Below are 1,153,433 nucleotides of genomic sequence, written 5' to 3'. Positions count from 1 at the left end.
CTCTACACCCCATACCCAATTTGTAGGCCTAATGCAGCGTAGTTTCCAACAACTACTAAACGAGAGCCGGAAGATCGAAGCTCAGGAAAGGCAACCTGGGGAACACCTTGGAGTGTAACAAACCCTCTCTCTACACCCCATACCCAATTTGTAGGCCTAATGCAGCGTAGTTTCCGACAACTACTAAACGAGAGCATGAAGATCGAAGCTCAGGAAAGGCAACCTGGGGAACACCTTAGAGTGTAACACACCCTCTCTCTACACCCCATACCCAATTTGAAGGCCTAATGCAGTGTAGTTTCCAAGAACTACTAAACGAGAGCCGGAAGATCGAAGCTCAGGAAAGGCAACCTGGGGAATACCTTGGAGTGGAACACACCATCTCTCTACACCCCATACCCAATTTGAAGGCCTAATGCAGCGTAGTTTCCAACAACTACTAAACGAGAGCCGGAAGATCGAAGCTCAGGAAAGGCAACCTGGGGAACACCTTGGAGTGTAACACAACGTCTCTCTACACCACGGAAGGGCTGATTCTTAGGAAGGAAGGCTGTTGGAAATAAGCATTGCGCGTCCGAGGGTGATTATATTCTTATTAGGTATATACTCACCCTCGGACGCGCCCTGCTTCTTTATTTGGAATGAATGTTTATTTGCAATGTGGTGTTGACTTTCTCTATTATTTTGGTAATTAATGATTTTATTATTTTCATTGTTTTGCATCTTCTCGGCAATAATATAAAGAAGACGCGACAGGACAACACTCGTTGGATGCCATATCTGTGTTTTCAATTTAAAAAACCTTTCAGTTAACTACTTGCAGGAGAAAGTAATTGTAGCTGGTGGCCATTATTAGTACTGTACCAGATTTTAGTTGTGTGTTTGTTTTTAATGTTAAAATGTCTGCATTTGATATCTCACCAGTATTTTCTTTTTTATAAGCAAAATACTTTTTTTTTTATTTTATGATGTTGGTTCAAGGGGTACACGGGCAGCAGTAGACAGGTCAGTGGAGGCCTAGTGGAAGGAGGGACCGCAGACAGGCTTCGAAGCCCTAACATAATAAATTGGGCTGCCTGTAGGCAATTTAAAATTGGTTCCAGGGGAACACGGGCAGCAGTAGACAGGTCAGTGGAGGCCTAGAGGAAGGAGGGACCGCAGATGCGCCAATGTTTCCCCCATACCAAATTTGTAGGCCTAATGCAGTGTAGTTTCCAAGAACTACTAAACGAGAGCCGGAAGATCGAAGCTCAGGAAAGGCAACCTGGGGAACACCTTGGAGTGTAACACACCCTCTCTCTACACCCCATACCCAATTTGAAGGCCTAATGCAGCGTAGTTTCCAACAACTACTAAACGAGAGCCGGAAGATCGAAGCTCAGGAAAGGCAACCTGGGGAACACCTTGGAGTGTAACACAACGTCTCTCTTCACCACGGAAGGGCTGATTCTTAGGAAGGAAGGCTGTTGGAAATAAGCATTGCGCGTCCGAGGGTGATTATATTCTTATTAGGTATATACTCACCCTCGGACGCGCCCTGCTTCTTTATTTGGAATGAATGTTTATTTGCAATGTGGTGTTGACTTTCTCTATTATTTTGGTAATTAATGATTTTATTATTTTCATTGTTTTGCATCTTCTCGGCAATAATATAAAGAAGACGCGACAGGACAACACTCGGTGGATGCCATATGTGTGTTTTCAATTTAAAAAACCTTTCAGTTAACTACTTGCAGGAGAAAGTAATTGTAGCTGGTGGCCATTTTTAGTACTGTACCAGATTTTAGTTGTGTGTTTGTTTTTAATGTTAAAATGTCTGCATTTGATATCTCACCAGTATTTTCTTTTTTATAAGCAAAATACTTTTTATTTTATTTTATGATGTTGGTTCAAGGGGTACACGGGCAGCAGTGGTGTGGTCAGTGGAGGCCTAGTGGAAGGAGAGACCGCAGACAGGCATCGAAGGCCTAAAATAATAACACATGGCTGTAGGCAATTTTAAATTGGTTCCAGGGGTACACGGGCAGCAGTGGTGTGGTCAGTGGAGGCCTAGTGGAAGGAGTGACCGCAGACAGGCATCGAAGGCCTAAAATAATAACACATGGCTGTAGGCAATTTAAAATTGGTTCCAGGGGTACACGGGCAGCAGTGGTGTGGTCAGTGGAGGCCTAGTGGAAGGAGTGACCGCAGACAGGCATTGAAGGCCTAAAATAATAACACATGGCTGTAGGCAATTTTAAATTGGTTCCAGGGGTACACGGGCAGCAGTGGTGTGGTCAGTGGAGGCCTAGTGGAAGGAGTCACCGCAGACAGGCATCGAAGGCCTAACATAATAACACATGGCTGTAGGCAATTTTAAATTGGTCCAGGGGTACACGGGCAGCAGTGGTGTGGTCAGTGGAGGCCTAGTGGAAGGAGTGACCGCAGACAGGCATCGAAGGCCTAAAATAATAACACATGGCTGTAGGCAATTTTAAATTGGTTCCAGGGGTACACGGGCAGCAGTGGTGTGGTCAGTGGAGGCCTAGTGGAAGGAGTCACCGCAGACAGGCATCGAAGGCCTAATATAATAACACATGGCTGTAGGCAATTTTAAATTGGTTCCAGGGGTACACGGGCAGCAGTGGTGTGGTCAGTGGAGGCCTAGTGGAAGGAGTGACCGCAGACAGGCATCGAAGGCCTAAAATAATAACACATGGCTGTAGACAATTTCAAATTGGTTCCAGGGGTACACGGGCAGCAGTGGTGTGGTCAGTGGAGGCCTAGTGGAAGGAGTGACCGCAGACAGGCATCGAAGGCCTAAAATAATAACACATGGCTGTAGGCAATTTTAAATTGGTTCCAGGGGTACACGGGCAGCAGTGACCTGGTCAGTGTAGTAGTAGTTGAAAGAATGGACTGCAGACAGGCATCGAAGGCCTAAAATAAAAAAATTGGGCTGGCTGTAGGCAATTTTAAATTGGTTCCAGGGGTACACGGGCAGCAGTGGTGTGGTCAGTGGAGGCCTAGTGGAAGGAGTGACCGCAGACAGGCATCGAAGGCCTAAAATAATAACACATGGCTGTAGGCAATTTTAAATTGGTTCCAGGGGTACACGGGCAGCAGTGACCTGGTCAGTGTAGTAGTAGTTGAAAGAATGGACCGCAGACAGGCATCGAAGGCCTAAAATAAAAAAATTGGGCTGGCTGTAGGCAATTTTAAATTGGTTCCAGGGGTACACGGGCAGCAGTGGTGTGGTCAGTGGAGGCCTAGTGGAAGGAGTGACCGCAGACAGGCATCGAAGGCCTAAAATAATAACACATGGCTGTAGGCAATTTTAAATTGGTTCCAGGGGTACACGGGCAGCAGTGACCTGGTCAGTGTAGTAGTAGTTGAAAGAATGGACCGCAGACAGGCATCGAAGGCCTAAAATAAAAAAATTGGGCTGGCTGTAGGCAATTTTAACCCCTTTACCCCCAAGGGTGGTTTGCACGTTATGGACCGGGTCAATTTTTACAATTCTGACCACTGTCCCTTTATGAGGTTATAACTCTGGAACGCTTTAACGGATCCAGGTGATTCTGACATTGTTTTCTCGTGACATATTGTACTTCATGATAGTGGTAAAATTTCTTTGATATTACCTGCGTTTATTTGTGAAAAAAACGGAAATTTGGCGAAATTTTGAAAATTTCGCAATTTTCCAACTTTGAATTTTTATGCAATTAAATCACAGAGATATGTCACACAAAATACTTAATAAGTAACATTTCCCACATGTCTACTTTAAATCAGCACAATTTTGGAACCAAAAATTTTTTTTTGTTAGGGAGTTATAAGGGTTAAAAGTTGACCAGCAATTTCTCATTTTTACAACACCATTTTATTTTAGGGACCACATCTCATTTGAAGTCATTTTGAGGGGTCTATATGATAGAAAATACCCAAGTGTGACACCATTCTAAAAACTGCACCCCTCAAGGTTCTCAAAACCACATTCAAGAAGTTTATTAACCCTTCAGGTGCTTCACAGGAATTTTTGGAATGTTTAAATAAAAATTAACATTTAACTTTTTTTCACAAAAAATTTACTTCAGCTCCAATTTGTTTTATTTTGCCAAGGGTAACAGGAGAAAATGGACCCCAAAAGTTGTTGTACAATTTGTCCTGAGTACGCTGATACCCCATATGTGGGGGTTAACCACAGTTTGTGCGCATGGCAGAGCTCGGAAGGGAAGGAGCGCCATTTGACTTTTCAATGCAAAGTTGACTGGAATTGAGATGGGACGCCATGTTGCGTTTGGAGAGCCACTGATGTGCCTAAACATTGAAACCCCCCACAAGTGACACCATTTTGGAAAGTAGACCCCCTAAGGAACTTATCTAGAGGTGTGGTGAGCACTTTGACCCACCAAGTGCTTCACAGAAGTTAATAATGCAGAACCGTAAAAATAAAAAATCATTTTTTTTCACAAACATTATCTTTTCGCCCCAAATTTTTTATTTTCCCAATCGTAAGAGAAGAAATTGGACCACAAAAGTTGTGGCACAATTTGTCCTGAGTACTCTGATACCCCATATGTGGGGGTAAACCATTGTTTGGGCGCATGGGAGAGCTCGGAAGGGAAGGAGCGCCGTTTGACCTTTCAATGCAAAATTGACAGGAATTGAGATGAGACGCCATGTTGCGTTTGGAGAGCCACTGATGTGCCTAAACATTGAAATCCCCCACAAGTGACACCATTTTGGAAAGTAGACCCCCTAAGGAACTTATCTAGAGGTGTGGTGAGCACTTTGACCCACCAAGTGCTTCACAGAAGTTTATAATGCAGAACCGTAAAAATAAAAAATCATTTTTTTTTCACAAAAATTATCTTTTCGCCCCCAATTTTTTATTTTCCCAATGGTAAGAGAAGAAATTGGACCACAAAAGTTGTGGCACAATTTGTCCTGAGTACTCTGATACCCCATATGTGGGGGTAAACCATTGTTTGGGCGCATGGGAGAGCTCGGAAGGGAAGGAGCGCCGTTTGACCTTTCAATGCAAAATTGACAGGAATTGAGATTGGACGCCATGTTGCGTTTGGAGAGCCACTGATGTACCTAAACATTGAAACCCCCCACAAGTGACACCATTTTGAAAAGTAGACCCCCTAAGGAACTTATCTAGATGTGTGGTGAGCACTTTGACCCAATAAGAGCTTCACAGAAGTTTATAATGCAGAGCTGTAAAAATAAAACAAAATTTTTTTCCCACAAAAATAATTTTTTAGCCCCCAGTTTTGTATTTTCCTGAGGGTAACAGGAGAAATTGGACCCCAAAAGTTGTTGTGCAATTTGTCCTGAGTGCGCTGATACCCTATATGTGGGGGAGAACCAGCGTTTGGGCGCATGGGAGGGCTCGGAAGGGAAGGAGAGCCATTTGGAATACAGACTTAGATGGAATGGTCTGCAGGCGTCACATTGTGTTTGCAGAGCCCCTAATGTACCTAATCAGTAGAAACCCCCCACAAGTGACCCCATATTGGAAACTAGACCCCCCAAGGAACTTATTTAGATGTGTTGTGAGAACTTTGAGCCCCCAAGTATTTCACTACAGTTTATAACGCAGAGCCGTGAAAATAAAATAAAAAATTTCCCCTCAAAATTATATTTTAGCCCCCAGTTTTGTATTTTCTCGAGGGTAAAAGGAGAAATTGGACCCCAAAAGTTGTTGTCCAATTTGTCCTGAGTGCGTTGATACCCCATATGTGGGGTGAACCAGCGTTTGGGCGCATGGGAGGGCTCGGAAGGGAAGGAGCGCCATTTGGAATGCAGACTTAAATGGAATGGTCTGCAGGAGTCACATTGCGTTTGCAGAGCCCCTAATATACCTAAACAGTAGAAACCCCCACAAGTGACCCCATGTTGGAAACTAGACCCCCCCACGAACTTATCTAGATGTGTTGTGAGAACTTTGAGCCCCCAAGTGTTTCACTACAGTTTATAACGCAGAGCCGTGAAAATAAAAAATCTCTTTTTTTCCCACAAAAATTATTTTTTAGCCCCCAGTTTTGTATTTTCCCAAGGGTAACAGGAGAAATTGGACCCCAAAAGTTGTTGTCCAATTTGTCCTGAGTACGCTGATACCCAATATGTTGGGGTAAACTCCTGTTTGGGCACACGGGAGAGCTCGGAAGGGAAGGAGCACTGTTTTACTTTTTCAATGCAGAATTGGATGGAATTGAGATCGGTCGCCATGTCGCGTTTGGAGATCCCCCTGATGTGCCTAAATAGTGGAAACCCCCCAATTTTAACTGAAACCCTAATCCAAACACACCCCTAACCCTAATCCCAACGGTAACCCTAACCACACCTCTAACCCAGACACACCCCTAATCCTAATCCCAATCGCAAATGTAATCCAAACCCTAACCCTAACTTTAGCCCCAACCCTAACTGTAGCCTTAACCCTAACCCTAGCCCTTACCCTAGCCCTAACCCTAGCCCCAACCCTAACCCTAACCCTAGCCCTAGCCCTAACCCTAACCCTAACCCTAGTCCCAACCCTAACCCTAGCCCTAACCCTAGCCCTAACCCTAGCCCTAACCCTAACCCTAGCCCTAGCCCTAACCCTAGCCCTAACCCTAGCCCTAATCCTAGCCCTAACCCTAGCCCTAGCCCTAACCCTAGCCCTAGCCCTAGCCCTAACCCTAACCCTAACCCTAGCCCTAACCCTAGCCCTAACCCTAGCCCTAGCCCTAGCCCTAGCCCTAACCCTAACCCTAGCCCTAACCCTAATGGGAAAATGGAAATAAATACATTTTTTTCATTTACTTTTATAGCGGGTTTTTTAGCGGATTTTTATGATTGGCAGCCGTCACACACTGAAAGACGCTTTTTATTGCAAAAAATATTTTTTGCATTACCACATTTTGAGAGCTATAATTTTTCCATATTTGAGTCCACAGAGTCATGTGAGGTCTTGTTTTTTGCGGGACGAGTTGACGTTTTTATTGGTAACATTTTCGGGCACGTGACATTTTTTGATCGCTTTTTATTCCGATTTTTGTGAGGCAGAATGACCAAAAACCAGCTATTCATGAATTTCTTTTGGGGGAGGCGTTTATACCGTTCCGCGTTTGGTAAAATTGATAAAGCAGTTTTAATCTTCGGTTCAGTACGATTACAGCGACACCTCATTTATATCATTTTTTTATGTTTTGGCGCTTTTATACGATAAAAACTATTTTATAGAAAAAAATAATTATTTTTGCATTGCTTTATTCTGAGGACTATAACTTTTTTATTTTTTTGCTGTTGTCGCTGTATGGTGGCTCGTTTTTTGCGGGACAAGATGACGCTTTCAGCGGTACCATGGTTATTTATATCCGTCTTTTTGATCGCGTGTTATTCCACTTTATGTTTGGCGGTATGATAATAAAGCGTTGTTTTTTGCCTCGTTTTTTTTTTTTTTTTCTTACGGTGTTTACTGAAGGGGTTAACTAGTGGGCCAGTTTTATAGGTCGGGTCGTTACGGACGCGGAGATACTAAATATGTGTACTTTTATTGTTTTGTTTTTTTTTATTTAGATAAAGAAATGTATTTATGGGAATAATATATATATTTTTTTTTCATTATTTAGGATTTTTTTTTTTTTTTTTTTTTACACACTTGGAAATTTTTTTTTTTACTTTTTTACTTTGCCCCAGGGGGGGACAATACAGATCGGTGATCTGCCAGTTTGCACAGCACTCTGACAGATCACCGATCTGTCTGAGAGCAGTGCAGCGTTACCAAGTGCCTGCTCTGAGCAGGCACTTGGTAAGCCACCTCCCTCCCTGCAGGACCCGGATCCGCGGCCATTTTGGATCCGGGACTTACTGCAGGGAGGGAGGTAGGAGACCCCCGGAGCAACGCGATCACATCGCGTTGCTGCGGGGGTCTCAGGGAAGCCCGCAGGGAGCCCCCTCCCTGCGTGATGCTTCCCTGCACCACCGGCACATCGCGATCATCTTTGATCGCGGTGTGCCGGGGGTTAATGTGCCGGGGGCGGTCCGTGACCGCTCCTGGCACATAGTGCCGGATGTCAGCTGCGATAAGCAGCTGACACCCGGCCGCGATCGGCGGCGCTCCCCCGTGAGCGCGGCCGATCGCGCTGGACGTAATATTCCGTCCTTGGGAATTAAGGCCCACCCCACATGGACGGAATATTACGTCCAATGGCAGAAAGGGGTTAAATTGGTTCCAGGGGTACACGGGCAGCAGTGGTGGGGTCAGTGGAGGTCTAGTGGAAGGAGTGACCGCAGACAGGCATCGAAGGCCTAAAATAATAACACATGGCTGTAGGCAATTTTAAATTGGTTCCAGGGGTACACGGGCAGCAGTGACCTGGTCAGTGTAGTAGTAGTTGAAAGAATGGACCGCAGACAGGCATCGAAGGCCTAAAATAAAAAAATTGGGCTGGCTGTAGGCAATTTTAAATTGGTTCCAGGGGTACACGGGCAGCAGTGGTGTGGTCAGTGGAGGCCTAGTGGAAGGAGTGACCGCAGACAGGCATCGAAGGCCTAAAATAATAACACATGGCTGTAGGCAATTTTAAATTGGTTCCAGGGGTACACGGGCAGCAGTGGTGTGGTCAGTGGAGGCCTAGTGGAAGGAGTGACCGCAGACAGGCATCGAAGGCCTAAAATAATAACACATGGCTGTAGGCAATTTTAAATTGGTTCCAGGGGTACACGGGCAGCAGTGACCTGGTCAGTGTAGTAGTAGTTGAAAGAATGGACCGCAGACAGGCATCGAAGGCCTAACATAACAAAAATGCCAATACAATGGTATTGTCAGTGGCAGGCATTGAAGGATGTCAGCGCATAGACTAAACATTGGTGGAGCTGTGAGATAATTTTGCAAGTGGTAGAGCACTGTTTGAGCTGGGGTGGGGGGAAACTGTCTTGTGGCCGGTGGTACAGGCCCAGGGCCCCTCATATTACAACGGTGTGTCTGACGTTGGGTGCGCACCACCACCGCCAGAGACACTTTATTGTACTAGGAGGGACCCAGTGGCAGTGCCGTCGACCAAAAGCGGGCTCACCCACCTCTTCAGACAAACTGCACTCTCACGGGTGCTGTCGCCAAGTGTCGATACCACGGCCCCGTGTGGGGAGTTTGGCCATTTAGTGAGGTGTAAACATGTCGTATGCTGGACAATCAGGTGCTGAAAATTACGAGATTGGAAAAGGCATTCAGAATAGTCCACAGGCAACACCTTTTCATAGGAAAGCTAGGTGTCAGCCGGGCAAGGTGGGGCAAAAGATTTCGAAATCCAGTTGTGGTTCATTTTAATGAAGGTTAGATCATCTACATTTTGGGTAGCCAGACGAGTCCTTTTTTCTGTTAGTATTGAACCTGCAGCACTGAATACTCTTTCTGATAGGACACTAGCTGCCGGGCAAGCAAGCTCCTGCAATGCATATTCTGCCAATTCTGGCCAGGTGTCTAATTTTGATGCCCAGTAATCAAATGGGAATGACGGTTGAGGGAGAACATCGATAAGGGATGAAAAATAGTTAGTAACCATACTGGACAAATGTTGTCTCCTGTCACTTTGAATTGATGCTGCAGTACCTGTCCTGTCTGCGGTCATAGCAAAATCACTCCACAACCTGGTCAGAAAACCCCTCTGGCCAACGCCACTTCTGATTTCTGCCCCTCTAACTCCTCTGGTCTGCTGGCCCCTGCAGCTCGTGTGAGAACGATCACGGGCGCTGTGTGCCAGAAGCAAACGGTCAACAAGAGTTGATTGTTTGGTTGCTAATATTAGTTCCAAGTTCTCATGTGGCATTATATTTTGCAATTTGCCTTTATAGCGAGGATCAAGGAGGCAGGCCAACCAGTAATCGTCATTAGTGTTGAGCATTCCGATACCGCAAGTATCGGGTATCGGCCGATACTTGCGGTATCGGAATTCCGATACCGAGATCCGATATTTTTGTGATATCGGGTATCGGTATCGGAAGTGTAAAATAAAGAATTAAAATAAAAAATATTGTTATATTCACCTCTCCGGCGGCCCCTGGACATCTGCGCGAGGAACCGGCGTCCGGCACGGCTTCTTTCTTCAAAATGCGCGCCTTTAGGACCTGTGGTATGACGTCCCGGCTTCTGATTGGTCGCGTGCCGCCCATGTGACCGCCACGCGACCAATCAGAAGCCGCGACGTCATTCCTCAGCTAAAGTCCTAGAATGAGCGCCTTTTAGGACCTGAGGAATGACGTCGCGGCTTCTGATTGGTCGCGTGGCGGTCACATGGGCGGCACGCGACCAATCAGAAGCCGGGACGTCATTCCACAGGTCCTAAAGGCGCGCATTTTGAAGAAAGAAGCCGTGCCGGACGCCGGATCCTCCCGCTGATGTCCAGGGGCCGCCGGAGAGGTGAATATAACAATATTTTTTATTTTAATTCTTTATTTTACACTTTAATATGGATCCCAGGGCCTGAAGGAGAGTTTCCTCTCCTTCAGACCCTGGGATCCATGAGGATACATTCCGATACTTGATGTCCCATTGACTTGTATTGGTATCGGATATCGGTATCGGCGATATCCGATATTTTTCGGGTATCGGCCGATACTATCCGATACCGATACTTTCAAGTATCGGACGGAATCGCTCAACACTAATCGTCATCATTCATCATTTTAGTTATGCGTGTGTCCCTTTTGAGGATACGTAAGGCATAATCCGCCATGTGGGCCAAAGTTCCAGTTCTCAAATCTGCGGTTGTGCTTGGTTGAGGGGCAGTTTCAGGCAAATCCACGTCACTTGTGTCCCTCAAAAAACCAGAACCCGGCCTTGCCGCGCCACCAATTTCCAGTGGCCCCGGAAAAGCTTCCTCATTAAAAATATAATCATCCCCATCGTCCTCCTCCTCCTCTTCGCCCGCTACCTCGTCCTGTACACTGCCCTGGCCAGACAATGGCTGACTGTCATCAAGGCTTTCCTCTTCCTCAGCTGCAGACGCCTGATCCTTTATGTGCGTCAAACTTTGCATCAGCAGACGCATTAGGGGGATGCTCATGCTTATTATGGCGTTGTCTGCACTAACCAGCTGTGTGTATTCCTCAAAACACTGAAGGACTTGACACATGTCTTGAATCTTTGACCACTGCACACCTGACAACTCCATGTCTGCCATCCTACTGCCTGCCCGTGTATGTGTATCCTCCCACAAAAACATAACAGCCCGCCTCTGTTCGCACAGTCTCTGAAGCATGTGCAGTGTTGAGTTCCACCTTGTTGCAACGTCTATGATTAGGCGATGCTGGGGAAGGTTCAAAGAACGCTGATAGGTCTGCATACGGCTGGAGTGTACGGGCAAACGGCGGATATGTGAGCAAAGTCCACGCACTTTGAGGAGCAGGTCGGATAACCCCGGATAACTTTTCAGGAAGCACTGCACCACCAGGTTTAAGGTGTGAGCCAGGCAAGGAATGTGTTTCAGTTGGGAAAGGGAGATGGCAGCCATGAAATTCCTTCCGTTATCACTCACTACCTTGCCTGCCTCAAGATCTACAGTGCCCAGCCACGACTGCGTTTCTTTCTGCAAGAACTCGGACAGAACTTCCGCGGTGTGTCTGTTATCGCCCAAACAATTCATAGCCAATACAGCCTGCTGACGTTTGCCAGTAGCTGCCCCATAATGGGAGAGCTGGTGTGCAACAGTGGCAGCTGCGGATGGAGTGGTTGTGCGACTGCGGTCTGTGGACGAGCTCTCGCTTCTGCAGGAGGACGAAGAGGAGGAGGAGGGGGTGCGAACGGCTACAGCCAATTGTTTCCTAGACCGTGGGCTAGGCAGAACTGTCCCAAACTTGCTGTCCCCTGTGGACCCTGCATCCACCACATTTAACCAGTGTGCCGTGATGGACACGTAACGTCCCTGGCCATGCCTACTGGTCCATGCATCTGTTGTCAGGTGCACCTTTGTGCTCACAGATTGCCTGAGTGCATGGATGATGCGCTCTTTAACATGCTGGTGGAGGGCTGGGATGGCTTTTCTGGAAAAAAGTGTCGACTGGGTAGCTCGTAGCGTGGTACAGCGTAGTCCATCAGGGCTTTGAAAGCTTCGCTTTCAACTAACCGGTAGGGCATCATCTCTAACGAGATTAGTCTAGCTATGTGTGCGTTTAAACCCTGTGTACGCGGATGCGAGGCTAAGTACTTCCTTTTTCTAACCATAGTCTCATGTAGGGTGAGCTGGACTGGAGAGCTGGAGATCGTGGAACTAGCGGGGGTGCCGGTGGACATGGCAGACTGAGAGACGGTGGGAGATGGTATTGTTGCCACCGGTGCCCTAGATGCAGTGTTTCCTACTACGAAACTGGTGATTCCCTGACCCTGACGGCTTTGGCCTGGCAAAGAAACCTGCACAGATACTGCAGGTGGTGCGGAAAATGGTGGCCCTACACTGCCGGAAGGGATGTTGCGTTGCTGACTAGCTTCATTGGCCGAGGGTGCTACATCCTTAAGGGACGTTTGGTAGTTAGTCCAGGCTTGCAAATGCATGGTGGTTAAATGTCTATGCATGCAACTTGTATTGAGACTTTTCAGATTCTGTCCTCTGCTTAAGGTAGTTGAACATTTTTGACAGATGACTTTGCGCTGATCAATTGGATGTTGTTTAAAAAAATGCCAGACTGCACTCTTTCTAGCATCGGATACCTTTTCAGGCATTGCAGACTGAGCTTTAACCGGATGGCCACGCTGTCCTCCAACAGGTTTTAGCTTTGCCACGCGTTTTGGGCAAGATACGGGCCCGGCAGATGGAACCTGTTGCGATGTTGATGCATGCTGCGGCCCCTCCTCCTCCGCTTCAGAACTGCTGCCGCCTGCACCCTGTTCCCCCAATGGCTGCCAATCGGGGTCAAGAACTGGGTCATCTATTACCTCTTCTTGTAGCTCGTGTGCAACTTCGTCTGTGTCACCGTGGCGGTCGGTGGTATAGCGTTCGTGATGGGGCAACATAGTCTCATCAGGGTCTGATTCTTGATCAGCACCCTGCGATGGCAATGTTGTGGTCTGAGTCAAAGGACCAGGCTAGTAGTCTGGCTGTGGCTGTGCATCAGTGCACTCCATGTCAGATTCAACTTGTAATGGGCATGGACTGTTAACTGCTTCACTTTCTAAGCCAGGGACGGTATGTGTAAAGAGCTCCATGGAGTAACCCGTTGTGTCGCCTGCTGCATTCTTCTCTGTTGTTGTTTTTGCTGAAGAGGACAAGGAAGCGACTTGTCCCTGACCGTGAACATCCACTAACGACGCGCTGCTTTGACATTTACCAGTTTCACGAGAGGAGGCAAAAGAGCTAGAGGCTGAGTCAGCAAGATAAGCCAAAACTTGCTCTTGCTGCTCCGGCTTTAAAAGCGGTTTTCCTACTCCCAGAAAAGGGAGCGTTCGAGGCCTTGTGTAGCCAGACGACGAACCTGGCTCCACAGCTCCAGACTTAGGTGCAATATTTTTTTTCCCACGACCAGCTGATGCTCCACCACTACCACTACCCTCATTACCAGCTGACAATGAACGCCCCCGGCCACGACCTCTTCCACCAGACTTCCTCATTGTTTTAAAAACGTTAACAAACGAACGGTATTTGTTGCTGTCACACAACTTACACGGTGAGCTATAACTTCAGTATGATTTAGCTACCCCTTTACAGGTGGGTGAGACCACAACGAAAATCAGCCACAATGTTACACACTCTGTTGTTGTTGGCAACAAATGAGATGGCACACACGCAGGACTGTCACTGAAGCGCAAATGTAAATATTTATCTCCCACTGATTTGTGTTTGTTTTTTTTAAAAGGGAGACTTCAGAAAAAAAAAAATTAAAAAAAAATTATTTTTTACAGAAGAATTTATAAAACAAATAAAATGAAATGATTGTTTCAGGGAGAATTTAGGAAAAAAAAAAAAAAAAAGGCTTTGTAGGGCCCACTGAGTGAGAGAGGACGCACACAGGAGTCAGGAGTGGCACACAAGCCCAGAGGCCAATATTAATCTCCCACCGATTGATTTAGTTATTTTTTTTGGTAGATTTTGGAACCCAAATCAAGCAAAAAAATTAATAGGCTTTCTATGGCCCACAATTGGGGAGAGAGAGAGAGATGGCACACCCAGGAGTCAAGACTGGCACACAAGCAGAAGGGGCAATATGAATCTCCCACAGATCTTTTTTTTTTTTTTTTTTTCAGGGAGACTTGAGAGAAAAAAAAATACCAAAAAAATGATTTTTTTCAGGAATAATTTAGAAACCAAAGAAAATAAAATGATTGTTTCAGGGAGAATTTAGAAAACAAATAAAACAAAAAATAGGCTTTCTAGGGCCCACTGAGTGACAGATGACGCACACAGGAGTCAGGAGTGGCACACAAGCCCAGAGGCCAATATTAATCTCCCACTGATTGATTTAGTGATTTTTTTTGGTAGATTTTGGAACCCAAATCAAGCAAAAAAATTAATAGGCTTTCTATGGCCCACAATTGGGGAGAGAGAGAGAGATGGCACACCCAGAGGAGTCAAGACTGGCACACAAGCAGAAGGGGCAATATGAATCTCCCACAGATTTTTTTTTTTTTTTTTTTTTCAGGGAGACTTGAGAGAAAAAAAAATACCAAAAAAATGATTTTTTTCAGGAATAATTTAGAAACCAAAGAAAATAAAATGATTGTTTCAGGGAGAATTTAGAAAACAAATAAAACAAAAAATAGGCTTTCTAGGGCCCACTGAGTGACAGATGACGCACACAGGAGTCAGGAGTGGCACACAAGCCCAGAGGCCAATATTAATCTCCCACTGATTGATTTAGTGATTTTTTTTGGTAGATTTTGGAACCCAAATCAAGCAAAAAAATTAATAGGCTTTCTATGGCCCACAATTGGGGAGAGAGAGAGAGATGGCACACCCAGGAGTCAAGACTGGCACACAAGCAGAAGGGGCAATATGAATCTCCCACAGATTTTTTTTTTTTTTCAGGGAGACTTGAGAGAAAAAAAAAATACCAAAAAAATGATTTTTTTCAGGAATAATTTAGAAACCAAAGAAAATAAAATGATTGTTTCAGGGAGAATTTAGAAAACAAATAAAACAAAAAATAGGCTTTCTAGGGCCCACTGAGTGACAGATGACGCACACAGAAGTCAGGAGTGGCACACAAGCCCAGAGGCCAATATTAATCTCCCACTGATTGATTTAGTGATTTTTTTTGGTAGATTTTGGAACCCAAATCAAGCAAAAAAATTAATAGGCTTTCTATGGCCCACAATTGGGGAGAGAGAGAGAGATGGCACACCCAGGAGTCAAGACTGGCACACAAGCAGAAGGGGCAATATGAATCTCCCACAGATTTTTTTTTTTTTTTCAGGGAGACTTGAGAGAAAAAAAAAAACCAAAAAAATGATTTTTTTTCAGGAATAATTTAGAAACCAAAGAAAATAAAATGATTGTTTCAGGGAGAATTTAGAAAACAAATAAAACAAAAAATAGGCTTTCCAGGGCCCACTGAGTGACAGATGACGCACACAGGAGTCAGGAGTGGCACACAAGCCCAGAGGCCAATATTAATCTCCCACTGATTGATTTAGTGATTTTTTCAGGTAGATTTTGGAACCCAAATCAAGCAAAAAAATTAATAGGCTTTCTATGGCCCACTATTTGTGAGAGAGATGGCACGCTCAGGACTGGCACACAAGCCCAGAGGCCAATATTAATCTCCCATTTTTTTTTTCCAGGGAAAATTTATAAACCCAATAAAAAAAATAATAATAAATAGGCTTTCTATGGCCCACTATCTGAGAGAGAGAGATGGCACGCTTAGGACTGGCACACAAGCCCAAAGCCCAATATTAATCTCCCACTGATTGATTTAATGATTTTTTTCAGGTAGAATTTAGAACCCAAATCAAGCAAAAAAATTAATAGGCTTTCTATGGCCCACTGAGTGAGAGATGGCACACACAGGAGTAAGGAGTGGCACACAAGCCCTGAGGCCAATATTTTTCTCCCACTGATTGATTGATTGATTTTTTCAGGTAGAATTAGGAACCCAAATCAACCCAAAAAATAAATAGGCTTTCTATGGCCCACTATTTGTGAGAGAGATGGCACGCTCAGGACTGGCACACAAGCCCAGAGGCCAATATTAATCTCCCACTTTTTTTTTTTTTCCAGGGAAAATTTATAAACCCAATAAAATAATAAAAAAATAGGCTTTCTATGGCCCACTATCTGAGAGAGAGAGAGATGGCACGCTTAGGACTGGCACACAAGCCCAAAGGCCAATATTAATCTCCCACTGATTGATTTATTGATTTTTTCAGGTAGAATTTAGAACCCAAATCAAGCAAAAAAATTAATAGGCTTTCTATGGCCCACTGAGTGAGAGATGGCACACACAGGAGTAAGGAGTGGCACACAAGCCCTGAGGCCAATATTTTTCTCCCACTGATTGATTGATTGATTTTTTCAGGTAGAATTAGGAACCCAAATCAACCCAAAAAATAAATAGGCTTTCTATGGCCCACTATTTGTGAGAGAGATGGCACGCTCAGGACTGGCACACAAGCCCAGAGGCCAATATTAATCTCCCACTTTTTTTTTTTTTCCAGGGAAAATTTATAAACCCAATAAAATAATAAAAAAATAGGCTTTCTATGGCCCACTATCTGAGAGAGAGAGAGATGGCACGCTTAGGACTGGCACACAAGCCCAAAGGCCAATATTAATCTCCCACTGATTGATTTATTGATTTTTTCAGGTAGAATTTAGAACCCAAATCAAGCAAAAAAATTAATAGGCTTTCTATGGCCCACTGAGTGAGAGATGGCACACACAGGAGTAAGGAGTGGCACACAAGCCCTGAGGCCAATATTTTTCTCCCACTGATTGATGTTGTGATTTTTTCTGGTAGATTTTGGAACCCAAATCAAGCAAAAAAATAAATAGGCTTTCTATGGCCCACTGAGTGAGAGATGACACAGACAGAGATGGCACTCTAGCAGAAATGTCAATCTTAATCTCCCACAAAAAAAAAAAAAAAGGAACTGTCGTTCAATTACTATCTCCCTGCAGTAATCTCAGCCAGGTATGGCAGGCAGCAATAAGGAGTGGACTGATGCACAAATTAAATAAAAAGTGTGGACAAACAAACAAGATAGCTGTGCAGAAAGGAAGGAACAAGAGGATTTGTGCTTTGAAAAAAGCAGTTGGTTTGCACAGCGGCGTACACACAGCAATGCAGCTATCAGGGAGCCTTCTAGGGCAGCCCAATGAGCTACAGCGCTGAGGAGAAAAAAAAAAAAAAAGGAGCTTCCACTGTCCCTGCACACCGAAGGTGGTGTTGGGCAGTGGAAATCGCTACAGCACAAGCGGTTTTGTGGTTAATGGACCCTGCCTAACGCTATCCCTGCTTCTGACGAAGCGGCAGCAACCTCTCCCTAAGCTCAGATCAGCAGCAGTAACATGGCGGTCGGCGGGAACTCCCCTTTATAGCCCCTGTGACGCCGCAGACAGCAAGCCAATCACTGCAATGCCCTTCTCTAAGATGGTGGGGACCAGGACCTATGTCATCACGCTGCCCACACTCTGCGTTTACCTTCATTGGCTGAGAAATGGCGCTTTTCGCGTCATTGAAACGCGACTTTGGCGCGAAAGTCGCGTACCGCATGGCCGACCACGCACAGGGGTCAGATCGGGTTTCATGAAACTCGACTTCGCCAAAAGTCGGCGACTTTTGAAAATGTTCGACCCGTTTCGCTCAACCCTACTGTGCATCAGTGCACTCCATGTCAGATTCAACTTGTAAAGGGCATGGGCTGTTAACTGTTTCACTTTCAAAGCCAGGGACGGTATGTGTAAAGAGCTCCATGGAGTAACCTGTTGTGTCGCCTGCTACATCCTTCTCTGTTGTTGTTTTTGCTGAAGAGGACAAGGAAGCGACTTGTCCCTGACCGTGAACATCCACTAATGACGCGCTGCTTTTACATTTAGCAGTTTCAGAAGAGGAGGCAAAAGAGCTAGAGGCTGAGTCAGCAAGGTAAGCCAAAACTTGCTCTTGCTGCTCCGGCTTTAAAAGCGGTTTTCCTACTCCCAGAAAAAGGAGGGTTCAAGGCCTTGTGTAGCCAGACGATGAACCTGGCTCCACAGCTTGAGACTTATGTGCTATATTGTTTTTCCAACGACCACCCAAAGCTCCACTACCACTACCATCATTACCAGCTGGCAATGAACGGCCACGGCCACGACCTCTTCCACCAGACTTCCTCATTGTTTTAAAAACGTCACCAAACTAACGGTATTTGTTACTATCAAACAACTTACAAGGTGAACTCTAACTTCTGTATGATTTAGATATCCCTTAATAGGTGGGTGAGACCGCAAGGAAAATCAGGCACGATGTTACACACTCTGTTTTCTGTGGCACCAAATGAGGGAGATGCCACACACGCAGGACTGTCACTCAAGCACAAATGCCAATATTAATCTCCCAGTGTTTTTTTTTTTTTTCAGGAAGAATTTAGAAACCAAATAAAAAAAAAAAAAAAAAACACGGGGCTTTCTATGGCCCACTATTTAAGAGAGATGGCACACTCAGGACTGGCAAACAAGCAGAAAGGCCAATATTAATCTCCCACTGTTTTTTTTTTTTCAGGGAGAATTTAGATACCAAATTTAAAAAAAAAACACTAGGCTTTCTATGGCCCACTATTTAAGAGAGATGGCACACTCAGGACTGGCACACAAGCAGAAAGGCCAATATTAATCTCCCACTGTTTTTTTTTTGTTTTTCAGGGAGAATTTAGATACCAAATTAAAAAAAAAAACACTAGGCTTTCTATGGCCCACTATTTAAGAGAGATGGCACACTCAGGACTGGCACACAAGCAGAAAGGCCAATCTTAATCTCCCACAACTGATTTTTTTAGGGAGAATTAAAAAAAAAAAAAAAGGGACTGTCCTACAATTACTATCTCCCTGCAGTAATCTCAGCCAGGTATGGCAGGCAACAATAAGAAGGAGTGGACTGCTGCACAAATTAAATCAAAAGTGTGGACAAACAAAAAAGATAGCTGTGCAGAAAGGAAGGAACAACAGGATTTGTGCTTTGAAAAAAGCAGTTGGTTTGCACAGCGGCGTACACACAGCACTGCAGCTATCAGGGAGCCTTCTAGGGCAGCCCAATGAGCTACAGCGCTGAGGAAAAAAAATGTAGCTTCCACTGTCCCTGCAAACAAAAGGTGGTGTTGGACAGTGGAAATCGCTACAGCACAAGCGGTTTGGTGGTTAATGGACCCTGCCTAACGCTATCCCTGCTTCTGACGAAGCGGCAGCAACCTCTCCCTATGCTCAGATCAGCAGCAGTAAGATGGCGGTCGGCGGGTACGCCTCTTTATAGCCCCTGTGACACCGCAGACAGCAAGCCAATCACTGCAATGCCCTTCTCTAAGATGGTGGGGACCAAGACCTACGTCATCACACTGCCCACACTCTGCGTCCACCTTCATTGGCTGAGAAATGGCGCTTTTAGCGTCATTGAAACGCGACTTTGGCGCGAAAGTCGCGTACCGCATGGCCAACCCCACACAGGGGTCGGGTCGGGTTTTGTGAAACCCGACTGTGCCAAAAGTCGGCGACTTTTGAAAATGAACGATCCGTTTCGCTCAACCCTAGCTGACAGGTAAAAACTGGCTTCAGCTGGAAGATTTTATTAATGCTCTTCAAGTTTTAACAGTATTTCTTAAGGAATTGCAGTAATCACATTTCAAACGAAAATTGAGTTTCAAGTTAAGATGTTTATTTGGTTACTTAAAGGTTTTGGGGTTTCATTGAAATATTAGCTGTTAGACTGACCTTGTTAGGGTGCATTCAGATGTTTGTACAAATCAGTCCAAGATCAGATATTTCTGTCATGCTGTTAGGAGGCCAGTTAGCACATTATGGTCCGATCCTGGACTGATATGTTTGGACATCTGAATGCACCCTTAGGTGGATTCACAAAGTTGGAGGTCAGGGTAAACATATGGACCAAGGGCGTAGGGCAGACAGATGGAGGGCACTTAGAGGAGCATGGTTTTTGACACACTGGAACAACAGGACCAGAATTGCAGATCAAAAGGGACATGGCAAGTCTAAAGTAGAATGTAGAAGAAAGCATAAGATGAGGCATATTTGCAAGAATGAATTCACATTATGAACAGAGCTTAATAATGATTAGGTTGCTAAAACTTATTGTTTATTCCAAGTAAAGTCTAGCAGGATTCACTGTTCTCTGACCTGGGAACAGTGGTAAGGTAAGCAATATGCATACTCCAAGGTAGAATCTCTCTAGTGTATGTGGCTTTGCTCAATACATTAGATGTCTTGTGTCCAGAAGTATGGATATCACAAACCTGACCGATGTTCCCGGAGCAAAGAATGGTGAACCCTTGCAGTGGACAGTGCGTGCATTGGAAGGATTCACAAGTCTGCAGGCACACAGAGTGACTGCAGACCTTTCATTTTATACCAGACCTTTTAAGAGGACTGCTAAAACAAGCTGAGAAACTTACAAAGCCCACTGTGGAGCACAGCTAAGGCTGTTAGACATCAGGAAATGGTGCAGTGACCTTCCTTGATGGGACAAGTGGATAATATTAAAGTTTGATGGATGCAATGGTTCTTTCTAGGATGCTATTTGGCTGCTGTGCTAATCACAGTTTTTGGAAATTGTTCCCTACAATGACACTGGTTGAATTGTGGTATGCCAAATAACATGAGCTTCTTCTCATATTCCAAATAAGACAGTGATAAGGAATTTTGATTGTGAGCTCCAGTGAGACTCTGAGATGTGACCTTTCAATATGTTATCATTAGTGTTGAGCATTCCGATACCGCAAGTATCGGGTATCGGACGATACTTGCGGTATCGGAATCCCGATACCGAGTTCCGATACTTTTGTGGTATCGGGAGTCGGTATCGGATCCATATTAATGTGTAAAATAAAGAATTAAAATAAAAAATATTGATATACTCACCTCTCCGGAGGCCCCTGGACATCACCGCTGGTAACCGGCAGCCTTCTTTGCTTAAAATGCACGCGTTTAGAGCCTTCCATGACGTCACGGCTTCTGATTGGTCGCGTGCCACTCATGTGACTGCCACGCGACCAATCACAAGCCGCGACGTCATTCTCAGGCCCTAAACTCCTCATTCTAGGAATTTAGGACCTGAGAATGACGTCGCGGCTTGTGATTGGTCGCGTGGCGGTCACAAGAGCGGCACGCGACCAATCAGAAGCCGTGACGTCATGGAAGGCCTTAAACGCGCTCATTTTAAGCAAAGAAGGCTGCCGGTTACCAGCGGTGATGTCCAGGGGCCTCCGGAGAGGTAAGTATATCAATATTTTTTATTTTAATTCTTTATTTTACACATTAATATGGATCCCAGGGCCTGAAGGAGAGTTTCCTCTCCTTCAGACCCTGGGAACCATCAGGATACCTTCCGATGCTTGGTGTCCCATTGACTTGTATTGGTATTGGGTATCGGTATCGGCGATATCCGATACTTTTCGGGTATCGGCCGATACTATCCGATACCGATACTTTCAAGTATCGGACGGTATCGCTCAACATTAGTTATCATTACAAACTGGAAACATTTAGATGTTTGCAGTAATATGAAGGCAAAACCCGATGAATCTTCTATAATCACCTTGTATAAGCAAGCAAAATGAATAAAAAATAAATACAATGATTAGCAACTGCAACATTTCCATTTCTGTAAAAATATTTAGAAAAAAAACAGCACATAAAAATGCAGGATGCTAATGAAACAAAAAAAACACATAATATGATTTTTTTTTTCAAATATCAGCAATCATGACATGCTAATTTCTCCATTTTATGCAAATATAAGCAATTAACACAATTTAACCATGGCTGGGTACATGACATAGGTCAAACATGATTAGTAAGAAAGGTTGCAGTCATGTCAGAAGGCAATAAAATGTGTGTGTGTGTGAGTGAGTGCTTTTAATACATGAGGTAACAATGTAAATTAACTTAATATGATCATTTTACAGACAAATATTTTTATTCTAACTATGAAATTGAAACTACAAAAAATATATAACAACTTGTTCAAACGAACATATTTGACATTTGTATTTTGTTCATTTTACAATGAGTTAAATATGAGACTAATGTAAACCAGTAGTGGAATCAACTTCTGTATTACAGAGGTATAATTATATGTTTGTATGAAAGAGGCTAAAAGTCTCATTCATGTTTGTTATTTCAAGTACGATTTTTGTTTTTTTTCTGATGAATTGCACACCCATTATAGTAATGGGACTATTAACATGTCCATATTACAAATCCTGTGGAAAGGTAATAACTTTCAATGTTGTGAATAAACTTTTTGGGCTTGTTTTTGGTCCGATTGTGAACTCAGAAAACATAGTATCACACTCTGACCATTGGTAGTCAATGGGACCATGCATATGTCAGATTTTTTTCCTCAGATCAGGCCCAAGTTTCATTCGCTATTCAAATTGTACACAGCAATGCACATCAATTAGTTCCCGGAAATCAGTGTACTGCACTCTGTTGATGACTGAGTGTAGTTCAATTTCCATAGGCTGACAGAATTTAGAAGATAATTTTTATTTCTCCGTCTTCTCCTCATCCGAGAGTATGGGATCACACTATGATTAGAGTTTGATCAGACTGTGATTCACATGATTGACCCAATTCTCTCAGATGAGAGAATAAACGGTTGTCTGCACTTGCCTTTAACCCCTTCACCCCCAAAGCTTGTTTGTTTTTTCGGTTTCATTTTTCACTCCCCTTCACTTAAGAGCCATAATTTTTTTATTTCTCCGTCAATATGGCCATGTGGAGGCTAATTTTTTGCGGGATGAGTTGTACTTTTTAAAGTTTTTGTTTGGCTTTTTTGGTAGGTTCACTAAATACTAAAACTGACCTGCCATTATGATTCTCCAGGTCATTATGAGTTCATGGACACCAAAAATGTCTAGGATCTCTTTTATCTAAGTGGTTAGAAAAAATTCCAAAGTCTGCTTAAAAAAAATGATACCATTTTGGTGCAGATATGTTCTTTTGATCGCCCGTTATTGCATTTTAATGCAATGTCACGGCGACCAAAAAAACTTAATTTTGGCGTTTTGATTTTTTTTTCTCGCTACGCTGTTTAGCGATCAGGTTAATCCTTTTTTATTGGTAGATCTGGCGATTCTGAATATGGCGATCCCAAATATGTGTAGGTTTGATTTTTAATATTGTTTTATTTTGTTTGGGGTGAAAGGGGGGTGATTTGTACTTTTTTTTTTTCTTTTAAACCCTTTTTTTAATTTTGGCATGGTTCAATAGAATAGCCTCCATGGGAGGCTATAAGCATGCACTACTCGATCGCCTCTGCTACATATAGGTGATGCACAGATCATCTCTATGCAGCAGAATTGCAGGCTTGCTATGAGCGCCGACCACAGAGTGGCGCTCATAGCAATCTGCAATCAATAACCAAAGAGGTCCCAAGGAGACCTCTGGTTGTGGTCAGCGGTGCGAGTACTTCCGGCCACGCGGCTGGCAGCGCTTGTTAAATGCCGCTGTCAGAGTTTGACAGCGGCATTTAACTAGTTAGTGGATGTAGGTGGATCGCGATTCCACTCTCCCCCATTGTGTGCACATGTCAGCTGTTGAAAAAAGATGACATGTTGCGACTTTGAGTCGGGCTCACCGTCGGAGCCCACCTCAAAGCGGGGAATACTACTAGCTAATGTACTATTCCTTCAGCTGGCAGAAAGAGGTTGAAGAGTGAATATACAGTGAGGAAAATAGGTATTTTATACACTGTCAATTTTCAAAGTTTTCCCACCTACAAAAAATGGAGAGGTCTGTAATTTTTATTGCATTTACACTTTAAGGCCGGCATCATACTCAGCGTATAAAAATGCGGTCCATAATTAACGGCCGTAATACGCAGAAAAGTCCCCAAAATAGTGGTCCGTATCTCATCCGTAGGCAGGGTGCGTCAGCTTATTTTGCGCATGGCATCCTCAGTATGTAATCCGTATGGCATCCGTACTGCGAGATTTTCTCGCAGGCTTGCAAAACCGACATACGGACATATAATGGATGCATGTGCTCCAAAAAACATAAAAAATATGTATTGTCTATGTATATATATATATATATATATATATATATATATATGTGTCTCACTGATATATATATATATATATATATATATATATATCAGTGAGACACACATATATATATATATATATTAATATTTCATCCAGCACAAGATAGCTTAAAAACCTCTAATTCAATTGCCGGCTTTTGCTATCTCCTTCCTAAACCCGACATGATATGAGACATGGTTTACATACAGTAAACCATGTCATATCCCCATTTTTTGCATAATCCACACTACTAATGTTAGTAGTGTGTATGTGCAAAGTTTGGGCTGTCTAGCTATTAAATTAAAGGGTTAAATGGCGGAAAAAATTGGCTTTGGCTCCCGCGCAATTTTCTCCGCCAGAGTAGTAAAGCCAGTGACTGAGGGCAGATATTAATAGCCTGGAGAGGGTCCATGGTTATTGGCCCCCCTGGCTAAAAACATCTGCCCCCAGCCACCCCAGAAAAGGCACATCTGGAAAATGCGCCTATTCTGGCACTTAGCCAGTCTCTTCCCACTCCCGTGTAGCAGTGGGATATGGGGTAATAAAGGGATAATGTCACCTTGCTATTGTAAGGTGACATTAAGCCAGATTAATAATGGAGATTTGTCAATTATGACACCTATCCATTCTAATCCAATTACATGAAATGGTTAAAAAAAGACACACACAATATTGCAAAGTATTTTAATGAAATAAACACACAGGTTGTTGTAATATTTTATTCCACTCTCAATCCACCTGAAGACCCTCGACCTGTAACAAATTAAAAATATTAAACCAACAATATCCCATTCCTTCCGTCAATATGTCCCACAATGTAAATCCTTCTGAAGGGGTTAAATTATGTTACAGGAGTGGTGTGTGCGGGGGCTGCGGCACGCATATCTGGTTGGTAACGGCTGTGCTTACTTTATTTTTATTATATGTACGCCTTTCTTATTTTTGTATGGGCATATCCACAAACTTGTTCATTGCACCGCTATCAGCATCCTTGTATACTCTGGGGCTACCATCGGCTAGTGTTGAGATTCCCATACATTCCCCTTTTTTTTGCACAGATTTTTACACAGTAATTTTCAATATATGAATTAACACTATCATACTTATACTCAGTTTTACTGCACGCATTAATAGCTAATATATTTATATTTTTTTATTCATTCATAGTTTCACTTTTAAAACACTTTATTAATTAATATTTTTACACATATTGTTGTTTTCAGGATTGATTTACACTTAGTTTACTTTTTTCTTTTGCACACATTTTATTTTATAACACATATTTTGTATCAATTCCTATTTAACCCCTTCCCGACCTTTGACGCCACGTAGGCGTCATGAAAGTCGGTGCCATTCCGACCCATGACGCCTATGCGGCGTCATGGAAAGATCGCGTCCCTGCAGATCGGGTGAAAGGGTTAACTCCCATTTCACCCGATCTGCAGGGACAGGGGGAGTGGTAGTTTAGCCCAGGGGGGGTGGCTTCACCCCCTCGTGGCTACGATCGCTCTGATTGGCTGTTGAAAGTGAAACTGCCAATCAGAGCGATTTGTAATATTTCACCCATTATAACGGGTGAAATATTACAATCCAGCCATGGCCGATGCTGAAATATCATCGGCCATGGCTGGAAATACTAGTGTGCCCCCACCCCACCCCTCCGATCGCCCCCCCCACCCCCCCGATCTGGCCGGTACACTGCTCCGGCTCCCCTCCGTCCAGTGCTCCGCTCCCCCCCGTGCTCGTGTCCGCTCCCCCCGTGCTCCAATCACCCCCCCGTGCTCCAATCACCCCCCCTGCACTCCGATCCACCCCCCCGTGCTCCGTTCCACCCCCCCGTGCTCCATTCCAGCCCCCCCGTGCTCCGTTCCACGCCCCCCGCGCTCCGTTCCACCCCTCCCGCGCTCCGATTCCCCCCCGTGCTCCGATCCCCCCCCCCGTGGTCCCCCCCCACCCTATCATACTTACCGATCCAGCCGTGGTCCCGTCCGTCTTCTCCCGGGCGCCGCCATCTTCCAAAATGGCGGGCGCATGCGCAGTGCGCCCGCCGAATCTGCCGGCCGGCAGATTCGTTCCAAAGTGCATTTTGATCACTGAGATATAATCTATCTCAGTGATCAAAATAAAAAAAATAATAAATGACCCCCCCCCCTTTGTCACCCCCATAGGTAGGGACAATAAAAAAATAAAGAAATTTTTTTTTTCCACTAATGTTAGAATAGGGTTAGGGTTAGGGGTAGGGTTAGGGTTAAGGTTAGGGCTAGGGTTAGGGTTAGGGGTAGGGTTAGGGTTAGGGTTAGGGCTAGGGGTAGGGGTAGGGTTAGGGTTAGGGTTAGGGTTAGGGGTAGGGTTAGGGGTAGGGGTAGGGTTAGGGGTAGGGTTAGGGGTAGGGCTAGGGTTAGGGCTAGGGTTAGGGGTAGGGTTAGGGTTAGGAATGTGCACACGTATTCTGGTCCTCTGCGGATTTTTCCGCTGCGGATTTGATAAATCCGCAGTGCTAAACCGCTGCGGATTTATGGCGGATTTACCGCGTTTTTTTCTGCGCATTTCACTGCGGTTTTACAATTGCGATTTTCTATTGGAGCAGTTGTAAAACCGCTGCGGAATCCGCACAAAGAAGTGACATGCTGCGGAATGTAAACCGCTGCGTTTCCGTGCAGTTTTTCCGCAGCATGTGTACAGCGATTTTTGTTTCCCATAGGTTTACATTGAACTGTACACTCATGGGAAACTGCTGCGGATCCGCAGCGTGTGCACATACCTTTAGAATTAGGCTATGTGCACACGGTGCGGATTTGGCTGCGGATCCGCAGCAGTGTTCCATCAGGTTTACAGTACCATGTAAACATATGAAAAACCAAATCCGCTGTGCCCATGGTGCGGAAAATACCGCGCGGGAACGCTGCGTTGTATTTTCCGCAGCATGTCAATTCTTTGTGCGGATTCCGCAGCGTTTTACACCTGTTCCTCAATAGGAATCCGCAGGTGAAATCCGCACAAAAAACACTGGAAATCCGCGGAAAATCCGCAGGTAAAACACAGTGCCTTTTACCCGCAGATTTTTCAAAAATGGTGCGGAAATATCTCACACGAATCCGCAACGTGGGCACATAGCCTTAGGGTTAGGGTTGGAATTAGGGTTGTGGTTAGGGTTAGGGGTGTGTTGGGGTTAGTGTTGTGGTTAGGGGTGTGTTGGGGTTAGGGTTGTGATTAGGATTATGGCTACAGTTGGGATTAGGGTTAGGGGTGTGTTGGGGTTAGTGTTGGAGTTAGAATTGAGGGGTTACCACTGTTTAGGCACATCAGGGGTCTCCAAACGCAACATGGCGCCACCATTGATTCCAGCCAATCTCGTATTCAAAAAGTCAAATGGTGCTCCCTCACTTCCGAGCCCTGACGTGTGCCCAAACAGTGGTTTACCCCCACATATGGGGTACCAGCATACTCAGGACAAACTGCGCAACAATTACTGGGGTCCAATTTCTCCTGTTACCCTTGTGAATCTAAAAAAATGCTTGCTAAAACATAATTTTTGAGGAAAGAAAAATGATTTTTTATTTTCACGGCTCTGCGTTGTAAACGTCTGTGAAGCACTTGGGGGTTCAAAGTGCTCACCACATATCTAGATAAGTTCCTTGGGGGGTCTAGTTTCTAAAATGGGGTCACTTGTGGGGGGTCTCTACTGTTTAGGCACACCAGGGGCTCTGCAAACGCAACGTGACACCCGCAGACCATTCCATCAAAGTCTGCATTTCAAAAGTCACTACTTCCCTTCTGAGCCCCGACGTGTGCCCAAACAGTGGTTTACCCCCACATATGGGGTATCAGCGTACTCAGGAGAAACTGGACAACAACTTTTGGGGTCCAATTTCTCCTGTAACCCTTGGGAAAATAAAAAAATTCTGGGCTAAATAATTATTTTTGAGGAAAGAAAACGTATTTATTATTTTCACGGCTCTGCATTATAAACTTCTATGAAGCACTTGGGGGTTCAAAGTGCTCACCACACATCTAGATAAGTTCCTTTCAGGGTCTAGTTTCCAAAATGGGGTCACTTGTGGGGGGTTTCTACTGTTTAGGCACATCATGGGCTCTGCAAACGCAACGTGACGCCCGCAGAGCATTCCATCAAAGTCTGCATTTCAAAACGTCACTACTTCACTTCCGAGCCCCGGCATGTGCCCAAACAGTGATTTACCCCCACATATGGGGTATCAGCGTACTCAGGAGAAACTGGACAACAACTTTTGGGGTCAAATTTCTCCTGTGCCCCTTGGGAAAATAAAAAATTGCAGGCTAAAAGATCATTTTTGAGAAAATAATTTTTTTTTTTATTTTCATGGCTCTGCGTTATAAACTTCTGTGAAGCACTTGGGGGTTCAAAGTCCTCACCACACATCTAGATTAGTTCCTTTGGGGGTCTAGTTTCCAAAATGGTGTCATTTTTGGGGGATCTCCAATGTTTAAGCACACAGGGGCTCTCCAAACGTGACATGGTGTCCGCTAATGATTGGAGCTAATTTTCCATTTAAAAAGCCAAATGGCGTGCCATCCCTTCCGAGCCCTGCCGTGCGCCCAAACAGTGGTTTACCCCCACATATGGGGTATCAGCGTACTCAGGACAAACTGGACAACAATATTTGGGGTCCAATTTCTCCCATTATCCTTGGCAAAATAGGAAATTCCAGGCTAAAAAATCATTTTTGAGGAAAGAAAAATTATTTTTTATTTTCATGGCTCTGCGTTATAAACTTCTGTGAAGCACCTGGGGGTTTAAAGTGCTCAATATGCATCTAGATAAGTTCCTTGGGGGGTCTAGTTTCCAAAATGGGGTCACTTGTGGGGGAGCTCCAATGTTTAGGCACACAGGGGGCTCTCCAAACGCGACATGGTGTCCACTAACAATTGGAGCTAATTTTCCATTCAAAAAGTCAAATGGCGCGCCTTCCCTTCCGAGCCCTGCCGTGTGCCCAAACAGTGGTTTACCCCCACATATGAGGTATCGGCGTACTCGGGAGAAATTGCCCAACAAATTTTATGATCCATTTTATCCTACTGCCCATGTGAAAATGAAAAAATTGAGGCGAAAATAATTTTTTTGTGAAAAAAAAGTACTTTTTCATTTTTACAGATCAATTTGTGAAGCACCTGAGGGTTTAAAGTGCTCACTAGGCATCTAAATAAGTTCCTTGGGGGGTCTAGTTTCCAAAATGGGGTCACTTGTGGGGGAGCGCCAATGTTTAGGCACACAGGAGCTATCCAAACGCGACATGGTGTCCGCTAACGATGGAAATAATTTTTCATTCAAAAAGTCAAATGGCGCTCCTTCCCTTCCGAGCCTTACCATGTGCCCAAACAGTGGTTTACCCCCACATGTGAGGTATTGGTGTACTCAGGAGAAATTGCCCAACACATTTTAGGATCCATTTTATCCTGTTGCCCATGTGAAAATGAAAAAATTGAGGCTAAAAGAATTTTTTTGTGAAAAAAAAGTACTTTTTCATTTTTACGGATCAATTTGTGAAGCACCTGGGGGTTCAAAGTGCTCACTATGCATCTAGATAAGTTCCTTGGGGCGTCTAGTTTCCAAAATGGGGTCATTTGTGGGGGAGCTCCAACTTTTAGGCACACGGGGGCTCTCCAAACGTGACATGGTGTCCGCTAAAGAGTGGAGCCAATTTTTGATTCAAAAAGTCAAATGGCGCTCCTTCCCTTCCAAGCCCTGCCGTGCGCCCAAACAGTGGTTTACCCCCACATATGAGGTATCAGCGTACTCAGGACAAATTGGACAACAACTTTCGTGGTTCAGTTTCTCCTTTTACCATTGGGAAAATAAAAAAATTGTTGCTAAAAGATAATTTTTGTGACTAAAAAGTTAAATGTTCATTTTTTCCTTCCATGTTGCTTCTGCTGCTGTGAAGCACCTGAAGGGTTAATAAACTTCTTGAATGTGGTTTTGAGTACCTTGAGGGGTGCAGTTTTTAGAATGGTGTCACTTTTGGGTATTTTCAGCCATATAGACCCCTCAAACTGACTTCAAATGTGAGGTGGTCCCTAAAAAAAATGGTTTTGTAAATTTCGTTGTAAAAATGACAAATCGCTGGTCAAATTTTAACCCTTATAACTTCCTAACAAAAAAAAATTTTGTTTCCAAAATTGTGCTGATGTAAAGTAAACATGTGGGAAATGTTATTTATTTACTATTTTGTGTCACATATCTCTCTGGTTTAACAGAATAAAAATTCAAAATGTGAAAATTGCGAAATTTTCAAAATTTTCGCCAAATTTCCGTGTTTATCACAAATAAATGCAGAATTTATTGACCTAAATTTACCACTATCATGAAGCCCAATATGTCACGAAAAAACAATCTCAGAACCGCTAGGATCCGTTGAAGCGTTCCTGAGTTATTACCTCATAAAGGGACACTGGTCAGAATTGCAAAAAACGGCAAGGTCTTTAAGGTCAAAATAGGCTGGGTCTTGAAGGGGTTAATTTCCCCTATTTCTCATCATATTGCCGATTGTATTAATTATATAGATCTATTGATAATGATCAGGTGTGTGGACTAATTCAAATGTTGCCCATATTTTCACAAGGATTATTAAATATTATTTATTTGTTATCATATTTTATTGTATAAGGTCATATTTATTTGGTTTTGGTCAGCCATATTGTTATTTTCTCATCAATTATCAAGATTTCTTGTATTACTTTGTATATTTAATTGATGTTGGATATTATTCGTATTAAATTGTTGCCAATCAGTTTCTGCGTGCCCTAGCCCCCTCGCATACTTGTTGTATTTAATATTTTTTTAAACCAATTTTTTCGTATATTTGAATACTGTCACATACAATAATAAAATTTAAAGAATATTATTTGTTGTGTTCATGTCCTTTTTTTAATAAATAAAATTATTTTAGTAAATTTATGATTGGTTTGTCAGTAAATATTTTTTTAGGTTATATATCTTTTGAGTAATATTTACTAAATTGGTCACATATTATATTTTGGTATTTCTTTTCTATATAGGATTTCTTAATATGAAGTGAATGCTGCAGCCAGGATCATATTCCTCACCAACCATTATTCCTATGCCTCTACCTTGTGCCAGTCATTACACTGGTTACCTATCAACTCCAGCATCCAGTACAAAACTACTACCCTCATCCACAAATCACTCCATGGCTCAGCACCACCTTTCATCTCCTCCCTCATCTTAGTCTACCACCCCACCCATGCCCTTCATTCTGTTAATGACCTGAGGTTAACATCCTCATTAATTAGAACCACAGACTCCCGTCTCCAAGACTTTTCACGTGCTGCTCCAATTCTTTGGAATGCATTGCCTAGGTTAATACGAATAATCCCCAATCCACACAGTTTTAAGCGTGCCCTTAAAACGCATTTGTTCATACTGGCTTACCGCCTCAATACATTAACCTAACTATCCCTGTGTTGCCCATTCAAAATTTTTACCATAACCAGGTTTCTCGCATCATGCTCTCTCATGCTTTATGCATTTATAATAATAATAATAATAATAATAATTTTATTTATATAGCGCCAACATATTCCGCAGCGCTTTACAAATTATAGAGGGGACTTGTACAGACAATAGACATTACAGCATAACAGAAATACAGTTCAAAACAGATACCAGGAGGAGTGAGGGCCCTGCTCGCAAGCTTACAAACTATGGGGAAAAGGGGAGACACGAGAGGTGGATGGTAACAATTGCTTTAGTTATTCGGACCAGCTATAGTGTAAGGCTCAGGTGTTCATGTAAAGCTGCATGAACCAGTTACCTGCCTAAGTATGTAGCAGTACAGACACAGAGGGCTAATACTGCATAAAGTGTATGAGAACATGATGCGAGGAACCTTTTTTTTTTTTTTTTTTTATTATAAATAGGCCACACAGGGATCGTTAAGTTAATGCATTGAGGCGGTAGGCCAGTCTGAACAAATGAGTTTTTAGGGCACGCTTAAAACTGTGGGGATTGGGGATTAATCGTATTAACCTAGGTAGTGCATTCCAAAGAATCGGCGCAGCACGTGTAAAGTCTTGGAGACGGGAGTGGGAGGTTCTGATTATTGAGGATGCTAACCTGAGGTCATTAGCGGAGCGGAGGGCACGGGTAGGGTGGTAGACTGATACCAGGGAGGAGATGTAGGGTGGTGCTGAGCCATGGAGTGCTTTTATAGCTCTCTGTGTCTGTACTATTACATACTTAGGCCAATAAACGGTTCATGCAGCATTACATGAACACCCGATTCTTACACTATGGCTGGTCCGACTAACTAAAGCAATTGTTACCATCCACCTTTTGTGTCTCCCCTTTTTCCTCATAGATTGTAAGCTTGCAAGCAGGGCACTCATTCCTCTTGGTATCTGTTTGACCTATGTGTTCATTGTTTATGCTGTAATGTCTATTGTCTGTACAAGTCCCCTCTAAAATGTAAAGTGCTGCAGAATATGTTGGCACTATAGAAATACAATTATTATTATTATTATTATTTATTATTAGTCAAGAACCATTTGCATCATCCAGAGGAGACATGGGAGATGGTCATGTAGTCAGATAAGACCAAAATAGACCTTTTTGGTATCAACTCCACTCACAGTGTTTGGTGGAAGAAGAAGGATGAGTACAAACCCAAGAACACCCATGAAGCATAATGGAGGAAACATTATACTTTGGGGGTGCTTTTCTTCAAGGGGGACAGGATGACTACACTGTATTGAAGGGAGGATGGATGAGAGCATGCATCGTGAGATTTTGGCCAGCAACCTCCTTCCATTAGTATGCTCGTTGCAGATGGGTCATGGCTGTGCCTTGCAGTATGACAATGACCCAAAACAGACTGCCAGGGCAACAAAGGAATGGCTCAGTAAGAAGCATTTTAAGGTCTTGGACTGGCCTAGGCAATCTTCAGACTTGAACCAAATAGAATATCTTTGGAGGGAGCTGAAACTCAATGTTGCCCAGCAACAGCTCTGAAACCTGAAAGAGCTGGAGAAGATGTTTACGGAGGAGTGGGCTAAAATCCCTGCTACACTGTGTGCAAGTTACTCAAGAACTACAGAAACTTTCTTTATGTGTCTTTTCCCCTCCCTGACTTTTCCCCTATCCCTTCCCTGTACCCCACCTAACCTTAGATGATACATTAGATGTTTGCCCTAAGTTTAGTAGGAACAGCAGTGCTGCTCACTGTGCCACTGGAAGAAACATCTTAAATGTTTTGCATTGTTTTGCATAATTTTGCTACAACTATACTTATGTTTATGATGTTATTTGTTCAAAAAAAGGAAAATCTTTCAAAAATAAACAGTTTAAAAAAAAAAGAACTACAGAAACGTCTGACCTCTAATTGCAAACAAAGGTTTCAATACCAAGTATTAAGTTCAGTATTTCTGTCAAATACATATTTCATGCAATAAATGCAAATTAATTCTGTAAAAATCTTACAATGTGATATTCTGGATGTTGTTTTAAGATTGTCTCTCACAGTTGAAGTGTACCTATGAAAACAATTTTTGGCCTCTCCCTTCTTTTTAGATGGGAAAACTTGCAAAATCAGCCATGTATGAAGTACCTATTTTCCCCACTATAACTACATAGAGTAACATATTCAAGCTAAGAGCATAGATTGGGTAACACGATTTACCTTACTGATGAAACACGGCTATATTCACATCTGCCTCAGTGGTTCCATCAGAAACCTTTAACATAAATTTATAAATTAATGTACATAAACCATGTTGAAATACTGATTTTACTACATGAACCACATTTGCACTGTGCCATGATTTCAATTTTTTAAAGAAACCATGCCACATATGTGGATAAAACCATAAATAACAGTGCAAGTTGGAAAGGCAGATTTTTTGTAAATAGTCTGAGAATGTTTGTAGCTGGGAAATTCCACATAATCCTCATGGAATTGTGTAAGCTACACTAGATGCAACCAGGCACAAGACATTGTGTTGTGTTCATCAGTGTGCAACCTTTTGACGTATGCCGCTTAACAACTTAAAAGTTGCATAGTACATTACAGTATTGGTAAAAATGTCTGAATGTGTAAATGCTGAATAGAATGAGATAGGGTATTATCCTGGATACCAATTTAAAAGGAAAAGTGGTAATGGCAGTTAACAGGAACAGTGTAGGTAAGACCAAGTGAGAGCTGATTGTGGGATTGCTATAGAGGCAAATTTGAACCCCCGACTGACTGCAAAAGATCTTCAGAAAGATTTTTCACACTCCAGAGGTGTAGTATATTATTCTACTCTTCAGAGACAGCTGAACAAACCTGGCTTTTATGGAACAGTCATCGGAAGAAAACCTCTCCTGCATCCTCACTATAAAAGTCTACTTCAGAAGTATGCAAAAGAACATCTAAACAAGTCTGATGCATTTTGGAAACAAGCCCTGTGGATCGATGAGGTTAAAATAAAACTTTTTGACTACAATGAACAAAGGTATATATGAAAAAAGGACACAGAATTTCAGGCAACTATTTAAAGGGGTATTCCCATCTCCAAGATCATATCCCAGTATGTAGTAAGTGTAATAATATTAGCAATCTCCTATAATTAGGAATGTAGTATAGTTTTTCTGATTTGCTATATCTCTTATCTCATGTGAAGGCATTGCAAGACCTTAGATATTTATGGTTATGACAACCAGCAATTAAATATCTACCTGTCACTATATCAGTGGTCAAAACCATGGACATCTAAGGTCCTGCAATGCCCTGCACATGAGGAAAGAGACATAACAAATCGGAAAAACTGTACTACATTTCTAATTAAAAGTATTTGCTAATATTACTTGAACTGGAAGAATTTTCCAAGGAAGAATGGATGAAAATCCCTCAAAGAAAAATTGAAAGACTCTTGGCTTGCTACAAAAAACATTAACAAGGTGTGATACCTGTGTGACGCCCAGGAGACCGGGGTACCCAGCACCGGACCAATGGGATCTGTCTCTTGAGGGGGATGTCACGGGTGGCTTGACCCGGTGCTGTGGCCTCAGGCAATGCACAGTGTAAGGGTATCGTGAGGGAACAGGCACTTACTTGATCAGCAGCAGGTTCTCTCAGCGGTGATGATCCCGATCCTGGATAGATGGCTATTGTCCAAATGAAAGACTGAGGCACTGAAACATTTAACCAGTTTACTTCAACATAAAGGGATTTACAACCAGTCCTGTCACCGGAGTCTGTATGGGAACTCTGAGTTACTTTGACCCTGCCAGAGTTACTTTGACCTTATTGTACGCAGTTTCTGTGTGGCCCTGCTGCTGTATGTGAACTGGCTGCCGGCCCAATCTGTCCCCTCCGGGTCCTGGTTCGACGGGCAACCCGAGTCCTTTTATCGGCTTACCCCCTCCAGGAGTACCGCTGAACTCTGTGTCTGTTGCTGCGTCCGGCCCTAGTGAAGCTGATATCACCTCACGTTTTTCCGGTTGCTGTATTATATATAATGAATACAGCCACGGATCCGGTATCCGTCTTTGCGCCTGTTCTGGGTAGTGATTAATGCTACCCGGTTCTCACAATGTCCTTTTTCTCTGTCCCTTTTCTCCTCAGGCCGGTGATTTGGGCCTGGAAACCGTCATAGGGCTGTTAGAAATTCAGCTGTATGACCTCTCACTTTCAGCTCCTTAGCCCAACTGCCAGTTCTTCTCTCAGACCAGAATGGATCAAGGGGAGTCTCTGGGGCTCCCCCTTCTGGCCTGAGGTGGTAGTGCAGTCTTGCTATTTTAGTATTTGTATTTAGTGTCAGTAACTGTTTTTGTGGCAAATACCCCTAGGGGTGCCACATTCCCCCTTAGTTAAGAACAGTACTCCGGGACTGTGGGACGATAACATTTTGAAATAACAATTAATATGTACAGAGTCTTAAAAATGAAAAGTTACAAAAACCACTCAAGGAAACAAAAATAGAGTTCTGTAAAAAGTCACTTCAAATAGCGTCCATTAATACAATTCTATCCTTGAAGGTACTAGGAAAGGCACTGCACTTTGTGTCCAGGAATTTAGTTCCATTTTTCCAACGGAGTTACCAATATAAAGTCTAAAGAAAGTTCAAAAAGAGCAAAAAGCAAAGTTCAAAAAGCAGTCTTTCCGGAGATTTGATTTAGTGCCTCCGGGCTGATAAAAAGTTCAAGAATATGCAATAAGTTCATACAGACAAGTCTCTGTAAGTACTGGGCTTAAACGTTGCAGAATGATAACAATGACTATAGTTTTATAGTTGGTAATCCGCATACCTGGCCGGTAAGGGACCCTGGGTACTACGCTGTGATCTACGTAATAGCGGTGTCTCTTCATGTGGTGTACTACTGTCTACTGCGGATGTAGTACCTGCCCGCTCTGCTAAAGATAATTCCACGACTATGGAATTGGCAAGTCCACCGTGAAGGAGATTACTCTGATCAGGAATCTGTTCTTCCTGACCTGGAACCTCCCGTAGTACGGGGTCAGCCTCTTCCTGTCTTGGGACTTCTGGTATTGGGTTCGGTGTTGGGTAAAAGGCCACCATGGGAACCACTACTGCACCATGGTATGTTAGTAGGGTTTTGGGAAAGTCTCCTATACAGGTGTGATACATTTCCTCTTCTTTTTCCTTTACTGGTTGAACCTGTATGGGTTGAATAACTTCTGGTTCTGGCTGGACAACTTCTGGCTCTTTCAATGCTTCCGGACATAATTTAAGATTGTCTCTTGACACTAGTACAGATGTTAAGCCTCCGTTTTTGCTAATGAGACACATTTTAGGATTATCCATTCTTGTTGGTAAAACTGTGTAGGGTACGGCTTCCCACTGATTGTCTAGTTTATTGGTTCGACGATTTCTCTTGAGCACTTGGTCACCCGGTCTTAATGGGGTCGCTAGAGCATTCTGGTTGAAAGTTCGCTCTTGTCTTTCTCTAGTTTGCTGAAGGCTCCTTTCCACACTCTCTTGCACTTGGCGATACTGCTTTTGCCGTATGATATCCCAATTGGAGTCTTGAACTTCTGCGTCTGGTTTCAGAATTCCCATTTCTAGATCGATTGGTAATTGGCCGGGTCTTGCACGCATAAGGTAAGCTGGGGTGCAGTTGGTGGAGCTCACCGGGACATGATTATACAGATCCACTAAGTCAGGCAATTTCTCTGGCCATTGATTCCTTTCTGTCTCAGGTAAAGTCTTTAGTAGGTCTATTACAATATGGTTCATCTTCTCGCATAAGCCGTTTGTTTGTGGATGATAGGCCGTCGTCCGGATCTTTTTGCAACCATACATATTACAGAATTCTCTGAAGATCTCTGATTCAAAGGCTGGACCTTGGTCGGTGAGAACCTGTTCCGGATATCCATGGGGTCTACAAAAGTACGTTTGGAACGCTTTGGCTGCTGTTTTTGCTGTCAGATCTTTTACGGGTACTACTACCAAGAAGCGTGAATAATGGTCCACGATGGTCAAGGCATAGACATAGCCGGACCGGCTTGGTGTCAACTTCACGTGGTCTATGGCTACAAGTTCAAGTGGTTGTTTGGTGATTATGGGCTGCAGTGGTGCTCTTTGGTTCTTTTGATCGTTTCTTCTGAGGTTGCACGGGCCACAGTTTCTGCACCACTGTTCGATTGATTTTCTCATCCCGACCCAATAAAATCTTTCTCTTAGAAGTACTTCTAACTTTTTCCAACCGAATTGACCAGCACCATTATGGTAAGCTTCGAGGACCATCTTCACATCTTGTTTAGGCACGATAATCTGCCAAACCAATTCATGTGTTTTCGGATTGGTGTACCTTCTACAGAGCTTCCCTTGATACAGGAACATTTTGCCTCTCTCTTTCCAGAGTTGATGCGTCTCTTCTGGGGCATCCTCATCGGGATATGCATTTTGCTCAGTCAGCAGTTCCTTCACCAACTTCACAGCCGGATTGCTGTCTTGGGTGTCAGCCCATCTATGGTGTGCTACCGGATTAAAATTCACCTCTTGTTGTTTCTGATAGGTACTTGACTGATGATGTTTTGCCTTGGGATGATGGAAGGCTGGTAGCTCAATTTCTTCAAGCTCCCCCGTTTCCTCTTCTACATCTCTCAAGTGTGGCATCCGGGATAGGGCATCGGCATTTCCATTCTTGCGACCTGCTTGATACTTGATTATAAAGTTGTAATTAGATAACCGGGCTATCCATCGCTGTTCTAACGCACCTAATTTGGCTGTGTCCAGGTGGGTCAACGGATTGTTGTCAGTATAGACAATAAATTCTGCAGCTGCCAGATAGTGTTTGAAACGTTCAGTCACAGCCCAAACTACTGCCAGTAGTTCCAATTTGAAGGAGCTATAATTTTCTGAATTTCTTTCAGTAGGCCGGAGCTTTCTACTTGCAAAGGCGATGACTTTCTCCTGACCTTCTTGCTTTTGTGACAGCACCGCTCCTAGTCCCACATTACTGGCATCGGTGTAGAGGATGAAAGGTTGATGGTAATCTGGGTATGCCAGAACCTCTTCTCCGGTTAGTGCCTTCTTTAGTTGTTCAAAGGAGTCTTCCCTTTCGTCGTTCCACTGAAAAGGAGGGTTTCGGTTTGAAGGTTTCTTCGTCTGCCCTACCAAGGCGTCTTGCAAGGGTGCTGCCAACTTGGTAAATCCTTTTATAAATCTGCGATAGTAACCCACCAATCCCAGGAATTGTCTCACTTCTTTTGCGCTGGTAGGTCTTGGCCAATCCCTTATGGTGCTTATTTTCTCGGGATCTGGTGCTACTCCCTCCGAACTCACGATGTGTCCCAGGTACTGTACCTTTGGCTTGAGAAGGTGACATTTGGATGGCTTGACTTCCATACCATACATGGATAAGGCTTCGAACACTTCTGCCAGGTCTTTTAAGTGTTGTTCGTAATTCTTTGAGTAGACGATCACATCATCTAGGTACAGGAGGACGGTCTCGAAGTTCTTGTGTCCGAGGCAGCATTCCATCAGCCGCTGGAAGGTACCGGATGCGTTGCAGAGTCCGAACGGCATGCGATTAAATTCACATAGACCCATTAGTGTGGTGAATGCCGTCTTTTCCTTATCTCTCTCAGCCACAGGGACTTGCCAATACCCGCTTGTTAAGTCTAAGGTGGAAAAATAATTAGCAGATTTCAAAGCAGTCAAGGACTCTTCTATCCTAGGCAAGGGGTAGGCGTCTTTATGGGTGATGTTATTAATCTGCCGGTAGTCTACGCACATTCTCATGGTTCCGTCCTTTTTTTTGACAATCACTAGAGGGGCCGCCCAGGGGCTACAGCTGTCTCTTATTACCCCGGCCTGTTTTATCTCCATCAGCATATCTATTGCACACTGATAGTGAGCGGGCAGTATGGGTCTATATCTTTCTTTTATTGGGGGATGGTCACCGGTGGGGATTGTGTGTTCTACCTCTTCTATCCATCCGAAGTCCAATGGGTGTTTACTGAAGACTTGTTCATATTCCGTCACTAGCCTATACACCCCTTGTTTTTGATGGGTAGGTGTTGAATTTATGCCCACGTGTAGCTGTTGGCCCCAATCCTCCAATTCTCCGTCTGAGCCGTTGCCTTCCACCTGACAGGTTGGTTCTAAGGGCTCAATGGTCGTGATGGCATTGTTGTCAACAGTATATAGCTTTGCCATTGTAGCATACCTTGGCAAAGTGACCTCTTCCTCTCCACAGTTCAAAAGTCGTACCGGCACTCGTCCCCGGTGTACCTCGACTACCCCTCGTGCTGTGAGTATAGTGGGCCTGCTGTCGGTGTACACTGGTTCTATTAAGGCTTGATAATCTCGTCCCTTTGTACCAATGGCTGCTCTACACCATACCAGCATTTCTGTTTTTGGTGGGATTACAATAGATGTCGGATCACTTACCCTCACACTGCCGATTTCTCCACCTGCAACTTCTACCTGTTGCCTTAACATCAATACTCTTATTTCCCTCCGGAGAACTCTCTGCTGGTAGGATTGGGCAGTTTCAGCAATTTGCTGTAAGACAGAAATAACTTCGGCAAAGCAGTTCTCTAACACATTCATTCCTATCAATACAGTTGGTTCACAGTTCCGCCGGTCAACATCAACAACAATTATACCCTGTTTCTTCAATTCTACTTTACCAATCTTTATAGTCATCTCCCTGAATCCTAGTTTCGGTACCAACTTACCATTACTGGCCCATATATCTAGTTCAGCATCAGAGGGCCCTTTATCAATATCTGCATCAGCCCAGTACCTCTTATAAAGGATATACGGTATAGATGAAATCTGGGAACCTGTGTCCAGCAAAGCGTTGAGAGGAATTCCGTCCAGCACGATAGGGATAATGGGTTGTCCTCCGATGTACCTGTCGTGCCAGGGTGTTGGGCCTTGAAAGTTCATTCCTGTGAAGCGGCCCGCATTCCCAGGGGATTCCCGTTTAAATCACAATCTCGTGCAAAGTGGCCTGGCTGCTGGCAACGGCGGCAAATGGGCTGTCCATCCGGTTGGTAGCGGTCACGGGGTCGTCCTCTCCATGTCGGGTATTTCCGGGGTCTCATCCATGGAACATCCTCTCTACGGTTTGCCAACTCCATCTTGGGTCCTCTCATCTCCTGCATGGTTTTAGCCATTGAAGCAACAACATCAGTTAAAGAGTCAAGCTTTTGTTGAAGAGCCTCATTAGTACTGGGCCCCAGGGGCTTAGCAATGGCCCCGGACATAGCTGATGTCACTGGCACTCCCTGTTGTTGAGGTGTCTCTGCCATGGGTTGCGCAGGATCCTGATCCCGAGGTGCCTCTGCCAGCTGGAGACGTATAGCGCTCTCCTTTAATTGGGCAAATGTCAATTCAGGGTTCTTAAAAACAAGCATGCTCACATGCCCCCGGTGAGAAGGGGTATAGAGTCCCTCAATAAATTGATCTCTTAGCAGTTTATCCGCTCCGGTGTTAAAAATGGGTTCAGCCAGTGTAAGTGATTTAAGGGCTTCCTGCAGGTTTAAGGCAAAGTCTCTCACGCCCTCATTAGCTTTTTGTTTGCAATTAAAGAATCGTATTTTAGCTTTGCTGCTGGCCGTGGTTTCAAACGTAGCTTTTAATCCAGCAAATATGCGTTCAACAGTGCCTTTTAGATCAGCTGCCCATGCTGTGACTTCTCGCTTAGCATGGCCACTTAACTGCATCATCAGGAGACTAACACGCTGAACTTCACCCTCGGGGAACATGTCAAAATGGGCCAGCATCTTTTCTCTGAAATTGTCAAGGGTATTAGGCTCACCTTCATACATTGGAAGCCACGGGCCACCCGGGGTATATGGCATCAGCACCGGCATGATGGGTGCCAATCCTTGCACCGCTGCGCTACCGGACTCTCTATCGACACTCTGTCTTTCAGCTGCATTAGCGTCGCCGGGTGCTGCGGCGTCTCCGTGCTGCGACATACTGTGCCCCCTTAGTTAATCCGGACCCTTCCGGTCCTCCGCTTCCGTCGGGATAGTGTAGATTCGTTCCGCTGTGCAGCAGGATTGGTTTTTCCCTTGCTATGACGTCAGAGCGCTCAGCTTGGTGCCGCCCACAATGACACGCCCCCTGCTGCTCCCGCCCGCCGCACGCTCTGTAATGGCGGATTCTGAAGTTTTTCAGTCAGACTGGGGCTCAGGTAATGGCGTAGCTCAATTAACAGTCCCGTGCCTAATGGTTATGAGGTGATGGCGGCCATCTTTACTCCATTATAACCAATGGGGAAAAGTCACTTTCAATAGTTTTCAATGGGGAACAGAATCTTCTTTAATAAAGTCAATTTTCAAGATTTTTCATCCAAGTTTACAGTTTTGGGCTCTAATCACGGCACACAATACCCGGTATACGGGCTGGCTGAATCCTGTTTGTGACGCCAATTGTGACGCCCAGGAGACCGGGGTACCCAGCACCGGACCAATGGGATCTGTCTCTTGAGGGGGATGTCACGGGTGGCTTGACCCGGTGCTGTGGCCTCAGGCAATGCACAGTGTAAGGGTATCGTGAGGGAACAGGCACTTACTTGATCAGCAGCAGGTTCTCTCAGCGGTGATGATCCCGATCCTGGATAGATGGCTATTGTCCAAATGAAAGACTGAGGCACTGAAACATTTAACCAGTTTACTTCAACATAAAGGGATTTACAACCAGTCCTGTCACCGGAGTCTGTATGGGAACTCTGAGTTACTTTGACCCTGCCGGGGTCTTCGCCTCTTATTGTACGCAGTTTCTGTGTGGCCCTGCTGCTGTATGTGAACTGGCTGCCAGCCCAATCTGTCCCCTCCGGGTCCTGGTTCGACGGGCAACCCGAGTCCTTTTATCGGCTTACCCCCTCCAGGAGTACCGCTGAACTCTGTGTCTGTTGCTGCCTCCGGCCCTAGTGAAGCTGATATCACCTCACGTTTTTCCGGTTGCTGTATTATATATAATGAATACAGCCACGGATCCGGTATCCGTCTTTGCGCCTGTTCTGGGTAGTGATTAATGCTACTTGGTTCTCACAATGTCCTTTTTCTCTGTCCCTTTTCTCCTCAGGCCGGTGATTTGGGCCTGGAAACCGTCATAGGGCTGTTAGAAATTCAGCTGTATGACCTCTCACTTTCAGCTCCTTAGCCCAACTACCAGTTCTTCTCTCAGACCAGAATGGATCAAGGGGAGTCTCTGGGGCTCCCCCTTCTGGCCGGAGGTGGTAGTGCAGTCTTGCTATTTTAGTATTTGTATTTAGTGTCAGTAACTGTTTTTGTGTCAAATACCCCTAGGGGTGCCACATTTGCAAAAGTGGGGGAGTTACTGGGTACTAACCATGAAGTGTGCCCAAACTTTTGCATTGGCCTATTTTCCTTTTTTAGGATCTTTGTGTCATCTTTAACTTGAGGCTCTATTAGTGATAATTTATTCTTCAACTTCAACACTTTATGCCAATATTCCTGCTCTGAGTGATGTTGCTCAAGTAATAAAAAATCTACACTTCCAGTTTTTTTATGCCTTATCAAATATGCTGTCAAGCACTTTCAATGTTCTTGTCCATTTTTATATTCTTCAATAACATTTCTGTGCTTCCAGTTTTTGAACCCCGATATATCAAGGAGAGATTCTTTATTGGACAATAGGCAACATAAAAATCACTAAAAACTATCTTGGAATGATGAATAGAGTAGACCGTCACATTTTAAACACTCGCCATGCCATAGTTCATGTTTGAACACATTGTTAAATGCCTTCATATTCTCTTCTCCAGTTGTTTTGTATACTCTGCATGAGTTTGAAAGGTTGCTTCCATGATTTTGATGTGATGGGGGCCCACTACAAATACAGAAATCTATTATGTTAGGATCATTAATGTTCCATAACCCCAGATGTGTCTCTTGGATCGCAAAATCTTTTACTAATACATATATGGGAATTACCTCTTGTAAAATGTCACTAGCAGCAGCAACAGGCAATGATAGTGTGTCTGCTGAAATGGATGACTGGTAGCAGGATTGGATGTAGATGTGGGTGATATATCTGAGGGAACAGTCCTAGTGGCTGGCATTGCAGGAGTGGAGCTGAAGTGGATGTTGATGTGGATGCTTTATCTAAAGGAATGGCATGAGCAGCTGTCACACTTGTATTGAGCCACGATGTTAATTTTGGAAGTTTACATATTTTCTCCATCTCCTCTCAAGCTCCCTTCCTCTTCTGTGCTCAACTCAAAACATTATGTTTAATTTCAGCAGAAAGGGTTATGCACCTGATGGCAGAAAATAGCCCAGATTGTCTAGGTTTCCTGCACATTCAGTAGTGAGGAGCCTGCTCCTTTTTCTATGCTCTGACTCCCACCCCACATAATGATACGATTTCAGAGTTTGCTCCTGGGATGGAGGACAGTGAAATCTTATCTGACCTCTGTCAGATGACATGAAAAGCTTTCCTTTTTCTGGCTATATTTTGTTGTTTTTAAGGGTGAAGGAGGCAGCGCACTACTAGGTCACAACATGAAAAATGCTCAGCTAAAGTGAACATTCTTTCATTGTAAAATTGTCCAAAAGTTTAGTTATGCTTTACAATACACAGATTAGCAAGGGCCCATATGCTTCTGGGGTGCCCAGGAAAGTGCCCATCAAGCCAATAAGTTAAGGGGGCCTGTACATGAATGTGTAGTCAATTTAATTAGTATTTTGGGGGTGAAACACTCCCTTTAAATATCATCATTCTTAGCAGCACATTGTCCTGTGTTTTCCTTTATGCTAATGACTAATAATGATTGTCCAGTGTGCATAAAAAAGCAATATTGTCATTAGCATAAAGGAAAACACAGGACAATCATATTAATGATTATGCTGTGCATATGAATCTAAAGTCATATCCTGTCTAAACAGGCTATTCAATTATTGTAGATCGGCTTCAAATAACAGGTCAGTGGTGGTTTAAAGGCTGCAACTTAAAGGGACACGGTCACCTGGATTTGGAGGGAACAATCTTCAGCCATAGGGGTGGGGTTTTCGGGTATTTGATTCACCCTTTCGTTACCCGCTGGCTGCATGCTGGCTGCAATATTGGATTGAAGTTCATTCTCTGTCCTCCGTAGTACATGCCTGCACAAGGTAATCTTGCCTTGCGCAGGCGTGTACTACGGAGGACAGAGAATGAACTTCAATCCAATATTGCAGCCAGCATGCAGCCAGCGGGTAAGGAAAGGGTGAATCAGACACCCGAAAACCCCGCCCCTATGGCTGAAGATTGTTCCCTCCAAATTCAGGTGACAGTGTCCCTTTAATGCAAATGCATCTTAGATCTAGGTAGTCTCTGCAGACGTTCATATTCTTTGGTCTTCTACAACACATCCAGATATGGTGCCCTTAACAATAAGTCTCATTATAATGCCGCCTGAATAAAATTGATTACCTTTGCTGTGCCCTAAATAAGCCCCATGTTGTGCCCCAGAATAGAAACATGTTCTTCACTGTGCTCCCTGCACCAAAAATGACCGCCTCACTGTCCCGCTTGCAGGATATAGCCTTCACACTATTATCTCCTATAAGATACTCCCACCACAACATCTCCTCTTATGAAATATGACCACCATGCTGTACGTCCTTGTTTACTGTGACCGTTACCTTGCCAGCTTATAAACTAAAACACCACATTGCCCTCTCTCATGATTTATATCCACCACACATTCCTGCCAACACTCTTCTCCATCTCCATACTGAGACCCCATGCTGTCCCACTCTCCATACTGAGCTTCCTTACTGGCCGACTCTTCATACTGAATCCCTGTGTTGCCCTACTTACCAGACTGAGACCCTTGATGCTGCCCCAGTCTCCATACTTAGCCCCTTTTGCTACCTGGCCTTAAGGCTGAGATCTACCATTCTGCCGCCCTCTCCATAATAAGCTCTCATGCTCCATGCCAAGACCCATGTTTCCCCCTCTCTAGACTTAGACCCCTACACTACCTCACTCTTCATACAGAGCTGCCCATACTGCCATTTTTTCCATACTGAGACTCCCTACATTGATCCCCATGTTGCCTCACTCTCCATACTGAGCTCCCCATGCGGCCCCACTCTCCATACTGGGTTCCCCATGCGGCCCCACACTCTATACTAAGCCCCACACAGACTATCCCTTACACTGTTAGCCTCCCTAATCCACAGTCTATAGTAATAGTCCCCATAGCTTGCAATCCTTAGCAATTCCCCCCCTTAACCACAGTCTACAATAAATATCATCTTCTAAATCTACAGCTCTCTGTGCGGTAAGTTACTCTCTGCTCCAGTGGGTCTCCTCCTGTACGGTGTCATTGTGACGTCATTGTGTTGCAGTCATGTCAGCAGAGTTAGAACCCCACTGAACATTCAAGCAGTGAGCTATATGGGGTCAATCAGCTCCCTGTGTTAGTGGTTCATTCATATTCACGTCTTAAATGGAATCTGTCAGCAGGTGTTTGCTATGAAATTTTCGGCATGAGGTAGAGGCTGTGATGTGGAATGTATTACTTATTCAACTGTGTGCTGTTTCTTTTTATAGATGTTGTGATTTATCATCAGAATAATATCACTGCCCTTAGTGCCTGCTAGACGAGCCATGCCCCTAGCAGTGATTAACAGTTTACTGTCAATATACAATGTACATAGAGAGCTAGGCGGGTTAGCTTTCTGAGCTCTGCTTTATCTTATAATGACTGTGTCACAACTGGTGCACCCAGTAAACCCTAAGTGATATGTAATTACAATCAGGGACTCTTTTCCTACATTATACTGCTATCAGATGGTGACAGATTCCCTATAAAGAAGCAAATATAAATTATTTTCTCCCACACTCCAAAGACATACAGTACTGATAGGTAGGGTTGAGCGACCTTGACTTTTTTAGAATCGAGTCGGGTTTCGCGAAACCCGACTATCTCAAAAGTCGAGTCGAGTGGAATCGGCCGATTATCGCGAAAAGTCGGGTGTCGACCGAAACACGAAACCCAATGCAAGTCAATGGAGCATAGTCGGCAGTGAGTGGAGGCCAGGAAAGCATGTACAGAGCCCATTTTAATGGCAAAAACATCCATTCTTGTTACTGAAGCTTGTCAATCTTAATTTAGCTTATAATAATAGTAAGGCATTTGAAATTGAGGGTCATTTGGCTAAAGTTGTGGGGGGTATGGCTGGTTCAAGTAATTAGTGGGCCCAGGAAATCTGGACCACGTCACGGCAGTGGAGCAGGGAGAGGTAAGTATTTCAACTTTGCAAGTGCTGTGATCCTGAGCAAGCAGGGGGGGCCCACTCGTTGGCATTGGCACTGGCACAGGGCCCCTCAAAGTACAGCGGTGTGTTTGCACGGCGGGGGCGCCTCCCACAACACTTTTGCGTACTATGAGGGGCCCTGTGCCAGTGACGTCGCCAACGAGTATTCCTCCCCCACCAGATGAAGGAACCTGCACCTTCATCTGCACCTTCCTCTTTGTCCCCGTGTAAGGTGGTATGGTATGCGGGAAGGGGAACCTGACTTTCAGCAGGGTCACAATCTTGCAGTGTAGCGTGCACGGGGAATGTTGCATTATGGGTCAATGTACCAGCAGACTCATCTATCACTGGCTGGGCAATGGGCAGGATGAGGGGGAAACAGATATGGGCCCAAAGAATAAAGTGGGCTAAATGCAGTTCAAAATTGGTAACAGGACTAACCAGGGGGCATTGCTTTGTTCAGTGGAGGACAACTGGAATGAGAGGCTGACACAGAGAGTAGGCCCAAATCAGTAAGTAGTCTAAATGCAGTTCAAAATTGGCAACAGTAGTAAACAGGCGGCACAGCTTTGTTCACTGGAGGAGAACAGCAAGGAGCGGCAGACACCGATAGAAGGCCCCAACCCAACTAGTAGGCCCACTGCAGTTTTAAAATTCCGATAGGCTGAAAACCAGATAATTGTAGGTCATTTTTTGTAAAGAGGACAGCTGTATTGAGTGGCGCAGGCAGACACTACAAGTAGGCCTTAAACCACAAAGTTGGCTCGACGCAGGTTTAAAAAAGGTTACATGGGTACACGGTCTGCATTGGTGTGCTCAGTGGAGGACAATTGGAAGGAGGGACCGCAGAAAGACTTTGTAGGCGTAAAATTACAAAATAGGCTCTATGCAGCTTCGATTATGTGGCAACCTGGAGAACACCTTGGAGCGGCAGACACCGTCTCTACGACCCAGACCCAACTTGTAGGCCTAATGTAGTGTTGTTTCAACAACTACTAAACGAGAGCTAGAAGCTCGAAGCTATGGAGAGGAAACCTGGGGAACACCTTGGAGCGGAAGACACCGTCTCTGTCATGATAAGGTAATTCAGTACCACAATGGACATTGAGGTCAGAGCACATACAGTGACCTGACAATAACCCAAAAACATAGAACGAACTCTGAGACGTGGAAACTCTGCTTTCCGCAATCCCTAATCCTCACCAACACACTAAAGGCAGCCGTGGATTGCGCCTAACGCTCCCTATGCAACTAGACACAGCCTGAGAAACTAGCTAGCCTGAAGATAGAAAATAAGCCTACCTTGCCTCAGAGAAATACCCCAAAGGAAAAGGCAGCCCCCACATATAATGACTGTGAGTAAAGATGAAAAGACAAACGTAGAGATGAAATAGATTTAGCAAAGTGAGGCCCGACTTTCTGAACAGAGCGAGGAAAGGAAAGTAACTTTGCGGTCAACACAAAACCCTACAAAAACCACGCAAAGGGGCAAAAAGACCCTCCGTACCGAACTAACGGCACGGAGGTACACCCTCTGCGTCCCAGAGCTCCCAGCAAGCAGGAAAAAACAAATAGACAAGCTGGACAGAAAAAAGCAGCAAACAAAATAGCAAAGCGGAACTTAGCTATGCAGAGCAGCAGACCACAGGAACGATCCAGGAGGAAACAGGTCCAATACTAGAACATTGACTGGAGGCCAGGATCAAAGCACAAGGTGGAGTTAAATAGAGCAGCACCTAACGACTTCACCACATCACCTAAGGAAACTCAGAAGCCGCAGTACCACTTTCCTCCACCAACGGAAGCTCACAGAGAGAATCAGCCGAAGTACCACTTGTGACCACAGGAGGGAGCTCTGCCACAGAATTCACAACAGGTCTCTACAACCCAGACCCAACTTGTAGGCCTAATGCACTGTTGTTTTCAACAACTACTAAACAAGAGCTTTAAGATTGAAGCTATGGAGAGTAAACCTGGGGAACACCTTGGAGTGGAAGACACCGTCTCTACAACCCAGACCCAACTTGTAGGCCTAATGAAGTGTTGTTTTCAACAACTACTAAACGGGAGCTAGAAGCTCGAAGCTATGGAGAGGAAACCTGGGGAACACCTTGGAGCAGAAGACACCGTCTCTACAACCCAGACCCAATTTGTAGGCCTAATGCAGTGTTGTTTTCAACAACTACTGAACGAGAGCTTTAAGATTGAAGCAATGGAGAGGAAACCTGGAGAACACCTTGGAGCGGAAGACACCGTCTCTACAACCCAGACCCAACTTGTAGGCCTAATGCAGTGTTGTTTTCAACAACTACTAAACGAGAGCTTTAAGATTGAAGCAATGGAGAGGAAACCTGGAGAACACCTTGGAGTGGAAGACATCGTCTCTACAACCCAGACCCAACTTATAGGCCTAATGCAGTGTTGTTTTCAACAACTACTAAACAAGAGCTAGAAGCTCGAAGCTATGGAGAGGAAACCTGGGGAACACCTTGGAGTGGAAGACACCGTCTCTACAACCCAGACCGAACTTGTAGGCCTAATGCAGTGTTGTTTTCAACAACTACTAAACAAGAGCTTTAAGATTGAAGCTATGGAGAGGAAACCTGGGGAACACCTTGGAGCGGAAGACACCGTCTCTACAACCCAGACCCAACTTGTAGGCCTAATGCAGTGTTGTTTTCAACAACTACTAAACGAGAGCTAGAAGATCGAAGCTATGGAGAGGAAACCTGGGGAACACCTTGGAGTGGAAGACACCGTCTCTACAACCCAGACCCAACTTGTAGGCCTAATGCAGTGTTGTTTTCAACAACTACTAAACAAGAGCTTTAAGATTGAAGCTATGGAGAGGATACCTGGGGAACACCTTGGAGTGGAAGACACCATCTCTACAACCCAGACCCAACTTGTAGGCCTAATGCAGTGTTGTTTTCAACAACTACTAAACAAGAGCTTTAAGATTGAAGCTATGGAGAGGAAACCTGGAGAACACCTTGGAGCGGAAGACACCGTCTCTACAACCCAGACCCAACTTGTAGGCCTAATGCAGTGTTGTTTTCAACAACTACTAAACAAGAGCTTTAAGATTGAAGCTATGGAGAGGAAACCTGGGGAACACCTTGGAGTGGAAGACACCGTCTCTACAACCCAGACCCAACTTGTAGGCCTAATGCAGTGTTGTTTTCAACAACTAGTAAGCAAGAGCTAGAAGCTCGAAGCTATGGAGAGGAAACCTGGGGAACACCTTGGAGCGGAAGACACCGTCTCTACAACCCAGACCCAACTTGTAGGCCTAATGCAGTGTTGTTTTTAACAACTACTAAACAAGAGCTTTAAGATTGAAGGTATGGAGAGGAAACCTGGGGAACACCTTGGAGTGGAAGACACCGTCTCTACAACCCAGACCCAATTTGTAGGCCTAATGCAGTGTTGTTTTCAACAACTACTAAACAAGAGCTTTAAGATTGAAGCTATGGAGAGGATACCTGGGGAACACCTTGGAGTGGAAGACACCATCTCTACAACCCAGACCCAACTTGTAGGCCTAATGCAGTGTTGTTTTCAACAACTACTAAACAAGAGCTTTAAGATTGAAGCTATGGAGAGGAAACCTGGAGAACACCTTCGAGCAGAAGACACCGTCTCTACAACCCAGACCCAACTTGTAGGCATAATGCAGTGTTGTTTTCAACAACTACTAAACAAGAGCTTTAAGATTGAAGCTATGGAGAGGAAACCTGGGGAACACCTTGGAGTGGAAGACACCGTCTCTACAACCCAGACCCAACTTGTAGGCCTAATGCAGTGTTGTTTTCAACAACTAGTAAGCAAGAGCTAGAAGCTCGAAGCTATGGAGAGGAAACCTGGGGAACACCTTGGAGCGGAAGACACCGTCTCTACAACCCAGACCCAACTTGTAGGCCTAATGCAGTGTTGTTTTCAACAACTACTAAACAAGAGCTTTAAGATTGAAGGTATGGAGAGGAAACCTGGGGAAAACCTTGGAGTGGAAGACACCGTCTCTACAACCCAGACCCAACTTGTAGGCCTGATGCAGTGTTGTTTTTAACAACTACTAAACAAGAGCTTTAAGATTGAAGGTATGGAGAGGAAACCTGGGGAACACCTTGGAGTGGAAGACACCGTCTCTACAACCCAGACCCAATTTGTAGGCCTAATGCAGTGTTGTTTTCAACAACTACTAAACAAGAGCTTTAAGATTGAAGCTATGGAGAGGATACCTGGGGAACACCTTGGAGTGGAAGACACCATCTCTACAACCCAGACCCAACTTGTAGGCCTAATGCAGTGTTGTTTTCAACAACTACTAAACAAGAGCTTTAAGATTGAAGCTATGGAGAGGAAACCTGGAGAACACCTTGGAGCAGAAGACACCGTCTCTACAACCCAGACCCAACTTGTAGGCCTAATGCAGTGTTGTTTTCAACAACTACTAAACAAGAGCTTTAAGATTGAAGCTATGGAGAGGAAACCTGGGGAACACCTTGGAGTGGAAGACACCGTCTCTACAACCCAGACCCAACTTGTAGGCCTAATGCAGTGTTGTTTTCAACAACTAGTAAGCAAGAGCTAGAAGCTCGAAGCTATGGAGAGGAAACCTGGGGAACACCTTGGAGCGGAAGACACCGTCTCTACAACCCAGACCCAACTTGTAGGCCTAATGCAGTGTTGTTTTCAACAACTACTAAACAAATGCTTTAAGATTAAAGGTATGGAGAGGAAACCTGGGGAACACCTTGGAGTGGAAGACACCGTCTCTACAACCCAGACCCAACTTGTAGGCCTAATGAAGTGTTGTTTTCAACAACTACTAAGCAAGAGCTTTAAGATTGAAGCTATGGAGAGGAAACGTGGGGAACACCTTGGAGCGGAAGACACCGTCTCTACAACCCAGACCCAACTTGTAGGCCTAATGCAGTGTTGTTTTCAACAACTACTAAACGAGAGCTAGAAGCTCGAAGCTATGGAGAGGAAACCTGGGGAACACCTTGGAGCGGAAGACACCGTTAGTAGGCCCTACCGAAGTAGTAGTAGTAGCCCCAATGCAGTTTTCAAATTCCTATAGGCTGAAAACCAGACTATAGACGCTCAGCTTTTTTAAAAGGAGGACAGCTGTATTGAGTGGTGCAGACAGACACAGGTAGTAGGCCTTAAACACAAAATTTGGCTTAATGCAGTTTAAAAAAGGTTACAGGGGTACACAGGCAGCATTGGTCTCTTCAGTGGAGGACAATTTCAATTATGGACCGCAGACAGAGTTTGTACGCCTACTATTAAAAAAAGGATGCTCTATGCAATTTAAAATAGGTTCCAGGGGTACACGGGCAGCAGTGGTCTGGTCAGTGGAGGACTAGTGGAAGGAGGGACCGCAGACAGGCTTAGTAGGTCTAACATAACAAAATTAGGCTGTAGGCACTTTCAAATAGGTTCCAGGGGTACACGGGCAGCAGTGGTCTGGTCAGTGGAGGACTAGTGGAAGGAGGGACCGCAGACAGGCTTAGTAGGCCTAGCATAACAAAATTAGGCTGTAGGCACTTTCAAATAGGTTCCAGGGGTACACGGGCAGCAGTGGTCTGGTCACTGGAGGACTAGTGGAAGGAGGGACCGCAGGCAGGCTTAGTAGGCCTAACATAACAAAATTAGGCTGTAGGCACTTTCAAATAGGTTCCAGGGGTACATGGGCAGCAGTGGTCTGGTCAGTGGAGGACTATTGGAAGGAGGGACCGCAGACAGGCTTAGTAGGCCTAGCATCACAAAATTAGGCTGTAGGCACTTTCAAATAGGTTCCAGGGGTACACGGGCAGCAGTGGTCTGGTCAGTGGAGGACTAGTGGAAGGAGGGACCGCAGACAGGCATAGTAGGCCTAACATAACAAAATTAGGCTGTAGGCACTTTCAAATAGGTTCCAGGAGTACACGGGCAGCAGTGGTCTGGTCAGTGGAGGACTAGTGGAAGGAGGGACCGCAGACAGGCTTAGTAGGCCTAACATAACAAAATTAGGCTGTAGGCACTTTCAAATAGGTTCCAGGGGTACACGGGCAGCAGTGGTCTGGTCAGTGGAGGACTAGTGGAAGGACGGACCGCAGACAGGCTTAGTAGGCCTAACATAACAAAAGTGGGCTGTAGACACTTGGATTTCTCTTGCAGGGGTACACAGGCAGCATTGGTGTTGTCAGCGAAGGCCGATTGTAATGAGTGTCTGACAGTTAGTACTCACAAAAAATAAATAGATGTTAATGTCTCGCAATACAACAAAACCAAAACACAAAAGGGTGGAATAATAAGGTACAGGGGTGGGCTCCTCTGCTGAGTTTCATACCTAGTAATTTGGCGCTAAGTATTTACTGGTGTAAATATAGGACACTGCCCCTGACTATTTTAAGTACCATCATACATGTCAACACATTGGTATTGTCAGTGCCAGGCATTGAAAGATGTCAGCGCATAGACTAAACATTGGTGGAACTGTGAGAGATAATTTTGCAAGTGGTAGAGCACTGTTTGAGCTGGGGGGGGAACTCTCTTGTGGCCGGCGGTACAGGCCCAGGGCCCCTCATTTTACAACGGTGTGTCTGACGTTGGGTGCGCACCACCACCGCCAGAGACACTTTATTGCACTATGAGGGACACAGTGGCAGTGACGTCGACCAAAAGCGTGCACACCCACCTCTTCAGACAAATGGCACTCTCACGGGTGCTTCCGCCAAGTGGCGAGACCACGGCCCCGTGGGGGGAGTTTGGCCATTTAGGGAGGTGTAAACATGTCGTATGCTGGACAAACAGCTGCTGCAAATTACGAGATTGGAAAAGTCAGTCAGAGCAGTCCACAAGCAAGACCTTTTCATAGGAAAGCTAGGTGTCAGCCGGGCAAGGTGGGGCAAAAGAATTCGAAATCCAGTTTTGGTTCATTTTAATGAAGGTTAGATCATCAACATTTTGGGTAGCCAGACGAGTCCTTTTTTCGGTTAATATTGAACCTGCAGCACTGAATACTCTTCCTGATAGGACACTAGCTGCTGGGCAAGCAAGCTCCTGCAATGCATATTCTGCCAATTCTGGCCAGGTGTCTAATTTGGATGCCCAGTAATCAAATGAGAATGACGGTTGAGGGAGAACATCGATAAGGGATGAAAAATAGTTAGTAACCATACTGGACAAATGTAGTCTCCTGTCACTTTGAATTGATGCTGCAGTACCTGTCCTGTCTGCGGTCATAGCAAAATCACTCCACAACTTGGTCAGAAAACCCCTCTGTCCAACGCCACTTCTGATTTGTGCACCTCTAACACCTCTGGCCTGCTGCCCCCTGCAGCTCATGTGATAACGATCACCAGTGCTGTGTGCTGGGAATGCCTGAATCAAACAGTCAACAAGAGTTGATTGTTTGGTTGCTAATATTTGTTCCAGGTTTTCATGTGGCATAATATTTTGCAATTTGCCTTTATAGCGAGGATCAAGGAGGCAGGCCAACCAGTAATCGTCATTGGCCATCATTTTACAAATACGTGTGTCCCTTTTGAGGATACGTAAAGCATAATCCGCCATGTGTGCCAAAGTTCCAGTTGTCAAATCTGCGGTTGTGCTGGGTTGAGGGGCAGTTTCAGGCACATCTAAGTCACTTGTCTCCCTAAAAAAACCTGACCCCGGCCTTGCAACGCCACCAGTTGCTATTGGCCCCGGAGAAGCTTCCTCATTACAAAAATAATCATCCCCATCATCCTCCTCGTCCTCCTGTTTGCCCGCTACCTCGTCCTGTACACTGCCCTGACCAGACAATGGCTGACTGTCATCAAGGCTTCCCTCTTCCTCGGCTGCAGACGCCTGCTCCTTTATGTGCGTCAAACTTTGCATCAGCAGACGCATTAGGGGGATGCTCATGCTTATTATGGCGTTGTCTGCACTAACCAGCTGTGTGCATTCCTCAAAACACTGAAGGACTTGACACATGTCTTGTATCTTCGACCACTGCACACCTGACAACTCCATGTCTGCCATCCTACTGCCTGCCCGTGTATGTGTATCCTCCCACAAATATATAGCACGCCTCTGTTCGCACAGTCTCTAAAGCATGTGCAGTGTTGAGTTCCACCTTGTTGCAACGTCGATGATTAGGCGATGCTGGGGAAGGTTCAAAGACCGCTGATAGGTCTGCATACGGCTGGAGTGTACGGGCGAACGGCGGATATGCGAGCAAAGTCCACGCACTTTGAGGAGCAGGTCGGATAACCCCGGATAACTTTTCAGGAAGCACTGCACCACCAGGATTAAGGTATGAGCCAGGCAAGGAATGTGCTTCAGTTGGGAAAGGGAGATGGCAGCCATGAAATTCCTTCCATTATCACTCACTAACTTGCCTGCCTCAAGATCTACAGTGCCCAGCCACAACTGCGTTTCTTTCTGCAAGAACTCGGACAAAACTTCCGCGGTGTGTCTGTTGTCACCCAAACACTTCATAGCCAATACAGCCTGCTGACGCTTGCCAGTAGCTGCCCCATAATGGGACACCTGGTGTGCAACAGTGGCAGCTGCGGATGGAGTGGTTGTGCGACTGCAGTATGTGGACGAGCTCTCGCTTCTGCAGGAGGACGAGGAGGAGGAGGAGGAGGGGGTGCGAACGGCTACAGCCAACTGTTTCCTAGACCGTGGGCTAGGCAGAACTGTCCCAAAATTGCTGTCCCCTGTGGACCCTGCATCCACCACATTCACCCAGTGTGTCGTGATGGACACGTAACGTCCCTGGCCATGCCTACTGGTCCATGCATCTGTTGTCAGGTGCACCTTTGTGCTCACAGACTGCCTGAGTGCATGGACGATGGGCTCTTTAACATGCTGGTGGAGGGCTGGGATGGCTTTTCTGGAAAAGAAGTGTCGACTGGGTAGCTCGTAGCGTTGTACAGCGTAGTCCATCAGGGCTTTGAAAGCTTCGCTTTCAACTAACCGGTAGGGCATCATCTCTTACGAGATTAGTCTAGCTATGTGGGCGTTCAAACCCTGTGTACGCAGATGCAAGGCTAAGTACTTCCTTTTTCTAACGAGAGTCTCATGTAGGGTGAGCTGGACTGGAGAGCTGGAGATCGTGGAACTAGCGAGGGTGCCGGTGGACATGGCAGACTGAGAGACGGTTGGAGACGGTATTCTTGCCGCCGGTGCCCTAGATGCAGTGTTTCCTACTACTAAACTGGTGATTCCCTGACCCTGACTGCTTTGGCCTGGCAACGAAACCTGCACAGATACTGCAGGTGGTGCGGAAAATGGTGGCCTTACAGTGACGGAAGGGATGTTGCGTTGCTGACTAGCTTCATTGGCCGAGGGTGCTACAACCTTAAGGGACGTTTGGTAGTTAGTCCAGGCTTGCAAATGCATGGTGGTTAAATGTCTATGCATGCAACTTGTATTTAGACTTTTCAGATTCTGACTAGTGTTGAGCGATACCGTCCGATACTTGAAAGTATCGGTATCGGATAGTATCGGCCGATACCCGAAAAGTATCGGATATCGCCGATACTGATATTCGATACCAATAAAAGTCAATGGGACACCAAGTATCGGAAGGTATTCTGATGGTTCCCAGGGTCTGAAGGAGAGGAAACTCTCCTTCAGGCCCTGGGATCCATATTAATGTGTAAAATAAAGAATTAAAATAAAAATATTGATATATTCACCTCTCCGGCGGCCCCTGGACATCATGCGGGTAACCGGCAGGCTTCTTTGTTTAAAATGAGCGCGTTTAGGACCTGCGGAATGACGTCGCGGCTTCTGATTGGTCGCGTGCTGCCCATGTGACCGCCACGCGACCAATCAGAAGCCGCGACGTCATTCCGCAGGTCCTAAATTCCTAGAATGAGGAGTTTAGTGCCTGAGAATGACGTCGCGGCTTCTGATTGGTCGCGTGGCGGTCACATGGGCGGCACGCGACCAATCAGAAGCCGCGACGTCATTCCGCAGGTCCTAAACGCGCTCATTTTAAACAAAGAAGCCTGCCAGTTACCCGCGTGATGTCCAGGGGCCGCCGGAGAGGTGAATATATCAATATTATTTATTTTAATTCTTTATTTTACACATTACTATGGATCCGATACCGATACCCGATACCACAAAAGTATCGGATCTCGGTATCGGAATTCCGATACCGCAAGTATCGGCCGATACCCAATACTTGCGGTATCGGAATGCTCAACACTAATTCTGACCTCTGCTTAAGGTAGTTAAACATTTTTGACAGATGACTTTGCGCTGATCAATTGGATGTTGTTTAAAAAAAATGCCAGACTTCACTCTTTCTAGCATCGGATACCTTTTCAGGCATTGCAGACTGAGCTTTAACCGGATGGCCACGCTGTCCTCCAACAGGTTTTGGCTTTGCCACGCGTTTTGGGACAGATACGGGCCCAGCAGATGGAACATGTTGCGATGTTGATGCCTGCTGCGGCCCCTCCTCCTCCGCGTCAGAACTGCTGCCGCCTGCAACCTGTCCCCCCAATGGGTGCCAATCGGGGTCAACAACTGGGTCATCTATGACCTCCTCTTCTAGCTCGTGTGCAACTTCGTCTGTGTCACCGTGTAAGTCGGTGGTAGAGCGTTCGTGACAGGGCACCATAGTCTCATCAGGGTCTGATTCTGGATCAGTACACTGCGAGGGCAATGTTGTGGTCTGAGTCAAAGGAACAGCATAGTAATCTGGCTGTGGCTGTGCATCAGTGCACTCCATGTCCGATTCAACTTGTAATGGGCATGGCCTGTTAACTGTTTCACTTTCTAACCCAGGGACGGTATGTGTAAAGAGCTCCATGGAGTAACCCGTTGTGTCGCCTGACGCTTCCTTCTCTGTTGTTGTTTTTGCTGAAGAGGACAAGGAAGCGACTTGTCCCTGTCCCTGACCGTGAACATCCACTAACGACGCGCTGCTTTTACATTTACCAGTTTCAGAAGAGGAGGCAAAAGAGCTAGAGGCTGAGTCAGCAAGGTAAGCCAAAACTTGCTCTTGCTGCTCCGGCTTTAAAAGCGGTTTTCCTACTCCCAGAAAAAGGAGCGTTCGAGGCCTTGTGTAGCCAGACGACGAACCTGGCTCCACAGCTCGAGACTTAGGTGCTATATTGTTTTTCCCATGACCACCTGATGCTCCACCACCATTACCATCATTACCAGCTGGCAATGAACGCCCACGGCCACGACCTCTTCCACCAGACTTCCTCATTGTTTTAAAAACGTAACCAAAGTAACGGTATTTGTTACTGTAAAACAACTTACAAGGTGAACTCAAACTTCTGTAAGATTTAGATATCCCTTTACAGGTGGGTGAGACTGCAAGGAATATCAGGCACAATGTTACACACTCGGTTTTCTCTGGCACCAAATGAGAGAGATGCCACACACGCAGGACTGTCACTCAAGCACAAATGCCAATATTAATCTCCCACTGTTTTTTTTTTTTTTTTCTTCAGGGAGAATTTAAAAACCAAAACAAAAAAAAAAACAAAAATAACAGACACTAGGCTTTCTGTGGCCCACTATTTGAGAGAGATGGCACACAGGACTGGCACACAAGCACAAAGGCCAATATTAATCTCCCACTGTTTATTTTTTTTTTTCAGGGAGAATTTTAAAACCCAAAACAGACACTAGGCTTTCTGTGGCCCACTATTTGAGAGAGATGGCACACATGACTGGCACACAAGCACAAAGGCCAATATTAATCTCCCACTGTTTATTTTTTTTTCAGGGAGAATTTAAAAACCCAAATCAGACACTAGGCTTTCTGTGGCCCACTATTTGAGAGAGATGGCACACAGGACTGGCACACAAGCAAAAAGGCCAATATTAATCTCCCACTGTTTTTTTTTTTTTTTCAGGGAGAATTTAAAAACCAAAAACAGACACTAGGCTTTCTATGGCCCACTATTTGAGAGAGATGGCACACAGGACTGGCACACAAGCACAAAGGCCAATAATAATCTCCCACTGTTTTTTTTTTCAGGGAGAATTTTAAAACCCAAAACAGACACTAGGCTTTCTGTGGCCCACTATTTGAGAGAGATGGCACACAGGACTGGCACACAAGCACAAAGGCCAATATTAATCTCCCACTGTTTATTTTTTTTCAGGGAGAATTTAAAAACCCAAATCAGACACTAGGCTTTCTGTGGCCCACTATTTGAGAGAGATGGCACACAGGACTGGCACACAAGCACAAAGGCCAATATTAATCTCCCACTGTTTTTTTTTTTCAGGGACAATTTAAAAACCAAAAACAGACACTAGGCTTTCTATGGCCCACTATTTGAGAGAGATGGCACACAGGACTGGCACGCAAGCACAAAGGCCAATATTAATCTCCCACTGTTTTTTTTTTCAGGGAGAATTTTAAAACCCAAAACAGACACTAGGCTTTCTGTGGCCCACTATTTGAGAGATATGGCACACAGGACTGGCACACAAGCACAAAGGCCAATATTAATCTCCCACTGTTTATTTTTTTTTTCAGGGTGAAGTTAAAAACCAAAAACAGACACTAGGCTTTCTATGGCCCACTATTTGAGAGAGATGGCACACAAGACTGGCGCACAAGCACAAAGGCCAATATTAATCTCCCACTGTTTATTTTTTTTTTTCAGGGAGAATTTAAAAACCCAAATCAGACACTATGCTTTCTGTGGCCCACTATTTGAGAGAGATGGCACACAGGACTGGCACTCTAGCAGAAATGCTAATATTAATCTCCCACTGTTTATTTTTTTTTTTTCAGGGAGAATTTAAAAACCCAAAACAGACACTAGGCTTTCTGTGGCCCACTATTTGAGAGAGATGGCACACAGGACTGGCACACAAGCACAAAGGCCAATATTAATCTCCCACTGTTTATTTTTTTTCAGGGAGAATTTAAAAACCCAAATCAGACACTAGGCTTTCTGTGGCCCACTATTTGAGAGAGATGGCACACAGGACTGGCACACAAGCACAAAGGCCAATATTAATCTCCCACTGTTTTTTTTTTTTCAGGGAGAATTTAAAAACCAAAAACAGACACTAGGCTTTCTATGGCCCACTATTTGAGAGAGATGGCACACAGGACTGGCACACAAGCACAAAGGCCAATATTAATCTCCCACTGTTTTTTTTTTCAGGGAGAATTTTAAAACCCAAAACAGACACTAGGCTTTCTGTGGCCCACTATTTGAGAGATATGGCACACAGGACTGGCACACAAGCACAAAGGCCAATATTAATCTCCCACTGTTTATTTTTTTTTTTCAGGGTGAATTTAAAAACCAAAAACAGACACTAGGCTTTCTATGGCCCACTATTTGAGAGAGATGGCACACAGGACTGGCGCACAAGCACAAAGGCCAATATTAATCTCCCACTGTTTATTTTTTTTTTCAGGGAGAATTTAAAAACCCAAATCAGACACTATGCTTTCTGTAGCCCACTATTTGAGAGAGATGGCACACAGGACTGGCACTCTAGCAGAAATGCTAATATTAATCTCCCACTGTTTATTTTTTTTTTTTCAGGGAGAATTTAAAAACCCAAAACAGACACTAGGCTTTCTGTGGCCCACTATTTGAGAGAGATGGCACACAGGACTGGCACACAAGCACAAAGGCCAATATTAATCTCCCACTGTTTATTTTTTTTCAGGGAGAATTTTAAAACCCAAAACACACACTAGGCTTTCTGTGGCCCACTATTTGAGAGAGATGGCACACAGGACTGGCACACAAGCACAAAGGCCAATATTAATCTCCCACTGTTTATTTTTTTTTCAGGGAGAATTTAAATACCAAAAACAGACACTAGGCTTTCTATGGCCCACTATTTGAGAGAGATGGCACACAGGACTGGCACTCTAGCAGAAATGCCAATATTAATCTCCCGCTGTTTATTTTTTTTTTCAGAGAGAATTTAAAAACAAAAACAAAAAACAAAAAAACAAAAACAGACACTAGGCTTTCTGTGGCCCACTGTTTGAGAGAGATGGCACACAGGACTGGCACACAAGCACAAAGGCCAATATTAATATCCCATTTTTTTTTTCAGGGAGAATTTAAAAACAAAACAAACAAAAAAAGACACTAGGCTTTCCATGGCCCACTATTTGAGAGAGATGGCACATAGGACTGGCACACAAGCACAAAGGCCAATATTAATCTCCCACTGTTTTTTTTTTTTCAGGGAGAATTTAAAAACCAAAAACAGACACTAGGCTTTCTATGGCCCACTATTTGAGAGAGATGGCACACAGGACTGGCACTCTAGCAGAAATGCCGAATTTAAACTCCCACTGTTTATTTTTTTTTTCCAGGGAGAATTTAAAAACCCAAAACAGACACTAGGCTTTCTATGGCCCACTATTTGAGAGAGATGGCACACAGGACTGGCACTCTAGCAGAAATGCCAATATTAATCTCCCACTGTTTATTTTTTTTTCAGGGAGAATTTAAAAACCCAAAACAGACACTAGGCTTTCTATGGCCCACTATTTGAGAGAGATGGCACACAGGACTGGCACACAAGCTCAAAGGCCAATATTAATCTCCCACTGTTTTTTTTTTTTCAGGGAGAATTTAAAAACAAAAAAACAAAAAAAAAGAAAAAACAGACACTAGGCTTTCTGTGGCCCACTATTTGAGAGAGATGGCACACAGGACTGGCACACAAGCACAAAGGCCAATATTAATCTCCCACTGTTTATTTTTTTTTCAGGGAGAATTTAAAAACAAAAACAAAAAAAAAACAAAAAACAGACACTAGGCTTTCTGTGGCCCACTATTTGAGAGAGATGGCACACAGGACTGGCACACAAGCACAAAGGCCAATATTAATCTCCCACTGTTTATTTTTTTTTTCAGGGAGAATTTAAAAACCCAAATCAGACACTAGGCTTTCTGTGGCCCACTATTTGAATGAAATGGCACACAGGACTGGCACACAAGCACAAAGGCCAATATTAATCTCCCACTGTTTTTTTTTTTCAGGGAGAATTTAAAAACCAAAAACAGACACTAGGCTTTCTATGGCCCACTATTTGAGAGAGATGGCACACAGGACTGGCACACAAGCACAAAGGCCAATATTAATCTCCCACTGTTTTTTTTTTTCAGGGAGAATTTAAAAACCCAAATCAGACACTAGGCTTTCTGTGGCCCACTATTTGAGAGAGATGGCACACAGGACTGGCACTCTAGCAGAAATGCTAATATTAATCTCCCACTGTTTTTTTTTTTTCAGGGAGAATTTAAAAACCCAAAACAGACACTAGGCTTTCTGTGGCCCACTATTTGAGAGAGATGGCACACAGGACTGGCACACAAGCACAAAGGCCAATATTAATCTCCCACTGTTTTTTTTTTTTTTTCAGGGAGAATTTAAAAACCAAAACAAAAAAAAAACAGACACTAGGCTTTCTGTGGCCCACTATTTGAAAGAGATGGCACACAGGACTGGCACACAAGCACAAAGGCCAATATTAATCTCCCACTGTTTTTTTTTTTCAGGGAGAATTTAAAAACCCAAAACATACACTAGGCTTTCTGTGGCCCACTATTTGAGAGAGATGGCACACAGGACTGGCACACAAGCACAAAGGCCAATATTAATCTCCCACTGTTTTTTTTTTTTTTCAGGGAGAATTTAAAAACAAAAACAAAAAAGAAAAAAAAAACAGACACTAGGCTTTCTGTGGCCCACTATTTGAGAGAGATGGCACACAGGACTGGCACTCTAGCAGAAATGCTAATATTAATCTCCCACTGTTTATTTTTTTTTTTTCAGGGAGAATTTAAAAACCCAAAACAGACACTAGGCTTTCTGTGGCCCACTATTTGAGAGAGATGGCACACAGGACTGGCACACAAGCACAAAGGCCAATATTATTCTCCCACTGTTTATTTTTTTTCAGGGAGAATTTTAAAACCCAAAACACACACTAGGCTTTCTGTGGCCCACTATTTGAGAGAGATGGCACACAGGACTGGCACACAAGCACAAAGGCCAATATTAATCTCCCACTGTTTTTTTTTTTTCAGGGAGAATTTAAAAACCCAAATCAGACACTAGGTTTTCTGTGGCCCACTATTTGAGAGAGATGGCACACAGGACTGGCACTCTAGCAGAAATGCTAATATTAATCTCCCACTGTTTTTTTTTTTTTCAGGGAGAATTTAAAAACCCAAAACAGACACTAGGCTTTCTGTGGCCCACTATTTGAGAGAGATGGCACACAGGACTGGCACACAAGCACAAAGGCCAATATTAATCTCCCACTGTTTTTTTTTTTTTTCAGGGAGAATTTAAAAACCAAAACAAAAAAAAAACAGACACTAGGCTTTCTGTGGCCCACTATTTGAAAGAGATGGCACACAGGACTGGCACACAAGCACAAAGGCCAATATTAATCTCCCACTGTTTTTTTTTTTCAGGGAGAATTTAAAAACCCAAAACATACACTAGGCTTTCTGTGGCCCACTATTTGAGAGAGATGGCACACAGGACTGGCACACAAGCACAAAGGCCAATATTAATCTCCCACTGTTTTTTTTTTTTTTCAGGGAGAATTTAAAAACAAAAACAAAAAAGAAAAAAAAAACAGACACTAGGCTTTCTGTGGCCCACTATTTGAGAGAGATGGCACACAGGACTGGCACTCTAGCAGAAATGCTAATATTAATCTCCCACTGTTTATTTTTTTTTTTTCAGGGAGAATTTAAAAACCCAAAACAGACACTAGGCTTTCTGTGGCCCACTATTTGAGAGAGATGGCACACAGGACTGGCACACAAGCACAAAGGCCAATATTAATCTCCCACTGTTTATTTTTTTTTCAGGGAGAATTTAAATACCAAAAACAGACACTAGGCTTTCTATGGCCCACTATTTGAGAGAGATGGCACACAGGACTGGCACTCTAGCAGAAATGCCAATATTAATCTCCCGCTGTTTATTTTTTTTTTCAGAGAGAATTTAAAAACAAAAACAAAAAACAAAAAAACAAAAACAGACACTAGGCTTTCTGTGGCCCACTGTTTGAGAGAGATGGCACACAGGACTGGCACACAAGCACAAAGGCCAATATTAATATCCCATTTTTTTTTTCAGGGAGAATTTAAAAACAAAACAAACAAAAAAAGACACTAGGCTTTCCATGGCCCACTATTTGAGAGAGATGGCACATAGGACTGGCACACAAGCACAAAGGCCAATATTAATCTCCCACTGTTTTTTTTTTTTCAGGGAGAATTTAAAAACCAAAAACAGACACTAGGCTTTCTATGGCCCACTATTTGAGAGAGATGGCACACAGGACTGGCACTCTAGCAGAAATGCCGAATTTAAACTCCCACTGTTTATTTTTTTTTCCAGGGAGAATTTAAAAACCCAAAACAGACACTAGGCTTTCTATGGCCCACTATTTGAGAGAGATGGCACACAGGACTGGCACTCTAGCAGAAATGCCAATATTAATCTCCCACTGTTTATTTTTTTTTCAGGGAGAATTTAAAAACCCAAAACAGACACTAGGCTTTCTATGGCCCACTATTTGAGAGAGATGGCACACAGGACTGGCACACAAGCTCAAAGGCCAATATTAATCTCCCACTGTTTTTTTTTTTTTCAGGGAGAATTTAAAAACAAAAAAACAAAAAAAAAGAAAAAACAGACACTAGGCTTTCTGTGGCCCACTATTTGAGAGAGATGGCACACAGGACTGGCACACAAGCACAAAGGCCAATATTAATCTCCCACTGTTTATTTTTTTTTCAGGGAGAATTTAAAAACAAAAACAAAAAAAAAAACAAAAAAACAGACACTAGGCTTTCTGTGGCCCACTATTTGAGAGAGATGGCACACAGGACTGGCACACAAGCACAAAGGCCAATATTAATCTCCCACTGTTTATTTTTTTTTCAGGGAGAATTTAAAAACCCAAATCAGACACTAGGCTTTCTGTGGCCCACTATTTGAATGAAATGGCACACAGGACTGGCACACAAGCACAAAGGCCAATATTAATCTCCCACTGTTTTTTTTTTTTCAGGGAGAATTTAAAAACCAAAAACAGACACTAGGCTTTCTATGGCCCACTATTTGAGAGAGATGGCACACAGGACTGGCACACAAGCACAAAGGCCAATATTAATCTCCCACTGTTTTTTTTTTTTCAGGGAGAATTTAAAAACCCAAATCAGACACTAGGCTTTCTGTGGCCCACTATTTGAGAGAGATGGCACACAGGACTGGCACTCTAGCAGAAATGCTAATATTAATCTCCCACTGTTTTTTTTTTTTTTTCAGGGAGAATTTAAAAACCCAAAACAGACACTAGGCTTTCTGTGGCCCACTATTTGAGAGAGATGGCACACAGGACTGGCACACAAGCACAAAGGCCAATATTAATCTCCCACTGTTTTTTTTTTTCAGGGAGAATTTAAAAACCAAAACAAAAAAAAAACAGACACTAGGCTTTCTGTGGCCCACTATTTGAAAGAGATGGCACACAGGACTGGCACACAAGCACAAAGGCCAATATTAATCTCCCACTGTTTTTTTTTTTCAGGGAGAATTTAAAAACCCAAAACATACACTAGGCTTTCTGTGGCCCACTATTTGAGAGAGATGGCACACAGGACTGGCACACAAGCACAAAGGCCAATATTAATCTCCCACTGTTTTTTTTTTTTCAGGGAGAATTTAAAAACAAAAACAAAAAAGAAAAAAAAAACAGACACTAGGCTTTCTGTGGCCCACTATTTGAGAGAGATGGCACACAGGACTTGCACACAAGCACAAAGGCCAATATTAATCTCCCACTGTTTATTTTTTTTTCAGGGAGAATTTAAAAACCAAAATAAAAAAAAAACAGACACTAGGCTTTCTGTGGCCCACTATTTGAGAGAGATGGCACACAGGACTGGCACACAAGCATAAAGGCCAATATTAATCTCCCACTGTTTATTTTTTTTTTTCAGGGAGAATTTAAAAACCCAAATCAGACACTAGGCTTTCTGTGGCCCACTATTTGAGAGAGATGGCACACAGGACTGGCACACAAGCACAAAGGCCAATATTAATCTCCCACTGTTTATTTTTTTTTCAGGGAGAATTTAAAAACAAAAACAAAAAAAAAAACAAAAAAACAGACACTAGGCTTTCTGTGGCCCACTATTTGAGAGAGATGGCACACAGGACTGGCACACAAGCACAAAGGCCAATATTAATCTCCCACTGTTTATTTTTTTTTCAGGGAGAATTTAAAAACCCAAATCAGACACTAGGCTTTCTGTGGCCCACTATTTGAATGAAATGGCACACAGGACTGGCACACAAGCACAAAGGCCAATATTAATCTCCCACTGTTTTTTTTTTTTCAGGGAGAATTTAAAAACCAAAAACAGACACTAGGCTTTCTATGGCCCACTATTTGAGAGAGATGGCACACAGGACTGGCACACAAGCACAAAGGCCAATATTAATCTCCCACTGTTTTTTTTTTTTCAGGGAGAATTTAAAAACCCAAATCAGACACTAGGCTTTCTGTGGCCCACTATTTGAGAGAGATGGCACACAGGACTGGCACTCTAGCAGAAATGCTAATATTAATCTCCCACTGTTTTTTTTTTTTTTTCAGGGAGAATTTAAAAACCCAAAACAGACACTAGGCTTTCTGTGGCCCACTATTTGAGAGAGATGGCACACAGGACTGGCACACAAGCACAAAGGCCAATATTAATCTCCCACTGTTTTTTTTTTTCAGGGAGAATTTAAAAACCAAAACAAAAAAAAAACAGACACTAGGCTTTCTGTGGCCCACTATTTGAAAGAGATGGCACACAGGACTGGCACACAAGCACAAAGGCCAATATTAATCTCCCACTGTTTTTTTTTTTCAGGGAGAATTTAAAAACCCAAAACATACACTAGGCTTTCTGTGGCCCACTATTTGAGAGAGATGGCACACAGGACTGGCACACAAGCACAAAGGCCAATATTAATCTCCCACTGTTTTTTTTTTTTCAGGGAGAATTTAAAAACAAAAACAAAAAAGAAAAAAAAAACAGACACTAGGCTTTCTGTGGCCCACTATTTGAGAGAGATGGCACACAGGACTTGCACACAAGCACAAAGGCCAATATTAATCTCCCACTGTTTATTTTTTTTTCAGGGAGAATTTAAAAACCAAAATAAAAAAAAAACAGACACTAGGCTTTCTGTGGCCCACTATTTGAGAGAGATGGCACACAGGACTGGCACACAAGCATAAAGGCCAATATTAATCTCCCACTGTTTATTTTTTTTTTTCAGGGAGAATTTAAAAACCCAAATCAGACACTAGGCTTTCTGTGGCCCACTATTTGAGAGAGATGGCACACAGGACTGGCACACAAGCACAAAGGCCAATATTAATCTCCCACTGTTTATTTTTTTTTTCAGGGAGAATTTAAAAACCAAAACAAAAAAAACAAAAAGACACTAGGCTTTCCATGGCCCACTATTTGAGAGAGATGACACATAGGACTGGCACACAAGCACAAAGGCCAATATTAATCTCCCACTGTTTATTTTTTTCAGGGAGAATTGAAAAACAAAACAAAAAACAAAAAAAAAAACAGACACTAGGCTTTCTGTGGCCCACTATTTGAGAGAGATGGCACACAGGACTGGCACACAAGCACAAAGGCCAATATTAATCTCCCACTGTTTATTTTTTTTTTCAGGGAGAATTTAAAAACAAAAACAAACAAAAAAAAAACCAGACACTAGGCTTTCTGTGGCCCACTATTTGAGAGAGATGTCACACAGGACTGGCACACAAGCACAAAGGCCAATATTAATCTCCCAGTTTATTTTTTTTTTCAGGGAGAATTTAAAATCCAAAAACAGACACTAGGCTTTCTGTGGCTCCCTATTTGAGAGAGATGGCACACAGGACTGGCACTCTAGCAGAAATGCCAATCTTAATCTCCCACTACTTTTTTTTTTAGGGAGAATTAAAAAAAAAAAAAAAACAGGGACTGTCCTTTAATTACTATCTCCCTGCAGTAATCACAGACTGCTGCACAAATTAAATCAAAAGTGTGGACAAACAAAAAAGATAGTTGTGCAGAAAGGAAGGAACAATAGGATTTGTGCTTTGAAAAAAGCAGTTGTTTTGCACAGCGGCGTACACACAGCAATGCAGCTATCAGGGAGCCTTCTAGGGCAGCTCAATGAGCTACAGCGCTGAGGAAAAAAAATGTAGCTTCCACTGTCCCTGCAAACAAAACGTGGTGTTGGACAGTGGAAATCGCTACAGCACAAGCGGTTTGGGGGTTAATGGACCCTGCCTAACGCTATCCCTGCTTCTGACGAAGCGGCAGCAACCTCTCCCTATGCTCAGATCAGCAGCAGTAAGATGGCGGTCGGCGGGAACGCCTCTTTATAGCCCCTGTGACGCTGCAGACAGCAAGCCAATCACTGCAATGCGCTTCTGTAAGATGGTGGGGACCAGGACCTATGTCATCACGCTGCCCACACTCTGCGTCCACCTTCATTGGCTGAGAAATGGCACTTTTTGCATCATTGAAACGCGACTTTGGCGCGAAATTCGCGTACCGCATGGCCGACCCCACACAGGGATCGGGTCGGGTTTCATGAAACCCGACTGTGCCAAAAGTCGTTACTTTTGAAAATGACCGATCCGTTTCGCTCAACCCAACTGATAGGGAATTTAGATTGTGAACCCCAATGGGGACAGTGATGATAATGTCTGTAAAGTGCTGCAGATTAGATAGTGCTATATAAGTAAAGCATAATAAGTAAATAAAAAAATAAAAGTGCACATCTACTCAAGGTACAGAGAGATGATAGCACCAAATATTTCAATATTGAGAAGTATGTCTATGAAATCATGATACAATGAATGAAATGTAGCTCCCTAATACAAGCAGCACTCATACAGCCACACATAAAGGCAATGTCACCACAATATTTTGCACAATGCATTTTTCTTTGTAGTCATCACCTTTACAATGCCATAGTTTTGAAGCCATCAGTTCCAGAAATATTTATCTTTCTCTCATCATTTCAGAGTATATTGTCCCAGTAGTCTTCATACATTTCAGCATGGATCACACAAATTCTAGGCGTTTTTTTTATGAATGGGCTTTAGGAGAGAGATCCTTCATGGGGAACACTCATGCATACCATTCTTTTGCAGTGTACACCGGACAGTGTCACCGTAAACACACACAGTTTGGATTTCTACTTCTTTAGCAAACTGTAGTGAATTTGCATCTCCATTTTCTTCTCATCCGAAGATGCTCCTGTTTAGGTCATTATTACTTCTATGGTCATCTCAGATATTTCTGTGGATGGTTGCAGTTTCATCTTACTAAATTTTTGTATCACTCTGCTTTGCTGATCTTCTTGTAGCCTTTACCTTTCTTGTATAAAAAAAAAAAAAATATTTCTCAGGTCTTGTGAAATTTCTCTTCTAAAGTAATAAAGTGTTTTTTAAGTAATGCCTATTTACAGTCAACTGTCTGCTGGACACCTGATTTATGAATAATTAGACTTAAGACTTAACATTCTTGCTAATTATAATTTTGTAGTCTAAACTCTTGCTTTTCTCCTAAGACTTTCAGTGAGGTGTACTCAGTTTTGCTACATGATCTTGAATTAGTTTGTTAGTAAAATTACTTTTTCGTAATATAAATATACATGTACTAGCTGAAGAGCCCGGCGTTGCCTGGGCATAGTAAATATCTGTGGTTAGTTATAGCACCTCACTTCTCTTATTTTCCCATCACGCCTCTCATTTTCCCAATCACATCTTTCATTTTCTCCCTCACTCCTCTTATTCCCCCCTAACACTTGTCATTTCAACCTCACATCTGTCATTTTCTGATCACTCCATTATTTTTCCACACTCCTCTCATTTTGCACTCACACCTTTTCATTTTCACCTCACACCTCTCATTTTCACCTCATCACCTCAGTATATACATGTTTGTCATCTCCCTTATATATAGTATACATCTGTATGTCATCTCCTGTATATAGTATATACCTGTATGTCATCTCACCTGTATATATTATATACCTGCTGTGTGTCATCTCCCCTATATATAGTATATACCTGAATGTCATCTCCTTCTATATATAGTATATACCTGTATGTCATCTCCTCCTGTATATAGTATATACCTGTGTGTCATCTCCCCTGTATATAGTATATATCTGTGTGTCATCTCCTCCTGTATATATTATATACCTGCATGTCATCTTCTATATATAGCATATACCTGTATGTCATCTCCTCCTGTATATAGTATATACCTGTAGGTCATCTGCTCCTGTATATAGTATATACCTGTGTGTCTTCTCCTCCTGTATATAGTATATACCTGTATATCATCTCCTCCTGTATATATATGTACCTGTATGTCATCTCCTCCTCTATATAGTATATACCTGTGTGTCATCTCTCCTGTATATAGTATATATCTGTGTGTCATCTCCCCTGTTTATAGTATATACCTGTGTGTCATCTCCTCCTGTATTAGACCTCGTTCACACGTTATTTGCTCAGTATTTTTACCTCAGTATTTGTAAGCTAAATTGGCAGCCTGATAAATCCCCAGACAACAGGAAGCCCTCCCCCTGGCAGTATATATTAGCTCACACATACACATAATAGACAGGTCATGTGACTGACAGCTGCCGTATTTCCTATATGGTACATTTGTTGTAGTTTGTCTGCTTATTAATCAGATTTTTATTTTTGAAGGATAAGACCAGACTTCTGTGTGTTTTAGGGCGAGTTTCGTTTGTCAAGTTGTGTGTGTTGAGTTGCGTGTGGCGACATGCATGTAGCGACTTTTGTGAGATGAGTTTTGTGTGGCAATATGCGTGTAGCAACTTTTTGTGTGTCGAGTTGCATGTGACAGGTTAGTGTAGCAACTTGTGTGCAGCAAGTTTTGCGCATGGCGAGTTTTGCTCGTGGCGAATTTTGTGTGGTGCCTTTTGAGTATGTGCAAGTTTTGTGTGAGGCAAATTTTGCATGTGTTGCAACTTTTGTGCATGTGGCAATTTTTCCGCGTGTGCAAGTTTTGCATGTGGCGAGTTTTCCATGAGGTGAGTTTTGCACTTGTGGCGAGTTTTGCAAGAGCCTAGTTTTTGCATGTGGCGAGTTCTGCGCGTGGCGAGTTTTGAGCGGCGACTTTTGTGTTTCGACTTTTATGTGGCCAGGTTGGTGTATGTGTGGTGAAATGTGTGCTGAGGGTGATATGTGTTCAAGCACGTGGTAGTGTGTGGCGCATTTTGTGTGTGTGTTCATATCCCCGTGTGTGGTGAGTATCCCATGTCGGGGCCCCACCTTAGCAACTGTACGGTATATACTCTTTGGCGCCATCGCTCTCACTCTTTACGTCCCCCTTGTTCACATCTGGCAGCTGTCAATTTGCCTCCAACACTTTTCCTTTCATTTTTTCCCATTATGTAGATAGGGGCAAAATTGTTTGGTGAATTGGAAAGCACGGGGTTAAAATTTCACCTCACAACATAGCCTATGACGCTCTCAGGGTCCGGACGTGTGACTGTGCAATATTTTGTGGCTGTAGCTGCGACGCCTCCAACACTTTTCCTTTCACTTTTTCCCCATTATGTAGATAGGGGCAAAATTGTTTGGTGAATTGGAACGCGTGGGGTTAAAATTTCACCTCACAACCTAGCCTATGACGCTCTCGGGGTCCAGACGTGTGACTGTGCAAAATTTTGTGGCTGTAGCTTCGACGCCTCCAACACTTTTCCTTTCACTTTTTTCCCCATTATGTAGATAAGGGCAAAATTGTTTGGTGAATTGGAACGCGCGGGGCTAAAATTTCGCCTCACAACATAGCCTATGACGCTCTCAGGGTCCAGACATGTGACTGTGCAAAATTTTGTGGCTGTAGCTTGGACGCCTCCAACACTTTTCCTTTCACTTTTTTCCCCATTATGTAGATAGGGGCAAAATTGTTTGGTGAATTGGAACGCGCGGGGTTAAAATTTCACCTCACAATATAGCCTATGACGCTCTCGGGGTCCAGACGTGTGACTGTGCAAAATTTTGTGGCTGTAGCTGCGACGGTGCAGATGCCAATCCCGGACATACATACATACATACACACACACACACATTCAGCTTTATATATTAGATATATCTACTGTATCTGCCTATCTATTTATCTATCTACATGAAATCCAATTGAAAATGTATGGGCAAAGCTTAAAACGCAGGTGCGAGCAAGGCGACCTATAAACCTGGATCAGTTACACCAGTTTTGTTAGGAGGAATGGGCTCAAATTCCGACCAACTATTGTGAGAAGCTTGTGGAAAGGTAACACAAAGGTTTGACCCAAGTCATTTAGTTTAACCCCTTTACACCCAAGGGTGGTTTGCACGTTAATGACCAGGCCAATTTTTACAATTCTAACCACTGTCCTTTTATGAGGTTATAACTCTGGAACGCTTCAACGGATCCCGGTGATTCTGATCGTTTCTTCTCGTGACATATTGTACTTCATGATAGTGGTAAAATTTCTTAGATATTACCTGTGTTTATTTGTGAAAAAAATAGAAATTTGGTGAAAATTTTGAAAATTTCGCAATTTTCCAACTTTGAATTTTTATGCAATTAAATCACAGAGATATGTCACACAAAATACTTAATAAGTAACATTTCCCTCATGTCTACTTTACATCAGCACAATTTTGGAACCAAAATTTTTTTTTTAGGGAGTTATAATGGTTAAACCTTGACCAGCAATTTCTCATTTTTAAAACACCATTTTTTTTTAGGGACCACATCTCATTTGAAGTAATTTTGAGGCATCTATATGATAGAAAATAACCAACTGTGACACCATTCTAAAAACTGCACCCCTCAAGGTGCTCAAAACCACATTCAAGAAGTTTATTAACCCTTCAGGTGTTTCACAGGAATTTTTGGAATGTTTAAATAAAAATGAACATTTAACTTTTTTTCAATGCTCAGAAGGGAAGGAGCGCTATTTGACTTTTCAATGCAAAATTGACTGGAATTGAGATGGGACACCATGTTGCATTTAGAGAGCCCGTGATGTGCCTAAACATTGAAACCCCCCACAAGTGATGCCATTTTGGAAAGTAGACCCCCTAAGGAACTTATCTAGATGTGTGGTGAGCACTTTGACCCATTAAATGATTCACAGAAGTTTATAATGCAGAGCCGTAAAAATAAAAAATCATATTTTTTCACAAAAATGATCTTTTCACCCCAATTTTTTATTTTCCCAAGGGTAAGAGAAGAAATTGGACCCCAAAAGTTGTTGTACAATTTGCTCTGAGTACGCTGATACCCCATATGTGGGGGTAAACCACTGTTTGGGCACATGGGAGAGCTCGGAAGGGAAGGAGCGCCATTTGACTTTTCAATGCAAATTTGACAGGAATTGAGATAGGACGCCATGTTGCGTTTGGAGAGCCACACTGATGTGCCTAAACATTGAAACTCCCCACAAGTGACACCATTTTGGAAAGTAAACCCCCTAAGGAACTTATCTAGATGTGTGGTGAGCACTTTGACCCACCAAGTGCTTTACAGAAGTTTATAATGCAGAGCCGTAAAAATAAAAAATCATATTTTTCACAAAAATTATCTTTTTGCCCCAATTTTTTATTTTCCCAAGGGTAAGAGAAGAAATTGGACCCCAAAAGTTGTTGTACAATTTGCTCTGAGTACGCTGATACCCCATATGTGGGGGTAAACCACTGTTTGGGCACATGGGAGAGCTCGGAAGGGAAGGAGCGCCATTTGACTTTTCAATGCAAATTTGACAGGAATTGAGATGGGATGCCATGTTGCGTTTGGAGAGCCACACTGATGTGCCTAAACATTGAAACTCCCCACAAGTGACACCATTTTGGAAAGTAGACCCCCTAAGGAACTTATCTAGATGTGTGGTGAGCACTTTGACCCACCAAGTGCTTTACAGAAGTTTATAATGCAGAGCCGTAAAAATAAAAAATCATATTTTTTCACAAAAATTATTTTTTGCCCCCAATTTTTTACTTTCCCAAGGGTAAGAGAAGAAATTGGAACCAAAAATTTGTTGTACAATTTGTCCTGAGTACGCTGATACCCCATATGTGGGGGTAAACCACTGATTGGGTGCATGGGAGAGCTTGGAAGGGAAGGAGCGCTGTTTGACTTTTCAATGCAAAATTGACAGGAATTGAGATGGGATGCCATGTTGCGTTTGGAGAGCCATTGATGTGCCTAAACATTGAAACCCCCCACAAGTGACACCATTTTTGAAAGTAGACCCCCTAAGGAACTCATCTAGATGTGTTGTGAGAGCTTTGAACCCCCAAGTATTTCACTACAGTTTATAACGCAGAGCCATGAAAATCAAAATTCTTTTTTCCCACAAAAACTATTTTTAGCCCCAGTTTTGTATTTTTCCAAGGGTAACAGGAGAAATTGGACCCCAAAGTTGTTGTCCAATTTGTTCTGAGTATGTTAATACCCCATATGTGGGGGAGAACCACTGTTAGAGCGCTTGGCAGAGCTTGGAAGGGAAGAAGAGTCATTTGGAATGCAGACTTAGGTGTATTGGTCTGTAGGCATCACATTGCAATTGCAGAGCCCCTAATGTACCTAAACAATAGAAACCCCCACAAATGACCACATATTGGAAAGTCGACCCCCCAAGGAACTTATCTAGATGTGTTGTGAGAACTTTGAACCCCCAAGTGTTGCACTACAGTTTATAACGCAGAACCGTGACAATAAAAAATCTTTTTTTTCCACAAAAATTATTTTTTAGCCCCCAGTTTTGTATTTTCCCAAGGGTAACAGGAGAAATTGGACCCCAAAAGTTGTTGTCCAATTTGTCCTGAGTCCGCTGTAACCCAATATGTGGGGGGAACCACCGTTTGAGCGCATGGCAGAGCTCGGAAGGGAAGGAGCGTCATTTGGAATGCAAACTTAGATGAATTGGCCTGCAGGCGTCACATTGCATTTGCAAAGCCCCTAATGTACCTAAACAGTAGAAACCCACCACAAGTAACCCCATATTGGAATCTAGACCCCCAAAGGAACTTATCTAGTTGTGTTGTGAGAACTTTGAACCCCCAAGTGTTTCACTACAGTTTATAATGCAGAGCCATGAAAATAAAAAAATCTTTTTTTTTCCACAAAAATTATTTGTAAGCCCCCAGTTTTGTATTTTCCCAAGGGTAACAGGAGAAATTGGATGTCAAAAGTTGTTGTCCAATGTGTCCTGAGTACGCTGATACATTTGTGGATTAGACCCCTGTTTAAGCGCACGGGAGAGCTCGGAAGGGAAGGAGCACTGTTTTACTTTTTAAACGCAGAATTGGCAGGAATTGAGATTGGATGCCATGTCGCGTTTGGAGAGCCCCTGATGTGCCTAAACAGTGGAAACCCCCCAATTATAACTGAAGCCTTAACCCTAACCCTAGCCCTAACCCTAGCTCTAACCCTAATGGGAAAATGGAAATAAATACATTTTTTCATATTTTTTATTTTTCCCTAACTAAAGGGGTGATGAGGGGGGGTTTGATTTACTTTTATACCGGGTTTTCTAGCGGATTTCTATGATTGGCAGCCGTCACACACTGAAAAATGCTTTTTATTGCAAAAAAATATTTTTTTGCGTTACCACATTTTGAGAGTTATAATTTTTCCATATTTGGGTCCACAGAGTCATGTGAGGTCTTGTTTTTTGCAGGACGAGTTGACGTTTTTATTGGTAACATTTTCAGGCACGTGACTTTTTTTATCGCTTTTTATTCCGATTTTTGTGAGGCAGAATGACCAAAAAACAGCTGTTCAAGAATTTGTTTTGGAGGAGGCGTTTATACCATCTGCGTTTGGTAAAATGGATAAAGCAGTTTTATTCTTCAGGTCAGTACGATTACAGCGATACCTCATTTATATCATTTTTTTTTGTTTTATACAATAAAAAATATTTTTTAGAAATAATAATTATTTTTGCATCGTTTAATTTTGAGGACTACAACTTTTTTATTTTTCTTTGATGACGCTGTATGGCAGCTCATTTTTTGTGGGACAAGATGACGTTTTCAGCGGTACCATGGTTATTTATATCCATCTATTTGATCGCGTGTTATTCCACTTTTTGTTTGGCGGTATGATAATAAAGCGTTGTTTTTTGCCTCGTTTTTTTTTTAGGGTGTTCCCTGAAGGGGTTAACTAGTGGGACAGTTTTATAGGTCGAGTCGTTACGGACGCGGCGATACTAAATATGTGTACTTTTATTGTTTTTTTATTTAGATAAAGAAATGTATTTATAGGAACAATATCTATATATATAATTGTCTAAGGGTTTTTCCGTCTGTCTGTCTGTCTGTCTGTCTGTCTGTCTGTCCTGGAAATCCCGGCTCTCTGATTGGTCGAGGCCGTCAGGCCTCGACCAATCAGAGACCGGCACAGCATCGACGTAGAAATCCCGCATCTCTGATTGGTCGAGGCTGCCAGGCCTCGACCAATCAGCAACGGGCACAGCGACGATGATGTCATAAGGGACGTAGACATCCTGCGTCTGATTGGTCGAGGCCGCCAGGCCTCGACCAATCAGCAACGGGCACAGCGACGATGATGTCATAATGGTTGCCATGGCGACGATGATGTCATAAAGGTTGCCTCGACCAATCAGCGACGGGCACAGTCTGCCGCGAATTCTGGAATCATCATTGTCCATATACTACGGGGACATGCATATTCTAGAATACCCGATGCGTTAGAATCGGGCCACAATCTAGTATATATATATATATATATATATATATATATATATATATATATATATATATATATATATATATATACTGTATATTTAGGAATTTTTTTTAAATTTTTTACACATGTGAATATTTTTTTTTTCTTGCACAACATTGCCCCGGGGGGGGGGGGGGGGGGGGCATCGTGTTATAGTGTAAGATCGCTGATCTGACACTTTGCTGTGCGCTGGCGTGTACTCCTGCAGGCTTACCAGCACTTGCTCTGAGCAGGCGCTTTTTAAGCCACCTCCCTGCAGGACCCGAATGCAGCCTCGCGGCCATTTTGGACCCGGGCCTGCTGCAAGGAGGAGGTAAGAGACCCTCGCAGCAACGCAATCACATCGCGTTGCTCCGGGGGTCTCAGGGAAGCACGCAGGGAGCCCCCTCCCTGTGCGATGCTTCCCTATACTGCCAGAACACTGTGATCATGTTTGATCGCAGTGTGCCAGGGTTAATGTGTCGGGGGCGGTCCGTGACCGCTCCTGGCACATAGTGCCAGATGTCAGCTGCGATAGTCAGATGACACCCGGCCGCGATCGGCCGCGCTCCCCCCTGTGAGCGCGGCCGATCGCTATGACATTCTATCCCGTCGGTGGGCATATGGCCCACCCCACCTCGACGGGATAGTACGTCTAATGTCAGAAAGGGGTTAAGGACAATGGAACCAAATACTAATGAATTGTATGTAAACTTTTGAATTTGCAGTAAGTAATAAAAATGCCTTAAAACATTCTCCCTCTCTCTCATTATTTTGGCATTTGGCAGATATTAATAATTATGGTAATTATGGTATGGCTTAGACATCTAACGTCAGATATTGAGAAAAACATGCATACGTGCCTTTTTATATATTACATAAAATTACATATATTTTATAGAATGTATATATATATATATATATATATATATATATATATATCTTTTCTGAAACCACTTATTACAAAATTGTAATTTTATTTTCACTTTTGAAACCTCCTTTTAATCTGATTATTATTCCATTTAACAAAACCAAAATGTAAATGCTTGTAATTTAAAAAGGGAGTTCCAGCTGTTCTTAAATGCTTCTTAACAGTGTAAGTAAAGGGACCAAAAAGCATAATATGAGTGATTCATTGTCGCAATCTTTTGGCCAGCTGCTAAGAGAAGTGCCAGTAATGAAGCATGCTATGCCATGCTGTTTGTCCCTTACAAAGACACAAACCATAACGTATGGCTATTCTCATTTGATTATTTTTTAAGATACTAATCCAGGTATACTTCAATTCTTGAAAATAAACACAAAACTAAAGAATTTAAAGAACAGAATAAAATTATTGTAAACAAAAAGAGATTTTGATATGCACAGTTTGTGTTAAGAGAGAATAAATAGAATGATATTTATAAAGGTGAAACAGTCATATCCCCTTCATATCTAAGGTATGCAGAAAGTTATGTTTTATTTGGTCTACTTAACCCCTTCCCGACCCATGATGCCACGTAGGCGTCATGAAAGTCGGTGCCAATCCGACCCATGACGCCTATGTGGCGTCATGGCGGGAATGCTTCCCTGCGGGTCCGGTGACCGGGGTCATTCAAATGTCACCGTACCCGCAGGTGCAGGGGGACCTGTACTTCACCCCAGGGGGGGTGGCTTTGCCCCCCCGGGTCTACGATCACCGCTGCTGAACTTTTTTTTAACCCCCTCCAGCTCTGATTGGAGCTAGCGTCCATGTGACGCTAGCACTCCAATCAGAGCTGGAGGGGCAGAGAAAAACAGTGTCTGCCTCGCTCCTCAGCTTCATCCCATCCGTGGAAGCTGAGGAGCGAAGTGCCCGACTGCTCACCTGCCCCCAGAGACACCGCGATCGCCGCCGCCGCTGCTGCACACCTCTTCAGGGCGCCGCCGCCGTATCCCCCACTGCTACCGCCGCCTCCCCCACTGCAACCGCCAGTACCACCGCTGCTGCTGAGGACAGGTACCTCCCCTCTCCTGTCCTCCACTCCCCCCAACCTCCGCTCCCTCCCCCCTGCCCCCCCGATCACCCCCCTGCCCCCCTTTATCACCTGCTCCTGCTCTACTTTCTTTTCTCCTATCGCCCCCTGCATCTGTTAGCCCCTCCTCCCCTGGTGATCACCCTCTTCAGTGATCACTGCTAATTACCCCCTGCCCCCCCTGATCACCCCCTACCCCCCGATCACCCCCTGCCCCCCCGTCCACCTGATCACCCCCTGCCCCCCTTTATCACCTGCTGCTGCTGCTGTGTTTTCTCTCCTACTGCCCCCTGCGTCTGTCAGCCCCTCCTCCCCTGGTGATCACCCTCTTCAGTGATCACCGCTAATCACCCCCTGCCCCCCCTGATCACCCCCTACCCCCCCTGATCACCCCCTGCCCCCCCTGTCCACCTGATCACCCCTCTGCCCCCCTTCATCACCTGCTGCTGCTGCTGTGTTTTCTTCTCTCCTACCGCGTTTGCGTCTGTCAGCCCCTCCTTCCCTGGTGATCACCCTCTTCAGTGATCACTGCTAATCACCCCATGCCCCCCCTGAACACCCCCTGCCCCCCCCCCGTCCACCTGATCACCCCTCTGCCCCCCTTTATCACCTGCTGCTGCTGTGTTTTCTTCTCTCCTACCGCCCCTGTGTCTGTCAGCCCCTCCTCCCCTGGTGATCACCCTCTTCAGTGATCACAGCTAATCACCCCCTGCCCCCCCTGATCACTCCCTGCCCCCCCTGATCACCCCCTGCCAATACCCCCCCGTCCACCTGATCACCCCTCTGCCACACTTTATCACCTGCTGCTGTGTTTTCTTCTCTCCTACCGCCCCCTGCGTCTGTCATCCCCTCCTCCCCTGGTGATCACCCTCTTTAGTGATCACTGCTAATCACCCCCTGCCCCCCCCTGATCACCCCCTACACCCCCTGATCACCCTCTGCCCCCCTGATCACCCCCTGCCCCCCTGATCACCTGCTGCTGCCAGCTTCATCTCCATCTGACGCTGCATCTCCTCAGCCCCCTCCTGTCCCCCCACGCCTGACAGCCCCCCGCACCTGACAGCCCCCCGCGCCTGACAGCCCCCACGCGCCTGACATCCCCCACACGCGCCTGACAGCCCCCACGCGCCTGACAGCCCCCACACGCGTCTGACAGCTCCCCGCACCTGATAGCCTCCTCCTGCAGAAGAGTTTCACCAAACACTCGCACATACACACGCACACGCAACACTATAATAAAGTTTAGATTTTTTTTACACACGCACACGCACCACACACACAATGTCCCGCTCATCCCAGTCATCCCAGTCACAAAGGCTGTACTCAGCTGAGGAGGCATATTCCTTTCTTGCCTCTGAAGCTGATAGTGAGGGAGAGGACCCCACTTTTCTGTATTCCTCCCACTCTTCCTCCTCTAGTGACACCGACTCGCCACCCCCAAGATGTCGCAGGTCGAGAAATCGTCCGGAGCCCAGGGGAGGGGAGCCGGAGCCCAGGGGAGGAGAGTCGGAGCCAAGTGTAAGTGACCCCCAACTTAGTGCTAGTGACGCCCAACCTAGCACTAGTGCCCCCGTCTGGACACCCGTCCCTGAAAAATTTGCTCCACGGATTCCTGATTTCATTCCCCAATCAGGAATCCAATTTGAGACTGCCAACCTCCGGGAGATAGACTTTTTCAAAGTCTTTTTCTCGGAGTCAATCGTCAGTCTCATGGTGGAGCAAACAAATTTGTACGCCCTGCAATTTTTTGCCCAAAACCCAAGTTCATCATTTACTACTTGGAATCCCGTTGACTCCGTAGAAATGATGAAATATTGGGGACTGGTCCTTCACATGGGAATTGTGAAGAAACCAGAAATTCGCCAATACAGGAGTACTGATATTTTATATCAAACTCCAATATTTGGCATGGTTATGAATCGCAAACGTTTTGAGGCGATTCATAAATTTCTCCACTTTAGGGACAATACGGACATCCTTCCTCGTGATGACCCGAATTTTGATAGACTGTTCAAAATTCGGCCGGTCATCGAACACTTCAGCAACAAGTTTGCTGAAGTGTACATTCCCCAAAGGGAAATTTGTGTGGATGAATCCCTCATCCACTTCAAAGGGAGGCTTCAGTTCCGTCAGTACCTGCCAAGCAAAAGGGTGAGGTACGGGATAAAACTCTACAAGATCTGTGAGAGTACCTCAGGGTACACTCTCAGCTTTAGAGTTTATCAAGGAAAGGACAGCAGTATCCAGCCCCCAGAATGTCCACCTGCTCTGGGGGTGAGTGGGAAAATAGTGTGGGATTTGGTCCACCCACTGCTTGATAAAGGTTACCATCTGTACGTTGATAACTTTTATACAAGCATCCCACTATTTCAATCCCTCTCTGCCAGATCTACCGTCGCTTGCGGTACTGTGCGCAGAAACAAGAGGAGTCTCCCTTTGTCACTAATTGAGCAGGTTCTCCCAAAGGGTGAGAGCCGGGCCCAATGTAGTGGCAACATGCTTGCGGTCAAGTTCAAAGACAAAAGGGACGTCTTTTTTTTTACAACAATCCATGGTCCCGGCACCACGGCCAGCACTGTTCGAGGTACCCCAGCACAGGTCCACAAACCGGACTGTGCGCTGGGGTACAACAAACACATGGGGGGAGTTGATCTTTCTGATCAAGTCCTCCAGCCCTATAGTGCCATGCGGAAAACGAAGGTGTGGTATAAAAAACTGGCTGTGCACATCGTACAAATGGCACTGTATAACGCATATGTGCTATCACGATGTGCAGGTCAGACCAACAACACCTTCCTTCAGTTCCAGGAGGCGGTGATAAAGGCCCTGATTGGAGGCATGGAAGGAGCGGACCCCAGCACCCCTGGAACTCAAGGTTCCCGTATGGTACCGGTGCAACATTTTCCCTGTGAGGGGAGAGCAAAAAAAAGGTGCCGGGTGTGCTATAAAAGGGGGATAAGAAGGGAAACTCGTTTCCAATGTGAAACGTGTCCCGACAAACCTGGACTGTGTTTGAATGAATGCTTCAGAATTCATCACACGTCCGTGGACTAGCCACTGTTGTGAATTCTGTGGCTGAATTCACTCCTGTGGTCACAAGTGGTACTGCAGCTTCTGAGCTTCCTCCCTCAGGTGTTCTGGTGAGCTCGTTGGCTGCTTTGTTATTTAACTCCACCTGATTCTGTCTTCCTTGCTCCTTGTCAATGTTCCAGTGTTGGATCTGAGCCTCTGGATCTTTCCTGTGGCCTGCTGCTCTGCTTAGATAAGTGCTTCTTTTGCTTTTGTTGCTACTTTTTCTGTCCAGCTTGTATATTCGTTTTGCTGGAAGCTCTGAGACGCAAAGGGTGTACCGCCGTGCCGTTAGTTCGGCACGGTGGGTCTTTTTGCCCCCTTTGCGTGGTTTTTTGCTTTAGGGTTTTTTGTAGACTGCAAAGTTCTCTTTGCTATCCTCGCTCTATCTAGAATATCGGGCCTCACTTTGCTGAATCTATTTCATCCCTACGTTTGTCTTTTCATCTTGCTAACAGTCATTATATGTGGGGGGCTGCCTTTTCCTTTGGGGTATTTCTCTGAGGCAAATAAGGCTTGTTTTTCTATCTTAAGGCTAGTCAGCTCCTCAGGCTGTGCCGAGTAGCATAGGTAGTGTCAGGCGCAATCCACAGCTGCCTTTAGTTGTGTTTAGGATAGGTTCAGGTATTGCGGTCTACAGAGATTCCACGTCTCAGAGCTCGTTCTATTGTTTTTGGGTTATTGTCATATCACTGTATGTGCTCTGATTGCTGGCACACTGTGTCACTGGATTGCCTACATAACAGTACAAGGAGCCAACCTAATGATTCTCAATAGAGGGAAAAAAGAAGTTCTGACATCATTTTTTTTTCTCAGCTCTGTGTTCAGTCATTTTTTTCCCCTAGACATTTGGGTGTTTCAGGACACAGGTGTGGACATGGATATTCAGGGTCTGTGCTCTTCAATGGATAATCTCCTTACAAATGTACAAAGGATTCAAGATACTATTGATCAGAAATCTATGTTAGAACCAAGAATTCCTATTCCTGATTTGTTTTTTGGTGATAGAACTAAGTTTCTTAATTTCAAAAATAATTGTAAGCTATTTCTGGCCTTGAAACCTCATTCTTCTGGTAATCCTATTCAACAGGTTTTGATTATTATTTCTTTTTTGCGCGGCGACCCTCAGGACTGGGCATTTTCTCTTGCGCCAGGAGACCCTGCATTGAGTAATGTCGATGCATTTTTCCTGGCGCTCGGATTGCTTTACGATGAGCCTAATTCAGTGGATCAGGCTGAGAAAAATTTGCTGGCTTTGTGCCAGGGTCAGGATGATATAGAAGTATATTGTCAGAAATTTAGGAAGTGGTCAGTACTCACTCTGTGGAATGAATCTGCGCTGGCAGCTTTGTTCAGAAAGGGTCTCTCTGAGGCTCTTAAGGATGTCATGGTGGGTTTTCCTATGCCTGCTGGTTTGAATGAGTCTATGTCTTTGGCCATTCAGATCGGTCGACGCTTGCGCGAGCGTAAATCTGTGCACCATTTGGCGGTATTGTCTAAGATTAAACCTGAGCCTATGCAGTGCGATAGGACTATGACCAGAGTTGAACGGCAAGAACACAGACGTCTGAATGGTCTGTGTTTCTACTGTGGTGATTCCACTCATGCTATTTCTGATTGTCCTAAGCGCACTAAGCGGTTCGATAGGTCTGCCGTCATTGGTACTGTACAATCCAAATTCCTTCTGTCCATTACCTTGATATGCTCTTTGTCATCGTATTCTGTCATGGCGTTTGTGGATTAAGGCGCTGCCCTGAATCTGATGGATTTGGATTATGTGTAAATGTTGCGGGTATTTCTTGGAGCCTTTGCGGTGTCCTATTCCGTTGAGAGGAATTGATGCTGCACCTTTGGCCAAGAATAAACCTCAGTACTGGACCCAGCTGACCATGTGCATGGCTCCTGCACATCAGGAAGTTATTCGCTTTCTGGTGCTACATAATCTGCATGATGTGGTCGTGTTGGGGTTGCCATGGCTACAAACCCATAATCCAGTATTGGATTGGAACTCTATGTCGGTATCCAGCTGGGGTTGTCAGGGGGTACATGGTGATGTTCCATTTTTGTCTATTTCGTCATCCACTCCTTCTGAGGTCCCAGAGTTCTTGTCTGATTATCAGGATGTATTTGAAGAGCCCAAGTCCAATGCCCTACCTCCGCATAGGGATTGTGATTGTGCTATCAATTTGATTCCTGGTAGTAAATTCCCTAAAGTTCGATTATTTAATTTATCCGTGCCTGAACACGCCGCTATGCGCAGTTATGTGAAGGAATCCCTGGAGAAGGGACATATTCTCCCATCGTCATCACCACTGGGAGCAGGGTTCTTTTTTGTAGCCAAGAAGGATGGTTCGCTGAGACCGTGTATTGATTACTGCCTTCTTAATAAGATCACTGTTAAATTTCAGTATCCCTTGCCATTGTTATCTGACTTGTTTGCTTGGATTAAGGGGGCTAGTTGGTTCACTAAGATAGATCTTCGTGGTGCGTATAATCTGGTGAGAATCAGGCAAGGAGATGAATGGAAAACTGCATTTAATACGCCCGAGGGTCATTTTGAGTATCTAGTGATGCCGTTCGGACTTGCCAATGCTCCATCTGTGTTTCAGTCTTTTATGCATGACATCTTCCGTGAGTATTTGGATAAATTCCTGATTGTTTACTTGGATGACATTTTGATCTTCTCAGATGATTGGGACTCTCATGTGAAGCAGGTCAGAATGGTTTTCCAGGTCCTGCGTGCTAATTCTTTGTTTGTGAAGGGATCAAAGTGTCTCTTCGGTGTGCAGAAAGTTTCATTTTTGGGGTTCATCTTTTCCCCTTCTACTATCGAGATGGATCCGGTTAAGGTCCAAGCCATCCAGGATTGGACTCAGCCGACATCTCTGAAAAGTCTGCAAAAATTCCTGGGCTTCGCTAATTTTTATCGTCGCTTCATCTGTAATTTTTCTAGCATTGCCAAACCATTGACCGATTTGACCAAGAAGGATGCTGATTTGGTTAATTGGTCTTCTGCTGCTGTGGAAGCTTTTCAGGAGTTGAAGCATCGTTTTTGTTCTGCCCCTGTGTTGTGTCAACCAGATGTTTCTCTTCCGTTCCAGGTCGAGGTTGATGCTTCTGAGATTGGAGCAGGGGCGGTTTTGTCACAGAGAGGTTCTGGTTGCTCAGTGTTGAAACCATGTGCTTTCTTTTCCAGGAAGTTTTCGGCTGCTGAGCGTAATTATGATGTGGGCAACCGAGAGTTGCTGGCCATGAAGTGGGCATTCGAGGAATGGCGTCATTGGCTTGAAGGAGCTAAGCATCGCGTGGTGGTATTGACTGATCATAAGAACCTTACTTATCTCGAGTCTGCCAAGCGCTTGAATCCTAGACAGGCCCGTTGGTCGTTATTTTTTGCCCGCTTCGATTTTGTGATTTCGTACCTTCCGGGCTCTAAAAATGTGAAGGCGGATGCTCTGTCTAGGAGTTTTGTGCCCGACTCTCCGGGTTCATCTGAGCCGGCGAGTATCCTCAAGGAAGGAGTCATTGTGTCTGCCATCTCCCCTGATTTGCGGCGAGTGTTGCAAAAATTTCAGGCGAATAAACCTGATCGTTGTCCGGCGGAGAAACTGTTCGTCCCTGATAGGTGGACTAGTAAAGTTATCTCTGAACTTCATTGTTCGGTGTTGGCTGGTCATCCTGGAATCTTTGGTACCAGAGAGTTAGTGGCTAGATCCTTTTGGTGGCCATCTCTGTCACGGTATGTACGTACTTTTGTGCAGTCCTGTGGGATTTGTGCTAGGGCTAAGCCCTGCTGTTCACGTGCCAGTGGGTTCCTTTTGCCCTTGCCGGTCCCAAAGAGGCCTTGGACACATATTTCAATGGATTTAATTTCTGACCTTCCCGTTTCTCAAAAGATGTCAGTCATTTGGGTGGTCTGTGATCGCTTTTCTAAAATGGTCCATCTGGTGCCCTTGGTTAAATTGCCTTCCTCCTCTGATTTGGTGCCTTTGTTCTTCCAGCATGTGGTTCGTTTGCATGGCATTCATGAGAATATTGTTTCTGACAGTGGTTCCCAGTTTGTTTCAAGGTTTTGGCGAGCCTTTTGTGGTAGGATGGGCATTGACCTATCTTTTTCCTCGGCTTTCCATCCTCAGACTAATGGCCAGACCGAACGAACCAATCAGACCTTGGAAACATATCTGAGATGTTTTGTTTCTGCAGACCAGGATGATTGGGTGTCCTTTTTGCCGTTGGCTGAGTTCGCCCTTAATAATCGGGCCAGCTCGGCTACCTTGGTCTCTCCATTTTTCTGCAATTCTGGGTTCCATCCTCGTTTCTCTTCAGGACAGGTTGAGTCTTCGGACTGTCCTGGTGTGGATTCTGTGGTGGACAGGTTGCAGCAGATCTGGACTCATGTAGTGGACAATTTGACCTTGTCCCAGGAGAAGGCTCAACTTTTCGCTAATCGCAGACGCCGTGTGGGTCCCCGACTTCGTGTTGGGGATCTGGTTTGGTTATCTTCTCGTCATATTCCTATGAAGGTTTCCTCTCCTAAATTTAAACCTCGTTTTATTGGTCCGTATAGGATTTCTGAGATTCTCAATCCTGTGTCTTTTCGTCTGACCCTCCCAGACTCCTTTTCCATACATAATGTATTCCATAGGTCGTTGTTGCGGAGATACGTGGCACCTATGGTTCCATCTGTTGAGCCTCCTGCCCCGGTTTTGGTGGAGGGGGAATTGGAGTATATTGTGGAGAAAATTTTGGATTCTCGTGTTTCTAGACAGAAACTCCAGTATCTGGTTAAATGGAAGGGTTATGCTCAGGAAGATAATTCCTGGGTTTTTGCCTCTGATGTCCATGCTCCAGATCTTGTTCGTGCCTTTCATGTGGCTCATCCTGGTCGGCCTGGGGGCTCTGGTGAGGGTTCGGTGACCCCTCCTCAAGGGGGGGGGTACTGTTGTGAATTCTGTGGCTGAATTCACTCCTGTGGTCACAAGTGGTACTGCAGCTTCTGAGCTTCCTCCCTCAGGTGTTCTGGTGAGCTCGTTGGCTGCTTTGTTATTTAACTCCACCTGATTCTGTCTTCCTTGCTCCTTGTCAATGTTCCAGTGTTGGATCTGAGCTTCTGGATCTTTCCTGTGGCCTGCTGCTCTGCTTAGATAAGTGCTTCTTTTGCTTTTGTTGCTACTTTTTCTGTCCAGCTTGTCTATTCGTTTTGCTGGAAGCTCTGAGACGCAAAGGGTGTACCGCCGTGCCGTTAGTTCGGCACGGTGGGTCTTTTTGCCCCCTTTGCGTGGTTTTTTGCTTTAGGGTTTTTTGTAGACTGCAAAGTTCTCTTTGCTATCCTCACTCTATCTAGAATATCGGGCCTCACTTTGCTGAATCTATTTCATCCCTACGTTTGTCTTTTCATCTTGCTAACAGTCATTATATGTGGGGGGCTGCCTTTTCCTTTGGGGTATTTCTCTGAGGCAAGTCAGGCTTGTTTTTCTATCTTCAGGCTAGTCAGCTCCTCAGGCTGTGCCGAGTTGCATAGGTAGTGTCAGGCGCAATCCACAGCTGCCTTTAGTTGTGTTTAGGATAGGTTCAGGTATTGCGGTCTACAGAGATTCCACGTCTCAGAGCTCGTTCTATTGTTTTTGGGTTATTGTCATATCACTGTATGTGCTCTGATTGCTGGCACACTGTGTCACTGGATTGCCTACATAACAAGCCACATCCTGATATTCCACTACAGAACTCACCCACACCAGGCTGATATACACAACACCACACACACACACCAACCTCACGTACACTACACCACACCCCAACCTGACATACACTACACCACACACACCAACCTGACGTAGTGTGTCAGATTGGTGTGTGTGGCGTAGTGTACATCAGGTTGGTGTGTGGTGTGGTATAGTGTACGTCAGGTTGGTGTGTGTGTGTGTGGTGTACACTACATCACACACACCTACCTGACGTACACTACACGACACCCCAACCTGACATACACTACACCACACACACCAAACTGACGTAGTGTGTCAGATTGGTGTGTGTGGCGTAGTGTACATCAGGTTGGTGTTTGGTGTGGTATAGTGTACGTCAGGTTGGTGTGTGTGTGTGTGTGTGTGGTGTACACTACACCACACACCTACCTGACGTACACTACACTACACCCCAACCTGACATACACTACACCACACACACCAACCTGACGTAGTGTGTCAGATTGGTGTGTGTGGCGTAGTGTACATCAGATTGGTGTGTGGTGTGGTATAGTGTACGTCAGGTTGGTGTGTGTGTGTGTGGTGTACACTACACCACACACACCTACCTGACGTACACTACAACACACACCAACCTGACATACACTACACCACACACACCAACCTGACGTAGTGTGTCAGATTGGTGTGTGTGGCGTAGTGTACATCAGGTTGGTGTGTGGTGTGGTATAGTGTACGTCAGGTTGGTGTGTGTGTGTGGTGTACACTACACCACACACACCTACCTGACGTACACTACACCACACACCAACCTAACATACACTACACAACCCAACCTGACGTAGTGTCAGGGTGTGTATGGCGTAGTGTACGTCAGTTTGGTGTGGTGTGGTATAGTGTACGTCAGGTGTGTGTGTGTGTGTGGTGAATACTGCACCACACACACACCAACCTGACATACACTACATACCTTCCATACACAACATAGTGTCCGCTAACGATTGGAGCTAATTTTTCATTCAAAAAGTGAAATGGCGCACCTTCCTTTCCGAGCTTTGCCGTGCGCCCAAACAGTGGTTTACCCCCACATATGAGGTATCGGTGTACTCAGGAGATATTGCCCAACAAATTTTAGCATCCATTTTACCCTGATGCCTATGTGAAAATGAAAAAAATTGAGGCTAAAATTAAATTTTTGTGAAAAAAAAGTACTTTTTCATTTTTATGGATTAATTTGTGAAGCACCTGGGGGTTCAAAGTGCTCAGTATACATCTAGATAAGTTCCTTGGGTGATCTAGTTTCCAAAATGGGGTCATATGTGGGGGAGCTCCAATGTTTAGGCACACAGCGGCTCTCCAAACGTGACATGGTGTCCGCTAAAGATTGGAGCTATTTTTTCATTCAAAAAGTCAAATGGCGCTCCTTCCCTTCCGAGCCTTGCCGTGCACCCAAACAGTGGTTTACGCCTACATGTGAGGTATCGGTGTACTCAGGAGATATTGCCCAACAAATTTTAGCATCCATTTTACCCTGATGCCCATGTGAAAATGAAAAAAATTGAGGCTAAAATTAAATTTTTGTGAAAAAAAAGTACTTTTTCATTTTTATGGATTAATTTGTGAAGCACCTGGGGGTTCAAAGTGCTCAATATGCATCTAGATAAGTTCCTTGGGTGATCTAGTTTCCAAAATGGGGTCATATGTGGGGGAGCTCCAATGTTTAGGCACACGGCGGCTCTCCAAACGTGACATGGTGTCCGCTAAAGATTGGAGTTATTTTTTAATTCAAAAAGTCAAATGGCGCTCCTTCACTTCCGAGCCTTGCCGTGCGCCCAAATAGTGGTTTACGCCTACATGTAAGGTATCGGTGTACTCAGGAGATATTGCCCAACAAATTTTAGCATCCATTTTACCCTGATGCCCATGAGAAAATGAAAAAAATTGAGGCTAAAATAAAATTTTTGTGAAAAAAAAGTACTTTTTCATTTTATGGATCAATTTGTGAAGCACCTGGGGGTTCAAAGTGCTCAATATGCATCTAGATAAGTTCCTTGGGTGGTCTAGTTTCCAAAATGGTGTCATATGTGGGGGAGCTCCAATGTTTAGGCACACGGCGGCTCTCCAAACGTGACATGGTGTCCGCTAACGATGGAGATAATTTTTCATTCAAAAAAAAGTCAAATGGTGCTCCTTCCCTTCCGAGCCTTAGCATGTGCCCAAACAGTGGTTTACCCCCACATATGAGGTATCGGTGTACTCAGGAGAAATTGCCCAACAAATCTTAGGATCCATTTTATCCTGTTGCCCATGTGAAAATGAAAAAATTGAGGCTAAAAAATTTTTTTGTGAAAAAAAAGTACTTTTTCATTTTTACGGATCAATTTGTGAAGCACCTGGGGGTTCAAAGTGCTCACTATGCATCTAGATAAGTTCCTTGGGGCATCTAGTTTCCAAAATGGGGTCACTTGTGGGGGAGCTCCAATGTTTAGGCACATGGGGGCTCTCCAAATGTGACATGGTGTCCGCTAAAGAGTGCAGCCAATTTTTCATTCAAAAAGTCAAATGGCGCTCCTTCCCTTCCAAGCCCTGCCGTGCGCCCAAACAGTGGTTTACCCCCACATATGAGGTATCAGCGTACTCAGGACAAATAGGACAACAAATTTTCTCCTTTTACCATTGAGAAAATAAAAAAATTGTTGCTGAAAAATCATTTTTGTGACTAAAAAGTTAAATGTTCATTTTTTCCTTCCATGTTACTTCTGCTGCTGTGAAGCACCTGAAGGGTTAATAAACTTCTTAATGTGGTTTTGAGCACCTTGAGGGGTGCAGTTTTTAGAATGGTGTCACTTTTGGGTATTTTCAGCCATATAGACCCCTCAAACTGACTTCAAATGTGAGGTGGTCCCTAAAAAAAATGGTTTTGTAAATGTCGTTGTAAAAATGAGAAATCGCTGGTCAAATTTTAACCCTTATAACTTCCTAGCAAAAAAAAATTTTGTTTCCAAAATTGTGCTGATGTAAAGTAGACATGTGGGAAATGTTATTTATTAACTATTTTGTGTCACATATCTCTCTGGTTTAACAGAATAGAAATTCAAAATTTGAAAATTGCGAAATTTTCAAAATTTTCACCAAATTTCCAATTTTTTCACACATAAACGCAAAAATTATCGACCTAAATTTACCAATAACATGAAGCACAATATGTCACGAAAAAACAATCTCGGAACCGCTAGGATCCGTTGAAGCGTTCCTGAGTTATTACCTTACAAATGGGACACTGGTCAGAATTGCAAAAAATGGCAAGGTCTTTAAAGGGAACCTGTCACCTGAATTTGGCGGGACTGGTTTTGGGTCATATGGGCGGAGTTTTCGGGTGTTTGATTCACCCTTTCCTTACCCGCTGGCTGCATGCTGACTGCAATATTGGATTGAAGTTCATTCTCTGTCCTCCATAGTACACGCCTGCACAAGGCAAGATTGCTTTGCGCAGGCGTGTACTATGGAGGACAGAGAATGAACTTCAATCCAATATTGCAGCCAGCATGCAGCCAGCGGGTAAGGAAAGGGTGAATCAAACACCCAAAAACTCCGCCCATATGACCCAAAACCAGTCCCGCCAAATTCAGGTGACAGAGTCCCTTTAAGGTCAAAATAGGCTGGGTCATGAAGGGGTTAATATATTGTATTATCGGATCTATTAGGTAAAATAAATAAAATGATGTGTATTTTATTTTAATAAAATGATAAAATAAATATGTTATGCTATTATGCAAAGAATCAAGTGTCTTCAAACAGACAAATGATTGGATCTATTAGGCAGAATAAATACATTACGATGTTATGTAAAGAGTCAAATGTCTGTAATCAATTAATTACATTTTTTGGCAATTCTAAACACTAGAGATGAGCGAATTGATTCACTGAGGAAAAAAATTTGAGTCGAGTTTTCTGAAATTCTCGGTTTCAAGTGAATTGGAACATTTGGAGATTTAGCTTGTGGTTCCAGAAAAGCTTTCCCAGAGTCATTTTCCAAACTTTTGAATCATCAGAGAGCAGTCACATGTAATTGTGCACTGCTGTGTGGGCCTCCCCATAACATCTTACAGCTGACATCTTACGGATTTTCATACCTTGCACAGTCGAGGTCAATACCTGTGCCATCAGAAATCAGTGGTTCCCAATTTCCCATGATTGTATGGACATTTTCTTTCTTCAGAGTCACTGGGTAAGTCTCTCTCTTCTGTAGTATGTAAGCTCTAATAGTAACAAGGTCCTCTCTCTCGCCTGTAAAGTGTAAGTTCTTAAGAAAAATGGGGATCTCTTTCTCTCTCCAGTGGGGTTTAAGTATTTAAGGTCAGTGGGGTCCTCTCTCATATTCTCTTGCCTGTGAAGTGCAAGTGCCTATGGTAAGCTGGGTTCCTTCTCTCTCTCTCCTGTAGACTGTAATCTCTTACGGACAAGCGATTGCAAGCTTTTTTTGGAAAATTCGCTTAAGTTAGGAAATTTATTTTGAAATTTCAATAGACCTTCTCATCTGTAATAGACATCATGCAAGTTTTATTCATAGCACTATTAGTGATGAGCGAGTGTACTCGTTGCTCGGGTTTTCCCGAGCACGCTCGAGTGGTCTCCGTGTATTTATGACTGCTCGGAGATTTAGTTTTCATCTCGGCAGCAGAATGATTTACAGCTACTAGCCTGCTTGATTACATGTGGGGATTCCCTATCAACCAGGCAAACCCCACATGTGCTTAGCCTGGCTAGTAGCTGTAAATCATTAAGCTGCCTTGATGAAAACTAAATCTCCGAACACTAACATATACTCGGAGGTCACCCAAGCATGCTCGGTAAAACCTGAGCAACGAGTATACTCGCTCATCACTACTAACTATCCTACCTGCATTGTCCCAAATACAAATAATCAAAAAGTACAATATTGTATTATTTGTGACGCCCAAGAGACCGGGGTACCCAGCACCGGACCAATGGGGTCTGTCTGTTGAGGGGGTGTCACGGGTGGCTTGACCCGGTGCTGTGGCCTCAGGCAATGCACAGTGTAAAGGGTATCGTGAGGGAACAGGCACTTACTTGATCAGCAGCAGGTTCTCCCAGCGGTGATGATCCCAATCCTGGATAGATGGCTATTGTCCAAATGAAAGACTGAGGCACTGAAACGTTTAACCAGTTTACTTTAACAAAAAAAGGATTTGCAACCAGTCCTGTCACCGGAGTCTGTATGGGAACTCTGAGTTACTTTGACCCTGCCGGGGTCTTCGCCTCTTATTGTACGCAATATCTGTGTGGCCCTGCTGCTGTATGTGAACTGGCTGCCGGCCCAATCTGTCCCCTCCGGGTCCTGGTTCGACGGGCAACCCGAGTCCTTTTATCGGCTTACCCCCTCCAGGAGTACCGCTGAACTCTGTGTCTGTTGCTGCGTCCGACCCTAGTGAAGCTGATATCACCTCACGTTTTTCCGGTTGCTGTATTATATGTAATGAATACAGCCACGGATCCGGTATCCGTCTTTGCGCCTGTTCTGGGTAGTGATTAATGCTACCCGGTTCTCACAATGTCCTTTTTCTCTATCCCTCTTCTCCTCAGGCCAGTGATTTAGGCTTGGTAACAGTCACAGGGCTGTTAGAGATTCAACTGTATGACCTCTCACTTTCAGCTCCTTAGCCCAACTGCCAGTTCTTCTCTCAGACCAGAATGGATCAAGGGGAGTCTCTGGAGCTCCCCCTTCTGGCCGGAGGTGGTAGTGCAGTCTTGCTATTTTAGTATTTGCATTTACTGTCAGTAACTATTTTTGTGGCAAATACCCCTAGGGGTGCCACATTCCCCCTTAGTTAAGAACAGTACTCCGGGACTGTGGGACAATAACATTTTGAAATAACAATTAATATGTACAGAGTCTTAAAAATGAAAAGTTACAAAAACCACTCGAGGAAACAAAAATATAGTTCTGTACAAAGTCACTTCAAATAGCGTCCATTAATACAGTTCTATCCTTGAAGGTACTAGGAAAGGCACTGCACTTTGTGTCCAGGAATTTAGTTCCATTTTTCCAACGGAGTTATCAATATAAAGTCTAAAGAAAGTTCAAAAAGAGCGAGGAGCAAAGTTCAAAAAGCAGTCTTTCCGGAGCTTTGATTTAGTGCCTCCGGGCTGATAAAAAGTTCAAGAATATGCAAGAAGTTCATACAGACAAGTCTCTGTAGGCACTGGGCTTAAACGTTGCAGACTGATAACAATGACTATACTACATTTTCTGTTTAACTATATACGGCATAACATATATACAATTCACATTATGAGCTTTATACTTGGTAATCTGCATACCTGGCCGGTAATTGACCCTGGGTACTACGCTGTGATCTACGTAATAGCGGTGTCTCTTCATGTGGTGTACTACTGTCTACTGCGGATGTAGTATCTGCCCGCTCTGCTAAAGATAATTCCACGACTATGGAGTTGGCAAGTCCACCGTGAATGGGATTACTCTGACCAGGAATCTGTTCTTCCTGGCCTGGAACCTCCTGTAGTACGGGGTCAGCCTCTTCCTGTCTTGGGACTTCTGGTATTGGGTTTGGTGTTGGGTAAAAGGCCACCATGGGAACCACTACTGCACCATGGTATGTTAGTAGGCTTTTGGGAAAGTCTCCAGAGACTCCCCTTAATCCATTCTGGTCTGAGAGAAGAAATGGCAGTTGGGCCAAGGAGCTGAAAGTGAGAGGTCATACAGTTGAATATCTAACAGCCCTGTGACTGTTACCAGGCCTAAATCACCGGCCTGAGGAGAAGAGGGTTAGAGAAAAAGGACATTGTGAGAACCGGGTAGCATTAATCACTACCCAGAACAGGCGCAAAGACGGATACCGGATCCGTGGCTGTATTCATTATATATAATACAGCAACCGGAAAAACGTGAGGTGATATCAGCTTCACTAGGGCCGGACGCAGCAACAGATACAGAGTTCAGCGGTACTCCCAGAGGGGGTAAGCCGATAAAAGGACTCGGGTTGCCCGTCGAACCAGGACCCGGAGGGGACAGATTGGGCCGGCAGCCAGTTCACATACAGCAGCAGGGCCACACAGAAATTGCGCACAATAAGAGGCGAAGACCCCGGCAGGGTCAAAGTAGCTCAGAGTTCCCATACAGACTCCGGTGACAGGACTGGTTGTAAATCCCTTTATGTTAAAGTAAACTGGTTAAACGTTTCAGTGCTTCAGTCTTTCATTTGGACAATAGCCATCTATCCAGGATCGGGATCGTCACCGCTGGGAGAACCTGCTGCTGATCAAGTAAGTGCCTGTCCCCTCACGATACCCCTTACATTGTGCATTGCCTGAGGCCACAGCACCGGGTCAAGCCACCCGTGACATCCCCCTCAAGAGACAGACTCCATTGGTCCGGTGCTGGGTATCCCGGTCTCCTGGGCGTCACAATTGGCGTCACGAACAGGATGGGATGGGATGGGATGGGATGGCCTGGCCTGGGAGACCGGCCTGTTGGTTCTGGCTGGACAACATCTGGCTCTTTCAATGCTTCCGGACATAATTTAAGATTGTCTCTTGACACTAGTACAGATGTTAAGCCTCCGTTTTTGCTAATGAGACACATTTTAGGATTATCCACTCTTGTTGGTAAAACTGTGTAGGGTACGGCTTCCCACTGATTGTCCAGTTTATTGGTTCGACGATTTCTCTTGAGCACTTGGTCACCTGGTCTTAATGGGGTCGCTAGAGCATTCTGGTTGAAAGTTCGCTCTTGTCTTTCTCTAGTTTGCTGAAGGCTTCTTTCCACACTCTCTTGCACTTGGCGATACTGCTTTTACCGTATGATATCCCAATTGGAGTCTTGGACTTCTGCGTCTGGTTTCAGAATTCCCATTTCTAGATCGATTGGTAATTGGCCGGGTCTTGCACGCATAAGGTAAGCTGGGGTGCAATTGGTGGAACTCACCGGGACATGATTATACAGATCCACCAAGTCAGGCAATTTCTCTGGCCATTGATTCCTTTCTGCCTCAGGTAAAGTCTTTAGTAGTTCTATTACAATATGGTTCATCTTCTCGCATAAGCCGTTTGTTTGTGGATGATAGGCCGTCGTCCGGATCTTTTTGCAACCATACATATTACAGAATTCTCTGAAGATCTCTGATTCAAAGGCTGTACCTTGGTCGGTGAGAACCTGTTCCGGATATCCATGGGGTCTACAAAAGTACGTTTGGAACGCTTTGGCTGCTGTTTTTGCTGTCAGATCTTTTACGGGTACTACTACCAAGAAGCGTGAATAATGGTCCACGATGGTCAAGGCATAGACATAGCCAGACCGGCTTGGTGTCAACTTCACGTGGTCCATGGCTACAAGTTCAAGTGGTTGTTTGGTGATTATGGGCTGCAGTGGTGCTCTTTGGTTCTTTTGATCGTTTCTTCTGAGGTTGCACGGGCCACAATTTCTGCACCACTGTTCGATTGATTTTCTCATCCCGACCCAATAAAATCTTTCTCTTAGAAGTACTTCTAACTTTTTCCAACCGAAGTGACCAGCACCATTATGGTAAGCTTCGAGGACCATCTTGACATCTTGTTTAGGCACGATAATCTGCCAAACCAATTCATGTGTTTTCGGATTGGTGTACCTTCTACAGAGCTTCCCTTGATACAGGAACATTTTGCCTCTCTCTTTCCAGAGTTGATGCGTCTCTTCTGGGGCATCCTCATCGGGATATGCACTTTGCTCAGTTAACAGTTCCTTCACCAACTTCACAGCCGGATTGCTGTCTTGGGTGTCAGCCCATCTATGGTGTGCTAACGGATTTAAATTCACCTCTTGTTGTTTCTGATAGGTACTTGACTGATGATGTTTTGCCTTGGGATGATGGAAGGCTGGTAGTTCAATTTCTTCAAGCTCCCCCATTTCTTCTTCTACATCTCTCAAGTGTGGCATCCGGGATAGGGCATCGGCATTTCCATTCTTGCGACCTGCTCGATACTTGATCTTGAAGTTGTAATTAGATAACCGGGCTATCCATCGCTGTTCTAACGCACCTAATTTGGCTGTGTCCAGGTGGGTCAACGGATTGTTGTCAGTATAGACAATAAATTCTGCAGCGGCCAGATAGTGTTTGAAACGTTCAGTCACAGCCCAAACTACTGCCAGTAGTTCCAATTTGAAGGAGCTGTAATTTTCTGAATTTCTTTCAGTAGGCCGGAGCTTTCTACTTGCAAAGGCGATGACTTTCTCCCGACCTTCTTGCTTTTGTGACAGCACCGCTCCTAGTCCCACATTACTGGCATCGGTGTAGAGGATGAAAGGTTGATGGTAATCTGGGTATGCCAGAACCTCTTCTCCGGTTAGTGCCTTCTTTAGTTGTTCAAAGGAGTCTTCCCTTTCGTCGTTCCACTGAAAAGGAGGGTTTCGGTTTGAAGGTTTCTTCGTCTGCCCTACCAAGGTGTCTTGCAAGGGTGCTGCCAACTTGGTAAATCCTTTTATAAATCTGCGATAGTAACCCACCAATCCCAGGAATTGTCTCACTTCTTTTGCGCTGGTAGGTCTTGGCCAATCCCTTATGGCGCTTATTTTCTCGGGATCTGGTGCTACTCCCTCCGAACTCACGATGTGTCCCAGGTACTGTACCTTTGGCTTGAGAAGGTGACATTTGGATGGCTTGACTTTCATGCCATACCTGGATAAGGCTTCGAACACTTCTGCCAGGTCTATTAAGTGTTGTTCGTAAGTCTTTGAGTAGACGATCACATCATCTAGGTACAGGAGGACGGTCTCGAAGTTCTTGTGTCCGAGGCAGCATTCCATCAGCCGCTGGAAGGTACCGGATGCGTTTCAGAGTCCGAACGGCATGCGATTAAATTCACATAGACCCATTGGTGTGGTGAATGCCGTCTTTTCCTTATCTCGCTCAGCCACAGGGACTTGCCAATACCCGCTTGTTAAGTCTAAGGTGGAAAAATAATTAGCAGATTTCAAAGCAGTTAAGGACTCTTCTATCCTAGGCAAGGGGTAGGCGTCTTTATGGGTGATGTTATTAATCTTCCGGTAGTCTACGCACATTCTCATGGTTCCGTCCTTTTTTTTGACAATCACTAGAGGGGCCGCCCAGGGGCTACAGCTGTCTCTTATTACCCCGGCCTGTTTCATCTCCCTCAGCATATCTTTTGCACATTGATAGTGAGCGGGCGGTATGGGTCTATATCTTTCTTTTATTGGGGGATGGTCACTGGTGGGGATTGTGTGTTCTACCCCTTCTATCCGTCCGAAGTCCAATGGGTGTTTACTGAAGACTTGTTCATATTCCGTCACTAGCCTATACACCCCTTGTTTTTGATGGGTAGGTGCTGAATTTATGCCCACGTGTAGCTGTTGGCACCAATCCTCCATTTCTCCATCTGAGCCATTGCCTTCCACCTGACAGGTTGGTTCTAAGGGCTCAATGGTTGTGATGGCATTGTTGTCAACAGTATATAGCTTTGCCATTGTAGCATACCTTGGCAAAGTGACCTCTTCCTCTCCACAGTTCAAAAGTCGTACCGGCACTCGTCCCCGGTGTACCTCGACTATCCCTCGTGCTGTGAGTATAGTGGGCCTGCTGTCGGTGTACACTGGTTCTATTAAGGCTTGATAATCTCGTCCCTTAGTACCAATGGCTGCTCTACACCATACCAGCATTTCTGTTTTTGGTGGAATTACAATAGATGTTGGATCACTTACCCTCACACTGCCGATTTCTCCACCTGCAACTTCTACCTGTTGCCTTAACATCAATACTTTTATTTCCCTCCGGAGAACTCTCTGCTGGCAGGATTGGGCAGTTTCAGCAATTTGCTGTAAGACAGAAATGACTTCGGAAAAGCAGTTCTCTAACACATTCATTCCTATCAATACAGTTGGTTCACAGTTCCGCCGGTCAACATCAACAACAATTATACCCTGTTTCTTCAATTCTACTTTACCAATCTTTATGGTCATCTCCCTGAATCCTAGTTTCGGTACCAACTTACCATAACTGGCCCATATATCTAGTTCAACATCAGAGGGCCCTTTATCAATATCTGCATCAGCCCAGTACCTCTTATAAAGGATATACGGTATAGATGAAATCTGGGAACCTGTGTCCAGCAAAGCGTTGAGGGGCATTCCATCCAGCACGATAGGGATAATGGGTCGTCCTCCGATGTACCTGTCGTGCCAGGGTGTTGGGCCTTGAAAGTTCATTCCTGCGAAGCGGCCCGCATTCCCAGGGGATTCCCGTTTAAATCACAATCTCGTGCAAAGTGGCCCGGCTGCTGGCAACGGCGGCAAATGGGCTGTCCATCCGGTTGGTAGCGGTCGCGGGGTCGTCCTCTCCATGTCGGGTATCTCCGGGGTCTCATCCATGGAACACCTTCTCTACGGTTTGACAACTCCATCTTGGGTCCTCTCATCTCCTGCATGGTTTTAGCCATTGAAGCAACAACATCAGTTAAAGAGTCAAGCTTTTGTTGAAGAGCCTCATTAGTACTGGGCCCCAGGGGCTTAGCAATGGCCCCGGACATAGCTGATGTCACTGGTACTCCATGTTGTTGAGGAGCCTCTGCCATGAGTTGCGCAGGATCCTGATCCCGAGGTGCCTCTGCCAGCTGGAGACGTATAACGCTCTCCTTTACTTGGGCAAATGTCAATTCAGGGTTCTTAAAAACAAGCATGCTCACATGCCCCCGGTGAGAAGGGGTGTAGAGTCCCTCAATAAATTGATCTCTTAGCAGTTTATCCGCTCCGGTGTTAAAAATGGGTTCAGCCAGTGTAAGTGATTAAGGGCTTCCTGCAGGTTTAAGGCAAAGTCTCTCACGCCCTCATTAACTTTTTGTTTGCAATTAAAGAATCGTACTTTAGCTTTGCTGCTGGCAGTGGTTTCAAATGTAGCTTTTAATCCAGCAAATATGCGTTCAACAGTGCCTTTTAGATCAGCTGCCCATGCTGTGACTTCTCGCTTAGCATGGCCACTTAACTGCATCATCAGGAGACTAACACGCTGAACTTCACCCACAGGGAACATGTCAAAATGGGCCAGCATCTTTTCTCTGAAATCGTCAAGGGTATTAGGCTCACCTTCATACATTGGAAGCCATGGGCCACCCGGGGTATATGGCATCAGCACCGGCATGATGGGCGCCACTCCTTGCACCGCTGCGCTACCGGACTCTCTATCGACACTCTGTCTTTCAGCTGCATTAGCGTCGCCGGGTGCTGCGGCGTCTCCGTGCTGCGACATACTGTGCCCCCTTAGTTAATCCGGACCCTTCCGGTCCTCCGCTTCCGTCGGGATAGTGTAGATTCGTTCCGCTGTGCAGCAGGATCGATTTTCCCCTTGCTCTGATGTCAGAGCGCTCAGCTTGGTGCCGCCCACAATGACACGCCCCCTGCTGCTCCCACCCACCGCGCTCTGTAATGGCGGATTCTGAAGTTTTTCAGTTAGACTGGGGCTCAGGTGATGGCGTAGCTCAATTAACAGTCTCGTGCCTAACGGTTATGAAGTGATTACCTCAGGGGATGGCGGCCATCTTTACTCCATTATAACCAATGGGGAAAAGTCACTTTCAATAGTTTTCAATGGAGAATGGATTTTTCTTTAATAAAGTCAATTTTCAAGATTTTTCATCCAAGTTTTCACAGTTTTGGGCTCCAATCACGGCACACAATACCCGGTATACGGGCTGGCTAGATCCTGTTCGTGACGCCAATTGTGACGCCCAAGAGACCGGGGTACCCAGCACCGGACCAATGGGGTCTGTCTGTTGAGGGGGTGTCACGGGTGGCTTGACCCGGTGCTGTGGCCTCAGGCAATGCACAGTGTAAAGGGTATCGTGAGGGAACAGGCACTTACTTGATCAGCAGCAGGTTCTCCCAGCGGTGATGATCCCAATCCTGGATAGATGGCTATTGTCCAAATGAAAGACTGAGGCACTGAAACGTTTAACCAGTTTACTTTAACAAAAAAAGGATTTGCAACCAGTCCTGTCACCGGAGTCTGTATGGGAACTCTAAGTTACTTTGACCCTGCCGGGGTCTTCGCCTCTTATTGTACGCAATATCTGTGTGGCCCTGCTGCTGTATGTGAACTGGCTGCCGGCCCAATCTGTCCCCTCCGGGTCCTGGTTCGACGGGCAACCCGAGTCCTTTTATCGGCTTACCCCCTCCAGGAGTACCGCTGAACTCTGTGTCTGTTGCTGCGTCCGACCCTAGTGAAGCTGATATCACCTCACGTTTTTCCGGTTGCTGTATTATATGTAATGAATACAGCCACGGATCCGGTATCCGTCTTTGCGCCTGTTCTGGGTAGTGATTAATGCTACCCGGTTCTCACAATGTCCTTTTTCTCTATCCCTCTTCTCCTCAGGCCAGTGATTTAGGCCTGGTAACAGTCACAGGGCTCTTAGAGATTCAACTGTATGACCTCTCACTTTCAGCTCCTTAGCCCAACTGCCAGTTCTTCTCTCAGACCAGAATGGATCAAGGGGAGTCTCTGGAGCTCCCCCTTCTGGCCGGAGGTGGTAGTGCAGTCTTGCTATTTTAGTATTTGCATTTACTGTCAGTAACTATTTTTGTGGCAAATACCCCTAGGGGTGCCACATATTAAATATTTATTTAATTAACAAAAAGTAAAAATAGAGTATGTCTGTGGGTTCCTGTCATCATTGACCCCTTAATCCCATATGACGTACTATCCTGTCGAGGTGGGGTGAGCCCACGTGACCACCGATGGGATACTACATCATATGCAATTGGCCGCTCTCACGGGGGGAGCGCGACCGATCACGGCAGGGTGTCAGTTGATTATCGCGGCTGACATCAGGCACTATGTGCCAGGAGCGGTCACGGACCGCTCCTGGCACTTTAACCCCCAGAACACGGCAATCAAACATGATTGCAGCGTTCTGGCGGTACAGGGAAGCATCGCGCAGGGCGGGCGCTCCCTGCGGGCTTCCCTGAGACAATCGGTACAAGGCGATGTGCTCACCTTGTACCGAGCGTCTCCTCCCTGCAGGCCTCCGGATCCAAAGTGGCCACGGGGGTACATCCGAGTCCTGCAGGGAGGTGGCTTTCCAGCGCCTGCAAAGAGAAGGCACCTGTAAGCATGGAGCAGTGCATGTCAGATCGCTGATCTGACACAGTGCTCAGCAAAGTGTTAGATCAGCGATCTGACCCTATAACATGATGCATCCCCTGGAGCAATGTTATAAAGTAAAAAAAAAAAATTCCTAGATAAAGAAAAAAAAATATTGTTTCCATAAATACATTTCTTTATCTAAATAATAAAAAAACATTAAATGTACACATATTTAGTATTACTGCGTCCGTAACGACCCCACCTATAAAACTGTCCCTCTAGTTAACCCCTTCAGTGAACATGGAAAAAAAAACCGAGGCAAAAAACAATGCTTTATTATCATACCGCCGAACAAAAAGTGGAATTACACGCGATCAGAAAGACGGATATAAATAACCATGGTACCGCTGAAAACGTCATCTTGTCCCGCAAAAAACGAGCCACTATACAGTATCATCAGCAAAAAAATAAAAAAGTTATAGTCCTCAGAATAAAGCAATGCAAAAATAATTATTTTTTCTGTAAAATAGTTTTTATCGTATAAAAGCTCTAAAACATAAAAACATGATATAAATGAGCTATCGCTGTAATTGTACTGATTCGTAGAATAAAACTGACTTATCAAGTTCACCAAACGTGGAATGGTATAAATGCCCCACCAAAAGAATTTCATGCATAGCTGGTTTTTGGTCATGCTGCCTCACAAAAATCGGAATAAAAAGCGATCAAAAAATTTCACGTGCCCGGAAATGTTACCAATAAAACGTCAACTCGTCCCGCAAAAAAGAAGACCTCACATGACTCTGTGGACCAAAATATGGAAAAATTATAGCTCTCAAAATGTGTAGATGCAAAAACTATTTTTGGCAATAAAAAGCATATTTTAGTGTGTGACGGCTGCCTATCATAAAAATCCGCTAAAGAAACACTATAATAAGTAAATCAAACCCCCCTTCATCACCCCCTTAGGGTAAAATAATAAAATTAAAAAAATGTATTTATTTCCATTTTTCCATTAGGGCTAGGGTTAGAGTTAGTGCTAGGGTTAGGGCTAGGGTTCGGGCTAGGGTTAGGGTTGGGGCGAGGGTTAAGGTTTCAGTTAGAATTGGGGGTTTCCACTGTTTAGGCACATCAGGGGCTCTCCAAACGCAACATGGCGTCTGATCTCAATTCCAGCCAATTCTGCGTTGAAAAAGTAAAACAGTGCTCCTTCCCTTCCGAGCTTTTCTGTGTGCCCACACGAGTTTACACCAACATATGTTGTATCAGCGTACTCAGCACAAATTGGACAACAACCTTTGGGGTCCAATGTCTCTTGCTACTCTTGGGAATATAAATATTTGGGGGGCTAAAATACCATTTTTGTGGGAAAAATGTGATTTTTTATTTTAACGGCTCTGCGTTATAAACTGTAGTGAAGCACTTGGGGATTCAAAGTTCTCACAACACATCTAGATAAGTTCCTTGGGGGGGTCCAGTTTCCAATATGAGGTCACTTGGGGGTTTCTACTGTTTAGTTACATAAGGGGCTCTGCAAATGCAACGTGACACCTGCAGACCAATCTATCCACATATGGGGTATCTACCCTTGGGGAAAATACAAAACTGGGGGCTAAAAAAAATTTTTTGTGGGAAAAAAAAGAATTTTGATTCTCACGTCTCTGCGTTATAAACTGTAGTGAAATACCTGGGGGTTCAAAGCTCTCACAACACATCTAGGTAAGTTCCTTAGGGGGTCTACTTTCCAAAATGGTGTCACTTTTGGGGGATTTCAATGTTTAGTCACATCAGTGACTCTCCAAACACAACATGGCGTCCCATCTCAATTCCAGTCAATTTTGCATTGAAAAGTCAAATAGCGCTCCTTCCCTTCTGAGCTCTGCTATGCTCCCAAACAGTGGTTTACCCCCACATATGGGGTATCAGCGTTCTCAAGACAAATTGCACAACAAGTTTTGTGGTACAATTTCTTCTCTTACCCTTGGGAAAATAAAACATTGGGTGCAAAAATATCATTTTTGTGAAAAAATATGATTTTTTTATTTTTACAGCTCCGCATTATAAACTTCTGTGAAGCACTTGGTGGGTCAAAGTGCTCACCACACATCTAGATAAATTCCTTAGAGGGTCTGCTTTCCAAAATGGTGTCACTTGTGGGGAATTTCAATGTTTAGGCACATCAGTGGCTCTTCAAATGCAACATGGCGTCCCATCTCAATTCCAGTAAATTTTGCCTTGAAAAGTCAAATAGCGCTCCTTCCCTTCCGAGCTCTGCCATGCTCCCAAACAGTGGTTTACCCCCACATATGGGGTATCAGCATACTCAGGACTAGGGTTGAGCGAAACGGGTCGAAAATTTTCAGAAGTCGCCGACTTTTGGCAAAGTCGGGTTTCATGAAACCCGACCCGACCCCTGTGTGGGGTCGGCCATGAAGTCGGCGATCTTCTGAATCTGAAATCGGAATTCCGATACCGATTCCCGATATGTTTAAGATATCGGGAATTGGTATCGGAATTCAGATTTAAGTGTAAAATAAAGAATTAAAATAAAAAATATCACCATACTTACCCTCTGACGCGCCCTGGTACTAACCGGAAACCTTCCTTCCTTAGAATCAGCCTTCCAAGACCTTGCGGTGACGTCGCGGCTTGTGATTGGTCGCGCGGCCGCCCATGTGACCGCTCGCGCGACCAATCACAAGCCGCGACGTCACCGCGACGTCACCGAAGGTCCTGGAAGGGCTGATTCTTAGGAAGGAAGGCTGCCGGAAAGAAACAGGGCGCGTCCGAGGGTGAGTATATTCCTATTAGGTATATACTTACCCTCGGACGCGCCCTGCTTCTTTCCGGCAGCCTTCCTTCCTAAGAATCAGCCCTTCCAGGACCTTCGGTGACGTCGCGGTGACGTCGCGGCTTGTGATTGGTCGCGCGAGCGGTTACATGGGCGGCCGCACGACCAATCACAAGCCGCGACGTCACCGCAAGGTCTTGGAAGGCTGATTCTAAGGAAGGAAGGTTTCCGGTTAGTAGCAGGGCGCGTCAGAGGGTAAGTATGGTGATATTTTTTATTTTAATTCTTTATTTTACACTTAAATCTGAATTCCGATACCAATTCCCGATATCTTAAACATATCGGGAATCGTACCAGGGCGCGTCAGAGGGTAAGTATGGCGATAATTTTTATTTTAATTCTTTATTTTACACTTAATTATGGATCCCAAAGCCTGAAGGAGAGTTTCCGCTCCTTCAGACCCTGGGAACCATGAAAACCCAATGCACTGCATTGGGTTTTGAGTTTCGGCCGACCCCGACCCCGACTTTTTTATAGGATCGGCCGATTTCACTCGACCCGACTTTTGAAAAAGTCGGGTTTCGTGAAACCCGACCTGATCCTATAAAAGTAAAGGTCGCTCAACCCTACTCAGGACAAATTGTACATCAAGTTTTCAGGTACATTTTCTCCTGTTACCCTTGGTAAAATAAAACAAATTGGAGCTGAATTAAATTTTGTGTGGAAAAAGTTAAATGTTCATTTTTATTTAAACATTCCAAAAATTACTGTGAAACACCTAAAGGGTTAATAAACTTCTTGAATGTGGTTTTGAGCACCTTGAGGGTTGCAGTTTTTAGAATGGTGTCATATTTAGTTATTTTCTATCATATAGGCCCCTCAAAATGACTTCAAGTGAGATGTGGTCCCTAAAAGAAAATGGTGTTGTAAAAATGAGAAATTGCTGGTCAAGGTTTAACCCTTAAAATTTCCTTACAAATTAAAATTTTGGTTCCAAAATTGTGCTGATGCAAAGTAGACAAGTGGAAATGTTACTTATTAAGTATTTTGTGTGACATACAGTGGGGCAAAAAAGTATTTAGTCAGTCAGCAATAGTGCAAGTTCCACCACTTAAAAAGATGAGAGGTGTCTGTAATTTACATCATAGGTAGACCTCAACTATGGGAGACAAACTGAGAAAAAAAAATCCAGAAAATCACATTGTCTGTTTTTTTAACAATTTATTTGCATATTATGGTGGAAAATAAGTATTTGGTCAGAAACAAAATTTCATCTCAATACTTTGTAATATATCCTTTGTTGGCAATGACAGAGGTCAAACGTTTTCTGTAAGTCTTCACAAGGTTGCCACACACTGTTGTTGGTATGTTGGCCCATTCCTCTATGCAGATCTCCTCTAGAGCAGTGATATTTTTGGCTTTTCGCTTGGCAACACGGACTTTCAACTCCCTCCAAAGGTTTTCTATAGGGCTGAGATCTGGAGACTGGCTAGGCCACTCCAGGACCTTGAAATGCGTCTTACGAAGCCACTCCTTCGTTGCCCTGGCGGTGTGCTTTGGATCATTGTCATGTTGAAAGACCCAGCCACGTTTCATCTTCAATGCCCTTGCTGATGGAAGGAGGTTTGCACTCAAAATCTCACGATACATGGCCCCATTCATTCTTTCATGTACCCGGATCAGTCGTCCTGGCCCCTTTGCAGAGAAACAGCCCCAAAGCATGATGTTTCCACCACCATGCTTTACAGTAGGTATGGTGTTTGATGGATGCAACTCAGTATTCTTTTTCCTCCAAACACGACAAGTTGTGTTTCTACCAAACAGTTCCAGTTTGGTTTCATCAGACCATAGGACATTCTCCCAAAACTCCTCTGGATCATCCAAATGCTCTCTAGCAAACTTCAGACGGGCCCGGACATGTACTTGCTTAAGCAGTGGGACACGTCTGGCACTGCAGGATCTGAGTCCATGGTGGCGTAGTGTGTTACTTATGGTAGGCCTTGTTACATTGGTCCCAGCTCTCTGCAGTTCATTCACTAGGTCCCCCCGCGTGGTTCTGTGATTTTTGCTCACCGTTCTTGTGATCATTCTGACCCCACGGGGTGGGATTTTGCGTGGAGCCCCAGATCGAGGGAGATTATCAGTGGTCTTGTATGTCTTCCATTTTCTAATTATTGCTCCCACTGTTGATTTCTTCACTCCAAGCTGGTTGGCTATTGCAGATTCAGTCTTCCCAGCCTGGTGCAGGGCTACAATTTTGTTTCTGGTGTCCTTTGATAGCTCTTTGGTCTTCACCATAGTGGAGTTTGGAGTCAGACTGTTTGAGGGTGTGCACAGGTGTCTTTTTATACTGATAACAAGTTTAAACAGGTGCCATTACTACAGGTAATGAGTGGAGGAAAGAGGAGACTCTTAAAGAAGAAGTTACAGGTCTGTGAGAGCCAGAAATCTTGATTGTTTGTTTCTGACCAAATACTTATTTTCCACCATAATATGCAAATAAATTGTTAAAAAAACAGACAATGTGATTTTCTGGATTTTTTTTTCTCAGTTTGTCTCCCATAGTTGAGGTCTACCTATGATGTAAATTACAGACGCCTCTCATCTTTTTAAGTGGTGGAACTTGCACTATTGCTGACTGACTAAATACTTTTTTGCCCCACTGTATCTCTGTGATTTAAGGGCATAAAAATTCAAAGTTGGAAAATTGTAAAATTTTCAAAATTTTTGCCAAATTTCCATTTCTTTCACAAATAAACACAAGTCTTATCAAAGAAATTGTAAAGCTCTCATGAAGTACAATATGTCATGAGAAAACAAAAGTCAGAATCATCAGGATCCGTTGAAGCGTTCCAGAGTTATAACCTCATAAAGGGACAGTGGTCAGAATTGTAAAAATTGGCCCGGTCATAAACGTTCAAACCACCCTTGGGGCTTAAAGGGTTAAGCAAAAAAAAAAAAAGGAGGAGGTACTCTCCTAAGCTAGTTCTATTTACTCGGTATTGGTAGCTAGAACTAGGTTAGGAAAGTATGTGCGTCATAGTAATGGCACAGACGGATCAGAGTACTTGCAGCAGCACAGCGAGAACTTCAGAATGCTGGAATGGCTTTTCACATGGAGACAATACACCTTTTGGCTCAGTTACTTCCTCATATCTCTTCTCACGCGAACTGCAAGATTGATACGGCTCAAATCTTATGCTGTTACCTGCATGTATTTGGATGGCTTTAATTCATTTTGTAGGGCACCTCAGCCTGCAATATAATATATACATCTGAGTGAATATATATATATATATATATATATATATATATATATACATACGGTTTTATATATATATATATATATATATATATACATATATATATATATATATTTATTTATACAGTATATTGTTTTCTGATTCAAGCCATAATCCTAATCAACCCACCTCGCTAAGGAATAAAATATTAGTGATCCTTTACATTTTAAGATATTAAATAGCCTTGACCTTCATTATTTAGGGGAAATAAGCCAATGATACATTATGGCTTTATACTATCATACACATCTTCAACCTGCAAGCGGGACCTCAGTGGTTCATAACTGTTTAAATCAACTGATTAACAGTAGGGACTAGTGTTGAGCATTCCGATATTGAAATATTGACCGATATTCCCTGTATCGGTGTTCCGATTCTGAGTTCTGATACTTTTAGAATATCGAATACCGGAAGCGAAAGTTCCCATAATGCAATGAGCCAGTTTGATTTTATTCAGCCACTGAGGATCCTAAAAAGTGTGGGCACATCCTGTTAGGCATGTTAGACATGTTAACTAATGGCATGGCTGTGATTGGCTGCTGAAATGATGTCATGATGCACTATAAAAGCTGCCGCTGCCATTTTGGGTTCACTCTGCTGTGAATTTAGTTAGGGACAGGACGCTGCTGTTCTGACTCTGAGGGACAGTTTGAGCTAGCGATTTGCTTTATTGTGCTTTACCCAGGCCACTTTAGCAAACGCTGTGTGAGAAGCTTTCTTTTGCCTTGCAACACTGTTCACGGCTGTCTGCGAGGTTTCTGTGTGTGAGTGCAGCTCATGCTGTAGTGTGTTCTGCAGCCACCTCCTGTTGTAGTCCGCTCAGCGTGCGTCACTGCATCATACATTGTCCTTTTCTGCATTAGTGCTGCTCATTTTTCCTGATTTCTTCTATTAGTGTGGTTCTATCTGTATCCAGTTAGATTGCTTGTAAACACTATATAGGAGTAGATAGATGAGCCTTTTTGTTGGCTTGTGCCCTGCAGCCCCAGCCAGATTAGTATTAGCCTATTTTTTGGAGCCTCGTCTATTGCATTGTAGGTTACCATCCTGCATTGTAATAGCTACAAAAAGTTTGTAATACTATGGTTTTACATCTTTAGTCACATCTAGTGTCTTTTTGTAAAAAAAAAAAATAGGAAATGAGGTTCACCAAACACTCCACCTTAGAGGTGTTTAGTAGGGTTGAGCGACTTTTGTTTTTATAGGATCGGGTCGGATTTCACGAAACCTGACTTTTTCAAAAGTCGGGTCGAGTGAAATCGGCCGATCCTATAGAAAAGTCGGGGTCGGGGTCGGCCGAAACACGAAACCCAATGCAGTGCATCTGGCCGACCCGTTTCGCTCAACCCTAGTGTTTAGGCCACATTAGCTCATATTAAAGTCTAGTCCACACTTTATAAAATTAGTGTTTCTTATACCTGTTAGTAGCTGTTCAGGAATAAGCACACTAAGCCTTTAGCACTTTTCTGCCTATCTTTATCAGTCTGCCAAGATGAGATGAAGAAGGCAGGGAGTAAGGCACGTGGTCGTGGGCATGGAGTTTCTGCAGGGAGAGGACGTGGGGATTCTGTGCCTGCTGCGGGCACCAGTGACTCAGCATCCCCCAGTTTTACCAGAGAACAGTCCTTTATGCGTAGCTTTGTAGGAGCTCGCCGTAGCCCACTGCTGCGGGAGGACCAAATTGAAGCCCTTGTCGGGTCGGATGGATGGCAGCTAACACATCAACTTCAATTAGTTCCATATTCTCTCAGGTCCTGAGCACTGAAGAGCACCCATTTGTCTCTTCACCACCTGACAAATTGTCCAGGCAGTCAGAGAGCCTTGGACAGGGGTCATCTCTACTTCTGTTCTCTGAATCTGTTGGCTTGGAAATAGGTGGCCAGCCAAGCAGCATTCTAGAATTTGAAGACGAGGTAGTATGCAGCGATGCGCAACAGGTTTGTCTCTCTGAATCTGAGGAGGAGGGTGGGCCAGTGCCTATGGTCAGCACACCTCAGTACGCATCTGATGATGAGACTCAGATGCCACTTTCTGGTGCGTACTGTGCTATCGAGACTAACCAGGGGAAGCAGTTATTTGAAGGGGGTAGTGTAGATGATGAGGTCCTTGACTCATCATGGCGTGAGGTACAGGAAGTTAGTGGGAGCAGCTCTGAGGAAGAGATTCCCCGAATAGCCAAAAAAAGGAGGGAGAGGGATGGAGCAGACTCGGTTGCCTGTAGCCTTCACCTCGGCACCCATTAGGAGCATGCATCTTTCAAAACCCAAAACGGGCGCACCCAAGACTTGCAGTGCCTGGTCCTTTTTTGACACAGTTGCAGATGACATTTAGTTTGCCAAATGCAAGCTGTGTAATCAGAAAGAAAAAAAAAGGGAAAAATGTCAGCAACCTCAATACCACAAATATGTGGAAACATGTGTGGACCAAGCACGTGGTGGAGTTACAAAGACACACTGAAGACCTAGGCCAACCTACAGCGCCACCTACCACCTCTTCAGCTCGTGTTGTAGCCTCTTCCTCCAGCTCACACAGCTCGTTCGGCTTCCTCACAGAATCGCCATGGAAGAACCTCTGGCACTGTTGTACAGAGACACAGTGTCATTCCAACCGCAGCACCTTGTTCCCTGTCATCCTCACACTCCCAGGCCAGTCTACAGCCATCGGTAGCACAGGCATGGGAGAAAAGGTGTCCATACTCGGCAAACCACACCTGAGCACAGGCTCTGAATGCTGGCATTGCAAAACTACTGTCCCTTGAAATGCTCTCATTCAGGCTGGCTGACACCTTCCGTATCTTCATGGCATTGGCACTCCCAAAATACAACGTGCCCAGCCGCTTTTATTTCAGCAGGCAAGCTGTCCCTTCCCTGCAAAAGCATGTGGAGGGAAAAATTAAACATGTGCTACTAAACGCCATCAATAGCAAGGTCCTCCTGATCACCGATGCGTGGACCAGTAAGCATGGACAGGGACGATACCTTTCCCTCACTGCCCATTGGATAAATGTTGTGGAGTCGGGTACAGATCTTAAGAGTGGCGCTGTACGTGTTTTGCCAACTCCAAGGATTGCAGGAATCCAGTCTGTACACATTGACTCCTCCTCATACTCCAGTTCCTCTGAATCAGCGCTGCAGGAGCCGTCACGGTCTACCTCCACATGGACCCATGAACGCTTACCTGTTATGACCGATATGAGCACAGCCGTGGCCAAACGTCAACAGGCCGTATTGAAATTAATTTCTTTGGGGAATTGAAACCACACAGCGCAGGAGCTCTGGAATGCCATCAAGCAGCAGAGCGACGTGTGGTTTGTGCCAGCGAATCTCCAGCCAGGCATGGTTGTGTGTGACAATTGTTGTGAATTCTGTTGTTGAGCTCCCTCCTGTGGTCAGGAATGGTACTTCGGCTGGTTCTGTCCATGGACTTTCTCTGGTGGCTGTGGGTGTTTCTCAGTTTCCTTCCACAGGTGACGAGCTTAATTCGTTAGCTGGCTTCTCTATTTAACTCCTCTTGGATCATTGCTAGATGCCAGCTGTCAATGTTGTACTATGGCTCTAGTTTGCTCCTGGATCGTACTGGTTACCTGTTACTCCAGCAGAAGCTAAGTTCCTCTTTGCTATTTTGCTTGTTTGCTATTTTTTCTGTCCAGCTTGCTATTGTTAAATATTGCCTTGCTTGCTGGAAGCTCTGGGACGCAGAGGGGCGCCCCCGCACCGTGAGTCGGTGCGGAAGGGTTTTTTTTTTCCTGCACTCTCTGCGTGGCTTTTGTAGGTTTTTGTGCTGACCGCAAAGTGACCTTTCCTATCCTCTGTCTGTTCAGTAAGTCGGGCCTCTCTTTGCTAAATCTATTTCATCTCTGTGTTTGTGATTTCATCTTGCTCACAGTCAATATATGTGGGGGCTGCCTTTTCCTTTGGGGAATTTCTCTGAGGCATGGTAGGCTGATTTTTCCTCTTAAGGGCTAGCTAGTTTCTGAGACTGTGTCGAGTTGCATAGGGAGCGTTAGGAGCAATCCACGGCTATTTTTAGTGTGTGTGATAGGCTTAGGGATTGCGGTCAGCAGAGTTCCCACTTCCCAGAGCTTGTTCTGTGTTTTTGTGGCTATCAGGTCTTTCCGGGTGCTCTTAACCATCAGGTCCATTGTTGTCCTTACCACCAGGTCATAATAGACAATGGCCGAAATCTGGTGGCAGCTCTGGGCCTAAGCCACCTCACTTACATCCCATGTCTGGCACATGTGCCCAACTTGGTCATGCAGAGATTTTTAAGGGACTATCCAGATCTTGATGCACGGCTGCACAAGGTCCGCATAGAGTGCGCTCACTTGCGGCGTTCCAGCATGGCAAAATCGCGCATTGCAGCTCTGCCTTCCGGAACATCGCATCATATGCGACCTACCCACCAGGTGGAATTCAACGTTACATATGTTTGAGAGGTTGTGTGAGCAGCAGGCAGCAGTAATGGAGTACCAGCTGCATCAGGCGCAAACAAGTCACACTGCGCGCCGTTCACACTTCACCACCACTGAGTGGGCCTCTATGAAGGACATCTGCCACGTTTTGCGTGCCTTCAAAGATTCCATGCGGATGGCGAGTGCAGATGATGCACTAGTCAGCATGACTATCCCCCTTATCTGCCTGCTTGAAAAAACACTGCAAGCACTAAGGGAGGAGGTTTTGGAAGAGGTGGAGGATGAGGACTCACAAATGCCATCTGCTTCTGGACAGTCTGTGCAATGTGGTTCCTCACAAAGGCCTAGGCAGGGGACACTTTGTGAGGAGGAAGAGGAGGAGTCAATGGAGGAGGAAGACATCTGTCCAGAGGAGAAGGTACACAATGCTCTAGTAGTCAGTATGTAGAGCGAGAGTGGGGTGATGAAGAGCAGGCAGAGATCACGCTATGTGCTGACACGGTGGAATTCCAGCCTGCACATTTTGCAACGACTGTAGTAGCAGCAACGAACCCTGATGCAGTATGTCATGTCGTATAGCCTGGGCCAAAGCAGTATGAACGTGGCGCATATCACATTTACAGAGTGGGCACAGATTAAGGACCTTCTGCACAGTTTCAAAAAGGCCACTAAGATGGTTAGCACCATCAGCATCATTATTCCTGTCACTTATAAGCTGGAGCAGATTTTGACTAGCCTGTGGGAGGAAATAGTGGTCCCAGAGGAAGAGGATGAAGCAGAGGAGTTCCAGACTGTCGTCACACAGGCAGATGCCAAGGGAGGGTGGCTACTGCGATCGAGAGGGGCTGGTGATAACAGACAGACTGTTAGTGAAGGTGCAAGATCTGGGGAGCAAATGGAGGATGAAGAGGTAATGGCTGAGCAACTGTCAGGAGATGAAGAGGATAATTCTCCCCTCTCTGTTGTTTGTGGTTGGTGGGAGGAGATGGAGGAAACAATCATCAGTGTTAGCCAGCCACCAACACAGCATGGGCTTGGACCTCATGGAAGTGCTCTCTTGCTGTAGTATCTCCAACATAATCCCCCATAAAGCTATGATTCGAAATAGTGCTACTGGGTTGCCACTCTGTTAGACCCACATTATAAGAGTCACACTGTAGCTATGCAGGTAGATGCATGCTCCACTAGATGGCAGTAGAGTGGAGGGAAGACTGCAACACACACTTGCCAGACCAGACCTGCAGTTCTGCAGTGAGGCCACCACCAGGGTAGTCAAACAAGCCACCTCAAAAACAGGAGAGCAACGTAGTACCAAGGGGAAAATCAACTAAGGTTCAGACACATGCCAGAAGGTCAATACCAGATGTAAGCAGAAGTACCAGGGGCAAAAGACAGAGTCAGGTCAGAGTCAAAGCCAAATCAAGTGAAAGAGAGTCCAAACATGAAGGGAAAACACTGAGTTGGAACGGGGAGGGGAATGAACTGACACTGGAACAGTCAGGATTCACAGCAGGACAAATCAGGATATAACCAGAGACAGCTACTAATGCCATAGGCAGACACTATAGCTGTCATCATCTGGAGGATGCAGCGGAGATATATAGTAAACCTGAGACCAGACTTATTCTGAGAAAAGTTAATCCCTGACATGATCAGACCAGGAAAAGGGAAGACAGGACTCAAAACTCAGTCTAGATCATGACAGTACTCTCCTCTCAAGGGGGGCACCGGACACTCAGGTCTACCAGGATAACATGCAAGAAACAATCAAACCAATCGATCAGCATGGACAGATCACGCCGGGATCCACGATCGATCCTCAGGCTCCGTAACTCCTCCAATGGACTATATACTGAAGTGTATTGTAGTGAACTGTGGACCATTGGAGAATCCACAATCCATTCCACTTCATACTCAGTCTGACCATCCACAGAGACAGGAGGCGGAGAGAATTGAGACCCATCAGAGGAAGGTACAAATGACTTAAGAAAGGACTTATGGAACACATTGGGGATCCGAAGTGATGGAGGTAGGCTCAAGTGGAAGGCAACTGGATTGACAGCCTCAAAGATCTCGTAAGGACTAGTGTTGAGCGATACCTTCCGATATCGGAAAGTATCGGTATCGGTTTGGATCGGCCGATATTCAAAAAATATCGGATATCGCCGATACCGATACCCGATCCCAATGCAAGTCAATGGGACCAAAATATCGGAATTAAAATAAACCCTTTCTTTCCTTGTAGGTTCATTCTACATGAAGGAAAACAACTAAGAATAATGCCGGATGTATTTGGGGAGGTGGCGGAGACATTAAAGTCATAGAGGTTTATCCCAATCAAATAGAATAGCATGTTTTTTGTTTTTTTTTAAGACGTTCGGAGTGACAAAGATATTGACTATGTAAATTTTTTTTTTATTTTGTCAGATATTGATGTTTCACTATTCCACGCCCTTCCCCTTCTTTTTTTTCTTTTTTTTTTTCTTTTCCCACACTTTCATCTTCATCATCATCAGCATCTTTGACATCAACTTCTTCACCTTATTCATCTTCTTCTTCATCTTCTACCTATTTTTTTTTTTTTATTACATTCTTCATATTCATTTTATTCAACTATTATTATTCTTCTTATTCTACATATTCTTTTTATTCCACTGTTATTATTCTTCCTATTCTACTTCTTCATCATATTCTCATTTGTGACAGGCATTCCCGTAGTTGTTATCTATAAAAGTTTGAAGATTACACCTTCCGTTCTGCCAGTCACAAAAGTTACATTTGTCCGCGTTCAGTTTGGCCTGCAGCATCAGGCTTTATCCAGGGGCACCACGAGGAGGAACGGACTCACCCCCATACACTGCTTAGTCTTCTTCTGCATATAATTTAGATAATATCTTTTGCTCTGATATTAAGTCTTATGCTTAATGTTCTTCTGCTCTTTGTTCTGCAGCCTCTTGTTCTTCTGCTTCTCGGTCTTCCATGTTGTTGTCTCCAGGGTCGTCGTCTCCAGTGTCGTCATCTCCGCCGTCGTCGTCGTCGTCATCGGGGTGGTCTTCCGTGTCGTCGTCATCGTGGTGGTCTTCCGGGTCGTCGACGTTAGGGTCTTCAACTTGGAAATGTAGCAGAAGGTACAAGAAGGCTGAGAAAATGCCAAGAACCAGCTGATGGAACTGGAACTCGGATGGCTACCCGAAGGTTCAAGAGCCTATGGAACTACCGAGGACCAGCTGACGTTACTGGAACCCGGTTACTAAGCAGGAGGTACCCGTGCTAAAAAGCACTACCAAGGACCGCCTGACGTTGACGGAACTCGGATACCCAGAAGGAGGCACCTAAGCCAAAGGCTCTGCCCGGAACCAGCTGACGTTACTGGAACCAGGATGGGGAGCAGAAGGTACAAGAGCAAAAGACACTGCCGAGAACCAGCTGACGGTACTGGAACCCGGATGGGTAGCCGAAGGTCCAAGAGCCAATGGAACTACCGAGGACCAGCTGACGTTACTGGAACCCGGTTACTAAGCAGGAGGTACCCGTGCCTGAAAGCACTACCAAGGACCACCTGACGTTGGTGGAACTTGGATACCCAGAAGGAGGCACCTAAGCCAAAGGCTCTGCCCGGAACCAGCTGACGGTACTGGAACCAGGATGGGGAGCAGAAGGTACAAGAGCAAAAGACACTGCCGAGAACCAGCTGACGGTGCTGGAACCAGGTGGTGGACCCGAAGGCCCACAGGAGAGGAGAGAACAGCTAGGCCGCGAGGCAGCCGCAGTTACCGAACCCCAACAGTCCTACAGGGGGAGCTGGGCCTACTGGCACTACATAACCAGCCTTGACTACCAGTTCACGCAGCCCACATAGGAAGCTCCTAAACTGGAGGCACCCTGGAGTTGGCTAACTCGACCGCACCACGACGGGGCAAGCATAGGCGTCTCAGTGAAGTTGACACAACCCGGAAACAGCTGACGGTGCTGAAACCAGGCTTGGCACGAGGGAGTACCTGTGACAAGAACACTGCTGAGAACCAGCTGGCGGTGCTGGAACCCGGATGCGTTGCCCCAGTGTGCAAGAGCCAATGGCACGACCGAGGACCAGCTGACGGTGCTGGAACCCGGTTACTAAGCTGTAGGTGCCCGCGCTTAAAAGCACTACCAAGGACCGCCTGGCGTTGGCGGAACTCGGATACCCAGGAGGAGGCACCTAAGCCAAAGGCTCGGCCCGGAACCAGCTGACGGTGCTGGAACCAGGTGGTGGACCCCAAGGCCCACAGGAGAGGAGAGAACAGCTAGGCCGCGAGGCAGCCGCAGTTACCGAACCCCAACAGTCCTACAGGGGGAGCTGGGCCTACTGGCACTACAGAACCAGCCTTGACTACCAGTTCACGCAGCCCACATAGGAAGCTCCTAAACTGGAGGCACCCTGGAGTTGGCTAACCCGACCGCACCACGACGAGGCAAGCATAGGTGTCTCAGTGAGCTTGACACAACCCGGAAACAGCTGACGGTGCTGAAACCAGGCTTGGCACGAGGGAGTACCTGTGACAAAAACACTGCCGAGAACCAGCTGGCGGTGCTGGAACCCGGATGCGTTGCCCCAGTGTGCAAGAGCCAATGGCACGACCGAGGACCAGCTGACGGTGCTGGAACCCGGTTACTAAGCTGTAGGTGCCCGCGCTTAAAAGCACTACCAAGGACCGCCTGGCGTTGGCGGAACTCGGATACCCAGGAGGAGGCACCTAAGCCAAAGGCTCGGCCCGGAACCAGCTGACGGTGCTGGAACCAGGTGGTGGACCCGAAGGTCCACAGGAGAGGAGAGAACAGCTAGGCCGCGAGGCAGCCGCAGTTACCGAACCCCAACAGTCCTACAGGGGGAGCTGGGCCTACTGGCACTACAGAACCAGCCTTGACTACCAGTTCACGCAGCCCACATAGGAAGCTCCTAAACTGGAGGCACCCTGGAGTTGGCTAACCCGACCGCACCACGACGAGGCAAGCATAGGTGTCTCAGTGAGCTTGACACAACCCGGAAACAGCTGACGGTGCTGAAACCAGGCTTGGCACGAGGGAGTACCTGTGACAAAAACACTGCCGAGAACCAGCTGGCGGTGCTGGAACCCGGATGCGTTGCCCCAGTGTGCAAGAGCCAATGGCACGACCGAGGACCAGCTGACGGTGCTGGAACCCGGTTACTAAGCTGTAGGTGCCCGCGCTTAAAAGCACTACCAAGGACCGCCTGGCGTTGGCGGAACTCGGATACCCAGGAGGAGGCACCTAAGCCAAAGGCTCGGCCCGGAACCAGCTGACGGTGCTGGAACCAGGTGGTGGACCCCAAGGCCCACAGGAGAGGAGAGAACAGCTAGGCCGCGAGGCAGCCGCAGTTACCGAACCCCAACAGTCCTACAGGGGGAGCTGGGCCTACTGGCACTACAGAACCAGCCTTGACTACCAGTTCACGCAGCCCACATAGGAAGCTCCTAAACTGGAGGCACCCTGGAGTTGGCTAACCCGACCGCACCACGACGAGGCAAGCATAGGTGTCTCAGTGAGCTTGACACAACCCGGAAACAGCTGACGGTGCTGAAACCAGGCTTGGCACGAGGGAGTACCTGTGACAAAAACACTGCCGAGAACCAGCTGGCGGTGCTGGAACCCGGATGCGTTGCCCCAGTGTGCAAGAGCCAATGGCACGACCGAGGACCAGCTGACGGTGCTGGAACCCGGTTACTAAGCTGTAGGTGCCCGCGCTTAAAAGCACTACCAAGGACCGCCTGGCGTTGGCGGAACTCGGATACCCAGGAGGAGGCACCTAAGCCAAAGGCTCGGCCCGGAACCAGCTGACGGTGCTGGAACCAGGTGGTGGACCCCAAGGCCCACAGGAGAGGAGAGAACAGCTAGGCCGCGAGGCAGCCGCAGTTACCGAACCCCAACAGTCCTACAGGGGGAGCTGGGCCTACTGGCACTACAGAACCAGCCTTGACTACCAGTTCACGCAGCCCACATAGGAAGCTCCTAAACTGGAGGCACCCTGGAGTTGGCTAACTCGACCGCACCACGACGGGGCAAGCATAGGCGTCTCAGTGAAGTTGACACAACCCGGAAACAGCTGACGGTGCTGAAACCAGGCTTGGCACGAGGGAGTACCTGTGACAAGAACACTGCCGAGAACCAGCTGGCGGTGCTGGAACCCGGATGCGTTGCCTTGCCTATTAAAGATTGTCTTCCTAGAGCCCCAACTAGCGGTGTTGGAGCAAAGGGTAAGCAGGGGGAGATGAGTGTAGGCCGAAGCCTGCACTGGAGGCAGCTTTGTGTCTGCGTTGCGTTTGCAGGACACTTTGCCGGCTACACACTGGGGGAACAGCTGGCGTTGCTGAACCCCACTAACACAATGGCGTGTGTTTTTCTCTGTGCAGCTAGCACTTGCGGGCAAAAACTAGCGATGTTAGAGCCCGTGTTGAAGCAGGAGGAGGAGGAGAGGAGCAGAGTGTAGGCCGAAGCTTAGTTGAACCAATTTCAAAGGAAACCTTTAACCCCCCCCTCAGGTGTTACAAAGTACAAGAGACACACCTTGTGCAGTATTAATGCTGCACAAGTGAAAGGTTGCTCTATTAATTTGTCTACTTGCACACGCTGAATGAAAGACATACACAATTTACCCCATTCTACAGTCAAACTGTAGTGGATGCGTGACTTGGTTTTTTGATGAGACGCAGCACAGGTGTCCAAAATAACGCCTTGGTGCTTGGAGCAGCTTCCTGAGCGTTGTTATTTGCTGTACAGGAGTCTGCGCTCTTGTGTTATCCCTTGGCAATGCCCTGTTAGCGCTGCCCATCTTATGACATCATTTCATGTTGGCCGGTGCGGTTAACGATGGCCATAAATCCCAGACCCACAGTGTCTTTTCATAAAGCCACACTGCGGTGCTGGGATTCGTGGCCTTGAGCAGTAAATATTTTGGCCGCTCACACACGTCCTTACACCTGCTTCAGACTGGGCGGCCTCTGCTGATCCCTTCTTGCATGCCGCGGCCATGAGGCCGCACAGTCAGAAGAAGGCTGAAGGAGATGAGTTAAGACAGGCGAAGATATGCACTGCTCGTGCCCATCAATCACACCCTCGCAGTCAAAATAATTAAGACAACGAGGAGCATTTTATTCAGGCAGGGCGGACGAACAGGCGCAAGTAGCCAACCAATGATGTCAGAAGACGGGAAGCGCTACCAAGGGGGGTGCTGCGTATCATTAGAAAGGAAAGTCACACCTCAGGGACAGTGGAATGGTCTCAAAGAGACACATTTTGTACGTGTTGAGTTCCACGTGGGCAAGGAGAAAACATCAGCCACCTTGTACAAATGCAGCAGTACTGCTGTACAAGGTGGCTGTTATACATAGAAACACCTGGGGGTGGGGGCCAGGCTCCCTTCAATTTCAGTTCATGTGCCTGCGTGGCGTTTGCAGGTCACGTTGCAAGCTGCACAGCAGGGGAACAGCTGGCGGTGCTGAACCCCACTAACACATTGGCTGGTGTTTTTCTCTGTGCAGCTAGCATTTCCGGGCAAAAACTAGCGGTGTTTGAGCCCAGGGTCAGCAGGAGGAGGAGGAGAGGAGCAAAGTGTAGGCCGAAGCCTGCACTGGTGGCAGCTTTTGGTCGGTTGTGCCAGCGTGGCTTGTGCTGGACACGATGCCGGCTACACAGCGGGGGAACAGCTGGCGTTGCTGAACCCCACTAACACATTGGCTGGTGTTTTTCTCTGTGCAGCTAGCATTTCCGGGCAAAAACTAGCGGTGTTTGAGCCCAGGGTCAGCAGGAGGAGGAGAGGAGCAAAGTGTAGGCCGAAGCCTGCACTGGTGGCAGCTTTTGTTCTGTTGTGCCAGCGTGGCTTGTGCTGGACACGTTGCCGACTACACAGCAGGGGAACAGCTGGCGGTGCTGAACCCCACTAACACATTGGCTGGTGTTTTTCTCTGTGCAGCTAGCATTTCCGGGCAAAAACTAGCGGTGTTTGAGCCCAGGGTCAGCAGGAGGAGTAGAGGAGCAGAGTGTAGGCCGAAGCCTAGTTGAACCAATTTCAAAGGTTACCTTTAACCCCCCCCTCAGGTGTTGCAAGGTACAAGAGCCACACCTTGAACAGCATTAATGATGCACAAGTCAAAGGTTGCTCTATTTAATTTTGCTCCTTGCACACGCTGAATTAAACACGTACACTATTTAGCCCATTATACTGTCAAACAGTTGTGGAGGCGTGACTTGTCTTTTTAACGAGACGCAGCACAGGTGTCAAAATTTGCACCTAGGTACTGGGCGCAGATTCCTGAGCGTTGTTATTTGCTGTACAGGAGTCTGCGCTCTTGTGTTATCCCTTGGCAATACCCTGTTAGTGCAGGCCGTCTCATGACCTCATTTCATGTTGGCCGGTGCGGTTAACGATGGCCATAAATCCCAGACCCACAGTGGCTTTTCCTAAAGTCACACTGCGGTGCTGGGATTCGTGGCCTTGTGCAGTAAATATGTTCGCCGCTCACACATGTCCTTACACCTGCTTCAGACTGGGCGGCCTCAGCTGATCCCTTATCGCATGCCGCGGCCATGAGGCCGCACAGTCAGAAGAAGGCGGAAGGAGGGGAGTGAAAACAGGGGAACATATGCACTGCTCGTGCCCATCAATCACACCCTCGCAGTCAAAATATATGAGACAACGGGGGGCGTTGTGTCGGGCAGGGGGGACGCACAGGCACAGCCAGCCAACCAATGATGTCAGGAGACGGGCAGCGCTAACAATGGGGGTGCTGCGTGTCATTAAAAAGGAAAGTCACACCTCAGGGACATTGTAATGGTCTGTAATGAGACACATTTTGTACTTGTTGAGTTCCACGTGTGCAAGGAGAAAAAGTCAGCCACCTTGTACAAATGCAGCAGTACTGCTGTACAAGGTGGCTGTTATACATAGAAACACCTGGGGGGGTGGGGGGCAGGCTCCCTTCAATTTCAGTTCATGTGCCTGCGTGGCGTTTGCAGGTCACGTTGCAAGCTACACAGCAGGGGAACAGCTGGCGTTGCTGAACCCCACTGACACATTGACTGGTGTTTTTCTCTGTGCAGATTGCATGTCCGGGCAAAAACTAGCGGTGTTAGAGCCCAGGGTCAGCAGGAGGAGGAGGAGAGGAGCAAAGTGTAGGCCGAAGCCTGCACTGGTGGCAGCTTTTGTTCTGTTGTGCCAGCGTGGCTTGTGCTGGACACGTTGCCGACTACACAGCAGGGGAACAGCTGGCGGTGCTGAACCCCACTAACACATTGGCTGGTGTTTTTCTCTGTGCAGCTAGCATTTCCGGGCAAAAACTAGCGGTGTTTGAGCCCAGGGTCAGCAGGAGGAGTAGAGGAGCAGAGTGTAGGCCGAAGCCTAGTTGAACCAATTTCAAAGGTTACCTTAAACCCCCCCCTCAGGTGTTGCAAGGTACAAGAGCCACACCTTGAACAGCATTAATGATGCACAAGTCAAAGGTTGCTCTATTTAATTTTGCTCCTTGCACACGCTGAATTAAACACGTACACTATTTAGCCCATTATACTGTCAAACAGTTGTGGAGGCGTGACTTGTCTTTTTAACGAGACGCAGCACAGGTGTCAAAATTTGCACCTAGGTACTGGGCGCAGATTCCTGAGCGTTGTTATTTGCTGTACAGGAGTCTGCGCTCTTGTGTTATCCCTTGGCAATACCCTGTTAGTGCAGGCCGTCTCATGACCTCATTTCATGTTGGCCGGTGCGGTTAACGATGGCCATAAATCCCAGACCCACAGTGGCTTTTCCTAAAGTCACACTGCGGTGCTGGGATTCGTGGCCTTGTGCAGTAAATATGTTCGCCGCTCACACATGTCCTTACACCTGCTTCAGACTGGGCGGCCTCAGCTGATCCCTTATCGCATGCCGCGGCCATGAGGCCGCACAGTCAGAAGAAGGCGGAAGGAGGGGAGTGAAAACAGGGGAACATATGCACTGCTCGTGCCCATCAATCACACCCTCGCAGTCAAAATATATGAGACAACGGGGGGCGTTGTGTCGGGCAGGGGGGACGCACAGGCACAGCCAGCCAACCAATGATGTCAGGAGACGGGCAGCGCTAACAATGGGGGTGCTGCGTGTCATTACAAAGGAAAGTCACACCTCAGGGACATTGTAATGGTCTCTAATGAGACACATTTTGTACGTGTTGAGTTCCACGTGGGCAAGGAGAAAAAGTCAGCCACCTCGTACAAATGCAGCAGTACTGCTGTACAAGGTGGCTGATATACATAGAAACACCTGTGGGTGGGGGGCAGGCTCCCTTCAATTTCAGTTCATGTGCCTGCGTGGCGTTTGCAGGTCACGTTGCAAGCTACACAGCAGGGGAACAGCTGGCGTTGCTGAACCCCACTAACACATTGGCTGGTGTTTTTCTCTGTGCAGCTAGCATGTCCGGGCAGAAACTGGCGTTGTTTGAGCCCAGGGTCAGCAGGAGGAGGAGAGGAGCAAAGTGTAGGCCGAAGCCTGCACTGGTGGCAGCTTTTGGTCGGTTGTGCCAGCGTGGCTTGTGCTGGACACGATGCCGGCTACACAGCGGGGGAACAGCAGGCGGTGCTGAACCCCACTAACACATTGGCTGGTGTTTTTCTCTGTGCAGCTAGCATGTCCGGGCAGAAACTGGCGTTGTTTGAGCCCAGGGTCAGCAGGAGGAGGAGAGGAGCAAAGTGTAGGCCGAAGCCTGCACTGGTGGCAGCTTTTGGTCGGTTGTGCCAGCGTGGCTTGTGCTGGACACGTTGCCGACTACACAGCAGGGGAACAGCTGGCGGTGCTGAACCCCACTAACACATTGGCTGGTGTTTTTCTCTGTGCAGCTAGCATTTCCGGGCAAAAACTAGCGGTGTTTGAGCCCAGGGTCAGCAGGAGGAGTAGAGGAGCAGAGTGTAGGCCGAAGCCTAGTTGAACCAATTTCAAAGGTTACCTTTAACCCCCCCCTCAGGTGTTGCAAGGTACAAGAGCCACACCTTGTGCAGCATTAATGCTGCACAAGTAAAAGGTTGCTCTATTTGTTTTGCTCCTTGCACACGCTGACTAAAACACGTACACTATTTAGCCCATTATACTGTCAAACAGTTGTGGAGGCGTGACTTGTCTTTTTAACGAGACGCAGCACAGGTGTCAAAATTTGCACCTAGGTACTGGGCGCAGATTCCTGAGCGTTGTTATTTGCTGTACAGGAGTCTGCGCTATTGTGATCCCTTGGCCATGCGCTGTGAGCGCTTCCTGTCTTCTGACCTCATTTCATGTCGGCCGTTGCGGTTAGCGATGGACATGAATCCCATACCCACAGTGTGTTTTTAAAAAATCACACTGCGGTGCTGGGATTCGTGCCCTGGTGCACTAAATATGTTTGCCGCTCACACATGTCCTTACACCTGCTTCAGACTGGGCGGCCTCATCTGATCCCTTATCGCCTGCCGCGGCCATGAGGACACCCAGTCTGAAGAAGGCGGAAGGAGATGAGTGAACACAGGCAAACATATGCACTGCACATGCCCATCAATCACACCCTCGCTGTCCAAAAAAATAAGACACCGAGGGCCGTTGTTTCGAGCAGGGGAGATGCACAGGCGCAGCCAGCTAACCAATGATGTCAAAAGACGGGCAGCGCTAACAAGGGTGGTGCTGCGTGTCATTACAAAGGAAAGTCACACCTCAGGGACATTGTAATGGTCTCTAATGAGACACATTTTGTACGTGTTGAGTTCCACGTGGGCAAGGAGAAAAAGTCAGCCACCTCGTACAAATGCAGCAGTACTGCTGTACAAGGTGGCTGATATACATAGAAACACCTGTGGGTGGGGGGCAGGCTCCCTTCAATTTCAGTTCATGTGCCTGCGTGGCGTTTGCAGGTCACGTTGCAAGCTACACAGCAGGGGAACAGCTGGCGTTGCTGAACCCCACTGACACATTGACTGGTGTTTTTCTCTGTGCAGATTGCATGTCCGGGCAAAAACTAGCGGTGTTAGAGCCCAGGGTCAGCAGGAGGAGGAGGAGAGGAGCAAAGTGTAGGCCGAAGCCTGCACTGGTGGCAGCTTTTGGTCGGTTGTGCCAGCGTGGCTTGTGCTGGACACGATGCCGGCTACACAGCGGGGGAACAGCAGGCGGTGCTGAACCCCACTAACACATTGGCTGGTGTTTTTCTCTGTGCAGCTAGCATGTCCGGGCAGAAACTGGCGTTGTTTGAGCCCAGGGTCAGCAGGAGGAGGAGAGGAGCAGAGTGTAGGCCGAAGCCTAGTTGAACCAATTTCAAAGGTTACCTTTAACCCCCCCCTCAGGTGTTGCAAGGTACAAGAGCCACACCTTGTGCAGCATTAATGCTGCACAAGTAAAAGGTTGCTCTATTTGTTTTGCTCCTTGCACACGCTGACTAAAACACGTACACTATTTAGCCCATTATACTGTCAAACAGTTGTGGAGGCGTGACTTGTCTTTTTAACGAGACGCAGCACAGGTGTCAAAATTTGCACCTAGGTACTGGGCGCAGATTCCTGAGCGTTGTTATTTGCTGTACAGGAGTCTGCGCTATTGTGATCCCTTGGCCATGCGCTGTGAGCGCTTCCTGTCTTCTGACCTCATTTCATGTCGGCCGTTGCGGTTAGCGATGGACATGAATCCCAGACCCACAGTGTGTTTTCAAACAATCACACTACGTGGCTGGGATTCGTGGCCTTGTGCAGTAAATAGGTTTGCCGCTTACACATGTCCTTACACCGGCTCCAGACTGGGCGGCCTCAGCTGATCCCTTATCGCCTACCACGGCCAGGAGGCCGCACAGTCTGAAGAAGGCGGAAGGAGATGAGTTAAGACAGGCGAACATATGCACTGCTCGTGCCCATAAACCACACCCTCGCTGACAAAATAAATATGACAACGAGGGGCGTTGTTTCTAGCAGGGCGGATGCACAGGCGCAGCCAGCTAACCATGATGACAAAAGACGGGAAACGCTACCAAGGGGGGTGCTGCGTATCATTACAAAGGAAAGTCACACCTCAGGGACAGTGGAATGGTCTCAATGAGACACATTTTGTACGTGTTGAGTTCCACGTGGGCAAGGAGAAAAAGTCAGCCACCTTGTACAAATGCAGCAGTACTGCTGTACTAGGTGGCTGTTATACATAGAAACACCTGGGGGGGTGGGGCCAGGTTCCCTTTTAATTTCAGTTCCTGTGCCTGCATGGCGTTTGCAGGTCACGTTGCCGGCTACACAGCAGGGGAACAGCTGGCGTTGCTGAACCCCACTAACACATTGGCTGGTGTTTTTCTCTGTGCAGCTAGCACTTCCGGGCAAAAACTAGCGGTGTTTGAGCCCAGGGTCAGCAGGAGGAGGAGAGGAGCAGAGTGTAGGCCGAAGCCTGCACTGGTGGCAGCTTTTGTTCTGTTGTGCCAGCGTGGCTTGTGCTGGACACGTTGCCGACTACACAGCAGGGGAACAGCTGGCGGTGCTGAACCCCACTGACACATCACCTAGTGTTTTTTTCTGTGTAGACAACACTTCCAGGTGGCAACTGACAGTGTTGAAACCCAGGGAATCAAAGAGGAGCAGAGTGTAGGCCGAAGCCTGCAGTGGAGCAAGTTGAAAGGGAACCTTTAACCCCCCCCCCCAGGCATTTGTTGCTGAAAGAGCCATCTTGTACAGCAGTAATACTGCACATGGAAAATGGTGGCTCCGAAAATTATGCTCCTTGCAAACGCTGAAGTACACACTCATATAATGTGTCCCCTCACACCGTCAAACCATCCCGGAAGTGGGACTTTCCTTTGTAATGTGACACAGCACAGCCGTCATTCCAACCCCCTTGGTGCCGGGCACCACCTCCTCAACGTTGTTTGGTTCTGTCACGGAGCCCGCACTGTAATGTTATCCCTTGGCCATGCACAGTTAGCGGTGCCCGTCTTCTGACATCATGTAGGTGTCAGGCTGGCAGTGCCTGTGCGTCCAAGCTGCCCGAGATCCAACCTTGCAGTGTCATCTAATGTAGTCCCACTGCGGGCCAGGGATCCATGGGCATGCGCAGTGCATATCATCGCCTCTCACTCACCTCCTTCCTGCTTCTTCAGACTGTGCGGCGTCACGGCCGTGGCATGCTATTAGGGATCAGCTGACGCCGCCTAGTCTGAAGAAGCGTGAAGAAGGGGAGTGAGAGGCTAGTATATGCACTGCGCATGGCCATGGATACCAGGCCCACTGTGGGATCACATTAGACGACACTGCGAGGTGTGATTTCGGGCAGCGTGGACGCACAGGCGCAGCCAGGACGACAACAAATGATGTCAGAGGACGGGCAGCGCAAACTGTGCATGGCCAAGGGATAACATAACAGCGCAGGGTCCATGACGGAATCAAACAACGCTAAGGAGGCAGCGCACGGTGCCAAGGGGGTAGCAATGACGGCTGTGCTGTGTCACATTACAAAGGAAAGTCCCACCTCCGGGACGGTTGGACGGTGTGAGGGGACACATTACATGAGTGTGTAGTTCAGCGTTTGCAAGGAGCATAATTTCAAGAGCGACCTTTCCCTTGTGCAGTATTAGTGCTGCACATGGTGGCTCTTTCAGTAACAAACGCCTAGGGGGGGGGGGGGACAGGTCCCCTTACATTTTAGTTGTGCCAGCGTGGCGGTCGCATGACACGTTGCCGGATACACAGCTGGGGATCAGCTGACGTTACTGAACCCCAATAACAGAGGAGCGACTGTTGACTGTGCACACAGCACTTCCAGGCACCAACTGGCGGTGTTAGAGCCCAGGGACAGCAGGAGGAGCAGATTGGAGGTATTGCCGCACACACAGCTGGGGATCAGCTGACGTTACTGAACCCCAATAACAGAGGAGCGACTGTTGACTGTGCACACAGCACTTCCAGGCACCAACTGGCGGTGTTAGAGCCCAGGGACAGCAGGAGGAGCAGAGGAACAGAGTGTAGGCCGAAGCCTGATTGGAGCAAGTTGAAAGGAAACCTTTAACCCCCCCCCCCCAAGACGTTTGTAGCTGAAAGAGCCATGTTGTGCAGCACTAAGGATGCAAAAGGAAAAGGTTGCTCTTTTAATTATGCTCCTTGCAAACACCGAAGTAAACACTAAAAATGTGTCCCTTTATACCGTTAAACCGTTCCGGAGGTGCGAATTTCCTTCGTAATGGGACACAGCACAGCTGTCATTCCTATCCCCTTGATGCCGTGCGCTGCCTCCTCAGCGTTGTTTTAAGCTGCCACGGAGCCTGCGCTGTTCTGTTAGCCCTTGGCCATGCCCAATTAGCGCTGCCTGTCTTCTGACATAATTTGGTGTCAGGCTGTCAGTGCCTGTGCGTCCACGCTGCTCCAGATCCCACCTCGCAGTCTCATCTAACGTAATCCCACTGCGGGCCTTGGAACCATGGGCATGCACAGTGCATAACCTCGACTCTCACTCCCCTCCTTCCCTCTTCTTCAGACTGTGCGGTGTCACGGCCGTGGCATGCTAGGGATCAGCTGACGGCGCACAGTCTAAAGAAGGCGGAGGGAAATGAGCGAGAGCCCGAGGGGAAGATATGCACTGCGCATGCCCATGGATCCCAGGCCCGCAGTGTGACTCAATCAGAAGACACTGCGAGGCGGGATCTCGGGCACCGCGGCCGCACAGGCGCAGCCAGCCTGACACCAAATTATGTCAGAAGACAGGCAGCGCAAATAGGGCATGCCCAAGGGATAACAGAACAGCGCAGGCTCCGTGACAGCTTAAAACAACGCTGAGGAGGCAGCGCATGGCACCAAGGGGGTAGGAATGACGGCTGTGCTGCGTCACATTACGAAGGAAAGTCCCAGCTCCGGGACGGTATAACGGTATCAGTGAACACATTTTATAAGTGTTAAGTTCTGCGTGTGCAAAGAGCTAAAAAAAAAGAGCTACCTTTTCCTTGTGCAGCATTACTGCTGCACAAGATGGCTCTTTCAGTAACAAACGACGGGGGGGGGGGGGGGGACAGGTTCCCTTACATTTAGGTTGTTGTGCCAGCGTGGCGGTCGCAGGACACATTGCCGGCTACACAGCTGGGGATCAGCTGACGTTACTGAAACCCAATAACACTGGGTCGTATGTTTTTACTGTGCAGCCTGCACTTCTGAGCCGCAACTGGCGGTGTTGGAGCCCAGGAATAGCAGTTCAGGTGGTAGAAAGATGAACACAGCAGGAGACCTGGATGACACCCAATTACTTAATCAGGCAGAGGAGTGGCAAATTCCTGCGAGATCCAGGCCTGGTTCATTTTCAGGAAAGTAAGCCGGTCAACGTTATCGGAGGATAGTCGCATGCGACGGTCTGTTAGTACACCACCTGCGGCACTAAAGACACGTTCCGATAAGACACTAGCCGCAGGGCAAGCCAGCACCTCCAATGCATACTGGCTTAGCTCTGGCCATGTATCCAGCTTAGAGACCCAAAACTTGAACGGGGAAGAGCCGTCTGGGAGTACAGTAAGAGGGCAAGCCATGTAGTCTGTCACCATCTGACGGAACCGTTGCCTCCTGCTGACTGGAGCCGCCGGTGATGGTATAGACATTTGGGGCGGGCACACAAAAGTGTGCCAGAGTTGTGCCATACTGGGCTTGCCTTGGGCAGAGGCACTGCTTCTGCTCCCTCTTTGGGCAGAGCCTCCCCCACTGCCTCGACGCACTGAGCTGCTTTGTAAAGCACTAGCAGCACTCCTCTCAGTTGGACAGGAGAAGATGATGGAATTCACCAGTGTGTCGTGGTACTCCCGCAATTTACGCTCCCGGGTCAACGCAGGGATGAGGTTTTGGACGTTGTCCCGGTAGCGAGGATCGAGGAGGGTGAACACCCAATAATCAGGCATGTTGAGAATGTGGTCGATGCGGCGGTCGTTTCTCAGGCACTGCAGCATGAAATCCACCATGTGCTGCAGAGTGCCAACCGGCCCAGAAACGCTGTCCCCTGCTTGAGACATGATCTCTGCCCGCTCGTCATCACCCCACCCTCGCTGTACACACTGACCACTGGACAATTGTGTCGCTCCCTCCTCTGGACGGAGCTCTTCCTCCTCCATTGACTCCTCCTCATCCTCCTCACAAATTGGCCCCTGCGTACCCCTTTGTGAGGAACCACGTGGCGCTGACTCTCCAGAAGCTGATGGAAAAGGTGACTCCTCATCCTCCACCTCTTCCACCACATCATCCCTTAACCCTTGCAAAGTTTGCTGAAGCAGGCAGATAAGGGGGACAGTCATGCTGACTAGTGCATCATCTGCACTTGCCATCCGCGTGGAATAATCAAAAGGACGCAAAACCTGGCAGACGTCCTTCATAGTGGCCCACTCTGTGGTTGTGAAGTCTGATCGGCGCTGACTGCGACTTCTTTGCGCCTGATGCAGCTGGTACTCCATAACTGCTTGCTGCTGCTCACACAACCGCTCCAACATATGTAACGTGGAATTCCACCGGGTAGGTAGGTCACATATGATGCGGTGTTCCGGAAGGCGGAATCGGCGCTGCAGAGCAGCAATGCGGGATCTGGCCAAGCTGGAACGCCGCAAGTGAGCACACTCTAGGCGGACCTTGTGCAGCAGGGCATCAAGATCCGGATAGTCCCTCAGAAAACTCTGCACAACCAAATTGAGCACATGTGCCAGACATGGGATGTGAGTGAGGTTGCCAAGGGCCAAAGCTGCCACCAGATTTCGGCCATTGTCACACACTACCATGCCTGGCTGGAGATTCGCTGGCAGTAACCACACATCGCTCTCCTGCTTTATGGCATTCCAGAGCTCCTGCGCTGTGTGGCTTCGATGCCCCAATGAAACTAGTTTCAAGACGGCCTGCTGACGTTTGGCCACGGCTGTGCTCATGTCGGTCATAGGTAAACGTTCACGGGTCCATGTGGGGGTGGACTGTGACGGATCCTGCAGAGAGGAATCAGAGGAACTGGTGTAAGAGGAGGAGTCGATGCGTACAGACTGGATTCCTGCAATCCTTGGAGTGGGCAGGACACGTCCTGCGCCACTCGCACGATCTGTACCTGGCTCAACAACATTAACCCAATGGGCAGTGAGGGAAACATATCGCCCCTGTCCATGCTGACTGGTCCACGCATCGGTGGTGAGGTGGACCTTGCTACTGACGGCGTTCAGTAGCGCATGTTTTATGTTTGCCTCAACATGCCTGTGCAGGGCAGGGACAGCCTGCCTGCTGAAGTAAAAGCGGCTGGGCACCTTGTACTGTGGGACTGCCAATGCCATCAAGTCACGGAAGCTGTCAGTCTCCACCAGCCTGAACGAGAGCATTTCCAGGGACAACAGTTTGGCAATGCCTGCATTCAGAGCCTGTGCTCGGGGGTGGTTGGCCGAGAATGCCCGCCTTTTCTCCCATGCCTGTACTACCGATGGCTGTAGAGTAGACTGGGAGTGTGAGGATGACTGGGAAGGTGGTGCTGTGGGTGGAATTACACAAGGTCTCTGGGAGGAAGCCAAACCAGCTGTGCGTGAGCTGGAGGAAGAGGCAACACGAGCTGAAGAGGTGGTAGCTGCCGCTGTTGGTTGGCCTACATCTTCAGTGTGTTTCTGTAACTCCACCGCGTGCCTGGTCCGCACATGTTTCCACATATTTGTGGTATTGAGGTTGCTGACATTTTTCCCTCTTTTTACTTTATGATGACACAGCTTGCATTTGACAAAACAAATGTCATCTGCAACTGTGTCAAAAAAGGACCAGGCACTGCAAGTCTTGGGAGCGCCCTTTTTGGCTTTGGAAAGAGACAGGCTCCTAACGGGTGCCAAAGTGGAGGCTACAGGCTCCGCAGTCTTCCCCCTCCCTCTCCCTCTTTGGCCCGTAAGAGGAAGCTCTTCCTCTGAGCTGCTCCCACCACCTTCCTGTTCCTCACGCCACGATGGGTCAAGGACCTCATCATCTCCACTACCCTCTGCCACCAACTGCTCCTCCTGGGTAGTCTCAGCAGCACAGTACGCACGAGAAAGCGGCACCTGAGTTTCATCATCAGATGCGTACTGCGCTGTGGTCACCGGAGGCACTGGCCCACCTGCCTCTTCAGAGTCAGAGAGAAAAAGGTGTTGGGCATCACTGCACACTGCCTCTTCTTCCATTTCTCCAATGCTGCTTGGCTGGCCCCCTGTTTCCAAGCCAAGAGATTCAGAGAACAGAAGTAGAGACGGCTCCTGTCCTGGGCTCTCTGACTGCCTGGCCAATTTGGCAGGTGGTGAAGAGACAGATGGCTGCTCTCCAGTGCTCTGTGCCTGAGAGGATGTGGCACTAACTGAAGTCGATGCCGAGGCGTTAGCTGCCATCCACCCGACAACGGCTTCAATTTGGTCTTCACGCAGCAGCGGTGCACGGCGCTCTCCGACAAAGCTGCGCATGAAGGACTGTTCCCTGCTGAAACTGAGTGACGACGAGTCACCGGCGCCCGCAGCAGGCACAGAATCACCACGTCCTCTCCCTGCTCCTCTCCCTGCTCCGCGCCCACGCCCACGTGCCTTACTCCCTGCCCTCTTCATCTTGGTTGACAGATAAAGATAAGCAGAAAAGTACTAAGGCCTTAGTGTGCTTATTCCTGTAATGCTCCTCCTAACAGGTGTAAGAAACACTAATGTTGTAAATTGTGGACTAAACTTTATTATTTTTCAAATGTGGCCTACACAAGTGTAAGTTGTGTTTGGTGAACTTAACCTTTTTTTTGGTGCAGATCGGGCTACAGAGCTAGTTTAAATCACACGGAGACCGTGCAGACAGCCGTAAACGGCGCTGCAAGGCCAAGAAACCCTCCTCTAGGTTATCCTATATAGTGTTTTTCCACTATTTAGCTGGATACAAGTGGAAAGACACTAATAGGAATTTTTTTTTTCAAATTTTAAACTGGCTGCACTATTTGAAAAAAAGGAAATTGTTTTTCAAGGTATGAGGCAGTAACGCACCCTGAGCTGAATCCAACCGGCTATGGCTGCACACAGACTACAGGGCGAGCTGGGCTCACACGGAGACCGTGCAGACAGCCGTAAACGGCGCTGCAAGGCCAAAAAACCCTCCTCTAGGTTATCCTATATAGTGTTTTTCCACTATTTAGCTGGATACGAGTGGAAAGACACTAATAGGAATTTTTTTTTTCAAATTTTAAACAGGCTGCACTATTTGAAAAAAAGGAAAATTTTTCTCAAGGTATGAGCCAGTAACGAACCCTGAGCTGAATCCAACCGGCTATGGCTGCACACAGACTACAGGGCGAGCTGGGCTCACACGGAGACCGTGCAGACAGCCGTAAACGGCGCTGCAAGGCCAAAAAACCCTCCTCTAGGTTATCCTATATAGTGTTTTTCCACTATTTAGCTGGATACGAGTGGAAAGACACTAATAGGAATTTTTTTTTTCAAATTTTAAACAGGCTGCACTATTTGAAAAAAAGGAAAATTTTTCTCAAGGTATGAGCCAGTAACGAACCCTGAGCTGAATCCAACCGGCTATGGCTGCACACAGACTACAGGGCGAGCTGGGCTCACACGGAGACCGTGCAGACAGCCGTAAACGGCGCTGCAAGGCCAAAAAACCCTCCTCTAGGTTATCCTATATAGTGTTTTTCCACTATTTAGCTGGATACGAGTGGAAAGACACTAATAGGAATTTTTTTTTTCAAATTTTAAACAGGCTGCACTATTTGAAAAAAAGGAAAATTTTTCTCAAGGTATGAGCCAGTAACGAACCCTGAGCTGAATCCAACCGGCTATGGCTGCACACAGACTACAGGGCGAGCTGGGCTCACACGGAGACCGTGCAGACAGCCGTAAACGGCGCTGCAAGGCCCAAAAACCCCCCTCTAGGTTATCCTATGTAGTGTTTTTCCACAATAGAGCTGGAGACTGGTGGAAAAACACTAATAGGAAATTTGAGAAAAAATGTGCAGCAGGCTGCACTAAGAGCAAAAAAGAACAACTGTGTGAGGCAGTGTGAACCCCCCCTGAGCTGAATACAACCGGGTATATGGCTGCACACAGACTACAGAGTGAGCTGCACACACACACACACAGAGACCTTGCAGAACGCTGTTAAAACAGCGCTGCAAGGCAAGAGCAAGGTGAACAGTGAAGAACACACAGCGTTTTGCTAAATTAGCCTTTGGAAAGGAAAATAAAGCAATTAGCTAGCTCAACTGGCCCTCAGTTAGAACACAGCGTCCTGTCCCTAACTGAAATCACAGCAGAGTGAGCGCAAAATGGCGGCAGCGCTTTTTTATAGTGCAGAGTGACATCATTTCAGCAGCCAATCCAAGCCTTGCCAGTACTTACATGCCCACCATGCTAAACAGGATGTGCCCACACTTTCATTCATTCCTCATTGGCTGCTGCGTTCAATTTGAATTCTGGGAACTTCCGATTCCGGTATCCGATACGCGGGAAGTATCGGAATTCAGTATCGGAATTCCGATACCGCAAATATCGGCCGATACCCGATACTTGCGGTATCGGAATGCTCAACACTAGTAAGGACCAATAAACCTGGGACCTAGCTTAGGAGAAGGAACTTTCAGATGTATGTTCTTTGTAGACAACCACACTTTATCTCCTACTAGGATTATAGTTCCTACAGACCGTCACTTATCAGCAAAATGTTTATGTTTGACCTGAGCCTCCCCAGTGTTTTTCTGGACATCCTTCCACACTTCCCCCAACCATTGAACTGCCAAATCAGACCCTGGATATCCAGAATCCAGCATAGAAAATTTGTCAAAATGGGGGTGAAAACCGTAGTCACAGAAGAATGGAGAGGAGCCATCGGACTGATTAATCCGATTATTAAAAGCAAATTCAGCCATGGGCAACAAAGAAGACCAATCAACCTGCTGAGATGTATCAAGACACCGCAAAATATGTTCAAGTGACTGATTGGTCCTCTCCGTCTGAACGTTGGTCTCAGGATGGTAGGCTGAGGAGAAGGTCAGACAAATACTCAATCTTTTACAAAATGCCCTCCAAAATTTGGACACAATTTGTACCCCTCTATCAGAAACCACACTCAAAGGCACGCCATTCAACTGTACAACGTGCTCAACAAACAACTTAGATAGTGTTTCTGCATTAGGCAGTCCAGCCAAAGGAAAAAAATACGCCTGTTTACTGAGTCTGTCAAACCACTACCCATATCACAGTTTTGCCATTGGAAGGAAGGAGATCAGTGATAAAATCCATGGACAAATGAGTCCAAGGTCTATCCGCAATTGACAATGGCACCAATTCCCCGGCCGGCCAGTTATGGGAGCTCTTAGCAGCATGAGGTATCACAAGCAGGCACAAACATAGTCACGGTCACGGAGGACTACCAAAACAGCCAAGCAATGGCTTTCTGGGTATCCACTGAGAGCAGAATCGTGGAATCCCCGGAGAACCCTCAACAGGTACTGGATCAGGACAACAAGCTTATTGTCAGGTAAAGAAGGAGGAGCAAGAGAATGAGCCTCCTGAATTTCAAGCTCCAATTCATAGGATACCCCAGTAACAACAACCCCATGCTGAGGAAGGATGTTTTGGGGTGATATCAGATAAAAACTGTGAGATAAGGCATCCACCTTGACATTCTTGGAACCAGGCCGAAAGGTGATGGAAAAATAAAAATGAGAAATAAAAGCAACCACCTCACCTGTCTAGGAGTTAACCACTTTGCAGACTCAATGTAGGACAGGTTCTTGTGGTTCGTAATCATCGTGATGTGATGAACTGCCCCCTCCAAAAAGTGCCTCCATTCTTCAAAAGCCAATTCTATGGCCAATAACTCCCAGTTACCAACATCATAATTCCTCTCCACAGAAGAAAACTTCCTGGAGAAAAAGGGACATGGTCTTAAATTGGTCAAAGTAGCGAGTCCCTGAGACAATACCGTCCCCACTCCCACCTCCGATGCGTCCACCTCTACAATGAATGGTTCTGATGGATCAGGCTGAACCAGTACAAGAGCAGGTGTAAATCACTTCTTTAAAATAGTAAATGCTTCAACCACCCTGGGTGAAAAGACATTGATATCTGCCCCCTTGCGAGTGAGATCGGTAAGTGGCTTGATCACCTGAAACACCTTGATGGATTTTCAATAATAATTGGCGAAACCCAGAAAACGCTGCAGACCCTTGAGGTCTCTGGGTTGTACCCAATCCTCAATGGTCTGTACCTTTCGGGATCCATCCGAAACCCATTGGCAGAAAGGATGAACCCCAGAAAGGAAAGCTCCCGGACACAAAGCGAACATTTCTCGAGTTTAGCGAACAGAGAATTTCCCCGGAACCTATAAAGAACAGCACATAAATGACCAATGTGGGATTCCTTGTCAGGAGAAAAAACAAAGATATTGTCCAGGTATACAACCATAAAGCACCCGATAAAATAAAAAAAACATCATTCATGAAGTTCTGAAGCACAGCAGGTGCGTTCGTGAGACCGAAAGGCATGACCACATTTTTAAACAGACCCTCGGAGGTGAGAAATGCCATTTTCCACTCATCCCCTTCCGGAATGCAGATAAGGTTATATGCTCCTGTGAGATCAAGTTTGGAAAACCACTTAGCCTCAGACAATTAGTTATAAAGATCTGGAATGAGTGGCAGAGGGTAGGTCTTTCTCACTGTAATTTTATTTAGTTCCCGGAAATGAAATCGAGGCACGGGGGTAAACCTCCAGTATTTCATAGCAGTACGTTCCGGGCCAGAAAGATTGTACATACAGACCTTGGGCAATTTAGTCCCCAAAATACTTCAGGTACTCCGAATACCCTCCAGATTAATGTCAGACACAAAAACAGCAGAAAGACAACCATTGGAACAATTAGGAACCCATTTAACAACATCACAAGATCCCTAGTTTATAACAGGATTTTGCCTCTGTAACCAGGGCAACCCTAACATCTGTCCCACAGGAAGATTATTCAAAACTTAACATGAGATTTGTTCCTGGTGCAAGGAACCCACCTTGAGGAGGAACTCCTCAGAGACAAACTTAGTAACATTTTGAGCAAACAGTGTCTTATCAATGGCAATGATATGAATTGGAGTCTCTAGCCTAACTGTCCCTAACTAACTTGGACACCAGAGAAGAGTCAATAAAGTTCATGGAAGAACTACAGTCCACAAAAGCTGAAGTAGATGCGTAACCTCCTCAATAACATAATTACACCTCTAACAAAACTTTTTGAAATGATGAAAATGGTAGCTGAGAGTCTGAGTGACCTCCTTGACTATCACTCAGACTCGGAAGCTTGTTAACCGATGGACAAGAGGGGCAGTCGTTCTTCCAATGTCCCGGATTTCCACAATAAAAACATAATTTCCCATCACGTTGTCGCTTCCTCTCCTTCTCCTTGAAGTAGGTGGCACCAACCTCCATGGTCTCCATAAATGGCATCACGTCAGACTTAGCAGGCAATATAGGAATCGTTCATTGGACAATTCCTCTTTCCCGTAATCTCCAGTCCATACGAATGGACTATTCCAGAGAACTGGGTGACAAATGGAGGGCCAGATCATCCTTGAGATGATCCGAAAGTGCTCTCCTGAACTGGCATCTCAAAGCAGAGTCATCCCAAGACACCTCAGTGGACCACCGTCTAAACTCTGAACAATACTGTTCTACAGTGAGTTTACTCTGCCACCTTGACCTGGTCTGATTCATCATAAATCAGTCCTAAAGCCTCAAAGAACCTATCTATAGCTATACGTTTAGGGGCAGTAGCAGGCAACGAAAAAGCCCAGGTTAGAAGACACTCCTGGAGCAATTAAATAATTATCCCCACCCATTGACTCTCATCTCCTGAGGATCTGGGTCTAAGGGAAAAACGTAGCTTACAACTCTCTCTGAAAGAAAAACCTCTCCTCTCTGGAGAAAGTATCACGGAACCTGACCATAGGTTTAGCAGAGTGTAAGGAAATATCAATGGGGTTAGATTGCTTAATAGCTGATTTTGTCAAGGAACCCTGAGAAGATTTTACAGTTTCAGTAAGCTCCTGTCAGAGTTGGTTGCGAGAGGAATCAAGAGCACAAATGTTACACTTACAAATCCTGCATCATTTGCAGGAGTGTACAGCGGATCCATAAGGAGCAGAGCAAAGAAAAAAAAACTGTCAATGGTCAGTTATAATGTCACGCCACAGCTATGCAGGTAGATGCACGCTCCACTAGATGGAAGTAGAGTGGAAGGAAGACTGCAACACTTCCTAGAGCAGACATGCAGTGCTGAAGCCAGGCCACCACCAGGTGGCAACAGCATAGTCAAACAAGCCATGTAAAAACCAGGAGAGTAATGTATTGCCAAGGGGAAAATCAATTCAGAGTCAGAGATGCGCCAGAGGGTCAATATCAGATGAAAGCAGAAGTACCAGGAGCAAAAGACAGAGTTAAGTCAAAGCCGAGTCTAGTACCAGAGAGTCCAAATACAAAGGAAAAACACTGAGTCGGAACAGGGGGAGGGGAATGAACAAACACGGGAATAGTCAGGAATCGCAGCAGGACAAATCAGGATATAACCAGAGTCAGCTACTCACGCCGTAGGCAGAAGCTATAACTGACACTGCCTGGAGGATGCAACGGAGATAAATAGCAAACCTGAGACCAGACTGAGGCTGAGGAAAGTTAACCTCTGACATGATCAGACCGGGAAAAGGAAAAAAAGATTCAAACCACGGTCTGGATCATGACAATAAGACCAAATTTTGCCAGGTGCTTTCCACCATGAAAAGGGCATGCGAATGCTGGAGTTCCAAAACACGCTTTTAAACAAACTTAAGAGAGGTTTTCCTCAAGATGGCAGTGAGGCACATAGTGTGCATAGTAGTTCTAGACTTCCAACCTCCGGCACGTCAATTCATCAACGCCAAAATATTAGTAGCAGCAGCTGCAGTATTGTAAGTGAAAGAAGCAATTTCTGTGAGTCCTTTGACACTTTTTTTAGACCAGCAGGAGCATCTAGGATTGAATATCAATACCATCAGAGAAGGTTTGAACTTTTGACATTTTGGTCTTCAAAAATGGATGAGTGGCCCAACCTCGCCTCTCATGCCTTAGAGGCTTTATCTTGCCCTTCAGCCAGCGGTCTCTCAGAACATGTCTTCAGCACTGCTGGTAGTGTATTGCCGCAGGAGTTTGTCCCCTGAAAGTGTAGACCACCGAACTTTCATCAAGATGAAAAAGTCTCCAAGGACTTTTGCACCCCAATCGCAGACTGTACAGAATAGACGATATTGCATTTTTTTAGCGTGCTGCATTAATCTCACGTAACTGCACTCTGAGATATATTTAGTGCGGCTTCTGTGCCTGCTGTTGCTGCTGCTGCAGATGTTAAAACAAATTTGAGGAAATGTGAACATTGATGGTTGGTCCCCATCTGCTGGGTTTTCTGTAGTGGAAGACGTGTCGGTCCTTATTATACTATTTCTACTCTCTTGAAATTTATGCCACTTCGGTGGTATCAGGTTCATTTTTTGAAATTTGAAGACTCCTTATTGGGTCTACATCTGCTTGGTAGGCTGTTGGTCCCTATGATATTCTTTCTACTTTTGTGATGTGTTTTGGCAGCTTTTGGGGCCATTTGATTGTGTTCTGCACGCATTTGTTTTTGCTTCCCATTGACTTGAATGGCGTTCGGCTATGTTCGGCAAATATTCGACAAATAAATTGGTGAATATTGCAAATTTGGCGATTGTAATCTGAACGGAATTTTGAAATATTCGCTCATCTCTAGTAGTGACCCAATATACTGTACATTAACAATTTGGGTGTAAATAATTGTATTATTCCTTTATTGTATTTATTACAATCAAATAAAAGATATATTTTATTCCCATATTATTTCTTCCCCCTTTACCCTCCCTATTAATGTGCAACTTTTTCAGTGGTGCACACTAATGTGAATAATATGTCCAATGAGATCTAACAGATTTTCTAAAAGTTGACAAAGTTGTCATTTTTTATTTAGCATCAGCAGAATTATGTTATATTGCTCAATGTAAACCGTTTACTCATCACTCAACAAATTAGCAAAACTCAAGTTTTTAGGTCAAATGATCTCTTTGGTTGCACAGAAGATTATTGCTTTTGGCAGCACATGGTCCTGTGTAGACATGACTCGCATTGCTGAGAAAGATAACAAGCAATACCCACTAAACCACTAAATGATCTGTTACTGATTGTTCATTTCTCATCTGTAGCTGTGTTGGCCTGGGTATAACAGGTTATTTATCGACCACTGACTAGCAAGTATTTTGCAAGTCAGCAATTGTTTAACATGGTGCATCACACAACGTAAAAACAGCATAATTCTTCCCCTATAAACATTGCTTCTAGTGGAGAATGCAACTTTTCATTGGTGGCACATATAGTACCAATAATTGGAGATCCTATATGTTGCTGTGCATGATCTATGAATGCAGCGATTCACACTATGTCGTCTGTCAATAATACATAAATGATAAATTGCTGCAAACTCATCTCATTGAGAAAAAGTTGGTTGCATGATCATTGTTTTGTAATACATTCATAAAACCTACTGAAAGGTTTCTAAAATCTATTGAAATTCTTCCATTCATTTCTTAAAGCAGTAATATCTTTTTATATCTCAGGTGCATTACATTGATTTAAGGCATTGGAAATTGAAAGTAGATGATGCAGTGCTTTCATCTTCAAAAGAAAATAAGTAATAACATTAGAGTATGTGCTGATATTGGTTTGCCTTCTTGCTTCCAACCATTTAACATTGATCCATTTATTTCTATGGATGCTGCCCAAGACGGTTAAAATGCACATACAGAATATAGCATTATCAAACCATTATACTGAGAAGTTGCTAGTGTATATTGATGAATAAAAAATAATGTATATTTTTTATGAGATAATGCTATATACTGAAATGAAAAGTATGCATAAGCAATGTATGGACAGGAATATGCCGTGAAAAGATATGTCATGAAAAGAATTCTAGGGATAGGGATTGAAAATTGATGTGCAACATAATGTCATAATCATCCTTGAGGAAAAGAGAGAAGGAGAAAGCAAAGTGAGTAATGGTTTTCTCGACCTTTATATTTAAGCCTGCTGATCATTGTACGTAGCTGAAATCTCTTACACATTCACAGTTTTTCTCATCTTGTCCATCATCAACATTGTTCTATGGTACTGCCATTGCTTAACTCTTGCTATATCCGGAATAGAAAGAAAGTGTTAATCAAAACACTTGTGACTTAAAACGTGACATGTAGGCACAAGATTCTGGGGTATTGCCAAGGTCTTAAAAGATCAGGGGCCCATGCCCCAAAGCATATTATATTATCATCCCCTAAAAAACGAGCAGTGTCTCTATTTATAAAGGTAAACCTATAAATAAATATATATATATATATATATATATGTATATATATATATATATAGATAGATAACATCATAAACTGCTCAGTATAGTCGACCAAAAAGAAAGCCTTTTCCGGAAAAGAGTGAAAATTTAAAGTAAATAGTCCATACAGTAGTGCGGGTTCGCCCACTGAGGTTAGTGTCTAGCTCTTGAGTTCTTTAGCAAACACAAGCAATACTGGAGATCTAAACACCTCGAGACACGGACAGTGAATTAGACAAATGGTCTCCATTTTATCTGCCATACCCCCAGGGTGGTAATATGTGAGCAGCCAATTACACTCATCTCTTTGACTGCTCATCCATATGGCCCTGGTATGCACTATCAGCTCTCTCAACACTATACATGCTGAAGCCTGCTATCTGGGTTTATATCAATTAAGCCACCAACCTCGAAGATACATATCTCCCCTCAAGGACCTGTCCTACGGCCATCTTACAAAGTATATATATATGTGGTGATGTGTACTCGGAAAACCAGGCTTCAGCATGAATCGTGCTGAGAGTGTTAATAGGGTATATCAGGGCCAGATTTACGAGCCACCATAAAGATGAATGGGACTGGCTGCTCACATATACTCACCCCTGAGGTGTGGTATGGCAGATAGCAGCCTTCAGCTCATGTGCATTGCTGGGTCTGGTGTCTCTCATCTTCCTCTTGACAATGCCCCATCAATTCTCTATGGGGTTAAGGTCAGGCGAGTTTGCTGGCCAATCAAACACAGTGATACTGTTGTTTTTAAACCAGGTATTGGTACTTTTGGTAGTGTGGACAGGTGCAAAGTCCTGCTGGAGAATTAAATTTCCATCTCCAAAAAGCTTGTGGGCAGAGGGAAGCATGAAGTGCTCTAAAATTTCCTGGTAGGCGGCTGCTCTGACTTTGATCTTGTTAAAACACAGTGGACCTACAACAGCATATGACATGTCTCCCCAAACCATCACTGAATGTGGAAACTTCACACTAGGTTTCAAGCAGCTTGGATTGTGTGCCTCTACACTGAATTTTATTTACCTTCATCTGAAAACAACACTTTGGACCACCGAGCAATAGTCCAGTTCTTTTTTTCCTTGGTGAGACGCTTCTGGCTTTGTCTATTGGTCATGAGTGGCTTGATTTAAGGAATGAAACACTTGCAGCCCATGTCCTGGATATGTCTTTGTGTGGTGGCTCTTGAAGCAATAACACCAGCAGCAGTCCACTCCTTGTGAATCTCCCCCCAATTTTTGAATGGCCTTTTCTTAAAAATCCTTTCATGGCTTCGGTTATCCTGGTGGATTGTGCACCTTTTTCTACCACACTTTTTCTTTCCACTCAACTTTCCATTAATATGCTTGGATACAGCACTCTGTGAAAAGCCAGCATCTTTAGCAATCACCTTTTGTGGCTTACCATCCTTGTGGAGTGTGTCAATGACTGCCTTCTGAACATCTGTCAAGTCAGCAGTCTTTCCCATGATTATGGGGCCTACGGAAACAGATGAAGGGACCTTTTTAAATGCTTAGGAAGCCTTTGCAGGTGTTTTTTTTAATTATTCTAATTTACTGAGAAAATGACTTTTGTGTTTTCTTTGGCTGTAAGCCATAATCATCAACATAAACAGAAAAAAACAATTGAAATAGATATCTCTGTTTGTACTGACTCTACATAATAGGAGATTCACCTTTTGAATTGAACAACTGAAATAAATTAACTTTTTGATGATATTCCTATTGTGTGAGAAGCTGAGAAGCACCATTTTATATATATATATATACACAGTATATATATATACTGAATATATATATATATATATATATATATATATATTGTAGCGTGGCTAAAGGTCATGTGATTAATGGATGGTATGTATCGCAGAGGTGGGTGGCCCTGTGATGGAAGCCTTGGTATGTTTTGCTCAAGCAGATCTACTGCTGAGGGATTTGTTTACATTGTGAAGGCTTCAAGGTGATTGGAGAGATGGGTGGGTTCAGTCACCTACAAACCCACCCTAAGAGGCGTGTTTGAATACTTAAGATGGTTTTGTGTTGAAGGACCTGTGGCGATGTCACACTCACCTGACTGGCCATGGGACAGGTATCTGGGTGTGGTTACACTTATGTAAAGAGGTGTGTGTAGCCCATGTGGAGAGTGTGTTTGGGAGTCTGTCAGGGTGGACACACTTCCATGTGTCCTGGCTGGACACTGCAGAGTGGCCTGTGTGTTGGACGGTTCCACGTGGGGACAGACGTCCTGAACAGCACACAGAGACCATCTTTAGGCTGGAGAGCCTACGTGCTGGACATAGCACAGCCTGTGTGCCTACAGGTCTGAGAGAGAGCGGAGCTCTACTATGGACACTGAGGACTTTTCCGTCTGATGTAAGACTGTTTACCTGTTGTTCCTGTTGCTATGTGGTTTATGGAGTGACTTTGAAAATTGTACATTCACACAGAGGGCATCAAAACTATGAATTAACACACATGTGGAATTATATACGTAACAAAAAAGTGTGAAACAACTGAAATTATGTCTTATATTCTAGGATCTTCAAAGTAGCCACCTTTTGCTTTGATGACTATTTTGCACACTCTTGGCATTCTCTTGATGAGCTTCAAGAGGTAGTGAATGGTTTTCACTTCACAGGTGTGCCCTGTCAGGTCTAATAAGTGGGATTTCTTGCCTTATAAATGGGGTTGGGACCATCAGTTGTGTTGTGCAGAAGTCTGGTGGATACACAGCTCATAGTCCTACTGAATAGACTGTTAGAATTTGTATTATGGCAAGAAAAAAGCAGCTAAGTAAACAAAAACGAGTGGACATCACTACTTTAAGAAATGAAGGTCAGTCAGTTTGAAAAATTGGAAAACTTTGAGTGTCCCCAAGTGCAGTGGCAAAAACCATCAAACGCTACAAAGAAACTGGCTCACATGAGGACTGCCCCAGGAGAGGAAGACCAAGAGTCACCTCTGCTGCTGAGGATAAGTTTATCTGAGTCACCAGCCTCAGAAATCGCAGGTTAACAGCAGCTCAGATTAGACACCAGATTAATGCCAAACAGAGTTCTAGCAGCAGACACATCTCCACAACAACTGTTAAAAGGAGACTTTGTGCAGCAGGCCTTCATGGTAAAATAGCTGCTAGGAAACCACTGCTAAGGGCAGGCAATAAGCAGAAGAGACTTGTTTGGGTTAAAGAACACAAGGAATGGACATTAGACCAGTGGAAATCTGTGCTTTGGTCTGATGACTCTAAATTTGAGATCTTTGATTCCAACCACCATGTCTTCGTGCGACACAGAAAAGGTGAACGGATGTACTCTACATGCCTGGTTCCCACCGTGAAGCATGGAGGAGGAGGTGTCATGCTGTGGGGGTGCTTTGCTGGTGACACTGTTTTGGGATTTATTCAAATTTGAAGGAATACTGAACCAGCATGGCTACCACAACATTTTGCAGCGGCATGCTATTCCATCCGGTTTGTGTTTAGTTGGACCATCATTTAATTTTCAACAGGACAATGACCCCTAACACACCTCCAGGCTGTGTAAGGGCTATTTAACCAAGAAGGAGAGTGATGGGGTTCTACGCCAGATGACCTGGCCTCCACAGTCACCAGACCTGTACCCAATCGAGATGGTTTGGGGTGAACTTTTTTTGTTAAGTATATAATTTATGTTAATTCATAGGTTTGATGCCCTCAGTGTGAATTTACAATTTTCATAGTCATGAAAATACAGAAAAATCTCTAAATGAGAGCAATCTTTCGGTCTGTACTGTATATACATATATTATAGATATATTAAAAGTTCATGTGGGTTTATTGCTTCATACACCCAGAAGCCAAACAGAAAACAAATAGCCTTTAGAACAGGCAAACAAAATACAAATGTCCATAGCAGGGCCCTTCTCCATCAGGCCTGTGGACACACAGGCCGGGGTAGCGTCCAGTATTTAGGCTCGGTCTGGAGACAAACACACACAGGAGGCCTTCTCCTTCCCAACATGCAGACCATGTGCCAAATAACAAATAACAGCCTCCATTATATAGGCCGTAAATCACACCCAGAAGTAAGGTATGTGGGTAGCTAGACCCACCCTGTAACAGGTGCAACATACGAACCCCTTAGTGCTTTCATTCACTAGAGAAAATACTCCGGGTTACATCACAGAGACAAACCATCTCTGTGACACATAACTCCCATTGACTACGCGACAATTAGCCACACTACATACCTCCTCCCTCTGCCTAAAGCTGTGAGGCTTGGCACTTTCTGATACCAGACAAGGGATTCTCGAGAGTGTAACAGCATTATCATGTAGCTTCACTGCTCTAGGTTCTATGTGGAAGTTGAAATCTTGTGGTGCTAAGAACGAATAGATGACCCTAGCATATTTACCCTTAGTTTACCTCATCCATCTGAGTGGGGCATGGTCGGATACCAATCTATATTTACATTCTACCAGATAGTACCGTAATGTGTCCATCGCTCACTTTATGGCCAAGCACTCCTTCTCTATGACCGAATAATTCCTCTCACATGAGGAAAGCTTCCTGTTTAGGTAGAGAATAGGGTGTTCCACCTTGTGTATCCCTATGAAAGGACTGCTCCTAAACTGACATCTGAGGCATCCGTTTGGAGTATAAACTCTTTCTTAGAGTTGGGGGCCACCAGAACCGGTTGCTTATACAGACCCCTTTTCATTTTTTGAAAGGCCATCTCTGCCTCTTCAGACCATTTCACCATTACCGATTTCATCCCCTTAAGGAGGTCAGTCAGGGGCACAGCCATCATGGCAAAGTTCGGGATGAAACTGCTGTAGTATTTCACTATCCCCAGGATGGTGTAACATATTTTTTTGACAGCGATCTTGGTCATGTTTGAATTACCTCCACTTTAATGATTTGGGGTTTGATCTCGCCTTTACCCACTAAATATCTCAGGTATTTGGCTTCTTCTTTCCCGTTTGACCCTAGTCACTTCTCACAGCCAAGTCGTGATTCAGAGGGGTCAGAAGCCAGGAGGATATGTCATAAACAGAAGGAAGAGACAAAGCGTAGGCAGGTAGCATTCCAATGTCAGAGTACCGGTAGGATAACGGATCACAGCTGAAGGGGTTAAACAGGTGGATGGTCAGAATGAAGTCCAAGGTCAGGCAAGAGATCAAGCATGCAGAACTCAAGGCACAGGAAAGCACAAACCTTACAAGCTGAATGTACATCTGGAAGTATTCTGGGAGATGCTGCTCAGTTAAGTAAGCACAGCAATCACTCAGGATAGTGAACACTTGAAGACAGCCGATAGCTCCCAGTCGCAGATTGGATAGGTGAGCTGTCAATCAACACACTGGCAGATCAGCACACCTTTGTACCAGATTGGATGGCCATGCTGTCTGTAACTACATCCCATAGTATAAACAAAATGGCTGGCACACGATGGGGGAGTAAGGTGCTAGTGAACGGAATCTGAGATCCCATAAATTTTCTCTCTCTTATGTGACATAGGTTCATTTTCACTATGTATATTATGTATCATATTGTAATTTTGTATATACTGTATATAATTATATAGATATTGTCTCTATTTTTTTCAGCGACACTGTGATCAAGGCCATGGCGTGGCCGAAACGTCTCAATTGCTTGTCGCTCCTCACCTATATATAAACTTTTTCACCTGAAGCAAATTCTTCCTTGTTAAGAGGGCAGTGATTACTGACTTTGTAACTACATCCCAGACACTCTGAGGGGTGGAGCCGTGACATCCTCAATGCACAGCTGTGACATCCTCAATGCACATTTCTTCAGGTTTATTAAAAACCTCACCTTACTTAGAGAATCAAACAACACCTGGACCTTTTCTAGATAAATCTGCCAGTCCGGGCTGAAGATAACAATATTGTCCAGGTATGCCATGGTGTCTTGTTATGGGGTAAAAGGATTCTATCCATAGCTCTCTGGAGGGTCACCGGGCCCCCTGCAGTCCAACTGGCATCCGGAAATACTGAAAGCATCTATCTGGTGTAGAAAACACAGTCTTCTCCTTGGCACAGGGAGTACAGGGAGTACCATGAGGATCTGCCAATATCCCTTTGTCAAGTCTTGCAGGCCCAAGTCTCTCGATTAGCTCATCAACACGTGGTATGGGATATGCATCAAACTTGGAGACCTCATTCAACTTCTGATAGTCAATGTAGAACCTCCATCGAGCTTTGGGACCAGGAAAATCGGGCTTGACCAACCACTCTTGCATTTCATAATGACCTCGAGTTTTAACATACACTCCACCTCTTTGGAGATCACTTCTCAAAATTTAATATGGCTTTACATTTATGCGTACATGTGGCTCCATAGAACTTCGTGTTCTTTGACCCTTGTGCACCTCGCTAATACCGAGAACAGGTCCCTGTTCTTCTGGAGAAACTCCTGGCACTGCTGTTTTTGGGCCTTCAGCAGCATCTTCTCTATGGTGACACTTACAACTTCGCCTACAGGCTGGCCCAGCAAGCACAAAGTTTCTGCCGGCTCTCTGCCTTGTCATGGCTTGATGAGGTTGACTTGACAGACCTGATATGGTTTCCGTCTTCCTGGTTGATGAATCTTATAGTTTACATCACCAAGCTTCTCCACAACCTCATTCGGCCCTTGCCTTTTGGCTAAGAACTTGCCTACACAGTAGGAATTAGCACAAGAACTCGGTCTCCCAGATTGAACTGCCTCACTCTTGCTGACCGGTTGTAGACCCTGGCCTAAGCTTATTGTAACTTTATGAGATGTTCTTTAATGATGGTCATCACCTTCGCACTCCTCTGCTGCATCAGTGCCATGTTTTCAATGACACTTCTTTGGGGTGTGACTTTGGTTTCCCAGGTTTCCGTAGCTATATCCAGGAGACCTCGCAGATGTAGGCCATACAAAAGTTCGAATGGCGAGAACCCCGTAGATGCCTGTGGAAACTTACAGATGGAGACCAACAGACAAGGTAAGAGACAGTCCCAGTCTCTACCTTCCATTTATATGGCTTTCCTCAGCATGCTCTTCAGTGTTTTATTAAACCGTTTGATGAGGCAATCTGTCTGAGGATGGTACACTGAAGTCCTCAACTGGGAGATTTGCAGGACCTTGCTTAACTCACTCATCACCTTACTCAGAAAAGGTGTTCCCTTGTCGGTCAGGATCTCCTTTGGCAAACCTGTCCAGAAAAAGACATGGACCGATTTGCAGTCTATACTCTTTGTGGAGGAGTTTCTCAGAGAAATTGCTTCAGGATAGCATGTGGCTTAGTCCAGTATGACCAATATGTATTGATACCCACGAGCAGATTTAACCAGGGGACTGGCCAGGTCCATAGCAATTTTCCCAAATTGCAATTCATTAATGGGCAATGGCACAAGGGAACTCCCAAAGTGAGAGGTGGGGGCGGTTAACTGACACGTAGGGCATGACTTGCAATATTTTAATATTGCCCGGTCACACCAGGGCCAATAGAACCTCGGCACAATCCATTTTTTTTAACTCCCAGATGTCCCCCCAAGATGTGTGAATGTTGGGCACCCTTCCATCTATAGGGGCCCGGCACTATTAACTGCTCCACCAGCTCCTCCCTCACGTTCATGACCCAATACAACTCCCCATTCATCAAAAAATAGGGAAACCTTGTGTCTGTTCTCGACTCCTGTGCCACCTCATTTATGACGGTGACATTATTAAAGGCTTCTTTAAGCATTAGGTTCCTATGTTGGGCAGACCCAAAATAGTCACTGACTACACCTAACTACAGAATGTCAGACTCATTGGGCACTTCCTCTTCATCCCCACAAGGACACAAAAGGGAAATCTATCTACCTCTGGGTGTGATAATACCTTAAAAGTGTTCACTGGTTCCCAATAATGCACATCCACTATATGAGCTATTCATGAGACAGAAGAGCACCTTCAGCAACCGGCTAATACTTCTGAGGTGTAAGAAGGAAAAATATAGGAAATCGTTTGTGCCAACTGCCATGGGAATGTACAAAAATAACATTAGGGTTAAACCACCAAGGTGAATGTCTACTTATTTCTCTACATTTTAGTTCACTTGTTGTGTATGTTCTATTCTAATGTATAATGTGTAATGTTCTTCTGTCAACTCTGTCATGTCAACTATGTAATTCTTTTATGATTATTATGATTTAAGTTGTGCTGCTGTGATACTATAATTTCCCACAGGATCAATAAAGTGTATTGTATCGTATCATATTTGTGCCAGCAAACTCAGAACCCTTCCCCCACAGATCCCAAAATAAAAGTGGCGGCCTATAATAATAGGGTGCAACAAGTCCTGAACAACGCCAACCTCTTGAGTTGGCAGAACCGTGGGCCATTTCAATGTCCACTCTGGCCATAGGGTAGTTCTTAGCATGCATGCCCCGAATGCTGACTTTTTCCCGGGATAGTTTGGAGAGGAAGAGTGGCCCTCACAAGGGTCACTAAACTCCCAGAGTCTAACAGTGCCATTACCTCCCTTTCGTTCACCTTCAAGGGACACGCTTGAGGTACCTCGCTGGGGGGACAGTTCAAACAGCAGGCCGGATACACATATGAACATCGGCGTCCTATGCTGCAGTTCATCTGCTCTGGGGTCAGGGGTCATCAGGTGGCTATATGGTATATGGCACTTCCAGCAAACAACATCACCAGTAGGGACCTTGGTCACAACCTCCCTTGCCCCTTTGGACCTTGGACAGCCCACCCCCTTTTGGGCCTCTGTCCTCTGTTGAGACCCCTAGTGTGGAGTGGGCTGCCTTTCCAAGGAATCTTCAACACCCTGGTATCTCTTGACCAGTCTGATCAGTTCATCGGCATTCTGGGGATCACCCTTGGAAATCCAAGTCTGTATGGGCCTTGGCAGGGAATGCACAAACAGGTCCATTACCACCCCATTTACCATCTGCACAGGCATAGAGGATTCTGTCTGCAGCCACTTCTGGACCAGGTGCAACAGGTCAAACATTTGGTTGCGAGATAGTGTGTCCTATTGATACGCCCAGCAGTGAACCCGCTGTGCCTTGATAGTCATTGTCACTCCCAAGTGCTTGAGAATTTCAGCTTTTAGCTTGTCATACTTTTTGGCATCCTGTAAAGCTAAATCATAGCTTGAGGTTCTTCCGTCAAGTATGGCACCAGCACTTCTGTCCACTGCTCTGGCGGAAGTTTCTCCCTCTCGGCAACCCTTTCAAACACCTCCAGGAAGGCCTCAACATCATCCCTGGGGTAATTTTCTGCCAGGCCAGTATTATCACCTTCCGGATGTGGGCGTCATCAGCCAGACTTGGGGTTAGGGTGCTTGTCCTGTCCTGGATGGCGGATGTCAGAAGGTGCATCTGCTGCCTTTGCTACTGTTTGATCAGCTGGATCAGCATGTTTGTCCGTTGCTGGTACTACTGCGGCTGGACCAGGTGTTTCAGCAGGTCCTCCATTTTTTCTGGTGATGCTGGCTGGCTTGCGACAGACTTAACCCAGGACATGCAGTCCTTTCTGTAGCACTCACACGTCTCTGCTGGGAAAGCTGCCTGCCTAGCACCAATTGCAAGGGTTTAACTCAATTGGGTGCGATGGGAGAGAAATAGGAGGCTTGTTCCTTTAAAAGTTCATGTGGGTTTATTGCTTCATAAACCCAGAAGCCAAACAGAAAACAAACAGCCTTTAGATCAGGCAAACAAAATATAAATGTCTATAACAGGGCTCTGCTCCACCAGGCCTGTGGGCGCACAGGCTGGGGTACCGTCCAGTATTCAGGCTCAGTCTGGAGCCAAACACACCTTCTTCCCAACATACAAACCACGTGCCAAACAACAGCCTCCATTATATAGGCTGTTAACCACACCCAGAGGTAAGGTATGTGGGTAGCTAGACCCGCCCATCTCTCAGAGCTACCCGCAACCCAGTCCCAGGTGCAACAAAAGAACCTCTTAGTGCTTATATATATATATATATATATATATATATATATATATACCTAGTGCCTAGAAAATGTGTTTAAACCCCGATTCCACATTTTTTCAAGTTACATGCACAAACTAACTGTCTTTTATTGGGATTTAACCGACACAAAGTAGCAAGTATTTGTAAAGTGTGAAGAGCATGATTTTCAAAATATTTAAGAAATATAAATCTGAAAATTGTGACGTGCATTTGTATTCAGACCTCCTGAGTTGATACCTTGTCTCCCTATCAGCTTTGCATATCTAAAAGCTGATTTTTTTCCATTCTGCCTTGCAAACCAGCTCTAGCTCAGTGAGATTGGATGGACAGCATGTGTGTACAGCAATTTTCATGTCGTGCAACAGATTTTCAATGGGACTTAGGTTGGGACTGTAACTTGGCCATTCACACACATGAATATGCTTTCAATTAAATTATTTCATTGTGGCTCTGACAATATGTTTAGGTTCATCATCCTGCTGAAAGGTGAACATATGCCCAAGTCTCAACTCTTTTTCAATAATGAACAGGCTTTCCTTCAGGATTGCTTTTTACTTAGCTGCCTTCATCTTCCTATTAACTCAGACCAGCTTCATTTTCCCTGTTGAATAAAAACATCCCCACAATCTGATACTATCACCACCATGTTTGACGGTGATGATGATGTTTTCAGAGTGATGTAATTTAGTGTTATTTTTCCACCACACCTTGAGTTTTGCATTTAGCCCAATAAATTATACTTTGGTCTCATCTGACAACAGCACTGTCTTCCACATGCTTGCAGCACCAATGCGGGTGCTAACTTCCAGATCCACAGGCAACCAGAGATCCCAAATTACATGAAGCAAAATGGAGGCAGCAAAACCTACAATAAATTTGAAAAAAATTTAATTTGAAAAATAACTGTGGAGGGGGTGACTGACATACTCTTTGTTGCTGTGGCAGGAGTCATTAACATATTCTGTGCTGCCATGGAGGGGGTTACTGACATGCGTTGTGCTGCTGTGGCGGGGATGATGACTTGCTCTGTGCTGCTGTGGTGGGGGTCAATGACATACTCTGTGCTGCTGTGGCAGGCAAAACTGACATTCTCTGATGCTGAGGAGGGAGTCCTGACATAATATGTGCTGATGTGGATGAGTCACTTACATACTCTGTGCTGCTGTGCCAGTGGTCACTGACATACTCTGTGCTGCTGTGGTGGGATATTATTGTAAGTTTCATTAAATGTTTGATTACAAATGCGCTTGTAGACAATCTTAAGAGTGGTTTTCCCTAAGACAGTAGTGGAGCACACAGTGCACATCGCAGTTCTAGACGTCCAACCCTGGGAACATAAAGGCGTCACAATAAAAACATTACCCACAGCAGCACTGTAAGAGGCATAAGCAATTTCTGAGAGTTGTTTCACAGATTTCTTTGTACCAGCCCGTGCACCGGCAGGACAGAGTACAAAACTTACATATTGTGAGCAACTGGAGGAGATGGTGCAGCAGTATCCGTAGCACTATATCAATACTATGAAGTGGGATTTGGATCCTTTTGCAGGTTGGTGCTCAAAATGGTAGAGTTGAGAGAAAACACCGTGTGCACAGCTATAATGTGGTGCTTAGACTAGGTTCCCAGACCTTCAATACAAATAGAAAGAAGTCTAGCACTCAACTTAGTGATAGATATAGCGTGCACTCTGTCAGAGAATTGGGGTGCAGGTGCAACGGACCGAATGGTCCCGTAAATAGCCAAATATAAATTTCACCGCACTCTCAAAGGGAATATAATGCCAAATTTTTAACAAATTTATTAAATGTGTTCAGGGAGCATAACAGAATATTTCAAAAAAGCGATAAGAGACGTTTCGGCTCCACCAGAGCCTTCATCATACTCGCTTGTTTGGAGAGTTTAGTGCGTATAGGGAGAATAGGGATAGGGATCCCAGTGATGCTATATTTACGTAATGCCCAGGCGTATCTGCGCAATGTAGGGACAACTTTGGATCTTAATGGAGGAAGGAGGTAGCGGCGCTCCCGTGCCTAGCTGTAGTGTTAGCTAACACTGCAGCTAGGCACGGGAGCGCCGCTACCTCCTTCCTCCATTAAGATCCAAAGTTGTCCCTACATTGCGCAGATACGCCTGGGCAGTACGTAAATATAGCATCACTGGGATCCCTATCCCTATTCTCCTTATACGCACTAAACTCTCCAAACAAGCGAGTATGATGAAGGCTCTGGTGGAGCCGAAACGTCTCTTATCGCTTTTTTGAAATATTCTGTTATGCTCCCTGAACACATTTAATAAATTTGTTAAAAATTTGGCATTATATTCCCTTTGAGAGTGCGGTGAAATTTATATTTAGCACTCAACTTAAGCGGCGAAAGATTTGATTTATTTGTAGCACTCGAAACGTTTCAGTCCATAAGGACTTTCATCAGTCACTACAAAGTCATAACAAAATAAACAAAATAAAAAGTACAACCAGTACAAAACAACGAAAGTATATACAAATGACAAAAAAACAAAATATCATATAAACATATAAAGCCGATAACAATGAGGACATCATAAACGATCATATTTGAGTAAATATATGAAGGCAGTGGATATATAGCAAATAGCTCCGCTCAGTGCCAAATGAGGTGATAGTGAGTTGTTGTGAGGACCAATATAGCAAGAAGAAAGCAAAAAGGGAACAAAAAACGTACCGTGCCGTTAGAAGCCCGTAGGGCTGGGTTCAGAAAGAGCAGGGATGCACAGAATGTGCCTAATAAAATGCAGAAAGAAGACAATCGGTAAATGGAGCAGGGGGGAAAGAGGAGAAAGAGGGCATATGTAAGAAAGGTACTTACAAAAAGCGCCGCCACAGCTTACGTTATAGAGAATGGAGGTAAAATAGAGCTGTGAGGCAGAAAATAAAGGGTATGGATCAGAACCTGCAAAGGGTATCTGAAAGCTAGAGGCCATATATATGTGTGACATAAATAAGGGAAAAAGTAGGTACCTTAGTTAGAGTGCTGTAATGGTGGGGCAATGGCCGCACATCAGGATGTAGCACCCACAAGCTATAGAAAAAAAAAAAAAAAAAAAGGGGGTAAATGCGCCATATAGTTCAAAGGAGTGGCAGCAGGCCAATATGTAGTAACAGTGGGTGAGTAGATGTTACCTGAAAGCGCTGGTGTTCGGGGTGAGGGGCACTGCCTCCAGACACGGTATCCACCGCTAGTCTGAGGAGTGTATAGCCCCATGTGTTTAAATAACCCGGGGAGAGGAAGCTAGGTGAATGGGGGGCGGGACCGCCGAATCAGATGTGACAAAGCACAGCTGTGTGAGAGCTGGGAGAAGGTGTAAATGTGGATTAGCAGCACAGTATGTGTTCCACATAATGTGCAGAGCACACAAGGGGACTAAAAACACAAGGGGGAGTGTAGTATTTGCATAAACTAGCATGCAGAAGATGAAGGACCGGACTAAATGTATTAATAAGGTGTAGTCCTATATAAGATAAATAATGATGAAACATGGGGAAGAAAAAACTCGAAAGAAAAAAAAAAAAAAAAAAAAACCTGCACATACATACACAATTGCACTTGCACACACACACACACACACACACACACACACACACACACATACACACATACACACACACTGGCCAGTAATAAAGGTGGAGATGTAAAAGTGGGCTGCACCAAAAATTGCAGTAGAAGAAGAATCAATAGGATATGCTAAAAATGCAGAAGGGAAGAACGAAGGTGGAAAATGCAGTAAAATAGAAAAATGCTGAATGAAAAGGTGGCACAATAAGTGAAACACAACATGTTGAACCATAGGTGAAAAATGAGACGCCTGTGGAGAGAAGAGAATGACTATGGACACATAGGTAATCCGTGGTGTGATTACATCAAGAACAAAGTAAGGCGTGATGGATTGTCCTCGGGTAGAAACTAGACTGGTTGAGTGACAAGGTCTCGAGTGGAAGGCCGTGATGTGCCCATCAGATAAATTAGTAGAGGCGACTCTAAGGAAAACAGAAATAGATGTTAGGATAAACACATACTACATCTCTTAAAGACCGTACATCATACATAAGGCATAAACAGTCAAATTAGGTAAATGCAGTTAATTCATATTCTCTGTTCAATCCCTTGGGTGATAACGTGTCTAGTGTATGTATCCAAAATGCTTCTCGCTTTTTAAGGCTCAAAATTCTGTTGCCACCACGGCGTGGGGGTGGTACCTGTTCCAGAACCAGAAATTTCAACTGGGAGATGTTATGTCCCATTGAGGCAAAGTGATGGGGTATTGGTAGGAGAAGATTATTGCAGCGAATGGTCGATTTATGCTTAGACACCCTATCACGGACAGATTGAGATGTCTCGCCTACATATAGCAAGCCGCAAGGGCATTGTTAAGTCCTTCTCAGTCCCTGGCTTACTAGAGGTAGGGATCCAGAGTAAATGACACGCAAACAAGGTATTGTGTGATCATATACAAGGGAAGCCCAGGAGCACATCTCTCTCTCTGGGCTTTGCCCTCCCTTTATATAGAAAAGAATTATTCTTTTACAGACATGCGCACAAGCGCTCATATTTCACTATCTCTTACATAAACAATCTATACCAGTCTTTATCAGTAGAAAGTTACATCATCTGGAAGGTGAATGAAAGGCTGCTATTGAAAGAAGGAATGCACACATGATTACTTCCATAAAAGGAAATGTCAAGTCAGCAGAAATGTATCTTGTTGTAAGCGAGATTTCTCAGGAAGAAGACAAGATGGATTCCTTTAGTTCAGTCTGATCTCCACAATTCCCCCCTTTGACATTTTCTTTTATTTATTTTATTACCACAGGGCCAAAGACAAAGCCTTTATTTGGTATTACACATGTACATGCTTGTATTCAATAAGAGAATCAAATCTAGTATTAATTCTTCCGTTTAACTCTCGCAACATTTTCTTTGTTTTGCAATAAGTACAGATATTACAAAGGGATAGCAAAATAAGCGCAATAATCAGTATTAGCAAAGGATAACATAAGAGAAGAAGGAAAAAAAACTTTATACTCTTGCATCTATTACACAAAGTTTATCTGTGCATACTGAGATACTCTTGAGCACAATCTGGAATAGTACGTATATGACTACAATAATCATAACTATATGTATTATGCTCTGCATAATCCCAGCAACCCACCCACCGATTCCTCTGAACCAGTTGGCTGGGTTAAGAAAAGAAAAGGTATCTGACCACCAGCTATCCTTATTCTGGTCATTGTCTTTGTCATACTGATCTCTGAGTCGTTGTACGTCCTTTAATTTAAATGTCATACTCATAGTACTATTCGGGTCTATATAATGACAGCAGGTGGGTCCGATGATTTGACACATACCCCCTTGTGAGGCAGTTAGGTAATCCAATACCAGGGTATGTTGGTTAGTGACTATTATAAGCTGATTCTGTACAGCTATACTAGTGTTTAGTATATCCAATATATCCCAGATCTGATCATCTAGATAATCCGTGGCTCTAACTAATTTATCCCACATCTGTGTTAACATAGGATAAATAAAAATGGTACTAGCAATTTTGTTAGGAATTCCCATTTGTACTATATGTGGCCTCCCCGAGGGACGTGGTGAGTTATCTGCAGCTCTTTTATACAGTGTGTGCTTGGGCACGGCTTGCATATTCACTTGTTTATTTGAAATTATGAATGTAGCCGGGGTTAGGCGTCCTAATGTACAAGTACCCTTTATACCTACGGGAAGCCATTTATATGCTCCTTCTCCGCATATCCAAAATGTACCTTCAGGCAGATCCCATAGAGCTGAGTGCTGCAATACCAATCTGTGAGCCAAGTCCACAAATCTAGATACATTCTGAAGCATACACCAAGAGGGTTTTTGTCCCAAGGGGCTACAGTACCCGGCTGCGGGATTCCCACATACAGGCATTCCTTTGATATACTCATTGGATTCATTACAAACCAGGTTCCCCAGCTTACTTGTACAACTGTTTGCATCACCTTGGGGGAACAATTTAGAATGTTCCCATTTTCTATTATGTATGTATCTTTCCAATACTACAGGTTTGAAAGCATCAGAGGGGGGGACGGTTGTACTGAAACTAAGCTGTAGATTTTCTGTGGGGACCTGTCCTAAATTAGTTAATCCAGTCTTATTTCTAGGTACCCATTTTCCTCCCCTAAATGCTAAATATTGTAGATGTGTGTTACTCCCTGAGAGATTACCCTGCCACCAAGGAAATTCTACCCATCCCACAATTGGTATGGCGATTGTAGTATTCCACAGCCTAGCATTACCAATTTGGTTGTTGGCCAGGTTGTCTGAACAATTAGGCCAAGCGAATATTTCTTCTGCTAATACGGGAACTGCTAGAAAAGGTATACTTGTGGCTGATACCGGCGAATGGGTACAGATCCAACAATCTGTCAGGGTTTGTGTATTGTTTAACAAGTCATGCACTAATTTTCTATGATGTTGTACGAATCTATTGTTCAAAGGGGCTAGAGAATTCAGTCTATCCCACGCCTCCGTTGAGGTTATCATTATTAACATCAATATCATGAGTTTATACTGCTTTTCTTGCAATGGCTTGCATGTATCCATGATGCCTTTCCTTCAAGCTTGACTGATGTAGGTGTTGTCAACAGGACTTGGAAGGGTCCGTCAAACCTTGGTTCTAGAGCCTTTCTGGTGTGTCTTTTTACATAGACTTGATCACCTGGTTCCAACTTGTGACTTCCTTCTGTGTTGTCAGGATCTGGAAGGGAAGCAAAAACTTGTGCATGCACCTTAGTTAATTGTTTCTGAAGATTTTGCACATAAGAAGTCAATGACTCAATATTTAACACAAGTTGCTGTGGAAAATAACATCCTAAATTGGCAGTCCTGCCAAACAAAATTTCACATGGAGACAGTTTAGTCTTACCCCTTGGGGTATTACGTATTGAGTAAAGGGCCAGTGGAAGGCATTCTGTCCAAGGCTTTCCTGTTTCAGCCATGGCTTTCTGTATTTTTAATTTTAAAGTTCCATTCATGCGTTCTACCTTACCAGAACTTTGAGGATGGTACGGAGTGTGTAACTGACTTTCAACACCCAACATTTTCAGTACATTTTGAAATATTTCTCCAGTGAAATGAGTACCCCTATCTGACTCGATCACTTCAGGGAGACCGTAACGGGGTATCAGTTCGGCAACTAGCTTTACAGCAGTGTTTTTAGCTGAAGCCTTCCGAACTGGATAGGCCTCTGGCCACCCCGAGAACATGTCCACACATACCAACACATACTCATACCCATTACTTTTTGGCAGCTGGATAAAGTCTATTTGTAATCGCTGAAACGGGTAGAGAGGTCGGACGTGGTGCTTCATAGGGGTCTTTGCTGTCTGTCCGGGATTATGTGTCAGGCATATAGCGCATGCAGCACAATAGTCTCTTGCATAGTTGCCAAAACCTGGAGCCAACCAGACTTGCTTTGCCAGTAGTGTCATTGCATTTGCAGACACGAGTAGGGTGGTGCAGTCCACCAACTACAATCGGATACCAGGCTCTAGGTAGACATATTAGTCCATCTTTCTTCCAAATTCCCGCTTGTTCTTCTGCCCCTTCCTTTTTCCACCTGTCCCTCTCCTCTTCTCCTGCATCTTCCTGTGCTTGTCTCAGTCTATCTTCAGTATTTTCTGTGGGGTTTACAGTATGAACCTGTTGTAAGGGTTTGACAGCTGCTGCTTTGGCTGCTTTATCAGCCCTATCATTTCCCCTAGATTCCCTAGTGTCGAGTCTCACATGTGCAGCTACCTTGATTACTGCTACTTCTTTTGTTTCTTGTGCAGCCTCTAAGATCTGTTTGATCAGAGAAGCATGTTTTACAGGTTGTCCTGACGCTGTCATGTAACCTCTAGCTCTCCAGATTACTCCAAAATCAAACACAATACCATGTGCATACCTAGAATCAGTGTATATATTAGCTGTCTGGTTCTCAGCTATTTTAAGAGCTTCAATCAATGCTGTTAGTTCTGCTTCTTGTGCAGACTGTTTCGGTGGAAGTGGTTCTGCTTTGAGAGTTTCAGATTCTGACACAACTGCATACCCTGTATGGAAGTTACCTGTGTCATCTGCAAACCTACTACCATCTATAAACAGCTCTAAATCTGGATTTTGAAGTGGTGTTTCGGATACATTGGGTAAGCCTACCGTTTCTTTTAAAATGAGCTCTGTACAATCATGTGTGTCTGTAGGGAAAAAATTTGCGTGTGGATCAATGTCCTTATTCCCCCCTTCAGACTCGAGAGGTAGCAGTGTAGCTATATTGAGAGTCTGAAGCCTAGCAAATGTGATAGTAGAGGGGAGCAACAAAGAACACTGCAGCCGCAAATGTCTGGCCATGGAAATGTGTTTTGGTTGGACCTGGTTTAATATCCCATAAACATCATGTGTAGTTTGAACTGTGAGTGGATACTCTAGGACAATTTCTGATGCTTTGTCCAACAATAGTGAGACAGCAACAACTACACGTACACAGGTTGGCGCTGCTCTAGCTACGGGATCTAACCTTGCTGAAAGATATGCAATTGGTCTTTGTTTCCCTGCATGCTTCTGGGTAAGAACTCCTGTAGCATGGGAATCAACTTCTGCAGCCATAAGCTGAAACGGTTTGGTGTAGTCTGGTAGCCCTAACGCTGGAGCTGAAACAAGGGCATCTTTTAATTGTTGGAACGAAATCTGACCTTCTTTTGTCAACAAATAAGGTTCACTTTTTACACAGTCATACAGTGGTTGCATTAGTTGACTGGCATGTATAATCCATTGTCTACAATGAGACACTATTCCTAAAAATGCTCGTAGCTGTTTATGATTTCTAGGCTCATTCATCTGTCTTATTGCTTCAGTTCTTTGTGGTGTAAGATGCTTTTTACCTTGAGAAATGCAATGACCTAGAAAGACCACTTTGGTCTGACAAACTTGTAGCTTTTGTCTATTCACTTTACACCCTTCTTTTTCTAAAAAACATAGTAAACTCACAGTGGACCTTTCTGCAGTTTCTAGATCTGGGCAGCAAAGTAGTAGGTCATCCACATACTGCAAAATTACTACCTGTGGTTCGGGTTCAAACCTCTGAAGGACTGTTTGTAGGGCATTTGAATAAAGAGTAGGGGAGTGTATCATTCCCTGTGGAAGGCGTGTCCACGCCAACTGTTTGCCCTTAAATGTAAATGCAAACAAATGCCAACTATCTTAGTGTAAAGGAACCGAGAAAAATGCATTTGAAAGATCTATTACAGTAAATACTTGAGAACTGGCTGGTATCTGTGATAGTAACGTATGAGGATTGGGTACAACTGGGGTGATTGGATCTAGAACTTTGTTTATTTCTCTTAAATCATGTACCATACGATATTTGGGCATAGAACTCTTATCAAGAGTTCTCTTTTTGACTGGATACAGAGGAGTGTTAGCAGGTGATTGTATCTCTACCAAAACTCCTTTCTCTTTATATCCCTCTATCTGTTTTGTAATCGCTAGTTCCTGCTGGGCACTCACAGGGTATTGTCTGAGCTGTGGGAGAACAGTTCCTGGTTGCACAGATAGTTTTACAGGAGAGATATGCAATAGTCCCACATCGGTGTCACCCTGTGCCCACAGTGTTTCTGGGACCATTGAGAGGTCTAGATCTGTGGTGTACTCTTTTTCTTCAGCATAATCCTCAAAAGCCTGAATTCTAACATATTGTTCTAATGTTTCTGCATCATCAGGGATAGTCAGTATAACTGTGCCATCTTCCCTAAAATTGATGTTAGCTTCTAATTTCTTTAGGACATCAGTTCCTAACAAACATGTTGGGGCACCTCTGGCATACAAAAATCTGGATGCAAAACATTTAGGTCCTAATGAGACCTCTAGGGGCACAGTATATGGCAGTGTTCGAATTACCCCATCATAACCCTCAGCAAAAGTTGTTTGTTCTGAAATATCTTCCGGATTCGGAAGAAAATCTTGATTCAAAATTGAGGAAGTTGCACCTGTATCTATCAAAAATGGAATCTCTCTCCCCCCCACATTCACCTGTATCATAGGTCTTCTAGCTGGTAGGGAAGTTTGTAACACATCGAGTCAATCTGAATCTGGTATGGGACCATCTATGATGGTAGATTTCTGCTGGTTGTCCGTTTGGGGAGGGTTATTTCTGGGAACAAATTTGCCTGACTTTATATCTGCCAACTTCTTCCTGCACTCTCTTTGGAAATGACCTGGCTTTTTACAGTAGTGACAAGGAAAGTTGTGTCTCACTCTTCCTCCTGTATTAGCTTGTGCTATTCTAACAGGCTTACGATTCTCTCTCATATCCATGACTATTCCTAAACATCGTTGTTTCACAATATTTGGTTGTTCAATTGTTCTCCAATCTGGAGTAGAGGATTTAAATTTTTCTCTGATTTTCGGATCTAGCCCCTCTATTAATTGTTTTGTAAAAAGTCTCCTTACTGAAGCATCAGTCAAATCCAATCCTTCATCCCTAAAGCTATTTTCTAATTCTTGACTATATTCTTCAATACTTTGCCCAAATTTCTGCATAATCACACCCGTAGATCCCCTTTCCCTCTGTTTTTCTCTCATGAAAATTATTAATGCCTCTGTGAACTGGGTACCTGATGCTTCTGTCTGTAAGGCACCCCCTTCTGCCACTGGTCTATTGGGCTGTAGGTGTGTCAATAATTCCTGAAAAAGTCCGGGGGACATTTTCATTCTACATAATTCTTCCCCGTCCGCCCAGACCCCAGCATGAGTCTGCATGATTTGTTGTATGTATTGTGCAAATCGGATGGGATATTGAGTGGGATCAGGCGCATTATGCAGGAGGGACATACCTTCAGCAGGGGACCAAGGAAAATACTGTCGGGTCTGGTGATATCTAGTTCCCATTACCCCGTCAGCACCAGGTTCCCTAAAGGGTCTTGGTACTACCCTAACAGGGGCAAGTACAGCGCCATGTCTAGGTGTACCACAGACTAGGCAATCATTTCTCCAATCTGGATTTTGTTGTCCACAGTGTGAACATACCCATCCTCCTACCCCACCAAGATTGGGATACAAGGCTGGAAATTGTTTTCCTCCTTCTGCTCCTCCAGATGGTACAAATGATTGGGCTTTTGGATCTAGGTAAGGTGGTGGGATTATGTCACAACTTTTTCCCTTCCCCATAATCCATTTGGAAGTGTCTGGATCATACTTCCAATTCTCCTCTTTAGCTGTTTTTGAGACCTCTATCATACAGTGTATGATTTCTTCCCACCCATTGTCTTTGATAATTCCACCTCGTTCTTTACTCAGTTTTTCCCATTCTGTACTGAACATAAGTGCTTCTGAAATTCCCAATTTTTCTCTTACCCTTCTAATCTGACTTCTGACTGTCTTCCCACATCTTTCCTGTATGATATCTGCTGCTTCCACTTGTCCTAAGACGGTTTTTGTCTGTTTATTTCCCATTTTTCTTTTTTTTTCAATATTAGCTATTTCTACCCCAGGTGACGTTTGGACAATCACTTATCCTAGGTGATGTCTCGTTGCCTTCTCTCCTAGGGAGCTAAAATATTGAAGGGCTGATCTGCTCCATTCTTTCTAATGTGCAGAATGTACTTAAGTGCTATTATGCACGCAAACAGACCCAGCAACACCATACAGATCACAAAACTTTCTGTGTCAGTTAGCATACTTGTCCCAGGCTCATGGACCCGCGTCCTGGGCTCATTCTATCAAACCTTATCCAGAAATGAAGGAGGTTAAGCACTTAAATGAGAGTCAAGCATGGGCGGAGGTCTCCCCGAAAGGACGCAACCACATGACCCAGTTAGGCTGACTTCCGTGTATAAGGCTTATACCCCAACTATTTCGGCTTATTTTTCTACGCACTTTTGCTCTTCTTTCACAACATACCACAACCTTCACTCTGTTCACACACTGCCAGGGACAGGACTCATAAATCTATACAATATAGTAACCCGAGTTTTATAGGTATCTACTCACTACTAGACTAACCCAGCATGACACGGCTCATAGAGATCTTTCGGATAATACAAGGCAGATAAAAGAGAACTAATAATGTCTCTTACCTGGCCAGGTTTTTCAGTTCATTTGCCGTCCATTATCCCAGATCTCCATTGTCCGTATCTGCAGGTGAATCTCGAGCAAATACTCTCATCTCGGGTCCCTGTTCGGTGCGCCAAAGAAATGTTAAGTCCTTCTCAGTCCCTGGCTTACTAGAGGTAGGGATCCAGAGTAAATGACACGCAAACAAGGTATTGTGTGATCATATACAAGGGAAGCCCAGGAGCACATCTCTCTCTCTGGGCTTTGCCCTCCCTTTATATAGAAAAGAATTATTCTTTTACAGACATGCGCACAAGCGCTCATATTTCACTATCTCTTACATAAACAATCTATACCAGTCTTTATCAGTAGAAAGTTACATCATCTGGAAGGTGAATGAAAGGCTGCTATTGAAAGAAGGAATGCACACATGATTACTTCCATAAAAGGAAATGTCAAGTCAGCAGAAATGTATCTTGTTGTAAGCGAGATTTCTCAGGAAGAAGACAAGAAGGATTGTTTTAGTTCAGTCTGATCTCCACAGGCATTTTATGACGTATACCACATAAGCTGAATTGCATGTGAAATGGCCCTGTATTTTAAATTCTTTTCCGGAATATGGGTGTGTGATTCTATCCCCTTTAAGAACATTATTGCATTGCGCACAATGCAAGCATGGAAAGGTCCCTAACCTAGGTTTATGCAAAAACTGTTGTCGAGACGTGGTACATGAGCCAATATCCGCCTTGACAAAGGTGTCCCTTAGACTAGGGGCCCTCTTAAAACACGGCAAAAAAGGTTGCTTAAATTCTGGAACTTCAGGGTAGGCGGTGGAGAGTATGGACCAGTTTCTGCGTATGGATTTATGCAGCCTATATACCGAGGGGTGGAACGAGTGTACAAACGGGATCCGTTTAGTATTATCTCTTTTTGGTGTGTTTGGTGTCAGTCTGGATTCCTCTAAAAGGGGAAGTGGGTAGCCCCTAGCATGAAATTTATGCGTCATTTCACGGATACGCGACTCTCTAACCTCAGTATCGGACACAATTCGTTGTACCCTCTGGAATTGTGCCCTGGGAATCGACTTCTTAGTCGAAGGGGGGTGGAGACTCCCGAAATGTAAGAGGCTGTTACGATCCGTACTTTTTGAGTATAAGTCGGTACTCAAGACACCCTCCGGGTTTTTGATAACAAGTGTGTCCAAGAAATTCATCCTCACGAGATCGTAATTAATGGTGAAGCCAATGCCCGGCCAAGAGGTATTAAGTACTTCAAAGAAAACGTGGAGGGTCTCTGTGGAGCCACGCCATATACAGAAAACATCATCAATGTATCTCTTCCATATAATGACATTATCCAGGAAGAGAGGGTTCTTATAGATGATGCTTTCCTCCAAATCGATCATATAGGCGTTAGCATACGGAGGGGCTGCGTGCGATCCCATCGCGGTCCCCCTTACCTGTAAATAAAAAGTTTCTTGGAAAAGAAAAAAGTTAGACGTCAGTATCAATTTGAATAGGTCAGTACAAAGGGAAATCTGGTCAATGTCCATTTCCGTCTTTTCTAGCAAACGTCGTACGGAATCAATACCCTCAATATGGGGTATTGAGGTGTATAAGTCCCTAACATCAAGGGTCACCAAAAGGGCGTCAGTCGGAATTGAATGTGTATCACGGATAAGATGGAGGAAGGCGCCTGTATCCAAGAGAAAGGATTTGGATTGTTGTATCAGTCGGGTAAGAATTCTTTCAAGGTACTTTGCGATAGGGGACAATAGAGAATCTGTGGAGGCCACAATGGGCCTCCCGGGGGGATTATTCAAGTTCTTGTGGACCTTGGGTAATGTATAAAAAACTGGGATAATTGGGTTGGGATGTGTCAGGTAAGTACAGGTTTTCTGGTCCAGAATCCCAAGGCTCATGTATTTATGTAGTATTACCTCAATTTCGTGATGGATGGAATAAGAAGGGTCTCTATCCAGTGGCTGATAGACTGACATGTCACCTAGTTGTCGTGTGATTTCTGCTAAATACATGGTTTTGTCCATAATGACCAGTGCTCCACCTTTATCGGCTGGTTTAATTACAATTGATTTGTCATCTTGTAGGTTTTTAAGGGAGTGTCTCTCCTCAACAGTAAGGTTGGATGGATAAAAGAGTGTACCTTTCTCCACATCATCTTTAAAGGATAGAAACGAGTCATGTACAAAATCAATAAAGGTTTCCACAGCATGGGAGGAGCGTGGAGGTCTAAAATGACTCTTCGATCGTAGCCCTAGACTAGAGGAAGATAGGAGCCTAGGGTTACATACAGTGGTACTACTATCACCAGTACTGGGTGTGGTAGAGAAATATGCTTTCATTCTTATCAGGCGGAAAAAACGCTGGAGATCCATGTCCAAGTCAAATGTCCGGCATCGATATGAAGGACAAAATGAGAGGCCCTTCTGTAAAAGAGAATGTTCTGCAACATTTAGGGTTCTGGAAGAGATGTTGATTACCAGATTTTCCATACCTTCGATCTGGTGGTCCGTCCAGAGTCCTGATTTCTTCTTTGATTTCTGTCCCCGTCTTGTTTTCTTCTGGGATATCGGCACTGACCTAAAAAAGAAGGGGGAGGTAGTGAGGTAGAGGGTCCCTGTTCGAGATCCGATCCCGAGGTAGAGAGATCTGATGATATGGGTTGTTGGGCCCGTGTGTTCATGCGCCAAGAGCTGTCCTGCCATCGGTAGACTCTGTTATATTTATAATCTTCAGCGTCTCTCGCAAATTTATTGTGCTTCCTTGTCTCGATGTCTCTCTTATGGCGGTTGATGCGTTCCTGGATCTCAGCTTTGAGGGAGCTCAGTTCCTCAGGTGTACCGGTAGTGGACAATTGGGCTTCAATCGTTTTGATTTTTTCTGAGTTGTCAGCAATAGCCCGGTGAAGATGCTCTACTGTCAGGGTGATCAGATCCAGAGAACACTTGTTAAGAATATGCTCAAATTTAGTGCAAAAATCAGGTGAATCTCTGAAGAGTGTGGGGCGCAGAGGAACCCGTAAACCTCTAGGAATGCGTTGCACTCGTAAATATTCTGTGAGGGTGGCGCAATGCAACTCGAGGTTAACAGACGATCTAAGTTCACGCTCCAAATCCCTTCCGCGGATTTCCCGTGGTGGGATGGAGAGAAACTCACTTGATAATTTTGACTGGGCGAGGATATTTGCGGTTTCCTCTGCGTTATACGAAAAAATAGGAAGGAAGGACATGACCTTGTGGCGTGCAACACGTATGGGAAGATACACGTGAGAGAAAACACCGTGTGCACAGCTATACTGTGGTGCTTAGACTAGGTTCCCAGACCTTCAATACAAATAGAAAGAAGTCTAGCACTCAACTTAAGCGGCGAAAGATTTGATTTATTTGTAGCACTCGAAACGTTTCAGTCCATAAGGACTTTCATCAGTCACTACAAAGTCATAACAAAATAAACAAAATAAAAAGTACAACCAGTACAAAACAACAAAAGTATATACAAATGACAAAAAAACAAAATATCATATAAACATATAAAGCCGATAACAATGAGGACATCATAAACGATCATATTTGAGTAAATATATGAAGGCAGTGGATATATAGCAAATAGCTCCGCTCAGTGCCAAATGAGGTGATAGTGAGTTGTTGTGAGGACCAATATAGCAAGAAGAAAGCAAAAAGGGAACAAAAAACGTACCGTGCCGTTAGAAGCCCGTAGGGCTGGGTTCAGAAAGAGCAGGGATGCACAGAATGTGCCTAATAAAATGCAGAAAGAAGACAATCGGTAAATGGAGCAGGGGGGAAAGAGGGGAAAGAGGGCATATGTAAGAAAGGTACTCACAAAAAGCGCCGCCACAGCTTGCGGAGCTATTTGCTATATATCCACTGCCTTCATATATTTACTCAAATATGATCGTTTATGATGTCCTCATTGTTATCGGCTTTATATGTTTATATGATATTTTGTTTTTTTGTCATTTGTATATACTTTCGTTGTTTTGTACTGGTTTTACTTTTTATTTTGTTTATTTTGTTATGACTTTGTAGTGACTGATGAAAGTCCTTATGGACTGAAACGTTTCGAGTGCTACAAATAAATCAAATCTTTCGCCGCTTAAGTTGAGTGCTAGACTTCTTTCTATTTGTATTGAAGGTCTGGGAACCTAGTCTAAGCACCACAGTATAGCTGTGCACACGGTGTTTTCTCTCACGTGTATCTTCCCATACGTGTTGCACGCCACAAGGTCATGTCCTCCCTTCCTATTTTTTCGTATAACGCAGAGGAAACCGCAAATATCCTCGCCCAGTCAAAATTATCAAGTGAGTTTCTCTCCATCCCACCACGGGAAATCCGCGGAAGGGATTTGGAGCGTGAACTTAGATCGTCTGTTAACCTCGAGTTGCATTGCGCCACCCTCACAGAATATTTACGAGTGCAACGCATTCCTAGAGGTTTACGGGTTCCTCTGCGCCCCACACTCTTCAGAGATTCACCTGATTTTTGCGCTAAATTTGAGCATATTCTTAACAAGTGTTCTCTGGATCTGATCACCCTGACAGTAGAGCATCTTCACCGGGCTATTGCTGACAACTCAGAAAAAATCAAAACGATTGAAGCCCAATTGTCCACTACCGGTACACCTGAGGAACTGAGCTCCCTCAAAGCTGAGATCCAGGAACGCATCAACCGCCATAAGAGAGACATCAAGACAAGGAAGCGCATTAAATTTGCGAGAGACGCTGAATATTATAAATATAACAGAGTCTACCGATGGCAGGACAGCTCTTGGCGCATGAACACACGGGCCCAACAACCCATATCATCAGATCTCTCTACCTCGGGATCGGATCTCGAACAGGGACCCTCTACCTCGCTACCTCCCCCTTCTTTTTTAGGTCAGCGCCGATATCCCAGAAGAAAACAAGACGGGGACAGAAATCAAAGAAGAAATCAGGACTCAGGACGGACCACCAGATCGAAGGTATGGAAAATCTGGTAATCAACATCTCTTCCAGAACCCTAAATGTTGCAGAACATTCTCTTTTACAGAAGGGCCTCTCATTTTGTCCTTCATATCGATGCCGGACATTTGACTTGGACATGGATCTCCAGCGTTTTTTCCGCCTGATAAGACTGAAAGCATATTTCTCTACCACACCCAGTACTGGTGATAGTAGTACCACTGTATGTAACCCTAGGCTCCTATCTTCCTCTAGTCTAGGGCTACGATCGAAGAGTCATTTTAGACCTCCACGCTCCTCCCATGCTGTGGAAACCTTTATTGATTTTGTACATGACTCGTTTCTATCCTTTAAAGATGATGTGGAGAAAGGTACACTCTTTTATCCATCCAACCTTACTGTTGAGGAGAGACACTCCCTTAAAAACCTACAAGATGACAAATCAATTGTAATTAAACCAGCCGATAAAGGTGGAGCACTGGTCATTATGGACAAAACCATGTATTTAGCAGAAATCACACGACAACTAGGTGACACGTCAGTCTATCAGCCACTGGATAGAGACCCTTCTTATTCCATCCATCACGAAATTGAGGTAATACTACATAAATACATGAGCCTTGGGATTCTGGACCAGAAAACCTGTACTTACCTGACACATCCCAACCCAATTATCCCAGTTTTTTATACATTACCCAAGGTCCACAAGAACTTGAATAATCCCCCCGGGAGGCCCATTGTGGCCTCCACAGATTCTCTATTGTCCCCTATCGCAAAGTACCTTGAAAGAATTCTTACCCGACTGATACAACAATCCAAATCCTTTCTCTTGGATACAGGCGCCTTCCTCCATCTTATCCGTGATACACATTCAATTCCGACTGACGCCCTTTTGGTGACCCTTGATGTTAGGGACTTATACACCTCAATACCCCATATTGAGGGTATTGATTCCGTACGACGTTTGCTAGAAAAGACGGAAATGGACATTGACCAGATTTCCCTTTGTACTGACCTATTCAAATTGATACTGACGTCTAACTTTTTTCTTTTCCAAGAAACTTTTTATTTACAGGTAAGGGGGACCGCGATGGGATCGCACGCAGCCCCTCCGTATGCTAACGCCTATATGATCGATTTTGAGGAAAGCATCATCTATAAGAACCCTCTCTTCCTGGATAATGTCATTATATGGAAGAGATACATTGATGATGTTTTCTGTATATGGCGTGGCTCCACAGAGACCCTCCACGTTTTCTTTGAAGTACTTAATACCTCTTGGCCGGGCATTGGCTTCACCATTAATTACGATCTCGTGAGGATGAATTTCTTGGACACACTTGTTATCAAAAACCCGGAGGGTGTCTTGAGTACCGACTTATACTCAAAAAGTACGGATCGTAACAGCCTCTTACATTTCGGGAGTCTCCACCCCCCTTCGACTAAGAAGTCGATTCCCAGGCACAATTCCAGAGGGTACAACGAATTGTGTCCGATACTGAGGTTAGAGAGTCGCGTATCCGTGAAATGACGCATAAATTTCATGCTAGGGGCTACCCACTTCCCCTTTTAGAGGAATCCAGACTGACACCAAACACACCAAAAAGAGATAATACTAAACGGATCCCGTTTGTACACTCGTTCCACCCCTCGGTATATAGGCTGCATAAATCCATACGCAGAAACTGGTCCATACTCTCCACCGCCTACCCTGAAGTTCCAGAATTTAAGCAACCTTTTTTGCCGTGTTTTAAGAGGGCCCCTAGTCTAAGGGACACCTTTGTCAAGGCGGATATTGGCTCATGTACCACGTCTCGACAACAGTTTTTGCATAAACCTAGGGTAGGGACCTTTCCATGCTTGCATTGTGCGCAATGCAATAATGTTCTTAAAGGGGATAGAATCACACACCCATATTCCGGAAAAGAATTTAAAATACAGGGCCATTTCACATGCAATTCAGCTTATGTGGTATTCGTCATAAAATGCCCTTGCGGCTTGCTATATGTAGGCGAGACATCTCAATCTGTCCGTGATAGGGTGTCTAAGCATAAATCGACCATTCGCTGCAATAATCTTCTCCTACCAATACCACATCACTTTGCCTCAATGGGACATAACATCTCCCAGTTGAAATTTCTGGTTCTGGAACAGGTACCACCCCCACGCCGTGGTGGCAACAGAATTTTGAGCCTTAAAAAGCGAGAAGCATTTTGGATACATACACTAGACACGTTATCACCCAAGGGATTGAACAGAGAATATGAATTAACTGCATTTACCTAATTTGACTGTTTATGCCTTATGTATGATGTACGGTCTTTAAGAGATGTAGTATGTGTTTATCCTAACATCTATTTCTGTTTTCCTTAGAGTCGCCTCTACTAATTTATCTGATGGGCACATCACGGCCTTCCACTCGAGACCTTGTCACTCAACCAGTCTAGTTTCTACCCGAGGACAATCCATCACGCCTTACTTTGTTCTTGATGTAATCACACCACGGATTACCTATGTGTCCATAGTCATTCTCTTCTCTCCACAGGCGTCTCATTTTTCACCTATGGTTCAACATGTTGTGTTTCACTTATTGTGCCACCTTTTCATTCAGCATTTTTCTATTTTACTGCATTTTCCACCTTCGTTCTTCCCTTCTGCATTTTTAGCATATCCTATTGATTCTTCTTCTACTGCAATTTTTGGTGCAGCCCACTTTTACATCTCCACCTTTATTACTGGCCAGTGTGTGTGTGTGTGTGTATGTGTGTGTGTGTGTGTGTGTGTGTGTGTGTGTGTGTGTGTGCAAGTGCAATTGTGTATGTATGTGCAGGTTTTTTTTTTTTTTTTTTTTTTTTTCTTTCGAGTTTTTTCTTCCCCATGTTTCATCATTATTTATCTTATATAGGACTACACCTTATTAATACATTTAGTCCGGTCCTTCATCTTCTGCATGCTAGTTTGTGCAAATACTACACTCCCCCTTGTGTTTTTAGTCCCCTTGTGTGCTCTGCACATTATGTGGAACACATACTGTGCTGCTAATCCACATTTACACCTTCTCCCAGCTCTCACACAGCTGTGCTTTGTCACATCTGATTCGGCGGTCCCGCCCCCCATTCACCTAGCTTCCTCTCCCCGGGTTATTTAAACACATGGGGCTATACACTCCTCAGACTAGCGGTGGATACCGTGTCTGGAGGCAGTGCCCCTCACCCCGAACACCAGCGCTTTCAGGTAACATCTACTCACCCACTGTTACTACATATTGGCCTGCTGCCACTCCTTTGAACTATATGGCGCATTTACCCCCTTTTTTTTTTTTTTTTTTTCTATAGCTTGTGGGTGCTACATCCTGATGTGCGGCCATTGCCCCACCATTACAGCACTCTAACTAAGGTACCTACTTTTTCCCTTATTTATGTCACACATATATATGGCCTCTAGCTTTCAGATACCCTTTGCAGGTTCTGATCCATACCCTTTATTTTCTGCCTCACAGCTCTATTTTACCTCCATTCTCTATAACGCAAGCTGTGGCGGCGCTTTTTGTAAGTACCTTTCTTACATATGCCCTCTTTCTCCTCTTTCCCCCCTGCTCCATTTACCGATTGTCTTCTTTCTGCATTTTATTAGGCACATTCTGTGCATCCCTGCTCTTTCTGAACCCAGCCCTACAGGCTTCTAACGGCACGGTACGTTTTTTGTTCCCTTTTTGCTTTCTTCTTGCTATATTGGTCCTCACAACAACTCACTATCACCTCATTTGGCACTGAGCGGAGCTATTTGCTATATATCCACTGCCTTCATATATTTACTCAAATATGATCGTTTATGATGTCCTCATTGTTATCGGCTTTATATGTTTATATGATATTTTGTTTTTTTGTCATTTGTATATACTTTCGTTGTTTTGTACTGGTTGTACTTTAATTTTGTTTATTTTGTTATGACTTTGTAGTGACTGATGAAAGTCCTTATGGACTGAAACGTTTCGAGTGCTACAAATAAATCAAATCTTTCGCCGCTTAAGTTGAGTGCTAGACTTCTTTCTATTTATTTCAAAATGGTAGAGTGACCTGAGCTTGCCTGTCACGCCTTGGAGTTTTTTTCATGCCCAACAGCCAGCGTTCTCTCAGAATGTGTCTTCACCGCTGCTTGTGGTGTCCTGATGGATAAGTGCATCTGGCTGTCCTCTGAAAGTGTAGAATACCTAACTTTCATCAAATGAACAAGACATGGATTTCCAATGACATTTGCACCCCAGTTGCAGACTGCTAAGACTAGGCAATGGTGTAGTTTTTAGTGTCATGCATTGATCTCACATTATTGCATTCTGTGCCACCTTTGTGGTGGCTTCTGTTCCTTCTGTTGCTACTGCTACTAATGTTACAAACAATTTTTTGAAATGTGGAGACTCCAATTTGGGTCTCCATCTAGTGGGTTGACTGTTGTGGAAGGTGTATCAGAGGCCTATTATACTGTTTCTACTATGTGGAAATTGATTTCACTTTAGAGGTGTGTGACAATAATTTTTATAAATGTGGAGACTCTGACTTTGGTTTAAATCTATTGGGTTACCTGCAGTGGAAGTTGTGTCAGAGGTTCATTATATTGTTTTTACTCTGGTGAAATTGATGCCATTTTATTTATGTATGACAATGATTTTTTGAAATGTGGAGACTCTGAGTTTTCATCTGGTGGGTTGCCGGTTTTGGAAGGGATGTTAGAGCCCAATTATACTATTTCTACTGTTGGTAAATTGGATATTTTGTAGCGAAATCTGCAGACTTGGTTCTCATGCAATCACTGACTGTATGTGTCCCTCACTCCGTGTATGCTTTGCTCTACTGTCAAAGGACAAGCATATGACTCAGGCAAGACTTTCCAAGTAGGAAGTGTCTCTTTTGCAGCCCAGTCACATCACCCTTCGCAGATGTTCACAACTGAACCCTGCTACCCTTCTTCCCTATGAGACAGGATTGTCTCAGAGAGAGGAGGAGAGTGAGATTGGTGAAACAGATTTTGGTGAGACTGACTTTGATTTTTTTGACAACACGACAGATGCTGATGACTGCATACTTCACATGCAGACATTGACGTTGCTAAGGGCAGATCTACCTGAAGAACCATTACAGAATCCAGACTTAGTGTTTTATGTAGATGGAAGTTGCCATAGACAGACATGCACTGGAGAATTGAATTCTGCATTTGCTGTAGTGGATGATCATGAAGTAGTACATGCAGAAGCATTAGGAACCCCACACTCAGCCCAAAGAGCGGAGTTAGTTGCACACACGAAAGCATGTCAGCTAGCTGAAGGAAAACATGTAAACGTTTACACTGACTCAAGATATGCTTTTGGGGTGACACATGACTTTGGAACCATCTGGAAAATGAGAAATTTCCTTACTGCAACAGGCTCTCCAATAAGCCATGCTAAGGAAATTACTCAGTTGCTTGATGCCATACATCTTCCAAAGGAGATTGCGGTTATCAAGTGTTAGGCTCATACTACTGGACAGGATCCAGTAGCAAGAGGAAACAGCCGAGCTGATGCTGCTGCAAAGAATGCTGCAAGCAGAATAACAAACACTCCCTTAAAGAGTCTGAAGGTACTCCCAAGTTGGGAAAAGCTTGAAGCAATGCAAAACAATTGTTCTCCACAGGAAAAGGCCCGATGGAAGGATAAAAGGTGCACCTCGGATTCTGAATCCTCTGGTGAGACAGTGAAGGTAAACCAGTGGCCCCAAAATCGTTGCTCACAGCGCTAGTAGATGCCGCCCATGGTTTAACCCATGGTGGTAAAAATGTGATGCAAAATTTGGTTTGTACATACTGACGTGCACCAGGTTTCACGGCCATTGCAAAAAGAAAGTGTTTGTCATGCCAGACATGCCTCCAGCAAAACGCTGGAGGAGCTGTGAAAGCTCCCCCTTCACACCTCCCATCTACCAAGGATCCTTTTCAGATTCTGCAAATTGACTACATCCAACTACCAAAGGTTGGCAGGTTACAATATGTCTTGGTATGTGTTGATCAATTTTCAGGATGGGTAGAGGCATATCCAACGGCCTCACAGACAGCGGAAGTAACGGCTTCTAAAATATGTAAGGAATTTGTATATAGGTATGGTATTCCCCAGGTAATTTCAAGTAACCAAGGCCCTGCCTTCACAGGTAAAGTGTTTCAACAAATGTGTTCCATGATAGGGGTAAAACAACAGCTACACACCCCCTATCACCCACAAGCTAGTGGGAAAGTTGAAAGGTACAATCGAACAATAAAAGAGAAATTGAAAAAGTGTTGCAGAGAGACAGGAATAAAATGGCCAGATGCATTGCCTTTGATATTAATGAACATCAGGACCACACCACGTGGTCCATTGCAATTGTCACCATTTGAGGTTCTGTATGGCAAATTACTTAATCATCCGCTTTCACCCCCAGAAACTGCTCACACTGCTCAGAACACCTTGAATGTGGACTAAGTCTTACATTTACAACAACAGTTGAGAGACATTCACCGTAGTGTTCATCTACAGCAACTACAAGCCAACTTATCCTGTCACGAGGTGCAGCCAGGAGACTACACGAGGTACAGCCGGAGAAGAGCCAATAGACATCATCAGCACCACACACCCTGAACTGCACCCGTAAGTGTTTTCTGTGGTCTGAGACAAAGCAGAAGTACGCTTCCCTCAGGCTGCCACCTAAGCAGCAGCTGAAACAGCTGAAGATTTTATCCAGCGCTGTTCTTCCTTTGCATGAAGAGGATACTTGACAAAAGAAAATGGCACTTTATGAGCAGTTGTATGGTCCACAAGCTAACAAGAGACTTTGGGGAGTGGTGATTAGTATATGGTGCCTTTTGGTGATAATCATAATATTGCTGATTCATAACGGACACAGTTTTTCCTCAGGTACTGATGATCCAGCAAGATGATCTGATCCTCCCTTTGAAAGACGAGATAAAAGGGAATTGTCTGATGTCCATGATTGCATTGAGTACTATTGTAAGCCTAATGGTTATGAGGCTAGATGTATAGTATGGTGCTTTGATCAGAGAGAATTTCTTAGAGGTAAAAGATATTTACATTAGCACCTACAAGAGCCATGGGACAATAGGTTACTAAATATGCATGGCACAATAGCAAAACCAACAGGGGTAAAAGATTATTGGATCTGTACTCATTCACCTATTTCCTCAAAATCAATGTCATTTCTAGCATACTGAAAATATGTATTATGTTTGTGGAACTTTTGCTTACAAATTTCTACCTTATGATGGAGTTGGCACATGTACTCTAGCAAGATTGACCCTAGCTACATGGACCATCTCCCATGATGAGATAGACCTTGATCAGATACCAAGACATATGATGCAGAAACGGATAACAAAGACAAAACCACTTGTACACACTCCATGGTATACAAATTTTGGTCTAACTCTAACCATCACTGGTTTGGCTATACATAATTCCTACACTATAGAGCAACTGGTGGAGCTGTTTGATAATGTAACAGAAGAGGTATTTGATGCTATTTCTATACTAAACAATCAGACTAAATTTCATGCCAAAGGTACTCAATCAGCACTCTATAGTCCTAGACTATCTAATTGCCAGTCAAGGAGGTATGTGCCAGATAATTGGACCAGCTTGTTGTAGCTACGTAGATACTAATTTCTCGGTACGAGTAGATAAACATATAGCAAAAGCTGTAGAATTAAAAGAAAGGTTCCGAGAAGAAAATTCACGAGATGATGAATTTACTCTGAGTAGCTGGTTCCAAAGGTTAAACCCATCCACATGGTTTAAAGGTATCGGAGGATGGGACACAGGTAGAGGACACATGGTCCTACAGATATGCCTCATAGCTATTGTTATTGCTTGCCTAATCAAGATCATCAAGTGTGTCAAAATGAAAATATGTAAGCACAGACACGTCTTGAACGTACATCTGCTAACAGACAATGAAAATACCGATATACCTCTTCTTGCTCCTCCCCCTTACCCCACTCAAAGAGAAGGCCGAAGATACTACTACTTCGAAGTAGAGGTATAAGTTATAATATAAATTATCAGAGAGAGGAATGATAGGAAATTAATAAACCATAGTTTACTTCACCTTTAAAACTACCCTGATTCCTTTAACTGTCCTACTTAGCAGAATAGAAAAAACAAATTATAGCTAATGAATCTCTGTTCTAAATTAATAATTAATTACCAAGCAAAGATACAATGTTGACAGAAGCTATTGTGGTATTTTCAGTAGCTCATGTGCCCTGGTCACGCTACCCTTAGGGTCAGTGTGATCTAGGGTACAAACCTTGAACATCAAACTGCTTACTCTGCATCTTTTGCCTTTAGCTTAAAACCCCTTAATGACAGCCAATATGTCTTTTAACTGACCTGAGGTATAAAAGACTAGCCTCCCCATACAGGTGACAATCCAGTAGCTGTTGGCTGTCCACTATAGCTGACAACTTGCTGTATCAGCCACAATCAGTGTTGGCACCGTCCATATCTGTTTAACCCCTTAGATGCTGCTGTCAATAGTGACTACATCCATATAAATGGTTAACAGAGTGTGGGGGCTTCCTCTTTATCCCAATTGGTGCCCTCAGATCATGATTGTGTGGTCCTGATGTTTGCCATGGCAATTCATGACCAAACAGCAGTTTTAGAGTCTGACGGCTCTAGTAATCTGTTCAAAAGTTAGAGGCATTTAGGTGGTAAAAATACACATTTTCATTTCTGTCGTACCACTTTGCATTAATTCCTGTAAAGCACCTGAAGGGTTAATAAACTACATGACAGCAGTTTTCAATATGTCAGGGGGTGCTGTTTTTAAAATGGTATAACTTTTGGGTGTTTCCCAATACATGGGACCCCTAAAGTCCCTTCAAATATGAATGGGTCCCTAAAAAAATTTTTTGTAAATTTCCTTGCAAAAATGTAAAATTACAGCTACATTTTTAAACCTCCTAAAATGCTAAAAAAAAAATAAAATAACATTTTACAAATGATGCTGATGTAAAGCCGACATGTGGAAAATGTTATTTATTAATGGCTTGCTGTGGTATGACCATAAGGTCTAAAGGGATAATCATTCAAATTTTGAAAATTGCAAATTTTTTAACATTTATCTCAAATTTTTAATATTTTTTATAAATAAACACAAAACATATTAACCTAAATTCACCATTATCATAAAGTATAATGTGTCATAAAAAAACAATCTCAAAATCGCTGGGATTTGTTGAAGCGTTGCAGAGTTATTACCACATAAAATGACACTGGTCAGATTTAAAAAAATTGGCTTTGTCACTAAGGGGTTAAACACATAGAATCATCTTTATGCAATAACTTGTTGTAAACTGATTGGTTGTAAATTGTTTGTGCTGTACAATGATTGGTCATTCAATATCTTCCCTATGTCCCACCTACCTGTACATCCTCCCAGAAAATCACTATAAGAATGGTACATTGATACAATGGAGTCAGTTCTGTTCTAATCTAGATCAGAACTCTTGTGGCTACAATAAACCTTTTTACCCAAATAAAGGTTGTGACTAGGATTGAGCGAAACGGATCAGACAAATTAAAAAATCGCCAACTTTTGGCGAAGTCGGGTTTCATGAAACTTGATTCTAGTGTGGGATCGGCCATGAGGTCGGCGATCTGCGCGCAAAACTCACGTTTCATATGAAGCTTTCAGCGCCATTTTTCAGCCAATGAAGGAGGACGGAGAGTGTGGGCAGCATGATGACATAGGTCTCGGTCCCCACCATCTTAGAGAAGGGCATGACAATGATTGGCTTGCCTTCTGCGGCGTCACAGGGGCTATAAAGGGGAGTGCACGCCGGCCGCCATCTTACTTCTGCCGATCTTAGCATAGGGAGAGGTTGGTGCAGCTTCATCAGAAGAAGAGATATAGTTAGGGAGGGAAGATTAAGCCCCCAAACTGCTTGTGCTGTAGCAATTTCCACTGTCCAACACTACCATGTTTTTTTTGTAGGGACAGTGGAGGCTATATTTTTGTGCATCAACTCTGTAGCTTATTAGGCTGCCTTCTAAGGCTCCCTGATAGCTGCATTGCTGTTTGTACGACGCTGTGCAAACCAACTGCTTTTTTAAAAGCAAAAATCCTGTTGCTCCTTTCTGCACAGTTACCTTGTTTATTTGTCCACACTTTTGTGTGCAGCAGTCCTTTATATTGCTGCCATACTTTTCCTGAGATCATTGTAGGGAGATTTAAATTGTACTACAGTCCTTGTATTTCCTTGTATTTTTTCATATATCTTCCTGCCACTTTCTGCCACTTACATTGTGTTGTTTTATGCACTGGGCCTGAGTTTTGGTTCAGTTTCCCCCAAAAAACTGAGATTCAAATTCTCACAAAGTGGATATACTGCAGTCCTGTTAGTTTGTCGTATGTCAGCCAGCCACTTTCTGCCACTTAGATTGCGTTGTTATATACACTGGGCCTGAGCTTTGGTTCAGTCTCCCCCCCAAAAAGTGAGATTCAAATTCTCACAAAGTGGATATGCTTCTGTCCTGTTAGTTTGTCGTATTTCAGCCAGCCACTTTCTGCCACTTAGATTGCGTTGTTATATACACTGGGCCTGAGTTTTGGTTCAGTCTCCCCCAAAAAAAGTGAGATTCAAATTCTCACAAAGTGGATATACTGCAGTCCTGTTAGTTTGGGAGATTTAAATTCTCAACAAGTTTATATAAACATTATACCATGTTTTACAGTACCATATAACGGTTGTTATTTTGGTTAGATTTTTCAAAAAATGAAGAAGTCTGGTGGAAGAGCCCGTGGGCAGTGGTTGCCAGCTGGTACTGATGGTGATGGTGATGGTGGTGCTGCATCTGGTGGTAGTGGCAAAAGCACAATAGCACCTAAGGCTGGAGGTATTGAGCCAGCGTCATCGTCTAGCTACACAATGCCTCAAAGGCTTCGTTATCTGGGAGTAGGAAAACAGCTTTTAAAGCCAGATGATCTAACCTTCATTAAAATGAACCAATCATGGATTTCAAATTATTTTGCCCCACCCTGCTGACACATAGCTTGCCTGAAAAATGTCTTGCTTTTGACCTCCTCTTACTGAATTCTCCAATTCCTCCATGTGCAGCTGCTGAATGTCCACCATAGGTCATTTTTATACCTCCCTAAATGGGCTGACTCACAGGGCCGTGGTCACCACCTGGCGCAAGCACCCGTGCGAGTGCCGTTTGCCTGGACAGGTGAGTGTGCCCACTCTTGGATGACGGCACTGGCACAGGGTCCCTCATAGTACAATGAAGTGTCTCTGATGGTGGTGGTGCACAACCCACATCAGACACACCATTGTAATATGAGAGGCCCTGTGCCAGTACCGCCGCCCACGAGAGAGTGTTCCCCCAGCTCGAACAGTGCTCCACCTCTTGCAATGGTTATCTCTCCCTGCTCCACCACTGTGTAGTCTGTGCTGTTAAATCCTTCAATGGCACTGCAAATACAAATTTGTTGAAATGATAGATGATAGTTAAAATATACAGGGCTCCTGGCCTCCATTTAGACCAGTTAATACTTTACGCCTACTACCACTGTCTGCTACTCAGCAGAGGAGCCCACCCCTGTACCTAGCTATGTCACCTGTTTAGTCCTGCTACCAATTTTGAACTGCATTTAGCCTACTTTATTATTTGGGCCTGCTAACTGTGTCTGCCACTCAATACAGTTGTCCTCCACTGAACAAAGCAATGCCTCCTGTTTACTCCTATTAACAATTTTGAACTGCATTCAGCCTACTTTAGTATTTGGGCCTAATAACTGTGTCTGCCACTCATTACAGTTGTCCTCCACTGATCAAAGCAATGCCGCCTGTTTGGTCCTGTTACCAATTTTTAACTGCATTTAGCCTACTTTATTATTTGGGCCTTTATCTGTGTTTCTTCCTCATCCTGCCCATTGCCCAGCCACTGCTAGATGAGTCTGCTGGTACATTGACCCAGACCACTACATTCCCCTTGCACTCTACACTGCCAGAATCTGACCCTGCTGAAAGTCAGGTTCCCCTTCCTGCATACTATACCACCTTACACGGGGGCAAAGAGGAAGGTGCAGATGAAAGTGCAGGTTCCTTCATCAGGTGGGAGGGGCATACTATTTGGCGACGTCACTGGAACAGGGCCCTTCATAGTACGCAAAAGTGTCTCGGCCAGTGGGAGGCGCTACCCGCCATCAAACACACTGCCGTACTATGAGGGGCCCTGTGCCAGTGCCAACGAGTGGGCCCCCCTGCTTGCTCTGGATCACAGCACTTGGAAAGTTTAAATACTTACCTCTCCCTGCTCCACCGCCGTGACGTATTCCGCATTTCCTGGGCCCACGAAAATCTTGAGCCAGCCCTACCCCCCCACTACTTTAGCCAAATGACCCCCAGTTTTCAATGCCTAACTATTATTATAAAGTAAATTAAGATTGACAAGCTTAAGTAATAGGAATTTATGTTTTTGGCATTAAAATGGGCACTGTAGGTGTTTTCCTGTCCTCCACTCACTGCTGACTTTGATTCTCCATTGACTTGCATTGGGTTTCATGTTTCAGTCGGCCCCCGACTTTTCGCAATAATCGGCTGATTTCACCCAACCCGACTTTTGACAAAGTCGAGTTTCGCAAAACCCAACTCGATCCGAAAAGAGTAAAAGTCGCTCAACTCTAGTTGTGATGACATCCTTGGGAGACTGAGAAGTTATTCCTTATCAGGCAGAGACTCGCCGAAACAGCTGACCTGTTGACGTGATGTCACCCGAAGTTCCAGGATGGGTTCGTGATCCTGAATAAAATCTCTAAGTTAACTTTTATCATGTTAATGCTTAGTGTTGTAGACTAAAATAATGCACACAATTGAGAACATTGACAGTGATTTTGACTGTAAATGAAAAAAGTAATATTAGTAAATTATAGCTGTATAGCTGTAGTTGATTCATAGATGGACTTAGGAGTAACTGGGCTGTAGTAATGAGGGGATGCAAAACTGAATTTAGGTGGTCAGAAGGAATTGATAATATGGACAAGTGCAGATAGCTAAAGATGGAAACCTCTATTACTGTTAATAAGGTAAATAGCATCATAACATTAAAATAATGGATATAATACAATGTAGAAAGGAAGAGAGAAATCAGCAGTCAAATTATTACAACAGGCTGCAGCTCACAGCTCAACCAGTGAGTTGCCCCACATAGACAAATATTGCAAATATATGCATCTCCTGACAAATACTTTTTCATTAATCTTCACATTGTGCTACATATCTTGAAATATGATATGCCAGAAAAAAAGGACATGAAGCAAACATCTGTATACACATTTGCAACACACTAACATATACATACATGCACACATTACACATACAATACACTATACACAAAAATATTGAGACACCAATGCATTTTTGGAGTTGACTTTCTACAAGATTTTTGAGTGTGCCTGATGAAATTTTTAATAGTTTATTCCAAAGAGCACTTGTGAGGTCAGGCACTGACGTTGAATACAAAAGAGTGATTAGGAATCTCCATTTCATTTCATGCCAAAAATGTAGGGTTGAGGTCAAGTATCCATGAGGGCCAGATAACTGAGCTTGGTCACCCTATTCTGTAGCTCTATGGAATCTGCTTTTTCAGGGTTGAGTTGCTGTCATTCCCAAGCACATTCACTTTTAAATAATACAATGTATAGTTGCGTGTGGAATATTCAAGATGAAATAATTTTAACAAATTGACATCTTGCTACTTTGACATCTTTTTTTAGTACAAGATGTGAATTTCATGAGCCCTTTCATTCACAAGTGTTTGCAGAGGCAGAATGCATGGCTAGGGGCTGGGTTTTATCCACCTAAGGACAACTGGATAAAAATCCTGCTACACAACACTACATTATATCCTAATTCCTAAGTAGTTCTATTCATTGGTATATATATATATATATGTTAGGAGTCGAGTTCCTGCCTCTGCGCAGGGGGAATCTCGGGCCATCTCCGCTGCGGTCTCCCATTCTTCTCCTGCCGCAGTGGAGCCTGCTCAGCGGAGACATCGGTCCCAGCATCTTGCTCAGTCCCACTCTGTACAAAGAGTTACTGCGGCTTTTCCTGCTTCTGCCATTGAAGGCAGTGCTGGGCAGCGGCGAGCAGATGCTTCTGGGACTAAGTCCTGCTTTTCTCATTCTGAGCATGCCCAGAGTAAGATCTCTCAGAGGAGATCGAAGGTCACATGGTCAGATACTGCAGCTAAGTCCAATGGTCCTTTCAGGAAGGTCCTGTTTGGCACTCTGTCTTTGTGGTAGCCTCTCATTGGTCCTTCTAGGAAGGTCCTGCACGTGCTGCAACTATTTAAGACTCGCATGGCCGCACGGCCATGCGCTAGTATTGTTCCATGTTATGTGCTTTGCGCCAGTGTGGTCACGTAAGAGTGTGTTCAGGGACCTGGCTGAAATAAGCCCCTAGAATGCTGGCACCTCCGGCGAGGAGTTTGTGTGTGTATGTATTCAGGGACCTGGCTGAAATAAGCCCCTAGAATGCTGGCACCTCCGTCGAGGAGTTTTGTGTGCATGTGTGACCACTGACTGCTCTCTGTTTGGGCAGTTAGCCTGTGCCTCTGTGAAGTCTAACAGGGCACAGTGTTTTGCTTTCACGGCTACTCGGTGAATTAACTGAGTTAGTCTATACCACCATACAGTGCCGCTGTTTGCTAGCAGCAGGTTCTCCTGCACGGTGGACCCCGGGCTGCGAACGCACCAATAACAATAAAAACATCTATATTTACTCGGTGCGTTCCGCTAGCCCTAACATATATATATATATACAGTATATATATATATACACATAAATACATATATATATATATATATATATATATACAGTCATGGTCAAAAGTATTGACACCCCTGCAATTCTGTCAGATAATACTCGGTTTCTTCCTGAAAATGATAGCAAACACAAATTATTTGGTATTATTATCTTCATTTAATTTGTCTTAAATGAAAAAAACACAAAAGAGAATGAAGCAAAAAGCTAAACATTGATAATTTCACACAAAACTCCAAAAATGGGCCAGACAAAAGTATTGGCACCCTCAGCCTAATACTTAGTTGCACAACCTTTATCCAAAATAACTGCGACCAACCGCTTCCGGTAACCATCAATGAGTTTCTTACAATGCTCTGCTGGAATTTTAGACCATTCTTCTTTGGCAAACTGACATTTGAAGGGTGCCTTCTCCAAACTGCCATTTTTAGATCTCTCCACAGGTGTTCTATGGGATTCAGGTCTGGACTCATTACTGGCCACCTTAGAAGTCTCCAGTGCTTTCTCTCAAACCATTTTCTAGTGCTTTTTGAAGTGTGTTTTGGGTCATTGTCCTGCTGGAAGACCCATGACCTCTGAGGGAGACCCAGCTTTCTCACACTGGGCCCTACATTATGCTGCAAAATTTGTTGGTAGTCTTCAGACTTCATAATGCCATGCACACGGTCAAGCAGTCCAGTGCCAGAGGCAGCAAACCAACCGCAAAACATCAGGGAACCTCCGCCATGTTTGACTGTAGGGACCGTGTTCTTTTCTTTGAATGCCTCTTTTTTCTCCTGTAAACGCTATGTTGATGCCTTTGCCCACAAAGCTCTCCTTTTGTCTCATCTGACGAGAGAACATTCTTCTAAAATGTTTTAGGCTTTTTCAGGTAAGTTTTGGCAAACTCCAGCCTGGCTTTTTTATGTCTCGGAGTAAGAAGTGGGGTCTTCCTGGGTCTCCTACCATACAGTCCCTTTTCATTCAGACGCTGATGGATAGTACAGGTTGACTCTGTTGTACCCTCGGACTGCAGGGCAGCTTGAACTTGTTTGGATGTTAGTCGAGGTTCTTTATCCAACATCCGCACAATCTTGCGTTGAAATCTCTTGTCAATTTTTCTTTTCCGTCCACATCTAGGGAGGTACCCACAGTGCCATGTTCTTTAAACTTCTTGATGGCACTGCACATGGTAGACACAGGAACATTCAGTTCTTTGGAGATGGACTTGCAGCCTTGAGATTGCTCATGCTTGCTCACAATTCGGTTTCTCAAGTCCTCAGACAGTTCTTTGGTCTTCTTTCTTTTCTCCATGCTCAATGTGGTACACACAAGGACACAGGACAGAGGTTGAATCAACTTTAATCCATGTTAACTGGCTGCAAGTGTGATTTAGTTATTGCCAACACCTGTTAGGTGCCACAAGTAAGTTACAAGTGCTGTTAATTACACAAATTAGAGAAGCATCACATGATTTTTCGAACAGTGCCAATACATTTGTCCACCCCCTTTTTTATGTTTGGTGTGGAATTATATCCAATTTGGCTTTAGGACAATTCTTTTTGTGTTTTTTCCTTTAAGACAAATTAAATGAAGATAATAATACCAAATAATTTGTGTTTGCAATCATTTTCAGGAAGAAAATGAGTATTATCTGACAGAATTGCAGGGGTGTCAATACTTTTGGCCATGACTGTATATATATATATATATATATATATATACATATATATATATACACACATATATATATATATATATAGATATACATATACATATATATATATATATTTTCATATATATGTGTATATATATACAGTTAGGGCCAGAAATATTTGGACAGTGACACAATTTTCGCGAGTTGGGCTCTGCATGCCACCACATTGGATTTGAAATGAAACCTCTACAACAGAATTCAAGTGCAGATTGTAACGTTTAATTTGAAGGGTTGAACAAAAATATCTGATAGAAAATGTAGGAATTGTACACATTTTTTTACAAACACTCCACATTTTAGGAGGTCAAAAGTAATTGGACAAATAAACATAACCCAAACAAAATATGTTTATTTTCAATATTTTGTTGCAAATCCTTTGGAGGCAATCACTGCCTTAAGTCTGGAACCCATGGACATCACCAAACGCTGGGTTTCCTCCTTCTTAATGCTTTGCCAGGCCTTTACAGCCGCAGCCTTCAGGTCTTGCTTGTTTGTGGATCTTTCCGTCTTAAGTCTGGATTTGAGCAAGTGAAATGCATGCTCAATTGGGTTTAGATCTGGAGATTGACTTGGCCATTGCAGAATGTTCCACTTTTTGGCACTCATGAACTCCTGGGTAGCTTTGGCTGTATGCTTGGGGTCATTGTCCATCTGTACTATGAAGCGCCGTCCAATCAACTTTGCAGCATTTGGCTGAATCTGGGCTGAAAGTATATCCCGGTACACTTCAGAATTCATCCGGCTACTCTTGTCTGCTCTTATGTCATCAATAAACACAAGTGACCCAGTGCCATTGAAAGCCATGCATGCCCATGCCATCACGTTGCCTCCACCATGTTTTACAGAGGATGTGGTGTGCCTTGGATCATGTGCCGTTCCCTTTCTTCTCCAAACTTTTTTCTTCCCATCATTCTGGTACAGGTTGATCTTTGTCTCATCTGTCCATAGAATACTTTTCCAGAACTGAGCTGGCTTCTTGAGGTGTTTTTCTGCAAATTTAACTCTGGCCTGTCTATTTTTGGTATTGATGAATGGTTTGCATCTAGATGTGAACCCTTTGTATTTACTGTCATGGAGTCTTCTCTGTACTGTTGACTTAGAGACAGATACACCTACTTCACTGAGAGTGTTCTGGACTTCAGTTGATGTTGTGAACGGGTTCTTCTTCAACAAATTAAGTATGCGGCGATCATCCACCACTGTAGTCATCCGTGAACGCCCAGGCCTTTTTGAGTTCCCAAGCTCACCAGTCAATTCCTTTTTTCTCAGAATGTACCCAACTGTTGATTTTGCTACTCCAAGCATGTCTGCTATCTCTCTGATGGATTTTTTCTTTTTTTTCAGCCTCAGGATGTTCTGCTTCACCTCAATTGAGAGTTCCTTTGACCGCATGTTGTCTGCTCACAGCAACAGCTTCCAAATGCAAAACCACACACCTGGAATCCACCCCTGACCTTTTAACTACTTCATTGATTACAGGTTAACGAGGGAGACGCTTTCAGAGTTAATTGCAGCCCTTAGAGTCCATTGTCCAATTACTTTTGGCCCCTTGAAAAAGAGGACGCTATGCATTACAGAGCTATGATTCCTAAACCCTTTCTCCGATTTGGATGTGGAAACTATCATATTGCAGCTGGGAGTGTGCACTTTCGGCCCATATTACATATATAATTGTATTTCTGAACATGTTTTTGTAAACAGCTAAAATAACAAAACTTGTGTCACTGTCCAAATATTTCTGGCCCTAACTGTATATATATATATATATATATATATATATATATATATATACACCCCTGCCATATATATATATATATATATATATATATATATATTTATATATATAGTTATACATACATGCTAGCCACCTTAGGGAGAGACTCAAGTTGGGCTAAATGTAGCGGGACGAAAGAGACCGAAAAGCCCTCTACTTAAAGGAAATACATAGTGGATGCTTTCCTGAAACGGAAAGTACTTGCAAGCAGCATAATACAAAGAATAGCAGGTTTACCCAGAATCCTTTGCAGTAGGCAGAGCTATGCGGAAAGAGATGATTTGCATAGCTCTGCCTACTGCAAAGGATTCTGGGTAAACCTGCTATTCTTTGTATTATGCTGCTTGCAAGTACTTTCCGTTTCAGGAAAGCATCCACTATATATATAGTTAAGATTTTTTTCATTGGTAATATATATATATAATATTTTTTTCTTTTCATTTTGAAATGAAAGAACCTTTCATTGCATAATCACTGAGAAATTCATTAGAGGACAAAAATTACAGAAAGCACACTAATAGTTTTATTGCAAGTGTAATTATTATCATAGTCTTCATAAAACACAGTTATATAAGTTTCATTTATTAGAAGTAATTCAATGCTGCTGATTCAATTCCAGTCAGTGTTTGAGTATTGACAGTTTTGGGAATACTGCCCACACCTAATGACCCCCTCTTTTAAATTAATCAATTTAACTTGCTTACTTTAAAATTAACTTTCATTTCCTTGTACAGTATTTATACACGTCTAATTTAGCATTTTGCTTTCAAAAAAAATCTACCTTTTTAATGCACTGAGTGGATAATGTCTAAAAATCTATATTTTATTGTCATGAGTAGGGTTGAGCGAAACGGGTCGAACATTTTCAAAAGTCGCCGACTTTTGGCTAAGTCGGGGTTTCATGAAACCCGATCCGACCCCTGTGCGGGGTCGGCCATGCGGTACGCGACTTTCGCGCCAAAGTCGCGTTTCAATGACGCGAAAAGCGCCATTTCTCAGCCAATGAAGGTAAACGCAGAGTGTGGGCAGCGTGATGACATAGGTCCTGGTCCCCACCATCTTAGAGAAGGGCATTGCAGTGATTGGCTTGCTGTCTGCGACGTCACAGGGGCTATAAAGAGGCGTTCCCGCCGACCGCCATCTTACTGCTGCTGATCTGAGCTTAGGGAGAGGTTGCTGCCGCTTTGTCAGAAGCAGGGATAGCGTTAGGCAGGGTCCATTAACCACAAAACCGCTTGTGCTGCAGCGATTTGCACTGTCCAACACCACCCTCGGTGTGCAGGGACAGTGGAAGTTTTTTTTTTTTTTTTTTTTCCCTCAGCGCTGTAGCTCATTGGGCTGCCCTAGAAGGCTCCCTGATAGCTGCATTGCTGTGTGTACGCCGCTGTGCAAACCAACTGCTTTTTTCAAAGCACAAATCCTCTTGTTCCTTCCTTTCTGCACAGCTATCTTTTTTGTTTGTCCACACTTTTTATTTCATTTGTGCATCAGTCCACTCCTTATTGCTGCCTGCCATACCTGGCTGAGATTACTGCAGGCAGGGAGATAGTAGCTGCCTGCCATACCTGGCTGAGATTACTGCAGGCAGGGAGATAGTAATTGTAGGACATTCCCTGTTTTTTTTTTTGTTTTTTTTTTGGTGGGAGATTAAGATTGGCAATTTGGCATTTCTGCTAGAGTGCCATCCCTGTGTGTGCCATCTCTCTCACATAGTGGGCCATAGAAAGCCTTTTCATTTTTCTGTATTTTTTTTTGTGGGGTGTATAAATTCTCCCTGATAAAAATACAGTGGGAGATTAATATTGGCCTTTGGGCTTGTGTGCCAGTCCTGAGTGTGCCATCTCTCTCACAAATAGTGGGCCATAGAAAGCCTATTTTATTTTTTTTGGGGTTTTATAAATTCTCCCTGAAAAAAAGGGAGATTAATATTGGCCTCTGGGCTTGTGTGCCAGTCCTGAGCGTGCCATCTGTGCCAGCCCTGAGCGTGCCATCTCTCTCACAAATAGTGGGCCATAGAAAGCCTATTTAATTTTTTTTTTGGTTTTATAAATTCTCCCTGAAAAAAAGGGAGATTAATATTGGCCTCTGGGCTTGTGTGCCAGTTGTGAGCGTGCCATCTGTGCCAGTCCTGAGCGTGCCATCTCTCTCACAAATAGTGGGCCATAGAAAGCCTATTTAATTTTTTTTTTTGTTTTATAAATTTTCCCTGAAAAAAGGGAGATTAATATTGGCCTCTGGGCTTGTGTGCCAGTTGTGAGCGTGCCATCTGTGCCAGTCCTGAGCGTGCCATCTCTCTCACAAATAGTGGGCCATAGAAAGCCTATTTAATTTTTTTTTTGGTTTTATAAATTTTCCCTGAAAAAAGGGAGATTAATATTGGCCTCTGGGCTTGTGTGCCAGTTGTGAGCGTGCCATCTGTGCCAGTCCTGAGCGTGCCATCTCTCTCACAAATAGTGGGCCATAGAAAGCCTATTTAAATATTTTTTTGGTTTTATAAATTCTCCCAGAAAAAAAGGGAGATTAATATTGGCCTCTGGGCTTCTGTGCCAGTCCTGAGCGTGCCATCTGTGCCAGTCCTGAGCGTCCCATCTCTCTCACAAATAGTGGGCCATAGAAAGCCTATTTTTTTTTTTTTTTGGGTTTTAGAAATTCTCCCTGGAAAAAAAAAGGGAGATTAATATTGCCCTTTGGGCTTGTGTGCCAGTACTAAGCGTTCCATCTCTCTCTCTCTCTCAGTCAGTGGGCCATAGAACGCCTATTTTTGGTTTTATTTGTTTTCTAAATTCTCCCTGAAAAAATCATTTTATTTTATTTGGTTTCTAAATTCTTCCTGATAAAATCATATTTTTTTTATTATTTTTTTTCTAAAGTCTCCCTGAAAAAATAAAAAATAAAAAAAAAAACAGTGGGAGATTAATATTGGCCTTTCTGCTTGTGTGCCAGTCTTGACTCCTGGGTGCGTCATCTCTCAGTCAGTGGGCCATAGAACGCCTATTTTTGGTTTTATTTGTTTTATAAATTCTCCCTGAAAAAATCATTTTATTTTATTTGGTTTCTAAATTCTTCCTGATAAAATCATATTTTTTTTATTATTTTTTTTTCTAAAGTCTCCCTGAAAAAAAAAAAAAAAAACAACCAAAAAAAACAGTGGGAGATTAATATTGGCCTTTCTGCTTGTGTGCCAGTCTTGACTCCTGGGTGTGCCATCTCTCTCTCTCTCTCTCTCTCTCTCCAATTGTGGTCCATAGAAAGCCTATATTTTTTTTCCTTGATTTGGGTTCCAAAATCTACCAGAGAAAATAACTACATCAATCATTGGTAGAAAAATATTGGCCTCTGGGCTTGTGTGCCACTCCTGACTCCTGTGTGCGTCATCTCTCAGTCAGTGGGCCATAGAACGCCTATTTTTGTTTTTATTTGTTTTATAAATTCTCCCTGAAAAAATCATTTTATTTTATTTGGTTTCTAAATTCTTCCTGATAAAATCATATTTTTTTTTATTATTTTTTTTTCTAAAGTCTCCCTGAAAAAAAAAAAAAAAAAACAACCAAAAAAAACAGTGGGAGATTAATATTGGCCTTTCTGCTTGTGTGCCAGTCTTGACTCCTGGGTGTGCCATCTCTCTCTCTCTCTCTCTCTCTCTCTCCAATTGTGGTCCATAGAAAGCCTATATTTTTTTTCCTTGATTTGGGTTCCAAAATCTACCAGAGAAAATAACTACATCAATCATTGGTAGAAAAATATTGGCCTCTGGGCTTGTGTGCCACTCCTGACTCCTGTGTGCGTCATCTCTCAGTCAGTGGGCCATAGAACGCCTATTTTTGTTTTTATTTTTTTTATAAATTCTCCCTGAAAAAATCATTTTATTTTATTTGGTTTCTAAATTCTTCCTGATAAAATCATATTTTTTTATTATTTTTTTTTCTAAAGTCTCCCTGAAAAAAAAAAAAAAAAACAAACAAAAAAAACAGTGGGAGATTAATATTGGCCTTTCTGCTTGTGTGCCAGTCTTGACTCCTGGGTGTGCCCTCTCTCTCTCTCTCTCTCTCTCTCTCCAATTGTGGTCCATAGAAAGCCTATATTTTTTTTCCTTGATTTGGGTTCCAAAATCTACCAGAGAAAATAACTCCATCAATCATTGGTAGAAAAATATTGGCCTCTGGGCTTGTGTGCCACTCCTGATTCCTGTGTGCGTCATCTCTCACTCAGTGGCCCATAGAAAGCATATAGTTTGTTACATTTGTTTTCTAAATTCTCCCTGCAAATATCTATTTTTTTTTTGGGGGGGGGTTTCTAAAGTGTTCCTGAAAAAAATAAAAATAAAAAAAAAATAATAGTGTGACATTAATATTAACATTTGTGCTTCAGTGACAGTCCTGCGTGTGGGGCATCTCTCTAATTTGCAGCCACCAAAAAAAGAGTGTGTAACATTGGGCCTGATTTTCGCTGTGGTCTCACCAACCTGTAAAGGGGTAGCTAAATCATACTGAAGTTATAGCTCACCGTGTAAGTTGTGTGACTGCAACAAATAACGTTAGTTTGGTTACGTTTTTAAAACAATGAGGAAGTCTAGTGGAAGAGGTCGTGGCCGGGGGCGTTCATTGTCAGCTGGTAATGAGGGTAGTGGTAGTGGTGGAGCATCAGGTGGTCGTGGGGAAAAAAATATTGCACCTAAGTCTGGAGCTGTGGAGCCAGGTTCGTCGTCCGGCTACACAAGGCCTCGAACGCTCCCTTTTCTGGGATTAGGAAAACCGCTTTTAAAGCCGGAGCAGCAAGAGCAAGTTTTGGCTTATCTTGCTGACTCAGCCTCTAGCTCTTTTGCCTCCTCTCGTGAAACTGGTAAAAGTAAAAGCAGCGCGTCGTTAGTGGATGTTCACGGTCAGGGACAAGTCACTTCCTTGTCCTCTTCAGCAAAAACAACAACAGAGAAGAATGCAGCAGGCGACACAACGGGTTACTCCATGGAGCTCTTTACACATACCGTCCCTGGCTTAGAAAGTGAAGCAGTTAACAGTCCATGCCCATTACAAATTGAATCTGACATGGAGTGCACTGACGCACAGCCACAGCCAGACTACTATGCTGGTCCTTTGACTCAGACCACAACATTGCCCTCGCAGGGTGCTGATCAAGAATCAGACCCTGATGAGACTATGTTGCCCCATCACGAACGCTATACCACCGAACGACACGGTGACACAGACGAAGTTGCGCAGGAGGTACAAGAAGAGTTATTAGATGACCCAGTTCTTGACCCCGATTGGCAGCCATTGGGGGAACAGGGTGCAGGCGGCAGCAGTTCTGAAGCAGAGGAGGAGGAGGGGCCGCAGCAGGCATCAACATCGCCACAGGTTCCATCTGCCGGGCCCGTATCTTGCCCAAAACGCGTGGCAAAGCCAAAACCTGGTGGAGGACAGCGTGGCCATCCGGTTAAAGCTCAGTCTGCAATGCCTGAAAAGGTATCCGATGCTAGAAAGAGTGCAGTCTGGCATTTTTTTAAACAACATCCAATTGATCAGCGCAAAGTCATCTGTCAAAAATGTTCTACTTCCTTAAGCAGAGGTCAGAATCTGAAAAGTCTCAATACTAGTTGCATGCATAGACATTTAACCACCATGCATTTGAAAGCTTGGACTAACTACCAAACGTCCCTTAAGGTTGTTGCACCCTCGGCCAATGAAGCTAGTCATCAACGCAACATCCCTTCCGGCAGTGTAGGACCACCATTTAGCGCACCACCTGCTGTATCTGTGCAGGTATCTTTGCCAGGCCAAAGCAGTCAGGGTCAGGGAATCACCAGTTTCGTAGTAGGAAACACTGCATCTAGGGCACCGGCGGCAACAATACCATCTCCCACCGTCTCTCAGTCTGCCATGTCCACCGGCACCCCCGCTAGTTCCACGATCTCCAGCTCTCCAGTCCAGCTCACCCTACATGAGACTATGGTTAGAAAAAGGAAATACTTAGCCTCGCATCCGCGTACACAGGGTTTGAACGCCCACATAGCTAGACTAATCTCGTTAGAGATGATGCCCTACCGGTTAGTTGAAAGCGAAGCTTTCAAAGACCTGATGGACTACGCTGTACCACGCTACGAGCTACCCAGTCGACACTTTTTTTCCAGAAAAGCCATCCCAGCCCTCCACCAGCATGTTAAAGAGCGCATCGTCCATGCACTCAGGCAATCTGTGAGCACAAAGGTGCACCTGACAACAGATGCATGGACCAGTAGGCATGGCCAGGGACGTTACGTGTCCATCACGGCACACTGGGTAAATGTGGTGGATTCAGGGTCCACAGGGGACAGCAAGTTTGGGACAGTCCTGCCTAGCCCACGGTCTAGTAAACAGTTGTCTGTAGCCGTTCGCACCCCCTCCTCCTCCTCCTCCTCCTCGTCCTCCTGCAGAAGCAAGAGCTCGTCCACAGACCGCAGTCGCACAAACACTCCATCCGCACCTGCCACTGTTGCACACCAGGTCTCCCATTATGGGGCAGCTACTGGCATACGTCAGCAGGCTGTATTGGCTATGAAGTGTTTGGGCGACAATAGACACACCGCGGAAGTTCTGTCCGAGTTCTTGCAGCAAGAAACGCAGTCGTGGCTGGGCACTGTAGATCTTGAGGCAGGCAAGGTAGTGAGTGATAACGGAAGGAATTTCATGGCTGCCATCTCCCTTTCCCAACTGAAACACATTCCTTGCCTGGCTCACACCTTAAACCTGGTGGTGCAGTGCTTCCTGAAAAGTTATCCGGGGTTATCCGACCTGCTCCTCAAAGTGCGTGGACTTTGCGCACATATCCGCCGTTCGCCTGTACACTCCAGCCGTATGCAGACCTATCAGCGTTCTTTGAACCTTCCCCAGCATCGCCTAATCATAGACGTTGCAACAAGGTGGAACTCAACACTGCACATGCTTCAGAGACTGTGCGAACAGAGGCGGGCTGTTATGTTTTTGTGGGAGGATACACATACACGGGCAGGCAGTAGGATGGCAGACATGGAGTTGTCAGGTGTGCAGTGGTCGAAGATTCAAGACATGTGTCAAGTCCTTCAGTGTTTTGAGGAATGCACACGGCTGGTTAGTGCAGACAACGCCATAATAAGCATGAGCATCCCCCTAATGCGTCTGCTGATGCAAAGTTTGACGCACATAAAGGATCAGGCGTCTGCACCAGAGGAAGAGGAAAGCCTTGATGACAGTCAGCGATTGTCTGGTCAGGGCAGTGTACATGACGAGGTACCGGGCGAAGAGGAGGTGGAGGATGAGGAGGATGATGGGGATGAGTATATTTTTAATGAGGAAGCTTTCCCGGGGGCACGGGAAATTGGTGGCGTGGCAAGGCCGGGTTCTGGTTTTTTGAGGGACACAAGTGACGTAGATTTGCCTGCAACTGCCCCTCAACCAAGCACAACCGCAGATTTGACAACGGGAACTTTGGCCCACATGGCGGATTATGCCTTGCGTATCCTCAAAAGGGACACACGCATTACAAAAATGATGAACGATGACGATTACTGGTTGGCCTGCCTCCTTGATCCTCGCTATAAAGGCAAATTGCAAAATATTATGCCACATGAGAACTTGGAACTAATATTAGCAACAAAACAATCAACTCTTGTTGACCGTTTGCTTCTGGCATTCCCTGCACACAGCGCCCGTGATCGTTCTCACACGAGCTCCAGGGGCCAGCAGACCAGAGGTGTTAGAGGGGCAGAAATCAGAAGTGGCGTTGGCCAGAGGGGTTTTCTGACCAGGTTGTGGAGTGATTTTTCTATGACCGCAGACAGGACAGGTACTGCAGCATCAATTCAAAGTGACAGGAGACAACATTTGTCCAGTATGGTTACAAACTATTTTTCATCCCTTATCGACGTTCTCCCTCAACCGTCATTCCCATTTGATTACTGGGCATCCAAATTAGACACCTGGCCAGAATTGGCAGAATATGCATTGCAGGAGCTTGCTTGCCCGGCAGCTAGTGTCCTATCAGAAAGAGTATTCAGTGCTGCAGGTTCAATACTAACAGAAAAAAGGACTCGTCTGGCTACCCAAAATGTAGATGATCTAACCTTCATTAAAATGAACCACAACTGGATTTCAAAATCTTTTGCCCCACCCTGCCCGGCTGACACCTAGCTTTCCTATGAAAAGGTCTTGCCTGTGGACTATTCTGAATGACTTTTCCAATCTCGTAATTTTCTTCACCTGATTGTCCAGCATACGACATGTTTCCACCTCACGAAATGGCCAAACTCCCCACACGGGGCCGTGCTATCGCCACTTTGCGCTTGGACCCTTGAGAGTGCTGTTTGTCTGAAGAGGTGGGTGTGGCCGCTTTTGGTCGACGGCACTGCCACTGGGTCCCTCATAGTACAATAAAGTGTCTCTGGCGGTGGTGGTGCGCACCCAACGTCAGACACACCGTTGTAATATGAGGGGCCCTGGGCCTGTACCGCCGGCCACAAGACAGTTTCCCCCCACCCCAGCTCAAACAGTGCTCTACCACTTGCAAAATTATCTCACAGCTCCACCAATGTTTAGTCTATGCGCTGACATCCTTCAATGCCTGCCACTGACAATACCATTGTTTTGACATTTTTGTTATGTTAGGCCTTCGAAGCCTGTCTGCGGTCCCTTCTTTCTACAACTACTACACTGACCAGGCCACTGCTGGCCGTGTTACCCTGGAACCAATTTAAAAGTGCCTACAGTCAGCCCAATTTTGTTATGTTAGGCCTTCGAAGACTGTCTGCCGTCACTCCTTCCACTAGACTTCCACTGACCATACACTGCTGCCCATGTACCCCTGGAACCAATTTAAAGTGCCTACAGCCAGCCCAATTTTGTTATGTTAGGCCTTCGAAGCCTGTCTGCGGTCACTCCTTCCACTAGACTTCCACTGACCAGACCACTGCTGCCCGTGTACCCCTGGAACCAATTTAAAAGTGCCTACAGCCAGCCCAAGTTTGTTATGTTAGGCCTTGGAAGCCTGTCTGCGGTCACTCCTTCCACTAGACTTCCACAGACCAGACCACTGCTGCCCGTGTACCCCTGGAACCAATTTAAAAGTGCCTACAGCCAGCCCAAGTTTGTTAGGTTAGGCCTTGGAAGCCTGTCTGCGGTCACTCCTTCCACTAGACTTCCACTGACCAGACCACTGCTGCCCGTGTACCCCTGGAACCAATTTAAAAGTGCCTACAGCCAGCCCAAGTTTGTTATGTTAGGCCTTGGAAGCCTGTCTGCGGTCACTCCTTCCACTAGACTTCCACTGACCAGACCACTGCTGCCCGTGTACCCCTGGAACCAATTTAAAAGTGCCTACAGCCAGCCCAAGTTTGTTATGTTAGGCCTTGGAAGCCTGTCTGCGGTCACTCCTTCCACTAGACTTCCACTGACCAGACCACTGCTGCCCGTGTACCCCTGGAACCAATTTAAAAGTGCCTACAGCCAGCCCAAGTTTGTTATGTTAGGCCTTGGAAGCCTGTCTGCGGTCACTCCTTCCACTAGACTTCCACAGACCAGACCACTGCTGCCCGTGTACCCCTGGAACCAATTTAAAAGTGCCTACAGCCAGCCCAAGTTTGTTAGGTTAGGCCTTGGAAGCCTGTCTGCGGTCACTCCTTCCACTAGACTTCCACTGACCAGACCACTGCTGCCCGTGTACCCCTGGAACCAATTTAAAAGTGCCTACAGCCAGCCCAAGTTTGTTATGTTAGGCCTTGGAAGCCTGTCTGCGGTCACTCCTTCCACTAGACTTCCACTGACCATACACTGCTGCCCATGTACCCCTGGAACAAATTTAAAAGTGCCTACAGCCAGCCCAAGTTTGTTATGTTAGGCCTTCGAAGCCTGTCTGCGTCCCGTTCTTTCAACTACAACTACACTGACCAGGCCACTGATGGCCGTGTTCCCTTGGAACCAATTTTAACTTGCCTACAGCCAGCCCAATGTTAGGCCTTTGATGCCTGTCTGCCGTCACTCCTTCCACTAGGCCTCCACTGACCTGTCTATTGCTGCCCGTGTACCCCTTGAACCAACATCATTAAATATAAAAAAAATTAATTTGATTATAAAAAATAAGATCGTGTTGAGATCTCAAATGCAGACATTTTAACAATCAAAACAAACACACAACAAATATCTGGAACTGTACTACAAAGGTCCAACAGCTACAATTTCTTTCTCCTGCAAGAAGTTAACTGAAAGTTTTTTGGAGTTGTTAACACAGATATGGCATCCACCGAGTGTTGTCCTGTCGCGTCTCCTTTAAATTATTTCCAATAAGATGTTAAACTATTAATTTAATAAAATCAATAATTAAAAAAATAATTGAGTAAGTCAAAAGCACATTGCAAATAAACATTAATTACAAATCAAGAAGCATGGCGCGTCCGAGGGTGAGTAGATACCGAATAAGAATATAATCACCCTCGGACGCGCAATGCTTATTTACAACAGCCTTCCTTCCTAAGAATCAGCCCTTCCGTGGTGTAGAGAGAGGTTGTGTTACACTCCAAGGTGTTCCCCGGGTTGCCTTTCATGAGCTTCGATCTTCCGGCTCTCGTTTAGTAGTTGGTGGAAACTACGCTGCATTAGGCCTACAAATTTGGTATGGGGTGTAGAGACAGGTTGTGTTACACTCCAAGGTTTTCACCAGGTTGCCTTTCCTGAGCTTCGATCTTCATGCTCTCGTTTAGTAGGTGTCGGAAAGTAGGCTGCATTAGGCCTACAAATTGGGTATGGGGTGGAGAGAGATGGTGTGTTACACTCCAAGGTGTTCCCCAGGTTTCCTTGCCATTGCTTCGGTCTTCCGACTCTCGTTTAGTAGTTGTAGAAAAGTACACAGCATTAGGCCTACAAAATGGGTATGGGGTGGAGAGAGATGGTGTGTTACACTCCAAGGTGTTCCCCAGGTTGCCTTTCCTGAGCTTCGATCTTCATGCTCTCGTTTAGTAGGTGTCGGAAAGTAGGCTGCATTAGGCCTACAAATTGGGTATGGGGTGGAGAGAGATGGTGTGTTACACTCCAAGGTGTTCCCCAGGTTTCCTTGCCATTGCTTCGGTCTTCCGACTCTCGTTTAGTAGTTGTAGAAAAGTACACAGCATTAGGCCTACAAAATGGGTATGGGGTGGAGAGAGATGGTGTGTTACACTCCAAGGTGTTCCCCAGGTTGCCTTTCCTGAGCTTCTATCTTCAGGCTCTCATTAAATTGTGGTTAAATGGAACAACTGCATTTGGCGTACTAGTTGGTTTGGGGCCTACTATCGGTGTCTGCCACTCCTTGCTGTTCTCCTGGTTTCCTGTCCTGAAATACCATTTTCAGCCTCTCGTTAAGTAGTTGTTAATGTTAGACTGCATTTGGCCTACTAGTTGGGTTGGGGCCTACTATCGGTGTCTGCCACTCCTTGCTGTTCTCCTCCACTGAACAAAGCTGTGCCGCCTGTTTACTACGGTTGCCAATTTTGAACTGCATTTCGACTACTTACTGATTTGGCCCTACTCTCTGTGTCAGCCTCTCATTCCAGTTGTCCTCCACTGCAATGCCCCCTGGTTATTCCTGTGTTACCAATTTTGAACTGCATTTAGCCCACTTTCTTCTTTGGGCCTATATCTGTGTTTCCACTTCATCGTGCCCATTGCCCAGCCAGTGATAGATGAGTCTGCTGGTACATTGACCCATAACGCAACATTCCCCGTGCACGCTACACAACAACATTGTGACCCTGCTGAAAGTCAGGTTGCTCTTCCCGCATACCATACCACCTTACACGGGGACAAAGAGGAAGGTGCAGATGAAAGTGCAGGTTCCTTCATCAGGTGGGGGGAGGAATACTAGTTGGCGACGTCACTGGCACAGGGCCTCTCATAGTACGCAAAAGTGTTGCTGCCGGTGGGAGGCGCCCCCGCCGTGCAAACACACCGCTGTACTTTGAGGGGCCCTGTGCCAGTGCCAATGCCAACGAGTGGGCCCCCCCTGCTTGCTCAGGTTCACAGCACTTGCAAAGTTGAAATACTTACCTCTCCCTGCTCCACTGCCGTGACGTGGTCCAGATTTCCTGGGCCCACTAATTACTTGAACCAGCCCTACCCCCCACAACTTTAGCCAAATGACCCCCAATTTCAAATGCCTTCCAATTATTATAAGGTAAATTACGCTTGACAAGCTTCATTAAGAAGAATGGATGGTTTTGACATTAAAATGGGCACTCTAGGTGTTTTCCTGGCCCCCACTCACTGCCGACTATGCTGCCCCATTGACTTGCATTGGGTTTCGTGTTTCGGTCGATCCCGACTTTACGTCATAATCGGCCGATTTCACTCGACCCGACTTTGGACATAGTCGGGTTTCGCAAAACCCGGCTCGACTCTAAAAAGGTCAAGGTCGCTCAACTCTAGTCATGAGGGATTAATTTTCATTTTTTAGGTAACGTGCATTTATACATTTCTCTGCTAGTAACATTATTTCTAGATGAAAAGTAACTATAAAGTATATTGGCTTCGGACTTTAGCATTTGATATTTTAAGCAGCATAAAAATATTAATTTATATATTCCAAGTGCCATGTAAAGAAATCTGAATGGTTTTACCTAATCTCTTGCAAACTATTGAGAGGAGTGACAAAGACAACATAGGAATCATTTCAACATTTGCATTTTTTTACATTCGCTTTCCTTTTTTTGTCTTATGATATTATTTGCCATTTTTAGTACCAAATTCATCAAAAAGGTGAATGTGATTCATGAATTCAGAGCAAAGGAAAAAATGGGCTCTTTTCTTGTCTTGAACTGTTTTACAACTTTTTCTCCCAAAAGTCACAATTTGACATCAGAAGTCACAAAATTTGGCCCAAAATGCATGTTTACTTGAAAATACAACAGAGAGGGCTGAAGTGAAATTGCAACAAACTTTGCAACATTTTAAAAAGTTTCATGTCACACTTAAATATTGTGGATCCACTGTGCAATGGACTGAGTAGAGCCCCGAGGGGTGTAAAAAGCAACCACCTGGGTGTCACTAAAGCCCCTGATGTTGTGGTTAGACTTGAGCCACAAGTGAACACCAGGTGCTGATACAGGACAGATCTCGGTACCACAGCAGCTGACCCCAATGATCAGGACAGCAGACATGGACTCAGAGTCCAAAGTGGGACTGGATTTTCATGGAAAAGATATTAGAGCTGGTCCAGGTTGGATAGGGTTTCAGTTTTAGGTACCACTGGCGCAGTTTCTGGTTCAGGTACTGAAAGAGCATTTTCAGGTTCAAGTACCATCGGAGCAATTTTATGTACAATTTTGGACTAGACTAACACAGGCATATAGAACTGGCACTGGTACAGGTTTATCTAAATGGGTGAAGGGACTTGACACAGACTGATTAACCACAATAGCGACACAGGCACCTCATCAAAGGTGAAGGTGCCTTAAGTACTAAGGCCCTCCCAGCTATTTGCAGGGGACACATAAAGAGTGTGCTTGCTGTCTCTTTAAGACAGGCCCCTCATGCACAGAAGCCAGAGCTGGGGACAAAGCATGGCTTGGGCGGTGAGTAAGTCGTAGTCTTTGCCAGGATTGAAGAGCGGAAGCATGCAGGGATGCTGGCATTACTTTGCAATTGATGAATCAGATGAAAACATCTGGAATTACTAAACTTTGCCCATACATTGGACAAAAAAGCCCAAATCAACGGGCGATTACATATAAAATAGGCTTTGAAATAGGCACAAATAGAATGATTTATTGGGTACAAACAAAAGAAATGCTCAAAACACACAATTTGAAACTATTCCATCTCATATTTATATGGATAACCTCACTACGACAGAAATATACTGGTCTGAATAACCTAAAGAAAATACAAGATGCAGTATTTAAGCATGTGAACAATGTTGGAACCATCGTTGTTTTTTCCCTGCAGTATGTACGAAGCCGAAGCACATCAACAACTGAGAGATAAGAGATACTACAAGAAACTTAATTACAATTCATTAGCATTATACTGCATGGATCTACAAAAAAAATACATCAGCCCAAGTAGGTGTCATTATTTAGAAGCAATGGTGCAGACAACAAGGATTCGGATTCCTGGACCACGGTGTGAATTACTTGTACGATGGACTCCTCGCCAGAGACGGACTACACCTCAACAAACCTGGGAAACACACATTCGCCAGAAGACTCGCTACACTCATCAGGAGGGCGTTAAACTAGAAGAAGAGGGGACGGGAAGAAAAACATTAGACTCGAACAAAGAAGACCCAGGAAAACATACTCAGAAGGGAGGTAAGAACATTTCTAAAACAATCCACAGCGAGGAGATTGGAACAAAACAAAATCCTCTAAACTGCATGCTCGCAAACGCCAGAAGCCTGACAAACAAGATGGAAGAACTAGAAGCAGAAATATCTACAGGTAACTTTGACATAGTGGGAATAACCGAGACATGGTTAGATGAAAGCTATGACTGGGCAGTTAACTTACAGGGTTACAGTCTGTTTAGAAAGGATCGTAAAAATCGGAGAGGAGGAGGGGTTTGTCTCTATGTAAAGTCTTGTCTAAAGTCCACTTTAAGGGAGGATATTAGCGAAGGAAATGAGGATGTCGAGTCCATATGGGTCGAAATTCATGGAGGGAAAAATGGTAACAAAATTCTCATTGGGGTCTGTTACAAACCCCCAAATATAACAGAAACCATGGAAAGTCTACTTCTAAAGCAGATAGATGAAGCTGCAACCCATAATGAGGTCCTGGTTATGGGGGACTTTAACTACCCGGATATTAACTGGGAAACAGAAACCTGTGAAACCCATAAAGGCAACAGGTTTCTGCTAATAACCAAGAAAAATTATCTTTCACAATTGGTGCAGAATCCAACCAGAGGAGCAGCACTTTTAGACCTAATACTATCTAATAGACCTGACAGAATAACAAATCTGCAGGTGGTCGGGCAGCTAGGAAATAGCAACCACAATATTGTACAGTTTCACCTGTCTTTCACTAGGGGGACTTGTCAGGGAGTCACAAAAACACTGAACTTTAGGAAGGCAAAGTTTGACCAGCTTAGAGATGCCCTTAATCTGGTAGACTGGAACAATATCCTCAGAAATAAGAATACAGATAATAAATGGGAAATGTTTAAGAACATCCTAAATAGGCAGTGTAAGCGGTTTATACCTTGTGGGAATAAAAGGACTAGAAATAGGAAAAACCCAATGTGGCTAAACAAAGAAGTAAGACAGGCAATTAACAGTAAAAAGAAAGCATTTGCACTACTAAAGCAGGATGGCACCATTGAAGCTCTAAAAAACTATAGGGAGAAAAATACTTTATCTAAAAAACTAATTAAAGCTGCCAAAAAGGAAACAGAGAAGCACATTGCTAAGGAGAGTAATACTAATCCCAAACTGTTCTTCAACTATATCAATAGTAAAAGAATAAAAACTGAAAATGTAGGCCCCTTAAAAAATAGTGAGGAAAGAATGGTTGTAGATGACGAGGAAAAAGCTAACATATTAAACACCTTCTTCTCCACGGTATTCACGGTGGAAAATGAAATGCTAGGTGAAATCCCAAGAAACAATGAAAACCCTATATTAAGGGTCACCAATCTAACCCAAGAAGAGGTGCGAAACCGGCTAAATAAGATTAAAATAGATAAATCTCCAGGTCCGGATGGCATACACCCACGAGTACTAAGAGAACTATATAATGTAATAGATAAACCATTATTTCTTATTTTTAGGGACTCTATAGCGACGGGGTCTGTTCCGCAGGACTGGCGCATAGCAAATGTGGTGCCAATATTCAAAAAGGGCTCTAAAAGTGAACCTGGAAATTATAGGCCAGTAAGTCTAACCTCTATTGTTGGTAAAATATTTGAAGGGTTTCTGAGGGATGTTATTCTGGATTATCTCAATGAGAATAACTGTTTAACTCCATATCAGCATGGGTTTATGAGAAATCGCTCCTGTCAAACCAATCTAATCAGTTTTTATGAAGAGGTAAGCTATAGGCTGGACCACGGTGAGTCATTGGACGTGGTATATCTCGATTTTTCCAAAGCGTTTGATACCGTGCCGCACAAGAGGTTGGTACACAAAATGAGAATGCTTGGTCTGGGGGAAAATGTGTGTAAATGGGTTAGTAACTGGCTTAGTGATAGAAAGCAGAGGGTGGTTATAAATGGTATGGTCTCTAACTGGGTCGCTGTGACCAGTGGGGTACCGCAGGGGTCGGTATTGGGACCTGTTCTCTTCAACATATTCATTAATGATCTGGTAGAAGGTTTACACAGTAAAATATCGATATTTGCAGATGATACAAAACTATGTAAAGCAGTTAATACAAGAGAAGATAGTATTCTGCTACAGATGGATCTGGATAAGTTGGAAACTTGGGCTGAAAGGTGGCAGATGAGGTTTAACAATGATAAATGTAAGGTTATACACATGGGAAGAAGGAATCAATATCACCATTAAACAATGAATGGGAAACCACTGGGTAAATCTGACAGGGAGAAGGACTTGGGGATCCTAGTTAATGATAAACTTACCTGGAGCAGCCAGTGCCAGGCAGCAGCTGCCAAGGCAAACAGGATCATGGGGTGCATTAAAAGAGGTCTGGATACACATGATGAGAGCATTATACTGCCTCTGTACAAATCCCTAGTTAGACCGCACATGGAGTACTGTGTCCAGTTTTGGGCACCGGTGCTCAGGAAGGATATAATGGAACTAGAGAGAGTACAAAGGAGGGCAACAAAATTAATAAAGGGGATGGGAGAACTACAATACCCAGATAGATTAGCGAAATTAGGATTATTTAGTCTAGAAAAAAGACGACTGAGGGGCGATCTAATAACCATGTATAAGTATATAAGGGGACAATACAAATATCTCGCTGAGGATCTGTTTATACCAAGGAAGGTGACGGGCACAAGGGGGCATTCTTTGCGTCTGGAGGAGAGAAGGTTTATCCACCAACATAGAAGAGGATTCTTTACTGTTAGGACAGTGAGAATCTGGAATTGCTTGCCTGGTTCAAGAGAGGCCTGGATGTCTTCCTGGAGCAGAACAATATTGTAACATACAATTATTAGGTTCTGTAGAAGGACGTAGATCTGGGGATTTCTTCTCTTACCCTTGGGAAAATAAAAAATTGGGGGCGAAAAGATGATTTTTGTGAAAAAATATGATTTTTTATTTTTACGGTTCTGCATTATAAACTTCTGTGAAGCACTTGGTGGGTCAAAGTGCACACCACACCCCTAGATAAGTTCCTTAGGGGGTCTAATTTCCAAAATGGGGTCACTTGTGGGGGGTTTCAATGTTTAGGCACATCAGTGGCTCTCCAAACGCAACATGGCGTCCCATCTCAATTCCAGTCAATTTTGCATTGGAAAGTCAAACAGCGCTCCTTCCCTTCCGAGCTCTCCCATGTGCCCAATCAGTGGTTTACCCCCACATATCAGCGTACTCAGGACAAATTGTACAACAACTTTTGGGGTCAAATTTCTACTCTTACCCTTGGGAAAATAAAAAATTGGGGGCAAAAAGATAATTTTTGTGAAAAAATATGATTTTTTATTTTTACGGTTCTGCATTATAAACTTCTGTGAAGCACTTGGTGGGTCAAAGTGCTCACCACACCTCTAGATAAGTTCCTTAGGGGGTCTAGTTTCCAAAATGGTGTCACTTGTGGGGTTTTTCAATGTTTAGGCACATCAGGGGCTCTCCAAACGCAACATGGTGTCCCATCTCGATTCCAGTCAATTTTGCATTGAAAAGTCAAATGGCGCTCCTTTGCTTCCGAGCTCTGTCATGTGCCCAAACAGTGGTTTACCCCCACATATGGGGTATCGCTGTACTCAGGACAAATTGTACAACAACTTTTGGGGTCCATTTTCTCTTGTTACCATTAGTAAAAAAAAAAAATTGGAGCTGAAATAAATTTTTTGTGAAAAAAAGTTAAATGTTCATTTTTATTTAAACATTCCAAAAATTCCTGTGAAGCACCAGAAGGGTTAATAAACTTCTTGAATATGGTTTTGAGCACCTTGAGGGGTGCAGTTTTTATAATGGTGTCACACTTGGGTATTTTCTATCATATAGCCCCCTTAAAATGACTTCAAATGAGATGTGGTCCCTAAAAAAAAAATGTTGTAAAAATGAGAAATTGCTTGTCAACTTTTAACCCTTATAACTCCCTAACAAAAAAAAATTTTGGTTCCAAAATTGTGCTGATGTAACGTAGACATGTGGGAAATGTTACTTATTAAGTATTTTGTGTGACATATCTCTGTGATTTAATTGCATAAAAATTCAAAGTTGGAAAATTGCGAAATTTTCATAATTTTCGCCAAATTTCTGTTTTTTTCAAAAATAGACGCAGATACTATCAAAGAATTTTTACCACTATCATGAAGTACAATATGTCACGAGAAAAAAATGTCAGAATCACTTGGATCCTTTGAAGCGTTCCAGAGTTATAACCTCATAAAGGGACAGTGGTCAGAATTGTAAAAATTTGCCCGATCATTAACGTGCAAACCACCCTTGGGGGTAAAGGGGTTAAATTGTGGAGAACCACACAGACTTTGACCACCTCATCGACTGTCTCCATTTTTAGATTAATGGCTGTTGCAAGATTTTGAGATTTTTAGTAATGGCATCGGTGGGCCTTGAGTGTTGGGGAGAGGTCTTTACAGGGGGAAATTAAAATTTTTGCCATACACAGGTCGGCCCACATCAGAGTTCTTGAAAGTCGGTGAGTGATTGCCACGGCCAAAAGCTCCAATGTCAATGGCGATGAAGTGACAATCCGCATCTGCTATTGCCATGAGCCCCACTGAAAAATATTTTTTGTAGTTGAAGTACTCCGATCCAGTTCTGATAATGCATATGTGCTTTCCATCCACTGCTCCCAAACAGTTGGGGAAATCACACACACTCCAGAATTTTTCTGCAATTTCCATCCACATGTCCATGGTGGGTAGGGGGATAAATTAATCCTGGAGAACGTTCCACAAAGCCCGGCAGGAGTCCACAACTATTCCAGACAAGGTGGAAATTCCAAGCCGGTACTGAAAGTGGATCAATGATAAGCTCTCTCCGGTAGCCAGGAATCTGAAATAAAAAAAAATAGAAACAATTCTATTTATGGTGGTATTAAGCTAAAGACATAATAAAAATGCAAATGATACATGGCAGACCAACAATAATTATGACTGGCATTTGTTTAGAATTATTACATACCTTAATGTGATCAGGAGACGTCCCTCTGCAGGAATCGCTCTACGGAGCTGGGTGTCCTGTCTCCGGATGGCTCCTTGGACATGACCAAGCAAATCCTGAAAAGACTCTTGAGACATCCTGGTATATTCCGGGAATTTGTCCGGGTTGGCATTAAGCTCGCCATATAGCGTGTAGTATTCTCCACAGCTCTCCTGGAGTTCAATAATGGGGTGTCTCCAAAAACGCCTACGCCGTGTCCTTCTCTGTCATTCCCTATTTCTTTGTTGCTCCCAAACAAACGCACAGGCAAGAAACAGCTTGATACTTAAATTCAGGTTGAAATAAAAGCTTTCCATGCAAAGATCCATCATGACACAGGATACAGCAGCAAGCTGTGAAGATTTCAGCAGTACAAGGGTCTATATAAAGATATCCCATAATACACGCTCACTGTAGTCCCATTGGCGGTGTCTTTTTATCTAGATTTTTCTCCTGTTAAATTTTCCACCATGTGCAGAGAAAACGCAAACGCATGCAAAAATAATGAAAAAGCGTGAAAACGCAGCGTTTTTTTTAACTGCATGCATTACCTTATGTGTCTAAAAAATGCTGCGCTTGCACACGTTTGCATGCGGTTTATCGTGCATTTCAGGTTGTGGATTAAAAGCTGCAGATTCTATCGCAAATGTGAAACTAGCCTAAACCTTGTCTTTACAGTAACTTACATCTAATATGCCTCCATGAGAAGTTATCTTTTTCATTCTTTTTCTTAATGATAGTGAAGTTGTCCTCCTTATTCTTTCTTTCTTTCTCTCTTTCTTTATTTCTTTCTATCTTAAAATAAATGTGAATATTTAGCAAGAGATTCTCCCTTGCTGTGGTATTTGTTTTTCTTCTTTTCAGCTAGCTGTTTGATCGGGCCTCTAGACATTCATGCACTAGAAGATATGTCTTGGTGCAGTGCTGTATTACTTTTTTGTATAGCGTGAGAGATATGATTATTTTAATCAATAGAATTACACAGGATTCTTCATAATGTTATATGCATTCTCTGATGCTGGGGAACTGTTTTTTTCCCATTCATAAGGTAAACAATCTCCCTAGAAACTTATACCCTACTGCCTAGTCCTGAATTGTTGCTTTCACAACTGAGATGCTGTTTTAATAATTCTGTAATGACTGTCTGCTGTGTTTTTATAGTTTCTGTTAAGGGGCTTTATTCTGTAGGGCATTAAAACATGGCCCTGCTGTATAGCAGCTGCATTGTAAGTTGTAATTGCAACTGCAAGTCAGAAGTCCAGCTGTCAGATCAAGTCAGACGCCCAAGTGAGAAGGCTTCTCAATCGCTAGACACAGCGTCGGTCAGTAAATGTCTTGCATACACTGCTAATTAGTAGTGTTGAGCGATACCGTCCGATACTTGAAAGTATCGGTATCGGATAGTATCGGCCGATACCCGAAAAGTATCAGATATCGCCGATACCGATATCCGATACCAATACAAGTCAATGGGACACCAAGTATCGGACGGTATCCTGATGGTTCTCAGGGTCTGAAGGAGAGGAAACTCTCCTTCAGGCCCTGGGATCCATATTAATGTGTAAAATAAAGAATTAAAATAAAAAATATTGATATATTCACCTCTCCGGCGGCCCCTGGACATCACCGCGGGTAACCGGCAGGCTTCTTTGTTTAAAATGAGCGCGTTTAGGACCTGAGAATGACGTCGCGGCTTCTGATTGGTCGCGTGCCGCTCATGTGACCGCCACGCGACCAATCAGAAGCCGCGACGTCATTCGCAGGTCCTAAATTCCTAGAATGAGGAGTTTAGTGCCTGAGAATGACGTCGCGGCTTCTGATTGGTCACGTGGCGGTCACATGAGTGGCACGCGACCAATCAGAAGCCGCGACGTCATTCTCAGGTCCTAAACGCGCTCATTTTAAACAAAGAAGCCTGCCGGTTACCAGCGGTGATGTCCAGGGGCCGCCGGAGAGGTGAATATATCAATATTTTTTATTTTAATTCTTTATTTTACACATCACTATGGATCCGATACCGATTCCCGATACCACAAAAATATCGGAACTCGGTATCGGAATTCCGATACCGCAAGTATCGGCCGATATCCGATACTTGCGGTATCGGAATGCTCAACACTACTAATTAGTAAAACTGCACATTCATGTTTAATCTTTACATACAAAATTTTCAAATTATACAGATGGTGGCCATTGTAAAACTATTTAATAAAGTTATTTGTAAAGTAAATGATACAACTATTGGGTGACTAGAACTAATACCACTAGTATTATCAATTCTTTATTAATTTTTTGCCACATGAAGTAAAGCAATAGAAAACTTAGACTTCAGGAATTACATTTCAGAGCAAATTTACTTCTAGAATATAACAAATACACAGGTCAGTAAAACTTGGCAATCATTAAAATAATCTCTCTTTGTGACTTTGAGAACATCAAGGCATAAATAAAAATTTGACTTCTAATATACAGAATTTATAGAACCAGACATGTTCATCTGTATCATGAAAATGGCAACTTATGTAAGGCTTCTTATCTGTAACTGTATTGTATAATAATACCAAAGCCAGCATATTTGAAAAATATCATTGATATGGGATGGAATATAGTAAAATAGTATATGCTATATATGGATAACTAGAAGGGGCCAGCTGCCACGGCATATATATGAAACAGAAACAGAAACAAAAGCAGCCATATGGTCCCATAAAAATACACTTTATTGAAATATATATAAAAAAAAATATATATATATATATAAAAAAAACACACCAGACAATAACCAGGTGTACAGGAAGGGGAAATAGGAGCATGAACAAATGGTAATGATTAACCAGGACTGCAAGCTGATACACAGACCACACTGCTGTGCTAGCAAAATGCTAGAAGGAAAAAACCCCCCATGTCACATAATAAGCATTAGTATGCTGAATACATAGGGCAAGTGCCCTTACACAGGGATTTCCACCATAAGCAATACGACATTGTACTTACAGCAGACAATGGTGGTCCTAGGACCGGACGCGCAGACCTGACCCCGACGCGCGTTTCAGAGCACGCCGCTCCTTCATCAGGGGGTGAACATAGTGCATTTAAGCGCTGCCAGCCGGAACCCGGAAGTAACATTACCGACGCCCATACCAATGGATGTGCTAGAAACAGCGCGCGCCACCTCCAACATGGCCGCCGGCACCGGAAACACGTAGGGCCCTACGTGACCAGTGCCGGACGGCAGCCGCAGGCGCGCACACTGACTTGTAGCCCCAGCGCATGCGCACAGATGACCCAGCGCAGCGCCGCCATATTGGAACAGGTATATGATAAGGGCAACAATAAAGAGCACACTACAAATATATATAATGCACAGATGCCACAGAGATACAAATCGTATATATCCATAGATAAATATATGAACGCACAGATAAATATAAACCACACAGAATATATAAAGACACACAAAAAATGAATAAATAAAGATGAAAGAAATATATACATACAAACGCACAAACAATGCCCACCCGTGTATACCCAAAAAGGTACCACTAAGAAGCATAAATCCCTTGGCACAAGACAAAAAATACATAAATGACATGAACACCAAACAAAATTAGTTATGAACAACACAATTACATAATATACATATACATATTTCTCTCACAACAAAGGGCATCAATGCACAGAAGGAGTACAGTAAAAACGAACTATATATATATATATATATATATGAAACTAAACCAATACAGGCGAGGTATTATAAACATAAATACTAGGCTCCAAATGTTGACGCGACGAAACATTCTGCCAGCAGCATTGTATATACACACACGGTTCCAACATATCACCATTTACGTACTAGAAATACAGATAAAAAAGAAGAAACAAATTAAAATACCAATAAACGAAACAAAACCATATGCAACATACCCCATAAAATGCACATACAGGTGTGGATCAAAGAAATGGGGCAAAAGAAATATTCTCGTTTAACCCATCAGGGTGAATAGTACGCAGCGTCCAAATCCACCTTGACTCGAGTTGAGCAAGGCGTTTGGACAAACCACCGCCACGAATGTTAATGTTGAGCAGATCTATGCCACGTACCCTCAACGACGCCGCGTCACAGGAGTGGAAGTCTCTAAAATGTCTTGGTAATGTTTTAAGGGTGGTAGCATCAAGACATGTGGTTGCCGCCTGAATACCAAGAACATGTTCTCTAACTCTGACTTTTAATTGCCTCGTGGTCAAACCAATATATATAAGGCCGCACGGGCAAGTAGCATAATAAATCACGTATCTAGATGTACATGTTATACTTTTTTTATGATGAAATTCTTGCTACCGTCAGAGTTAGAGAACGATGAACAACGCTCAATATTAGGACACGCAACACATTTACCACATGGAGCACAACCACTCCGTGCGGCAGCGCCGTCGAGGAACGTAGGCATAGTCTGCCCAACATAATGACTATGGGTAAGCTGATCCCTTAGATTTCTCGCACGCCGAAATGTCATCAGTGGATATTTAGGGAGAAATTTCTTAATAATAGGGTCAGCCTGCAATATTGGCCAGGCCCTCTTCATCGCCATTCGTATATCAGCATGCTGAGAGTGATAAGATGTTATAAATTTGATTTGGTTACTACCAACAGAGTTTCCAGAATTACTTCTGTAAAGGACACTGTCACGGTCAGCATGTTTAGCCCGATGGTAGGCCTTTTTAAGAGCACGCCTGCTGTATCTCCTTGCCAGGAAGCGAGACGTAAGTTCACCTGCCCGGCTGATGAAATCATGCTCGCTCGAGCAGATGCGCCTCAACCGTAAAAACTGGCCCGTAGGAATGGCCTTAATAATGTGAGGAGGATGGCACGATGAGGCATGCAGAAGGGTGTTAGTCGCAGTAGGTTTACGGAAAATATCCGTTTGTAACCTCCCCTCTGCATCCCTCTTTATCGTGACATCCAAAAAATCAATCCTCTCACTATCCCACACCGGGGTCAGACGGATGTTAAGGTCATTGCTGTTCAAGTCAGAGACGAACTGCGTAAGGTCGGCGGAGGTGCCCTGCCAGACAAAGAAGATATCGTCAATATAACGTGTCCACAAAAGGACACGCTCAATTGACCCCTGTTTGTCTGACAGGAAGAGGTCCCTCTCCCACATACCCAGGAACAAATTAGCATACGAGGGCGCAAAGGCCGCCCCCATAGCCGTACCCTGGGTCTGTAGGTAGAAGGACCCCTTGAAAACAAAAAAGTTATGCGTGAGAGTAAACTCGAGTAGCTCCAGGATGAGATCCCTCAATGCTAATGACAAAGTGGATGTACTTAAAAAATACTGGACCGCACGAAGGCCATCCTGATGTTGAATATTAGTGTAGAGGGATTCAACATCAACTGAAGCCAAAAGAGTGTTACTCTCTAAACACAGTCCGTCAACCCTACGCAGCAGGTCTCCGGTATCCTTGAGGAATGAGGGCAACAAGGACACCAGTGGCTGCAAGTAAAAATCTATCCAACCGTTCACGCGCTCGAGAAAGTTCCCCCTCCCTGACACAATCGGTCGACCGGGTGGCACCAATGCAATTTCATCATAAAAAAAGTATAACATGTACATCTAGATACGTGATTTATTATGCTACTTGCCCGTGCGGCCTTATATATATTGGTTTGACCACGAGGCAATTAAAAGTCAGAGTTAGAGAACATGTTCTTGGTATTCAGGCGGCAACCACATGTCTTGATGCTACCACCCTTAAAACATTACCAAGACATTTTAGAGACTTCCACTCCTGTGACGCGGCGTCGTTGAGGGAACGTGGCATAGATCTGCTCAACATTAACATTCGTGGCGGTGGTTTGTCCAAACGCCTTGCTCAACTCGAGTCAAGGTGGATTTGGACGCTGCGTACTATTCACCCTGATGGGTTAAACGAGAATATTTCTTTTGCCCCATTTCTTTGATCCACACCTGTATGTGCATTTTATGGGGTATGTTGCATATGGTTTTGTTTCGTTTATTGGTATTTTAATTTGTTTCTTCTTTTTTATCTGTATTTCTAGTACGTAAATGGTGATATGTTGGAACCGTGTGTGTATATACAATGCTGCTGGCAGAATGTTTCGTCGCGTCAACATTTGGAGCCTAGTATTTATGTTTATAATACCTCACCTGTATTGGTTTAGTTTCATATATATATATATATATAGTTCATTTTTTACTGTACTCCTTCTGTGCATTGATGCCCTTTGTTGTGAGAGAAATATGTATATGTATATTATGTAATTGTGTTGTTCATAACTAATTTTGTTTGGTGTTCATGTCATTTATGTATTTTTTGTCTTGTGCCAAGGGATTTATGCTTCTTAGTGGTACCTTTTTGGGTATACACGGGTGGGCATTGTTTGTGCGTTTGTATGTATATAATTCTTTCATCTTTATTTATTCATTTTTTGTGTGTCTTTATATATTCTGTGTGGTTTATATTTATCTGTGCGTTCATATATTTATCTATGGATATATACGATTTGTATCTCTGTGGCATCTGTGCATTATATATATTTGTAGTGTGCTCTTTATTGTTGCCCTTATCATATACCTGTTCCAATATGGCGGCGCTGCGCTGGGTCATCTGTGCGCATGCGCTGGGGCTACAAGTCAGTGTGCGCGCCTGCGGCTGCCGTCCGGCACTGGTCACGTAGGGCCCTACGTGTTTCCGGTGCCGGCGGCCATGTTGGAGGTGGCGCGCGCTGTTTCTAGCACATCCATCGGTATGGGCGTCGGTAATGTTACTTCCGGGTTCCGGCTGGCAGCGCTTAAATGCGCGCACTGTATGCACTATGTTCACCCCCTGATGAAGGAGCGGCGTGCTCCGAAACGCGCGTCGGGGTCAGGTCTGCGTGTCCGGTCCTAGGACCACCATTGTCTGCTGTAAGTACAATGTCGTATTGCTTATGTATGGTGGAAATCCCTGTGTAAGGGCACTTGCCCTATGTATTCAGCATACTAATGCTTATTATGTGACATGGGGTTTTTTTTCCTTCTAGCATTTTGCTAGCACAGCAGTGTGGTCTGTGTATCGGCTTGCAGTCCTGGTTAATCATTACCATTTGTTCATGCTCCTATTTCCCCTTCCTGTACACCTGGTTATTGTCTGGTGTTTTTTTATATATATATTTTTTATATATATATATATATTTCAATAAAGTGTATTTTTATGGGACCATATGGCTGCTTTTGTTTCTGTTTCTGTTTCTGTAACTGTATTGACCAGATGGTCAATGCAGAAGATAGACACTCATAGACCATTTTTTTGCTTTCTTCCAGTTTTTCTAGCTGAAAAGGAAAAAACAACAGCTACACTCTTCTTCTGCATAACCCCTTACCACCAGAGCCAGTCACTTTCCTTACAGAGCAACATTTTTAAGTTTATGTGGTAATAATTTTTGAATATATCCCAGTGATTCTCAGACTGTTTTTTTTTTTTATGACAAGTTGTACATTTTATTAGTGGACTCCCCTTAGGCTGACTCTATATTGTATAATGCACCCCCATAGGCAGACTCTGTAGCACAAGGCAGCACCCATAGGCAGACTCTGTAGTACAAGGTAGCACCCACAGGCAGACCCTGTAGTAAAAAAGCAGCACCCCTATAGGCAGACCCTGCAGTATAAGACAGCACCCCTATAGGCAGACCCTGTAATATATGGCAGCACCACCATAGGCAGACCCTGTAGTATAAGACAGCACCACCATAGGCAGACCCTGTAGTATAAGACAGCACCCCTATAGGCAGATCCTGTAGTATAAGGCAGCACCTTCATAGGCAGACACTGTAGTATAAGGCAGCACCCCTATAGGCAGACCCTGTAGTATAAGGCAGACCCTGTAGTATAATGAAGACCCCCCAAGGCAGTCCCTGTAGTATAAGGCAGACCCTCCATAGGCAGACCCTGTAGCATTAGGCAGACCCCCCATAGGCAGACCCTGTAGTATTAGGCAGATCCCCCATAGGCAGACCCTGTAGTATAAGGCAGAAACCCCATAGGCAGACCCTGTAGCAATATGCAGACCCCCCATAGGCAGACCCTTTAGTATAAGGCAGATCCCCCCACAGGCTGACCCTGTAGTATTAGGCCGACCCCCATAGGCAGATCCTGTATTATTAGGCAGACCCCCCATAGCCATAACCTGTAGTATTAGGCAGACCCCCCATAGGCAGACCCTGTAGTATTAGGCAGACCTCCATAGGCAAACTCTGTAGTATTAGGCAGACCCCCATAGGCAGACCCTGTAGTATTAGGCAGACCCCCATAGGCATACCCTTTAGTATAAGGCAGACCCCCCACAGGCAGACCCTGTAGTATTAGGCAGACCCCCCATAGGCAGACTCTGTAGTATTAGGCAAACCCCCATAGGCATACCCTTTAGTATAAGGCAGACCCCCCACAGGCAGACCCTGTAGTATTAGGCAGACCCCCCATAGGCAGACCCTGTAGTATTAGGCAGACCTCCATAGGCAGACCCTGTAGTATTAGGCAGACCCCCATAGGCAGACCCTGTAGTATTAGGCAGACCCCCATAGGCATACCCTTTAGTATAAGGCAGACCCCCCACAGGCAGACCCTGTAGTATTAGGCAGACCCCCCGTAGGCAAACCCTGTAGTATTAGGCAGACTCCCTCCCAAAGGCATACCCAGTAGTATTCGGCAGACTCCCCATAGGCAGATCCTGTAGTATTCGGCAGAGCCCCCATAGGCAGACCCTGTAGTATTAGGCAGACCCCCCATAGGCAGACCCTGTATTATTAGGCAGACCCCCATAGGCAGACCCTGTAGCATTAGGCAGACCCCCATAGGCAAACCCTGTTGTATTAGGCAGACCCCCCATAGGCAGACCCTGTAGTATTCAGCAGAACCCCATAAGCAGACCCTGTAGTATTATGCAGACCCCCCATAGGCAGACCCTGTAGTACTAGGCAGACACCCCATTGGCAGACCCTGTAGTATTTGGAGACTCCCCATAGGCAGACACTGTAGTATTAGGCAGACCCTCCACAGGCAGACCCTGTAGTATAAGGCAGACCCCCCACAGGCAGACCCTGTAGTATTAGGCAGACCCCCTCCCAAAGGCATACCCAGTAGTATTCAGCAGACTCCCCATAGGCAGATCCTGTAGTATTCGGCAGACCCCCCATAGGCAGACACTGTAGTATTAACTTCAGTATCTGGTCAAGTGGAAGGGTTATGGCCAGGAGGATAATTCTTGGGTTGTTGCCTCCGATGTTCATGCTCCCGATTTGGTTCATGCTTTCCATTTGGCTCGTCCTGATTGGCCTGGGAGCTCTGGTGAGGGTTCGGTGACCCCTCCTCAAGGGGGGGTACTGTTTTGAGTTCCGTTCTGGAGCTCCCTCCTGTGGTTGCTAATGGTATTTTTGCGAGTTCTGCCCTTGGGCTCCCTCTGGTGGTTTCGAGTGGAACTGCTGCTCCGTTAGGTGGCTGTAGCAGCTGCCTTCACTAATCGCCTTGCCTGGGTTTGTTATTTAAACCTGCTCTGGGCTTTAGTCCATGCCTGCTGTCAATGTTCTTGGTTGGATTTGATTCTTCCCTTGGATTTCTCATATGGCCAGTCCTTGTCTGCAAAAGATAAGTTTTGCTAGTTTTGTTTGTCCATTTGTTTGGACTTTATTGCTTTGCATTTTGTCTCTTTTGTCCAGCTTGTCACTATGTCTTATTCAGGCTAGCTGGAAGCTCTGGGAAGCAGATTTGCCCCTCCACACCGTGAGTCGGTGTGGAGTTCATTTTTGTAAACTCTGCGTGGATTTTGTAGTTTTTAATACTGACCGCACAGTATCCTTTGCTCTCTGTCTATCTAGTTTAGTTTTGGCCTCCCTTTGCTGAATTCTAATTTCATTTCTGAGTTCGTCATTTCCCTCTCCTTTCACAGTCAATATTTGTGGCGGCTATCTTTCCTTTTGGGAGTTTCTCTGAGGCAAGATAGCTTTCTATTTCCTTCTTTAGGGGTAGCTATATCTGAGGCTGTGACGAGGTGTCTAGGGAGTGTCAGGAACATCCCACGGCTATTTCTAGTTGTGTTGTTAGGATTAGGGACTGCGGTCAGTAGAGATACCACCTTCTCAGAGCTCATTCCATGTTGCGTTTTAGCCACCAGGTCATATCAGTGTGGCCTCTTAACCAGGTCATAACAGATGAACAGATGATGGAGGAAGGAGCGCAGTGCAGTGCTCCTTCCCTCATCATAGCGGTCAGCTGTATCGGCTAAATGCTGGCACAGCTAACCCTGCGATGACAGGCAGGCGGCCCACTGCTGTGATCGATTCTCCCTGCTCTTCCGCAGAAGGTAACTGTATCAGCGCGCACAGTTACAGTAGCGTAGCTCCGGGTGGGCCCCCTGAGAGTGCGGGGCCTGGGGCGCCCGCACCCTCTGCCCCCCGGCAGCTACGCTACTGGTTGAGAGATCTAATATAATAATGACAAAAGACTGACTAGCACTACCAAGCTAGCTTGGAAGTGCCAGTCAGTCTTTTGCCATTTGCCACATAGAGTGCCTTGCGAAAGTATTCAGCCCACTTTGTAACTTTTCAACCTTTTCCCACATATCATGCTTCAAACATAAAGATACCAAATGTAAGTTTTTGGTGAAGAATCAACAACAGGTGGAACACAATTGTGAAGTTGAACAAAATTTATTGGTTATTTTAAATTTTTTTGGAAATTCAGAGACATCCCTGTATCAGAAGCCAATCGACCGTCCAATATACCTTAAATGGGAAAATATCAAAATGTGGAAATTCAAAAACTGAAAAGTGGGGCGTGCAATAATATTCGACCCCTTTAACTTAATACTTTGTTGCTCCACCTTTTGCTGCGATTACAGCTGCAAGTCACTTGGGGTATGTCTCCATCAGTTTTGTACATTGAGAGACTGAAATTCTTGCCCATTCTTCCTTGGCAAACAGCTTGAGCTCAGAGAGGTTTGATGGAGATAGTTTGTGAAAAGCAGTTTTCATCTCTTTCCACAGATTCTCAATTGAACTGAGGTCTGGACTTTGACTTGGCCATTCTAACACCTGGATATGTTTATTTGTAAACCATTCCATTGTAGATTTTGCTTTATGTTTGGGATCACTGTCTTTTTGGAAGACAAATCTCCATCTCAGTCTCAGGTCTTTTACAGACTCCAACAGGTTTTCTTCAAGAATGGTCCTGTATTTGCCTCCATCCATCTTCCCATCAATTTTAACCATCTTCCGTGTCCCTGCTGAAGAAAAGCAGGTCCAAACCATGATGCTGCCACCACCATGTTTGACAGTGGGGATGGTGTGTTCTGGGTGATGAGCTGAGTTGCCTTTACGCCAAACATATCGTTTGGCATTGTTGACAAAAAGTTCTATTTTGGCTTCATCTGACCAGAGCACCTTCTTCCACATGTTTGGTGTGTCTCCCAGGTGGCTTGATGCAAACTTTAAAATACACATTTTATGGATATCTTTGAGAAATGGCTTTCTTCTTGCCACTCTTCCATAAAGGCCAGATTTGTGCAGTGTACGACTGATTGTTGTCCTATGAACAGACTGTCCCACCTCAGCTGTAGATCTCTGCAGTTCATCTAGAGTGATCATGGGCCTCTTGGCTGCATCTCTGATCAGTTTTCTCCTTGTTTGAGATGAAAGTTTAGAGGGACGGTTGGGTCTTGGTAGATTTGCAGTGGTATGATACTCCTTCCATTTCAATATGATCACTTGCACAGTGCTCCTTGAGATGTTTAAAGTTTTGGAAATCATTTTGTATCAAAATCTGGCTTTAAACTTCTCCACAACAGTATCACAAACCTGCCTGTTGTGTTCCTTGGTCTTCATGATGCTCTCTGCGCTTCAAACAGATCACTGAGACTATCACAGCACAGGTGCATTTATACGGAGACATGATTACAAACAGGTGGATTATATTTATCATAATTAGGTGTTTAGGACAACATTGGATCATTCAGAGATCCACAATGAGCTTCTGGAGTGAGTTTGCTGCACTGAAAGTAAAGGGGACAAATAATATTGCACGCCCCACTTTTCAGTTTTTGAACTTCCAAAAAAATTTAAACTAACCAATAAATTTCGTTCAACTTCACAAATGTGCTCCACTTGTTGTTGATTCTTCACCAAAAATTTACATTTGGTATCTTTATGTTTGAAGCATGATATGTTGGAAAAGGTTTAAAAGTTCCAGGGGCCGAATACTTTTGCAAGGCACTGTATCTAGCAGAAATTGTCAAGATTATTAACACATTTACATCTATCCATCTTAAGTCTCAAAACTGATAGCACTATAACAGATCACTTTATTGAACTACAGATTGCCTTATACACTTACTGCTGCCATCAGTCGATATTCCTGTCTGACAGTGTCTGGACAGGTCTGGGCATGTCCATTAAAATATTTACAATAAACGGTATAATGCATCAACATTATAAGTAAAGGGTCTTTTCATGTCTAACTTCAAATGTAGATGTGTAAGGCAAATTCAGAGTTCACATTTGCAATTAGTGCGCTCAATTCAGTATAAATCACGTGTTTTTCTTTCAGTAGCAAAATCATTGTTGTATGGTGTTATTTATTTCTCAGACTAAAAAAACTTACTCTAGTCAATAAAAAATATTTTTGGAGCCTAGAAATGGCAACAAGACGATTGATGTCAATTATTTATTCTCTAGACTATTAGAAAATGCACATTAATACAGAAAAAATATTTTTGAAGCCTATACATTGCAATGAAATGGTTAATGCCAAATATTTATTTCCAAGACTGCTAAAAAACACACACTAGCTCAGATAAATTGTTTTTGGGGCCTAGAAATCGCAACTACATGGTTGATGCCAATTATTTATTTCTCAGTGTACTAGAAAACACAGAGCTGCTTAAAGGGCAGTAATCCCACAGGCAGGGGGGTGCAGAGTATATATAGCAGCTTAAAGGACTGTACTCCTACAGATATGGCTGCAGAGTGCACACTTAAAGAACAGTACTCCCACAAACAGGGGGGGGGGGTGCAGAGTACACACAGCTGTGTAACACTAGGACTACTGGTATAGTCATTTTGACTACTTACTTGCAGTAGTTCTAGTTGGGGTCACGAGTCCAGTAGTCCTAGTGTTAAAGGTCAGTATTCCCACAGATGAGGCTTATAGAGTAAACACAATGGCTTAAAGGACAGTGCTCACATAGCTATGGGTTCTGAGTACACACAGCGGATTAAAGGATAGCACTCCCACAGGTAGGGTAGAGCAAAGTTTACACAGCGGGTTAAAGAATGGTTCTCTCACAGGCAGGGTGTACAGTAGCCAAAACCGCATGTATCAGAACACATCCCTCTGAACGCCTGCTCTCGTTTTGCCATGGGCGTAATACAATTCAGACAATAAAGGGTAAGGGTAAAACAATGTGGCAGTAATTTGCTGAACCACAAAGGAGGTAAATAACCCACAGAACAGCCCCAGCACAATACCAAAATGGTGCAAAATTACAGAGTTTCACCCTTCCAGTGACTTGCTGGCATAAGAGCAGCTGTGACTTCAGAACTTACAGGACTGACTACCCCAACCTGGGCACCCAAAGAAAGGAGGAAATGTGGCCTTCCGATTCCTCACTGCAACACAGTTTTATCACAATCAATTTGGATTACCAAATAGGGCCTCTCTGTTGAACCCCTATATTAGGCCTAATGATTTTTAATAGGAAATGTGGCCTTCTAATTTCAGCAATCATTGTTCATCTCTGTGATTATTCCTCTTTCTCAGATGGTTATTTATAGGTTACCGTTACAAGGGGTCACGACCCTGTGGAAGACCTGGAGTTAGACGTCATGTCAGGTATTGAATCGCAGGTAGTGATGAGTGAATAGTGAAATATTCGGATTTGGGAAAATCTGCTCAAATAATTTCTAAGAGCAGTGTATTCGCACTGAATAACGAATGTCAATGGGAAAGCCAAATATATCTCAGTTAGACCCAACTCACAGGTCTGGGGGCATGGGAAAAAAGCTGAAATGGATGGGAAAGAGCTAAAACTAAATGGGAAGCTAGAAGGAGATGCAATCATTTTCTGCTCTGTCACACGGCCTTGGCGAGCACCATCACATCCAAGTCCCTTAACGCCACCCATTCTCATATTGAATGTGTTAGGCTTATGAAAAAAAATTCCTGGCTTTATTTTTCATATGCACCTTCACAGAGGTGTTATGCACAAATTCCCTGTATCTAGTGATGTGTGTTTTTTTACATCAGCTTTCTTACATACCACTCACAAAAATTACAGGTAAATAGTCACGCTTGTGTATCTTAGCTCAGCAGGCTTTGCGCCAGTCTCACAACTGATAGATAAAAAGATGCGCTATTTATTAAAGCAATAGAAAATTTGTATTTTTTAAATCACCTTGTTGACACACAGCAACAGCAGACCAAGGAAAACTATTGCCGCTGGTAAATTGTGACATTTTCTTATCTCTGCACGGATTGCGCCAGTTGCACAACTGCTAGATAGATACACTATTTATTAAATCTATAGAAAATTAGCATTTTTTTATATTGCCTTGCTGACACACAGCAAAAGCAGGATAAGGGAAATTATTGCTTATCTCTACTCGGATTGCACCTGTCGCACAACTGCTAGATAAAGATACACTATTTATTAAACCAATAGAAAATTAGTATTATTTTATATTGCCATGCTGACACTGCAACAGCAGTCTAATGAAAATTATTGCCACTGGTAAATTTTGACATTTGCTTATCTCTGCAAGGATTGCGCCAGTAGCACAACTGCTAGATAGAAATACGCTATTTATTAAACCAAAAGAAAATTAATATTTTTTATATCACTTGCTGACATACAGCAACAGCAGACTAAGGAAAAGTATTGGCACTGGTAAATTGTGAGGTTTGCTTATCCCTGCATGTATTGCACCAGTTGCACAACTGCTAGTTAAAGAAACACTATCTATTAAAGCAATAGAAAATTAGTATTTTTATATCACCTTGCTGACACACTGCAACAGTGGACTAAAGAAAATTATTGCCACTTGTAAAATGGGACATTTGCTTACCGCTGCACGGATTGTGCACAACTGCTAGATAAAGATATGCTATTCATTTAACCAATACAAAATTAGTATTTTTTTCAGATCGCTTTTCTGACACATGGCAAAAGCAGCCTAAGGAAAATGACCATCACTGGTAAATTGTGATGTTTGCAAATCTCTGCACGGTTTGCACCAATCACACAACTGCTAGATAAAAATACGCTATTTACTTAGCCATTAGAATTTTGGGGAATTTTTTAGATTGCCCTTATGAGAAACACCAACAGCAGACTCAGGGAAATTATTGGTAAATAGTGACGTTTCCGTAGCCCGGCAGGTTTTGCGCTAGTTGCACAACTGCTAGATAAACATTAGCTATTTAAGCAATAGGCATAGAACATTATTTAGCATTTAGCTTTTAAAAAGGATGCTTCTATATGGTAGCACTGAGAAATATTATTTAGCTGTAAAAAAAGTTATATGCTGCTACGCAGGAATATTATGGAGCTCATAAAAATTGGTTTTCTACATGCTGGTGCTAAATAACAGTATTTGACTTTAAAAAGAGCTGATTTGTATGTTGTGGTAATAGTTGAGACCATGACTATATCTCTCTAATCTCACAATCTTTTACTAATCCTAAACTATACAACACAATGCAAAATAGCAGAGATCCGCAGCATGTTCTTGCAATGAAGATGTGATAACACCTAGATTCCAGCCTTTCACTCTCCCTCCTATTAACTCTCTCCCTGCTATCTCCACCTAAGAAAGACCTAATCTGCACCCTCATCAGCTCTTAAAGAAGCTTTTTAGAATCACAAACTCTCCATATGCTCACACTACACTCTGCCTATGCTGTTTCTGCAATGTGCGCAATATGGCGCTGGCAGGGATTAAATATCCCCTATGACTCTGTAAGACCTGCCAATCACAGTATTACCACACCAAATATGGCACTGGCATTACTGTGATTGGCAAGCCAGCCAGCATGTCCACTGGCTGCAAATATAGCTCCAAACATGCTGGGCGGGTGACTCCAATATACCATATTACTCGCCAAGTAACGATTAGACTGAGTAGCATACTATTTGTGCAAGTAACGAATAGTGCTGAATGTATTTGCTCATTACTAATTTTGAGTGTTTTTGTTTTTTCTGCCTCACAAAATTTAGAATAGAAAGTGATCAAAAAATGTCATGTGTCTGAAAATAGTACGAATAAAAATGTCAACTCGTCCCACAAAAACAAGCCATCACATGACTTTGTGGACCAAAATTTGTAAAATTATAGCTCTCAAAATGTGGTGATGCAAAAACTTTTTTTGCAATAAAAAGCGTATTTTAGTGTGTGACAGCAGCCAAACATAAAAATCTGATATAACTCTGGTATCAATGTAATCACACTAACCCGAAGAATAAAGTTAACTAATCACTTAGTCCACACAAGGAACGGCGTAAAAAATAAAACTAATTCTTCACCTGCTGTTGATTTTTTTCATTCTGCTTCCCAAAGATCACAGTAAGGCTTGGCACATATTTATCCTGCGCTCTGCACTGAGCACTTGCATTGGAGTTTCCATATAAATTTCTGAAATACGTGATTCAGACGGACCCTCTAATGGAAGATTCCCTATAAAGAGGCTGATGGAGGCACTGTGGATGCCATCTGTCCTGTGATCCGACTGTGACCATCTTTTTAGGATTGCATAAAAGTGCTGTCGGCCACAGTGTTGTGCACTTCTGAAAAGGACACCACTGAACAGAGGTCAGACAGAGCCTAGAGTAACTCTCCTGCCTCATTATAGTGAATGGATCCCTTGGGGGTTTGATCTGATCATGTCACTCAGAGATTTAGATGAAAACCCCAAAGTAAGTGATCTGTGTAGAGCGCTAGATAACTGTGATACAAAACAGCTATGTAAAATTTTCCAAATAAAAGTTTCAACTCAATCCACAAAAAAGCAAGTCCCCAATCAGGTCTGTCATCAGAAATATAGGGGTTTCCAAGCTACTGGTAGAGCAAAGGCTCTGGAAAAGTGAAATGGCTCCTCACCCGCCAAAATAAATTCAGCAAATTCTGCCCTTTCAAATCCAATTGTCCTTTCCCTTCTGAGCTCCACATTGCACCTAAACCACATACTGTATATCATCCACATTTAGCATTTCTGAAATGATGTGAGCAAGCTTAACTTTTGAATGCATGCCTCCAGAAGCACGGGCTGGGCATAACGTACTGGTGAATGCAACATACTGGTCACTACAGCGTACTGGTTACTACAACGGCAGTGTGCAATTTTCACTCATCAACATTCATTGATGCTTGATTCTGGAAAATACGATATGGAGTCTAAATCATCACTACACCTGTAGATAATTTCCCTGAGGGGTTTAGTTTCCAAAATGGGATCACATGAGAGGGGATTCTGCTCTTCTAGCAATAAGGGGCCCTGTATATGGAGGCCGCAAACTTTTTTAGGAAAATCTATACGACATGAGGTGAATAGGGATCCATTCCTACCGAGTCTTTCTGTATGGCAAGGTAGTTCTGTACAGCCACATATGTGCTAGAAAAGGCAAGGATTAAGGATGATAGTAAAAGCAGAGCAGAATAATTTAACCTTTTCATCGACATATAGTAATAATTTTCATCAAGTAATTGATGTGATTAAAAATTACCTTCCAGTGTTACATGCTGATGACATCTTGAAAAAGCTGTTGGACAAAGGTGTAAATTTTGTATCCAGAAGAGGAATTACTATTGGTTACTAGTGTTGAGTAGTGTTGAGCATTCCGATACCGCAAGTATCGGGTATCGGCCGATATTTGCGGTATCGGAATTCCGATACTGAATTCCGATACTTCCCGCGTATCGGATACCGGAATCGGAAGTTCCCAGAATTCAAATTGAACGCAGCAGCCAATGAGGAATGAATGAAAGTGTGGGCACATCCTGTTTAGCATGGTGGGCATGTAAGTACTGGCAAGGCTTGGATTGGCTGCTGAAATGATGTCACTCTGCACTATAAAAAAGCGCTGCCGCCATTTTGCGCTCACTCTGCTGTGATTTCAGTTAGGGACAGGACGCTGTGTTCTAACTGAGGGCCAGTTGAGCTTGCTAATTGCTTTATTTTCCTTTCCAAAGGCTAATTTAGCAAAACGCTGTGTGTTCTTCACTGTTCACCTTGCTCTTGCCTTGCAGCGCTGTTTTAACAGCGTTCTGCAAGGTCTCTGTGTGTGTGTGTGTGTGCAGCTCACTCTGTAGTCTGTGTGCAGCCATATACCCGGTTGTATTCAGCTCAGGGGGGGTTCACACTGCCTCACACAGTTGTTCTTTTTTGCTCTCAGTGCAGCCTGCTGCACATTTTTTCTCAAATTTCCTATTAGTGTTTTTCCACCAGTCTCCAGCTCTATTGTGGAAAAACACTACATAGGATAACCTAGAGGGGGGTTTTTGGGCCTTGCAGCGCCGTTTACGGCTGTCTGCACGGTCTCCGTGTGAGCCCAGCTCGCCCTGTAGTCTGTGTGCAGCCATAGCCGGTTGGATTCAGCTCAGGGTTCGTTACTGGCTCATACCTTGAGAAAAATTTTCCTTTTTTTCAAATAGTGCAGCCTGTTTAAAATTTGAAAAAAAAAATTCCTATTAGTGTCTTTCCACTCGTATCCAGCTAAATAGTGGAAAAACACTATATAGGATAACCTAGAGGAGGGTTTTTTGGCCTTGCAGCGCCGTTTACGGCTGTCTGCACGGTCTCCGTGTGAGCCCAGCTCGCCCTGTAGTCTGTGTGCAGCCATAGCCGGTTGGATTCAGCTCAGGGTTCGTTACTGGCTCATACCTTGAGAAAAATTTTCCTTTTTTTCAAATAGTGCAGCCTGTTTAAAATTTGAAAAAAAAAATTCCTATTAGTGTCTTTCCACTCGTATCCAGCTAAATAGTGGAAAAACACTATATAGGATAACCTAGAGGAGGGTTTTTTGGCCTTGCAGCGCCGTTTACGGCTGTCTGCACGGTCTCCGTGTGAGCCCAGCTCGCCCTGTAGTCTGTGTGCAGCCATAGCCGGTTGGATTCAGCTCAGGGTTCGTTACTGGCTCATACCTTGAGAAAAATTTTCCTTTTTTTCAAATAGTGCAGCCTGTTTAAAATTTGAAAAAAAAAAAATTCCTATTAGTGTCTTTCCACCAGTCTCCAGCTCAATTGTGGAAAAACACTACATAGGATAACCTAGAGGGTTTTTTTGGGGCCTTGCAGCGCCGTTTACGGCTGTCTGCACGGTCTCTGTGTGAGCGCAGCTCGCCCTGTAGTCTGTGTGCAGCCATAGCCGGTTGGATTCAGCTCAGGGTGCGTTACTGCCTCATACCTTGAAAAACAATTTCCTTTTTTTCAAATAGTGCAGCCAGTTTAAAATTTGAAAAAAAAAATTCCTATTAGTGTCTTTCCACTTGTATCCAGCTAAATAGTGGAAAAACACTATATAGGATAACCTAGAGGAGGGTTTCTTGGCCTTGCAGCGCCGTTTACGGCTGTCTGCACGGTCTCCGTGTGATTTAAACTAGCTCTGTAGCCCGATCTGCACCAAAAAAAAGGTTAAGTTCACCAAACACAACTTACACTTGTGTAGGCCACATTTGAAAAATAATAAAGTTTAGTCCACAATTTACAACATTAGTGTTTCTTACACCTGTTAGGAGGAGCATTACAGGAATAAGCACACTAAGGCCTTAGTACTTTTCTGCTTATCTTTATCTGTCAACCAAGATGAAGAGGGCAGGGAGTAAGGCACGTGGGCGTGGGCGCGGAGCAGGGAGAGGAGCAGGGAGAGGACGTGGTGATTCTGTGCCTGCTGCGGGCGCCGGTGACTCGTCGTCACTCAGTTTCAGCAGGGAACAGTCCTTCATGCGCAGCTTTGTCGGAGAGCGCCGTGCACCGCTGCTGCGTGAAGACCAAATTGAAGCCGTTGTCGGGTGGATGGCAGCTAACGCCTCGGCATCGACTTCAGTTAGTGCCACATCCTCTCAGGCACAGAGCACTGGAGAGCAGCCATCTGTCTCTTCACCACCTGCCAAATTGGCCAGGCAGTCAGAGAGCCCAGGACAGGAGCCGTCTCTACTTCTGTTCTCTGAATCTCTTGGCTTGGAAACAGGGGGCCAGCCAAGCAGCATTGGAGAAATGGAAGAAGAGGCAGTGTGCAGTGATGCCCAACACCTTTTTCTCTCTGACTCTGAAGAGGCAGGTGGGCCAGTGCCTCCGGTGACCACAGCGCAGTACGCATCTGATGATGAAACTCAGGTGCCGCTTTCTCGTGCGTACTGTGCTGCTGAGACTACCCAGGAGGAGCAGTTGGTGGCAGAGGGTAGTGGAGATGATGAGGTCCTTGACCCATCGTGGCGTGAGGAACAGGAAGGTGGTGGGAGCAGCTCAGAGGAAGAGCTTCCTCTTACGGGCCAAAGAGGGAGAGGGAGGGGGAAGACTGCGGAGCCTGTAGCCTCCACTTTGGCACCCGTTAGGAGCCTGTCTCTTTCCAAAGCCAAAAAGGGCGCTCCCAAGACTTGCAGTGCCTGGTCCTTTTTTGACACAGTTGCAGATGACATTTGTTTTGTCAAATGCAAGCTGTGTCATCATAAAGTAAAAAGAGGGAAAAATGTCAGCAACCTCAATACCACAAATATGTGGAAACATGTGCGGACCAGGCACGCGGTGGAGTTACAGAAACACACTGAAGATGTAGGCCAACCAACAGCGGCAGCTACCACCTCTTCAGCTCGTGTTGCCTCTTCCTCCAGCTCACGCACAGCTGGTTTGGCTTCCTCCCAGAGACCTTGTGTAATTCCACCCACAGCACCACCTTCCCAGTCATCCTCACACTCCCAGTCTACTCTACAGCCATCGGTAGTACAGGCATGGGAGAAAAGGCGGGCATTCTCGGCCAACCACCCCCGAGCACAGGCTCTGAATGCAGGCATTGCCAAACTGTTGTCCCTGGAAATGCTCTCGTTCAGGCTGGTGGAGACTGACAGCTTCCGTGACTTGATGGCATTGGCAGTCCCACAGTACAAGGTGCCCAGCCGCTTTTACTTCAGCAGGCAGGCTGTCCCTGCCCTGCACAGGCATGTTGAGGCAAACATAAAACATGCGCTACTGAACGCCGTCAGTAGCAAGGTCCACCTCACCACCGATGCGTGGACCAGTCAGCATGGACAGGGGCGATATGTTTCCCTCACTGCCCATTGGGTTAATGTTGTTGAGCCAGGTACAGATCGTGCGAGTGGCGCAGGACGTGTCCTGCCCACTCCAAGGATTGCAGGAATCCAGTCTGTACGCATCGACTCCTCCTCTTACACCAGTTCCTCTGATTCCTCTCTGCAGGATCCGTCACAGTCCACCCCCACATGGACCCGTGAACGTTTACCTATGACCGACATGAGCACAGCCGTGGCCAAACGTCAGCAGGCCGTCTTGAAACTAGTTTCATTGGGGCATCGAAGCCACACAGCGCAGGAGCTCTGGAATGCCATAAAGCAGGAGAGCGATGTGTGGTTACTGCCAGCGAATCTCCAGCCAGGCATGGTAGTGTGTGACAATGGCCGAAATCTGGTGGCAGCTTTGGCCCTTGGCAACCTCACTCACATCCCATGTCTGGCACATGTGCTCAATTTGGTTGTGCAGAGTTTTCTGAGGGACTATCCGGATCTTGATGCCCTGCTGCACAAGGTCCGCCTAGAGTGTGCTCACTTGCGGCGTTCCAGCTTGGCCAGATCCCGCATTGCTGCTCTGCAGCGCCGATTCCGCCTTCCGGAACACCGCATCATATGTGACCTACCTACCCGGTGGAATTCCACGTTACATATGTTGGAGCGGTTGTGTGAGCAGCAGCAAGCAGTTATGGAGTACCAGCTGCATCAGGCGCAAAGAAGTCGCAGTCAGCGCCGATCAGACTTCACAACCACAGAGTGGGCCACTATGAAGGACGTCTGCCAGGTTTTGCGTCCTTTTGATTATTCCACGCGGATGGCAAGTGCAGATGATGCACTAGTCAGCATGACTGTCCCCCTTATCTGCCTGCTTCAGCAAACTTTGCAAGGGTTAAGGGATGATGTGGTGGAAGAGGTGGAGGATGAGGAGTCACCTTTTCCATCAGCTTCTGGAGAGTCAGCGCCACGTGGTTCCTCACAAAGGGGTACGCAGGGGCCAATTTGTGAGGAGGATGAGGAGGAGTCAATGGAGGAGGAAGAGCTCCGTCCAGAGGAGGGAGCGACACAATTGTCCAGTGGTCAGTGTGTACAGCGAGGGTGGGGTGATGACGAGCGGGCAGAGATCATGTCTCAAGCAGGGGACAGCGTTTCTGGGCCGGTTGGCACTCTGCAGCACATGGTGGATTTCATGCTGCAGTGCCTGAGAAACGACCGCCGCATCGACCACATTCTCAACATGCCTGATTATTGGGTGTTCACCCTCCTCGATCCTCGCTACCGGGACAACGTCCAAAACCTCATCCCTGCGTTGACCCGGGAGCGTAAATTGCGGGAGTACCACGACACACTGGTGAATTCCATCATCTTCTCCTGTCCAACTGAGAGGAGTGCTGCTAGTGCTTTACAAAGCAGCTCAGTGCGTCGAGGCAGTGGGGGAGGCTCTGCCCAAAGAGGGAGCAGAAGCAGTGCCTCTGCCCAAGGCAAGCCCAGTATGGCACAACTCTGGCACACTTTTGTGTGCCCGCCCCAAATGTCTACACCATCACCGGCGGCTCCAGTCAGCAGGAGGCAACGGTTCCGTCAGATGGTGACAGACTACATGGCTTGCCCTCTTACTGTACTCCCAGACGGCTCTTCCCCGTTCAAGTTTTGGGTCTCTAAGCTGGATACATGGCCAGAGCTAAGCCAGTATGCATTGGAGGTGCTGGCTTGCCCTGCGGCTAGTGTCTTATCGGAACGTGTCTTTAGTGCCGCAGGTGGTGTACTAACAGACCGTCGCATGCGACTATCCTCCGATAACGTTGACCGGCTTACTTTCCTGAAAATGAACCAGGCCTGGATCTCGCAGGAATTTGCCACTCCTCTGCCTGATTAAGTAATTGGGTGTCATCCAGGTCTCCTGCTGTGTTCATCTTTCTACCACCTGAACTGCTATTCCTGGGCTCCAACACCGCCAGTTGCGGCTCAGAAGTGCAGGCTGCACAGTAAAAACATACGACCCAGTGTTATTGGGTTTCAGTAACGTCAGCTGATCCCCAGCTGTGTAGCCGGCAATGTGTCCTGCGACCGCCACGCTGGCACAACAACCTAAATGTAAGGGAACCTGTCCCCCCCCCCCCCCCCGTCGTTTGTTACTGAAAGAGCCATCTTGTGCAGCAGTAATGCTGCACAAGGAAAAGGTAGCTCTTTTTTTTTAGCTCTTTGCACACGCAGAACTTAACACTTATAAAATGTGTTCACTGATACCGTTATACCGTCCCGGAGCTGGGACTTTCCTTCGTAATGTGACGCAGCACAGCCGTCATTCCTACCCCCTTGGTGCCATGCGCTGCCTCCTCAGCGTTGTTTTAAGCTGTCACGGAGCCTGCGCTGTTCTGTTATCCCTTGGGCATGCCCTATTTGCGCTGCCTGTCTTCTGACATAATTTGGTGTCAGGCTGGCTGCGCCTGTGCGGCCGCGCTGCCCGAGATCCCGCCTCGCAGTGTCTTCTGATTGAGTCACACTGCGGGCCTGGGATCCATGGGCATGCGCAGTGCATATCTTCCCCTCGGGCTCTCGCTCATTTCCCTCCGCCTTCTTTAGACTGTGCGCCGTCAGCTGATCCCTAGCATGCCACGGCCGTGACACCGCACAGTCTGAAGAAGAGGGAAGGAGGGGAGTGAGAGTCGAGGTTATGCACTGTGCATGCCCATGGTTCCAAGGCCCGCAGTGGGATTACGTTAGATGAGACTGCGAGGTGGGATCTGGAGCAGCGTGGACGCACAGGCACTGACAGCCTGACACCAAATTATGTCAGAAGACAGGCAGCGCTAATTGGGCATGGCCAAGGGCTAACAGAACAGCGCAGGCTCCGTGGCAGCTTAAAACAACGCTGAGGAGGCAGCGCACGGCATCAAGGGGATAGGAATGACAGCTGTGCTGTGTCCCATTACGAAGGAAATTCGCACCTCCGGAACGGTTTAACGGTATAAAGGGACACATTTTTAGTGTTTACTTCGGTGTTTGCAAGGAGCATAATTAAAAGAGCAACCTTTTCCTTTTGCATCCTTAGTGCTGCACAACATGGCTCTTTCAGCTACAAACGTCTTGGGGGGGGGGGTTAAAGGTTTCCTTTCAACTTGCTCCAATCAGGCTTCGGCCTACACTCTGTTCCTCTGCTCCTCCTGCTGTCCCTGGGCTCTAACACCGCCAGTTGGTGCCTGGAAGTGCTGTGTGCACAGTCAACAGTCGCTCCTCTGTTATTGGGGTTCAGTAACGTCAGCTGATCCCCAGCTGTGTGTGCGGCAATACCTCCAATCTGCTCCTCCTGCTGTCCCTGGGCTCTAACACCGCCAGTTGGTGCCTGGAAGTGCTGTGTGCACAGTCAACAGTCGCTCCTCTGTTATTGGGGTTCAGTAACGTCAGCTGATCCCCAGCTGTGTATCCGGCAACGTGTCATGCGACCGCCACGCTGGCACAACTAAAATGTAAGGGGACCTGTCCCCCCCCCCCCCCTAGGCGTTTGTTACTGAAAGAGCCACCATGTGCAGCACTAATACTGCACAAGGGAAAGGTCGCTCTTGAAATTATGCTCCTTGCAAACGCTGAACTACACACTCATGTAATGTGTCCCCTCACACCGTCCAACCGTCCCGGAGGTGGGACTTTCCTTTGTAATGTGACACAGCACAGCCGTCATTGCTACCCCCTTGGCACCGTGCGCTGCCTCCTTAGCGTTGTTTGATTCCGTCATGGACCCTGCGCTGTTATGTTATCCCTTGGCCATGCACAGTTTGCGCTGCCCGTCCTCTGACATCATTTGTTGTCGTCCTGGCTGCGCCTGTGCGTCCACGCTGCCCGAAATCACACCTCGCAGTGTCGTCTAATGTGATCCCACAGTGGGCCTGGTATCCATGGCCATGCGCAGTGCATATACTAGCCTCTCACTCCCCTTCTTCACGCTTCTTCAGACTAGGCGGCGTCAGCTGATCCCTAATAGCATGCCACGGCCGTGACGCCGCACAGTCTGAAGAAGCAGGAAGGAGGTGAGTGAGAGGCGATGATATGCACTGCGCATGCCCATGGATCCCTGGCCCGCAGTGGGACTACATTAGATGACACTGCAAGGTTGGATCTCGGGCAGCTTGGACGCACAGGCACTGCCAGCCTGACACCTACATGATGTCAGAAGACGGGCACCGCTAACTGTGCATGGCCAAGGGATAACATTACAGTGCGGGCTCCGTGACAGAACCAAACAACGTTGAGGAGGTGGTGCCCGGCACCAAGGGGGTTGGAATGACGGCTGTGCTGTGTCACATTACAAAGGAAAGTCCCACTTCCGGGATGGTTTGACGGTGTGAGGGGACACATTATATGAGTGTGTACTTCAGCGTTTGCAAGGAGCATAATTTTCGGAGCCACCATTTTCCATGTGCAGTATTACTGCTGTACAAGATGGCTCTTTCAGCAACAAATGCCTGGGGGGGGGGGTTAAAGGTTCCCTTTCAACTTGCTCCACTGCAGGCTTCGGCCTACACTCTGCTCCTCTTTGATTCCCTGGGTTTCAACACTGTCAGTTGCCACCTGGAAGTGTTGTCTACACAGAAAAAACACTAGGTGATGTGTCAGTGGGGTTCAGCACCGCCAGCTGTTCCCCTGCTGTGTAGTCGGCAACGTGTCCAGCACAAGCCACGCTGGCACAACAGAACAAAAGCTGCCACCAGTGCAGGCTTCGGCCTACACTCTGCTCCTCTCCTCCTCCTGCTGACCCTGGGCTCAAACACCGCTAGTTTTTGCCCGGAAGTGCTAGCTGCACAGAGAAAAACACCAGCCAATGTGTTAGTGGGGTTCAGCAACGCCAGCTGTTCCCCTGCTGTGTAGCCGGCAACGTGACCTGCAAACGCCATGCAGGCACAGGAACTGAAATTAAAAGGGAACCTGGCCCCACCCCCCCAGGTGTTTCTATGTATAACAGCCACCTAGTACAGCAGTACTGCTGCATTTGTACAAGGTGGCTGACTTTTTCTCCTTGCCCACGTGTAACTCAACACGTACAAAATGTGTCTCATTGAGACCATTCCACTGTCCCTGAGGTGTGACTTTCCTTTGTAATGATACGCAGCACCCCCCTTGGTAGCGTTTCCTGTCTTTTGTCATCATGGTTAGCTGGCTGCGCCTGTGCATCCGCCCTGCTAGAAACAACGCCCCTCGTTGTCATATTTATTTTGTCAGCGAGGGTGTGGTTTATGGGCACGAGCAGTGCATATGTTCGCCTGTCTTAACTCATCTCCTTCCGCCTTCTTCAGACTGTGCGGCCTCCTGGCCGTGGTAGGCGATAAGGGATCAGCTGAGGCCGCCCAGTCTGGAGCAGGTGTAAGGACATGTGTAAGCGGCAAACCTATTTACTGCACAAGGCCACGAATCCCTGCCACGCAGTGTGATTTTTTGAAAACACACTGTGGGTCTGGGATTCATGTCCATCGCTAACCGCAACGGCCGACATGAAATGAGGTCAGAAGACAGGAAGCGCTCACAGCGCATGGCCAAGGGATCACAATAGCGCAGACTCCTGTACAGCAAATAACAACGCTCAGGAATCTGCGCCCAGTACCTAGGTGCAAATTTTGACACCTGTGCTGCGTCTCGTTAAAAAGACAAGTCACGCCTCCACAACTGTTTGACAGTATAATGGGCTAAATAGTGTACGTGTTTTAGTCAGCGTGTGCAAGGAGCAAAACAAATAGAGCAACCTTTTACTTGTGCAGCATTAATGCTGCACAAGGTGTGGCTCTTGTACCTTGCAACACCTGAGGGGGGGGTTAAAGGTAACCTTTGAAATTGGTTCAACTAGGCTTCGGCCTACACTCTGCTCCTCTACTCCTCCTGCTGACCCTGGGCTCAAACACCGCTAGTTTTTGCCCGGAAATGCTAGCTGCACAGAGAAAAACACCAGCCAATGTGTTAGTGGGGTTCAGCACCGCCAGCTGTTCCCCTGCTGTGTAGTCGGCAACGTGTCCAGCACAAGCCACGCTGGCACAACAGAACAAAAGCTGCCACCAGTGCAGGCTTCGGCCTACACTTTGCTCCTCTCCTCCTCCTGCTGACCCTGGGCTCAAACAACGCCAGTTTCTGCCCGGACATGCTAGCTGCACAGAGAAAAACACCAGCCAATGTGTTAGTGGGGTTCAGCACCGCCAGCTGTTCCCCCGCTGTGTAGCCGGCATCGTGTCCAGCACAAGCCACGCTGGCACAACCGACCAAAAGCTGCCACCAGTGCAGGCTTCGGCCTACACTTTGCTCCTCTCCTCCTCCTCCTGCTGACCCTGGGCTCTAACACCGCTAGTTTTTGCCCGGACATGCAATCTGCACAGAGAAAAACACCAGTCAATGTGTCAGTGGGGTTCAGCAACGCCAGCTGTTCCCCTGCTGTGTAGCTTGCAACGTGACCTGCAAACGCCACGCAGGCACATGAACTGAAATTGAAGGGAGCCTGCCCCCCACCCACAGGTGTTTCTATGTATATCAGCCACCTTGTACAGCAGTACTGCTGCATTTGTACAAGGTGGCTGACTTTTTCTCCTTGCCCACGTGGAACTCAACACGTACAAAATGTGTCTCATTAGAGACCATTACAATGTCCCTGAGGTGTGACTTTCCTTTGTAATGACACGCAGCACCACCCTTGTTAGCGCTGCCCGTCTTTTGACATCATTGGTTAGCTGGCTGCGCCTGTGCATCTCCCCTGCTCGAAACAACGGCCCTCGGTGTCTTATTTTTTTGGACAGCGAGGGTGTGATTGATGGGCATGTGCAGTGCATATGTTTGCCTGTGTTCACTCATCTCCTTCCGCCTTCTTCAGACTGGGTGTCCTCATGGCCGCGGCAGGCGATAAGGGATCAGATGAGGCCGCCCAGTCTGAAGCAGGTGTAAGGACATGTGTGAGCGGCAAACATATTTAGTGCACCAGGGCACGAATCCCAGCACCGCAGTGTGATTTTTTAAAAACACACTGTGGGTCTGGGATTCATGTCCATCGCTAACCGCAACGGCCGACATGAAATGAGGTCAGAAGACAGGAAGCGCTCACAGCGCATGGCCAAGGGATCACAATAGCGCAGACTCCTGTACAGCAAATAACAACGCTCAGGAAGCTGCGCCCAGTACCTAGGTGCAAATTTTGACACCTGTGCTGCGTCTCGTTAAAAAGACAAGTCACGCCTCCACAACTGTTTGACAGTATAATGGGCTAAATAGTGTACGTGTTTTAGTCAGCGTGTGCAAGGAGCAAAACAAATAGAGCAACCTTTTACTTGTGCAGCATTAATGCTGCACAAGGTGTGGCTCTTGTACCTTGCAACACCTGAGGGGGGGGTTAAAGGTAATCTTTGAAATTGGTTCAACTAGGCTTCGGCCTACACTCTGCTCCTCTACTCCTCCTGCTGACCCTGGGCTCAAACACCGCTAGTTTTTGCCCGGAAATGCTAGCTGCACAGAGAAAAACACCAGCCAATGTGTTAGTGGGGTTCAGCACCGCCAGCTGTTCCCCTGCTGTGTAGTCGGCAACGTGTCCAGCACAAGCCACGCTGGCACAACAGAACAAAAGCTGCCACCAGTGCAGGCTTCGGCCTACACTTTGCTCCTCTCCTCCTCCTGCTGACCCTGGGCTCAAACAACGCCAGTTTCTGCCCGGACATGCTAGCTGCACAGAGAAAAACACCAGCCAATGTGTTAGTGGGGTTCAGCACCGCCAGCTGTTCCCCCGCTGTGTAGCCGGCATCGTGTCCAGCACAAGCCACGCTGGCACAACCGACCAAAAGCTGCCACCAGTGCAGGCTTCGGCCTACACTTTGCTCCTCTCCTCCTCCTCCTGCTGACCCTGGGCTCTAACACCGCTAGTTTTTGCCCGGACATGCAATCTGCACAGAGAAAAACACCAGTCAATGTGTCAGTGGGGTTCAGCAACGCCAGCTGTTCCCCTGCTGTGTAGCTTGCAACGTGACCTGCAAACGCCACGCAGGCACATGAACTGAAATTGAAGGGAGCCTGCCCCCCACCCCCCCAGGTGTTTCTATGTATAACAGCCACCTTGTACAGCAGTACTGCTGCATTTGTACAAGGTGGCTGACTTTTTCTCCTTGCACACGTGGAACTCAACAAGTACAAAATGTGTCTCATTACAGACCATTACAATGTCCCTGAGGTGTGACTTTCCTTTTTAATGACACGCAGCACCCCCATTGTTAGCGCTGCCCGTCTCCTGACATCATTGGTTGGCTGGCTGTGCCTGTGCGTCCCCCCTGCCCGACACAACGCCCCCCGTTGTCTCATATATTTTGACTGCGAGGGTGTGATTGATGGGCACGAGCAGTGCATATGTTCCCCTGTTTTCAGTCCCCTCCTTCCGCCTTCTTCTGACTGTGCGGCCTCATGGCCGCGGCATGCGATAAGGGATCAGCTGAGGCCGCCCAGTCTGAAGCAGGTGTAAGGACATGTGTGAGCGGCGAACATATTTACTGCACAAGGCCACGAATCCCAGCACCGCAGTGTGACTTTAGGAAAAGCCACTGTGGGTCTGGGATTTATGGCCATCGTTAACCGCACCGGCCAACATGAAATGAGGTCATGAGACGGCCTGCACTAACAGGGTATTGCCAAGGGATAACACAAGAGCGCAGTTTCCTGTACTGCAAATAACAACGGTAAGGAATCTGCGCACAGCACCTAGGTGTAAATTTGTACACCTGTGCTGCGTCTCCTTAAAAAGACTAGTAGTCACGCCTCCACTACTGTTTGACAGTATAATGGGCTAAATAGTGTACGTGTTTAATTCAGCGTGTGCAAGGAGCAAAATTAAATAGAGCAACCTTTGACTTGTGCATCAATAATGCTGTTCAAGGTGTGGCTCTTGTACCTTGCAACACCTGAGGGGGGGGGTTAAAGGTAACCTTTGAAATTGGTTCAACTAGGCTTTGGCCAACACTCTGCTCCTCTACTCCTCCTGCTGACCCTGGGCTCAAACACCGCTAGTTTTTGCCCGGAAATGCTAGCTGCACAGAGAAAAACACCAGCCAATGTGTTAGTGGGGTTCAGCACCGCCAGCTGTTCCCCTGCTGTGTAGTCGGCAACGTGTCCAGCACAAGCCACGCTGGCACAACAGAACAAAAGCTGCCACCAGTGCAGGCTTCGGCCTACACTTTGCTCCTCTCCTCCTCCTGCTGACCCTGGGCTCAAACACCGCTAGTTTTTGCCCGGAAATGCTAGCTGCACAGAGAAAAACACCAGCCAATGTGTTAGTGGGGTTCAGCACCGCCAGCTGTTCCCCTGCTGTGTAGCTTGCAACGTTTCCTGCAAACGCCACGCAGGAACATGAACTGAAATTGAAGGGAGCCTGCCCCCCACCCCCCCAGGTGTTTCTATGTATAACAGCCACCTTGTACAGCAGTACTGCTGCATTTGTACAAGGTGGCTGACTTTTTCTCCTTGCACACGTGGAACTCAACAAGTACAAAATGTGTCTCATTACAGACCATTACAATGTCCCTGAGGTGTGACTTTCCTTTTTAATGACACGCAGCACCCCCATTGTTAGCGCTGCCCGTCTCCTGACATCATTGGTTGGCTGGCTGTGCCTGTGCGTCCCCCCTGCCCGACACAACGCCCCCCGTTGTCTCATATATTTTGACTGCGAGGGTGTGATTGATGGGCACGAGCAGTGCATATGTTCCCCTGTTTTCACTCCCCTCCTTCCGCCTTCTTCTGACTGTGCGGCCTCATGGCCGCGGCATGCGATAAGGGATTAGCTGAGGCCGCCCAGTCTGAAGCAGGTGTAAGGACATGTGTGAGCGGCGAACATATTTACTGCACAAGGCCACGAATCCCAGCACCGCAGTGTGACTTTAGGAAAAGCCACTGTGGGTCTGGGATTTATGGCCATCGTTAACCGCACCGGCCAACATGAAATGAGGTCATGAGACGGCCTGCACTAACAGGGTATTGCCAAGGGATAACACAAGAGCGCAGTTTCCTGTACTGCAAATAACAACGGTAAGGAATCTGCGCACAGCACCTAGGTGTAAATTTGTACACCTGTGCTGCGTCTCCTTAAAAAGACTAGTAGTCACGCCTCCACTACTGTTTGACAGTATAATGGGCTAAATAGTGTACGTCTTTAATTCAGCGTGTGCAAGGAGCAAAATTAAATAGAGCAACCTTTGACTTGTGCATCAATAATGCTGTTCAAGGTGTGGCTCTTGTACCTTGCAACACCTGAGGGGGGGGTTAAAGGTAACCTTTGAAATTGGTTCAACTAGGCTTTGGCCAACACTCTGCTCCTCTACTCCTCCTGCTGACCCTGGGCTCAAACACCGCTAGTTTTTGCCCGGAAATGCTAGCTGCACAGAGAAAAACACCAGCCAATGTGTTAGTGGGGTTCAGCACCGCCAGCTGTTCCCCTGCTGTGTAGTCGGCAACGTGTCCAGCACAAGCCACGCTGGCACAACAGAACAAAAGCTGCCACCAGTGCAGGCTTCGGCCTACACTTTGCTCCTCTCCTCCTCCTGCTGACCCTGGGCTCAAACACCGCTAGTTTTTGCCCGGAAATGCTAGCTGCACAGAGAAAAACACCAGCCAATGTGTTAGTGGGGTTCAGCACCGCCAGCTGTTCCCCTGCTGTGTAGCTTGCAACGTTTCCTGCAAATGCCACGCAGGAACATGAACTGAAATTGAAGGGAGCCTGCCCCCCACCCCCCCAGGTGTTTCTATGTATAACAGCCACTTTGTACAGCAGTACTGCTGCATTTGTACAAGGTGGCTGACTTTTTCTCCTTGCACACGTGGAACTCAACAAGTACAAAATGTGTCTCATTACAGACCATTACAATGTCCCTGAGGTGTGACTTTCCTTTTTAATGACACGCAGCACCCCCATTGTTAGCGCTGCCCGTCTCCTGACATCATTGGTTGGCTGGCTGTGCCTGTGCGTTCCCCCTGCCCGACACAACGCCCCCCGTTGTCTCATATATTTTGACTGCGAGGGTGTGATTGATGGGCACGAGCAGTGCATATGTTCCCCTGTTTTCACTCCCCTCCTTCCGCCTTCTTCTGACTGTGCGGCCTCATGGCCGCGGCAGGCGATAAGGGATCAGCTGAGGCCGCCCAGTCTGAAGCAGGTGTAAGGACATGTGTGAGCGGCGAACATATTTACTGCACAAGGCCACGAATCCCAGCACCGCAGTGTGACTTTAGGAAAAGCCACTGTGGGTCTGGGATTTATGGCCATCGTTAACCGCACCGGCCAACATGAAATGAGGTCATGAGACGGCCTGCACTACCAGGGTATTGCCAAGGGATAACACAAGAGCGCAGTTTCCTGTACTGCAAATAACAACGGTAAGGAATCTGCGCACAGCACCTAGGTGTAAATTTGTACACCTGTGCTGCGTCTCCTTAAAAAGACTAGTAGTCACGCCTCCACTACTGTTTGACAGTATAATGGGCTAAATAGTGTACGTGTTTAATTCAGCGTGTGCAAGGAGCAAAATTAAATAGAGCAACCTTTGACTTGTGCATCATTAATGCTGTTCAAGGTGTGGCTCTTGTACCTTGCAACACCTGAGGGGGGGGTTAAAGGTAACCTTTGAAATTGGTTCAACTAGGCTTCGGCCTACACTCTGCTCCTCTACTCCTCCTGCTGACCCTGGGCTCAAACACCGCTAGTTTTTGCCCGGAAATGCTAGCTGCACAGAGAAAAACACCAGCCAATGTGTTAGTGGGGTTCAGCACCGCCAGCTGTTCCCCCGCTGTGTAGCCGGCATCGTGTCCAGCACAAGCCACGCTGGCACAACCGACCAAAAGCTGCCACCAGTGCAGGCTTCGGCCTACACTTTGCTCCTCTCCTCCTCCTCCTGCTGACCTTGGGCTCAAACACCGCTAGTTTTTGCCCGGAAATGCTAGCTGCACAGAGAAAAACACCAGCCAATGTGTTAGTGGGGTTCAGCACCGCCAGCTGTTCCCCTGCTGTGCAGCTTGCAACGTGACCTGCAAACGCCACGCAGGCACATGAACTGAAATTGAAGGGAGCCTGGCCCCCACCCCCAGGTGTTTCTATGTATAACAGCCACCTTGTACAGCAGTACTGCTGCATTTGTACAAGGTGGCTGATGTTTTCTCCTTGCCCACGTGGAACTCAACACGTACAAAATGTGTCTCTTTGAGACCATTCCACTGTCCCTGAGGTGTGACTTTCCTTTCTAATGATACGCAGCACCCCCCTTGGTAGCGCTTCCCGTCTTCTGACATCATTGGTTGGCTACTTGCGCCTGTTCGTCCGCCCTGCCTGAATAAAATGCTCCTCGTTGTCTTAATTATTTTGACTGCGAGGGTGTGATTGATGGGCACGAGCAGTGCATATCTTCGCCTGTCTTAACTCATCTCCTTCCGCCTTCTTCAGACTGTGCAGCCTCATGGCCGCGGCATGCGAGAAGGGATCAGCAGAGGCCGCCCAGTCTGAAGCAGGTGTAAGGACGTGTGTGAGCGGCCAAAATATTTACTGCTCAAGGCCACGAATCCCAGCACCGCAGTGTGGCTTTATGAAAAGACACTGTGGGTCTGGGATTTATGGCCATCGTTAACCGCACCGGCCAACATGAAATGATGTCATAAGATGGGCAGCGCTAACAGGGCATTGCCAAGGGATAACACAAGAGCGCAGACTCCTGTACAGCAAATAACAATGCTCAGGAAGCTGCGCCAAGCACCAAGGCGTTATTTTGGACACCTGTGCTGCGTCTCATCAAAAAACCAAGTCACGCATCCACTACAGTTTGACTGTAGAATGGGGTAAATTGTGTATGTCTTTCATTCAGCGTGTGCAAGTAGACAAATTAATAGAGCAACCTTTCACTTGTGCAGCATTAATACTGCACAAGGTGTGTCTCTTGTACTTTGTAACACCTGAGGGGGGGGTTAAAAGTTTCCTTTGAAATTGGTTCAACTAGGCTTCGGCCTACACTCTGCTCCTCTCCTCCTCCTGCTTCAACACGGGCTCTAACATCGCTAGTTTTTGCCCGCAAGTGCTAGCTGCACAGATAAAAACACACGCCATTGTGTTAGTGGGGTTCAGCAACGCCAGCTGTTCCCCCAGTGTGTAGCCGGCAAAGTGTCCTGCAAACGCAACGCAGACACAAAGCTGCCTCCAGTGCAGGCTTCGGCCTACACTCATCTCCCCCTGCTTACCCTTTGCTCCAACACCGCTAGTTGGGGCTCTAGGAAGACAATCTTTAATAGGCAAGGCAACGCATCCGGGTTCCAGCACCGCCAGCTGGTTCTCGGCAGTGTTCTTGTCACAGGTACTCCCTCGTGCCAAGCCTGGTTTCAGCACCGTCAGCTGTTTCCGGGTTGTGTCAACTTCACTGAGACGCCTATGCTTGCCCCGTCGTGGGGCGGTCGAGTTAGCCAACTCCAGGGTGCCTCCAGTTTAGGAGCTTCCTATGTGGGCTGCGTGAACTGGTAGTCAAGGCTGGTTCTGTAGTGCCAGTAGGCCCAGCTCCCCCTGTAGGACTGTTGGGGTTCGGTAACTGCGGCTGCCTCGCGGCCTAGCTGTTCTCTCCTCTCCTGTGGGCCTTGGGGTCCACCACCTGGTTCCAGCACCGTCAGCTGGTTCCGGGCCGAGCCTTTGGCTTAGGTGCCTCCTCCTGGGTATCCGAGTTCCGCCAACGCCAGGCGGTCCTTGGTAGTGCTTTTAAGCGCGGGCACCTACAGCTTAGTAACCGGGTTCCAGCACCGTCAGCTGGTCCTCGGTCGTGCCATTGGCTCTTGCACACTGGGGCAACGCATCCGGGTTCCAGCACCGCCAGCTGGTTCTCGGCAGTGTTCTTGTCACAGGTACTCCCTCGTGCCAAGCCTGGTTTCAGCACCGTCAGCTGTTTCCGGGTTGTGTCAACTTCACTGAGACGCCTATGCTTGCCCCGTCGTGGGGCGGTCGAGTTAGCCAACTCCAGGGTGCCTCCAGTTTAGGAGCTTCCTATGTGGGCTGCGTGAACTGGTAGTCAAGGCTGGTTCTGTAGTGCCAGTAGGCCCAGCTCCCCCTGTAGGACTGTTGGGGTTCGGTAACTGCGGCTGCCTCGCGGCCTAGCTGTTCTCTCCTCTCCTGTGGGCCTTGGGGTCCACCACCTGGTTCCAGCACCGTCAGCTGGTTCCGGGCCGAGCCTTTGGCTTAGGTGCCTCCTCCTGGGTATCCGAGTTCCGCCAACGCCAGGCGGTCCTTGGTAGTGCTTTTAAGCGCGGGCACCTACAGCTTAGTAACCGGGTTCCAGCACCGTCAGCTGGTCCTCGGTCGTGCCATTGGCTCTTGCACACTGGGGCAACGCATCCGGGTTCCAGCACCGCCAGCTGGTTCTCGGCAGTGTTCTTGTCACAGGTACTCCCTCGTGCCAAGCCTGGTTTCAGCACCGTCAGCTGTTTCCGGGTTGTGTCAACTTCATTTAAAAGACCAATATGCTTGCCCCGTCGTGGGGCGGTCGAGTTAGCCAACTCCAGGGTGCCTCCAGTTTAGGAGCTTCCTATGTGGGCTGCGTGAACTGGTAGTCAAGGCTGGTTCTGTAGTGCCAGTAGGCCCAGCTCCCCCTGTAGGACTGTTGGGGTTCGGTAACTGCGGCTGCCTCGCGGCCTAGCTGTTCTCTCCTCTCCTGTGGGCCTTGGGGTCCACCACCTGGTTCCAGCACCGTCAGCTGGTTCCGGGCCGAGCCTTTGGCTTAGGTGCCTCCTCCTGGGTATCCGAGTTCCGCCAACGCCAGGCGGTCCTTGGTAGTGCTTTTAAGCGCGGGCACCTACAGCTTAGTAACCGGGTTCCAGCACCGTCAGCTGGTCCTCGGTCGTGCCATTGGCTCTTGCACACTGGGGCAACGCATCCGGGTTCCAGCACCGCCAGCTGGTTCTCGGCAGTGTTCTTGTCACAGGTACTCCCTCGTGCCAAGCCTGGTTTCAGCACCGTCAGCTGTTTCCGGGTTGTGTCAACTTCACTGAGACGCCTATGCTTGCCCCGTCGTGGGGCGGTCGAGTTAGCCAACTCCAGGGTGCCTCCAGTTTAGGAGCTTCCTATGTTGGCTGCGTGAACTGGTAGTCAAGGCTGGTTCTGTAGTGCCAGTAGGCCCAGCTCCCCCTGTAGGACTGTTGGGGTTCGGTAACTGCGGCTGCCTCGCGGCCTAGCTGTTCTCTCCTCTCCTGTGGGCCTTGGGGTCCACCACCTGGTTCCAGCACCGTCAGCTGGTTCCGGGCCGAGCCTTTGGCTTAGGTGCCTCCTCCTGGGTATCCGAGTTCCGCCAACGCCAGGCGGTCCTTGGTAGTGCTTTTAAGCGCGGGCACCTACAGCTTAGTAACCGGGTTCCAGCACCGTCAGCTGGTCCTCGGTCGTGCCATTGGCTCTTGCACACTGGGGCAACGCATCCGGGTTCCAGCACCGCCAGCTGGTTCTCGGCAGTGTTCTTGTCACAGGTACTCCCTCGTGCCAAGCCTGGTTTCAGCACCGTCAGCTGTTTCCGGGTTGTGTCAACTTCACTGAGATGCCTATGCTTGCCCCGTCGTGGGGCGGTCGAGTTAGCCAACTCCAGGGTGCCTCCAGTTTAGGAGCTTCCTATGTGGGCTGCGTGAACTGGTAGTCAAGGCTGGTTCTGTAGTGCCAGTAGGCCCAGCTCCCCCTGTAGGACTGTTGGGGTTCGGTAACTGCGGCTGCCTCGCGGCCTAGCTGTTCTCTCCTCTCCTGTGGGCCTTGGGGTCCACCACCTGGTTCCAGCACCGTCAGCTGGTTCCGGGCCGAGCCTTTGGCTTAGGTGCCTCCTCCTGGGTATCCGAGTTCCGCCAACGCCAGGCGGTCCTTGGTAGTGCTTTTAAGCGCGGGCACCTACAGCTTAGTAACCGGGTTCCAGCACCGTCAGCTGGTCCTCGGTCGTGCCATTGGCTCTTGCACACTGGGGCAACGCATCCGGGTTCCAGCACCGCCAGCTGGTTCTCGGCAGTGTTCTTGTCACAGGTACTCCCTCGTGCCAAGCCTGGTTTCAGCACCGTCAGCTGTTTCCGGGTTGTGTCAACTTCACTGAGATGCCTATGCTTGCCCCGTCGTGGGGCGGTCGAGTTAGCCAACTCCAGGGTGCCTCCAGTTTAGGAGCTTCCTATGTGGGCTGCGTGAACTGGTAGTCAAGGCTGGTTCTGTAGTGCCAGTAGGCCCAGCTCCCCCTGTAGGACTGTTGGGGTTCGGTAACTGCGGCTGCCTCGCGGCCTAGCTGTTCTCTCCTCTCCTGTGGGCCTTCGGGTCCACCACCTGGTTCCAGCACCGTCAGCTGGTTCCGGGCCGAGCCTTTGGCTTAGGTGCCTCCTCCTGGGTATCCGAGTTCCGCCAACGCCAGGCGGTCCTTGGTAGTGCTTTTAAGCGCGGGCACCTACAGCTTAGTAACCGGGTTCCAGCACCGTCAGCTGGTCCTCGGTCGTGCCATTGGCTCTTGCACACTGGGGCAACGCATCCGGGTTCCAGCACCGCCAGCTGGTTCTCGGCAGTGTTCTTGTCACAGGTACTCCCTCGTGCCAAGCCTGGTTTCAGCACCGTCAGCTGTTTCCGGGTTGTGTCAACTTCACTGAGACGCCTATGCTTGCCCCGTCGTGGGGCGGTCGAGTTAGCCAACTCCAGGGTGCCTCCAGTTTAGGAGCTTCCTATGTGGGCTGCGTGAACTGGTAGTCAAGGCTGGTTCTGTAGTGCCAGTAGGCCCAGCTCCCCCTGTAGGACTGTTGGGGTTCGGTAACTGCGGCTGCCTCGCGGCCTAGCTGTTCTCTCCTCTCCTGTGGGCCTTGGGGTCCACCACCTGGTTCCAGCACCGTCAGCTGGTTCCGGGCCGAGCCTTTGGCTTAGGTGCCTCCTCCTGGGTATCCGAGTTCCGCCAACGCCAGGCGGTCCTTGGTAGTGCTTTTAAGCGCGGGCACCTACAGCTTAGTAACCGGGTTCCAGCACCGTCAGCTGGTCCTCGGTCGTGCCATTGGCTCTTGCACACTGGGGCAACGCATCCGGGTTCCAGCACCGCCAGCTGGTTCTCGGCAGTGTTCTTGTCACAGGTACTCCCTCGTGCCAAGCCTGGTTTCAGCACCGTCAGCTGTTTCCGGGTTGTGTCAACTTCACTGAGACGCCTATGCTTGCCCCGTCGTGGGGCGGTCGAGTTAGCCAACTCCAGGGTGCCTCCAGTTTAGGAGCTTCCTATGTGGGCTGCGTGAACTGGTAGTCAAGGCTGGTTCTGTAGTGCCAGTAGGCCCAGCTCCCCCTGTAGGACTGTTGGGGTTCGGTAACTGCGGCTGCCTCGCGGCCTAGCTGTTCTCTCCTCTCCTGTGGGCCTTGGGGTCCACCACCTGGTTCCAGCACCGTCAGCTGGTTCCGGGCCGAGCCTTTGGCTTAGGTGCCTCCTCCTGGGTATCCGAGTTCCGCCAACGCCAGGCGGTCCTTGGTAGTGCTTTTAAGCGCGGGCACCTACAGCTTAGTAACCGGGTTCCAGCACCGTCAGCTGGTCCTCGGTCGTGCCATTGGCTCTTGCACACTGGGGCAACGCATCCGGGTTCCAGCACCGCCAGCTGGTTCTCGGCAGTGTTCTTGTCACAGGTACTCCCTCGTGCCAAGCCTGGTTTCAGCACCGTCAGCTGTTTCCGGGTTGTGTCAACTTCATTTAAAAGACCAATATGCTTGCCCCGTCGTGGGGCGGTCGAGTTAGCCAACTCCAGGGTGCCTCCAGTTTAGGAGCTTCCTATGTGGGCTGCGTGAACTGGTAGTCAAGGCTGGTTCTGTAGTGCCAGTAGGCCCAGCTCCCCCTGTAGGACTGTTGGGGTTCGGTAACTGCGGCTGCCTCGCGGCCTAGCTGTTCTCTCCTCTCCTGTGGGCCTTGGGGTCCACCACCTGGTTCCAGCACCGTCAGCTGGTTCCGGGCCGAGCCTTTGGCTTAGGTGCCTCCTCCTGGGTATCCGAGTTCCGCCAACGCCAGGCGGTCCTTGGTAGTGCTTTTAAGCGCGGGCACCTACAGCTTAGTAACCGGGTTCCAGCACCGTCAGCTGGTCCTCGGTCGTGCCATTGGCTCTTGCACACTGGGGCAACGCATCCGGGTTCCAGCACCGCCAGCTGGTTCTCGGCAGTGTTCTTGTCACAGGTACTCCCTCGTGCCAAGCCTGGTTTCAGCACCGTCAGCTGTTTCCGGGTTGTGTCAACTTCACTGAGACGCCTATGCTTGCCCCGTCGTGGGGCGGTCGAGTTAGCCAACTCCAGGGTGCCTCCAGTTTAGGAGCTTCCTATGTTGGCTGCGTGAACTGGTAGTCAAGGCTGGTTCTGTAGTGCCAGTAGGCCCAGCTCCCCCTGTAGGACTGTTGGGGTTCGGTAACTGCGGCTGCCTCGCGGCCTAGCTGTTCTCTCCTCTCCTGTGGGCCTTGGGGTCCACCACCTGGTTCCAGCACCGTCAGCTGGTTCCTGGCCGAGCCTTTGGCTTAGGTGCCTCCTCCTGGGTATCCGAGTTCCGCCAACGCCAGGCGGTCCTTGGTAGTGCTTTTAAGCGCGGGCACCTACAGCTTAGTAACCGGGTTCCAGCACCGTCAGCTGGTCCTCGGTCGTGCCATTGGCTCTTGCACACTGGGGCAACGCATCCGGGTTCCAGCACCGCCAGCTGGTTCTCGGCAGTGTTCTTGTCACAGGTACTCCCTCGTGCCAAGCCTGGTTTCAGCACCGTCAGCTGTTTCCGGGTTGTGTCAACTTCACTGAGATGCCTATGCTTGCCCCGTCGTGGGGCGGTCGAGTTAGCCAACTCCAGGGTGCCTCCAGTTTAGGAGCTTCCTATGTGGGCTGCGTGAACTGGTAGTCAAGGCTGGTTCTGTAGTGCCAGTAGGCCCAGCTCCCCCTGTAGGACTGTTGGGGTTCGGTAACTGCGGCTGCCTCGCGGCCTAGCTGTTCTCTCCTCTCCTGTGGGCCTTGGGGTCCACCACCTGGTTCCAGCACCGTCAGCTGGTTCCGGGCCGAGCCTTTGGCTTAGGTGCCTCCTCCTGGGTATCCGAGTTCCGCCAACGCCAGGCGGTCCTTGGTAGTGCTTTTAAGCGCGGGCACCTACAGCTTAGTAACCGGGTTCCAGCACCGTCAGCTGGTCCTCGGTCGTGCCATTGGCTCTTGCACACTGGGGCAACGCATCCGGGTTCCAGCACCGCCAGCTGGTTCTCGGCAGTGTTCTTGTCACAGGTACTCCCTCGTGCCAAGCCTGGTTTCAGCACCGTCAGCTGTTTCCGGGTTGTGTCAACTTCACTGAGATGCCTATGCTTGCCCCGTCGTGGGGCGGTCGAGTTAGCCAACTCCAGGGTGCCTCCAGTTTAGGAGCTTCCTATGTGGGCTGCGTGAACTGGTAGTCAAGGCTGGTTCTGTAGTGCCAGTAGGCCCAGCTCCCCCTGTAGGACTGTTGGGGTTCGGTAACTGCGGCTGCCTCGCGGCCTAGCTGTTCTCTCCTCTCCTGTGGGCCTTCGGGTCCACCACCTGGTTCCAGCACCGTCAGCTGGTTCCGGGCCGAGCCTTTGGCTTAGGTGCCTCCTCCTGGGTATCCGAGTTCCGCCAACGCCAGGCGGTCCTTGGTAGTGCTTTTAAGCGCGGGCACCTACAGCTTAGTAACCGGGTTCCAGCACCGTCAGCTGGTCCTCGGTCGTGCCATTGGCTCTTGCACACTGGGGCAACGCATCCGGGTTCCAGCACCGCCAGCTGGTTCTCGGCAGTGTTCTTGTCACAGGTACTCCCTCGTGCCAAGCCTGGTTTCAGCACCGTCAGCTGTTTCCGGGTTGTGTCAACTTCACTGAGACGCCTATGCTTGCCCCGTCGTGGGGCGGTCGAGTTAGCCAACTCCAGGGTGCCTCCAGTTTAGGAGCTTCCTATGTGGGCTGCGTGAACTGGTAGTCAAGGCTGGTTCTGTAGTGCCAGTAGGCCCAGCTCCCCCTGTAGGACTGTTGGGGTTCGGTAACTGCGGCTGCCTCGCGGCCTAGCTGTTCTCTCCTCTCCTGTGGGCCTTGGGGTCCACCACCTGGTTCCAGCACCGTCAGCTGGTTCCGGGCCGAGCCTTTGGCTTAGGTGCCTCCTCCTGGGTATCCGAGTTCCGCCAACGCCAGGCGGTCCTTGGTAGTGCTTTTAAGCGCGGGCACCTACAGCTTAGTAACCGGGTTCCAGCACCGTCAGCTGGTCCTCGGTCGTGCCATTGGCTCTTGCACACTGGGGCAACGCATCCGGGTTCCAGCACCGCCAGCTGGTTCTCGGCAGTGTTCTTGTCACAGGTACTCCCTCGTGCCAAGCCTGGTTTCAGCACCGTCAGCTGTTTCCGGGTTGTGTCAACTTCACTGAGACGCCTATGCTTGCCCCGTCGTGGGGCGGTCGAGTTAGCCAACTCCAGGGTGCCTCCAGTTTAGGAGCTTCCTATGTGGGCTGCGTGAACTGGTAGTCAAGGCTGGTTCTGTAGTGCCAGTAGGCCCAGCTCCCCCTGTAGGACTGTTGGGGTTCGGTAACTGCGGCTGCCTCGCGGCCTAGCTGTTCTCTCCTCTCCTGTGGGCCTTGGGGTCCACCACCTGGTTCCAGCACCGTCAGCTGGTTCCGGGCCGAGCCTTTGGCTTAGGTGCCTCCTCCTGGGTATCCGAGTTCCGCCAACGCCAGGCGGTCCTTGGTAGTGCTTTTAAGCGCGGGCACCTACAGCTTAGTAACCGGGTTCCAGCACCGTCAGCTGGTCCTCGGTCGTGCCATTGGCTCTTGCACACTGGGGCAACGCATCCGGGTTCCAGCACCGCCAGCTGGTTCTCGGCAGTGTTCTTGTCACAGGTACTCCCTCGTGCCAAGCCTGGTTTCAGCACCGTCAGCTGTTTCCGGGTTGTGTCAACTTCACTGAGATGCCTATGCTTGCCCCGTCGTGGGGCGGTCGAGTTAGCCAACTCCAGGGTGCCTCCAGTTTAGGAGCTTCCTATGTGGGCTGCGTGAACTGGTAGTCAAGGCTGGTTCTGTAGTGCCAGTAGGCCCAGCTCCCCCTGTAGGACTGTTGGGGTTCGGTAACTGCGGCTGCCTCGCGGCCTAGCTGTTCTCTCCTCTCCTGTGGGCCTTCGGGTCCACCACCTGGTTCCAGCACCGTCAGCTGGTTCCGGGCCGAGCCTTTGGCTTAGGTGCCTCCTCCTGGGTATCCGAGTTCCGCCAACGCCAGGCGGTCCTTGGTAGTGCTTTTAAGCGCGGGCACCTACAGCTTAGTAACCGGGTTCCAGCACCGTCAGCTGGTCCTCGGTCGTGCCATTGGCTCTTGCACACTGGGGCAACGCATCCGGGTTCCAGCACCGCCAGCTGGTTCTCGGCAGTGTTCTTGTCACAGGTACTCCCTCGTGCCAAGCCTGGTTTCAGCACCGTCAGCTGTTTCCGGGTTGTGTCAACTTCACTGAGACGCCTATGCTTGCCCCGTCGTGGGGCGGTCGAGTTAGCCAACTCCAGGGTGCCTCCAGTTTAGGAGCTTCCTATGTGGGCTGCGTGAACTGGTAGTCAAGGCTGGTTCTGTAGTGCCAGTAGGCCCAGCTCCCCCTGTAGGACTGTTGGGGTTCGGTAACTGCGGCTGCCTCGCGGCCTAGCTGTTCTCTCCTCTCCTGTGGGCCTTGGGGTCCACCACCTGGTTCCAGCACCGTCAGCTGGTTCCGGGCCGAGCCTTTGGCTTAGGTGCCTCCTCCTGGGTATCCGAGTTCCGCCAACGCCAGGCGGTCCTTGGTAGTGCTTTTAAGCGCGGGCACCTACAGCTTAGTAACCGGGTTCCAGCACCGTCAGCTGGTCCTCGGTCGTGCCATTGGCTCTTGCACACTGGGGCAACGCATCCGGGTTCCAGCACCGCCAGCTGGTTCTCGGCAGTGTTCTTGTCACAGGTACTCCCTCGTGCCAAGCCTGGTTTCAGCACCGTCAGCTGTTTCCGGGTTGTGTCAACTTCACTGAGACGCCTATGCTTGCCCCGTCGTGGGGCGGTCGAGTTAGCCAACTCCAGGGTGCCTCCAGTTTAGGAGCTTCCTATGTGGGCTGCGTGAACTGGTAGTCAAGGCTGGTTCTGTAGTGCCAGTAGGCCCAGCTCCCCCTGTAGGACTGTTGGGGTTCGGTAACTGCGGCTGCCTCGCGGCCTAGCTGTTCTCTCCTCTCCTGTGGGCCTTCGGGTCCACCACCTGGTTCCAGCACCGTCAGCTGGTTCTCGGCAGTGTCTTTTGCTCTTGTACCTTCTGCTCCCCATCCTGGTTCCAGTACCGTCAGCTGGTTCCGGGCAGAGCCTTTGGCTTAGGTGCCTCCTTCTGGGTATCCAAGTTCCACCAATGTCAGGTGGTCCTTGGTAGTGCTTTCAGGCACGGGTACCTCCTGCTTAGTAACCGGGTTCCAGTAACGTCAGCTGGTCCTTGGTAGTTCCATTGGCTCTTGGACATTCGGCTACCCATCCGGGTTCCAGTACCGTCAGCTGGTTCTCGGCAGTGTCTTTTGCTCTTGTACCTTCTGCTCCCCATCCTGGTTCCAGTAACGTCAGCTGGTTCCGGGCAGAGCCTTTGGCTTAGGTGCCTCCTTCTGGGTATCCGAGTTCCGCCAACGTCAGGCGGTCCTTGGTAGTGCTTTTTAGCACGGGTACCTCCTGCTTAGTAACCGGGTTCCAGTAACGTCAGCTGGTCCTCGGTAGTTCCATAGGCTCTTGAACCTTCGGGTAGCCATCCGAGTTCCAGTTCCATCAGCTGGTTCTTGGCATTTTCTCAGCCTTCTTGTACCTTCTGCTACATTTCCAAGTTGAAGACCCTAACGTCGACGACCCGGAAGACCACCCCGATGACGACGACCCGGAAGACCACCCCGATGACGACGACGACGACGGCGGAGACGACGACGGCGGAGACGACGACGGCTGAGACGACGACGGCGGAGATGACGACACTGGAGACGACGACCCTGGAGACGACAACATGGAAGACCGAGAAGCAGAAGAACAAGAGGCTGCAGAACAAAGAGCAGAAGAACATTAAGCATAAGACTTAATATCAGAGCAAAAGATATTATCTAAATTATATGCAGAAGAAGACTAAGCAGTGTATGGGGGTGAGTCCGTTCCTCCTCGTGGTGCCCCTGGATAAAGCCTGATGCTGCAGGCCAAACTGAACGCGGACAAATGTAACTTTTGTGACTGGCAGAACGGAAGGTGTAATCTTCCAACTTTTATAGATAACAACTACGGGAATGCCTGTCACAAATGAGAATATGATGAAGAAGTAGAATAGGAAGAATAATAACAGTGGAATAAAAAGAATATGTAGAATAGGAAGAATAATAATAGTTGAAGAAAATGAATATGAAGAATGTAATAAAAAAAAAAAAATAGGTAGAAGATGAAGAAGAAGATGAATAAGGTGAAGAAGTTGATGTCAAAGATGCTGATGATGATGAAGATGAAAGTGTGGGAAAAGAAAAAAAAAAAAAGAAAAAAAAGAAGGGGAAGGGCGTGGAATAGTGAAACATCAATATCTGACAAAATAAAAAAAATTTACATAGTCAATATCTTTTTCAATCCGAACGTCTTTAAAAAAAAAAAAAATCATGCTATTCTATTTGATTGGACTAATCCTCATTGCCTTTAATGTTTCCGCCACCTCCCCCATACATCCTACATTATTCTTAGTTGTTTTCCTTCATGTAGAATGAACCTACAAGGAAAGAAAGGGTTTATTTTAATTCCGATATTTTGGTCCCATTGACTTGCATTGGGATCGGGTATCGGTATCGGCGATATCCGATATTTTTTGAATATCGGCCGATCCAAACCGATACCGATACTTTCCGATATCGGAAGGTATCGCTCAACACTAGTGTTGAGCGATACCGTCCGATACTTGAAAGTATCGGTATCGGATAGTATCGGCCGATACCCGAAAAATATCGGATATCGCCGATACCGATATCCGATACCAATACAAGTCAATGGGACACCAAGTATCGGAAGGTATCCTGATGGTTCCCAGGGTCTGAAGGAGAGGAAACTCTCCTTCAGGCCCTGGGATCCATATTAATGTGTAAAATAAAGAATTAAAATAAAAAATATTGATATATTCACCTCTCCGGCGGCTCCTGGACATCACGCTGGTAACCGGCAGGCTTCTTTGTTTAAAATTAGTGCGTTTAGGACCTGCGAATGACGTCGCGGCTTCTGATTGGTCGCGTGCCGCTCATGTGACCGCCACGCGACCAATCAGAAGCCGTGACGTCATTCGCAGGTCCTAAATTCCTAGAATTAGGAGTTTAGTGAATGAGAATGACGTCGCGGCTTCTGATTGGTCGCGTGGCGGTCACCTGGCGGTCACATGAGCGGCACGCGACCAATCAGAAGCCGCGACGTCATTCGCAGGTCCTAAACGCGCTCATTTTAAACAAAGAAGCCTGCTGGTTACCAGCGTGATGTCCAGGGGCCGCCGGAGAGGTGAATATATCAATATTTTTTATTTTAATTCTTTATTTTACACATCCCTATGGATCCGATACCGATAAACGATACCACAAAAGTATCGGATCTCGGTATCGGAATTCCGATACCGCAAGTATCGGCCGATACCCGATACTTGCGGTATCGGAATGCTCAACACTATTGGTTACATGATATCGCCTTCTGATCACAAAGTAAGGCAAAAGGTTAAAACAAAACGCAATTGGTTATCCCTATCTGGTTCATATAAATGCGGTAAATGCCAGTGTGGCTTATGTCGATATATGGACAATTCAAATGAAATCAAAGCCACAGTTACTCCTTATATACACAAGAACAGCAAGTTTTTAATTGCAGTATAACTTGTGGCTTATGTTATTACGTGCTCACAGTGCAGTCTTCAATATGTCGGATGCATTACACAATCTCTCAGGGCTAGAATTGCGGAACATATATATGATGCCACAAATACCACAACAAGAAGTTTATCAGGAGCTTCTTATCATTTTTCATCTGTCCACAAAGGTTGTCTGGACTTTTCATGTTCATTCATTAGAGGAAGTTATTACCAGTGATTGAGGCGGTGATCGAGACAAAGTATTGCATTTTAAAGAAGCACAATTCATTTTCAAGTTTACCTCCAATTTTCCTTCTGTATTGAATAAGAGAACGGATATTATGAATCATTATTGAACTCATGTTTTTACATCTATGATAATATCCATTTTTTTATGTTTGGTGTCATTAGCATAATTACCTCATTTACATGACTAATTGCTCACTTCATTTCCTTTTCCTCCATTTCTATTTAGCTATGCTTTTGTACTGATCACAGATATGGTTATGATTAAGAGCACTTAATCCATCCGCGTAATCCATCACTCACTATTTTAACAGCATGTTTTTAAAGGCATTGAAATAAAATGAAGTTTTAATGTCCACTCAATAACCTGATTTTGGATGTCTGTTGCTGGAACTTTTTTGTTTGATTACCACTGTCGTTTTTTCCGAGCACCATCCTGGAGTCCAAACCCAGAGCCAGAGAAATTCATCTAATGCGGAGGTGAATAACTTTTTTTTTTCTATAAAGCCACATATGGGGTATTGCCACACTCATTCGAAATTGTGGGACAAATGTTGGTGCCATTTTTATCCACTTGTGTGAATATGTAAAATCTGGGGCTAAAACAAAATTTGGGTGGTACAAATGTAGCTATTTTTTCTTTACAGCCCAATGGTATATTATTCTGTTACACAGCCGTGGTGTCAATATGATCACTGTTCCTCTAGATGAATTCATTGAGAGGTGTAGTTTTTAAAATTAGGTCAGTTTTGGGGAGCTGTGCTGTTCTGGCACCTCAAGGTCTCTCCCAGTGGGTCATGGCACCTGCAAACCATAACAGTAAAATCTGGCGCTCCTTGCCTTCTAAGCTTTGCAGTGCACCTGAAAAATATTTCCTGATTACATGTAGGGTATTGGTGCACTCAGGAAAAAATGTGCCTCAGTTTGCTTAAAAAAAATACTATTACCCCTCAGAAAAAATAACTAAAACAACATTTAGTGGTAAAAATATAATTTATTCTTTCTCCACAGTTCAGTGGTAAAAAATTCTGTGAGGCACATGTGGTGTAGTAGTATTCCCCCACATATGGTGGTATTAGCATACTTAGGAGAAATTTTACAATATGGAGCAATTTCTCCTGTTACCTTTATGAAAATTCAAATTTGGGGCCAAAATAGGATTTCAGTGGGAAAAAAGTGATTTCTTTTTTACGACTCAAACTTATACACTTCTGTGAAGCATCTGTGGGGTCAAGGTGCTCAGCACTCATCAAAGTAAATTCCTTGAGCGGTCTAGTTTCTAAAATGAGGTCACTTGTGAAGGTTTCTACTGTGTAGTTACATCAGGGGCTCCCCAAATGGGACATGACACCTGAAAATGATTCCAGGAAATTTTACATTCAAAAAGTCAAATGATGTTCCTTCCCTTTTGAGCTCTGCCATGTGCCTAAACAGTAGTTTTCTCCCTCATATGGGGTATCAGCGTACTGAAGATAAATTGCACAGCAAATTGTCCCCGCAGGTTACACTGACTTCCAAATGAATCTCTTGCCAGATTCTCCTGGATGTACTGAGACATTGCCTCCGTCTCCGGGAGAGATAACGGATAGACTCGACCCCGGGGAGGCTCAGCACCAGGCAAGAGGTCAATAGGACAGTCATAGGGGCAGTGAGGAGGAAGGGTCTCCACAGCCCTCTTGGAGAACACACCCGCATAGGGCCAATAGTGCTTGGGGAGAGAGGAAAGATCTGCGGGTACCTCAGTAGTAGCAACCTGAACGCACTCCCTCTGACATCTACCCTCACAAGATTCACTCCATCCCAAAATTCTGCCTGTGGACCACTCTATATGAAGGGGAGTGGTACCGTAGCCATGGTATCCCTAACAGGACCTCATCAATTCCCTCAGGAATGATTAGTAAAGAGATAATCTCCTGATGGGATGGCGACATAGAAAGAGTAAATGGGATGGTCTGGTGTATTATCTGTGAGGGCAGTGTCGACCCATTCACCAGTCATATGGTCACTGGTTTGGCGAGCTTCACCAGAGGTATTGCATGCCTTTGGGCGAAGGCAGAAGACATGAAGTTGCCCTCCGCCCCGGAATCCACGCAAAGCTCCACCGTATGAGTGGATGAGCCTAAGGTAATTATACCCTTAAAGGACAATTTGGAGGAAAACATTGCCGTGTCTAGTGTACCTCCTCCTACTACCACTAGACGCTGACGTTTTCCCTTCCGCTAAGGACATTTCCTGGCATAATGTCCCGACTGGTGGCAGATCGGACAGACCTTGAGTGCACAAACAGTCTGGGACTTAGTCCCCGCTCGTGACACCTCCACGGCCTCATATGGCTCGGACGCCTGGATCGGAGATCCCAGAGGTTTGACGAATGTGGGAGCCAGTCGAAACCTCTGCCTACATGGGCTCGCTCCAACCTTTGCTCATTAAAACGAAGGTCGATGCGGGTAGATATAGTTATTAGCTACTCCAGTGTGGCAGGAATCTCCTTATGGGCCTAGGCATCCTTCACATAGTCAGCCAGCCCCCTCCAAAATACAGGGATGAGGGCTTTATCCGGCCACTCCAGCTCAGATGTAACAGTCCGGAAGTGGACAGAAAAATGGTTGACCATGGATGAACCCTGTGTTAATGCCAGCAGTTGGAGCGCCGTATCATGGGTGACTTGGGGTCCCAAAAAGACCTGTTTCAGAGTGCTCAGAAACCGCGGAGCACTCTGCATCACATGATCGTCGCACTCCCACAGCGACATAGCCCACTCCAATTCCTTGTCCGAAAAGAGAGAAATAATGAATCCCACTTTAGCCCGTTCTGAGGGGAATTGTGCAGCCAGGAGCTCAAGGTGAATCGCACACTGGTTCACGAATCCCCTACAAGACTTGCTATCACCAGAGAATTTATATGGCAGCGGGAGGAGGGGTAAGGTCGGAACAGGGGTGGCAGTGGACAAAGTAACTGCAGCCACACTAGCAGCCTGAACAGCTAATGCCATAACATACACAGCTGAGGTTGTGCCCTCGAGAGCCGCCAACCTGCCCTCCAGCTGCTAGATGTACCACTGCAGTCGTTGTTCGTCCACCATTAGTAGCCAAACCCTGGCGCTAGTGTAAAGTTAGGACTGGTGGAAAGCACCAAATAATATTTAGAGAGGATATGAGGTGCAATCAAAGCCCTGGGTCCACCGTGCAGAAAGGACACCTGCTGCTCGGTAATGACTGACTAGATGGCGGTATAATGTGAATACACACACGGGTTAGCTTCACTCAGTTTGAAGGAAGTGAACCCTGTTGCATCACAGGGCCACGATACCACACAGAGAGCGCAAGTAAAGGGTCACAGAACTCTGTCCCAAGACACGGGGAAAGTTCCTCTAGACCTCTTACGCTTGACACCGTTACTGTGGTGTCAGGAGTAGAACTGAACTAATAATAATAATTTATTGCACAAGAGTGCGTACAATGCCTCTTTCCCAGTCTGAGCCACTGCACAGACCCGGATATGACCGTATGGGTCTTGTGTATAAATACTCGCAGCCTTACACATTTGCTCCTACATCACCCACCAGGCGGACGTACTTCCACACAACTCCACCAGAGCTGGTAATTATTAAGTCTCTCTCCTCTTGCTTACAGTGGCTTACTTGTTTTACTGGTCGTTTGCTTATTCCCTGTTGTTTTCTCTCCCTTCTCTCTACTTCCCCTTAGCCCTATGGGAACTCGGCTCTTTCTCCTCTCCTCTACCTCTTTGGCATAAGGTCAGTGCATTTCATCAGCGACCTGATCGCTGCACCTGGTTTTCCTGTTTTAGACTTATATATGTGCTCTATGTAACTGTTTCTCCGGAATAGCCTTGCTCCTACCTGCAAAAAATGGGGGACTCCCCACCCCTATGATAGGGTCTCCACAGCATGTAATTGTATGGGACAGAGTACTGTTGTTACAGCTGTCAATTAGTACCACTATGTATTTTGGACCTGATGTTATTGTTGTTTTTGTTATTGTTTTTCTTGTTTTCCCTTTTTTTCGGTTCTTTTTAATATATTACATGTATATATGTACAGTTCACTTACATGTTTGTATCTGTTTTACAGTGAGGTTTTGATAAAGACCCGCTGGGGTCGAAACGTTACCCGAATTGAATAGTCCGCCACCCATTTACCTCCTAAAAAAGCACTTGGTGATGTTTATTGTTTGTGTTAATAAAGAAACTACACAGTTTGCTGAACTTTCAACCATTTGAGTGCGGCTGATTTTTCTTATACTTGGACTATTTTGTTCATGCCTGCACCAACCTAGTGACAGTGTGCACATCTTTTTCCTGGATTTACAATTCAGCTCTGGCGGACGCCACTAATCACCCTAACCAGGGCCCGATAAGCGCACTAAGCGCACGATGCCACACTGGCAGTCGCTGCAGAGATGCTGATTTGTGTGCTGGATGTGCAGAGTAGCACTGTCTGGCGCTAGGTAGCTTCCACCATTCTCAAGCAGGCAACAACACTAGGGATGGGAATGATTCGGAGCTTTCATCCATCGACAGGCATTCATCTACACACACACAAATAAATAAGTTTACACTAGTGCATGACCGAGCGGCCATGCAAACCTTTTATAGCAGTAGCGCGCCAGGACCTTCCTGATGATCCAATAGGAGCCGCAACAGGACCTGAGCATGTGACTTTCGACCTCCAACGGGAGGTCGTCCCGTAGGCATGCTCAGTATGGGAAAAGCATGACTTAGTCCCAGAAAGGCCTGCTTGCTGCTGATCAGTGCTGGCTACAAAGGCAGAGCCTGGAAAGGCAGCAGTAACCATTTGCACAGTATCAGCTTGAGCCAGATGCTGGGACCGATGTCTCCGCTGAGCAAGTTCCACTGCGGATGGAGGAGAATGTGAAACCGCAGCGGACATGTTTCAAGATTCCCCCTGTGTATCTGTGGGAACTCGACACCTAACATGTGGTCCCTAAAAAATTGTTTTGGAAAATTATGATTAAAAAATGAAAAATCACTGGTCAACTTTTAACCCTTACAACTTCCTAACTAAATAAGTGTTGGTTCTAAAATTGTGTTGATGTAAAGTTGACATGTGCAAAATGTTATTTATTAACTATTTTGTGTGACACATCTCTGTGATATAAGGGCATGTAAATTCAAATTTGGGAAATTGCTAAGTTTTCCAAATTTTCACCAAATTTCTGTTTTTTTCATAAGTAAATCCAAGTCATACCAAAGAAAGTTTACTACTGTCATGAATTACAATGTGTCACAAAAAATATTCTCAAAATCACTGGTATCCGTTCAAGCGTTCCAGAGTTAATATTACCTCATAAAGTGACAGTGGTCAGAATTGTAAAAATTGACCTTGTCATTAATGTGCAAACCACCTTCGAATTAAAGAGATTAACCCCTTTCTGACCTCGGTCGGGATAGTACATCCGAGGTCAGATCCCATGCTTTGATGTGGGCTCCGGAGGTGAGCCTACATCAAAGCCACGACATGTCAGATGTTTTGAACAGCTGATATGTGCGCACAATAGCAGCGAGTGGAATTGTGATCCACCCGCCGCTATTAACTAGTTAAATACTGCTGTCAAACGCTGACAGCGGCATTTAACTACCGCTTCCGGCCACGCAGCCGGAAATGCGTGCATCGCTGACCCATCACATGATCGGGGGTCAGCAATGCATCAGCATAGTAACCATAGAGGTCCTTGAGACCTCTATGCTTACTGATGCCAGTTTGCTATGAGCGCCACCCTGTGGTCTGCGCTCATAGCAAGCCTGTAATTAAGCTACATAGGAGCGATCTGATGATTGCTGCTATGTAACAGAGCCAATCAGGCTATGTCAGCTTCTAGCCTCCCATGGAGGCTACTGAAGCATGGCAAAAGTTAAAAAAAAATGTTAAAAAATATGAAATAAATAAAAAAACATAAAAGTTTAAATCACTCCCCTTTCGTCTTAGTCAAAATAAAACAATAAAAATAAAATCAAATATACACATATTTGGTATCGCCGATTTCAGAATTGCCTGATCTATCAATAAACAAAAGGATTAACCTGATCGCTAAACAACGTAGCGAGAAAAAAATTTGAAACGCCAAAATTATGTTTTTTTGGTCGCTGTGACATTGCATTAAAGGGACTCTGTCACCTGAATTTGGCGGGCTCTGTTTACGGTCCAATGGGTGGTGTTTTCTCTCCTTTCATGCACCCCTTCCTTTCCCGCTGGCCGCAATATGGTCTTGAATTTGATTCGGTTTCCTCTGTAGTACACACGTGCGCAATGCAATCTTGCCTTGCGCACGCACGGTATGCTTTGCCCAACTGCGGGCAAAGCTGAAAAGCATTAGCGCGCATGCGCCGGCGCACTATGTCCCAGAAGTATTTCGCTGTGTTCCGGGATATAGTGCGCCGGCACATGCACACTAATGCTTTTTGGCTTTGCCCGCAGTTGGGCAAGCATACTGCGCATGCACAAGGCAAAATTGCATTGCGCACGCGTGTACTACGGAGGAAACCGAATCAAATTCAAGACCATATTTCGGCCAGCGGGAAAGGAAGGGGTGCATGAAAGGAAAGAAATCACCGCCCATCGGACCGTAAACATAGCCCGCCAAATTCAGGTGACAGGTTCCCTTTAAATGCAATAATGGGCGATGAAAAGATCATATCTGCACCAAAATTGTATCACTAAAACGTCAGCTCGGAGCGCAAAAAATAAGCCCTCACCTGACCCCATATCACGAAAAATGTAGACGCTACTGGTATCGCAATATGGCGCAATTTTTTTTTTTAGCAAACTTTGGAATTTTTTTTCTCCACTTAGATAAAAAATAACCTAGACATGTTTGGTGTCTATTAACACGTACTGACCTGGAGAATCATGATGACAGGTCAGTTTTAGCATTCAGTGAACCTAGCAAAAAAAGCCAAACAAAAAACACACATGGGATTGCACTTTTTTTGCAATTTCACCACACTGTACAAAAATGAAGCAGATATTTTTGTTGAAAGGTAATGATTTACTGCTATGATCTTATTGTTGGATGTGATACAGCTGAAAAATAGTGCTTTGTAATATTAGGTTATTAAACCTAATAATTATGGAAATTGTTTCATGAAAAATACTATCTTACATGTTCTTCTGACAGAATTTCTACTTTTCTGGCGTTTCATCTGAAAAAGTACTGCAACACCATTAATTTGGAATCAGTGGGATTAAGAAAACTTTCTGACATGTCACTTTGACATTTCAGAAAAGGGTATTTCACAGTATTTTTCCTTTAAATAATGTCTGTCATTAAAATGTTGTTTTTGAATGCTTTAGAACTAATGATTAATAACCACTGTATATGTCACACTAAAAGGTTCATGTTCTTTTTTATTTCATCTTTTGTTAAACTATGTGTAATGATTCTTTTCCTTCTCCATTGCCTTTTCCTTTTATTTAACCAATTAGTACTTTTGAGTTACATTTTTTAAGTCAATATCAAATGTAAGTAATATTTCTTAGAAGTGAGAATTATTGTACCCAATTTATTAAAGGGAACCTATCATCTGAAAAATACTGCTCAAATTATGAGATGCATGGATCAGAGTCTAGCTGTGTTATTGGAACTCTGGAATATGTTTTAGGTTATGTTCTCAAGATGAGTTTTTTTGTGAGATTTTGGTACTGAATTTTGTCTATGCATAAAAATTGTAGTGCCTTACAGTTTATGATTCCAGCATAGTGGATGATATTTATAGAAATATCATGCTCACAGTGCTTTTCTTTTAATTCCGCATAAAGTGACCTTTGGTGCAAAGTTTTAAATCTAAAAATGTCAGATTCTTGTGTGCACACTGAGTTTTAGGTGAAGATCTTCCCCATAGAATTGCATTAAATAGGGAAAATCAGCAAGCAAGAATCTTGTGGAAATTCACTATAACGGCAAATAATCCAGTTTATCAATATAGTTTCATCAAAGCCAAATAACAAGAAGTATCAAAAGTAAAGCAGCTTTATTTCAAATTGTTTGCTCCTCATGAGTAGACATGATCGAACTTGATCAGAAAACATTAGCCAATCTCAAATTCAGCACGAACGTAGCATATTCGGATTCATGTTTGCTTTCACGAGCATTTTTACTCACAATTGTCAAAAATCAGTCACAGTTCGGTAAATCATAACGTTTCCACTAATGCTTTTAGTGGTGCTTTAAGGTGAGCCAGCCCCCAGAATCAGTTGCCCAGTCCCCATTATTTCTCTAAGACAGCTGTGCCTGCGCTACTCTAGCATATCACAGAAAACATCACCCATTCCCTGAAACAATCTATGTCTACCAGGGCTCAGGGCACATTTCACCACTGCCACCTTGACGAGCAAACATAGGCAGGGGTGTTACATCTTACTGACTGGGCACTGGGTGACTCTGGTGGCTGTAGGGGCAGGCGGTCAATCAGCTGCTTTACAAATCTTTGAATCTCCAAGGTTTTGGGGACAAACCTTTGTATATATCAGTACCTCTACTGTGTCCTCCACCTTCTCTAGGGTCTCCAACTGTGCCCTCATCCTCTCTCTTAATCAGACACCCACTACAACAGTGCAGAATGAATCCCCACAACCTCAGTACTGCGAAGCCATGGCTCACCAAAATCAGGCAGTGTTCAAACTAATATGTATTGGAGATCACAGTCACACAGTTCAAGAGTTGTGGGCAGCTATCCAGGCCGAGTTAGAACAATGGCTGTCTCGTCTGAATCTGGAGCCAGGGAAGGCCATATACGATAATGGTGCAAACCTTATGGCGGACTTACACTGGGGCAACCACACACACCTGTCTAGAATTGCTCACATCCTCAACCTGGTGGTACAGCATTTTTTTGCAACTACCCCAGCCTGGATGTTCTGCTGTAAAAAGCATGGTTGCTATGTGCTCACTTCTGATAATCACACCCTGCAGGTCATCGAATTGCATCGCTACAGAGGTCTTTCGGGCTACCGGTTAACCATTTGATTTGCAATGTTCCAACTCGGTGGAATTCCACTCTGCAAATGGTACATTGACTGTGGCAGCAGCAACGCGCCCTTTTGCAGTATGTCCTTTTACATAGCCTGGGCCAATGCAGTACAGACGTAAAGCAAATCACACTGATGGAGTGGGTACAGATGAAGGACTTCTGCACCCTTCTGTGCAGTTTCAAAATAGCTATTAAGATGGTTTTCAGCTGACAACATCATCATCATCAACATACAGTAATTATTCCGGTCATCTACATGTTGGAGCACACTTTGAATAGTCTGTGTAAGAAGGTGGTGGTCCTAGAGAAAGAGGTGGAATCAGAGAAGAATGTGGAAGGAATAACAATATCTAACATTTCCAGACAGTCGTCTCACAAGCGGATGCAATGGGAGAGTGACTAATAATATCAGACAAACTGTTAGTGAAGATGCAGGAGCCAAGGAACAAATGGAGGAGCATGAGGTGAAGGATGTGCAACAGTCAGGAGATGAAGAGGATAATAATCCCCTCTCTTTTCAATGCTTGTTGGGAGGGGATGGTGGAAGCAACCTTGACTGTCACCCTGCCAAAAAACATAACAATGAATTTGGACCTCATGGAAGCACCCGATGGATGAATGCTGCACTGTATTCAACATGATTGCTGTATTCTTAGGGTTTGAAATAGTGTTGACTATTGGGTTGCCACTATGTTAGATTCATGGTGCAAGTGTAAATTTAGCCTGATGCTTCCCCACCTGGAAAGGAATGCATGCTGGTGTATTGAAACACTCTTGTAGAAAATATTAAGAGTGGTTTTCTTCAAGACAGCAGTGAGGCACACAGTGTGCATCTCAGTTCTAAACATCCATCCCCGGGAATGTCAAGGCATCATCACAGAAACATTAGCAGTAGTAGCAGCAGTGTAAGTGACATAAGCAATTTCTGTAAGTCGCTTCACACATTTTTTAGGCCATCCTGTAAACCAGCAGAACAGATTACCAGCCTGACATGTTGTGAACGACTTGAGAGGATTGTGTAGGAGTATCTGGAGCTCAAAATCAATGCCATAATGGGGGGGTTGGACCCTTATGAATTTGGTCTTCAAAAATAGTGGCCTGAGCTCGCCTTTCACTCCTTGGAGGATTTATCATTCTCTCAGAATGTGACTTTGCTAGTGATGTCCTGATGGATAAGGGCATCCGGCTGTCCCCTGAAATTGTAAGCTGCCTAACTTTTACAAAAATGAGCAAGTCATGGATCTCCGATGTCTTTTGAAAACCAGTTGCAGACTAGGAAGACTAGGCAATGATGTCAATTTTAGTGTCATGCATTGATCTCATTATTGCAGTCTGTGCCATCTTTGTTGTGGCTTCTGTGCCTGCTGTTGCTACTGCCACTGAGGTTACAAATAATTTTTTGAAATGTGGAGACTCCAATTTGGGTCCCCATTTTATGGGTTACCTGTAGTGAATGGGGTGTCAGAGGGCCATTACAGTGTTTTTGCTCTGTGGAAATTGATGCCACTTTAGTGATGTGTGAAAATCATTTTTGTAAATGTAATGACTCCATGTTGGTTTTCCATCTAGTGGGTTGCCTGTATTGGAAAGGGTGTCAGATGTTCATTATAGTATTTCTGCTCTGTGGAAATTGATGCCACTTTAGTGGTGTGTGAAATGTAGAGACTTCAGGTTGTGTTTCCATATGATAGTGGTGTGTGACAATAATTTTTTGAAAAATGTTGACTCCAACTGGGTTCTCCATATGCTAGGTTGCCTATGGTGTGTCAGAGGCCTATTACAGTGTTTCTACACTGTGGAAATTGATGCCACTTCAGTGGTGTGTGACAATCATTTTTAGAAAAGTGGAGACTCCAAGTTGGTTTTCCATCAAGCTGGTTGCCTGTAATGGAAGGTGTGTTAAAGGCCTATTATATTGTTTCTACTCTGTGGAAATTGATGCCACTTTAGTGGTGTGTGATGATTACTTTTTGTAATGTGGAGAATCCAAGTTGGGTCTGGTGGTTTTCCTGTAGTGGAAGGTGTGTCAGATGGCCATTATAGTATTTCTTCTCTGTATAAATTGATACCACTTTAGTGGTGTTTGACAATATTTTTTGGAGGTGCTGCGTGAGGTATCAGGGCTCACAGCTAAGAAGGCTTAAATTGCACCATTAACCACCAGGTCCTCAATGAAACTTCAATTCCAAGCTGTATTTATTTAATCACATGAACATATATTTTAACATCATATAAGAATGAAAAATGAACAATAAACAGTGATTTAAAGGGGAGAAAGAAACAGAACTCAGAGTTGAAATTATGTAAAATATGTTGACAAAGAGATATTGATTAGCGATGAGCGAGTGTACTCATTGCTCGGGTTTTCCAGAGCACGCTTGGGTGGTCTTCAAGTATTTGTAACTAGGGTTGAGCGACTTTTCCTTTTTTGAGGTCGAGTCGGGTTTCACGAAACCTGACTTTCTCAAAAGTCGAGTCGAGTGAAATCGTCTGATTATCTTGAAAAGTCAGGGTTTGGGGATTGGCCGAAACACAAAACCCAATGCAAGTCATTGGGAAATATCTATATATTTATATTTACTTCAGCGCGATAATGTTGAAAAGCCGGTAATTCAATTGCCGGCTTTTCATTTCTCCTTCCTAAACCCGACATGATATGAGACATGGTAAACCATGTCGTATCCCCATTTTTTTTTTTGCATATTCCACACTACTAATGTTAGTAGTGTGTATGTGCAAAATTTGGGCACTGTAGCTATTAAATTTAAGGGTTAAATCGTGGAGAAAATTGGCGTGGGCTCCCGCCACTCTCTTCCCATTCCCATGTAGTGGTGGGATATAGGGTAATAAAGGGTTAATGTCACCTTGCTATTGTAAGGTAACATTAAGCCAGATTAATAATGGAGAGGCATCAATTATGACACCTATCCATTATTAATCCAATTGTATGAAATGGTTAAAAAACACACACACACAATATTACAAAGTCTTTTAATGAAATAAAGACACAGGTTGTTGTAATATTTTATTAGACTCTTAATCCACCTGAAGACCCTCGCTCTGTAACAAAGGAAAAATAAAAAAACAACAATATCCCATACCTTCCGATGATCTGTCACGTCCCACGCTGTAAATCCATCTGAAGGGGTTAAATAATTTTACACCCAGGAGCTCTGCTAATGCAGCTGTGCTCGTGGCTGTAAAACCCCAGCGAATGAAGGTAATGTAGGTCAATGACCTGTAGTTACCTTCATTTGCGGTGATGCGCCCTCTGCTGGATGTCCCTCGAGCGTGGGAAAATATTCAGAAAAGTTCCCAGGCTCAAGGTCATATGAGGACATCCAGCAGAGGGCGCCTCACCGCAACTGAAGGTAACTACAGGTCATTGACCTACATTACCTTCATTCCCCGGGGTTTTACAGGCACGAGCACAGCTGAATTATAGCAGAGCTCCTGGGTGTAAAATATTTTAACCCCTTCAGATGGATTTACATCGTGGGACGTGACAAATCATCAGAAGGTATAAGATACTGTTGTTTTTTTATTTTTCCTTTGTTACAGAGTGAGGGTCTTCAGGTGGATTGAGAGTACAATAAAATATTACAACAACCTGTGTGTTTATTTCAATAAAATACTTTGCAATATTGTGTGTGTTTTTTTAACCATTTCATACAATTGGATTAATAATGGATAGGTGTCATAATTGACGCCTCTCCATTATTAATCTGGCTTAATGTCACCTTATAATAGCAAGGTGACATTAACCCTTCATTACCCCATATCCCACCGCTACACGGGAGTGGGAAGAGAGTGGCCAAGTGCCAGAATAGGCCCATCTTACAGATGAGCCTTTTCTGGGGTGGCTGGGGGCAGATGTTTTTAGCCGGGGGGGGGGGAAGGGCAATAACCGTGGACCCTCTCCAGGCTATTAATATCTGCCCTCAGTTACTGGCTTTACCACTCGGCGGGGAAAATTGCACGGGAGCCCACGCCAATTTTTCCCGCGATTTAACCCTTAAATTTAATAGCTACAGCGCCCAAATTTTGCACATACACACTACTAACATTAGTAGTGTGGAATATCCCAAAAAAATGGGGATATGACATGGTTTACTGTATGTAAACCATGTCTCATATCATGTCGGGTTTAGGAAGGAGAAATGAAAAGCCAGCAATTGAATTACCGGCTTTTCAACATTATCGCGCTGAAGTAAATATAAATATATATATATATATGTGTCTCTATGAGATATATATATATATATATATATATAACAAAACCCAACTTTGGAGAAAAGATCGCCGACCGCCGACCCGATCCCACAGTGGGATCGGGTCGGGTTTCACGAAACCCGACTTTGCCAAAAGTTGGCGACTTTTGAAATTGGCCGATCTGTTTCGCTCAACCCTACTTGTAACTGCTCGGAGATTTAGATTTTGTTGACGCAGCTGCATGATGTATGGCTGCTAGCCAGCCTGAGTACATGTGGGGGGTTGCCTGGTTGCTAGGGAATGCCCACATGTATTCAAGCTGTCTATCAGCTGTAAATCATGCCTTTGAAGCAATGAAAAATAAATCTCTGAGTGCTTACAAATACTTGGAGATTACCCAAGCGTGCTCGGGAAAACCCGAGCAATGAGTATACACGCTCATCACTAATCTTGATGTAATTTGATTGTTTAGTCGTCAAGATTGTTAGTCCTTTAGCATTACCAAGGGTGCAACATGTGGAGGCGGACTAACGTTGCACCTCTCCAAGCTGTAAATGCTGGGCCAGACCTTGATACGTCATGCATGGCCCATGGATGACTGCTCCTGTGCCATTTGCAAATTGCTCCTGTGGGTCAATTCATTGGTCATCAACCTTTGATAATTTCCTTACAATTTTCTACCAATAGTTCGGTATGAAACTGATATTTGTGCCATCTGAGCGTGGCTGATTTTAAAAAAAAAATTGGAGGTGTTGCATGAGGTATTAGGGGGGCTCCCAGCTAGTAAGGCTTACATCACTCCCCTAATCACCAGATAGTCATTGAAACTTTAATTGCAAGCTGTAAGTGCTGAGCCAGACCCTGATACCTCATAAAAGGTCCCTGGCTGACTGCTTCTGTGCCATTATAAAAGGTTGTACTGTGGGTCAATTGATCAGTAAACATCCTGTGTTACTTTCCTTACAATTTTCTACCAATAGTACTCTATGAAACTGATGTTTGTGCCATCTGAGTGTAGCTGGATTTTTTTTTAAATTGGAGGTGTTGCATAAGGTATCAGGGAGGCTCCCAGCTAAGAAGTCTTACACTGCTTCTTTAACCACCAGGCCATCAATGAAACTTTATTTCCAAGCTGTAAGTGCTGAGACAGACCCTGACGCTTTATGAATGGCCAATGGCTGACTGCTTCTGTACCATTATAAAAGGTTCTACTGTGGGTCAATTGATCAGTCAACAACCTGTGTTACTTTCCTTACATCTTTCTAATATTAATGAAACTGATGTCTGTGCCATCTGAGTGTCACTGTAAAGAAATAAAATGGCAGTGTTGCATGAGGTATCAGGGTTCCCATCTAAGAAGGCTTACACCGCTCTTTTAACCACCAGGTCTACATTGAAAATTCAATACAAAGCTGTAAATGCTGGGCCAGACCCTGATACCTCATGCATGGCCCATGCTAGCTATTTCTGTGCCATTACAAAAGGTTCTACTGTGGGTGAATTGATCAGTGAACAGCTTGTCTCACTTTTCTTACATTTTTCTCCCAATAATACTGTATGAAACTGTTGTTTTGTCATCTGAGTTTGGCAGGAAAATTAAATTGGAGGTGTTGCATGAGTTATCAGGGCTCCCAGCTAAGAAAGTTTACACTACTCCGTAAATCTCAAGGTCCTTATTGAAACTTCAGTTCCAAGCTGTAAATGCTGGGCCAGACAATGATAAGGATGTATGGCCCATGGCTGGTTTGGCATCCCATTGAACCTAAAAAGGCTCAGGTACGTTCCTCAAACCATTCAGCGAACATCTAAACTTTCGGCGAATCGAACAGAACCTTGAAAGGTTTGCTCATCTCTATTCATGAGTGCAAATCAGCTGGACTGAAATGTCTAGGCAATAGGTTTCTGATATAGAGTCTAAAGAGGAACATTTCTTGTGGAGTGTGCCAAGCCAATTTAAAGAGCCTTATCGGCCATGGTATGCTCCTCTGAGAATTTAAATATGCCAATATACGATTCATGGAGGAAGTAGACTGGAGCGTAAGTACTAGTGATGAGCGAAAATACTCGTTACTCGAGATTTCTCAAGCATGCTCGGGGGTCCTCTGAGTATTTTTTAGTGCTCAGAGATTTAGTTTTCTTTGCCGCAGCTGAATGATTTACATCTGTTAGCCATCATAAGTACATGTGGGGGTTGCCTGGTTGCTAGGGAATCCCCACGTGTACTTATGCTGGCTAACACATGTAAATCATTTAACTGTGGCAAGAAAAACTAAATCTCCAAGCACTACAAATTATTCAGAAGACATCCGAGCATGCTCGAGAAATCTCGAGTAACGAGTATATTCGCTCATCACTAGTAAGAACCACTTATTTGGGGTAAAAATTCTAATATTGACCATTAGGATTGCAAACAGCAAAATTGACACCAGAGTTCTAATCCTCTTCAGAAGAGTATATTTGCATATTTATATTTCCATAAGAGCATTGCATGCATGGCTTATAATTAGTGTTGAGCGATACCTTCCGATATTCAAAGGTATCGGTATCGGATGGGATCGGCCGATATCCAAAAAATATCGGATATCGCCGATACCGATACCCGATACCAATGCAAGTCAATGGGACACAAGTATCGGAAGCTATCCTGGATGGTTCCCAGGGTCTGAAGGAGAGGAAACTCTCCTTCAGGCCCTGGGATCCATATTCATGTAAAAAATAAAGAATAAAAATAAAAAATATGGATATACTCACCCCTCTGGTGGACCCTGGCTCTCAGCGCTGCAAGCGTCTGCCTCCGTTCCTAAGAATGCAGTGAGTGAAGGACCTTCGATGATGTCACAGTCAGGTGACCGGTCTCCTTCCGACCCTGGGAACCATACGCACCGCACACGCCGAAGATGACTGGGAACACTTCCGATTCCGATTTCCGATATCGCAAAAATATCAGAACTCGGTATCGGAATTCCGATACAGCAAATATCGGCCAATACCCAATACTTGCAGTATCAGAATGCTCAACACTACTTAATAACTTTTCTTATGCTGGCTTTGTGTAATGCTGGTGGATGTGGAACCAAGGTGCCACTAAGTCTGAACTAAGTCTCTACCTGGGCTTCAGTGCCTTTGATGGTGAGGATAGGTTTGGGCTGTAGGACAGCCACCAGCTGCCACTCCAAAGGTCCGAATCCGCAGGAGCTTACCCATGGGTAAGAACAGGTATTGAAGGTATAAAGGAAGAGACAGAAGCATAGTCAGATAATTGGGGTCAAGGCAAAACAAATCATCCAGATGTTTGTGGGAAAGATATGGATTATCTTTACGTCAGACAGTTATGGGATATGCTCATTAGTCTCACCTGCTCTCACTGTTAACAGCAACAGCAGGCGCACGCTCATGAGAATAGCACTCTCTCATCAGCTGATGCCTGTGATCAGAAATAACCTTTTTTACCGCCAGTCACAGCTTCTCGCTCACATGCTCTCATTTGTATGACAGAGTGGGAACCACAGTGCTCTGACTGGTGGTAACGATCTTACCAATCAAAGCCTGTGTTTGCTGTGCTTCCAAGCAGCGTGGCAAATGGATGTGCTGGTCCCCCATTCATCTGAGTAAGGTCTGAGGTTGGGTAATAGTTTGGGTACTGTTCTAATATACAAGACACACTTTTTTTGAAATGATTGGATGAATCTGCTAGACCCACGGGTTCGCTCATTACTACTTTCATACATGCTACATTAGAAACATTGGATACATATAGAATAAAGCTTATTTTTTGCAACACTGTAGTGCCGCTTTCATCTGTATCTTCTTGTTCCTGGCAAACTGCTTACTCTGCCTAAGGAAGCAGCAGACAACAAAAAATTTCACCTGCAATGGCCAGTACAGTGGAAATGTTACACGTGGTTTTTCCTAAAGAAGAAGTTATATATTTCGAAATGCGTTGAAATAAACCACCACCTTACTTCCTATACTGGATATACGTCTCCATTCGGTCGGCAGCGTGGAATATTGTCCTCTAACTCCATTTACAGTCTGATGGTCACTTGCTGACCCTGCGGCTGATTTTCTACATTATATGCGACTTTAAAATTTGAACAGGTGAGTTTAATCTGAGTGCTAAACAAACTGTATTTCTCGGATAAGACCCTATTTTCGCCGATTTCTCCTGCAGTTTCTTGGTTATCATATGGGAAATATAGGCATGGATTATGATGATAAGACAATGCCTGTACATCATGTACTTCAGTCGTAGCATAATTCTTTTAAAAGATCAATGGATAGGGTATCAAGATCCAGCCCCCACGGATGTGCAGCACATTTCAGTGCTTACCACATCTCAAACATCTTAAAGGGGTTGTCTGATATAAAATGAAAATTCTGCAGTCCCTCTTTGTGACTGCAGCCTTGTAATTCCTCCCAGTGCATGCACAGTGCGCTGCAAGTATTTCTATTGTCTGCCCTGGGAACAGCGGTCAAGTATGAGATAGATCCTCTGGGTCAGAACTATTTAGTGGGTGTGGCCTCACTCAATTCAATTGTTTTAAGCAAGTCGAGGCCTTCTAGATGGTCGTGGCCACTAGATGCTCAATACACTTGCTGCTGTCTAGAGGGTGCAGCCTTTCCAATACAAGTGTATTGAGAGACCATGCCTACTGAATTGGTTCTTAACCCTGCCTACTTCATTCTTTATAGTATTCTGTGTGCACTGTGCATAGCCAGAATGATTCCGATCTGTGTTGAAGGCTGGGTTATACAAAGCTCATAAACATGTAAGACTGAAAGGTGGCAGCTGTATTAGCCCTGTACTCATAATTTCCTGCTTCGAAAACAGTAATTTTATCAAAACTACAGCAAGCAGTCCATTATGTAACACATTGCGATAATCAAAATCTCTATGTCTGCTTTATGCTGCCCTCAGACTAGGTGGCGAAAACCTAGTGGCAGATTTAATTTAAACATTGATATTATAATTACGTCATGTGGATATTAGGTAATCATATGTGTGTGATTTGACTACAACTCCCTAGGTCCAATGGTGTTCTTAAAGAGGAACTTTCACCAGGTTGGGTGTTTTAAACTGGCTACATGATGGGATAGTGGCTGCAGAGCTGACTAGAACAGATTTTTTTAATTGTTAATGTTTCCTCTTGCGGAGCCGGAAATACTAGCTTGTAATGTTTAGGTTATAATATATATTATAGTTTAACTGGTGTTACCAGAGCAAAAAGGAACAAGCCCTCTTCAACTCAATGATGTCTGCAGCTATCGTGTAGAGATATAGAAGAACTTAGTTACGTGTAACTACAAAAACTTCCAGATCTCATTTATCAGTACCCTTACCCTCCCCCCACACTGACTGTCAAAGTGATATCTGAAAGTGTGTGTAGTGATACATACTCTGCAGGTACTGTGCAGAGATACAGCAGAGCAAAGTTATTTTTTCATTATGCCAGGGTCACGGACGAGTGCTATGCGAGAAAACATTGCATGGCACGCGGACCACTGTCAATCTATGGGGCAGCTCATATCACCACATTTTTTATCTGGGGTAATCTTTGCTTCATGCACATTGGATAATAAAATGCACTTTTTCAGATTTTATCTGTGAGCTGGATATTTCTGCTTTCTCCATTGGATGTTGCTCCCTGCCCAGGTGCAATCCGTGTTCCAGAAGTGTGGAATCGCAGGTGGTGAGATGGATTTTCTTCTGTGAAGAAGAGGTAGGGGTTTGACCAGAGGGAGAACTCGGTCAACTGTTCCACAGAGTGCCTCCAGTCAGCTAGGTGACAGGCCAACTGTATGTTGTTTTCCTGTATGGCACTTTTTCCAGAAAGTGCTTCAGACAAAACAACTGTAAGTTGCAGCATCTGCCATACCAATCTGAGAATAGGCAAGAAAACTCCCAATTTGAGCAACAACGGCATGCAGAAGCAAATGGCAGCCAAGCACTCCAATAGGTGGGCTGAATGCCTTGGTACAAAATCTGTCTGAGGGTGAAACTACTGCCTCTTCCCCTGTGTTGCGGCCTTCCCAACCTAATGTCCAGGAAGCAGGGGATGATGCCTATTGCCCTATTGGGTGACCCTGGTGGAGTCTGGGACAGAGTCAGAGGCTGAGACATCACAAATCTTACCCACACCAAGAATAGCGGGTCCAACTTCTATCAGGGTTTCAGTCTCCTCATATTCCAGTTCCTGTCTCTCCTTCTCCTCATTCTCAGCTGAACTAGCCACCCCATCACTCCCCAGCTGGGAAGTCTGCAGCACTGCCTTGCCAAAGTGACAGCACGTTCTGATGAAGCTCATCTGTTTAACCCCTTAACAACCGCCGATACGCCATTTAACGGCGGCATTTAAGGGTACTTAAACCACAGCGCCGTTAATTAACAAAAAATGTTACATTGAACGTTTTTTGTGCCGACGGTCCGCCAAAACACAACTGATCCAGTGCACGACAGACGCGACGTGTGGCCATCCGTCGCGATCCGTCAGCAATACAAGTCTATGGGCAAAAAATGCATCCTGCGGGCACATTTGCAGGATCCGTTTTTTGTCCAAAATGACGGATTGCGACGGATGCCAAACGATGCAAGTGTGAAAATAGCCTTAGGGCTAGGGTTAGTGTTGGGGCTAAAGTTAGGGCTAGGGTTAGGGTTGGAGCTAAAGTTAGGGTTAGGGTTAGGGCTAGGGTTGGGGCTAAAGTTAGGGCTAGGGTTGCGGCTAACGTTAGGGTTAGAGTTGGGATTAGGGTTAGGGTTTGGATTAGGGTTGGTAATAGGGTTAGGGTTGGCATTAGGGTTATGCTTGGGATTAGGGTTAGGTTTGGGATTAGGGTTGTCATTGTGGCAGTGAAATTGAACTGTCTGTATAGCTCATGCAGATTTTTTTTTTTTAATTCTGTTGCTAATTGTGATAAAGCCCGCCATATCCTACATTGTATTTTTGTGGCGGTGAAATTGTTCTGTGTGTAGAGCTGTTGTACAGTAAAAAAATGTTTTTTGTCAGTTTCTAACGTGATTTAGCATGCTCTGCTCATTCAGATTTAAAAAATTATCTTGTTAAATATCATACAGCCCACCATATCCCACATTGTAATTTTCTAGCGGTGAAATAGTTCTGTGTGTAGAGCTGTATTACAGTAAAAAATTATTTTTGGGTAGTGGCTAATTTGATTCAGCACGCCATTTATCACATTTAGTGTCAGTGAAATCACCTGTCTGCATAGCTCATGCAGATTAAAACAATTTTTTTCTATTACTAAACGTGATAGAGCCCCCCATATCCCACGTTGTTATTTAATGATGGTGAAATTAATGTGCAGAGCTCATGCACATTGAAAAAAATATTTTTTCTTTTGCTAAACATGATTGAGCATGCAATTTATCACCTTGTCATATAGTGACGGTGAAATTCCACCGTCTGCATAGCTCATTCAGATTAAAATGAATTGTTTCTATTGCTAAACAAGATACAGCCCACCATTTCTCACGTTGTAATTTTGTGGCAGTGAAATTGTTGACTTTTTTTGTCAGTTGCTAATGTGATTCAGGATACCATGAATCACGTTGTCATTTAGTGACAGTGAAATTGATTTGTCTGCATAGCTCATGCAAAATAAAAAACAAAATATTTTTCTGTTGCTTAACGTGATACAGCCTGCCATACCCCATGATGTGATTCTGTGGCTTTGAAATTGTTCTGTGTGTATAGCTGCTGCACAGTAAAAAAAAAAAATTAAACTGTTGCTAAGTTGTAATTTTGTAGTGGTGAAATTGTGCCGTGCGTAGAGCTGTTGCACATTAAAAAAATACTTTTTAAAACTGTTGCTAACGTTATTTAGCACACCAAATCCCACCTTGTCATTTAGTGGCAGTGAAATTAAGCTGTCTGCAGAGCTCATGCAGATTAAAAAATCAAAGTGTTAGGTGCCAGCATTATCTCGCTGCACAAGATGGACCCCAAGCCTTGCCTGCATCTGCGGTCTCCCATCCAGCCTTGGCCGCTGCGGGTACTGCTGAGTATAGACATAGGTCCCAGTATCTTGCCCAGGCTTGAGCTATTTGTGCGGTTACTGCTGGCTCTTCAGCCAAGCCTATGGTAACCAGCGGTAAGCAGCTCTGTAGACTAAGTTCAGAAATCACCCTACTAAGCATGCACGAGATGTGGCGACGTCTCATTGGTGGTCGGTCGTCAGCTGTTCTCGTGATGTGGCAGCTCCAGATTGATCCATGGGCAAGGTCGTGTCTGACTGGACTTGAGCTTTTCGTATAAAAGGCTCTCAGAGGCGCACGCAGGAGCGCTAGTATCAACCTTTTTGCATGTGTGTATGAGACATTGCTATGGTGTGGTCTATGTCAGCATGTGCTCAGGGTCCGCGTTAAGCCGTTAGAATTCCGGCACCTCCAGAGAGGAGTTTGTCTGAGTGAATTCAGGGCTGGCGTTTAGCCATTAGAATCCCAGCACCTCCGGAGAGGAATTGTATGAGTGTTTTTGCTGGCTGTGTAACTACTGTTTACTATTTACCCCGTGTGCAGGTTTTGACCCCCTGTGAGGTTAATAGGGATCGTATCTAGTGTCATTTCTATTCCGTTTCTGTGTGGGAGTGACACAGCTTGATGTGAAGTTCACTGAGTGACGTTCATCTAGCTAGTACCTTCTAGCAATCGCTCATTGTGTGTTCTGTCATTGTTCACACTAGTTGCAGTTTAACATCTCTGCACAATGGACCCCGGGTAGCGATTGCACATCTCTATTACATTTATTTAGTGCAATCCGCCAACCCTAACACAAAGTATTTCTTTTACATATGTGGTACAGCAAGCTACAGTAGATCTGAGTTTGAAATTGTTTTGAGTATATATTTGATTTTATACAGCCTCATCCAGAGTTAAAAAAACACTTTATTCTGTTAGTAACGTTATACTTTAGGCTTGATGTCAGTTTGTAATTTTTGGGTGTTGAGATTGTTCTTCTTACAGGGTACACATGATAAAATCAAAAATGGTTTTCTTATTATCGTGCTACCAAATTCAGGCAACACAAATGAAGGAGACCCAACTTAGAGAGCAAATATTTCCACTAATTTTGGGCAAATACCACAACAAAGTTTCTATTTTTTTTTATCAATTATATAGCACCAATAATTCCACATCGCTTTACAAACATTTTCAGACATTAATGGCACATCCCCCTATTGGGACTCACAATCTAAATTTTCTATCAGTATTTCTTTCAAGTCTGGGAAGAAAAATGAGTTCTCAGAGGAAACCCTCACAAACACAGGGAGAATATACAAACTCTTTGCAGATGCTGTCCTTGGTGGGATTGGAACCCAGGGCTCCAGAGCTGCAAGATTGCTAATGTTTTTGCACTGAAAATTCAGCGTTCCTGGGGTTGGAAGCCTACCACTGATGTTTGGTGAAAAACACTTTCAAGATTGTCTTAAAACATGTTTTGATGCTACAGAATGTTTTTGTCCCTTTCCAGGAGGGGAAGCAACTGGCAAAATCTACTTTTGCATCATGGATCGAACAGACTAGCAACCAAGTAGTCAGCACTATTTTGAATCCTAACAATATGGGCAACAATCATGTGCTGCAAGATGGTGCTCATGGGTCGATCTCATTCATGAGGTCCAACTCCATAGTGTGTTGGTGGCAGGATAACACTCAAGCTTGCTTCCTACAGCCCCTCCTGGAAACCACGGACAACAGAGAGGCAATCATTATCCTCTTCATATCCTAACTGTATAGCAATCCTCTGATAATTACTATTTCATTTTTTATTATTTATAGTACATTGTCTAGGACACCAGCTATTATATATGCAGTGCTTACAAACTCTTTCCAATTCAGTCTGCGAGCAGTGCACTGAAATTATGTTTAGGCCTTAAGCTTGCGGTTAGCCCTGATCATGGCTAACTTTAATTCTTCTGCAATATTCAAATGCTACAGTGGTAACGCTGCTACACAGTATCATAGCTACAAGGGGGACAGAGGGTATGGTCTCCCAAGGTCCCTGACCTGAAGGTCAGCAGCGTGCCAATACAGGTAAACTCTGCAGCAGAGTAGGGATACACAATATCTCTGCTCTGCAACTCTCCATTCCGTATGCAGCCAATAGAACAGCAGGTCCAGAGTTGAGCGATGCAACAATATCATTGAGCCGTGACACACACTGGACTATACTCCTGGTGCAATGACATCACCGCTTTGCTCTGCTTTGGACCTGTGGTGATTTGATGCTGTACTCGCCTGGGTAAGGTAAGCATATGATGTTTATTATTTTCTTGTGTGATGGTCATTATGTGTGGGGGCTACTAAGGGGGAGCTCTAATAAATAGTGGAGGATACTAAGGGGACCCTCAAAATAGTGGGGGCTACTAAGTGGACCTCTATAAACAGTGGGGGCTATTAAGCGGTCCCTCAAAATAGTGGAGCTAAGGGGGCCAAATAAATGTGGGCTACTAACGGAGCCTTCATAAATACTGGGGGCTACTAAGGGGAAGCCATCATACATAGTCGGGCTACTAAGGAGGCCATCATAGTGTGTGACTGCTAAGGGGGTTATGATACACAGTGAGGACTACTGCATGGGTCATCATACAGTGTGGGGATTACTGAGGTGTCCATGATACAGTGCGATGGCTGCTAAAGGGGTTATGATACAGAGTGGGGGCAACTTAGGGGGCCATCATACAGTGTGGGAGGTACTGAGGGGGCCATTGTACGGCTTGAGAGCTACTGGGCTACTACGGGGGTCAGGTTACATAGGGGGCTACTGAGGGGCTCATCTTACAGTGTTGGAGCTGCTGGGGGGTATAATACAGTGTGAGAGCTGCTAATGGGGTCATCATATAGTGTGGAGGCTGCTGAATGGTACATGATACAGTGTGGGGGCTGTTAAGGGGGCCATGATAAAGTTTGGAGGCTTCTAAAAGGGCCATGATACAGAATGGCTGCTACTAAAGTAGCCATGGTTCAGAGTGGGGGATAATAAATGGTCCATGAAAAATAGCAGGGGCTACTGTGAGGTCCATCATACAGTATGGCGGTTATCATACTGTGCTGAGGCCATCAAACACTTTAGGGATTACTAAGGGGCCAGTATACTGTATGGGGGCTAATAAGGGGCCATTTTACAATGTAGATTCATCATACAGTTTGGGGGGCATTATACTGTGTGTAGGGGAGCAACATATTGTGCAGATGTCATGGGTGTGTCAGAGGCTGTAGATAGTCGCACAGCATCTGGCTGCAGAAGGTCTCTGCAGTTAGCTTTGCAGATGGCTTCCTGGCCCTTCTGAATCTTGGACGCAGTGGCACCCTTCCTCCGGCTCTAATTGACACAAATTAGACTGGGTGTTTATAGGCTTCCTGTCCCTGAGCGATAATGGGACCCGTTTTGTGGAGGCTCCTTTCCTACCTCTAGTGGCTAAGGGGATTTCTCCCGATTGGTGTAGGGCCCACTCCTATAATCTATAATTAATATCAGCCAAAATTCCGAATGCATATCAACAAAATCTGGGAAAAAGGAGAAGTAATCTCTACAGTAACAACCCAGATTATATATATATATATCCGCTCCAAAAACTGAGTATAAAGCAAGGAGAAAAACAAGGAGTATATGGTAAAGATATAAATAAGATAATCTTTATTAATACAAAACGGTAAAAACAGTCATTGGACATCAGTAGTGATCACATGGTAACCCACAACATAACACATGAAGGGGGAAAGGAACACCCCACATCTCACCACCATAGCGCAATGTAACAAATTTAGGTAATGCAATGAGCACCATAGAGTAGGTACGCAGAGAATAAGGAAGAATATAGCAACAACAGGGCCCAAAAGGAAAGAAACAAATCCGTGCAGGCAGCTGAAATAGCCTCTGTGACCGCAGTGACGCCTAACCGATAAGTAGCAGCCCATACACAGGACTGTTGTGAATTCTGTGGCCAAGCTCCCTCCTGTGGTCGAGAGTGGTACTTCGGCTGGTTCTGTCTATGAGCTTCCTTTGGTGGATGAGAGTGGTACTGCGGCTTCTGAGTTTCCTTCCTCAGGTTTGAGGTTAAGTCGTTAGGTGCTGCTCTATTTAACTCCACCTGGTGCTTTGATCCTGGCCTCCAGTCAATGTTCTAGTATTGGTCTTGCTTCCTCCTGGATCGTTCCTGTGGCCTGTCTATCCTGCATAAGCTAAGTTTTGCTTGTGTTATTTTTGTTTGCTATTTTTCCTGTCCAGCTTGCTATATTGGTTTTTCTTGCTTGCTGGAAGCTCTGAGATGCAGAGGGAGCACCTCCGTACCGTTAGTCGGTGCAGAGGGTCTTTTTGCCCCTCTGCGTGGTTGTTTGTAGGTTTTATGTGTTGACCGCAAAGCTATCTTTCCTATCCTCGGTCTATTCAGTAAGTCAGGCCTCACTTTGCTAAATCTATTTCATCTCTGTGTTTGTATTTTCATCTTTACTCACAGTCATTATATGTGGGGGGCTGCCTTTTCCTTTGGGGAATTTCTCTGAGGCAAGGTAGGCTTATTTTTCTATCTTCAGGGCTAGTTAGTTTCTCAGGCTGTGCCGAGTTGCATAGGGAGCATTAGGCGCAATCCACGGCTACCTCTAGTGTGGTGTGATAGGATTAGGGATTGCAGTCAGCAGAGTTTCCACGTCTCAGAGCTCGTCCTATGTTTTTGGTAAATGTCAGGTCACTTTGTGTGCTCTGAACTTCAATGTCCATTGTGGTTCTGAATTACCTGTTCATAACAGTACTGGAGGCCCAAAGTACTAATGCTTCTCAATAGAGGGAAAAGAGAAGTTCTGAGACCATTTTTTTTTCTTTGCTCTGTGTTCTGTCTTTCTTTTCCCCTTTACATCAGGGTGGTTCAGAACACAGGTGTGGACATGGACATTCAAGGTCTGTTCTCTTTGATGGATAATCTCGCTATAAATGTACAGAATATTCAAGATTTAGTGGTTCAGAATCCTATGTTAGAACCTAAAATTCCTATTCCTGAGTTATTTTCTGGAGATAGAGCTAAGTTTTTGAATTTTAAAAATAATTGTAAACTATTTCTGGCTTTGAAACCCCGCTCCTCTGGTGACCCAGTTCAACAAGTAAAGATCATAATTTCTTTATTACGTGGCGACCCTCAAGACTGGGCATTTTCCCTTGCGCCAGGAGATCCTGCATTATGTAATATTGATGCGTTTTTTCTGACGCTTGGATTGCTGTACGACGAACCTAATTCAGTGGATCAGGCAGAGAAAAATTTGCTGGCTCTGTGTGAGGGTCAGGATGAGATAGAGATTTATTGTCAGAAGTTTAGAAAGTGGTCCATGCTCACTCAATGGAATGAATGTGCGCTGGCAGCTATTTTTAGAAAGGGTCTCTCTGAAGCCCTTAAGGATTTCATGGTGGGATTTCCTATGCCTGCTGGTCTGAATGAGTCTATGTCTTTGGCCATTCAGATCGGTCGACGCTTGCGCGAGCGTAAATCTGTGCACCATTTGGCGGTATTATCTGAGCATAAACTTGAGCCTATGCAGTGCGATAGGACTTTGACCAGAGCTGAAAGGCAAGAACACAGACGTCAGAATGGGCTGTGTTTCTACTGTGGTGATTCCACTCATGCTATCTCCGATTGTCCTAAGCGCACTAAGCGGTTCGCTAGGTCTGCCACCATTGGTACGGTACAGTTGAAATTTCTTTTGTCCGTTACTTTGATCTGCTCTTTGTCTTCCTATTCTGTCATGGCATTTGTGGATTCAGGCGCTGCCCTGAATTTGATGGACTTGGAGTTTGCTAGGCGCTGTGGGTTTGTCTTGGAGCCCTTGCAGTGTCCTATTCCATTGAGAGGAATTGATGTTACGCCTTTGGCCAAGAATAAGCCTCAGTATTGGACCCAGCTGACCATGTGCATGGCTCCTGCGCACCAGGAGGATATTCGCTTTCTGGTGTTGCATAATCTGCATGATGTGGTCGTGTTGGGGTTGCCATGGCTACAAGTCCATAACCCAGTATTAGATTGGAAATCAATGTCTGTGTCCAGCTGGGGTTTCAGGGGGTACATGGTGATGTTCCATTTCTGTCTATCTCATCATCCACCCCTTCTGAGATCCCAGAGCTCTTGTCTGATTACCGGGATGTATTCGATGAGCCCAAGTCCAATGCCCTACCTCCGCATAGGGATTGTGATTGTGCTATCGATTTGATTCCTGGTAGTAAGTTTCCTAAGAGTCGACTGTTTAATTTATCTGTACCTGAGCACGCCGCTATGCGGAGTTACGTGAAGGAGTCTTTGGAGAAGGGTCATATTCGCCCGTTATCGTCGCCATTGGGAGCGGGGTTCTTTTTTGTGGCCAAGAAGGATGGTTCGCTGAGACCTTGTATCGATTACCGCCTTCTAAATAAAATTACGGTCAAATTTCAGTACCCCTTGCCGCTGCTGTCTGATTTGTTTGCTCGGATTAAGGGGGCTAGTTGGTTCACCAAGATAGATCTTCGTGGTGCGTATAATCTTGTGCGTATTAAACGGGGCGATGAATGGAAAACAGCATTTAACCCTCCGTCAGGCGCAATAGATCTGACAGGCACACAGTAATTAGTTTCACTTCTCTCTCCTTGCCCACTTATCAGAAAACCCCACCCCTCCTAGTTATCTCCTGACTCTTCAGGCTCTGTGAAACCTGATATCACAGTGACTCAGCAGACCTTCTAGTGAACAGATATCAACACTTTGGCTTCTCAGGCACATTGCGCCTGATTTCAACACAAATTGAAAGGTTAGTATTTTCTTTTTTTATTCATCACGATTGTGTATTTAGCTTGTTTTATGAAGGATTAATGCTAAGTTAGTGTACATAAGTACTGTTTTCTTAGACAAAAGGAGGGTGGCTTCTAAGGAACATTGCGCCCTAACACATACTCTTTCTCTCTTGCTTCAGATTTTCTGCTGCAATGGCCAGAAAACAGTATGATTCATCTAAACCCCTTCATTTAGAAGAAATGAAGATTTTTTTGTTAGAAGATGATGAGGAAGAACCAGCAGTAACTGAGGATTTAGAGGAATCTAGTGACATTTCATCTGAAGATGAGGTAGCAGAATGTAACACTGATTCTGGAACAGAGCAGGATGGTGATGACACTGATACAGAGGAAACAGACACAGATCTAGCTTATTATTTGGGCAAAGATAAAAATACAAAGTGGAACAAAAAGGCACCCAAGAACAAACAGCGCAGAGAATCCCACAATATTATTACACACCTTCCTGGAGTTATTGGAAGTGTTAGAAAAGCTAAAACTGCAGTGGAATGTTGGAGTAATCTAATTACAGATAGCATGTTGGAAACTATTGTTCGGTTCACTAACCAGTATATTGACACAATCAAAGAGCAATTCTCCAGAGAGAGGGACATCAAAAACACTGATGTGATTGAACTCAAGGCATTTATTGGCTTGTTATACCTAGCTGGTGCTTTCAGAGCAAATAGGCAAAGTTTGGAGGAGCTGTGGGGGACAGACGGTGATGGCATCGAAAAATTCAGCCTTGTGATGAATCTGAAACGATTCAAAGTCCTGATCCGTTGCCTCCGTTTCGATGATCGAAGTACCCGGACAGAACAAAAAGGTTATGACCGGCTTGCACCAATTCGGGACATATGTCAACAATTTATTATGAATTGTCAAAAAAGCTATTGCCCGGGGCAAAACCTCACTATTGATGAGATGCTTCCAGGTTTCCGTGGAAGATGTGGTTTTCGGCAATATATACCATCGAAGTCAAACAAATATGGAATTAAAATTTTTGCCATGGTTGATGCAAGGATGATGTACACTATGAACATGGAAGTTTATTGTGGAAGACAGCCACCAGGTCCTTTCAATGTGAGCAACAAGCCTAGTGATGTGGTAAAGAGAATTGCTGAGCCAATGTTTGGATCTGGTCGAAATATCACTGCTGACAACTGGTTTACTGACTTTGATCTGATTGATTTTTTAAAAACGAAAAAGCTGTCATATGTGGGAACTGTTAGAAAAAACAAAAGGCAGTTGCCGCCAGATTTTCTATATACAAAAGGCAAACAACAGTATAGCACTATGTTTGGATTCAGTAATGGAAAGATTTTAGTTTCTTACATCCCACGCGAGCAGAAAAATGTGATTTTGGTCTTTTCATTACATAATGATTACACCATTGATCCAGAGTCTGGGGAGCTAAGGAAACCAGAAATCATAACTTTTTATAATTTGACCAAAAGCGGCGTTGACACTGCTGACCAAATGTGTGGCAATTTCAATGTAAGTCGAAATACCAAACGCTGGCCGATGGTAATCTTCTTTACAATGCTGAATGTGGGTGGCATCAACTCACAAGTAATTTACCTCGGTAATGAACTTAAACAAATGCGCAGAAGAATGTACCTAAAACAATTGGCTAATGAACTGGTGAGTGGAGAGCTAAGCCTAAGAAGTACAAAGACGGTTGGAATGCCCCTTGCCCTGCAACACCGGTTGAAGAGATATCGTCCCAAGGACGTTCCAGAACAAACACCGACTCTACCACCTTCTAAAAGACGCAGTTGTACTACCTGCTCATTTGTATCTGGTTTCAGAAGGCTTTCTAAATATGACTGCAAAATATGTAAAGAATCAATCTGCCTTTCCCATGCAACTTTCGTCTGCCAGCCTTGCTTTTCTAAGTGTACCTGTGCTGCTTCTGCTGCAATTGAAACCACTGAAGATGAGTAGAAAATAATTAAGTAACATCTAAGTGCAATATCCTTTAAGTTTTTTCCATAATTTTATATTTAAGCAATAGTTAAGTAAAGATAACTGGAGCCTATTTGGCGGTACTACCGAAAAGTGGTACTTTTAGTTTTAATAAGTTTATGGTTAATAAATGGTTTTTTTGCATCTGATTTGGTGTAATCTCTTTTAATACATTCCTATGAAGGTCACTGACTACTTCTATAGTGCTGAAATTGAAATATGTAGCTACTATAGGTGGTTTTCTGACCTGTGCTTGTCAGGCACATTGCGCCTGAACTGACGAGAATCTATATTGCGCCTGACGGAGGGTTAATACGCCCGAAGGCCATTTTGAGTACCTGGTTATGCCATTCGGACTTTCTAATGCTCCATCAGTGTTTCAGTCCTTTATGCATGACATCTTTCGAGAGTACCTGGATAAATTCCTGATTGTATACTTGGATGATATTTTGGTCTTCTCGGATGATTGGGAGTCTCATGTGAAGCAGGTCAGAATGGTTTTCCAGGTCATGCGTGCTAATTCTTTGTTTGTGAAGGGGTCAAAGTGTCTCTTTGGTGTTCAGAAGATTTCATTTTTGGGGTTCATTTTTTCTCCTTCTACTATCGAGATGGACCTTGTTAAAGTTCAGGCCATTTATGATTGGACTCAGCCAACATCTCTGAAGAGTCTGCAGAAGTTCCTGGGCTTTGCTAATTTTTATCGTCGCTTCATCGCTAATTTTTCTAGTATTGCTAAACCATTGACTGATTTTACCAAGAAGGGTGCTGATGTGGTCAATTGGTCTTCTGCTGCTGTGGAAGCTTTTCAGAAGTTGAAGCATCGTTTTTCTTCTGCCCCTGTGTTGTGCCAACCAGATGTTTCGCTTCCATTCCAGGTCGAGGTTGATGCTTCCGATATTGGAGCAGGGGCTGTTTTGTCGCAGAGAAGTTCTGATTGCTCGGTGATGAAACCATGCGCTTTCTTTTCCAGGAAATTTTCGCCTGCTGAGCGAAATTATGATGTTGGCAATCGAGAGTTGCTAGCCATGAAGTGGGCATTCGAGGAGTGGCGTCATTGGCTTGAAGGAGCTAAGAATCGCGTGGTGGTCTTGACTGATCACAAAAACTTGACTTATCTCGAGTCTGCCAAACGGTTGAATCCTAGACAGGCTCGTTGGTCGCTGTTTTTCTCCCATTTTGACTTTGTGGTTTTGTACCTTCCGGGCTCTAAAAATGTGAAGGCGGATGCCCTGTCTAGGAGTTTTGTGCCCGATTCTCTGGGTTTGCCTGAGCCGGCGGGTATTCTCAAAGAGGGGGTAATTTTGTCTGCCATCTCCCCTGATTTGCGGCGGGTGCTGCAAAAATTTCAGGTTAATAAACCTGACCGTTGCCCAGCGGAGAAACTGTTTGTCCCTGATAGGTGGACGAATAAAGTTATCTCTGAGGTTCATTGTTCGGTGTTGGCTGGTCATCCTGGAATCTTTGGTACCAGAGATTTGGTGGCTAGATCCTTTTGGTGGCCGTCTCTGTCGCGGGATGTGCGTTCTTTTGTGCAGTCCTGTGGGATTTGTGCTCGGGCTAAGCCCTGCTGTTCTCGTGCCAGTGGGTTGCTTTTGCCCTTGCCGGTCCCGAAGAGGCCTTGGACACATCTCTATGGATTTTATTTCGGATCTCCCCGTCTCTCAAAGAATGTCGGTCCTTTGGGTGGTTTGTGATCGCTTCTCTAAGATGGTCCATTTGGTGCCCTTGTCTAAATTGCCTTCCTCCTCTGATTTGGTGCCGTTGTTTTTCCAGCATGTGGTTCGTTTACATGGCATTCCAGAGAACATCGTTTCTGACAGAGGTTCTCAGTTTGTTTCGAGGTTTTGGCGAGCCTTTTGTGCTAGGATGGGCATTGATTTGTCTTTTTCCTCGGCTTTCCATCCTCAGACAAATGGCCAGACTGAACGAACCAATCAGACCTTGGAAACATATCTGAGATGTTTTGTTTCTGCTGATCAGGATGATTGGGTGTCCTTTTTGCCTTTGGCTGAGTTCGCCCTTAATAATCGGGCCAGCTCGGCTACTTTGGTTTCGCCGTTTTTCTGCAATTCTGGGTTCCACCCTCGTTTCTCTTCAGGGCAGGTTGAGTCTTCGGACTGTCCTGGTGTGGATACTGTGGTGGATAGGTTGCAGCAGATTTGGACTCATGTAGTGGACAATCTGACTGTGTCCCAGGAGAAGGCTCAACGTTTCGCTAACCGCAGGCGCTGTGTGGGTCCCCGACTTCGTGTTGGGGATTTGGTTTGGTTGTCATCTCGTTATATTCCTATGAAGGTTTCCTCTCCTAAATTTAAGCCTCGTTCCATTGGTCCATATAGGATTTCTGAGGTTCTTAATCCTGTGTCTTTTCGTTTGACTCTTCCAGCTTCTTTTTCCATCCATAACGTGTTCCATAGGTCATTGTTGCGGAGATACGTGGCACCTGTGGTTCCATCTATTGATCCTCCTGCTCCGGTTTTGGTGGAAGGGGAATTGGAGTATATAGTGGAGAAGATTTTGGATTCTCGTGTTTCGAGACGGAAACTCCAGTATCTGGTTAAGTGGAAAGGTTATGGTCAGGAAGATAATTCCTGGGTCTTTGCCTCTGATGTCCATGCTGCCGATCTGGTTCGTGCCTTTCATGTGGCTCATCCTGGTCAGCCTGGGGGCTCTGGTGAGGGTTCGGTGACCCCTCCTCAAGGGGGGGTACTGTTGTGAATTCTGTGGCCAAGCTCCCTCCTGTGGTCGAGAGTGGTACTTCGGCTGGTTCTGTCTATGAGCTTCCTTTGGTGGATGAGAGTGGTACTGCGGCTTCTGAGTTTCCTTCCTCAGGTTATGAGGTTAAGTCGTTAGGTGCTGCTCTATTTAACTCCACCTGGTGCTTTGATCCTGGCCTCCAGTCAATGTTCTAGTATTGGTCTTGCTTCCTCCTGGATCGTTCCTGTGGCCTGTCTATCCTGCATAAGCTAAGTTTTGCTTGTGTTATTTTTGTTTGCTATTTTTCCTGTCCAGCTTGCTATATTGGTTTTTCTTGCTTGCTGGAAGCTCTGAGACGCAGAGGGAGCACCTCCGTACCGTTAGTCGGTGCGGAGGGTCTTTTTGCCCCTCTGCGTGGTTGTTTGTAGGTTTTTGTGTTGACCGCAAAGATTTCTTTCCTATCCTCGGTCTATTCAGTAAGTCGGGCCTCACTTTGCTAAATCTATTTCATCTCTGTGTTTGTATTTTCATCTTTACTCACAGTCATTATATGTGGGGGGCTGCCTTTTCCTTTGGGGAATTTCTCTGAGGCAAGGTAGGCTTATTTTTCTATCTTCAGGGCTAGTTAGTTTCTCAGGCTGTGCCGAGTTGCATAGGGAGCGTTAGGCGCAATCCACGGCTACCTCTAGTGTGGTGTGATAGGATTAGGGATTGCGGTCAGCAGAGTTTCCACGTCTCAGAGCTCGTCCTATGTTTTTGGTAAATGTCAGGTCACTTTGTGTGCTCTGAACTTTAATGTTCATTGTGGTTCTGAATTACCTGTTCATAACACAGGACCTAGCGGGAGGTGTGGAACAGTTAAGGAGTAACAGCCACAATGGCCCCTGTAACACCCGGTAACAATGACAGCATACCACAAGGCCAACAGCAGGGGGAACGGTATAAAGGAGAGGGAGTCACAAAATAGCCAATGCCTAGCACAGAGTCTAGAGCCAGTACATAGTAATAGCTGGCATAGCCCCAGCGACCGTAATGGGGCCCAAAGAAAATTGCTTACCAATGCAGATGGAGGGAGAGGGAGATGTGGAGGAGTCCCACCGGTGAGAACGCCCCGACGCGCGTTTTGCAGCGTAAAAATGCCGCTTCCTCAGGGGGAAGTGTAATCTAGTGAGGCAGGACCTGCCTATAACCTCCCTGACCTTGGTCACATGTCCGAGACCTGCCAATCCGAGTAGCGCTGTCAGCGCATGCGTACTGCGGCGGTAAAGCCCGACATGAAGACCTGGCGCCCAGCCAAGCATGGAGGACAGGAAAACATTCCAGACCTACGCACAAAACAGAAAGGGCACCGGTCCACACGTCAGAGCCATCCGCACGGAAGGCGATGTGCACGGCCACAAGGGGACGTGTCGGAGAGTAATGTAACAGAGGAAGGTGCAATATCTGGTAAGAAAGATGTTAACATGAGCACCAGAAATCCACAAGTATCAATAGCCATACATTAACAGTATATAGACAGCTATAACAAGGAGTATATGTATAGATATCTCTAAATGCATAGAAGAAATGAAATGTCATAAGGTGATCCATAGTAGAACCGGAGTCCCAAGACATATACTGTGGAATCATTCCATGGACTTTATGGAGAGGCACATAGAGGTCAGAGATCCTTCCAGCATAATCCACACGTATACCAGGCACGGATGGTAATGTCAGAAGATGGCCAGTGTATAACGCGACCGAGGACCAGGAGGGCCACAGAACAGGGCTCACCTAAGGTTCCTACTGATAATAAAAAAAGAACAATAGAACAAATTAAAAATAAGATAAAAACAAAGAACAAAAAATAGTCCACCGGTGGGACACAATAGAACAATAGGGATGGGACGCACCATCATTAGAGAGAGGCACAGGAAGTTAGAGGTAGGGAGCAAAACTCAGGGACTCATTGAGACCCTTAGGGGTCACCGTATCAAGCATGACAATCCACTTAGTCTCAATTTGGGCTAATCTTTTTTTATTGTCCCCACCTCTAACACCCAAATGGAGCACATCAATCCCCCGCACCTTAAGTAGTTTCCCACTGCAATTGTGGTGCAACCTAAAGTGACGGGGGATGGTCTTGAGATCCACCGTCGTGGACACCATCCCGGCCGCGCCAATGTCCTGCACATGCTCCCTGACGTGAACCCTAAATTCGCGAGTAGTGAGACCAATGTATATCCTGGGGCACGGACAAGTAGCATAATAGATGACATTGGTCGTGCCGCAGGATATATACGCTGTCTAATCTGAAAGGTTCTAGAACCATCACTGGAGGTAAAGTCAGAGCAGCGCAGGACATTGGCGCAGGCAAGACAGTGCCCACACGGCACACATACTATTACTGTGTACTGGCTCTAGACTCTGTGCTAGGCATTGGCTCTGTCGTGACTCCCTCTCCATTATACCGTTCCCTCTGCTGTTGGCCTTGTGGTATGCTGTCATTGTTACCGGGTGTTACAGGGGCCATTGTGGCTGTTACTCCTTACCTGTTCCACACCTCTCGCTAGGTCCTGTGTATGGGCTGCTACTTATCGGTTAGGCGTCACTGCGGTCACAGAGGCTATTTCAGCTGCCAGTACAGATTTGTTTCTTTCCTTTTGGGCCCTATTGTTGCTATATTCTTCCTTATTCTCTGCGTACCTACTCTATGGTGCTCATTGCATTACCTAAATTTGTTACATTGGTGAGATGTGGGGTGTTCCTTTCCCCCTTCATGTGTTATGTTGTGGGTTACCATGTGATCACTACTGATGTCCAATGACTAGTGTTGAGCATTCCGATACCGCAAGTATTGCGGTATCGGAATGCCGATACCGAGATCCGATACTTTTGTGGTATCGGGTATCGGTATCGGATCCATAGTGAGGTGTAAAATAAAGAATTAAAATAAAAAATATTGATATATTCACCTCTCCGGCGGCCCCTGGACATCACCGCGGGTAACCGGCAGGCTTCTTTGTATAAATGAGCGCGTTTAGGACCTGAGGAATGATGTCCGGCTTCTGATTGGTCGCGTGCCGCCCATGTGACCGCGACGCGACCAATCAGAAGCCGCGACGTCATTCCTCAGGCCCTAAATTCCTAGAATGAGCGCGTTTAGGACCTGAGGAATGACGTCGCGGCTTCTGATTGGTCGCGTGCCGCCCATGTGACCGCGACGCGACCAATCAGAAGCCGCGACGTCATTCTCAGGCACTAAACTCCTCAGTCTAGGAATTTAGGACCTGAGGAATGACGTCGCGGCTTCTGATTGGTCGTGTCGCGGTCACATGGGCGGCACGCGACCAATCAGAAGCCGCAACGTCATTCCTCAGGTCCTAAACGCGCTCATTTTAAACAAAGAAGCCTGCCGGTTACCCGCGTGATGTCCAGGGGCCGCCGGAGAGGTGAATATATCAATATTTTTTATTTTAATTCTTTATTTTACACATTAATATGGATCCCAGGGCCTGAAGGAGAGTTTCCTCTCCTTCAGACCCTGGGAACCATCAGAATACCTTCCGATACTTGGTGTCCCATTGACTTGTATTGGTATCGGATATCGGTATCGGCGATATCCGATACTTTTCGGGTATTGGCCGATACTATCCGATACCGATACTTTCAACACTACCAATGACTGTTTTTACCATTTTGTATTAATAAAGATTATCTTATTTATATCTTTACCATATGCTCCTTGTTTTTCTCCTTGCTATATAATCTATAATTAGTAGCAACGTGGGGTGGCCACCATGCAGCATCTGTTTATCCAAGCCTCCTGATGATCCAGATTGGTGAAACGCGTTGAGGCATGAGGAACTTATCCTCAACACATCACAAAACGATGAGTACCCCATTTTGCTTAACTGGCATCTTTTTTGCAATATAGCATGAGTGCACAGTGTTCATCTAGACTGTGCTCTCTTCTGTTGAAGTAGATGAAATCTACCTTGTGTCTATAACTGTGGTTGAGAATTTGTTATATGCCCACCAAATTACATACAGTCTATGTATAGGGCCACTGGTAGGGTGAGCCATCGAGGACTGGGGGCGCCGCTTCCGCTGCACACTAGGGTGCCAACCTCCACAGTTAGGTAGGCTGTCAGAGCAGGGAACAGTTATAGAGAGGTACTCTGTGTGTTATGCACTTTTTTGCACGTTAACTAAGTTTGTCAATCACTCTACCTCACACTGTCTAATGATTGCCATGGACTAACCTTTAAAGGCAATCACTGTCTTTTTCATTGTTTCCTGTCGCGTCAGATTGGAGTTTAACTGTATCACAATATTATTAGGGGCTGGATAGGAGTAAGAAGGACAGCCACCGTTGAGCGGGGGCGCCTATCTCGAATAATCTTAGGGTGCCAACCTCCGCTGCACAGGCAGGGAAAATTTAGAATATTTACAGTGTGAGGGTTATGTTTTAGCTAAGCACGGTTGTCTGTATGGTGAGTGTGTTCAGTATTTTAAAGTGAACAAATAAAAATTGAAGTTTCAGCTAGTATCGGCCAAGTATAAGGTTTTTTGTTTGGTTTTCCTGGCAGTGCAAAAGCATCCCCTTGATCACTCCATACATTGTCTAAGGTCTCATTGAGATATGCATTTTTTGCCTCTTACATGGTCAAAAGCCAGATTTTCATGAGTGTGTTGGATCCAACATTTACCAGTGTTTAGTTAGTGTGTCCAAAGTGAGAAAAAATGCAAAGCTACTGTAACTTATTGCAATGTTAAATCGGACAGGGCATGGATAGCAAATGGATGGCAATGTGTGCTGTCTGTGCTTTTTATATATGAACTTAGAGCCTTGCATGGTGATGGGTTCAACAATTGATATACAGTTAGGGCCAGAAATATTTGGACAGTGACACAATTTTCGCGAGTTGGGCTCTGCATGCCACCACATTGGATTTGAAATGAAACCTCTACAACAGAATTCAAGTGCAGATTGTAACGTTTAATTTGAAGGGTTGAACAAAAATATCTGATAGAAAATGTAGGAATTGTACACATTTCTTTACAAACACTCCACATTTTAGGAGGTCAAAAGTAATTGGACAAATAAACATAACCCAAACAAAATATTTTTATTTTCAATATTTTGTTGCAAATCCTTTGGAGGCAATCACTGCCTTAAGTCTGGAACCCATGGACATCACCAAACGCTGGGTTTCCTCCTTCTTGATGCTTTGCCAGGCCATTACAGCCGCAGCCTTCAGGTCTTGCTTGTTTGTGGGTCTTTCCGTCTTAAGTCTGGATTTGAGCAAGTGAAATGCATGCTCAATTGGGTTTAGATCTGGAGATTGACTTGGCCATTGCAGAATGTTCCACTTTTTGGCACTCATGAACTCCTGGGTAGCTTTGGCTGTATGCTTGGGGTCATTGTCCATCTGTACTATGAAGCGCCGTCCAATCAACTTTGCAGCATTTGGCTGAATCTGGGCTGAAAGTATATCCCGGTACACTTCAGAATTCATCCGGCTACTCTTGTCTGCTCTTATGTCATCAATAAACACAAGTGACCCAGTGCCATTGAAAGCCATGCATGCCCATGCCATCACGTTGCCTCCACCATGTTTTACAGAGGATGTGGTGTGCCTTGGATCATGTGCCGTTCCCTTTCTTCTCCAAACTTTTTTCTTCCCATCATTCTGGTACAGGTTGATCTTTGTCTCATCTGTCCATAGAATACTTTTCCAGAACTGAGCTGGCTTCTTGAGGTGTTTTTCTGCAAATTTAACTCTGTCCTGTCTATTTTTGGTATTGATGAATGGTTTGCATCTAGATGTGAACCCTTTGTATTTACTGTCATGGAGTTTTCTCTTTACTGTTGACTTATAGACAGATACACCTACTTCACTGAGAGTGTTCTGGACTTCAGTTGATGTTGTGAACGGGTTCTTCTTCACCAAATTAAGTATGCGGCGATCATCCACCACTGTTGTCATCCATGGACGCCCAGGCCTTTTTGAGTTCCCAAGCTCACCAGTCAATTCCTTTTTTCTCAGAATGTACCCAACTGTTGATTTTGCTACTCCAAGCATGTCTGCTATCTCTCTGATGGACTTTTTCTTTTTTTTCAGCCTCAGGATGTTCTGCTTCACCTCAATTGAGAGTTCCTTTGACCGCATGTTGTCTGCTCACAGCAACAGCTTCCAAATGCAAAACCACACACCTGGAATCCACCCCTGACCTTTCAACTACTTCATTGATTACAGGTTAACGAGGGAGACGCCTTCAGAGTTAATTGCAGCCCTTAGAGTCCATTGTCCAATTACTTTTGGTCCCTTGAAAAAGAGGACGCTATGCATTACAGAGCTATGATTCCTAAACCCTTTCTCCGATTTGGATGTGGAAACTATCATATTGCAGCTGGGAGTGTGCACTTTCAGCCCATATTATATATATAATTGTATTTCTGAACATGTTTTTGTAAACAGCTAAAATAACAAAACTTGTGTCACTGTCCAAATATTTCTGGCCCTAACTGTATCTTTGCGATTTTTGAAGACAGAGGCCGTAAATAAACAGTGACATGCGAACAGCACCATAGACTATAATTACGAGGAATCTCGTAGGCAGTGGCGTAACTTGAAATTCATGGGCCCCGATGCAAAAGCTCCAACGGGGCCCCCAAATTTTTAAAATCTTTAATAGCAATACAGTAGTCTTTTTCTAAAGGATCCAGGGCCCGGGGTGTGATTGCAACCTCTGCACCTAGTTACGCCCCTGCTCATAGGTATATAGAGTATTCTTCCAGCATTGCGTCAGAAGGTTTGTGCTAAATATATTTTTTTCTGTACTTTAAAGCTGTTGATTTAGTATGTATAATATTCTTTATGTGCTACATGCAATTTGTGATTTGCATGGAAAGCATGCTGTCTGTGCAGTGTGCAGCGCTTGTCAAGTCAGCACTTGCTATAGCTGAATAACTACTGTTTTCAGTCCAGAGACATCTTGTCTGGGATGACTAGATGCTAACAGGTACATGGCTAATATTGTGACAAGCAATCTGGGGCCTCTGCAAACCAGAAATGAATCAGACACTATTGCTATGCTTGCTATTGTATCTGACGGAACAACAAATGGAGCTGTTCAGAGCTCAGGGAGCAATGACTGCTCGGAGGCCAGATAACAATCTCAGGGATATTCTTGTAAAACCCCATTATTTTCAGATGAAAGCTCTGTATTGAAAGCAGCCTTTTCATTTAAATTGTATTTAGTCTTTCAAATTAAGACTTGTATATTTCTTGAGGTTTGCTGAGGAAGAGGAACATTGAGTAAACCTCAAGATGATCTTGAAAGTAAACAGATGACTTTGGAGGCCCCAGAGTGTGAAGCATCCTTATCTCGCATTTGGGAAAATAGAAGATTCCGCAATGGTCTTTAGCTACACCACAAGAAAGTGTCTCTGGAGGAGTTATTTATATGTCAATCTTGGATTTACTACTTGAGATTAGTTTTACCTTTCTTTCTGAAAATCAAACACTCTGTGTATACTTGTGCTGTGTTTATTTACCCTCTCACTAATCCTTTTGTTTCTTAACCATCTATATTCCATTCTCTCTTTTCACAAAATTTTGATTTGAATCTAAACATATATTTCAATGCTACTAGTTGGCCCGTGCAAAATTTTCGCACATTGATTGTCGGGGGGCACAGGTAATTTCAGGAAAATCAAGCTGGCCAAATGTAAATGTATTTAATGAGGTGATGAACACAGAGAGGTATGTGTCTCACTGAAGCCGGCGAGAAAATCTCGCCATACGGATATCATACGGATGTTACACGGATGCTTACATGCGAGAAAATCACATCCTCGCACTGCACACGGATGACATACGGATCACTGGTCAGGGAACATTTCTGCGATTCTCGTCTGTGTAAAACAGACCGATATTTTATACATTGTGTGTGACTCCAGTCTAAAGGATATCCCTCAACATCTAATATATAATTGCCTAGAATACTACTTCCTGCAATTTGTGCCAACTTCCTGTCTGGAGCTAATGTCCGGAGCTAATGTCCGGAGCTAATGTCCGGAGCTAATGTCCGGAGATAAGTGACGTCAACAGTGTCCAGTGTCTGATTGGTTGCCGCCTGCTGCGAGCGACCAATCAGAAACGTGCCGTACTGTGACACACTCCGCCCACCATTTTGGTGTGATTTTTGAATTTTTACCTCACAGCAAGTTTCTACTGCGTGGAGGCGGGCCCAGTGACGTTGCTCTTCAAGCTCCTGCCGAATTTCGTCAAAAAAATAATACCATTTACCAAAACTATATATATTTAGTTGTGAAGTGGTTCAGTGACATTTTCACACCAATTTTGAACTTTTGTTTGGTGTTTTCTCCATATACTGCCTATTATTCACTGACTGTTATACTGAGAGACTGCCGTTTATTAACCTCTTCTTTGCCACATTGGGTATATTGCTCTATTATTTGCCACATAAGGACATTGTCCATTATTGCCCAGCAATTTCTTAAATAACAAGAATTGTCAAGAGCTGGTAAGTGCAGCCATTTTTTGTTCTTTCTTACTATTAATTATTAATTGTATTATTCTTACATTTGAATAAATAAAGCATATATGGATTCTAGACTCCCGATTCTTTAGAATCGGGCTGCCATCTAGTTAAACATAATGATATTTTACTTACTGATCAGACCTTTGAAAAGAACAGGGGCAGCAGCATTTTTTCCCCTCCAAGCAGCACTGCCATCTAACTGCAGTGTAGGGAAGTGCAACACAGCCCTATGTATGTGAATGGAGCACCTCCCTGTACAGCAGTGCCACTTTGACAGTAAAATGATGGACAATTGACCCCATAACTGCGTGTGTTTACACCATTGTATAATAATTGGAAATATCCCATAAAAAAAAATAATATCTGCAGATTATTTTACTGTTTATCCCCTATGGTTGGATTTTTTAGTTTTTTTTTCAATTTTTGCAAGGTTTTTTTCCACCAATCTCTCCCATCGGGAAACAATGTACAGTCTGTTATGTCAACGCTGCAGTTTTCTACTTGGAACCAGAGGAGACTTCAGGTCACCAATAAGCTGAAACCTTAGAGGGAAGTGTGTGACAGCTCTCCAGTGACCAAACAGCGACGCTGCAGCGATCCGGATCGTTGTCGGTATCGCTGCAGCGTCGCTTAATGTGAAGGGGCCTTAACAAAATTTTGCTGTACTAAGGATGTATGTCTGCTACACTGAGATTCAACCATAGTTGTATTGCCTACTATGGGCCTGATTTATTGCATCATAATATTTGTACCTTTCTTTCTTCAAGCTTTTGGAGTTTTTTATATTTTTCAATAGCACCTTACTATTCTTTCAATTTTTCCCTTTCTTAAAGTTCATTTCATAAAAAGAACCAAAGACAAAATAATGAGCATTTGTGATTTTGCTTAAAATTCATAAACCATGTGAATCATTTTGAAGGATATTTTTAACAAAAGGGAATGCTACAAGACAGATAAAAGAAAAGTGACTTTAAAAAAGCAAATTATGAATTGGGCAGTATCTCTTTATTTGTATGACCCTTCTCTTTTGCATTTGATCCTTTTTTTGCTAAATATACAAAATCATATTATATCATTCTGCCATAGCAAAGCCATAATAGTAATCTAAAAAGTAAAAGTCAAAATTTTAGCACTTCTTTTACGTGAAAAATTTGGCTAATATTAATTTATTCACTTTAAAGAATGGTCTGATATGCTAATTTGACCCCTTTCCCACTGTGGGGGTTTGCATGTTAATGACCAAGCCAATTTTTATAATTCTGACCACTGTCCATTAATGAGATAATAACTCTGGAACGCTTCAATGGATCCTGATGATTCTGACACTATTTTTTCGGGACATATTGTATTTCATCTTTGTGGTAAAATTTATTTGATATTACTTGTGAAGTGATTAATTGTGAAAAAAAGGAAATTTGTTGAAAATTTTGAAAATTTTGCAATTTTCCAACTTTGAAATTTCATGCCCTTAAATCACAGAGATATGTCACACAAATTATTTAATACGTAACATTTCCACATGTCTACTTTACATTGTTAGGACTGGCGGAACGCACCAAGAGAGATGATATAGATGCGTTCGCAGTCCGGGGTCCACCGTGCAGGTGAAACCTGCTGCTAGGAAATGACAGACAATATGGCGGTATTCAAAAGTATACACGCGTGGGTTAAACCTCACCCAGCGTGAAGAAAGCGATCCTGTTGCGTCACAGGACCGCGGTACCGCACATAGAGCGTGAGCAAGTGGTCAGCGAACTAAACCCCAACAGGGATTGTAGTCCGATTAGACCCTTGCTGGCACTACACCGCTACTGGGTGTGAAAGGAATTATAATTAAGGCACCGAAGTGCGAACTGTGCCATGCTGGCAGGCACCACTAAGCACCCAGATGTGGGTCAGGAAGCGCACACTGGCGCGTGGCACCGCACTGGCGGTCACAGCAGTAGACGCTGACACGTGTGTGACACGTTGAGTGATAAGTCGGGCGCTAGATAGCAGCCATACTCCATACGCGAACAATCATACAATAGGGTAGGGGTATTTAAAGAACGACTTGCACTCACAACAAACACACGTATTAAATTGTACACTAGCGCATGGCCGTGCGGTCATGCACAGTTTATATAGTTGCAGGACAGGAAGCGGCCACAGAAACTTTGCCCTTCCAAGACCTGCCAAGAGGACCAATAGAATGCGCTGCAGAGTCTGAGCACATGACCCTCGATCTCCAACGGGAGATCTTGCCCTGGGCATGCTCAGTGTGCGCAGACAAGGACTTAGTCCCAGAGAAGTCCACTCGCTGCTGACCAGTATAGGCTTTACAGGCAGAAGCTGGAGAAGCAGCAGTAACTCTTCTCACAGAGTCAGACTGAGCGAGACGCTGGGATCGACGTCCCTGCTGAGCAGGCTCCACTGCGGCTGGAGGAGAATGGGAGACCGCAGCGGAGACGGATCGAGATTCCCCCTGTGCAGCAGAGGAAACTCGACTCCTAACATTACCCCACCTCCTAGGGCCCCACCCTCCTTGGGCCTCGCTACGTTCGAAGGCAGCAATGAGCTGTGGGGCCCGAATGTTTTCAGCAGGCTCCCATGACCTGTTCTCTGGACCATAACCCTTCCAATCCACCAGATAGAACTTTTTGCCGCGTACCAGCTTACACCCCAAAATAGCGTTCACCTCGTAATCGTCCGTAGACGAACCCGATGTCCCGGCAGATGACTCGGAAAACCGGGACATGTATACGGGTTTCAAGAGGGACACATGAAAGGTGTCGGTGATACCCAAGCGTGGAGGAAGAGCCAGGCGGTAGACCACAGGATTAACCTGTTCGAGAACCTTGAAGGGACCCAAGTAGCGAGGCGCAAACTTAGTGGACTCAACTCGCAGCCTGATGTTACGGGCGGAGAGCCACACCAAGTCGCCAGGAGCAAAGGTCGGAGCGGGGCGCCGATGAACATCGGCGGAGGACCTCATTCTCTCCTTGGAATCCCGAATGGCATCCTGAGTGCGATTCCAAATGTCCCGTGCCTCCACAGCCCAGTCTGCCACCCTGGAATCGGCGGAAGACATGGGCATGGGTACAGGTACCCGCGGATGCTGACCATAGTTAAGGAGGAATGGGGTCTGTCCAGTGGAGTCAGCTACAGCATTGTTAAGAGCAAACTCCGCCCACGGTAGCAAAGATGCCCAGTCATCTTGTTTAGCAGAGACAAAATGTCGCAGATATGTGACCAAGGTCTGGTTGGCTCTCTCCACCAACCCTTTCGTCTCGGGATGATATGCCGAAGAGAGATTCAACTCGATACTGAGAAGGCGACAAAGCTCTCTCCAGAACCGAGACGCAAACTGGGGACCCCGGTCACTGACAATTTTGTCTGGCATACCGTGAAGACGGAAGATGTGTTTAACAAACAATGCTGCCAAGGCCCGTGCAGAAGGTAGCCGGGGAAGCGGCACCAAATGCACCATTTTAGAAAAATGGTCGGTGATAACCCAAATGACAGTACAGCCACGTGACTTGGGCAAACCCACCACAAAGTCCATCCCGACCATCTCCCAGGGCCTGTCTGCCACCGGCAGAGGGTATAACAACCCAGCTGGCCGTTGACGGAGAGACTTATTTTTGGCACAAGAGACACATGCCCGAACGTAGTCTCCAACATCACGAACCATATGTGGCCACCAATACATTCTCGCCAACAACTCAGATGTCCTCTTTGCCCCAAAGTGTCCACCCACTCTGGACGAATGAGCCCACGAGAGAACCTCTGGACGCAAATTGATGGGGACAAAAGTCTTGCCCGGAGGCACAGACTCAAGCGAAACCGGAGCTACGGTTCTCAGACTCTCTGAAGGGACAATGAGCCGAGGCTCGTCCTCCTCCTCCACAGTTGACACCAGGGAGCGAGAGAGAGCGTCAGCACGAATGTTCTTCTCCCCGGCGAGATAATGTAGAGTGAATTGGAACCGAGAGAAAAACAAGGACCATCTGGCCTGACGAGAATTCAGCCGCTGGGCTGTCTGTAAATAGACCAAATTCTTGTGGTCCGTGAAGACTTGGAATGGGAACCGAGCACCCTCCAAGAGATGTCTCCATTCCGAAAAGGCCAACTTCATTGCCAGCAACTCCCTATCCCCGATGGAGTAATTTCTCTCCGCTGGTGAGAAGATTTTTGAGAAGAAGAAGCATGGATGCTTCCGACCTTGAGCATCCTTTTGATAGAGGACTGCTCCTGCACCAACAGAAGAGGCATCCACCTCCATTAGGAATGGCTTATCCACATCGGGACGATGTAAGATGGGAGCGCTAGCAAAGTGGGACTTAATAGAAGTGAAGGCCTTGGAGATCTCTTCGGACCACGATTTAGGATTCGCTCCCTTCTTGGTGAGGGATACCAAGGGAGCTACCAGGGTTGAGAAGTGGGGGATGAACTGACGATAGTAATTTATGAACCCCATAAAGCGCTGCACCGCTTTCAGAGAATGGGGTTCCTGCCAGTCCATCACTGCCTGTAGTTTGGCAGGATCCATAGCCAATCCCTGGGCCGAGATGATGTAGCCCAGGAAAGGTAAAGACTCCTGCTCAAACATACACTTCTCCAATTTGGCATAGAGGGAGTTTGCCCGTAGGAGGTCGAAGACTTTGCAAACATCTCTCCGGTGGGAGTCAATATCTGGAGAGTAGATAAGAATATCATCCAGATAGACTACGACCGAGGTGGAAAGCATATCCCGGAAGATATCGTTCACAAAGTCTTGGAAAACGGCTGGGGCATTACAGAGCCCGAAGGGCATCACCAGATATTCATAGTGCCCATCCCTGGTGTTAAAGGCCGTCTTCCATTCGTCCCCCTCACGGATGCGAATCAGGTTGTAAGCACCCCGCAAATCTAATTTAGTAAATACCCTTGCTCCCCGAAGTCTATCGAATAACTCAGATATCAAGGGCAAAGGATACTTATTCTTAACGGTGATGGCGTTAAGACCCCTGTAGTCTATGCATGGGCGCAATTCCCCATTCTTCTTCTGCACGAAGAAGAACCCTGCCCCAGCAGGTGACACTGACTTCCTAATGAATCCTCTTGCCAGATTTTCCCGGATGTACTGTGACATTGCCTCCGTCTCCGGGAGAGATAGCGGATAAACTCGACCCCGGGGAGGCTCAGCACCAGGCAAGAGATCAATAGGACAGTCATAGGGGCGATGAGGCGGAAGGACCTCCGCCGCCTTTTTGGAGAACACGTCTGCATAAGACCAAAACTGCTTGGGGAGAGAGGATAGATCTGCGGGTACCTCAGTAGTAGCAACCTGAACGCACTCCCTCTGACACCTACCCCCACAAGATTCACCTCAACCCAGGATTCTGCCTGAGGACCACTCGATATGAGGAGAGTGGTACCGTAGCCAAGGTATTCCCAACAGGACCTCATCAGTTCCTTCCGGAATGACGAGCAGAGAAATTATTTCCTGATGAGATGGCGACATGGACAGAGTAAAAGGGATGGTCTGGTGTGTTATCTGTGAGGGCAATGTCGACCCATTCACCACTCGCACCGTTACTGGTTGAGCAAGCATAACCAGGGGTATTGCGTGACGTTGGGCAAAGGCAGAAGACATAAAATTGCCCTCCGCCCCAGAATCCACGCAGAGCTCTACCGAGTGGGAGAATGAGCCAATAGTAATTGTCCCCTTAAAGGACAACTTAGAGGCAAACGTCGCCGTGTCTAGTGTACCTCCACCTACTACCACTAGACGCTGACGTTTCCTCGACCGCTGAGGACATCTGGTGGCTAGATGTCCTGACTGCTGGCAAACATGACAGACCCTGAGTGCACAAGCGGTCCGGGACTTAGATCCTGCTTGTGACACTTCCCTGGCCTCATGTGACTCAGGAACCAGGACCGGAAATTCCAGAGGTTTGGCGAAAGTAGGAGCCAGCCGAAACCTCTGCCTACACTGGGCTCGCTCTAACCTCCGCTCGTTAAAACGGAGGTCAATTCGAGTGGAGACAGTTATTAACTCCTCCAGTGTGGCAGGAATCTCCCTAGTGAACAGAGCGTCCTTTACGTGGTCAGCCAAGCCCCTCCAAAATATGGGGATAAGAGCTTTATCCGACCAATCCAGCTCAGATGCTAAGGTGCGGAATTGGACGGCAAAATGACTGACCAAGGACTCACCCTGAGTTAATGCCAGCAATTGGAGCGCAGTATCATGGGTGACTTGAGGTCCTAAAAAGACCTGTTTCAGAGCGCTCAGAAACAGCGGAGCACTCTGCACCACATGATCGCCACGCTCCCACAGCGGCGTAGCCCATTCCAACGCCCTGTCCGACAATAGAGACAGAATAAATCCCACCTTAGCCCGCTCTGTGGGAAAATGTGTAGCCAGGAGCTCGAGGTGAATAGAGCACTGACTCACAAATCCCCTACAAAACTTGCTATCACCAGAAAATTTTTCTGGCAGCGGGAGGTGAGATAATGTCGGAACAGGGGTGGCAATGGACATAGTAGCTGCAGCCACGCTGGCAGCCTGTACAGCTACTGCAGTAACATCCACAGCTGAGGTCGCGCTCTCGAGAGCCGCCAACCTACCCTCCAGCTGCTGGATATGCCGCAGAGATTGCTGTCTGTCTGTCGTCACTAGCCAGACCCTGGCGCTAGTGTAATGTTAGGACTGGCGGAACGCACCAAGAGAGATGATATAGATGCGTTCGCAGTCCGGGGTCCACCGTGCAGGTGAAACCTGCTGCTAGGAAATGACAGACAATATGGCGGTATTCAAAAGTATACACGCGTGGGTTAAACCTCACCCAGCGTGAAGAAAGCGGTCCTGTTGCGTCACAGGACCGCGGTACCGCACATAGAGCGCGAGCAAGTGGTCAGCGAACTAAACCCCAACAGGGATTGTAGTCCGATTAGACCCTTGCTGGCACTACACCGCTACTGGGTGTGAAAGGAATTACATAATTAAGGCACCGAAGTGCGAACTGTGCCGTGATGGCAGGCACCACTAAGCACCCAGACGTGGGTCAGGAAGCGCACACTGGCGCGTGGCACCGCACTGGCGGTCACAGCAGTAGACGCTGACACGTGTGTGACACGTTGAGTGATAAGTCGGGCGCTAGATAGCAGCCATACTCCATACGCAAACAATCATACAATAGGGTAGGGGTATTTAAAGAACGACTTGCACTCACAACAAACACACGTATTAAATTGTACACTAGCGCATGGCCGTGCGGTCATGCGCAGTTTATATAGTTGCAGGACAGGAAGCGGCCACAGAAACTTTGCCCTTCCAAGACCTGCCAAGAGGACCAATAGAATGCGCTGCAGAGTCTGAGCACATGACCCTCGATCTCCAACGGGAGATCTTGCCCTGGGCATGCTCAGTGTGCGCAGACAAGGACTTAGTCCCAGAGAAGTCCACTCGCTGCTGACCAGTATAGGCTTTACAGGCAGAAGCTGGAGAAGCAGCAGTAACTCTTCTCACAGAGTCAGACTGAGCGAGACGCTGGGATCGACGTCCCTGCTGAGCAGGCTCCACTGCGGCTGGAGGAGAATGGGAGACCGCAGCGGAGACGGATCGAGATTCCCCCTGTGCAGCAGAGGAAACTCGACTCCTAACATACATGAGCACAATTTTGGAACAACAATTTAGTTTTGTTTGGAAGTTATAAGGGTTAAAATTAAACAGCAATTTCTCATTTTTACAACACCATGAGACAATCTCACATCTGAAGTCACTTTGAGGAGTCTATATGATAGAAAATACCCAAAGTGACAACATTCTAAGAAATGCACACCTTAAGGTGCTCAAACCCACATTCAAGATGTGTATCAACCTTTCTGGTGCGTCACAGGAATTTTTGGAATGTTCAAAAAAAATATTAACATTTAACTTTTTTCACAAAAAAATTTAATTCAGATCAACATTTTTTTTATTTTACCAAGGGTAACAGGAGATATTGAGCCCCTAAAGTTATTGTGCAATTTGTCCTGAGTATGCTGATACCCTATATGTAGACGTAAACCACAGTTTAGGCGCATGGCAAAGCTCGCAAGGGAAGGAGTGCCATTTGAGTTTTCAATGCAAAATTGGCTGGAATTAAGATCGGACGACATGTCGTGTTTGGAGAGCCTCTGATGTGCCTAAACAGAGGAAACCCCCACAAGTGACACTATTTTGGAAGCTAGACCCCATAAGTAAGCTATCTAGATATGTGGTGAGCACTTTGAACCCCCAAGTGCTTCACAGAAGTTTATATTGTAGAGCCATAAAAATAAAAATCATATTTTTTTTCACAAAAATGATTTTTCACGCCAAATTTTTTATTTTCCCAAGGATAACAGGAGAAGTTGGACCTCAAAAGTTGTTGTGCAATTTGTCCTGAGTATGCTGATATCCCATATGATGGGATAAACCACTGTTTAGGTGCATGGCAGAGCAAGTGAAGGAGCGCCATTTGACTTTTCAATGCAAAATTGGCTGGAATTCAGATCGGACGCCATGCCGCGTTTGGAGAGCCCCTGATATGTCTAAACAGTGGAAACCCCCCACAAGTGACACAATTTTGGAAAGTAGATCCCCTAAGGAACTTATCTAGATGTGTGGTGAGCACTTTGACCCACCAAATGCTTCACAGAAGTTTATATTGTAGAGCTGTAGAAATAAAAAATCATATTTTTTTCACAAAAATGATCATTTCACCCTAATTTTTTATTTTCCCAAGGGTAACAGAAGAAATTGGACAACAAAACTTATTGCGCAATTTGTACTGAATACTCAGATACCCCATATGTGGGGATAAACCACTGTTTTGGTGCATGGCAGAGCTCAGAAGGGAAGGAGCGCCAGATTTTACTGTTGTGGTTTGCAGGTGCGATGACCCACTGGGAGAGCCCATGAGGTGTCAAAACAGCAGAACCTCCCATAAGTGACCCCATTTTAGGAACTACACCTCTCAATGAATTCATCTAGGGGTGTAGTCATCATATTGACACCATGGGTGTGTCACAGAATTTTATACCATTGGCCAGTGAGGACAAAATGACTACATTTTTGCCACCAAAATTTTGTTTTAGCCAAATATTTTACATTTCCACACAAGAAGTGGGTAAAAATGGCAACAAAATTTGTTCCAAAGTTTCTACTGAATGTGGCAATACCCCATATGTGGCTGTACAGAGCTACTGAGCCATGCAGAGAGACTCGGGAGGAATGGAGCGCTATTTGCCTATTCAAGTGAATCAGTCTGAGCAAGTCAGTGTGTTTCCACGGACCGTGTGTCCGTGGGCAAACACGCTGACATGTCCATTTTTTTATGTTAGCATGGGCCATAAAACATCCCGCACATGAACATACACATAACACACATGGATGTTATCCATGTGACATGCTTCGGCGCCGGGGAAGAAGTGTTAGAGTATGCTCTGTTCCCCAGGACCCTCGCCCCTATTGAAGAAGCTACAGTGAAACAGCGCTTGTTGGGCGCCGGGGAACAGCATCTGCACTCCACCATCAGCGCCAGGCACCACCGAAGCTACATCTGTACCACAGGTAAATTAGCTTTTTACATGAGATCCTCTTCTCCTGGTATTCCCTTTCTTTGGCACATTTAGTGGGTTTACCCTCCAGTCCACTAACAACTTTGCTGTACTGCTGGATATACATATTTTACTCACTCCTTTTCCTGGCAAGACCAAATGAATGGGATACCTTTTGCTTTTGATTTGATTTATTTCCTGTGGGCATATATACCTGAGTGTTGTGTGCTTCTGACCGCTGTCTTTTTCTAATTATATCATCATAATTTCCATCTTATGTGATAAAATCTGGTTAATTTTACCTTATTAATCCTGGTGGTATTGTGCAGTTATGTTTCCCCCTTACATAGTCTGGTGGTTTAACCTCCCCCCCCCACACACACACACAAGGATTTTGGTGTCTTTTTGTATTATTTATCCTTACTTTTAAAATATTTTCTAATAAATGTATCATCTTTTAATATCACTCCTCTTTCACTTCTTTTTTCTTTTGTGGTATTCCATAATTGAATATGTAAGTGTTGATATTTATTTATGTCTCTTGGGATATATGCCCTTATTGGTATGGGGCTTTACCCTTCCTCCCATCCTCTTTGTTTAATTTAATTTTTGCAGGCAGCTCTTGCAGCCATTAATCTGTAATTTAATTATGTATGTCCAATGATTAGCTGTAAATAATGGTTGCAAAATCCTATTGTGTTATGGGCTACACAAATCGATTTACCTGAATTGCGGTTGCCCATCTCGCCACGTGCCACGCCAGAGAGACAACGGGAGATTAGGAAGGCTAATAAGTGGCTCAAGAATTGGTGTAGGAAGGAGGGGTTTGGGTTCCTGCTGAACTGGGCTGACTTCTCAGTTGGCTACAGGTTCTACGCTAGGGACGGGCTGCACCTCAATGGGGAAGGTGCAGCTGTGCTGGGGGAGAAAATAGCTAGAAGGTTGGAGGAGTGTTTAAACTAGGGATTGGGGGGAGGATAGTCATTTTATAGGAGGAGAAGATAGTGCAGATAGAGACCTGGGCACAAATAAGGAAGTTTGGGGTGGCGGTGGCATGGGGGGTGGGGTTAGAACAATGAATAATTTAAGAAAGAATAGAGGTGCAGAGAGATACATAAAATGCATGTATACTAATGCCAGAAGCCTCCCTAACAAAAGGGATGAATTAGAATTAAAGTTGTTGGAGCATAATTATGACTCGGTGGGGATATCTGAGACTTGGCAGGATGAGAGCCATAACTGGGCTGTTAACTTGCAGGGTTAGGGGGAGGGGTGTGTCTATATATAAAATCATCCTTAAAACCCATCCTGCATGATAATATAGGTGAATCTAATGAAAATGTAGAGTCCATGTGGGTGGAGATAAGAGGAGGGGGGAAAATAATAAATTACTGATAGGAGTTTGTTATAAGTCTCCAAAAACAATGGAAGCAATGGAGAATATCCTCACAAAGCAAATAGATGAAGCAGCGACTCAAAGAGAAGTCATTATTATAGGGGACTTCAACTACCCTGAAATAGATTGGGGAACAGAAACTTGCAGTTCCAGCAAAGGTAATCGGTTTTTGACAACTATGAGAGACAATTACCTTTCACAATTGGTTCAGGACCCAACAAGAAGGGGGGCACTGCTAGACATAATATTAACCAACAGGCCAGACCGCATAGCAAATATAAGGGTTTGGGGTCACTTGGGGAATAGTGTTCACAAAATAATAAGTAGTGTTGAGTAGGGTTGAGCGAAACGGATCGTTCATTTTCAAAAGTCGCCGACTTTTGGCAAAGTCAGGTTTCATGAAACCCGACCCGACCCCTGTGCGGGGTCGGCCATGCGGTACGCGACTTTCGCGCCAAAGTCGCGTTTCCATGACGCGAAAATAGCCATTTCTCAGCCAATGAAGGTGGACGCAGAGTGTGGGCAGCGTGATGACATAGGTCCTGGTCCCCACCATCTTAGAGAAGGGCATTGCAGTGATTGGCTTGCTGTCTGCGGCGTCACAGGGGCTATAAAGGGGCGTTCCTGCCGACCGCCATCTTACTGCTGCTGATCTGAGCGTAGGGAGAGGTTGCTGCCACTTCGTCAGAAGCAGGGATAGCGTTAGGCAGGGTCCATTAACCACCAAACCGCTTGTGCTGTAGCGATTTCCACTGTCCAACACCACCTTTGTTTGCAGGGACAGTGGAAGCTACATTTTTTTTCCTCAGCGCTGTAGCTCATTGGGCTGCCCTAGAAGGCTCCCTGATAGCTGCATTGCTGTGTGTACGCCGCTGTGCAAACCAACTGCTTTTTTCAAAGCACAAATCCTGTTGTTCCTTCCTTTCTGCACAGCTATCTTGTTTGTTTGTCCACACTTTTTATTTCATTTGTGCAGCAGAAAACTCCTTATTGATGCCTGCCATACCTGGCTGAGATTACTGCAGGGAGATAGTAATTGTAGGACAGTCCTTGTGTTTTTTTTTTTTTTTTTTTAATTCTCCCTAAAAAAAAGCTGTGGGAGATTAAGATTGGCATTTCTGCTCGAGTGCCATCCCTGTGTGTGCCATCTCACATAGTGGGCCATAGAAAGCCTAATTTTTTTTTCAGTTTTTTTTTTGTGGGGTTTCTAAATTCTCCCTGAAAAAAAAAAAACAGTGGGAGATTAATATTGGCCTTTGGGCTTGTGTGCCAGTCCTGAGCGTGCCATCTCTCTCTCAAATAGTGGGCTATAGAAAGCCTATTTATTTATTTTTTATTGGTTTTATATATTCTCCCTGAAAAAAAAAACAGTGGGAGATTAATATTGCCCTTTGGGCTTGTGTGCCAGTCCTGAGCGTGCCATCTCTCTGTCAAATAGTGGGCCATAGAAAGCCTATTTATTTTTTTTTATTGGTTTTATACATTCTCCCTGAAAAAAAAAACAGTGGGAGATTAATATTGCCCTTTGGGCTTGTGTGCCAGTCCTGAGCGTGCCATCTCTCTGTCAAATAGTGGGCCATAGAAAGCCTATTTATTTTTTTTTTCATTGGTTGTATAAATTCTCCCTGAAAAAAATAAAAACAGTGGGAGGTTAATATTGCCCTTTGGGCTTGTGTGCCAGTCCTGAGCGTGCCATCTCTCTGTGAAATAGTGGACCATAGAAAGCCTATTTATTTTTTTTTCATTGTTTGTATAAATTCTCCCTGAAAAAAATAAAAACAGTGGGAGATTAATATTGCCCTTTGGGCTTGTGTGCCAGTCCTGAGCGTGCCATCTCTCTGTGAAATAGTGGGCCATAGAAAGCCTATTTATTATTTTTTCATTGGTTTTATAAATTTTCCCAGAAAAAAATAAAAACAGTGGGAGATTAATATTGCCCTTTGGGCTTGTGTGCCAGTCCTGAGCGTGCCATCTCTCTCTCAAATAGTGGCCCATAGAAAGCCTATTTAATTTTTTTTCATTGGTTTTGTAAATTATCCCTGAAAAAAAAAACAGTGGGAGATTAATATTGCCCTTTGGGCTTGTGTTCCAGTCCTGAGCGTGCCATCTCTCTCTCTCAGATAGTGTGCCATAGAAAGCCTATTTTTTTTTTATTTGGTTTCTAAATTCTCTCTGAAAAAATCACTTTTTTTTATTTTGTTTTCTAAATTCTTCCTTAAAAAATCATTTTTTTTGTGTTTCTAAATTCTCCCTGAAAAAATAAAAAAAAACAGTGGGAGATTAATATTGGCCTTTTTGCTTATGTGCCAGTCCTGACTCCTGGGTGTGCCATCTCTCTCTCTCAGATAGTGGGCCATAGAAAGCCTATTTGTTTTTTTTTTGTTTGGTTTCTAAATTCTCTCTGAAAAAAAATCACTTTTTTTATTTTGTTTTCTAAATTCTTCCTTAAAAAATCATTTTTTTTTGTGTGTTTCTAAATTCTCCCTGAAAAAATAAAAAAAAACAGTGGGAGATTAATATTGGCCTTTCTGCTTGTGTGCCAGTCCTGACTCCTGGGTGTGCCATCTCTCTCTCTCAGATAGTGGGCCATAGAAAGCCTATTTGCTTTTGTTTTTTTGTTTGGTTTCTAAATTCTCTCTGAAAAAATCACTTTTTTTATTTTGTTTTCTAACTTCTTCCATAAAAAATCATTTTTTTGGGGGGGGTTTCTAAATTCTCCCTGAAAAAATAAAAAAAAAACAGTGGGAGATTAATATTGGCCTTTCTGCTTGTGTGCCAGTCCTGACTCCTGGGTGTGCCATCTCTCTCTCTCTCAGATAGTGGGCCATAGAAAGCTTATTTGTTTTTTTTTTTGTTTGGTTTCTAAATTCTCTCTGAAAAAATCACTTTTTTTTAATTTGTTTTCTAAATTCTTCATTAAAAAATCATTTTTTGGGGGGGTTTCTAAATTCTCCCTGAAAAAATAAAAAAAAACAGTGGGAGATTAATATTGGCCTTTCTGCTTGTGTGCCAGTCCTGACTCCTGGGTGTGCCATCTCTCTCTCCCAGATAGTGGGCCATAGAAAGCCTATTTTTTTTTTTTTGGTTTCTAAATTCACTCTGAAAAAAACACTTTTTTTTAATTTGTTTTCTAAATTCTTCCTTAAAAAATCATTTTTTTTTGTGTTTCTAATTTCTCCCTGAAAAAATAAAAAAAAAAACAGTGGGAGATTAATATTGGCCTTTCTGCTTGTGTGCCAGTCCTGACTCCTGGGTGTGCCATCTCTCTCTCTCAGATAGTGGGCCATAGAAAGCCTATTTGTTTTTTTTTTTGTTTGGTTTCTAAATTCTCTCTGAAAAAAAACACTTTTTTTATTTTGTTTTCTAAATTCTTCCTTAAAAAATCTTTTTTTGGGGGGGGTTTCTAAATTCTCCCTGAAAAAATAAAAACAAACATTGGGAGATTAATATTGACATTTGTGCTTGAGTGACAGTCCTGCGTGTGTGTCATCTCTCTCATTTGGTGCCACCAAAAACAGAGTGTGTAACATTGTGCCTGCTTTTCCTTGCGGTGTCACCCACCTGTAAAGGTGTATCTAAATCATACTGAAGTTATAGCTCACCGTGTAAGTTGTTTGACAGCAACAAATACTGTTAGTTTGGTTACGTTTTTAAAACAATGAGGAAGTCTGGTGGAAGAGGTCGTGGCCGGGGGCGTTCATTGTCAGCTGGTAATGAGGGTAGTGGTAGTGGTGGAGCATCAGGTGGTCGTGGTAAAAAAAATATTGCACCTAAGTCTGGAGCTGTGGAGCCAGGTTCGTCGTCTCGCTACAGAAGGCCTCGAACGCTCCCTTTTCTGGGAGTAGGAAAACCGCTTTTAAAGCCGGAGCAGCAAGAGCAAGTTTTGGCTTACCTTGCTGACTCAGCCTCTAGCTCTTTTGCCTCCTCTTTTGAAACTGGTAAATGTAAAAGCAGCGCATCGTTAGTGGATGTTCACGGTCAGGGACAAGTCGCTTCCTTGTCCTCTTCATCAAAAACAACAACAGAGAAGGATGCAGCAGGCGACACAATGGGTTACTCCATGGAGCTGTTTACACATACCGTCCCTGGCTTAGAAAGTGAAGCAGTTAACAGGCCATGCCCATTACAAGTTGAATCTGACATGGAGTACACTGATGCACAGCCACAGCCAGACTACTATGCTGGTCCTTTGACTCAGACCACAACATTGCCCTCGCAGGGTACTGATCCAGAATCAGACCCTGATGAGACTATGTTGCCCTGTTACGAACGCTCTACCACCGACTTACACGGTGACACAGATGGAGTTGAGCACGAGCTAGAAGAGGAGGTTATAGATGACCCAGTTGTTGACCCCGATTGGCAGCCATTGGGGGAACAGGGTGCAGGCGGCAGTAGTTCTGAAGCGGAGGAGGAGGGGCCGCAGCAGGCATCAACATCGCAACAGGTTCCATCTGCCGGGCCCGTATCTGGCCCAAAACGCGTGGCAAAGTCAAAACCTGTTGGAGGACAGCGTGGCCATCCGGTTAAAGCTCAGTCTGCAATGCCTGAAAAGGTATCCGATGCTAGAAAGAGTGCAGTCTGGCATTTTTTTAAACAACATCCAATTGATCAGCGCAAAGTCATCTGTCAAAAATTTTCAACTACCTTATGGGGAGGTCAGAATCTGAAAAGTCTCAATACAAGTTGCATGCATAGACATTTAACCACCATGCATTTGCAAGCCTGGACTAACTACCAAACGTCCCTTAAGGTTGAAGCACCCTCAGCCAATGAAGCTAGTCAGCAACGCAACATCCCTTCAGGCAGTGTAGGGCCACCATTTTCCGCACCACCTGCAGTATCTGTGCAGTTTTCTTTGCCAGGCCAAAGCAGTCAGGGTCAGGGAATCACCAGTTTCGTAGTAGGAAACACTGCATCTAGGGCACCGGCGGCAACAATACCATCTCCCACCGTCTCTCAGTCTGCCATGTCCACCGGCACCCCCGCTAGTTCCACGATCTCCAGCTCTCCAGTCCAGCTCACCCTACATGAGACTATGGTTAGAAAAAGGAAGTACTTAGCCTCGCATCCGCGTACACAGGGTTTGAACGCCCACAAAGCTAGACTAATCTCGTTAGAGATGATGCCCTACCGGTTAGTTGAAAGCGAAGCTTTCAAAGCCCTGATGGACTACACTGTACCACGCTACGAGCTACCCAGTCGACACTTCTTTTCCAGAAAAGCCATCCCAGCCCTCCACCAGCATGTTAAAGAGCGCATCGTCCATGCACTCAGGCAATCTGTGAGCACAAAGGTGCACCTGACAACAGATGCATGGACCAGTGTTGTGAATTCTGTGGTCAAGCTCCCCCCTGTGGTCATGAGTGGTACTTCGGCTGGTTCTGTCTATGAGCTTCCTCTGGTGGATGTGAGTGGGGCTGCGGCTTCTGAGTTTCCTTCCTCAAGTGACGAGGTTAAGTCGTTAGGTGCTGCTCTATTTAACTCCACCTAGTTCTTTGTTCCTGGCCTCCAGTCAATGTTCCAGTATTGGTCTTGCTTTCTCCTGGATCGTTCTTGTGGCCTGTCTGCCCTGCATAAGCTAAGTTTTGCTTGTGTTACTTTTGTTTGCTATATTTTCTGTCCAGCTTGCTATATTGGTTTTTCTTGCTTGCTGGAAGCTCTGAGACGCAGATGGAGCACCTCCGTACCGTTAGTCGGTGCGGAGGGTCTTTTTGCCCCTCTGCGTGGTTGTTTGTAGGTTTTTGTGCTGACCGCAAAGCTATCTTTCCTATCCTCGGTCTATTCAGAAAGTCGGGCCTCACTTTGCTAAAATCTATTTCATCTCTGTGTTTGTATTTTCATCTTAACTCACAGTCATTATATGTGGGGGGCTGCCTTTTCCTTTGGGGAATTTCTCTGAGGCAAGGTAGGCTTATTTTTCTATCTTCAGGGCTAGCTAGTTTCTCAGGCTGTGCCGAGTTGCATAGAGAGCGTTAGGCGCAATCCACGGCTACCTCTAGTGTGGTATGATAGGATTAGGGATTGCGGTCAGCAGAGTTCCCACGTCTCAGAGCTCGTCCTATGTTAGTAACTATCAGGTCACTTTGTGTGCTCTTAACCACTAGGTCCATTGTGGTTCTGAATCACCTGTTCATAACAGACCAGTAGGCATGGCCAGGGACGTTACGTGTCCATCACGGCACACTGGGTGAATGTTGTGGATGCAGGGTCCACAGGGGACAGCAATTTTGGGACAGTTCTGCCTAGCCCACGGTCTATGAAACAGTTGGCTGTAGCCGTTCGCACCCCCTCCTCCTCCTCCTCGTCCTCCTGCAGAAGCGAGAGCACGTCCACAGACCGCAGTCGCACAACCACTCCATCCGCAGCTGCCACTGTTGCACACCAGGTCTCCCATTATGGGGTAGCTACTGGCAAGCGTCAGCAGGCTGTATTGGCTATGAAGTGTTTGGGCGACAACAGACACACCGCGGAAGTTCTGTCCGAGTTCTTGCAGAAAGAAACGCAGTCATGGCTGGGCACTGTAGATCTTGAGGCAGGCAAGGTAGTGAGTGATAACGGAAGGAATTTCATGGCTGCCATCTCCCTTTCCCAACTGAAACACATTCCTTGCCTGACTCACACCTTAAACTTGGTGGTGCAGTGCTTCCTGAAATGTTATCCGGGGTTATCCGACCTGCTCCTCAAAGTGCGTGGACTTTGCTCACATATCCGCCGTTCGCCTGTACACTCCAGCCGTATGCAGACCTATCAGCGGTCTTTGAACCTTCCCCAGCATCGCCTAATCATAGACGTTGCAACAAGGTGGAACTCAACACTGCACATGCTTCAGAGACTGTGCGAACAGAGGCGGGCTGTTATGTTTTTGTGGGAGGATACACATACACGGGCAGGCAGTAGGATGGCAGACATGGAGTTGTCAGGTGTGCAGTGGTCGAAGATACAAGACATGTGTCAAGTCCTTCAGTGTTTTGAGGAATGCACATGGCTGGTTAGTGCAGACAACGCCATAATAAGCATGAGCATCCCCCTAATGCATCTGCTGATGCAAAGTTTGACGCACATAAAGGATCAGGCGTCTGCAGCAGAGGAAGAGGAAAGCCTTGATGACAGTCAGCCATTGTCTGGCCAGGGCAGTGTACAGGACGAGGTAGCGGGCGAAGAGGAGTAGGAGGATGAGGAGGATGATGGGGATGATTATATTTTTAATGAGGAAGCTTTTCCGGGGCCACTGGAAATTGCTGGCGTGGCAAGGCCGGGTTCGGGTTTTTTGAGGGACACAAGTGACGTAGATTTGCCTGAAACTGCCCCTCAACCAAGCGCAACCGCAGATTTGACAACTGGAACTTTGGGCCACATGGCGGATTATGCCTTACGTATCCTCAAAAGGGACACACGCATTACTAAAATGATGAACGATGACGATTACTGGTTGGCCTGCCTCCTTGATCCTCGCTATAAAGGCAAATTGCAAAATATAATGCCACATGAGAACTTGGAACTAATATTAGCAACCAAACAATCAACTCTTGTTGATCGTTTGCTTAAGGCATTCCCAGCACACAGCGCCCGTGATCGTTCTCACACGAGCTGCAGGGACCAGCAGACCAGAGGTGTTAGAGGGGCAGAAATCAGAAGTGGCGTTGGACAGAGGGGTTTTCTGACCAGGTTGTGGAGTGATTTTGCTATGACCGCAGACAGGACAGGTACTGCAGCATCAATTCAAAGTGACAGGAGACAACATTTGTCCAGTATGGTTACTAACTATTTTTCATTCCTTATCGACGTTCTCCCTCAACCGTCATTCCCATTTGATTACTGGGCATCAAAATTAGACACCTGGCCAGAATTGGCAGAATATGCATTGCAGGAGCTTGCTTGCCCGGCAGCTAGTGTCCTATCCGAAAGAGTATTCAGTGCTGCAGGTTCAATATTAACCGAAGAAAGGACTCGTCTGGCTACCCAAAATGTAGATGATCTAACCTTCATTAAAATGAACCACAACTGGATTTCGAAATCTTTTGCCCCACCTTGCCCGGCCGACACCTAGCTTTCCTATGAAAAGGTCTTGCCTGTGGGCTATTCTGAATGACTTTTCCAATCTCGTAATTTGCAGCACCTGATTGTCCAGCATACGACATGTTTACACCTCCCTAAATGGCCAAACTCCCCACACGGGGCCGTGGTATCGCCACTTTGCGCCAGCACCCGTGAGAGTGCTGTTTGTCTGAAGAGGTGGGTGTGCCCACTTTTGGTCGACGGCACTGCCACTGGGTCCCTCATAGTACAATAAAGTGTCTCTGGCGGTGGTGGTGCGCACCCAACGTCGGACACACTGTTGTAACATGAGGGGCCCTGGGCCTGTACCGCCGGCCACAAGAGAGTTCCCCCACCCCCAGCTCAAAACATTGCTAAACCACTTGCACAATTATCTCTCACAGTTCCACCAATGTTTAGTCTATGCACTGATATCCGTAAATTCCTGCCACTGACAATACCATTGTGTTGACATGTATGATGGTACTTAACATAGTCAGGGGCAGTGTCCTATATTTACCCAAGTAAATACTTTGTGCCAAATTACTGGGTCTGAAACTACGCAGAGGAGCCCACCCCAGTACCGAATGATTGCACCCTTTGGTGGTTTTGTTTTGTTGTCATGCGAGAGATTAACATGTAATTATTGTTTGGGACTACTAACTGGCAGACACTCATTACAATCAGCCTCCGCTGACAACACCAATGCTGCCCGTGTACCCCTGGAACCAATTATAAATTGCCTACAGCCCAATTTTATTATGTTAGGCCTTTGAAGCCTGTCTGCAGTCCCTTCTTTCTACTACTACTCCACTGACCTGTCTACTGCTGCCCATGTACCCCTGGAACCAATTAGAAAGTGCCTACAGCCCAATTTTTTTTATGTTAGGCCTTCGAAGCCTGTCTGCGGTCCCTTCTTTCTACTACTACTCCACTGACTAGACCAATGCTGCCCGTGTACCCCTGGAGCCAATTATAAAGTGCCTACAGCACAATTTTTTTTATGTTAGGCCTTCGAAGCCTGTCTGCGGTCCCTCCTTCCTCTAGGCCTCCACTGACCTGTCTACTGCTGCCCGTGTACCCCTGGAACCAATTATAAAGTGCCTACATCCCAATTTTATTATGTTAGGCCTTCAAAGCCTGTCTGCGGTCCCTTCTTTCTACTACTACTCCACTGACCTGTCTACTGCTGCCCGTGTACCCCTGGAACGAATTTAAAAGTGCCCACAGCCCAATTTCTTTTTATGTTAGGCCTTCGAAGCCTGACTGCGGTCCGTTCTTTCTACTACTCCTCCACTGACCAGACCAATGCTGCCCGTGTACCCCTGGAACCAATTATAAAGTGCCTACAGCCCAATTTTTTTTATGTTAGGCCTTCGAAGCCTGTCTGCGGTCCCTCCTTTCACTAGGCCTCCACTGACCTGTCTACTGCTGCCCGTGTACCCCTGGAACCAATTATAAAGTGCCTACATCCCAATTTTATTATGTTAGGCCTTCGAAACCAGACTGCGGTCCCTTCTTTCTACTACTACTCCACTGACCTGTCTACTGCTGCCCGTGTATCCCTGGAACCAATTAGAAAGTGCCTACAGCCCAATTTTTTTATGTTAGGCCTTCGAAGCCTGTCTGCGGTCCCTTCTTTCTACTACTACTCCACTGAAGAGACCAATGCTGCCCGTGTACCCCTGGAACCAATTATAAAGTGCCTACAGCCCAATTTTTTTTATGTTAGGCCTTCGAAGCCTGTCTGCGGTCCCTCCTTTCACTAGGCCTCCACTGACCTGTCTACTGCTGCCCGTGTACCCCTGGAACCAATTATAAAGTGCCTACATCCCAATTTTATTATGTTAGGCCTTCGAAACCAGTCTGCGGTCCCTTCTTTCTACTACTACTCCACTGACCTGTCTACTGCTGCCCGTGTATCCCTGGAACCAATTAGAAAGTGCCTACAGCCCAATTTTTTTATGTTAGGCCTTCGAAGCCTGTCTGCGGTCCCTTCTTTCTACTACTACTCCACTGACCAGACCAATGCTGCCCGTGTACCCCTGGAACCAATTATAAAGTGCCTACAGCCCAATTTTTTTTATGTTAGGCCTTCGAAGCCTGTCTGCGGTCCCTCCTTTCACTAGGCCTCCACTGACCTGTCTACTGCTGCCCGTGTACCCCTGGAACCAATTATAAAGTGCCTACATCCCAATTTTATTATGTTAGGCCTTCGAAACCAGTCTGCGGTCCCTTCTTTCTACTACTACTCCACTGACCTGTCTACTGCTGCCCGTGTATCCCTGGAACCAATTAGAAAGTGCCTACAGCCCAATTTTTTTATGTTAGGCCTTCGAAGCCTGTCTGCGGTCCCTTCTTTCTACTACTACTCCACTGACCAGACCAATGCTGCCCGTGTACCCCTGGAACCAATGATAAAGTGCCTACAGCCCAATTTTTTTTATGTTAGGCCTTTGAAGCCTGTCTGCGGTCCCTCCTTTCACTAGACCTCCACTGACCTGTCTACTGCTGCCCGTGTACCCCTGGAACCAATTATAAAGTGCCTACATCCCAATTTTATTATGTTAGGCCTTCGAAACCAGTCTGCGGTCCCTTCTTTCTACTACTATTCCACTGACCTGTCTACTGCTGCCCGTGTACCCCTGGAACGAATTTAAAAGTGCCTACAGCCCAATTTTTTTTATGTTAGGCCTTCGAAGCCTGTCTGCGGTCCCTCCTTCCACTAGGCCTCCACTGACCTGTCTACTGCTGCCCGTGTACCCCTGGAACGAATTTAAAAGTGCCTACAGCCCAATTTTTTTTTATGTTAGGCCTTCGAAGCCTGTCTGCGGTCCCTCCTTCCACAAGGCCTTCACTGACCTGTCTGTTGTGAGTTCTGTCTTTGGGCTCCCTCTGGTGGTTACTGATGGTACTGGGTGATTTGTGTTCTGCTGTCTCTGGTGTCCACCTGTTCTATTAGGATTTGGGAGTTTCCTATTTAACCGGGCTTTCTTGTCATTTCCCCGCCGGCTATCAAGGTTATCAGAGTGTTTTGTTACCTCAGCTTCTGGCTTCAGTAATCTTCAGGACAAGCTAAGTTTTGATTTTCTTGTTCCACGTTTTGCTTTATTTTTGTCTTGTCCAGCTTGCATATAATTGTCTCTTTGCTGCTGGTTGCTTTAGTGGGCTGTAATTGCTCCTCATGTTCCATGAGTTGGAACATGAGTTCAAGTAATTACAGGATGGTTTTTTGAAGGGTTTTTTGCTGACCGCGCAGTTTACTTTTGTATCCTCTGCTATCTAGTTTTAGCGGGCCTCATTTTGCTGAATCTGTTTTCATACTGTGTATGTGCCTTCCTCTCATTTCACCGTCATTATATGTGGGGGGCTGCTATTTCTGTGGGGTATTTCTCTGGAGGCAAGAGAGGTCTGTGTTTCTTCTAATAGGGGAAGTTAGATCTTCGGCTGGTGCGAGACGTCTAGGATCAACGTAGGCACGTTCCCCGGATATTGTTATTTGTGTGTTCAGGTTTAGGGTCGCGGTCAGCTCAGGTTCCATCACCCTAGAGCTCGTTGGTGCTTGTCCTTTTGTGATTCCCTGCCATTGGAATCATGACAGTATAGCCGGCCAAAATGTTTGGGCTGAAGTAGGAGGAAAAGTAGTCTGAGGAAGTTTTTTTTTTTTTTCTCTCCTCTGAGGTTGCTGCCTAGCCTTAATTGCAGCCAGGCTGATTTTTTTTTTTTCCTCCTCTTAATCCTTGAATGGCTCTGACCTTAGCTGTTTATCATGGACGTCCAGAGTTTAGCTTCCAGCTTGAATAATCTTGCTGCTAAGGTTCAAAATATACAAGATTTTGTTGTACATGCTCCTATGTCTGAACCTAGAATTCCTATTCCAGAGTTCTTTGCTGGAGATAGATCTAGTTTTCTGAATTTTAGGAACAATTGCAAGCTGTTCCTTTCTTTGAAATCTCGCTCTTCTGGAGACCCTGCTCAGCAGGTTAAGATTATTATATCTTTCCTGCGGGGTGACCCTCAAAATTGGGCATTTGCATTGGCACCAGGGGATCCTGCGTTGCTTAATGTGGATGCGTTTTTTCTGGCATTGGGTTTGCTCTATGAGGAACCTAACCAGGAGATTCAGGCTGAAAAAGCTTTATTAGCTCTCTCTCAGGGGCAAGATGAAGCAGAAATATATTGTCAAAAATTTCGGAAATGGTCAGTGCTTACTCAGTGGAATGAGTGCGCCCTGGCTGCAAAGTTCAGAGATGGCCTTTCTGAGGCCATTAAAGATGTTATGGTGGGGTTCCCTGCGCCTACGGGTCTGAATGAGTCTATGACTATGGCTATTCAGATTGATCGGCGTTTACGGGAGCGCAAACCTGTGCACCATTTGGCGGTGTCTTCTGAACAGGCACTTGAGAGTTCAGTCTAGAAGTGAACGGCAAAACTATAGGCGGAAAAATGGGTTGTGCTTTTATTGTGGTGATTCAGCTCATGTTATATCAGCATGCTCTAAACGCACAAAAAAGGTTGATAAGTCTGTTGCCATTAGTACGTTACAGTCTAAGTTCATTCTGTCTGTGACTCTGATTTGCTCATTATCATCCATTTCCGTCGATGCCTATGTAGATTCAGGCGCTGCCCTGAGTCTTATGGATTGGTCATTTGCCAAGCGATGTGGGTTTAGTCTTGAGCCTCTGGAAGTCCCTATTCCTTTGAAGGGAATTGACTCTACACCTTTAGCTATGAATAAACCTCAGTACTGGACACAAGTGACCATGCGTATGACTCCCGTTCATCAGGAGGTGATTCGCTTCCTGGTATTGTATAATTTACATGATGTTCTAGTACTTGGTCTGCCATGGTTACAATTTCATAATCCAGTCCTTGACTGGAAAACAATGTCTGTGTTAAGCTGGGGATGTCAGGGGGTTCATGATGATGCACCTCCGATTTCTATCGCTTCATCTACTCCTTCTGAGGTTCCTGTATTTTTGTCTGATTATCGGGATGTTTTTGAGGAGCCTAAGCTCAGTTCGCTTCCTCCTCACAGGGATTGCGATTGTGCTATAGATTTAATTCCTGGTAGTAAATTTCCTAAAGGTCGTTTGTTCAATCTGTCAGTGCCAGAGCATACTGCTATGCGGGATTATGTTAAGGAGTCCTTGGAAAAGGGACATATCCGTCCATCTTCGTCCCCTTTGGGAGCAGGTTTTTTTTTCGTGGCCAAAAAAGATGGGTCCTTGAGGCCTTGTATAGATTATCGTCTTTTGAATAAGATTACCGTAAAATATCAGTATCCTTTGCCTTTGTTGACTGATTTGTTTGCTCGCATTAAGGGGGCTAAATGGTTCACTAAGATTGATCTTCGGGGTGCGTATAATCTTATACGAATAAAGCAAGGTGATGAGTGGAAAACCACATTTAATACGCCTGAGGGCCATTTTGAGTATTTGGTAATGCCTTTCGGACTTTCTAATGCTCCTTCAGTCTTCCAGTCCTTTATGCACGATATTTTCCGTGAATATCTGGATAAATTTATGATTGTGTATTTGGATGATATTTTGGTTTTTTCTGATGACTGGGAGTCTCATGTTCAGCAGGTCAGGAAGGTGTTTCAGGTCCTGCGGGCTAATTCCTTGTTTGTAAAGGGCTCAAAGTGTCTCTTTGGAGTCCAGAAGATTTCTTTCTTGGGGTATATTTTTTCCCCTTCTACTATTGAGATGGATCCCGTCAAGGTTCGGGCTATTTGTGACTGGACGCAGCCTGCATCTCTTAAGAGTCTGCAGAAGTTCTTAGGCTTTGCTAATTTCTATCGTCGTTTTAGAACTAATTTTTCTAGTGTTGTTAAGCCTTTGACGGATTTGACTAAGAAGGGTGCTGATGTTGCTGATTGGTCTCCTGCGGCTGTGGAGGCCTTTCGGGAACTTAAACGCCGGTTTTCTTCTGCTCCTGTGTTGCGTCAGCCTGATGTTTCGCTTCCTTTCCAAGTTGAGGTTGATGCTTCCGAGATTGGAGCGGGGGCGGTTTTGTCACAGAGAAGCTCCGATTGCTCGGTGATGAAGCCATGTGCGTTCTTTTCTAGAAAAGTTTCGCCCCCGCTGAGCGGAATTATGATGTGGGTAATCAGGAACTTTTGGCCATGAAGTGGGCATTTGAGGAGTGGCGTCATTGGCTGGAGGGTGCTAGACATCGTGTGGTGGTCTTGACTGATCACAAAAATCTGATTTACCTTGAGTCTGCCAGGCATCTGAATCCTAGACAGGCTCGTTGGTCACTGTTTTTCTCTCGTTTCAATTTTGTGGTTTCATACCTGCCAGGTTCAAAGAATGTGAAGGCGGATGCTCTTTCTAGGAGTTTTGTGCCTGACTCCCCTGGAAATTCTGAGCCCACTGGTATCCTTAGGGATGGGGTGATTTTGTCGGCCGTCTTCCCAGACTTGCGACGTGCTTTGCAGGAGTTTCAGGCGGGTAAACCTGATCGTTGTCCGCCTGAGAGACTGTTTGTTCCGGATAATTGGACCAGTAGAGTCATCTCCGAGGTCCATTCTTCTGCGTTGGCAGGTCATCCTGGAATATTTGGTACTAGAGACTTGGTGGCCAGGTCTTTTTGGTGGCCTTCCTTGTCGAGGGATGTGCGTTCTTTTGTGCAGTCTTGTGAGGTTTGTGCTCGGGCTAAGCCTTGCTGTTCTCGAGCCAGTGGATTGTTGTCACCTTTGCCTATCCCGAAGAGGCCTTGGACGCACATTTCCATGGACTTTATTTCGGATCTCCCTGTCTCTCAAAAAATGTCTGTCATCTGGGTTGTGTGTGACCGCTTTTCTAAAATGGTTCATCTTGTACCCTTGCCTAAGTTGCCTTCCTCCTCTGAGTTGGTCCCTCTGTTTTTCCAGAACGTGGTTCGTTTGCATGGGATTCCGGAGAACATCGTTTCTGACAGGGGATCCCAGTTTGTGTCTAGATTTTGGCGTACGTTCTGTGCTAAGATGGGCATTGATTTGTCCTTTTCGTCTGCATTCTATCCTCAGACGAATGGCCAGACGGAGCGAACTAATCAGACCTTGGAAACTTATTTGAGGCGTTTTGTTTCTGCTGATCAGAATGACTGGGTTACCTTTTTGCCGCTGGCCGAGTTTGCCCTTAATAATCGGGCTAGTTCTGCTACCTTGGTTTCTCCTTTCTTTTGTAATTCGGGGTTTCATCCTCGTTTTTCCTCTGGTCAGGTGGAGCCTTCTGATTATCCTGGAGTGGACATGGTGGTGGATGGGTTGCATCGGATTTGGAGTCATGTGGTGGACAATTTGAAGTTGTCCCAGGAGAAGGCTCAGCAGTTTGCTAATCGCCGTCGCCGCGTGGGTCCTCGACTTCGTGTTGGGGACTTGGTGTGGTTGTCTTCTCGTTTTGTTCCTATGAAGGTCTCTTCTCCTAAGTTCAAGCCTCGGTTCATCGGTCCTTATAGGATCTTGGAAATTCTTAACCCTGTGTCGTTTCGTTTGGATCTCCCGGCATCGTTTGCTATTCATAATGTGTTCCATCGGTCGTTGTTGCGGAGGTATGAGGTACCTGTTGTTCCTTCGCTTGAGCCTCCTGCTCCGGTGCTGGTGGAGGAAGAATTGGAGTATGTTGTGGAGAAGATCTTGGATTCTCGTGTTTCCAGACGGAAACTCCAATATTTGGTCAAGTGGAAGGGTTATGGTCAGGAGGATAATTCTTGGGTGGTTGCCTCTGATGTTCATGCTGATGATTTGGTCCGCGCTTTTCATAGGGCTCATCCTGGTCGCCCTGGTGGTTCTCGTGAGGGTTCGGTGACCCCTCCTCAAGGGGGGGTACTGTTGTGAGTTCTGTTTTTGGGCTCCCTCTGGTGGTTACTGATGGTACTGGGTGATTTGTGTTCTGCTGTCTCTGGTGTCCACCTGTTCTATTAGGATTTGGGAGTTTCCTATTTAACCGGGCTTTCTTGTCATTTCCCCGCCGGCTATCAAGGTTATCAGAGTGTTTTGTTACCTCAGCTTCTGGCTTCAGTAATCTTCAGGACAAGCTAAGTTTTGATTTTCTTGTTCCACGTTTTGCTTTATTTTTGTCTTGTCCAGCTTGCATATAATTGTCTCTTTGCTGCTGGTTGCTTTAGTGGGCTGTAATTGCTCCTCATGTTCCATGAGTTGGAACATGAGTTCAAGTAATTACAGGATGGTTTTTTGAAGGGTTTTTTGCTGACCGCGCAGTTTACTTTTGTATCCTCTGCTATCTAGTTTTAGCGGGCCTCATTTTGCTGAATCTGTTTTCATACTGTGTATGTGCCTTCCTCTCATTTCACCGTCATTATATGTGGGGGGCTGCTATTTCTGTGGGGTATTTCTCTGGAGGCAAGAGAGGTCTGTGTTTCTTCTAATAGGGGAAGTTAGATCTTCGGCTGGTGCGAGACGTCTAGGATCAACGTAGGCACGTTCCCCGTCTATTGTTATTTGTGTGTTCAGGTTTAGGGTCGCGGTCAGCTCAGGATCCATCACCCTAGAGCTCGTTGGTGCTTGTCCTTTTGTGATTTCCTGCCATTGGAATCATGACACCTGTCTACTGCTGCCCGTGTACCCCTGGAACCAATTAGAAAGTACCTACAGCCCAATTTATTTTATGTTAGGCCTTCGAAGCCTGTCTGCGGTCCCTTCTTTCTACTACTACTCCACTGACCAGACCAATGCTGCCCGTGTACCACTGGAACCAATTATAAAGTGCCTACAGCCCAATTTTTGTATGTTAGGCCTTCGAAGCCTGTCTGCGGTCCCTCCTTCCACTAGGCCTCCACTGACTTGTCTACTGCTGCCCGTGTACCCCTGGAACCAATTATAAAGTGCCTACATCCCAATTTTATTATGTTAGGCCTTCGAAGCCTGTCTGCAGTCCCTTCTTTCTACTACTACTCCACTGACCTGTCTACTGCTGCCCGTGTACCCCTGGAACCAATTAGAAAGTGCCTACAGCCCAATTTTTTTATGTTAGGCCTTCGAAGCCTGTCTGCGGTCCCTTCTTTCTACTACTACTCCACTGACCAGACCAATGCTGCCCGTGTACCCCTGGAACCAATTATAAAGTGCCTACAGCCCAATTTTTTTTATGTTAGGCCTTCGAAGCCTGTCTGCGGTCCCTCCTTCCACTAGGCCTCCACTGACCTGTCTACTGCTGGCCGTGTACCCCTGGAACCAATTATAAAGTGCCTACATCCCAATTTTATTATGTTAGGCCTTCAAAGCCTGTCTGCGGTCCGTTCTTTCTACTACTCCTCCACTGACCAGACCAATGCTGCCTGTGTACCCATAGAACCAATTAGAAAGTGCCTACAGCCCAATTTTTTTTATGTTAGGCCTTCGAAGCCTGTCTGCGGTCCCTTCTTTCTACTTCTACTCCACTGACCAGACCAATGCTGCCCGTGTACCCCTGGAACCAATTATAAAGTGCCTACAGCCCAATTTTTTTAAGTTAGGCCTTCGAAGCCTGTCTGCGGTCCCTCCTTCCACTAGGCCTCCACTGACCTGTCTACTGCTGCCCGTGTACCCCTGGAACCAATTATAAAGTGCCTACATCCCAATTTTATTATGTTAGGCCTTCGAAGCCTGTCTGCGGTCCCTTCTTTCTACTACTACTCCACTGACCTGTCTACTGCTGCCCGTGTACCCCTGGAACCAATTAGAAAGTGCCTACAGCCCAATTTTTTTATGTTAGGCCTTCGAAGCCTGTCTGCGGTCCCTTCTTTCTACTACTACTCCACTGACCAGACCAATGCTGCCCGTGTACCCCTGGAACCAATTATAAAGTGCCTACAGCCCAATTTTTTTTATGTTAGGCCTTCGAAGCCTGTCTGCGGTCCCTCCTTCCACTAGGCCTCCACTGACCTGTCTACTGCTGCCCGTGTACCCCTGGAACCAATTATAAAGTGCCTACATCCCAATTTTATTATGTTAGGCCTTCGAAGCCTGTCTGCGGTCTCTTCTTTCTACTACTACTCCACTGACCTGTCTACTGCTGCCCGTGTACCCCTGGAACCAATTAGAAAGTGCCTACAGCCCAATTTATTTATGTTAGGCCTTCGAAGCCTGTCTGCGGTCCCTTCTTTCTACTACTACTCCACTGACCAGACCAATACTGCCCGTGTACCCCTGGAACCAATTATAAAGTGCCTACAGCCCAATTTTTTTTATGTTAGGCCTTCGAAGCCTGTCTGCGGTTCCTCCTTCCACTAGGCCTCCGCTGACCTGTCTACTGCTGGCCGTGTACCCCTGGAACCAATTATAAAGTGCCTACATCCCAATTTTATTATGTTAGGCCTTCGAAGCCTGTCTGCGGTCCGTTCTTTCTACTTCTCCTCCACTGACCAGACCAATGCTGCCCGTGTACCCATAGAACCAATTATAAAGTGCCTACAGCCCAATTTTTTTAAGTTAGGCCTTCGAAGCCTGTCTGCGGTCCCTCCTTCCACTAGGCCTCCACTGACCTGTCTACTGCTGCCCGTGTACCCCTGGAACCAATTATAAAGTGCCTACATCCCAATTTTATTATGTTAGGCCTTCGAAGCCTGTCTGCGGTCCCTTCTTTCTACTACTACTCCACTGACCTGTCTACTGCTGCCCGTGTACCCCTGGAACAAATTAGAAAGTGCCTACAGCCCAATTTTTTTATGTTAGGCCTTCAAAGCCTGTCTGCGGTCCCTTCTTTCTACTATTACTCCACTGACCAGACCAATGCTGCCTGTGTACCTCTGGAACCAATTATAAAGTGCCTACAGCCCAATTTTTTTTATGTTAGGCCTTCGAAGCCTGTCTGCGGTCCCTCCTTCCACTAGTCCTCCAGTGACCAGTCCACTGCCGCCCGTGTACCCCTGGAACCTATTTCAAAGTGCATATAGCCTACTTTTTTTCTTTTATTTATAATGATAAAGCCCAGATGGACTACGCTGTACCACGGTAAGAGCTACCCAGTCGTCACTTCTTTTGCGAGAATAGCCATCCCAGCCCTCCACCATCATTTAAAAATCCGCATTGTCCATGCTCTCAGGCTATCTAATAGTAGAAAGGTGCACCTGACAACAGATGCATGGACCAGTAGGCATGTCCACGAAAGGTTACATGTCCATTACGGCGCACTGGGTTAATGTTGTGGATGCATGGTCCACAGGGGACAGCCTACTAAGTCTGTCTGCAGTCCCAAATAGAAATTGTCCTCCGCTTACCACACCAATGCTGCCTGTGTACCCCTGGAACATTTTATAAACTCCATAGACCAAAATTTTGGGTTTAAAGCCTACTACCAGTGTCTGCCGCTCCAAGGTGTTCTCCGGGTTGCCTTTTCTGAGCTTTGATCTTCAGGCTCTCGTTTAGTATTTTTTTTAAATCTAACTGCAGTGGGGCTAGTACTTGGCTTGGGGCCTACTACCAGTGTCTGCCGCTCCAAGGTGTTCTCTGGGTTGCCTTTTCTGAGCTTTGATCTTCAGGCTCTCGTTTAGTATTTTTTGGTAAATCTAACTGCAGTGGGGCTAGTACTTGGGTTGGGGCCTACTACCAGTGTCTGCCGCTCCAAGGTGTTCTCCAGATTGCCTCTCCATTGCTTCAATCTTCTGGCTCTCGTTTAGTAGTTGTTGAAAACAACACTGCATGTGGCCTACAAGTTGGGTCAGGGGTGTAGAGACGGTGTGTTCCACTCCAAGGTGTTCCCCAGGTTGCCTCTCCATTGCTTCAATCTTGAGGCTCTTGTTAAATAGTTGTTAAATGGAACAACTGCATTTGGCCTACTAGTTGGGTTGGGGCCTACTAACAGTGTCTGCCGCTCCTTGCTGTTCTCCTGGTTTCCTGTCCTGAAATTCCATTTTCAGGCTCTCGTTAAGTAGTTGTTAATGTTAGACTGCATTTGGCCTACTAGTTGGTTTGGGGCCTACTATTGGTGTCTGCCGCTCCTTGCTGTTCTCCTCCACTGAACAAAGCTGTGCCGCCTGTTTACTACTGCTGCCAATTTCGAACTGCATTTAGACTAATTACTGATTTGGGCCTACTCTCTGTGTCAGCCTCTCATTACAGTTGTCCTCCACTGAACAAAGCAATGCCCCCTGGTTAGTCCTCTTACCAATTTTGAACTGCATTTAAACCACTTTATTCTTTGGGCCTATATCGGTGTTTCCTCCTCATCCTGCCCATTGCCCAGCCAGTGATAGATGAGTCTGCTGGTACATTGACCCATAACTAGTGTTGAGCGATACCGTCCGATACTTGAAAGTATCGGTATCGGATAGTATCGGCCGATACCCGAAAAATATCGGATATCACCGATACCGATATCCGATACCAATACAAGTCAATGGGACATCAAGTATCGGAATGTATCCTGATGAATCCCAGGGTCTGAAGGAGAGGAAACTCTCCTTCAGGCCCCGGGATCCATAGTGAGGTGTAAAAAAAAGAATTAAAATAAAAAATATTGATATGCTCACCTCTCCGGCGGCCCCTGGACATCACGCTGGTAACCGGCCGGCTTCTTTGTTTAAAATGAGCGCGTTTAGGACCTGCGAATGACGTATCGGCTTCTGATTGGTCGCGTGCCGCTCATGTGACCGCCACGCGACCAATCAGAAGCCGCGACGTCATTCTCATTCACTAAATTCCTAATTCTAGGAATTTAGGACCTGCGAATGACGTCACGGCTTCTGATTGGTCGCGTGGCGGTCACATGAGCGGCACGCGACCAATCAGAAGCCGCGCCGTCATTCGCAGGCCCTAAACGCGCTCATTTTAAACAAAGAAGCCGGCCGGTTACCAGCGTGATGTCCAGGGGCCGCCGGAGAGGTGAGCATATCAATATTTTTTATTTTAATTCTTTATTTTACACATCCCTATTGATCCGATACCGATACCCGATACCACAAAAGTATCGGATCTCGGTATCGGAATTCCGATACCGCAAGTATCGGCCGATACCCGATACTTGCGGTATCGGAATGCTCAACACTACCCATAACGCAACATTCCCCGTGCACGCTACACAGCAAGATTGTGACCCTGCTGAAAGTCAGGTTCCTCTTCCCGCATACCATACCACCTTACACGGGGACAAAGAGGAAGGTGCAGATGAAAGTGCAGGTTCCTTCATCAGGTGGGGGGAGGAATACTCGTTGGCGACGTCACTGGCACAGGGCCCCTCATAGTACGCAAAAGTGTCGCTGCCGGTGGGAGGCGCCCCCGCCGTGCAAACACACCGCCGTACTTTGAGGGGCCCTGTGCCAGTGCCAATGCCAACGAGTGGGCCCCCCCTGCTTGCTCAGGATCACAGCACTTGCAAAGTTTAAATACTTACCTTACCTTAACTATTATTATAAGGGAAATTAAGATTGACAAGCTTCATTAAGAAGAATGCATGGTTTTGGCATTAAAATGGGCACTCTAGGTGTTTTCCTGGCCCCCACTCACTGCCGACTATGCTGCCCCATTGACTTGCATTGGGTTTCGTGTTTCGGTCGATCCTGACTTTATGTCATAATCGGCCGATTTCACTCGACCCGACTACTGAGATAGTCGGGTTTTGCGAAACCCGACTCGACTCTAAAAAAGTCAAGGTCGCTCAACCCTAGTGTTGAGCGTTACCTTCCGATATTTGAAAGTATCGGTATCGGATTGTATCGGCCGATATCCGAAAAATATCGGATATTGCCGATACCGATACCCGATACCAATACAAGTCAATGGGACACAAATATCAGAATGTATCCTGGAATGGTTCCCAGGGTCTGAAGGAGAGGAAACTCTCCTTCAGGCCCTGGGATCCATATTCATGAAAAAAATAAAGAATACAAAAAAAAATGGATATACTCACCCCTCCGACGGACCCTGGACCTTAGTGGTGTAACCGGCAGCCTCCGTTCCTAAGAATGAGCGGGTGAAGGACCTTCGATGACGTTGCGGCTTGTGATTGGGATTGGTCGCGTGACCGCTCATGTGACCGCTCACACGGCCAATCACAAGCCGCAACGTCATCGCAGGTCCTTCACTCGCTCATTCTTAGGAACGGAGACTGCCGGTTGCAGCGGTTACAACCAGGGTGCGTCCGAGGGTGAGTATATTCATATTTTTTAGTTTTATTCTTTATTTTACACATAAATATTCATCCCGATCCCGATTCCCGATATCGCAAAAATATCGGAACCCGGGATCGGAATTCCGAAACCGCAAATATCGGCTGATACCCGATACTTGCGGTATCGGAATGCTCAACACTAATAATAAGTTTTCATGTATCCTTTAATAAGATGTGTAGTAGAGGGGTTACAAAGACACTAAACTTCAGGAGGGCAAATTTCCAACGGATGAGAGAGGATCTTGGTGCAATTAACTGGGACGATATCCTGAGATGTGTAAAACACAAAGAAAAGGGAAGACGTTTGTTAGCATCCTGGATAGGACCTGTGCACAATATATACCATATGAGAATAAACATACTAGAAATAGGAGGAAACCAATATGGCTAAATAGAGCTGTAAGGGGTGCAATAAGTGACAAAAATAAAGCACTAAGAGAATTAAAGGAAGTAGGTAGTGAGGAGGCATTACACAAACATAGAAAATTAAATAAATCCTGTGTTAAGGACCGGCGGAACGCACCAAGTATAGATGATATGAAACTAGGTGCGTACGCAGTCCGAGGTCCACCGTGCAGGTAAAAGACCCTGCTGCTAGTAAGACGGACTACATGGCGGTACTAAGTATACACACATGGGTTAACTTCACCCTGCGTGAAGGAAGCGATCCTGTTGCGTCACAGGACCGCGGTACTGCACATAGAGCGCGAGCAAGAAGTCAGCGAACTCAACCCCTAAACAGGATTGAAGTCCGATTAGACCCTTGCTGACACAACACCGCAACTGGGTGTGTAAGGAAACTTATAAAATAGAATCTATAGGCATGAGAGTGCGTGCGGTGCCGCACTGACAGACGCCACTAACCACCAAGGCTTGGGTAAGGAAAGCGCAGAGGAAGCGCACGGCGCCGTACTGGCGGGCACAGCAAAAGGACGCTGTGATGTGTGTTACGTGCAGATGGCTAGTCGGGCGCTAGATAGCTACCATCATCCGCTAGCAGTCAACAACTCTAGGGAGGGATACTTAGGAGCTTTCATCCATCGACATACATCCATCTACACACACACATAATATCAAGACAATACTAGCGCATGGCCGTGCGGTCATGCACAGTTTATATAGCTGCAGCACAGGAAACAGCTACAGAAGTTTTGCCCTTTCAGGACCTGCCAAAAGGACCAAGGGATGTGCTGCAGTACCTGAGCATGTGACCCTCGATCTCCAACGGGAGATCTTGCCCTGGGCATGCTCAGTGTGTGCAAATAAGGACTTAGTTCCAGAGAAGCCCGCTCGCCGCAGATCAGTGCAGGGTACAACAGGAGAGCCAGAAAAGGCAGCAGTAACCCTTTGCACAGAATCAGTCCCAGCAAGACGCTGGGAGCGACGCCTCCGCTAAGCAGAGCCCACTGCGGCCGAAGCAGAATGGGAGACCACAGCAGACACGGATCGAGATTCCCCCTGTGCAGCAGAGGAAACTCGACTCCTAACATTACCCCCCTCCTAGGGCCCCCCTCCTTGGGCCTCGCTACGTTCGAAAGCAGCAATAAGCTGCGGAGCCCGAATGTGCTCAGCAGGCTCTCAGGACCGTAACCCTTCCAGTCCACCAAAAAATATTTTTTGCCACGTACCACCTTGCACCCCAAGATAGCGTTCACCTCGAAATCGTCCGTAGACGAACCCGATGTCTCGGCAGATGACTCAGAAAACCGGGACATGTATACGGGCTTAAGGAGGGACACATGAAAGGTGTCGGTGATACCAAGGCGTGGAGGAAGGGCCAGACGGTAGACCACAGGATTAACCTGTTCGAGGACCTTGAAGGGGCCCAAGTAGCGAGGAGCAAACTTAGTGGACTCAACTCGCAGCCTGATGTTACGGGTGGAGAGCCACACCAAGTCGCCAGGAGCAAAGGTCGGAGCGGGGCGCCGATGAGCATCGGCGGAGGACCTCATTCTCTCCTTAGAGGCCCGAATGGCATCCTGAGTGCGGTCCCAAATATCCCGTGCCTCCACAGCCCAGTCTGCCACCCTGGAGTCTGCGGAAGACACAGGCATAGGCACAGGTACCCGTGGATGCTGACCATAGTTGAGAAGGAATGGGGTTTGTCCAGTGGAGTCAGCTACAGCGTTGTTCAGCGCAAACTCTGCCCATGATAGCAAGGATGCCCAGTCATCCTGCCTGGCTGAAACAAAATGTCGCAGGTATGTGACCAAGGTCTGGTTGGTCCTCTCTACCAACCCATTCGTCTCGGGATGATAAGCGGAAGAGAGATTCAACTCGATACTGAGAAGATGACAAAGCTCTCTCCAGAACCGAGACGCAAACTGGGGACCCCGGTCACTGACAATTTTGTCAGGCATACCATGTAGGCGGAAGATGTGTTTAATGAACAACGCTGCCAAGGCCCGTGCAGAAGGTAACCGTGGTAGCGGCACCAAATGCACCATTTTTGAGAAATGATCGGTGATGACCCAAATGATGGTACGGCCGCGAGACTTGGGTAAACCCACGACAAAGTCCATCCCAACCATCTCCCAGGGTCTATCTGCCACCGGCAAGGGATAGAGCAACCCAGCTGGCCTTTGACGCGGAGATTTATTTTTGGCGCAGGAGACACACGCCAGAATATAATCCCTGACATCCCGGACCATATGCGGCCACCAGTACGTCCTCGCCAGTAGCTCAGATGTCCTTTTTGTCCCAAAGTGTCCACCCACCCTGGACGAATGAGCCCAAGAGAGAACCTCCGGTTGCAAATTAATGGGCACAAAAGTCTTGCCCGGAGGCACAGACTCTAGCGAAACCGGCGCGACGGTTCTCAGGCTCTCAGAAGGGACAATAAGCCGAGGCTCCTCTTCCTCCTCCTCAGCTGACATAAGGGAGCGAGAGAGAGCGTCGGCATGAATATTCTTCTCCCCGGCGAGATAATGCAGAGTAAAATGGAACCGGGAGAAAAATAAGGACCATCTGGCCTGACGAGAATTCAGCCGCTGGGCTGTGTGTAAATACACCAAATTTTTGTGGTCCGTGAAAACCTGGAAGGGAAACCGTGCACCTTCCAGAAGATGTCTCCATTCTGAAAAGGCCAACTTCATTGCTAGCAACTCCCTATCCCCGATGGAGTAATTTCTCTCCGCTGATGTGAAGGTCTTAGAGAAGAAGAAGCATGGATGCTTCCGACCTTGAGTGTCCTTTTGATAGAGGACTGCTCCAGCACCAACGGATGAGGCATCCACCTCCATTAGGAATGGCTTATCCACATCGGGGCGATGTAAGATGGGAGCGCTAGCAAAATGAGACTTAACAGAAGTGAAGGCCTTGGAGACCTCTTCCGACCACAATTTGGGATTCGCTCCCTTCTTGGTGAGGGCCACCAAGGGAGCTACCAGAGTTGAGAAGTGGGGAATGAACTGGCGGTAATAATTAATGAACCCCATAAAGCGCTGCACTGCCTTAAGAGAATGGGGCTCTTGCCAGTCCATCACAGCCTGTAGTTTGGCAGGATCCATAGCCAATCCCTGGGCGGAGATGATATAGCCCAGGAACGGTAAAGACTCCTGCTCAAACATACACTTCTCCAACTTTGCATAGAGAGAGTTTGCCCGTAAGAGGTCGAAGACTCTGCCAACATCTCTCCGGTGGGAGTCAATATCTGGAGAAAAGATGAGAATATCATCCAGATAGACTACAACCGAGGTGGAAAGCATATCCCGGAAGATGTCGTTGACAAAGTCTTGGAAAACGGCTGGGGCATTACAGAGCCCGAAGGGCATCACCAGATACTCATAATGCCCATCTCTGGTGTTAAACGCCGTTTTACATTCGTCCCCCTCACGGATGCGAATCAGGTTGTAAGCAGCCCGCAGATCTAATTTAGTAAACACTCTAGCTCCCTGAAGCCTATCAAAGAGCTCGGATATCAAGGGCAAAGGATACTTGTTCTTAACGGTGATAGCGTTAAGACCCTTGTAGTCTATGCATGGACGTAGTTCCCCATTCTTCTTCTGCACGAAGAAGAACCCTGCCCCAGCAGGTGACACTGACTTCCTGATGAACCCTCTTGCCAGATTCTCTTGAATGTACTGAGACATGGCCTCCGTCTCCGGGAGAGATAATGGATAAACTCGACCCCGGGGAGGCTCTGCACCAGGCAAGAGATCGATAGGACAGTCATAAGGGCGATGGGGCGGAAGGGTCTCCGCCGCCTTTTTGGAGAACACGTCTGCACAAGACCAGTATTGCTTGGGGAGAGAGGAAAGATCTGCGGGTACCTCAGTAGTAGCAACCTGAACACACTCTCGGTAACACCTACCCCCACATGATTCACCCCATCCCAGAATTCTGCCTGAGGACCACTCGATGTGAGGAGAGTGGAACCGTAACCAAGGTATCCCCAACAGGACCTCATCAATCCCCTCGGGAATGATGAGCAGAGATATAATCTCCTGATGGGATGGAGACATGGACAGAGTAAAAGGGATGGTCTGATGTGTTATCTGTGCGGGGAGTGTCGACCCATTCACCACTCGTACCGTTACTGGTTGATAGCATAACCAGGGGTATTGCGTGACGCTGGGCGAAGGCAGAAGACATGAAATTGCCTTCCGCCCCAGAATCCACGCAGAGCTCTACCGAGTGGGAGGATGAGCCAAAAGTTATTGTCCCCTTAAAGGACAATTTGGAGGCAAACGTCGCCATGTCTAGTGCACCTCCACCTACTACCACTAGACGCTGACGTTACCTCGACCGCTGGTGACATCTGGTGGCAAGATGTCCTGACTGTTGGCAAACATGGCAAACCTGGAGTGCACGAGCGGTCCGGGACTTAGATCCCGCTCGAGACACTACCTTAGGTTCATGGGACTCAGGAGCCTGGACTGGAGATTCCAAAGGTTTGGTGAAGGTGGGAGCCAGCCGAAACCTCTGCCTACACTGGGCTCTGTTATGTAGGCAATCCAGTGACACAGTGTGCCAGCAATCAGAGCACATACAGTGATATGACAATAACCCAAAAACAATAGAACGAGCTCTGAGACGTGGAATCTCTGTAGACCGCAATACCTGAACCTATCCTAAACACAACTAAAGGCAGCTGTGGATTGCGCCTGACACTACCTATGCAACTCGGCACAGCCTGAGGAGCTGACTAGCCTGAAGATAGAAAAACAAGCCTGACTTGCCTCAGAGAAATACCCCAAAGGAAAAGGCAGCCCCCCACATATAATGACTGTTAGCAAGATGAAAAGACAAACGTAGGGATGAAATAGATTCAGCAAAGTGAGGCCCGATATTCTAGATAGAGCGAGGATAGCAAAGAGAACTTTGCAGTCTACAAAAAACCCTAAAGCAAAAAACCATGCAAAGGGGGCAAAAAGACCCACCGTGCCGAACTAACGGCACGGCGGTACACCCTTTGCGTCTCAGAGCTTCCAGCAAAACGAAATGACAAGCTGGACAGAAAAAATAGCAACAAAAGCAAAGAAGCACTTAACTAAGCAGAGCAGCAGGCCACAGGAAAGATCCAGAAGCTCAGATCCAACACTGGAACATTGACAAGGAGCAAGGAAGACAGAATCAGGTGGAGTTAAATAACAAGGCAGCCAACGAGCTCACCAGAACACCTGAGGGAGGAAGCCCAGAAGCTGCAGTACCACTTGTGACCACAGGAGTGAATTCAGCCACAGAATTCACAACAAGGCTCGCTCTAACCTCCGCTCATGAAAACGGAGGTCAATACGAGTAGACACTGTTATTAATTCTTCCAGTGTGGCGGGAATCTCCCTAGTGGCCAGGGCGTCCTTAACGTGGTCAGCCAGCCCCCTCCAAAATATAGGAATATGAGGTTTATCCAACCACTCCAGCTCAGATGCTAGAGTGCGGAAGCGGACGGCAAAATGGCTGACCAAGGACGAGCCCTGAGTCAATGCCAACAGTTGGAGCGCCGTATCATGGGTGACACGAGGTCCTAAAAAGACCTGTTTCAGAGTGCTCAGGAATAACGGAGCACTCTGCACCACATGATCGCCACGCTCCCACAGCGGCGTAGCCCACTGCAACGCCCTGTCCGACAGTAAAGATACGATATAGCCCACCTTAGCCCGCTCTGTAGGGAAACAAGAGGCCAGAAGCTCGAGATGTATTGAGCACTGACTCACGAAACCCCTACAGGACTTACTGTCACCAGAAAATTTCTCTGGTAGCGGGAGGCGAGATAGCGTCGGTACAGGGGCGGCAGTGGACAAGGTAGCTGCAGCCACACTTGCAGCCTGAACAGCGACAGCAGTAACATCCACAGCTGAGGTTGAATGCTCAAGAGCCGCCAACCTTCCCTCCAGCTGCTGGATGTACCGCTGTAAACGCTGATCGTCCGTCATTACTAGCCAGACCTTGGCGCTAGTATTATGTTAAGGACCGGCGGAACGCACCAAGTATAGATGATATGAAACTAGGTGCGTTCGCAGTCCGAGGTCCACCGTGCAGGTAAAAGACCCTGCTGCTAGTAAGACGGACTATATGGCGGTACTAAGTATACACACATGGGTTAACTTCACCCTGCGTGAAGGAAGCGATCCTGTTGCATCACAGGACCACAGTACCGCACATAGAGCTCGAGCAAGAAGTCAGCGAACTCAACCCCTAAACAGGATTGAAGTCCGATTAGACCCTTGCTGGCACAACACCGCAACTGGGTGTGTAAGGAAACATAAAATAGAATCTATAGACACGAGAGTGCGTGCGGCGCCGCACTGACGGACGCCACTAACCACCCAGGCTTGGGTAAGGAAAGTGCAGAGGAAGCGCACGGCGCCGTACTGGCGGGCACAGCAACAGGACGCTGTGATGTGTGTTACGTGCAGATGGCTAGTCGGGCGCTAGATAGCTACCATCATCTGTGAGCAGTCAACATCTCTAGGGAGGGATACTTAGGAGCTTTCATCCATCGACATACATCCATCTACACACACACACACATAATATCAAGACAATACTATCGCATGGCCGTGCGGTCATGCGCAGTTTATATAGCTGCAGCACAGGAAACAGCTACAGAAGTTTTGCCCTTTCAGGACCTGCCAAAAGGACCAATGGGATGTGCTGCAGTACCTGAGCATGTGACCCTCGATCTCCAACGGGAGATCTTGCCCTGGGCATGCTCAGCGTGTGCAAATAAGGACTTAGTCCCAGAGAAGCCCGCTCGCCGCAGATCAGTGCAGGGTACAACAGGAGAGCCAGAAAAGGCAGCAGTAACCCTTTGCACAGAATCAGTCCCAGCAAGACGCTGGGAGCGACGCCTCCGCTGAGCAGAGCCCACTGCGGCCAAAGCAGAATGGGAGACCGCAGCAGACACGGATCGAGATTCCCCCTGTGCAGCAGAGGAAACTCGACTCCTAACATCCTGTAAAAAGCAAATCAAGGCTGTAAAGATTGAGACAGAGAGACTCACTGCCAGAGAGAGTAAAAATAATCCAAAAATTTTCTTTAACTAAGTAAATAGTAAAAAACTAAAAAATGATAGTGTTGGCCTCCCTTAAAGATAGTCTGGGTGAAATGGTGGATGAGGATGAGGAAAAAGCCAAAATGCTAAATGACTTTTTTTCATCAGTATTTACACAAAAATATTCCATGAGAGACAACATGATCAGTGATAACAAAAGTTCCCCATTTAGTGTCACCTGCTTAACCCAGAACGAAGTACGGCGGTGTCTAAAAATCACTAAAATTGACAAATCTCTGGGCCTGGATGGGATACACCCCCGATTACTGCAGGAATTAAGTACAGTCCTTGATAGGCCATTATTATTAATCTTTAAAGACTCCATAATAACAGGGTCTGTACCACAGGACTGGCATATAGCAAATGTGGGACAAAAACTGAACTCGGAAATTATAGGCCAGTAAGCTTAACCTCTACTGTGGGTAAAATCCTGGAGGGCATTCTAAGGGATGCTATGCTGGAGTATGAGGAATAACCTCATGACCCAATACCGACATGGGTTTACTAGGGACTGTTCCTGTCAGACTAATCTGATCAATTTCTATGAAGAGGTGAGTTCAAAAGCTTTTGATACGGTGCCACACAAAAGGTTGATACATAAGATGGGAATAATGGGGATAGGGGAAAATATGTGTAAGGGCAGTCTCACACGTCCAGATAATTCTGGTACCGGAAAAATCGGTACCGGAATTATCCGTGTCCGTGTGCCGGTGCATTTCTGTGGCACATCAGTGTGGCACACGTGTGGCACATGTGTGCCGCCCGTGTGCCCACTGGGTACCACAAGCACCATGCAGGAGACAGCGCTAAAGTTTAGCGCTGTCCCCTGCATCTGGTGCTGAAGCCGCCATTCATATCTTCCCTGCAGCAGCGTTTGTTGTAGAGAAGATATGAATAATCGTGTTTAAAATAAAGATCCATGACCCCCCCCCTCCCACCCCCTGTGCGCCCCCCCGCTGTTATTAAAATACTCACCCGGCTCCCTCTCTGGCTGGCGCTGCTTCCTGTCCTGGCCGCACCTCCTACTGTATGAGCAGTCATGTGGGGCCGCTCATTTACAGTAATGAATATGCGGCTCCACCCCTATGGGAGGTGGAGCTGCATATTCATGATTGTAATGGGCGGCCACACATGACCGCTCATACAGTAGAAGATGCAGCCAGGGCAGAAAGCAGCGCCAGCCAGCGAGGGAGGCGGGTGAGTATTTTAATAACAGCGGGGGGCGCACAGGGGGTGAGAGGGGGGTCATGGATCTTTATTTTAAACATGATTATTCATATCTTCTCTACAGCAAATGCTGCTGCAGGGAAGATATGAATCGCGGCTTCAGCACCAGTGGGGGGGACAGCGCTTACAGTAGCGCGGTCTCCTGCACGGCACACGGACTGCACATGGACAACGTCCATGTGCGGTACGTGTTTTACACGGACCCATTGACTTTAATGGGTCCGTGTAATCTGTACGCTCCCACGAACACGGACATGTCTCCGTGTTTGGCACACGGAGACACGGTCTGCAAAAAATCAATGACATCTGCACAGATGCATTGATTTCACTGTGTTTACGTGTGTCAGTGGCTCCGGTATGTGAGGAAACTGTCACCTCACTTACCAGAGCCACTGACGTGTGAAACCGGCCTAAGTGGGTTAAGAGCTGGCTCAGGGATAGGAAACAAAGGGTGGTTGTTAATGGAGCACACTCGGACTGGGTCGTGGTTAGCAGTGGGGTACCACAGGGGTGAGTATTGGGCCCTCTTCTTTTTAACATATTTATTAATGATCTTGTTTGGGCTCACAGAGTAGAATTTCAATATTTGCAGATGACACCAAACTCTTCAGGGTAATCAATACAGAGGAGGACAATTTTATATTACAGGATGATCTATGTAAACTAGAAGCTTGGGCTGATAAATGGCAAATGAGCTTTAATGGAGATAAATGTAAGGTCATGCACTTCGGTGTTATGAACTGGTGGCCTTGGAGCAGCATGAGACGTACTCTGGAGAAGGTGGTCCCTGTACTGACTGCAAACCCTGAACCTAGCAGCGCAACTAAAAGTAGCCGTGGGGGGTACCTAACACTCCCTAGACCCCTCGGCACAGCCTAAGATCTAACTACCCCTAAAGACAGAAACAGGAAACCTATCTTGCCTCAGAGAAAATCCCCAAAGGATAGATAGCCCCCCACAAATATTGACTGTGAGAGGAGAGGGAAAAAACATACGCAGATATGAAATCAGATTTTAGCATAGGAGGCCATACTAGCTAAAAAGAAAGAATAGAACAGAGTACTATACGGTCAGTATAAAAACACTAGAAAATATCCACCGCGGAAAATACGGATCACCACATCTGACTAAAGACATGGGGGGTATATCTGCATCTCCAGAGAAATAGCTAGGCTGCAAAAAATCCTTCACAGACCAAGCTGGACAAGACAAAAACATGAAAATGCACAGAACTATAAGGTCCACTGCAGGTGGACAGCAAACACAAAGCCAGGACTTATCTTTGTAGAAAAACACAGCAAACTGGAGAGACCAGCAGGGAAGTGAATCCTTCAAGAACAATGGACAACTGGCACTGACTAAAGGATCCTGCAAAGCTATATACCCCAGTCAGTCCTGCAATTAGTAGATACACATGTCCACTCCTGCAATCCAGGCACAACTGCATTACCCTCTACAACCACCGGAGGGAGCCCAAAAGCTGAATTCACAACACTTGGCTAGAAGTAATAAGATGTATAACTATGTGCTTAATTCTAAAACTCTGGGCAAAACCATCAATGAAAAAGACCTGGGAGTATGGGTGAATGACAAACTCACATTTAATGGCCAGTGTCAGGCAGCTGCTACAAAGGCAAATAAAATAATGGGATGCATTAAAAGAGGCATAGATGCTCATGAGGAGAGCATAATTTTACCTCTATACAAGTCACTAGTTCGACCACACTTAGAATACTGTGAAGAGTTCTGGTCTCCGGTGTATAAGAAAGATATAGCTGAACTAGAGCGGGTGCAGAGAAGAGCAACCAAGGTTATTAGTGGACTGGGCGGTCTGCAATACCAAGATGGATTATTACACTTGGGGCTATTTAGTTTGGAAAAATGAAGGCTAAGGGGTGATCTTATTTTAATGTATAAATATATGAGGGGACAGTACAAAGACCTTTCTGATGATCTTTTTAATCATAGACCTGAGACAGGGACAAGGGGGCATCCTCTACGTCTGGAAGAAAGAAGGTTTAAGCATAATAACAGATGCAGATTCTTTACTGTAAGAGCAGTGAGACTTTGGAACTCTCTGCCGTATGATGTTGTAATGAGTGATTCATTACTTAAATTTAAGAGTGGACTGTATGCCTTTCTTGAAAAGTATAATGTTACAGGTTATATATACTAGATTCCTTGATAGGGCGTTGATCCAGGGAACTAGTCTGATTGTCGTATGTGGAGTCCGGAAGGAATTTTTTTCCCCAATGTGGAGCTTACTATTTGCCACATGTGTTTTTTTCGCCTTCCTCTGGATCAACATGTTAGGACATGTTAGGTTAGGCTATGGGTTGAACTAGATGGACTTAAAGTCTTCCATCAACCTTAATAACTATGTTACTATGTTAGAATTGACATGCTGCAGAAAATAAACTGCTGCATTTCTGCGTGGAATTTTCCGCAGCATGTGAACTTTGGTTTTCCATAGGTTTACATGGTACTGTACAACGCATGGAAAACTGCTGTGGATCCACAGCCAAATCTGCAACGTGTGCACAAACCCATTTATTTCCTGTAATCCATAGTTTTATTTAGTCATCTACACATTATTTAAAGGGAAACTGTGAAGTTGAAAATGATGGATAACAGTAAAATTTTCTAAACAAAACTGGATTCAATTGAAGAATTTAACTTTTTTTGTTGTTGTTATTTATAAATATTTGTGATGCAACGTCTGTAGCCTAATGTTTATCATGAATTCAAGCAGTGCAATCCTTTTTTCCCTAGTCTCATAAAAATGTGTAAAGAGTCAAATATTAAGACTTATTTCAGCAGTATGTTAGTGCCCTTGAGCTATAATATTTTGATCCAGACATCTTACACAGTAAGAATAGGATTCAAATTCCATTCACATAATTCAAAGAATTCATCTGCAGCAAAAAAAAAAAATGCAGTAAAACTCGACTAAATTCTTTTTGTCGAATAGGAAACAAGTGATACTGAGACAGGTTAAAAAATGATAAAATGACAGAGGATGCTTTGCTTAACCATTGTTTCTGCTTCCCCTCCAGCACTTGCATTGCAGTGCCTCCTACTTGTCTTTGATTTGCTGTAATAATGATATAGTGTCAACACGCGTCCCAGCTACATCCAATCACTGTTCTAAGCAGTTGTGATTGGATGCAGCATAGGCAGATACAAAAGTATTGACACCCCTGCAATTCTGTCAGATAATACTCAGTTTCTTTCTGAAAATGATTGCAATCACAAATTCTTTGGTATTATTATCTTCATTTAATTTGTCTTAAATTATAAAACACAAAAGAGAATGAAGCAAAAAGCAAAACATTGATCATTTCACACAAAACTCCAAAAATGGGCCAGACAAAAGTATTGGCACCCTCGGCCTAATACTTGGTTGCACAACCTTTAGCCAAAATAACTGCGACCAACCGCTTCCGGTAACCATCAATGAGTTTCTTAAAATGCTCTGCTGGAATTTTACACCATCCTTCTTTGGCAAACTGCTCCAGGTCCCTGATATTTGAAGGGTGCCTTCTCCAAACTGCCATTTTTAGATCTCTCCACAGGTGTTCTATGAGATTCAGGTCCGGACTCATTGCTGGCCACATTAGAAGTCTCCAGTGCTTTCTCTCAAACCATTTTCTAGTGCTTTTTGAAGTGTGTTTTGGGTCATTGTCCTGCTGGAAGACCCATGACCTCTGAGGGAGACCCAGCTTTCTCCCATCTAGGGAGGTTAGCCACAGTGCCATGGGCTTTAAACTTCTTGATGACACTGCGCACGGTAGACACAGGAACATTCAGGTCTTTGGAGATGGACTTGTAGCCTTGAGATTGCTCATGCTTCCTCACAATTTGGTTTCTCAAGTCCTCAGACAGTTCTTTGATCTTCTTTCTTTTCTCCATTCTCAATGTGGTACCAACAAGGACACAGGACAGAGGTTGAGTCAACTTTAATCCATGTCAACTGGCTGCAAGTGTGATTTAGTTATTGCCAACACCTGTTAGGTGCCACAGGTAAGTTACAGGTGCTGTTAATTACACAAATTAGAGAAGCATCACATGATTTTTCGAACAGTGCCAATACTTTTGTCCACCCCTTTTTTATGTTTGGTGTGGAATTATATCCAATTTGGCTTTAGGACAATTTTTTTTGTGTTTTTTCATTTAAGACAAATTAAATGAAGATGATAATTCCAAATAATTTGTATTTGCAATCATTTTCAGGAAGAAAATGAGTATTATCTGACAGAATTGCAGGGGTGTCAATACTTTTGGCCATGACTGTAAATAGTGCGTCATTGCCTCATCCACGTATACAAAGGCCAATGCCGAAGTTGCAGAAGTATAATAACTATGTATCACATTGTCGAACAATCTTTTCATGAGATGTTTTATGACAACCCAAAACTGTTGGTGAGATCGTTTGGTCTCCATTAATATCACAGACAAAATGTGTAAGCTGACAAAGGAAGATATCCTACAATCAAAAGATTTATGCAAAATTTAGAAAATTTATTGAATGACAATCTTGGTAAATTCACATTGAATAATTGGTTTTAGAAGTGTGGATAATATCGGTAGGCTTTTATGTTTTAGCAGTCGGAGAGCTTACATTAGTTTCTCTTACCACATTACCACAAAGTTAGCTACCTTTGAAACTGTAAGTGCTACGATAAATGCTCATTACATTATCTCTTACTACTAAGTTTCTCCCTTCGCAAGCTCTAAGTGAACATTTTAGTGGGGTCTATCAGTTCTTTAAGCAGAGCATCATCAGTATTTTCATCTTCCTTCTAATGAATTTTTGGTCGCCACTTCATTCATCTCTTAATCTCACTGTAAGTTACTTGTCACTATGAATTTACCTACCAATATATTATAATATTCACTTGGCAAATTAGGAATTGTCGGTCTTCAGCAAACAAATGCGCAATTGTATTTTTGGCTTCAACATTATGAAACGAATTTACTCACAAGAAGTTAACTTCAGAAAGATAATAATTGGAGAGAGAGAGGGAGACATGCTTTCCTCATGTAAAATCATGGCTTTAATGCAAGATAGCTTGACTAGCTTCACAATTTAAGTATACACAGGCTGTTATTCTAGATTGTTTTATGTTTTGCCCTGATTATAGAGGTGCCTATCAGCTTCTCTTCCTGTGAAACACCCCTTTAAGCCATTTCTGTAAGCAAAGTTTATTTTTCAATTTTCATTTCACTTTGGTGCAGTGCTTGCACCAGAATCTTGTTGAGCATCCGGTAGGAATGCAGGACAACCTTCCCGTTCATTCATGTGGTGAGGTATAGAACTCCAATTAATCACAGAACACATGGTTACATGGTGAATTCAAAGAAGACAGCACATTGATCAAGCAGCAACAAATCAAGCGATATAACAAGCATACAGTATATTACCCTTATCGATAAGGAATAATGTACATGTCAGGCCTGACTATAGCAATGACATTAAATAGTCCTTCTTGTGTAATAAAGTCTAAATGTACAATGGATTGCCAAACAACTTTTTCCACAACCACATATATTTATGTCTCACGGCTGATGACTCACTGCAACTGACAGCATAAAACACAGCTTGTAACTAACTGCAGAGAACACGCAACCTAAAATGAATGCATCAATACAACCAAGACAGATCAATATTGGGGCATTGCTTCTGCAGATGTTAGTGTGCTTACAGGAACGATAGGTGCACTTTAAAGTGTTCTTAAAATAGGATTGCTTATTATGCTTCTCCACAGCCTACAGTCGAGAAACATGTTTTGAGCTGCATTTCTTCACATTGCAACCCATAGTAGTGTGTGCTTAATACAGGTTGCAGCCTGAAATAGGTGATGACGGATTACGTATTTTTAATGTAGCAATCAGTTAAATCCCCTCAGCAGCTATTATCTCAATAACTATTATATAGAAGAAAAAAGGCCAGAATTGGTTGTTTGCTCCTTGTTGTAATAAATCTGGTATCACTCTAATATTAAGCTTTGGCGTGCAACATCCAGATCCATGAGAACAAAAGGAAAGGAGGCACGACTGTTTTTTTAGGTAGGCTAGAAGGCAGTGGACAACAGTTATGAATCTTGCAGATCTGCAAATATTTTGGTGTTTCAGACTTATCTCCTCTCATCAGTGCCGTAACTATAAACTTCGGGGCCCCGGGGCAAAACTTCATAGTGGGTCCCCTCAACATTTCAATCACTAGAGGTTGTGCGGAACGTGGTGAAGCCTGTTACGCATTGTTGTATACAACACACAGGCTTCACCACGTTCCGCAAGACCTTTATCAGATTTTGTTTATGATGCAAGTTTTAGAAGTTAAATATTCAGTAAATATGTTTGGAAAATTAATAAGGTGAATAATTCCAAATATTGCACAATTTTCAAATAACTCATTGCTCAATTTTTAATATTATATGAGAAATTAAAGTATTAAAATACATTTTTTACCATCAGTTTGGGGCCCCTTGGGTGGTTGGGGCCCCGAGGCAGTGCCCCGGATGCCCCGCTTGTAGTTACGGCCCTGCCTCTCATGTCATAAATAGCAGAAGGGATTTAACCCCTTAGTGACAGAGCCAATTTGGTACTTAATGACCGAGCCAATTTTTGCAATTCTGACCACTGTCAATTTATGAGGTTATAACTCTGGATCGCTTCAACGGATCCCGCTGATTCTGAGATTGTTTTTTCGTGACATATTGTACTTCATGTTAGTGGTAACATTTCTTCGATATTACTTGCGATTATTTATGAAAAAAAACGGAAATATGGCGAACATTTTTAAAATTTTGCAATTTTCAAACTTTGTGTTTTTATGCCCTTAAATCAGAGAGATATGTCACGAAAAATAGTTAATAAATAACATTTCCCACATGTCTTCTTTACATCAGCACAATTTTGGAAACAAATTTTTTTTTGTTAGGGAGTTATAAGGGTTAAAATTTGACCAGCAATTTCTCATTTTTGCAAGACCATTTTTTTTAGGGACCACATCACATTTGAAGTCATTTTGAGGGGTCTATATGATAGAAAATAACGAAGTGTGACACCATTCTAAAAACTACACCCCTCAAGGTTCTCAAAACCACATTCAAGAAGTTTATTAACCCTTTACATGCTTCACAGGAACTGAAACAACGTGGAAGGAAAAAATGAACATTTAACTTTTTTTTGCAAACATCTTAATTCAGAACCATTTTTTTTATTTTCACATGTGTAAAAACAGAAATGTAACAATAAGTTTTGTTATGCAATTTTTTCTGAATATGTCAATACCCCATATGTGGGGGTAAACCACTTTTTGGACGCACCGCAGAACTTAGAAGTGAAGGAGCGCCGTTTGACTTTTTCAATGCAGAATTGGCTGGAATTGAGATGGGACGCCATGTCACATTTAGAGAGCCCCTGATGTGCCTAAACAGTGGAAACTCCCCACAAGTGACACCATTTTGGAAACTAGACCCCTTAAGGAACTTATCTAGATGTGTGGTGAGCACTTTGAACCCCCAAGTGCTTCACAGAAGTTTATAACGTAGAGCCGTGAAAATAAAAAATCGCTTTTGTTTACACAAAAATGATCTTTTCGCCCACAAATTCTTATTTTCACAAGGGTAACAGGAGAAATTAGACCACAACAGTTGTTGTGCGATTTCTCCTGAATACGTCGATACCCCATATGTGAGTGTAAACCACTGTTTGGGTGCACCGCAGAGCTTGGAAGTGAAGGAGCGCCGTTTTACTTTTTCAATGTAGAATTGGCTGGAATTGAGATTGGACGCCATGTCGCGTTTGGAGAGCCCCTGATGTACCTAAACAGTAGTAACCCCCCACAAGTGACCCAATTTTGGAAACTAGACCCCCCAAGGAACTTATCTAGATGTGTGGTGAGAACTTTGAATGCCCAAGTGCTTCACAGAAGTTTAGAATGCAGAGTCGTGAAAATAAAAAATATTTTTTTTTTCACAAAAAAGATATTGTAGCCCCCAAGTTTTTATTTTCACAAAGGTAACAGGAGAAATTGGACTGCAATAGTTGTTTTGCAATTTATCCCGAGTACGCTGATGCGCCATATGTGGGGGTAAACCACTGGGCCCACGGCAAAGCTCGGAAGGGAAGGAGCGCCGTTTTGGAATGCAGACTTTGATAGAATGGTCTGTGGGCGTTATGTTGCGTTTGCAGAGCCCCTGATGTACCTAAACAGTAGTAACCCCCCACAAGTGACCCCGTTTTGGAAACTAGATCCCCCAAGGAACTTATATAGATGTGTGGTGAGAACTTTGAATGCCCAAGTGCTTCAAAGAAGTTTATAATGCAGAGTCATAAAAAAATATATATATATTTTTCCACAAAAAAGATTTTGTAGCCCCCAAATTTTTATTTCCACAAGGGTAAAAGGAGAAATTGGACCCCAGAAGTTGTTGTCCAATTTATCCCGAGTACGCTGATGCCCCATATGTGGGGGTAACCCACTGTTTGGGCGCACGGCAGAGCTCAGAAGGGAGGGAGCACCATTTGACTTTTTGAGCGCAAAATTGGCTGTCGTGTTTGGAGACCCCCTGATGTACCTAAACAGTGGAAACCCCCCAATTCTAGCTCCAACCCAAATCCATCACACCCCTAACCCTAATCCCAACCTGATCCATAATCCTGATCACTAACCCTAAACATAATCCCAACCCTTACCCCAAAACAACCCTAATGTCAACCCTAACCATAACCCTAATCAAAACCCTAAATCCAACACACCCCTAATCCTAATCTCAACCCTAACCTCAAACCTAACCCTAATCCCAATACACCCCTAATCACAACCCTAACCTTAACCCTAATCTCAAACCTAACCCTAATCCCAAGCGTAACCCTAATGCCAACCTTAACCCTCTAATCCAAACCCTAACCCTAATCCCAACTCTAACCCTAACTTTAGCCCCAACCCTAGCTCTAACTTTAGCCCCAACCCTAACCCTAGCCCTAAGGCTACTTTCACACTTGCGTCGTTTGGCATCCGTCGCAATCCGTAGTTTTGGACAAGAAACGGATCCTGCAAATGTGCCCGCAGGATGCGTTTTTTGCCCATAGACTTGTATTGCCGACGGATCGTGACGGATGGCCACACATCGCGTCCGTCGTCCAGTGGATCAGTTGTGTTTTGGCAGACCGTCGGCACAAAAAAGTCCAATGAAACGTTTTTTGTACGTCGCATCCGCCATTTCTGACCGCGCATGCGTGGCCGTAACTCCGCCCCCTCCTCCCCAGGACATAGATTGGGCAGCGGCTGCGTTGAAAAACTACATCCGCTGCCCACGTTGTGCACAATTTTCACAACGTGCGTCGGTATGTCGGGCCGACGCATTGCGACGGCCCCGTACCGACATAAGAGTGAAAGAAACCTAACCCTAAATTTAGCCCCAACCCTAACCCTAAATTTAGCCCTAGCCCTAACCCTAGCCCTAGCCCTAACCCTACCCCTACCCCTAGCCCTAACCCTACCCCTAACCCTAGCCCTAACCCTAGCCCTAACCCTAACCCTAGCCCTAACCCTAGCCCTAACCCTCGCCCTAGCCCTAACCCTAGCCCTAACCCTAGCCCTAACCCTAGCCCTACCCCTACCCCTAACCCTACCCCTAACTCTACCCTACCCCTAACCCTACCCTTAACCATATCCCTAGCTCTACCCCTAACCCTACCCTAGCCCTAACCCTAACCCTACCCCTAACCCTAATTTTAGCCCCAACTGCTGTTCTCCTCCCGGCCAGCAGATGGAGACAGATGGCGGGCGCACTGCGCATGCGCCCGCCATTTTCTATTCCCCGGCAGCCAGGAGGAGCAGCAGGAGGACCCAGGGACACAGGTGAGTATGCTAGGGTCCCCGAATCCCCCTATTTCTCTGTCCTGTGATGTGCGATCACATCAGAGGACAGAAAATTACACTTTACTTTTTTTTTTTTTTTGCGGTCGCCGGTAAACAGTTAATTACCGGCGATCGCAAAACGATCATGTTCTTTGGGGTCTCGGCTACCCCCGGCAGCCGAGACCCCAAAGATTCTCCCGGTGCCGGCCGGCGGGTGCACTGCGCATGCGCCCGCCATTTTGAAGATGGCGGCGCCCACCGGGAGCCACGAGGAGCATCGGGGGAGATAGGTGAGTATTGGGGGGCTACCTGGGACCCCTTTTCTCTGTCCTCCGATGTGTGATCACATCGGAGGACAGAGAAATTAAAAAGAGATCGCGTTTTTTTTTTGCGATCGCCGGTAAACGGTTAATTACCGGCGATCGCAAATGCGGGGTGGGTAAAAAAAACCCCAAATCATGTTCTCTGGGGTCTCGGCTACCCCCGGCAGCCGAGACCCCGGAGAAAATCAGACTCTGGGGGGCGCTATTCACTTTTTCCACAGCGCCGTTAATTAACGGCGCTGTGGTTTAAGTACCCTTAGCGGCCGCCGTTAAAAGGCGTATCGGCGGTCGCTAAGGGGTTAAGGACTTTCTTTTTCTTTGTTTTGTACTCTCCAACATAAGGCTTAATGCAGTCTGTTGTGGAGAATCCCTCACGTTGTTCTTTGGCTATAAAACTCTTCCCTTCTTCTCTTAACTACTCAGTCAATCAGTCATTTCATTAGCAAGTCCTCTTCTTTCATTTTGCAAAGAGGAATAAAGACTGCTGGGAACTGTAGTTAAGTTCACTCCAGTCAAGGAAGTACTGATTCCTGCTGTCTCTGCTTGGTAACAGGTTCATATTATTTGCACACAATGCAACCAATTCCTTACCTGTGTCAGTACTTCTGCTTGCTGTGCTTCCTCAACTGTTTCTGTGCTTGAGTACAGATTACTAACATTCAGAACTTCAGGTGGTGGCCCTATAATCATGTTTTAGTACAAAAAGGCATATACAGTATGTGTCATGTCTAAATAAACATATCAGGTTAAATTCGAATTTGCCTGTACGCAAGGACTTTCTCTGGAAATTCAAAAGACAGAAAAGTTATCTGCAAATAAAATGTATCTTTTTCTGCTTTGTGGTCTTTATGGACTCCATAGCAGAATAAAAGTGAGATGTAAAAAATAGAAAAAGTACTACTTGTACTCAGGGGTGAACCTAGCCACACTGCTGCCTGAGGCAAACTTCAAAACGGCACCCCCCCAAACACATATACAGTACAGCCCCCCTATAGGGCTCCCATCTCATATACAGTCCCTCCATACATTACATGAGTGATAACTATTGTATATTCTACAATAGGTCATAAATCAGACAGTATAGTCCTCTATGCAGTATTCTGGGCACCACAGTGCTCCATACAGAATAATGAGCCCCATATATTGCTCCATACAGTATAATGGCCACACATGATGCTGCATACTGTATACTGGCTACACATGATGCTCCATACTATATATTGGCCGCACATGATGCTTCATATTGTATAATGGCCACACATGATGCTCCATCTACTATATAATTATCTAAGGGTCACTTCCATCTTTCTGTCTGTCCTTCTGTCTGTCCTTCTGTCTTTCTGTCACAGATATTCATTGGTCGCGGCCTCTGTCTGTCATGGAATGCAAGTCGCTGATTGGTCGTGGCAAAACGCCCACGACCATTGCCACGACCAAACAGGGACGGGCGCAGTCCGGCGGCAACATGGCCGCTCCTTCTTCCCCGCAGTCAGGGCCCGCTCCGTACTCCCCTCCAGTCAGCCCTCACACACGGTTAATGCCAGCGTTACCGGAGCGCGGTGTAACACACTCCGGATACGCAGCTATTAACCCTGTGTGACCAACTTTTTACTATTGATGATGCGTATGCAAGCTGTCAACCCGCGCCAAGGGTCCTTACTTATTGCTAGTCCTACTCTAACATGAAAAACACCAAAAAAGGAAAAATTCAAGAAAAAACACCAAAAACAGGCAGAGATGCTTACCTGTCTAAATGGGCCTCAATAGAAATGCACAAGCAGGGTGCAGCGGACCCAAATAAAATAGCAAATGCACAGGTGCAATACCTAATGATACAGCGAGCCTTGAATAAGGGTTTGGCCATGTGGTACACCAATGCACTAAGATAAAATACTCTGTATGTGGCGTGTTCACACAAGGAATGCAAGATTTCTGGCTCTGACAGATCTAAAACTTCTTCTTTAAGAGGCTCCTCGGTCCTCCACTCATTACGTGTAGTAAAGGCACCTGTTTGAACCTGTTATCAGTATAAAAAACACCTGTCCACAACCTCAAACAGTCAAACTCCAAACTCCACTATGGTGAAGACCAAACAGCTGACGAAGGACACCAGAAATAAAATTGTAGCCCTGCACCAGGCTGGGAAGAATGAATCTGCAATTAGCAATCAGATTGGTGTGATGAAATCAACTGTGGAGTAATAATAAGAAAATGGAAGACATACAAGACCACTAATAATTTCCATCGATCTGGGCCTCCATGCAAGATCTCACCCCGTGGGGTCAAAATGATCATAAAATCAATGAGCAAAAATCCCAGAACCACATGGAGGGACCTAGTGAATGACCTGCATAGAGCTGGGACCACAGTAACAAAGGCTACCATCAGTATGACACTATGCTGCCAGGGACTCAGATCCTGCAGTGCCAGACGTGAACCCCTGCTTAAGCCAGTACATGTCCCGGCCCATCTGAATGTCATATGGTCTGATGAAACCAAAGTAGTACTGTTTGGTAAAAACAAAACTTGTCATGTTTGGAGGACACAGAATGCTGAGTTGCATCCAAAGAACATCATACCTACAGTGAAGCATAAGGGTGGCAACATAATGTTTTGTGGCTGTTTCTCTGCAAAGTAACCAGGACGACTGATCCGTGTACATGAAAGAATAAATGGTGCCATGTATCGTGACATTTTGAGTGCAAAGGGCATTGAAGATTAAACATGGATGGGCCATTCAGCATGATAGTGATCACAATCACACTGCCAGGGCAATGAAGGAGTGGCTTTGTAAGAAGAATATGAGGGTCCTAGAGTGGCCTAGCCAGTCTCCAGATTTAAACCCCATAGAAAACCTTTGGAGGGAGTTGAAAGTCTGTGTTGCCCAGCAACAGGCCCAAAACATCACTGGTCTAGAGGAGATCTACATGGAGGAATGGGCCAAAATACCACCAACAGTGTGTGCCAATCTTATGAAGACTTACAGAAAAGGTTTAGCTCTGTCATTGCCAACAAAGGATATACAGTGGGGCAAAAAAGTATTTAGTCAGTCAGCAATAGTGCAAGTTCCACCACTTAAAAAGATGAGAGGCGTCTGTAATTTACATCATAGGTAGACCTCAACTATGGGAGACAAACTGAGAAAAAAAAATCCAGAAAATCACATTGTCTGTTTTTTTATCATTTTTTTTGCATATTATGGTGGAAAATAAGTATTTGGTCAGAAACAAACAATCCAGATTTCTGGCTCTCACAGACCTGTAACTTCTTCTTTAAGAGTCTCCTCTTTCCTCCACTCATTACCTGTAGTAATGGCACCTATTTAAACTTGTTATCAGTATAAAAAGACACCTGTGCACACCCTCAAACAGTCTGACTCCAAACTCCACTATGGTGAAGACCAAAGAGCTGTCAAAGGACACCAGAAACAAAATTGTAGCCCTACACCAGGCTGGGAAGACTGAATCTGCAATAGCCAACCAGCTTGGAGTGAAGAAATCAACAGTGGGAGCAATAATTAGAAAATGGAAGACATACAAGACCACTGATAATCTCCCTCGATCTGGGGCTCCACGCAAAATCCCACCCCGTGGGGTCAGAATGATCACAAGAACGGTGAGCAAAAATCCCAGAACCACGCGGGGGGACCTAGTGAATGAACTGCAGAGAGCTGGGACCAATGTAACAAGGCCTACCATAAGTAACACACTACGCCACCATGGACTCAGATCCTGCAGTGCCAGACGTGTCCCACTGCTTAAGCCAGTACATGTCCAGGCCCGTCTGAAGTTTGCTAGAGAGCATTTGAATGATCCAGAGGAGTTTTGGGAGAATGTCCTATGGTCTGATGAAACCAAACTGGAACTGTTTGGTAGAAACACAACTTGTCGTGTTTGGAGGAAAAAGAATACTGAGTTGCATCCATCAAACACCATACCTACTGCAAAGCATGGTGGTGGAAACATCATGCTTTGGGGCTGTTTCTCTGCAAAGGGGCCAGGACAACTGATCCGGGTACATGAAAGAATGAATGGGGCCATGTATCGTGAGATTTTGAGTGCAAACCTCCTTCCATCAGCAAGGGCATTGAAGATGAAACGTGGCTGGGTCTTTCAACATGACAATGATCCAAAGCACACCGCCAGGGCAACGAAGGAGTGGCTTCGTAAGAAGCATTTCAAGGTCCTGGAGTGGCCTAGCCAGTCTCCAGATCTCAACCCTATAGAAAACCTTTGGAGTTAGTTGAAAGTCCGTGTTGCCAAGCGAAAAGCCCAAAACATCACTGCTCTAGAGGAGATCTGCATGGAGGAATGGGCCAACATACCAACAACAGTGTGTGGCAACCTTGTGAAGACTTACAGAAAACGTTTGACCTCTGTCATTGCCAACAAAGGATATATTACAAAGTATTGAGATGAAATTTTGTTTCTGACCAAATACTTATTTTCCACCATAATATGCAAATAAAATGTTAAAAAAACAGACAATGTGATTTTCTGGATTTTTTTTTCTCAGTTTGTCTCCCATAGTTGAGGTCTAACTATGATGTAAATTACAGACGCCTCTCATCTTTTTAAGTGGTGGAACTTGCACTATTGCTGACTGACTAAATACTTTTTTGCCCCACTGTATAACAAAATATTGAGATGAACTTTTGTTAATAACCAAATACTTATTTTAAGTATAAATCTTGCTAACATAGAAAAAAAAACACAACTTGAAGAGCAAACTCACCAAAATTTGACAGATGACAAATGCACTCGCAGGTTGCAGCAGGCCCCTGATAATAAATGCTAAAGCAGCACAGGTGCAAGGTACTGACAAGAGCAACCACCCACCAGCCCAAACATTAGAGGGGTTGGTGGCCTAGTAGAAAAAATGCACACAGGTAATGCTTGCATAAGACACTATTCACACAGATAAATGTGATGCACAGTGTCTGGACAACCTATTGATCACGCCCATAGTATTAGCAGGCGGGCCGTCCAGCACTATATACATACATGCAACACACAAGGAACAACATAAAGGGGCCCTGCTGCACCCTGCAAAAAGATGACAAAAAGTGCAAAAAAGCTGAAAAATTAAATAATATATATAATACATTGGATGAGGTATTAGTTACAATTTTGGCCAAAATGGATAAGCCCGCAACCCAACATCAAGGGTCCTCATAAACTTGCGAGTTCTACTCTAATATCAAAAACAGCTAACATAGAAAAATTAAAAAAAAAAACACAACATGAAGAGCAAACTTACCAAAACTTGTCAGATGACGAATGCACTCACAGGGTGCAGCAGGCCCCCGATAATAAATGCTAAAGCAGCACAGGTGGAAGCTACTGATGAGAGCAATCACCCACTCACCCAAACAATAGAGGGGATGGCTGCCTAGTAGAAAAAATGCACACAGGTAAGGCTTGCCTAAGACACTATTCACACAGATAAATGTGATGCACAGTGTCTACCCCTCTAATGTTTGGGTGAGTGGGTGGTTGCTCTCATCAGTAGCTTGCACCTGTGCTGCTTTAGCATTTATTATCGGGGGCCTGCTGCACCCTGCAAGTGCATTTGTCATCTGACAAGTTTTGTTGAGTTTGCGCTTCATGTTGTAAATAAATCTTGCCAAATCAGACAAGGTGATTTTCTGGATTTGTTTTCTCATTTTGACCCTCGTAGTTGTACTCTACCTATGATGTCAATTACATTCCTCCCTCATCTTTTTAAGTGGGAGAGCTTGCACAACTGGTGGCTGACTAAATACCTTTTTCCCCCACTGTTTTCTCACGTACTGGAGACACTGACACATGTGTGTTATTATCTGGTGGCCTTGGAGCAGCATGAGACGTCCTCTGGAGAAGGTGGTCCCTGTACTGACCGCAAACCCTGAACCTAGCAGCGCAACTAAAAGTAGCCGTGGGGGTACCTAACTCTCCCTAGACCCCTCGGCACAGCCTAAGATCTAACTACCCCTAAAGACAGAAACAGAAAACCTATCTTTCCTCAGAGAAAATCCCCAAAGGATTTGGGGATTTGTGGGCGCACAGGGGATGGGAGGTGGGAGGGGACCCACAAACTTTATTTTTAACACAAAAAAAACCTTGATTTTTCATACCTTTTCTCCAGCGAACGCTGCTGGGGAGAAGGAATGAATGCCGGCTTCAGCACAAAAGCAGGGGACAGCACTTAGTTGTAGCACTGTCTCCGGCACAGTCCGTGTGGTCCTCAGTCGGCACACGGGCAGCACACAGCTGCCGCACGTGTGCCACACTGATGTGCCACGTGAGCACACGGACATACGGACACGGATATCTCCGGTACAGATTTCTCCGGTACCGGAATTATCTGGACGTGTGAAACCGGCCTTACACAGTATATTTGTTTTTTGCATGCAGCTGTTATGCCTAGTGGATCATATTTTCCTAGCATACAGCAGCAGTTCACCACAGATGTGCAAATCTGCTTCAAAATACAATAGATAAATGGCTTTGCCTTATTATTAATTCTGAGAGTGTGATTTTTTTTTTAGTGCATAATTTTCTGTTCAGGCTTAAAATGCATCATAATAGTGTTCATTGTTTATTAAATTTTGAAAGCAAACTCTTTGGAACTCATGTTTTTTAACCCTATTTTAACCCCTTCATGACCTTGGGATTTTTCGTTTTTTTGTGTTCGTTTTTCACTCCCCTCCTTCCCGGAGCCATAACTTTTTTATTTTTCCGTCAATTTGGCCATGTGAGGGCTTATTTTTTGCAGGACAAGTTTACTTTTGAACAACATCATTGGTTTTAGCATATTGTGTACTAGAAAACAGGAAAAAAATTCCAAGTGCGGGGAAATTGCAAAAAAAGTGCAGTCCCACACTTGTTTTTTGTTTGGCTTTTTTGCTAGGTTCACTAAATGCTAAAACTGACATGCCATTATGATTCTCCAGGTCAGTACGAGTTCATAGACACCTAACATGACTAGATTATTTTTTATCTGGGGTCGGTTGAGGGCTTATTTTTTGCGTGCCGAGATGACATTTTTAATGATTGCATTTTGGTGCAGATACGTTCTTTTGATCGCTTGTTATTGCATTTTAATACAATGTCGCGGCGACCTAAAAAACATAATTCTGGCGTTTTGAATTTTTTTCTCGCTATGCCGTTTAGCGATCAGGTTAATGCTTTTTTTTAATTGATAGATCGGGCGATTCTGAGAGCGGCAATACCAAATATGTGTAGATTTGATTTTTTTGTTATTGATTTATTTTGATTGGGGCGAAAGGGGGTGATTTAAACTTTTATATTTTTTTATTTTTTTCACATTTTTTTAACTTTTTTTTTTTACTTTTGCCATGCTTCAATAGCCTCCATGTGAGGCTAGAAGCAGGCACAACTCGATCGCCTCTGCTACATAGCAGCGATCTGCTGTTCGCTGCTACGTAGCAGAAAATCAGGTGTGCTGTGAGCGCCAACCACAGGGTGGCGCTCACAGCCACCGGTGATCAGTAACCATAGAGGTCTCCAGGACCTCTATGGTTACCATCCTGATGCATCGCCGACCCCCGATCATGTGACGGGGGTCGGCGATGACGTCATTTCCGGCCGCCCGACGGGAAGCGGTAGTTAAATGCCGCTGTCTGCGTTTGACAGCGGCATTTAACTAGTTAATAGGTGCGGGCAGATCGCGATTCTGCCCGCGCCTATTATGGGCACATGTCAGCTGTTCAAAACAGCTGACATGTCCCGGCTTTGATGCGGGCCCATCGCGGAGCCCTGCATCAAAGCAGGGGATCTGACCTCGGACGTACTATCCCGTCCGAGGTCAGAAAGGGGTTAAAGGACATATTACATTACATTATTTAAATTGGATTCACAATATTGCTGGCTACTGTTGGAAAGAGTGTATGTATAAGCTTGTGAACATACACATTCATCACAGCTTAGCTAAACTCCTGCACTGCAGGCTGAAAATAGAAGAGTCACGCAGTTTTGAACAGACGTGACAGTGGATTAAAAGGCGTATTTACTTCAGCTACTAAAGATGACTAATTATTATGCATTTCATTATGAACATGAGTGTTGGAAAATGATATTTGTAATGTTATGCCATGTTGCACCAAATGCTTATGGTCTCATGATAGAATATAGTGGTATTTCATATATACACTAGCTTTGGTTACAGATTAGGGCCTGTCATTATAACCTTGAATGACTACAACATTTAAGAAGCAAATTGCTTCTTCAGAGAGAAAGAGGACTTGAACTCTTTAGCGCCACCTGTTGGAAGCATGGTGTCTGCCAATTGAGTTTCTAATTTGGCTTTTGTCTTAGTTATTTTGCAAGACTTGTTAAAGGGTTGATTGTGACTTGTAGGATTGCTGCTTCCAACAGATGTCATTGTAGAGTTCAAGTCCTCTTTTTCTCTGAAAAGGAAATTTGCATATTAAATTTCCCAGGGGAACAAAGTATGACAAATAAGCCTCCTTACCTTGATATGCCAAAGCTGGAATGTTACTCTCCATAAGGAGAGCCTTATCTCTTAGATCCCAGTCCAGAGCCTCTCACCTAGCCAAATCAGTTCTCATACTTTGCACTGACGAGGGATAAAAGCCTGAAACACAGTGACTGCAAATAGAGATTCTGATTTGGCTTTTATGCTAAGTCAGATTGCTTGACTTATTAAAGGGTTTATTGTGACTTGTAGGATCGCTACTTCCAACAGGTGGCGCTATAGAGTTCAAGTTCTCTTTCTCTCTCAGAAGGCAATTTGAATATTACATTTCACAGAGAAGCATTGCACGGCGAATAAGTCTCCTTACCTTGTCATGCCAGAGCTGGTATGTCACTTTCCACAAGCAGAAATGTTACCCGGTAGACTAAAAAATATAAGTACATAAATGTTGAGCAATGATCTTGTTTCGGAGAGGATTGCAGTAGTGTTAAACTTCTCATTGATGAATAATCCAAATTCTGAATTTAAGGAGTGTATTTGTTTGTAAATGAAAATGTGATCCATATGTTTTAGAAAGGCAATTATTTTTTAAGCAATATTTCCCTATTCCTGAAATTTAAACACGAGTTTGTGCCTAACAAAAGTTTACACATTGTTTAAAATAATTTTGAGTCTGCTGCATTGCTTCAATAATCTAATAATAGAAGCACAAACAAGCCACCTGTATACACCTTGGGGTAGATCGGTTCACCCCGCTGTTTAACGAGGTAATCAGAGGAAGGTTTTCCATTTAAATCTTCACCTGGTTTAATAAAACATGCTTTATAAACCAGTACAAAAATAAAGTAAACATATTCAGCCTTGCTGGCATGTAAAAACAGCACTCATTACAGTCCGTATCACCACTCAGAAACAATATTTAACTTGGTTTAACATGAGAAAAGCTCTGGACGTCTGCTCACCTTCAGAGCACACAGAACACTCAGCGAGTCCAGAGGCTTACCTTTTAACTCTTAGAATACACCCTAGGGTGGGGATATGGTGAACAGCCATCCCACCCAACTCTTTAGCTGTTCACAAAAACCTGGTCCTGTCATGGCCGATTAAATCCTCTCAGCACTGAATACAGAGTACACAAATCACCTAGATAAACCTGAATACAGTGTACACGCACCATAAGGATACAACTGAATACAGAGTACACGCACCACATGGATACAACTGAATACAGAGTACACGCACCACATGAATACAACTGAATACAGAGTACATGCATCACATGGATACAACTGAATACAGAGTACACGCACCACATGGATACAACTGAATACAGAGTACACAAATCACCTAGATAAACCTGAATACAGTGTACACGCACCATAAGGATACAACTGAATACAGAGTACACGCACCACATGGATACAACTGAATACAGAGTACACAAATCACCTAGATAAACCTGAATACAGTGTACACGCACCATAAGGATACAACTGAATACAGAGTACACGCACCACATGGATACAACTGAATACAGAGTACACGCACCACATGAATACAACTGAATACAGATTACATGCATCACATGGATACAACTGAATACAGAGTACACGCACCACATGAATACAACTGAATACAGAGTACACGCACCACATGGATACAACTGAATACAGAGTACATGCATCACATGGATACAACTGAATACAGAGTACACGCACCACATGGATACAACTGAATACAGAGTACATGCATCACATGGATACAACTGAATACAGAGTACACGCACCACATGGATACAACTGAATACAGAGTACACACACCACATGGATACAACTGAATACAGAGTACACGCACCACATGGATACAACTGAATACAGAGTACACGCATCACATGGATACAACTGAATACAGAGTACATGCATCACATGGATACAACTGAATACAGAGTACACGCACCACATGGATACAACTGAATACAGAGTACACACACCACATGGATACAACTGAATACAGAGTACATGCACCACATGGATACAACTGAATACAGAGTACACGCACCACATGGATACAACTGAATACAGAGTACATGCACCACATGGATACAACTGAATACAGAGTACACGCACCACATGGATACAACTGAATACAGAGTACATGCATCACATGGATACAACTGAATACAGAGTACACGCACCACATGGATACAATTGAATACAGAGTACACGCATTACATGGATACAACTGAATACAGAGTACACGCACCACATGGATACAACTGAATACAGAGTACACGCACCACATGAATACAACTGAATACAGAGTACATGCATCACATGGATACAACTGAATACAGAGTACACGCACCACATGGATACAACTGAATACAGAGTGCATGCACCACATGGATACAACTGAATACAGAGTACACGCACCACATGGATACAACTGAATACAGAGTACACTCACCACATGGATACAACTGAATACAGAGTACATGCATCACATGGATACAACTGAATACAGAGTACACGCACCACATGGATACAACTGAATACAGAGTACATGCACCATAAGGATACAACAGAATACAGAGTACACGCACCACATGGATACAACTGAACAAAGAGTACACGCACCACATGGATACAACTGAATACAGAGTACATGCACCACATGGATATAACTGAATACAGAGTACACGCACCACAAGGAAACAACTGAATAAAGAGTACACGCACCACATGGATACAACTGAATACAGAGTACATGCACCACATGGATAGAACTGAATACAGAGTACACGCATCACATGGATACAACTGAATACAGAGTACACGCACCACATGGATACAACTGAATACAGAGTACACGCACCATATGGATACAACTGAATACAGAGTACATGCATCACATGGATACAACTGAATACAGAGTACACGCACCACATGGATACAACTGAATACAGAGTACATGCACTATAAGGATACAACAGAATACAGAGTACATGCACCACACGGATACAACTGAACAAAGAGTACACGCACCACATGGATACAACTGAATACAGAGAACACGCACCACATGGATACAACTGAATACAGAGTACACGCACCACATGGATACAACTGAATACAGAGTACATGCATCACATGGATACAACTGAATACAGAGTACACGCACCACATGCATACAACTGAATACTGAGTACACGCACCACATGGATACAACTGAATACAGAGTACATGCACCACATGGATACAACTGAATACAGAGCACATGCATCACATGGATACAACTGAATACAGAGTACACGCACCACATGGATACAACTGAATACAGAGTACACGCACCACATGGATACAACTGAATACAGAGTACATGCATCACATGGATACAACTGAATACAGAGTACACGCACCACATGGATACAACTGAATACAGAGTACATGCACCATAAGGATACAACAGAATACAGAGTATACGAACCACATGGATACAACTGAACAAAGAGTACACGCACCACATGGATACAACTGAATACAGAGAACACGCACCACATGGATACAACTGAATACAGAGTACACGCACCACATGGATACAACTGAATACAGAGAACACGCACCAAATGGATACAACTGAATACAGAGTACACGCACCACATGGATACAATTGAATACAGAGTAGAGGCACCACATGGATACAACTGAATACAGAGTACACGCACCACATGGATACAACTGAATAGAGTACACGCACCACATTGATACAACTGAATACAGAGTACACGCACCACATGGATACAACTGAATAGAGTACACGCACCACATGGAAACAACGGAATAGAGTACATGCACCATAAGGATACAACTGAATACAGAGTACACGCACCACATGGATACAACTGAATAGAGTACACGCACCACATGAATACAACTGAATACAGAGTACATGCACCACATGGATACAACTGAATACAGAGTACACGCACCACATGGATACAACTGAATAGAGAACATGCACCACATGGAAGCAACAGAATAGAGTACATGCACCATAAGGATACAACTGAATACAGAGTACACGCACCACATGGATACAACTGAATAGAGTACATGCATCACATGGATACAACTGAATACAGAGTACACGCACCACATGGATACAACTGAATACAGAGTACACACACCACATGGATACAACTGAATACAGAGTACATGCACCACATGGATACAACTGAATAAAGAGTACACGCACCACATGGATACAACTGAATACAGAGTACATGCACCACATGGATACAACTGAATACAGAGTACACGCACCACATGGATACAACTGAATACAGAGTACATGCATCACATGAATACAACTGAATACAGAGTACACGCACCACATGGATACAACTGAATACAGAGTACATGCATCATATGGATTCAACTGAATACAGAGTACACGCACCACATGGATACAACTGAATACAGATTACACGCACCACATGGATACAACTGAATAATGAGTACATGCATCACATGGATACAACTGAATACAGAGTACACGCACCACATGGATACAACTGAATACAGAGTACATGCACCACATGGATACAACTGAATACAGAGTACACGCACCACATGGATACAACTGAATACAGAGTACACGCACCACATGGATACAACTGAATACAGAGTACATACATCACATGGATACAACTGAATACAGAGTACACGCACCACATGGATACAACTGAATACAGTACATGCACCATAAGGATACAACAGAATACAGAGTACACGCACCACATGGATACAACTGAACAAAGAGTACACGCACCACATGGATACAACTGAATACAGAGTACATGCACCACATGGATACAACTGAATACAGAATACACGCACCACAAGGAAACAACTGAATACAGAGTACACGCACCACATGGATACAACTGAATTCAGAGTACATGCACCACATGGATACAACTGAATACAGAGTACATGCATCACATGGATACAACTGAATACAGAGTACACGCACTACATGGATACAACTGAATACAGAGTACACGCACCACATGGATACAACTGAATACAGACTACATGCATCACATGGATACAACTGAATACAGAGTACACGCACCACATGAATACAACTGAATACAGAGTACATGCACCATAAGGATACAACAGAATACAGAGTACACGCACCACATGGATACAACTGAACAAAGAGTACACGCACCACATGGATACAACTGAATACAGAGTACACGCACCACATGGATACAACTGAATACAGAGTACACGCACCACATGGATACAACTGAATACAGAGTACATGCATCACATGGATACAACTGAATACAGAGTAAACGCACCACATGGATACAACTGAATACAGAGTACACGCACCCCATGGATACAACTGAATACAGAGTACATGCACCACATGGATACAACTGAATACAGAGTACATGCATCACATGGATACAACTGAATACAGAGTACACGCACCACATGGATACAACTGAATACAGAGTACACGCACCACATGGATACAATTGAATACAGAGTACATGCATCACATGGATACAACTGAATACAGAGTAAACGCACCACATGGATACAACTGAATACAGAGTACATGCACCATAAGGATACAACAGAATACAGAGTACACGCACCACATTGATACAACTGAATACAGAGAACACGCACCACATGGATACAACTGAATACAGAGTACACACACCACATGGATACAACTGAATACAGAGAACACGCACCACATGGATACAACTGAATACAGAGTACACGCACCACATGGATACATTTGAATACAGAGTAGAGGCACCACATGGATACAACTGAATACAGAGTACACACACCACATGGATACAACTAAATACAGAGTACACGCACCACATTGATACAACTGAATACAGAGTACACGCACCACATGGATACAACTGAATACAGAGTACACGCACCACATGGATACAACAGAATACAGAGTACACGCACCACATGGATACAACTGAATACAGAGTACACACACTACATGGATACAACTGAATACAGAGTACACGCACCACATGGATACAACTGAATACAGAGTACACGCACCACATGGATACAACTTAATAGAGTACATGCACCACATGGATACAACGGAATAGAGTACATGCACCATAAGGATACAACTGAATACAGAGTACACGCACCACATGGATACAACTGAATAGAGTACACGCACCACATGCATACAACTGAATACAGAGTACACACACCACATGGAAACAACTAAATACAGAGTACATGCACCACATGGATACAACTGAACACAGAGTACAAACACCACATGGAAACAACTGAATACAGAGTACACGCACCACATAGAAACGACTAAATACAGAGTACTCGCACCACATGGATACAACTGAATACAGAGTACACGCACCACATGGAAACAACTAAATTCAATGTACATGCACCACATGCATGCAACTGAATACAGAGTACACACACCACATGGATACAACTGAATACAGAGTACACGCACCACATTGATACAACTGAATACAGAGTACACGCACCACATGGATACAACTGAATACAGAGTACACGCACCACATGGAAACAACAGAATACAGAGTACACGCACCACATGGATACAACTGAATACAGAGTACACGCACCACATGGATACAACTGAATACAGAGTACACGCACCACATGGATACAAATGAATACAGAGTACACGCACCACATGGATACAACTGAATAGAGTACACGCAGCACATTGATACAACTGAATACAGAGTACACGCACCACATGGATACAACTGAATACAGAGTACACGCACCACATGGATACAACTGAATACAGAGTACCTGCATCACATGGATACAACTGAATACAGAGTACACGCACCACATGGATACAACTGAATACAGAGTACATGCACCACATGGATACAACTGAATACAGAGTACACGCACCACATGGATACAACTGAATACAGAGTACACGCACCACATGGATACAACTGAATACAGAGTACATGCATCACATGGATACAACTGAATACAGAGTACACGCACCACATCGATACAACTGAATACAGAGTACATGCACCATAAGGAAACAACAGAAGACAGAGTACACGCACCACATGGATACAACTGAACAAAGAGTACACGCACCACATTGATACAACTGAATACAGAGAACACGCACCACATGGATACAACTGAATACAGAGTACACGCACCACATGGATACAACTGAATACAGAGAACACGCACCACATGGATACAACTGAATACAGAGTACACGAACCACATGGATACAATTGAATACAGAGTATAGGCACCACATGGATACAACTGAATACAGAGTACACGCACCACATGGATACAACTGAATAAAGTACACGCACCACATTGATTCAACTGAATACAGAGTACACGCACCACATGGATACAACTGAATAGAGTACACGCACCACATGGAAACAACGGAATAGAGTACATGCACCATAAGGATACAACTGAATACAGAGTACACGCACCACATGGATACAACTGAATAGAGTACACGCACCACATGAATACAACTTAATACAGAGTACATGCACCACATGGATACAACTGAATACAGAGTACATGCACCACATGGATACAACTGAATACAGAGTACATGCACCACATGGATACAACTGAATAAAGAGTACACGCACCACATGGATACAACGGAATAGAGTACATGCACCATAGGGATACAACTGAATACAGAGTACACCCACCACATGGATACAACTGTATAGAGTACACGCACCACATGGATACAACTGAATACAGAGTACATGCACCACATGGAAACAAATAAATACAATGTACATGCAACACATGCATGCAACTGAATACAGAGTACACACACCACATGGAAACAACTGAATACAGTGCACATGCACCACATGGATACAACTGAAAACAAAGTACAAACACCACATGGAAACAACTGAATACAGAGTACACGCACCACATAGAAACAACTGAATACAGAGTACACGCACCACATGGATACAACTGAATACAGAGTACACGCACCACATGGAAACAACTAAATTCAATGTACATGCACCACATGCATACAACTGAATACAGAGTACACACACCACATGGATACAACTGAATACAGAGTACACGCACCACATTGATACAACTGAATACAGAGTACACGCACCACATGGATACAACTGAATACAGAGTACACGCACCACATGGATACAACAGAATACAGAGTACACGCACCACATGGATACAACTGAATACAGAGTACACGCACTACATGGATACAACTGAATACAGAGTACACGCACCACATGGATACAACTGAATACAGAGAACACGCACCACATGGATACAACTGAATAGAGGACTCGCACCACATGGATACAACGGAATAGAGTACATGCACCATAAGGATACAACTGAATACAGAGTACACGCACCACATGGATACAACTGAATAGAGTACACGCACCACATGGATACAACTGAATACAGAGTACATGCACCACATGGAAACAAATAAATACAATGTACATGCACCACATGCATACAACTGAATACAGAGTACACACACCACATGGAAACAACTAAATACAGAGTACATGCACCACATGGATACAACAGAACACAGAGTACAAACACCACATGGAAACAACTGAATACAGAGTACACGCACCACATAGAAACGACTGAATACAGAGTACTCGCACCACATGGATACAACTGAATACAGAGTACACGCACCACATGGAAACAACTAAATTCAATGTACATGCACCACATGCATACAACTGAATACAGAGTACACACACCACATGGATACAACTGAATACAGAGTACACGCACCACATTGATACAACTGAATACAGAGTACACGCACCACATGGATACAACTGAATACAGAGTACACGCACCACATGAAAACAACAGAATACAGAGTACACGCACCACATGGATACAACTGAATACAGAGTACACGCACTACATGGATACAACTGAATACAGAGTACACGCACCACATGGATACAACTGAATACAGAGTACACGCACCACATGGATACAACTGAATAGAGTACATGCACCACATTGATACAACTGAATACAGAGTACACGCACCACATGGATACAACTGAATACAGAGTACACGCACCACATGGATACAACTGAATACAGAGTACACGCACCACATGGATACAACTGAATACAGAGTACACGCACCACATGGATACAAATGAATACAGAGTACACGCACCACATGGATACAACTGAATAGAGTACACGCACCACATTGATACAACTGAATACAGAGTACACGCACCACATGGATACAACTGAATACAGAGTACATGCACCATAAGGATACAACAGAATACAGAGTACACGCACCACATGGATACAACTGAACAAAGAGTACACGCACCACATGGATACAACTGAATACAGAGAACACGCACCACATGGATACAACTGAATACAGAGTACACGCACCACATGGATACAACTGAATACAGAGAAAACGCACCACATGGATACAACTGAATACAGAGTACACGCACCACATGGATACAACTGAATACAGAGTAGAGGCACCACATGGATACAACTGAATACAGAGTACACGCACCACATGGATACAACTGAATAGAGTACACGCACCACATTGATACAACTGAATACAGAGTACACGCACACATGGATACAACTGAATAGAGTACACGCACCACATGGAAACAACGGAATAGAGTACATGCACCATAAGGATACAACTGAATACAGAGTACATGCACCACATGGATACAACTGAATAGAGTACACGCACCACATGGATACAACTGAATACAGAGTACATGCACCACATGGAAACAAATAAATACAATGTACATGCAACACATGCATACAACTGAATACAGAGTACACACACCACATGGAAACAACTGAATACAGTGTACATGCACCACATGGATACAACTGAACACAGAGTACAAACACCACATGGAAACAACTGAATACAGAGTACACGCACCACATAGAAACAACTGAATACAGAGTACACGCACCACATGGATACAACTGAATACAGAGTACACGCACCACATGGAAACAACTAAATTCAATGTACATGCACCACATGCATACAACTGAATACAGAGTACACACACCACATGGATACAACTGAATACAGAGTACACGCACCACATTGATACAACTGAATACAGAGTACACGCACCACATGGATACAACTGAATACAGAGTACACGCACCACATGGATACAACAGAATACAGAGTACACGCACCACATGGATACAACTGAATACAGAGTACACGCACTACATGGATACAACTGAATGCAGAGTACACGCACCACATGGATACAAATGAATACAGAGTACACGCACCACATGGATACAACTGAATAGAGTCCACGCACCACATGGATACAACGGAATAGAGTACATGCACCATAAGGATACAACTGAATACAGAGTACACGCACCACATGGATACAACTGAATAGAGTACACGCACCACATGGAAACAACTGAATACAGAGTACATGCACCACATGGTAACAAAGAAATACAATGTACATGCACCACATGCATACAACTGAATACAGAGTACACACACCACATGCATACAACTGAATACAGAGTACACACACCACATGGAAACAACTAAATACAGAGTACATGCACCACATGGATACAACTGAACACAGAGTACAAACACCACATGGAAACAACTGAATACAGAGTACACGCACCACATAGAAACAACTGAATACAGAGTACATGCACCACATTGATACAACTGAATACAGAGTACACGCACCACATGGATACAACTGAATAGAGTACACGCACCACATAGAAACAACTGAATACAGAGTACACGCACCACATTGATACAACTGAATACAGAGTACACGCACCACATGGATACAACTGAATAGAGTACACGCACCACATGGAAACAACGGAATAGAGTACATGCACCATAAGGATACAACTGAATACAGAGTACATGCACCACATGGATACAACTGAATAGAGTACACACACCACATGGATGCAACTGAATACAGAGTACATGCACCACATGGATACAACTGAATACAGAGTACATGCACCACATGGATACAACTGAATACAGAGTACATGCACCACATGGATACAACTGAATAAAGAGTACATGCACCACATGGATACAACGGAATAGAGTACATGCACCATAGGGATACAACTGAATACAGAGTACACGCACCACATGGATACAACTGAATAGAGTACACGCACCACATGGATACAACTGAATACAGAGTACATGCACCACATGGAAACAAATAAATACAATGTACATGCAACACATGCATACAACTGAATACAGAGTACACACACCACATGGAAACAACTGAATACAGTGTACATGCACCACATGGATACAACTGAACACAGAGTACAAACACCACATGGAAACAACTGAATACAGAGTACACGCACCACATAGAAACAACTGAATACAGAGTACACGCACCACATGGATACAACTGAATACAGAGTACACGCACCACATGGAAACAACTAAATTCAATGTACATGTACCACATGCATACAACTGAATACAGAGTACACACACCACATGGATACAACTGAATACAGAGTACACGCACCACATTGATACAACTGAATACAGAGTACACGCACCACATGGATACAACTGAATACAGAGTACACGCACCACATGGATACAACAGAATACAGAGTACACGCACCACATGGATACAACTGAATACAGAGTACACGCACTACATGGATACAACTGAATGCAGAGTACACGCACCACATGGATACAAATGAATACAGAGTACACGCACCACATGGATACAACTGAATAGAGTCCACGCACCACATGGATACAACGGAATAGAGTACATGCACCATAAGGATACAACTGAATACAGAGTACACGCACCACATGGATACAACTGAATAGAGTACACGCACCACATGGAAACAACTGAATACAGAGTACATGCACCACATGGTAACAAAGAAATACAATGTACATGCACCACATGCATACAACTGAATACAGAGTACACACACCACATGGAAACAACTAAATACAGAGTACATGCACCACATGGATACAACTGAACACAGAGTACAAACACCACATGGAAACAACTGAATACAGAGTACACGCACCACATAGAAACAACTGAATACAGAGTACATGCACCACATGGATACAACTGAATACAGAGTACATGCACCACATGGAAACAACTAAATTCAATGTACATGCACCACGTGCATACAACTGAATACAGAGTACACACACCACATGGATACAACTGAATACAGAGTACACGCACCACATTGATACAACTGAATACAGAGTACACGCACCACTTAGAAACAACAGAATACAGAGTACACGCACCACATGGATACAACTGAATACAGAGTACACGCACCACATGGATACAACTGAATACAGAGTACATGCATCACATGGATACAACTGAATACAGAGTACACGCACCACATGGATACAACTGAATACAGAGTACATGCACCACATGGATACAACTGAATACAGAGTACACGCACCACATGGATACAACTGAATACAGAGTACACTCACCACATGGATACAACTGAATACAGAGTACATGCATCACATGGATACAACTGAATACAGAGTACACGCACCACATGGATACAACTGAATACAGAGTACATGCACCATAAGGATACAACAGAATACAGAGTACACGCACCACATGGATACAACTGAACAAAGAGTACACGCACCACATGGATACAACTGAATACAGAGTACATGCACCACATGGATATAACTGAATACAGAGTACACGCACCACAAGGAAACAACTGAATAAAGAGTACACGCACCACATGGATACAACTGAATACAGAGTACATGCACCACATGGATAGAACTGAATACAGAGTACACGCATCACATGGATACAACTGAATACAGAGTACACGCACCACATGGATACAACTGAATACAGAGTACACGCACCATATGGATACAACTGAATACAGAGTACATGCATCACATGGATACAACTGAATACAGAGTACACGCACCACATGAATACAACTGAATACAGAGTACATGCACTATAAGGATACAACAGAATACAGAGTACATGCACCACACGGATACAACTGAACAAAGAGTACACGCACCACATGGATACAACTGAATACAGAGAACACGCACCACATGGATACAACTGAATACAGAGTACACGCACCACATGGATACAACTGAATACAGAGTACATGCATCACATGGATACAACTGAATACAGAGTACATGCACCATAAGGATACAACTGAATACTGAGTACACGCACCACATGGATACAACTGAATACAGAGTACATGCACCACATGGATACAACTGAATACAGAGCACATGCATCACATGGATACAACTGAATACAGAGTACACGCACCACATGGATACAACTGAATACAGAGTACACGCACCACATGGATACAACTGAATACAGAGTACATGCATCACATGGATACAACTGAATACAGAGTACACGCACCACATGGATACAACTGAATACAGAGTACATGCACCATAAGGATACAACAGAATACAGAGTATACGCACCACATGGATACAACTGAACAAAGAGTACACGCACCACATGGATACAACTGAATACAGAGAACACGCACCACATGGATACAACTGAATACAGAGTACACGCACCACATGGATACAACTGAATACAGAGAACACGCACCACATGGATACAACTGAATACAGAGTACACGCACCACATGGATACAATTGAATACAGAGTAGAGGCACCACATGGATACAACTGAATACAGAGTACACGCACCACATGGATACAACTGAATAGAGTACACGCACCACATTGATACAACTGAATACAGAGTACACGCACCACATGGATACAACTGAATAGAGTACACGCACCACATGGAAACAACGGAATAGAGTACATGCACCATAAGGATACAACTGAATACAGAGTACACGCACCACATGGATACAACTGAATAGAGTACACGCACCACATGAATACAACTGAATACAGAGTACATGCACCACATGGATACAACTGAATACAGAGTACACGCACCACATGGATACAACTGAATAGAGAACATGCACCACATGGAAGCAACAGAATAGAGTACATGCACCATAAGGATACAACTGAATACAGAGTACACGCACCACATGGATACAACTGAATAGAGTACATGCATCACATGGATACAACTGAATACAGAGTACACGCACCACATGGATACAACTGAATACAGAGTACACACACCACATGGATACAACTGAATACAGAGTACATGCACCACATGGATACAACTGAATAAAGAGTACACGCACCACATGGATACAACTGAATACAGAGTACATGCACCACATGGATACAACTGAATACAGAGTACACGCACCACATGGATACAACTGAATACAGAGTACATGCATCACATGAATACAACTGAATACAGAGTACACGCACCACATGGATACAACTGAATACAGAGTACATGCATCATATGGATTCAACTGAATACAGAGTACACGCACCACATGGATACAACTGAATACAGATTACACGCACCACATGGATACAACTGAATAATGAGTACATGCATCACATGGATACAACTGAATACAGAGTACACGCACCACATGGATACAACTGAATACAGAGTACATGCACCACATGGATACAACTGAATACAGAGTACACGCACCACATGGATACAACTGAATACAGAGTACACGCACCACATAGATACAACTGAATACAGAGTACATGCATCACATGGATACAACTGAATACAGAGTACACGCACCACATGGATACAACTGAATACAGAGTACATGCACCATAAGGATACAACAGAATACAGAGTACACGCACCACATGGATACAACTGAACAAAGAGTACACGCACCACATGGATACAACTGAATACAGAGTACATGCACCACATGGATACAACTGAATACAGAATACACGCACCACAAGGAAACAACTGAATACAGAGTACACGCACCACATGGATACAACTGAATACAGAGTACATGCACCACATGGATACAACTGAATACAGAGTACATGCATCACATGGATACAACTGAATACAGAGTACACGCACTACATGGATACAACTGAATACAGAGTACACGCACCACATGGATACAACTGAATACAGACTACATGCATCACATGGATACAACTGAATACAGAGTACACGCACCACATGGATACAACTGAATACAGAGTACATGCACCATAAGGATACAACAGAATACAGAGTACACGCACCACATGGATACAACTGAACAAAGAGTACACGCACCACATGGATACAACTGAATACAGAGTACACGCACCACATGGATACAACTGAATACAGAGTACACGCACCACATGGATACAACTGAATACAGAGTACATGCATCACATGGATACAACTGAATACAGAGTAAACGCACCACATGGATACAACTGAATACAGAGTACACGCACCACATGGATACAACTGAATACAGAGTACATGCACCACATGGATACAACTGAATACAGAGTACATGCATCACATGGATACAACTGAATACAGAGTACACGCACCACATGGATACAACTGAATACAGAGTACACGCACCACATGGATACAATTGAATACAGAGTACATGCATCACATGGATACAACTGAATACAGAGTAAACGCACCACATGGATACAACTGAATACAGAGTACATGCACCATAAGGATACAACAGAATACAGAGTACACGCACCACATTGATACAACTGAATACAGAGAACACGCACCACATGGATACAACTGAATACAGAGTACACACACCACATGGATACAACTGAATACAGAGAACACGCACCACATGGATACAACTGAATACAGAGTACACGCACCACATGGATACATTTGAATACAGAGTAGAGGCACCACATGGATACAACTGAATACAGAGTACACACACCACATGGATACAACTAAATACAGAGTACACGCACCACATTGATACAACTGAATACAGAGTACACGCACCACATGGATACAACTGAATACAGAGTACACGCACCACATGGATACAACAGAATACAGAGTACACGCACCACATGGATACAACTGAATACAGAGTACACACACTACATGGATACAACTGAATACAGAGTACACGCACCACATGGATACAACTGAATACAGAGTACACGCACCACATGGATACAACTTAATAGAGTACATGCACCACATGGATACAACGGAATAGAGTACATGCACCATAAGGATACAACTGAATACAGAGTACACGCACCACATGGATACAACTGAATAGAGTACACGCACCACATGCATACAACTGAATACAGAGTACACACACCACATGGAAACAACTAAATACAGAGTACATGCACCACATGGATACAACTGAACACAGAGTACAAACACCACATGGAAACAACTGAATACAGAGTACACGCACCACATAGAAACGACTAAATACAGAGTACTCGCACCACATGGATACAACTGAATACAGAGTACACGCACCACATGGAAACAACTAAATTCAATGTACATGCACCACATGCATGCAACTGAATACAGAGTACACACACCACATGGATACAACTGAATACAGAGTACACGCACCACATTGATACAACTGAATACAGAGTACACGCACCACATGGATACAACTGAATACAGAGTACATGCACCACATGGAAACAACAGAATACAGAGTACACGCACCACATGGATACAACTGAATACAGAGTACACGCACCACATGGATACAACTGAATACAGAGTACACGCACCACATGGATACAAATGAATACAGAGTACACGCACCACATGGATACAACTGAATAGAGTACACGCAGCACATTGATACAACTGAATACAGAGTACACGCACCACATGGATACAACTGAATACAGAGTACACGCACCACATGGATACAACTGAATACAGAGTACATGCATCACATGGATACAACTGAATACAGAGTACACGCACCACATGGATACAACTGAATACAGAGTACATGCACCACATGGATACAACTGAATACAGAGTACACGCACCACATGGATACAACTGAATACAGAGTACACGCACCACATGGATACAACTGAATACAGAGTACATGCATCACATGGATACAACTGAATACAGAGTACACGCACCACATCGATACAACTGAATACAGAGTACATGCACCATAAGGAAACAACAGAAGACAGAGTACACGCACCACATGGATACAACTGAACAAAGAGTACACGCACCACATTGATACAACTGAATACAGAGAACACGCACCACATGGATACAACTGAATACAGAGTACACACACCACATGGATACAACTGAATACAGAGAACACGCACCACATGGATACAACTGAATACAGAGTACACGAACCACATGGATACAATTGAATACAGAGTATAGGCACCACATGGATACAACTGAATACAGAGTACACACACCACATGGATACAACTGAATAAAGTACACGCACCACATTGATACAACTGAATACAGAGTACACGCACCACATGGATACAACTGAATAGAGTACACGCACCACATGGAAACAACGGAATAGAGTACATGCACCATAAGGATACAACTGAATACAGAGTACACGCACCACATGGATACAACTGAATAGAGTTCACGCACCACATGAATACAACTTAATACAGAGTACATGCACCACATGGATACAACTGAATACAGAGTACATGCACCACATGGATACAACTGAATACAGAGTACATGCACCACATGGATACAACTGAATAAAGAGTACACGCACCACATGGATACAACGGAATAGAGTACATGCACCATAGGGATACAACTGAATACAGAGTACACGCACCACATGGATACAACTGTATAGAGTACACGCACCACATGTATACAACTGAATACAGAGTACATGCACCACATGGAAACAAATAAATACAATGTACATGCAACACATGCATGCAACTGAATACAGAGTACACACACCACATGGAAACAACTGAATACAGTGCACATGCACCACATGGATACAACTGGAAACAAAGTACAAACACCACATGGAAACAACTGAATACAGAGTACACGCACCACATAGAAACAACTGAATACAGAGTACACGCACCACATGGATACAACTGAATACAGAGTACACGCACCACATGGAAACAATTAAATTCAATGTACATGCACCACATGCATACAACTGAATACAGAGTACACACACCACATGGATACAACTGAATACAGAGTACACGCACCACATTGATACAACTGAATACAGAGTACACGCACCACATGGATACAACTGAATACAGAGTACACGCACCACATGGATACAACAGAATACAGAGTACACGCACCACATGGATACAACTGAATACAGAGTACACGCACTACATGGATACAACTGAATACAGAGTACACGCACCAAATGGATACAACTGAATACAGAGAACACGCACCACATGGATACAACTGAATAGAGGACTCGCACCACATGGATACAACGGAATAGAGTACATGCACCATAAGGATACAACTGAATACAGAGTACACGCACCACATGGATACAACTGAATAGAGTACACGCACCACATGGATACAACTGAATACAGAGTACATGCACCACATGGAAACAAATAAATACAATGTACATGCACCACATGCATACAACTGAATACAGAGTACACACACCACATGGAAACAACTAAATACAGAGTACATGCACCACATGGATACAACAGAACACAGAGTACAAACACCACATGGAAACAACTGAATACAGAGTACACGCACCACATAGAAACGACTGAATACAGAGTACTCGCACCACATGGATACAACTGAATACAGAGTACACGCACCACATGGAAACAACTAAATTCAATGTACATGCACCACATGCATACAACTGAATACAGAGTGCACACACCACATGGATACAACTGAATACAGAGTACACGCACCACATTGATACAACTGAATACAGAGTACACGCACCACATGGATACAACTGAATACAGAGTACACGCACCACATGAAAACAACAGAATACAGAGTACACGCACCACATGGATACAACTGAATACAGAGTACACGCACTACATGGATACAACTGAATACAGAGTACACGCACCACATGGATACAACTGAATACAGAGTACACGCACCACATGGATACAACTGAATAGAGTACATGCACCACATTGATACAACTGAATACAGAGTACACGCACCACATGGATACAACTGAATACAGAGTACACGCACCACATGGATACAACTGAATACAGAGTACACGCACCACATGGATACAACTGAATACAGAGTACACGCACCACATGGATACAAATGAATACAGAGTACACGCACCACATGGATACAACTGAATAGAGTACACGCACCACATTGATACAACTGAATACAGAGTACACGCACCACATGGATACAACTGAATACAGAGTACATGCACCATAAGGATACAACAGAATACAGAGTACACGCACCACATGGATACAACTGAACAAAGAGTACACGCACCACATGGATACAACTGAATACAGAGAACACGCACCACATGGATACAACTGAATACAGAGTACACGCACCACATGGATACAACTGAATACAGAGAAAACGCACCACATGGATACAACTGAATACAGAGTACACGCACCACATGGATACAACTGAATACAGAGTAGAGGCACCACATGGATACAACTGAATACAGAGTACACGCACCACATGGATACAACTGAATAGAGTACACGCACCACATTGATACAACTGAATACAGAGTACACGCACCACATGGATACAACTGAATAGAGTACACGCACCACATGGAAACAACGGAATAGAGTACATGCACCATAAGGATACAACTGAATACAGAGTACATGCACCACATGGATACAACTGAATAGAGTACACACACCACATGGATGCAACTGAATACAGAGTACATGCACCACATGGATACAACTGAATACAGAGTACATGCACCACATGGATACAACTGAATACAGAGTACATGCACCACATGGATACAACTGAATAAAGAGTACATGCACCACATGGATACAACGGAATAGAGTACATGCACCATAGGGATACAACTGAATACAGAGTACACGCACCACATGGATACAACTGAATAGAGTACACGCACCACATGGATACAACTGAATACAGAGTACATGCACCACATGGAAACAAATAAATACAATGTACATGCAACACATGCATACAACTGAATACAGAGTACACACACCACATGGAAACAACTGAATACAGTGTACATGCACCACATGGATACAACTGAACACAGAGTACAAACACCACATGGAAACAACTGAATACAGAGTACACGCACCACATAGAAACAACTGAATACAGAGTACACGCACCACATGGATACAACTGAATACAGAGTACACGCACCACATGGAAACAACTAAATTCAATGTACATGCACCACATGCATACAACTGAATACAGAGTACACACACCACATGGATACAACTGAATACAGAGTACACGCACCACATTGATAAAACTGAATACAGAGTACACGCACCACATGGATACAACTGAATACAGAGTACACGCACCACATGGATACAACAGAATACAGAGTACACGCACCACATGGATACAACTGAATACAGAGTACATGCACTACATGGATACAACTGAATGCAGAGTACACGCACCACATGGATACAAATGAATACAGAGTACACGCACCACATGGATACAACTGAATAGAGTCCACGCACCACATGGATACAACGGAATAGAGTACATGCACCATAAGGATACAACTGAATACAGAGTACACGCACCACATGGATACAACTGAATAGAGTACACGCACCACATGGAAACAACTGAATACAGAGTACATGCACCACATGGTAACAAAGAAATACAATGTACATGCACCACATGCATACAACTGAATACAGAGTACACACACCACATGGAAACAACTAAATACAGAGTACATGCACCACATGGATACAACTGAACACAGAGTACAAACACCACATGGAAACAACTGAATACAGAGTACACGCACCACATAGAAACAACTGAATACAGAGTACATGCACCACATGGATACAACTGAATACAGAGTACATGCACCACATGGAAACAACTAAATTCAATGTACATGCACCACGTGCATACAACTGAATACAGAGTACACACACCACATGGATACAACTGAATACAGAGTACACGCACCACATTGATACAACTGAATACAGAGTACACGCACCACTTGGAAACAACAGAATACAGAGTACACGCACCATATGGATACAACTGAATACAGAGTACACGCACTACATGGATACAACTGAATACAGAGTACACGCACCACATGGATACAACTGAATACAGAGTACACGCACCACATGGAAACAACTGAATACAGAGTACACGCACCACATGGATACAACTGAATACAGAGTACACGCACCACATGGATACAACTGAATACAGAGTACCCACACCACATGGATACAACTGAATAGAGTACACGCACCACATTGATACAACTGAATACAGAGTACACGCACCACATGGATACAACTGAATACAGAGTACATGCACCATAAGGATACAACAGAATACAGAGTACAAGCACCACATGGATACAACTGAACAAAGAGTACACGCACCACATGGATACAACTGAATACAGAGAACACGCACCACATGGATACAACTGAATAAAGAGTACACGCACCACATGGATACAACTGAATACAGAGTAGAGGCACCACATGGATACAACTGAATAGGGTACACGCACCACATTGACACAACTGAATACAGAGTACACGCACCACATGGATACAACTGAATAGAGTACACGCACCACATGGATACAACGGAATAGAGTACATGCACCATAAGGATACAACTGAATACAGAGTACACACACCACATGGATACAACTGAATAGAGTACACGCACCACATGGATACAACTGAATACAGAGTACATGCACCACATGGAAACAAATAAATACAATGTACATGCACCACATGCATACAACTGAATACAGAGTACACACACCACATGGAAACAACTAAATACAGAGTACATGCACAACATGGAAACAACTGAATACAGAGTAGAGGCACCACATGGATACAACTGAATACAGAGTACACGCACCACATGGATACAACTAAATAGAGAACACGCACCACATTGATTCAACTGAATACAGAGTACACGCACCACATGGATAAAACTGAATAGAGTACACGCACCACATGGATACAACGGAATAGAGTACATGCACCATAAGGATACAACTGAATACAGAGTACACGCACCACATGGATACAACTGAATAGAGTACACGCACCACATGGATACAACTGAATACAGAGTACATGCTCCACATGGAAACAAATAAATACAATGTACATGCACCACATGCATACAACTGAATACAGAGTACACACACCACAAGGAAACAACTAAATACAGAGTACATGCACCACATGGATACAACTAAACACAGAGTACAAACACCACGTGGAAACAACTGAATACAGAGTACACGCACCACATAGAAACAACTGAATACAGAGTACAAGAACCACATGGATACAACTGAATACAGAGTACACGCACCACATGGAAACAACTAAATTCAATGTACATGCACCACATGCATACAACTGAATACAGAGTACACATACCACATGGATACAACTGACTACAGAGTACACGCACCACATTGATACAACTGAATACAGAGTACACGCACCACATGGATACAACTGAATACAGAGTACACGCACCACACGGATACAACAGAATACAGAGTACACGCACCACATGGATACAACTGAATACAGAGTACACGCACCACATGGATACAACTGAATACAGAGTACACGCACCACATGGATACAACTGAATACAGAGTACACGCACCACATGGATACAACTGAATACAGAGTACACGCACCACATGGATACAACTGAATACAGAGTACACGCACCACATGGATACAACTGAATACAGAGTACACGCACCACATGGATACAAATGAATAGAGTACACGCACCACATTGATACAACTGAATACAGAGTACACACACCACATGGATACAACTGAATACAGAGTACATGCACCATAAGGATACAACAGAATACAGAGTACACGCACCACATGGATACAACTGAACAAAGAGTACACGCACCACATGGATACAACTGAATACAGAGAACACGCACCACATGGATACAACTGAATACAGAGTACACGCACCACATGGATACAACTGAATACAGAGTAGAGGCACCACATGGATACAACTGAATACAGAGTACACGCACCACATGGATACAACTGAATAGAGTACACGCACCACATTGATACAACTGAATACAGAGTACACGCACCACATGGATACAACTGAATAGAGTAAACGCACCACATGGATACAACGGAATAGAGTACATGCACCATAAGGATACAACTGAATACAGAGTACACGCACCACATGGATACAACTGAATAGAGTACACGCACCACATGGATACAACTGAATACAGAGTACATGCACCACATGGAAACAAATAAATACAATGTACATGCACCACATGCATACAACTGAATACAGAGTACACACACCACATGGAAACAACTAAATACAGAGTACATGCACCACATGGATACAACTGAACACAGAGTACAAACACCACATGGAAACAACTGAATACAGAGTACACGCACCACATAGAAACAACTGAATACAGAGTACACGCACCACATGGATACAACTGAATACAGAGTACACGCACCAAATGGAAACAACGAAATTCAATGTACATGCACAACATGCATACAACTGAATACAGAGTACACACACCACATGGATACAACTGAATACAGAGTACACGCACTACATTGATACAACTGAATACAGAGTACACGCACCATATGGATACAACTGAATACAGAGTACACGCACCACATGGATACAACAGAATACAGAGTACACGCACCACATGGATACAATTGAATACAGAGTACACGCACCACATGGATACAACTGAATACAGAGTACACGCACCACATGGATACAACTGAATACAGAGTACACGCACCTCATGGATACAACTGAATACAGAGTACACGCACCACATGGATACAACTGAATACAGAGTACATGCACCATAAGGATACAACAGAATACAGAGTACACGCACCACATGGATACAACTGAACAAAGAGTACACGCACCACATGGATACAACTGAATACAGAGAACACGCACCACATGGATACAACTGAATACAGAGTACACGCACCACATGGATACAACTGAATACAGAGTAGAGGCACCACATGGATACAACTGAATACAGAGTACACGCACCACATGGATACAACTGAATAGAGTACACGCACCACATTGATACAACTGAATACAGAGTACACGCACCACATGGATACAACTGAATAGAGTACACGCACCACATGGATACAACGGAATAGAGTACATGCACCATAAGGATACAACTGAATACAGAGTACACGCACCACATGGATACAACTGAATAGAGTACACGCACCACATGGATACAACTGAATACAGAGTACATGCACCACATGGAAACAAATAAATACAATGTACATGCACCACATGCATACAACTGAATACAGAGTACACACACCACATGGAAACAACTAAATACAGAGTACATGCACCACATGGATACAACTGAGCACAGAGTACAAACACCACATGGAAACAACTGAATACAGAGTACACGCACCACATAGAAACAACTGAATACAGAGTACACGCACCACATGGATACAACTGAATACAGAGTACACGCACCAAATGGAAACAACGAAATTCAATGTACATGCACAACATGCATACAACTGAATACAGAGTACACACACCACATGGATACAACTGAATACAGAGTACACGCACTACATTGATACAACTGAATACAGAGTACACGCACCATATGGATACAACTGAATACAGAGTACACGCACCACATGGATACAACAGAATACAGAGTACACGCACCACATGGATACAATTGAATACAGAGTACACGCACCACATGGATACAACTGAATACAGAGTACACGCACCACATGGATACAACTGAATACAGAGTACACGCACCTCATGGATACAACTGAATACAGAGTACACGCACCACATGGATACAACTGAATATAGAGTACACGCACCACATGGATACAACTGAATACAGAGTACACGCACCACATGGATACAACTGAATAGAGTACACGCACCAAATTGATACAACTGAATACAGAGTACACGCACCACATAGATACAACTGAATAGAGTACAAGCACCACATGGATACAACTGAATAGAGTACATGCACCATAAGGATAAAACTGAATACAGAGTACACGCACCACATGGATACAACTGAATAGAGTACACGCACCACATGTATACAACTGAATACAGAGTACACGCACCACATGGATACAACTGAATACAGAGTACATGCACCACATGGAACTAAATACAATGTACATGCACCACATGCATTCAACTGAATACAGAGTACACACACCACATGGAAACAACGGAATACAGAGTACATGCACCACATGGATACAACTGAATACAGAGTACATGCACCACATGGATACAACTGAATACAGAGTACATGCACCACATGGATACAACTGAATACAGAGTAGAGGCACCACATGGATACAACTGAATACAGAGTACACGCACCACATGGATACAACTGAATAGAGTACACGCACCACATTGATACAACTGAATACAGAGTACACGCACCACATGGATACAACTGAATAGAGTACACGCACCACATGGAAACAACGGAATAGAGTACATGCACCATAAGGATACAACTGAGTACAGAGTACATGCACCACATGGATACAACTGAATAGAGTACACGCACCACATGGAAACAACGGAATAGAGTACATGCACCATAAGGATACAACTGAATACAGAGTACATGCACCACATGGATACAACTGAATACAGAGTACATGCACCACATGGATACAACTGAATACAGAGTACATGCACCACATGGATACAACTGAATACAGAGTACATGCACCACATGGATACAACTGAATAAAGAGTACATGCACCACATGGATACAACGGAATAGAGTACATGCACCATAGGTTTACAACTGAATACAGAGTACACGCACCACATGGATACAACTGAATAGAGTACACTCACCACATGGATACAACTGAATACAGAGTACATGCACCACATGGAAACAAATAAATACAATGTACATGCAACACATGCATACAACTGAATACAGAGTACACACAACACATGGAAACAACTGAATACAGTGTACATGCACCACATGGATACAACTGAACACAGAGTACAAACACCACATGGAAACAACTGAATACAGAGTACACGCACCACATAGAAACAACTGAACAAAGAGTACACGCACCACATGGATACAACTGAATACAGAGTACATGCACCACATGGATACACCTGAATACAGAGTACATGCACCACATGGATACAACTGAATACAGAGTACATGCACCACATGGATACAACTGAATAAAGAGTACATGCACCACATGGATACAACGGAATAGAGTACATGCACCATAAGGATACAACAGAATACAGAGTACACGCACCACATGGATACAACTGAACAAAGAGTACACGCACCACATGGATACAACTGAATACAGAGTACATGCACCACATGGATACAACTGAATACAGAGTACATGCACCACATGGATACAACTGAATACAGAGTACATGCACCACATGGATACAACTGAATAAAGAGTACATGCACCACATGGATACAACGGAATAGAGTACATGCACCATAGGTTTACAACTGAATACAGAGTACACGCACCACATGGATACAACTGAATAGAGTACACGCACCACATGGATACAACTGAATACAGAGTACATGCACCACATGGAAACAAATAAATACAATGTACATGGAACACATGCATACAACTGAACACAGAGTACAAACACCACATGGAAACAACTGAATACAGAGTACACGCACCACATAGAAACACCTGAATACAGAGTACACGCACCACATGGATACAACTGAATACAGAGTACACGCACCACATGGAAACAACTAAATTCAATGTACATGCACCACATGCATACAACTGAATACAGAGTACACACACCACATGGATACAACTGAATACAGAGTACACGCACCACATTGATACAACTGAATACAGAGTACACGCACCACATGGATACAACTGAATACAGAGTACACGCACCACATGGATACAACAGAATACAGAGTACACGCACCACATGGATACAACTGAATACAGAGTACACGCACTACAATGATACAACTGAATGCAGAGTACACGCACCACATGGATACAACTGAATACAGAGTACACGCACCACATGGATACAACTGAATAGAGTACACGCACCACATGGATACAACGGAATAGAGTACATGCACCATAAGGATACAACTGAATACAGAGTACACGCACCACATGGATACAACTGAATAGAGTACACGCACCACATGGATACAACTAAATACAGAGTACATGCACCACATGGTAACAAATAAATACAATGTACATGCACCACATGCATACAACTGAATACAGAGTACACACACCACATGGAAACAACTAAATACAGAGTACATGCACCACATGGATACAACTTAACACAGAGTACAAACACCACATGGAAACAACTGAATACAGAGTACACGCACCACATAGAAACAACTAAATACAGAGTACACGCACCACATGGATACAACTGAATACAGAGTACATGCACCACATGGAAACAACTAAATTCAATGTACATGCACCACATGCATAAAACTGAATACAGAGTACACACACCACATGGATACAACTGAATACAGATTACACGCACCACATTGATACAACTGAATACAGAGTACACGCACCACTTGGAAACAACAGAATACAGAGTACACGCACCATATGGATACAACTGAATACAGAGTACACGCACTACATGGATACAACTGAATACAGAGTACACGCACCACATGGATACAACTGAATACAGAGTACACGCACCACATGGAAACAACTGAATGCAGAGTACACGCACCACATGGATACAACTGAATACAGAGTACACGCACCACATGGATACAACTGAATACAGAGTACACACACCACATGGATACAACTGAATAGAGTACACGCACCACATTGATACAACTGAATACAGAGTACACGCACCACATGGATACAACTGAATACAGAGTACATGCACCATAAGGATACAACAGAATACAAAGTACACGCACCACATGGATACAACTGAACAAAGAGTACACGCACCACATGGATACAACTGAATACAGAGAACACGCACCACATGGATACAACTGAATAAAGAGTACACGCACCACATGGATACAACTGAATACAGAGTAGAGGCACCACATGGATACAACTGAATAGGGTACACGCACCACATTGATACAACTGAATACAGAGTACACGCACCACATGGATACAACTGAATAGAGTACACGCACCACATGGATACAACGGAATAGAGTACATGCACCATAAGGATACAACTGAATACAGAGTACACACACCACATGGATACAACTGAATAGAGTACACGCACCACATGGATACAACTGAATACAGAGTACATGCACCACATGGAAACAAATAAATACAATGTACATGCACCACATGCATACAACTGAATACAGAGTACACACACCACATGGAAACAACTAAATACAGAGTACATGCACCACATGGATACAACTGAACACAGAGTACAAACACAACATGGAAACAACTGAATACAGAGTAGAGGCACCACATGGATACAACTGAATACAGAGTACACGCACCACATGGATACAACTAAATAGAGAACACGCACGACATTGATTCAACTGAATACAGAGTACACGCACCACATGGATACAACTGAATAGAGTACACGCACCACATGGATACAACGGAATAGAGTACATGCACCATAAGGATACAACTGAATACAGAGTACACGCACCACATGGATACAACTGAATAGAGTACACGCACCACATGGATACAACTGAATACAGAGTACATGCACCACATGGAAACAAATAAATACAATGTACATGCACCACATGCATACAACTGAATACAGAGTACACACACCACAAGGAAACAACTAAATACAGAGTACATGCACCACATGGATACAACTGAACACAGAGTACAAACACCACGTGGAAACAACTGAATACAGAGTACACGCACCACATAGAAACAACTGAATACAGAGTACAAGAACCACATGGATACAACTGAATACAGAGTACACGCACCACATGGAAACAACTAAATTCAATGTACATGCACCACATGCATACAACTGAATACAGAGTACACACACCACATGGATACAACTGACTACAGAGTACACGCACCACATTGATACAACTGAATACAGAGTACACGCACCACATGGATACAACTGAATACAGAGTACACGCACCACACGGATACAACAGAATACAGAGTACACGCATAACATGGATACAACTGAATACAGAGTACACGCACCACATGGATACAACTGAATACAGAGTACACGCACCACATGGATACAACTGAATACAGAGTACACGCACCACATGGATACAACTGAATACAGAGTACACGCACCACATGGATACAACTGAATACAGAGTACACGCACCACATGGATACAACTGAATACAGAGTACACGCACCACATGGATACAAATGAATAGAGTACAACCACCACATTGATACAACTGAATACAGAGTACACGCACCACATGGATACAACTGAATACAGAGTACATGCACCATAAAGATACAACAGAATACAGAGTACACGCACCACATGGATACAACTGAACAAAGAGTACACGCACCACATGGATACAACTGAATACAGAGAACACGCACCACATGGATACAACTGAATACAGAGTACACGCACCACATGGATACAACTGAATACAGAGTAGAGGCACCACATGGATACAACTGAATACAGAGTACACGCACCACATGGATACAACTGAATAGAGTACACGCACCACATTGATACAACTGAATACAGAGTACACGCACCACATGGATACAACTGAATAGAGTACACGCACCACATGGATACAACGGAATAGAGTACATGCACCATAAGGATACAACTGAATACAGAGTACACGCACCACATGGATACAACTGAATAGAGTACACGCACCACATGGATACAACTGAATACAGAGTACATGCACCACATGGAAACAAATAAATACAATGTACATGCACCACATGCATACAACTGAATACAGAGTACACACACCACATGGAAACAACTAAATACAGAGTACATGCACCACATGGATACAACTGAACACAGAGTACAAACACCACATGGAAACAACTGAATACAGAGTACACGCACCACATAGAAACAACTGAATACAGAGTACACGCACCACATGGATACAACTGAATACAGAGTACACGCACCAAATGGAAACAACGAAATTCAATGTACATGCACAACATGCATACAACTGAATACAGAGTACACACACCACATGGATACAACTGAATACAGAGTACACGCACTACATTGATACAACTGAATACAGAGTACACGCACCATATGGATACAACTGAATACAGAGTACACGCACCACATGGATACAACAGAATACAGAGTAAACGCACCACATGGATACAATTAAATACAGAGTACACGCACCACATGGATACAACTGAATACAGAGTACACGCACCACATGGATACAACTGAATACAGAGTACACGCACCTCATGGATACAACTGAATACAGAGTACACGCACCACATGGATACAACTGAATATAGAGTACACGCACCACATGGATACAACTGAATACAGAGTACACGCACCACATGGATACAACTGAATAGAGTACACGCACCAAATTAATACAACTGAATACAGAGTACACGCACCAGATAGATACAACTGAATAGAGTACAAGCACCACATGGATACAACTGAATAGAGTACATGCACCATAAGGATAAAACTGAATACAGAGTACACGCACCACATGGATACAACTGAATAGAGTACACGCACCACATGTATACAACTGAATACAGAGTACACGCACCACATGGATACAACTGAATACAGAGTACATGCACCACATGGAAACAACTAATTACAATGTACATGCACCACATGCATTCAACTGAATACAGAGTACACACACCACATGGAAACAACTAAATACAGAGTACATGCACCACATGGATACAACTGAACACAGAGTACAAACACCACATGGAAACAACTGAATACAGAGTACACGCACCACATAGAAACAACTGAATACAGAGTACACGCACCACATGGATACAACTGAATACAGAGTACACGCACCACATGGAAACAACTAAATTCAATGTACATGCACCACATGCATACAACTGAATACAGAGTACACACACCACATGGATATAACTGAATACAGAGTACACGCACCACATGATACAACTGAATACAGAGTACACGCACCACATGGAAACAACTGAATACAGAGTACATGCACCACATGGAAACAACTGAATACAGAGTACACACACCACATGCATACAACTGAATACAGAGTACACACACCACATGGAAACAACTGAATACAGAGTACACGCAGCACATGAATACAACTGAATACAGAGTACACGCACCACATGGAAACAACTGAATACAGAGTACATGCACCACATGGAAACAACTGAATACAGAGTACACACACCACATGCATACAACTGAATACAGAGCACACACACCACATGGAAACAACTGAATACAGTGTACACGCACGACATGGATACAACTGTATACAGAGTACATGCACCACATGGAAACAACTAAATACAATGTACATGCACCACATGCATACAACTGAATACAGAGTACACACACCACATGGAAACAACTAAATACAGAGTACATGCACCATATGGATACAACTGAACACAGAGTACAAACACCACATGGAAACAACTGAATACAGAGTACACGCACCACATGGATACAACTGAATACAGAGCACACGCATCCCATTGAAACAACTGAATACAGAGTACACGCACCACATGGAAACAACTGCATACAGAGTACATGCACCACATGAATACAACTGAATACAAAGTACATGCTCCACATGGAAACAACTGAATACAGAGTACAAACACCACATGGAAAAAACTGTATACAGAGTACACGCACCACATGGATACAACTGAATAGAGTACACGCACCACATGGATACAACTGAATACAGAGTACACGCACCACATGGATACAACTGAATACAGAGTACATGCACCACATGGAAACAAATGAATACAGAGTACACACACCACACGCATACAACTGAATACAGAGCACACACACCACATGGAAACAATTAATACAATGTACATGCACCACATGCATACAACTGAATACAGAGTGCAAACACCACATGGAAACAACTGAATACAGAGTACACGCACCACATGGATACAACTGAATACAGAGTACACGCACCAGATGGAAACAACTAAATACAATGTACATGCACCACATGCATACAACTGAATACAGAGTACACACACTACATGGATACAACTGAATACAGAGTACACGTACCACATGGATACAACTGAATACAAAGTACACGCACCACATGGAAACAACTGAATACAGAGTGCACGTACCACATGGATATAACTGAATACAGAATACATGCACCATATGGAAACAACTGAATACAGAGTACACACACCACATGCATACAACTGAAAACAGAGTACACACACCACATGGAAACAACTGAATACAGAGTACACGCAGCACATGGATATAACTGAATACAGAGTACATGCACCACATGGAAACAACTGAATACAGAGTACATGCACCACATGGAAACAACTGAATACAGAGTACACACACCACATGCATACAACTGAATACAGAGCACACACACCACATGGAAACAACTGAATACAGTGTACACGCACGACATGGATACAACTGTATACAGAGTACATGCACCACATGGAAACAACTAAATACAATGTACATGCACCACATGCATACAACTGAATACAGAGTACACACACCACATGGAAACAACTAAATACAGAGTACATGCACCATATGGATACAACTGAACACAGAGTACAAACACCACATGGAAACAACTGAATACAGAGTACACGCACCACATGGATACAACTGAATACAGAGCACACGCATCCCATTGAAACAACTGAATACAGAGTACACGCACCACATGGAAACAACTGCATACAGAGTACATGCACCACATGAATACAACTGAATACAAAGTACATGCTCCACATGGAAACAACTGAATACAGAGTACAAACACCACATGGAAAAAACTGTATACAGAGTACACGCACCACATGCATACAACTGAATAGAGTACACGCACCACATGGATACAACTGAATACAGAGTACACGCACCACATGGATACAACTGAATACAGAGTACATGCACCACATGGAAACAAATGAATACAGAGTACACACACCACACGCATACAACTGAATACAGAGCACACACACCACATGGAAACAATTAATACAATGTACATGCACCACATGCATACAACTGAATACAGAGTGCAAACACCACATGGAAACAACTGAATACAGAGTACACGCACCACATGGATACAACTGAATACAGAGTACACGCACCAGATGGAAACAACTAAATACAATGTACATGCACCACATGCATACAACTGAATACAGAGTACACACACTACATGGATACAACTGAATACAGAGTACACGTACCACATGGATACAACTGAATACAAAGTACACGCACCACATGGAAACAACTGAATACAGAGTGCACGCACCACATGGATATAACTGAATACAGAATACATGCACCATATGGAAACAACTGAATACAGAGTACACACACCACATGCATACAACTGAAAACAGAGTACACACACCACATGGAAACAACTGAATACAGAGTACACGCAGCACATGGATATAACTGAATACAGAGTACATGCACCACATGGAAACAACTGAATACAGAGTACATGCACCACATGGAAACAACTGAATACAGAGTACACACACCACATGCATACAACTGAATACAGAGTACACACACCACATGGAAACAACTGAATACAGTGTACACGCACCACATGGATACAACTGAATACAGAGTACATGCACCACATGGAAACAACTAAATACAATGTACATGCACCACATGGATACTACTGAATAGAGTACACGCACCACATGGATACAACTGAATACAGAGTACATGCACCACATGGAAACAAATAAATACAATGTACATGCACCACATGCATACAACTGAATACAGAGTACACACACCACATGGAAACAACTAAATACAGAGTACATGCACCACATGGATACAACTGAATACAGAGTACACGCACCACATAGAAACAAATGAATACAGAGTACACGCACCACATAGAAACAACTGAATACAGAGTACACGCACCACATGGAAACAACTAAATTCAATGTACATGCACCACATGCATACAACTCAATACAGAGTACACACACCACATGTATACAACTGAATACAGAGTACACGCACCACATTGATACAACTGAATACAGAGTACACACACCACATGGAAACAACTGAATACAGAGTACACGCACCACATGGATACAACTGAATACAGAGCACACGCATCCCATTGAAACAACTGAATACAGAGTACACGCACCACATGGAAACAACTGCATACAGAGTACATGCACCACATGAATACAACTGAATACAAAGTACATGCTCCACATGGAAACAACTGAATACAGAGTACAAACACCACATGGAAAAAACTGTATACAGAGTACACGCACCACATGGATACAACTGAATAGAGTACACGCACCACATGGATACAACTGAATACAGAGTACACGCACCACATGGATACAACTGAATACAGAGTACATGCACCACATGGAAACAAATGAATACAGAGTACACACACCACATGCATACAACTGAATACAGAGCACACACACCACATGGAAACAATTAATACAATGTACATGCACCACATGCATACAACTGAATACAGAGGGCAAACACCATATGGAAACAACTGAATACAGAGTACACACACCACATGGATACAACTGAATACAGAGTACATGCACCAGATGGAAACAACTAAATACAATGTACATGCACCACATGCATACAACTGAATACAGAGTACACACACTACATGGAAACAACTGAATACAGAGTACACACACCACATGCATACAACTGAAAACAGAGTACACACACCACATGGAAACAACTGAATACAGAGTACACGCAGCACATGGATATAACTGAATACAGAGTACATGCACCACATGGAAACAACTGAATACAGAGTACATGCACCACATGGAAACAACTGAATACAGAGTACACACACCACATGCATACAACTGAATACAGAGTACACACACCACATGGAAACAACTGAATACAGTGTACACGCACCACATGGATACAACTGAATACAGAGTACATGCACCACATGGAAACAACTAAATACAATGTACATGCACCACATGGATACTATTGAATAGAGTACACGCACCACATGGATACAACTGAATACAGAGTACATGCACCACATGGAAACAAATAAATACAATGTACATGCACCACATGCATACAACTGAATACAGAGTACACACACCACATGGAAACAACTAAATACAGAGTACATGCACCACATGGATACAACTGAATACAGAGTACACGCACCACATAGAAACAACTGAATACAGAGTACACGCACCACATAGAAACAACTGAATACAGAGTACACGCACCACATGGAAACAACTAAATTCAATGTACATGCACCACATGCATACAACTCAATACAGAGTACACACACCACATGTATACAACTGAATACAGAGTACACGCACCACATTGATACAACTGAATACAGAGTACACACACCACATGGAAACAACTGAATACAGAGTACACGCACCACATGGATACAACTGAATGCAGAGTACACACACCACATGGATACAACTGAATACAAAGTACATGCACCACATGGATACAACTGAATACAGAGTACACGCACCACATGGATACAACTGAATACAGAGTACAAACACCACATGGAAACAACTGAATACAGAGTACTTGAAACAATAGGATACAACTGAATACAGAGTACACGCACCACATGGATACAACTGAATACAGAGTACAAACACCACATGGAAACAACTGAATACAGAGTACACGCACCACATGGATACAACTGAATACAGAGTACAAACACCACATGGAAACAACTGAATACAGTGCACACGCATCCCATGGAAACAACTGAATACAGAGTACATGCACCACATGGATACAACTGAATACAGAGTAAACGCACCACATGGAAACAACTGAATACAGAGTACACGCACCACATGAAAACAACTGAATACAGAGTACACGCACCACATGGATACAACTGAATACAGAGTACACACACCACATGGATACAATTGAATACAAAGTACATGCACCACATGGATACAACTGAATACAGAGTACACGCACCACATGGATACAACTGAATACAGAGTACAAACACCACATGGAAACAACTGAATACAGAGTACATGAAACAAAAGGATACAACTGAATACAGGGTACACGCACCATATGGACACAACTGAACACAGAGTACAAACACCACATGGAAACAACTGAATACAGAGTACACGCACCACATGGATACAACTGAATACAGAGTACAAACACCACATGGAAACAACTGAATACAGGGCACACGCATCCAATGGAAACAACTGAATACAGAGTACACGCACCACATGGAAACAACTGAATACAGAGTACACGCACCACATGGATACAACTGAATACAGAGTAAACGCACCACATGGATACAACTGAATACAGAGTACACGCACCACATGAATACAACTGAATAAAGAGTAAACGCACCACATGGATACAACTGAATACAGAGTACATGCACCACATGGATACAACTGAATACAGAGTACACGCACCACATGGAAACAACTGAATACAGAGTACACGCACCACATGGATACAACTGAATACAGAGTAAACGCACCACATGGATACAACTGAATACAGAGTAAACGCACCACATGGATACAACTGAATACAGAGTACATGCACCACATGGATACAACTGAATACAGAGTACACGCACCACATGGAAACAACTGAATACAGAGTACACACAACACATGGATACAACTGAATACTGAGTACATGCACCACATGCATACAACAGAATACAGATTACACACATCACATGGAAACAACTGAATACAGAGTACACGCACCACATGGATACAACTGAATACAGTGTACATGCACCACATGGAAACAACTGAATACAGAGTACAATCATCACATGAATACAACTGAACACAGAGTACACACAACACATGGATACAACTGAATACAGAGTACATGCACCACATGAATACAACTGAATACAGAGTTCAAGCACCACATGATACAACTGAATACAGAGTACATGCAACACAAGGATACAACTAAATACAGAGTACACGCACCACATTGGAACAACTGAATACAGAGTACACACACCACGTGGATAAAACAGAATACAGAGTAAATGCACCACATGGATACAACTGAACACAGAGTACACGCACCACATGGAAACAACTGAATACAGAGTACACACACCACATGGATACAACTGAATACAGAGTACATGCACCACATGGAAACAACTGAATACAGAGTACACACACCAAATGCATACAACTGAATACATAGTACGCACACCACATGGAAACAACTGAATACAGAGTACACGCACCACATAGAAACAACTGAATACAGAGTACACGCACCACATGGAAACAACTAAATTCAATGTACATGCACCACATGCATACAACTCAATACAGAGTACACACACCACATGTATACAACTGAATACAGAGTACACGCACCACATTGATACAACTGAATACAGAGTACACACACCACATGGAAACAACTGAATACAGAGTACACGCACCACATGGATACAACTGAATACAGAGTACACACACCACATGGATACAACTGAATACAAAGTACATGCACCACATGGATACAACTGAATACAGAGTACACGCACCACATGGATACAACTGAATACAGAGTACAAACACCACATGGAAACAACTGAATACAGAGTACTTGAAACAATAGGATACAACTGAATACAGAGTACACGCACCACATGGATACAACTGAATACAGAGTACAAACACCACATGGAAACAACTGAATACAGAGTACACGCACCACATGGATACAACTGAATACAGAGTACAAACACCACATGGAAACAACTGAATACAGTGCACACGCATCCCATGGAAACAACTGAATACAGAGTACATGCACCACATGGATACAACTGAATACAGAGTAAACGCACCACATGGAAACAACTGAATACAGAGTACACGCACCACATGAAAACAACTGAATACAGAGTACACGCACCACATGGATACAACTGAATACAGAGTACACACACCACATGGATACAATTGAATACAAAGTACATGCACCACATGGATACAACTGAATACAGAGTACACGCACCACATGGATACAACTGAATACAGAGTACAAACACCACATGGAAACAACTGAATACAGAGTAAACGCACCACATGGATACAACTGAATACAGAGTACAAACACCACATGGAAACAACTGAATACAGGGCACACGCATCCAATGGAAACAACTGAATACAGAGTATACGCACCACATGGAAACAACTGAATACAGAGTACACGCACCACATGGATACAACTGAATACAGAGTAAACGCACCACATGGATACAACTGAATACAGAGTACACGCACCACATGAATACAACTGAATAAAGAGTAAATGCACCACATGGATACAACTGAATACAGAGTACATGCACCACATGGATACAACTGAATACAGAGTACACGCACCACATGGAAACAACTGAATACAGATTACACGCACCACATGGAAACAACTGAATACAGAGTACACGCACCACATGGATACAACTGAATACAGAGTAAACGCACCACATTGATACAACTGAATACAGAGTACATGCACCACATGGAAACAACTGAATACCGAGTACACGCACCACATGGAAAAAACTGAATACTAAGTACATGCACGATATGGAAACAACTGAATACAAAGTACAATCATCACATGAATACAACTGAATACTGAGTACATGCACCACATGCATACAACAGAATACAGAGTACACACATCACGTGGAAACAACTGAATACAGAGTACACGCACCACATGGATACAACTGAATACAGTGTACATGCACCACATGGAAACAACTGAATACAGAGTACAATCATCACATGAATACAACTGAACACAGAGTACACACAACACATGAATACAACTGAATACAGAGTACATGCACCACATGGATACAACTGAATACAGAGTACACACACCACATGGATACAACTGAATACAGAGTACACGCACCACATGGATACAATTAAATACAGAGTACACGCACCACATGAATACAACTGAATACAGAGTACATGAAACAAAAGGATACAACTGAATACAGAGTACACGCACCACATGGACACAACTGAATACAGAGTACAAACACCACATTGAAACAACTGAATACAGAGTACACGCACCACATGGATACAACTGAATACAGAGTACAAACACCACATGGAAACAACTGAATACAGGGCACACGCATCCAATGGAAACAACTGAATACAGAGTACACGCACCACATACATGGATACAACTGAATACAGAGTAAACGCACCACATGGATACAACTGAATACAGAGTACACGCACCACATGAATACAACTGAATAAAGAGTAAACGCACCACATGGATACAACTGAATACAGAGTACATGCACCACATGGATACAACTGAGTACAGAGTACACGCACCACATGGAAACAACTGAATACAGAGTACACGCACCACATGGATACAACTGAATACAGAGTAAACGCACCACATGGATACAACTGAATACAGAGTAAACGCGCCACATGGATACAACTGAATACAGAGTACATGCACCACATGGATACAACTGAATACAGAGCACACGCACCACATGGAAACAACTGAATACAGAGTACACGCACCACATGGATACAACTGAATACAGAGTAAACGCACCACATGGATACAACTGAATACAGAGTACATGCACCACATTGAAACAACTGAATACTGAGTACACTCACCACATGGAAACAACTGAATACTAAGTACATGCACGATATGGAAACAACTGAATACAAAGTACAATCATCACATGAATACAACTGAATACAGAGTACACACAAAACATGGATACAACTGAATACTGAGTACATGCACCACATGCATACAACAGAATACAGATTACACACATTACATGGAAACAACTGAATACAGAGTACACGCACCACATGGATACAACTGAATACAGCGTACATGCACCACATGGAAACAACTGAATACAGAGTACAATCATCACATGGATACAACTGAACACAGAGTACACACAACACATGGATACAACTGAATACAGAGTACATGCACCACATGAATACAACTGAATACAGAGTTCAAGCACCACATGATACAACTGAATACAGAGTACATGCAACACAAGGATACAACTAAATACAGAGTACACGCACCACATTGGAACAACTGAATACAGAGTACACACACCACGTGGATAAAACAGAATACAGAGTAAATGCACCACATGGATACAACTGAACACAGAGTACACGCACCACATGGAAACAACTGAATACAGAGTACACACACCACATGGATACAACTGAATACAGAGTACATGCACCACATGGAAACAACTGAATACAGAGTACACACACCAAATGCATACAACTGAATACATAGTACGCACAACACATGGAAACAACTGAATACAGAGTACACGCACCACATGGATACATCTGAATACAGAGTACATGCACCACATGGAAACAACTAAATACAATGTACATGCACCACATGCATACAACTGAATACAGAGTACACACACCACATGGAAACAACTAAATACAGAGTACACACACCACATGGATACAACTGAATACAGAGTACATGCACCACATGGATACAACTGAACACAGAGTACAAACACCACATGGAAACAACTGAATACAGAGTACATGCACCACATGGATACAACTGAACACAGAGTACAAACACCACATGGAAACAACTGAATACAGAGTACATGCACCACATGGATACAACTGAACACAGAGTACAAACACCACATGGATACAACTGAATACAGAGTACACACACCACATGGATACAACTAAATACAGAGTACACGCACCACATGGATACAATTGAATACAGAGTACACGCACCACATGAATACAACTAAATACAGAGCACACACATCCCATGGAAACAACTGAATACAGAGTACATGCACCACATGGAAAAAACTAAATACAGAGTACACGCACCACATGGATACAACTGAATACAGAGTACACGCACCACATGGAAACAACTGAATACAGAGTACACGCACCACATGGATACAACTGAATACAGAGTAAACGCACCACATGGATACAACTGAATACAGAGTACACGCACCACATGGATACAACTGAATAAAGAGTACACGCACCACATGGATACAACTGAATACAGAGTACAAACACCACATGGAAACAACTGAATACAGAGTACACGCACCACATGGATACAACTGAATACAGAGTAAACGCACCACATGGATACAACTGAATACAGAGTACACGCACCACATGGATACAACTGAATACAGAGTAAACGCACCACATGGATACAACTGAATACAGAGTACACGCACCACATGGATACAACTGAATACAGAGTACATGCACCACATGGATACAACTGAATACAGAGTACACGCACCACATGGAAACAACTGAATACAGATTACACGCACCACATGGATACAACTGAATGCAGAGTAAACGCACCACATGGATACAACTGAATAAAGAGTAAACGCACCACATGGATACAACTGAACACAGAGTACATGCACCACATGGATACAACTGAATACAGAGTACACGCACCACAAGGAAACAACTGAATACAGAGTACACGCACCACATGGATACAACTGAATACAGAGTAAACGCACCACATGGATACAACTGATTACAGAGTAAACGCACCACATGGATGCAACTGAATACAGAGTACATGCACCACATGGATACAACTGAATACAGAGTACACGCACCACATGGAAACAACTGAATACAGAGTACACGCACCACATAGATACAACTGAATACAGAGTAAACACACCACATGGATACAACTGAATACAGAGTACATGCACCACATGGAAACAACTGAATACTGAGTACACGCACCACATGGAAAAAACTGAATTCTAAGTACATGCACGATATGGAAACAACTGAATACAAAGTACAATCATCACATGAATACAACTGAATACTGAGTACATGCACCACATGCATACAACAGAATACAGAGTACACACATCACATGGAAACAACTGAATACAGAGTACACGCACCACATGGATACAACTGAATACAGTGTACATGCACCACATGGAAACAACTGAATACAGAGTACAATCATCACATGAACACAACTGAACACAGAGTACACACAACACATGAATACAACTGAATACAGAGTACATGCACCACATGGATACAACTGAATACAGAGTACACACACCACATGGATACAACTGAATACAGAGTACACGCACCACATGGATACAATTAAATACAGAGTACACGCACCACATGAATACAACTGAATACAGAGTACAAGAAACAAAAGGATACAACTGAATACAGAGTACACGCACCACATGGACACAACTGAATACAGATTACAAACACCACAAGGAAACAAATGAATACAGAGTACACGCAACACATGGATACAACTGAATACAGAGTACAAACACCACATGGAAACAACTGAATACAGGGCACACGCATCCAATGGAAACAACTGAATACAGAGTACACGCACCACATGGAAACAACTGAATACAGAGTACACGCACCACATGGACACAACTGAATACAGAGTAAACGCACCACATGGATACAACTGAATACAGAGTACACGCACCACATGAATACAACTGAATAAAGAGTAAACGCACCACATGGATACAACTGAATACAGAGTACATGCACCACATGGATACAACTGAATACAGAGTACACGCACCACATGGAAACAACTGAATACAGAGTACACGCACCACATGGATACAACTGAATACAGAGTAAACGCACCACATGGATACAACTGAATACAGAGTAAACGCACCACATGGAAACAACTGAATACTAAGTACATGCACGATATGGAAACAACTGAATACAAAGTACAATCATCACATGAATACAACTGAATACAGAGTACACACAACACATGGATACAACTGAATACTGAGTACATGCACCACATGCATACAACAGAATACAGATTACACACATCACATGGAAACAACTGAATACAGAGTACACGCACCACATGGATACAACTGAATACAGTGTACATGCACCACATGGAAACAACTGAATACAGAGTACAATCATCACATGAATACAACTGAACACAGAGTACACACAACACATGGATACAACTGAATACAGAGTACATGCACCACATTAATACAACTGAATACAGAGTTCAAGCACCACATGATACAACTGAATACAGAGTACATGCAACACAAGGATACAACTAAATACAGAGTACACGCACCACATTGGAACAACTGAATACAGAGTACACACACCACGTGGATAAAACAGAATACAGAGTAAATGCACCACATGGATACAACTGAACACAGAGTACACGCACCACATGGAAACAACTGAATACAGAGTACACACACCACATGGATACAACTGAATACAGAGTACATGCACCACATGGAAACAACTGAATACAGAGTACACACAACAAATGCATACAACTGAATACATAGTACGCACACCACATGGAAACAACTGAATACAGAGTACACGCACCACATGGATACATCTGAATACAGAGTACATGCACCACATGGAAACAACTAAATACAATGTACATGCACCACATGCATACAACTGAATACAGAGTACACACACCACATGGAAACAACTAAATACAGAGTACACACACCACATGGATACAACTGAATACAGAGTACATGCACCACATGGATACAACTGAACACAGAGTACAAACACCACATGGAAACAACTGAATACAGAGTACATGCACCAAATGGATACAACTGAACACAGAGTACAAACACCACATGGATACAACTGAATTCAGAGTACACACACCACATGGATACAACTGAATACAGAGTACACGCACCACATGGATACAATTGAATACAGAGTACACGCACCACATGAATACAACTAAATACAGAGCACACACATCCCATGGAAACAACTGAATACAGAGTACACGCACCACATGGAAACAACTAAATACAGAGTACACGCACCACATAGATACAACTGAATACAGAGTACACGCACCACTTGGAAACAACTGAATACAGAGTACACGCACCACATGGATACAACTGAATACAGAGTAAACGCACCACATGGATACAACTGAATACAGAGTACACACACCACATGGATACAACTGAATAAAGAGTACACGCACCACATGGATACAACTGAATACAGAGTACAAACACCAAATGGAAACAACTGAATACAGGGCACACGCATCCCATGGAAACAACTGAATACAGAGTACACGCACCACATGGAAACAACTAAATACAGAGTACACGCACCACATGGATACAACTGAATACAGAGTACACGCACCACATGGATACAACTGAATACAGAGTACACGCACCACATGGATACAACTGAATACAGAGTAAACGCACCACATGGATACAACTGAATACAGAGTACACGCACCACATGGATACAACTGAATACAGAGTAAACACACCACATGGATACAACTGAATACAGAGTACATGCACCACATGGAAACAACTGAATACTTAGTACACGCACCACATGGATACAACTGAATACAGAGTAAACACACCACATGGATACAACTGAATACAGAGTACATGGTCATGGAAACAACTGAATACTGAGTACACGCACCACATGGAAAAAACTGAATACTAAGTACATGCACGATATGGAAACAACTGAATACAAAGTACAATCATCACATGAATACAACTGTATACTGAGTACATGCACCACATGCATACAACAGAATACAGAGTACACACATCACATGGAAACAACTGAATACAGAGTACACGCACCACATGGATACAACTGAATACAGAGTACAATCATCACATGAATACAACTGAACACAGAGTACAAACACCACATGGATACAACTGAATACAGAGTACACACACCACATGGATACAACTGAATACAGAGTACACACACCACATGGATACAACTGAATACAGAGTACACGCACCACATGGATACAATTAAATACAGAGTACACGCACCACATGAATACAACTGAATACAGAGTACATGAAACAAAAGGATACAACTGAATACAAAGTACACGCACCACATGGACACAACTGAATACAGAGTACAAACACCACATGGAAACAACTGAATACAGAGTACACGCACCACATGGATACAACTGAATACAGAGTACAAACACCACATGGAAACAACTGAATACAGGCACACGCATCCAATGGAAACAACTGAATACAGAGTACACGCACCACATGGAAACAACTGAATACAGAGTACACGCACCACATGGATACAACTGAATACAGAGTAAACGCACCACATGGATACAACTGAATACAGAGTACACGCACCACATGAATACAACTGAATAAAGAGTAAACGCACCACATGGATACAACTGAATACAGAGTACATGCACCACATGGATACAACTGAATACAGAGTACACGCACCACATGGAAACAACAGAATACAGAGTACACGCACCACATGGATACAACTGAATACAGAGTAAACGCACCACATGGATACAACTGAATACAGAGTAAACGTACCATATGGATACAACTGAATACAGAGTACATGCACCACATGGATACAACTGAATACAGAGTACACGCACCACATGGAAACAACTGAATACAGAGTACACGCACCACATGGATACAACTGAATACAGAGTAAACGCACCACATGGATACAACTGAATACAGAGTACATGCACCACATGGATACAACTGAATACAGAGTACACGCACCACATGGAAACAACTGAATACAGAGTACACGCACCACATGGATACAACTGAATACAGAGTAAACGCACCACATGGATACAACTGAATACAGAGTAAACGCACCATATGGATACAACTGAATACAGAGTACATGCACCACATGGATACAACTGAATACAGAGTACACGCACCACATGGAAACAACTGAATACAGAGTACACGCACCACATGGATACAACTGAATACAGAGTAAACGCACCACATGGATACAACTGAATACAGAGTACAAACACCACATGGAAACAACTGAATACAGAGTACACGCACCACATGGATACAACTGAATACAGAGTAAACGCACCACATGGATACAACTGAATACAGAGTACATGCACCACATGGATACAACTGAATACAGAGTACACGCACCACATGGAAACAACTGAATACAGAGTACACGCACCACATGGATACAACTGAATACAGAGTAAACGCACCACATGGATACAACTGAATACAGAGTAAACGCACCATATGGATACAACTGAATACAGAGTACATGCACCACATGGATACAACTGAATACAGAGTACACGCACCACATGGAAACAACTGAATACAGAGTACACGCACCACATGGATACAACTGAATACAGAGTACATGCACCACATGGAAACAACTAAATACAATGTACATGCACCACATGGATACTACTGAATAGAGTACACGCACCACATGGATACAACTGAATACAGAGTACATGCACCACATGGAAACAACTGAATACTGAGTACACTCACCACATGGAAACAACTGAATACTAAGTACATGCACGATATGGAAACAACTGAATACAAAGTACAATCATCACATGAATACAACTGAATACAGAGTACACACAACACATGGATACAACTGAATACTGAGTACATGCACCACATGCATACAACAGAATACAGATTACACACATCACATGGAAACAACTGAATACAGAGTACACGCACCACATGGATACAACTGAATACAGTGTACATGCACCACATGGAAACAACTGAATACAGAGTACAATCATCACATGAATACAACTGAACACAGAGTACACACAACACATGGATACAACTGAATACAGAGTACATGCACCACATGAATACAACTGAATACAGAGTTCAAGCACCACATGATACAACTGAATACAGAGTACATGCAACACAAGGATACAACTAAATACAGAGTACACGCACCACATTGGAACAACTGAATACAGAGTACACACACCACGTGGATAAAACAGAATACAGAGTTAATGCACCACATGGATACAACTGAACACAGAGTACACGCACCACATGGAAACAACTGAATACAGAATACACACACCACATGGATACAACTGAATACAGAGTACATGCACCACATGGAAACAACTGAATACAGAGTACACACACCAAATACATACAACTGAATACATAGTACGCACACCACATGGAAACAACTGAATACAGAGTACACGCACCACATGGATACAACTGAATACAGAGTACATGCACCACATGGAAACAACTAAATACAATGTACATGCACCACATGCATACAACTGAATACAGAGTACACACACCACATGGATACAACTGAATACAGAGTACATGCACCACATGGATACAACTGAACACAGAGTACAAACACCACATGGAAACAACTGAATACAGAGTACATGCACCACATGGATACAACTGAACACAGAGTACAAACACCACATGGATACAACTGAATACAGAGTACACACACCACATGGATACAACTGAATACAGATTACACGCACCACATGGATACAACTGAATACAGAGTACACGCACCACATGAATACAACTAAATACAGAGCACACACATCCCATGGAAACAACTGAATACAGAGTACACGCACCACATGGAAACAACTAAATACAGAGTACACGCACCACATGGATACAACTGAATACAGAGCACACGCACCACATGGAAACAACTGAATACAGAGTACACGCACCGCATGGATACAACTGAATACAGAGTAAACGCACCACATGGATACAACTGAATACAGAGTACACGCACCACATGGATACAACTGAATAAAGAGTACACGCACCACATGGATACAACTGAATACAGAGTACAAACACCAAATGGAAACAACTGAATACAGGGCACACGCATCCCATGGAAACAACTGAATACAGAGTACACGCACCACATGGAAACAACTGAATACAGAGTACACGCACCACATGGATACAACTGAATACAGAGTACATGCACCACATGGAAACAACTGAATACTGAGTACACGCACCACATGGAAACAACTGAATACTAAGTACATGCACGATATGGAAACAACTGAATACAAAGTACAATCATCACATGAATACAACTGAATACTGAGTACATGCACCACATGCATACAACAGAATACAGAGTACACACATCACATGGAAACAACTGAATACAGAGTACACGCACCACATGGATACAACTGAATACAGTGTACATGCACCACATGGAAACAACTAAATACAGAGTACAATCATCACTTGAATACAACTGAACACAGAGTACACACAACACATGAATACAACTGAATAAAGAGTACATGCACCACATGGATACAACTGAATACAGAGTACACACACCACATGGATACAACTGAATACAGAGTACACGCACCACATGGATACAATTAAATACAGAGTACACGCACCACATGAATACAACTGAATACAGAGCACATACATCCCATGGAAACAACTGAATACAGAGTACACGCACCACATGGAAACAACTAAATACAGAGTACACGCACCACATGGATACAACTTAATACAGAGTACATGCACCACATGGATACAACTGAATACAGAGTACAAACACCACATGGACACAACTGAATACAAAGTACATGCAACCCAAGGATACATCTGAATACAGAGTACAAACACCACATGGAAACAACTGAATACAGAGTACACGCACCACATGGATACAACTGAATAAAGAGTACTAACACCACATGGAAACAACTGAATACAGAGCACACGCATCCTATGGAAACAACTAACTACAGAGTACACGCACCACATGGAAACAACTGAATACAGAGTACATGCACCACATGGATACAACTGAACACAGAGTACAAACACCACATGGAAACAACTGAATACAGAGTACATGCACCACATGGATACAACTGAACACAGAGTACAAACACCACATGGATACAACTGAATACATAGTACACACTAGAGTTGAGCGACCTTGACCTTTTTAGAGTCGAGCCGGGTTTTGCGAAACCCGACTATGTCCAAAGTCGGGTCGAGTGAAATCGGCCGATTATGACGTAAAGTCGGGATCGACCGAAACACGAAACCCAATGCAAGTCAATGGGGCAGCATAGTCGGCAGTGAGTGGGGGCCAGGAAAACACCTAGAGTGCCCATTTTAATGTCAAAACCATCCATTCTTAATGAAGCTTGTCAAGCGTAATTTACCTTATAATAATTGGAAGGCATTTGAAATTGGGGGTCATTTGGCTAAAGTTGTGGGGGGTAGGGCTGGTTCAAGTAATTAGTGGGCCCAGGAAATCTGGACCACGTCACGGCAGTGGAGCAGGGAGAGGTAAGTATTTCAACTTTGCAAGTGCTGTGAACCTGAGCAAGCAGGGGGGGCCCACTCGTTGGCATTGGCACTGGCACAGGGCCCCTCAAAGTACAGCGGTGTGTTTGCACGGCGGGGGCGCCTCCCACCGGCAGCAACACTTTTGCGTACTATGAGAGGCCCTGTGCCAGTGACGTCGCCAACTAGTATTCCTCCCCCCACCTGATGAAGGAACCTGCACTTTCATCTGCACCTTCCTCTTTGTCCCCGTGTAAGGTGGTATGGTATGCGGGAAGAGCAACCTGACTTTCAGCAGGGTCACAATGTTGTTGTGTAGCGTGCACGGGGAATGTTGCGTTATGGGTCAATGTACCAGCAGACTCATCTATCACTGGCTGGGCAATGGGCACGATGAAGTGGAAACACAGATATAGGCCCAAAGAAGAAAGTGGGCTAAATGCAGTTCAAAATTGGTAACACAGGAATAACCAGGGGGCATTGCAGTGGAGGACAACTGGAATGAGAGGCTGACACAGAGAGTAGGGCCAAATCAGTAAGTAGTCGAAATGCAGTTCAAAATTGGCAACCGTAGTAAACAGGCGGCACAGCTTTGTTCAGTGGAGGAGAACAGCAAGGAGTGGCAGACACCGATAGTAGGCCCCAAACCAACTAGTACGCCAAATGCAGTTGTTCCATTTAACCACAATTTAATGAGAGCCTGAAGATAGAAGCTCAGGAAAGGCAACCTGGGGAACACCTTGGAGTGTAACACACCATCTCTCTCCACCCCATACCCATTTTGTATGGCCTAATGCAGTGTACTTTTCTACAACTACTAAACGAGAGTCGGAAGACCGAAGCAATGGCAAGGAAACCTGGGGAACACCTTAGAGTGTAACACACCCTCTCTCTACACCCCATACCCAATTTGAAGGTCTAATGCAGTGTAGTTTCCAAGAACTACTAAACGAGAGCCGGAAGATCGAAGCTCAGGAAAGGCAACCTGGGGAACACCTTGGAGTGTAACACACCCTCTCGCTACACCCCATACCCAATTTGAAGGCCTAATGCAGCGTAGTTTCCAACAACTACTAAACGAGAGCCGGAAGATCGAAGCTCAGGAAAGGCAACCTGGGGAACACCTTGGAGTGTAACAAACCCTCTCTCTACACCCCATACCCAATTTGTAGGCCTAATGCAGCGTAGTTTCCGACAACTACTAAACGAGAGCCGGAATATCGAAGCTCAGGAAAGGCAACCTGGGGAACACCTTGGAGTGTAACACACCCTCTCTCTACACCCCATACCCAATTTGTAGGCCTAATGCAGCGTAGTTTCCGATAACTACTAAACGAGAGCCGGAATATCGAAGCTCAGGAAAGGCAACCTGGGGAACACCTTGGAGTGTAACACACCCTCTCTCTACACCCCATACCCAATTTGAAGGCCTAATGCAGTGTAGTTTCCAACAACTACTAAACGAGAGCCGGAAGATCGAAGCTCAGGAAAGGCAACCTGGGGAACACCTTGGAGTGGAACACACCATCTCTCTACACCCCATACCCAATTTGAAGGCCTAATGCAGCGTAGTATCCAACAACTACTAAACGAGAGCCGGTAGATCGAAGCTCAGGAAAGGCAACCTGGGGAACACCTTGGAGTGTAACACAACGTCTCTCTACACCACGGAAGGGATGATTCTTAGGAAGGAAGGCTGTTGGAAATAAGCATTGCGCGTCCGAGGGTGATTAGATTCTTATTAGGTATATACTCACCCTCGGACGCGCCCTGCTTCTTTATTTGGAATGAATGTTTATTTGCAATGTGGTGTTGACTTTCTCTATTATTTTGGTAATTAATGATTTTATTATTTTCATTATTTTGCATCTTCTCGGCAATAATATAAAGAAGACGCGACAGGACAACACTCGGTGGATGCCATATGTGTGTTTTCAATTTAAAAAACCTTTCAGTTAACTACTTGCAGGAGAAAGTAATTGTAGCTGGTGGCCATTTTTAGTACTGTACCAGATTTTAGCTGTTTGTTTGTTTTTAATGTCAAAATGTCTGCATTTGATATCTCACCAGTATTTTCTTTTTTATAAGCAAAATCCTTTTTTTTTTATTTTATGATGTTGGTTCAAGGGGTACACGGGCAGCAGTAGACAGGTCAGTGGAGGCCTAGTGGAAGGAGGGACCGCAGACAGGCTTCGAAGCCCTAACATAATAAATTGGGCTGCCTGTAGGCAATTTAAAATTGGTTCCAGGGGAACACGGGCAGCAGTAGACAGGTCAGTGGAGGCCTAGAGGAAGGAGGGACCGCAGATGCGCCAATGTTTCCCCCATACCAAATTTGTAGGCCTAATGCAGTGTAGTTTCCAACAACTACTAAACGAGAGCCGGAATTTCGAAGCTCAGGAAAGGCAACCTGGGGAACACCTTGGAGTGTAACACACCCTCTCTCTACACCCCATACCCAATTTGAAGGCCTAATGCAGTGTAGTTTCCAAGAACTACTAAACGAGAGCCGGAAGATCGAAGCTCAGGAAAGGCAACCTGGGGAACACCTTGGAGTGTAACACAACGTCTCTCTACACGACGGAAGGGCTGATTCTTAGGAAGGAAGGCTGTTGGAAATAAGCATTGCGCGTCCGAGGGTGATTAGATTCTTATTAGGTATATACTCACCCTCGGACGCGCCCTGCTTCTTTATTTGGAATGAATGTTTATTTGCAATGTGGTGTTGACTTTCTCTATTATTTTGGTAATTAATGATTTTATTATTTTCATTATTTTGCATCTTCTCGGCAATAATATAAAGAAGACGCGACAGGACAACACTCGGTGGATGCCATATGTGTGTTTTCAATTTAAAAAAACTTTCAGTTAACTACTTGCAGGAGAAAGTAATTGTAGCTGGTGGCCATTTTTAGTACTGTACCAGATTTTAGTTGTGTGTTTGTTTTTAATGTTAAAATGTCTGCATTTGATATCTCACCAGTATTTTCTTTTTTATAAGCAAAATACTTATTTTTATATTTTCTGATGTTGGTTCCAGGGGTACACGGCCAGCAGTGCCCTGGTCAGTGTAGTAGTAGTTGAAAGAATGGACCGCAGACAGGCATCGAAGGCCTAAAATAAAAACACATGGCTGTAGGCAATTTTAAATTGGTTCCAGGGGTACACGGACAGCAGTGGTGTGGTCAGTGGAGGCCTAGTGGAAGGAGTGACCGCAGACAGGCATCGAAGGCCTAAAATAATAACACATGGCTGTAGGCAATTTTAAATTGGTTCCAGGGGTACACGGGCAGCAGTGACCTGGTCAGTGTAGTAGTAGTTGAAAGAATGGACCGCAGACAGGCATCGAAGGCCTAAAATAAAAAAATTGGGCTGGCTGTAGGCAATTTTAAATTGGTTCCAGGGGTACACGGGCAGCAGTGGTGTGGTCAGTGGAGGCCTAGTGGAAGGAGTGACCGCAGACAGGCATCGAAGGCCTAAAATAATAACACATGGCTGTAGGCAATTTTAAATTGGTTCCAGGGGTACACGGACAGCAGTGGTGTGGTCAGTGGAGGCCTAGTGGAAGGAGTGACCGCAGACAGGCATCGAAGGCCTAAAATAATAACACATGGCTGTAGGCAATTTTAAATTGGTTCCAGGGGTACACGGGCAGCAGTGACCTGGTCAGTGTAGTAGTAGTTGAAAGAATGGACCGCAGACAGGCATCGAAGGCCTAAAATAAAAAAATTGGGCTGGCTGTAGGCAATTTTAAATTGGTTCCAGGGGTACACGGACAGCAGTGGTGTGCTCAGTGGAGGCCTAGTGGAAGGAGTGACCGCAGACAGGCATCGAAGGCCTAAAATAATAACACATGGCTGTAGGCAATTTTAAATTGGTTCCAGGGGTACACGGACAGCAGTGGTGTGGTCAGTGGAGGCCTAGTGGAAGGAGTGACCGCAGACAGGCTTCCAAGGCCTAACATAACAAAATTGGGCTGACTGTAGGCACTTTTAAATTGGTTCCAGGGTAACACGGCCAGCAGTGCCCTGGTCAGTGTAGTAGTAGTTGAAAGAATGGACCGCAGACAGGCATCGAAGGCCTAAAATAAAAACACATGGCTGTAGGCAATTTTAAATTGGTTCCAGGGGTACACGGACAGCAGTGGTGTGGTCAGTGGAGGCCTAGTGGAAGGAGTGACCGCAGACAGGCATCGAAGGCCTAAAATAATAACACATGGCTGTAGGCAATTTTAAATTGGTTCCAGGGGTACACGGACAGCAGTGGTGTGGTCAGTGGAGGCCTAGTGGAAGGAGTGACCGCAGACAGGCTTCCAAGGCCTAACATAACAAAATTGGGCTGACTGTAGGCACTTTTAAATTGGTTCCAGGGTAACACGGCCAGCAGTGCCCTGGTCAGTGTAGTAGTAGTTGAAAGAATGGACCGCAGACAGGCATCGAAGGCCTAAAATAAAAACACATGGCTGTAGGCAATTTTAAATTGGTTCCAGGGGTACACGGACAGCAGTGGTGTGGTCAGTGGAGGCCTAGTGGAAGGAGTGACCGCAGACAGGCATCGAAGGCCTAAAATAATAACACATGGCTGTAGGCAATTTTAAATTGGTTCCAGGGGTACACGGACAGCAGTGGTGTGGTCAGTGGAGGCCTAGTGGAAGGAGTGACCGCAGACAGGCTTCCAAGGCCTAACATAACAAACTTGGGCTGGCTGTAGGCACTTTAAATTGGTTCCAGGGGTACATGGGCAGCAGTGTATGGTCAGTGGAAGTCTAGTGGAAGGAGTGACGGCAGACAGTCTTCGAAGGCCTAACATAACAAAATTGGGCTGACTGTAGGCACTTTTAAATTGGTTCCAGGGTAACACGGCCAGCAGTGCCCTGGTCAGTGTAGTAGTAGTTGAAAGAATGGACCGCAGACAGGCATCGAAGGCATAAAATAAAAACACATGGCTGTAGGCAATTTTAAATTGGTTCCAGGGGTACACGGACAGCAGTGGTGTGGTCAGTGGAGGCCTAGTGGAAGGAGTGACCGCAGACAGGCATCGAAGGCCTAAAATAATAACACATGGCTGTAGGCAATTTTAAATTGGTTCCAGGGGTACACGGACAGCAGTGGTGTGGTCAGTGGAGGCCTAGTGGAAGGAGTAACCGCAGACAGGCTTCCAAGGCCTAACATAACAAACTTGGGCTGGCTGTAGGCACTTTTACATTGGTTCCAGGGGTACACGGGCAGCAGTGGTCTGGTCAGTGGAAGTCTAGTGGAAGGAGTGACCGCAGACAGGCTTCCAAGGCCTAACATAACAAAATTGGGCTGGCTGTAGGCACTTTAAATTGGTTCCAGGGGTACATGGGCAGCAGTGTATGGTCAGTGGAAGTCTAGTGGAAGGAGTGACGGCAGACAGTCTTCGAAGGCCTAACATAACAAAATTGGGCTGACTGTAGGCACTTTTAAATTGGTTCCAGGGTAACACGGCCAGCAGTGGCCTGGTCAGTGTAGTAGTTGTAGAAAGAAGGGACCGCAGACAGGCTTCGAAGGCCTAACATAACAAAAATGTCAAAACAATGGTATTGTTAGTGCCAGGCATTGAAGGATGTCAGCGCCTAGACTACACATTGGTGAAGCTGTGAGAGATAATTTTGCTAGTGGTAGAGCACTGTTTGAGCTGGGGGGGGGAACTGTCTTGTGGCCGGCGTTACAGGCACAGGGCCCCTCATATTACAACGGTGTGTCTGACGTTGGGTGCGCACCACCACCGCCAGAGACACTTTATTGTACTATGAGGGACCCAGTGGCAGTGCCGTCGACCAAAAGCGGCCACACCCACCTCTTCAGACAAACAGCACTCTCAAGGGTCCAAGCGCAAAGTGGCGATAGCACGGCCCCGTGTGGGGAGTTTGGCCATTTCGTGAGGTGGAAACATGTCGTATGCTGGACAATCAGGTGAAGAAAATTACGAGATTGGAAAAGTCATTCAGAATAGTCCACAGGCAAGACCTTTTCATAGGAAAGCTAGGTGTCAGCCGGGCAGGGTGGGGCAAAAGATTTTGAAATCCAGTTGTGGTTCATTTTAATGAAGGTTAGATCATCTACATTTTGGGTAGCCAGACGAGTCCTTTTTTCTGTTAGTATTGAACCTGCAGCACTGAATACTCTTTCTGATAGGACACTAGCTGCCGGGCAAGCAAGCTCCTGCAATGCATATTCTGCCAATTCTGGCCAGGTGTCTAATTTGGATGCCCAGTAATCAAATGGGAATGACGGTTGAGGGAGAACGTCGATAAGGGATGAAAAATAGTTTGTAACCATACTGGACAAATGTTGTCTCCTGTCACTTTGAATTGATGCTGCAGTACCTGTCCTGTCTGCGGTCATAGAAAAATCACTCCACAACCTGGTCAGAAAACCCCTCTGGCCAACGCCACTTCTGATTTCTGCCCCTCTAACACCTCTGGTCTGCTGGCCCCTGGAGCTCGTGTGAGAACGATCACGGGCGCTGTGTGCAGGGAATGCCAGAAGCAAACGGTCAACAAGAGTTGATTGTTTTGTTGCTAATATTAGTTCCAAGTTCTCATGTGGCATAATATTTTGCAATTTGCCTTTATAGCGAGGATCAAGGAGGCAGGCCAACCAGTAATCGTCATCGTTCATCATTTTTGTAATGCGTGTGTCCCTTTTGAGGATACGCAAGGCATAATCCGCCATGTGGGCCAAAGTTCCCGTTGTCAAATCTGCGGTTGTGCTTGGTTGAGGGGCAGTTGCAGGCAAATCTACGTCACTTGTGTCCCTCAAAAAACCAGAACCCGGCCTTGCCACGCCACCAATTTCCCGTGCCCCCGGGAAAGCTTCCTCATTAAAAATATACTCATCCCCATCATCCTCCTCATCCTCCACCTCCTCTTCGCCCGGTACCTCGTCATGTACACTGCCCTGACCAGACAATCGCTGACTGTCATCAAGGCTTTCCTCTTCCTCTGGTGCAGACGCCTGATCCTTTATGTGCGTCAAACTTTGCATCAGCAGACGCATTAGGGGGATGCTCATGCTTATTATGGCGTTGTCTGCACTAACCAGCCGTGTGCATTCCTCAAAACACTGAAGGACTTGACACATGTCTTGAATCTTCGACCACTGCACACCTGACAACTCCATGTCTGCCATCCTACTGCCTGCCCGTGTATGTGTATCCTCCCACAAAAACATAACAGCCCGCCTCTGTTCGCACAGTCTCTGAAGCATGTGCAGTGTTGAGTTCCACCTTGTTGCAACGTCTATGATTAGGCGATGCTGGGGAAGGTTCAAAGAACGCTGATAGGTCTGCATACGGCTGGAGTGTACAGGCGAACGGCGGATATGTGCGCAAAGTCCACGCACTTTGAGGAGCAGGTCGGATAACCCCGGATAACTTTTCAGGAAGCACTGCACCACCAGGTTTAAGGTGTGAGCCAGGCAAGGAATGTGTTTCAGTTGGGAAAGGGAGATGGCAGCCATGAAATTCCTTCCGTTATCACTCACTACCTTGCCTGCCTCAAGATCTACAGTGCCCAGCCACGACTGCGTTTCTTGCTGCAAGAACTCGGACAGAACTTCCGCGGTGTGTCTATTGTCGCCCAAACACTTCATAGCCAATACAGCCTGCTGACGTATGCCAGTAGCTGCCCCATAATGGGAGACCTGGTGTGCAACAGTGGCAGGTGCGGATGGAGTGTTTGTGCGACTGCGGTCTGTGGACGAGCTCTTGCTTCTGCAGGAGGACGAGGAGGAGGAGGAGGAGGGGGTGCGAACGGCTACAGACAACTGTTTACTAGACCGTGGGCTAGGCAGAACTGTCCCAAACTTGCTGTCCCCTGTGGACCCTGAATCCACCACATTTACCCAGTGTGCCGTGATGGACACGTAACGTCCCTGGCCATGCCTACTGGTCCATGCATCTGTTGTCAGGTGCACCTTTGTGCTCACAGATTGCCTGAGTGCATGGACGATGCGCTCTTTAACATGCTGGTGGAGGGCTGGGATGGCTTTTCTGGAAAAAAAGTGTCGACTGGGTAGCTCGTAGCGTGGTACAGCGTAGTCCATCAGGTCTTTGAAAGCTTCGCTTTCAACTAACCGGTAGGGCATCATCTCTAACGAGATTAGTCTAGCTATGTGGGCGTTCAAACCCTGTGTACGCGGATGCGAGGCTAAGTATTTCCTTTTTCTAACCATAGTCTCATGTAGGGTGAGCTGGACTGGAGAGCTGGAGATCGTGGAACTAGCGGGGGTGCCGGTGGACATGGCAGACTGAGAGACGGTGGGAGATGGTATTGTTGCCGCCGGTGCCCTAGATGCAGTGTTTCCTACTACGAAACTGGTGATTCCCTGACCCTGACTGCTTTGGCCTGGCAAAGATACCTGCACAGATACAGCAGGTGGTGCGCTAAATGGTGGTCCTACACTGCCGGAAGGGATGTTGCGTTGATGACTAGCTTCATTGGCCGAGGGTGCAACAACCTTAAGGGACGTTTGGTAGTTAGTCCAAGCTTTCAAATGCATGGTGGTTAAATGTCTATGCATGCAACTAGTATTGAGACTTTTCAGATTCTGACCTCTGCTTAAGGAAGTAGAACATTTTTGACAGATGACTTTGCGCTGATCAATTGGATGTTGTTTAAAAAAATGCCAGACTGCACTCTTTCTAGCATCGGATACCTTTTCAGGCATTGCAGACTGAGCTTTAACCGGATGGCCACGCTGTCCTCCACCAGGTTTTGGCTTTGCCACGCGTTTTGGGCAAGATACGGGCCCGGCAGATGGAACCTGTGGCGATGTTGATGCCTGCTGCGGCCCCTCCTCCTCCTCTGCTTCAGAACTGCTGCCGCCTGCACCCTGTTCCCCCAATGGCTGCCAATCGGGGTCAAGAACTGGGTCATCTAATAACTCTTCTTGTACCTCCTGCGCAACTTCGTCTGTGTCACCGTGTCGTTCGGTGGTATAGCGTTCGTGATGGGGCAACATAGTCTCATCAGGGTCTGATTCTTGATCAGCACCCTGCGAGGGCAATGTTGTGGTCTGAGTCAAAGGACCAGCATAGTAGTCTGGCTGTGGCTGTGCGTCAGTGCACTCCATGTCAGATTCAATTTGTAATGGGCATGGACTGTTAACTGCTTCACTTTCTAAGCCAGGGACGGTATGTGTAAAGAGCTCCATGGAGTAACCCGTTGTGTCGCCTGCTGCATTCTTCTCTGTTGTTGTTTTTGCTGAAGAGGACAAGGAAGTGACTTGTCCCTGACCGTGAACATCCACTAACGACGCGCTGCTTTTACTTTTACCAGTTTCACGAGATGAGGCAAAAGAGCTAGAGGCTGAGTCAGCAAGATAAGCCAAAACTTGCTCTTGCTGCTCCGGCTTTAAAAGCGGTTTTCCTAATCCCAGAAAAGGGAGCGTTCGAGGCCTTGTGTAGCCGGACGACGAACCTGGCTCCACAGCTCCAGACTTAGGTGCAATATTTTTTCCCCCACGACCACCTGATGCTCCACCACTACCACTACCCTCATTACCAGCTGACAATGAACGCCCCCGGCCACGACCTCTTCCACTAGACTTCCTCATTGTTTTAAAAACGTAACCAAACTAACGTTATTTGTTGCAGTCACACAACTTACACGGTGAGCTATAACTTCAGTATGATTTAGCTACCCCTTTACAGGTTGGTGAGACCACAGCGAAAATCAGGCCCAATGTTACACACTCTTTTTTTGGTGGCTGCAAATTAGAGAGATGCCCCACACGCAGGACTGTCACTGAAGCACAAATGTTAATATTAATGTCACACTATTATTTTTTTTTTATTTTTATTTTTTTCAGGAACACTTTAGAAACCCCCCCCCAAAAAAAAAAAAGATTTTTGCAGGGAGAATTTAGAAAACAAATGTAACAAACTATATGCTTTCTATGGGCCACTGAGTGAGAGATGACGCACACAGGAATCAGGAGTGGCACACAAGCCCAGAGGCCAATATTTTTCTACCAATGATTGATGGAGTTATTTTCTCTGGTAGATTTTGGAACCCAAATCAAGGAAAAAAAATGTAGGCTTTCTATGGACCACAATTGGAGAGAGAGAGAGAGAGAGAGAGAGATGGCACACCCAGGAGTCAAGACTGGCACACAAGCAGAAAGGCCAATATTAATCTCCCACTGTTTTTTTTTTTTTTTTTTTTTTTTTTTTTTTTTCAGGGAGACTTTAGAAAAAAGAATAATAAAAAAAATATGATTTTATCAGGAAGAATTTAGAAACCAAATAAAATAAAATGATTTTTTCAGGGAGAATTTATAAAACAAATAAAAACAAAAATAGGCGTTCTATGGCCCACTGACTGAGAGATGACGCACCCAGGAGTCAAGACTGGCACACAAGCAGAAAGGCCAATATTAATCTCCCACTGTTTTTTTTTTTTTTTTCAGGGAGACTTTAGAAAAAAAAATAATAAAAAAAATGTGATTTTATCAGGAAGAATTTAGAAACCAAATAAAATAAAATGATTTTTTCAGGGAGAATTTAGAAAACAAATAAAACCAAAAATAGGCGTTCTATGGCCCACTGACTGAGAGATGACGCACCCAGGAGTCAAGACTGGCACACAAGCAGAAAGGCCAATATTAATCTCCCACTGTTTTTTTTTTTTTTTTTCAGGGAGACTTTAGAAAAAAAAATAATAAAAAAAATGTGATTTTATCAGGAAGAATTTAGAAACCAAATAAAATAAAATGATTTTTTCAGGGAGAATTTAGAAAACAAATAAAACCAAAAATAGGCGTTCTATGGCCCACTGACTGAGAGAGAGAGAGAGAGAGATGGAACGCTTAGTACTGGCACACAAGCCCAAAGGGCAATATTAATCTCCCTTTTTTTTTCCAGGGAGAATTTCTAAAACCCAAAAAAAAAAAAAAATAGGCTTTCTATGGCCCACTATTTGTGAGAGAGATGGCACGCTCAGGACTGGCACAGATGGCACGCTCACAACTGGCACACAAGCCCAGAGGCCAATATTAATCTCCCTTTTTTCAGGGAAAATTTATAAAACAAAAAAAAAAAATAAATAGGCTTTCTATGGCCCACTATTTGTGAGAGAGATGGCACGCTCAGGGCTGGCACAGATGGCACGCTCAGGACTGGCACACAAGCCCAGAGGCCAATATTAATCTCCCTTTTTTTCAGGGAGAATTTATAAAACCCCCAAAAAAAATAAAATAGGCTTTCTATGGCCCACTATTTGTGAGAGAGATGGGACGCTCAGGACTGGCACAGATGGCACGCTCAGGACTGGCACAGAAGCCCAGAGGCCAATATTAATCTCCCTTTTTTTCTGGGAGAATTTATAAAACCAAAAAAAAATTTAAATAGGCTTTCTATGGCCCACTATTTGTGAGAGAGATGGCACGCTCAGGACTGGCACAGATGGCACGCTCACAACTGGCACACAAGCCCAGAGGCCAATATTAATCTCCCTTTTTTCAGGGAAAATTTATAAAACAAAAAAAAAAATTAAATAGGCTTTCTATGGCCCACTATTTGTGAGAGAGATGGCACGCTCAGGGCTGGCACAGATGGCACGCTCAGGACTGGCACACAAGCCCAGAGGCCAATATTAATCTCCCTTTTTTTCTGGGAGAATTTATAAAACCAAAAAAAAATTTAAATAGGCTTTCTATGGCCCACTATTTGTGAGAGAGATGGCACGCTCAGGACTGGCACAGATGGCACGCTCACAACTGGCACACAAGCCCAGAGGCCAATATTAATCTCCCTTTTTTCAGGGAAAATTTATAAAACAAAAAAAAAAATTAAATAGGCTTTCTATGGCCCACTATTTGTGAGAGAGATGGCACGCTCAGGGCTGGCACAGATGGCACGCTCAGGACTGGCACACAAGCCCAGAGGCCAATATTAATCTCCCTTTTTTCAGGGAAAATTTATAAAACAAAAAAAAAAATTAAATAGGCTTTCTATGGCCCACTATTTGTGAGAGAGATGGCACGCTCAGGGCTGGCACAGATGGCACGCTCAGGACTGGCACACAAGCCCAGAGGCCAATATTAATCTCCCTTTTTTTCAGGGAGAATTTATAAAACCAAAAAAAAAAATAAATAGGCTTTCTATGGCCCACTATTTGTGAGAGAGATGGCACGCTCAGGGCTGGCACAGATGGCACGCTCAGGACTGGCACACAAGCCCAGAGGCCAATATTAATCTCCCTTTTTTTCAGGGAGAATTTATAAAACCCCCAAAAAAATAAAATAGGCTTTCTATGGCCCACTATTTGTGAGAGAGATGGCACACTCAGGACTGGCACACAAGCCCAAAGGCCAATATTAATCTCCCACTGTATTTTTATCAGGGAGAATTTATACACCCCACAAAAAAAAATACAGAAAAATGAAAAGGCTTTCTATGGCCCACTATGTGAGAGAGATGGCACACACAGGGATGGCACTCTAGCAGAAATGCCAAATTGCCAATCTTAATCTCCCACCAAAAAAAAAACAAAAAAAAAAACAGGGAATGTCCTACAATTACTATCTCCCTGCCTGCAGTAATCTCAGCCAGGTATGGCAGGCAGCTACTATCTCCCTGCCTGCAGTAATCTCAGCCAGGTATGGCAGGCAGCAATAAGGAGTGGACTGATGCACAAATGAAATAAAAAGTGTGGACAAACAAAAAAGATAGCTGTGCAGAAAGGAAGGAACAAGAGGATTTGTGCTTTGAAAAAAGCAGTTGGTTTGCACAGCGGCGTACACACAGCAATGCAGCTATCAGGGAGCCTTCTAGGGCAGCCCAATGAGCTACAGCGCTGAGGGGAAAAAAAAAAAAAAAAAAACTTCCACTGTCCCTGCACACCGAGGGTGGTGTTGGACAGTGCAAATCGCTGCAGCACAAGCGGTTTTGTGGTTAATGGACCCTGCCTAACGCTATCCCTGCTTCTGACAAAGCGGCAGCAACCTCTCCCTAAGCTCAGATCAGCAGCAGTAAGATGGCGGTCGGCGGGAACGCCTCTTTATAGCCCCTGTGACGTCGCAGACAGCAAGCCAATCACTGCAATGCCCTTCTCTAAGATGGTGGGGACCAGGACCTATGTCATCACGCTGCCCACACTCTGCGTTTACCTTCATTGGCTGAGAAATGGCGCTTTTCGCGTCATTGAAACGCGACTTTGGCGCGAAAGTCGCGTACCGCATGGCCGACCCCGCACAGGGGTCGGATCGGGTTTCATGAAACCCCGACTTAGCCAAAAGTCGGCGACTTTTGAAAATGTTCGACCCGTTTCGCTCAACCCTAGTACACACACCACATGGATACAACTGAATACAGAGTACGCACACCACATGGAAACAACTGAATACAGAGTACACGGAACACATGGATACAACTGAATACAGAGTACATGCACCACATGGAAACAACTAAATACAATGTACATGCACCACATGGAAACAACTGAATACAGAGTACACGCACCACATGGATACAACTGAATACAGAGTACATGCACCACATGGATACAACTGAATACAGAGTACAAACACCACATGGAAACAACAGAATACAAAGTACATGCAACCCAAGGATACAACTGAATACAGAGTACAAACACCACATGGAAACAACTGAATACAGAGTACACACACCACATGGATACAACTGAATACAGAGTACAAACACCACATGGAAACAACTGAATACAGAGCACACGCATCCCATGGAAACAACTGAATACAGAGTACACGCACCACATGGATACAACTGAATACAGAGTAAACACACCACATGGATACAACTGAATACAGAGTACACGCACCACATGGAAACAACTGAATACTGAATACACACACCACATGGAAGCAACTGAATACTAAGTACATGCACGATATGGAAACAACTGAATACAGAGCACAATCATCACATGAATAAAACTGAATATAGAGTACACACAACACATAGATACAACTGAAAACTGAGTACATGCACCACATGCATATAACAGAATACAGAGTACACACATCACATGGAAACAACTGAATACAGAGTACACGCACCACATGGATACAACTGAATACAGAGTACATGCACCACATGGAAACAACTGAATACAGTGTACATTGTTATGACCTGGTGGTAAGGAAAATAATGGACATGGTGGTTAAGAGCACACGGAATGACCTGATAGTTACAAATAATATAGGACGAGCTCTGAGACGTGGGAACTCTGCTGACCGCAATCCCTAATCCTATCACACACACTAGAAATAGCCGTGGATTGCTCCTAACGCTCCCTATGCAACTCGACACAGCCTAAGGAACTAGCTAGCCCTGAAGATAGAAAAATAAGCCTACCTTGCCTCAGAGAAATTCCCCAAAGTAAAAGGCAGCCCCCCACATATAGTGACTGTGAGTAAAGATGAAAATACAAACACAGAGATGAAATAGATTTAGCAAAGTGAGGCCCGACTTACTGAACAGACTGAGGATAGGAAAGGTAACTTTGCGGTCAGCACAAAAAACTACAAAAAGACTAAGCAGAGGGCGCAAAAGACCCTCGGCACCGACTCACGGTGCGGAGGCGCTCCCTCTGCGTCCCAGAGCTTCCAGCAAGCAAGACAAAAATCAAAAATAGCAAGCTGGACAGAAAAATTGCAAACTAAAGAAAAACAAGCAGGAACTTAGCTTCTGCTGGGAGGACAGGTCACAAGAACGATCCAGGAGTGAACTAGACCAATACTGGAACATTGCCAGGTGGCATGGAGCAATGATCTAAGTGGAGTTAAATAGAGCAGCCAGCTAACGAATTAACCTTGTCACCTGTGGAAGGAAACTCAGAAGCAGCAGCTCCACTCACAGCCACCAGAGGAAGCCCATGGACAGAAACAGCCGAAGTACCATTCATGACCACAGGATGGAGCTTGACAACAGAATTCACAACAGTACATGCACCACATGGACATAAGTGAATACAGAGTACATGCACCACATGGAAACAACTGAATACAGTGTACAATCATCACATGAATACAACTGAACACAGAGTACACACAACACATGGATACAACTAAATACAGAGTACAAGCACCACATGGATACAACTGAATACAGAGTACATGCAACACAAGGATACAACTAAATACAGAGTACACGCACCACATGGAAACAACTGAACACAGAGTACACACACCACGTGGATAAAACAGAATACAGAGTACATGCACCACATGGATACAACTGAACACAGAGTACACGCACCACATGGAAACAACTGAATACAGGGTACATGCAACACAAGGATACAACTGAATACAGAGTACATGCACCACATGGAAACAACTGAATACAGTGTACATGCACCACATGGAAACAAATGAATACAGAGTTCACACACCATATGGATACAACTAAATACAGGGTACATGCACCACATGGAAACAACTGAATACTTTGTACACGCACCACATGGAAACAACTGAATACTGATTAAGTGCACCATATGGAAACAACTGAATACAGAGTACAATCATAACATGAATACAACTGAATACAGAGTACACAAACCACATGGATACAACTGAATACAGAGTACATGCACCACATGGATACAACTGAACACAGAGTACAAACACCACATGGAAACAACTGAATACAGAGTACACGCACCACATGGATACAACTGAATACAGAGTACACGCACCACATGGATACAATTGAATACAGAGTACACGCACCACATGAATACAACTGAATACAGAGCACACACATCCCATGGAAACAACTGAATACAGAGTACACGCACCACATGGAAACAACTAAATACAGAGTACACGCACCACATGGATACAACTGAATACAGAGTACACGCACCACATGGAAACAACTGAATACAGAGTACACGCACCACATGGATACAACTGAATACAGAGTAAACGCACCACATGGATACAACTGAATACAGAGTACACGCACCACATTGATACAACTGAATAAAGAGTACACGCACCACATGAATACAACTGAATACAGAGTACAAACACCACATGGAAACAACTGAATACAGGGCACACGCATCCCATGGAAACAACTGAATACAGAGTACACGCACCACATGGAAACAACTGAATACAGAGTACACGCACCACATGGATACAACTGAATACAGAGTAAACGCACCACATGGATACAACTGAATACAGAGTACACGCACCACATGGATACAACTGAATAAAGAGTAAATGCACCACATGGATACAACTGAATACAGAGTACATGCACCACATGGATACAACTGAATACAGAGTACACGCACCACAAGGAAACAACTGAATACAGAGTACACGCACCACATGGATACAACTGAATACAGAGTAAACGCACCACATGGATACAACTGAATACAGAGTAAACGCACCACATGGATACAACTGAATACAGAGTACACGCACCACATGGAAACAACTGAATACGGAGTACACGCACCACATGGATACAACTGAATACAGAGTAAACACACCACATGGAAACAACTGAATACTGAGTACACGCACCACATGGAAACAACTGAATACTAATAACATGCACGATGTGGAAACAACTGAATACAAAGTACAATCATCACATGAATACAACTGAATACTGAGTACATGCACCACATGCATACAACAGAATACAGAGTATACACATCACATGGAAACAACTGAATACAGAGTACACGCACCACCTGGATACAACTGAATACAGTGTACATGCACCACATGGAAACAACTGAATACAGAGTACAATCATCACATGAATACAACTGAACACAGAGTACACACAACACATGGATACAACTGAATACAGAGTACATGCACCACATGAATACAACTGAATACAGAGTACAAGCACCACATGATACAACTGAATACAGAGTACATGCAACACAAGGATACAACTAAATACAGAGTACACGCACCACATGGGAACAACTGAATACAAAGTAAATGCACCACATAGATACAACTGAACACAGAGTACACGCACCACATGGAAACAACTGAATACAGAGTACACACACCACATGGATACAACTGAATACAGTGTACATGCACCACATGGAAACAACTGAATACAGAGTACATGAACCACATGGAAACAACTGAATACAGAGTACACACACCAAATGCATACAACTGAATACAGAGTACGCACACCACATGGAAACAACTGAATAGAGAGTACACGTACCACATGGATACAACTGAATACAGATTACACACAACACATGGAAACAACTAAATACAGAGTACAAACACCACATGGAAACAACTGAATACAGAGTACATGCACCACATGGATACAACTGAACACAGAGTACAAACACCACATGGATACAACTGAATACAGAGTAAACACACCACATGGATACAACTGAATACAGAGTACATGCACCACATGGATACAACTGAACACAGAGTACAAACACCACATGGAAACAACTGAATACAGAGTACATGCACCACATGGATACAACTGAACACAGAGTACAAACACCACATGGAAACAACTGAATACAAAGTACATGCACCACATGGATACAACTGAACACAGAGTACAAACACCACATGGAAACAACTGAATACAGAGTACACGCACCACATGGATACCACTGAATACAGAGTACATGCACCACATGGAAACAACTAAATACAATGTGCATGCACCACATGCATACAACTGAATACAGATTACACACACCACATGGAAACAACTAAATACAGAGTACACACACCACATGGATACAACTGAATTCAGAGTACATGCACCACATGGATACAACTGAACACAGAGTACAAACACCACATGGAAACAACTGAATACAGAGTACATGCACCACATGGATACAACTGAACACAGAGTACAAACACCACATGGATACAACTGAATACAGAGTACACGCACCACATGGATACAATTAAATACAGAGTACACGCACCACATGAATACAACTGAATACAGAGCACACACATCCCATGGAAACAACTGAATACAGAGTACACGCACCACATGGATACAACTGAATACAGAGTACATGCACCACATGGATACAACTGAATACAGAGTACAAACACCACATGGACACAACTGAATACAAAGTACATGCAACCCAAGGATACAACTGAATACAGAGTACAAACACCACATGGAAACAACTGAATACAGAGTACACGCACCACATGGATACAACTGAATAAAGAGTACAAACACCACATGGAAACAACTGAATACAGAGCACACGCATCCTATGGAAACAACTGAATACAGAGTACACGCACCACATGGAAACAACTGAATACAGAGTACATGCACCACATGGATACAACTGAACACAGAGTACAAACACCACATGGAAACAACTGAATACAGAGTACATGCACCACATGGATACAACTGAACACAGAGTACAAACACCACATGGATACAACTGAATACAGAGTACACACACCACATGGAAACAACTGAATACAGAGTACACGGAAAACATGGATACAACTGAAGACAGAGTACATGCACCACATGGAAACAACTAAATACAATGTACATGCACCACATGGAAACAACTAAATACAGAGTACACGCACCACATGGATACAACTGAATACAGAGTACATGCACCACATGGATACAACTGAATACAGAGTACAAACACCACATGGAAACAACTGAATACAAAGTACATGCAACCCAAGGATACAACTGAATACAGAGTACAAACACCACATGGAAACAACTGAATACAGAGTAAAAGCACCACATGGATACAACTGAATACAGAGTACAAACACCACATGGAAACAACTGAATACAGAGTACACGCACCACATGGAAACAACTGAATACTGAGTACACGCACCACATGGAAACAACTGAATACTAAGTACATGCACGATATGGAAACAACTGAATACAGAGCACAATCGCCACATGAATACAACTGAATATAGAGTACACACAACACATAGATACAACTGAATACTGAGTACATGCACCACATGCATACAACAGAATACAGAGTACACACATCACATGGAAACAACTGAATACAGAGTACACGCACCACATGGATACAACTGAATACAGAGTACATGCACCACATGGAATCAACTTAACACAACGTACACACACCAGGGGATAAAGCAGACTACAGAGTACATGCACCACATGGATACAACTGAATACAGTGTACATTGTTATGACCTGGTGGTAAGGAAAATAATGGACATGGTGGTTAAGAGCACAAGGAATGACCTGATAGTTACAAATAATATAGGACGAGCTCTGAGACGTGGGAACTCTGCTGACCGCAATCCCTAATCCTATCACACACACTAGAAATAGCCGTGGATTGCTCCTAACGCTCCCTATGCAACTCGACACAGCCTAAGGAACTAGCTAGCCCTGAAGATAGAAAAATAAGCCTACCTTGCCTCAGAGAAATTCCCCAAAGGAAAAGGCAGCCCCCCACATATAGTGACTGTGAGTAAAGATGAAAATACAAACACAGAGATGAAATAGATTTAGCAAAGTGAGGCCCGACTTACTGAACAGACTGAGGATAGGAAAGGTAACTTTGCGGTCAGCACAAAAAACTACAAAAAGACTAAGCAGAGGGCGCAAAAGACCCTCCGCACCGACTCACGGTGCGGAGGCGCTCCCTCTGCGTCCCAGAGCTTCCAGCAAGCAAGACAAAAATCAAAAATAGCAAGCTGGACAGAAAAATAGCAAACTAAAGAAAAACAAGCAGGAACTTAGCTTCTGCTGGGAGGACAGGTCACAAGAACGATCCAGGAGTGAACTAGACCAATACTGGAACATTGACAGGTGGCATGGAGCAATGATCTAAGTGGAGTTAAATAGAGGAGCCAGCTAACGAATTAACCTTGTTACCTATGGAAGGAAACTCAGAAGCAGCAGCTCCACTGACAGCCACCAGAGGAAGCCCATGGACAGAACCAGCCGAAGTACCATTCATGACCACAGGAGGGAGCTTGACAACAGAATTCACAACAGTACATGCACCACATGGACATAAGTGAATACAGAGTACATGCACCACATGGAAACAACTGAATACAGAGTACAATCATCACATGAATACAACTGAACACAGAGTACACACAACACATGGATACAACTGAATACAGAGTACATGCACCACATGAATACAACTAAATACAGAGTACAAGCACCACATGGATACAACTGAATACAGAGTACATGCAACACAAGGATACAACTAAATACAGAGTACACGCACCACATGGAAACAACTGAATACAGAGTACACACACTACGTGGATAAAACAGCATACAGATTACATGCACCACATGGAAACAACTGAATACAGGGTACATGCAACACAAGGATACAACTAAATACAGAGTACATGCACCACATGGAAACAACTGAATACAGTGTACATGCACCACATGGAAACAACTGAATACAGAGTTCACACACCACATGGATACAACTAAATACAGGGTACATGCACCACATGGAAACAACTGAATACTTTGTACACGCACCACATGGAAACAACTGAATATTGATTACATGCACCATATGGAAACAACTGAATACAGAGTACAATCATAACATGAATACAACTGAATACAGAGTACACACACCACATGAATACAACTGAATACAGAGTACACGCACCACGTGGAAACAACTGAATACAGAGTACATGCAACACAAGGATAAAACTAAATACAGAGTACACGCACCACGTGGAAACAACTGAATACGGAGTACACACACCACGTGGATAAAACAGAATACAGAGTACATGCACCACATCGAAACAACTGAATACAATGTACATGCACCAGATGGACACAACTGAATACTGAGTACACGCACCACATGGAAACAACTGAATACAGAGTACACACACCACATGGATAAAACAGAATACAGAGTACACACACCACATGGAAACAACTGAATACAGTGTACATGCACCACATGGAAACAATTGAATACAGAGTACACACACCACATGGATACAACTAAATACAGTGTACATGCACCACATGGAAACAACTGAATACTGAGTACACGCACCATATGGAAACAACTGAATACAGAGCACAATCATCATATGAATTGTTATGATTTGGTAATTCAGTACCACAATGGACATAGAAGTCAGAGCACATACAGTGACCTGACAATAACCCAAAAACATAGAACGAGCTCTGAGACGTGGGAACTCTGCTGACCGCAATCCCTAATCCTCTCCAACCACACTAGAGGCAGCCGTGGATTGCGCCTAACGCTCCCTATGCAACTCGGCACAGCCTGAGAAACTAGCTAGCCTGAAGATAGAAAATAAGCCTACCTTGCCTCAGAGAAATACCCCAAAGGAAAAGGCAGCCCCCACATGTAATGACTGTGAGTTAAGATGAAAAGACAAACGTAGAGATGAAATAGATTTAGCAAAGTGAGGCCCGACTTTCTGAACAGAGCGAGGATAGGAAAGGTAACTTTGCGGTCAACACAAAACCCTACAAAAACCACGCAAAGGGGGCAAAAAGACCCTCCGTACCGAACTAACGGTACGGAGGTACACCCTCTGCGTCCCAGAGCTTCCAGCAAACAAGAAAACAATATTAAGCAAGCTGGACAGAAAAAATAGCAAACAAAATAGCAAAAGCTGAACTTAGCTATGCAGAGCAGCAGGCCACAGGAACGATCCAGGAGGAAACAGGTCCAATACTAGAACATTGACTGGAGGCCAGGATCAAAGCACTAGGTGGAGTTAAATAGAGCAGCACCTAACAACATCACCACATCACCTGAGGAAGGAAACTCAGAAGCCGCAGTACCACTCTCCTCCACCAACGGAAGCTCACAGAGAGAATCAGCCGAAGTACCACTTGTGACCACAGCAGGGAGCTCTGCCACAGAATTCACAACAGTACCCCCCCTTGAGGAGGGTTCACCGAACTCTCACCAGAGCCCCCAGGATGACCAGGATGAGCAATATGAAAGGCACGAACAAGATCGGGAGCATGGACATCAGAGGCAAAGACCCAGGAATTATCTTCCTGAGCATAACCCTTCCACTTAACTTAGATACTGAAGATTCCATCTTGAAACACGAGAATCCAAAATCTTCTCCACAACATACTCCAACTCCCCCTCCACCAAAACCGGGGCAGGAGGATCAACAGATGGAACCATAGGTGCCACGTATCTCCGCAACAATGACCTATGGAATATGTTATGTATGGAAAAAGAATCTGGAAGGGTCAGACAAAAAGACACAGAATTAAGAACCTCAGAAATCCTATACGGACCAATGAAACGAGGTTTAAACTTAGGAGAGGAAACCTTCATAGGAATATGACGAGAAGATAACCAAACCAAATCCCCAACACGAAGTCGAGGACCCACACAGCGTCTGCGATTAGCAAAACGTTGAGCCTTCTCCTGGGACAAGGTCAAATTGTCCACTACATGAGTCCAAATCTGCTGCAACCTGTCCACCACAGTATCCACACCAGGACAGTCCGAAGACTCGACCTGCCCTGAAGAGAAACGAGGATGGAACCCAGAGTTGCAGAAAAACGGCGAAACCAAGGTAGCCGAGCTGGCCCAATTATTAAGGGCGAACTCAGCCAAAGGCAAAAAGGACACCCAGTCATCCTGATCAGCAGAAACAAAGCATCTCAGATATGTTTCCAAGGTCTGATTGGTTCATTCGGTCTGGCCATTAGTCTGAGGATGGAAAGCCGAGGAAAAAGACAAGTCAATGCCCATCCTACCACAAAAGGCTCGCCAAAACCTCGAAACAAACTGGGAACCTCTGTCAGAAACGATATTCTCTGGAATGCCATGTAAACGAACCACATGCTGGAAGAACAATGGCACCAAATCAGAGGAGGAAGGTAATTTAGACAAGGGTACCAAATGGACCATCTTAGAGAAGCGATCACAGACCACCCAAATGACTGACATCTTTTGAGAGACGGGAAGATCTGAAATAAAATACATAGAGATATGTGTCCAAGGCCTCTTCGGTACCGGCAAGGGCAAAAGCAACCCACTGGCACGAGAACAGCAGGGCTTAGCCCGAGCAGAAATCCCACAGGACTGCACAAAAGAACGCACATCCCGCGACAGAGATGGCCACCAAAAGGATCTAGCCACTAACTCTCTGGTACCAAAGATCCCAGGATGACCAGCCAACACCGAACAATGAACCTCAGAGATAACTTTATTCATCCACCTATCAGGGACAAACAGTTTCTCCGCTGGGCAACGATCAGGTTTATTAGCCTGAAATTTTTGCAGCACCCACCGCAAATCAGGGGAGATGGCAGACACAATTACTCCCTCTTTGAGAATACCCGCCGGCTCAGATAAACCCAGAGAGTCGGGCACAAAACTCCTAGACAGAGCATCCGCCTTCACATTTTTAGAGCCCGGAAGGTACGAAATCACAAAGTCATAACAGGCAAAAAACAGCGACCAACGAGCCTGTCTAGGATTCAACCGCTTGGCAGACTCGAGATAAGTCAAGTTCTTATGATCAGTCAAGACCACCACGCGATGCTTAGCTCCTTCAAGCCAATGACGCCACTCCTCGAATGCCCACTTCATGGCCAGTAACTCTCGATTGCCAACATCATAATTTCGCTCAGCAGGCGAAAACTTCCTGGAAAAGAAGGTGCATGGTTTCATCACCGAGCAATCAGAACTTCTCTGCGACAAAACAGCCCCTGCTCCAATCTCAGAAGCATCAACCTCGACCTGGAATGGAAGCGAAACATCTGGTTGACACAACACAGGGGCAGAAGAAAAATGACGCTTCAACTCTTGAAAAGCTTCCACAGCTGCAGAAGACCAATTGACCACATCAGCACCCTTCTTGGTCAAATCGGTCAATGGTTTAGCAATACTAGAAAAATTGCAGATGAAGCGACGATAAAAATTAGCAAAGCCCAGGAACTTTTGCAGACTTTTCAGAGATGTCGGCTGAGTCCAATCATGGATGGCTTGGACCTTCAAGGGAACCTGTCACCTGAATTTGGCGGGACTGGTTTTGGGTCATATGGGCGGAGTTTTCGGGTGTTTGATTCACCCTTTCCTTACCCGCTGGCTGCATGCTGGCTGCAATATTGGATTTAAGTTCATTCTCTGTCCTCCATAGTACACGCCTGTACAAGGCAAGATTGCTTTGCGCAGGCGTGTACTATGGAGGACAGAGAATGAACTTCAATCCAATATTGCAGCCAGCATGCAGCCAGCGGGTAAGGAAAGGGTGAATCAAACACCCAAAAACTCCGCCCATATGACCAAAACCAGTCCCGCCAAATTCAGGTGACAGAGTCCCTTTAACAGGGTCCATCTCGATAGTAGAAGGGAAAAAAATGAACCCTAAAAATGAAACCTTCTGAACACCAAAGAGACACTTTGATCCCTTCACAAACAAAGAATTAGCACGCAGGACCTGAAACACCGTTCTGACCTGCTTCACATGAGACTTCCAATCATCCGAGAAGATCAAAATGTCATCCAAGTACACAATCAGGAATTTATCCAGGTACTCTCGAAAGATGTCATGCATAAAGGACTGAAACACTGATGGAGCATTGGCAAGTCTGAATGGCATTACTAGATACTCAAAATGGCCCTCGGGCGTATTAAATGCAGTTTTCCATTCATCGCCTCGCTTAATACGCACAAGATTATACGCACCACGAAGATCTATCTTGGTGAACCAACTAGCCCCCTTAATCCGAGCAAACAAATCAGATAACAACGGCAAGGGGTACTGAAATTTAACCGTGATCTTATTTAGAAGGCGGTAATCTATACAAGGTCTCAGCGAACCATCCTTCTTGGCCACAAAAAAGAACCCTGCTCCTAATGGCGACGATGACGGGCGAATATGCCCCTTCTCCAAGGACTCCTTCACATAACTCCGCATAGCGGCGTGCTCAGGCACAGATAAATTAAACAGTCGACCTTTTGGGAATTTACTACCAGGAATCAAATCGATAGCACAATCACAATCCCTATGCGGAAGTAGGGTATCGGACTTGGGCTCATCAAATACATCCCGGTAATCAGACAAGAACTCTGGAACCTCAGAAGGGGTGGATGACGAAATAGACAGAAATGGGACATCACCATGTACCCCCTGACAACCCCAGCTGGACACAGACATGGATTTCCAATCTAATACTGGATTATGGACTTGTAGCCATGGCAACCGCAACACGACCACATCATGCAGATTATGCAACACCAGAAAGCGAATAACCTCCTGATGTGCAGGAGCCATGCACATGGTCAGCTGGGTCCAGTACTGAGGCTTATTCTTGGCCAAAGGCGTAGCATCAATTCCTCTCAATGGAATAGGACACTGCAAGGGCTCCAAGAAAAACCCACAACGCCTAGCATACTCCAAGTCCATCAAATTCAGGGCAGCGCCTGAATCCACAAATGCCATGACAGAATAAGATGACAAAGAGCAGATCAAGGTAACGGAATGGCCAAAGACATAGACTCATTCAGACCAGCAGGCATAGGAAATCCCACCATGACATCCTTAAGGGCTTCAGAGAGACCCTTTCTGAAAATAGCTGCAAGCGCACCTTCATTCCATTGAGTGAGTACTGACCACTTTCTAAATATCTGACAATATACCTCAATCTCATCCTGACCCTGACACAGAGCCAGCAAATTTTTCTCTGCCTGATCCACTGAATTAGGCTCATCGTACAGCAATCCGAGCGCCAGGAAAAACGCATCGATATTAGAATAGAATAGAATTCTTAACCACAAAGTCTTGAATATTTTGTACTCTTGCCGTGAGCTGATCCACACATGAAGACAGACCTTTAATGTCCATCGCTACACCTGTGTCCTGAACCACCCAAATGTCTAGGGGAAAAAAAAGGCATAACACAGTGCAGAGAAAAAAAAATGGTCTCAGAACTTCTTTTTTCCCTCTATTGAGAATCATTAGTACTTTCGGCCTCCAGTACTGTTATGATAAGGTAATTCAGTACCACAATGGACATAGAAGTCAGAGCACATACAGTGACCTGACAATAACCCAAAAACATAGAACGAGCTCTGAGACGTGGGAACTCTGCTGACCGCAATCCCTAATCCTCTCCAACCACACTAGAGGCAGCCGTGGATTGCGCCTAATGCTCCCTATGCAACTCGGCACAGCCTGAGAAACTAGCTAGCCTGAAGATAGAAAATAAGCCTACCTTGCCTCAGAGAAATACCCCAAAGGAAAAGGCAGCCCCCACATATAATGAATGTGAGTTAAGATGAAAAGACAAACGTAGAGATGAAATAGATTTAGCAAAGTGAGGCCCGACTTTCTGAACAGAGCGAGGATAGGAAAGGTAACTTTGCGGTCAACACAAAACCCTACAAAAACCACGCAAAGGGGGCAAAAAGACCCTCCGTACCGAACTAACGGTACGGAGGTACACCCTCTGCGTCCCAGAGCTTCCAGCAAGCAAGAAAACAATATTAAGCAAGCTGGACAGAAAAAATAGCAAACAAAATAGCAAAAGCTGAACTTAGCTATGCAGAGCAGCAGGCCACAGGAACGATCCAGGAGGAGACAGGTCCAATACTAGAACATTGACTGAAGGCCAGGATCAAAGCACTAGGTGGAGTTAAATAGAGCAGCACCTAACGACATCACCACATCACCTGAGGAAGGAAACTCAGAAGCCGCAGTACCACTCTCCTCCACCAACGGAAGCTCACAGAGAGAATCAGCCGAAGTACCACTTGTGACCACAGGAGGGAGCTCTGCCACAGAATTCACAACAATGAATACAACTGAATACAGAGTACACACAACACATGGCTACATCTGAATACAGAGTATATGCACCACATGAATACAACTGAATACAGAGTACAAGCACCACATGGATAAAACTGAATACAGAGTACACGCAACACACGGATACAACTAAATACAGAGTACACACACCACGTGGATAAAACAGAATACAGAGTGCATGCTCCGCATGGATACAACTGAATACAGTGTACATGCACCACATGGACACAACTGAATACAGACTACACGCACCACATGGAAACAACTGAATACAGAGTACACACACCACATGAATAAAACAGAATACAGAGTACACACACCACATGGAAACAACTGAATACAGAGTACATGCACCACATGGAAACAACTAAATACAGAGTACATGCACCACATGGAACTAACTGAATACAGAATACACACATCACATGCATACAACTGAATACAGAGTACATGCTCCACATGAATACAACTGAATACAAATTACATGCACCACATGGATACAACTGAATACAGAGCACAAGCACCACATCAATACAACTGAATACAGAGTACAGGCTCCACATGCATACAACTGAATACAGTGTACATGCACCACATGGATACAACTGAATACTGAGTACATGCAACACATGGATACAACTGAATACAGAGTACACGCACCACATGGAAACAACTAAATACAGTGTACATGCACCACATGGAAACAACTGAATACTGAGTACACGCACCACATGGAAACAACTGAATACTGAGTGCATGCACCATATGGAAACAACTGAATACAGAGTACAATCATCATATGAATACAACTGAATACAGAGTACACACAACACATGGATACATCTGAATACAGAGTATATGCACCACATGGATACAACTGAATACAGAGCACAAGCACCACATCAATACAACTGAATACAGAGTACACGCACCACATGCATACAACTGAATACAGTGTACATGCACCACATGGATACAACTGAATACTGAGTACATGCAACACATGGATACAACAGAATACAGAGTACACGCACCACATGGAAACAACTGAATACAGAATACACACACCACATGCATATAACTGAATACAGAGTACACGCACCACATGGATACAACTGAATACAGAGTACACGCACCACATGGATACAACTGAATACAGAGTACATGCTCCACATGGATACAACTGAATACAGTGTACATGTTCCATATGCATACAACTAAATGCAAAGTACACGCACAACATGGATACAACTGAATACAGTGTACATGCACAACATGGATACAACTGAATATAGAGTACACACACCACATGCATACAACTGAATACAGAGTACATGCACCACATGGATACAACAGAATACAGAGTACACAAACCTCCCGAATACACCTGAATACAGAGTACACGCTCCACATGCATATAACTGATTACAACGTACACACACCACATGGAAACAACTGAATACAGCTTACACATGCCATCTAAATACAACAGTTATTTGCACATGCTTGCAATTCAAATCTGATTCTATCTAGATTTTCTGGTCCCATTCTGTTTTGTATAAGCGTTTGGTCATTTTCTTAGATAAAATTACATAATTTTGAAACTTCAACACAATTTTGTTCCTTATAAAGTGTGTAAAATTTTGGAGAAGAAGCTGGAACTCACCACAGTCATATAGAAAGCTCCTTTATATATCCTTGTGGCTGTTGCTTTCACTACTGACCAATGGGAAACATATAACCAAACATGCAGAATTGATCAGCAATTCCACTTTTAAGTATAAAGAAGTGCTTTTTTTATATTTACAAGCGAATTTGCTGCTTCATTCTTCATTTTTTGTTAATATAGCGTGTTTAAAACGTTTTTGCCTTATTCATTGCTTGAGTAGTCTAATATAGGAAGCACAAACAGTGAATACATCCATACACACGTCACCTGAATACACTACTTGCAGGTGACTGCTTTTGAAACTCAGTTATATCTACATTTTCTGATCCCATCCTATTTTGGAAAGGCTTTTCCCCTTTTTTATATTTACCTTTAATATAAAAGGGACTCTATTTATTTTCTACATTCATTTTTCTTCTTCTCTATTTACCGTACATCATACAATTATACTGCTGTGGGTCCTGCTTGTTCATTATAAGTCGTGAACCAACAAATCACAACTTTGCAACCTAGCATTTAGGTTTCATCAAATTACTTTTCATTTCAATAGAATGGGGAATTGTCATCAATTAAAGTAAAAAAAATAAATTTAACAATAAGGGGTTATGATTTTGCAAATATTTGACTAAGCACAATTAATAAGCTCCACAACAATATTGAACATGTTTGAATCTACATAGCAACCTTTTTAATTGGGACTAAGCTGTTTTTGTTAAAGAGAATTTTGCACTAAAAATTGGTTGTTTGATGACAAGTTGTTTTTTTTTTTAAATTACTTTTGTCCAAAATGTATGTTAAACTCAAACATAGGGAGAATGAAAGGAAGAAATAAGTGCCAGGACAAAATTGGTCAAACAATTGGTTATAAAATATACAGTCATTGTCAAAAATATAGTCACCCTTGAAATTGTCCCAGAAAATGAAGAATTGCTCCCAGAAAATTGTTGCGATTAAAACATATTTTGTTATTCACGTTTATTTCCTTTGTGTGTATTGAAACACCACAAAACAGAAAAAAGGATAATTAGGCATCATTTCACACAAAACCCAGAAAATTGTCTGGACAAAATTGTTGGTACCCTCAACTTAATATTTGGTTGAATAAATACAGTGATGAGCAGAAGGGTAACAATGTTTTGATCTTTTCACTTTCAAGCTCTGCAACTCGCCATCCACTATGGCTTTGATTGTGGGCTACCCTCATTTTATAGAAAATCATCTTGGCTATCGCTTACATAAATTTTGAGAACTATTAAACATATTATTAGTTATGCAGATTCTTGTCATGTCACTGTATTGATACTGTTTTGCTCCTGGTGGTGGAAAAATATTTTTCTTCCTAAATACAACAAAATCCTAAAATCCCTAATAGCTAAGTGTATTACTACTAGTTTGATTCCCAAGTGAAAGGTCACTGGTTCAAATAGAAGAGCAGTAATGAAGACGATTTACCAGGAAAAGAGAAACAGCATCATCCAGCTCATCGGCCAAGAAAATTGCCATACTGCATCATGTTGGAAGAATACAAAATGTAGTCAGTCAATCCATTCAGAAGCCAAAAGGTGGACATTCAGGCAAAATATCTGAGTCAACAAGTCAGTTCATCACATGGTCTATCAGTTCTGGCACGACAAACATGGCAGTGGAGGTGGCTTGTATGCTTCACCTCAATGAGATCACAGACGTCTATGCAAGTACCGTGTGATGCAGATTACAGGAGTCTGGAAAGGTGGCCTGAAAAAAGATGAAGAAGCCTCAACTTCAACCTTGTCACCCGAAGCGTTGGTTCGAGTTTGCAAATAAGTATGAAAAGTGGACATTTAAAGATTTTAAACTGGTGATTTGGAGAGATGACACAAAGGTCAATAGACTAGGCTCTTATAGGTGCAAATGGGTCTGAAAGAAATAAGGGAAAAAAGGGCTAATGGGTTTAGAATTTGAAGGAAATGTCAGGTTTGGTGGAGGAAGCCTGATATATGGTTTTATAGTCAGTGGGATTGGATACTTGTGAGCATCCTACACGATGAGTTACTTTGTACAATTATACTATAGGTATGAAGAGGAAGACATAGTATTCCAACAGGACAACAACCTGAAACATAAGTCGAGTTTGAATTGGTTCAATGACAATGATGTAGAGGTGTTAGAATTTCCCACGTAGTTACCAGACCTCAATCCAATCAAACACTTGTGGGTAGAATTGAAGAAAAAACTGTATACATACCCAAGTATGGAAGCCGGTTTGCACCAACTTTGGGAACATGTAGAAGAGACCTGAGATCAAATTTTGGTTGACACATGTTTGAATCTAATGGAGAGCATGCCCAGAAAGAATCAGGCAGTGAGATAGCCAATATGATTGTCTGTAAAAAGATGGCAGTCTCAAGTTCAAAGCAGAAATGGATAATGAGGTATGGATCATGAAAGTCAAAAATTCAAAACATTGCTACCTTTTTGATTTTTGTTGTAACTGCAATCAATCACTTTCCATAACCATCAAGCTTCTTACAACTGGAATTTTGAACCAGTCTTCTTTTGCAAACTGTTCGAGGTCTCTAATATCTGAAAGCTGTGTTCTCCCAATAGCAATTTTAAGATCTCTCCATAGATGTACAATAAGATTTAGATCCTGATTCATTGCTGGCCATTTCAGAATTCTCCATCATTTTGTTTCCATCCATTTCTTGGTGCTTCTTGAAGTTTCTTTTGGGTCATTGTCCTGCTGGAAGACTCATGACCTAGTACACAAACCCAGCTTTCTGACACTGGGCACTACTTTGCAACCCGAAATCCTTTGGAAATCTTCAGATTTCATGATGCCTTTCACACAATCAAGGCACCCAGTGCCAGAGGCAGCAATACAGACCCAATATATATTTCTCCACTATACTTTACTGTAGGTACTTTGTTCTTTTATTTGTAGGTTTCATTCGGTTTTCGGTAAACTGTAGAATATGTGCTTTACCAAAAAGCTCTATATTGGTTTGATATGTCCACAAGACCCTCTCCCATTAGCAGTTTGGCTTATTCATGTACAATTTGGCAAAATGCAGATTAGCTTTTTAATGTCTATGTTTCAGCATAGGGACTTCTTGGGTCTCCTGTCATAGCAGGTTTTGCGCTGACATTGATGCACCTTGAGCCTCCAAGACAGCTTAACTTTCTTTGGAACTTCATTAGGGCCGCTTATCCACTTTCTAGACTTTTCTGCATTGCAACATTTCATCAATTTTTCTCTGCCATCCATGTCCATGGAAATTACCTAGAGTGCCATATGCTGTAAACTTCTTGATTATTATGCGCACTGTGGACAAAGAGACATCAAGATCCCTGGAGATGGACTTGTAACCTTGAGATTTTTTATATTTTTCAAAAAATTTGATTCTCAAATCCTCAAAAAGTTATCTTCTCTTTCTGTTCATCATGCTTAGTGTGGCACATACAGATGCACAATGGAAGATTAAGTCAACATTTCCCCTTTATACCTGGTTTCAGGTGGGATTTTCATACTGCCCACAACTATCACTTGCTAGATGTGAGTTCGAATGAGCTTGGAACAAAGTTGTTTACCCGCAACTTTGTAAAGATGCCAACAATTTTGTCCAGCCTATTTCTGAGGTTTTGTGTAAAACTAGGTCAAATTTGTCTTTTTTTCAGTTTTTCTAGTTGTTCCAATATACATGAAGGATATAAACATGTGTATAATAAAACATGTTATTGCACTTCATTTTCTGAAACAATTTCAAGGGTGCCAATACTTTAATCCATGACTGTATTAACTTTTTTTTAGATGCAATTGATTAAAATTACAATATGTAAGTAAATCTGGCAATACAAACAAGGATTAAAGTTAGTTAGTGAGCACAAGTAGGAACCTCATAAATACAAAGTATATTGCATGGAATGCATTTCAATATCAAATTAAAATAGGTATTCAGTAACAACGAATAAATCGATAATCAAAAGTATATAGTATTATGCCTACATGAAGGTTTCAATAACAAGGAAAGCAATTGTAACCCACAGGAAGTTAAAAGATAACAAAAAGAATGGTTAGTTGTGCTAAGTTCAGATACCAGACACCATCGCACCTTTCACAAATGACTAAGCATTTCACCTTACAAAGCATTTGTGAAATGTGCTTCAGTGATGCACGTTGGGTGATAGCATTTGCTCATCCACCCTTATAAGATACACAGCCACTTTTACTTTTCAAAGACAGGGGTGCCTGCTCTCTTTTCTTAAGTGCAGGAGAACTTGTCTTTGAGCCACTGCGTCCACTTTAAATACCTAGCAACTTTGGCCAGTTTCAATCCATCACAGCTTACTGGGTTATTGTTCCAGTGGCAGCACTGTTTCATCACATTTGGGACACGTGATGAGGCATATGCAACTGTAAACTTTTTCTGATTTCACTACCAGGTGGCAGTTATCTGTTTCCTCAAACTCCTCTTTCAGATCCAGTTCTCCTGACATGTTCTTATCCTTAGGCCGGCCTCACACTAGCGAGTCTTATGGATGTATGAGAGGTGCAGAAAATACGGATTGCATACGGTACAATGATTCTCTATAGCCCAGCTCCTATCTGCCGTATTTTACTGATCCCTATTATACGGCTTTCTACGGCCGTAGAAAATCGCAGCATGCTGCGTTTGTCACCGTATTGCGCAAAAAATACGCCAATGAAAGTCTATGGGGGTGAGAAAAATATGGATTACACACGGACCAGCAGTGTGACTTGTGAGAAATACGCAGCGGTGTTCTATAGAAAAGCCGGCAATTCAATGCGGTGTACAGTAAAATCACACTGACAGGTTAGAACTTAGAATAGAATATCTAAGATAAATGTCTACACATAGTATAGGGGTATATTTACTTTGAAAAGTAAAAGTGGCTGTGTATCTTATAAGGGTGGATGAGCAAATGCTATCACCCAACGTGCATCACTGAAGCACATTTTAAGCTATCTAGCGCTGTATGAAATATTAATATATATACATATATGTGTCTCACTGACATATATATATATATATATATATATGTCAGTGAGACACATATATGTATATATATTAATATTTCATACAGCGCTAGATAGCTTAAAAGCCGGTAATTCAATTGCCGGCTTTTCCTATCTCCTTCTCAAACCCGACATGATATGAGACATGGTTTACATACCTTAAACGATCTCATATCCCTTTTTTTTTTGCATATTCCACACTACTAATATTCTGAAAAGTTTCCAGGCTCGAGTTCATATGAGGACATCCAGCACAGGGCGCATCACCGCAACTCAAGGTAACTACATGTCATTGACCTACATTCCATTAATTTGCTGGGTTTTTACAGGCAGGAGCGGCTGCATTAGCAGGCTTCTGCTTGTAAAATTAGTTAACCCTTTCAGATGGATTTACAGCATGGGATGAGACTGATCGTCGCAAGGTATGGAATATTGTTGTTTGTTTTTTTAACTTTATTCCAAGTGACAAGGGTCTTCAGGTGGATTACCAGTATAATAAAATATTACACAAACATGTGTATTTATTTCATTAAAATACTTTGTAATAATGTGTGTGTGTTTTTTAACCATTTCATACTATTGGATTAATAATGGATAGGTGTCATAATTGACGCCTCTCCATTATTAATCTGGCTTAATATCACCATACAATAGCAAGGTGACATTAACCCTTCATTACCCCATATCCCACCGCTACATGGGAATGGGAAGAGAGTGGCCAAGTGACAGAATAGGCGCATCTTCCAGATGTGCCTGTTCTGGGGTGGCTGGGGGCAGATGTTTTAGCCAGGGGGGGGGGCAATAACCATGGACCCTCTCCAGGCTATTAATATCAGCCCTCAGTCACTGGCTTTACCACTCTGGCGGAGAAAATTGCGCGGGAGACCACGCCGATTATTTCCGTGATTTAACCCTTTAATTAAATAGCTAGAGCGCCTAAATTTTGCAGATACACACTACTAACATTAGTAGTGTGGAATATGCAAAAAAAAGGGATATGAGATAGTGTACTGTATGTAAACCATGTCTCATATCATGTCGGGTTTGAGAAGGAGATAGGAAAAGCCGGCAATTGAATTACCGGCTTTTAAGCTATCTAGCGCTGTATGGTATATTAATATATATGTGTCTCAATGACATATATATATATATATATATATATATAGACAGTATATATTTTTTTTTCTGATTATTTGAGCCCATAGATCCATTGTATGTCCATATGTCGGTTTTGCAAGCCTGCGAGAAAATCTCGCAGTACGGATGCCATACGGATTACATATGGAGGATGCCATGTGCAAAATACGCTGACACACCCTGCCTACGGATGACATACAGATACATTTTTTGGGGACTTTTATGCGCATTACGGCCGTAAATAATGGACCGTAATTTTATACGCTGAGTGTGAGACCGGCCTTAGAGACACAGGGCACATTTTTGATTCCTCAAACTGACTGCTTTTTTTTTAACACTGCAAAATAGGGCTTTATGGAAAAAATATGCATGTGGTCAATTTAAGGAGTGCTATGGCTATAGAGCAAACTGCCATAGATTAGTGGCAAATAAACCTGAGGAAGGTAGCAGTCCGCTGCCGAAACACGTAGTGGTTTAATAAAAGGTTTGTTTACCACTATTCTATTGCAGTGTGCTCTATAGCCACAGCACTCCTTAAATTGACCACATACATATGTTTTTTTCCAAAAATGTTGATATTCCCCTTGAGGAATTTTGGCTGGAGAAGCTTGGGGCTATAGAGTTCATCTCCAGGCAACAGGACCTGAAGTGATGTCACCTCCTGTTAAGTGGCATCACGTGACAGGATCTTGGGCCCACATGACCAGACCAGGAATCATAGCACAGGAGCAGTCTCGAAGCAACAGAGTAGGAGTGCACGGAGACATCTGCTACCGGAGTTGTGCAGGGGTGCGCAACCCTTTCAGGTGAGAGCCTAATCCCCACACCTTTCACTGAAACATCCCAATTAAACCACCTGGTGCTTCTCATGCTGTGCTCTTCCATGTTTATTGTCTTAAAATAGGGTTTTATGTATGAAATGAGAAGTATTATATTTTGAGAAAAAATACTGCATTACAGCTTAAAAATCTTCATAACAGTAGTGAAACGTGGTGGGTGTGGTAACATGTATTGGGCCTGTTTTGCTAGATCAGGGAAAGGACACCTTGCCATCATTGATAAAACCATTATTTTGAATTATACTAACAATTTCTAAAGGAAATTGTCAAGACACTTGTTCATGAGCTGAATTTCAATAGAATGTGGACAATGACCCCCAAGCACACAAGTCACTCTACAAAAGATTGGCTAAAGAAGAATAATAAGTTTTGGAATAACCACATCAATGACCTGACCTTAATCCTATATAGGAACGGAAATTCAGGGGAGAAAATCCACTAATATAACAAAGTTGAAGCTTTTTTTTTATAAGTAGGAATGGGCAAAAATTTCATTAAGCGGAAGTGCTTACAAATATTTGAAACATTTATCTGCAGATATTGCTGCACAAGGGGAGTCACACCAAATACTACTACTAATAGTAATAATAATGTTTATTTATATAGCGCCAACATATTCCGCAGCGCTTTACAGTTTAACAGTTTCAAACGCAAGTCATAAGTAACAACATTAACAATACAATAATTAAAGCAAAACAAGATGACCCTGCTCATGAGAGCTTACAATCTACAATGAGGTGGGGGAGATACAAAGTACAGGAGCTTATTTAAAATGATGTATTTACAATCATGGACCAGCCATCTTGAGGGACTGGGGGGATAGATGGAGATAGTGAATGTTGTGGTCAGAGAGGGGAAGCAGTGAGTTATCTAGGTGGGAGAATAAGCAGAGTCAGACGAAGACCAGGTCAAGGGTGTTACCGTCTTTGTGTGTTTCAGAGGTTGAGAGCTGTGAGAGGCCGAGAGAAGTGGTTAGTGATAGAAGCTAAGATGCAGATGTGGAAGTAGGGCTGTTTATAGGGATGTTGAAGTCTTCCAGAAAAAGGGTTGGGAGTTCTGCGGACATGAATTGCGGCCATCAGGCTGACAAGTGTTCAAGGAACTGGGTGGGTGAGCCTGGGGCTGATATATGACCGCAACTTTGAGGGAGAGAGGATGGAAGAGCCTGATGATATGGACCTCAAACAAAGGGAATGAGAGTTATGGAACTAGGGGGATGACCTGGAAGGTGCATTGTGGGGACAGAGTATGCTGACTCCACTACCAGATCTGTTTGTGGGTCTCGGGGAACGGGAGAATTGTAAGCCACCATAGGAAATGGCTGCAGGGGAGACATTGTCAGAATCCTGAATCCAGGTTTCAGTGAGGGCCAACAGATTCACAGAGTTGTTCAGAAAATAATTGTGCAGAAAAGGAAGTTTGTTACATACATACTGTGGATTCCAGAGGGCACAATTAAAAGAAGGATATGAAGGAGTGCAAGTAATATTAATAAGATTAGTGTGGTTTTGATATGAGGTACGATAGGGGTTGAGGTTGGGGGATTGTGGACCAGGGTTGGAGGAGTTATCCCCCAAAATCAGAAGGAGTAGGAGGTTAATGAGCAAGTAGGTATTTGAATTGTGAGAAGTTTTTTGTGCAATGTGTTTGTGCAAGATGGGCTGAAGTTTCTCAGGAAGGTGAGAAGTGCATGGGAGCTGTACATGGGAGTGGGAAGTATAGAGGGGCTGATGTGTATGAGTCGTGATGGAGGGGGGATGGGGTTCTGAACGTGGATGGCAAGGTTTACCTGACTCCTGCCCTGACTAGCTAACTGCAATGCAATAACTGCCTTTTGCTTAATACTTATCTTCTGAGATGCTTTGCTTCGGGAATGCCTAAGTGCACCCCCACATGCGTGCACTCCTTAGGAGGTGTCTAAATTTATAGTCCACAATGCTGGGTCAGAAGAGATGGATTGTGGGAACTGATTAGTTAATTTGGAGGCTGGGGACATCACACCAGAGGGTGGTTAGATAACCAAAGACATTGGGGCTGGCTATATCTATATGCTATAACACCTTCCACCAGATAACATCTAGAGTGACCACAGTCATGGATATACATCAAACAGTGAGTAAAACATACAATACAACAAATGAATTATATCAATCATTTAGCAGGCACATTAAAATATGTTGCTAGATGGTAGAGCAGCAGATGAGACAGCAAGCAGAGGTGGAAAGTTGTACCATTAGAATATATTGCAGCAGATGAGACAGCAAGCAGAGGTTGGAAGTTGTGCCATTATAATATATTGCAGCAGATGAGAAAGCAAGGTTCACATACTTTTTCCAGACACAGGCACATGATATTGGATTATTTTCTTCATTTAAAATATGACATATATTATATTTTTGAACCAATGAATTTGGTATTCTTGGTTTATTGTACTCTTTGCACTTATGCGAAAATCTGAAGTAGTTTTAGGTCAAGTTTATGCAGAAAAATGGAAAATTCTAAAGGCTTGACAAACTATAGCACCACTGTATACAGTCATGGCCAAAAGTATTGACACCCCTGCAATTCTGTCAGATAATACTCAGTTGCTTCCTGAAAATGATTGCAGACACAAATTCTTTGGTATTATTATCTTCATTAAAATTTGTCTTAAATGAAAAAACACAAAAGAGAATGAAGCAAAAAGCAAAACATTGATCATTTCACACAAAACTCCAAAAATGGGCCAGACAAAAGTATTGGCACCCTCAGCCTAATACTTGGTTGCACAACCTTTAGCCAAAATAACTGCGACCAATCACTTCCGGTAACCAGCAATGAGTTTCTTGCAATGCTCTGCTGGAATTTTAGACCATTCTTCTTTGGCAAACTGCTCCGGGTCCCTGATATTTGAAGGGTGCCTTCTCCAAACTGCCATTTTTAGATCTGTCCACAGGTATTCTATAAGATTCAGGTCTGGACTCATTGCTGGCCACCTTAGACGTCTCCAGTGCTTTCTCCCAAACCATTTTCTAGTGCTTTTTGAAGTGTGTTTTGGGGCATTGTCCTGCTGGAAGACCCATGACCTCTGAGGGAGACCCAGTTTTCTCACACTGGGCCCTACATTATGCTGCAAAATTTGCTGGTAGTCTTCAGACTTCATATAGCCATGCACACCGTCAAGCAGTCCAGTGCCAGAGGCAGCAAAGCAACCCAAAACATCAGGGAACCTCTGCCATGTTTGACTGTAGGGACCGTGTTCTTTTCTTTGAATGCCTCTTTTTTTCTCCTGTAAATTCTATGTTGATGCCTTTGCCCACAAAGCTCTACTTTTGTCTCATCTGACCAGAGAACATTCTTCCAAAACGATTTAGGCTTTTTCAGGTAAGTTTTGGCAAACTCCAGCCTGGCTTTTTTATGTCTCGTGGTAAGAAGTGGGGTCTTCCTGGGTCTCCTACCATACAGTCCCTTTTCATTCAGATGCTGACGGAGAGTATGGGTTGACACTGTTGTACCCTCAGACTGCGGGGCAGCTTGAACTTGTTTAGATGTTAGTCGAGGTTCTTTATCCAAGATCCGCACAATCTTGCGTTGAAATCTCTTGTCAATTTTTCTTTTCCTTCCACATCTAGGGAGGTTAGCCACAGTGCCATGGGTTTTAAACTTCTTGATGACACTGCGCACGGTAGACACAGGAACATTCAGGTCTTTGGAGATGGACTTGTAGCCTTGAGATTGCTCATGCTTCTTCACAATTTGGTTTCTCATGTCCTCAGACAGTTCTTTGGTCTTCTTTCTTTTCTCCATGCTCAATGTGGTACACACAAGGATACAGGACAGAGGTTGAGTCAACTTTAATCCATGTCAACTGGCTGCAAGTGTGATTTAGTTATTGCCAACACCTGTTAGGTGCCACAGGTAAGTTACAGGTGCTGTTAATTACACAAATTAGAGAAGCATCACATGATTTTTCAAAAAGTGCCAATACTTTTGTCCACCCCTTTTTATGTTTGATGTGGAAGTATATCCAATTTGGCTTTAGGACAATTCTGTTTGTGTTTTTTCATTTAAGACAAATTAAATGAAGATAACAATATCAAATAATTTGTGTTTGCAATCATTTTCAGGAAGAAAATGAGTATTATCTGACAGAATTGCAGGGGTGTCAATACTTTTGGCCATGACTGTATGTATACAATAGCTTCCTAATAAAATCACAGCACACAAGTAGTACATTTTTGTTACAGTATATACAATTTAATTCTTGCTAAATATAAGACTCACTTTTGCCCACACTGTTCTAGCTAATCTCATGTGCTGACCTGCTATATTTACTCCACAGTAGGATCATTGTTTCTATTAATATTTACTTTTAATCTTAGCTCTCGCATCAATGTGAAGAAGCTATGGGTTAGTCCCATCTGATTGACATGCTAATTTATTTTTAAGAAAAGTTGAAAGAAAAAATAATTCCAGGTTGAGGATGAGACAGTTAACTGCAGTTCAGCACATCTTAAATACTGCTCAAAATTATAATTTGCTGATTGCAGTTAAATTAGCATATTTAATACTGGGTTTCTATCTCTTCTCTTTTTAAACAGATGGAATGTTTAATCTCTGCCAACGAATCTAAAAAAAAAACAAAACAGCTTTAGCAGCTCAGTCATCTGAGGTCTGAATGATTTTAAATTGAGCAAGCCCGTCCCAATTGATAGCAGAAGCGCGTGCTAAGGTCTCCTTATGGAAACGCATCGGGTAGTTCCTACAGCATGACGCTGGAATGTCATTTTTCTGGCGATGAAGAAGTCACAGAGGTTTTTTTTTCTCACCCTGCAACATTATAGCTGAAAGCAGATTAGATGGGGGCTGAATAACTGTGACTAGATCCAGTCTGTTACAAAGTAGTCTTTAAGAAACCCCTCCTCTGTGTTCCAACCCACCCTATTCATTTGCAAATCATTCTGTGTGCAGCCAAGAATCCCCTCATGCTATTTCTCCTCCTTCCCCAGCCACTGTATAACCCTCCATGCTGAATACTGCTCTTCTATCAGCAGCACCATCTCTTCATATCCTAGCCTTGTTTATTAATCTGGAGGAAGCCAATAGTCTATTTGACTGCAATCTCTCTGACTTGTCAGAGTTACAATAATACTGGAAGAAGCCTTGTAGATAAGAGAAGATTCAGCAGAGAAGTTACTGTACAGCACAGAGGAGAATGTAATGACAGTGACCTGCCGGACATAGATTGATGTGCCTAATGCTGCCATTGAAGTAAGGTAAGTGCCCGACACCCTGCTAGTTGTGCTTTAGTACATATATGCTTGAACGCAACATCTATTTTCTGTAAGTAATATCTGTATACATTTATAAAATAATTTTAGATCTATATTGCCACGAACATTAATATATATATATATATAAAACACACACACACACACACACACACACACACACACACACACATATATATGCTTTATTTTTATGCACTATAATGCATTCAAATTAGATGACTGACTATGACATAAATCTTATTTAAACCCTACACTCTGTATTATATTACACACACTGTATGTGGGGACATGTTTAGTTCTGCATAGTATTAACGTTATCAGGTATTGGAGAGGGAATAACTGGGGACTGGTAAAAGACAGCATGTCTAAACTAGGCAAAGTAGGTCTATTCCTGAGCGAGAACTTATTAGTGCTTTGTCCTTCCTTAGATATTCATCAACACTAAACCTACGACAAAGCAAAAAAGACGTGAGAAGCTGGCATTCAAAAAAAAAATGAAATGATTCAGCAATTGCATGATAAATTGTTTCGTCCTGCCAGCAATGTATAAGAGAATTGGCGTAATTGCATATTTCTTGTTACCTTGAAGGTCCTGAACGTGAAATGATGAATACCAGCTGTAAAGGATTCAATATTTACTAAGATTGGAATATATATATATATATATATACTTTAAAATCACTAGTGCAATTGGGAAGGTCGGGCAAAACCTAGTAGTGCAGCGTCTCACTTTAAGTAAATGTGTATGGATACTTTGAAAATCGCCTCTCACTCTTTTTGGATGCAATCTGATCCATCAGTTTTTGCTTCAGAATTCTGATCCACAAGGACAAACTATGTAGTGTAATGTCACAAGAATGTATTACAATGTAACAGAACAGGATCCATATTATATATTTGAATCTTGAATCTTGAATATATATATATATATAAAATATATATATATATATATACATATATATATATATATATATACATGTGTGTATGGGTGTATGTAGATAGATAGATAGAACCTGCTCTATTATCCACACCTTAAGAAGAAAAATATAATATAATTATATATATACATACATACATACGCACACACGCACGCACGCACGCACATACATATATATCTTTAAGAGGTATAACTTTGGCAATATAAAGTTCTCACTTTTCAGGAGCTTCTAATAGTTATCTGCCAAATTACGCCATTATAAACTAAGTATTGCATTATATTGGCAGGTAATGTATAAGTCAGCATAGGGTTAACAATCTGACATAATAAACAGTCATATAGAAATCCAAAGAAGTGTAATTCCACAGGAATCAGCTTCCTCTTGAGGGTTAACAATGAAATCATTTTATCGTGAGTTAAATCTTCCAAGCACAATAGTTAAACCAAGGCCAGGGTTACGTGTAATATAGTTATAATAAAGGTCTGCTATTGACTGACAGCTCATTTTTTTATAAAAACAATATATGCTGCTCAAAGTTATGTGTGAATAGCTGTAGAAAGCACATGTTTTCTAACCATCTGGTTTGCCATTGGTCAGAAAAGCTGTGTTTGCGTTCACATTTTCAATATTTGTTTCCGAAAAACATTTGCAAGAAATATATATGAGAAGTTAGACTGTGGACATAAACTGATTGTCATTCTTCTCCTCTAACCCAACTTGAATCTGTATACAATTCGTAGATATCCGTCCTGAAAATCTCCTTTGCTTTGCCATGTATTACAATTGTTGTCACGCAAGTATGTCTGTATAAGCTACGATTACCCGGCTAATGCCGACATTATCCATATTGCCGATATCCTTAAGAGTGTGTGTGTTAATCTGGTTGTTTTATGCCTTAGCTTTCATTCTTTTATGGAATATTGACTTTAATGAAATGACATGCACACTTTTTTAATTCCGTTATATATTGCAAATTCTATAGTAGCCATAATATTACCAATACCGATCTCATAATGGAACTTGATAAATGACCCCCATGGAAGTCTAAACTATTACTGACCTAAAATGATCCTTAGAGGTTTGAGAGCGTTATACCTAAAGAGGTAACCTATAATATCGCTATGACGGTCAATGAGAAAGTACAGGTATTATCAGATACTGCCAGGAGAAGGCAAGACCAATGTTCTTGCACAGGGCAGAAGAGTTGATGGTCCATGCAGTAATATGTAGAGCAAAACTAGTTCTGAAAATGGCTTCAGCCAGATATGTTTTCTGTTGTGGGCATTGTACGGCCCTAGTTTTAAGGATTTAGTTGCGCAACGTATCATACTTTTTGGTTTTCTACAAACATTTCCATGAATGTGTTTTCTGGCTTGATATATTCAGAGGTGTGTAATGCAAGAAGACCAGCTTTATAAAAAAATATGATTTCCTGACAATCTGTCACAAGATGTCTATGGGTGGCCACCAAGTGATTACGGTCAAAATTAAAGCCGATCAAGAGTTTTCCTAGCATGTAGAAGTATTGTATTGAATTTGTATCATGAGAAATTGAAATCCTTAACGTAAATTAATTTAATGTGAGGGTGGACATAAATATGATAATAAATACCAGCATCCATGCATTGTTTATAATAAGTATATGGGTAATGTAGGCTCCATATAGCCATGCACTGTGGAATCCGTAGGGTATTATGGGATCTCTGTATGCACCATTTAACAAATCAGTGTGGATTTCTGGGCAAATTGTCACAAAAAGGTATAGAATTCCTATATAATATTTTTCTGGTTGTTGTATTGCACTCCTAGGGCAATAAATGTACTTTTTTTTCTGAGCACTGCATGCATAATTTATCAGGATGCAAGCAGACCAAAGGTTCAGTGACAGAATATTTACAAATTCTATACTAAATGCTTTTAATTGTCAAGATGGTGAAACTATACCTGTTTATATTTTAGATTTGTACAAACAGTAGCTGAATGATAAATTGCTACATATCTTTCTATTGTATGAAACGATGAAATATTTAGTTCCCTATAAAATACTTACAAAGATCACAATCACAATTACTCAAGGACACAGTGACTAATAAAAGTAACACAGCAAACTATAGATGTGAAGAAAGGGATTCTCCATTCATCGAGAACAAGCAATCATTTTCCCCAGCTCATTACAGTACAAGAAATCCATTTGACTATATGATCATTTAATGTCATACGAAACTCTTCAAAAATTATATTCATTTAAATATTTCAATGCCACACTTACTTAATAAAACATATCCTGCTGTAAAACACTGAACGTAAAATACACTCTTCGGAAAATGTACATTAAATATATATGGCTGCTGAACGTATCTCGTAAAATCAAAGGAAAGAATTCTAAGATAATTATTTTTTTTTTTTTTCAGATTCAGTATTGTGACATTAGTGTTGGGTAAACCAAATCTTGTTAAATTATTCAAATTGTGATCATGTATGATGGACGTAAAAAACATTAGAGGCATCTGTTTTTATCTTGACATTGATTAAGCAGATGTATACCGGCAGATGCTATCATCCACAATTATTCTTTCATTAGTCGGCCAATCTTTGTCTTTTTGAGCATAATAAAAAAAAATGATATTCTTTCTGACTTTATCTGATATGTGTTTTCCTTTACTTCCATTTTTTTGGCAACATCAGTGGACAATATAATAAATGGCTAAGGCTAAGAAATCCATTAGTAATAAATATGTAACTTGATAAGCTTAAAGTGGCAGTAATGGAAACTTAAAAAGATAAATCAGCAAATGTAAAGCATAGGAATAAAAGCTGAAAGAGGGGATGAAAGATATGACTATATTGTTCAATTTTTTATTTTCTATTACTTTAATTGGGCAGCTCTTTGTAGAGTTTAGCACTACCCTGTGGAGTTGCTTGAAAAATGTTGGCTAAAAAAATATTGAGGAGCGAAAAATATTTTGAAGTTCAATACTGCTGGAAGGTGGACATGCCAAGAAGGCGTTGTGAGTAGAAACAGCTGATAAATTACCACTCGCTTTGTCTATATGCTCCCTAAAATAATCTTACTTGCCTCAAATGTGTCCCTTAGTGCAGAAAACCTGTGCTAACCTTTCAAATCCTTCTGCAGTTACTTCACTTCATACCTTCCTTTCCAATGAGTGAGGAGGTGCATTTATTACATGTAATTTAGTTTTCACCTCTTCACTCAAGAGGCTCATGCATGTACGCTTCTTTCTGAAATAACAGATCACCCATTTGTAGACTCATAGTTGGCCAAGACAAATAAATCAACTGTCCTGACTCAAAAACGCCTAGAATGAGCCAAAATGTTTCTATGACTGCCACTCAACAGGCCCTTCGGGAACAGCTCAAGTCGCCTTATATATGACCCATAAGGGATATCCTCTTTCTTCTACAAGTCTTTTTGGAGGTTCATTGAAGGTTCTTTGCCCAAAGTTTGCAGAAAACCTGTGCTAACCTTTCAAATCCTTCTGCAGTTACTTCACTTGATACCTTCCTTCCCAATGAGTGAGGAGGGGCATTTATTCTATGTAATTTAGTTTTCACCTCTTCACTCAAGAGGCTCATGCATGTATGCTTCTTTCTGAAATAAAAGATAACCCATTTGTAGACTCTTAGTTGGCCAAGGCAAATAAATCAACTGTCCTGACTCAAAAACGCCAAGAATGAGCCAAAATGTTTCTATGACTGCCACTCAACAAGCCCTTCAGGTACAGCTCAGGTTGCCTCATATATGACCCATCAGGGATATCCTCTTTCTTCTACAAGTCTTTTTGGAGGTTCATTGAAGGTTCTTTGCCCAATGTTTGCTGAGGAACTAACCCATCGCTTGACTGTGCAATTTTGTGGTGTTTTGTTTTCATGGTGTTGTCTCTCAGTCTTAGAAATCTTATTTCTATTTTTATTTATATATTTTTTTGCCCTACTTAGGAATTGATTAAATTTTTTAATAATAAACAGTGGTTTGATAAACTCAATCCTCTAGCCCGTTAAACTATTTGATAAATGTTCGTCCTGCAGTCCTTCCCACTGCTCATCCAAGCTGTAATACCATCCCTGTGCCTCACTGCGTTTTTCTGGAAACAAACCCTTCCTTCAGCAAAAACTGAGTCCCCTCCCTGTATATGTATATTTTGAATGGAACACTCATCCTAATGGTTAAATCTCATTGACGGTATTAGAGGCCCTTTGCACTGCAATTAGAGGTTCCAGTAGAATATATAAATCCATTCTTGTCTTCTTTCACCTTTCCTCAACCCTCTTATCAATTTTTGTTTGTCTACAGTATCTCCTATTTCAGTATTTGCTCAATCTTGTAATTCTCCTTTGATATACTTGTCTTGTCTGAAATGTAAATGACCTGACAGAAATAATTAAGTTACCTAAAAAATATAGACAGGTAAATAGATTTTATGTGTATCAAATTCATGCAAAACTTTAAGGATTTGATGAACAACAAAAACTGTGAGATTTGCTTTGAAGCTTACAAAAATTGATTGGGATTGTCCAGTATCCAATTTTTTGTGATAAGCAAATTCAGCAATTTAGTGGCTGCTATGTTGCTCACCTGTAGCAGGCCAGGAAAAAAATATAAGCATTCCCATATGTCCAAGAACAATGAGCGTTAAACACTTCAAAATCTTAGACTAACATGATTGAGTGGGGAAAACCCCATTCGATAAGAAGCAATTTCAAATAAAGATAAAACAATAATTTTTATTAAATAACAGCATATAAAACAAATAAAAAGGCAGGGCAGAGGGCTTGCCCGGAAGAGGCGAGCAGCGAAATGGCGCCCGTCAGTTGTGACAGGAACGGAGCTATCATCACATCTCTCAGCACTACTTTCTTGCAGGTAAAATTATGGCTAGGGTTGAGCGAAACGGGTCGAACATTTTCAAAAGTCGCCGACTTTTGGCTAAGTCGGGGTTTCATGAAACCCGATCCGACCCCTGTGCGGGGTCGGCCATGCGGTACGCGACTTTCGCGCCAAAGTCGCGTTTCAATGACGCGAAAAGCGCCATTTCTCAGCCAATGAAGGTAAACGCAGAGTGTGGGCAGCGTGATGACATAGGTCCTGGTCCCCACCATCTTAGAGAAGGGCATTGCAGTGATTGGCTTGCTGTCTGCGACGTCACAGGGGCTATAAAGAGGCGTTCCCGCCGACCGCCATCTTACTGCTGCTGATCTGAGCTTAGGGAGAGGTTGCTGCCGCTTTGTCAGAAGCAGGGATAGCGTTAGGCAGGGTCCATTAACCACAAAACCGCTTGTGCTGCAGCGATTTGCACTGTCCAACACCACCCTCGGTGTGCAGGGACAGTGGAAGTTTTTTTTTTTTTTTTTTTCCCCTCAGCGCTGTAGCTCATTGGGCTGCCCTAGAAGGCTCCCTGATAGCTGCATTGCTGTGTGTACGCCGCTGTGCAAACCAACTGCTTTTTTCAAAGCACAAATCCTCTTGTTCCTTCCTTTCTGCACAGCTATCTTTTTTGTTTGTCCACACTTTTTATTTCATTTGTGCATCAGTCCACTCCTTATTGCTGCCTGCCATACCTGGCTGAGATTACTGCAGGCAGGGAGATAGTAGCTGCCTGCCATACCTGGCTGAGATTACTGCAGGCAGGGAGATAGTAATTGTAGGACATTCCCTGTTTTTTTTTTTTTTTTTTTTTTGGTGGGAGATTAAGATTGGCAATTTGGCATTTCTGCTAGAGTGCCATCCCTGTGTGTGCCATCTCTCTCACATAGTGGGCCATAGAAAGCCTTTTCATTTTTCTGTATTTTTTTTTGTGGGGTGTATAAATTCTCCCTGATAAAAATACAGTGGGAGATTAATATTGGCCTTTGGGCTTGTGTGCCAGTCCTGAGTGTGCCATCTCTCTCACAAATAGTGGGCCATAGAAAGCCTATTTTATTTTTTTTGGGGTTTTATAAATTCTCCCTGAAAAAAAGGGAGATTAATATTGGCCTCTGGGCTTGTGTGCCAGTCCTGAGCGTGCCATCTGTGCCAGCCCTGAGCGTGCCATCTCTCTCACAAATAGTGGGCCATAGAAAGCCTATTTAATTTTTTTTTTTGTTTTATAAATTTTCCCTGAAAAAAGGGAGATTAATATTGGCCTCTGGGCTTGTGTGCCAGTTGTGAGCGTGCCATCTGTGCCAGTCCTGAGCGTGCCATCTCTCTCACAAATAGTGGGCCATAGAAAGCCTATTTAAATATTTTTTTGGTTTTATAAATTCTCCCAGAAAAAAAGGGAGATTAATATTGGCCTCTGGGCTTGTGTGCCAGTCCTGAGCGTGCCATCTGTGCCAGCCAGCCCTGAGCGTGCCATCTCTCTCACAAATAGTGGGCCATAGAAAGCCTATTTAATTTTTTTTTTTGTTTTATAAATTTTCCCTGAAAAAAGGGAGATTAATATTGGCCTCTGGGCTTGTGTGCCAGTTGTGAGCATGCCATCTGTGCCAGTCCTGAGCGTGCCATCTCTCTCACAAATAGTGGGCCATAGAAAGCCTATTTAAATATTTTTTTGGTTTTATAAATTCTCCCAGAAAAAAAGGGAGATTAATATTGGCCTCTGGGCTTGTGTGCCAGTCCTGAGCGTGCCATCTGTGCCAGCCAGCCCTGAGCGTGCCATCTCTCTCACAAATAGTGGGCCATAGAAAGCCTATTTAATTTTTTTTTTTGTTTTATCAATTTTCCCTGAAAAAAGGGAGATTAATATTGGCCTCTGGGCTTGTGTGCCAGTTGTGAGCGTGCCATCTGTGCCAGTCCTGAGCGTGCCATCTCTCTCACAAATAGTGGGCCATAGAAAGCCTATTTAAATATTTTTTTGGTTTTATAAATTCTCCCAGAAAAAAAGGGAGATTAATATTGGCCTCTGGGCTTCTGTGCCAGTCCTGAGCGTGCCATCTGTGCCAGTCCTGAGCGTCCCATCTCTCTCACAAATAGTGGGCCATAGAAAGCCTATTTTATTTTTTTTTTGGGTTTCAGAAATTCTCCCTGGAAAAAAAAAGGGAGATTAATATTGCCCTTTGGGCTTGTGTGCCAGTACTAAGCGTTCCATCTCTCTCTCTCTCTCAGTCAGTGGGCCATAGAACGCATATTTTTGGTTTTATTTGTTTTCTAAATTCTCCCTGAAAAAATCATTTTATTTTATTTGGTTTCTAAATTCTTCCTGATAAAATCATATTTTTTTTATTATTTTTATTTCTAAAGTCTCCCTGAAAAAAAAAAAAAAAAAACAACCAAAAAAACAGTGGGAGATTAATATTGGCCTTTCTGCTTGTGTGCCAGTCTTGACTCCTGGGTGTGCCATCTCTCTCTCTCTCTCTCTCCAATTGTGGTCCATAGAAAGCCTACATTTTTTTTCCTTGATTTGGGTTCCAAAATCTACCAGAGAAAATAACTCCATCAATCATTGGTAGAAAAATATTGGCCTCTGGGCTTGTGTGCCACTCCTGATTCCTGTGTGCGTCATCTCTCACTCAGTGGCCCATAGAAAGCATATAGTTTGTTACATTTGTTTTCTAAATTCTCCCTGCAAAAATCTATTTTTTTTTTTTGGGGGGGTTTCTAAAGTGTTCCTGAAAAAAATAAAAATAAAAAAAAAATAATAGTGTGACATTAATATTAACATTTGTGCTTCAGTGACAGTCCTGCGTGTGGGGCATCTCTCTAATTTGCAGCCACCAAAAAAAGAGTGTGTAACATTGGGCCTGATTTTCGCTGTGGTCTCACCAACCTGTAAAGGGGTAGCTAAATCATACTGAAGTTATAGCTCACCGTGTAAGTTGTGTGACTGCAACAAATAACGTTAGTTTGGTTACGTTTTTAAAACAATGAGGAAGTCTAGTGGAAGAGGTCGTGGCCGGGGGCGTTCATTGTCAGCTGGTAATGAGGGTAGTGGTAGTGGTGGAGCATCAGGTGGTCGTGGGGGAAAAAATATTGCACCTAAGTCTGGAGCTGTGGAGCCAGGTTCGTTTGCACCTAAGTCTGGAGCTGTGGAGCCAGGTTCGTCGTCCGGCTACACAAGGCCTCGAACGCTCCCTTTTCTGGGATTAGGAAAACCGCTTTTAAAGCCGGAGCAGCAAGAGCAAGTTTTGGCTTATCTTGCTGACTCAGCCTCTAGCTCTTTTGCCTCATCTCGTGAAACTGGTAAAAGTAAAAGCAGCGCGTCGTTAGTGGATGTTCACGGTCAGGGACAAGTCACTTCCTTGTCCTCTTCAGCAAAAACAACAACAGAGAAGAATGCAGCAGGCGACACAACGGGTTACTCCATGGAGCTCTTTACACATACCGTCCCTGGCTTAGAAAGTGAAGCAGTTAACAGTCCATGCCCATTACAAATTGAATCTGACATGGAGTGCACTGACGCACAGCCACAGCCAGACTACTATGCTGGTCCTTTGACTCAGACCACAACATTGCCCTCGCAGGGTGCTGATCAAGAATCAGACCCTGATGAGACTATGTTGCCCCATCACGAACGCTATACCACCGAACGACACGGTGACACAGACGAAGTTGCGCAGGAGGTACAAGAAGAGTTATTAGATGACCCAGTTCTTGACCCCGATTGGCAGCCATTGGGGGAACAGGGTGCAGGCGGCAGCAGTTCTGAAGCAGAGGAGGAGGAGGGGCCGCAGCAGGCATCAACATCGCCACAGGTTCCATCTGCCGGGCCCGTATCTTGCCCAAAACGCGTGGCAAAGCCAAAACCTGGTGGAGGACAGCGTGGCCATCCGGTTAAAGCTCAGTCTGCAATGCCTGAAAAGGTATCCGATGCTAGAAAGAGTGCAGTCTGGCATTTTTTTAAACAACATCCAATTGATCAGCGCAAAGTCATCTGTCAAAAATGTTCTACTTCCTTAAGCAGAGGTCAGAATCTGAAAAGTCTCAATACTAGTTGCATGCATAGACATTTAACCACCATGCATTTGAAAGCTTGGACTAACTACCAAACGTCCCTTAAGGTTGTTGCACCCTCGGCCAATGAAGCTAGTCATCAACGCAACATCCCTTCCGGCAGTGTAGGACCACCATTTAGCGCACCACCTGCTGTATCTGTGCAGGTATCTTTGCCAGGCCAAAGCAGTCAGGGTCAGGGAATCACCAGTTTCGTAGTAGGAAACACTGCATCTAGGGCACCGGCGGCAACAATACCATCTCCCACCGTCTCTCAGTCTGCCATGTCCACCGGCACCCCCGCTAGTTCCACGATCTCCAGCTCTCCAGTCCAGCTCACCCTACATGAGACTATGGTTAGAAAAAGGAAATACTTAGCCTCGCATCCGCGTACACAGGGTTTGAACGCCCACATAGCTAGACTAATCTCGTTAGAGATGATGCCCTACCGGTTAGTTGAAAGCGAAGCTTTCAAAGACCTGATGGACTACGCTGTACCACGCTACGAGCTACCCAGTCGACACTTTTTTTCCAGAAAAGCCATCCCAGCCCTCCACCAGCATGTTAAAGAGCGCATCGTCCATGCACTCAGGCAATCTGTGAGCACAAAGGTGCACCTGACAACAGATGCATGGACCAGTAGGCATGGCCAGGGACGTTACGTGTCCATCACGGCACACTGGGTAAATGTGGTGGATTCAGGGTCCACAGGGGACAGCAAGTTTGGGACAGTTCTGCCTAGCCCACGGTCTAGTAAACAGTTGTCTGTAGCCGTTCGCACCCCCTCCTCCTCCTCCTCCTCGTCCTCCTGCAGAAGCAAGAGCTCGTCCACAGACCGCAGTCGCACAAACACTCCATCCGCACCTGCCACTGTTGCACACCAGGTCTCCCATTATGGGGCAGCTACTGGCATACGTCAGCAGGCTGTATTGGCTATGAAGTGTTTGGGCGACAATAGACACACCGCGGAAGTTCTGTCCGAGTTCTTGCAGCAAGAAACGCAGTCGTGGCTGGGCACTGTAGATCTTGAGGCAGGCAAGGTAGTGAGTGATAACGGAAGGAATTTCATGGCTGCCATCTCCCTTTCCCAACTGAAACACATTCCTTGCCTGGCTCACACCTTAAACCTGGTGGTGCAGTGCTTCCTGAAAAGTTATCCGGGGTTATCCGACCTGCTCCTCAAAGTGCGTGGACTTTGCGCACATATCCGCCGTTCGCCTGTACACTCCAGCCGTATGCAGACCTATCAGCGTTCTTTGAACCTTCCCCAGCATCGCCTAATCATAGACGTTGCAACAAGGTGGAACTCAACACTGCACATGCTTCAGAGACTGTGCGAACAGAGGCGGGCTGTTATGTTTTTGTGGGAGGATACACATACACGGGCAGGCAGTAGGATGGCAGACATGGAGTTGTCAGGTGTGCAGTGGTCGAAGATTCAAGACATGTGTCAAGTCCTTCAGTGTTTTGAGGAATGCACACGGCTGGTTAGTGCAGACAACGCCATAATAAGCATGAGCATCCCCCTAATGCGTCTGCTGATGCAAAGTTTGACGCACATAAAGGATCAGGCGTCTGCACCAGAGGAAGAGGAAAGCCTTGATGACAGTCAGCGATTGTCTGGTCAGGGCAGTGTACATGACGAGGTACCGGGCGAAGAGGAGGTGGAGGATGAGGAGGATGATGGGGATGAGTATATTTTTAATGAGGAAGCTTTCCCGGGGGCACGGGAAATTGGTGGCGTGGCAAGGCCGGGTTCTGGTTTTTTGAGGGACACAAGTGACGTAGATTTGCCTGCAACTGCCCCTCAACCAAGCACAACCGCAGATTTGACAACGGGAACTTTGGCCCACATGGCGGATTATGCCTTGCGTATCCTCAAAAGGGACACACGCATTACAAAAATGATGAACGATGACGATTACTGGTTGGCCTGCCTCCTTGATCCTCGCTATAAAGGCAAATTGCAAAATATTATGCCACATGAGAACTTGGAACTAATATTAGCAACAAAACAATCAACTCTTGTTGACCGTTTGCTTCTGGCATTCCCTGCACACAGCGCCCGTGATCGTTCTCACACGAGCTCCAGGGGCCAGCAGACCAGAGGTGTTAGAGGGGCAGAAATCAGAAGTGGCGTTGGACAGAGGGGTTTTCTGACCAGGTTGTGGAGTGATTTTTCTATGACCGCAGACAGGACAGGTACTGCAGCATCAATTCAAAGTGACAGGAGACAACATTTGTCCAGTATGGTTACAATCTATTTTTCATCCCTTATCGACGTTCTCCCTCAACCGTCATTCCCATTTGATTACTGGGCATCCAAATTAGACACCTGGCCAGAATTGGCAGAATATGCATTGCAGGAGCTTGCTTGCCCGGCAGCTAGTGTCCTATCAGAAAGAGTATTCAGTGCTGCAGGTTCAATACTAACAGAAAAAAGGACTCGTCTGGCTACCCAAAATGTAGATGATCTAACCTTCATTAAAATGAACCACAACTGGATTTCAAAATCTTTTGCCCCACCCTGCCCGGCTGACACCTAGCTTTCCTATGAAAAGGTCTTGCCTGTGGACTATTCTGAATGACTTTTCCAATCTCGTAATTTTCTTCACCTGATTGTCCAGCATACGACATGTTTCCACCTCACGAAATGGCCAAACTCCCCACACGGGGCCGTGCTATCGCCACTTTGCGCTTGGACCCTTGAGAGTGCTGTTTGTCTGAAGAGGTGGGTGTGGCCGCTTTTGGTCGACGGCACTGCCACTGGGTCCCTCATAGTACAATAAAGTGTCTCTGGCGGTGGTGGTGCGCACCCAACGTCAGACACACCGTTGTAATATGAGGGGCCCTGTGCCTGTACCGCCGGCCACAAGACAGTTCCCCCCCCCAGCTCAAACAGTGCTCTACCACTAGCAAAATTATCTCTCACAGCTTCACCAATGTGTAGTCTAGCCGCTGACATCCTTCAATGCCTGGCACTGACAATACCATTGTTTTGACATTTTTGTTATGTTAGGCCTTCGAAGCCTGTCTGCGGTCCCTTCTTTCTACAACTACTACACTGACCAGGCCACTGCTGGCCGTGTTACCCTGGAACCAATTTAAAAGTGCCTACAGTCAGCCCAATTTTGTTATGTTAGGCCTTCGAAGACTGTCTGCCGTCACTCCTTCCACTAGACTTCCACTGACCATACACTGCTGCCCATGTACCCCTGGAACCAATTTAAAGTGCCTACAGCCAGCCCAATTTTGTTATGTTAGGCCTTCGAAGCCTGTCTGCGGTCACTCCTTCCACTAGACTTCCACTGACCAGACCACTGCTGCCCGTGTACCCCTGGAACCAATTTAAAAGTGCCTACAGCCAGCCCAAGTTTGTTATGTTAGGCCTTGGAAGCCTGTCTGCGGTCACTCCTTCCACTAGACTTCCACTGACCAGACCACTGCTGCCCGTGTACCCCTGGAACCAATTTAAAAGTGCCTACAGCCAGCCCAAGTTTGTTATGTTAGGCCTTGGAAGCCTGTCTGCGGTCACTCCTTCCACTAGACTTCCACTGACCAGACCACTGCTGCCCGTGTACCCCTGGAACCAATTTAAAAGTGCCTACAGCCAGCCCAAGTTTGTTATGTTAGGCCTTGGAAGCCTGTCTGCGGTCACTCCTTCCACTAGACTTCCACTGACCAGACCACTGCTGCCCGTGTACCCCTGGAACCAATTTAAAAGTGCCTACAGCCAGCCCAAGTTTGTTATGTTAGGCCTTGGAAGCCTGTCTGCGGTCACTCCTTCCACTAGACTTCCACTGACCAGACCACTGCTGCCCGTGTACCCCTGGAACCAATTTAAAAGTGCCTACAGCCAGCCCAAGTTTGTTATGTTAGGCCTTCTAAGCCTGTCTGCGGTCCATTCTTTCAACTACTACTACACTGACCAGGTCACTGCTGCCCGTGTACCCCTGGAACCAATTTAAAATTGCCTACAGCCAGCCCAATTTTTTTATTTTAGGCCTTCGATGCCTGTCTGCGGTCCATTCTTTCAACTACTACTACACTGACCAGGTCACTGCTGTCCGTGTACCCCTGGAACCAATTTAAAATTGCCTACAGCCATGTGTTATTATTTTAGGCCTTCGATGCCTGTCTGCGGTCACTCCTTCCACTAGGCCTCCACTGACCACACCACTGCTGTCCGTGTACCCCTGGAACCAATTTAAAATTGCCTACAGCCAGCCCAATTTTTTTATTTTAGGCCTTCGATGCCTGTCTGCGGTCCATTCTTTCAACTACTACTACACTGACCAGGTCACTGCTGTCCGTGTACCCCTGTAACCAATTTAAAATTGCCTACAGCCATGTGTTATTATTTTAGGCATTCGATGCCTGTCTGCGGTCCATTTTTTCAACTACTACTACACTGACCAGGTCACTGCTGCCCGTGTACCCCTGGAACCAATTTAAAATTGCCTACAGCCATGTGTTATTATTTTAGGCCTTCGATGCCTGTCTGCGGTCACTCCTTCCACTAGGCCTCCACTGACCACACCACTGCTGCCCGTGTACCCCTGGAACCAATTTAAAATTGCCTACAGCCAGCCCAATTTTTTTATTTTAGGCCTTCGATGCCTGTCTGCGGTCCATTCTTTCAACTACTACTACACTGACCAGGTCACTGCTGCCCGTGTACCCCTGGAACCAATTTAAAATTGCCTACAGCCATGTGTTATTATTTTATGCCTTCGATGCCTGTCTGCGGTCACTCCTTCCACTAGGCCTCCACTGACCACACCACTGCTGTCCGTGTACCCCTGGAACCAATTTAAAATTGCCTACAGCCATGTGTTATTATTTTAGGCCTTCGATGCCTGTCTGCGGTCCATTCTTTCAACTACTACTACACTGACCAGGGCACTGCTGGCCGTGTACCCCTGGAACCAACATCAGAAAATATAAAAATAAGTATTTTGCTTATAAAAAAGAAAATACTGGTGAGATATCAAATGCAGACATTTTAACATTAAAAACAAACACACAACTCTAATCTGGTACAGTACTAAAAATGGCCACCAGCTACAATTACTTTCTCCTGCAAGTAGTTAACTGAAAGTTTTTTTAAATTGAAAACACACATATGGCATCCACCGAGTGTTGTCCTGTCGCGTCTTCTTTATATTATTGCCGAGAAGATGCAAAATAATGAAAATAATAAAATCATTAATTACCAAAATAATAGAGAAAGTCAACACCACATTGCAAATAAACATTCATTCCAAATAAAGAAGCAGGGCGCGTCCGAGGGTGAGTATATACCTAATAAGAATATAATCACCCTCGGACGCGCAATGCTTATTTCCAACAGCCTTCCTTCCTAAGAATCAGCCCTTCCGTCGTGTAGAGAGACGTTGTGTTACACTCCAAGGTGTTCCCCAGGTTGCCTTTCCTGAGCTTCGATCTTCCGGCTCTCGTTTAGTAGTTCTTGGAAACTACTCTGCATTAGGCCTTCAAATTGGGTATGGGGTGTAGAGAGATGGTGTGTTCCACTCCAAGGTGTTCCCCAGGTTGCCTTTCCTGAGCTTCGATCTTCCGGCTCTCGTTTAGTAGTTGTTGGAAACTACGCTGCATTAGGCCTTCAAATTGGGTATGGGGTGTAGCGAGAGGGTGTGTTACACTCCAAGGTGTTCCCCAGGTTGCCTTTCCTGAGCTTCGATATTCCGGCTCTCGTTTAGTAGTTGTCGGAAACTACGCTGCATTAGGCCTACAAATTGGGTATGGGGTGTAGAGAGAGGGTGTGTTACACTCCAAGGTGTTCCCCAGGTTGCCTTTCCTGAGCTTCGATCTTCATGCTCTCGTTTAGTAGTTGTCGGAAACTACGCTGCATTAGGCCTACAAATTGGGTATGGGGTGTAGCGAGAGGGTGTGTTACACTCCAAGGTGTTCCCCAGGTTGCCTTTCCTGAGCTTCGATATTCCGGCTCTCGTTTAGTAGTTGTCGGAAACTACGCTGCATTAGGCCTACAAATTGGGTATGGGGTGTAGAGAGAGGGTGTGTTACACTCCAAGGTGTTCCCCAGGTTGCCTTTCCTGAGCTTCGATCTTCATGCTCTCGTTTAGTAGTTGTCGGAAACTACGCTGCATTAGGCCTACAAATTGGGTATGGGGTGTAGAGAGAGGGTTTGTTACACTCCAAGGTGTTCCCCAGGTTGCCTTTCCTGAGCTTCGATCTTCCGGCTCTCGTTTAGTAGTTGTTGGAAACTACGCTGCATTAGGCCTTCAAATTGGGTATGGGGTGTAGCGAGAGGGTGTGTTACACTCCAAGGTGTTCCCCAGGTTGCCTTTCCTGAGCTTCGATCTTCCGGCTCTCGTTTAGTAGTTCTTGGAAACTACACTGCATTAGGCCTTCAAATTGGGTATGGGGTGTAGAGAGAGGGTGTGTTACACTCTAAGGTGTTCCCCAGGTTTCCTTGCCATTGCTTCGGTCTTCCGACTCTCGTTTAGTAGTTGTAGAAAAGTACACTGCATTAGGCCATACAAAATGGGTATGGGGTGGAGAGAGATGGTGTGTTACACTCCAAGGTGTTCCCCAGGTTGCCTTTCCTGAGCTTCTATCTTCAGGCTCTCATTAAATTGTGGTTAAATGGAACAACTGCATTTGGCGTACTAGTTGGTTTGGGGCCTACTATCGGTGTCTGCCACTCCTTGCTGTTCTCCTCCACTGAACAAAGCTGTGCCGCCTGTTTACTACGGTTGCCAATTTTGAACTGCATTTCGACTACTTACTGATTTGGCCCTACTCTCTGTGTCAGCCTCTCATTCCAGTTGTCCTCCACTGCAATGCCCCCTGGTTATTCCTGTGTTACCAATTTTGAACTGCATTTAGCCCACTTTCTTCTTTGGGCCTATATCTGTGTTTCCACTTCATCGTGCCCATTGCCCAGCCAGTGATAGATGAGTCTGCTGGTACATTGACCCATAACGCAACATTCCCCGTGCACGCTACACAACAACATTGTGACCCTGCTGAAAGTCAGGTTGCTCTTCCCGCATACCATACCACCTTACACGGGGACAAAGAGGAAGGTGCAGATGAAAGTGCAGGTTCCTTCATCAGGTGGGGGGAGGAATACTAGTTGGCGACGTCACTGGCACAGGGCCTCTCATAGTACGCAAAAGTGTTGCTGCCGGTGGGAGGCGCCCCCGCCGTGCAAACACACCGCTGTACTTTGAGGGGCCCTGTGCCAGTGCCAATGCCAACGAGTGGGCCCCCCCTGCTTGCTCAGGTTCACAGCACTTGCAAAGTTGAAATACTTACCTCTCCCTGCTCCACTGCCGTGACGTGGTCCAGATTTCCTGGGCCCACTAATTACTTGAACCAGCCCTACCCCCCACAACTTTAGCCAAATGACCCCCAATTTCAAATGCCTTCCAATTATTATAAGGTAAATTACGCTTGACAAGCTTCATTAAGAAGAATGGATGGTTTTGACATTAAAATGGCCACTCTAGGTGTTTTCCTGGCCCGCACTCACTGCCGACTATGCTGCCCCATTGACTTGCATTGGGTTTCGTGTTTCGGTCGATCCCGACTTTACGTCATAATCGGCCGATTTCACTCGACCCGACTTTGGACATAGTCGGGTTTCGCAAAACCCGGCTCGACTCTAAAAAGGTCAAGGTCGCTCAACTCTAATTATGGCTATTTTTACATTCATGGAAGTACTGATTCTTGCTGGTTGAGGTTGTATGCTGAGCTCCTTCATATGTGCTGCACTGAGCATTTATTAGGTATTGTACTAATACAGAGAATATAATAAGGACTGCACGTATTTTCAGGAGATATTACCAGCACAGTTCACATTCATTTTTTCTTGACTCTGGCTCCCTAACACTGCAGGATCAGCCCTACTTATTATTCTTCCATCTCTTAATCTCTAACCTGCATAAACATTTTTAGCTGTTTTCCTCTCCTCATTTTTGGAGGCTTTTTTGCCCTGTAATTTTAATTGCTTTTATATGCTGTTATTTAATAAAAATGATTGTTTTATGCCTAGTTGAAATCACTTCTTATTGAATGGGCTTTACCCCACTCGACAGTATTGTCGCTACTGGGGGGGGCAGAGGGGGCGATCACCCAGGGCCCCACGCTCTGAGGGGGCCCACCCGGAGCTACGGTAGTGTAACTGTATCGGCGATACATTCTGTTACATTCTGTGGCAGAGCAGGGAGAATCGATCTCTATGCGCTGCCACCTGGCCGCTATAGGCCACTGTGCAAGCGGGGGGCCCCGATGCCAGCAGTGGGCCCCCCACCATTCATCGGAAGCACTACGCTCCTTCTTCCATCATCCCCATCTCAGCATCTGATGTCACCAACACAGAGACTGAAAGGGGTCGCGATGATGTCACAAGCCGATGCCTGCTGTCAGAAGATGAGTGGGCGCTCAAAGCTGTGGAGGAAGGGAGGAGCGTATTATTTATTTTTTATGGGTGCTGCCTTATACTACAGGTGCTGCTTTATACTACAGGATCTGCCTATAGGGATGCTACCTTATACTACAGGGTCTGCCTATAGTAGTGCTGCCTTATATTACAGGGTCTGCCTATAGGGGTGCTGCCTTATATTACAGGATCTGCCTATAGGGGTGCTGCCTTATATTACAGGGTCTGCCTATAGGGGTGCTGCCTTATACTACAGGGTCTGCCTAGAGTGGTGCTGCCTTATATTACAGGGTCTACCTATAGGGGTGCTATCTTACACTACAGGGTCTGCCTATAGGGATGCTGTCTTATACTACATGGTTTGCCTATAGGGGTGCTGTCTTATACTACAGGATCTGCCTATGGTGGTGCTGCCTTATATTACAGGGTCTGCCTATGGGGGTGCTGTCTTATGCTACAGGGTCTGCCCATAGGGGTGTTGCCTTAAACTACAGGGACTGCCTATAGTGGTGTTGCCTTATATTACAGGGTCTGCCTATACGGGTTCTACCTTGTATTACAGAGTCTGCCTATAGGGGTGCTGCCTTATATTACATGGTCTGCTTATAGGGGTGCTGCCTTATACTATAGGGTCTGCCTAGAGAAGTGCTGCCTTATATTATAGGGTCTGCCTTTAGGGGTGCTGTCTTTTACTACAAGATCAGCCTATGGGGGTGCTGCATTATATTACAGGGTCTGCTATGGGGGGTGCTGTCCTATACTACAGGCTCTGCCTAGGGGGGTGCTGCTTATATTACAGGGTCTGCCTATAGGGGCACTGTCTTATACTAAGATCTGCTACCACTGATACATATCCTAAATTAAACACCGGGATATAATCCCATATTTATAAGGAGAATACAAAAATTACCAGGACACTCCAAAATAGTCAATCCTACAAAAACCAAGGAGTAAGAAAGACCCATATGCAAGTATAAGACATTAAACAGTAAGTTTATTAAACATATAAGTCACGTAAATACAAATCAGCAACACAAGGTACAGGGATGATGCGTATACAAAAGACACTAACACTGTAATAACACCAAAGGCATAGCAGGCGGATAACCTATAACCGGATATAGTACAACATACATCCCTAAAGTGCTTAGTGCAAAATAAGGTGCCAAGATGCATGAGGCTATATTCCTTCAAAATATAGTGATCATAACGTGTACTCAATCCTATATAGGGTTATCAAGGAAAGTATATAGATAGAAGTAGGTACACCGCCAATCTTACCCATATACATGTGCCAGTGCGTGTCGCCAGCAGCCCCGACGCGCGTTTCGCATTGGGCTTCCTCGGGGGGCTGTGAATATGTGTGTATCTGAGTGTCTATTTATCTAGAGGGAACACCTGAAAGCAATAATCAGCGCCGTCATTGGCGCATGCGCAGTGTCATGCAGGCCAGTATGCTAAGCATCAGATCCGGCGCTTCCTGTAATATCCAGAAAAGATATCTGTTTACAGCTATCTTAAAAACTATACCCCGCCATTTTAGGCTGTACCACGAATGTAACCCTAAAGATCTGAAGATCTTTGGTATTGATCATGTGAGAGGTGGGATTAGAGGGGGAGATTTGAAGCGCACTTTAGCGCAATTGGAGTGTCGTTGGATAACTATTTTAGGCACCGTGTCCCCATCAGGGTTGAATGAGCAACTTAGTTTTGCATCTTTCCTGTAATTGATGGGGTTCAGATTTAGGTCTCTTACTGTTTCTGGATTTTAATTGTGTGTTTTTAATTTTCTTTCTTTTAGTATTGTCGTTGTATTGCCATATTCTTATCATCTATCTTTTGAGCGTTTATGGACTGTGCTGGACATCATGATGCATCATTAGCGGGACATCGTACGAGAACCTTTCCATATGCTGTACTGGAATGAAATTGGACAAACACCAACGTGTTTACTATTTTTTTTTTGTTATTAGTTTATTTCACTGTTTTTAGTGTTTTCTTAGCGTGCTTTTTGTGTTGTTTTCACCTTTTTTCTGGTGTGCGTTATTAGCGTACATTGACACATCGTTGTTACATATTAGCGTAATTGTTATGTATGAGGAACTTGTTTCCCCTATACATTTTCCTATACACTAGTTTTTATTATGCCAATTTCTCAGTAAGTTGGTATTATTATGCTTGTTCATGGGGCTAGATCAGTGGTCCCCAACTCCAGGCCTCGAGGGCCGCCAACAGTGCAGGTTTTCAGGATTTCCTTAGTATTGCACAGGGGTTGGAATTATCACCTGTGCAGATGATCACATTACCACCGATGCAATACTAAAGAAATCCTGAAAACCTGCACTGTTGGCGGCCCTCGAGGCCTGGAGTTGGGGACCCCTGGGCTAGATCATTAGGCTCCTTTCCCTTTTTGGGTCTTTTTAATCTACACTTTTGACACTTTTTGGCTTTCACTTTTTTAATATTATGTTAGTGAAGGATTATGGGTAGATGCAAATGACATTCCATATATATATTTTTATAGCTGCACTTACTCTATATAACGTCATTGGTTCTGCCCTTCTCCAACATGGCGGCAGTGACACGCGCGCATGCGCAGTGCGGCGGACTTCGGCGTGCAGTTCCCCCGACCCTAAGGATGTTATGGGATAGGCTACGGTCGTACATTTTACGAGTTCTTAGAACATATTATCACATAGGGACTGCAGCCTGATGATATTGACATTCTATTTACATATTTCTTTTGCTGCATTTTACCTTTGCTTCGGCGCTTGCTCTGCCCTTCTCCAATATGGTGGTTCCAGGCATGCGCGCATGCGCGGTGCGGCAGAGTCCGGTAAGCATCTCGTTCCGGCCTCCAGTATGTGACGCGGCGAGCTTTAGACGTCACGAGGGATTTCCCTCTACCCGCCCTGTCACAGGAAGCGCCGGATCTGATGCTTAGCATACTGGCCTGCATGACGCTGCACATGCGCCAATGACGGCGCTGATTATTGCTTCCAGGTGTTCCCTCTAGATAAATAAACGCTCAGATACACACATATTCACAGCCCCCCAGGGAGCCCAACGCGAAACGCGCGTCGGGGCTGCTGGCGACACGCACTGGCACATGTATATGGGTAAGATTGGCGGTGTACCTACTTCTATCTATTTACTTTCCTTGATAACCCTATATAGGATTGAGTACACGTTATGATCACTATATTTTGAAGGAATATAGCCTCATGCATCTTGGCAACTTATTTTGCACTAAGCACTTTAGGGATGTATGTTGTACTATATCCGGTTATAGGTTATCCGCCTGCTATGCCTTTGGTGTTATTACAGTGTTAGTGTCTTTTGTATACGTATCATCCCTGTACCTTGTGTTGCTGATTTGTATGTATGTGACTTATATGTTTAATAAACTTACTGTTTAATGTCTTATACTTGCATATGGGACTTTCTTACTTCTTGGTTTTTGTAGGATTGGCACTGTCTTATACTACAGGGTCTGCCTATAGGGGTGCTGCCTTATACTACAGGGTCTGCCTAAAGTGGTGCTGCCTTATACTACAGGGTCTGCCTAAAGTGGTGCTGCCTTATATTACAGGGTCTGCCTATAGGGGTGCTGTCTTACCCTACAGGGTCTGCCTATAGGGGAGCTTTCTTATACTACAGGATCTGCCTATGGGCGTGCTGCCTTACATTAGAGGGTCTGCCTATGGGGGGTGCTGTCTTATACTTCAGGGTCTGCCCATAGGGGTGCTGCCTTATACTACAGGGTCTGCCTATAGGGGTGCTGCTTTATAATAGAGGGTCTGCCTATAGGGGTGCTGCCTTATACTACAGGGTCTGCCTAGAATGATGCTGCCTTATTTTACATGGTCTGCCTCTAGGGGTGCTGTCTTATACTACAGGGTCTGCCTATAGGGGTGCTGTCTTTTTCTACAGGATCTACTTATGGTGGTGATGCCTTATATTACAGGGTCTGCCTATAGGGGTGCTGTCTTATACTATAGGGTCTGCCTATGGGGGTGCTGCCTTATATTACAGGGTCTGCCTATAGGAGTACTATCTTATACTACAGGGTCTGCCTATAGGGGTGCTGCCTTATATTGCAGGGTCTGCTTATAGGAGTACTGTCTTATACTACAGGGTCTGCCTATAGGGGTGCTGTCTTATACTACAGGGTCTGCCTATGGGGGTGCTGCTTCATACTACAGGGTCTGCCTATGGGGTACTGCCTGATACTACAGAGTTGGCCTATGGGGTGCTGCTTTATACTACATGGTCTGCCTATGGGATGCTGCCTTGTGCTATAGAGTCTGCCTATGGGGGATGCATTATACAGTATACAGTTTGCCTATGGGGGCTGCCTTGAGCTATAGAGTCTGCATATGGGGGGTGCATTATACAATATATAGTAGGCCTATGGGGAGTGCATTATACTATATGGAGGCTTATGGGGGAGTGCATCACACTACATTTAGGACTGTCTAGTGCATTATACTGTATGGAGGCTATCTAGGGGGCCAGCATACAGTGTGGAGATTACAGTGAGGGGACCACCGTACAGTGTGGGGATTACAGTGAAGGGGCCATCATACAGTGTTGGAGCCATGGTGTGGGTGGTACTATACAGTGAGGGGCATTGTAATGTATATAAGAGAGCATCATAATGTGTATAGGGGAGCTGTACAGGGGGAGACTCGGGACAATATTAAATGTAAAGTGGGCACTTATTGTTATAGGGGAACTCGGGTTACTGTGACTATTAAAGGTGCACACAGGACATTATTACTTTCTAAGGGGCAACATATGGGCACTGTTTTCTAGGGCACTTACACCCGGCATTACTATATTATAGAGGGTTGCTTTAGAATTTAGAGGGCACAGAGAACCACACAGCAGGTGCAGTAATAGGAACACATACGGCAGCAGGGGCTCAGTATTGGGGTATCAGCAGGATGAGGGGTTTGTGCAGGTTGGGAATAGATAGTAATGGCTGGAATATGAGAAGTGAAGCGTGTCTTTGTTGTATTCTCTGCAGACGAGTCCTGGCTGGAAGAAGTTGTGTCAGTGTGGGCCAGATGTAAAAGATGGGAAAATTGAACAATTCCATCAGAAAGAACATCAGAGGTAAGTCATTATCTGCAACTGTGCTGTGATCTCTTATATGTTCTGTAGGGCTGGTATCTACCACTGACCATATGGCGGTAATATCCATGTTGGTCTTTATATAGAGATTATCTTCAGTAACAGAGCGGTCATCTGCTGAGGTTCTCCTCCACTATTAAGGTGCGTCACCAAGTTGTAATCAAGGTTACCTGGTTATAGGCCCACTCAGAAGCTTCGCCCCCCTGAACCAAAACCCTAGCTACGTCTCTGCCACTCGATCATGTTAGCCCTTGGAAAAAAATATGACTCCTTTTAGTCTTTTCCACCATCTCCACTCAGTACTTTAGCCTCGGTTTCAGATATCACGACTCACATCATAATGTCACAATACACAATGCAATGTCTGAGAACCATTCAGCATTGTTTTTGAGTGAAGATGATGGAAGCGACATAAAAAACACATGGAGGACTAGGCACAGGACTGCAGCTATGGATTAAGGTGAGTGGCAAGATGAGCAAGCGATCCCAGAAAATAATAAGGAACATTCAATTGACATGGAATAGCTTCAATGCAAATCTAATTTCTTGACCGAAATTCTAGCAAACTGCTGAGACTGCATATAGACAGATTTGCTAATTGCATATGCTACATTGAAATATATAGATTTAATTTAACTGTGTTACTTCTATGCATACTCAGAAATTGCAGGTTCTTTGTTCACATTTTTTACATGAATAAAAGAAGGTAGGAAGCAGATGTACCCTGCTTCAATTAAATGCAGCCTCTGACAGTTGTAGGTAGTCAATATATTTTTGTTACCTCAATCATATTTAAGCATGTCTCGACCAAAATCTGATCCCAGGTCTCTTCTAAACATTCCCAAAGTTGGTGCAAATATGCCGGTTTTTCCTCAACTCTACCCACAAATGTTCGATTGGGTGAACCTCTGGGAACTGTGGAGGCCAAGCCAGTACCTCTACTTGATTGTCATTAAAACAATTTATTTACCAATCTTGATATACTCTTCAGGTCCTTGTCCTGCTGGAGCTCTATGTCATCCTTTTTATACGCATGGTACTCCAGTGTATGAAGTAACTTGCATCGTAGGACACTTGCATACAGCTCAGCAATGAGACCACATTCGATCCAGGTCAAGTATCCAACACCTTTGGCTGTGAAACAACCTCATATCAGGCTTCCTCCACCAAACTTGACAGTTTCTTCATTTTCTCGATCTATTAACTCCTTTTCCCTTTTTTCTTCCAGACCTATTTTTACCCATTCTTAATGATGTTTATTTCATCACTCGTTTCCAATATGCTACTGTTTATGTTCCGTACTTTTTTGCAAAGTCGAGCCAACGCTTCCTTTGATGACACTGAAGTTGAGGCTTCTTCACCTTTTTGCAGGCCATCTTTGCAGACTTTTGTAAAATGCGTCTCACAGTGCTTGCATGGATGTCTGTCATCTTGCTATTATAAAGCATATGATCCTCCTCCACTGCCATTTTTGTTGCACCAGAACTGATAGACCTTATGATAAGTTGACTTGTTGACTCCGATATTCTACGTTTTTCAGTTCCATAAACCCCAGATGGACTTTTACAAAAGATATCCGTGCTCTGGTACAAAGTTGTACACAGCAAGATAGTACAGTTCAAATGGCAAGTCAATACTTTGGTACGTATACTTCCAATACTGCGGCAGGTACTCATCCAACTCTCCAGCAGGTACACATCCAATACTCAGGCAGGTATATGTTCACCCACACACAGGTCTGTATGAGATCTCCCCAGATCCCACACTCTGGTAGTCTGTACACCCTAAAATTGTCCTTTTATTTTGTGGACCAAAAGCTGCTCAGCTCCTCAGCGGACTCCTCAGTCACTCCATACACAGAGAGACCCTTAGTTGTCACTCTCAGCTTCATCTCACATCTTGGCTAGTTACTCACAAGCTTACACAATGCCTATACTATCACTAGAATTAATCCATGAGGGAAGCAAAGATTGCCTGTGCCATGCCCTCCATGTGTAAAACACTTCTTATTGCCTCCTTGTGCACTGTCGCCGTGGCAGTGGTTACCGCACAGCGCCACTCCTTTAAAGACTTGAAATGGGAGTATATAAAAGAAATATGATGCTCAAATTTGAAATAATATGGGAGACTTGACTAAGCACTCTGGATTTATTCTATAGTGTTTTACACAGGAAGTGGATGGCACTGGCAATCTTCGCTTTCCTCATTAATTGATTCTAGGGATAGTACAGCCATCACATTGTCCCACTAAAGTGTTATTTTAAGTAGGTTTGGTATTATTCATGAATTTTTTTTCTGCACATGCAACAATTGAAATTTTTTTCCATGTTTACCTTTTCGTTATATATGCAGAGATATAGCAGAATATATACTATATTTAACCTAGTGCACAATGAACTACACCAAGGAATTATTATTCCCTGAGTTTTTGGTGAATATGAGTGTATCGTACTCAGTGTTTCTTTTTTTTAATCCTTTTGTTCTGTTCTTAAAAAAAAGGGGGGGGGAAAGTCAGCTCACCCATTTGGAGACAATTGCATGGATACCAGTAATGTCACATGGAAATATGTTCAGAAGGGAGGAACAATTCAGCATAGTGGACATCAATAAAATTTAAACTTTTATTAACAGAAAAGCATAAAATGGTAATCAAACGTCACAACCGCACCAAACGCATTTCGGATAGAAATCCTTATTCATTTTTTTCTGTCCTTGGTATATTTTTCAAAATGAAGTGTTTTTCTTTTTACTAAAAAAACTGATAAAAAACAGATTTTTTAATACAGTTTTTGCATTTTATGAAAATAATCAATATTGCATTTTCTCTTCTCTGGTTAACTTACTGAACTCTTCAGTGAATTTACGAGCTTATTTTAGTACAGCATATAAGCAAAATCAACAGTGAGTGTGAATTATGAAGCACAGTAAATGGCCATGCAGTTTTGTCAGCAAAATGATGCTACTTTATAGGATTTAATGGACCAATATATTAATCTAGCACTGTAATGGGTTGCATAAGCTTCTGAGACTACACATTTATTTGTATTAAATGTAAGGATTATTACAACTATCACTGCTGACATGTGTTAAAATAATAAAATGCTAAAAGGCAAAAAAAGTCACATCCTAGTGTACAGTTTGCTCAATGAAATCCTACTTGTTATTTGTAGTATATTTGTGATTCTCATTTTAATAACCAACATCAGGAAAGGTATGTTGCATAATGTATCCCATATTAAAGAGATATTCTAGTAGAGAACATAACATTATTAATGTCATTCTCTAATACATCCCATTTTAGAATATTCGACCTCTAACTTGATTTTAAAATATAATCTAGTTTCTGCTTTCTTCATTGTTTAAAATGATTCTGGGTGATAGCTCTGGGAACTGTATGATTTGCGTCCATGAGGACTAGCGCAGGCTTCACAAATGAAAGTTTAGCCATGCTACATCCGACAAATACTGGTTATACCACTCATTCCAAATTGTGAGTAGCCTATGAAAAAGCCTGTAGTTCGGGCAGATGATGTCACAGATAGCATTGGTTGTCCACCTTACCATAGGTTTGCAGTGACATCTGGTTAGTATTCGAATAGGAATAAGGATAAGAGGTTACTGTGGTTGCAGTCACCAATGTAGTTTGGAGTTGTTATGGTGCAAAATATATACCTTGTCTAGGTGATAAATCCAGGACTAAATGATGCATTCTAGTTGAGGGCTTTATTACGGATTTATGTTGGTCTCCAAAAGCGTTAGGAATTCTCTGGGACAAATACTGTATATTGATGACCTATTCGAATAATACAATATGAAATTGGTGAAGGTTTGACACCCTTCCTCGGTGATCTGATTTCCACACCAGCCAGACCTAAGCAATGCGCCAAAGCTCTATAATTAGTGACTCTTGTGAGTACAATAGTTTATCTCACTTATATTTTTATCAATGATTTTCAAAAACACAGCATTTTCCAGAAAATATACCATTTGTAAAATTACAAAATACCTTGATTCATTATTTCCTAGGGGATCTTAAATATACAATACCAAGAAAGACATGTAATTGAGTACAAAACCATAACATACATCATTTACCTCTGCGAACACCATCATTAAAATGATATACTGTAGCTTCATTACATTGCACAGATCAAGGCCTTCTTACAAATGATGACAAAGCAAGGAGAAGCACAATAATGCTACAAGGAAAGCTTCGTAATCATTTTGCTACAACCGAGCTAAAATCCATTAGAATGAAGGTAACTGACATGTTTCAGAAAAATATGCGTTAATTTTTATATAAAGTGTTACCCTAGATAAAAAAATTAAAAGGCACCACATTTTATAATATTGTATTAACAACACCGTCAGATTCCACAGACAGTGAGCAGAGAGCTACACGGCTGGTATTACAAGATCTAAGGAATATGCATACCCCAAAATATGCAAACTGTTTATATTCATCAATAGATAAAGTGATCAACCCCTTTCTGACTTGGTCATGTACAGTATGCCATGTGATTGACATAACTGTTGTATATTCATAAAAGCGAAAAGGGACACAGTGGCACTCAATTTCTCCCCTTTTTATCTGGTTCACACGCTTGAAACAAAGTTGCTTACCCATAATTTTGAAAAAGTGCAAACAATTTTTGTCTAATCCATTTTTGAGGTGTCGTGACCAATTTGCCTTTTTTTTGTTGTTTCATTATCTACAAAGGAAAGAAACGCGTGTAACACAAAATAATGCAATAAACACATTATGCCTAACTTGGGTAACATTTTTTTCAAGTAGTGGGGGAGGTTGAGTTTTGTGAGAGGATGAGTTTTGGTTTCCATTATGATTATTTTTCAGTACTTAGTAGTGGTGAGTGAGTATACTCATTGCTCGGGTTTTCCGGAATACGGTCAGGTGGTCTCCAAGTATTTTGGCGTGCTCGGAGATTTAGCTTTCATCGCCTCAGCTGCATGATTTGCAGCTGCTAGACAGGCTGAATACATGTGGGAATTCCCTAACAAACAGGCAACCCCCACATGTATTCAGCCTGTCTAGCAGTCACAAATCATGCAGCTGAGGTGACGAAAACTAAATCTCCGAGCACTAACAAATACTCACTTTTTGATTACTTTTGGTGGGTTAGGCAGATAACTAAAATCAGCTATTTCAGTGTTATTTTCAACTAACATCTAGCCAAGAACTCACTGTGATCAAAATGTATACTTCATGATTAGTATTTGTTTATTTTTATTATTATTTATATGAATTACTGAAGGGGTTAAAAACCTTTGCAATTGTTTTTCTACTGTACCTTATGTAATCTTTAAAAACAATGATTTCTCACTCATCTTAATTTCTTAAGATAATTGTCAAAGTTTCTAGATTTTACTATGTATTATTCTTAGTCATATAGTGGCTAAGTTTTAAGTTAATGCATATACAGAGAAAGGAAAAAAAACTTTAGTGGAAATGGACATGTGTACCAGAAATAATTTAGTTTGATAAAATTAGACTTTTAGTGTGCAGTATGTATAAAATTAAAGAGTATTTTTTAATTGTGTTATATGATGCAACATGTCAATGCATTTATAAAAGAAAATTTTATTTCATGCATATGTTCACATACTTTTTTTGTTGTTTTTTACAGAAGTCATTGAAAGCAAAATATTTGAAGAAAGAAATAAAAAAAGTGTTCAAAGGCAAATCATGAAGACATGTTACAATTTGTCTTTAATTTTGTGTACAAATTTGATATTTATGACACATACAACACCTGTGGATAGAACGAATTTGGAATATAATCACCGGAACAGACGTGGCGTAGCTCAAGATGGCATAAAAGTTTTGCAGCGTAGAAAACGAGGATGGATGTGGAACCAGTTTTTTTTACTTGAAGAATATACAGGTTCAGACACACAGTATGTTGGTAAGGTAAGTTTTAAAGGAGAATGTACATAGAAATGTATTTGCTGATTACTATAATAATAATATTATTACTATTATTTCTTCTAACAATCATTAATAATAACTTATTTGCTACAACTTACTGTAAGCTTAGGGCTGGATGGTGTTTTGCAAGGTTTTTAATGGTGTATACCTGCATTTTTATCTGCACCATTTTTTTAGGTAAATAATATTACATCCAGGTGTTACTACAAAGTAAATAGTAAAGCACTTCAACCCCTAATGACCAGGCCAAATTTTATAAATCTTTCCATTGTCACTATATGTGGTAATAACTCAGGAAATCTAAAACGGATCCCAGTGGATCTGATTTTTTATTGTGACATATTGCACTTCATGATATTGATACCATTTGTGCAATATGAATTCATTTGTGAAAATATTGCAATTTTAGCAAAAACAATTCTTGCGGTGAACTGCGGTGAACTCACTGAGCTCAGTGCTGGACCATGAGACTTCTTCTCACAGTGCTAGCGGTCACTGCAGTTCATCAGCTCAGCTCACACTGAAGTTAGCTGGGATTGCAGCATCAGTGACCTGCGGTAACTTTGATGACATCAATGCTAGTCACTGATGCTGTATTCGCAGCAGCTCATTCTCACGTGATTTCCAGCCTAGACGGTTGTATCCTAGCACCATCCAGGTTCAAAACCAATTATTGTAGACATGGATTACTGGGCGAGACAGTATGTTGGACAGGTGAGGCATATTGTCGTTTTTTATTTTTGTTTACTTACAGGAAAACAGGGCTTCAATGGAATGGGCATTGGGTGAGTATTTTTTGTTGCTTATTATTTTCTGTTTTTTAAAGGGGACCTGGGCTTCAATTGAATGGCGTTAGGTGAGTATAACTGTGTTTATTTGTAAAATGGTGTTCATTTTAATTTCAAATAAAGGTCTTTATTCTGCATGTTTTTTACTGACAATATGACTGTGGGGTTACTAATGGAGAGATGTCTTATAGACGCCTCTCCATTACTAACTGCTGGTCTTGATAGCACCTGAAAATGCAAAGTTTACATCAACCCTACAAATATGAACCCCACTTGCCACCGTCACAGGGTAAGTGGGAAGAGCCGGTCAAAATTGTCAGATTTGGTGCATCTAATAGATGCACCTTTTCTGGGGTGGCTTGGGGCTTCTGTTTTTAGGCTGGGGGGCAATATCCATGGCTCTTTACTGGCTTGAGAATACAAGCCCACAGCTATCTGCTTAAGCAAGGCTGGTTGTCAAAAATTGGGGTTCCTATGCTGTTTTTTTTTTTTTTTAATATTTATTTAAATAATTTTCAAAAATGAAGTGGGGACCCCTCTCTTCTAGATAACCAGTAATGATAAAGCTGATAGCTGAGTGTTGCAGCCTACAGCTCTCAGTTTTGCCATGCTGGTTATCAAAAATAGAAAGACTCATGTCAATTTTGAAAAAAAATGTATTTATTTATAGCCCAGGCACCGGCTAATGAATTCTTACATCGGCCATGCCTGCTCTAGCTCTTATTAGCCAACATCTTCTGACTGATGCAGCTCTCTGACTGGTGGTAATATTCTTACTGCCATTCAGAGATGCCAGTGTTTCTCGCACTGTCATGCAGATGACAGCGTGGGAAAAACCCAGTATTTGGGGTGAAAACAGTAACATGGACTTCCTGGAGATGATCAGTATGGACCCTGAAGTATTTGCTGTTTGGGTTCGCTCATCACTAGTTAAGATGTTAGAGAGGTTAAAAGTTTAGCAGCAATTATTACTTTTTTCACCAAATTTACAAAACCTGTTTCTTTAGGGACCTATTCAGATTTCCATGGACTTTGAGGGGTCTATATATTGGAAACTCTCCAGAATGTATGCCATTTCAAAAACCACTCTCCTGAAATACTTTAAATCTGTTGTTAGGAAATGTTTTAACCCTTCATGTGCTACACAGGAATTATTGCAAAGTGAAATGAAAAAAAAAATAACTTTCACCAATAAAATGTCTTTAGCCCCAATGTCTTCACTTTTGCAAGAGGTAACACAAAAATGAGGACCCCACTGTTTGTTACCCATTTTCTTTTGAGTGCAATGATACCCCACAGGTAGTTAAAAAGTTCAGTTTGGGCACATGACAGGGCTTGAAACAGCAAGAGCTCAATTTGAAGTTTGGAACACAAATTGGCTAACCCTATTTTGGAAACTACATGGCTCAAGGATTGTATCCAGTGGTATAGTAAGAATTTTAAACCCACAAATACTACAGAATTTGATAATGTTAGGTCAACATATTAAATATGTTATCATTAGCTCGGACCCCCACCCCGCATGTTTTTTGGCTGCTATCCAAAAAACAAGAGGAGATTGCCCTTGTATATCAGTCAATCCTCACATTTTTGGGGAGTATCTAACAGCCACAAAACATGTGAGATGGGAACTGAGTACGTCAGTCGAGCACCCGTGATACACAATGTGTACCCAAGCATGCCATGCAAACTCAAGGAGCGAGCACGTGTGCTCAACACTAGTCATCATATTGTCATCATTTTTTGTTAAAGTTTTGAAAAAGATCTAAGGCTTCCCCAACTGCAAGCCTAAGTCCAATCCCTAACTCTAAGAATAACCCTTGCCCTAAGCCTAGCCCTAACTCCAAACATAACAGCAAAGAATGAAATAAATAATTTTTTTTGCAACCTGCCTTAAGATGATGAAGGGTAGATGATTTACTAATCATTTGGCTTTAGATCACTATAATAGGGTATATCGTCGTGATAAAAAGTCAAGAACCAATAAAGAAAAATCACTTTTGTGGTCAGGTGCCAATCGACAGATCTTGGTGGGTGAACTGCTCATGCGCCCTCCATTTTTCTCCTTGATGATTACGTGGAGAGCTGGTAGATGGAGCAGGAGTGCCAGAAAATGGTGGAGGTACTGATGGGGGCTTGGGGGAGACCATTTCTCTGTCCTCTGACATGTTATATTGTGTCAGAAGCAGACATGCTTTTTTTTGCGTGATCGTGGACTGAGAAAACTGGGCTTGATTTTGTTCTCCTGGAGATCCTGAAGATTTTTGGACTCTTGGGGGGGTGCTATTCCCTTATTGCTGATCACCATTTTAAAATGTCAAAGATCGAATAAGGCCCCTTAGTGGCTGCCATTTTATTGCATATCGACTGTCAATAAAAGGTTAAATAGGTTTAATGGGAGTTTGATATTGATGGCCATTGTTTGGATAAGTCATCAATATTTCTGATTGGTGTCGAGATGGGGATGCTATACCCAGTACCCTCACCAAGCAGTTGTTTTCAATGCTGGTGGCAGCCATAAGTACTCAGTGTAGAGCTTTACAGAACAGTTCTGTCAATTGTATGTTGACAGCGGCAGGGTATTGCACATGCGCTCCCCCATTCGAATTTATTGAGGGTGGATGTGCAGTGTCTAGCTATAGCTACTATACAGCTGATGAAGCTGTGCTGTGTAGCTTCATAATTGAGCGCTTAATCAGCTTCCGACACTGTGAACATATGATAATGTCAGGTGTCACACCCCCACGATAAGAAAATTATGAATTATCCTAAGGATAGGTTATGAATATAAAAGTCCAAGATGACTTTTTGCAATAGGTCAAAGCAAAACACAGGTCCATCAAGTTCAACCTTTTCAAACCAACTATACATTATCAGCCGCTAGATTTATAACCCACAATGTCATTTATTATGAATACAGCACCCAGTGGTTATGGTATATGTAGAGATGGGTGAACATGAACAGTAACATTTGGGGTCCATATCGAACATGTAGTGTTCAAGCAGGGACCCTGAACACGGACTTCTCCATGAAGTTTATGTTATTCTTTGGGTTCGCCACCCTGAACTTCAAGTGTTTCCCACACTTCATCTGCATGCCAGCATAAGAAACACCGATGGCTCTGATTGGTGGTTAGATTTTGGATGCCGGCCAGAGATCTACAGTTCCCATGCTATCAGATGACAGCGTAAGCCAGCATCTATATCTGGCGGCAAAAAGTTTTCCGCCAGCCACAGAGTACTATTCCCAACAGCCTACACCTGCTATTGCTGATAAATGTCTTTGCAAAGTCCAGATAAATCACATCAGCTGCATTATCAACATCCAGATTTACACGTACATTCTCATAGAAATTCAAGATGTTGTTTAGACATGACTTATCTATCATGAATCCATTGACTTATATATTGTGAATCCATGCTGATTGTCAGTTTTTGTATTAGTCCATATATAAAGAAAGAAGGATGGCACTGCCCAGTCAAAAAATCCAACGTTTATTTCAAACTTTACAACATCTTCGGCAGGACAGTGGAGAGTGGAGTGTGAGGACAACGTCCATATCGCGCGATTGCACTTCTAGGATTCAATGATCTGGAGAAGCGTAATTGTGCGAAATGACCGTCGTCCTCACACTCCGCTTTCCATTGTCCTGCCGAAGATGTTTGAAAGTTTGAAATAAACATTGGATTTTTTGACCGGTGAGTGCCATCCTTCTTTCTTTATATATGAACTAATCAGTGCTGTTTTTACTTGGATGAGCACTCGAGAGTCGATAGTGTTCCTGCTCCTGCATCGTGCAAGCTCTGTTTCAGGTGCCACGGCAGTGCAGATCGGTGTGTTCTTGTTGTGAACTTATTCAGTTATTGCATTATTCTCTTCAGTATACCTTATTTTTGGGACTATAAGACACACTTTCCCCCCCCAAAAAAAAAAAATTGGGAGGAAAATGGGGGTGCGTCTTATAGTCCGAGTATAGCTTACCGTGGGTTGCAGCAACAGTTGTGGAGCAGGATCACAACAGTCAGAGTCACTGCTGCAGGAGTGCTGCTGAGCCTCGGCTGGGAGGAGGGGGTATTGTGGCAGTGTGAGGCAGGAGCCGTTGATGTCCAATTGCTAATGAATATATGAAGTTCTCAAAAAGTCTACTTAGTTTGCATTTCGGTTTGTGGCATTTTGGTGGAGTTTTGGGACTTTGTGGCATTTTTTCTATTCCAAAACACAATATCCTCACAGCATCACAATCTTCTGCCATTTTTTTCAATAAGTTTGTCTATAGGACATGTAAAAACAGAAAAAAATGCATTTAAAATGTTAACTAAGGTAATAATATGCACCAACAAAGATATGTAACAGAAACGTCTAAAAATACTAGCAGTTTGAATCAAAGAAAGGTGCTGTTCTTTTCATTTTAAGTCAATCCTGGCTTAGGTTTTCACAGGAAAGGCATCGGTACATAAAGTAGGCCGTGTGTGTCATGCTCCATACAACCAACATTTCCCTGTCTCCCCCATGAAGATGACTTTCCATCTCCTTCTGCTTTTTCTCCTCTTTCCCCTCCTCAGCCCATCCTCGTAGGAGAGACAGGACAAAGGTTGTGTGGGTACTGGCCTCTTTTGCACTAGCCAGCAGCTCCTGTTCTTCCACTTTCTCCTCCTCCTCAGCCTCCACCTCCTCATTGTTACCCAATCCACGTTGAGCAGATGAATTGAGGCTGGAATGGGTAGTATCTCCCTGTCTCATGTCTTTCTCCATCTCCACCTGGTCCACAAGCATAGCTTCATGTTTAATTATGAGCATCGACTATGTAAGTAGGCAGAGAAGCTGGATTTTTGCACAGACTGTGGCATCATTGCCGCTCACCATCTTAGTGAAGTCTGAAAAGTCTTGTAGAACTGTACAAATGTCAGTTATCCTTGCACACTCTTCAGTTGTTAATTGCGAAGGCTGACCAGAATCCTGACTGGAGTATTGATGCTGATACTCAACAACTGACTTCTGCTACTCACAAAGCCTTTTCAGCCAGCATGTGAAGTACAGAGTTTCAGCAACTGGGAAGTTCACACAACAGTTTGTGAGCTGGCACTTGCATGTGCTGTTGCAGCACTTAAAGATCAGCGGAAGCTGTAGCTGACTTTCAGAATTGGGCGCTGTTGCGGCACACCTTGACAAGAAGCTCTGGCAAATCTGGGTATGTTTTAAAAAACTGCTGAACTACCAAGTGTTAGGTCTGGCGGAACGCACCTTGCAGAGAAGACACCTGCTGCTCAGTAATGGTGGACTATATGGTGGTATTAAGAGAAGACACACATGGGTTATCTTCATCCGGTGTGAAGGAAGCGAAACCTGTTGTGTCACAGGGCCACAATACTGCACAGAGAGCTCAAGCAAGAAGTCACAGAACTCTGCCCCAAGACTCAGGGTCAGAGTCCCTCGAGACCCCTTGTGCTCGACACCGCTTCAGTGGTGTCAGGAGTAAACTAAACTTAAAATAGATTCAGAGCACTGAGTGCGTGCAGCGCCACTCCACTCTGGCGAACACCAACAACCTCCCCAACTAAGGACAGGCAAGCGCACCGGTTGCGCACGGTGCCACACTGGCTAATGCTGCTGTTATACGCTATAGATTGTGCCTTGTGCTGGATGGCATTAACTGGCGCTGGACAGCTCCAACATTCGTGAGCATTCATCAACACTAGGGATGGGAATGATTCGGAGCTTTCACCAGAACAGGCATACATCCACACATACACAATAACTGATTTATACTAGCGCATGGCCGTGTGGCCAGGACCTTCCTAGTGATCCAATAGGAGCTGCTACAAGACCTGAGCATGTGACCCCCGACCTCCAATGAGAGGTCAACCCGTGGGAATGCTCAGTAGGGGAAAAGTAGGACATAGTCCCTGGAACGGCTCCTCGCCACTGATCAGTGCTGGCTACAAGGGCTGAGCCTGGAAAGGCAGCAGTAACCAAATGCACAGTATCAGCTTGAGCCAGACGCGGGGATCGATGTCTCTGCTGAGGAGGTTCCGCTGTGGCTGGAGGAGAATGGGAAATCGTAGCGGACATGGTTCGAGATTCCCCCTGTGCAGCGGCGGGAACTCAACACCTAACACCAAGTTGATCACGTGCAACAAGCATGGTATGTCTGTGAGCTTGATAATCTTCACAGCCACCATCAGGTTACGGCCATTATCACACAGGACCATGCCTGGTTGTAGGTTCAGCAGCCAGAGCCACAGATCTTTCTGGTCTGTTATTCCTTTAAGTAACTCTGCTGCGGTGTGTGGTTTGTCTCCTATACAAATCTGCTTCAACAGAGCTTGTTGCTGCTTTGCTGAGGCAGTGCTGCAGAGCTTCAAGCTTCCGACTGATTTGAATGATTTGTTCTGAGATAATACATCGGAGTTGGGGGATGAGGGGGAAGCTGAATGGGGTGCAGGAACTGATTTATGAGGTGGAAGACACTCTGATAGAAGTAGGGCCAGCAAACCTTGGTGTGGAAGCACATGTGCCCTGCCATAGTGGGACTTGGCCCCGTCCTTCACAATGTTCACCTAGCTTGCAGTCAGTGAAATGTGGAGTCCCTGGCCACAAGCACTTGTCCTCATGTTGGTCATTAAGTAGACAATCCCAATAACTGCAGAAATCCTCCATGGTAACATTTCTACAGCAAGTTGCCCGGAATTGTGTCCATTGAGCCTTTGAACCTGTGGCTGGAAACTCTCTCTTTCATTCCAAGGTCTGGGGTAGAGACAGCAAGATGAATGCTCTACTGGCACAAGGATTTAGAATTGCCTGATGATGATAAAGCAGAATGTGCAAGGATAGGTGCAGGGCAGGAGGCATCTGTGCCAGTGTTATGGACAGGGAATTGGGAAGCACCTAGCACAAGTGAAGAGCTTAGATGACATGTGCCTGATCATGTTGGTGGTGGTTAGGTTCTTAGTGGTCAGGCCACTGCTGATCTTGCCATGGCACAGGTTGCAAATGACTATTTTTTGTCTCATAACTCTCGTTAAAAATGTCCCAGACTGTGGAACAACTAACTATTTGAAAGACAAATTCAGGAGTGTCAGTGCTCTCTGGAACAGTTGCTAGTCTTATCCCTTTGGTTACACCAGTGCCTTTTTCAGCCTGTTTTGGTGCTGCCTATTCCTCCCTCTCAGCGCTATTGGCCTCGCTGTGCAAGCTAGATTCTCAGGTTGGGATGGTTACTTTGTAATTCATTACCTCGTCTTCCATCGCTGCAACCTAGTTCTTACTTGGTGACTTGACAGCAACAAGCTGACTTATCGGAAACTGTCTCATCATCATCTTCCATCATAGAAAAAATTTGCTGTGCCACACCATCATCTTCTTGTGGCCATGGTTGCTCTATGTTTTGTGCATCACTAAACATTATGTCCTCCTGTCCCTCTTGGAACATGCAGGATGAGGAGCCACAATCAAGAAATTATGTTGTAAAGAGTTTCTCGGAGTGCCCTACTGTGGAATCACTAGCTCCTGGGACTCCTAGTGTAAGGAAGGCGGATCAGGCTGGGGATTAAGTGATCCAGACTGTTGGATGGTGAGACTGCACCATGTGGAAGACTTGGTGGTGCTGCCAAGCATGCTGGAAGCATTAACTGCTATCCAACTGACCACCTGTTTGTACTTCTTTGGCTTCAGAAGTTGTGCACCGTGCCACCCCGCAAAGTGGGATAGGAAACTATGTGTCGCTGATGGGTATGTTTCTTTTGCTCCAGCAACAGGCGTATATGTACCTGTCCCACATTCTCGGCGTCTACATGCACCATCATCAGCACTTCCACTTGTCATCCCTTACCGCACACCTTACGCATTTTCTAATTGCTAAGTCTCTTTACACCACAGAGCATGTAATACTGTATGGATGAGTAATGGCATCAAGGATAATTTTTTCAAAGCTTTTTGGATAGGTTAGATATCACAGAAACTAAGTACACCATAGCACATAATACTCTATGGGTGAGTAATTTAACCCCCAAAATTTTTGCATCACCTTTATGGAGTGTTAGATACCTAACAAATGTACCCTACACCACAGAATACTTTACGGCTGAGAAATTTAACGCAGCAAAATTTTTACACGATTTTTTGGATTGATAGATTTCACAGAAATGTTCCCCAGACCACAAAATGCTGCATGGGTGAAAAATTTAACCTATCAAAATTTTCAAATGCTTTTTTGTACTGATATATATATATCACAGTAATGTATGCTTTTTTGAGTGTTATATATCATAAAAATGTATCCTAGATTTTGGAATAGTGTATGGGTGAGAAAATTAACTCAATACAATTTTGAAATGCTTTTTTTGTGGTGTTAGATATAACATAAATATACCCAAGACAATGGAATAGTGCATAGCTGAGAAATTTAATTCAAAAACATTTTTAAACCCTTTTTTGGACTAATACAGGTGCTTCTCACAAAATTAGAATAAAATTAAAATCTTAATTTATTTCAGTTCTTCAATAAAAAAATGAAACTCATATTATATAGAGTCATTGCAAACAGAGTGATCTATTTCAAGTGTTTAGTTCTTTTAATGTTGATGATCATGGCTTTCAGCCACTGAAAACCCAAAAGTCATTATCTCAGAAAATTAAAATAATTTATAACACCAGCTTGAAAAATGATTGTAAAATTCAAAGTGTTGGCCTACTGAAATGTTTGTTCAGTAAATGCACTCAATGCTTGGTTAGGGCTCCTTTTGCATCAATTACTGCATCAATGCAGCGCGGCATGGAGGCGATCAGCCTGTGGCACTCCTGAGGTGTTATGGAGGCCCAGGTTGCTTTGATAGCAGCCTTCAGCTCATCTGCATTGTTGGGTCTGGTGTCTCTCATCTTCCTTTTGACAGTACCTCATAGATTCTCTATGGAGTTAAGGTCAGGTGAGATTACAGGCCAATCGAGCACAGTGATACTGTTGTTTTTTTTTAACCAGGTATTGGTACTTTTGTCAGTGTGGACAGGTGCGAAGTCTTGCTGGAGAATGAAATTTCCATCTCCAAAAAGCTTGTCAGCAGAGGCAAGCATCAAGTGCTCTAAAATTTCCTGGTAGACAGCTGTGCTGACTTTGGTCTTCATAAAACACAATGGACCTACATCAGCAGATCACATGGCTCCCCATACCATCATTGATTGTGGAAACTTCACACTATACCTCAAGCAGCTTGGATTGTGCACCTCTCCACTCTTCCTCCAGTCTCTGGGAGCTTGATTTCCAACTGAAATGCAAGCAGCACGGGGGGATGTGTCTGCCAGCAGCACGGGGGGGCATGTGTCTGCCAACAGCACAGGGGGGGCATGTGTCTGCCAGCAGTACAGGGGGGCATGTCTGCTAGCAGCAGAGGGGGAGGCATGTGTCTGCCAGCAGCACAGGGGGAGGCATGTGTCTCCCAGCAGCACTGGGGGGGGCATGTGTCTGCCAGCAGCACAGGGGGGGGGATGTGTCTGCCAGCAGCACAGGGGGATGCATGTGTCTGCCAGCAGCACGGGGGGCATATAGTGACCGGGGGGGCTGTACTTGTCAGCAGCACAGGGGGGCATATTGTGACCGGGGGGCATGTGCCTGCCAGCAGCACAGGGGGCATGTCCCTGCCAGCACAGGTTGGCATGTTGTGACCAGGAGGGCATGTGCCTGCCATGCCAGGGGGGGCATATAGTGACCCAGGGGGCATGTGTCTGCCAGCAGCACAGGGGGGCACATAGTGACCAGGGGGGCATGTGCCTGACAGCAGCACGGGGGGCCATGTGCGAGCACAAGGGGGTTATATAGATATGTTTCGTAAGACGGACACTGGCATTACAAGACAGACCCCCATTTAACATAACAAAATATTTTTTTCTCATTTTCTTCACCAAATTTGGGGGTGCGTCTTATAATCAGGTGCATCTTATAAAGCAAAAAATATGGTAAATGCTTTTTGGAAGTGTTAAATATCAGAGAAATGTACTTAATATTCAAGGGTAACTAATAATGTTTACCACACCTGTAGCATGTGGGAGAAAATTGGTGTAGCAAGTAATTTAAAAGCAATATAGACTCATAGTAATAGTAATTACATATACCAATTTGTGATGTCGCTCATATACTGTGCTTGTTTAGTTATTCACAGAGGCTTAAAATGCAGAAAGGAAGCACCTCTATACAAATTAGGTGGAAAAATTTATTTTTCCATGTCTAAGTTTACAAAGTTTCAGCTTCAACTATGAACCTTTTTATTTAGTTTTGTTTCTAAAGTGAGTGCTTTGGTGTTGAAAATATTTTTATATGGAGATATGAGCCACAGTGATAATGCTCTGAGTCTGGAAAACAATTGTGAAAATTGAGACATGACCTAAACAAATTAATATATTTTAGTTATGCTGCCTGCAGGATATAAATCTGAAAAATAAATCATAAATAATATTTATTGATATATAGTAACACATTTCTATACTATAGTCAGCTTCAAATGAGCATGTGACTTAATACAAAAAACACTGAGATCTTAACTTAATATTAATGGATCAAATAGAATGCATGCTGCACTCAGATTCACTATCATATTTGGTTTGGATTTACGTTATAAAGCTACAGTGGATGTGCTTTATTTGGAGGAAAAATAGTTTTCATCCTCTGAAGACACACTTATTTGACAATGACATTACAAATGATATATATATATATATATATATATATATATATATAAAAGTATGGAAAGTAGGGCCATTAGCCACTTTACCCCCAAGGGTGGTTTGCACGTTAATGATCGGGCAAATTTTTACAATTCTGACCACTGTCCCTTTATGAGGTTATAACTCTGGAACGCTTCAACAGATCCCAGTGATTCTGACATTGTTTTCTCATGACATATTGTACTTCATGAAAGTGGTAAAAATTCTTTGATAGTACCTGCATTTATTTGTAAAAAAAACGGAAATTTGGCAAAAAATATGAAAATTTCGCAATTTTCCAAATTCGAATTTTTATTCAATTAAATCACAGATATATGTCACACAAAATACTTACTAAGTAACATTTCACACATGTCCACTTTACATCAGCACAATTTTGGAACCAAAATTTTTTTTTGTTAGGGAGTTATAAGGGTTAAAATTTGACCAGCAATTTCTCATTTTTACAACACCATTTCTTTTTAGGGACCACATCTCATTTGAAGTCATTTTGAGGGGTCTATATGATAGAAAATACCCAAGTGTGACACCATTCTAAAAACTGCACCCCTCAAGGTGCTCAAAATTATATTCAAGAAGTTTATTAACCCTTCTGGTGCTTCACAGGAATTTTTGGAATGTTTAAATAAAAATGAACATTTAACTTTTTTTCACAAAAAATTTACTTCAGCTCCAATTTGTTTTATTTTACCAAGGGTAGCAGGAGAAAATGGACCCCAAAAGTTGTTGTACAATTTGTCCTGAGTACACTGATACCCCATATGTGGGGGTAAACCACTGTTTGGGCGCATGACAGAGCTCGGAAGCGAAGGAGCGCCATTTTACTTTTCAATGCAAAATTGACTGGAATCGAAATGGGACACCATGTTGCGTTTGGAGAGCCCCTGATGTGCCTAAACATTGAAACCCCCCACAAGTGACACCATTTTGGAAAGTAGACCCCCTAAGGAACTTATCTAGAGGTAAGGTGAGCACATTGACCCACCAAGTGCTTCACAGAAGTTTATAATGCAGAACCGTAAAAATAAAAAAATCATATTTTTTCACAAAAATTATCTTTTTGCCCCCAATTTTTTATTTTCCCAAGGGTAAGAGAAGAAATTGGACCCCAAAAGTTGATGTACAATTTGTTCTGAGTACGCTGATACCCCATATGTGGGGGTAAACCACTGTTTGGGCGCATGGGAGAGCTCGGAAGGGAAGGAGTGCCGTTTGACTTTTCAATGCAAAATTGACAGAAATTGAGATGGGATGCCATGTTGTGTTTGGAGAGCCCCTGATGTGCCTAAACATTAAAACCCCCCACAAGTGACACCATTTTGGAAACTAGACCCCCTAAGGAACTCATCTAGATGTGTTGTGAGAGTTTTGAACCCCCAAGTGTTTCACTACAGTTTGTAACGCAGAGCCGTGAAAATAAAAATAAAAAAAACTTTCCCCCCAAAATTATTTTTTAGCCCCCAGTTTTGTATTTTCCCGAGGGTAAGAGGAGAAATTAGACCCCAAAAGTTGTTGTCCAATTTGTCCTGAGTACGCTGATACCCCATATGTGGGGGGGAACCACCATTTGGGCACATGGGAGGGCTCGGAAGGGAAGTAGTGCCATTTGGAATGCAGACTTAGATGGAATGGTCTGCAGGCGTCACATTGCGTTTGCAGACCCCCTAATGTACCTTATCAGTAGAAACCCCCCACAAGTGACCCAATATTGGAAACTAGACCCCCCAGGGAACTTATCTAGATGTGTTGTGAGAACTTTGAACCCCCAAGTGTTTCACTACAGTTTATAACGCAAAGCCGTGAAAATAAAAAAAAATTTAGCCCCCAGTTTTGTATTTTCCCAAGGGTAACAGGAGAAATTGGACCCCTAAAGTTGTTGTCCTATTTGTCCTGAGTATGCTGATACGGCATATGTTGGGGTAAACCCCTGTTTGGGCACACGGGAGAGCTCGGAAGGGAAGAAGCACTGTTTTACTTTTTCAATGCAGAATTGGCTGGAATTTAGATCGGACGCCATGTCGCGTTTGGAGAGCCCCTGATGTGCCTAAACAGTGGAAACCCCCCAATTATAACTGAAACCCTAATCCAAACACACCCCTAACCCTAATCCCAACAGTAACCCTAACCACACCTCTATCCCTGACACAACCCTAACCATAATCCCAACCCTATTCCCAACTGTAAATGTAATCTAAACCCTAACCGTAACTTTAGCCCCAACCCTAACCCTAACTTTAGCCCCAACCCTAACTGTAGCCTTAACCCTAGCCCTAACCCTAACCCTAGCCCTAACCCTAGCCCTAACCCTAACCCTAGCTCTAACCGTAGCCCTAACCCTAGCCCTAACCCTAACCCTAACCCTAGCCCTAACCCTAGCCCTACCCCTAGCCCTAACCCTAGCCCTAATGGGAAAATGGAAATAAATACATTTTTTTAATTTTTCCCTAACTAAGGGGGTGATGAAGATGGGTTTGATTTACTTTTATAGTGGGTTTTTTAGCGGATTTTTATGATTGGCAGCCGTCACACACTGAAAGACGCTTTTTATTGCAAAAAAATTGTTTTGCGTTACCACATTTTGAGAGCTATAATTTTTCCATATTTTGGTCCACAGAGTCATGTGAGGTCTTGTTTTTTGCAGGACGAGTTGTCGTTTTTATTGGTAACATTTTCGGGCACGTGCCATTTTTTGATCGCTTTTTATTCCGATTTTTGGGAGGCAGAATGACCAAAAACCAGCTATTCATGAATTTCTATTGGGGGAGGCGTTTATTCCGTTCCGTGTTTGGCAAAATGGATGAAGCAGTTTTATTCTTCGGATCAGTACGATTACAGCGATACCTCATTTATATCATTTTTTTAATGTTTTGGCACTTTTATACGATAAAAACTATTTTATAGAAAAAATAATTATTTTTGCATCGCTTTATTCTCAGGACTATAACTTTTTTAATTTTTTGCTGATGATGCTGTATGGTGGCTCGTTTTTTGCGGGACAAGATGACACTTTAAGCGGCACCATGGTTATTTATATCTGTCTTTTTGATCGCGTGTTATTCCACTTTTTGTTCGGCGGTATGATAATAAAGCGTTATTTTTTGCCTCGTTTTTTTTTTTTTTTTCTTACGGTGTTTACTTAAGGGGTTAACTAGTGGGCCAGTTTTATAGGTCGGGCCGTTATGGACGCGGCGATACTAAGTATGTGTACTTTTATTGTTTGTTTTTTTATTTAGATAAAGAAATGTATTTATGGGAATATTATATTTTTTTTTCATTATTTAGGAATTTTTTTTTATTTTTTTTTTACACATTTGGAAAAATTTTTTTTTACTTTTTTACTTTGCCCTAGGGGGGACATCACAGATCGATGATCTGACAGTTTGCACAGCACTCTGTCAGATCACCGATCTGACTTGCAGCACTGCAGGCTTCACAGTGCCTGCTCTGAGCAGGCTCTGTAAAGCCACCTCCCTCCCTGCAGGACCCGGATGCCTCGGCCATCTTGGATCCGGGCCTGGAGCAGGGAGGGAGGTAGTGAGACCCTCGCAGCAACGCGATCACATCGCGTTGCTGCGGGGGGCTCAGGGAAGCCCGCAGGGAGCCCCCTTCCTGCGCGATGCTTCCCTGTACCGCCGGCACCTCGCGATCATGTTTGATCGTGGTGTGCCGGGGGGATAATGTGCCAGGAGCGGTCCATGACATAGTGCTGGATGTCAGCTGCGATAGGCAGCTGACAACCGGCCGCGATCGGCCGTTCTCCCCCCGTGAGCGCGGCCGATCGCGTATGACGTACTATCCCGTCGGTGGTCATAGGGGCCCACCCCACCTCGACGGGATAGTACGTCTAATGTCAGAAAGGGGTTAAATTGCTAAGAAAAAGTGTTGCATAATTTTGGTTGTAGGTCTTAAAAATTCATATCAATTAATTGAATACCATATAGAAATTACATTACAGTACATGTTCAACACTTTACAATACCCTAGAAAAGGCTCCAAAAATTACACATTTTACACTTACTCAAAGGTGTTGAAACATTCAAAATGCCAAATTTGAATAAGTAGGAAAGAACATAAATAATAAATACAGTATATAGTAAATGTTCATGTAAGTGTAAACTGTGATCGTCTTGCTTAAAGGAGTTTTCCCATGAACAAAAGTTCATTTTAATCAATAGATCTTAGAACAATCAGGGCCGTATTTGGCCTTTGTGCTGCCCTAGGCACTTTTCGTGGTTGGCCCCTTACTGACATCACACACTAATGGTACCTTCACACCGAGCAACTTTCCAACGAGAACGACAATGATCCGTGACGTTGCAGCGTCCTGGATAGCGCTCTCGTTGTGTTTGACATGCAGCAGCGATCAGGATCCCGCTGTGACATCGCTGGTCGGGGCTAGAAGTCCGGAACTTTATTTGGTCGTCAGGTCGGCGTGATTCGTCATGTTTGCAATGTTTTTTCATGGATCGAACAACCAGCGAGAACGATAAGTACGTCACTGGATTGCTCCTGCATCATTCTGCTGTTGCCGTGTTTGACGTCTCCGAGCGACCCAAACAGCGACGCTGCAGCGTTGCTTAAAGGGACACTGTCACCTGAATTTGGAGGGAACAATCTTCAGCCATGGAGGCGGGGTTTTTGGGTGTTAGATTCACCCTTTCCTTACCCACTGGCTGCATGCTGGCTGCAATATTGGATTGAAGTTCATTCTTTGTCCTCCGTAGTACACGCCTGCACAAGGCAATCTTGCTTTGTGCAGACATGTACTATGGAGGACAGAGAATGAACTTCAATCCAATATTGCAGCCAGCATGCAGCCAGCGGGTAAGGAAAGGGTGAATCAAACACCCAAAAACCCCGCCTCCATGGCTGAAGATTGTTCCCTCCAAATTCAGGTGACAGTGTCCCTTTAATGTGATGGTACCTTAATTCTGTGCACACGACATTATATAAGGCAGATCTACTCTGTTAAACGCTTTAAAGTGACTTTGTCACCTGAATTTGGAGGGAAACATTTTCAGCCATAGAGGCGGGGTTTTCAGGTGTTTGATTCACCCTTTCCTTACCCGCTGGCTGCATGCTTGCTGCCAGCGGGTAATATTGGATTGAAGTTCATTCTCTGTCCTCCGTAGTACATGCCTGCATAGCACCAACCACCAGGGGCTGGCTGGCAAATTTTAGCATGGGGGCAAGCACACAGCATTCGCCCATGAGTAGCGGCCCATCGTTAAAAAGGTTGTCCAATCTTAAGCTACAAGTCTAAAGTCACTATATGTGAATCCTCACATCATGTGCACTGTGCGCTGTGAGGATTCTCTGGTGCTGGTGGTGGGAGCGGGCAGTTATGTGATGTATATATTCCCAGCCACATTACAACTAGTGATGAGCGAATATACTTGTTACTCGAGATTTCCCAAGCACACTTGGGTGTCCTCCGAGTATTTTTTAGTGTTCGGAGATTTAGTTTTCCTAACCTCAGCTGAATGATTTACATCTCTTAGCCAGCTTGATTACATGTGGGGATTCCCTAGCAACCAGACAACCTCCACATGTACTTATGCTGGCTAACAGATGTAAATAATTCAGCTGCGGAGATGAAAACGAAATCTCCGAGCACTAAAAAATACTCGGAGGTCACCCAAGCGTGCTCAGGAAATCTTGAGTAACGAGTATATTAGCTCATCACAAGTGTTGAGCATTCCGATACTGCAAGTATCGGGTATCGGCCGATATTTGCTGTATCGGAATTCCAATACTTAGTTCCGATATTTTTGTGATATCGGAAATCGGAATCCGAAGTTCCTATAAGTTCCCAGTCATCTTCGGCGTGTGCGGTGCGTATGGTTCCCAGGGTCTGGAGGAGAGGAAACTCTCCTTCAGGCCCTGGGATCCATATTCATGTAAAAAATAAAGAATAAAAATAAAAAATATGGATATACTCACCCCTCCGGCGAACCCTGGCTGTCACCGCTGCGAACATCTGCCTCCGTTCCTGAGAATGCAGAATGAAGGACCTTCGATGACGTCGCGGTCACGTGAGCGGTCAGGTGACCGGTCACCTGACCGCGACGTCATTGAAGGTCCTTGACTCACTGCATTCTTAGGGTCGGAGGCAGACGCTCGCAGCGGTGACAGCCAGGGTCCTTCGGAGGGGTGAGTATATCCAAATTTTTTTTTTTTATTCTTTATATTTTACATGAATATGGATCCCAGGGCCTGAAGGAGAGTTTCCTCTCCTTCAGACCTTGGGAACCATCCAGGATACATTCCGATATTTGTGTCCCATTCACTTGCATTGGTATCGGGTATCGGTATCGTCGATATCTGATATTTTTGGGATATCGGCCGATACCATCCGATACCGATACTTTCAAATATCGGAAGGTATCGCTCAACACTACTCATCACTAATTACAACTAGACTGTTTCTGGCCTTGCTCAATACAGGTGTATTAAGTGAGGCTGAGCAAGGCTAGTTGTCATGTATGCAAATCACTTACCTGCAGTCACTCGCCCGCCAAATAACCACAGCACTGTGAGCAATGTGAGGATTCACGAGTCTGCAGTCACAGAGTTACTTGTAACTTAAAACTGGGCAACCCCTTTAACATGTTTACCTTCGGCTGCTTCATAGCCTATATTCCTACTATTGTATTGCCTGTCTGACAGCTGCTCAGTGAAAAACCTGACAGTACTCGGATCAGCTCAGATGAGCGTTTCTATTGATCAGACAAATCACATATTATGCTCATGTATTATTATTTTTAAACTGGATAAACATTTTCAGATATGTAGTAAAGCAAAGTATGTTATGCTACTCATTATCGAGGATTTTTTTTTTTTTTTTTTTACAATGCTCTATACTGGTCACACCTGGACCTGCCTACAAAACCTCAGATATCACATATGGAACCATATAATAAATAATCTTTATTTTTATATAGCGCTAACATATTCCACAGCGCTTTACATTTTGCACACATTATCATCGCTGTCCCAGATGGGGCTCACAATCTAAATTCCCTATCAGTATGTATTTTTGAATATAATATAATTTAGAATATAACCATATAATTTTCAGTTTTATCATAGCCATGAAGCTACTCGATACAAGGTGTACATGATCCGAACCAGTAGTAGAATGAAGTGAGAGAACTAGGGTTGAGCGAAACGGGTCGAACATTTTCAAAAGTCGCCGACTTTTGGCTAAGTCGGGGTTTCATGAAACCCGATCCGACCCCTGTGCGGGGTCGGCCATGCGGTACGCGACTTTCGCGCCAAAGTCGCGTTTCAATGACGCGAAAAGCGCCATTTCTCAGCCAATGAAGGTAAACGCAGAGTGTGGGCAGCGTGATGACATAGGTCCTGGTCCCCACCATCTTAGAGAAGGGCATTGCAGTGATTGGCTTGCTGTCTGCAACGTCACAGGGGCTATAAAGAGGCGTTCCCGCCGACCGCCATCTTACTGCTGCTGATCTGAGCTTAGGGAGAGGTTGCTGCCGCTTTGTCAGAAGCAGGGATAGCGTTAGGCAGGGTCCATTAACCACAAAACCGCTTGTGCTGCAGCGATTTGCACTGTCCAACACCACCCTCGGTGTGCAGGGACAGTGGAAGTTTTTTTTTTTTTTTTTTCCCCTCAGCGCTGTAGCTCATTGGGCTGCCCTAGAAGGCTCCCTGATAGCTGCATTGCTGTGTGTACGCCGCTGTGCAAACCAACTGCTTTTTTCAAAGCACAAATCCTCTTGTTCCTTCCTTTCTGCACAGCTATCTTTTTTGTTTGTCCACACTTTTTATTTCATTTGTGCATCAGTCCACTCCTTATTGCTGCCTGCCATACCTGGCTGAGATTACTGCAGGCAGGGAGATAGTAGCTGCCTGCCATACCTGGCTGAGATTACTGCAGGCAGGGAGATAGTAATTGTAGGACATTCCCTGTTTTTTTTTTTTTTTTTGGTGGGAGATTAAGATTGGCAATTTGGCATTTCTGCTAGAGTGCCATCCCTGTGTGTGCCATCTCTCTCACATAGTGGGCCATAGAAAGCCTTTTCATTTTTCTGTATTTTTTTTTGTGGGGTGTATAAATTCTCCCTGATAAAAATACAGTGGGAGATTAATATTGGCCTTTGGGCTTGTGTGCCAGTCCTGAGTGTGCCATCTCTCTCACAAATAGTGGGCCATAGAAAGCCTATTTTATTTTTTTTTGGGTTTTATAAATTCTCCCTGAAAAAAAGGGAGATTAATATTGGCCTCTGGGCTTGTGTGCCAGTCCTGAGCGTGCCATCTGTGCCAGCCCTGAGCGTGCCATCTCTCTCACAAATAGTGGGCCATAGAAAGCCTATTTAATTTTTTTTTTGGTTTTATAAATTCTCCCTGAAAAAAAGGGAGATTAATATTGGCCTCTGGGCTTGTGTGCCAGTTGTGAGCGTGCCATCTGTGCCAGTCCTGAGCGTGCCATCTCTCTCACAAATAGTGGGCCATAGAAAGCCTATTTAATTTTTTTTTTGGTTTTATAAATTTTCCCTGAAAAAAGGGAGATTAATATTGGCCTCTGGGCTTGTGTGCCAGTTGTGAGCGTGCCATCTGTGCCAGTCCTGAGCGTGCCATCTCTCTCACAAATAGTGGGCCATAGAAAGCCTATTTAAATATTTTTTTGGTTTTATAAATTCTCCCAGAAAAAAAGGGAGATTAATATTGGCCTCTGGGCTTCTGTGCCAGTCCTGAGCGTGCCATCTGTGCCAGTCCTGAGCGTCCCATCTCTCTCACAAATAGTGGGCCATAGAAAGCCTATTTAATTTTTTTTTTGGTTTTATAAATTTTCCCTGAAAAAAGGGAGATTAATATTGGCCTCTGGGCTTGTGTGCCAGTTGTGAGCGTGCCATCTGTGCCAGTCCTGAGCGTGCCATCTCTCTCACAAATAGTGGGCCATAGAAAGCCTATTTAAATATTTTTTTGGTTTTATAAATTCTCCCAGAAAAAAAGGGAGATTAATATTGGCCTCTGGGCTTCTGTGCCAGTCCTGAGCGTGCCATCTGTGCCAGTCCTGAGCGTCCCATCTCTCTCACAAATAGTGGGCCATAGAAAGCCTATTTAATTTTTTTTTTGGTTTTATAAATTTTCCCTGAAAAAAGGGAGATTAATATTGGCCTCTGGGCTTGTGTGCCAGTTGTGAGCGTGCCATCTGTGCCAGTCCTGAGCGTGCCATCTCTCTCACAAATAGTGGGCCATAGAAAGCCTATTTAATTTTTTTTTTGGTTTTATAAATTTTCCCTGAAAAAAGGGAGATTAATATTGGCCTCTGGGCTTGTGTGCCAGTTGTGAGCGTGCCATCTGTGCCAGTCCTGAGCGTGCCATCTCTCTCACAAATAGTGGGCCATAGAAAGCCTATTTAAATATTTTTTTGGTTTTATAAATTCTCCCAGAAAAAAAGGGAGATTAATATTGGCCTCTGGGCTTCTGTGCCAGTCCTGAGCGTGCCATCTGTGCCAGTCCTGAGCGTCCCATCTCTCTCACAAATAGTGGGCCATAGAAAGCCTATTTTTTTTTGGGGGGGGGTTTTAGAAATTCTCCCTGGAAAAAAAAGGGAGATTAATATTGCCCTTTGGGCTTGTGTGCCAGTACTAAGCGTTCCATCTCTCTCTCTCTCTCTTAGTCAGTGGGCCATAGAACGCCTATTTTTGGTTTTATTTGTTTTCTAAATTCTCCCTGAAAAAATCATTTTATTTTATTTGGTTTCTAAATTCTTCCTGATAAAATCATATTTTTTTTATTATTTTTTTTTCTAAAGTCTCCCTGAAAAAAAAAAAAAAAAAACAACCAAAAAAAACAGTGGGAGATTAATATTGGCCTTTCTGCTTGTGTGCCAGTCTTGACTCCTGGGTGTGCCATCTCTCTCTCTCTCTCTCTCTCTCTCTCTCCAATTGTGGTCCATAGAAAGCCTATATTTTTTTCCTTGATTTGGGTTCCAAAATCTACCAGAGAAAATAACTCCATCAATCATTGGTAGAAAAATATTGGCCTCTGGGCTTGTGTGCCACTCCTGATTCCTGTGTGCGTCATCTCTCAGTCAGTGGGCCATAGAACGCCTATTTTTGGTTTTATTTGTTTTATAAATTCTCCCTGAAAAAATCATTTTATTTTATTTGGTTTCTAAATTCTTCCTGATAAAATCATATTTTTTTTATTATTTTTTTTTCTAAAGTCTCCCTGAAAAAAAAAAAAAAAAACAACCAAAAAAAACAGTGGGAGATTAATATTGGCCTTTCTGCTTGTGTGCCAGTCTTGACTCCTGGGTGTGCCATCTCTCTCTCTCTCTCTCTCTCTCTCTCTCTCTCCAATTGTGGTCCATAGAAAGCCTATATTTTTTTTCCTTGATTTGGGTTCCAAAATCTACCAGAGAAAATAACTCCATCAATCATTGGTAGAAAAATATTGGCCTCTGGGCTTGTGTGCCACTCCTGATTCCTGTGTGCGTCATCTCTCAGTCAGTGGGCCATAGAACGCCTATTTTTGGTTTTATTTGTTTTATAAATTCTCCCTGAAAAAATCATTTTATTTTATTTGGTTTCTAAATTCTTCCTGATAAAATCATATTTTTTTTATTATTTTTTTTTCTAAAGTCTCCCTGAAAAAAAAAAAAAAAAAACAACCAAAAAAAACAGTGGGAGATTAATATTGGCCTTTCTGCTTGTGTGCCAGTCTTGACTCCTGGGTGTGCCATCTCTCTCTCTCTCTCTCTCTCTCTCTCCAATTGTGGTCCATAGAAAGCCTATATTTTTTTTCCTTGATTTGGGTTCCAAAATCTACCAGAGAAAATAACTCCATCAATCATTGGTAGAAAAATATTGGCCTCTGGGCTTGTGTGCCACTCCTGATTCCTGTGTGCGTCATCTCTCACTCAGTGGCCCATAGAAAGCATATAGTTTGTTACATTTGTTTTCTAAATTCTCCCTGCAAAAATCAATTTTTTTTTTTTGGGGGGGTTTCTAAAGTGTTCCTGAAAAAAATAAAAATAAAAAAAAAATAATAGTGTGACATTAATATTAACATTTGTGCTTCAGTGACAGTCCTGCGTGTGGGGCATCTCTCTAATTTGCAGCCACCAAAAAAAGAGTGTGTAACATTGGGCCTGATTTTCGCTGTGGTCTCACCAACCTGTAAAGGGGTAGCTAAATCATACTGAAGTTATAGCTCACCGTGTAAGTTGTGTGACTGCAACAAATAACGTTAGTTTGGTTACGTTTTTAAAACAATGAGGAAGTCTAGTGGAAGAGGTCGTGGCCGGGGGCGTTCATTGTCAGCTGGTAATGAGGGTAGTGGTAGTGGTGGAGCATCAGGTGGTCGTGGGGAAAAAAATATTGCACCTAAGTCTGGAGCTGTGGAGCCAGGTTCGTCGTCCGGCTACACAAGGCCTCGAACGCTCCCTTTTCTGGGATTAGGAAAACCGCTTTTAAAGCCGGAGCAGCAAGAGCAAGTTTTGGCTTATCTTGCTGACTCAGCCTCTAGCTCTTTTGCCTCCTCTCGTGAAACTGGTAAAAGTAAAAGCAGCGCGTCGTTAGTGGATGTTCACGGTCAGGGACAAGTCACTTCCTTGTCCTCTTCAGCAAAAACAACAACAGAGAAGAATGCAGCAGGCGACACAACGGGTTACTCCATGGAGCTCTTTACACATACCGTCCCTGGCTTAGAAAGTGAAGCAGTTAACAGTCCATGCCCATTACAAATTGAATCTGACATGGAGTGCACTGACGCACAGCCACAGCCAGACTACTATGCTGGTCCTTTGACTCAGACCACAACATTGCCCTCGCAGGGTGCTGATCAAGAATCAGACCCTGATGAGACTATGTTGCCCCATCACGAACGCTATACCACCGAACGACACGGTGACACAGACGAAGTTGCGCAGGAGGTACAAGAAGAGTTATTAGATGACCCAGTTCTTGACCCCGATTGGCAGCCATTGGGGGAACAGGGTGCAGGCGGCAGCAGTTCTGAAGCAGAGGAGGAGGAGGGGCCGCAGCAGGCATCAACATCGCCACAGGTTCCATCTGCCGGGCCCGTATCTTGCCCAAAACGCGTGGCAAAGCCAAAACCTGGTGGAGGACAGCGTGGCCATCCGGTTAAAGCTCAGTCTGCAATGCCTGAAAAGGTATCCGATGCTAGAAAGAGTGCAGTCTGGCATTTTTTTAAACAACATCCAATTGATCAGCGCAAAGTCATCTGTCAAAAATGTTCTACTTCCTTAAGCAGAGGTCAGAATCTGAAAAGTCTCAATACTAGTTGCATGCATAGACATTTAACCACCATGCATTTGAAAGCTTGGACTAACTACCAAACGTCCCTTAAGGTTGTTGCACCCTCGGCCAATGAAGCTAGTCATCAACGCAACATCCCTTCCGGCAGTGTAGGACCACCATTTAGCGCACCACCTGCTGTATCTGTGCAGGTATCTTTGCCAGGCCAAAGCAGTCAGGGTCAGGGAATCACCAGTTTCGTAGTAGGAAACACTGCATCTAGGGCACCGGCGGCAACAATACCATCTCCCACCGTCTCTCAGTCTGCCATGTCCACCGGCACCCCCGCTAGTTCCACGATCTCCATCTCTCCAGTCCAGCTCACCCTACATGAGACTATGGTTAGAAAAAGGAAGTACTTAGCCTCGCATCCGCGTACACAGGGTTTGAACGCCCACATAGCTAGACTAATCTCGTTAGAGATGATGCCCTACCGGTTAGTTGAAAGTGAAGCTTTCAAAGACCTGATGGACTACGCTGTACCACGCTACGAGCTACCCAGTCGACACTTTTTTTCCAGAAAAGCCATCCCAGCCCTCCACCAGCATGTTAAAGAGCGCATCGTCCATGCACTCAGGCAATCTGTGAGCACAAAGGTGCACCTGACAACAGATGCATGGACCAGTAGGCATGGCCAGGGACGTTACGTGTCCATCACGGCACACTGGGTAAATGTGGTGGATTCAGGGTCCACAGGGGACAGCAAGTTTGGGACAGTTCTGCCTAGCCCACGGTCTAGTAAACAGTTGTCTGTAGCCGTTCGCACCCCCTCCTCCTCCTCCTCCTCCTCGTCCTCCTGCAGAAGCAAGAGCTCGTCCACAGACCGCAGTCGCACAAACACTCCATCCGCACCTGCCACTGTTGCACACCAGGTCTCCCATTATGGGGCAGCTACTGGCATACGTCAGCAGGCTGTATTGGCTATGAAGTGTTTGGGCGACAATAGACACACCGCGGAAGTTCTGTCCGAGTTCTTGCAGCAAGAAACGCAGTCGTGGCTGGGCACTGTAGATCTTGAGGCAGGCAAGGTAGTGAGTGATAACGGAAGGAATTTCATGGCTGCCATCTCCCTTTCCCAACTGAAACACATTCCTTGCCTGGCTCACACCTTAAACCTGGTGGTGCAGTGCTTCCTGAAAAGTTATCCGGGGTTATCCGACCTGCTCCTCAAAGTGCGTGGACTTTGCGCACATATCCGCCGTTCGCCTGTACACTCCAGCCGTATGCAGACCTATCAGCGTTCTTTGAACCTTCCCCAGCATCGCCTAATCATAGACGTTGCAACAAGGTGGAACTCAACACTGCACATGCTTCAGAGACTGTGCGAACAGAGGCGGGCTGTTATGTTTTTGTGGGAGGATACACATACACGGGCAGGCAGTAGGATGGCAGACATGGAGTTGTCAGGTGTGCAGTGGTCGAAGATTCAAGACATGTGTCAAGTCCTTCAGTGTTTTGAGGAATGCACACGGCTGATTAGTGCAGACAACGCCATAATAAGCATGAGCATCCCCCTAATGCGTCTGCTGATGCAAAGTTTGACGCACATAAAGGATCAGGCGTCTGCACCAGAGGAAGAGGAAAGCCTTGATGACAGTCAGCGATTGTCTGGTCAGGGCAGTGTACATGACGAGGTACCGGGCGAAGAGGAGGTGGAGGATGAGGAGGATGATGGGGATGAGTATATTTTTAATGAGGAAGCTTTCCCGGGGGCACGGGAAATTGGTGGCGTGGCAAGGCCGGGTTCTGGTTTTTTGAGGGACACAAGTGACGTAGATTTGCCTGCAACTGCCCCTCAACCAAGCACAACCGCAGATTTGACAACGGGAACTTTGGCCCACATGGCGGATTATGCCTTGCGTATCCTCAAAAGGGACACACGCATTACAAAAATGATGAACGATGACGATTACTGGTTGGCCTGCCTCCTTGATCCTCGCTATAAAGGCAAATTGCAAAATATTATGCCACATGAGAACTTGGAACTAATATTAGCAACAAAACAATCAACTCTTGTTGACCGTTTGCTTCTGGCATTCCCTGCACACAGCGCCCGTGATCGTTCTCACACGAGCTCCAGGGGCCAGCAGACCAGAGGTGTTAGAGGGGCAGAAATCAGAAGTGGCGTTGGCCAGAGGGGTTTTCTGACCAGGTTGTGGAGTGATTTTTCTATGACCGCAGACAGGACAGGTACTGCAGCATCAATTCAAAGTGACAGGAGACAACATTTGTCCAGTATGGTTACAAACTATTTTTCATCCCTTATCGACGTTCTCCCTCAACCGTCATTCCCATTTGATTACTGGGCATCCAAATTAGACACCTGGCCAGAATTGGCAGAATATGCATTGCAGGAGCTTGCTTGCCCGGCAGCTAGTGTCCTATCAGAAAGAGTATTCAGTGCTGCAGGTTCAATACTAACAGAAAAAAGGACTCGTCTGGCTACCCAAAATGTAGATGATCTAACCTTCATTAAAATGAACCACAACTGGATTTCAAAATCTTTTGCCCCACCCTGCCCGGCTGACACCTAGCTTTCCTATGAAAAGGTCTTGCCTGTGGACTATTCTGAATGACTTTTCCAATCTCGTAATTTTCTTCACCTGATTGTCCAGCATACGACATGTTTCCACCTCACGAAATGGCCAAACTCCCCACACGGGGCCGTGCTATCGCCACTTTGCGCTTGGACCCTTGAGAGTGCTGTTTGTCTGAAGAGGTGGGTGTGGCCGCTTTTGGTCGACGGCACTGCCACTGGGTCCCTCATAGTACAATAAAGTGTCTCTGGCGGTGGTGGTGCGCACCCAACGTCAGACACACCGTTGTAATATGAGGGGCCCTGTGCCTGTACCGCCGGCCACAAGCCAGTTCCCCCTCCCCAGCTCAAACAGTGCTCTACCACTAGCAAAATTATCTCTCACAGCTTCACCAATGTGTAGTCTAGGCGCTGACATCCTTCAATGCCTGGCACTGACAATACCATTGTTTTGACATTTTTGTTATGTTAGGCCTTCGAAGCCTGTCTGCGGTCCCTTCTTTCTACAACTACTACACTGACCAGGCCACTGCTGGCCGTGTTACCCTGGAACCAATTTAAAAGTGCCTACAGTCAGCCCAATTTTGTTATGTTAGGCCTTCGAAGACTGTCTGCCGTCACTCCTTCCACTAGACTTCCACTGACCATACACTGCTGCCCATGTACCCCTGGAACCAATTTAAAATTGCCTACAGCCAGCCCAATTTTTTTATTTTAGGCCTTCGATGCCTGTCTGCGGTCACTCCTTCCACTAGGCCTCCACTGACCACACCACTGCTGCCCGTGTACCCCTGGAACCAATTTAAAATTGCCTACAGCCATGTGTGATTATTTTAGGCCTTCGATGCCTGTCTGCGGTCACTCCTTCCACTAGGCCTCCACTGACCACACCACTGCTGCCCGTGTACCCCTGGAACCAATTTAAAATTGCCTACAGCCAGCCCAATTTTTTTATTTTAGGCCTTCGATGCCTGTCTGCGGTCCATTCTTTCAACTACTACTACACTGACCAGGGCACTGCTGCCCAAGTACCCCTGGAACCAATTTGAAATTGACTACAGCCATGTGTTAATATTTTAGGCCTTCGATGCCTGTCTGCGGTCACTCCTTCCACTAGGCCTCCACTGACCACACCACTGCTGCCCGTGTACCCCTGGAACCAATTTAAAATTGCCTACAGCCATGTGTGATTATTTTAGGCCTTCGATGCCTGTCTGCGGTCACTCCTTCCACTAGGCCTCCACTGACCACACCACTGCTGCCCGTGTACCCCTGGAACCAATTTAAAATTGCATACAGCCAGCCCAATTTTTTTATTTTAGGCCTTCGATGCCTGTCTGCGGTCCATTCTTTCAACTACTACTACACTGACCAGGGCACTGCTGCCCAAGTACCCCTGGAACCAATTTAAAATTGACTACAGCCATGTGTTAATATTTTAGGCCTTCGATGCCTGTCTGTGGTCACTCCTTCCACTAGGCCTCCACTGACCACACCACTGCTGCCCGTGTACCCCTGGAACCAATTTAAAATTGCCTACAGCCATGTGTGATTATTTTAGGCCTTCGATGCCTGTCTGCGGTCACTCCTTCCACTAGGCCTCCACTGACCACACCACTGCTGCCCATGTACCCCTGGAACCAATTTAAAATTGCCTACAGCCAGCCCAATTTTTTTATTTTAGGCCTTCGATGCCTGTCTGCGGTCCATTCTTTCAACTACTACTACACTGACCAGGGCACTGCTGCCCAAGTACCCCTGGAACCAATTTAAAATTGACTACAGCCATGTGTTAATATTTTAGGCCTTCGATGCCTGTCTGCGGTCACTCCTTCCACTAGGCCTCCACTGACCACACCACTGCTGCCCGTGTACCCCTGGAACCAATTTAAAATTGCCTACAGCCAGCCCAATTTTTTTATTTTAGGCCTTCGATGCCTGTCTGCGGTCCATTCTTTCAACTACTACTACACTGACCAGGGCACTGCTGCCCGTGTACCCCTGGAACCAATTTAAAATTGCCTACAGCCATGTGTTATTATTTTAGGCCTTCGATGCCTGTCTGTGGTCCCTCCTTCCACTAGGCCTCCACTGACCTGTCTACTGCGGCCCGTGTACCCCTTGAACCAACCTAATAAAATATTTAAAAAATTAATTTGATTATAAAAAATAAGATCGTGTTGAGATCTCAAATGCAGACATTTTAACAATCAAAACAAACACACAACAAATATCTGGAACTGTACTACAAAGGTCCAACAGCTACAATTTCTTTCTCCTGCAAGAAGTTAACTGAAAGTTTTTTGGAGTTGTTAACACAGATATGGCATCCACCGAGTGTTGTCCTGTCGCGTCTCCTTTAAATTATTTCCAATAAGATGTTAAACTATTAATTTAATAAAATCAATAATTAAAAAAATAATTGAGTAAGTCAAAAGCACATTGCAAATAAACATTAATTACAAATCAAGAAGCATGGCGCGTCCGAGGGTGAGTAGATACCGAATAAGAATATAATCACCCTCGGACGCGCAATGCTTATTTACAACAGCCTTCCTTCCTAAGAATCAGCCCTTCCGTGGTGTAGAGAGAGGTTGTTGTTACACTCCAAGGTGTTCCCCAGGTTGCCTTTCCTGAGCTTCGATCTTCCGGCTCTCGTTTAGTAGCTGTTGGAAACTACGCTGCATTAGGCCTACTAATTGTGTATGGGTGAAACAGTGGCGCATCTGCGGTCCCTCCTTCCACTAGGCCTCCACTGACCTGTCTACTGCGGCCCGTGTACCCCTTGAACCAACCTAATAAAATATTTAAAAAATTAATTTGATTATAAAAAATAAGATCGTGTTGAGATCTCAAATGCAGACATTTTAACAATCAAACCAAACACACAACAAATATCTGGAACTGTACTACAAAGGTCCAACAGCTACAATTTCTTTCTCCTGCAAGAAGTTAACTGAAAGTTTTTTGGAGTTGTTAACACAGATATGGCATCCACCGAGTGTTGTCCTGTCGCGTCTCCTTTAAATTATTTCCAATAAGATGTTAAACTATTAATTTAATAAAATCAATAATTAAAAAAATAATTGAGTAAGTCAAAAGCACATTGCAAATAAACATTAATTACAAATCAAGAAGCATGGCGCGTCCGAGGGTGAGTAGATACCGAATAAGAATATAATCACCCTCGGACGCGCAATGCTTATTTACAACAGCCTTCCTTCCTAAGAATCAGCCCTTCCGTGGTGTAGAGAGAGGTTGTGTTACACTCCAAGGTGTTCCCCAGGTTGCCTTTCCTGAGCTTCGATCTTCATGCTCTCGTTTAGTAGGTGTCGGAAAGTAGGCTGCATTAGGCCTACAAATTGGGTATGGGGTGGAGAGAGATGGTGTGTTACACTCCAAGGTGTTCCCCAGGTTTCCTTGCCATTGCTTCGGTCTTCCGACTCTCGTTTAGTAGTTGTAGAAAAGTACACAGCATTAGGCCTACAAAATGGGTATGGGGTGGAGAGAGATGGTGTGTTACACTCCAAGGTGTTCCCCAGGTTGCCTTTCCTGAGCTTCTATCTTCAGGCTCTCATTAAATTGTGGTTAAATGGAACAACTGCATTTGGCGTACTAGTTGGTTTGGGGCCTACTATCGGTGTCTGCCACTCCTTGCTGTTCTCCTGGTTTCCTGTCCTGAAATTCCATTTTCAGCCTCTCGTTAAGTAGTTGTTAATGTTAGACTGCATTTGGCCTACTAGTTGGGTTGGGGCCTACTATCGGTGTCTGCCACTCCTTGCTGTTCTCCTCCACTGAACAAAGCTGTGCCGCCTGTTTACTACGGTTGCCAATTTTGAACTGCATTTCGACTACTTACTGATTTGGCCCTACTCTCTGTGTCAGCCTCTCATTCCAGTTGTCCTCCACTGCAATGCCCCCTGGTTATTCCTGTGTTACCAATTTTGAACTGCATTTAGCCCACTTTCTTCTTTGGGCCTATATCTGTGTTTCCACTTCATCGTGCCCATTGCCCAGCCAGTGATAGATGAGTCTGCTGGTACATTGACCCATAACGCAACATTCCCCGTGCACGCTACACAACAACATTGTGACCCTGCTGAAAGTCAGGTTGCTCTTCCCGCATACCATACCACCTTACACGGGGACAAAGAGGAAGGTGCAGATGAAAGTGCAGGTTCCTTCATCAGGTGGGGGGAGGAATACTAGTTGGCGACGTCACTGGCACAGGGCCTCTCATAGTACGCAAAAGTGTTGCTGCCGGTGGGAGGCGCCCCCGCCGTGCAAACACACCGCTGTACTTTGAGGGGCCCTGTGCCAGTGCCAATGCCAACGAGTGGGCCCCCCCTGCTTGCTCAGGATCACAGCACTTGCAAAGTTGAAATACTTACCTCTCCCTGCTCCACTGCCGTGACGTGGTCCAGATTTACTGGGCCCACTAATTACTTGAACCAGCCCTACCCCCCACAACTTTAGCCAAATGACCCCCAATTTCAAATGCCTTCCAATTATTTTAAGGTAAATTACGCTTGACAAGCTTCATTAAGAAGAATGGATGGTTTTGACATTAAAATGGGCACTCTAGGTGTTTTCCTGGCCCCCACTCACTGCCGACTATGCTGCCCCATTGACTTGCATTGGGTTTCGTGTTTCGGTCGATCCCGACTTTACGTCATAATCGGCCGATTTCACTCGACCCGACTTTGGACATAGTCGGGTTTCGCAAAACCCGGCTCGACTCTAAAAAGGTCAAGGTCGCTCAACTCTAGAGAGAACCATCAGTAGATAAATGCAGCGCCAGAACCCCCATCAGTAGATAAATTCAGTGCCAGAACCACCGATAAGTAGATGAATGCAGCGATAGAACCACCATCAGTAGGTGAATGCAGCGATAGAACCACCATCAGTAGGTGAATGCAGCGATAGAACCACCATCAGTAGGTGAATGCAGCGACAGAACCACCGTTGCCTGGGGGACCACCCCAGGGGGGAATACATCCCTGCCACCAAGCCCAGCCCGCCACTGCCAGGCTCCCCTGTTTCCCAGAATACAACAACTCCAGCCTCCCCTGTCACCAGTATATAGCAGCTCCAGCCTCCCCTATTCAACAGTAAATAGCAGCTCCAGCCTCCCCTGTACCCAGTATATAGCAGCTCCAGCCTCCCTTGTTCCCCAGTATACAGCAGCACCAGCCTCCCATCACCAGTATACAGCAGCTCCAGCTTTCCTTGTTCCAAAGTATGTAGCACCAGCTTCCCTTGTCCTCAATATATAGCACCAGCCTCTCTTGTCCTCAATATATAGCAGCAGCCTCCCCTGTCACCAGTATATGGGACCAGCCTCCCTTGTCACCAGTATATAGCTCCAGCCTCCCCTATCACCAGTATATAGCTCCTGCCTCCCTTGTCACCAATATATAGCACCAGCCTCCCCTGTCACCAGTATATAGCACCAGCCTCCCTTGTCCCCAGTATATAGCTCCATACTCTCCCCTGTTACCAGTATATAGCTCCAGCCTCCCTTGTCACCAGTGTTTAGCACCAGCCTCCCTTGTCCCTAGTATATAGCTCCAGCCTTCATTGTCACCAGTATATAGCTCCAGATTCCCCTATCACTGTATACAGCTCCAGCCTCCCTTGTCAACAATATATAGCTCCAGCCTCCCTTGTCATTAGTATATTGCACCAGCCTCACTTGTCACATATTGCACCAGCCTCCCTTGTCACCAGTATATAGCTCCAGCCTCCCTTGTCACCAGTATATAGCTCCAGCCTCCCTTGTCACCAGTATATAGCTTCAGCCTCCCTTGTCACCAGTACAGAGCTCCAGCTTCCCTTGTCCCCAGTATATAGCTCCAGCCTTCCTTGTCACCAGTATATAGCTCCTGACTCGCCTATCACCAGTATATATCTCCAGCCCCCCTTGTCAACAGTACTGTATATAGCTCCAGGCTCCCTTGTCATCAGTATATTGCACCAGCCTCCCTTGTCACCAGTATATAGCTCCATATGCTCCCCTGTCACCAGTATATAGATCCAGACTCTCTTGTCACCGGTATATAGCTTCAGCCTCCATTGTCCCCAGTATATAGTTTCAGCTTCCCTTGTCACCAGTATATAGCTCCAGACTCCCCTATTACAGTATATAGCTCTTGCCTCCCTTGTCACAAGTCTGTAGCTCCAGCCTCCCCTGTCACCAGTCTATAGCTCCAGCCTCCCTTGTCATCTGTATATTGCACCAGCCTCCCTTGTCACCAGTATATAGCTCCAGTCTCCTTTGTCACCAGTATATAGCTCCAGCCTCCCTTGTCACCAGTATATAGCTCCAGCCTCCCTTGTCACCAGTATATAGCTCCAGCCTCCCTTGTCACCAGTATATAGCTCCAGCCTCCCTTGTCATCAGTATATAGCTCCAGCCTCCCTTGTCACCAGTATATAGCTCCAGCCTCCCTTGTCACCAGTATATAGCTCCAGCCTCCCTTGTCACCAGTATATAGCTCCAGCCTCCCTTGTCACCAGTATATAGCTCCAGCCTCCCGTGTCACCAGTATAAAGCTCCAGCCTCCCTTGTCACCAGTGTATAGCTCCAGCCTCCCTTGTTACCAGTATACAGCTCCAGCCTCCCTTGTCACCAGTGTATAGCTCCAGCCTCCCTTATCACCAGTATATAGCTCCAGCCTCCCTTGTCATCAGTATATAGCTCCAGCCTCCCTTGTCACCAGTATATAGCTCCAGCCTCCCTTGTCACCAGTATATAGCTCCAGCCTCCCTTGTCACCAGTATATAGCTCCAGCCTCCCTTGTCACCAGTATATAGCTCCAGCCTCCCTTGTCACCAGTATATAGCTCCAGCCTCCCTTGTCACCAGTATATAGCTCCAGCCTCCCTTGTCACCAGTGTACAGCTCCAGCCTCCCTTGTCACCAGTGTATAGCTCCAGCCTCCCTTATCACCAGTATATAGCTCCAGCCTCCCTTGTCACCAGTGTATAGCTCCAGACTCTCCTTTGTCACCAGTGTATAGCTCCAGCCTCCCTTGTCACCAGTATATAGCTCCAGCCTCCATTGTCACCAGTATATAGCTCCAGCCTCCCTTGTCACCAGTATATAGCTCCAGCCTCCCTTGTCACCAGTATATAGCTCCAGCCTCCCTTGTCACCAGTATATAGCTCCAGCCTCCCTTGTCACCAGTGTATAGCTCCAGCCTCCCTTGTCACCATTGTATAGCTCCAGCCTCCCTTGTCACCAGTATATAGCTCGAGCCTCCCTTGTCACCAGTATATAGCTCCAGACTCTCCCTTGTCACCAGTGTATAGCTCCAGCCTCCCTTGTCACCAGTATATAGCTCCAGCCTCCCTTGTCACCAGTATATAGCTCCAGCCTCCCTTGTCACCAGTATATAGCTCCAGCCTCCCTTGTCACCAGTGTATAGCTCCAGCCTCCCTTGTCACCAGTATATAGCTCCAGCCTCCCTTGTCACCAGTATATAGCTCCAGCCTCCCTTGTCACCAGTATATAGCTCCAGCCTCCCTTGTCACCAGTATATAGCTCCAGCCTCCCTTGTCACCAGTATAAAGCTCCAGCCTCCCTTGTCACCAGTGTATAGCTCCAGCCTCCCTTGTCACAAGTATACAGCTCCAGCCTCCCTTGTCACCAGTATATAGCTCCAGCCTCCCTTGTCACCAGTATATAGCTCCAGACTCTCCCTTGTCACCAGTGTATAGCTCCAGCCTCCCTTGTCACCAGTATATAGCTCCAGCCTCCCTTGTCACGAGTATATAGCTCCAGCCTCTCTTGTCACCAGTATATAGCTCCAGCCTCCCTTGTCACAAGTATATAGCTCCAGCCTCCCTTGTCACCAGTATATAGCTCCAGCCTCCCTTGTCACCAGTATTTAGCTCCAGCCTCCCTTGTCACCAGTATATAGCTCGAGCCTCCCTTGTCACCAGTATATAGCTCCAGACTCCCCTATTACAGTATATAGCTCCAGACTCTCCCTTGTCACCAGTGTATAGCTCCAGCCTCCCTTGTCACCAGTATATAGCTCCAGCCTCCCTTGTCACCAGTATATAGCTCCAGTCTCCCTTGTCACCAGTATATAGCTCCAGCCTCCCTTGTCACCAGTATTTAGCTCCAGCCTCCCTTGTCACCAGTGTATAGCTCCAGCCTCCCTTGTCACCAGTATATAGCTCCAGCCTCCCTTGTCACCAGTATATAGCTCCAGACTCCCTTGTCACCAGTATATAGCTCCAGCCTCCCTTGTCACCAGTATTAAGCTCCAGCCTCCCTTGTCACCAGTATATAGCTCCATATGCTCCCCTGTCACCAGTATATAGATCCAGACTCTCTTGTCACCTGTATATAGCTTCAGCCTCCATTCTCCCCAGTATATAGTTTCAGCTTCCCTTGTCACCAGTATATAGCTCCAGACTCCCCTATTACAGTATATAGCTCTTGCCTCCCTTGTCACAAGTCTGTAGCTCCAGCCTCCCCTGTCACCAGTCTATAGCTCCAGCCTCCCTTGTCATCTGTATATTGCACCAGCCTCCCTTGTCACCAGTATATAGCTCCAGTCTCCTTTGTCACCAGTATATAGCTCCAGCCTCCCTTGTCACCAGTATATAGCTCCAGCCTCCCTTGTCACCAGTATATAGCTCCAGCCTCCCTTGTCACCAGTATATAGCTCCAGCCTCCCTTGTCACCAGTATATAGCTCCAGCCTCCCTTGTCACAAGTATATAGCTCCAGCCTCCCTTGTCACCAGTATATAGCTCCAGCCTCCCTTGTCACCAGTATATAGCTCCAGCCTCCCTTGTCACCAGTATATAGCTCCAGCCTCCCTTGTCACCAGTATATAGCTCCAGTCTCCCTTGTCACCAGTATATAGCTCCAGCCTCCCTTGTCACCAGTATTTAGCTCCAGCCTCCCTTGTCACCAGTGTATAGCTCCAGCCTCCCTTGTCACCAGTATATAGCTCCAGCCTCCCTTGTCACCAGTATATAGCTCCAGACTCCCTTGTCACCAGTATATAGCTCCAGCCTCCCTTGTCACCAGTATTAAGCTCCAGCCTCCCTTGTCACCAGTGTATAGCTCCATATGCTCCCCTGTCACCAGTATATAGATCCAGACTCTCTTGTCACCGGTATATAGCTTCAGCCTCCATTGACCCCAGTATATAGTTTCAGCTTCCCTTGTCACCAGTATATAGCTCCAGACTCCCCTATTACAGTATATAGCTCTTGCCTCCCTTGTCACAAGTCTGTAGCTCCAGCCTCCCCTGTCACCAGTCTATAGCTCCAGCCTCCCTTGTCATCTGTATATTGCACCAGCCTCCCTTGTCACCAGTATATAGCTCCAGTCTCCTTTGTCACCAGTATATAGCTCCAGCCTCCCTTGTCACCAGTATATAGCTCCAGCCTCCCTTGTCACCAGTATATAGCTCCAGCCTCCCTTGTCACCAGTATATAGCTCCAGCCTCCCTTGTCACCAGTATATAGCTCCAGCCTCCCTTGTCACCAGTATATAGCTCCAGCCTCCCTTGTCACCAGTATATAGCTCCAGCCTCCCTTGTCATCTGTATATTGCACCAGCCTCCCTTGTCACCAGTATATAGCTCCAGTCTCCTTTGTCACCAGTATATAGCTCCAGCCTCCCTTGTCACCAGTATATAGCTCCAGCCTCCCTTGTCACCAGTATATAGCTCCAGCCTCCCTTGTCACCAGTATATAGCTCCAGCCTCCCTTGTCACCAGTATATAGCTCCAGCCTCCCTTGTCACCAGTATATAGCTCCAGCCTCCCTTGTCACCAGTATATAGCTCCAGCCTCCCTTGTCACCAGTATATAGCTCCAGCCTCCCTTGTCACCAGTGTACAGCTCCAGCCTCCCTTGTCACCAGTGTATAGCTCCAGCCTCCCTTATCACCAGTATATAGCTCCAGCCTCCCTTGTCACCAGTGTATAGCTCCAGACTCTCCTTTGTCACCAGTGTATAGCTCCAGCCTCCCTTGTCACCAGTATATAGCTCCAGCCTCCCTTGTCACCAGTATATAGCTCCAGCCTCCCTTGTCACCAGTATATAGCTCCAGCCTCCCTTGTCACCAGTATATAGCTCCAGCCTCCCTTGTCACCAGTGTATAGCTCCAGCCTCCCTTGTCACCAGTGTATAGCTCCAGCCTCCCTTGTCACCATTGTATAGCTCCAGCCTCCCTTGTCACCATTGTATAGCTCCAGCCTCCCTTGTCACCGGTATATAGCTCGAGCCTCCCTTGTCACCGGTATATAGCTCCAGACTCTCCCTTGTCACCAGTGTATAGCTCCAGCCTCCCTTGTCACCAGTATATAGCTCCAGCCTCCCTTGTCACCAGTATATAGCTCCAGCCTCCCTTGTCACCCGTATATAGCTCCAGCCTCCCTTGTCACCAGTGTATAGCTCCAGCCTCCCTTGTCACCAGTATATAGCTCCAGCCTCCCTTGTCACCAGTTTATAGCTCCAGCCTCCCTTGTCACCAGTTTATAGCTCCAGCCTCCCTTGTCACCAGTATATAGCTCCAGCCTCCCTTGTCACCAGTATATAGCTCCAGCCTCCCTTGTCACCAGTGTATAGCTCCAGCCTCCCTTGTCACCAGTATATAGCTCCAGCCTCCCTTGTCACCAGTGTATAGCTCCAGCCTCCCTTGTCACCAGTATATAGCTTCAGCCTCCCTTGTCACCAGTGTATAGCTCCAGCCTCCCTTGTCACCAGTGTATAGCTCCAGCCTCCCTTGTCACCAGTATATAGCTCCAGCCTCCCTTGTCACCAGTGTATAGCTCCAGCCTCCCTTGTCACCAGTATATAGCTCGAGCCTCCCTTGTCACCAGTATATAGCTCCAGACTCTCCCTTGTCACCAGTGTATAGCTCCAGCCTCCCTTGTCACCAGTATATACCTCCAGCCTCCCTTGTCACTAGTATATAGCTCCAGCCTCCCTTGTCACCAGTATATAGCTCCAGCCTCCCTTGTCACCAGTGTATAGCTCCAGCCTCCCTTGTCACCAGTATATAGCTCCAGCCTCCCTTGTCACCAGTATATAGCTCCAGCCTCCCTTGTCACCAGTATATAGCTCCAGCCTCCCTTGTCACCAGTATATAGCTCCAGCCTCCCTTGTCACCAGTATATAGCTCCAGCCTCCCTTGTCACCAGTGTATAGCTCCAGCCTCCCTTTTCACCAGTATATAGCTCCAGCCTCCCTTGTCACCAGTATATAGCTTCAGCCTCCCTTATCACCAGTATATAGCTCCAGACTCTCCCTTGTCACCAGTATATAGCTCCAGCCTCCCTTGTCACCAGTATATAGCTCCAGCCTCCCTTGTCACGAGTATATAGCTCCAGCCTCTCTTGTCACCAGTATAAAGCTCCAGCCTCCCTTGTCACAAGTATATAGCTCCAGCCTCCCTTGTCACCAGTATATAGCTCCAGCCTCCCTTGTCACCAGTATTTAGCTCCAGCCTCCCTTGTCACCAGTATATAGCTCGAGCCTCCCTTGTCACCAGTATATAGCTCCAGACTCCCCTATTACAGTATATAGCTCCAGACTCTCCCTTGTTACCAGTGTATAGCTCCAGCCTCCCTTGTCACCAGTATATAGCTCCAGCCTCCCTTGTCACCAGTATATAGCTCCAGCCTCCCTTGTCATCAGTATATAGCTCCAGCCTCCCTTGTCACCAGTATATAGCTCCAGTCTCCCTTGTCACCAGTATATAGCTCCAGCCTCCCTTGTCACCAGTATTTAGCTCCAGCCTCCCTTGTCACCAGTGTATAGCTCCAGCCTCCCTTGTCACCAGTATATAGCTCCAGCCTCCCTTGTCACCAGTATATAGCTCCAGACTCCCTTGTCACCAGTATATAGCTCCAGCCTCCCTTGTCACCAGTATATAGCTCCAGCCTCCCTTGTCACCAGTATATAGCTCGAGCCTCCCTTGTCACCAGTATATAGCTCCAGACTCTCCCTTGTCACCAGTATATAGCTCCAGCCTCCCTTGTCACCAGTATTTAGCTCCAGCCTCCCTTGTCACCAGTGTATAGCTCCAGCCTCCCTTGTCACCAGTATATAGCTCCAGCCTCTCTTGTCACCAGTATATAGCTCCAGCCTCCCTTGTCACAAGTATATAGCTCCAGCCTCCCTTGTCACCTGTATATAGCTCCAGCCTCCCTTGTCACCAGTATTTAGCTCCAGCCTCCCTTGTCACCAGTATATAGCTCGAGCCTCCCTTGTCACCAGTATATAGCTCCAGACTCCCCTATTACAGTATATAGCTCCAGACTCTCCCTTGTCACCAGTGTATAGCTCCAGCCTCCCTTGTCACCAGTATATAGCTCCAGCCTCCCTTGTCACCAGTATATAGCTCCAGCCTCCCTTGTCACCAGTATATAGCTCCAGCCTCCCTTGTCACCAGTATATAGCTCCAGTCTCCCTTGTCACCAGTATATAGCTCCAGCTTCCCTTGTCACCAGTATTTAGCTCCAGCCTCCCTTGTCACCAGTGTATAGCTCCAGCCTCCCTTGTCACCAGTATATAGCTCCAGCCTCCCTTGTCACCAGTATATAGCTCCAGACTCCCTTGTCACCAGTATATAGCTCCAGCCTCCCTTGTCACCAGTATATAGCTCCAGCCTCCCTTGTCACCAGTATTAAGCTCCAGCCTCCCTTGTCACCAGTATATAGCTCCAGACTCCCATATTACAGTATATAGCTCTTGCCTCCCTTGTCACAAGTCTGTAGCTCCAGCCTCCCCTGTCACCAGTCTATAGCTCCAGCCTCCCTTGTCATCTGTATATTGCACCAGCCTCCCTTGTCACCAGTATATAGCTCCAGTCTCCTTTGTCACCAGTATATAGCTCCAGCCTCCCTTGTCACCAGTATATAGCTCCAGCCTCCCTTGTCACCAGTATATAGCTCCAGCCTCCCTTGTCACCAGTATATAGCTCCAGCCTCCCTTGTCACCAGTATATAGCTCCAGCCTCCCTTGTCACCAGTATATAGCTCCAGCCTCCCTTGTCACCAGTATATAGCTCCAGCCTCCCTTGTCACCAGTATATAGCTCCAGCCTCCCTTGTCACCAGTATATAGCTCCAGCCTCCCTTGTCACCAGTATATAGCTCCAGCCTCCCTTGTCACCAGTATATAGCTCCAGCCTCCCTTGTCACCAGTATATAGCTCCAGCCTCCCTTGTCACCAGTGTATAGCTCCAGCCTCCCTTGTCACCAGTGTATAGCTCCAGCCTCCCTTGTCACCATTGTATAGCTCCAGCCTCCCTTGTCACCGGTATATAGCTCGAGCCTCCCTTGTCACCGGTATATAGCTCCAGACTCTCCCTTGTCACCAGTGTATAGCTCCAGCCTCCCTTGTCACCAGTATATAGCTCCAGCCTCCCTTGTCACCAGTATATAGCTCCAGTCTCCCTTGTCACCAGTATATAGCTCCAGCCTCCCTTGTCACCAGTATATAGCTCCAGTCTCCCTTGTCACCAGTATATAGCTCCAGCCTCCCTTGTCACCAGTATTTAGCTCCAGCCTCCCTTGTCACCAGTGTATAGCTCCAGCCTCCCTTGTCACCAGTATATAGCTCCAGCCTCCCTTGTCACCAGTATATAGCTCCAGACTCCCTTGTCACCAGTATATAGCTCCAGCCTCCCTTGTCACCAGTATATAGCTCCAGACTCCCATATTACAGTATATAGCTCTTGCCTCCCTTGTCACAAGTCTGTAGCTCCAGCCTCCCCTGTCACCAGTCTATAGCTCCAGCCTCCCTTTTCATCTGTATATTGCACCAGCCTCCCTTGTCACCAGTATATAGCTCCAGTCTCCTTTGTCACCAGTATATAGCTCCAGCCTCCCTTGTCACCAGTATATAGCTCCAGCCTCCCTTGTCACCAGTATATAGCTCCAGCCTCCCTTGTCACCAGTATATAGCTCCAGCCTCCCTTGTCACCAGTATATAGCTCCAGCCTCCCTTGTCACCAGTATATAGCTCCAGCCTCGCTTGTCACCAGTATATAGCTCCAGCCTCCCTTGTCACCAGTATATAGCTCCAGCCTCCCTTGTCACCAGTATATAGCTCCAGCCTCCCTTGTCACCAGTATATAGCTCCAGCCTCCCTTGTCACCAGTATATAGCTCCAGCCTCCCTTGTTACCAGTATATAGCTCCAGCCTCCCTTGTCACCAGTGTATAGCTCCAGCCTCCCTTGTCACCAGTGTATAGCTCCAGCCTCCCTTGTCACCATTGTATAGCTCCAGCCTCCCTTGTCACCGGTATATAGCTCGAGCCTCCCTTGTCACCGGTATATAGCTCCAGACTCTCCCTTGTCACCAGTGTATAGCTCCAGCCTCCCTTGTCACCAGTATATAGCTCCAGCCTCCCTTGTCACCACTATATAGCTCCAGCCTCCCTTGTCACCCGTATATAGCTCCAGCCTCCCTTGTCACCAGTGTATAGCTCCAGCCTCCCTTGTCACCAGTATATAGCTCCAGCCTCCCTTGTCACCAGTATATAGCTCCAGCCTCCCTTGTCACCAGTATATAGCTCCAGCCTCCCTTGTCACCAGTATATAGCTCCAGCCTCCCTTGTCACCAGTGTATAGCTCCAGCCTCCCTTGTCACCAGTATATAGCTCGAGCCTCCCTTGTCACCAGTATATAGCTCCAGACTCTCCCTTGTCACCAGTGTATAGCTCCAGCCTCCCTTGTCACCAGTATATAGCTCCAGCCTTCCTTGTCACCAGTATATAGCTCCAGCCTCCCTTGTCACCAGTATATAGCTCCAGCCTCCCTTGTCACCAGTGTATAGCTCCAGCCTCCCTTGTCACCAGTATATAGCTCCAGCCTCCCTTGTCACCAGTATATAGCTCCAGCCTCCCTTGTCACCAGTATATAGCTCCAGCCTCCCTTGTCACCAGTATATAGCTCCAGCCTCCCTTGTCACCAGTATATAGCTCCAGCCTCCCTTGTCACCAGTGTATAGCTCCAGCCTCCCTTGTCACCAGTGTATAGCTCCAGCCTCCCTTGTCACCAGTATATAGCTCCAGCCTCCCTTGTCACCAGTATATAGCTCCAGCCTCCCTTGTCACCAGTGTATAGCTCCAGCCTCCCTTGTCACCAGTATATAGCTCCAGCCTCCCTTGTCACCAGTATATAGCTCCAGCCTCCCTTGTCACCAGTATATAGCTCCAGCCTCCCTTGTCACCAGTATATAGCTCCAGACTCTCCCTTGTCACCAGTGTATAGCTCCAGCCTCCCTTGTCACTAGTATATAGCTCCAGCCTCCCTTGTCACCAGTATATAGCTCCAGCCTCCCTTGTCACCAGTATATAGCTCCAGCCTCCCTTGTCACCAGTATATAGCTCCAGTCTCCCTTGTCACCAGTATATAGCTCCAGCCTCCCTTGTCATCAGTATTTAGCTCCAGCCTCCCTTGTCACCAGTGTATAGCTCCAGCCTCCCTTGTCACCAGTATATAGCTCCAGCCTCCCTTGTCACCAGTACATAGCTCCAGACTCCCTTGTCACCAGTATATAGCTCCAGCCTCCCTTGTCACCAGTATTAAGCTCCAGCCTCCCTTGTCACCAGTGTATAGCTCCATATGCTCCCCTGTCACCAGTATATAGATCCAGACTCTCTTGCCACCGGTATATAGCTTCAGCCTCCATTGTCCCCAGTATATAGTTTCAGCTTCCCTTGTCACCAGTATATAGCTCCAGACTCCCCTATTACAGTATATAGCTCTTGCCTCCCTTGTCACAAGTCTGTAGCTCCAGCCTCCCCTGTCACCAGTCTATAGCTCCAGCCTCCCTTGTCATCTGTATATTGCACCAGCCTCCCTTGTCACGAGTATATAGCTCCAGCCTCCCTTGTCACCAGTATATAGCTCCAGCCTCCCTTGTCACCAGTATATAGCTCGAGCCTCCCTTGTCACCAGTATATAGCTCCAGACTCTCCCTTGTCACCAGTGTATAGCTCCAGCCTCCCTTGTCACCAGTATATAGCTCCAGCCTCCCTTGTCACCAGTATATAGCTCCAGCCTCCCTTGTCACCAGTGTATAGCTCCAGCCTCCCTTGTCACCAGTGTATAGCTCCAGCCTCCCTTGTCACCAGTATATAGCTCCAGCCTCCCTTGTCACCAGTATATAGCTCCAGCCTCCCTTGTCACCAGTATATAGCTCCAGCCTCCCTTGTCACCAGTATATAGCTCCAGCCTCCCTTGTCACCAGTATATAGCTCCAGCCTCCCTTGTCACCAGTGTATAGCTCCAGCCTCCCTTGTCACCAGTGTATAGCTCCAGCCTCCCTTGTCACCAGTATATAGCTCCAGCCTCCCTTGTCACCAGTATATAGCTCCAGCCTCCCTTGTCACCAGTATATAGCTCCAGCCTCCCTTGTCACCAGTGTATAGCTCCAGCCTCCCTTGTCACCAGTATATAGCTCCAGCCTCCCTTGTCACCAGTATATAGCTCCAGCCTCCCTTGTCACCAGTATATAGCTCCAGCCTCCCTTGTCAACAGTATATAGCTCCAGACTCTCCCTTGTCACCAGTGTATAGCTCCAGCCTCCCTTGTCACTAGTATATAGCTCCAGCCTCCCTTGTCACCAGTATATAGCTCCAGCCTCCCTTGTCACCAGTATATAGCTCCAGCCTCCCTTGTCACCAGTATATAGCTCCAGTCTCCCTTGTCACCAGTATATAGCTCCAGCCTCCCTTGTCACCAGTATTTAGCTCCAGCCTCCCTTGTCACCAGTGTATAGCTCCAGCCTCCCTTGTCACCAGTATATAGCTCCAGCCTCCCTTGTCACCAGTACATAGCTCCAGACTCCCTTGTCACCAGTATATAGCTCCAGCCTCCCTTGTCACCAGTGTATAGCTCCAGCCTCCCTTGTCACCAGTATATAGCTCCATATGCTCCCCTGTCACCAGTATATAGATACAGACTCTCTTGTCACCGGTATATAGCTTCAGCCTCCATTGTCCCCAGTATATAGTTTCAGCTTCCCTTGTCACCAGTATATAGCTCCAGACTCCCCTATTACAGTATATAGCTCTTGCCTCCCTTGTCACAAGTCTGTAGCTCCAGCCTCCCCTGTCACCAGTCTATAGCTCCAGCCTCCCTTGTCACCAGTATATAGCTCCAGTCTCCTTTGTCACCAGTATATAGCTCCAGCCTCCCTTGTCACCAGTATATAGCTCCAGCCTCCCTTGTCACCAGTATATGGCTCCAGCCTCCCTTGTCACCAGTATATAGCTCCAGCCTCCCTTGTCACCAGTATATAGCTCCAGCCTCCCTTGTCACCAGTATATAGCTCCAGCCTCCCTTGTCACCAGTATATAGCTCCAGCCTCCCTTGTCACCAGTATATAGCTCCAGCCTCCCTTGTCACCAGTATATAGCTCCAGCCTCCCTTGTCACCAGTGTATAGCTCCAGCCTCCCTTGTCACCAGTGTATAGCTCCAGCCTCCCTTGTCACCATTGTATAGCTCCAGCCTCCCTTGTCACCGGTATATAGCTCGAGCCTCCCTTGTCACCGGTATATAGCTCCAGACTCTCCCTTGTCACCAGTGTATAGCTCCAGCCTCCCTTGTCACCAGTATATAGCTCCAGCCTCCCTTGTCACCAGTATATAGCTCCAGCCTCCCTTGTCACCGGTATATAGCTCCAGCCTCCCTTGTCACCAGTGTATAGCTCCAGCCTCCCTTGTCACCAGTATATAGCTCCAGCCTCCCTTGTCACCAGTATATAGCTCCAGCCTCCCTTGTCATCAGTATATAGCTCCAGCCTCCCTTGTCACCAGTATATAGCTCCAGCCTCCCTTGTCACCAGCATATAGCTCCAGCCTCCGTTGTCACCAGTGTATAGCTCCAGCCTACCTTGTCACCAGTATATAGCTCCAGCCTCCCTTGTCACCAGTATATAGCTCCAGCCTCCCTTGTCACCAGTATATAGCTCCAGACTCTCCCTTGTCACCAGTGTATAGCTCCAGCCTCCCTTGTCACCAGTATATAGCTCCAGCCTCCCTTGTCACGAGTATATAGCTCCAGCCTCTCTTGTCACCAGTATATAGCTCCAGCCTCCCTTGTCACAAGTATATAGCTCCAGCCTCCCTTGTCACCAGTATATAGCTCCAGCCTCCCTTGTCACCAGTATTTAGCTCCAGCCTCCCTTGTCACCAGTATATAGCTCGAGCCTCCCTTGTCACCAGTATATAGCTCCAGACTCCCCTATTACAGTATATAGCTCCAGACTCTCCCTTGTCACCAGTGTATAGCTCCAGCCTCCCTTGTCACCAGTATATAGCTCCAGCCTCCCTTGTCACCAGTATATAGCTCCAGCCTCCCTTGTCACCAGTATATAGCTCCAGCCTCCATTGTCACCAGTATATAGCTCCAGTCTCCCTTGTCACCAGTATATAGCTCCAGCCTCCCTTGTCACCAGTATTTAGCTCCAGCCTCCCTTGTCACCAGTGTATAGCTCCAGCCTCCCTTGTCACCAGTATATAGCTCCAGCCTCCCTTGTCACCAGTATATAGCTACAGACTCCCTTGTCACCAGTATATAGCTCCAGCCTCCCTTGTCACCAGTATTAAGCTCCAGCCTCCCTTGTCACCAGTGTATAGCTCCAGCCTCCCTTGTCACCAGTGTATAGCTCCAGCCTCCCTTGTCACCAGTATATAGCTCGAGCCTCCCTTGTCACCAGTATATCGCTCCAGACTCTCCCTTGTCACCAGTATATAGCTCCAGCCTCCCTTGTCACCAGTATATAGCTCCAGCCTCCCTTGTCACCAGTATATAGCTCCAGCCTCCCTTGTCACCAGTATATAGCTCCAGCCTCCCTTGTCACCAGTATATAGCTCCAGCCTCCCTTGTCACCAGTATTTAGCTCCAGCCTCCCTTGTCACCAGTATATAGCTCGAGCCTCCCTTGTCACCAGTATATAGCTCCAGACTCCCCTATTACAGTATATGGCTCCAGACTCTCCCTTGTCACCAGTGTATAGCTCCAGCCTCCCTTGTCACCAGTATATAGCTCCAGCCTCCCTTGTCACCAGTATATAGCTCCAGCCTCCCTTGTCACCAGTATATAGCTCCAGCCTCCCTTGTCACCAGTATATAGCTCCAGCCTCCTTTGTCACCAGTATATAGCTCCAGCCTCCCTTGTCACCAGTGTATAGCTCCAGCCTCCCTTGTCACCAGTGTATAGCTCCAGACTCTCCTTTGTCACCAGTGTATAGCTCCAGCCTCCCTTGTCACCAGTATAAAGCTCCAGCCTCCCTTGTCACCAGTATATAGCTCCAGCCTCCCTTGTCACCAGTATATAGCTCCAGACTCCCCTATTACAGTATATAGCTCCAGACTCTCCCTTGTCACCAGTATATAGCTCCAGCCTCCCTTGTCACCAGTATATAGCTCCAGCCTCCCTTGTCACCAGTATATAGCTCCAGCCTCCCTTGTCACCAGTATATAGCTCCAGCCTCCCTTGTCACCAGTATATAGCTCCAGCCTCCCTTTTCACCAGTATTTAGCTCCAGCCTCCCTTGTCACCAGTATATAGCTCGAGCCTCCCTTGTCACCAGTATATAGCTCCAGACTCCCCTATTACAGTATATGGCTCCAGACTCTCCCTTGTCACCAGTGTATAGCTCCAGCCTCCCTTGTCACCAGTATATAGCTCCAGCCTCCCTTGTCACCAGTATATAGCTCCAGCCTCCCTTGTCACCAGTATATAGCTCCAGCCTCCCTTGTCACCATTATATAGCTCCAGCCTCCTTTGTCACCAGTATATAGCTCCAGCCTCCCTTGTCACCAGTGTATAGCTCCAGCCTCCCTTGTCACCAGTGTATAGCTCCAGACTCTCCTTTGTCACCAGTGTATAGCTCCAGCCTCCCTTGTCACCAGTATAAAGCTCCAGCCTCCCTTGTCACCAGTATATAGCTCCAGCCTCCCTTGTCACCAGTGTATAGCTCCAGCCTCCCTTGTCACCAGTATATAGCTCCAGCCTCCCTTGTCACCAGTATATAGCTCCAGCCTCCCTTGTCACCAGTATATAGCTCCAGCCTCCCTTGTCACCAGTGTATAGCTCCAGCCTCCCTTGTCACCAGTGTATAGCTCCAGCCTCCCTTGTCACCAGTTTATAGCTCCAGCCTCCCTTGTCACCAGTGTATAGCTCCAGCCTCCCTTGTCACCAGTGTATAGCTCCAGACTCTCCCTTGTCACCAGTGTATAGCTCCAGCCTCCCTTGTCACCAGTATATAGCTCCAGCCTCCCTTGTCACCAGTATATAGCTCCAGCCTCCCTTGTCACCAGTATATAGCTCCAGCCTCCCTTGTCACCAGTGTATAGCTCCAGCCTCCCTTGTCACAAGTGTATAGCTCCAGCCTCCTTTGTCACAAGTGTATAGCTTCAGCCTCCCTTTTCACCAGTATATAGCTCCAGCCTCCCTTGTCACCAGTATAAAGCTCCAGCGTCCCTTGTCACCAGTGTATAGCTCCAGCCTCCCTTGTCACAAGTGTATAGCTCCAGCCTCCTTTGTCACAAGTGTATAGCTTCAGCCTCCCTTTTCACCAGTATATAGCTCTAGACTCTCCCTTGTCACCAGCCTTCCCCCATCTTCAGCTCTATGAGCGCTCACCTGTTTCTGTGTCCTCCTCCCATGTCATCTTCCTCCTCTGCTGTGATGTGTGAGAGAGATGATCTCATCCTCTTCACATGCACAGACTCTGCAGCACCTCAGATGCAGGGACCTCTCTGACCCAGGAAAATGTGGCGCCATTACTTCCTCCTGGGTCAGTCAGCCCCCTGCATGGAAGTGAATATGGATGGGTAGGGTTGAGCGAAACGGGTCGTTCATTTTCAAAAGTCGCCGACTTTTGGCAAAGTCGGGTTTCATGAAACCCGATCCGACCCCTGTGCGGGGTCGGCCATGCGGTACGCGACTTTCGCGCCAAAGTCGCGTTTCAATGACGCGAAAAGCGCCATTTCTCAGCCAATGAAGGTAAACGCAGAGTGTGGGCAGCGTGATGACATAGGTCCTGGTCCCCACCATCTTAGAGAAGGGCATTGCAGTGATTGGCTTGCTGTCTGCGGCGTCACAGGGGCTATAAAGGGGAGTTCCCGCCGACCGCCATGTTACTGCTGCTGATCTGAGCATAGGGAGAGGTTGCTGCCGCTTCGTCAGAAGCAGGGATAGCGTTAGGCAGGGTCCATTAACCACCAAACCGCTTGTGCTGTAGCGATTTCCACTGCCCAACACCACCTTCGGTGTGCAGGGACAGTGGAAGCTACATTTTTTTTTTCCCCCTCAGCGCTGTAGCTCATTGGGCTGCCCTAGAAGGCTCCCTGTTAGCTGCATTGCTGTGTGTACGCCGCTGTGCAAACCAACTGCTTTTTTCAAAGCACAAATCCTCTTGTTCCTTCCTTTCTGCACAGCTATATTTTTTGTTTGTCCACACTTTTTATTTAATTTGTGCATCAGTCCACTCCTTATTGCTGCCTGCCATACCTGGCTGAGATTACTGCAGGGAGATAGTAATTGAAGGACACTCCCTGTTTTTTTTTTTTTTTTTTTTTGTGGGAGATTAAGATTGGCATTTCTGCTAGAGTGCCATCCCTGTCTGTGTCATCTCTCACTCAGTGGGCCATAGAAAGCCTATTTATTTTTTTGCTTGATTTGGGTTATAAAATCTACCTGAAAAAATCACTACATCAATCAGTGGGAGAAAAATATTGGCCTCAGGGCTTGTGTGCCACTCTTGACTCCTGTGTGCATCATCACTCACTCAGTGGGCCATAGAAAGCCTTTTTTTGTTTTATTTGTTTTCTAAATTCTCCCTGAAAAAATCATTTTATTTTATTTGGTTTCTAAATTCTTCCTGAAAAAATCATTTTATTCTATTTTTTTTTCCTAAAGTCTCCCTGAAAAAAAAAAAAAAAAAAAACAAATCAGTGGGAGATTAATATTGCCCTTTCTGCTTGTGTGCCAGTCTTGACTCCTGGGTGTGCCATCTCTCTCTCTCTCTCCAATTGTGGGCCATAGAAAGCCTATTATTTTTTTTAGCTTGATTTGGGTTCCAAAATCTACCTGAAAAAATCACTACATCAATCAGTGGGAGATAAATATTGGCCTCTGGGCTTGTGTGCCACTCCTGACTCCTGTGTGCGTCATCTCTCACTCAGTGGGCCATAGAAAGCCTTTTTTTGTTTTATTTGTTTTCTAAATTCTCCCTGAAAAAATCATTTTAATTTATTTGGTTTCTAAATTCTTCCTGAAAAAAATCATTTTATTCTATTTTTTTTTCCTAAAGTCTCCCTGAAAAAAAAAAAAAAAAAAACAAATCAGTGGGAGATTAATATTGCCCTTTCTGCTTGTGTGCCCGTCTTGACTCCTGGGTGTGCCATCTCTCTCTCTCTCTCTCTCCAATTGTGGGCCATAGAAAGCCTATTATTTTTTTAGCTTGATTTGGGTTCCAAAATCTACCTGAAAAAATCACTACATCAATCAGTGGGAGATAAATATTGGCCTCTGGGCTTGTGTGCCACTCCTGACTCCTGTGTGCGTCATCTCTCACTCAGTGGGCCATAGAAAGCCTTTTTTTGTTTTATTTGTTTTCTAAATTCTCCCTGAAAAAATCATTTTATTTTATTTGGTTTCTAAATTCTTCCTGAAAAAATCATTTTATTCTATTTTATTTTTCCTAAAGTCTCCCTGAAAAAACAAAAAAAAAAAACAAATCAGTGGGAGATTAATATTGCCCTTTCTGCTTGTGTGCCAGTCTTGACTCCTGGGTGTGCCATCTCTCTCTCTCTCTCTCCAATTGTGGGCCATAGAAAGCCTATTATTTTTTTTAGCTTGATTTGGGTTCCAAAATCTACCTGAAAAAATCACTACATCAATCAGTGGGAGATAAATATTGGCCTCTGGGCTTATGTGCCACTCCTGACTCCTGTGTGCGTCATCTCTCACTCAGTGGGCCATAGAAAGCCTTTTTTTGTTTTATTTGTTTTCTAAATTCTCCCTGAAAAAATCATTTTATTTTATTTGGTTTCTAAATTCTTCCTGAAAAAAACATTTTATTCTATTTTTTTTTCCTAAAGTCTCCCTGAAAAAAAAACAAAAAAAAACAAATCAGTGGGAGATTAATATTGCCCTTTCTGCTTGTGTGCCAGTCTTGACTCCTGGGTGTGCCATCTCTCTCTCTCTCTCTCCAATTGTGGGCCATAGAAAGCCTATTATTTTTTTTAGCTTGATTTGGGTTCCAAAATCTACCTGAAAAAATCACTACATCAATCAGTGGGAGATAAATATTGGCCTCTGGGCTTGTGTGCCACTCCTGACTCCTGTGTGCGTCATCTCTCACTCAGTGGGCCATAGAAAGCCTTTTTTTGTTTTATTTGTTTTCTAAATTCTCCCTGAAAAAATCATTTTATTTTGTTTGGTTTCTAAATTCTTCCTGAAAAAATCATTTTATTCTATTTTATTTTTCCTAAAGTCTCCCTGAAAAAACAAAAAAAAAAAACAAATCAGTGGGAGATTAATATTGCCCTTTCTGCTTGTGTGCCAGTCTTGACTCCTGGGTGTGCCATCTCTCTCTCTCTCTCCAATTGTGGGCCATAGAAAGCCTATTATTTTTTTTAGCTTGATTTGGGTTCCAAAATCTACCTGAAAAAATCACTACATCAATCAGTGGGAGATAAATATTGGCCTCTGGGCTTATGTGCCACTCCTGACTCCTGTGTGCGTCATCTCTCACTCAGTGGGCCATAGAAAGCCTTTTTTTGTTTTATTTGTTTTCTAAATTCTCCCTGAAAAAATCATTTTATTTTATTTGGTTTCTAAATTCTTCCTGAAAAAAACATTTTATTCTATTTTTTTTTCCTAAAGTCTCCCTGAAAAAAAAACAAAAAAAAACAAATCAGTGGGAGATTAATATTGCCCTTTCTGCTTGTGTGCCAGTCTTGACTCCTGGGTGTGCCATCTCTCTCTCTCTCTCCAATTGTGGGCCATAGAAAGCCTATTATTTTTTTTAGCTTGATTTGGGTTCCAAAATCTACCTGAAAAAATCACTACATCAATCAGTGGGAGATAAATATTGGCCTCTGGGCTTGTGTGCCACTCCTGACTCCTGTGTGCGTCATCTCTCACTCAGTGGGCCATAGAAAGCCTTTTTTTGTTTTATTTGTTTTCTAAATTCTCCCTGAAAAAATCATTTTATTTTATTTGGTTTCTAAATTCTTCCTGAAAAAATCATTTTATTCTATTTTTTTTTTCCTAAAGTCTCCCTGAAAAAAAACAAAAAAAAACAAATCAGTGGGAGATTAATATTGCCCTTTCTGCTTGTGTGCCCGTCTTGACTCCTGGGTGTGCCATCTCTCTCTCTCTCTCTCCAATTGTGGGCCATAGAAAGCCTATTATTTTTTTAGCTTGATTTGGGTTCCAAAATCTACCTGAAAAAATCACTACATCAATCAGTGGGAGATAAATATTGGCCTCTGGGCTTGTGTGCCACTCCTGACTCCTGTGTGCGTCATCTCTCACTCAGTGGGCCATAGAAAGCCTTTTTTTGTTTTATTTGTTTTCTAAATTCTCCCTGAAAAAATCATTTTATTTTATTTGGTTTCTAAATTCTTCCTGAAAAAATCATTTTATTCTATTTTTTTTTCCTAAAGTCTCCCTGAAAAAACAAAAAAAAAAACAAATCAGTGGGAGATTAATATTGCCCTTTCTGCTTGTGTGCCAGTCTTGACTCCTGGGTGTGCCATCTCTCTCTCTCTCTCCAATTGTGGGCCATAGAAAGCCTATTATTTTTTTTAGCTTGATTTGGGTTCCAAAATCTACCTGAAAAAATCACTACATCAATCAGTGGGAGATAAATATTGGCCTCTGGGCTTGTGTGCCACTCCTGACTCCTGTGTGCGTCATCTCTCACTCAGTGGGCCATAGAAAGCCTTTTTTTGTTTTATTTGTTTTCTAAATTCTCCCTGAAAAAATCATTTTATTTTATTTGGTTTCTAAATTCTTCCTGAAAAAATCATTTTATTCTATTTTTTTTCCTAAAGTCTCCCTGAAAAAAAAACAAAAAAAAACAAATCAGTGGGAGATTAATATTGCCCTTTCTGCTTGTGTGCCAGTCTTGACTCCTGGGTGTGCCATCTCTCTCTCTCTCTCCAATTGTGGGCCATAGAAAGCCTATTATTTTTTTTAGCTTGATTTGGGTTCCAAAATCTACCTGAAAAAATCACTACATCAATCAGTGGGAGATAAATATTGGCCTCTGGGCTTGTGTGCCACTCCTGACTCCTGTGTGCGTCATCTCTCACTCAGTGGGCCATAGAAAGCCTTTTTTTGTTTTATTTGTTTTCTAAATTCTCCCTGAAAAAAACATTTTATTTTATTTGGTTTCTAAATTCTTCCTGAAAAAATCATTTTATTCTATTTTTTTTTTTCCTAAAGTCTCCCTTAAAAAAAAAAAAAAATCAAATCAGTGGGAGATTAATATTTACATTTGTGCTTCAGTGACAGTCCTGCGTGTGTGGCATCTCTCTCATTTGTTGCCACCAACAACAGAGTGTGTAACATTGTGCCTGATTTTCGTTGTGGTCTCACTCACCTGTAAAGGGGTAGCTAAATCATACTGAAGTTATAGCTCACCGTGTAATTTGTGTGACAGCAACAAATACCGTTAGTTTGTTTACGTTTTTAAAACAATGAGGAAGTATGGTGGAAGAGGTCGTGGCCGGGGGCGTTCATTGTCAGCTGGTAATGAGGGTAGTGGTAGTGGTGGAGCATCAGCTGGTCGTGGGAAAAAAAATATTGCACCTAAGTCTGGAGCTGTGGAGCCAGGTTCGTCGTCTGGCTACACAAGGCCTCGAACGCTCCCTTTTCTGGGAGTAGGAAAACCGCTTTTAAAGCCGGAGCAGCAAGAGCAAGTTTTGGCTTATCTTGCTGACTCAGCCTCTAGCTCTTTTGCCTCCTCTCGTGAAACTGGTAAATGTCAAAGCAGCGCGTCGTTAGTGGATGTTCACGGTCAGGGACAAGTCGCTTCCTTGTCCTCTTCAGCAAAAACAACAACAGAGAAGAATGCAGCAGGCGACACAACGGGTTACTCCATGGAGCTCTTTACACATACCGTCCCTGGCTTAGAAAGTGAAGCAGTTAACAGTCCATGCCCATTACAAGTTGAATCTGACATGGAGTGCACTGATGCACAGCCACAGCCAGACTACTATGCTGGTCCTTTGACTCAGACCACAACATTGCCCTCGCAGGGTGCTGATCAAGAATCAGACCCTGATGAGACTATGTTGCCCCATCACGAACGCTATACCACCGACCGACACGGTGACACAGACGAAGTTGCACACGAGCTACAAGAAGAGGTAATAGATGACCCAGTTCTTGACCCCGATTGGCAGCCATTGGGGGAACAGGGTGCAGGCGGCAGCAGTTCTGAAGCGGAGGAGGAGGGGCCGCAGCAGGCATCAACATCGCAACAGGTTCCATCTGCCGGGCCCGTATCTTGCCCAAAATGCGTGGCAAAGCCAAAACCTGTTGGAGGACAGCGTGGCCATCCGGTTAAAGCTCAGTCTGCAATGCCTGAAAAGGTATCCGATGCTAGAAAGAGTGCAGTCTGGCATTTTTTTAAACATCATCCAATTGATCAGCGCAAAGTCATCTGTCAAAAATGTTCAACTACCTTAAGCAGAGGACAGAATCTGAAAAGTCTCAATACAAGTTGCATGCATAGACATTTAACCACCATGCATTTGCAAGCCTGGACTAACTACCAAACGTCCCTTAAGGTTGTAGCACCCTCGGCCAATGAAGCTAGTCAGCAACGCAACATCCCTTCCGGCAGTGTAGGGCCACCATTTTCCGCACCACCTGCTGTATCTGTGCAGGTTTCCTTGCCAGGCCAAAGCAGTCAGGGTCAGGGAATCACCAGTTTCGTAGTAGGAAACACTGCATCTAGGGCACCGGCGGCAACAATACCATCTCCCACCGTCTCTCAGTCTGCCATGTCCACCGGCACCCCCGCTAGTTCCACGATCTCCAGCTCTCCAGTCCAGCTCACCCTACATGAGACTATGGTTAGAAAAAGGAAGTACTTAGCCTCGCATCCGCGTACACAGGGTTTGAACGCACACATAGCTAGACTAATCTCGTTAGAGATGATGCCCTACCGGTTAGTTGAAAGCGAAGCTTTCAAAGCCCTGATGGACTACGCTGTACCACGCTACGAGCTACCCAGTCGACACTTTTTTTCCAGAAAAGCCATCCCAGCCCTCCACCAGCATGTTAAAGAGCGCATCGTCCATGCACTCAGGCAATCTGTGAGCACAAAGGTGCACCTGACAACAGATGCATGGACCAGTAGGCATGGCCAGGGACGTTACGTGTCCATCATGGCACACTGGGTAAATGTGGTGGATGCAGGGTCCACAGGGGACAGCAAGTTTGGGACAGTTCTGCCTAGCCCACGGTCTAGGAAACAATTGGCTGTAGCCGTTCGCACCCCCTCCTCCTCCTCTTCGTCCTCCTGCAGAAGTGAGAGCTCGTCCACAGACCGCAGTCGCACAACCACTCCATCCGCAGCTGCCACTGTTGCACACCAGGTCTCCCATTATGGGGCAGCTACTGGCAAACGTCAGCAGGCTGTATTGGCTATGAAGTGTTTGGGCGACAACAGACACACCGCGGAAGTTCTGTCCGAGTTCTTGCAGAAAGAAACGCAGTCGTGGCTGGGCACTGTAGATCTTGAGGCAGGCAAGGTAGTGAGTGATAACGGAAGGAATTTCATGGCTGCCATCTCCCTTTCCCAACTGAAACACATTCCTTGCCTGGCTCACACCTTAAACCTGGTGGTGCAGTGCTTCCTGAAAAGTTATCCGGGGTTATCCGACCTGCTCCTCAAAGTGCGTGGACTTTGCTCACATATCCGCCGTTCGCCCGTACACTCCAGCCGTATGCAGACCTATCAGCGTTCTTTGAACCTTCCCCAGCATCGCCTAATCATAGACGTTGCAACAAGGTGGAACTCAACACTGCACATGCTTCAGAGACTGTGTGAACAGAGGCGGGCTGTTATGTTTTTGTGGGAGGATACACATACACGGGCAGGCAGTAGGATGGCAGACATGGAGTTGTCAGGTGTGCAGTGGTCGAAGATTCAAGACATGTGTCCAGTTCTTCAGTGTTTTGAGGAATGCACACGGCTGGTTAGTGCAGACAACACCATAATAAGCATGAGCATCCCCCTAATGCGTCTGCTGATGCAAAGTTTGACGCACATAAAGGATCAGGCGTCTGCAGCTGAGGAAGAGGAAAGCCTTGATGACAGTCAGCCATTGTCTGGCCAGGGCAGTGTACAGGACGAGGTAGCGGGCGAAGAGGAGGAGGAGGACGAGGAGGAAGATGGGGATGATTATATTTTTAATGAGGAAGCTTTTCCGGGGCCACTGGAAATTGGTGGCGCGGCAAGGCCGGGTTCTGATTTTTTGAGGGACACAAGTGACGTGGATTTGCCTGAAACTGCCCCTCAACCAAGCACAACCGCAGATTTGAGAACTGGAACTTTGGCCCACATGGCGGATTATGCCTTACGTATCCTCAAAAGGGACACACGCATAACTAAAATGATGAATGATGACGATTACTGGTTGGCCTGCCTCCTTGATCCTCGCTATAAAGGCAAATTGCAAAATATAATGCCACATGAGAACTTGGAACTAATATTAGCAACCAAACAATCAACTCTTGTTGACCGTTTGCTTCTGGCATTCCCTGCACACAGCGCCCGTGATCGTTCTCACACGAGCTGCAGGGGCCAGCAGACCAGAGGAGTTAGAGGGGCAGAAATCAGAAGTGGCGTTGGCCAGAGGGGTTTTCTGACCAGGTTGTGGAGTGATTTTGCTATGACCGCAGACAGGACAGGTACTGCAGCATCAATTCAAAGTGACAGGAGACAACATTTGTCCAGTATGGTTACAAACTATTTTTCATCCCTTATCGATGTTCTCCCTCAACCGTCATTCCCATTTGATTACTGGGCATCAAAATTAGACACCTGGCCAGAATTGGCAGAATATGCATTGCAGGAGCTTGCTTGCCCGGCAGCTAGTGTCCTATCAGAAAGAGTATTCAGTGCTGCAGGTTCAATACTAACAGAAAAAAGGACTCGTCTGGCTACCCAAAATGTAGATGATCTAACCTTCATTAAAATGAACCACAACTGGATTTCGAAATCTTTTGCCCCACCTTGCCCGGCTGACACCTAGCTTTCCTATGAAAAGGTCTTGCCTGTGGACTATTCTGAATGCCTTTTCCAATCTCGTAATTTTCTGCACCTGATTGTCCAGCATACGACATGTTTACACCTCACTAAATGGCCAAACTCCCCACACGGGGCCGTGGTATCGACACTTGGCAACAGCACCCGTGAGAGTGCAGTTTGTCTGAAGAGGTGGGTGAGCCCGCTTTTGGTCGACGGCACTGCCACTCGGTCCCTCCTAGTACAATAAAGTGTCTCTGGCGGTGGTGGTGCGCACCCAACGTCAGACACACCGTTGTAATATGAGGAGCCCTGGGCCTGTACCGCCGGCCACAAGACAGTTCCCCCCCCAGCTCAAACAGTGCTCTACCACTTGCAAAATTATCTCACAGCTCCACCAATGTTTAGTCTATGCGCTGACATCCTTCAATGCCTGCCACTGACAATACCTTTGTATTGACATTTTTGTTATGTTAGGCCTTCGATGCCTGTCTGTGGTCACTCCTTCCACTAGGCCTCCACTGACCACACCACTGCTGCCCGTGTACCCCTGGAACCAATTTAAAATTGCCTACAGCCAGCCCAATTTATTATGTTAGGGCTGCGAAGCCTGTCTGCGGTCCCTCCTTCCACTAGGCCTCCACTGACCACACCACTGCTGCCCGTGTACCCCTGGAACCAATTTAAAATTGCCTACAGCCATGTGTTATTATTTTAGGCCTTCGATGCCTGTTTGCGGTCACTCCTTCCACTAGGCCTCCACTGACCACACCACTGCTGCCCGTGTACCCCTGGAACCAATTTAAAATTGCCTACAGCCATGTGTTATTATTTTAGGCCTTCGATGCCTGTCTGCGGTCACTCCTTCCACTAGGCCTCCACTGACCACACCACTGCTGCCCGTGTACCCCTGGAACCAATTTAAAATTGCCTACAGCCATGTGTTATTATTTTAGGCCTTCGATGCCTGTCTGCGGTCACTCCTTCCACTAGGCCTCCACTGACCACACCACTGCTGCCCGTGTACCCCTGGAACCAATTTAAAATTGCCTACAGCCATGTGTTATTATTTTAGGCCTTCGATGCCTGTCTGTGGTCACTCCTTCCACTAGGCCTCCACTGACCACACCACTGCTGCCCGTGTACCCCTGGAACATATTTAAAATTGCCTACAGCCATGTGTTATTATTTTAGGCCTTCGATGCCTGTCTGCGGTCACTCCTTCCACTAGTCCTCCACTGACCACACCACTGCTGCCCGTGTACCCCTGGAACCAACATCAGAAAATATAAAAATAAGTATTTTGCTTATAAAAAAGAAAATACTGGAGAGATATCAAATGCAGACATTTTAACATTAAAAACAAACACATACAATAAAATCTGGTACAGTACTAAAAATGGCCACCAGCTACAATAACTTTCTCCTGCAAGTAGTTAACTGAAAGGTTTTTTCAATTTTAAACACAGATATGGCATCCACCGAGGGTTGTCCTGTCGCGTCTTCTTTATATTATTGCCAAGAAGATGCAAAACAATGAAAATAATAAAATCATTATTTACCAAAAAAATAGAGTAAGTCAAAACCACATTGCAAATAAACATTCATTACAAATAAAGAAGCAGGGCGCGTCCGAGGGTGAGTATATACCTAATAAGAATATAATCACCCTCGGACGCGCCCTGCTTCTTTCCGACAGCCTTCCTTCCTAAGAATCAGCCCTTCCGTGGTGTAGAGAGAGGGTTTGTTACACTCCAAGGTGTTCCCCAGGTTGCCTTTCCTGAGCTTCGATCTTCCGGCTCTCATTTAGTAGTTGTTGGAAACTACGCTGCATTGGGCCTACAAATTGGGTATGGGGTGTAGAGAGATGGTGTGTTCCACTCCAAGGTGTTCCCCAGGTTGCCTTTCCTGAGCTTCGATCTTCCGGCTCTCGTTTAGTAGTTGTTGGAAACTACGCTGCATTAGGCCTACAAATTGGGTATGGGGTGTAGAGAGATGGTGTGTTCCACTGTAGAGAGATGGTGTGTTCCACTCCAAGGTGTTCCCCAGGTTTCCTCGCCAATGCTTCGATCATCATGCTCTCGTTTAGTAGTTGTTGGAAACTACGCTGCATTAGGCCTACAAATTGGGTATGGGGTGTAGAGAGATGGTGTGTTCCACTCCAAGGTGTTCCCCAGGTTTCCTCTCCATTGCTTCGATCTTCATGCTCTCGTTTAGTAGTTGTTGGAAACTACGCTGCATTAGGCCTACAAATTGGGTATGGGGTGTAGAGAGATGGTGTGTTACACTCCAAGGTGTTCCCCAGGTTTCCTCTCCATTGCTTCGATCTTCCGGCTCTCGTTTAGTAGTTGTTGGAAACTACGCTGCATTAGGCCTACAAATTGGGTATGGGGTGTAGAGAGATGGTGTGTTCCACTGTAGAGAGATGGTGTGTTCCACTCCAAGGTGTTCCCCAGGTTTCCTCGCCAATGCTTCGATCATCATGCTCTCGTTTAGTAGTTGTTGGAAACTACGCTGCATTAGGCCTACAAATTGGGTATGGGGTGTAGAGAGATGGTGTGTTCCACTCCAAGGTGTTCCCCAGGTTTCCTCGCCAATGCTTCGATCATCATGCTCTCGTTTAGTAGTTGTTGGAAACTACGCTGCATTAGACCTACAAATTGGGTATGGGGTGTAGAGAGATGGTGTGTTCCACTCCAAGGTGTTCTCCAGGTTGCCTTTCCTGAACTTCTATCTTCAGGCTCTCATTAAATTGTGGTTAAACGGAACAACTGCATTTGGCGTACTAGTTGGTTTGGGGCCTACTATCGGTGTCTGCCGCTCCTTGCTGTTCTCCTGGTTTCCTGTCCTGAAATTCCGTTTTCAGGCGCTCGTTAAGTAGTTGTTAATGTTAGACTGCATTTGGCCTACTAGTTGGGTTGGGGCCTACTATCGGTGTCTGCCACTCCTTGCTGTTCTCCTCCACTGAACAAAGCTGTGCCGCCTGTTTACTACTGTTGCCAATTTTGAACTGCATTTCGACTACTTACTGATTTGGGCCTACTCTCTGTGTCAGCCTCTCATTCCAGTTGTCCTCCACTGCAATGCCCCCTGGTTACTCCTGTGTTACCAATTTTGAACTGCATTTAGCCCACTTTATTCTTTGGGCCTATATCTGTGTTTCCTCCTCATCCTGCCCATTGCCCAGCCAGTGATAGATGAGTCTGCTGGTACATTGACCCATAACGCAACATTTCCCGTGCACGCTACACTGCAAGATTGTGACCCTGCTGAAAGTCAGGTCCCCCTTCCCGCATACCATACCACCTTACACGGGGACAAACAGGAAGGTGCAGATGAAAGTGCAGGTTCCTTCATCAGGTAGGGGGAGGAATACTAGTTGGCGACGTCACTGGCACAGGGCCTCTCATGGTACGCAAAAGTGTTGCTGCCGGTGGGAGGCGCCCCCGCCGTGCAAACACACCGCTGTACTTTGAGGGGCCCTGTGCCAGTGCCAATGCCAACGAGTGGGCCCCCCCTGCTTGCTCAGGTTCACAGCACTTGCAAAGTTGAAATACTTACCTCTCCCTGCTCCACTGCCGTGACGTGGTCCAGATTTCCTGGGCCCACTAATTACTTGAACCAGCCCTACCCACCACAACTTTAGCCAAATGAACCCCAATTTCAAATGCCTTCCAATTATTATAAGGTAAATTACGCTTGACAAGCTTCATTAAGAAGAATGGATGGTTTTGACATTAAAATGGGCACTCTAGGTGTTTTCCTGGCCCCCACTCACTGCCGACTATGCTGCCCCATTGACTTGCATTGGGTTTCGTGTTTCGGTCGATCCCGACTTTACGTCATAATCGGCCGATTTCACTCGACCCGACTTTTGAGATAGTCGGGTTTCGCGAAACCCGGCTCGACTCTAAAAAGGTCAAGGTCGCTCAACTCTATGGATGGGCGCTCCTGACTCCGACCCTCCCCCCTCCAAAGAGACAGCAGATTTCATTGGTTGTCTAACGGAGGGGAGGTTAAAAAAAATCCTTCCCTGTCTTGGTGCCGCAGCAAAACATTAATAAATAACATTTCATACATGTCGGCTTTACATCAGCACAATTTATAAAATGTTATTTTATTTTGTTAGCATTTTAGGAGGTTTAAAATTGTAGCAGCAATTTTTAACTTTTCAAAGAAATTTACAAACTACAGTTAGGTCCATATATATTTGGACAGAAACATCATTTTTCTAATTTTGGTTATAGTCCTTACCACAATAAATTTTAAGCAAAACAATTCAGATGCAGTTGAAGTTCAAACTTTCAGCTTTCATTTGAGGGTATCCACATTAAAATTGGATGAAGGGTTTAGAAGTTTCAGCTCCTTAACATGTGCCACCCTGTTTTTAAAAGGGCCAAAAGTAATTGGACAGATTCAATAATTTTAAATAAAATGTTTATTTTTAGTACTTGGTTGAAAACCCTTTGTTGGCAATAACTGCCTGAAGTCTTGAACTCATGGACATCACCAGACGCTGTGTTTCCTCCTTTTTGATGCTCTGCCAGGCCTTCACTGCGGTGGTTTTCATTTGCTATTTGTTTGTGGGCCTTTCTGTCTGAAGTTTAGTCTTTAACAAGTGAAATGCATGCTCAATTGGGTTGAGATCAGGTGACTGACTTGGCCATTCAAGAATATTCCACTTCTTTGCTTTAATAAACTCCTGGGTTGCTTTGGCTTTATGTTTTGGGTCATTGGTCGTCGTTTCATACTACAAATGGACAATCAGTTTGGCTGCATTTGGCTGGATCTGAGCACACAATATGTCTCTGAATACCTCAGAATTCATTCGGCTGCTTCTGTCCTGTGTCACATCATCAATAAACACTAGTGACCCAGTGCCACTGGCAGCCATGGATGCCCATGCCATCACACTGCCTCCGCCGTGTTTTACAGATGATGGGGCATGATTTGGATCATGAGCTGTACCACGCCTTCGCCATACTTTCCTCTTTCCATCATTCTGGTAGAGGTTGATCTTGGTTTCATCTGTCCAAAGAATGTTCTTCCAGAACTGTGCTGGCTTTTTTAGATGTTTTTTAGCAAAGTCCTGTCTAGCCTTTTTATTCTTTATGCTTATGAGTGGCTTGCACCGTGCAGTGAACCCTCTGTAGTTACTTTCATGCAGTCTTCTCTTTATGGTAGATTTGGATATTGATACGCCTACCTCCTGGAGAGTGTTGTTCACTTGGTTGGCTGTTGTGAAGGGGTTTCTCTTCACCATGGAGATTATTCTGCGATCATCCACCACTGTTATCTTCCGTGGGTGCCCAGGTCTTTTTGCATTGATGAGTTCACCGGTGCTTTCTTTCTTTCTCAGGATGTACCAAACTGTAGATTTTGCCACTCCTAATATTGTAGCAATTTCTCGGATTTTTTTTTTCTGTTTTTGCAGCTTAAGGATGGCTTGTTTCAACTGCATGGAGAGCTCCTCTGACTGCATGTTTACTTCACAGCAAAACCTTCCAAATGCAAGCACCACACCTCAAATCAACTCCTGGCCTTTTATCTGCTTAATTGAGAATGACATAACGAAGGGATTGCCCACAACTTTCCATGAAATAGCCATGGAGTCAATTGTCCAATTACTTTTGGTCCCTTTAAAAACAGGGTGGCACGTGTTAAGGAGCTGAAACTCCTAAACCCTTCATCCAATTTTAATTTGGATACCCTCAAATGAAACCTGAAAGTCTGAATTTCAACTGCACCTGAATTGTTTTGTTTAAAATTCATTGTGGTAATGTCTAGAACCAAAATTAGAAAAATGTTTTCTCTGTCCAAATATATATGGACCTAACTGTATATTTTTTTAGGGACTTATCCATGTTTGAAATGTCTTTAAGGGTCTCATATATTGGGAAAGCCCCAAAAGTTATACCATTTTAAAAACAGCACCCCCTGACATATTGAAAACTGCAGTCAGGTAGTTTATTAACCCTTCAAGTGCTTTTCGGGAATTAATGCAAAGTGACATGACAGAAATGACAATGTGTATTTTTACCACCTAAATGCTGATTACTTCTAAACAGATTAATATAGCCAGCTGACTCTGAGGCCGCTATGTGGTCATAAATTGCCATGGCAAGGATCAGGACCACAAAATCATGATCTGAGGGTGCCGATGGGGATAAAGAGGGAGAAGCCACACTCAGTTAACCATTTATATGATGTAGTCACTATTGACAGCAGCATCAAAGGGGTTAAAGAGATTTGGACTGTGCAAACACTGATAGTGGCTGATGCAGCAAGTTGTCAGCTATAGTGTACAGCCGACAGCTGATGGATTGTCACCTGTATGGGGAGGCTATTCTCATATATCTCAGGTCAGTTAAAAGACATATTGGCGGTCATTAAGGAAATTTTGGAAATTATTATTCCAAGACCTATTGGTCAAAGTGAATTACTGGCATCTTGATCTCCATAAACTTATACTAATCCAAGTTAATTATCTAATAATTGCACTCTTATATACATCTTTTTTAGGTGGGAAGGCCTTAAGTATAGATATTATAGAGTAATTGGCATTATCTTGTGAAATAAAAAAAATATATATCTAGATGGTATATTGTTGCAATACAGCCAATTCATGAGAAAATTGAAGTTACGGTAAGTTAACGGATACCCTTGAGCTCTTAGAGAGAGACATCTAGCGAAGGAGCTTTGAGATTTATTACTATTGAAATTAAATATGTGACAAGCCAACTAAATAGATTTTTTGCCATTGTTACCAGATGGTGTTGCATTATTAAAGACATTTCCTATGGCATAGAGACTAATGCTAGTATGTATGGTCAAGCAAATGGATCTTTACCATTGCTTCCAGATGGTGTTAAATTATTAAAGTCGCTATTCCCATGATAACTAAAGATAGCTCATTGTCTTCTGACTTGGAAGCTTCTTTTTATAAGTTTTAATTTGCCTTTAATCTATATATTATCTATTCAATGTAAATTATTGCTGCGCTGTTCCCATATCAGTCTAGATTATTGACAAACAGATAAAATATTGAATCTACCTCAATGATCATAAATAATGAATTTGACCTGGGTGAGGAAAACATGTCCATTTCTACAGATGCTGCAAACTTAAGGATATTTAGGTGGATTAGACTGGAGAAGGAACTAAGCTCACTGTAATGTAAGCTCAAAATTCCACTAGGCTAGATTTGACAATACCCTGCGACTATGTCATCTTGAGGGATGTGGCTCAATTTATAACTATAATGGAAACAGGTAACCTGAGTTCTGGCTGTTGATGGGTTGTCATGACAGAACTACTTCAGTAGCTGGACCCATGTGTGTATTTAGTTTGAGCAGTTAATTATGGTATTTTTATTGGATTAATGAATAAAGCATGTTGGAGGAGAGCTAAAATCATAATCCCTTCTTGAAATGTGCCCTACATGTATATCATAAGTCTGAAGCCCACCCACATCCGGTAGTCATGGCTGAGTGTTAGGCCGGCGTCACTCTCGGCGTAAGACAATACGGTCCGTATTTTACGGCCGTAATACGCTGAAAAGTCCCCAAAATAGTGGTCCTTATCTCCTCCGTAGGCAGGGTGTGTCAGCGTATTTTGCGCATGGCATCCTCCGCATGTAATCCGTATGGCATCCGTACTGCGAGATTTTCTCGCAGGCTTGCAAAACCGACATACGGATATACAAGGGATCCATGTGCTCAAAAAATAATAAAAACATATATACTGTCTATATATATATAGATAGATAGATAGATAGATAGATAGATAGGAAAAAAATGAGAGCAGCACAATGCTCACCGGTGGGTGCCAAGCCTCCTGGGTAAGACCATCCGCATGTCCACCCAAATAATATGCCAAACAGAAAAAGAAGGCAGCACTCCAATAGTTTGTAAAGGTGAAAAAGCTGTGAAGTTTATTTCAGACCCACATCTCGCGACGTTTCGGCTCACACTGAGCCTTTCTCAAGCAGTGGTTGGTAACAAATTGTGTCCTTATATACAGATAACCCTTAATCATTTACATAATGAATAGCCATACACGTGCTTACAATTGTTATAATAAATTTACATCATACTTATGAAAACGCTCCATGTGTTTCCCTGGTGTATAAAGTGCATTGTGCTAAGGTGCTTTAGACTTCTTTTACTTCCACACTCCCACTGATATTGCCGCTTTTAGAGCTGTTTATATCTTATTCTCTTATATGTATACAGTGATTCATATCTTCAGATATTATTGAATTATAGCGCTTACCCCGCCGGACAGATGGAGCCACATGAAGGACTGAATAGCCGCTGAATTCGGCGTTCCCTAAAACTTACTGAGCATGACAAAGCATCACGTACCCACGTGTTGGGAAGCCAGCCAGTGAGATTACAAGCACTCCTTCCTTTTACCTGCGCCTGCACACAGGGACTATGTCTGCCCCACATCTCCATCTTGGTTGTGGCAGCGCCGAACTATATAGTATATAAGATACCACTTTCACTGGATATTCCTCCGCACTTCTAAATTATGTTATCTTTTATTTATTCAGATACCGATTGGGCTACTACTATAATCCACTTTCAGCTAGCAGGACGTCACCTTATTCAGGCTGTCTCCCGCTGCCGATGGGCCTCTACCTTGACCTATGACCTTCTCAGATCATACAGTCTCCGTAGCAGGACCCTTATCAGTGTGCCAATATTATGCCCAGTATCTGACAAAGAAAGAGACTTACTTCCAATAATAAAAATCTTCTATATGCAAGAGTAGATGCCGATTTCATATTTATTAGATCATATAAAGACAATCTCAACTGGCCAGCAAACCAACACCAGGTAACATTAGAAAAATATTTTTGGACGAAAATATATAGAAAAGTTATTAAAGTATATTGACAACTATGTCCTCCTTTGTGAACTTCCAATCCATTAACGGCAGGGCAAGGACCTTTTCGCTGGGAGTGGAGATATATCTAAAAAATATACAAACATAACACTTATTAAAATAGGAGCAGTAGAACAGTCTTCATTCTGCATGTTCCATATTAACAACTGGAGTGTACAGTGGGGCAAAAAAGTATTTAGTCAGTCAGCAATAGTGCAAGCTCCACCACTTAAAAAGATGAGAGGCGTCTGTAATTTACATCATAGGTAGACCTCAACTATGGGAGACAAACTGAGAAAAAAAAATCCAGAAAATCACATTGTCTGTTTTTTTAACATTTTTTTTGCATATTATGGTGGAAAATAAGTATTTGGTCAGAAACAAACAATCAAGATTTCTGGCTCTCACAGACCTGTAACTTCTTCTTTAAGAGTCTCCTCTTTCCTCCACTCATTACCTGTAGTAATGGCGCCTGTTTAAACTTGTTATCAGTATAAAAAGACACCTGTGCACACCCTCAAACAGTCTGACTCCAAACTCCACTATGGTGAAGACCAAAGAGCTGTCAAAGGACACCAGAAACAAAATTGTAGCCCTGCACCAGGCTGGGAAGACTGAATCTGCAATAGCCAACCAGCTTGGAGTGAAGAAATCAACAGTGGGAGCAATAATTAGAAAATGGAAGACATACAAGACCACTGATAATCTCCCTCGATCTGGGGCTCCACGCAAAATCCCACCCCGTGGGGTCAGAATGATCACAAGAACGGTGAGCAAAAATCCCAGAACCACGCGGGGGGACCTAGTGAATGAACTGCAGAGAGCTGGGACCAATGTAACAAGGCCTACCATAAGTAACACACTACGCCACCATGGACTCAGATCCTGCAGTGCCAGACGTGTCCCACTGCTTAAGCCAGTACATGTCCGGGCCCGTCTGAAGTTTGCTAGAGAGCATTTGGATGATCCAGAGGAGTTTTGGGAGAATGTCCTATGGTCTGATGAAACCAAACTGGAACTGTTTGGTAGAAACACAACTTGTCGTGTTTGGAGGAAAAAGAATACTGAGTTGCATCCATCAAACACCATACCTACTGTAAAGCATGGTGGTGGAAACCTCATGCTTTGGGGCTGTTTCTCTGCAAAGGGGCCAGGACGACTGATCCGGGTACGTGAAAGAATGAATGGGGCCATGTATCGTGAGATTTTGAGTGCAAACCTCCTTCCATCAGCAAGGGCATTGAAGATGAAACGTGGCTGGGTCTTTCAACATGACAATGATCCAAAGCACACCGCCAGGGCAACGAAGGAGTGGCTTCGTAAGAAGCATTTCAAGGTCCTGGAGTGGCCTAGCCAGTCTCCAGATCTCAACCCTATAGAAAACCTTTGGAGGGAGTTGAAAGTCCGTGTTGCCAAGCGAAAAGCCAAAAACATCACTGCTCTAGAGGAGATCTGCATGAAGGAATGGGCCAACATACCAACAACAGTGTGTGGCAACCTTGTGAAGACTTACAGAAAACGTTTGACCTCTGTCATTGCCAACAAAGGATATATTACAAAGTATTGAGATGAAATTTTGTTTCTGACCAAATACTTATTTTCCACCATAATATGCAAATAAAATGTTAAAAAAACAGACAATGTGATTTTCTGGATTTTTTTTCTCAGTTTGTCTCCCATAGTTGAGGTCTACCTATGATGTAAATTACAGACGCCTCTCATCTTTTTAAGTGGTGGAACTTGCACTATTGCTGACTGACTAAATACTTTTTTGCCCCACTGTATATACAGCCAATTCAAATAAACATATCCCTCTAAGGTTGGACCATATGTGGATGGATTTTAAACTCTACATTTAAGCCTTTCGGCTTTAGCGTGTCCAACTCATAAATCCAACGGAGTTCTAGTTTTTTCAAGAGACACATTCTGTCCCCCCCTCTCCTTTGGGCTGGAACTCTGTCTATTATTCTGAATTTTAGATCTTTTTCCGTATGTTTTAAATCTAAAAAATGTTTTGAGACTGGTAGGTCTTGTCTTTTCTTCCTTATTGAGTGGCGGTGATTATTCATGCGAGTTTTAAACTCACATGTTGTTTCCTCAATATACCATAGTTTGCAGGGACATTTCAGTAAATATATGACATGATCAGAGTTGCACGTAAAATATTCCCGAATTGTATATTGTTTATTCGGAACTGGATGATCAAAACTAGATCCCTTTATCATGTGTTTACAATTTACACATGATAAACATGGGAAACAGCCATGTTGTTTAATACCTGTAATTGTGGTTTGGCCAGTATTTTTGAGGGAGCCGATGTCTGATTTTACCATGTGATCTCCAAGATTTTTACTTCTGCGGTATGAGAAGAGTGGGGGTTCCCCAAATTCCTTAATATTTGGTAGGCATTTGCCCAACATACCCCAGTGTTTCCTGATCACCTCCGATATAGGTCCACTCTCTTCCGTGTACGTCATTACGCATGGGATTCTATTCAACGTTTTTTTCTCTATATTTTTCTCAATTAATTTTCTTATTTCACTATTCTACGCACCCTCAGCATTTGGCTGAGGGGTATTGGCCTCACCATACTGCGAGGATGTTGGCTGCTAAACATTAGAAGATTATTTTTATCCGTTTTTTTGACGAATAGGGTTGTTGTGAGTTCCCCATTCTCCTGTCTTATCGAGACATCTAGAAACTGTATACTCGACCTCGAAGAAATTAACGTAAATTTAATGGTTTTATCTATCTTGTTTAGGTACTCATGGAAATTCTCAAGCTCTTTTTCTGTTCCTGTCCATAGGAGGAAGATGTCGTCTATGTATCGCCACCACACCAGCACATGCCGGAAGTGGTGGGACATATATATATATATATATATATATATGTAGTGAGACACATATATATATATTAATATTTCATACAGCGCGAGATAGCTTAAAAGCCGGTAATTCAATTTGCTATCTCCTTCACAAACCTGACATGATTTGAGACATGGTTTACATACAGTAAACCATGTCATATCCCCCTTTTTTTGCATATTCCACACTACTAATGTTAGCAGTGTGTATGTGCAAAATTTGGCCGTTCTAGCTATTAAATTAAAGGGTTAAATGGCGGAAAAAATTGACGTGGGCTCCCGTGCAATTTTCTCCGCCAGAGTAGTAAAGCCAGTGACTGAGGGCAGATATTAATAGCCTGGAGAGGGTCCATGGTTATTGGCCCACCCTGGCTAAAAACATCTGCCCCCAGCCACCCCAGAAAATGCACATCTGGAAGATGCGCCTATTCTGGCACTTGGCCACTCTCTTGCCATTCCCGTGTAGCGGCGGAATATGGGGTAATGAAGGGTTAATGTCACCTTGCTATTGTAAGGTGACATTAAGCCAGATTAATAATGGAGAGGCGTCAATTATGAAACCTATCCATTATTAATCCAATTGTATTAAAGAGTTAAAAAAAGCACACACACATTATTAAAAAGTATTTTAATGAATTAAACACACCGTTTGTTGTAATCTTTTATTGTACGCTCAATCCACTGGCTGAAGACCTTCGCTCTGTGACAAAGAAAAAATAATAAACCAACAATATACATACCTTACGAGTATCTGTAATGTCCCACGTTGTAAATCCATCTGAAGGGGTTAATTTTTTTACAGCCAGCAGCTCTGCTATAATGCAGCTATGCTCCTGGCTGTAAAACCCCAGCGAATGAATGGAAACTGGGTCAATGACCTGTAGTTACCTTCATTCGCGGTGATGCGCCCTCTGCTGGTTGTCCTCATATGAACTCGAGCCTGGGAACTTTTCTGAATTTTTCCCACGCTCAAAGGACATCCAGCAGAGGGCGCCTCACCGCGAATGAAGGTAACTACAGGTCATTGACCTGTAAAAAGTAATATCTAGCCCAAAATGATATCACTAAAAAATAAAATTGTCACGGATCTTGGGAAACGGTGACACAACAAATTTTTTTTTTCAACCTTTTTTTAAATACTAAGCTAACAAAAAATGAAGACATGTTTGTTATTGCCGCAATAGTACTGATGAGCAGCATGATAAACCAATGTCAATTTAACCACAATATGTACATTGCATAAACAATTCCAAAATCGCAATGTCAGAATTGTGGGGTTTTTTTTTCACAATTTCTGCCCATTTGGAATTTGTTTTCACATTTACCAGTATTCTGTAGAAAAATGAATGGTGCTATTCAAAAGTACAACTCATCCCTCAAAATACTAGACAGAGAATAGAGAAATACTTGGCACCACACAATATTTACGGGATCAACCTAATGCATATCAAATCAATATCAGACAAGAAATGAGCAAAGATGTAAGCATAAACAGGGATCACCATAATAATTCTAGTATCATTATTGATAACGTCAAATCATATGCAAAAAATATACATTTATTATTATTATTATTATTATTCATTTTTATAGCACCTTTTATTCCATGGCGCTTTACATGTGAAAAAAGGGGCATATACATAGACAAGTACAATAAACATGAGCAATACAAGGCACACACAAGTACAGAAGGAGAGAGGACCCTGCTCGCAAGGCCTCACAGTCTACAGGGGATGGGTGAGGATACACTAAGAGAGGGTAGAGCTGGTCGTGCGGCGGTTCAGTAGAGCTGCAGCTTGTAGGCTTGTCAGAAGAGGTGGGTCTTCGGGTTCCTTTTGAAGTTTTCCATGGTAGGTGAAAGTCTGATGTGTTGGGGTAGAGCATAACACAGTTTGGGGGAAGCATGGGAGAAGTCTTGTATGCAGTTGTGGGAAGAAGAGATAAGAGGGGAGTAGGAAGGAGATCTTGAGAGGATCGAAGGTTGCGTGTAGGTAAGTACTGGGAGACTATGTCACAGATGTATGGAGGAGACAGGTTGTGGATGGCTTTGTATGTCATAGTTAGGGTTTTGAACCTTCTGGACAATAGGAAGCCAGTGAAGGGCTTGGCAGAGAGGAGAGGCTGGGAAATGGCAGGGAGACAGGTGGATTAGTCGGGCAGCTGAGTTTAGGATAGATTGGAGTGGTGCAAGAGTGCTAGAGGGGAGGCCAGAGAGCAGGATGCTGCATTAGTCGAGGTGGGAGATGATGAGGGTGTGCACAAGCGTTTTTGCAGTTTCTTGGTCAAGGAATCTGGTAAATGTTTTTGAGTTGGAGTCAGCAGGAAGAGTCAAGGGCTTGAATATGTGGCTTGAAAGATAGGGCAGAGTTAGGGATCACTCCAAAGCACTGAGCATGTGGGACTGGGGAAAGTGAGCAGCCATTGACATTGATGGATAGGTCTGGTGAAGGGGTAGACTGAGATGGGGAAAGATGATGAATTTTATTTTGTCCATGTTCAGTTTTACAAAGCGAGCAGAAAAGAAAGATGAAATAGCAGACAGACATTGTGGGATTTTGGTCAGTAAGGAGGTGATGTCAGGTCCAGATAGGTAGATCTGCGTGTCATCAGCGTAGCGATGGTACTGCAAATCATGGGATCCTAGGGGCTGTCCCACGCCGAAGGTGTAATATTTTTATTTATCAGGCAGGTAATATGGTAATCGTATAAAAGTGGAATAAATTATACTTTGATATCTGAGATCCAATGTCTTAGTCCACTGGGGATTCACAATTGAGCCTGTCTGTCTACCGCAAGGAGCCAAACAGAGCCCAGGCCTAAACAGCTCAATGTGAGAACTAGGCTATGTATTAGCAACTACACTGCAGTGTTGTGACATTTAGGCTGCCGTCACACTAGCAGTATTTGGTCCGTATTTTACATCAGTATGTGTAAGCCAAAACCAGGAGTGGAACAATCAGAGGAAAAGTATAATAGAAACATATGCACCACTTCTGTATTTATCACCCACTCCTGGTTTTGGCTTACAAATACTGATGTAAAATACTGACCAAATACTGCTAGTGTGACGGCAGCCTTATACTGCATACAAAGGGACGCACTGTGGGGGCATCTTACTGTGTCGGGGAATGCACAGGAGGCTACAGGTCCTCTTTAAAGATAGGTGTGAAGTTTAAATGTTTAAAAGAAGAAGAGATACAACCAGTGATAGTTGAAGACATGAGATAGTATTAGTCAAAAAATGCTTTTAAATACATTCTTAATGTTTTGACAACAACTCCTATAAGGAACACATACAATAAAAAGACAAAACACACAATTATTTTAATGAGAAGGTTAATAAGGGGAATTTCCAGGTTTCAGAATACCCCTCTTCCCTGGCTGCAGACTGCTTTGTAAAACAAACTACCGTATATACTCGAGTATAATCCGAGATTTTCAGCCCAAATTTTTGGGCTGAAAGTGCCCCTCTCGGCTTATACTCGAGTCACGGTCGGCGGCAGGGTCGCCGGGTGAGGGGGAGAGGGCGCTGAGGCATAATTACCTGCTTCCGTGGCTCCTGGCGCTGTCCCTGCAGTCCCACGGTCTCCGGGTACCGCAGCTCTTCCCCTATTCAGTGGGCACGTGGGACCGCTCATTAGAGAAATGAATATGGACTCCACTCCCATAGGGGTGGAGCCACATATTCATTTTTCTAATGAGCGGTAACGGTGACCGCTGATCGAGGAAGAGGCTGCGGCACTGAAGACCAGCTGTCCGGGGGAAGGAGCGGGATACCAGGAGCAGGTAAGTATTACATATTCACCTGTCCGCGTTCCACACGCCGGGTGCCGCTCTGTCTTCGCGTCCTCTTGCAGTGACTGTTCAGGTCAGAGGGCGCGATGATGCATATAGTGTGCGCGCCGCCCTCTGCCTGATCAGTCAGTGCGGAGAGATGCCGAGACGGGACGCTGAGGAGCTGCAAGCAAGAGAGGTGAGTATGGCATTTTTTTTTTAATTGCAGCAGCAGCAGCAGCAATGGCACAGATTTATATGGTACATCTATGGGGCAATAATGAACGGTGCAGAGCACTATATGGCACAGCTATGGGGCAATAATGAACGGTGCAGAGCACTATATGGCACAGCTTTCTATGGTACATCTATGGGGCAATAATGAATGGTGCAGAGCACTATATGGCACAGCTATGGGGCAATAATGAATGGTGCAGAGCACTATAAGGCACAGCTAGGGGGCAATAATGAACGGTGCAGAGCACTATATGGCACAGCTATGGGGCAATAATGAACGGTACAGAGCACTATATGGCACAGCTATGGGGCAATGAACGGTTCAGAACACTATATGGCACAGCTTTCTATGGTACATCTATGGGGCAATAATGAACGGTGCAGAGCACTATATGGCACAGCTATGGGGCAATAATGAATGGTGCAGAGCACTATATGGCACAGCTATTGGGCAATAATGAACGGTGCAGAGCACTATATGGCACAGCTATGGGGCAAAAATGAACGGTGCAGAGCACTATATGGCACAGCTATGGGGCAATAATGAATGGTGCAGAGCACTATATGGCACAGCTATGGGGCAATAATGAACGGTGCAGAGCACTATATGGCACAGCTATGGCGCAATAATGAACGGTGCAGAGCACTATATGGCACAGCTTTCTATGGTACATCTATGGGGCAATAATGAACGGTGCAGAGCACTATATGGCACAGCTATGGGGCCATAATGAACGGTATGGAGCATCTATTTTTATTTTTGAAATTCACCGGTAGCTGCTGCATTTTCCACCCTAGGCTTATACTCGAGTCAATAAGTTTTCCCAGATTTTTGTGACAAAATTAGGGGGGTCGGCTCATACTCGGGTCGGCTTATACTCGAGTATATACAGTATCATTTATTCTCCGAGGCCAGTGCTGAGTCTCTGTCACTGGTCCCAGTGTCTGTTATCATCTGCAGCTCTGAAATCATGTCGCTGCTGCCAGTAACGGAGGTCAGCAGCTCTGCTTGAGTGTAAGGCACGAACCGCTGAGCTTACTGATTGGCTACACTTTCAACGTTCGTGCAACAGCTAATAAGACACTGGAGCAGCATCGGAGACTCATGTCTGGACCTGGGGAGGGTGTTTTTTAAAACAATCTGCAACCAGGTAAGTGGAGTTTTCCAAAACCGCAAAACCCCTCTAATTATGTTAGTCCCTTCATACTCATATTTATACCTGTATTAAGACAATAAAAAGAAACATGTCCTACACCGACATGTGGATGAAAACAATGACAATTCTAAATAGACCGGAAATGGTAACCTGCTAAGCATACACATTGGGAATTGTACAATATAAAAAATTTCCTGCAACTTTGCTTTTCTTAATTTTTTATGGAAGGAATATGATATACTTTATTTTTAAGACTACCAGTCTGAGGCTGCCCTTTTTATTTAACGGAAATATGGCAGAAGGACTTCACTCTCCCCCAAACTATTTATATGTACATGTAGGGCTCTAAAAGACAAGTCCAGAAATTCCTTAATCAGCGTTTGAATTGATATGCAAATGAAGCTGAAGAGCCACGGCAGATCCGATGCCTCTATCACTCCAGCTCTACACTTTGTCCTGCACTGCCTACTACTGCTTGACTGATAGTGCCTTTGCCCGAAGTCACAGAGCATAGAGCCCATCAGTCTAGCCGGAGGTCGCGGTGACCCTGGGCAGAAAATAGAGCTGGAGTGACAGGGGCTTCAGCTCCACCATAGCTCCCCAGCCTCACCTGCATATCAATCCAAATGCTGATTTCTTAGTAACAGAGGAACAGACTGGCCATGTAAAGGTATTGCTGGCCTTGTCTATAGAACAGCTGCATGAGCATATAAATAGTTTGGGGGCTAAAATCCTGCTGACAGATTCCGTCTAAAGAGAACATGTCATACTCCAGATTCCGTCTAAAGAGAACATGTCATACTCCACTTCCACTGTTTCAGCACATCAGGGGCTCTCCAAATGCAAAATGGTGTCTATCGATTCCAGCCATTTTTTGTGTTCAAAAAGTCAAACGGTGCTGGTTCCCTCTCGAGTCCTGCCGTGTACCCAAATAGTAGTTTTACCCCATATATAGGGTGTCGGCGTACTCAGGGGAAATTGCACAACAAATTTTGAACTCCAATTTCTCTAGTTACCCTTTTGTGAAAAAAGTAAAATGTTAATTTTTTTCTTCCACAATGTGAAGAATACAATTCCACAATTCCTGTGAAGAATCTGAAAGGTTAATAAACTTCTTGAATTTGGTTTTGAGGACTTTGAGGGGTACAGGTTTTGAAATGGTTTAAACCATTTAAAAAAGGAGTGATAAGTATACCGTATTTTTAGGACTATAAGATGCACTTTTTTCTCAAAAAAATTTGGGAGGAAAATGGGGGGTGCATCTTATAGTGATAACGCAGGCTTACCAGGGGGGTTATGGCAGAGGTGTGGCAATGCTGTGGGGGTGGGCGGTGCAGAGTGCACCTGATCGAGGTCCCTTCTTCAGGATGGCGGTGCAAGAAATGTGGTGGCACCATGGCCTGGTGTCCACAGTGAGCAGAGTGCATCACCGGTTTCCCTGCGGCCATCTTCCTGAAGCCATGGGCCGCCGGAGGCTTCAGGAAAATGGCCTCAGGAGGGCGTGTGTGCGCAGATTAAAATCTCGGTGGCACTCGGCTTCAGGAAAATGGCTGCCAAGATCTCAATCTGCGCACGTGCGGCCTCTGGCAGCCATTTTCCTGAAACCTCTGGCCGCCCACTGCTTCAGGAAGATGGCCACATGGAAACCGGTGATGCACGCTGCTCACAGTGGACACCAGGCCACAGTGCCACAACATTTCTGCCACTTGCATTCTGGGGAAGGGACCCTGCACAGGAGCACTCCGCAATGCCCACAGCCGCAGCATCGCCACACCTCTGCTGCCACTGGCATCCTAAGGATGGGATCCTGCTCTAGCTCTGCCTCACCGTCAACACCGGACCCACTGCATCGCACCCCAAAGCTGCAGTATTGCCCCACTTCTGCCACCACTGGCCTCCTGAGGAAGGGACCCTGCCTTCTGTGACTCCGCTGTACCATCGCCATCTCTCAGGTAAGATACCTTAAATTCATAAAACAAGACTGACCGCATCTTATAAAAATCTTTTTTTTTCAAAATTTTGGGGTGCGTCTTATGGTTCGTTGCGTTTTATAGTCTGAAAAATATGGTATATGCTGTAGATGCAAATTGTTAAATGTTGGCGGCTAGGCTATGTCTACATTGTTTCATTAGATCATGGTTGGACTATGCTTATATTTATGCTGAGGGCTATATATTGGCATTTTTCTCTCCTCTCTTTATCATCATTAGCTGCTGTCCTAATAATTTTGTCAGTTTGTTTTGTGGTTTAGCCTGGCAACTATGCATACTTATTAACCCCTTTACCCCCAAGGGTGGTTTGCACGTTATGGACCGGGCCAATTTTTACAATTCTGACCACTGTCCCTTTATGAGGTTATAACTCTGGAACGCTTCAACGGATCCGGTGATTCTGACATTGTTTTCTCGAGACATATTGTACTTCATGACTGTGGTAAAATTTCTTTGATAATACCTGCGTTTATTTGTGAAAAAAATGGAAACATGGCGAAAATTTTGAAAATTTCGCAATTTTCCAACTTTGAATTTTTATGCAATTAAATCACAGAGATATGTCACACAAAATACTTAATAAGTAACATTTCCCACATGTCTACTTTACATCAGCACAATTTTGGAACCAAATTTATTTTTGTTAGGGAGTTATAAGGCTTAAAAGTTGACCAGCAATTTCTCATTTTTACAACACCATTTTATTTTAGGGACCACATCTCATTTGAAGTCATTTTCAGGGGTCTATATGATAGAAAATACCCAAGTGTGACACCATTCTAAAAACTGCACCCCTCAAGGTTCTGAAAACCACATTCAAGAAGTTTATTAACCCTTCAGGTGTTTCACAGGAATTTTTGGAATGTTTAAATAAAAATTAACATTTAACTTTTTTTCACAAAAAATTTACTTCAGCTCCAATTTGTTTTATTTTGCCAAGAGTTACAGGAGAAAATGGACCCCAAACCTTGTTGTACAATTTGTCCTGAGTACGCCGATACCCCAAAAGTGGAGGAAAACTACTGTTTGGGCGCATGACAGAGCTTGGAAGCGAAGGAGCGCCATTTGACTTTTTAATGCAAAATTGACTGGAATTGAGATGGGACGCCATGTTGCGTTTGGAGAGCCACTGATGTGCCTAAACATTGAAACCCCCCACAATTGACACCATTTTGGAAAGTAGACCCCCTAAGGAACTTATCTAGAGGTGTGGTGAGCACTTTGACCCACCAAGTAGTTCACAAAAGTTTATAATGCAGAACCGTAAAAATAAAAAATATTTTTTTTTTTCACAAAAATTATCTTTTCGCCCCCAATTTTTTATTTTCCCAATGGTAAGAAAAGAAATTGGAACGAAAAAGTTGTTGCACAATTTGTCCTGAGAACTCTGATACCCCATATGTGGGGGTAAACCACTGTTTGGGCGCATGGGAGACCTCGGAGGGGAAGGAGCGCCGTTTGACCTTTCAATGCAAAATTGATAGGAATTGAGATGGGACGCCATGTTGCATTTGAAGAGCCACTGATGTGCCTAAACATTGAAATCCCCCACAAGTGACACCATTTTGGAAAGTAGACCCCCTAAGGAACTTATCTAGAGGTGTGGTGAGCACTTTGACCCACCAAGTGCTTCACAGAACTTTATAATGCAGAACCGTAAAAATAAAAAATAATTTTTGTGAAAAAAAATGATCTTTTCGCCCCCAATATTTTATTTTCCCAATGGTAAGAGAAGAAATTGGAACCAAAAAGTTGTTGTACAATTGGTCCTGAGTACGCTGATACCCCATATGTGGGGGTAAACCACTGTTTGGGCGCATGGGAGACCTCGGAGGGGAAGGAGCGCCGTTTGACCTTTCAATGCAAAATTCACAGGAATTGAGATGAGACGCCATGTTGCATTTGGAGAGCCACTGATGTGCCTAAATATTGAAACCCCCCACAAGTGACACCATTTTGGAAAGTAAACCCCCTAAGGAATTTATTTAGATGTGTGGTGAGCACTTTGACCCACCAAGAGCTTCACAGAAGTTTATAATGCAGAGCCGTAAAAATAAAACAAAATTTTTTTCCCACAAATATTATTTTTTAGCCCCCAGTTTTGTATTTTCCCGAGGGTAAGAGGAGAAATTGGACCCCAAAATTTGTTGTGCAATTTGTCCTGAGTGCGCTGATACCCCATATGTGGGGGGGAACCACCGTTTGGGCGCATGGGAAGGCTCGGAAGGGAAGGACTGCCATTTGAAATACAGACTTAGATGGAATGGTCTGCAGGCGTCACATTGCGTTTGCAGAGCCCCTAATGTACCTAAACAGTAGAAACCCCCCACAAGTGACCCCATATTGGAAACTAGACCCCCCAAGGAACTTATCTAGATGTGTTGTGAGAACTTTGAGCCCCCAAGTGTTTCACTACAGTTTATAACGCAGAGCCGTGAAAATTAAAAAATCTTTTTTTTCCCACAAAACTTATTTTTTAGCCCCTAGTTTTGTATTTTCCCAAGGGTAACAGGAGAAATTGGACCCCAAAAGTTGTTGTCCAATTTGTCCTGAGTACGCTGATACCCCATATGTTGGGGTAAACTCCTGTTTGGGCACACGGAAGAGCTCGGAAGGGAAGGAGCACTGTTTTACTTTTTCAACGCAGAATTGGCTGGAATTGAGATCGGACGCCATGTCGTGTTTGGAGAGCCCCTGATGTGTCTAAACAGTGGAAACGCCCCAATTATAACTGAAACCCTAATCCAAACACACCCCTAACCCTAATTCCAACGGTAACCCTAACCACACCTCTAACCCAGACACACCCCTAACCCTAATCCCAACCCTATTCCCAACCGCAAATGTAATCCAAACACTAACTCTAACTTTAGCCCCAACCCTAACTGTAGCCTTAACCCTAACTGTAGCCTTAACCCTAACTGTAGCCTTAACCCTAACTGTAGCCTTAACCCTAACTGTAGCATTTACCCTAACTGTAGCCTTAACCCTAGCTCTAACCCTAGCCCTAACCATAACCCTTACCCTAGCCATAACCCTAACCCTAGCCCTAACCCTAGCCCTAGTCCTAACCCTAGCCCTAACCCTAGCCCTAACCCTAACCCTAGTCCTAACCCTAACCCTAACCCTAGCCCTAACCCTAACCCTAGCCCTAACCCTAACCCTAGCCCTTGTTAGGGCTAGCGGAACGCACCAAATAATAAGACTGATAGTGTACGGTGCGTTCGTAGCCCGGGGTCCACCGTGCAGAGATGGAACCTGCTGCTGAGTAATGACGGACTATATGGCGGTACTCATAAGTATACTCGCGTGGGTTAAACTTCACCCAACGTGAAGGAAGCGATCCTGTTGCGTCACAGGATCGCGGTACCGCACATAGAAGGCGAGCAAGCAGTCAGCGAACTTAACCCCAACTAGGATTGAAGTCCGATTAGACCACTTGCTGACCCAACACCGCAACAGGGTGTGTTAGGCAACTCTTATAATTAGAGCACCGAAGTGCGAACTGTGCCGTGCTGGCAGGCACCACTAAGCACCCAGACGTGGGTCAGGAAGCGCACTGCTGGCGCGTGGCGCCGCACTGGCGGTCACAGCAATAGACGCTGATACGTGTGTGAAACGTTGAGTGATTTGTCGGGCGCTAGATAGCAGCCATACTCCATACGCGAACATTCATACAATAGGGTAGGGGTAATTAATGAACGACTTGCACTCACAACAAACACACGTATTCAATTGTACACTAGCGCATGGCCGTGCGGTCATGCGCAGTTTATATAGTTGCAGCACAGGAAGTGGCCACAGAAACTTTGCCCTTCCAAGACCTGCCAAGAGGTCCAATGGAATGTGCTGCAGAGCCTGAGCACATGACCCTCGATCTCCAACGGGAGATCTTGCCCTGGGCATGCTCAGTGTGCGCAAACAAGGACTTAGTCCCAGGAAAGTCCGCTCGCCGCTGACCAGCACTGACTTTAATGGCAGGAGCTGAAGAAGCAGCAGTAACTCTCTGTACAGAGTGAGAGCGAGCAAGACACTGGGAGCGACGTCCCTGCTGAGCAGACTCCACTGCGGCCGGAGGAGAATAGGAGACCGCAGCGGAGACGGATCGAGATTCCCCCTGTGCAGCAGAGGAAACTTGACTCCTAACAGCCCCAGCCCTAACCCTAATGGGAAAATGGAAATAAATACATCTTTTAAATTTTTTTTATTTTTCCCTAACTAAGGGGGTAATGAAGGGGGGTTTGATTTACTTTTACAGCGGGTTTTTTAGCGGAGTTTTATGATTGGCAGCCATCACTCACTGAAAGACGCTTTTTATTGCAAAAAATATTTTTTGTGTTACCACATTTTGAGAGCTATAATTTTTCCATATTTGAGTCCACAGAGTCATGTGAGGTCTTGTTTTTTGCGGGACGAGTTGACGTTTTTATTGGTAATACTTTCGGGCACGTGACATTTTTTGATCGCTTTTTATTCCGATTTTTGTGAGGCAGAATTAGCTATTCATGAATTTCTTTTGGGGGAGGCGTTTATACCGTTCCGCGTTTGGTAAAATTGATAAAGCAGTTTTATTCTTCGGGTCAGTACGATTACAGCGATACCTCATTTATATCATTTTTTTATGTTTTGCGCTTTTATACGATAAAAACTATTTTATAGAAAAAATAATTATTAGGACTATAACTTTTTTATTTTTTTGCTGATGTTGCTGTATGGCGGCTCGTTTTTTGCGGGACAAGATGACACTTTCAGCGGTACCATGGTTATTTATATCTGTTTTTTTGATCGCGTGTTGTTCCACTTTTTGTTCGGCCGTATGATAATAAAGCGTTGTTTTTTGCCTCGTTTTTTTTTTTTTTTTTTTACGGTGTTTACTGAAGGGGTTAACTAGTGGGCCAGTTTTATAGGTCGGGTTGTTGAGGACGCGGCGATACTAAATATGTGTACTTTTATTGTTTAGTTTTTTTTATTTAGATAAAGAAATGTATTTATGGGAATAATATATATATATAGGCACTTGGTAAGCCACCTCCCTCCTTGCAGGACCCGGATCCGCGGCCATCTTGGATCCGGGACTTGCTAAAGGAGGGAGGTACGGAGACCCCCGGAGCAACGCGATCACATTGCGTTGCTGCGCGGGTCTCAGGGAAGCCCGCAGGTAGCCCCCTCCCTGCGCGATGCTTCCCTGCACCGCCGGCACATCGCGATCATGTTTGATCGTGGTGTGCCGGGGTTAATGTGCCGGGGGCGGTCCGTGACCGCTCCTGGCACATAGTGCCGGGTGTCAGCTGCGATAAGCAGCTGACACCCGGCCGCGATCGGCCGCGCTCCCCCCGTGAGTGTGGCCGATCGCCTATGACGTACTATTCCGTCCTTGGGAAGTAAAGCCCACCCCACATGGATGGAATAGTACGTCTGATGGCAAAAAGGGGTTAAGCACTATTACTGCATGTGTTGTGCTGTTACATTGATTTTTTATCTGTGCCCTTGTATATTATACACACAATCCTCGTCTTTTTAGGGTCATACCTTGCTGTTTTGGCATGACTCCTTTAAGCCAAAAGCCTTTTTAAAAATAGTTTTAAATGTATGGGTTGTTACATGTGATTTGCATATGATCTGTGTATGCATACATCTTTGCTCTTTTCTTGTCCCAAAGTAAAAGCCCTAAAATGTCTATGTTGACAGAAACATAAAAGAGTTATGGCTCTGGGAAGACGAACAGGAAAAATTAAAATGCAAAAATAGAAATTGGCCCCCTCATGAAGGAGTCAAGGCACACCTCCAGTTTTCAAAAGGTTGATGTTTAATGGTAATAAAAGAATGACAAATAGGGCAAAATGCACAAAAATAAATGTATTTCATGAAAGTGTTAAAACAACATACATGTTATTAGGCTGTAGTTACAGATGACACAAGATATATAGTTTTTCCATGATAAAATGTTAAGATAGATGGATATCTATTTTGATGAAAATCAAGAGGTTGCTGGGCATGACTCATAGCGTTCTAGGAAGTGTGCTGGATGTAAGGGTCCATTTAGACAGAGGGATGGCACTAAACGACCACTGATTGGTGAACAGTTATCAGCCATTGTTTCTTAGCCTGTTTAGAAAGTTAGACAATGGTAAATGATGCACACTGAACAATCTGTAATAGATCGCTCAGTGCACCGAAGCAGATATTGTTCTTGGCAGCACAAGTTTTGTTTACAGAGGACGATGCTCTGCTGTGATCGATGATCTTTTGCACTTCACAAAAGATCCTCTCATTATTTTGCATCCATTTTTTACATGAACAATTTAATTTTACACTGACTTGCATTGGTCAGTGTGCTTTCTGCATGCCATCAGTTTTGCATAAGAACAACTTCCCAAGTTCATTCTTCAGAACAACCCTCATGACTGTGGCTATATAAACTGACAATTGGATATATACGGTGTTGTCAGAAGCTTGTAGACCATGGAAGCCCGACAAACGGGGCTTTCCATAGTCAGAAATAGACAAGCAATGTGTAGATTTATACAGTCTTATATCTATTAAGTATATGTGATAGCTCAACAAAATACTGAAGTGACCATAAATGGGTAGCTTTGGAGTGGATATGCATACACCAGCTGTCTATGAATTAATTAAAACACATACATTTTAGTTGAAACCCCCTCATATCAGGTCAACAAGACTTTTAATTTTGTAGAACAACCGTTTGTGTTTCTCAGCTAAACAGGAAAGCAATTATAGTACAAGAGCGGCACAATGATTGTTTTTCTAAATCACTTTCATAAACCATTTTTCTGTCAATAGCAGAACAAAGCAGAATGAATGGTGGTCTGTGATGTCTCCCAGCTTTCCAGGACTGTAGAAGGCTATGGATTGAAATTTAGAGAAGGTTAGCAATACAGCATTGCTACAACCTGTTCTTGCTCCTATTGTTCTCAAAACTGCTTAAAGAGATTTAGAAAAGAAAATGATTTTTGTGACGCCACTTGTACTTTATTCATTTTCTTATACAGTTTGAAGAACATTGTACCATCACCACCAATCCGGACAATCAATGTAACAAAAAATGCACCATTCCATGAAAAATGGAATTCCATTTCACTTCATTAGTAACCTAGTATTATATGTAATCCTGAATAATGGCATAAAACCATTCAACTCATTTTTTAATTATGCAAAATGAATTCAGAGGAAGGCAAAATAAACATTTTTTAGGAAAAAGATTGCAGCACGCACAATTGGATTCCACTAATTGGATGGCACTTGACCAATAATATTTATGAGTAAATGGAAAATATCAGACCACACTCTGATGATGGTCCTACAGTATTCCGGCGCCATAACTGATGTACATGAGGGTTGGTAATATTACAATGAAGACAGGAGGTAGGGATTTCCTCCAGGAAACGCACCCCCCAGAGTCGGGAAAAAATAATTAGCATACAGACAGTATATAACATTTTTAACCAACAAGACGAGGCATACAGTACTAGTGTAATATTTCTGTTACACAGACAATACTTTATACTCCTCCTTCTACACCTGTCCTCTGTTTTCGACACAGTTGACCTCTGCCTCCTACTACAGATCCTCTCCTCATTTGGCATCAAAGATCTCACCCTATCCTGGATCTCCTCATACCTTTCCAACTGCGCATTCAGCATCTCCCACTCCCTCACTACTTCCTCATCCCATCCTCTATTTGTTGGAGTCCTCCAAGGCTCTGTTCTAGGTTTCTTACTCCTCTCAATCTATACACATAAAGTCCCATGGATTCCAGTACCCGCTTTATGCTGATGACACTCAGATCTACTTCTCTGGCCCAGACGTCACCTCTCTGCAGTCCAGAATCCCGGAGTGTCTATCAGCCACATTCTTCTTCTTCTCCTCTCACTTCCTCAAACTCAATGCGGGCAAATCTGAACTCATCATCTTTCCTCCATCTCATAGATCTTCCTTACCTGACCTACAGTACAGACCAAAAGTTTGGACACACCTTCTCATTTAAAGATGTTTCTGTATTTTCATGAATATGAAAATTGTACATTCAAACTGAAGGCATCAAAACTATGAATTAACACATGTGGAATTATATACTTAACAAAAAAGTGTGAAACAACTGAAATTATGTGTTATATTCTAGGTTCTTCAAAGTAGCCACCTTTTGCTTTGATGACTGTTTTGCACACTCTTGGCATTCTCTTGATGAGCTTCAAGAGGTAGTCACCGGGAATGTTCTTCCAACAATCTTGGAGGAGTTCCCAGAGATGCTTAGCACTTGTTGGCCCTTTTGCCTTCACTCTGCGGTCCAGCTCACCCCAAACCATCTCGATTGGTTTCAGGTCTGGTGACTGTGGAGGCCAGGTCATCTGGCGTAGCACCCCATCACTCTCCTTCTTGGTCAAATAACCCGTACACAGCCTAGAGGTGTGTTTGGAATCTTTCTCCTGTTCAAAAAAAAATCAATGTTCCAACTAAACGCAAACCAGATGGAATAGCATACCGCTGCAAGATGCTGTGGTAGCCATGCTGGTTCAGTATGCCTTCAATTTTGAATAAATTCCCAACAGTGTCACCAGAAAAGCACACTCACACCATCACACCTCCTTCTCCATGCTTCACGGTGGGAACTACGCATCCATTCACCTTTTCTGTGTTGCACATTGTCACAGTGGTTGGAACCAAAGATCTCAAATTTGTACTCATCAGACCAAAGCACAGATTTCCACTGGTCTAATATCCATTCCTTGTGTTCTTTAGCCCAAACAAGTCTCTTCTGCTTGTTGCCTGTCCTTAGAAGTGGTTTACTAGCAGCTATTTTACCATGAAGGCATCATCTCCCGCCTTGAATACTGCAACACCCTTTTCTGTGGCCTCCATGCTAACACCCTTGCACCTCTCCAGTCCATCCTTAACTCTGCTGCCTGACAAATTCATCTCTCTCCTCATCCGCTTCCTCCTCTGCAAATCTCTTCACTGGCTCCCATTACCTCAGCGTATCCACTTCAAATTACTAATACTGACCTACAAAGCCATCCATAACCTGTCTCCTCCATATATCTCTGAACTAATCTCCTGATATCATCCCTCACATAATCTCCGGTCCTCCCAATACCACCTTCTCTCGTCCACACTTATTCGCTCCTCACCCAACCACCTCCAAGACTTCTCCTGAATATCCCCATCCTCTGGAATTCTTTGCCCCAACACGTCTAACTATCAACCACATTTGGATCCTTCAGACAAACCTGAAAACCCACCTCTTCAGGAAAGCCTACAGCCTGCACTGACCCTGCTGCCTCCTCACCATTACCAGAGTTACCGCCTCACCAACACCGGAGCTCCTGCAACCCTCAACCTATTGCCTCCTTCCCCATTTGATTTGAACAATTTGCAATTTGATTAGAAACCATTAAAAAAAATGTCCATTTCGATTTAGCATACTACTGAAGATTGAAGTAGCAATAAAATGGGCTCATGATGTCACAAATGACTGTATAGACTTACCCTTAATGACTTATCATATCATATCATATCATATGGTCTAGGATTGGCAATCATGGAGGTCTATCAAAGAGATTATAAAAACTGAGGGTAGGGAAAGCAGCTGTGATTCTAAAATTTTACATCCTACAGATATAAGGTCAAAGTACACAGATGCATTTAGTGATAGAAAAAGGCTTAAAAAAAGTCCCAGACAGGAAATCAAGCAATTCTGGCAAATGACTAATGGTCTGGTTTGGCTGTGGGATGCATCAGCCTACAAAGCTTTCGGCAGCATCTGTGTCCTTAAGACACTGATGCTTTTAACTATTAAGTGCTGTAGTGGAGCACTCTCTTCTATATTTTATAGCAGGCCACAGACTTCTTCTGCGACATGTTTGAGGATGGTATCAGAAAGGGGACAATGGACAACGTCATGACATCACTGTGTTTTAATGCCTTTGCTGGCTAACTGATATAATAGCTGGGAGAGGAAATGGAGGCTGCAATGGACAGAGAACCTGTTATTGGTGAGTGTAAGTTTTTCTAAATGATGCAGCCTATAAGCTAGGGGTTCCTGTGATGAAATCATGCACTGAAGAGGAGTACTATACTGCAGGACCATCTTTCTGCCTATATGGGGGAATGTACTGCGAGGTCATCACATGGTGAATATGGGGGAATGTAATGTGGGGGCCAGCAGGCTGTTTATATGGAGGCTATAGCCTTACTGTGTGTGGGAGACATCATACTGTGAATAGAGGGGCTAGGGGTGCATCTTGCTATGTTTGAGGGTCTATGGAAATCCTAATGTATATTGGGGCTATTGGGTATCATACTATATATTAGAGACTGTGCTGTATATGGTCTGTACCAAATTGAAAGGTGAAGTGCAAATTAATTTCAACATGAATGTCATTGGTAGTGTTGAGCGATACCGTCCGATACTTGAAAGTGACCGGCACGCGACCAATCAGAAGCCGCGACGTCATTCGCAGGTCCTTAATTCCTAGAATTAGGAGTTTTGTGAATGAGAATGATGTCGCGGCTTCTGATTGGTCGCGTGCCGGTCACATGGGCGGCACGCGACCAATCAGAAGCCGCGACGTCATTCGCAGGTCCTGAAGGCGCTCATTTTAAACAAAGAAGCCGGCCGGTTACCAGCGTGATGTCCAGGGGCCGCCGGAGAGGTGAGCATATCAATATTTTTTATTTTAATTCTTTATTTTACACATCCCTATTGATCCGATACCGATACCCGATTCCACAAAAGTATCGGATCTCGGTATCGGAATTCCGATACCGCAAGTATTGTCCGATACCCGATACTTGCGGTATCGGAATGCTCAACACTAGTCATTGGTGACTACCTCTACAGTATACACTGCAAATCACTTGTGTAAAACTGATATTAGTCCTAGTGGTGTTGATTAATGATCAGTATGGTGGTATTATCACTACTATATATGCTGGCAATATTAGGTATTGGACAGGCTGTATTAATTGCCTACTATGTTGTAATATTGATGCTAATACTTTATTAGTCTTGGTAAAGTCATGTTTCTTAAAGGGGTTGTAATGCAGCTTGCCAAATTCTAGTAGTGTGTAATGTACACACCAATAGGATTCAGCTCTGGCTGATGGTTTAAGTTGTCAAGTAATTGCAAGTATGCAATTTGCAATTGGCAGTCATGTGCTGACTAGAAATGTATATTGTGCAAAGTGACTGAGACTATAGTTTGCAAATGACCAGAAGTACGGAAATTGCATACTCAAATCACGAGACAATTGCTTGTACCAGCAAGCAGAGCCAAACGCTAATGGTAGGCATGTTGTGCACTGTAACCATTCAGCAGGCTTCACAAATAGGGTTGAGCGACTTTTACTTTTATAGGATCGGGTCGGGTTTCACGAAACCCGACTTTCTCAAAAGTCGGGTCGAGTGAAATCGGCCGATCCTATAAAAAAGTCGGGGTCGGCCGAAACACGAAACCCAATGCAGTGCATTATGTTTCCAATGGTTTCCAGGGTCTGAAGGAGAGGAAACTCTCCTTCAGGCCCTGGGATCCATATTTAAGTGTAAAATAAAGAATTAAAATAAAAAATATTGCTATACTTACCCTCTGACGCGCCCTGGTACTAACCGGCAGCCTTCCTTCCTAAGAATCAGCGCTTGAAGGACCTTCGGTGACGTCGCGGCTTGTGATTGGTCACGTGAGCGGTCACATGGGCGGTCGCGCGACCAATCACAAGCCGCGACGTCATCTAAAGGTCCTTCACGCGCTGATTCTAAGGAAGGAAGGCTGCCGGTTAGTACCAGGGCGCGTCAGAGGGTAAGTATAGCAATATTTTTTATTTTAATTCTTTATTTTACACTTAAATATGGATTCCTATACCGATTTCCGATATTGCAAACATATCGGAACTCGGTATCGGAATTCTTATACCAGATTCAGAAGATCGCCGACCTCATGGCCGTCCCCACACAGGGGTCGGGTCGGGTTTCATGAAACCCGACTTTGCCAAAAGTCGGCGACTTCTGAAAATGGCCGACCGGTTTCGCTCAACCCTATTTACAAATACTATACTGGCTGAAAAAGTACTCAAGGGTGTATGAAGCCTATAAGGTTCAGTATGATGACAATATTCTGTTACTTTGAGGTGGTATAATGTTGTCATGGTGTAGTAGTATTACTAAATCTTATATAGCAGTATTCTTGGTAATATTGGTCTGATAATAAATCTTAATTTCCTCCATGGAGTTTAATATTTATAACAGAGACATCAATCTGGAAAAAGGGAATGGGTGATGGAGGGGGTGACTGGGGGTATGTACCAATTTCACCCTGCCTCCATCTGATTGTACTACGGCAGTGCTGAAGTAAATTGAAAATACAATTGGTAGTCTAAAGGCCCCTTCACATTAAGCGACGCTGCAGCGATACCGACAACGATCCGGATCGCTGCAGCGTCGCTGTTTGGTCGCTGGAGAGCTGTCACACAGACAGCTCTCCAGCGACCAACGATGCCGGTAACCAGGGTAAACATCGGGTAACTAAGCACAGGGCCGCGCTTAGTAACCCGATGTTTACCCTGGATACCATGCTAAAAGTTAAAAAAAACAAACACTAGATACTTACCTACCGCTGTCTGTCCTCCAGCGCTGCGCTCTGCTTCTCTGCTCTCCTCCTGTACTGTCTGTGACGGTGACGTCACCGCTCTGCTTTCCGGCTCACAGACAGTACAGGAGTAGTGCAGAGCACAGCGCTGGAGGACAGACAGCGGTAGGTAAGTATGTAGTGTTTGGATCGGTGTCTCCAGGGAGTCCAGCGACGAAATAAAGTTCTGGACTTTATTCAGCGACCAACGATCTCCCAGCAGGGGCCTGATCGTTGGTCGCTGTCACACATAACAATTTCCTTAACAATATCGTTGCTACGTCACAAAAAGCAACGATATCGTTAACAATATCGTTATGTGTGAAGGTACCTTAAGTCTGGACCTGCTATGTCAATGTGTGAATTGATTTATCTCTGATTTACTGGAAAACAACACTTCAATAACTCTTTTTTCACCTCCACTGCAAACAAGCAAAGCAATATAATATCATTCTGTCCTCATTTTGCTACTGTAAAAAAAATCAAGGCTTGTGTGTCATAAAATATGTTTTCTAGTTTGCGAGGTAGACAAACCAAATGCTATTATTTTTATTAATTTCTTTTGTAAATTTATTTTTTAAAAACAAAAGAAAATTCTCCACATTTGTGTATGTTTCATTGATCCAATAGCCCAATATCAGATCTCTATACAATTACTGAATACAGTGACCTGTTTTTCAAGTGATCGCATTTGGGACATGAACTGACCTAGCTATTCTTGTCTCACCTTTTTTGGTGAAAACCCTGGTATTTTTTTTTAATCTTTTAAGAAATGACGTTTTATGTTTTGAATACCTGTTTTAATAGTCTGATTTAGCAACCATATACCCCCAACCATTGTTACCACATGCTTAATTTCAGGTGGGAATTTCCGTGTAGCTATCATGGATAATCATTAATCAAGGACAATAAATTTAATGTTCTTAATTATGTTCTGAGGTCTCTCCAGAGTTAAGAGCCCAATAAATGAAATATGCATAAAATAAAAAGCATTGTAATATCATCCTCCTCTCACTTCTATGCCCCCTCTGCATCTTACTGCCACCAGTCCGATCATTACCACTTCTTTTCATCCCCCACTGCACATAACTTGGAATCTTTGGTCCTCGTTTATGATGTTTGATAGTCAGGCATCATGGCACTTGTAAGGGTTCTGCAGAAGCGTGTGGGATCAGAAGATGTGGCAAGATCCGGACAAGTTTCTGTGAATAGTAGAGGGGCTGGAAAGGTGAGAGGTGAGTATAGTGATTTTTATTTTTTTAAACTTATTACCATTATGGTTCAGAAAAATGGCAGCCTGATGATGATTCAACAAGAATAGCTCTGATACGTAGAATTTCTAATGAAACAATCTAAACTGAATATATGATGTTACTGTTACACAGAGTAATTTATTATCCAAGCATTACTGCCAAATATTGAACAGCTTAATGCCAAAGTGCGCTTTACATCATACAGATCAATTATTATGAACACATTACACAGGTAATGTAATGCAATATTTTAGCTCACATGACACATGTTGTTCCACCAAAAATATTATATTTAAGTATAATTTATCTTTACCCGAAACCTTTATATTATAAATACTACAAAATATGATAGATCTAGTTTAACATGAATGCACAAAATTGTGATGTTGTTAAATATTCTATTATTGCAGGTAGTAATTTATTTTCATATAGTTGCAACTTGAAATTAGAAAGCCAAATTAGATGGAATAACACGGCTTTGTGCTCTCTTATGTTGGAACCCAGATTTATACAGATGTGTCATTTCTCATTTTCTCTTGGCTCAATAACACAACATGTAATGAAATTACTAACTTTAAAATAAAACTTATTTTGTAATAAGCTGTCACAATATTTACAATGCTAAATGTGAATTCCTGAAACCAGGATGTCACCATTAAAAGTTTCTATTAACATCTTCACTGATTTTTTCACACTGAACAGTCTAAAAGGAAATGTGTCTACAGATAATGGCCTATATAATCAAGTTCTTTTTTTTCCATTAATGCAATCTATCTGTGCATGTATGTTGCAATTTTCCCTCTGTCTACTAAGTCTATCGTTAGTGTGGTACTTCCATTTCTATAGATATGACTTTAAAGTAGTGATTTAATCATCACCCATAATAAACTTGATAATTAAGCAGACTAACTTGTATTCTTAAGTGGAAAAGTAGAAATTTGGCACATCCAAGTGGAGATAAATTAAAATTTCTTAGTCTTTGTTTTTAGAAGTCCATAATATCATGAACCGGTTCTAGAGACATGATCAGATTCCAAACTGTCACCAGAACTTGTTCATGATGCTATGGACTTCTAATAAAGACCAAGACATTTTAATTTATCTCCTCTTGGAAGTGCCGAATTTCTACTTATCCACTTGTTATTGCTGAGAACACCAGCAAAATCCCTGGCACCCACTGTGTTCCATTGATGCATCCCGTGTCCAGCAGCTACATTAAGAAGATGGTGAACTTTTTTATTTTGCTAATTTATATTCTCAATTGCTGCCTTTAAGCCGCCATGAAAAAGTTTTGAGGCACTAATCGATTATTATGGCAGATGAGGAGCCAAAGGATGTCACCTCGATACTACTGGGAAGCCCAACCACAGACTGAGTTTCATTGGAAACTACTATTTACACTATATTCTCCAATACTGCAGTAAGGCAGAATATAGTATAAGTGACAATCACATACACAAATCCTGTAAGGAGACTAAAAAACAAAATTAAAATATTTTTTTTCATAAAAAAAAATATATAAAGATTTTAATCATCTCCCTGTGCCAGCACTGATAACAAAGAAATACATTTATTTGGTTTCACTGCATATGTAGAAGCCTGGTAATCAAAACATAGAATTAATTAACTTGTAAATTTGAAACAAATTGCAGTTTGTCAGTTAAGAAGCCTCCCCAAAATATACAATAAAAAGTGATCAAAGTGTTGCTTGCTCCTAAAAATGTTATCAAGGAAAATAAAGTCTCACAAATAGATTATCGAGTCTGGGAAATTAATAACACAAACCAAAATATGTTTTTACAAATTAAGATTTTTTTTCAGCTTTAAAAACAATAATCTAGGCATGTTTGGAAATGTATTAAATGCATTTGTAAAATCACATTACCAGGTGCATTTTACCATACAAAGAATGCTGTAAAAAGAACCCCCCCAAATAATCTTTTCAGTATACTGTATATTAAAATGAGTAGTGTCATTCAAAACTAGCAGTTGTTCTGCAAAATACTAGCTTGTCAAAGGACAAAAAAAGTAGCTATTGCTTTTGGAATAAGGGTAAGATAAAATGAAAGAGCAAAAAAGAATAATATCTTCAATCATTGTCTCTCTGGATGATCTTCCAAAGACTTTTGAAATGCAATGGAGGACCCTAATTACATTGCTTAAAACAGCTCCTTTCCCATCTGTCTATGTGTGTCTGAAAGATGACCGTTTATAGCCATGCACTTCACTTTATCCCATTTTCTTCACTTCTCCTTTATTTCTGTATTTTCCATCTGACTTTTGAGAAAAATCACCCCCCTTCCTTAAAATCAATCACATTATAAGAATTGCTAGGTATGTACCGTATTTTTCGGACTATAAGGTGCACTGTTTCTCCCCAAAATTTGGGAGGAAAATAGGGGTGTGTCTTATAGTGTGAACGCATGCTTAATGGAGGGTTGTGTCAGAGGTGTGGCGATGCTGCTGTGGTGGGCGGTGCGGAGTGCACTTGAGCAGGGTCCCTTTTTCAGGATAGCAGCAGCAGAAATGTGGTGACACCGCAGCCCAGTGTCCATGGTAAGCAGAGCTGAGTGCATCACCAATTTCCGTGCAGCCATCTTCCTGAAGCCGTGGGCTGGTGGAAGAAAATGGCCACCGAGATCTCAATCTGTGCACATGCAGCCTCCAGAGCCCATTTTCCTGAAGCCTCTGGCGGCCCATGGCTTCAGGAAGTAGGCCTCAGGGAAACAGTGATGCAGTCAGCTCTGCTCACCATAGATACAGGGCTGCGCGGTCACCACATTTCTGCCACTGACATCTTGAAGAAGGGATCCTGCTTCATCATCAGCAGCAACGCACCATGGGACCACAGCATTGCCCCATTTCTGCCACGGCAATTAATCCTGAGCAGGGGACTCTGCTCCAGCTCTACCTCACTGCCGATGCCGGATCCGCAGGATCGCACCATGGGAGTGCAGCATTGCCCCACTTCTGCCACTGCTGGCTTCCTGAGGAAGGGACCCTGCGTTCTGTGACCCCCACTGTACCACCGCCGATCCTCAGGTATGATACCTTAAATTCAGACAATAAGACAGACCCCATCTTATAAAAATCTTTTTTCTGCTATTTTCCACCCCAAAATTTGGGGTGCGTCTTATGGTCCGTTGCGTCTTATTGTCCGAAAAATACGGTATATGTCAAAAAATTCAGCAGTGGGTCCTGTATTGGTGTGGCATGTACAGATGTAAAACATAACTTTTAAAACAGATGTACAAATAAAAATTGTTTGTGGCATGCAAACTTTACAGTTAAATGCCAACATTTTGAGGAATTTTAGGGTTCTGAAAAGTATTCCCACTTCACAAAAAAGATTGATCAAGTATTACAAAAACTCTGTACATTTACTTGTAACAAGCAAACATACCATACTGATGTCAGATTTTTTTCTGTAAAAAAATAATACCCTGCCACAATGTTGCAATCTCAGACCTATGTCCAGCGCCACTGCTTAGAAATAAAATAACTCCATCTGAATAAATTGAGATGATGATTAAATAAATTGCTTTTTGAAAAGTAATCCTAACATGAAACATATTAGATCACTTAAAGATCATTGAAGTAAATTAAATGTGCAAGAAATTTTAAGTGCCACATTGATCTAGGAAACACATAATATCCTTATTACATTAGGAGCAATAGTAAAAAAAAATAATTAAATCCCTGCTAGCACAAATTACTCCAGTGGAGAACATACACAAATGAACCTAAGACCTATTACCACAACAATAACTCAATTACCTAAGAGATAAACTAAAGACCATTTTAAATGCTAGAGTAACAAAACACCTTCTGTATTTCCAGCACATGATTAAAGTATATTTAAATATGGGGAAAGGCTCATGTCAGCTATCATTAAAAAAGTAAAATCAGAGTAATTCATTGCTGATATAAAAGATGGTAAATATTAGACAAAAAGAGTACCAAAGATTTAGCTAGCACTTTTCAGACATTTTCCAATGAATTTTCAAGAAACAAAATCCTACAGTTATGAAATACTAGTATCAAAGCACACTGAATATTTACTAAATTTAGTATAGCTCCCTACTAGTGATGAGTGAATGTGCTCAAATAACATCTTATCCAAACACGCTTGGGTGTTATTCAATATAGTCATTCCTTGAAAAAGGCACATAAGGTCAATGTCATCGCCTGCAAATAGGCCGGATCTCAATCCAATTGAAAATCTTTGGCGGAAGTTGAAGAAAATGGTCCATGACAAGGCTCCAATCTGCAAAGCTGATCTGGCAACAGCAATCAGAGAAAGTTGGAGCCAGATTGATGAAGAGTACTGTTTGAGACTCATTAAAGTTGCCTTCACACTAAGCAACGCTGCAGCGATACCGACAACGATGTCGATCGCTGCAGCATCGCCGTTTGGTCGCTGGAGAGCTGTCACACAGACAGCTCTCCAGCGACCAACGATCCGAAGCCCCCGGGTAACCAGGGTAAACATCGGGTTACTAAGCGCAGGGCCGCGCTTAGTAACCCGATGTTTACCCTGGTTACCATCCTAAAAGTAAAAAAAACAAACGCTTCATACTTACCTTCCGCTGTCTGTTCCCGGCGCTCTGCTTCTCTGTACTGGCTGTGAGCACAGCGGCCGGAAAGCAGAGTGGTGACGTCACCGCTCTGATTTCCGGCCGCTGTGCTCACAGTGAGTGCAGGAAAGCACAGCGCCGGAGGACAGACAGCGGAAGGTAAGTATGAAGCGTTTGTTTTTTTTACTTTTAGGATGGTAACCAGGGTAAACATCGGGTTACTAAGCGTGGCCCTGCGCTTAGTAACCCAATGTTTACCCTGGTTACTAGCGAAGACATCGCTGAATCGGCGTCACACATGCCGATTCAGCGATGTCAGCGGGAGAGCCAGCGACCAAATAAAGTTCTGGCCTTCTAGCCCCGACCAACGACATCACAGCAGGATTCTGATCGCTGCTGCGTGTCAAACTGAATGATATCGCTAGCCAGTACGCTGCAACGTCACAGATCGCTAGTGATATCGTTTAGTGTGAAGGTACCTTAAGTCCATGCCTCAGAGACTGCAAGCTGTAATAAAAACCAGAGGTGGTGAAACAAAATACTAATGTTGGAGTGTTATTTTTGTTTGTTTGTTTGTTTTCCATGATTCCATAATTTTCCTCAGAATTGAGTGATTCCATATTTTTTCTCCTATGCTTGGTTAAAAAAGTAACCATTACTGACTACCACATTTTTTTTGTTCTTTTAGTGTTTCTTAAAGCCAGAAAGTTGCCATTTGAAATTACTTTAGTTTTGTGCTTTTTTCTACAAAATTAAACAACTGAATGAACATTCTCCAAGGCCGGTGATTCCATAATTTTTGCCAGGGGTTGTAATTCTAAGAAAAGATAAGGATGCTGAAATGTTTCACTACTAAAGGCTTATTTTGTCTATTGAACTTAGAACTTAAGATATGGGTTAAGCATTCAGTGACCAGTCTCAGACATGTCGTTCCAACCTTTGTCAAACCCCTGTAACTTGTTTTGAGCATAAATAAAGCCAATGTTTTACCCATAAAACAAAAATCAGTCTGTTTCTTCTTTGAACAGATGCTGAAAAGTTCTTGGCTAGGGTGTTAGGCGCTGGGATTCATCCGCTGCGCAGAATGTATCCCAAGCCTTATCTGTCTCTGAGGTTTCCCATTCAGGCACAGTCAATGGGATCATTGTTTAGCACAGATGTCGGTCCCATCTCAGCATCTTGCACTGCTTAGTAGAGTCCATGTGGCTACAGCTTGCTTTCCAGCTAATGTCTAGGGTAACCAGTGGTATACAGAGGCAGCCCTACCCTCTGGAGTCTAAGTCCAGAAATCATCTTACTGAGCATGTCCGTGATGTGGCGCCTCTTCATTGGTGCTCAGACGCTGACTGCTCTGGTGATGTGGTAGCTCCAGATTGGCCCACGTGTGACGCCCTTCCCAACTAGGCGTGAGTGTTTGGGGTGTAGCCTAGCATATTAAAAGCGTCCAGCCGTGCATACAGGTGTGCTAGCCTCAATTGTGTTTTGGTGTGTGTGGTTGGATGTGTTACCACTCTTTTTGCTCATGTGTGTGAGTAGCTCTTGTACCAGTGTCTGTGTGTCTAGGCAGGTAGAGTAGGGTGGGAAACTTCACTTGGCTTAGCATCTGTTTCCGTCGTGTGTGCGATTAGCACAAGCTGAGTTGCAGAGCAAGTCCAATGTTAGCCTAGACTTCCCTGGGAGAGCTATAGGGTACCCCACCTGGCATCATATTTGCTTCTTATCCTGTGGCGTTTTACAGAGTTTTGTACTTCACTTACTGTTTGCATATCCACTCTGTCTGTATGCTTTTATGTGCGCTCAGCACAGGACAGTTGTAGGGCAAGCTCAACCCACGTGCTTTTCCCTGCTGGTTTAACAGGATATTGCACACTACTCATTTTCCAGTGCCGCTCAGTGGCTAGCTGAGCTTGGTACTTCTATTTTCTGTGCCTCTTGGTGGTTAGCTGAGCATGGTACTTATATTTTCTGAGCTTGTTACTCTACATCCCATTGTTTCTGTGTGGATTTAAAGCAGTGTATTCCCTAGTTTTTTATCCATCATTATTTACACTAGCAGCAGTTTTACATTGCTGCACTTTGAACCCTGGGTTACGCTTGCACTTTACTATTTAATTTTATTCAGTGCAATCCACCAACCATAACATAGGGTTAATTGGGCTTTCACAAAGCAAACTCTGATGAGATTTTGTTTCCCAGCAATATATGTAGATACCTTCAAGCTGCTTGAGAAAACCCTTTATAGACTAGGAATTGTTCAGACCCTGTCTTTCCTGTGTCACATAAGAAATAAGACTACTGTGTTAGGCGTCGGGATAGATCTTAAACCCATGTTCCATGTCCGTGATGTGGAGTCTTCTCATTGGTAGTCGGACGTTTGCTGCTCTGGTGATGTAGCGGCTCCAGAAATGGCCCACAGGCGATGTCATGGCCAGCTGGGCATGAGTGTTTAGGGTAGAGCCTAGGGTTTAAAAGGCTCTGTGCCGCATGTGGGCATGCTAGTATCACTTATGTGTGGGGTATGTCTGTGAATACTCTACCACTCTGTTTGCACGTGTCGCTCTATACTCTGAGAGTCCTTGCGTAGGCAGGTAGGGTTAGGACTGGGTAACATCCCTTGGCTTAGCATCTGTCACCTTCATGTGTGCAGTTAGCACAGTTTAGTTGCAGAGCAAGTCCAACCCTCAGGCTACCCCTTTCAGGGAAAGCAACAGAGCCCTGCACCTAGTGTCGCACCACCTTGGCTTAGCACCTGTCTCCTTCGTGTGTGCCGTTAGCATAGTGGAGTTACAGAACAAGTCCAATCCATGTGCTATTTCCCCTGTGACGTTTAACATGGTTTTGCTTCTTGCATACTTCTAGTAGTATCGTCCACCTCTTGTGACACTTTCCCACCATTGCTTTCGTGTCACCGTGGCTGGTCAATTCTTTATGCATCGCTGCATGTGATCTCATCTGGCTCCACTTCAAGTTAACCTACCGTGAGTCCGAAATCTTGAAAGGGAAAACTGAACAGCTCTTCAGAGTGTCCAAGTGTGATACCAGTTGTCTCAGGGCACTCGGCATGGTGGGAGCAAGGAGGATCTGGGAGAGGAATATCCGGTCCACACTCTTGGCTACTCAGACATGACCATGTGGAAGATATGGTGGTGGTGGGTTAGTGACTGGAAGCATTATCTGATATCCAACCAACAACCGTTTCACACTGCTCTGGCTTCAACAGCGGTGTGTTGCGATCCCCTAGAAACTGGGACAGGAAGGTCAAGTGAGAAGATGTGGGTCTTTGCTGTGGCCCACTTTCAGCTTGGTCACGGCCTTGTCCTCTGCATGCACCATCAGCATCATGTCCACTTCCCCATCCCTTGCCCCCTGACTTGCTCATTTTAAATGTGCTACAGAACAATTTGAAAAGCTCAACACAAATGTATTAATTCGGAGCAAAATTATATCTGATCTGTATGCCTTCAAAGCTACAATTTTTCCACCACAGATACAACAGGCCTCATCCTGACATAGCAGACTGTATAATTTTTTTTTACGTTTCTTAGAGATTTTTATTTAAAAAAAAAATTAGTGGAACAAGGCTAGCAGACAGAACTATGAAACTTATGCCTGCGAAGCTACTATTTTTAAAACACAGATACACCAGGCCTCAGCCTGACATAGCAGACTATATAAAATATTTTTTGGGAGGGTGAATTTTTGAAAAAAAAAAAAAAGGAGACCAAGGCTAGCACACAGAACTATGATAAGTATGCCTGCGAAACTGTGATTTATCCACCACCGATACACCAGGCCACAGCCACAGATTGCTGACGGTCTAATATTTTTTTCTCTTGTATGTGAAATTTGGCAATATATTAAAAATGAGTAAAACAACGCTAGCATACAGAACTATAAAACTTATGCCTGCGAAGTTATGATTTTTCCACCACAGCTACAACAGGACTCAGCCTGACATAACAGACTGTATACATTTTTTTGGCTGGTTTGGAGAATTTTTAAAATAAATTATAAAGAATGGAACAAGGCTAGCAGACAGAACTAGTAAACTTATGCCTGTGAAGCTACAATTTTTCCACCACCAATCTACCAGGCCTCAACCTGACATAACAGACTGTATACATTTTTTTGGGGGGATAATTAACCCCTTCCCGACCTGTGACACAGCGTATGCGTCATGAAAGTCGGTGCCAATCCGACCTGTGATGCATATGCTGTGTCACAGAAGGATTGCGTTCCTGCGGGCCGGGTGACCGGGGTTAATGAAAGTTCACCCGACCCGCAGGTGCAGGGGGACCTATACTTGACCCCAGGGGGGGTGGCTTTGCCCCCCCGGGTCTACGATCACCGCTGCTGACCTTTTTTTCACCCCCCTCTGATCTGATTGGAGCTAGCGTCCATGTGACGCTAGCCCTCCAATTAGATGTGGAGGGGCGGAGAAAAACAATGTCTGCCTCGCTCCTCAGCTTCATCCCATCCGTGGAAGCTGAGGAGCGAAGTGCCTGACTGCCCACCTGTGCCTCCAGACACCGCGATCGCCGCCGCAGCCGCCGCACACCTCTTCACAGTGTCGGCGCCGCCGCTGCCACCGCCTCCCCCACTGCCACTGCCAGTACCGCAGCTGCTGCTGCGGACAGGTAACTCCCCTCTCCTGTCCTCCACTCCCCCCAACCTCCGCTCCCTCCCCCCTGCATCCCTGATCGCCCCCCTGCTCCAGTGATCACCCCCCTGCCCCCTTTGTCACCTGCAGCTGCAGTGTTTTTCTGCTCTCCTACCGCCCCCTGTGACGGTCTGCCCCTCCTCCCCTGGTGATCACTCTCTGCAATGATCACCACTAATCACCCCCGCCCCCCCTGATCACCCCCTGCCCCACCTAATCACCCCCTGCCCCCCCCTGAACACCTGATCACCCCCCTGCACCCCTTTATCACCTGCTGCTGCCTGCTCCGTTTTCTCCTCTCCTACCCCCAACGCCTGTCAGCCCCTCCTCCCCTAGTGATCACCCTCTTTAGTGATCACCCCATGATCACCCCCAACCCCCCCGCATCCCCCCACCCCCCTGATCACCCCCTGCCCCCCACTGATCACCCCCTGCACCCCTTTATCACCTGCAGCTTCTGTGCTTTTTTCTGCTCTCCTACTGCCCCCTGCGCCTGTCAGCTCATCCTCCCCTGGTGATCACTCTCTTCAGTGATCACCACTAATCACCCCCTGCCCCCCTGATCACCCCCTGCCCCACCTAATCACCCCCTGCCCCCCCCTGTCCACCTGATCACCCCCCTGCCCCCCTTTATTACCTGCTGCTGCCTGCTCCGTTTTCTCCTCTCCTACCCCCCACGCCTGTCAGCCCCTCCTCCCCTAGTGATCACCCTCTTTAGTGATCACCCCCTGATCAACCCCAACCCCCCGCGCACCCCCACCCCCCTGATCACCCCCTGCCCCCCACTGATTACCCCCTGCCCCCCTTTATCACCTGCAGCTTCTGTGCATTTTTCTGCTCTCCTACTGCCCCCTGCGCCTGTCAGCCCATCCTCCCCTGGTGATCACTCTCTTCAGTGATCACCGCTAATCACCCCCTGCCCCCCTTGATCACCCCCTGCCCCACCTAATCACCCCCTGCCCCCCCTGTCCACCTGATCACCCCCCTGCCCCCCTTTATCACCTGCTGCTGCCTGCTCCGTTTTCTCCTCTCCTACCCCCCACGCCTGTCAGCCCCTCCTCCCCTAGTGATCACCCTCTTTACTGATCACCCCCTGATCAACCCCAACCCCCCCCGCGGCCCCCCCACCCCCCTGATCACCCCTTGCCCCCCACTGTTCACCCTCTGCCCCCCTTTATCACCTGCAGCTTCTGTGCTTTTTTCTGCTCTCCTACCGCCCCTGCGCCTGTCAGCCCATCCTCCCCTGGTGATCACTCTCTTCAGTGATCACTGCTAATCACCCCCTGATCACCCCCTGCCCCCCTGATCACCCCCTGCCCCCCACTGATCACCCCCTGCACTCCTTTATCACCTGCAGCTGCTGCACTAATTTCTCCTCTTACCGCCCCCTGCGCCTGTCAGCCCCTCCTCACCTAGTGATCACCCTCTTCAGTGATCACCGCTAATCACCCCCTGCCCCGCTGATCACCCCCTGCCCCCTGATCACCCCCTGCCCACCTGATCACCCCCCTTTATCACTTGCTGCTGCCAGCTCCATCTGACGCTGCATCTCCTCAGCCCCTTCCTGCCCCCCTGCGCCTGACAGCCCCCCACGCCTGACAGCTCCCCCGTGCCTGACAGCCCCCCGCGCCTGACAGCCCCCCCGCGCCTGACAGCCCCCCCCGCGCATGACAGCCTCCTCCTGCAGAATAGTTTCACCAAACACTCGCACATACACACGCACACGCAACACCATAATAAAGTTTAGTTGTTTTTTTTTACACACGCACACACCCCACACACAATGTCCCGTTCATCCCAGTCATCAAGGCTGTACTCAGCTGAGGAGGCATATTCCTTTCTTGCCTCCGAAGCTGATAGTGAGGGAGAGGACCCCACTTTTCTGTACTCCTCCCACTCTTCCTCCTCTAGTGACACGGACTCGCCACCCCCAAGATGTCGCAGGACGAGAAATCGTCCGCAGTCCAGGGGAGGAGAGCCCGAGCCCAGGGGAGAAGACACACAGCCAAGAGTAAGTAACCCCCAACCTAGTGGTAGTCACGCTCAACCTAGCACTAGTGCCCCCATCTGGACCCCCGTCCCTGAAAATTTTGCTCCACGGATTCCTGATTTCATTCCCCAATCAGGAATCCAATTTGAGACTGCCAACCTCCGGGAAATAGACTTTTTCAAAGTCTTTTTCTCGGAGTCAATCGTCAGTCTCATGGTGGAGCAAACAAATTTGTACGCCCTGCAATTATTTTCCCAAAACCCAGTTTCATCATTTTCTCCTTGGAGTCCCGTTGACTCTGCAGAAATGTTGAAATATTGGGGACTGGTCCTTCACATGGGGATTGTGAAATAACCAGAAATTCGCCAATACTGGAGTACTGATATTTTATATCAAACTCCAATATATGGCATGGTTATGAATCGCAAACGTTTTGAGGCGATTCATAAATTTCTCCACTTTAGGGACAATACGGACATCCTTCCTCGCGATGACCCGAATTTTGATAGGCTGTTCAAAATTCGGCCAGTTATCGAACACTTCAGCAACAAGTTTGCTGAAGTGTACATTCCCCAAAGGGAAATTTGTGTGGATGAATCCCTCATCCACTTCAAAGGGAGGCTTCAGTTCCGTCAGTACCTGCCAAGCAAAAGGGCGAGGTACGGGATAAAACTCTACAAGATCTGTGAGAGTACCTCAGGGTACACTCTCAGCTTTAGCGTTTATCAAGGAAAGGACACAAGGATCCAGCCCCCAGAATGTCCACCTGGTCTGGGAGTGAGTGGGAAAATAGTGTGGGATTTGGTCCACCCACTGCTTGATAAAGGTTACCATCTGTACGTTGATAACTTTTATACAAGCATCCCACTCTTTCAATCCCTCTCTGCCAGAGCTACCGTCGCTTGCGGTACCGTGCGCAGAGACCAGAGGGGTCTCCCTTTGTCACTAATTGAGCAGGCTCTCCCAAAGGGTGAGAGCCGGGCCCAATGTAGTGGCAACATGCTTGTGGTCAAGTTCAAAGACAAAAGGGACGTCTTTTTCTTGACAACAATCCATGGTCCCGGCACCACGGCCACCACCGTTCGAGGTACCCCAGTACAGGTCCAAAAACCGGACTGTGCCCTGGGGTACAACAAACACATGGGGGGAGTTGATCTTTCTGATCAAGTCCTCCAGCCCTATAGTGCCATGCGGAAGACGAAGGTGTGGTATAAAAAACTGGCTGTGCACATCGTACAAATGGCACTGTATAACGCATACGTGCTATCACGATGTGCAGGCCAGACCAACAACACCTTCCTTCAGTTCCAGGAGGCGGTGATAAAGGCCCTGATGTTTGGAGGCGAGGAAGGAGCGGGCCCCAGCACCTCTGGAACTCAAGTTTCCCGTATGGTACCGGGGCAACATTTTCCCAGAGAGGGGATAAGAAAAAGGTGCCGAGTGTGCTATAAAAGGGGGACAAGAAAAACAATTTGTTTCCAATGTGAAACGTGTCCTGACAAACCTGGACTGTGTTTGAATGAATGCTTCAAAATTCATCACACGTCCATTGACTAAACACATCCTGACATGGACTCACCCACACCAGGCTGACATACACAACACCCGCACACCAACCTGACGTACACTGTACCACACCACACACCAATGTGGCGTACACTACGCCACACACACCAACCTGACACACTACGTCAGGTTGGTGTGTGTGGTGTAGTGTATTTCAGGTTGATGTTTGGTGTAGTGTATGTCAGGATGGTGTGTGTGGTGTAGTATACACCACACACACACCAACCTGACGTACACTACACCACACACACCAACCTGACGTACACTACACCACACACACCAGCCTGACATAGCGTGTCAGGTTGGTGTGTGTGACGTTGTGTACGTCAGGATGGTGTGTGGGGTGTATACTGCACCACACATAACGTACACTACACCACACAACAACCTGACGTACACTACACCACACACACACCAACCTGACGTAGCGTGTCAGGTTGCTGTGTGTGGCGTTGTGTACGTCAGGTTGGTGTGTATAGTGTATGTCAGGTTGGTGTGTGTGTGTACTACACACACACCAACCTGACGTACACTACACCAACCTAACATACACTATACCACACACCAACCTGACGTACACTACACCACACACACCAACCTGACGTAGTGTGTCAGGTTGGTGTGTGTGGCGTTGTGTCCGTCAGGTTGGTGTGTGTGTGTATACTACACCACAAACACCAACCTGACGTACACTACACCACACCAACCTCACGTACACTATACCACACACAAACCTGACGTACAGTACACCACACACACCAACCTGACGTAGCGTGTCAGGTTGGTGTGTGTGGCGCTGTGTACGTCAGGATGGTGTGTGGGGTGTATACTACACCACACATGATGTACACTACACCACACAACAACCTGACGTACACTACACCACACACACACCAACCTGACATAGCGTGTCAGGTTGGGGTGTGTGGCGTTGTGTACGTCAGGTTGGTGTGTGTGTGTATACTACACCACAAACACCAACCTGACGTACACTACACCACACCAACCTCACGTACACTATACCACACACAAACCTGACGTACAGTACACCACACACACCAACCTGACGTAGCGTGTCAGGTTGGTGTGTGTGGCGCTGTGTACGTCAGGTTGGTGTGTGGTATAGTGTACGTCAGGTTGGTGCGTGTGGTGTATACTACACCAAACACACCAACCTGATGTACACTACACCACACCACACACACCAACCTGACGTAGTGTCAGGTTGGTGTGTGGTGTGGTATAGTGTATGTCAGGTTGGTGTGTGTGTGGTGTATACTACACAACACACACCATCCTGACGTACACTAAACCACATACCAACCTGACATATACTACATACTTTCATTACGCAACGTGTCCGCTAATGATTGGAGCTAATTTTCCATTCAAAAAGTCAAATGGCGCTCCTTCCCTTCCGAGCCTTGCCGTGCGCCCAAACAGTGGTTCACCCCCACATGTGAGGTATCGGTGTACTCAGGAGAAATTGCCCAACAAATTTTAGGATCTATTTTATCCTGTTACCCTTGTACAAATTAAAAAAATTGAGGCTAAAATAAATTTTTTGTGGAAAAAAAGTACTTTTTCATAATTACGGATCAATTTGTGAAGCACCGGGGGGTTCAAAGTGCTCACTATGCATCTAGATAAGTTCCTTAGGTGGTCTAGTTTCCAAAATGGGGTCACTTGTGGGGGAGCTCCAATGTTTAGGCCCACAGGGGCTCTCTAAGCGTGGCATGGTGTCCGCTAACAATTGGAGCTAATTTTTCACTCAAAAAGTCAAATGGCGCTGCTTCCCTTCCGAGCCATGCCGTGCGCCCAAACAGTGGTTCACCCCCACATGTGAGGTATCACTATACTCAGGAGAAATTGCCCAACAAATTTTAGGATCCATTTTATCTTGCTGCCCATGTAAAAATTAAAAAAATTGAAGCCAAAATAAATTTCTTGTGGAAAAAAAGTACTTTTTCATAATTACGGATCAATTTGTGAAGCACTGGGGGGTTCAAAATGCTCACTATGCATCTAGATAAGTTCCTTAGGGGGTCTAGTTTAAAAAATGGGGTCACTTGTGGGGGAGCTCCAATATTTAGGCCCACAGGAGCTCTCTAAGCGTGGCATGGTTTCCGCTAACGATGGAGATAATTTTTCATTCAAAAAGTCAAATGGCGCTCCTTCCCTTCCGAGCCTTACCATGTGCCCAAACAGTGGTTTACCCCCACATATGAGGTATCAGTGTACTCAGGAGAAATTGCCCAACAAATTTTAGGATCCATTTTATCCTGTTGCCCATGTGAAAATGAAAAATTGAGGCCAAAAGAATTTTTTTGTGAAAAAAAAGTACTTTTTCATTTTTACGGATCAATTTGTGAAGCACCTGGGGGTTTAAAGTGCTCACTATGCATCTAGATAAGTTCCTTGGGGCGTCTAGTTTCCAAAATGGGGTCACTTGTGGGGGAGCTCCAATTTTTAGGCACACGGGGGCTCTCCAAATGTGACATGGTGTCCGCTAAAGAGTGCAGCCAATTTTTCATTCAAAAAGTCAAATGGCGCTCCTTCCCTTCCAAGCCCTGCCGTGCGCCCAAACAGTGGTTTACCCCCACATATGAGGTATCAGCGTACTCAGGACAAATTGGACAACAACTTTCGTGGTTCAGTTTCTCCTTTTACCACTGGGAAAATAAAGAAATTGTTGCTGAAAGATCATTTTTGTGACTAAAAAGTTAAATGTTCATTTTTTCCTTCCATGTTGCTTCTGCTGCTGTGAAGCACCCGAAGGGTTAATAAACTTCTTGAATCTGGTTTTGTGCACCTTGAAGGGGTGCAGTTTTTAGAATCGTGTCATTTTTGGGCATTTTCAGCCATATAGACCCCTCAAACTGACTTCAAATGTGAGGTGGTCCCTAAAAAAAATGGTTTTGTAAATTTCGTTTTAAAAATGAGAAATTTCTGGTCAAATTTCAACCCTTATAACTAGGGTTGAGTGACCTTTGCTTTTATAGGATCGGGTCGGGTTTCACGAAACCCGACTTTTTCAAAAGTCGGGTCGAGTGAAATCGGCCGATCCTGTAAAAAAGGCGGGGTCGGGGTCGGCCGAAACGCGAAACCCAATGCAGTGCATTGGGTTTCCATGGTTCCCAGGGTCTGAAGGAGCGGAAACTCTCCTTCAGGCCCTGCGATCCATATTTTAGTGTAAAATAAAGAATTAAAATAAAAAATATCGCAATACTTACCCTCTGACGCGCCCTGGTCCTAACCGGCAGCCTTTCTTCCTTAGAATCAGCCTTCCAAGACCTTGCGATGACGTCGCGGCTTCTGATTGGTCGCGCGGCGGTCACATGGGCGGCCGCGCGACCAATCACAAGCCGCGACGTCACCGCGACGTCACCGAAGGTCCTTCCTAAGAATCAGCGCTTCCAGGACCTTCGGTGACGTCGCGGTGACGTCGCGGCTTGTGATTGGTCGCGCGGCCGCCCATGTGACCGCCGCGCGACCAATCAGAAGCCGCGACGTCACCGCAAGGTCTTGGAAGGCTGATTCTAAGGAAGAAAGGCTGCCGGTTAGTACCAGGGCGCGTCAGAGGGTAAGTATTGCGATATTTTTTATTTTAATTCTTTATTTTACACTTAAATCTGAATTCCGATACCAATTCCCGATATCTTAAACATATCGGGAATCGGTATCGGAATTCCGATTCCAGATTCAAAAGATCGCCGACTTCATGGCCGACCCCACACTGGGATCGGGTCGGGTTTCATGAAACCCGACCTTGCCAAAAGTCGGCGACTTTTGAAATATTTCGACCCATTTCGCTCAACCCTACTTACAACTTCCTAGCAAAAAAAAATTTTGTTTCCAAAATTGTGCTGATGTAAAGTAGACGTGTGGGAAATGTTATTTATTAACTATTTTGTGTCACATAACTCTCTGGTTTAACAGAATAAAAATTCAAAATGTGAAAATTGCGAAATTTTCAAAATTTTCGCCAAATTTCCGTTTTTATCACAAATAAACGCAGAATTTATTGACCTAAATTTACCACTAACATGAAGCCCAAGATGTCACGAAAAAACAATCTCAGAACCGCTAGGATCCATTGAAGCGTTCCTGAGTTATTACCTCATATAGGGACACTGGTCAGAATTGCAAAAAACGGCAAGGTCTTTAAGGTCAAAATAGGCTGGGTCATGAAGGGGTTAAAAAAAAAAAATGGAACAAGGCTAGCAGACAGAACTATGGAACTGATGCCTGCAAAGCTACGATTTTTCAAACACAGATACACCAGGCCTCTGCCTGACATAACAGACTGTAAAACTGTATTTTTTGTATTTTTGTAGGGAGTTTGGAGAATTGTTAAAATAAAAAAAAGAGTGGAAAAAGGCTAGCAGACAGAACTATGAAACTTATGCCTGCGAAACTGCAATTTTTCCACCACCGATACACCAGCTGTCAGAATCAAATAACAGACTAATGTAAATGCGGTCTTGATTTTGTTGGGCACAACTAAATTGTGTCAACAAGTTGGCTATGACACACACAAAAAAAAGATTTTTTGGCGCACTCACATCTGGTGTCTGGGACAAAAAAAAAGGTAGACTTGCACGTTCTTAGATTTCAATAACCTGGCTGTAGTAGGCAGCCTGAACAAGCTAATAAATTATAAAATAAGGGGGTTATGGATTGCTTTTGAATAAAAGGAGCAGGTATTAGATGAGGAAAAAAAGCCACAGAAAACTGCACCTAGATATACAGTATATTAAATAAGCAGCAGCAGACAGTAATGGAGCTTTTGGAGGTATGCAGTTAGAGATATGTTCTCACATACAGTGACTGCAGGCCTTGCACTGATGTGGATATGCACATATAGACTCCCCTGCCTACCTAGCGCTGCAATCTCAGGACCCCCGAATTAGCCCTAAAAAGAACTGTTGGTTTCTCTGGAGTTGTGGACTGAACAGTTGCAGACCATGTCTAACTATTAACAGGACAATTCTTACCCTATCTCAGAAGCAGCTCTCCCTACAGTCTCTAAATCCGGAGCAGAATGCGGTGAACAGGGCGGCACCAGATCTTTTAGGCTATGTGCACATGCTGCAGATTACTCCGGACTGATTTTAGTAACTCCGCAGGTAATCCGCACTGCGGTTTTTGTGCGGATTTCACCTGCGATTCCAATTATGGAGCATGTGTAAACCGATGCTGACTCCACACAAAGAATTGACATGCTGTGGAATAAACAACGCTACGTTTCCGCGCGGTATTTTCTGCAGCATGTGCACTGCAGATTTTCTTTTCCATAGGTTTACATGGTACTGTAAACGCATGGAAAACTGCTGCAAATCTGCAGTGGTCAATCCGCTGCGGATCCGCAGCAAAATCCGCAGCATGTTCACATACCCTTATAGACCAGATGACGCTGTGCGGCCAGCCAATCACTGTAATACCACAACAAAAATGGCTGCGGCATTACAGTGCATGGCTGATAATCTCTACACTGTCATTGGCTCTCTAAAGAGCGCCAGAATTGCAGGACGGAAACCCGAGCTCCGCCGAATAATCCCGGAAATACTTGGTGCTCGACAAGTACACCGAGCATAGTGATACTCGGGCAAGTACCAAGTAGTGGCGAGCATGTTTGCTCATCACTAGTCTTGACCATCTTAAATTCCGTATCATATATCCCTACTGAGAAAACATTGCAGACAGTATTACAATGCCAGCAAAATTTGACCACTACAGATGGACATATAAGACTGTATTATCAATATAGCAGTGCTATTTGTAACCAAAGTTTATTTTTTGTGTTGAGAGGCTCAACAGCCCGCAGAAGGGGTTTTCGTATGAGTTGCAGGTTGCAACATAAAGGACATGCAATTCACCCTATTCTGTCCTACACAATATTTTCAGCATAACCACTTCCTAAGTGCTTCTAACAGCAGTAGTAATATTTGTCATAATTAGCCATAAGAAGGGCAGTTGTTACAATTCTGTCCCTCCCTCACCAGCACCTTTCCCTACTTTGCCTGTATTTGGGGTACAATGTGACGAGCATGGCTTCACAGGTCTTAGATAGTCTTGATGATGCCAATCATCAATATGGCTTTGGCATTACAGTGACTGGCAGGCAATCCCCACATGTTCATTGGCTATATATAAAGCGTCAAACATGCAGGCGGGGACTCAAGCTACCACTCTAACATTAAAGAAAACTCGCCGAGTAATAAGTATCTCTAACACACTAATGCTCGAGTGAGTACTGAGTAGTTACGACCATGCTGGCTCAGCACAAGGAGGGAAGTATATTATCACTTAGTCATCTTGGGGGGCGGGAAGGTTATAATTGTTTGTTTTTTTCAAATATTTTTTATGAAATAGTTTTAACTATTTACGAGCAAAGAAACAGGCATTATAATATTAATCTTAATAAATGTTTTGTTGTGATATAACCGGGGGGGGGAGTTAAATGGAAAAATCGATTAGTAAACTTGCTTGTGAAGAGGGGGTCACATGAGGAAAGAGTAAGACAAAACAGATTAATATTTAAGGAGTAACATTCTTATTTAGATTATGAATTGGAGAGTAACATAGGTACAGATTGGGTATTTAACACAGTCAGCTATATGAAGGAAATAATCTCATTAACCAAACTGTTTATTGAGGTAGTCTAACCAAAGTTCCCATTTGCGAAAATATTTATCCCAAAAATTGTTAATAATCGCAAATCTCTGCTCATAACAGTTGTGTAGTGAAATTTTTCCATTGTATAATTAAAATTAGGTACATAAGTCTTTTTCCAAAGTGATGCAATAGTAGTTTCAACCACAAGAAACTTATGTATTAACAGAGATCTAAAATATAGATTATTATGTTCAATTTCTAAAGATAGAATAGCTAAGTGTGGTGAACTGGAGATATTACTCCCTATAATTTTGTTGATTAAGCTAAAAATTTCCTACTAAAAATTACGGATTTTAGGGCAGAAGCAAAATAAATGAATTCGGTCAGCTTTGCATCCACAATCTCTCTAGCAATATGGAGAGTGATTAGTAAAAGCTTTAATTAGTCTGCTAGGCATGAGATGCCATCTAGATTCCATTTTGAAATAGTATCCATATAGTGATGAGCAGAAGAATAGGTTATTAGCCGAGATTGCTTCCATTGGTCAATAGAAAAGGACTTCTTTAAGTCCTTTTCCCAGTTTGTCAGAGATAAACATTTTTTCCCATATCTTGGTTGAACTAATTGTATATCATTTTTGTTTTCCAAATAGTGTCATTGTTGGGATTACTAATTAAGTTCCCAATATGTTTAGGTACAGGATGTTTAGACTCGAGAAGGGTTATTATAGTTTTCCTTAACTGGATAAAATATATAAAATAAATTTCTGGAAGTTTCTATTTTAATCTAACTTACATAAATGGTACAAAATTTATTCTGTCATGAACATAAAAACCTATAAAGATGTCCTCAAGGCCAAAAGAGGACATAAACATATAGACCAACAAAAGGAAAAGGAAGGATCAATAGATAATATCAAAATAATAATGATATTAATTTGCTCCAAGTATTACCATGTACAAAACCCATACCAGATAGGGGTTTATTTAATCAATAAAAAATTTTATTTGAAAAAAAAAAAAAATATATATATATATATATATATATATATATATATATTCACACAGACAACGTGAGAGGTGAGCAAAACCCAACAGCTTAAACAACCAGTGTAGGTGGGTGATGAAAAAATACACTGGTGAGAAGAACATATGTCCTGAGGCAACACCTCAATGTATAACGCTAAAGGGAAATCAAGGCAGTAATCAGAGTGCTAGGAGGACCATGTCAAAGAAGATAATAGGCATAATAGCCGAACAAAAATCACAAGTTAACATAAGCATTAATAAATCCCAAGCTGAGCAATGCTAAATCTACACAAATAGTGGCTGTGGGCTCATACCTTGGGACATGATGATAATAAAATGCAGGCTTGCTGACAGGACATGAAAGAGGCTCTAAAAAGGCTAAAAAGGCTTAGAGGCTCTTTAAATCATTCGATTATTGCAAATTTATTCTGTGCAAATCAAATTTCAGGGGAAAATTTGATAAAGTCTGCAAATTAAAATGTCAGAAAATCCACTCATCTCTATTGTCAATATTTCAAAGCAAATGCAAAAAAAAATCAATTTTTGAAAGTTGCATTGGCAAGTCTCCCATTTTTTAAAGGGAACCTGTCACCCCCCAGGTGTTTGTAACTAAAAGAGCCACCTTGTGCAGCACTAATGCTGCATTCTGACAAGGTGGCTCTTTTAGTTCAGGTCCCTGGCACTGCTGAAAGAATCGTTTCTTAAATTTGTCCCTCATACCGTGAAATCACCAGGGGGGCAGGTCTTTCCCCCTAATCCAGACTCTCCACAGCCATCAATCATGGCCTCTGTGCGCCGGGTGCCGCTTCCTCTTCCTTCATTAGCGTCCCCGGCGCCTGCGCTGTAAGTTCGAAGTGCTGCATGACTGCGTATGCCTGAAAAAAAAAATAACAATAGAATGTTGCTGGCAAATATTGAACACCATAGGCAAACTTGAAAGTTGAGGCTCTATAGAAATGTTAAAGTGCCTTCTGACTATTGGTAATGAGAGAAGAAGGAGTAGAAAATAAGAATAGAAGAATCAGCTAGTATAATAAGTGACTAAGTCTTGTCTAACACCCATCTTTGCTCAGTGCATATAGTCAGCTAATTGCTGGTATAGGCTATTATAAATAGCAGGATATGAGAATTGATTTTCACTTCCCAAGAGAACACACTAACCAGCTTAAGGAAGCAGTGGGATTCCATTTTGCCACATTTATATTTACTGTTTATATTTAACCACTGACAGAGCTGCTAGCAGCTTATCGGTGGCGTGTCAGGTGTTTAGACGCAAATTATTTGATATTAATGCTCATCAGTACAAGTGTACCTGAAATGGAGTTCTAATACATTATAAGAAACTAATGAATATTCTTTTTTTTTCCAAATGTGTCAGTTTATTTTTATAGTAGATCTTTTTATTTTTTCTTCTGTGCATGATTATAGTTAACAGCATTTAGATTTATTATCCACCAGTCATTTAGACAATAGACTTAGATAGTAGACTTCTAGGGACAAACTTTTTAGGCATATTTTGTGACCAGTATGATAGTCATTCGGTAAATAGACAACTGTCTTAACAATGTGCAGTAGAGATTAAAGGATCATTTGTCATTTGAATTTGCTAGCATTGCATAATTTTCCCAAAAATGTGATTCTTGGCCAGTAACATCGTTGCATGGAGGCAAAGTGGGTGGTTTCCGAGGGGTCCTCATTTGGATCGACCACTTCGAGATAATCCAATCCTTAAGTGTACAGGTGGGGCATTGATGCCTGGCAAGGATGTTTTTCGCATTGTTGATTTGGTCTTGCCCTAATAAAGGATAAAATCATTGAAGAACCCCCCTTTTTGTAAAATGCATACATGGATGATTATGTGCACAAAGAATTAATTAATACATTGCCTGCATGGTTATATACCATACATTTATATGTGATAAGCTGGGATATGATGCAATTGCATTGAGTTATTGAGCTGTCTTCTTGCAATCATCATTTTTTGTTAGGTAAAGTGCTTTTGTACGTTTGTTTAATTAAGGAGTTATTGTGTATGGGTTCGCAATTGTATGTATAGAGAAATTGACCGCTACAACAAAGACTTTTGGCTCTTAGCAATGGTGATTTGTCTTAATATAGGATGCACCCACAGAATATCTCTTTTTGGTACTTTTTGTTTCTGTCTGTCTTTCTTACCTTTTATTCTATTTCATAGAGCCATTTAGGGTCGGATAAGGAGAGTCAATGTGCGAGCAGAGGCACCATTGCGCCGTTGTAGGGAGCCAACAATGTCCAGATGCTCTTCCCAAGACCCTTGTGTGAAAGACATTTTGTCCACCATGAAGTTTGCTTCTCTCATATTGGAAGCAGACCTGACATTTTCAGTGCATGCATGCCAGAGGGCCGTTATGGCAGAGGTACAAGCTCTTTTCGGGCAGCATGGTGGCGCAGTGGTTAACACAGCAGCCTTGCAGCGCTGGAGTCCTGGGTTCAAGCCCCACTAAGGACAACATCTGCAAAGAGTTTGTATGTTCTCTCCGTGTTTGCGTGGGTTTCCTCCGGGTACTCCGGTTTCCTCCCACATTCCAAAGACATACTGATAGGGAATTTAGACTGTGAGCGCCAACGGGGACAGCGATGAAAATGTGTGCAAACTGTAAAGCGCTGCGTAATATGTTAGAGCTATATAAAAATAAAGATTATTATTTTCACCCCCAGGGACCCACATGGATTACAAGGGATGGCCAAGCACACGGGGGGGGAGGGGGGAGAATGTCCTCCATCTGAGCCATTTTCATGAGACGGTCACATAAGAAAAGATTATCTGTGGGTGTTGTTTATATGCTTTTTTTGGTTGGCGCCTATTTACACTAGTCTAGATGTGCTGGTCATTTTTCTCTATTGAATCATAGCTTTTGGGACATGTGCACTTCCACTCCCATTAGCCACAGATGATTTTAAGCAGATTAGGTGGTTCTTTCCTGAACTATAAATTGTGGCTTTTTTGCCAAGGAAAGGTGACATATCAGGAGAGGGTCCCAATTTACAAAGGACGTCTCGATGTGGCAATTGTGCTCACATATATTGGCCAATCTAAGTGCGAAATACCTTCCTTTTGTCATAGCAATTTTTGCAGATAAATATGTCATGTGTACATTATATTTTTTCCATTTTTTCCTATTTCCTATGGCAGCAATGCGTTTCAATATTCTAGAGTAATCCTTCCCTGTATATTATGGTGCAACCTTACCATTTGTTGTTTGTATGCTTTTTTTGGTTGGTGCCTGTTCACACTAGTCTAGATGTGCAGGTCCTTTTTCTTTACTGCATGTTTGCACTGACCAGTATTATTTTGTGTGAAAAAGAAAAGAATAGGCTGCTAGACGTGAATATTATGTAGCTCCCCAAAAAATTGTTTTGTGTATGCTGTTACTACCTGATGTTTATTTCCTTCTACAAATTAACTGTTCCTAATAATAACTATTATACTGCACAGTAGAAAATTGCAGAGATCTGCAGCATGTCATTGCAATGAACAGAACACCCATCCACATGCCTGCCTTTCACCCCTCCTCCCTCCCTCCTATTAAATCTCTCACTACTACTGAAATCCCTCCTTACAAACAAGTAATCTAATCTCTTCACAATCTTCAGCTCTTAAAAGAGCTTTTTGAAATGAATAAACACTCTGTATAAACTCCTATCATTCTCCCTGCACTACTTTCACTGTCCCTATGCTCAAACTAAGCGCTCCCTACACTGTTTCTGTCTGCAATGTGAACAAGAAGGTGCTGGCAGCCTTTAAATATTTCCTATGATGCTGGAAGGCCAGCCACTCACAGTAATGCCACATCTAAGATGGCGCTGGCATAACTGTGATTGGCGAGCCAACCCAGCATGTTCATTGGCTGCAAATATAGCTCCAAACATGCTGGGCGGGCCATTTGACTATACCAAGATGAATACCAACTTACTCGCCTAGTAACAAATAGTTTGAATACCGTACTATTCGTGCGAGTTAGGAATAGTGCCAGATATATTCGCACATCACAAATGACGATATGACAGCAAGTGATGAGCGCAAATGCTCGCTACTCGAGTTTGCATGGGGTGCTCAAGTATGCACAGTGTATAGCGGATACCTGCATTTTTTTCAAGGGTGTTTAACAGCCACTAAACATACTTTACTATGACCTGAGCATGTCACTTGAGCACCCAAGATACTTGGTCCATACATGAACACCCGATGCAAAATGATGTAGCGATCACTTGCACTGCACACTAATGACGACGTATTCAATATGACAACCTAATATGTTCAAATTCTTTGATGCACCTTCGGGTTCAAAATCCTCACTATACCCCTGGATAATATTCTTGAGATGTGTGGTTTCCAAAATGGCAACACATGTGGGAGGTTTCCACAGTTTAGGCACATCAGAAGCTCTGCAAATGCAACATGGTGTCCGTTAATTTTTCCAGAAAATGTTATATTCAAAAAGTCAAATGGCGCTCCTTCCCTTCCAAGACTTGACATGCACACAAACAGTAGACTTACCCCACAGAAAACAAGTCTTGTGGTCCAGTTTCTTCTGTTACCCTTGTTAAAATAAAAAAGTTAGAGTCTAAACTATTTTTTTTTCTGAAAAAAATTAAATGTTCATTATTTTCCTTCCACGTTGCTTCAGTTTATGCGAAGCAACTGAAGGGTTAATAAACTTCTTGAATATGGTTTTAAGCAGTTTAAGGGGTGCAGGTTTTTTTAGAATGGTTTCACTTTTTGATACTTTCTGTCATATAGGCCCCTTTAAATGAGATATGGTCCCTAAAAAATTGTTTTGTAAATTTTGTTGTAAAAATTAGAAATCGCTGGTCAACTTTTAACCCTTATAACTTCCTAACAAAAAATAAATATGTTTCCAAAATTATGCTGATGTAAAGTAGACATGTGGAAAATGTTATTTATTAAGTATTTTTTGTGACATAACTCTGATTTAAGGGCACAAAAATTAAAAGTTTGAAAATTGCTAAACTTTCAACATTTTTGCCAAATTTCCTTTTTTTTCATGAATAAACGCTACTCATATTGAAGAAATTTTACAACTATCATGAAGTTTAATATGTTCCTCCCAAAAATCTCATAATCAGATTGACATGTTGAAATGTTTCAGATTAATAACCGCATAATTTAACACTGGGCAGAATTGTAAAATTTGGCTTGGTCTTTAAGGTCAAAATTGTCTCTGTCACTGAAGGGCTAAAACACAGAAATCGCACTTTTATTTACAGACAGAAGCAACTCTTAAGTTCAGATTTAGTTACAAAATTTGAAATGAATGGTTTAATACTACTCTTGCCTGCTGTCACTCTGAAAAAAAACAGCTGTTAAGGAGATGTTGCATCTGTATATCTCAGATGTATTAATTTACAGTCACACAGTGAGTGGTGATAATGATACTGCTACAGTAGTTCTCTCTTGAATTTTGGACTTTTAATTGCAGACTGAAACTGTAATTCCCATTTTTAATCTGGTACATCAGCACTGAAGGAGTACACCAAAATCACATTAGGCATTATGGAGAAATCCACACTGCCACGCGTCAAATGCCATGTGCTGCATGTGTGAAATGGCTCTAGGCATATATTTTTTACAGCTTATGAAATGTTGTATATTTGGGTTTTTAAAAAATATTATTATAGTATATTACAAAGCCATGATTAAAATACTTTTTATGTATTGTTACATGTTGAGACTTTATTTTTTCTAAAACATAGCAGAGCTCTTCTTAAATATAATAGTTACCAAGATGTTTGTTCATTAACTTTACCAGTTATGGATGGTGAAGCTTTGTATGCTTGGAGTAAAGGAGGTATCAGCACTTTTGACTTCACGTAGATTATGACTGCTTCTTATGTCTTATTTTGCTAGGAATTTTATACAATGTTCTTTGAGGTGAGCAAACGTATTGATAAGAACTAAAGGTGCCAAATATTCATCGATTATATCCTTTTAAGGCAAGGGAACGGTGAAGGTTTAGCAACTAGACACTAGGGAACAGCATTTCACTTTTGGGAATATTTAGTATTCTGTATGTTGCAGTTATTTTTCAGCTGGGTAGAATAACTTACTAAATATTTTTTTCCCTCAGTTGTACACAGATCAAGATAAAGGCGAAGGTAATTTAAAGTATATTTTATCGGGAGATGGAGCCGGCAGTGCTTTTATTATAGATGAAAATACTGGAGATATCAAAGCTGCAAAGAGATTGGATAGAGAAGAAAAGTCAACCTATGTTCTTCGAGCCAAAGCAATAGACAAAAGAACAGGAAGACAAGTTGAACCAGAATCTGAGTTTATAATTAAGATTCATGATATCAATGACAACGAACCAAAGTTTAACCAAGATATTTATACTGCAACTGTCCCTGAAATGTCAGATGTTGGTAAGTAAAATAAATATCTTATTTACCTCTCATTCCAATTTACTAGTGGAATTAGTGCTCATTCAAACATGCCCTTAACTAGGAATAAACAAAGCTGATAAAGTTTGTTTGCCGATGACCGACCTGTTTTAATGCTCATAGTGTTAGGTGTTGAGTTCCCACCGCTGCAAAGAGGGAATCTCGAACCATGTCCGCTTCTGTCTCCCATTCTCATCCAGCCACAGTGGAGCCTGCTCAGCAGAGACGTCAATCCCAGCGTCTGGCTCAAGCAGATACTGTGTGCTTGGTTACTGCTGCATTTCAAGGCTCTGCCTTTGTAACCTAACCAGCACTGATCAGCGGCGAGCAGACGTTCCAGGGACTAAGTCCTAATTTTCTTCAACTAAGCATGCCCACGGGACAACCTCCCATTGGAGGTCGGGGTCACATGCTCAGGTCCTATAGCGGCTCCGATTGGACCACTGGGAAGGTCCTGGAGAGCTACAAATATAAAAGGTTTGCAAGGCCGCTCGGCCATTCGCTAGTATAAATCAGAAATTGTGTGTGTGTGTGTGTGTGGATGTATGACTGAATCTGGTGAATGCTCCTTAATCATTCCCATCCCTAGTGTTGTTGAAAGTACTTTGGTGAATGAGCTACTTAGCGCCAGTCTGTGCCATCCAGCACTAAACACGAGTACACAGCATCTATTAAGCAGTGACCACCAGTGCGGTGCATTGCGCAACTAGTGCGCTTTCCTGGCCCTAGTTTGGGTGGTTAGTGGGGTCCACCAGAGCGGCACTGTACGCACTCAGTGCGGTTATCTTTATTTAGGTTTTCCCTGGCACCACAGTTTTTTCGCCGAGCACTAGTGGTCCAGAGTGACTCTAACCCTGTGACCTTGGGGCAGAGTATTGTGACCAAATAGTTTGTCTGGTAAAATAATTTTTAAGCTAGCTTAAAAATCATCTTTCTCTGTAGAACATGTTCCTTTGTAAACTGTGACATTCTGCCAGGCTTGCTAATCAGAAGAAGAGCAGAAGATGCTCTCAGTTTAGATGCCAGTGATGCATTCAGGTAAGGCTACTTTCAGACTTGTATCACTACGGGTCCATTGCTAAGCGTCGGCGCAACGTACCGACGCACTTTGTGAAAATTTGGCACGACGTGGACAGTGGATGCAGTTTTTCAACGCATCCGCAGTCCATTCTAAAGTCAAGGGAGGAGGGGGCAGAGTTCCGGCCACGCATGCGCGGTAGGAAATGGCAGATCCGACGTATGAAAAAACATTGCATTGAAAATTTTTTCATGCCAACGGTCCGCCAAAACATGACGCATCCAGTGCACGACGGACGCGACGTATGGCCATGCGTCGCGATCCGTGGGCAATACAAGTCTATGGGCAAAAAACGCATCCTGCGGCCACATTTGCAGGATCCGTTTTTCCCCAAAACGACACATTGCAATGGACATCACATGATGCAAGTGTGAAAGTAGCTTAAGCGGCGGTTCTCCCACTCTCTTCCAGTGGCCACTGACACAACCATTGAACTTATTCATGAAACTATTTACACCAATTCTGATGTTCAGTCTGAACTCTCATTTTTAACATAACTTTTTCTTATCAGAGTTCAATAATGAAAATGGTAAAGGGTGTAAAGAGTGTATAAGAGTGCAAAGAATGACATTTTAATCTTGCAAATATACAGTGGGGGAAATAAGTGCTTGATAACTTGTTGATTTTGTAAGATTGACCGCTGACAAAGACATGAACAGTCTATAATTTTAAGGGTAGGTTAATTTTAACATTGAGAGATAGAATACCAAAAATAAAATCCAGAAAATCACATTGTATAAAATATATAAATTTATTTGATTTTGCAGTGAGAAATAAGTATTTGATCCCCTACCAACTATTAAGAGTTCTGGCTATAACAGACCAGTTATACGCTCCTAATCAACTAATTTCCTGCATTAAAAACAGCTGTCTTCCTTAGTTGCATTTATAAAAGTCTCATGTCCACAGACTCAATTAATCAGTCAGACTCTAACCTTAACAACATGAGCAAGACCAAATAACTTTTTAAGGATGTCAGGAACAAGATCATAGACCTGCACAAAGCTGTAATGGGCTGCAAAGCCATAAGTAAGATGCTGGGTGGGAAGGAGACAACTGTTGGTGCAATGGTAAGAAAATGGAAGAAATACAAAATGACTGTCAATTGACATCGATATGGAGCACCATGCAAAATCTCACCTAGTTGGGTATCCTTGATCATGAGGAAGGTGAGTGATAAGCCTAAAACTATTAGGGGGAAACATGTTATCGATCTCAGGGCAGCTGGGCCCATAGTCACCAAGAAAACCATTGGTAACACATTATGCCATAAAGGTTTATAATCCTGCAGTGCCTGCAAGGTCTCCCTGCTCAAGAAGGCACATGTGCAGGTCTGTCTGAAGTTTTCCAAAGAACACCTGGATGATTCGGTGAGTGATTGGCAGATGGAGCTGTGGTCAGATGAGACAAAAATTGAGGTCTTTGACATAAACTTAACTCCCTATGTTTGGAGGAAGAGAAATGCTGCCTCTGACACAAAGAACACCTTCCCCAATGTCAAGAATGGAGGTGGAAACATTATGTTTTCGGGGTGTATCTCTGCTAATGGCACAAGACTGCTTCACAGCATCAATTGGAGAATGGATGGAACCATGTACAGTAAAATCCTGAGCGACAACCTCCTTCTCTCCACCAGAACATTAAAAATGGGTCGTGGCTGGGTCTTCCAGCAAGACAATGACCCAAAACATTTAGCCAAGGCAACAAAAGAGTGGCTGAGAAAGAAGCACATTTAAGGTCATGGAGTGGCCTAGCCAGTCTCCAGATCTTAATCCCATAGAAAACTTATAGGGGGAGTTGAAGTTCCAGGTTGCCAAGCAGCAGCCTCAAAATCTTAAAGATTTAGAGATGATATGCATAGAGGAGTGGACAAAAATTCCTCCTGACATGTGCGCAAACCTCATCATCAGCTACATAAAACATCTGATTACCAACAAGAGTTTTGCCACCAAGTATTAAGTCTTGTTTTCCAGAGGAATCAAATACTTATTTCTCTCTGCAAAATACAAATACATTTATATAATTTCTACAATGTGATTTTCTGGATTTTATTTTTGATATTCTATCTCTCAATGTTAAAATTAGCCTACCCTTAAAAATATAAACTGTTCATTTCTCTGTCAGAGGGCAAACTTACAAAACAGCAAGGATCACATACTTATTTCCCCCAATGTAGTATCACTCACATAAGTTTACGTCTTACTATACTTTCAGAGATATAGTGTAGATAAATACATTTAGGGTATGTGCACATAGAATCTTTATGCAGATTTTTAGAGCAGAAACTAAGCAGAAACTCCAAGTTTTTGAAAAGTTCTGACTTTCTGTATGATAATTTGGTCAGTTTGCACTCTGTTTCTGCTCCAACACCTAAAAAAAACTACATATGTACTTACTTAACCTTAGGGTAATTGAATATGACATTATGAGGAAAGCTCGAAGACTTGAAAGGGAAAACGAGCCCCTCCAAGAGATGTCTCCACTCCGAAAAGGCCAAATTATCGCTAGCAACTCCCTGTGCCCGATGGAATAATTCCTCTCCGCTGGTGTGAAGGTCTTGGAGAAGAAGAAGCATGGATGCTTCCGACCTGGAGCATCCTTTTGAAAGAGGACTGCTCCTGCACCAACGAAAGAGGCATCCACCTCCATTATAAATGGCTTATCCACATCGGGACGATGTAGAATGGGAGCGCTAGCAAAATGAGACTTAATAGAAGAAAAGGCCCTGGAGACCTCTTCAGACCACAATTTGGGATTTGCTCCCTTCTTGGTGAGGGCTACCAAGGGAGCTACCAAAGTTGAGAAGTGGGGAATGAACTGGCGGTAATAATTAATGAACCCCATAAAGTGCTGCACCGCCTTAAGAGAATGGCGTTCTTGCAAGTCCATCACAGCCTGTTGTTTGGCAGGATCCATAGCCAATCCCTGGGCGGAGATGATATAGCCCAGGAAAGGTAAAGACTACTGCTCAAACATATACTTCTCCAACTTTGCATAAAGAGAGTTTGCCCGTAGGAGGTCGAAGACTCTGCCAACATCTCTCCGGTGGGAGTCAATATCTGGAGAAAAGATGAGAATATTATCCAGATGGACTATGACCGAGGTGGAAAGCATATCCCAGAAGATGTCATTGACAAAGTCTTGGAAAATGGCTGGGGCATTACAGAGCCCGAAGGGCATCACCAGATACTCATAGTGCCCATCTCTGGTGTTAAACGCCATCTTCTATTCGTCCCCCTCACGGATGCGAATCAGGTTATAAGCACCCCGCAGATCTAATTTGGTAACTACCTTTGTCCCAGTAGCCTATCAAAAAGCTCAGAAATCAGGGGCAGCGGGTACTTATTCTTAACGGTGATGGCGTTAAGACCCCTGTAGTCTATGCAAGGACGCAATTCTCCATTCTTCTTCTCTACGAAGAAGAACCCTGCCCCTGCTGGTGACACTGACTTCCTAATGAACCCTCTTGCCAAATTCTCCTGGATGTATTGGGACATGGCCTCCGTTTCCAGAAGAGAGAGGGGATAGACACCTCCCCGAGGAGGTTCTGCTCCAGGCAAGAGATCTATAGGACAGTCATAGGAGCGGTGAGGCGGAAGGGTCTCCGCAGCCTTTTTGGAGAAGACGTCTGCATAGGACCAATAGTATTTGGGAAGAGAAGAGAGATCTGCGGGTATCTCAGTGATGGAAACCTGAACGCACTCTCTCACACATCTGCCCTTACAAGCATCACTCCAACCCAATATCCTCCCAGAGGTCCACTCAATATGTGGGGAGTGGAAACAGAGCCAGGGTATCCCCAACAGAATCTCATCCATTCCCTCGGGAAGGACAAGAAGGGAAATAATCTCCTGGTGGGATGGGGACATGGCTAAGATGAAAGGGACAGTCTGATGTGTGATCTGTAATGGAAGTGTCAACCCATTCACAACTCTAGCAGTTACTGGTTTGGGTAGCATAGCCAGAGGTATTGTGTGGCACAAAGCAAAAGCAGAGGACATGAAATTCCCCTCTGCTCCTGAATCCACACAAATCTCAACTGTATGAGTGTATGAGCCTGAGAGGATTGTCCCTTTAAATGACAACTTGGAGGAAAATGCCGCTGAGTCTAGTGAACCCCCTCCTATGGTCACTAAACGCAATCATTTCCCTGACCGCCGTGGACATTGATTTGCGTAATGTCCCAGTTGTCGGCAATTTTTACACACCACAGGTACTCGAGCGGTCTGAGACCTAGGTCCCGCTCGAGAAACCTCCATGGCCTCATGGGAGTCGGATGCCTGAACAGGAGATTCTAGAGGTTTGGCAAAGGTGTGAGCCAGCTGAAACCTCTCCCTACACTGGGTCCGCTCCAACCTCCGCTCGTTAAAACGAAGATCGATGCGGATAGAAATGGAAATGAACTCCTCCAGTGTGGCAGGAATCTCCCTGGTGGCTAAGGCGTCCTTTACATGATCTGCCAGACCTCTCCAGAACATTGGAATAAGAACTTTATCTGGCCATTCTAGCTCAGAGGCTAGGGTCCGGTATTGGATGGCAAACTGGCAGACCATGGACGAACCCTGAGTAATTGCCAACAATTGGAGTGTGGTATTCTGGGTAACACGTGGTCCCAAAAAGACCTGACTCAGAGCATCCAAGAAGAGAGAAGCACTTTGTACCACACGATCATCATTCTCCCAAAGCTGCATTGCCCACTCCAACGCCCTGCCCGACAAAAGAGATATAATGAATGCCACTTTCGCCCATTCCGTAGGAAAACGTGTAGCTAGGAGCTCGAGGTGTATGGAGCACTGGCTCACGAATCCCCGACATAGTTTACTATCACCAGCAAACTTGTCTGGAAGCGGGAGACGGGATATAGTCAGAGCAGGGGTGGCAGCGGACAGACTGGCTGCAGCTACAGTTGCAGCCTGAACAGCGACAGCGGTGACGTCCACAGCTGAGGTTGTATGCTCTAGAGCCGCCAACCTACCCTCCAGCTGCTGGATGTACCACTGTAGACGCTGATCGTCCAACATTTACTAGCCAGACCCTGGCGCTAGTATTATGTTAGGGCTAGTGGAACGCACCGAGTAAAAATAGATGTTTATTATAAATGGTGCGTTCGCAGCCCGGGGTCCACCATGCAGGAGAACATGCTGCTAGTGAATGGTGGCACTGTTTGGCGGTATAGACTAGCTCTGTTACCTCACAGAGCAGCCGTGAGAGAAAAGCACTGCACCCTGTTAGCCTCACAGGAGCACAAGCTTGCTGCCAAACTGATAGCAGTCAGTGGTTATGCACACACACAATCTCCTCACTGGAGAAGCCGGTATTCTAGGGACTTATTTCAGCCGGGTCTCTGAACACATCCATGCATAACCATACTGGTGCAAAACACATATTAGAATTGATACTAGCGCATGGCCGTGCGGCCATGCGAGCCTTATATAGCTGCTGCAAGTAAAAGACCTTCCTAGAAGGACCAATGAGAGACTGCCATATCTGAGCATGTGACCCTAGATCTCCACTGAGAGATCTTGCCCTGGGCATGCTCAGTGTGTGCGAAGCAGGTCTTAGTCCTAGCACCTACAGGACCTTCCTGAAAGGACCAATGGACTTAGCTGCAATATCTGATCATGTGACCCTCGATCTCCACTGAGAGATCTTACTCAGGGCATGCTCAGAATGAGAAAAGCAGGATTTAGTCCCAGAAGTGTCTGCTCGCCGCTGCCCAGCACTGACTTCAATGGCAGAAGCAGGAAAAGCAGCTGTAACTCTTTGTACAGAGTGGGACTGAGCAAGACGCTGGGACTGACATCTCCGCTGAGCAGGCTCCACTGCGGCAGGAGAAGAATGGGAGACCGCAGCGGAGATGGCCTGAGATTCCCCCTGTGCAGAGGCGGGAACTCGAACTCTAACACCAGATGTTACAGCATAGTGGATGGGATTTTATGAAATCCCAACTCCACTATGCATGAAGGGTCACCTCCGGCTTCCCTGTGTATATGCACATGTGGCGTCTTTCTAGACCGCAGCATGTCAATTTATCTTGCGGTGATGCTCCGTCTCTGCAAGATAAATAACACAGTCCAATGTATAGAATGCGGTGATTCCGCATGGCTCAATGCTTCCGCATGGACGGAGCGGACATGTGCTACGTCCAAAGCGCTGCCTAATACTAACTGTGGAAACATACCCTTAGGCTGTGTGCACACAATGCAGAATTCGTGCAGATCCGCAGTGGATTATTCCGTGCAGAAACGCTGCAGTTCCGCAAAGTGATTTACAGTACAATGTTAATCAATAGAAAAAAATATGCTGTGCTAATGGTGCGGAAAAATCCGCATGAAAACCGCTGCGGCTCAAAAGAAGTAGCATGCTACTTCTTTTGTGTGGAACTGCAGCGTTTCTGACCCTTTCCATTATAGAAATCCGCAGGGGTAAAAAGCGCAGAAAATCCGCACAAAATCTGCATCAATTCCACAACAAAAATGCACAAATCCAAATAAAATCCATGGCAAATCTGCACATGTGTTTTCTGCCAGGAGATGCAGATTTTGTGGGGAAAATTCTGCACCCCAATCCGCAACGTGTGCACATAGCCTTAGATGCCCGGTTTGCACTGTGTTTATCTTGTTCTCCGTGCATTACCTTGTTTGCTATTCTGGATTTCTGACCTCTGGCTTTGCTTCTGATAATCCCCCGTCTCTTCCCTTTGGTACATCGTGATCTCCTGGCTCTGATCTTTGCTTGTTTGATAATTCTCTAGTGTTTGTTCCCTTCTCTGTTTCCCAGTGTCTGGCTCCGCCCCCTGACCTCCTCCTACTCTGTCACATGTCTAAGGTCCTGTAGGTTATCTCCCAGCTTTTGCAGATGCTGTCCGTGAAACAGCAAGCCCTGGTCCACTCACACCAACAGGTACAGAGAGATGTGGCAGGTGCTTTACGGATGTCTGCTCCATTGCGGTCCCAGGAGGGGGCCCCCTCTGTTGTATCCCTAGTGGACCCTGAACCACCGGTAAAGTTACCCAATAATTTTCTGGGGATAAAAAATTGTTCAGGGTCTTTAAGGAGGGATGCAAGTAGTTTCCTGAGTTGCGTCCCCGGGCTTCTGGAAATGAAAGGCAAAGGGTGAGGGTAGTAATGTCCTTGTTAAGGGGGTCCCCACAGGCATGGGCATTCTCTCTCCCTTCCTCTGCTCCTGAACGCATGTCTGTGAACCTGCTTTATGTGGCTCTGGGGCACATTTATGATGAGCCTGGTAGAGTGTGTCTGGCGGATGATATGGTGATGAGCGTGACACAGGGGAGGCACTCCGCTGAATGGTTCTGCTCAGAGTTTAGATGTCGGGCAGCCAAAGTTTCTTGGAAAGATGCACCCCTGAGGGGGGTTTATCCGCAAAGGTCTCTCTGATCATCTGAAGGACGCTCTGGCACTTCATCCTCCTGATACCCTGGAGGACGCCATGACACAGGAGGTTCGAATGGATCGGAGACTCAGTGCTAGAGGAGTGATGCAACAAGAGACAAAAAACAAGATAAAAAAAATCAAAAACATCACCAAAAATGCTTCTGTTTCTGCTAAACTTTTTTTCTGCCATAACATTTTTTGCTTAGGAACTCTATGTAAACACTTATACACACATGATTGTGCAGTCAATCTCTCTCTCACTCACTCACATACACACACACAAACACAGCAGAGAAAAAAATTATGAAATTCACTAATACTTCTATAAATTGATGTAACACTTAATCAGGGTACTCCAGTGTTGGCTAATGCTTAAACATTTACAATCATTTCCCAAATTCCTCATAAATTTTTCTTTTGACATCTGCAGAAAGATTAATTCTGCAAATGCCCCAAAACAAAATGAAATATTACACAGTGCGGGTATCCATTGTCATATTGATCTATGTTGCATATCCTATTATGTCAATGCATTAAATTGTGCTGGAAAAAAATGCCTAATGTAATTGCTTGGAAAAAATATAGATCATAAATTAATACAGAAGAAATAAATTAAACATTTCAGCTGAACTTGAGATGTTGTTTAGCTGATAAACGTGATATTTTGTTATTTATCATATGAACATTTTACTGTTGTCTTCAACAATTAACTTTTCCTTGAACATTCTTTGGTGAAGTAACAGTGGCAGTTACAAATTACTTTTGTAATTGTCTCTATGTGCTGTATTTCTGAAGGTTTTGGATTTGACAAGAAGGGCTGTAAAAACATCAGAGACAATATTCTATTTTAAATTATGACTTATATTACCTATAAAAGACAGCAGTAAAACTGCCCACGTTAAAGTGGTGAAAATAAAATACTTTTATGCAAAAATATATTTCATAGGATTTTTTTTCTTTTCTACCACTGTTAACCTTGTATTTTATTGCAATAAAGTAAACCCAATACATCCATACAAAACTTGATGCAAAGTAAAAATAGCAGCAAAAAGCAATAAGATTGTGACAAAATGTAAATATTGATTTAGACCTCATGAACATAAAAATATGTTGGCTTTCATTAATCTCTTGCTTTACAAAGCCATTAAAGGCTACGTCATTCTTCTTGGGGTCTTGTTATTTCTCATTGTAACAACCCTGCCGGCATCACAGCATAGCCTTCCATTCCCCACCTGCCTGTCACATCAACTTACTCAGTGCCATGCTGTGAGATCTGTCTGCTGCCGGCTCCATGCCATGTGCTCCATGACCGCTTACTCTGTGTACACTTCCTGGCTGTGTGCTTAGGGGGCAGCACCAGCCACTCCGGATTCTTATTGAGACTGTGCGCACCTCCCTAAGGTGTCCCTGGCCAATAGCCTAGAAGTCTCTGATACTTAAGGCATCCTCACCCATTGGAGGATGCCTGAGCAAACTATTTCCCTCAGTTAGCATTTGCTACTGAGCTGCCAGGTTGTGTCTGTTTCCTGTCTCTGAGTGCTGCAATACGCAGGCCTTTATCTGTGTTCTATTTGTGCCTCTGTGGACGACACCCAGTGGGGCGTTGTACCCTGGTCTGAATCTGTATTCCGTTACTTCTGTGTCTGAACTCTGGTCTATGTCTGTTCCTGTTCCTTCTTTGTTTGTTTAACAATCTCACTCTGCTGTATTTATCACTGCATTACCTCTCTGCTCTGCTTGCCACTATCAGTGGCTCCGCATCTCTCTGCTCTGTTTGCCACTGCCTGTGGTTCTGTGCTTCTCTGCTCAGTTCTGCCACAACCTGTGGTTCTGTGCCTCTCAGCTTTGCTCGCCACAACCTGTGGCTCTGCACCCTCTGGCTCTTGGCTTTGCCTCCTGCCGTTCTGGCTCTTGGCGTTGCCTTCTGCGGTTCGCTCTTTGCTTCGCCTCCAGCATCTCCGCTCTAGGCTCCGCCTCCAGCATCTCTGCTCTTGGCTCCGCCTCAAGCGTCTCCGCTTTTGGCTCCTCCACCAGTGTCTCCGCTCTTGGCTCTGCCTCAAGTGTCTCCGCTCTTGGCTCCGCTCTCAGCGGCTCTGTCCTTAGCTCTGCCTCCTCTGCCTTCTCCTTCTCTGCTCTTATCTCTGCCTTCCCCTCTGCTCTTAGCTCTGCCTTCTCCTTCTCTGCTCTTAACTCCACCTCCTGCTCTTACTCCGCCTACTGTGGTTCTGCTTTGCATCTGCTCTTGCTCTACCTCTGTTCAGCAACTTGCCGTACAGGTTTCTACCTGTTTCTTTATATTCACCAGTCTGAACAGGTTATTACCTGTTTCTATATACCCTCCAGTATGAACAGGTTCTTACCTGTTTCCATACACCCGCCTGTATACCAGTTCCTACCAGAGTATCAGCACTATCCGCCTGTCTGCCAGAGAGCCAGCCATGCCCGACTGTCTGCCAGAGTGCCAGTCATGCCCATCAGCCTGCCTGTGTCTCCATCAAGCCAGTCAGCTCATCAGGGCCTCTGCCATACCCGTCCGTCAGCCAGTGTCACAGCCGTACCTGCCTGCCCCATGGTGGGATCAGCATCTACAGTCAGATTCCACCCTGGAGTGGTACCTGGTAGCTACCTACTGCACAAGTCTGACCTCACCATTGGAGGCTCCAGCAAACACCTAGGAAGCTACTTAGTTATGCCCCTTCCAGGAAAATCTGGTCTGTGGTCCAGTGGGGCCACCCCCCCGCACGCCCACGCCAAGCAGTCTGGGCACGAGCATTACACTCATTATGTGGGTAGGTTCACACAAGCGAATATTTTGAGCAATTTTTTTCAAGGACTGGATTTGCATGTAAAAATATTCGAAGAACACATTAGGTGCTTCCATGTGTCACATGGGACTCGCCCATTCGAGTCGATGTGTTCACCAAAAAATTGGATTCCATTTGGAGACATAGTATGCCATCCAAATTTTACGGATGCATTGAAATTCATTAACCCCTTTCTGACGTTGGGTGTAATAGTATGCCCACATAGGACTCATCCTGTTGCACCAGAGCCGCACCTTTTTTGACACATAACAGCTGATATATACTGCTGACATGTTTCCGCAACACCTGTGTGTATAATAGTGATCCACCTGCCGCTAGTAACTAGTTAAACGCCACTATCAAACTCTGACAGTGGCATTTAACTAGTGCTTACCGGAAGTGCGTCGCTAATCCCGCCCATCGGTGACCCCGTCACATGATCACGGGTCATCGATGAGTCAGTGTTATGTCAGAGACGGTGGTGGACAAGAGTGGACCCACTGGACCAAAATACTGAACCTCCTCCAAGTGAGCGATCCAGTATAGACAACCCCTATACAGGGATAGTTAGGAAGCAAACTCGGAGGTCTCAAGTACCACGGATGCCAGGACCAGGGATCGGCTCAGGAGAGGAGGGAATGAGGATGGGACAGGGGAACTGGATAGGGAGCGGAGAAGAGGACGTATAGGGTGGAGACCAGGGCTGAGGAGAACAGAGAAACCAGAAGGTTAACAGAGGCAAAGGAAGCGTATGAAACAAGGAGCTAGGCAAGGTGATTAGAGACTGAGATCAGATGTGAAACAACAGAAAGCAGGACGAGCCTGGAAAGACGACCAGAACCAGAGCAGAAGCTCAGAGTAAAATTCAACAGTCAGGCGCCTCCACAAGGAGAGGGCGGCCTGATGTACAAGATACCAAGCCCCCATTGGCTAACCAACACTACCGAGTCAGGTCGCAGCCCAGGACAAGGAGGAGGAGTGTGCACGTGCCCAATCTCTAAGGAAAGGATGGGAGGAGACAGGGCGCGTGACAGGCTGCAGAGGGGATAGTTAAGTAAATAAGGCAGCACACTGCAGCGCTGAAACATGCAAACTTGAAACATGAAATTTGAACTGCATTACTGCACTAGAAATATGAAAAATGAAAAGGCTGCAGAGGGGAGGCGCGCCGACGCACCCGAAGAGACACATGCCGGGAACCAGACCAGGAAGAGGCGGAAGCAGGAGCGACGACTGCGGAGGAGGAAGAAGCAGCGAGCATGGCGTTGGCAGGGACAGACCCGGGACCAGCGTAGGTAAGTATGGTGATAACAGTACCCCCTCTCTTACACCCCTCTCCCCTCTTCCTAGACAAAAATTTCTTAAGAACAAGAGGTGCATTAATGTTCCCCCGGGGTTCCCAAGACCTCTCCTCTGGACCAAATCCCTTCCAATCAATCAAAAAGAAGGTTTTGCCCCTAACATTCTTTGAGGCTAAAATATCCCTTACTTCAAAAACATCAACAGCACAAACCGGTGGAGGTAAAGATTCGAAAACAGGATGAAAACAGTTTAGAATAACTGGTTTAAGGATCGAGACATGAAAGATGTTGGGAATGCGGAGTGAAGCAGGCAACCTCAACTTGTAGGCTACATCATTAATATGTTGGAGGACTTCGAATAGACCGATGTAACGAGCACCCAACTTGTAGGAAGGTATCTTTAGTCTGATATACTTTGACGAGAGCCAGACCTTCTCGCCCGGTTGATAGGTTGGAGCATCCAGACGTCTCTTGTTGGCTTGTTTCTTCATACGTTCTCCCGCTCTCTTGAGCGCCTCTTCAGTCTCAAGCCAGATTCTGGAAAATTCCAAGACCTCGGAATCAGCTGCAGGAATCCTAGAGGATGCAGAAATCGGCAAGGGAATATTAGGAAGCATGCCAAAAACTACAAAAAATGGAGACTTGGCAGAAGACTCATTTGGATGATTGTTATAGGCAAACTCTGCCCACGGAAGAAGACCGGACCAATCATCCTGATGTGAGTTGGAGAAATGACGTAGATAGGAAGACACTTGATTTATATGCTCCACTTGGCCGTTGGTTTGTGGGTGATATGCAGAGGAGAAATCCAATTTCACCTCTAAGAGACCACACAAAGCCTTCCAGAATCAAGATGTAAATTGGACTCCACGGTCAGAAACAATATGTCGAGGGAATCCATGAAGTCGGAATATATGCTGGACGAAGACATTAGCTAATTTGGGAGTGGAAGGCAGTCCAGGAAGAGGAATGAAGTGTGCCATCTTAGAAAACCGGTCTACTGCCACAAAAATGGTAGTATATCCGGAAGAGCAAGGCAGATCAGTAACAAAATCCAGAGAGATATGTTGTCACGGGGACGATGGAACAGGTAACGGAAGCAGAAGCCCTGAAGGTAGACGCCTGGGAACCTTGACTTTTGCAAGAAGAACACGAAGCCCTGAAGTCAGTAACATCTTGATGGAGAGAAGGCCACCAATAAAGCCAGGAGATGAGTTCTAAAGTCTTCTTAACACCGACATGCCCAGAGATTTTGGAAGAATGTCCCCAATGCAAGATTGTCTTTCTATCAGCCTCTGGAGCGAAAGTTTTGCCCGGAGGTGGGGTGACCAGTCTTATGGGAGCCACAGTGACAATCTTGGATGGATCCAAAATGTGGGAAGGTTCCTCCTCGAAGTCAGAAGGCTGGAGAGAGCAAGATAACGCGTCGGCCTTGATATTTTTCGACCCTGGATGAAAGTGCAACTCGAAATCAAAACGAGAAAAAGACAAAGACCACCTGGCTTGTCTGGGATTGAGCCTCTGAGCAGACTGAAGGTAGGAGAAATTCTTGTGGTCAGTGAAGATAGACTGCTCCTTCTAACAAATACCGTCACTCTTCCAAAGCCATTTTTATGGCCAGCAGTTCTCGATCCCCGATGGAATAGTTGCACTCCGCAGATGAAAAGGCCTTAGAAAAGAACCCACAGGTAACCAAACGACCGGTAGAAGACTTTGTGACAGCACTGCTTCAGCATCAATGGAGGATGCATCCAACTCCAGAAGAAAAGGTTTGTTTGCTTCGGGTCGATGTAAAATAGGAGCAGCTGCAAAACATGTTTTAGACTAAGAAAGGCATCTTCAGCCTCCGGGGACCAAGTTGCGGAACCCAAACCTCTCCGAGTAAGATTCGAAATAGGCTTAGTTACAGACGAGAAGTGTGGAACAAACTGTCGATAGTAGTTGGCAAAACTGAGAAAGCATTGGATAGCCTTTACTCCCACCGGACGAGGCCACTGGAGTATCGCAGAGAGTTTCTCTGGATCCATTTCAAGTCCAGTCTCAGAGACAATATACCCTAAGAAGGGCAGAGAGGCTTGCTTGAAGATGCTTTTTTCCATCTTAGTGTAAAACCGATTTTCCCACAGACGTTGTAGTACAAGACGAACACTCTTCCGGTGGGAAGATAAATCTGGAGAAAACACGAGGATATCATCAAGATATACCACAACACAGGAGTATAACAAATCTCAGAAGATGTCACTGACAAACTCCTGGAACACTGCGGGAGCATTACACAGACCGAAGGGCATGACGAGGTACTCAGAGTGACCGCACCGAGTGTTGAACACGGTCTTCCATTCATCTCCTGGGCAGATTCGAATGAGGTTGTAAGCTCCACGTAAGTCTAAATTGGAAAACACACGGTCCCCTCTCAGACGGTCGAAAAGTTCAGGAATAAGCGGCAGAGGATACTTATTCTTTATTGTAATGGCATTCAGACCCCAGTAATCTATGCATGGCTGAAGAGAACCATCCTTTTTAACAAAGAAGAAGCCGGCACCCGCGGATGAGGAAGATTTACGTATAAACCTCTTGGCAGGGTTTTCACGGATATACTCTGACATAGCAGAAGTCTCAGCCAGAGAGATTGGATAGATTTGGCCCCTTAGCAGGGTAGTCCCTGGCCATAGATCAACTAGACAGTCATATGGACGATGTGGTGGCAAGGTCTCCGCTTCCTTCTTATCAAAGATGTCCGCAAAAGACCAATAGGCAGAAGGCAAGCTGACTGGACCAGAGGAAGGTTGGTAATAGGCAATCGGATGGACTGAGACTAAGCATCTCTCCTGACAAGGATGTCCCCAATGGAGGACCTCTCCGGAGCGCCAATCCAGAACAGGTTCATGGGTCCGAAGCCACAGAAGTCCAAGAAGTAGCGCAGGAGATAGATTGGGCAAGACATAGAAGGCGATTCTCTCTTGATGTAGGACCCCGATTTGAAGAACCAGTTCCTCAGTGACCATGGTGACAGACTCTTGCAGGAGTTTTCCATCGACGGAGGCAATCATACGAGGGTGTTCTAATGAAATCACGGGGATCCGGTATTTCTTCACCTCCTCAAGCCAGAAGTTGCCTTCCGCGCCTGAATTCACGTACTCCTCCTCAGTGTAACGTCTGCGACCTTGGACAATTAAAACAGAAAAGAGTAAGCGATGAAGAGGAATCAGACACACCTAGGGAGACCACTCCTACCTCACCTAGGTGGAGGCGCTTCTTGGCCTCTCAGGGCAGGAACGCAAAAAATGAGTTGCTCCACCGCAGTATAAGCACAGACCCTGTGCCAACCTCTATTTTCAACGATGCTTGGCCAACTTAATTCAATCTACCTGCATGGGCTCAGGAATGGGGCTACTGGGAGAACCAGGAGAGTGAGGACTGTGAGACCTAGGAACGGAGGAAGAAGATGAGGACCTTCTTTCCCTGTCAGCCTCTCGAGTACATTCCTGAAAGCGCAAATCTATGCATGTGGCAAGTGAAATGAGATCCTCCAGAGTGGTAGGAGTATCCCATCCAGCAAGATCATCCTTGATCTTGCCGGACAACCCTCTCTAAAAGGCCCCAACCAGAGCTTCATTGTTCCACCCCAGCTCCAAAGACAGAGTGCGAAAGCGGATAGCGTATTGCTCGACGGTGAGGGTACCCTGCTGTAGATTAAAGAGGGATTCTGCAGTGGAAGCGAGGTGACAGGGCTCCTCAAAAACCCTCCGGAAGGTGTCTAAGAAGACGGCAACCACAGGGTCGTCACGTTCCCAAAGAGGATTTACCCAGGATAAAGCCTCTCTGTCCAAGTGGGAGACGATAAATGCCACCTTAGCCCAGTCAGTGGGAAACTGTTGGGGTAGCAGCTCGAAGTGCAGGCGACACTGGTTAAGAAAACCTCGGCACTGCTTGGGATCACCGCCATAATGAGGCAGTTTAGCAAGGTGAAGGGGAGGAGCAGGTACGGGATCAGTGGCACGAGAAGCGGCCTGCACAGAAGCAGACTGCAGAGAAAGCAAACGGTCATCTATCGAAGCCATATATGATAAGATGTGAGCCTGGGTATCACGCTGCTGGACCAATTCTTGCTGGAGACCGGCTGTCTGAGAGGCATTACCAGGATCTGCGGCCTGTAAGGCAGACAAGCGGGAGTCCATTGTCTTCATAAAAGACATAATGCGGGTCTGGTTCTCTCTCAGAAACACCAGTTCCTTCTAAGCGGTGGCCCCGGTCCATGGCCTGACTGTACTGTTATGCCAGAGACTGTGGTGAACAAGAGTGGACCCACTGGATTGTGATACCGAACCTCCTCCAAGTGAGCGATCCAGTATAGACAACCCCTATACAGGGATAGTTAGGAAGCAAACTCAGAGGTCTCAAGTACCATGGATGCCAGGACCAGGAATCGGCTCAGGCTGCAGAGGGAAGGCGAGTCGATGCACCCGAAGAGACACACGCCGGGAACCAGACCAGGAAGAGGTGGAAGCAGGAGATACGACTGCGGAGGAGGAAGAAGCAGCGAGCGTGGCGTCGGCAAGGACAGACCCGGGACCGGCAGAGGTAAGTATAGTGGTAACAGTCAGCATGATAACCAGAGGTCTGCAGCAAACCTCTATAGTTGTCATTGCAAAATTGCTATGAGCTATGCCTCATAGTTGGCGCTCAGAGCAAGTGAGCATTTCTGCTACACACAGGTGATCTGCTAATTGCCTGTGTAACAAACCCAAACACCAGTATGATGGATGCACCAGGAAGACCAAACTGAATTATAAGATAATATATTTATTAACTAATAGCAGCAATGCAGAAAAAAATAATTTTTAAAATAAAACAGACTGTTGTGCGAATCAGGACAGTATGTATAATAAAAAAAAGTAAACCCATAAACACAATTCATATGAGTGCCACTTCGGGCATGTGAAAGGTAATAATTCCCCTTTAAGGAATATAGGCAATTCCCTGAAATTCTTGTGTCATTGTGCCAGAAAAAAGTTTAAAAAAATATATATAACAATAACAAATATAAAAAATAAAAAAAATACAAAAACAATATATAAACAATCTATATAACAGTGGGTGGAGGTCACACACAAAAAAGCCGTGCAAAATTGCAGCAAGTAATATAAAGTGCTTAAGTGTGGAAATATATTCAGGGAGGAATCCTCACATGTGCATAGGGAAATCCCTGAGAGCTGGGTGAAATCCCTGAGAGCTGTGCAAACCTGCAAAATCACAATGTGCAATGTGCACGTAAACGTAATTCACTGTGTTTCACACAGGCTTCTTTCCATACACTGGTATCTAACGTAATTTACTATGTTTCGCACAGGCTTCTTTCCATACATTGGTATCTAATGTAATTGCCTGTGTGTAGCAGATGTGATCAGAGTATTGCAGCTTCTATTGTTGCATGTAAAATTAAAAAAAGTTTAAAAATATAAAAAAAATAAAAAAATAAAAGTTAAAATCAACCCTCTTTTGCCAATTCAAAATAAAACAATAAAAAAATCAAATCTACACATATTTGGTATCCCAATTTTCATAATCCCCGTTCTATCAATATGAAAAACAATAAGCCGATCGCTAAACAGCGTAACCAGAAAAAATTCAAAATGCAAGAATTATGTTTTTTTGATCAACGCTATATTGCGACAAAATGCAATAATGTGTGATCAAAAGATCATTTCTACACCAAAATGGTGGTTGGTCGTCAGCTGCTCGGGTGACGTGGCAGTTCCAGATTGGTGCAAGAGCAAGGTCCTGTCTGACTATACTTGAACAGGAACATATAAAAGGATTCCTGCAGTGCGCGTAGACATGCTAAGATCATTAATGTCATGTGTGTTGGTGGATATGTTACCATTCTCTGTGTTCACGTGTGCCGATTATAGCATGGGGATTGTGAGTCTAGGCAGGCAGTGTACGGTGGGAACTCCTGCTTGGCTTAGCATCTGACTCCGGGCGGCTCAAGTCATGTGTGCGATTAGCACAGATGAATGTCAGAGCGAGCACAACCACCAGCCTAGACTTCCCTGGGGGTAGCTATGGGGACCCAAACTGGCGTCATTACTGCTTTACTCCTGCGACGTCTAACAGGGTAAAGCTCTGAGTGCTTTCTTCTTAGTACCTCTCTGTGGTGCATCAGAGCTGGGTACTTAGCACTCTGTTCACACTGAGTGACCTTTAACTTGGTGTGTTTATAGTGCTAGCTCGCAGCTTCACTCTGCAATCGTTCACTAGCTGCGGTTTTCCATCACTGCATGGTAGACCCCGGGTTGCGATCACACTTTATCATAATTTATATTTAGTGTGATTTGCGAACCCTAACTGTAACATTTCAGTAACTTTTAGTAGTTGTATTGCAAGCACATATGAAAGATCTCAAAGTAAACACAATCAGAACAATCTGAGTAAATATGACATACCTGTATGAAGAGCCATATACTGTATCAGTGACAAACGTTTTCAGGCCATGGTAACTATAGATATGTTACATGATCTATAGCTTTAAACCTATGCCATTTAACATGTACAGCATGGGCTTAAAGTGCCTGTTCCAGTGATCTTTTGCCATCTTTACCACTCATAAGACTGTTTGAAACTGCTCAGTATATGTACAAGAAGCCTTTCTGAGCATATACAGTATGCTTAACCCCTTTACCCCCAAGGGTGGTTTGCACGTTAATGACCGGGCCAATTTTTACAATTCTGACCACTGTCCCTTTATGAGGTTATAACTCTGGAACGCTTCAACGGATCCCAGTGAATCTGACATTGTTTTCTCGTGACATATTGTACTTCATGACAATGGTAAAAATTCTTTGATAGTACCTGCGTTTATTTGTGAAAAAAACGGAAATTTGGCGAAAATTATGAAAATTTCGCAATTTTCCAACTTTGAATTTTTATGCAATTAAATCACAGATATATGTCACACAAAATACTTAATAAGTAACATTTCCCACATGTCTACTTTACATCAGCACAATTTTGGAACCAAAATTTTTTTTTCTTAGGGAGTTATAAGGGTGAAAATTTGACCAGCAATTTCTCATTTCTACAACACCATTTTTTTTTAGGGACCACATCTCATTTGAAGTCATTTTGAGGGGTCTATATGATAGAAAATACCCAAGTGTGACACCATTCTAAAAACTACACCCCTCAAGGTGCTTAAAACCACATTCAAGAAGTTTATTAACCCTTCTGGTGCTTCACAGGAATTTTTTGAATGTTTAAATAAAAATGAACATTTAACTTTTTTTCACAAAAAATTTAATTCAGCTCCAATTTGTTTTATTTTACCAAGGGTAACAGGAGAAAATGGACTGCAATCATTGTTGTACAATTTGTCCTGAGTACGCCAATACCCCACATGTGGGGGTAAACCACTGTTTGGGCGCATGGCACAGCTCGGAAGCGAAGGAGCGCCATTTGACTTTTCAATGCAAAATTGACAGGAATTGAGATGGGACACCATGTTTCGTTTGGAGAGCCCCTGATGTGCCTAAACATTGAAACCCCCCACAAGTGACACCATTTTGGAAAGTAGACCCCCTAAGGAACTTATATAGAGGTGTGGTGAGCTCTTTCACCCACCAAGTGCTTCACAGAAGTTTATAATGTAGAACCGTAAAAATAAAAAATCATATTTTTTCACACAAATTATCTTTTCGCCCCCAATTTTTTATTTTTCCAAGGGTAAGAGAAGAAATTGGACCCCAATAGTTGTTGTACAATTTGTCCTGAGTAAGCTGATATCCCATATGTGGGGGTAAACCACTGTTTGGGCGGATGGGAGAGCTCGGAAGGGAAGGAGCGCCGTTTGACTTTTCAATGCAAAATTGACAGGAATTGAGATGGGATGCCATGTTGCGTTTGGAAAGCCACTGATGTGCCTAAACATTGAAACCCCCCACAAGTGACACCATTTTGGAAAGTAGACCCCCTAAGGAACTTATCTAGAGGTGTGGTGAGCACTTTGACCCACCCAGTGCTTCACAGAAGTTTATAATGCAGAACCGTAAAAATAAAAAAATCATATTTTTTCACAAAAATTATCTTTTCGCCCCCAATTTTTTATTTTTCCAAGGGTAAGAGAAGAAATTGGACCCCAATAGTTGTTGTACAATTTGTCCTGAGTGCGCTGATACCCCATATGTGGGGGTAAACCACTGTTTGGGCGGATGGGAGAGCTCGGAAAGGAAGGAGCGCCGTTTGACTTTTCAATGCAAAATTAACAGGAATTGAGATGAGACGCCATGTTGCGTTTGCAGAGCCCCTAATGTACCTAAATAGTAGAAACCACTCACAAGTGACACCATTTTGGAAAGTAGACCCCCTAAGGAACTTATCTAGATGTGTGGTGAGCGCTTTGACCCACCAAGGGCTTCACAGAGGTTTATAATGGAGAGCCGTAAAAATAAAACAAAAATTTTTTCCCACAAAAATTATTTTTTAGCCCCCAGTTTTGTATCTTCCCGAGGGTAACAGGAGAAATTGGACCCAAAAATGTGTTGTCCAATTTGTCCTGAGTGCGCTGATACCCCATATGTGGGGGGAAACCACTGTTTGGGCGCATGGGAGGGCTCGGAAGGGAAGGAGTGCCATTTGAATGCAGACTTAGATGGAATGGTCTGCAGGCGTCACATTGCGTTTGCAGAGCCCCTAATGTACCTAAACAGTAGAAACCCCCCACAAGTGACACCATTTTGGAAAGTAGACCCCCTAAGGAACTTATCTAGATGTGTGGTGAGCGCTTTGACCCACCAAGGGCTTCACAGAGGTTTATAATGGAGAGCCGTAAAAATAAAACAAAATTTTTTTCCCACAAAAATTATTTTTTAGCCCCCAGTTTTGTATTTTCCCGAGGGTAACAGGAGAAATTGGACCCAAAAATGTGTTGTCCAATTTGTCCTGAGTGCGCTGATACCCCATATGTGGGGGGAAACCACTGTTTGGGCGCATGGGAGGGCTCGGAAGGGAAGGAGTGCCATTTGAATGCAGACTTAGATGGAATGGTCTGCAGGCGTCACATTGCGTTTGCAGAGCCCCTAATGTACCTAAACAGTAGAAACCCCCCACAAGTGACCCCATATTGGAAACTAGACCCCCCCGGGAACTTATCTAGATGTGTTGTGAGAACTTTGAACCCCAAGTGTTTCACTACAGTTTATAACGCAGAGCCGTAAAAATAAAAAATCTTTTTTTTCCCACAAAAATTATTTTTTAGCCCCCAGTTTTGTATTTTCCCAAGGGTAACAGGAGAAATTGGACCCCAACAGTTGTTGTCCTATTTGTCCTGAGTACGCTGATACCCCATATGTTGGGGTAAACCCCTGTTTGGGCACACGGGTGAGCTCGGAAGGAAAGAAGCACTGTTTTACTTTTTCAACGCAGAATTGGCTGGAATTGAGATCGGACGCCATGTCGCTTTTGGAGAGCCCCTGATGTGCCTAAACAGTGGAAACCCCCCAATTATAACTGAAACCCTAATCCAAACACTCCCCTAACCCTAATTCCAACGGTAACCCTAACCACACCTCTAACCCTGACACACCCCTAACCCTAATCCCAACCCTATTCCCAACTGTAAATGTAATCTAAACCCTAACTGTAACTTTAGCCCCAACCCTAACTGTAGCCCTAACCCTAGCCCTAACCCTAGCCCTAACCCTAGCCCCAACCCTAACCCTAGCCCTAACCCTAGCCCTAACCCTAGCCCTAACCCTAGCCCTAACCCTAGCCCTAACCCTAACCCTAGCCCTAACCCTAGCCCTAACCCTAACCCTAGCCCTAACCCTAACCCTAGCCCTAGCCCTAGCCCTAACCCTAGCCCTAACCCTAGCCCTAACCCTAACACTAGCCCTAACCCTAGCCCTAACCCTAGCCCTAACCCTAGCCATAATGGGAAAATGGAAATAAATACATTTTTTTATTTTTCCCTAACTAAGGGGGTGATGAAGGGGGGTTTGATTTACTTTTATAGCGGGTTTTTTAGCGGATTTTTATGATTGGCAGCCGTCACACACTGAAAGACGCTTTTTATTGCAAAAAATATTTTTTGCGTTACCACATTTTGAGAGCTATAATTTTTCCATATTTTGGTCCACACAGTCATGTGAGGTCTTGTTTTTTACGCGACGAGTTGACGTTTTTATTGGTAACATTTTCGGGCACGTGACATTTTTTGATCGCTTTTTATTCCGATTTTTGTGAGACAGAATGACCAAAAACCAGCTATTCATGAATTTCTTTTGGGGGAGGCGTTTATACCGTTCCGCGTTTGGTAAAATTGATAAAGCAGTTTTATTCTTCGGGTCAGTATGATTACAGCGACATCTCATTTATATCATTTTTTTATGTTTTGGCGCTTTTATACGATAAAAACTATTTTATAGAAAAAATAATTATTTTGGCATCGCTTTATTCTCAGGACTATAACTTTTTCATTTTTTTGCTGATGATGCTGTATGGTGGCTCGTTTTTTGCGGGACAAGATGACGCTTTCAGCGGTACCATGGTTGTTTATATCTGTGTTTTTGATCACGTGTTATTCCACTTTTTGTTCGGCGGTATGATAATAAAGCGTCGTTTTTTTTTTTTTTTTCTTACGGTGTTTACTGAAGGGGTTAACTAGTGTGCCAGTTTTATAGGGCGAGTCGATACGGACGCGGCGATACTAAATATGTGTACTTTTATTGTTTTTTTTTTTTTTATTTAGATGAAGAAATGTATTTATGGGAATATTTTTTTTTTTTTTTCATTATTTAGGAATATTTTTTTTTAATTTTTTTTACACATTTGGAAAATTTTTTTTTTACTTTTTTACTTTGTCCCAGGGGGGGACATCACAGATCAGTGATCTGACAGTTTGCACAGCACTCTGTCAGATCACTGATCTGACATGCAGCAGTGCAGGCTTCACAGTGCCTGCTCTGAGCAGGCTCTGTGAAGCCACCTCCCTCCCTGCAGGACCCGGATCCGCGGCCATCTTGGATCCGGGACCTGGAGCAGGGAGGGAGGGCGGCAAGACCCTCGCAGCAACGCGATTACATCGCGTTGCTGCGGGGGTCTCAGGGAAGCCCGCAGGGAGCCCCCTCCCTGCGCGGTGCTTCCCAGCACCGCCGGCACATCGCGATCATCTTTGATCGCGGTGTGCCGGGGGTTAATGTGCCGGGGGCGGTCCGTGACCGCTCCTGGCACATAGTGCCGGATGTCAGCTGCGATAGGCAGCTGACACCCGGCCGCGATCGGCGCCGCTCCCCCCGTGAGCGCTGCCGATCGCATATGACGTACTATTGCGTCCTTGGGAAGTAGGGCCCACCCCCCATGGACGCAATAGTACGTCTGATGGCAGAAAGGGGTTAAATAACAGTTTGATGAAACTCTGATCAGTATAGTATAATCTGATTCTCTGGAATGAGAGGATCAGAGCACACTATGAGAAGAAGATGGAGAACAAAATATCTCCATTTTCTCCATTGTGTCAGTGAGCAGAAATCGGTGTGTACTGAGATGTCACCCAAGCATAGTCTGATGGTTTACACGCTATCATTGTCTTGCACCACTGAGTGCGATCAGAACATTGGATCAAACTTGGACATGCAGCTATTTTTTCTTCAGACAGACTCTATCCAAGGAAAAATTTGGATATGTGTTGGGCCCCATAGACTTACAGTTGTGCTCAAAAGTTTACATACCTCGGCAAAATTTTTGCTTTCTTGGCCTTTTTTCAGAGCATATGAATGATAACACAAAAACTTTTTCTCCACTCATGGTTAATGGTTGGGTGAAGCCATTTATTGTCAAACTACTGTGTTTCTCTTTTTAAATCATAATGACAACCCAAAACATCCAAATCCAAAACATCCCTGATCAAAACTTCACATACCCTGTTGGTTTTGTCCTCATAACATGCAAAGGGGTTGACATAAATGGGTTTGAATAGTTACTCAAGGTAACATCCTCACCTGTGACCTGATGCAAGAAATTTCTCCCGGTAAACTCACTGCTGCACTGTGAGGCTTTTTCTCACTGAGCGAGTGGTGATCTCACTGAGGTCATTGTAGTTCAGCCGGGCCAGGAACACAGTCTCAGTGACCAGTGATGACCTCGATGATGTCACCACTAGCAACTGATGCTGCACCCGCAGAAGCTCATTCATCAGTGATTCTTAGTCTGGTCAGTCACAGCTTGGAACCATCCAGGTTGAAAATGGTTTATCCCCAGACATGGATTACTGCGTGGAACAGAACACTGGACAGGTGAGGTATAATGTTTTTTATTTTTGTTTTGTTACAGGAGATGAGGGATTCAATGGAATGGGTGTTAAGAGAGTATAACTGTGTTTGCTATTTTTAAATAAAAAGTAAAAGTTTGTTTTGCCTTATTTCAAATAAGACTTTTTTCTGGTTGTCTTTATTTACAATACAACTATAGGATTAGTAATGGATAGGTGTTTTATAGATGCCTCTCAATTACTAATCTGTAGGCTTGATGTCACCTGACAAAACAAAGGTGACATCAACCCCACAAATACTACCCTACTTGCCACCGCTACAGAGCAAAACACCAGAATTGATGCATCTAATAGATGTGCCTTTTCTGGGTGGCTACGAGCTGCTGTTTTTAGGCTGGGAGACAATGTCCATGACCCCTTACCAGAATGAGAACACCGGCCCCCAGCTGTCTGTTTTAGCTTGGCTGTTTGTCAAAAGGGGGGTACACACTGTTTTTTAATATTATTTGCGTGAATAATTTTAAAAAATGGGGTGGGGACTCCTCTATTCTTGATAACCAGCCTTGCTAATTCTCACAGCTAAGGGTTCCAGCCCTGAGTTTTGAGTTGTGCCTGGCTGGTTATCAAAAATACACTAGTGATTCCTCCACTTGTCTCTAACCAATGCGTTTCGGCTACTCCTTACTCATAGTTATGCCAAAATGAAGTGAATACCGACTTAAGTAAAACCATACATGGAACCACATGTTATTGCTGACCAATGGAATCACATTAGCAATCAAGACACACATGTGTACATATATTCATAAGGAAACTGGGACAGACATTAACCCTAGCATGTCTAGGAAACTCCCAAATTGGATGTTTTTTATTTTTTCAAATTTGGGAATTTCCTGTACATGCTAGGATTAATGTTAGTCCCAGTTTCCTTGCAATGACTTTTTATTAAAGCAGCTGTCTCATCTGGCATGAGTAAAATTGAAAAGTGCATATGAAAACAACAACGTGGAGAATTTTAGATTTATAGCTTACAGATTGTTGCCTACATTACAGGACACCACTGGAATCTATCAGTGGTGGCAAGTATCTAAGGTAAGATAGGCAGCACTTGATATCTCTTTGCAATAGGATGTGCTCTGAAGTTGTGGATTTGCTGCCTCTGCACTTCTCCAAAGCTGGAGACGCAAAGTTGCATCTGCTTGCAGCATGGAACAGCGCACAGTTGAGACCAATGGTTCAACCATGCTGCTAGTCCAAACTATCCCTCATCAAGAGAGCATGCCCTCAGCAAGCAGGAAGCAGGGGTAGTGAACTCAAAAAGATAGAAGAGAAAAACTCTTTATTAACTTTTCAAAGCAGTGTTATGTTATTAACCAATTATTCTTTTTTTTTTACAGGCACCTCAGTCATTCAGGTAACTGCCATGGATGCTGATGATCCTTTATATGGAAATAGTGCTAGGATAGTATACAGTATTCTTCAAGGACAGCCATATTTTTCAATTGACCCAGATACAGGTAAGTACACAAATCTAGTTATTTTACCCAATTTACAATTTTGCAAATATTATCTCCAACATATCTTAAATGAGTTGTCCTACTTTAGGTATATATCTGCTATCACTGTATCTGATTGCAAACTTGTGAATCCTCACAGAACACAAACTGCATGCTGTGAGGTTTCTCTGATGCGGGTCTTGAGAATGGGTGATCATGTGACCACAAGTTTGTGATTTGCAAAATTCCTGCCACATTTTGACTAGATGTGTCCAGCCTCACTAAATATACTTTATTTGAGTGAGGCCACACATGTCTAGTTGGCATATGGCCACATGTATGCAAATTGCATACTTGCTGTCTCATGCCCGCCACTCCAGGCACAGGTACTGGAGAACTCTCACAGCATGCATTGTGCGTGATATGAAGATTTACAAGTCTACAATCAAGAAGACACAAAAAAACACAGTGAGGTCAAAAATACTCTGTTGTAGAAGAATCACAGTAATAAGCAAGTGCTTGTCTAAAGATGGAAAAAAACAGGGTATTTAGTTGATATGTTTTTTGTAAAAAAATGTATACTAATCTGCTCCACCAATCGTCAAGATATACCCTTATAGAGCAGTCCTATCTAATGTATATAATCCCTATCTGATGTATTTAAAACCTGATCATTTGTATAGTACCTGTATAAGCAGGGTTCAGAAAAGGAATACCCGTGTGGACATGCAGGATGGAACAGCTTAAATGCAAATGACCCACAGAGGAGTGATGGACTCCCCAGTCTTGTAGAAACAAGAGAACAATTATAGAACTAAAAACACATGGGCTACTTGCACATTGAACAAGTCTGTAGGAACCTGTTCACACCACCAAAAAACTTGAAAACACAAAAAAGCACAGTGAGGTCAAAAATACTCTGTTGTAAAAAAAAATCACAGTAATAAGCAAGTGCTTGTCAAAAGATGGAAAAAAACAGGGTATTTAGTTGATATTTTTTTTGCAAAAAAGGTATACTAAGCTGCTCCACCAATCGTCAAGGTATACCCTTATAGAGCAGTCCAATCTAATGTATATAATCCCTATCTGATGTATTTAAAACCTGATCATCTGTATAGTACCTGTATAAGCAGGGTTCAGAGAAGGAATATCCATGTGGACTTGCAGGATGGAACAGCTTAAATGCAAATGACCCACAGAGGAGTGATAGACTCCCCAGTCTTGTAGAAACAAGAGAACAATTATAGAACCAAAAAACATGGGCTACTTGCACATTGAACAAGTCTGTAGGAACCTGTTCACACCACCCAAAAAAATTGAAGACACAAAAAAGTCTACAATCAAATAGAATCACTGCAAACTTGTTCGCTAAAACCAGACAAGCCTTTTTAGTTCACCCCAAAAATAATAATAATAATAATAATAATAATAATCTTTATATAGCGCCAACATATTCCTCAGCGCTTTACAGTTTAACAGTATCAAACACAACAGACATAAGTAAAAACGTTAACAATACAATAATTAAAGTGAAATAAGTTGACCCTGCTCGTGAGAGCTTACAATCTACAATGAGGTGGGGGAGATACAAAGCACAGGTGTGTATTTACAATGATGTATTTACAATGATGGTCCAGCCATCTTCAGAGGGTGGGGGATAGATGGGGATAGTGAATGGGCTACACACACACACAAATATAAAATGAGTTTGATTAGTGACCGTGGTAGGCCACTCTGAACAAAAGTGTTTTGAGCGAGCGCCTAAAACTATGCAAATTGTGGATGGTCCTAATATCTTGGGATAGAGCATTCCAGAGGATTGGTGCAGCACAGGAGAAGTCTTGGAGTCGGGAGTGGGAGGTATGGATTAGCGCAGACGTTAGTTGAAAATCATTTGCAGAGCGCAGCGGTCGGTTAGGCCGATAGACAGAAATGAAGGAGGAGATGTAGGGGGGTGCCGCACTGTGTAGAGCTTTGTGGGTGAGAACAAGTACTTTGAAAAAAAAATGTTCTTTGTTCTTGAGCATGCAAATCTTGTATACTTTATATTGTTTGATATACAATTAAAGGGAACCTGTCACCCCGTTTTTTCAGATTGAGATATAAATACTGTTAAATAGGGCCTACGCTGTGCATTACTATAGTGTATGTAGTGTACCCTGATTCCCCACCTATGCTGAGAAATACATTACCAAAGTCGCCGTTTTCGCCTGTCAATCAGGCTGGTCTGGTCAGGTGGGCGTGGTGACATCGCTCTTTTCTTCCCCAGCTTTCCGTTGGTGGCGTAGTGGTGTGCGCATGTCCAAGTTCCGAATTCCCTGCGTGCACGTGAAGACACAGCGCGCGATCTGCGCTGTCATCCCTTTCATCGGTGGGGGCGGCCATCTTCCTGGGGCCGCGCGTGCGCAGAGGGAGTGCTCTGCTGCACGGGGCTTCAGGAAAATGGCCGCGGGATGCCGCGCGTGCGCAGAAGAGATCGCGGCGGCCATTTTCCCAAAGCCGAGATGCAAACTCGGCTCTGGGAAAATGGCCGCCGCAATCTCTTCTGCGCACGCGCGGCATCCCGCGGCAGATCGCGCGCTGCTTGTTCACGTGCCCACAGTGGATTAGTCACTGCGACATGCGCACACCACTACGCCACCAACGTAAAGCTGAGGAAGAAACAGCGCTGTGAACACGCCCACCCGACCTGACCAGCCTGATTGACAGGCGAAAACGGTGACTTTGGTAATGTATTTCTCAGCATAGGTGGGGAATCAGGGTACACTACATACACTATAGTAACGCACAGCGCAGGCCCTATTTAACAGTATTTATATCTCAATCTGAAAAAAGGGGGTGACAGGTTCCCTTTAAATATCATTTCTTTTATGCTTATACTCAAATTTAGACTGATAACCTTGCTTTCCCTCTCTCTTTTGATAACCATTTAGCTTTTAATGATTTACAGTTTCTTACACACTTCCTAAGCCCATAAAGGTACATACATAAAGAAGAAACATTCATATTGATTATAAGACTATTTCCTATTTCTCATCCCTACCATGTTTAACCTTTAGATTGCTGTGAAAACTAAACTAATGGATTCATTTCAGTGGGATTCATCCTATTATGAGAGTTCTTTAGAAAAGTTTAAATCATTTTTAAATAAGTCTCCACACTCTCTTACTATCTCACACTTTATTTTTGCTCCTGAATCTCCAGGGTAAATTTACACATCATTTTGAGCCTACAGAAGTATACAAGAATAGTTTTTCCTCATATAGACCTACAATTGGTGGCTAAGAACTAGTCCACCGTATAGGTCAAACATTAGCTGTTATTGTAGAAAAAATATATATACATACATTGCATTGTTACTCTGCATAGTATAAGAAAATGAACTAGCCTGATCAACATGTGAAAAATATGCATGTTGATATATGCTAGATCAAGATGAGCAAATCACTTTGCAGTAAATTATGGAATGTTGCAATTTGGGAAATTCCCTGGAAAAAAGTCCCAACCTCATTTTAGACAATGAAGATGATTTTATCAGTCAAAGAAGGTATGCATGACCTTGTGCATGACTGAGTGGTCTTCCCAGTAGTTCCTAGCAACTATCACATCATATTGTATTTGCCATCATAAAAGATTGCACAGAATATCAGCCTCTATACAATTAAGTCAAGGAATGCTGTGCAGTAACCATTTGGGGTGAGCCTGTTTAGTGAGAGGATGTGACAGCCTAAAGCACAGCAATAGAAATATGGAGCCAACAATCTCTGAACAAATTGTGCAGTTGGTGTGGGACAAAATGCAGTGAACAATTACAATTACAATTCATTAACCCATAGACATTCATGTGGAGATCACTTAGATATTGCTAAGGCAATATTGGTAAATTTATTTAGGAAAAACTCACGAAAACAAGCTAACATTTGATCATCTCTAAAACTGGACCAGTTTATGCCAAAAGAGCAACCTTTTGGTCCACACTGAATTAACTGGATTTATGGACGTATTGGGTACATGCAGTGCATCAAGGAATATTTCCAACATTTATATCTGACGTCTAAAATAGTATATATGGAAACATAGCCTATTAGAACTGTTTTAACTCTATCTTAAAAGTTGGGATTCAGTTGTTCCCAGGAGAACAAAGAAATGCAAAGTCTATTGATTTCCAAAACTCTCCAAAGAAATCTAGTGTCAGATTCATTTTAAGCTTCATGAATATAAGTGTTCCATGTATAAGTTTAGATATTTCTAACATAGTAGCAAACAGCAGGATACATAGCTTTATAATAAGTAAAGACTAGTGATGAGTGAACCTGAACTGTAAAGTTTGAGGTTTGTACCGGATTCCTAGCATTCGTGCACGGACCCCCAACACTTACTAATGTTCGAGTTTGCCAGTTGAGTAAAACCTGGTTAAATGCTGCTGCACAGCCAGTCAACAAGCTTTAAGGCTGTTGGCACTTCCAGAGCCGTCACAGCTATGCCAAGTACCAGCATTGCTGTGATTGACTGATTCACTATGTAACCCTGCCTGCATAAAGGACTGGTCATGGGTTGAGCCGCCATTCTGTTAATCGTGAACTCTTAGAGTGGTTTGTAATTAATATTTAAATTTTATCCCATATGAATTAAAAAAGGTTATTTTTTATTACTTATAAAATGTATTATTATGTACATACATCTAGTACGGATGTATATTGGGTCACTGGTTGGTAATAATTGTGACCCACTGATTCCTGGTAGTGGTAGATGTGGAAAAATTATTGAAAAAAATGTCAATTCTAGACTAGTGTCCCTTATAATTATCAGTCTGATTGTTTCCCATATTTAATAAATAGGGGGTAAGATCAAGTATTAGTGGCTACCATGCATATGATTTAATGATGTATGTGTCAATAGACACAAAACTAATGTGTACCAAACCTCATTTAATACTGGTCAGCAGCTTGTATTTTCAGAACTAAGATATACTGTCACCACTCAATAGACACAGTGATTGTAAGAATTAATCACTTGTATCTATAGCCTGTTATATGTGTGGGCTCAAATATGTGTAAATCAAGCAATGTGGCTAACATGGCCGCCAGTTAGGCACTGTTGTCGGCTGTAAACTGCGCAGCAGCAGAGGGTGCGATGTCAGGCTGGTATGTTCAGCCATGACTTCTCCCATCAGGAGCTTGATGAATGACCCACATGTAGTGGGGGCAGGGAGTATGAGGGATGCTGAATTGCCACTGACACATGTAACAGCACACGACAGGGTGAGCGATCTCCCCTGCATGATCTCAGGCACACTGCGTAATTAGAGTGTGGGAGCTCAGCTGCAATGAGATGAAAGACAGGCTGATGTAAGTTAAGCTAGGTGCTCTGATAAAATTCTTGCACTGTGTTGCATTACCCTATATAAATATATTTCCACATGTTTTCATTAGTACCAGGACATGTGTACCGACGCACGTTTTTCTAAGGGCCCTTAGAAAAAAGCCGGTATACTGGCAAAACGCACGTTGGGACAAACCTGAGCCTCCTTCTGCCCCCTATTTTGCTGTGGTATCAGCCTTTTCCTCTTGGTCACATTCAACAGGGCCACCTGCTTCCCGACAAAGAGGATATGACAGCAATGCCATGACCACCAGCAGTGTCACCGACCAGTGAGAGAAAGCAAAATATCAACATTTTTAAATTACTAATGTTTGAAATGCTGCCATTCCAGCTAATGAAGACTACTATTTTAGTTTTTAAAAAGCTAATGTCCCACAGTACGTTTTTTCCATCCATACTATGTTGCCAGGAGGGAGATGCTTATATATAATCTTAAATGTTTTCATAGCTAAATAAAATGTTTATATCAAGAAGAGGACTTGAACTCTAGTGACACCTTGTGAATGTAGTATTCTTATGAGTCAATATCAACTCTTTGCCACATGACTCAAGATAATAAACCAAACCAGAAACTAAGTTTGCAGACAAGTGTTTATGCTCTTCAGTGAAAACAGAACATCTGAATAGCCTAAGCAAGAGGAATCTGAGATGGGGTCTAAGGAAAAATATTTGTTCGTGGGGAATTCAAAACCAATGTAAGTAGACATATTGGTAACGCAATGCTCCTCTAAAAATTTAAATATGTAAGTAGCCTCTTTAGCGAGAAAGAGAACTTGAACTCTAGCACCAGCTATTTGATGTCACAATTCTAAAAATCAATATTAAGCATTAAACAAGCTGTGCCACGTGAATTATGATAAGAAACCAAACCAGAAGCTCCATTTGTAGACATGTGTTTCAAGTTGTTTGTCCAGCAACAGATCAAATCAGAAAATATTATTTGGTAAGGTGAATTGGCTTTTAAGTGTGATCTAAGTTGGAATCTTTCTCCTAGTGGAGAATGCCAAGCTCCCAGCTGGTGTACTGTTCTGGGAACTTAAATATGCAAATAGCCTCTAGAAAGGATGAAGACTTCAATACTATCTCCACCTATTGGAAGTAGCTGTTATTAAATACACTCAGAAGACACTTAAGAAGATAATGTTTCTTAGGGTACCGTCACACAGTGGCATTTTGATCGCTACGACGGCACGATTTGTGACGTTCCAGCGATATATCCGTGACGTTCCAGCGATCTCGCTGTGTCTGACACGCTCCTGCGATCAGGGACCCCGCTGAGAATCGTACGTCGTAGCAGATCGTTTGAAACTTTCTTTTGTCGTCTAGTGTCCCGCTGTGGCGGCATGATCGCATGGTGTAACAAAGGTGTGCACGATATTGTATACGATGTGCGCATAGTAACCAACGGCTTCTACATCGCACATACGTCATGAAATTATCGCTCCAGCGTCGTACATTGCAAAGTGTGACAGCAGTCTACGACGCTGGAGCGATATTGTTACGACGCTGGAGCGTCACAGATCGTGCCGTCGTAGCGATCAAAATGCCACTGTGTGACGGTACCCTTACAGCCAACCCGAAGCAGTAACACTTTCAGGACACTTCAAGGAACAAAGGATTCAAACACTTTTCTATAATTCCACCCTAAAATATATCAGAACTTGTTAATATTGGATTCTTTTAATATATACAGTACATTGATACTATTGACTACATAATGTGTGCATAACTTGTAATTCTTTTATGGTTAATACATGAATGACATTATACTTACTGCTAGTGTTGAGCATTCCGATACTGCAAATATCGGGTATCGGCCGATATTCGCGTTATCGGAGTTCCGATACTGAGTTCCAATACTTTTGCAATATCATATAACGGAATCGGAAGTTACAGTACCATAATGCAATGAGCCAGTTTGATTTAATTCAGCCAATGAGGAATCCTAAGAAGTTTGGGCACATCCTGTTATGCTTGTTAGGCATGTAACTAATGGCATGGCCGTGATTGGCTGCTGAAATGATGTCATGATGCACTATAAAAGCAGCCGCCGCCATTTTGGGTTCACTCTGCTGTGAATTCAGTTAGGGACAGGACACTGCTGTTCTGACTGAGGGACAGCTTGAGATAGGGATTTGCTTCATTGTGCTTTACCCAGGCTACTTTAGCAAGCGCTGTGTGAGAAGCTTTTTTTGCCTTGCAGCACTGTTCACAGCTATCTGCAAGGTGTCTGTGTGTAAGAGCAGCTTACGCTGTAGTCTGTTCTGCAGCCACATCTGGTTGTAGTCCTCCTATTAATAGGGTGTTTTCATCCGTATCCAGCTAGATTGCGTGCACACAATATGTAGTAGTAGATAGAGGAGCTTTTCTGCAGCCTTGCTGCGCTGTTCATGGCTGTCTGCAGGATCTCTGTGTGTGAGTGCAGCTCACGCTGTAGTCTATTCTGCAGCCACATCTGGTTGTAGTCCGCTCAATCTGTGCCACTGCCTCATACTGTTAAATTATCCTTTGTTGCATTAGTGCTGCTGCACATTTTTCCTGATTTCTCCTATTAGTGTGTTTCCATCCGTATCCAGCTAGATAGCGTGCACACAATATATAGGAGTAGATAGAGGAGCTTTTCTGCAGCCTTGCAGCGCTGTTCACGGCTGTCTGCAAGGTCTCTGTGTGTGAGTGCAGCTCACACTGTAGTCTGTTCTGCAGCCACATCTGGTTGTAGTCTGCTCAGCGTGTGTCACTGCCTCATACTGTTCAATTGTTCTTTTTTGCGTTAGTGCTGCTGCACATTTTTCCTGATTTCTCCTATTAGTGTATTTCCATCCGTATCCAGGTAGATTGCGTGAACACACTATATAGGAGTAGATAGAGGAGCCTTTCTGCAGCCTTGTGACCTGCTGGCCCAGTCAGATTAGTATTAGCCTATTTTTTGGAGCCTCATCTATTGCATTGTAGCTTACCTTCCTGCATTGTAATAGCTTCAAAAAGTTTGTGATACTATTGGTTTTACATCTTTGGGCACATCCAGTGTCTTTTTGTGAAAAAACAAAAAGTTAATAAAGTTTACCAAACACTCCACTTTACAGTTGTGTAGGCCACATTAGCTCATATTAAAGTCTATTCCACACTTTATAAAATTAGTGTTTCTTATACCTGTTAGCAGCTGTTCAGGAATAAGTACACTAAGCCCTTAATACTTTTCTGCCTATCTTTATCAGTCTACCAAGATGAAGAAGGCAGGGAGTAAGGCACGTGGTTGGGAGTGTGGAGTGTCTGCAGGGAGAGGACGTGGGGATTCTGTGCCTACTGTGGGCACCAGTGACTCAGTATCCCCCAGTTTTACCAGGGAACAGTCCTTTATGCACAGCTTTATACGAGTTTGCCGTACCCCACTGCTGCGGGATGAACAAGTTGAAGCCGTTGTCAGAAGGATGGCAGCTAACGCATTGACTTCAATTAGTGCCACATCCTCTCAGGTCCAGATCACTGAAGAGCACCCATCTGTCTCTTCACCACCTGCCAAATTGCCCAGGCAGTCAGGGAGCCTGTTATGATCCGGTGACCTTGGAGCTGCATGAGAACTTTCACTGGAGAAGGTGGCCACTATACTGACCGCAATCCTGAACTTAACACCGCAACTAGAAGTAGCCGTGGAGTGTACCTAACACACCTAGACACCTCGTCACAGCTGGAGGATTAAATACCCCTAAAGATGGAAATTGGAATACTATTTGCCTCAGAAAAAATCCCCAAAGGATATACAGCCCCCCACAAATATTGGCGGTGAGTCGGAGAGGAAAAAACATACACAGGCAGAAAAACAGGATTTAGCACAGGAGGCCACTCTAGCTAGATAGGACAGGATAGGACAGAGTTCTGTGCGGTCAGTATTAAAACCCTTCAAAACATCCACAGCAGAATATACAAAAAACTTCCTACATCTAACTAAAAGATGTAGGAGCGTAAATCTGCAACTCCAGTGAATCCTACAATCAGAGCAGGAATAAAACTGAAACAAGCACATAGCAGTGTGCCGCAGATACAAAAACCAAACATTTATCTTTGCTGAATTTGGCAGCAAGCAGGAGAAGTCAGAAAGTGATCCAACACTTCACAAGGAACATTGGCCACTGGCAAGGGCTAAAGGATCCTGCACACCTAAATATCCCAGTCAGAATTGTAATCATCCGATACACCTGGCCAGGTCTGTGACTCAGAGACAACTGCATTCCCACCTACAACCACTGGAAGGAACCCAAGAGCAGAATTCACAACAGGAGCCCTGGACAGGAGCCATCTCTACTTCTGTTCTCTGAATCTCTTGGCTTGCAAAGAGGGGGCCAGCCAAGCAGCATTCGAGAAATTGAAGAAGGGGCAGTATCCAGTGATGAGCAACTGCTTTGTCTCTCTGAATCTGAAAAGGCAGGTGGGCCAGTGCCTACGGTCAGCATACTTCAGTACGCATCTGATGATGAGACTCAGGTGCCACTTTCTGGTAAGTACTGTGCTGCCGAAACTAGCCAGGAGAAGCAGTCACTGGAAGAGGGTAGTGTAGATGATGAGGTCCTTGACCCATCATGGTGTGAGGTACAGGAAGGTGGTGGGAGCAGCTCTGAGGAAGAGATTCCCCGAATGGCCTAAAAAGGAGGGAGAGGGAGGGGGCAGACTGGGTTGCCTGTAGCCTCCACTTCGGCACCCATTAGGAGCATGCCTCTTCCAAAACCCAAAACAGGCGCTCCCAAGACTTGCAGTGCCTGGTCCTTTTTGACACAGCTGCAGATTACATTTGCTTTGTCAAATGCAAGCTGTGTAATCAGAAAGTCAAAAGAGGGAAAAGTGTCAGCAACCTCAATATCACAAATATGTGGAAACATATGCGGACCAAGCAAGTGGTGGAGTTACAAAGACACACTGAAGACTTAGGCCAACCAACAGCGGCACCTACCTCCTCTTCAGCTTGTGTTGTAGCCTTTTCCTCCTGCTCACGCACAGCTGGTTCGGCTTCCTCACAGGATCGCCATGGAAGAAACTTTGGCACTGTTGGACAGAGACACAGTGTAATTCCACCCACAACAGCACGTTCCCTGTCATCCTCACACTCCCAGGCCAGTCTACAGCCATCAGTAGCACAGGCATGGGAGAAAAGGCGACAATACTCGGCAAACCACCCCCGAGCACAGGCTCTGAATGCTGGCATTGCAAAACTACTGTCCCTTGAAATGCTCTCATGCAGGCTGGTGGAGACTGACACCTTCCGTAACTTCATGGCATTGGCAGTCCCACAATACAACGTGCCCAGCCACTTTTATTTCAGCAGGCAAGCCATCCCTGCACTGCAAAAGCATGTGGAGGGAAACATTAAACATGCGCTACTAAACGCTGTCAGTAGCAAGGTTCACCTAACCACCAATGCATGGACCACAAAACATGAACAGGGACGATACCTTTCCCTCACTGCCCATTGGGTAAATGTTGTGGAGCCGGGTACAGATCTTGAGTGGTGCTGTACATGTTCTGCCAACTCCAAAGATTGCAGGAATCCAGTCTGTACACATTGACCCCTCCTCATACTCCAGTTCCTCTGAATCAGCACTGCAGGAGCCATCACAGTCTACCTCCACCTTCACCCATGAACACTTACCTGTTATGACCGATATGAGCACAGCAATGGCCAAACGTCAACAGGCCGTATTGAAATTAATTTCTTTGGGGAATCGAAGCCACACAGCGCAGGAGCTCTGGAATACCATGAAGCAGGAGAGTGATGTGTGGTTTGTGCCAGCGAATCTCCAGCCAGGCATGATAGTGTGTGACAATGGCCGAAATCTGGTAGCAGCTCTGGGCCTAGGCAACCTTACTTAGATCCCATCTCTGGCACATGTGCTCAACTTGGTCACGCAGAGTTTTTTGAGGGACTATCCGGATCTTGATGCACTGCTGCACAAAGTCTGCCTAGAGTGCGCTCATTTGCGGCGTTCCACCATGGCAAGATCATGCATTGCAGATCTGCAGTGCCGATTCTGCCTTCCGGAACATCGCATCATATGTAACCTACCCACCAGGTGGAATTCAACCTTACATATGTTGGAGCGGTTGTGTGAGCAGCAGGCAGCAGTAATGGAGTACCAGCTGCATCAGGCGCAAACAAGTCGCACTGCATGCCGTTCACACTTCACCACCACTGAGTGGGCCTCTATGAAGGACAACTGCCACCTTTTGCGTGCCTTCGATGATTCCACGCGGATGGCAAGTGCAGATGACGCACTAGTCAGCATATCTGCCCTTATCTGCCTGCTTGAAAAAACACTGCAAGCACTAAGGGAGGAAGTTGTGGAAGAGGTGGAGGATAAGGAGTCACAATTGCCATCTGCTTCTGGACAGTATGTGCAACATGGTTCCTCACAAAGGCCTAGGCAGGGGACACTTTGTGAGGAGGATGAGGAGGAGTCAATGGAGGGAGAAGACATCTGTCCAGAGGAGGGAGGTTCACAATGCTCTAGTAGTCAGTATGTAGAGTAAGGGTGGGGTGATGCAGAGCAGACAGAGATGACGCCTCAAGTAGGGGACAGCGTTTCTTGGCCAGTTGGCAGTCTGCAGCACATGGTTGATTTCATGCTGGAGGGTCTGAGAAACGACCGCCGCATCGCCCACATTCTCAACACGGCTGATTATTGGGTGTACACACTCCTAGATCCTCGCTACCGGGACAACTTACAAAGCCTCATAACACCATTGAACCGGGAGCATAAAATGCGGGAGTACCAAGAAACACTGGTGCATTCCATCATGTTCTCCATTCCACCCAAGAGGAGTGCTGCTAGTGCTTTACAAAACAGCTCAGTGCGTCGAGGCAGTGGAGGAAACTCTGCACAAAGAGGTAGCAGAAGCAGCGCCTCAGCATAAGGCAAGACCAGCATGGCCCAAATGTGGCAAAGTTTTCTGTCCCCGCCACAAATTTCTACACCATCACAGACGGCTCCAGTCAGCAGGAGGCAAAGTTTCCATCAGATGGTGGCAGACTACATGTCTTGCCCTCTGTGTTCTCCAACACGACTCTTCCCCCTTCAAGTTTTGGGTCTCCAAGCTGAATACATGGCCAGAGCTTAGCCAGAATGCATTGGAGGTGCTGGCTTGCCCTGCTGCTGATGTATTATCGGAACGCATATTTAGTGCCGCAGGTGGTGTACTAACAGACAGTCGCATGCGACTATCCTCCTATAACGTTGACCGGATTACTTTTCTGAAAATGAACATGGCCTGGATCTTGCAGGAATTTGCCAGTCCTCTTCCAGATTAAATAATTGATTGGCAACAGTATCCAGGTCCCCTGTTGTATTCATGTTTCTACCACATGAACTGTAATCCCTGGGCTCCAACACTGCCAGTTGCTGCTCAGAAGTACCGTCTGCACAGTCAACACATGCTCTAATGTTGTTGGGGTTCAGTAACGTCAGCTGAACCCCTGCTGTGTATCCAGCAATTTCTCCTGCTCCATCCACACTCGCACTACAACAGATATTAAACTTGCTCCAATTAGGCCTCTGCCTAGACTCTGCTTCTCCTGTAATCCCTGGGCTCCAACACCGCCAGTTGCTACTCAGAAGTGCCGTCTGCACAGTCAGCACATGCTCCAGTGTTATTAGGGTTCAGTAACGTCAGCTAATCCCCTGCTGTGTGTCCGGCAATTTCTCCTGCTCTGTCCACACTCAAAGTACTACAGATATTAAACTTGCTCCAATTAGGCCTCTGCCTACACTCTGCTTCTCCTGTAATCCCTGGGCTCCAACACTGCCAGTTGCTGCTCTGAACTGCCGTCTGCACAGTCAACACATGCTCCAGTGTTATTGGGGTTTAGTAACGTCAGCTGATCCCCTGCTGTGTATCCGGCAATTTCTCCTGCTCCATCCACACTCAAACTACTACAGATATTAAACTTGCTCCAATTAGGCCTCTGCCTACACTCTGTTTCTCCTGTAATGCCTGGGCTCCAACACTGCTAGTTGCTACTCAGAAGTGCCGTCTGCACAGTCAACACTTGCTGCCAAGTTATTGGGGTTCAGTAACATCAGTTGATCCCTTGCTGTGTATCCGGCAATTTCTAGTGCTCCGTCCACACTCACACTACTACAGATATTCAACTTGCTCCAATTAGGCCTCTGCCTACACTCTCTTTCTCCTGTAATCCCTGGGCTCCAACACTGCCAGTTGCTGCTCAGAAGTGCTGTCTGCACAGTCTATGCTTCCTGCCGTGTTATTGAGGTTCAGTAACGTCAGCTGATCCCCTGCTGTGTATCCAGCAATTTCTCCTGCTCTGTCCACACTCACACTACTACAGATATTAAACTTGCTCCAATTAGGCCTCTGCCTACACTCTGTTTCTCCTGTAATCCCTGGGCTCCAACACTGCCAGTTGCTGCTCAGAAGTGCCGTCTGCACATTCAACACTTGCTGCCGTGTTATTGGCGTTCAGTAACGTCAGCTGATCCCCTGCTGTGTATGCGGCAATTTTTCCTGCTCCATCCACACTTGCACTACTACAGATATTAAACTTACTCCAATTAGGCCTCTGCCTACACTCTGTTTCTCCTGCAATCCCTAGGCTCCAACACTGCCAGTTGCTGCTCAGAAGTGCCGTCTGCACAGTCAACACTTGCTGCCATGTTATTGGGGTTCAGTAACATCAGCTGATCCCCTGCTGTGTATCCGGCAATTTCTCCTGCTCGTCCACACTCACACTACTACAGATATTAAACTTGCTCTAATTAGGCCAATTGGGTCCGCTGCACCCTGGTTAGTGCAATTGTTGGAGGCTTGAACAGGTAAGCATCTTTGCCTTTATACTGGTGTTTTTTTGTTTAGAATAGTGGAGGTCTTTCCTCTTATGGTGTTTTTTTAGATTAGGACTGCCAATATGGCAGTGGGTTGGCAGCTTAAATATTGTGGCCATAATATCGACCAATACCTTGCATACATTGTTATGTTTTTGGTGCACTGTATATTTTTTCCAGGGTGCAGCTGGGCACTAGATGGCTCTGTACACTGTGGCCTCTGTTCACACGGGATGCATTATGATAAGCCCGCTATATGGCGTCATTAATAGGCTTTGAGCCATATACTTTGCATTCCTGTGTGAACACGCCACATACAGACTATTTCTTTGCACAGGTGCACCAAGCGGCCAATTCCTGATTGTAGGGTGACTGCATTATCGGTATTATTGCACCTGTGTATTTGCTATCTTAACTTGTGTCCGCTGCACCCTGGTTAGTGCAATTGTTGGAGGCCTTGAACAGGTAAGCATCTTTGCCTGTATACTGGTGTTTTATTGTTTAGAATAGTGGAGGTCTTTCCTCTTATGGTGTTTTTTTTGCTGCTTAGAAGTGCCATCTGCACAGTCAACACATGCTATTGGGATTCAGTAACGTCAGCTGATCCCCTGCTGTGTATCCGGCAATTTCTCCTGCTCTGTCCACATTCTCACTACTACTGATTTTAAACTTGCTCCAATTACGCCTCTGCCTCCACTCTGTTTCTAGTATTTACCCTGGGCTCCAACACCGCCAGTTGCTGCTCAGAAGGAAGTGCCGTCTGCACAGTCAACACCTACTCCATTGTTATTGGGGTTCAGTAACGTCAGCTGATCCCCTTCTGTGTATCTGGCAATTTCGCCTGCTCTATCCACATTCACACTGCTACAGATTTTAACCTTGCTCCAATTACGCCTCTGCCTCCACTCTGTTTCTAGTATTTACCCTGGGTTTCAGCACCGCCAGGTGTTTCCCAGTAGTGTCTTTGGCACGGGTACTCCCTCCTGCCCAGCCTGGTTCCAGCACGCCAGCTGTTTACGGGTAGTGTCAACGTCACTTTGCCTCCAATATGTTGTCCTGTCATGTTGAGGTTAGGTTAGCCGACTTTATGTTGCCTGCAGTTTAGGTGCTTCCTATGTGGGCTGCGGGATCTGGAAATAAAGGCTGGTTTCCGTAGTGCCAATAGGACAAGCTCCCCCTGTAGGACTGTGGGTTTTTGGTAACTCTGGCCGATTTGCGGCTTTGCAATTTTTTTTTCATGTGGACCTTATGCTGACTATCTGAGTTCCAGCACCATTAGCTGCTTCTTTGGAAGTCAATCTTGAATAGGTCCCCCTGGGTTCCAGTACCGTCAGCTGGTTCCAGAAAGAGCCTTTGGCTTAGGTGCCTCCTTCTCAGTATCCGAGTTCTACCAACGTCTTGTGATCCTTGGTAGTGCTTTCTGGCACGGGTACGTCCTGCTTAGTAACCGGGTTCCAGTACCGTCAGCTGGTCCTCGGTAGTTCCATTGGCTGTTGTACCTTCTGCTACCCTTCCGGGTTCCAGCACCGCCAGCTGGTTCTTGGCAGTGTCTTTGGCTCTAGTACCTTGTGCTACCCATCCTGGTTCCAGTTCCGTCAGCTGGTTCCAGGCAGAGCCTTTGGCTTAGGTGCCTCCTTCTCGGTATCCGAGTTCACCAAACATCTGATGGTCCTTGGTAGTGCTTTCTGGCACGGGTACCTCCTGCTTAGTAACCGTGTTCCAGTACTGTCAGCTGGTCCTCGGTAGTTCCATTGGCTCTTGTACCTTCTGCTAACCATCCGGGTTCCAGCACCGCCAGCTGGTTCTCGGCAGTGTCTTTGGCATGGGTACTCCCTCCTGGCCAGCCTGGTTCCAGCACGGCAGCTGTTTCCTGGTAGTGTCAATGTCACTTTGCCTCCAATACGCTGTCCTGTTGGGTTGTGATCAGGTTAGCCGACTCTATGGTGACTGCAGTTTAGGTGCTTCCTATATGGGCTGCGGGATCTGGCAATCAAGGCTCATTCCGTAGTGCCAATAGGACAAGCTCCCCCTGTAGGACTGTGGGTTTCGGTAACTGCGGCCGGCTCGCGGCCTTGCTCCTTTTTTTCATGTGGACCTTCTGCTGCCTATCTTAGTTCCAGCACCATTAGCTGGTTCTTTGGAAGTCAATCTTGAATAGGTCCTCTGGGTTCCAGTACTGTCAGCTGGTTCTCGGCAGTGTCTTTGGCTCTTTTACCTTCTGCTACCCATCCTGGTTCCAGTACTGTCAGCTGGTTCCAGGCAGAGCCTTTGGCTTAGGTGCCTCCATCTCAGTATCCGAGTTCCACCAACGTCCGGTGGTCCTTGGTAGTGCTTTCTGGCAGGGGTACCTCCTGCTTAGTAATCGGGTTCCAGTACCATCAGCTGGTCCTCGGTAGTTCCATTTGCTCTCGTACCTTCGGCTACCCATCCGGGTTCCAGTATCGTCAGCTGGTTCTCGGCAGTTTCTCAGCCTTCTTGTACCTTCTGCTACATTTCCAAGTTCAAGCTTCTTGAAATGGTTTTTGGGAATCACTCTGGATCTCCCTGACGACGACCCTAAAGACGATGACCCTGAAGACCATCCCGAAGAAGACAACGACCCCGGAGACGACTATCCTGGAGACGACGACCCTGAAGATCACCCCAAAGAAGACAACGACCCTGGAGACGACGACCCTGAAGAACACCCCGAAGAAGACTAAGAAGATGACCCTGAAGAAGTTGACCAAAAGGACAAAGAACAAGAAGACAACCACCAAGATACAGAAAAACAGGACACAGAAGACCAAGAAACAGAAGAGCAAGAAGCTGCAGAACAAAAAGCAGAAGAACATTAAGCATAAGACTAAAAATCAGAGCAAAAATTATCTAAATTATAAGCAGAAGAAGACTAAGCATATGGGCGTGTGTCCGTTCCTCCTCATGGTGCCCCTGGAAAAAACCTGCTGCTGCAGGCAAAACTGAACGCGGACAAATCCTGTTGTAAATCTTTTGTGACAGGCAGAACGGAAGGTGTAATCTTCAAACTTTTATAGATAACAACTACAGGAATGACTGTCACAAATAAGAATATGATGAAGACTAAGAAGATGAAGAAGTAGAATATGAAGAAGAATAATAGTTGAATAAGAAGAATATGAAGAATCTAAAAAAAGGAATAATAGGAAGAAGGTCATGAAGAAGAAGATGAATAAGGTGAAGAAGTTGATGAAAAAGATGCTGCTGCTGGGGATGATGAAGGAGAAAGTGTGGGAGAAGTAAAAAAGAAGGTGAAGAACATGGAAGTAGTGAAACATAAATATCTGACAAAATATAAAAAATCTTAACATAGTCAATATCTTTGTAACTCCGAACGTCTTAAAAAAAAAAATTCCTGCTATTCCATTTGATTGGGCTAAACCTCTATGCCTTTAATGTCTCCTGCACCTCTCCCAATACATTCTACATTATTCTTAGTTGTTTTCCTTCATGTAGATTTAACCTACAAGGAAAGAAAGGGTTTATTTTAATTCCGATATTTGTGTCCCATTGACTTGCATTGGTTTCCGGTATTGGAATCGGCGATACCTGATATTTTTGGTGTATCGGTCTGATCCAATATTTTCCGATATCGGAAGGTATCACTCAACACTACTTACTGCACAAAGCTTCTTTGTCCTTTCAGAATTAATATATACAAATAGATTTTCCTCCACTTGGATGTGTGCCTTATATCCTGCAATTTGAGAATGTAGACTATAGCATCACAAATGGCATAGAATCAATAATTTTCTACATCATAGCAATCCAAAAAGTCAATATCAACCACTTTACCTAGCCTTGCCACATGACTTACAACTTCAAACATATGGCCCCAGGCTTCCTATCTGAAGAGTATATTTAAACATTAAAATTCCCAGAGGAACATTGCTTTGCATATATGGCTCCTTACGAGACTTGGCAGTCTTAACTAATACAAAATTACTTATCTGAAACATATGCATTATGTTGTCTGATTTGCATTGGCCATTATTGAAACCTTTTACAATGAATACATAGTTCAAGGAGTTTTTCCTTAACCCTGCTGTACTGTTCTGGTCAATATGAGCCGAAATGATTTTTTGAGACCCTGTAGATTTTTTTATATGAGGATTTGAAACTAGTGGTATCTTGACTTCTCATTTGTGGAGCTCTATATATTTTTTTTTTTTGTTTACCTTTTGCTACACGCTGATTGTTATACTTGTACTGTTCGGGTCAATATGACCCGATAGCATTTTATACTGTTCTACAGGTCTCTGATTATTTCTGACTGCAAAAGTTATGTTTTTTATGTGTACTTCATCTCAAAATGGTGGTGGTTTCGCTGTTCTTATCAGAAAAACCCCTGGTGAAAGACCTGAAAAAAATCAGGGTATGCATGTTGTTCTCGATTTGACTCATGGACTAAAAGGACAAAATGTCACATGTGTCAACTTTTTTACATCCTATCAACTAGGCCAGATGTTGAAGAAAAAACAACTTACCATGCTGGGTACTATAAGAAAAAACAAACCTGAACTAACGCAAGGTATCCTTAGCAAGAGAGAGGTGTACAGTTCTAATTTTATTTAATGGAAATACAACTGTTGTTTCTTATGTTCCAAGAAAAACCAAGCAGGTAATTTAATGAGCACAATGCACCATGACAATGCCATAAGTGATAGAGAAGACAGAAAGCCTGACACTATTTTGGATTATAATGCCACAAAGGGAGCAGTTGATACTTTAGACCAAGCAATATCAACATATACATGCAAACACAAAACCAATCGGTGGCCAATGATTTTATTTTATAACATACTGGACGTTTCTGCATACAATGCATTTGTCTTATGGAGAGAAATCGACCCCGATTGGAACCGGAATAAACTGCATAAAAGAAGATTATTTCTTGAGGAATTGGGCAAATCCCTGGTTAGGCCATTTATTGAGAGCAGAAAAGTGACCCCCAGAAGTGAAGGAGCAACAGCCATTGTAAAAAGTGTCCAGCATGCTCAAGAAAGAGACTCCACATCCACGGCCTCCACCAGCACAGCTACCAGCAGTACAGCTACCAGCAAAAAAAGGAAGAGATGTAGCTTCTGTCCATCTTCCTGTGACAATAAGACTAATCTGACATGTGCTGGATGTTCAAAATATCTGTGTAAAGGACATGTGTCTTATCATTGTGTTCAGTGTAAAAACGCATGAACATGTTCAGTTTTTCTTTTTTCTTTCTAAAAAGGTTAAAGTTTTTATGAATTTTCATTTGTTTTATAAACATTGTTTTCAAAAAGTTAAACTTCTTGTTTTAGTAATAGTAATGTAAAGCTTCTTTGTTATTTGTGTGCAGAATGCCAACAATCAAATTTAATTGTAAAAAGCCTGTGTAACCTTTTTATGAAAAAAAATAAATTAAGTTTAAATTACAATTTTTCATTTGCTTATGATCAACCATGTTCATATACAGTATAATAATGAAAAAAGTATTCAAATAAAACACTTAGAGTAGCTAAAAATCAAGAATTAATAGGTCGGGTCATATTGACCCGGGAACAGTACAAGTGTATAGCAAATGCGAACAGAACAGCAGGGTTAAAATTCTAACCCAAGTTGGGGTAGTTAATTATACTAGAAATAGATTTTCAAATATGAGTTTCAGTCCCTTCCTCACATGTGTCTGTGCAACCACTCAGTCTTCATTCTTTAGTAAATGATACTAACTCCATCCAGTCATTCTTTGAATTATATGGAAGCGAAAACATGGTATTTAAGTATTGACAATGTCTTTTGTACAGTTCTGACATAAATGTTAAGGGAAATAATAACTTGTCTTATAATCTCATAGGGAGAGAGCGCTGTATTTCTGCTAGGATGGGTTCTGAATGAGTATAAAGCAATTGGCAGATACTCAGTCCACAGCTTCCTTGTTTGTGTAGCAAATTTCTGAATTTTTCACCTCTGTGTTCCATTCAGTCTTTCAACTTTCTTTTACTCTAATTAGAATATTATTGAGGTCATTTTTACCAGAAAATGTACACCATAAAAGCAATTGCCAAGAAACAATGTCAGAATTGTGTTTTTTTAACAATTTCTCCCAACATGGATTTTTTTTCTACTTCTCTATTACACTCAGTCGTATAATGAATGAGATCACTCAAAAGTACAACTTGTCTTGTAAAAAAAACAAGCCCTCATTTTGGCTATGTAGACATAACATTAAAATGGTTATGGCACTGTGAAGAAGGTGAGGAAAAAACAAAATGAGAAAACAAAAATTATCCGCGTTGTGAAGGGGTAAATATTTTGCAGATATGCCATTCTTTCCAGGCAATACTGTTTTTCGACACACTGTATATTGTGTTTTTCCTTGCCCATATTCAAAAGCTTCATTCGTAGAAAAAAAATATTTCTGATTCAACCTCCCTGACAATTTTACAATGTGATTCTTCCTAACTCAAGGCTTATAAAAATGTTTATTCTACTTAATTACTTGAACCATACATCTTTCTCACACTTTCCCTAGTAACCTTAAAAGCTATTGCTTTTAATAATGCACAGCCACTGAATTTATTGAGGAAAAAGTTATTTCCTTACCCTATCAGACGAGAAGACATTTTTCTCCACCTTAAAAGCTTGCATATGAAAACTGCCTTCAGCCACAGCCTCACCTATTACCTTATCTACATTTATATGTCTGCTCTATCCAGAATTGTTGGATTATACATTTTGTTTAGCCCACGTCTCACCTCCTTACTTGTTTTGCTCAATTTGTTCATACCGTATGTAAAAGCAAATTAATATACATAGAAACTAAATGTAAATGCATGCTGATTTCTGTGCACTAAGCATTGTACTTCATTGTCCAGGAGGTTTTTGAAATGTGAGAAAAATGTAAGCTTTGTTAATCTTCTTTTATATTCTGTAAATTGAAAAATAAAGCAATAAATACCGTATTTTTCACTTTATAAGATGCACCTGATTATAAGATGCACCTAGATTTTAGAGGAAAAAAAAGATTTTGAGCCATATAGTGTGCATATATATATAAAATACAAAAACATTATCTGTGGATGACACTCTGTTATGGGGAGATCTGTGAATTACAGTACAGTGCCTGCAGTACCATATATTGTGACTACCAACCCCTTGTTCCTCAGGAATACACCCACTTACTGTATACATGGATGTATTCTGAGAGAGGAGAGAGGTGTTAGTCACATTGCAATAAACACTATGGACACTACATTATAGTGTATATTTACACTAAATATGGCTAGAACCCCCATCATCCTTCAGAATATACCCATTTATAAAGTATATTCTAAGGATGATGGTGGTTGTTTGCTCACCTTTCCTAAAAGGATTTCGGACTTGTGAGTACCATAGTTGCATCATTAAATAGTGTGCAGGGACAGATATGTCATTGGTGGAGGCAGCTCAGCAACAGTCACCTCCACCAATCACTATCCATCCCTGCAGACTAGAAGGAGGAGGAGGAGGAGGAGAATTGATCTTCTCGCCCTCCTCAGCTTTAGGCCTCTTTCACACATCCATGTCTCTGGTAAGTGTGGTGACAGTTTTAACACGTACCAGAGACACTGACACATGTCAGTGTGTTTCCACAGACCATGTATCCATGTGCCCCACACGTAGACATGTCCATTTTTTACCATCAGCACAGGTGGAAAAACGTGTGCAAATGCATGCACATAACGCATGTTATCAAGAATAGAGAGGTCCCCATGCCTTATTTTTAATTATTTAAATAAATAATTAAAACGGCATGGGGTACCCCCTATTTTTGACAACCAGATTTGCTAAAGCTCACAGGTGGGGGGCTGGTATTCTCAGGCTGGTAAGGGGCCACGGATATTGGCCCCAGCCTAAAAATAGCAGCCCACAGCTGCCCAGAGAAAGTGCATTTATCTCTATCTCTGGCGATTTGGCCAACTCTTCCCACTTGCTCTGTAGAGGTGGCAAGTGGGGAAATATTTGTGGTATTGATGTCACCTTTGTATTGCCAGGTGCCATCAAGCCCACAACTTAGTAATGGAGAGGTGTCTATAAGACACCTAACAATTACTAATCCAATAGCTGTATTGTAAATAAAGACACAGCCAGAATAAATTCCTTCAATTGAAAAAATTACTCCTTTAATATTCTTAATTAAACCATACTTACAACCTCGACTAATTCCACCTAAGCCCTCGATCTCCTGTAATAAAAGTAAAATAGAAAAACAACAATATACCAGACCTGTCCGTCATTCTGTCCCTCGCTGTAATCCATGTCTTGGGGAAAAACAGTTTTCAACCTGGACAGTGCCAGAATGTGACTGTCCAGGCTGAAATCCACTAGTGAATGAACTGCTGTGAGCGCAGCTTCATTCACCAGTGGTGACGTCATCGAGGCCGGGCCGTGAGCTCCATCTGCACCTGCGCTGCGGTCATTTTACTGGAAGCATCACGTAAATTCAGGGGCAGAAGAAGATCTCAGCTGTCCTCTATCTGTGCCTGCGCCAACGGAGAAGTAGGATGCCGGACCCCTGAAGAAGAATGATGGCGGCCATATGCCTACACCATAGCCCACCACTCACCGCTGTACCACCAATGCTCTCCACCATAGCACCAATGCAGGGCCACCACTCGCCACTGTGCCACCACCACACACCACAGGACTGCTGCACCACCACCGCAACACACCCAGCTCTGGGCCTGCAGCATCAGTAAGATCAGTGTTCGCTTAATAAGACACCCCCATTTTCCCTCTAATTTTGGGGATCATAAAAGGGCATCTTATAAAGTGAAAAATATGGTAAGTTTGCCCATAAAATAGCACTGCAACTACGGTTGCAGGCATGCAGGACCTGTGGCACGTGATCGCAGAAGGAGGGGCTGGGGCGGGGCCAGCCGCCAGAGCTCCCGGAGCGATCAGCAGAGCACCAAGGGTGACCGACTGGGGAGCCAACAAGGGTATAAACAGAAGAGTAACCGGGTACAAGTGGGTGTCAGAAAACCGAGCCGGTAATATAAGAGCCGAGGGAACAATCAAACGAGAAGTCAGAAACCAAGCCCGAGTCAGAAAACCAGATAATCCACAGACAGAACCTAAAAGACAGGCTAGTGTGGCGTGGAGGACAGGCCGGGTCAAAATGGGACATAAACTTACAAGGCAGGCACAAGGGCACAAACACACAAGCATACAGGGGTCACTTAAATCAGTCGAAGACAGAAGTATAACTGACAAGCATGCAAGCCTCCCGTGGCTATAAAAAGCCCTCCACTGTCCAAAGGGAGGCCACCAGCATTAACTTCCGAGGCTCCGGCTCAAATCCTACCTTAGAATCATGACAATAATATGAAGAATAAAGTTGTCACTAAATAAATGTGCTGCAAAGTAATCAATTGCTCTGAAAAGACATTTAGGACACTTTGTGGTTTCATTGACTTCTATCTAATCCCATTTCAAGCTTTTTAATACAAATGCAGTCTTATTAATGTGAAAGTGATAACATACTTGGCTTCGAGTAGCAGATGGTATTCAGTGGTAATAACCAGCCTGCTAATTAACACTAATCTGTCACACTTTTTCTGCTTTATAAGATTTAATAAAGCGTTCCAAAAATTACACTTTTGCTACATATGTTTTGTAACTTAGACATGGTTAACTAATATTAAGAAATTTTCAGATCCTAAAAATGAAAGTACATTGAATATGCAAGATTGTTTTTTTGTTTGACAGTTACAGGGGAAAATGGGAAGTAACATTGAGTTTAATGAAATTTTCTTTTGGTTGAAAGAAAATTTACATACATGATTCAAATACAATGTTTTTTTTTGTTTGTCCCCTGGATTCCATTTTTGGAGCATCTCTTCTGATCATCCAGAAATAATATGCAAACATTGCAGAGCACCATTTACCTTCGCAATGGTTCTAAATGACTGCAATATCCTGACGAATATGCTCCCCACGTGCCTCATTCAGTACACCACAAGAAATGGCGAAGACATCTAAATGGGAATAGATGATGTGCAGTTTCAGGGACATTCTGCAGCTTATTTTCTCGCGTGTCGTTAGAAGTTCATCCACAAGTCATGTAGACTTTCAGCTCTGACATTTCATAACTCTTTGGCACAATTTTGAAAGGAGTCCATGGTTCTCTTTTTCTATCCATTAACTGCTTTTCAAATTCCTCCTCCTTTTGACATTTTCTGATCTGGGGATCAATAAATATTCCCTCCTTGATTTTATCCTCTGTTGGTACTTGGAAATAGCTGACATATATCGGTAAACACATCACTTTTTTCTATTAAAAAGCCTTTCCAAACTGTTTCATGAGTCCTAACTTAAAATGTAGGAGTAGAAGGACGACTTTATCCGGATTGACAAGCAATTGATATACTGCATTCTTTTCACCTGGTAAAAATGATGATTGATGAGGCCAGATTTTCTTCCTGGAAAGATTTGGTACATCATACCTGTCCCATTTACAAAGCTAACAGAATTTTGTGTTGCACTGCTGTACTCCCTCTAAAAAAGTGATAACTTTAAAATCAAAGTACACATGCTTTACATTACTCTTGCACAGTACAAATCAAAGGGTCCATTTACATAGACGTAGCAGTGTCTATGTAAATGTATGCCATTGCTCTCGGCAGTACGATTGTTGTTTACACAGGCCATAGCACCACCGGGAAAGATGATCTTTTGGGCTGCATAAAAGTTCATTTCATGTGACAAGAATGATTAGCAGCCTATTTAAATGCAGTTTAAGAATGTTTTCCATGATTGTATAACTTTCTTTAGTTTGGGATGCATATGATTGTGGAACTGAACTCAGAATGCCGCTGTTGTGCAAAAGCAACAGCTATAAAATTGCCTTTGAAGAAGTAAATGTATAAACATATTCACTTTGATTGTATTTGATACCCAAAGCAACTTTGAAAAATATAAAAAATGAGTCCTCAGTGGTTAATACATTTTAATACATTTTAGTGAGTGAAAAGATAGTAGCAACAAGCAAGCTTTCAAGACTGCTCTGGTCTCTTCATGAGTCATAGTCTCTAATCTATGCCTGATGAAGTGACCTGAGTACTTTCAAAAGCTTGCCTCTTGCTAGCATCTTTTCAGTTAGCTATTAATAATCTTTATTTTTTTATTTTTATATAATAAAGCTATTAGAAATGTATCAACCACTGAGGACTCCCAATTTGTAATATTTTCTATTTACTGGTTAACAAGGTACAAATATATATTTTCCTGTTACAAAGGGGCCTGGACACCAAAAACATTGGTCCAGAAATGGAGATCACTTTCTTTAGAATAGGACTGCATAAAGAAGTGTTGTCAGCTGAGAAATAAGTAACTTTCACATTTTCTGGGAGGAGATTGAAATGTTTCAACCTACTAAAGCACAAACACAGCTTGTTATAGATGTAATAGGTAAAATTGGACCAATATCAAAACTGCCTCTTGAGAGGGGAAATGTCAGCCTCATTTTGAGCATGCAAGCATGGCTTCATTAAAATTTGGAAAGGGAATAAGAGCTAGCAAATTAAACATCTTACCCCAGTTTCTCTCTGACCTCCTGCCCAGAATTGATATAGGCCAGATTGACAAATTGGATATGCCATATATCCTATCTATAAAAAGCTAAAATCATGATGGTGAAATATGGCTTAATATCTATCACCTCGGGCCTCCAGGTGGGGAGATATCCTGAAGATCGGGATCCCATAATTTTTTTGCGACTTAGCTGCATTGCAATGATCAGCCCCACCTGAGCTCACCAGGAGTGTGGGTATGACTCTTATTTTATAAAAGCAAATTCTGACTTATAATTCAGTCTCAGTTTTGGGAGATATAGCTCACAGTATGATTATTCCATATTTCGATAGGAGTGTTCCCCTCCACCAAGATCTGCATCCTTTCCATGATATCAGGACTTATATTTTTCTTTTGCTATCCCTTTTTATTATATGTAATTGTATATATAGTACTGTATTGTGTTCTCCCTTTTTGTAACATTTTTTGTTTATTTTCATAAACACGGCCTGCTTTTTGAATTAAATATATAAAATGTAATAGCTTTGCTCCTTTGGATCTATAAACTGCATCCTTGAAGCCTTATACGGTCATACATTTCAAGAGCCAGGTATCTAATTGGCCTGTATAAACAATTGATGGTAGCAGATAATTTTTCTTTGGTTATTGCAGAGCTTAAATGTGACCATACAGAAGTATGCAGGTATATATTCCATGAGTTGGAATATGATGTGTATGTACTATAAGTTCACTGAGAAGAATACAATAATCTGCCTATTAGTAAAAGCACAAGTGTCAGTCAATTGTGTAATTGTCCTGATGATTGTAGGTAGTGGAGTGTTGGTTCGTGACAAGTTGGTGACAGTCGTAGGATCTCTGTGAAATTTCATGGCAGCTTTCGGATATCTGCGTGTTCATCGGCTATTCCATGACATAGTTGGCGGGCTTAAGATCACTAGCTTCCTTAGCATACACCCAAATATGCAGGGTAGACAATTTAAAAACAAAAACAAATGGAGGGGGTCATGGATTAGCTTGGGATATGAGTAGATGTGTGTAGCGGAGGCATCTGCTAGACTCCATTAATTTTATCCCATACAGTGAAGAGCAAAAGGGTAGCAATGTTTTGAACATTTGACTTTCAGGCTCCATAACACACCATCCACTACTGCTTTGATCGTGAGACTTCAAACATTTTATAGACAATCCTCTTGGCTAACTCATACATACAGTAAATTTGACCTGTAACTATTATCATATGATTACTGATTCAGACTATTGCTATGCCAATGCAAGATTATTGTTTTCCTCCTAGTGGTGGTGGAAAATATTGTTCTTCCTAATACTACAAAATACAACCTGTTATCACATTTCCAAACAGCTCAATGTATTACTAGGTTGATTCCAGAGCGAAAAGTCATGGATTTGAATCAAGGAGTAGCCATTAAGACAATTTTCCAATCAAACAGAAACAGCATCATCCAGCTCATTGATAGCAGTCTCTTGGCCAATATAATTGCTTAACTGCATCATGTGTGTGCTCTGTCAGATGGAAGAATACAAAATGAGTCAAAAAGTCAGGTTATTCCAAGTTCTATCAGTTCTGGCTTGACAAACATGGCAGAGGAGGTGGCTCATATGCTTCATAATAATGAGATCACAAGAACCGTGCAACACTCATTACACAAGTTTGGAATGGTGGTCCAAAAAAAGGTGAAGAAGACTTAACTTCAATATTGCCATAAAAAGCATTGATTTGAGTTCGCAAACTAGTATGAAAAATGATCATTTAAAGATTTTAAACAGTTAATTTGGAGCAATGATCTGAAAGTCAAAAGACTAGGCTCTGATAGGTGCAAATGGGTTTGAAAGAAATAAGGGTAAAAGGGGCTAACAAATTGAGTAATTGAAGGAAATGTAAAGTTTAGTGGAGGAAGCCTAATGATATGGGATGGCTTCACAGGCAAAGGCATTGACCACTCAATGCTGAGCTATATACAGTACAGACCAAAATTTTGGACACACCTTCTCATTTAAAGATTTTTCTGTATTTTCATGACTATGAAAATTGTACATTCACACTGAATGCAACAAAACTATGAATTAACACATCTGGAATTATATACTTAACAAAAAATTGTGAAACAACTGAAATTATGTCTTATATTCTAGGTTCCTTATAGTAGCCACCTTTTGCTTTGATGACTGCTTTGCACACTTTTGGCATTCTCTTGATGAGCTTCAAGAGGTAGTCATTGGGAATGGTCTTCCAACAATCTTGAAGAAGTTCCCAGAGATGCTTAGCTCTTGTTGGCCCTTTTGCCTTCACTCTGCAGTCCAGCTCACCTCAAACCATCTCGATTGGGTTCAGGTATGGTGAATGTGGAGGTCAGGTCATCTGGCGTATCAACCAATCACTCTCCTTCTTGGTCAAATAGCCCTTACACAGCCTAGAGGTGTGTTTGAGATCAGTGTCCTGTTGAAAAATAAATGATGGTCCAACTAAACGCAAATCGGATGGAATAGCATGCCGCTGCAAGATGCTGTGGTAGCCATGCTGGTTCAGTATGCCTTCAAATCCCCAACAGTGTCACCAGCAAAGCACCCCCACACCATCACACCTCCTCCTCCATGCTTCACGGTGGGAACCAGGCGTGTAGAGTTCATCCGTTCATCTTTTCTGCATCGCACAAAGACACTGTGGTTGGAACCAAAGATCTCAAATTTGGACTCATCAGACCAAAGTACAAATGTCCGCTGGTCTAATGTCCATTCCTTGTGTGCTTGATGGTTTTTGCCACTGCACTTTGGGAAACTTTCAAAGTTTTCCTAATTTTTCTGACTGACTGACTTTCATTTCTTAAAGTAATGATGGCCACTCATTTTTCTTTACTTAGCTGCTTTTTTCTGTAAGACATTTTCACAAGTTGTAGATGATGTTGCGAACAATTCTTGGATATACAGACTACCAAGGATGGGACACCGGAGAAACCACACAGATCCCACCACTGCTACCAACTGTCAAAGATCATGGCTAGGGGGTCACAACTGGATCACCCACGCTGTTATCTTTCTGTCACGGATAGCTCTCTGCTGCCCCCTATCAGTCAGACAATTACACAATTGACTAACTATTAGTGTAGGAGGCTGCAGCTGTTTTTACGAAGGTCAGTTATAACAGTGAGCATAAGGTTTATATACCTCCGATTCTAATGCATGGAATATAAATAAACCTCCAGTACAATCACTGCTAGCTCCAAGATAACCTAAGAACTAAGTGCTGCCAACACCAGTTGTTTTTATACAGGTTGACTGGATGTCTGGTTCTGTTAGCGTAGGACTTCGGGGTGCAGTTGACCGAATAAAAGGAACAGTACTATTGAATTTATATTTAATCCAGAACAATAGGTAGTGTTTATAAAAAATACACAAAACATTTTACAAACTGGACAAGACAATACAGCATATACAATTACTGTACATAAAATAAACAGGATTATCAAAGATCTTACTATGCTGACACAGAAGATTCTGCTTAGTGAAGGAGAGCACATTGATTGAAAAACGTCCAGTGATGGAATCATGCATACACTGATATGTATCTCTCTACTTGAACACAGATCATAATTTGCTTTGTCATTTTATCAGAACCTGAGTTTCACCCACAAACTCCTCCTTGCTGACCTCACATGGGCCTTGTTGTGAGATGATCTCAGCCCTTCAGGATTTTATGAAATTCCCAACTGTAAGATTGCTCTCACTAAGTGTATTGGGGGACACTCGCTTGGCACGGGATTAACGTAGTCAGGCACCATTTTTGAACACAAAACACTCCATACGGTTTTTTAAGGGGTCATAAATCGGGTTATGCACAGTCCATATTATACATTCCATAGAAAACAATAGGCACCAACTGGTGATATTAACTTGCAGCTTTATCTTGTACACTTCATACATGGCTTTGACTCACGGACACTAAACATGCTGGACCTCTCACTTCGTCCAGTTACCATGGGTGTCTGTACGCCATACAGTTCACCAATGTCCCAAGTCACATTTAGCGCATATGACACTGGGTCGCGGTCTCTAAACACGCCGAACCTCACTCCGTTCAGTCACCATGGGAGACCACACAGTTCATAGAACATTACAAGCACCAACAGTCTGTATAGGTACCTGACGGGAGCTCCTTCTCCACCTTCTGACTCCTTGTCAGTCCACTCCTCCGGGAAAGCTGCCTCACAGGGATCACCAACTTTGCCTGGGCGGCATATATTAGTCAGTCCAGACCCACCGAAGGACGGTAGCTTCCCCACATGAACCACACATGTGACCTGTCCAGGTGCTATTCAGGACCTCGTCCAACACCCCAGGCCACCAGCAAGTCCAAAGCCCCACCTTGTGCTCTTCAGGACTCCTACTCCCAGGAAATCCAACACAGGTTGTTCAGTCTGCTATTCAGGACTACTACTCCCAGGAAATCCAACACACCAGGCTTTATGACTTTTTAATTATTTATGGATTTATTTAGAGGGATTGGTTCCCCTTTGACTAGCTTCCTCCTCTCATGGCTATATCTAAGAATATAATTCGTATTCCGGCACAGCTATTTTTGTTCCTTTATTAAGAAATGAACCAGCGTTATGATAATGTCCGGTACCAATATAGGGATCGGGGTGATCATATTAGGGTATGGACATACATCTGTTCTTACACCGGTTGGCACAAAGGCAGAGGTACTAGGAACCTGATGTGCCTGCCTGCATAGCGCGCAATAGCGGGTAAAAAGGCCGCATGCGCACTACCATTACATATTGTGAGGACGTGGGTAGTCATGGTAACGGAGACGCAGGCAGAGGATAGGTAAAAAGGCCGCATGCGCACTACCATTACATATCATGAGGACGTGGGTAGTCATGGTAACGGAGACGCAGGCAGAGGACAGAGCCGGGACAGGGTCGGCACTGCGCAGTAGCGGACAGAATAAGCAGTATGAATGTGCCTGATGTGCCTGCCTGCATAGCGCGCAATAGCGGGTAAAAAGGCCGCATGCGCACTACCATTACATATCGTGAGCACGTGGGTAGTCATGGTAACGGAGACGCAGGCAAAGGACAGGTAAAAAGGCCGCATGCGCACTACCGTTACATATCGTGAGGACGTGGGTAGTCATGGTAACGGAGATGCAGGCAGATGACAGAGCCGGGACAGGGTCGGCACTGCGCAGTAGCAGACAGAATAAGCAGTATGAACCGGAAGTGAAGGCGGACCCAATGGCGGTGTATAGTCCGCATGCGTAATAGTAATGGAGACCGATCCGGATCCCAGATAGGTGTCCACATGGCAATACAACGCCAAGAGTATTCAATAAGTGAAGCGGTCATAATAACTGGCCGGAAGTGAGGTAAGACGCCATGTAATTAGATTGAGAGGGGGAGAGACTATATTAGGGAGTGCGGTCCCGGTATGCATCTCACCTTACCATAGTCCACACTGGAAGCCAGGTGCACTGGACACATAGGAGCCACCTGCCAATGCAGGGGCTCGATATCCCCAAATAGAACATCGCATTATATGCATACCCCCGTTTTTCTGTTCCCCTGATGAGTCTCCCCTATGGGAGAGGAAACGCGTAGGGAAGTAACTTGGTTGTGGTGGGTACAAAGTTTAGCCTGACTTGGGGACTGTCCTTGTCAGGACGGGAGCAGTACAGGGGCACGACTGGGTAGCATAGCTATTGTCTATTTTCCCCTTCCCCTTGAATGTACATGAGGACGCTCCCGAAAAAACGACTGATGTGGTGAGATAAAACCATTTTTTATTGAGCACTGGTTATTTTGAGCACTATATGCACTTTTTTCACTGTTTTATCCATAAGAAATTATTTTAAAAGGATATAAATAAAGGTTATGTTTTAGATTTATCAGGTTCCTCCTGGCTTCATATATACTCCCAGGAAATCCAACACACCAGGCTCACCAGGCCCAAAGCCCCACCATGTGCTTTTCAGGACTTCTACTCCCAGGAAATCCAATACAGGTGGTTCAGTGTGCTACTCAGGGATCCAGTCCTACTCCCAGGATCTCCCAACACACAGGCTCTCCAGGACCTTCCACTGGAACCACACGCGACCATGTGACCCACACCCTGGTCACATTATATATCCTTAACCACTCCCCTGGGTGGGTGTGTGGATGTGTGGCTAGTTTGTCCCACCCATCTCATATAACTAGCCCTGCCAAACCTCCCATGACTTATTATACAACACTATAACTATAGGACTACAGGTCCCAGAACACCACATCGCTTCAGGCTGGCAGCGCAGAGTCTCCTCCTCTGTGACACATATATCGGCCATTCACCACAATGCCGGACTTTGTCACATAATCACATCCATGCATGCAACTGCCATGCACTCTCACGGCCTCAATACACCTCTGTGTGCATACTGGGGAGACCATGCAGCACCCCCTACCTGTTACAGGGGTCACTGCATCACACAACATTAACAATATCTTCACTCCAGATGGTTGCAGAAGTTCAAAATCATTACCATATTTTTTTTTTACAAGGATTTTATCTTTCCATGGATAGTAAACATAACATCGCTGATGTCAGCTACCTTGCCACTATTAACTTGGTGCTTATAGACAGGTGCACCAGTTATGAAAAAAAAATGTGTATTATTTTTTGATTAGTCTTAAATCTGAAAATGTATGTCTCATCACTTTCTTATCTATATAAATCCCGATAATCATAACTTTCCATCGGAGACTCCAAGTCTGGAAGAAGTTTTTTCACTATAGCAGCTCTTCTTCCTGGAATAGCAGTAGTTCATCCTGGATGCCACAATAGGTATCCTGTCTTAATTACCTGTCCCATCTATAAATCTCCTTCTTACTCACACTAAACATCCTCTTTGGCATTGCAGGGGTTCTTTGCTTAAAAAGAAATTTGAGGCTTCAGCCTCCTGCATTTTAGTTAGGCTTGCTATTTCCCAGCTATAAGCAATTTCTTGATTCCCAAGGTTCATTATGCAATTCTACACCTTAGAGACTTAGGATGCCAGTTTTTATTCCTACTGGAAAACAGAGATGGGGTTCATCTTAACTTTTTCTATGACATCTCCAGTTTTATAAATACATGTAGCTGAGAGATACCCTCACAACTAAAGCCATCAGCTGAAGCATCTGACATTATTTTTCACTAAGTAGCAGGATTGTTCTATAATTATTAATATGTTTCAGCTAGTGTACTGGCTTTCCATGACTTTTTGCACCACTCAGGCTGTAGAGCTGAACCCGCTTGTTTTCCGGCACATGACAGCTAATTTCATTATTGAAAAAAGTGAAAAGTAGAAGAAAAAGGTCTCCTATGATGAACACAGTGTCACACTGTCAGAGAGAGGTTCCTTTCTATCCTCCTTCTCTCTGTGTATTTTGTGTACTATGTTTCTTGGACTGAGCAAACTCTCAGATCCCTTTTCCTATCCACCTTCACCACAAAACTGCATGATCACTTTCTGTATTTTCTTTTATACTGGCTATGAGATATCAGCGTGATCTCTAATCTTTACTGTGCTGTATGAATGGAATAACTCTAATGCATTGCGTAGATGACCTTGGGACTGATTTCAAGGTTAAATGTTATTATCCTTTCTGTCTTATACTGTCAGATTGCAGTGGCTACATTAGCTTTTATGTCCTACTTGAATTGCTAACTTTTTGGATTTGTAAACTTGGCCGATTTCTTAAAATTTGTGCCAATTTGCACCAACTCAATTTGCACAAAATGGGTTCTCTCATACCTAATCATAATGAAAATCAACAATTATAAATTTCTAATCTCTTTGTACTCAAACATGAATTCTGAGACACCTACAAGATATTCTTCCTGAAAATAAATGTTGGAAAATACAGCTGCGTCAACTAAAAATAACATTCATAAATTACAAAAAAAGAGGAAAAAGTAAAAATCAGAATAGCTAAATCATGATTTATTTAGCTGTCATTAAAGAATATGCCAATTAAAATGAGTATCCTCCTAATGAATTGCAGTCATCATATTAGACAGCACTGTGTACTTACAAGTGCTCATTTTCCCTTCTATCCAGTTAACTCTTCTCTTTTGCATTAGGTCTTCCACATGATGTGATTAAAACTGACTAGCTAATTCTTTCTAAGTTCATTTTCTCTGTATCACTTATCAGTTACTGGAAAAGTCTGTCAGGGGAGAGGAGTAAGAAGCTGGGTCAGGAATTGAAGAGATGAATCATTTCTGTAGATCCAAGAAACTTCGCAATTTACATAGAGCAGATAAAATTGGGTAGAAAGGCAAAATGAGCAATTGTAAGTACACAGTGATATACTAAATATAATGATGATTGCAATATATTAACAGGATGAAAACTTTAATGGTTGTGCTTCTTTAAGAAAGTAGTGCATGATTCATGCAAATTAGTGTCTTACATTTCTAATATTGTCAATAAATCAATCTGTGTTGTTCTTCGTAAACAATAATCTTTTAAGCCATTTTATTTCTGCTTGTTTTTAGCCTAACCTGCATAAGATGTAATTAAATGTGAATTTGCTGACATTGCCTTAACATCCACAGTACATTCTATGGGAAAACATTTAAAATTATATTTTTGTTTCCTTTTCTGCAGGCATAATCAAAACTGCTCTACCAGATATGAATAGAGAGAACAGGGAACATTACCAAGTGGTTATTCAGGCCAAAGATATGGGTGGCCAGATGGGAGGATTATCTGGGACCACCACGGTGAACATCACACTGACTGATGTCAATGACAATCCGCCTAGATTCCCACAGAGTAAGATGCATTTAATACTTGTGCTGTGTTTAAAACCCTGTTTAAATTTGGTAATTTAACAGATACCATCTGTGATGCTCTTTCATAAATACTGTGCCACTGCAGTGCCTGCTTATAGCTTTATGCTAGATAAAGGAAAGCAGTAGCCTGTTTTAATAGTCATTTTTGTTTCCCTTTATTACAAAATAGTAAAACAAAATTAAATCCATTCATTTTGTAATGAAATCCTGTACAATATTTTACTTAATGCTTGCCATCTGAAAAACATGTTATTAGTACAATATTTTATTCATGAAGTTTCCAACCACTGTACATTCCTTTGTAAAGAAGAACAAGTTACCTCTTCTTCTTTCACTCTTCCTCAAAATATATATATATATATATATATATATATATATAGTAGCTGAATATTTCATTCAGTGATATCTATATCTATATATATATATATATATATATATATAGATATAGATATCACTGAATGAAATATTTCATTTGCAAATCTTTAGTCATTACATAGCGGAATGTGTTGAGAACAATAAAACATAAAAATGATCAATGTAAATCAAAACTAATACTCCATGGAGGTCTGGATATGGAATGATAGTCAAAATCAAAGTAGAAAATCAAATTACAGGCTAATCCAACTTCAGTGGAAATGCCTCAAGACAAAGAAATGATGTTCAGTCGTGTGTGTGTTGCCTCCATGTGCCTGTATGACCTCCCTGCAATGCCTGGGCATGCTCCTGATAAGGCGGCATATGGTCTGCTGAGGGATCTCCTCCCAGACCTGGACTAAAGCATCCGCCAACTCCTGGACAGTCTGTGGTGCAACGTGACGTTAGTGGATGGTGTGAGACATGATGTCTCAGATGTGTTCATTTCGATTCAGGTCTGGGGAACGGGCGGCCAGTCCATAGCTTCAATGCCTTCATCTTGAAGGAACTGCTGACACACTCCAGCCACATTAGGTTTGGTATTTTCCTGCATTAGGAGGAACACAGGGCCAACAACACCAGCATATGGTCTCACAAGGGGTCTGAGGATCTCATCTCGGTACCTAATGACAGTCAGGCTACCTCTGGTGAGCACATGGAATGCTGTGCAGCCCTACAAAGAAATGCCACCACACCATTACTGACCCAATGCCAAATCAGTCATGCTGAAGGATGTTGCAGGCAGCAGATCACTCTCCACAGCATCTCCAGACTCTGTCACATCTGTCACGTGCACAGTGTGAGCGTGCTTTCATCTGTGAAGAGCACAGGGTGCCAGTGGCAAATTTGCCAATCCTGGTGTTCTGTGGCAATTGCCAATCATCCTACATGGTGTTGGGCTGTGAGCACAACTCCCATCAGTAGATGTCAGGCACTTAGACCATCCTCATGGAGTCGGCTTCTAACCGTTTGAGCAGACACATGCACATTTGTGGCCTTCTGGAGGTCATTTTGCAGGGCTCTGGCAGTGCTTGTCCTGTTCCTCCTTGCATAAAGGCTGAGGTAGCGATCCTGCTGCAGGGTTGTTGCCCTTCTACGTCCCCCTCCATGTCTTCTGGTGTACTGGCCTGTCTCCTGGTAGCTTCTCCAGCCTCTGGACACTATGCTGACAGACACAGCAAACCTTGCCACAGCTCACATTGATGTGCCATCCTGGATGTGCTGCACTACCTGAGCCACTTGGGTGGGTTGAAGAGTAGTTCTCATGCTACCACAAGTGTGAAAGCACAACCAACATTCAAAAGTGACCAAAACATCAGCTAGTAAGCATTGGTAATGAGATGTGGTCTGTAGTCCCCACCTGCAGAATCATCCTTTATTGAGTGTGTCTTGATAATTGCCAATAATTTCCATCTGTTGCATATTCCATTTGCACAACAGCATGTGAAATTGATTGTCAAACAGTGTTGCTTCCTAAGTGGACAGTTTAATTTCACAGAAGTTTGATTTACTTGGAGTTAAATTCTGTTGTTTAAGTGTTCCCTTTATTGTTTAAGCAGTATTTATATATGTATATATATATACGGTGGGGCAAAAAAGTATTTAGTCAGTCAGCAATAGTGCAAGTTCCACCACTTAAAAAGTTGAGAGGCGTCTGTAATAGAGTTGAGCGACCTTGACCTTTTTAGAGTCGAGCCGGGTTTTGCGAAACCCGACTATGTCCAAAGTCGGGTCGAGTGAAATCGGCCGATTATGACGTAAAGTCGGGATCGACCGAAACACGAAACCCAATGCAAGTCAATGGGGCAGCATAGTCGGCAGTGAGTGGGGGCCAGGAAAACACCTAGAGTGGCCATTTTAATGTCAAAACCATCCATTCTTCTTAATGAAGCTTGTCAAGCGTAATTTACCTTATAATAATTGGAAGGCATTTGAAATTGGGGGTCATTTGGCTAAAGTTGTGGGGGGTAGGGCTGGTTCAAGTAATTAGTGGGCCCAGGAAATCTGGACCACGTCACGGCAGTGGAGCAGGGAGAGGTAAGTATTTCAACTTTGCAAGTGCTGTGAACCTGAGCAAGCAGGGGGGGCCCACTCGTTGGCATTGGCACTGGCACAGGGCCCCTCAAAGTACAGCGGTGTGTTTGCACGGCGGGGGCGCCTCCCACCGGCAGCAACACTTTTGCGTACTATGAGAGGCCCTGTGCCAGTGACGTCGCCAACTAGTATTCCTCCCCCCACCTGATGAAGGAACCTGCACTTTCATCTGCACCTTCCTCTTTGTCCCCGTGTAAGGTGGTATGGTATGCGGGAAGAGCAACCTGACTTTCAGCAGGGTCACAATGTTGTTGTGTAGCGTGCACGGGGAATGTTGCGTTATGGGTCAATGTACCAGCAGACTCATCTATCACTGGCTGGGCAATGGGCACGATGAAGTGGAAACACAGATATAGGCCCAAAGAAGAAAGTGGGCTAAATGCAGTTCAAAATTGGTAACACAGGAATAACCAGGGGGCATTGCAGTGGAGGACAACTGGAATGAGAGGCTGACACAGAGAGTAGGGCCAAATCAGTAAGTAGTCGAAATGCAGTTCAAAATTGGCAACCGTAGTAAACAGGCGGCACAGCTTTGTTCAGTGGAGGAGAACAGCAAGGAGTGGCAGACACCGATAGTAGGCCCCAAACCAACTAGTACGCCAAATGCAGTTGTTCCATTTAACCACAATTTAATGAGAGCCTGAAGATAGAAGCTCAGGAAAGGCAACCTGGGGAACACCTTGGAGTGTAACACACCATCTCTCTCCACCCCATACCCATTTTGTATGGCCTAATGCAGTGTACTTTTCTACAACTACTAAACGAGAGTCGGAAGACCGAAGCAATGGCAAGGAAACCTGGGGAACACCTTAGAGTGTAACACACCCTCTCTCTACACCCCATACCCAATTTGAAGGCCTAATGCAGTGTAGTTTCCAAGAACTACTAAACGAGAGCCGGAAGATCGAAGCTCAGGAAAGGCAACCTGGGGAACACCTTGGAGTGTAACACACCCTCTCGCTACACCCCATACCCAATTTGAAGGCCTAATGCAGCGTAGTTTCCAACAACTACTAAACGAGAGCCGGAAGATCGAAGCTCAGGAAAGGCAACCTGGGGAACACCTTGGAGTGTAACAAACCCTCTCTCTACACCCCATACCCAATTTGTAGGCCTAATGCAGCGTAGTTTCCGACAACTACTAAACGAGAGCATGAAGATCGAAGCTCAGGAAAGGCAACCTGGGGAACACCTTGGAGTGTAACACACCCTCTCTCTACACCCCATACCCAATTTGTAGGCCTAATGCAGCGTAGTTTCCGACAACTACTAAACGAGAGCCGGAATATCGAAGCTCAGGAAAGGCAACCTGGGGAACACCTTGGAGTGTAACACACCCTCTCTCTACGCCCCATACCCAATTTGTAGGCCTAATGCAGCGTAGTTTCCGACAACTACCAAACGAGAGCCGGAATATCGAAGCTCAGGAAAGGCAACCTGGGGAACACCTTGGAGTGTAACACACCCTCTCTCTACACCCCATACCCAATTTGAAGGCCTAATGCAGTGTAGTTTCCAAGAACTACTAAACGAGAGCCGGAAGATCGAAGCTCAGGAAAGGCAACCTGGGGAACACCTTGGAGTGTAACACACCCTCTCGCTACACCCCATACCCAATTTGAAGGCCTAATGCAGCGTAGTTTCCAACAACTACTAAACGAGAGCCGGAAGATCGAAGCTCAGGAAAGGCAACCTGGGGAACACCTTGGAGTGGAACACACCATCTCTCTACACCCCATACCCAATTTGAAGGCCTAATGCAGAGTAGTTTCCAAGAACTACTAAACGAGAGCCGGAAGATCGAAGCTCAGGAAAGGCAACCTGGGGAACACCTTGGAGTGTAACACAACGTCTCTCTACACGACGGAAGGGCTGATTCTTAGGAAGGAAGGCTGTTGGAAATAAGCATTGCGCGTCCGAGGGTGATTATATTCTTATTAGGTATATACTCACCCTCGCCCTGCTTCTTTATTTGGAATGAATGTTTATTTGCAATGTGGTGTTGACTTTCTCTATTATTTTGGTAATTAATGATTTTATTATTTTCATTATTTTGCATCTTCTCGGCAATAATATAAAGAAGACGCGACAGGACAACACTCGGTGGATGCCATATGTGTGTTTTCAATTTAAAAAAACTTTCAGTTAACTACTTGCAGGAGAAAGTAATTGTAGCTGGTGGCCATTTTTAGTACTGTACCAGATTAGAGTTGTGTGTTTGTTTTTAATGTTAAAATGTCTGCATTTGATATCTCACCAGTATTTTCTTTTTTATAAGCAAAATACTTATTTTTATATTTTCTGATGTTGGTTCCAGGGGTACACGGCCAGCAGTGCCCTGGTCAGTGTAGTAGTAGTTGAAAGAATGGACCGCAGACAGGCATCGAAGGCCTAAAATAATAACACATGGCTGTAGGCAATTTTAAATTGGTTCCAGGGGTACACGGACAGCAGTGGTGTGGTCAGTGGAGGCCTAGTGGAAGGAGTGACCGCAGACAGGCATCGAAGGCCTAAAATAATAACACATGGCTGTAGGCAATTTTAAATTGGTTCCAGGGGTACACGGACAGCAGTGACCTGGTCAGTGTAGTAGTAGTTGAAAGAATGGACCGCAGACAGGCATCGAAGGCCTAAAATAAAAAAATTGGGCTGGCTGTAGGCAATTTTAAATTGGTTCCAGGGGTACACGGGCAGCAGTGGTGTGGTCAGTGGAGGCCTAGTGGAAGGAGTGACCGCAGACAGGCATCGAAGGCCTAAAATAATAACACATGGCTGTAGGCAATTTTAAATTGGTTCCAGGGGTACACGGACAGCAGTGGTGTGGTCAGTGGAGGCCTAGTGGAAGGAGTGACCGCAGACAGGCATCGAAGGCCTAAAATAATAACACATGGCTGTAGGCAATTTTAAATTGGTTCCAGGGGTACACGGACAGCAGTGACCTGGTCAGTGTAGTAGTAGTTGAAAGAATGGACCGCAGACAGGCATCGAAGGCCTAAAATAAAAAAATTGGGCTGGCTGTAGGCAATTTTAAATTGGTTCCAGGGGTACACGGACAGCAGTGGTGTGGTCAGTGGAGGCCTAGTGGAAGGAGTGACCGCAGACAGGCATCGAAGGCCTAAAATAATAACACATGGCTGTAGGCAATTTTAAATTGGTTCCAGGGGTACACGGACAGCAGTGGTGTGGTCAGTGGAGGCCTAGTGGAAGGAGTGACCGCAGACAGGCATCGAAGGCCTAAAATAATAACACATGGCTGTAGGCAATTTTAAATTGGTTCCAGGGGTACACGGACAGCAGTGACCTGGTCAGTGTAGTAGTAGTTGAAAGAATGGACCGCAGACAGGCATCGAAGGCCTAAAATAAAAAAATTGGGCTGGCTGTAGGCAATTTTAAATTGGTTCCAGGGGTACACGGGCAGCAGTGGTGTGGTCAGTGGAGGCCTAGTGGAAGGAGTGACCGCAGACAGGCATCGAAGGCCTAAAATAATAACACATGGCTGTAGGCAATTTTAAATTGGTTCCAGGGGTACACGGGCAGCAGTGACCTGGTCAGTGTAGTAGTAGTTGAAAAAATGGACCGCAGACAGGCATCGAATGCCTAAAATAATAACACATGGCTGTAGGCAATTTTAAATTGGTTACAGGGGTACACGGACAGCAGTGACCTGGTCAGTGTAGTAGTAGTTGAAAGAATGGACCGCAGACAGGCATCGAAGGCCTAAAATAAAAAAATTGGGCTGGCTGTAGGCAATTTTAAATTGGTTCCAGGGGTACACGGACAGCAGTGGTGTGGTCAGTGGAGGCCTAGTGGAAGGAGTGACCGCAGACAGGCATCGAAGGCCTAAAATAATAACACATGGCTGTAGGCAATTTTAAATTGGTTCCAGGGGTACACGGACAGCAGTGACCTGGTCAGTGTAGTAGTAGTTGAAAGAATGGACCGCAGACAGGCATCGAAGGCCTAAAATAAAAAAATTGGGCTGGCTGTAGGCAATTTTAAATTGGTTCCAGGGGTACACGGGCAGCAGTGACCTGGTCAGTGTAGTAGTAGTTGAAAGAATGGACCGCAGACAGGCTTAGAAGGCCTAACATAACAAACTTGGGCTGGCTGTAGGCACTTTTAAATTGGTTCCAGGGGTACACGGGCAGCAGTGGTCTGGTCAGTGGAAGTCTAGTGGAAGGAGTGACCGCAGACAGGCTTCCAAGGCCTAACATAACAAACTTGGGCTGGCTGTAGGCACTTTTAAATTGGTTCCAGGGGTACACGGGCAGCAGTGGTCTGGTCAGTGGAAGTCTAGTGGAAGGAGTGACCGCAGACAGGCTTCCAAGGCCTAACATAACAAACTTGGGCTGGCTGTAGGCACTTTTAAATTGGTTCCAGGGGTACACGGGCAGCAGTGGTCTGGTCAGTGGAAGTCTAGTGGAAGGAGTGACCGCAGACAGGCTTCCAAGGCCTAACATAACAAACTTGGGCTGGCTGTAGGCACTTTTAAATTGGTTCCAGGGGTACACGGGCAGCAGTGGTCTGGTCAGTGGAAGTCTAGTGGAAGGAGTGACCGCAGACAGGCTTCCAAGGCCTAACATAACAAACTTGGGCTGGCTGTAGGCACTTTTAAATTGGTTCCAGGGGTACACGGGCAGCAGTGGTCTGGTCAGTGGAAGTCTAGTGGAAGGAGTGACCGCAGACAGGCTTCGAAGGCCTAACATAACAAAATTGGGCTGGCTGTAGGCACTTTAAATTGGTTCCAGGGGTACATGGGCAGCAGTGTATGGTCAGTGGAAGTCTAGTGGAAGGAGTGACGGCAGACAGTCTTCGAAGGCCTAACATAACAAAATTGGGCTGACTGTAGGCACTTTTAAATTGGTTCCAGGGTAACACGGCCAGCAGTGGCCTGGTCAGTGTAGTAGTTGTAGAAAGAAGGGACCGCAGACAGGCTTCGAAGGCCTAACATAACAAAAATGTCAAAACAATGGTATTGTCAGTGCCAGGCATTGAAGGATGTCAGCGGCTAGACTACACATTGGTGAAGCTGTGAGAGATAATTTTGCTAGTGGTAGAGCACTGTTTGAGCTGGGGGGGGGAACTGTCTTGTGGCCGGCGGTACAGGCACAGGGCCCCTCATATTACAACGGTGTGTCTGACGTTGGGTGCGCACCACCACCGCCAGAGACACTTTATTGTACTATGAGGGACCCAGTGGCAGTGCCGTCGACCAAAAGCGGCCACACCCACCTCTTCAGACAAACAGCACTCTCAAGGGTCCAAGCGCAAAGTGGCGATAGCACGGCCCCGTGTGGGGAGTTTGGCCATTTCGTGAGGTGGAAACATGTCGTATGCTGGACAATCAGGTGAAGAAAATTACGAGATTGGAAAAGTCATTCAGAATAGTCCACAGGCAAGACCTTTTCATAGGAAAGCTAGGTGTCAGCCGGGCAGGGTGGGGCAAAAGATTTTGAAATCCAGTTGTGGTTCATTTTAATGAAGGTTAGATCATCTACATTTTGGGTAGCCAGACGAGTCCTTTTTTCTGTTAGTATTGAACCTGCAGCACTGAATACTCTTTCTGATAGGACACTAGCTGCCGGGCAAGCAAGCTCCTGCAATGCATATTCTGCCAATTCTGGCCAGGTGTCTAATTTGGATGCCCAGTAATCAAATGGGAATGACGGTTGAGGGAGAACGTCGATAAGGGATGAAAAATAGTTTGTAACCATACTGGACAAATGTTGTCTCCTGTCACTTTGAATTGATGCTGCAGTACCTGTCCTGTCTGCGGTCATAGAAAAATCACTCCACAACCTGGTCAGAAAACCCCTCTGTCCAACGCCACTTCTGATTTCTGCCCCTCTAACACCTCTGGTCTGCTGGCCCCTGGAGCTCGTGTGAGAACGATCACGGGCGCTGTGTGCAGGGAATGCCAGAAGCAAACGGTCAACAAGAGTTGATTGTTTTGTTGCTAATATTAGTTCCAAGTTCTCATGTGGCATAATATTTTGCAATTTGCCTTTATAGCGAGGATCAAGGAGGCAGGCCAACCAGTAATCGTCATCGTTCATCATTTTTGTAATGCGTGTGTCCCTTTTGAGGATACGCAAGGCATAATCCGCCATGTGGGCCAAAGTTCCCGTTGTCAAATCTGCGGTTGTGCTTGGTTGAGGGGCAGTTGCAGGCAAATCTACGTCACTTGTGTCCCTCAAAAAACCAGAACCCGGCCTTGCCACGCCACCAATTTCCCGTGCCCCCGGGAAAGCTTCCTCATTAAAAATATACTCATCCCCATCATCCTCCTCATCCTCCACCTCCTCTTCGCCCGGTACCTCGTCATGTACACTGCCCTGACCAGACAATCGCTGACTGTCATCAAGGCTTTCCTCTTCCTCTGGTGCAGACGCCTGATCCTTTATGTGCGTCAAACTTTGCATCAGCAGACGCATTAGGGGGATGCTCATGCTTATTATGGCGTTGTCTGCACTAACCAGCCGTGTGCATTCCTCAAAACACTGAAGGACTTGACACATGTCTTGAATCTTCGACCACTGCACACCTGACAACTCCATGTCTGCCATCCTACTGCCTGCCCGTGTATGTGTATCCTCCCACAAAAACATAACAGCCCGCCTCTGTTCGCACAGTCTCTGAAGCATGTGCAGTGTTGAGTTCCACCTTGTTGCAACGTCTATGATTAGGCGATGCTGGGGAAGGTTCAAAGAACGCTGATAGGTCTGCATACGGCTGGAGTGTACAGGCGAACGGCGGATATGTGCGCAAAGTCCACGCACTTTGAGGAGCAGGTCGGATAACCCCGGATAACTTTTCAGGAAGCACTGCACCACCAGGTTTAAGGTGTGAGCCAGGCAAGGAATGTGTTTCAGTTGGGAAAGGGAGATGGCAGCCATGAAATTCCTTCCGTTATCACTCACTACCTTGCCTGCCTCAAGATCTACAGTGCCCAGCCACGACTGCGTTTCTTGCTGCAAGAACTCGGACAGAACTTCCGCGGTGTGTCTATTGTCGCCCAAACACTTCATAGCCAATACAGCCTGCTGACGTATGCCAGTAGCTGCCCCATAATGGGAGACCTGGTGTGCAACAGTGGCAGGTGCGGATGGAGTGTTTGTGCGACTGCGGTCTGTGGACGAGCTCTTGCTTCTGCAGGAGGACGAGGAGGAGGAGGAGGAGGGGGTGCGAACGGCTACAGACAACTGTTTACTAGACCGTGGGCTAGGCAGAACTGTCCCAAACTTGCTGTCCCCTGTGGACCCTGAATCCACCACATTTACCCAGTGTGCCGTGATGGACACGTAACGTCCCTGGCCATGCCTACTGGTCCATGCATCTGTTGTCAGGTGCACCTTTGTGCTCACAGATTGCCTGAGTGCATGGACGATGCGCTCTTTAACATGCTGGTGGAGGGCTGGGATGGCTTTTCTGGAAAAAAAGTGTCGACTGGGTAGCTCGTAGCGTGGTACAGCGTAGTCCATCAGGTCTTTGAAAGCTTCGCTTTCAACTAACCGGTAGGGCATCATCTCTAACGAGATTAGTCTAGCTATGTGGGCGTTCAAACCCTGTGTACGCGGATGCGAGGCTAAGTATTTCCTTTTTCTAACCATAGTCTCATGTAGGGTGAGCTGGACTGGAGAGCTGGAGATCGTGGAACTAGCGGGGGTGCCGGTGGACATGGCAGACTGAGAGACGGTGGGAGATGGTATTGTTGCCGCCGGTGCCCTAGATGCAGTGTTTCCTACTACGAAACTGGTGATTCCCTGACCCTGACTGCTTTGGCCTGGCAAAGATACCTGCACAGATACAGCAGGTGGTGCGCTAAATGGTGGTCCTACACTGCCGGAAGGGATGTTGCGTTGATGACTAGCTTCATTGGCCGAGGGTGCAACAACCTTAAGGGACGTTTGGTAGTTAGTCCAAGCTTTCAAATGCATGGTGGTTAAATGTCTATGCATGCAACTAGTATTGAGACTTTTCAGATTCTGACCTCTGCTTAAGGAAGTAGAACATTTTTGACAGATGACTTTGCGCTGATCAATTGGATGTTGTTTAAAAAAATGCCAGACTGCACTCTTTCTAGCATCGGATACCTTTTCAGGCATTGCAGACTGAGCTTTAACCGGATGGCCACGCTGTCCTCCACCAGGTTTTGGCTTTGCCACGCGTTTTGGGCAAGATACGGGCCCGGCAGATGGAACCTGTGGCGATGTTGATGCCTGCTGCGGCCCCTCCTCCTCCTCTGCTTCAGAACTGCTGCCGCCTGCACCCTGTTCCCCCAATGGCTGCCAATCGGGGTCAAGAACTGGGTCATCTAATAACTCTTCTTGTACCTCCTGCGCAACTTCGTCTGTGTCACCGTGTCGTTCGGTGGTATAGCGTTCGTGATGGGGCAACATAGTCTCATCAGGGTCTGATTCTTGATCAGCACCCTGCGAGGGCAATGTTGTGGTCTGAGTCAAAGGACCAGCATAGTAGTCTGGCTGTGGCTGTGCGTCAGTGCACTCCATGTCAGATTCAATTTGTAATGGGCATGGACTGTTAACTGCTTCACTTTCTAAGCCAGGGACGGTATGTGTAAAGAGCTCCATGGAGTAACCCGTTGTGTCGCCTGCTGCATTCTTCTCTGTTGTTGTTTTTGCTGAAGAGGACAAGGAAGTGACTTGTCCCTGACCGTGAACATCCACTAACGACGCGCTGCTTTTACTTTTACCAGTTTCACGAGATGAGGCAAAAGAGCTAGAGGCTGAGTCAGCAAGATAAGCCAAAACTTGCTCTTGCTGCTCCGGCTTTAAAAGCGGTTTTCCTAATCCCAGAAAAGGGAGCGTTCGAGGCCTTGTGTAGCCGGACGACGAACCTGGCACCACAGCTCCAGACTTAGGTGCAATATTTTTTCCCCCACGACCACCTGATGCTCCACCACTACCACTACCCTCATTACCAGCTGACAATGAACGCCCCCGGCCACGACCTCTTCCACTAGACTTCCTCATTGTTTTAAAAACGTAACCAAACTAACGTTATTTGTTGCAGTCACACAACTTACACGGTGAGCTATAACTTCAGTATGATTTAGCTACCCCTTTACAGGTTGGTGAGACCACAGCGAAAATCAGGCCCAATGTTACACACTCTTTTTTTGGTGGCTGCAAATTAGAGAGATGCCCCACACGCAGGACTGTCACTGAAGCACAAATGTTAATATTAATGTCACACTATTATTTTTTTTTTATTTTTATTTTTTTCAGGAACACTTTAGAAACCCCCCAAAAAAAAAAAAATAGATTTTTGCAGGGAGAATTTAGAAAACAAATGTAACAAACTATATGCTTTCTATGGGCCACTGAGTGAGAGATGACGCACACAGGAATCAGGAGTGGCACACAAGCCCAGAGGCCAATATTTTTCTACCAATGATTGATGGAGTTATTTTCTCTGGTAGATTTTGGAACCCAAATCAAGGAAAAAAAATGTAGGCTTTCTATGGACCACAATTGGAGAGAGAGAGAGAGAGAGATGGCACACCCAGGAGTCAAGACTGGCACACAAGCAGAAAGGCCAATATTAATCTCCCACTGTTTTTTTTTTTTTTTTTTTTTTTTCAGGGAGACTTTAGAAAAAAAAATAATAAAAAAAATATGATTTTATCAGGAAGAATTTAGAAACCAAATAAAATAAAATGATTTTTTCAGGGAGAATTTATAAAACAAATAAAACCAAAAATAGGCGTTCTATGGCCCACTGACTGAGAGATGACGCACACAGGAGTCAGGAGTGGCACACAAACCCAGAGGCCAATATTTTTCTACCAATGATTGATGTAGTTATTTTCTCTGGTAGATTTTAGAACCCAAATCAAGGAAAAAAAATATAGGCTTTCTATGGACCACAATTGGAGAGAGAGAGAAAGAGAGAGAGAGAGAGAGAGAGAGAGAGAGAGAGATGGCACACCCAGGAGTCAAGACTGGCACACAAGCAGAAAGGCCAATATTAATCTCCCACTGTTTTTTTTGGTTGTTTTTTTTTTTTTTTTTTTCAGGGAGACTTTAGAAAAAAAAATAATAAAAAAAATATGATTTTATCAGGAAGAATTTAGAAACCAAATAAAATAAAATGATTTTTTCAGGGAGAATTTATAAAACAAATAAAACCAAAAATAGGCGTTCTATGGCCCACTGACTGAGAGATGACGCACCCAGGAGTCAAGACTGGCACACAAGCAGAAAGGCCAATATTAATCTCCCACTGTTTTTTTTGGTTGTTTTTTTTTTTTTTTTTTCAGGGAGACTTTAGAAAAAAAAATAATAAAAAAAATATGATTTTATCAGGAAGAATTTAGAAACCAAATAAAATAAAATGATTTTTTCAGGGAGAATTTATAAAACAAATAAAACCAAAAATAGGCGTTCTATGGCCCACTGACTGAGAGATGACGCACCCAGGAGTCAAGACTGGCACACAAGCAGAAAGGCCAATATTAATCTCCCACTGTTTTTTTTTTTTTTTTCAGGGAGACTTTAGAAAAAAAAATAATAAAAAAAATATGATTTTATCAGGAAGAATTTAGAAACCAAATAAAATAAAATGATTTTTTCAGGGAGAATTTAGAAAACAAATAAAACCAAAAATAGGCGTTCTATGGCCCACTGACTGAGAGATGACGCACACAGGAGTCAGGAGTGGCACACAAACCCAGAGGCCAATATTTTTCTACCAATGATTGATGTAGTTATTTTCTCTGGTAGATTTTAGAACCCAAATCAAGGAAAAAAAATATAGGCTTTCTATGGACCACAATTGGAGAGAGAGAGAGAGAGAGAGAGAGAGAGAGAGAGATGGCACACCCAGGAGTCAAGACTGGCACACAAGCAGAAAGGCCAATATTAATCTCCCACTGTTTTTTTGGTTGTTTTTTTTTTTTTTTTTTCAGGGAGACTTTAGAAATAAAAATAATAAAAAAAATATGATTTTATCAGGAAGAATTTAGAAACCAAATAAAATAAAATGATTTTTTCAGGGAGAATTTAGAAAACAAATAAAACCAAAAATATGCGTTCTATGGCCCACTGACTGAGAGAGAGAGAGAGATGGAACGCTTAGTACTGGCACACAAGCCCAAAGGGCAATATTAATCTCCCTTTTTTTTTCCAGGGAGAATTTCTGAAACCCAAAAAAAAAATAAAATAGGCTTTCTATGGCCCACTATTTGTGAGAGAGATGGGACGCTCAGGACTGGCACAGATGGCACGCTCAGGACTGGCACAGAAGCCCAGAGGCCAATATTAATCTCCCTTTTTTTCTGGGAGAATTTATAAAACCAAAAAAATATTTAAATAGGCTTTCTATGGCCCACTATTTGTGAGAGAGATGGCACGCTCAGGACTGGCACAGATGGCACGCTCACAACTGGCACACAAGCCCAGAGGCCAATATTAATCTCCCTTTTTTCAGGGAGAATTTCTAAAACCCAAAAAAAAAATAAAATAGGCTTTCTATGGCCCACTATTTGTGAGAGAGATGGGACGCTCAGGACTGGCACAGATGGCACGCTCAGGACTGGCACAGAAGCCCAGAGGCCAATATTAATCTCCCTTTTTTTCTGGGAGAATTTATAAAACCAAAAAAATATTTAAATAGGCTTTCTATGGCCCACTATTTGTGAGAGAGATGGCACGCTCAGGACTGGCACAGATGGCACGCTCACAACTGGCACACAAGCCCAGAGGCCAATATTAATCTCCCTTTTTTCAGGGAAAATTGATAAAACAAAAAAAAAATTAAATAGGCTTTCTATGGCCCACTATTTGTGAGAGAGATGGCACGCTCAGGGCTGGCTGGCACAGATGGCACGCTCAGGACTGGCACACAAGCCCAGAGGCCAATATTAATCTCCCTTTTTTTCTGGGAGAATTTATAAAACCAAAAAAATATTTAAATAGGCTTTCTATGGCCCACTATTTGTGAGAGAGATGGCACGCTCAGGACTGGCACAGATGGCACGCTCACAACTGGCACACAAGCCCAGAGGCCAATATTAATCTCCCTTTTTTCAGGGAAAATTGATAAAACAAAAAAAAAAAAATTAAATAGGCTTTCTATGGCCCACTTTTTGTGAGAGAGATGGCACGCTCAGGGCTGGCTGGCACAGATGGCACGCTCAGGACTGGCACACAAGCCCAGAGGCCAATATTAATCTCCCTTTTTTTCTGGGAGAATTTATAAAACCAAAAAAATATTTAAATAGGCTTTCTATGGCCCACTATTTGTGAGAGAGATGGCACGCTCAGGACTGGCACAGATGGCACGCTCACAACTGGCACACAAGCCCAGAGGCCAATATTAATCTCCCTTTTTTCAGGGAAAATTGATAAAACAAAAAAAAAAATTAAATAGGCTTTCTATGGCCCACTATTTGTGAGAGAGATGGCACGCTCAGGGCTGGCACAGATGGCACGCTCAGGACTGGCACACAAGCCCAGAGGCCAATATTAATCTCCCTTTTTTTCAGGGAGAATTTATAAAACCAAAAAAAAAAATAAATAGGCTTTCTATGGCCCACTATTTGTGAGAGAGATGGCACACTCAGGACTGGCACACAAGCCCAAAGGCCAATATTAATCTCCCACTGTATTTTTATCAGGGAGAATTTATACACCCCACAAAAAAAAATACAGAAAAATGAAAAGGCTTTCTATGGCCCACTATGTGAGAGAGATGGCACACACAGGGATGGCACTCTAGCAGAAATGCCAAATTGCCAATCTTAATCTCCCACCAAAAAAAAAAAAAAAAAAAAAACAGGGAATGTCCTACAATTACTATCTCCCTGCCTGCAGTAATCTCAGCCAGGTATGGCAGGCAGCTACTATCTCCCTGCCTGCAGTAATCTCAGCCAGGTATGGCAGGCAGCAATAAGGAGTGGACTGATGCACAAATGAAATAAAAAGTGTGGACAAACAAAAAAGATAGCTGTGCAGAAAGGAAGGAACAAGAGGATTTGTGCTTTGAAAAAAGCAGTTGGTTTGCACAGCGGCGTACACACAGCAATGCAGCTATCAGGGAGCCTTCTAGGGCAGCCCAATGAGCTACAGCGCTGAGGGGAAAAAAAAAAAAAAAAAAACTTCCACTGTCCCTGCACACCGAGGGTGGTGTTGGACAGTGCAAATCGCTGCAGCACAAGCGGTTTTGTGGTTAATGGACCCTGCCTAACGCTATCCCTGCTTCTGACAAAGCGGCAGCAACCTCTCCCTAAGCTCAGATCAGCAGCAGTAAGATGGCGGTCGGCGGGAACGCCTCTTTATAGCCCCTGTGACGTCGCAGACAGCAAGCCAATCACTGCAATGCCCTTCTCTAAGATGGTGGGGACCAGGACCTATGTCATCACGCTGCCCACACTCTGCGTTTACCTTCATTGGCTGAGAAATGGCGCTTTTCGCGTCATTGAAACGCGACTTTGGCGCGAAAGTCGCGTACCGCATGGCCGACCCCGCACAGGGGTCGGATCGGGTTTCATGAAACCCCGACTTAGCCAAAAGTCGGCGACTTTTGAAAATGTTCGACCCGTTTCGCTCAACCCTAGTCTGTAATTTACATCATAGGTAGACCTCAACTATGGGAGACAAACTGAGAAAAAAAAATCCAGAAAATCACATTGTCTGTTTTTTTATCATTTTTTTTGCATATTATGGTGGAAAATAAGTATTTGGTCAGAAACAAACAATCAAGATTTCTGGCTCTCACAGACCTGTAACTTCTTCTTTAAGAGTCTCCTCTTTCCTCCACTCATTACCTGTAGTAATGGCACCTGTTTAAACTTGTTATCAGTATAAAAAGACACCTGTGCACACCCTCAAACAGTCTGACTCCAAACTCCACTATGGTGAAGACCAAAGAGCTGTCAAAGGACACCAGAAACAAAATTGTAGCCCTGCACCAGGCTGGGAAGACTGAATCTGCAATAGCCAACCAGCTTGGAGTGAAGAAATCAACAGTGGGAGCAATAATTAGAAAATGGAAGACATACAAGACCACTGATAATCTCCCTCGATCTGGGGCTCCACTCAAAATCCCACCCCGTGGGGTCAGAATGATCACAAGAACGGTGAGCAAAAATCCCAGAACCACGCGGGGGGACCTAGTGAATGAACTGCAGAGAGCTGGGACCAATGTAACAAGGCCTACCATAAGTAACACACTACGCCACCATGGACTCAGATCCTGCAGTGAAAGATGTGTCCCACTGCTTAAGCCAGTACATGTCCGGGCCCGTCTGAAGTTTGCTAGAGAGCATTTGGATGATCCAGAGGAGTTTTGGGAGAATGTCCTATGGTCTGATGAAACCAAACTGGAACTGTTTGGTAGAAACACAACTTGTCGTGTTTGGAGGAAAAAGAATACTGAGTTGCATCCATCAAACACCATACCTACTGTAAAGCATGGTGGTGGAAACATCATGCTTTGGGGCTGTTTCTCTGCAAAGGGGCCAGGACGACTGATCCGGGTACATGAAAGAATGAATGGGGCCATGTATCGTGAGATTTTGAGTGCAAACCTCCTTCCATCAGCAAGGGCATTGAAGATGAAACGTGGCTGGGTCTTTCAACATGACAATGATCCAAAGCACACCGCCAGGGCAACGAAGGAGTGGCTTCGTAAGAAGCATTTCAAGGTCCTGGAGTGGCCTAGCCAGTCTCCAGATCTCAACCCTATAGAAAACCTGTGGAGGGAGTTGAAAGTCCGTGTTGCCAAGCGAAAAGCCAAAAACATCACTGCTCTAGAGGAGATCTGCATGGAGGAATGGGCCAACATACCAACAACAGTGTGTGGCAACCTTGTGAAGACTTACAGAAAACGTTTGACCTCTGTCATTGCCAACAAAGGATATATTACAAAGTATTGAGATTAAATTTTGTTTCTGACCAAATACTTATTTTCCACCATAATATGCAAATAAAATGTTAAAAAAACAGACAATGTGATTTTATGGATTTTTTTTTCTCAGTTTGTTTCCCATTGTTGAGGTCTACCTGTGATGTAAATTACAGACGCCTCTCATCTTTTTAAGTGGTGGAACTTGCACTATTGCTGACTGACTAAATACTTTTTTGCCCCCCTGTATATCTCAACCAGCAATCAATAGGCTCCTTATGATAAGAGCAAAAAAAGGGAAACAGGACAAAAATCCAGAAAAAGGTGATCTTTAGATGCTTTCTGTAGTTCTTGACCAAGTCTGCACACACTACAGCAGGGATTTTGGCCAACTCCACCATACAAATCTCCTCTGGATCTTTCAGGTTTTGGGTCTGTCATTGGGCAATATTGAGTTTCAGCTCGCTCCAAAGATTTTCTATTGAGTTCAGGTCTAGAGACTGGCTAAGCAGCTTCACTTCAATGCTCTTATTCAGTGAAGGAGGTTGTTGGCCAAATTCTTCTACAAATTCTGATACATGACCACATCCATCCTCCCTTCAAAATGGTGCAGTCGTCCTTCCTCCTTTGGAGAAAAGCACCCCCAAAATATGATGTTACCCCAACAGGTTTCACAATTAGGATGGTGATCTTGGGGTTTTACTCATCTTCTTTCTTCCTCCAAACATGACAAGTTGATTTGACACCAAAAAGTTCTATTTTAGTCTTATCTGATCACATGGCCTTCTCCCATGCTTCCTCTTTGGTCATCCAGATGGTCATTGATGAAATTCAAATTGGCCTAGACATGTGCTGGCGTGAGCAAGGGGACCTTGTGTGCCCTGCAGGATTTTAATCCATGATGGAGTAGTGTGTTGCTGATGGTAATGTTTGAAACTGTGGTCCCAGCTCTCTTCAGTTCATTGACCAGCTCCTCCCGTGTAATTCTGTTTCTTCCTGACCTTTCTCAGAATCATTTTAACCCCAAGAGGCAAGATCTTGCATGGAGCCCCATACCAAGTAAGATTGTCATCTTGTGTTTATTCCATTTTCAAATTACTGAACCAACAGTTGTAGCCTTCTCACCAAGCTACTTGTCTATCATCCTGTAGCCCACCCGTGCCATAGGCAGGTCTATATTTTTTTCCCTTGTGGCCTTAGACAGCCCTTTGGTCTTAGCCATGATGGAGAGATTGGAGTGTGATTGATTGAATGTGTGGACAGGTGTCTTTTATACAGATAACAAGTTCAAACAGGTGCAATTGATACAGGTAATGAGTGCAGAGTAGGAGGGCTTCTTAAAGGAAATCTAACAGGTCTCTGAGAGCTAGAATTCTGCTAATTGGATGGGGATTAAGTACTTATTTTATGCAATAAAATGCTATCTAATTATTTAAAAACTAGATGGAGGCCCGATGCTATTGCATTGGGAGGGCGATAATGACATGATCGGGGCAGGCATGTGGCGCTGTTGTAGCCTAGTGACATCCTGTGATAATCTAATGACTTTTGCATCAGGGGACTCATGTGCTTGACGCCTACGCTTATATGCATTGTTTTTGTCCTAGAGATGCTGTTGCTCTTCAAGAGTCTCATTTACCCTTTGTTGTCTTTGACGTTGTGCATTTGCTGCTTTCCTTTCATTGTCTTTGGTGTACTTTTTATGAGGAGAGATGTTGGCATTGATATTTGCTTTTTAAAGGTGTTTTCCCATGAACAAATGTTAATTTTAAAAATTGTCTGTCTGACCGTGTACCGAACATACCACAGCTCCAGCGCAAGGGAGGAAGCCAAAGACAATACTGACATAACAGCAGGAGATCGCAGAGGATATATTTTGTGAGGTAAAATACATTCATTGAAATATTTTACCTCACAAAATGAATCCACTGTGATCCCCTGCTTTAATATCAGTATTGTCTTTTGCTTCTTCTCCTGCCCATGAGATGTGGTGTGCTCCGTACACGGTCAGACACACTCACCCTTGTGTCTGACCATGTGCAGAACATACCACAGCTCCTGGGCAGGGGAGGAAGCAAAAGGCAATACTGACATTACAGCAGGAGATCGCAGAGGATACATTTTGTGAGGAAAAATATTTTTTAAAAACAGTCAGTGAAATATTTTACCTCACAACATAAATTCACTGTGATCCTCTGCTGTAATGTCAGTATTATCTTTTGCTTCCTCCCCTGCCCAGGAGATATGGAATGCTCTGTATACAGTCAGACACAGTCAATTTTTAAAATGAACTTTCGTTTGTGGAAAAACCCCTTTAATGTGACTGTCTTCCTCTGCCTGTAGACACGTTGCGCATCTGCCGAATGATTCAAGCAGGCACAGTAAATAAGACCACCGCCATCTTTGTGCAGACAAATAGTGGCAGTCACATTAAAACTGAGCATGCACTCCTTCTGTACAAAGATGACGGCAGTCAGTGAATCATTCGGCTGATCCCGGCGTGTTTGCGATGGTGTTCCGCTGGTGGTACCATGCAAGAGGCTGCGTGAGTTTGTGAGTGTTAGTGAGTGTGTGTGAGTGTGTGAGTGCGTGAGTGTGAGTTTGTGAGTGTGTGTGAGTGTGTGAATGTGTCATGTGTTTGTGAGTGTGTGTGTGGTGCATACGGCATACAGTGTGTGTGTGTGTGTATGTGATGCGATGGTGTTCCGCTGGTGGTACCGCCAATAGGTTAGTACCAGCAGCAGCTTCCATATTGAGACACCCATCACTTGGATGTCCCAATATGGCGGTCGGTGAACTTCCTCCGCTTAGAATTCTGGAATACGGTGACATCTTGACAGAACAGGAAATGAAAACATTACAAGGCAATTATATAAATAGATCATGCAATGTGATTTTCTGACTTTTATTTTTAGATTCTGTCTCTTACAGTTGAATTGTACCTACTATAAAAATTACAGATCTCTCCCTTCTTTGTAGTTGGGAAACTTGCAAAATTAGCACAGTATCAAATACTTATTTTCACCATTGTATACAGATGGATAAATTAATAAATCTATCTACATATTGTCACGGGTTTACCATGACAGAGAGCAGCCTGAAGACTGCAGCGTATGATTTCTCCTACTCCTAAACTGATTAGAAGCTCTTCACCTTCATATTAAACTGTGCAGGCTTCTTTTAGCAGTGCAAGGGTGCATCTGCTTGAGAGCTCTTTGAAGCTTTACTGCATTAGGCATTTTTTCAGCAGCAAAACCTGATCTCTTAGCAGGAAATAAGCTGCATAAAAAAAGCATGGTTTCCTTGTAGTGATGAGCGAATGTGCTCGCCACTATTTGTTACTCGCCCGAGTATCGCTATGCTCGGCGTACTCTGTGAGCAGCGAGCATTTCCGGGATTATTTGGCGGTAACTGCAGTCCCCACCCAGCAGTTTTGGCGGACTTTATAGACCCAATCACGGTGCAGGGATTGTCTGCCAGGCCATGAAGCGCCGCAGCCATCTTTGTTGTTGTCGTGCAGTGATTGGCTGGGTGGTACAGCATCATCAAGAGTATAAGAGACCTGGTGCCGCCCTGCTCACCGCATTCTGTTTCTGTTTCAGCGAAAGTAGGGAGAGCTGCTGCCGAGATAGGGTCAGAATTGTGGTTTTAGAGTTAGTGTAGGTCTGCAACTCTTACATCCACAACTCCAACTCCTCATAACCAAAAGACCTTTTTACGGCCAATTGGTCCCGATATTGCAGCGCTAGGTAGGCAGGGCACAGCATATCCACATCAGTGCAAGGCCTGCAGGCACTATATGTGTGTCCATTGGGCCACTGCATCCTTCCCAAAGCTCCATAACTGCCTGCTGCAGCTTATTTACTGTCTATATAACTATTTATTTTCCAAAAATTCCCTCCCCCCCAAAAAATATGCAGTCTGTTGTGTCAATCCTGTTGAAAAGTTATAGTTTGTCAGGCATACGTAGCATAGTTGTGTGTGCTACCCTTGCGCCCCTTTTTTTTTTTGTTGGTGTTTTAAATTCACCGAAAAAGGCCTCATATATCTGCGTGCTCCAAGTTTGGTCATTGGAGGCTGGTGTACTTATTTTTAGGCTGTGTGATACTCAAATTCTATACAGCACTATTTCGCATAAAAAAAATTCAAAGGCCACAAAAGGCCACAGATTTGCCAGTGTAGTAATTCCGTTACAGCCATCATATATCTCTGTGCTCCAAGTTTGGGCATTGGAGGCCTGTGTACTTATATTTTGGCTGTCTGATACTCTAGTTCTATACAGCATTATTTAGCCTTAAAAAAAAATTCCAAGGCCACAGATTTGCCAGTGTGGTATTTCTGTTACAGCAGTCATATATCTCTGTGCTTCAAGTTTGGGCATTGGAGGCGGTTGTACTTATTTTTTGGCTGTGTAATACTCAAATTCTATACAGCGCTATTTAGCATAAAAAATGAAAGGCCACAGATTTGCCAGTGTGTTATTTTTGTTACAGCCGTCATATATCTCTGTGCTCCAAGTTTGGGCATTGGAGGCCGGTGTACATATTTTTTGTCTGTGTGATACTCAAATTCTATACTGCACTATTTAGCCTTAAAAACAAATTCCAAGGCCACAGATTTGCGATTGTGGTATTTCCATTACAGCCATCATATATCTCTGTGCTACAAGTTTGGGCATTGGAGGGCAGTGTACATATATTTTGGCTGTGTGATGCTCTAATTCTATACAGTACTATTAAGCCTTAAGAAAAAATTCAAAGGCCACAGATTTGCTGGTGTGGTATTTCCGTTAAGGTACCGTCACATTTAGAGATGCTGCAGCGATATAGACAACGATGCCGATCACTGCAGCTTCGCTGTTTAGTCGTTGTGTGGTCGCTGGAGAGCTGTCACACAGACAGCTCTCCAGCGACCAACGATGCCGAGGTCCCCGGGTAACCAGGGTAAACATCGGGTTACTAAGCGCAGGGCCGTGCTTAGTAACCCGATATTTACCCTGGTTACCTAAAAAAAAAAAAACACTACATACTTACATTCCGGTGTCTGTCGCGTCCCTCGCCATCAGCTTCCCGCACTGACTGTGAGGGCAGCCGTAAAGCAGAGCACAGCGGTGCTGACATACTTTTCCTGAGATCATTGTATGGCGATTGTAATTGTACTACAGTCGTTTTATTTTTTCATATATCTTCCAGCCACTTTCTGCCACTAACATTGTGTTGCTTTATACACTGGGCCTGAGTTTTGGTTCAATCTCCCCCCAAAAAGTGAGATTCAAATTCTCACAAAGTGGATATACTGTGTCCTGTTAGTTTGCCGTATATCAGCCAGCCACTTTCTGCCACTTAGATAGCATTGTTATTAGTGTTGAGCGATAACTTCCAATATCGGAAAGTATCTGTATCGGATTGGATCGGCCGATATTAAAAAAATATTGGATATCGCCGATACCGATACCCGATCCCAATACAAGTCAATGGGACCAAAATATCGAAATTAAAATAAAGGCCTTTCTTTCCTTGTAGGTTCATTCTACATGAAGGAAAACAACTAAGAATAATGCAGGATATATTTGGGGAGGTGGCGGAGACATTAAAGGCATAGAGGTTTAGCCCAATCAAATAGAATAGCATGATTTTTTTTTTTTTTAAGACGTTCGGAGTGACAAAGATATTGACTATGTAAATTTTTTTTTTATTTTGTTTCACTATTCCATGCCCTTCCCCTTCATTTTTTTTACTTTTCCCACACTTTCATCTTCATCATCATCATCAGCATCTTTGACATCAACTTCTTCACCTTATTCATCTTCTTCTTCATCTTCTACCTATTTTTTTTTTATTACATTCTTCATATTCATTTTATTCAACTATTATTATTCTTCCTATTCTACATATTCTTTTTATTCCACTGTTATTATTCTTCCTATTCTACTTCTTCATCATATTCTCATTTGTGACAGGCATTCCCATAGTTGTTATCTATAAAAGTTTGAAGATTACACCTTCCGTTCTGCCTGTCACAAAATTTACATTTGTCCGCGTTCAGTTTGGACTGCAGCATCAGGCTTTATCCAGGGGCACCACGAGGAGGAACGGACTCACCCCCATACACTGCTTAGTCTTCTTCTGCATAAAATTTAGACAATATCTTTTGCTCTGATATTAAGTGTTATGCTTAATGTTCTTCTGCTCTTTGTTCTGCAGCCTCTTGTTCTTCTGCTTCTCGGTCTTCCATGTCGTCGTCTCCAGGGTCGTCGTCTCCAGGGTCGTCGTCTCCGCCGTCATCGTCGTCATCGGGGTGGTCATCTCAGTGGTTGTCATCTCTGGTGTCATCGTTATCTTAGGGGTGGTCTTCCGGGTCGTCGTCTTTAGGGTCTTCAACTTGGAAATGTAGCAGAAGGTACAAGAAGGCTGAGAAAATGCCGAGAACCAGCTGAGGGAACTGGAACTCGGATGGCTACCCGAAGTTTCAAGAGCCAATGGAACTACCGAGGACCAGCTGACGTTACTGGAACCCGGTTACTAAGCAGGAGGTACCCGTGCTAAAAAGCACTACTAAGGACCGCCTGACGTTGGCGGAACTCGGATACCCAGAAGGAGGCACCTAAGCCAAAGGCTCTGCCCGGAACCAGCTGACGGTGCTGGAACCAGGATGTGGACCAGAAGGTCCACAGGAGAGGAGAGAACAGCTAAGCCGCGAGGCAGCCGCAGTTACCGAACACCAACAGTCCTACAGGGGGAACTTGGCCTACTGGCACTACAGAACCAGCCTTGATTGCCAATTCCCGCAGCCGACATAGGAAGCTCCTAAACTGGAGGCACCATGGAGTTGGCTAACCCGACCGCAAAACGACGGGGCAACGCATAGGCGTCTCAGTGAGCTTGACACTATCCGGAACCAGCTGACGGTGCTGGAATCAGGCTGGGCATGAGGGAGTACCCGTGACAAAAACACTGCCGAGAACCAGCTGACGGTGCTGGAACACGGATGCGTTGCCCAAGTGTGCAAGATACAATGGCACCGAGGACCAGCTGACGGTGCTGGAACACGGTTACTAATCTGTAGGTACCCGCGCTTAAAAGCACTACCAAAGACCGCCTGGCGTTGGCGGAACTCGGATACCCAGAAGGAGGCACCTAAGCCAAAGGCTCTGCCCGGAACCAGCTGACGGTGCTGGAACCAGGATGTGGACCAGAAGGTCCACAGGAGAGGAGAGAACAGCTAGGCCGCGAGGCAGCCGCAGTTACCGAACACCAACAGTCCTACAGGGGGAGCTTGGCCTACTGGCACTACAGAACCAGCCTTGATTGCCAATTCCCGCAGCCCACATAGGAAGCTCCTAAACTGGAGGCACCATGGAGTTGGCTAACCCGACAGCAACACGACGGGGCAACGCATAGGCGTCTCAGTGAGCTTGACACTACCCAGAAACAGCTGACGGTGCTGGAACCAGGCTGGGCACGAGGGAGTACCCGTGACAAAAACACTGCCGAGAACCAGCTGACGGTACTGGAACACGGATGCGTTGCCTATTCAAGATTGTCTTCCTAGAGCCCCAACTAGCGGTGTTGGAGCAAAGGGTAAGCAGGGGGAGCAGAGTGTAGGCCGAAGCCTGCACTGGAGGCAGCTTTGTGTCTGCGTTGCGTTTGCAGGACACGTTGCTGGCTACACAGCGGGGGAACAGCTGGCGTTGCTGTACCCCACTGACACATTGGCTGGTGTTTTTCTCTGTGCAGCTAACACTTCCGGGCAAAAACTGGCGGTGTTAGAGCCCAGGGTCTGCAGGAGGAGCAGAGTGTAGGCCGAAGCCTAATTGAACCAATTTCAAATGTAACCTTTAACTCACCCTCAGGTGTTACAATTTAGAAGAGCCACACCTTGTGCAGCAGTAATGCTCCACAAGTGAAAGGTTGCTCTTTAAATTTTGCTCATTGCACACGCTGAATGAAACACGTACACAATTTTGCACATTATACAGAAACACTGTATTGGAGGCATGACTTGTCTTTTTAAGGAGACATAGCACAGTTGTCCAAAAATAACGCCTTGGTGCTGGGCGCAGCCTCTTGAGCGTTGGTATTTGCTGTACAGGAGTCTGCGCTCTTGTTAGCCCTTGCCCATGCCCTGTTAGCGCTGCCCGTCTTATGACCTCATTTCATGTTGGCCGGTGCGGTTAACGATGGCCATGAATCCCAGACCCACAGTGTCTTTTCATAAAGTCACAGTGCGGGGCTGGGATTCGTGGCCTTGCGCAGTAAATATCTTTGCAGCTCACACATGTCCTTACACCTGCTTCAGACTGGGCGGCCTCAACTGATCCCATATTGCCTTCCGTGGCCATGAGGCCGCACAGTCTGAAGAAGGCGGAAGGAGGGGAGTGAAGACAGGCGAAGATATGCACTGCTAGTGCCCATCAATCACACCCTCGCAGTCAAAATATATCAGACAACGAGGAGTGTTGTGTCGGGCAGGGTGGATGCACAGGCACAGGCAGCCAACCAATGATGTCAGAAGACGGCCAGTGTTACCTAGGGGGTGCTGCGTGTCATTTAAAAAGGTGAATCACACGTCAGGGACAGTGTAATGGTCTCTAATGAGACACATTTTGTATGTGTTGAGTTCGACGTGGGCAAGGAGAAAAAGTCAGCCACCTTGTACAAATGCAGCATTACTGCTGTACAAGGTGGCTGTTATACATAGAAACACCTGGGGGGGGCAGATTCCCTTTAATTTCAGTTCAGGTGCCTGCATGGCGTTTGCAGGACACGTTGCCGGCTACACAGCAGGGGAACAGCTGGCGCTGCTTAACCTCACTGACACAATGGCGGGTGTTTTTCTCTGTGCAGCCAGCACTTCCGGGCAACAACTGGCGGTGTTAGAGCCCAAGGTCTGCAGGAGGAGCAGAGTGTAGGCCTAAGCCTAGTAGAACCAATTTCAAAGGTAACCTCAGGTGTTGCAAAGTACAAGAGCCACACCTTGTGCAGCATTAATGCTGCACAAGTCAGAGGTTGCTCTATGAATTCTTCTACTTGCACACGCTGAATGAAACACGTACACAATTTAGCCCATTATACAGTCAAACTGTATTGGAGGCGTGACTGACTTGCCTTTTTAGGGAGACGCAGCAGAGGTGTCAAAGTTTACACCTAGGTGGTGGGCGCAGACTCATAAGCGTCGTTATTTGATGTACAGGAGTCTGCGCTCTTGTGTTATCCCTTGGCAATGCCCTGTTAGCGCTGCCCGTCTTCTGACCTCATTTCATGTTGACCGTTGCGGGTAGTGATGCCTATGAATCCCAGACCCGCAGTGTCTTTTTAAAAAACTCACACTGCGGGCCTTGGATTCATGGTCTTGTGCAGTAAATATGTTTGCCGCTCGCACATGTCCTTACACCTGCTTCAGAATGGGCGGCCTCCGCTGATCCCTTATCGCATGCCGCGGCCATGAGGCCGCACAGTCTGAAGAAGGCGGAAGGAGATGAGTGAAGACAGGCGAACATATGCACTGCACATGCCCATCAATCACACCCTCGCAGTCAAAATAGATCAGACAACGAAGGGGCGTTGTGTTGGGCAGGGCAGACGCACAGGCACAAGCAGCCAACCAACGATGTCAGAAGACGGCCAGCGTTATCAATGGGGGTGCAGCGTGTCATTAAAAAGGAAAGTCATACCTCAGGGACATTGTATTGGTCTGTAATGAGACACATTTTGTATGTGTTGAGTTCGACGTGGCCAAGGAGAAAAAGTCAGCCACCATGTACAAATGCAGCATTACTGCTGTACAAGGTGGCTGTTATACATACATAGAAACACATGGGGGTGGGGGGCAGGGTCCCTTTAATTTCAGTTCAGGTGCCTGCGTGGCGTTTGCAGGGCACGTTGCCGGCTACACAGCAGGGGAACAGCTGGCGGTGCTGAACCCCACTAACACATTGGCTGGTGTTTTTCTCTGTGCAGCTAGCACGTCCGGGCAAAAACTGGCGGTGTTAGAGCCCAGGGACAGCAGGAGGAGGAGAGGAGCAGAGTGTAGGCCGAAGCCTGCACTGGTGGCAGCTTTTGTTCTGTTGTGCCAGCGTGGCTTGTGCTGGACACGTTGCCGGCTACACAGCAGGGGAACAGCTGGCGGTGCTGAACCCCACTAACACATTGGCTTGTGTTTTTCTCTGTGCAGCTAGCACGTCCGGGCAAAAACTGGCGGTGTTAGAGCCCAGGGTCAGCAGGAGGAGGAGAGGAGCAGAGTGTAGGCCGAAGTCTAATTGAACCAATTTCAAAGGTAACCTTTAACCCACCCTCAGGTGTTACAATGTAGAAGAGCCACACCTTGTGCAGCAGTAATGCTCCACAAGTGAAAGTTTGCTCTTTAAAATTTGCTCATTGCACACGCAGAATGAAAGACGTAAACAATTTTGCCCATTGTACAGTAAAACTGTACTGGAGGCGTGACTTGTGTTTTTAAGGAGACGCAGCACAGGTGCCCAAAAATAATGCCTTGGTGCTGGGCGCTGCCTCCTGAGCGTTGTTATTTGCTGTACAGGAGTCTGCGCTCTTGTTATCCCTTGGCCATGCGCTGTGAGCGCTGCCTGTCTTCTCACCTCATTTCATGTTGGCCGGTGCGGTTATCGATGGCCATGAATCCCAGACCTAAAGTGTGTTTTCAAAAATTCACACTGCGGGGCTGGGATTCATGGCCTTGTGCAGTAAATATGTTCGCCGCTCACACAAGTCCTTACACCTGCTTCAGACTGGGCGGCCTCAGCTGATCCCTTATCGCATGCCACGGCCATGAGGCCGCACAGTCTGAAGAAGGCGGAAGGAGATGAGTGAAGACAGGCGAACATATGCACTGCACATGCCCATCAATCACACCCTTGCAGTCAAAATAGATCAGACAATGAGGGGCGTTGTGTCGGGCAGGGCGGACGCACAGGCACAAGCAGCCAACCAATGATGTCAGAAGACGGGCAGCGCTACCAAGGGGGGTGCTGCGTGTCATTTAAAAAGGAGAATCACACCTCAGGGACAGTGTAATGGTCTCTAATGAGACACATTTTGTATGTGTTGAGTTCGACGTGGCCAAGGAGAAAAAGTCAGCCACCTTGTACAAATGCAGCATTACTGCTGTACAAGGTGGCTGTTATACACAGAAACACCTGGGGGGGCAGGTTCCCTTTAATTTCAGTTCAGGTGCCTGCATGGCGTTTGCAGGACACGTTGCCGGCTACACAGCAGGGGAACAGCTGGCGTTGCTGAACCCCACTGACACATTGGCGGGTGTTTTTCTCTGTGCAGCTAGCACTTCCGGGCATCAACTGGCGGTGTTAGAGCCCAGGGTCAGCAGGAGGAGGAGAGGAGCAGAGTGTAGGCCGAAGCCTGCACTGGTGGCAGCTTTAGGTCTGTTGTGTCTGCGTGGCGTTTGCAGGACACGTTGCCGGCTACACAGCAGGGGAACAGCTGGCGTTGCGGAACCCCACTGACACATCAGCGAGTGTTTTTTCTGTGTAGACAACACTTCCAGGTGACAAATGACAGTGTTGCAACCCAGGGAATCAAAGAGGAGCAAAGTGTAGGCCGAAGCCTGCACAGGAGGCAGGAAAATGTCTGTCATTGTGCCAGTGTGGCTTGTGCTGGACACGTTGTCGGCTACACAGCAGAGGAACAGCTGGTGTTGCTGAACCCCACTGACACATTGGCGGGTGTTTTTCTCTGTGCAGCTAGCACTTCCGGGCAAGCTGCCCGAGATCCAACCTCGCAGTGTCATCTAATGTAATCCCACTGCAGGCCTGGGATCCATGGGCATGCGCAGTGCATATCATCGCCTCTCACTCCCCTCCTTCATGCTTCTTCAGACTGTGCGGCGTCACGGCTGTGGCATGCTATTAGGGATCAGCTGACGCCGCCTAGTCTGAAGAAGGGGAGTGAGAGGCTAGTATATGCACTGCGCATGGCCATGGATACCAGGCCCACTGTGGGATCACATTAGACGACACTGCGAGGTGGGATTTCGGGCAGCGTGGACGCACAGGCGCAGCCAGGACGACAGCAAATGATGTCAGAGGACGGGCAGCGCAAACTGTGCATGGCCAAGGGATAACATAACAGCGCAGGGTCCGTGACAGAATCAAACAACGCTAAGGAGGCAGCGCACGGAGCCAAGGGGGTAGGAATGACGGCTGTGCTGCGTCACATTACAAAGGAAAGTCCCACCTCCGGAACGGTTTGACGGTGTGAGGCGACACATTACATGAGTGTGTAGTTCAGAGTTTCCAAGGAGCATAATTTAAAGAGCGACCTTTTCCTTGTGCAGTATTAGTGCTGCACAAGGTGGCTCTTTCAGTAACAAACGCCTGGGGGGGGACAGGACCCCTTACATTTTAGTTGTGCCAGCATGGCGGTCGCATGACACGTTGCCGGATACACAGCTGGGGATCAGCTGACGTTACTGAACCCCAATAACAGAGGAGCGACTGTTGACTGTGCAGACAGCACTTCCAGGCACCAACTGGCGGTGTTAGAGCCCAGGGACAGCAGGAGGAGCAGATTGGAGGTATTGCCGCACACACAGCAGGGGATCAGCTGACGTTACTGAACCCCAATAACAGAGGAGCGACTGTTGACTGTGCAGACAGCACTTCCAGGCACCAACTGGCGGTGTTAGAGCCCAGGGACAGCAGGAGGAGCAGATTGGAGGTATTGCCGCACACACAGCTGGGGATTAGCTGATGTTACTGAACCCCAATAACAGAGGAGCGACTGTTGACTGTGCAGACAGCACTTCCAGGCACCAACTGGTGGTGTTAGAGCCCAGGGACAGCAGGAGGAGCAGATTGGAGGTATTGCCGCACACACAGCTAGGGATCAGCTGACGTTACTGAACCCCAATAACAGAGGAGCGACTGTTGACTGTGCAGACAGCACTTCCAGGCACCAACTGGCGGTGTTAGAGCCCAGGGACAGCACGAGTAGCAGAGGAACAGAGTGTAGGCCGAAGCCTGATTGGAGCAAGTTGAAAAGGAACCTTTAACCCCCCCAAGACGTTTGTAGCTGAAAGAGCCATCTTGTGCAGCACTAAGGATGCAAAAGGAAAAGGTTGCTCCTTTAATTATGCTCCGTGCAAACACAGAAGTAAACACTAAAAATGTGTCCCCTTATACCGTAAAACCGTCCCGGAGGTGCGAATTTCCTTCGTAATGGGACGCAGCACAGCTGTCATTCCTACCCCCTTGGTGCCGTGCCGTGCGTGTCAGGCTGTTAGTGCACGCTGCCCCAGATCCCACCTCGCAGTGTCGTCTAATGTAATCCCACTGCGGGCCTTGGATCCATGGGCATGCACAGTGCATATCCTCGCCTCTCACTCCCCTCCTTCCCTCTTCTTCAGACTGTGCGGCGTCACGGCCGTGGCATGCTATTAGGGATCAGCTGACGGCGCACAGTCTGAAGAAGGCTGAGGGAGATGAGCGAGAGCCCGAGGGGAAGATATGCACTGCGCATGCCCATGGATCCCAGGCTCGCAGTGTGATTCAATCAGAAGACATTGCGAGGCGGGATCTCGGGCAGCGCGGGTGCACAGGCGCAGCCAGCCTGACACCAAATTATGTCAGAAGACAGGCAGCGCAAATTGGGCATGGCCAAGGGATAACAGAACAGCGCAGGGTCCGTGACAGCTTAAAACAACGCTGAGGAGGCAGCGCACGGCACCAAGGGGGTAGCAATGATGGAGTGCTGCGTCACATTACGAAGGAAAGTCCCAGCTCCGAGACGGTATAACGGTATCAGTGAACACATTTTATAAGTGTTAAGTTCTGCGTGTGCAAGGAGCTAAACTAATAGAGCTACCTTTCTTTCTTTCTTTCAGTAACAAACGCCAGGGAGGGGGGGGACAGGTTCCCTTACATTTAGGTTGTTGTGCCAGCGTGGCGGTCACAGGACACATTGCCGGCTAAGCTGACGTTACTGAAACCCAAAAACACTGGGTCGTATGTTTTGACTGTGCAGCCTGCACTTCTGAGCCGCAACTGGCGGTGTTGGAGCCCAGGAATAGCAGTTCAGGTGGTAGAAAGATGAACACATCAGGAGACCTGGATGACACCCAATTACTTAATCAGGCAGAGGAGTGGCAAATTCCTGTGAGATCCAGGCCTGGTTCATTTTCAGAAAAGTAAGCCGGTCAACGTTATCGGAGGATAGTCGCATGCGACGGTCTGTTAGTACACCACCTGCGGCACTAAAGACACGTTCCGATAAGACACCAGCCGCAGGGCAAGCCAGCACCTCCAATGCATACTGGCTTAGCTCTGGCCATGTATCCAGCTTAGAGACCCAAAACTTGAACGGGGAAGAGCCGTCTGGGAGTACAGTAAGAGGGCAAGACATGTAGTCTGTCACCATCTGACGGAACCGTTGCCTCCTGCTGACTGGAGCCGCCGGTGATGGTGTAGACATTTGGGGCGGGCACACAAAAGTTTGCCACAGTTGTGCCATACTGGTCTTGCCTTGGGCAGAGGCACTGCTTCTGCTCCCTCTTTGTGCAGAGCCTCCTCCATTGCCTCGAGGCACTGAGCTGCTTTGTAAAGCACTAGCAGCACTCCTCTCAGTTGGACAGGAGAAGATGATGGAATTCACCAGTGTGTCGTGGTACTCCCATATTTTACGCTCCCGGGTCAACGCTGGGATGAGGTTTTGGACGTTGTCCCGATAGCGAGGATCGAGGAGGGTGCACACTCAATAATCAGGCATGTTGAGAATGTGAGAATGTGGTCGATGCGGCGGTCGTTTCTCAGGCACTGCAGCATGAAATCAACCATGTGCTGCAGACTGCCAACTGGCCCAGAATCGCTGTCCCCTGCTTGAGACATGATCTCTGCCCGCTCGTCATCACCCTACGCTCGCTGTACACACTGACCACTGGACAATTGTGTAACTCCCTCCTCTGGACGGAGCTCTTCCTCCTCCATTGACTCCTCCTCATCCTCCTCACAAAGTGGCCCCTGCGTACCCCTTTGTGAGGAACTACGTGGCGCTGACTCTCCAGAAGCTGATGGAAAAGGTGACTTCTTATCCTCCACCTCTTCCACAACATCATCCCTTAACGCTTGCAAAGTTTGTTGAAGCAGGCAGATAAGGGGGACAGTCATGCTGACTAGTGCATCATCTGCACTTGCCATCCGCGTGGAATAAACGAAAGGACGCAAAACCTGGCAGACGTCATTCATAGTGGCCCACTCTGTGGTTGTGAAGTCTGATCGGCGCTGACTGCGACTTTTTTGCGCCTGATGCAGCTGGTACTCCATTACTGCTTGCTGCTGCTCACACAACCGCTCCAACATATGTAACGTGGAATTCCACCTGGTAGGTAGGTCACATATGATGCGGTGTTCCGGAAGGCGGAATCGGCGCTGCAGAGCAGCAATGCGGGATCTTGCCAAGCTGGAACGCCGCAAGTGAGCACACTCTAGGCGGACCTTGTGCAGCAGTGCATCAAGATCCGGATAGTCCCTCAGAAAACTCTGCACAACCAAATTGAGCACATGTGCCAGACATGGGATGTGAGTGAGGTTGCCAATGGCCAAAGCTGCCACCAGATTTCGGCCATTGTCACACACTACCATGCCTGGCTGGAGATTCGCTGGCACAAACCACACATCGCTCTCCTGCTTGATGGCATTCCAGAACTCCTGCGCTGTGTGGCTTCGATTCCCCAAAGAAACAAGTTTCAAGACGGTCTGTTGACGTTTGGCCACGGCTGTGCTCATGTCGGTCGTAACAGGTAAACGTTCACGGGTCCATGTGGAGGTGGACTGTGACGGCTCCTGCAGCGATGATTCCGAGGAACTTGTGTATGAGGAGGAGTCAATGCGTACAGACTGGATTCCTGCAATCCTTGGAGTGGGCAGGACACGTCCTGCGCCACTCGCACGATCTGTACCTGGCTCAACAACATTTACCCAATGGGCAGTGAGGGAAATGTATCGCCCCTGTCCATGTTGACTGGTCCACGCATCGGTGGTGAGGTGGACCTTGCTACTGACGGCGTTCAGCAGCGCGTGTTTTATGTGTCCCTCCACATGCTTGGGCAGGGACAGCTTGCCTGCTGAAGTAAAAGCGGCTGGGCACCTTGTACTGTGGGACTGCCAATGCCATCAAGTCACGGAAGCTGTCAGTCTCCACCAGCCTGAATGAGAGCATTTCCAGTGACAGAAGTTTGGCAATGCCTGCATTCAGAGCCTGTGCTCGGGGGTGGTTGGCTGAGAATGCCCGCCTTTTCTCCCATGCCTGTACTACCGATGGCTGTAGAGTAGACTGGGAGTGTGAGGATGACTGGGAATGTGGTGATGTAGGTGGAATTACACTAGGTCTCTGGACAACAGTGCCAGAGGTTCTTCCATGGCCATCCTGGGAGGAAGCCGAACCAGCTGTGCGTGAGCTGGAGGAAGAGGCAACACAAGCTGAAGAGGTGGTAGCTGCCGCTGTTGGTTGGCCTAGGTCTTCAGTGTGTTTTTGTAACTCCACTGCGTGCCTGGTCCGCACATGATTCCACATATTTGTGGTATTTGAGGTTGCTGACACTTTTACCTTTTTTGACTTTCTGATGACACAGCTTGCATTTGACAAAACAAATGTCATCTGCAACTGTGTCAAAAAAGGACCAGGCACTGCAAGTCTTGGGAGTGCCCTTTTTGGCTTTTGAAAGAGACAGGCTCCTAACGGGTGCCAAAGTGGAGGCTACAGGCTCCGCAGTCTTCCCCCTCCCTCTCCTTCTTTGACCCGTTAGGGGAATCTCTTCCTCAGAGCTGCTCCCACCACCTTCCTGTTCCTCACGCCACGATGGGTCAAGGACCTCATCATCTCCACTACCCTCTGCCACCAACTGCTCCTCCTGGGTAGTCTCGGCAGCACAGTATGCACCAGAAAGCGGCACCTGAGTTTCATCATCAGATGCGTACTGCGCTGTGGTCACCGCAGGCACTGGCCCACCCGCCTCTTCAGAGTCAGAGAGACAAAGCTGTTGGGCATCACTGCACACTGCCTCTTCTTCCATTTCTCCAATGCTGCTTGGCTGGCCCCCTGTTTCCAAGCCAAGAGATTCAGAGAACAGAAGTAGAGACGGCTCCTGTCCTGGGCTCTCTGACTGCCTGGCCAATTTGGCAGGTGGTGAAGAGACAGATGGCTGCTCTCCAGTGGTCTGTGCCTGAGAGGATGTGGCACTAATTGAAGTCGATGCCGATGCGCTAGCTGCCATCCATTCGACAATGGCTTCAATTTGATCTTCACGCAGCAGCAGTGCACGGCGCTCTCCGACAAAGCTGCGCATGAAGGACTGTTCCCTGCTGAAACTGAGTGATGATGAGTCACTGGTGCCCGCAGCAGGCACAGAATCACCACATCCTCTCCCTGCTCCTCTCCCTGCTCCGCGCCCACGCCCACGTGCCTTACTCCCTGCCCTCTTCATCTTGGTTGACAGATAAAGATAAGCAGAAAAGTACTAAGGCCTTAGTGTGCTTATTCCTGAAATGCTCCTCTTAACAGGTGTAAGAAACACTAATGTTGTAAAGTGTGGACTAGACTTTATTATTGATAAAATGTGACCTACACAAGTGTTAAGTGGTGTTTGGTGAACTTTACTTTTTTTTTTTTCTGCAGATCGGGCTACAGAGCGACTTTAACTCACACGGGGACCGTGCAGACAGCCGTAAACGGCGCTGCAAGGCCCAAAAACACTCCTCTAGGTTATCCTATGTAGTGTTTTTCCACAATTTAGCTGGAAGCGGGTGGAAAGACACTAATAGGAAATTTTTGGAAAAATTTTCAACAGGCTGCACTATTTGAAAAAAAGGACAAGTTATTCAATGGTATGAGGCAGTGACGCACCCTGAGCTGAATACAACCGGCTGTGGCTGCACACAGACAACAGGGCGAGCTGCGCTCACACGGAGACCGTGCAGACAGCCGTAAACGGCGCTGCAAGGCCCAAAAACACTCCTCTAGGTTATCCTATGTAGTGTTTTTCCACTATTTAGCTGGAGACGGGTGGAAAGACACTAATAGGAAATTTTAAAAAAATTTTTCAACAGGCTGCACTATTTCAAAAAAAGGACAAGTTATTTAACGGTATGAGGCAGTAACGCACCCTGAGCTGAATACAACCGGCTGTGGCCGCACACAGACTACAGGGCGAGCTGCGCTCACACGGAGACCATGCAGACAGCCATAAATGGCGCTGCAAGGCCCAAAAACCCTACTCTAGGTTATCCTATGTAGTGTTTTTCCACTATTTAGCTGGAGACGGGTGGAAAGACACTAATAGAAAATTTTTGGAAAAATTTTCAGCAGGCTGCACTATTTGAAAAAAAGGACAATGGATAGAACTGTATGGGGCAGTGTGAACCCCCCCTGAGCTGAATACAACCGGGTATATGGCTGCACACAGACTACAGAGTGAGCTGCACACACACACACACAGAGACCTTGCAGAACGCTGTTAAAACAGCGCTGCAAGGCAAGAGCAAGGTGAACAGTGAACAACACACAGCGTTTGCTAAATTAGCCTTGGAAAAGCAAAATAATGCAATTAGCTATCTCAACTGGCCCTCAGTTAGAACACAGCGTCCTGTCCCTAACTGAAATCACAGCAGAGTAAGCGCAAAATGGCGGCAGCGTTTTTTATAGTACATGGTGACATCATTTCAGCAGCCAATCACAGCCTTGCCAGTAGTTACATGCCCACCATGCTAAACAGGATGTGCCCATGCTTCCATTCATTCCTCATTGGCTGCTGCGTGCAGTTTGAATTCTGGGAACTTCCGATTCCGGTATCCGATACGCGGGAAATATCGGAATTCGGTATCGGAATTCCGATACCGCAAATATCGGCCGATACCCGATACTTGCGGTATCGGAATGCTCAACACTAGTTGTTATATACACTGGGCCTAAGTTGTGGTTCAGTCTCCCCCCAAAAAAAGGGAGATTCAAATTCTCACAAAGTGGATATACTTCTGTCCTGTTAGTTTGTCGTATATCAGCCAGCCACTTTCAGCCGCTTACATTGTGTTGTTTTTTGCACAGGGCCTGATTTTTTGCTCAGTCTCCCCCCCAAAAAGGGAGATTTAAAATCTCATCCCATTTATATACACCTTCTACCTTGTTTTACAATACCATATAACCTTGTTATTTTGGTTAGATTTTTCAAAAAATGAGGAAGTCAGGTGGAAGAGGTCGTGAGTGGTACTGATGGTGGTGGTGGTGCATCTGCTGGTAGTGGCAAAAGCACAATAGCAACTAAGGCTGGAGGTGTTGAGCCAGCATCATCATCTGGCTACACAAGGCCTCGAAGGCTCCCTTATCATGGAGTAGGAAAACGGCTTTTAAAGCCGGAGCAGCAGGAAATAGTTGTGGCTTTCCTTGCTGACTCAGCCTCTAGCTCTTTCGCCTCCTCTTCAGAAAGTTCCAAATATAAAAGCAGCGAGTCGTCAATGGATGCTTCCGGTCAGGAACAAGACGTTACATTGTGTCCTTCACCCAAACCAAAAGTGAAGGATGCGTCAGGTGACACTACAGGTTACTCCATGGAGCTCTTTACACATACTGTGCCTGGGTTAGAATGGGGAATTGTTAACTGCCCATGACAAGATGAATCGGACATGGAGTGCACTGATGCACAGCCTCAGCTAGATTATAATGCTGTTCAATTGACTCAGATCACTACATTGCCCTCGCAGTGTACTGAGCCAGAATCTGACCCTGCTGAGACTATGCTGCCCCGTCCCAAACACTGTAGCACCTTACACGGTGACACAGAGGAAGGTGCACATGACATTGAAGAGGAGGTGATAGATGACCCAGTTGTTGACCCAGATTGGCAGTCATTGGGGGAAGAGGGTGCCGCTGCCAGTAGCTCAGAAGCGGAGGAGGATGATCCACAGTAGCCATCTACATCGCAACAGCTGTAAACTGGCAGCCCGTATCAGGCCAAAAATGTTTGTCAAAAGCAAAAACAGTTTTAGGACAGCATGGCCATCTGTTGAAAGTAGCACAGCGTGCAATGCCTGAAAAGGTATTCCATAGTAGGAATAGAGCATTGTGGCAATTTTTTAACCAAGATCCGAATGATCAGTCAAAAAATATTTGTAAGAAATGCTCAAAGACCTTTAGCAAAGGGAAGAATCTTCAAAATTTAAATACAACGTGCATGCTTAGACATTTAACCAGTATGCACTTGCAAGCCTGGACAAACTACCAAACATCCCGTACCGTTGGTGCACCTGCTCAGAATGAAGGTAGTCAGAAAAGCTACATTGCTTCCCTCACTGTAAGCCCACCACTTAGGACACCACCAGCAGCAAATGTGGAGGTATCATCGCAAGGCCAAAGCAGTCAGGGAATCACAAGGCTATTGGTAGGAAACACTGTATGTAGGCCAACATGGAGAATACCATCACCAACCCTCTCTCCAGCTGCATGTCCACCACCACCACCACCACTAATTCCACCTTATGCACCTCTCCAGTCCAGCTCCTCCTACAAGAGACTCTCGTTAGGAAAAGAAAGTACTCATCCTCTCATCTGCGTACACATGGTTTGAACGCCCACACTGCTAGACTAATCTCATTAGAGATGATGCCCTACCGGTTGGTTGAAAGTGAAGCTTTCAAAGCCCTAATGGCCTATGCAGTACCACGCTATGACCTACCCAGTCAACACATCTTTGTGAGAAAAGCCATCCCAGCCCTCTATTAGCATGTCAAAGACCACATTGTCCATGCACTGAGGCAATCAGTCAGTAGAAAGGTGCACCTCACAACAGATGCATGGACCAGTAGGCATGGCCAGGGATGTTACGTGTCCATCACAGCACACTGGGTTAACGTGGTGGATGCAGGGTCCACAGGGGACAGCCATAGTGGGACAGTTCTGCCTAGCCCACGGTTTAGGAAACAGCTGGCTGTAGGCGTTCGCCACCCCTCCTCCTCCTCCATAAGCGAAAGCTCGTCCATAGAGCGCAGTCGCACAACCAGTCCATCCGCAGCTGCCAGTGTTGCACACGACGTGTCCCATTATCGAACAGCTAGTGGGAAGCTTCAACAGGCTGTGTTAGAAATGAAGTGTTTGGGCGACAACAGACACACCGCGGAAGTACTGGCCGAGTACTTTTAGCAATAGACTCAGTAATGGCTGGGCAGTGTACATCTTGAGGCAGGCAAGGTAGTGAGTGATAAAGTAAGGAATATTATGGCTGCCATAGCCCTTTCAGAACTGAAACACATTCCTTGCCTGGCTCACACCTTGAACCTGGTGGTGCAGTGCTTCCTCAAAAATTATCCGGAGTTACCAGCCCTGCTCCTGAAGGTGCGACGACTTTGCTCGCACATTCGCCGGTCGCCCGTACACTCCAGCCGTATGCAGAACCATCAGCGCTCGCTGAATCTTCCCCAGCACCGCCTAATAATCGACGTTGCAACAAGATGGAACTCCACACTGCACATGGTTCAGAGGCTGTGTGAACAGAGGCATGCTGTAATTAATTTGTGGGAGGATACACATACACGGGCAGGCAGTTGGATGCCAGACATGGAGTTGTCTGGTGTGCAGTGGTCGAAGCTCCAAGACCTCTGTCAAGTCCTTCAGTGTTTTGAGCAATGCACATGGCTGGTAAGTGCAGACGACGCCATCAAAAGCATGAGCATCCCACTAATGCGTCTGCTGATGCAAAGTTTGATGCACATTAAGGAGCTGGTATCTGCAGTCGAGGAGGAGGGAAGCCTTGATGACAGTCAACCATTGACTGCTCAGGGAACTCTCCTGGACAAGGTGGCGGATGAAGAGGAGGAGGAGGATGATGGGGATGAATATTTATGAGAGGAGGATGCTTCACAGGGGGCAATAGAAACTGGTGCGCGTTGCAAGGTCAGGTACAGGGTTTTTGCGGGACACAAGTGATGTTGATTTGCAAAAAAGTGCTCCTCAACCCAGCACAAGCAGAGAATTTACACCAGGAACATTGGCCCACATGGCTGAGTATGCCTTGCGTATCCTAAAAAGGGACCCCGGCATTATTAAAATGATGACCGATGACTATTACTGGTTGGCCTTCCTCCTGGATCCACGATATAAAGGAAAATTACAAAATATCATGCCAAATGAGAACCTTGAGCAAATATTGGCTACCAATCAACCAACTCTTGTAGACCGTTTGGTTCAGGCATTCCCAGCACACAGCGCCGGTGATGGTTCTCACACGAGCCGTAGGGGGCAACATGGCAGAGGTGTTAGAGGTGCACAAAGTGGCATTGTACAGAGGGAATTTAAGACCAGGTTGTGGAGAGATTTCACAATGACCGCTGACATGACAGGTAGTGCTGCATCGATTCAAAGTGACAGGAGACAGCATTTGTCCAGTATGGTTACGAACTACTTTTCCTCCCTTATCGATGTTCTCCCTCACAGGTCATTCCCCTTTGATTACTGGGCATCTAAAATAGACTCCTGGCCTGAATTGGCAGAATATGCATTACAGGATCTTGCTTGCCCTGCTTCTAGTCTGCTATCAGAAAGAGTCTTCAGTGCTGCTGGTTCAATACTGACCGAAAAAAGGACACGACTGGCAACCCAGAATGTTGATGATCTAACCTTCATTAAAATCAACCAATCATGGATTTCAAATTATTTTGCCCCACCTTCTCCTGCTGACACATAGCTTGCCTGAAAAATGTCTTGCTTTTGGCCTACTCTTACTGACTTCTCCAATTCCGCCATTTGCAGCTGCTAAATGTCCACCATAGGCCATTTTATACCTCCCTAAATGGGCTGACTCCCCCCACAGGGCCGTGGTCACCACCTGACGCAAGCACCCATGCGAGTGCCGTTTGCCTGGACATGTGGGTGCACCCACTCTTGGGCGACTGCACTGGCACAGGGTCCCTCATAGTGCAATGAAGTGTCTCTGATGGTGGTGGTGCACAACCAACATCAGAGACACCGTCATAATATGAGGGGCCCTGTGCCAGTACCACAGCCCACGAGAGTGTTCCCCCCAGATCGAACAGTGCTCTACCACTTGCAATTCTTACCTCTCCCTGCTCCACCACTGTGTAGTCTGTGCTGTTAAATTCTTCAATGGCACTGCCAATACAAATTTGTTGAAATGATAGATGATAGTTAAAATATACAGGGGCCCTGGCCTCCATTTTGACCAGTTAATACTTTGCGCCTACTACCACTGTCTGCTACTCAGCAGAGGAGCCCAACCCAGTACCTAGCTATACCGCCTGTTTAGTCCTGTTACCAATTTTGAACTGCTTTTAGCCTACTTTTGTATTTGGGCCTAGTAACCGTGTCTGTGCCACTCATTACAGTTGTCCTCCACGGCGCAAAGCTAGGCCGTCTGTTTAGTCCTGTTACCAATTTTGAACTTCATTTAGCCTACATTTTTATTTTGGGCCTACTAACTGTGTCTGCGACACTCATTACAGTTGTCTTCCACTGAACAAAGCTATGCTGCCTGTTTAGTCCTGTTACCAACTTTGAACTGCACTTAGCCTACTTTTTTATTGTGGGCCTACTAACCATGCCTGCGCCACTCATTACAGTTGTCATCCACTGAACAAAGCTATGCCGCCTGTTTAGTCCTGTTACCAATTTTGAACTGCATTTAACCTACTTTATTATTTGGGCCTATATCTGTGTTTCCTCCTCATCCTGCCCATTGCCCAGGCACTGCTAGATGAGTCTGCTGGCACATTGACCCAGACCACTACATTCCCCTTGCACTCTACACAGCCTGAATCTGACCTTGCTGAAAGTCAGGTTCCCCTTCCCGCATACTATACCACCTTACAAGGGGACAAAGAGGAAGGTGCAGATAAAAGTGCAGGTTCCTTCATCAGGTGGGGGGGGCATACTCGTTGGCGACGTCACTGGCACAGGGCCCCTCATAGTACGCAAAAGTGTCTCTGGCAGTGGGAGGCGCCACCCGCCGTCAAACATTAAGATTAAGATTGACAAGCTTAAGAAATAAAAATTGATGTTTTTGGCATTAAAATTAGCACTGTAGGTGTTTTCCTGTCCTCCACTCACTGCCGACTTTGATTCCCCATTGTCTTGCATTGGGTTTCATGTTTCGGTCGGCCCCCGACTTCTCGAAATAATCGGCCGATTTCACCCGACCCGACTTTTGACAAAGTCAGGATTCGCGAAACCCGACTCGATCCTAAAAAAGTAAAAGTCGCTCAACTCTATACAGCACCATAACTACAATAAGTACATGAGTACATTACCATAATCCCCCACGGTATATAAATACATAATCAAAACCATCATCAGTACCTGAATTCATCACCAGAATCACCATCAGTAAATTAATATATCACTAAACTTGGTACAGCGATTAATTGTAATGTCAGGTGAGATCCATATACAATTCTATTGCATGAACCTATAATTTTAAGTATGTACGTAACAATGGTAAGGAGATATTATACAGGAACAATACTGATATGTTATTCAATATGAATCACAAATAAACATTTACATCCAGATACCTTGTAGGGAATGTTCTTTGTATTTTCTGCATTTTTTGCTCCATCTTCTCCAGATGCCATGATGAATTTTCATATAAACAGCTCATCTCTCTAAGGCTACGTTCACATTTGCGTTGCTGGGCGCAGAATCGGCGACGTGACGCAACGCAGCCAAAAACGCAAATACACAACGCAGCGTTTTGCGATGCATGCATTGTCATAGGATTGTACAGATCAGGAATTTCGGCGCAGGAAAAACGATGCAAGTAGCGTTTTCTGCGACCTCTCTGTGCGTCAATATGACGCATGTGTTGCAAAATGCAATACAACGCATACCGGCGCATGTCCATGCTCTCCCCATGCTAAAGATAGGGGCGTATGACGCATGCATCGGTATGCGTCGCCGACGCTGCGCCCAACACCGCAAATGTGAACGTAGCCTAAGTTTCACTTTTCTCTACCCGTCTGTAGCACATCCTGACATGGTGCCCTTAAAAATAACAGTGTCATTATAATGTCAGTGAATAAAAATATCTGGCCAATGAGGTGACCTTACATTTCCCCACTGCTAGATGCCTGGATATACAAATCATAAGTATTCTGTGTAGTCTATTCTCCTTTTTGTTTAATTACTGGGACTAAATAAATTTCAATTGCTAATGACTCTAGCAAATATAAGCATTGTTTTCTATTAATTTAATCAGTGGTGCAATGTCCAAATTTCTTTTTATACCTTTAGTGCCATATTACCCAGAGCTTATTATCCCACTGTTTACACTAAGGCTGCGTGTCCACGTTCAGGATGGCCGGCGGTATCGTCGGAGCGGCAAACCCGCTCTACGGTAAGCCCCGCCCCCTTCTGGGACGCGATGATGCCGGATGTGTTCATATCACACATCCGGCATCATCGCTCCCCACCATAGGGCCCTGTGCTATATCTTGCGGCAACGCAGCGTCGCCGCAAGATATACGGACATGCTGCGATCTGAAAAGATGCGCAGCATGTCCGGAGTCGCAGGGCCGCCGCGCGCGTGTTACCACGCATAGTGGAGATGGGATTTCATTAAATCCCTCCACTATGCGGTAACATCTGGACGCTGCGTGTCTGACGCTGTGGCTCTATGCAGCGTCAGACACGCAGCGTTTCCTGCACGTGGAAACATACCCTAACATCAATGTAGGTTACAGATATGATCTTGTTTACACAAATGTAATTCTTAATTTAGTGTTGTTTAGGTATACAGCACACTTCTCCAAAACCCTAACTATTCAGGCACTCAGATGTGCAGACATGACATTCTCACTATATGTTAATTTTAGATCTGTCTCATTGCATTATTGCAAAATTACATTGTTGCTAACATTACATTGCATCATTGATGTAAGATTTACAACTGTTTCACTCTGTATTAAAAAGGGATGCATTGATTTAATGCAATCATGAATAGATACTAGAGCAGTTGTATGATTTGTAATATTAGATAATAATAATAATCTTTATTTTTATATAGAGCTAACATATTCTGCAGTGCTTTAAAATTTTGCACACATTATCAACGCTGTCCCCGATGGGGCTCATCTAAGGAGACCGTTCTGACTTTAATGAATATTGTATTTTCATATGGTAGTTGCTTCCTGGATAAATTAGAGGAGAGCACTTTATGTATAACATAGTATTATATGTCATTTAGAGTCTTTTTTATCATAATATTTTATTATAATAAGAGATTTTTTTTGCATTAATCCATTATTCAGTGATGTATACCTTTCCAATATGTAAGACACCAGCATTTGCTCATCAATTTTTCGTGTAAAGTATTGATTAATTACTTCTGTGAAACCAATAAATGAAAAAAATGACTTGCTGGTTCACGTTCTACACTGAAATGACATTTGAAAACATCACTGGATAGTAGAGCAGCGGCACACAATCATGCAGTTGTCTGAGCAGGAAGCTGGTTGTCAGACACAGCCAAGCTCCCCAGTTTATTACCATCTCTTTCTGCCCCCTAAATCAATGTAGACACAGTGCTAAACAAGCACTTACTTATCCTGGCAAGTGTTCATGGGATCACTGTTTCTAAGGAGGGAACAGGAGCTGCCGAGTCCTAGGAGACTCGGACCTCGGTAATGGAGCAAGGTGGCTGCGTCTCCAATGTCTTTGGGTCTAACATATCAGCCCAGATAGAGAGGAGATTCGATTAAAAATATTAAAATATTAAAAAAGCCCTCAAAGGTCTTTTGCGACTTTATGTGAAATAAATGAAAATAAATAAATAATGAATAAATATATAAAGAGTATGCAAAAATTAATACAGGAAAGATATATATATATATATCTTGGTACCGTGTTAGCCAGTAGATAGAAAAATATTTAGAATTGAGAGTCCTCAGTGGTTGATACCTTTTAATGGCTAACTGAAAATATGGTAACAAATTGCAAGCTTTCGAGACTTCACAGGTCTCTTCATCAGGCAAAGACTAAAACAAATTCTGAAGAATCACAAATTTATGCACAACATATCATAGAAAAAAAAAAGGGGGGAAAACCATGGATAAGACAGGTGAAATGAAGCAGAATTACCTTGGGTGATAAACAGTTAAGTCCATAAATATTGGGCTAGTTCTTAGATAAGGATTGTTTTATTGTCCTCTGATTAGGGTCTCTGTTGTGAAGACCCCTCATAGTCTGAGGGGCAAGTTCCTTAGTTGATGTAAAAATACATAAATCCGTGCGACACATTCATTCCTGCATTAAGACTGTCAAAGGTCGTCATCAGTTTATATTCCCAGCCTCTTCTGTCTCTCTGAGATTTGAAGCTACCTATTAACACAAGTAATTTCATGTCCATAATGTTATGATTTAGGAGACAAAAATGTATTGCCACAGGTAGATCCATTCTTTTTTCTCTTATTGTGTGGCGGTGAGAATTAATTAATTAATTAATTAATTAAAACAAAAATTAATAATAATATACACTGCAAATACAAATTGTTGTTATGCTGTTGAAAAAAAATATGTCCAATATATAAAAATGGGAAAAACAGACATACATTTCCATTATTTTCCCACCGATATCGCCCAATGTCAGCTAAAAAATAAAATAAAAGAAAGCATGAAAATAGCATAAAAATGAAGTCCCATGTATAATAGAAAATGTGAAAATTATCTGAATATCTGAACGTGCTGTTTACTATACCATGTATTCCAAATAACATTTAGAGTATAAAAAAGTGCCACATGTCATATTTCTTTCATGCCAGACATACAGATTTCATTTATCTCATTTTAATTTGATCATTGCAGTAATTAAAAATATTATTGGGTGAGAGATATGTTTCAATATTACTGCATGATAATGATGGGTATTGGATTCAAATCTATTCTGACTTATGAGATAGAACCTCTAAGAATATCGTCATACTAAGAAAGGCGTAAACCGGTCAAATACTTGTGAAGGTAAGAAGGTTGATTTTGATTTTATTTCTTATAGGAAAATATTAGTGTTTCTTTCATAGCAATGCTATAATTTTAACATGCACATACAAAAATTACCAAGTGGTCAGATCATTAAGCATTTTAAAGACTAGGAATAGCACATAAACACAGGTACAGTTTATTTGGAAAGACATGAACCACTTTTAAGTTTTCGACCCGATCCTCTATTCAGAATACCAATATTGATGTAAAATCCTACCTAGCTTATGTTATGCAAAACTAACCTCGTTATTGTTATATTTGTTGTTTACGACAATCAACTAAAAGCTAATATTGTTTCTATGTTACAGGTATCTATCAATTTGTGGCATCCGAATCTGAAGCTATAGGAACAGAGATTGGCAGAATAAAGGCTGTTGATGCCGATGTGGGTAAAAATGCAGAGATTAAGTACACTATTAGTGATGGAGATTCCAAAGATTTATTTGAGATCACCACAGACCAGCATACACAAGATGGAATTATAATGGTTAAAAAGGTGAATATTATTTTATGTAATGTATACATTGATTATAAAGTAATAGTCTCTCTTAAAAAATAAAATAACAGATGCTTAACTAACTGAGAGTACCTTACAGGCTATGAAAAAATTTTGGAAACTCCAGTAACCGCAAAGGTAATAAAACATCAAATTTATTGGTAGATTAAAACAAGAAAAATAAAAAAATAAAAACCATAATAGTATAACGGTCAACATGTTTCGAGCTATACTAGCTCTTAATCATGATTAATCATGATTTTTTATGTTTTAATCTACCTATAAATGTGATGTTTTATTACTTTTCTAACCTGAAGTCTCCATGCACCAAAACCTTATTCCAGTAATCTCTCAACCTGGTGAGCTGGTGTTTACTCCATTGTGTTTTTTAGTACCTTACAAGTCCCCTGTAGCAAATTGATGTCCCTGACCACCACAGGGTTCATGTAACATGTAATAAACTAGGCTATTGAACAAGATGACAATGTAAAATATCCCACCAGGTAGTTACAAAGATGAACTCATAATTACTCTAATGGGAGGATCCCTAACAAATGAGACATTGGTCTCCACCACGCCTAGGATAACGCATTGTACTGGTCCTAGCAGGACCTCATACAAGCTATCTAAGGTGACATCACCATCTGAGTCCAGAGTTCATTGCATGCGTCACGGATACTGGGGCAGTAGCTCTCGGCTGAGGCACTATCTCCGAAGCTCCAATGGAGTTAAACTCACAAAGTCAAGTCCAGTGGGAATAGACGTTATGGATATGGACTTTTACATTTCTTTTATTTATCTACGGACATTTGAAGTTTGGACTGTCAGTTCTAGGGTTTAGTACATCAACATCCATTAAGGTAATTGTGAAAATTTTTTATAGCTGCCTGATTGCATGTTTTACCTTGTCACCTTGCTCAATAGCCTAGTTTACTTCCTACTTTAAAATTATTTTACAGGTTCTTTTTGTACTTTCTGTTGTGGGGCATTCCAAAACGTGTTCACTATTGTGGTTTAAACTTTATTTCCATTACTTAAGATGCCAGGTCTTCTTAGAAAGAGTAACATTTATTTATTAAATTATACACATGCTGTGATTTTACTATTATTAACTTTAAATAAGCTGTATTTGTTAAAAAATGTCCTACATTTTCCCATACTAACCACCTTAACTTTTATGTTTTATGATGAAATTTTATTTTGAGATAGAAGTTAAGCAAAATATTATCCTGCTGTTTCATGTCTCTGGTTAAGAAACTGGGTCACTTGTACCTTTATTTAGAAATGTTATACTATAAAACGATGACTGCTCAGCAAGAACTATCAGGGCTGGAGCTACATCCTAACAAAATTTTGAATTAGTTAACCTTTTTTTATTTTCAAATACATTTTTTTCCCTATGAAAAAGTTAAATTATGGATCCATAATATGCTATTTTTTCAGTATCTCATGTTGCTCTATTTATCACAATTACAGGTCAAGAAAGTGTGTCAAAATATGCTATGCGTGTCTAAAATGAAATACACAGAAATAATAATATATACTGTAATAAATGACTCGTCTTGGCTAATTGACCTTTAAGTGATGTATTGATTTGATCTTTTATAATTATTTGGGGACATGTTAAATAGTAAATCAGAATGTATCATTGATGTTTTTTGACTTATGTTCATTTTAATTTATCTATAGCCTTTGGATTTTGAAAGTCAACGACTACATACATTTCAAGTTGAAGCTGCTAATGCATATGAAGATCCAAGATTTACTCACCTTACCTCATTTAAAGATACAGCAATTGTGAAAGTACTATTGAAAGATATTGATGAGGCGCCTATTTTTAGTAAGCCTTTTTATGTGTTTGAAGTGAATGAAGACACCAAAGAAGGTAGCATAATTGGTCATGTAATTGCTCAGGATCCTGACTCTGTAAAGAGTTCTGTAAAGTAAGTTTACTTCTTATTTTGTCTTTAGTTTACATGTGTTGTAGCAGTGTGCTCTGACTCAAAGTCAGATAGAAGGATCACCAGTGAGGCCAAACTTAGAGACTCAGCCCTTTCTGTTCCGAGCATTCGGAGAAAAGAATTACACATGTTGTGTGAGCATAAACAATTGTTTATTAACCATGTGAGCAAGATTCTTAGACCATTTACAGACAAATGTAGTTCCCATTGGAAATTTTCATCAGCTGCCCTCTTCTCACAAACATGTTATGACATTTTGTTGATAATATGTATTTTCTGAATTAACTAACCATGACACAAAGTTTCTCAAAGCATTGCATATGAAATATGAAAATATCAGACCAAATATGAAACCTTCATAAAAAATATTAAACAAAATATAAGACTATGAGACTAGCTAATACTAAAAAATATAGAATATAGAGGGAAATATTAACCCTTCTATACCAGTTTCCTCCTTTTGTAAATGGCATAAACTTTACCACAGAGTTAGTTGGCATCAACACAGAAGCTACTATCTCATTGATCAAGACCCATAAGGGGGCTTCCTATCTGCTTCCCCCATTTACCTTCAGTGTGTACGCCAACTCCCCATCAGCAGTGGTTATCATGAGTTAGTTGGGCACAGATAATTTCATAATGGAACTCTTGACACATACACTGTTCAGTAGCTTGGAAAATACATACATGAGTGCTTTTACAGCTACATAGAACAATAAATAAAATAATGAAATCTGCTTGAAAGTCGGTATAATGCTAGAAACCTAACCTGCTAGGCCCTTAAACCAGTTGGCCGGATTTAAAAAAAGAGAATGTATTTCCCTACCAGGAGTCTTTGTCTGTTCTTGTAACCATTTATTTCTAGGTTCACCTATTTTATGAATATCTGCTTTGACCTAAAGATTGCCTGCAGGTCAATATAATGGCAACAGGTGGGACCAATTACTTGGCACATTCCCCTTTCTTTCGCTGTCAGGTAGTCTAGCACTGTAGCAGTACATTGTTTAGTGACTATGATTACTTGTCTCTGTATTGCATTAGGGTTGTTAAAAGCTTTAAGAACCTGGAATATTTGATAATCCAGGTAGTCAGTGGCTTCCACTAATATGTCCGACATTTGTGTTATGAAGTAATGTAATAAAATACTACTTATTATTTTGTTTGCTACCCCCATTTCTACTACATAAGGCCTACTTTTTTGCCGGGGCTTATTGTTTGCTGCCCAAGGTATGAATTGGAACTGCTGCTATATCTACTTTACTATGATAAATTTTGAAAGAGGCAGGTGTTAGTCTGGAAAGTGTGCAAACTCCTCTTATGTCTGGGCTCGCCCTCTTGTAATCATGATGTCCATAAACCAAAAATATTACTTCTGTGAGAATATGAATATGGGTTGGGGTCTGCATGCACTAAGTATTATTACTTTGTTTTCCGACAATGCCAAAGATTCACTTACCCCTTTTTATCTCACTCATAGATGCTGTCTTACAGTCTTCAACACCCTTTGCATAAATTGTCTCATTAATCTGAGTGAGATCATGTGTTTATATATGGAAACAATTGCCTTTATCACAGGTACCAACACCAATGTGTTGAACACTGAACCATAATCCATTATTGCGAATGGGTCCTTAATGAGGAATCTCTATCTTTATTTTAGTGACCACACCACGTACATATGGATCGTGCTCCCACCACCACATCTGTCCTTTAGGTCTTGTTATATTTAACTGGAAACAGGGGTTAGTTACAAATCTGGCTATAGTCAATCAAAACACATGTCGAGGCACATATTTTTCCCCAAACATAGATTGAATCGGGGTTTCACTGTGTATGAAGTGTGGTGTTAATACCTCCTGCAGCTCCAGAGGTAAGGCTAAGCACTTGAAGATACTGGGCTCTGTGTGCAGATCCAATAGTCCTTTGGTTTTTCTTCTTCCATGTAATTTAAAAGAACAGTATGATGTCAAATTAGTCTGTTGTTCCAGTCCATATTTAAAAGTTTATCTGGTGTCTCTGTGAGGTGCAATATCCCTGCTAATCTTAGCAGGATATATAGTAGAACAGTCATTCTGCTGGTGGAGCGACATTTTTGCAATGACTGGCTTGGATCCAGATAGGCTTTCCCTCCAATTTCATTTAGGTGGATGTGGTAATCTGAATTTGGAATGGACCATCAAACTGTGGATTTGGGCTCCTTCTCACATGTTTGCGTAAAACAATGCAATCATCTGGATTCAGCTGGTGCACATCTGCACTTGCAATGGAATCTGAAATTGTTGAAAACACATGTTTATGCACCACATTAAATCTTTCCTGCAAGGCCTAGACATAGGCCGTCATAGCACCATGTTGCATTTGTAACATCTGTGGGAAAAATAGACCCATCTTTTAGGGCAGTACCAAAAAGAACTTTAACAGGGGACATGCCTGTCTTTCTATTTGGAATGTGTTTGACTGAAAGGAGTGCACTGAACAAGCATTCTGCACAGGTCTTTCCTTTGTCCTCTATGGCCTTTTAAATTTTGTATTTGAGTGTACCATTTAATCTCTCCACTTTTCCACTGCTTTGTGGATATTTGGCGTATGGAATGCCTGCTCTATTCATAGGGCCTGCAAAATGTCCTTCTTTATATCTCCAGTGATATGTGTATCCTTATCATTTTTTATGGTTTCTGGGACACTTTATCTGCAGATTAGTTCTCTCCTTAGTTTAATTAGTGCTCTTTACCAGATAGTCTTCTGGCCAACCAGAAAAGAGATCTTAACATGCCAGGACATATTCATACACTCCCACTTTGGGTAGTTGTATGTAGTCAATCTGCAGTCTCTTAAATGGGTAGAGCAACTTGGATGTTGCTTTCTTAGGGAATTCTTCTATTTTACCTGTGTAGTGTTGTTGACAGACGGGACAGGGCTGCACATGTTTCATGGTTGTGTAACTGAAAGCAGGAGCGATCCAGAAGGCATTTACCATGGAATACATGTGACCTTTTGAGGCATGAGTGAGGCCAAGTGTTAAATGCGACATCAAGGGAAACAGGGAACATAACTTATCCTTACTCTTCCATGTACTCTTCTATTTGATTTCACTATAGCTTCCATTTTCTCCCAGTGTTTCTTCTCTCTTTGGCAGCCTGTTGGATGAATTTTAGGACATCTGGGCTTGCGGTGGTTGTGACTTGCTGACTCCCTTCCACTGGCCTCTGTTCTCTAGGCTGCCTTGCTGCCATTTTTGCAGAAAAATCAATCTTTATGTTGTCCTATACCTCCAGGGAGCCACCTTTTATATTTGCTTTCTCATTGATTATGCCAACATGGAATGGTAAAATCAGTGCCTACATTAACTGCTTTACCAATTCTACAAGGTTAATGGGTTTACCAGCTGATGTAAGAAAAGCTTTGCCTCTCCTCATAGGGACATAATCATGTGATATTCTGAATGCACAATGAGAAACTGTGTAAATATTAGCCGTTCTACCTGCTGCAACTCTGCATGCTTCTGTGAGTGCCATCAGCTCTGCCTCCTGCTCTGACATTTAAAGAGGGAGTGTTTCATATTGGATTGCCTCATGTGATGATATTACTGAATATGCATTGTAGAATCGCCCATCCTGGTGGTATCTGGTGCTATCAACAAAAAACTCAAAATCTGCAATAGGAACAAGTGTATCGTGGACATGTTAATTCTACTGCCAACTGACTCATCAGTTCTATGCAGTCATGTTTGTGCATCATGTTAACCCATTTTTGCCATTGGACGGAATAGTAGATCCGATGGCAGAACTCCTGCTTTGATGTGGACTCCGGCGGTGTTTTGAACAGTTGGCATGTGCCCGCAATAGACGCTGGCGGAATCGCGATCCGCCCATGTCTATTAACTACCCTGTTTCCCCAAAAATAGGTTACCCCCCCCGAAAGTAAGGCATGCTAGGGGGAGCACTGTGCCTGCTAATATAAGGCACCCCCCCTGAAAATAAGGCATACCTTGTTCTGTGCATGGGGCATGCAGTTGTGTCTCGCTCCCGATGTCCGGTGCCCGCCACTGCAGCCATGCTGTTCGCAGGAGTTAATCACAGCCTCGGAGCTGTGTGCCGATCTCTGCTCATGAGCCCTGCACCAATCACAGTGCAGGAAACATGGGCCAGCTGACGTCATCCATAGCCTCTGATTGTTCCTGGGCTGTGATTGGCCCAGGTCTCCTGCACTCTGATTGGCCCAGGGATCATTTAAGGAGAGTGGTATTGCTAGACATGAGAGATATGGGCCAATGATTCTGAAAGAAATGGAGTCACAAGAAATTCCACAGGAACTTCAGAGTTTGTATTGTTATGATGATGTTCCAGAAGATGATGACATGGTTGTTATTGAATAAATCTTGTGTTATTAAATATTGAGATCAGTAAATGAACCATTGTTCGTTGTTTTACATGTTGTACTTGGAAATACCTTAATTATACGGTAGTAACAAGAAATTCTTGATACGATTCACAGTTTATTTGATTCTAATGTTTTGTGATGACTACTTTTCAACATATGCTGGTATGTTAATAAATGCTATTTTTTTGTTCAAAAAGAATTTGTCAATTCTTTTTCTTGAGAAAATAAGACACCCCCCTGAAAATAAGACATGGTGTAACTTTCGGAGCAAAAATTAATATAAGACGGTGTCTTATTTTCGGGGAAACAGGGTAGTTAAATGTTGCTTTTAAACTCTGATAGTGGCATTTAACAAGTGCTTCAAGCCATCTGGCCGGAAATGCACGCACCATGGACCTCCGTCAAGTGATTGGGGGTCACCGGCGCGTCAGCATGACAACCAGAGGTCTCCTTGAGATCTCTCTCATTGTTGATGCTGGATTGTTTTGAGCGCCATACTGTGGTCAGTGCTCATAGCAATGCTGTAATTCAACTATATACAGGCGATCTGAGCATCACCTCTATGTAGCAAAGCAAATCAAGTTGTGCCAGCTTCTAGCCTCCCATGGAGGCTATTGAAGCATGGCAAAAGTTAAAAAAAAAGTTTTTAAAAATATGAAAAAATAAAAACATTTAAAAGTTGAAATCACCCTCCCTTTGCCCCATTCAAAATAAAACAATAAAAATCAAGCATATACATATTTGGTATTGCTGTGTTCAGAATCGCCTGATCGATCAATAAAAAAGGATTTACCTGATCGCTAAGGCTGGGTTCGCATTGCGTTAAGGCGGTACGTTTAACGGACTATGTTACACTGCGGCATACCACATGTCACACAAGTATCTCTCCAGTGTGGGTTTTGCTGACCACAGTGTTTACAAGTCAATCCTTCTGGTCTGGATTTTTGATTATAGGAAAGTGGGATGATCGCAGTCATGGTCTTTAACTTTTGGTGCATCAAAACTTCCGTAATACACCTTAGATCCTAACGTGGCCTCTTTATACCCATATTGCTGCACTTTCTCAGCCACACAACACCATTTATTCACTTGTTGCTCTTTCTCGTTGTCCTAAATCTAACCCTTCTTTAGTTCCCTGAAACTGCCATTTTTCCACATCCAAACTTCCACAAGCTGGTATGTTTTCCTTTTTGAGTATTGGCCCCACATTCTTCACTGTTTTGTTTCATTCCGTGTCTTTTACTATTGTTTAGCTGTTTTGGATCCCATTGGGAGCCCAGACTGCACACACTGAACACGTTTCCTATGGCTTCAACTTATTCCTCCGACAGCACACCATTCTACCTTGATCTTGGCCACAGGCTACACTCCTCCGGCAAGTCAAAATGAGCTTTCAAAGAGTAAAAGGAAGGTTCAGACAGCTCTTTCAGCCACTAGACCAGCTGACTATAGTAGGAAGGCTCAAATGAGACTGCTCTATCACCTATTAGACCAGCTTCACAAACAGTTGGAAGGCTCACCGACCTACTAAACCAGGTGTGCAGTTAGGTGCATGCTGATCCTTAAAAGGGTTTTCCCCAATAATAAAGTAAATATTAAAGTTGATTTTAATCAACACATCTTGGAATAACAATACATTTCACAATTTAATGTACCTATACACCTGAGTATAATCCTGCAAATTCTCTGACCTTGTGCAAAAACTCATAGAAAAGGTAACGCTGCTGGAAGTGAAATAGTGGTCACACCAAATATTGATATGACTTAGATTTATTTTATGTTCAGTCACTTTGAATTTTGTTAAAAATAAAAAATAAACCATTGACATTTCTGTTTCTGAAAGCATTCTTACTTTGCAACATTTCTTCCATACTTGAATAAAACTTTTGTACAACACTGCATTTATATTTAAATATACAAACATGTACAGCTCTGGCAAAAATTAAGAAAGCACTAAATCAAAACCCTGTCATGGGCAGCCCAATCTCCAGACCTGAACCCCATTGAAAACCTCTGGAATGTAATCAAGAGGATGATGGATAGTCCCAAGCCATCAAACAAAGAACTGCTTATTTTTTTGCACCAGAAGCAGTGTGAAAGACTGGTGGAAAGCATGCCAAGATGCATGAAAGCTGTGATTAATAATCATAGTTATTCCACAAAATATTGATTTCTGAACTCTTCTGGAGTTAAAACATTAGTATTGGTGTCTCTAAATAATTATGAACTTGTTTTCTTTGAATTATTTGAGGTCTGATAGCACTGTGTGTTTTTTTTTTTTAATATTGACCATTTTTCTTTATCAGAAAAAAAATACAAAATGTATTGCTTGGAAATTCGGAGACATGCCGGAAGTTTATAGAATAAAGGAACAAATTACATTTTACTCAAAAACATACCTATAACGAGAAAAATCAGACCAACTGAACATTATGCAGTGGTCTCTTAATTTTTGCCAGAGCTGTATATGTCAGTACCTTATAAACAGCTAAGGATACCTAACATCTTTTCAGTCATTTATAAAATAGTTTTTCTGTGTTAATGAAATTATTTTTGTCTTTACTTGCAGGTATAGTATTGACCGTAACACTGACTTGGAAAGAACTTTTAATATATATTCAGAAAATGGTTCATTAACCTTAGCAAAGACTCTTGATCGTGAAATGACACCATGGCAAAATATCACATTAGTAGCTACTGAAACACGTGAGTTTGAATTTCAAAGTTTCAAGTTAAAAAACATTATATTAACACTTCAATATTGATGATAGGTCATGTGATAATAGTTATCTGAGTCTCTCAGCCTAGCCCCACACCTAAGGCTATATTCATTTTAACATTTTAGCCTCACACCAGTGGATTCTAACTATCCTTATGTATGAAGCCCTGAAAAACTGGATTTCGGCATATGTGCTGATGAGGTCATTGATTCTAATGATGAAAATGTAGTCACTGTGTCTTAGGGGTCGAGTTCCTGCCTCTGCACAGGGGGAATCTCGGGCCATCTCCGCTGCAGTCTCCCTTTCTTCTCCTGCCGCAGTGGAGCCTGCTCAGCGGAGACGTCGATCCCAGCGTTTCGCTCAGTCTGACTCTGTGCTGAGAGTTACTGCTGCATTTCCTGCTTCTGCCATTGAAGTCAGTGCTGGGCAGTGGCGAGCAGACGCTTCTGGGTCTAAGTCCTGCTTTTCAGGTTCTGAGCATGCCCAGAGTAAGATCTCTCAGTGGAGATCGAGGGTCACATGATCTGATACTGCAGCTAAGGTCCTTGTAGGTGCTAGGACTAAATCCTGCTTTGCACTCTGAGCATGCTCGGAGCAAGATCTCTCAGTGGAGATCTGGGGTCACATGCTCAGGTACTGCGGCAACTCCATTGGTCCTTCTTTGGAAGGTCCTAAATGTGCTGCAACTATTTAAGACTTGCATGGCCGCACGGCCATGTGCTAGTATCAATTCTAATATGTGCTTTGTGCCAGTGTGGTTATGTATGTTTGTATTCAGGGACCCGGCTGAAATAAGCCCCTACAATGCTGGCACCTCCGGCGAGGAGATTGTGTGAACGTGATTCAGGGACCCAGCTGAAATAAGCCCCTAGAATACCGGCACCTCCGGTGAGGAGATTGCGTGTGTGCATAACCACTGACTGCTATCAATTCGGCATTAAGCTTGTGCTCCTGTGAGGCTAACAGGGCGCAGTGCTTTCCTCTTGCGGTTGCTCTGTGAGGTAACAGAGCTAGTCTATACCGCCAAACAGTGCTGCCATTCACTAGCATCAGGTTCCTCTTGCACGGTGGACCCCGGGCTGCGAACGCACCATTCATAATAAACATCTATTTTACATGGTGCGTTCTGCTAGCCCTAACACTATAGGATCACTGTGTGTTCTGCCAGAATTCATTTTTTTCTTTATTTGTCTATATGAGACAGACACTACATGGTTGAAAATGTCTTGGAGCCAACATCAAATAAACATGTATGGCTAAAAATAATGTTTGACAGTTCACATACTGACTATGTCTCTATCACTACCGTCAATGGTTCTTCAGTGCATACCTTCAAATTCCATTTCCCAGGGCTTCAGATGTAAGCCTTAATGGTGTCAGTCACATGAGGATAAAATGCGATGTGAAGTTGGCCTATCTCGTTAACTCCTTTACTGGTTACCACAGCATGTAGGAGTTTGATAAAGAGAAGGAGCCACATCTATTAATTTATTGCAAGGAGTCAATGGGTTGCTATAGTAATTAAGAACTAAAAATGCCTTCTGGATCTACAATAGCCCAAAGCCTTGTAGATTTTGCCAGAAGCAGAAAGCAGGATTTTCTGGTACCTTTCCATCTGCCTTCAAACATGCCACCATCACACCCAGCCTCAAATAAACTAACCTTGACCAAACTGCTATGCCCAGCTATCGCCCCATATCACTGCTCTCGTTTGCTTTAAAGCTTCTTGAGCAGCATGTCCATGCTCAACTTTCCTCCTACCTCTCATCTAACTCTCTCCTTGACAATCTCCAATCTGGCTTCCGCCCCCACCACTTCACTGAAACTGCCCTTACAAAAATTACTAATGACTTACTCACAGCCAAAGCTAACAGACAGTTCTCCATCCTCCTCCTTCTCGACCTGTCCCCTGCCTTTGACACAGTCGACCACTGCCTACTGATACAGATTCTTTCTTTCCTTAGCATCAAAGACCTTGCCCTGTCCTGGATTGTGTCATACCTTTCCGACTGCACATTTAGTGTTTCCCACTCCCACACTACCTCCTCATCCTACCCTCACTCTGTTGGAGTCCCTCAAGGCTCTGTCCTAGGACACCTACTTTTTTCCATCTCTACCTTTGGCCTCGGAAAACTCATAAAGTCCCATGGCTTCCAGTACCACCTGTATGCGGATGACACTCAGATCTACCTCTCTGGCCCAGATGTCACCTCTCTACTGTCCAGAATTCCGGAGTGTCTGTCAGCCATATCCTCCTTCTTCACCTCTCGCTTCCTAAAACTCAATGTAGACAAAACCAAACTCATCATCTTTCCCCATCTCGTGTATCCCCCTACCTGATCTATCTATTTTGGTAAACGGCATCACGCTCTCTCCCGCACCTGAAACCCGCTGCCTCGGGGTAACTCTCGACTCTGCCCTGTCCTTGAAACCGTACGTCCAAACTCTTGCCACCTCCTGTCACCTCCAACTCAAAAATATTGCCAGAATCTGTCCCTTTCTTAGCCCACAATCTTCCAAAACTCTTGTGCATGCCCTCATCATCTTCCGCCTTGATTACTGCAACACCCTCCTCTGTGGCCTCTCCACTAACTCGCTTGCACAGCTCCTGTCTGTCTTCAACTCTGCTGCCCACCTAATCCACCTCTCTCCTCACTACACCCCTGCTTCTCCCCTCTGCAAATCCCTCCACTGGCTCCCAATTCCCCAACGAATCCAGTTCAAACTACTAACACTGATCTACAAATCTATCCATAACTTGTCCCCTCCCTATATCTCTGAACTAATCTACCAATTTCTTCTCTCATGTAATCTTTGATCCTCCCAAGTCCTCCTACTCTCCTCCACACTTCTTCGTTCCTCACACAACCGCCTCCAAGCTTTCTCCCGAATATCCCCCATCCTCTGGAATTCCACGTTCAGGATCAGTCTCTCCGGTCTGCATGTCCTATCCTCATGGATCCTGCAGATCCTACTCGGCAATTAAACTCTTGGTAGATTTACTTTATATGGTAACACTCACTCTTTTTTAATGTAAATGTTCAGCTACATTTTACAGTTCAAAGTGTATGAGATTTCAGGAATCTCATGCACAAACCTTGGATTTTTTGTCCTCAGTAGTTCGTGCAATACCTTCGTTTTTGCCAAATACAGCATGTAATTTCTTTCATCATTTTGTCAGTGTTTTTCACCCATTAAAACCAATGGGTGGTGCAATAAAAACGCTGAAAAAAGGCAGGTACCAGTTTTTGCTGTGTTTCTGTGCCAAGACCTTATGGAGTAGAATCAGAATTTTTATGCAATAAGCTTAATCAGCATTCACAAGAGTCAAATGTACAGTGACAAAAACATAGTAAGAAAGCACCAAAATTGCAGCAAAAAAATGCAACAATAACTAAGCAAAACCTTCTTTTTTGAAGCAAGAGAACAGGTTTTGACTGCAGAAATAAATGCATAAAAACACAACATGTGAACACAGCATTGCAGTATGTGTGACTGTAGCCACACATGAAAAGGCTGGACAATGAACTGCAAGACTTAAATAATACAATGTATTATCCATTGCTTAGAAGTGTTGATCCGACTGACAGACAGAGGAGAGGAAAATTCAAATGTTTGTGAAATTAAGAGAAAACGTTGGCTTGTCTTGCCATTTCTGAAACTTTGAAAGGGAACCTGTCACCCCCCCCCAGGCTTTTGTAACTAAAAGAGCCACCTTGTGCAGCACTAATACTACATTCTGACAAGGTGGCTCTTTTAGTTCTTGTTCCTGCCACTGCTGAAAGAATCGTTTATTAAATTTGTCCCTCATATCTTGAAATTGTCCTGGAGGCAGGTCTTTCTCCCCTAACACAGAAGCGCCACAGCCTTCACTCAGGTCCTCTGCACACCGGACGCTGACTCTTCTTCCTTCATTAGCGTCCCCGGCGCCTGCGCTATAAGCTTTTTTGGGGGCAGTTGCGCTGCCTCTCGAACTTACAGTGCAGGCGCCGGGGATGCTAATGAAGGAAGAGGAGGCGGCACCCGGCGCGGAGAGGCCATGAGTTATGGCTGTGGTGCATCTGTGTTAGGGGGGAAAGACCTGCTCACCGGAAGATTTCAAGGTATGAGGGACAAATTTGATAAACAATTCTTACAGCAGTGGCAGGAACAAGAACTAAAAGAGCCACATTGTCAGAATGCAGCATTAGTGCTGCACAAGGTGATTCTTTTCGTTACAAATGCCTGGACTGGTGACAGGTTCACTTTAACACTTTTATTTTTCCATTGATTGAGCTATTTGATGGCTTGCTTTTTTTCAGAATGAGCTGTCAGTTTGATCGCTACCAATTTTGGATACATATTAAATTATAAATAGTTTAATTGCATTATTATATGTTGGAATGCTAACCAAAATGTCAATTCAAGTGTTTTTTAATTTTTTCTCTCTCTTATTAATCAAGTTAATTGATTTTACATTTTGATTTACTCGACTTTTGCATATGCAGGTATACCAAATATGCTTAATATTTTACAAATTTATCTATTTTTAATGAGAAAAATGAGTGCAATTTTAATTTTTATGGTTTAGTTATTTTTTGAATTTGCAACCTTTTTGAAAAAAATGTTTTCAATTCTTTTAGTCCTCTTCTGGGACTTGAACCTATGATCGCTTTTACTATATAATGCAAAACCACATTATTGTTATATGTAATATAATATATCTAGAATGAAAATTTTGGTCTCCTATGATGGCCATCCGGTATGTGAGCATCACAGTGGTACAAACTTGGAATCCCTAAGCAACTTCCACAGGCCCACACCTGCCATTCTGAACAAACAGCGCAAGATGATTTTTTAATGAGTAACCAATAAGAGTCAGTGCGTGCACAACATATAAATCTGTGCATATGTTTATGTAGTGTAGTGTGTTTGTGTTACTAAACTCAGTTACCACCACTTTTTACAATCCATCACATTTCTGCCACTTCTGGGTCATGCAGAGCACAGTGAGACCGGGAGAGTTTGAATAGAGGTTATGTCAGTAAGAAGAGAAGCAGAACACAGTTGGATAGTGGGAAACATGGTTGTAGGAGAGTATAATAACACACACTATGGTACATACACATATACACAGATTTATTTAAAATACATTTTCATGGAATGGCTTCTTTTTTTTGTTAAACAGCAGTTATCATTTGTGTGGAGTGAACCAGTGGAAGTTCAGATTTGTCAGGTTTGGCCACACTTAAGTTAAAAGTTGAGTTAAATTTGCCGTAAACCCGAACTCAATACAAGTCAATTGAGATCCAAACTTTGGTGCTGTACAATGAATGTAAAATTATTGTAGTAAGGTCTGGGGGACTGCAAAAGGAACGATATTGCCCTGCAATCAAATGTTTATAGAAAAATGATTGAATCCATTAAATTAGTCAGGAAATTGAGTTAATTAGTTTACCCAACAAGCTGGATAGATTTAGCAGAATGGTGTTGACAACACACAGTCGAAAATCAGTGCAAGTCGATGTAAACTATTATTATCACTGTCTTGTGTAAATATCCATACATTCACTGAAACCCACCAAGAGTTAAATCACACTAGCAAGAATTAATAACTTTAATAACCAGCTGAGGGAAAGCAGACAGCTGATGGCTGTTGTTATTAATCTGGGTAGGGGCCAATATCCATAAAGGGTCCGAGCCTATTAATATCTGCTCACAGCTGTCTGTTTAGTCTTTACTAGTTATTTAAAATGGGACCTCCCTAAAAAAGGACATGAGGTCCCCCTATTTTTAGTAATAAGCAAAGGCTAAACAGACAGCTGAAGGCTGATCTTGATGAGCTGGGAAGGGGCCATGGATATTGGCCCCTTTCCAGACTAATAGCAACAGCCCTCAGGCACCCCAGAAATGGGCAATCCACTACATGTGCCAATTTTCAGCTCTTCCCATGTGCATTGGCAAGTGGGGTAAAAGTTTATGGGGTTGATGTAAGCTGTGATATGTCTGCTGATATCAAGCCCATAGGTTAGTAATGGAAAAGTGTCTATAAGACACCTTGTTACTAACCCCGCAATCAAAAGTAATTCAGACACACGGAGAAAAGTCCTTTAGTTGTAAATCTCTCCCCGAGAATTACCATCTTTTATCCATTTATACATAAACATAAAAATGAAAAAAACAAAGTAATCCTCATCTGTCCACGGTTAATGCATATTGATGAGGTCTGACTATGTTCCCCTGACTCTGCTACATCCGGATGCAGTGCTGAGTGGTGACATCAGTAATTTGATCGCTCAGCGTGACAGCCAGAACACACTGATAGTATCGTGAGAACACAGCTTCAGTAACCGCAAGTCACAGTTGGCGGTTCTCATGGTCAGCTCTTTGTGAAACAGCTTGTGAACTGCGGTCACCTTACTGTAGGATCACCTGAGTTCATAGCACCTGGTTCTTTTCCTGCACAGTGTCAGTGCCGGACTGATGGACATCCGCGAGTCTGGCACTTGGCACTCTGGCATCAGCAGTCTGGCACTCGAGCTACCATGAGACTGGTGGAAGTGAACTCAGTTAAAGGTTACCAGATTTAATAGCCACCCAATCTCCCAGCAGCTCTGGGGCCCAGAAACCTCATGGGAGTCTTTGAGGGACACTTTAATGTTAATGGAGTTTCCACCTGCTGGAACAACTGGTGGCTATTATTTAAGGTTACATTGGGCATGTATTTTATTGTACTCATTAATAAATAAATAGAAAAAAATAACAAGGCCCCCCCCCCTATTTTTAATAACTAGCTGAGGAAAAGCAGGTAGCTGGGGTCTTGTTTTATTTTTCTGGGAATGGTCCAATATCCTTAAAGGCTGCCAGCCTATTAATATCAGCATTCAGCTATTTGTTTAGCTTTTAATGGTTATTAAAAAGAGGACCCTTCAAAAAATGACTTGGGGCCCCCCCAATATTTAGTAACCAGCCAAGGCTAAACAGACAGTTGTGAGCTAATCTTGGCCTTCTCCCTGACTAATAACACCAGTCTTCAGCCACCTCAGAAATGGCACATCCATTACATGCACCAATTCTAGATGTAATCCTAGGCTCATCTCGCTTGCCCTGGTGCTTGGCAAGAGGGGTAATAACTTATAAGGTTGATGTCAGTTTTCTAATGTCAACTGACATCAAGCCCATTGGTTAGTAATGGAGAGGCATCTCTCAGACACCCTCATTACTAATTCAGTAAATTAAAAGAAAAATATACACCTACACAGGAAAAAAAACATTTTATTTGAATAAAGACTCTCTAAAAAATCTCCAGAGATCTGAAGACATCCAAATCGGTTCAACATTGTACACCAATTTTCTCAGAGGCATCACGTCGGTATCATCTTCACCCACAATCTATCATCACGAGAATGAAGTCATTTCTCACTGGCATGATGTGACATTACGCCAGTGAGAAAGGACCGCGAGTAGCCTCTGCAGTCTCGCCCTTGCGGTCCTGGCTCACATCGATGACGTGACCACAAGAACCAGGCTTCAAAGGTTATTCAAGGTAATTTCTTTAACATCATCACCCGTGACAGATGACCCGATGGCCAGCACCACCACCAAATAGATGATATCTGTATCCACAGTGATGAAATATAAGCAGTGTTTGGGACTGAAGACAGCAGCCCACACATACAATATTTGGCAGCAGCCATATAGCTATTTTATTTCATATTCAAGTGAATGGGAAAAAAAAGTAGTGCATGGCTGTAGCTGCCCTGAACACTGCTGATATCCAACCTCTGTAGATGCAGATTTCAACTAATCTTATTATTCCCAATCCCCAATTATTATCTGAATGACAATGTGCAACATCTGCAAATTTATAATTATTAATATATTGCTATTAAAATTGCTTCTATTATTATTAGTTTGAGAATAATTGCAGTCAGTCTAATCTTGTAATATTTTAATAAAATTTGCATCAGGCATGTTACGTCTCAATTTATATTTAATTGCTTTGAATAATAATTGACCTTTTTTACATCTATTTTTTTTATAGAAAATCCCAAGCTTAGCAGATATGTACAAGTGTATATAAAGATACAGGACATTAATGATCATGCACCAGAATTTGCAGAACACTATGAGACCTTTGTATGTGATAATGCAAAACCAGGTCAGGTGAGTAAAAATTATTTTATTTTAAAGCAATGCTTATTATTGGTTAATGTGCTGGAGCTGGTGCAAATATCCATGGATGCTAAACTTTTATGGCTTAGGTGTTATGTTTCTTAACAAGTGTTAAGTTTTCAACTGCTATTGTTATATGTAAACTGCCTTACAAAGCATCTCAAGTGAAATTTATCCATTAACATAATTGACCTTATGTAGCGTACTTGCTAAGTAATACAGAGTCAAATAAATCCAAATCTAAAGGAAAATGGAGTTGCCATTTCCCATTTGCATAAAACTGTTATCAGAGTTAACAACTTTATGGTTTGGAGGCAATAATTTTAGTCTTTTGTTTTCAAATAAAGGGAAAGGAAGGTCAGGAATTGCTGTGTAAGATTCTCATAGTCCAGTGTTTATTTTTTCTCCTGCATATACTGTAGCAGTTGCAGAAGGTTATACAATGGTTATACAGTGGTTATACAGTCGTTATATAGCTTCTTTTGCTTTGTAAGAGAATACTGCATGTATTCCTTCAGCCACCAAAAGGTGTTGTGGTTTCTGTGTAGAGGCTGTTGCCAGGAATTGCAAGTCAACTTATATTCAACCTTCGTCCGGCTGAGTAGGTACAATTGTAACTATTCCGTTTTAAATTTGCAATAACTTTTTTTTTCGAAAAGCCGTAGAGGGCTGAAATTTTGTGACATCTCTGCAGTTTTGGTCCAGAATATATTGGCCAAATTTCAATAAAATATATACAATGCCTACAAGTAGTATTCAACCCCCTGCAGATTTAGCAGGTTTAATAAGTTAGAGCCTTCAAACTTCAAACAAGAGCAGGATTTATTAACAGATGCCTAAATCTTACAAACCAAAAAGTTTTGATGCTCAGTTAAATTTTTATAAACTTTAAACATAAAAGTGTGGGTCAATTATTATTCAACCCCTAGGTTTAATATTTTGTGGAATAACCTTTGTTTGCAATTACAGCTAATAATTGTCTTTTATAAGACCTGATCAGGCCGGCACAGGTCTCTGGAGTTATCTTGGCCCACTCCTCCATGCAGATCTTCTCCAAGTTATCTAGGTTCTTTGGGTGTCTCATGTGGACTTTAATCTTGAGCTCCTTCCACAAGTTTTCAATTGGGTTAAGGTCAGGAGACTGACTAGGCCACTGCAACACCTTGATTTTTTGCCTCTTGAACCAGGCCTTGGTTTTCTTGGCTGTGTGCTTTGGGTCGTTGTCTTGTTGGAAGATGAAATTACGACCCATCTTAAGATCCTTGATGGAGGAGCGGAGGTTCTTGGCCAAAATCTCCAGGTAGGCCGTGCTATCCATCTTCCCATGGATGCGGACCAGATGGCCAGGCCCCTTGGCTGAGAAACAGCCCCACAGCATGATGCTGCCACCACCATGCTTGACTGTAGGGATGGTATTCTTGGGGTCGTATGCAGTGCCATTCAGTTTCCAAACGTCACGTGTGTGGTTGGCACCAAAGATCTCGATCTTGGTCTCATCAGACCAGAGAACCTTGAACCAGTCAGTCTCAGAGTCCTCCAAGTGATCATGAGCAAACTGTAGACGAGCCTTGACATGACGCTTTGAAAGTAAAGGTACCTTACGGGCTCGTCTGGAACGGAGACCATTGCGGTGGAGTACGTTACTTATGGTATTGACTGAAACCAATGTCCCCACTGCCATGAGATCTTCCCGGAGCTCCTTCCTTGTTGTCCTTGGGTTAGCCTTGACTCTTCGGACAAGCCTGGCCTCAGCACGGGAGGAAACTTTCAAAGGCTGTCCAGGCCGTGGAAGGCTAACAGTAGTTCCATAAGCCTTCCACTTCCGGATGGTGCTCCCAACAGTGGAGACAGGTAGGCCCAACTCCTTGGAAAGGGTTTTGTACCCCTTGCCAGCCTTGTGACCCTCCACGATCTTATCTCTGATGGCCTTGGAATGCTCCTTTGTCTTTCCCATGTTGACCATGTATGAGTGCTGTTCACAAGTTTGGGGAGGGTCTTAAATAGTCAGAAAAGGCTGGAAAAAGAGATAATTAATCCAAACATGTGAAGCTCATTGTTCTTTGTGCCGGAACTACTTCTTAATACTTTAGGGGAACCAAACAGAATTCTGGTGGGTTGAGGGATTGAATAATAAATGACCCTCTGAAAATACTTTTCACAATTTAAAAAAAAAAATAAACAAAGAAATAAAATTATTTTTTGCTGCAGTGCATTTCACACTTCCAGGCTGATCTACAGTCCAAATGTCACAATGCCAAGTTAATTCCAAATGTGTAAACCTGCTAAATCTGCAGGGGGTTGAATACTACTTGTAGGCACTGTATGAAGGTACAATTGTACCTCTGCAGCCTGTTAACGTTGTAAAATTATGCAGCCTGACGAAGGTTAAGAGAATAGAAGCTGATCTACAATACTGAACATACTCAACAATGGTCATGACACAGTATATCGTGCTGTTGATCTTCACGTAACATTTACTTCTGGCCACTACACAGAAACTGGTAACAGCAGATCAGTGAAGGTGATGGGTGTCAGACCCACACTAATCTGATATGGTTGATGTAATCTTAGAATAAAATTGAAATTCTTCTCAATCCCTTCAGTGTCCACAGTAGTCCCGCTATGTGTGTCAGCTGGGCTTCAACTGCTGAACTTGTGGTAAAAGCACTGGCAAAATCAACATGATCCACATACCTATAAAATGGGGGCTCACATTAACAACCACTCATGGTGAATACTGTACATGCAGACATACTTAACAATTTGGCTACCTCTTTTTTCTTTGGACACACAACTATTACCACCATGTGCTAACCTTATGGTTTCACAACGTCTTCCTCCTTTTCTTAGTGGTGTGCGGTAGCAAAGGAAAGAGGGATCTTTAGTGAACCAGCTGGCAGTACAGTGTTCTGAAGTCTCCTTTTGCATTTAGTAAAAATAGTTCCGCATGTGAAATCGTGAGAATGAATGTAAGTACCGCAGAAAGCTTTGCATCTTTCAGTGAGACAGAATGTGCAGCCAGCTCTCCTATTAGTGGACTCCTTTGCTCATTGCTCTTTAGTGCTAAATGACAGCTTGTACCAAATTTCCACTTGTCCTTTGCTAGCACACACAGCAATATAAAGAAAAATGGGTTTTACAAAAAACTTTTCATTCTGCTTGCTAGCACAACCATTAGTAGTGCGCCGCCCTAGGCTCAGGTCTTCTGCCTTATAGCAAATATGGCCATACTCCGACATATTGCTTTCATTATAAAAAAAACTGCAATTGTTTTTTCGCATGCCGAATCGGCTTGGAAAAATAATTGCAGAGATGAGCTGCCCCATAGAATAACCACAACCCGATCGGCTCTGCTACATAGAGGCGATGATCAGAACTCATCTATATAGGAGAATTGCTCATTAGATATGAGCGCCGACCACTGGGTGGTGCTCACAGCAAGCCAGCACTGAAACCATAGAGGTCTCCAGGAGTCCTCAGGTTGTCATGCCAACACACCGGTGACCCATGATCACATGACAGGGGTCACCGGTGCGCGTATTTCTGGCCCGATGGCTGGAAGCGTGATTTAAATGCCACTGTCAGAGTTTGACAGTGGCATTTAACTGGTTAATAGCTGTGGGTTGATTGCGTTTCCACCCACAGCTATTGCGGGCACACATTAGCTGTTCAAAACATGTCCCCGGAAAGATGTGGGCTCACCGACAGAGCCCACATTAAAAGGAGGGACCCAGACATCGGCGTAAATGTACGCCCGATGCTGGTATGTGGTTAGAAGTCATATTTCAAAAATCCTCCTGATGAACCAAAGATGAGGATGTGGAAACACATTGAGGTCATGGTGAACTGGTAGCTATGTGGGGTCTTCACTAGAGATGATAACTTGTTTGGAAAACATTTGCCAACCTCAAAGTCTGCACGAACATTGCAGATTTGGGTTTGTGTTCAGATTGCTGAGCATTTTCCTCAAAAATAACAAAATTTGGTAAATGATCAAATTTCAACTAAGGCTGTGGGTACACAGCGGTTCTGTTCAGCAGTAACATTACTACCAGTAAGATCACTATCTTCTGTCAGAGTACTGCAGGTTCACACTGTCAGATAACAGCGCGACCCCACAGCTGTGACCATGACCTGCGGTAAAAAGCTTACCGCAGGTCAGCAGGCATCCGCTGATGAGAGATTATAAGGCTATGTGCACACGTTGCGGATTAGCCTTAGAAATTTCTGGAGTGGATTCTGCCTCTCTTGGCCGAAAATGCACCTGCTGATTTGTCGCATTTTTTGTGCGGTTCCGCAGCATTTTTTGTGCATTTTTTCTGCGTTTTTTTGCAGATTTGCTGCATTTTTTACTCCTGCGGTTTTCTATAATGGAATGGGTACAAAAATGCTGCAGATTCGCAAAAAAGAAGTGGCATGCTTTTTCTTTTAAACAGCTGCGTTTCTGCAGCGGATTTTCCGCAAAGTGTGCACAGCATTTTTTTTTTCTCATTGATTTACATTGTACTGTAAATCATTTACGGATCTGCAGCATTTCTGCACTGCAAAAACCGCAGAGAATCCGCAATGTGTGCACATATCCTCACTCCCATTAGCCTGCACTTGCTGTAGCTGATAACAGCAACTAGACCCATCGGCTGGCACCTGTGCCCAAAGTAAAGAAAAAACAAAGTTAAAATGAAAAAAATAAATATTGAAATAAAATAAAAATAATTAAATTAAAAGCACAGTTTGTACTCACCTTACACCTAATCCCTGAAGCCTTTGTCTTCTGTAAGAAATACAAAATAAAAAAACACAATATACTAACCTTAACACCTAATTCTCCAATGAAATGCAATTCTCACCTGGAAAGGAGAAAAAATAATGAACCACCATATCCCTCACTATCTGCTGTAATCCATACTGTCCCTTGATGATTCAGATCACTTGTAAAACAGTAACATCAGCTGATGAGACTGTTCTACTCGGCAGCTGGTGACACACTGACAAAAGCGTGTAATCACTCCTGCAGTTTGTAGCACTGAGCTGCCATAGATGAGGTCATCGGAGTTCATCAGCTGATGAGAAACTTCACTGATAAATTCTGGTGAACTTTCTTACAGCAGCTCAGCGCTACACACTGCAGGAGTGATTGCACACTCCTATCAGTGTGTCACTGGCTGCCGGGTAGAGCAATCACATGAGTGACTGATCTACTAGTCTTCAGGATCATCATAGAACATTATAAAATTATCTCTTCACTAAGGATAGCTGAGGAATATGATTGTTTATTATCTTAATTCATTTGTAGGGGACATGAGCTTCAGTGGACTGGGCAATGACGTGAGTATGGTTTCATTTAGAGTCAATAAAGGAGTCTGTGTCATTATTTCAAATATAGAACTTTATTCTGGGTGTGTGTTTTATGGGGGTAACTATGGGGTTAGTATTGGACAGGTGTCTTATAGATGTCTCTCCATTACTAAGCCGTGGGCTTGATGTCACCAGGCAATACAAAGGTGACATCAACCTAACAAATATGAACCCCACTTACCACTGCCACAGGGCAAGTGGGAAAAGATGGGCAAAGAGCCAGAATTGGCAAATTTAATATATGCACCTTTTCTGGGGTGCAGGCTGCTATTTTTCAGGCTTCGGGGCAGCAATATCCATGGCCCCTTACCAGCCTGAGAATACCAGTGCCCAGCTGTCAGCTTTAGTTTGGCTGAATGTGAAAAATGGGGGGAACTCTACTCCATTTTTTAAATTATTTATTTTAATAATTTGATAAACAGAGTGGTGGCCCCTGTATTTTGATAACCAGCCTTGCTAAAGCTGACAGCTGAGGGTTGCAGCCCGCAGCTGTCAGTTTTGCCTGGCTGATTTTCAAAAATACACTGGAACCCATGTCAATTTTTTTTAATTATTTATTTATAGTGCAATTGATGGGTCAATTGATGCCTTTTTTCCTCGTGTCTGTCCCTAATTTGAGCTGGTTTGACAGCTTTTGAAACCCACTGAAGGTGTTGTCTGTGTTTGGTTTTCCCACCCATTTAGTTCAATGCTGTTCGATTATGTTTGGCAACATCAGTAAGTTCAGCGAACATAGCCAAAGCGAACCTTAAAAAGTTAATTTATCTCTTGTGTTTACCCTTGCTGACAAGCAGTGATATATGCTGTTTTCAATGGATTGACATGTTGCAATTGTTGATTTGTTAATCATGTCCATTCACTATGTGTAAGCACTTTAGAATGATTAGTACTTTATGCTATGGTCATTACTATGCCATATCTGTATAACTATTAGGACTTTATTGGGATCCCTCTTCATGAAATGTTTTATGCAATACAAATTGTGATATTGCCAGATTCATTGAAATATTAGGTCTTGGATTATGGATGTTATTTGCCTACATCAGTATTCCCTTGTTCATAGGGATCTTTTTTATGTCTGTGGTGGCATAAATCATTATACCAACAAATATATATTTATTTGCCTGCATTGTCACTTGATTGTTATATTCCCATATAGGGATAATTGTTTGTTGCTCATTGAAGTATCTCCTCTTCTTTAGTGAGGAATATCTACTAAACAGGGTTATGTAGGGCAAACTAAAGCAAAACCATGATGAGCGAGGGAGCCACAAACTTGCGCGAATCTCTGCAGCAAGGTAGGGGGTGTCATTAGGGAATAAAACAAGGTAAAGAATCAGGCCTTCTCTATGACCCTCTCACTACTTGCTCTACTGTATGTAAACAGTTTGTTTTGTATGAAATTAGATTCTGGGTATTTATATGGCATCTTGATTGCATACCTACAGTATATGAATATCTTGGTTTGTTTCGTAGATGCCATTGCTTTATTATTATATCCATATTTAGTTTGGCTGGTTTGCAAAAATGGGGGGGACCACATGCTGTTTTTTTTTAATTATTTATTTAAACAATTTAAAAATTGGCATGGGCACCCCTGTTCTTGATAACCATCCCCCTTACCAGCCTGAGAATACCAGCCCACAGCTATTAGCTTTTGCTTGGCTGGTTGTCAAAAATTATGGGCTCCACGTCATTTTTAAATATATTTAAATAATTTAATAAACAGCACCGTAACCCCTGTATTCTTGATAACCGGTCTTGCTAAAGTTGACACCTGAGGGTTGCAGTGCGCAGCTGTCGGTTTTGCATGAACTGGTTCTATAAAATAGACGAGACCCCATGTAATTTTTTTAAATTAATTAATTTATTTATAGCTCAGGCACTGGTTGATGAATACTCCCATCAGCGGTGCCTGCTCTCGCTCTTATCAGTAACAGCAGGTGTACGCTGATGAGATTAATGCTCTCTCATCAGCTGACGCCTGTGACCGACTGTAACCTTTATACTGCTGATCACAGCTGCTGGCTTAAGCTGTCATCTGACAGTATAGGCACCGCAGCACTCTGACCAGCGGTAATGATCTTACAGTCAATCAGAGCCCTTGTTTTCTGTGCTGTCACGCAGATGACAGCTTGGCAAACATTGGATGTTTGAGCCCTCCATTCATCTAAAGGGGCTCTGGGTTCAGGTTCGGGAACCATTATGGTACCCAATTTGAAATTTTTTAGATGCTCAGCTGAACTCGCTGGACACAAACATCTATTGGCTCACCCATCACTAGTACTAGACAGTTACTGTCCAGTACTAAACTCCGAACATGGACTTTCCCCTGCAGTCCATAGCAATGTTCGGAGTTCTGGGGTAACGAGAGAGAGAGAATTGTTTTCCTTTCCCAGTTCGGGTAACCTTTAATTTTATTGAGATTTGGGTTTGGATACTGTTCTGGTACCTGAACCTAACTTTTAAATAAAGTTTGGGCCAGATTACCAAAACCTGAACTTACACGAGTCCGCACATCCCTATTGCTTAGATAGCAAAATTACTTTTGATAGTTTTCAAAGAATTATAAAATAACACAAAGAATTAGGTAATACTGTTAAAAAAGAGAGAAAGAATAGAGAAAACCGCAACCTTTTTTAACCCACCTCTCTTCTTGCTTCATTTCTGCAAAAGCACCTATTTTATATCTAGTGGCTCAGTAAATAATCTTGACAGAATTATGGGATATTTTCCATTCTATTTTTTTTATTTATTGAGCGGAGGGTATCTTCAATCCAATTTTGGAAGATTGCAATCTCTATAGTGAAATATGCACATCCAATAATTGATATTTCTCTCAAATCCATATGTGACTTTGACAAGATGTAATTCCCTTTTATAATAAATTTTATGCCTAACACATGACCTTAAACATATTCTGGCATTTTGCTTGCCAGTGGCCACAGGTTGGAATATTGTTATAGGAGTTTTCCGTATGTATTATAAGGATTTGGAATGAATAATTTACTATGTTTAATATTCTAAACTGAATTTATCTCCATTTTTCTGATCATACGGTTTTTCCTATTGTATTTAATTATTTGAGGATTCTTTGAAATTCCTCTCTAACAAGGTATGTTCCTAATTTTCTCCACATTTTAATTTAATTCCCTTTTTTTTGTTTGACTACCGTATATACTCGAGTATAAGCCGAGATTTTCAGCCCAAATTTTTGGGCTGAAAATGCCCCTCTCGGCTTATACTCGAGTCACGGTGGGCGGCAGGGTCGGCGGGTGAGGGGGAGAGGGCGCTGAGGCATACTCACCTAGTCCCAGCGATCCTGGCGCTGTCCCTGCAGTCCCATGGTCTTCGGGTGCCGCAGCTCTTCCCCTGTTCAGCGGTCACGTGGGACCGCTCATTAGAGAAATGAATATGGACTCCACTCCCATAGGGGTGGAGCCGCATATTCATTTCTCTAGTCAGCAGTAATGGTGACCGCTGATAGAGGAAGAGGCTGCGGCACCGAAGACCAGCTGTCCGGGGGAAGGAGTGGGACGCCGGTAGCAGGTAAGTATCGCATATTCACCTATCCCCGTTCCACACGCCGGGCGCCGCTCCATCTTCCCGGCGTCTCTCCACACTGACTGTGCAGGTCAGAGGGCACGATGACGCATATAGTGTGCGCGGCGCCCTCTGCCTGAACAGTCAGAGCGGAGAGACGTCGGGACGAGACGCCAGGAGCTGCAAGCAAGAGAGGTGAGTATGGCATTTTTTTTTAATTGCAGCATTATATATACCGGTAGCACAGCTTTATAAGGAGCATCGATGGGGCACAAATGAACGGTGCAGAGCACTATATGGCATAGCTTTATAAGGAGCATCAATGGGGCACAAATGAACGGTGCAGAGCACTATATGGCAGAGCTTTATAAGGAGCATCTATGAGGCACAAATGAACGGTGCAGAGCACTATATGGCAGAGTTTTATAAGGAGCATCTATGGGGCACAAATGAACGGTGCAGAGCACTATATGGCAGAGCTTTATAAGGAGCATCTATGGGGCAATGATGAACGGTGCAGAGCACTATATGGCACAGCTTTATATGGCACATCTATGGGGCAATAATGAACAGTGCAGAGCATATATGTGGCACAGCTTTATATGGAGATTCTATGGGGCAATAATGAACAGTATGGAGCATTATATATGGCACAGCTTTATATGGAGCTTCTGTGGGGCAATAATGAACAATATGGAGCATTATATGTGGCACAGCTTTATACAGAGCATCTATGGGGCAATAATGAACGGTATAGAGCATCTATTTTTATTTTTGAAATTCACCGGCAGCTGCTGCATTTTCCACCCTAGGCTTATACTCAATAAGTTTTCCCAGTTTTTTGTGGCAAAAGTAGGGGGGTCGGCTTATACTCGGGTCGGCTTATACTCGAGTATATACGGTATATTTTTAAAATGACATCATATCTTTAGCTGTTTTGACTAGATTTACATTTTCTATTTTTTGTATTTTGATCCTTCGTCATTTATTTAAAACACTCACTGCCTGTGCGTGATATAGGAAATGAGAATTTGAAAATTGGTATATTCTTACCAGTTCTTCAAAAAAGATTGCAGTCCCTTCTTTGGTATTTTACAGTTGGTAGGTCCACTTCAATTCTAGATCTTTTACATTTCACATACTTATGTTTAATTCTCAAAACTCTGAAACCTTTTGGACCATAAATTCTTAGTTTGATTGCTCCCCTAAATAACTTTATTTGCTGAGTTTATAAGATTATTGAAATTCCAAAAACATTTATTTTATTTATTTTTACTTTGTTACTATAAAAGCACATAAAAATATTATTTTTTTATCATTAAATATAAAGACCCATAACATTTTTTTCCATCAAGAGAAGTGAACAAGAGTTTAATGTTTGCATGATGAGTTGCAGCTATTATTTGTAAAACTATGAGGTGCAAATGACTTTTTATGACTAAAATTGTTTATTCTGTTATTAGGAGGCAGGATAAGCAAACAAAATAGCAATTCTCTCAGTGTTTTTTGTTTCCTCTATGATATTCATTGTAAGGATCGACTACAGTGGATTGCAAAAGTATTCACCACACTTGGCTTTTTATCTCTTTTTTTACATAATGACCTGTGTTTAAATATTTTTGTAATTCGACTTGTGTGTTATGTTTCAACACTAAATAATCTAAGTTTGTGAAGCGAAGTGAGAAAAATATAGGCATACATTAATTTTATTGGATCACATAACTAAAAGTTGGCATGTGCATATGTATTCACCTTTTTGCGATGAAGCTCGGAAAATTTTCTGGTGCAAGCAATTAACTTCATAAGTCACATGCTTAGTGAAAGGAGTCCACCTTTTGCAAAATGCCACAGAGGCTGCAACAACATTAAACAAGAGGTACCAGTAACCAAACAACACCATGAAGACCAAGGAGATCTCCAAATGAGTCAGGGACAAAGTTGTTAAGAAGTACAAGTCACAGTTGGGTTATAAAAAAGGATCGCAATGTCTGATGGTCCCACAAAGTACGATCAAATCCATTATCATCAAATGGAAGGAAGATGGTACCACAACAAACCTGCCAAGAGAATGCCACCCACCAAAATTCTTAGCCCAGGCAAGGAAGGTCTTTAATTAGAGAGGTAGTACAGAGAAAATATAAAAACTTATAAAAGTTTAAATCACCCACCATTTGCCCCATTCAAAGTAAAACAATAAAAAATACACATATTTGGTATTGCCACATTGAAAATCGACTGATCTATCAATATATAAAAGTAATATAATTAATTTAATTGGTAAAATGTGTAACGAGAAAATAGTCAAAATGACATATTTCCATTTTTTTTGTTGCCGCAACATTGCATTAACTCCTTTACCCCTGAGGGTGGTTTACGTGTTAAGGACCAATTTTTACAATTCTGACCACTGTCATTTTATGAGGTAATAACTCTGGAACGTTTCAACAGATCCCAATGATTTTGAGACTATTATTTCATGGCATATTGTATTTCATGATAGTGGTAAAATGTCTTCAGTATGAGTTGTGTTTTTTTGGGAAAAAACTGAAATTTTGCAAAAATTTTGAACATTTTGCAATTTTCCAACTTTGAATTTTCATGCCCTTAAATCACAGAAAACCGTCATACAAAATAGTTAATAAAGTAACATTTCCCACATGTCTACTTTACATCAGCACAGTTTTTGGAAACAGCATTTTATTGTTAGGAAGTTTTAAGGGTTAAAAGTTGACGAGCGATTTTTCAGTTTTCCAACAAAATTTACAAAACCATTTTTTAGGAACCGCATCACGTTTGAAGTTAATTTAAGGACTCTATATGACAGAAGATACCCAAAAGTGGCACCATTCTAAAAAAAGGACCCCTCAAGGTGATAAAAACCACATTCAAGAAGTTTATTAATCATTCAGGTGCTTCACATGAATTTTTTGAAAAAAAAATTTAACAGCTAACTTTCTTCACAAAAACAGAATTCAAATCAAATATTTTTTATTTTGACAAGGATAAAAGTAAAAAATAGACCCCAAAATGTGTTGTGTAATTTCTCCTGAGCATGCTGATACCCCATATGAGGGAGAAAAACACTGTTTGGGAGCACGGCAGAGCTTGGAAAGGAAGGAGCGCCATTTGGCTTTTAAAATGCAAAATTTCCTGGAATCATTAGCGGACATCATGCCCCATTTGAAGAACCCCTAATGTGCCTAAACAGTAAAATTCCTCCACAAGTGATGACCTTTTTTAAACTAAACCCCTCAGGAAACTGATCTAGATGTGTGATGACCACGTTGAACCCTCAGGTCCTTCACAGAAGTTTAAAATGCTGAGCTGAGCTATAAAAATAAAATAAATAAAAAATTCCCCACAAATATGTTGTTAGCACAAAGTATTGCATTTTCGTAAGGGTAACAGGATAAATTGTACAATACAATTTGTTGTGCAATTTCTCCTGAGTTCACCGATACCCCATATGAGGAAGAAAACCACTGTTTGGACGCACGACAGAGCTCAGAAGGGAAAGAGTGCCATTTAACTTTTTGAATGTAAACTTTTCTTGAATCTTTAGCGGACGTCATGTCCCATTTGGAGAGCTGCTGACATGTCTAAACAGTGAAAATCCCATTTTTAAAACTAGACCCCTCAAGAAATATGTGCGTAATGAGCACTCTGAACCCCCTGGTGATTCACAGAAGTTTATAACCTTGAGCCATGAAAATAATAAAATCAGATTTTTCTCACAAAAACTGTTGTTTTAGCCCCAAGTTTTTAATTTTTCTAAGGGAGAATAAGAATTTTTTTTTACCACAATCTGAGGTAAATTTTTTCCTGAGTGCACCAATACTCTACATGTAATCGGGAATTATTTTTCAGGCATAGTGCAAAGCTCAGAAGGCAAGTAGCACCAGATTTTACCGTCATGGTTTGCAGGTGCCATGACCCACTTGGAGAGCAAATGAAGTGCCAGAAAAGCAGAATCCCCTAAAAGTGACACCATTTTAAAAATTACACCTCTTAATTAACAAATCTTGGGATGCATTGATCATATTGACACAATGGGTGTGTCACTGAATTTTAAACCATTGGGCAGTGAAGATTGAAACACTACTTTTTTTACCACAAAAATTTTGTTTAACCCCAGATTTTACATTTCCACACAAGAAGTGGGTAAAATGGCACCAAAATTTGTCCCACAATTTCTACTGAAAGTTGCAATATCCCATATGTGACTGTACAGTACCACTTAGCCATACATAGAGACTTGGGAGCAATGAAGCGCTATTTACCTCCTTAAGTGCATATTTTCCTAGAACAGTTTGCGAACTCCATATACAGAGTCCCTAATTGTTAGAAGAGCAGAATCCCCCCTCAAGTGACCCAATTTGCAAAACTATACCCTTGGGGAATTTATCTACAGGTGTAGTGATGATTTTGACTCCAAAGGTATTTTCCAAACAAGCAGCAATTAATGTTGCCAAGTGATGGCACTTTTAGGCAATCCTAAAAAGACGGACACCAACGGATCACAGGTCAGAAGGCGTCCACAGTACCTCTATCTGCTACATTATAGAGAATCTTCTGCCTGGTGATCAGTCTGATTCACATATTTCAGAGATCTACACGGAAACCCCGGTGTAAACGTTCAGCGCAGAGTGCAAGATTGATGTGCTCCGAGCCTTACTGCAGACTTTGGGAGGCAGAATGAAAAAATAAACACTATTTGAAGAATTAGTTTTATTTATTTTTAACTCCTTACCTCATACGATATAAGTGATTAGGCGACTTTATTCTTCGGGTCGGTACCAGATTTAAAGCGGGTTTTTATGTTTGGCTTCGGACACACATTAAAAGACGCTTTTTATTGCAAAAAAATAGTTTTTAAATCACCGCATTTTGAGAGCTAACATTTTTCCATATTTTGGCCCACAGAGTCATGTGAGGTTTTTTTGTGGGACAAGTTGATGTTTTTTATTGGTACCATTTTCGGGCACATGACATTTTTGGATCACTTTCTATTCCAATTTTTGGGAGGCAGAATGAACAAAACCCATCAATTAAGGAATATCATTTGTGGGGTGTTCATTCCATTCCAGGTGGAAAAATTCATATGGAAGTTTTACGCTTCGGGTCAGTACGATTACAGCGATACCTCATTTAGAAATGTATTTATGTTTTGGCACTTTTATACAATAAAAACTGTTTTATAGAAAAAAATTATTATTTTTGCATTGCTTTATTCTGAGAGCTATAACTTTTTTATTTTTCTGCTGATGGAGCTGATGGAGGCTTATTTTTTGTGGGGCAAGATGCCGTTTTCAGCGGTACCATGTTTATTTATGCTTGTCTTTTTAATTGCGTTTTATTCCACTTTTGGTTCGGCAATATGATGATAAAGCATTATTTTTTGCCTTTTTTATGGTGTTCTTTAAAGTGGTTAACTAGTGGGAAAGTTTTATAGCTCATTTACCTATAAAATGCCTATTTTATAGGTATACTAGCTGAAGAGCCCGGCGTTGCCTGGGCATAGTAAATATCTGTGGTTAGTTATAGCACCTCACTTCTCTTATTTTCCCATCACACCTCTCATTTTCCCAATCACATCTTTCATTCTCCCCCTCACATCTCTCATTTTCTCCCTCACATCTCTCATTTTCTCCCTCACTCCTCTCATTCCCCCCTAACACTTGTCATTTCAACCTCATATCTGTCATTTTCTGATCACTCCATTATTTTTCCTCACTCCTCTCATTTTGCACTCACACCTTTTCATTTTCACCTCACACCTCTCATTTTCACCTCATCACCTCAGTATATACATGTTTGTCATCTCCCTTATATATAGTAAACATCTGTATGTCATCTCCTGTATATAGTATATACCTGTATGTCATCTCCCCTGTATACATTATATACCTGCTGTGTCATCTCCCCTATACAGTGGGGCAAAAAAGTATTTAGTCAGTCAGCAATAGTGCAAGTTCCACCACTTAAAAAGATGAGAGGCGTCTGTAATTTACATCATAGGTAGACCTCAACTATGGGAGACAAACTGAGAAAAAAAAAATCCAGAAAATCACATTGTCTGTTTTTTTAACATTTTATTAGCATATTATGGTGGAAAATAAGTATTTGGTCAGAAACAAAATTTCATCTCAATACTTTGTAATATATCCTTTGTTCGCAATGGCAGAGGTCAAACGTTTTCTGTAAGTCTTCACAAGGTTGCCACACACTGTTGTTGGTATGTTGGCCCATTCCTCCATGCAGATCTCCTCTAGAGCAGTGATGTTTTTGGCTTTTCGCTTGGCAACACGGACTTTCAACTCCCTCCAAAGGTTAACTATAGGGTTGAGATCTGGAAACTGGCTAGGCCACTCCAGGACCTTGAAATGCTTCTTACGAAGCCACTCCTTCGTTGCCCTGGTGGTGTGCTTTGGATCATTGTCATGTTGAAAGACCCAGCCACGTTTCATCTTCAATGCCCTTGCTGATGGAAGGAGGTTTGCACTCAAAATCTCACGATACATGGCCCCATTCATTCTTTCATGTACCCGGATCAGTCGTCCTGGCCCCTTTGCAGAGAAACAGCCCCAAAGCATGATGTTTCCACCACCATGCTTTACAGTAGGTATGGTGTTTGATGGATGCAACTCAGTATTCTTTTTCCTCCAAACATGACAAGTTGTGTTTCTACCAAACAGTTCCAGTTTGGTTTCATCAGACCATAGGACATTCTCCCAAAACTCCTCTGGATCATCCAAATGCTCTCTAGCAAACTTCAGACGGGCCCGGACATGTACTGGCTTAAGCAGTGGGACACATCTGGCACTGCAGGATCTGAGTCCATGGTGGCGTAGTGTGTTACTTATGGTAGGCCTTGTTACATTGGTCCCAGCTCTCTGCAGTTCATTCACTAGGTCCCCCCGCGTGGTTCTGGGATTTTTGCTCACCGTTCTTGTGATCATTCTGACCCCACGGGGTGGGATTTTGCGTGGAGCCCCAGATCGAGGGAGATTATCAGTGGTCTTGTATGTCTTCCATTTTCTAATTATTGCTCCCACTGTTGATTTCTTCACTCCAAGCTGGTTGGCTATTGCAGATTCAGTCTTCCCAACCTGGTGCAGGGCTACAATTTTGTTTCTGGTGTCCTTTGACAGCTCTTTGGTCTTCACCATAGTGGAGTTTGGAGTCAGACTGTTTGAGGGTGTGCACAGGTGTCTTTTTATACTGATAACAAGTTTAAACAGGTGCCATTACTACAGGTAATGAGTGAAGAAAAGAGGAGACTCTTAAAGAAGAAGTTACAGGTCTGTGAGAGCCAGAAATCTTGATTGTTTGTTTCTGACCAAATACTTATTTTCCACCATAATATGCAAAAAAAATGATAAAAAAACAGACAATGTGATTTTCTGGATTTTTTTTTCTCAGTTTGTCTCCCATAGTTGAGGTCTACCTATGATGTAAATTACAGACGCCTCTCATCTTTTTAAGTGGTGGAACTTGCACTATTGCTGACTGACTAAATACTTTTTTGCCCCACTGTATATAGTATATACCTGAATGTCATCTCCTTCTATATATAGTATATACCTGTATGTCATCTCCTCCTGTATATAGTATATACCGGTGTGTCATCTCCCCTGTATATAGTATATATCTGTGTGTCATCTCCTCCTGTATATAGTATATACCTGCATGTCATCTTCTATATATAGCATACACCTGTATGTCATCTCCTCCTGTATATAGTATATACCTGTAGGTCATCTGCTCCTGTATATAGTATATACCTGTGTGTCATCACCTCCTGTATATAGTATATACCTGTATGTCATCTCCTCCTCTATATAGTATATACCTGTGTGTCATCTCTCCTCTATATAGTATATATCTGTGTGTCATCTCCCCTGTATATAGTATATACCAGTGTGTCATCTCCTCCTGTATTAGACCTCGTTCACACGTTATTTGCTCAGTATTTTTACCTCAGTATTTGTAAGCTAAATTGGCAGCCTGATAAATCCCCAGCCAACAGGAAGCCCTCCCCCTGGCAGTATATATTAGCTCACACATACACATAATAGACAGGTCATGTGACTGACAGCTGCCGTATTTCCTTTATGGTACATTTGTTGTAGTTTGTCTGCTTATTAATCAGATTTTTATTTTTGAAGGATAAGACCAGACTTGTGTGTGTTTTAGGGCGAGTTTCGTTTGTCAAGTTATGTGTGTTGAGTTGCGTGTGGCGACATGCATGTAGCGACTTTTGTGAGATGAGTTTTGTGTGGCAACATGCGTGTAGCAACTTTTTGTGTGTCGAGTTGCATGTGACAGGTTAGTATAGCAACTTGTGTGCAGCAAGTTTTGCACATGGCGAGTTTTGCGCGTGGCGAGTTTTGTGTTGTGCCTTTTGAGTATGTGCAAGTTTTGTGTGAGGCAAATTTTGCATGTGTTGCAACTTTTGTGCATGTGGCAATTTTTCCGTGTGTGCAAGTTTTGCGTGTGGCGAGTTTTCCATGAGGTGAGTTTTGCACTTGTGGCGAGTTATGCAAGAGCCTAGTTTTTGCATGTGGCGAGTTCTGCGCGTGGCGAGTTTTGAGCGGCGACTTTTGTGTTTCGACTTTTATGTGGCGAGGTTGGAGAATGTGTGGTGAAATGTGTGCTGAGGGTGATATGTGTTCAAGCACGTGGTAGTGTGTGGCGCATTTTGTGTGTGTGTTCATATCCCCGTGTGTGGTGAGTATCCCATGTCGGGGCCCCACCTTAGCAACTGTACGGTATATACTCTTTGGCGCCATCGCTCTCACTCTTTACGTCCCACTAGTTCACATCTGGCAGCTGTCAATTTGCCTCCAACACTTTTCCTTTCATTTTTTCCCTTTATGTAGATAGGGGCAAAATTGTTTGGTGAATTGGAAAGCACGGGGTTAAAATTTCACCTCACAACATAGCCTATGACGCTCTCAGGGTCCAGACGTGTGACTGTGCAAAATTTTGTGGCTGTAGCTGCAACGCCTCCAACACTTTTCCTTTCACTTTTTCCCCATTATGTAGATAGGGGCAAAATAGTTTGGTGAATTGGAAAGCGCGGGGTTAAAATTTCACCTCACAACATAGCCTATGATGCTCTCAGGGTCCAGACGTGTGACTGTGCAAGATTTTGTGGCTGTAGTTTCGACGCCTCCAACACTTTTCCTTTCACTTTTTTCCCCATTATGTAGATAGGGGCAAAATTGTTTGGTGAATTGGAACACGCGGGTTTAAAATTTCGCCTCACAACATAGCCTATGACGCTCTCGGGGTCCAGACGTGTGACTGTGCAAAATTTTGTGGCTGTAGCTTCGACGCCTCCAACACTTTTCCTTTCACTTTTTTCCCCATTATGTAGATAGGGGCAAAATTGTTTGGTGAATTGGAACGCGCGGGGTTAAAATTTCGCCTCAACATAGCCTATGACGCTCTCGGGGTCCAGACATGTGACTGTGCAAAATTTTGTGGCTGTAGCTTCAACGCCTCCAACACTTTTCCTTTCACTTTTTTCCCCATTATGTAGATAGGGGCAAAATTGTTTGGTGAATTGGAACGCGCGGGGTTAAAATTTCACCTCACAATATAGCCTATGACGCTCTCGGGGTCCAGACGTGTGACTGTGCAAAATCTTGTGGCTGTAGCTGCGACGGTGCAGATGCCAATCCCGGACATACACACACACATACACACACACATACACACATTCAGCTTTATATATTAGATTTTTTAATATTTAATAGACCTGTATTACTTATTTGAAAATACTATATAGGGCCTTTGCCTTGCTTCATTTCTATTGGTATCTTAATAACATGTACTTGTATATGTCATATAAATAACTGTGGCCTCCTGTATAGATGTTTCAACCATGAATAAATTAATTTAAATTGATCTAATAAACTTGGATGTTAGCTAACTATTACAGTCTCGCTAGAAACCTGATGTTCCTGCTTATGGCAATATGGAACAAGTACATTAACCACTTTACAACGGGGCACAACTGGGTATTTTTTAGATTTTGTTTTTCCTCCCTTTGTTTGAACAGACTTACCTTTTTTTATTTTTCCATCAACATAGCCATATGAGGTTTCGTTTTTTGCAGGAAGACTTGTACTTTTGAATTACATCATTCATTTTATCATGCGATGCAACAAAAAGCAGGAAATAAAATCCAAGTACTTTGAATTTGCACAAAAGTGTAATTTCACAATTTTTTTTTTTTTGGGGGGGGGTTCTTTTACCATGTTCACAATACTGTAAAACTGACCGGGAAAAAATTTCTCCAGGTCAGTATGATTATGTACATTCTAAACATGTATCATTTTTTTAAATTAAATGGTGACAAAAATCAGAAATTTGTAAAAAATAAAAACAGTGTCACCGTTTCCCCAAGACACGCATTACTTTCAATTTTCGGGTTATGGGGCTGTATGTTGGTTTATTTTGTATGTTCTGTGCTGGCTTTTCTACTGATACCTTATAAGGGTAGATAAAATGTTTTTATCGTCTCTTATTGCATTTTATTGGAATGTTGTGGCGGCTAATAAACATAATTCTGACTGCTTGACTTTTTTTCTTACTACACTGTTTACCGATTTTATTAATTTATTGTATATTTTGATAGATGAGACTTTTACAAACGCAGCATTACCAAATATTTGCATTTTTTTTTAATGGGTTTACAGGGGAGAGACTTAAACTTTTGTGCTTTTTCTTCATATTTTTGGAAACTTGTTTTTACTTTTTACAGTTTATAATAGTCCCGTTAGAAGACTTGAAGCTGCAATCCTCTGATCACTCGTACTTATAGCAGCGCATCAGAACTGCTATGTGTAGCTAAAATCACCATTTAGCTATGTGTGGCTAAACACTGTATTTCACAGGGATGTCATAATGAAAGACCCAAGGGTTATCACGAGACCTCTGGTCTGTCATGGCAACTTATCTGCACCCCATGATCACGTCACAGATGCCCTGATGGATGAGAGGAATGAGTTACATACCGCTGTCAGAAATTAAAAGTAGCATTTTAAAGGTTAGCAGTCATGATTGTGTAGGCATAAATTCGGCATTCCAGATAGTTGTAATGGTGAGGGTTTTTTTTTATAAAGAGTAATCCAGGATGGTAAGAAATGCTTCAGTCAACAATAGACTTTCGTCAGTACACTAATTGCTATGCTAAAACTGCTAAGAGCTCAGCGGTTGTGTGATGCTGTGGCATTCCCCACTAGTAAAACCTCACCACTGCACCTACCTGGAATGCCTAATTTATGTCTATTTAGCTACCGTACAAGATCCTGTTTGTGCACCCATCCACAGAAGTGCCATGGCTATTTCCTATGAAAAGCCATGAGCTCCACCTGTAGCTGTCAATGTCACATGATGGCTGAATAAATCAGCCGTCATCCTCAGGAAACGATGTGGGCTTGGTGTGCAAGAATGCATCAAATGCAGGAACATGACATTAGACGTACATGTATGTCAAAGGTTGTGAAAGAGTTAACAGCTGTCTTAATAAGGCCTATGTGTGATCACAGTGCTGTAAAATTAGAGGGGTTGTCTGGCTTAAAATGACAACTCTGTAGGCAGGTAACAGTCTAGTCGAGTTCTGGTCGGGAGTATGCATATTGCATACTTGTGGTCGCATGAACTCCATTCACATGCTGACAATCCTCACAGCGAGCAGTGCAAGCACTGTGAAGATTCAACAAGTCCGCAGTCACATAGAGGGATAGCAGTTTTGTCATTTTAGACAACCCTTAATGGTTTACTTTAAGTTTCATTATAACTACTTCTTCAGCTTCCATTCCACAGACAGCTTGTGTGTACTGCGGTGTGGACCAGACAACAGAGCTGAGCTTTGTCTCATTAAAAACACATATGCAGCTGTAGCTCTCCTCTCAAAGTGTTGTCATCTCAGCACTACTGTCCTTTCCCCTACCCTCACTGCCAAAATGTAGCTGAAAGTTAGTTGCAATCATGCACAACCCTGGAACAGAGCTGGCAGCACAAGACATGTCATAATGTCACAATGTTATGATGCACCCCAGCAACACACAGCGCTGTTATGATATGGTAGTAGTTTAGGAGCAACATGGAACGAGCTCTGAAGGAAGTGGTAACTGTACTGACCGCAGTCCCTTAGCTCAACACAACACTAGAAGTAGCCGTGGAATGCTCCTAACTCTCCCTAGGCATCTCGTCACAGCCTAAGAGCTAACTACCCCTAAAGATAGAAGCAGGAAAGCTATCTTGCCTCAGAGAAAATCCCCAAAGGATAGATTAGCCCCCCACAAATAATGACTGTGAGTGGAGAGGGAAAAGACATACACAGAATGAAACCAGGATGAGCACAGGAGGCCAGTCTAGCTTGATAGATAGGACAGGATGGAATACTGTGCGGTCAGTATAATACACTACAAAAAACCCACGCAGAGTTTACTAAAAATCTCCACACCTGACTAAAGGTGTGGAGGGTAAATCTGCTTCCCAGAGCTTCCAGCAAGACAGAATTAATTCATACTGATAACGCTGGACAAACATAGAAGCACAGAACGGAAAAGTCCACAAACTGTGAACAGAAAAGAGCAAGCAAAAACTTAGCTTTGCAGAACTGGTCAGGATAACAGGGAACTCCAAAGAGATGTGAATCCAACCAGGAACATTTACAAGTGGCACTGGCTGAAGTACAGAACCAGGCATAAATAGCCGAGCAGAAAAGACGATCAGTGGAAGCAGCTGAAGACAGCTAACTCCAAGGAGCAGCCATACCACTTGAAACCACAAGAGGGAGCCCAAGAGCAGAACTCACAAAAGTGCCACTTACAAACACCGGAGGGAGCCCAAGAGCGGAATTCACAACAGTACCCCCCCTTGAGGAGGGGTCACCGAACTCTCACCAGAGCCCCCAGGCCAATCAGGACGAGCCAAGTGAAAAGCACGAACCAAATTGGTGGCATGGACATCGGAGGCAACAACCCAAGAATTATCCTCCTGACCATAACCCTTCCACTTGACAAGATACTGAAGCCTCCGCCTCGAAAAACGAGAATCCAAAATCTTCTCAACCTCATATTCCAACTCTCCCTCAACCAACACCGGGGCAGGAGGGTCAACCGAGGGAACAACGGGCACCACATACTGTATCTCCGCAACAAAGATCTATGGAAAACATTATGAATGGCAAAAGAGGCTGGAAGAGCCAAACGAAAAGATACCGGATTAATAATTTCAGAAATTTTATAAGGACCAATAAACCGAGGCTTAAACTTAGGGGACGAAACCTTCATAGGAACATGACGAGATGACAACCAAACCAAATCCCCCACACGAAGCCGGGGACCAACACACCGATGGCGGTTAGCAAAACGTTGAGCCCTTTCCTGAGACAAAGTCAAATTGTCCACCACATGAGTCCAAATCTGCTGCAGCCTGTCCAGCACAGAATCAACACCAGGACAATCAGAAGGCTCAACCTGCGCAGAAGAAAAGCGAGGATGAAAACCAAAATTACAAAAGAAAGGTGAAACCAAAGTAGCCGAACTAGCCCGATTATTAGGGGGAAACTCAGCCAACGGCAAGAAAGACACCCAATCATCCTGATCAGCAGACACAAAGCATCTCAAATAGGTCTCCAAGGTCTGATAAGTTCGCTCAGTTTGGCCATTAATCTGAGAATGAAACGCCGAAGAAAAAGACAAATCAATGCCCATCCTAGCACAAAAGGCCAGCCAAAATCTAGAGACAAACTGAGAACCTCTGTCAGACACAATATTCTCCGGAATGCCATGCAAACGAAACACATGCTGAAAAAACAATGGAACCAGATCTGAGGAGGAAGGCAACTTAGGCAAAGGTACCAAATGGACCATTTTAGAGAACCGGTCACAAACAACCCAGATAACAGACATCTTCTGGGAAACAGGAAGATCCGAAATAAAATCCATGGAAACATGTGTCCAGGGCCTCACAGGGACCGGCAGAGGCAAAAGCAACCCACTAGCGCGGGAACAACAAGGCTTGGCTCGGGCGCAAGTCCCACAGGACTGCACAAAAGCACGGACATCGCGTGACAAGGAAGGCCACCAAAAGGACCTAGCAACCAAATCTCTGGTACCAAAAATCCCAGGATGACCAGCCAACACAGAACAATGAACCTCAGAAATCACCTTACTCGTCCATCTATCAGGAACAAACAACTTCCCCACAGGACAGCGGTCAGGCCTATCAGCCTGAAATTCCTGAAGCACCTTCCGCAAATCAGGGGAGATGGCAGAAAGAATCACCCTTTCCTTAAGAATGCTAACCGGCTTAAGGACTCCAGGAGAATCAGGCGAAAAAAAAACTCCTAGAGAGGGCATCAGCCTTAACATTCTTAGATCCCGGAAGGTACGAGACCACAAAATCAAAACGGGAGAAAAACAGAGACCATCGAGCCTGTCTAGGATTCAGCCGCTTGGCCGACTCGAGGTAAACCAGATTCTTATGATCAGTCAAGACCACAACGCGGTGCTTAGCTCCCTCAAGCCAATGACGCCACTCCTCAAACGCCCACTTCATAGCAAACAGCTCCCGATTGCCGACATCATAATTGTGTTCCGCAGGCGAAAACTTTCTGGAAAAAAAGGCACATGGTTTCATCAAAGAACCATCAGACTCCCTCTCTGAGACAAAACGGCACCTGCCCCAATCTCAGAAGCGTCGACTTCAACCTGAAAAGGAAGAGAAACATCCGGCTGTTGCAGCACAGGGGCAGAAGTAAATCGGTGCTTAAGCTCATGAAAGGCCTCAACAGCCGCAGAGGACCAATTCGTCATATCAGCGCCTTTCTTCGTCAAATCAGTAAGGGGCTTAACCACACTGGAAAAGTTGGCAATGAAACGGCGATAGAAATTAGCAAAGCCCAAATATTTTTGAAGGCCCTTCACAAATGTGGGTTGAATCCAGTCATGAATAGCTTGGACCTTAACAGGATCCATTTCTATAGACGAGGGAGAAAAAATAAAACCCAAAAAAGAGACCTTCTGAACTCCGAATAGGCACTTAGACCCCTTCACAAACAAAGCATTATCATGAAGGATCTGGAACACCATCCTGACCTGCTTCACATGAGACTCCCAATCATCGGAAAAAATCAAAATATCATCCAAATATATGACCATGAATTTATCAAGATAATTATCAAGATAATTGCGGAAAATATCATGCATGAAAGACTGGAACACAGATGGAGCATTAGAGAGCCCAAATGGCATCACAAGGTATTCAAAATGGCCTTCGGGCATATTAAATGCAGTTTTCCATTCGTCACCCTGTTTAATACGAACAAGATTATATGCCCCTCGGAGGTCAATCTTAGTAAACCAACTAGCCCCCTTAATCTGAGCAAACAAATCAGTAAGCAGAGGCAAGGAGTATTGGAATTTAACAGTGATCTTATTAAGAAGACGATAATCAATACAGGGTCTCAAGGAGCCATCCTTCTTAGCAACAAAAAAGAAACCCGCTCCCAATGGTGACGAAGAGGGCCGAATATGCCCCTTCTCCAAAGACTCCTTAATATAACTCCGCATGGCGGCATGCTCTGGCACAGACAGATTGAAAAGTCGGCCCTTAGGGAACTTGCAACCAGGAATCAAGTTAATAGCACAATCACAGTCCCTATGTGGAGGAAGGGAACTGGACTTGGGCTCATCAAATACATCCTGGAAATCCGACAAAAACTCAGGGACCTCAGAAGAGGGGGAAGAGGAAATTGACATCAAAGGAACGTCACTATGTACCCCTTGACAACCCCAACTAGTCACAGTCATAGTTTTCCAATCTAGCACCGGATTATGTTCCTGTAACCATGGAAAACCCAGTACAACAACATCATGCAGGTTATGCAACACCAGAAAACGGCAATTTTCCTGATGTGCGGGGGCCATGTACATAGTCATCTGCGTCCAGTACTGAGGTTTATCCTTGGCCAAGGGTGTAGCACCAATACTTCTCAAAGGAATAGGGCTCTGCAAAGGCTGCAAGGAAAAACCACAGCGCCTGGCGAATTCCAAGTCCATTAAGTTCAGGGCAGCGCCTGAATCCACAAATGCCATGACAGAAAAGGACGACAATGAGCAAATCAGGGTCACAGATAAGAGAAATTTAGGCTGTGTAGTACTAATGGTAACAGACCTAGCGACTCTCTTAGTACGCTTAGGGCAATCAGAGATAACATGAGTAGAATCACCACAGTAAAAACACAGCCTATTCTGACGTCTGAATTCCTGCCGTTCTGTTCTAGTCAAAATCCTATCACATTGCATAGATTCAGGACTCTGCTCAGAGGACACTGCCATATGGTGCACAGCTTTGCGCTCGCGCAGACGCCGATCAATCTGAATAGCTAGAGACATAGATTCGCTCAAACCAGCAGGCGTAGGAAAGCCCACCATAACATCTTTAAGGGCTTCAGAAAGACCTTTTCTGAAAATAGCAGCCAGAGCCTCCTCATTCCATTTAGTGAGCACAGACCATTTTCTAAATTTCTGGCAGTATAATTCTGCCGCTTCCTGACCTTGACACAAGGCCAACAGGGTTTTCGCTGCATGATCCACAGAATTAGGTTCGTCATACAATAATCCGAGCGCTTGAAAAAATGCATCTATATTCAATAATGCCAGATCCCCTGTTTCAAGAGAAAAGGCCCAGTCTTGAGGGTCACCACGTAGCAAGGATATGATGATTTTTATCTGCTGAATGGGATCACCTGAAGAACAGGGTTTCAAAGCAAAAAACAATTTGCAGTTATTTTTAAAGTCCAAAAACTTGGATCTGTCCCTCCAAAAAAACTCAAGAGTAGGAATTCTAGGCTCTAAAGCCGGAGTCTGGACAACATAGTCCTGGATACTCTGTACTCTTGCAGCAAGTTGATCCACACGAGAAAACAAACCCTGAACATCCATGCCAGAGCATATATCCTTAACCACCCAGATATCAAGAGGAAAAAAAAGACAAACCAGAGTACAGAAAAAAAAATGGTTCAGAACTTTCTTTTCCTTCTTTTGAGATGCATTTAATTCATTTTTGGCCACTTGTACTGTTATGATACGGTGGTTTAGGAGCAACATGGAACGAGCTCTGAAGGAAGAGGTAACTGTACTGACCGCAGTCCCTAAGCTCAACACAACACTAGAAGTAGCCGTGGAATGCTCCTAACTCTAACAAGGCATCTGGTCACAGCCTAAGAGCTAACTATCCCTAAAGATAGAAGCAGGAAAGCTATCTTGCCTCAGAGAAAATCCCCAAAGGATAGATTAGCCCCCCACAAATAATGACTGTGAGTGGAGAGGGAAAAGACATACACAGAATGAAACCAGGATGAGCACAGGAGGCCAGTCTAGCTTGATAGATAGGACAGGATGGAATACTGTGCGGTCAGTATAATACACTACAAAAATCCACGCAGAGTTTACTAAAAATCTCCACACCTGACTAAAGATGTGGAGGGTAAATCTGCTTCCCAGAGCTTCCAGCAAGACAGAATTAATTCATACTGATAACGCTGGACAAACATAGAAGCACAGAACGGAAAAGTCCACAAACTGTGAACAGAAAAGAGCAAGAAAGGACTTAACTTTGCTGAACTGGTCAGGATAACAGGGAACTCCAAATAGATGTGAATCCTACCAGGAACATTTACAAGTGGCACTGGCTGAAGGACAGAACCAGGCATAAATAGCCGAGCAGAAAAGACGATCAGTGGAAGCAGCTGAAGACAGCTAACTCCAAGGAGCAGCCATACCCCTTGAAACCACAAGAGGGAGCCCAAGAGCAGAACTCACAAAAGTGCCACTTACAACCACCGGAGGGAGCCCAGGAGTGGAATTCACAACACAGCGCACAGTGACATCTGGACACTGTCAGACATCCTGTTCAAGACTGAAGGTACGAGGATGCAACTATGGAAAAAATAGGCATCAATTTTTGTAGAATTCAATTAAAATTAAATTCCACTCTAATAATTTTGCCCACCTCTATCTGCACTGTATTAATTGTTAGCTGGAATAGTATATAATAGAGATGAACAGATCTGGCAAAATTCAAATTTGAAAAATTGCACAGATTTTACCAGGAAATTAAATTTGTAGGAGATTTATAAATAAACCCCCGTGCATAATAAACGTAAGATATAGGGAAATAAATATAATACCTCACTATTCATCTCCACCGCTCTATGTCATGTATGTCAAAGGTTGAGAAAGAGTTAATAGCTGTCTTAATAATGCCTATTTGTGATCATAATGTTGTAAAATTACCGCATTACCGCATAAAATTACCTCTTTCGCCAAGCTGTGGTTTCCAGCCATGACTAGATCTGGGATGTCTCTGCACATGTAGAGTGGAGGTCTTCTAATGCAGCCCTGCACTTTTACTATAATACAACCCCTCATAGAATATAATATAGCCCTCTCATAGAGAATAATGCAGCCCCCATAGAATGGCTTAGGCAGCTGTCTAGTTTGTTTGTCCCTAATGACTCGCCTGGTGCAGGGAAGAGCAGGTGCCATGGTGGACAAGTCTCATCACTAGCTATGGTTCCTGGCTGGAGCCTAAAAGTAAAAAGGTGACAGGTTCTCTTTTAATTTATTATCTTTTGGAACCAAGATCCATTAGATGGTATGGAAATAGAGATTTCCAACAATCTAATAAAAATGTGATGAAAAGATGACAATATAGTTTTTATTATGTTGTTTATTTTGTCATTCATTCCTGGAACTGCACATAATTGGCATTCTCACATTACTCTAGTAAATGGTTCTCATACATGTAGTTTAATTTTAACTGATTCATGTATACATAAGCAGTGCTTTTCAACAGCTTTGAGGAAAAAAAATGTTGCTTTTTGGACATCTGGATACATGTTGTTTTTTTTTAATAACTAATAATTAAAGAATTATTGACTTTTGAATCCCATACTGTTAGGCGTCAGGATTCTCGTGCTGTGTGGTATTGTTTTGGACTATGATCTACCATTCTGGTTCAGCCACTGTGGTTGCTGCTCAGCACAGATCTCAGTCCCAGCATCTTGTTCAGGCTCATGGTATATGTTTGGTTACTGCTGTCTCTTCAGCCAAGTCTATGGTAACCAATGATATGCAGGTGCATCCTTGCACTCTGGAGTCTACGTCCAGAGATCACTTTACTGAGCATGTCTGTGATGTGCCTTCTCATTGGTGGTTGGACGTTAGCTACTTTGATGATATGACAGCCCTGAATTGGCCCATGGGTGATGTCTCAGCCGACTGGGCATGAGTGTTTGGGGTGGAGCCTACCATATAAAAGGCTTTCAGTGGTGCATGCGTGCGCTAGTGTCATTTATATTTGGTGTGTATGGGTGGCTACACTTCCACTCTGTCTGCACATTTGTGTGAGTGTCTTTGCTCAGACACTGTACATGTTAGCAGGCAGATTAGACACTTATGCAGTTTTGTACCCTTGGCTAAATGCCAGGCACAGGTTCGGTAGTGTCAGGACTAGGGTAACTAGCTGCTTGACTTAAGGCCCCTTCACATTTAGCGACGCTGCAGCGATACCGACAACGATCCGGATCGCTGCAGCGTCGCTGTTTGGTCGCTGGAGAGCTGTCACACAGACCGCTCTCCAGCGACCAACGATGCCGGTAACCAGGGTAAACATCGGGTAACTAAGCGCAGGGCCGCGCTTAGTAACCCGATGTTTACCCTGGTTACCATGCTAAAAGTAAAAAAAAACAAACACTACATACTTACCTACCACTGTCTGTCCTCCAGCGCTGCGCTCTGCTTCTCTGCTCTCCTCCTGTACTGTCTGGGAGCCGGAAAGCAGAGCGGTGACGTCACCGCTCTGCTTTCCGGCTCACAGCCAGTACAGGAGGAGTGCAGAGCGCAGCGCTGGAGGACAGACAGCGGTAGGTAAGTATGTACTGTTTGTTTTTTTTACTTTTAGGATGGTAACCAGGGTAAACATCGGGTTACTAAGCGCGGCCCTGCGCTTAGTTACCCGATGTTTACCCTGGTTACCAGTGAAGACATCGCTGGATCGGTGTCACACACGCCGATCCAGCGATGTCCACGGGAGATCCAGCGACGAAATAAAGTTCTGGACTTTGTTCAGCGACCAACGATCTCCCAGCAGGGGCCTGATCGTTGGTCGCTGTCACACATAGCGATTTTATTAACGATATCGTTGCTACGTCACAAAAAGCAACGATATCGTTAACAATATCGTTATGTGTGAAGGTACCTTTAGCATCTGTTTCATTCTTGTGTGCGGTTAGCACAGTTCAGTTACAGAGCAAGCTCAACCCTTGTGCTATACTTATCGGTGAAAGCGACAGGTTATTATATCTAGCGTCAAAGAGCTTTCTCTCTTGGTTCAGCATCTGCTTCATTTGTGTGTTGCGGTTAGCCCATTTAGTTGCAGAGCTAGCCCAATCCACTTGCTGTTATCCCTTTAACTTTAACAGGGTATACTCGTACCTCTCGGTGAAGCAATTGAGCTTGGCGCCCAGTTTTCCATTCACACTGAGTGGCGTTAACTCAATGTATTCAAGGGCACACTTGCTGTTGTGTTCTGTCATTGTTCACTAGCAGCAGGGATCATCTCTGCACTTCATTTGATATTTTATTTAGTGCAATCCGCCAACCCTAACACGTACTATTACTGTATATTGATTCTATTATGCTATATTTATTTATTTGACTAATGTGTCTGTTTTTGCAAATAATACAGTATTTTGTAGATTATAAGACACAAAATAAGGCGCAGAAAATAGTTTGTTTGGTTTAGTAGATCAACATTTGTAATCTGAAGAGAAAGATTCACATTTTTGGAGTGGACTGCTTCATTTATTGTGTTTATCCATGCTCCCTTTCCCCGTGTTTTTTTGCCAAATTGATAAATATTTGTTATTTTTTTTCAACAATTTTTAATATGTAACTATGAGTTATTTTGTATAGATTTCCGCCACATACATAGGAATTTTGGGTATAATTGAAAAAATGATAATATTTAGATTGAACAACTCTTGATTTGGTACACCCCGATATTTTAGATAGAGATTGCGCAGAAGTAGATTAATAGATAGATAGATTAGATAGATAGATAGATAGATAGATAGATAGATAGATAGATATGAGATAGATGAATATAGATAGATAAACAGATAGTTAAATAAGATAGATAAATAAAAAGATAGATAGATATGGGAGAGATAGATAGATACATTTGTGCTCAAAAGTTTACATACACCAGCAGAATTTTTGCTTTTGTGTCTTTTTTTCAGAGAATATGAATGAAAACACCAAAACGTTTTTTTCTACTCATGGTTAGTGGTTGGCTGAAGCCATTTATTGTCAAACTAAAGTGTTTTCTCTTTTTAAATCATAATGACAACCCAAAATAACCAAATGACCCTGATCAAAAGTTTACATACCCCATTTCTTCATACCGTGTATTGCCCCTTCTAACATTACTGACAGCTTGAAGTCTTTTGTGGTAATTGTGGGTGAGGTTCTATATTTTCTCAGATGGTAATGCTTCCCAATCTTCTTGGCAAAATGCCTCCAGTTTCTGTAAGTTCCTGGGCTGTCTAGCATGAACTGCATACTTGAGATCTCCCCAGAGTGGCTCAGTAATATTGAGGTCAGGAGACTGAGATGGCCACTCCAGAACCTTCATTCTGTTCTGCTGTTGGCAAAGACAGGTCGGCTCGACCTTGTGTTTTGGATCGTAATCATGTTGGAACATCCAAGTGCATCCCATGCGCAGCTTCCGGGCTAATGAGTGCAAATTTGCCACCAGTATTTGCTGATAACGTGCTACATTCATCTTTCCTTCAACTTTGTCGCCAAGTTTCCTGTGCCTTTGTAGCTCAACATCAGTGATCCACCTCCATGCTTTACAGTAGGAATGGTGTTCCTTTCATCATAGACCTTATTGACCTCTCTCCAAATGTAATGATTGTGGTTGTGGCCAAAAAGTTCAATTTTGTTCTCATCACTCCAAATTACCTTGTTCCAGAAGTTTTGAGGCTTGTTTCTGTTCTGTTTTGCATTTTGTAGGCAAGATACTTTGTGGCATTTGCGCAGTAATGGCTTTTTTCTGGTGACTCCACCGTGCAGCCCATTTTTTCTTCAATGCCTCCTTATTATGCAACTTGAAACAGCCACACCACAAGTTTTCAGAGAGACCTGTATTTCAGCTGATGTTATTTGTGGGTTTTTCTTTGCATCCTGAACAATTTTTCTGGCAGTTGTGGTCGACATTTTTGTTGGTTTACCTGACTGTGGTTTTGTTTTTACAGAGCCCCTGATTTTCCATTTGTTAATCACAGTTTGAGCACTGCTGACTGGCATTAACAATTCCTTGGATATCTTTTTATATCCCTTTGCAGTTTTATACAGTTCAATCACCTTTTCCCATAAAGCTGTGGACAATTATTTTGCTTTCCCCATTATTCAAAATCCATAAACATCAGTGGCTGCATGAAAGATGCAAGAGTCTGTCTGAATCCCAGAAACTCACTCAGCTTTTAAACACACACACTGATTACAAGCAAACAGGTCACAAGTGAATATCTTACCTTTAGTAGCCATTCAAATCCATTTCTGTCAACTTCTGTGCATATTATTAGGCCCAAATCACCAGGGTATGTGAACTTTTGATCTGGGTCATTTGGATGTTTTCGGTCGTCATTAAGATTTAAAAAGAGAAAACACAGTAGTTTGACAATAAATGGCTTCACCCAACCATTAACCATGAGTGAAGAAAACGTTTTGGTGTTATCAATCATTCATATTCTCTGAAAAAAAGGCAAAGAAAGCAAAAATTCTGCTGGGGTATGTAAACTTTTGAGCGCAACTGTAGACATAGATAGAAAGATAAATAGATTTCTTTTAGCTGTTGCTGTTGTTTTCTACAATGGTTGATAGTTAAATATTCTTCTCAGTATAAAAATGTTCTTATGGTTTTCAACAGCAAAGAATATATAGCTTGATTGGTGCAAAATTTTATCTGATGAGTGATATTTGTCAGAGATAGAGTGCTATTTATCATCAGCTGAGAATCATTTTTCTTTTCACATTACCTAGCAACTTTTATTTAAGATTACTTTTTTTAATTAAAAACACAGATATTAGAACCTGTAGCGTTGTGTCCATGTATTATAAAATATTACATTCCAATTTTTAATGTTTTGGGGTGAATGATTCCTTTTCAAAAATGTATATAAAATATTTCACTTTATTTGATGGGGTTGTTTTATTTCAAGGACACTATAAATCATGTACGATATTAATTCTTGGTTCAGTCATATTCTGTTTAATACTTCCATTGGAATGATGCCTATGTGTAAGGTTTTACCCATCATGATCTTACTTCTTTTTAACTTGTCAATTGATCACCTATCATAGTATTAGTTGAGAACAGAAGCACGAATGAAAGCAATATAGCAAAATGGAGAAATAAAAAATAGTAATATTTACGTATGCCAATTAGAGATGAGCAGTGCTCCAGAAACCCTAATTCCTTTGGTGTGCCGAATTTGTGGAATTTTCAACACAGGAAAAGAAGAGATGCGAGCATTGTGCGAAGCAAGTGCTGCTTCACAAAATTACAAAATTACATTAGTCCATTTGGGCAAGAAAGCCAGTCCCTCAATGATATAGAATGTGTTATATATGGAATCTGGAGATGCAAATAGCCAGGGGAGGTAGCAAAAGACTATACAGACATTACAGCATGAGATCGCAGCTGATTTTTTTTGTGAGGTAAAATATTTCCTTCCATTTTTAAATAATTTTACCTCACAGAAAAAATATCAGCTCTGATCCTGTGCTCTCCTTTTAGTATACTCTCATGCATCCTCCCCTGCCCAGGAGATGTGGTATACGTAGACCATGTTCCTGCATGGTTAAACACAGCCACTACACTGAAGATAGCTGGGGCACAAAATTATCTCATAAGAAAAGCATAAGGTTTTGGTACTGTGTTAGGCTGGTTTCACATTTGCATTTTTTGCCGCAGCGTTTGTACCGTATATAAACGCATGCGTTGTGTTTTTCTATATTTAACATTAAAAACGCATGCGTTTTTTTCTGTTCGCGTTTTGCTGCATTTGACGACACATGCATTTTTTGTCGCTTGCGGCTTGGCGCGGAAATGCAACATGTAGTAATTTTAGAGGCGTCTATTTGCCGCCAGGAAACGCATGCGTTCGATTGCGCACGGTTTGCGTAAAAAAAGCATTGCTGTCTATGTAAACGCATGCGCTTTTAAGCACATGCGTTTGGTTGCGTTTTTGAACGCATGCGTTTCAATAGAGAAAAACAAGTCTAGACACTGATAAGCCACCCCCCACCATCAAGGTGATAAAGGGATCCAAACCCTAACCCTAAACCTAAGCCACCATCAAGGTGATAAAGGGATCCAAACCCTAGCTCTAAACCTAACCCTAACCCTAGCCCTAACCCTAGCCCTAATCCTAACCCTAGCCCTAACCCTAACCCTAACCCTAGCCCTAACCCTAACCCTAACCATAGCCCTAACCCTAACCCTAGCCCTAACCCTAATGGGAAAATGGAAATAAATACATTTTAATTTTTTAATTTTTCCCTAACTAAGAAGTTGATGAAGGGGGTTTGATTTCTATTTATAAGGGGTTTTCTAGTGGATTTTTATGATTGACAGTCGTCCCACACTGAAAGACGCTTTTTATTCCAAAAAATATTTTTTGCGTTACCACATTTTGAGAGCAACAATTTTTCCATATTTTGGTCCACAGAGTCATGTGAGGTCTTGTTTTTTGCAGGACGAGTTGACATTTTTATTGGTAACATTTTCGGGCACGTGACCTTTTTGATTGCTTTTTATTCCGATTTTTGTGAAGCAGAATGAACAAAAACCAGCTTGTGAAATTTCTCATCATGCGTACCAAAAGCGCAAATGCAGGAAAAAACGCATGTAAACGCGTACAAACACAGCGTTTTTTTAACCGCATGCGACATGCGTTTTTTTCACCACTTGCGGATGCGTTTTAAACGCTGCGGATTTAAACGCAAATGTGAAACTAGCCTTAGCCAGTTGAAAAAATTGATTGCTCTCAGTGGGAGAAATACATTTCTCAGTATACAGGTAACGAGTTCAAACAGGTGCAATTAATACAGGTAGGAGCATGAGGGCTTCTTAAAGAAAAACAGGTCTGTGAGAGCCAGAATTCTTGCTGGTTGGTAGGTGATCAAATACTTATTTCACGCAATAAAATACAGTTTAATTATGTAAAATCACACAATGTGATTTTCTTGATAGATTCTGTCTCTCACAGTTGAAGTGTTCCTATGATAAAAATTACAGACTTCTCCATTCTTTTTAGGTGGGAAAAATTGCAAAATCGGCAGATCAAATTCTTATTTTCCTCACTGTATGTAAAGATGTACCAAATAAGTAAAACATCTTGCAACACTTTGATAAATGTGGCGCAAATAATGGCAGCAAAATCTTCATGAAAGCTTATTTAAAATATTTCATTCAGGAAGAATTCCCCTTAAAATTCTTTATGGGATCTGTTGTTATCACATTCCATTAGTACAATTGTAACCAGGACTATTTGCATATTTAAATCTTTCTAATTATTGTTTTTACTTTTTGGTTAAAATGAAACTATTTCTTTTGTCTTTATTGAAATCAAGTCTGACACAACTAGATTTTGCCTTTGTTTTTTTGTCAGACTTAGCAATTATTTATTTTAATTACTTATAGTATATAGAGCCATCATATTCCACAGCGCTTTACAGACACTATCAACATTTTCCTTAATAGCTCACAATCTATATTTCCTATCAGTATGTCTTTTGTGTGGGTGAAAACAGCATTATTTGGAGGATACCCACACAAACATGGGGAGAGCATCCAGTACAAACTCCTTTCATATGTTGTCTCTTGTGGGATTTGGACCCAGTACCACAATGTTGCAAAGCAACAGTGCTAACCACTGAGCTACCGTTCTGCCCATAGTATATGAACCAAGCATTCCTGTTGAACAGTATATAGTCACACGGAAAATTAATTTGTTGCAAAATCTTTATTTCTTCCAGAAAATCATTGCAATAACACATGTTTTGTTATAAGCATTTTATTTTCTTTGTGTGTATTGGAAAAATGCAAAAAATTGGGCACAAAAGGCAAATTGGACTTCACACATAACCCCAAAAATGGACTGGACAAAATTTTTGCACCTCTCTAACTTTGAGGGTAAACAACTTTGTTTCAAGCATGTGATGCTCATTCAGACTTACTTGTGGCACATAAGCGGTGTAGGCAATATGAAAATCACACCTGAAACCAGATAAAAATGGTAGAAGTTGACTCAATCTTTGCATTGTATGTCTGTGTGTACCACACTAAGCAAGGAGAGCAGATGGAAGAGCAGAAAACTTTCTGAGAAGGTGAGAACCAAAATCTCAAGGTTTCCAGATAAACTGCAGAGATCTTGATGTTCCTTTGCCTATGGTGGGTAACATAGTCAAGAACTTTACAACCCATTGCACTGTAGCTAATCTCCCTGGACATTGATGGCAGAGAAAAATTGATGTTAAAATTGCAATGAAGAAAAGTGGTGGATAAGCAGTTCCAGACAAGTTCAAAAGAAATTCAAGCTGTCATGCAGGTTTAGGGTGCATCATTATCAGCACAAACTATCTGTTGGCATTTGAATTAAATGAAACACTGTGGCAGGACACCAAGGAGGACCCGTCACTGCTTTCACATAGACATAAAAAAGCTAGAATGCACTTTGCCAAAATTTTCTCTATTTTTGAGTTGTTCCAGTACACAGAGGAATTAAAAATGTGTCTAACAAAATGTGTAATTACAATCATTTTCTGAGAAGAAATGTTTCATTTTCTGGAACAATTTCAATGGTGCCAACACTTTCGGCCATGACTGTAGAGTGGAGTGAAAAAGTGTTCACCCCCTTCCTGATTTCCTATTATTTTGCATTGTTAGGGGTCGAGATCCCGCTTCTGCACAGGGGGAATCTCGAGCCACCTCCGCTGCGGTCTCCCATTCTTGTCCAGCCGCAGTGGAGTCTGCTCAGCAAAGACGTCGGTCCCAGCGTCTTGCTCATTCTCACTCTGTTCTGAGAGTTACTGCTGCTTCTCCAGTCTCTGCCATTAAAGTCAGTGCTGGTCAGCAGCGAGCGGACTTCTCTGGGACTAAGTCCTTGTCTGCACGTACTGAGCATGTCCAGGGTAAGATCTCCCGTTGGAGATCGAGGGTCATGTGCTCAGGCTCTGCAGCACATTCCATTGGTCCTTTTGGCAGGTCTTGGAAGGGCAAAGGTACTGTAGCCACTTCCTGTGCTGCTGCGATATAAACTGCGCATGACCGCACGGCCATGTGCTAGTATTGTCTTACAATTGAATACGTGTGTTTGTTGTGAGTGCAAGTCGTTCATTAAATACCCCTACCCTATTGTATGACTGTTCGCGTATGGAGTATGGCTGCTATCTAGCGCCCGACTAATCACTCAACGTGTCACACACGTATCAGCGTCTATTGCTGTGACCGCCAGTGCGGCGCCACGCGCCAGTAGTGCGCTTCCTGACCCACGTCTGGGTGCTTAGTGGTGCCTGCCAGCACGGCACAGTTCGCACTTCAGTGCTCTAATTATAAGAGTTGCCTAACACACCCTGTTGCGGTGTTGTGTCAGCAAGTGGTCTAATCGGACTTCAATCCTGTGTCTTGGGGTTGTGTTCGCTGACTCCTTGCTTGCACTCTTTAGTGCGGTATTGCGGACCTGTGGTTTTACCGGGTTCGCTTCCACCGCCATATTACGCTGCCATTTACTAGCAGCAGGTTTTTACCTGCACGGTGGACCCCGGACTGCGAACGCATCTATTACATCTTTCTTGGTGTGTTCCGCCAGTCCTAACAGAATACTAGCGCCAGGGTCTGGCTAGTAAATGGCAGACGATCAGCGTTTACAGCGGTACATCCAGCAGCTGGAGGGAAGGTTGGCGGCACTAGAGCGTTCAACCTCAGCTGTGAATGTCACTGCTGTCGCTGTTCAGGCTGCAAGTGTAGCCGCAGCCAGTTTGTCCGCTGCCACCTCTGCCCCGACTTTATCCCGTCTCCCGCTTCCTGACAAGTTTGCTGGTGACAGTAAACAATGTCGCGGATTTGTAAGCCAGTGCTCCATACACCTTGAGCTCCTGGCGGCGCGTTTCCCTACGGAACGGGCGAAAGTGGGATTTATTTTATCTCTCTTGTCGGGCAGGGCGTTGGAATGGGCAACGCCACTTTGGGAGCGTGATGACCGTGTAGTACAAAGTGCGCCGCTCTTTCTGGACCCTCTGAAGCAGGTCTTTTTGGAACCCCGTATTACACACGATACCGCGCTCCAGTTATTGACAATCACTCAGGGTTCGTCCGTGCTCAGTCAGTTTGCCATCCAGTTCCGGACTCTAGCCTCGGAGTTAGAGTGGTTGGATAAAGTTCTAATTTCGGTGTTCTGGAGGGGACTGGCAGACCACGTGAAGGACGCCTTAGCCACCAGGGAGATACCCGCCACACTGGAGGAGCTTATTTCTCTATCTACCCGCATCGACCTCCGTTTTCACGAATGAAGGTTAGAGCAGACCCAGTGTAGGCAGAGGTTTAAACTGGCTCCCACCTTCGCCAGACCTCTTGAATCTTCCGTTTTGGCGTCCAACTCCCATGAGCCCATGGAGGTTTCTCGAGCGGGACCTAAGTCTCAGGCCGCTCGAGTACCCATGGTTTGTAAAAATTGTCACCAACGAGGACATTACACTAATAAATGTCCACGGCGGTCGGGAAAACGATCGCATCTAGTAACCTTAGGGGAGGTTCACTAGACACAGCGGCTTTTTCCTCCAAACTGTCCTTTAAAGGGACAATCCTGTTTGACTCATCCACTCTACCAGTCGAGCTTTGTGTGGATTCAGGAGCAGAGGGAAATTTCATGTCCTCTGCTTTTGCTCTGCGCCACGCTGTACCACTTGTTATGCTCGCCAAACCTGTAACTGTTAGAGTTGTGAATGGGTCGACACTTCCACAACAAATCACACACCAGACTGTTCCATTCTCGTTGTCCATGTCCCCTTCCCACCAGGAGATTATTTCCCTTCTAGTCCTACCCGAGGGAATGGATGAGATTTTACTGGGAATACCCTGGCTCCGTTACCACTCCCCACATATTGAGTGGTCCTCTGGGAGAATATTGGGTTGGAGTAAGTCTTGTATGGGCAGGTGTGTGAGTGAGTGTGTACAGGTCTCTACTACCGAAGTACCCGCAGACCTTTCATCTCTTCCAAGGTACTATTGGTGCTATGCAGATGTATTCTCTAAAAAGGCAGCAGAGACTCTACCGCCTCATCGCCCCTATGACTGTCCTATTGACCTCTTGCCTGGAGTTGAACCTCCTCGGGGAAGGGTATATCCCCTCTCTCTCCCTGAGACGGAGGCTATGTCTCAATACATCCAGGAGAATTTGGCAAGAGGATTCATTAGGAAGTCAGTGTCTCCTGCAGGGGCGGGATTCTTCTTCGTACAGAAGAAGAACGGGGAATTACGTCCTTGCATCGATTACAGGGGTCTCAATGCTATCACCATTAAAAATAAGTACCCATTGCCCCTGATATCGGAGCTCTTTGACAGGCTAAGGGGAGCAAAGATATTCACCAAACTAGATCTGCGGGGTGCCTACAACTTGATTCGCATCCGTGAGGGGGACGAATGGAAAACGGCTTTCAATACCAGGGATGGGCACTATGAGTACCTGGTGATGCCCTTCGGGCTCTGTAATGCCCCAGCCGTTTTTCAGGACTTTGTCAACGATATCTTCCGGGATATGCTTTCCACCTCGGTTGTAGTCTATCTGGATGATATTCTCATCTTCTCTCCAGATATTGACTCCCACCGGAGAGATGTTGGTAGAGTCTTCGAACTCTTATGGGCGAATTCCTTATATGCAAAGTTGGAGAAGTGTGTGCTTGAACAGGAGTCCTTGCCTTTCCTGGGCTATATCATCTCGGCCCAGGGATTGGCTATGGATCCTGCCAAACTACAAGCAGTGATGGACTGGCAGGAACCCCATTCTCTTAAAGTGGTGCAGCGCTTTATGGGGTTCATAAATTACTATCGCCAGTTCATTCCCCACTTCTCAACTTTGGTAGCTCCCTTGGTATCCCTCACCAAGAAGGGAGCGAATCCCAAATCGTGGTCCGAAGGGGTCTCCAAGGCCTTCTCTTCTATAAAGTCCCATTTTGCCAGTGCTCCTATCTTACATTGTCCCGATGTGGGTAAGCCATTCCTTTTGGAAGTGGATGCCTCATCCGTTGGTGCTGGAGCAGTCCTCTATCAAAAGGATGCTCAGGGTCGGAAGCACCCATGCTTCTTTTTCTCAAAGACCTTCACACCAGCGGAGAGAAATTACTCCATCGGGGATAGAGAGTTGCTGGCAATGAAGTTGGCCTTTTCGGAGTGGAGACATCTCTTGGAGGGTGCTCGGTTCCCATTCCAAGTTTTCACGGATCACAAGAATTTGGTCTATTTACAAACAGCCCAGCGGCTGAATTCTCGTCAGGCCAGATGGTCCTTGTTTTTCTCCCGGTTCCACTTTACCCTACATTATCTCGCCGGGGAGAAGAACATTCGTGCTGACGCTCTCTCTCGCTCCTCCGTGTCAGCTGAGGAGGAGGAGGACGAGCCTCGGCTCATTGTCCCTTCGGAGAGTCTGAGAACTGTAGCTCCGGTTTCGCTGGAGTCTGTGCCCCCGGGCAAGACTTTTGTTCCCATCAATTTGCGTCCGGAGGTTCTCGCTTGGGCTCATTCATCCAGAGTGGGTGGACACTTTGGGGCAAAAAGGACATCTAAGCTACTGGCGAGGACGTACTGGTGGCCACATATGGTTCGTGATGTCGGAGACTGCGTTCAGGCATGTGTCTCTTGTGCCAAGAATAAGTCTTCCCGACAACGGCCAGCTGGTTTGTTATACCCTCTGCCGGTGGCAGACAGGCCCTGGGAGATGGTCGGGATGGATTTTGTTGTGGGTCTGCCCAAGTCTCGTGGCTGTACCATTATTTGGGTAATCACCGACCATTTATCTAAAATGGTGCATTTGGTGCCGCTTCCCCGGTTACCTTCTGCACGGGCCTTGGCAGCGTTGTTTGTCAAACACATCTTTCGTCTTCATGGTATGCCAGACAAAATTGTCAGTGACCGAGGTCCCCAGTTTGCGTCTCGGTTCTGGAGAGAGCTTTGTCGTCTTCTTAGTATCGAGTTGAATCTCTCTTCGGCTTATCATCCCGAGACGAATGGGTTGGTAGAGAGAGCCAACCAGACCTTGGTCACATATCTGCGACATTTTGTTTCGGCTAAGCAGGATGACTGGGCATCTTTGCTACCGTGGGCGGAGTTTGCTCTTAACAATGCCGTCACTGATTCCACTGGACAGACTCCATTCCTCCTTAACTATGGTCAGCATCCGCGGGTGCCTGTGCCCATGCCCGTGTCTTCCGCCGATTCCAGGGTGGCAGACTGGGCTGTGGAGGCACGGGACATTTGGGATCGCACTCAGGATGCCATTCAGGCTTCCAAGGAGAGAATGAGGTCCTCCGCCGACGCACATCGGCGCCCCGCTCCAACCTTTGCTCCTGACGACTTAGTGTGGCTCTCCGCCCGTAACATCAGGCTGCGAGTTGAGTCTACCAAGTTTGCACCTCGCTACTTAGGTCCTTTTAAGGTCCTCGAACAGGTTAATCCTGTGGTTTACTGTCCGGCCCTTCCTCCACGCCTAGGTATCACCGACACCTTTCACGTGTCCCTCCTTAAACCCGTCTACATGTCCCGGTTTTCTGAGTCATCTACTGGGATGTCGGGTTCGTCTACGGACGATTACGAGGTGAACGCTATCTTGGGGTACAAGGTGGTTCGTGGCAAAAAATTTTATTTGGTGGATTGGAGGGGTTACGGTCCTGAGGATAGATCCTGGGAGCCTGCTGAGCACATTCGGGCTCCGCAGCTCATTGCTGCCTTCGAACGTAGCGAGGCCCAAGGAGGGGGGGTAATGTTAGGGGTCGAGGTCCCGCTTCTGCACAGGGGGAATCTCGAGCCACCTCCACTGCGGTCTCCCATTCTTGTCCAGCCGCAGTGGAGTCTGCTCAGCAAAGACGTCGGTCCCAGCGTCTTGCTCATTCTCACTCTGTTCTGAGAGTTACTGCTGCTTCTCCAGTCTCTGCCATTAAAGTCAGTGCTGGTCAGCAGCGAGCGGACTTCTCTGGGACTAAGTCCTTGTCTGCACGTACTGAGCATGTCCAGGGTAAGATCTCCCGTTGGAGATCGAGGGTCATGTGCTCAGGCTCTGCAGCACATTCCATTGGTCCTTTTGGCAGGTCTTGGAAGGGCAAAGGTACTGTAGCCACTTCCTGTGCTGCTGCTATATAAACTGCGCATGACCGCACGGCCATGCGCTAGTATTGTCTTACTATTGAATACGTGTGTTTGTTGTGAGTGCAAGTCGTTCATTAAATACCCCTACCCTATTGTATGACTGTTCGCGTATGGAGTATGGCTGCTATCTAGCGCCCGACTAATCACTCAACGTGTCACACACGTATCAGCGTCTATTGCTGTGACCGCCAGTGCGGCGCCATGCGCCAGTAGTGCGCTTCCTGACCCACGTCTGGGTGCTTAGTGGTGCCTGCCAGCACGGCACAGTTCGCACTTCGGTGCTCTAATTATAAGAGTTGCCTAACACACCCTGTTGCGGTGTTGTGTCAGCAAGTGGTCTAATCGGACTTCAATCCTGTGTCTTGGGGTTGTGTTCGCTGACTCCTTGCTTGCACTCTTTATTGCGGTATTGCGGACCTGTGGTTTTACCGGGTTCGCTTCCACCGCCATATTACGCTGCCATTTACTAGCAGCAGGTTTTTACCTGCACGGTGGACCCCGGACTGCGAACGCATCTATTACATCTTTCTTGGTGCGTTCCGCCAGTCCTAACATGCATGTTTGTCACACTTAAATGTTTCAGATCACCAAACAAATTTAAATATTTTGCAAAGATAAAACCAGTAAACAGTAAAAATGCCATTCTTTAAGTGAAGGTTTTTATTATTAAGGGAAAAATAAATCCAAACTTATAGGGCCCTGTGTGAAAAAATGATTTCTCCCTTCTTAAAGCATAAATTAACTTTGGTTTATCACATCTTTGGGAAGCTAAGTCCAATTGTCCTAGCCACACCCAGGCCTGATTAATGCTACAGCTGTTCTCAATCAAAAAGTCACTTAAATAGGACCTGACTGACAAAGTGAAGTAGACCAAAAGAACCTCAAAAGCTAGGCATCTTGCCGTGATCCAAAGAAATTCTGGAACAAATGAGAAACAAATGAATTGAGATCTATATGTCTGGGAAGGGTTATAAAGCCATTTCTCAAGCTTTGGGACTCCAGTAAACTACAGTGAGAGTCATTATCCACAAATGGCAAAAACACCTTCCCAGGAGCGGTCAGCTGACCAAAATTACCCAAGAGCACAGCGATAACTCATCCAAGAGGTCACAAAAGACCCCACAACATCATCTAAAGAACTGCAGACCGCACTTGCCTCAGTTAAGGTCAGTGTTCATGATTCCACCATAAAAAAGAGACTGGGCAAAAATGATCTGCTTGGCAGAGTTTCAAGACTAAAACCACTGCTGAGCAATAAGAACATAAAGGCTTGTCTCAGTTTTGTCACAAAGCATTTTGATTATTCCCAAGACTTTTGGGAGTGTAAAGAAAAGCAAGAGCACAAAAGGGTCTTATTCAGGTTAAAAATGTAATGAATAAAGGTGGCTGCGAATTGAGATATTGATTTGGCTTTTATCCTAAGTCATATTGCACGACTCGTTTAACCCTCCATCACATACAACTGATCTGACAGGCGCTTCTCTTTTACTTTCATTTCTCCTTCCTCACCAGATTGTGAGGAAACCCCCTCCCTCCAGGTAGTCTCCTGTCTCTTGAAGGTCTGTGAAACCTGATATCACAGTTGGATTTCAGAGCTTCAGGGGAGAGGATATAGCTGCACAGATCTCTCAGGCTCATTGTATGTGAATACGTCACATTCAGTAAGGTTGGTATTTTATCTTTTTATTCATCACAATAGTTTATTTAGCTTGTTTTATGAATGTATAGCACAAAATGTGAGGATATTTCATAGAAATAAGGGAGATTTTATAAAAGAAAGTGTGCTGCTCAGGCATATACAGTAGTTCCCTAACATATTCCTTCTCTTGCTTCAGATTATCTGCTGAAATGGAGAGGAAAATGTACAATTTATCCAAACAACTTGATGTTGAGGAAGTAACAAACATGGTGTTAGATGATAGAGACCTCACACTGAATGAGGATTTAGGAGAGGAAAGTGAGATTGATTCTCATGATGAGGTGGAAGAATGTGTCCTGGATTCTGAAACAGAGCAAGATGGTGACAGTGGTGAGGATGAAGAAGTTGGATCATATTATATTGGAAAAGATAAAAATTCTAAATGGAACAAGAAGCCATTCCAGAAAAAACGTAGGAAACCTTTAAACATTATTACTCACCTTCCTGCAGTAATAGGAACTGCACGTAATGCAAAAACTGCAGTTGAATGCTGGAACAGTATATTTACAGATGACATTCTGGACTCTATTGTCACATATACCAACCAATATATAGACATTATAAAGGACAAGTACATCTGCAACAGAACCATCAAGCCCACAGATGAAATAGAACTGCGTGCTTTTTTTGGATTACTGTACCTTGCAGGAGCTTATAGGGCAAATAGACAAAGTTTGGAGGAACTTTGGGGTAAAGATGGGGATGGAGTTGAAAAATTTAGCCTTGTTATGTCCATAAACAGATTCAAGATTCTAATTCGTTGCCTTCGGTTTGACGAAAGAACTACCCGAACCGAACTCAAAACACATGACCTACTTGCTCCAATTCGTGATATATTTCAAAGATTTGTTGTAAACTGTAAACAAAGTTATTACCCTGGAGAGAATCTCACTATTGACGAAATGCTCCCTGGTTTTCGTGGTAGATGTGCCTTTCGTCAATATATTCCATCAAAGCCAAACAAATATGGAATAAAAATTTATGCCCTTGTTGATGCCAGTAAGATCTACACTTACAACCTGGAAGTTTATGCAGGAAAACAACCAGAAGGTCCTTACTGTGTGAGCAACAAACCCATTGATGTTGTAAAAAGATTGGCTGAACCCTTATTTGGATCGGGTCGCAATATTACAGCTGACAATTGGTTTACAAGTTGTGATCTGATTGATTATCTGAAAATTCAGAAGCTGTCATATGTGGGAACTGTAAGAAAAAACAAAAGGGAATTGCCGCCACAGTTTGTAAGTGTGAAAGAGAGACAACAGTACAGCAGTATGTTTGCATTCCATAATGGAAAGGCTTTAGTTTCCTATGTACCACATGCCAAAAAAATCGTACTTCTTCTATCAACACTTCATGATGATGCTGCCATCGATCCTGGGACTGGGGCAGAAAAAAACCCGGAGATAATTACATTTTACAATGCCACCAAAGGGGGTGTGGATACAGCAGATCAGATGTGCTCCACTTTCAACGTCAGCAGAAACATCAAACGCCTTCAAGTTCAGCTCAAAAGGTTCCGCCCAGAAGATGATGGTGAAAAGTCACCATCTGCACCACCTCACAAAAGAAGGAGATGCACCACCTGCCAAACGGAAAGTGGAACCAGAAGGCTTTCAAATTATGAATGTCTCAAATGTCATAAAGCAATTTGCCTGACACATGCAAAAATGGTGTGTAATTCTTGCTATTTGCTCTGCAAGTGTGACTTTTCTGGGGAAACCTCAGCATCTACTTCTGATTGAATATGTTTTTAATAGTACTTAAGGTACCTTAAAATTAAGTTTGTGTTCAAAAATTTTCTTTGTACATTTTTTTGAGAGAGTCGAACTGGGGACTATTTGGCAGGAGTTTTGAAAAGTTTGTATTTCATAGTTATTAGTTTTATGTTAAGTAAATGTTTTTTTTTGCAACTGATTATGTGTAGTCTCTTTTATTACATCCCTATGAAGGTCACTGATCACTTTTAGAGCACTGAAATTGCAAACATTAGATATTATAGGTATTTTTCCAGCAGGCACCTGACAGGCACATTGTATGTGAACTCGTTAGTCCGAATATTGTATGTGAAGGAGGGTTAAAGGGTTGATTGTGACTTGTAGGATCGCTACTTCCAACAGGTGGCGCTATAGAGTTTAAGTCCTCTTTTTCTCAGAAGAGGCAAATTGCATATTATATTTCCCAGAGGAGCATTGCACGGCGAATAAGCTTCCTTACCTTGACAAGCCAGAGATGGTATGTCACTTTCCACAAGGAGAAACCTTACCCCTTAGACCCCAGTCCAGAGCCTCTCACCTAGCCAAATTAGTTCTCATGCTTCGCACTGACGAGGGCCAACAGCCCGAAACACAGTGTCTGCAAATTGAGATATTGATTTGGCTTTTATCCTAAGTCATATTGCACGACTCGTTTAAAGGGTTTATTGTGACTTGTAGGATCACTACTTCCAACAGGTGGCGCTAAGTCCTCTTTTTCTCAGAAGAGGCAATTTGCATATGAATAAAGGTAAAACCACTCACCTTGTAAGGTAGTGTGAGACACAACCTTTATAGAGCCTAAACAGCAGATGCAGCCACTACCATAATATTAAGTAAAGGTAATCAGATTGCATGTGTTTCTGCGCTCTCTCTAATTGTGGAGTTATAGCAGATGAAATTGCAGGTTTATTGTCGACATTTTTCAGAGTCCACTTACTCCTTCCTCAGGAAAAACCATTCAAAAATAGCCTAACATATTTTTGTATTGTTGTTCTGAGGATGGAGTCAGATGACTCTGAAATGCATTGACAATAAACCTGCAATTTCATGTATATAGTTTAGAAACACTTTCAAGCCTTTTGGTAGAATACTCTGTGGACTGACAAGACAAAAGTTGAACTTTTTAGAATGTGCATATCCCATTACATGTGGCAAAGAAGTAATATAGCATTTTAGAAAAAAGAACATCATACCAACAGTAAAATATGGTGGTGGTAGTGTGGTGGTCTGGGGCTGTTTTGATACTTGATGTGGCAAATAGAATCATGAAATCTTCTCTCTACCAAAAAATCTTGAGGGAAAATTTCCTGCCATCTGTTCATTACCTCAAACTGAAGCACACTTATTATGGTTATGCAGCAGCAAAATAATCCAAAACACACCAGCAAATCCACATCTGAATGGCTAAAGAAAAAGAAAACTAAGACTTTGGAGTGGCCTATTCAAAGTCCTTTTTTTAGTCCAATCTAGATGCTATGGCTTGACCTTACAAAAGGCGATGCATGTTCAGAAACCCTCCAATGTTGCTGAATTACAACAATTCTGCAAATATGTGTGGCCCAAAATTTCTTCAGAGTGTTTGCCAGTTATCACAAATGCTTGATTGCAGTTGTTGCTGCTAAGGGTGGCCCAAACAGTTATTAGATTTAGGGGGCAATCACTTTGTCACACACAGCCCTGTAGGTTTGGATTTCTTTTTCTAATAATAATAATAAAGACCTTCATTTAATAACTGCATTTTGTGTTTACTTGTGTTATATTTGTCAAATATTTAAATTTGTTTGGCAATCTGAAACATTTAAATGTGTCAAACATGCAAAATAAAAGGAAATCGGGAAGGGCGCAAAAACTTTTTCACACAGCTGTATGTGTTCTCAAATTGAGAATATGCTTATTGAAATCCAAATACCATTTTAATATTGAATAATTTGCAGTGCAGTTTTTACATTGTTATATCAGTTATTCTTACACTCAAATTGCAACTCAATCATATTCCCTTTATACCTCACAGAAGTACAATAACACAATAATACAATAAATGCAAAAGTAATATTTGGCAAGTCCACTCTGTAAGGTGTTTGTTTCTTTACAGCTCATACAGACAGTAAGTGCTGTGGACAAAGATGAACCTCCACGGGGACATACATTTTTCTTTGAAATGCTACCAGAATTTTCCATAAATCCAAACTTTACAGTTGTTGATAATAAAGGTAAATTATTTGGCATAAGTATGATATGTATTATACAACATATTTATTATTCTTGTTCGTATACTCTTAACCTTTTCATCTTGTTTTAAATTCCAGATAACACAGCAAGTATTTTAACAAAAAGAAACAGATACAATCGTCATAAAATTAGTGCATATACATTGCCAGTTATTATTTTTGACAATGACTATCCAGTTCAGAGCAGCACTGAAACATTGACAATACAGGTATGTTCCTGTGACAACAAAGGAAATGTACAGACATGCAGTGCTGAAGCATTCTTTCTTCCAGCTGGACTGAGCACTGGTGCATTAGTTGCAATTTTACTTTGCATCATCATACTTCTCAGTAAGTCCTATTTGTTCTGTAAAATGTTTTAAACACACGTGCGCTTGTTTCTGCTTTTTTAATTTTTAATTTATTTTTTTAAAAGGCAGTCAGGAGATTATAAAAATACAAATAATACTTCTCTGAAAAAATGTCACAGTAGACATGATGTCCCTAAAGTATACCCACAGAGTATATACTAAAAGTTCTTTCACTGCAAGTATTATGGTACTGGCACCCCACCACTCAGTATGATTGCTCACACAGCAATGCGACACACAATGATAGCCCCCACAACCCACAACATGAGCATAGTATAATGCCCCCCACTATATCTCTTACGGAAACATACTGTCACATGTTTAGCACAATAGAGAGGAGCCAGAAGACCGCAGCATATGATTTATCCTACTCCTGCACTGATTAGAAGCACCTCGCCTTCATATTAAACTGTGCAAGTTTCTTTTAGCAGTGCAGGGGTTAATTGGCTCAATTGAGACCTCTAAGTCTCTCAGATGTGCACTGTTAGCCATACCCATCTCCTATATAATCTGGGCCCTGGCTAGCACTAATTGTCAGAGTTAGCTTATGCTGCATGGCTGGTGGTTGTTATTGGAGAAGGCATTTGATGGATTTATCTGTGACTGTTGCTACATTTTGAGTGTGTGATAATTCCTTTTCTTCTCCTACTTTGGTTTAACCCCATCCTCCAGTCCCTGTTGGATTTGTGAGTATATTTGTATGATTGGTATTTTTCATTACCCTTGTTCGTATTACTGTGTTAGTCTGGTTGGTGGTTTATAGTACACTACTACTTCTCTCTTCCCTGGGTGGGGAAAGGGTACAGAGTGAAGGCGGATTCAGGAGCTAAGGCAAGGTAGAACATCTTCACCATCAGAAGTAATTCGGGAAATAGGGCGAGCTAGGGTATCCCTAGCAGTAGGGACAGGGAAGGAGCTCCTGGTAATGGGACACAAAGGTAAATATGCTGAGATTCTGCCACAGCTTCCCACCCAGTATAGTGTCCCCAACTGTATGATAGCCTCCATATGCAGTATAATGGCTCCACATGCCCATACACACATTACATTTGCCATTGAAGCCCTCCAAACACAATATAATGGCCCTCCACAGCTTCCCACACCATATCATGGGCCTCATCCTACTACCTACAGTATCATGACTGCACAGCCCCCACACACTGTATGATGCTTTCACCTTTCCCACCACAGCCACACATATGGTTTTGTAGCCCCCACCACACAGTATCATGGCACACACAGTATGATTGCCCCACATCCTCCCACACAGTATGATATTTCTATGTATGAACGCCCCATATACTGTACCATGGCAGCCACAGGCACCCACATACAGTATTTTGGCCCCTACAAACGTCCATACACAGTTTGATGGCTACCATAGCCGCACATATATAAACAGTTATGGCCACAACTATTATAAACCAGTATGATGGCTACCCTAACACAATATAATGACCCACATAACCCCTAACTATATGGTGCTCCCACAGCCCCTCAAACACAGTATCTAGGTCTTTCAAATGCAGCTTAATGGCCCCCACAGTCCTAAACACACACTATCATGGCCTGCACAGTCCCTACCCTACATAACGTCCGATGCCATCAAAGTTCCCCACACTGTATGTAGGTCCTCACATTCGCCACACATCAGTATGATGTACCCTACAGCCTTAATCACACAGTATCATGGCCTCTAAAGCACCCACACACAGTATGATTCCCTCACCGTTCCCCCAACAGCATGATTCCCCTATAGTCCTCCACACTGTATCATGGTTTACATGGTTTATCATGCCCGCTTACACGCCTCATCCACATTATCATGGCCACCATAGCCCTCCCCCACACAGGATTATAGCCCACAAGATATGATACCCAAAGAGTATACTAATTTCCATACCCAGTATCATTGCCCCCATAAAGTCCCACACACAGTATTTTGGCTCCTACAGCTCTACACATATTGCATCATGGATCTCACAGCCCTGTACTTACAGTAGTATTATGCCTCCACATACATTAAGATGGCCTCCATAGCCCTCACACAGTATTATGCCACTACAGTCCATCACAGACAGCATTATGATCCTCAAACAATATAATTGATCCACTTTCTCTCTCACTATTTTGGACTGCATAGCCCTCCACACACAGTATCATGACCCTCACAGTCAACCCACTGTCCTTTACACAAAATATTACTGCCCTCACAGCTCCCTATACAAAGTATGAAAGCCTTCACAGCCCCCCACATAATATTATGTCTCCAAAAGACTTCCTCACAAACACAGTATCTTGTACCCTTCATCCCCATTCCCACAGTATGATGTCGGTAGAGTATCCCACGCACAGTATAAGATCCCCACAGCAATCATACAGATTCTAATAGCTCCCATAGCCTCTCACACACAGGTCAATAAGGCTCTCATGGTCTGCCACTAATAGCGGTATGTCACTGATTAGTGTATATGAAATATGCATTTTTCCACTATTAAATTGCAGTGTTGATCAATGTTAATGATTGCTATATAAACAAGAATTGACTAATGGATACAATTTGTAAAATACATAATGAGTGCTTCATATAGATGAATGATAAATATTTGTCATGAAAACTGTTAAACAATTTACATTTTTTTATCATAAGGTTCAGTAATGTGACACAATAATTTATAATTACTCATTCAACAAAGAAAATTAAAAATATTACAAACATTCTATAATAGTGAAACATTAAATATTTCCTCTTTTCCCTTTCAGCATTAGTAGTCATTTTTGCGGCTCTGAAGAGACACCGAAAAAAAGAACCATTAATAGTTTCAAAGGATGATGTGCGAGATAATGTCGTGACCTATAATGATGAAGGAGGGGGTGAGGAGGATACGCAAGCTTTTGATATTGGAGCACTACGAAATCCTGAAGCTAGAGAGGAAAATAAACTTAGAAGAGATATCATCCCTGACACTATATTTCATATACAAAGGCCAACTCCTCTGTGGGAAAATGTTGATGTTCAAGATTTTATTCAAAGGAGAATAAATGAAAATGATGCAGATGCAACTGCTCCTCCATATGACTCACTTGCAACCTATGCTTATGAAGGCAATGACTCCATTGCGGAATCGCTAAGCTCTTTGGAATCCCATGAGGTTAATGAGAATCATGATTACCAGTATCTTAATGACTGGGGTCCTCGATTTAAAAAACTTGCTGATATGTATGGCGGGGATGAAAGTGACTGAAGAAAAACATTTACTCTAATTCAATTTCTAGTAATGATGAACTATTTAAATGTCTACAAATTACATCCAACACAGTTATTTATTCTGGATATAGTCATTACTAGTTTCCTGCCATTGGTACAGAAGAATTAACAAACTATTTAAATGATGTTGTTTAATCTACAGGAGTATGCATACAAGAATTACAAATTTACTGGAATACTATTCTGTGCCTTTAATGACTATTCTATTTTAGCATTAGCTTGCACATACAAAATAAATAAAAGGTAGGCATATTATTTTAAATCAAACCAAATTGAAAAGTTAAGCATTACAATTATTTCGGGAAAAAAAAAAGATGATTTGAATGTTATTTATTTGATTAGAATGTCTTTAAGTGTGTGTTTGCCCTATTTTTTACAAATGAAAAACTATATTTTTGTACTATTTTGGAATAAAAATAATTGTTATACAAGTGTTTGCTGCATTTTACAAAACATTTATTTTAAAATGTTGAATTAAGTTTATATTTTTTAATTTCTACATGTTTGTCATGCTTGTATGTATATGTACTGTATGTGTGTGTGTTTAGGCTTACTTATAACATTTATTAAACATACAACCTAACATGTCTGAAAAAATCAAGATGCAACATTTGTATATTTTGTAATTAATATACACTGATCAAGCATAATATATTTACCCTGCCTTGCATCTTGATGTAACTGGACGTTGCAGTGAGGCTGTATATGTTTGGAGTAGGTTCAGGTACGGAGCTTGTATCATACCCTGTAGATGCTGGATGTATAAAATAGCAAGCATCTGCCTGTAACAATAGTGACCAGAGCTAGCTTTGTTTGCTGCTATGTATTGAACAAATGCAGTTCTCAACCACTGACAGGGACATTTAGTTAGCCCATTCGCAAGTTTGCCCCAGGATCGGCTCCAATCATTTCCTCATGACTCAATTGTCTGGACAGGTTGGGGCCTATCAAAAACCTTTATTAATACTACAGTATGCTGGTCCTCTTATGAAGCCAGGCTTGTCTTCATGGGAAGGTAAGAATTTAACTACACTTCTTAACTTTGAAATGGCAATACCATGTAGGAAAAATCGCGGATTTATGCTAATCACAGGATGTATGGGCATGTTCATAATGAAAAAAAATGAAGCAAAATTTCAAATTATATCAGTATCCAATATGAGCTCCATGCAGAGAAATATCTTTTCCTAAACTACTTGGCTTGCTATCAATGAGGTTATTAATGGTTGCCTGACAACTGCTGTGGCCCACTAAATACACTTGGGAAAGCAAATATACACAATTCGCTGCTGGCAGCACTCTTAACATTTGCCGACTAATGTCACCCTAAATGTCATTGATGGGAGACAAGTCAAGAAATGTTGCATGCCACAGTAGAATGTTTAAAACATTTCAAAAACCTGACCTGCACATTTCTGCCTCTTTATGGCATCTCTCTTATACCAGGTCCTACGCTTGACCTACCTCGCTGAGAATAAACGTCTCCATCTGAATGGGTACATATGAAACCTCTTCTTAGACTTAAATTCTCTCTCTCTGTGGAGGGTTATTGGACCTGCTGTAATTAAAACACCTGAAGCTAGGAGGCGGAGTGCACGATCAGAAGGCTAGAGAATACATTTCAAAAACCTGACCTGCACATCCAAACATAGACTCAGTGTGAACAGGTGCTGAACCCAGAGTCGCCAACTCGTATATAGTTAAGTAAATAAGGCAGCACACTGCAGCGCTAAAACATGCAAACTTGAAAACACGAAATTTGAACTGCATTACTGCACTAGAAATATGAAAAATGAGAGCTTTTAGCGCATAAAAATGGCCAATTTTATGTGTACCTGGTAGCCTCTTTATGGCATCTCTCTTATACCAGGTCCTACGCTTGACCTACCTCGCTGAGAATAAACGTCTCCATCTGAATGGGTGCATGTGAAACCTCTTCTGGGACTAAAATTCTCTCTCTCTGTGGAGGGGTATTGGACCTGCTGTAATTAAAACACCTGAAGCTAGGAGGCGGAGTGCACGATCAGAAGGCTAGAGAATACATTTCAAAAACCTGACCTGCACATCCAAACATAGACAAAGTGTGAACAGGTGCTGAACCCAGAGTCGCCAACTCGTATATAGTTAAGTAAATAAGGCAGCACACTGCAGCGCTAAAACATGCAAACTTGAAAACACGAAATTTGATCGTGCACTCCACCTCCTAGCTTCAGGTGTTTTAATTACAGCAGGTCCAATACCCCTCCACAGAGAGAGAGAATTTTAGTCTAAGAAGAGGTTTCACATGTACCCATTCAGATGGAGACGTTTATTCTCAGCGAGGTAGGTCAAGCGTAGGACCTGTTATAAGAGAGATGCCGTAAAGAGGCTACCAGGTACACATAAAATTGGCCATTTTTATGCGCTAAAAGCTCTCATTTTTCATATTTCTAGTGCAGTAATGCAGTTCAAATTTCGTGTTTTCAAGTTTGCATGTTTTAGCGCTGCAGTGTGCTGCCTTATTTACTTAACTATATACGATTTGGCGACTCTGGGTTCAGCACCTGTTCACACTTAGTCTATGTTTGGATGTGCAGGTCAGGTTTTTGAAATGTATTCTCTAGCCTTCTGATCGTGCACTCCGCCTCCTAGCTTCAGGTGTTTTAATTACAGCAGGTCCAATACCCCTCCACAGAGAGAGAGAATTTTAGTCTAAGAAGAGGTTTCACATGTACCCATTCACATGGAGACGTTTATTCTCAGCGAGGTAGGTCAAGCGTAGGACCTGTTATAAGAGAGATGCCGTAAAGAGGCTACCAGGTACACATAAAATTGGCCATTTTTATGCGCTAAAAGCTCTCATTTTTCATGTTTCTAGTGCAGTAATGCAGTTCAAATTTCGTGTTTTCAAGTTTGCATGTTTTAGCGCTGCAGTGTGCTGCCTTATTTACTTAACAGTATAATGTTTAGGCCTGGCAAGCTGCTCACCATGGCTTGAGAAATATTCAGCCTTGCATTTTCGCATTGAAAAACTGTTCCTGGGACAATTTGGAGCTTTAGCATAGCAAGTCTACCTGTTAAAAAAAACTAGAGGGATCCAGCTACAATAAATTATGTCATCCCACACCTTAGTCCAAAATAGTAGAACTGGTGTTTTGTGAAGGTCTTTTCATGGTGTTACATATGTGGTCCCCAGATCGATTTTTGGCTATTATTGCACTCCAAACAAAAACAGGTTAAGTAGGAATGTAACACTGGTCATAATATGTGGATTATGATATGGGAGGCATAGTTTATGATAGCTGAAGTCCTCTAGTCTTCATTTCAGATACACTTGCCGTGCGGCATTGCAATTATCTTTTCAATGAACTAATGATGTAACAATTTCTCCAAAGTATGCCAGGAGCCATTGTTCAATGCGACAGTGCCAGGCCACATGTTGCTTGTGCTACTGTAGGCAACTGGTGTGGCCTAAACAAGATACAACTGTATCTTCAAACTTGACTCCCATTAAGCACATCTGATATGATTCGGCAGCAATTGCAAAATCAGCTGCCATCAGTAGATCTTGACAATTTGCATGCCCAGGTACATTTAATGTGGAATGTTCTTGGAAAACTGTTAATACCTTATTGATAGTATTCCAAGGTGTGTAAATGTGTACATTTATGTTTGTGAGGCAGTACATTATATTGTAAGTTTAATGGTGTCATTTATTCAAAACTACAACTTGTCATTCAGTAAACAAGCCCTCATATGACTATATCTGCTACAAAGCATGTAGTCTAAGGCCGGGATCACACATGCGAGAAATACGACCGAGTCTCGCATGTTAATACCCGACACCCAGGAGCGGAGCGTGTGGCACATAGCAAGACATGCAACTGCACGCTCCACTCCTGAGTGACGGCGGCAATTCTGGGTATTAACATGTTAGACTCGGACGTATTTCTCGCATGTGTGATCTCGGCCTAAGGAAGAAAAATTCTCCTTATGGAGGATTCCAAGATGAACCTGGTCAGAGGCCTCTCACCTAGTTAAATTAAAACTTCTGCTTTGCGCTGATGAGTGGCCAATTCTAAATGTGCCATGCAGAAAGACTCCTACTCAGACAGATTGAATGCTCTCATACATATAACAGTGCAACAAATGGGGTGCATATTTATGCAACTACATTATTTTAATTCATTATTTTTTAAAACTTGTTTCTAATTGAATTTTGCAGTTTGCAGGTGATATTAAAGATGGGAAAAAATTTGAAATTATTTTTCTTGGTATGATTTTTTTGCATAATGAAAATCTTGACATTTTACTAGGGGTATGGAAATGTGTATATTTACTGTAGCTAACAAGAGTGGACAGTGTGGCAGTTCATATTTGCAGACAGTGTGGTGATTATAGTTAAAAAATATATGAAAGATTAACTGATATAGCTAATAAGAGAGGACTATGTGGCAGTAATAATCAATAAAGGCAGACAGTGTGGTTGTTGTACCTAATAAGGGTAGATAATATGGTGGTTATAGCTAAAGTGTGTCAATTGTAATTTATATGAGAGCACAGAGTGGCAGTGGTTATAGATAATAAGTACAAGCAATTTGAATTTAGAAGGATGGATAGGGGGCACATACAGATCACAAAGTGGTGGTTACAGTGTTGAAGGGTGGATGGTGTTCAGGCAATATTTTGCAGGAAAGGACAATGTGGAAGCAGGGTACTATAGGATGGACAATTTAGTAGACAAGTTTTTGTGCAGGGAGCAGAGTGAGAGGCAATTGTTCAAGGACTCATTGTGGGTAAGTATTTTTATTTAGGGACATTATTATGACACTGTTATGTTTAAGACCACCATATCAGGATGTTGCAGAACACTGGAGAATAGGGAAGTCTGTAGAGAGAAGCTGTGGATTTGAAAAGTTATGACATCTGGACTAGATGAGGTATAATGGTATGAGAAAAACTACAATCAGAAAAGACCTGTAAAGCATCAGGATTAGTGTTGAGCGATACCTTCCGATATTCGGAAATATCGGGATCGGATTGGATCGTCCGATGTCCCAAAAATATCGGATATCGCCGATACCGATACCGGAAACCAATGCAAGTCAATGGGACACAAATATCGGAATGAAAATAATCCCTTTCTTTCCTTGTACATCCTGTTCCAGAGGGGGGAAGAGTGTGGGCGGTGCATGGGTGGAGACGGTGTGTCTGTGTGGGACCGTGGGGGGTCTGTGCGGTCCTGACGAGGGTCTGTACAGGCTTCTCGGGGGTCTGTGCAGGCTGCCGGGGGTCTGTGCAAGCCTGCCGAGGGTCTGTACGGGCCTCTTGGGGTCTGTGCGGCCTGCTGGGGGTCTGTGCAGCCTGCCCAGGGTCTGTACGGGCCTCTCGGGGGTCTGTGCGGCCTGCCGGGGGGTCTGTGTGGCCTGCTGGGGGTCTGTATGGGCCTCTTGGGGGTCTGTGCGGCCTGCTGGGGGTCTGACTACAAGTCCCATTGGGCTATGCCTGCTACAATGGCAGTGATTGACACATTAGCCAATGATGGGACAGTAGTAGTCCCATTATCCGGCTAATGTGTTGAATGTAAAAAACAAACAAACATACATCAAACATACTACATACATACTACATACATACATACTACATACATACTACATACATACTACATACATACAACATACATACCACATACACACAACATACATACAACATACTATATACTACATACATACATACAACATACATACATACTACATACATACAACATACGTACAACATACTACATACATCCATGCAACATGCATACAACATACATACATAATACATACATACAACATACTGCATACATGCTACATACATACTACATACATACTACATACATACTACTTAAATACATACTACATACATGCTACATACATACTACATAGTACATACATACTACATACATACAACATACTACATACATACATACATACTACATACATACAACATACTACATACATACATACTACATACATACTACATACAATACATCCGTCAAAAAAGCTGTTTCCGCCAGACGGAAAACACATACAGAGGTTTTTCTGTACGGCAAAAAAATGCACAGCGATGGATCCGGCAAAAAACGGATGAAACGTGTGGCCATCAGGCGCAATCCGGCACTAATACAACTCTAAGAGAAAAAAACTGATCCGGCGGAAAAAAAACTGATCGCCGGATTGTGCCTGACGACAAAAACCTGATGTGTGAAAGCAGCCAGATATATGGATAGATACATCTATGTATCTATAGATATATATATATATATATCTATAAATATATCTATAGATAGATATATCTATAGATATATAATAGAAAGGCCGATGTTTCTCAGGCTACTTTCACACTTTTTGCGTTTTTAGCAATCCGTCGCAATCCGTCGTTTCGGGAAAAAAACAGATCCTGCAAATGTGCTCGCAGGATGCATTTTTTACCCATAGACTTTTATTAGCGACTGATCGCGACGGATGGCCACACGTCGCTTCCGTCGTGCAACAGATCCATTGTGTTTTGGCGGACCATCGGCACGAAAAAACGTTCAAGTGAACGTTTTTTTGTTTGTTGCATCCGCCATTTTCTACCGCGCATGCACGGCCAAAACTCCACCCCTCCTCCCCAGCGATACCTTCCGATATTCGGAAATATCGGGATCGGATTGGATCGTCCGATGTCCCAAAAATATCGGATATCGCCGATACCGATACCGGAAACCAATGCAAGTCAATGGACACAAATATCGGAATGAAAATAATCCCTTTCTTTCCTTGTACATCCTGTTCCAGAGGGGGGAAGAGTGTGGGCGGTGCATGGGTGGAGACGGTGTGTCTGTGTGGGACCGTGGGGGGTCTGTGCGGTCCTGACGAGGGTCTGTACAGGCTTCTCGGGGGTCTGTGCAGGCTGCCGGGGGTCTGTGCGAGCCTGCCGAGGGTCTGTACGGGCCTCTTGGGGTCTGTGCGGCCTGCTGGGGGTCTGTGCGGCCTGCCCAGGGTCTGTACGGGCCTCTCGGGGGTCTGTGCGGCCTGCCGGGGGGTCTGTGTGGCCTGCTGGGGGTCTGTATGGGCCTCTTGGGGGTCTGTGCGGCCTGCTGGGGGTCTGACTACAAGTCCCATTGGGCTATGCCTGCTACAATGGCAGTGATTGACACATTAGCCAATGATGGGACAGTAGTAGTCCCATTATCCGGCTAATGTGTTGAATGTAAAAAACAAACAAACATACATCAAACATACTACATACATACTACATACATACATACTACATACATACTACATACATACTACATACATACAACATACATACCACATACACACAACATACATACAACATACTATATACTACATACATACATACAACATACATACATACTACATACATACAACATACGTACAACATACTACATACATCCATGCAACATGCATACAACATACATACATAATACATACATACAACATACTGCATACATGCTACATACATACTACATACATACTACATACATACTACTTAAATACATACTACATACATGCTACATACATACTACATAGTACATACATACTACATACATACAACATACTACATACATACATACATACTACATACATACAACATACTACATACATACATACTACATACATACTACATACAATACATCCATCAAAAAAGGTGTTTCCGCCAGACGGAAAACACATACAGAGGTTTTTCTGTACGGCAAAAAAATGCACAGCGATGGATCCGGCAAAAAACGGATGAAACGTGTGGCCATCAGGCGCAATCCGGCACTAATACAACTCTAAGAGAAAAAAACTGATCCGGCGGAAAAAAAACTGATCGCCGGATTGTGCCTGACGACAAAAACCTGATGTGTGAAAGCAGCCAGATATATGGATAGATACATCTATGTATCTATAGATATATATATATATATATATATATATATATATATATATATATCTATAAATATATCTATAGATAGATATATCTATAGATATATAATAGAAAGGCCGATGTTTCTCAGGCTACTTTCACACTTTTTGCGTTTTTAGCAATCCGTCGCAATCCGTCGTTTCGGGAAAAAAACAGATCCTGCAAATGTGCTCGCAGGATGCATTTTTTACCCATAGACTTTTATTAGCGACTGATCGCGACGGATGGCCACACGTCGCGTCCGTCGTGCAACAGATCCATTGTGTTTTGGCGGACCATCGGCACGAAAAAACGTTCAAGTGAACGTTTTTTTGTTTGTTGCATCCGCCATTTTCTACCGCGCATGCACGGCCAAAACTCCACCCCTCCTCCCCAGCGATACCTTCCGATATTCGGAAATATCGGGATCGGATTGGATCGTCCGATGTCCCAAAAATATCGGATATCGCCGATACCGATACCGGAAACCAATGCAAGTCAATGGACACAAATATCGGAATGAAAATAATCCCTTTCTTTCCTTGTACATCCTGTTCCAGAGGGGGGAAGAGTGTGGGCGGTGCATGGGTGGAGACGGTGTGTCTGTGTGGGACCGTGGGGGGTTTGTGCGGTCCTGACGAGGGTCTGTACAGGCTTCTCGGGGGTCTGTGCAGGCTGCCGGGGGTCTGTGCGAGCCTGCCGAGGGTCTGTACGGGCCTCTTGGGGTCTGTGCGGCCTGCTGGGGGTCTGTGCGGCCTGCCCAGGGTCTGTACGGGCCTCTCGGGGGTCTGTGCGGCCTGCCGGGGGGTCTGTGTGGCCTGCTGGGGGTCTGTATGGGCCTCTTGGGGGTCTGTGCGGCCTGCTGGGGGTCTGACTACAAGTCCCATTGGGCTATGCCTGCTACAATGGCAGTGATTGACACATTAGCCAATGATGGGACAGTAGTAGTCCCATTATCCGGCTAATGTGTTGAATGTAAAAAACAAACAAACATACATCAAACATACTACATACATACTACATACATACATACTACATACATACTACATACATACTACATACATACAACATACATACCACATACACACAACATACATACAACATACTATATACTACATACATACATACAACATACATACATACTACATACATACAACATACGTACAACATACTACATACATCCATGCAACATGCATACAACATACATACATAATACATACATACAACATACTGCATACATGCTACATACATACTACATACATACTACATACATACTACTTAAATACATACTACATACATGCTACATACATACTACATAGTACATACATACTACATACATACAACATACTACATACATACATACATACTACATACATACAACATACTACATACATACATACTACATACATACTACATACAATACATCCATCAAAAAAGCTGTTTCCGCCAGACGGAAAACACATACAGAGGTTTTTCTGTACGGCAAAAAAATGCACAGCGATGGATCCGGCAAAAAACGGATGAAACGTGTGGCCATCAGGCGCAATCCGGCACTAATACAACTCTAAGAGAAAAAAACTGATCCGGCGGAAAAAAAACTGATCGCCGGATTGTGCCTGACGACAAAAACCTGATGTGTGAAAGCAGCCAGATATATGGATAGATACATCTATGTATCTATAGATATATATATATATATATATATATATATATATATATATATATATATCTATAAATATATCTATAGATAGATATATCTATAGATATATAATAGAAAGGCCGATGTTTCTCAGGCTACTTTCACACTTTTTGCGTTTTTAGCAATCCGTCGCAATCCGTCGTTTCGGGAAAAAAACAGATCCTGCAAATGTGCTCGCAGGATGCATTTTTTACCCATAGACTTTTATTAGCGACTGATCGCGACGGATGGCCACACGTCGCGTCCGTCGTGCAACAGATCCATTGTGTTTTGGCGGACCATCGGCACGAAAAAACGTTCAAGTGAACGTTTTTTTGTTTGTTGCATCCGCCATTTTCTACCGCGCATGCACGGCCAAAACTCCACCCCTCCTCCCCAGACTTCAGAATGGGCAGCAGATGCGTTGAAAAACTGCATCCGCTGCCCATATCGTGCACAAATTTCACAATGTGCGTCAGTATGTCTGCCCGACGCATAGCGACGGACCCGTACCGACGCAAGTATGAAAGAGACCTTAATGAGCGTATAATTTAAAAAAAAAATGAAAAAAATGGTGTGAGGGGGAAAGCCGATGGCTTGGGGCCAATATTTGTAGCCTGCTATGAATATCAGCCCACAGCTCTCTGCGTAGCCTTTACTGACTATTAAAATAGGGGGACCCCACAAAAAATGACATGGGGTCCCCCTATATTTTATAGCCAGAAAGGCTACGCAGACAGCTGCGGGCTGATATTCATAGCCTAGAGAGGGGCCATGGATACTGGTCCCCCGGCTACAAATACCAGTCCGCAGCCGCCCCAGAAATGGCGCATCTGTTAGATGAGCCAATTCTGGCTCTTAGCCCCTCTCTTCCCACTCCCGTGTAGCGGTGGGATATGGGGTAATAAAGGGTTAATGTCACATTGCAATTGTAAGGTAACATTAAGCCGGGTTAATAATGGAGAGGTGTCAATAAGACGCCTATCCATTACTAATCCAATACTAGTAAATGGTTAATAAAACACACACATTAGGAAAAAAGTATTTTAATATTCTTCATTTAACTATACTTACCATACTTAAGTGCCTGCAAAAAACGTAAAATAATAAACCGTGTACTACCTGTCCGCCGTAGTCCAATTAATAATGAGTGTCCCACGATGATCTCCCCTATAGAACAGTGACATTGGGTGATGTCACTGCTCTATAGGACCTTCAGTGACACACTGACAGGAGACAATGGCTCCTGCAGTGCATCACTGAGAGGTTACTAGAGTTCAGAGTCTCACTTTATGGCCATTGCTGCATGGGAAAATTTCTCACAATGCAATGCCAAAAGTGAGACTAGGGAATATTTTTTTTACAGTGGCAGAGGAATACAGTGCGGAAGGATACCTTTCTCCCGTCATTGTGTTCCTGGAGCCCCTAGTGAGTGGTCGCATCAGCTGATGCTGCCTTTCTCCATGGGAGATCATCGTGGGACACTCATGGATTTCTGCGGATCAGGGAGTATAGTGTTTGTTATTTTCATATTTTTTTACAGGTGACACTGGCTACGTGGATCAAAATGACAAGTGATGGTGAGTATGTACTCTATGTTATATGTACTGTATGTCTACATGTATGTAATGTATTTAATGTATGAATGTATTGTATGTAGTATGTATGTAGTATGTATGTATGTATGTAGTATGTATGTAGTATGTTGTATGTAGTATGTATGTTGTATGTATGTTGTATGTATGTAGTATGTATTTTGTATGTATGTAGTATGTATTTTGTATGTATGTAGTATGTATTTGTATGTATGTTGTATGTATGTATGTAATATGTGTAGTATGTAGTATGTATGTATGTATGTAGTATGCATGTAGTATGTATGTTGTATGCATATTGCATGGATGTATGTAGTATGTTGTATGTATATTGTATGGATGTATGTGTGTTGTATGTATGTATGTACAGTTAGGTCCATATATATTTGGACAGAGACAACACTTTTCTAATTTTGGTTATAGACATTACCACAATGAATTTTAAACAAAACAATTCAGATGCAGTTGAAGTTCAGACTTTCAGCTTTCATTTGAGGGTATCCACATTGAAATTGGATGAAGGGTTTAGGAGTTTCAGCTCCTTAACATGTGCAACCCTGTTTTTAAAGGGACCAAAAGTAATTGGACAGATTCAATAATTTTAAATAAAATGTTCATTTCTAGTACTTGGTTGAAAACCCTTTGTTGGCAATGATTGCCTGAAGTCTTGAACTCATGGACATCACCAGACGCTTTGTTTCCTCCTTTTTGATGCTCTGCCAGGCCTTCACTGCGGTGGTTTTCAGTTGCTGTTTGTTTGTGGGTCTTTCTGTCTGAAGTTTAGTCTTTAACAAGTGAAATGCATGCTCAATTGAATTGAGATCAGGTGACTGACTTGGCCATTCAAGAATATTCCACTTCTCTGCTTTAATAAACTCTTGGGTTGCTTTGGCTTTATGTTTTGGGTCATTGTCCATCTGTAGTATGAAACGACGACTAATCAGTTTGGCTGCATTTGGCTGAATCTGAGCACACAGTATGGCTCTGAATACCTCAGAATTCATTCGGCTGCTTCTGTCCTGTGTCACATCATCAATAAACACTAGTGACCCAGTGCCACTGGCAGCCATGCATGCCCAAGCCATCACACTGCCTCCGCCATGTTTTACAGATGATGTGGTATGCTTTGGATCATGAGCTGTACCACGCCTTCGCTATACTTTTCTCTTTCCATCATTCTGGTAGAGGTTGATCTTGGTTTCATCTGTCCAAAGAATGTTCTTCCAGAACTGTGCTGGCTTTTTTAGATGTTTTTAGCAAAGTCCAGTCTAGCCTTTTTATTCTTGATGCTTATGAGTGGCTTGCACCGTGCAGTGAACCCTCTGTATTTACTTTCATGCAGTCTTCTCTCTATGGTAGATTTGGATATTGATATGCCGACCTCCTAGAGAGTGTTGTTCACTTGGTTGGCTGTTGTGAAAGGGTTTCTCTTCACCATGGAGATTATTCTGCGATCATCCACCACTGTTGTCTTCCGTGGGCGACCAGGTCTTTTTGCATTGATGAGTTCACCAGTGTTTTCTTTCTTTCTCAGGATGTACCAAACTGTAGATTTTGCCACTAGCAATATTGTAGCAATTTCTCAGATGGTTTTTTTCTGTTTTCGCAGCTTAAGGATGCCTTGTTTCACCTGCATGGAGAGCTCCTTTGACCGCATGTTTACTTCTCAGCAAAACCTTCCAAATGCAAGCACCACACCTCAAATCAACTCCTGGCCTTTTATCTGCTTAATTGGGAATGACATAACGAAGGGATTGCCCACACCTGTCCATGAAATAGCCTTGGAGTCAATTGTCCAATTACTTTTGGTCCCTTTAAAAACAGGGTGGCACATGTTAAGGAGCTGAAACTCCTAAACCCTTCATCCAATTTTAATGTGGATACCCTCAAATGAAAGCTGAAAGTCTGAACTTCAACTGCATCTGAATTGTTTTGTTTAAAATTCATTGTGGTAATGTCTATAACCAAAATTAGAAAAATGTTTTCTCTGTCCAAATATATATGGACCTAACTGTATGTAGTATGTTGTATGTATGTATGTTGTATGTGTGTTGTATGTGTGTAGTATGTATGTAGTATGTTGTATGTATGTTGTATGTATGTAGTATATATGTAGTATGCTGTATGTATGTTGTATGTATGCATGTTGTATGTATGTATTTAGTATATAGTATGTTGTATGTATGTTGTATGTATTTGGTATGTTGTATTTATGTAGTATGTATGTAGTATGTTGCATGTATGTTGTATGTATGTAGCATGTATGTAGTATGTAGTATACCTATACTATGTGTAGACATTTATTTTATCTATTCTATGTTAAACTGTCAGTGTGATTTTACTGTACATCACACTGAATTGCCGGATTTTCTATAGGACACCGGTGCGTATTTCTCGCAAGTCACATTGATGGTCTATGTGGTGCAGGCCCGGATTTAGGGGTGGGCCCAAGGGGCCCGGGCCCTGGGCCACCCACCAAGCAGGGGCCTCCCACCAATATAGGGATAAATATCTCAAAACATGTAAAATACACGTCTCTGGCTACGGTCCTACATCTCAGTGGCTAGCGCAGAGCGGCAGAGTCATGGCACCTGACCTGCGTCAGCATCCACTGACCTGGCTTGCCTAGCCAGACTTCCTTAGTACCCTCCCTGTACCTAATGCTTAGCTTATGGCATGCGGCAGCCTTCTCCGATCCCAACAGAAGCTTCTAGGCGCTACCTATTCAGCTACAGTATATTATCACTCCCTCGGATTAGATCAGATAAGAGTTTGTTCAGCTACCTATGAGGAAGGAGGCGGAGCCACGATGTTGGGGCGAGAAGAGAATTCTCCACTGCAGAGTGCGGCAGGACTTCACTCTGGATCTTCAGTCACTGAAGATCCAGAAGTGAAGTGGTTTAGTCTTCACAGTGTTGCGGTGGGTGAGGTGAGTATGATCTCTGTCTATGTGTGTGTCTGTGTATCTTTCTTGCAGCTCCGGTCCTACATAGTACCATACAGTATATACAGGTCCACACTATATCCTGCATTACAGTGTGTCTGTGTATACTGTGGACCTGTTTACAGTATAGTGTTGTGTATTCATTTTATACAGCCCCTCAGCCTCTATTCTATATACAGCCAGCGCCTCTGATATATACAGCCCGGCAGCAGCCCCTCATATATATACAGCCCAACAGCAGCTTCTAATATATACAGCCCAGCAACAGCCCCTCATATATATATATACAGCTCAGAAGAAGCCCCTCATATATATACAGCCCAGCAGAAGCCTCTCATACATATACAGCCCAGCAGAAGCCTCTCATACATATACAGCAACAGCCTCTGATATATACAGGTAAACAGCCTCTGATATATATAGCCAGGCAGCAGCCCCTCATATATATATACAGCCCAGCAGAAACCCCTCATATATCTATATAAATGTTAGGTCTCGAGTTCCCGCTTCTGCACAGGGGGAATCTCGAGCCATCTCCGCTGCGGTCTCCCATTCTTATCCAGCCGCAGTGGAGTCTGCTCAGCAGGGACATCGGTCCCAGCGTCTTACTCAGTCTCACTCTGTACAGAGAGTTACTGCTGCTTCTTCAGCTTCTGCCATTAAAGCCAGTGCTGGTCAGCAGCGAGCGGACTTCTCTGGGACTAAGTCCTTGTCTGCACACACTGAGCATGCCCAGGGCAAGATCTCCCGTTGGAGATCGAGGGTCATGTGCTCAGGCCCTGCAGCACATTCCATTGGTCCTCTTGGCAGGTCTTGGAAGGGCAAAGTTTCTGTGGCCACTTCCTGTGCTGCAACTATACAAACTGCGCATGACCGCACGGCTAGTGTACATTTGCATACGTGTGTTTGTTGTGAGTGCAAGTCGTCCTTGGATACCCCTTCCCTATTGAATGTCTGTTCACGGAAGGTGTATGGTTGCTATCTAGCGCCCAACTTATCCTACAGCACGAATCACACATTTCAGCGTCCAGTTGCTGTGACCGCCAGTACGGCGCCGTGCACTTCCTCTGTGCTTTCCTTACCCAAGCCTGGGTGGTTAGTGGCGTTCGTCAGTGCGGCACCGCATGCACTCTTGTGCCCTAATATTGTTATTTAGCTTCCTTACACACCCAGTTGCAGTGTTGTGCCAGCAAGGGTCTAATCGGACTTCAATCCTAGTTGGGGTTGAGTTCGCTGACTACTTGCTCGCGCTCTATGTGCGGTACCGCGATCCTGTGACGCAACAGGATCGCTTCCTTCACGCTGGGTGGAGTTTAACCCACGTGTGTACACTTATGAGTACCGCCATATAGTCCGTCATTACTTGGCAGCAGGTTCCATCTCTGCACGGTGGACCCCGGGCTGCGAACGCACCATACTCTATCTGTCTTATTATTTGGTGCGTTCCGCTAGCCCTAACATTACACTAGCGCCAGGGTCTGGCTAGTAATGACGGACAAACAGCAATCCTTGCGGTATATCCAGCAGCTGGAGGGTAGGTTGGCGGCTCTTGAGAGCGCAACCTCAGCTGTGGATGTTACCGCAGTTGCTGTACAGGCTGCTAGCGTGGCTGCAGCAACCCTGTCCATTGCCACCCCTGCTCCGACATTTTCTCGCCTCCCGCTGCCAGAAAAATTTTCTGAAGATAGCAAATTTTGTAGGGGATTTGTGAGTCAGTGTTCTATTCACCTCGAGCTCCTGGCTGCACGTTTTCCCACAGAGCGGGCTAAGGTGGGATTTATAGTGTCTCTCTTGTCGGACAGGGCGTTGGAATGGGCTACGCCGCAGTGGGAGCGTGGCGATCATGTGGTGCAGAGTGCTCCGCTGTTTCTGAGCACTCTGAAACAGGTCTTTTTAGGACCTCAAATCACCCATGATACTGTGCTCCAACTGCTGGCATTAACTCAGGGTGAGTCCTTGGTCAGTCATTTTGCCGTCCAATTCTGCACTTTAGCTTCTGAGCTGGATTGGTCGGATAAAGCTCTTATCCCCATATTTTGGAGGGGCCTGGCTGACCACGTTAAGGACGCTCTGGCCACTAGGGAGATTCCTGCCACACTGGAGGAGTTAATAACTGTCTCCACTCGAATTGACCTCCGTTTTAACGAGCGGAGGTTAGAGCGAGCCCAGTGTAGGCAGAGGTTTCGGCTGGCTCCTACCTTCGCCAAACCTCTGGAATCTCCGGTCCTGGTTCCTGAGTCACATGAGGCCAGGGAAGTGTCACAAGCGGGATCTAAGTCCCAGACCGCTTGTGCACTCAAGGTCTGTCATGTTTGCCAGCAGTCAGGACATCTAGCCACCAGATGTTCTCAGCGGTCGAGGAAACGTCAGCGTCTAGTGGTAGTAGGTGGAGGTACACTAGACACGGCGACGTTTGCCTCTAAATTGTCCTTTAAGGGGACAATTACTATAGGCTCATTCTCCCACTCGGTAGAGCTCTGCGTGGATTCTGGGGCGGAGGGCAATTTTATGTCTTCTGCCTTCGCCCAACGTCACGCAATACCCCTGGTTATACTAGCTCAACCAGTAACGGTACGAGTGGTGAATGGGTCGACACTGCCCTCACAGATAACACACCAGATCATCCCTTTTACTCTGTCCATGTCGCCATCTCATCAGGAGATTATATCTCTGCTCGTCATTCCTGAGGGAATTGATGAGGTCCTGTTGGGAATACCTTGGCTACGGTACCACTCTCCTCATATCGAGTGGTCCTCTGGCAGAATCCTGGGATGGGGCGAATCTTGTGGGGGTAGGTGTCAGAGGGAGTGCGTTCAGGTTGCTACTACAGAGGTACCCGCAGATCTTTTCTCTCTCCCCAAGCAGTATTGGTCTTATGCAGACGTGTTCTCCAAAAAGGCGGCGGAGATCCTTCCGCCCCATCGCCCCTATGACTGTCCTATTGATCTCTTGCCTGGTGCTGAGCCTCCCCGGGGTCGAGTCTATCCGCTATCTCTCCCGGAGACGGAGGCAATGTCACAGTACATCCAGGAAAATCTGGCAAGAGGATTCATTAGGAAGTCAGTGTCACCTGCTGGGGCAGGGTTCTTCTTCGTGCAGAAGAAGAATGGGGAACTACGTCCATGCATAGACTACAGAGGTCTTAACGCCATCACCGTTAAAAATAAGTATCCTTTGCCCTTGATATCTGAGCTCTTCGATAGGCTTCGGGGAGCAAGGGTATTTACTAAACTAGATCTGCGGGGTGCTTACAACCTGATTCGCATCCGTGAGGGGGACGAATGGAAGACGGCTTTTAACACCAGGGATGGGCACTATGAATATCTGGTGATGCCCTTCGGGCTCTGTAATGCCCCAGCCGTTTTCCAAGACTTTGTGAACGATATCTTCCGGGATATGCTTTCCACCTCGGTCGTAGTCTATCTGGATGATATTCTCATCTACTCTCCAGATATTGACTCCCACCGGAGAGATGTTTGCAAAGTCTTCGACCTCCTACGGGCAAACTCCCTCTATGCCAAGTTGGAGAAGTGTATGTTTGAGCAGGAGTCCTTACCTTTCCTAGGCTACATCATCTCTGCCCAGGGACTGGCTATGGATCCTGCCAAACTACAGGCTGTGATGGACTGGCAGGAACCCCATTCTCTTAAAGCGGTGCAGCGCTTTATGGGGTTCATTAATTATTATCGCCAGTTCATTCCGCACTTCTCAACTTTGGTAGCTCCCTTGGTTGCCCTCACCAAGAAGGGGGCGAATCCCAAATTGTGGTCTGAGGAGGTCTCCAAGGCCTTTAACTCTATAAAGTCACACTTCACTAGCGCTCCCATCCATACTTCGCCCTGATGTTGATAAGCCATTTATCATGGAGGTGGATGCCTCTTCTGTTGGTGCTGGAGAAGTCCTCTTCCAAAAGGATGCTCAAGGTCGGAAGCATCCTTGCTTCTTTTTCTCCAAGACCTTCTCACCAGCAGAGAGGAATTATTCCATCGGGGACAGGGAGTTGCTAGCCATGAAGTTGGCTTTCTCGGAGTGGAGACATCTCTTGGAGGGAGCACGTTTTCCCTTCCAAGTCTTCACAGACCATAAAAATTTGGTGTACCTGCAGACAGCCCAGCGGTTGAATTCTCACCAGGCCAGATGTTCCTTATTCTTCTCCCGGTTTCATTTCACCCTCCATTTTCTTTCTGGGGAGAATAACATTCGGGCCGACGCTCTCTCTCGCTCCGTTGTGTCATCTGCGGAGGAGGAGCCTCGGCTTATTGTCCCCACCGAGAGCTTGAGAACTGTGGCCCCGGTTTCGCTAGAGTCTGTGCCTCCGGGCAAGACTTTTGTACCATCCAGTTTGCGACCAGAGGTTCTCTCTTGGGCACACTCGTCCAGGGTGGGTGGACATTTTGGTACCAAAAGGACATCTGAGTTACTGGCGAGGACATACTGGTGGCCGCATATGGCTCGTGATGTCGCAGAGTATGTTCGGGCATGTGTCTCTTGCGCCAAGAACAAGACTCCTCGGCAACGGCCAGCTGGTTTGCTTTATCCTCTGCCGGTGGCGGACAGGCCCTGGGAGATGGTCGGGATGGACTTTGTGGTGGGCTTACCCAAGTCTCGTAACTGCACCATTATCTGGGTGATCACCGACCATTTTTCCAAAATGGTGCACTTGGTGCCTCTTCCATGGCTACCTTCTGCACGGGCGTTGGCTGTCTTGTTCGTCAAGCATATCTTTCGCCTACAAGGTATGCCAGACAAAATTGTTAGTGACCGGGGTCCCCAGTTTGCGTCTCGATTCTGGAGAGAGCTTTGTCGTCTACTCAGTATTGAGTTGAATCTCTCTTCGGCATATCATCCCGAGACGAATGGGTTGGTAGAGAGGGCCAACCAGACCTTGGTCACATATTTACGACATTTTGTTTCTGCCAGGCAGGATGACTGGGCATCCTTGCTACCGTGGGCAGAGTTTGCACTTAACAATGCCGTAGCCGACTCCACCGGTCAGACTCCATTCCTCCTAAATTACGCCAGCATCCGCGTGTTCCTGTGCCCATGCCTGTGTCCTCTGCTGACTCCAGGGTGGCAGACTGGGCTGTGGAGGCACGGGACATTTGGGGCCGCACGCAGGATGCCATTCGGGCCTCCAAGGAGAGAATGAGGTCCTCCGCCGATGTTCATCGGCGCCCCGCTCCAACCTTTGCTCCTGGCGACATGGTGTGGCTCTCCGCCCGTAACATCAGGCTGCGAGTTGAGTCCACTAAGTTTGCTCCTCGCTACTTGGGTCCCTTCAAGGTTCTCGAACAGGTTAATCCTGTGGTCTACCGTTTGGCTCTTCCTCCACGCTTGGGTATCACCGACACCTTTCATGTGTCCCTCTTGAAACCCGTATACATGTCCCGGTTTTCCGAGTCATCTGCCGGGACATCGGGTTCGTCTACGGACGATTACGAGGTGAACGCTATTTTGGGGTGCAAGGTGGTACGCGGCAAAAAGTTCTATCTCCGCTGTGGTCTCCCATTCTTATCCAGCCGCAGTGGAGTCTGCTCAGCAGGGACGTCGGTCCCAGCGTCTTGCTCAGTCTCACTCTGTACAGAGAGTTACTGCTGCTTCTTCAGCTTCTGCCATTAAAGCCAGTGCTGGTCAGCAGCGAGCGGACTTCTCTGGGACTAAGTCCTTGTCTGCACACACTGAGCATGCCCAGGGCAAGATCTCCCGTTGGAGATCGAGGGTCATGTGCTCAGGCCCTGCAGCACATTCATTGGTCCTCTTGGCAGGTCTTGGAAGGGCAAAGTTTCTGTGGCCACTTCCTGTGCTGCAACTATATAAACTGCGCATGACCGCACGGCCATGCGCTAGTGTACATTTGCATACGTGTGTTTGTTGTGAGTGCAAGTCGTCCTTGGATATCCCTTCCCTATTGAATGTCTGTTCGCGGAAGGTGTATGGTTGCTATCTAGCACCCGACTTATCCTACAGCACGAATCACACATTACAGCGTCCAGTTGCTGTGACCGCCAGTACGGCGCCGTGCACTTCCTCTGTACTTTCCTTACCCAAGCCTGGGTGGTTAGTGGCGTTCGTCAGTGTGGCACCGCATGCACTCTTGTGCCCTAATATTGTTATTTAGCTTCCTTACACACCCAGTTGCGGTGTTGTGCCAGCAAGGGTCTAATCGGACTTCAATCCTAGTTGGGGTTGAGTTCGCTGACTACTTGCTCGCGCTCTATGTGCGGTACCGCGATCCTGTGACGCAACAGGATCGCTTCCTTCACGCTGGGTGGAGTTTAACCCATGTGTGTACACTTATGAGTACCGCCATATAGTCCGTCATTACTTGGCAGCAGGTTCCATCTCTGCACGGTGGACCCCGGGCTGCGAACGCACCATACTCTATCTGTCTTATTATTTGGTGCGTTCCGCTAGCCCTAACAATATATAATTGTCTAAGGGTTTTTCCGTCTGTCTGTCTTTCTGTCTGTCTGTCTGTCCTGGAAATCCCGTGTCTCTGACCAATCAGCGACGGGTACAGCGACGATGATGTCATAAAGGACGTAGAAATCCCACGTTTCTGATTCAGCGACGGGCACAGTATTGACGTAGATGTCATAATGGTTGCCATGGCGACGATGATGTCATAAAGGTTGCCTCGACCAATCAGCGACGGGCACAGTCTGCCGCGAATTATGGAACCAAACTACGGGGACATGCATATTCTAGAATACCCGATGCGTTAGAATCGGGCCACAATCTAGTATATATATATATATATATATATATATATATATATATATATATATATATATATATATAGCCCAGCAGAAGCCCCTCATATTATATACAGCTCAGCAGAAGCCCCTCATATATACAGCTCAGCAGAAGCCCCTCATATATACAGCCCAGCAGAAGCCCCTCATATATATACAGCCCAGCACAAGCCTCTCGTACATATACAGTCCAGCAGAAGCCTCTCATCCATATACAGCCCAGCAGAAGCCTCTGACATATAGAGCCCAGCAGAAGCCCCTCATATATATACAGCCCAGCAGAAGCTTCTCATACATATACAGCCCAGCAGCAGCCCCTCATATATATACAGCCCAGCAGAAGCCTCTCATACATATACAGCCCAACAGAAGCCTCTCATACATATACAGCCCAGCAGAAATCTCTCATACATATACAACCCAGCAGAAGCCTCTGACATATACAGTCCAGCAGAAGCCCCTCATATATATACAGCCCAGCAGAAGCCTGTTATACATATACAGCCCAGTAGAAGCCTACATACATATAGAGCCCAGCAGAAGCCTCTGACATATAGAGCCCAGCAGAAGCCTCTCTTATATATATACAGCCCAGTAGAAGCCTCTCATACATATACAGCCCAGCAGAAGCCTCTCATACATAAAGAGCCCAGCAGAAGCCTCTGACATATAGAGCCCAGCAGAAGCCTCTCTTATATATATACAGCCCAGTAGAAGCCTCTCATACATATACAGCCCAGCAGAAGCCTCTCATATATATACAGCCCAGCAGAAGCTTCTCATACATATACAGCCCAGCAGAAGGCTCTCATACGTATACAGCCCAGCAGAAGCCCCTCATATATACAGCCCAGGAGGAGCCTCTGACATATAGAGCCCAGCAGAAGCCTCTCATACATATACAGCCAAGCAGAATCCTCTCATACATATACAGCCCAGCAGAAGCCTCTCATGCATATACAGCCCAGCAGAAGCCCCTCATATATATACAGCCCAGCAGAAGCCTCTCATACATATACAGCCAAGCAGAATCCTCTCATACATATACAGCCCAGCAGAAGCCTCTCATGCATATACAGCCCAGCAGAAGCCCCTCATATATATACAGCCCAGCAGAAGCCTCTCATACATATACAGCCCTGCAGAAGCATCTCATACATATAGAGCCCAGAAGAAGCCTCTCATACATATACAGCCAAGCAGAATCCTCTCATACGTATACAGCCCAGCAGAAGCCTCTCATACATATACAGCCCTGCAGAAGCCCCTCATATATATACAGCCCAGCAGAAGCCTCTCATATATATACAGCCCAGCAGAAGCCTCTGACATATAGAGCCCAGCAGAAGCCTCTGACATATACAGCCCAGCAGAAGCCCCTCATATATATACAGCCCAGCAGAAGCCTCTCATACATATACAGCCAAGCAGAATCCTCTCATACATATACAGCCCAGCAGAAGCCTCTCATACATATACAGCCCAGCAGAAGCCTCTCATACATATACAGCCCTGCAGAAGCCCCTCATATATATACAGCCCAGCAGAAGCCTCTCATATATATACAGCCCAGCAGAAGCCTCTGACATATAGAACCCAGCAGAAGCCCCTCATATATATACAGCCCAGCAGAAGCCTCTCATACATATACAGCCAAGCAGAATCCTCTCATACATATACAGCCCAGCAGAAGCCTCTCATACATATACAGCCTAGCAGAAGCTCCTCATATATACACAGCCCAGCAGAAGCCTCTCATACATATACAGCCCTGCAGAAGCATCTCATACATATAGAGCCCAGAAGAAGCCTCTCATACATATACAGCCAAGCAGAATCCTCTCATACATATACAGCCCAGCAGAAGCTCCTCATATATATACAGCCCAGCAGAAGCCTCTCATACATATACAGCCCTGCAGAAGCCTCTCATACATATACTGCCCAGCAGAAGCCTCTCATACATATACAGCTAGCACAGCAACAGCTTTTGATATATACAGGTAAACAGCCTCTGATATATACAGCCCGGTAGCAGCCTCTCATATATATACAGCCCAGCAGAAGCCCATCATATGTATATATATATATATATATATACAGCCCAGCAGAAGCCCCTCATATATATATATATATATATATATATATATATATATACAGCTCAGTAGAAGCCCCTCATATATATATATATATATATATATATATGTATATATATACTGTATATATATATATATACAGCCCAGCAGAAACCCATCATATATATATACAGTATATATATATATACAGCTCAGCAGAATCCCCTCTTATATATACATCTCAGCAGACGCCCCTCATATATAAATACAGCCCAGCAGAAGCCTCTCATACATATATAGCCCAGCAGAAGCCTCTGACATATACAGCCCAGCAGCAGTCTTTGATATAGACAGCCCAAATTTCTACAATATACATAAATATGTACATATTTTAATCTTTAACGCCCTTTCAGGACTTCAAGGGTTGAAAAGGTCAGATATACTGCGTGAATTGGACTTTAGTGACATCATTAGTGATTTTGCAGCACGAAAATCAAGGAAAGTGCCCGGATTGTAAAAAATGAATGATTTTACTTTAATTACTCTGCATAAATGATTTTTGTAAATAAACTTGCGTTCGTTTCATTTTGTGTTTTTGCATTACATATTGCAGGACCTTGAAAAACCGTCCTCCCTCCCGGGCTACCCACCACTTAAATCCGGCCCTGATGTGGTGTGGGAGTTTTTCTCGCACCCAAAGACTTGCATTGGCATATTTCGGGCGTTATACAGTGACAATCGCAGCATGTTGCGATTTCTCTCCCACGTATAATACGGCCGAGAAAACAATGGATGATAGGAGCTGCCCCACAGATTAACATTGGTCCGAGTGCTATGCAAGTTTTTATCTCATAGCGCTCTTCCATTTTGCACTCTAGTGTGACTCTGGCCTAAGGCTGCTTTGTGGAATAGTATCAAATGCCTTTGCAAAGTCCAGATAAATCATATCAGCCACATTACCAACATCCAGATTTGAACTTACTTCTCATAGAAACCAAACATGTTAGTTAGAAACTACTTATTCTTAATGAATCCATGTTGGTTGTCAGTTATATTTTTATCTACAATATATTTCTGAAGGTCATCTCTTATAATGCCCACAAAAATTTTGCACACTACTGATGTCAGGCCTACAGGATGGTAGTTGCTTAGATCCACCTTTTTACAGTTCCTCAATATTGGTACCACGTGAGCCATTCTCTAATCCTGTGGCACCAATCCTATTACAATAGAGTCTACGATTATGAGATACAGTGATTTGTCAATTATTGTGCTCAATTCCATCAGTATTCGTGGATGAATGCCATCTGGGCCGGGGGATTGTCAATGTTTTTATTCCTCAGTCGTAAATGTACTTCTTTTAGCGTTAAACCAGTTATATCAGGTTGTGAATTTTTGCCTTGTTGAATGATTTCTGTATGAGACAGCTAATTGGTGAGCACAGTTGAAAAGTGCCTGTTTAATATCTAAGCCTTTTCTTTATCCTCTGTAATTATCTTGGTATTGTCATCTTTTAAGGAGCCAATACTGTCTGTTTTTTTCTTTTTGGCATTGATATATTTATAAAAAAATAGGATTTATTTTAATGTCATTGGCGATTTGTTTCTCTGTAGATAACTTTTATAGCTTGATTTCTTTATTACATTTATTTTTAGATTTTTATATTCCTGATATGATATTTCAGTATTCTTGGCCTTCAATAGTTTGAATGACCTTTGTGTTTGTCTTACTAAACTTTGTACTGTCTTATATATCCATAATGATTTATTTTTATTCCTTGACATTTCTTTACAAGAGGGTATAAGTTTTATATGATCATAGTTAAAAAATACCATCAGTGACCTATTAAAAACCTCCCTATGTTCAGATAGTCCTCACCAATCTTTGTTTCTGTGCACTTACATCAAAACTATTATTGACATTCACTGGCAAAAGCTGTTTTGTGCCATGCAAATATTTAAAGGACTACCATTGATGCTGGAGTGGACACTAATTTCACTTGTGAGTATTGGTTATTTTTTATTCGCATCCCCTGTTGTTATGCTAATATTTAAAACTTACAGAAAACCCTAATGAAGGTCACCTCTTCATCTGGCAGGTCTGGGAACATTGTCTTGTACTGTTGGTACTGTCATTGTTTGCATTGTTGCTTTTGTAGGTATTAAGGTACCGTTACACTAAACGATTTACCAACGATCACGACCAGCGATACGACCTGTGCTCTGCTTTACGGCCGGCCGGCGCTGACACAGTGCAGGGAAGCTGACGCCGGGGGACGTGACAGACATCGGAATGTGAGTATGTAGTTTTTACTTTTACAATGGTAACCAGGGTAAATATCGGGTTACTAAGTGCGGCCCTGCACTTAGTAACCGGATGTTTACCCTGGTTACAGGTGAACACATCGCTAGATCGGCGTCACACACGCCGATCTAGCGATGACAGCGGGGTGATCAGCGACCAAAAAAAGGTCCTGATCATTCCCCACGACCAACGATCTCCCAGCAGAGGCCTGATCGTTGGTCGCTGTCACACATAAAGATATCGTTAGCGGGATCGTTGCTATGTCACAAACAGCATGACATTGCAACGATATCCTTAACAATATCGTTATGTGTGAAGGTACCTTTATTAGTATAGTTGTTTTTTCTGGTATCACTGGTATTGTCTGTATAGATGGTATAATTGATATTGTCAGTACTGCCAGTATCAGCAAAAACATTTTGGTTCCACTGCGGTAAAAAACTTGCAACATGGCTGCCATATGTGAATGAAGCCAAACATTAAACAATGTGTTACAACTGCATCCAGTTTGTCACATGTCATTGTCGTCAAGCCTATTGCTTTAGCTGTGTATAAGAGGGAGCGCAAAACAAAATTATTACTCCAAATAATTTCATGCATCGTACATCGCAACTCTGATAGTCTATATATGACAGAAAATAAGCATTTTTTTGTACACACCTTTGTCTGTTACACAGTGTTACTGCAGAAAAATACAAGAAAGGCAAGTTTTACAAAAATGACTTCTGGATTTAGACAAGTAAATAATACGTGCAGCATGGTGACCATATGAGCATTGAAAAAGCTTTTATCCTGTTTGTTTGCAGAATATAATAAAATAAGTCATTTAATTGTTTCATGAGTTACATAACTTTTTCTTTATATTTTGGACATGTGACTGTTGTACAACCAGATACATTTTTGCATAATTTAAATGAATAAGTTAGCATTACAGAGGATGGATATTTGGAAAAGTAACAAGGGTAATCAGTCTACACTGGGGAATAAAGTATTTGTAAAACTTGAAAAATCGTCAGTGTATCAAAGTATGGAGAGGTGTGTAATTTTTATCTTAGGTACACTTCAACTTTGAGAGACATAAATAAAAATAAAAACACAGAAAATCAGATTACATGAGTTTTAACTATTGAAATTGCATTTTATTGCATGAAAGTATTTGATCACCAAGCAAGCATCAAGAATTCTGGCTCTCGCAGACCTGTTATTTTATCTTTAAGAAGCCATGCTACTCTGTACTCATTGCCTGTATTACTATAGGACAATAGGCAAGCAGGTTGGTGAGAAGGCAACAACTTTTGGATCAATTATTACTAAATGGAAGAAACACAAGATGACTGTCAATCTTCCTCGGTCTGGTGCTCCATGCAAGATCTCGCGTCATGGGGTAAGAATGATTCTAAAAAAGGTCATGAATCAGCCCAGAACTACACGGAAAAACCTGGTCAATGACCTGAAGAGAGCTAGGACCACAGTCTCAAACATTACCATTAGTAGCATACTACACTGTCATGAATTGCAATCCGGCAGGGGACGCAAGGTCCCTCTGCTCATGCCAGCAAATGTCCAGGTAAGTTTGAAGTTCGCCAATGACCATCTGGATGATCCAGAGGAAGCATGGGCGAAGGTCCTGTGATCAGATGAGACCAAAATAGAATTTTTTGTATCAACTCCACTCTCCGAGTTTGGGGGAAGAAGGATCAGTACGTCCCCAAGAACACGTTACAACTGTGAAGCCTTGTGGGGGTAACATCATATTTTGTGGGTGTTTTTCAGCAAAAGGGACAGGACAACTGCACCGTATTGAAAGGACAATGCTTGGGGTCATGTATTGCAAGATTTTGGCCTCATAAGAGCATTGATCATGGTTCATGGCTGGGTCTTCCAGATGGATGACTCAGAACACACAGCTAGGGCAACTTGTAAGAAACATTTCAAGGTCTTAGAGTGGCCTAGACCTGAACCCAAATGAAAATCTTTGGAGGGAGTTGAAACACAATGTTGACCAGCAACAGACACATAACCTAAAAGATCTGGAGAAGATCTGTATGGGGGAGTGGGCCAAAATCCCTGCTGCAGTTTGGCAAACTTGGTAATGAACTACAGGAAACGCCTGGCCTTTGTAATTGCAAACAAAGGTTTCTGTAGCAAATATTAAGTTATGCTTTTCTATTGTATCAAACACTTATTTAATTAAATAAAATGCAAATTAATTATGTAAAAATCATATAATGTGATTTTCTGGATTTGCTTTTAGATTCGGTCTCTCACAGTTGAAATGTACTTATGATAAAAATTACAGACCTCTCCATTCTTTGTAGGTGGGAATACTTGTAAAATCATCAGTGTATCAAATACTCATTTTCCCCACAGTATGTGTGATAATGGAATCAGAAGCATGTACACTGCTCCAAAAAATAAATGGAACACTAAAATACCACATCCTAGATATCACTGAATGAAAAATTCCAACTGCAAATCTTTATTCATTACATAGTGGAATGCATTGAGAACAATAAAACATAAAAATAATCAATGTAAATCAAAATTAATATTTTATGGAGGTTTGGATTTGGGTGCTATTCAAAATCAAAGTGGAAAACCAAATTACAGATTGATTTGACTTCAGTGGAAATGCCTCAAGACAAGGAAATGATGCTCAGTAATATATGTGGCCTCCATGTGCCTGTATGACCTCCCTACAATGCCTGGGCATGGTCCAACTCCTGGACAGTTTGTGGTGCAACGTGGCATTGGTGGATGGAATGAGACATGATGTCCCAGATGTGTTCCATTGGATTAAGGTCTAGGTAATGGGTAAGCTAGTCCATAACATAAATGCCTTCATCATGCAGAAACTACTGACACACGTCAGCCACATGAAGGCTAGCTTTGTCATGCATCTGAAGGAGCCAGTGGCCCACTGCACCTATATATGGGTCACAATGGGTCGAGGATCCTATTTCCGATACCTAATGGCAATCAGGGTACCTTTGATTGGCAAATGAAGGGCTGCAAGACCCTCCAGAGAAATGCCCCCCCATATTACAGACCCGTTGTCAAATTGGTCATGCTGGAGGATGTTGCAGGCAGCAGAATGTTCTTCACTCCGTCTCCAGACTCTGACATGTCTGAAACATGTGCTCAGCATTAACCTGCTCTCATCTAGGGTTGAGCAAAACGGGTCGGCCACTTTCAGAAGTCGCCGACTTTTGGCAAAGTCGGGTTTCATGAAACCCGACCTGACCCCTGTGTGGAGTCAGCCATGAAGTCGGCGATCTTCTGAATGTGGTATCGGAATTCCGATCCCGATTTCCGATATGTTTGCAATATCGGAAATCGGTATCAGAATCCCTATTTAATGTAAAATAAAGAATTAAAATGAAAAATATCGCTATACTTACCCTCTGACGCACCCTGGTACTAACCGGGAACCTTCCTTCCTTCGAATCAGCGCTTCCAGAACCTTGCGGTGACGTCGCGGTGACGTCGCGGCTTGTGATTGGTCGCGCGGCCGCCCATGTGACCGCTCGCGCGACCAATCCTCGGACGCGCCCTGCTTCTTTCCGGCAGCCTTCCTTCCTAAGAATCAGCGCTTGCAGGACCTTGCGTGACGTCGCGGTGACGTCGCGGCTTGTGATTGGTCGCGCGAGCGGTCACATGGGCGGCCGCGCGACCAATCACAAGCCGCGACGTCACCGTGACATCACCGCAAGGTCCTGGAAGGGCTGATTCGAAGGAAGGAAGGTTCACGGTTGGTACCAGGGCACGTCAGAGGGTAAGTATAGCGATATTTTTTATTTTAATTCTTTATTTTACACTTAAATATGGATCCCAGGGCCTGAAGGAGAGTTTCCGCTCCTTCAGACCCTGGGAACCATTGGAAACCCAATGCACTGCATTGGGTTTCGAGTTTCGGCCGACCCCGACCCCGACTTTTTTTATAGGATCGGCCGATTTCACTCGACCCGACTTTTGAAAAAGTCGGGTTTCGTGAAACCCGACCCGATCCTATAAAAGTAAAGATCGCTCAACCCTACTCTCATCTGTGAAGAGCACAGGATGCCAATGTCAAATCTGCCAATCTTGATGTTTGCTGGCAAATGCCAATCGCTCTGAAAGCACAACATGCAATTGTGGATGTCGGGCCGTCATACCACCCTCATGGAGTCTGTTTCTGACAGTTAGAGCAGACACTTGTATGTTAGTGGCTTGCTGGAGGTCATTTTGCAAGGCTCTGGCTCTGCTCCTTGTGTTCCTCCTTACACAAAAAGGTGGTAGTAGACCTGCTGCAAGTTTGTTGCCTTCCTACAGCCCCCTCCATGTCTCCTGGTGTACTGACCTGTCTCATGGTATCTGTTCCTTGCTCTGGAGACAGTGCTGACAGACACATCCACCCTTCTTGCCACAGCTCACATTGATGTGCCATCCTGTAGGAGCTGCCGATCTTGAGCAACTTCTGTGGGTTATATACACAACCTCATGTTACTGAACAGTACATCTACAGGTGAGAGCAATGACGAAATTCAAATGTCACCAAGGCATGGAGACACATCTATTCCTGATAACCATTCTTGCTATTGCTGACAGCTGAGGATTGCAGCCCACAGCTGTCAGTTTTGCCTCGTTAATTATCAAAAATACAGTGGAACCCATATCAACTTTTTTAAAATTATTTATTTATAGAGCAATTGATGGTTCAATTGATGACACTTTTACTAGTGTGCGCCCCTAATTTTAGCAGTTTTGGCAGCTTTTTTGTCCCCCTGAAGGTTTTGTCTATGCATTTGATTTTGCCTCCCAATTGAAGTCAATGGGGTTCAGGTATGTTTGTCGTACCGTTTGGCGGACAATTTTCTGTGGATATCGGGACGTTCATCAATCCAAATCGAACCTTGAAAGGTTTGCTCATATCTAGTCACCACCTGCAGCACCACTCCTTTATAGGGGTTGTCTTGCTAATTGCAAATTATTTCTACCTGTTCTCTGGTCCATTTGCACAACAGCAGGAGAAATTGATTCACAGTCAGTGTTGCTAACTGGATAGGTTGATTTCACAGCAGTGTGATTAACTTGGCATTGCATTGTGTTGTTTAAGTGTTCCCTTTATTTCTTGAGCTGTGTATATCTATATTACTCATTTGTTTGCCTAACTATACAGCTATGTTTAAGTGGAGATCTATATTAGCAACAAAATGCAACTTTTCAGGATTTTGCTGTAGATTACCAGTAAATCCTCAGCAAAATCCACAAGTGTAGAATAAGTGTAGAATAAGTGTCGAGGTGACCTTCCAGGGTTGCTGAACAGAGATGGAAAAGATTCCACTTCAACGAGTACTTCATCGCATTCAAACAGTCTCTCACTACTTTCAAGGCCACACTCGTTGCAGCAAAACAAACAAACTTCTAATTTCTCATATCCTCTCTGTCTCACAACTCTAAACAGCTATTTAACACTTTCAATTCTCTTATCCATCCCTCAGCACCTCCTCCCTCTCCACTCATCTCAGCTGAAGAATTTTCCTCATTCTTCAAGCAGAAGATTGACATCATCAGAGAAAGCTTTGGCTTACAACCTCCAGAGCCCATCTTACTAACTACTCAGCCCTCCTTTTCCTAAACAAACTTCTTCACCATTACAGTAGATCAACTTTCCACTTTATTCTCAGCACCATATGTTACCACCTGTGCATTTAATCACATACCACTACATCGCAAACCTCACCAGAGTCTTCACCCCAACCCTAACCCATTTCTTCAACCTATCACTATAAACTGGACTTTTCCTTCATACTTCAAACATGCCTCAATCACACCCATCCTCAAATACCTGTTTCTTGACCATTCCTCTGTATCTAGCTATCGCCCCATATCATTTCTCCCCTATGCCTCAAAACTACTGGAACAACATGTCCATTTTGATCTGTCCTCCCACCTCTCTTCCTGCTCCATCTTTGACTGCATACAATCTGGCTTCCGATTGCATCACTCCACTGAAACTACACTAACTTAAGTCACCAATGACCTTCTAACCTCAATAGCCAAGCAAAATAACTCTGTCCTCCTCCTCCTCCTGGACCTGTCCTCTGCCTTTGAAACAGTGGATCTGTCCCTATTACTACAGACCCTCTCATCTCTTGGCCTCACAGACATGGCACTATCTTGGATCTCTTCATACCTAACAGAGCGAACATTCTGCGTCTCCCACTCACACATGACCTCCTCACCTCGCCCCCTATCTGTTAAAGTCCAGCAAGGTTCAGTCCTAGGGCACGTGCTCTTCTCCATTTACACCTTAGGTCTAGGACAGCTCATAGAATCTCACAGCTTGCAGTATCACCTCTATGCTGATGACACACAGATCTTCCTCTATGGACCAAATATCACTTCCCTACTAACCAAAATCCCACAATGTATGTCTGCTATTTCATCCTTCTCCTCCCTGCTAGATTTCTAAAACTTAATTAGGACAAAACAGAATTCATCATCTTTCTCTTATCTCATTTGACCCCCCAATGGACCTATCCGTTAAAGTAAATGACTGCTTACTCCCCCAGTCCTGCAAGCTCACTGCCTTGGGGTAATCCTTGACTCTGATCTCTCCTTCAAACCACATATTCAAGCCCTTTCCCCTTCTTGTCGACTTCTATTCAAAAATATTTCCCTGATCCGTACATTCCTCAACCAAGAATCTGCAAAAACCTTAGTCCATGCGCTCATCATCTCCTGCCTTTACTACTGCAACCTCCTGCTCTGTGGCCTCCCTTTTAACACTCTAAAACCCTCCAATCTACAATAAACTCTGCTGCCCGACTAATCCACCTGTCCCCGGCTTCTCCTCTCTGCACTGGCTTCCCATTACCCAGAGACTCTAGTTCAAAACCCAAACCATAACATAAAAAGCCATCCACAACCTATCTTCACCATACATCTGTGACCTAGTCTCCCGGTACTTACCTGCACGCAACCTCCGATCCTCAAAAGATCTCCTTCTCTACTCCCTCTCCCACGCATCTCCCCTACTCTGGAACTCTCTACCACAACATATCAGACTCTTGCCTACCATGGAAACCATCAAAAGGAACCTGAAGACCTACCTCTTCCTATAACTACAAGCCTACAACCTGCAGTAACCACCAAACTACTGCACAACCAGCTCTACCCTCACCTGCTGTATCCTCACCCATCCCTTGTAGACTTTGAGCCCTCAAAGCAGGGTCCTCAAGCCAGGGTCCTCCAGTAGTGACTTGTATTGTTTAAGAATACTGTACTTGTTTTTTATTATGTGTTGTATACCCCTCCTCACACGTAAAGCACCATGGAATAAATGGCGTAATAATAATAATAATAATAATTTAAAAAATTCTGTATATAAAGTTTAAAATATTTCATTTGTATTCTCGTCTCATGTTGTACTCCTTTAACTCAGTCCCCCATGTTCACTTTATTAACAGTGAATAAACTAGAAAAGAGTTTTGCTGTATATAGCATAAGTGATCGGGTGAACTGACACTCACCAAAAACAAAAGGAATTGCCATCAGATAAATAGAAAAATTGAATATTGTAAGTGCTATTATTGAAATAAATGTCAGTGTATAGAAGTAGCCACATCTGATCACCTAGTGATGGTGATAAATGTAGTTCACTTTTTGGATGCTGAAGGATTATATTTATCTCATGACCAACAGTTTGTGGCTGTAAAGGATTATCTACAATGCAAAAGAATCGCTTACAGATTGCAACATCATATGCCAATAATTAATTTTGCTGCAATAGTGTTTTTCTGTAAGATGTTTGAACAGAAGTTACAATTTGTATGACCTCTCTACAAGCTAAATTCATAAAATATGGAAAAAGAAAAAGTGAAAGAAATGCAAAGTATGTCCTGTGGTATGTAGGAGATTGCTTCTGATAATAAAAAATAGAATTATTTTATTTTGTGAGCTATGAAAAGTAGTGGTTATTAATAAATCCAATCTTTGCCTGTCTATGCGAATAAAATGAAATTTATGACCAGGAATAAACCTGCACTATATTCCACACCATTTTCTCGTGTATATTAAAGGGGCTGCTCCCATTCAACTAAATTTCTGCCCCAGCTGCAGATCGCTATACAAAACAAACCATGCTGTTTATCATCTTCCTTGGGTCAAACTGTGAGTCTTCACTGCTGTTCTCATTGTCTGTCAATGGCTGCAACACAGATGTCATTTTGAATGCTCAGTGGCTCTAGCAGGGCATTTCTGTACAGATAGAATGCTTCGTCCAGAGCTCACTAATTGGCTGATCTGTAGCCAATAACAAATACCAGGAGCAGCGCCAGAAACTCACCGCTAGAATCAGAGAAAAATAATTCAGGGCGTTTTGTTTTTTTTAGAAAACTGCAGTCACGTGAGAAATGTAATTGAAAGCTTGCAAAGTTAAAACTATTTTGCTAGACTTCCTATAACACTAAACTCGATTAACATGTTGTTAGAGTTGGCGGATTGCACTGAATAAAAATAAATGGAGAAGTGCAATCTCAATCCAGGGTCCACCGTGCAGAGATGGAGAACTACTGCTAGTGAATAATGATAGAACCATGCAGCCAGCGTTTTCCCTGGACACACTGAGGTTACGCCACACAGTGTGTTTGGGACTTAATTAGGACAAAACAGAATTCATCATCTTTCCCTTATCTCATTTGACCTCCCACAGGACACTACTGAGCATAGCCAGCACCCAAAGCATGTAGCAGACTAGAGACTCCGGCGTAGAGCCAAGGGAACAAAACCACATGAATATCCAGACAGAATGGTAGAGTATCCACCCATACGCAACAAACATAAATGATACTAGCGCACCCGCATGCTCATTTGGGGGTCTTTTACACACAAGGCTCCACCCCAAACACTCACACCCAGTCGACCGAGGCATCGCCAGCAGGCCTATCCGAAGCTGCCACCTCACCAGTGCAACACCTGCCTGACCACCAACGAGCAGACTCCACATCACAAACATGCTCAGTAGGGAGATCTCTGGACTTAGACTCCCAAATATCAGGCTGCATCTGCATATCGCTGGTTACCATAGGCTTGACTGGAAAGCCAGTAGTAACCAAACGAATAACATGAGCCTGAGCATGACATTGGAACCGACATCTGTGCTGAGCAGCAACCACAGCGGCCGGCCCAGAATGGAAGACCACAGCACCAGACAATGCCTGGGATCTATCTGGCGCAGCGGGAAAATCCCGACACCTAACACATGTATTGTCAAAAAGTAGTAAGAAAAGCTTAAAAGAGATAAAAGTGGCAAATTTAAGATCAAATGTGGCATTCTCCAAAATTTGTGACTCTTATGCCAGGAAGCTGACATTTTTATTTCTCAAATATAACAATAGCTTTTTTTCAATAGTTTTCTAACTACTGAGCTTTTGCAGTCTGCAAATAAAGGGAAAGATAGAGTAGACAGAGAGAATGAGACAGTATAGGTTATTGAGGATTTCACGGGGCAGGAATATGCAAGGAAAGTAGGGAGGTGAATAGGAGTCATAAATGTGCTATTAGTATTAAATGTCTGCTGGAAAATGTAAGAAGTCTTGCAAACAGATATGGTGGGCATTACGGAAAATTGACTGAATGAAAGCCATGACTGGGTGACAAATATAAAGTGGTACACTATATTCAGAAAGGACTGGAAATGCAGAAAAGTTGTATGGCTTTTTCTTTAAATCAAACTTAAGACCTGTGTTCAATGATGACATTGGAGATAGTGGCAACAATGAAGGATCAGTACGTGGGAATGGCTAATTGGAGTTTGCTATAAGACTCCTAATATAGTTAAACAGTTAAAGGATGAAATGTTGCAACATATTAAAAGTCAGCACATAATAATAGGGTCCTTATTATGGAGGATTTTAGCTATCTAGAATTTCAATTGGACATAGAGTTGTCACACACAGTGTAGGAAAGACTAAGTGCAACACAAAGGAATAAGGGGAAGGGAACCCAACACTAGTAAAGGTGGAATGGAGACCCCTAGGCAGATCTAACATCACCCTGTCTGCTCTAATCGTCCCTAAACTGGTTCTGCAACTATCGTTAAGCAGGATGCTTAACCCCTGCCAGACCCTGCCGATAAGCCCTGCATAGGGAAGGACAGGACATTCACTAGTCAATCTCCACCACCACTAAAGACAGATGGCATACACAAACAAGAGGTACACGTAGCTTGAGCAGGCTCAGAGAGGAACACAGACATCTTCCATACACCAAAGAGGAAGATTGCCTACTGCTATAGCTTCAAGCCTAAATAGAGAAATGGAAATGGAAATATCACTGGCAACTCCCAGCAGCAAGCTGAGTGTAATAAACACCCTGGTCCAGGTGTGTCAACTAGAGCCGGGGGAAGTTGCCACTGGGTCCTAAAATCAGAAGGGATAGTTAGAAATCTGTAAAGCCAACCGCTAAGACCTTCTGCAGCTAGATACAGTGCAACTGTCTGCAGCCTTTAACACACCCGTGACAGTACCCTCCTTTTTACAAATGGCCTTTGGACACTCAGTACCAGGTTACTTGGGGCAAGAAGTGTGAAATGAACAAACCAGCCTGGAGGTATTCACCTCTGATGCCGAGAACCACATCATTTCCTCTGTGCCATAACCATTCCAGTGCACCAAGTATTGTAGGGAACGACGTCGGAGGCGACAATCTACAATCCTTGAAATCTGAAACGCCAGGTTTCCATCAACCATTATTGGGAGCTGTGGTAGGGGTGAGGGCTCAAGAGGTTCCACCTATTTCTTGAGCAAAGACCTGTGGAAGACATTGTGGATTTTAAGATTTATGTAGTATGCTTTACAAAGCGTACAAGTTTGACCTTCATCAGTGACTACAATAGTGAAACAGTGATAATTAGGGTTGAGCGACCTTTACTTTTATAGGATCGGGTCGGGTTTCACGAAACCCGACTTTTTCAAAAGTCGGGTCGAGTGAAATCGGCCGATCCTATAAAAAAGTCGGGGCCGGGGTCAGCCGAAACTCGAAACCCAATGTAGTGCATTGGGTTTCATATGGTTCTCAGGGTCTGAAGGAGTGGAAACTCTCCTTCAGGCCCTGGGATCCATATTTAAGTGTAAAATAAAAATTTAAAATAAAAAATATCGCAATACTTACCCTCTGACGCGCCCTGGTACTAACCGGGAACCATCCTTCCTTCGAATCAGCGCTTCCATGACCTTGCGGTGACGTCGCGGTGACGTCGCGGCTTGCGATTGGTCGCGCGGCCGCCCATGTGACCGCTCGCGCGACCAATCACAAGCCGCGACGTCACCGCGACGTCACGCAAGGTCCTGCAAGCGCTGATTCTTAGGAAGGAAGGCTGCCGGAAAGAAGCAGGGCACGTCCGAGGGTGAGTATATTCCTATTAGTGAGTATATTCCTCACCCTCGGACGCGCCCTGCTTCTTTCCGGCAGCCTTCCTTCCTAAGGATCAGCGCTTGCAGGACCTTGCGTGACGTCGCGGTGACGTCGCGGCTTGTGATTGGTCGCGCGAGCGGTCACATGGGCGGCCGCGCGACCAATCGCAAGCCGCGACGTCACCGCGACGTCACCGCAAGGTCCTGGAAGCGCTGATTCGAAGAAAGGAAGGTTCCCAGTTAGTACCAGGGCACATCAGAGGCTAAGTATAGCGATATTTTTTATTTTAATTCTTTATTTTACATTAAATATGGATTCCAATACCGATTTCTGATATTGCAAACATATCGGAAATCGGGATCGGAATTCCGATACCACATTCAGAAGATCGCCGACTTCATGGCCGACCCCACACAGGGGTCGGGTCGGGTTTCATGAAACCCGACTTTGCCAAAAGTCGGCGACTTCTGAAAGTGGCCGACCCGTTTCGCTCAACCCTAGTGATAATTACATAGAAATAAACAAAAATAGAAATAATAATAATAAAAATAATAACAAAAGTATATACATTGTATCAGTCATAGCAGTATACGGACAAACCATGCAGTTCATATCGCAGCATAAATACAGTTCATCAGTGCCCAATTTCCAGAGAGATAGATCTTAAAGAAAGAGATCGTGCAGACATATGTGACGTACCGTACTAGGTAGTATATTTGAGAATATCCATAAGGATAGTTCCAGGTGGGTTTGTATCTAATTAAGAGTTTACCGTTAGTACATGCCATTTATATATCTGCATCATAAGTACACTGGAGGGGACACGTACTTTAACCCCTTCATGACCCAGCCTATTTTGACCTTAAAGACCTTGCCGTTTTTTGCAATTCTGACCAGTGTCCCTTCATGAGGTAATAACTCAGGAACGCTTCAACGGATCCTAGCAGTTCTGAGATTGTTTTTTCGTGACATATTGGGCTTCATGTTAGTGGTAAATTTAGGTCAATAAATTCTGTGTTTATTTGTGATAAAAACGGAAATTTGGTGAAAATTTTGAAAATTTCGCAATTTTCACATTTTGAATTTTTATTCTGTTAAACCAGAGAGTTATGTGACACAAAATAGTTAATAAATAACATTTCCCACACGTCTAATTTACATCAGCACAATTTTGGAAACAAAATTTTTTTTTGCTAGGAAGTTATAAGGGTTAAAATTTGACCAGCGATTTCTCATTTTTACAACGAAATTTACAAAACCATTTTTTTTAGGGACCACCTCACATTTGAAGTCAGTTTGAGGGGTCTATATGGCGGAAAATACCCAAAAGTGACACCATTCTAAAAACTGCACCCCTCAAGGTGCACAAAACCACATTCCAGAAGTTTATTAACCCTTCAGGTGCTTCACAGCAGCAGAAGCAACATGGACGGAAAAAATGAACATTTAACTTTTTAGTCACAAAAATGATCTTTCAGCAACAATTTTTTTATTTTCCCAATGGTAAAAAGAGAAACTGAACCACGAAAGTTGTTGTCCAATTTGTCCTGAGTACGCTGATACCTCATATGTGGGGGTAACCACTGTTTGGGCGCACGGCAGGGCTTGGAAGGGAAGGAGCGCCATTTGACTTTTTGAATGAAAAATTGGCTGCACTCTTTAGCGGACACCATGTCATGTTCGGAGAGCCCCCGTGTGCCTAAAAATTGGAGCTCCCCCACAAGTGACCCCATTTTGGAAACTAGACGCCCCAATGAACTTATCTAGATGCATAGTGAGCCCTTTAAACCCCCAGGTGCTTCACAAATTGATCCGTAAAAATGAAAAAGTACTTTTTTTTCACAAAAAAATTCTTTTAGCCTCAATTTTTTCATTTTCACATGGACAACAGGATAAAATGGATCCTAAAATTTGTTTGGCAATTTCTCCTGAGTACACCAATACCTCACATGTGGGGGTAAACCACTGTTTGGGCACATGGTAAGGCTCGGAAGGGAAGGAGCACCATTTGACTTTTTGAATGAAAAATTATCTCCATCGTTAGCGGACACTATGTCGCGTTTGGAGAGACCCTGTGTGCTTAAACATTGGAGCTCCCCCACAAGTGACCCCATTTTGGAAACTCGACCCCCCAGGGAACTTATCTAGATGCCTAGTGAGCACTTTAAACCCTCAGGTGCTTCACAAATTGATCCGTAAAAATGAAAAAGTACTTTTTTTTCACAAAAAATTTCTTTCCGCCTCAATTTTTTCATTTTGACATGGGCAATAGGATAAAATGGATCCTAAAATTTGTTGAGCAATTTCTCCCGAGTACGCCGATACCTCATATGTGGGGGTAAACCACTGTTTCGGCACACGGCAGGGCTCGGAAGGGAAGGCGCGCCTTTTGATTTTTTGAATGGAAAATTAGCTCCAATTGTTAGCGGACACCATGTCGCATTTGGAGCGCCCCTGTGTGCCTATGCAATGGAGCTCCCCCACAAGTGACCCCATTTTGGAAACTAGACCCCCAAGGAACTTATCTAGATGCATACTGAGCACTTTAAACCCCCAGGTGCTTCACAGAAGTTTATAATGCAGAGCCATGAAAATAAAAAATAACTTTTCTTTTCTCAAAAATGATTTTTTAGCCTGGAATTTCCTATTTTGCCAATGGTAATAGGAGAAATTGGACCACAAATGTTGTTGTCCAGTTTGTCCTGAGTACGCAGATACCCCATATGTGGGGGTAAACCACTGTTTGGGCGCACGGCAGGGCTCAGAAGGGAAGGCACGCCATTTGGCTTTTTAAATGGAAAATTAGCTCCAATCATTAGCGGACACCATGTCGCGTTTGGAGAGCCCCTGTGTGCCTAAACATTGGAGATCCCCCACAAATGACCCCATTTTGGAAACTAGACCCCCAAAGGAACTAATCTAGATGTGTGGTGAGCACTTTGAACCCTCAAGTGCTTCACAGAAGTTTATAACGCAGAGCCATGAAAATAAAAAAAAAAATTTCTTTTCTCAAAAATGATTTTTTAGCCCGCAATTTTTTATTTTCCCAAGGGTAACAGGAGAAATTTGACCCCAAATGTTGTTGTCCAGTTACTTCTGAGTACGCTGATACCCCATATGTGGGGGTAAACCACTGTTTAGGCACATGCTGGGGCTCGGAAGTGAAGTAGTGACGTTTTGAAATGCAGACTTTGATGGAATGCTCTGCGGGCGTCACGTTGCGTTTGCAGAGCCCCTGATATGGCTAAACAGTAGACACCCCCCACAAGTGACCCCATTTTGGAAACTAGACCCCGAACGGAACTTATCTAGATGTGAGGTGAGCACTTTGAACCCCCAAGTGCTTCACAGAAGTTCATAAAACAGAGCAGTGAAAATAATAAATACGTTTTCTTTCCTCAAAAATAATTTTTTAGCCCAGAATTTTTTAATTTTCCCAAGGGTAACAGGAGAAATTTAACCCCAATATTTGTTGTCCAGTTTCTCCTGAGTTCGGTGATACCCCATATGTGGGGGTAAACTATTATTTGGGCACTTGCCGGGGATCGGAAGTGAAGTAGTGACGTTTTGAAATACAGACTTTGATGGAATGCTCTACGGGCGTCACGTTGCGTTTGCAGAGCCCCTGATGTGACTAAACAGTAGAAACCCCCCACAAGTGACCCCATTTTGGAAACTAGACCCCGAAATGAAATTATCTAGATATGTGGTGAGCACTTTCAACCCCAAAGTGCTTCACAGAAGTTTATAACGCAGAGCCGTGAAAATAATAAATACGTTTTCTTTCCTCAAAAATAATTTTTTAGCCCAGAATTTTTTATTTTCCCAAGGGTTACAGGAGAAATTAGACCACAAAAGTTGTTGTCCAGTTTCTCCTGAGTAAGCTGATACCCCATGTGTGGGGGTAAACCACTGTTTTGGCACACGTGGGGGCTCAGAAGGGAAGTAGTGACTTTTGAAATGCAGACTTTGATGGAATGGTCTGCGGGCGTCACGTTGCGTTTGCAGAGCCCCTGGTGTGCCTAAACAGTAGAAACCCCCCACAAGTGACCCCATTTTGGAAACTAGACCCCCAAAGGAACTTATCTAGATATGTGGTGAGCACTTTCAACCCCCAAGTGCTTTACAGAAGTTTATAAAGGAACAGATGATTGGCCTCGGGGAGACCAAAACATCCAACACTGCGGAGACACCATCACGTGTTTCTCAACGCAGTGATTCCAGAACACTGCCCCCATCCCTTATGGGAAATATGCAGATGCAAGTAAAGAAGCTGCGGAGACACCATCACGTGTTTCTCGACGCAAGCAGTGAATAGCCAGGCCTTTCCCCGGGAAGGAACAACCACGGGAAGGGCAGCATCCTATGAAGGAAAGCCACCTATGCCAAGCATGGTATCCATCCACAGACAGCTGTTTCGGGGTTATTGCCCCTCATCAGTGTGGAGTAGGAATCTGGCTATTAGGAGCAGTGCCTAGTAAAAAGGCTATAAAGGAACAGATGATTAGCCTCGGGGAGACCAAAACATCCAACACTGCGGAGACACCATCACGTGTTTCTCAACGCAGTGATTCCAGAACACTGCCCCCATCCCTTATGGGAAATATGCAGATGCAAGTAAAGAAGCTGCGGAGACACCATCACGTGTTTCTCGACGCAAGCAGTGAATAGCCAGGCCTTTCCCCGGGAAGGAACAACCACGGGAAGGGCAGCATCCTATGAAGGAAAGCCACCTATGCCAAGCATGGTATCCATCCACAGACAGCTGTTTCGGGGTTATTGCCCCTCATCAGTGTGGAGTAGGAATCTGGCTATTAGGAGCAGTGCCTAGTAAAAAGGCTATAAAGGAACAGATGATTGGCCTCGGGGAGACCAAAACATCCAACACTGCGGAGACACCATCACGTGTTTCTCAACGCAGTGATTCCAGAACACTGCCCCCATCCCTTATGGGAAATATGCAGATGCAAGTAAAGAAGCTGCGGAGACACCATCACGTGTTTCTCGACGCAAGCAGTGAATAGCCAGGCCTTTCCCCGGGAAGGAACAACCACGGGAAGGGCAGCATCCTATGAAGGAAAGCCACCTATGCCAAGCATGGTATCCATCCACAGACAGCTGTTTCGGGGTTATTGCCCCTCATCAGTGTGGAGTAGGAATCTGGCTATTAGGAGCAGTGCCTAGTAAAAAGGCTATAAAGGAACAGATGATTGGCCTCGGGGAGACCAAAACATCCAACACTGCGGAGACACCATCACGTGTTTCTCAACGCAGTGATTCCAGAACACTGCCCCCATCCCTTATGGGAAATATGCAGATGCAAGTAAAGAAGCTGCGGAGACACCATCACGTGTTTCTCGACGCAAGCAGTGAATAGCCAGGCCTTTCCCCGGGAAGGAACAACCACGGGAAGGGCAGCATCCTATGAAGGAAAGCCACCTATGCCAAGCATGGTATCCATCCACAGAGAGCTGTTTCGGGGTTATTGCCCCTCATCAGTGTGGAGTAGGAATCTGGCTATTAGGAGCAGTGCCTAGTAAAAAGGCTATAAAGGAACAGATGATTGGCCTCGGGGAGACCAAAACATCCAACACTGCAGAGACACCATCACGTGTTTCTCAACGCAGTGATTCCAGAACACTGCCCCCATCCCTTATGGGAAATATGCAGATGCAAGTAAAGAAGCTGCGGAGACACCATCACGTGTTTCTCGACGCAAGCAGTGAATAGCCAGGCCTTTCCCCGGGAAGGAACAACCACGGGAAGGGCAGCATCCTATGAAGGAAAGCCACCTATGCCAAGCATGGTATCCATCCACAGACAGCTGTTTCGGGGTTATTGCCCCTCATCAGTGTGGAGTAGGAATCTGGCTATTAGGAGCAGTGCCTAGTAAAAAGGCTATAAAGGAACAGATGATTGGCCTCGGGGAGACCAAAACATCCAACACTGCGGAGACACCATCACGTGTTTCTCAACGCAGTGATTCCAGAACACTGCCCCCATCCCTTATGGGAAATATGCAGATGCAAGTAAAGAAGCTGCGGAGACACCATCACGTGTTTCTCGACGCAAGCAGTGAATAGCCAGGCCTTTCCCCGGGAAGGAACAACCACGGGAAGGGCAGCATCCTATGAAGGAAAGCTACCTATGCCAAGCATGGTATCCATCCACAGACAGCTGTTTCGGGGTTATTGCCCCTCATCAGTGTGGAGTAGGAATCTGGCTATTAGGAGCAGTGCCTAGTAAAAAGGCTATAAAGGAACAGATGATTGGCCTCGGGGAGACCAAAACATCCAACACTGCGGAGACACCATCACGTGTTTCTCAACGCAGTGATTCCAGAACACTGCCCCCATCCCTTATGGGAAATATGCAGATGCAAGTAAAGAAGCTGCGGAGACACCATCACGTGTTTCTCGACGCAAGCAGTGAATAGCCAGGCCTTTCCCCGGGAAGGAACAACCACGGGAAGGGCAGCATCCTATGAAGGAAAGCCACCTATGCCAAGCATGGTATCCATCCACAGACAGCTGTTTCGGGGTTATTGCCCCTCATCAGTGTGGAGTAGGAATCTGGCTATTAGGAGCAGTGCCTAGTAAAAAGGCTATAAAGGAACAGATGATTGGCCTCGGGGAGACCAAAACATCCAACACTGCGGAGACACCATCACGTGTTTCTCAACGCAGTGATTCCAGAACACTGCCCCCATCCCTTATGGGAAATATGCAGATGCAAGTAAAGAAGCTGCGGAGACACCATCACGTGTTTCTCGACGCAAGCAGTGAATAGCCAGGCCTTTCCCCGGGAAGGAACAACCACGGGAAGGGCAGCATCCTATGAAGGAAAGCCACCTATGCCAAGCATGGTATCCATCCACAGACAGCTGTTTCGGGGTTATTGCCCCTCATCAGTGTGGAGTAGGAATCTGGCTATTAGGAGCAGTGCCTAGTAAAAAGGCTATAAAGGAACAGATGATTGGCCTCGGGGAGACCAAAACATCCAACACTGCGGAGACACCATCACGTGTTTCTCAACGCAGTGATTCCAGAACACTGCCCCCATCCCTTATGGGAAATATGCAGATGCAAGTAAAGAAGCTGCGGAGACACCATCACGTGTTTCTCGACGCAAGCAGTGAATAGCCAGGCCTTTCCCCGGGAAGGAACAACCACGGGAAGGGCAGCATCCTATGAAGGAAAGCCACCTATGCCAAGCATGGTATCCATCCACAGACAGCTGTTTCGGGGTTATTGCCCCTCATCAGTGTGGAGTAGGAATCTGGCTATTAGGAGCAGTGCCTAGTAAAAAGGCTATAAAGGAACAGATGATTGGCCTCGGGGAGACCAAACCATCCAACACTGCGGAGACACCATCACGTGTTTCTCAACGCAGTGATTCCAGAACACTGCCCCCATCCCTTATGGGAAATATGCAGATGCAAGTAAAGAAGCTGCGGAGACACCATCACGTGTTTCTCGACGCAAGCAGTGAATAGCCAGGCCTTTCCCCGTTAAGGAACAACCACGGGAAGGGCAGCATCCTATGAAGGAAAGCCACCTATGCCAAGCATGGTATCCATCCACAGACAGCTGTTTCGGGGTTATTGCCCCTCATCAGTGTGGAGTAGGAATCTGGCTATTAGGAGCAGTGCCTAGTAAAAAGGCTATAAAGGAACAGATGATTGGCCTCGGGGAGACCAAAACATCCAACACTGCGGAGACACCATCACGTGTCATTTACTTGCATCTGCATATTTCCCATAAGGGATGGGGGCAGTGTTCTGGAATCACTGCGTTGAGAAACACGTGATGGTGTCTCCGCAGTGTTGGATGTTTTGGTCTCCCCGAGGCCAATCATCTGTTCCTTTATAGCCTTTTTACTAGGCACTGCTCCTAATAGCCAGATTCCTACTCCACACTGATGAGGGGCAATAACCCCGAAACAGCTGTCTGTGGATGGATACCATGCTTGGCATAGGTGGCTTTCCTTCATAGGATGCTGCCCTTCCCGTGGTTGTTCCTTCCCGGGGAAAGGCCTGGCTATTCACTGCTTGCGTCGAGAAACACGTGATGGTGTCTCCGCAGCTTCTTTACTTACAGAAGTTTATAACGCAGAGCCGTGAAAATAATAAATACGTTTTCTTTCCTCAAAAATAATTTTTTAGCCCAGAATTTTTTATTTTCCCAAGGGTTACAGGAGAAATTGGACCCCAAAAGTTGTTGTTCAGTTTCTCCTGAGTACGCTGATACCCCATGTGTGGGGGTAAACCACTGTTAGGGCACACGTCGGGGCTCAGAAGGGAAGTAGTGACTTTTGAAATGCAGACTTTGATGGAATGGTCTGCGGACGTCACGTTGCGTTTGCAGAGCCCCTGGTGTGCCTAAACAGTAGAAACCCCCACAAGTGACCCCATTTTGGAAACTAGACCCCCAAGGAACTTATCTAGATATGTGGTGAGCACTTTGAACCCCTAAGTGCTTCACAGACGTTTACAACGCAGAGCCGTGAAAAAAAAAAATCATTTTTCTTTCCTCAAAAATGATGTTTTAGCAAGCAATTTTTTATTTTCTCAAGGGTAACAGGAGAAATTGGACCCCAGTAATTGTTGTGCAGTTTGTCCTGAGTATGCTGGTACCCCATATGTGGGTGTAAACCACTGTTTGGGCACACGTCGGGGCTCGGAAGTGAGGGAGCACCATTTGACTTTTTGAATACAAGATTGGCTGGAATCAATGGTGGCGCCATGTTGCGTTTGGAGACCCCCTGATGTGCCTAAACAGTGGAAACCCCTCAATTTTAACTCCAACACTAACCCCAACACACCCCTAACCCTAATCCCAACTGTAGCCGTAACCCTAATCACAACCCTAACCCCAACACACCCCTAACCCTAACCACAACCCTAATTCCAACCCAACCCTAACCCTAAGGCTATGTGCCAACGTTGCGGATTCGTATAAGATTTTTCAGCACCATTTTTGAAAAATTCGCGGTTAAAAGGCACTGCGTTTTACCTGCGGATTTACCGCGGATTGCCAGTGTTTTTTGTGCGGATTTCACCTGCGGATTCCTATTGAGGAACAGGTGTAAAACGCTGCGGAATCCGCACAAAGAATTGACATGCTGCGGAAAATACAACGCAGCGTTCCCGCGCGGTATTTTCCGCACCATGGGCACAGCGGATTTGGTTTTCCATAGGTTTACATGGTACTGTAAACCTGATGGAACACTGCTGCGGATCCGCAGCCAAATCCGCACCGTGTGCACATGGCCTAATTCTAAAGGTATGTGCACACGCTGCGGAAAACGCTGCGGATCCGCAGCAGTTTCCCATGAGTTTACAGTTCAATGTAAACCTATGGAAAACAAAAATCGCTGTACACATGCTGCGGAAAAACTGCACGGAAACGCAGAGGTTTACATTCCGCAGCATGTCACTTCTTTCTGCGGATTCCGCAGCGGTTTTACAACTGCTCCAATAGAAAATCGCAGTTGTAAAACCGCAGTGAAATGCGCAGAAAAACCGCGGTAAATCCGCGATAAATCCACAGCGGGTTAGCACTGCGGATTTATCAAATCCTCTGCGGAAAAATCCGCAGAGGACCAGAATACGTGTGCACATCCCGAACCCTACCCCTACCCCTAACCCTACCCCTAACCCTAACCCTACCCCTAACCCTAACCCTAACCCTACCCCTAACCCTAACCCTAACCCTAACCCTAGTTCTTACCCCAACCTTAGTGGAAAAAAAAAATTCTTTATTTTTTTTATTGTCCCTACCTATGGGGGGGAAGGTCATTTACTATTTTTTTTATTTTGATCACTGAGATATAACCTATCTTAGTGATCAAAACTCACTCTGGAACGAATCTGCCGGCCGGCAGATTCGGTGGGCGCACTGCACATGCGCCCGCCATTTTGGAAGATGGCGGCGCCCAGGAAAGAAGACAGACGGACCCCGGGAGGCTATGTAAGTATGAGGGGGGGGAGATCAGGGCACGGGGGGCGTCTGAGCACGGGGGGGTGGATCGGAGCATGGGGGGTGGATCGAAACACGGGGGGTGGATTGGAGCACGGAGTGGGGGATCGCTGTGCGGGGGGGTGGATCGGAGCACGGGGGGGGATCGCTGTGCGGGGGGTGGATCGGTGTGCGGGGGGGTGTATCGGTGTGCAGGGGGGGTGGATTGGAGCACGGGGGGTGTGATTGGAGCACGGGGGGAGCGGACAGGAGGACGGGGGAGCGGAGCACAGGACTGAGGGGAGCGGACCACAGATCGGGGGGCTGGGGGGGCGATCGGTGGGGTGGGGGCACATTAGTGTTTCCAGCCATGGCCGATGATATTGCAGCATCGGCCATGGCTGGATTGTAATATTTCACCAGTTTTTTAGGTGAAATATTACAAATCGCTCTGATTGGCAGTTTCACTTTCAACAGCCAATCAGAGCGATCGTAGCCACGGGGGGGTGAAGCCACCCCCCCGGGCTAAACTACCACTCCCCCTGTCCCTGCAGATCGGGCGAAATGGGAGTTAACCCTTTCACCGGATCTGCAGGGACGCGATCTTTCCATGACGCATATGCTGCGTCATGGGTCGGAATGGCACCGACTTTCATGATGCAGCGTATGCGTCAAAGGTCGGGAAGGGGTTAAGTGGATTAAGAGGGTAGATGATCTGAAACGCAAGGTGAAGATATGGCCATAAGTGCTAGTAGGTTACGGTTCCTATGAACAAGTCACAATTCATATATACAGATTCGGGTCTAGTTTGATCGCCGCTTGCTAGTTACTAGAGATGAGCGGTGTTTGAGTCGAACTGTTCGCCAATTTCAAATTTGAGCTGTTTTGGGTGGTGTTCGAGTCGTTCGACAAACCCGAACAATTTGCTTAAAATTCGGCTGTTCGAGTTTCTGTTCGATAACTGTCCGTCCACCAAAAGCCTAGCTTGATTTGCACATTAAAACTGTTTTTCATTGTGTATAGTGGGCGGGGGATAGATCCGTGCTGAAATAACGCCGATCTCCATTTCTTTTTTCTTTCCCGCATTTACAGTGGGGCGGTGCAGACTCTCAGGCTATCAGCAGTGCGCACACACAGCAATGTGCATGTGATGAAAACAAGCAAGGGCATGTGTCATTGGCTGTGTATGTCACATGTCCTTGCCCTATAAGAAGCAGCCATTTGGCCCATCGCCATCATTTCCTCACTGCTGCAGCTTAGTGTTAGACGGCACCGCTGCTGCTGTGGGCGCTATACAGACTAAGAGTTTTTTTTTTAACGAATTGTCAGAGAGATAGGTTTAGGGAGTCGGAAGGAGTCGGGACTAGTTGTAATTGTTACGTGTTATGGTCATTGTAGGTTACAGCAGTTCATAGCACTGTTTGCAAGGCAGGTCTGTGCCAGTGCTGTGCAAGTGTTTGTCACAGCATTTGGTGTAATCTAGCTCAGCCAATTCTTTTGGGCTAGTAGCATTGTCTGATAGTCATCTGAGTAGCCGGCCTGTGAAGCTAGCTACACCACCTGTGTATCTCAATTTTCACTGCATCTAATCCAGTTGAAAGTTTTGGGCCTAGAAACAGTGTCTGCACGTCAGCAGAGTAGCCCGCCTGTGTATCTCTATTTTCACTGCATCTAATCCAGTTAATAGTTTAGGGCCTAGGAGCAGTGTCTGCACGTCAGCAGAGTAGCCCGCCTGGGAAACAAACTATACCGCCTGTGTATCTCTATTTTCACTGCATCTAATCCAGTTGATAGTTTTGGGCCTAGGAGCAGTGTCTGAACGTCATCTGAGTAGCCCGCCTGTAAAACAATTTACACCGCCTGTGTATCTCTATTTTCACTGCATCTAATTCAGTTATTAGTTTTGGGCCAAGTATCATAGTTTGGCCACTCAGTTCTGCTCGGTTTTCATCCATCGGTTGTTGTGCCAACAACTACAGATACAGAGTTGCCAATTAGTTAAGCACTAAAATGAGTGGCAAAAGGCCTACTGCTGGTGGAAAGGGGAATAGGCGTGTTGGAAAGGGAAAAAAAGGTTGTGTCCTTGGGGTAGGTGGTAAAGCAACAGTAACATCTGCAGAAGAAAGACTTTTCGGTCAGGGCAGGAAGAGGTTGGCTCTGAGGATGACGGGTGTGAGAACACACAGGATGATGATGACAAGGTTGTAGAACCCACTTACTGTCAACCCCTAGTCGGCCAGTCCAGGAGGTCAGCAGAGGAGGTGGAGGAGGATGCTAGTGACGAGTCTGACGACGAGTTAACGGTGCGCCTTCCTGCACAGAGATGGAGTACTGGAAGCACGTCAACAACTGCATCCTCAACCCCAACTGTGCCTCAGACCAGAAGTCGTGGTGGCTCTTCAGGTTGCACGGGCTCTAAGCCATGCATAGCCTGGGCATTTTTTGACATCACAAAGGATGACCCAACTCATGTTGTCTGTAAGATTTGTCAACAAAATCTCAGTAAAGGCCAAAAAATCACTAGCTTGAGTACTTCATGCATGAACCGTCACATGGATATGAGGCATAAGTTGCAGTGGGAAGCTCACTGTGCTACAATGCAACCTAGTGGGCCGGGTCAACCACCGTCTGCCCAATCAAGTGCATCCACGTCCTCTTCATCCTCTGTGACTGTGGGGACAGCAGTCGCACATGGTTTTGGATGCAGACCTTACACTTTCTTACCCGCAACAGCCAGTGTGATTGGCAGGTCGCCAGGACATTTGCAAGTGGAAACACCTGCTGTTGTTGAGCACTCTCCGACATCGACACCACTTTTTGATCAAGGCAACATAACATCTCTGCCTGCACCTTCCTCACAGACCAGCAGTTTACCGGGGACACCCTACTAAACTCCGTCTAAGCACGGCAGCCAGCCCTCAGTCCCCCAGATGTAGACAAGTAAAAGACCATTTCCTCCTAGCTATGACAAAGTTAATAGGTTGAATTTCTCCATCTGCAAGCTGTTGGCTACAGAAGTGCTGCCTTTCCGCCTGGTGGACACAGAGGATTTTTGAGACCTTATGTCCGTCGCAGTGCCCCAGTACCAGAAGCCCAGTCGCCGCTACTTCTCAAAGTAAGCTGTGCCTGCGCTACACCAGCATGTCACCCACAACATCACCGCTTCCTTGAGAAACTCTGTGTGTGACAGGTGTCATGATCCCAATGGCAGGGGATCACAAAAGGACAAGCACAAAAAAAACAGAACAAGCTCTAGGGTGATGGAAACTGAGCTGACCGCGATCCTGAACCTAATTCACAACACTAGCAGTAGCCGGGGAACGTGCCTACGATGATTCTAGACGTCTCGCGCCAGCCGAAGGACTAGCTTCCCCTATTAGAAGAAACAAAGACCTCTCTTGCCTCCAGAGAAACACCCCACAGAAATAGCAGCCCCCCACATGTAATGACGGTGAAATGAGAGGAAAGCACATACGTAGTAATGAAAACAGATTCAGCAAAATGAGGCCCGCTAAAACTAGATAGCAGAGGATACAAAAGAGAACTGCGCGGTCAGCGAAAAACCCTACAAAAAACCATCCTGAAATTACTTGAACTCATGTGCCAACTCATGGAACATGAGGAGTAATATCAGCCCACTAGAGCAACCAGCAACAAGGAATCACATAACTGCAAGCTGGACTAAAACAAAAATAAAGCAAAACGTGGAACAGGAAAATCAAAAACATAGCTTGTCCTGATGATTACAGAAGCGGAAAGCAGAGGTAACAAGACACACTGATTACATTGATCGCCGGCGAGGAAATGACAAGAAAGCCAGGTTAAATAGGAAACTCCCATATCCTGATAGAACAGGTGGACACCAGAGACCGCAGAGAACACAAGTCACCCAGTACCATCAGTAACCACCAGAGGGAACCCAAAAACAGAATCCACAACAGTACCCCCCCTTGAGGAGGGGTCACCGAACCCTCACGAGAACCACCAGGGCGACCAGGATGAGCCCTATGAAATGCACGGACCAAATCAGCAGCATGAACATCAGAGGCAACCACCCAAGAATTATCCTCCTGACCATAACCCTTCCACTTGACCAAATACTGAAGTTTCCGTCTGGAAACACGAGAATCCAAGATCTTCTCCACAACATACTCCAATTCTCCCTCCACCAGCACTGGAGCAGGAGGCTCAAGCGAAGGAACAACAGGTACCTCATACCTCCGCAACAACGACCGATGGAACACATTATGAATAGCAAACGATGCCGGGAGATCCAAACGAAACGACACAGGGTTAAGAATTTCCAAGATCCTATAGGGACCGATGAACCGAGGCTTGAACTTAGGAGAAGAGACCTTCATAGGAACAAAACGAGAAGACAACCACACCAAGTCCCCAACACGAAGTCGAGGACTCACGCGGCGACGGCGATTAGCAAACTGCTGAGCCCTCTCCTGGGACAACTTCAAATTGTCCACCACATGACTCCAAATCTGATGCAACCTATCCACCACCATGTCCACTCCAGGACAATCAGAAGGCTCCACCTGACCAGAGGAAAAACGAGGATGAAACCCCGAATTACAAAAGAAAGGAGAAACCAAGGTAGCAGAACTAGCCCGATTATTAAGGGCAAATTCGGCAAGCGGCAAAAAGGTAACCCAGTCATCTTGATCAGCAGAAACAAAACACCTTAAATAAGTTTCCAAGGTCTGATTAGTTCGTTCCGTCTGGCCATTCGTCTGAGGATTGAATGCAGACGAAAAGGCAAATCAATGCCCATCTTAGCACAGAACGTCCGCCAAAATCTAGACACAAACTGGGATCCCCTGTCAGAAACAATGTTCTCCGGAATCCCATGCAAACGAACCACGTTCTGAAAAAACAGAGGGACCAACTCAGAGGAGGAAGGTAACTTAGGCAAGGGTACCAGATGAACCATCTTAGAAAAGCGGTCACACACAACCCAGATGACGGACATTTTTTGAGAGACAGGGAGATCCGAAATAAAGTCCATGGAAATGTGCGTCCAAGGCCTCTTCGGGATAGGCAAAGGTGACAACAATCCACTGGCCCGAGAACAGCAAGGCTTAGCCCGAGCGCAAACTTCACAAGACTGCACAAAAGAACGCACATCCCTCGACAAGGAAGGCCACCACAAAGACCTGGCCACCAAGTCTCTAGTACCAAATATTCCAGGATGACCTGCCAACGCAGAAGAATGGACCTCGGAGATGACTCTACTGGTCCAATTATCCGGAACAAACAGTCTTTCAGGCGGACAACGATCAGGTTTATCCGCCTGAAACTCCTGCAAAGCACGTCGCAAGTCTGGGAAGACAGCCGACAAAATCACCCCATCCCTAAGGATACCAGTGGGCTCAGAATTTCCAGGGGAATCAGGCACAAAACTCCTAGAAAGAGCATCCGCCTTCACATTCTTTGAACCTGGCAGGTATGAAACCACAAAATCGAAACGGGAGAAAAACAGTGACCAACGAGCCTGTCTAGGATTCAGACGCTTGGCAGACTCAAGGTAAATCAGATTTTTGTGATCAGTCAAGACCACCACACGATGTCTAGCACCCTCAAGCCAATGACGCCACTCCTCAAATGCCCACTTCATGGCCAAAAGCTCCCGATTACCAACATCATATTTCCGCTCAGTGGGCGAAAACTTTCTAGAAAAGAACGCACATGGCTTCATCACCGAGCAATCGGAGCTTCTCTGTGACAAAACCGCCTCCGCTCCAATCTCAGAAGCATCAACCTCAACCTGAAAAGGAAGCGAAACATCTGGCTGACGCAACACAGGAGCAGAAGAAAACCGGCGCTTAAGTTCCTGAAAGGCCTCCACAGCCGCAGGAGACCAATCAGCAACATCAGCACCCTTCTTAGTCAGCTCCATCAAAGCCTTAACAACACTAGAAAAATTAGTTATGAAACGACGATAAAAATTAGCAAAGCCCAAGAACTTCTGTAGACTCTTAAGAGATGTAGGCTGCGTCCAGTCACAAATAGCTTGAACCTTGACGGGATCCATCTCAATAGTAGAAGGGGAAAAAATATACCCCAAAAAAGAAATCTTCTGGACTCCAAAGAGACACTTTGAACCTTTCACAAACAAAGAATTGGCCCGCAGGACCTGAAACACCTTCCTGACCTGCTGAACATGGGACTCCCAGTCATCAGAAAAAACCAAAACATCATCCAAATACACAATCATAAATTTATCCAGATATTCACGGAAAATATCGTGCATAAAGGACTGGAAGACAGAAGGAGCATTAAAAAGTCCAAAAGGCATCACCAAATACTCAAAATGGCCCTCAGGCGTATTAAATGCGGTTTTCCACTCATCACCCTGCTTAATCCGCACAAGATTATACGCACCCCGAAGATCAATCTTAGTGAACCATTTAGCCCCCTTAATGCGAGCGAACAAATCAGTCAACAAAGGCAAAGGATACTGATATTTGACCGTAATCTTATTCAAAAGACGGTAATCTATACAAGGCCTCAAGGAACCATCTTTTTTGGCCACGAAAAAAAAACCTGCTCCCAAAGGAGACGAAGATGGACGGATATGTCCCTTTTCCAAGGACTCCTTAACATAATCCCGCATAGCAGTATGCTCTGGCACTGACAGATTGAGCAAACGACCTTTAGGAAATTTACTGCCAGGAATCAAATCTATAGCACAATCGCAATCCCTGTGAGGAGGAAGCGAATTGAGCTTAGGCTCCTCAAAAACATCCCGATAATCAGACAAAAATACAGGAACCTCAGAAGGAGTAGATGAAGCGATAGAAATTGGAGGTGCATCATCATGAACCCCCTGACATCCCCAGCTTAACACAGACATCGTTTTCCAGTCCAAGACTGGGTTATGAGTTTGTAACCATGGCAGACCAAGCACTAAGACATCATGTAAATTATACAGTACCAGGAAGCGAATCACCTCCTGATGAACGGGAGTCATACGCATGGTCACGTGTGTCCAGTACTGAGGTTTATTCATAGCCAAAGGTGTAGAGTCAATTCCTTTCAAAGGAATAAGGACTTCCAGAGGCTCCAGACTAAACCCACAGCGGTTGGCAAATGATCAATCCATAAGACTCAGGGCAGCGCCTGAATCCACATAGGCATCGACGGAAATGGCTGATAATGAACAAATCAGAGTCACAGACAGAATGAACTTAGACTGTAAAGTACTAATGGCAACAGACTTATCAACCTTTTTTGTGCGTTTAGAGCATGCTGATATAACATGAGCTGAATCACCACAATAAAAACACAACCCATTTTTCCGCCTATAGTTTTGCCGTTCACTTCTGGACTGAATTCTATCACATTGCATTGTCTCAGGTGCCTGTTCAGAAGACACCGCCAAATGGTGCACAGGTTTGCGCTCCCGTAAACGCCGATCAATCTGAATAGCCATAGTCATAGACTCATTCAGACCTGTAGGCGCAGGGAACCCCACCATAACATCTTTAATGGCCTCAGAAACGCCATCTCAGAATCTTGCAGCCAGAACGTAATTATTTAACTGAGTAAGCACCGACCATTTCCGAAATTTCTGACAATATATTTCTGCTTCATCTTGCCCCTGAGAGAGAGCCAATAAAGCTTTTTCAGCCTGAATCTCTAGGTTAGGTTCCTCATAGAGCAAACCCAATGCCAGAAAAAACGCATCCACATTGAGCAACGCAGGATCCCCTGGTGCCAATGCAAATGCCCAATTCTGAGGGTCACCCCGCAGGAACGATATTACAATCTTGACTTGCTGAGCAGGGTCTCCAGAGGAGCGAGATTTCAAAGAAAAAAACAACTTGCAATTGTTCCTAAAATTCAGAAAACTAGACCTATCTCCAGAAAAAAACTCTGGGATAGGAATTCTAGGTTCAGATATAGGAGCATGTACAACAAAATCTTGTATATTTTGAACCTTAGCAGCAAGATTATTCAGGCTGGAAGCCAAACTCTGAACGTCCATGATAAACAGCTGAGGTCAGAGCCATTCAAGGATTAAGAGGAGGTAATACGCAGCCAGGCTGCAATTAAGGCTAGGCAGCAAACTCTGAGGGAAGGAAAAAAAAAAAAAACTTCCTCAGACTACTTTTCCTCCTATTTCAGCCAATACGATTACCACTTTTCGGGCCGGCGATACTGTCATGATCCCAATGGCAGACGATCACAAAAGGACAAGCACAAAAAAAACAGAACAAGCTCTAGGGTGATGGAAACTGAGCTGACCGCGATCCTGAACCTAATTCACAACACTAGCAGTAGCCGGGGAACGTGCCTACGATGATTCTAGACGTCTCGTGCCAGCCGAAGGACTAGCTTCCCCTATTAGAAGAAACAAAGACCTCTCTTGCCTCCAGAGAAACACCCCACAGAAATAGCAGCCCCCCACATGTAATGACGGTGAAATGAGAGGAAAGCACATACGTAGTAATGAAAACAGATTCAGCAAAATGAGGCCCGCTAAAACTAGATAGCAGAGGATACAAAAGAGAACTGCGCGGTCAGCGAAAAACCCTACAAAAAACCATCCTGAAATTACTTGAACTCATGTGCCAACTCATGGAACATGAGGAGTAATATCAGCCCACTAGAGCAACCAGCAACAAGGAATCACATAACTGCAAGCTGGACTAAAACAAAAATAAAGCAAAACGTGGAACAGGAAAATCAAAAACTTAGCTTGTCCTGATGATTACAGAAGCGGAAAGCAGAGGTAACAAGACACACTGATTACATTGATCACCGACGTGGAAATGACAAGAAAGCCAGGTTAAATAGGAAACTCCCATATCCTGATAGAACAGGTGGACACCAGAGACCGCAGAGAACACAAGTCACCCAGTACCATCAGTAACCACCAGAGGGAGCCCAAAAACAGAATCCACAACAGACAGGGTGCATTTCACCACAGACACTTGGACGAGTAGACATGGACAGGGGTGTTACATGTCGGTGACTGGGCACTGGGTAACAACAGCGACATCAGGAGAAAGGGCTGCTGTCCAAGTCTTGCCATCCCCACGAGTTGCTCATCGATCTTCTGTATCTAGAAGTTCCTCCACTGCATCTGCCTCCTCAACCTCATCTCGGTCCTCCACCTGCACCCAAAGCCTGTGTGGTAATGCCACCCGCATTGTAACTGCGCAGAAGGAATCCTGCACACCTCCTCACTATGCTGTCACCAGGGATCAATGGCATCAGGAAGTGTTTACATTGAAATGTCTGGGAAATGTGAGTCACACAGCTGAGGAGTTGTGGTCAGCTCTGGAGACCGAGTTCCATCAATGGTTGTCTCCACTCAACCTGCAGCCAGGGAAGGCTGTGTGCGACAATGCTGCAAACCCGGGTGCGGCCCTTCGTCATGCAATGTCACACACGTGCCTTGTATGGCTCACGTTTTGAATCTGGTTGTCCAGCAATTTTTATCCCACTAACCCAGATTAGATGGGCTTCTGCAGAGGGCACGGTCGCTGTGTGCTCACTTTCACCGTTCGCATCCCGCAGCTCGACGACTTGCATTTCTACAGAAGTCGTTGGGCCTGCCAGTTCACCGGCTGAAATGCGATGTGCCCACACGGTAAAATTCAACTCTGCACATGTTGCAGCAACTGTGGCAGCACTGACGAGCCCTGGTGCAATACGTTATGACGTATAGCCTGGGACAAAAAGAGATCAAGAGGTGGGGCAAATCATGCTGCAGGAGTGGTCTCAGATCAGGGACCTATGCACCCTTCTGCACAGTTTTGAAATAGCAACGAAGATGTTTAGTGCTGACGATGCCATTATCAGCATGACCATTCCAGTGATTTACATGCTAGAGCACACCTTACACAGTGCTCGGAATCAGGTGGTGGAACAAGAGGAGGAGGAGGAGGAACAGGAGGAGTCGTATGCAGAAGGGATCATATCTCCAAGGTCAAGAAGGTTGGCAGCACCAAGGCGGCTGGCATTGGAGGCTGAGGGAGAGGGATTACCGAGGGCGCATGGTAGCAGCCAAACTGTTGAGGAAGGTGCAGGAGGCGAGGAAGCAGTGGAGGACGAACTGGCGCTGGGCATGGAAGACTCATCAGATGAGGAGACCTCCGCACATTCATTCATCTTATTAAAACAAAATCAGGTTTAAAGACCCAGAATTACTCTGAGATAGAGAAAGAATTCTTGTCCTACTATAAGTCTTTATATCAATTACGTCCGGAAGAAGGAGAAAAAGAAAAGTACCAAAAGAGACAAGATATCCAATCCTTTCTAAAACACTTAAAGCTCCCGGCCCTATCTAAATCACAACAAGTGCAATTAGCTAAACCATTTACTCTGGTGGAGCTCCGGTCGGCCCTGTCGAGGTGTCCTAAAGGGAAGGCTCCAGGCCCAGACGGCTTCTCGACTCATTATTACAGCACCAATTCTGAGATCTTACTCCCCCATTTGCTCAACATGTGTAATGGTCTTCGGGAGGGAGGAGTGGCACCGCGGCAGCTACTTGAAGCCAGAATCTCACTGATCTATAAAGAAGGGAAAGATCCGGAACAGTGTGGCAGTTATAGACCCATATCATTGTTAAATACGGATCTGAAGATATACGCGAGAATGATGGCAGACAGGGTTGCGGCGGTGCTCCCTCAATTAATCTCCTTAAACCAATCTGGATTTGTGAAAGGAAGAGAGGGGAAAGACAACACTTACAAAATCTTACACTTGATGCAATTTGCTAAAATGAGAAAGCTACCAATGGCACTAATGAGTATTGATGCTGAGAAGGCATTTGACAGGGTCGACTGGGTTTTCCTACAAGAAACATTATCACTAGAGTTGAGCGACCTTGACCTTTTTAGAGTCGAGCCGGGTTTCGCGAAACCCGACTATCTCAAAAGTCGGGTCGAGTGAAATCGGCCGATTATGGCGAAAAGTCGGGATCGACTGAAACACGAAACCCAATGCAAGTCAATGGGGCAGCATAGTCGGCAGTGAGTGGGGGCCAGGAAAACACCTAGAGTGCCCATTTTAATGTCAAAACCATCCATTCTTCTTAATGAAGCTTGTCAAGCGTAATTTACCTTATAATAATTGGAAGGCATTTGAAATTGGGGGTCATTTGGCTAAAGTTGTGTGGGGTAGGGCTGGTTCAAGTAATTAGTGGGCCCAGGAAATCTGGACCACGTCACGGCAGTGGAGCAGGGAGAGGTAAGTATTTCAACTTTGCAAGTGCTGTGATCCTGAGCAAGCAGGGGGGGCCCACTTGTTGGCATTGGCACTGGCACAGGGCCCCTCAAAGTACAGCGGTGTGTTTGCACGGCGGGGGCGCCTCCCACCGGCAGCAACACTTTTGCGTACTATGAGAGGCCCTGTGCCAGTGACGTCGCCAACTAGTATTCCTCCCCCCACCTGATGAAGGAACCTGCACTTTCATCTGCACCTTCCTCTTTGTCCCCGTGTAAGGTGGTATGGTATGCGGGAAGAGCAACCTGACTTTCAGCAGGCCCTTAAAGATGATTTCAGGGAATTAGGCTGCAAGCTGAAAGCAAGGACCTCCAATGTGGTATTTTCCGAAATACTGCCGGTACCACGTGCCACGCCAGAGAGGCAACGGGAGATTAGGGAGGTGAATAAGTGGCTCAAGAATTGGTGTAGGAAAGAGGGGTTTGGGTTCCTGCAGAACTGGGCCGACTTCTCAGTTGGCTACAGGCTCTACGCTAGGGACGGGCTGCACCTCAATGGGGAGGGTGCAGCTGTGCTGGGGGAGAGAATGGGTAGAAGGTTGGAGGAGTGTTTAAACTAGGAATTGGGGGGGAGGGTATTCATTTTATAGGAGGGGAAGATAGTGCAGACAGAGACCTGGGCACAAATAAGGAAGTTGGGGGTGGCGGTGGCATGGGGGGTGGGGTCAGAACAGTTAATAATTTAAGAAATAGAAGTACAGAGAGGAACATAAAGTGCATGTATACTAATGCCAGAAGCATCGCCAACAAAATGGATGAATTAGAACTAATGTTGTTGGAGCATAATTATGACATGGTGGGGATATCTGAAACGTGGCTGGATGAGAGCCATGACTGGGCTGTTAACTTGCAGGGCTATAGCCTGTTCAGAAATGACCGTACAGATAAGCGAGGGGGAGGGGTGTGTCTATATGTAAAATCATCCTTAAAACCCATCCTGCGCGATAATATAGGTGAATTTAATGAAAATGTAGAATCCCTGTGGGTGGAGATAAGTGGAGGGGGAAAAATAATAAATTACTGATAGGGGTTTGTTATAAATCTCCAAAAATAATGGAAGCAATGGAGAATATCCTCGTAAAGCAAATAGATGAAGCTGCGACTCAAGGAGAAGTCATTATTATGGGGGACTTCAACTACCCTGAAATAGATTGGGGAACAGAAACCTGCAGTTCCAGCAAAGGTAATCGGTTTTTGACAATTATGAGAGACAATTACCTTTCACAACTGGTTCAGGACCCAACAAGAAGGGGGGCACTACTAGACCTAATATTAACCAACAGGCCAGACCGCATATCAAATATAAGGGTTGGGGGTCACTTGGGAAATAGCGATCACAAAATAATAAGTTTTCATGTATCCTTTAAAAAGATGTGTAGTAGAGGGGTTACAAGGACACTAAACTTCAGGAGGGCAAATTTCCAACGGATGAGAGAGGATCTTGGTGCAATTAACTGGGACGATATCCTGAGACACAAAAATACACAAAGAAAATGGGAGACGTTTATTAGCATCCTGGATAGGACCTGTGCACAGTATATACCGTATGGGAATAAACATACTAGAAATAGGAGGAAACCAATATGGCTAAATAGAGCTGTAAGGGGCGCAATAAGTGACAAAAAGAAAGCATTTAGAGAATTAAAGGAAGTAGGTAGTGAGGAGGCATTAAATAAATACAGAAAATTAAATAAATTCTGTAAAAAGCAAATCAAGGCAGCAAAGATTGAGACAGAGAGACTCATTGACAGAGAGAGTAAAAATAATCCTAAAATATTCTTTAACTACATAAATAGTAAGAAACTAAAAAATGATAGTGTTGGCCCCCTTAAAAATAGTCTGGGTGAGATGGTGGATGAGGATGAGGAAAAAGCCAATATGCTAAATGACTTTTTTTCATCAGTATTTACGCAAGAAAATCCCATTGCAGACAAAATGTCTAGTGATAAAAATTCCCAATTAAATGTCACCTGCTTAACCCAGCAGGAAGTGCGGCGGCGACTAAAAATAACTAAAATTGACAAATCTCCGGGCCCGGATGGGATACACCCTCGAGTACTGCAGGAATTAAGTACAGTCATTGATAGACCATTATTTTTAATCTTTAAAGACTCCATAATAACAGGGTCTGTGCCACAGGACTGGCGTATAGCAAATGTGGTGCCAATATTCAAAAAGGGAACAAAAACTGAACTCGGAAATTATAGGCCAGTAAGCTTAACCTCTACTGTGGGTAAAATCCTGGAGGGCATTCTAAGGGACGCTATACTGGAGTATCTGAAGAGGAATAACCTCATGACCCAGTATCAGCACGGGTTTACTAGGGACCGTTCATGTCAGACTAATTTGATCAGTTTCTATGAAGAGGTAAGTTCCGGATTGGACCAAGGGAAACCAGTGGATGTAGTGTATATGGACTTTTCAAAAGCTTTTGATACGGTGCCACACAAAAGGTTGATACATAAAATGAGAATAATGGGGATAGGGGAAAATATGTGCAAGTGGGTTGAGAGCTGGCTCAGGGATAGGAAACAAAGGGTGGTTATTAATGGAGCACACTCGGACTGGGTAGCGGTTAGCAGTGGGGTACCACAGGGGTCAGTATTGGGCCCTCTTCTTTTTAACATATTTATTAATGACCTTGTAGGGGGCATTCAGAGTAGAATTTCAATATTTGCAGATGACACTAAACTCTGCAGGGTAATCAATACAGAGGAGGACAATTTTATATTACAGGATGATTTATGTAAACTAGAAGCTTGGGCTGATAAATGGCAAATGAGCTTTAATGGGGATAAATGTAAGGTCATGCACTTGGGTAGAAGTAATAAGATGTATAATTATGTGCTTAATTCTAAAACTCTGGGCAAAACCGTCAATGAAAAAGATCTGGGTGTATGGGTGGATGACAAACTTAAATTCAGTGGCCAGTGTCAGGCAGCGGCTACAAAGGCAAATAAAATAATGGGATGCATTAAAAGAGGCATAGATGCTCATGAGGAGAATATAATTTTACCTCTATACAAGTCACTAGTTCGACCACATTTAGAATACTGTGCACAGTTCTGGTCTCCGGTGTTTAAGAAAGACATAGCTGAACTAGAGCGGGTGCAGAGAAGAGTGACCAAGGTTATTAGAGGACTGGGGGGTCTGCAATACCAAGATAGGTTATTACACTTGGGGCTATTTAGTTTGGAAAAACGAAGACTAAGGGGTGATCTTATTTTAATGTATAAATATATGAGGGGACAGTACAAAGACCTTTCTGATGATCTTTTTAATCATAGACCTGAAACAGGGACAAGGGGGCATCCTCTGCGGTTGGAGGAAAAAAGGTTTAAGCATAATAACAGACGCGGATTCTTTACTGTAAGAGCAGTGAGACTATGGAACTCTCTGCCGTATGATGTTGTAATGAGTGATTCATTACTTAAATTTAAGAGGGGACTGGATACCTTTCTGGAAAAGTATAATGTTACAGGGTATATACACTAGATTCCTTGATAGGGCGTTGATCCAGGGAACTAGTCTGATTGCCGTATGTGGAGTCGGGAAGGAATTTTTTTCCCCAATGTGGAGCTTACTCTTTGCCACATGGGTTTTTTTTGCCTTCCTCTGCATCAACATGTTAGGGCATGTTAGGTTAGGCTATGGGTTGAACTAGATGGACATATAGTCTTCCTTCAACCTTAATAACTATGTAACTATGTAACTATACTCACCCTCGGACGCGCCCTGCTTCTTTATTTGGAATGAATGTTTATTTGCAATGTGGTGTTGACTTTCTCTATTATTTTGGTAATTAATGATTTTATTATTTTCATTGTTTTGCATCTTCTCGGCAATAATATAAAGAAGACGCGACAGGACAACACTCGGTGGATGCCATATCTGTGTTTTCAATTTAAAAAACCTTTCAGTTAACTACTTGCAGGAGAAAGTAATTGTAGCTGGTGGCCATTTTTAGTACTGTACCAGATTTTAGTTGTGTGTTTGTTTTTAATGTTAAAATGTCTGCATTTGATATCTCACCAGTATTTTCTTTTTTATAAGCAAAATACTTTTTTTTTTATTTTATGATGTTGGTTCAAAGGGTACACGGGCAGCAGTAGACAGGTCAGTGTAGGCCTAGTGGAAGGAGGGACCGCAGACAGGCTTCGAAGCCCTAACATAATAAATTGGGCTGCCTGTAGGCAATTTAAAATTGGTTCCAGGGGAACACGGGCAGCAGTAGACAGGTCAGTGGAGGCCTAGAGGAAGGAGGGACCGCAGATGCGCCAATGTTTCCCCCATACCAAATTTGTAGGCCTAATGCAGTGTAGTTTCCAACAACTACTAAACGAGAGCCGGAATATCGAAGCTCAGGAAAGGCAACCTGGGGAACACCTTGGAGTGTAACACACCCTCTCTCTACACCCCATACCCAATTTGAAGGCCTAATGCAGTGTAGTTTCCAAGAACTACTAAACGAGAGCCGGAAGATCGAAGCTCAGGAAAGGCAACCTGGGGAACACCTTGGAGTGTAACAAGCCCTCTCTCTACACCCCATACCCAATTTGTAGGCCTAATGCAGCGTAGTTTCCGACAACTACTAAACGAGAGCATGAAGATCGAAGCTCAGGAAAGGCAACCTGGGGAACACCTTGGAGTGTAACACACCCTCTCTCTACACCCCATACCCAATTTGAAGGCCTAATGCAGTGTAGTTTCCAAGAACTACTAAACGAGAGCCGGAAGATCGAAGCTCAGGAAAGGCAACCTGGGGAACACCTTGGAGTGTAACACACCCTCTCTCTACACCCCATACCCAATTTGAAGGCCTAATGCAGCGTAGTTTCCAACAACTACTAAACGAGAGCCGGAAGATCGAAGCTCAGGAAAGGCAACCTGGGGAACACCTTGGAGTGTAACACACCCTCTCTCTACACCCCATACCCAATTTGAAGGCCTAATGCAGTGTAGTTTCCAAGAACTACTAAACGAGAGCCGGAAGATCGAAGCTCAGGAAAGACAACCTGGGGAACACCTTGAAGTGTAACACAACGTCTCTCTACACCACGGAAGGGCTGATTCTTAGGAAGGAAGGCTGTTGGAAATAAGCATTGCGCGTCCGAGGGTGATTATATTCTTATTAGGTATATACTCACCCTCGGACGCGCCCTGCTTCTTTATTTGGAATGAATGTTTATTTGCAATGTGGTGTTGACTTTCTCTATTATTTTGGTAATTAATGATTTTATTATTTTCATTGTTTTGCATCTTCTCGGCAATAATATAAAGAAGACGCGACAGGACAACACTCGGTGGATGCCATATCTGTGTTTTCAATTTAAATAACCTTTCAGTTAAATACTTGCAGGATAAAGTAATTGTAGCTGGTGGCCATTTTTAGTACTGTACCAGATTTTAGTTGTGTGTTTGTTTTTAATGTTAAAATGTCTGCATTTGATATCTCACCAGTATTTTCTTTTTTATAAGCAAAATACTTTTTTTTTTATTTTATGATGTTGGTTCAAGGGGTACACGGGCAGCAGTAGACAGGTCAGTGTAGGCCTAGTGGAAGGAGGGACCGCAGACAGGCTTCGAAGCCCTAACATAATAAATTGGGCTGCCTGTAGGCAGTTTAAAATTGGTTCCAGGGGAACACGGGCAGCAGTAGACAGGTCAGTGGAGGCCTAGTGGAAGGAGGGACCGCAGACAGGCTTCGAAGCCCTAACATAATAAATTGGGCTGCCTGTAGGCAATTTAAAATTGGTTCCAGGGGAACACGGGCAGCAGTAGACAGGTAAGTGGAGGCCTAGTGGAAGGAGGGACCGCAGACAGGCTTCGAAGGCCTAACATAATGAAATGGGCTGGCTGTAGGCAATTTAAAATTGGTTCCAGGGGAACACGGGCAGCAGTAGACAGGTCAGTGGAGGCCTAGTGGAAGGAGGGACCGCAGACAGGCTTCGAAGGCCTAACATAATAAAATGGGCTGGCTGTAGGCAATTTAAAATTGGTTCCAGGGGAACACGGGCAGCAGTAGACAGGTAAGTGGAGGCCTAGTGGAAGGAGGGACCGCAGACAGGCTTCGAAGGCCTAACATAATAAATTAGGCTGCCTGTAGGCAATTTAAAATTGGTTCCAGGGGAACACGGGCAGCAGTAGACAGGTAAGTGGAGGCCTAGTGGAAGGAGGGACCGCAGACAGGCTTCGAAGGCCTAACGTAATAAAATGGGCTGGCTGTAGGCAATTTACAATTGGTTCCATGGGAACACGGGCAGCAGTAGACAGGTCAGTGGAGGCCTAGTGGAAGGAGTGACGGCAGACAGGCATCAAAGGCCTAACATCATAACATTGGGCTGTTGGCAATTTAAAATTGGTTCCAGGGGTACACGGGCAACAGTGGTCTGGTCAGTGGAAGTCTAGTGGAAGGAGTGACGGCAGACAGGCATCAAAGGCCTAACATAATAACATTTGGCTGTTGGCAATTTAAAATTGGTTCCAGGGGTACACGGGCAACAGTGGTCTGGTCAGTGGAAGTCTAGTGGAAGGAGTGACGGCAGACAGGCTAAGAAGGCCTAACATAACAAAATTGGGCTGGCTGTAGGCAAGTTTAAATTGGTTCCAGGGGAACACGGCCAGCAGTGGCCTGGTCAGTGTAGTAGTTGTAGAAAGAACAGACCGCAGACAGGCTTCGAAGGCCTAACATAACAAAAATGTCAAAACAATGGTATTGTCAGTGCCAGGCATTGAAGGATGTCAGCGCATAGACTAAACATTGGTGAAGCTGTGAGAGATAATTTTGCTAGTGGTAGAGCACTGTTTGAGCTGGGGGGGGGAACTGTCTTGTGGCCGGCGGTACAGGCCCAGGGCCCCTCATATTACAATGGTGTGTCTGACGTTGGGTGCGCACCACCACCGCCAGAGACACTTTATTGTACTATGAGGGACCCAGTGGCAGTGCCGTCGACCAAAAGCGGGCACACCCACCTCTTCAGACAAACAGCACTCTCACGGGTGCTGGCGCAAAGTGGCGATACCACGGCCCCGTGTGGGGAGTTTGGCCATTTTGTTAGGAGTAAACATGTCGTATGCTGGACAATCAGGTGCAGAAAATTACGAGATTGGAAAAGTCATTCAGAAGAGTCCACAGGCAAGACCTTTTCATAGGAAAGTTAGGTGTCAGCCGGGCAAGGTGGGGCAAAAGATTTCGAAATCCAGTTGTGGTTCATTTTAATGAAGGTTAGATCATCTACATTTTGGGTAGCCAGACGAGTCCTTTTTTCAGTTAGTATTGAACCTGCAGCACTGAATACTCTTTCTGATAGGACACTAGCTGCCGGGCAAGCAAGCTCCTGCAATGCATATTCTGCCAATTCTGGCCAGGTGTCTAATTTGGATGCCCAGTAATCAAATGGGAATGACGGTTGAGGGAGAACGTCGATAAGGGATGAAAAATAGTTTGTAACCATACTGGACAAATGTTGTCTCCTGTCACTTTGAATTGATGCTGCAGTACCTGTCCTGTCTGCGGTCATAGCAAAATCACTCCACAACCTGGTCAGAAAATCCCTCTGGCCAACGCCACTTCTGATTTCTGCCCCTCTAACACCTCTGGTCTGCTGGTCCCTGGAGCTCGTGTGAGAACGATCACGGGCGCTGTGTGCAGGGAATGCCAGAAGCAAACGGTCAACAAGAGTTGATTGTTTTGTTGCTAATATTAGTTCCAAGTTCTCATGTGGCATAATATTTTGCAATTTGCCTTTATAGCGAGGATCAAGGAGGCAGGCCAACCAGTAATCGTCATCGTTCACCATTTTTGTAATGCGTGTGTCCCTTTTGAGGATACGCAAGGCATAATCCGCCATGTGGGCCAAAGTTCCAGTTGTCAAATCTGCGGTTGTGCTTGGTTGAGGGGCAGTTGCAGGCAAATCTACGTCACTTGTGTCCCTCAAAAAACCAGAACCCGCCCTTGCCACGCCACCAATTTCCAATGACCCCGGGAAAGCTTCCTCATTAAAAATATACTCATCCCCATCATCCTCCTCATCCTCCACCTCCTCTTCGCCCGCTACCTCGTCCTGTACACTGCCCTGACCAGACAATGGCTGACTGTCATCAAGGCTTTCCTCTTCCTCTGGTGCAGACGCCTGATCCTTTATGTGCGTCAAACTTTGCATCAGCAGACACATTAGGGGGATGCTCATGCTTATTATGGCGTTGTCTGCACTAACCAGCCGTGTGCATTCCTCAAAACACTGAAGGACTTGACACATGTCTTGAATCTTCGACCACTGCACACCTGACAACTCCATGTCTGCCATCCTACTGCCTGCCCGTGTATGTGTATCCTCCCACAAAAACATAACAGCCCGCCTCTGTTCGCACAGTCTCTGAAGCATGTGCAGTGTTGAGTTCCACCTTGTAACAACGTCTATGATTAGGCGATGCTGGGGAAGGTTCAAAGAACGCTGATAGGTCTGCATACGGCTGGAGTGTACAGGCGAACGGCGGATATGTGCGCAAAGTCCACGCACTTTGAGGAGCAGGTCGGATAACCCCGGATAACTTTTCAGGAAGCACTGCACCACCAGGTTTAAGGTGTGAGCCAGGCAAGGAATGTGTTTCAGTTGGGAAAGGGAGATGGCAGCCATGAAATTCCTTCCGTTATCACTCACTACCTTGCCTGCCTCAAGATCTACAGTGCCCAGCCACGACTGCGTTTCTTGCTGCAAGAACTCGGACAGAACTTCCGCGGTGTGTCTGTTGTCGCCCAAACACTTCATAGCCAATACAGCCTGCTGACGTTTGCCAGTAGCTGCCCCATAATGGGAGACCTGGTGTGCAACAGTGGCAGCTGCGGATGGAGTGGTTGTGCGACTGCGGTCTGTGGACGAGCTCTCGCTTCTGCAGGAGGACGAGGAGGAGGAGGAGGAGGAGGGGGTGCGAACGGCTACAGCCAACTGTTTCCTAGACCGTGGGCTAGGCAGAACTGTCCCAAACTTGCTGTCCCCTGTGGACCCTGAATCCACCACATTTACCCAGTGTGCCGTGATGGACACGTAACGTCCCTGGCCATGCCTACTGGTCCATGCATCTGTTGTCAGGTGCACCTTTGTGCTCACAGATTGCCTGAGTGCATGGACGATGCGCTCTTTAACATGCTGGTGGAGGGCTGGGATGGCTTTTCTGGAAATAAAGTGTCGACTGGGTAGCTCGTAGCGTGGTACAGCGTAGTCCATCAGGTCTTTGAAAGCTTCGCTTTCAACTAACCGGTAGGGCATCATCTCTAACGAGATTAGTCTAGCTATGTGGGCGTTCAAACCCTGTGTACGCGGATGCGAGGCTAAGTACTTCCTTTTTCTAACCATAGTCTCATGTAGGGTGAGCTGGACTGGAGAGCTGGAGATCGTGGAACTAGCGGGGGTGCCGGTGGACATGGCAGACTGAGAGACGGTGGGAGATGGTATTGTTGCCGCCGGTGCCCTAGATGCAGTGTTTCCTACTACGAAACTGGAGATTCCCTGACCCTGACTGCTTTGGCCTGGCAAAGAAACCTGCACAGATACTGCAGGTGGTGCAGAAAATGGTGGCCCTACACTGCCGGAAGGGATGTTGCGTTGATGAGTAGCTTCATTGGCCGAGGGTGCTACAACCTTAAGGGACGTTTGGTAGTTAGTCCAAGCTTGCAAATGCATGGTGGTTAAATGTCTATGCATGCAACTTGTATTGAGACTTTTCAGATTCTGCCCTCTGCTTAAGGTAGTTGAACATTTTTGACAGATTACTTTGTGCTGATCAATTGGATGTTGTTTAAAAAAATGCCAGACTGCACTCTTTCTAGCATCGGATACCTTTTCAGGCATAGCAGACTGAGCTTTAACCGGATGGCCACGCTGTCCTCCAACAGGTTTTGACTTTGCCACGCGTTTTGGCCAAGATACGGGCCCGGCAGATGGAACCTGTTGCGATGTTGATGCCTGCTGCGGCCCCTCCTCCTCCGCTTCAGAACTGCTGCCGCCTGCACCCTGTTCCCCCAATGGCTGCCAATCGGGGTCAAGAACTGGGTCATCTATTACCTCTTCTTGTAGCTCGTGTGCAACTTTGTCTGTGTCACCGTGTCGGTCGGTGGTATAGCGTTCGTGATGGGGCAACATAGTCTCATCAGGGTCTGATTCTTGATCAGCACCCTGCGAGGGCAATGTTGTGGTCTGAGTCAAAGGACCAGCATAGTAGTCTGGCTGTGGCTGTGCATCAGTGCACTCCATGTCAGATTCAACTTGTAATGGGCATGGACTGTTAACTGCTTCACTTTCTAAGCCAGGGACGGTATGTGTAAAGAGCTCCATGGAGTAACCCGTTGTGTCGCCTGCTGCATTCTTCTCTGTTGTTGTTTTTGCTGAAGAGGACAAGGAAGCGACTTGTCCCTGACCGTGAACATCCACTAACGACGCGCTGCTTTTTCTTTTACCAGTTTCACTAGAGGAGGCAAAAGAGCTAGAGGCTGAGTCAGCAAGATAAGCCAAAACTTGCTCTTGATGCTCCGGCTTTAAAAGCGGTTTTCCTACTCCCAGAAAAGGGAGGGTTCGAGGCCTTGTGTAGCCAGACGACGAACCTGGCTCCACAGCTCCAGACTTAGGTGCAATATTTTTTTTCCCACGACCACCTGATGCTCCACCACTACCACTACCCTCATTACCAGGTGACAATGAACGCCCCCGGCCACGACCTCTTCCACCAGACTTCCTCATTGTTTTAAAAACGTTACCAAACGAATGGTATTTGTTGCTGTCACACAACTTACACGGTGAGCTATAACTTCAGTATGATTTAGCTACCCCTTTACAGGTGGGTGAGACCACAACGAAAATCAGCCACAATGTTACACACTCTGTTGTTGTTGGCAACAAATGAGATGGCACACACGCAGGACTGTCACTGAAGCGCAAATGTAAATATTTATCTCCCACTGATTTGTGTTTGTTTTTTTTAAAAGGGAGACTTCAGAAAAAAAAAAAATAAAAAAAAATTATTTTTTACAGAAGAATTTATAAAACAAATAAAATGAAATGATTGTTTCAGGGAGAATTTAGGAAAAAAAAAAAAAGGCTTTGTAGGGCCCACTGAGTGAGAGAGGACGCACACAGGAGTCAGGAGTGGCACACAAGCCCAGACGCCAATATTAATCTCCCACTGATTGATTTAGTTATTTTTTTTGGTAGATTTTGGAACCCAAATCAAGCAAAAAAATTAATAGGCTTTCTATGGCCCACAATTGGGGAGAGAGAGAGAGATGGCACACCCAGGAGTCAAGACTGGCACACAAGCAGAAGGGGCAATATGAATCTCCCACAGATTTTTTTTTTTTTTTTTTCAGGGAGACTTGAGAGAAAAAAAAATACAAAAAAAATGATTTTTTTCAGGAATAATTTAGAAACCAAAGAAAATAAAATGATTGTTTCAGGGAGAATTTAGAAAACAAATAAAACAAAAAATAGGCTTTCTAGGGCCCACTGAGTGACAGATGACGCACACAGGAGTCAGGAGTGGCACACAAGCCCAGAGGCCAATATTAATCTCCCACTGATTGATTTAGTTATTTTTTTTGGTAGATTTTGGAACCCAAATCAAGCAAAAAAATTAATAGGCTTTCTATGGCCCACAATTGGGGAGAGAGAGAGAGAGATGGCACACCCAGGAGTCAAGACTGGCACACAAGCAGAAGGGGCAATATGAATCTCCCACAGATTTTTTTTTTTTTTTTCAGGGAGACTTGAGAGAAAAAAAAATACAAAAAAAATGATTTTTTTCAGGAAAAATTTAGAAACCAAAGAAAATAAAATGATTGTTTCAGGGAGAATTTAGAAAACAAATAAAACAAAAAATAGGCTTTCTAGGGCCCACTGAGTGACAGATGACGCACACAGGAGTCAGGAGTGGCACACAAGCCCAGAGGCCAATATTAATCTCCCACTGATTGATTTAGTGATTTTTTTTGGTAGATTTTGGAACCCAAATCAAGCAAAAAAATTAATAGGCTTTCTATGGCCCACTATTTGTGAGAGAGATGGCACGCTCAGGACTGGCACACAAGCCCAGAGGCCAATATTAATCTCCCATTTTTTTTTTCCAGGGAAAATTTATAAACCCAATAAAAAAAATAATAATAAATAGGCTTTCTATGGCCCACTATCTGAGAGAGAGAGATGGCACGCTTAGGACTGGCACACAAGCCCAAAGGCCAATATTAATCTCCCACTGATTGATTGATTGATTTTTTCAGGTAGAATTATGAACCCAAATCAACCCAAAAAATAAATAGGCTTTCTATGGCCCACTATTTGTGAGAGAGATGGCACGCTCAGGACTGGCACACAAGCCCAGAGGCCAATATTAATCTCCCACTTTTTTTCTTTTTCCAGGGAAAATTTATAAACCCAATAAAATAATAAAAAAATAGGCTTTCTATGGCCCACTATCTGAGAGAGAGAGAGATGGCACGCGTAGGACTGGCACACAAGCCCAAAGGCCAATATTAATCTCCCACTGATTGATTTATTGATTTTTTCAGGTAGAATTTAGAACCCAAATCAAGCAAAAAAATTAATAGGCTTTCTATGGCCCACTGAGTGAGAGATGGCACACACAGGAGTAAGGAGTGGCACACAAGCCCTGAGGCCAATATTTTTCTCCCACTGATTGATGTTGTGATTTTTTCTGGTAGATTTTGGAACCCAAATCAAGCAAAAAAATAAATAGGCTTTCTATGGCCCACTGAGTGAGAGATGACACAGACAGAGATGGCACTCTAGCAGAAATGTCAATCTTAATCTCCCACAAAAAAAAAAAAAAAAAAAAAAGGAACTGTCCTTCAATTACTATCTCCCTGCAGTAATCTCAGCCAGGTATGGCAGGCAGCAATAAGGAGTGGACTGATGCACAAATTAAATAAAAAGTGTGGACAAACAAACAAGATAGCTGTGCAGAAAGGAAGGAACAAGAGGATTTGTGCTTTGAAAAAAGCAGTTGGTTTGCACAGCGGCGTACACACAGCAATGCAGCTAACAGGGAGCCTTCTAGGGCAGCCCAATGAGCTACAGCGCTGAGGAAAAAAAAAAAAAAAGGAGCTTCCACTGTCCCTGCACACCGAAGGTGGTGTTGGGCAGTGGAAATCACTACAGCACAAGCGGTTTTGTGGTTAATGGACCCTGCCTAACGCTATCCCTGCTTCTGACGAAGCGGCAGCAACCTCTCCCTAAGCTCAGATCAGCAGCAGTAACATGGCGGTCGGCGGGAACTCCCCTTTATAGCCCCTGTGACGCCGCAGACAGCAAGCCAATCACTGCAATGCCCTTCTCTAAGATGGTGGGGACCAGGACCTATGTCATCACGCTGCCCACACTCTGCGTTTACCTTCATTGGCTGAGAAATGGCGCTTTTCGCGTCATTGAAACGCGACTTTGGCGCGAAAGTCGCGTACCGCATGGCCGACCACGCACAGGGGTCGGATCGGGTTTCATGAAACTCGACTTCGCCAAAAGTCGGCGACTTTTGAAAATGTTCGACCCGTTTCGCTCAACCCTAATTATCACAATTTGGCTTCCCCCCATCAGTAATAACTGCCATCATGGGAATGTACTCATGCCCCTCAGCTAGAATTAAACTAAATGGATCTTTGACAGACTCATTTCAGATTCACAATGGTACGAGACAGGGCTGCCCCCTATCCCCGCTGTTATTTGTATTGTCAATCGAACCACTCTTACAAGCCATCCAACAATGCACTGAAATAACAGGCCTACAGATCCAGGGAACCCACTACAAAACTGCAGCGTTTGCAGATGACCTCTTGTTGGTGGTCTCTAGACCACTGAGGAGCATTCCAGCCATACTAGCAATCCTGGAAAAGTTCAGCGAACTATCAAACTTCAAAATAAATGAAACAAAATCGGAATTCTTAAATTTAGGCCTGCCAATACATGTAGAAAATAAGCTTAAACAAATGTACTCATTCCCTTGGCAACCGAAAAGCCTTAAATACTTGGGTATACAGCTGTGCGCGTCAGATAAAGACTTATTTGAACTTAATTTCAATAAACTACTGAGAAACACAACGGGAACCCTCCACTCTTGGAAGGATGCACATTTGTCGTGGGTGGGTAGAAAAAATATATTAAAAAGCATAATCCTGCCAAAGTTTCTCTACGTAATTAACATGCTTCCAATCCAAGTCCCTTCCTCCTTCCTTCCTAAAGTGCATTCACTCTTCTTTAGTTACATCTGGCGAAAAAATAAACCGCGGATCAACTCAAAAACCCTAACATTACCAAAAGAGATGGGAGGGATGGGCGCTCCGGACATAATAAAATATTATCATGCAGCACACATTTCAAGAACAATTAACTGGATCAGAAAAACTGAAAGCAAACAATGGCTAAGTATAGAAGAAGAAATGTCGCCTCTTCCTTTGCGTTCCATACTACTAGGACAGACCGCTGATCATTCCCTAACAAAAATAAAAAACATTCACACCTTAGCCACAATTAAAGTATGGGAAAAATATCGCCATAATTTGGCTCCCCCTATGTCTCCCTTAGCAAAAATCACAGACTTGTTGGATTCCCTTCCAAAACAAGCTACGCAAATACCATTAGAGCACATACTGGAAGACGGTGCCCTTATACCATTGAAAGAATTACACAAAATCCCGGGTCTTTCAGGCCTAACATTCTTGCAACACAGAAAACTTTCTCATATAATAAATCAATATAGCCGCCAGGCCGATCTTAATAGACCGTTAACCGCTTACGAAAGACTTTGTGCTGGACTGAGACCTCCTACCAAGGTTCTGTCAACTATATATCAATCATTAATCAAGATAGATACAACATTGAAGCGCGCCTACTTGGCCAGATGGGAAAGAGACTTAGGTTGCTCCTTTTCTGACTCACAAATCAAACACATTTACAGGAACTCACATGGCCACTCAAAATGTGTGAGAATCCAAGAAAATTCTTTTAAACTAGTCACTAGATGGTATATCACGCCCAAACAAATCCAAAGATGGCATCATGCTACGTCTGCAGACTGCTGGAGATGTGGCATTGAAGAAGGCAACTACCTACACATATGGTGGTCCTGTCCGACATTAGCCCCCCTCTGGAAAGAGGTTAATTCAATAATATACAAGCTACTAAACAAACGTATCACGTGTAAACCCGAAAATATATTCCTACACATCCCAATTTTGACAAATGACAGAGCAGCCGACAAATTAGCCCAATTTGTTATAGCAGCAGGGAAGTCCTTGATTCCGCTACACTGGAACTCCAAAACAATACCCACAAACACCCAACTACATCTGAAAATAGAACAACTATATCACATCGAAGAATTAGCTGCCAGAGTCAATCATAACTTAGAAAACTTTATTCGCGTCTGGAAACCCTGGACTCTTCACAGAACACAACAAGCTTTTATTTCAGAAATAACAGAAACAACGCCTTAAGCCATTGCACTAACATCACAGGTGCCGTTATTACCCCCCCCTCCCATCCCTACTCTTCTGACCCTAACTTTCATTCCCTTGTTTCTACCCTCCTATTCTTTCCTCTAATGTACATGTTGATTTCTCTCTTTACCAGATTCGCCTATCGATAATTTGTGACAAGAATAAAGCTTACTTTAGTTGACAAAAGTTATTATATATGTATAAATATATACCTGATAAATGGCACTTAAGGAATGAGAAACAAGTGATATGCTTGTATTTTACTTTATTTTCTAAAATTGACTTATGTCAATGTTAATGTTAATTAATTGAAGATGATTGTATAAACATGCTTTTCAATAAAAAGAACATTGAAAGAAAGATGAGGAGACCTTGATCAAATTTCTGTTGTGCGAGGTTGGGGGGAGAGGGCAGACAAAGGAAACATGATTCTCACCTCGCCACCACCAAGACAACAAGGACTTGGTCCTCCTGGATGCACAAGACACATGAGTGCCTTTTTGCTGCACTACCTGCAACATGACCCTCGGATTCTCAGAATCCGAAGTAATGCTGACTATTGGGTTACCACTAGTTTTGAGCATTCCGATACCGCAAGTATCGGGTATCGGCCGATACTTGCGGTATCGGAATTCCGATACCGAGATCCGATATTTTTGTGATATCGGGTATCGGTATCGAAAGTGTAAAATAAAGAATTAAAATAAAAAATATTGTTATATTCACCTCTCCGGCGGCCCCTGGACATCAGCGCGAGGAACCGGCATCCGGCACGGCTTCTTTGTTCAAAATGAGCGCCTTTAGGACCTGCGGAATGACGTCGCGGCTTCTGATTGGTCGCGTGCCGCCCATGTGACCGCCACGCGACCAATCAGAAGCCGAGACGTCATTCCTCAGATAAATTCCTAGAATGATCGCCTTAAGGACCTGAGGAATGACGTCGCGGCTTCTGATTGGTTGCATGGCGGTCACATGGGCGGCACGCGACCAATCAGAAGCCGTGACGTCATTCCGCAGGTCCTAAAGGCGCTCATTTTGAACAAAGAAGCCGTGCCGGACGCCGGTTCCTCGCGCTGATGTCCAGGGGCCGCCGGAGAGGTGAATATAACAATATTTTTTATTTTAATTCTTTATTTTACACTTTAATATGGATCCCAGGGCCTGAAGGAGAGTTTCCTCTCCTTCAGACCCTGGGAACCATGAGGATACCTTCCGATACTTGGTGTCCCATTGATTTGTATTGGTATCGGATATCGGTATCGGCGATATCCGATACTTTTCGGGTATCGGCCGATACTATCCGATACCGATACTTTCAAGTATCGGACGGTATCGCTCAACACTAGTTACCACACTCTTAGATCCCCAGTACAAAAGCAAATTTGGTGAAATAATTCCTGCCATAGAAAGGGATTCACGCATGCAGGAGTATCAGCAGAGACTGTTACAGAATCTAACATCTGCTTTTCTACAAAACACCAGTGGTTCACGTAGTGAATCTCTGAGTTCTAACTTGCCAACCGTGGGACTATCGAGTCATCACTCAAACCATAACAGTAACATCGTATCTGGTGGTAACAGCAATTTTTTTCAATCGTTTCAAGATTTTTTTAGACCATCCTTTGCAAGGCCACAGGAGACAAGAAGTCTGATGCACAGCCAACGTCTAGAGAGGATGGTACAAGAGTAGCTCCAAGTTGACATCGATGCCATGACTGTGGAACTGGACCCTTGTTCATTTTGGGCTTCTAATCTTGAAAAATGACCTGAGCTCACAACTCACGCCTTGGAGATCTTGTCGTGCCCCGCAGCCAGCGTTCTCTCTGAACATGTGTTCAGCGCTGCTGGTGGTGTGCTGACAGATAAGTGCACGCGGCTGTCCAGTGACAATGTAGACAGACTAACGTTCATCAGGATGAACAAATCCTGGATCCGCAAGGACTTTTCTACCCCTTTGTCATCTTGGGGAGACTAAAAGCTTGATGATTTTTGAAAATCACCTCACCAACCGTTTTAAAAAACTGACAAAGTTGATGCCACTTAAGTGGTGTCTGTGGCCGAATTTTCGGAAAAAATGGAGACTCTTTTATTTAGTCCCCTTGCTGAGTTTTACATGACATTGCCATCGTTAATTCCAGGTGGGTGGGGTCGTCTGCAGAGTTGTTTACTCATACTATGGCCTGGGAGTCAGCAGAGTAGCCCAGCCACCCACCGCCTGTTTACCTAAGTACTATTTTTAACAGCATCTGGCCCAGGAAATCCTTTCGGGCCTAGTAGAATTTGGTGCTACTCAGCAGCGTACCCCACCCATGAAGCAAGCTACATTCCCTGTTTACTTAAGTACTATTTTGTAACGGCATCTAGCCCAGGAAATCCTTTTGGGCCTAGAAGAATGTGGTCCTACTCTGCAGCGTACTTCACCCATGAAGCCAGCTACACTGCCTGTTTACCTAAGTACTATTTTGTAACGGCATCTAGCCCAGGAAATCCTTTTGGGCCTAGTAGAATTTGGTGCTACTCAGCAGCGTACTTCACCCATGAGGCAAGCTACACCACCTGTTTACCTATCTGCTGCCAGAAGTGATTAGTCTTGAAGTGGATCTAGACAACTTCATCAATTGTATGTTGGCAGCAGACTATTCAAATGCATAGTTATGGATGTGCAATAGCTACCCAACTAAGCACATCTGTGTGACACCGGCACGAAGACCAAGTGATCGACAGGAGTACCTGATCAAGGATATGCTAGCAATATAAATACTGGACAACTGCTTTAAATATAAGAAGAATAATTGATTCCAAAGGGCAATCCTTCTACTATTTAACAAAACTGAAAATATTTAATAACTTTTTTTAATGTTCGATTTTGTTAATCGTAATTTAGGCCATTGTATAACAAATGCTGCGTATACAGTTAAAACTTTTCGATACATGAATTATATATTTTGCCAATTCTTTAATTAATATAAGAAGCAATAAGCACCAATTAAAAGCCAGAGAGATAATAATTTAGTTTAAGCTAAGCAAAGCCCCTATTGGATTCTGCAAAATAAGGTTCTGTCTTTTCAATAGAGAAGATTAATGTTGTATTAATAGAGGCCTGTTAATTACATAAAATATATAACAGCAATAGTAGTTTGCTCTAGGAATTTTAATAGATCCTAAAGCCATTATGAATATAGAAGTTTAACGCTAATTCACAGAAATTATTAGGGCAGGAGGATGAAGGCCTTAAAGTGTTAACTTTCAAGCACGATCTTGTGTCCCTAATGACCACATTATGTGTGACAAAATAAAAAAATTACAATAGGGCCTTCAGTTCATTTTTAAAGTGCTTGTTCAAAATACATGAATCTTTCTGTAAAGCTAGTTTATAACCAGTTATTAATAAGGGAGGATATGGTTGGCTGCACAAATATAAAATTACATGGTGTCCAAAAGAATGTAACTTATGGACATGTAAGTGGAACGCTTTCTTCACAATAACTCTTCACTACGGTGTAGAAATAGAAATCTAGAGCCGATATAACTGCTACCTATTTGCCTAAATTCCCTGACTAATAGTAATAGAGGAGTTTTTTGCACAGTAAGGACAATCTCTTCAAGCGATAATACAGAGCAATGTTCTTTAAAGAGAATCTCTCAAAAGAATCAACCCTCCTGAGCCATCTATATGGGCACGCAAGTCATAGGCAGCTAAGTAAAATTATATCTAGATATCTATGAACTGATGTCTTGTTCCTGAGAAATCCAACTTTTCTTGTATGTAAATGAGCTGTTCAGGACTACAGACCGGACACTGCATGAGAATCAGCCTTCAGAGCCTATTTTAAATAAAAGTGGTCCTAATGACAGATTACCCTTTTTTTAAAAAAAATCTGTAATTCTGTATATTGCAATACATTATAGGCCAATATCCCTTACACTGCATTTTCTCGTGAATTATACACAGTATGAAAACTGCCTCTTCAGGGAGGAAGAGGACTTGAACGTTAGTGTCACCTAATCCTAAAAGTTAATATCGACCCTTTAACATGCCTTAACATATGACTAAAGATTGAGGTCAAACACAAATCTTCATGTGCAGCATGGTTTAGAATTTTGATCCTCCTCCGATCAAAGCAAGAGAGCTGATTTATCTGAATGAGAGGCCTCTGACTGGGGCATAAGGGTTATAATCTCTTCTTGTAGAGAGTGATGTGCATGACATGCCAGTGTAAAGAGACTTATAGTCCATGCACTGCTCCTTTGTAAAATGAATATGCAAATTGCCTCTTCAGAGAGGAAAAGGATATGAACTCAAATGTCACCTAATAGAAGTAGTAATCCTAAAAATCTATATCTACCCTTAAATTATCCATGCCTCATGACTTAGGATAAAAGCCAAACCAGAATCTCTACTTGCTAACAAATGTTTTGTATGTTTTCCACACTTCAGCATCACTTGCATGGGCGGAGCTGGTCTCTGCTCGCTCATTTTCTCGTTACAATGACAATCCACTGTGTTGCCGGCTTCTGTTTTGAGCTGCTGAGTTTATTGTCACCGTTCACTTAGAAGAGTAGAGCACAACTGCAAGAGCATCTATTGGAATTGACAACTGACACATGCTTAGTAGAGCAGGGACTAGCTCAGTCCATGAAATGGATTTATCTGATGATGCTTTGTTTTAGCATGGAGGTAGAGACTGCAACACTGACCGCAGCCTCGGCCCCCTGTTGACAACACTTTAGGATCAAAGCATCATCAGAGAGGAAGTAGTAAAAAAATAAGCAGTTAAATAAAGCACTGAGGAAACAGTAGAGACTTTTTAATTTGAGAAATATTAGAAAAAAATTATATTATGACATTAAATAAAAATTTAAGGTAAAAATAAATGTTATTATCAGTCAACCTTTTCAACCCTAGCATGCGTGATGTCGCAAATTTCCCCTTTACGTAACAGGGACCTTTTAGCCCCTCGTGCAAATCATATGAAGAAACTCACATGAATAGCTTTTACAAGTTTATTTCAAAATTGCTAAATAAAATATGAAGAATGAACAACATTTTAATTATAATGTTTAGCAGAACACACCAAAAAACTTTTTTTTTTCCAAATTTCAAACAAAGATATGAAAAACACACAAAGGTTTATAAATCTAGAGTAAACTAGCTTCAGCTACATTTCTTTTCTAACTTTTTCTTTTCAATTTTATTGGTCTTCCAAACAATTTTCATGTTATCTTTTCTGAAGAAAGTTCTTTGCAGACATTTTCACCACCAGTGGTACAATATCGCTCAGTTTTCCTCTCTAAGTTTCTTGGAAAAATGAAACAACGCTTCCATTTTCTTTCTCCTGGCCCTGGAATATCCTGAAACTGTATGCCACACCATTTAATTGCTTCTTTAGTTTGCTTTGGCAAGCATTTCATATTGCTTCGCTCCATCATGTGCGGCATTACAAGTTCATGGCAAAGGTCCTTCAAGAATAGGCATCTCCTGTCCTTCCTCCTTGCATGGAATTCTGGATGAGCTTCTGTATAAATAATGAATGAATTCAGGGCTGCTACATCAAGCATATTTGAAAAAATTACTACAGGTCAACATCTTGTTTGCCTCTTGCATGAATATTGTCCCACCATTTCATCCATTTTGTCTACACCTCCTTTAGTTTTATTGTAATGCAGGATGATTTCTGGTTTCAATTTACTTTCATTGCTGTCAATACTGCAATCATAATGCATGTTACTGAGTAATATAACGGATTTCTCCTTCTTTGCTTTGTAAGATACCAGTGTTGCTTTGTTGTTCAAACCAAAGACACTCTCATAAAGTGCTCGCTGTGGATTGTGTTTCATTACTTAAGGTATATCTCGTCGGTTTGTCCATGGCAATTCTACCTGAATTGTATATTGGTACAGAAAGTAATTTCACAATCTCATGCCCTAGATATTTCTGTAGTGGTGCATCAACTTCTTTTCCACAGTAGATAAGCCCATACTTGGCTGGTTTACTGGGCATGTATTGTATGAACTTGCAAAGTCCTCTTAAGGGTAAAAGTTGCTCATCTACTGTAATATTAGTACTAGAATTTTAACCCCTTTACCCCCAAGGGTGGTTTGCACGTTAATGACCGGGCCAATTTTTACAATTCTGACCACTGTCCCTTTATGAGGTTATAACTCTGGAACGCTTCAATGGATCCTGGTGATTCTGACATTGTTTTCTCATGACATATTGTACTTCATGACAATGGTAAAAATTATTTGATAGTACCTGCGTTTATTTGTGAAAAAAACGGAAATTTGGCGAAAATTATGAAAATTTCGCAATTTTCCAACTTTGAATTTTTATGCAATTAAATCACAGAGATATGTCACACAAAATACTTAACAAGTAACATTTCCCACATGTCTACTTTACATCAGCACAATTTTGGAACCAAAATTTTTTTTTGTTAGGGAGTTATAAGGGTTAAAAGTTGACCAGCAATTTCTCATTTCTACAACACCATTTTATTTTAGGGACCACATCTCATTTGAAGTCATTTTGAGGGGTCTATATGATAGAAAATACCCAAGTGTGACACCATTCTAAAAACTACACCCCTCAAGGTGCTCAAAACCATATTCAAGAAGTTTATTAACCCTTCTGGTGCTTCACAGGAATTTTTTGAATGTTTAAATAAAAATGAACATTTAACTTTTTTTCACAAAAAATTTAATTCAGCTCCAATTTGTTTTATTTTACCAAGGGTAACAGGAGAAAATGGACCCCAAACATTGTTGTACAATTTGTCCTGAGTATGCCAATACCCCACATGTGGGGGTAAACCACTGTTTGGGCGCATGGCAGAGCTCGGAAGCGAAGGAGTGCCATTTGACTTTTCAATGCAAAATTGACTGGAATTGAGATGGGACGCCATGTTTCGTTTGGAGAGCCCCTGATGTGGCTAAACATTGAAACCCCCCACAAGTGACACCATTTTGGAAAGTAGACCCCCTAAGGAGCTTATCTAGAGGTGTGGTGAGCACTTTGACCCAACAAGTGCTTCACAGAAGTTTATAATGTAGAACCGTTAAAATAAAAAAATCATATTTTTTCACAAAAATTATCTTTTCGCCCCCAATTTTTTATTTTCCCAAGGGTAAGAGAAGAAATTGGACCCCAAAAGTTGTTGTACAATTTGTCCTGAGTACGCTGATAGCCCATATGTGGGGGTAAACCACTGTTTGGGCGGATGGGAGAGCTCGGAAGGGAAGGAGCGCCGTTTGACTTTTCAATGCAAAATTGACAGGAATTGAGATGGGACGTCATGTTGCGTTTGAAGAGCCACTGATGTGCCTAAACATTGAAACCCCCCACAAGTGACACCATTTTGGAAAGTAGACCCCCTAAGGAACTTATCTAGAGGTGTGGTGAGCACTTTGACCCACCAAGTGCTTCACAGAAGTTTATAATGTAGAACCGTAAAAATAAAAAATCATATTTTTTCACAAAAATTATCTTTTTGCCCCCAATTTTTTATTTTCCCAAGGGTAAGAGAAGAAATTGGACCCCAAAAGTTGTTGTACAATTTGTCCTGAGTACGCTGATAGCCCATATGTGGGGGTAAACCACTGTTTGGGCGGATGGGAGAGCTCGGAAGGGAAGGAGCGCCGTTTGACTTTTCAATGCAAAATTGACAGGAATTGAGATGGGACGTCATGTTGCGTTTGAAGAGCCACTGATGTGCCTAAACATTGAAACCCCCCACAAGTGACACCATTTTGGAAAGTAGACCCCCTAAGGAACTTATCTAGAGGTGTGGTGAGCACTTTGACCCACCAAGTGCTTCACAGAAGTTTATAATGCAGAGCCGTAAAAATAAAACAAAAATTTTTTCCCACAAAAATTATTTTTTAGCCCCCAGTTTTGTATTTTCCCGAGGGTAACAGGAGAAATTCGACCCCACAATTTGTTGTCCAATTTGTCCTGAGTGCGCTGATACCCCATATGTGGGGGGGAACCACTGTTTGGGCGCATGGGAGGGCTCGGAAGGGAAGGAGCTCCATTTGGAATGAGGACTTAGATGGAATGGTCTGCAGGTGTCACATTGCATTTGCAGAGCCCCTAATGTACCTAAACAGTAGAAACCTCCCACAAGTGACACCATTTTGGAAACTAGACCCCCTAAGGAACTCATCTAGATGTGTTGTGATAGCTTTGAACCCCCAAGTGTTTCACTACAGTTTGTAACGCAGAGCCGTGAAAATTAAAAAAAAAAATCTTTCCCCCCAAAATTATTTTTTAGCCCCCAGTTTTGTATTTTCCCGAGGGTAAGAGGAGAAATTCGACCCCAAAAGTTGTTGTCCAATTTGTCCTGAGTACGCTGATACCCCGTATGTTGGGGGAAACCACCGTTTGAGCGCATGGCAGAGCTCGGAAGGGAAGGAGCGCCATTTGGAATGCAGACTTAGATGGAATGGTCTGCAGACGTCACATTGCGTTTGCAGAACCCCTAATGTACCAAAACAGTAGAAACCCCCCACAAGTGACCCCATATTGGAAACTAGACCCCCCAGGGAACTAATCTAGATGTGTTGTGAGAACTTTGAACCCCCAAGTGTTTCACTACAGTTTATAACGCAGAGCCGTGAAAATAAAAAATCTTTTTTTTTCCCACAAAAAATATGTTTTAGCCCCGAGTTTTGTATTTTCCCAAGGGTAGCAGGAGAAATTGGACCCCAAAAGTTGTTGTCCTATTTGTCCTGAGTACGCTGATACCCCATATGTTGGGGTAAACCCCTGTTTGGGCACACGGGAGAGCTCGGAAGGGAAGAAGCACTGTTTTACTTTTTCAACGAAGAATTGGCTGGAATTGAGATCGGACGCCATGTCGCGTTTGGAGAGCCCCTGATGTGCCTAAACAGTGGAAACCCCCCAATTATAACTGAAACCCTAATCCAAACACATCCTTAACCCTAATCCCAACAGTAACCCTAACCACACCTCTAACCCTGACACACCCCTAACCCTAATCCCAACCCTATTCCCAACCGTAAATGTAATCTAAACCCTAACTGTAACTTTAGCCCCAACCCAAACTGTAGCCCTAGCCCTAACCCTAGCCCTAACCCTAATCCTAACCCTAGCCCTAACCCTAGCCCTAACCCTAGCCCTAGCCCTAACCCTAGCCCTAACCCTAGCCCTAACCCTAGCCTTAACCCTAACCCTAGCCCTAACCCTAACCCTAACCCTAGCCCTAACCCTAGCCCTAACCCTAGCCCTAACCCTAACCCTAGCCCTAACCCTAGCCCTAACCCTAGCCCTAACCCTAGCCCTAACCCTAATGGGAAAATGGAAATAAATACATTTTTTTAATTTTTCCCTAACTAAGGGGGTGATGAAGGGGGGTTTGATTTACTTTTATAGCGGGTTTTTTAGCGGATTTTTATGATTGGCAGCCGTCACACACTGAAAGACGCTTTTTATTGCAAAAAATATTTTTTGCGTTACCACATTTTGAGAGCTATAATTTTTCTATATTTTGGTCCACAGAGTCATGTGAGGTCTTGTTTTTTGCGGGACGAGTTGATGTTTTTATTGGTAACATTTTCGGGCACGTGACATTTTTTGATCGCTTTTTATTCCAATTTTTGTGAGGCAGAATGACCAAAAACCAGCTATTCATGAATTTCTTTTGGGGGAGGCGTTTATACCGTTCCGCGTTTGGTAAAATTGATGAAGTAGTTTTATTCTTCGGGTCAGTACGATTACAGCGACACCTCATTTATATCATTTTTTTATGTTTTGGCGCTTTTATACGATAAAAACTATTTTATAGAAAAAATAATTATTTTTGCATCGCTTTATTCTCAGGACTATAACTTTTTTATTTTTTTGCTGATGATGCTGTATGGCGGCTAGTTTTTTGCGGGACAATATGACGCTTTCAGCGGTACCATGGTTAGTTATATCTGTCTTTTTGATCGCGTGTTATTCCACTTTTTGTTCGGCGGTATGATAATAAAGCGTTGTTTTTTGCCTCGTTTTTTTTTTTTTTTTTCTTACGGTGTTTACTGAAGGGGTTAACTAGTGGGCCAGTTTTATAGGTCGGGCCGTTACGGACGCGGCGATACTAAATATGTGTACTTTTATTGTTTGTTTTTTTTTATTTAGATAAAGAAATGTATTTATGGGAATATTATTTTTTTTTTTCATTATTTTGGAATATTTTTTTTTATTTTTTTTTACACATTTGAAATTTTTTTTTTTACTTTTTTACTTTGTCCCAGGGGGGGACATCACAGATCAGTGATCTGACAGTTTGCACAGCACTCTGTCAGATCACTGATCTGACATGCAGCGCTGCAGCCTTCACAGTGCCTGCTCTGAGCAGGCTCTGTGAAGCCACCTCCCTCCCTGCAGGACCCGGATCCGCGGCCATCTTGGATCCGGGGCTGGAGGGAGCAGGGAGGGAGGTGAGACCCTCGCAGCAACGCGATCACATCGCGTTGCTGCGGGGGGCTCAGGGAAGCCCGCAGGGAGCCCCCTCCCTGCGCGGTGCTTCCCTGCACCGCCGGCACATCGCGATCATCTTTGATCGCGGTGTGCCGGGGGTTAATGTGCCGGGGGCGGTCCGTGACCGCTCCTGGCACATAGTGCCGGATGTCAGCTGCGATAAACAGCTGACACCCGGCCGCGATCGGCGGCGCTCCCCCCGTGAGCGCTGCCGATCGCATATGACGTACTATTGCGTCCTTGGGAAGTAAAGCCCACCCCACATGGATGCAATAGTACGTCTAATGGCAGAAAGGGGTTAAAGTTTGGTGCAATTTTTGATCAATATGTTCCAGATATGACTGATAGGGGCTAATTTGTCTGTTTGGAACCTCGCTGCACGAGTTCGCTTATTTTCAAATCAAATGTTTCTTCTAATTTCCTGATATCTGTCCACTGCCATTGTCGCTTTATAGTGTGGATCAGAAAGCATGATCCACCCCTGGCCTCTCCACCAGCAAACCTGACTACAAATAAAGTAACTTGAGACACAAACACTGCTGAGTACATGATAAAAATAGCAGGGGCCTAAAAGGTCCTCATTCCATACAGATGTGGTTTTCCCCAAAAAGCATTGTTACACCAAAATGCCTTTCAAAAAAAATATATGAACAACTGGATATTACCAACAACAACTTACTTGAGGAATACCTAGAGTTTAAAAATTCTAGCTAAAGTAATTTTTCAGATAATAGCAAAAAAGTAAGCACCGGTGCCTAAAAAGCTCCTGAGGCACATTGTAGAGTTAAATATTTGGGCAATAGTCCCACGAAACATCCCTGACAAAGCATTTCTGAAACACATGTTGAATGTTTGGCGGGTGAGCCTCTGTTTACTGCATGCACTTTTTGCACTTTATGTGATTGAACATCTGGGAGTTTTTTAACCTCTTCATGACTGCCCACAGTAGATATACGTCGGTGCTAGTTGGGCTTTGTGCAGCACCGATGTTTATGAACAGTGGGTGGTCTAGCAGCGCTCAGGACCCCCAGGGTCCTACAAGCGCTACTATTCCTGTGCAGAGCTGTTGCTCTGACAGGTGACATCATTGGAACCTGATTATATCAGGTCCCAATGATGTTAACCCTTTGCTATCTTCTTGATGCCGCGATCTCAGCATTAAGAAGATAGCAGAGGAAGACCCCTGCTTTAATCACCTCTCAGACCCCCCACCCCCGTGATGAGAGCTGATCACATCATGAGGAATCCCGCATTGTCCCAGCAGTCGGAGGTCATGTGATGACCTTTGGGTCTGCTAGCTATGGTGGCCTATTAGGCTCAGCCTGCAGCTGTCAGGTCTCATACAATGCCATACATGTGTATTGTTATATATGAGACCAGTGATCACACGACTAAAAACTGATGTCGTATACAGGGACTAAGCGAAAAAGTAAAAAAAAGTAAAAAAAATGTTTTAAACCTATTTACAAAAATCTCAATAAACGAGCTGCCATACAGCTCCAAAATCGGAAAACTAAAAAAGTTATAGCTTTCAGAATAATGCGATGCAAAAACAATTATTTTTTCTATAAAATAGTTTTTGTTGTGAAAAAACGGCAAAACGTAATAAATGAAATATAAATGTGGTATCACTGCAATCATACTGACCCGAAGAATAAAGCTGCCTTATAAATTTTACTTTACAACGAACGTCATTAAAAAAGAAAGAAAACTGTTCCTGAATTCCTGGTGTTTGATCATTCTGTCTACCAAAAATCTGAAAATAAAGCAATCAAAAAATGTCATGTGCCTAAAAATGTACCAATAAAAATGTCAGCTCGACCCGCAAAAAACAAGCCTTCACATGACTCTGTCAGCAGAAATATGGAAAAATTATAGCTCTCAAAATATAGTGATGCAAAAACTTGTTTTTGCAATAAAAAGCATCTTTTAGTGTGTGACAGCTGCCAAACATAAAAACCCAATATAAATCTGGTATCGCTGTAATCACACCGACCTGAAGAATAAAGTCGCCTATCAGTTATATTGCACGAGGAACGCCGTAAAAAATAAATAAAACCAATTCTTCACATGTTATTGATTTTTTCATTCTCTCTCTCAGGGATTGCAGTAGGGCTCGGCGCACATTTATCCCGCGCAATGCGCTGAGCGCTAACACCGTGGTTTCCATGTAAATCTCTGAAATAGGTGATTCAGACGGAGCCCCCACCAGAAGATTCCCTATAATGAGGCAGATGGAGACACTGTGGACACCATAAGACCTGTGATCCGGCGGTGTCTGTCTTTTTAGTCATACATAAAAGCGCAGAGTCCAGAGTCTTGCTGTGTGGCTAAGCAGTACTATACAGCCACATATGGGATATTGTCAAGTTCAGAAGAAATTGTGTAACACATTTTGGCACCATTTTTACCCATTTCCCAGTGTGAAAATGTGAAATCTGGAGCTAAAACTATTTTGTTGTCGTAAAAGTGTAACCATTATTTCTTCACTGCCCAATGGTAACAAATTCTGTGAGGCACATGTGGTGTCTACATGATCAGTGCACCCTTAGGCCAACTTCACACTAGCAAGTTTTACGAGAGGTATGAGAGGTGCAGAAAATACGGATTGCACACTGTGCAATGATTCTCTATAGCCCAGCTCCTATCTGCCATATTTAACTGATCCGTATTATACGGTCTTCTACTGCCATAGAAAATCGCAGCATGCTGCGTTTGTCACCATATTGCGCAAAAAATCCGCCAATGAAAGTCTATGGGGGTGAGAAAAATACAGATTACACATGGACCAACAGTGTGACTTGCGAGAAATACGCAGCGGTGTTCTATAGAAAAGCCGGCAATTCAGTGCGGTGTACAGTAAAATCACACTGACAGGTTACAATAGAATGGCTAAGATAAATGTCTGCACATAGTATAGGGGTATATATATATGTATGTATATATATATATATATATATATATCAGTGAGACACATATATGTATATATATTAATATTTCATACAGCGCTAGATAGCTTAAAAGCTGGTAATTCAATTGCTGGCTTTTCCTATCTCCTTCTCAAACCCGACATGATATGAGACATGGTTTACATACAGTAAACTATCTCATATCCTTTTTTTCTTCATATTCCACACTACTAATGTTAGTAGTGTGTATGTGCAAAATTTGGGCACTCTAGCTATTAAATTAAAGGGTTAAATCGCGGAAAATATTGGCGTGGGCTCCCGCACAATTTTCTCCGCCAGAGTGGTAAAGCCAGTGACTGATATTAATAGCCTGGAGAGGGTCCATGGTTATTGCCCCCCCCCCCCCTTGGCTAAAAACATCTGCCCCCAGCCACCCAAGAAAAGGCACATCTGGAAGATGGCCTCTCTCTTCCCATTACCGTGTGGCGGTGGGATATGGGGTAATGAAGGGTTAATGCCACCTTGCTATTGTAAGATGACATCAAGCCAGATTAATAATAGAGAGGCATCAATTATGACACCTATCCATTATTGTTCCAATAGTATGAAATGGTTAAAAAAACACACACACATTATTACAAAGTATTTTAATGAAATAAATACACAGGTTGTTGTAATATTTTATTATACTGGTAATCCACCTGAAGACCCTTGTCACCTGGAACAAATGTAAACAAAACAAACAACAATATTCCATACCTTCCGATGATCAGTCTCATCCCACGCTGTAAATCCATCTGAAAGGATTAACTAATCTTACAAGCAGAAGCCTGCTAATGCAGCCGCCCCTGCCTGTAAAACCCTGGGGAATGAATGGAATGTAGGTGAATGACCTGTAGTTACCTCGAGTTGCGGTGATGCACCCTCTGCTGGATGTCCTCATATGAACTCGAGCCTGGGAAAATATTCTGAAAAGTTCCCAGGCTCGAGTTCATATGAGGACATCCAGCAGAAAGCGCATCACCACTCGTAGCGTCTCCATTTTTCGTGATCTGGGGTTGGTTAAGGGCTTATTTTTTGCGTGCCGAGATGACGTTTTTAATGATAGCATTTTGGTGCAGATACGTTCTTTTGATTGCCCGTTATTGCATTTTAATGCAATGTCGCGGCGACCTAAAAAACGTAATTCTGGCATTTCGAATTTTTTTCTCGCTACGCCGTTTAGCGATCAGGTTAATGCTTTTTTTAATTGATAGATTGGGCGATTCTCAGCACGGCGATACCAAATATGTGTAGATTTGATTTTTTTTATTGATTTATTTTGATTGGGGCGAAAGGGGGGTGATTTAAACTTTTATATTTTTTTTATTTTTTTCACATTTTTTTTAACTTTTTTTTTTTACTTTTGCCATGCTTCAATAGCCTCCATGGGAGGCTAGAAGCAGGCACAACTCGATCGCCTCTGCTACATAGCATCGATCTACTGATCGCTGCTATGTAGCAGAAATGGAGGTGTGCTGTGAGCGCCGCCCACAGGGTGGCGCTCACAGCCACCGGTGATCAGTAACCATAGAGGTCTCTAGGACCCCTATGGTTACCATCCTGGCGCATCGCCGACCCCCGATCATGTGATGGGGGTCGGCGATGATGTCATTTCCGGCCGCCCGGCCGGAAGCGGTAGTTAAATGCCGCTGTCTGCGTTTGACAGCGGCATTTAACTAGTTAATAGGTGCGGGCAGATCGCGATTCTGCCTGCGCCTATTACGGGCACATGTCAGCTGTTCAAAACAGCTGACATGTCCCGGCTTTGATGCGGGCTCACCGCGGAGCCCTGCATCAAGGCAGGGGATCTGACCTCGGACGTACTATCCCATCCGAGGTCAGAAAGGGGTTAAATAAACACACATCACACAAGATAATACCTAAAGAGTGCAAGGGGACAAGCTTACTCAGGTCTGTGAGATAGAGAGGTGGTCACCTCAAGGACGGATGTCAGCTCCGATGCACGTTTCGCTGGCAAAAGCGCAGCTTTCTCAAGGGGAACCCTCCTTGGGACCATTTCTGGGTAGTGTTCCCTTGATGACTTCAAGATGATCTAAAAATCTAAGCGATTTTCTAGTTAGGAGCCATTACACTCCTGCACCTAGTACTTTCTTGGGTACATGTGGCCATAGGTCGGGCTGTGTCCCATGTGGACACTGTCTTGCCTGCGCCAATGTCCTGCGCTGCTCTAGTTTTGCATCTTCTGATTGTTTGAGAACTTTTGATATACGTCAGCGTATATCCTGCGGCAGCACTAATGTTTTTTATTATGCCACCTGTGGCTGCCCCAGGATATACGTTGGCCTCACCACTAGGGAACTCCGAGTACAGGTGCTTGAGCATGTGCGGGACATTGGCACGGCCGTGACAGTCTGAACTTTTGGAGTTGAAAACGATTCTCTGGCATTTTAAGTCTCACCATGAATGTGATGCAAGGACACTTAGAATCCGGGGAATTGATATTCTGTATCTGGGCATTAGAGATGGCAAAAACAAAAAACTACTTGCCCAAATGGAGACTAAGTGGATTGTTGCTTTAGATACTATGGTACCTAAGGGCCTCAAAGAATCCCTGAGCTTTGCCCCTCTTTTATAAACCATTGATGGTCCAAGTTACTCATATTGTTTTTGGATGTCTTTCTTTTTGTGTTAGGATGATACAGTTGGTTTCTACATTTTAGTCAAAGTGTTAGGGGTCGAGTTCCCGCTTCTGCACAGGGGGAATCTCGGGCCACTTCCGCTGCGGTCTCCCATTCTTGTCCAGCCGCAGTGGAGCCTGCTCAGCAAGGACGTCGGTCCCAGCGTCTTGCTCATTCTCACTCTGTTCTGAGAGTTAGTGCTGCTTCTCCAGTCTCTGCCTTTAAAGTCAGTGCTGGTCAGCAGCGAGCGGACTTCTCTGGGACTAAGTCCTTGTCTGCATGTACTGAGCATGCCCAGCGTAAGGTCTCCCGTTGGAGATCGAGGGTCATGTGCTCAGGCTCTGCAGCACATTCCATTGGTCCTCTTGGCAGGTCCTAGAAGGGCAAAAAGTGCTGTGGCCACTTCCTGTGCTGCTGCTATATAAACTGCGCATGACCGCACGGCCATGCGCTAGTATTGTCTTACAATTGCTTATGTGTGTATGTTGTGAGTGCAAGTCGTCCTTGGAAACCCCTACCCTAGTGAATGTCTGTTCGCGGAAGGTGTATGGCTGCTACCTAGCGCCCGACTTAGCCTACAGCACTAAACACACATCACAGCGTCCTGTAGCTGTGCCTGCCAGTACGGCGCCGTGCGCCTGCCTTGCGCTTTCCATACCCGAGTCTGGGTGGTTAGTGGCGTCCGTTAGTGCGGCATCGCTCGCACTCTTGTGCATATAGATTTCTTAAGGTTCTCTACACACCCAGTTGCGGTGTTACGCCAGCAAGGGTCTAATCGGGCTCCAATCCCTTCTGGGGTTAAGTCCGCTGACCACTTGCTCGCGCACTAGTGCGGTACTGCGGTCCTGTGAATTAACAGGATCGCTTTCTTCACGCTGGGTGAGGTTTAACCCACGCGTGTATACTTTAGTGTACCGCCATATTGTCTGCTAATTGCTAGCAGCAGGTTCTCACCTGCACGGTGGACCCCGGACTGCGAACGCACCTTTATCATCTGTCTTGGTGCGTTCCGCCGGTCCTAACAGAATACTAGCGCCAGGGTCTGGCTAGTAAAATGGCGGACGATCAGCGTTCACAGCGGTACATCCAGCAGCTGGAGGGAAGGTTGGCGGCTCTTGAGCAATCAACCTCAGCTGTGGATGTTACTGCTGTCGCTGTTCAGGCTGCAAGTGTGGCTGCAGCTACCTTGTCCACTGCCGCTCCTGTACCGACGCTATCTCGCCTCCCGCTACCAGAGAAATTTTCTGGTGACAGTAAGTCCTGTAGGGGTTTCGTGAGTCAGTGCTCAATACATCTCGAGCTTCTGGCCTCTCGTTTCCCTACAGAGCGGGCTAAGGTGGGCTTTATAATTTCCTTATTGTCGGACAGGGCGTTGCAGTGGGCTACGCCGCTGTGGGAGCGTGGCGATCATGTGGTGCAGAGTGCTCCATTATTCCTGAACACTCTGAAACAGGTCTTTCTAGGACCTCGTGTCACCCATGACACGGCGCTCCAACTGTTGGCACTGACTCAGGGCTCGTCCTTGGTCAGCCTTTTTGCCGTCCATTTCCGCACTCTGGCATCTGAGCTGGAGTGGTCGGATAAAGCCCTTATCCCTATATTTTGGAGGGGGCTGGCTGACCACGTTAAGGACACTCTGGCCACTAGGGAGATTCCCGCCACACTGGAGGAGTTAATAGCAGTATCTACTCGCATTGACCTCCGTTTTCACGAGCGGAGGTTAGAGCGAGCCCAGTGTAGGCAGAGGTTTCGGCTGGCTCCCACCTTCGCCAAACCTTTGGAATCTCCAGTTCAGGCTCCTGAGTTCCAGGAACCTAAGGTGGTGTCACAAGCGGGATCTAAGTCCCAGACGGCTCGTGCACTCCAGGGTTGCCAGGTTTGCCAACAGTCAGGACATCTTGCCACCAGATGTCATCAGCGGTTGAGGAAACGTCAGCGTCTAGTGGTAGTAGGTGGAGGTGCACTAGACACTGCGACGTTTGCCTCCAAATTGTCCTTTAAGGGGACAATTACCTTTGGCTCATCCTCCCACTCGGTAGACCTCTGCGTGGATTCTGGGGCGGAGGGCAATTTTATGTCTTCTGCCTTCGCCCAACGTCACGCAATACCCCTGGTTATGCTATCCCAACCAGTAACTGTACGAGTGGTGAATGGGTCGACACTCCCCGCACAGATAACACATCAGACCATCCCTGTTACTCTGTCCCTGTCGCCATCCCATCAGGAGATTATTTCTCTGCTCGTCATTCCTGAGGGTATTGATGAGGTCCTGTTGGGGATACCTTGGCTACGGTACCACTCTCCTCACATCGAGTGGTCCTCAGGCAGAATTCTGGGATGGGGTGAATCATGTGGGGGTAGGTGTCACCGAGAGTGCGTTCAGGTTGCTACTACTGAGGTACCCGCAGATCTATCCTCTCTCCCCAAGCAATATTGGTCTTATGCAGACGTGTTCTCCAAGAGGGCGGCGGAGACCCTTCCGCCCCTATGACTGTCCTATCGATCTCTTGCCTGGTGCTGAGCCTCCCCGGGGTCGAGTCTATCCGTTATCTCTCCCGGAAACGGAGGCAATGTCTCAGTACATACAAGAGAATCTGGCAAGAGGGTTCATTAGGAAGTCAGTGTCACCTGCTGGGGCAGGGTTCTTCTTCGTGCAGAAGAAGAATGGAGAACTACGTCCATGCATAGACTACAGGGGTCTTAATGCTATCACAGTTAAGAACAAGTACCCTTTGCCGTTGATATCTGAGCTTTTCGATAGGCTTCGGGGAGCTAGAGTGTTTACGAAACTAGATCTGCGGGGTGCTTACAACCTGATTCGCATCCGTGAGGGGGACGAGTGGAAAACGGCATTTAACACCAGAGATGGGCACTATGAGTATCTGGTGATGCCCTTCGGGCTCTGTAATGCACCTGCCGTTTTTCAAGACTTTGTCAACGACATCTTCCGGGATATGCTTTCCACCTCGGTTGTAGTCTATCTGGATGATATTCTCATCTTTTCTCCAGATATTGACTCCCACCGGAGAGATGTTGGCAGAGTCTTCGACCTCCTACGGGCAAACTCTCTTTACGCAAAGTTGGAGAAGTGTGTGTTTGAGCAGGAGTCCTTACCTTTCCTGGGCTATATCATCTCCGCCCAGGGATTGGCTATGGATCCTGCCAAACTACAGGCTGTGATGGACTGGCATGAGCCCCATTCTCTTAAAGCGGTGCAGCGCTTTATGGGGTTCATAAACTATTACCGCCAGTTCATTCCCCACTTCTCAACTCTGGTGGCTCCCTTGGTAGCCCTCACCAAGAAGGGAGCGAATCCCAAATTGTGGTCGGAAGAGGTCTCCAAGGCCTTCACTTCTATTAAGTCCCACTTTGCTAGCGCTCCCATCTTACATCGTCCCGATGTGGATAAGCCATTCCTACTGGAGGTGGATGCCTCGTCCGTTGGTGCTGGAGCAGTCCTCTACCAAAAGGATGCTCAAGGTCGGAAGCATCCATGCTTCTTCTTCTCCAAGACCTTCACGCCAGCGGAGAGGAACTACTCCATCGGGGACAGGGAGTTGCTAGCAATGAAGTTGGCCTTTTCGGAGTGGAGACATCTTCTGGAAGGTGCGCGGTTTCCCTTCCAAGTTTACACGGACCACAAAAATTTGGTCTATTTGCAGACAGCCCAGCGGCTAAATTCTCGCCAGGCCAGATGGTCCCTGTTCTTCTCCCGGTTCCACTTTTCCCTTCATTATCTCGCCGGGGAGAAGAATATCCGTGCTGACGCTCTCTCTCGCTCCCTTATGTCAACTGAGGAGGAGGAAGAGGAGCCTCGGCTTATTGTCCCTTCCGAGAGCCTGAGAACCGTGGCGCCGGTTTCGCTAGAGTCTGTGCCTCCGGGCAAGACTTTTGTGCCCATTAATTTGCGACCGGAGGTTCTCTCTTGGGCTCATTCGTCCAGGGTGGGTGGACACTTTGGGACAAAGAGGACATCTGAGCTACTGGCGAGGACATACTGGTGGCCGCATATGGCTCGTGATGTCGCAGAGTATGTTCGGGCATGTGTCTCTTGCGCCAAGAACAAGACTCCTCGGCAACGGCCAGCTGGTTTGCTTTATCCTCTGCCGGTGGCGGACAGGCCCTGGGAGATGGTCGGGATGGACTTTGTGGTGGGCTTACCCAAGTCTCGTAACTGCACCATTATCTGGGTGATCGTACTGGTGGCCGCATATGGTCCGGGATGTCAGGGATTATGTTCTGGCGTGTGTCTCCTGCGCCAAAAATAAATCTCCGCGTCAAAGGCCAGCTGGTTTGCTCTATCCCTTGCCGGTGGCAGATAGGCCCTGGGAGATGGTCGGGATGGACTTTGTTGTGGGTTTGCCCAAGTCTCGCGGCTGTACCATCATTTGGGTCATCACCGATCATTTCTCAAAAATGGTGCATTTGGTGCCGCTGCCGCGGTTACCTTCTGCACGAGCCTTGGCAGCGTTGTTCATCAGACATATCTTCCGCCTACATGGTATGCCAGACAAAATTGTCAGTGACCGGGGTCCCCAGTTTGCGTCTCGGTTCTGGAGAGAGCTCTGTCGTCTTCTCAGTATTGAGTTGAATCTCTCTTCCGCTTATCATCCCGAGACGAATGGGTTGGTAGAGAGGGCCAACCAGACCTTGGTCACATACCTGCGACATTTTGTTTCAGCCAGGCAGGATGACTGGGCATCCTTGCTATCATGGGCAAAGTTTGCACTGAACAACGCCGTTGCCGACTCCACTGGACAAACCCCATTCCTCCTCAACTATGGTCAGCATCCACGGGTACCTGTGCCTATGCCCGTGTCTTCCGCCGACTCCAGGGTGGCAGACTGGGCTGTGGAGGCACGGGATATTTGGGACCGCACTCAGGATGCCATTCGGGCCTCTAAGGAGAGAATGAGGTCCTCCGCTGATGCTCATCGGCGCCCCGCCCCGACCTTTGCTCCTGGCGACTTGGTGTGGCTCTCCGCCCGTAACATCAGGCTGCGAGTTGAGTCCGCTAAATTTGCTCCTCGCTACTTGGGTCCATTCAAGGTCCTCGAGCAGGTTAATCCTGTGGTCTATCGTTTGGCCCTTCCGCCACGCCTGGGTATCACCGACACCTTTCATGTGTCCCTCTTGAAACCCGTGTATATGTCCCGCTTTTCCGAGTCATCTGCTGGGACATCGGGTTCGTCTACGGACGATTATGAGGTGAACGCTATTTTGGGGTGCAAGGTGGTGCGTGGTAAAAAATTTTACTTGGTGGACTGGAAGGGTTATGGCCCCGAGGACAGGTCCTGGGAGCCTGTTGAGCACATACGGGCTCCGCAGCTCATTGCTGCCTTCGAACGTAGCGAGGCCCAAGGAGGGGGGGGCCCTAGGAGGGGGGGTAATGTTAGGGGTCGAGTTCCCGCTTCTGCACAGGGGGAATCTCGGGCCACTTCCGCTGCGGTCTCCCATTCTTGTCCAGCCGCAGTGGAGCCTGCTCAGCAAGGACGTCGGTCCCAGCGTCTTGCTCATTCTCACTCTGTTCTGAGAGTTAGTGCTGCTTCTCCAGTCTCTGCCTTTAAAGTCAGTGCTGGTCAGCAGCGAGCGGACTTCTCTGGGACTAAGTCCTTGTCTGCATGTACTGAGCATGCCCAGCGTAAGGTCTCCCGTTGGAGATCGAGGGTCATGTGCTCAGGCTCTGCAGCACATTCCATTGGTCCTCTTGGCAGGTCCTAGAAGGGCAAAAGTGCTGTGGCCACTTCCTGTGCTGCTGCTATATAAACTGCGCATGACCGCACGGCCATGCGCTAGTATTGTCTTACAATTGCTTATGTGTGTATGTTGTGAGTGCAAGTCGTCCTTGGAAACCCCTACCCTAGTGAATGTCTGTTCGCGGAAGGTGTATGGCTGCTACCTAGCGCCCGACTTAGCCTACAGCACTAAACACACATCACAGCGTCCTGTAGCTGTGCCTGCCAGTACGGCGCCGTGCGCCTGCCTTGCGCTTTCCATACCCGAGTCTGGGTGGTTAGTGGCGTCCGTTAGTGCGGCATCGCTCGCACTCTTGTGCATATAGATTTCTTAAGGTTCTCTACACACCCAGTTGCGGTGTTACGCCAGCAAGGGTCTAATCGGGCTCCAATCCCTTCTGGGGTTAAGTCCGCTGACCACTTGCTCGCGCACTAGTGCGGTACTGCGGTCCTGTGAATTAACAGGATCGCTTTCTTCACGCTGGGTGAGGTTTAACCCACGCGTGTATACTTTAGTGTACCGCCATATTGTCTGCTAATTGCTAGCAGCAGGTTCTCACCTGCACGGTGGACCCCGGACTGCGAACGCACCTTTATCATCTGTCTTGGTGCGTTCCGCCGGTCCTAACACAAAGTCTGAGTTACACCTTCTTCCTGAGCCCTGCCGTTTGCCCAAACAGTAATTTTCCCCTACATATGGGGTATCCGCGTACTCAGGAGAAATTGCACAACAATTTGCATTGTGAAAAAATGTGATTGTTTGATTGTTTTTATTTTCACAGCTCAATGTTATAAACTTCTGTGAAGTATCTGGTGGTCCCAGGTGCTCACCACACATCAAGATATAAACATTGAAGGGTCTAGTTTCAAAAATGAGGTAATTTGTGTGAATTAAGAGCTGTTAGGCACATCAAGGGTTCTCAAAATGTGACATGGCATTCGCTAATGATTCCAGACAATTTTATATTTAAAAATCAAACGGTGCCGCATCCTGTTGTGCACCCAAACAGTAGTTTTCTCCCACATATGGAGTATCAATGTATTCAGTAGAAATTGCACAACAAATAGTATGCTTGTGAAAATAAAAAAATTGGGGTTAAAATAATTTTTTTGTGTGAAAAATTCGATTTTTTATTTTCACAGCTCAACATTATAAACCTCTGTGAAGCATCTAAGGGTTCAAGGTGCTCACCAAACATCTAGATGCCTTATTTGAGGGATCTAGTTTCCAAAATGGGGTCACTTGTGGGGGTTTTCCACTGTTTAGGCACATCAGGGGATCACCAAACAGCACATGGCGTCCACTAATGATTCTAGCAAATTTTGCGTTCAAAAAGTAAAATGTTGCTCCTTCCTTTCAGAGGCCTGATGTGCACACAAACAGTTGTTTTCACCCATATATCGGGTATCAGCATACTCAAGATAATTTGCACGACAAGTTGTATGGGGTAATTTATCCTGCTGACCTTGTAAATATTTAAAAAAATTGAGTCTAAAATAACATTCTTGTGGGAGAAATGTGTTTTTTTTTCTTTTAACAGGTTAACGTTATAAACATCTGTGAAGCACCTGGTGGCTCATGATGCTCACTACACATCTAGATACATTCCCATAGAATTCCAGTTTCCAAAATGGTGCAACTTGTAGAGGATTTTCACTCTTTAGGCACATCAGGGGCTCTCCAAATGGGACATGGCATCATCTTTCGATTCTAACCAATTTTGCATTAAAAAAAATACTCCTTCCTGTTCGAGACCTGCTGTGCACACAAACAGTACTTTTGCCCCACATGTGGAGTTTTGGCATGCTCAGGAGAAATTGCACCTGGTGGGAAATGCAAATGAGTTCATTTTTTCCTGCTACCCTTGCAAAAGTAAAGAAAATTGGGTCTAAAGTAAAATAGTTGTATGTTCATTTTTTCCTTCAACATTGAAAAAAACTTCTTAAATGTGGGTTTTAGCACATTGAAGGTTACACTTTTAAGAATGGTATCACTTTTGAGGATTTTCTGTCATATAGGCCCCTCATAAACTCTTCAAATATATGGTTCCTGGAAAAATGATTTTCTAAATTTTAATGGAAAAAATAGAAATTGCTGGTCAAATTTTAACCCTTCTAACTTCTTAATAAAGACATTTGTTTAAAAAATTTTGCAGATGTAAAGTAGACATGTAATTTTGATCCTCTCAAGATCTCCTTCTCTAATCCAATTTTATCTCTTCTACCCACAACCGCGTACAAGAATTGTCCCGTGCTTCCCCAATACTCTGGAACTCTCTACCCCAACACATCAGACTCTCGCCTACCACTGAAACCTTCAAAAAGAACCCGAAGACCCACCTCTTCCATCAAGCCTACAGCCTGCAGTGATCCTCAATCTATTGAACAGCCACACAACTAGCTCTGCCCTCTTCTAGTGTATCCTCACCCATCCCCTGTAGACTGTGAGCCCTTGCGGGCAGGGTCCTCTTTCTTTATGTACCTGTTACTGCCTTGTTTTTGTTTATTGTACTTGTCTATACTTGCCCCCTTTTCATATGTAGAGGGCCATGGAATAAATGGCGCTATAAAAATGTATAATAATAAATGTTATCTATAAACTATTTTGTGTTATATAATGCTCCGATTTAAGGACATACAAATGAAAAGTTTGAAAGTTGCAAAATTTTCCAAATTTTTGCCAAATTTCAAATTTTTCCCAAATTAACGCAAGTCATATGGAGAAATGTTACCACTATTATGAAGTACAATATATCATGAAAAAAACAATATCAGAATCAGTTTGATCCTTTGAAGCGGTCCAGAGTTATTACCTCATAAATTGACACGGGTTAGAATTGTAAAAGTTGGTCTAGTCATGAAAGTGAAAACAGGCTTGGGGTGTGAAGGGGTTAAATTAAGTTCTAGGCTTTGACTAGCCCACTACAAAACATTTTGATGTTTCCTCTTAAACCACTTGAGTGTTTCTTTAGCACTATCCTTTGGGTCATTGTGTTGATGGAAGGTGATCCTCTGTCCAAGTATCAAATATTGATAAACTGAAAAAGGTTTTGCTTAAGAATATCCATAAATTTTGCATTATCCATCTTTCCCTTTACTTGGAACATTTTCCTTGTTCCTTCTGTCTAAAAACAACCAAACAGCATGATGTTGCCAACATCATGCTTCAATTTGAAAATGGTGTTCTTGCGGTGATGAGCTGTTTTGGTTTGGTGCCAGACAAAGCCTTTATCTTGGTAGCTAAAAAGTTCAATTTATTTCTCATCTGACCACAGCAACTTCTTCCAAACATTTGGGGACTCTCCCACGAATCCTTTAGCAAACTCAAAAAGACTTACAATTTTGTTCTTAACTAAAGTCTTTTATCTGCCAACTCTTCCATAAAGCCCAACTAAATGGAGTGTATAGCTTATTGTGGTCGTATGTAGAGATGAGCGAATGTGTTTGGAAAACATTCACCAATCTCAAATTTGGCACAAACGTAGCACATCCAGATTAGTGTTCACTTTCACAAGCATTTTTACTCAAAGTCAGCAAAAGTCGGTCACAGTTCGGTAAATCATCACGTTTCCACTAATGCTTTTCAATGAGTTTGGCTAGCATAGTGGTGCTATATGTAGTATGTATGTTGTATGTATGTAGTATGTATGCAGCATGTATGTGTGTAGTATGTATGTAGCATGTTGTATGTATTTATGTAGTATGTATGTAGTATATAGTATGTTGTATGTATGTATGTATGTAGTTTGTTGTATGTAGTATGTATGTTTGTGTATTTTTGGTCTACATTCAACACATTAACTGGATGATGGGACTACTACTGTCCCATCATTGGCTAATGTGTCAATCACTGTCATTGTAGCAGGCATAGCCCGATGGGACGTGTAGTCCCCAAAGAGGCCCGCACTGACCCCCGGCAGGCCTGCACAGACCGCCGGAAGGCCCACACATACCCCCGGCAGCCCGCACAGACCCCCGACAGGCCCGCACAGACCCCCGGCAGCCCGCACAGACCCCCGGCAGGCCCGCGCAGACCCCCGGCAGGCCCACACAGACCCCCTACATCACCCACCAGGCGGACGCGCTTCCACACAACTCCACCAGAGCTGCCCTATGGGAACTCGGCTCTATCTCCTCTCCTCTACCTCTTTGGCATAAGTGAAGTTTTGATAAAGACCCGCTGGGGTCGATACGTTACCCGAATTGAATAGTCCGCCACCCATTTACCTCCTAAAAAAGCACCTGGTGATGTTTATTGTTTGTGTTAATAAAGAAACTACACAGTTTGCTGAACTTTCAACCATTTGAGTGCGGCTGATTTTTCTTATACTCAGACAGACCCCCGGCAGGCCCAGACAGACCCCCAACAGGCCTGCACAGACCCTCGGCAGGCCCGCACAGACCCTCAGCAGCCAGCTCAGACCCCCGGCAGGCCCGCAAAGACCCCCGGCAGGCCCGCACAGACCACTGACGGTCCCACACAGACCCTGCCCGCACACACAGACACACAGTCTCTGCCCACACACCGCCCACACTCCATTATAGTGAATCTACAAGGAAATAAAGGGTTTATTTTCATTCCGATATTTGTGTCCCATTGACTTGCATTGGTTTCCGGTTTCGGAATCGTCGATATCCGATATTTTTTGGTCCGATCCAATCCGATCTGATATTTCCCAATATCGGAAGGTATCGCTCAACACTGCTTAAAACCAAGACTTTACAGCAATTCTCTATTTCTTATATTTTAGCTCTACTTCTCTCATATTATCTAGATGTCCTTCACTTAGGAAGAGGAAAATAGCTGCAAGAATTCATGTGATCGTCTACTCTGTCCCATACTAATTTTTTGGTGGTGGTCAGCCTGCAATTAAATTAGGCTAATGAACCACATTCATAGTTAAGTGAATCACTAGGTATGCTTGTAGATTGATTACATTTTCATATAGCAACAATGCCCAGTTAGAGCTTCAATGCTTATTGATATCTTGTATGATCAAATGCATAACCTACAATTTAAGCTGATTAATTTGAATAAAGTCTGGTTCTAGTCTGGTTCTAGAGTAATTGATATAGGCAATATGAAATTATATTGCTACACAACTGTTATGTTTGTCTACCAGTGTGAGTAAAAACACAATTCAGTTCTGATACTCTTAAATGTGTAAATGGTCTTCTTGAAGGTGGTATCTGAAAAAAATTGTGAAGGGCAAAATAATTTTAGTATCATCAGCATAAATATATATTACAACCATAAATGATCTCAATTATTGTGGTAGTCTATGGTTAAATTGTAGATATAAGAATTACGATTTTAAAAAGATTAAATTCATTTAAAATTGAGAAGTATTTTGGGATTTACAAGAATATAATTTTCTGCGATCCAATTCCAGCTGACATACAGTACAGACCAAAAGTTTGGACACACCTTCTCATTTAAAGATTTTTCTGTATTTTCATGACTATCAAAGTTGTAAATTCACACTGAAGGCATCAAAATTATGAATTAACATATGTGGAATTATATACTTAAAAAAAGTGTGAAACAACTGAAGTAGCCACCTTTTGCTTTGATGTCTGCTTTGCACACTCTTGGCATTCTTTTGATGAGCTTCAAGAGGTAGTCACTGGAAATTGTTTTCACTTCACAGGTGTGCCCTGTCAGGTTTAATAAGTGGGATTTCTTGCCTTATAAATGGTGTTGGGACCATCAGTTGTTTTGAGCAGAAGTCTTGTGGATACACAGCTGATGGTCCTACGGAATAGACTGTTAGAATTTGTATTATGGCAAGAAAAAAGCAACTAAGCAAAGAAAAATGAGTGACCATCATTACTTTAAGAAATGAAGGTCAGTCAGTCCGAAAAATTGGGAAAACTTTGAAAGTGTCCCCAAGTGCAGTTGCAAAAACCATCAAGCGCTACAAAGAAACTGGCTCACATGAGGACCGCCCCAGGAAAGGAAGATCTCTGCTTCTGAGGATAAGTTTATCCAAGTCACCAGCCTCAGAATTCACAGGTTAACAGCAGCTCAGATTAGAGACCAGGTCAATGCCACAAAGAGTTCTATCAGCAGACACATCTCTACAACAACTGTTAAGAGGAGACTTTGTGCAGCAGGCCTTCATGGTAAAATAGCTGCCAGGAAACCACTGCTAAGGACAGGCAACAAGCAGAAGAGACTTGTTTGGGCTAAAGAACACAAGGAATGGATATTAGACCATTGGAAATCTGTGCTTTGGTCTGATGAGTCCAAATTTGAGATCTTTGGTTTCAACCACGGTGTCTTTGTGTGACGCAGAAAAGGTGAACGGATGGACTTTACATGCCTGGTTCCCACCGTGAAGCATGGAGGAGGTGGTGTGATGGTGTGGGGGTATTTTGCTAGTGACACTGTTGGGGATGTATTCAAAATTGAAGGCATACTGAACCAGCATGGCTACCACAGCATCTTGCAGCGGCATGCTATTCCTTCCGGTTTGCATTTAGGTGGACCATCATTTATTTTTCAACAGGACAATGACCCCAAACACACCTCAAGGCTATGTAAGGGCTATTGGGCCAAGAAGGAGATTGATGGGGTGCTATGCCAAACCTGAATCCAATCGAGATGTTTGGGTGAGCTGGACCACAGAGTGAAGGCAAAAGAGGCAACAAGGGCTAAGCATCTCTGGGAACTCCTTCAAAATTGTTGGAAGACCATTTCCGATGATTACCTCTTGAAGCTCATCAAGAGAATGCCAAGGGTGTGCAAAGCAGTCATCAAAGCAAAAGGTGGCTACTTTGAAGAACCTAGAATATTAGACATATTTTCAGTTGCTTCACACTTTTTTGTTAAGTATATAATTCCACATGTGTTAATTCATAGTTTTGATGCCTTCAGTGTGAATGTACAATTTTCATAGTCATGAAAATACAGAAAAATCTTTAAATGAGAAGGTGTGTCCAAACTTTTGGTCTGTGCTATACATACCTACAACATATTACATGCATACTACATACATTCAACGTACATACAACATACAACATACAGACTACATACATTATACATACAGTTAGGTCCATATATATTTGGACAGAAACAATATTTTTCTAATTTTGGTTATAGACATTACCACAATGAATTTCAAACAAAACAATTCAGATGCAGTTGAAGTTCAGACTTTCAGCTTTCATTTGAGGGTATCCACATTAAAATTGGATGAAGGGTTTAGGAGTTTCAGCTCCTTAACATGTACCACCCTGTTTTTAAAGGGACCAAAAGTAATTGGACAGATTCAATAATTTAAAATAAAATGTTCCTTATTAGTACTTGCCTTTGTTGGCAATGACTGCCTGATGTCTTGAACTCATGGACATCACCAGATGCTGTGTTTCCTCCTTTGTGATGCTCTGCTAGGCCTTAACTGCGGTGGTTTTCAGTTGCTATTTGTTTGTGGGCCTTTCTGTCTGAAGTTTAGTCTTTAACAAGTGAAATGCATGCTCAATTGGAATGAGATCAGGTGATTGACTTGGCCATTCAAGAATTTTCCACTTCTTTGCTCTCATAAATTCCTGGGTTGCTTTGGCATTATGTTTTGGGTCATTGTCCATCTGTAGTATGAAACGACGACCAATCTTCTCTGCCGTGCGCCCAAACAGTTGCTCCTCACTACATATGGGGTATCAGCGTACTCAGGACAAACTGGACAACAACTTTTGGAGTCCAATTTCTCCTGTTACACTTGTGAAAATAAAAATTTGGGGCTAAAATATCATATTCGTGGAAAAATATATATTTTTTATTTTCATGGCTCTGCATTATATACTTTAGCGAAACATTTGGGGTTCAAAGTTCTTACAACACATCTAGATAAGTTTATTGGGGTATCTAGTTTCCAATATGGGGTCACTTGTGGGAGTTTCTACTGTTTAGGTACATCAGGGGCTCTGCAAATGCAAAGTGACGCCCGCAGACCATTCCATCAAAGTCTGCATTCCAAAACAGTGCTCCTTCCCTTCCAAGCTCTGCCGTGTGCCCAAACAGTGGTTCCCCCCCATATGGGGTATCAGCGTGCTCAGGAATATTGGACAACAACATTTGCAGTCCAATTTCTCCTGTTACCCTTGTGAAAATAAAAATTTGGGGGCTAAAATATCATATTCGTGGAAAAATATATATTTTTTATTTTCACAGCTAGGCATTATAAACTTTAGCAAAACACTTGGGGGTTCAAACTTCTCACAACACATCTAGATAAGTTCATTTGGGGGGTCTAGTTTTCAATATGGGTAACTTGTGGGAGTTTCTACTGTTTAGTTACATCAGGGGCTCTGCAAAAACAACGTGACGCCCACAGACCATACCATCAAAGTCTGCATTCCAAAACAGCGCTCCTTCCCTCCCGAGCTTTGCCATGCACCTAAACGGTGGTTCCCCCTTCATATGGGGTATCAGCGTACTCAGGACTAATTGGAAAACATCTTTTGGGGTCCAATTTATGCTGTTACGCTTGTTAAAATACAAAATTGCGGGCCAAAAAAACAATTTTTGAGGAAATAAAAATGATTTTTTATTTTCATGGCTCTGCATTTTAAACTTCTGTGAAGCATTTGGGGGTTAAATTTGCTCCTTGCACATCCAGATTAGCTCCATGGGAGGTCTAGTTTTCAAAATGTGGTCACTTGTGGGGGAGCTCCAATGTTTAGGCACACAGGGGCTCTCCAAACTCGACATGGTGTCCGCTAACGATTGGAGCTAATTTTTCATGCAAAAAGTCAAATGGCGCTCCTTCCCTTCCGAGCCTTGCCGTGTGCCCAAACAGTAGTTTCTGACCACATATGAGGTATCGGTGTACTCAGGAGAAATTGCCCAACAAATTTTAAGATCCATTTGATCCTGTTGTCCATACAAAAATGAAAAAAATGAGGCTAAAAAACTTTTTTGTGAAAAAAGTACTTTTTCATTTTTACGGATCAATTTGTAAAGCATCTGGGGGTTCAAAGTGCTCACCACACATCTAGATAAGTTCCTTAGGAGGTCTTCTTTCCAAAATGGGGTTGCTTGTGTGGGGTTTCCTCTGTTTAGGCACATCAGGCGTTCGCCAAACGCGACATGGGTTCTGATCTCAATTCCAGCCAATTTTGCATTGAAAAGTCAAACGGCGCTCCTTCCCTTCCGAGCTCTGCCATGCGCCCAAACAGTGGTTTACCCCCATATATGGGGCATCAGCATACTCAGGATAAATTGGTCAACAACTTTTGGGGTTCAATTAGTCCTGTTACCCTTCAGAAAATAAACAATCTGGGGCAAAAAAATCATTTTTGAGAAAAAAAAAATGATTGTTTTTTACGGCTCTACATTATAAACTTCTGTGAAGCACATGGAGGTTCAAAGTGCTCACCACAGAGCTAGATTAGTTACTTAGGGGGTCTGCTTTCCAAAATAATGTCACTTGGTGGGGGGTTCCACAGTTTAGGCATATCGGAGGCTCTCCAAACCCGACATGGTGTCCGATCTCAATTCCAGCAAATTTTGCATTGAAAATTCAAATGGCGCTCCTTCCTTTCCGAGCTCTGCCATGTGCCCAAACAGTGGTTTACCCCCACATATGGGGTATCGACATACTCAGGACAAATTGAACAACGACTTTTGTGGTCCAATGTCTCCTGTTACCCTTGGTAAATTAAAACAAATTGGATCTGAATAAAAATTTTGTGAAAAAAAATTAAACGTTCAATTTTTTAAAAAAATTCCAAAAATCCCTGTGAAGCACCTGAACGGTTAATAAACTTCTTGAATGAGGTTTTGAGTACCTTGAAGGGTGTAGTTTTTAGAATGTTGTCACTTTTGTGCATTTTCTGTCATATAGGCCCCTCAAAGTCACTTCAAGTGTGAGGTGGTCCCTGAAAAAATGGTTTTGCAAATTTTGTTGTAAAAATTAGAAATCACTGGTCAACTTTTAACCCTTATAACTTCCTAACAAAAAAATTATGTTTCCAAAATTGTGCTAATGTAAAGCAGACATGCGGGTAATGTTATTTGTTAACTATTTTGAATGATATGACTCTCTAATTTAAGGGCATAAAAACTAAAAGTTTAAAAATTGCAAAAGTTTCAAAATTTTATCCAAATTTCCATTTTTTTCAAAAATTAATGCAAGTCATATCGAAGAAATGTTACCACTATCATAAAGTACAATATGTCATCAGAAAAGAATCTCAGAAACACCAGGATCTGTTGAAGCGTTTCAGAGTTATGACCTCATAAAATGACAGTGGTCAGAATTGAAAAAAATGTCCTGGTCAGAAAGTTGAAAACAGGCTTCGGGGTGAAGGGGTTAAAATTTCCAATCTATTTTTATTTTTCCAGTATATGATGAGAAAAAATGTGTAATGCTAAGTAGCAGTGACAAAGCTTCCCTGCATTTGTTACATATCTATGATAAACAAAATAATATTCTAGGAAGATAAACAAAAAACTGAGTATTAGGACGGAAACGCACCACAAAGATCCTGCATTTTGAGAGATAAGAGGTTAGTAATTTTTTATGTTTAGATAGGCATATGCCTTATGACAGTAAAATATCAGTCTTTGTTTAGATTAATAAATATGCAACATATTAGGCACTATATCCGTATGTATAGAAGCTGTTTATTTATGGTGAACATAATTCCTTTGAAGTCATATTTCAAGAATTAGAAATGTGTAACTAGTCACAACTAGTAAATGTAAACACCAAATAACAAATTTATCTCCAGAGAGAATATCTTTCATTTATTTTGTTTTTCAAAGTTGATCATCTTGCTCTTATCTAAGTTATGGAAAGATACATAGTATATTACATACGGACCATTACTCTCAGTCACCAACATAATATTATGCTTGGCTTTTTAATTTTCTTTTTATTGCTCCCGTCTAATCTTTCCTCATAATAATCTACAGTTTTATAAATTTGAAATTGATTCTTGATTAAAGAGCTTATCTAGCCTTGAGGTACAAGTCTGCAGTCTCTTTATATTTATGTGACTGCAGACTTTAAAATCCTCACTGCTAGGGTTGAGCGAAATGGGTCGTTCATTTTCATAAGTCGCCGACTTTTGGCAAAGTCGGGTTTCATGAAACCCGAACCGGTCCCTGTGCGGGGTCGGCCATGCGGTACGCGACTTTCGCGCCAAAGTTGCGTTTCAATGATGCGAAAAGCGCCATTTCTCAGCCAATGAAGGTGGACGCAGAGTGTGGGCAGCGTGATGACATAGGTCTCAGTCCCCACCATCTTAGAGAAAAGCATTGCAGTGATTGGCTTGCTGTCTGCGGCGTCACAGGGGCTAAAAAGGGGCGTTCCCACCGACCGCCATCTTACTGCTGCTGATCTGAGCATAGGGAAAGGTTGCTGCCGCTTCGTCAGAAGCAGGGATAGCGTTAGACAGAGTCCATTAACCCCCAAACCGCTTGTGCTGTAGCGATTTCCACTGTCCAACACCACCTTTTGTTTGCAGGGACAGTGGAGGCTACATTTTTTTTCCTCAGCGCTGTAGCTCATTGGGCTGCCCTAGAAGGCTCCCTGATAGCTGCATTGCTGTGTGTACGCCGCTGTGCAAACCAACTGCTTTTTTCAAAGCACAAATCCTGTTGTTCCTTCCTTTCTGCACAGCTATCTTGTTTGTTTGTCCACACTATTGATTTAATTTGTGCAGCAATCCACTCCTTGTTATTGCTGCCTGCCATACCTGGCTGAGATTACTGCAGGGAGATAGTAATTGTAGGACAGTCCCTTTTTTTTTTTTTTTTCTCGTTACATCTCTTCAAGCCACTTTCTGCCACAGAAAATATACTCTAATAGAGTGGCCCACATTTATTCACTAGTCTCCCTGAATAAAAAAAAAAAGGGTGCAGATTAAAATTGGCAAATCTGCATCAGTAGCAGTCCAGTCTGTGGCATCTGTGTCTCATTTTCTGGTACAGAAAACATACAGTCTAAGGCCGGGGACACACACAACGTATAAAAAAAGTTCCGTTTTTGACGGACGTGAATCGCACCAATGTTACCAAAACAGTGATCCGTGTGCAGTGCGAGGATGCGATTTTCTCGCATAAAATGATCCGTGTGACATCCGTGTGATATCCGTATGGCATCCGTATGGCGAGATTTTCTCGCAGGCTTGCAAAATGGACAGATAACGGATTTTACACCAGAAAACATTTAAATCATCACCAAGGACATTATTTAAAGGCCCTAAAACAGGTTTCACCCACCAATTTATGCAGTAGAGTCCCTGCTTGTGTTGGTGCACTTCGGATTGATGAGCAACATGTCTGATCTACTCACTTTTACCACCACAGAGTGTGTGCTTTACAACTGGGTACTTTCCCAACGTTTTGGCCAGCCATACCCAGTTATTGTAGATCCGAGGAGGTGGAGACGGATGTGGGTACATCCACTTCTAAAGCAACGGATCAATAAAGGCCATTTCAGCCGTCTGTATGCTGCTCTGAGGACTAATCCGGACAAGTTCTTCAACTATTGTCGGATGAGGATTCAAACCTTTGACATTTTGTTGGAGATTTTGCGTCCAGGAATCACGAAGAAGGACACCAGGATGCGCAAATCTATTTCAGCTGAGGAGCGCCTTATCCTTACCTTGCGGTATGCCTTAATAATAATTGTCCCAATTTTCTAATCATTTTTTGCTTGAGCCCCCTTATTCAAATTCGATACTTAAATGGTTAAGTAACTTCAACATCATTTGGCCTTCTTTTCTAACATTTAATTTTGCCAAAGATCAAAGCCATAGCATGTCCTTAATGTTTTAATAATCATGTTTTTTTTGTAAAATTTTGTTTTTGCCCCATATAACCCTGTATTGTGATCATTTTATATTTTCAAACAATATTCTGTTGTCTTTTAGCTTCCTTGCCACTGGCCTATCATATGCGGCCCTGCATTTAGAGTTTTTATTGGGCAAATCTACAATTTCTGGGATTGTGCGGGATACATGCAAGGAAATCTGGGGAAGACTCCATCAAGAGGTGATGCCGGAACCCAAAATGGCAGACTGGTTACGTATTGCTCAAGGATTTCAGGACACATGCCAGTTTCCGCACTGTATTGGGGCACTTGACGGAAAGCACATCCGTGTGCGTAAGCCGCCAGGTTCAGGGACCCAATTCTATAATTATAAACAGTTTTTCTCTGTAGTGCTGTTGGCCCTAGTCGACAGCAACTACAGGTTTATAATTGTAGATATTGGGGCCTATGGGAGAACTGGAGACTCTAGAGCCTTCAGTTCTTCCATTATGGGTCGGCGGCTGCGCAACAATGAATTGGATCTCCCACCCCCAAGTCACATACCATAGGCTAATTTGGATGCGGTGCCTTACATGATGGTAGCAGATGATGCGTTTCAATTATCAAGGAACGTCATGAGGCCCTATCCACGGAGAGGCCTGGACTACTGGCGCAGAATCTTTAATTTTCGTCTTTCCCGTGCCCCCCGTCTGGTCGAGTGTTCATTCGGCATTCTCAGTGCAAAATGGCGGGTACTTCAGTCTGCAATCCAACTGAGTGAAGGCAATGTAAATGGCGTGATTAAAGCATGTGTTGTTCTTCACAACTTTACAAGAGACCATGATTGCCCATCATCTGCTGCAGATGACATTGATTATGCAAATACTGTCTTGACAACTACACGTGTTCGTCCTTCACGTCGTCAGCCCTCTGGCCTAAAAGTTCGTGATGTTTTAACCAATTTTTTTGTGTCACCAGAGGGATCTACGGTTTGGCAAGACGATGCTGTTTTGCCTTAATTTTAATTTAGATTCTAAGTTAATAAATCACATAATTTGCTTCATAAATTTGTGTATTATGTATCTGATGTGGAAATTATGTAAGTGTGTAAAGTTGACAAATCATGTATGTAGCTGGACCAATACATAACACTCTGATTTCTGAACAAATTTTTACTGCTCAGCGCATATATATATGTATTCAAAAAACATATTTTCATTCTCATATGTAATTTGAGCCAAATAAACAATACAGTTTTACATGCCAAGGTAACAAAAAACTTAGGCCACAAAAAAGCCCAAATGACAGGCCCAAAATTAAAAAATAAACATAACAGATTATGGTAGGTTGGGGGTGGTGTTATGCTAGGCAATTCAGTAACACAATGTATATAGCGATCAGAGCACATACAGTGATCTGACAATAACCCAAAATAATAGAACGAGCTCTGAGACGTGGAAACTCTGTAGACCGCAATTCCTGATCCTCTCCAAACACAACTAGAGGCAGCTGTGGATTGCGCCTAAAGCTCCCTATGCAACTCGTCACAGCCTGAGAAACTAACTAGCCTGAAGATAGAAAAATAAGCCTACCTTGCCTCAGAGAAATACCCCAAAGGAAAAGGCAGCCCCCCACATATAATGACTGTGAGTAAGATGAAAAGACAAACGTAGGGATGAAATAGATTCAGCAAAGTGAGGCCCGATATTCTAGACAGAACGAGGATAGGAAAGATAACTTTGCGGTCTACACAAAACCCTAAAGAAAACCACGCAAAGGGGGCAAAAAGACCCTCCGTACCGAACTAACGGCACGGAGGTACACCCTTTGCGTCCCAGAGCTTCCAGCAAAACAAATAGACAAGCTGGACAGAAAAAATAGCAACAAATAGCAAAGAAGCACTTAGCTATGCAGAGCAGCAGGCCACAGGAATGATCCAGAGAAACACAAGTCCAACACTGGAACATTGACAGGAAGCATGGATCAAAGCATCAGGTGGAGTTAAGTAGAGAAGCAGCTAACGACCTCACCAGATCACCTGAGGGAGGAAACTCAGAAGCTGCAGTACCACTTTTCTCCACAAACGGAAGCTCCAAGAGAGAATCAGCCGAAGTACCACTTGTGACCACAGGAGTGAACTCTGCCACAGAATTCACAACAGTGCCCCCCCTTGAGGAGGGGTCACCGAACCCTCACCAGAGCCCCCAGGCCGACCAGGATGAGCCACATGAAAGGCACGAACAAGATCGGGAGCATGGACATCAGAGGCAAAAACCCAGGAATTATCTTCCTGAGCATAACCCTTCCATTTAACCAGATACTGGAGTTTCCGTCTTGAAACACGAGAATCCAAAATCTTCTCCACAATATACTCCAATTCCCCCTCCACCAAAACCGGGGCAGGAGGCTCAACAGATGGGACCATAGGTGCCACGTATCTCCGCAACAATGACCTATGGAATACGTTATGTATGGAAAAAGAATCTGGAAGGGTCAGACGAAAAGACACAGGATTAAGAACCTCAGCAGTCCTATACGGACCAATAAAACGAGGTTTAAACTTAGGAGAGGAAACCTTCATAGGAATATGACGAGAAGATAACCAAACCAGATCCCCAACACGAAGTCGGGGACCCACACGGCGTCTGCGATTAGCGAAAAGTTGAGCCTTCTCCTGGGACAAGGTCAAATTGTCCACTACCTGAGTCCAAATCTGCTGCAACCTGTCCACCACAGTATCCACACCAGGACAGTCCGAAGACTCAACCTGTCCTGAAGAGAAACGAGGATGGAACCCAGAATTGCAGAAAAACGGCGAAACCAAGGTAGCCGAGCTGGCCCGATTATTAAGGGCGAACTCAGCCAAAGGCAAAAAGGACACCCAGTCATCCTGATCAGCAGAAACAAAGCATCTCAGATATGTTTCCAAGGTCTGATTGGTTCGTTCGGTCTGGCCATTAGTCTGAGGATGGAAAGCCGAGGAAAAAGACAAGTCAATGCCCATCCTACCACAAAAGGCTCGCCAAAACCTCGAAACAAACTGGGAACCTCTGTCAGAAACAATATTCTCTGGAATGCCATGCAAACGAACCACATGCTGGAAGAATAAAGGCACCAAATCAGAAGAGGAAGGCAATTTAGACAAGGGTACCAGATGGACCATCTTAGAAAAGCGATCACAGACCACCCAAATGACTGACATCCTTTGAGAAACGGGAAGGTCAGAAATAAAATCCATAGAGATATATGTCCAAGGCCTCTTTGGGACCAGCAAGGGCAAAAGCAACCCACTGGCACGAGAACAGCAGGGCTTAGCCCGAGCACAAATCCCACAGGACTGCACAAAAGTACGCACATCCCACGACAGAGAGGGCCACCAAAAGGATCTAGCCACTAACTCTCTGGTACCAAAGATTCCAGGATGACCAGCCAACACCGAACAATGAAGTTCAGAGATAACTCTATTCGTCCACCTATCAGGGACAAACAGTTTCTCCGCTGGACAACGATCAGGTTTATTAGCCTGAAATTTTTGCAGCACCCGCCGCAAATCAGGGGAGATGGCAGACACAATTACTCCTTCCTTGAGGATACCCGCCGGCTCAGACAAACCCGGAGAGTCGGGCACAAAACTCCAAGACAGAGCATCCGCCTTCACATTTTTAGAGCCCGGAAGGTACGAAATCACAAAGTCAAAACAGGCAAAAAACAACGACCAACGAGCTTGTCTAGGATTCAAGCGCTTGGCAGACTCGAGATAAGTCAAGTTCTTATGATCAGTCAATACCACCACGCGATGCTTATCTCCTTCAAGCCAATGACGCCACTCCTCGAATGCCCACTTCATGGCCAGCAACTCTCGGTTGCCCACATCATAATTTCGCTCAGCAGGCGAAAACTTCCTGGAAAAGAAAGCGCATGGTTTCATCACTGAGCAACCAGAACCTCTCTGTGACAAAACAGCCCCTGCTCCAATCTCAGAAGCATCAACCTCGACCTGGAACGGAAGAGAAACATCTGGTTGACACAACACAGGGGCAGAAGAAAAATGACGCTTCAACTCTTGAAAAGCTTCCACAGCAGCAGAAGACCAATTGACCAAATCAGCACCCTTCTTGGTCAAATCGGTCAATGGTTTGGCAACACTAGAAAAATTGCAGATGAAGCGACGATAAAAATTAGCAAAGCCCAGGAACTTTTGCAGACTTTTCAGAGATGTCGGCTGAGTCCAATCATGGATGGCTTGGACCTTAACCGGATCCATCTCGATAGTAGAAGGGGAAAGGATGAACCCCAAAAATGAAACCTTCTGCACACCAAAGAGACACTTTGATCCCTTCACAAACAAAGAATTAGCACGCAGGACCTGAAAAACCGTTCTGACCTGCTTCACATGAGACTCCCAATCATCCGAGAAGATCAAAATGTCATCCAAGTACACAATCAGGAATTTATCCAGGTACTCACGGAAGATGTCATGCATAAAGGATTGAAACACTGATGGAGCATTGGCAAGTCCGAACGGCATCACTAGATACTCAAAATGACCCTCGGGCGTATTAAATGCAGTTTTCCATTCATCGCCTTGCCTGATTCTCACCAGATTATACGCACCACGAAGATCTATCTTAGTGAACCAACTAGCCCCCTTAATCCGAGCAAACAAATCAGATAACAATGGCAAGGGGTACTGAAATTTAACAGTGATCTTATTAAGAAGGCGGTAATCTATACACGGTCTCAGCGAACCATCCTTCTTGGCCACAAAAAAGAACCCTGCTCCCAATGGCGACGACGACGGGCGAATATGCCCCTTCTCCAGGGATTCCTTCACATAACTGCGCATAGCGGTGTGCTCAGGCACGGATAAATTAAACAGTCGACCTTTTGGGAATTTACTACCAGGAATCAAATTGATAGCACAATCACAATCCCTATGCGGAGGCACGGCATCGGACTTGGGCTCATCAAATACATCCCGGTAATCAGACAAGAACTCTGGAACCTCAGAAGGGGTGGATGACGAAATTGACAGAAATGGAACATCACCATGTACCCCCTGACAACCCCAGCTGGACACCAACATGGAATTCCAATCCAATACTGGATTATGGGCTTGTAGCCATGGCAACCCCAACACGACCACATCATGCAGATTATGCAACACCAGAAAGCGAATAACCTCCTGATGTGCAGGAGCCATGCACATGGTCAGCTGGGTCCAGTATTGAGGCTTATTCTTGGCCAAAGGTGTAGCATCAATTCCTCTCAATGGAATAGGACACTGTAAGGGCTCCAATAAAAACACACAACGTTTAGCATAATCCAAGTCCATCAAATTCAGGGCAGCGCCTGAATCCACAAACGCCATGACAGAATACGACGACAAGGAGCATATCAAGGTAACGGACAGAAGAAATTTTGACTGTACAGTACCAATGGTAGCAGACCTAGCGAACCGCTTAGTGCGCTTAGGACAATCAGAGATAGCATGAGTGGAATCATCACAGTAGAAACACAGCCCATTCAGACGTCTGTGTTCTTGCCGTTCAACTCTGGTCATAGTCCTATCGCACTGCATAGGCTCAGGTTTAATCTCAGGTAATCCCGCCAAATGGTACACAGATTTACGCTCACGCAAGCATCGACCGATCTGAATGGCCAAAGACATAGACTCATTCAAACCAGCGGGCATAGGAAATCCCACCATGACATCCTTAATGGCTTCAGAGAGACCCTTTCTGAAAATGGCTGCAAGCGCAGATTCATTCCATTGAGTGAGCACGGACCATTTTCTAAATTTCTGGCAATATAGCTCTATCTCATCCTGAGCCTTACAAAGAGCCAGCAAATTTTTTTCTGCCTGATCTACTGAATTAGGCTCATCGTACAGCAATCCAAGCGCCAGGAAAAACGCATCGATATCACTCAATGCAGGATCTCCTGACGCAAGAGAAAATGCCCAGTCCTGAGGGTCGCCACGCAAAAAAGAAATGACGATCCTAACCTGTTGCGCTGGGTCACCAGAGGAACGAGGTTTCAAAGCCAGAAACAGTTTACAATTATTCTTGAAACTCAGAAATTTAGTTCTATCTCCAAAAAACAAATCTGGAATAGGAATTCTCAGTTCTAACAAAGAATTCTGAACCACAAAATTTTGTATATCTTGAACTCTTGCCGTGAGCTGATCTACACATGAAGACAGACCTTTAATGTCCATTGTAACACCTGTGTCCTGAACCACCCATATGTCTAGGGGAAAAAAAAGACAAATCACAGTGCAAAGGAAAAAAAATGGTCTCAGAACTTCTTTTTTCCCTCTATTGAGAATCATTAGTACTTTTTGCTTCCTGTACTGTTATGCTAGACAATTCAGTAACACAATGTACATAGCGATCAGAGCACATACAGTGATCTGACAATAACCCAAAATAATAGAACGAGCTCTGAGACGTGGAAACTCTGTAGACCGCAATTCCTGATCCTCTCCAAACACAACTAGAGGCAGCTGTGGATTGCGCCTAAAGCTCCCTATGCAACTCGTCACAGCCTGAGAAACTAACTAGCCTGAAGATAGAAAAATAAGCCTACCTTGCCTCAGAGAAATACCCCAAAGGAAAAGGCAGCCCCCCACATATAATGACTGTGAGTAAGATGAAAAGACAAACGTAGGGATGAAATAGATTCAGCAAAGTGAGGCCCGATATTCTAGACAGAACGAGGATAGGAAAGATAACTTTGCGGTCTACACAAAACCCTAAAGAAAACCACGCAAAGGGGGCAAAAAGACCCTCCGTACCGAACTAACGGCACGGAGGTACACCCTTTGCGTCCCAGAGCTTCCAGCAAAACAAATAGACAAGCTGGACAGAAAAAATAGCAACAAATAGCAAAGAAGCACTTAGCTATGCAGAGCAGCAGGCCACAGGAATGATCCAGAGAAACACAAGTCCAACACTGGAACATTGACAGGAAGCATGGATCAAAGCATCAGGTGGAGTTAAGTAGAGAAGCAGCTAACGACCTCACCAGATCACCTGAGGGAGGAAACTCAGAAGCTGCAGTACCACTTTTCTCCACAATTGGAAGCTCCCAGAGAGAATCAGCCGAAGTACCACTTGTGACCACAGGAGTGAACTCTGCCACAGAATTCACAACAGGGTGGTGATGGTGATGGCGGGTGTCCAGCATGTGCGGAACTTTGCCTGGGTGGTTGACCAACCACACTGTCAACCTGTGTTATTGCTAGTGTTGAGCGATACCGTCCGATACTTGAAAGTATCGGTATCGGATAGTATCGGCCGATACCCGAAAAATATCGGATATTGCTGATACCGATATCCGATACCAATACAAGTCAATGGGACATCAAGTATCGGAAGGTATTCTCATGGTTCCCAGGGTCTGAAGGAGAGGAAACTCTCCTTCAGGCCCTGGGATCCATAGGGATGTGTAAAATAAAGAATTAAAATAAAAAATATTGATATGCTCACCTCTCCGGCGGCCCCTGGACATCACGCTGGTAACCGGCCGGCTTCTTTGTTTAAAATGAGCGCCTTCAGGACTTGCGAATGACGTCGCGGGTTCTGATTGGTCGCGTGCCGCCCATGTGACCGGCACGGACCAATCAGAAGCCGCGACGTCATTCGCAGGTCCTTAATTCCGAGAATTAGGAGTTTTGTGAATGAGAATGACGTCGCGGCTACTGATTGGTCGCGTGCCGGTCACATGGGCGGCACGCGACCAATCAGAACCCGCGACGTCATTCGCAGGTCCTGAAGGCGCTCATTTTAAACAAAGAAGCCGGGCGGTTTCCAGCGTGAGGTCCAGGGGCCGCCGGAGAGGTGAGCATATCAATATTTTTTATTTTAATTCTTTATTTTACGCATCCCTATTGATCCAATACCGATACCCGATACCACAAAAGTATCGGATCTCGGTATCGGAATTCCGATACCGCAAGTATCGGCCGATACCCGATACTTGCGGTATCGGAATGCTCAACACTAGTTATTGCAGATCTAAATTGAGGGTGTTGTGCCAAGTTGCGATCATGTGTATGAGATAACACTTGATGTGGAGGGTAGAAGGGCATCAAGTCCTGGGTACTGGATTGACCCATTTGGTCAGACCCCCCAATATGGCCATGTCGAGTAGACACATGTTGGGACCAGCCACCAAACATGTGTCTGTTCAAGTGGTCATATTGGGCATTTGCTGATAAATCATAAATTCCCCTGTTTTGGGGTTGTTGTGTGCTTTGTGCAGGCTGTTGTTGGGGAGCTATAGGTTGCGGGGGTGGTGCTGACACAGTTTCTGATTGGTCCTGTGGAAGGTCTTGCACCGCCAGAAGGTTGGTAGCTGACATTTGCCACCGTTCAAGATAATTAAAAATATTAGTGGGGTTGTTTGGGGGTGTGGCCGCATCTATCAAAATTTGTATGCAACCTCTGGTCCGCAGCCTGAGCGAGCGTGGAATGGGCCGTAAATAACGGGCAAGACTACGGAAGTACGCTTCTTCCCCATCGTCATGGGCAGCTCGTGACAAATAGTCCAACACCCCTGTATCCACTTGCCTCCTGGTGCCAATGTTCAAAGCCACCCTTCTGCGCCGACCACGGTTTGGTCTTGTAGTAGGCTGTGGTGATGTATCCAGAGCCAATGTTGGACTGCTACTCTGGGCTCCTTCATCAACCTCAGGATTTGCCTCCTGTGTAGCAGAAGACACTGCTGCTGGTTGTGGTGGTGGTGGTGGGTGGTTGCTGCCTGTTGCTTGCCCAGATGGTCCAGCCATTTCTGCATCTTCACCAACAGGGTCAATCAACAACTCTGAGTCAGATCCAGTCTCTCTTTCTGTCAGATTGGACTCTGTTCTGTATTTCACAAAATATTATTTATATTAAAACATACATACATATTCACGTAATAAGATGTCTACAATATTTGGAGACATGCATGCACTTACGGTCGGAGCTCCATCACCGGTGCCAGAAAATTTAGACGATCATAATAAAGGTATTTCCTTTTTTTGGGGGCTGCATCACCACTCCGCCCATGAACTTGACGCTCACGCCGGTATTGGTCCCGGCAACTCCGCCAGCGTCTAGTGACATCATTTACTGCAAATATACAAAATATTTGATATAAATATCACACACATAACTCAAACCGTTACAGGGTTTGCAAGAACACATGGGCCCAGGAGGCTAGGGGGACATAAAATTCCTTTGGCCCTATATTAACGGACTATAGCTAAAATACATTTCATCCATATTTGTGTCTCTTGCTAATGTTTTTGCATCTTCAACCAAGAGCATGGATCATTTACTCCCATCATAAACAAAACACATATGATGGGTTCAGGCTTATTTTTATCCTGAACCCACTATTAAACCACATTTTTTGTTGAAGAATGGTACTTACATATTTCTTGCTGAACCTCTTGCGGTCGCTCATCAAAATCGGGGAACATGTGGCGACATATTGACCTCCATGCTGCGTCTTTACGTGCACGGTCTGCATAATGTGCGTCGCGTTGGTCCCATAATTCAGGTCTATCATGGACCAGAGCAATCAGCATCTCCACATTAATATGCCTGGCCATGCTGCTACAACAGTACACTCCGTGGAGGCATGCTTCCTGGTTTGCAATCCAGCGTGGGCCAGAAATTAGCATGCCAAAGCTTCCTGATAATGGATGATTTAATTTCCTGTCACCTGGAGAAGTCTTCCGTCTTTCTCGCAATGCACACGCATGGTCCGTATGTAATCCGATTTTTTTTCGCACCCATAGACTTTCATTGGCGATTCTCGGCCGAGATACGCTGACAATCGCAGCATGCTGCGATTTCACTCGGATCCTGAATACGGCCGAGAAAATATCGGAGGATGGGAGCTTAACCATAGATTAACATTGGGGCGAGTGCTATGCGATTTTTTATCGCATTGCACTCATCCGTATTACGGTCTAGTGTGACCCCGGCCTAACAGTGGGCCTGATTTCTTGCCAATTCTCCCAGAATAAAAAAAACAAAAATAGTGGGAGATTAATATTGGCATTTGTGCTTCAGTGCCAGTTGTGTGTGCCATCTCTCTCAAATTGTGGGGCACAGAAAGCCTAGTGTCTAATACTGTTTTTTTGTTTTATTTTTTACTTCTCCCTTAAAAAAAAAAAGGGAGATTAATATTGGCATTTGTGCTTGAGTGCCAGTCGTGTGTGCCATCTCTCTCAAATTGTGGGGCACAGAAAGCCTAGTGTCTAATACTGTTTTTTTTTTTTTTTTTTAAATTCTCCCTGAAAAAAAAAAATAGTGGGAGATTAATATTGGCATTTGTGCTTCAGTGCCAGTCGTGTGTACCATCTCTCTCAAATTGTGGGGCACAGAAAGCCTAGTGTCTAATACTGTTTTTTTTTTTTTTTTTTAAATTCTCCCTGAAAAAAAATAAATCGTGGGAGATTAATATTGGCATTTGTGCTTCAGTGCCAGTCGTGTGTGCCATCTCTCTCAAATTGTGGGGCACAGAAAGCTTAGTGTCTAATACTGTTTTTTTGTTTTGTTTTTTAATTCTCCCTTAAAAAAAAAAGGGAGATTAATATTGGCATTTGTGCTTGAGTGCCAGTTGTGTGTGCCATCTCTCTCAAATTGTGGGGCACAGAAAGCCTAGTGTCTATAATACTGTTTTTTTTTTAATTCTCCCTTAAAAATAAATAGTGGGAGATTAATATTCGCATTTGTGCTTGAGTGCCAGTCGTGTGTGCCATCTCTCTCAAATTGTGGGGCACAGAAAGCCTAGTGTCTAATACTGTTCTTTTTTTGTTTTTTTAAATTCTCCCTGAAAAAAAAAAATAGTGGGAGATTAATATTGGCATTTGTGCTTCAGTGCCAGTCGTGTGTACCATCTCTCTCAAATTGTGGGGCACAGAAAGCCTAGTGACTAATACTGTTTTTTTTTTTTTTTAAATTCTCCCTGAAAAAAAATAAAATAGTGGGAGATTAATATTGGCATTTGTGCTTCAGTGCCAGTCGTGTGTGCCATCTCTCTCAAATTGTGGGGCACAGAAAGCCTAGTGTCTAATACTACTTTTTTTTTTGTTTTTAAATTCTCCCTGAAAAAAAATAAATAGTGGGAGATTAATATTGGCATTTGTGCTTCACTGCCAGTCGTGTGTGCCATCTCTCTCAAATTGTGGGGCACAGAAAGCCTAGTGTCTAATACTGTTTTTTTTTGTTTGTTTTTAAATTCTCCCTGAAAAAAAATAAATAGTGGGAGATTAGTATTGGCATTTGTGCTTGAGTGCCAGTGGTGTGGGCCATCTCTCTCAAATTGTGGGGCACAGAAAGCCTAGTGTCTAATACTGTTTTTTTTTGTTTTTAAATTCTCCCTGAAAAAAAATAAATAGTGGGAGATTAATATTGGCATATGTGCTTGAGTGCCAGTCGTGTGTGCCATCTCTCTCAAATTGTCGGGCACAGAAAGCCTAGTGTCTAATACTGGGTTTTTTTTGTTTCTAAATTCTCCCTGAAAAAAAATAAATCATGGGAGATTAATATTGGCATTTGTGCTTGAGTGCCAGTCGTGTGTGCCATCTCTCTCAAATTGTGGGGCACAGAAAGCCTAGTGTCTAATACTGTTTTTTTATTGTTTTTAAATTCTCCCTGAAGAAAAAAAAATTAGTGGGAGATTAATATTGGCATTTGTACTTGAGTGACAGTCCTGCGTGTGTGGCATCTCTCTCATTTTGTGCCACAGAAAACCTATTGTGTAACATTGTGCCTGATTTTCCTTGCAGTCTCCCCCACCTATAAAGGGATATCTAAATCCTACAGAAGTTTGAGTTCACCTTGTAAGTTGTTTTACAGTAACAAATACCGTTACTTTGGTTATGTTTTGCAAACAATGAGGAAGTCTGGTGGAAGAGGTCGTGGCCGTGGGCGGTCATTGCCAGCTGGTAATGATGGTAGTGGTGGTGGAGCATCAGGTGGTCATGGGAAAAACAATATAGCACCTAAGTCTCGAGTTGTGGAGCCAGGTTCGTCATGTGGCTACACAAGGCCTCAAACGCTCCCTTTTCTGGGAGTAGGAAAACCCCTTTTAAAGCCGGAGCAGCAAGAGCAAGTTTTGGCTTTCCTTGCTGACTCAGCCTCTAGCTCTTTTGCCTCCTCTTCTGAAACTGGTAAATGTAAAAGCAGCACATCGTTAGTGGATGTTCACGGTCAGGGACAAGTCACTTCCTTGTCCTCTTCAGCAAAAACAACAACAGAGAAGGATGCGTCAGGCGACACAACGGGTTACTTCATGGAGCTCTTTACACATACCGTTCCTGGGTTAGAAAGTGAAACAGTTAACAGGCCATGCCCATTACAAGTTGAATCGGACATGGAGTGCACAGATGCACAGCCACAGCCAGATTACTATGCTGTTCCTTTGACTCAGACCACAACATTGCCCTCGCAGTGTACTGATCCAGAATCAGTCACTGATGAGACTATGGTGCCCCGTCACCAACGCTATACCACCGGCTTACACGGTGACACAGACGAAGTTGCACACGAGATAGAAGAGGAGGTCATAGATGACCCAGTTGTTGACCCCGATTGGCAGCCATTGGGGGAACAGGGTGCAGGCGGCAGTAGTTCTGAAGCGGAGGAGGAGGGGCCGCAGCAGGCATCAACATCGCAACAGGTTCCATCTGCTGGGCCCGTATCTGGCCCAAAACTCATGGCAAAGCCAAAACCAGTTGGAGGACGGCGTGGCCATCCGGTTAAAGAAGCTCAGTCTGCAATGCCTGAAAAGGGATCCGAGGCTCGAAAGAGTGCAGTCTGGCATTTTTTTAAACAACATCCAATTGATCCGCACAAAGTCATCTGTCAAAAATGTTCAACTACCTTAAGCAGAGGTCAGAATCTGAAAAGTCTGAATACAAGTTGCATGCATAGACATTTAACCACCATGCATTTGCAAGCCTGGACTAACTACCAAACGTCCCTTAAGGTTGTAGCACCCTCGGCCAATGAAGCTAGTCAGCAACGCTACATCCCTTCCGTCACTGTAAGGCCACCATTTCCCGCACCACCTGCAGTAAATGTGCAGATTCTGTCGCCAGGCCAAAGCAGTCAGGGAATCATCAGTTTCGTAGTAGGAAACACTGCATGTAGGGCACCGGCAAGAATACCATCTCCAACCGTCTCTCAGTCTGCCATGTCCACCGGCACCCCCGCTAGTTCCACGATCTCCAGCTCTCCAGTCCATCTCACCATACATGAGACTCTCATTAGAAAAAGGAAGTACTCATCCTCACATCCGCGTACACAGGGTTTGAACGCCCACATTGCTAGACTAATCTCGTTAGAGATGATGCCCTACCGGTTAGTTGAAAGCGAAGCTTTCAAAGCCCTGATGGACTACGCTGTACCACGCTACGAGCTACCCAGTCGACACTTCTTTTCGAGAAAAGCCATCCCAGCCCTCCAACAGCATGTTAAAGAGCGCATCGTCCATGCACTCAGGCAATCTGTGGTAACAAAGGTGCACCTGACAACAGATGCATGGACCAGTAGGCATGGCCAGGGACGTTACGTGTCCATCACGGCACACTGGGTGAATGTGGTGGATGCAGGGTCCACAGGGGACAGCAATATTGGGACAGTTCTGCCTAGCCCACGGTCTAGGAAACAGTTGGCTGTAGCCGTTCGCCGCCCCTCCTCCTCCTCCTCATCCTCCCGCAGAAGCAATAGCTCGTCCACAGACCGCAGTCGCACAACCACTCCATCCGCAGCTGCCACTGTTGCACACCAGGTGTCCCATTATGGGGCAGCTACTGGCAAGCGTCAGCAGGCTGTATTGGCAATGAAGTGTTTGGGCAACAACAGACACACCACGGAAGTTCTGTCCGAGTTCTTGCAGAAAGAAACGCAGTCATGGCTGAGCACTGTAGATCTTGAGGCAGGCAAGGTAGTGAGTGATAACGGAAGGAATTTCATGGCCGACATAGCCCTTTCCCAACTGAAACACATTCCTTGCCTGGCTCACACCTTAAACCTGGTAGTGCAGTGCTTCATGAAAAGTTATCCGGGGTTATCCGACCTGCTCCTCAAAGTGCACAGACTTTGCTCGCATATCCGCCGTTCGTCCGTACACTCCAGCCGTATGCAGAACTATCAGCGGTCTTTGAACCTTCCCCAGCATCGCCTAATCGTTGATGTTGCAACAAGGTGGAACTCAAAACTGCACATGCTTCAGAGACTGTGCGAACAGAGGCGTGCTGTTATGTATTTGTGGGAGGATACACATATACGGGCAGGCAGTTGGATGGCAGACATGGAGTTGTCAGGTGTGCAGTGGTCGAAGGTACAAGACCTGTGTCAAGTCCTTCAGTGTTTTGAGGAATGCACACGGCTGGTTAGTGCAGACAACGCCATAATAAGCATGAGCATCCCCCTAATGCGTCTGCTGATGCAAAGTTTGACACACATAAAGGAGCAGGCGTCTGCAGCAGAGGAAGAGGAAAGCCTTGATGACAGTCAGCCATTGTCTGGTCAGGGCAGTGTACAGGACGAGGTAGCGGGCGAACAGGAGGAGGAGGACGAGGAGGATGATGGGGATGAGTATTTTTTTAATGAGGAAGCTTCTCCGGGGCCAATGGAAATTGGTGGCGTGGCAAGGCCGGGTTCTGTTTTTTTGAGGGAAAAAAGTGACGTAGATTTGCCTGTAACTGCCCCTCAACCCAGCACAACCACAGATTTGACAACTGGAACTTTGGCCCACATGGCGGATTATGCCTTACGTATCCTCAAAAGGGACCTACGCATTATTAAAATGATGACCGATGACGATTACTGGTTGGCCTGCCTCCTTGATCCTCGCTATAAAGGCAATTTTGGGTCTCTAAGCTGGATACATGGCCAGAGCTAAGCCAGTATGCATTGGAGGTGCTGGCTTGCCCTGCGGCTAGTGTCTTATCAGAACGTGTCTTTAGTGCCGCAGGTGGTGTACTAACAGACCGTCGCATGCGACTATCCTCCGATAACGTTGACCGGCTTACTTTTCTGAAAATGAACCAGGCCTAGATCTCGCAGGAATTTGCCACTCCTCTGCCTGATTAAGTAATTGAGTGTCATCCAGGTCTCCTGATGTATTCATCTTTCTACCACCTGAACTGCAATTCCTGGGCTCCAACACCACCAGTTGCGGCTCAGAAGTGCAGGCTGCCCAGTCAAAACATACGACCCAGTGTTATTGGGTTTCAGTAATGTCAGCTGATCCCCAGCTGTGTAGCCGGCAATGTGTCCTGCGACCGCCACACTGACACAACAACCTAAATGTAAGGGAACCTGTCCCCCCCCCCGGTGTTTGTTACTGAAAGAGCCACCTTGTGCAGCAGTAATGCTGCACAAGGAAAAGGTAGCTCTTTTAGTTTAGCTCCTTGCACAAGCAGAACTTAACCCTTATAAAATGTGTTCACTGATATTGTTATACCGTCCCGGAGGTGAGACTTTCCTTCGTAATGTGACGCAGCACAGCTGTCATTCCTACCCCCTTGGTGCCGTATGCTGACTCCTCAGCATTGTTTTAAGCTGTCACAGAGCCTGCGCTGTTCTGTTATCCCTTGGCCATGCCCAATTTGCGCTGCCTGTCTTCTGACATAATTTGGTGTCAGGCTGGCTGCGCCTGTGCGGCCGCGCTGCCCGAGATCCCGCCTCGCAGTGTCTTCTGATTTAATCACACTTTGGGCCTGGGTCCATGGGTATGCACAGTGCATATCTTCCCCTCAGGCTCTCGCTCATCTCCCTCCGCCTTCTTCAGACTGTGCGCCGTCAGCTGATCCCTAATAGCATGCCACGGCCGTGACGCCGCACAGTCAGAAGAAGAGGGAAGGAGGGGAGTGAGAGGCGAGGATATGCACTGCGCATGCCCATGGATCCCAGGCCCGCAGTGGGATTACATTAGACGACACTGCGAGGTGGGATCTCGGGCAGCGTGGACACACAGGCACTGACAGCCTGACACCGAAATGATGTCAGAAGACGGGCACCGCTAAGTGTGCATGGCCAAGGGATAACATAACAGCGCAGGCTCCGTGACAGCTTTTAAACAACGCTGATGAGGTGGCGCATGGCACCAAGGGGATTGGAATGATGGCTGTGCTGCGTCCCATTACGAAGGAACTTCCCACCGCCGGGACGGTTTTACGGTATCAGGGGACATATTTCATAAGTGTTTACTTCTGTGTTTGCAAGGAGCATAATTAAAAGAGCAACCTTTTCCTTTTGCATCCTTAGTGCTGCACAAGATGGCTCTTTCAGCTACAAACGCCTTGGAGGGGGGGTTAAAGGTTCCCTTTCAACTTGCTCCAATCAGGCTTCGGCCTACAGTCTGTTCCTCTGCTCCTCCTGCTGTCCCTGGGCTCTAACACCGCCAGTTGGTGCCTGGAAGTGCTGTCCACACAGTCAACAGTCGCTCCTCTGTTATTGGGGTTCAGTAACGTCAGCTGATCCCCAGCTGTGTGTGCGGCAATACCTCCAATCTGCTCCTCCTGCTGTCCCTGGGCTCTAACACCGCCAGTTGGTGCCTTGAAGTGCTGTCTGTACAGTCAACAGTCGCTCCTCTGTTATTGGGGTTCAGTAACGTCAGCTGCTCCTCAGCTGTGTATCCGGCAACGTGTCATGCGACCGCCACGCTGGCACAACTAAAATGTAAGGGAACCTGTCCCCCCCTAGGCGTTTGTTACTGAAAGAGCCACCTTGTGCAGCACTAATACTGCACAAGGAAAAGGTGGATCTTTAAATTATGCTCCTTGCTAACGCTGAACTACACACTCATGTAATGTGTCTCCTCACACCGTCAAACCGTCCCGGAGTTGGGACTTTCCTTTGTAATGTGACGCAGCACAGCCGTCATTCCTACACCCTTGGCTCCGTGCGCCGCCTCCTTAGCGTTGTTTGATTCTGTCACGGACCCTGCGCTGTTATGTTATCCCTTCGCCATGCACAGTTTGCACTGCCCGTCCTCTGACATCATTTGTTGTCGGCCTGGCTGCGCCTGTGCGTCCACGCTGCCCGAAATCCCACCTCGCAGTGTCGTCTAATGTGATCCCACAGTGGGCCTGGGATCCATGGCCATGCACAGTGCATATACTAGCCTCTCACTCCAATCCTTCCGGCTTCTTCAGAATAGGCGGCGTCAGCTGATCCCTAATAGCATGCCACGGCCATGACGGCGCACAGTCTGAAGAAGCAGGAAGGAGGGGAGTGAGACGCGATGATATGCACTGCGCATGCCCATGTATCCCAGGCCCGCAGTGTAATTACATTAGATGACACTGCGAGGTTGGATCTCGGGCAGCTTGGACGCACAGGCACTGCCAGCCTGATACCTAAATGATGTCAGAAGACGGGCATCGCTAAGTGTGCATGGCCAATGGATAACATTACAGCGCGGGCTCCGTGACAGAATCAAACAACGCTGAGGAGGCGGCGCACGGCACCAAGGGGGTTGGAATGACGGCTGTGCTGTGTCACATTACAAAGGAAAGTCCCACCTCCGGGACGGTTTAACGGTGTGAGGGGACACATTACATGAGTGTGTAGTTCAGTGTTCGCAAGGATCATAATTTAAAGAGCCACCTTTTTCCTTTTGCAGTATTACTGCTGTATAAGATGGCTCTTTGAGCAACAAACGCCTGGGGAGGGGGGTTAAAGGTTCCTTGTCAACTTGCTCTAGTGCAGGCTTCTGCCTACACTCTGCTCCTACTGCAGACCCTGGGCTCTAACACCACCAGTTGGTGCCCGGAAGTGCTGGCTGCACAGAGAAAAACACCCGCCAATGTGTCAGTGGGGTTCAGCAACGCCAGGTGTTCCCCTGCTGTGCAGCCGGCAACGTGTCCTGCAAACGCAACACAGACACAAAGCTGCCTCCAGTGCAGGCTTCGGCCTACACTCTGCTCCCCCTGCTTACCCTTTGCTCCAACACCGCTAGTTGGGGCTCCAGGAAGACAATCTTGAATAGGTCCAAATCCGGGTTCCAGTAACGTCAGCTGGTTCTCGGCAGTGTCTTTGTCACGGGTACTCCTTCGTGCCCAGCCTGGGTCCAGCACCGTCAGCTGGTTCCGGGTAGTGTCAAGGTCACTTACACGCCTATACGTTGTCCCATTGTGTTGAGGTCGGGTTAACCAACTCCATGGTGCCTCCAGTTTAGGAGCTTCCTATGTGGGCTGCGGGAATTGGCAATCAAGGCTGGTTCTGTAGTGCCAGTAGGGCAAGCTCCCCCTGTAGGACTGTTGGTGTTCGGTAACTGCGGCAGCCTCGCGGCCTAGCTGTTCTCTCCTCTCCTGTGGATCTTCTGGTCCACATCCTGGTTCCAGCACCGTCAGCTGGTTCGGGGCAGAGCCTTTGGCTTAGGTGCCTCCTTCTGGGTATCCGAGTTCTGCCAACATCAGGCGGTCCTTGGTAGTGCTTTTAAGCGTGGGTACCTCCTGCTTAGTAACCGTGTTCCAGCACCGTCAGCTGGTCCTCGGTCGTGCCATTGGCTCTTGCACAGTTGGCCAACGCATCCGGGTTCCAGTACTGTCAGCTAGTTCTCGGCAGTGTCTTTTGCTCTTGTACCTTCTGCTCCCCATTCTGGTTCCAGTACCGTCAGCTGGTTCCGGGCTGAGCCTTTGGCTTAGGTGCCTCCTTTTGGGTATCCGAGTTCCGCCAACGTCAGGCGGTCCTTGGTAGTGCTTTTTAGCACGGGTACCTCCTGCTTAGTAACCGGGTTCCAGTAACGTCAGCTGGTCCTCGGTACTTCCATTGGCTCTTGGACCTTCGGGTAGCCATCCGAGTTCCAGTTCCATCAGCTGGTTCTCGGCATTTTCTCAGCCTTCTTGTACCTTCTGCTACATTTCCAAGTCCCTAAAGACGACGACCCGGAAGACCACCCCTAAGATGACGACGACACCAGAGACGACAACCACTGAGATGACGACGACCCTGGAGACGATGACCCTGAAGACCACCCCGATGACGACGACGACTACGGCGGAGAAGACGACAGCGGAGACGACGACCCTGGAGACGACAACATGGAAGACCGAGAAGCAGAAGAAAAAGAGGCTGCAGAACAAAGAGCAGAAGAACATTAAGCATAACAATATCATAGCAAAAGATATTATCTAAATTATATGCAGAAGAAGACTAAGCAGTGTATGGGGGTGAGTCCATTCCTCCTTGTGGTGCCCCTGGATAAAGCCTGATGATGCAGGCCAAACTGAACGCGGACAAATGTTACTTTTGTGACAGGCAGAACGGAAGGTGTAATCTTCAAACTTTTATAGATAAAAACTACGGGAATGCCTGTCACAAATGAGAATATGATGAAGAAGTAGAATAGGAAGAATAATAATAGTTGAATAAAATGAATATGAAGAATGTAACCAAAAAAAAAAAATAGGTAGAAGATGAAGAAGAAGATGAATAACTTGAAGAAGTTGATGTCAAAGATGCTGATGATGATGAAGATGAAAGTGTGGGAAAAGTAAAAAAAAAAGGTGAAGGGCGTGGAATAGTGAAACATCAATATCTGACAAAATAAAAAAATCTTAACATAGTCAAAATCTTTGTAACTCCCAACGTCTTAAAAAAAAATTAAAATTCCTGCTATTCTATTTGATTGGGCTAAACCTCTATGCCTTTTATTGTCTCCGCCACCTCCCCAAATACATCCTGCATTATTTTTTGTTGTTTTCCTTCATGTAAAATGAACCTACAAGGAAAGAAAGGGTTTATTTTAATTCCGATATTTTGGTCCCATTGACTTGCATTGGGATCGGGTATTGGTATCGGCGATATCCGATATTTTTTGAATATCGGCCGATCCAATCTGATACCGATACTTTCCGATATCGGAAGGTATCGCTCAACACTACCTGTAACCTTTATTAAACTGCATTGAGCTAAATTTTTTGTTTAAAGCCTACTACCTGTGTCTGTCTGCGCCACTCAATACAGCTGTCCTCCTCTGAAAAAAGCTGAGCGTCAATTGTCTGGTTTTCAGCCTATAGGAATTTGAAAACTGCATTGGGGCTACTACTTCGGTAGGGCCTACTAACGGTGTCTGCCGCTCCAAGGTGTTCTCCTGGTAGCATTTCCTGAGCGTCAATTTTCAGGCTCTCGTTGAAGAGTTTTTTAATTTAAAAACTGCAGTGGGCCTACTTGTTTGGTTGGGTTCTAGAAACTGTCTGCCTCTCCAAGGTGTTCTCCAGGTTGCCTTTCCTTAGCTTCAATTTTGAATCTCTCGTTAAACTTTGTAATATAACAATGCATTTGGCCTACTTGTTTTGTTGGCCCTACTAACGGTGTCTGCCGCTCCTTGCTGTTCTCCACTGAACAAACCAGTGCCGCCTATTTACTTCTGTTACCAATTTTGAACTGCATTTAGCCTACTTACTGATTTGGGCCTACTCACTGTGTCAGCCTCTCATTACAGTTGTACTCCACTGAACAAAGCAATGCCCCCTGGTTAGTCCTGTTACCAATTTTGAACTGCATTTAGCCCACTTTATTATTTGGGCCTATATCTGTGTTTCCTCCTCATCCTGCCCATTGCCCAGCCAGTGATAGATGACCACTACATTCCCCTTGCACGCTACACAGCCAGAATCTGACCCTGCTGAAATTCAGGTTCCCCTTCCCACATACTATACCACCTTACAAGGGGACAAAGAGGAAGGTGAAGATGAAAGTGCAAGTTCCATCATCAGGTGGGGGGGCATACTCGTTGGCGATGTCACTGGCACAGGGCCCCTCATAGTACACAAAAATGTCGCTGCCGGTGGGAGGTGCCCCCGCCGTGCAAACACACCGCCGTACTTTGAGGGGCCCTGTGCCAGTGCCAATGCCAACGAGTGGGCCCCCCCTGCTGGCTCAGGATCACAGCACTTGCAATGTTTAAATACTTACCTCGCCCTGCTCCACTGCCGTGACGTGGTCCAGATTTCCTGGGCCCACAAAATACTTGAACCAGCCCTACCCCCAACAACTTTAGCCAAATGACCCCCAATTTCCAATGCCTAACTATTATTGTAAGGGAAATTAAGATTGACAAGTTTGATTAAGAAGAATGGATGTTTTTGCCATTAAAATGGGCACTCTAGGTGTTTTCCTGGCCCCCACTCACTGCCGACTATGCTGCCCGATTGACTTGCATTGGGTTTCGTGCTTCGGTCGATCCTGACTTTACGACATAATCGGCCGATTTCACTCGACCCGACTTTTGAGATAGTCGGGTTTTGTGAAACCCAACTCGACTCTAAAAAAGTCAAGGTCGCTCAACCCTACTCACTGCACATTCATTCCTTGCTGTGAAGTTTCTCTGGTGCCAGTGCTGATGCTGAGGATATCTTGTCTGCACATGACCGCATGTTTGCAAATCACATACTTGTGTTCATGATTCAGTCACTCACGGCACCATAGAATCTTTACAACATGCATTGTATGTGCTGTGAGGATTTACAAGTCTGCAGTCAAAACAAAAAAGGGTGCATTGACGCACACAAGCAATTGGTAGGATGAAGGTGCTCGTGGTTAGACAGGCTCTGTTCATGTCCCTGTGCTAAAATCTGTAAAACAAGGAACTACCATGCTACAGAGTTAATAATAATAATAATAATAATAATAATAATAATAATAATTTTATTTATATAGCGCCAACATATTCCACAGCGCTTTACATTATAGAGGTGATTTATACAGACAATAGACATTACAGCATAACAATAAACACAGATCAAAACAGGTACCAAGAGAAGTGAGGGCCCTGCTCGCAAGCTTGCAAACTATGAGGAAAAAGGGGAGACACGAGAGGTGCATGGTAACAATTGCTTTCGTTGTTCAGACCAGCTATAGTGTAAAGGTACCGTCACACTTAGCGACGCTGCAGCGATACCGACAACGATCCGGATCGCTGCAGCGTCGCTGTTTGGTCGCTGGAGAGCTGTCACACAGACCGCTCTCCAGCGACCAACGATGCCGGTAACCAGGGTAAACATCGGGTAACTAAGCGCAGGGCCGCGCTTAGTAACCCGATGTTTACCCTGGTTACCATCCCAAAAGTAAAAAAAAACAAACACTACATACTTACCTAACGCTGTCTGTCCCCGGCGCTGTGCTCTGCACTCCTCCTGTACTGTCTGTGTGAGCACAGCGGCCGGAAAGCAGAGCGGTGACGTCACCGCTCTGCTTTCCGGCTGACCGACGCTCACAGCCAGTACAGGAGGAGTGCAGAGCACAGCGCCGGGGACAGACAGCGTTAGGTAAGTATGTAGTGTTTGTTTTTTTTACTTTTAGGATTGTAACCAGGGTAAACATCGGGTTACTAAGCGCAGCCCTGCGCTTAGTTACCCGATGTTTACCCTGGTTACCAGTGAAGACATCGCTGAATCGGTGTCACACACGCCGATTCAGCAATGTCTGCGGGGAGTCCAGCGACCAAATAAAGTTCTGGACTTTCTTCCCCGACCAGCGACAGCACAGCAGGGGCCTGATCGCTGCTGCCTGTCACACTGGACGATATCGCTAGCGAGGACGCTGCAACGTCACGGATCGCTAGCGATATCGTCTAGTGTGACGGTACCTTAAGAATCAAGTGTTCATGTAAAGCTGCATGAACCAGTTAACAACCTAAATATGTAAGAGTACAGACACAGAGGGCTAATAAATGCATAAAGTCTATGAGAACATGATGCAAGGAAGCTAATTATGGTTTAAGTTTTTTGAATGGGCCACACAGGGATAGTTAGGTTAATGCTGTGGGCCGGTTGAAATGGTAGGCCAGTCTGGACAAATGCATTTTTAGAGCATGCTTAAAGCTGTGGGGTTTGGGGGTTAATCGTATTACCCTGGGTAGTGCATTCCAAAGATTTGGCGCAACACGTGAAAAGTCTTGGAGACGGGAGTTGGAGGTACTGATTAATGAGGATGTTAACCTCAGGTCATTAGCAGAAAGGAGAGCACGGGTAGGGTGGTAGACTGAGACCAGGGAGGAGATGTACAGTTGTGGCCAAAAGTATTGACACCAATGCAAATATGTCAGATAATCCTCAGTTTCTTCCTGAAAATGATTGCAATCACAAATTCTTTGATATTATTATCTTCATTTAATTTGTCTTAAATGAAAAAACACAAAAGAGAATGAAGCAGAAAGCAAAACATTGATCATTTCACACAAAACTCCAAAAATGGGCCAGACAAAAGTATTGGCACCCTCAGCCTAATACTTGGTTGCATAACCTTTAGCCAAAATAACTGCGACCAACCACTTCCGGTAACCATCAATGTGTTTCTTACAATGCTCTGCTGGAATTTTAGACCATTCTTCTTTGGCAAACTGCTCCAGGTCCCTGATATTTGAAGGGTGACTTCTCCAAACTGCCATTTTTAGATTTCTCCACAGGTGTTCTATGGGATTCAGGTCTGGACTCATTGCTGGCCACCTTAGAAGTCTCCAGGGCTTTCTCTCAAACCATTTTCTAGTGCTTTTTGAAGTGTGTTTTGGGTCATTGTCCTGCTGGAAGACCCATGACCTCTGAGGGAGACCCAGCTTTCTCACACTCGGCCCTACATTATGCTGCAAATTTTGTTGGTAGTCTTCAGACTTCATAAAGCCATGCACACGGTCAAGCAGTCCAGTGCCAGAGGCAGCAAAGCAACCCCAAAAAACATCAGGGAACTTCCGCCATGTTTGACTCTAGGGACCGTGTTCTTTTCTTTGAATGCCTCTTTTCTTCCCCTGTAAATTCTATGTAGATGCCTTTGCCCAAAAAACTCTACTTTTGTCTCATCTGACCAGAGAACATTCTTCCAAAACATTTTAGCCTTTTTCAGGTAAGTTTTGGCAAACTCCAGCCTGGCTTTTTTATGTCTTGGGGTAAGAAGTGGGGTCTTCCTGTGGCTCCTACCATACAGTCCCTTTCATTCAGACACCGACGGATAGTACGGGTTGACACTGTTGTACCCTCGGATTGCAGGGCAGCTTGAACTTGTTTGGATGTTAGTCGAGGTTCTTTATCCAACATCCGCACGATCTTGCGTTGAAATCGTCCACATCTAGGGAGGTTAGCCACAGTGCCATGGGCTTTAAACTTCTTGATGACACTGCGCACGGTAGACACAGGAACATTCAGGTCTTTGGAGATGGACTGGTAGCCTTGAGATTGCTCATGCTTCCTCACAATTTGGTTTCTCAAGTCCTCAGACAGTTCTTTGGTCTTCTTTCTTTTCTCCATGCTCAATGTGGTATACACAAGGACACAGGACAGCGGATGAGTCAACTTTAATCCATGTCAAGTGGCTGCAAGTGTGGTTTAGTTATTGCCAACACCTGTTAGGTGCCACAGGTAAGTTACAAGTGCTGTTAATTACACAAATTAGAGAAGCATCACATGATTTTTCGAACAGTGCCAATACTTTTGTCCACTTACTTTTTTATGTTTGGTGTGGAATTATATCCAATTTGGCTTTAGGACAATTCTTTTTGCATTTTTTCATTTAAGACAAATTAAATGAAGATAATAATAACAAAGAATTTGTGTTTGCAATCATTTTCAGGAAGAAACTGAGTATTATCTGACAGAATTGCAGGGGTGTCAATACTTTTGGTCACAACTGTAGGGTGGTGCAGAGCCATGGAGTGCTTTGTGAAAGAGAGTAATAGTTTTGTACTGGATTCTGTAGTGGATGGGTAACCAGTTTAATGACTGGCACAAGGTAGAGGCACTGGTTTAACAATTGGTGAAGAATATGATCCTGGCTGCAGCATTCAGGACAGATTGGAGACGGGAGAGTTTGGTTAGAGGGAGACCAATTAGTAGAGAGTTACAATAATCCAGATGAGAATGAATAAGTGAAATAGTAAGAGTTTTGCAGAGTCAAAAGTAAGAAAGGGGCAGATTCTAGAAATGTTTTTGAGATGCAGATAACAAGAGCGAGCCAGTCATCGGATGTGGGTGGTGAATGAAAGCTCGGAATCAAATATGACCCCAAGGCAGCGGGCATGTTACTTCGGAGTAATGGTGGAACCACACACGGAGATGGCAATGTCAGGCAAAGTTAGGTTAGTAGAGGGAAAGAAACAAGGAGTTGCACACACACACCATCTATAGGAACGGACGCCGCTGAGGAGATCGGCTGTTTGCAGGTAAGTATAACCATTTTTTTATTTTTTTATTATTTTTAAACATTCTATCTTTTACTATAGAAGCTGCTTAGGCAGCATCTATAGTAAAAAGTTGGTCACATTTGTCAAACACTATGTTTGACAAGTGTGACCAACCTGTCAGTCAGTTTTCCAAGCGATGCTACAGATCGCTTGGAAAACTTTAGCATTCTGCAAGCTAATTTCGCTTGCAAAATGCTAAAAAAACACACAAAAAAAACAGGAAAAAAACGCAAAAAAAAAATGCGGATTTCTTGCAGAAAATGTCCGGTTTTCTTCAGGAAATTTCTGCAAGAAATCCGGACGTGTGCACATACCCTTAACCTGTTTCTGTGACTAGATGGACTTAAGGTTTATTCCTGCCTTTCTTGTATCCTGCCTGCAACTGTGTTAACCCTTACTTGTATGAAGTAATACAAGAATTACTAAAACAAGCCTGTGTCTTCTGTGTTTCCTGACACCCAAGCACAAGACACTATGCAGACTGTATTTTATATTTGACAAGATTCTGAAGCCAACGTTAGTGTCTGCTGGGTCTGGAAACGCCGAGTCTGCTGTGGACTGTGAATGCCAGATATCCAGTTATACCTTCTGTGATGATAGTGGTTGTGACTTCTCACAACCATTTCAGCATTTCTATCTTAAAGGATCTGTGAAGATATTAATTTATACATTCTGTGACGACAGTGGTTGTGACTTCTCACAACCATTTCAGGTGAGCGCATTCCCTTTTTTCAGCCTGTGTTACCACAGGCAAACACTATTGTGTGCTCTTTTCTCTCTTCCAACTTAAAATATCTGGGAAGATGGAGGCTCGTATAAAAGATTTATGTAGAGTTAAGGCGCCGTCACACACAGCGAGATCGCTAGCGAGATCGCTGCTGAGTCACAAGTTTTGTGACGCAACAGCGATCCTGCTAGCGATCTCGTTATGTGTGACACGTAGCAGCGATCAGGCCCCTGCTGTGAGATCGCTGGTCGTGCCGGAATGGCCTGGGCCATTTTTTGATCGTTGAGGTCCCGCTGGGGAACACACATTGCTTTGTTTGACACCTAACCAACGACCTCATTGACGACTCAGGCACCGACATATAGGCGTGCATTTGCGTTGCCTTTTCCGCGCCCATTCTGTTCCGATTGGTGGTCGCTACTGCGTTCTGATTGGTTTGCGGCCATGCTATGAGGCGACACATAATAGCCCTTCCGTCCTTTGTTCCTGAGCGCGTGGTGGATTGCAGAACGTTGTAGAGTTCTCCGGCCTGCGACTCCTCTTCCATTTCGATAATCTGTTCTGCAAGGATTCTTCTGACAACTATACATTGTGTATGGTAGGTATTGTTTGGGGTCGCAAGTGCGTTTTCATTTCCCCCTAAATTTTTATATAGGGCAACTAAAAATAATTTCCTGCTATCATTGCTGTGGAGGGATGGAGTGAGGGCTTGTCTGCTATCTGTGTACATATTTACTGATACGATTCTTGCAAATATTCAGGCTTTAAAGACCAGCTTTGCAAGCCAGCAAGATCTTAATAATCACAACTTGCAAGTTTTCGGACAAAATACACAGGAATTGCGAACCAGGATTGTGTCGTGAATTCTGTAGCAGAGCTCCCTCCTGTGGTCACAAGTGGTACTTCGGCTGATTCTCTCTGGGAGCTTCCGTTTGTGGAGGAAACTGGTACTGCTGCTTCTGAGTTTCCTTCCTCAGGTGATCTGGTGAGGTCGTTAGGTGCTTCTCTACTTAACCCCACCTAATGCTTTGATTCATGCTTCCTGTCAATGTTCCAGTGTTGGACTTGTGTTTCTCTGGATCGTTCCTGTGGCCTGCTGCTCTGCATAGCTAAGTGCTTCTTTGCTATTTGTTGCTATTTTTTCTGTCCAGCTTGTCTATTTGTTTTGCTGGAAGCTCTGGGACGCAAAGGGTGTACCTCCGTGCCGTTAGTTCGGTACGGAGGGTCTTTTTGCCCCTTTGCGTGGTTTTCTTTAGGGTTTTGTGTAGACCGCAAAGTTATCTTTCCTATCCTCGTTCTGTCTAGATATCGGGCCTCACTTTGCTGAATCTATTTCATCCCTACGTTTGTCTTTTCATCTTACTCACAGTCATTATATGTGGGGGGCTGCCTTTTCCTTTGGGGTATTTCTCTGAGGCAAGGTAGGCTTATTTTTTCTATCTTCAGGCTAGTTAGTTTCTCAGGCTGTGCCGAGTTGCATAGGGAGCGTTAGGCGAAATCCACGGCTGCCTCTAGTTGTGTTTGGAGAGGATCAGGGATTGCGGTCTGCAGAGTTCCCACGTCTCAGAGCTCGTTCTATTATTTTGGGTTATTGTCAGATCACTGTATGTGCTCTGACCTCCATGTCCATTGTGATACTGAATTGCCTTTCATAACAGTACAGGAAGCCAAAAGTACTAATGATTCTCAATAGAGGGAAAAAAGAAGTTCTGAGACCATTTTTTTTTCTTGGCTTTGTGTTTTGTCTTTTTTTTCCCCTAGACATTTGGGTGGTTCAGTACACAGGTGTAGCGATGGACATTAGAAGTCTGTCTTCATTTGTGGATCAGCTCTCGGCAAGAGTACAAAAGATTCAAGACACTATTGATCAGAAATCTATGTTAGAACCAAGAATTCCTATTCCTGATTTGTTTTTTGGAGATAGAACTAAGTTTCTGAGTTTCAAAAATAATTGTAAGTTATTTCTGGCCTTGAAACCTCGTTCCTCTGGTGATCCAGTTCAACAGGTTTTGATTATTATTTCTTTTTTGCGCGGCGACCCTCAGGACTGGGCATTTTCTCTTGCGCCAGGAGATCCTGCATTAAGTGATATCAATGCGTTTTTCCTGGCGCTCGGATTGCTGTACGATGAGCCTAATTCAGTGGATCAGGCAGAAAAGAATTTGCTGGCTCTTGGTCAGGGTCAGGATGAGATAGAGGTATATTGCCAGAAATTTAGAAAATGGTCAGTGCTCACTCAATGGAATGAATCTGCGCTGGCAGCTATGTTCAGAAAGGGTCTCTCTGAAGCCCTTAAGGATGTCATGGTGGGATTTCCTATGCCTGCTGGTTTGAATGAGTCTATGTCTTTGGCTATTCAGATCGGTCGACGCTTGCGTGAGCGTAAATCTGTGCACCATTTGGCGGTATTACCTGAGCTTAAACCTGAGCCTATGCAGTGCGATAGGACTTTGACCAGAGTTGAACGGCAAGAACACAGACGTCTGAATGGGCTGTGTTTCTACTGTGGTGATTCCATTCATGCTATCTCTGATTGTCCTAAGCGCACTAAGCGGTTCACTAGGTCTGCCACCATTGGTACAGTACAGTCAAAATTTCTTCTGTCCGTTACCTTGATCTGCTCTTTGTCATCATATTCTGTCATGGCGTTTGTGGATTCAGGCGCTGCTCTGAATTTGATGGACTTGGAATATGCTAAGCGTTGTGGGTTTTTCTTGGAGCCCTTGCAGTGTCCTATTCCATTGAGAGGTATTGATGCTATGCCTTTGGCCAAGAATAAGCCTCAATACTGGACCCAGCTGACTATGTGTATGGCTCCTGCACATCAGGAGGATATTCGCTTTCTGGTGTTGCATAATCTGCATGATGTGGTCGTGTTGGGGTTGCCATGGCTACAAGCCCATAATCCAGTATTGGATTGGAAATCCATGTCGGTGTCCAGTTGGGGTTGTCAGGGGATACATGGTGATGTTCCATTTTTGTCAATTTCGTCATCCACCCCTTCTGAGGTTCCAGAGTTCTTGTCTGATTACCGGGATGTATTTGATGAGCCCAAGTCCGATGACCTACCTCCGCATAGGGATTGTGATTGTGCTATCAATTTGATTCCTGGTGGTAAATTCCCAAAAGGTCGACTGTTTAATTTATCCGTGCCTGAGCACACCGCTATGCGCAGTTATGTGAAGGAATCCCTGGAGAAGGGGCATATTCGCCCGTCATCGTCGCCATTAGGAGCAGGGTTCTTTTTTGTAGCCAAAAAGGATGGTTCGCTGAGACCTTGTATAGATTATCGCCTTCTTAATAAGATCACTGTTAAACTTCAGTACCCCTTGCCGTTGTTATCTGATTTGTTTGCTCGGATTAAGGGGGCTAGTTGGTTCACCAAGATTGATCTTCGTGGTGCGTATAATCTGGTGCGAATCAGGCGAGGCGATGAATGGAAAACTGCATTTAATACGCCCGAGGGTCATTTTGAGTATCTAGTGATGCCATTCGGACTTGCCAATGCTCCATCAGTGTTTCAGTCCTTTATGCATGACATCTTCCGAGAGTACCTGGATAAATTCCTGATTGTGTACTTGGATGACATTTTGATCTTCTCGGATGATTGGGAGTCTCATGTGAAACAGGTCAGAACGGTTTTTCAGGTCCTGCGTGCTAACTCTTTGTTTGTGAAGGGATCAAAGTGTCTCTTTGGTGTGCAGAAGGTTTCATTTTTGGGGTTCATCTTTTCTCCTTCTACTATCGAGATGGATCCTGTTAAGGTCCAAGCCATCCATGATTGGACTCAGCCGACATCTTGAAAAGTCTGCAAAAGTTCCTGGGCTTTGCTAATTTTTATCGTCGCTTCATCTGCAATTTTTCTAGTATTGCCAAACCATTGACCGATTTGACCAAGAAGGGTGCTGATTTGGTCAATTGGTCTTCTGCTGCTGTGGAAGCTTTTCAAGAGTTGAAGCGTCGTTTTTCTTCTGCCCCTGTGTTGTGTCAACCTGATGTTTCTCTTCCGTTCCAGGTCGAGGTTGATGCTTCTGAGATTGGAGCAGGGGCTGTTTTGTCGCAGAGAGGTTCTGATTGTTCAGTGATGAAACCATGCGCTTTTTTTTCCAGGAAGTTTTCGCCTGCTGAGCGGAATTATGATGTGGGCAACCGAGAGTTGCTGGCCATGAAGTGGGCATTCGAGGAGTGGCGTCATTGGCTTGAAGGAGCTAAGCATCGCGTGGTGGTATTGACTGATCATAAGAACCTGACTTATCTCGAGTCTGCTAAGCGTTTGAATCCTAGACAGGCTCGTTGGTCGCTGTTTTTCGCCCGTTTTGACTTTGTGATTTCGTACCTTCCGGGCTCTAAAAATGTGAAGGCGGATGCTCTGTCTAGGAGTTTTGTGCCCGACTCTCCGGGTTTATCTGAGCCGGCGGGTATCCTCAAGGAAGGAGTAATTGTGTCTGCCATCTCCCCTGATTTGCGGCGGGTGCTGCAAAAATTTCAGGCTAATAAACCTGATCGTTGTCCAGCGGAGAAACTGTTTGTCCCGGATAGGTGGACAAATAAAGTGATCTCTGAGGTTTATTGTTCGGTGTTGGCTGGTCATCCTGGAATCTTTGGTACCAGAGAGTTAGTGGCTAGATCCTTTTGGTGGCCATCTCTGTCGCGGGATGTGCGTTCTTTTGTGCAGTCCTGTGGGATTTGTGCTCGGGCTAAGCCCTGCTGTTCTCGTGCCAGTGGGTTGCTTTTGCCCTTGCCGGTCCCGAAGAGACCTTGGACACATATCTCTATGGATTTTATTTCAGATCTTCCCGTGTCTCAAAAGATGTCAGTCATTTGGGTGGTCTGTGATCGCTTTTCTAAGATGGTCCATCTGGTACCCTTGTCCAAGTTGCCTTCCTCCTCTGATTTGGTGCCATTGTTCTTCCAGCATGTGGTTCGTTTGCATGGCATTCCAGAGAATATCGTTTCTGACAGAGGTTCCCAGTTTGTTTCGAGGTTTTGGCGAGCCTTTTGTGGTAGGATGGGCATTGACTTGTCTTTTTCCTCGGCTTTTCATCCTCAGACTAATGCCCAGACCGAACGAACCAATCAGACCTTGGAAACCTATCTGAGATGCTTTGTTTCTGCCGATCAGGATGACTGGGTGTCCTTTTTGCCTTTGGCTGAGTTCGCCCTTAATAATCGGGCCAGCTCGGCTACCTTGGTTTCGCCATTTTTCTGCAATTCTGGGTTCCATCTTCGTTTCTCTTCAGGACAGGTTGAGTCTTCGGACTGTCCTGGTGTGGATACTGTGGTGGACAGGTTGCAGCAGATTTGGACTCATGTAGTGGACAATTTGACCTTGTCCCAGGAGAAGGCTCAACGTTTCGCTAATCGCAGACGCCGTGTGGGTCCCCGACTTCGTGTTGGGGATCTGGTTTGGTTATCTTCTCGTCATATTCCTATGAAGGTTTCCTCTCCGAAGTTTAAACCTTGTTTCATTGGTCCTTATAGGATTTCTGAGGTTATTAATCCTGTGTCTTTTCGTCTGACCCTCCCAGATTCTTTTTTCATACATAACGTCTTCCATAGGTCATTGTTGCGGAGATACGTGGCACCTATGGTTCCATCTGTTGACCCTCCTGCCCCGGTTTTGGTGGAGGGGGAATTGGAGTATATTGTGGAGAAGATTTTGGATTCTCGTGTTTCAAGACGGAAACTCCAGTATCTGGTTAAATAGAAGGGTTATGCTCAGGAGGATAATTCCTGGGTTTTTGCCTCTGATGTCCATGCTCCTGATCTTGTTCATGCCTTTCATGTGGCTCATCCTGGTTGACCTGGGGGCTCTGGTGAGGGTTCGGTGACCCCTCCTCAAGGGGGGGTACTGTTGTGAATTCTGTGGCAGAGCTCCCTCCTGTGGTCACAAGTGGTACTTCGGCTGATTCCGTTTGTGGAGGAAACTGGTACTGCTGCTTCTGAGTTTCCTTCCTCAGGTGATCTGGTGAGGTCGTTAGGTGCTTCTCTACTTAACCCCACCCAATGCTTTGATTCATGCTTCCTGTCAATGTTCAGTGTTGGACTTGTGTTTCTCTGGATCGTTCCTGTGGCCTGCTGCTAAGTGCTTCTTTGCTATTTGTTGCTATTTTTTCTGTCCAGCTTGTCTATTTGTTTTGCTGGAAGCTCTGGGACGCAAAGGGTGTACCTCCGTGCCGTTAGTTCGGTACGGAGGGTCTTTTTGCCCCCTTTGCGTGGTTTTCTTTAGGGTTTTGTGTAGACCGCAAAGTTATCTTTCCTATCCTCGTTCTGTCTAGAATATCGGGCCTCACTTTGCTGAATCTATTTCATCCCTACGTTTGTCTTTTCATCTTACTCACAGTCATTATATGTGGGGGGCTGCCTTTTCCTTTGGGGTATTTCTCTGAGGCAAGGTAGGCTTATTTTTTCTATCTTCAGGCTAGTTAGTTTCTCAGGCTGTGCCGAGTTGCATAGGGAGCGTTAGGCGCAATCCACGGCTGCCTCTAGTTGTGTTTGGAGAGGATCAGGGATTGTGGTCTGCAGAGTTCCCACGTCTCAGAGCTCGTTCTATTATTTTGGGTTATTGTCAGATCACTGTATGTGCTCTGACCTCCATGTCCATTGTGATACTGAATTGCCTTTCATAACAGGATTGAGGCTCTGGAGGAACGAGTCCTGGCACCATCCACATCCCCGGGTTCTGGGTTTCCAAAGTTGCCACCTTTCCATTTTGGCGGAGAACAGGAAAAATTTAGGGGATTTATTAATCAATGCAAACTGTTTTTCTCTGCTCATGCTTCACAATTTCTCTCTGAACGATCCAAGGTGTTAACCATAATCATGCTGCTCTCCAACAAAGCTCTGATGTGGGCAAACCCCCTGATTAAGACTGAGGATGAATGTCTAAATAATCTTGAAGCTTTCATTTCAGCTATGGGGCAAGTTTTTGATGACCCAAACCGAGGTGCAACAGCTGATGCAGCCATGTTGGCTTTGCGCCAAGGTAAGCGCTCAGTAGCTGAATATGCCTTGGATTTCAGGAGATGGGCTCTCGATACCACTTGGGACAGTTCTGCAAAAAAATCAATTTTCCGTAAAGGTTTGTCTCCAATGATTGAAGACGAACTTGCTCATGCCGACCCTCCCACCGCGTTGGGAGACTTTATTAACTACTGCATCCATATTGATGCCCGTCTTACTGAACGCAAACAGGAGAGATGGTCTGAAATTAATCATCCTAATCATTTCCTGCCTTACTCCCCAGCTAAGGAGTCTGTGAGCCGGACCACACGGGAACCAGAACCTGAACCAATGCAGGTGGACTCCTTACAGAGACGGGTGAGTGATGCCCGCAAGGAACATCAACTAAAAGAAAACCTATGTTTCTATTGTGGTAAGTCAGGGCACTTTATTACAATTTGCCCCAACCGTTCTCGTAAAACTGCTGCAGCAGTCATACACTGTGAGTGCTGTGAAAGGGGATCTGTCAAATCCGAATATCAAGTTCTAGGGAGATCTGCAGCTATAGATACTGACTTCTCGGACTTAAACTCCATTATTTCAGAGCCTGATTATTGTATAAATGCAGCAATTTTTCAAGTTTCCCCAACAGTATCCCAGTTGAGCTGTAAGAATAACAACTCTCATTGCTCTTTCCCCATCAAACTCTGGGTTGACTCGGTATGGGTGGGTAGCTCTGCCATGATTGACTCAGGGGCAAGTGGCAATTTTATGGACATCTCTTTTGTCCAGAAACATGGGATACGTCCCGTGAAGAAGGCTACTCCTGTACAGATGGAGACTGTGTATGGTTCCCTGTTAAACTCTGGACCAGTGGATCAGGAGATGGAACCCTTGAAGTTGTTCATGGGTAAAGATCATCAAGAGAGATTGTCATTTATGCTTACCCACTGCTAAACAGAACGCAGATTTAATAATTCAAGAGGTGTTTCATTTGCATGGACTACCGGATGAGGTCATTTCTGATAGAGGAGTGCAATTCACTTAAAGGTTTTGGCAGAATTTCTGTGCTTCCCTACGATGGAATGTTGATCTTCTAAAAGAGAATCTGGAATTGGCTCAGGAGAAATATAAGAGAGCAGCTGATAAATTTCATAAATCCGCACCAGCCTTCAAGGTAGGAGACTTGGTCTGGCTGTCAACTAAGAACCTTAAGTTAAGGATTCCATCATCCAAATTGGGACATAAGTACATTGGTCCCTACAGGATCAGTTAGATTGCAAGTGCCGTGGCTTGTCGTCTTCGTCTGCCCAGAACCATGAGAATTCACCCTGTTTTTCACATTTCCCTACTAAAGGCAGCAGTATCCAATATGTTTCCTGGACGTTCTTCTCCTCATCCTGACCCAGTGCTGATTGATGGTCAGGAGGAATTTGTAGTGGAAAAGATTCTGGATTCTAGGTTGCATAGAAATCAGCTACAATACCTGATTAAATGGCAAGGCTACTCAGTTGAAGACAACTCATGGGAACCGGTTGATAACATTAATGCTCCTCACTTACTTCGCCAGTTCCATCAGAGGTACCCAGACAAGCCGGGTCTGGGGCATCCAAAGTCTGTCCCTAAGGGGGGAGTAATGTAAGGTTTAAGACAATTTGCTATATCTGCTGTTATTTTTTGTAGAACCTAGTTTTTCCTGTCGGCCATTTTGCTTTCTGTTCTGCTGTATCTACTTTGCTCTTAACCAGCATGGAGTTCTCAGTTTCAATGTTTCCGCCCTGTTTTCTGCCACTTGCCCTTTTAAGCAGCATCAGCTGTTTAATCAGTGCTTCAGAATCAAGTCTGCAGTTTACTTGTCACCTTGTTCCTGGAAGACTTGGACTTATTATCCTAACCACCTTCTGCTTCAGACCCTTGGACATGTGTGGACTCAGGAATCTCTCAGCTTACCATCAACATTGGCAAGGGAAGTAGAGAGAGAACTTTTTACATGTTTCTGTGACTAGATGGACTTAAGGTTTATTTCTGCCTGTCTTGTATCCTGCCTGCAACTGTGTTAACCCTTACTTGTATGAAGTAATAGAAGAATTACTAAAACAAGCCTGTGTCTTCTGTGTTTCCTGACACCCAAGCACAAGACACTATACAGACTGTATTTTATATTTGACAGGAAGACAACTGAGAGTACTTGGGGGATAACTTGGAAGGTACACTTGGTTGATAGGAGCAGGCCAATGCCTCCACCTGCTCTGTTGTCCGATCTTGGGGTATGAGAAAAGTGTAGTTCACCATATGAAAGAGCAGCAGCAGCAGCAGTGGTGTCTGACTGCTGGATCTAGGTTTCAGTAAGAGCCAGGAGGTTAAGAGAATTACAAAAGAAGAAGTCGTGGATGAAGGAGAGTTTATTACATACAGAGCGAGAATTACAAAGGGCACAATTGAAAGAGGCAAAAGGCATGCATGAAATATTAATAAGGTTAGAGGGGTTTCTGAGTGTAGCAGTTAGGAGGTTACATTTGCTATAACATGGGGGGCTGGCGTTGGGAGAGATGTCTCCTGTGAATAGGAGAAGGAGGATGGAAAGGGTGAGCAGATGGTTAAGTGATTTGTGAGAGCGTCTCTTGTGTTGGATGGTGGGACTGAATGGATCTGCACTGATAAGCAATGTGAACAGAGTGTGAGTGCTATACATAGGAGAGAAAAGGAATGGAGGAGTGTAAAGAGTTAACGCAAGGGTGGTGAATGTGAGTGAATGCAGCAACCAGGATATATATTATACAAATGCATATGGTGAATATTTGTTCTTTTCTGAAAATACTAGGATTATAATTGTCTTACCTGTCTCCTGCCCTGTCTAACTGCCATGTTGTTACTGCCAGTACTTTGATAAACGTACTTCGATTAAATGTGCACAAATAAAAGTGCACAAATGCCCCCTGCACAAATGCTTCCCCAGGATATGTCTAAATTTATAGGAGGCTAGCTCTTAGATCATACTTTTTTTTTCTCTTATTAGTAGTGTTGAGCGATACCGTCCGATACTTGAAAGTATCGGTATCGGATAGTATCGGCCGATACCCGAAAAGTATCGGATATCGCCGATACCGATACCCGATACTAATACAAGTCAATGGGACACCAAGTATCGGAAGGTATCCTGATGGTTCCCAGGGTCTGAAGGAGTGGAAACTCTCCTTCAGGCCCTGGGATCCATATTAATGTGTAAAATAAAGAATTAAAATAAAAAATATTGATATACTTACCTCTCCGGAGGCCCCTGGACATCACCGCTGGTAACCGGCAGCCTTCTATGCTTAAAATGCGCGCGTTTAGGGACTTCCATGACGTCACGGCTTCTGATTGGTCGCGTGCCGCTCATGTGACCGCCCCGCGACCAATCACAAGCCGCGACGTCATTCTCAGGCCCTAAACTCCTCATTCTAGGAATTTAGGACCTGAGAATGACGTCGCGGCTTCTGATTGGTCGCGTGCCGCTCACGTGACCGCCACGCGACCAGTCAGAAGCCGCGACGTCATTCTCAGGTCAGTTCAGAGGTTGAATGGTAAAGGTACCTTCACACATAACGATATCGTTAACGATATCGTTGCTTTTGGTGACGTTGCAACGATATCGTTAAGGAAATCGTTATGTGTGACAGCGACCACGATCAGGCCCCTGCTGGGAGATCGTTGGTCGCTGAACAAAGTCCAGAACTTTATTTCGTCGCTGGATCTCCCGTGGACATCGCTGGATCGGCGTGTGTGACACCGATCCAGCGATGTCTTCACTGGTAACCAGGGTAAACATCGGGTAACTAAGCGCAGGGCCGCGCTTAGTAACCCGATGTTTACCCTGGTTACCATCCTAAAAGTAAAAAAAACAAACAGTACATACTTACCTACCGCTGTCTGTCCCCGGCGCTGTGCTCTGCACTCCTCCTGTACTGGCTGTGAGCATCGGTCAGCCGGAAAGCAGAGCGGTGACGTCACCGCTCTGCTTTCCGGCCGCTGTGCTCACAGCCAGTACAGGAGGAGTGCAGAGAAGCAGAGCGCCGGGGACAGACAGCGTTAGGTAAGTATGTACTGTTTTTTTTTTTTACTTTTAGGATGGTAACCAGGGTAAACATCGGGTTACTAAGCGCGGCCCTGCGCTTAGTTACCCGATGTTTACCCTGGTTACCGGCATCGTTGGTCGCTGGAGAGTGGTCTGTGTGACAGCTCTCCAGCGACCAAACAGCGACGCTGCAGCGATGCGGATCGTTGTCGGTATCGCTGCAGCGTCGCTTAATGTGAAGGGGCCTTAAGATTACCATTCAGGTTGCTTGTTGACATTGAATGGAGTAAAAAGACATGCAAGGTAGTTCAATTCAGAAGTTGAATGATATGATTACCATTCAGGTTGCTTGCTGACATTGAATGGAGTAAAAAAACATGCAAAGTAGTTCAGTTCAGAAGTTGAATGTTATGATTACCATTCAGGTTGCTTGTTGACATTGAATGGAGTAAAAAGACATGCAAGGTAGGTCAATTCAGAAGTTGAATGATATGATTACCATTCAGGTTGCTTGCTGACATTGAATGGAGTAAAGACATGTAAGGAAGTTCATTTCAGAAGTTGAATGATATGGTTACCTGTATGAAGAGAATAGAGATGCGTGTTAGATTCATCCATGCTGTAACTGCCAGTACTTTGATAAATGTACTTCAATTAAATGTGCACAGATAGAAGTGCACAAATGCCCACTGCATTGTTGCAGACTTGTACCCCAAGAATGGACAACCCCTTTAATGACAATTCATTTAAAACTGATGTTGATCAAAGAGTCCAAATTTTCATGTGGTTCATATCTTCCACATTCAAAATCCAATTTTGTGGAAAATGTAGAAATGTATGCTTACTCAGAAACTAAATGTTTACAGGGGTTTTTCTCCACGAACATATTGTCATACTAAGATCAATAGACCACAAATGGATGTGCAACAAAAAAAAGTTGTGTGCTGAGGAAATCTTATAAATGTGTCCCTGCTGTGTACTGTGTGCTGTGTACTGTGTAATGGCTGTGTCTGACCGTGCAGGGACATGGTCTGAAGAACATACCACATTTTCTGGTCAGGGAAGGACAAAAAATAAGTTATGCAGACATTACAGTATGGAGTCACAGCTGATTCTTTGTGAGGGGAAAAACATGTTTTAAACTAATAGGGAAACGTTTTACCTCACAGAAAGCAGCAGCTGTGATCCCCTTTCTGTCCTGCCTGTACAGTATACTCTCTTTTGCTTGACCCGCTGCCCAGGAGCTGTGGTATTATCAGACCATGCTCCTGTGCAGTAAAGGTACCTTCACACATAACGATTTTGTTAACGATATCGTTGCAACGTCACGCTTTTTGTGACGTAGCAACGATATCATTAACAAAATCGTTATGCGTGACAGCGACCAACGATCAGGCCCCTGCTGGGAGATCGTTGGTCCCTGGGAATGATCAGGACCTTTTTTTGGTCGCTGATCACCCGCTGTCATCGCTGAATCGGCATGTGTGACGCCGATCCAGCGATGTGTTCACTGGTAACCAGGGTAAATATCGGGTTACTAAGCGCGGTCCTGCGCTTAGTAACTCGATATTTACCCTGGTTACCCGGGGACTTCGGCATCGTTGAAGACAGTGTCAACGATGCCAAAGTCTTTCCCCTGATCGTTGGTCGCTGGAGAGAGCTCCCCAGCGACCACACAACGACTTACGAACGATCACGGCCAGGTCATATCGCTGGTCGTGATCGTTGGTAAGTCGTTTAGTGTAACGGTACCTTAAGACACAGCCATTACACAGTACACAGCAGGGGCAGATTTATGACATTATCTCAGCATATGATCATTTTTTTAACTTTGAATTGTGGAACTTGTTTTTATTCCAAGATCGATTGATTAAAATGCACTTTGTTTTCGGGAAAACCCCATTTAAGGACATGCATCACACATATTTAACACATCCCAAAATCATTGATATATTTAATATTCCATATAGTTTTAGAGAAGATAACAGTTTGAATATAATATTCAGTCATCATTCATTTCCAAGAAGGCTTTGTTAGAATCAAGAAGCTGAATATTATATACAGATTAATTTATGACAAAGGGAAACACATTAGATAATGATAAAATATTCACTAGTTTTCAATTTTAAATCGTGTCATTGATGCCAGTGATAATTAAGAAGATTTGGAATGAACCATTAATAGATATTGCTTTTTTATGGAGCCAGATAGAAGCTTTTCTATGTCATATAATCATATAAAAAATATTTATTGCTTTTAGATAATGCTAATGGATAGGAAAAGTTAGAAAATTTCTGGTAATGCAGCCATACTCGGTCCTGGCTTTTATACTAATTGTGGGAGAATGGTTAGCATAATAGATTTAACTCCCATGTTTTATTTCATTTAAGCACATTAAAGATAGAATATGCAATTAATTTAATTGACATAACTTTGAGGTGCATTTTTTATTGTTGGCATTATCATTCAACTTGTGATATTCATTACTCGACAAATTAGACAATTGTCTCTTAATGTTCAAAATAGATATCCATTGACATTTAGTTCATTTTCTTTTATTGCTCCTAAAACAAACAGGACAACACTATCAATGTTTTGAATTGAATTATAGTTATAGTCATAGAATAGTCAGTGGTAGCATAGAAATGTCAGTAAATGACCACCATAATGGAAATACAGTAGATGAGAAGGTCATGATTTATCAAGAAAATTGTGTTGAAATGAGTTACATTATTTTTACTCTCAAATTATCCCTTTCACTCCTGAACCTGTTTTCATATTCATGACCAGGCCAAATTTTAATGTTCTCACCAGTGTGAGTTTATGAGATAATAACTTGGAGAGCACCAAAATGTGCCTGAACAATAGAAAACACCCACATGTGACCCCTTTTGGAAATTAGACCCCTCAACAAACTTATCTACTTTTATGTAAAAAAGTGTTTGTACCTTCCTGATTTCCTATTCCTTTGCATGTTTGTCACACTTAAATGTTCCAGATCACCAAACAAATAGAAACATTAGACAAATATAAGTAAACACAAAATGCAGTTTTTATATGAAGGTCCTTATTATTAAACCCTTAACAACCAGAGGTATTTTTGGTTTTGCATTTTCATTTTTTGTTCCCCTTCTTCCTAGAGCTATAAGTTTTTTCTTTTTTTGGTCAAAATGGCCATGTGGAGCTTGTTTTTTTTGTGGGACGAATTGTACTTTTGAATGACACCATTGGTTTTACCATGTCATGAACTAGAAAATGGGAAAAAAGCTGTGGTGGGGTCCGGCCAGCTTATTGGAGCTGCAGGCATTGCAGGACCTGGTGGCGGTATGGGGCCTGCGGCTTTGTTCACCGCTGGGCCTGGGGATACTATAGGGCCTGTGGCTGCGACCGCCGCCAATCCTCCTCCCAGGACAGACATGGCTTTTCTCCTCTGCTAACCTTATAGGGGCTGGAGTCTCTCTTCCGGAGGCTCTCATGTCAGGCTCCGCCCACAATGGCACACCCCTCTTTTCCTGTACTCCTGGCGGTGCTCTTTCTGGCAGCTTTTGGCAGTTATTTTGAAAACACAGTGCGCGCACCATATGATGCAGTGCTGGTGGCAGTTATGGTGTTACACAGTTATGGCGATGTTTTGATGGCGATGTTTTAGAGACCCATTAAAGTCTCCGGTACACAATTTAACAAAGTCTCTCTAATTTCTCAATAAAGCACAATCTTTAGGCGCACAAGACCCAGTTTGCTGGGTCGGTCCCTCCTGTTCGTGATGCCAATATGAGTCGCCCGCAAGGGCCGTGGGGTACTCGATACCGGGTACATTACTTAAAGGGATGTGTCACGGTGGCAGCGACCCGGTCTGTGGCCCTGGGAGACCATGTTAAAGGGAATGTCTTTAAAGGGTTTTTTAAATAAAGAAAGTTTGTGATGCCACCTGTGGTATTCGGTCAGGGATGACCAATGCTGCTTAGAGGGGTCCTCTGGGGTGATGTTATGGCATCCAGATGGTATAACTTCCAGCAGGTGATGTAGGTCCCCAGGGCTCCCGATGAATAGATGGAGGATGGTGAGTGGTGTAGTAAAGAACAAAGGACACAGTTGTGCAGTCTTTTTACTTGGTTTACTGATTTTAGCAGGTAGCCACAGTCCAGGGCACCAGATAACAGGTACAGGCAGGGTCCAGCCGGCTTACAAGTGAGTTCACAGTCCAGCTTTATCAGGTGGAGTTAAAATCCTGCCTTCTAGCGCTGTGTTGTTATAGTCCCTTACTGTGTATGGCTTTGTAGCAAGGTCCTCTCAGTTATCTCTGTCCTTTGTTGAACTGGGACACAAACCCATATGACAGGTGACTCGAGCCTTTTTTCAGGGTCTCTATTATGACATGGGCTCTATGTGTCACTGTGTCTCCTGGGTGTTAGGGCGAACAGGTGATGTATAATACAGCTGTCCTGCCGGTTTCTGTTATGTGTCCTAGAGTCCCACAAAAGCCTCGGTCTTCTGGCTACTGGTGTCTGCACTCAATCAGGGATGTAGCCCAGTCCCAGCTATTCTCCCCTGTTGTTATACTCCTGTGCTTCGCTCTCCAGCACATTAGCTAAAGGCTGTTCTTCTTTCTGTATTTTGCTATCTAGGAGCTACAGCACCTCAGGCTGTACAGCCCCTCACCGGTCCTTCTGCCTCAGACTGTCTGCTGTCTGGCACCAACTATCTAAATCTTTCCAACTGCCTAGCAACAGCCTAGCAACTGACTCCTCCTCCCAAGCAGAAAGACCAGCTCCCCCTAAAGTCAGCTGTAGAGCTCCCCCTCCTGGCCTGGAGTCAGAATGGTGTTGTATGTGCTAATAACCTGTCAAAAGGAATCCTCCATCGCTTCTTAGCCTGACATCACTCTCCTCATGAGGAAAACAATGCCACTGTGACAACCAGGACCCTGGGGCGTCACACTCCCAGCAATCCGGCAGTAACAACCAGAGTGATCTCTAGCTAGGAGACCTCTGGTTGTCATGCCAATGAACCTGTGACCCGCGATCACATGTTGGTGGTCAACGGTGGGCGGATTTCCGGCCCGATGGTCGGAAGCATGAGTTAAATGCCTCTGTCAGCATTTGACAGAGGCATTTAACGGGTTAATATCAGCGGGTGGATGGCGATTCCACCCGCGGCTATTCCGGGCACATATCAGCGTTCATATCATGTGAAAGTTGTGGGTTTACTGCCAGAACACTCATCAAAGGGAGGGAGTCCGATGTCGGTTTAAATTTACAACCAACATCGGAAATGGGTTAAAAGAAAAAGAAATCCAAACCTACAGGTGATTCCCCAAATTTAAAACATAAATTAACTATGGTTTCACACATTTTTGAGAAACTGAATTCAAATTCCAAAGCCACACATAGGCCTGTTTACTGCCATATTTGTTCTCAATAAAGAAATCACTTAAATAGGATCTGTCTGACAAAGTGAAGAAGACCAAAAGGTCGTCAAAACTAGACATCATGCAGCGATCCAAAGAAATTCTGAAACAAATGAGAAACAAAGTAATTGACATCTATCAGTTTTTGAAAAGGTTATAAAGCCATTTATCAAGCTTTGGGACTCCTGTAAACCACATTGAGAGTATTATCCACAAATGGTAAGAACATGGAATAGTGGTGAACCTTCCCAGCATTGGCGGCCAAGCAAAATTACCCCAAAAGAGCAGCAATGACTCAAGTAAGAGGTCACAAAAGACCCGACAACAACATCCAAAGAACTGCAGGCCTCACTTGCCTCAGTTAAGGTCAGAGTTCATGACTCCACCATAAAAAAAAGACTAGGCAAAAATGACCTGCTTGGCAGAATTCCAAGACAAATACCCTGCTGAGCAATAAGAACATAAAGGTTTGTCTCAGTTTTGTCAAAAAACATCTTGATGGTCCTCAAGACTTTTGGGAGAATGCTAATGAGACAAAAGCTGAACTTTTTGGAAAGTGTATGTTCCAAAACATCTTGCTTAAAAGTAGCACAGTATTGCAGAAAAAGGAACATCATACCAACAATAAAATATGGTGATGGTAGTGTGATAGTTTGGGGGTGTTTTGCCGCTTCAGGACTGAGTAGACTTGGTGTGGTAATTAGAACCATGAATTCTGCTGTCTGCCAAAAAATCCTGAAGAAGAATGTCCTGCTATCTGTTTGTGACTTCAAGCTGAAGCACATTTGGGTTATGCACCAAGACAATAATCCAAAAACACCCCAGCAAGCCCATTTCCGAATGGCTTAAGAACAACAAAATTACAAGTTTGGAGTGGCCTAGTCAAAGTCCTGACCTCAATCCATATGAATGCTGTTGCTTGACGTTAAAAAGGTGTTGCATGCTCTTAAACCATCCATTGTGCGTGAATTGCAACAATTCTACAAGGATGAGTGGACAAAAATTTCTCCAATCAGTTGTTAGGTTTAGTAGGCAATTACTTTTTCACACAGGACCCTGTAGGTTTGTTTTTCTTTTTCCATTAATAGTAATTAACTTAATTCAACAACTGCATTTTGCGCTTACTTGTGTTATCTTTGTCAAATATTTAAATTTGTTTGCAGATCTAAAACATTTAAGTGTGACAAACATGCAAAAAAATAGGAAATCAGGAAGGGGGCAAACACTTTGTCACACAACTATATATATATATATATGTGGTGAGCAACTTGAACCGACAGGTGCTTCACATAAATTTTTAATGTTGAAGCATAAAAATAAAAAATACATTTTTTCAATAAAAATGATTTTTAGCCCTATTTGTTTATTTTCACAAGGGTAACAGAAGAAAATGGACCCTTCAAATTATTGTGCAATTTCTCCTGAATATGCTGATACCCAAATTATTGGGTGAAACTGCTCAGAAAGGAACAACTGCAATTTGTAATGCAGAGTTATATGGAATGATCTGCAGGCATTATGTCGAGTTTGAAGAGCTCCCGATATTACTAAACAATGGAATTCCACTAGAGAACCTATATTGGAAGTGATACAGTGTGTTCCTGGTATGTGAATTTTTTAATGTGGTGGCATACATGATTGATGTAAAGTATATTAGATTGACATACATGAGTGCATCATTTTGGCATATGACTTTTGTAAGTCAGAAATAAATATATTAGTCCATGGATGAGTGGTAGACACTGAAACAATTTGTCATACACAGATAAGGTATGATAGGGCAGGTGTCACACTGATAAATGATGTCCTTTCAGATCAGCCTTCTGTAATACATTTTGCACCTATTTTGGGACCTTCCTCTCTTTGCAGTTTGAGGGACCTCACTGGGGAATTGTTGACCTGGTACAACACGGGCACATTCAGTTCTGGAAGTACTTGGGCCCAATCCTTCCTGACTGCTAAATTTTATGGCCTTTGGCTATGTGCACACGTCCAGAATTGCCTCAGAAATTTCCACGGCAATTCCGCAACTGTGCAATGGGTAAAATGCATGTGGAATTGGCATGCGTTTTCCCGCTATACACTAGAGTTTTACAAGTGCAATTAGCTTGCAGAATGCTAGCATTTTCCAAGCGATCTGTAGCATTGCTTGGAAAACTGATTGACAGGTTGGTCACACTTGTCAAACATGGTGTTTGACAAGTGTGACCAACTTTTTACTATTAATGCTGCCTATGCAGCATGAATAGTAAAAAGATCTGATGTTAAAAATAATAAAAACAATAAAAAATCGTGATCTTCTCACCTTCCGGCGTCCCTCGCAGCCTTCCCGCTCCTCGCGATACTCCCGTTCCCAATAATGCCTCGCAGCAATGACCCCAGATGATGTAGCGGTTTCGCTAGACCGCTACATCATCACAGGTCATTGCCGCAAAGCATCCCTCAGAACGGAAGCATCGCGAGGAGTGGGAAGGCTGCAGGGGCCGCCGGATTTTTTATTTTAATTCTTTTTTTACCGGTATATGGTTCCCAGGGTCTGGAGGAGAGTCTCCACTCCTCCATCCTGGGTACCAACTGCACATGATCCGCTTACCTCCTGCATGGTGGGCATAGCAACATGTGGAAAGTAAGCGGATCAATGCATTCCTATGTGTGCGGAATTCCCGCAATTCCACTCAAAGAATGAATATGATGCACGTTTTTTCCGGAATGCGATTCCGCTGCGGAAAACATGTGCACAAAAATTGTGGATTGCATTCTAATAATAGGATGCTTAAAGTATGCGTTTTTTGCGGTTTTATCACGTTTTTATAGCGAAAAAACATGAAAAAAACGCGGAAAATCCTGAACGTGTGCACACATTCTTAATCTCTAATTCATGGAGCTGAAGGAAAGTCTCAGTCTGGCCTACACATTGTGACAGCACAAAAGAGTTATACACTGCAATTTACACGATTTGCATGTCCAGCTTCTTGTAACACACCTTGGCTTTTCTTATGGCACTGTACAGCTGGAGGACTTGATTAGAGTGATCATCTACATCCATAATCTTGTTGTACCCCAGTACACAGTCTGGTTTAATTACCTGCGTAGAGGTACTTATACAGTCGTGAGGGTGCAGCCTTCACTATGTTTGGTGGTCAGGAAAAGGACATCCCTATTGTACTTGACCACCAGCATGTTGGGCTCTGCTCTCACTTTTTATGAGCAGCTGCCCAATTAGCATCTTATGGAGGACTCACTGATCTTTGCATACAGTACCACATGCTGTAGTAGCTCACAGAGACGGATTTGAAGAGTGGGAAGTTGGTATAAAAGTTATCTACATAGAGGTGATAACATTGAGCCAGCAGTGGGTGATCAAATCCCACACAATTTTCCCACTCACCTCCAGCACAGGGAGATATTCTGGGGGTTGAATCCGGGTGTCCTTCACTTCATAATTTCTAACACTTTAGTTGCACCCTGAGGTACTCTCACGCAGTTTGTAGAGTTTGGTTTAATACCTGGATCTCTTGCTGGGCAGGTTTTGCTGGAATTTGAGCCTCCCCTTAAAATGTATTAGGGACTCCTCCACTCTGACGTACCTTTGAGGAACGGATACCTCAGCAAACTTGTTGCTGAAGTGGTCAATGACCCACCGAACTTTAAAAAGTCAGTCAAAGTTGGGGTCATCTGGGCAAGGACATTGTGCATTATCACTTTAATGCAAAAATGTTGTGGATGGCCTCAAAGCGTGTCAGAGCCATGGCCATGCAGAATAGTGCAATGTTATGCAAAACGTCATCTCTCCAATATTGCTGAATTTCTGGTTTCTTCCCTATCCCCATATGAAAAATCAAGCCTCAAAACTTCATTTCTATGGCCTCTACAGGAATCCAGTTGGAAAATTAAGAAGTGTGATTTTGGGATAAATATTGCTAGGCATACAAATTTGTCTGCGATATCATGAGATTTACAAAATCCTCATAGAAATAGACTTTGAAACACTCAATTTTTATGAAGCTGGTGATGTCAAATTGTACTCCTGATTGCACCACAAAATCAGGAATCTGTGGCTCATAATTTTCATAGGGTGAAGTCCATACAGGGGCAGTAATAATTGGCACTGGTTCATTTTCTGGAGAGTCTGTGTGGCGGTTTGGTATCACTGAAAGAAATAAAAGAGGAATCAGAAAAATAAAGGAAGGTGGGATCCTTTTCCTCACTGTCAGGGTCTGAGGCAAGGAAAGTGTTGCTTCCTCCCCCGAATACTGGGTTTGGGATGATCCGGGCAAGATTTTGTCACATATGTGGTGTTTGTTTTTACCAAATTTTATTTAGGCCTTTGTGTGGGTGCTTGGTGTAAATTTATTTTTTTTTCATTTAGAAGAGAAGAAAAAAGAAAAGAATCTAGAAAGAAAAATAAAAAAGGGTAAAATAAAAAAAACAAATGTACTAAACAGATATCTGTAAAAAACATATTGCTGAGAGCCCGCAACTGACGCTAAACCTCATTCAATTCAGTAAAAAATACTGTAGTACTCACAGTATATGTTTACTGTCCCTAATCTAAATTTAATTATATTTTTTTACACACTCAAAAAATAGATACAACCGCAGACCAATTACTAATGGGAGTCAGTGATCAGCGCTCAACGGCTGTAGGATGTATGCAAGGATAATAATAATAATAATAATAATTTTTATTTATATAGCGCCAACATATTCCGCAGCGCTTTACAAATTATAGAGGGGACTTGTACAGACAATAGACATTACAGCATAACAGAAATACAGTTCAAAACAGATACCAGGAGGAGTGAGGGCCCTGCTCGCAAGCTTACAAACTATGGGGAAAAGGGGAGACACGAGAGGTGGATGGTAACAATTGCTTTAGTTATTCGGACCAGCTATAGTGTAAGGCTCAGGTGTTCATGTAAAGCTGCATGAACCAGTTAACTGCCTAAGTATGTAGCAGTACAGACACAGAGGGCTAATACTGCATAAAGTGTATGAGAACATGATGCGAGGAACCTTTTTTTTTTTTTTATAATTATAAATAGGCCACACAGGGATCGTTAGGTTAATGCATTGAGGCGGTAGGCCAGTCTGAACAAATGAGTTTTTAGGGCACTTAAAACTGTGGGGATTGGGGATTAATCGTATTAACCTAGGTAGTGCATTCCAAAGAATAGGCGCAGCACGTGTAAAGTCTTGGAGACGGGAGTGGGAGGTTCTGATTATTGAGGATGCTAACCTGAGGTCATTAGCGGAGCGGAGGGCACGGGTAGGGTGGTAGACTGATACCAGGGAGGAGATGTAGGGTGGTGCTGAGCCATGGAGTGCTTTGTGGATGAGGGTAGTAGTTTTGTACTGGATTCTGGAGTGGATGGGTAGCCAGTGTAATGACTGGCACAGGGTAGAGGCATCGGTGTAACGGTTGGTGAGGAATATGATCCTGGCTGCAGCATTCAGGACAGATTGGAGTGGGGAGAGTTTTGCAAGAGGGAGGCCGATTAATAGAGAGTTACAATAGTCCAGACGAGAATGAATAAGTGAAACAGTCAGAGTTTTTGCAGAGTCGAAAGTAAGAAAAGGGCAAATTCTAGAAATGTTTTTGAGATGCAGGTAAGAAGAGCGAGCCAGTGATCGGATGTAGGGGGTGAATGAAAGGTCAGAATCAAGGATGACCCCAAGGCAGCGGGCATGTTGCTTTGGAGTAATGGTGGAACCGCACACGGAGATGGCAATGTCAGGCAAAGGTAGGTTAGTAGAGGGAGAGAACACGAGGAGTTCAGTTTTTGACAGGTTTAGTTTCAGATAGAGGGAGGACATGATGTTAGAGACAGCGGTAAGACAATCACTGGTGTTTTCTAAAAAGGTCGGTGTGATATCAGGAGCAGAAGTGTATAATTGGGTGTCATCAGCATAGAGATGGTACTGGAAACCAAATCTACTGATTGTTTGTCCAATAGGGGCAGTATACAACGAGAAGAGTAGGGGGCCTAGGACTGATCCTTGAGGAACCCCAACAGTAAGGGGAAGGTGAGAGGAGGAGGAACCAGCAAAACATACAGTGAAGGATCGGTCAGAGAGATAGGAGGAGAACCAGGAGAGAACGGTGTCCTTGAGGCCGATGGAGCGGAGCATAGTGAGGAGGGGCTGATGATCCACAGTGTCGAATGCTGCAGAGAGATCCAAGAGAATTAGCATGGAGTAGTGACCATTAGATTTAGCTGTTAGTAGGTCATTAGAGACTTTAGTGAGGGCAGTTTCAGTAGAGTGTAAAGAGCGGAAGCCAGATTGAAGAGGGCCGAGAAGAGAGTTATCTGAGAGATAGCGGGTAAGACGGGAGTGGACCAGGCGTTCGAGGAGTTTAGAGATGAAGGGAAGATTAGAGACAGGTCTATAATTAGCGGCACAGTTTTGATCGAGGGATGATTTTTTAAGTAATGGATGTATGATGGCATGCTTAAATGAGGAGGGAAAAATACCGGAAGTGAGGGAAAGGTTGAATATTTTTGTTAGGTGAGAGGTGACAGCCGGGGAAAGGGACTGGAGGAGATGTGACGGAATGGGGTCACTGGTGCAAGTGGTCGGGCGAGAAGATGCAAGGAGCCTGCTTACTTCTTCTTCTGTAACTGCTTCAAAGTCAGAGAGTGAACTAGATGCAGTGGGGGAGGGAGGACAGTGCATGGTATGAAGAGATTGGGAGATGATTTCCTGTCGAATGTGGTCAATTTTTTCTTTGAAGTAATTGGCCAGATCGTCAGCACGGAGATCCGTGGTTGGGGCCTGCTCTCTTGGGTTGAGTAGGGACTGGAACGTGTCAAAGAGACGTTTAGGGTTATTGGACAGGGAGGTGATGAGGGTGTTGAAGTAGGTTTGTTTGGAGAGGTGAAGGGCAGAATTGTATGTCTTTAGCATGAACTTATAATGGATGAAATCTTCGGGTAGATTAGATTTTCTCCACAGACGTTCTGCGCACCTGGAGCACCGCTGCAGGAAACGTGTTTGCAGCGTGTGCCACGGTTGTTGCCGTCTGTGCCGAGTTGTTTTATGTATAGGAGGAGCAGCTTCATCCAGAGCACTTTGCAGGGTTTCATTGTAATGCTTCAATGCAGAATCAGGACATGAGATGGAGGAGATAGGGGCCAATGAGGACTGCAAGTTCTTCATAAGTTTCTGGGTGTTAATGGCCTGTATGTTTCTATAAGTGTGGAAAGTGGGGGTGACCTGAGCAGGATGGCAGTTCTTGATAGAGAATGAAAGAAGGTTGTGGTCAGAGAGCGGGAGAGGGGAGTTTGTGAAATCATCCACTGAGCAAAGTCGGGAGAAGACCAAGTCAAGGGAGTTTCCATCTTCATGTGTTGGAGAGTTAGTATGCTGCGAGAGGCCAAAAGAGGAGGATAGAGATAAAAGGTGAGAAGCAGATGGGGAGAGGGGAGAGGCAATGGGGATGTTGAAATCACCCATGATAAGGGTGGGGGTGTCACAGGAGAGAAAGTGTGGAAGCCAAGTGGCAAAGTGATCCAGGAACTGATGAGAGGGGCCGGGAGGACGATACACCACCGCCACTCGCATGGAGAAGGGGACGTAGAGTCTGACCACATGGACCTCAAAGGAAGGGAAGACAAGTGAGGGTACTTGGGGGATAACTTGGAAAGTACATTTGGGTGAAAGGAGCAGGCCAACGCCTCCACCTGCTCTGTTGTCTGATCTTGGGGTATGAGAAAAGTGTAGTCCACCATATGAAAGAGCAGCAGCAGCAGTGGTGTCTGACTGCTGGATCCAGGTTTCAGTAAGAGCCAGGAGATTAAGAGAATTAGAAAGGAAGAAGTCATGGATGAAGGAGAGTTTATTACACACAGAGCGAGAATTCCAAAGGGCACAATTGAAAGAGACAGCAGGCATGCAGGGAATATTAATAAGGTTAGAGGGGTTTCTGGGTGTAGCAATTGGGAGGTTTGACTGGCTATAACATGGGGGGCCGGGGTTTGGAGATATGTCTCCAGCGACTAGGAGAAGGAGGATTGAAAGAGTGAGCAGATGGTTAAGTGATTTGTGAGAGCGTCTCTTGTGTTGGATGGTGGGACTGAATGGATCTGTGCTGTTAAGCAATGTGAATAGAGCATGAGTGCTATACATAGGAGAGGCAAGGACAGAGGGGCCGATATGGATGGAGTGTAGAGAGTTAATGCGAGGGCGGTGAATGTGAGTGAATGCAGCAGCCAGAATATAGATTATACAAATAAATATGGTGAGTATTTGATTGAGGATATGATTCTTTTTTTTCCACACTGACAAATTCAGTAAAAAATTCTGTTGCAGACACCTATTACTACAGTATATTATTACTGTACCTCATCTAATTTCTTTTTTTATGCTTTTTTCACTCAAAAAACAAAACAACAACCAGAGGCCTACTGCTGATGTGCATCAGCGAACAGCACTCAACGGCTGTAGAATACACTCACGGATGTGTTTATTTTCTTCCACGCTGACACCAACCCTGACTCAATTCATTGAAAAATACTGCAGTAGATACAGATAAAACAAAATCCAGCTCACCATACCAACATTCCCAGGAGCTCGGAGCACGGAACCGCTGTGTCAGGGCGTGGACGAACAGGAAAGAGAAGGAGATCCAGCTCAACGAAATAGTGAAAAATCCATAATTTATTTCACTCAAAATACAGTGAAAGGACAAAACATCAGCATACATGCTGATGTTTTGTCCTTTCACTGTATTTTGAGTGAAATAAATTATGGATTTTTCACTATTTCGTTGAGCTGGATCTCCTTCTCTTTCCAGTAGATACAGATCACTATGGTATATTTTATTGTCCCTAATCTAGTCCTGTCAACTATTCTAAATTGTATATTTTTTTACTCTTTACTATCTGACACTAACGCTGACTTCATTCAGTAAAAAATACTGTAGAATATAACGATTACTAAAGTATTTTTTACTCTCCCTAATCTAAACCCATCTTCCAATTTTAAATGTTTTAATTCAATTCTTTTTCACAAAAAAAAAACCGGAGGTCAATCGCTGATACGCGACAGTGATCAGCGTTCGACTGCGTTAGGACACACGCACGGATGTGATGCAAAAAAGGAACTAAAAAATGTAGACAGGAAAAAAGTCCTTTCAAAAAGCTAGCACGTGTGCTAGTCAATGGTGTAAGCAGCTCATGGCTGAAGGAAGCACACACCAAGTGGTACAGATAGGGACAAAAAAAAGTCCTGGAAAAAAGCAAGCAAGGATGTTAATCAGTGATTTGGCCAAAGATCAGTGCTCGGTGACTGAATAGTGAATAAGGTATGAAGGTGGTGCAAAGGGGGGGAGAAAAAATAAACAGGGATACAAAAGTTGTGGACACACGAAATGCAAAAAAAAAAAAACCTGACAAAAATGGAGAAGTTAAGTACTGATCAGCACTTGGCAGCAAAAGGCACAGTAGGGGGGAGAGACAAAATAGGGTGGAAACTGGGGTGAAAAGGGGAAAAGGGTGATTGAGAAGGATGAGGAAAGATCAGGAAAAGATCAGTGAATGATCAGGAAGTCTTTTTTCTGCAGCAGCATCAATGATGGCACAGGATTGAGAATGTCTGTGTCATCATAATGCCCAGTGCAGTGCATAGAATGACACAGTGACTGCCCTGTACAAGTACACAGAGGGAATTAGGAAGTGGGGGGCGATCACTATGGGGTCAGATGGCATCTGTGCCGTCAGGTTTGTGTGATCTACCCCTTAGTTGATCACACTAATCAGAACTGGCTCTGGTAAAACAGACATTGCTAGGCTTCATCCTACAATCTTACAGCTCTTACAGCACCGATCATAGGTTGGACATCAGTGTTTCAGCAATTCCACTTCCTGAAACACTTAAAATGCTGTGATTGGATGTTCAGAATTAGACAGCCAACAGCAGTGATCTTAGCTGCGTGGAACGACTCCATATGCCATGCTGTGAGAAACAAAAGACACCTTCATGCAATCACAATGCACTTAGTCACAGTCGCATAAATGACATGATGTATACTGTATATGCTGCAATGGTTGAGAAGTCCTTCCCCAACATGACGTGTGTATACTGCAAATGTCGGGAAGGGGTTACCAGTAGTGATGAGCCAATATACTCATTACTCGAGATTTCCCAAGCACGGAGATTTCTGAGTATTTTTTAGTGCTCGGAGATTTAGTTTTCATTGCCGCAGTTACATCTCTTAGCCAGCTTGATTACATGTGGGGATTCTCTAGCAACCAGGCAACCCCCACACGTACGTATGCTGGCTAACTGATGTAAATCATTCAACTGTGGCGATGAAAACTAAATCTCTGAGCACTAAAAAATACTCGGAGGTCACCTGAGCGTGCTCGGGAAATCTCGAGTAACGAGTATTTTCACTCATCACTAGTTACCAGTTGGTTCTGTTTTTGCACTTTGATAATTTAAATGTCACTGTCTAGAAATGCTATATAGAAAACATAATGCACAATATGCAAGTGTTCATCATAAATTAAACTTATGGGCTCTGACTTAACAGAGCAGTTTTGCAAATTGGAAAAGTTGCTTTGATAACTTGCACAACTTTGTGAATTCTGTGTAAATTGCTTTGAAAACTCACAAAATGCTTGAAACTTTTGGCATTTTAACTCCAATTTTTCCTAGCTCCATCAAAATAGGTGGTGCTAGGATGAGATGAAGGCCACAGGGGGCTTGACTGTTATGACCTGATGGTTAGGACAAGAATGGACCTGATGGTCAAGAGCACCCGGAAATACCTGATAGCTACAAAAATACAGGACAAGCTCTGGGAAGTGGAAACTCTGCTGACCGCAATCCCTAATCCTACCACACACACTAGAAATAGCCGTGGATTGCTCCTAACGCTCCCTATGCAACTCGGCACAGCCTAAGAAACTAGCTAGCCCTAAAGATAGGAAAATAAAGCCTACCTTGCCTCAGAGAAATTCCCCAAAGGAAAAGGCAGCCCCCACATATATTGACTGTGAGTAAGATGAAATCACAAACACAGAGATGAAACAGATATAGAAAAGTGAGGACCGACTTACTGAACAGACAGAAGATAGGAAAGGCAACTTTGCAGTCAGCACAAAAACCTACAAAAAGCCACGCAGAGAGTGCAGGGAAAAAAAAACCTTCCGCACCGACTCACGGTGCGGAAGCGCTCCCTCTGCGTCCCAGAGCTTCCAGCAAGCAAGGCAATATTCACAATAGCGAGCTGGACAGAAAAAATAGCAAACAAGAAAATAGCAAAGAGGAACTTAGCTTCTGCTGGAAATAACAGGTAACCAGAACGATCCAGGAGCGAACTAGACCAATAGTACAACATTGACAGCTGGCATGTGGCAAAGATCCAAGTGGAGTTAAATAGAGCAGTCCACTAACGACTTAGCCTCGTCACCTGTGGAAGGAAACTCAGAAACACCCACAGCCACCAGAGGAAGTCCATGGACAGAACCAGCCGAAGTACCATTCATGACCACAGGAGGGAGCCCGATAACAGAATTCACAACAGTACCCCCCCTTGAGGAGGGGTCACCGAACCCTCACCAGAGCCCCCAGGCCGACCAGGATGAGCCAAATGAAAGGCACGAACCATATCGGCAGCATGAACATAAGAGGCAAAAACCCAGGAATTATCTTTCTGACCATAACCCTTCCACTTGACCAGGTACTGGAGTTTCCGTCTCGAAATACGAGAATCCAAAATCTTCTCCACCACATACTCCAACTCCCCCTCAACCAACACTGGGGCAGGAGGATCAACGGATGGAACCACAGGCGCCACGTATCTCCGCAATAACGACCTATGGAACACATTATGGATGGCAAAAGAAGCTGGAAGGGCCAAACGAAATGACACAGGATTGATAACCTCAGAAATCTTATACGGACCAATGAAACAAGGCTTAAACTTAGGAGAGGAAACCTTCATAGGAACATAACGAGACAACAACCAAACCAAATCCCCAACACGAAGTCGGGGACCCACACAGTGCCGGCGGTTAGCGAAACGTTGAGCCTTCTCCTGGGACAATGTCAAATTGTCCACCACATGAGTCCAAATCTGCTGCAACCTATCCACCACAGTATCTACACCAGGACAGTCCGAAGACTCAACCTGCCCTGAAGAGAAACAAGAATGGAAACCAGAATTACAGAAAAACGGCGAAACCAAAGTAGCCGAGCTGGCCCGAATATTAAGGGCGAACTCAGCCAAAGGCAAAAAGGACACCCAATCATCCTTATCAGCAGAAACAAAGCATCTCAGATATGTTTCCAAAGTCTGATTAGTTCGTTCGGTTTGGCCATTTGTCTGAGGATGGAAAGCCGAGGAAAAAGACAAATCAATGCCCATCCTAGCACAAAAGGATCGCCAAAACCTCGAAACAAACTGGGAACCTCTGTCCGAAACGATGTCCTCCGGAATGCCATGTAAACGAACCACATGCTGGAAAAACAATGGCACCAAATCAGAGGAGGAAGGCAATTTAGACAAGGGTACCAAATGGACCATCTTAGAGAAGCGATCACAAACCACCCAAATGACCGACATCTTTTGAGAGACGGGGTGATCCGAAATAAAATCCATAGAAATATGCGTCCAGGGCCTCTTCGGGACCGGCAAGGGCAAAAGCAACCCACTGGCATGAGAACAGCAGGGCTTAGCCCGAGCACAAGTCCAACAGGACTGCACAAAAGAACGCACATCCCATGACAAAGACGGCCACCAGAAGGATCTAGCCACCAAATCTCTGGTACCAAAGATTCCAGGATGCCCAGCCAACACTGAACAATGAATCTCAGAGATAACTCTACTAGTCCATCTATCAGGGACAAACAGTTTCTCCGCTGGGCAACGGTCAGGTCTATCAGCCTGAAATTTTTGCAGCACCCGCCGCAAATCAGGGGAGATGGCAGACAAAATTACCCCCTCTTTGAGAATACCCGCCGGCTCAGGAACACCCAGAGAGTCAGGCACAAAACTCCTTGACAGGGCATCAGCCTTCACATTCTTAGAGCCCGGAAGGTACGAAACCACAAAATCAAAACGGGAGAAAAATAATGACCATCGAGCCTGTCTCGGATTCAACCATTTGGCAGACGCGAGATAAGTCAAATTCTTGTGATCTGTCAAGACCACCACGCGATGCTTGGCTCCTTCAAGCCAATGACGCCACTCCTCGAATGCCCACTTCATGGCCAACATCATAATTGCGCTCAGCAGGCGAAAACTTTCTAGAAAAGAAAGCACATGGCTTCATCACCGAGCCATCGGAACTTCTTTGCGACAAAACAGCCCCTGCTCCAATCTCAGAAGCATCAACCTCAACCTGAAACGGGAGCGAAACATCTGGCTGGCACAACACAGGGGCAGAAGAAAAACGACGCTTCAACTCCTGAAAAGCTTCTACAGCTGCAGAAGACCAATTGACCACATCAGCACCCTTCTTGGTCAAATCAGTCAATGGTTTAGCAACACTAGAAAAATTAGCGATGAAGCGCCGATAAAAATTAGCAAAGCCCAGGAACTTTTGCAGGCTCTTCACAGATGTCGGCTGAGTCCAATCGTAAATGGCCTGGACTTTAACAGGGTCCATTTCGATAGTAGAAGGGGAAAAATGAACCCCAAAAATGAAACCTTCTGAACTCCAAAGAGACACTTTGACCCCTTCACAAACAAGGAATTCGCACGAAGGACCTGCAACACCATTCTGACCTGCTTAACGTGAGACTCCCAATCATCCGAAAAGACCAAAATATCATCCAAATACACAATCAGGAATTTATCCAGGTACTCTCGGAAGATGTCTTGCATAAAGGACTGAAATACTGATGGAGCATTGGAAAGCCCGAATGGCATAACCAGGTACTCAAAATGGCCCACGGGCATATTAAATGCTGTTTTCCATTCATCGCCCTGCTTAATACGCACAAGATTATACGCCCCTCGAATATCTATCTTGGTGAACCAACTAGCCCCCTTAATACGAGCAAACAAATCAGACAGCAACGGCAAAGGATACTGAAATCTGACTGTAATTTTATTAAGAAGGCGGTAATCAATACAAGGTCTCAAAGAACCATCCTTCTTGGCCACAAAAAAGAACCCTGCTCCTAACAGTGATGACGACGGGCGAATATGGCCTTTCTCCAAGGATTCCTTTATATAACTCCGCATAGCGGCGTGTTCTGGCACAGATAAATTGAACAATCGGCCCTTAGGAAACTTACTACCAGGAATCAAATTAATAGCACAATCGCAATCCCTATGAGGAGGTAGGGCACTGGCTTTGGGCTCATCAAATACATCCTGATAATCCGACAAAAACTCTGGAACTTCAGAAGGAGTGGAAGACGAAATTGACAAAAATGGAACATCACCATGTACCCCCTGGCAACCCCAGCTGGACACAGACATAGATTTCCAGTCCAATACTGGATTATGAACCTGTAGCCATGGCAACCCCAAAACAACCACATCATGCAGATTATGCAACACCAAAAAGCGGATATCCTCCTGATGTGCAGGAGCCATGCACATGGTTAATTGGGTCCAGTACTGAGGCTTATTCTTGTCCAAAGGCGTAGCATCAATTCCTCTCAATGGAATAGGATACTGCAAGGGCTCCAAGAAAAAACCACAGCGCCTAGCATACTCCAAGTCCATCAAATTCAGGGCAGCGCCTGAATCCACAAATGCCATAACAGAATAGGATGACAAAGAGCAAATCAGAGTAACGGACAATAGAAATTTAGACTGTACCGTACCAATGGTGGCAGACCTAGCGAACCGCTTAGTGCGCTTAGGACAATCGGAGATAGCATGAGTGGAATCACCACAATAAAAACATAGCCCATTCCGTCGTCTGTGTTCTTGCCGTTCAGCTCTGGTCCAAGTCCTATCACATTGCATAGGCCCAGACCCATGCTCAGATAGTACCGCCAAATGGTGGACAGCTTTACGCTCACGCAAGCGTCGATCGATCTGAATGGCCAAAGACATAGACTCATTCAGACCAGCAGGCATGGGAAATCCCACCATGACATCCTTAAGGGCTTCAGAGAGACCCTTTCTGAAGATTGCTGCCAGGGCACATTCATTCCACTGAGTGAGCACAGACCACTTTCTAAACTTCTGACAATATATCTCCGCTTCATCCTGACCCTGACACTGAGCAAGCAAGTTTTTCTCTGCCTGATCCACTGAATTAGGTTCGTCATAAAGCAATCCAAACGCCAGGAAAAACGCATCAACATCACGCAATGCCGGATCTCCTGGCGCAAGGGAAAATGCCCAGTCTTGAGGGTCACCACGTAACAAAGAAATAATGATCTTTACTTGTTGAACAGGGTCACCTGAGGAGCGAGGTTTCAAGGCAAGAAACAATTTACAATTATTTTTGAAATTCAAGAACTTAGATTTATCACCAAAAAACAAATCAGGAATTGGAATCCTAGGCTCTAACATCGGATTCTGACCCACAAAATCTTGAATGTTTTGTACACTTATAGTGAGATTATCCATCAAAGAGGACAGACCTTGAATGTCCATGTTTACACCTGTGTCCTGAACCACCCAGAGGTAAAGGGGAAAAGAGAGACAAAACACACTGCAAAGAAAAAGAAATGGTCTCAGAACTTCTCTTATCCCTCTATTGAGATGCATTAATACTTTGGGCCAGCTGTACTGTTATGACCTGGTGGTTAGGACAAGAATGGACCTGATGGTCAAGAGCACCTGGAAAGACCTGATAGCTACAAAAAATACAGGACAAGCTCTGGGAAGTGGAAACTCTGCTGACTGCAATCCCTAATCCTACCACACACACTAGAAATAGCCGTGGATTGCTCCTAACGCTCCCTATGCAACTCGGCACAGCCTAAGAAACTAGCTAGCCCTAAAGATAGGAAAATAAAGCCTACCTTGCCTCAGAGAAATTCCCCAAAGGAAAAGGCAGCCCCCACATTTATTGACTGTGAGTAAGATGAAATCACAAACACAGAGATGAAACAGATATAGCAAAGTGAGGCCCGACTTACTGAACAGACAGAGGATAGGAAAGGCAACTTTGCGGTCAGCACAAAAACCTACAAAAAGCCACGCAGAGAGTGGAGGGAAAAAAAAACCTTCCGCACCGACTCACGGTGCGGAGGCGCTCCCTCTGCGTCCCAGAGCTTCCAGCAAGCAAGGCAATATTCACAATAGCAAGCTGGACAGAAAAAATAGCAAACAAGAAAATAGCAAAGAGGAACTTAGCTTCTGCTGGAAATAACAGGTAACCAGAACGATCCAGGAGCGAACTAGACCAATAGTACAACATTGACAGCTGGCATGGGGCAAAGATCCAAGTGGAGTTAAATAGAGCAGCCCACTAACGACTTAGCCTCGTCACCTGTGGAAGGAAACTCAGAAACACCCACAGCCACCACAGGAAGTCCATGGACAGAACCAGCCGAAGTACCATTCATGACCACAGGAGGGAGCCCGATAACAGAATTCACAACACTTGACGCTATCATTTGTCTAATTTATGATGAACAGTGTTGTTCCTTACACCAGAAATCTTATACTCCAGTCACTGAATGTAATACATTTTGTGGCTCTAGGTTCACCTAGAGGTGTGCACCTAAAAAGACATCTCATGAAAACATGAATATTTCCGATCTTGATGAATAAGGTCCATAGATTTTTTTAAAAATGTAGCTTAAAGCTCTATGAACAAGATAAAACAATATTTAACATTGATGATCTTCTTTGGTGTGAAACAAAATATTCTTTATTTTAACCCCTTCATTAGTATTCATTTTGCACATTTGTATTTTGCTAGCCTTCTTTCGAGCACCATAACTCTTTACTCATAGACATAGCTATGTTGTTGCATGCTTGGTTATGTGCTGGACAAGTTGTACTTTTGAATGAAACCATTCACTCTACTATTATTATGTACTGAAAGATGTAAAAAAAAATCTAAATGGTTAAAACGGAGGACAAAAACCTTCAATCCTGACACTTCTATTTGGGTTTCCTTTTTGCAATGTTTATTGTTCATGAAAAATGACCTGGCAAAATTTTTCTTTAGGACAGTAGGATTATTGTGATAACAAACTTGCATGCAATTTCTTTTTAAATGGTAAGTGGCTAAATAAATTCAGAAATGGTTTGCTTCACCATTTTTGAGACCTGTATATTTATTATTAATGGACCTGCGTGATGGCTTGTTATTTGCAAGACATGATGATTTTTTTAATCAACGCCAATATTTTGATAAATATTTTGATAGCTTTTATTGCATTTTTGGGATCAAAATGTTATATTTTGTTTTAATTTATCATTACGGCACATAACGTATGGTTTTACTAGATTTATATTTTTAAAGAGCAGACTTTTATGAATGCAGTAACTTCACAGATGTTTCTTTATTTCTTTTCTTTTTTTTCAACTGGGGATGATATAAACTTCAATTTGTTCTGTATATTTAAACACATTTCTTAATAATTCATAATAATTTTATCACTTGTACTACATAATACAATAATGCAGCATTTCATTTTGAAAAATCTCCTGTTGCTGAGCTTCATAGCAGTAGAATTATGCCAATAAGGGCTCATACTCACTTGCGAGAAACTCGGATGAGTCTCGCATGTTAATACCCGGCGCTGCTGCTGGCTCTCAGATCGGAGCGTGCCGCATAGGAATACATGCAGCCGCACGCTCCGCTCCTCTGTGCCTCTGTTTCCTTCCTAATCAGACGCAGCACAGTCGTCACTCCGGGCCTGTGCGTGCTGGGCGCTGCCTCCTCTAGCAGCATTATCGTCCCCGAGCGCCTGCGCATAAAATTTTTTTTTTCGGGCATGTGCAGTTGCGCTGCTCTTTGTATTTACAGTGTAGGGGCCTGAGACGATAATGCAGCAAGAGGAGGCAGCGCCCGGCGCGCACAGGCCCAGAGCGACGACTGTGCTGCGTCTGATTAGGAAGGAAAGTCCTGCCTCCCTGGCGATTTCAGGGTATAAGGGGGCACATTTTATAAAGGTTTATTTCAGCATGTGCAGACCTCATAACTAAAAGATTTATCCTATCGCCATATAGTCCTAGGTATGCTGCAGCATAGTAATGCTGCTAGATGCAACCCGGGTTATATAGATTAAAGAGGAGACAAAGTAATAAACTATGCATGTGTAGCAAAGTATAATAAATTTTAATTATATATAAAGATTATACAAAAAATTACATGGACATATCAGTAACTGTGAGCAAATCCAAAGAGGGCAAACCAAGACAAAGAAAACAGTAACAACATCCACAATTGTGGGACTAGACAGGGGTGCCTATGGACCAACGGCACTATAGCTGGAAAACATGAAAAGCCTCAGTAAGAGGAAACACGTGTATACCTATAATAAGGTATACAGATAAGAATGACCAGATATTTAAAGATAACAGATAATATCTACACAGGTGGAGAAACTGCATTATTATCATAACATTCATATAGCGTAAGTCCCATTCGCAATGACAAATGATGGAACTTTTTGTAAGCTTTTAGCTGAATACAGTTTCCAGCTTGTGGAAAAAATCACAACCAGTCATACCATCTGCACATTTTCATGTAGTACCTGTGGCCATGGCTAAAGCTGGTCAATCTCCCCTGCTGTCACACTGGTGGGCACCTCGACGCACGTTTCACCACTAGGGCTTCATCAGGAGCTATGGCTATCATGAGGATAAGGGGTTCCCTATATAGTGCCATTTGTTTAGAATAGATGGAAAACTGATGTGTGGTTAGGGCATTCGTATGGCCATAGGCTATAAGGTTAGCGTATTCAGGGCTATAGAATGCTTAACAATGCCATAAGATTTCTCCACAAAAAGGACCTTTTAGGAGATGCACCAATAGGAGATCTCCAGAAGTATCACATGACCGGGTCACATGTCCCGGTTAGAGTATATGACTATATAGAGGACCTTTAAAACCTAAACCAATGGCCACGCTAGGTACAATCACATGTCCCTATTTACCAGTATGATATCATGTAATCCTGCACCAATCAGCACGCCTGCCCGTGATACCCCGCTCTTTCAATGGCCGACCCCGGCAACCGGCACCCCGCTGGAACGGAGGGAGGAACAGAGTCATCACCCTGATCCTCGGGGTAGCCGATCGCCGGGCCGGACATTGGACCGGGGCAGCGCACGCGAATGGCGCATCTGGGCACAGTGAAATGATTGAATCATTCCATAAAGTGGAAAAGGCGGAATTAAATTACCAAAAAGAGTGTAATACAGTCATAAGAATAGGGGGAACAGAAAAAAGGGGGGAACCATATTATCAGTAAATAGTTAAAAAAAAAACAGATATAGAAAACAGGATAATAGCCTTTTTTTATTTTCTTTCTTCATAATCCTCATTTATGCCCCTCTCATTTGGTTATTCGCAGCATGTCGTCAGGCAATACATCAGAGAAGTCACATCATGGTACTCCAACGCAGACACGACAAAGGTAAAGGAATTATTGAAAGTGATGAGGGGTGGAATAACTTTTCATCTATAAATTAGTAAAACAATACAACAATTAGATTAATGAAATAAAACCAAACAAGAAAAACACACTTTAACATACTTTCATATACTGTACTGTCTGTTTTCAGATGGATATTCCAGCTTTTTTAATAAAAAAATAAGAATTTAATTCATTCTTTTAGAAGCATATTGTAAACACAACGTTGTGTTTGTCTTGTTAGAGTAATAGTGTTTATCATTTCTTTAGCACAAACTCACACTTTAATTTATCTTTCACTTCCTTTTTTATAGTGTTGCTTACCAAGGGGGTTGAAGTAAATGCACGGTACAGTGAAAAGCAACTGAGAAATTTATAGCTTTAATGCTTGGCTTTTTAATATGCATTGGTGGAAAATGGATCTATAAAATTTCATGTAGCATTAACTAGTACACTGGTACCAAGCAGACTGAACATTTTTATGTGTACAATAAAAAAGTGAAAAATTTGCTTTATCTTTATATGATCACATTTTCTGTAGGAAAGGCTGATATCTTCATATTTTCATGGTGTAGTCTAGACATTAATGATACACATATTGTACACATGATGTCTGCACAAATTGTATATGCATATGTATGTATATATATATATATATACAGTATATATATATATATATATATATATATATATAATATATAAAGCTGAATGTGTGTGTGTGTATGTATGTATGTCCGGGATTGGCATCTGCACCGTCGCAGCTGCAGCCACAAAATTTTGCACAGTCACACGTCTGGACCCCGAGAGCGTCATAGGCTATATTGTGAGGTGAAATTTTAACCCCGCGCTTTCCAATTCACCAAACAATTTTGCCCCTATCTACATAATGGGGAAAACTGAAAGGAAAAGTGTTGGAGGCAAATTGACAGCTGCCAGATGTGAACAAGGGGGACTTAAAGAATAAGAGCGATGGCGCCAAAGAGTATATACCGTACAGTTGCTAAGGTGGGGCCCCGACATGGGATACTCACCACACACGGGGATATGAACACACACACAAAATGCGCCACATACTACCACGTGCTTGAACACATATTACCCTCAGCACACATTTCACCACACATACACCAACCTCGCCACATAAAAGTCGAAACACAAAAGTCGCCACTCAAAACTCGCCACGTGCAAAACTCGCCACATGCAAAAACTAGGCTCACGCAAAACTCGCCACAAGTGCAAAACTCACCTCATGGAAAACTCGCCACACGCAAAACTTGCACACGCGGAAAAATTGCCACATGCACAAAAGCTGCAACACATGCAAAAGTTGCCTCACACAAAACTTGCACATACTCAAAAGGCACCACACATAAAACTCGCCACACGCACAACTTGGCATGCGCAAAACTTGCTGCACACAACTTTCTACACTAACCTGTCACATGCAACTCGACACGCAAAAAGTTGCTACACGCTTGTCCCCACATAAAACTCATCTCACAAAAGTCGCTACATGCATGTCATCAAACGCAACTCAACACACACAACTTGACAAACGAAACTCGCCCTAAAACACACAAAAGTCTGGTATTATCCTTCAAAAATAAAAATCTGATTAATAAGCAGACAAACTACAAGAGCAACAAATTTACCATATAGGAAATACGGCAGCTGTCAGTTACATGACCTGTCTATTATGTGTATGTGTGAGCTAATATATACTGCCAGGGGGAGGGCTTCCTGTTGGCTGGGGATTTATCAGGCTGCCAATTTAGCTTACAAATACTGAAGTAAAAGTACTGAGCAAATAATGTGTGAACGAGGTCTAATACAGGAGGAGATGACACACAGATATATACTATATACAGGAGAGATGACACACAGGTATATACTATATACAGGAGGAGATGACATACAGGTATATGCTATATATAGAAGATGACATACAGGTATATACTATATACAGGAGGAGATTACACACAGATATATACTATATACAGGGGAGATGACACACAGGTATATACTATATACAGGAGGAGATGACATACAGGTATATACTATATATAGAAGGAGATGACATACAGGTATATACCATATATAGGAAATGATGACATACAGGTATATGCTATATATAGAAGATGACATACAGGTATATACTATACACAGGAGGAGATTGCACACAGATATATACTATATACAGGGGAGATGACACACAGGTATATACTATATACAGGAGGAGATGACATACAGGTATATACTATATATAGGAGGAGATGACATACAGGTATATACTATATACAGGGGAGATGACACACAGCAGGTATATACTATATACAGGTGAGATGACATACAGTTATATACTACATACAGGAGATGACATACAGGTATATACTATATATAAGGGAGTTGACAAACATGTATATACTGAGGTGAAAATGAGAGGTGCTAGGTGAAAATGAAAAGGTGTGAGTGCAAAATGAGAGGAGTGAGGGAAAATAGTGGAGTGATTGGAAAATGACAGATGTGAGGTCGAAATGACAAGTGTTAGGGGGGAATGAGAGGAGTGAGGGAGAAAATGAGAGATGTGAGGGAGAAAATGAGAGATGTGAGGGGGAAAATGAAAGATGTGATTGGGAAAATGAGAGGCGTGATGGGAAAACAAGAGAAGTGAGGTGCTATAACTAACCACAGATATTTACTATGCCCAGGCAAAAAAGTGAGAGCAGCACAGAAAAGAAAAACAAAAATCAGGGTGCAGGGCCCCTCAGGCATGTACCAAACCTTGTCATAGAAGTAAAAAAATCAGAGGCAGCACACCATTCTGGATAAGGTTATGAAGGTATTCAAATTTTATAGCCCATCATGGCAACGTTTTGGTCTGTGGAGAGCCTTTCTCAAGCCTTGAGAAAGGCTCTCCATGGGCCGAAACGTTGCCATGATGTGCTATTAAATTTGCCTCTGATTTTTGGACTTATATATATATACACTGCCCAAAAAATAAAGGGAACACTTAAACAACAGAATATAACTCCAAATAAATCAAGCTTCTGTGAAATCAAACTGTCCACTTAGGAAGCAACACTGATTGACAATCAATTTCACATGTTGTTGTTTCAAGACATCCTCAATAAAGGAGTGGTTCTGCAGGTGGTGACCACACACCACATCTCAGTACCAATGCTTTCTGGCTGATGTTTTGGTCACTTTTGAATGTTGGTTGTGCTTTTTCACTCGTGGTAGCATAAGATGGACTCTACAACCCACACAAGTGGCTCAGGTAGAGCAGCTGATCCAGGATGGCACATCAATGCGAGCTGTGGCAAGAAGTTTTGCTGTGTCTGTCAGTGTAGTGTCCAGAAGCTGGAGATGCTACCAGGAGACAGGCCAGTACACCAGGAGACATGGAGAGGGCGTAGGAGGACAACAACACAGCAGCAGGGCCGCTACCTCAGTCTTTGTGCAAGGAAGAACAGGAGGAGCACTGCCAGAGCCCTACAAAATGACCTGCAGCAGGCCACAAATGTGCATGTGTCTGCAGAAATGGTTAGAAACCGACTCCATGAGGATGGTCTGCGTGCCCGACGTCCACAGATGAAGGTTGTGCTCACAGCCCAACACCGTGCAGGACACTTTGCATTTACCACAGAACACCAGGATTGGCAAATTCACAACTGGCACCCTATGATCTTTGCAGATGAAAGCAGGTTCACACTGAGCACATGTGACAGAGTCTGTAGATGCCGTGGAGAACGATCTGCTGCCTGCAACATCCTTCATCATGACCGGTTTAGCAGTGGGTCAGTAATGGTGTGGGGTGGCATTTCTTTAGAGGGCCGCACTCCATGTGCTCATCAGAGGTAGCCTGACTGCCATTAGGTACCGAGATGAGATCCACAGACCTCTTGTAAGACCATATGCTGGTGCTGTTGGCCCGGGGTTCCTCCTAATGCAGGATAATGTCAGACCTCATGTGGCTAGAGTGTGTCAGCAGTTCCTGCAAGATGAAACCATTGACACTATGGACTGGCTTGCCCATTCCCCACATCTGAATCTGATTGAACACAACTGGGACATCATGTCTCGCACCATCCACCAACATCACGTTCCACCACATACTGTCCAGGAGTTGGTGGATGCTTTAGTCCAGGTCTGGAAGGGCCGCGCTTAGTAACCCGATATTTACCCTGGTTACCATTGTAAAAGTGAAAAAAAAAAATACTACATACTCACATTCCGATGTCTGTCACGTCCCCCGCCGTCAGCTTCCCGCATTGACTGTGTCAGCGCCGGCTGTAAAGCAGAGCACAGCGGTGACGTCACTCACAGAACAGTCAAGCGTTTCATGGCAAATAGCCAACAGGGTCGCAAGAAGTGTGTTGGGCAAAAAAGACACAAAATAACTGCCCATGAATTGAGGAAAAATATTTCAGAGCTGCAACGTTACTGGAGTAACAAAAAGCACAAGGTGTGCTATACTCAGGGACATTGCCAAGTTAAGGAAGGCTGAAAAACGACCACCTTTGAACAAGAAACATAAGATAAAACGTTAAAACTGGGCCAATAAATATCTTAAGACTGACTTTTCAAAGGTTTTATGGACTGATGAAATGAGAGTGACTCTTGATGGACCAGATGGATGGGCCAGAGGCTGGATCAGTAAAGGGCAGAGAGTTCCACTCTGACTCGGCAGCAAGGTGGAGATGGGGTACTGGTATGGGCTGGTATTATCAAAGATGAACTTGTGGGACCTTTTTGGGTTGAGGATGGAGTGAAGCTCAACTCCCAGACCTACTGCCAGTTTCTGGAAGGCAACTTCTTCTAGCAGTGGTATAGGAAGAAGTCGGTATCGTTCAAGAAAAACATGATTTCCATGCAGGACAATGCTCCATCACATGCCTCCAACTACTCCACAGCGTGGCTGGCCAGGCCAGTAAAGGTCTCAAATAAGAAAAAATAATGACATGGCCCTCTTGTTCACCTGATCTGAACCCCATAGAGAACCTGTGGTCCCTCATAAAATGTGAGATCTACAGGGAGGGAAAACAGTACACCTCTTGGAGCAGTGTCTGGGAGGCTGTGGTGGCTGCTGCATGCAATGTTGATCGTAAACGGATCAAGCAACTGACAGAAACTATGGATGGAAGGCTGTTGAGTGTCATCATAAAGAAAGGTGGCTATATTGGTCACTCATTTTTTGGGGGTTTGTTTTTGCATGTCAGAAATGTTTATTTCTAAATTTTGTGCAGTTATATTGGTTTACCTGGTGAAAATAAACAAATGAGATGGGAATATATTAGGTTTTTATTAAGTTGCCTAATAATTCTGCAGAGTAATAGTTACCTGCACAAACAGATATAATCCTAAGATAGCCAAATCTAAAAAAAAAAACACTCCAACTTCCAAAAATATTAAGCTTTGATATTTATTAGTCTTTTGGGTTGATTGAGTACATAGTTATTGATCAACAATAAAAATAATCCTCTAATATACAACTTGCCTAATAACTCTGCACACAGTGTATATATATATATATATATATATATATACATATACTGTATATACATGCAGAGCTAAACATAACAGTATCTCACAGAACACAAGAACAATTTCCAAATTTTTTACAAGACCTTGAATGCTTTCAATGCAAAATTCAGTTTTACACACATTACTTAATGCAAAAATAAATATTCCCCACATAAAAATCTATTGCATATAGCAATTTTTAACTCGATAGGAGTTAAAAAGAGATTTGGCTCATCCATAAATATTTACATAAATTATGAAAAAATAAATGGACAACAGAGCAATAAGTAAAGAGCATATGTTTAATTTATTGCAAATATTAATCATACATATAGAGTAGAAAGAATTAAAAATGAATCATTAAAAATACACAGGGTGGCGAAACCTTAGTACCACTGTTACGTGTTAGGGAACCACTCAGCACCCAGAATATGTTGTGCAGTTATATGTATGTATAATAGGTTCCATGTGAGATGCATGTCCCTAATGCATCAGCCCACAGGCTGCGCCACTGGGCAGAGGGGACACGATATTCCCCTTTTGTCCGCCCCCCCACCTTTGTAATTCCCACAGTAAATATCGGCAGGCTTCGGCCCCCTGCGGCTATTGTAATGCATGTCTGGCCTGCCACTTTTCTATTGGCCTGCCCTCTGAATCTGTGTGATATATTCTGTGTCCTGTGAGTAAAGTATTGTCAGACTGGAAATACGTGGAGGAGCAGTGATCTTTTATATGCGCCCATGTAACCAAGCAATTCCAGCCAAAGTCCTTCATTCAGACTCCAGCCAAAGCAGAGTGGACCTCCTGAAACACAGGGTGGTACTGAAAGAGGTACCCCAGCTTGGTAGACCCCATTACAGCCACGTCCAAACAAGTTGGCATACAAGTCTATATAAATGCCCGACAAGAGGCTGAGACAATGATAATACACATAAGTAGTGACTCAAAAAATAGCCAAGTGGTGAGGCAACAGTAAGCTTTATTTTTACAAGATTGTATAAAGTGCACAATGGTGACAAATAATCAAATGTATTGATCTAAGCACAAATAGCAATCTAAGTATAAACCAAAGTGAGTAAGGGGAATAACATTGACCAGAAAGGAGGCTAATAGTATTGGGGCACAAGGAGAGACCAACCTGTGAGTGGACGTGGGAGAGGAAGACCCCAAATATAGTAATTTGTATGACTCAATAATTTTTATGGACAACACTAAGTCTTTCATTCATGGAATGAACAAGATTGCGACATATTGCAGCATCTATCTTTTTTCATTCTTCAAGAACGACCTGTTTTAGAGCCTGGATACTGAGTGCAGAGTGATGATCAACTTGTCTCTTCATAATTCCCCATAAGAGTTTGATTAAGTTGAGATTAGAAGACACACAATGTTAGGCATTGGGATTCTCCCACTGTGCGGGATAGATCCCAAGCATTATCTGCTTCTGTGGTCTCCCATTCAGGTCTGGCTGCTGTGATTGCTGCTCAGCACAGATGTCAGTCCCAGCATCTTGTTGAGGCTCATGGTATACGTTTGGTTATTGCTGGCTCTCCAGTCAAGTCTATTGTAATCAATGATATGCGGGTGCATCCTTGCGCTCTGGAGTCTAAGTCCAGAGATCATCTTACTGGGCATGTCCGTGATGTGGCAGCTTCTCATTGGTGGTCAGATGGTAGCTGCCTATGATGATGTGGCAGCTCCAGATTGGGCCGCAGGCGATGTCTTGGCTGACTGGGCATAAGAGTTTGGGGTGGAGCTTTGCATATAAAAAACTCTTGGAGGTACACGCGGATGCGCTAGTGTCCTTTATGCTTGGTGTGTGTGTGGGCGGCTACTCTACCACTCAGTTACAGAGCAAGCTCAACCCTTATGCAATACTTATCGGTGAAGGCAATACGGTATTGTACCTAGCATCAAAGAGCTTTCTCTCTTGGCTCAGCATCTGCTTCATTCGTGTGTGCGGTTAGCACTGTTTAGTTGCAGAGGTAGCCCAATCCACGTGCTATTATCCCTGTGACTCTAACAGGGCATAGTACTTTGCATACTCTTGCCGTATCTCTCGGTGAAGTAACTCAGCTTGGTACTCAGTGTTCCATTAACTCAGTGTGCTCTTCGTGATGCTTGCTGTTGTGTTCTGTCATTATTCACACTAGCAGCAGGGTTCTTCTCTGCATGGTGGACCCCGGATTGCGATTGCACTTTATTTTTATATTTTATTTAGTGCAATCCGTGAACCCTAACACACTTGGCCACTGAATCACATTCACCCCGTTCTTCATCATAAATGCAACAGTAGACTTAGATGTGTATCTTGGATCATTGTTATGTTGAAAAAGTGCACACCTATTGAGGAAAAAGAGTGATGGTAGCATTTTCTCTTTCAATATATAGCAGTACATCTGTGAATTCATGATACCATCAATGACATATAGTTTCTTGACACCAACAGTAATCATGCCATATCACATAAAGACACTGACACCACCATATTTCACTGAAGTTATAATAATAATACTACTACTAAGTTTTTACTTCTATAGTGACAACATATTCTGCAGCAATTTACATTACAGAAGGGACTTGTGCAGATAATAAAGACATTACAGAGTAAATGCAAAATTCAACAGATAGCAGAGGAGTGATGGCCATGCTCGCAAGTTTGCAATCTATGGGGAAATACAGTGTGTCCGTAAAGTAATGGTGCATTTCTGACCAGTCACAGGAAAGCAACAAAAAACTATAGAAATGTGAAATCTGCTCCAAATGAAACATTCTCCCATACCTATTAAGTGCAGTTCGATAAAGGCTCCATTTGCTGCCTTACACACATCCAAATGATAGTGAAGTTATTGCCACACACGGGTAAGGACGTCTGGTGTAGCAAAGTGAATAAGGTCTGTGATTCTCTGTTTTAAGTGATTAATGTCATTAATACGTTCAATGTGCGCATGTTGCTTCACATTACCCCAAAAGTAAAAGTCTAAGGGCGTATGATCCGGGGATCGTGGTGGCCATGGCTTGACAGAACCCCTGTCTATCCACCACCGGTGGAATGTTCTATCCAGAAACTCGCAAACAATGGTGGCATAGTGTGGAGGAGAGCCATCCTGTTGAAAGATGACACTTTATGAAAATTGTGGCACTGCATACAATTCCAACATGTCAAGATACGTGTTTGCTATGACAGACCGCTCTGTGAAATTAGATGGGCCTATCACCTTATCATGCATCAGGCCACACCACAGGTTCACATTAGGGGTGTTACGTTCGTACTCAATGTAGGCATGAGGATATTCAGCAGCCCATATTCGGACGTTATGGCGATGAACATGTCCACAGATATGGATGGTCGCCTCATCGCTAAACACAATCTTCTGCAAAAATCTTGCATTATTGTCGATTTCATGAAGCATATCTGTAGCAAAGAGAGATACACCAAGAAAAAGTCAACCAAATCATCTCACAGTAGAACTCCCTCGGAAAGTTCGGTCCCTTCAACATCGGATAATAACACCTCTATGAGAGATTGTGAGAACACTACGGGAGACATTCCCCGAACAGGGATGGCACTCAGAAATGACAGGAGACTTCCTGACATCTTTACAAAATCCAAAAACCTGCGGACACAAGGGGATCAACTAAAGGTAATTAACCTATCCGAACATCACTTATCCCCTATTGAAGTTAGACTCCTGGAGAGGGGCCTAGCCTTCTCACCATCGTGCCATTTAGACACCTTTACAGTGGTGAGGGACTTACACCTTTTCTCCAGGAAACTCACTCTTAAAAAACTCCATCACAAAAATTATACCAGCGATACCTTTTCTACAGTGGAAGAGAGGGAAGCCTTAGGGAACCTGGAGGAACTCCTTTTGGAAAACAATCCACCACAGGTAAGTCATTTTCCTCATAAATTATTCAATAAATCTCATAAATTTCCACCTATCAACACTTGTTCAGCTGTAGAGATTTTCACCAAAATAATCACCGCAGAAATCGAGGCCTTACCAAGGAAGCCATCCTGGACATCTAACTTAAATAAGGATGAAAAACAAGCCTTGATCAACTTACAATCCTTTAAGGTTGTGGTTTTCAAGCCAGCGGATAAAGGTGGAAATCTGGTTGTCTGGCCTGTAAAACTATATGAGAAACAAGCTTATAAATTACTGGCAGCTCCCTACTGTTATCAGAAATTACCATGCAATCCTCTCCCTAAACATCAGGCCGAACTCTTATTGATTATTGAAAAGGCCTTTGAACAAGGTATTATATCCAAAAACATGGTTGAAACCATTCGTAAACTTCACCCTAAGTTACCTACTCTCTATCTAATACCTAAACTCCACAAAGATCCAACTGACCCACCGGGCAGACCCATCATCTCGGGTAATGGAGGCCTGTGTGAAGTCATTTCTGACTTCATTGATTCCTTTCTCAAACCTCTGGCCTTCACTCTGCCTTCTTACATTCAGGACACCACCTGAAAAAAATTAAACAGCCTCTGGCTGGATGACCATATGACAATGGTTACGGCCAATGTAGAGGCTTTATATACCTCTATTAGACACAAGGATGGTTTAAAAGCAGTGGCCTGGTATCTCGAAACTAGTAGTCTAGACCCTTTAATGATTGAACTAATGCTTTCCCTACTGGATTTTGTTTTGAAACATAATGTCTTTACCTTCAATAGACAAACTTTCCTGCAAACCCAGGGGACCGCTATGGGGGCTTCATGTGCCCCCTCTTATGATAACCTTTTTTGGGGGCATGGGAGAGGGAAATTTTTCAGGGGGATACCATTGCAGAAATTCAACATGTCCAGGGGTGGATGAGATACATCGACGACGTGTGGTTTATATGGGAGGGAATGACTGAAGGCCATAATTCTTTAATGACTAAACTAAATACTAACAATCTGAATATTAATCTAATATATAAAGCTGAATGTGTGTGTGTGTGTATGTGTGTATGTCCGGGATTGGCATCTGCACCGTCGCAGCTACAGCCACAAAATTTTGCACAGTCACACGTCTGGACCCTGAGAGCGTCATAGGCTATGTTGTGAGGTGAAATTTTAACCCCGCGCTTTCCAATTCGCCAAACAATTTTGCCCTTATCTACATAATGGGGAAAAGTGAAAGGAAAAGTTTTGGAGGCAAATTGACAGGTGCCAGATGTGAACAAGAGCGATGGCGCTAAAGAGTATATACCGTACAGTTGCTAAGGTGGGGCCCCGACATGGTATACTCACCACACATGGGGATATGAACACACACACAAAATGGGCCACACACTACCACGTGCTTGAACACATATACCACCCTAAGCACACATTTCACCACACATACACCAACCTCGCCACATAAAAGTCGAAACACAAAAGTCGCCACTCAAAACTCGCCACGCGCAAAACTCGCCACATGCAAAAACTAGGCTCACGCAGAACTCGCCACAAGTGCAAAACTCACCTCATGGAAAACTCGCCACACGCAAAACTTGCACACGCGGAAAAATTGCCACATGCACAAAAGTTGCAACACATGCAAAAGTTGCCTCACACAAAACTTGCACATACTCAAAAGGCACCACACATAAAACTCGCCATGCGCAAAACTCGCCATGTGCAAAACTTGCTGCACACAACTTGCTACACTAACCTGTCACATGCAACTCGACACACAAAAAGTTGCTACACGCATGTTGCCACACAAAACTCATCTCACAAAAGTCGCTACATGCATGTCGCCACACGCAACTCAACACACACAACTTGACAAACGAAACTCGCCCTAAAACACACAAAAGTCTGGTATTATCCTTCAAAAATAAAAATCTGATTAATAAGCAGACAAACTACAAGAGCAACAAATGTACCATATAGGAAATACGGCAGCTGTCAGTTACATGACCTGTCTATTATGTGTATGTGTGAGCTAATATATACTGCCAGGGGGAGGGCTTCCTGTTGGCTGGGGATTTATCAGGCCAATTTAGCTTACAAATACTGAAGTAAAAGTACTGAGCAAATAATGTGTGAACGAGGTCTAATACAGGAGGAGATGACACACATGTATATACTATATACAGGGGAGATGACACACAGATATATACTATATACAGGAGAGATGACACACAGGTATATAATATATAGAGAAGGAGATGACATACAGGTACATACTATATACAGGAGGAGATGACATACAGGTATTTACTATATACAGGAGGAGATGACACACAGGTATATACTATATACAGGAGCAGATGACCTACAGGTATATACTATATACAGGAGGAGAAGACATACAGGTATATGCTATATATAGAAGATGACATACAGGTATATACTATATACAGGAGGAGATGACACACAGATATATACTATATACAGGGGAGATGACACACAGGTATATACTATATACAGGAGGAGATGACATACAGGTATATACTATATATAGAAGGAGATGACATACAGGTATATACTATATATAGGAGGAGATGACATACAGGTATATACTATATACAGGGGAGATGACACACAGCAGGCATATACTATGTACAGGGGAGATTACATACAGGTATATACTATATACAGGAGATGACATACAGGTGTATACTATATATAAGGGAGATGACAAACATGTATATACTGAGGTGAAAATGAGAGGTGTGAGGTGAAAAGGAAAAGGTGTGAGTGCAAAATGAGAGGAGTGAGGGAAAATAGTGGAGTGTTCGGAAAATGACAGATGTGAGGTCGAAATGACAAGTGTTAGGGGGGAATGAGAGGAGTGAGGGAGAAAATGAGAGGAGTGAGGGAGAAAATGAGAGGAGTGAGAGAGAAAATGAGAGGTGTGAGGGAGAAAATGAGAGATGTGAGGGGGAAAATGAAAGATGTGATTGGGAAAATGAGAGGCGTGATGGGAAAATAAGAGAAGTGAGGTGCTATAACTAACCACACATATTTACTATGCCCAGGCATCGCCGGGCTCTTCAGCTAGTCTTACATATAATTCCGGAAGGGACTTGGAATTTTTGGATTTAAAGATCAAAGTCTCTAAAAGTGGTATTGTCGAAACTGACCTATATGGAAAACCCACAGCCACCAACTCATTGTTACATGCCTCATCAGCACACCCATCAGCAACAATCAAGGCAATTCCAATAGGCCAATTTTTGAGAGCAAGGCGCATTTGTTCTGATGACCAAGTCTTTGAACATTAATCGGCAGATCTGACACAAAGATTCCTTAGTAGAGGCTACAGCAAACGCTGTATTAAAATCTTGCATGAAGCATATCTGTAGCAAACTCGCATCCTTTGGGTGTATCTACTGGTTTCATAGCGTGCAACAGCTGCAATTTGACCACTTTTTTGCTGTCTGTTACTGTAATTAAATACAGCACTATTTTGCATAAATTAACTTCACAAAAACGCCACCAAAAATTGAGTACAGTCTGTTAGATCAGGCTGAGGCCTGCCTGGTGCTTGGGTTTGAAAAATCGTAGATTTGCAGGCACACTGATCAGATATTATTTCACTACTAATAAATACATTTGTGTTGAGCATTTGAAATAGTGCAGTAGTCCATTTAAAATGGGAAAGGCAAGAGGCAAGGGACGGGGAAGTGGACCTGATGCTGATGGTGCATTGAGAGGATGATGCCGTGGCCAAAGTGAAAGTGGGCAACAGCAAAGACCCACATCTTCTCGCTCGACCTTACTGTCCCAGTTTCTAAGGGATGGGATCATACCACTATTGAAGCCAAAGCAGTGTGAAATGGTTGTTGGTTGGATAGCGGATAATGCTTCCAGTCACTTAGCCACCACCACCATGTCTTCCACACGGTAAAGTCTGAGTAGCTGTGAGTGTGGCCTGGATATTCCTCACCCTGATCATCCTTCCTTTCACCATACCGAGTGCCCTGAGACAACTCTTCCAACACTTGAACATTCTGAAGAGCTGTTCAGTCTTCCTTTTCAAGATTCAAAACTCTTGGACGGTCAACTTGAAGTGGGGACAGATGAGATTGCATGTAGAGATGCCCAAACCTTTGACTAGCCCCGGTCAAACGTAGGTGATGGTGGGAAAATGTCAGAAGAGGTAGACGATGATGAGACACAATTGCCAGAAAGTCAGGAGGAGGAGCAGGGTGCGGATGTGGAAGACGAGGTGGTGGATGACTATGTGACTGACCCAACCTGGCAGGAGGACATGCAGAGCAAGAGCAGCAGCACACATGGGGAAGAAGGCATATCACCCAAACAGGCAGGAAGAAGCAGTGTGTTGGCCATAGACAGAAGGCGTGCATCAGTTCCCCGTGACACCAACATGAGGGAAGTTGCCATTCCATCTCTTATATCTTCCTGAGTCTGATTGTTTTTTAAAGGCTCTGCCAATAGCCACAAACAGGCCATTTGCAGCACCTGCCATGCCCGCATCAGCAGGGGTAGCAAAACAACCAGCCTGACCACCACCAGCATGATCAGGCACATGACAGCAAAGCACCCGACTTTGTGGGCTGAACCCCATGCTCCAGGACCACTGTCTGCAGGTGACACCACTGCTTCTTCCACTATTTTGTGTAGAAGCCAATCCCTTCTCCACCGTGCATGTAAAGATGTCTCTAGCCCTGCACCTGTTGCATCCCACAGTCACGCAGCACCATCTTCAAGCCTGTCCACATCCTTGTCCCAGCACAGCCTTCAGTTGTCTATACCCAAGTCTTTGGAACGCAAGCGGAAATATCCAGCCAAAGGCCCACAGGACACAGTCCTAAATTCTAATTTTTCTTTTCTGCTTGCACTAGAAATGCTGCTTTTTAGGCTTATTGAGACAGAAGCTTTCTGCTACCTGATGGCAGCAGCAGTCCCAAGGTACTGTGTCCCAGTCACCACTTTTTCTCCTGGTGTGCCATACCGGCAGTACACCAGCATGTGTCCTGTTGTGAATTATGTGGCAGAGTTCACTCCTGTGGTCACAAGTGGTACTTCGGCTGATTCTCTCTGGGATCTTCCGTTTGTGGAGGAAAGTGGTACTGCAGCTTCTGAGTTTCTTCCCTCAGGTGATCTGGTGAGCTTGTTAGCTTCTTCTCTACTTAACTCCACCTGATGCTTTGATCTATGCTTCCTGTCAATGTTTCAGTGTGGGACTTGTTTTTTTCCCTGGATCATTCCTGTGGCCTGCTGCTCTGCAAAGCTAAGTTTTGCTTATGTTATTTTGTTGCTATTTTTCTGTCCAGCTTGCTTTATTGGTTTTTCTCGCCTGCTGGAAGCTCTGAGACGCAGAGGGACCACCTCCGTACCGTTAGTCGGTGCGGAGGGTCTTTTTGTCCCCTCTGCGTGGTTTTTTATAGGTTTTTGTGCTGACCGCAAAGTTATCTTCCCTATCCTCGTTCTGTTCAGCTAGTCGGGCCTCACTTTGCTAAATCTGTTTCATCTCTATGTTTGTGTTTTCATCTTACTCACAGTCATTATATGTGGGGGGCTGCCTTTTCCTTTGGGGAATTTCTCTGAGGCAAGGTAGGCTTATTTTTCTATCTTCAGGATTAGCTAGTTTCTCAGGCTGTGACGAGGCGCCTAGGTTCTGGTCAGGAGCGCTCCACGGCTACCTTTAGTGTGGTTTGATAGGCTTAGGGATTGCGGTCTGCAGAGTTCCCACGTCTCAGAGCTCGTTCTATTATTTTGGGTTATTGTCAGTTCACTGTATGTGCTCTGACCTCCATGTCCATTGTGATTCTGAATTGCCTTTCATAACAGTACAGGAAGCCAAAAGTGCTAATGATTCTCAATAGAGGGAAAAAAGAAGTTCTGAGACCTTTTTTTTTTCTTTGCACTGTGTTTTGTCTTTTTTTTTCCCCTAGACATTTGGGTGGTTCAGGACACAGGTGTAGCAATGGACATTAAAGGTCTGTCTTCATGTGTGGATCAGCTCACGGCAAGAGTTCAAATATTCAAGATTTTGTGGTCCAGAATTCTTTGCTTGAACCGAGAATTCCTATTCCAGATTTGTTTTTTGGAGATAGAACTAAATTTCTGAGTTTCAAAAATAATTGTAAACTGTTTCTGGCTTTGAAACCTCGCTCTTCTGGTGACCCAATTCAACAGGTTAGGATCGTCATTTCTTTTTTGCGCGGCGACCCTCAGGACTGGGCATTTTCTCTTGCGTCAGGAGATCCTGCATTGAGTAATATCGATGCGTTTTTCCTGGCGCTTGGGTTGCTTGTTATGGCTGGCAATCAGGCAACACAGCGTGCAGTAATCAGCGCACATACAGAGATCTGGCAATAACCCAAAACAATAGGACGAGCTCTGAGACGTGGAATCTCTGTAGACTGCAGTACCTGATCTATCCTCACACAACTGGAAGCAGCAGTGGATTGCGCCTATCAACTACCTATGCAACTCGGCACTGCCTGAGGAGCTGACTAGCCTGAAGATAGAAATACAAGCCTGACTTACCTCAGAGAAATACCCCAAAGGAATAGGCAGCCCCCACATATAATGACTGTTAGCAAGATGAAAAGACAAACGTAGGAATGAAATAGATTCAGCAAAGTGAGGCCCGATATTCTAGACAGAGCGAGGATAGCAAAGAGAACTATGCAGTCTACAAAAAACCCTAAAACGAAAACCACGCAAAGGGGCAAAAAGACCCACCGTGCCGAACTAACAGCACGGCGGTGCACCCCTTTGCTTCTCAGAGCTTCCAGCAAAAGTTAATAGCAAGCTGGACAGAAAAAACAGAAAACAAACTAGAAGCACTTATCTAGCAGAGCAGCAGGCCCAAGGAAAGATGCAGTAGCTCAGATCCAACACTGGAACATTGACAAGGAGCAAGGAAGACAGACTCAGGTGGAGCTAAATAGCAAGGCAGCCAACGAGCTCACCAAAACACCTGAGGGAGGAAGCCCAGAGACTGCAATACCACTTGTGACCACAGAAGTGAACTCAGCCACAGAATTCACAACAGTACCCCCCCCCCTTGAGGAGGGGTCACCGAACCCTCACCAGAACCCCCAGGCCGACCAGGATGAGCCACATGAAAGGCACGAACAAGATCTGGGGCATGGACATCAGAGGCAAAAACCCAGGAATTATCTTCCTGAGCATAACCCTTCCATTTGACCAGATACTGGAGTTTCCGTCTAGAGACACGAGAATCCAAAATCTTCTCCACAATATACTCCAATTCCCCCTCCACCAAAACAGGGGCAGGAGGCTCCACAGATGGAACCATAGGTGCCACGTATCTCCTCAACAACGACCTATGGAATACATTATGTATGGAAAAGGAGTCTGGGAGGGTCAGACGAAAAGACACCGGATTGAGAATCTCAGAAATCCTATACGGACCAATAAAACGAGGTTTAAATTTAGGAGAGGAAACCTTCATAGGTATATGACGAGAAGATAACCAAACCAGATCCCCAACACGAAGTCGGGGTCCCACACGGCGTCTGCGATTAGCGAAAAGCTGAGCCTTCTCCTGGGACAATGTCAAATTGTCCACTACCTGAGTCCAGATCTGCTGCAACCTGTCCACCACATAATCCACACCAGGACAGTCCGAAGACTCAACCTGTCCTGAAGAGAAACGAGGATGGAACCCAGAATTGCAGAAAAATGGAGAGACCAAGGTAGCCGAGCTGGCCCGATTATTAAGGGCGAACTCAGCCAACGGCAAAAATGACACCCAATCATCCTGGTCAGCGGAAACAAAACATCTCAGATATGTTTCCAAGGTCTGATTGGTTCGTTCGGTCTGGCCATTAGTCTGAGGATGGAAGGCCGAGGAAAAAGATAGGTCAATGCCCATCCTACCACAAAAGGCTCGCCAGAACCTCGAGACAAACTGGGAACCTCTGTCAGAAACAATATTCTCAGGAATGCCATGTAAACGAACCACATGCTGGAAGAACAAAGGCACCAAATCAGAGGAGGAAGGCAATTTAACCAAGGGCACCAGATGGACCATTTTAGAAAAGCGATCACAGACCACCCAAATGACAGACATTTTTTGAGAAACGGGAAGGTCAGAAATGAAATCCATCGAAATATGTGTCCAAGGCCTCTTCGGGACCGGCAAGGGCAAAAGCAACCCACTGGCACGTGAACAGCAGGGCTTAGCCCTAGCACAAATTCCACAGGACTGCACAAAAGCACGCACATCCCGTGACAGAGATGGCCACCAGAAGGATCTAGCAACCAACTCCCTGGTACCAAAGATTCCTGGATGACCGGCCAGCACCGAACAATGAAGTTCAGAGATAACTTTACTAGTCCACCTATCAGGGACGAACAGTTTCTCGGCCGGACAACGATCAGGTTTATTAGCCTGAAATTTCTGCAACACTCTCCGCAAATCAGGGGAGATGGCAGACACAATGACTCCTTCCTTGAGGATACTCGCCGGCTCAGATAACCCCGGAGAGTCGGGCACAAAACTCCTAGACAGAGCATCCGCCTTCACATTTTTAGAGCCCGGAAGGTATGAAATCACAAAATCAAAACGAGCAAAAAATAACGACCAACGGGCCTGTCTAGGATTCAAGCGCTTGGCAGACTCAAGATAAGTAAGGTTCTTATGATCAGTCAAAACCACCACGCGATGCTTAGCACCCTCAAGCCAATGACGCCACTCCTCGAATGCCCACTTCATGGCCAGCAACTCTCGGTTGCCCACATCATAATTACGCTCAGCAGCAGAAAATTTCCTGGAAAAGAAAGCACATGGTTTGAACACTGAGCAACCAGAACCTCTCTGTGACAAAACCGCCCCTGCACCAATCTCAGAAGCATCAACCTCGACCTGGAACGGAAGAGAAACATCAGGTTGACACAACACAGGGGCACAGCAAAAACGACGCTTCAACTCCTGAAAAGCTTCCACGGCAGCAGAAGACCAATTAACCAAATCAGCACCCTTCTTGGTCAAATCGGTCAATGGTCTGGCAATGCTAGAAAAATTACAGATGAAGCGACGATAAAAATTAGCAAAGCCCAGGAATTTCTGCAAACTTTTTAGAGATGTCGGCTGAGTCCAATCCTGGATGGCCTGAACCTTAACCGGATCCATCTCGATAGTAGAAGGGGAAAAGATGAACCCCAAAAATGAAACTTTCTGCACACCGAAGAGACACTTTGATCCCTTCACGAACAAGGAATTAGCACGCAGTACCTGGAAAACCATTCTGACTTGCTTCACATGAGACTCCCAATCATCTGAGAAGATCAAAATGTCATCCAAGTAAACAATCAAGAATTTATCCAGATACTCACGGAAAATGTCATGCATAAAAGACTGAAAAACAGATGGAGCATTGGCAAGTCCGAACGGCATCACCAGATACTCAAAGTGACCCTCGGGCGTATTAAATGCCGTTTTCCATTCATCTCCCTGCCTGATTCTCACCAGATTATACGCACCACGAAGATCAATCTTAGTAAACCAACTAGCCCCCTTAATCCGAGCAAACAAGTCAGAAATCAATGGCAAGGGATACTGAAACTTAACAGTGATCTTATTAAGAAGGCGGTAATCAATACACGGTCTTAGCGAACCATCCTTCTTGGCTACAAAAAAGAACCCTGCTCCCAATGGTGACGACGATGGGCGAATATGTCCCTTCTCCAGGGACTCCTTCACATAACTGCGCATAGCGGTGTGTTCAGGTACGGACAAATTAAATAAACGACCCTTAGGGAATTTACTACCAGGAATCAAATCGATAGCACAATCACAATTCCTATGCGGAGGTAGGGCATCAGACTTGGACTCTTCAAATACATCCTGAAAGTCCGACAAGAACTCTGGGATGTCAGAAGGAATGGATGACGAAATAGACAAAAATGGAACATCACCATGTACTCCCTGACAACCCCAGCTGGTTACCGACATAGAGTTCCAATCCAATACTGGATTATGGGTTTGTAGCCATGGCAACCCCAACACGACCACATCATGCAAATTATGCAGTACCAAAAAGCGAATAACTTCCTGATGTGCAGGAGCCATGCACATGGTCAGCTGGGCCCAGTACTGAGGCTTATTCTTGGCCAAAGGTGTAGCATCAATTCCTCTCAACGGAATAGGACACCGCAAAGGCTCCAAGAAAAATCCACAACGTTTAGCATAATCCAAATCCATCAGATTCAGGGCAGCGCCTGAATCCACAAACGCCATGACAGAATATGATGACAAAGAGCACATTAAGGTAATGGACAAAAGGAATTTGGACTGTACAGTACCAATAACGGCAGAGCTATCGAACCGCCTAGTGCGTTTAGGACAATTAGAAATAGCATGAGTAGAATCACCACAATAGAAACACAGTCTGTTCAGACGTCTGTGTTCGTGCCGTTCTACTTTAGTCATAGTCCTGTTGCACTGCATAGGCTCAGGCTTACTCTCAGACAATACCGCCAGATGGTGCACAGATTTACGCTCGCGCAAGCGACGACCGATCTGAATGGCCAAGGACATAGACTCATTCAAACCAGCAGGCATAGGAAATCCCACCATTACATCCTTAAGAGCTTCAGAGAGACCCTTTCTGAACAAAGCCGCTAGTGCAGATTCATTCCACAGAGTGAGTACTGACCATTTTCTAAATTTCTGACAATATACTTCTACATCATCCTGACCCTGGCATAAAGCCAGCAGATTTTTCTCAGCTTGATCCACTGAATTAGGCTCATCGTAAAGCAATCCCAGCGCCTGGAAAAATGCATCAACATTACTCAATGCAGAATCTCCTGGTGCAAGAGAAAACGCCCAGTCCTGTGGGTCGCCGCGCAAAAAAGAAATAATAATCAAAACCTGTTGAATAGGATTACCAGAAGAATGAGGTTTCAAGGCCAAAAATAGCTTACAATTATTTCTGAAGCTCAGGAACTTAGTTCTATCACCAAAAAACAAATCAGGAGTCGGAATTCTTGGTTCTAGCATCGATTTCTGATCAATAGTATCTTGAATCTTTTGTACATTTACAACGAGATTATCCATTGAGGAGCACAGAGCCTGAATATCCATGTCCACAGCTGTGTCCTGAAGCACTCTAATGTCTAGGGGAAAAAAAAGACTGAAGACAGAGCTAAGAAAAAAAAATGATGTCAGGATTTCTTTTTTCCCTCTATTGGAAATCATTGAAGGGCTCCTTGTACTGTTATGGCTGGCAATCAGGCAACACAGCGTGCAGTAATCAGCGCACATACAGAGATCTGGCAATAACCCAAAACAATAGGACGAGCTCTGAGACGTGGAATCTCTGTAGACTGCAGTACCTGATCTATCCTCACACAACTGGAAGCAGCAGTGGATTGCGCCTATCAACTACCTATGCAACTCGGCACTGCCTGAGGAGCTGACTAGCCTGAAGATAGAAATACAAGCCTGACTTACCTCAGAGAAATACCCCAAAGGAATAGGCAGCCCCCACATATAATGACTGTTAGCAAGATGAAAAGACAAACGTAGGAATGAAATAGATTCAGCAAAGTGAGGCCCGATATTCTAGACAGAGCGAGGATAGCAAAGAGAACTATGCAGTCTACAAAAAACCCTAAAACGAAAACCACGCAAAGGGGCAAAAAGACCCACCGTGACGAACTAACAGCACGGCGGTGCACCCCTTTGCTTCTCAGAGCTTCCAGCAAAAGTTAATAGCAAGCTGGACAGAAAAAACAGAAAACAAACTAGAAGCACTTATCTAGCAGAGCAGCAGGCCCAAGGAAAGATGCAGTAGCTCAGATCCAACACTGGAACATTGACAAGGAGCAAGGAAGACAGACTCAGGTGGAGCTAAATAGCAAGGCAGCCAACGAGCTCACCAAAACACCTGAGGGAGGAAGCCCAGAGACTGCAATACCACTTGTGACCACAGAAGTGAACTCAGCCACAGAATTCACAACAGTTGCTGTATGATGAGCCTAATTCAGTGGATCAGGCAGAAAAAAATTTGCTGGCTCTTTGTCAGGCTCAGGATGAGATAGAGGTATATTGTCAGAAATTTAGAAAGTGGTCAGTGCTCACTCAATGGAATGAATCTGCGCTGGCAGCAATATTCAGAAAGGGTCTCTCTGAAGCCCTTAAGGATGTCATGGCGGGATTTCCTATGCCTGCTGGTTTGAATGAGTCTATGTCTTTGGCCATTCAGATCGGTCGACGCTTGCGTGAGCGTAAACCTGTGCACCATTTGGCGGTATTACCTGAGCTTAAACCTGAGCCTATGCAGTATGATAGGACCTTGACCAGAGTTGAACGGCAAGAACATAGACGTCTGAATGGTCTGTGTTTCTACTGTGGTGATTCCGCTCATGCTATCTCTGATTGTCCTAAGCGCACTAAGCGGTTCGCTAGGTCTGCCACCATTGGTACTGTACAGTCAAAATTTCTTCTGTCCGTTACCTTGATCTGCTCTTTGTCATCATATTCTGTCATGGCATTTGTGGATTCAGGCGCTGCCCTGAATTTGATGGACTTGGAATATGCTAAGCGTTGTGGGTTTTTCTTGGAGCCCTTGCAGTGTCCTATTCCATTGAGGGGAATTGATGCTATGCCTTTGGCCAAGAATAAGCCTCAATACTGGACCCAGCTGACCATGTGCATGGCTCCTGCACATCAGGAGGTTATTCGCTTTCCGGTGTTGCATAATCTGCATGATGTGGTCGTGTTGGGGTTGCCATGGCTACAAGCCCATAATTCAGTATTAGATTGGAAATCCATGTCGGTGTCCAGCTGGGGTTGTCAGGGGGTACATGGTGATGTTCCATTTCTGTCAATTTCGTCATCCACTCCTTCTGAGGTCCCAGAGTTTTTGTCTGATTACCGGGATGTATTTGATGAGCCCAAGTCCAATACCCTACCTCCGCATAGGGATTGTGATTGTGCTATCAATTTGATTCCTGGTAGTAAATTCCCAAAAGGTCGATTGTTTAATTTGTCCGTGCCTGAGCACACCGCTATGCGCAGTTATGTGAAGGAATCCCTGGAGAAGGGGCATATTCGCCCGTCATCGTCGCCATTAGGAGCAGGGTTCTTTTTTGTAGCCAAGAAGGATGGTTCGCTGAGACCTTGTATAGATTACCGCCTTCTTAACAAGATCACGGTTAAATTTCAGTACCCCTTGCCATTGTTATCTGATCTGTTTGCTCGGATTAAGGGGGCTAGTTGGTTCACAAAGATAGATCTTCGTGGTGCGTATAATCTGGTGCGAATTAAGCAAGGTGATGAATGGAAAACTGCATTTAATATGCCCGAGGGTCATTTTGAGTATCTCGTGATGCCGTTCGGACTTGCCAATGCTCCATCAGTGTTTCAGTCCTTTATGCATGACATCTTCCGAGAGTACCTGGATAAATTCCTGATTGTGTACTTGGATGACATTTTGATCTTCTCGGATGATTGGGAGTCTCATGTGAAGCAGGTCAGAACGGTTTTTCAGGTCCTGCGTGCTAATTCTTTGTTTGTGAAGGGATCAAAGTGTCTCTTTGGTGTGCAGAAGGTTTCATTTTTGGGGTTCATCTTTTCCCCTTCTACTATCGAGATGGATCCTGTTAAGGTCCAAGCCATCCATGATTGGACTCAGCCGAAATCTCTGAAAAGTCTGCAAAAGTTCCTGGGCTTTGCTAATTTTTATCGTCGCTTCATCTGCAATTTTTCTAGTATTGCTAAACCATTGACCGATTTGACCAAGAAGGGTGCTGATGTGGTCAATTGGTCTTCTGCTGCTGTGGAAGCTTTTCAAGAGTTGAAGCGTCGTTTTTCTTCTGCCCCTGTGTTGTGTCAACCAGATGTTTCTCTTCCGTTCCAGGTCGAGGTTGATGCTTCTGAGATTGGAGCAGGGGCTGTTTTGTCACAGAGAGGTTCTGGTTGCTCAGTGATGAAACCATGCGCTTTCTTTTCCAGGAAGTTTTCGCCTGCTGAGCGTAATTATGATGTGGGCAACCGAGAGTTGCTGGCCCTGAAGTGGGCATTCGAGGAGTGGCGTCATTGGCTTGAAGGAGCTAAGCATCGCGTGGTGGTATTGACTGATCATAAGAACTTGACTTATCTCGAGTCTGCCAAGCGCTTGAATCCTAGACAAGCTCGTTGGTCGTTGTTTTTTGCCCGTTTTGACTTTGTGATTTCGTACCTTCCGGGCTCTAAAAATGTGAAGGCGGATGCTCTGTCTAGGAGTTTTGTACCCGACTCTCCGGGTTTATCTGAGCCGGCGGGTATCCTCAAGGAAGGAGTAATTGTGTCTGCCATCTCCCCTGATTTGCGGCGGGTGCTGCAAAAATTTCAGGCTAATAAACCTGATCGTTGCCCAGCGGAGAAACTGTTTGTCCCTGATAAGTGGACGAATAGAGTTATCTCTGAACTTCATTGTTCGGTGTTGGCTGGTCATCCTGGAATCTTTGGTACCAGAGAGTTAGTGGCTAGATCCTTTTGGTGGCCCTCTCTGTCGCGGGATGTGCGTGCTTTTGTGCAGTCCTGTGGGATTTGTGCTCGGGCTAAGCCCTGCTGTTCTCGTGCCAGTGGGTTGCTTTTGCCCTTGCCGGTCCCGAAGAGGCCTTGGACACATATCTCTATGGATTTTATTTCTGACCTTCCCGTTTCTCAAAAGATGTCAGTCATTTGGGTGGTCTGTGATCGCTTTTCTAAGATGGTCCATCTGGTACCCTTGTCTAAATTGCCTTCCTCCTCTGATTTGGTGCCTTTGTTCTTCCAGCATGTGGTTCGTTTGCATGGCATTCCAGAGAATATTGTTTCTGACAGAGGTTCCCAGTTTGTTTCGAGGTTTTGGCGAGCCTTTTGTGGTAGGATGGGCATTGACTTGTCTTTTTCCTCGGCTTTCCATCCTCAGACTAATGGCCAGACCGAGCGAACCAATCAGACCTTGGAAACATATCTGAGGTGCTTTGTTTCTGCTGATCAGGATGACTGGGTGTCCTTTTTGCCTTTGGCTGAGTTCGCCCTTAATAATCGGGCCAGCTCGGCTACCTTGGTTTCACCGTTTTTCTGCAATTCTGGGTTCCATCCTCGTTTCTCTTCTGGACAGGTTGAGTCTTCGGACTGTCCTGGTGTGGATACTGTGGTGGACAGGCTGCAGCAGATTTGGACTCATGTAGTGGACAATTTGACCTTGTCCCAGGAGAAGGCTCAACTTTTCGCTAATCGCAGACGCAGTGTGGGTCCCCGACTTCGTGTTGGGGATCTGGTTTGGTTATCTTCTCGTCATATTCCTATGAAGGTTTCCTCTCCTAAGTTTAAACCTCGTTTTATTGGTCCGTATAGGATTTCTGAGGTTCTTAATCCTGTGTCTTTTCGTCTGACCCTTCCAGATTCATTTTCCATACATAACGTATTCCATAGGTCATTGTTGCGGAGATACGTGGCACCTATGGTTCCATCTGTTGAGCCTCCTGCCCCGGTTTTGGTGGAGGGGGAATTGGAGTATATTGTGGAGAAGATTTTGGATTCTCGTGTTTCAAGACGGAAACTCCAGTATCTGGTTAAATGGAAGGGTTATGCTCAGGAGGATAATTCCTGGGTTTTTGCCTCTGATGTCCATGCTCCCGATCTTGTTCGTGCCTTTCATGTGGCTCATCCTGGTCGGCCTGGGGGCTCTGGTGAGGGTTCGGTGACCCCTCCTCAAGGGGGGGGGTACTGTTGTGAATTCTGTGGCAGAGTTCACTCCTGTGGTCACAAGTGGTACTTCGGCTGATTCTCTCTGGGATCTTCCGTTTGTGGAGGAAAGTGGTACTGCAGCTTCTGAGTTTCCTCCCTCAGGTGATCTGGTGAGCTCGTTAGCTTCTTCTCTACTTAACTCCACTTGATGCTTTGATCTATGCTTCCTGTCAATGTTTCAGTGTGGGACTTGTTTTTTTCCCTGGATCATTCCTGTGGCCTGCTGCTCTGCAAAACTAAGTTTTGCTTATGTTATTTTGTTGCTATTTTTCTGTCCAGCTTGCTTTATTGGTTTTTCTCGCCTGCTGGAAGCTCTGAGACGCAGAGGGACCACCTCCGTACCGTTAGTCGGTGCGGTGGGCCTTTTTGTCCCCTCTGCGTGGGTTTTTATAGGTTTTTGTGCTGACCGCAAAGTTATCTTCCCTATCCTCATTCTGTTCAGCTAGTCGGCCTCACTTTGCTAAATCTGTTTCATCTCTATGTTTGTGTTTTCATCTTACTCACAGTCATTATATGTGGGGGGCTGCCTTTTGCTTTGGGGAATTTCTCTGAGGCAAGGTAGGCTTATTTTTCTATCTTCAGGATTAGCTAGTTTCTCAGGCTGTGACGAGGCGCCTAGGTTCTGGTCAGGAGCGCTCCACGGCTACCTTTAGTGTGGTTTGATAGGCTTAGGGATTGCGGTCTGCAGAGTTCCCACGTCTCAGAGCTCGTTCTATTATTTTGGGTTATTGTCAGTTCACTGTATGTGCTCTGACCTCCATGTCCATTGTGATTCTGAATTGCCTTTCATAACAGTGTCCCACAATATTACCCATGCCTCAACACTGCTGTTACAGGGAAAGTGCACCTAACCACAGACACATGGGCAAGTGCTTGTGGGCAGGGACGGTGTATCTCACTGACGGCACACTGGGTTAACATATTGGAAGCCAGGACACAGTCTGACCTTGGGATGGAACACATCCTCCCCATGCTGAGGATTGCTGGCCCTACGTCAATCAGGGTGGCCCCCACAGTCTACAGCTCCTGCACTTCCTCCTCCTCTTCATCCTCTATCTCTAAAATCAACACATCAGTCAGAAGCTGGAAGCACTGCAACACTGCCTCAGCCAAGCGGCAACAGGCTGTGCAGGAGCTAAACTGTATAGGTGACAAACCGCACAATGCAGAAGAGTTGTGGACAGCACTGAAATTGCAGTCAAATGTTTGGATGACACCGCTGAACCTACAGCCAGGCATGGTCATGTGTGACAATGGCCATAACCTGGTGGTGGCTCTGAGGCAAGGTGAGCTCACACACGTACCTTGATTGGCCCATGTGCTGAACCTCATGGTTCAATGTTTTCTGAAAAGCTACCTGGAGCTACCAGATCTGCTAATGAAAGTCCGCTGCCTAGCTGCCCATTTTAGAAAGTCTGCTCCACAGCTTCAGCCACCCTTGCCATGCTTCAGCAGTGTTTGCAGCTTCTAGCTCACCGGCTGGTGTGTGATGTCCCCACGCGCAGGAACTCTACGCTGCATATGTTGGAAAGGATTTGTGAGCAGAAGAGAGCAGTTGTTGACTACCAACATCAACAAGGCCATCGATATTCAGTTCAAACTCCACACATAAGACCTCAGGAGTGGACATGGATGTGTGACGTGTACCATCCTCCAAAACTTTAAGGACTGCACCAAGATGGTGAGCGGCGATGACACCATAATTAATATCACCATCCCGCTACTCAGCATTCTGAAAACCTCTCTGCTCACAATTAAAGAGGATGCATTGTAGGTACAACACGAGGACATGGAGCAAGGAACTATACAGGGGGATTACACTCAGCCCAGCCTTATGTCTTCTCAGCGTGGATTGGTAGTCAATGAGAAGTAGGAGGAAGAACAGGAGCTACTTTCATGTGCTATAGATGGTACTACAAACACAGCTGTCATACCGTTTGTTCAGTGGGGATGGGCTGAGGACAGGGAGGAGGAGGAGGATGAGGAGGAGGACAGCATGGTCAGTCATCCTGTTAGTGAGGACACGGAAGCCTTGCCTGTTTGCAGTCTGGCATGCTTGGCTGACTTTGTTGTGCAGCGTTTCACGTGACCCTAGCATTATAAAAATTTTGGGTGAAACTCATTACTGGTTGGTGACACTTCTAGACTCATCCTACAAGGTGAACTTTCAATCTCTTCTGCCAGAGGCAAAGAGGTGTACTAACATGTTGCAGTACCAGAGGGCCCTTGAGGAGAAATTACTTAGAAAATTCCCATGTGTGAATGCTAGCAGCAGACGTCAGAGTATGTTGTACAACCAAGGAGTGCAAGCGATAGAGACAGAAGTACAATCCAGCTCAGGGAGGGGAACAATTGCAAAGTTCTGGGATAGTTTTCTCAGACTCAGAAAACCGGGACATGTACACGGGCTTAAGGAGGGACACATGAAAAGTGTCGGTGATACCTAGGCGTGGAGGAAGGGCTAGACGGTAAACCACAGGATTAACCTGTTCGATGACCTTAAAAGGACCTAAGTAGCGAGGTGCGAACTTAGTAGACTCAACTTGCAGCCTGATGTTACGGGCGGAGAGCCACACTAAGTCGCCAGGAGCAAAGGTTGGAGCGGGGCGCCGATGTGCGTCGGCGGAGGACCTCATTCTCTCCTTGGAAGCCTGAATGGCATCCTGAGTGCGATCCCAAATGTCCCGTGCCTCCACAGCCCAGTCTGCCACCCTGGAATCGGCAGAAGACACGGGCATGGGCACAGGTACCCGCGGATGCTGACCATAGTTAAGGAGGAATGGGGTCTGTCCAGTGGAGTCAGCTACAGCATTGTTCAGAGCAAACTCCGCCCATGGTAGCAAAGATGCCCAGTCATCTTGCCTAGCAGAGACAAAATGTCGCAGATATGTGACCAAGGTCTGGTTGGCTCTCTCCACCAACCCATTCGTCTCGGGATGATATGCCGAAGAGAGATTTAACTCAATACTGAGAAGATGACAAAGCTCTCTCCAGAACCGAGACGCAAACTGGGGACCCCGATCACTGACAATTTTGTCTGGCATACCGTGAAGGCGGAAGATAAACAACGCTGCCAAGGCAGCGACAGCAGTTACATCCACAGCTGAGGTTGAACGCTCAAGAGCCGCCAACCTTCCCTCCAGCTGCTGGATGTACCGCTGTAAACGCTGATCGGCTGCCATTTACTAGCCAGACCCTGGCGCTAGTGTTCTGTTAGGACTGGCGGAACGCACCAAGAAAGATGTAGTAGATGCGTTCACAGTCCGGGGTCCAACGTGCAGGTGAAAACCTGCTGCTAGTAAATGGCAGCGTAATATGGCGGTGGAAGTGAACCTGGTAAAGCCACAGGTCCGCAATACCGCACTAAAGAGTGCAAGCAAGGAGTCAGCGAACACAACCCTGTTGTGAATTCTGTTGTCGGGCTCCCTCCTGTGGTCATGAATGGTACTTCGGCTGGTTCTGTCCATGGACTTCCTCTGGTGGGTGTTTCTGAGTTTCCTTTCACAGGTGACGAGGTTAATTCGTTAGCTGCTGCTCTATTTAACTCCACTTAGATCTTTGCTCCACGCCACCTGTCAATGTTTCAGTATTGGTCTAGTTCACTCCTGGATCGTTCTTGTGACCTGTCTTCCCATCAGAAGCTAAGTTCCAGCTTGTATTTCTTTGGTTTGCTATTTTTCTGTCCAGCTTGCTATTTAATTTGTTGTCTTGCTTGCTGGAAGCTCTGGGACGCAGAGGGAGCACCTCCGCACCATGAGTCGGTGCGGAGGGTCTTTTTGCGCCCTCTGCGTGGTCTTTTTGTAGGTTTTTGTGCTGACCGCAAAGTAACCTTTCCTATCCTCGGTCTGTTCAGTAAGTCGGGCCTCACTTTGCTTAATCTATTTCATCTCTGTGTTTGTATTTTCATCTTTACTCATAGTCATTATATGTGGGGGGCTGCCTTTTCCTTTGGGGAATTTCTCTGAGGCAAGGTAGGCTTAATTTTCCTATCTTCAGGGCTAGCTAGTTTCTTAGGCTGTGCCGAGTTGCATAGGGAGCGTTAGGCGCAATCCACGGCTATTTCTAGTGTGGTTGATAGGTTTAGGGATTGCGGTCAGCAGAGTTCCCACGTCCCAGAGCTCATCCTTTATTATCAGTAACTATCAGGTCATTCCGTGTGGCCCTTCCTGCTTCTTTTGCCATCCATTATGTGTTCCATAGGTCGTTGTTGCGGAGATACGTGGCGCCTGTGGTTCCATCCGTTGATCCTCCTGCCCCGGTGTTGGTTGAGGGGGAGTTGGAGTATGTGGTGGAGAAGATTTTGGATTCTCGTGTTTCGAGACGGAAACTCCAGTACCTGGTCAAGTGGAAGGGTTATGGTCAGGAAGATAATTCCTGGGTTTTTGCCTCTGATGTTCATGCTGCCGATCTGGTTCGTGCCTTTCATTTGGCTCATCCTGGTCGGCCTGGGGGCTCTGGTGAGGGTTCGGTGACCCCTCCTCAAGGGGGGGTACTGTTGTGAATTCTGTTGTCGGGCTTCCTCCTGTGGTCAAGAATGGTACTTCGGCTGGTTCTGTCCATGGACTTCCTCTGGTGGGTGTTTCTGAGTTTCCTTTCACAGGTGATGAAGTTAATTCGTTAGCTGCTGCTCTATTTAACTCCACTTAGATCTTTGCTCCACGCCACCTGTCAATGTTTCAGTAGTGGTCTAGTTCACTCCTGGATCGTTCTTGTGACCTGTCTTCCCATCAGAAGCTAAGTTCCAGCTTGTATTTCTTTGGTTTGCTATTTTTCTGTCCAGCTTGCTATTTAATTTGTTGTCTTGCTTGCTGGAAGCTCTGGGACGCAGAGGGAGCGCCTCCGCACCGTGAGTCGGTGCGGAGGGTCTTTTTGCGCCCTCTGCGTGGTCTTTTTGTAGGTTTTTGTGCTGACCACAAAGTAACCTTTCCTATCCTCGGTCTGTTCAGTAAGTCGGGCCTCACTTTGCTTAATCTATTTCGTCTCTGTGTTTGTATTTTCATCTTTACTCACAGTCATTATATGTGGGGGGCTGCCTTTTCCTTTGGGGAATTTCTCTGAGGCAAGGTAGGCTTTATTTTCCTATCTTCAGGGCTAGCTAGTTTCTTAAGCTGTGCCGAGTTGCATAGGGAGCGTTAGGCGCAATCCACGGCTATTTCTAGTGTGGTTGATAGGTTTAGGGATTGCGGTCAGCAGAGTTCCCACCTCCCAGAGCTCGTCCTTTATTATCAGTAACTATCAGGTCATTCCGTGTGCTCTTAACCACCAGGTCCATTATTGTCTTGACCACCAGGTCATAACACAACCCCAAGACATAGGATTGAAGTCCGATTAGACCACTTGCTGACACAACACCGCAACTGGGTGTGTTAGGCAAATATTATAATTAGAGCAACGAAGTGCGAACTGTGCCGTGCTGGCAGACACCACTAAGCACCCAGACGTGGGTCAGGAAGCGCACTACTGGTGCGTGGCGCCGCACTGGCGGTCACAGCAATAGACGCTGATACGTGTGTGACACGTTGAGTGGTTAGTCGGGCGCTAGATAGCAGCCATACTCCATACGTGAAAAGTCATACAATAGGGTAGGGGTATTTAATGAACGACTTGCACTCACAACAAACACACGTATACAATTGTACACTAGCGCATGGCCGTGCGGTCATGCGAAGCTTATATAGCTGTAGTACTTTCAGGACCTTCCAATAAAGGACCAATGGGCAGCTGCCACAGAAGTTTGCCCTTTCAGGACCTGCCAGGAGGACCAATGGGAACCACTGCAGCATCTGAGCATGTGACCCTTGATCTCCAACGGGAGATCTCACCCTGGGCATGCTCAGAAGGGAAAAAGGAGGGCTTAGTCCCAAAAGCGTCAGCTCGCTGCTGCCCAGCACTGGCTGTAATGGCAAAAGCTGGAGAAGCAACAGCAAGCCTAAGCACAGAGTGAGACTGAGCCAGACGTAAGGACCGACGTCTCTGCTGAGCAGGTTTACCTGCGGCAGGAGAGGAATGGGAGACCACAGCAGAAGCGGCCCGAGATTCCCCCTGTGCAGAAGCGGGAACTCAACCCCTAACACCCATTCTATTGAAGCCCATGTCTCCAGTAAAAAAAACAAAAAACAACCTTATCTCTCACCTGTCCAAAGTGAAGATGTCCTGCGTCTTAATCCATGTTTACAATCTGGACTGTGCCATGATGCGACCGTCCACCCTGAAAACCAATGGAGAAGGAGGTGCTGTGATTGCAGACACAGTGACTAGCAAAAACATCATTGAGGTTACCATAGGTCACTGAGGCTATGTGCACACGATGCGGAATTTGCTGTGGTTCCGCAGCGGATCTGCAACTGCGGGTCCGCAGCAGTTTCCCATGAGTTTACAGTAAAATGTAAACCTATGGGAAACTGAAAACGCTGTGCCCATGCTGTGGAAAAAAAACGCAGCAGTTTACATTCCGCAGGATGTCACTTCTTTGTGCGGAATCCGCAGCAATTTTACACCTGCTCCATAATAAAAAACCGCAGGGGTAAAAACGCAGTGGAATCCACACAAAAACCGGGGTAAATCCGCTATAAATCTGCAGGAAAAGTGCAGTGTTTTGCCCTGTGGATGTATCAAATCCGCTGTGGAAAAATCCGCAGTGGACCATTCTACGTGTGCACATACCCTAAGGCTGCATTCCCACACATCACTGTGAGCCAGGAAGATGTACTGTGGTGACCTCAATTAGTTAGCTTTCTCATTAAGAAAACAGCTTGGCACTACTATCTGCCTCCCATAAATGCATGCTGATTTACACAGTCCATGCGCTTAAATACCTGCCGTAATAATCAGTGCTGCTCTGTTATTATATAAAAAATCACAAAGTTCTAAATAGAATTGAATTCATAAAAATCTTTTTAAATATCTCATAGCCTGCAATAAAAATCAGCTGGGAAAAGAATAGACAAACAAAAGCATCTGCGACCATCAGCAGACACAAAATGGCCATACCTTGCTGTTTGCTTGCACTCTCCTCACTACATTTTTATTGCTGGTTGTGAGATAATGAAGACAATTTTCTATGATGTGATGAGTGCCATCATCTTTAGTTCTACTACTTCTTACCTTTGTAATTGTTAAGTATTCATTCTCCAAACGAAATAAAAGAGTTGAGCTGGAATTAAAGAGGATGGTATCAACAGTAAATACAGCCACCATGTGTTCATATGACACTGTAGTGAGATATCAGATTTAGCTTAGTTTTCTGGTCTACAAGAGGGTTTCTTTTCACAATGAACTAAAGAAATAAAGGACAGCTCCGATGTAATTTCTACATGAGAACACTGAGTCAAATACTGCAAGTCAACACAACTTTTTTTTGTGCACAAATTGTGACTCTATGCAACTTATTTGGTACACGTCTCAATTTCTGAAAAGAGCAAATTGTATTAGGCATGATAAAAATGGTTGCAACATAAATTAGTACAGTATGTTCCATGCCTTAGTTAAGACAGCTGCCTGAAATATGTTTTTTTTTTTACTTTTATGGATAAATTTAATAATTAATATGTTTTATTTGACAATAAAGTTTAAGAATGCCTTTTTTCTAGTCATTTTTAAGTTTTGAATTGTACAATATTACAAAAATGTCTAATTTTACTCAGAAACTTTCCACTGCTCATGGCAATGAAGAAAAAGCTGAATACTTGCATGAACGTTTCATGAGCACATCGGCAATTCTATATTAATTTGTTCTAATTAAACCGCATTCTACTTTTAAAAAATGCTGCATTTACAAAGTATCACAATTATACAATTTTGTACAGCAGCTCTTCACAAAACTAATGTTTAGACAATCTAGACTAAGAAATGTATTATGTTCTGTCCCTAACCAACTACAGTGTGACCTGGCACTGTTTGGAGTAATTAGATAGCTTAAAGGGGTATTCCCATTTCCAAGATCCTACCCCAATATGTAGTAGGTGTAATAATAATATTAACAAATGCCACCAATTAGAAATGTAGTATAGTTCTTCTCATTCTCTATGCCACTTACTCCACATGCAGTATCAGATTCCCTGAAAATTGCCCACAGGAAAAATGCCCACACAGAAAATTGCCCACATGGATATTTGCCCACATGGAAAATTGCCAATTGCAGCTTCACAAAGTTTCCCATGATATGTGATCAACTTGTGATTTACAGTTGACCTAGTGCAATACTGCAAACATGCTGAAGATCTGTGGTTTGCAGCAGTCTGTCATTATCAGCAATAGATAGATCTAGTCTGCTCTCCTCTCTCACTGATTCTGTCTCACTCCTCCCACCAGCCCAGAACAGCAGCACATGCAGAAACAGCAGCAGTGTGATCCAGAGGAGCCATCACTGCTATCAGTACTTACAAAAGAATCACTGTATTATCTGTGGAGTTACATGGGACTGCAGGTCACATCTAATACATTATCATCTCAGTGGGTGCCCACCAAAAGCACATGCTGCTGGCAGAAATAGCTTGTCTTGGAAGCCCAGAAGGAACCGCAGAAAGGTGAGATTCTGCCAGAATCTGTCACAGGAGCCGGAAGTGCCATAGCAGCTCCGCTCTCCCATTGACTTCAGTGGCAATGAATCTGAGGCCTGCACTTCCTTCCCTGCCTACTTATGACTACCAAGAGTAAGAGTGAACAGATCCTACGTAGTTACAGTATGTATCATACACATATACTGCAGGTGCAGGCAGGCATAGGATGGAAGAAATTGCAGAGTGGATTTGAATAAGGGTCTCTAGGCCCAGACACACCACAATGAGAGTGGAATAAGAGTCTCTAGGCCCATACACACCATAATGAGAGTGGAATAAGGGTCTCTAGGCCCATACACACCACACTGAGAGTGGATTAAGAGTCTCTAGGCCCATACACACCACAATGAGGGTGGAATAAGAGTCTCTAGGCCCATACACACCACACTGAGAGTGGATTAAGAGTCTCTAGGCACATACACACCACACTGAGAGTGGATTAAGAGTCTCTAGGCCCATACACACCACAATGAGGGTGGAATAAGAGTCTCTAGGCCCATACACACCACACTGAGAGTGGATTAAGAGTCTCTAGGCACATACACACCACACTGAGAGTGGATTAAGAGTCTCTAGGCCCATACACACCACAATGAGGGTGGAATAAGAGTCTCTAGGCCCATACACACCACACTGAGAGTGGATTAAGAGTCTCTAGGCACATACACACCACACTGAGAGTGGATTAAGAGTCTCTAGGCCCATACACACCACAATGAGGGTGGAATAAGAGTCTCTAGGCCCATACACACCACACTGAGAGTGGATTAAGAGTCTCTAGGCCCATACACACCACAATGAGAGTGGAATAAGGGTCTCTAGACCCATACACACCACACTGAGAGTGGAATAAGGGTCTCTAGGACCATATACACCACACTGATAATGGAATAAGGGTCTCTAGGCCCACACACCACACTGAGAGTGGATTAAGAGTCTCTAGACCCATACACACCACACTGAGAGTGGAATAAGGGTCTCTAGGACCATATACACCACACTGATAATGGAATAAGGGTCTCTAGGCCCACACACACCACACTGAGAGTGAAATAAAGGTCTATAGGCCCATACACACCACACTGAGAGTGGATTAAGAGTCTCTAGGCCCATACACACCACAATGAGGGTGGAATAAGAGTCTCTAGGCCCATATACACCACACTGAGAGTGGATTAAGAGTCTCTAGGCCCATACACACCACAATGAGAGTGGAATAAGGGTCTCTAGACCCATACACACCACACTGAGAGTGGAATAAGGGTCTCTAGGACCATATACACCACACTGATAATGGAATAAGGGTCTCTAGGCCCACACACACCACACTGAGAGTGAAATAAAGGTCTATAGGCCCATACACACCACACTGAGAGTGGATTAAGAGTCTCTAGGCCCATACACACCACAATGAGGGTGGAATAAGAGTCTCTAGGCCCATACACACCACACTGAGAGTGGATTAAGAGTCTCTAGGCCCATACACACCACAATGAGAGTGGAATAAGGGTCTCTAGACCCATACACACCACACTGAGAGTGGAATAAGGGTCTCTAGGACCATATACACCACACTGATAATGGAATAAGGATCTCTAGGCCCACACACACCACACTGAGAGTGAAATAAAGGTCTATAGGCCCATACACACCACACTGAGAGTGGATTAAGAGTCTCTAGGCCCATAGACACCACAATGAGGGTGGAATAAGAGTCTCTAGGCCCATACACACTACACTGAGAGTGGATTAAGAGTTTCTAGGCCCATACACACCACAATGAGAGTGGAATAAGGGTCTCTAGACCCATACACACCACACTGAGAGTGGAATAAGGGTCTCTAGGACCATATACACCACACTGATAATGGAATAAGGGTCTCTAGGCCCACACACACCACACTGAGACTGGATTAAGAGTCTCTAGGCCCATACACACCACAATGAGAGTGGAATAAGAGTCTCTAGGCCCATACACACCACAATGAGAGTGGAATAAGGGTCTCTAGACCCATACACACCACACTGAGAGTGGAATAAGGGTCTCTAGGACCATATACACCACACTGATAATGGAATAAGGGTCTCTAGGCCCACACACACCACACTGAGAGTGCAATAAAGGTCTATAGGCCCATACACACCACACTGAGAGTGGAATAAGAGTCTCTAGGCCCATTCACATCACATTGAGAGTGGAATAAGGGTCTCTAGGCCCACACACACCACATTGAGAGTGGAATAAGGGTCTCTAGGCCCAGACACACCACAATGAGAATGGAATAAGAGTCTCTAGGCCTATACACACCACACTGAGAGTGGAATAAGGGTGTCTAGGCCCATACACACCACAGTGAGAGTGGAATAAGGGTCTCTAGGCCCACACACACCACTCTGAGAGTGGAATAAGGGTCTCTTGGCCCAGACACTCCACACTGAGAGTGGAAAAAGGGTCTCTAGGCCCAGACACACATCACAATGAGAGTGGAATAAGGGTCTCTAGGCCCATACACAGCACAATGAGAGTGGAATAAGGGTCTCTAGGCCCATACACAGCACAATGAGAGTGGAATAAGGGTCTCTAGGCCCAGACAAACCACACTAAAAGTGGAATAAGGGTCTCTAGGCCCAGACACACCGCGCTGAGAGTGGAATAAGGGTCTCTAGTCCCAGACACACCACACTGAGAGTGGAATTTTTGTTAGCACAGTGGAATGAGATCTCGTAAGTGCAGAATCCGTACTCTGGGACTAGGGATGAGCAAATCGAACCTGGAGAACCTGGAGAAGTAAAGTGGGCACAGAGACCTTTGTTGAAATCCATTCTGCATTTTCTTTGCTGCCTGTGTTGTGCTGTATTGTATTTCAATAGAGCCCATGGAAGCAAGGACAATCACCCGGTGGCTAATTATTTGCAGGTTTGCAATGTTTGTTTAATAAACTGAAGTTATTGTTGTTATTAAACCTCCTTAATAAACTGTTCTTAATAAACTTGTGGGTAGTTTTCTGTGTGGGCAATTTTCGCCAACATTCTTCTGTGCTGCAGAGCATCTCACCTATAACTCTATACTATTCTCCTGCCCTGAAGAGCATCTCACCTATACATGCATACTATCCTCTGTCCTGCAGAGCATTTAACCTATAGATCTTTGCAATTCTCTGTCCTGCAGAGCATCTCACCTATAATTCTACATTATTCTTCTGCCCTGCAGAGCATCTCACTTATACCTGCATACTATCCTCCTGTCCTGCAGAGCATTTAACCTATAGATCAATGCTATTCTCTGTAATGCAGAGCATCACACCAATAATTATATATTATTCTTCTGCCCTGCAGAGCATTTCACGTATACATGCATATACTATCCCCCTGTCCTGAAGAACATTTAACTTATAATTCAGTCTGTGGGCAATTTTCTGTGGGTATTTTTTCCATATCATGTGAACATCCTCACCTTGCACATCAAATATCATAGATCTGAAACTTTGTGATGCTGCAATTGGCAATTTTCCGAGTGGGCAATTTTCAGTGTGGGCAATTTTCCATATGGGCAATTTTCCGTGTCGGCAATTTTCCTGTGGGCATTTTTCCTGTTGGCATTTTTCTGGTCACCGTATGCCATATGTTAAGTTACTGATATTTTGGGAGAAACGGCGATGGGTCTAAAAACATCTTGAAAATGCTCATGCTCTTAAAACAGATATTTTCTAAATTGTCAGGATTATGATTTAATGAAATAAAATTAAATTACAGTTTGTAAATGATAAAGTAAAATAACGTTTCCAATAAGTAAAAATGCTTACATAGATTACAAAACAACTTTAACCCATACTAATCAGGGCTATTTTACTTTTGTGTAATCTTTGTACAAAAACAAACACATTTTTCTACATATTTACACCTGCCATTCACTGAGACCAGCCATCCTCCTACACTGCCACTTCCTGCTGTGAATGTGAAATAAGCAAGGTGACTGATAAGGTTTTATTATATAAAAGATTGAATCGAAGAGAAGAATCTCCTGTCAACATTTTAGTTATAAATATGAAAAATACATTTGAAAAGTGAACAACGCAGCTATGAAAACGTCAATAATTTATGTCTATTTATTGTATGTATTCTTCTCTGTTATAACTCTGGTTAAAATGAAAAAATAATTAAAAAAGAGCTTCAAGGCATTACATATTTAGTCAATTTTAAGTAACCAAATGACAAATGCATAATGAACTTAACACTGATCATTTATAGCATTGAATGTTCTGGCAACAAATTAACACTTAAACCCATTCTTAAATTGCAAAAGGGGTATAGCAGCCATAACCAGAAAGAGTGTTATTTAAAAATAACAACTACGGAGCTGTTTTCTACTGAAAAGTGAAATGTTCTTTATTTTAACATTTATTAAAATGCTTTCTTAAAACTTTCTTAAAAATAAGTAAAAATTTAGAATATTAAAATCATATACGGTATACTGCATACTAGCTTCAAAACTTTACCTTTATGTTCTAGCTATGTTTGACCTTCTGATGTTAATGTCTTAAAAATCAGACTACTTTTGGACTCAATGACAAAACAACTTTTTATTTTGTTGTTTTTTTTTATCATGTTCCAATAGCCATAACATTTTTCACTTTTCCTTAAATTTTGTATGAGGGATTGTTTTAAAATATATTTGTTTTAATAAATGTATTTGCTGAAGCAGGGAATAGAGAAAAAATAGGGTGTTTAAAATATGAAGTACTCTATGTTTAGTACAATAACAAGAACCGGACCATAAGACGCACCTCAATTTTGGGGAGCAAAATAGGAAAAGAAAAATTTAAATGTTAAAATGAGGGTGAGTCTTAAAGTCTGAATTTACCACGGGGGTGGCAGCGGTGGAGGTACTGTCGCTGCTGCAGGAAGCCATTGAAGGCTGCAGGAGTGTGGGATGCTCTGAGCCCTGTGATGGGAGGAGGGGGATTCGCACTATGAGACTGTGGACCCTGGGCTTCAAGAAAATGTTCCTGATGATGCATGGGCAGAGTTTCCGCTCTGTACATTCATTCCTGGCAGTGGGCTTCAGGAATAGCTACCGGAGATGGCACATGCTAGATTTAGATCTGGGCTCAATGATGAGCTGAGATCCGAATCTGCCCATTTGCCATGCCTGAGGTTTATGCTCCTTCTCCACATCTGACATTTTCTTGTAGCCCAGAGCCTGCTCTCTCGCACAGCCAGGACATTAATTCCTCTCAGCCCAGGGCCCACAGCATTGCCCTACTCCTGCTGCCAGATTCCTGCAGTAAATGTGCCACCTGTGACCCCACTCCACAATTGCCACCCTCAGTAAACTACATTTGGACTATAAGACACACCCTCATTTTCTTCCCAAGTTTTTGGGGAAAAACTGCATCTCATAGTACAAAAAAATTGCTATTTTTTGCAGATGTGTAGAAGATATAGCAGCAGCAAATTGTAATTTACAGTTGATGTTTATGTGTACTTGAAATCTTGAAATTCAAAAATGCTTCATAATGTGGAGATTGGTTTCCTTTCTAATATACGAGGATTAACATGGGTAGGAAAAATTAACAAACATATTGTGTATCCATTGGATATATAAAACCTTAAATATGATACACAACCACAGGATTTATCAAAATATTATACATTTTATTTCAATAATGCAGAACATTAAAATGGATATGTCTCAACTCTGTTGTTGGGTGTCGGAGGACCAGGGGCTCCTTTCCCGACCCTAACGATAGAATCGCCTTAGCTCACCCTATTTCCTGGATTACTTCTGATGGTGAAGACGCCAGGGCCACATATCTTGCCTTAGCTCCTGAATCCGCCCTCAGTCTGTACTCTTTCCCATCCCAGGGAAGAGGCAAGTAGTAGTATACTGTAGTACACCAACCAGACTAACAAGGTAATACGAATTAGTGTTATGAAAAATACCATCCATACAAATATACTCACACATATAATAGAGGAAAGCTGTCATGACCTGGTGGTTAGAACAATAATGGACCTGGTAGTTAAGAGCACACAAAATGACCTGATAGTTACTAATAACATAGGATGAGCTCTGAGACGTGGGAACTCTGCTGACCGCAATCCCTAATCCTATCACACACACTAGAAGCAGCCGTGGATTGCTCCTAACACTCCCTATGCAACTCGACACAGCCTGAGAAACTAGCTAGCCCTAAAGAAAGAAATATAAAGCCTACCTTGCCTCAGAGAAATTCCCCAAAGGAAAAGGCAGCCCCCCACATATAATGACTGTGAGTAAAGATGAAATCACAAACTCAGAGATTAAATAGATTTAGCAAAGTGAGGCCCGACTTACTGAACAGACTGAGGATAGGAAAGGTAACTTTGCGGTCAGCACAAAATACTACAAAAAGACCACGCCGAGGATGCAAAAAGACCCTCCGCACTGACTCACGGTGCGGAGGCGCTCCCTCAGCGTCCCAGAGCTTCCAGCAAGCAAGAAAAATCAAAATAGCAAGCTGGACAAAAAAATAGCAAGCAAAAGAAACACAAGCAGAACTTAGCTTATGCAGGGAAGACAGGTCACAAGAACGATCCAGGAGAGAGCAAGACCAATACTGGAACATTGACTGGTGGCCTGGAGCAAAGATCTAAGTGGAGTTAAATAGAGCAGCACCTAACGACTTAACCTCGTCACCTGTGGAAGGAAACTCAGAAGCCGCAGCCCCACTCACATCCACCAGAGGAAGCCCATGGACAGAACCAGCCGAAGTACCATTCATGACCACAGGAGGGAGCTTGACAACAGAATTCACAACAGTACCCCCCCCTTGAGGAGGGGTCACCGAACCCTCACCAGAGCCCCCAGGCCGACCAGGACGAGCCAAATGAAAGGCACGAACCAGATCGGCAGCATGAACATCGGAGGCAAAGACCCAGGAATTATCTTCCTGACCATAACCCTTCCACTTAACCAGGTACTGGAGTTTCCATCTCGAAATACGAGAATCCAAAATCTTCTCCACCACATACTCCAACTCCCCCTCAACCAACACCGGGGCAGGAGGATCAACGGATGGAACCACAGGTGCCACGTATCTCCGCAACAATGACCTATGGAATACATTATGGATGGAAAAAGAAGCTGGAAGGGTCAAACGAAACGACACAGGATTTAGAACCTCAGAAATCTTCTACGGACCAATGAAACGAGGCTTAAACTTAGGAGAGGAAACCTTCATAGGAATATAACGAGACGACAACCAAACCAAATCCCCAACACGAAGTCGGGGACCCACACAGCACCGGTGATTAGCGAAACGTTGAGCCTTCTCCTGGGACAATGTCAAATTGTCTACCACATGAGTCCAAATCTGCTGCAACCTATCCACCACAGTATCTAAACCAGGACAGTCCGAAGACTCAACCTGCCCTGAAGAGAAACGAGGATGGAAACCAGAATTGCAGAAAAACGGCGAAACCAAAGTAGCCGAGCTGGCCCGATTATTAAGGGCGAACTCAGCCAAAGGCAAAAAGGACACCCAATCATCCTGATCAGCAGAAACAAAGCATCTCAGATATGTTTCCAAAGTCTGATTGGTTCGTTCAGTTTGGCCATTTGTCTGAGGATGGAAAGCCGATGAAAAAGACAAGTCAATGCCCATCCTAGCACAAAAGGCTCGCCAAAACCTCGAAACAAACTGGGAACCTCTGTCGGAAACGATGTTCTCCGGAATGCCATGTAAACGAACCACATGCTGGAAAAACAATGGCATCAGAGGAGGAAGGCAATTTAGACAAGGGTACCAAATGGACCATCTTAGAAAAGCGATCACAAACCACCCAAATGACCGACATCTTTTGAGAGACAGGGAGATCCGAAATAAAATCCATAGAGATATGCGTCCAGGGCCTCTTCGGGACCGGCAAGGGCAAAAGCAACCCACTGGCACGAGAACAGCAGGGCTTAGCCCGAGCACAAGTCCCACAGGACTGCACAAAAGCACGCACATCCCGCGACAGAGACGGCCACCAAAAGGATCTAGCCACCAAATCTCTGGTACAAAAAGATTCCAGGATGACCAGCCAACACCGAACAATGAACCTCAGAGATAACTCTACTCGTCCATTTATCAGGGACAAACAGTTTCTCCGCTGGGCAACGGTCAGGTCTATTAGCCTGAAATTTTTGCAGCACCCGCCGCAAATCAGGGGAGATGGCAGACAAAATTACCCCCTCTTTGAGAATACCCGCCGGCTCAGGCAAACCCGGAGAGTCGGGCACAAAACTCCTAGACAGGGCATCAGCCTTCACATTCTTAGAGCCTGGAAAGTACGAAACCACAAAGTCAAAACGGGAGAAAAACAGCGACCAACGAGCCTGTCTAGGATTCAACCGTTTGGCAGACTCGAGATAAGTCAAATTCTTGTGATCAGTCAAGACCACCACGCGATGCTTAGCTCCTTCATGCCAATGACGCCACTCCTCGAATGCCCACTTCATGGCCAGCAACTCTCAATTGCCAACATCATAATTACGCTCAGCAGGCAAAAACTTCCTGGAAAAGAAGGCACATGGTTTGATCACCGAGCCATCAGAACTTCTTTGCGACAAAACAGCCCCTGCTCCAATCTCAGAAGCATCAACCTCGACCTGAAACGGGAGCAAAACATCTGGCTGGCACAACACAGGGGCAGAAGAAAAACGACGCTTCAACTCCTGAAAAGCTTCCACAGCAGCAGAAGACCAATTGACCACATCATCACCCTTCTTGGTTAAATCAGTCAACGGTTTAGCAACACTAGAAAAATTACTGATGAAGCGACGATAAAAAGTAGCAAAGCCCAGGAACTTTTGCAGACTCTTCAGAGATGTTGGCTGAGTCCAATCATAAATGGCCTGGACTTTAACAGGGTCCATCTCGATAGTAGAAGGGGAAAAAATGAAACCCAAAAATGAAACCTTCTGAACTCCAAAGAGACACTTTGACCCCTTCACAAACAAAGAATTCGCACGAAGGACCTGGAACACCATTCTGACCTGCTTCACGTGAGACTCCCAATCATCCGAGAAGACCAAAATATCATCCAAGTATACAATCAGGAATTTATCCAGGTACTCTCGGAAGATGTCATGCATAAAGGACTGAAATACTGATGGAGCATTGGAAAGCCCGAATGGCATAACCAGGTACTCAAAATGGCCCTCGGGCGCATTAAATGCTGTTTTCCATTCATCGCTCTGTTTAATACGCACAAGATTATACGCACCACGAAGATCTATCTTGGTGAACCAACTAGCCCCCTTAATCCGAGCAAACAAATCAGACAGCAGCGGCAAGGGGTACTGAAATTTGACTGTGATTTTATTAAGAAGGCGGTAATCAATACAAGGTCTCAACGAACCATCCTTCTTGGCCACAAAAAAGAACCCCACTCCCAATGGCGACGACGACGGGCGAATATGACCCTTCTCCAAGGATTCCTTTACATAACTCCGCATAGCGGCGTGCTCAGGCACAGACAAATTGAACAGTCGACCTTTAGGAAACTTACTACCAGGAATCAAATCGATAGCACAATCGCAATCCCTATGAGGAGGTAGGGCACTGGATTTGGGCTCATCAAATACATCCCGGTAATCCGACAAGAACTCTGGGACTTCAGAAGGGGTGGATGATGAAATAGACAGAAATGGAACATCACCATTAGCTGGACCACGGTGAGTCATTGGACGTGGTATATCTCGATTTTTCCAAAGCGTTTGATACCGTGCCGCACAAGAGGTTGGTACACAAAATGAGAATGCTTGGTCTGGGGGAAAATGTGTGTAAATGGGTTAGTAACTGGCTTAGTGATAGAAAGCAGAGGGTGGTTATAAATGGTATAGTCTCTAACTGGGTCGCTGTGACCAGTGGGGTACCGCAGGGGTCAGTATTGGGACCTGTTCTCTTCAACATATTCATTAATGATCTGGTAGAAGGTTTACACAGTAAAATATCGATATTTGCAGATGATACAAAACTATGTAAAGCAGTTAATACAAGAGAAGATAGTATTCTGCTACAGATGGATCTGGATAAGTTGGAAACTTGGGCTGAAAGGTGGCAGATGAGGTTTAACAATGATAAATGTAAGGTTATACACATGGGAAGAAGGAATCAATATCACCATTACACACTGAATGGGAAACCACTGGGTAAATCTGACAGGGAGAAGGACTTGGGGATCCTAGTTAACAATAAACTTACCTGGAGCAGCCAGTGCCAGGCAGCAGCTGCCAAGGCAAACAGGATCATGGGGTGCATTAAAAGAGGTCTGGATACACATGATGAGAGCATTATACTGCCTCTGTACAAATCCCTAGTTAGACCGCACATGGAGTACTGTGTCCAGTTTTGGGCACCGGTGCTCAGGAAGGATATAATGGAACTAGAGAGAGTACAAAGGAGGGCAACAAAATTAATAAAGGGGATGGGAGAACTACAATACCCAGATAGATTAGCAAAATTAGGATTATTTAGTCTAGAAAAAAGACGACTGAGGGGCGATCTAATAACCATGTATAAGTATATAAGGGGACAATACAAATATCTCGCTGAGGATCTGTTTATACCAAGGAAGGTGACGGGCACAAGGGGGCATTCTTTGCGTCTGGAGGAGAGAAGGTTTTTCCACCAACATAGAAGAGGATTCTTTACTGTTAGGGCAGTGAGAATCTGGAATTGCTTGCCTGAGGAGGTGGTGATGGCGAACTCAGTCGAGGGGTTCAAGAGAGGCCTGGATGTCTTCCTGGAGCAGAACAATATTGTATCATACAATTAGGTTCTGTAGAAGGACGTAGATCTGGGGATTTATTATGATGGAATATAGGCTGAACTGGATGGACAAATGTCTTTTTTCGGCCTTACTATCTATGTTACTATGTTACTATGTTACCATGTACCCCCTGACAACCCCAGCTGGACACAGACATAGATTTCCAATCCAATACTGGGTTATGGACCTGTAGCCATGGCAACCCCAAAATGACCACATCATGCAGATTATGCAACACCAAAAAGCGAATATCCTCCTGATGTGCAGGAGCCATGCACATGGTCAGTTGGGTCCAGTACTGAGGCTTATTCTTGGCCAAAGGCGTAGCATCAATTCCTCTCAATGGAATAGGATACTGTAAGGGCTCCAAGAAAAAACCACAGCGCCTAGCAAACTCCAAGTCCATCAAATTCAGGGCAGCGCCTGAATCCACAAATGCCATGACAGAATAGGATGACAAAGAGCAGATCAAAGTAACGGACAAAAGAAATTTCGACTGTACCGTACCAATGGTGGCAGACCTAGCGAAACGCTTAGTGCGCTTAGGACAATCGGAGATAGCATGAGTGGAATCACCACAGTAAAAACACAGCCCACTCCGACGTCTGTGTTCTTGCCGTTCAGCTCTGGTCAAAGTCCTATCACATTGCATAAGCTCTGGTTTATGCTCAGATAATACCGCCAAATGGTGCACAGTTTTACGCTCACGTAAGCGTCAATCGATCTGAATGGCCAAAGACATAGACTCATTCAGACCAGCAGGCATGGGAAATCCCACCATGACATCCTTAAGGGCTTCAGAGAGACCCTTTCTGAAAATTGCTGCCAGAGCACATTCATTCCACTGAGTGAGCACAGACCACTTCCTAAACTTCTGACAATATATCTCTACCTCATCCTGACCCTGACACAGAGCCAGCAAGATTTTCTCTGCCTGATCCACCGAATTTGGTTCATCATAAAGCAATCCGAATGCCAGAAAAAACGCATCAACATCACGCAATGCAGGATCTCCTGGCGCAAGGGAAAATGCCCAGTCTTGAGGGTCACCATGTGTGACGCCCAGGAGACCGGGGTACCCAGCACCGGACCAATGGGGTCTGTCTCTTGAGGGGGATGTCACGGGTGGCTTGACCCGGTGCTGTGGTCTCAGGCAATGCACAGTGTAAGGGGTATCGTGAGGGAACAGGCACTTACTTGATCAGCAGCAGGTTCTCCCAGCGGTGATGATCCCGATCCTGGATAGATGGCTATTGTCCAAATGAAAGACTGAGGCACTGAAACGTTTAACCAGTTTACTTCAACATAAAGGGATTTACAACCAGTCCTGTCACCGGAGTCTGTATGGGAACTCTGAGTTACTTTGACCCTGCCGGGGTCTTCGCCTCTTATTGTACGCAATTTCTGTTTGGTCCTGCTGCTGTATGTGAACTGGCTGCCGGCCCAATCTGTCCCCTCCGGGTCCTGGTTCGACGGGCAGCCCGAGTCCTTTTATCAGCTTACCCCCTCCGGGAGTACCGCTGAACTCTGTGTCTGTTGCTGCGTCCGGCCCTAGTGAAGCTGATATCACCTCACGTTTTTCCGGTTGCTGTATTATATATAATGAATACAGCCACGGATCCGGTATCCGTCTTTGCGCCTGTTCTGGGTAGTGATTAATGCTACCCGGTTCTCACAATGTCCTTTTTCTCTGTCCCTTTTCTCCTCAGGCCGGTGATTTAGGCCTGGAAACAGTCACAGGACTGTTAGAAATTCAGCTGTATGACCTCTCACTTTCAGCTCCTTAGCCCAACTGCCAGTTCTTCTCTCGGACCAGAATAGATCAAGGGGAGTCTCTGGAGCTCCCCCTTCTGGCCGGAGGTGGTAGTGCAGTCTTGCTATTTTAGTATTTGTATTTACTGTCAGTAACTATTTTTGTGGCAAATACCCCTAGGGGTGCCACACATGCAACAAGGAAATAATGATTTTTACTTGTTGAACTGGGTCACCAGAGGAGCGGGGTTTCAAAGCTAGAAACAGTTTACAATTATTTTTGAAATTCAGAAACTTAGCTCTATCTCCAGAAAATAAATCAGGAATAGGAATTCTAGGTTCTAACATAGGATTCTGAACCACAAAGTCTTGAATGTTTTGTACTCTTGCAGTGAGATGATCCACACAAGAGGACAGACCTTTAATGTCCATCACTACACCTGTGTCCTGAACCACCCAAATGTCTAGGGGAAAAGAAAGACAAAACACAGTGCAAAGAAAAAAAAATGGTCTCAGAACTTCTCTTTTCCCTCTATTGAGAAGCATTAGTACTTTGGGCCACCAGTACTGTCATGACCTGGTGATTAGAACAATAATGGACCTGGTAGTTAAGAGCACACAAAATGACCTGATAGTTACTAATAACATAGGACGAGCTCTGAGACGTGGGAACTCTGCTGACCGCAATCCCTAATCCTATCACACACACTAGAAGCAGCCGTGGATTGCTCCTAACGCTCCCTATGCAACTCGACACAGCCTGAGAAACTAGCTAGCCCTAAAGAAAGAAATATAAAGCCTACCTTGCCTCAGAGAAATTCCCCAAAGGAAAAGGCAGCCCCCCACATATAATGACTGTGAGTAAAGATGAAATCACAAACTCAGAGATTAAATAGATTTAGCAAAGTGAGGCCCGACTTACTGAACAGACTGAGGATAGGAAAGGTAACTTTGCGGTCAGCACAAAATACTACAAAAAGACCACGCCGAGGATGCAAAAAGACCCTCCGCACCGACTCACGGTGCGGAGGCGCTCCCTCAGCGTCCCAGAGCTTCCAGCAAGCAAGAAAAATCAAAATAGCAAGCTGGACAGAAAAATAGCAAACAAAAGAAACACAAGCAGAACTTAGCTTATGCAGGGAAGACAGGTCACAAGAATGATCCAGGAGAGAGCAAGACCAATACTGGAACATTGACTGGTGGCCTGGAGCAAAGATCTAAGTGGAGTTAAATAGAGCAGCACCTAACGACTTAACCTCGTCACCTGTGGAAGGAAACTCAGAAGCCGCAGCCCCACTCACATCCACCAGAGGAAGCCCATGGACAGAACCAGCTGAAGTATCATTCATGACCACAGGAGGGAGCTTGACAACAGAATTCACAACAGAAAGCACTGGTGAGTGGAGGATGGGGTTGAACCAAAGTAGGATAAGAAAGGGAATTATCACACATTCAAAACCTAGCAACGGTCAAAGATAAATCCAACAAACACCTTCTCCAACAATAACAAATAATGCCAAGCCATGCAGCATAAACTAACTCTGACAATGAGTTCTAGCCAGGGTCCAGATAATATAGGAGATTGGAAAGGCTAACAGTGCACAGCTGAGAGCTCTCAACAGAGGAGACTAACCCTTGCACTGCCAAAATAAATCTACACAATTTAATAAGAAGGTGAAGTGCTTCTAATCAATGCAGGAATAGGAGAAATCAGATGTTGTGGTCTTCTGTCTCTTCTTTGCTGCGGTAAACCCATGACAGTAACTTGCCATCTATGAGGGACCTCCTGAACCTCAGAACTGGGTCTATCAGGGTGTGCCACGTGAAAAGTCTGGATTAGCCAGGCCACATGGACATCAGATGCTGGTACCCACATCTTCTCTTAAGGACCATATCTCCTCCAGTGTACCAGATAAAGAAGTGACCGACAAACTAAGTAAGAATCAACTATCTTGGCTATTTGAAATTCCAAATTTTCACAATGACTGGAGATGGCAGTACCGGTTATAGTGTAGAGGATGCCACACTTTTTTAGTAAAAGTAGATGAAACACATTATGGATCCTAAAAGTGAGTGGCAAAGCAAGGCAGAATGTTACAGAATTGGCGACGGCCACAATCTTATAAGCACTGATGAACCTGGGACTCTTTCCAAGAGGAAACCATCAAATTAATGTTCCTTGAGGACAACTACATCAAGTTACCAACATACTGGTCAGGACCCATTAAACGTCTCCAATCAGCCACACTCTTATATTTGGACACAATCTTACTCAAATTATCAATAACCACTTGCCACACATATGTTATTGATGATGAAAATCGTTCTTCAGGTATTCCAGAAGAACGATTCCTATTAAATGAGCTACAGTGAGGATGAAACCTGTATGCCCCGAATATCAGGGACTTACCAGTAGGCTCATGACAATGATTATTTATCGCAAATTCAGCTAGAGGTAAGTAGGTAACCCAATCCTCCAGATTCTCAGTTGTAAAACACCTAAGAAAAGTCTCAAGATTCTGATTAACATGCTCATTTCGCCCATTGGACTGCAGGTGAAATGCTGAAGAGAATGACAGGTGTATCATCAAATGAGTGCAATATGCCATCCAAAATTTGGAAATAAACTGAAAATTTGCACCAAGGTCCTGGTGTTAGGTAAAGCGGGCAGCACAGTAAAATGTGACATCTTACTGAATCTGTTCACCACCACCAAAATACAGTATTACCTGCCGATATGGGTAGATCAGTGATAAAATCAACCCATAAATGAGTTCAATGTCTGGGAATCACCAATGATTTGAGAGACTCAGACGGAAAAGTAAAAGAGGTTGTTGAATGCGCACAGACATTTCAGGTGTCCACATACTTTCGGACATACTGATGTACCCTTGACCACCAAAATTGCAGAGTAAGAAGGTAGCTTTATTATGGGGATATCTGATGAAAATCTAATTGGACCAAATCATGATGTTCACTAAGAACTCTCAGATGAAGGTTCACAGGCACAAACAGTTTGCCTAATGGGCAGGCAGCAGGGGCGTCATCCTAAATGTCAACAACCTCTTTTTCAAGATTGGAGCATATAGACACAATAACCACCCTTTTTTGTAGCATAGGCACCAGTTCACAATTATCTCCACCTCCAGGAAAACAATAAGATAAGGTATCCGCTTTAATGTTCTTGTTCCCTGGCCTAAATGTAACAGAAAGTTAAACCTAGTGAAGAACAATGCCCATCTAGCCTGTTAAGGTGTTAGATATTTCACAAACTCAAGGTATGTGAGATTCTTATGATCCGTGATTACCATAACCGTATGAACTGCTCCCTCCAAAAAATGATGAAACTCTTCAAAGGCAAACTTGATTGCCAAGATTTAGCTGTTACCAATGTCACAATTTCTCTCAGTAGATGACAGATTTTTAGAAAAGTATACACATGGACACCATTTATCACCCTATAACAATAAAGTCCCGTCCCTCACTTCAGAGGCGTCAACTTCTACAGAAAATGGCTGCATGACATCAGGCTGTGTGAGATTCGGCGCAGATGCAAAAGCTCCTTCAAGGTATTGAATGCATCCCTGGCCGGACTGAACCACTTGGAAAAGTATGTTCCTCTCTTGGTCAGATCCGTCAGAGATTTAAACACTACTGAAAATTTTTTGATGAACTTATGGTAGTAATTGCGAAACCCAAAAGCCTCTGTTATGTCTTCAATTCCTGAGGACAATGCCAATCCAGTACCGCCCGGACTTCCGCAGGATCCATGCAAAAACTGGTAGATTACCACACATATCCAAGAAAAGAGATCTCCTCAACCAAAAACATACATCTTTCTGGTTTGACAAATAATTTATTGTCACTGATTATCTGTAAGATCTGTCTGACATGTAGCTGATGTGACTAAAGGCCAGGTGAATATATTAATATGTCATCAAGCTAGATTACAACAAATCTACCTACCAGGTGATTAAATGTGTCATTTACAAAGTGCTGAAAGATGGTGGGAGCATTTGTCAACCCAAATGGCATCACAAGGTTCTTATAGTGTCCCTCTGATATATTTAAAGCTGATTTCTACTCATCCCCCTCTTTAATACGATTGAGATTATGGGCCCCCAAGATCCAGTTTATAGAACCATTTCACTCCAATAATCTGTTTAAAGAGGTCCGGGATGAGAGGGAGTGGATATGGATCCGTGATCTGATTGAACTTGCGGAAATATAAGCAGGGGCGTAAACACCCGTCTTTCTTTTTAACAAAGAAAAAACCCTCATCAATGAGGGATATTTATGGTCTGATATGACCCTTTGCCAAACTTACAAGACTCAGTCTTTCAAGGCCTGCCTCTCTGGACCAGAGATATTATATATTTTGCTGTTTGGCAGCTTGGCCACGGAGACAAGAATTACGGCGTAGTCATAAGCATGATGGAGAGGAAGTTCTTGGCACCCCGGCGACAAGAACCCATCCCCAAAGATTTACAGGTATTTTTATGGCATGCATTTGTAGTGCCTACAGTAAGCATGGCATTGATAGAAAAAAAATGTGTGGATTTGAGAATTCACTTTATAAAAAAATATTGCTGTGATGACCCAAAAGTGCTACAGTATGTCAATGGGCACGTAAGAGTAAAATTATACTTTGTGGTTCACAATATTAAATGACTGTGGTTTGGCAACATGCTTGACTGTTGATGATAGTTTAGACAGGCCAACAACGCATCAGATGCTCAACAAACAATTAGAAATATGTTGTTCAGTGTGCATAGGCTGCTACTATTCTAAGTATTTGAGGTCCTGACATTTGATGGGATATGGGTTTTCTTAGACTGCATGATTACTATGAAAAGAACATTCCTAGGAACTCTCATTTGCGATAATTGCATTTTGAAAATGCTACTTAAAGGGAACATTTCTGCAATGACACAACATTTACTTTTAACTTTGCCAGATGCATAGTTAATAGACCTAGGTACATGAGCTATTGTTCATATGAGTCTGAACATTAACTCTTACAAAAATGATATTTGTCATTTGTTGAATGACTGCTGTTTACCTATTGTATCTGTCCTTGCAGTTTATTTTCCTACAATCCATGGATAACAAAAAGCACAGAAGCACAGGATAATTAAACAATTGATGTTTGGTAATATGTTAATTGCCCATTGTATCAGTCCATGCAGCTTAAAGGGACTCTGTCAAATTGGTGGGATATTTAAATGACTTTTTACCTGTCCAATGGGCGGCATATCATCTTCATTTCTGCACCCCGTCCATCCCTGTTGTCCGCAATATGTTAGTGAATTAGAGTACTTGTGCTCCATAGTTGGCACGTGCGCAATGGAATCTTCGGTCACGCATGCGCAGTATGCTTTGCCCAACTGTGGGCAAAGCTGAAAAGCATTACTGCGCATGCACCTGCGCACTATGTCCCGGAAGTATTGCGCTGTGTTGCGGGACATAATGCGCAGGCGCCTGCACAGTAATGCTTTAAAGCTTTGCCCACAGTTGGGCAAAGCATACTGCACGTACGCAACCGAAGATTGCATTGCGCATGCGCCAACTATGAAGCACAAGTACTCTAATTCACTAACATATTGCGGACTACAGGGACGGACGGGGTGGAGAAATTAAGATGAAATGCAGCCCATCAGACAGGTAAAAAGTCATTTAAATATCCCACCAATTTGAGGTGACAGAGTCCCTTTAATGTTATATAAATATTAAAGGACAAACTATGCAGGTTATTTGAACATTCAAACAATGAGAGATTATCTCCATCTCCCCCCATCCTGTGAAAAAATCCCTGAATAAGAGCTGTGACCTATAGAAGGAGGATCTTTCTCTGATTTCTAGAAACTCTACATAACGGTATCAAAGGCACCATAGCTCAAACTGGTAGATTATAGATTTGACACTCTACAAGACATCATCTTAAGGGACCATGGCCCAAGCTGGAGGAATACAGATCTGGTCCATTGACTATCACTGAACCTTCAAAGACGTTTGGAAAATTAAAGTTGTGACAATCATGTGACATACAATCATGTGACATGTGACATACCTCAGATTACTCAGCTTCTTAAGCTTGTTCCTACCTCCTCTCTGGGTGTCCGCCAAATGCGATGTGCCACTAGTTGAGGTAGTTGTCCCTGAAAGACGCACATGTTCTTACTCCCGGCGAGCAAGCAGAAGGTGCTCTTCAAATGAGACATTGTGTCTGATCTCTATTCAAGCCAATTCTGCGTTGAAAAAATAAAATGGTGCTCCTTCCCTTCTGAGCTCTGCCTTGCGCCCAAACAGTGGTTAACCCCTACATATGGGGTATCAGAGTACTCAGGACAAATTGGACAGCGACAATTGCTGTCTAATTTCTCCAGTTATTTTTGGGAAAATAAAAATTTGGGGGCTAAAATATCATTTTTGTGAGAAAAAATTATTTTTTATTTTCACAGCTCTGAGTTATAAACTTTAGTGAAACACTTGGAGGTTCAAAGTACTCACAACACATTTAGATAAGTTCCTTGGTGGGTGTTGCTTCCAAAATGGGGTCACTTATGAGGGGTGTCTACTGTTTAGGCACATCAGTGTCTCTGCAAATGCAACATTACGCCAGCAGACCACTCCATCAATGTCTGCATTCCAAAATGGCGCTGCTTCCCTTCTGAGCTCTGCCATGTGCCCAAGTGATGATTCCCTCCATATATATATCAGCATACTCAGGGCAAATTTCAAAACAACTTTTATGGTCCAATTTCTCCTGTTACCATTGGGAAAATAAAAATTTTGGGGAAAAAAATCATTTTTGTGTAAAAAAAATATGATTTTTTATTTTTATGGCTCTAGATTATAAACTTCTGTGAAGCAATTGGGGGTTCAAAGTGCTCACCACACATCTAGATAAATTACTTTGTGGATCTACTTTCCAAAATGGTGTCACTTGTGGGGGGTTTCCACTGTTTAGGCACATCAGGGGCTCTCCAAATGCGACATGGTGTCCGATCTCAATTCCAGCCAATTCTGCGTTGAAAAGTCAAAACGCGCTCCTTCCCTTCCGAGCTGTGCCATGCGCCCAAACAGTGGTTTACCCCTACATATTGGGTATCATCTTAGAACAAATTACAAAACAATTTTTGGGGTACAATATCTCCTGTTACCCTTGGGAAAATAAAAAAATGGGCAAAAAATTATTTTTGTGAAAAGAATATGATTTTTTATATTTACGGCTCTACATTATAACCTTCTGTGAAGCACTTGGCAGTTCAAAGTGCTCACCACACATCTATGTAAGTTCCTTAGGGGGTCTACTTTCCAAAATAGTGTCACTTGTAGGGGTTTCCACTGTTTAATCACATCAGGACTCGCCAAACGCGATATGGCGTCCGATCTCAGCTCCAGCCAATTTTGCATTGAAAAGTCAATCGGCGCTCCTTCCCTTCCGAGCTTTTCCATGCTCCCAATCAGTGGTTTAACCACACATATGGGGTATCGGGGTACTCAGGACAAACTGTAGAACAACTTTTGGTGTCCAATTTCCCCTGTTAGTCTTGGTAAAATAAAACAAATTGGATCTGAAGTAATTTTTTTGTGAAAAAAAGTTAAATGTTAATTTTTTAAAAAACATTCCAAAAATTCCTGTGAAGCACCCAAAGGGTTAATAAACTTCTTGAATATGGTTTTTAGCACATAGAGAGGTGCCGTTTTTAGAATGGTGTCACTTTTCGGTATTTTCTATCATGTAGACCCCTCAAAGTAACTCCAAATATGATGTGGTCCCCCCTCCAAAAAAATATGGCGTTGTAAAAATGAGAAATCGCTGGTCAAATTTTAACCCTTATAACTTCCTAACAACAAAAAATGTTGGTGATGTAAAGTAGACATGTGGAAAATGTTACATAGTAATTATTTTGTGTGACATATTTCTGTGATTTAAGGGCATGAAAATTGCGAATTTTTCAAAATTTTCACCAAATTTCTATTTTTTAATAAATAAACGCAAGATATGTCAAAGAAATTTTACCACTAACGTGAAGTAAAATATGTCATGAGAAAGCAATGTCAGAATCACCTGGATCCATGGATGCGTTCAGAGTTATTACCTCATAAAAGGACAGTGGTCATAATTATAAAAATTGGCCCGGTCATCAACATGCAAACTACCCTTTGGGGTTAAGGGGTTAAACCCTAATCTGTCCCCTCCTTCACCCCATAAGGATTGGTAAAGAAACGCAAGGGACATCAGACAGGGATAACTGAAAACCACTATCAGACAAAAGCACTCACTAAAAATAGGGTGAAAAGAAAAGGGGAAAATAAACAAACTAAATAGAAATAAGGATAAGGAGATAACAACTCACAACCATACTGCATACAGAGCTCTCCATTTATTATTAGTAACTCTACACTACACAGTTCAACACTTTCCAGGAAGAAGATTATTTCACTAGCAAGTAAGAAATGCACAGAGCCAGTATATGTAGGGAGGGGAGAGGATGTTAGCAGCTGCAATTGGGAGAAACAACCATTTTTTTTCCCAACCAGCATGGAAAGATTCCTTAATACTTACAGCACTGATGGGAAGTGCCATTTAAAGTAGAACACACATCACATAGTCTCTAAAGTGGACCTGCAGGTCATAACCTGATGTGGCCTTCTAACTCCAGGTCTCCCAGTGGGACTTGACACCTTTGTGATAACTGCAGGTTAATAGCATTCTGACACCATGCAGATGCTTCTGATCGGTGTTAAAATCATCGCCGCCAGTCAGACAGCTGTGATTCCCTTGCACAACTGTAATTCAAGGTATAAAGTTTACCTTCAGTTACTGGTGTCAGCTGATGGGACTATTACTCCCATCAGCCCATGCCTGCTTCTAATAACAGTGAGAGCAAGAGCAGCTAATGGGAGTATTCATTAGCCAACTCCTGCGCTGTAAATAAATAGTTTAATTTAAAAAAGGAATATGAGTTCCCCTGTATTTTTGATAACCAACCATACAAAACTCACAGCTGGGGGCTCCAACCCTCAGCTGTCAGCTTCTGCAATGCTGGTTATCAAGAATTGAGGGGTCCCCACTCTGATTACAAGCAAACAGGTCACAGGTGAAGATATTACCTTTAGTAGCCATTCAAACCCATTTGTGTCAACTTCTGTGCATATTATCAGGCCAAAAACACCAGGGTATGTAAACATTTGATCAGGGTCATTTTGATGTTTTGGGTTGTCATTATGATTTAAAAAGAGAAAACATAGTAGTTTGACAATTAATGGCTTCACCCAACCACTAACCATTTGTGGAGATAAAGGTTTGGTGTTATCATTCATAATCTCTGAAAAAAAAGCCAAGAAAACAAAAATTCTGCTGGGGTATCTAAACTTTTGAGCACAACTGTATGTATCCACGTTACAGATTATTGAATACCATTTGCATTTAATAACCTTTATCCTAGGGAGAATCCACAAGTGGGTAATGCAAAATGTACTACTTGGCAGTAGGGTTGAGCGAAACGGGTCGGCAATTTTCAGAAGTCGCCGACTTTTGGCAAAGTCCGGTTTCATGAAACCCGACCCGACCCCTGTGTGGGGTCGGCCATGAAGTCGGCGATCTTCTGAATCGGGAATCGGAATTCCGATACCAATTCCCGATATGTTTAAGATATCGGGAATTGGTATCGGAATTCAGATTTAAGTGTAAAATAAAGAATAAAAATAAAAAAATATCGCTATACTTACCCTCTGACGCGCCCTGGTACTAACCGGGAACCTTCCTTCCTTCGAATCAGCCCTTCCAGGACCTTGTGGTGACGTCACGGTGACGTCACGGCTTGTGATTGGTCGCGCGACCGCCCATGTGACCACTCGCGCGACCAATCAGAAGCCGTGACGTCACCGCGACGTCACCGAAGGTCCTGGAAGCGCTGATTCTTAGGAAGGAAGGCTGCCGGAAAGAAGCAGGGCGCGTCCGAGGGTGAGTATATTCCTATTAGGAAATGCCCAAGAGGTAAATTATATGGTCAGGTCTTATTAACCCCTTTCTGACCTTGGATGGGATAGTACGTCCAAGGTCAGAAGCCCCGCTTTGATGCGGGCTCCGGCAGTGAGCCCGCATCAAAGCCGGGACATGTCAGCTGTTTTGTACAGCTGACATGTGCCCGTAATAGATGCGGGCAGAATCGCGATCTGCCCGTGCCTATTAACTAGTTAAATGCTGCTGTCAAACGCAGACAGCGGCATTTACTTACCGCTTCCGGCCAGACGGCCGGAAATGATCGCATGGCCGACCCCCGTCACATGATCGGAGGTTGGCGATGCTTGTACATTGTAACCATAGAGGTCCTTGAGACCTCTATGGTTACTGAGCGCCGGTAGCTGTGAGCGCCACCCTGTGGACAGCGCTCATAGCACACCTGCAATTCTGCTACATAGCAGCGAACATAAGATCGCTGCTATGTAGCAGAGGCGATCGTGTTGTGCCTGCTTCTAGCCTCCCATGGAGGCTATTGAAGCATGGCAAAAGTTAAAAAAAAGTAAAAAAAAATGTGGAAAAAATAAAAAATTATAAAAGTTTAAATCACCCCCCTTTCGCCCCAGTCAAAATAAATCAATAAAAAAAATCAAACTTACACATATTTGGTATTGCCGTGTTCAGAATCGCCCAATCTATCAATAAAAAAAAGCATTAATCTGATCGCTACACGGTGTAGCGAGAAACAAATTTGAAACGCCAGAATTACGGTTTTTTTTGGTCGCTGCGACATTGAATTAAAATGCAATAACGGGCGATCAAAAGAACGTGTCTGCACTGAAATGGTATCATTAAAAACATCATCTCGGAATGCAAAAAATAAGCCCTCAACCGACCCCAGATCATGAAAAATGGAGACGCTACAAGCATCGGAAAATGGCGCAATTTTTTTTTTTTTTTTTTTTTTTTTAGCAAAGTTTGGAATTTTTTTTCACCACTTAGATAAAAAATAACCTAGTCATGTTTGGTGTGTATGAACTCGTACTGTCCTGGAGAATCATAATGGCAGGTCAGTTTTAGCATTTAGTGAACCTAGCAAAAAAGCCAAAAAAAAAAAACCAGTGTGGGATTGCACTTTTTTTGCAATTTCACTGCACTTGGAATTTTTTTCCCGTTTTCTAGTACACGACATGATAAAACCAATGATGTTGTTAAAAAGTACAACTCGTCTCACAAAAAATAAGCCCTCACATGGCCATATTGATGGAAAAATAAAAAAGTTATGGCTCTGGGAAGGAGGGGAGCGAAAAACGAACACGGAAAAATGGAAAATCCCAAGGTCATGAAGGGGTTAAGGGTCTCTAAAATAAAAATTACGCTGGCTTTAAGACTTTGTGTTTCATTCATTGCTAAACACCACTTCACATTTTCGTTGAGGCTTTTGATATTTAATAAAGCACACACTGATTTTAAATGGGACTGCCTGCTTTTTCCATAATATCCTCTTTTAATTCATAATCATGAATACAACAAATAACGTCTCTGGGGAAAAGGTAGACCCTTTTGATTTGAGAGTCCAATCCAGTTAAATTGTGTGGGTTATCAGCTTTCCTAGTATCTTGCTATATATAGTCTACAGTGTTATGTATAAGATATCCTCACTATTGACCTCTGGCAACTTTCAATTTCAGATATTATTCTAGAAAAATATTTAGAATTGAGAGTCCTCAGTGGTTGATACCTTTTAATGGCTAACTGAAAAGATGGTAACAAATTGCAAGCTTTCGAGACTACGTACGTCTCTTCATCAGATATTATTCTGACACCTTCTGTTAACCAGATGTTTGAGGTGGCAGGTTGCGGCTTCGGTTTGAATAATGACTTATAATCATGTGTCTCGTGTGCACGCTCTACAGATGTTACCCTGATGCCAATTATTTAATATCATAGTGTATGGCAGGAATTTCCTAGAGGCATACTAGTTTCACTTCAGTATCAATGATTTAACCCCTTTAACCCCTGAGATTTTTTCAGTTGCTCTCAAAGCCATTTTTTTTTAATTTTGCCATCAATATGGCCATGTGAGGGCTTCTCTTTTGCCTGATGAGTTGTAGCGTTGAACGACACCATTGCTTTTACCGTATTGTGTACTAGAAAAAGGGAAACAAATTCCAAGTGCGGTGAAATTGCAAAAAAAGTGCTCTCCTACACTTGTTTTTTGTTTGGCATTATTACTAGGTTCGCTAAATGCTAAAACTGACCTGCCATTATGATTCTCCAGGTCATTATGAGTTCATAGACACCAAACATGTCTAGGTTCTTTTTATCTAAGGGGTGAAAAAAAATTCCAAACTTTGTTTTAAAAAACTGGCGCCATTTTCAGATACCCACAGCGTCTCCATTTTACATGATCTCGGGTTGGGTGAGGGTTTATTTTTTTGAGTGCCAAGCTGACATTTTTTTAATATAATTTTGTTGCAGATACAATCTTTTGATCGCCCATTATTGCATTTTAATGCAATGTCGCAGCAACTTGCGTTTTTACTGTTTTTCTCGCAATGCTGTTTAGGGATCAGGTTAATCCATTTTTTTGTTGATAGATCCGGCGATCCTGAATGCAGGGATTCCAAATATGTGTATGTTTGATTTTATTTTTATTGTTTTATTTTGAATGGGGTGAAGGGGGGTGGTGATTTGAAGTTTTATATTTTTTTATATTTTTAAAAATATATAATTTTATTTTTGGCAAGCTTCAATAGTCTCCATGGGAGACTAGAAGCTGCCACAACCCAATCGGCTCTGCCACATAGAGGCGATGAACAGATCGCCTCTATATAGATTTACTCACTTGCTATGAGCACCTACCACTGGGTGGCACTCACAGCAAGTCAGCACTGACATCCATAGAAGTCTCTAGGAGACCTCCGGTTGTCATGCCAACACACCCGTGACCGCGATCACATGACGGTGGTCACCGGTGTGCATATTTCCGGTGCAATTGCCAGAAGCACTTGTTAAATGCTGCTGTTAGCGTTTGACAGCGGCATTTAATAGGTTAATAGCCATGAGTGGATCGCTATTCCACCAGCAGCTAATCAAGTCACATGTCAGCTGTTCAAAACAGCTGATATGTGCTGGGAAAGATGTGAGCTCACTGCCGTAGCCCACTTCAAAGGGAGGGAGTCCAACATCAGCATACTTTTACACGTAATGTCAGAAAAGGGTTAAATTGCTTCTATGTTGGAATATGTTGCAAATATACTTGAAAATGTAATTGCTAATGAGCAGAGAATGATGACATTTGTGGGCCATATTCAGGATGTTTATAAGCTGTATATAAGGAATTCCAGGAGTAGCTTGCTTTCGTAAAGGAAGACAGAAATGGAATAGTCCCCTAGTCATCATGTAGTTTAGACCATAGTATGTTTTATTTCCATACTTGTCTCCAATTTGGAGAATAGAGACTCCCTGCCATGTAGGGACAGAAGTAAAAGTAGAGTTGCAGTCTCAAAAAGCAACGATCTGTTATCCTAAAGTTGCAAACACTCCCATAATGTTGCAGTATTGTGCAGAAGAAAACTCTGCAGACACAGGGGAGAACAAAATTTATAGATTTCATTTTTCACTATTTGGTGATGAAGATGCTGTAGCAGCATCTAGAGCCGTACTTGAAAATGAAATGGAAGATGCTAAAGACTGGAAAGGAACACAGTTGAGACAGACTGTACACTCTGTGCTCAAAGCAAAAGAGCAGCATGTCACCATGAGATAGGCATGTCACCTCCTGGAGAGATGCTTTTTGCCATTTAACCCCTTTGTGTCCGAGCCAATTTTTACAATTCTGACCACTGTCACTGTATGTGGTTATAGCTCTGGAACGATTTAACGGATCCCGCTGAATCTGAGATTCTTTTTCGTGACATATCATACTTTGTTAGTGGTAACATTTATTCGATATTACTTGCGTTTATTTATGAAACAAATGGAAATATGGCGAAAATTAAAAAATTTTTGCAATTTTCAAACTTTGAATTTTTACGCCCTTAAATCAGAGAGATATACAATACAGACCAAAAGTTTGGACACACCTTCTCATTTAAAGATTTTTCTGTATTTTCATGACTATGAACATTGTACATTAACACTGAAGGCATCAAAACTATAAAATAACACATGTGGAACTATATACTTAACAAAAAAGTGTGAAACAACTTAAAATATGTATTATCTACTAGATTCTTCAAAGTAGCCACCTCTTGCTTTGATGACTGCTTTGCACACTCTTGGCATTCTCTTGATGAGCTTCAAGAGGTAGTCAGCGGGAATGGTCTTCCAACAATCTTAAATGAGTTCCCAGAGATGCTTAGCACTTGTTGGCCCTTTTGCATTCACTCTGCTGTCCAGCTCATCCCAAACTATCTTGATTGGGTTCAGGTCTGGTGACTGTGGAGGCCAGGTCATCTGGCGTAGAACCCCATCACTCTCCTTCTTGGTCAAATAGTCCTTACACAGCCTAGTGGTGTGTTTGGGGTAATTGTCCCTCAAGTGCTTCACAGAAGTTTATAAAATCATTTTTTCCACAAAAATTATATTTTCACCCCCAAATTTTTATTTTCACAAGGGTAACAGGAGAAATTGGACCATGAATGCTGTTGTGCAATTTGTCCTGAGTACATTTATACCCCAAATGTGGGGGGTCACTGTTTGGGTGCATGGCAGAGCTCGGAAGGGAAGTAGTGATGTTTTGGAATGCAGACTTTGATGGAATAGTCTGCGGGCATCATGTTGCTTTTGCACAGCCCTTGACGTGCCTAAACAGTGGAAACCCCCCACAAGTGACCCCATTTCGGAAAATAACCTCCCCAAGAAGCTTATCTAGATGGGTGTTGAGCACTTTGAACGCCCAAGTGCTTCACAGAATTTTATAACCCAGAGCTGTGAAAATAAAAATATCTTTTTTTCCACAAAAATGAATTTTTAGCTCCCAATTTTTTAATTTCCCAAGGGTAACAGGAGAAAGTGGACCCCAAAAGTTGATGTACAATTTGTCCTGAGTACACTGAAGCCCCATATATGGGGGTAAACCACTGTAAGTGCACGGCAGAGCTCAGAAGGGATGGAGCACCATTTGACTTTTCAATGCAAAATAGGCTGGAATCAATGGTGGAGCCATGTCGGGTTTGAAGACCCTTGATGTACCTAAACAGTGGAAACCCCCAATTCTAACTCCTACCCTAACCCCTACATACCCATAACCCTAATCCCAACCCTAACCATAATCCTAATCACAACCCTAACCCCAACACACCCGTAACCCTAATCCCAACCCTAACCAGAACCTTAACCCCAACACACCACTAACCCTAATCCCAACCCTAATCATAACCCTAATCCCAAACCATAACCCTAATCCCAAACCTAACCCTAATCCTAAACCTAACCCTAATCCCAACCCTAATCCTAACCCCAACCCTAACCCCAATCTCTTCCCTAACCATAACCCTAATCCCAAACCTAACCCTAATTCCAAACCTAAGGCTTCTTTTACACTTACCAGGTTTATTTCGGCCCCTTATTGCAGGCCTTTTTGTGGGTTATTTTGACGCAATTTTCACAGTCCGCCGCAATAATGGACCGCAAAAAACTTGCGGATCGCCGTTTTTCAGGTTTGAAATACTATGGCAAGAAGTATTGAAAAAAAACGGCGGTCCGTCAAAGCGGAAGTCATGGTGCACCGCAAAAACAACCTTCCGTTGTTTTTGCGGCCCCACTGAATTACAATTGAGGCCGTGTCCATAAGCTGTGAAAAATATCAAGCAGGCTCGATATTTTTTCACAGCCATAAATACGTCCCTCACGGCAGTACAGCGTACAGCACTCCGTGAAATTATTGTGGTCCGTTTTTGTGGCCCCATAGAAATCTATTAGGATTGCAAAAACGGGACTCAAAACCACGGTAAGTGTAAAAGAAGCCTTACCCTAATCCTAACCCTATCCCTAATTTTAGCCCCAACCCTAACCCTAATTTTAGCCCCAACCCTAACCCTAATTTTAGCCTCAACCCTAACCCTATCTTTAGCCCAACTCTAAGCCTAATGGGAAAGTGGAAATAGACATATTTTCTTAGTTTTATTATTTCTCCCTTAATAAGGGGATGATAAAGGGGGGGTTTATTTACTATTTTTTATTTTGATCACTGTGATAGGGTTTATCACAGTGACCAAAATGAACCAATAGGAAAAATCTTCCTATTGTTGCCGGGAGCCGAACGGCACTGCGCATGCGCCCTCCATTTTTTTCACTTATCAAAATGGCAGCACCCACCGGAGAAAGCTGGAGGGCCGACGGGCATCTGGAGACACTGGCAAGGTAGTGAGGGGGAATCGGGGACCCTATTTCTCTCTCCTCTGATGTGCAATCACATCAGAGGAGAGAGAAATTAACTGGCACATCAGCAGAGATTGGGAAATCAAAGTCGGTAAAAACTGACCACAATTATGTTATCTGAGGTCTCGGCTACCCCCAGCAGCCAAGACCCCGAGATCTGTCGGTTAACGGCTGGCAGGTCTCAGAGGGCGCACTACACATGTGCCACCCATTTTTTTCTGGGAAAAGATGGTGGTGCCCATGGAAGGGCAGAAGGTCCGAGGAGCACCGGGAGGTGCCGGGGGGATCGGATACCCTTTTTCTCTCTCCTCTGATGTGCAATCACATCAGAGGAGAAAAAATTTAAATGACACATTGGATTTTTTTTGCGTTCAACGGTACATGGTTAATACCGGCGATTGCAAAATCGAGGTCGGTAAAAACCGACCCTCATGTTCTCTGGGAAGCTGAGACTCCTGAGAAAATCCATCTCTGGGGGGCGCTATACACTTTATTTATAAGTACCCTTAACTACCACCATTAAAAGGTGTTTTGGTGGACATTAAGGGGTTAAAGTACCTGTCCAATGTCTGGAGATTATTAATGGATGGTTTTGTGACAAGAGGCTTCTTTGAAGTATGGTAATGACTTGTTCAGTTGTCAGAAGAAAATAACACTAAGATTAGATGTTGTTCTAAGGGTACCGTCACACTATAACATTTCGATCGATACGACGGTACGATTCGTGACGTTCAAGCGATATCGTTACGATATCGCTGTGTCTGACACGCAGCAGCGATCAGGGATCCTGCTGAGAATCGTACGTCATAGCAGATCGTTTAGAACTTTCTTTCATCGCTGGATCTCCCGCTGTCATCGCTAGATCGGTGTGTGTGACACCGATCTAGCGATCTAGCGATGCGATCCAGCGATGCGTTCGCTTGTAACCAGGGTAAACATCAGGTAACTAAGCGCAGGACCGCGCTTAGTTACCCGATGTTTACCCTGGTTACAAGCGTTAAACTAAAAAAAAACAAACAGCGCATACTTACATTCTGGTGTCCGTCAGGTCCCTTGCCGTCTGCTTCCCGCACTGTGACTGCCAGCCGTAAAGTGAAAGCAGAGCACAGCGGCTGTGCTTTCACTTTCACTTTACGGCCGGCAGTCACTGAGTGCGGGAACCAGACTGCAAGGGACCTGACGGACACCAGAATGTAAGTATGTGCTGTTTTTTTTTTTTTAGTTTAACGCTTGTAACCAGGGTAAACATCGGGTAACTAAGCGCGGTCCTGCGCTTAGTTACCCGATGTTTACCCTAGTTACCCAGGGACCTCGGCATCGTTGGTCGCTGGAGAGCTGTCTGTGTGACAGCTCCCCAGCGACCACACTACGATTTACCTACGATCACGGCCAGGTCATATCGCTGGTCGTGATCGTAGGTAAATCGTATAGTGTGACGGTACCCTTAGAAGGCTACCAGACATGCCCCATCTTTTCATTTCTTTAATGCTTTTTCCTTGTTTTATTATGTTGCTGTCTTTTTCCTTCAAGTTAACTGTATTTTTTTACTTAACAACTGTGTGTAAACTTATGTATTCTCACTCAAAATGTAAAGAAGAGCTATGTTGAGATTTCACGAGACTAATCTAAGACTGTTGGGATTGACAAGAAATGCAATGCTCAAAAAAAATAAAGGGGACACTAAAATAAGACGTCCTAGATATCACTGAATTAAATATTCCAGTTGCAAACTGTTATTAATTACATAATGGAATGCGTTGACAATAATAAAATAATAATGTCTTCAAGACATTCTTTCCTCCAGTATGCACTGGTTTGGCAAGCAGATTACTTTTTAAATTTGTCCAAATAAAGACTTTTGATTTTATTTCCTGAGCTGGATACCTTCATTTTCATGCACAAGTCTGTGCTCAGATCAAATTTCTCATGGGCTGTGAGAATACCATCACAAGGGTGAGCTGAATCATTTTCTTTTTTTCTATAGCATTCTCATGCATCGGAAAGGCCCACTCCTCCAGCATATGGTCTCACAATGGGTCTGGGAATCCCTGGTACCTTATGGCAGTCAGGGTACCGCTGGTTAGCACATAAAGGGCTATGCTCTACTGCTAGGTTATTGTCCTCCTGCAGCCTCTTCCAAATCTCCTGGTGCACTGGCCTATCTCCTGGTATCTGATACATGCTCTGGACACTGTGCTGGTACAGCTATCCTTTTGCCACAGCTCACACTGTTGTGCCATCCTGGATGAGATGCCCTACCTGAGTAAGTTCTGTGGGTTGTAGACATTGCCTCATGCTACTGTAGCTCTAGCGGCGCGAGCAATGACATATTGCAAAAGTGACAAAAACAACATCCAAAATGATGAGAACAGAGAAATGGTCTGTGGTCACCCCCTGCAGAACTACTCCTTTATAGGTTTTGCCTTGCTAATTGACTATCATTTCTACCTGTTGTCTGTTTCATGTGCACAACAGCAGGAGAAATTGATTCAGTGTTGCTTCATAGGTGGAAAGGTTGATTTCACAGAACTGTGATTGACTTTGAGTTACATTATGTTGTTTAAGTGTTCCCTTTATTGTTTTGAGCAGTCTATTCACATGTGCATTCTGAGGCATTATTAACTGTACATGTAAAATGTGTAAAGTTTGCACTAAAACTATTGTCACTCAGGATAATCTACTAGGCCTAGAATAAACCCTGAGTTTGTCATTAAAACTGATAAAGATCCCCAGGGCTGACTATCAACCAGTGAAGAGAACTTTCTCCCTTACATTGCAGCAATTACTGTAGAAAGCAGCGTTTCCTGCAATAACAGTGCCGCAAATGTATGGCACTGGGAATTAAATTCAAACTCGCAATGTCATACATTTATGTCATGTGGTTCTTAGACTAAGATCTTAGTTGATTTTCTGTTGTGGTGAACAAATATACATATATATTTTAAAGTTTCTAAATTTAGTATGCAAGTTTTCGATAAGTGTCTTTTCTGTTGGCACACCACAAACTTTATTGCAGATCATTTGGAAAGAGCAAGTTGACATTCTGCCAAAATATATCAAAGTTGCTTCACTAATTCAATGTAATTAAATTGCCAACAGGTTTGCCCAAGAGTGAAAATAACCTTAATGAAATCTATAATTGTCTGACCTGTTCTTAAAAAAAAAAAAAGTAAAAATAACAATAAAAAAGAAATTAAGAGAAAAATTAATAGTGCACATACTGCAAAAACATCTCAAGTACACAGACATGTATTTATACTATATTTATTTATTTATATTTATCTGAATTAAATGCATCGATTATTTTTGTACAATGGGAGCTATTACAAAAAACTGCATTGAGAGCTTTTAAAACCTTGCTAGAAGATTTAGAAAAATAGCTAAATTTTTAAATTTTTATGCATACTATTGTATTATTGTATTTGCTTCACAATTCTTACGAACAGGAATTAAATAATTTCCTTTGATATTTTTAGATTTTAATCATTATTAAAGCTATTCTTTACTCGGTGAGTAATTAGGTATTTGCCTCAGCATATTCGAGCGACCCGCCCATGGCACTTTATTTGCAGCCAATGAACATGCTGGGCTGGCTTTCCAATCACAGTAATGCAGGTGCCATCTTTGATGTGGCATTACTGTGATTAGCTGGCTTTACATCTCGGGAATATCGGGAATTCTTGGGTCCCGAGATTGCAGTGCTAGGTAGGCAAGGCACAGCATATCCACATCAGTGCAAGGCATGCAGACACTGTATTTGCGTACATAGCTCACACTGCATCCCTCCGAAAGCTCCATAACCTAGTTGCAGTTTTCATTTTTTTTTTTTTTCAAAAAATTCACCCCCCCAAAAAAAAATATACAGTCTGTTATGTCAGACTGAGCCCTGGTGCATCTGTAGAAAAATCATAACTTGTCAGGCATACGTAGCATAGTTGTGTGCGCTAGCCTTGTTCTACTATTTTTTTTTATTATTTCACCCAAAAGCCAAAAAAATAAAACAGTCTTTTATGTCAGGCTGAGACCTCGTATTATTTTTTAAATCGTATTTCCGCAGTAGCATAGATCTGTGTGGTAGTCTTGTGCCAAAAAACATAAAAGGCCCCATATATCATCATGCACCAAGTTTGGGCATTTTAGGCCAATTTTCCACTGTTTTTGCTGTCTGTGACTCTACTTATATACAGCAATATTTTGCAGAATCCCCCAAAAATACATTCCACATATTTGACAGTGTGATATTTCCGTGACAGCCCTCATATATCTGCCTGCTCCAAGTTTGGGCATTGTAGGCCGGTTTCCCACTTTTTTGCTGTCTGCTACTCTACTTATATACGGCACTATATGGCATTACAAAAAATACAGGCCACATATTTGGTAGTGTGGTATTTCCGTTACAGGCCTCATATACAGTATCTGCGTGCTCAAAGTTTGGGCATTGTAGGCTGGTTTCCCACTTTTTTGCTGTCTGCTACTCTACTTGCATACAGCACTATTTTGCATTACAAAAAATACAATCTACATATTTGGCAGTGTGGTATTTCCGAGACAGGTCTCAAATATCTTCATGCTCCAAGTTTCGGCATTGTAGGACGGTTTCCCACATTTTTAACTGTCTGTTACTCTACTTATATATAGCACTATTTTGCAGAAAAAAAAATACAGGCCAACAATTTTGGCAGTGTGGTTTTTCCATGACAGGCCTAATATATCTGCTTGCTCCAAGTTTGGGCATTGTAGGCCGGTTTACCACTTTTTTTGCTGTCTGTTTCCCTACTTATATATAGCACTATATGGCAGTACAAAAATACAGGACACATATTTGGCACTGTGGTATTTCCGTGACAGGCCTCATATATCTGCGTGCTCAAAGTTTTGGCATTGTAGGCTGGCTTACCACTTTTTTGCTGTCTGTTACTCTCCTTATATACAGCACTATTTTGCATTACAACAAAAACAGACCACATATTTGGCACTGTGGTATTTCCGTGACAGACCTCATAAAACTTTAGTTTGCAGTGTGATTCCTATAAGTGTGTCCTAGAAGTGTGAAGATTAATTTTAAAATTAAAACCAGAAGGATGTATCCAGACTGTGTCCTGCTATCTGCCACTATCGCACTCTAACCAGCATGTCTATTCTTCCTACAGGTATGTTCATTCACCCAGCTCTCCAGCTTGCTCTCCTGCCTTGTCTGTCTATGAAGTGCACATAGAACATCACCCAACTTTACACACAGACTTTCCTCTACTCCTAGCATTCACATGGCATGTTCATTCACCCAGCTCTCCAGCCTGCTCTCCTGCCTTGTCTGTCTATGAAGTGCACATAGTACATCACCCAACTTTACACACAGATTTTCCTCTACTCCTAGCATTCACATGGTATGTTCATTCACCCAGCTCTCCAGCCTGCTCTCCTGCCTTAAGTAAATAACTTGGCACTCAACAGATAATAAGTGATGAAATTAGAACAAAAGGTATTTATTACTTGAATTGCAGTCCAATTATTAAACGTTTCGGTCAAACTTTTGACCTTCTTCAGTAAGCCGACTGCTAGTTTCACGGTAGATTTAAGAAATCAAAAAAGGGGAAGGGAGCAGGTCCTATGTTGTAGTATTCTATAGACCTGTCCAACAATGGCGTAAGATCTAATAATTAGATTCAATTGTAGAACTTAGAAAGATAGTCTTATGTGCATAATTAGCAGAGGACTAAAGCGTATTTATATTATGGGAGAAAATGCCCAATGAAATACTGGTGGCGTGGAATGAATGCACTAAGATATACGCAGGCTAACAGAGCCAAAGTAGTAGTATAATGTCTAACATGGCAGACTATAAGGGAGTCTCCAAGAGAATAGGAAAACTGGAAAGAATCACTCCAGTGTAGAAGAAATTGGTAGTGCGCATCAACGCGGTGTCCGCCGCTTGTTGAATCATTCATAATATAAATACGCTTTAGTCCTCTGCTAATTATGCACATAAGACTATCTTTCTAAGTTCTACAATTGAATCTAATTATTAGATCTTACGCCATTGTTGGACAGGTCTATAGAATACTACAACATAGGACCTGCTCCCTTCCCCTTTTTTGATTTCTTAAATCTACCGTGAAACTAGCAGTCGGCTTACTGAAGAAGGTCAAAAGTTTGACCGAAACGTTTAATAATTGGACTGCAATTCAAGTAATAAATACCTTTTGTTCTAATTTCATCACTTATTATCTGTTGAGTGCCAAGTTATTTACTTAGTCTACTTACTGGTGTGGGAAACCTATCTTGAGCACCGACACAGCAGTGCCACGATATATTTCACTATGCTCTCCTGCCTTGTCTGTCTATGAAGTGCACATGGTACATCACCCAACTTTACACACAGACTTTCCTCTACTCCTAGCATTCACATGGTATGTTCATTCACCCAGCTCTCCAGCCTGCTCTCCTGCCTTGTCTGTCTATGAAGTGCACATGGTACATCACCCAACTTTACACACACACTTTTCTCTGCTCCTAGCATTCACATGGTATGTTCATTCACCCAGCTCACCAGCCTGCTCTCCTGCCTTGTCTATGAAGTGCACATAGTACATCACCCAACTTTCCACACAGGCTTTCCTCTGCTCCTAAAATTCACATGGTATGCCTTTCAGCTAACCCCAGCTTACCCCATGTTATTTATGACCTTGTTTACTCAATGCTTGATTGTGAGCATCTGGTCCACCCTTAATTCTGACCAAGATGAGCAGAGACCACTCCTCTGCTTCACACCTGAATGCACTTAGTTGTACATATATTGCATAGTAAAAGTCTGCAATGACTTTAGTCTGCTGTGTGATTCCTATAAGTGTGTCCTAGAAGTGTGAAGATTAATTTTAGAACTAAAATCAGAATTGAACCAGAAGGGAAATGAAGGTTACTGGCTAGTCACTGTAAACAATGTTTCTGTTTGTTTTCACTTTCACCCCTATAATTCTTCACTTTCTGCTAACTCCCTAATCCCTACTCCTAGTAAAGAACTGTTCATCTTCTCTTCAATCCTCCCCATCCATCTCACCTCCTCAGAACTGTTCCTTAACATACAATCCTCTGTCTCCAAGCACAGACAGCCACCTCATGCCCTCTCCTGCTCCCACCTGCTAACACTTTCTTTGCTCCTTCTCACTGCTGGTGATATCTCTCCAAATCCTGGTCCTCCTCACCACATCCCCACAGTCAGTTCTACCTCCCACCCACACTCCATCACAAATTTCTGTAACCTCTCTAACCTTACACCCATTCACCCACCCCCCACTTCCCTAGTCCCACTAACAGGAGCTCTGTGGAACGCTCGCTCTGTCTGCAACAAGCTTTCCTACATCCACGATCTTTTTGTTACTACCAAACTTTCCTTCCTCGCCATCACTGAAACCTGGCTCACCCCTTCTGACACAGCCTCTCCTGCTGCACTTTCCTATGGTGGCTTCCACCTTTCTCCCACACCCCGCCCCAGCAGCAAACATGGTGGAGGAGTAGGTTTTCTCCTGTCAGGTACCTGCTCCTTCACCCCATTCCCACTGCCACCCTCTGTTACCCTCCCTTCCTTTGAGGGGCACTCTGTGCGCATCTATGCCCCCACCATCCTCCAACTGGCTGTCATTTACCGCCCCCCAGGGCCAGCCACCACTTTCTTTGACCACTTCACCACCTGGCTACTTCATTTCCTTTCTGCGGACATCCCCAATATCATCATGGGCGACTTCAACATACCCATTAACACTTCCCTCTCAGCTGCCACTAAACTTCTATCTCTCACTTCCTCCTTTGGCCTCACTCAATGGTGTTCTGCAGCCACTCACAAAGATGGTCACACATTGGACCTCATCTTCACCCACCTCTGCTCCCTATCTAACCTCTCTAACTCACCTCTTCCTCCTGACCACAATCTACTCACAGTGCAGCCAAGACAGTGACTGATGTCTCCCTCCTCAAAACAATCCCACGCCATTTTAGGCAGTTTCACGGATGTGACCCCTCATCATTTATGGTGCGGGGCATTGATATGATCCATTTGGGGATTAGAGGGGGTGACTACAAAAAGACACTAGCGCAGGTCGAAGCTAAGTGGATAGTGACCCTAGACACTATGACCCCTAGAGGTCTAAATGAGTCACTTTCCTTTTCCTCCTTTTTGTGAATCTGTTTCATTTATATTTTCTGATGTTATTCCAAAATTAGTTACATATGATTTATAGTCATCTTTTTTTGTCCTTTATACCCTTGGGTTTGGGTGTGCGGTTTGTTGTTGTTTTTAAATTTTTGTTTTTAATACTGTGGTTATTTGTCTTATGATTTCTCATTTTATTTTTCTTCTCTTTGATTTGTCATCTGTTCTAAGCAGGACTTTATAATCTGGCCAAGAGCATCTGTTGTGAACTTGTCAGTGATGGAATCATTTCTTACCCCCGGAGCATGACAACAAAGGGACCGGGGACCATTTAGGACGCAGCGATGTGCACCGGATTGGATCACACTGAAACTTACCTGTTGCTGCTGTGTTACTATGATTAATTATGTGCACATCGCTTATACACTATCTTACTTTTTGTTGTCCCCTGTTCCCTATATGTATTCATCTGTTTGTGCATGTTCTGTGGGTATGTATTTATCATTGGTGTCGCAGTGGGGGTGCGCGTGCGGGTCGCGGTCCCGTCTCCGGGCTTTGCGGCGGCGCGTCTTTGTCCTCGTCTGTGCGGGGGGGGATTGCTCCTCTTCCCCCCTCGCGCGTGACGACGCTGACGCTCTGCCTCACTGGCCGGGAGTCTGGGATCCGCGACGCGCATGCGCCGCCTACCTCACTTGCGATTGGCCGGCCGGATATCACATGCCGGTTCAGAGTTCAATTTAAGGTCCTGTTTGGGCAAAGCACTGTATCCCCTTGATAAAGCGGGTTGTTCTACCCGCGAAACGCGCGTCGGGGCACGCACACCCGGTCCAGTACCTCCACACCCTGGCCCTTGGTAAGCATTCCACCCCCAATGGCTTCTTTTTGATACATTTATATTGTGATTACTCTTGGGGTGTATGGGGATGCTGCCTATATGCAGCATGGACATTGCACTTGCACCTTAACGCTATATATGTAACCTGCGTTGCATTTTTCGGCTAGGCATTTAGTGTGGAGCCCTGTGTTCCCTTATGGTGCTTCCTCCTGCTATTTTGTGTATTACTTGATGTTGTATCTTAATGGTATTAATAAATTTTGTTGAGTTTTAATTGGTACCTGATTGCTCTTTTTCCTCCTGATGTACAATATGTTTATCTGAGCAGGGTTTCTGTTTTGTGAGCCTGGCTCAATTGAGCCGTATAGGTGTGGCATAGTTATTATGTCACTGAGGTTGTGGTATTCACATTCTCTTCCCTCTCCACTCCTTGTCTACAATCCCCACCCCACAAACTTGCACACCCTCGCAGAAATCTTAAACACCTTGATCTACATTCACTCTCTGAATCCCTCCTCCCTCTCACAGACATAAGTTCCCTACACAATGCGGATGACGCTGCTACTCTATATAACACCATAATAGCTGCAGTTTTGGAATCTCTTGCCCCTCTCACACATACCAAAGCTCCCAAAATCAACAGACAGCCCTGGCACACCAGCCTGACCAAAGAACTGAGGAGAGCTTACAGGGCTGCAGAGCGGAGATGGAAAAGATCCCACTCCAATGAGCACTTTATCGCATTCAAACAATCCCTCACTACTTTCAAGACCACACTCGCCACAGCTAAACAAACCTACTTCTCATCTCTCATATCCTCCTTGTCTCACAACCCTAAACAATTATTCAACATCTTCAACTCTCTCCTCGGTCCCCCAGCACCTCCTCCCTCACTACTCATTTCAGCTGAAGACTTTGCCTCATTTTTCAAGCAGAAGATTGAGAACATCAGAGACAGTTTTAGTCGACAACCCCCAAAGCCCTTCCTCCCAACTACCCAGCCCTCCACCTCGAAAACCAACTTCTCCACCATTACAGAAGATCGACTCTCCACTCTACTCTCAAGATCGCATCTCACCACCTGTGCACTTGACCCGATCCCTTCCCACTTCATCAAAAACCTCGTCACAGTCTTCATCCCAACTCTAACCCATCTCTTCAACCTATCACTAACAACTGGTGTTTTCCCCTCAAGCTTTAAACATGCCTCAATCACATCTATCCACAAAAAGCCCTCTCTTGACCCATCCTCTGTATCTAGCTATCACCCTATATCACTTCTCCCCTATGCCTCAAAACTACTGGAACAACACATTCATCTTGAACTGTCCTCCGATCTATCATCCTGCTCCCTTTTCGACCGCTTACAATCAGGCTTCCGGTCACACCACTCCACTGAAACTGCCCTAACTAAGGTCACCAATGACCTATTAACTGCCAAGAGCAAGCGACACTACTCTATCCTCCTCCTCCTGGACCTGTCCTCTGCCTTTGACACAGTGGACCATTCCCTATTACTACAGACCCTCTCATCCCTTGGCATCACAGACTTGGCAAAAAGGAAAAAGATTGCTCCAGCTTCTGATAAAATATAAAACTTTAATCCATCATGATTAAAATCAAAATTACTCCTGGGACATCACCATGGCACTAGTGAGGAAATCTACGCGTTTCGACCGACACAGCAGTCTTTGTCACAGCTAATCTACTTAGCAACACATCTAATGCAGAACAAAAAACAACCTTGCGGATACATACACAAATGTGTTGCTCCCAACTATCGAAAGTGCCCATAGCACTCTACATGAGAACAGGAGGGGCAAAACTCCCAAGATATAGATATACCTATAAGCTGATCAAGAGCATACTGCCCCACGGAAAGACATAATGTCATATAATGCAAAATAGTAGAATTTTATTGATAGCAGCATACAAAATTTAAAAGGATCAGTAAACAGACTGTAAAAAACAGGAATTGGTGAATGACCAAATGGACAGACCCAGCATTACCAAACCCCACATTACAGATGTAAGGGTGCAGACCAAACACAGGCATATACATGTAGACCTTTAGGCATGGTACACAAATATACTATCATGCATTTGAAAAAATGGGAGAGAGTACAGGAGTATTCAATCTGAGACAAGTATCATGGTTTGTACTCCAAAAATGGAGCCCCTTGTACCCTTACCATGCATTCCCCATATTGCACTATGCCCGTAAAGTTAAATTATAAAAGCCGCCATGTGATCCGCTTACCCATGGGAGGTTTGGTGCTGTGCGCATGCATAAGCGAGCCCCACAGTAACACATCTAGTATATAAAAAAAACCAATACCAATGAAATGGAGGAAAATTGTCACATGACCAGAATGTCCTGGTTGATAAAATGAACATATAAAACACACCATACTAATGCATATATATATATGGCATCGCATAATAAATACCCTAACATGTGAAGCTAATACATATATAATTATGCAAAAGAAGAATAGAACTGCATCAAAATAATCACAATTAATAATGGAACATCAATTCGCTCCTTTTGTTAAGACCATCCGGAAATCTAGTACCGAGATTGAATATCCAAAACGCCTCCCGTGTGAGCAGGACTCTGTGAGTGTCACCTCCACGTGGGGATTTTTTGATCTTTTCAATACCAGTGACTCTCAGAGAATCCGTGCTGCAGGAATGATGTTCAATAAAATGTTTGGCTGCAAAAGAAACATTACGGCTGTTATTTGTGGTGCAGGAAATATCATAAAGATGTTCCGATATGCGTTTTTTAAATTTTCTGATAGTGCACCCAATGTACGCTTTATTGCATGAAATGCAATCAATTTTGTACACCACAAAATGGGTATTGCAATTAATGAAATCCTGGATCTTGTATAAATTGCTGTTGTGATGATCACTAAAGGACTTTGTGGTAATCAAATGCTTGCATGTAGTGCAATTTCCACTTTTATACAGCACTATTTTGCATAAAAATAACAGGCCACATATTTGGCAGTGTGGTATTTCCATGACAGGCCTCATATATCTGCGTGCTCCAAGTTTCGGCATTGTATACCGGTTTCCCACGTTTTTTGCTGTCTGTTACTATATTTATATACAGCACTATTTTGCATTACAAAAAATACAGGCCACATATTTAGCAGTGTTGTAATCCTGTGACAGGTCTCACATATCTGCGTGCTCCAAGTTTGGGCATTGTAGGCCGATTTCCCACTTTTTTACTGTCTGCTACTCTACTTATATACAGAACTATTTTGCATTGCAAAAAATACAGGCTACATATTTGGCAGTGTGGTATTTCCGTGAGAGGCCTCATGTATCTGCGTGCTCATAGTTTGGGCATTGTAGGCCGGTTTCCCATTTTTTTTTCCTGTCTGTTACTCCGCTTATATACAGCAATATTTTGCATTACAAACAATGCAGGCCACGTATTTGGCAGTCTGGTATTTCCATGACAGGTCTCATATCTGCGTGCTCCAAGTTTTGGCATTGTAGGCCGGTTTCACATTTTTTTAACTGCCTGTTACTGTACTTGTATACAGAACTATTTTGCATTATAAAAAATACAGGCCACATATTTGGCAGTGTGGTATTTTCATGACAGGCCTCATATATCTGTGTGCTCATAGTTTGGGAATTGTAGGCCGGTTTCCAACTAATTTTCCTGTCTGTTACTCAACTTATATACAGCACTATTTTGCATTACAAAAAAAAACAGGCCACGTATTTGACAGTCTGGTATTTCCGTGACAGGCCTCATATATCTGCGTGCTCATAGTTTGGGCATTGTGGGCCGGTTTTCCTTTTTTTTTTCCTGTCTGTTACTCTACTTTTATAAAGCAATATTTTGCATTACAAAACATACAGGCCACATATTTGGCAGTGTGGTATTTCCGTGACAGGTCTCATATATCTGCGTGCTCCAAGTTTGGGCATTTTAGGCCGGTTTCCCATTTTTTTACTGTCTGTTACTGTACTTGTATGAAGCAATATTTTGCATTATAAAAAATACAGGCCACATATTTGGCAGTGTGGTATTTCCATGAGAAGCCTCATATATCTGCGTGCTCATAGTTTGGGCATTGTAGGCCGGTTTCCCATTTTTTTACTGTCTGTTACTGTACTTGTATGAAGCAATATTTTGCATTATAAAAAATACAGCCCACATATTTGGCAGTGTGGTATTTCCATGAGAAGCCTCATATATCTGCGTGCTCATAGTTTGGGCATTGTAGGCCGGTTTCCCATTTTTTTTCCTGTTACTCTACTTATATACAGCACTACTACCAAAACAATTCCTCTAATAGAAGATAACTAAGATCCTCTCCACACCTAAACAACTATAACCAATAGAGATATTGAAGCAAAAACACGATCAAAATTGATAAAACCAATGAATCACTTTATTCCAAATATTGCTTAGAAAAATTCCATAAATAACATAGATAACATGTAACATAGTAACATAGTAACATAGTTAGTAAGGCCGAAAAAAGACATTTGTCCATCCAGTTCAGCCTATATTCCATCATAATAAATACCCAGATCTACGTCCTTCTACAGAACCTAATAATTGTATGATACAATATTGTTCTGCTCCAGGAAGACATCCAGGCCTCTCTTGAACCCCTCGACTGAGTTCGCCATCACCACCTCCTCAGGCAAGCAATTCCAGATTCTCACTGCCCTAACAGTAAAGAATCCTCTTCTATGTTGGTGGAAAAACCTTCTCTCCTCCAGACGCAAAGAATGCCCCCTTGTGCCCGTCACCTTCCTTGGTATAAACAGATCCTCAGCGAGATATTTGTATTGTCCCCTTATATACTTATACATGGTTATTAGATCGCCCCTCAGTCGTCTTTTTTCTAGACTAAATAATCCTAATTTCGCTAATCTATCTGGGTATTGTAGTTCTCCCATCCCCTTTATTAATTTTGTTGCCCTCCTTTGTACTCTCTCTAGTTCCATTATATCCTTCCTGAGCACCGGTGCCCAAAACTGGACACAGTACTCCATGTGCGGTCTAACTAGGGATTTGTACAGAGGCAGTATAATGCTCTCATCATGTGTATCCAGACCTCTTTTAATGCACCCCATGATCCTGTATAATAATACAGATAATCACATACAAGTAGTTACAACAGAGGTCAATAGCACAACTCTGCTGCCCATGGACTGAAGTTATTAGCAACAGAGACACTGGAGTCTGTGGCCACCATATCCTAACTATGCTAATATAGCGAGATATTTAAACAGTAATATTATGAAATATAATGTGGCAAACATCTCATGCGATGTTTATTCAAACACGGCCATCCAACATACATATGCCGAGTTTAAAGTATTATACATCCTGCATCAATAGGCCGATACCCGTCAAGCATATTTAGGAATATGTATGCACTTTACCTGCGGCCATCGCAATGATAGGATAGTGGTCACCAGACTGCACCTCAACGAGCGTTTCACTGTGCCCGCTGCTTGTTTTGGTCTTGTTTTTTGTTGGACGAGTTGACGTTTTTATTGGTACCATGTTTGGGCATGTGACATTTTTTGATTGCTGTTTATTCAGATTTTTGTGAGGCAAAATGAACAAAACCCAGCAATTCGTGTATTTCTTTTGGGGGGGTGTTTATACCGTTCCACATTTGATAAAATTGATAAAGCAGTTTTATTCTTTGGGTCAGTACGATTACAGCAATACCTCATTTATATCATTTTTTTATGTTTTGGCGCTTTTAAACGTTAAAATCTATTTTATATAAAAAATAATTATATTTGCATCGCTTTATTCTGAGGACTATAACTTTTTTATTTTTTTGCTGATGATGCTATATGGCGGCTCGTTTTTTGCGTGACAAGATGAGATTTTCAGCTGTACCATGTTTATTTATTTCCGTCTTTTTGATCGTGTGTCATTCCACTTTTTGTTCGGTGGTATGATAACAAGGCGTTGTTTTTTGCCTCTTTTTTTATGGTGATCACTGAAGGGTTGTTAATTAGTAGGATAGTTTTATAGATCAGGTCGTTACGGACGCGGCAATACTAAATATGTATACTTTTATTGTTTTGATTTTTTATTTAGACAAAGAAATGTATTTATTGGAACAATATATTTTTTTTCTATTTAGGATTTTTTTTTTTTTTTTTTACACTTGTAAATTTTTTTTTTAATTGTTTACATTGCCCCAGGGGGGACATGACTATATAGTGTCAGATCGCTGATCTGACACTTTGCAGTGCACTGTGTCAGATCATCGATCTGACAATCACTGCAGGGAGGCTTGCCGGCACTTGCTCTGAGCAGGTGCTTGCAAGCCACCTCCCTGTAGGACCCAGAAGGCCCCCCGCGGATATTTTGCATTGGGGCCTGCAGGGAGGAAGAGGTAGGAGACCATCGGAGCAGCGCAATAACATCGTGTTGCTCCGAGGGTCTCAGGGAAGCACGCAGGGGGCCCCCTCTCTGCACGATGCTTCCCTATGCCGCCGAAACACTGCGATCATGTTTGATCGCAGTATTCCGGGGGTTAATGTTCCAGGAGCTGTACGTGACACCCGACCCCGATCAGCCGTGCTCCCCCCGCGAGCGCGGCAGATCGGTGATGACGTACTATCCCGTCATACAGGCCCAAATCACCTCGACGGGATAGTACGTCATATGTCAGAAATGAGTTAACCCCAGGCATAGTCTAGCCCAGGCTATTAAACCCCCGGGGGTATATTCTGGCCTTGATGGGTATAATGCGGCATAGGCAAGAATATTCCCCAGGGTATACTTTGGCCTAGGCCAGAATATACCTGGGGTATACTCTGGTCTAGGCCACTTTAACCCCGGGCATGGTCTGGGACAGGGTATATTCTGGCCTGTTACACCGGAGAATGCTGAAACCACATTCCGGACTATTTTATGTGAATCTGTCGGTTGAATGATACTTTGACAGTTCTCTACAATTCAGTAAAATGGCAGGCCACCATTTAGTTATATATTTAAAAATCGAATCACAAATAATCCAGAGTAAGGAGAATTCTATTTTTTTTAAATTAAAGACAAATTCAATTCACCGCAAATACACACTAATTAAAAAAAAAAAAAAAACACAAAATTGAGCATAACTTAAGTTGATATACATGCAGAGGTAAAACGCATGTTCAAAAATGGCCATAAAACATTAAACCTACAAGAGAAAAAAGTAAATGAAAACCCTGATATAACTAAGTAAAAAAGCAAACGTGCAAGTAAATAACACAGAGTTTTTAGTAATACTGTTTTTTGATCAAAAAATAGCACAAAAGCCATCCCACCTCGTCACTGTAACTCTGATCGGGACAGTCCTAAACTATCTAATATTAACACCTTACCATGTGTCAATGTTGACCTCAGTGTGAATAAGGGCAGACAAGAGGACTGAGCCCAAACAGTGAAACACTAGACTGGGGAAGCCTTATATAGTTTCTAGCTCAGAAACAGGGAGGCCACACCCTGGGTTGCACAGAATGCAACAATACAAAGAAAAAAAAACACAAAATTGAGCATAACTTAAGTTGATATGCATGCAGAGGTAAAACGCATGTTCAAAAATGGCCATAAAACATTAAAACCTACAAGAGAAAAAAGTAAATGAAAACCCTGATTTAACTAGGTAAAAAAGCAAAAGTGCAAGTAAATAACACAGAGTTTTTAGTAATACTGTTTTTTGATAAAAAAATAGCACAAAAGCCATCCCACCTCGTCACGGTAACTCTGATCGGGACAGTCCTAAACTATCTAATATTAACACCTTACCATGTGTCAATGTTGACCTCAGTGTGAATAAGGGCAGACGAGAGGACTGAGCCCAAACAGTGAAACACTAGACTGGGGAAGCCTTATATAGTTTCTAGCTCAGAAACAGGGAGGCCACACCCTGGGTTGCACAGAATGCAACAATACAAAGAAAAAAAAACACAAAATTGAGCATAACTTAAGTTGATATACATGCAGAGGTAAAACGCATGTTCAAAAATGGCCATAAAACATTAAAACCTACAAGAGAAAAAAGTAAATGAAAACCCTGATATCACTAAGTAAAAAAGCAAAAGTGCAAGTAAATAACACAGAGTTTTTAGTAATACTGTTTTTTGATCAAAAAATAGCACAAAAGCCATCCCACCTCGTCATGGTAACTCTGATCGGGACAGTCCTAAACTATCTAATATTAACACCTTACCATGTGTCAATGTTGACCTCAGTGTGAATAAGGGCAGACGAGAGGACTGAGCCCAAACAGTGAAACACTAGACTGGGGAAGCCTTATATAGTTTCTAGCTCAGAAACAGGAAGGCCACACCCTGGGTTGCACAGAATGCAACAATACAAAGAAAAAAAAACACAAAATTGAGCATAACTTAAGTTGATATACATGCAGAGGTAAAACGCATGTTCAAAAATGGCCATAAAACATTAAAACCTACAAGAGAAAAAAGTAAATGAAAACCCTGATATAACTAAGTAATAAAGCAAAAGTGCAAGTAAATAACACAGAGTTTTTAGTAATACTGTTTTTTGATCAAAAAATAGCACAAAAGCCATCCCACCTCGTCACGGTAACTCTGATCGGGACAGTCCTAAACTATCTAATATTAACACCTTACCATGTGTCAATGTTGACCTCAGTGTGAATAAGGGCAGACGAGAAGACTGAGCCCAAACAGTGAAACACTAGACTGGGGAAGCCTTATATAGTTTATAGCTCAGAAACAGGGAGGCCACACCCTGGGTTGCACAGAATGCAACAATACAAAGAAAAAAAAACACAAAATTGAGCATAACTTAAGTTGATATACATGCAGAGGTAAAACGCATGTTCAAAAATGGCCATAAAACATTAAAACCTACAAGAGAAAAAAGTAAATGAAAACCCTGATATAACTAAGTAAAAAAGCAAAAGTGCAAGTAAATAACACAGAGTTTTTAGTAATACTGTTTTTTGATCAAAAAATAGCACAAAAGCCATCCCACCTCGTCACGGTAACTCTGATCGGGACAGTCCTAAACTATCTAATATTAACACCTTACCATGTGTCAATGTTGACCTCAGTGTGAATAAGGGCAGACGAGAGGACTGAGCCCAAACAGTGAAACACTAGACTGGGGAAGCCTTATATAGTTTCTAGCTCAGAAACAGGGAGGCCACACCCTGGGTTGCACAGAATGCAACAATACAAAGAAAAGAAAACACAAAATTGAGCATAACTTAAGTTGATATACATGCAGAGGTAAAACGCATGTTCAAAAATGGCCATAAAACATTAAAACCTACAAGAGAAAAAAGTAAATGAAAACCCTGATATAACTAAGTAAAAAAGCAAAAGTGCAAGTAAATAACACAGAGTTTTTAGTAATACTGTTTTTTGATCAAAAAATAGCACAAAAGCCATCCCACCTCGTCACGGTAACTCTGATCGGGACAGTCCTAAACTATCTAATATTAACACCTTACCATGTGTCAATGTTGACCTCAGTGTGAATAAGGGCAGACAAGAGGACTGAGCCCAAACAGTGAAACACTAGACTGGGGAAGCCTTATATAGTTTCTAGCTCAGAAACAGGGAGGCCACACCCTGGGTTGCACAGAATGCAACAATACAAAGAAAAAAAAACACAAAATTGAGCATAACTTAAGTTGATATACATGCAGAGGTAAAACGCATGTTCAAAAATGGCCATAAAACATTAAAACCTACAAGAGAAAAAAGTAAATGAAAACCCTGATATCACTAAGTAAAAAAGCAAAAGTGCAAGTAAATAACACAGAGTTTTTAGTAATACTGTTTTTTGATCAAAAAATAGCACAAAAGCCATCCCACCTCGTCATGGTAACTCTGATCGGGACAGTCCTAAACTATCTAATATTAACACCTTACCATGTGTCAATGTTGACCTCAGTGTGAATAAGGGCAGACGAGAGGACTGAGCCCAAACAGTGAAACACTAGACTGGGGAAGCCTTATATAGTTTCTAGCTCAGAAACAGGAAGGCCACACCCTGGGTTGCACAGAATGCAACAATACAAAGAAAAAAAAACACAAAATTGAGCATAACTTAAGTTGATATACATGCAGAGGTAAAACGCATGTTCAAAAATGGCCATAAAACATTAAAACCTACAAGAGAAAAAAGTAAATGAAAACCCTGATATAACTAAGTAAAAAAGCAAAAGTGCAAGTAAATAACACAGAGTTTTTAGTAATACTGTTTTTTGATCAAAAAATAGCACAAAAGCCATCCCACCTCGTCACGGTAACTCTGATCGGGACAGTCCTAAACTATCTAATATTAACACCTTACCATGTGTCAATGTTGACCTCAGTGTGAATAAGGGCAGACGAGAGGACTGAGCCCAAACAGTGAAACACTAGACTGGGGAAGCCTTATATAGTTTCTAGCTCAGAAACAGGGAGGCCACACCCTGGGTTGCACAGAATGCAACAATACAAAGAAAAAAAAACACAAAATTGAGCATAACTTAAGTTGATATACATGCAGAGGTAAAACGCATGTTCAAAAATGGCCATAAAACATTAAAACCTACAAGAGAAAAAAGTAAATGAAAACCCTGATATAACTAAGTAAAAAAGCAAAAGTGCAAGTAAATAACACAGAGTTTTTAGTAATACTGTTTTTTGATCAAAAAATAGCACAAAAGCCATCCCACCTCGTCACGGTAACTCTGATCGGGACAGTCCTAAACTATCTAATATTAACACCTTACCATGTGTCAATGTTGACCTCAGTGTGAATAAGGGCAGACGAGAGGACTGAGCCCAAACAGTGAAACACTAGACTGGGGAAGCCTTATATAGTTTCTAGCTCAGAAACAGGGAGGCCACACCCTGGGTTGCACAGAATGCAACAATACAAAGAAAAGAAAACACAAAATTGAGCATAACTTAAGTTGATATACATGCAGAGGTAAAACGCATGTTCAAAAATGGCCATAAAACATTAAAACCTACAAGAGAAAAAAGTAAATGAAAACCCTGATATAACTAAGTAAAAAAGCAAAAGTGCAAGTAAATAACACAGAGTTTTTAGTAATACTGTTTTTTGATCAAAAAATAGCACAAAAGCCATCCCACCTCGTCACGGTAACTCTGATCGGGACAGTCCTAAACTATCTAATATTAACACCTTACCATGTGTCAATGTTGACCTCAGTGTGAATAAGGGCAGACGAGAGGACTGAGCCCAAACAGTGAAACACTAGACTGGGGAAGCCTTATATAGTTTCTAGCTCAGAAACAGGGAGGCCACACCCTGGGTTGCACAGAATGCAACAATACAAAGAAAAAAAAACACAAAATTGAGCATAACTAAAGTAAATACACACTTATGTCTAGTTATTAGTAGTGTGTATACAGCATTCCTAAGCCACCATGTTAATTTATAGTATATAGCAGGGTCTTTACTTCAAATTCCAGTCAAAATTCAATTAATGTTTGAGGATGAAAAGGAAGGTGGATAGCAATATAGACTTATATAGATGCTATTCTTCTTACTCAGGAAATTTAGAGACTCACTGCTCTTCACAAATCCTCCAGGATCACCCTGAGGAAATAGTAGGAGTGAAAAGGACAACAACGAGATTTTTTATGTATTTAAAGCCATAGAGGTGAAGTAATTTTGCCATGTTTGTAGGTAAGTGTATATTTATATCTGATTTTGTGGATTTTAACTTTACATTGGAAATTTCCATGAACTAGAATAAATTAAGAACAGTTCTTAGTGCTGCTTATATTATAAGAAAATCATCTAAAAAAAAAGCTCTGTCATGTTCCTTTAAGGCCACAGTGAAAGTTGTGAGTATTAGGACATCACCTTGTGGGGCTGCTAGTGTCTCAATGCCAAAAACCAGCAAAATAGGCAATTACGAGATTCTCAACAATCTAATTTTGTTTTTTTATCTCTTGCTTGAGAGGGAAGCTGAGAGGGAAAACATAAATACAAGGAAAACAATGTTCATTCATCAGTGGGAAAACATAATGTTTGTAGAACATATAATAGAAAGATATAATATATGTTGTGATATGGTGACATTACATGATTGTGTCTTATTTCATTCCCATTGAATTGTATAGTGTAAAATTAGTGTCTCATGCAAACTAATTACAAAACAAATAAATGATTTCAGAGTCCCTAACCCAATGAATAATTAAATACAGGGAAAGCTCATTATTGCCAGTGACATTTTTAAAGTTGGTATGGTTACAAAAACTATTATGATCAATTGAATACATTTTTATTTCCATTGTAAGATAAACATATCACAATAAATTTGCATGCAATGTTTTAATAGACTAGCCAAGCAGCATTATTATTTCAAGAATATAATTAGGACTTTATGGACATTGTTTAAATGCTAAAATATCTGAATACACGTGAGCATAATTTAAATCTGAATGAAAATTGGATTTTTGGAAGGTAATTTTTTATCTTTTTGGAAATAAATCAGTATGTTTAGTTTTTGTTCCAACAAAACAGCAGAATAGCAAAACACAATCATATTTAATCACCTTCATTTTCGAAGGATATTAAAGCAAATCTAAATACATTTACAATACAGTAACAGACAAGATGTGGAAACAAAAGGCAATTTTTAAGTAAAAGGCATTTTTAATATAATTGTTTGAAATCCGGATAAATCACATTAACAATCATTTTTTGCAAATCACTGCACATCTTATTTGTATGGTCACATTCCATTGTTTGTATGAAAACATTATTTTAACTATATTCATTTGTAAAAATAACTGCAGGAATACATAAAAAAAAATACTAAAATATCATGCAGTCTGTTCTAGGGTTTTTGTGCAGATGCTGGTATTTTTTAGAAATGTAAACACTTGGTATTTTATGCAGTATTTAATAATTTTATTATTTGTTTAATTTTATTTACTTAGCACAAACATATTTCAGAATCTGTCTCCATTGCAGATTACAAACAAACACAAATTTTGATCAATCTTGATCAATCACATAGCATATAATGGTGGAAAATTCATGTAAACTTGTAAACTTGAGAATATCTCATTAATGGTTTTTTTATGAAAAGAAAGAATAAAAGAGAGTGAAGGTCTGCATTAGGGAAGAGCGAGCACTAAAATACTCAGGTGCTCGTTGTTCGGGCCGATAAGATTGGAATACTCGGGTATTTGGCAGGAACAACGAACCCAATGTAAGTCTAAGGGAGACCCAAGTGTTTTTACCGCAATCCCCCCCGGGGGTCCTTTTAAGGTCTGAAAACATGTGAAAATGATGGAAACACTGCTCAAATGACACAAGAACATCATGAGGATCGCCCCTGGAAGCATTCCTGACTCCTAGTTCCCAGCTTTAATCATTTTTTTCCGAGATTCATGCCATTTCTCCCGGTGCCACAAAAAAACACACTAAAACGAAACCAAAATGGGTTTTGCTTGGAAATATGTCAAGGTACATTCTTTGCAGGTTAACGACTTGTCTGTTAGGCCAAATATTTAACCCCAGACCGAAAATTTCCTCCCTTATTTAGGCTTAGTTCAGACGCAGCGTTTTTGAAGCGTTTTTCAACTCTAACATTTTTTTCAACAACTACAAATGCATTCACTGGGAAATGTCATGGTAACATTTAACAACCCTAGTTGGCCATGTGGTGTGTGACACATAAGCAGACACATCTTGTTTCATTTATGAAGGAGGGGCTCTTAATGTCACAGGGCCTATTTTTACTGGTGCATCAGGCGGCATTAATTTTCTTAAAGGGCCAATATTAAACAGTGGGTCTCCTGTTGTGAATTCTGTGGCAGAGCTCCCTCCTGTGGTCACAAGTGGTACTTCGGCTGATTCTCTCTGTGAGCTTCTGTTGGTGGAGGGAAGTGGTACTTCGGCTTCTGAGTTTCCTCCCTCAGGTGATCTGGTGAGGTCATTAGGTGCTTCTCTACTTAACTCCACCTAATGCTTTGATCCTGGCTTCCTGTCAATGTTCCAGTGTTGGACTTGCTTTTCCCTGGATCATTCCTGTGGCCTGCTGCTCTGCATAGCTAAGTTCTTCTTTGCTATTTGTTTGCTATTTTTTCTGTCCAGCTTGTCTAATTTGTTGCTGGAAGCTCTGGGACGCAAAGGGTGTACCTCCGTGCCGTTAGTTCGGTACGGAGGGTTTTTTTGCCCCCTTTGCGTGGTTTTCTTTAGGGTTTTGTGTTGACCGCAAAGTTACCTTTTCTATCCTCGCTCTGTTAAGAAAGTCGGGCCTCACTTTGCTGAATCTATTTCATCTCTACGTTTGTCTGTTCATCTTAACTCACAGTCATTATATGTGGGGGGCTGCCTTTTCCTTTGGGGTATTTCTCTGAGGCAAGGTAGGCTTATTTTCTATCTTCAGGCTAGCTAGTTTTTCAGGCTGTGCCGAGTTGCATAGGTAGAGTTAGGCGCAATCCACGGCTGCCTCTAGTGTTGTTTGGAGAGGATTAGGGATTGCGGTCTGCAGAGTTCCCATGTCTCAGAGCTCGTTCTATGATTTTGGGTTATTGTCAGATCACTGTATGTGCTCTGACCGCTATGTCCATTGTGGTACTGAATTGCCTTTCATAACAGTACAGGAAGCCAAAAGTACTAATGATTCTCAATAGAGGGAAAAAAGAAGTTCTGAGACCATTTTTTTTTCTTTGCACTGTGTTTTGCCTTTTTTTTCCCCTAGACATTTGGGTGGTTCAGTACACAGGTGTAGCGATGGACATTAGAAGTCTGTCTTCATTTGTGGATCAGCTCTCGGCAAGAGTACAAAAGATTCAAGACACTATTCATCAGAAAGCTATGTTGGAACCAAGAATTCCTATTCCTGATTTGTTTTTTGGAGATAGAACTAAGTTTCTGAGTTTCAAAAATAATTGTAAATTATTTCTGGCCTTGAAACCTAGCTCCTCTGGTGATCCAGTTCAACAGGTTTTGATTGTTATTTCTTTTTTGCGCGGCGACCCTCAGGACTGGGCATTTTCTCTTGCGCCGGGAGATCCTGCATTGAGTAATATCGATGCGTTTTTCCTGGCGCTCGGATTGCTGTACGATGAACCTAATTCAGTGGATCAGGCAGAGAAAAATTTGCTGGCTCTTTGTCAGGGTCAGGATGAGATAGAGGTATATTGTCAGAAATTTAGAAAGTGGTCCGTGCTCACTCAATGGAATGAATCTGCGCTGGCAGCTATGTTCAGAAAGGGTCTCTCTGAAGCCCTTAAGGATGTCATGGTGGGATTTCCTATGCCTGCTGGTTTGAATGAGTCTATGTCTTTGGCCATTCAGATCGGTCGACGCTTGCGTGAGCGTAAATCTGTGCACCATTTGGCGGTATTACCTGAGCTTAAACCTGAGCCTATGCAGTGCGATAGGACTTTGACCAGAGCTAAACGGCAAGAACACAGACGTCTGAATGGGCTGTGTTTCTACTGTGGTGATTCCACTCATGCTATCTCTGATTGTCCTAAGCGCACTAAGCGGTTCGCTAGGTCTGCCACCATTGGTACGGTACAGTCAAAATTTCTTCTGTCCGTTACCTTGATCTGCTCTTTGTCATCGTATTCTGTCATGGCATTTGTGGATTCAGGCGCTGCCCTGAATTTGATGGACTTGGAGTATGCTAAGCGTTGTGGGTTTCTCTTAGAGCCCTTGCAGTGTCCTATTCCATTGAGAGGAATTGATGCCACACCTTTAGCCAAGAATAAGCCTCAATACTGGACCCAGCTGACCATGTGCATGGCTCCTGCACATCAGGAGGTTATTCGCTTTCTGGTGTTGCATAATCTGCATGATGTGGTCGTGTTGGGGTTGCCATGGCTACAAGCCCATAATCCAGTATTAGATTGGAAATCCATGTCGGTGTCCAGTTGGGGTTGTCAGGGGGTACATGGTGATGTTCCATTTCTGTCAATTTCGTCATCCACCCCTTCTGAGGTTCCAGAGTTCTTGTCTGATTACCGGGATGTATTTGATGAGCCCAAGTCCGATGCCCTACCTCCGCATAGGGATTGTGATTGTGCTATCAATTTGATTCCTGGTAGTAAATTCCCAAAAGGTCGACTGTTTAATTTATCCGTGCCTGAGCACGCCGCTATGCGCAGTTATGTGAAGGAATCCCTGGAGAAGGGGCATATTCGCCCGTCATCGTCACCATTAGGAGCAGGGTTCTTTTTTGTAGCCAAGAAGGATGGTTCGCTGAGACCTTGTATAGATTACCGCCTTCTAAATAAGATCACGGTTAAATTTCAGTACCCCTTGCCATTGTTATCTGATTTGTTTGCTCGGATTAAGGGGGCTAGTTGGTTCACCAAGATAGATCTTCATGGTGCGTATAATCTGGTGCGAATCAGGCGAGGAGATGAATGGAAAACTGCATTTAATACGCCCGAGGGTCATTTTGAGTATCTAGCTATGCCATTCGGACTTGCCAATGCTCCATCAGTGTTTCAGTCCTTTATGCATGACATCTTCCGAGAGTACCTGGATAAATTCCTGATTGTTTACTTGGATGACATTTTGATCTTCTCGGATGAGTGGGAGTCTCATGTGAAGCAGGTCAGAACAGTTTTTTAGGTCCTGCGTGCTAATTCTTTGTTTTTGAAGGGATCAAAGTGTCTCTTTGGTGTGCAGAAGGTTTCATTTTTGGGGTTCATCTTTTCCCCTTCTACTATCGAGATGGATCCTGTTAAGGTCCAAGCCATCCATGATTGGACTCAGCCGACATCTCTGAAAAGTCTGCAAAAGTTCCTGGGCTTTGCTCATTTTTATCGTCGCTTCATCTGCAATTTTTCTAGTATTGCCAAACCATTGACCGATTTGACCAAGAAGGGTGCTGATTTGGTCAATTGGTCTTCTGCTGCTGTGGAAGCTTTTCAAGAGTTGAAGCGTCGTTTTTCTTCTGCCCCTGTGTTGTGTCAACCAGATGTTTCTCTTCCGTTCCAGGTCGAGGTTGATGCTTCTGAGATTGGAGCAGGGGCTGTTTTGTCGCACAGAGGTTCTGATTGCTCAGTGATGAAACCATGCGCTTTTTTTTCCAGGAAGTTTTCGCCTGCTGAGCGAAATTATGATGTGGGCAACCGAGAGTTGCTGGCCATGAAGTGGGCATTCGAGGAGTGGCGTCATTGGCTTGAAGGAGCTAAGCATCGCGTGGTGGTATTGACTGATCATAAGAACTTGACTTATCTTGAGTCTGCTAAGCGGTTGAATCCTAGACAGGCTCGTTGGTCACTGTTTTTTGCCCGTTTTGACTTTGTGATTTCGTACCTTCCGGGCTCTAAAAATGTGAAGGCGGATGCTCTGTCTAGGAGTTTTGTGCCCGACTCTCCGGGTTTGTCTGAGCCGGCGGGTATCCTCAAGGAAGGAGTAATTGTGTCTGCCATCTCCCCTGATTTGCGGCGGGTGCTGCAAAAATTTCAGGCTAATAAACCTGATCGTTGTCCAGCGGAGAGACTGTTTGTCCCTGATAGGTGGACCAATAAAGTCATCTCTGAGGTTCATTGTTCGGTGTTGGCTGGTCATCCTGGAATCTTTGGTACCAGAGAGTTAGTGGCTAGATCCTTTTGGTGGCCGTCTCTGTCGCGGGATGTGTGTGCTTTTGTGCAGTCCTGTGGGATTTGTGCTCGGGCTAAGCCCTGCTGTTCTCGTGCCAGTGGGTTGCTTTTGCCCTTGCCGGTCCCGAAGAGGCCTTGGACACATATCTCTATGGATTTTATTTCTGATCTTCCCGTTTCTTAAAAGATGTCAGTCATTTGGGTGGTCTGTGATCGCTTTTCTAAGATGGTCCATCTGGTACCCTTGTATAAATTGCCTTCCTCCTCTGATTTGGTGCCATTGTTCTTCCAGCATGTGGTTCGTTTACATGGCATTCCAGAGAATATCGTTTCTGACAGAGGTTCCCAGTTTGTTTAAAGGTTTTGGCGAGCCTTTTGTGGTAGGATGGGCATTGACTTGTCTTTTTCCTCGGCTTTCCATCCTCAGACTAATGGCCAGACCGAACGAACCAATCAGACCTTGGAAACATATCTGAGATGCTTTGTTTCTGCCGATCAGGATGACTGGGTGTCCTTTTTGCCTTTGGCTGAGTTCGCCCTTAATAATCGGGCCAGCTCGGCTACCTTGGTTTCGCCATTTTTCTGCAATTCTGGGTTCCATCCTCGTTTCTCTTCAGGACAGGTTGAGTCTTCGGACTGTCCTGGTGTGGATACTGTGGTGGACAGGTTGCAGCAGATTTGGACTCATGTAGTGGACAATTTGACCTTGTCCCAGGAGAAGGCTCAAAATTTTGCTAATCGCAGACGCCGTGTGGGTCCCCGACTTCGTGTTGGGGATCTGGTTTGGTTATCTTCTCGTCATATTCCTATGAAGGTTTCCTCTCCTAAGTTTAAACCTCGTTTCATTGGTCCGTATAGGATTTCTGAGGTTCTTAATCCTGTGTCTTTTCGTCTGACCCTTCCAGATTCTTTTTCCATACATAACGTATTCCATAGGTCATTGTTGCGGAGATACGTGGCACCTATGGTTCCATCTGTTGATCCTCCTGCCCTGGTTTTGGTGGAGGGGGAATTGGAGTATATTGTGGAGAAGATTTTGGATTCTCGTGTTTCTAGACGGAAACTCCAGTATCTGGTTAAATGGAAGGGTTATGCTCTGGAAGATAATTCCTGGGTTTTTGCCTCTGATGTCCATGCTCCCGATCTTGTTCGTGCCTTTCATGTGGCTCATCCTGGTCGGCCTGGGGGCTCTGGTGAGGGTTCGGTGACCCCTCCTCAAGGGGGGGGTACTGTTGTGAATTCTGTGGCAGAGCTCCCTCCTGTGGTCACAAGTGGTACTTCGGCTGATTCTCTCTGTGAGCTTCTGTTGGTGGAGGGAAGTGGTACTGCGGCTTCTGAGTTTCCTCCCTCAGGTGATCTGGTGAGGTCGTTAGGTGCTTCTCTACTTAACTCCACCTAATGCTTTGATCCTGGCTTCCTGTCAATGTTCCAGTGTTGGACTTGCTTTTCCCTGGATCATTCCTGTGGCCTGCTGCTCTGCATAGCTAAGTTCTTCTTTGCTATTTGTTTGCTATTTTTTCTGTCCAGCTTGTCTAATTTGTTGCTGGAAGCTCTGGGACGCAAAGGGTGTACCTCCGTGCCGTTAGTTCGGTACGGAGGGTCTTTTTGCCCCCTTTGCGTGGTTTTCTTTAGGGTTTTGTGTAGACCGCAAAGTTACCTTTTCTATCCTCGCTCTGTTAAGAAAGTTGGGCCTCACTTTGCTGAATCTATTTCATCTCTACGTTTGTCTGTTCATCTTAACTCACAGTCATTATATGTGGGGGGCTGCCTTTTCCTTTGGGGTATTTCTCTGAGGCAAGGTAGGCTTATTTTCTATCTTCAGGCTAGCTAGTTTTTCAGGCTGTGCCGAGTTGCATAGGTAGAGTTAGGCGCAAACCACGGCTGCCTCTAGTGTTGTTTGGAGAGGATTAGGGATTGCGGTCTGCAGAGTTCCCACGTCTCAGAGCTCGTTCTATGATTTTGGGTTATTGTCAGATCACTGTATGTGCTCTGACCGCTATGTCCATTGTGGTACTGAATTGCCTTTCATAACAGTCTCCTAAGCTGTTGTAGCCTATGCTGTGAGTGGATGGGCTGCCAAGAATTATGATGAACCACAATACCCCTTTCATAAGATGTCCAAGGGCGACTCCTGAAAAAGTGTTGCATTGAATTCAAGGCCTGCCGTGCTCACAATTCATATGCACCCCAAATAAGCCTTTAAACCCACATACTGGATGGGCCCATGAAAATCCACTTCAAAATATGCATTTTGTACTAAATACTCCTTTGTTTTACACATTGGCAGCAAGGCCAGCCCTACTGCATAGTCAGTCACATGCACCCCATTAGGCCTTGGAACCCACATACTGGATGGGCCCATGAAAATCCATTTCACAGTATACATTTTGTATTCCCATTCTCCTTTGTTTTACACATTGGCAGCAAAGCCAGCCCTGCTACATAGTCAGTCATATGCACCCCATTACGCCTTGGAACCCACATACTGGATGAGCCCATGAAAATCCACTTCACAATATACGTTTTGTACTCCGTACTCCTTTGTTTTACACATTGCCAGCAAGGCCAACCCGGCTGCATAGTCATATGCACCCCATTACGCCTTGGAACCCACATACTGAATGGGCCCATGAAAATTCACTTCACAATATGCATTTTGTACTCCATAATCCTTTGTTTTACACATTGCCAGCAAGGCCAGCCCTGCTGCTTAGTCATATGCCCCCCATTACACCTTGGAACCCACATACCGAATGGACTCATGAAAATTCACTCGTATTTTTAATGGCATGATGGTTCACTCTTTGCCGAATTACTTACAGAAGAATTTGGCAGTTTTATTTGCCATGTTTTTAACATTAAGTTTCAGATATGGCTTTAAATAAGGCTAATACTTGCAATACAACGCAATTTTATTGCAAACTACAAAATTCAAGGAATAGTATGATTGAATAGTGTGAGTACGTACACTTTCGTACATGTTAACATACAAAGGTTAATAAGTACATATAAGGATTAAATACATATAGTTAGGGTTGAGCGAAACGGGTCGTTCATTTTCAAAAGTCGCCGACTTTTGGCAAAGTCGGGTTTCATGAAACCCGATCCGACCCCTGTGTGGGGTCGGCCATGCGGTATGCGACTTTCGCGCCAAAGTCGCGTTTCAATGACGCGAAAAGCGCCATTTCTCAGCCAATGAAGGTAAACGCAGAGTGTGGGCAGCGTGATGACATAGGTCCTGGTCCCCACCATCTTAGAGAAGGGCATTGCAGTGATTGGCTTGCTGTCTGCGGCGTCACAGGGGCTATAAAGGGGCGTTCCCGCCGACCGCCATGTTACTGCTACTGATCTGAGCTTAGGGAGAGGTTGCTGCCGCTTCGTCAGAAGCAGGGATAGCGTTAGGCAGGGTCCATTAACCACCAAACCGCTTGTGCTGTAGCGATTTGCACTGTCCAACACCACCTTCGGTGTGCAGGAACAGTGGAAGCTACATTTTTTTTTTTTCCTCAGCGCTGTAGCTCATTGGGCTGCCCTAGAAGGCTCCCTGATAGCTGCATTGCTGTGTGTACGCCGCTGTGCAAACCAACTGCTTTTTTCAAAGCACAAATCCTCTTGTTCCTTCGTTTCTGCACAGCTATCTTGTTTGCTTGTCCACACTTTTTATTTAATTTGTGCATCAGTCCACTCCTTATTGCTGCCTGCCATACCTGGCTGAGATTACTGCAGGGAGATAGTAATTGAAGGACAGTTCCTTTTTTTTTTCTTTTTTTTTTGTGGGAGATTAAGATTGGCATTTCTGCTAGAGTGCCATCCCTGTCTGTGCCATCTCTCACTCAGTGGGCCATAGAAAGCCTATTTATTTTTTTGCTTGATTTGGGTTCTAAATTCTACCTGAAAAAATCACTACATCAATCAGTGGGAGAAAAATATTGGCCTCAGGGCTTGTGTGCCACTCCTGACTCCTGTGTGTGCCATCTCTCAGTCAGTGGGCCATAGAAAGCCTATTTATTTTTTTGCTTGATTTGGGTTCCAAAATCTACCTGAAAAAATCACTACATCAATCAGTGGGAGAAAAATATTGGCCTCAGGGCTTGTGTGCCACTCCTGACTCCTGTGTGCATCATCACTCACTCAGTGGGCCATAGAAAGCCTATTTTTTTTTTGCTTTATTTGGGTTCTAAATTCTACCTGAAAAAATCAATAAATCAATCAGTGGGAGATTAATATTGGCCTTTGGGCTTGTGTGCCAGTCCTAAGCGTGCCATCTCTCTCACAAATAGTGGGCCATAGAAAGCCTATTTATTTTTATTTTTTTTGGTTTTATAAATTCTCCCTGAAAAAAAAAAGGGAGATTAATATTGGCCTTTGGGCTTGTGTGCCAGTCCTAAGTGTGCCATCTCTCTCTCTCAGATAGTGGGCAATAGAAAGCCTATTTATTATTTTTTTTATTGGGTTTATAAATTTTCCCTGAAAAAAAAAAAAAAGTGGGAGATTAATATTGGCCTCTGGGCTTGTGTGCCACTCCTGACTCCTGTGTGTGCCATCTCTCAGTCAGTGGGCCATAGAAAGCATATTTTTTGTTTTATTTGTTTTCTAAATTCTCCCTGAAAAAATCATTTTATTTTATTTGGTTTCTAAATTCTTTCTGAAAAAATCATTTTTTTTTATTATTTTTTTTTCTAAAGTCTCCCTGAAAAAAAAAAAAAATCAAATCAGTGGGAGATTAATATTGCCCTTTCTGCTTGTGTGCCAGTCTTGACTCCTGGGTGTGCCATCTCTCTCTCTCTCTCCAATTGTGGGCCATAGAAAGCCTATTATTTTTTTAGCTTGATTCGGGTTCCAAAATCTACCTGAAAAAATCACTACATCAATCATTGGGAGAACAATTTTGGTCTCTGGGCTTGTGTGCCACTCCTGACTCCTGTGTGCGTCATCTCTCACTCAGTGGGCCATAGAAAGCCTATTTTTTGTTTTATTTGTTTTCTAAATTCTCTCTGAAGAAATCATTTTATTTTATTTGGTTTCTAAATTCTTCATGAAAAAATCATTTTATTCTATTATTTTTTTTTTCTAAAGTCTCCCTGAAAAAAAAAAAAAAATCAGTGGGAGATTAATATTGCCCTTTCTGCTAGTGTGCCAGTCTTGACTCCTGGGTGTGCCATCTCTCTCTCTCTCTCCAATTGTGGGCCATAGAAAGCCTATTATTTTTTAGCTTGATTTGGGTTCCAAAATCTACCTGAAAAAATCACTACATCAATCATTGGGAGAACAATATTGGCCTCTGGGCTTGTGTGCCACTTCTGACTCCTGTGTGCGTCATCTCTCACTCAGTGGGCCATAGAAAGCCTATTTTTTGTTTTATTTGTTTTCTAAATTCTCCCTGAAAAAATCATTTTATTTTATTTGGTTTCTAAATTCTTCCTGAAAAAATCATTTTATTCTATTTTTTTTTTTTTCTAAAGTCTCGCTGAAAAAAAAAAAAAATCAGTGGGAGATTAATATTGCCCTTTCTGCTTCTGTGCCAGTCTTGACTCCTGGGTGTGCCATCTCTCTCTCTCTCTCCAATTGTGGGCCATAGAAAGCCTATTATTTTTTTTGCTTGATTTGGGTTCCAAAATCTACCTGAAAAAATCACTACATCAATCATTGGGAGAAAAATATTGGCCTCTGTGCTTGTGTGCCACTCCTGACTCCTGTGTGTGGCATCTCTCACTCAGTGGGGCATAGAAAGCCTTTTTTTTTTTTTTATTTGGTTTCTAAATTGTCATTGGAAAAATCATTTTATGTTATTTGGTTTCTAAATTCTTCCTGAAAATATCATTTTATTTTATTTTGTTTCTAAAGTCTCCCTGAAAAAAAAATAAACAAATAAAAAAAAACAGTGGGAGATTAATATTAACATTTGTGCTTCAGTGACAGTCCTGCATGTGTGGCATCTCTCTCATTTGGTGCCACCAAAAACAGAGTGTGTAACATTGTGCCTGATTTTCGTTGTGGTCTCACCCACCTGTAAAGGGGTAGCTAAATCATACTGAAGTTATAGCTCACCGTGTAAGTTGTGTGACAGCAACAAATACCGTTAGTTTGGTTACGTTTTTAAAACAATGAGGAAGTCTGGTGGAAGAGGTCGTGGCCGGGGGCGTTCATTGTCAGCTGGTAATGAGGGTAGTGGTAGTGGTGGAGCATCAGGTGGTCGTGGGAAAAAAAATATTGCACCTAAGTCTGGAGCTGTGGAGCCAGGTTCGTCGTCTGGCTACACAAGGCCTCGAACGCTCCCTTTTCTGGGAGTAGGAAAACCGCTTTTAAAGCCGGAGCAGCAAGAGCAAGTTTTGGCTTATCTTGCTGACTCAGCCTCTAGCTCTTTTGCCTCCTCTCGTGAAACTGGTAAATGTAAAAGCAGCGCGTCGTTAGTGGATGTTCACAGTCAGGGACAAGTCGCTTCCTTGTCCTCTTCAGCAAAAACAACAACAGAGAAGAATGCAGCAGGCGACACAACGGGTTACTCCATGGAGCTCTTTACACATACCGTCCCTGGCTTAGAAAGTGAAGCAGTTAACAGTCCATGCCCATTACAAGTTGAATCTGACATGGAGTGCACTGATGCACAGCCACAGCCAGACTACTATGCTGGTCCTTTGACTCAGACCACAACATTGCCCTCGCAGGGTAATGATCAAGAATCAGACCCTGATGAGACTATGTTGCCCCATCACGAACGCTATACCACCGACCGACACGGTGACACAGACGAAGTTGCACACGAGCTACAAGAAGAGGTAATAGATGACCCAGTTCTTGACCCCGATTGGCAGCCATTGGGGGAACAGGGTGCAGGCGGCAGCAGTTCTGAAGCGGAGGAGGAGGGGCCGCAGCAGGCATCAACATCGCAACAGGTTCCATCTGCCGGGCCCGTATCTTGCCCAAAACTCGTGGCAAAGCCAAAACCTGTTGGAGGACAGCGTGGCCATCCGGTTAAAGCTCAGTCTGCAATGCCTGAAAAGGTATCCGATGCTAGAAAGAGTGCAGTCTGGCATTTTTTTAAACAACATCCAATTGATCAGCGCAAAGTCATCTGTCAAAAATGTTCAACTACCTTAAGCAGAGGACAGAATCTGAAAAGTCTCAATACAAGTTGCATGCATAGACATTTAACCACCATGCATTTGCAAGCTTGGACTAACTACCAAACGTCCCTTAAGGTTGTAGCACCCTCGGCCAATGAAGCTAGTCATCAACGCAACATCCCTTCCGGCAGTGTAGGGCCACCATTTTCCGCACCACCTGCAGTATCTGTGCAGGTTTCTTTGCCAGGCTAAAGCAGTCAGGGTCAGGGAATCACCAGTTTCGTAGTAGGAAACACTGCATCTAGGGCACCGGCTGCAACATTACCATCTCCCACCGTCTCTCAGTCTGCCATGTCCACCGGCACCCCCGCTAGTTCCACGATCTCCAGCTCTCCAGTCCAGCTCACCCTACATGAGACTATGGTTAGAAAAAGGAAGTACTTAGCCTCGCATCCGCGTACACAGGGTTTGAACGCCCACATAGCTAGACTAATCTCGTTAGAGATGATGCCCTACCGGTTAGTTGAAAGCGAAGCTTTCAAAGCCCTGATGGACTACGCTGTACCACGCTACGAGCTACCCAGTCGACACTTTTTTTCCAGAAAAGCCATCCCAGCCCTCCACCAGCATGTTAAAGAGCGCATCGTCCATGCACTCAGGCAATCTGTGAGCACAAAGGTGCACCTGACAACAAATGCATGGACCAGTAGGCATGGCCAGGGACGTTACGTGTCCATCACGGCACACTGGGTGAATGTTGTGGATGCAGGGTCCACAGGGGACAGCAAGTTTGGGACAGTTCTGCCTAGCCCACGGTCTAGGAAACAGTTGGCTGTAGCCGTTCGCACCCCCTCCTCCTCCTCCTCGTCCTCCTGCAGAAGCGAGAGCTCGTCCACAGACCGCAGTCGCACAACCACTCCATCCGCAGCTGCCACTGTTGCACACCAGGTCTCCCATTATGGGGCAGCTACTGGCAAACGTCAGCAGGCTGTATTGGCTATGAAGTGTTTGGGCGACAACAGACACACCGTGGAAGTTCTGTCCGAGTTCTTGCAGAAAGAAACACAGTCGTGGCTGGGCACTGTAGATCTTGAGGCAGGCAAGGTAGTGAGTGATAACGGAAGGAATTTCATGGCTGCCATCTCCCTTTCCCAACTGAAACACATTCCTTGCCTGGCTCACACCTTAAACCTGGTGGTGCAGTGCTTCCTGAAAAGTTATCCGGGGTTATCCGACCTGCTCCTCAAAGTGCGTGGACTTTGCTCACATATCCGCCGTTCGCCCGTACACTCCAGCCGTATGCAGACCTATCAGCGTTCTTTGAACCTTCCCCAGCATCGCCTAATCATAGACGTTGCAACAAGGTGGAACTCAACACTGCACATGCTTCAGAGACTGTGCGAACAGAGGCGGGCTGTTATGTTTTTGTGGGAGGATACACATACACGGGCAGGCAGTAGGATGGCAGACATGGAGTTGTCAGGTGTGCAGTGGTCGAAGATTCAAGACATGTGTCAAGTCCTTCAGTGTTTTGAGGAATGCACACGGCTGGTTAGTGCAGACAACGCCATAATAAGCATGAGCATCCCCCTAATGCGTCTGCTGATGCAAAGTTTGACGCACATAAAGGATCAGGCGTCTGCAGCTGAGGAAGAGGAAAGCCTTGATGACAGTCAGCCATTGTCTGGCCAGGGCAGTGTACAGGACGAGGTAGCGGGCGAAGAGGAGGAGGAGGATGAGGAGGATGATGAGGATGATTATATTTTTAATGAGGAAGCTTTTCCGGGGCCACTGGAAATTGTTGGCGCGGCAAGGCCGGGTTCTGGTTTTTGGAGGGACACAAGTGACGTGGATTTGCCTGAAACTGCCCCTCAACCAAGCACAACCGCAGATTTGAGAACTGGAACTTTGGCCCACATGGTGGATTATGCCTTACGTATCCTCAAAAGGGACACACGCATTACTAAAATGATGAACGATGACGATTACTGGTTGGCCTGCCTCCTTGATCCTCGCTATAAAGGCAAATTGCAAAATATAATGCCACATGACAACTTGGAAATAATATTAGCAACCAAACAATCAACTCTTGTTGACCATTTGCTTCTGGCATTCCCTGCACACAGCGCCCGTGATCGTTCTCACACGAGCTGCAGGGGCCAGCAGACCAGAGGTGTTAGAGGGTCAGAAATCAGAAGTGGCGTTGGCCAGAGGGGTTTTCTGACCAGGTTGTGGAGTGATTTTGCTATGACCGCAGACAGGACAGGTACTGCAGCATCAATACAAAGTGACAGGAGACAACATTTGTCCAGTATGGTTACAAACTATTTTTCATCCCTTATCGACGTTCTCCCTCAACCGTCATTCCCATTTGATTACTGGGCATCCAAATTAGACACCTGGCCAGAATTGGCAGAATATGCATTGCAGGAGCTTGCTTGCCCGGCAGCTAGTGTCCTATCAGAAAGAGTATTCAGTGCTGCAGGTTCAATACTAACAGAAAAAAGGACTCGTCTGGCTACCCAAAATGTAGATGATCTAACCTTCATTAAAATGAACCACAACTGGATTTCAAAATCTTTTGCCCCACCTTGCCCGGCTGACACCTAGCTTTCCTATGAAAAGGTCTTGCCTGTGGACTATTCTGAATGACTTTTCCAATCTTGTAATTTTCTGCACCTTATTGTCCAGCATACGACATGTTTACACCTCACTAAATGGCCAAACTCCCCACATGGGGCCGTGGTATCGCCACTTGGCGCCAGCACCCGTGAGAGTGCTGTTTGTCTGAAGAGGTGGGTGTGCCCGCTTTTGGTCGATGGCACTGCCACTGGGTCCCTCATAGTACAATAAAGTGTCTCTGGCGGTGGTGGTGCGCACCCAACGTCAGACACACCGTTGTAATATGAGGGGCCCTGGCCCTGTACCGCCGGCCACAAGACAGTTCCCCCCCAGCTCAAACAGTGCTCTACCACTTGCAAAATTATCTCTCACAGCTCCACCAATGTTTAGTCTATGCGCTGACATCCTTCAATGCCTGGCACTGACAATACCATTGTATTGACATTTTTGTTATGTTAGGCCTTCGAAGCCTGTCTGCGGTCCCTCCTTCCACTAGGCCTCCACTGACCATTGTACTGCTGCCCGTGTACCCCTGGAGCCAATTTAAAATTGCCTACAGCCAGCCCAATTTTTTTATTTTAGGCCTTCGATGCCTGTCTGCGGTCCGTTCTTTCTACTACTACTACACTGACCAGGCCACTGCTGCCCGTGTTCCCCTGGAACCAATTTAAAATTGCCTACAGCCATGTGTTATTATGTTAGGCCTTCGATGCCTGTCTGCGGTCACTCCTTTCACTAGGCCTCCACTGACCACACCACTGCTGCCCGTGTACCCCTGGAACCAATTTAAAATTGCCTACAGCCAGCCCAATTTTATTATGTTAGGTGTTGTGAGTTCTGTTTTTGGGCTCCCTCTGGTGGTTACTGATGGTACTGGGTGACTTGTGTTCTCTGCGGTCTCTGGTGTCCACCTGTTCCATCAAGTTATGGGAGTTTCCTATTTAACCTGGCTTTTTTGTCATTTCCTCGCCGGCTATCAATGTAATCAGCGTGTCTTTTTACCTCTGCTCCCTGCGTCTGTTATCTTCAGGACAAGCTAAGTTTTGTTTTTCCTGTTTCACGTTTTGCTTAATTTTTGTCTTAGTCCAGCTTGCAGAGATGTGATTCCTTGCTGCTGGTTGCTCTAGTGGGCTGAAATTACTCCTCATGTTCCATGAGTTGGCACATGAGTTCAAGTAATTTCAGGATGGTTTTTTGAAGGGTTTTTCGCTGACCGCGCAGTTCACTTTTGTATCCGCTGCTATCTAGCTTTAGCGGGCCTCATTTTTGCTGATTCTATTTTCATAACTACGTATGTGCTTTCCTCTCATTTTACCGTTATTACATGTGGGGGGCTGCTATTTCTGTGGGGTGTTTCTCTGGAGGCAAGTGAGGTCTGTGTTTCTTCTTATAGGGGAAGTTAATCCTTCGGCTGGCGCGAGACGTCTAGGAATCATCGTAGGCACATTCCCCGGCTACTGCTAGTTGTGTGTTTAGGTTCAGAATCGCGGTCAGCTCAGGTTCCATCACCCTAGAGCTTGTTTTGTTTTTGTGCTTGTCCTTTTGTGATCCCCTGCCATTGGGATCATGACAGTATAGCCGGCCCGAAAAAAATTGGTTATCGTTTTGGCTGAAGTAGGAGGGAAAGTAGTCTGAGGAAGTTTATTTATTTATTTATTTATTTATTTTTTCTCCTCCTCAGTGTTTGCTGCCTAGCCTTAATTGCAGCTTGACTGCTTCTTTCCTCCTCTTAATCCTTGAATGGCTCTGACCTCAGCTGTTTATCATGGACGTCCAGAGTTTGGCTTCCAGCCTGAATAATCTTGCTGCTAAGGTTCAAAATATACAAGATTTTGTTGTACATACGCCTATGTCTGGACCTAGAATTCCTGTCCCAGAGTTTTTTTCTGGAGATAGATCTAGTTTTCTGAATTTTAGGAACAATTGCAAGTTATTTCTTTCTTTGAAATCTCGCTCCTCTGGAGACCCTGCTCAGCAGGTCAAGATTGTTATATCTTTCCTGCGGGGTGACCCTCAGAATTGGGCATTTGCATTGGCACCAGGGGATCCTGCGTTGCTCAATGTGGATGCGTTTTTTCTGGCATTGGGTTTGCTCTATGAGGAACCTAACCTAGAGATTCAGGCTGAAAAAGCTTTATTGGCTCTCTCTCAGGGGCAAGATGAAGCAGAAATATATTGTCAGAAATTTCGGAATTGGTCGGTGCTTACTCAGTGGAATGAGTGCGCTCTGGCTGCAAAATTCAGAGATGGCCTTTCTGAGGCCATTAAAGATGTTATGGTGGGGTTCCCGGCGCCTACAGGTCTGAATGAGTCCAAGACTATGGCTATTCAGATTGATCGGCGTTTACGGGAGCGCAAACCTGTGCACCATTTGGCGGTGTCTTCTGAACAGGCACCTGAGATAATGCAATGTGATAGAATTCAGTCCAGAAGTGAACGGCAAAATTATAGGTGGAAAAATGGATTGTGTTTTTATTGTGGTGATTCAGCTCATGTTATATCAGCATGCTCTAAACGCACAAAAAAGGTTGATAAGTCTGTTGCCATTGGTACTTTACAGTCTAAGTTCATTCTGTCTGTGACGCTGATTTGTTCATTATCATCCATTTCCGTCGATGCCTATGTGGATTCAGGCGCTGCCCTGAGTCTTATGGATTGGTCATTTGCCAATCGCTGTGGGTTTAGTCTGGAGCCTCTGGAAGTTCCTATTCCTTTGAAAGGAATTGACTCTACACCTTTGGCTATGAATAAACCTCAGTACTGGACACAAGTGACCATGCGTATGACTCCCGTCCTCACAGGTTGTGATAGGTTTCTAGCCATTGGTAGGGCCCCCTGGCTCTCTTATTTCTCTTTGTGATTACTAAATAAAATAGTGCCATCACAGCCCCCTTGCCCAAAATTCACCGCACAGAGCACGTTCTCCCTGAAGATCTAGTGGTAGTTAAAGGACACATTGCAGGGGACAGAGTTAAGAAGTAGGCCCAATGTAATGCAATGTACAATTCCCCAATGTGGGGTCCTTTTTTTACTTAATAAAACAGTGCCATCACAGCCTCCTTGCCCAAAATTCACCGGCCTATAACAGTACAGAACACGTTCACCCGGGTCGTCTAGTGGTTCTGGATGATGAGGATGAGGATAAGGAGGAGGATAACAACAAACAGACCAAATCTGGAAGCGTATACCCATGTGTGGCTGTGAAAAGGTGTATGAGAAAACACCTCCACAAAACAGAGAATGTATTTAAGGTTATGTTTCGCTGTTTTCACTTGGTGATGTAGATAAGTCTTTCCCAATCCAGCACTTGTTCATTTTAATAAGGGTCAGCCTGTCAGCATTTTTAGTTGACAGGCAGATGCGCTTATCTGTTATAATTCCACCAGCGGCAATAAAAACCTGCTCTGACAGAACATTAGCAGCAGGGCAGGCCAGGACCTCCAAGGCCTAGAGAGCCAGTTCATGCCACGTGTCCAGCTTGGATACCCAATAATTAAAAGGCACAGAGGAATCACATAGGACATTTGTTCGAACTGCAAGATACTCCCTCACCATCTTCCCAAACATTGCACTTCTTGTGACAGCACCCCTTGCCTCTGTGCCGTCACAATGGGAGGTTCTGAGAAAACTGTTCCAGAACTTTCCCATTGTTCCCCTGCCTGAGCTGGATTGGACTTCTGTCTCTCTCGCTTGGACTCCTTGGTTGTACAACAAACTCTGACATCTGCTGCCAGCGTTCTCACATGGGAATTTTCTAAGTAATTCCGCTACAAGGGCCCTATGGTACTGCAACATTTTAGTACACCTCTCTGCCTCTGGTAGAAGAGATTGAAAGTTCTCCTAGTAGCATGGGTCTAGAAGTGTCACCAACCAGTAATGAGTGTAACCAAAAATTTTTATAATGCGAGGGTCACGTGAAGTGCAGCTCAACATAAAGTCAGCCATGCATGCCAGACTGCTAACAAGCAAGACTTCCGTGTCCTCACCAACAGGCTGACTGACCATGCTGTGAACCTCATCCTCATCCCCCTCCTAACTGTCCTCAGGCCATTCCTGCTTAACAGACGATATGACAGCTGTGTTTGTAGTCCCGTCTATAGAGCATGTAATCTTCCTCCTCCCCCTCAGTGACTACCAATCCAGGTTGAGAAGACATGAAGCTCGGTTGAGTGTAGTCCTCTTGTTTGGTTCCTTGCTCCATGTCCTCGTGCTCTGCCTGCAATGCATCCTCTTTAATCGTGAGCAGATAGGTTTTCAGAATGCTGAGAAGCGGGATGGTGACGCTAATTATGACGTCATCACTGCTCACCATCTTGTTGCAGTCCTCAAAGTTTTGGAGGATGGTAGATATGTTGGACATCCATGTCCAATCCTGAGGTCTTATATGCGGAGTCTGAACTGAATATTGACGGCCATGATGATGTTGGTTGTCATCAACTGCTCTCATCTGCTCACAAATCCTTTCCAACATATGCAGTGTAGAGTTCCAGCTTGTGGGGACATCACACACCAGCCGGTGAGCTGGAAGTTACAAACGCTGCTGAAGGACGGCAAGGGCGGCTGAACCTGTAGCTGACTTTCTAAAATTGGCAGACAGATGGCGTACTTTCACTAGCAGATCCGGCAGCTCCGGGTAGCTTTTCAGAAAACGTTGAGCCACGAGGTTAAGCCCATGGGCCAATCAAGGTACGTGTGTGAGCTTGCCTTGCCTCAGAGCCACCACCAGGTTTTGTCCACTGTCACACATGACCATGCCTGGCTGTAGGTTTAGCAGTGTCATCCAAACATCTGACTGCTCTTTCAGCACTGTCCACAACTCTTCTGCATTGTGCGGTTTGTCACGTTTGCAGATTAGCTTCAGAACAGCCTGTTGCCGCTTGGTTGAGGCAGTGCTGCAGTGCTTCCAGCTTCTGTCTGGTGTGTTGATTTCAGAGATAGAGGATGAAGAGGAGGAGGTGCATGAGCTGTAGACTGTGGGGGCAACCCTGATTGACGTAGGGCCAGCAATCCTCGGCGTGGGAAGGATGTGTTCCATCCCAAGGTCCGACTGGGTCCCGGCTTCCACTATGTTAACCCAGTGTGCCGTCAGTGAGATGTACCGTCCCTGCCCACAAGCACTTGTCCGTCTGTCTGTGGTTAGGTGGACTTTCCCTGTAACAGCATTGTTGAGGGCACGGGTAATGTTGTGGGACATATGCTGGTATAATGCCGGTACAGCACACCGGGAGAAATAGTGGTGACTGGGGACTGAATACCTTGGGACGGCCACCACCATCAGGTTGAAGAAAGCTTCCGTTTCAATGAGCATAAAAGACAGCATTTCTAGCGCAAGCAGAAGAGAAATATTAGAATTTAGGACTGTGGCCTCTGGGGCATTGGCTGGGTATTCCACTTGCGTTCCAAAGACTTGGTTATAGACAACTGAAGGCTGTGCTGTGGTAAGGACATGGACGGGCTTGATGATGGTGCTGCTTGACTGTGGGCCACAACAGTTGCAGGGCTAGAGGCATCTTCACTTGCATGTTGTACTGGGGATTAGCTTCTACGCAAAACACTGGAAGAAGCAGTGGTGTGACATGCAGACAGTGGTCTTGGAGCCTGGGGTTTAGCCCACAAAGTCAGGTGCTTTGCTGCCACATGCCTGATCATGCTTGTGGTGGTCATGGTGGTTGTTTTGCTACCCCTGCTGATGTGGGCGTGGCAGGTGCTGCAAATGGCCTGTTATCGGCAGAGTCTTTAAAAAAGAGCCAGACTCAGGAAGATCTAAGAGTTGCAATGGCAACTTCCCTCATGTTGGTGTTACGGGGAACAGATGCACGCCTTCTGTCCGTGGCCACCACACTGCTTCTTCCTGCCTGTTGGGGTGATATGCCTCCTTCCTCATGTGTGCTGCTGCCCTCGCTTTGCATGTCCTCCTGCTAGGTTGGGTCAGTCACATAGTCATCTACCACCTCGTCTTCTACATCTGCACTCTACTCCTCCTCCTGATTTTATGGCAATTGTGTCTCATCATCGTCCACCTCTTCTGACACTTTCCCACCATCACCTTCATGTGACCAGGGCTGGTCAAAGCTTTAGGCCTCTCTACATGCGATATCATCTGTCCCCACTTCACGTTGACCAGCCGAGAGTTCTGAATCTCGAAATGGAAAACTGAACAGCTCATCAGAGTGTCCAAGTGTGGGATGAGTTGTCTCAGGGCACTCGGCATGGTGAGAGGAAGGAGTATAAGGGTGAGGAATATCCGGGCCACACTCACGGCTACCGAGACTTGTCTGTGTGGAAGACATTTTTAAAAAAATTCATATTTTGATACAAATTACTCTTTGCTAGCTAGTAATAAGGTTACATAAGTCGAAAAAGACCTTGTCCATTAAATTGTTATTATTATTATTTATCATTGTAGCACCATTTATTCCATAGCACTTTACATGTGAGAAGGGGTATACATAATAAAAAACAAGTACAAAAATCTTAATCAATACAAGTCATGACTGGTACATTAGGCGAGAGGACCCTGCTGGTGAGGGCTCACAATCTACAACCCTTCAACCCTTCTTCAGCAATTATATCTTTTCCACTAAACTAGTTAGAATCTTCAATGTTATGTGTGTTGAGGAAATCATCCAGCACTTTTTAAATGCTGTTATTATGTCTGCCATTACTTTCTCTTGTGGTATGGCATTCCAGAGTCTCAATTCTCTAAATGTAAATAACCCTTTCCTATTTAGCTGCTTTAATCACCTTTTTCCACCTGTAATGAGTGCCCCCTGGTCCTCAGTATGGTGTTTGGCAGGAATATGTCATGTGCCAGTCTTTTGTACTGATCACACATACATTTATATAAATAAATGTGATCTCCTCTGAAGGATAACAATAAGTTGGGATCGTAGGATTCATCTCTCTTTTTACACTCCCTAAAATCTTGTTAGCTTTTGAGACTGCTGCTTGACATTAAACAGTGGTTTACCCCCACATATGGGGTACCAGCATACTCAGGACAAACTAAACAACAACTTTTGGGGTCCAATTTATCCTGTTACCCTTGTGAAAATAAAAAATTGTGGGCTAAAAATAATTTTTGAGGCAAGAAATTTGATTTTTTATTTTCACGGCTCTCTGTTATAAACCTCTATGAAGCACTTGGTTGTTCAAAGTGCACACCACACATCTAGATAAGTTCCTTGCGGGATCTAGTTTCCAAAATGAGGTCAATTGTGGGGGGGTTCTACTGTTTACACACATCAGGGGCTCTGCAAATGCTACGTGATGCCCGCAGACCATTCCATCAAAGTCTGCATTTCAAAACGTCACGACTTCCTTTCCGAGCCCCAACGTGTGCCCAAACAGTGGTTTACCCCCACATATGGGGTATCAGCGTACTCAGCACAAACTGGTCAACAACTATAGGGGTCTAATTTCTTTTGTTACCCTTGTGAAATTAAAAAATTGAGGGCTAAAAAATAATTTTTGAGGAAAGAAAAAATATTTTTTATTTTCATGTCTCTGCGTTTTAAACTCCTGTGAAGCACTTGAAGGTTCAAAGTGCTCGCCACACATATAGATAAGTTACTTTGGGGTATAGTTTCCAAAATGGGGTCACTTGTGGGAGGTTTCTACTGTTTAGGTACATCAGGGGCTCTCCCAACTCAATGTGATGTCCGCAGACCATTCCATCATAGTCTGTATTTCAAAATGTCACTACTTCCCTTCTGAGCCCCGACGTGTGCCCAAAAAGTGGTTTACCCCCACATTTGGGATATCAGCATACTCAGGAGAAACTGGACAACAACTATTGGGGTCCATATTCTCCTGTTACCCATGTGAAAATAAAAAATTGAGAGCTAAAAAAATAATTTTTTGAAGAAAAAAATCATTTTTTATGTTCATGGCTCTGCGTTATAAACTTCTGTGAAGCACTTGGGGGTTCAAAGTGCTCACCACACATCTAGATTAGTTCCTTGAGAGGTCTATTTTCCAAAATGTGGTCACATGTGGGGGAGCTCCAATGTTTAGACACACAGGGGAGCTCCAAACACGACATGGTGTCCGCTAATGATTGGAGCTAATTTTCCATTCAAAAAGTCAAATGGCGCTCCTTCCCTTCTAGGCCTTGCCGTGTGCCCAAACAGTGGGTTACCCCCACATATGAGGTATCAGTGTACTCAGGAGAACTTGCCCAACACATTTTCCGATCCATTTTATCCTGTTGCCCATGGGAAAATGAAAAAAATGAAGGCTAAAAAAACTTTTTTGTGAAAAAAAAGTATTTTTTTATTTTTACGGATCAATTTGTGAAGCATCTGGGGGTTTCAAGTGCTCACTATGCATCTAGGTAAGTTCCTTGGGGGGTCTAGTTTACAAATGGGGTCACTTGTCATGGAGCTCCAATCTTTAGGCACAGATGTGCTCTCCAAATGCGACATGGTATCCGCTAAAGATTGGAGCCAATTTTTAATTCAAAAAGTCAAATGGCGCTCCTTCCCTTCTAGGCCTTGCCGTGTGCCCAAACAGTGGTTTACCCCCACATATGAGGTATCGGTCTACTCAGGAAAAATTGCCGAACACATTTTCTGATCCATTTTATCCTGTTGCCCATGGGAAAATGAAAAAAATGAAGGCTAAAAAAACTTTTTTGTGAAAAAAAAGTACTTTTTTATTTTTACGGATCAATTTGTGAAGCACCTGGGGGTTTAAAGTGCTCACTATGCATCTAAGTAAGTTCCTTGGGGGGTCTAGTTTACAAATGGGGTCAAGTGTCATGGAGCTCCAATCTTTAGGCACAGAGGTGCTCTCCAAATGCAACATGGTATTCGCTAAAGATTGGAGCCAATTTTTAATTCAAAAAGTCAAATGGTGCTCCTTCCATTCCAAGCCCTGTCGTGTGCTCAAACAGTGGTTCCCCCCACATATGGGGTATCGGCGTACTCAGGACAAATTGGACAATGACTTTCTTGGTCCAGTTTCTCCCTTTACGCAAGGGAAAATAAAAAAATTTGTAGCTAAAACAAGATTTTTTGGACTAAAAAGTTCCAAAAAATGGGGCTGGATGAGAGGCATGACTGGGCTGTTAACTTGCAAGGTTATAGTTTGCGCAGAATTGACCGAATGGATAAGCGAGGGGGAGGGGTGTGTCTATATATAAAATCATCCTTAAAACCCATCCTGCATGATAATATAGGTGAATCTAATGAAAATGTAGAGTCCCTGTGGGTGGAGATAAGGCGAGGGGGAAAAAATAATAAATTACTGATATGGGTTTGTTATAAGTCTCCAAAAATAATGGAGGCATCGGAGAATATCTTCATAAAGCAAATAGATGAAGCTGCGACTCACGTATCCTTTAACCTCTTACCGGCATCGGACGTACTATACCGTCCGATGCCGGCTCCCCTGCATTGATGCAGGGCTCTGCGGTGAGCCCGCACCAAAGCCGGGACATGTCAGCTGTTTTGAACAGCTGACATGTGCCCGTAATAGGCGCGGGCAGAATCGCGATCTGCCCACACCTATTAACTAGTTAAATGCCGCTGTCAAACGCAGACAGCGGCATTTAACTACCGCTTCCGGCCGGGCGGCCGGAAATGACGTCATCGCCGACCCCCGTTACATGATCGGGGGTCGGCGATGCTTGTGAATGGTAACCATAGAGGTCCTTGAGACCTCTATGGTTACTGATTGCCCGTCGCTGTGAGCGCCACCCTGTGGTCGGCGCTCACAGCACACGTGCAATTCTGCTACATAGCAGCGATCAGCAGATCGCTGCTATGTAGCAGAGCCGATCGGGTTGTGCCTGCTTCTAGCCTCTCATGGATGCTATTGAAGCATGGCAAAAGTTAAAAAAAAAAGTTTAAAAAAATGTGAAAAAAATAAAAAAAACATAAAAGTTTAAATCACCCCCCTTTCGCCGCAATCAAAATAAATCAATAAAAAAAAAATATCAAATCTACGCATATTTGGTATCGCCGCGCTCAGAATCACCCGATCTATCAAATAAAAAAAAGTATTAACCTGATCGCTAAACAGCGTAGCGGGAAAAAAACTCGAAATGCCAGAATTACGTTTTTTGGTCGCCGCGACATTGCATTAAAATGCAATAACGGGCGATCAAAAGAACTTATCTGCACCGAAATGCTATCATTAAAAACGTCATCTCGGCACGCAAAAAATAAGCCCTCAACCGACCCCAGATGATGAAAAATGGAGACGCTACGAGTATCGGAAAATGGCGCAATTTTTTTTTTTTTTTTTAGCAAAGTTTGGAATTTTTTTTCACCACTTAGATAAAAAATAACCTAGTCATGTTTGGTGTCTATGAACTCGTAATGACCTGGAGAATCATAATGGCAGGTCATTTTTAGCATTTAGTGAACCTAGCAAAAAAGCCAAACAAAAAACCAATGTGGGATTGCACTTTTTTTGCAATTTCACCGCACTTGGAATTTTTTTCCCGTTTTCTAGTACAAGACATGCTAAAACCAATGATGTCGTTCAAAAGTACAACTCGTCCCGCAAAAAATAAGCCCTCACATGGCCAAATTGACTGAAAAATAAAAAAGTTATGGCTCTGGGAAGGAGGGGAGCGAAAAACGAACACGGAAAAACGAAAAATCCCCCGGTCATGAAGGGGTTAATAAGATGTGTTATAGAGGGGTTACAAGGACACTAAACTTCAGGAGGGCAAATTTCCAACTGATGAGAGATGATCTTAGTGCAATTAACTGCGACAATATAATACAAGAGTTAATACAAGAGAAGATAGTATTCTGCTACAGATGGATCTGGATAAGTTGGGAACTTGGGCTGAAAGGTGGCAGATGAGGTTTAACAATGATAAATGTAAGGTTATACACATGGGAAGAAGGAATCAATATCACCATTACACACTGAATGGGAAACCACTGGGTAAATCTGACAGGGAGAAGGACTTGGGGATCCTAGTTAATGATAATCTTACCTGGAGCAGCCAGTGCCAGGCAGCAGCTGCCAAGGCAAACAGGATCATGGGGTGCATTAAAAGAGGTCTGGATACACATGATGAGAGCATTATACTGCCTCTGTACAAATCCCTAGTTAGACCGCACATGGAGTACTGTGTCCAGTTTTGGGCACCGGTGCTCAGGAAGGATATAATGGAACTAGAGAGAGTACAAAGGAGGGCAACAAAATTAATAAAAGGGATGGGAGAACTACAATACCCAGATAGATTAGCGAAATTAGGATTATTTAGTCTAGAAAAAAGACGACTGAGGGGCGATCTAATAACCATGTATAAGTATATAAGGGGACAATACAAATATCTCGCTGAGGATCTGTTTATACCAAGGAAGGTGACGGGCACAAGGGGGCATTCTTTGCGTCTGGAGGAGAGAAGGTTTTTCCACCAACATAGAAGAGGATTCTTTACTGTTAGGGCAGTGAGAATCTGGAATTTCTTGCCTGAGGAGGTGGTGATGGCAAACTCAGTCGAGGGGTTCAAGAGAGGCCTGGATGTCTTCCTGCAGCAGAACAATATTGTATCATACAATTATTAGGTTCTGTAGAAGGACGTAGATCTGGGGATTTATTATGATGGAATATAGGCTGAACTGGATGGACAAATGTCTTTTTTCGGCCTTACTAACTATGTTACTATGTTACTATGTAATATCCTGAGACATAAAAATACACAAAGAAAATGGGAGACGGTTATTAGCATCCTGGATAGGGCCTGTGCACAGTATATACCGTATGGGAATAAACATACTAGTAATAGGAGGAAACCAATATGGCTAAATAGAGCTGTAAGGGGCACAATAAGTGACAAAAAGAAAGCATTTAGAGAATTAAAGGAAGTAGGTAGTGATGAGGCATTAAATAAATACAGAAAATTAAATAAATTCTGTAAAAAGCAAATCAAGGCAGCAAAGATTGAGACAGAGAGACTCATTGCCAGAGAGAGTAAAAATAATCCCAAAATATTCTTTAAAGGGAACCTGTCACCTGAATTTGGCGGGACTGGTTTTGGGTCATATGGGCGGAGTTTTCGGATGTTTGATTCACCCTTTCCTTACCCGCTGGCTGCATGCTGGCTGCAATATTGGATTGAAGTTCATTCTCTATCCTCCATAGTACACGTCTGCACAAGGCAAGATTGCCTTGCCCAGGTGTGTACTATGGAGGACAGAGAATGAACTTCAATCCAATATTGCAGCCAGCATGCAGCCAGCGGGTAAGGAAAGGGTGAATCAAACACCCGAAAACTCCGCCCATATGACCCAAAACCAGTCCCGCCAAATTCAGGTGACAGAGTCCCTTTAACTACGTTAATAGTAAGAAACTAAAAAATGATAGGGTTAAAAATAGTCTGGGTGTAATGGTGGATGAGGATGAGGAAAAAGCCTATATGCTAAATGACACAAGAAAATTCCATGGCAGACAATATGATCAGTGATAACAAAAATTCCCCAATAAGTGTCACCTGCTTAACCCAGCAGGAAGTACGTCGGCATCTAAAAATCACTAAAATTGACATATCTCTGGGCCCGGATGGGATACACCACCGAGTACTGCAGGAATTAAGTACAGTCACTGATAGACCATTATTTTTAATCTTTAAAGAGTCCATAATAACAGGGTCTGTACCACAAGACTGGCATATTCCAAATGTGGTGTCAATATTCAAAAAAGGGACAAAAACTGAACTCGGAAACTATAGGCCAGTAAGCTTAACCTCTACTGTGGGTAAAATCCTGGAGGGCATTCTAAGGGATTCTATACTGGAGTATCTGAAGAGGAATAACCTCATGACCCAGTATCAGCATGGGTTTACTAGGGACTGTTCCTGTCAGACAACTCTGATCAATTTCTATGAAGAGGTAAGTTCTGGACTGGACCCAGGGAACGCAGTGGACATAGTGTATATAGTCTTTTCAAAAGCTTTTGATACGGTTGCACACAAAAGGTTGATACATAAAATGAGAATAATGGGGATAGGGAAAATATGTGTAAGTGGGTTAAGAGCTGGCTCAGGGATAGGAAAAAAAGGGTGGTTATTAATGGAGCACACTCGGACTGGGTCACGGTTAGCAGTGGGGTACTACAGGGGTCAGTATTGGGCCCTCTTCTTTTTAACATATTTATTAATGATCTTGTAGGGGGCATACAGAGTGGAATTTCAATATTTGCAGATGACACTAAACTCTGCAGGGTAATCAATACAGAGGAGGACAATTTTATATTACAGGATCATTTATGTAAACTAGAAGCTTGGGCTGATAAATGGCAAATGAGCTTTAATGGGGATAAATGTAAGGTCATGCACTTGGGTAGAAGTAATAAGATGTATAATTATGTGCTTAATTCTAAAACTCTGGGCAAAACTGTCAATGAAAAAGACCTGGGTGTATGGGTGGATGACAAACTCACATTTAGTGACCAGTGTCAGGCAGCTGCTACAAAGGCAAATAAAATAATGGGATATATTAGAAGAGGCATAGATGCTCATGAGGAGAACATAATTTTACCTCTATACAAGTCACTAGTGTGACCACACTTAGAATACTGTGTATAGTTCTGGTCTCCGGTGTATAAGAAAGACATAGCTGAACTAGAGCTGGTGCAGAGAAGAGCGAACAAGGTTATTAGAGGACTGGGGGGTCTGCAATACCAAGATAGGTTATTACACTTGGGGCTATTTAGTTTGGAAAAACGAAGGCTAAGGGATGATCTTATTTTAATGGATAAATATATGAGGGGACAGTACAAAGACCTTTCTGATGATCTTTTTAATCATAGACCTGACACAGGGCAAGGGGGCATCCTCTACGTCTGGAGGAAAGAAGGTTAAAGCATAATAACAGACGCAGATTTTTTACTGTAAGAACAGTGAGACTATGGAACTCTCTGCCGTATGATGTTGTAATGAGTGATTCATTACTTAAATTTAAGAGGGGACTGGATGCCTTTCTTGAAAAGTATAATGTTACAGGGTATATATACTAGATTCCTTGTTAGGGTGTTGAAGCAGGGAACTAGTCTGATTGCCGTATGTGGAGTCGGGAAGGAATTTTTTTCCCCAGTGTGGAGCTTACTCTTTGCCACATGGGTTTTTTTTTTTTGCCTTCCTCTGGATCAACATGTTAGGGCATGTTAGGTTAGGCTATGGGTTGAACTAGATGGACTTAAAGTCTTCCTTCAACGTTAATAACTATGTTACTATGTTGCTTCTGCTGCTGTGAAACACCTGAAGGGTTAATAAACTTATTGAATGTGGTTTTGAGCACCTGGAGGGGTGCAGTTTTTAGAATGATGTCACTTTTGGGTATTTTAAGCCATATAGGCAGCTCAAACTGACTTCAAATGTGAGGCGGTCCCTAAAAAAATGATTTTGTTGTAAAAACGAGAAATTGCTGGTCAAATTTTAACTCTTATAACTTCCTAGCAAAAAAAAAAAAAAAGTTGGATATAAAGACACCAGCGCTCCCTAATATAAGTACTATCCTTAGCAGCTGGAATCAAACAGCCAGGTGCCAGGGCTGACACAAATGAAATAATAATGAAAAGGATTGATTCCGCGCTTCAGGATTGACAACTAAACAACAGACGTATTGGCAGAGTGCAAAGAAACTACCTGCTGCTAATTATGAATTAGAAATGTGCCCAATGAAATGTACTGCGCGTGCAATATAGATATACAGTACATGCCAGCACGGCACTCGATGGTGTCCTGCACTAGTACCAATCTGACTCACCAGGTTCCCGGGGTGTAGTAGATACGCAGGGTTCCAGATATATGGACGGCTATCAGATTTCCTGGTGGAGGTCCTGTCAGGCGGGGATTGGGCAATGGAATAGGGCTGACCACAGCCGCAGCGAGAAAGCGTGGTGGTGAGTTGGCGTAGAGCCAGAGTACGCCTTGGCCGGTGGCGTCCCTGGATACAGAGAGAAAAAAATGGCCGACGAAAGTGCTCAGCGTGTGACGTCACAAGAGCTACGAGGTGCTGCTAGGGCCAAAAAGGTATCAAACGCGTTTCGAAGGATCCCAGTCCTTCTTCATCAGAAGTAAAGTAGACATGTGGGAAATGTTATTTATTAGCTATTTTGTGTCACATAACTCTCTGGTTTAACAGAATAAAAATTCAAAAATTGAAAATTGCAAAATTTCCTTTTTTTCACAAATAAACGCAAAAATTATTGACTTAAATTTACCACTAACATGAAGCCCAATATGTCTCGAAAAAGAATCTCAGAATCGCTAGGATCCGTTGAAGAGTTCCTGAGTTATTACCTCATAAAGGGACACTGGTCAGAATTGCAAAAAATGGCCAGGTCATTAAGGTCAAAATAGGCTGGGTCATGAAGGGGTTAAAATATCATGTTTATTTCTAGATTAAAACATGAAAAGACAAAAAATTAAAAAGACATATAAGAGCTATGGTCAACTCATTTTGAGCTACACTAGCTCTTAATCCTGACAACTAACATGCAGAGGTTGCAAAAAAATATAGCCTAGAAAGTAGGTGTGGAAGAGACAAATCACAGATGTACTTGCTTGTTAACCCTATGCATTCACAAAAGAAGAGGAATGAAAGGAGGGGGAGGGAAAAGAAATGTAGGTGGGGGATTGTATAGAGGGGGAGGGGTAAACAAGAAAGAGAATAGTGCACATAAATATGAAAAACTGGGCTCAAGAGAGAATGTTTCAAAAGATTAAAGGAAATCCTATAAATAAGTGTCTGTATATACAGTATATATTGTATACAATGAATAACTGATATACTTCTCAATCTCAGAAAACATTCATCATATGAGGAAAGGATTTTTACTTTTATTCTGATTACATTGATAATGAGTAAATGATTCTATTGAAAAAAGCTTTGTATCAGTATTCCTTATTACACTCATGTACAGAGGGCTGTATCAAAGCCCTTTAGTGGAGAAAAAAAAACCTTTAAAAATATATGTGTTTTGTGTTGACTTTTCTGTGGATAAACCCAATTCAAGTTTCTCAAAATGGCAAAAACATTGCATATTTTTAAAATGACAAAACATTTCAATAAAAATACATTAAATCATTTTCATAGTTTAAACCACTGGGGATCTGGTGGCTAGGTGAAAAATCCAAAAAGGCTTCTCATTTAAAGAGAAGTCACAACCAATCCTTGTCTCTTGCTGGATGGGTAACTTTCTTTACGCCTGTGAATAAAAGAGTGGTGAGTGTCATGGAAATGTTTAGATAAACAACACAAAGATTTTTTTGGGATAATATGTTGTATCACAAATCAGTTATGGATCTTTTTTCTGATTCATCCACTTATCAAGAACTTTCTTCTGATCCTACTGACTTTATATCTGTACAGATGTGTAATTTCTTGGAATAAAGAGTCACTTTGGGATTTGTTTACAAAAAGGAACATGAATTTATTATGAATGAAACCCCCACATGCCATATTTTTCATCCTCTCCTAGTGTATCCTCATCCATCCCCTGTAAATCTCTTTTCCCTCCCCCTTCTTTCTTTTCTCTTCTTCTGTGTATGCATAGGGTTAACAATCAAGTAAATTGGTGATTTGACAATTCTACATCTACTTTCTTTGCTCTATATCTTTACAGCTTCTGCATATTAGTTGTCTGGATTAAGACCTATAGTAGCTCAAAACGCGTTGACCGTAGCGCTAATATTTTTTTTTTAATTTTAGTTTTTTTCATGTTTTAATTTGCAAAGAAATGTGATGTTTTAATGATCTCTGTGATAGCTTTACTTACCACATTTTTTCACAGTTCCCTTGCTCAAGAAACCAGTCTGAAGCCTCCATGCAATGCACCCTCATTTCAGGCATTTCTCCACCCGGTGAGATGATGATTGCTTCATTGTCTTTTTCATTGACTTAAGGGGCTGAATATAAATGTATGGCACAATTTTCAAAGTTACATTTTTTAAATATTTAGAAAACCATGTCTTATTTTCTTTACACTCTACTTGCTGGTTTGTTTTGGGTACATCACGTGAAATCCAAATAGGAAACATTTAATTTGGTGGGTGTAACATGAAAAAATGCTGAAAAGTTCATGGGATATCAATACTTCTTCAAGACACTGAAGAGACCATTCAGAGTAGCAGTCATTCTCCTTGGCTTTCTTGGTGCTGTCTTTTACAGAGTTTTGGATCCAATTAAGAACCTTACTTCGAAAAGTTATGGACCATAATTTAGACATTGCACAAATAGCAATCTTGATGTTAATTGAGTTAGCACATATCAAAACCTGAAAGGAAGTATTCTAGGTAAAAAAGTATCATATATAATAGTATGTATTCTATTTTTACTTTTTTGATGAAAAATTTCTTGAATGTGGTTGTCCACTTCTATTAATTTATTATTGAGCTCTAGTCGATGTAAAAACCTTACTCGTTTTCAAGTTTGTGGTGGTCAGTAACCATTGCAGAAAATCATCTGACACTTATTACTTGCAGCCTTGGCATGCTATCCGAGCAGGGAGCACAGACTGGAGCACATTTGTGCAAAAATGTTGATATTTTTTAAAAAGTAGCAATTGACGAATCAACCAAAAAAATCTCTAAACCAGAAACCATTCCCACAATGGTGAACAAAAATAACAGATTTACACATTTAAAAGCTTGCTAAATAAAGTGCAATTTAAAAACAATTAAGTGCAAATGAAAAGCAGACAAAAAACATCAATGTTGGATCAAAAGAGGAGTAAATTCAAAAACTGAAAACTAGTCAGATCCTTTTATTTTTTTTTTTTCTGTGTCTATATATATATATACAGTCATGGCCAAAAGTATTGACACCCCTGCAATTCTGTCAGATAATACTCAGTTTCTTCCTGAAAATGATTGCAAACACAAATCATTTGGTATTATTATCTTCATTTAATTTGTCTTAAATGAAAAAAACACAAAAGAGAATGAAGCAAAAAGCAAAACATTGATAATTTCACACAAAACTCCAAAAATGGGCCAGACAAAAGTATTGGCACCCTCAGCCTAATACTTGGTTGCACAACCTTTAGCCAAAATAACTGCGACCAACCGCTTCCGGTAACCATCAATGAGTTTCTTACAATGCTCTGCTGGAATTTTAGACCATTCTTCTTTGGCAAACTGCTCCAGGTCCCTGATATTTGAAGGGTGCCTTCTCCAAACTGCCATTTTTAGATCTCTCCACAGGTGTTCTATGGAATTCAGGTCTGGACTCATTACTGGCCACCTTAGAAGTCTCCAGTGCTTTCTCTCAAACCACTTTCTAGTGCTTTTTGAAGTGTGTTTTGGGTCATTGTCCTGCTGGAAGACCCATGACCTCTGAGGGAGACCCAGCTTTCTCACACTGGGCCCTACATTATGCTGCAAAATTTGTTGGTAGTCTTCAGACTTCATAATGCCATGCACACGGTCAAGCAGTCCAGTGCCAGAGGCAGCAAAGCAACCGCAAAACATCAGGGAACCTCCGCCATGTTTGACTGTAGGGACCGTGTTCTTTTCTTTGAATGCCTCTTTTTTCTCCTGTAAACGCTCTGTTGATGCCTTTGCCCACAAAGCTCTACTTTTGTCTCATCTGACGAGAGAACATTCTTCTAAAATGTTTTAGGCTTTTTCAGGTAAGTTTTGGCAAACTCCAGCCTGGCTTTTTTATGTCTCGGGGTAAGAAGTGGGGTCTTCCTGGGTCTCCTACCATACAGTCCCTTTTCATTCAGATGCCGATGGATAGTACAGGTTGATTCTGTTGTACCCTCGGACTGTAGGGCAGCTTGAACTTGTTTGGATGTTAGTCGAGGTTCTTTATCCAACATCCGCACAATCTTGCGTTGAAATCTCTTGTCAATTTTTCTTTTCCGTCCACATCTAGGGAGGTTAGCCACAGTGTCATGTTCTTTAAACTTCTTGATGGCACTGCACATGGTAGACACAGGAACATTCAGTTCTTTGGAGATGGACTTGCAGCCTTGAGATTGCTCATGCTTGCTCACAATTCGGTTTCTCAAGTCCTCAGACAGTTCTTTGGTCTTCTTTCTTTTCTCCATGCTCAATGTGGTACACACAAGGACACAGGACAGAGGTTGAATCAACTTTAATCCATGTTAACTGGCTGCAAGTGTGATTTAGTTATTGCCAACACCTGTTAGGGGCCACAGATAAGTTACAAGTGCTGTTAATTACACACATTAGAGAAGCATCACATGATTTTTCGAACAGTGCCAATACATTTGTCCACCCCCTTTTTTATGTTTGGTGTGGAATTATATCAAATTTGGCTTTAGGACAATTCTTTTTGTGTTTTTTTCATTTAAGACAAATTAAATGAAGATAATAATACCAAATAATTTGTGCTTGCAATCATTTTCAGGAAGAAAATGAGTATTATCTGACAGAATTGCAGGGGTGTCAATACTTTTGGCCATGACTGTGTATATATATATATATATATATATATATATATATATATCATGCTCTGTATCATTTCTGATAAATTTCATGATTGATCATTAAATTACTCATGCTTTTATATCATGAACCTATATGCGGTAATTTATTAAAAATCAGCTATGGTATATGATGCTTACTGCTGCGAAGACACAGGGGACTCATAAGCCTCATTACCCACAGAATTCAGCATCTCTACTGACATCTATGAAATCTTTCAGTTGCTAAATAATGATTTTACCAAAGGTTCCTATATTATTCATATGTAATTTTGATTTACCATATTTTAATTGTATTGTGCATTAGTCTTATGTTGATCTGAATCATGTGCTCCTTTTTGCATTTCTTGTGGGGGTGCAACAGATTGATAAGAGAACAGTATTTTCTCATGACCTTATGTACTATGTATAAGAGATATCACAGAACCTAATTTACATCAGCTTAATCAGGGACATCTTAATCAGATATATCCAGCTGAGGAATAAATTGATGAAAAATTCAAGACACTTCAATGACAGCTTCTTCTTAGAATATTACTTAGCAAAGAATAGTGATGTTGGTATCTTTTGGGATCTATGGTACCTGTCTGTTTCTGCCTTGAGTGGATAGTGATAATATCATACTCATCACTCTTTATGCAAAGACATTCTGTTTGGAGATTTTTAACAAGAAATGTGTTATCATATCAAAATGTTCACACTGACTGTAACGTCTAATTAGGACATTTATAAACTGTGCAAATGTTGAATTAAAAAGCTTGGCTTTTTATAAGATTGTGTAATATAATTTGTACAGCTGTTTTTACCTTACTTATTTGATAATATAATATCTGAATACATTTCGCACTGCACACTCGCAGCTATTGTAAAAATCTTAGACTGGAAGTAATTATACTATTTGTAGTCATTATGTATGCCACTTTAATTAAAATTTGATTTCGCCCACTTGTCTCATTGGTGATGCATAGCATGAACACTTGACAGCTCATTCAGCAACTGCAGCCACATTAAAAATGTAACACCTAATTTTACAATTACACCTGCCACACACAGAGATCGAAAAGTATTGCATAGAAATATGCTGCATATGAGAATAATGCTATTTTACCGCCTCTAATGATCAATAATTTTTAAATCATATCTTTATTGAACACACAAGCACGTATAAAACGTAAACAACCAATACTGCAATCGTTATAAATAGACGGCAATGCTGAAAAATATTAAAAGTAGACACCAAAGTTTCTAATATTATTAAATGTATGTTAAAGATCATTTTCAGTAAGGATTTGGGAATGGTCATTAATTAGCTCGGCACCACTTTTTCATTCCATATTATCTCCCTACTGTCAATATAGACTCTGTATCTGATTGTTATTGCAGCTTCTGTTTTTCATTAACTGAAGCTTTGAGCTCTACAATTAATGGTAAAGATAATGAGACAAGTTGGCCCTGTGTTTGCTCTACAGATCTATGCCAGAAAGCAATTTCTAGCAGATTACCCCTATTAAATGGTCATTATTGCACAGAGATGAGTAATTCATTTATTAAGTTGTTAGAATGTATTCTAGCAATAATTTTTCTTTGTCATCACAATGACAATTGATGCGGTTTAAAGTAGTTGGCTGAAATGTTATGACAACATTTATTACACTATAACATGAAGGAAAAACATTGCAAATAATCCATCATCTATCCATCTATCTATCTTATCTACTCAAGTTCTAGATACTCTGCTTTTGACAGCAAAGATTTGAGTCAAGCTGTGCAAATGGACTAGACAACTGGCCGTTTCCAACTTTGATTGGACCAACATACCTGAATTTTTTTGAAAGGTCTGCATAACCATTGTATATCAGTGGACACGAATTAAAGAAATCCTGAGGAATTATGAGCACATATTAAAAGTACTATAATTAATGAATCTAGTAAGATAATAAACATGCAGCTGAAGAGACCTCTGCAGTCATGGTTAACAGAAGAGACCCTATAGATCACAAAAGATATATGAATGACAAAAGGTAACAAGCAGAACTCAAACAACATCAATAAATGACTAAACAAAGCCATTGGAGCAGATAAAGAATGTTATTATCAAAATATATTTTCATGGATAGAAATAGAACATCTGAGAGGCAAGACCAGGTAGGTATATCAAAAGATAAAAAAGATACAAAGAAAGTTTCAACTAAGTGTGGGCATGTTAAATGATGCCAAAGGAAACACACTAACTGAGCCAGAACAGATCATCGAAAGATGAAAAGTTTAAGAGCACCTCTTGAAGAACAACTGAGTGGCAGAGGAAAAACTGAGACTGGAAATGATAGAGAGCTGACCATTCTGAATGTCATTGCTGTGATAAAGCTTCTGTCAAACAACAAAGCACCTGGATGTTTCAATAATTAAATAGAGGAAATGAAGTCTGATAAAGCTGCAGTTGATTCCACTACATGCCTGTGTCAATACATATTAACAACTGGTAAATATTACAAAAACTGGACAAGATCCATGTTGAATCTTATTCCAAAGAAGAGGGATACTTCCGACTGGAAATTTTAGGACTATTGCGCTCATACCTCGTGCCAGCAAAATACTACTCAACATCCTACAATCCTACAAAGACGGTTGCAGGCTTACTTTAACAAAGAGCTGTCAGAGGAACAAGCGGGATTTAGAGAAAGCAAAGGTACAAGAGATGTGATTGTCAACATTAGATGGATAATGGAAAAGGCCAAAGTATACAACTAGCAGATTTATTTTGGCTTCATTGACTACAGTAAAACCTTCATCTGTGTTGATCACCATAAACATTGGAATACTATGAATCATGAATAATATGAGTGTGCGGAACATATGATCGATCTTATGAGAAACATAATGACACAGTATGGTTCAAAGTAGAGTGGGGCAGGAGACAAGGCTGCACCCTGTCACCATTTCTCTGCAATTTATATGCTAAAGCTATTTTTGAAAAGGCTGGATTTTACAAAAAAGAAGAAGGAATCAAAATTGCTGGGCAAATCTTCAACAATCTTAAATATGCAGATGAAATAACAAGCATAGAAGGAATTAAGGACATATTACGTAGTGTCAAGATGAAAAGCTCAAGCATGAAATTGCAATTTCACACAAAAAAGCAAAGATAATGACTACTGCCAGATATAAACGGGACACATTTGAGGTGGATGGCAATGAATTTGAAGTAAAGGACTTCAACCTACTCTTATCAATGATTACTCAAGATGCAGTGATGATACAAGAAGTCAAGAGGAGAATAGCTAGGGGCAAATAAAAAATGGTCAACAAATCGAGGAACATTTCACTGGTGATGAAGACATGGCTCTAGCATAGTTTGGTCTTTTCTGTGGTAAGATACGGATGCAAAACCTGGACAGTAAAAAATCAACACAAAAGAACAATTGATGCCTTTGAAATGCAGTGTTGGAGAAGGTTGTTATAGATACCATGGATGGCATGGAGAGCAAACAAATCAATTTTGGAACAAATCAAGCCAGACATGTTACTAAAAGCAAGGATCATTAACCTACGATTTGCCCACTTTGGACACATTACACGAATAGAGCAATCACTGGAGAAGGACATGATGGTCGGAAAAGTAGACAGAAGAAGAGGAATACCAGCATGCCGATGGCGTGATACTATCAAGATAATGGTGTAGAAGACCCTACCTGACAGATCTAGGTTTGCATAATATCGATCTTCCAATAGAGCATTTAACCATCAAATTGCTATGGCTCAAAATCGAGCAGAGGGACAATAAAAAAGGAAGGTCTATCTATTTATCTATCTATCTATTAATCTATCTAGCTACCTATCTATATATTTACTATAAATGGGGAAATTTGCTCAATTATGGCCAGAAAATTTGATTCCCTTGAATTGATTCACTAATCTTTATTATGTCTCAATCTGTACATATAGAAACAAAATTCTGTATTTGTGATTAACTATATAGTAAACTTTGATACAGTTGAGAGGTTTACAAGCTAAAATAAGCTAGAATTCTATCAAAAATTGAGCCAAAATTATGGAATACAAAAAAGATTAGCAGATTGATCCACAGAGAATAAAATTGTAATTATATTTCCTGAAATTTGCAGTCACAGGGGAATGAGAACACTCCACATTTTGTTTGGAAAAAAATTGTCATAAACTGCCTAGAGGCAGTTCACACACTGCTAAAGACTCAGTGAGCCTGCTAATAGCATTAAGCATGACCTCTTGGCCATACTGGCTTACTCATGATCCCCCTGCAGAAAACAGTGCACATGGTCTAGCCAGACAATCAGGGGGGCAGTCATAGACAGTACAAAATATAAAGAACAAACAAGAAATGCCATTTTATGCTTGTACTAAGAAAGGATAGGAGCTGAGACTACACAGCACAGAAAAAAAGCCTAATGTAAAAAATGCCTAATGTAATTGTGGTACACTGCTTCAGTGCTGATGCATCAGATATCAATCATCAAGGCCGATTGTCAGTCAGTGTTGGGCGAGCAGCTCTCTATGTACTGAGCGGTGGCTGAAATTGTACAGGTGAAATAAGAAAACTGAGAGCACTCACCATCGTAAAAATCAGTCCTTTATTGAAATGGAAGAATCTTCAGCAGGGGAGAATGTGAATTGTGACAGACGACAGCCGTCTCGTGCTACTGCACTTCCATGGTAGGACCCATGGAAGCGCAGTAGCGTGAAATGGCCGTTGTCTGTCACAATTCACATTCTCCCCTGCTGAAGATTCTTCCAATTCAATAAAGGACTGATTTTTAGGATGGTGAGTGTTCTCAGTTATCCTATTTCATTGGAATTTTTTGGCATACTTTTTTCAGATTGCGCACCCGATCCATTTGGGGCATTTATGGCATGTAACTGGCTTGAATGTGAGGCGCAGTGAACCTTTGCAGCAGTGGTGCGGATTCTTTGCTCTTTTTTGTGTTTGAAATTGTACCTGTGCCCCCATAACTGAATGCCCGAATGCTGCCAGGAAGTAATAAAGTTCATTTCCTCCCAGCAGTGGGGCTTTCAGTGCAACAGCCACACTGTGTTAACCTGCATATTAACCCCATATCTGCAGGTTAATAGCCTTTAAATGATAGGTTCTCTTCAACAAGAGATGCTGGCAGTTGTTATCAGTTATTATCAGTAGTTAAACCGGAACCATAGCACTGATGAGACGTAGTCAGTATCACACATAAACATTTATATTCAAGTACCTTAGAGGTGAAATCTTCTCTGAGTAATTTATTTTGTTTCATCTCCATCTTGTCTAGATGCTGTGACAGAGTAACTGGTGAAGTGATGGAGGGGAGATACGTGTCACTGTGCATGTTGGCTTCAGTGATGTGAAACCAGAGTAGTTTCCTCCAGCAAACTACGTGTTGAGAGGTTTAAATGAGAGTTACATTATGCGCTGCTTTTACGGGGGTCCACAGTATCACCACCGTTTCTCCACCTACAGTGTCCTGACATGACCTTTGTGATGTCGAGATGATGAGATCAATCACATGATGGAGGAGTCACATGGTCTGCTCTTAAATGGCTGACTGCTAGAGCTTCCAGTGGTCAATTGTTACCTGGAGAGAGAACACTCCAGGAAGTTGTGCGCTCAATCTGAACCATGGACATTGTTGTTTATGAGTGGGCTGATCCCTGCTAGGAAAAGGACTGTGTTTTTTTGTTTCTTTGTTTTGCTGTTTTGCCCAGAGTGCCATGTTTATTTTCCCAGCTTTGTTTATGCTGCTACAATAAACTAAACCTTTTCATAAAGAGACAGTGTTCCAGTTACACCTCTGTGTCCAACCGAGTGAGACACTCTACCACAATGCAAAATTTACTTTACACATCCACGGCTCATCTGTCCAGATTTCTTTTTCTCTGGCATTCTGCATAACACCCCCACATTATGCCCTTAAAAGTAAGAATGATATTAAAATGCCCTCAGCATAAAATATCTGTCCATACTATGGCCTAAATAAGCCTCTTATGGTGTATGGTCTCCACATTGTCAGCCTTCATGAGCTACACCCACCACGGTGTCTACTTTAATGAGCTATAACACCACACTGTCTGCCATTATCATCTGTAACCACCACACCATCTGCCCCTATGAACCACGGCCTGTACTGTGGCTGTCCCCTCTCCATTGTTTTCCCTTTCCCACCACAGTCCCATATACATTATGATAGCACCCAGCACCGCATAAAGGATTATGACCACCCAGTCACCAATACAGTAGAATGGCCCCACAGCCCATTATATACAGAATATTGTTTCACATAGCAGCCCCATACAGTATATCCACCACAGATCCCAAAGTACAGTGTGGTAAAAACCACAGCCCCCTAAATGGTACAGACATTAAAGCCTCCACTATAAAGTTCCCAACAGCCCCGAATACAGTATAGTCACCACAAGCCCCAGTATGCCCCTTGGAGTCCCCTATATAGTAGAATCACCAGAACATCCTTTGCAGTATGATGTCTCCACAGCCCCCAATATAACATACACTACAGCCCCGTATACAGTATAATGTCTCTAACAACCTCCTTTACAGTATGAAGTCTCCCACAAACACACAGCATAATGTCCCCTTCACAGCCTCTATATAACATGATGTTCCTCACAGCCCTCTTTACAGTTTAATGTCTCTATAACCCCAGTATAATATCCTCTACAGTCTCCCATATAATATGATGTCCCCTGCAGCACTTCTTGTAATGTCCACCACACTCCCTCTTGTAATTTCCCCACAGCTAGACTTTTTTATGAACCTACAACAAGCCTCTCTAGTAATGTATACACAGCCCTGGTATATTTTCCCCCACAGCCTACTGTATAATGTACTTCACAGTCTCCCATTTATAACATGATATCTTACACCCCTCCTTTTAAAAAAATAATATAGTACAAATGTTTTAAAAAAGCTTATGCTCACCCGATCTAGGCTTCCTGCCCAGCAGGCCTTCATCTCCTATTCTACAAAGTACAGAAACAGCAATGAGAGCTGGATGGCGCAATGACGTAAGTACATTGCTCCATCCGACATCCAATGTTTTCACCTTTTCCAACAGGGCACAGGTCAGAAGTAGCTTGCATTCTGTTGTATTTCCTGGCAAAGCTGGAAGCTGTCCTCTTCTACCGTGTAGAGCGGCACATTGTTGACTTAAATTATATTGAATCTTATTTATGTGAATATTATTGAGTTCAGGTAGGGAGCAATGGCTGACCTGTGTGCCTGCGCCCTGATCATTAGTGTGCAGAATGCCTCAGACATTCAAAAATGCCAGTTGTTTCTTTTTTCCCCAAAGTACATCCTCCATGGGTAGGCATGGGGTAGAGTAGAGCACTAAGTGGGTACCTACTTTGCCTACTTCTCATCCTGGCCCTGGCAAGGAGACTGTTGAAAAAACCCCACTGCTACTATTTTGGTACTCCTGTAAAGCCCAACTACTGGCCATACTTCATATTAGACCTATGATTAGTGCTGTGTAATACAAGTGATCAAACAACATAAAATTCATTTCCTCTATAGAGACTGAAAAATAACGTACCGTATAATGTAAAAAAATGATCTTTACATTATTTAAAACATACAAATTTTAAGCACCTCACTTCTCCAAAGTTAAAAATTAGGAAATTGAAAAAAATAATCCACATATACGGTACTGCCGGATCTGTAAATCTTTATACATATATATGGTAAAGTGAATAATGTTTTTCTAAACTACAATTTATTCTTCCGAAAACTAGCCATAATATTGCAATACCAAAAATGAAAAAAAAAAATTTTTTTTTCTCTTAGGCCGGGGTCACACTAGCATAGAATATGGATGAGTGCTATGCGGGAAAACAGAAAACTATTAATCTATGGGGCAGCTCCCACCACCGTTTTTTTCAGCTTGGCGTGAAATCACAGCATGCTGCGATTGTACGCATATGTCGCCCGAGTCTCACCAATGCAAGTCTATGGGTGAGAAAAATCGGACACCACTCGGACCATCAGTGTAGCTTGTGAGAAATACACACATTTTCCTCATTTCAGCCCATTGAGCCATAAAATTCAAAGGAGAAAAGTAGTGAGAAATGTAAAGCCATTGTTAGGGTTGGCGGAATGCACCGAATATATTTATTAAGTAAGATTGGTGCGTTCGCCACCCGGGATCCAACGTGCAGGAAAGAACCCGCTGCCAAGCGAATGGCGGCACCACATGGCGGTACAATGTGATTACACACACGGGTTAACTTAACCCTGTGTGAAGGAAGCGATCCCTGTTAAGTCGCAGGGTCGCGGTACCGCACAGGGAGCGCAAGCAAGGAACCACAGAACTCTATCCCAGGACACAGGATTAGAGTTAGTGTAGACCTCTTGCGATCGACACCACAATTGGGGTCTCAGAGGTAACTATTATGCACAGAAGCGCATGCTGTGCCACACTAGCGGACGCCACTAACCACCCAGACTTGGGTTAGGTAAGCGCTCTAATAGCGCATGGCGCTGCACTGGCGGTCACAGCAGTTAGACGCTGCTTCGTGTGTTAAAGCTGTGAGTTCAGCCGGGCGCTAGATTGCAGCCATACACCTTACACGAAGAGTCATACACAAGGGATGGGTTTTTTAAGGAACGACTTGCACTCATCAACACACACACGATAGCAATAGTCAATACTAGTGCATGGCCGTGCGGCCATGCGGGCCTTAAATAGTTGCAGCATGTTTAGGACCTTTCAAAGAAGGACCAATGGAATTGCTTCAGCACCTGAGCATGTGACCCTAGATCTCCACTGAGAGATCTTGCCCTGGGCATGCTCAGAGTGCAAAGCAGGACTTAGTCCTAGCACCTACAAGGACCTTAGCTGCAGCATCTGATCATGTGACCCTCGATCTCCACTGAGAGATCTTACTCTGGGCATGCTCAGAACGTGAAAAACAGGACTTAGTTTTAGAAGCATCTGCTCAGCGCTGCTCAGCACTGACTTCAATGGCAGAAGCAGGAAATGTAGCAGTAACTCTTAGCACAGAGTCAGCCTGAGCGAGACGCTGGGATCGACGTCTCCGCTGAGCAGGCTCCACTGCGGCAGGAGAAGAATGGGAAACCACAGCGGAGATGGCCCGAGATTCCCCCTGCAGAGGCAGGAACTCGACCCCTAAAACAGCCATACGCGTATCATACAGATGTCATACGGATACATAGTTACGAGAAAATCGCATCATCGCATTGCAAATGCATTACACACAGATGACCATACTGAGAACACTTGTGCAACTCTCAGCAGGGGGACTAGGACAGATTTTCCATACGGTAAGTGTGACCCCGGCCTTAGAAGAGGAGGAAAATCTGCTAACACAAAAATGAAAAATGACTTTATTCTTACAAACCGTCAAGCGTTTTCACCCATTAAGAACTGTAATAAAATGAGTGTGCAAATGAAGAACACCAACAGGAAAAATTATTCTTTAGTAAAGCAAAATGCACCTTTTGTGTCTTAACCTTTTCAATGAAATAATGCTCTTAAAATGGTTGATGCGTCGTTGCTTGGCCTAGTGGTCCACATAAACATTTATGGATCTCTATCCTCTCTTTATTGATTGGCTATCTCCTATGAAGTGTATATTTACACCATGCAAGTGGAAAAGTTCACTGAACCACTTTGCTATGCAAAGGTTGCGCGAAACACCTCATTACTATATTTGCGTAAAGAAGAAATTTGGTCTAATTCACAAATTAATTAATTAAAACCCAAAGTGCAATTTTTTATTAAGGGTATGCTTCCTATAAGGAGCATAGCAGTTTGTATACTCATTTTGTGCTGACAGACTCCTTTTAATGGTGTCTTTGTTTAATTGGCTTGATATACTGTACAAATGCTGCTTTCACCTCATCTGTGGTTCTAAATGTGGGTGTGCATCAATTGACACATTTTTGGCGTTTAGAAATTGAAGTAACTTTTTGTGTCACTTGAAAACTGTTGAAAGTGTTTTATTTTTTAATTTAATAGTTGAGTTGAACATTTGAACATATTCTAATTTAAACTTCACTTTATTCTTAGTTTATTGTGGGGTTCCTTCCTATGGATTGACAGAAAATGCAGAACTACCATGATCACTCAAGGTTTGAACATTTTTTCTTTTCTTAGTGATTTGTGGGCTCTGGGAAACTGTGATAAGCACTTGTCATAGATGAAAAGTGTGTGTTTTCTTCATGTTTTTTTTCCTTCTATATAAAGTATATAAATGGCTGGTGTACTGAACATCTTTAGAACATCACTTGCGGCAGGTGCATTTTAGTTGAAACCATTGCAATGTGAAAGAAATAAAAAGCTATATCACTTGCATCCTGAAAACAACATTGTCTCCTTATTGGGTTGCTCGCAGTTTTGATCTCTGGGAGTAGTAAGCTTTTGCTACTCCATTAGTCTTTAAAACCTTTCCCTCCTATTCCCAGAGGAAAATAAATGTATGCTTTACAGAAATCAAGCAGAAAGTCTGCATGTATCCAATTTTGATCAAACACAAAGGATGGTCAGAATTATACCAGCAAAGTAGTTACATGCAGAAAGCCTAAAGCTGAACATATGTGAGCTGTAAACCTTGTACTGATGAGTATCAAGAATCAGCTTCTACACTTACAGCATAAAGGAAGAAAATGTTGTTGAATTGAAATGTTTCTAATCTTAAAAAAGTAAAAAATAAAATAAAAAAGAAAGAAAACATAAACCAAAGAATTTTAAAAAACTGTAAATATATATATTTTTTGTACAAGTTTGCAAAGTGTAATAATAATAATAATAATAATAATAATAATAATCCATGTTACTTGTAATAATAATGATAATAATAATAAATGATGTCCATAAATAGAGACAAAAATCATAGTTCTTAAAAGACCTAAATCGCTAAGAACTCTCCCAAATTATGTGTTCATTAATATTAAATTGTACTATAGTCCAATGGAAATGCTGATTAGTAAAATTTTAAATCAGAAAGGGACAATTCTTTCCCAATACATATGAGGTAGAGGTATCCAAATAATTTTTTGTTGTTATGTTGTTGTACTATGATACAATATTTTCTTTTGCTGATAGAAAGTTCAAGGTTTCTGATGAAATTTGTATTATAAATGTATATCCCTCAACTATAGGCTATGAGCTGTGATAAAAATATTTTACCCCATTCAGAGACAATTGAGTAACATGGAACAGTTACAACTCTGTCAACCATTATCTTTTCCCTTTCTGAATTTAGTTATAAATAAATTCTCAAGAAATTTTTTTAATATCAAAATATGCTAAGAAAACTCCTGTAAATCGCACTACAAGAACTGGGTGGGAATACATATAGTATGAACATCTTGTGGCATTAATCTAGCTGTACCATACTTTAGGCACCTAGACAAATGAACAAACTAAAAGGAAGAATATTAGAGATGAGTGGATTGATCCAATTAAATTTCCTGGAATCTGTAGTTTCATGTGAATTCAAACATTTTGAGATTTTGCTTGCAGTTTAATTAAAAAAGACGCTTATGGAATTTTAGTTTAAGAAGGGGTTGTCCTAGTATTGGACAACCACTTTAAAAAGATCTGTCCATCTCTACAGAATACTACTTATAGAATTACATACAGTGGGGCAAAAAAGTATTTGGTCAGTCAGCAATAGTGCAAGTTCCACCGCTTAAAAAGATGAGAGGCGTCTGTAATTTACATCATAGGTAGACCTCAACTATGGGAGACAAACTGAGGGAAAAAAATCCAGAAAATCACATTGTCTGTTTTTTTATCATTTTTTTTTGCATATTATGGTGGAAAATAAGTATTTGGTCAGAAACAAACAATCAAGATTTCTGGCTCTCACAGACCTGTAACTTCTTCTTTAAGAGTCTCCTCTTTCCTCCACTCATTACCTGTAGTAATGGCACCTGTTTAAACTTGTTATCAGTATAAAAAGACACCTGTGCACACCCTCAAACAGTCTGACTCCAAACTCCACTATGGTGAAGACCAAAGAGCTGTCAAAGGACACCAGAAACAAAATTGTAGCCCTGCACCAGGCTGGGAAGACTGAATCTGCAATAGCCAACCAGCTTGGAGTGAAGAAATCAACAGTGGGAGCAATAACTAGAAAATGGAAGACATACAAGACCACTGATAATCTCCCTCGATCTGGGGCTCCACGCAAAATCCTACCCCGTGGGGTCAGAATGATCACAAGAACGGTGAGCAAAAATCCCAGAACCACGCGGGGGGACCTAGTGAATGAACTGCAGAGAGCTGGGACCAATGTAACAAGGCCTAACATAAGTAACACACTACGCCACCATGGACTCAGATCCTGCAGTGCCAGACGTGTCCCACTGCTTAAGCCAGTACATGTCCGGGCCCGTCTGAAGTTTGCTAGAGAGCATTTGGTTGATCCAGAGGAGTTTTGGGAGAATGTCCTATGGTCTGATGAAACCAAACTGGAACTGTTTGGTAGAAACACAACTTGTCGTGTTTGGAGGAAAAAGAATACTGAGTTGCATCCATCAAACACCATACCTACTGTAAAGCATGGTGGTGGAAACATCATGCTTTGGGGCTGTTTCTCTGCAAAGGGACCAGGACGACTGATCCAGGTACATGAAAGAATGAATGGGGCCATGTATCGTGAGATTTTGAGTGCAAACCTCCTTCCATCAGCAAGGGCATTGAAGATGAAACGTGGCTGGGTCTTTCAACATGACAATGATCCAAAGCACACCGCCAGGGCAACAAAGGAGTGGCTTCGTAAGAAGCATTTCAAGGTCCTGGAGTGGCCTAGCCAGTCTCCAGATCTCAACCCTATAGAAAACCTTTGGAGGGAGTTGAAAGTCCGTGTTGCCAAGCGAAAAGCCAAAAACATCACTGCTCTAGAGGAGATCTGCATGGAGGAATGGGCCAACATACCAACAACAGTGTGTGGCAACCTTGTGAAGACTTACAGAAAACGTTTGACCTCTGTCATTGCCAACAAAGGATATATTACAAAGTATTGAGATGAAATTTTGTTTCTGACCAAATACTTATTTTCCACCATAATATGCAAATAAAATGTTAAAAAAACAGACAATGTGATTTTCTGGATTTTTTTTTCTCAGTTTGTCTCCCATAGTTGAGGTCTACCTATGATGTAAATTACAGATGCCTCTCATCTTTTTAAGTGGTGGAACTAGCACTATTGCTGACTGACTAAATACTTTTTTGCCCCACTGTATACATAAGAAAAGAATCAATTATAGTGAGTAATTTTGACTAGGGGTGCCCAAACTTTTGCAGAAAAAAAGATATATTCAGCTTACCCTTTAGATGAATTTCCTTATGAGTCCAGGAAATCTTAAGCACGGACTTGCGTCTCTGCCAGACGCCTAGAGATGCACATGTGGAAAAAAGTGAATCCAGCTCCAAGGATTGTATATACAGTTGTGTGAAAAAGTGTTTGCCCTCTTCCTGATTTCCTATTCTGTTGTTGTGAATTCTGTGGCTGAATTCACTCCTGTGGTCACAAGTGGTACTGCAGCTTCTGAGCTTCCTCCCTCAGGTGTTCTGGTGAGCTCGTTGGCTGCTTTGTTATTTAACTCCGCCTGATTCTGTCTTCCTTGCTCCTTGTCAATGTTCCAGTGTTGGATCTGAGCTTCTGGATCTTTCCTGTGGCCTGCTGCTCTGCTTAGATAAGTGCTTCTTTGCTTTTGTTGCTACTTTTTCTGTCCAGCTTGTCAATTCGTTTTGCTGGAAGCTCTGAGACGCCAAGGGTGTACCGCCGTGCCGTTAGTTCGGCACGGTGGGTCTTTTTGCCCCCTTTGCGTGGTTTTTTGCTTTAGGGTTTTTTTGTAGACTGCAAAGTTCTCTTTGCTATCCTCGCTCTATCTAGAATATCGGGCCTCACTTTGCTGAATCTATTTCATCCCTACGTTTGTCTTTTCATCTTGCTAACAGTCATTATATGTGGGGGGCTGCCTTTTCCTTTGGGGTATTTCTCTGAGGCAAGTCAGGCTTGTTTTTCTATCTTCAGGCTAGTCAGCTCCTCAGGCTGTGCCGAGTTGCATAGGTAGTGTCTGGCGCAATCCACAGCTGCCTTTAGTTGTGTTTAGGATAGGTTCAGGTATTGCGGTCTACAGAGATTCCACGTCTCAGAGCTCGTTCTATTGTTTTTGGGTTATTGTCAGATCACTGTATGTGCTCTGATTGCTGGCACACTGTGTCACTGGATTGCCTACATAACAGTACAAGGAGCCAACCTAATGATTCTCAATAGAGGGAAAAAAGAAGTTCTGACATCATTTTTTTTTTCTCAGCTCTGTGTTCAGTCTTTTTTTTCCCCTAGACATTTGGGTGTTTCAGGACACAGGTGTGGACATGGATATTCAGGGTCTGTGCTCTTCAATGGATAATCTCGTTACAAATGTACAAAGGATTCAAGATACTATTGATCAGAAATCTATGTTAGAACCAAGAATTCCTATTCCTGATTTGTTTTTTGGTGATAGAACTAAGTTTCTTAATTTCAAAAATAATTGTAAGCTATTTCTGGCCTTGAAACCTCATTCTTCTGGTAATCCTATTCAACAGGTTTTGATTATTATTTCTTTTTTGCGCGGCGACCCTCAGGACTGGGCATTTTCTCTTGCGCCAGGAGACCCTGCATTGAGTAATGTCAATGCGTTTTTCCTGGCACTCGGATTACTTTACGATGAGCCTAATTCAGTGGATCAGGCTGAGAAAAATTTGCTGGCTTTGTGCCAGGGTCAGGATGATATAGAAGTATATTGTCAGAAATTTAGGAAGTGGTCAGTACTCACTCTGTGGAATGAATCTGCGCTGGCAGCTTTGTTCAGAAAGGGTCTCTCTGAGGCTCTTAAGGATGTCATGGTGGGTTTTCCTATGCCTGCTGGTTTGAATGAGTCTATGTCTTTGGCCATTCAGATCGGTCGACGCTTGCGCGAGCGTAAATCTGTGCACCATTTGGCGGTATTGTCTAAGATTAAACCTGAGCCTATGCAGTGCGATAGGACTATGACCAGAGTTGAACGGCAAGAACACAGACGTCTGAATGGTCTGTGTTTCTACTGTGGTGATTCCACTCATGCTATTTCTGATTGTCCTAAGCGCACTAAGCGGTTCGATAGGTCTGCCATCATTTGTACTGTACAATCTAAATTCCTTCTGTCCATTACCTTGATATGCTCTTTGTCATCGTATTCTGTCATGGCGTTTGTGGATTCAGGCGTTGCCCTGAATCTGATGGATTTGGATTATGCTAAACGTTGTGGGTTATTCTTGGAGCCTTTGCGGTGTCCTATTCCGTTGAGAGGAATTGATGCTACACCTTTGGCCAAGAATAAACCTCAGTACTGGACCCAGCTGACCATGTGCATGGCTCCTGCACATCAGGAAGTTATTCGCTTTCTGGTGCTACATAATCTGCATGATGTGGTCGTGTTGGGGTTGCCATGGCTGCAAACCCATAATCCAGTATTGGATTGGAACTCTATGTCGGTATCCAGCTGGGGTTGTCAGGGGGTACATGGTGATGTTCCATTTTTGTCTATTTCGTCATCCACTCCTTCTAAGGTCCCAGAGTTCTTGTCTGATTATCAGGATGTATTTGAAGAGCCCAAGTCCGATGCCCTACCTCCGCATAGGGATTGTGATTGTACTATCAATTTGATTCCTGGTAGTAAATTCCCTAAAGGTCGATTATTTAATTTATCCGTGCCTGAACACGCCGCTATGCGCAGTTATGTGAAGGAATCCCTGGAGAAGGGACATATTCGCCCATCGTCATCTGTTGTGAATTCTGTGGCTGAATTCACTCCTGTGGTCACAAGTGGTACTGCAGCTTCTGAGCTTCCTCCCTCAGGTGTTCTGGTGGGCTCGTTGACTGCTTCATTACTTAACTCCGCCTGATGCTGCTGTCCTTGCTCCTTGTCAATGTTTCAGTGTTGGATCTGAGCTTCTCCTGATTGTTCCTGTGACCTGCTGCTCTGTATAGCTAAGTGCTTTTTGCTTTTTTGTTGCTTTTTTTCTGCCCAGCTTGTCTTTTGTTTTGCTGGAAGCTCTGAGACGCAAAGGGTGTACCGCCGTGCCGTTAGTTCGGCACGGTGGTTTTTTTTTGCCCCCTTTGCGTGGTTTTGCTTTAGGGTTTTTTGTAGACTGCAAAGTTCGCTTTACTGTCCTCGCTCTGTCCTAGAATATCGGGCCCCACTTTGCTGAATCTATTTCATCCCTACGTTTTGTCTTTTCATCTTACTCACAGTCATTATATGTGGGGGGCTGCCTTTTCCTTAGGCCTGACTTGCCCCAGAGAAATTCCCCAATTTTTCTATCTTCAGGCTAGCTAGTTTCTTAGGCTGTGCCGAGTTGCCTAGGTAGTTGTTAGGCGCAATCCACAGCCGCTTTTAGTTGTGTTTAGGATAGGATCAGGTGTGCAGTCTACAGAGTTTCCACGTCTCAGAGCTCGTTCTTGTATTTTTGGGTATTTGTCAGATCACTGTGTGCGCTCTGATCGCTAAGCACACTGTGTTTCTGGATTGCCTTCATAACACCTGTCATTAGCAAACATAACAGTCATCACCACTGGGAGCAGGGTTCTTCTTTGTAGCCAAGAAGGATGGTTCGCTGAGACCTTGATTGATTACCGCCTTCTTAATAAGATCACTGTTAAATTTCAGTATCCCTTGCCATTGTTATCTGACTTGTTTGCTCGGATTAAGGGGGCTAGTTGGTTCACTAAGATAGATCTTCGTGGTGCGTATAATCTGGTGAGAATCAGGCAAGGAGATGAATGGAAAACTGCATTCAATACGCCCGAGGGTCATTTTGAGTATCTAGTGATGCCGTTCGGACTTGCCAATGCTCCATCTGTGTTTCAGTCTTTTATGCATGACATCTTCCGTGAGTATCTGGATAAATTCCTGATTGTTTACTTGGATGACATTTTGATCTTCTCAGATGATTGGGAGTCTCATGTGAAGCAGGTCAGAATGGTTTTTCAGGTCCTGCGTGCTAACTCTTTGATTGTGAAGGGATCAAAGTGTCTCTTCGGTGTGCAGAAAGTTTCATTTTTGGGGTTCATCTTTACCCCTTCTACTATCGAGATGGATCCAGTTAAGGTCCAAGCCATCCAGGATTGGATTCAGCCGACATCTCTGAAAAGTCTGCAAAAGTTCCTGGGCTTTGCTAATTTTTTTCGTCGCTTCATCTGTAATTTTTCTAGCATTGCCAAACCATTGACCGATTTGACCAAGAAGGGTGCTGATTTGGTTAATTGGTCTTCTGCTGCTGTGGAAGCTTTTCAGGAGTTGAAGCGTCGTTTTTGTTCTGCCCCTGTGTTGTGTCAGCCAGATGTTTCTCTTCCGTTCCAGGTCGAGGTTGATGCTTCTGAGATTGGAGCAGGGGCGGTTTTGTCACAGAGAGGTTCTGATTGCTCAGTGATGAAACCATGTGCTTTCTTTTCCAGGAAGTTTTCGCCCGCTGAGCGTAATTATGATGTGGGCAATCGAGAGTTACTGGCCATGAAGTGGGCATTCGAGGAGTGGCGTCATTGGCTTGAAGGAGCTAAGCATCGCGTGGTGGTATTGACTGATCATAAGAACTTGACTTATCTCGAGTCTGCCAAGCGCTTGAATCCTAGACAGGCCCGTTGGTCGTTATTTTTTGCCCGCTTCGACTTTGTGATTTCGTACCTTCTGGGCTCTAAAAATGTGAAGGCGGATGCTCTGTCTAGGAGTTTTGTGCCCGACTCTCCGGGTTTATCTGAGCCAGCGGGTATCCTCAAGGAAGGAGTCATTGTGTCTGCCATCTCCCCTGATTTGCGGCGGGTGCTGCAAAAATTTCAGGCGAATAAACCTGATCGTTGTCCAGCAGAGAAACTGTTCGTCCCTGATAGGTGGACTAATAAACTTATCTCTGAACTTCATTGTTCGGTGTTGGCTGGTCATCCTGGAATCTTTGGTACCAGAGAGTTAGTGGCTAGATCCTTCTGGTGGCCATCTCTGTCACGGGATGTACGTACTTTTGTGCAGTCCTGTGGGATTTGTGCTAGGGCTAAGCCCTGCTGTTCTCGTGCCAGTGGGTTGCTTTTGCCCTTGCCGGTCCCAAAGAGGCCTTGGACACATATTTCGATGGATTTCATTTCTGACCTTCCCGTTTCTCAAAAGATGTCAGTCATTTGGGTGGTCTGTGATCGCTTTTCTAAAATGGTCCATCTGGTGCCCTTGGCTAAATTGCCTTTCTCCTCTGATTTGGTACCTTTGTTCTTTCAGCATGTGGTTCGGTTGCATGGCATTCCTGAGAATATTGTTTCTGACAGAGGTTCCCAGTTTGTTTCAAGGTTTTGGCGAGCCTTTTGTGGTAGGATGGGCATTGACCTATCCTTTTCCTCGGCTTTCCATCCTCAGACTAATGGCCAGACCGAACGAACCAATCAGACCTTGGAAACATATCTGAGATGTTTTGTTTCTATTTACCAAACACAGGCAAACAAAAAACACAGGTGTTCACAACATCAACCCCTGTGTCCGTTAGGAGATATCACCACCATAACGGTCCCATACACACAATTATATAAACCTACAGAAAAAGTACTGAAACAGACCTCAAGATATGAACAAAAATATCAAATTTTATTGAGACATATATTTAAAAGAGACCACCATTGATGGTGCACAAAAACCAGTCATAAAAGACACCATAGACCTGAGGTATGTATCATACATAATTTTTAAAGCCTCCTATATAGTCTACACCGATCGTGCCATAGTCTGTGGCGCCAATAAGGTCTGCCCTAACAGTACCCGCCGATAGTGAGACAAAAAAGATGGCTCCCCCGGAAGAAGGCGGACGCAGCCGAAACGCGCGTAGGGGACGTGGCACCATTAGACCTGAGGTAAGGGAGGTACTGTTTTGTTTTGTTTTATTATGCCATCTTTTTTGTCTCACTATCGGCGGGTACTGTTAGGGCAGACCTTATTGGCGCCACAGACTATGGCACGATCGGTGTAGACTATATAGGAGGCTTTAAAAATTATGTATGATACATACCTCAGGTCTATGGTGTCTTTTATGACTGGTTTTTGTGCACCATCAATGGTGGTCTCTTTTAAATATATGTCTCAATAAAATTTGATATTTTTGTTCATATCTTGAGGTCTGTATCAGTACTTTTTCTGTAGGTTTAGATGTTTTGTTTCTGCAGACCAGGATGATTGGGTGTCCTTTTTGCCGTTGGCTGAGTTCGCCCTTAATAATCGGGCCAGCTCGGCTACCTTGGTTTCTCCATTTTTTTGCAATTCTGGGTTCCATCCTCGTTTCTCTTCAGGACAGGTTGAGTCTTCGGACTGTCCTGGTGTGGATTCTGTGGTGGATAGGTTGCAGCAGATCTGGACTCAGGTAGTGGACAATTTGATCTTGTCCCAGGAGAAAGCTCAACTTTTCGCTAATCGCAGACGCCGTGTGGGTCCCCGACTTCGTGTTGGGGATCTGGTTTGGTTATCTTCTCGTCATATTCCTATGAAGGTTTCCTCTCCTAAATTTAAACCTCGTTTTATTGGTCCGTATAGGATTTCTGAGGTTCTCAATCCTGTGTCTTTTCGTTTGACCCTCCCAGACTCCTTTTCCATACATAATGTATTCCATAGGTCGTTGTTGCGGAGATACGTGGCACCTATGGTTCCATCTGTTGAGCCTCCTGCCCCGGTTTTGGTGGAGGGGGAATTGGAGTATATTGTGGAGAAGATTTTGGATTCTCGTGTTTCTAGACGGAAACTCCAGTATCTGGTTAAATGGAAGGGTTATGCTCAGGAAGATAATTCCTGGGTTTTTGCCTCTGATGTTCATGCTTCCGATCTTGTTCGTGCCTTTCATGCGGCTCATCCTGGTCGGCCTGGGGGCTCTGGTGAGGGTTCGGTGACCCCTCCTCAAGGAGGGGGTACTGTTGTGAATTCTGTGGCTGAATTCACTCCTGTGGTCACAAGTGGTACTGCAGCTTCTGAGCTTCCTCCCTCAGGTGTTCTGGTGGGCTCGTTGACTGCTTCATTACTTAACTCCGCCTGATGCTGCTGTCCTTGCTCCTTGTCAATGTTTCAGTGTTGGATCTGAGCTTCTCCTGATTGTTCCTGTGACCTGCTGCTCTGTATAGCTAAGTGCTTTTTGCTTTTTTGTTGCTTTTTTTCTGTCCAGCTTGTCTTTTGTTTTGCTGGAAGCTCTGAGACGCAAAGGGTGTACCGCCGTGCCGTTAGTTCGGCACGGTGGGTTTTTTTTGCCCCCTTTGCGTGGTTTTGCTTTAGGGTTTTTTGTAGACTGCAAAGTTCGCTTTACTGTCCTCGCTCTGTCCTAGAATATCGGGCCCCACTTTGCTGAATCTATTTCATCCCTACGTTTTGTCTTTTCATCTTACTCACAGTCATTATATGTGGGGGGCTGCCTTTTCCTTTGGGGAATTTCTCTGGGGCAAGTCAGGCCTATTTTTCTATCTTCAGGCTAGCTAGTTTCTTAGGCTGTGCCGAGTTGCCTAGGTAGTTGTTAGGCGCAATCCACAGCCGCTTTTAGTTGTGTTTAGGATAGGATCAGGTGTGCAGTCTACAGAGTTTCCACGTCTCAGAGCTCGTTCTTGTATTTTTGGGTATTTGTCAGATCACTGTGTGCGCTCTGATCGCTAAGCACACTGTGTTTCTGGATTGCCTTCATAACACCTGTCATTAGCAAACATAACAGTCATCACCACTGGGAGCAGGGTTCTTTTTTGTAGCCAAGAAGGATGGTTCGCTGAGACCGTGTATTGATTACCGCCTTCTTAATAAGATCACTGTTAAATTTCAGTATCCCTTGCCATTGTTATCTGACTTGTTTGCTCGGATTAAGGGGGCTAGTTGGTTCACTAAGATAGATCTTCGTGGTGCGTATAATCTGGTGAGAATCAGGCAAGGAGATGAATGGAAAACTGCATTTAATACGCCCAAGGGTCATTTTGAGTATCTAGTGATGCCGTTCGGACTTGCCAATGCTCCATCTGTGTTTCAGTCTTTTATGCATGACATCTTCCGTGAGTATCTGGATAAATTCCTGATTGTTTACTTGGATGACATTTTGATCTTCTCAGATGATTGGGACTCTCATGTGAAGCAGGTCAGAATGGTTTTCCAGGTCCTGCGTGCTAATTCTTTGTTTGTGAAGGGATCAAAGTGTCTCTTCGGTGTGCAGAAAGTTTCATTTTTGGGGTTCATCTTTTCCCCTTCTACTATCGAGATGGATCCGGTTAAGGTCCAAGCCATCCAGGATTGGACTCAGCCGACATCTCTGAAAAGTCTGCAAAAATTCCTGGGCTTTGCTAATTTTTATCGTCGCTTCATCTGTAATTTTTCTAGCATTGCCAAACCATTGACCGATTTGACCAAGAAGGGTGCTGATTTGGTTAATTGGTCTTCTGCTGCTGTGGAAGCTTTTCAGGAGTTGAAGCATCGTTTTTGTTCTGCCCCTGTGTTGTGTCAACCAGATGTTTCTCTTCCGTTCCAGGTCGAGGTTGATGCTTCTGAGATTGGAGCAGGAGTGGTTTTGTCACAGAGAGGTTCTGGTTGCTCAGTGTTGAAACCATGTGCTTTCTTTTCCAGGAAGTTTTCGGCTGCTGAGCGTAATTATGATGTGGGCAACCGAGAGTTGCTGGCCATGAAGTGGGCATTCGAGGAATGGCGTCATTGGCTTGAAGGAGCTAAGCATCGCGTGGTGGTATTGACTGATCATAAGAACCTTACTTATCTCGAGTCTGCCAAGCGCTTGAATCCTAGACAGGCCCGTTGGTCGTTATTTTTTGCCCGCTTCGATTTTGTGATTTCGTACCTTCCGGGCTCTAAAAATGTGAAGGCGGATGCTCTGTCTAGGAGTTTTTTGCCCGACTCTCCGGGTTCATCTGAGCCGGCGAGTATCCTCAAGGAAGGAGTCATTGTGTCTGCCATCTCCCCTGATTTGCGGCGAGTGTTGCAAAAATTTCAGGCGAATAAACCTGATCGTTGTCCGGCGGAGAAACTGTTCGTCCCTGATAGGTGGACTAGTAAAGTTATCTCTGAACTTCATTGTTCGGTGTTGGCTGGTCATCCTGGAATCTTTGGTACCAGAGAGTTAGCGGCTAGATCCTTCTGGTGGCCATCTCTGTCACGGGATGTACGTACTTTTGTGCAGTCCTGTGGGGTTTGTGCTAGGGCTAAGCCCTGCTGTTCACGTGCCAGTGGGTTGCTTTTGCCCTTGCCGGTCCCAAAGAGGCCTTGGACACATATTTCGATGGATTTCATTTCTGACCTTCCCGTTTCTCAAAAGATGTCAGTCATTTGGGTGGTCTGTGATCGCTTTTCTAAAATGGTCCATCTGGTGCCCTTGGTTAAATTGCCTTCCTCTTCTGATTTGGTGCCTTTGTTCTTCCAGCATGTGGTTCGTTTGCATGGCATTCCTGAGAATATTGTTTCTGACAGAGGTTCCCAGTTTGTTTCAAGGTTTTGGCGAGCCTTTTGTGGTAGGATGGGCATTGACCTATCTTTTTCCTCGGCTTTCCATCCTCAGACTAAAGGCCAGACCGAACGAACCAATCAGACCTTGGAAACATATCTGAGATGTTTTGTTTCTGCAGACCAGGATGATTGGGTGTCCTTTTTGCCGTTGGCTGAGTTCGCCCTTAATAATCGGGCCAGCTCGGCTACCTTGGTCTCTCCATTTTTCTGCAATTCTGGGTTCCATCCTCGTTTCTCTTGAGGACAGGTTGAGTCTTCGGACTGTCCTGGTGTGGATTCTGTGGTGGACAGGTTGCAGCAGATCTGGACTCAGGTAGTGGACAATTTGACCTTGTCCCAGGAGAAGGCTCAACTTTTCGCTAATCGCAGACGCCGTGTGGGTCCCCGACTTCGTGTTGGGGATTTGGTTTGGTTATCTTCTCGTCATATTCCTATGAAGGTTTCCCCTCCTAAATTTAAACCTCGTTTTATTGGTCCGTATAGGATTTCTGAGATTCTCAATCCTGTGTCTTTTCGTCTGACCCTCCCAGACTCCTTTTCCATACATAATGTATTCCATAGGTCGTTGTTGCGGAGATACGTGGCACCTATGGTTCCATCTGTTGAGCCTCCTGCCCCGGTTTTGGTGGAGGGGGAATTGGAGTATATTGTGGAGAAAATTTTGGATTCTCGTGTTTCTAGACGGAAACTCCAGTATCTGGTTAAATGGAAGGGTTATGCTCAGGAAGATAATTCCTGGGTTTTTGCCTCTGATGTCCATGCTCCAGATCTTGTTCGTGCCTTTCATGTGGCTCATCCTGGTCGGCCTGGGGGCTCTGGTGAGGGTTCGGTGACCCCTCCTCAAGGGGGGGGTACTGTTGTGAATTCTGTGGCTGAATTCACTCCTGTGGTCACAAGTGGTACTGCAGCTTCTGAGCTTCCTCCCTCAGGTGTTCTGGTGAGCTCGTTGGCTGCTTTGTTATTTAACTCCGCCTGATTCTGTCTTCCTTGCTCCTTGTCAATGTTCCAGTGTTGGATCTGAGCTTCTGGATCTTTCCTGTGGCCTGCTGCTCTGCTTAGATAAGTGCTTCTTTGCTTTTGTTGCTACTTTTTCTGTCCAGCTTGTCAATTCGTTTTGCTGGAAGCTCTGAGACGCAAAGGGTGTACCGCCGTGCCGTTAGTTCGGCACGGTGGGTCTTTTTGCCCCCTTTGAGTAGTTTTTTGCTTTAGGGTTTTTTTGTAGACTGCAAAGTTCTCTTTGCTATCCTCGCTCTATCTAGAATATCGGGCCTCACTTTGCTGAATCTATTTCATCCCTACGTTTGTCTTTTCATCTTGCTAACAGTCATTATATGTGGGGGGCTGCCTTTTCCTTTGGGGTATTTCTCTGAGGCAAGTCAGGCTTGTTTTTCTATCTTCAGGCTAGTCAGCTCCTCAGGCTGTGCCGAGTTGCATAGGTAGTGTCAGGCGCAATCCACAGCTGCCTTTAGTTGTGTTTAGGATAGGTTCAGGTATTGCGGTCTACAGAGATTCCACGTCTCAGAGCTCGTTCTATTGTTTTTGGGTTATTGTCAGATCACTGTATGTGCTCTGATTGCTGGCACACTGTATCACTGGATTGCCTACATAACATTCTGTTGCATGTTTGTCACACTTAACCGCTTAATTAATGCCGATACACCTTTTAACTGTGGCAGTTAAGGGTATTTAAACCATAGCACTGTTTTTTAATGGTGCTGAGGTTTAAGTGTATAGCACCCCTCAGAGTTGGAATTTCTCCGGCGTCTTGGCTTATCGACCCCATGTTAAGGCTAGCGTAACGCACTGAGTAAGTAGAGATGTTTATTATTATTGGTGCGTTCGCAGCCCGGGGTCCACCGTGCAGGAAGAACCTGCTGCTAGCAAATGGCGGCACTGTTTGGCGGTATAGGCTAGCTCTGTTACTCCACAGAGTGGCCGTGAAAGGAAAGCACTGCACCCTGTTAGCCTCACAGGAGCAGAAGCTAACTGCCAAGCTGATAGCAGTCAGTGGTTATGCAACACGCAATCTCCTCACCGGAGGTGCCGTATTCTAGGGGCTTATTTCAGCCGGGTCCCTGAACACACTCATGCATAACCACACTGGCGCAAAGTACATATATGAATTGACACTAGCACGGCCATGCGAGCCTTATATAGCTGCAGCAAGTAAAATACCTTCCTAGAAGGACCAATAAGAGAGTGCCATACCTGAGCATGTGACCTTAAATCTCCACTGAGAGATCTTGCCCTGGGCATGCTCAGTGTGCAAAGCAGGATCTAGTCCTAGCACTTGAAGGACCTTCCAGAAAAGGACCAATGGACTTAGCTGCAGTATCTGACCATGTGACCCTCGATCTCCACTGAGAGGTCTCACTCAGAGCATGCTCAGAATGAGAAAAGCAGGACTTAGTCTCAGAAGTGTCTGCTCGCCGCTGCCCAGCACTGACTTCAATGGCAGAAGCCGGAGAAGCAGCAGTAACTCTTTATACAGAGTGGGACTGAGAAAGACGTTGGGACCGGCGTCTCCGCTGAGCAGGCTCCACTGCGGCAGGAGAAGAATGGGAGACTGCAGCGGAGATGGCCCGAGATTTTTTTTTCCCCACATATGGAGTATCAGCATACTCAGGAGAAATTGCGCTACAAATTTTATTTTTTCCTTCCACATTGCTTTAGTTCACGTGAAGCACCTGAAGGGTTAATAAACTTATTGAATGTGTTCGTGCATACCTTGTGGGGTGCAGTTTTTTAAATGGTGTCACTTTTGGGTACTTTCTGTTATATTGACCCCCCCAAAGTCACTTCAAATATTAGGTGGTCCTTACTAAAAATGGTTTTGTAAATTTTGTTGGAAAAATGAGAAATTCCTGGTCAAATTTTAACCCTTATAACTTCCTAACAAAAAGAAATGTTTCCAAAATCGATATGTGGGAAATGTTATGTACAAAGAATTTTGTGTGACATGACTCTCTGATTTAAGGGCACAAAAAGTCAAAGTTTGAAAATTATTGAAAATTATAATGCTCTGGGGGTATTTTGGCCCACTCATCTTTGCAGAATTGCTGTAATTCAGCCACATTGTAGGGTTTCCAAGCATGAACTGCTATTTTAAGGTCATGCCACAGCATCTCAATCAGATTAAGATCAGGACTTTGACTAGGCCACTCCAAAGTCTCAATTTTGCATTCCTTAAGCCATTCAGAGGTGAACCTGCTGGTGTGTTTTTGGATTTTTATTGTGAATTGATGTGACCATAATAAGGCCTGGGTGTGGCTGGAGAATTTGAACTCAGCTTCCCAAAGATGTGATAGGCTTTGAATTTTTGGATTTTTTATTTCCCTTAATAATAAAGACGTTCATTTAAAAACTGGATTTTGTGTTTACTTATTTTATCTTTGTCTAATATTAAAATTAGTTTGTTGATCTGAAACATTTAAGTGTGACAAACATGCAAAAGAATAGGAAATCAGGAAGGGGGCTGTTAAGTGTCAAGTTCCCACCACTGCACAGGGGGAATCTCAAACCATGTCCTCCATGGTTTCCCATTCTTCCCCAGCCGCAGAGGAGCCTATTTAGCAGAGATGTCAATCCCAGCATCTTGCTCAAGCTGATGCTGTGCATCTGGTTACTGATGCTGTCCCAGGTCCAGCTATTGTAACAAACATTAGTTAGCAGTGAGCAGACGTTCCTGGGACTAAGTCCTGCTTTTTTGCCTACTGAGTATGCCTGTGGGTCGACCTCTCATTGGAGGACGGGTGTCCCATGCAAAGGTCTTCAAGCGGCTCCGATTGGACCACTAGCAAGATCCCAGAAGGCTGCAACTATAAAAGGTATAAGTATAAACTGAAATTGTGTGTGTGTGTGTATGCATGTATGTTATCTGGTGAAGGCTCCTAATCATCCCCTTCCCCAGCGCTGTATATGGTTGGGTGTTTGGAGCTGACTAGCACCAGTTAAGTGCCATCCAGCACGAGGCACGATCCAACAGCGTCATTTCAGCAACGTTCGCTAGTGCGGTGCCTTGTGCAACTAGTGCGCTTTCCAGTTCCTAGCTAGGGCGGTTAGTGGCGTTTGCCAGAGCGGTGCTGCGTGCACTCAGTGCGCTAAATCTATTATTATTTAGTTTTCCCTGGCACCGCAGGTGCGGCGCCGAGCGCTACTAGGTCTAGAGGGACTCTAATCCAGTGTCCTTGGGGCAGAGTTCTGTGACCGAACACTAGCGTTCATTCTGCAGTATTGCGGCTCTGTGACGCAACAGGGTCCATCTCTTTATAACCAGTGTGTGTTTCTATTATACTGCCATATACAGTCCGCCATTACCAAGCAGCAGGTAATATCTCTGCAAGGCGGACCCCGGGCTGCGAACGCACCTTATAGCTTCCTTTACATTATTTGGTGTGTTCCACCAAAGCAGGGGCAACACTTTTCACACATCTGTTTTTATATATATATATATATATATATATATATATATATATATATATATATATATATATATATATATATATGTAATTAACAAAATAATTTTTCTTTTTTACTTTTTTCTATGTAGATTAAAAGGCTATATTTGTTTTCTATGATTTATTTCAATATTTTATTGTTTTATGCATTGACATAATAGTACTGAGTTGATCTAATAACTATTATAGTATTTTTAGTTGCATAAATACTACATTTCTAAACATAAACTATGAATCTATGAATTTTGTGTAGATTCTAATAAAAGGAATCTGCAAAATACAGCTTTAAAATCTTGATATCTGAAACAATGGCGTATAAATGTTCCTTTAAATAAAATTATTAAAATTAAAAATGAACTTCATAGGCTACAATTAAACAGGAAACAGCAACAGATACATTGCCTTCCTTATCTCATACTGTTGGAAAACATAGCAACTTCTAATGTATATATTCTAATCATTTGTATTTGAGTTGGTCGTAAACTAATGGACAGGAACATGTTTGAAAACTGTAATCCCAAAAGGAGAGAAGCAATACAACCCAAATAATAAAACAGAACAAATTTTATTGAGAGTTATTAAAAATACAATTAAAGAGAAGGGTAAAGAGAAGGGCAAAATGGGCAAAAGAACCTGTACATTATCAAACACCACACATGTGTATGGAATATATCAAACACAAATTTCACAGTTAATTCCTTTAAACAAACATTTTCATAGGTACACAAATGCTGGATTGAGGATTACCTCTAATGGTCAATTGTTAGCATGGTGCAGTATCAACATTAAGTTTAATGCAACTACTAATGATATGCAACCAGGCACTCAGAAATAAATAAATGTTATATCTGTAACCAGTGCAGAAATGTGGATGTACAGTACCTGCATATTTTACAAAATCCATTCATTTTAGGCAAATATTTCCATAGGTACATATACAGTGAGCCATAGATATCCCTTAGTGGTCAAGGATAATTATATGAGACAAATGTATAATCTAAATCTTCATAAAGGCTATATACAGTACATGGTACGAGAGCAGAATAAAGTGCAGTGCAACTACTAATGATGTGCAACCATGCAAATATAGATTACTGAATGCTATAACCAAAACCCGCTGTTCATTCAGTAATCCACAAGTGCCAGTGCATTATACTGTATATGGATACAGTGTTCCTTCATTCCAAGGAGGTATGTTTGCATATACTTTAAGGAAATGGATTCAAGTCCAAAATGAAACAGTCGATTTACCAATTAAAGAATATAACTCATTAGATAATTAACAGGCCAAAAATCATGGGTAATAGATATGTACCATGGCGGGGATGATGTACAAGCTGGGAAACTCCAACGTATGTTTCATTTTCTTCCTGGAGATGTAGATGTGAGAATGGAGATAATGTGGTCCTTAAATATCTGTCTGAAACTGCTAGCAGCAAATTGATGCTCATGGCCACAATACAGGAATCCGAAAGCAATGGATTTGGCATCCCTTGTCATCTGTCGCCACTCATCTCTGATGCATCAAGAAGTGGGAGGGGAAGATGACCCTGGAAGGATGCATTACCCCATCAACAAGGCCCCTCCAGCCGGAGCGAGCACACAGAGCTGAAAGAGGCAGGGGGAGTGTTCAGTGAACACAGGCATTGAAGTGATGTATCGAGTGATGCAAGTGTGTATGAAAAAGTTAAAATCTAATAATAACGAGGAAAGATGGAGGTTATTGAGGGAATGGGACTCATGATAGAGGGGGAAGAATATTGCTCTCAAATATAAGGGGATGAAGTAGGTGAAATCATGTTAGGAATGAAAATATGCATAGATGCAAAGTCTATGCATATAAGTGGGAGAAGTGGTTAGAAGGTCATGTAAAGTGACAAGGTGCATGTAGCCAGAGACAACAATAAGTTTCTGAGAAAAAGATTCTATATAAATCCCATGCATAAAAAAGGGGGAAGTGGTCAAAAGATCATGTAAAGTGACATGGTGCATATAGTCAGTGATTCAGGTATGTCGCTGATGAAAAAGATTATTTATATATTATAGATATGAAAAAAACATATTATAGTCGATTATAGAGAAAAACTGATAGGGAGCTCAAGTCGCAGCTGAAAAAATTGTATCCCAGAGAGAGGTTATGGCACATCATGAAAAATTAATGCAGTCAAATAAATAAGGCAGCACACTGCGGCGCTAAAACATGCAAACATGAAACATGAAAATTTTCACAGTAGGTTCCAATTCAGATGAAGACTTTTATTTTCAGTGAGGAAAGGAATGTCTAGGTCCTGGTATACGAGAGATGCCTTAATGTGGCTACCAGGTACACATGAATTGGCCAATTTATGCGCTAAGCACTCTCATTTTTTCATACTTCTAAAGCAGTAATGCAATTCAATTTTCATGTTTCATGTTTGCATGTTTTAGCGCTGCAGTGTGCTGCCTTATTTATTTGACTGTATACGAGTTGGTGACTCGAGGTTCAGCACCTGTTCACACTTGTTCTATGTTTGGATATGACGGTCAGTTTTTTGAAATTTGAAGAATTAATGCAGACATCAAACATCACTAAAATCTGAACTAAAGAAAAGAAAAATCACATTACATAAATGCATACTAAACCATAAAATTTGCTTTGCACAAAAAGGAAAAAAAGGCATGAACCGCACCTCCAAAAATCATAAGTTGATCTAAAGCCGCTAGGCAAAAATTTATATAACTGAATATGATGTTTTCAGTTGAACATTCTGATCAGACTGTATGAAGCCCACTGCCACGTCACGGCAAACCTCTTAGTGGGTCCTACCGCCCTAACGGAGCGGAGCCATGCGGCGACCACCGCCACAGAGGCAATCACCGCCACAGCGGCAATGCATCAGCAGGGCGGACGGCCTGTTGCCCCACAGCACCCATGCTGCGAGACTGAGCCCCCATGACTCCAGACCGTGCCGCCCCACCAGCACAAAGCCACCTCAACAATAGCTGCCACACAGCGCCAGCGCCAAAATGAAAGGGGCACTGAAATGCACGTTCCTCCAGCTCTTCAGTGAGAGCAAAAATGGGCTAGACCCCTTAGTTTGCAGTCTCCTGCCATTTAAAATCACCTGTGCCAAATGGGAGGAGTGCTGGTCCAAGAAAGAGACTAGAACATGCTTTGCACAAAAAAGAATAAAAGGCATGAACTGCACCTCCAAAAATCATAAGTTGATCTAAAGCCGCTAAGCAAAAATTTATATAACTGAATATGAGTTTTTCAGTTTAACATTCTGATCAGACTGTATGAAGCCCACTGCCACGTCACGGCAAACCTCTTAGTGGGTCCTACCGCCCTAACGGAGTGGAGCCATGCGGCGACACAGTAAGCCACAGTAAGGGGTCTAGCCCTTTTTGGCTCTCACTGAAGAGCTGGAGGAAGGTGAGTTTCAGTGCTCCTTTCATTTTGGTGTTGGTGCGGCACGGTCTGGAGTCATGGGGACTCAGTCTTGCAGCATGGGTGCTGTGGGGCAACAGGCCATCTGCCTTGCTGGTGCATTGCTGCTGTGGCAGTGGGCACCACATGGCTCTGCTCCATTAGGGCGGTAGGACCCACTACGAGGTTTGCTGTGATGTGGCAGTGGGCTTCATACAGTCTGATCAGAATGTTAAACTGAAAACCTCATGTTCAGTTATATAAATTTTTGCCTAGCGGCTTTAGATTAACTTATGATTTTGTGATGTGTGGTTCATGCGCTTTTTTTTTTTTTCTTTTTTGTAAACCATAAAATTAAACAAGACAAATGGTAAAACGATCAGGATTGGAAAAACCTAAAAAGTCTTATGAGAATATTTTACAAAAAGGAGCAAAAATGAGTACATCATTCAGTCCTTCTGGATAGACAGAGCTAAGCCTCCTCATCCATTCTGTTTCGAATTGAGCTAGTTTAATTTTTATATTGGCACCGTGTGAGTCTTTCAGAATGCGGTCAATACCGATGACTCAATGGAGACTGTAGTCACAGTTATGGACTGCAGTTATGGACCTGACACCCAAGATGGTGCACCACCGCATTATGGGTGTCAGGTCCGAGCATTCCTACATGAACAGTTTCCTGGAAAGTGGATTGGTCATCGTGGGCCAGTTGAATGGCCACCAAGGTCTCCTGATCTGATTCCCTTAAGGTACCTTCACACTAAACGATATCGCTAGCGATCCGTGATGTTGCAGCGTCCTCGCTAGCGATATCGTTCAGTTTGACACGCAGCAGCGATCAGAATCCTGCTGTGATGTCGTTGGTCGGGGCTAGAAGGCTAGAACTTTATTTGGTCGCTGGCTCTCCCGCTGACATCACTGAATCGGCGTGTTTGACACCGATCCAGCGATGTCTTCACTGGTAACCAGGGTAAACATCGGGTTACTAAGCGCAGGGCCGTGCTTAGTAACCCGATGTTTACCCTGGTTACCAGCGTAAAAGTAAAAAAACCAAACACTACATACTTACCTACCGCTGTCTATCCCTGGCGCTCTGCTTCTCTGCACTCCTCCTGCACTGGCTGTGAGCGTCGGTCAGCCGGAAAGCAGAGCGGTGACGTCACCGCTCTGCTTTCCGGCCGCTGTGCTCACAGCCAGTGCAGGAAAGCAGAGCGCCGGGGACAGACAGCGGTAGGTAAGTATGTAGTGTTTGTTTTTTTTACTTTTACGCTGGTAGCCAGGGTAAACATCGGGTTACTAAGCGCAGCCCTGCGCTTAGTAACCCGATGTTTACCCTGGTTACCCAGGGACTTCGGGATCGTTGGTCGCTGGAGAGCTGTCTGTGTGACAGCTCTCCAGCGACCAAACAGCGACGCTGCAGCGATCAACATCGTTGTCGGTATCGCTGCAGCGTCGCTGAGTGTGAAGGTACCTTTAGACTTTTATCTTTGGGGTCATCTGAAGGCAATTGTCTATGCTGTGAAGATACGAGATGTGCAGCATCTGAAACAATGGATACTGGAAGCCAGTGCTAGCATTTCTTCTGTGGTGTTGCTATCAGTGTGTCAAGAGTGGGAGAAGAAGGTTGCATTGACAATCCAACACAGTGGGCAGCATTTTGAATACATTTTATAAGTGGTCAGAAACTTGTAAATAACTCATGAAAGAATAAAGTTACGTTAAAACCAAGCACACCATTGTTTTTCTTGTGAATTTCTCAATAAGTTTGCTGTGTCACATGACCCTCTTCCCATTGAAAAAAATAAAGTTGGATCCAAAGTGTCCGAATTCAAAATGACCGCCATGGTCACCACCCATCTTGAAAAGTTTTCCCCCTCCCATATACTAATGTGCCTCAAACAGGAAGATGATATCACCAACCATTCCCATTTTATTTAGGTGTATCCATATAAATGGCCCACCCTGTATTTATTACCTTACCATAATTTTATTCTACATTGTATTTTAATTAATGCTGATTATTATATTTACAAAATGCATAAAGAAATGTAAAACTAAAACAAGCAATACATATTTCTACCCTTAAACACATGTTTAGTATCTCAGTGTTTGATTAGCAAGTTGTTTGCTACTGCAGTCTGAGCAGTTGACAATGCTTATTCTGGAAACAGTATTCGCTGGGGAAGACACATGATTGTGAGAAAGAGGATAGAGAAAATGCTTGATCTCAGACAAATATAGAGGAATTCCTTTTTTCACACAGTTTAAATTGCAATAGAGAAACGATCGAAAAAGAAGATTTAAGGACTGATGGATGGGAATCTTTGATAGGAGCCTTACACGACATGAAATAATTATAACACATTTTCAGGACAAATGAGATTACAGTTGTAAAAAAAATCCCACCAATTTAATTTATTGTACACATTTTTAAAAAGGTTCCTTTACCTAATAAATCTATTTATATTAAAATTGGGCAGGAGCTAAAACTAATAATCCTGGAGGCAATTCAGCAGTGCTTGTATTCATGAAAGATTTGCTTGGTATCAACATGTGCAAGGTCTGATGCAGACGATTAGGCATAGTTAGTAAACTGTTAAGAACAGCTGCCATTTTTTAAGCACAGAATATCCTGTTCATATATTCCCAAAATAATTGCAACCATCCAAGTATGACCAGCAGTGCTACTTTTCATTTAAGGCATAGCTAGATATTATTTTCATAGCAATCAATTGGATCACAGCTGCATGAAAGCTTTTTTTTATTATGTGTAATATGTCTCATGCAACAAATAATAAGAAAAGGATAAAGAAGCTTTGGAATACAAATAGAACTATGTTTTTTTTTCCTAAATGTTTTTCTTCTTTCATGAAAAATATAATTTACCAAGGGAACAAATAACACTTAATATTTTTTTTTGCTTATTTCTGTTTTTTTTTTCCCCAAATATACTGTTTATTATTTGTGTTCAATATTCAATGAATATATTAGGTTTGAAAATTATAAATCAGTTTTGATTAATTTATCAAGTAAATGTTATTCTATAATGGAAACCGTTGTGGTTACTTATTTTTTATTTCCTTAGTTTACTTCTATATGAGCATATTGGCATGTTTGCATATTTATATATTTATATTTTGTGCCTACAAACAATTTGTGTTGAGGACATGTCTACTTCTAAATATATTTCTCAATGCTTCATCTTGATTTCTGCTAAGCAAATTATGATGTACCGTAATTACTTGAAAAAATTAAAAATTAATTTTACAAACTTTCATTATATTAAGTTTTTATTAAGAAGTAAAGTAACCATACATTTATTTAAAATTTTACTTAGTTTCTGTTGCACAAAATAAAAATACCTTACTGAAAGTTGTCTTTTTTTTTTTAGAAATGTTTTGCAGAATTAAAAATGTTTGTAGTTAGGTAGCATATACATGTTGATATTAATGCTATTAATTGCGTTTTTTTTTGTTTTGGCTTGTTTTAATTGTCACAGGTTTTTTATTTTCTGACTTTAAAAAGATTGTATTGATAAAACTAAAAGTTACAGTATAAGCTGATAATCTGGAAACATATTTAACTTAAAGTGATCACATAGAAAAAGTACAGATTGTCAAGACAGTGTTAGCTAAAACATATATAAAGCGATAAAGGAGACTAAAATATAGGAGTGACATATCATAAAACAACAGTTTCACTACCAGGATTAACCCCTTCAAGACCTTGGACGTATCCATAAGTCTATGTCGGTAGATACTTACCGACCTTGGACATATGGATACGTCATGGCAATTCTGCACTCACACAGGCTGGGCACACACGATCGCCCCCTGGTGTCTTCTGATTCTGGCACCTGACATCTGGCAGTCAGTGCCAGGAGGGGACTAAACGCTGTACTTGATATCAATTGCAGCATTTGGAAGTCAGGCAGATTTAGCCCTCTGATAGGCATCCCCGCGATTTCATCGAGGAGGCTCAATAGTTGCCAGGTGACCTGATGTCGTCAAGACAACATCTGAGTGACCAGGCAATAGCAAGATAGTTAAATCATGTGCAAAATATTTATATATATGTATATATATATATATATATATATATATATACATATATATATATATATGCACACAGTGGTGTGAAAAAGTGTTTACTCCTTTCCTGATTTTCTATTCTTTTGCATGTTTGTCACATTTCAGATCACCAAACAAATTTTAATATCAGGCAATGATAACAAAAGTAAACACAAAATGCAGTTTTTAAATTCAGGTCTTTATTATTAACGGAAAAATAAATTCAAACCTACAGTGCCCTGGGTGAAAAATTGATCGCCCCCTAAACCTAATAACTAGTTGTGCCACCTTTAGCAGCAACAACTGCAATCAAGTGTTTGTTATAACTGTCAAGAAGTCTTCTACAGCGCTCTGGAGGAATTCTGGACCACTCATCTTTGCAGAATTGTTGTAATTCAGCAACATTAGAGAGTTTCTGAGCATGAACTGCTTTTTTAAGATCATGCTGCAGCATCTCAATCGGATTATAGTCAAGCCTTTAACTAGGCCACTGCAAAGTCCTAATTTTGTTTTTCTTAAGCGTTCATAGGTGAACTTGCTTGTGTGTTTTGGATCATTGTCCTGCTGCATAACACAAGTGCACTTCAGCTTGAAGTTACAAACAGATGGCCGACATTCTCCTTCTGGATCTTTTGGTAGACAGCAGAATTCATGGATTCCTTTGCGACAGCAAGTCTTCCATATCCTGAAGCAGCAAAAAAGCCCCAGACCATCACACTACCACCATATTTTACTGTTGGTATGATGTTCCATTTCTGAAATGTATTATTATTTCTACACCATCTGTATTGAGACATACACCTTTTCAAAACTTTCAACTTTTGTCTCGTGAATCCAGACAGTATTCTCCCAAAAGTCTTGCGAATCATCAAGATGTTTTCTGGCAAACATGAGACAAGCCTTTATGCTTTTATTGCTCAGCAGGAATTTTTGTCATGGAAATATGCCAGGTAGGCCATTTTTCCAGTCTCTTTCTTATGGTTGAGTGATGAACACTGACCTTAACCCCTTCCCGACCCATGACGCCACGTAGGCGTCATGAAAGTCGGTGCCATTCCGACCCATGACGCCTATGCGGCGTCATGGAAAGATCGCGTCCCTGCAGATCGGGTGAAAGGGTTAACTCCCATTTCACCCGATCTGCAGGGACAGGGGGAGTGGTAGTTTAGCCCAGGGGGGGTGGCTTCACCCCCTCGTGGCTACGATCGCTCTGATTGGCTGTTGAAAGTGAAACTGCCAATCAGAGCGATTTGTAATATTTCACCCATTATAACGGGTGAAATATTACAATCCAGCCATGGCCGATGCTGAAATATCATCGGCCATGGCTGGAAATACTAGTGTGCCCCCACCCCACCCCTCCGATCGCCCCCCCACCCCCCCGATCTGGCCGGTACACTGCTCCGGCTCCCCTCCATCCAGTGCTCCGCTCCCCCCCGTGCTCGTGTCCGCTCCCCCCGTGCTCCAATCACCCCCCCGTGCTCCAATCACCCCCCCTGCACTCCGATCCACCCCCCCCCGTGCTCCGTTCCACCCCCCCGTGCTCCATTCCAGCCCCCCCGTGCTCCGTTCCACGCCCCCCGCGCTCCGTTCCACCCCTCCCGCGCTCCGATTCCCCCCCCCCGTGCTCCGATCCCCCCCCGTGGTCCCCCCCCCCGTGGTCCCCCCCCCACCCTATCATACTTACCGATCCAGCCGTGGTCCCGTCCGTCTTCTCCAGGGCGCCGCCATCTTCCAAAATGGCGGGCGCATGTGCAGTGCGCCCGCCGAATCTGCCGGCCGGCAGATTCGTTCCAAAGTGCATTTTGATCACTGAGATATAATCTATCTCAGTGATCAAAATAAAAAAAATAATAAATGACTCCCCCCCTTTGTCACCCCCATAGGTAGGGACAATAAAAAAATAAAGAAATTTTTTTTTCCACTAATGTTAGAATAGGGTTAGGGTTAGGGGTAGGGTTAGGGGTAGGGTTAGGGTTAGGGTTAGGGTTAGGGGTAGGGTTAGGGGTAGGGTTAGGGTTAGGGTTAGGGTTAGGGCTAGGGTTAGGGGTAGGGTTAGGGGTAGGGTTAGGGGTAGGGTTAGGGTTAGGGTTAGGAATGTGCACACGTATTCTGGTCCTCTGCGGATTTTTCCGCTGCGGATTTGATAAATCCGCAGTGCTAAACCGCTGCGGATTTATGGCGGATTTACCGCGTTTTTTTCTGCGCATTTCACTGCGGTTTTACAATTGCGATTTTCTATTGGAGCAGTTGTAAAACCGCTGCGGAATCCGCACAAAGAAGTGACATGCTGCGGAATGTAAACCGCTGCGTTTCCGTGCAGTTTTTCCGCAGCATGTGTACAGCGATTTTTGTTTCCCATAGGTTTACATTGAACTGTACACTCATGGGAAACTGCTGCGGATCCGCAGCGTGTGCACATACCTTTAGAATTAGGCTATGTGCACACGGTGCGGATTTGGCTGCGGATCCGCAGCAGTGTTCCATCAGGTTTACAGTACCATGTAAACATATGGAAAACCAAATCCGCTGTGCCCATGGTGCGGAAAATACCGCGCGGGAACGCTGCGTTGTATTTTCCGCAGCATGTCAATTCTTTGTGCGGATTCCGCAGCGTTTTACACCTGTTCCTCAATAGGAATCCGCAGGTGAAATCCGCACAAAAAACACTGGAAATCCGCGGAAAATCCGCAGGTAAAACACAGTGCCTTTTACCCGCCGATTTTTCAAAAATGGTGCGGAAATATCTCACACGAATCCGCAACGTGGGCACATAGCCTTAGGGTTAGGGTTGGAATTAGGGTTGTGGTTAGGGTTAGGGGTGTGTTGGGGTTAGTGTTGTGGTTAGGGGTGTGTTGGGGTTAGGGTTGTGATTAGGATTATGGCTACAGTTGGGATTAGGGTTAGGGGTGTGTTGGGGTTAGTGTTGTGATTAGGGTTATGGCTACAGTTGGGATTAGGGTTAGGGGTGTGTTGGGGTTAGTGTTGGAGTTAGAATTGAGGGGTTACCACTGTTTAGGCACATCAGGGGTCTCCAAACGCAACATGGCGCCACCATTGATTCCAGCCAATCTCGTATTCAAAAAGTCAAATGGTGCTCCCTCACTTCCGAGCCCTGACGTGTGCCCAAACAGTGGTTTACCCCCACATATGGGGTACCAGCATACTCAGGACAAACTGCGCAACAATTACTGGGGTCCAATTTCTCCTGTTACCCTTGTGAATCTAAAAAAATGCTTGCTAAAACATAATTTTTGAGGAAAGAAAAATGATTTTTTATTTTCACGGCTCTGCGTTGTAAACGTCTGTGAAGCACTTGGGGGTTCAAAGTGCTCACCACATATCTAGATAAGTTCCTTGGGGGGTCTAGTTTCTAAAATGGGGTCACTTGTGGGGGGTCTCTACTGTTTAGGCACACCAGGGGCTCTGCAAACGCAACGTGACACCCGCAGACCATTCCATCAAAGTCTGCATTTCAAAAGTCACTACTTCCCTTCTGAGCCCCGACGTGTGCCCAAACAGTGGTTTACCCCCACATATGGGGTATCAGCGTACTCAGGAGAAACTGGACAACAACTTTTGGGGTCCAATTTCTCCTGTAACCCTTGGGAAAATAAAAAATTCTGGGCTAAATAATTATTTTTGAGGAAAGAAAACGTATTTATTATTTTCACGGCTCTGCATTATAAACTTCTATGAAGCACTTGGGGGTTCAAAGTGCTCACCACACATCTAGATAAGTTCCTTTCAGGGTCTAGTTTCCAAAATGGGGTCACTTGTGGGGGGTTTCTACTGTTTAGGCACATCAGGGGCTCTGCAAACGCAACGTGACGCCCGCAGAGCATTCCATCAAAGTCTGCATTTCAAAACGTCACTACTTCAATTCCAAGCCCCGGCATGTGCCCAAACAGTAGTTTACCCCCACATATGGGGTATCACCGTACTCAGGAGAAACTGGACAACAACTTTTGGGGTCAAATTTCTCCTGTTACCCTTGGGAAAATTAAAAAATTCTGGGCTAAATAATTATTTTTGAGGAAAGAAAACGTATTTATTATTTTCACGGCTCTGCATTATAAACTTCTATGAAGCACTTGGGGGTTCAAAGTGCTCACCACACATCTAGATAAGTTCCTTTGGGGGTCTAGTTTCCAAAATGGGGTCACTTGTGGGGGGTTTCTACTGTTAAGCCACATCAGGGGCTCTGCAAACGCAACGTGACGCCCACAGAGCATTCCATCAAAGTCTGCATTTCAAAACGTCACTACTTCACTTCCGAGCCCCGGCATGTGCCCAAACAGTGATTTACCCCCACATATGGGGTATCAGCGTACTCAGGAGAAACTGGACAACAACTTTTGGGGTCAAATTTCTCCTGTTACCCTTGGGAAAATAAAAAATTGCAGGCTAAAAGATCATTTTTGAGAAAATAATTTTTTTTTTTATTTTCATGGCTCTGCGTTATAAACTTCTGTGAAGCACTTGGGGGTTCAAAGTCCTCACCACACATCTAGATTAGTTCCTTTGGGGGTCTAGTTTCCAAAATGGTGTCATTTCTGGGGGATCTCCAATGTTTAAGCACACAGGGGCTCTCCAAACGTGACATGGTGTCCGCTAATGATTGGAGCTAATTTTCCATTTAAAAAGCCAAATGGCGTGCCATCCCTTCCGAGCCCTGCCGTGCGCCCAAACAGTGGTTTACCCCCACATATGGGGTATCAGCGTACTCAGGACAAACTGGACAACAATATTTGGGGTCCAATTTCTCCCATTATCCTTGGCAAAATAGGAAATTCCAGGCTAAAAAATCATTTTTGAGGAAAGAAAAATTATTTTTTATTTTCATGGCTCTGCGTTATAAACTTCTGTGAAGCACCTGGGGGTTTAAAGTGCTCAATATGCATCTAGATAAGTTCCTTGGGGGGTCTAGTTTCCAAAATGGGGTCACTTGTGGGGGAGCTCCAATGTTTAGGCACACAGGGGGCTCTCCAAACGCGACATGGTGTCCGCTAACAATTGGAGCTAATTTTCCATTCAAAAAGTCAAATGGCGCGCCTTCCCTTCCGAGCCCTGCCGTGTGCCCAAACAGTGGTTTACCCCCACATATGAGGTATCGGCGTACTCGGGAGAAATTGCCCAACAAATTTTATGATCCATTTTATCCTACTGCCCATGTGAAAATGAAAAAATTGAGGCGAAAATAATTTTTTTGTGAAAAAAAAGTACTTTTTCATTTTTACAGATCAATTTGTGAAGCACCTGAGGGTTTAAAGTGCTCACTAGGCATCTAAATAAGTTCCTTGGGGGGTCTAGTTTCCAAAATGGGGTCACTTGTGGGGGAGCGCCAATGTTTAGGCACACAGGAGCTATCCAAACGCGACATGGTGTCCGCTAACGATGGAAATAATTTTTCATTCAAAAAGTCAAATGGCGCTCCTTCCCTTCCGAGCCTTACCATGTGCCCAAACAGTGGTTTACCCCCACATGTGAGGTATTGGTGTACTCAGGAGAAATTGCCCAACACATTTTAGGATCCATTTTATCCTGTTGCCCATGTGAAAATGAAAAAATTGAGGCTAAAAGAATTTTTTTGTGAAAAAAAAGTACTTTTTCATTTTTACGGATCAATTTGTGAAGCACCTGGGGGTTCAAAGTGCTCACTATGCATCTAGATAAGTTCCTTGGGGCGTCTAGTTTCCAAAATGGGGTCATTTGTGGGGAAGCTCCAATTTTTAGGCACACGGGGGCTCTCCAAACGTGACATGGTGTCCGCTAAAGAGTGGAGCCAATTTTTGATTCAAAAAGTCAAATGGCGCTCCTTCCCTTCCAAGCCCTGCCGTGCGCCCAAACAGTGGTTTACCCCCACATATGAGGTATCAGCGTACTCAGGACAAATTGGACAACAACTTTCGTGGTTCAGTTTCTCCTTTTACCATTGGGAAAATAAAAAAATTGTTGCTAAAAGATAATTTTTGTGACTAAAAAGTTAAATGTTCATTTTTTCCTTCCATGTTGCTTCTGCTGCTGTGAAGCACCTGAAGGGTTAATAAACTTCTTGAATGTGGTTTTGAGTACCTTGAGGGGTGCAGTTTTTAGAATGGTGTCACTTTTGGGTATTTTCAGCCATATAGACCCCTCAAACTGACTTCAAATGTGAGGTGGTCCCTAAAAAAAATGGTTTTGTAAATTTCGTTGTAAAAATGACAAATCGCTGGTCAAATTTTAACCCTTATAACTTCCTAACAAAAAAAAATTTTGTTTCCAAAATTGTGCTGATGTAAAGTAAACATGTGGGAAATGTTATTTATTAACTATTTTGTGTCACATATCTCTCTGGTTTAACAGAATAAAAATTCAAAATGTGAAAATTGCGAAATTTTCAAAATTTTCGCCAAATTTCCGTGTTTATCACAAATAAATGCAGAATTTATTGACCTAAATTTACCACTAACATGAAGCCCAATATGTCACGAAAAAACAATCTCAGAACCGCTAGGATCCGTTGAAGCGTTCCTGAGTTATTACCTCATAAAGGGACACTGGTCAGAATTGCAAAAAACGGCAAGGTCTTTAAGGTCAAAATAGGCTGGGTCTTGAAGGGGTTAACAGAGTCAAGTAAGGCCTGTAGTTCTTTGGATGGTGTTGTGGTGTATTTTGTGACCTTTTGGACAAGGCATCATTGTGCTCTTGGGGTAATTTTGGTCAGCTGGCCACTCCTGGGATGGTTCACTGCTGTTCCATATTTTTGCCATTTGTGGCTAATGGCTCTCACTGAGGTTTGCTGGAGTCCCAAAGCTTTATAAATGGCTTTATAACCTTTACAAAACTGATATATCTCACTTACTTTGCTTCTCATTTGTTCCAGAGATTCTTTGGATTGCAGCATGATGTTTAGCTTTTAGGAATCTTCTGATTTGCTTCATTTTGTCAGGTAGGACCTATATAATTTCTTAACTGAAAAGAGGTGTGGCAGTAATCAAGCCTTGGTGTGGCTAGGGAATTTGAACTCTGCTTCCTAAAGATGTGATAATCCACAGTTGATTTATGTCTTAAAGGGTGGGACAATTATTTTTCACATAGGGCCCTGAAGATTTGGATTTCTACTTCCCTTAATGACAGAGACCTTCATTAACAACTGCATATTGTGTTTACTTGTGTTATTTTTACCTAATATTTAAATTTGCTTGGTGATCTGAAACATTTAAGTGTGACAAACATGCAAAACAAATTAAGAAATCAGGTACGTGGCAGACACTTTTTCACACAACTCTATATAGGTATAGTAACATAAATAAATATTTTAATGAAAAACAACAAAAAAAAACAAAAAGAAAAGTACATATTTGTTATTGCCATGTCCGGAAAGATCATCATATACAGCTGTCTCATTAGTTAACCCCTTCAGTGAACACCGTAAAAAAATTGCAGAGTCTAAGCAGCACTGTACAGCCACATATGGGGTATGTTTACATTCAGCAGAAATTATGGGACACATTTTGCTGCCATTTTTACCCATTTCCTCTTGTGAAAATGAAAAATATGAGGCTAAAATTAAATTTTTGTGGTAAAAACAGTAATTATTTTTTCTTCACTACTCAGTGAAATAAAATTCTGGGACAAACCTGTGTAGTTTGTAAAATGGGGTCACTTATGGGAATTCTGTTGTTCTAACACCTCAGGGGCTCTGCCAATGTGACATGGCATTCTCAAACCAGTTCAGCAAAATCTGAACTCTAATTTGGCACTTCTTCCCTTATGAGCTTTTCACTACACATCAAAAGTAGTTTTTGACCTTGTATAGGTATCAGTGTACTCAGGAGAATTTGCACAACAATTTTTGGGGTCCCTGCTGTGCACGCAAACAGTAGTTTTCCTCCACAAATTGGGTTTCGACATACACAACAAATAGTACAGTGCAATTTCCTTTTACCTGTGTTCAAAGAGAAAATTTGGGGCTAGAAAACAATTTTGGTTGGAAAAATAGATTTTTTATTTTTACTGCTCAACATTATAAACATCTGTGAAGTACCTTGGGATTCAAGGTGCTCAACTCACATATAGATAGGTTCCCTTATGGTCTAGTTTCCAAAATTGTGTAACTTTGGAGCAGTTTATGCTGTTTAGGCACATCAGAGGCTTTCCAAACGCGAAATGGTGTCCTTTAATTGTTTAATTGTTCAGCAAATTTTACATTCAAAGAGTCACATGGTGCTCCTTCCCTTCCAAACCCTGCGATGTACCTCAAACTGTAGTTTTCCCCCACATATGTGGTATTGTCATACTCAGGAGAAATTGCTCAACAAATTGTATGGTGAAATTTCTCCTTTTACTCTTCTGAAAACGTAACATTTTAAACCAAAAAACAGTTTTTTGGAGAAAATTTTATTTTTTTTATTTTCATCGCTCACCATTACAAACTTCTGTGTAGCACCTGGGGTTTCAAGGTTTTCACAATACACCTAAATAAGTTCCCTGAGTGGACTAATTTACAAAATGGTGTGATTTGTGAGCGATTTCCACTGTTTAGGCAAATCAGGGGCTCGCCAAAGAATGACGTGGCATCCGCTAATTATTCCATCAAATCTTATATTTAAAAAAATCAAATGATGCTACTATGCTCCTAACCTTCCGAACCTAAACAGTAGCTTAAGCTCACTTATGGTGTATCAGCATGCTCAGGAGAAATTGTGCAACAAACTTGGAAGACATTTTTCCTTTTACCTTTGTAAAAATAAAAGAAAAAGTAAAACCTTTGTAAAAAAAAAATTAAATATTAATTTTTGACTTCCACAATTTATTAATTCCTTTGTAGCACCTGAAGGGTTGCAAATCTTCTGAACACCTTCAGGGGTGCAGTTTTTAGAATAATGTCACTTTTGGGTATTTTCTGTCATATAGACCCCTCAAAGTCACTTCAAGTAGAATGCGGTTCTTAAATAAATAGTTTTGTAAATTTTATTGGAAAAAATTAGAAATCACTGGTCAACTTTTAACCCTTATAACTTATTTGTCTGTGAATGCTAAAAATTCAAGTGATAAATAGGAAACTTCTGAGACTGTATAAACAATGAGTGACTATGCATTAATATGTAAGGTACTTCAGTACCAGAACCGTAATAGCTAGTTTGTTTTCTTTAACTCACATGCAAGGAGGGTTAGCATTAAACCCCACAATGCCAATTTCACAACTAACTCAAAATTCTGACTTTAAAACTTGCGTGTCACTGAAAATATGTACTGTACTTTGGAATGCACATGTCAAGTTTTAAAAACCCTGAAACTTAAAGGGAACCTGTCACCCCGAAAATCGCGGGTGAGGTAAGCCCACCGGCATTAGGGGATTATCTACAGCATTCTGTAATGCTGTAGATAAGCCCCCGATGTTACCTGAAAGAGGAGAAAAAGACGTTAGATTATACTCACCCAGGGGCGGTCCCGCAGCTGGTCCGGTCGGATGGGTGTCTCTGGTCCGCTGCGGCGCCTCCCATCTTCATTCCAAGACGTCCTATTCTGATCTTCAGCCACAGCTCCGGCGCAGGCGTACTTTGTCTGCCCTGTTGAGGGCAGAGCAAAGTATTGCAGTGCGCAGGCGCCGGGCCTCTCTGACCTTTCCGGCGCCTGCACACTGCAGTACTTTGTTCTGCCCTCAACAGGGCAGACAAAGTACGCCGGAGCCGGAGCCGTGGCTGAAGATCAGAAGAGGACGTCTTGGAATGAAGATGGGAGGCGCTGCAGCGGACCAGAGACACCCATCCGACCGGACCAGCAGCGGGACCGCCCCTGGGTGAGTATAATCTAACGTCTTTTTCTCCTCTTTCAGGTAACATCGGGGGCTTATCTACAGCATTACAGAATGCTGTAGATAATCCCCTGATGCCGGTGGGCTTACCTCACCTGCGATTTTCGGGGTGACAGGTTCCCTTTAAGTTTCAGGGTTTTTAAAACTTGACATGTGCATTCCAAAATACAGTACATATTTTCAGTGACACGCAAGTCAGCGTGGGCATTGGTTACAAAAATATTTTTAGCTCACATCATTGCTCTAAGAGTCTAATATAAGACCTTATATGTCCAATAAATACAATTGCAAGTTGTAGTTGATAGCTTTAGCTCGATTTTCTGGTCCTGTTAATATTTTATGAAAGCACATGGTAGAGTTTTGTTCACCTCTGATGTAAAAGGTCTTATTTTATTTTTTGAAAACCTGTTTTAACTTGCTACTATACATATCATACACTCCACAAGCACACTGCTTGCTGATGCTGCATGTTCATTTATGGTGATGAACCTACATTTGGAAACTTTGCAGAATTGCATTTTCAGTTCCTTTAAATTACATTTCAATTTGATAGAAGCTGAAATACCATCAATGCAAGACAAAAATGCTGAAAAAATAAAAAACTCAATAAAAGGGGAAGGTTTTGTAACAGTTTGACTAACAACTAGTGTTGAGCACTCCGATACTGCAAACATCGGGTATCGGCCGATATTCGCGGAATCGGAATTCCGATACTGAGTTCCGATACTTTCACCATATCGGATACCGGAATCGGAAGTTTCCATAATTCAATGAGCCAGTTTGATTTAATTCAGCCAATGAGGAATCCTAAGAAGTGTGGGCACATCATGTTATGCATGTTAGGCATGTAACTACTGGCATTGCTGTGATTGGCTGCTGAAATGATGTCATGATGCACTATAAAAGTCGCCGCCGCCATTTTGGGTTCAATCTGCTGTGAATTAAGTTAGGGACAGGACGCTGTGTTCAGACTGAGGGCCAGTTTGAGATAGAGATTTTCTTCATTGTGCTTTACCCAGGCTAATTTAGCAACCGCTGTGTGAGAACCTTGTTTTTGCCTTGCAGCGCTGTTCACAGCTGTCTTCAAGGTCTCTGTGTGAGAGCAGCTCACTCTGTAGTCTGTTGTGCATCCACATCTGGTTGTAGTCAGCTCAGCGTGCGTCACTGCCTCATACTGTTCCATTGTCCTTTTTTCAATTAGTGCTGCCTGCTGCACATTGTTAATGATTTATCCTATTAGCGGGTTTCCATCTGTATCCTGCTAGATTGTGGAAAAACACTATATAGGAGTACATAGAGGAGCTCTTTTTGGCCTTGCAGCACCGTTCATGGCTGCCTGCAAGGTCTCTGTGTGAGTTCAGCTCAGGCTGTTGTCTGTTCTGCAGCCACATCTGGTTGTAGTCAGCTCAGCGTGCGTCCCTGCCTCATATTGTTCTATTGTCCTTTTTTCAATTAGTGCTGCCTGGCTGCACCTTGTTCCTGATTTATCCTATTAGTGGGTTTCCATCCATATCCTGCTAGATTGTTGAAAAACACTATATAGGAGTACATAGAGGAGCTTTTTGTGGCCTTGCAGCACCGTTCACAGCTGTCTGCAAGGTCTCTGTGTGAGTTCAGCTCACGCTGTAGTCTGTTCTGCAGCCACAGCTGGTTGTAGTCAACTCAGTGTGCGTCACTGCCTCAGCTGTTCAGAAATAAGCACTCTAAGCCCTTAGTACATTTCTGCCTATCTTTATTAGTCTACTAAGATGAAGAAGGCAGGGAGTAAGGCACGTGGTCGTGGGCGTGGAGTTTCTGCAGGAAGAGGACGTGGGTAAGGTTGAGCGGAATGGATCGGACAAATTCAAAAATTGCCGACTTTCGGCAAAGTTGGATTTAATTAAACCCGACCCGATCCTAGTGTGAGATCGGCCATGAGGTCGGCGATCTTTGTACCAAAGTTGCGTTTCGTATGACACGTTCAGAGCCATTTTTCAGCCAATGAAGGAGGACACAGAGTGTGGGCAGTGTGATGACATAGGTCTCGGTCCCCACCATCTTAGAGAAGGGCATGATAGTGATTGGCTTTCTTTCTGCGGCGTCACAGGGGCTATAAAGGGGCGTGCATGCTGACCGCCATCTTACTTCTGCCGATCGTAGCATAGGGAGAGGTTGCCGCAGCTGCATCAGAAGAACGGATATAGTTAGGGAGGGAAGATTAAGCCCCGAAACTGCTTGTGCTGTAGCGATTTCCACTGTCCAACACCACCATTTGTTTGCAGGGACAGTGGAGGCTATATTTTTGTGCATCAGCTCTGTAACTTAGGCTGCCTTATAAGGCTCCATGATAGCTAAATTGCTGTTTGCATGCCGCTGTGCAAACCAACTGCCTTTTTAAAAGCAAAAACCTGTTTCTCCTTTCTGCACAGTTATCTTGTTTATTTGTCCACACGTTTGTGTGCAGCAGTCCTTTTTATTGCTGCCATACTTTTCCTGAGATCATTGTAGGGAGATTGAAATTGTACTACAGTCCTTGTATTTTTTCATATATCTTCCAGCCACTTTCTGCCACTTAGATTGCATTGTTTTATACATTGGGCCTGAGTTTTGGGTCAGTCTCCCCCCAAAAAAGGGGAAATTAAAATCTCACAAAGTGGATCTACTGCAGTCCTGTAAGTTTGGTGTATGTCAGCCAGCCACTTTCTGCCACTTATATATTGTTGTTATATACACTGGCCCTAAGTTGTGGTTCAGTCTCCCCCTAAAAAAGGGGAGATTCAAATTCTCACAAGTGGATATACTGCTGTCCTGTTAGTTTGTCTTATATCAGCCAGCCACTTTTTGCCACTTAGATTACGTTGTTATATACACTGGGCCTAAGTTGTAGTTCAGTCTCCCACAAAAAAAAAGGAGATTCAAATTCTCACAAGGTGGATATACTTCTGTCCTGTTAGTTTGTCGTATATCAGCCAGCCAGTTTCATCCACTTACATTGTGTTGTTTTTTTGCACAGGGCCTGATTTTTTGTTCAGTCTCCCTCCATAAAAGGGAGATTTAAAATCTCAACACGTTATATACACCTTCTACCTTGTTTTACAGTACCATATAACGGTTGTTATTTTGGTTAGATTTTCCAAAAAATAAAGAAGTCAGGTAGAAGAGGCCGTGGGCGGTGGTTGCGAGCTAATACTGATGGTGATGGTAGTGCATCTGGTGGTAGTGGCAAAAGCACAATAGCACCTAAGGCTGGAGGTGTTGAGCCAGCATCATCTTCTGGCTACACAAGGCCTCGAAGGCTCCCTTATCTGGGAGTAAGAATACGGCTTTTAAAGCTGGAACAGCAGGAAAAAGTTTTGGCTTTCCTTGCTGACTCAGCCTCTATCTCTTTCACCTCCTCTTCAGAAAGTTTCAAATATAAAAGCAGCGAGTCGTCAGTGGATGCTCCCGGTCAGGAACAAGACATTTCCTTGTGTCCTTCACCCAAACCAAAAGTGAAGAATGCATCAGGCGACATTACAGGTTACTCGATGGAGCTCTTTACACATACCGTGCCTGGGTTAGAATGGGAAATTGTTAACTGCCCATTACAAGATGAATCGGACATGGAGTGCACTGATGCACAGCCACAGCTAGATTATAATGCTGTTCCATTGACTCAGATCACTACATTGCCCTCGCAGTGTACTGAGCCAGAATCTCACTCTGATGAGAATATGCTGCCCTGTCCCAAACGCTATAGCACCTTACACGGTGACACAGAGGAAGGTGCACATGACATTGAAGAGGAGGTGATAGATGACCCAGTTGTTGACCCAGATTGGCAGCCATTGGGGGAAGAGTGTGCCACTGCCAGTAGCTCAGAAGCGGAGGAGGATGATCCGCAGCAGCCATCTACATCGCAACAGCTGTCATCTGGCAGGCCCGTATCAGGCCAAAAAGGTTTGTCAAAAACAAAAACAGTTTTAGGACAGCGTGGCCATCCGGTGAAAGTAGCACAGCGTGCAATGCCAGAAAAGGTATTCCATAGTAGGAAGAGTGCAGTGTGGCAATTTTTTAACCAAGATCCGATTGATCAGTCAAAAGTTATCTGTAAGAAATGCTCAAAGACCTTTAGTAGAGGGAAGAATCTTCAAAATTTAAATACAACGTGCATGCTTAGACATTTAACCAGCATGCACTTGCAAGCCTGGACTAACTACCAAATGTCCCATACCATTGGTGCACCTGCTCAGAATGAAGGTAGTCAGCAACGCTATATTGCTTCCCTCACTGTAAGCCCACCGGTTAGGACACTACCAGCAGCAAATGTGGAGGTATCGTCGCAAGGACAAAGCAGTCAGGGAATCACAAGGTTATTGGTAGGAAACTGTATGTAGGCCAACATCGAGACTACATCACCAACCCTCTCTCAATCCGCCATGTCCACCACCACCACCACCGCTAGTTCCACCATATGCACCTCTCCAGTCCAGCTCACCCTACAAGAGACTCTCATTAGGAAAAGAAAGCACTCATGCTATCATCCGTGTACACAGGGTTTGAACGCCCACATTGCTAGACTAATCTCGTTAGAGATGATGCCTTACCGTTTGGTTGAAAGTGAAGCTTTCAAAGCTCTGATTGCCTACGCAGTACCACGCTATGACCTACCCATTCGACACTTCTTTGCGAGAAAAGCCATCCAAGCCCTCCACAAGCATGTCAAAGACCGCATTGTCCATGCACAGAGGCAATCAGTCAGTAGAAAGGTGCACCTCACAACAGATGCATGGACCAGTAGGCATGGCCACGGACATTACGTGTCCATCATGGCACACTGGGTTAATGTGGTGGATGCAGGGTCCACAGGGGACAGCCAACAGCCATAGTGGGACAGTTCTGCCTAGCCCACGGTCTAGGAAACAGTTGGCTGTAGGTGTTCGCCACCCCTCCTCCAGAAGCGAAAGCTCATCCACAGAGCACAGTTGCACGACCACTCCATCCGCAGCTGCCAGTGTTGCACACGAGGTGTCCCATTATCGAACAGCTAGTGGTAAGCGTCAGCAGTCTGTGTTAGAAATGAAGTGTTTAGGTGACAACAGACACACCGCGGAAGTACTGGCCAAGTACTTGCAGCAACAAACTTAGTCATGGCTGGGCAGTATACATCTTGAGGCAGGCAAGGTAGTAAGTGATAACGGAAGGAATTTTATGGCTGCCATAGCCCTTTCAGAACTTAACCACATACCTTGCCTGGCTCACACCTTGAACCTGGTGGTGCAGTGCTTCCTCAAAAATTATCTGGAGTTACCAGCCCTGCTCCTGAAGGTGCGAAGACTTCGCTCGCACATCCGCCGGTCGCCCGTACACTCCAGCCGTATGCTGAACCATCAGCAATTGTTGAATCTTCTCCAGCACCACCTAATAATCAACGTTGCAACAAGGTGGAACTCCACACTGCACATGGTTCAGAGGCTGTGTGAACAGAGGTGTGCTGTAATTAATTTGTGGGAGGATATACATACACGGGCAGGCAGTTTGATGGCAGACATGGAGTTGTCTGGTGTGCAGTGGTCAAAGTTCCATGACCCCTGTCAAGTCCTTCAGTGTTTTGAGGAATGCACACGGCTGGTAAGTGCAGACGACGCCATCATAAGCATGAGCATCCCCCTAATGTGTCTGCTGATGCAAAGTTTGACACACATTAAGGAGCTGGCGTCTGCAGTCGAGGTGGAGGGAAGCCTTGATGACAGTCAGCCATTGTCTGCTCAGGGAACTCTCCTTGACGAGGTGGCGGACGAAGAGGAGGAGGAGGTTCATGGGGATGAATATTTATGGGAGGAGGATGCTTCACAGGGGGCAATAGAAACTGATGGCATTGCAAGGTCAAGTACAGGATTTTTGCGGGACACAAGTGATGTTGATTTGCAAGAAAGTGCTCCTTAACCCAGCACAAGCAGTGAATTGACACCTGGAACATTGGCCCACATGGCTGAGTATGCCTTGCGTATCCTAAGAAGGGACCCCCACATTATCAAAATGATGACCGATGATGATAACTGGTTGGCCTGCCTCCTGGATCCATGATATAAAGGAAAATTACAAAACATGATGCCACATGAGAACCTTGAGCAAATATTAGCTACCAAACAGGCAACTCTTGTAGACTGTTTGGCTCAGGGATTCCCAGCACACAGCGGCGGTGATGGTTCTCACACGAGCCGTAGGGGGCAACATGGCAGAGGTTTTAGAGGTGCACAAATCTGAAGTGGCGTTGGACAGAGGGGTTTTATGACCAGGTTGTGGAGTGATTTTGCAATGACCGCTGACACAACAGGTAGTGCTGCATCGATTCAAAGTGACAGGAGGCAGCATTTGTCCAGCATGGTTACGAACTACTTTTCCTCCCTTATCGATGTTCTCCCTCACAGGTCATTCCCCTTTGATTACTGGGCATCTAAAATAGACACCTGTCCTGAATTGGCAGAATATGCATTACAGGAGCTCGCTTGCCCTGCTTCTAGTGTGCTATCAGAAAGAGTCTTCAGTGCTGCTGGTTCAATACTGACTGAAAAAAGGACACGTCTGGCTACCCAGAATGTTGATTATCTAACCTTCATTAAAATGAACCAATCATGGATTTCAAATTATTTTGCTCCACCTTCTCCTGCTGACACGTAGCTTGCCTGAAAAATTTCTTGCTTTTGGCCTCCTCTTACTGACTTCTCCAATTCTGCCATTTGCAGCTGCTGAATGTCCAACATAGGCCATTTTTATACCTCCCTAAATGGGCTGACTTCCCCCACAGGGCCTTGGTCACCAACTGGTGCAAGCACCCGTGCGAGTGCCGTTTGCCTGGACAGGTGGGTGCGCTTACTCTTGGGCGACGGCACTGGCACAGGGTCCCTCATAGTACAATGAAGTGTCTCTGACGGTTGTGGTGCACAACCAACGTCAGACACACCATCGTAATATGAGGGTCCCTGTGCCAGTACCGCCGCCCACGAGAGAGTGTTCCCCCCAGCTCAAACAGTGCTCTACCACTTGCAATAATTACCTCTCCCTGCTCCACCACTGTGTAGTCTGTGCTGTTAAATCCTTGAATGGCACTGCCAATACTAATTTGTTGAAATGGTAGATGATAGTTAAAATATATAGGGGCCCTGGCCTCCATTTTGACAAGTTAATACTTTGCGCCTACTACCACTATCTGCTACTCAGCAGAGGAGCCCACCCCAGTACCTAGCTATGCCACCTGTTTAGTCCTGTTACCAATTTTGAACTGCTTTTAGCCTACTTTTGTATTTGGGCCTACTAACCGTGTCTGTGCCACTCATTACAGTTGTCCTCCACTGAACAAAGCTAGGCCGCCTGTTTAATCCTGTTACCAATTTTGAACTGCATTTAGCCAACGTTTTTATTTTGGGCCTACTAACTGTGTCTGTGCTACTCATTACAGTTGTCCTCCACTGAACAAAGCTATGCCGCCTGTTTAGTCCTGTTGCCAATTTTGAACTGCTTTTAGCCTACATTTTTATTTTGGGCCTACTAACTGTGTCTGCGCCACTCATTACAGTTGTCCTCCACTGAAAAAAGCTATGCCGCCAGTTTAGTCCTGTTACCAATTTTGAACTGCATTTAGTCTACTTTTTTATTGTGGGCCTACAAACAGTGTCTGCGCCACTCATTACAGTTGTCCTCCACTGAACAAAGCTAGGCCGCCTGTTTAGTCCTGTTACTAATTTTGAACTGCATTTAACCTACTTTTTATTTTGGGGATACTAACTGTGTCTACGTCACTCATTACAGTTGTCCTCCACTGAACAAAGCAATGCCGCCTGTTTAGTCCAGTTACCAATTTTGAACTGCTTTTAGCCTACATTTTTATTTTGGGCCTACTAACTGTGTCTGCGCCACTCATTACAGTTGTCCTCCATTGAACAAAGCTATGCTGCCTGTTTAGTCATGTTACCAATTTTGAACTGCATTTAGCCTACTTTATTATTTGGGCCTATATCTGTGTTTACTCCTCATCTTGCCCATTGCCTAGCCACTGCTAGATGAGTCTTCTGGTACATTGACCCAGACCACTACATTCCCCTTGCACTCTACACAGCCTGAATCTGACCCTGCTGAAAGTCAGGTTCCCCTTCCCACCTTACACGGGGACAAAGAGGAAGGTGCAGATGAAAGTGCAGGTTCCTTCATCAGGTGGGGGGGCATACTCATTGGCGAAGTCACTGACACAGGGCCCCTCATAATACGCAAAAGTGTCTCTGGCAGTGGGAGGTGTCAACCGCAATCAAACACACGCCGTACTATGAGGGGCCCTATGCCAGTGCCAAGTGCCAACAAGTGCCCCCCCTGCTTGCTCAGGATCACAGCACTTGCAAAATTTAAATACTTACCTCTCCCTGCTCTACCGCCGTAACTTATTCCGCGTTTCCTGGGCCCACGAAAATCTTGAGCCTGCCCTACCCCCCACAACTTTAGCCAAATGACCCCTGTTTTCAATGCCTAACTATTATTATAAAGTAAATTAAAATTGACAAGCTTAACAAATAAGAATTTATGTTTTTGGCATTAAAATGGGCACTGTAGGTGTTTTCCTGTCCTCCACTCACTGCCGACTTTGATTCCCCATTGACTTGCATTGAGTTTCGTGTTTCGGTCGGCCCTCGACTTTTCGAAATAATTGGCCGATTTCACCCAACCCGACTTTTGACAAAGTCGGGTTTCGCAACACCCGACTCGATCCTAAAAAAGTAAAAGTCTCTCAACTCTAGTCAAAACACTATTACCCTTTTGCTCATCAATTTACAACTGACAATGACCCTAAACACACTGCCATAGCTACAATGGCAAGGTTTAGATCGAAGCATGTTTGTGTTTGAATGGCCCAGTCACAGTCCAGACCTAAATACCATTAGGAATCTGTGGCAAGGTTTTCAAATTAATGTTCACAGACATTCTCCGTCCAATATGTACAGGTGCTTCTCACAAAATTAGAAAATCATTAAACAGTTAATTTATTTCAGGTCTTCAATACCAAAAGTGAAACTCCTATATTATATAGAGTCATTACAGAGTGATCTATTTCAAGTGTTTATTTCTGTTAATGTTGATGATTATGTATATTGTATATGTATATTATATATGTCCCTGGGCAGATATAGGACACATAATAGACCTGGTTAAGCCCTGACATGTGGTCTAATCGATAGTAGGAAACTGTTTTTAAGAAGACCATAACCTATTGGCCTATGAGCTTCTGCACAGCTTACACCAGTGTAGGGTTGAGCGACCTTTACTTTTATAGGATCGGGTCGGGTTTCACGAAACCCGACTTTTTCAAAAGTCGGGTCGAGTGAAATCGGCCGATCCTATAAAAAAGTTGGGGTCGGCCGAAACACGAAACCCAATGCAGTGCATTGGGTTTCCAATGGTTCCCAGGGTCTGAAGGAGCGGAAACTCTCCTTCAGGCCCTGGGATCCATATTTAAGTGTAAAATAAAGAATTAAAATAAAAAATATCGCTATACTTACCCTCTTCGACGTCACCGCGACGTCACCGTGACGTCACGCAAGGTCCTGCAAGCGCTGATTCTTAGGAAGGAAGGCTGCCGGAAAGAAGCAGGGCGTGTCCGAGGGTGAGTATATTCCTATTAGGTATATACTCACCCTCGGACGCGCCCTGCTTCTTTCCGGCAGCCTTCCTTCCTTCGAATCAGCGCTTGCAGGACCTTGCGTGACGTCGCAGTGACGTTGCGGCTTGTGATTGGTCGCGCGAGCGGTCACATGGGCGGCCGCGCGACAAATCACAAGCCGCGACGTCACCGCGACGTCACCGCAAGGTCCTGGAAGCGCTGATTCGAAGGAAGGTTCCCGGTCAGTACCAGGGTGCGTCAGAGGGTAAGTATAGCGATATTTTTTATTTTAATTCTTTATTTTACATTAAATATGGATTCCGATACCGATTTCCGATATTGCAAACATATCGGAAATCGGGATCGGAATTCCGATACCACATTCAGAAGATCGGCGACTTCATGGCCGACCCCACACAGGGGTCGGGTCGGGTTTCATGAAACCCGACTTTGCCAAAAGTCGGCGACTTCTGAAAGTGGCCGACCCGTTTCGCTCAACCCTTCACCAGTGGTAGGTCTGTTCCTGGTATGTGGACTACAAAAAAACACATCTTACATTTTATAAACAGTACAAGTTTATCCCTAAAAACTCTGACTAGAATGCTTAGTAAAATAGCAAAATTTACTATGCAATGTAAAATAATCACCATTATTGCCATTAGGCACAGATGTTGTTTTTTTCACATCTAAAAGTAAATTTATGCAACGCATACTGTACTCTTTGATTTAGATTCAAGTGGAAGATCATTTCATGTGTTTAAAGATGTGAGAAGTGGATTTTAATTATAGGAAGAAAACCGTAGCTTTCAGCAGATACATTTAAATGTTTAGCACAATAAAAATGTACCTTCCAAGTGAGTTTTATCAGATTTTAACCTATCTTCTATCTACAGTATCTATCTATCTATCTATCTATCTTTATCTAAATAATCAGATGCCTCTTGAAGGGATAAAGAGAAGCAAAAAGGAGAGTGGTGGTCAAGAAGAAATTCCCTAGTGAGTGGAACAAAAGTTCACCAGAAGTGTGCTGTCTTCCAGGTGCCTAAATCAAAGATGTGTCTGATAGGTTATCAAAACTCTTCAGTGCTACAGACAACTGCCCACGTCAAGTAATATATGTAGGAACAAATGGCGCAGCAAAAAAAGACCAGAAAACAATATGTAAAGATTTTGAAGACCTAGGCCGGAAAGCAAAGGAACTAGGAGCAAAGGTCATCTTCTCATCCATTCTCCCCAATTGAACAGGATTCTACAGGTGAACAACTGGCTAAGTCAATGGTTCTGTCAGCTGCATTTTAGCTTTTTTTTCCATGGAATTAATTTCTTGTATGATGGACTCCATGATATAGATCGATTGCATCTTACTAAAACAAGAAAATACATATTTGGTAAACACCTTGCTACACTCTTCAGGAAAGCTTTAAACTAGAGCAATATGGGATGAGAAATACACAGCCAGGAAAAGGTATGCAGCTACTGAATTCTTTTGAGAACCCTGCTAATAGAAGTGGAAATAAAGAGCAAAAAAAAACATATTCTGAATTAAAATAGAAAAGCAAGAGAAACCAAATACAAGCTAAAACGTGTCTATGCAAAAGCACAGTGCATGGGAAATAAACAAGGAGTATTGGAGAAGTGTCCAAGAAGGAATAGAGATTTTGCTAAATTAAATTCTCACAACAAAATCGGTAGTAATCCTGAAAAGAAGGAAGAATTGTAATAATTTAAAGATAACAGGTTGGATGAAAACAGAACTTAAAGGGAAGGTTCCACATTTGTAGATCATTAATAAATTAATGTAATGTAGCATAACATGCCATTATAACCAAGTTTTGAATGCATTTGAAACATATTTTGTGTGTTATACGAGTTTAAAGAACGCACTGGAGGCTGACATCTTACATTCACAGTAGCAGCACGGCACTATCAGTGTCATAATACGGCACCTCATGGTCATAGGAGATAACAGATGGACTCTGACCCTATCTATTGCAATGGAATTGTCACTGCTGTGAACTGGGCATGCCTTGTGGGTTGCAAAATTCACAGTAGTGGGAGTGTTCTGCTGCCATATTCATGGAGCCCTCCAATCGTCTAACATAAGCAGTACTGCTTCCAGCAGAACAGATCCTAGATTGATGGCTGATAGGAGTAAAATGCAGCAGAAAAGCAGAAATAGCAGAGACATCAAGTCTCAGTGTACCATTAGCATATTGGGAACATGAGCTGTCAGCTGCTGGGCAGGAGTTGTGATTAATCCCTTTGTAAGTTAAGATAAGGAGCTGCAGGTCTGCAGTGAATGACCAGGCATTGTAGAGGGGGGTGAGAGAATCATGTACTCTAAGTGAGAGAGACTGATGAGAGAGAGAGAGAGACAATGGGGCTGCCCTGTGATGCTACTCTTCATTCTGCCCAGGGATACTTGACCACCCAAAAGGGGAGGGAACTGGGGATGTCAGCAGTTACTGCCCTATAGCTGCTTGAGGTCTAAAACGGAAAATGCTCCTCCTAGTGGTAAATATATATATATATACAGTACTTAGCTGCTTTTTTCTTGCCATAATACAAATTCTAACAGTCTTGAGAAAGGCTCAGTGTGAGCCGAAACGTCGCGAGATGTGGGTCTGAAATAGTCTTCACAGCTTTTTCACCTTTACAAATTATTGGAGTGCTGCCTTCTTTTTCTGCCTGGCATATTATTTGGATGGACATGTGGATGGTTTTATCCAGGAGGCTTAGCACCCACCGGTGAGCATTGTGCTGCTCTCATCTTTTTCCTACCTACATATATATATATATATATATATATATATATATATATACATATACATATACATATACATATATATATATATATATATATATATATATATATATACAGTAATTAGCTGCTTTTTTCTTGCCATGATACAAATTCTAACAGTCTATTCAGTAGGATTATCAGCTGTGTATCCACCAGACTTCTGCACAACACAACTGATGGTCCCAACTCCATTTTTAATGCAAGAAATCCCACTTATTAAACCTGACAGGGCACACCTGTGAAGTGAAAACCATTCCCGGTGACTACCTCTTGCTACCTCTTGAAGCTCATCAAGAAAATGCCAAGAGTGTGCAAAGCAGTCATTAAAACAAAAGGTGGCTACTTTGAAGAACCTAGAATATAAGACATATATTGTTTCACACTTTTTTGGTTAAGTATATAATTCCATATGTGTTCATTCATAGTTTTGATGCCTTCAGTGTGAATGTACAATTTTCATAGTCATGAAAATACAGAAAAATCTTTAAATGAGAACAACCTTTTGGTCTGTACTGTATACAGTATATATATATATATATATATATATATATATATATATATATATATATATATATATATGTAAGAAAATATATAATATTTTTCATATAGAAATGTTTGCAAACAGTGCAAACATTGCATTAATACATTATAATTGCTATTTTTAGCTTAATTTCACAATAAAACAAACTGATGGCACCTTCCCTTAAATCAATTGTTAAAAAGGAAAAAAAGAAATGTACATCAAATGAAAAAAGGGAATGTAGGGTAAGTGTTAGAAGAGTGAGGCTATGTGCACACATTGCAAAAAATTCCAAAGTTTTATTGAAAGTAATACAAATTTAAAAAACAGCAGTGATGGAAATGGTACCAATATAGAGGCAACCCAGGCCAGAGCTAAGTTTGTTACAACAATGAAACCCACCGCCACAGTATCCAATCCTCATATGGGTACAGAGTCTCTCTCGCCACACGGCATAGTTATATTATTCTTCCATAGATAAATCATAATAGATGAGGCAAAGTAGAGAATACAATTAAACAATATTATAGCATATATATATTACCTCTGGTCTGATGGTGCCACGACCCCTACGTGCGTTTCGGCCGCGTGTGCCTTCTTCCGAAAGTGATCCTTGCAAGAGCAATAAAAAAGGATTTGGGGGGATTTTAAATACACCAAATAAAGGTGATGTTTTAAAATGTAATAATAAAAAAAGCATTGTAAATTAAGAGTGAGCTACTGATACACTTTTTTAAGATTACTATAGGGCAGACTGTAGCTATGGATGAACTATTTTTATATCAGATGTCTTTGTTCTCAAACAAGTATTACACAGTGATCATGTGAGGTTTTAACTATCTAGATATTTGTTGGAAATCTCTCTCAGGCAAAAGTAATGGGTCCAGAAAATTCTTATATTTTCTTGCTGACAACTTTATTTTTCAAAAGGTGGAAGAGAGAACAAGAGTATCTGCCATCTTGCACCTAATTCTTTCCAACAGGGAGCGAATGGTTGAAGAAGTAATGGTGTCTGGGAATTTAGGAGGCAGCGATCATGCTATCCTCAAATTTTGGAATACAGGAGGAAGAAGACCTGTCAGGACTTAGACTTTAAGATTGGACTTTAGAAAGCCAGATTTTCATGAACTCAGAAAGGGTAGGAAAGGTCCAATAGCTGGATATTTTAAAGGACAGAAAATGCCTAAAAAGGATGAGATGTTCAAATGAAATTCTCACTGCACAATCAATAACAATCCAGGATGGATGAAAACAGAACTTAAAGGGACTCTGTCACCTGAATTTGGCGGGACTGGTTTTGGGTCATATGGGCGGAGTTTTCAGGTGTTTGATTCACCCTTTCCTTACCCGCTGGCTGCATGCTGGCTGCAATATTGGATTGAAGTTCATTCTCTGTCCTCCATAGTACACGCCTGCGCAAAGCAATCTTGCCTTGTGCAGGCATGTACTATGGAGGACAGAGAATGAACTTCAATCCAATATTGCAGCCAGCATGCAGCCAGCGGGTAAGGAAAGGGTGAATCAAACACCTGAAACTATGCCCATATGACCCAAAACCAGTCCCGCCAAATTCAGGTGACAGAGTCCCTTTAAACACTTGCCAAAAAGGAAAAAAAAAGTAGATCAACTGGAAAGAGGGGGGTATATCTAAAGAATAATATAATGATTTCTGCAGGGAATGCAGGGCAAGCATTAGAAGAGCTAAGGCCAGTAATGAAGTGATCCTTGCAAGGCAGACCAAAAGTAATAGAAAGGATTTGGGGGTATGTCAAAAGCAGAAGAAAAGTCAAAGATGCTGTTGGATTTTGAAATGATGAAAAGGGTGAAGTGGTCAAAAATTATGTTAAAAGGCTGAACTTTTAAATTCCCATTTTGCATGTGTGTTCACTAAGTGAGCAAATGTAACATCAATTGATCTTCACTTCACTGTGCTATCAAAGGAATAAGATATTCCACACTATCTATAAACAGAAAGATAGCGAGTAAACACTTGGCTAATCTAAAATAATTTTAATCTTCTGGTCCACATGAATTACATCCCAGGGTACAGAAGTAGATAGCAGATGAAACTGAGGAACCACTAGCTACAATTCTTGAACGCAAAGAAGATGGAGCCAGGAAATTACAGGCTAGTAAGCCTTACTTCTACTGTATGTCAGGAAATATATTTGAACAAATTATTAAACAGCATGTATGGAAGACCTTGGATACGAATACAGTAATTAGGCAGAGTCAGCATGGGTTTGTAGTAAACAAGTCATGCCAGACTAATCTAATTTCCATCTATGATGGAATCACTGACTGGGTAGATCAGGGAAATGAGATAGATGTAGTGTATCTAGATGTCAGCACAGCATTTAAAAAAGTATCTCATAATATCCAATGGAGAAAATGAAAGAAAGACACCACGCTACAGCTAAGTGAATATAGAATGAAAGCTCCATACACTCACACAATGCTAAAGTGACATATATACAGCTAGAGATATAAGTCGAAAAGGGTACATAAAAAAGTACAATGTTGGTAGTGAACATGCAATTGGACATTAACATTCAAAGAAATATAACTAAAATAAAGTAAAGTACAGTAAAGCCATCTCTGGCTGCAGAAGTAAACCCTGCTGGTAATACTGAAGTGTAGACACAATGGGTTAATTATAGATACCAGCGCTCACTCCTGTGTGAGCTAAACACTTTTCCTTGGTGGTGCACAATAAGGAGTTAACTTGGGCTGCAATAATAAATGACAATGCTGTAAGAGGATATATGAACTTACTGGAGTTAGTCAAGCGTGGTATGACCAGTGGTGAAGATTAGTTGTGTGAGCTGTGAGCTGTGATGTCTCATAGCTGAATAGTGAGGACTTGTGCAGAGGAGGGAAGGTAGCGGTCACACCTGGGGAAGGTCCCACTCTGGGTGCGTGTGGTCTTCGGTTCTCCGCTTAGTCAGGGCAAAGTGGGGGCAGTGCACTTCGGTTGTGAGGCGCCACCAGACCATAGCAGTGTTGGAGGGGTGTTGTGAGTTCCGTTCTGGAGCTCCCTCCTGTGGTTTCTAATGGTATGTTTGCGAGTTCTGCCCTTGGGCTCCCTCTGGTGGTTTCGAGTGGAACTGCTGCTCCGTTAGGTAGCTGCAGCAGCTGCCTTCACTAATCGCCTTGCCTGGGTTTGTTATTTAAATCTGCTCTGGGCTTTAGTCCATGCCTGCTGTCAATGTTCTTGGTTGGATTTGATTCTTCCCTTGGATTTCTCATATGGCCAGTCCTTGTCTGCAAAAGATAAGTTTTGCTAGTTTGTTTGTCCATTTGTTTGGACTCTATTGCTTTGCATTTTGTCTCTTTGTCCAGCTTGTCACTATGTCTTATTTAGGCTAGCTGGAAGCTCTGGGAAAGCAGATTTGCCCCTCCACACCGTGAGTCGGTGTGGAGTTCATTTTTGTAAACTCTGCGTGGATTTTGTAGTTTTTAATACAGACCGCACAGTTTCCTTTGCTCTCTGTCTATCTAGTTTAGTATTGGCCTCCCCTTTGCTGAATTCTAATTTAATTTCTGTGTTCGTCATTTCCCTCTCCTTTCACAGTCAATATTTGTGGGGGGGCTGTCTTTCCTTTTGGGGGTTTCTCTGAGGCAATATAGCTTTCTATTTCCTTCTTTAGGGGTAGTTATATCTTAGGCTGTGACGAGGTGTCTAGGGAGTGTCAGGAACATCCCACGGCTATTTCTAGTTGTGTTGTTAGGATTAGGGACTGCGGTCAGTAGAGATACCACCTTCTCAGAGCTGTTCTATGTTGCGTTTTAGCCACCAGGTCATTTCAGTGTGGCCTCTTAACCACCAGGTCATAACAGTACAGCAGGCCAAGAATGAATTGAATGCATCTCAAAAGAAGGAAAAAAAAGAGTTCTGAACCATTTTTTTTCGGTGCTCTGTTCTGCCTTTTTTTTCCTCTTGATATCTGGGTGGTGCTGGATATATGCTCTGGTATGGAGCTTCAGGGTTTGTTTTCTCGTGTGGATCAACTTGCTGCAAGAGTCCAGAGTATCCAAGATTATATTGTTCAGACTCCGGCTCTAGAGCCAAGAATTCCTACTCCTGATTTGTTTTTTGGGGACAGATCCAAGTTTTTGAACTTTAAAAATAGTTGCAAATTGTTTTTTGCTTTGAAACCCCGTTCTTCTGGTGATCCTATTCAGCAAGTGAAAATCATCATATCCTTACTGTGTGGTGATCCTCAAGACTGGGCATTTGCTCTTGAAACAGGGAATCCGGCATTATTGAATGTAGATGCATTTTTTCAGGCGCTCGGATTGTTGTATGACGAACCTAACTCTGTAGAGCATGCTGAGAAAACACTGTTGGCCCTGTGTCAGGGTCAGGAAGCGTCAGAATTATATTGCCAGAAATTTAGAAAATGGTCTGTGCTCACTAAATGGAATGAAGAGGCGCTGGCTGCTATTTTCAGAAAAGGTATTTCTGAAACCCTTAAAGATGTTATGGTGGGCTTTCCTGCGCCTGCCGGTTTGAGCGAGTCTATGTCTCTAGCCATGCAGATTGATCGGCGCTTGCGTGAGCGCAAGGCGGTGCACCATATGGCAGTGTCCTCTGAGCGAAGTCCTGAGCCTATGCAGTGTGATAGGATTTTGACTAGAGCAGAATGGCAGAAATTCAGACGTCAGAATGACCTGTGTTTTTACTGTGGTGATTCAGCTCATGCTATTTCTGATTGCCCTAAGCGTACTAGGAGAGTCCCTAGGTCTGTTACCATTAGTACTGTGCAGCCTAAATTTCTCTTGTCTGTTACCCTGATTTGCTCATTGTCGTCCTTTTCTGTTATGGCATTTGTGGATTCTGGCCCTGCCCTGAACTTAATGGACTTAGAGTTTGCCAGGCGCTGAGGTTTTTCCTTGGAACCTTTGCAGAGTCCTATTCCCTTAAGGGGGATTGATGCTACGCCATTGGCCAAGAATAAACCTCAGTACTGGACACAGTTAACCATGTGCATGACTCCAGCTCATCAGGAAAATATTCGTTTTTTGGTGTTGCATAATTTGCATGATGTTGTTGTGCTGGGTTTTCCATGGTTACAGGAACATAATCCAGTGCTGGATTGGAGATCTATGTCTGTGACTAGTTGGGGTTGTCAGGGGATACATAGTGATATTCCTTTGATGTCAATTTCCTCGTCCCCTTCTTCTGAAGTTCCTGAGTTTTTGTCGGATTTCCAGGATGTATTTGATGAGCCCAAGTCCAGTTCCCTGCCTCCTCATAGGGACTGCGATTGTGCCATTAATTTGATTCCTGGCTGTAAGTTCCCTAAGGGCCGACTTTTCAATCTGTCTGTGCCAGAGCATGCCGCTATACAGAGTTATGTAAAGGAGTCCTTGGAGAAAAGGCATATTCGCCCGTCTTCGTCACCGTTGGGAGCGGGATTTTTTTTGTTGCCAAGAAGGATGGCTCCTTGAGACCCTGTATAGATTATCGCCTTCTCAATAAGATCACTGTCAAATTCCAGTATCCGTTACCTTTGCTTTCTGATTTGTTTGCTCGGATTAAGGGTGCTAGTTGGTTTACTAAAATCGACCTCCGAGGGGCGTATAATCTTGTGCGTATTAAACAAGGTGATGAATGGAAAACAGCATTTAATACGCCTGAAGGCCATTTTGAATATCTTGTGATGCCATCCGGGCTCTCTAATGCTCCATCGGTATTTCAGTCCTTTATGCATGATATCTTCCGGAATTATCTGGATAAATTTATGATTGTGTATTTGGATGATATTTTGGTTTTCTCCGATGATTGGGAGTCTCATGTGAAGCAGGTTAGGATGGTGTTTCAGGTCCTTCGTACTAATGCGTTGTTTGTGAAGGGGTCTAAGTGCCTCTTTGGAGTTCAGAGGGTTTCTTTTTTGGGTTTCATTTTTTCTCCCTCGGCTATTGAAATGGACCCTGTTAAAGTCCAGGCCATTCATGATTGGACTCAACCTACATCTGTAAAGAGCCTTCAGAAATTTTTGGGCTTTGCCAATTTTTATCGTCGCTTTATTGCTAATTTTTCTAGTGTGGTGAAGCCTCTGACCGATTTGACGAGGAAGGGCGCTGATGTGGTGAATTGGTCCTCTGCGGCTGTTGAGGCCTTTCAGGAGCTTAAACGTCGTTTTACTTGTGCCCCTGTGTTGCGTCAGCCAGATGTTTCTCTCCCTTTTCAGGTTGAGGTTGATGCTTCTGAGATTGGGGCAGGGGCCGTTTTGTCTCAGAGAAATTCTGATGGCTCTTTGATGAAACCATGTGCCTTCTTCTCCAGAAAATTTTCGTCTTCTGAGCGTAATTATGATGTCGGCAATCGGGAATTGTTGGCTATGAAGTGGGCATTTGAGGAGTGGCGACATTGGCTTGAGGGAGCCAAGCATCGCGTGGTGGTCTTGACTGATCACAAGAATCTGATTTACCTCGAGTCTGCTAAGCGGTTGAATCCTAGACAGGCTCGGTGGTCTTTGTTTTTCTCACGTTTTGATTTTGTGGTCTCGTATATTCCTGGATCTAAGAATGTGAAGGCTGATGCCCTTTCTAGGAGTTTTTTACCTGATTCTCCGGGAGTTCTTGAGCCGGCTGAGATCCTCAAGGAGGGGGTGATTCTTTCTGCCATCTCCCCTGATTTACGGCGGGTACTTTAGGAGTTTCAGGCTGATAAACCTGACCACTGTCCTGTGGGGAAATTGTTTGTTCCTGATAGATGGACTAGTAGGGTAATTTCTGAGGTTCATTGTTCGGTGTTGGCTGGTCACCCTGGGATTTTTGGTACCAGAGATTTGGTGGCTAGGTCCTTTTGGTGGCCTTCCTTGTCGCGGGATGTGCGTTCGTTTGTGCAGTCCTGTGGGACCTGTGCTCGGGCTAAGCCGTGCCAGCGGGTTGCTTTTGCCTTTGCCTATTCCTGAGAGGCCTTGGACGCATATTTCCATGGATTTTATTTCTGATCTTCCTGTTTCTCAGAAGATGTCTGTCATCTGGGTGGTTTGTGACCGGTTTTCTAAGATGGTTCATTTGGTGCCGTTGCCTAAGTTGCCTTCCTCTTCTGATTTGGTTCCATTATTTTTGCAGCATGTGGTTCGTTTGCATGGTATTCCGGAGAATATTGTGTCTGACAGAGGTTCCCAGTTCGTTTCCAGGTTTTGGCGGTCCTTTTGTGCTAGAATGGGCATTGATTTGTCTTTTCTTCTGCATTCCATCCTCAGACAAATGGCCAAACGGAGCGAACCAATCAGACCTTGGAAACCTATTTGAGATGCTTCGTGTCTGCTGATCAGGATGATTGGGTGACCTTTTTGCCGTTAATAATCGGGCTAGTTCGGCTACCTTGGTTTCGCCTTTTTTTTGTAACTTTGGTTTTCATCCTCGTTTTTCTTCAGGGCAGCTTGAGCCTTCTTACTGTCCTGTTGTGGATTCCGTGGTGGACAGGTTGCAGCAAATTTGGACTCATGTGGTGGACAATTTGACGTTGTCTCAGGAGAAGGCTCAGCGTTTTGCTAACCATCGTCGGTGTGTTGTTACCCGACTTCGTGTTGGGGATTTGGTCTGGTTGTCTTCTCGTCATGTTCCTATGAAGGTTTCTTCCCCTAAGTTCAAGCCTCGCTTTATTGGGCCTTATAAGATTTCTGAAATTATCAATCCAGTGTCTTTTCGTTTGGCCCTTCCAGCTTCCTTTTCCATTCATAATGTGTTCCATAGATCCTTGTTGCGGAGATATGTGGTACCTATGGTTCCCTCCGTTGATCCTCCTGCTCCGGTGTTGGTTGAGGGGGAATTGGAATATGTGGTAGAGAAGATTTTGGATTCCCGTTTTTCGAGGCGGAAGCTTCAGTATCTGGTCAAGTGGAAGGGTTATGGCCAGGAGGATAATTCTTGGGTTGTTGCCTCCGATGTTCATGCTCCCGATTTGGTTCATGCTTTCCATTTGGCTCGTCCTGATCGGCCTGGGAGCTCTGGGGAGGGTTCGGTGACCCCTCCTCAAAGGGGGGGGGTACTGTTGTGAGTTCCGTTCTGGAGCTCACTCCTGTGGTTGCTAATGGTATGTTTGCGAGTTCTGCCCTTGGGCTCCCTCTGGTGGTTTTGAGTGGAACTGCTGCTCCGTTAGGTAGCTGCAGCAGCTGCCTTCACTAATCGCCTTGCCTGGGTTTGTTATTTAAACCTGCTCTGGGCTTTAGTCCATGCCTGCTGTCAATGTTCTTGGTTGGATTTGATTCTTACCTTGGATTTCTCATATGGCCAGTCCTTGCCTGCAAAATATAAGTTTTGCTAGTTTGTTTGTCCATTTGTTTGGACTCTATTGCTTTGCATTTTGTCTCTTTGTCCAGCTTGTCACTATGTCTTATTTAGGCTAGCTGGAAGCTCTGGGAAAGCAGATTTGCCCCTCCACACCGTGAGTCGGTGTGGAGTTCATTTTTGTAAACTCTGCGTGGATTTTGTAGTTTTTAATACTGACCGCACAGTTTCCTTTGCTCTCTGTCTATCTAGTTTAGTATTGGCCTCCCCTTTGCTGAATTCTAATTTCATTTCTGTGTTCGTCATTTCCCTCTCCTTTCACAGTCAATATTTGTGGGGGGGGGGGGGCTGTCTTTCCTTTTGGGGGTTTCTCTGAGGCAAGATAGCTTTCTATTTCCTTCTTTAGGGGTAGTTATATCTTAGGCTGTGACGAGGTGTCTAGGGAGTGTCAGGAACATCCCACGGCTATTTCTAGTTGTGTTGTTAGGATTAGGGACTGCGGTCAGTAGAGATACCACCTTCTCAGAGCTGTTCCATGTTGCGTTTTAGCCACCAGGTCATTTCAGTGTGGCCTCTTAACCACCAGGTCATAACAGAGGGGGGGCGTGTGGACTAAGTGACTTCACAAGGAAACTAAAGGACGGAGGTTCAGAGGGGTCATTTGCACCAACGCATTTCAAAGGTGCTCGGACCTTCTTTGTCAGGGCTATAGACCCAGGCTTAACCAAGTCCTATTTATAGACCTGTGCTCTCCCCCTGTGTGTTACTGTACCATGTGCATACAAATTGGGTGGAAACATCCAATAAAGAACTGCTTTTAAGAATAATGCTGTTCGGTTCTCTTCATTCTAGGCAACAGTGAGTGCAACTGCTAATGGTATAGCTGCATTATGATTGCCCCATGCAGCATAGGGAGATATATAATCATTCAAAAATTAAAAAATTAAAAATACATATGCTTTATTAATAATGGTAAAATACATAGAACATATGAAGTATGTGACAATACAATATACTACTATAAAAACAAACAGAAATGAAGAAAAAATGAATAAGGAAAAATATATAAAATAAAGATTTTTCTAAAATAAGTTAGAAATCATGAGAAGGCATGTAGCTCTATCTCATAATTAAGACCTCTTGGTGCTAAAACGTCTGAGCATTCCATCTATATTCACTTAGCTGTAGCGCAGTGTCTTTTTCTCATTTTCTCCATTTGATTATTTATCTGACAGACTGTGCACAGAGGCTGTCTAGACACCAGCAGCTTACACTTTTCCCACTCAGGGGAGCCAGTATATTTTTATTACAATTTTATCTCATAATATCCTTGTTGAATCTTGTTGAAAAAATGACGAAGTATGGGACTGACAAGGCTATGATTAGGTGGATTCATGCCTGGCTCAGTGATCGCACTCAAAGAGTGTAATAGTTGTACATCCAATTGAACAACTGTTTCAAGTGGGGTGCCACTAGGCTCTTTCCTGGCCTCAGTGTTTCTCAACATTTTTCATAAATGATGTAGATAAGGGAACGGAAGGTAAACGAATCAAATTTGCAGTCGATGCAAAGCTAGAAGGGATAGCTAACACTAGAGAAGACAATGAAAGGATGAGAATGATCTAAATAATCTTGAACTATAGGCAGCAGCCATTAGAATGAAATTTAACAGGGAGAAATGCAAGTGTAGAGACAAAGGGTTAGTGGGTGCTCTCGCCTGCTGGCCCAGCTGTTTTTAGAAAGACTGAATGAACAGGGTTCATACGACTGAATGACTGCTCTCTTTCCCCATGTACAGAACATTACTCAGACAACACAGGGTGAGGGTAAAACATTGTGGCAATAATTTATTGAACCACCAACACATAATAACATACAGAGCAGTCCCAGCAAATTCCCAAGATGGTGAAAATGAAATAGTCTCACCCTTTTGCTGACTAGCTGGGATTAGAGCTTCTTCAAGGGTTGAGTACCCCCACCAGTAAATCAAAGCTTTTGGCCAGCCCCAACACTGAGGAGGTAATGACAAGTTTAGAAGCTGACAGTCCATTGATGTACGAGGCCAGGTGGCTTCATTGTCCCTGGATTCTCTAAACATATTTGAGGATTCAGTGATGGTCAATGAAGCAGCTCTCTGTTTCTTCAGTTGGAGCCATGATGCCATGACAACTGTAATGTAGAGTTCCTATAAATACAGGCAGATCCTCCTTTATATAGGTCACAACTTTTAATTCTGTCATTCCTACAAAGGCTAGGGGGAAGATGGAAGGAGGTCATCACTCACTGCAGGAGTGTTCAAACAACATGCATCGATTGTCCTTCATATTTTCAGAGCATCAATAGGTCATCAACATATCAACAAACATTGTGCCTTTGTTTCGTAGGGGCAGTAGAACAAAACTAGGACAGATACAATAGCTAATCAGCAGTCAGACAACAACCAGAAGCCATTGAATATTATTTCAATGTCAATTAAAGTCAACATTTATTCTCACATGAACTTTAGCTCATGTCCCTAGGCCTACTGAAGTAATATGTCATGATAATTCAGATTAAATGCTGTGTTGCCACATACCTTCCTCATCTTAATTAATCAGACATGATTGGCTTACAATCATCCTTCTCCACTTATCGAGGACAGTCCCTCAGCATATCTTTTAGCACAGACATGAATGTGCTAGGTTTCACCTTCATAACAACAAAACTTTGTGTCATCCAGTTTTCTCAAAGCAAATTTCATGTCTTCCTTGTGAATAAGCTCCGCAATCCCTGTGCCATCCTTGTGCACAATAGATTAGCATATATTTCCAGCTTTTCTCATATGATCTTTTAGATCCTGTCAATTTCCTGAGAGGGGAAGCTCTAAGACAAGTACTTTATTCAGTTCATCAGGAATATGATCCGCTCCTCCAGCTGGGTCCTCCATAACCCAGGCTTGACCAGGGAGCTCCAAATGCAATCAATGAGAACAGAACATCTGGGCAAGAAAAACAAAAATTGCATCTATAGAATGGGAGGAATAGAACTAAGCAACATCATGTGTGAAACAGACTTGGGTATACTATTAGATTCTAGACTGCACATCAGTCAACTGTATGATGCAGCAGCAAAAAAGGCAAACACAGTTCTAGCATGTATTAGGAGAAGCATAGAGTCCAGATCACATGAAGTAATTATCCCCCTCTGCTCATCCTTGATCAGGACTCATCTGTAATGCTATGTCCAATTCTGGGCACCACATTTTAAAAAAGACATTGAAAAACAGGAGCAAGTTCAGAGAAGAACTACCAGGATGGTAAGTGGACTGCAAAGTATGTCCTATAATGAACAGTTAAAGGATCTGGAAATGTTTAGCTTACAAAAAAGAAGGGTAAGAGAAGACTTTATAGCTGTCTACAAAAATCTGAAGGAATGTCACAGCGTAGAAGAATCATCATTATTCTCATTTTCACATGGAAACAAGAGAAGAAATGGAATTAAACTGAAAGGAAGAACATATAGATTAGATAATAGAAAAACTTTTTGACAGTGAGCATAATCAATGAGTGGAACCAGCTGCCAGGAGAGGTGGTGCGTTCTCCTTCAATGGAAGTCTTCAGAGACTGGAGAGACATCTGTCTGAGATGGGGGGTTGGACACGATGACTCTGGAGGTCTCTTCCAATTCTTACATTCAATGATTTTCTATTTATCTATGTATCTACCTCTCTATCTATCTACAATCCCTGGCAAAAATTATGGAATCACCGGCCTTGGAGGAAGTCCATTCAGTTGTTTAATCTTGTAGAAAAAAAAGTAGATCACAAACATGGCACAAAACTAAAGTTATTTAAAATGGCAACTTTCTGGCTTTAAGAAACACTAAAAGAAATCAAGAACAAAAAATGTGGTAGTCAGTAATGTTTACTTTTTTAATCCAAGCATAGGGGAAAAATTATGGAGTTGCTCAATTCTGAGGAAAAAATGATGGAATCACCGTTTAAATTTTTATAACCAAAACTAGCACCTGCATCAAATTAGTTCTGCTCGTTAGTCTGCATCTAAAAAGGAGTGATCACACCTTGGAGCTTGGAGAGCTGTTGCACCAAGTGGACTGACATGAATCATGACTCCAACATGAGAGATGTCACTTGAAACAAAGGAGAGGAATATGAAACTCTTAAAAGAGGGTAAATCATTACGCAATGTTGCAAAAGATGTTGGTTGTTCACAGTCAGCTGTGTCTAAAATCTGGACCAAATACAACAACATGGGAAGGCTGTTAAAAGCAAACATACTGGTAGACCAAGGAAGTCATCAAAGAGTCAAGACAGGAAACTTAAAGCAATATGTTTCCAAAACAGGAAAAGTACAACAAAACAAATGAGGAACAAATGGGTGGAAACTGGAGTCAATATCTGTGACTGAACTGTAAGAAACCGCCTAAAGGAAATGAGATTTACATACAGAAAAGCTAAACAAAAGCCATCATTAACACCTAAACAGAAAAAGACCAGGTTAAAATGGGCTAAGGAAAAGCAATCATGGACTGTGGATGACTAGATGAAAGTCATAGTCAGTGATGAATCGCAAATCTGCATTGAGCAAGGTGATGATGCTGGAACCTTTGTTTGGTGCCGTTCCAATAAGATTTATAAAGATGACTGCCTGAAGAGAACATGCAAATTTCCACAGTCATTGATGATATGGGGCTGTATGTCAGGTAAAGGCACTGGGGAGATGGCTGTCATTACATCTTCAATAAATGCACAAGTTTATGTTGATCTTTTGGACACTTTTCTTATCCCATCAATTGAAAAGATGTTTGGGGATGATGAAATCATTTTTCAAGATGATAATGCATCCTGCCATAGAGCAAAAACATTGCTTGAAAAAAGACAAATAAGGTCAATGTCTTGGCCTGCAAATAGTCCGGATCTCAATCAATTGAAAATCTTTGGTAGAAGTTGAAGAAAATGGTCCATGACAAGGCTCCAATCTGCAAAGCTGATCTGGCAACAGTAGAGAAAGTTGGAGCCAGATTGATGAAGAGTACTGTTTGACACTCATTAAGTCCATGCTTCAGAGACTGCAGGCTGTTATAAAAGCCAGAGGTGGTGCAACAAAATACTAGTGATGTATTGGAGTGTTTTTTTGTTTGTTTATTCTTCATGATTCCATAATTTTTTTCCTCAGAATTGAGTGACTCCTTAATTTTTCCTTATGCTTGGTTAAAAAAAGTAGCCATTACTGACTACCACATTTTTTTATCTTGATTTATTTTAGTGTTTCTTAAAGCCAGAAAGTTGCCATTTGAAATTACTTTAGGTTATGTGCACACGTTGCGGATTTTGCTGTGGATCTGCAGCGTCAAATCTGCGGATCTGCACCTGTTTTCCATGCGTTGTACAGTACCATGTTAACGTACGGAAAACAAAATCCACAGTGCACATGCTGCGGAAAAAAACGTGCGGAAATGCAGAGTTGTTTTTTCCGCAGCATGTCAATTCTTTGTGCGGATTCCGCAGCGGTTTACACCTGATCCTCAATTGGAATCCGCAGGTGTAAAACCGCAGGTGGAATCCGCACAAAAAACGCAGAAAAACTGCAATAAATCCATAGCAAATCTGCTGGTAATCCGCAGTGTGGATTACCTGCGGATTTTGCAAAAACAGTGCGGAAAAATCCACACACCAATCCGCAATGTGTGCACATAGCCTCAGTTTTGTGCCATGTCTGTGATCTGCTTTATTTCTACAAAATTAAACAACTGAATGAACATCCTCCAAAGCCGGTGATTCCATAATTTTTGCCAGGGGTTGAATCTATCTATTATCTATCTTTCTTTCTCTATTTTTCTCCCTTGTTGGTGACATCAGCCATTTTATTTATTTTAAACAAACCAGAAAAAAATGAAACACAAGCAAAACTGCTAATATTTTCTTTTATTTTTCTTCAACATTCTTTTTATAATAAAATGGTTGAACTAAAAATTACAACTTATCTAGAAAAAAAACAAAATCTGCTTTTAGCATTATCACTACAAATGTAAAAACAAAACTATGGCTATTTAAAAAAATGGGATAAAACCTCAAAAGCAAAAGATAAATAAAAACGGACCATGGACATAAGAGGTTAATTTAACCACTGGTTTAATACTGTTATCGAAAAACCTACTTTAGAAAAACAATATTACTCCACATTACAATACATAATTATGATGAATTAAAGATTAATTATCGTTTTACATTCTATTCCATAAAACAGTAGTTAAGAAATTAAGAAACTAAATGATATAGCTTTTAAAAATTACTTGTTTCTTCTACCAGATTGATATTTCACTTTAAATTCATGGATAAAGTCTGTAAAATAGTATTCAGTTATTATTATTATTATTATTATTATTATACATTTTTATAGCGCCATTTATTCCATGTCGCTTTACATGTGAACGGGGCAAATATAGACAAGTACAATAAGCAGGAGTAAAACAAGGCATACACAAGTACAGGAGGAGAAAGGACCCTGCCTGCGAGGGCTCGCAGTCTACAGGGGATGGGTGAGGATACACTAGGAGAGGGTAGAGCTGATCATGCGGCGGTTCAGTAGGCTTGGCAGCCCCTATCTTGATCAATTACTGCGTACAAGGACTTAATGTCTTAATGTCTTTGATACCGGCATATCTCAAAGACACAGGCCACGTGCTACAAATTTTGGAAACGGTTACGTCGAATCCCAGCTTTATTTTAGGTACATTGGACATTAAGTCCTTCTACACAGTAATTGATCAAGATAGGGGCTGCCAAGCAGCAGGCCACTATCTTCAACTGTTGGGTTCGTACTCTTCCACCCAGGTGGAGTTCATTCAAGAGTGCATACAATTCATTCTTAAGCACAATTATTTTTTATACGAAGAACAGTTCTTTTTACAAAAGTGGGGCACCGCTATGGGGACACGGTCTGCCCCTAGCTATGCAAACTTGTATGTAGCCAAGTGGGAGGAGTCTAAAATTTTTGTAACTGTAAAACTCCATGAAAAGTTGGTATTCTGGCGTCGGTTTATCGATGATGTTTTATTTATCTGGGAAGGATCACAATACGACTTTGAAGTATTTATATCTATTTTAAACGTAAATGAATATGGTCTTGAGTTTACCCTAACTACAAGCACCACGAATGTAAACTTCTTGGACCTCAACATCTATATAGATGGCAATCAACTGTGCACAAAGTGCCATCGTAAAGAAGTGGATGCCAATAGTTTCATCCACATAACGAGTTGTCATCTTCCCGTGTGGCTCACTAATATCCCTAGAAGTCAATTCACACGGATTAAGTGCAATTGTTCTAAAGAGGAGGATTACCATGTGGAGGCATAATTCTTGTCACAACAGTTTTTGGATAAAGGTTACCCGAAACATCTAGTGGATCAAGCAAGATGAGATATGGAACATATACCAAGAAATGAGTTAGTACATCCCGAAAAAATAATTGACACTCATAAAAATAATAACAGGGAACAAATTAATAAACTTCCACTTATATCTCAGTTCCATACAGGCCACAAACAGTTTAGGAGAATAATAGCCAAACATTGGGCAGTACTACAAGGGGATAAAATGGTGGGAGAATATTTGCCCAGTGCCCCAAGGTTCATCTATAAAAAAGCCCAATCTTTAGGCCACATCATAGCCCCAACCACTAAACTAGCAATTATTGATGGGAACAAGAAACCCAAGACTTCCCTACCACCGAATGCGGGTTTCGTGCCTTGTGGAAGCTGTTTTAGTTGTATTAACACTAATTTTAAGAAAGTACTACAGACTTCATTCAAAGATGCCAGCGGAAAAAAGGAATTCATGATTAGGGATAGGATTTCTTGCTTCTCTAAAGGGGTCATCTATGTGATCCGATGCCCATGTGATAAATTATATGTAGGGTGTACCAAACGGAGTCTTATGACCTGACTAAAAGAGCATATGAAGAATATTCAGAAAGGTCACTTAGGACATCCCCTATCCCGGCATTTTTAAATTAAACATAATAAATCCACTAAGGGAATATTCTTCGCTGGCATTCAACGTGTCCACCAGAACCCTAGGGGTGGTGATTATATTAAAAGCATGTCCAGGGTGGAGACACAATGGATATTCACCCAGGATAGTCTGGCCCCAAAGGGCTTGAACCATGAGGTGGAAATATTTGCCTTCTAAATAGCATTAAGGTGAACCGTTAACCAGATAGAACACTTTAAAATAGGGTATCGGAGAGGCGCCAATAGATATTACCGGCAGCCTCATATAATGGCTAATATTATTAATACAAACTTAAAGATAAGGCTCCTCTTTGGAGGTGATATTGTAGAGTGATTTTTTAAATATATTGTGTGAGTATATATTAATATAAGTCATTTTTACTGTAGTGTTTTTACTGTAGTGTATTTATTGCTCAGGTATCACTGAGAGTTTTTTTAATTGGTTTTATGTGTGTCATTGGCACTGTAATAATTTTAAATGCGCTTTAATGCGGTTCCTTTGGATATTTTGTGTTTGCTAATAAAGTTAAAGTTTTTAATATATGTATTTAGGTAGTTTGGGTTTTTATGCAGCATACCGAGGTAGTCATCTGTAGCCTATTTTGAATACAGGCAAAGGTGTCCAAATACACTGCGCTGTACTCTGTGAGTGCACAGTATCGGTGTGGCTGTTTCCATGAGAGCTGGGAAACCTGGGGTTAAGGAGGGGGCGGTGCACAGTTATGGCCAGACAGTATATAAGATAGGGTGAGCTAGGGGAGCGGTAACCCTGAGGAAGAAGAGCGTTGCTCTTTGAAACGCGTTTGTTAAATCCTCTCCCCCTTTTTGAGCGATCCAGCGCTCCTTACTGCAGATGACGTCACTACCGGCCGGGGCTTCCCTGAGTTACGCTGCATAGCGTCATTTGACACGCACCACGCCGGAGCCCTTGGCGGTCTATACCGGACAGAGGGACATCCATCCACACTCAGCGCGGACCCGCACGTAGCTGTGACAGTCTCATAATAGGTAAGCTAGAGGCATTGGCACCTAATTTATTGCGAGATAGACTGTGCTGCTAGTGCGGTACTGTAGTGGTGAGGGGAGTATCTGTTTCTGGGTTAGGGAGCCTCTGGTGACGTGAATCCACGGGGAGGCTCTGTTTGTTTTTTGTTTTTTGCTTTTAAGTTGTTCACCTCGTGCGATGTGATATTGGTTTCTGCATCTTTAAGCACGGCATCTATCTGTTTGTATTGAGAATAAGAGCTGCTTCCTCAAGGGCCAATGAAATCTCTCAGCAGAGAGAAGCAATACTTGCAGACAAGAGCTGCTTCATCAATGTCCACTGAAACGTCTCAGCAGAGAGAAGCAAGACTTACAGACATGAGAATCGCAACGGCTTCCACCAGGACTCAGGTAAAAATTGGATAATTGAAATACTCTGCTTTTTGCTACCACTCACACATCAAATATCAGAATAATCCAATAGGTAAGATAGGAAAAATGGATGTGGTATGCATGTACTGCAATGCCCTGAAGTTTAACCCCTTCCCGACCCATGACGCCACGTAGGCGTCATGAAAGTCGGTGCCAATCCGACCCATGACGCCTATGTGGCGTCATGGAAAGATCGCATCCCTGCAGATCCGGTGAAAGGGTTAACTCCCATTTCACCCGATCTGCAGGGACAGGGGGAGTGGTAGTTTAGCCCAGGGGGGGTGGCTTCACCCCCTCGTGGCTACGATCGCTCTGATTGGCTGTTGAAAGTGAAACTGCCAATCAGAGCGATTTGTAATATTTCACCTATTATAACGGGTGAAATATTACAATCCAGCCATGGCCGATGCTGCAATATCATCGGCCATGGCTGGAAATACTAATGTGCCCCCACCCCACCCCACCGATTGCCCCCCCAGCCCCCCGATCTGGCCGGTACACTGCTCCGGCTCCCCTCCGTCCAGTGCTCCGCTCCCCCCCGTGCTCTTGTCCGCTCCCCGCGTGCTCCAATCACCCCCCCGTGCTCCAATCACCCCCCCTGCACCCCGATCCACCCCCCCGTGCTCCGTTCCACCCCCCCGTGCTCCGTTCCAGCCCCCCGTGCTCCGTTCCACGCCCCCCGTGCTCCGTTCCACGCCTGCCGCGCTCCGATTTCCCCCCCCCGTGCTCCGATCCCCCCCGTGGTCCCCCCCACCCCATCATACTTACCGATCCTGCCGGGGTCCCGTCCGTCTTCTCCCTGGGCGCCGCCATCTTCCAAAATGGCGGGCGCATACGCAGTGCGCCCGCCGAATCTGCCGGCCGGCAGATTCGTTCCAAAGTGCATTTTGATCACTGAGATATAATCTATCTCAGTGATCAAAATAAAAAAAATAATAAATGACCCCCCCCCTTTGTCACCCCCATAGGTAGGGACAATAAAAAAATAAAGAAATTTTTTTTTTCCACTAATGTTAGGTTAGGGTTAGGGGTAGGGTTAGGGTTAGGGTTAGGGGTAGGGTTAGGGTTAGGGGTAGGGTTAGGGGTAGGGGTAGGGTTAGGGTTAGGGGTAGGGTTAGGGGTAGGGCTAGGGTAAGGGCTAGGGTTAGGGGTAGGGTTAGGGGTAGGGTTAGGGGTAGGGCTAGGGTTAGGGCTAGGGTTAGGGGTAGGGTTAGGGTTAGGGGTGGGGTTAGGGGTAGGGCTAGGGTTAGGGCTAGGGGTAGGGTTAGGGCTAGGGTTAGGGTTAGGGTTTCGGTATGTGCACACGTATTCTGGTCCTCTGCGGATTTTTCCGCTGCGGATTTGATAAATCCGCAGTGCTAAACTGCTGCGGATTTATGGCGGATTTACCGCGTTTTTTTCGTTGTCATTTCACTGCGGTTTTACAATTGCGATTTTCTTTTTGAGCAGTTTTAAAACCGCTGCGGAATCCGCACAAAGAAGTGACATGCTGCAGAATGTAAACCGCTGCGTTTCCGTGCAGTTTTTCCGCAGCATGTGTACAGCGATTTTTGGTTCCCATAGGTTTACATTGAACTGTAAACTCATGGGAAACTGCTGCGGATCCGCAGTGTTTTCCGCAGCGTGTGCACATACTGTACCTTTAGAATTAGGCCATGTGCCCACACTGCGGATTGGCCGCTGCGGATTTGCAGCAGTATTCCATCAGGTTTACAGTACCATGTAAACATATGAAAAACCAAATCCGCTGTGCCCATGGTGCAGAAAAAACCCCGCGGAAACGCTGCGTTGTATTTTCCGCAGCATGTCAATTCTTTGTGCGGATTCCGCGGCGTTTTACACCTGTTCCTCAATAGGAATCCGCAGGTGAAATCCGCACAAAAAACACTGGAAATCTGTGGAAAATCCGCAGGTAAAACGCAGTGCCTTTTACCCGCGGATTTTTCAAAAATGGTGCGGAAATATCTCACACGAATCCGCAACGTGGGCACATAGCCTTAGGGTTAGGGTTGGAATTAGGGTTGTGGTTAGGGTTGTGATTAGGGTTATGGCTACAGTTGGGTGTGTTGGGGTTAGTGTTGGAGGTAGAATTGAGGGGTTACCACTGTTTAGGCGCATCAGGGGTCTCCAAACGCAACATGGCGCCACCATTGATTCCAGCCAATCTCGTATTCAAAAAGTCAAATGGTGCTCCCTCACTTCCGAGCCCTGACGTGTGCCCAAACAGTGGTTTACCCCCACATATGGGGTATCAGTGTACTCAGGATAAACTGCGCAACAATTACTGGGGTCCAATTTCTCCTGTTACCCTTGTGAATCTAAAAAATTGCTTGCTAAAACAACATTTTTGAGGAAAGAAAAATGATTTTTTATTTTCACGGCTCTGCGTTGTAAACGTCTGTGAAGCACTTGGGGGTTCAAAGTGCTCACCACATATCTAGATAAGTTCCTTGGGGGGTCTAGTTTCTAAAATGTGGTCACTTGTGGGGGGTTTCTACTGTTTAGGCACACCAGGGGCTCTGCAAACGCAATGTGACGCCCGCAGACCATTCCATCAAAGTCTGCATTTCAAAAGTCACTACTTCCCTTCTGAGCCCCGACGTGTGCCCAAACAGTGGTTTACCCCAACACATTGGGTATCAGCGTACTCAGGAGAAACTGGACAACAACTATTGGGGTCCAATTTCTCCTGTTACCCTTGGGAAAATAAAAAATTCTGGGCTAAATAATTATTTTTGAGGAAAGAAAACGTATTTATTATTTTCACGGCTCTGCATTATAAACTTTTATGAAGCACTTGGGGGTTCAAAGTGCTCACCACACATCTAGATAAGTTCCTTTCGGGGTCTATTTTCCAAAATGGGGTCACTTGTGGGGGGTTTCTACTGTTTAGGCACATCAGGGGCTCTGCAAACGCAACGTGACGCCCGCAGAGCATTCCATCAATGTCTGCATTTCAAAACGTCACTACTTCACTTCCGAGCCCCAACGTGTGCCCAAACAGTGGTTTACCCCCACATATGGGGTATCACCGCACTCCGGAGAAACTGGACAACAAATATTGGGGTCAAATTTTTCCTGTTACCCTTGGGAAAATTAAAAAATTCTGGGCTAAATAATTATTTTTGAGGAAAGAAAACGTATTTATTATTTTCACGGCTCTGCATTATAAACTTCTATGAAGCACTTGGGGGTTCAAAGTGCTCACCACACATCTAGATAAGTTCCTTTCGGGGTCTAGTTTCCAAAATGGGGTCACTTGTGGGGGGTTTCTACTGTTAAGCCACATCAGGGGCTCTGCAAACGCAACGTGACGCCCACAGAGCATTCCATCAAAGTCTGCATTTCAAAACGTCACTACTTCACTTCCGAGCCTCGGCATGTGCCCAAACAGTGGTTTACCCCCACATATGGGGTATCAGCGTACTCAGGAGAAACTGGACAACAACTTATGGGGTCCAATTTCTCCTGTAACCCTTGGGAAATAAAAAATTCTGGGCTAAATAATTATTTTTGAGGAAAGAAAACGTATTTATTATTTTCACGGCTCTGCATTATAAACTTCTATGAAGCACTTGGGGGTTCAAAGTGCTCACCACACATCTAGATAAGTTCCTTTGGGGGTCTAGTTTCCAAAATGGGGTCACTTGTGGGGGGTTTCTATTGTTAAGCCACATCAGGGGCTCTGCAAACGCAACGTGACGCCCACAGAGCATTCCATCAAAGTCTGCATTTCAAAACGTCACTACTTCACTTCCGAGCCCCGGCATGTGCCTAAACAGTGATTTACCCCCACATATGGGGTATCAGCGTACTCAGGAGAAACTGGACAACAACTTTTGGGGTCAAATTTCTCCTGTTACCCTTGGGAAAATAAAAAATTGCAGGCTAAAAGATCATTTTTGAGAAAATAATTTTTTTTTTTTATTTTCATGGCTCTGCATTATAAACTTCTGTGAAGCACTTGGGGGTTCAAAGTCCTCACCACACATCTAGATTAGTTCCTTCGGGGGTCTAGTTTCCAAAATGGGGTCATTTCTGGGGGATCTCCAATGTTTAGGCACACAGGGGCTCTCCAAACGTGACATGGTGTCCGCTAATGATTGGAGCTAATTTTCCATTTAAAAAGCCAAATGGCGTGCCATCCCTTCCGAGCCCTGCCGTGCGCCCAAACAGTGGTTTACCCCCACATATGGGGTATCAGCGTACTCAGGACAAACTGGACAACAATATTTGGGGTCCAATTTCTCCTATTATCCTTGGCAAAATAGGAAATTCCAGGCTAAAAAATCATTTTTGAGGAAAGAAAAATTATTTTTTATTTTCATGGCTCTGCGTTATAAACTTCTGTGAAGCACCTGGGGGTTTAAAGTGCTCAATATGCATCTAGACAAGTTCCTTGGGGGGGTCTTGTTTCCAAAATGGGGTCACTTGTGGGGGAGCTCCAATGTTTAGGCACACAGGGGCTCTCCAAACGCGACATGGTGTCCGCTAACAATTGGAGCTAATTTTCCATTCAAAAAGTCAAATGGCGCGCCTTCCCTTCTGAGCCCTGCCGAGTGCCCAAACAGTGGTTTACCCCCACATATGAGTTATCGGCGTACTCGGGAGAAATTGCCCAACAAATTTTATGATCCATTTTATCCTACTGCCCATGTGAAAATGAAAAAATTGAGGCGAAAAGAATTTTTTTGTGAAAAAAAAGTACTTTTTAATTTTTACAGATCAATTTGTGAAGCACCTGAGGGTTTAAAGTGCTCACTAGGCATCTAAATAAGTTCCTTGGGGGGTCTAGTTTCCAAAATGGGGTCACTTGTGGGGGAGCGCCAATGTTTAGGCACACGGGTGCTCTCCAAACGTGACATGGTGTCCGCTAACGATGGAAATAATTTTTCATTCAAAAAGTCAAATGGCGCTCCTTCCCTTCCGAGCCTTACCATGTGCCCAAACAGTGGTTTACCCCCACATGTGAGGTATTGGTGTACTCAGGAGAAATTGCCCAACACATTTTAGGATCCATTTTATCCTGTTACCCATGTGAAAATGAAAAAATTGAGGCTAAAAGAATTTTTTTTGTGAAAAAAAAGTACTTTTTCATTTTTACGGATCAATTTGTGAAGCACCTGGGGGTTCAAAGTGCTCACTATGCATCTAGATAAGTTCCTTGGGGCGTCTAGTTTCCAAAATGGGGTCACTTGTGGGGGAGCTCCAATTTTTAGGCACACGGGTGCTCTCCAAACGTGACATGGTGTCCGCTAAAGAGTGGAGCCAATTTTTGATTCAAAAAGTCAAATGGCGCTCCTTCCCTTCCAAGCCCTGCCGTGCGCCCAAACAGTGGTTTACCCCCACATATGAGGTATCAGCGTACTCAGGACAAATTGAACAACAACTTTCGTGGTTCAGTTTCTCTTTTTACCATTGGGAAAATAAAAAAATTGTTGCTAAAAGTTAATTTTTGTGACTAAAAAGTTAAATGTTAATTTTTTCCTTCCATGTTGCTTCTGCTGCTGTGAAGCACCTGAAGGGTTAATAAACTTCTTGAATGTGGTTTTGAGTACCTTGAGGGGTGCAGTTTTTAGAATGGTGTCACTTTTGGGTATTTTCAGCCAAATAGACCCCTCAAACTGACTTCAAATGTGAGGTGGTCCCTAAAAAAAATGGTTTTGTAAATTTCGTTGTAAAAATGACAAATCGCTGGTCAAATTTGAACCCTTATAACTTCCTAACAAAAAAAAATTTTGTTTCCAAAATTGTGCTGATGTAAAGTAAACATGTGGGAAATGTTATTTATTAACTATTTTGTGTCACATATCTCTCTGGTTTAACAGAATAAAAATTCAAAATGTGAAAATTGCGAAATTTTCAAAATTTTCGCCAAATTTCCGTTTTTATCACAAATAAACGCAGAATTTATTGACCTAAATTTACCACTAACATGAAGCCCAATATGTCACGAAAAACAGTCTCAGAACCGCTAGGATCCGTTGAAGCGTTCCTGAGTTATTACCTCATAAAGGGACACTGGTCAGAATTGCAAAAAACGGCAAGGTCTTTAAGGTCAAAATAGGCTGGGTAATGAAGGGGTTAAAGATGAACCGCCAGGTTTATGCTGTGCAAATGGCAAGGAAAACTGCTTCCTCTCCTCTCACCGCCAGATCCCCTGAAGTCTTTGATGACAGGCATCACTGCAATATCAAACCATTTCTTTCACAACATCAGGAAGTACAACTCCAGCTTCCAAATGACATTTCTTGGTGCCAAAAAAGAGAAGTTATGATTTATGCCCACGTTCAAAGTTCAAGGACAGATTTACCACTCAATAGGCTCACTGCTTCCATTACAAGGAAAAGAACATCAATTTCTTCAACTCTTCTTCAAAGGAATTGTAGAATCAGAGGCTCAGCAGAGATGCTCTTTAATTCCATACACTCACCTTGATATTGTCACTAACTTGCAGAAGTTCCTTCACTTAAACAATCCATATGTTCAACTTTTCAAGACTGCACTTGAATGCATACCAAATGACGATTACAAAGTTGTAATCAGAACTGACAAAACACCACAAGGTGAGCATCAGAAGCAATTCAATGTCCTCACATTTGATGAGGTAGCTATTTTGATAGTGGGTAATGAGCTTCACAGCCGTGACATTGTGCTTCTGAAAATGAACAATGGTTTGCAACAGGTGGCAGAAACTCACAGGTCTTATGATGCACTGCAATATCCAATTATCTTTTCGCAAGGACAGGATGGCTATCAGTTTGAAATACCTCAGACAAATCTTGCAACAGGCAACCCTTCAGGAAAAAAAGTGTCAGCCATGGACTTCTATGCCTATAGGATCATGACAAGAACTGGTGAGGAAAATCACATCCTCAAATACAAATCTCTTCCACCAATTCATCGTTGACATATATGCAAAAATTGAGAATGAATGTCTTATGTATATCTGACTAAATCAAAAGAAGCTCAGAGCCGAGGAACACATTCACTTTAGAGATACTGTGGCAAATGATGTTTGTTATAGCTAACTACAAAGTTAATTACTTTGCCCAGGCAATGCCGGGCTCTTCAGCTAGTAATATTGTAAAATTCAAAGTAATATTCAATAAAACATTTCAAAGGGGAATGCAAAAACCTGTTACGTTAGGATACTGATTTCAACAAAGTAAGGGAAGAGCATAATTGTGTAGACTAGGACGATGTCATGCAATTTGCAGAAAAAAGAAAATGGACACCACCTCCAAAAAAATCATACATTACTCTAATGCCACTGGTCCAAAATATACAAAGCTGAACATGTGGTTCTTAGTTTAACATTCTGATCAGACTGTATGACGTCCACTGCCATGTCACAGTGAACCTCTCACTGGTCCTAACTTATATTGCCTGGTAACTGGGGATGCAGAACATGAATGGGGCATGTTTAAAACTATACTACTAGAATCCTGAAGAAAGCTTATACTCTCTGTTGATGATAAATTCGGCACAATTTGTTACTCACACAAATAGTACGGTATTCGGACTGTTCTTTATTTGGCGAGTAATTATGTATTCACCTCAATATATATTCTAGTGACCCTCCCAGCATTACTGGTGCTTTATTTGCAACCATGAACATGCTGGGCTGGCTTGCCAATCAAAGTAATGCTGGCACCATCTTTGGTGTGGGATTACTGTGATTGGCTGGCCGGTGCCATCTTGCAAACATTGCAGCCGGAAACAGCATAGGGATAGCATAGTTTGAGCATAGGGATAGTGAAAGTAGTGTAGAGAGATTGATAGGAGTTCATACTGAGTGTTCATTCATTCCAAAAAACTCTTTTAAGAGCTGAAGATTGTGAAGAGATTAGATTACTTAGATGGGGATTTCAGTAGTAGTAAGAAATTTAATAGGAGAGAGAGAGAGTGGGTGAAAGGCTAGCATCTGGGTCGGTGTTCTGATCATTGGAAGAACAGGCTACAGATCTCTGCTATTTTCCATGGTGTTGTATAGTAGTTATTATTAGGAACAGACTGTGTGAGTAGTGTGAAATAAGAAGAACCTTATTCAACACTTTCATTTTTTTTCTTTGTTTTCCAGCCACACTCAGATGGCACAAACATCAGTTTCATTGAGTAAAATTGGTAGAAAAATGTATGGAAAGTAACACGGGTAGTTGTCTTGCGTGAAACCACTCTTAAAGGGAACCTGTCACCCCGAAAATCGCGGGTGAGGTAATCCCACCGGCATCAGGGGCTTATCTGCAGCATTCTGTAATGCTGCAGATAAGCCCCCGATGTTACCTGAAAAAGGAGAAAAAGACGTTAGATAATACTCACCCAGGGGTGGTCCCGCTGCTGGTCAGGTCGGATGGGCGTCTCCGGTCCGCTGCGGCGCCTCCTATCTTCTTTCCATGACGTCCTCTTCTGATCTTCAGCCACGGCTCCGGCGCAGGCGTACTTTGCTCTGCCCTCTTGAGGGCAGAGGATAGTACTGCATTGCGCAGGCGCCGGAAAGGTCAGAGGCCCGGCGCCTGCGCACTGCAGTACTTTGCAGTTACACCTTACACCCCAAAATAGCGTTCACCTCGTAATCGTCCGTAGACGAACCCGATGTCCCGGCAGATGACTCGGAAAACCGGGACATGTATACGGGTTTCAAGAGGGACACATGAAAGGTGTCGGTGATACCCAAGCGTGGAGGAAGAGCCAGGCGGTAGACCACAGGATTAACCTGTTCGAGAACCTTGAAGGGACCCAAGTAGCGAGGCGCAAACTTAGTGGACTCAACTCGCAGCCTGATGTTACGGGCGGAGAGCCACACCAAGTCGCCAGGAGCAAAGGTCGGAGCGGGGCGCCGATGAACATCGGCGGAGGACCTCATTCTCTCCTTGGAAGCCCGAATGGCATCCTGAGTGCGATCCCAAATGTCCCATGCCTCCACAGCCCAGTCTGCCACCCTGGAATCGGCGGAAGACACGGGCATGGGCACAGGTACTCGCGGATGCTGACCATAGTTAAGGAGGAATGGGGTCTGTCCAGTGGAGTCAGCTACAGCATTGTTAAGAGCAAACTCCGCCCACGGTAGCAAACATGCCCAGTCATCTTGTTTAGCAGAGACAAAATGTCGCAGATATGTGACCAAGGTCTGGTTGGCTCTCTCCACCAACCCATTTGTCTCGGGATGATATGCCGAAGAGAGATTCAACTCGATACTGAGAAGGCGACAAAGCTCTCTCCAGAACCGAGACGCAAACTGGGGACCCCGGTCACTGACAATTTTGTCTGGCATACCGTGAAGACGGAAGATGTGTTTAACAAACAATGCTGCCAAGGCCCGTGCAGAAGGTAGCCGGGGAAGCGGCACCAAATGCACCATTTTAGAAAAATTGTCGGTGATAACCCAAATGACAGTACAGCCACGTGACTTGGGCAAACCCACCACAAAGTCCATCCCGACCATCTCCCAGGGCCTGTCTGCCACCGGCAGAGGGTATAACAACCCAGCTGGCCGTTGACGGAGAGACTTATTTTTGGCACAAGAGACACATGCCCGAACGCAGTCTCCAACGTCACGAACCATATGTGGCCACCAATACATTCTCGCCAACAACTCAGATGTCCTCTTTGCCCCAAAGTGTCCACCCACTCTGGACGAATGAGCCCACGAGAGAACCTCCGGACGCAAATTGATGGGGACAAAAGTCTTGCCCGGAGGCACAGACTCAAGCGAAACCGGAGCTACGGTTCTCAGACTCTCTGAAGGGACAATGAGCCGGGGCTCGTCCTCCTCCTCCACAGTAGACACCAGGGAGCGAGAGAGAGCGTCAGCACGAATGTTCTTCTCCCCGGCGAGATAATGTAGAGTGAAGTGGAACCAGGAGAAAAACAAGGACCATCTGGCCTGACGAGAATTCAGCCGCTGGGCTGTCTGTAAATAGACCAAATTCTTGTGGTCCGTGTAGACTTGGAATGGGAACCGAGCACCCTCCAAGAGATGTCTCCATTCCGAAAAGGCCAACTTCATTGCCAGCAACTCCCTATCCCCGATGGAGTAATTTCTCTCCGCTGGTGAGAAGGTTTTTGAGAAGAAGAAGCATGGATGCTTCCGACCTTGAGCATCCTTTTGATAGAGGACTGCTCCTGCACCAACGAAAGAGGCATCCACCTCCATTAGGAATGGCTTATCCACCTCGGGACGATGTAAGATGGGAGCGCTAGCAAAGTGGGACTTAATAGAAGTGAAGGCCTTGGAGACCTTTTCGGACCACGATTTAGGATTCGCTCCCTTCTTGGTGAGGGATACCAAGGGAGCTACCAGGGTTGAGAAGTGGGGGATGAACTGACGATAGTAATTTATGAACCCCATAAAGCGCTGCACCGCTTTCAGAGAATGGGGTTCCTGCCAGTCCATCACTGCCTGTAGTTTGGCAGGATCCATAGCCAATCCCTGGGCCGAGATGATGTAGCCCAGGAAAGGTAAAGACTCCTGCTCAAACATACACTTCTCCAATTTGGCATAGAGGGAGTTTGCCCGTAGGAGGTCGAAGACTTTGCAAACATCTCTCCGGTGGGAGTCAATATCTGGAGAGTAGATAAGAATATCATCCAGATAGACTACGACCGAGGTGGAAAGCATATCCCGGAAGATATCGTTCACAAAGTCTTGGAAAACGGCTGGGGCATTACAGAGCCCGAAGGGCATCACCAGATATTCATAGTGCCCATCCCTGGTGTTAAAGGCCGTCTTCCATTCGTCCCCCTCACGGATGCAAATCAGGTTGTAAGCACCCCGCAAATCTAATTTAGTAAATACCCTTGCTCCCCGAAGTCTATCGAATAACTCAGATATCAAGGGCAAAGGATACTTATTCTTAACGGTGATGGCGTTAAGACCCCTGTAGTCTATGCATGGGCGCAATTCCCCATTCTTCTTCTGCACGAAGAAGAACCCTGCCCCAGCAGGTGACACTGACTTCCTAATTAATCCTCTTGCCAGATTTTCCTGGATGTACTGTGACATTGCCTCCATCTCCGGGAGAGATAGCGGATAAACTCGACCCCGGGGAGGCTCAGCACCAGGCAAGAGATCAATAGGACAGTCATAGGGGCGATGAGGCGGAAGGACCTCCGCCGCCTTTTTGGAGAACACGTCTGCATAAGACCAATACTGCTTGGGGAGAGAGGATAGATCTGCGGGTACCTCAGTAGTAGCAACCTGAACGCACTCCCTCTGACACCTACCCCCACAAGATTCACCCCAACCCAGAATTCTGCCTGAGGACCACTCGATATGAGGAGAGTGGTACCGTAGCCAAGGTATTCCCAACAGGACCTCATCAATTCCTTCTGGAATGACGAGCAGAGAAATTATCTCCTGATGAGATGGCGACATGGACAGAGTAAAAGGGATGGTCTGGTGTGTTATCTGTGAGGGCAATGTAGACCCATTCACCACTCGCACCGTTACTGGTTGAGCAAGCATAACCAGGGGTATTGCGTGACGTTGGACAAAGGCAGAAGACATAAAATTGCCCTCCGCCCCAGAATCCACGCAGAGCTCTACCGAGTGGGAGAATGAGCCAATAGTAATTGTCCCCTTAAAGGACAACTTAGAGGCAAACGTCGCCATGTCTAGTGTACCTCCACCTACTACCACTAGACGCTGACGTTTCCTCGACCGCTGGGGACATCTGGTGGCTAGATGTCCTGACTGCTGGCAAACATGACAGACCCTGAGTGCACAAGCGGTCCGGGACTTAGATCCTGCTTGTGACACTTCCCTGGCCTCATGTGACTCAGGAACCAGGACCGGAAATTCCAGAGGTTTGGCGAAAGTAGGAGCCAGCCGAAACCTCTGCCTACACTGGGCTCGCTCTAACCTCCGCTCGTTAAAACGGAGGTCAATTCGAGTGGAGACAGTTATTAACTCCTCCAGTGTGGCAGGAATCTCCCTAGTGGCCAGAGCGTCCTTTACGTGGTCAGCTAAGCCCCTCCAAAATATGGGGATAAGAGCTTTATCCGACCAATCCAGCTCAGATGCTAAGGTGCGGAATTGGACGGCAAAATGACTGACCAAGGACTCACCCTGAGTTAATGCCAGCAATTGGAGCGCAGTATCATGGGTGACTTGAGGTCCTAAAAAGATCTGTTTCAGAGCGCTCAGAAACAGCGGAGCACTCTGCACCACATGATCGCCACGCTCCCACAGCGGCGTAGCCCATTCCAACGCCCTGTCCGACAATAGAGACAGAATAAATCCCACCTTAGCCCGCTCTGTGGGAAAACGTGTAGCCAGGAGCTCGAGGTGAATAGAGCACTGACTCACAAATCCCCTACAAAACTTGCTATCACCAGAAAATTTTTCTGGCAGCGGGAGGCGAGATAATGTCGGAACAGGGGTGGCAATGGACATAGTAGCTGCAGCCACGCTGGCAGCCTGTACAGCTACTGCAGTAACATCCACAGCTGAGGTCGCGCTCTCGAGAGCCGCCAACCTACCCTTCAGCTGCTGGATATGCCGCAGAGATTGCTGTTTGTCTGTCATCACAAGCCAGACCCTGGCGCTAGTGTAATGTTAGGACTGGCGGAACGCACCAAGAGAGATGATATAGATGCATTCGCAGTCCGGGGTCCACCGTGCAGGTGAAACCTGCTGCTAGGAAATGACAGACAATATGGCGGTATTCAAAAGTATACACGCGTGGGTTAAACCTCACCCAGCGTGAAGAAAGCGATCCTGTTGCGTCACAGGACCGCGGTACCGCACATAGAGCGCGAGCAAGTGGTCAGCGAACTAAACCCCAACAGGGATTGTAGTCCGATTAGACCCTTGCTGGCACTACACCGCAACTGGGTGTGAAAGGAATATATAATTAAGGCACCGAAGTGCGAACTGTGCCGTGCTGGCAGGCACCACTAAGCACCCAGACGTGGGTCAGGAAGCACGCACTGGCGCGTGGCACCGCACTGGCGGTCACAGCAGTAGACGCTGACACGTGTGTGACACGTTGAGTGATAAGTCGGGCGCTAGATAGCAGCCATACTCCATACGCGAACAATCATACAATAGGGTAGGGGTATTTAAAGAACGACTTGCACTCACAACAAACACACGTATTAAATTGTACACTAGCGCATGGCCGTGCGGTCATGCGCAGTTTATATAGTTGCAGGACAGGAAGCGGCCACAGAAACTTTTCCCTTCCAAGACCTGCCAAGAGGACCAATAGAATGCGCTGCAGAGTCTGAGCACATGACCCTCGATCTCCAACGGGAGATTGTTAGCCGGAGTATTACCACAGCAGCGCGTGTTACTTCATATAAGCAGCAGAATCCAACGTAAGGCAAACTGTGTTTAATATATGCAGCTTGAACTGGAACAAAATAAGAAAGCTTTGACAGTAACTACCGATATAATCTAGTCCATGTAACACATGTCTCTCTGTGAAGGAAACAGCAGCAGAATGATGCAATCAGTGAGAGTCCTCTGACCTTTTTTTTTGTACAAACTTTAACAATCACAGCATAGCTGACAAATGAACACTCATAGACATTCAATGCAGACTACAACAGGAATGGAGTTGTTGCATTTAAACTTATTCCAACACCCCCACTCAACAACTGCTTATCCTGTTAGTCCCATTGCAGTTCTGAATTCTTCAAACTTGGCTCTTGACAATGGCTTTGTCAAAACATCTGCTAACATCTTGTCAGATTCACAGTAAACAAACTTTAGAACTTCACGCTCTACTAAGTCACGCAAGTGATGATGTTTAACATCAATGTGCTTTGTTCTTGCACTTATCCTTTCACTGCTGGCGAGCTTGATACATCCTTGGTTGTCCTCATAGATAACAGTTGGTTCAGCTAGTGGTTTGCCGAATTCTTCCAAAAGTTGCTTCAACCAAATTAACTCTTGACTTGCATGAGCAGCTGATGTATATTCTGCTTCTGTAGAAGACAATGCAACTGACACTTGTTTTCTACTGGACCATGAGATTGAAGTGTGTCCTAACTTGAACAAGTAACCACTTGTTGATCTTCGATCACTTGAGTCTCCAGCCCAATCTGCATCTACATATCCTCTGAGAATTAGATCTCCTGATGCAGAAATCTTTAGACTTAACTCTTGGGTTGCCTTAAGATACTGAAGAAGTCTCTTAATTGCATTCCAATCTCTTTGGCGTGGCTTGCTTACACGTCGGCAGAGAATTCCCACTGTGGCTGAGATATCTGGACGGGTTGTGGTTGCTATGTATAGAAGTGCCCCCACTGCTTGTCTGTAACTGTCATTTGTGGGTAGCAGATCTTCTTCTCCTTCCAATTTTAGGTAAGATGGATCCATTGGAGTTGATATGCCTTTGGCTTCTGACATTCCAAACTGGTTTAGAACTGTGGAGATTTTAGAATTTTGATTAAGAAGAAAACTTCCATCTTCCTCTCTCTGGATTTGGATTCCCAAATAGTATGTCACATCTCCAAGGTCCTTGGTCTCGAAATGCTTGTTCAGAATTTGACCTAGTTTTGAAATTTCTCTCTCTTCTTGATGCGCTATTATTACATCATCCACATATAGAATAACATACATCCAATCTTGTGATACACCTTTTGTATACAAACATGGATCCGCTTGAGACCTTTTAAATCCTTCGTCGATTAACACTTTGTTCATCTTAGTGTTCCATGCTCTTGCTGATTGCTTAAGGCCGTAGAGAGATTTTTGCATTCTGCAAACAAGGTTCTCTTTACCCCTTTTAACATAGCCTTCTGGTTGAGTCATGTACAGCTCTTCTTCAATGTCTCCATGTAGAAAGGCTGTTTTGATGTCAAAATGTCTTACTTTCATCTGCTGAACAGCAGCTATGGATAATAAAGTTCTGAATGTAGTTTGCTTGGCAACTGGAGCAAAAGTAGCATCATAATCTTCACCATATTTTTGTGAATATCCTTTTGCGACCAATCTTGCTTTAAAACGGTGAACATTACCTTCGGAGTCATATTTGTTCTTAAAGACCCACTTACATCCAATTGCTTTCTTGCCTTGAGGTAGCTCTGTGAGCTCCCATGTTTTGAGCTTATGAAGGGATTCCATTTCTTCATCAGCAGCTTTTATCCATTTTTGCTTCTTATGAATAGGCAGTTTTTGCATTTCCTGCCATGACTGTGGCTCTTCTTCTGGAATTGATCTGACCATATAAGAAAGGCGTTTAGCTGGAATTCCTTTATTTGATCTTTCTGATCTTCTGATCTCCTGAGGTTGGCTTGGTTCTTCTGTTTCTTTTTCAGTACTTTCAGAGCATATCCAGACTTCAGTATTTTCTTTGAGATTCTCTTCAATGTCTGGAATCACTGACTGAAATTCTTGTTCCTTAGGTTGAATTATTTGCGTAACCTCATGAAATTTGAGCGATACTGAGTTTTCATCAATCACTACATCTCTGCTGATTGTTACTGTGTTGGTCTGTGGGTGCAGGATTCTGTATCCTTTCTGAGTTTCACTGTACCCCACAAGAACTCCTTCCTTTGCATGAGATTCCCACTTAGAACGTTTTTCTTTGGGAACATGCACAAAAGTTTTGCTTCCGAATATCCTGAGATGCTTCAGGTTGGGCTTCTCACAGTTCCATAGCTCATATGGAGTTTTACTTGTAGCTTTACTTGGCAGTCGATTTTGAAGATAGGTAGCAGTCATGATGGCTTCTCCCCAATATGTTGTAGGTAGGTTTCCATCAAATAGCATACTTCTTCCACTTTCACAAAGAGTTCGGTTCTTTCTCTCTGCTGTGCCATTCTGCTCTGGGTTGTATGGAACGGTTGTCTGGAACACGATTCCATTCTTTTTCAGGATGGTTTGCACTTTACCACTTGTATATTCAGTTCCATTATCTGCTCGCAGTACCTTTGGTATTCTTCCAAATTTGTTAAGAACTGCAGCAAGATATTCTTCAAGTTTCTGTGGAACTTCATCTTTACTTTGAAGTAGGTAAGTAACAGTATATCTGGAATAATCATCAATGAATGTGAGAAAATATCTCTTCTTGCTGGGAGTAAGAACACTCATTGGACCACACACATCTGTATGTATCAAATCCAGTATCTGTGCAGATTTAGTAGTGCTTACTTTAGGAAACGATTTTCTGGACATTTTCCCTTTTAGGCAACTTGTGCACTTCATTGTTTGATTACACTGGTTGATTGCAATACCATTTGCAAGTTGAGCTAGTTTCTTTACTGCTTCTGGATCTCTGTGGCCTAGGCGTCTGTGCCACACATGAATACAGTCCTTATGAAAATCTTGTCTAGCACTGTAAACAGTTTCATTGCATTTCAGCTGATAAAGTTCATCTTTAATTTTTCCTTCGGCAAGGGTATGACCCTTCTTTGAAATGATGCATCTGTCATCCTTAAATGTAACTATATTTCCCTGTTGTGCAAGCTTCTTTACAGATAAAAGGTTACTTTCAAGTTTGGGAACATACAGCACGTCTTTAACTGGGATTTTTCTGACTTGTGCTGAGGATTGAACTTGACAATGGAGATAACCATCTCCTATTCCTTCTGATGTCATATAGTGACCATTAGCTAAAATTACCTTTTCAGACTTGCTTTCATCTAGATTAATGAAGAAATCTTTATCACGTGTCATGTGAGCAGTCGCTCCAGAGTCAATACACCAAACATGGTTTGCATATGGGCTTGTGCTGACCCCAAATGCAGTCGCAATACATGCATCTTCCTTCTTTACAGCTGTTTTAACCTTTTGATGACTGTCCTGCTTTTTAAACTGATTCATTCTTGCTTTCCACACTCTGCAGTCTGCTTTAAGGTGACCAGGCTTTTTACAGACAAAACATTCACGAGTTTCCTTTAAATGACTCTGAGCTTTAGAAAAGTACTGTGTCTTTAATGCTGCTTCTGCTTTGCATATATTATTGCTAATAGTCTCTGACTTTCTCTTGTATTCATCTGCAAGTTTCCCTTTCACATATTCTAGTGTGAGTTCATCATCTGGTCTGGCATCTAATGCAGTCACAAGCGTGTCATAACTTTCTGGAAGACCACTTAATAGTAATGCAGCAACATGAAAATCTTTAATTTCTTCACCAATACCCCTTAGGCGCTCCACAATCTCTAGGGTGTTTCTGATATAGTCCTGCATATGCTGGCCATCACTTAATTTAGACTGATACAGCTTTCTCATAAGATATAGCTTATTGCTGAGATTTGACCTTTCATGCACTTTCTGTAATTCTTCCCACATTTTCTTTGCAGTATCACATTTGCATACATGTACAATCTGGTTATCATCTATGCTGAGGGAAATAGTGCTTTGTGCTTTCTGATCAGTCTCTAGCCAATCACCCGGTACTGGGTCAGGCACAGGCTGTTCAATACATTTCCATGTACCCTCTCTTATAAGTAACATCTTTACCTTGAATTTCCAGGAGCTGTAATTGTGATTTGTGAGACTTGGCACTGTGTACTTCACTGCATTCCTTTCTGTAGACATTCTTGTCTCTTGTACCCTTTTTTTTTGTTTGTTACTGGCCCTTTAAGCTGCGCTGTCCGGTGCTCTGTACACTGCGGTACCTTTGCGTTCCGGTGTCCTTGTATTCCGGGGGTTCCTCTGTGCTGTCTGCGCTTGGCTCGCTGCTTATTCCGGTGACTGGGCTTTTTACCATTTACTTTCCGGTGGCTGGGCCCATAACCTGTTAGCCGGAGTATTACCACAGCAGCGCGTGTTACTTCATATAAGCAGCAGAATCCAACGTAAGGCAAACTGTGTTTAATATATGCAGCTTGAACTGGAACAAAATAAGAAAGCTTTGACAGTAACTACCGATATAATCTAGTCCATGTAACACATGTCTCTCTGTGAAGGAAACAGCAGCAGAATGATGCAATCAGTGAGAGTCCTCTGACCTTTTTTTTTGTACAAACTTTAACAATCACAGCATAGCTGACAAATGAACACTCATAGACATTCAATGCAGACTACAACAGGAATGGAGTTGTTGCATTTAAACTTATTCCAACAGAGATCTTGCCCTGGGCATGCTCAGTGTGCGCAGACAAGGACTTAGTCCCAGAGAAGTCCACTCGCTGCTGACCAGTATATGCTTTACAGGCAGAAGCTGGAGAAGCAGCAGTAACTCTTCTCACAGAGTCAGACTGAGCGAGACGCTGCGATCGACGTCCCTGCTGAGCAGGCTCCACTGTGGCTGGAGGAGAATGGGAGACCGCAGCGGAGACGGATCGAGATTCCCCCTGTGCAGCAGAGGAAACTCGACTCCTAACACTGGGTAACACAAGTTTGCTTCCTCTGTCCCCTCCTGCTAACCACGACAACAGAGAGTATATCATTAACCTCTTCTTCTCCTGACTGTTACACGTACATCACCTTGTACTCCTCAATTTGTTCCTTGGCTCCTGTAACTTCACTAACAATTTGTCTGGTACCGTGAGCACTAGTGATGAGCGAGTATACTCATTGCTCCGGTATTCCCGAGTACGCTCGAGTGGACTCTGAGTATTTGTAAGTCCTTGGAGATTTAGTTTTTGTTGCCTCAGCTGCATGATTTACAGCTGATAGACAGCTTGAATACATGTGGGGATTCCCTAGCAACCAGGCAACCCCCACATGTACTCAGGCTGGCTAGCAGCTGTAAATCATGCAGCTACATCAACAAAAACTAAATCTCCGAAAAGTTACACTTACTTCCAACTCTTCCTCTGGGGCCTTCACCTCCTCACTCAGACTATTCAAAGTGTGAGCAAAAAAAGGGGAGAAGCCAGCGCAGCCTAAGGTTAAGACGCAATACATAAAGTGCAAATGCACATATTAATTTCTAACTGTATTTTCAAAATGAGACATTTAGCAAAAAATTGATCAATTTATTGAGCCTCCCCGCCTATTCACGGCAATCTCATATTGGGGCAGTCCTACACTACGTTTTTTATATTCGCTGTGCCATAAAGGCCTCTTAAATGAACTAAATGCAAGACCACATTAAAAACATGCTGTACCTGGAGCATATACTGAGTCACCCCCATGGCGCCAGAGTAGGCCAGCGAGGATAAAGGTTGACCAGGTCCAGACAGACATTTCGGACCCAACCTCCACACTGCCCATCCAGAGCCACAGATGAAGAGTGAAACAGGCTGAGGCACAGGTGCATAATTAAACAAAGCCTGAGGCAGGGCAGGGCTGCTGTGTGTGGACAGCAGCCTATCAATCACTGAGACACAGAAAGAATGGCGCACATAACCAGGCACGGCGCACGGCAACAGTGGTGGTCATCCACTTACCAATAACAGAGCAAAAAAAGGGGAGGCTTTGTTTAATTATGCACCTGTGCCTCAGCCTGTTTCACTCTTCATCTGTGGCTCTGGATGGGCAGTGTGGAGGTTGGATCCGAAATGTCTGTCTGGACCTGGTCAACCTATATCCTCGCTTGCCTACTCTGGCGCTATGGGGGTGACTCAGTATATGCTCCAGGTACAGCATGTTTTTAATGTGGTCTTGCATTTAGTTAATTTAAGAGGCCTTTATGGCACAGCGAATATAAAAAACGTAGTGTAGGACTGCCCCAATATGAGATTGCCGTGAAGAGGCGGGGTGGCTCAAAGAATTGATCAATTGTTTGCTAAATGTCTCATTTTGATAATACAGTTAGAAATTAATATGTGAATTTGCACTTTATGTATTGCGTCTTAACCTTAGGCTGCGCTGGCTTCTCCCCTCTTTTTTTTGCTCTGTTTTTGGTAAGTGGCTGACCACCACTGTTGCCGTGCGCCGCACCTGGTTATGTGCGCCATTCTTTCTGTGTCTCAGTGATTGATAGGCTGCTGTTCACACACAGCAGCCCTGCCCTGCCTCAGGCTTTGTTTAATTATGCACCTGTGCCTCAGCCTGTTTCACTCTTCATCTGTGGCTCTGGATGGTCAGTGTGGAGGTTGGATCCGAAATGTCTGTCTGGACCTGGTCAACCTTTATCCTCGCTTGCCTGCTCTGGCGCCATGGGGGTGACTCAGTATATGCTCCAGGTACAGCATGTTTTTAATGTGGTCTTGCATTTAGTTCATTTAGGAGGCCTTTATGGCACGGCGAATATAAAAAACGTAGTGTAGGACTGCCCCAATATGAGATTGCCGTGAAGAGGCGGGGTGGCTCAAAGAATTGATCAATTGTTTGCTAAATGTCTCATTTTGAAAATACAGTTAGAAATTAATATGTGCATTTGCACTTTATGTATTGCGTCTTAACCTTAGGCTGCGCTGGCTTCTCCCCTTTTTTTGCTCCACAAAATTTGTTGACCAGTTTGTCCTGAGTACTTGGGGGGTACCACTGTTTGGGCACACTTCGGGGCTCGGAAGGGAAGTAGTGACATTTTAAAATACAGACTTTGATGGAATGGTCTGCGGGCGTCATGTTGCATTTGCAGAGCTCCTGATGTACCTAAACAGTAGAAACCCCTTACAAGTGACCCCATTTTGGAAACTAGACCCCCCAAGGATATTATCTAGATGTGTTGTGAGCACTTTGAATGCCCAAGTGCTTCACAGAACTTTATAATGCAGAGCCGTGAAAACAAAAAATTCATTTTTTTCCTCAAAAATGATTTTTTAGCTCACAATTTGTTATTTTCTCAAGGGTAACAGGAGAACTTGGACCCCAAATTTTGTTGTCCAGTTTGTCCTGAGTACTCTGATACCCAATATTTGGGGGGACCACTGTTTGGGCACACATTGGGGCTCGGAAGGGATGTAGTGATGTTTTAAATGAGACTTTTATGGAATATTCTGCTGGCATCATGTTGCATTTGCAGAGCTCCTGATGTACCTAAACAGTATAAACCCCCACAATTGACCCTATTTTGGAAACCAGACCCCCTAAAGAGCTTATGTAGATGTGTGATGAGCACAATGAACCCCCAACTGCTTCACAGAAGTTTATAATGTAGAGCCATGAAAATAATAAAAAAATCATATTTTTTCAACAAAAATTATCTTTTCACCTTTAGATTTTTACTTTCACAAGGGTAACAGGAGAAATTGGACCCCAAAATTGTTTGTGCAATTTATGCTGAGTACACTGATAACCCATATGTGGGGGGAACACTGTTTGGGCACACATCAGGGCTCGGAAGGAAAGTAGTGACGTTTTAAAATGCAGACTTTAATGGAATGGTCTGCGGGTGTCATATTGCATTTTCAGAGCTCCTCATGTACCTAAACAGTAGAATCCCCCCACAAGTGACCCTATTTTGGAAACTAGACCCTGCAGGGAACTTATTTAGATATGTGATGAGCATCTTGAACTCCCAAGTGCTTCACAGAAGTTTGACGCAGAGTGTTGTGAATTCTGTTGTCAAGCTCCCTCCTGTGGTTATGAATGGTACTTCGGCTGGTTCTGTCCATGGGCTTCCTCTGGTGGGTGTGAGTGGAGCTGCGGCTTCTGAGTTTCCTTCTACAGGTGACGAGGTTAATTCGTTAGCTGGCTGCTCTATTTAACTCCACCTAGATCATTGCTCCATGCCACCTGTCAATGTTCCAGTATTGGTCTAGTTCTCTCCTGGATCGTTCTTGTGACCTGTCTTCCCAGCTGAAGCTAAGTTCCTGCTTGTTTTTCTCTGGTTTGCTATTTTTCTGTCCAGCTTGCTATTTTGATTTTTGTCTTGCTTGCTGGAAGCTCTGGGACGCAGGGGAAGCGCCTCCTCACCGTGAGTCGGTGCGGAGGGTCTTTTTGCGCCCTCTGCGTGGTCTTTTTGTAGGTTCTTGTGCTGACCGCAAAGTTACCTTTCCTATCCTCTGTCTGTTCAGTAAGTCGGGCCTCACTTTGCTAAATCTATTTCATCTCTGTGTTTGTAATTTTCATCTTTACTCACAGTCATTATATGTGGGGGCTGCCTTTTCCTTTGGGGAATTTCTCTGAGGCAAGGTAGGCTTTATTTTTCTATCTCTAGGGCTAGCTAGTTTCTTAGGCTGTGTCGAGTTGCATAGGGAGCGTTAGGAGCAATCCACGGCTATTTCTAGTGTGTGTGATAGGATTAGGGATTGCGGTCAGCAGAGTTCCCACGTCTCAGAGCTCGTCCAATATTACTAGTAACTATCAGGTCATTCCGTGTGCTCTTGACCACTAGGTCCATTATTGTCCTTACCACCAGGTCATAACAGTACAGGTTGCCCAAAGTATTAATGCATCTCAATAGAGGGATAAGAGAAGTTCTGAGACCATTTTTTTTTCTTTGCAGTGTGTTTTGTCTCTCTTTTCCCCTTTACCTCTGGGTGGTTCAGGATACAGGTGTAGATATGGACATTCAAGGTCTGTCCTCTTGTATGAATAATCTCACTGCAAGGGTACAAAACATTCAAGATTTTGTGGTTCAGAATCCTATCTTAGAGCCTAGGATTCCTATTTCTGATTTGTTTTTTGGGGATAGATCTAAGTTTCTGAATTTCAAAAATAATTGTAAATTGTTTCTTGCTTTGAAACCTCGCTCCTCAGGTGACCCTGTTCAACAAGTCAAAATCATTATTTCTTTGTTACGTGGCGACCCTCAAGACTGGGCATTTTCCCTTGCGCCAGGAGATCCGGCATTGCGTGATGTTGATGCGTTTTTTCTGGCGCTCGGATTGCTTTATGATGAACCTAATTCAGTGGATCAGGCAGAGAAAATCTTGCTGGCTCTGTGTCAGGATAAGGATGAGGTAGAAATATATTGTCAGAAGTTTAGGAAGTGGTCTGTACTCACTCAGTGGAATGAATGTGCCCTGGCAGCAATTTTCAGAAAGGGTCTCTCTGAAGCCCTTAAGGATGTCATGGTGGGATTTCCCATGCCTGCTGGTCAGAATGAGTCTATGTCTTTGGCCATTCAGATCGATCGACGCTTGCGTGAGCGTAAAGCTGTGCACCATTTGGCGATATTATCTGAGCATAGACCTGAGCCTATGCAATGTGATAGGACTTTGACCAGAGCTGAACGGCAAGAACACAGACGTCGGAATGGGCTGTGTTTTTACTGTGGTGATTCCACTCATGCTATCTCCGATTGTCCTAAGCGCACTAAGCGTTTCGCTAGGTCTGCTACCATTGGTATGGTACACTCGAAATTTCTTTTGTCCGTTACTCTGATTTGCTCTTTGTCATCCTATTCTGTTATGGCATTTGTGGATTCAGGCGCTGCCCTGAATTTGATGGACTTGGAGTTTGCTAGGCGCTGTGGTTTTTTCTTGGAGCCCTTGCAGTATCCTATTCCATTGAGAGGAATTGATGCTACGCCTTTTGCCAAGAATAAGCCTCAGTACTGGACCCAATTGACCATGTGCATGGCTCCTGCACATCAGGAGGATATTCGCTTTTTGGTGTTGCATAATCTGCATGATGTGGTCGTTTTGGGGTTGCCATGGCTACAGGTCCATAATCCAGTATTGGATTGGAAATCTATGTCTGTGTCCAGCTGGGGTTGTCAGGGGGTACATGGTGATGTTCCATTTTTGTCTATTTCGTCATCCACCCTTTCTGAAGTACCGGAGTTTTTGTCGGATTACCGGGATGTATTTGATGAGCCCAAATCCAGTGCCCTACCTCCTCATAGGGATTGCGATTGTGCTATCAATTTGATTCCTGGTAGTAAGTTTCCTAAGGGCCGACTGTTCAATTTATCTGTGCCAGAGCACGCCGCTATGCGGAGTTATGTAAAGGAATCCTTGGAGAAGGGTCATATTCGCCCGTCGTCGTCACCATTGGGAGCAGGGTTCTTTTTTGTGGCCAAGAAGGATGGTTCTTTGAGACCTTGTATTGATTACCGCCTTCTTAATAAGATCACAGTCAAATTTCAGTACCCTTTGCCGCTGCTGTCGGATATATTTGCTCGGATTAAGGGGGCTAGTTGGTTCACCAAGATAGATCTTCGTGGTGCGTATAATCTTGTGCGTATTAAACAGGGCGATGAATGGAAAACAGCATTTAATACGCCCGAGGGCCATTTTGAGTACCTGGTTATGCCATTCGGGCTTTCCAATGCTCCATCAGTATTTCAGTCCTTTATGCATGACATCTTCCGAGAGTACCTGGATAAATTCCTGATTGTATATTTGGATGATATTTTGGTCTTCTCGGATGATTGGGAGTTTCACGTGAAGCAGGTCAGAATGGTGTTCCAGGTCCTTCGTGCAAATTCTTTGTTTGTGAAGGGGTCAAAGTGTCTCTTTGGAGTTCAGAAGGTTTCATTTTTGGTTTTCATTTTTTCCCCTTCTACTATCGAGATGGACCCTGTTAAAGTCCAGGCCATTTATGATTGGACTCAGCCGACATCTGTGAAGAGTCTGCAAAAGTTCCTGGGCTTTGCTAATATTTATCGGCGCTTCATCAGTAATTTTTCTAGTGTTGCTAAACCGTTGACTGATTTGACCAAGAAGGGTGCTGATGTGGTCAATTGGTCTTCTGCGGCTGTGGAAGCTTTTCAGGAGTAGAAGCGTCGTTTTTCTTCTGCCCCTGTGTTGTGCCAGCCAGATGTTTCGCTTCCGTTTCAGGTCGAGGTTGATGCTTCTGAGATTGGAGCAGGGGCTGTTTTGTCGCAAAGAAGTTCTGATGGCTCGGTGATGAAACCATGTGCCTTCTTTTCTAGAAAGTTTTCGCCTGCTGAGCGCAATTATGATGTTGGCAATCGAGAGTTGTTGGCCATGAAGTGGGCATTCGAGGAGTGGCGTCATTGGCTTGAAGGAGCCAAGCATCGCGTGGTGGTCTTGATGGATCACAAGAATTTGACTTATCTCGAGTCTGCCAAACGTTTGAATCTTAGACAGGCTCGTTGGTCGCTATTTTTCTCCTGTTTTGATTTTGTGGTTTCGTACCTTCCAGGCTCTAAGAATGTGAAGGCTGATGCCCTGTCAAGGATTTTTTGTGCCCGACTCTCCGGGTGTTCCTGAGTCGGCAGGTATTCTCAAAGAGGGGGTAATTTTGTCTGCCATCTCCCCTGATTTGCGGCGGGTGCTGCAAAAATTTCAGGCTGATAGACCTGACCGTTGCCCAGCGGAGAAACTGTTTGTCCCTGATAAATGGACTAGTAGAGTTATCTCTGAGGTTCATCGTTCGGTGTTGGCTGGTCATCCTGGAATCTTTGGTACCAGAGATTTGGTGGCTAGATCCTTTTGGTGGCCGTCTTTGTCACGGGATGTGCGTTCTTTTGTGCAGTCCTGTGGGACTTGTGCTCGGGCTAAGCCCTGCTGTTCTCGTGCCAGTGGGTTGCTTTTGCCCTTGCCAGTCCCGAAGAGGCCCTGGACGCATATCTCTATGGATTTTATTTCGGATCTCCCTGTCTCTCAAAAGATGTCGGTCATTTGGGTGGTTTGTGATCGCTTCTCTAAGATGGTCCATTTGGTACCCTTGTCTAAATTGCCTTCCTCCTCTGATTTGGTGCCATTGTTTTTCCAGCATGTGGTTCGTTTACATGGCATTCCGGAGAACATCTTTTCAGACAGAGGTTCCCAGTTTGTTTCGAGGTTTTGGCGGGCCTTTTGTGCTAGGATGGGCATTGATTTGTCTTTTTCCTCGGCTTTCCATCCTCAGACAAATGGCCAAACCGAACGAACTAATCAGACTTTGGAAACATATCTGAGATGCTTTGTTTCTGCTGATCAGGATGATTGGGTGTCCTTTTTGCCTTTGGCTGAGTTCACCCTTAATAATCAGGCCAGCTCGGCTACTTTGGTTTCGCCGTTTTTCTGCAATTCTGGTTTCCATCCTCGTTTCTCTTCAGGGCAGGTTGAGTCTTCGGACTGTCCTGGTTTAGATACTGTGGTGGATAGGTTGCAGCAGATTTGGACTCATGTGGTGGACAATTTGACATTGTCCCAGGAGAAGGCTCAATGTTTCGCTAACCGCCGGCGCTGTGTGGGTCCCCGACTTCGTGTTGGGGATTTGGTTTGGTTGTCGTCTCGTTATGTTCCTATGAAGGTTTCCTCTCCTAAGTTTAAGCCTCGCTTCATTGGTCCGTATAAGATTTCTGAGGTTCTCAATCCTGTGTCGTTTCGTTTGACCCTTCCAGCTTCTTTTGCCATCCATAATGTATTCCATAGGTCATTGTTGCGGAGATACGTGGCGCCTGTGGTTCCATCCGTTGATCCTCCTGCCCCGCTGTTGGTTGAGGGGGAGTTGAAGTATGTGGTGGAGAAGATTTTGGATTCTCGTATTTCGAGACAGAAACTCCAGTAACTGGTCAAGTGGAAGAGTTATGGTCAGGAAGATAATTCCTGGGTCTTTGCCTCCGATGTTCATGCTGCCGATCTGGTTCGTGCCTTTCATTTGGCTCGTCCTGGTCGGCCTGGGGGCTCTGGTGAGGGTTCGGTGACCCCTCCTCAAGGGGGGGTACTGTTGTGAATTCTGTTGTCAAGCTCCCTCCTGTGGTCATGAATGGTACTTCGGCTGGTTCTGCCCATGGGCTTCCTCTGGTGGGTGTGAGTGGAGCTGCAGCTTCTGAGTTTCCTTCTACAGGTGACGAGGTTAATTCGTTAGCTGGCTGCTCTATTTAACTCCACCTAGATCATTGCTCCATGCCACCTGTCAATGTTCCAGTATTGGTCTAGTTCTCTCCTGGATCGTTCTTGTGACCTGTCTTCCCAGCTGAAGC

The 1,153,433-nt window shown here is 44.1% G+C and overlaps 2 protein-coding genes across 2 annotated transcripts; both read left to right on the top strand.

The window, feature by feature from the left end:
• Positions 1–279,658: 279,658 nt before the first annotated feature.
• LOC138643363 (piggyBac transposable element-derived protein 4-like) lies at positions 279,659–469,121 on the top strand. Its single transcript, XM_069732284.1, has 3 exons — positions 279,659–281,149; positions 467,765–467,853; positions 469,100–469,121. Exons 1-3 carry the CDS (start codon positions 279,659–279,661, stop codon positions 469,119–469,121), a joined length of 1,602 nt encoding a protein of 533 aa, XP_069588385.1.
• On the top strand, positions 443,863–764,280 carry LOC138642454 (cadherin-9-like). The gene is made up of 12 exons (XM_069730609.1): positions 443,863–444,425; positions 473,517–473,800; positions 588,796–589,090; positions 615,345–615,464; positions 649,863–650,030; positions 695,730–695,917; positions 697,607–697,860; positions 704,828–704,964; positions 713,002–713,123; positions 760,093–760,210; positions 760,307–760,558; positions 763,342–764,280. Exons 2-12 carry the CDS (start codon positions 473,576–473,578, stop codon positions 763,821–763,823), a joined length of 2,361 nt encoding a protein of 786 aa, XP_069586710.1. The 5' UTR covers positions 443,863–444,425; positions 473,517–473,575; the 3' UTR covers positions 763,824–764,280.
• The last annotated feature ends 389,153 nt before the right edge of the window (positions 764,281–1,153,433 follow it).

The sequence above is a fragment of the Ranitomeya imitator genome, chromosome 6, assembly GCF_032444005.1.
Source record: "Ranitomeya imitator isolate aRanImi1 chromosome 6, aRanImi1.pri, whole genome shotgun sequence".
NCBI lineage: Eukaryota > Metazoa > Chordata > Amphibia > Anura > Dendrobatidae > Ranitomeya > Ranitomeya imitator.
This window is presented reverse-complemented; position numbering and strand designations above follow the sequence as displayed.

Coding starts and splice junctions, on each gene's coding strand:
- LOC138643363 (XM_069732284.1), top strand. CDS start 279,659: ATGGCCAGAAAACAGTATGATTCATCTAAACCCCTTCATTTAGAAGAA. Junction 281,150..467,764: donor AACAATTGGCTAATGAACTG/GTGAGTGGAGAG, acceptor TATTCTCTGCAG/ACGAGTCCTGGCTGGAAGAA. Junction 467,854..469,099: donor CATCAGAAAGAACATCAGAG/GTAAGTCATTAT, acceptor TTTTTCTTCCAG/ACCTATTTTTACCCATTCTT.
- LOC138642454 (XM_069730609.1), top strand. CDS start 473,576: ATGAAGACATGTTACAATTTGTCTTTAATTTTGTGTACAAATTTGATA. Junction 615,465..649,862: donor TTCAATTGACCCAGATACAG/GTAAGTACACAA, acceptor CCTTTTCTGCAG/GCATAATCAAAACTGCTCTA. Junction 704,965..713,001: donor ATTAGTAGCTACTGAAACAC/GTGAGTTTGAAT, acceptor TTTTTTTTATAG/AAAATCCCAAGCTTAGCAGA.